The sequence below is a fragment of the Megascapheus bottae genome, chromosome 12 (assembly GCF_031878675.1).
Source record: "Megascapheus bottae isolate mThoBot1 chromosome 12, mThoBot2.hap1, whole genome shotgun sequence".
NCBI classification, from domain to species: Eukaryota; Metazoa; Chordata; class Mammalia; order Rodentia; family Geomyidae; genus Megascapheus; species Megascapheus bottae.
The window spans coordinates 41,083,593-42,141,092 of record NC_143520.1 but is presented as its reverse complement, the minus strand read 5'-3'; the positions used below and the strand labels follow the sequence as shown (position 1 = coordinate 42,141,092).

Genomic DNA, 1,057,500 nt, shown 5'->3' with positions numbered 1-1,057,500 from the left:
GTATAGAATTATCACAATAACATCCCCCTCATATAACTAATATATGCTAATAAAAATTTTAAATAATTCATAGAGGAATTGTACATAAAGCATTAATCTTTGTGCCTAGCCAAAGAGGCTTTTAAGAAATGGAAATTCCAGAATTTCTTTGTATAATAACAACCCCAACCAGGTGACTTGAGTATCTAAGAATATTAGGAAAGCATTATTTATTAGTGTATAATACTTTTGCAAAAGGGGCTTCATTGTGACATTTTCATAGATACATTCAAGGTACTTTGAACAAATTTATTTCATTATATTCTTTTAAAAATGATATTAGCATAATTACCTTATCTTCCTACTTGTATACATGCAAATATACATATACACGTGGATGTATGTGTACAATGTATTATATATAATATTAACATATAAAATATTATACATGCTGTTAACATATAATATACTACTTCTGTCATATTTATTTCCTATTACCTACCCATTCTTTTTCCATCTCACTGATTCCAACCCTAATAGTCAGATATATTGCTCTTCAATTTAGCATATATTTCACTATTTGCCATAAATGAGTATTCTCTCTGCATCTGGAGGAGAAAGTGGCAGCTGAAATGTCTAGGACTTCATAACCTGGTCAAAGGAATTATTACTTAGGCTGTGCATAGTTGTCTGAGAGACATTTTTTAAATCAAAATCCTACCTAATGAGAAAAGTCCCACAAATCAGAGAATTCCAGAGTTGATGACTTCTTCAACAATCATCAGCTACCAGATTCTAATTGCAATTCCCTTTAGAAATCACTTGAATTGGCAGGAAACATCATTAAAATATTCAGAACTACTAAGACTTTAGAGTGCTAAGGGCAGATATTTACTAAGGCAAATGCCCGACCTGAGAAAATGCAGGTGAGAGGTCTGCTCTACTGTCTATGACTAATTACTGAACACACACACTAGGAATCAGGTCTCAGAACACTTGGGTTGTACTATATGTTGTGATTTCTGCATGTTTTGAAAGACAAAAACTAACCTTGAACTTGCAGGAAAGAAAAGGGAGTCTGATGTGTAGGAAAGAAGATTAGCCTAAAAATTCAGCCTTTGGAGACCACAGATGGCCACCAAATAAGTGACTTGGTAGAGGTAATATTACCCAATTGGACATCCACAATCACACATTCTTCATTCAACCACTGAGTGTTTTGGATCTCTTCCCCAGTCCTAGATATTACAGGCATGTGACACTCCCAAAAGAGCAATAGAACACCCAGGATGTGCTTGGCTAACAGACTCACTCAGAGTATTTTTCTCACTCTGTCCAAATAAAGGCAACTACTCTCTGGCCATCTTTTGTCAATAGCATTTTTCTGTTATCATCCCCAGGGTCACTGGCTGTTTGTTCTTGGACTATATTCTGGGAAGTGTTTTAACTGCCTGGCTTAGCCTTTGCAGTAAGCCTGAAACAGCCTCAATCACACAGGATACCTCAGAGAGAGAGAGAGAGAAAAGCAAGAAGGAAAAAAAACAATTGAAATATTAAGCTGGCCTATGCCAGAGTGCATCATAGCAAAACTGGAAAACTGGAATTGTGGTTTTCTTTGGCTTCAAAATTCTCTGCCACTAATGCAGACTAGAATAGTTCAAAAGCTCAGATCTTTATTGCCTAAAGCAAGTCTGAATATTTTGATGAAAAACCTCTGTTTTTCACAATAAATTCATCCCAATTTGCACAAGAGGGGCTATTCTAAGTTGGTAGACATTGTAATAGGAGTTGCATAAGAGGTAAAGGTGAGAAAAACCTTGTTTTCCTTTAAGGAGATTGTGACTTGGTGAAATTGAAGGTAGTGAGAAGATAATAGGATCCTACCAACCATGACAGCAAGCAGAACACAAGTTGTTCATTTAGTCATTTGTGCATGCCTTTCATTCTGTTGACATTTACTGGAGTTTCTGCTCTGTGTCAGGGCACTATTAGCACTGGAAATTTAAAGCATAAATAAGCCAGCACCTCGGTCTTCTAGGAATTCATGGTCCCACTGAGGATATATATGTCTTTGCCATCAGACAGAGCTGCAGGAGATCGAAGACAGACATTCATCAGAGGGGACATCTAAAAGCAGAAGTGGGGAAGAAAAGTGTACCAAGTAAAGAAAAAAACATGAGAAAAAGAAAAGGTGGGAAAATAAGGAACAGCCTCCTAGCTAGTGGGTCAGCTTGGTTGGTACATGCCAGGCATGACAGGAAGGAACAAATTTACAGCCAGCTTTTCAGAAGGAGCAGACTGAAAAGTATATTTGAAATGCCCACGGATGAGCCTGAGAGATCAGGAGGGCCTGTGATGATGTCTGCATGATGATTGACTGGTTCTAGGCTTTAAAAAATGGCCACAAAAGGCAACATATGGGAAGTATAGTCATGAAGTATATACAATGACATTACAGTTAATGGCAAATGATCATGGTCCCATAATATGATATTATCAACTAGGAAAACTGAGGTAAGTGGTGTTGGGAGACTGATGGAAGGCATGACATTGATCAAGATGCACTGCCTTCATGAACTGACAGGATGAATTGAAGCTCTTGTACAACTAGTTAAAATTTTAAAAAAATGTGATACAGTAGTCACCTTAGTTTCTGTAAATACACTCTTGGAGATTTGCATAATGATCATATTTCCTAATGATACATTGTCCATTAGCATATAACCACACTGTAGGAATTAGAAGTCAATGAGTCAAGTTTGTGTAACAGTTAAGGTTCATAGTGCTATGGAGAACCACAGCACTGAAATGATGACAAGGAATGTATCTATTGCTGAAAAGATATTTACTGCTAAGTGAAATCATGACTGGCTTCAAGTCTGGGGCAGGAGGTGGGGCTCCAACATCTTGCAATGTCAGATTACAGAAATGTACCAAAGAATTCTAAGTTGGTGAGAAAGAGCCCAGAGCCAACTAGGAGAAGCTCTACAGACCAATCACAGAGCAGTTATAGCATGATGTCAAGATAACGACTGCAGTAGATCCACATTTATCTCATGTATGAAGTCCACACTTTCATGAGGATATTATGAAGAAAGATGCTAATTGGTCACTGTGAAACATGCCGGAAAACAAACTGAAAAGGAAGGCAAAGAAACTTACACATGTATCTTTGTGAAATGTACCACAAGAAACCCAATTTTTTTTCAATTGTATTTTATTGTTAGGTGATTTATAGAAGGGTTACAGTTACATTCACCAGGTAGTTGGTACATTACTTCTTGAACATAGATACCCCCCTCATGTTTTTTTCCCAGTTTCCCTCCCTCCACCCCTCCCAATCATCTTGATTTTTTCCTTCCCTTCCCTATTTCAAATTAACAAATAAACATATATATCAAGTACCAAAGTCAGTTACAGTAAAAACATAAGATAAACCAAAAAGGGAGAAATGGGGGAGAGGAACGGAGAACAAATAACTTCACACAGTAGGTTAAAAACAACAAACACAAAGATAAAACTTGTTTTCATATCCTGGAGTTCATTTCACTTATCCTTATCTTATATAGCCATATCCACATAGTTATTGAGCTATTGTGATTCTCTGCTAGGAGAAGCCTGGATGTGTGCTATTTAGTGCAAATGAGGGAAAGCATCGAGCCTATGTTCCTTTGGGGCTGGCTTACTTCATTTAATAAGATTTTTTTCTAAATCTAAATGGGGTGATGGAATTCTTTCTGATGAGAGCATAGAATTTCATTGTGTATAAATACCACATCTTCTTGATCCATTCATCAAACTGAGGGGCATGTGGGTTGGTTCCATAGCTTAGCTATGATAAATAATGCTTCAATGAACATTGGTTGTGCTAGTAGCTTTAATATGTCATGTTTATGGACATTTAGGTAAATGCCCAGGATTGGGATTGCTGGGTTATAGGGAAGCTCTATGTTTAGCCTTTTGAGAAACCACCAAATGGCTTTCCAGAGTGGTTGAACAAGTGGGGTTTGCACTCCCAACAACAGTATATTAGCATTCTCTTTTGACCACATCCCCGCCAGCATCTGTTGTTATTAGATTTCTTGATAATGGCCATTTTAACAGGAGCAGGGTGGAATTTCAAAGTTGTTTTGATTTGCATTTCTTTTATGGCCAGAGATGTTGAGTATTTCTTCATGTGTCTATTGGCCATTTTCATTTCCGCTTCAGAGAAGTCTCTCTTTAAGCCTTTAAGCCTACCTTTTAATGGGATGATTGTTTATTTGAGGACTTGTTTTTGAGAGTTTCAATTTTTTCAGCTGTATTTATATTTTAGACATGAGGCCCTTGGAAACCCAAATGTTAAATGAGGAGTATTTTAGCTTCATATAAGTATTTTCACCAATAAATGGATAAATAATAACAAAATTAGAATAAATAATCTATTAAAGAGACAAGTGGATGTCTCTCCTATACCACTATGGGATAGTCTTGTCAAAAAAAATTGAATCTAAAGATCAAATGCGTTGATCTACTAACCAATTTTTATGAAACACAAGGTCAGAATGACAGATCAATATCTACACTGTGGGGGGGACAGAAGATCTGTTTTTTAAACAAGTAAGTTACAACAGAAGGAGAGTGGTGGGGTGTGGAGAATCAATAGAATAAAAGATGCAGAAAAAGTTCTCAATGGATCACAATATGGATTTTAATTTTTTAAAAAGTTAAAATAGCAATTTTGAGCAAGATCTACTGCTTAATGACACAGATTAAGAAGCATTTTATTCATAAACTGTTTTGCTGAATGATACTTCTTTGAAAAACAACTTAAAGATAATACATACAGACATATATTTATAATTTAAAAGATATTAACAATGAATAAATCTATGAGATTTAAGCACGTGATAATATTTTCAAACATCACAAATTTCTCTTTGAGTTATGAATAACACATTCTAGTTATTTGCCTTTACCCTTAGGTAAATTTCCTTTTAGGAATATTTCAGATTACAATAATGCAGTGCATGAAATCTAGCTCAGCATTATATTAATGGGAAAAATCTGAGTGGAGATATAAAAGTTACCTTTTACTCATTCAGTGATAAAACTGTGATAGCATCTACTTTTGCATGTGTTCACAATGTTGCATAATAAAAAGCTAATAAAATCAAAGCAATAATAAAGCAAGAGAGGACTAAGTAGGAACAAGTGAAGAGAGGCAAGGACAAATGTCAGAGACTTCTCTGTGGAAGATTGCCAGAAAGTTGGCTTCTGAGAGTCAGCTTACATGCTCTAAGTTAAATCATCTATTCAGGTCCTGAATTCCCTACCTGTACTTGAAAAATTTCCCAACTTGCTACTCTAGTGAAGCTATCCTTGCTTCTCTGTGTGAGTAGCTCCCTTCCCAAGCATGGCAAACCCTGGCTGAATGAAACAAGTGGAAAATTCTGCTTTGGGGCAAGGGGAATACCATGCACAGAATCCATGAAAGTGAGAGGAGAGGTGAGAAATGACAATGAAAATTTCATGATACATTTGCTTTTGCACATATTAAATCATACATCTCAGAGAAAATGAGAGAAGAATTGAGAAAGTTAGAGCTAGAGCTGTACATTTGGAACCCTTTCTTTTCCAATTATATTTTAGTGTCAGTATGATGTATAGATTTATATACAGTTACATTCAGGGAGTGGGTATATTACTTCTTGAACATTGATACCCCTTTTCATGTTTTTCTCTCCATCCCCTCCCAATCTCTTCTTACTGTGGAGAGAAATTAAGTCACTAGAGAGAATAGACTTGTGAGAGGAAAGGAGCATTCTATGAAAACACTACTGAAGGCACACTTAGGACACTCTCAGAAAAAGAACACATGATAAAGGTATAGGGAGAAGGAGGAAGCAGAAGGGAGGAAGGGAGGAAGGGAGGAGAGGGGAGAAGAGTGTGATTGAATTTTTACACGAAAGGGTATGATGCTGTAGAGAACTAAAAAGGAACATGAGCCCCTGGTGTTCTCCAAGGTAGTGGACTCAGCAAAGGGAGAGGCGTGAGTGAAAGTGGCAGGAGGCTGGAAGACAGACTTGAGGGCCAATTGAGTGGTTGCGAGCAAATAGTATTCAGAACACAGTGTAACTGTCTGCTCTTTCCTCACAGTTGGTGATAAGGAGACAGGTAGGAAATATCAGCATGGAATTTTTTTTCATCATACTGCAGAAATGGACACTATGACCCAAGAATATTCCTGGGAAAAACAAAATAAGTATGAATGAGGAACTCAGACTTCTAGCCTCTGAACATCTCTCTTCTTTGTTTTGATCCTATTGCTGAGCTAGTAAAATATCGCTGTTTGTTCTCAAAGACAGGGATGAAACTATATGAAAACAGATAAAATCTAGGTGGTAATTGCTTTGTGGCAGGCTGTGCTATGTGTTGTGCTTACATCAGTCCATTGCATCCTCCCAACCCAACCCAAAAGGCACAGTGCTGGTGTTATCATCTCATGTTGAAGGTGAGGAAATGGAGCCATCAAGAGGTTAGGTAACTTACAGAGAGTCAGCTTGAGAAAGACAGGCACTGAAGTTGAACCCAATGGTCTGGCTTCAGAGTCTGCATTCACCACACCCTATAGCCTCTTACATAAGGTGAGGTAAGTCTTGTAACCATTTTATAGAGAAGAAAACCAGTTCAATGAAGAAAATTTGCTTGCCAGCAAGTCAGAAGCAGAGCCAAGATGTAAATTCTCACCACCTCATGCCAAATCCAGGATTTTTTTTTCCATTACCCATTGTTACTTCTTCTTGGTAAAGGAGACAGAGATGTTATCTGTGGAAAGTGAGAGAAGGTTTATGGAGAAATACCTACCTGCAGACAATATTTTTTATTTTTTTATTGTAATTAGTAAAAGGGTTACATGATATTTGCCAGATAGAAGGTGCATTAATTCACATACATTGATACCCTTTCACATGTCTTGGTACCCATTATCCTCCCCCCCATACCCATCTTGGTTTTCCCCCCTTCCCTATCAAATTTCAAATAACCAAATACAAATAAATTCAATATATCAGATAACAAAGTGAGATACTATAACAATATGAGATAACCAAGGGACAGCAAAGGAGATGAGAGACAACATAGTACATTAAGGACAACAATCATTCGTTATATGGCTTTTGTTTAAAAACGAAAATGGTTGAAACAACTTTTGTGAATAATGTGACAATGAGTCAAATGATACAATTCAATGCATAAGGAAATTTCAACAAAAAGGAAAAACTAATACATATTTTGAGTGAATGTATGAATAAATGAATGCAATAAAGATAGAACCTTCACCTGTATCCTCTGGTTTTTTATCTATCAGTTACAATTAAAAATAAGAGCAAAATTGGGGCCAGGAGTTTGGCCTAATGGTAGAATGCTTGCCTAGCATGCATGAAGACCTGGGTTCGATTCCTTGGTCCCACATACATAGAAAGAAGCGGGAAGTGGTTCTGTGGCTCAAGTGGTAGAGCTCTAGCCTTGAGAAAGTCCAATGACAGTGGTCAGGCCCTGAGCTCAAGCCCGGACTGGAAAAAAAAAACATTAAAATGATAGCTACAATTTGTTGAAGCTTATTGTACTCAAAGTGTATTATACCATACCACGTATATTACATTGTTGAGGGCCAAGTAACGCCATGTCTAATAACTTTCTGCTGAGACAAGGCAAGGCGCAAAAGGCAGGGTGCAAGACTTGATTACCATTGGTTACAAATGTGTTATTGTTTATCACTCTCTGCTGGGACCTAGAGTGAGGGTCTATTAGCTGGAGGGACTTCCTCAGGAGGGGGGTTTTATTAGAGAGAGAGATTTTCCTGCCTTGATGAAGCTGCGTGGTGTCTCTGTTCCTGCTCCTGGGAAGGAAGGCTGAGTACGGGAGGACAGTGGGCCCTCTCCTCTTGCAACATGGACTGGTCAGGGTGTGTTTTTCCCCATCCCTCCTACTAGTCGAGAGGGACCGGGGATGAAGGACCCCGACATTACATTTGTAAACTTACTTCATTTTTGTGACAAGGCTATCAAGAACTATGCTATTATTGTTGAGTCCCATTTACAGATATGGCATATGCACTTTACATAAGAAATCAACGGCAAGAAAATGGGAGACCAAGTTTCAATTGGAAGCCAATCTACATTACCATAAGATATCAATTCATACTAACTGTGTCAACCTGGTTTCACCTTGGCTCCAATCTCCAGCATTCTCACTAAAGCATCCCTACTAGGAATGACTGAATCTCAGGTCTTTGTAGTGCTTAACCTAATATAGACATTATCTGAATGCTTTTCCAGTAATCTCATCTCCTCTTATATATTTTTTTAAAAGCAAGCTGAAACAATTAGAGTTCCCTTACAGAAACTTAGGACTATGCCCATGTGACACTAAGTCCAGAGGAAGGAGGAATGGAGTCATGTGCGTGTGAGTGGACATAGACGAGGCCTTGGCTGACTGTGTTCAAGCCAATGGTTAGAACAAGTCAGTGAGAATGACCAGGGGAGGCTAGAACTGAAGTGCAGTGAATACAAGTGGGGCTAGGAGAAAAAGACCAAATAGATCCTGAAGAAGTCAATAAGAAGACGGATAGGAAACCTCAAGTTCTTGTACTTGTACTTTTAATAGGATCTGAAGTTGTGTAGTTCACCCTGGTAGGCAGTGGTCAAGATGGCATCCCATGACTCTCACCTCGGAGATTCACACATTCCTTGGGCTTCTTCCCACAGATTTGGAATGCATGATAAACAGAGCATGACAGAAGTGATGATATGTCACTTGGAGGATTTGGTTATAATAAACTTGGCTTTGCAGAGTGAAGTTAGGTTATAGAAGCCTATAGTTTTCATCTTGGAATTACTCTTTTGGATCCTCCCTCTGGGGAAGGCAAACTGCCATGTCATGAGGACACTTAGGCAGTCCAGGGAGAAGCCTGCCTAGAGGAAAAGGCTTGTCAGCCAACAACCAGTGAGAAAAGTTAAGACCTGCCAACACCTCGTGAGTGAGCTTGGAAAGAAGTGCCACTAGCTGAGCCTAGACATGACTGCTGCATTGCAACTTCATGAGAGAGCTGGAGACAGAGCTACTCACTGAAACACTTCTTGGGTTTCTAATGCATAAAATCTGTGAGAGAATAACTCTCCACTTCTCCAAACTACTAACTTTGGGAGTGATTTTTTTACATAGTCCAAGATAGCCAATATGCTTCTCTTAAATTCCAGAACAGTTTTACGACATTTCCTTTCACAAAGTACCCAACTCTATGAACAAACTTGAAAAGATGTCTTTGTTTTCCTAGCTAGATGATTAAGGCAAGCAGGGTGCTGCCGCTGGCTTACATTTGTAAGCCTCGCTATTCAGAAGGCTGAGATCTGAGGGTCGAAGTTCAAAACCAGCCCAAGCATGAAATCCATGAGACTCTTATCTCCAATTAACCACCAGAAAACTGCAAGTGGCACTGTGGCTCAAATGGTAGACTGGTAATAGCCTTCAGCTAAAGAGCTCAGGGACAGTGCCCACGCCCAGAATTCAAGCCCTTTGACGGACAAAAACAAAACAAAGCAAAACAAAAAGAATAATACGGCTTGACCATTAGAGAACATACAGCAACCTAGATGATTCCAAATTCTACTTTTATCCCATCTGTGTTGCTCAAGTAACTACCTAGGCTTGAACTTGTCTTTCTTTTCGTTTTCTTTTTTTTTAATCATAAAGGATATGAACTTGTCCATTTTCTTTTTTGTATTTGTACCCACCAGATTCCAGGTTACTTACCCAACCTGAACTTACTAATAGGCTATGCTTAAATTCTATCCCCCAGCTAAGCACATATGCCCACGGCCAAGCCGTATATAATGCTCACCTATCATTTTCAAAGTGACTTTGGGCTCTCCTAGGACTAAATTCAAGTAAGAACTTTCTTTTCACCTCTGTCAAAATCTCAGCCTTAACAATGCTCAGCAGGGGCTGTGATCAGTGGTAGAGTGCCAGGTATCATCCACAAAGCTGGGTGACACTATTAAGACCTGAGTTCAAGCCTTTGAGTTCAACCTTTGGTTCTACTCTCTCTCCAAAAAGGAGAAACATTCCTGGCCATCAAGGCATTTTTTACTCTAGCATGAAAACAGGTAGATAAGTGGATAATCATTTGTTTTGATTACTGCTGAGTGTTGTGATCGATGCAGAATGATGTGAAAAATAAAAAGGCAGTGGCAATCAATTCTGCCTGGATAGGGATAGGCCAATGAAGACTTTTAGAGAGGTAGTGTCATTTGAAGGGTTCAGGAAAACTAAACAGGAATCCTCTAATTAAGTAACCATGAGGAAGGAGTTCCAGGCAAAGGGAACACTTTCTTTTATTACCGCTGAAAACTAAAAACCCTCCTTAGAGTTATTAATGGTTATTTATTTATAAAATAGTCATGTCATACAAGTAGAGTTGGTCAAGCCATTTTAAGTATTCTATAGATACTCTCCTAGCCTAAGCAAAAATTTATATTATGAATGAACTCATTATATGTGTACATATGCATAGCTACTCTTGTGATTTGCTTTCAATAACAAAGAGGCATAACACATGTCAATTATTAATGGATTAGGAGAGATAATTTTTCATGACTACAGTGGGAATGTTAATCAGTTGCTGATAAAATGAGGTAATCTATAGATATAACTATAAAATATATGAAATGACAAAGAAGGCAGAAGAGTGTCTCTATGTGTCACAACTCCATATGTAATCACTAAAATATATATTTCTATCCCTAGTTATTCATTCATTCAAGAAATCTTTATTAAGCCCCTTCCATTTATCTGGTACTATTCTGGAAGCTGGAGATGCAGTTGCCACAGTCAGAGGTAAAATGTATGATATGGCACTTCAATCCTAATGTATGCAATGCAATGACAAAATGAATTGCTGCCTAAGGGTCAGGTGAGTATTATTAGGTTTTGCCATGTTATGAGTTACCCACATTCTCCTCCTCCCCCATTTTTTGCCAGTTCTGGGGCTTGAACTCAGGGCCTGAGCACTGTCCTTGGGCTTTCTCAAGGCTAGAGCTCTACCACTTGAGCCACAGCACCACTTCCAACTTTTTTCTATGTATGTGGTACCAAGGAATCAAATCTGGTTCTTTGTGCATACTAGGCACAAACTCTCTATTTTTAGTAAGAAAACAACAGTAGCCATTTCATGTCACCAAAGCCTTCACATCAATTTCAAAGCACACTTACTCAACACTTCCTAGGCATTCATTTGTATCTCAACAGATACATTAAAGCTAAGAAATAATATTAGAACTATCTCTCAGACCTATGGCTTCTGGCATGAGTTTATCTCTAGACTAAAGAAGAGTTGATTATCATAAAAATGTGTGAAGTTTAAAGAAGAAATATCATCATGAGACATGGAGATCCATAAGCTGATTTTTGTGATAAATTTTGAGTTGGTTATTAATTCTTAGTTCCTTATATTAAAAAAATGTCTGAGTTGGACATGATTAATGTCATTCTGGTACTTTGCCACAATACAACTTTACAATTCCCAGTGATGAGGCAAGAGAGAATTTGCCGAGATGACAGTAGCACCCCTAATGGCTTATTTTGTGATGGCAAGGAGTAAAGGTATTTGCTGAAATATTATACACTGTTTTTATTTGGGTCCTTTGTGGACACTGAATGCTGCTTCACTTACCTGAATAGCCTGCCACTAATATTTTCCTTTCTTCCTGGCATAATTCACTAATAATGCTGTAGGTCAAGAATGGCATATGTTTGAATTAGCTGTGATCTGTGCTGACCAAATCAAATGGTGAGGCTAGACATATGAAGGTAAGGATGCTTACTTACAGTGATTTTGGTTTTCTTTCCAATTACATCATTTTGCTTTGCAGGGAAAAGGGGAACAAGAAGCTTGTAATAAGAACCTCCGGACATATTTGATTCGTTCCCATTGTCACAGAAGAAGGCTCTGTTTGAGTGACTCACCCTGTCCCTGTCAGCATTCTCTGACATCCCACATCATCTTGGCTGGTTCTTTCTGACATCTGTCTTTGAACAGAGGCTGCCATTGAGACCTGGTCAGGTGAGAGTCTTGTGATAAGTAACCATGTGTCTCTAGAGCAAAATGAGGTCACTATGTCCCTGGGAGCCTCACCTCTTTGCTTGGAGGCAACAATCCAATCTAAGATTCCAGAATTGGAGCCTTTATCTTGCCAGACTTCATTGAAACACCCCCACCCCTGAGTTATGCTGGCTTCAATGTCTCTTTTTGTTCTCTTCCCCTGAGTTTTATGGGCAGTGGGTTGCCCTCCCTGTTGGATATGAGGTGTTTAGCCTCTCTGGGCCAAAACCACTCTTGGCCCAGAGACTTGTGGTTGGCTTTCAGATATTTCTGGCACACACTGCCCAAGAGCTGGCTCACAGCCTGCTCCACAGGCTTCTGAATGCACTGGAGCCAACACAAGGAGAATTTAGAATACAATGGCTAAATATTGTAGGCTGTGTCCACCCAATTTAAAGGGTAAAAAACTATTAGAGTCCATGTCAACTGTACATCTTCATGGATCATATACATATGGGTCTGTAGCCTTCTGGAGACCTGGATCCACACAGTCGGTATCATATATGAAAGTACCATTATGGTACAATTTACCTTAATCTAAAAGAGAAATGGCTGGTTTTCTGACAGTGGGTCAGACAACTCACATAGCATAAACAGGCAGGCTCTGTATTGAGATTATGCTACATGGACTTGAGACTGCACATTGCCCTATCCCTCCAAAACAACCATGCATGGATGAAATATGGACAAATATGATTGTCCCCCTTGTACACATGAAATTGTAATACATCAATGGTTTATTCAAAGTCACAGAGCTAGGAGCTCACAGAGACTGGATTTGAACCTGCTCCCTCTATCCTCTGTTATTAGCTCTCTTAGAGAAGGTGAGTATATATTGTTTACATGCAGAAAAACAAGCAGACACAATTATAATCAAAACCCAAGGTACCAAGCCCTTTATTTCCAAATTTAGTCAATCTCTCCTTCCAAGAAAAATCTCAGGAAAGAAAACCAAGATAATTCCTAAAAGAGACTCGAAACAAGTAATGAACTGAAAATTTGGGGGAATCTAGACTAGTATAAGCCTAACATGGAGAAGGTAATTATCATACAACAAATAATCTTTAGGTAAATAAGATGTGCAAGAATATTTCATCCAAAGGAGGTGACAATGTATTTGCCACTTTTATCCCCAAATCCACATTCCTGAAGTTTATGGTTCACATGTGTATCCCTTTATTCATCTTAATCCCTTGTCACAAGTTAAATTCCATCACTCACATCCAGAATCAAGATCGTATAGAGAATTAAGGTCACCTAGCAAAGGGACATTGTCAAGTTATTTTAAATGGAGAAGTGGAGCCCATTGGCCTGATTGCACAGAGAGCAAGCAACTGGGTAGTAGAAATGCTAATAAGGCCAGTGGCAACAACAAAGGACCCAGGATGCTCTCAGAGCCATAGAAGCTGGGAAATTTATCCCACCGAGCCAATAAGGGTCACACAGTTGATCCGTTGACCATAACTGATGTGTAAGATGATTCTTTTGGCTTTAAATTGCTTGTATTAATGTTAATATACATTAGAAAAAAATGTATTACCAGCATAGAAAGCTATCATTGCTCAAATATGAGTGCTGAAAAACAAAACTAACTGGATGCTGGTGGCTCTTGACAGTTATCCTAGCAACTCAGGAGACTGAAACGTGAGGATTGTGGTTCAAAGCCACACACACACACACACACACACACACACACACACACACACACACAAAGGTTAAGTTATTATATTAATGATTTGATGAAAAATTAATTTTATGAAAATGTTTCACGGGGTCCTTAGACATGGAAAAAATAATTTTGCAGGTAACATCCCAGTGACAGAAGGTTTGAGAACCATCATTTAGATCCATACATTTTCTTTTTCAGCAAACTGTAAGTATCTCCTTTGTGCTGAGTTCCATATAAAGTACTGGGGTAAAACACTACAGAGGAATTTACTGTTGAAACATCGGGAGACAAAGGAAATCATTAGAAAAGAACTTGCTACAGTAGGTCAGTCAGGCAGAGTCAAGGAACCCAGCTAGGCCCAGAGGATTCAGAGCAACCACCTCATAGAGAAAACATGGAAACTGAGTCCTGCTCAGAGCATCATAGGAACTGGGCGAACAAAGTAGAATGGTGATCCAAGCAGAAAATATCCGCACAAAGCCTTAGGAGCCTCTTAAAGAAGCCAGCCTCCTGGACTGCTACCAGGGTCTACTTGACAAAGCGTGATTGGCAGGTATCGCAGACAGGTGAGAAAGTAAAGCAGAACTTCACCTGTCAGCCCCTTAGATGCGGCCCAGTCTATGCTAAGGCACTCAGGATTTCTCGGTGGATTTCACTCTGGGTCCTCACATTGCTTAGACATGGCGTTTGAACTGTGATCATCTTCAGGGGCTGACTTCCAGATACTCTGAACCCCTCTCTTGCTGTTCCCAGAGTCACCAATTCTAACTGTGTGGAAGGATTCAGCCTTTCATTCTTCACTTTGCATTATACCACAAAACTGACAGCTCTCCTCACTGTGCCTCAGAGTTCAGGGGTCAATTCCCTTCTTTTGTACCTCCCAAAGACACTGTGCATCTCTGAACCACAAAGAAAAAAAAATAATAAAAGGAAACAGACTTGAACAATTGGTGGTTGATTTTCCTTTTCTACAACTAGAAACCCTGGGGAACTTGCAGAAAAAATGAAAAAGTGCAATTAATTAAAACACTTAAAATCTAGCACAGCCGCATTCAAAACAACAACCAAATATAAAGGCTCTGTCACCACAGCCTCCAATTTTTGCAGCAGGCACTGCAGGCTTCAAGAGATGGGCCCCACAACACACCCAGAGGGCCAATAAAGGACCACAGGCAGCCCTGAGCTGCCGGAGGGCACAAGGTGCAGATATGGGCTGACTCATTTGGCAATGATGTAATTGGATAGCTTTAATAGGCACCCAAATAAATGTTTCTACAATTTTACAATCATGCCTTTCTCTCCACCAGTTTTCTGTATTTCTCCATCCCCTAAAATGGGAAGGGAAGAAAATAATCCTGTAATAATTTTTAAAAATATTAACATAGTCACAAATCTTTGCACCTCTTTTGTTTCCTGGATCTCAAACAGACCTAGCACATAAGAAATGCACAATTAACTAGGTAGATATAGATCCAAAAAATCATAAAAATGAGAACTTTCCTATAGATTATATTAGGAGGCATTCAAATGCAGATGTCTTCCTATCTGCCAAAGCTTCCTGTAAAAGACATAGTTACCTTTTGCTTTTGAATTTTCTTCATCACTTGTCAGAGTTTTCATTGCACAGTCATGGGCTCAGAAATGTCAGAGAAGATGAATCCCTTACATAGATGAAGAAGCTAAGGCCTAGAGGAGACAATGCTCAGAGAAGCCGAGAATGGTTAAAAGACTCCATCATCCTACTGGCTCCCATCTTACACTTCATTTCTGATAGCAAGCATGCCTCCATCTCTGCTTCTCAGAAGGTATGAACACTGCAAACTGATATTCTAAATAGGAACCATCCCCACACACAAAAATGAATCATTTCAAAAAACATATCCTGATTTTTTGTCCCTAAAGAAGGTCTGTTTGCACAGTCACTGAGCAATCTTGAAATGACTACCCCGATATGGAAGTATTTGATACCAAAATGAGAGAAAATGAGATTCCATGGATTTCCTCTCAGTGAGCTGCTCAATCTGATAGTGAGTTGGCATCCTCAAGGAAATGGGAATCATGAAGGACAGGGACAGACAGGCTGGAGGAAAGGAATTGCTTGATCTAGAAACTGGACACTTAAATGGACATGTAAATTATAACCTCCTTGTTCAAGTTTTTGAAGTTTGAGGGGAAAAAAAACCCTTAAATTTACAAAAGCAAAAGAATTAAAGAAGAAAGAAGCAGAAGCAGCAGCTGGGTGCCAGCGGCTCGCATGTGTAATCCTAGCTCCTCAGAGGCTGAGCTCTGAGGACCATGATTCAAAGCCAACGCAGACAGGAAAATCCATGAGATTCTTCTCTCCAAGTAACTACTAAGAGGCCAGGAGGAGAGCTGTGGCCCGAATAATACAACACTAGCCTTGAGTGGTAAACTCAGGACAGTACTCAGGCACCGAGTTCAAGTCCCAGGATGGGCACAGGGGGATTTAGTTTATAGTTTCCACCCTAAAGCTAGAACCTACATCAGAGATTCGAAGCTTTCACAGGACATTTTTCCCACTTTTTCTTCCCTTCACCACTGTACCTTTAGGGGTTCTCTGTTTCATACAACAGCAAATTCCCCATGGTTTAGTTTCACCAAGCCATGCCTCTTTCTTCTATTTTACTAAATGTAAAATCCATTCATCTTATTACAGAAGGCAATCAAGTACATGCTATACTTTGCCTTAAATTAATGGTCAATTTCCTCCACATATCTGAACAAATCTATCTTTAAAAAATTACTATAAAGGTCATGTATAGAAGGGTTACAGTTGCATTAGTCAGGTAATGAATACATCCTTTGAACAGTGTCTCCCCCTCCTTTATTCTCAGTTTTTCCACTCCAGACTTCCCTATCCCCATGTCCCCCCATCTCCACCAAGTTGTATACTTCATTTCCAATATAGAGTCTGGTGGGCTTCGCTGCTGAATTGGTTGAGCCTTTTTCCCTCCTTCTGGATGGTGATGTGTGTAGACTATAAACTCTCAAGGAAAGAAATCAGATATGATTTCTTTTATGATTTCAGATATGATTACCTTTTATTCTCATTCTCCAAAGTATCTAATTTATTTGAAGATATTGTTGATTTATTCTCTCTCTGTCCCTCTCTGTGTCTTTCTCTCCCTTCCTCCTCCTCTCCTTCCTCTTCTACCTGGTAATCATCCCAATCACAGTTCAATAGATTAGTGTCATATATTCAATATGACAAATGTAGTTAAAAAATAGAATAAGAATTCAATTATACTTTCCATTTTAAAGCTTTTATTCAAAGAGATTGGTTGGGCATATTAATGGATTTCAGTAAGATACTCTTTCATCCATTTTCTATTTTAAACATTACTTTTGTAGATATCATCTCCTGTTTCACAAATTCCAGGTGCTGTTTCTGTCTAAATTCTCTATGACTAAAATGGAAACCATGAGAAAAGTTTCTTTAATTGCTTAATTCCTTTCAGCTATTTAGGTATTAATCTAATCCACACCATTTTGTTGGATTCACTTACTGGCTATTTTTTTTTAAATAAGTTCAAGTTTCCATTTGCCCAGGTGGCAAGATTGTATTTCAGGATCAGAAGGTGAAGAGAAGCTGAGGAGGAAGAAAATGATTGCCATTTCATTAAGGGTACTAAAGCAACTACTTCTCTCTTTTCAGAGGAATTTCATCAATTTTCTGCTTGTGGCTAATCATCTTACTGGGAATTAAGAAAACACAGAAATGGTTAAATTGCTCCATCCACCAACTGTTTCTAAAAGTTCTTAATTTAATCCTAGGAGGTACCTTTTCACACCAAGTAATCCTATTGAGAAACTTCTTTGTGTACTCTGTGAGCTGCTCTCATTCAATAAACCAAGAATGAAGTTAAAAATTGTGCCTGCAGCACCCTCTACCGGTAGATATCAGTGTTCCATTGGACTGCACCCCAGCAGGGATGCAAAAAAGACGTGTGGAGATATACCATATTGCTAGACTCTCTAATAAGAAGAAAACCCTGAATGACAAGAGGACTTCCTCTCTGGCTTGAGATGAGCCCTAAAGGTGAAGGTTAAGAGTTTCCATGGTTTAAAAATCCAAATAGAAATGAGGGAAAGAAACCACAGTCCTCCCCTCTACCTTTTCTGATAGGAGAGGGCTGATACCAGGTGTAATAGATGGAGCCAGTAAACACTGATTTGATGTCCACGCTGGGCTTAACAACTTGTCATGTGCTGGGAAGGAGAATAAAGACAAACACAGTGTTATCCTTGCCCTCATAGCCTTCCAAGGGTAGAAAACAGAAATTAATGATGAGGAAGGGGGCTTGCTCTAGATAGACATAGGAAGTCTGGGGGGAGGGAGGCAAGGAGGAAAGAAATCCTGAGCTCCATATATCACACCAGACTATTTGACTGCAGCTTGCTCAGTCTTCTTATCTGAAGCTAGGAACAGAGTCTCTTCTTCCTAGGAGATGATGAGAATGAGGGGTGATCATTATTATTATTCAACACAATGCAAGGCATATGGTTATTGCCTTGCAATAATCTCTGTTCTGAAGAGAATATGGGGCATTTCATGTCAATATGAGAGACCTGTGCACTGAGGATCCTTGGCATGGGTCTGACCTGTGTCCAGAGCATGGGGGTGAGGGATTACAGCAAGTGAAGGAAAATACAACCATTTTGCAGTGAGAAGAACAGCCTCATAAGAAGGTGAACTTCCCAGGCTACTGCATGACCAGCTGTTTATTAGTAGGTTCCCATAATGACAGATCCTGAGCAACACTGCAAAGGCAACCCAGGTATTGTCACTACGCCCATGTTTACAAGGGATGTTCTGTTCCCTGGTGGAGTTTCCACTCCATGCCCCAAAACAGGAGCCTCTCTCCACCATGACTGCTGTCAGCTAGTTCCATGTTCAATCTCCTTGAGGACTTTTCATCTACTAGACATGTGGAATTAGCATTTACAAAAGTATCCATGCATGCATTTATACACATTAGCATATGTTGCATATGCATAAATTCATTCAAACACATGCACTCACCCTCTGTATCCCTCTGTTCCCTACAAGCAACCTCCACAGATACCAAAGATCACACACTTGCACATACACATGCACAAATATACACATAAGCATACATTCACACACACTTTTTTTGCCAGTCCTGTTCTTGAGCTCAGAGCCTGAGCACTGTCCTTGGGCTTTTCCTCAAGGCTAGAACTCTACCACTTGAGCCTCAGCACCACTTCTGGCTTTTTTCTATGTATGTGGTACTAAGGAATCGAACTCAGGTCTTCATGCATACTAGGCAAGCACTCTACCAGTAGGCTAAACTCTCGTCCCCCACACACAGATTTAAAATAATTTTTGGTCTTAAATCAGAACTATGATTATAGTAATGACAGTTTGCAGTGTTCAGAGCATATTATTTAAGACAAAGTGGACCTTAGAAACCTATTTAACACCTGACTACACTCTACAAATCTAGAGACCACTCAGTTACATCTACAGTAATCAAATCAACGATGCCATTAACACGTGTGTCTGTCAGAGACCTATTTTCCAGAAAATACTTCTCATTGTGCTTTCTGAAAAGGCCAGCCTAAAGAGACTTGAGCTCTGGTGAGGTCCTGCCTCTGGATGACAATGGTTCCTTCACCTTAGTGTCCTTGCTTTGTCCTTTCCTCTCAGACTGGACATGTCCTCTGCTGGACATCACAATTTGCCCATCACAGGCCCTCTTCTTGACCTACAAGGCTGGCATCTACATAATCTCCAAACATTGCTTGTTGTCTGGCTTTCTGGTGGGTTTCACTGATGGAACCAGAGGAGTGGAGTAGAATCACAGGGACTGTTCCTTGCCTGTTCCCAGCAGAGGGACTGCACACAATCACTTCCCCCAGTGGGAGTGTAGATACAGCCTTTCCTGTCCCTGTGTTGTACCAAGTACTCCCCGTCTCAATCCCCCAGACTTCCTAGCTCTGGTTCTGAACTGAAGCTTCCTCAACCTGCTCATCCTTATTTTGTCACATTCTCCTCCATTGGTGACCTCTTTTTCTTTTCTGGGGCCTGTTCATTGACTCATATATAAATCTAAGGGAAACAGGCTCTGTCTGAAGCCCATCCCCAACCTATGTTTTATGCTGTGGGGGTTTTCTGCCCACACCTGTCACAGTCGACGGGCTCATGTGTGGTGACATTGACTGAGCATATCCCATTATGTGTTGCTGGCACCCTGTGAACCAAGGTGCTTCCAGAAGATGAGCTCAGTCATTGCAACATTACGGAATCAAGAGTGGACAGACGAAGACAAGAGGACTGCAGCTATAACAACAAGCCTATGAGCCTCAAGAAACAGTCTCCCTGCTCCAAAAGGGAGTGTGCACTTTCCTCTGTTACAGAAGAGCAAATTCAGAGAGGCAGAATACTCAAAGACAAAAGGCTGCATCCTAATGCACACACACATATATGCATAAGTGTACATGTGTGACTTCATAGGTGTATATATATGTATATATAGTAATCACAATAAGTAAAATTAATAAATCAAAGTATAGTAAGAAGTTGGGTAATTACAAAGTAATTATGTCTTTACAAAGTGCTGATACATTGGAAGGGGAAAAACAATTTGACACGGAGGAAGTTAGAAATCCCCATCTTAGCCAAATGATCCCCCTCCACAAAGCACAGCCAGAAACTGTCCCTGAACGGTGCCAACAAGATGCCATAATATCAACGGATGCGCACAAAACTGTACTTCATCTGAACAAAGTGAGTCTCTGCTTCTTGACAAGAAAGAAACTTTGGCAACCATCAAGTTCATAATTTATAGTTAATCACTTCACACCTATGTATTGAATACCTTCTAGGTGCCAGGCACTGAGAATAGAGGTGAGCAAAGTAGGACATGGTTTCTATCCTCCAGAGACTCCCAACTTGTGAGACACAAATGGTGTGGGATAAAGTAAATGCCCTTGACAGACTAGAGTACAAGAGTATCTCAGAGTTAGGAAAGGAGAAATAGATATATAGATGTAGATATGATAAATCATTGACAAACAAGATTATATATAAATAGGTTGATAGGTCAATCAATTGTGATCAGAATCAGTGTCATCCCCTTCACCAATTATCATGGACATGGCCCCTGATTTGAGGCAAGTGGAAGTCTCAGCTGAGCACTACCAAGCCCACAATGCAACACCTCAGCCTAATGTGAGGAAACATTAGAAAACATCAAAAGACATTCAGTGAGATGATTCCTAAAGGGAGCTAAAGCAGTGAATGTGATCAGTGTACAGTAGATGTATGCATGACACTATCACAATGAACCCACTCTGAACAATTAATATACTCTACTAAAATAAAGTGAGTTTCTTGTCTGCCTCAAATTCTGACCATAATGAAAATCAAAGAAAGATGGAGCAAATATCCTCAGTTAACTGAGAACAAAGAAATATGACAACAAACACCACACCACACACATATGATTCTCCCCTTGGATATTTCAAGAAAAGAAAAGTTCCCTGTCTGATGGCTCAAAGAACACTTGGGACACTTACAGATGAGGAAAATGTGACCTGTACCTATGTGAAGACAAAGCTTTCTCCCTTCTTGTACATTCTACACCCACAGATTCAGCCATCCAGGCTAGAAGATGTTGAAAAGAAATTGCCTCTGTACTGAACACATATAGACATTTTCTGCTCATAATTCCCTCCACAATTCTATGTGATCCCTATTTATATAGCATTATACCAGGCATTATAATCATCTTTGACATTTAAAGATATGAGAAGATACATGTATGTCATGTACAAATATTATACCATTGTATATTTTATATTTACTCTTATATTTAATCATCTGCAAATGATTTGGAATCATGGGGTTCTTGAAAACAATCCCCAAACATACCTAGCAGAAACTATATTTCTTTGCAGACATAGAACATAACCTGCTTCCACAGATCATGAGCTTTCCAGTCTATCATATGTCTCTACAAAACTATTTAGTTTGAATTCCAATTTTTCTATTATTTTTATAGTTTCATCATTTCACTCAAAGATGCGATTTATCCCTGGCAATAAGTTATCCTCAGCAATGACTTCATTTCCACAAAATGTTGAGCCGCTAAACAAACCTATTAAATGACAGCACAATCACATAGCTAAACCCAGCAAGTTCCCATTTCTGTACAAATCCATTGTCTGATAATGTCTAAGAAATAAAAACACAACAGTCAGAGGCTCCAACAAAGTAGTGCTGGTTCTGACTGAAAAGTCTGTATCTATTAATTTTAAACTATTTCAAGGAACAAGGAATGTTTTTGAAAAATCTGAGAAACTGGAAAATTCTAGGAAACAAATGTCTACTCAGGAAAAGAGTATAAAGTATTGATAGGGAGCTTAGATTTGGTGCCCAGAACAGAGAAAGGAATAAAAGAAAAAATCCCTTTCTTACATTGGGCTTATGCTGGGCTATGAAGGTTTACGTGAGACACTAGTGTGCTGTACACAAAAAGATATCAATTATATAATGGAAACTTAGGTGAACAGGCATCATCCAAAGAGAAATAAAAAAACAACTTTCTGTACTGACAGGTATACTTTCAGAACTGTTTATTTTCTTCAAGATGAGAATTAATATGTCAAATTTTTGGTGTCATTCCCTGCTTTTAGGTGGCCACGCAAATCATTTATTAAATATAAGTGTCTTTTTTGACATTATTTATTCATAGTGTCTAATACTGAGATGTGCTTGATTGTTAGTATTCTCCTTTGCCTGATTTTCTGTTAAATATTTTCCAACTAATGAAAGTGCTTTACCACTTGATTAAAAGTCATATACGTACTTTGAACTATGGTCCAGCTGAACCATTTCATGTGTGACCCACAGAAGAAGAATAAACATCAGAGGATACTAAATACAATGTGAAGATTTTCAAGTGTTCAACAAAACAAAACAAACCATGGTAGGTAGAAGTCACATTAAATAACACATAAAATGAAGGAAAACAGAAAAAAATAAAATTATGGTCAAAAGAAACAAATATTAATTAATAATTAAACAATTGGATAATAACTTAATAAAACAGTTAACGGATTACTTTACAATGACTTGATTGGCTTATTTATTTACTTATTTAATAGTTAAATAATAAATATTATATAAGTAAATATTAAATAAGGAATATTAGCAAACACTATGTGCATTAGCATAGCTCTAAGAAAAATGTGTGAGCTGGGCCAGAAGTGTGGCCTAGTGGTAGAGTGCTTGCCTAGCATGCAGAAAGCCCTGGGTTTAATTCCTTAGTACCACATACACAGAAAAAGCTAGAAGTGGTGCTGTGGCTCAAATGGTAGAGTGGTAGCCTTGGGAAAGCCCAAGGATAGTGTGTAGGCCCTGAGTTCAAGCCCCAGGACTGCAAACAAAAAATGTATTAGCATATAATTACTAATTAATATGTGTGAGTTAACTTGACCATCAAAGAAAACTTTTAAGGTAAGTACTAGTATCACAACTTCACATCTCTTTTTATTTTTTCCAGTGTGGGCCTTGAACCCAAGGTCTGGGTGCTGTCCCCAAACCTCATTGTATTGAGCCACAGAACCACTTTCGGTTTTTGGGTGGTTAATTGAAGATATGAGTTTTGAGGGGACTTTTCTGCCCAGGCTGGCTTCAAATCATCACCCTCAGATCTCAGCCTCCTGATGTATAAGCCACTGGAGCCCTGCTTTATCACATCAATTTTATAAATGGAGAAACCCAACACAAAAAGGTTGAGTAATTTGCTCATGCTTCCACAGAGCAAATATCAAAACTAGGATTTAAATCTAAGCATTCTGGCTCCCAGGCTGATATTTCTAATCACATTTATTCAAACAGAAAATAGTTTATGAGTATTTTAGGAGTCCTATATTTTGAATATCCTCTAGACTCTATTAGTCCATTTTTGCTGCAATAACCTACAATACACGGGGAGGGCTTCAGTGTCTTGTTACAGTGAACATTTATTGCTTGTCCACACTGCATAAGGGCTGTGAGTTTACTTTGACTTTGATCAGCTTTTCTGAATTCTGCTTGGCTTGCCTCAGATCTGCAACATATGTCTGCTCGTGGGTGCAAAATGAAGACATTATACAGCCTAGAATTTGCAGTGAAGAGGAATTTGATAATGGCAGAGAGAAGCTGAGCAGAACACACACATTTACTGCCTCTAACTGATGAATGGGGAGAATACTCCTTCACGCATTCCATTGGCCAAATCAAGTCATGTGACCAAGTCTAAAGTTCCCCAGGTAAGGTTAGACTTAGGAAAGGAGTATATATGGTGGGGAATAATTCATTAGCTCAAGGACACTATGCTCTGCCTAGGTGTTCTTTCATGAGTAAATTAAGAAAACAAGACTATTACAAAAATAATCAGGAAACTATCCTTGTATGATGTCCACTTATTGTACGGGAACTGTGTCCTTGCTTTCAAAGAGTCTACAATAATGCTGCAATTGTGCCCTGCCATCAAAAGCAAATACTGCTTTACCTGATAATAACACCAACAATAATACTTAAAACAACAAATACCCCATTATAAAATAGAACTCATAATATGTGTTCTCCGTGGGGCACTTAAAATGAAGTTTGACCCATGCCAGCAAGAACCTAAGCCAACTAATCTTTGTTCACCTTCAGGTTTTTTTTTTTTAGCAGTATTCTACTCCCAAGTACTTTGCACCAAGTACATTCCTACCAAGAACCTGTGCACATAATGTTTCTCCGCCTAGTTATTTCTATTACACACTGAAGTTTCAGCTACAAGTTGATTTTTTCAGAGAGGCCTTCCTTGAACAATCGTCCTGGGCTTTCCCACTATCACTCCTTCACAATGGAACCGCCCACCATCCTGATCTGTTTTTCATAAGGATTTGTCATTATTACCAAAATATGTGTCTACATGCTACTGGTTTATCTCTTCCATTGGAATACAAGCTAAAAGGAGGAGGAAGAAAAAGAGATAGAGGAGGAGGAAGAGGAGGAGGAAGCAGAGGAGGAGGAGGAAGAGATGGAGGAGGAGGAGAAGCCTGTATGACTTATTTTATCCTTACAACCAAAGACATCCATGGTACAAATCAGATATACAATAAGTAATATTGAATGAATAAATAATGTGGACAGAATCAGGTCATCTAAGTCCCTGTATCTGTGATTATAGAATGTATTCCAAGTGGGAAACACTTGCAAAATTAGATAGCTAGACCAATTTATGTACATTTTGTAAATTGTTTTTGTGCCTTCTTAACCCATTTTGCCATTTAAGGAACAGTCATGTTCTTAATCAAGAATTCTCAATCTTAATGACATTTTCAAATCAGTTGGAGAGTCAGAAGCAAATTTCTATAAAATAGTGTTGTCATAACACCCACGAATTTTGATTCAACAGATTTAGGCTAAAGCCTTGACAAAGAGATATAAGGTCTCCCCAGGGTTCCAATATCCAACACAAATTAAAAACACTGGTTTGCGCTCATAGCAATAAAGCCTGCTGATCATGGATTGAAATCTCTAAAGCCAGGAGTCCAAATAAATCTTTACTTCTTAAAATAAATAAAAACATAAACCACTGATTTCAGTGATGCCACATGTATAGCAAAGATTCAGAAGCTGCTTCTCAGCTCAGTAAGTGTGGCTGGTGTGAAATTATTGTGTCATTTTATCAGCCCCTGACACAGTAAGTACTCAATCTATCTGTGCTTTCTAACTTCCTCACAAAAATATCATGAATCACTTGGTTCATTCATAGAATGGTTTTTAACTAGAAAATATAGGAGATTAGAGGATGCACAAGTCAGTGCATACTAGTGCAATTAATGACAATAAGAGGCAATAGGTATATGCTGGGCTTCAGATCCACAGCACTTTATTAGAAAATGTTCTAAACTTATAGGATATCCAGATTGATCTGAGCTGAGGACCGTGGATACCAATGGCCTCATAATAATTTTTTACACACGCCCTTTAAACTTTTTTTTAACTTTTTGGCATTTTCTGGGAAAAATAGCCTTAACTATGTGCCCAATTTTATTAGAAAGGTCCTAGGTGCTAGTTCCCCATATCTTTATCCTAGGTCCAATTCAGCCTTGCCACTGGTAGAAAAGGAAACTGAGGTCCAGAAAGAAGGAGTGTCTATTCAATCAGAAGTTGATACAGGGACAGCAACCGGATTAGACAGAAGATCCCCTAATGCTAACAGCAGTTGCCAATCTTACTTTACAAATTCACTCAGGACAAAGTTAAGAGGATGAATTTGAAGCTAATTATTTTGTGTTTTCTATTCCATTCCCTTGACTTCTCAAACCTCTTACACCATAAAATTTCAATAGCTAATCTAACCCCACAGCTGTGCTACTTCATTAAAAAGTAGAAAACTGAAATTCTAAAACAAGAAAGTCTTCCAAGTCTGCCCTGTTCTCATGTCAGTCTCTGAGAGCAGAGTAGTGGAAACCAGAGGTCCCAAGCAAATAAGAGCAAACCTGAACTGAGGATGTACCTGTGGCCAGTCCCCAGAGTAGCCATCTCAACATGCTCACATCTGTGGGCACACCCAACAGGGAGGGTAAAAGTTAAATTCCATCATTCCAGATGTCAGGATAAGGAACTCTGAACACAGTATTGCAGTTATCTAGAGAGCAGGTGTTTAGAACAATACCTGAGCATACAAAGCAACAGGAACAAATGAAACCAAAGGGTTCATACATTTTAGGAGTGGAATAAACAAGCATCTGTGTGTCTCAACTGAGAGTGAGTCTTCAGAAATTCAGAGTGTTGCATGGATACTTAAAAATGGCTCCTTAAATTTTGAAGAAGGATTATTGATTCAAGCAAAGAGCCAAGTTCATTGCTGTTTTGGAAGAGGACACTACAGAGCAGACCATTGTTTATTCAAATTCACCGAGTCCAGCAGGATGCAATACACTTATGCCCATCAACCTGGAAAGGAAGTATGTACAAACAGGCAGAAAAGAACAAGAGAAGCATGGGTCTATCGTGCACCAGTCCCCTGAGGCTCAAGAAAACTCCTAGGGTTGATAGGGTCACAACTTCAGGTACATCACTGGCTTCCTGGCAGAAGTATTGATCCATCACAGCTTGGGAAGGTTCCCCAACTTGTATACCTCAGGGACCACAGGAATCTAAGCTAAAGCTCTGAAGGCAGCCAGAGTCAAAGGGAGAGAAAAAATGAAGCTCAGCTATCCTAGGCAAGTCCTTTCTTACTGAAAATGGTACAATCTCCAGGAAGGACAGGAACAAGGTCCAGGCTGTTCTAGACATTTTTTTTTGCTCATCTCACAATTGTGCATTCCCAGCACATTCTGGTTATTCTGGAGAATGCAACACAAGAAGAGGCTGAGAATTGGGTTGGGATGAAAGCTACTAGGTGACTGTCCTACAGAAACAGATACAACAGATATATCATCAATATCTCAAAGGTTAAAAAGTAAATCATCCTGTGTCTGTTTCTTTCTTCTGCATCTCCTCCCTTCTGCTGTTCTCAGGAGTCGAATTTATTGCCAGCACCTCTATAAACACCAATGAGAAAAGGAAAGCTGAGTGAATCACTACCTTGTTTTCAACAACCATGACAAAAGAGCAGGTCTTTGTCTTTTCATCCAAAATGCAACTTGAGAACATCCAGAATCATATATCTTCTCCTAGTTACATGCACATATGCAGTTCACTTTGTATGGCATTAAGACAGACTGGAAGTACTAGCATGTGCCTGTCATCCCAGCACTTGACATGCTGAAGGGTAGGATGGTTACATTAGCTTGGGAATTCACGACCAAAATCCCATTGTGATAAAGAGGACAAATGAAATTCCCAGGTCTTCCCAACAGTGATGCATTCTACCCAGGAAAGGATCAATGTTCTGTGTAAATGATTATGGCAGATTGCTACTCAAAACCATATCCCCTAATTGTCTCTGACCATTTTGTAATGCCATGAGCCCTCTCTACTTAATATCTTCAAATCTATTCTTAACTTTTTTTCAATACACTATTTTTAACATGTATACCATTTGGATAATTGAATTCATCAATTTGTTTTCCATCTCACTTTCTTAATCACACAAAACTTGTGTTATTGGATCAGTAGTACATGGTATCTGTGTTAGCAATTTGCACTGACATCATAGAGAAGGAATGATTTATTCTTGTTAGTGGGTTTTTTTCTGAAATCTTAGTCCACTGTGTCTTGGCTACATTCTTCCTTGGCTTGTGGTAAGGCAGAGTGTTATAGTGGAAGGCAGAGCAGAGTTGCTTATACCATGAAGCCAGGATTACAAAAGTGGGGAGAAACAAAGTAGACTTTCATTTTTTTAAAATTTTTTTGCCAGTCCTGGGCTTGTGCTCAGGGCCTGATTACTGTCCTTGGGCTTTCTCAAGACTAAAGCTCCACCACTTGAGTCACAGCACCACTTCTGGTTTCTTTTCTATGTATGTAGTACCAAGAAATTGAACCCAGGACTTCATGCATGCTAGGCAAGCACTCTACCACTAGGCAAAACTCCCAGCCCCAAAGTAGACTTTCTAAGACACATTGCCAATAAATGTATTACTTCTGTCTAGGCCCTACATCTCAGATATGTAATTTGTCCTATGTTTTCTATACAGAAATAGTTTCTGTCAACTTGTTAAGATATCTAGATTGACCCTATCTACCATGAATGTCAAGGACAAATGTAATACATAGAACAGTGAGAGAACAGTAAATGGGAACTGCAACCTACGTGTCACTTCTCACCAGCAAAGCCTCATCTCATACTTTATTGGGAGATGTTAACCAGTAGGCCTCCACTACTGATTAAAGCCTCCAGAACCCCGGCATTCCTAAGCTCTTGTTAATCATCTCTTAGGACCAAAGCCCACTTTTCCATACCGATTTAAAGGAGCTCTGGAAATTCCCTATTTTTTATTTACTTGTCAAGGCTGCTGAATCAAAGTGCAGGGTAATTTCTACCTGGTAAGCTGCCTAGGCAGGAGAGACATGAGGAAGAAGCAACTTGCCTAATTTAGAGGTATTGTTCAGCAACAGCTTGTCCCATGCATGCGTCCTCCTCAACCCCACCTCAGTTTTTCTTCAGCTCTCCAAAGTCAAGCTCACTGTATCAGCTATACTGCAGAATGTATCTTGAGGAATAAAATTCAAAGAAAACATTGACCCATCAGGGTTTCATATAGATTCATTTTCTTCCTATTCTCCTTCCATCTAAAACATTTCCTCCTAGGCAGTTGGCTGAATCAGCATCCCTGAATATAGATTTTTGTCCTGAAAACATATATCAGACTCCCTATCCATGATGGACCTTCTGAAAATGAGTAGTCACCATATAAAGGTCATATAAAGGCCTGCAGGAGTGACCTGAAAAACTAATAAAAGATGGTACCCCCCACACCAAATATGACTAGTCTTGCACTTTTAAAACAACCTACACACATAAAGCAAGGTAGGAAAGATCCCTGAATACAAATTGTTTTACAGGATTAACCATGACATGATCCTTCCAAAAGGCACAACATAAAGGAAAAATTGGCCATCAATAGAGATTTTTTTACTCCCTTTCAAATTAATATCTAGCCTTCAGGCTGGGAAATATTCTAGGAGAAAAAAAGAAGCCATTCTTGTAATCCTCTTTGCATAGAGTCTGGTTCATCCATAGATTATAAAAAGAGGGCATCTTTAGTCTAATTCTTTTTCATTCATCGGGGAGAGTTTCAACACATTCCTTTTACCAAGGTGTTTCTCCCTGGTATTTATCTGATGTGAATGTTAGTAAAAGACTAATTAATGTGGGCATCTCAAGGAGATCTCAAGGGGCAAAAATATCAGAAACATCTCAGTCTCCTGCTAGCCACATGCCTGATAAGGATACTGAGAGTTAGCAACAAGCATTAGACATTCATTCCTCACTTTGAGTCATTGCCATTCAGATGTGAAAGAGGACAGACCACTGATACCCTGTAAGTTAAAGGAGACAGCCATGTGATGCATCCCTCTCTTTTGAATTATATAACACTTGGAGATAAGCATGTTTCTCTCCAAGATAAGAGTGGAGGCCCACATTAGCCATAGAACTATTTCCATGAAAGAAGAGTTCTCATTTGCAAGCTTAGCAGTTGCTAGGAAAGATGTGAGCAGCCATCCAGGATCTGAAGTGAGCCAGACTCCCAAGTTTCAAGGAAAGAATTAAATCCCATCTACTGAGGCAAGCTGGACAGTAATTAGTCCTCATTTTCAGTTGATCTATTCATCTGCAGTGTTAGATAGATTTGTTCCAGGATCCTGCTAAGACCCAAACGAAGCTAGAATGGGAACATTCCTAAGTATGCAAACCAAAAGGAAGAGTCACAAATGTGAGTTATTTAGGATGACAACTTTTTCCTACTTGATAACTAAAGCCAGCTAGGCATTATGGTGTACAACTCTGAACCCATCTATGCAGGAGGCCATAAGGAATAGGATTAAATTCTGAGTCTCTCCCTGAGCACTCCCTGATTCCCCTCAAAATGTGAGAGCCTATCTGAAAAATAACTAAAATAACAAGGGTGGGGAGGGAGTATTACTTATGTGGTAGAATGTCTGTCTGTCAAGCATAAGACCCTAAGTTCAAACCTTAGTACCACCAAAGAACAAAAAAAAAGAAAGGAGATGAATAATACAGTCAAAAATCACTATATATCCTACAAAATTAGGAAAAGCAAGGGAAGGGTGGGTTAAGAGGCAAGAATGTTAAAAGGGGAACTCGCATTGATCAAAATGCATCATATTCATAAGCACTGTAAATGGCAAATTTTTATACAACTACTAAAAGATAAAATAATAATAATAAAAAGAAAAAGGAAAGGAAACCAGAGCAGTCAATTATATTATTACTAAAAATATAAGATGCATAAGGCAAACTTATGAATAGAGTACCTTGGATATTATATGCAAGTCTGTCTCTTTTGTGCTCAACCATAGAGGTTCCTGAGAGATTGTAAGAGACTAAATTGGCAGAATTTCCCTTGTCTTCCTTGTTCTCCTATATAGCCTCAGATACAAAAAGAATAGAGCAGACTCCTAACAAGAGCAAAGGAGGTGATTCAAAGAATAAAAAGCCTGTCAAAGTATTTATATAGATGGCCATTAGTCAGATATTGGTCTTCATGAACTAAATATCGAATAGGCAGGTCACAAGGGAGGCCAGAGGGTAAAAAGGAATCAAATCCATGGTCAGTGATCAAAAAGTACATGAGCGTTCAGTTCAGTCATGTTACATGAAGGACAAGAGCAGGTATGTAAAGCAAGAGCAAAGCATAAAGTCTGAGACAGTAAAACAACAAGCAGAGACAGACAGTCAGACAGACAGACAGACAGACAACTTGGCCAATCAGACAGAGAAAAGTACCAGAGTCCTCATGGTTCATGGCTACAACAACCTGGTTTTCATATACAAGATAAATATAATTCCCTTCCCCTCGCTCTCTCCTCCCCTTTCTCCCCATCCCTGTCTACCCCTCCCATCTCTCTCTCTGTCTCTCTCTCTCTCTCCGTGTTTCTCTGTCTCTGTCTCTCTCTCTGTCTCTGTCTCTCTCTCTCTGTCTCTCTCTCTCTGTCTCTCTCTCTCTGTCTCTCTCTCTCTGTCTCTCTCTCTCTGTCTCTCTCTCTCTCTCTCTCTCTCTCTCTCTCTCTCTCTCTCTCTCTCTCTCTCTCTCTCTCTCTCTCTCTCTCTCTCTCTCTCTGTGCTAACCCTGGGGATTGAACTCAGATACAGTGCTGGTTCATAGTACTAGTACTCTTGTCACTTGAGCTACAGTTTCACTTCTGGCTTTTCGATGGCTCATTGGAGACCAGTCTCTTGGACCTTCCAGTCCTGGCTTTCTTTGAAGCATGATCCTCAGATCTCAGCCTCCTGAGTAGCTAGGGTTACAGGTATGAGGCATCAACACTCAGTCAGCCCAAGCTCTTTCTATTAGTTGAGTGAGAATCCAGGGCATTGGGGAAGAAGACATGCCATGATAGGCTATATGTCATTTGTTGTGTGTTATGTTCATTATTTTTTACCCCTATCTACTTGAATCAGCCTACCTCTCCCTCATCCCATTGATTTGATGCTGACATGGATAATATGGCTAGGGTAGCATTTGTTCAGACTTCCAGCATCCAGTTACTGCCGTCCTCCTTTCCATACTGTATCCTTTGGAAGTTACACCTCACAGCCAGCCCTCACTTAAGGAAGAAAACATTTAGAGTGTTAGTATTATTTATTTGGAACTCTTCTACATAGAGGAATAATCTCTTCCCCTGCATTTATTAATGCATTCAACCATTTATTTATATTAATATGGACTAATGGATATTTATGTTATCCATTGGATTGTGACCCTATAAAACTTCATTATTCATTTGCTACCTCATTTTACATGTGGCTTTTGGGAGCTATTTCAGTTAATTCCTGTGCCTTGTGACATGCCACACTGAAGAACTCTTTTTTTTGACTTTTTTTTATTGTAATTAGTAAAAGGGTTACATGATATTTGCCAGATAGAAGGTGCATTAATTCACATACATTGATACCCTTTCACATGTCTTGGTACCCATTACCCTCCCCCCCACACCCATCTTGGTTTTCCCCCCTTCCCTATCAAATTTCAAATAACCAAATACAAATAAATTCAATATATCAGATAACAAAGTGAGATACTATACCAATATGAGATAACCAAGGGACAGCAAAGGAGATGAGAGACAACATAGTACATTAAGGACAACAATCATTCATTATATGGCTTTTGTTTCAATATCCTGGAGGTCCTTTCGATTAGCTTCATATTATATGGCCTTATGTATCAAGATTTTGCTCTATTGCAGATCTCTGCTAGTAGAGCCCAAGGTTTCTACTGATTATGACGAATGAGGGAAACCATTGAGCCTAAGTTCCTTTGAGTCTGGCTTACTTCACTTAATATGATTTTTTCTAAGTCTTTCCATTTCCTAACAAATGGGGCGATGTCATTCTTTCTGACAACAGCATAGAATTCCATTGTGATAGACACATGAAGAAATGCTCCACATCTCTGGTCATAAAAGAAATGCAAATCAAAACAACTCTAAGATTCTACCTCACTCCAGTTAGAATGGCCAGGATCAGGAAAACTAATAACAACAGATGCTGGAGGGGATGTGGCCAGAAGGGATCACTACTACACTGTTGGTGGGAGTGCAAACTCGTTCAACCACTATGGAAAGCAGTGTGGCAGTGCCTCAAAAGGCTAAACATAGAGCTCCCCTATGATCAGCAATTCCACTACTTGGCATTTACTCAATCATCCAGAAACAAGGACATACTAAATCCACTAGCACAACAATGTCCATTGCAGCACTATTCACCATAGCAAAGATATGGAACCAACCTAGATGTCCCTCAGTTGATGAGTGGATCAACAAGTTGTAGTATTTGTACACACTGAAGAACTCTTTTTGTTTTGAGCACTTTCTTGCTTTCTGGCATTGCAGGATGTTCCAGGTTCATCTTGGGCATTTCCTGTTCCAGAATGAGGGTCAGGCATTTCTCCCAGAAGATCAGGTCCCTTCCATTGAAAATTGATCTTTATTTTGGTTTATTTTTAATGGTTTCTTAGTTGTTAGAGGGAGGAGGATTTTCTTGTGACATTTCCACACATACATATAATATAACCTGATCAAACTTATCTCCTCAAACTCTTCTCCACCTTTCTTCTAAGATAATTTCAACAGTAGAGCATCCAGATCTCACCACTAAGTATGATTCATCTGAAGCTTTTATTAGGTTAAGAAAGACTTCCTCTCTGCTATTTTTTAATATCAGGAGTAGGTATTACATTCTATCAAGTGTTTGTCCTGTTTCAATTGATATAATCATATAACTTTTCTCCTATAGCCTATTGTTGTAATAGATCACAATAGCTGATTATCAACTTCAAATGTTATACCAGCACTGTGAATCTAGAATAAAAACCACTTGGATTGGGTGTATAATTCTCTTTTATGCCAGTTGAATTTGAGATTCCAGAGTATTTCCAGATACATTCAGATAGTAATGACTAGAATCATTCTTCCAGGTATTAAAATGTTCTCTTCTGTCTCATTTAGAACTCTTTTCATTTTAGTATAATAGGAAAAGCTCTACTTTTCATTGTATTCAATACTTCTTGTCTTCCTACTTAGTACCTGCCCCAGGATTAGAAGTCAGTGGTAGGGAAGAAAAACTTGGCAGGAAGTTTAGCATTCTCCCTTCACCATTTTTCCTACCCACTGGATGAAATATATCTACTTATAGACTTCCCTAGAATGGAGAGAAAAAGCAGAAAGCATAGCTTCCATGGCTGGTACAATTGCCAGATGGGCCATACTTCCTCTAGATACCATCCTCAATATGCTGCCTTGCTCTTACAATCCTCCTCCCTCTCCCCTTTACTTCTCTCTATGCTTGGTAGGCTCCTGCTCCCTGTCTGGGAATGGCTTCTCCTGTGGCTGTCCTTTTCAATCTTTTCCATGACTTTGGGTCTCTCTAGGACGGTTGGGTCTCCTCATCCATCCACATGGACCTATGAGTGGAATTATTTTACATTTTTGTTTGAGACAGCATTTCACTAGGTAGCCCAGGTTGGCTACCTCTTAATTCTTGTTCCTCAGCCTCTCAAGTGATGGAATTGCAAGACATGGAGTAGAACATTTTTTAGGGAAAGAGATGTCTACTTTCCCCTCAGTGAATCCATGTTTTGAGAAGCCAGGAATCCCACATTAGGTCTGGCCACTTGAACCCTGTTTCCAAATAAAGAGACATGCTGAGAGACATAAAAAGGATATTTGTTCATGGCAACCATGAAAAGATAGCTGACTTCAGTACATCTACAGCCTAGTGGACAATGATCTCAGTCTTTGGCTCTGGAGGAGTTTCTAAAAAGTTTTCATTGCTTCCTCTTAAGGGCAATTGCCTAGTTAGGGAGAGGGGTGTCTTCTTAGAGTGTGGCCATTCTTATCAAGATAGAAATAGTGTTGCCTATCTAAAGGCCAGTTTTCCTTTTACCATAGGATGTTTATTGATAATTCCGCTTCTTCCTGGAGTGTAGAGTAATGATAAAGTGACTGCATGGGGGAATGGCTCAAATCAAGCACAGATAATACAAAATACAGAGGAAAAGTAAACCCATTTTTTTTAAAGTTTCCTCTCACACAGAGTCTACCTTCTGCCTGCAGGGAAGACACATGCACTCACTCTTGTTCCACCATATTGCAAGAGATTTCCAGTGCAATCTTGACTTTGACTCTGTGGGTTACTACTATCAGTTTTATTGGGTACAAATTAAGTACATTTCTACATTTTCTTCCAATTGGGAAATGTATAGTAAGTTCTCCAAATAGGTTCCTCAGTACCATTTAAAATTCTTTTGAGTTTAAGTTGTGGTGAAGAGATGCGCCATCCACGCCCAGCTTCCCAGACTCTGTCCTCATGAGAGCCTGTGTCATTCTTCCACAGCCTGGATGTGGGTGGTGAGAAAGTACCGATGATCCTCTTTTCATTGCTCAGATGTGTGTCTGTCTCTTGTCTCCAAACTGATATGCTTTAAACCTCAAAAGTGTGTCTGAAAAACAAAGGCAATGAGAACCCACAGGATGGGAATGATTTTTCTTAAAAAAATATTCCTACTGCAAGTCTACCCAGAAATAAGTCAACTTGAGGAAAGTCAACTTAAGAAAAGGGAAAACTGTTTTCTGCACTCTGGTCAGTCTTTAGGGTTAGGAGAGAGCTATTATTTGTATGCTTGGTTGATTGTTTATGTTTTTCATTTTTGTTTTAGTTATCTACTCATTTGCCATATGGGAGTTTGAATTTTGGACCTCATATTTTCTAGGCAGATATTCTACCATATGAATCCTAACTCCAATCTTTTTGCTTTAGTTATTTTTGGTGGTAAAATCATGTGGACTTTTGTTTTGTTTTTTGTTTTGCCTATGCTGGCTTGAGCCAAGAATCTTCCATTTACTTCCTAAGTTGCTGGGATTATAGACATATCACCATGCTGATTGTTTAGATATCACCAACCCTTGTGTGCATGACTGATCAGTCCCTAGTATATAAGGTAGGCCAGCAGCTAGGAGCCTGCCTTCCGGTGGAAGAGTGAATTTTGTGTGTAGACTCTGATAAGAGTGTCATCTGACAAGAGCTCCTAGTTACAACTGAATTCATAAACCCTTCTAATTCTCCAATTCATCATCAAAAGTAATCTGGCTTTGGGTGTGCATCAGGGACTACCAACAAATATACTCATTTTGTTTGGAACAAACAAAAACCCCCAAAGCATTGATTCCTCTCAGCTCACTGCTGCCAGATACATGGTGGTAACTGAAAACACCAACAAAGTCCAGCAGCCTGATGAAGAGTCAGGAGCAAAGAACAGAGAAAGCCCTGGTTTCCCAGATCCTGTGAGACACGACTTAGGGAAGAAGAGCCTGATAGTCCATTTAATCTGGTTCTAAGTAAGGAAAGCCTAGCTGTGGTTCTAAGTAAATGTGGACCTACCAGTTACAACAACTAGAAGTCCAGATGTCAACCTAGAGGCAAGACCATAGTTGCCAACTACGTAGGAACTATGTAATGCTTTTGATTCCCCGCATGGAAATGTTTTCTATATCCTATCCATTTTTTCTACAAGGATCAGCTGTAAAATTCTGAAGGGTGAAATGGCTTCTGAGTTTGTCTTTGATGCAGCAATAAAAAGTACAGGAGGAATTAAAAGACTAGCATTAGGCTATTCATCCAGTTGACAGGAAAAAGAATCCCGAGAGGTAAGAGAAGTGACAGTTTAATTACAGAAAGCAAAAAAGAGCACTGGAAGAGATGCTGGGCTTAAGAGGACCCTCTACCTCCTCCAAAGAGAATAAAGAAAGAACACCTGGGGTTTGCAATCAAATGCTCCAGAGTTACTAGCCTACCTTTGAAGCTTATCGGCTGTGCCTTGTAGCAATTTAACTGTGAGTCTCAGCTTCCTCATCTTTGAGGTACAGCTGCCCACTGGGTTATTACCAAAAATAATTGGGAGAAAATATGTAAAGGACTCAGAACAGGCTGATCACCCAGCAAAAGGTAGCTTTTAAAGGATATATTATTAAATGTTTAAAGAAAATATTGTTAAATATTCCCTGGAAAGAATACTGATTTCTAGCTAATCAACGCTCCCAATAAAGACTTTGAGCTATCAAGAAAGAGGAGTTAAAAAAAAACAAGTCTGCCAGTTTTCTAGAACATTCTCTAATTTGATAGGATATTTAAATGGGTATTCTTCTCCTTTTTTTCCAGTTCTGGGCTTCAGCTCAGGGCCTGAGCACTGTCCTTGGACTTTCTCAAAACTAGAGCTCTACCACTTGAGCCTCAGCACCACTTCTGGCTTTTTTCTATGTATGTGGTACCGAGGACTTGAAACTGGGTCTTCCTGCATACTAGGCAAGCACTCTACCACTAGGCCAAACTCCTGGCCCAAATGGGTATTATTCTTTACCAAACTTCTGATTAAAGAGTTGGTATAGGAATCCTCTCCTTGTGATTTTCAGACTTGTTACTTCTCTGATAAATAGCATCTGATAGAAATAACAGTCTGGACTGTTATTGGTCAAGAAGCATCACCCTACATCCCTTGGAACAATCATTCTTGGAGAAAGTCTGGCAACATGTCTGGAAAAACTGTGCCGAGAAGACAACAGCTGGGCAGCAACAGTAACCAGGATACTGCATCCAACACCATGTTGGCCTGTGATAGAGGCTGAACATGCCAGGACATACCTCAGTCCATAGTGAAAAGTCATCCAAGCATTAAGAACCCTGTAGTTGCAAAGCTTCCAGATTCTTCCTGTATAGACATAAGCCCTACATGGTCAGTGAATTCAGAAAGCGGAAAACAAAACAGTTACATTCCTTTGTCTGATTTCTTCCACCTGCTCAGCTGTTTAATGTTGATGAAAATAATCCTATACTTCTCATGTTTCTCAGAGTGTGATGAGTGGCTTTCATCCTTCACCAGACAGAGCACCTGTGTCCACCATGGGCGAGACTGTAGCCTGCCAGAGCCTCCAGCCTAGAAATCACAGCTTCTCTCCATCCACAGAGCAGCTTTCCTGTCAGTATCTGTCTGCAGAGAAAATGGATCATTGTGAGTAGAATTTGTGAGCCACCAATTTGTCAATAGTCATGCCTTTGAAGGGAGGAGGGTGAGGATGGGGAGGAGAAATACAAATTCCATTTTTCAATCCTCTGGGGTTTGATGTCTGTTTCACTGCTGTTAAGATTTTTGAGAGATAGCAAGTGCCTGAGAAAATGACTATGGCAAAGAGAGAATAGTACAAATAGGTTTCCATAGCAACTTCTCAGATAAGGGTAATGGCTCTACCCAGTCTGGAAGGGAAAATAGTACAACTAAAATATGCTCAAAATAATCTTTCATGACTTCATTTTTTTCCTGAAGTGTTTAATTTTAATGTCACTTGTGCCTTCATGTTCTACATAGTTTAGCTCATATAATAGGGAGTGATACTCCCCACATAGACACCTGTTTCTGGACCTCATGAAATGCAAAATGACATTCTAATCCCTAACAATATATTCCAGTAGACTGGCTGAATGACGGGAAACACTATCCAAGAATCCAAGGGGCTGCCTGAAATCACAGGGAGTACTAAATCCTATACCTACTGTGTTTTATTCCTGTATATACAAACCGAAGGTAAAGTTAATATGTAAATCAGTGATAAGAGATTGACAATATATAATAATAATGAAGTAATAGCAATATACTGTAGTAAAAAGCCACATGAGGCTCAGATTTAGCAATAACTTTAACAGTAGATGGTAATAGAAGTAATATGAAGATCAGACACAGTGGCTCATGCCTGTAGTCCCAGGTACTTAGGAGATGAAGGTCCATTGGAAAAACCGTGGTTTAAGGCCAAACCAGGGAAAAAGTTCACGAAATTTCATCTTGACCAATAAGTATGCATGCCAGTACATGTTTATCATCCTGAGATAAGCAGACAGGGAAATTATATTATTAAGCAATATTAAATGGGCCAGATTTGGAAGCTGAAGCCAGATGATACGCAGATAAACACCACTCCCATCACATGTAGTTCTGGACAACCATGGAACATACAAAAGAATCCGTCTGCCTTCTCCTCTGAAATGGCAATAAGGTGCAAATGCTTCATAAATGGGGAGAGATAGAAAAATGGGAAGCATGTAAGGAAAAAAGGAGCCATAAGCTCACCTCTTGTACTTATATTTTGAGTAGATCCCGAGATAGTTCTGTATTTTAGAATAATACACAACCTCCATCTCACTCACCCATCTTGTCTGAAGAATAGGAATAACTAGGGGACAGACAGACTATGTCTCCCAGCCCAGAAAGGACAAAGGCTGAAGATGAGAAGCACTCTTTTAAGTTTTTAATTCCCATTTTCTGCATGGGAAGCAAAAATTAAAATAAAATAAAATAAAAGTTGCTCTTTTCTCCATTACTCCCTACTTTATCCTGCTATGTTAAAATAAATCTTTCATGATACTTTTACCTTGTAAGGCTTTCCTATTTATGAGACACATTAAAATGCTTTTCATGAATAGATCTCAAGGACCTATGATTTGCATGAAAATGAGAAGCTGAGAGAACTCCTTATCCATCATCTGGTGACAATCTCACCTTTATGGAGGCATAGCTAGGAGGAGTGTGGTCCAAGAGTGATTCTAGGTAAAAATGTGAGACCTTAACTGAAAGAACAACTGGAGCACAAAGACCTGAGCTGTGGCTTAAACAGTATAGCATGTGCCTAGTTAGCCAGAGCAGATGCAGCACTGTGCTTGCTAGATATGTGGGTGTTTCCCCCTCTCTCTCTCTCCCTCCCTCCCTCTTTCTCTTTGCAAAGTATCTTAATGCACTACATTCTTCCTTATGATGGCATGAGATGATGCCCACACAAGGACTGAAGTGAAGATCATACTCATTGTGATGTCATGTTAGGTGACTCCCTAAGGGTCAATTGAACACAAGTATTGTGATACTGCAATAGTTGAAGATCAGGACAGCAACTCATGGACAAGTAGACTAACCTTAGGTAACTGAAACCTTGGGAAATGGAGCCATGTACCAGTGGAAACTGCTGTGCAACTACTAAAAGAGTGGCTAATAATTGATGTAAGTGGATTTTAGAGAGTCTTTCCCCAAGATATCAGTTGCCTTTTATTTTTGCCTTGTTTTTCTTGGTCTAATACTTGAGAAATTACTTCACTTACTTGAAAGCCATCCTCCTCTTTCAGAGCACTACTGTGAAGATTGAGAGATACCCTGTGGATCAAGTGGCAAGGTGCTAGCCTTGAGCAAATACTGTCCGAGGATTCTGCCCATGCCCTGAGTCCAAGCTCCAGGACTGGCAAAAAATTAAAATAAAAAAATATAGAAAACAAAATCAGAAGCAATATTAATAGTAGCACTAGCAATAGTGATAGAGGTACACATATCATGAACATTGCACAACTGGAGTCCAGATCTCCTGCGTATACATTTATAAACATTTCTTTCCTACTACCCACCCTGGAGTCACATGCTCTTAGTGAAAATTCAATACTCCAAAATCCATCTAGCCACTGAGAACTTGCAGAGAAAAATGGTAAAGAGAATTGGTGTTGTAAGGTAGCAGCTACCTGTCTTGCTATTTACGGCAACTTCGTGAATTCTGAATCTTCCCTGCTGTCTGAAGTCTGTTTCCACTTGGGGAGACTTAAAACACCATGGCTCTTATGACTAAATGGTTTGGGAATAAAAAGAAAATGGTAAATCATACTGAGGAAGAATAAGAACACAAACTTTCAGCCAACATGGAGGACTCAAACTCTATACTAAAAGGCAATGACTTACATTTTGCTTTTTCTTTTATTCCACTGCAATTCAGATGATATTTGGAAGCTATGATTTGAGGTACAAACATTTTAGTGTAGAATTAAAAATAACACTCAGTTATTTGAGAATTAAAATAATTAGTAGCTGGGGCTGGGAGTTTGGCCTAGTGGTAGAGTGTTTGCCTAGCATGCACAAAGACCCAGGTTCAATTCCTCAGTACCACATACATAGAAAAAAGCCAGAGGTGGTGCTGAGGCTCAAGTGGTAGAGCTCTAGCCTTGAGAAAGTCCAAGGACAGTGCTCAGGCCCTGAGCTCAAACCCAGGACTGGCAAAAATAAAAATAATAATAATAATTAGTAGTAGTCAAAACTATGCTATTTCTCATATTCTTCTATCATTCAGAAAAATGGGCAGTGAATTAATTTGGGTGCTTTTCTGAGATACTACTCAATCTCAAAGGATGAGAAGTCACTGCTACTTGAAGGGGTACTTCTCACCCTAATTTATAACAGAGCTGAACACTGACTGGGGCAAGAAAAGATTTTATGGGATCAAATCCAAGTTGATCACTTTCAATAAGGAAGCTCATCTGGAGCAAGTTTGCTTTGAAAGATTAATTATGTTACTTTGTAGTTAAAATTTTACCCATTGATATATTTATCTATTTGTTTATTCATTTAGTATTAACTTCACCCCTTTTCTGAAAGTACTGAGATACAAATATAAATAAGAGAGTGTTGTTTATAGGCTAAATGTAGTATATTTATATATTATATATACATAAATATGTGTATATATACATGCATATAAATATATATATACATACATACCTCTATTTAAACAATAGCATTTGCCCCCCGCCCCCAGCTTCTTCTTACATTTTAGGTCCACAACTCTGTCTCTGTCTTCTCCACCTTGATGTTCCAGACATACTGGCTCCATCTCGACTTAGCGGCAGAGTCCCCACTTGTTTTGTCCAGTAAACACTGGCATGCTATCCTATTCCCACTAATAGGAAGTCCTGATTTCTTATGAGGAAGAACAGGATGATCTAATTGCCTACCCACCACAACTTTCTACTATTAGAGGCATGGTGCTGATCTCACCATTTTTTCTATTGCAACCACAGAACGAACACTGGTGCCACACAGGTCAGTGTGGTAATTTGCTTTCAGGGATGTACTTGGACACCCAAATCGTGTTCTGTTAAAATCATAATGCTGGTCACATTTTGGGTTCTAGCTTGTTTTAAGACCAGGTTTCTGGAATGTGACACTGCACTGGCTTTACCAGCCAAGGTCTATTGGCCACTTTCTGGTTCCCTCACCTGGAAATTCTCAGGCAGCTTAGACTCCACCTTTCTGGTGCTGATTCTGTCCTCTGTACTGCCACTGTCTTTCACCTCTCTCATTTATAAAGAAGCTTGATGAGGGGGGTAGGTAAATATTCATCACTATTCTCCTAACTAGGGATTCTGGCAACTTACCTAACAGAAGATACATTTGCCCTAGTGAATAAAATCAAATCCCTGTGATTGAGAATCCTTGCAAATAGAAAAGGTAATTAACACAGAGATCTGGTAGTTAACACCTGTAATTCTAGCTGCTAAGGAGACTAAGATATGGGGACTCTGGTTCAAAGCCAGCCTATTCAGATAAATTTAAAAGCCTCTTATCTCCAATTAACTAGCAAAAAGCTGTAAGTGAAGGTGTGGCTATTGGAGCAGAGCACACAAGAGCTTTGACTAAAAAGCCAAGCAAGAGCACAAGGCCCTGGTATTAACAAAAAGAATCAAGTAAGAGAGGATGAGGATGAAAAAGAGAAAAAATGAAGGAAAGACAATTAACAACTCAAACAGTAAACAAATTGTTTCCATGGGAAAAAGTGCTATGAGACCCAGAGAGAAAATGTCCACACCCACAAGTTTGCAGTAGTTTGTCTACCCAAGAATTTCCTTGAGTCCTAACCCATATTGCCTCCCTTTTTGTTCAAACCATTAGGCTGTGATCTTTGAACAAGGCGGCTAAAAAAAAAACCAAACTAGACCCATTAGAGTCATTTCCCTAAATCTAGTAGGATTCTAGTAGTGTGGAGGAGAACTCTAGAGGTTTCAGCACCCCATCCCTAGTCCTTTCCTTTTCCCTCGCACGATAATTTAATGCTATATGTGCAAAATTTCCTTGTCAAAACCCTAGCATGTGTTGGGCTGATGGCTTTTGGTGAGGGAAGGAGGGATTAGCAAGAAGCCACTGCTTATGCACAGTAAGTAGATTAAATTTCTGTAGTCATAAGCAGGGCCTGAGACAGCAAAATTTGAATTATCAGCTGTAAGGTGATAGAACTCTGGTTAATTGGGTAGCCATAAACATGTGAAAAATGAATGTTTCAGATAAAGACTGAAATTGGTATAATTTTAGAAAGGAAAGTATTAGCTTTATTTATTTTGTTCTCTGTAGATTAAGCCTGTTGCCTGGCTCACATTCAAATTTTAAAACATGGAGAGCTCAGGCATAATGCATATTTGCACAAATGCACATTTGCCTTTTCCACAGCACCTTCAGAGACACAGAGGGCATCATCCAATCAGCCACAAAAGAAGCTTAGTCCAAGGATATCACAATGGTGAAATGTCACAGGAATAAGAAATAGGCAAAAATCATCAAAGTGTGCCCTAGAAAGATATACATACATCTTAGTAAAAATAATAGCAATAGAACCTGTCATTTCAACTGTGGTGAAAAGCACAAAATAGGAGGACCACAGTTTAGGACTGGACCCAGACAAAAAGCAAGCTCTATTTTGAGAACATAATGAATCAGCTTGAATCCTGAGGTTGTTACATCCATACATGTCCCTAAAATTTCTGTCATTTAAAATAGATGCATATATATTTTATGTTTTAGATGAATATACATATAAATTTAATATATCATCCCATGCATCTTTCCTAAAAAATTCCTGCTATAATTAGCATATACCTTGGACTCCCCTAGCAGAGGTTTACAATAGGGCAAAACCTAGATACATAAGGCCATATAGGATGACGCTAAATGAAAGGACCTCCAGGATATGGAAACAAGAGCCAATAATGTGTGATTGTTGTTTTTAATGTAGTATGTTATTTCTAATCTCTTTTGTTATCCCTTGGTTATCTCATATTGTGACTGTATCTTACCTTGTTATCTGGTATGTTGTATATATATTTATTTGTTTATTTGAAATAGGAAAGGGAAGGGGGAAACAAAATGAGGGGAGAGGGTAGGGGAGGGATATGGGGACAAAAATTTGAGAATGGGTATCAATGTTTATGAAGAAGTGCACTTTCTATCTGACAAACATAATGTAACTCTTCTATTTATTACAATAAAAATACGTTAATGATAATATATTAATAATAGCAATAATGTAATTTAAAAACACACTTAAGTTTTTGAAGATGGAAGAAAAAAGAAAATGGGAATTCAGTTATAGAAAAGTAAAACATAAACATGCAGAGGCAGCTGATTATGACATGTCATATAAAAGAACCCAAAATACACTTAGAAACACTACTCAACAAGTAGATGGCAGGACGCTCGTGGCTTACGCCTGTAATCCGGAGTACTGAGGAGGCTGAGATCTGAAAATTGTGGTTCAAAGGCAGCCCAGGAAGAAAAGTTTGTAGACTCTTATCTCCAAGTAGTCACCAGAAAACCAGAAGTGGTGCTGTGGCTCAAAGTGGTAGAACACTAGCCTTGAGCTGAATTGCTCAGGGACAGCACCCAGGTCTAAGAAAAGTGGATGCTCTGAGGAAAGCACATGGGACTTTTATTATATTGGACTGACATCTTTATTAAGAAAGGAAGACACTTGGCTATATTTGCCAGATCAAAATAGTAACCCAATTGAAGAATCTATTTTATTGCCTTGGGTTAGAATAGTGAGTAACTTAGCCAGCCATCTGGCAGGATCTTGAAAAGCAATGAAGCATATAGGAAAGCTTTTGTGACAAGAAATGGGCAAATAAGACTAGAACTTGGGGTATGGAGGTGTGGGGATAATCCTACATAGGCCAACACTCATTGAGTTATTCACCCAACAAATATCATTGACGATTTACTCATGTTTTAGACACTCTGTTATGCAAGTGTATGCAAGGAGAATATTAACCTATTCAGAATCACTTACAACACAACATGAGAAGTGTCCTAACATGAGCATACTAAGAAAAAAAAGTACCCCCAAAAGAGTGAATGCTTAGTTCTGCCTTGAAAAGAAGAGGCACACATCTGAGGTTGTTGTGAGAGAAAAGGTGACATGTGTCTAGAAGATAGGAGACTGAGAGATTAAGTTCTCAGTTCCATGCAGGCATGGCCACTTAGTGAGTCCCTACCTCTCACTCCTCACACAGACAAACTCCCTTCTTTTGATGGATTTGGTTCTCATTAAAGGCACATGTGCCAGAACTATCACTCCAGATCTCTGCCTTGTTGCTGAAGCTCAGATGAAATCTACAGACTGTTCAAAGATGGAGAAGCATCTTCCAGGTGAAGCAGTGCCGTGACTATTGGCGCTGCCTTGTAATCCATCTTGGACAGGCTGATGTCCAGAGAAGCCCATGGAGTGACCTATTCCATGAGCTCCATGCTGTAGGTCACTTTCCTTATGCTTTCCCTCGACATCTGTCCTGCTATAGATAACGACTTTTTGTTACTTATCTCCAAACCGCCTGCTACGCAGGAACCCCACCTCAGTGCCCCTTTTCTGATTGCTAATAATGATGGTGCTGGTTAAAGAAAGTGAATCTTCTGGGATCCCAGAAGGAAAGCTTTATACTGGTTGTTTCCCATTGGTCATTCCACATCTCACATCTACACTCAGGGACCACAGAAATGGGCTCCTTTGCTGATTCCATTGGATTCAGACCTTATGGAGCAAAAGGTAGGAGTTAATCCTGTAGAGTAAAAACAGGTTGTCTAAATCCCTCTGGCAAAAGCCACCATTTTCCTCAAGGGGCCTTCTCCAGCAGCTCTCCTGCCTCTGTATGCTACACATGGCTCCTTCATCTTATCCCTTCAGATACAAAGGTGATGGTAGTAATGCTAGTGCCACTTATTTTTGGTCCATCTCCTGGAGCCCTGTCCACACCTTTGTAACCAGTGTCCCTTCATTTAAACTCTCTATGGACAGCTTTGCTTCAAGTGCTGGGAGCTGACTAATGGACAAATTGGAAGAGAGTCTGTGTCCATTCTTAAAAGGCTCAGGATTCATTTATTTCACAAATCCTTACTGAGAGCCTGTTGACACTTGCAATAAAATCCAGGAGTGAGCAAAACGGCAAATGTCTTGCATTTATGTGAGTTGCATCTAATGAAGACAGAAAGATAGTAGCCTAGAAGTTAAACCATTTCAGATGGCAGTAATTACCAGGAAGGAAGGGACAGAAAATCTGGGAGAGGGAAACAATTTCAGCAGCTCCAATTTTATGTAATATTGTCAAAGAAGGACTGGTTTCATTTGGACAATAAGACTTACTGGACTAAATAAGAAAGAGAGAAATCTTACCTGATAGTGTGACCAAATTTTAACTAACTAGAGGGAGGCAGTAAGAATTAAGTACCCACTGTATTTGGAGAGAACAAAGACAAAATCATTTGAATATTCACAGAGATAAGTTTTTTTTATTTTAAAAATGTAAGCATTTTGAGAACCACATTTTAGTATGGCAAGATAACAGAAAAATTTTTTAAAGCATAGAAAAGAAGTCACTATTTCAAGAGAAAATTTTTCCAGGCATGGTATCTCACGCCTGAAATCCTAGCTACTCAGGAGGCTGAGATCTGAGGAACAAAGGTTCAAGGAACAAAATGACCTGAGACTCTCATCTCCATTTAACCTCTAGAAAACAGGAAGTTGAAGTTGATTCAAGGGTAAGGTGGTAGCCCTGAGCTGAGCTGAGGGTCAACTCCCAGGCTGAGTTCAGAAGCCCCATGACCCACAAAAGAGAGAGACAGAGAGAGACAGAGAGAGACAGAGAGAGAGAGAGAGAGAGAGAGAGAGAGAGAGAGAGAGAGAGAGAGAGAGAGAGAGAGAGAGAGAGAGAGAGAGAGAGAGAGAGAGAGATTTAGGACAAAAGGTTTATTCTTTTTTATTATTCATCTTGATGGGAGAAAATATTGTCTTCCTGTATTCATGGTGGAATGTGACTTGTGACTTGTTGATTTGAGAAGATACTGATCATAAATAACTATTTAGAAAACAACTATTAAGGACAACAACCTAGTTCTCTTTCTCCAAGACTAGGCAAGTAAGATAGTAAGTGAAGAAGGCACTAGAAAGAATATAGCAACTAGGTGACCCTTCTCAAAAACAGAGCATAGTAGCAATTACATGCCCATAATTACATCATTCAGGAGAGTGGGGCAGTAAGATGAAAGCCATCCTTTTTGTTGTTGTTGCTGTTTTTGGTGGAAACATCTCTTGCCACACTTGGTTCCTGCTTCTAGCATTCTATATTGATGGATGTAGACAGAAGAACTGTAGAACATCTGCATGATGCAATGTAGGTCTCAACAAATTAAGTCTGGCCAAAAAACAAAGGCAGTCCATAGACATATTGTGGTAGCTGGCCCAATACGAAAAGTTACAATTAGCTGTCAGTATGTGAAAGGAGATTTCATATGAAGATTCCACTTTCTAGCTGATCTTAATGGAAGCCCAGACAATGGGGAGGTCTTGTTCCTATATGATTAGGTGCAGATGAGTATCACATGCCACTCCCTCGCCCCTCCCATCATTATTTTTCTTTCCGTTTTAAGACAGGAACTTGTTGTGTAGCTCAAGTTAGCCTAGAACTCATTATATAACCCATGCTGGCCTCTGACTCACCCACTGCACCCCTCTCCCACAGAGGCTGAAGCAATAGGATGGTTACGTCTAGACAACCTTGGACAACATACCAAAAAATCAGAAACAGACTAAGGGTTTGTTATCATGAAAATAAGGACTATGGAGCTCTGTGGTAAAGCCCAGCATGTTCATGGTGAAAGAGTCTACCTTCAACAAAGAAGAAGGAAAAAAGCAGTAGAAAGAAGAGTAAGGAAAAAAAGGAGAAGGAGGAAGGAGATAGGAAGATCAGAGTTCAAGGCCAGCTTGGGCAAAAAGTTAGAGAGATTCCATCTTAAGAAGCAAGCTAGTTGGTGCATCTTAATAAACCCAGCTACATCAGATGTGGTCATAGAAGAATTTTGCACTGAAGCCCAGCCTCATGCATGAGATCCTATCTATAAATAAACCAAAGAAAAAGGAGACTGAAGCCAGCCTTCAAGTGGTACTTACTTAGCAAGCACTAGGCTCAAAGATCAGTCCTGCCTAAGCAAATTTTAAATTAGGAAAGATAGGAAGAGAAGAGGAAACAAGGAAAAGGAAGTAGGAAAAGAAGAATTAAAAGTAGTTGAGGGGCCAGGAGTTTGGCCTAGTGGTACAGTGCTTGTCTAGCATGCACGAAGACGTGGGTTCAATTCCTTGGTACCACGTACATAGAAAAAATCCAGAAATGGTGCTGAGGCTCAAGTGGTAGAGCTCTAACCTTGAGAAAGTCCAAGGAGAGTGCTCAGGCGGTGAGTGCAAGCCCAGACTGGGGAGTGGGGGAATAAGTATTTGAGCACCACCAAGGACTAGCCAAGCACCAGTAGCTCATGCCTATAATTCTAGCTACTCAAGAGGCTGAGATCTGAGAATGTCCAGAGTAAGCCCAGGCAAGAAAATCTGTGAGACTCATCTCCGATTAGCTACCAAAAACATGAACGTGGAGCTGTGGTTCAAGTGGCAGAATGCTAGCCTTTCCGGGGAGAAGTGGGGGAGTTTAAGTATATTTAGTGCCCAGACCTTGAGTTTCAAGCCTCAGTACTACCACAAATCACATGAAAAAATAAAATAAAATAGCACAAAAAACTGGCAAGCAGAAAAGCAGGCAGGTAGGTAATAGGGGTTGAGAGATAACAAATAGAATTTGGGGGTAGGATATAGCAAAGAAACTTTGCTCAAGAAAATGCTGCCATGTATACATGGGGCTCTAGAGGGTGTTTTTTTGGGGGGGGAGGAATTTCCTCCCAGCTTCAGAGGCTGTGCACAAGAATCAGGGTGGAAGACACAAAATGGGGACTAAATGGTTTTCCTTTCTCTACCAACTGCAGTGTAATAAACAGGCATGTGCAGAGCCAGAAGAAAACTCAGAGCCAGTGAAGGATTTTCTCACTGAGAACCAGTTCTAGGAACTGCTCACAGTGAAATCTTTGTTTTCCAAAGCATGAGAGAATTTATCACATTCATTCATGTTTTTCCAGGAAGTAGATGCTCTGATTATCTGTCCTTTTCTCAGAGGAAGGGAGGTCCCATCTCTTCTGGGCAAGCTTTGAAAGCAAATCATTTGTTATTGACTCCAAAGCTGCAGCAGCTGATGAATGACATGAGTTACGGAGTTCTCTTCAGGATTTGAAAGATGTTTACTCGCTTTAGTTCCTTTTCACCCTCTATCACCACCAACTCCATGAAAGAAATAAAATCTAAAAAGAAAAAGAATAGAAAGGAAAGAAGGAAAAACACATGTTTTGCTCACCTCTCCCTGAAAGTAGAACGAGGGTGGGATGGAATGCTGTTCTGTAATCTTAGGGCCTATTTTGTCAAAACTTCAAGATGTATTTCCCTAGCAGCCTCTGGAATGTTCTGTCTCATTGTTTTCTGAAGCCAGAGAGGGTAAATAGCATCTATATTAACTTGAGAATGAGCAAATATACTGTTGTTTGCAAAAGAAACAGAATGGATGTATGAAACTATCATTCTTAAGGTCAGCATGGAAATGATTAATGACTTTCTTCTTGAAGAAGAATTAGCATCTCACATAATGACTAAAACTGAGCAGAAAATGTTCAGGTTTACAGAGGTCTACTCAAAAGGGAAGCCACCCAGTGTATGGGAATAAACCTGGCCGGAGGTAGTTTTTCCCTTTGCTTTGACATTAACAAACTAGTCGTCAGGCAGGCTGTGGAACCAATCTAATTGTCAACATCCTTGACTTTCTATGTTAAAGAATTGCTTACATTCAGGAGTCCCTAACCAAGCTAGATTTAGCTTGAAGGCTCAGACCTGCAAAACTCCTGGATTGTCTGCCCCACATCTCCAGGGCAAAAGAGGCTGAAGGTCCAGTGACAACGTAATCCCAATTCTTCCAAGGAAAACAACTGACTGGAGTAGAGGAATGTCAAGCTCTTCCTCTCTCTCATGTTTATGATGTTTTCTCATGTCTACTTTTGGCCTTCACTACTTCTGTCTTCTCTTGAATGTTGAGGTACGTGGGGGATTCTTTTGGTCACCATCGACACATGTAAGCTCCCAATGCTTGTAGAACTGACCAGTCATCACTCCCAAACTTGCATTTTCATCCTTAATTCATTCCTTAGCGCAGAACATGAAATTCCATATTCCCTTCTAGCTTTCTCTAGTTAGAAGCTCCAAAAGTATATTGGTTTCTGTGTTCCGACTTGAAGCTGTTTTCCTCTCTTCTTGTTTCCATCAATTCATGTCTAGTGGTTCTCACACACTGGTCCTCTTGTAAGCTCTGAATGTTGTCATTGCTTTTCCTGGAGTGGCACTTTCCCCTCTCTCTTTGCCTGGCGCATTCTTTATTCTCAGACACCAGCTCACAAGAAGCTCTTGAAAGGAAAGCTCTCCTGACCACTAAGACCATGCTGTTCTGCTCTAACACAATTCATTCATGCATCTATAGTGAGCTCTTAGAGACAATCACAGTGTTTTTTAGTAATTAATTATATAAAATGATTGGTTTTATGATGACATTTTCAAACTCGGTACTCTGTACTTCATCATGCACATCTTTTTTTTTTTTTCTGCCAATCCTGGGGTTTGAACTCAAGGCCTGGACATTGTCCTTGAGCTTTCTCAAGGCCCCAGTCATGTACATTGTTCCATGACCATCTCTTTTCCCTCTTTGTCCTACTGATTCCATCTCCTCTCAAGCCATTCCCCTTCTATTTTTATGTCTTAGAAAATCTAATTACACCTACTAGAAAAAATAATATTCATCTTTCTGAGTCTGACTTATTTCATTTAACCCAATGATCTTCCATCCCTTTCATTTTCCTGTAAATGATACAATTTCATTCTCCTCTATAGAATAATAATAGTGCATTCAGTAAGTATATCACATTTTCCTTATCCACTTATTTGCTGATGGATTTTTAGGCTCATTCCATGAGTTGGCTGTTGTGAATGGTGACGCCTAGTGTCTTGTTCATGGTTGCTTCATTTGCATGTCACACCATGCCTGGCTCAGTAAATACTGTTTGTTGCATAGGAAAATCTGATTAACAGCAGACATTCATTCATCTTTCCAAAATATGTGTGATCAACCTCTGAAGATTGTTTGTCTTCATTTCCTCCTCCTAAGCTGAGCTCGTAAATCAAGGATCTGCCATGCTGCCTTCTCCTCCACTTATTATCCTATAAGACAATTTGTGCTCTGAAGCAAAAACTCCTGTCTGTGTGGAGTTTCTTATGCTTCTGTGACAGCAGTATGACTATTAAAGGAAATATTTGGGCTGGGCATGGTAGCTCATATCTGTAATCTAAGTTACTCATGAGGCAGAGCTAGATACAGAGGATTGCAATTCTAATCCAACATGGGGAAAGGTATCAAAACTGCCTCAATAGATAAATAAGGCATGGTGGGTACAGCTGTAATCCTAGATACAGGAGAATTTGTAAATAGGAATATCACAGACCAAGGCTGGTGCTAGGGAAAGTCTCTATGCATTAAGAATAAGAATAAGAAATACTAATAATAACTGCAAATATAAACAAACAAGAAAGGGTTAGGAGAATGACTCTAAAGGTAGGAAACCTGTCTATCAAGTTTGAGGAGTTGAAATTAGAATCAATGACCTCATAAAAGGAAGGAAGGGAAGGAGAGAAAGGAAGGAGGGGAGGAGGAGTGATGAGAAGGGAATAGGGTGGGAAGAGAAGAGGAGGGAAGAAGAGGGAAAGGAAGAAGAGACAGGTGCTTACTGAAAAGGGTGTAAAAGTTTGCCATTTAATTGAACACTGAATGGAACTGGCAGAAGTAATCTCATCTGGAATTATTAGATCTCCTAGTGCTGGACTATCTCTCTGTGCCCAGTTAACATGTGTGTCTGGAGTTATTGCATATTGCACATTCTCAGCATATTGCACATTCTCAGAGGATGGACCTTTATCTCTTTTCCAGCATCAGACTGCTCAACATTGGTTTTAATTTTAAATAACACTGGTTCAGGCATCTTGTTGTATAAGTATGATAGCACGTTTGCAATTCACCTGTATCCTTAATTTGACCTTGGGTGGTTGAGGTGAAGATTAATGAGACAATTATTTGTACAAGAAGTATAAACAGCCCGAGTCAGCTAATTTACCACAGCTAGGATATTTATTTCTCTTTGTTCCTCAAATGGTGAGCCATAGAAAAATCCAAAGGAAGTGTTCTTTGAGGTAATCACTTGCAGGGGAAAAAAGTAAATTTAGACTCAGTTTGATATCATCCCAACAAATACTATTAACATTGGAGTCTCCTGAAAGGATAGAGTGGGCAAGATCTCTGAATAAGGAGCTGCTCTTACAAATGACTTATAGGCTCAGAGCCTCCGTTTTCTCATGCACAAAATGGATTTAGGGGAGAAATGGAAAATTGATACTTACAAGAAGAATCACCTACACATACTTTTAGGAATAACTGGGAATTCAAATCTCGGGAAAGAAAATTCCTTAGGAAAAATACCACAGTGAATTTCTTAAAAATGAAAGGCAAGTAGGGCACCAGTTGATCGTGGCCCTAATCCTAGGTACTCAGGAGGCTGAGCTCTGAGGATCCTGGTTCAAAGCCAGACTAGGCAAAAAAAAGTCCATGACACTTATTTGTGATCAGTTGCCAAAATCGAGTAGAGGAGTGGCTATATTGGTAAAACTCCTGCCTTAAGTAGAAAAATAAAAACTAAGGAACATCACCCAGGCTCTGGGTTTGAACCCCAGCACTGGCACCAAAAAAAAAAATGAGAAGAGGGGTGGGTGCAAAACTTTCCATAGCATGGTCTGAAAAAAGAAAGTTTAGGAAAAAGGGAAAAGAAATCAATTTGAAAATCAAAGTTAGAAAAAACTCAAGTGTCATGTAAAGAGGGTTGCAAATCATCAGGAGTAAGACAAAAGAACACTGTAGACATGTAGGCTCCTATGGATGGAGACTCCGAAGATTCCTATAATATGGTGGCAGGTGAGTTGGAAATTCTCTGTGGTCAAAAGTGTTTAGTATGTTTTCAAGTACAAGAACATCTCATCGGAACTGGAGATGTTTTCTGCCTGTGGAGCAATTACCTTCCATTTTCACAAAGCATCAATCAAATCTGCAGCACACAACAATCTGCTATGAGTGGTGAATTGTCCGGATGAAGCAAGATTGCTGAGAGACCTCAGGTGGGGAAATCACAGCAATCTTGAGCCTGAGTGGCAGCAACAGAGGCTGACAACAGGCCTTCAATGTCCCTCCATCATCTCTCCATCCCCAGCAAGAGATTCATCTTCCCTGAAAATTCATGGAACCATTTGGTGGGCCTGCAATGTGGGAGGAGACTTAAGTCCTCTTATTTGGATATTCGAATATGGTCATGAATACAAAAAACTCTCTAGATACCTGACTTTAAAAACTGTTTGAGTGCCTCATTGGGAAAAGCTGAATCATGAACACAGTCTGTTCGGCCATAAGCGTGGACCTTGGGCTTCAAATATTTCCTTCTGAAAGGACAAAAAATTTTCACATCCTGTGCTGGGCTTATCAAACTTACATAAAAATGACTTTCTGCTTCACGCTTAATGTGTACCCTTTCTGCTGTGTAAGCATGTCCTTCACATGGCATGTGAACAACCTTTATTACTTCTCGGTCCACTCTGGGGAAGAGTTGGAGCCCTGCCCCAGTGAGATTAATGCAGACGAATTGCCCTATGTCAGCTGTTAGGTAGACTCACTGACCACGTTACTATGCCTGCTAATCTCTTCCCCACTCTTCTCTATAAGAATAAAGCATGTTGCACCAAGAACCTGAGGTTCTTTACTGATGATTCACTGGCTCAACACACCCTAGATGCATGGAGGGCATGTGTTATAACAGATGTGGAAGTATAAGCAAACTTTACAACAATGTACAAAGTAGGATACTAATGTAATAACAGATGGACTTTAAAATCACAGAGTGCAACCCAATTCTTCAAGCAAATTTAATTCAATCAAATTTGTTGTTCACTGGGGTTCATTATAAAGAGCTATGGTAAATGATATCTTGTAATGGTTGTGATAGTCTCATAGGCATGGTGTTTGAATGCAGACATTATAATGAAGATTTGCATTGACAGAAAAACAACAAGAAAAGCAATCAGACCCAGGTTCCAAGCCCAATTTTACCACAATCTAATCCTAACTTTGACCTTTGTCTTAGCCTACCTAGGCTTCTTTTTTGTCCTACCATTATCATAAAAGTATCTTCCATGTCTCCCACCATATAGCCCTGTTACAATGAGATCACACATACGAAAACTCACAAAAACTGTAAAAACTCTTGTTAAATTAGTCATTCTTGAGTATTTATTTCTTTGTCTATTTTACATTTGTTCGGTGTTTCCATTTGGCTTATTTTATACCTTTATGTAGCCACTAATACTATATAAAACAAAATGTTTTTTTTCTTTTTGTAGCACTCAGTGATAAGTCTGGCAGCCACTGATGGAGCTGCTCCTCTGTCCTACATGCTGAAGGGTAGAAGGACAGAGGGCAGCCTGGAGGGCATGGTAACTGAGCTAGTAATCATTCCCCATTGCTTTTATATGACTAAGAACTAGAAAAGAATACAAATACATAGAATATGACTGCACATGAGTTAGCACAGTGACACTGCAGGTCTCATTTTATAATGTCTTCAGTGTTTCTCATTTTATAGCTGTAATGCTCTTTTGTAATAAATAAAAATAGGAAAAATAACCCTGCACACACCTTGCAATACTGTGAAAATGCTCTGGGATTTGCAGAATTTGCACTACAACAGTCTGATAGTGAAAAGAGTATACGAGATTCTGAGGCCTTCAGAAGTTAAAGAGACTGTTCCAGAAAACATCTGAAAGAGAGAATGTGATTAATTAAAAGGCTACCCAGGTTGTTCTGGAAAGAACCAAGGTGAGGTGATGACTCGGGTTAACACTGGTTCAGAAACAGAGCACTGGCAAGGATGACCAGAAACCTGACACTGTCCTGATCTTGCTTGAGACACAATCTCTAAGGTTCATGAATGCAAATGGGAGAAAGCCCTCAAACCCCAGGAGATTCAATAAACATGGCAGGTGTGGGTATGAGTCACTGGTGTTTATTATTATTATTATTATTATTGTGACTTGATGATTTAAAAAATGGTTTGAGAGTTTATAGACAGAGAATTGTCCAAGAAAACTTATTGCAAACCAATAATATTAATGAATAGCATTCTCAGCAGTTGTAAATGGCCACTGACCATGTTCCCTGTCCAAGACACAGTAGGTGATGGAACTGAGGAGACAGAAAGATGGGACCATCTCTGAGAAATAAGACTTTGGCAAAGCCATAGCTTCAGGCTGATAGTCCTCAGGCGAACTCCTACTCATTAAAACTATCATCATAAATGTTGCTATTTCATTGTGAATGAGTTGTCAATTTCCAGATTGCAGAGTTTAACAAAAAATATGTGGTTTTTATGGAAATATTAAAAAAAGTAGAAGTTGAGGGTGCTGGGCTCACTTTATCGTTTTCTACACCCCAGCTCTTGCTTTTCTACTTTGAGTGAAATTTATATGCAGTTTCGTTTGAGATCCTTACAACAGAGGTGAAACAAATATTTACATGTTGATCAAGGATTTAGAGCACGAGCCCAGTCTTGCTTGAGAGAGTTCCAAAACCCTAAGTAACAAAGAGCTAGGGAGCTAACCTGGTTTGTGTTATTCAAGCTTCTGTTCTCTCTGCTGCTCTTGGCCCTCATGCCTGAGACTAGTTTTAAGGGCCAATCTCCTGTCTTCCGAGGGAACGACCAACTCAGGCATCAGGCAGGAGCAAAGGAAAAGTTGTCGGGAAACTCCAAGCAGAATCCATGGAAAGGAAAGGTGAAAAGACAAGAAACTGACAGCAGTTTGAGTGCTCAGATTCAGAGTGGCAGGATGCTAGAGAGTAAATTCCTACAGGTAAGGGAAGTGAAACAGCAACCTGTTGAAGGCTCTGTACCCCACCAGTATGGGGCATGCTTATCCCTGAAACTAAGAATGGAGGTGGCTGAACCCTGTGCCCAAGGACAGGGAGGGAGAGGCTGCTTCCTGACTGCTTCCTTCATTTCAACAGATCTGTCCTCATGGAAAGCCTTTCACCAGACTGATAAGTTTGGAATTGGGTCTTTTTTTGAAGCCAATTAAAGACTTAAAAGGTAGGAATGTGTTTAAACAGTATAACTTTAGAAGTGAGATTTCCCCAAGAGGGGAAATCCCTGCTGGGCATCTCCCAAACACATTGGCTGGGCCTTTAGAAATTCAGTCCCCATTTGCCTCCTCCTTTCCCATGTGCACCTTTAGTTTGATTGGTTAAGGGGTGGCCACACGGCTGCCAGAGATCCTTCTGATTGGACACCTTCCCCCAGAGGTCCCTTCTGATTGGAACTCAACACCTATGGAGGCAAAAGTGGGAGGGCCAGCCTTTTGTAAAAGACTTTCTGACTGTGCCCTCTGGCCTGCCTTGCTTTATGCCTTGTACTTTGCCTTTCAAACATAAAAGGCATATGTTCACATCTTGGAATTACATGGCCTGCCAGGTACAAAAAGGTTTTGTACTGTACCCAGACATGGTGACCTTTGTCCCAGTTGCCACTTTCTTCTCATTCTTCAGCAAGCTGTCCTCTCAAGACATAATAAATAACTGGGAGACTAGATCAAGTCTGAATCTCATAAAACACTGGTAGGGAATACACTGGTATAGCTCATATGAAAGGTCACATGGCAAAATCACCAAAGAGCATTTCCTGCTCTGGGCCTGGGCACTGTCCCTGAGCTCTTCAGCTCAAGGTTAGCGCTCTACCACTTGAGCCACAGCACCACTTCCACTTTTCTATTGGTTAATTGGAGGTAAGAGTCTCACAGACTTATCTTTCATGCCTGAGCTGCCTTGGAACCATGATCCTCAGATCTCAGCCTTCTGAGTAGCTAGGACTTCCGGCATGAGCCGCCCAGCACCCAGAGGAAAAATTAGAATCTTGACTCATATCGATTCACTTTGCTTTGTGAAAAGCTATGGAAAGGACACCCACACACATATTTTAAAAGGTACAGTAAAAGTAGTCACTACTAAGTGCCAGTGGTGTCTCACACCTGTAATTCTAGCTACTCAGGAAGCCAATATCTGAGGATCATGATTCGAAGCCAGCCTGGGCAGAAAAGTCCATGAGACTCTTATCTCCAATTAACTACCAGAAATGGAGTAGAAATGTGGTTCAAGTGGTAGAGTGCTAGCCTTGCACAAGAAAATTCAGGGACAATAACCAGGCCCTGAATTCAAGCCCCAGAAAAGCATGGAAAAATAAAATCAAACTAAGGAGATTACCTACCTCTATGAGACAATGGGAAAGATGGGACAGAGGGTCAATTAGGTAAAGTTCTTCTTTACCTTTGGTTTTTGAACTACATGGCTATGTCACTTTTTGAAACACAAATACTTTGGACATACAATAATTGTTGATATTTATGTATTCAGATATGAATATATGTATGTATACACACATATATAAATGACTATCCCACAGAAATTCCTTCTCACTTTCTTCCTGTATATAAACATCCTGTAATAATGTAATGATGTGTGTAATAATCAAATCATATAATAGGTATGATCAAATTATGTATATAACAATATATGTAGTGATCAAATAGAATGATTAACACCTCAATATCCTTAAATGTTTATCGTTTTTTGTACAAACACTCCTCTTTTCTTCATAAGTACGTATTGAGCTATAGCTTCCTACTGAGCACTAGAACTTACCCCTCCTATATTTGGTGACAATTATCCCACCTCTTCATTCCCTTCCCTCTTTTCTTTCCAGAGATCAATTATTTTAGGCTCCCTTTGTGAGAGAGATATGTATATTTGTCTTTGTTTGCTTAGTTTATCCATAACAGACTGATCTCATTCCTTTTATGATAGAATAGTATTTTGTTGTCTATAGAGATGCTACATTATCTCCATGTATTGATCTACGTATGGACCCCTCTGCCTAGTCTTTCTTTGGGCTATTACAAATAGTACTACAGTCAACAACTTCACCACACTGATTTCATTTCCTCTGGATAGACACCAAAAAGAAAAGAGAGATAGCTTGGTCATATATCTCATATTGAATGCCAAGTCAAGTAGTAGGGACATGGTTGTACCTAACTCTTGGAAGAAAAAAAGCAAGAAGCACAGGAGACACAATGAGACCTGACAGGACATCTTTACCCTATTCTTTTGAGATCTCATACATACAGGAGACTTGCAAGGTGTCAGCTCCTACTCTCTGCATGAGTTCACTTGTCGTAACCTGAAAGAAAAGTAAGGGCTCATAAGAAAATTCAACTAGTACCTGAGAGTCCACAAACAGGCAATGATGAGACCGTAGGTAATGCCAAAATTTGACCTGCAAAATACAGCAACTGACTCAGGAATCCTGCCCACTGCCCTCCTACAGATAACCATCCTATAATCTGTAAATCAGCCTGCTGTGGCTAATTACTAGTTCAGGAAGCCAAGCAATGAATCCCAACAAATGATCCCAAACTGATAGCATGTGGTTAGTAACTGACATCTTCCCTAACTTTTCCCCTACTTCCAACTTAGGATCAAGCAACAGAGCCAAATATGCTGCACTAACCAATCACAAGGATGCCCTTTTCCAGCCAGCCCCTTTCCTCAGGCTCATGACCTCTACCAGAAGACACCTAGAACCGTCCTACGTTTGCTGTCTAAACTTTTTCCTCTCCTCTGTGTGACTGAGTTTCTTCCAAATACAAGTAGTGGTGTCTGATTCCTTCCATGAGCTCTGAGTAACTTTTCTCTTTGATGTATTTTCATGGATTTCTACAATTCTTTAAGACATTCCTGTTTCTCAGTATTTGCCATGTTACAACTCCAAAATATGGCACTCTGGTAGTTGTAACACATAAATTTTTACTCCGATATAATAACAAGTGCTAACATTCACATGAATGTTCCATCAAAATCAAGAGAAGGAAAAGAGATGGCATTAAAAAGCTGTATGTGTTTGTGCATAAATACTAGGTACGTGAAATGAGAATTGTTAAAGATAATTTCTAATCTAGCTGTTGTTTTGTGACTTTCCCTGGCATCAGACTTCCAGACTCTGGCCCTTAGTGCTTCAGGAGGTATAGGCTTCTAATAGAACAATGTCAAAATATATTGAGGGTTGACAAGAAGCTCTAAAGCTCAACATTCATCAAAGAGAAAGAAATATCTAAATTTATCTTAGCATGTCAAGAGTGAAGACTGATAGATGGAAATAGCAGAATTTTTCAGCAGTTGTGGGAAGAAAGAGAAGGGAGAAAGACAATGATGTCAAGTTCAAACTCAGGGTCTTCAATTTTTTTTGAACTTCTTTAGCAAAAACAAGGAGACTTGAAATATCCAGGCATACATGATGTAGAAAAGGAGCCACACATGGCAGCTATACTATCTTCCATAGGTTCCGTGGAAGCAACCCCTAAGCTTAGCTTTAGTGTGGCCTTGTTTGGGTTCTATTGGAAATTTCTGGGTCACAAAATAGTTGTAAGTTTAGTCTTTTGAGGAATCTGGTAAATTATACAGGACTCAAAGCACTCACATACAGTGAAACCAAAAGAGACTATTCTCATGAGAAGAACACAAAGGTACAATATCTATATGCATCTGATCATACAAACCAGTGCTTATCAAAATAAATTCCAGGAAATGGAAACAAGAGGTTTATTTCCCTTTGTTTTCCTTTCCTTTTATCTTGTATGTTCATTTAGCTGTCTTCTGGAGGTTTAGAGGGACGCAGAAATGGTGGGGCAAGGAGTGTACAAATGCAGCATTGATTCTCCCTGGACATTATGTTGAAAATGAACTATTTAATTTGTGGGTGGGGACAGGAAGGAACAAGAAGAGAAGGAAAGCAGTGTCATTCTTCAAAAAATTTGTTCATTACCTAATTGATGTAACTGTAACTCCTCTGTACTTCACTTTTATACTAACAAAAAATGAGAAAAAAAAGAAGTCTCCTAATATGAGGTAAATTGTGTGCCCAAAATTCATATGTTAAACACACAATATTCAATGTGATTGTACTTGAAAAATGGAACATTAAGGAATGGAACATTAACCAAGGTTAATGAATCTGTACTCAGAGTCCTAATCCAATGAGAATAGAGGACCATATGGGAAGGCTACCAAAAAGATACCAGAAGATACCCGGATATAAACCAAGGATGCAGGCTTTCTCAAATGCCAGCCCTGTAAATACATTTTGGTCTTGGTCTTCAAACCTCCAAGGACTGTGAATAAATGGGTATCTGTTGTTTTAAACCCCTACATTGTGGTATTTTATGAAATTAACTTTTTTTGTATTATATAAAGTAACTAATGCACACCCCCCACCAGTTCCTCAAACCATTCTTGCTCTGATGCTCCAATACTGTCATCTGGATTCATCTTTGTGTGTCCACATCGAGGTGACATGCAGGGCTCCAGTGACAGGATTTGGAGATGCTAGCAGAAGCCTGGAAGCCTCTAAAACAGATGGCACCTTTGAAAACCAGATTCCAGAATAGGAACTACTGCCTTATGGCAGTGAGTCCCAGAACTTCAAACTATCTGTATTTCCATACCAATCACACAGATCCCAGGCCTGCCTGGGATGGCAACTGTGAAAGCCCCAAGGGCCTGAGCTGCACTCTACCCTCCCTGCACTCAGGGACCATGTGGTTCAAATAGAAGGAACGAAGCAGGGAGGGCACAAATAAGAAAGGCAGTATTGGGGCCGGCAGTTTGGCCTAGTGGTAGAGTGCTTGCCTAGCATGCACAAAGCCCCCGGTTCAATTCCCGAAAAAAGCCGGAAGTGGTACAAAGGCTCAAGTGGTAGAGCTCTAGCCTTGAGAAAGTCCAAGGATAGTGCTCAAGCCCAGGACTAGCAAAACAAAAAAAAAAGGCAGTATTGATATCCAAGAAAGGAAGTAATATAGAGAAAAAGTTCGCATATTGGCTCAGACTGAAATAACCAGATTGAATTTCATGAAGTCCCTTCCAGGGCCTCTCAACCCCTCTGACAACGGATCTCATAAAGAAAATTATATCTGCAGCAGTCAAAATAAGGAAAACACATTTTGTGCATGCCTAAGTGAGGTAAGAATAATCTATTACTTTGCTAAACGTATACATCTGTTTTATATATGTTGAATAAGATCAATGAGTCAGTGTCTTAAAACTGAGCTATTCACTCAAAAGACATGTTTGATGATGCCTAAATCTTAAAAGAATTTTCTCCCTGATTTAGAATTACAGGGAAACCCTTGGTAGCACTTTCTATCCATATCCAATCATTTACCACCTGGTCACTTGCTTGGCTACAATACAGCCCTGAGATACAGCCTCTCTTACCCCTTCCTGCCCTTTTACAGCAGAAAATCTAAGTTTTGAATCCCTAGGGATGCACTATCCATATAGGGAGCACAAAAGATGGGGATCATTTATTTTATGCTATATATTTCATGGAAGCCTCTATACTGCTGCTAGGTACAGATAACATAGAGACTCACAAACCTCAATGAAAGTCAAAAATAGAAGAACAGCTGAATGGACAGCTGAGATCAATATGTTACCATTTGGTTGTGACTGTCTTCTTTAAACAATTTCATATGACTTAGAGCTGACAAGCAATTTAACACCAAGTAGAAATATCTTTATAAAATTTTTAAACAGGTTTTGATAACAGTAGGCAATCAAATAAATGTGTGCAGGCCTTTCTGTGTAATGGAGCAGGAAGATAAACCCAAGGCACCAGGGCTATCCTTGGCAGGACCCACCCCTGGATCTGACCACACATTCACACCTGCATTCATCCCACTGTTTGTACAGTTTTTGCTGCTGTAACAGAATGTCTGATGTTGGGTTAGGTCTAGGATTAGGAGGCTAGAAAATCCCAGAACTCAGTGCAGCCTATAGGCAGCTATGGTGAGGGCTTCATAGTGCCTCAATTCTTGGCAGAAAGCAGAGAGGCAAATAACCATGTTTAAAACAGGGAAAAGAAACAATGGTTCTATCATCACCTACTCTGGATGAAAATAAATTCAGTCCTGCAATGGTGAGAACTCACTATCCCAGATCCAAACTCTTCTTAAAAGCCCTACCTCCCAATACCACCATGATGACAACTAAATTTTAATTTGCATTTCAGAAGGACAAACCATATTCAGACAATAACAACTCCCCCCCCCAAAAAAAATAAATAAAGCAGACTGACTTCTGGCAATTCAGGGAGAAATGGATAGGATAATGGGAACATATATAAAAGAACTAAATGGAAATCAGAGCCAGAAGATAGTAATAATAGAAAAAGCCAGACTTTGTCCGAGCAAGGAAATAAGAGGTTTCTAGAAAGCAGATAAAGATATAGACAAGGTAGGAAGGGAAAGGTACAGAGGAGGTCAAGGCCAGTTCAGGATGGAGTTTTGAAAGTCTTCACTCAAGTCTTTGTTTTGCTTGTATTGGTTTTCTCTTCACTGAGCTGGGCCTTCCAAAAACCAGAAGGTGACCATCCCTCACCTGGAAAGACTCAGAATGTTAGCTCAACTATGCTGGCTAGCTAAGCAGGACAGTGAGCACAGGGTACTGGGCAGAGCAGTAATAGATGACTGCCAGTCAACAAAAGAAGGAAGAACATTGCATCTAAGATTCCCAAGAAGGCTTCAGGACAGTGGTACTTGGCTAGAGCTTGAGTCAGAGCCAGCGGGCTCATGTTAGAGCTGCTTCTAGTCTCAGGACCAGAAAAGAACATGAGTTTCTTCTGCATGACTTACCATGCTTAGGACACCTGGGCCCATAACATCGCCTAAAGAAATGTTCTGACACTGCTCCAGCCAACCAAGTAGCCACTAACTTCAATGTACAATTGAATTACATGAAATATCTGCTTTCTCACATGATTACTTGCTGCATACAGAAGAACATAGACAGTAGACCATCCCATCATCAAAACAAAAACCAAATCTTTTGTTTTGGGGGATAGTCTTGCTGTTTAGTTGAAAATAGCCTAGAACTCATGATCCTTCTATCACCACTCCATGTGCTGAAGTAAAGGTGTATGCAACCTCCACAGCCCAGCTTTACACAAAACATTTAATATTTGATGCCAATTTAGTAACTGTCACTTCAGGCTCAGAGTAGATTGAATCTGTGAACTGGGAAAATACAAAAATTTTAATTAAAAACATCATGACATATATACTGTAAATTATTGCATAATAGCCTAATGAAATACCCCAACATATTTCCAGTTTTTGAGAACTAGCATAATCGGTTAAGCTCCTAAGGCTTTCATTGATTTTCCTTGATTCTTCTATACTTAAGTGTATACCTAATATGAGAAGAAAGGCCATGTTCTGAGTGGTTTACTGGAATCACAAAAATGGAATCCTGTGGAGGGAAACTTGAAGTGTTTGGGCCCTCTGGTCTCCACCCACAGTTGTACTGGATAGAGAACACAGCTGTTCATTTGCAAATGATTGGTTGTGCTTTGGATGACCTCTGGGGCAGTAGGCAGACATTAGTCCTTTTAGCAGTCCTAACTGTTTAAAAAGACATCTGTGTGGGTTTATGTGCAGCAAGCAGAGCCACCCCACTGCCCCAAATAAAGACATGAAATGTACTTGTCATATTTTGCACTCATCTGTCACAGAAAACAGGTTTTAAAGCTTCCACCTTGGAGTTGGTAGGCGATGTAATAGAGAATGATAAATGGCCATTTGACTGCTCCGAGTAGCCATCTGTAGCCCATCAGCAGCATCGGAAGCTAGCCATTCACAGAGCAGCCTACTGGCCTCAGATCAAAAAAGAAAAGGTAGAGGACAAATCCAGACAAATCTTTTATTCCATTGTCTACTAACTTTCTACACACATAAACACCCACCCCCACACACACACCTTACTAAGAGGAGAAATGGAAATAGATTTTGTCCTCACTCCCTTCGCAAGAGCTCCTACAAGCTCTTCAATCAATAGCTCTCTAAATAAGGTGCATACCTTCTAGCAATTAAATGATTTGTCTTTTTAAATATCACTCACTCACCTTCAAGAACATGCAGAGCAGTGGTGGCTTCTGAATTCTAGTTGTTTCCTTTTGTGGAAGTATCCCACCCACCAAAAAAATTCAATAAAAAGTTTGGAACTATTTGGAATTCCCCACAAGATATTAGAGTTGCTAACTTCCACTGATTTGTGAGATACTATGCTGAGTACTTTCTTGTCATGATAATCTTTATAATGATGAATGGGGAAGGAGCCCCACTGTCTACCAGAGGAGTAGTAAGAAGAAGAAGAGAAAGCAGGGAGAGGGAAAAAGAGGGAGAAAGGAGAAGAGAGGGGCAGAGGAGGAAGAGGAAAGAAAGGCACAGAAAAGTAAAGTCATACAACCTCATTGCTGAAGCTCAAACCAGTATGTGAGGTGTCCTCTTCAGTGAGGTTGGGAGATGATCTCCTCCCAGAAAGAAAGAAGAGGGAAAAGAGAAGGAAACCAAGCTAGATGTTTCCAAAAGGCATCCTGCAAAGCCTGAGAAGGAAACAGGAAAACCAAGCTCAACATATCTCACTCTCTATTATATGTAGTTTATAGAAGAGTTTCCCTTTGGAGTAGTCTTTTTTTCTTCTTCTTTTTTCTCTGTGGCACACAAAAAACAAAATGGATTTTGAATTGTTCTGAAGATTAGAGTATGGGAGAGACAGAAAAATGTCACCTTCACCACTGTGATTTAAAAAAAAACAAACAAATAATAAAAAAAACCCAGAGTGAACTATGTACAAGGGTCTTCCAAGGGAAAAAGAGGAGCAAAAAAAAAGTATCCCCGGGAAGGTCTGAGGGAGGGGGGCAGGGGAGCTGTGAAGCTTCACACAATGCTGATCCGAATGGGTTTATAACAGTGCCCAATACCCTCCAAATTAATATCCATTCTGGTTAACCATTGATCACCTCTAATTCATCGATGTCTAAGATATCCTTGCAAGTTTTCCACTGAGTGAAAAACTTTGCTTCCCATTAAATATGAAATGACAAATGTAGTAATAGGCTATTAAGTTGGGAATATGAAAGGGCTATCTAGTGAGCAATATATGAGCTGTAAATAGAAAGGTCCAGAATAAAAGTTTGGGCTCTCCTACATCATGGGTCTGTGATCTGGAGTTAGTAATTCAGTCTTTTGTAATGTCAGTGTTCTCATTTGTAGTGGGATTTTTCTTACACATCACCATTCCACTGTAAGAATTATCAAGTCAACATATTGAAATGGCTCATCTGTAATAGGAGCTCTTAGTGTTTAGACAAGGAAGAAATGTGCTCATTGAAAATATATGTGTTCTATGATTTTAATGAGGCTTTCTTCTTTAATCTTCTCATCAACCCATTTTAGTAGAAAAGATGGAATATTATAAAGGTTAAACATCTTGCCTTAAATCACAGAGCTAGTCAAGTGATAAACGCAGAATTAATCCTTTGTTTTGACCGCTGTCCAATACTATTAAACATGATTTTGTCAATCTAGATTAGCTAGATAGCTATATTCCAACCCACACAATGAATGAATTCTATTCTATAAACAGTGATAACCTACATTCCCCCCATTTTGCTGCAGACTGATGATTTTTTTAATTTCTCTGGTTCAGGTAGAACTGATCATGCCACACCAGGGAGACTGTATTGATCACATTACAGGATAACAAGCAAAGTCATGAAGCAAACACCAGAACTAATTGGGTCTGGTTTGCAATAGATTCAAGTTTTCTGGCTGAGCAACATGTGAATTGAATTAAATGAAAGAGGTGAGATATTTCTGACTTCCTAGGGTTTGAGTGTTAGTATGATATTCTTTGAAATCTTTTTCTATGTATTCCAAAGAAGTAAATGCCCAGTGCATGTTTTAATGAACTTTTCTACTAATGTGGGGTGAGGTGGAGAAGAGAGATGGAACTAACAAGTAAGAGAAGCAGAGAGAATTGCTATTCATTGGATACCACCCATGTGCTAGACCCTGTACACTGCACTTTACGATTATTGTGTGTGTATTTGTGTGTATATCCATAGCTCTTCTGCTATGCAAACCGAATACTTCTAACTTAATCTTTGCTCTTGCTAGTCTTTCCATTTTTGTCAAATATTAAGGGAGATACAGAGAAACTCCTGGCTGGGATTTGCATGGGTCTGACAGCCTAGCAAGGAGGTAAGGGAATTCCAGATGTCTTCTCACAAGATATTTCAGAAACATCCTAAATAAGAACTCATGCTAGGGGGTTAGGTGAGAATAGGCACATGTGTAATGTGTAGCCAGGATCTACTCCCACTTCTCCTTACAAAAAGAATCCAGACATTTGGTTGGCATCTCTAACAAGACTCTTATTTCCAAGTAACCAGTGAAAAATCATAGGTTGAAGCATGGAGGAAAAGGTAGTGTGTCGACAGTAAGCAAAAAAGCCAAGCACAAACACAAGCACCAATACTGGTGTGAGAGAGAGACAGAGAGACAGATACAAAGAGATAAAGACAAACAAAGAGACTCAGACTGAGACAGAGAAAAAAGAGAAAAAGGAAGGAAGAAAAAAAGGAAGGGAGGAAAAAAGAAGGGAGGGAGGGAGGGCAAAGGACATGAAAGAGAAACTGGACTGACTTGGTATCTTGATATTATTTTCCTTGTCTGTACCAACAACCACTCACAACCTTTTAGACACATAGCAAAATTAAATCCTTGTTGGCTTATGTTACTAGATTTTTCTATTATTTAAGGCTGCATTCACAACTGATACACTAAACAATAGAGTTTTCATAGGATGAGGAAGGAGATTCTCCTAGAATACGGACTTGTTGCTTGGTTTCTTCCTTTCTATGTTGGACCATTGTGAAATAATTGAGGAAAGCATGGACTGTAGATGAAATAAAAAGTAACAGAACCCATTCCCTGTGCACGCTGAACAGCTCTCTGCTGAAAGAGGCGGTCATTGTTACTGTTCTTGAGTTCCAAGCAATAAAAAATGGACACCGTGTGGGACAGCAAAAGGAGAAAACAGCTGGCTCCCCTGTGAAGCCAGTAAGAGCCCAGGTTGAGACAGGAAGGTTCCAGGGTTCAGCGTACCAACCCACCTGTCTCCAGGTGGCCCTCTCTCATCCCTTCTGAATTATGGGAAATCCCATAATTCAGTTGGGATGGTATCAGTGCTGTTTCCAGAATATGGCAGCACCAGGGAGTAGCGGTGGCAGGAAGTCATTTTCTAGAGAAGTACATAATGGAAGTAAGTCATCATAGAGTCTCAGTTCTATCAGAGGCTAAAGACTGCAGCTTGGACTTCTGGGTCATTTGTAAACTACTCCATGTATCCCCACCGCCAAATAATAGCAAGTTAGATATGACCCAATAGCTACATATATGTACATATATATATATATACATATATATATATATAGCTGGCTATATGCAGAGGGTAGTTCACTGGCTGTGAGGGAAGACAAGAAGGCATGACAGCATTCAATGGTCTACAATGCATTTGTCCAAACAGATTTTAAAAAATTGATCATAAAAATGATCATGGTTGGGGCCAGGAGTGTAGCCTCGTGGTAGACTGCTCACCTAGCATGCATGAAGCCCTAGGTTCAATTCCTCAGTACCACATATTCAGAAAAAAGCTGGAAGTGGTGCTGTGGCTCAAGTGCTAGCCTTGCTAGTCTTGCTAGCAAAATGTGTCCAAGGACAGTGCCCAGGCCCTGAGTTCAAGCCCGAGGACTGGCAAAAAAAGATCATGGTTCAAAGCCAGCCCAGGCAGAAAACTCCCTGTGAGACTTTTATCTTCTATTAACCACTCAAAAACCAGAAGTGGATCTGTGGATCAAAGTGGTAGAGTGCTAACCTCTTGGGGAAAATAAAAAGCTCAGGGGATAGTGCCCAGGCCCTGAGTTCAAACCCCATGACCAACTACAACAACAAAGCAAAATATGCAAATGATTGGCACCAGTAATGCATAAAAACATATGAACAAAGTGTGAACATGTGAAAAAAGAATACATGAGGAAATAATGAGGATTCGGAATCTGTAAGGGTTATATTTCCCCCACCACAGAGAGAATAATCCTATACAAATTGAAACTTTTCTCTTGAAATTTCAACTTTCCCAACACTCCCAACGCCGAGCTTTAAAGGTTATGGTGGACTTTTAAAAATCTACCTGCTCCTCTAGTGGGGCCAACAGGGACTCCACAGAAGTGCAGATAGCTGTGAGGAATGATAGCACAGTGTGGTTTGGCATACTGTCCTGCTCTCATCTGCTGTCATGAAATAGACTTTGTGAAGGAAAGAGGCTCCTGTGATTCAAAAGGTACTAGTGGCTAAGAGAAAGGCACTTTGTTTTCTAAAGAAGGAAAAGGCTCAACTGTGCTCCACTGCTGGGGAAAGAAAGGCTCAACTGTGCTTCACTGCTGGGGAAAGGTTCCATGAGGAATCCTATGAGAGACAGAAGTATGCACATAGTGGCATGATAGAAGAATTCCCAAGGTGCAAGGCTCCTTACAGAATTGAGGAGTTCTAGCCTTGGGTAGGGGGGGGGAGAAGTGGTGCTGAATGACTCCCTGAGAGCAGCAAGGGAACTCAGAGAATGATGGCCAAGACCACTGGAGGGCAGTGGAGCTGGGCTCTGTCTCTGGTCACCACTTGCAGACTGGATGACCTTCAGCTCTGCTTCCTCATCCATGAGATTAGAATTCCGTGCCTTCACTTATAGTTTTCCTGAGGTGTATAGATGATAATATACACAAAGGTGTGTGTCTGTCATACTAAGTAGCCTTGAAAAAGAATGAAGTAGAGCTTTATGAACAAGCATGAAAAGTTCTTCAAGACATATTTCTGAGTTTTTAATATTCTGAGTAAATGAAAAAGCAATATACAAAATACATAAAAATCCATCTAAAATCCAAATGACTACAGTGAATTATATGTCTGTGTGTATGGGATATATATGGATTTATTGGGATATATATATTCTAAGCTCATAATAATACAGAGCAGTTAATAAGATGATAAGTCTATCAGGGATGCTAGTACCCAGCTCATTATTTTGGAAACAAGTAGAGAAAGGATAAAATCAATTCTCCATACAAACAAATTCCCTGTACAAACTATACATGAAGATAACCAAATCATTGATTAGGAGATGATTCTCCAAATAGTTCAGCTAATAAAGAAGGGATGAAAATTTTCTACATTATAGCCATCTGGCAACTGGCAACCTCTAAGAAAGTAATAAATATGTCTCTTGACATCAAGGGATGCCAAAATCGTAAGAAGATGAAAGACTTTGAGGATGAGGTAGCAACAGATTAAAAAAACACATTAGGGAGAAGGAAGATGGCGCCTACACAATAGGAACGCTGCCTAGCTCTTTCTCACAAAGAGAACCAAGGAGTCCCACGAGCCAACTACCTTAAGAAATCCACAACAACAAACTCAAAAAGCAACGAAGGACTCAAACCGGAAAAGAAATTCAGATAAAGCTCACATCCAACTTTCTCAAAGAATTCGGAACGCGAGGACCCCTCACCCACATGTCTCCGCCGGCTCCAAACTGCGAAAAGCAGCAGCAGTGGAGGGCGCCAGGCCGGGAGCCCAACTGCTGCAGAAACCAGCACAGAACCGGGCCAGCGAATGGCGGAAGCAGCGGAACCCAGACTCAGAACCAGAACAGCAAGCAGTGGAACCCAGACACGGAACACAGGCGGCCGCGGAGACCCGAGGGGAGTGAAAGACTCCCCACCACCGTGGAACACCCGCAGACAGATGCAGAGGTATGAGTAATACAGCACGTCCCCAAACACATCGGGAAAGCAGAGCGGGTGCCAAGCAATAGAACTTAACTTAGACCATCCATTCCGCCCGAAAAAGACTGGCGGGAGCAGGGGGGCAAGGAATTTAGAATCCTGTCCCTCCCCTCAACAGCCCCTCCCTCAGGCCATTGACTGGAGATTGACAGGCTGGCTACCTAAGACCCAGCACCCCACCAAGGGAGGCGGGGCTGTCCCAACTCCCACCCGGCCCAACGGGCTCAACCCCCAGCCCTCTGACTGGAGACTGACAAGCGGGCAGACCCTAAGACTCAGCACCCCACCAGGGGAAGCAGAGCTGTACCAGCTCCCACCCGCCCACCAGGCTCCTCTCCCAGGCCACTGGATCTGGAGAGTGGAGGGCGCTGGGTCCCTGCCTTATAACAGCGGGTAGGGGGTGCGGGAAAATAGAAGCCAGCATCTGCCCTCCCTCAATTCTTGAGCAGGGCATCCTCCAGCTGAGAATCCTGAGCAAGACAGCACCGAGGGGCCCCCCACAGTCACAGACTCTGACAAAGCAGTGGAAACACAGCAGGGATCTGAAGGGCTGACCAGCAGCCAAGCTCCTCTTCTGAGAATCAAAAAGGCGCGGCTCCACCCTTGGAGCCCACGTCCTCAGCTGGGCACCGCCCCTGGGAACAGAGGGGTCTCCTGCTGGTCCTGCTGAGAGCCCCTGGAAACTCTCAATCCCCAGACCCTTGGCTTGGGCCGCCCCTGGAAGCAGCACAGGAAAATGTCTGCCAACCTCACTCAGACAGAAGCTCGCAGATCCATCCCATGGTCCACTGTGAGGCCACAGGTTGAGCTAAGAGCTAGTCATGCAGCAACAAATAAGTTTTATTCTAATACTTTCCAAACTTTGTACTCAAATATGCTACCTACTTACCAACTTAGGTCAGTTATCCTTTTCTTCATTATTACAATATTCTTACACCCATCAAAACTTGTGAACATCTAGTGTCTGCCAGCTACAGAGGTCTAGGTTGGTTGTATCTGAAAAACTATAATCATATTTAGTATTAATCTTGCTCCCATTTTCAAATAGGCAGAACAAGAAACTCAAGAAAAATGTCAAATCAAGAAACAACATCCCCCACCCAATGTAAACAGACAATGGAACAGTCACTGGCAAACCTAGAGGAGAGTCTTCCAAGTGCTACACAAATGCAAGTGCTATACATCATTAATGAAAAATGTGAAAATATAAAGAAAGAGATAAGGGAGGAAGCCATAGCTGAACAAGAGGAAACCATAAACAAGGTGATAAGTGAAAAAGAAGGAGCCATAAAGGAAGCCATAATAAAGGCTGTTCAAAGAAAGATGGATGAATTCATAGAATCCACAAATAAAAAGTGACCAAACTCCAGCAAATGTCCAAAGAAAATAAAGCTACTGAGCTAACCAGTCAAATGGAAATCAAGGAGCTAAAGAAATCCATACATGATCTAAAAGAAGAGATGAAAGGCATCAAAAATGAGCAATTAGAAGCAAGGGAGATGAAAAATAAAGTAGATACCTTTGATAGCAGGTTAGACAATGCAGAGGAGAGAATTTCCGGGGCTGAAGATAATTTAGTTATTATACAGAAAGAACATAAAATGAGTGAATCCAAACCCAGGAAATATGAGAGAGCGCTTCAGGAGGTCCAAGATACAATTAGAAAGCCTAATTTAAGGCTAATTGGTATTGAGGAGGGCGTGGAGAAAGAGGTCAATGGTATTGGAAATATACTTCAGAGAATCATCTCAGAGAATTTCCCAAATATCCAGAAGGGCAGACCCATCCAGATACAAGAAGCTTTTAGAACCCCAAACAGACCTGACCAGAAAAGAACATCCCACCGCCACATCGTAATCCAAACTGGATCAATAGAAACCAAAGAAAAGATCCTAAAGGCAGCCAGGGAAAAGGGATCAGTAACCTATAAAGGCAAACCAATAAGAATAACCCCAGATTACTCAGCAGAGACCATGCAAGCAAGAAGTGACTGGATGCATATATGTCATTCCCTTAAGTCAAATAACTACCAACCAAGAATACTGTACCCAGCTAAGCTCTCATTCATAACTGAGGGAACAATAAAAACATTCCATTCCAGGGAAAAGCTGCAACAATATGTCACAACAAAACCAACACTACAGAGAATTCTCAAAGATGTTCTATACATAGAAAACCAAAATAAATGCAATATAGGGAAAGAAATGGCACCCAAACAGCATACCATCTAAGGACCACAAGAACTATCAAGATACAGGCCCTAATAAAAGCTTTTAAAAATGGTAGGAACTAATAAATATCTCTCAATCCTAACTCTAAATACCAATGGACTTAATTCTCCAATTAAACGGCATAGGCTGTCTAGTTGGATCAAAAAGCAAGAGCCATCGTTCTGCTGTCTTCAAGAGACACATCTTACACACAAAAATATCATCTTTTGAAAGTGAAAGGTTGGAATAAACTCTATCAAGCTAACAGTCCCCATAAACAGGCTGGAGTTGCCATCCTCATATCAGATAAAATAGACTTCAAACTAAAATTAGTAAGAAAAGACAAAGAAGGTTACTACATACTACTAAAGGGATCTTTCCTCCAGGAAGATATAACAATCCTAAATAGTTACACACCCAATCCCGGAGCTCCGAACTTCATCAAGCAAACTTTACTTACACTGAAACCATACATAGATCGAAACACAGTGATTCTTGGTGACTTTAACACACCACTCTCACCTATGGACAGATCAACAAGGCAAAAACTCAACAGAGAAACCTTAGAACTGAACAACTATATAGACCAACTAGATCTAACAGACATCTGCAGAATATTCCACCCAGCAACAACACAATATACGTTTTTCTCAGCAGCACATGGAACATTTTCCAAAATAGACCACATCTTAGGCCATAAAACAAACCTGGACAGATTCAGAAACACTGAAATTATTCCATGCACACTCTCAGACCACAAAGGCATCAAATTGGAACTGAACACACAACTCCATCAACGAAAACCCTGTAACTCATGGAGACTGAACAACACATTGTTGAATCACCAATGGGTAATCGAAGAGATCAGAACAAAAATCCAACAGTTTATGAAATTGAACAAAAAGGAGCACACAAAATACCAACTCCTTTGGGACACAGCAAAGGCAGTACTCAGAGGAAAATTTATAGCGCTGAGTGCCTACAACAACAAGGTGGAAAAATCACAAACTAACAAGTTAATGTCTCACCTTAAGCTCCTGGAAAAAGAGCAACAAACCAACCCTAATCCCAGAAGAAGAAAGCAAATTATTAAAAATCAAAGCAGAATTAAATGATTTCAATCCAAAAAAAACTATAGAAAGAATCAACAAAACAAGGAAACAAAATTGACAAACCCTTAGCAAATCTTACCAAAAAAAGAAGAGAGCGTATCGAAATAAACAAAATCACAGATGAAAATGGTAATATCACGAGAGAAATTACCAAGATCCAGAATATCATGAGGGAATACTTCTCAAACCTTTACGTCAACAAATTTGAGAATCTAGAAGAAATGGATGAATTCCTAGACAATATTAACATACCCACACTGAACCAAGAAGAGCTAACCCAACTCAACAGGCCTATTTCAAGCTCTAAAATAGAAATGGCAATTAGAGAACATCCACCTAAAAAGAGCCCAGGGACAGATGGATTCATAGCTGAATTCTATAAGGTCTTCAAAACAGAGCTCACACCAATACTCCTCAAGCTCTTCAACAAAATTGAAAATGAAGATTCTTTACCGAACTCATTTTATGAAGCCAGTATAACCCTCATCCCCAAACCAGACAGAGATTCATCAAAGAAAGAGAACTATAGACCTATTTCTTTCATGAACATCGATGCAAAACTTCTCAACAAAATACTGGCCAACCATCTACAACAACTCATCAAAAAAATTATACACTGTGATCAAACAGGATTCATCACAGGGAGGCAAAGCTGGTTCAATATTCGCAAATCAATTAATATAATTCAACACATCAACAGGAGCAAGGACAAAAATCACATGATTGTCTCAATAGATGCGGAAAAGGCATTTGACAAGATCCAACACCCCTTTATGTTAAAAGCTCTGGAGAAACTAGGAATCCATGGAACATTCCTCAATGTAATAAAGGCTGTGTATGAGAAACCCACAGCTAGTATTACACTTAATGGTGAAAATCTAAAGCCATTCCCTCTAAAATCAGGAACGAGACAAGGATGCCCACTCTCTCCACTACTCTTTAACATAGTACTAGAATTCCTAGCCAGTGCAATAAGGCAAGAAGCAAGCATAAAGGGAATCCAAGTAGGGAAAGAGGAAATAAAACTATCCCTCTTTGCAGATGACATGATTCTGTATTTAAAGAATCCTATAGACTCTACTCCCAAGCTCCTTGAGCTGATTCAAAACTTTAGAATAGTAGCAGGCTATAAAATGAACCCTCAAAAATCAACTGCCTTCCTTTACGCCAACAGTTAGAGGAATGAGGCAATAATCAGGAAAGTAACTCCTTTCACAATAGCCACAAAGAAAATAAAGTACCTAGGAATTAGCTTAACTAATAAATGTGGGCAGACATGTGTGCAGCTGTTGGGAGAAATGCAAACTACTACCACTGTGATGAACATCAGAATAGAAGTTCTGGTTCCTCAAAAAACTATCACATGATCCTGTTGTATCACTCCTGAGTATAACAGCATAAAATAAGTCAGAATATAATAAAGATATTTTCACACACAAATTTACAGAAGCATTATTCATAATATCCAAACTATGGAATCAGCCTAGGTGCTCATCCACTATGGATGGTTAAGAAAATACAGTTATGTGGGAGTGGGGGGAGGGAAAGGGTGACAAAAACATGAGAAGGGGTACCAAGGTTGGAGAAGTAATGTACACATTACCTGACGAATGTAACTGTAACCTGTAATATTATCCTGACAATAAAATAAAATAAAAATTTTAAAAAGAAGATATAATTATGTATACAATAGCAGATTACTAAACTCTAAAGAAGAATGAATGGAATTATGCTGTTTTCAAAACAATTGATAGAATTGAAAATCATCATCATATTAGTTGAAATAAACTAGAAGACAAATGTTATGTTTTTTCTCATGCGCAGAATCCAAAACAACTTTTAGACATATGAAAATAAGAGGGGAGCTCTTTGGTCAGAAGGCATGCAGGCAGAATGAAAGAAAATTGAGTGGAAAATATGAATCCATTATTTGTACAATTAATATATACTTGTATTTTTTAATTATTAAGAAAACTGGAAAAGGACTAGAAGTTGGGCAGGGGTGCAGTTTGATCCTACCAAAACTTATAGGAAGGAAATTCTATTACGTTATATCCCACTTGAGGCAAAAGTGCTAGATTTCCATAGTCCAGCCTCAGTCCTGTGAGAACCAAACAGTATCAAGAAAATTTATCTCATGATGTGTATTCTACATCCCTGGTCCCAGAAAGAGTCTTAAGTTAAATGTGGATAGCCCTGAAATTTCCCCAAAGCCCGGGGCTCTTTATACATACCAATCCCTGAACCTCACAAAGAGCTCCCTAAAGCATGTAGATGAATTCACAGCTAAAAGTGACAAAGTAGTTTTAAAAAGTGAAAAACTTTCTAAAATATATCTTATCACAGAACTGAGATTAAGGGACACATATATTGAATATAATTTTAAACTTTTCTAAATGGCTTACCTATATTCTACATATAAGGCAACCTATTTCTATATTCTACAAAATTCACATTCCAGAAAATACTACCGAAGCTCAGCAGAGACAAAGCATTCTCTCTGGTCATATGAGAGAGAAGGGACCTGACCAGGGTTAAGCAGGAATCTTTATAACATTCTTCTCAGAGTTGTTCACAGGCTGATAGGGATTGTATAGATCCCCAAGGGGAAAAGTATCTCACACCATTGCTGAGGCTATTGATTCTAAGATGCACATTTGTTTTCACATTTTTTATTATTTTGGTTTTGCCAATCCTGTGCCTTGAACTCAGGCCCCGGGTGCTATCCCTGAGCATTTTTTTCTTTTTTTTTTATTGTAATTAGTAAAAGGGTTACATGATATTTGCCAGATAGAAGGTGCATTAATTCACATACATTGATACCCTTTCACATGTCTTGGTACCCGTTTCCCTTCCCCACACACCCCCCACCCGTCTTGGTTTTCCCCCCTTCCCTATCAAATTTCAAATATCCAAATACAAATAAGTTCAATATATCAGATAACAAAGTGAGATACTATACCAATATGAGATAACCAAGGGACAGCAAAGGAGATGAGAGACAACATAGTACATTAAGGACAACAATCATTCATTATATGGCTTTTGTTTCACTATCCTGGAGATCCTTTCAATTAGCTTCACATTATATGTCCTTATGTATCAAGAGTTTGCTCTATTGCAAATCTCCCTGAGCATTTTGCTCACAGCTGACACTACTGTTTGAGCCACAGCGACATTCCAGTTTTCTTTTATTGTGATTAGAGATAAGAGTCTCAAAGACTTTCTGCCTGGGCTGGCTTTGAACCACAATCCTCAGGGCTCAGCCTCCTGAGTAGTTAGAACTGTAAATGTGAACCACCAGGTCTGGCTATGTTCCCATTTTAATGACTTAGATCCAGAGCCATCCTAGATAGATAGCTCTGGATTAATAACATTGAAGGCATAGTATGTACTTGGAAAGGTGCTCTTTTACAGAGTGGCTACTAACAGATTCGAAGGTCTGTTCTCAGAATAAAATTGCCACAAACAAATGATCTATCAGTCCTGAGCATTGGGCTAAAGGTCCAAAAGCATTCTCATCACCAACCAATAGGCTGGAAAGCAAATGTCCCCAGCCCCAGTGCTCTGGATGAAATTCCCCCTTTGCCTTCATTGCCAGGTTTGCTCCAAGCACAGGCTTACAGACAGCCTCTCTGCTTGGCCCATGGGATTTATGACTGCTGTAGTTTACAAAGATGTTAAGGACTTGATGACCATCCTATCGCAACACAGAGCATCAGTAGAGTGCTTAGAAAATAGGGTCTATTGGATTATTTTTAATTTGTAAATTGATTATCCAAGTATTTGTTTCAGAAAAAAAAATAAACCTGACAAGCACTAGAACTTGAACTTGTAATAGGTGAATTTCCCAATGGTTGGACTCTGGCTACTTTGTCAACTCTCCTTTTTGCCTCTGAGCACATTTTATCTTGTTTCACGTTTCATTGTTTTTCATTGCTGAAGGCTGAGTTATCTAGGTTGTTAGAATAGAGGAAAGGCAGGGCTCCAGTGGCTTATGTCAGTAATTCTAGTAGGGGTCAGGATCATGATTTCATGTCAGCCCAGACAAAAAATAAATGTTCACAAGGTGTCACGTCATCCACTCGTCAAGAAACAAGGACAGACTAAATCCACTAGCACAACGATGTTCATTGCAGCACCATTTACCATAGCAAAGATATGGAACCAACCCAGATGCCCCTCAGTTGATGAGTGGATCAACAAGATGTGGAATTTATACACAATGGAATTCTATGCTGCTGTCAGAAAGAACAACATCGCCTCATTTGTAAGGAAATGGAAAGACTTAGAAAAAAATCATGTTAAGTGAAGTAAGCCAGACCCAAAGGAACATAGGCTCAATGGTTTCCTTCATTTGTCATAATTAGTATAAACCTTGGACTCTCCTAGCAGAGGTTTACAATAGGGCAAAATCTAGACACATAAGGCCATATAGGATGAGGCTAAATGAAAGGACCTCCAGGATATAGAAATAAAAGCCATATAATGTGTGATTGTTGTTCTTAATGTACTATGTTACTTCTCATCTCTTTTATTGTCCCTTGGTTATCGCATATTGTTACAGTATCTTACCTTGTTATCTGACATATTATATATATATATTTATTTGTTTATTTGAAATAGGATAGGGAGTGGGGGAAAGCAAGAGTGGGGGAAGTGAATATAATGTAACCCTTCTATTAATTACAATAAAAATATTTTTTAAAAGATCCATGTCAACAGAAAAGGCTAGGTACAGTAGCACATACCTGTTATCCCAGCTACTGTGGAAAACATAAATAAAACTGTCATGGTCCAGGCTGGTGTAGACAAAAAGCAAAACCCAATCTCAAAAACAACCAGGGCAAGCGGCCTACAGGCCTAAAATACCATAAAGTGCCTGCATTGTGAGTCCAAGACCTTGACTTAAGCCCCAGTAGCACTGAAAGTTAAAAATTAGAAAGTGAATCAGTATGTTCTAGATAAAAGTGGCCATGATAAAGGTTCTAGTCTTAATTAGGTCTGAATTTGGCTTGTGGAACTGAGATGATGAGATTGGAATCTAACACTAACCCCAGATATCCTATGAAGGCCATAAACTTACTCTTAATTCTGGCAGGTGCTCCTGGGGAAGCTCAAGGGCAAGAAAATCTAAATGATAGGGAGTTCCTGGGATAGGTCTGGAAGGAACAATAGACTCCAACAGATTAAGAGCTAGAAGATTGCCCACAGTGAAGAGCTACTAGGAAAGTATGAGGAGACTTGGGGTAGGAAGTAATAAGAACAGGTGCCAGCTGGGTGCTGTTGGCTCATGCCTATAATCCCAGCTACTCAGAAGGCTGAGATCTGAGGTTCACAGTTCAAAGTCAGCCTGGGCATAAGAGTCCTGAGACTCTTATTTCCAATTAACTACCAGAAATCTGGAAGTGGTGCTGTGGCTCACTGTGTTAGAGCACCAGCCTTGAGCTGAAGAGCCAAGGTGAGGTCACTGATCATGGGATTTTTTGCCGGTTTAACAAGAAATCAATTTGGGTTAAGTAGAGCTTTGCTTAAGACAAGTGACAGACTAGGTGACTTCTTGAGGACTGTCTAAAAAGGCACCCGTGGCCTGTAATCCTAGCTACTCAGGAGGCTGAGATCTAAGGATTGGGGTTCAAACCAGCCCTAATCTATTGGACTGTAGTACTCAAGGTTTGAAGTCTTACTGCTGATGGTAAGGGGCAAATGAAAGAAATTCACTAAAGTTAGGATGGAGAGTGTTATTGTTTCTATTGATAAACCAAATTTCTCATTACAATGGTTATGCTAAAAAAAAAAGTAAGTTTCAGGTTTGAAAGAGTTTGAGGAATGAATTGCTCATAAATTTAATGGGAGAGTATAAATCGGTGTACCTTTTACAGCATAGTTCAACACAAGAGCTCTTAAAACACAACTGTGTGTTTATTCGGTAATCTTATTTCTAGGCATTTTGCCTAAGAATTTTATTGGACGATGACACAGACATGTACAAAGCTTTTGCTGAAGAAGTTATTATAATAGCAAAACTCTGAGAAAACCAACCAACAACAGTTGATTTGTTAAACAACTGAAGATTAGACAAAAAAATGTATATATCATAGAAAATGTTGCTGAACATCAATATCTGGACAAGAAATTCTATGTGGGTTTTAGTGTTGTTCCCTTATTAAAATATATAAGATAATTTTACATGAGAAGTCTACAAAACAACATATTCAAAACGTTCGTGAAATTAATTAATTAACTAATTAATTAATATAAAATAAAATTATTATGAAGATATTTCTGGTCTGTGAGATTTGAAGTAGCATTTCTGCTCATCTTACACATCTGTATTTCCCTATAAAATAATGATTTTTGCAAATTTCTAGAATATCAAATACATTTTTAAGGAAGAAGTTAGTGCTATAGTCTGGAGAAGCAAAGCAACAAGGCCTACAATCCTGAGTTACTGCAAGAATTTCCATTCTCCACACAAGCTAACTGCCACAAAACATGGCCCTGGCCTGGAAATCAAATGCTAGGGGGAAAAAATGGGCAAGAAAAATGTTTTTAACAATATCAATTAACCTGGGAACCATAAACACCTTGATATTTAGCTGATCAAAGAGTAAAAATGTATTTGACATCCTGAGAGAGGGAGCTTCTCTCTGAGTGTCACTCTGGGACATTCAGCCTGAAGAGAAGGGACCGTGGATCACAACTCCAGCATAGTCTTAGGATCAAAGAACCAGTGACCCCTGGTTTTGGTGAAGAAGTGGAAAGCATCCTGCCTTCACCATTCAAGTGGCCTCTGTCCCTCCAAGCAGCTAGTAGCCCCACCCATCTCCTGGGAGCCCCAGGCTGCTAGCGTTCAAATGGATGCTAGGGAATTCACTCCAAGAACACAGTGATCCCTAGGTACTTGCAGGGGAACAGTTCATTTCATATCTTGCCAGGAGAAATATGAATGATGACAGCTTTTTTTGTAAAGCTATCTAGAAACATCTTTCAAAATTAACTGCATGCATATTCCTTCCGGAATCCTTCTCTCAGAAATAACATGGGCTCAGGAGAATGCTTCCCAGTGGGTCTGAGCAGTATTTGAAGCCTACATTATAGTCCTTGTCCTCTTTTCTAGACATTACTGACCCTGAGACATCTGAATGGTGACGGTAAAAATTTTCAGATTTGGTCTGGCTCAGCACTTTAGAGACTGATGCAGGATCTCAAGCTTCAAGGCTAGTCTGGAACATATAGAAAGACCCTATTTCAAAGAAAGCATACAATCTTGAAGGAAGGGATAAAACCTCCAAACTAACAGTCAGATGGTTCATTCAGACAGGACAAGAAGCCCTGTACACTGTGGCTGCAGGTGTGTGAACCCATCAAGGGACAGGAGACTGGGGTTTTCAATGGACCCAGGACTTATTTTAACCAGCATCAGAAAGATATGCAAACTCAGTAATGAAGAGGTAGGTAATATGCTAGCATTGGCTGCCTTAAGGTCGAGGCAGGGTCCACTGTGCCAAGTTCTAGTACATGTCTAAGCAGGAATTACTATTCCTGAGCACGAGTCAGACAGTGATAAAGAAGGCTGGAGGCCCTTGATTGGTAAGCCTACCTAGAAAAGGTGTGCTGGAAAAGGAGAATCCCTTAACATTTCTAGGAATTGACTAGCCTTGCAGGGAAGCCTTTCCTGGGTCAATAAAGTCCCAGAGGTCAAAATAAAGAAGCAAGTCAGGCATGGTGGTTCATGCCTGTAATCCTAGCTACTCAGGATGCTGAGATCTGAGGATCACAGATCAAAGAAAACCAGAAAGTGGTGCTGCGGCTCAAGAGGTAGGATGGTAGCCTTGAACTGAAGACCTCAGGTACAGTGCCCAGAGCCACAGTTCAAGTCCCATGATGACCCCCCCCCAAAAAAAATAAACTGTGGAAGCAAAAAGACATGTCAATGCAGCTAGCAAGCCCCTCTGGCAATCACTGGCTCAGAGGACCTCACAGAAGTAGTAAGAAGAAACCAGACAGGCCAACCAAGCTGCAGAGGCCACACCACAGCAGGTTTCCAGGTACCCAGGAAAGCCAGCTATGCAAAGAGAAAGGAAACCATGATGGATGCTGGCTGGTTCAGAAGCACTGAATTGTGTATGAGAAACTCGATGGCACTCAGAAGGGATTGTGACCCAGCTCCAAAGTCCAAGGGGACAGACCATTATTTTTTCCCTCAGGAATATGTTTGGTTTCATCCTGTAGTTAGTTCTCAGGGGAGAATGAAAGAAGTCAATAAGAGATTGAAAAGTCTTTTCCTCTTCTGCCAAAACTGAATTCCAAGTACTTGGGTGGCCTTGAAGACTCTGGTAGTCAGAAATGAAACATACTCTGACAGAACATGTGACTTCTAATGAAGCGTGTGTGTGTGTGTGTGTGTGTGTGTGTGTGTGTGTGTGTGTGTGTGTGTGTGTTTGAAAGAGAGAAGTTGCATTCCCCAAACTTGTTCCCATGTAGGGTCCTTATCTATATATCTCATGCCTTCCTGAAAGGTAGCTCCATAAACGGTGAAGTATTCTCTGCCCCTTTCTCTACTGTGCTTCCCTTTCTGAAGATTAGCACTTGAGCTGTAGCATCACTTCTGGCTTCTTGGTAGTTTATTGGATATAAGCATTTCATGAACTTTCCTGCCTGGGCTAAATTCAGACTATGATCCTCACATCTCAGCCTCTTGAGTAACTAGAGTTATAGGCCTGAGTCACTGGCAACTACTCCTCTTAGTTTAACGAAGACAACCAGAATAGAGACATTCTTTCCATGCTGCTAGACCTTGAACTTCATATAGACAGTTTGTCTTCATCTGGCCAAAAGCTTGATCTTTCTTCAGCCCTTAGGAGACTTCCATAGAAAAGATACTGATCTGGTTCTTCCATTGGGCTGGCATCTGGGATGGTCTGGCAATGGCTCCCATAGGCCACCAGTAGCCATATTTCATGTGCATGAAATCTCAGCTGGGAAGGCTGCACATCTGCACACTGTGTCCATCTGTTCCCCAGCCCAGCCTGACAAATCGCTTCACTGAGCAGGAAGAGTCCCTGGGGAGAATCCCTGAGCACTGTCTGAAGAAACACTTGGATCCCGTTGGCCACTGGGGAATCTCTGCTTGTATGACCATATTTTGCCTGAAAAGTTTGGATGTCCCTAGTTCACTCTCCCTTCCCCATTCTCATCATCGAGGCCTCATATTTTAACACAACAGCTGCCTGAATTAATATGCTGTGTCCACACTAAGACAACATCATCTCTCCAGAACGCTCTGTGCCCACCACCATTAAACAGACAGACTATATTTCCCAATATGCTCCTCATCTATCTCTCTGGACCAAAAAACACACAGATATATAGCACAGCCTGCCATTACTTAGTAAAATAAGGACAAGATACTTGCCTACCAGACCACTCTCTCCTCAAATGGAACAGAGAAACAGAGGCACAGTCCCTGATAAGCAGGAATAACTGCCCATCCAGGAGTCAGGACCCAGCTCTGGATTCTCCTCTCCCTCCCCACAGTGGAGCTGCATTTAAAAGTCCAATGTTCTTAGACTTTAGAGAACACCAAAGCCCTATGGGAATCTTGTTAGGATACAGATTGAATGTTATAGTCCAGATGATACGCTCTGCCTAGACTTGTGTCTGAGTGAGGACTTCAGAACATTGAACTTTTAGTTGCAAACATTTGTGTATTGTATGTATACATGTGTGTAGATCATATACTTTTATGTATGTATTTGCTAGGACACACAATAGCAACTCCAAAAAGAATATTGTCAAAGAATTTGTCTCATTCCGAATTCAAGTTTCCTTCATAGATTCAAGCTGCCAATTATTATCATTTTGATAACATTAATAAATACATCTCAAAATTTTTATACTGGTACAAAACTCAAGATGCATTTTACAGGGTGATAAAGAAACCCACAGTGAGAGCTCCCGGGTTACTGCCCTGTGTCTTGGGCCCTCAGAGAGCAACACTGACTTGAAGCTGTGGAGATTGGACCTGACAAGGTCCAAAGACAAGGGCGGCTGCTGGAATCACCTCGTGGCTCTGCTCACCCTAATGTTCAGTCAGGCTGACAATGGCTTCCCCTGTGCTTCACAGGCTGATTGCTTTCCGCTTCACAGTGGGCAGGACTGAAAATCACCTGTATTTTTGTTGCTAGAAGTTGGAGAAGACAAACATTAATATCATCCGACAGAAAAGGAAAGTTGACTTGGGAGCAGATGCTTTGGGTTTGATCTTCTCTTTTTCCTTCAGCTTTGCCTCACAGAGAAAACCCCTTGGAAATGACGTTCAGTCACTGGCTTGTGACTTTTCTAGCAAAAAGGCTTTCAGACTTCTTGCTTCTCTTTTTCTAGATTAAATTTCCAAGTAAGTTAAGATGAAATTACTGGGGAGAGCTTATGAAGGACCCATCCTCTGAGAAACTGTGGTTGATGAATGTGTTAGTAGACTTTCCATGACTATAACAAATACCTAGGAAAATCTACTTATAAAGAGAAATGGTTCATTTGGGGCTCACAGTTCTGGCAGTTCCAGTCCATGAACGGTTGCCACCATTGCTTTTGAGCCTGTCTTAAGGCAACAACTGACAAAGCAAAACCAAGCACCTCATGGCAAACAAGGAAGTAGTAAGCAAACAGAGAACAGAGAAGCAGCCAAGGTCCCAAATCACCTTCAAAGGCATCTTGGTGACCTAAGAACATCCCACTGAGCTTCTCCTCAGCTTTTCATCAATGCCACTGTAGCCTTTAGAATATGCATCTTGGGAAGACATTCCCCATGCAAGCCATAGATATTGTTTTGTTGTTTCTAGCTATCTAGCTGTCTTCTCTGTATTGTCAGAAGGCAGCTCCCCTTTAAATAAATGATCGATTCCCTTTCCAAACATTTCCTACCTCCCCAAACATTTGAATTTTATAGGGCTGCATGTCTAGGTTACCTCTGAACCAGTTCAAGGGCCCTTGAGCTGATAAACAATGCCTAGCACATGTCCTATGATAAAGTACACATCTCTCCAATGACTCCTACTGTCAAACATGCAAGCTTCTGGTTTTGTTGTCAGCTTCATTCAGAGCCTGCTCAGACCACTCTAGAACTATTCTAAGCTCTCTGGCACCATCTACTGGAATTCTATAGTCATGGCTAACCTGAAGCTGTAAGGGCCAACCAAATGTCTCACCATTTACATCCTTCCCAATTCCAATCTACTCCTTAAATCACTGGAAAGCATAACAGGTATGTTGTGAGGTTTTCAGAGGGTGGTAGGAAGCATTCAGGATTAGCAATAGTTCTGATTTAGTACAGTTACACAAGTAGCTAGGTGTCATGGAGCATGTTACAACCGTTAAGCACTACTTTATGCACTGTTGGACTGCCTTGGGAATCTTCTACCTGAGTTAAACTTGATTTATAGAGAAGGTCCCTAAGGTAGTTTGTCATTTTATTTCTGTGACTGTCATTTATTATTTTAATTAAATTATTTCTAAAATCTGGCTAGTGTGTAGTTAGCATCACCTCAACAGCTATTATTCTATCACTACCCAGTTCTTTTTGCTGTAAAATTTTATCTTTACAGTATGAAGGACTGTCCACTAATAGCCCAACTAAAATCTATGACTATAGTAAAAACAGATAATGCTCAATAGTCTTTAGAATGATCTACCATGTTCTACATTTGCCAGAGGATGAGAATTAAGAAATACACTCTGGACATTCTCCATTCCAGACTCGCATTAACAAGAAAGAGGCAAGAGGAAGTAAGGAGTTAAGAATGCTTGCAAAACTCCACTAAAGGGGGCCTGATATGTTCCCATCAGCTCTTGTAGCCCTTACCCATTCCCTTCTTCCTGCCATAAATGCTAAATGAGATGACTGGAGGTTGGCAGCCATTTTGTGGCCATGAGATAAGCAAGCACTTAGAAAGATGAAAGAAACCAAGGTCTCTGATGCCCTATGGAGCGTTCCTTCCAACCCTGCACTGATAATGTACATATCTCACACTGCGTAAATTAAACCTTTCATTGGAATAAGCCCCTAGTTCTTAAATACGTGATAGTTGCAGTAGAAAATGCATTCTAAGTGGGACAGTATGATGACCAGTTAGCTCCACATCTGGTCATGAGAGAAGGAAGGTGTTCTCATTTTCTTCATCACTTAGTAGACAGTCAGTATTGGCCTAATGATGCTACATTTACCAAGGAGACTCCATGACCAGAAGACTCCATCTGAGTTTTATTTCCCAGGCCCAGTATCAATCTTCTATTCTCCAACTTCAAATGATGGCAATTAAGAAAAGACTTAAAAATATTTAACACAGTGCATGGCACAGTTTTAACTGTTAATTCAGGAAGTGTATTCTACAGCCCGTACTCTATCCCTGTGTAGTAAAGGGACACTGTGTGAAAAAAGTCCTGATTGAGATGTATTCCTAAGATCCTAACATACTACATTTTACTAAGAATTATGGGCTTTGCTGATTATTTAAACAATAGTGCAAATAGATTTAGACTCATAAAAATACTCTATGGTATAAAACACTAATAGAAGAAAATTTATGTACTCATCTGGGAACTGCACAGACACGGTGAGGCAACTGTGGCCAACTACAGAAGAAAAAGGTTGGCTGTTGTATAGAGACAAGAGATAATAAGGCCTAGGTTAGACTCTGCTGAAGCTCAGTCCCCAGTGCAAGTATGCACTTGTCCCCAGTGATGTCATACCACAAGGCAAGGCTCTTTACTTTGGGGGTTGGTGGCTTGGTGGCCTTCCAACAAAGGCTAGGTGATCCATAATATAAACAAGCTGAGAGTGGGGTCACTAGGCCGAAGGGGTCTTCAGTGACCCGGAGAATCTAAGTACAGCTACTGACAGGGGCTACATGTGTCTCTGAATGCTTCTAGGCCATGCTGGCCATGACAACCTATCAGGTCTGACTCAGATACTTTTGTGTGTGGTCTTTGTGAGTGTGTGATGAGAGATATTGAAGAGGCCCTGGATTCCTTCCAACTGAAGGGCTGCTGGGAAAACCCAAGACCTTACATCTGGTGGTTTCCGTGGCTAGGTCTAGAAAACAATGGGCTATGCCTTTGGGGTTTCAGCTTGATCCACTCTGTTTCTTTGAGACAGGTTCAAGCCCTAATATATGCATAGGGGTAGAGACAGTTAATTAATTACTGTAGATTAAAACTATTTGCTAGAACATGGAATAAATGGTAGGAAGAAAGAATGCAGAGGTAACGACCTCTTAATAGAATTCATTCCACTAGAGAGAGCTCAGGGCAGAAGTCTCATTGGTACAGGGCTTACATGCAGGTGTGCCAAAACTTGCTTAAGAATGCTCACATTTTTTAGTGGAAGTATATAGAGGCTCTCAAACACTGAAAATGGATGACAGTAAACTACAAAGGATCTTTCATACATGCACACATACATATATCTTTTTCTTAGGAAAATGAGTTCAGAGAAAAACAACATAATAAATTACTATGGTGCATATTTCATTAAATGGGGTATGGTTGTACTAGCTCCAAAAATAATCATTCATTCCTTACACTTCCTAACAAATAGGCCTTTGTTCCTCCTTTCAAGCTATTTGTTAATTTTGCCTCATGCCAGGCTTGGTGTTTTACACTAGAAATGAAAAATGAATAAAACATAAATATTATCCTTATGAAGTAGCTGCATAGCATTGTTAAGACATGTGGCAATGGGATTGCTAATGTTTCTTTTCATACATCTGTGGAAAATTAGAACCTGTGTGTGACTCAGCTTTCTTATCTACAAAATGGGCTTCATTATAATGCCTACCTGGTAAGGTTGTTTTGAAGATAGAGTTATTAGTTGTCAATCACTTGGAACAGTGAAGGCTATTAAGTGTTCTGAAAGAAATAAAATAAATGGGTGAAACCAGATATGTAATCAGATCCTATAAGCCAAGTAAAAAGTATTATGATGAAAGTTCCTTCCAGAAGCTCAGAGAGGGACCCTAAGCAGCACTGAACAGTAGATCAGGAAATATCAAAGAGAGGAGAAATCATCCTAAAACTGAATCTTGCAGGATCAACAATGGTAGACAAAGAAAACCAGGAAGCATGAGTTCTTTAAAGTCCAGGCACTTCAGTTGCCTGTTAGTCTTGTCTGGATCCTCCGTAGGAAGAGATAAGTACCATTGTAAGAAAAGTCCCTGGGCTGGGAGTTTGGCCTAGTGGTAGAGTGCTTGCCAAGCATGCACTAAGATCCAGGTTCAATTCCTTGGTACCACATACATTAAAAAAAAACAAGATAGAAAAAAGTTGGATGTGGCGGTTCAGGGTGAGACGTACTGAGCTCCTACCAAGATTCATGTACTGGCAGTGCAGGAGACAGTCCTCTAACAGACATTGATCCTAAGTAAGCTTTAGGATCACAGAGAACTCAGGCAGAGAGGAAAAAAAGGAAGAAAGCCAGCCCAAAAAAGAGAGCATGGAGCTCCGCCGCGGAGTTGGCGGGGAGACAAAGGCTCTTCTGAATCAGAGCAGAGAAAGCGCTCCACAGCAGCGCAGACCCGCCGGCTGCAGACAGAGCCACACAGAGCCTGCGCGAGCCCAGAGCCGACACCCGGCCGTACACGGACCTGCCAGCTTCACGGAACTGGACAATCCAGCAATTTGTGAGTACCTCCTAGGAGAAGTTTCCACTTCTGCTCTGGGAATGGCATTGGGAGGGAGCCCACCCCGGGAGGGAGCCCACCCCTCCAGCTGAGAGCAGTGCCATCTTGACTGCTGGCAATGACCCAGGCCAAAGCAATTGGAGCCTGAGAGGTGTTGCTGACAGTGCCATCTTTCTAACTGGCAAAGGATTTCCCAGAGATCCCTTAGCCAGAAATCTGGTCCCAGCGCAGCTGAAGTCCATCCGCTGTGCCCGCCGCAGACCTGGTAAACAAAGCCACCCTCGGATCTTTCAGCTTTGTTCTACCAAACAAGCAATCTCATCCGAAAATCCACAAAGCAAAATCACAAGAGAAAAAGACTTTGTGAAGTGGTTAGATCCCGAATTCAGTGGAGACACAGTTTCCTATCCTGCTCCCCCCACCAAAAGAAAAAAAAAACAACTGAAGAATACCCTTTTTTATTTTTTTACCCCATTTCATTTGCATTTTAAATGAATGTTCTTATTTTTCTCTTCGCTATTTAACCTACACCTTTTTTTTTCGAATGTTATGATTCATTCCTTTTTTTTTTCTCTTTTTTTCTTTTTCTCTCCTCTCTTTTCCCGCAATCCTGCTGTCACTGTGGTCGTTCCTAGAAACACAGTGACAGCTCTGGGTACAGTCTGAATAAAAATGATACCCATATTGATACAGTCACCTGCTTTTTAAACTCCTGATTCTCAACCCTAGTATCTCTTGGGTAAGAACTCAGAACAGTGAGGAATCTCCCCCCACCTTTTTGTTTTGTGAGTCTGTGTGTGTGTGTGTGTGTTCTGTTTTCTTTTATTTTGTTGATGTTTTGTTTCTTTTTTTCTTTCTAAACTTGGTATCATTTAAATCCCCTATATCAACCTCTCTCTTTTCTCTATATATCTTTTATTACTCTTCTTATTTTGATAACTTTTATCTAAGTTCATCTAAACTTTCTACACAAATACTCTACCTATCTATCACCTTAGGTCAGTTATCCTTACACGATACCCTTTCTTCATTACTATAATATTCTTACACTCCTATATTATTCTTTTCCTACCTCCCTTGTTGTGTTTCATATTATTTTTCTAGCTCTGGTCCTCTGTTCATCCTTCAACTCTTATAATGCATGGATCTACATTTGATGGTTGTTGAGCAATGCTGTGTATCTAGGTGTTCAATTATGCTCTAGGTCCAGAGGGACTTAAATACAAGAGAGATTGGATTGAGGGGATTATTGTTTTGGTCATAAATTGGTCATCTGTGATTGTATTAGATTTGTATGTAAATGTACAAAAAGAAAAAGAGAGTGTTATTACCAATCTAAAAGAGCTAATATGTATTGTCAGCCAACTAAAAAGGACAAGGTTGGTTATATATATATATAGGTATCAATGTGTGAGAAGTAATGTATCTACTACCTGACGAATGTAACTATAGCCCCTCTGTACATTATACCAACAATAAGGAAGGAAGAAAGAAAGAAAGAAGGAAGGAAGGAAGGAAGGAAGGAAGGAAGGAAGGAAGGAAGAAAGGAAGGAAGGAACGAACGAACGAAGAAAGGAAGAGAGAGGTACTTGTACCACATTCACCCTCCCTCCTGTTCTGGAAGCTACAGAACAGCCCAGAAACAGCTGTTGCCCATTCAGTTCAATTAGGGTCTGTCACCTGAGTATATCTTCCCAACAATAAAGTCATCATTTGATTCCCAGACAGGAAGCTTCCACATGAACTTGGTAGAACTCAGATTCACTACAGGAAGGGATGTGGCTCCTAGACATGGGGCAAGATCCAGAATTACAACAAATCAAAGAAAGACTGGATAAATTGAACTGCATCAAACTGAAGAGTTTCTGCATAGCAAAGGACGTAGCTAGCAAGATAAATAGAAAGCCCACAGAATGGGAGATCTTTACTAGCTATGCATTAGGAAAGGACTTCATATCTAAAATATACTTAGGGCTCAAAAAATTAAACTCCCAAAAACCATATCCTCAATGAAACAACATCCAATTAATAAATGGGCTAAAGACTTAGATATCTCAGAAGAAATAAGAATTTCTCAGAATAAAATAAGAAGAAATGCTCAGTATCTCTGGCCATAAAGGAAATGTAAATAAAAACAACACTGAGATTCTACCTGCCCCCATTTAGAATGGCCATTAGGTAGGAAACAAACAATAACAATGCTGTTGAGGATAAGGCCAAATGGGAACTCTGTTACACTGCTAGTGGGAATGTAAGCTTATTCAACATTCTAGAAAGCAGTATGGAAGTTTCTCAAAAATCTAAACTTATCATGGTCCTATGATCCAGCAATTCCATTCCCGGGCATTCCTTCAATAGAATATAAACTACAGTGAAACCACCAACACAACCATGTTCATTACAGCTCTATTCACCACAGCAAAAATATGAAATCATACCAGAGGCCCTTTAATAACAAATGAATTAAGAAAACACGGTACATATACGCAGTGGGATTTTACTCAGCCATTAGAAAGACTGATAATGTACCATTCGTAAAGAAATGGAAAGACTAGGGAAAAATTACACTAAGTAAAGTGAGTTAGACCCAGAGAAACAAAGGTCACTTCATTTATCTCATTAGCAATAGGTAGAATCTATAAGTAAACATACTGGGTGGTATATAAGCAGTCACAAATGAGCTAAATGAATAATAGTAGACACTATAGAGAGCTCAAATAGTACAATTTTTTTTTAAGAAAAGACTAAGTCAAAACCTAACACTCACATAGAAATAGATACTTTCAGGGGGATGGAGTGTGGAAGGGGAAATGCTAGACAATGAATGGGAGAAGGAAGGGGAGAATGTAGTCAAGAATTCATTGTATAGCCAGGTGCCAGTGGCTCATGCCTGCAATCCTAGCCACTCAGACAGAGATCTGAGGATTGTGGTTTGAAACCAGCCTGAGCAAGAAAGTCCATGAGACTCTTATCTCCAAAACCTGGTAGTAGCCCTGTAACTCAAGTGGTAGAGAATTAGTCTTGAGCACAAACAGGCTCAGGGACAGCACCCAGGCCTGATTTCAAGACCCTGAGTTCATTGTATATACCACAAAATTGAGAAATTTAAGGGATAGGGTGAGCCAAAGGAGGAAGGGAGGAGGCAAGATTGTTGAAGGGGGTAACACAGATCAGATACTGCCTTGTTAAATGGCACCTTCCTTGAACAAGGGCTTCAAGATAATTTTATAAAAGATTCTCATTGAATTTGGAAAGCAAGTATATAACAAAAAAATGCATTCCAATAAATCAGAGCTCTAAGAAATGGAAAAAAAGAAAAAGAAAACTCTTTCAATCTAGATTTCAAAAAAAGAAAAATTCATGTCTTCTGTGGCCATAAACATCCAAAGGTACAAATCCAAAATTCACAGTTCTGATAGAAGTCATTGAAGTACTGTATTTTAATTGTGTTTTACAAATGTTTATTTTTATGGATTTTATTTTTTATGAATAGTTCTGACATATCAAGCATACGTAAAAAGAAAAATGGAATTGAGGATGTGACTCAGTGAGAATGAGAGTGATTTCTTAGTAAATATGAGACTGAATTCTCACCCCAAGTCTTCCAAAAAAAGGGAAAGAAAAAGGAAACAAATAAACAACAAAGTCATTCCTATTCATTTACTAATTGGAAAAAAAAGACACTATACCAGGAAAATCAAAGAAAAGAGATGAAGAAGCCATGTCTCTGACAGCCAGGCAGGTTCTCATTCTCCCAGCATGGCCATGTAACCCAGAAGCCTTGACAATGTATTACAATAATCCCAATGACAATTCGAACTCCTTACATTGATATTATCCTTTTCATTTCTGTCATTTCTACTCTATAAGATTTCCAGTGAATACAAGTACTCCCAAAGAAGACGGGGCACTTTAACCCAGAAATGCAATTATGAAGAAAATCCTAAAGTGATGTATGTGAACCCCTACACTAAAAGCACAGGCAAGGTGCTATGTATGAGCTGCTGGGGATGGGAGGAATGTGGCTAGCTTTCCCACTTAAAGCAGATTGTCTTGTTTGTGTATTTTAATGAACAAGATATCTTACAGTAACAATACCCAATTGGCAGTGTTTCAGTGCTAAAGGCATTGGGTGATACCAGCACAGGCTTCTCCAAGGCAACATTCCTCCTTAGAGTGGCTTGGGATCCAGATCACCTTAGTCTTATGCCTCTGATCCTGGAACAAAGCTTTCCCCAGAATTAAGTACCACAAGATAGCCATACCCTAGCTCTGCACACAGTAGCCAAAACAAGGTACACAGCTTACCCATTGTCAGAGGACCTAGCAAAGGACAGAGCTAGATGGGAAACTAATAATAGTGGAACCTGATGTCTACCATACCACATAGCCCCATTTTCCATGGCACACAAAGGAAGCCAGGTAATACAAATGCCAAGTGCAGCTTAGAGGATGTTTTCTAGAGAGCACTGACATGTCCATCATGTACTTAGTAAACAGCATTATTCACACACACACACACACACACACACACACACACACACACACACACACACACACATCTATTAAACACAAACCAGTAATGGCATAGTTCTCAGCACAGGCCTGCTCAGGTTTTCCTGGGATTGCTTCTGCTCTTCACAGGGACAAGTTCAGTGGATGGTTACAGAAAGAAACACAGATATTGAAAGAAAGATCAGGTGAGGTGATAGTAAATTCTCTAGACCAACCTTCTTATCTCTTCCACATTTTTCTACATCTGTCCCTTTGGATAGAATACATCTCCTACCCTCAAGAGGCTTGCTTCTTTCCCCCATTCCAATACTGCAGGCCAAAGGATGACCTTTGTCAACCCCTGAAATACAATGGCCCCAGCACTCTTTATACCCACCCCACCCACCATCCCCACATCTGTTCTTTTACTCATGAAATCATTGATCCAGCATCTATTCATGCTACATACTATGATCAGAGCTTTATATTTCTTATCTGCAGTGACATATTTATTAAATATAGTAATAACAAAATAATATTGTTGTCCTCAATTGCAGGTGAGAAAATGAGTAAGCATTAAGTTAATGCTTTACTAGGTTATTCCATTACTGGATTACACAGCAGGAATCTGCACTCCTGGTCTGATGACCCAACAACAGGGCTATGACATCTCCATATGTAGCAGCCTTCAAAATTGTTGTTTCTGTTTTTAGTCACTGAGTATTCAGAGAGTGCCTACCATGTGTCTCATGTCCTCTAATTGCTATTACAGTGTCACAGATAAGATCTTAAAAGAAATAATAGTAACGTGCCCAACTCTGATCTGGGCAGGAGAGCAGGAGACAGAAAACATAGTAACCCTCCACAAGGGAACAATTAGCAGAACAAGCACTTCAGTTTGGCATGGTTACTTGAGCATCTAACCTTCACCAGGCACACAGAGTAGTGGAAAGGTAGAATTTTCAGCCACCCAGCCTGGGTTTGAATGGAGTCAAGTAAGCCACTAGTACAGGTCTGGCCACGTCAACTTTTCCTAGGTAGCATCTGTTCTGAGTAGGCATAGCCTTGCCTCTCATTGGTTAATATTGGGATCATGATAGTTGTTAATTCTTTTTAGTATCCCTCTGTTGTCACTTACTTATATTAACTTCTCCACAGCTGTATGTCCTTATCTGTGAGATTAAAATAGTAATAATACCTACCTGAAAGCCCATGAGGAGTTAAGGTAAGACTATTCTTAGAATGATGCGTGGTGCTTGCGTAGAATAATAAATATTAGCTATGATATATAGTATTGTAAATACTATAGGAATATATATTACTATAATATAGTAAATATTAGCTACGATAAATCTTACTCCCAAAGCATGAACAGTGAGCGTTCCAGAGTTAAGATATCCAGACAGAATGGCCAGATTTCTCAAGGCAGACGCTGGATTTCCATCATGAGCCAGTTTCAGGTCTTGACATCTGCCATCAGCTCAGAGCCATAGAGACAGTTGGAGAGAAATGGCCAGGAGGTGTAAGGATTCCATGGCCTATGTCCAGCCAGAACCAAGCCACTGCACACACACACAAGCCTGATCCCATCCAGAACATGCAGATGTTCTGCCTTGGTTCTGGAACAGGCCCTTGGAGCCCATTCAAATGTGGATAAATATTTAGATTCAATCAAAACTACTCCAGATTGTTGGCTTTTGTGTTAGATAAACAGGATAAGCAAATTTGGCATGAATGAAAACTGGCAATAAATACTCTTTTCCTATCTTTGTAATTGTTCAAAGCTAACTGCTCCAAGCCCAGTGTCTCTTTCAGAATGTCCAAAGGATTTCTGGCCTGCTTGTTTATCTGGTTGTTAACAAAAGTTCTTTACAGTATGCAGACCTCTGCACACAATATAGCCAAGAGGAGAGTAAGAGAGATGGCCTCAGTCTCACGCTAGATCATGGGAAGTGGGAGGTGGGTGGGCATTATCTGGAAGCTCCTAGGTATTTCTTGTGTGGATAAGACAAGAAAGGACTGTAATTGTTCACCCCTCTTCTATGTGACCAGTTGGAATCCTCATGTAACACTAGATTGGTTGCAGATGTTCATATGCACTAGTCCCTGCCTCCCCACCCGCAAACACAATAAGCAGCCACCATCAGACTTCAGGCAAGAGGTGGAGTGGCTTATCACAGCAAGGACAGGCAGCCCAGGTTGTTTCACTGCTATGGCAATCTTTATTCTGTACAAATCATTGTAAAATGATCTACACATGACCTGATGCCTTGTGAACAAACAAAACTTTAGGTGTATGCCCCCCCACCTCCACCCCACACTGTCTACAAGTTTGATTGAAATTGGTTTGGGAAGTAAGGAGGAAAGATAGGACAGTGTAGTGGGCAGAATCTAAACAAGGTACACTGGATATGTATAGGAACATGTTGAAATGAAAACACCTTGTACAACTAATTGATGCCAATAAATAATTTGGAAAGAAACAAAAGGAGGAGATAATAAGATACAATCAATTCAATACATTGAGGGCTTCAAATGATCAAAAATTAGGTCCAGAGGGAGGAGAGAGGGGGAAGTGAGAGAGGGTGGGAGTGGGAGAGAGGGAAGGAAAACCATAATCTTTTTTATTATGAGAACTCAAGAAATCACCTGAAAGATACCAAAGTCCATTTTTATACACAATAGGCACTACTTTTAGACAATTATTTCAAGAGAGATGCCTGCTGTGCTTATCTTTATATTGATGCTACGCAGTAGAGAGGGAGCACTAAGTTAGCACCATGGCTCTCTACGAGCTACTCAACCAGGCATCCCAAAGACAGCACAGGTGTGGGCCTGACCAAGAAGCCAGACACCAGTGGTTCATGCCTGCAATCCTAACTACGCAGGAGGTTGAGACCTGAGGATCCTAGTTCAAATACAGCCTGGGAAGATATATCTAAAAGAATCTTATCTACAATTAACCCCCAAAAGGCTCAAAACCACATTCCAAAAAAAAAAGTAGCTAAAGCAAGCAAACAAACAAAAAAGGCTGGGGTGGGAGGGTATGGCTCAAGTAGAAGAGTATCTGCCTCAGAACTGTCAAGAAAGTGGAAATATCTTCAAAGAACTGCTTTGTTAGATAACAACTCCTTTGTAGAAGTAAAGATAATTTAAAAACAAAACTCTTCAGAGGCAAAATAAGAGTAAATCAAACAATTCTTATGTAACCTACCTAGAAGAACAGCCAAAATTATAATCTTTGAATGAAGTAAAAACCACTATTAAAAATATGAAGCAAGTAAACTATTCTATACATCTATGATAAACTCTATATTCTTATCCTACAAGGCTAAGTTGATGGATTACCTGAGTATAAAACATGAAAATGCAGTAACAGAGCCAGGATCTACTGCACAGCTTTACTGTATAAGCCAGTAACACTGACAATATAAGTGCACAGCTTTGCATCAAGAGAGAGACTGAAAAAAATATTTGTGACCATACTAATTGTTCCAGGCAACTGCTAAAAATGAAATTAATGTTAATCAAGCACAGAAATAATAGATAATGTGAATGAATTAGTCCTGAGATTTAGAGAATACCAATGTTACACATTACAGTATGGATAATTCTTACAAAGAAAATTTAATGAAAAAAGCCAGTCACAGACAAGAGACAGTAATGATCTGAAAGGAATATAAAGTGGTTTCTGATATTTTGATAATGCTCTGTTAATTGATCTGGAGGCTTGTTATATGGGTAGATCTATTTTTTAAAAATCTATCGGGCTTGTATTTTTGCTAAGTGCAATTTCTCTTATATGCATTCTGCATAAATCATATTCAAGTTGTATGTGTAGCCCTAAATAATGTTCTCATGCCTGGGCTTTATGGACATGCATTTGTTCAGCCTCACAGAGCCCTGTGTTTATATGACTATGATTGTGACTCATTGCTCTACTGTCTGTGCATGATAATTCTCAGCAATTTTTGTATCAGGTATCTGAAGTTTCCTTTTACTTTGGATGGTAAACATTGTATAGTCCTGAGTAGGGTGTTACTACCAGCTCTTTAGTCCAAAGCTCCTCAAATAGATTAAATACCCTATTATCACTGAATTGAGTAGATTGGGACTCTAACATACTTTTGGAAACTGGAGAAACACTCTCCCTTATTACCATGAAGCCCCAGAGAAGCCACTTAATTTCAAAACCCATAGTAGCTTAAGGAAGGATAAAAAGGAGGGAAAGAGCAGCTACCCTCTACATTCCTTAGAGAATCAGGGAAACCACCTGTTCGGCCAGCAATATGGGAGAATACTGTTTCCCCACAGCACTGCTTAAAATAGTTCTAGTATCTTTCCCTGACAAGGGGCAGATGGATAGAAATGAGAACAACTAACTGCTCATTGAAACACCTCCTTTGAAAATGTTCTAGGAATGAGCTTTCTGGAGGGAGCTGAGGAGCAGCATTCCTCATAGCCCCCTGGGAGAGGGTCTTTCTAACTAGAGAGAGAGTGGCCTGCCTTTTTAATTGTCACCACTTGGCAGAGAGGATGAATGAGTGTGTCTCGTTCAGAAACACCAATAGGAGCCCCAACCACGCCCCCATGGTTCCTATTAGTATTATCATCACACATGGCTTCCATCTCATCTCCTTTCTTTAGTTCTCAGATTAGTGTGAATCTGAGAAGGAAAAGGTATTTGAGCTAGAATTTTTCTGTACTGGGCTTTCCTTTAAAAATGGCAGCAGATGCTGCATGCCAGTGGCTCGCCCTTGTGATCCTTGCATCACAGTCCAAAGTGAGTCCAGGCAGAAAAGTCCCCATGAGAATTAACCACCAAAAAACCTGAAGTGAAACTTTGGTTCAAAGTGGTACAGTGTTAGTCTTGAGCAAAAGAGCTCAGGGATAATGCCCAGGCCCTGAGTTCAAGCCCCAGGACCTACCCACATGCTGTCAAAAATGGCGGCAGAACTGTGAGACAAACACCTACAAAGGGTTCCATGACTACTCCCAAAAATGAAAAGCAGCCTCAGAGTCAGTCGCTGAGTGCCTGGCTGTGATTACCTTCCTTTTTCTTCCCTCTGCTGCTGGGTGCCTTTGGGAGCAAGATTCTTTATGTGCAGCCCGACTGCCAAGGTTATCGACTCTCCTTCAGTTCAACCAGGTGAACTGCTCACCCTGAAAATCTTTCTTCTTTCTTTTTCTTTTTTTTTGCATTAAATCCAATTCTGCACCCTGGGCTGAACAGCTGACAGCACAGCCTGCTCATCCCTTCTATTTTCTGCCTGAATTTTGCTCACAGTTAATTTGCAGGAGACCCTGGAGGAAATTTGTAGAGTTATTTCACATGAAAGGAAAAGAACTCTGATTTTCAGCTGGGAATAGATCAAATTCCCAGAGGGCACCACTGACCAGTCAGCCAATCTGCTGACTTTGGGTTAGCAGTCTGTCTGGTGGCTGCATTCAATTCCAATTAACCCTAAAGAAACCTTCCCTTCCCATGTGACAGTAGTGATAACAATAACTTGTTACATGCGCATTTTTTTTCTAGGAACCAACAGAATTCCAAATAGATCCTAAGAATTTTTGTGCTTTGCTCTACTTTGGAGCAGTGCCTAAGTGATAGTTCTATTCATGTGGAATCATTCACTTGCATAGTTTCCTATCACCTTAAATTCATTCATTCTTGCATTATTGGCTTGATGGTTTAGTTACATAGAACAAAGTGGGTTTTCATCTTTATTGCTTGTCAATGCCTGTTTATAGTCATCCTTCAGTCTACTCTGCTCTCAGAGCATTCTGATCAGACTGTTTTCTGTATTGTCCACTCAGCATTAACTTCTTACTCCAAAACAAAATTCTCAGTACTTTGCCCATGGGTTCCACACACCACCTGCGCTCCAGTCAATTCCATTGATAATCAAACTAGAAAAAGGACTGACAGTCAATGAAAGTCTAAAGGAAAACATTTTTATCGTATAAAACAAAGAATGGGGCCTGGAGTTTGGCCTAGTGGTAGAGTGCTTGCCTAGCATGCACAAAGACCCAGGTTCAATTCTTTGGTACCACATACGTAGAAAAAAAGCTGGAAGTGGTGCTGAGGCTCAAGTGGTAGAACTCTAGCGTTGAGAAAGTCCAAAGACAGTGCTCAGGCCCTGAGCTCAAGCCCAGGACTGGCAAAAAAAAAGAATGATCAAGGGCTGGTAGCATAGTTCAAGGGGTAGAGAACCTACCTAGCCTAGATAAGACACTCAATTTAAATCCTAGTACTACCAATATTGAACTACATTTCAAGTAGTAAATATTTGCACTAATATCTTGTAATACAAAACATATAAGTACATACCCTTGATCTGAGGAGAAAGGATTCCAATGAAAATATAGGTGACTCTTAAGGTAACATATCTCTGTGCAGGGAGATCAGATTCTGATCTGGGGGAGGTAGAAATTTGGGGTAGAAACTGTACATTCATTTCTGTCCCCAGAATAAGACATATGTTTCCTAAGACTTATTCAAACACTTCTCCCAACTTAGAACATGCTAGTCTCAAGGCAATGAAATCCACCTGTTCTTAATGAGTTGCTCTAGCTATAAGAAGTAGACTTCCCTTCTTCTGATGCCTTTTAAGATATCATATCTCATCTATGGAACTAATTTTACTGTGGTAAATGACACAACATTTTACCTGTTTACCCTCCTTAAGTGTAAGCAACTGGGCCACACTTTTTTTTTACTTCAAAGCCCTAAAATACAAAAAAATGAAGAAAAATACAAAGAAAGAAAGAGAGAGAGAAAGAAAGAAAGAAAGAAAGAAAGAAAGAAAGAAAGAAAGAAAGAAAAGGAGGAAGGAAGAAAGGAAGGAAGGAAGGAGGGAAAGAAGGAAGGAAGGAAGGAAAAAGAAAGAAAATCACTCCAATTTTCAATCATCCTGTAAGAGGGATAGACAAATGGAGGGAAGAGGAGGAAAATGCAGACAGGAAGCCAAGATATGGCTTATGTTTCTATATCCTAGAGATCCTTTCATTTAGCGTCCTACTATATGGCCTTTTAATGATTGTTGTTCTTAAAGTACTATGTTATCTCTCATCTCTTTTGCTGTCCCTTGGTTATCTCATATTGTTACAGTATCTCACTTTGTTACCCGATATATATATATATATATATATATATATATATATATATATTTGTATTTGGTTATTTGAAATTGGATAGGGAAGGGGGGAAAACAAGATGAAGGGTGGGGTTGGGGGAGAGGAAAATGGGGACCAAGGCATGTGAAAGGGTATCAATGTATGGGAATTAATGCACCATCTATCTGGCAAATATCATGTAACCCTTCTATTAATTACAATAAAAATATATGAAAAAAATAAATAAAATGTAAAAAAAAGAAGCCAAGATATATCTTAGAACATTAAGAAGAAGGAACGGGGAGGGGGAGTTAGGAGAGAGATGGGTAAGAATGTTGAAAGGGTGGCATTGATCAAGATGTACTATATTCATAAACTGTTTTGTTAAGTGGCACTCATTGTACAACTCCTTTAAGGAGATATATTTGTTAAATTTGTTCTAAGATACCTGGCTAAACAAACTTCAAACACTACTTATCAAGGGCTCCTCATTCTGTCTCCCCTCCTTCTACCACAGAATTGTAGTATTGCATGGGACTCAGAGGAGGCTCCTGTCCTAAGAATGGTAGTGTTAGATTTGGTGTTCACCACAACATAGTGAAGTTAAAGCATCTGGCTTCATCTCCCAATTACTCATTCCCCAAACCAATGCAAAATATCTTTCAAGTCTTCCCATAAGGCCAGATCTTTGTCTGTGCTGAACCTCACCTCTTCACCTGACACTTGGTATTGACTCAATTCTACCACTAGCCAAACTCCCCGCCCCTGGTTTATCATTTTCTCTTCTTTCCTCTGGAGACAAAGTATTTTCTGGGGTTTAAGGTCTATCTATTGAATTCAATCAAATATTCCTACCTACAAGAAGCTTTCCCTCACAACACCCTATGCTATCAGCCAAAAAATTTATTTACCTGCTACCAGTTATTCGTGTCATTGTTTTGTCATGTTTGTTCTCCATGAAGGAACAGTGACACCTGTTTCTACTCATTACCTATATTCCTATGTATAAGCCTATTACCCAGCAACCACTCAAATAAATATTGATTGAAATAATAGAACTCTCCCTCCTGTACCATAGAGCTATTTGCTTATGGGTGTTTGTGTGTTCTGATGTGGTGAAATATAGACAAAACGACAGCGTGATAATCCTCCCTTAAAGGAGAAAGCAGAAACTCCTCCTTGATCTGGGCCTTCCTTGAGAAACAATGAGTAGGAATCAAGGTCTACATTCCTATCTCTCAAAGTATCTGTTTCATTCCCCCACCTGCACCTAACATGTATTTCCTCTGAAGAAAATCCTTGCCCATTACAAGATTTCTTTCTTTATAAAAAAAAATCTATGCAACCCTAAGCAAGGAGTTAAAACCCTTCAAATATCCAAATAAAAAGGCCCTTGATGGACCATCATTTATATACTCTATCCTGCCATTAAAATGTACTGCAACAACAGGCTCAAACAGGCTGAAAGTAGAACTCAATTACTCTAATTAACTTGCTGAGCAGTCAAACACTGACACTGTAAAACTTGAAGTAAGAATGACATTGATGATATTGTAAATAGTCTGTATGACTAAAAGTCTGAAATGTGTTGATAGAAGAGACATAGTTTAGCAATTTAAAGCACAAATGGACATAAGTACATTCAAGTAGGGTCCAGATGGGCACTGCCCAATAGAATTGCTGCCAACAATCATGGCTACTTAACTCTAAATTCAATTGAAAATTGAGTTTTTCAGTATCACAAATCACATTTTAAGTGCTTCCCTACTAAAAGAATTTACGAAACAGTCCTATAAATACAGAACATTCTATGGGACTACCCTGCTCCACTCCTCAAACACACACCAGATTGAAAATTTATCTGAGCAGGAAGACTTGAACTTAATAGAACAACTGCTCTTTTTACTGAGGGCTAGATGCTATCACTCCTGCTTCTCAGCATTTTTCCATTAAATACTCATGATTTTGAAAATGGGTAGAAATGTATTGTCCCCTGTATTCATTTACTAGAAATGTCATAATGAAGTGCCATAAATTAGGTGATTCAAACAAAATAAGTTTATTTCCTCACAGATCTATCTAGAGGGAAGAAACTCAAGATTAAGTTTTTAGCACAGTTGATTTCTTCTGAACCTCTTTCCTCAGCTTAGGTACACTAGCCTTCATCTTGTGTCCTCAATAACCTTTCACTGTCTGAGTCTGTGTTCTAATATCTTTTGATACTGACACCAGTTATATTAGATCAGGACCCACCTCAGTGACCTAATTTAACCTAATTACTTTCTTAAAGACCCAGTCTCTAAATTAAGATTTAAAAAGTCTGAATATTAGAAATACAAAATTCAGCCACAAACAGTTACACTTTGTTTTTTGTTTTTTGTTTTTTCTGGTCCTGGGCTTGAGCTCAGGGCCTGAGCACTGTCCTTAGATTTTCTCAAGGCTAGAGCTCTACCACTTGAGCCACAGCACCATTTCCAGCTTTTTCTATGTATTTGTGGTACTGAGAAATTGAACCCGTGTCTTCGTGCATGCTAGGCAAGCACTCTACCACTAGGCCAAACTCCCGGCCCAACAGTTACACTTTGTATATGAGGAAATCAACCCAGATAAATTCAATCTAGTGACACTGCTACTGTGAACTACTGTCTAATTTGACTCATGTTCATATATTTAATTACTGTGCAGCAGTCAAGAGCTAAATCCCTTCTCCCTGTCCCTTCTCTGTTGACCACAAAGCAAACCAAAAGATGTGAGCTATCTGAATGACGTAGTAATTTCTAGTCACCACTTTATAACCAAGAGCACTCAAGTAAGACCATGACTCCTGGGGCAGTAGATTAGACTTACTTACTTGAGGTTCAAAACTGACTTCCTGCCAGCTGAAGTCTAACCATCTGAGTTCACCACATGTAGCAAACACTATCAGTTTCCTGCTATCTCCCATTTGACATATTCAATGAGACTCTCTTAGCAAGATTCACTGTCTCAAAAGGTTAAACTGGCCAGATTAGCAAACTCTTGTCCACATTTGACTTTTAAATCTAACCAAGACATAATGAATATCACACCCACTGAACAATATCTAATAGATGTTATGGCAGATTTAATTGCTCTAATCCTGGAAGCCCCTGGACTCAGTGACTATGTGCAGCCATCTGTCACTCTTGTGTCCCTTGATAAGACCAATACCACTGGCAGGATTAAAGAAGGATCAGAGCCATGGCCATCTGACTTTCATCCGAGATGGTTTTCTTTCCCTAAACCAACAGGTAACTAGCACCATCCCAGTACTGGTAGCAAATAGGTCAGTAAAATGTCAGGTAGATGACTATTACCTATCTTCTTCTTCTCCTTGTCTGTCATCTGGTCATACATGTCTCAAGATGGGATGGTGTATAATTCAAAACTGAAAACAGATAGAAGTGTGCATAATAAATTCTTCCAAGAAACATGCATACAATTGCAACCTCTTAATCTCAGAAAGAGCAGCTACCTCACCAAGCTAGGTCAATATAGTGTTACATAAGCTTTGATTGAAACAATTCAGGAATATCATTCTCATCCAGTAATATTTTATACTATCATATCATGACTATCAAATCAATGATAGGTAGTGAAAAGCATGTATTTCTCTATAAAATTAAAGTAATTTCAGATAGCTCTCCATAACCATATTGTCGCAGTGAAAATATAAGCAACTGGAATTCAGAAATACTTCCCATAGCTTTTCCTCTGCAAGCCATACCAACTGAATTTGTCAGAGGCTTTAAGATCAATTTTAATGTAAAAACAGTGTTAGAGATTATTTGACTATAACACACACACACACACACACACACACACACACACACACACACTGACTTCTTGAGTTGGGAAGAACAAATGAGAATCATCTATGATACCTACTCAGGCTTGACATGCTCCCACCAAGCCCTTATTTCTCCACTCATTCAAGATCTTTAGGCTTAATGTAACTTAATTAAATTGCTATGCAGCTCATTTGACCATTATTGAGATTTTAAAATAATTAACAGTGAAGGCAATTGAGTAAACCCCTTCTGAGCTGTTGTAATACTTTATGAATTATATAAGTTCTATATTAATATGAGTCCTCTGTGCCTGAAAATTAGCTGGGGGATATTCATTAAGGTGGTATAAATAGGCTACAGTAGCTGGGACATCCTTTTGTTTTCCATTTTCTGACAGCTTTCAGAAGTTCATGTGAAGCCATAAAAATATACTTCATTTCTATAGCATTTTACAAATAGGATAATATTTTTATTCCATTTGATCCTCCTACTAATCCAGGGAGCTTGGCAAGACTAGTGGTATTCTCTTTGTTCTATAGGGAAAAAAAGAAATTAAAGTTCAAAGATATTAAGCTCCTCACACAAAAAAATAAGAAAGGGAATAGCATCAAACACACTGTCAGTCAAATATTCTTCCAGTACATCTTACTTTCTCTTTCTAGGAACCATGATTCTCCCAAAAGAGGACAGGATTCTATGTGTCTGAAATGTCCAGAGAAAGAATGGGATGGGGAGGTGGGGAGCGATATTTGAATATAAACCTAACACTTATCATTTACCCAAACAAGGTCACACTAAAGCTACTATCACTACCATGCCCATTGCAGCATTATTTATGATAGCTAAGATATGGAATCAGTCCAGATGCCCCTAAGTGGATGAATGGATCAAGAGAATGTGGTATATATACAAAATGGAATTATACTCATCTAACAGAAATAATGATATTGTGCCATTCATAATGAAATGGAATGACTTGGAAAGTATTGTATTAAGCAAAGTAAGCTAGACCCATAAAAACACAGGTTGCATGGTTTCCCTCATTTGTGGTAGTTAGAATGTGCCTCTAAGATACAAGTAAACACATTGGATAGTAAAAGAAAAAGAAAGAAAGAACAACAACAACAACAAAAAGAAAACCACACTGGGGCATGATAAATTGTACATGTTTCTAGGCATTTACACCGGGAGACCAAAGGAGGTCTTTTCTTAGGAAAAGATCACAAAGGCATAATACCTATGTGCATCTAGTCAAATAAAATAATATTTATCAAAATGAACTCCAGGAAACAAAAACAAGAAGTATTTTCCTTGTTGTTATTCTTTTATTCTTGCTTTCTCTTTCTTTCTTTCTTTCTTTCTTTTTTGTCAGTCAGGTGGCTTAAACTCTGGGTCTGAGCACTGTCCCAGGGCTCTTCATCTCAAGACTACCGCCCTACTCCTGGAGTGGATCCTCAGCGCCACTTCTGGTTTTCTAGTGGTTAATAGGAGATAAGAGTCTCATGGACTTCAGTGACCAGGCTGGTTTTGAACTGCGAGTCTCCGATCTCAACCTCCTGAGTAGCTAGGATTACAGGCATGAGCCACTGCATCGGTTTTCCTTTCCTTTCTTGTTCCTTTATCTGTATAAGGGTTGGCAAGTGGGAGCACAGAAATGGTGGGACAAAGAATGAACAAATGCAGTAGTGATACTCCCTAGACACTGTTGAAAATGAAGTATATAATTTGTGGGTGGGGATGGGAGAGAAAAATGTAGTGAGCAAGGGAAGGGATTACATTGTTCAAAATAATGTGCTCTTTATCTGACTTATGTAGCTGTAACCACGTTGTACATCATATTTATAATAACAAAAATTCATGAAAAACAAAACTTCATGCTTTTATTGGGCTTTCTTGTTTTTCTATCATTTGAGTCATCCATTCAGTCTGGCATATTGGTAATTATTTTGGAGATAAAGTCCCACACACTCTTCTGTTCAGGCTGGCTTTGAACCACAATCCCTGAAGGTCTAGGCCACTTGAATGCTAGGATTATAGGTTTAAGGTACTCACGCTTATCTAAAAGCTTTATCTCATTTCACTCTTTTTAAAGAATTTAACATTGAGACAAAGAAGAAGGATTCTCCTGAAACAGAAAAATAGAAATACTTTTGATGGATTTTATCCTCATAACCCCATTAAGAGGAAGAGAGAATCATTATAATTACTTGAGCTAATTCTATAAATGAAAGCTTAACTCTTGAAATCCCAAAATGACTTATTGTAATTACAGAAAAAGAAAGAATATATAAGATTTTATTTAATAGAAATAGACAAAGGTCACCACTGGTGCCTCACGCTTGTAATCCTAGCTACACAGGAGGATGAGATTTGAGGATCGTGGTTCAAAGCCAGCCTGGGCACTGAACTCTGTGAGACTCTTATCTCCAATTTACTGCCAAAAAACTGAAAGTGTGCTGTGACTCAAGGGGTAAAGCCCTAGTCTTGAGATGAAAAACTTGGAGATAGTGCCCAGGCCCAGAGTTCAAGCTCTAGGACCAAAAAAAAAAAGTAGAAAAATGATTGATAAAATTCAATGCTTAACAAAAATTAAATCTTTGCAAAATAAGAGTGCAAATAAAATTTCTAATCTGGCATGAGTTGTTTGTGATAAGCCTAAAGCACTTAAAATAGTGTAAAGAAAACACCCTGTTAAAATTTTATGGAACTGTAAACCACCAAGAAAACCTAAGGCAATTCCAAAAAGAACAAAAAGAGAGAAATTTACTTAAAGATGTCAGGATTTATAGTAAAGTAATAGTAATTAAATACATGTGATATTTGGTAAAATAGATAGATAAATAAGGCACAGATAGACACATAGATACATAGAAGAGAATAGAAACTCTAGAACCAGATTTATGCAGAATGGGCATTTAATTTATGTAATTATGGCCCTGAGCAATAGAGGTTTACTCTGATCATTAGCATTTGCTGATCAACTAACAATCTATATGTAAAGAAATGAAATGAAATCTGATCACTACCTTATACCATATATTCCTTGAGCCACTGGGTCACTTCTGGTTTTCTAGTGCTTAATTGGAGAAAGAATCTTACATTCTTTTAGTGCCCAGGCTAGCTTTGAACTGTGGTCCTCAGATCTCAGCCTCCTGAGTAGTTAGGATTACAAGTGTGAGCCAATGTACCCAGCAGAGGTTAAGCATTCTTACAAAAACAAAAACAATTTTGCAGCTAAGCCTGCCAATTTATGACAAAGGGGAAACAAACACAGAGAAGCAAAGCAGGTGGCTGTCCACTGAAGCTGCTCTGTGGACACAGGCTCCAGCTGGAGAGCCATGTTGGTTTTATATTCTTCCCTCCCCCCTCCTCACCTCCTTTTGTCCCCTCACTACCTTCCCCCATCCCAACCTCACCAAAGACTTCACCAACACTCATGTAATCCAGAAGCTGAATCTAGGAACTGGACAAGGCAGCCACTGCAGTGCACCAGGAACACCATTTTCAGAGCAAAGTGACAATGAAAGCCTGGCCACAGCTATTACCCTCCCCCCACCCCCAGGAACAGACTCATCAGACAGGGGACAGAATGGGATGCTACTAGAACTCACTGGCTGTCTGCAACAAGCCTGGGCTACCTGTGCATCCCCAAAGGGATGCCACCACCGGCTGTCCACACCAACAGGAAATCTATGCTCAGCCAAGCCTAAACGTACATTTCCAGTAATTCACTAGCCATCCATAGCACCATGGAGCTGCATTCTGGAGAGCCAGATGCCTGCCACTCCATTTCCAGATGCACCGTCGGACCCTCTAAGATGTTTTCTACTTACCACATTCCAATTTTCATTGATTTCTATTACACTTAGTTGCGATCCATTCCTTGAATATGAAACCTCAAATCTTATTTTATTCATTAGTATAAACCTCCCTATTACATTTCCCTTATGACACTTGCTAACTAAAGCCTTCTTAGATCATGAAGATACAGCTTTGCTTCTATATGAATCTAGAGATCCTGGAGCAGTGATGGTAACTTGTCTTCTTTAGGGGTTACCACAAACATGCAGTTGTGGTTTATCAACAACATAAGGTCTTGCAATCAAGCTTCCTCACTCTAAGTGGAGAACACACTTGCACACAATGCCTTGAGCACTGGTTTTTAATGTGTGTTTTCTGGCTGTCTACAGCCCCAGGAGGAGGATTCTGATCCAGTGGGACCCAAAAGCCCATACAGGCTCTGTTGTGAGAAGCCCCCACCCACAGTGTCAAGAGCTGTGTCCAGGCAGCTATTATAACCTGGCAGGCTTAGCTGCCAAATTGGTTTTGTTTTGGTAAAAGTGCTTAACCTGCTCAACCACCCGTGTGTGGTTATGATTCTCTGCATGTAGTTTTATCCTATGGTTATTGACTATGGGCATCGTAATAGGACATCATTAGGTGACAATCACATGTGTGTCATGTTTACCTTTATAATCTCAGCCCCACTGAAGTTTGGAACTGCTCTCTTATCAGCCCAAAGATGGAGAGTAGCTTCTATGCTGCTATTAAACTGACTCCTGGTTCAGTTCACTGGGTGTTGGTGACTATACTGCTGGGAGGATAGGACCCCCCCCCAAATGTCTGGGATACTACAGCATCCACAAAGACTACAGGGGCATCCCTACATGGGATGCCATATTCACAGTGCCTGGAGTCTCCACCTAGCCAGCCCTGAAAAGCCCATCTGTGCTTTACCAAGAGTAAAGCACTCTTACCTAGAGTACCTAGGGTCTATGCCCAGCCACCCCTAGAAACCTGTCTAAACATCCTTGTGAAGGATGCTGCTGACAACCCACACGGCCATGATTCATGCCTAACTGGCACAAAAGCCTTCCATGCATCACTGGGTGACATCCTCAGACAGAGTACAGAAGACAGCACTCAGCAGGATCCAAAAGATTGTCTATACCTTCCAGGGGACACGAACATCACAGGACAACAAGAAAACCACAGCCCTTTACCGCTGTACCCAATAATTAATCTCAACTGCTTCTACACACCTTGATCCCAAATGTGTAAATCACAGAGAAAGATCACAAAATTCATGAACCATCAAGACAACCTGCCACTCTCCAAAACCAAGTGAAAGCAAAAAAGAAGAGAGGGAGAACAAAAAAAAAACCCTTTAAACAAAATAAAAGGGAAGATCTACAAACAAACAGAAGAAAACAAGAAGAAATAATGAAGAAAATGCAGGGTATCCAAGATGACATCAATAAGAAGAAAAATTTCATACTTTTTTGCTGAGGGAGATGAAAGATGAAATTAACACCATGAGAACTGATATCAACAAAGAAGCTGGAAACATGAAAGACTATCTTTCTGATGCAAATCAATTGAAAGCATAGACAACAGAATGGATGAAGTAGAGCACAAAGTATCAGGCACTGAAGATAAAGCAAGGGTATTAGAACAACAACAAAAAAAATCAAAGGCCTGGTTAAAAACACTTAGAATATACCAAAGGGATTGGCAGATTTGGCTAAAAGATCAAACTTACATATAATCAAGCTAGATGAGAAAGGAGAATTTGAAACAAGACATTGAAAAACTAATTAACAAAATTATAACAGAAAACTCCCAATGTCTAGAGAAAGAATCTTACTCACCTGACAGTGGCAGAAAGAACTCCTAGAGGACAGGATCTGAGAAAAAAATACTTCAGTTGCATTGTCATTAAAAAAAATGGAGTGCTATAATTCAACCTTTGAATGACAATTGCCATTCTAAACTGCTGTACCCAACAAGGCTAAGATTCATGACTGATGGAGAAACTAAACCTTACACAACAAATAAAATCTAAATTCATGAACACTAATCCAGTACTGCAAATGATACTAAAGGGAATCATACAATCTGAAGGGAACAATCAAAGTCAAGGAAACTCTATATTGAATAAAAAATCACTAGAATACTAGAAGATGAAGAGTAAAAAGAGGAAAAAAATCACACTAAAGAAAAACAACAAAATCTCAGGAAACTTGACATATTGCTCCATAGTAACATTAAACCTCAGTGGGCTCCACTTGCCAACCAAAAGATATATCGTAGAAAATTGGGTCAAAAACCAAAATCCAACAATTTTTTGTCTCCAAGAAACCTATCTCACAATCAAAGATAAACACAGATTCCAAGGGAAGGGATGGAAAAAGATCTTTCAGGCAAATGTATCCTGAGAAAAGACAGGAATGGTCATACAGTTATCTGAATATATATATATATATATATATGTACTGTATGTGTGTGTGTGTCTCACTAAAATAGGTATGAAAAGACAAGGAAGGTCATTTCATATTAATTAAAGAAATGATCCAAGAAGAAGAAATCACAGTGGTTAATATATATGCACCAAACATGAAGCACCTAAATACATTAAAGAGACACTCAGAGACTCACAGAACATAATAAATGCTGACCCAATAAATAGTGGAGGATTTTAACACTCTGCTCTCACCAAAGGACAGGTCAACCAAACAAATGATTAGCAAAGAAGCCTCTGAACTAAATGACACTATAGCCCAAATGGTTAATAGAGATTTATAGAACATTTCACCAACAACCAAACAATTCACATTCTTCTCAGCAGCCCAGGGAATCTTCTCTAAAACTGATCATATCCTAGGACACTCAACAAATTCAAAAAGATTAAGATAACTCCTTTCATTCTATCTGACCACAATAGAATTAAAATCGATCTCAACAACAAAAGATATGACAGAAAACACTCAAATACCTGGCCACCAAACAGCATAATCTTGAATAACAAGTGGGTCCTGAAAAAATAAAGGAAAAACTTTCACATTCAAGAATAGGTAGAATTAATGCTAAAATGACCATAATGCCAAAAATTACCTACAAATCTAACGCAATCCCAACAAAAGCTCAGTGACCTTTTTCATCCAGATAGAGAAAACAATCGAGAAACTCATATGGGACAATGAAACACCTCAAATAGCAGGAGGCAGGGGAGCAATTCCAGACCTTAAACTCTACTACAAAGCTATAATAATAAAAACAATTGGTGTTATCACAAAAATAGACCCTGAAGATCAATGGAAGAGACTAGAAGACACAGAAATTAAATCATATACTTAGAGTTATCTGATATGTGACAAAGGAGCCAGAGACATGTGGTGAAAAAAGATAATTTCTTCAATAAAAATGGCATTGGGAAAATGGGGCATCCATATACAAAAAAACTGAAAGTTGATTCCTGTTTGTAATCAAGCACTAATATCAACTCTGAAATCCAAGATCCAAATGTCAGACCTGAAACTGAAATTATTCCAAGAGAGAATATAAAAAACACTAGGACTCATAGGCATAGGCAGAAACATTTTGAGAAGTATCCCAGGGGCACAGTAGATGGGAGAGACTTGACAAATGGAATTACATCAAAATAAAAAAGTTTCTGCCCAGCAAAAGGCATAGTTACTAAACTTGAAAGACAGCCAACAGACTGGAAGAAGATCTTTACCAGCAACACATTCAACAAAGGCCTAATTCAAGAAATTAACCCCTCCAAAGCCAACAGGGAAAAGGAGAAACTTCTCAAAGGAGGAGGAAACAGTAAAAATCCCTAGTCATAAAAGAAAATGCAAATCAAAACAACTCTGAGATTCCATACCACCCCAGTTAGTTTGTCTGACATTGTGGATTCAAACAACAACAAATGTCAATGGGGATGTGGGGAAAATGGAATTCTATTGGATTGTTGGAATGTGGGAATGTACAATCACTCCACGCAGCAGTCTTTACATTCCCCAAAATCCTAACCATAAATCTTCCCTACTACCCAACCATACCACTCCATTCTATTCCTGTATACCCAGATACCACTCTTGGCCATCTGTCTAGAACATCAGAAGCCAGGATACTGTAAACACACTTGAATACCCATTTTCTCTTTTTTAACCTTATAAAGGTGATGTACCCTTATATGTCAAGTAATAAGTACATTTCTTTTTATAGAATTTCACCTCTTCCTTCATGTTCTCCAGTTTTTCTTAATCCAACACCCCCCACAAGTTGTATAGTTCATTTCAATGTAGTGTATAGTGAGTATCACTGCTATATTAGTTTGCCCTTTGTCCCACCATTTGTGTGTTCTACTTGCCGGCTCCCAAGCAGATAAACTTGAATATAAGACAAAAGTTACAGAAAACAAAATCTTTGACCAAGGGGAAAAAGGCAAAATAATAGCAAAAAAAACATTTGATTACATTTCTTGCAGTTAATTTAAATAAATATCATTTTATATGATCATATGCAAATAGCTATTAAGCCTTTATGATCCTCTCCTAAGAATATCCTCTTTTGGTCTCACTGTGTGAATGTTTAGAGTCCTGTGTAATTTATCAACTTGTCATGTACAAGTATATTTCTTTTTTCTCTTTTACCATCCAGTGTGCTTTCTTCCTGATTTATAGGCACATTCTAGTTATAACAAATGAGAAAACCATGCAACCCATGTTTCTTTGTGCCTGGCTTACTTTGCTTAATAGAATTATTTCCAAGTCTTTCCATTTCCTTATGAATGAACATTCATTTTCATTGCTGCACTATGCACAACAGCTAAGTATGGAAACATCCCAGATGCCTTACAGTAGATGAGTGGATCCAAAAAATATGGTACCTATACAAAATGGAATGTTAGCCATTAGAAAGAATAATATTATCTCTTTTGCAGGAAAATATATGGACCCAGAACAAATCATTTTAAATGAGGTAAGCCAAACTCAGAGAGACAAACTGCTCATATTTTCTCTCATATGCAATAGCTACATCTAAAATACACTGGAACACCCTACAGGACTCTAGGTATTCATACACAGCGAGACCAAAAGAGGATATTTTTCGGGGAAGAATACTAAGGAAAAAACGACTCTGTGCCTCTGATATATAAAGTAATATTTATTGAAATGCACTCCAGGAAATAGAAACAAGAGGGCTTTTCTTTCTGTTTTGTTTTGTTTTGTTTTGTTTGTGTTGGTAACTGGGAGTGGGGGGATACTAAGGGGGACACATAAATGAGGAGCCAAAGAGTGAACAAATGCAGCCATGGTACTCATTAGATACTAGGGTGAAAATTAACTACACAATTTATGAGTGAGTACAGGAAGGAAAAACTAAGAGAGAGCAAAGGAAGGGATGACATTGTCCAAAAAGAAATACTCATTTCCTGACTTATGAAACAGTAATTCAGTCAGGTACATGCCAAGATGCCAAACTCTGTGAGACGCTTACCTCCAATTAATCACAGAACACCAGAAGTGGCTCTGCGGCTCAAGTGGTGGAGCTCGAGCTCAGGGACAGCACACAGGCCCTGAGTTCAAATTCTAGGACTAGCACCAAGAAAGAAAGAAAGAAAGAAAGAAAGAAAGAAAGAAAGAAAGAAAGAAAGAAAGAAAGAAAGAAAGAAAGAAAGAAGGAAGGAAGGAAGGAAGGAAGGAAGGAAGGAAGGAAGGAAGGAAGGAAGGAAGGAAGGGAAGGGAAGGGAAGGGAAGAAAAACTAAAAACCAGATGGTTTTTCTTTTGAGGAAAGTTTTGGATTCCTAATGCAGTGTCAGTTTTTTGTGATAGATATTTTCTCAGTTCATTCTCACAGCTTTATTTTTCTTTCTTTCGTAGATTTCATCATAGATTCCATTAGTCATGATCACTGGCATATACAAGAAGGAACTGTTTATTGCCTCACATTATAAGAACTCCCAGGATGGGAGTAGCTCTGAGTGAGATAACGCAGTAGCTCAGATCATGTGTGAACTCCACATCCGTGTGTCTCCTCACGTGACTCTCAGGTTGGCTTGGTCCTGGCTTATCCCTTCCCCACAGCCAGCAATCTTTCAGGAATCCAGAAATGTGTGAGAGTTCCTAGTACAATAAGTGTGTGTATGCCAGTCTTGGGGCTTGAATTCAGGGCATGGCGGCTGAGCTTCTATGCTTAATACTAGTGCTCTGCTCTGTGAGCCACAGCTCCACTTCTAGCCTATTTGATCATTATTTATTTGCTTGTGTTGAGTGATTAAGCAGAGGTAAGAGACTCATGGGCCTTCTTTCGCCAGGCGTCCTCGTGAGAGTGACCTCGTCTTTAAAACCTACGTGGCAATCCCTGATGCCCAGGGAAGACAAGGCGACCTGGAAGTCCAACTACCTCCTTAAGATCATCCAACTTTTGGATGATTATCCAAAATGCTTCATTGTGGGAGCAGACAATGTGGGGTCCAAGCAGATGCAGCAGATCCCCACATGTCGCTCCGTGGCAAGGCTGTGGTGCTGATGGGCAAGAACACCATGATGCGCAAGGCCATCCCCGGGCACCTGGAAAACAACCCGGCTCTGGAGAAACTGCTGCCTCATATCCGGGGTAATGTGGGCTTGGTGTTCACCCAGGAGGACCTGACTGAGGGCTGAGATCAGGGTCATACTGCTGGCCAATCAGGTACCCGCTGCTGCCTGTGCTGGTGCCATTGCCCCATGGGAAGTCACTGTGCCAGCTCAGAACACTGGTCTGGGCCCCGAGAAGACTTCCTTCTTCCAGGCTCTGGGCATCACCACTAAGATCTCCAGGGGCACCATTGAAATTCTGAGTGATGTGCAGCTGATGAAGACCGGAGACAAAGTGGGAGCCAGCGAAGCCACACTGCTGAACATGCTCAACATCTCCCCCTTCTCCTTTGGGCTGATCATCCAGCAGGTCTTTGACAATGGCAGCATCTACAACCTGGAAGTGCTCCACATCACTGAGGACGCTCTGCATTCTCGCTTCCTGGAGGGTGTCCGCAATGTTGCCAGCGTGTGCCTGCACATTGGCTACCCAACGGTTGCCTCAGTGCCTCATTCTATCATCAATGGATACAAGCGGGTCCTGACCCTGTCTGTGGAGACTGACTACACTTTCCCACTTGCCGAAAAGGTCAAGGCCTTCTTGGCTGATCCATCTGCCTTCGTAGCTGCTGCTCCTGTGGCTGCTGCCACCACTGCTGCACCTGCTGCTGCTGCAGCCCCAGCCAAGGCTGAAGTCAAGGAAGAGATGGAGGAATCAGATGAGGATATGGGATTTGGTCTTTTTTGACTAATTTCAGATTTATTTGCAAAACAGGAAAATAAAAGGCTTACTACTTTGTAAAAACAAAACAAAACAGAGAGAGACTCATGGGCAAGCCTATGGTTATACCACCCTGAAAGAGCCCGATCTCATCTGATCTCAGCAGCTATATTACAAAAATGTGAATTGCTCTTAGTTATTATTTGAGTCATTAGCCAAATCAGTTTACCTACCTTGTTGAAAACACAAGATAACATCGTTTTGCAGAAAAAAAGAAATCTGTTTTAAAACAGTTCATAGGACTAACTGAGATGCTGTGGTTGAGAAAAGAACTGGAGTCCTGCACATAGTGAAGCAATGCTCAGAGCTATGCCAGCAGGAGACAGAGTCATGATTTCCTCATCTTTTTACTAAATCCACGAAGGGCTTCTCTGAAACACTTGAGCTTTGAACCAGAGTGTCTATTTAATATTGACACCATAGCCTTAAGTCAGAAGTTGATGATCAAAAAATGAGTATGACTCAGTTCTTGCCTTCCAGCACTTATAGTCTAATGGGAAAGACGTAGTCATAAAAAGCAATTTCAAGAGCAACAATTGAGGTGCAGTGGTACAAGCTGCAGCAATTTCCCAGAGGGGGCAGTGATTAATTCCGTTTGGAAAGTCAGAGACAACTCTATAGAGAGAAACAAGAATTTTTATGAACTATTTGAGTTTACCAAGTATAAAAATAGAAGAAATGACTTTCCAGAAAAATGAAGTTTAAATTTGTATGATCTTCTTGCAAGGCAACTGACGTAGACATAGTGTGGCCTTGAAAGGAATAAAGCTGGAAGGAAGAGAAGATGAGAAGTAGAATCCAGCAGCTCTACGTTTTCTTCCTAGGGAGAGAGAAGCCTGTCCCATGGTTGATGTGAGTTAGCTAAAGTTTTTAATAGAGAAAGTTTCCATCTGTATTTTTTGAAGAAAGCAAATGAATTTGGAATTTTTCAATGGGAAGGAGATAAGAAAGGGTAAAAGAAGTGATGCATTTGATCAAAGCACATTATATTCATATGTGGAACTATCACAATGAAACAATTATAAAAGGAAAGAAGGAAGGGAGGGAGGGAGAGAGGAAGGAAGGGAAGGAGGAAAGGAGGGAAGGTGATGGAGAGAAGAGAAAGTAAAAGAAAGAGAGAGAAATGAATGAAAGAAGAAAGGAAGGAAAGGAGGAAGGAAGGAAGAAGGATTGGTTGGATTTATAGAGAAATTATTGAGCAAATAAAATCCAGAGGCCAAAGAATCATAAAGAGAGTGACAATTTAAAAAATACTGAAGTAGGGCCTGGTGGCAAACACCTGTAATCTAGCTATTCAGGTGGCTGAGATCATATATACATATATATATATGTACAGAGAGAGAGAGAGAGAGAGAGAGAGAGAGAGAGAGAGAGAGAGAGAGAGAGAGAGAGAGAGAGAGAGAACAGAACCAGCAAAGTGGCAATAAGAAATGACAAGATTAAGGACCAATCATTGACTAGGAGGACTGACAGAAAGTTAAACATGGCATGTATGGCTCTGGCTTAAGCAACAGAGTGGGTAGAAAGGAAGAATTCAGTCACAGTGTGCTTAGAGAGTGGGTGGGACAGGCCAAGGGAGATGAGCATTTGGCAGCTAGAAATAAGAACTTAGAAATTTTGAGAAGGTATTGCCTGAAGCTACAAGATGTCACATCACCCAGGAAAAGAAGAGCAAGTGTGAAAGGGAAAACAGAAGAGCCTTTGTAATTTAGGAATCTCTGTGAGTCAAGCTGGTCCATGAAGGAGACTGAACAGGGCAACTAAGGGAGGAGAGACAACTACAAAGTTGTGCATTCAAACGCAAATCCAAAGGTGGAGAATAATGGAAAGAGTGACACTGATCAAGAAGTATTGTACTTTTTATTTCTTGTCAGGGTAATACATAGGGGTTACAGTTACATTCGCCAGGTAGTAGGTGCATTACTTTTCACATATTGATACACCTTCTCACGCTTTTGTCAGCATTGCTCTCCCCCCACCTCCTCCCAATCATCTTGATTTCCCCCTTCCTTTTCCTATTTCAAATAAACAAATAAATGTATACACAGTATACCAGGTAACAAAGTCAGATACAGTAACAATATGAAATTAACCAAAGGGCAACAAAAGAGAAGAGAAATAACATAGTACATTAAGAACAGCAATCACATTTTGTTTCCATTTCCTAGAGATCCTTTCATTTAGTCTCATCCTGTATGACTATATGTACCTAGTTTTTGAGCTATTGCAATCCTCTACCAGAAGAGTCTTAGATGTGTAGTAATTATTACAAATGAGGGAAACCATTGAGGCTGTGTTCCTTTGGTCTGGCTTACTTCACTAAATATGATTTTTTCAAAGTCTTTCAATTTCCCTACAAACTTGGCTATGCCATTCTTTCTGATGGCAGCATAGAATTACACTGTGTATAAGTATCACATCTTCTTGATCCAGTCATCTACTGAGGGGCATCCAGGTTGGTTCCTTATGTTATCTATGGTAAATAATGCTGCAGTGAGCTTCTTTGTGCTAGTGGCTTTAGTATGTCCTTGTTTCTGGAAGATAGGGTAAATGCCAAGGAGCAGAATTGCTGGGTCATATGGTAGCTCTATGTTTAGTCTTTAGCATTGTACTCTTAAATTGACATGTTGGATTTAAATCCCCTTTGTACAACTACTTAAAACTAATAAAGTAATTTAATATAATACATTCTTATAAGGGAGCATTCACATTTACGGGGGAAATGGAGGAAGAAAAGAGGAGGGGGTGCGAGGAAAGAAGAAATGAAGAGGCAAAAAGAAGGAAGGAGACAGAGAGGTGGGGAATAGATTCATGTAGCATTTAATAGACTTACTTTTAAATGTCTTAGGACTGTAATACTGGTCACCAATCCTTTCTTCAAGGAAGCTCAGAATGGCTCACAAGGCTCATGTGTCCATTGTATTTTCCTCCACTCACTGGCCTAGAACAGGGAAACTGTCCCAGTCAGTTATGTGGAGCAAGTTCTTTCTCCTATGGAAGATGCTGGATTCTCTAATATTCAAGATCTTTCAACCCACTAATGTTTTTTTTTTTTTACCACAGGCATAGTTCTAATTCTTTCTTTCTGACATGATGAGACAGGCAAAACCTTGGACCCTGTTAGAGGCAAAGAAGCCTAAGTGTGGAATTTTCTGTGGTTTTTAATTCCACCTGGCAGGCTGGCAGGGTCCCATAGTCTAAGCCCAGCCCCTTCCCTCAGAAGCATGGAGTTGTACAAGTCTGTTTACAGATCCACACACAGCCTACATTCACAGGGAGGTTATGATCCCAACCAATGCTTCAAGAAACAGTGTCTGGCATAGGGATGGAGCAATGTACCTGAGAGCTCATCACAGAGGCCTCTGAGGTGCACAGACTTCCTTTAGCCAAAAATCTCAGCTTTGCATGTTCCTTGAGACCACACACCAGGTAGTAAATGACCAACATAGTTTAATGTCTGTAGGGTCTAAATTCCAGGATTTCCCCTACATGTAGAAAGAGTCCATTTCTGTTTTTTTTATTTCATTTTAAGGGCTAATTCTTCAGATTCCAATTGACAGACGAAGAAAAATAATAAGAAATAACAAAGACATGTGTCCCTGAGCTTTTGTAGATCAGATTATATTTCAAGAACCTTAAATTCCATGATGAGTTGCTTTGTCTATATCAAAGAACCCTTTCAGGAAGCAAAGAACCAATGCCCAATTTGTCTGAAGTTTCATTTATCATCTTTCCTTAAAGTGAAACTCACTATTGCCACTAAAGAAATAGTATATGCTGGGGGGAAAAAACCTACCATATCCAATGTCCCACTTTGTTATTAATGAAAGCCAAAAGGCAGAAAGTTAGGAATCACCTGTAGAGACAGCCCTGGAGGGAGACCCCCCAATATGCCACTCACAACCATCTTCTCTTCCCTGAGAGGTTCCGGGGAGACTCCAACCAGAAGCTGACTCTGTCAGGGTATAACACTTTTGCTCCAGCACATTCTTGAGCCTGTGTTGGCACAAAATTGTTCCTTCTTGCTTGTCACCTGAATCACCTGAACTTCTCCAGTAGATGCAGGCTTGGGAAATTGAATGCTTCTGAGATGTGGCTATGAACCATAAGATCCTCTGCACATTATCTAAGAGAAGGCATTTTCTTTTACCCACCCCACTCCCCAGAAGCTGAGAGGGACACTTGAGGATAATCATAGGCACATAGTCCTCCCCCCTTACTTCTGTATCTGCCTGAATGTCAAGTTTGTACAAAGCCTCATGTACTGGCATGGGCTGAATCAAGGCTATGAAGCAGAAGATTGCCCCTCCCTGTTTGGACTTGAACTCTATAACAAGCTGGTCTTCATGACAGTCATCAATGCCATCTGCCAAGTATATCCAAATATGTCTCCTGTATAGGGTATGATTGTACTGAGGGAAAGTCAGAAAAAGAAAAAGAAACAGATAAAGAGCAGCCCAGTACAGGCAATATCCTGATGACCCCGGAGGAGGCAACACCCCTGACAACAGTGAAGCTGACCCACACGGGGTACAGGTGCCCACTCCTCCCTTGGAGTGGGGTAGACAACAATCTAACCATACTTTAATACAGTGTGACTCACCCAAAGAAAGAAAAATGGGGACTCTCCAAGCACTGTAAACAGACTACTGATTTCTGGGTTCCTTTCTCTCCCCATTGCCTCTGAAAGTCTGTACTCTCCTTCTCTTCTTTTCTCCTCCTCCTCCTCCTCCTCCTCCTCCTCCTCCTCCTCCTCCTCCTCCTCCTCCTCCTCCTCCTCTTCTGGCCCATCCTCCTCCTCCTCCTCTTTCTATTCCTCCTTCTCCTCCTCTTTCTCTTCCTCCTCCTCCTTCTCAGAGAAACAGGTGGACAAGATTTCATATACTATAAATTGATCCTCACATCTGAGAGTTTTGGTTAGAGGGTTATACCAACCCATTAGTAGCCAAGAGGCTATCCTCATCTTCCTGGCACCATAATCACACTTTCAAATAAACTTTGCCTCTGCTCCCACATTTTCTGTCTCATAATCCTTTATTTAGCAAAGAAAAGAAAGGACCCAAGAGCACAAGATAGTATCAGTACTTCCCCAGCCCCTTCAAAATAAGACATGTGATTTGTCTTGTCAATAAAACAGAAGCACAAGTCATATGTGTCAACACTAAGTGGGAGTTTCAGGAGCCAGTACATGGTTGAAGTGTGTATGGAGATAAATCTTCTGATGGCATGAGTCCCAACGAGATCATAAAAGTTGGACCGAGCTGCTTTCCAATCCCCAGAGGACATGTAGCAAAACCCCCAAGATGCCCTGGGAGTACTTTAAAAAGGGACCAAGAAGTCTAACCAGAAAGGAATTCCCAGACGAGGCTGTGCTAGGACTGAGTAGGGAGGGGGAGGAATTATGTGGGTGGCATGGAGTGAGAAGATTCCAGGGAAGCAGATAGTACCTACACAGAACTGGAGAAGCAAGGAGTTAAGAGGGAGGACAGAGTGCAGGGAGGAAGGGAGAGATGGAGGAAAGGAGCGAGGGAGGAAGGGAGAGGTACTTACTGGTACCACATATCATCAAGATTGGCTTGCCTTAGAATTCCTTTTATGCTGGTAAACTTAGGTAGTACCTAGGCTCTGAACAGAGAAAAAAAGGCAGAAGGTGGGGTGTCAGAAAAAGTAGAATTAAAGAGAATGAGAATGGTGAAAAGCAGATTTGGCTGGGGGGGATAGATTGGAAAAAAAACAGAAAATATAATAAATTCAAACAAGAAGAGAAAGTAATGAAAGAATCACTATATGAAGCAATGGCTCCAAATGTATTATTTTGTGAGACCTAACTGAAATCCTGTACAGTAAGAGAAAAGCAGAGATACATTCATCAGAGAAAGTTGCAGATAAGAACTACAAGGCCCCAAGTCAAACAACACCTGACCTTCTGGGAAGCTCAAGGAGGCAAGACCTACATCTCCCCACACTCCTTGGGGACCATGCCTCTGCTGATGCCTTGATTTCTGACTTGGAGCTCCCAGATCTATAAGAGAACATATTTCTATTGTCCTAAGCAACCCAGCTTGTGGTCATTGTTCCAGCAGCCTCAAGAAAATAATAAACAGGTTATCAGAGAAAGATTCTAGTCCCTTTCTGCCTTCACTTACCTGGCTTTCTATTTCTTTCTTCCATCCTCCTTAAGTTTGCTCTCTTGGGTAGTCACTAGATTCCAAGCATTCTTTTTTTTTTCTTGATGGTCTTGTTCCATCCCAAGTGCTCCCTCCAGGTGTAGGTTTTCTGTTAACAACTTCCCCAGCCACCTCGCGTCCTCTTCCTTGCTTCTACACCAGAGAGAACTGCCATTTCCTTGGCTATTTCCTCAAAAAAAAAGAATTTTAAGCATTTGGAGGAGGAAAAGTAAATAACCTGCAACTGAGTGTTTCAGCTTCTCAGAAGATAGAGATCGGAAGGATCGCAGTTTGAGTCCATGTGAGCAAAAAGGTGGCATCCCATCAACCAGTAAGCTTGGTGTGGTGACATTTACCTGTCATTCTTACCATCTGTGAGGCTATGCTAAGAAGATCATGGTATGAGATCAACCTGGAACAAAATCAGACTTGACCTAAAAAATAACAAAGCAAAAAAAGCTGGAGCTATAGCGCAAGTGGTAGAGGTCCTGAGTTCAAATTCCAGTAGAGAAAAAAATACCCATAACTATGCACTATACTGGACATAGCAATTAATCAGACAGTAATGGGCGTCATAACTAATGCTTTATTATATCAAAGTACTACATTATGCACTCATAATGTAGTATTTTATTAATCATTACCATGATATTATTTCTACTCTCTCCCTTTTGTCTACAGAAACAAGCCAGGCTAAGAGGGGTTAAGTAATTAGCATAGCATCACCCAGCTACTTCACTTCAGAGCCAGAGTTCAGGTTCAAATCAAATGGGTATTCAAAACTGTGTCCTAAGTAGGTACTCTGGAGGGAAAAAAATAAATCAGACTTTTCTAGATGGCCATTGATTATAATGCTGTTGGCAGAGACCAGATTCTTAAAGGTTTGGGGCCATCCATTTTAGTTGTTTTGCATTTATTATTATTATAAGTAGTAGTAGTAGTCGTCGTCGTCATCGTTGTTGTTGTGTGAAGAAGCTGCCCCAACAAAGTGGTTTATGGATATAATGCATCTTGGTCAATGTTAGCCCTTCAACATTCTCACCCATCCCTCCCTACCAACCTCTTCCCTCACTCTTCCTTATTTTATAGCATATACACTGGGTTCTTGGCTGCATTCGCCCCTTCATCTCCTCTTCATTTGTGTACACCTTTCCCCTTGACTCCACTCCTACCCCTTTCAAGGTTTGTTTTTTTTTCTGGAGCTTATTTTGTTGAACTTTGATTTTCACCTTTCTAAGGGATTATACTATTTGAGTTCTCCTTGAATCTACCATATTTCAGTTAATACAATTGCATACATTTGCATGCCAGGCAACATATTAATTTATGGAAAAGTATGCATCCTTTCTTACCTGTTCACCTGTGACTTTCAGGTTTTGTTTGACTTCAAGTCTTCTCTCAGTTTGGTTTTCCTTGCTGGCAGTCCTAGGGCTTGAACTCAGAGCCTGGCCTGGACACTGTCTTTAAGCTTCTTTTTGTTCAGGGCTAGCACTCTGCCACTAAAGCCACAGCACCACTTAGCACTCTACCACTTAAGCCACAGCACCACTTCTGGCGTTTTCTATAATTAATTAGGAATAAGAGTCTCACAAACGTTTCTGCGCTGGCTGGGTCAAACTGTGATTCTCAGATCTCAGGCTTCTGAGCTGCCAAAATTATAAATGTGAGCCAACAATGCCAGGCTTAGTTTTCTTTTTTTCTTTGCTTTTAAACACTTTAAGTCCAAGTTTGCCATCTGAAAGGAAAATTCTTAATTCTCAGATCTGAAACTAACCCAATTGGACACTAGGTGGCACCAAAAAGTATGAGCTGCAAAAGCCAGCCTAGCCCTGACATGTTCTCCTTAAGGAGACAATCTTGAACAAATAAGGATGCAACGAGTGCCAAAAGAAACTATGCCAAGGTTCAAAGGAAAGGATTAAGAAACGCTTCCTTGGGAGTCTAATATTGATAGAAAAAGATAGCGGCAGAACCACATACTTGTGTTGCAATAAAAAAATCATAATCCTGAGACATGCACACTATTTAATACCCTGTTTTCCAGGAGTACACAGGAATCCCCAGAGGTATGCCAAGAAATGACAATTTATAAGCCTGATCACTACTAGTGGAGATATCCAAACACCTTAACAAGCCCTTGTTAAAACAGCAGCTGCCTCTTTGCCTGAATGCATAGCAATAGCCATAAATATACTATAATTAAATCACACGCAAAGTAAGGGAAACTTTGAAAATATTTCATTTAATATCTCAGAGGAATCAGAGGTTTTCTTCCCCACATATGAGGACTTTGTCAAATTATTTATCTGGAGCCAGCTGTGAATTGTCTGTGTTGTAAAATATCTACAGATTGCTATGCGCTTAGAAAGAGCCACCACTCAGCAGCCAACTGTATTCCTGGCTGGAGACTGGTCTATACTCAGAGTTGCCCCTCTATAAACTCTTAGCTAGCTAGCACTGTATCAAAAGGCAAGCCCAACAAGTATGGGCAGGCATAGAGGAAAAAAACCTGCATAATCATGTAACACTGCCATGACATTTATGCTTATAAATCAGTGCAACATCGGTGGACCAGTTGGGATGTTGGGAATGGTCCTGCGCAGTAAGTACCCTTCAATCTGAAGAAGAGTGGAAATTAATTCAAACTGATCCTTCACCATAGACTATGGGAAAATACTATCCTAGGAATGGAAGGCAAGTTATTACAGCCTGGTCCATCCAGTTCCCAGCCTTAATAAGCAGGAAACAGGGTGTGGGCTTTAGAGACAGAGAGAGATGCAATCTTTTCTATTAATTACCAGCTGTGTAGCTTTGGCACACTGCCTAGCTTTTTGGATCTTAATACTGAAATGAGGCATGGGATGTGTGGAGTAGTGGGAACAGCAATAAGAACCAAGATAGGCCTGGGGACACCAAACATTCATATCTCTTTTGCAACCTCTCTAATTCTCTGCAAGTAGCACCTCTTAATTTCTTTGGAAAGGATTTACTTTATAAAGAATTTGGCATTTATTTATGATAAATAAGTCTGGGGGAGGATTTTGAAAAATAAATTGCTCTTACAAGAAAGCACTATTTTGGTGAGCTAAGGGTACAGTAGTAAAGCATTTGCCTAGCAAGCATAAGGCCCCAGGTCCAACTCTTAACATGAAAAAATGAAACAGTGGTGTGAACATTTCTAAAGGATTCTTTATGATCCAGGCTCTGGATGTTATAAGTCATCAAGTTTTCTTATGAGAAGGAAACAAGTGGCAGCTTAATGTATGAAATAGAAGAAACAAGAAAGAAGACTGGGGTGAAAAGGAAAAGAAGAATTGCTTTTGAGCAAAAGGACAAAAAGAAATCTTGAGATCCACTCAGGGAAGCAGTGAAGAACAAAAGGAATGAGATCTAGGTGCTAATTCTGGATGAAGGTTTTAGAAGACAGCACCCACTGAGTCAGAAAAATGGGAGGGGAGCTACAGCACTTGAGCTCCTGGTAGCTGCCTGATGGGATACTGGGAACAACAGGAAATCCCACCTCCCCTCTGGCCCTGTGGAGAAATGTGTAACTCTGTCTCACCTCTGTTCTCTGGAGGCCTTGGCGTTGCCATATGGAATACCTTATGCACTGATCCTCCTCACAGAGTGAGGCTTAGAGATCTGAACCTTACTTTCTCCATCTCAGCCTGTTGGTGGGTAAATATTACAGAACCCCTTCCATGCTAGGCACTGTTCCAATACTGGCCACCCAGCTGTCTACACCAGGTCTCTGCTGGCCCCAAGCTTGTCATCTGGAGGAGTGAAGTAGAAATCACCAAACAAATAGCCATCCCCCTCTATATACACAGTGGCTTGTAAAACCTTCCTTCAGCACAGACAAGTATATTGTGAATACTCAAGTTTAGCCTCTGGGGCAGGGCTCCCATGTGGAGGCAGAGTTCAGGGCAGTGCATGACCTTGAATTTTCTTTCCATTTCCTTCAACTAAAATCTTAACCTTTCCTTCTAAATGGTTACTTGCACTCAAGTAACACAATAAGGCTGTGTGGTTTTACAGCCAATAGAAATTGTATAGCTTGTATATCACCTTGCAGCTGCTGCAGATGCATATATATATATATATATATATATTCATCTTGATTCCAAATGTATGACAGTTCTTTGACTTACCAACAGACGTCATGTCTGAAGCACAGGAGAGGGTGGAAGGGAGCAAAAGATGGATTGAAATTCATCATACACCTGTCTAAATATAGGAAAAATTAAAACTACTACATTCTTTGAAAGAACAGAGGGGATAAGAAACAGTAATCAAGGGCCGGGAGTTTGGCCTAGTGGTAGAGTGCTTGCCTAGCATGCACAAAGACCCGGGGTCGATTCCTCGATACCACATGCATAGGAAAAAGCCGGAAGTGGTGCGGTGACTCAAGTGACAGAGCTATAGCCTTGAAAAAAAGCCAACGACACTTCAGGCCCTGAGCTCAAGCCCAGGACTGGCAAAAAAAAAAGAAAAAAGAAAAGAAAGAGTAAACAAGGGATAGAATTTGATCAACATACATTATATGCATGTATGAAAATTCCTCATAAAACTCCTTTGTGCAATTAATATATAAACTAATAAGTGTTTTGTGTAAAAAAGAAGCATGTATGTCATTGTGTATTTGTCTTCAAAATTTGATTCAAAACTTCAGATTTTGGTAATTGTCTCAATATAATTCATTTCCACCTATTCAGTCTTTATTCATTCTGGGAAGGTATCCATGAGTTTTACTAACTCATCAACGAGTTCAAGACACAGAAAGATGAAGAATATCCACACAAAGACCTGCTGTTAACTAATATTTAAAGGGCAATAGTAAGGAATCCACACTCTACAGCCTGGTAGAACAGGAAAGAGTACACTCACACCTCAGATCATTATGAAAGGTCTCCCAACTCAGCTATCCCAGTCAGTTCTAGAGGATAGAAGGTAGGCAGCAGATGCTGTCAGAAAGAATGACATTGCCCCATTTGTTAGGAAATGGAAAGACTTAGGAAAGATCATATTAAGTGAAGTAAGCCAGACTCAAAGGAACTTAGGCTCAATGGTTTCCCTCATTTGACATAATCAGTAGAAACCTTGGGCTCTCCTAGCAGAGATTTGCAATAGAGCAAAACCTTGATACAAAAGGCCATATAGTATGAAGCTAATTGAAAGGATCTCTAGGATATAGAAACATAAGCCATATAATGAATGATTGTTGTTCTTAAGGTACTATGTTATCTCTCATCTCTTTTGCTGTCCCTTGGTTATCTCATATTGTTACAGTATCTCACCTTGTTACCTGATATATCAGATATATTTGTATTTGGTTATTTGAAATTGGATAGGGAAGGGGGGAAAACAAAATGGGGGTGGAGGTGGGGGGAGGGAAATGGAGACCAAGACATGTGAAATGGAATCAATGTATGGGAATTAATGCACCATCTATCTGACAAATATCATGTAACCCTTCTATTAATTACAATAAAAAAATATATGAAAAAAGAAGGTAAGCAGCAGAAATCTTCCAAGCGATTTCTCCCTAGTAGAATGAGTGATATGTAATGTATGTGAAAGCATGACACAATTGCATAGGCATTCATATCCTGTTATGAATTGGAAGGTGAGAAATTAGTGAGTATAAGAATCTTTTCTCTTAAGGAGGGTTCTGGGTCTGGAACACTAATTAGATTCTGGACTTTGACACTAAAAGAAGATGACAGGCCAGCTTAGCTCTCTTCCATCTTGTTGAGAGGATTGTCTCATCTCTCTGCAATGGAAGATTTCATAGAAGGTATCAGGAAAGCTCCCCAAAGTGTGGCTAGGGTGCCTACAAGTCAATAGAACACACCTGTATGGCTGCCATCATACTTGCTTTGCCACACAAGGCGTGTGTGTGTGTGTGTGTGTGTGTGAGAGAGAGAGAGAGAGAGAGAGAGAGAGAGAGAGAGAGAGAGAGAGAGAGAGAGAAAGAGAGAGAGAGAAAGAGAGAGAAAGAGAGAGAATTCCATGTGAGGCCCATCTGCCCAGCAACCAAGTGGGGGAAGGGGAATGGAATGAAAGAGGGACTACCTAGGTTATCTTTTACCACTGTGACAAATACCTAACAGAAACTATGTAAAGGAGGGAAGATATATTTTGATTCATCATTTCAAACAGTCTAAGTAATGTAGGTTAGGTGTATGTGGGGAGAAAAGCAAACAAGTTTCATGATGGCTATATCAGCTTCTAGCCACAGTTATAGTGTTATATCATATGAGTATTCAAAATTTTTATATATATGCATGTATATATGTACATATACATATGTATATATGACCACACACATATATATATATATATATATATATAGAGAGAGAGAGAGAGAGAGAGAGAGAGAGAGAGAGAGACCACCTGAAACCAGCTGCAACTAAGTAAATGGAGATGGATACGAATTATAGTATAACATGAACCTAGCTCTTCTACCACTCTGCAGCAACATGGAACTCACAAAATTGGTAATCTATTCACAGGACTTACTGTAAATCCAATTTCACCCCATACATTTCTGAGGTTCTGGGTAAAAATAAGTAAGCCAAGAAGACTGGGAGTGTAAGAATTAGGTTAGCCAGTCTCTTCTCTATAAGGTAACCATAAAGTAAAAAGGAAGAATATTTTAAAATGAAACTGTGTATATAGATATTTACTGATTTTTTAAAAACCTGCAAAGGAGTCACTGCCCTTAGTTTGTAGGTCCCACGAAGCCCCAGCTGTCTGTCCCTTAAGTCTCTCAAACTGCATCTGACCTGGAGGACTCCCAGAAGGCAAACATAGGTAACACTGAAGTAGGGTTTGGTTAGTGGTATAACTATCACAAGACACCAGATGTTCAGTGCCCCAGGTGGCACATCAAACAGATCACGAAGTTGATCTTCTGAGTTATTTCTGAGGAAGTAGGCCAAGGACGTCTGTAGACCTTGATAGTCAATTCATGCAAAGATAGAAATTATTTCTAAAGTATTATTTTAGTCGAGATGCCTTGAAGATCTTTATTTTACCATTAGAAAATCATTTCTTCCATTACTTATCAAGCTACTATTTTAGAGCTAAGTGCGCATTGCTCAGGCCTATTATTCTCACTGTTAAGGCCTATTATTCTAGGATCACAGTTCAAGGCCATCTTAGGCAGAAAGGTTCACTAGATTTCATCTCCAAAATAACCAGCAAAAATCAAGGCTGGAGGCAGGGCTGAAATGGTAGAGTACCGGCCACGAGCAAGCAAATCAAGGCCCCCTGAGTTTAATCTTTATTACCATCAAGAAAAAAAAAAGGCATTCTTGATATTCTGAGCTAATTGGTAAAGCATTTGATATTAAAGGAAATAAGGAAGGAAAATCAGTTTCAAACTTCAGAGAAGGGCTGGTTATAATACTAGCTGACCTCTTCTATTTGTTCTGCTTATGGAAGAGTGCCAGCTGCACCTGGCTCTTGCATCACCAAAATCACCACACAGACATATTGTCTACTTTAAAGGTTAAATGCAAATAGCACACAACTTATTAGAGCTGTTAAACATAGCACCAAAGATCACATGTACACAAGACCTACCACTATTCCCGGTATGCCAGTAAATATGGAATGAATGCTTATTATTATTGTAATTAAATTTTACAGGATTTTTGAGACAGTTTCATTCTGTAGCCCAGCCCAATTTGTAGCTCAACTATTCACCTGCCACTGCCTCCCAAGTGTTGGAATTATAGGCATGAAACACCAATCTCAGCTGTAATTAAATGCAAAAAGCCTTCCTCCAACAACTTATTGTTCTCCTATCTGAGAGTAATAAAAAAGGAAAATTGGGCCATTTATTAATCACTACCATGGGCAAGTATTTCAGGTGCTTAGTGATATTTTAGTACAGCCACCTGGCAAGGCGGGTTATATCTTCACTGATTCCCACACAAGGAAGCTGAAACTCAAATAGCACAAGGCCACACAGCTAGTAAGTGCCAAAAGTCAAGACTGAAACTCTCTTGCATGAGAAAGTCCATAAGCAGCCCCACCTCCCACCCCTGCACTGCACTTGAACTCCTGTCAACAACATACTGTTAAAAAACTAACACAGGTCAGGAAGATCAAGTTCTCAAGAGTAGTACGTGGGAGGCGAAGGACACAGAGGCACAGTTAAAGATTTCCAGCCGGCAGATCTTGGTAAACCATGCCAAGGCATGTGCAGCTGGCCCCAAGAGAAGACTTGCTGTGTGTTAGCCCTCAGGGTTTATGATGGGGTGAATTCTCCTAGTGAAGAACTGAAATCAGAACTTTGATGAAAGTGACAAGACCCTAGTCAGTAAGTAGAGGCAGTGGGAGCAATCTTTAGTGTGAGTTCTCAGCCGTGGACTCTGGACTTGGGGCTCCATTGAGCACAAGGCAGGCCTTCACCTGTCAAAGTTCTTTCTTCTAACTCACCAAGCCTGTTCTGGATGTAACAGCTCCAGTGCTCATGAACACCATCAGAAGGAACAAGTAGCCAGAATGGGCACCCAGGTTGGTGAAAGAAGTTCCACAGGCTCCGGTCACGGCCTCAACAGTGTCCTCAGAAGTCATGGCCAACAACCAAAATGGTTTCCCCTTTGAAGTGTCTGGTGGCTCCCGGTCCTCCGCAAAGGGCTCCTGGCCCACCTTGTACCTCCTGTCTCCCTTTCCTGCTTCCTTAATCTCCTCATTGTGCTCACACCTGTTTCCTTGGTAACTGTTCTCTCAATTCAGGGATCAATCCTTGTGCCATATTCTGCAATACTGGTGTGGCTCTTCCAATCCAACCTCTTCTCCTCAACCCTGAGTCTCTGCTCATCTCTATGTGGCATACATGCGGTATATTCTGTGCTAATTTGTGGATCCCATGTCTAAAACTGAAAGCTCCACAAAAGCAGAGACTTCTGCTGGTTTGACACTACTCCATCTTCTGCTGCCTGTTCTCACCGCAACTGGCAAAATCATTAAAAATCTTACACACAAATACATCGTTTGCTAGATCTGTTAAACATATAGTCAGAAATAATATGCACAGGGCACTGAGCACTTTCTACATGTCCAGTGGAAGGGGGACATTTTTTTTGTGCCAGTTCTGGGGCTTGAACTTAAGCCCTGGGCACTGTCCTTGGACACTTTTTGCTCAAGGCTAGTGCTCTGCCGCTTGAGCCACAGCACCACTTCCAGCTTTTTCTGAGTATGTGGTACCAAGGAATCATACATGCTGGGCAAGCACTCTATTAATTAGGCCACACTGCTAGCTCCACAAACTACTTTTCTATGCTAGCTATGTCCTTTGCCATACAGAAGCTCTCCTGTTTAATGCAGTCCTGTTAGTCCAAACTTTCTTTGGATTTGTTGTGTTTCTGGGCTTTCATTAAGAAAGTTTCTACTGTATCTGACTTTGTTACCTGATATATTGTATATGCGTTTATTTGTTTATTTGTAAAAGGAAAGGGAAGGGGGGAAACAAGATGATTGGTATGGGTAGGGGGAGGGAAATGGGAACAAAAACATGAGAAGGGGTATCAGTGTGTGAGAAGTAATGTATCTACTATCTGGCAAATGTAACTGTAACCCCTCTATATATTACCCTGACAATAAAAAATAACAAATAATAAAATAAAAATTAAAAAGAAAGTTTTGACCTGTGCCAAGGATCCCAAGTATATCTCCTATTCTTTCCGTAAAATTGTAAGGGTATCTCCTTTTACCTCAAGGTCTTTGATCTATTTGGAATTAATTCTGGTGCAGGGTGACATATAAGAATCCAACTTTAGTTTTCTACAGGCGCATAACCAATTCTGCCAGTAATATTTGTTGAAGAGGTTGTCTTTCTTCCATAGATCTGCAGGTTAATATCTGGGTCTTCAGTTCTATTTCTCTGTTGGTCCTTATGCCTGTTCTTGTGCCAGTACCAAACTGTTTTTATTTCTATTGTTCAGTATAGAGTTTGAAGTTTGATATTGCTATTCCTCCAGTGCTCTTCTTTCTATTCAGAATTGGTTTTACTATACAGGAGTCTTTTGTTATTCCATGTGAATTTTTGGATTGCTTCCTCTATTTCATTAAAGAATGGTGTTGGTATACTGATGGATATTGCATTGAATTTGTAGATAGCCTTTGGCAGTATTGCCATTTTCATGACGTTAATCCTCCCATTCCAGAAGCGTGGAAGGTTTATCTACTTCCTCAGTTCTGCTTTAAGTTCTTTTTTCAGGTTTTTAATGGAGCTGTCTTTTAAAATGCAAGTCCCTGGAGCCCATCCCAGATCCTAGGGATCAGTGTCAGGTAGTAGAGATGAAGGCTCTGCCTAGAATTCTAGTATCTCTGTGGTCTTGGAGACTTCTGCAATGTCTGCCTGCAGGTTAGTGAGAAAACTGGAATAATCAAAGGGTCCCGAGCCTTCCCAAGCTCCAGGATGCTTAGTTGGTGACAGTGTGGCCAAGCACTTTCTGTCCTTTCTATTATAGAAATGATCGTATTTTTTTCTGGTCAAGAAGAACTGGTCTTCCATAATGGCCGTTAAATCCATTCTGAGTACAGATAAAACATGTAGGCAGAGGCACAGATTTTGATTCATAAGGAAAAAAGGTAAAGGGAAAAATGGAACATTAAGATTATCAAGTGATGCCGGTTAATATCAATTAAAAATGATGTCCAATTTCTTCATTACATCATGAAAAAGCAAAAAAATAAAAAAGGTAGAAACTTCTTTTGAAGTCCAGTAGCTCAAAAGAACTAGATTCAGGGAGTATGTGAGGAAACTTAGGCTTGAGTCCAGACTCCACAGCTCATTTGCTGTTATACTCTGTGCCTGGGATGATTCTTCTGGAAGGAGTGAGTGTGTGTGTGTGTGTGTGTGTGTGTGTGTGTGTGTGTGTGTGTGTGTGTCTGTGTGTGTGTGTGTGTGTCTGTGTGTGTGTGTGTCTGTGTGTTGGAATTGGAGCCTGTGCCAAACTCAGTGTCTGAGCACTGTCGCTTAGGTTTTACATTTAAGGTTGGCCCTCTACCACTTGAACCACAGCTCTAATTTTGGTTTGCAGTTGGTTAACTGGATGTAAGAGCCTCACAGAGTTTTTTTGCCTGAGGCTGACTGTGAAACTCCATCCTCAGGCCCTCCACCTCCTGAATAACTAAAGTTACAGATGTGAGTCACTAGCACCTGGCTTCCACCACATGAACCTTAGTGGTAATAAATGAGAGCTAATGGGAATCATTCTCTAGGGAACTGAGAAGGAAAATGGAATTACCCTTAAACAAGTAAGCAGGAAATTGATAGGCCTTGGGCCAGGGCTGTAAGCCAGAGCACATCTTAAATGGAGGCAGGGAGAACAAAGAAAGATCTTTAAAACAACAGAGGGCTGCTGGGTCCTGGAAATAGAGTAAATATGTCCTAGCTTCATGACTTGCCAACCACCTTGCTACTTACTTTCTTGCATTCCATTCTTTAATTTCCCCCAACAGCTCTTTCCTTCACTAACCTTAGTCTTACTGAGCTAGATTACTGAAGCCCTATTAGGAACTATGGCTTTTGTTTCTTATCATTCTTTTAGCTTTTATGTTGTCCAAATATCACAGATCAAGATGCAATACTGGGAAGAACAACCAACATTAGTTGAATGATTATTTCCTATATCCTGATGTTCTCTTCTTTTTTGAGAATATTCTACTTTAGCTTATATGTTTACAACTATTTAGACTATTCCTTGCCCTCTACTTTGTCTTCTGCTCTATGATTAATGCCTATTTCATCTCTCTTTGTTGGGTTCCACTTATTTTAGAGTTGTAGAGGTTGGCAATGTGTGTATAGCTAGAAAAATAGACTTAAATATAAGCGAACCATATTTGAAGTGAGGTATTACTGTCAATTAGCTCAGCAACAATGGCCATATTAACATCTATGTGTCTGTTTCCTGTCAGTGAAATGGATCTAAATAGCTCCTCCTGGAATTATTGTAAGAAATATTAGATTAATAAGAGTGTAAACAACTACTTTATCACAAAATGGTAAGACAAAGATAAAGCACATCACCATACCTAAAGAAAAATTATTGGGAGAAGGAGTTAAGTTCTGATAAATGAGAGGTGGTCATTTGGGCTACAAGTAAAGAAATATATTTATATACACACATACTAATTTATAATATATATTTATAGCATATATAAATACATATATATACATATTTATAGTATTTTGCTAACCCAACTAAGAAATGAAGGTTATTCCAAAACATCAGGGTGCTATCTAACAAAGAGAACAGTCAAATTTTGGAAGGATGGACCCATAGGAAACGCAGTTGTTACATTCAGGGCAAGTGAAAAAGAAAACAACATTGGGACAAGTATTATATTGGGAGTTACCACAAGGAAAACTTAGTTCCGTCTACCTTCTATATTATTCTGACCTAAGTTCACTTAAATTTCAAATTTCAGGAGAGAAAATCTGGGTTGTAACTTTTGTTTGGTTGGAAAGGGGAGTGAACATGGATTGCTAATCCCATCAAGTTAAAAAACAATTGCACAGGGGTTGAAGTCTCTATTAGCTCCTGTTGCTGCAGTAACAAAATGCCATATACAAACTTATCAACAATTGCAGTCATTCTCAATGGAGTGAGGTATAATAGGCAAGGCTACATTCTGAAATTGCTCTCACTGTCTTGTGTTATTAAGGGAATTTCCGAGTGCCTAGCTAACCACCTCTGATATAAAGTCACTGGGTCAATGGAATACTCGCTCATTATATACATTAGTCTATATATGGTCAGTGTAGATAGGACTGTACACATTGCTACATGTCTAGTGTCTAAGATGTACCTTTAAGCAAGGTAAGATAAGAGAGATAAGTTGGCTTCAGTTCCACACATGATCAAAGATGTGTAGGAGACATTTGGAACAATGGGAGTAAAGGTGAGGAGAGGAGGAAAGTGAGATCCTGGGTAAGGGAAGGATAGTGTTTAGAAAGGAGATGAATTCTGAGCTATAGATTTGAAAATTTGTCCCTGCTGGTCACCAGTGGCTCACACCTATAATCTTAGCTACTCAGGAGACTGAGATCTGAAGATTACAGTTCAAAGACAGCAAGACAGCATAACAGTCATGAGAATCTCTTCTCCAATTAAGCAGCAGCAACAACAACAAAAGCTATAAAAGGGTCTGTGGCTAAAGAGGGACAGTGCCCGGGTCCTAAGTTCAAGCCTCAGGATGAGCACCAAAATTAAAAGTAAAAATAAAAAATAAAAAATTATTCACCAATGGAAATACATGTAAAAGAAAACTAATAAGTCTCTGGACAAAGGACTGATATTTTGATCTAGAACACAACTACATTCCAGAAAAGCAAGAAGTTAAATTTAGACAGAACCAATGATTGAATCAGTCTGTCAGGCCCCCTTGACTTGCTTTGGCAATTTAAGGGTGCTTAGACAGTGCACCTAGACCCCATTTCTAAGTTTGAGCTTAGGATTCATAGTGACTGCTCAGAATCTATGTGGTAAACAAGCCATGAAGGAGCATATATTGGCTTGCTGGAAGCAAAAATGGTTATAATACTGTGGAGATAGCATAGTAGCTGAATTTACCAATGAGCTAGTTGCCCCGAGCTTAGAGGTTTCTTTTTCATCTTGCACCACAATATAGAACTGTAGGATGGCATGAAATGTGAGGAAGGAAAGGGAGGATGGAATGGATAACTAGCAGTGATCATTTACATCACATCTCCGTTGGCTGTTCCTGGGAACTAAAATACCGAAAGAGAGAGAGGAGGGAGGAGGGAGAGAGAGGGGGGGCAGAGAGAGAGAGAGAGAGAGAGAGAGAGAGAGAGTAGTGGCAGTCATGTGGATAATTTCTGCTCCTTCTACAAATATCACTCTTGCTTTGCATGCTCATTCATTTTAGAGAACTCCTACCTTCCTTTAACACCTATCACACAAATACTGTGTGATCGTCTTGTTGATTGGAGTTCTCAGTACCTGCTCTGGTTCACGGAACTGCTGGAATGGGCTGTGCTTTGTTTTGTTTTGTTTTGCTCAAATGAAGTCTGTCTGATAAGATGTGGGCTCTATCATGCCATACTTCTTTGTTCCTAGTACTTTGTCTATGAACATTTGTCCTTATTTTTCTCCCTTGAATAGAAGGAATATTTTTAAACACAGATATGAAAACAGTTACAGAAGATGTTAATAACTGGGACATAAAAGGGCATTTCACCTGTAAATAAGTTTACAACATCCTGGGTAAAATAGAATACATTTCTCTAACCTGAAGCATCTCAGAAGCCACGATGTGATGTGCAAACACATGCATGCTATCAAGCTTTAGATGGACAGATAATATGTCACTTTTCCCAGACTTTTATGATAGAAATATGACTGTGACTTTTTCCACACTTGAGGGAAGTGCTAATGAAGAGGGAGAGACGATAGTTCCTCGCTTGTAGTGATGTCTGGAGCACCATGCTTCTTTTACTAGAACAGGGCATTCTTAGAGCCCTTGCAGCCTGCTCCTGGTGTAGTAGGTAGATCTAGAAGAAACCAACATTTGAGCTCCATACTGTTTCTCTCCACTGCTCAAAGAGCAAGATAAATGTATGAAAGGCTTAGAAAAGCAACATTGTACCTCCCACATCCCACAGCTGGTTAAGTGCTTACATTAAGATTCAAATCACTTGGTACTCCCTAGCCATCCCATAAGGCCTCTCTAGCAGGCTGACACACTGTGCTCTGCTCTCAGCCACAGAGCAGAAGTCCACTCTAGTGGAGCTTCCCAGTGGATGTGCTGCCAGTGGATGAAGGTGGATCTAGATACACTGGTTCTGTCCAGTTCTTTGTGCAGTTATTTTTTCAAAAAAGAAAGAAAGAGAAAGAGAGAGAGATGAAACAGGCTGTACATAGAGAGGATAACAGTTTCAGATAGCATTGGCACAAAATTAGCAAGATTACATCTCAAAAAATAAGTTTGGCATGGTGGTATGCTCCTGTAGTCTCAGAAGCACAAGAAAGCTGCTCCTGAAAAAATGCAACACTATCTGAAAAAGGAGAGGCATAGGAAGAAGGAGATGTGGCTCAAGTGGTAGAGTGCTTTTTCAGCAAGTATATGGCCCTGAGTACAAATTCCAGTACCACAAAATAAAGAAACCAACAAATAAGGCACTTTAGGGTTAGTAATTTCCGACATTTTTACATCTTTATTTCTGTGCAATATTGTATAATATATAATAATGCATAATTATATTATACAGCATGTCCATTCACTATGTTGGTGGAGCTGAAGAAGACACAAAATACTGAGTGTATTGGTTAACTGAATATTCATTTGAACAATTGAAAACCAATCAGAGGTTCAAAGTATGGCTGGCTTTGTCTGAGAGAGTAGAATTGCTAGATAGAGCAGAAAAAAAGTACACTACTCCAAATCAAGTTAGAATTTTAGATATTTATAACAATGTTATTTATTATCTACATTTTGCAGCCGAACAAATTAGAGCAGAAATCGGAAGGCAAAAATGGAATGATAAGAAAGCAAGGAGTCTAGAATCTAGACTCCAGCAAGGAGTCTAGATGCCAGTCTCTGAGCTTTCCAATAAAGCAGGTACAAGTGGCTGGGACATGCTGTTTCTTCTAGTTATCTGTGCAGCTGACAGATACCTGAAATAAAGGGACAAAACGCCAAGCACTTTGGGTCACAAGGGTCACCTTCTAGTGTTACGGTAGATTTCCTGAATTTATTTCCTGAATTTATTTCCTGTCTAGTGGGAATTTGTTATCCTTTAACTAACACCTTCTCAATTCTCTCCTCACCCATAAGCTTCTGCTAACAGCTGCCCTACTGTCTGCTTTTATAAATTTGACTTCTGGTTCAGTTACAGGCAATCCTGCACTATTTTGTCCTTCAGCAACTATTTTCCTTAACTTTAGACTTATCTGTGTTGTTGAAGGTGACAAGCTGAAAGCTGAATAGTATTTCCATGTGCCTGTGTGTGTGTGTGTGTACTATTTAATTCTGTGTTGTGGCTATTCTGAATAATGCTGCAATAAATCTGGGAGTACAAATATTTGTGCATTTTTTCAGAACTTTAGCCTCCTAATATGAATATAGAAACATATAGATATTATATTTATATATTATATTTATTATACTGCATGCAATATATGAAAATATAATATCAGATAATTGTCCTTTTGCAGCTGGTGACCACTTCAATCCAGTGCACATTCCAGCAATGGCTTCACCAGGCATGTTTTGAATTAGAGCCTAATTGTTATTTTCAAATCATTAGTATGCAAAAGACACCTTGCATTTGAATTGCATTTACACTGCTACAAAACAAAATTAACATTAACATCTCTTATTATCATTGGCTGATGAAAATCAAAGTACTATTAAAGTTTTGCAATACAGCTTTAACTCCTTGAAAATGTTTGAATGACTTTTAAAAAATGGTTTGAAATGTTATTATGTTATTCTTATTAAATGGTTGTACAAAGATGTTGCAATTCCCTAAGTCAGGTTGTGGGTACAAACTCCGCCTTCCATTATAATGATTGAAAGTTTGAAGAGAACACATTAAAAAGTCCATTAGACTTGCCTTGTAATTATTTCAATATAAAACACAATATAGAAAGCAGTCTCCACTAGCAATGTGGAAAATCACAAGAGAACATTGCTCCTGCTCTAACAAAAAGAATAAGCTAGATAATCTACAAAAATCCCATTTTTGAAAGCCTGTAAGTGCTTTCAGACTATAAAATAACCTAATGAACCAAATTCCAAAAGAGGGTGACAGCCTCCCAGAAGTGAGGAATCCCATGCTTGCTTGGCAGCACTATAAAATTGGGAAGCTGTCTCAAAATGTTACAGAAGCCATAAAGATCTAGAGGAGGTAAGTAAAAAGGCAAAACAAAGTTGAAGAATTGGAGAACTTGTTCAAACTCATTTTAAGGCTTACTGTTAAGCTACATTAATCAACACAATGTAATATTGGTGAGAGTTAGACAAATTAATAAATAAAAACAGAATGCCATACATACACACAATACACACACACAAACACACACACACACACACACACATGCACACATGTGCAATGTAATTATTTTGAACAAGATTACTTCAGAAACTCAAAGTGAACAGGAAAATAAAATTTATATATTAGAATAACTAGATACTTTAGTAGAAGAAAAAATAACTTTTACCTCTATCACATATGACCCACAAAAACTATTTGAGAAGACTCACAGATTTAAACTTTAAAGCTTCTAAAGAAATGCTGAGACCATTTTCATGACCTTTATATGAATAAAAATTTCTTAGAATTTCATGCTTTCAGTAAAAAATAAAATACTGGTAAATTGTACCTCATTGAAATTTAAAGCTTCTGCATGATAAGACAACATTAAGAAAATAAAAACATAAGTTCTAGACTAGGAGAAACATTTGAACACAAATGCATGCCAAATGAATTATGACTATATACATATACATATATATAATTTTATATATTCACATACTATTGAATATATGTGCCTGAAAAGGTAAATGACCCAAATGTAACAAAACCTAGGGAAAAGGTTAAACAATCTTTCACAAAGGGAAAGTTATAAATGCACTGTAAATATGTCAAGACAATGTTAATATCATTAGTTATCACAGAAATAAAAATAAATGACATCAATTAGATATAATCGCAAGTCACCCAACAAGGCTCAAGTTAAAATAATTAAAACCAACAAATACTAATATTAGAACTTCTCTTTGTTTCTTCACAGTATGGATTGAATTTTTGAGAAAATAGGAATAGAGATATATCTTTCCTTAAAGTTGTTAGTATTCCTACACTCAGTAAAATAATATTTTAATTATCATTTTACTAATCATAAATATATATCATTTTACCCTGATTATATGGTTTCTTTTGCATCTTTCTTTTTTAATAATTATTATTTTTTAAATAGTTGTACAATACCACCAAATTTGATGAAGATGTAGAAGCAATAGAAACTCTAGTGGGTGTGAAAATTGATAGTGCTAATCATATTCAGGGTTGGTCTTTCTCCCTTAGTTTATCCTCAGGAAACACCCTTGCAGACACTCCCAGAGCTATACTTTACTAATATTAGAGACCCTTCCCAGTTGCATCATGTTGACAATAGGATTCACCATAAGAAAACGATCTTATGTCAAACTGATACCCAAATATACCTCCTTGAACCATATTGTTCCACCCTTGGTCCCACAAAAGGCTCTTTTCCATCTAAAAATGCAAAATGCATTCAATCTAACCCCAAGGGTCCTCAAGTATCCCCAGAGACTCAAAGTAAACTCTCAGCTGTGAGATAGTATCATATTTAAAAGCTAGTTACATACTGGGCACTGGTGGCTCATGCATGTAATTCTACTAACTACTCAAGAAGCTGATATCAGAGGATTATGGTTGGAAGCCAGCCTTGGCAGACAAGTCCTCGAAAAAAAATACTGGGCTAGAGGCATGAATTCCACAGTAGTGTGACAGCAGGAAGCAAGAAAAGCAAGTGAGAACTTGAGGTCTTATAGTTAAACTATGGTGGTAGTAGTAGTAGTAGTAGTAGTAGTACCAAAAAAAAATGCAAGCAACACACTTTCAACATCCAGTGATACAAAGTATAAGAACAGGAAATACCAACAAATGGCTGGAACCAAGCAAGAGAAATCCTAGTGGGGAAACCAGTAAATCCTGGTACCTGTATCTAGAGTATTTTGGGCACGTGCTGGCACATTGTGAATTTCAGAGGATTTGACCAACTCTAACCCCCACGACCTTGCCCATTGTGTCCTATGTGGCCTCTCTCCTGGCTTGGCTGCTTGTGCTGCCAACAGCTTTCCTTGGCAGATATTCTATGTTATTGTCATATCTAAATGTTTAAATTGTGTCTTTAGCTTCATTCTCACAGCTTCATATATTATTCTCAGCACCTACCTGCAGGAAATCTGAACCTGCCCAACCTTGTAAGCTTTCCTTTGAGGTCTGGGTAGAAGACTCATGACCCCATAACTCTTCTGCATGCCTGAAAACCCAGGCATCATGTAAATTATACCAAGGTATTCTATCAGCCTGGGCAACATCTGGGTCCCCGTGGACCACAAATCACCTGTGGGGTCCTCTGAGTTCCTGATTGGCTGAGGTAGGTGGAGATTATTCTCAGCAGCCCTTTCAAAGTATGGTGCCTTAGATCTCTGTTTTTAAGGAAAGATCTTCCAAATGATTAAAACCTTGAGCCTACAATGGGTAAAGTCTGTCCAATTCCTCAGATGACCTCAAACCACCTTTCCTACTGTCTTGATGCAAACTTGGTTTCTTCACAGTATCCCTAATCTGTTTAGCAACCACACTTCTTACTTGGTCACAACTTAATAAGTGCTTCTAGTCTGGCAAACTGTGTGCTTTTCAAACTGTCACACTCTGCTGTTTGCTCACAATTCTCACAAAGATGTACTTTACTTGTCCTCCTTGTACTTTATAAGCCAATTAAACTGACAACCAAGATTAACAATGACATGTCATGCAAATGCTCTAGAGAACTCTGCTTATTCTTTCAGCAGGAAATGCAAAGGTTATACTTTTGTCCATAAATCACAATATGAAAAAAGATGAGCCTTACTCAATATATAGAGGGATCAGGGGTAGATGTGTTTGGGGAGCAGGATGTACAGTAATGTGACTATGAGGCCTATGTCACAAGGTGGTTGGAAGGGGATCTAATAGAAATTATTAGATTATCTGTGCACTTCTCCCTGTACTATGCCTTGTGCATACAGATGCTCAGTAAATATCATTCCCTCTGTGCTGTCTTAGTATTTCATGTAGGTAATGATTTTATTTCTCTGTATGGAAAACTATAAGAGCAATATTTGTGGAAATCTTATTCTTATCCATAAAAAGAGGACTGAAATAGTCAAGTGATCCCGTTTTGAGTGTTTTCAAAAATCAGCTAAATCATCTAGTGAGTATTCATAACAATAGCCTTAAATTGTATGTGAATAAGGAATTCAAAATTAATTAATTGGTCTTTGTGTAATCATGTATGTTGTCAAAAAGGGCAGTTGTCAAACCAAATAGTTTACCCTAATTAAGATGACAGTGGGAACATTTCAGAAATATGAAGACTGTCTTCAAGACAAGAGTCAGACACATAATTTAAAATACCAATCTTAGAAATTCATTTGTTTGTTGAGACATTAAATGTTTAAGAAGATTAATTTTTATTCATTTCTTATAACTGCCTCACAAAATAATTTAGAAAGAGTATGTCACTGTTTGATTTAGAAAAATCATTCAAGGAAGCTTAAGCCAGTTAAATCTAAATAAAGGGTATTTTTAATGGCTCTCACTGTTATGGACAGGGTAATTATTAAAATGATTCCCTGGAATTGTTTCATTCTTTGAATAGGAGATTGGACAATTATGCTTCATTTTTGCAATTATGTATTCTCTGTTTATCTTTACCTTTGAATTTATTTATGTAACATGGCCATGTATATGTTAGACAAACTCTTGCATTTAATTTTCATAGAACTCTTCATATCCATTTTTAGATTGTAGCATTTCCAGACAACACAAAATGGTTAACTTACTTACCTGGGATCCACATCTAATAGAACACTGAATGGTATGCAAAGCACTCTACCACTAGGCCAAACTCCCGGCCCCCCAGTATCTCACTTTGTTACCTGATATATCGGATATATTTGTATTTGGTTATTTGAAATTGGATAGGGAACGGGGGAAAACAAGATGAGGGGTGGAGGTGGGGGGGAGGGAAATGGGGACCAAGACATGTGAAAGGGTATCAATGTATGGGAATTAATGCACCATCTATCTGGCAAATATCATGTAACCCTTCTATTAATTACAATAGAAAAATATATGGAAAAAAGAACATTGAATGGGATTTCAGTTTCTTTCCTTCTGTATTTCTCTAAGTGTTTGAACACCCTGCCCCTGAGAATCATATATTCCAGGAAGAAGAAAGACTGCCATGTTGTCTGAAGCTCTTTCAAGCTTTGACACAAGCCTTATGTAGGGCAGGGAAACCTCAGAAGCAATTTTACTGAGAATGAGGCACCCAGCCATAGCACAGAGAGCCTACATGGCTTTCTTGATGATATTTGGGGGTTTTCCCACCTGAGTCAAGGGAAGAGAATTTTTGCCTAGGACCCTTGCTTAACAGCATGTATGCCACCCAAAGCACTTGCACCTCCCCAAGCAGAGATTAGCTTCCAACAATCACATCACAATATTCTATAACTGCCAGAACTGCAAGGAAGGGAATTGGTCACTAGGGTGTGAACCTAAGCAGTACCTACCATCCCAACATGCTTGAAGCAGCACAAAAGGCTCACTTGAGCCAGCCAAGCACACTTCACAATCTGTTTCAAGGCCATTGAAATGCTTGCCATCTTATTTTCTCCTCACTGGCCTTATGCAACCATTTTATTTGTTTTCATCTAATCGACATTTTTTTTCTTGTAAGTCTAATTCCTTTGCTAACTCAAGAATTAGTAGCTAATGTGTCTCCTGAGAAAGACAACCAGCAAAGAGGATTTTTGTTTTACGGTCTTATAGTCCATTTAGTTCTAGGCAAAGCTCATGTCTTCTCTAAACTGTAGCTTTATGTTTTAACTCTGATGTTGGTTTTCCAGATTGCAAAATAGGAATTTGGAATCAATTCCCCCATATAGAAAGACAGTATGAGCATGAGCTATTTCATATATTCTTTTCTGATACTTGTTTGCAATTATCTGAGAATTAGTTATAAAAGACTCTAGAATTAGACTGTTTTTACTTAACATTTATTGAATGGTGGTCATATTACATACATTTCTGTAATTATTATGGCACTATAACATAACTACCTTCCCATTTAGCTAATAAAGAAAGCAAGACAAAATTTAATGATAATGAGAGCAACACTAATAACAAAAGGTAGTATTTTGAAAGCACCTATTCGGTAATAAGAACTGAGCCAATTTCTGTGTATATCTTTCCTACAAACACACTTTTTATCTCCTTTTCAGCATAGTCCAATGAAATGAATACTGTGATCCTATTTCACAAATGAGAAAGGACAGTAACTTGCTCGAAGTCACATCATCAGTGAGCAGCAAACCTAGGACTCAGACTGAGCACAAAGCCCTTCTTTAAGGATTCTACTCAGCAGATAACTTTTCTACAATTCAGATTCCTACCTAGGTCCAGCTACAAAGCAGTCACACTTTCCACCATCCCATTTGTCTACAGTAGATATTGAACATTAGTTACTAACAGAAATGGCTTAAATACCTAAACAAATTGAATCTTTTTGTCCACTACAAACTGAAATGCTGAGTTTGTACTTAGTGAGGCTCAATCCTCTTCAGCCTTCCATTGGCTGGATGGCCATGAAGGTGTTATTTGTTCTCTCTGAGCTATTGTTCTGGACTCCTTAGACAAGAAAATAATATGCCCACCTTAGGAGAGTATTAGAGAAATTAAGTTGGAAAAATTTTGGCATTTAGCAACTGATTATAAATAGTAGCTATTACTATAAGTAATATTCAATAAAGAAAATATTGCAAAAAGACATTTATTAACAAAAGTGTTGCCCACAGTTTAAGTCATAATCTTACCAGGATGACCTTAGATAAATTGTATAAGGTTTCGGGCCGGGAGTTTGGCCTAGTGGTTAAAGTGCTTGCCTAGCATGCACGAAGACCCGGGTTTGATTCCTCGGTACCACATATATAGAAAAAAGCTGGAAGTGGTGCTGAGGCTCAAGTGGTAGAGTGCTAGCCTTGAGAAAGTCCAAGGACAGGGCTCAGGCCCTGAGCTCAAGCCCAGGACTGGCAAAAAAAAAATTGTATAAGGTTTCTTGGCCTCAGTTCATTCACTGATAAGAACAAGAGGCTCTATGAACACTAATATTTAATACTACTATGAATGCATATGAGAGTGCTTTATAATCTGTGTAAATTACAAAAAAAATCCTGATATATTATTTTCAAGATCCCAGTGATCTTGCTACTTATCCACAGGCAGAGCACCAATTTCTCTATATTCGTATTCCATTTCTTTCTTACATACCCCAGTGTAGGCATCCTAGGACACACAGGAAAACCCAAAGCGCAGAGGGAGAAATGACTTGTTCCAGTTCATTCAGCTACACCAAGAAGGTAGTTCTAGATTCCATATCCATTAAGAGAAGTCTCACATTCAATCTTGGCAGGGGCCTTCTGCAGATTCATCAATCTCACTAAGGACTCAGGAACCCAGATGAAGCACCTCATTATTAGTGGGAACTTTCAGCCTGTGCTTTCCCATGACACTGAGTCCAGAGAGGCCACTGAAGAACTGAGAGGTACTTAGGAATTGTGATGCATCTGGGCCTAGAGCTAGGTAACTGGACTGACAGACTACATGCTCCAGTCATCTGCTTTACAAAAAGTAAAGTAAAAACATTCTTGGAAGTAAATTTTTCATCCCCCTCACACACAAAGGCAGATGGTGTCACTTAGAAAATTATGTGCAATTTAGTACTGTTTCCATTTTTAATTCGAAATGGAAGGTACTATAATTTTAATTGACAATTTAAATAATATATGGAGATAGAAAGCAACACAAATTTATTTTTAAAAAATAGACTTTATATTTTTTATTACTGTTTTAGGTTCACATAAAAACTGAAGAGAAGATACATAGAATAACCTTCTAGCCCATATGGCCCTCTCCTCCATTGACCTTTCCCATCGCTGAGATGTTTTTGTTCCAGTTTTGATACCCTGGAGTATCAAAATCACTATCATAATTACATGATAGTATCACACTTAGGGTCTCTGTTCTAAAATTCTGTCATCCACTTATTCAGCCCTCTTCCTACTCTGTGGCAATCACAGATATTTTTACTATCATCATACTTTTACCATTTGACAAAAGGTCATATTGTTGAGATTGTGTACTATATAGCCTTTGCAGATCCATTTTTTTCAATAATAATAGAATTTTGTTTTCTTTTTATGGCTTGATAAGGTCATTTCTTTTCTGCACTGAATTTCATTCCACTGTCTTGATGTACCAGAGTTTATTTATTCACCTACTGAAAGGCATTCTGGTTGCTTTCACATTTTGGTCATTGTAAGTCAAGCTGTTATAAACAACCAGGTTGTTGGGTAGGGATAAGCTTTTCAATTCCTTTTCTCAAACAACAGTAAGCTACAATAATCAACAATTGTTGATCAAATGAAATCAGATGATAAGAGCTGCAAGAAACTGCCAAATTGACTTCCAGAGTAAACACGCCATTTTGAATTCTTGCCAAGAATGAATGAGAGATATGATTGCTTCACATTTCTTCAACGTTTAGCAGTATGCCAACAGGCCTACAGTAGTATCTCATTGCTGTTTTCACTTGTGATTCCCATGATAATTTCTGATCTACACATCCACTCTGGCTATTTTACCTCAAACATGTTTGTATAGGCAGACAACTGTCTCAAACAACCTCAGGCTGTCTGTGTGCTCACCATTGCATCATGGTTTAATCTAAGCCCAGATGTGATACTGACTGCTCCTAGGACTTCAGAGTTAGTAGACTATGAAGAGCAAATCTATTTGATGAGTAAGCATTCATTAACTCATTCTGATATTTATTGAGTGACCATTATAGACAACACAATATGAATTATAAAAACATAAATGTCTCAGTCCAATTATAATGTTGCAGGGGCTATGTGGCATATGTACATATGCAAATTCTCAGTGGTTGAAATAAACAATAGACCTTAAATTGTGATTTAGCATATTCATAGCAGATTTAGAAATCCTGAAAATTTATGGGATTTAATTATTCCCCAATGCAAGAATCAGGAAGTCTAGATTGGAAATTCTGGTCCCATTTTAACTGGTTTTATAACATGAGGCAAGTTGTTTAAGACTGTGCTCTGTGATAGACTAAACATCACTTCTAGTTAGATATAGTCTATGGAACACAAGCACTTGTTTCCAATCTTTTAAAACATCTGTAAAATTATAGGAAGGAGAATTTTTCATTGTATTTTATTGTCAGGATAATGTATAGAGGGGTTACAGTTACATTTGTCAGTTAATGGGTACATTACTTCTCAAACATTGATACCCCTTCTCATGTTTTTGTCCACCTTTCCTTCCCCTTACCCTTCTAAATCATTGTTTTCCCATTCCCTATTTCAAATAAACATGTAAGTGTTATACAGCATAAGAAAGGAGATTTTTACCTGTAAGGTAAAGAGACAGAGAGTAAAATAATCACAAGTAAAAATATTTATAAGGAGAAATGCTATTGTCCTTCAGTGGCTGAACCTATAAACAAATTGTGACAGAATTTCTGAGAGGCCCAAGAGCAAGGAAACACACTACATCACTAAAGGTAAGGCTTCAGACAGTTCAAGAAGCAGAAAAATTGAGTATGACTATGACACAGATAAATTCCGGGGCTCTGTTACCAATGACATACAATAACACTGAAATCTTCTTAATGACAGCAGAAGATTGGAAGAGAAACTAAACCAAGGGATGCAGAAACACGAGGTATAACAGAAGATGGGCTGCTACATTCCAAATGAAGGGTTGGAAAAACTCTTCATTTTGAATGGGGAAGCCTCCAAATTCTCTGCAATAACTCCTTCCAAAGCTTATATCATATTTTACATAGGATAAATATGTTATATTCCTTAGAAAAAGGCAATTAAGGTACTAGATAGAACTAAGGTTGCTAATTAGTTAACTGATTTTTCTGATAGACTTAGTGTCATCACCAAGATTCTAACTGTGTGGAGACAAAAGGTAGGCAGTCCAAAGATGGGAACACAGAAGAGATGCACAGTCACGTAGTGTTGCTGGCTTTGAAGGGTAAAGGGGCTATAAGCCATGGCCTCTGGAATCCAGAAAAACTAAGGGCATAAATTCTGCCCTGAACAATCCAAGGAAGAACAGGACAGACTCCCAGCACAATCTATGCAGGACTTTTAACCTACAGATATGTAAAATAATACATGTGAAGGTTGTTGAAGCAGCCATGCTTCTCCTAATTTGTTACAAAAGTGACAGAATATGAATACATCTTATAAATCAATAGTATATTGCAAGTATGCTATTTGGAACAAATTCCAGAACAAATGGCTAAAAGAATGTGACAGGACTGCTTCTAGGAACAGGTGGTAGTAAAGACACATGGGATGTGTTCCTTCTGGCCAGAAGTCTTATAAAAGCAAACATAGTAATCTTTTTTAAATTCATGATATTATGGCAAGAACACTACAACTAAAAAAAAAGACATAAAATGGTCCTCAACACAGGGCCTCACCTGTATAGAGCAGGAGGTCAACTATCTGAGCCAGACCTCACCTGGTTCTCACTCCTTTTGTTATTTTTAATATTGGGCCATACATTTCTGCCTGGGCTAACCTAGACTGCAATCCTTCAACTTATTTTCCAAATAGCTGGAGTGATAGACATGTTATCACCAAACCCAGATTATTTTGTTACTAGATTTCAGCTACCTGAGTAGGTAGAATTACAAGAATGTGTTTTCTTTGTTCCTGTCATATTTAGTTCTTTTAAAAAAAACTGAAATGAGTCTTTGGGTAAATCTAAGCCTTGTGAAAATTTTTGATACAAAAGATGGATAGTTGGGGGAGCACTAAACCATAGTGAAGAATTTATTTTTTGTAAACTATAACAATTTCCACAAAATATCCACCATAAGAAGAAAACTCATCTATGGTATTTATACACAATGGAATTCTATGCTGCCATCAGAAAGAATGACATTGCCCCATTTGTAAGGAAATGGAAAGACTTGGAAAAAATCATATTAAGTGAAGTAAGCCAGAGGAGCATAGCCTCAATGATTTCCCTCATTTGTAATAATTAGTACACACCTAGGACTCACCTAGCAGAGGATTACAATAGCTCCAAACCTAGATACATAAGGCCATACAGGATGAGGCTAAATAAAAGGATCTCTAGGACATGGAAACAAGAGCTTTATTTTGAGTGATTGTTGTTCTTCATGTACTATGTTACTTCTCTTCTCTGTTGTTGCCCTTTGGCTAATCTCATATTGCAGTATCTGACTTTGTTACCTGGTATATTGTATATTCATTTATTTGTTTATTTGAAATAGGAAAGGGAAGGGGGAAAACAAGATGATTGGGAGGGTGTGGGGGGAGGGAAATGGGGACAAAAACATGAGAAGGGATATCAATGTGTGAGAAGTAATGCACCTTCTGTCTGGCAAATATAACTGTAACCCCTCTATACATTACAATAAAGTAAATAGATAAATAAGTAATATACCCACTACCTGATGGATGTAACTGTAACCCAATAATAAAATAAAATTTAAAATCTGTGGTTATATACTCTATAGATATGTTTTATTACATACATTAATTTGTACCTATGACATACAAACCCTCAGCTTAATTTTGATTGTTCTAAAATCTAAGTGCCAGTGATTGTATATAGAGATTCCCTTCTTGAATACTTGTTTGTTAAACATGACATTGGAAATATGATGTAAAAATCAATGTTAATAAATTCTTTAATAATAAATAAATAAAACTCATTTAACATTTATGGTGAAAACAATTTACCAATTTCCCACTGGGACTTGAGATACGCTATTTCGATTGCTTGATCTCATTATATCTGCAATCTAAAAACATTAAGCTCACAGAATTTTCAGTGGATTGGAAGGAGAAACAGAGAGATGTTGGTCGCAGTATGAAAAGATACAGTTAGCAAGAATCAGTTCTAGAGTTCTATTGTACAACATGATGACTAGAGTTCGTGATAATGTATTTGCTGCCTGAAAATTCCTAAGGCAGTAGGAATTGTTACTCTGAACAAAATGATGAGGTGATAAATATTCTAAGTAGCTTGAGTTAATAATTCCATACATACATCAAAGCATCATCACATTCTAGGCCATAAACACATTTGAATTTATTAGAAAATTATAAAAAATAAAGGCCTATGTATTACAAACAAAGAAAAAGATGGTGATTGTATATATGCAGGGTTCCAATTCAGTAACAAACAGCTATTTACTTGGTAGCTTTTAAAACCAGGAGACACTTTGGCAACAGCAGTTTCAACTGCACGTGAGCCCATATGGTTCCCACATATGTGAATACCTACTGAAGACACATTTGAGATAATTCACTTCAAGATGTTTACAAAACATCCTGAAATATTCTTGAGGTCATTAATTTCTGTCTAAGTTCATATTGCATGCTGGAGCTGATTTACTGCAACCAACTGTAAAATTACCAATTAACAGTGAGCAAAGAGATCTTTCAGGACAAGAAGTACTATGTGTTTTTACAAGAAATTCTCTTTTTATTTAATCTACATGAGAAAAAGTTGATTATCTTAATTACTATGACTCTATAGAGAGCTGGACACAAATTTAATATTATGCTGTCACTAAAGTACAGTTATTTTTTTCTCTTTTAGCTGATAAAATACTATTGTTTTCCCTAAGTGTTAATTTTAAGAAAAAAATTATAAATTGTGGCATTTTCATTCTGTACAGATGTAAGTTATTTAACCTAATTCCTTCTTTAATTTTCTTGCAAATCCTTGCCCTTCTATATTTATTTAAATCCATCTAGAAGAATGCCTCCTGTTCCACTTGTGTCTGAGTTCCTGCCATGGACTTACATGTACCACTCAAGAACACTGTCAAAGAAATGGATGTATTTTGGAGGTGATAGATCCATGTTCTTTGTTGATTCCTAGTATTTCTGAAACTGTGAGGTTAAATGAGAATGATAACACCAATTTTACTTAATATATTATGAGGAATAATTTGTATATTATATTTTCGTTTTCATAATACAATTATAACATAAATAATAGAATAACATATAATGCATATATTCTGTTCCAGCCCATTCCTGCTCCTATAGTAAAATACATTAGACTGGGTAATTCACATGATAAAAATATCCCTTATAGTTCTAAGGACTGGGAAGTCTAAGATCAAAGGGTCAGCTAAGGGTATCTAATGAAGGTTGTTCTCTGCTTCAAATATGGTGCTTTGTTTCTTTGTTTCTATATCCTCTAGAAGGGAAGAATGAAGTGTACCCACATGATAGAAGGCTCAAGTCTCTCTGTGATGCCTCTTTTATAATAACATTAGTCCAATCCATGAAAAGGTAGCCTCATGCCTAGTCACTTTCTACAAAGGTCTACTTCTTTTCATTTCTTTCTTTCTTTCTTTTTTGTGTCTATCCTGGGGCTTGAACTCAGGGCTGGAAGCTGTGTAGCTATTATGCTCAGGCTATGCTCTTCCCCTTGATCCACATCTTTTTGGTGGTTAATTGGAGATAAGAGGCTCTCAAGTTTGTCTACCTGGGCTGGCTTTGAAGTAAGATCCTTAGATCTCAGCCTCCTGAGTAGCAAGGATCCCAGAAGTAAGCCTCTGGTGCTCAGCAGCTCCACTTCTTAATACCACCACAATGAAGATTAAATTTCAACAAGAATTTAGGAGGAAGCTGGGCACGTTGACTTATCCCTGTAATCCTAGTTACTCAGGAGGCTGAGATCTGAGGATTGCGGTCCAAAGCCAGCCCTGGCACTAAAGTCCATGAGACTCTTATCTCCAATTAACCACTAGAAAACCAGAAGTGGTGCTGTGGCTCAAAGGATAGGGCAGTAGCCTTGAGCAGAAGAGCTCAGGAATGGGGCCCAAGCCCAAAATTTAAGTCCCACAACAGACAAGAAGAAAAAAAAAGGATTTTAGAGAGACACAGGCATCCAAATCATAGGACATACCCAGTTCTCTACACATCTTGTTTTCAGAAGTATTCCCTGATGTCTATGAATCTGTTTCATGAAAGTCAAAGTGAGAATAAGATTATTTTTTTTTTGGCCAGTCCTGGGCTTGAACTTAGGGCCTGTGCACTGTCCTTGTGCTTTCTCAAGGCTAGAACTCGAACACTTGAGCCACAGAACCACTTTTTATCTATGTATGTGATACGGAGAAATTGAACCCGGCTCTAAGTGCATGCTAGGCAAGCACTCTACTACTAGTCCAAACTCACTCCCAGCCTGAGGATAAGATTTTTTACATCAAAAGCTTCTTTTAAAGGTGAATCAAGAAAATGTACGGTTAGGAGTATGATGAGCTAAAAACCCAGAAGACATGGCAGATTCTGCCTTAATGAATATTCTGTAGATTCAACCCACTTGATCCAGGGAGCCTACCTCCTAACTCGTTCTGAATTTTTCTTCCAGCAATGCTCAGACCTGCCCCGCAATCCAGATAAAGTGTGTCAACACTCATACTTGCGCACATATATTTGTCTGTACCTGTTTTTCTTCATAAGCTCTTTATGAAATGCAATGCTTATGCATACTGCATGAATTTTCACATGGCTTCATGAATTTTTAATCAAGCTTATAAGCAGCTATTCTGTTCAAGATCAGAACATCACTAATAATCTGGATGTCTTGACTATAGTAACCCATCCTCTCCTGAAGTTAGTCATCATTCTGACATCCACATCAGATTCATTTTGCCTGACTTCTTACCCATAATGCAAAAGAAATCTTACATAGTTTCTAACTCAGAATTAACCCTAAAAATCACCGTTGTTGCATAGACAAATAGTTTGTTTTCTTGCTTTATATATTGATTATATAAATTCTCAAAATTTCTTTATTCATTATATCACTAGTGTTCTAGTTTGGAACTATTTCAAATAACATGATGATCATTATTATGCCCTTTCAAGTGCACTCAGTGTGTACTATTATCAATGTACCAAGAGTGGAATTTCTGCCTCACAAGTGGGCAGACTTAAGCTTCAGTAGAGACTATCAATAATTTTTCCAAAATGGTTATAACAACTGCTACTTCTGCCAACAGTTGTTTCACCATTTTCATATTGCATTAACATTCATTATACTTTCAAGTTTTTTCTGTATTCTATGAGCCCGTTTATACATGTTACCAATATATCCAATGTTGTGTAGTCTATATTACCATTCTCTAAATAGTGTATTTTGATGAAAAGGAAATGTGTAATTTTAATGTAGTCCAAGTTAACAAGTACATTGTGTGTTCCATTTAAAAGAACATTATTTTTCTGAGATAATTATGATACCTGATTTTCTAAATCTCTCTCCCTCCCCCCTCTCTCTCAACTGAATCCAAAGCTTTATATGCTAATCCAGTGCTCTATTTCTGACCTACACTTTTAGTTCAAGATTCATTTTTCCAAGTAGAGATCCAAATAACATCACCAGTTATTAAAAAGAGCATCCTCTCTATGTTATACACTATTTTCACCTTTCTAAAATGCCAGCTAACTATAGAAATGTGGAGCTTTCTGTTCTATTCCATTGGTATTTTTATCTATCCTTATGAAAATTTCAATCTGTCTTAATTTTAATAGCTTTATATGTCTTGATATTTGAGAATGTGTCTCTCATTTTCTTTCCTTATTAATGAACTCCTTGACTATTTTTGGCCTCTTCCATACTTACATGGATGTAAGAAACAACTTGTTAATTTCTATATTAAAATTTTAATTGAGAATATGTCTAATCCTAAAACTGATTTGAAGAGGAATAATTCTGACAGTTTTATTTTTTAATCTATGAATAGGAAAGGGATATACTTAGGCTTTTAACTTTTTTCTTAGCAAATTTTATAATCTTCAGTGTAGGATTCTTTAATAATAATTCTTATTATATTTTGGTGCCTTTTGGTTAATCTCACATTGTTACAGTATCTGACTTTGTTACCTGGCATATTGTATATATATGTTTATTTGTTTATTCAAAATAGGAAAAGGAAGGAAGGAAAACAAGATGACTGGGAAAGGGTTGGGGGAGGAAATGGGGACAAAGACATGAGAAGAGGTATCAATGTATGAAAAGTAATGCACCTAATATCTGGCAAATATAACTATAACCCTTCTATACATTATAATAAAAATAATTATTATTACATACAATTCTGGGTTTGAGAGTTTTAAACTAATCTTAATGTATTTAAAATTATTATTTCATTTGCACAATTTTCCATATGTAAAAAGATAATCCATTTATATATATGTATACACTTAACTTATATATTAACCTTAGAAAGAATGGCCTAGTTAAATTCAATTATTTCTATTTAAACTAGGCAAAAATATTCTTCTATGCATAATTTTCTTTTTATTATAGATCAGTGCTTTTAAGAGGGTGATGGGAATTATTTATTTTACACTACTGAAAAAGTAAAAAAAGATTTACTCATTGTTTCATTTACTCTCTCTTTTTAATTAAAAGGTTTTATTGAGCCAGGAGTTTTGGCCTAGTGTTAAGAGTGCTTGCCTAGCATATATGAAGGCCCTAGTTTGATTCATCAGAACCATATACATTGAAAAGGCCAGAAGGTGGTGCTGTGGTCAAATGGTAGATCTCTAGCCTTGAGAAAGCCCAAAGACAGTGCTTAGGCCTGGAGTTCAAACCCCAGGACTGGCATCATATTTCAAATGTCAAGTTAAACAAACAAGTATTCAAGAATGGAATCTCTATATGCAATCACTGGCACATAAATTTAAGAACAAAATTAAAATTAAGCTGAGTTTGTATGTCATAGATACATATCGATCTATATATCAATATGTCTATAGAATATATATCCCATCATAGATTTATATGTCTATATAGTTATATTTATAACTCCAAGTTCATGTTAATGACCTTCAATACCTGAGTACTGCTCTTGTACTGTGAATCTAATATCCACAGTCATTGCTCTTGTACTGTTTGGATCTAATATCCACATATTAAGGAAACAATGTGCCTTTTGTTCCTTTGGTCTTCACTTATCTCGGTCAACATGATTCCCTCTAGTTTCACCCACTTCCAAGCCATTATATTATCTTGTCTGTTGGCTATGTAGAATTCCATTATATATATATATATATACATATATATATATATATGCCACATTGTTTGCATCCATTCATCTGCAATAGGGCATCTGGGTTGTTTCCATTGCTTGGCTATTTCGAATAGTGCAGAGATGAACATAGCTGAGCAGGTGTCCCTAACATATCCTGGGTTATGATGCTCAGGGTAAATGCCCAGGAGTGGTATGGCTGGGTCATAGGGAAGATCTATTTTCAGTTCTTTAAGAAAACTCCAAACTGCCTGCCAGAGTGGCTGTACTAGTTTACATTCCCCCCAGCAGTGCACTAGGGTGTCTCTTTCTTCACATCCCTGCCAGCATTTGTCGTTGTCTGAATTCAGAATCTTGGCCATTCTAATTGGGGTAAGGTGGTATCTTAGGATTGTTTTTATTTGCATTTCCTTTATGACCAAGGGTGATGAGCATTTTCTCATATGTTTCTTTGCCATTTTTACCTCTTCCTCTGATAAGTCTCTCTTTAGTTCATTTGCTCTTTAAAAAAATAAATTCAGGGGGAGGAAGATGGCGCCGAGACAATAGGAACACTGCCTAGTTCTCTCCCACAAAAAGAGAGAACCAGGGAATCCCACGAGCCAACTACCTTAAGAAATCCACAACAACAAACTCAAGAAGCAACAGAGAAGGACTCAAACCAGAAAATAAATCGAGCTAAAGCTCACATCCAACTTTCTCAAAGAATTCAAAGCATGAGGACCCCCCCCACACACACCTCACCACCGGCTCCAAGCCGGGAAAGCTGTGGCAGAGGGCGCCAGGCCGGGAAGCCCCGACCACCACAGAAACCAGCATAGACCGGGCCAGCAAGCGGCAGAAGCTAGACACAGGAATAAGTGCAGACTAGAACAGCAAGCAGCAGAACCCAGACGTAGAGCACAGGCGGCGGCTGAGATCCCAGGGGAGTGAATGATTCTCCAACACCGTGGAGCAGCTCACAGCCAAACGCAGAGGAATAAGTAGCCCAACGGGTAGACCAGTGGGTAGCCCAGCAGGTCCCCAAACCCATCGGGAAAGCAGAGCTGGTGGAGAGCTATAGAACTTACCCAGACCCCTCCACCCCACCCAAGAAAGACTGGCAAGTGCAGGGGGGCAAGGAATTTAGAATCCTGTCCCTTCCCTCAACAGCCTCCTCCCCCAGGCCATTCACTGGAGACTGACAGGTGGGCAGGCACTAAGACCCAGCACCCCACCAAGGGAGGCAGAGGTGTCCCAGCCCCCACTCTCCCAACAGCCTCCTCCCCCAGGCCTCTGACTGGAGACTGACAGACGAGCACCCCACCAAAGGGGGCGGAGGTGTCCCTGCTACCACACACCCAATAGGTTCCTCTCCCAGGCCATTGACCAGAGACTGACAGGCAGGCGGGTGCAAAAACCCAGCACCCCACTAAAGGGAGCAGAGGTGTCCCAGCTCACCCACCCAGTAGGTTCCTCTCCCAGGCCACTGGATCTGGAGAGTGGGGGGCACTGAAACCCTGCCCTCCATCAGCGGGTGGGGTGTGCGGGAGTCTAGGAGCCAGCATCTGTCCCACTCAAATCTTGAGCCGGGCACCCTCTGGCTGGGAATTCCCAGCAAGACAGCAGCAAGGGGCCCCCCACAGTCACAGACTCTCTGACAAAGCAGCAGAAACACAGAAGGGAACTGAAGGGCAGACCAGTAGACAAGCTTGCCTTCTGAGAATCAGAAAGGCATGATTCTGCCCTTGGAGCCCACGTCCTCAGCTGGGCCCTGCCCCTGGGAACAGAACAGACACCAGCTGGTCTAGCTAAGAGCCACTGGAAACTTCCATACTCCAGACCCTTGGCTGGGGGCCACCCCTGAAAGCAGTGCAGGAAAACCAACCATCTGCCCAGCGTGCTGAGACTGAAGCGCACAGACCCATCCCACGGCCCACTGTGAGGCCACTGGCAGGACTGAGAGCTAGTCATGCAGCAGCACACAGCCTCTGGGAACAGGCCGAACACCTGCAAAAACTGCAATCTCTGACCTAGTCAGCAGCAGAATCAATTTGGCCGAGAACCACAGGTATACAGATTCCCAAAACCACTGGTCCCAATCCAAGTAAAGACCGCCACCTACCGACCACAGAGCGAACCTACAACAACAGTTCTCAATGCCTAGGAAAGCACAAAGATGAATTACGACATACATAAATAATCAAAGTCCTACACAAAGCCCAAAAGGAAACAAAAGCAAAGGGATGAGAGAGATGTCACCGTCCCAAGAAATGACACCTAAAGAGACACGAAATATGACTCAAATCAAGGAGATGATTTTGGAAATGACTAATGAAATTAAGGCTGAATTCCAAAATCACAAGCAAGAAATTTCCAAAGAACTCTTCAAATTCAAAAGAGAAGTGGAAAAAAAGTTCAATACACTCTCAGCAGACATGATCAGCTCAGTCCACACTTCAAGCAAAAATGGAAGCATTAAGCAGCAGATTGACTGAGATGGAGAATAGAATATCAGGAACAGAAGATAAATCACAAGAGCTGGAACAAAGAATCACCACCTTGGAAAGATTAGTCATAATCCACCAAAGAGAACTCCAGGACCAAGAAGTTTAATCTTCATATAATAGGGATTGATGAGGGAACCGAATTTCAGGACAAAGGAATGCAACTCTTATTCACCAAATTCATAGCAGAGAACTTCCCCAACCTCAAAAGGGAAAATACTCACATTATTGATGGTTTCAGACTCCAAACAGGCAAGATCCTAGAAGGAACTCATCTAGACATATCATAATAAAGACACTAGACCTGAATACCAAGGAATTGATCTTAAATGCTGCAAAAACAAAGAAAGAGCTATACTACAATGGGAAAAAAATTCGAATTACAGCAGATCTCTCCACGCAAACCCTAAATGCAAGAAAAGCTTGGAAAAGCTGATATATCCGGCAAAACTAGCATTTACATTTGAGGGAGAAACAAGAATATTTCACTCCAAAGAAAAGCTTTATGAATACGTGCACACTAAACTAGCATTATAAAAAATATTAATTAATCAAGAACAAATTGTAGAACATCAAGAACCCCCATCAAGAAGCAAATATCTGTAATTCACTAAACACAAAAGGGGAAAAAAGAGAAAGAAAGAAACTTAGAAGTAAAAATAAATGACAATGGACACTGACCACTTCTCCAAAATTTCCATAAATGTGTACGGGCTAAACAATCCAATCAAAAGACACAGAGCAGCAGACTGGATTAAGAAACACCACCCATCCATATGTTGCCTCCAGAAACCCACCTCACCGCCAAAGACAGAAACAATGCACCATGCAAAAAAGCAGGAGTAGCAATCTTAATCTCCGACAAAGTTAACTTCTCAGAGAAATCAGTACATAAAGATAGAGAGGGCCATTACCTATCAGTAAAGGGTACAATCCATGCCCATAATATTACATTTACTCTCCCAACATGGGAGCACCCAAATTCGTCAAACTAACTCTCTTAGAATTACAGAACAAGATAGACTCAAACACAATCATAGTGGTAGACCTCAATACACCACTCTCAACAAATGACAGGTCAACTCAACAAAAGTTAAGCAAAGACACCATCAACTTAAATGACACCATAGCCCAGCTGGGCTTAACAGATATACACAGAGTCTTCCACCCAACGGCCAAACTTTTTATATTTTTCTCAGCAGCACATGGAACACACTCCAAAATAGATCATGTAATAGTTCATACAGAAAACTTAAGCAGATACAAGAGGACTGATATAATCCCTTGCATTCTATCAGACCACAGTGGAGTCAGACTAATTCTGAACAATGCAGTCAAAATCAATAAACATTCAATCACATGGAAGCTGAACAACACACTTCTGAATAACTCCTGGGTAACAGATCAGATCAGAAAAGAAATTAAAAACTTCCTTGAATTCAATGACAATCAAGAAACATCACAAAGGAACTTATGGGACACAGCAAAGGCAGTTCGAAGAGGCAAATTTATCACACTAGGAGAGCACATATTAAAAAGACAGAAGAAGAGCACGTAAATAACCTAAAAAAAACTGAAACACCTAGAGTAGCAAGAAAAAGTTAATTCTAGAACAACTAGAAGGACAGAAATAACAAAAATAAAGTCAGAAATATCAGAGATTGAAATAAGATCTACTATACACAAAATTGATAAATCAAAAAGTTGGTTCTTTGAAAGAGTCAACAAAATAGACAGACCCCTGGCGAGATTAATCAAAAAAGGAGAGGGGAGACTCAAATAAACAAGATTAGAGACCCCACTGGAACAATTACAACTGATTTCCAAGAAATTCAGTCCATAATGAATAAGTACTACCAGGGCCTATAGTCAAAGAAACAAAAAAATCTAGTAAAAATGGATGATTTCTTAAATAAATATAGGCTACCCACACTGAACAATGATGAGGTCAACAAACTGAATGAACCAATCTCTTACAATGAAATTGTGGAAGCAATCAGGGAAATGCCAAGCAAAAAGAGCCCAGGTCCAGATGGTTTCACTGCAGAATTCTACAAGACGTTTAAAGATGAAATAACACCTATACTCTTGAAACTCTTCCAAGAAATAGAAACAGAAGGCGCAATACCAAACACATTTTATGAAGCTAATATTACTCTCATCCCCAAACCAGGGAAAGACCCAACAAAAAAAGAAAACTACAGACCTCTCTCTCTAATAAACACAGATGCAAAACTCCTCAATAAAATATTAGCCAACAGAAACCAGAAACAAATTTAAAAAATCATACATTATGATCAAGTAGGCTTCATCCCACAGATGCAAGGCTGGTTTAACATTCGCAAATCAATCAATGTAATACATCACATCAATAGAGCTAAGAATAAGAATCATATGATAATTTCTCTGGATGCAGAGAAGGCATTTGACAAAATACAACATCCATTCATGTTGAAAGCACTAGGAAAAATAGAAATAAGAGGTACATTCCTCAAAATAGTTAAAGCCATATATGAAAAACCTACTGCTAGTATTATACTGGCATTCACCTTAAAATCAGGAACTAGACAGGGATGCCCACTCTCTCCACTTCTCTTCAATATAGTGCTGGAACCCTTAGCCAGAGCAATAAGGCAAGAAAAGGACATCAAAGGGATCCACATAGGGAAAGAAGAAATTAAACTATCCCTATTTGCAGATGACATGATCCTCTCCTTGAGTGACCCAACAAACTCCTCTCCACTCCCAAACTCCTAGAATAAACTACTTTAGCAAAGTGGCAGGATACAAAATTAACTTTCAGAAGTCAGTAGCCTTCTTGTACACCAACAACACACAAACCAAAGGCCAAATCAAGAAACTGATCCCATTCACAATAGCCCCCAAAAGAATAAAATACTTAGGAATATACTTAACCAAAGATGTAAAGGAATTATTCAATGAAAACTATAAAAGCCTAACAAAAGAAATTAAAGAGGACACTAGGATATGGAAAGACATCCCATGCTCATGGCTAGGGAGAACCAACATAGTGAAAATGGCTATACTGCCAAAATTGATATACAAATTCAATGCAATCCCCATCAAAATCCCAAAGACATTCTTTACTGAAATAGAAGATACAATCCAAAGGTTCATATGGAACAAGAAAAGACCTAGAATAACCAAAACAATTCTAGGCAAAAAGAGCAATGCTGGTGGTATTACAATACCAGACTTCAAACTCTACTATAGAGCCATAATAACAAAAACAGCATGGTATTGGCACAAAAACAGACCAGAAGACCAGTGGTACAGAATAGAAGACCCAGAAATAGAACCACATACCTATAGGCAACTTGTATTTGACAAAGGAGCCAAAGATATACAGTGGAACAACACAGTCTATTCAATTATTGGTGCTGGCAAAACTGGGCAGCCACATGCAGAAAACTAAAAATTGACCCTAGCCTTTCACCATGCACAAGCATTAACTCAAAGTGGATCAAAGACTTCAATGTCAGATGGGAAACCGTGAAACTGCTACATGATAAAGTAGGAGAGACACTGGAACTCATAGGCACAGGCAAAAGATTCCTGAACAGAATCCCAGGTTCACAACAGATTGGAGAGAGACTCGATAAATGGGACTACCTAAAAATAAAAAGTTTCTATACAAATAAAAACATAGTCACAAAAGTAGAGAGACAGCCAACCAACTGGGAAAAGATATTCACCAACATCTGACAAATGCTTAATATCCAGTATCTACAGGGAACTCAAGAAACTAATCCCCCCCCAAACCCAATAAACCATTCACTAAATGGGCAAGGGAACTAAAAAGAGACTTATCAGAAGAAGAGATTAAAATGGCAAAAAAGCATATGAGAAAATGTTCATCATCTATGATCATAAAGGAAATGCTAATAAAAACAACCCTAAGGTACCACCTTACCCCAACAAGAATGGCCAAGATTTTGTACTCAGACAATGACAGATGCTGGCGGGGTTGTGGAGAAAAAGGAACCCTACTACACTGCTGGTGGGAATGTAAACTAGTTCAGCCACTTTGGAAAGCAGTGTAGAGGTTCCTTAAAAAAACTGAAAATAGACCTTCCCTACGATCCCGCCATACTACTTCTGGGCATCTACCCTGAACATCATAACCCAAGATATGATAAGGACACCTGATCAGCTATGTTCATCTCTGCACTATTCACAATAGCCAGGCAATGGAAACAATCCAGATGCCGTACTGCAGATGAATGGATACAGAATGGATATACACAATGGAATTCTACATAGCCAACAGACAAGATAAAATAATGGCATTTGCAGGGAAGTGGATGAATCTAGAGCAAATCATGTTGAGTAAGACAAGTCAAGACCTAAGGAACAAAAGGTGCATGGTATCCTTAATATGTGGTTGTTAAATCCAAAGTGTACAAGAACGAGGACTCAATATTTCTATACCCAATACTATGGACATGGTAATGGAAATACAAACATAGCTATATAGACATAAAAACCTATGACTCTATAGACATAATGTTTTATTTCATAAATTAATATGTTTCTATGACATACAAACCCTTAGCCTAATTTTGATTAAGTTCTAAATACTAAGTCCCAGTGATTGTAAATAGAGATTCCCTTCTTGAACACTTTTTTGTTAAACTTGTCATTTAAAATATGATGTAAAAATCAACGTTAATAGATTCTTTAATAAAAAAATGAAAAAAAATAAATTCAGTTATTTATTCTAGCAGATTTTTCTCTACATAATTTTTTCCAGTCCTAGGCCTTTAATTCAGGGCTTTCTCAAGGCCAGAGCTCTACCACTTGGGCCACGGCACCACTTCCGGCTTTTTTCTGTGTATGTGGTACGGAAGAATTGAACCGGGGTCTTTGTGCACACTAGGCAAGCACTCTACCACTAGGCCAAACTCCTCGCCCCTTTTCTGTATGTTTTTAAATTTTTCCTTTACATATGATCTGATGTTTATGAATAATGATCATTTTATATTATCCTTTTTCAAACTCCTTTACTGTCTTCTGCATTAGTTAGTATCTCCATTTTTCTCTTTGTAGCAGTGTGCCCCTAATATCAGGATAAAATGTTTCAATAATTCACTATTAAATTCACTTGTCTTCTTAGTTTGCTAAAGGTTTGGTTATAAATTAATATTATATTTTATTAAAAGATTTCTATGGTTAAGATAAATTAACCTCCTCCCCTTTTCTGTGAATATGGTAAATCACATTCATCAATTATCAATGATAAACTACTGTTGGCATTCCTAGGATAAACTTCATTTCAATGTCATTTTATTTATATATCATCAAATTTCATTACATAAATACTTATTATATTTATATATTATATTTACATATATATTCATGCTATGGATTGATCTGCAATTTTCCTTTCTTTTTTGCCAGTAATGGGGCTTGAGCACTTGGGCTTTTTCCTCAATGCTAGAACTCTGTCACTTGAGCCACAGCACCATTTCTGGCTTTTTCTATGTATATGATACCGAATAATCAAACCCGGGTCTTCATGCATGCTAAGCAAGCATTCTACCACTAGGCCAAACTCCCGGCCTGCAATTTTCCTTTCTTATTATTTGTGTAAGTTAGTTTTCAAGATTATGCTGATTTGAGGAACAACTGAGTATTTTCTTTTCTTTTTCTTGGAAGTGTTTATATAGAATTAGAGTTATTCCTAAACATTTGCTAGAATTTACTAAAGAAATAATTTGAGTCAAGAATATACTTTCAAACTGATATGATACTTTGATTGTTGAATATTGTTTTCAAGAAATAATCTTTTATTTTGTTCACTTTTAATTATATCGTGTTTTTTATTTTTCTTATTTCTACATCTACTTTCTCTTCTTTCTTCATACTTATTTGTTATGAATTGTGCTATGAGGTTTATTTTTGAGGTGAAAATTTGAATCACTGATGTATAACCTTTTCTGTTTAATATATACATCTAAGAATATAAATTTAGTTCAGGCACAGCATGCATTCTTTTGATTTTGTTAATCTGAACATATATTGATTCTCTTTTATATCTGAAGGATCTTTTGATAATTAAAACATTCTAGGTTTTATAGTGATTTTATCCAGCTACTTTCTACCTATTTCAATATGTCTGCACTATCATTTAGTACAAAATATTTTCTAATTCTCATGGTGTTTGTTTTTGATTCATGGGTTTATAATTTGATTTTAAAGCAATTAGTAATTTTTATGGTTATTTTGGTTATATCTCTACAGTATTTCCAATCTTTTAAGTATATTTCAACTTGCTTTATGACACATTATATGGTAAATTCTAGTGAACATTTCATATGCACTTAGAAATCAAATATTTTGTCATCATTGAATGTAATGTTATATATTAGACATTTGACCGTTTCCATGATACAATATACATGTTTATGCATACACCATATAATATATAGAGACATATGTATACATTCTATATATAATGCACACACATGTAGAAAGATTCCATTTGTTGTTTATTCAGCTGTTAATAATCTATCAAGATCTTTTGTGTATGCACATGCTGGCACCGAATGTACCTTGAGTTTAAGCCCTCAAACCTTACTCAGATTGCTTGCTTGCTCACAGCAGACTCTACAACTTGAGTCATACCACCAGTCCAACATTTTCTGGGTAATGGAAGATCATGTCATGCAAGCTTTTGTCCTGGGCTTCCTTTGAACTGTGAAACATCCATACCTTTGCTCCTGAGGAGCTGGAATCAAAGATGTGAAACACCAGGATCTACTGTAATTGTGATATTTTCAAAATTAAATTGAACTGTGAATGTATAATGTTGTTGGCTTATGTATTTTATGCAAGTATTTTCCTTATTTCTTGTCATTATTATTTTAGCTTTGCTATTTTCTTAACCTGGTAATCCTATTCAATTAGTATAGATTTGAGTTGTCCCCATTCTTTGTATATACTCTTATCATTTCAAACTGTGAGACTGTTCTTTTTTCCAACTGTGCATTTCTTTTTGTTCTCCTAATGTTTTAGTAGCATACAATATAGAATAACACTGTCCATTAGAAATATAGTATAAACAATACATTTTATTTCAAGTTTTCTACTCATCACATTCAAAAAATAAAAGAAATACGCAATTAATTTCACACACATATATATATGCATATATGTATATATACATATATTTAGATGTATACATTTAACCCAATCTCCAACTTTGCTTTGCTTGATTCCAATTTGTATAAATTTCAGCTAGCAATTCTATTTAATTAATTAATACTATCCTCCAACAACATAATTCAAATGTTTGTTCTTATGGTAAAGTAACTATGGGTAACTGTATAAAATACAAACTTGGCTGCTAGACTTTCTGTCTCCAGTCACCTCATAAAGAACAGATGTGCATCATTATCATTAAGAATCACACTATCTCTTTTATAGTAATTGGTCACTCTGCATCTGTTGTTCATGCAGCCCACAAAGTCATATAGCTGTGTTGCTTCACTATCTTTCAGTGGCGAATTCATGTGACATTTTTACAAGGTGAATTATGCAAAGACAAATGACCTGAAAGATAAAAGTATAATAAACAAAAAGTGATATTGTTTGAAATGAATATAGATGTGATGAGATGGAGCATCAACAAGGAAAGTTGACATCACACTGTTCAACAAAGTTAAGGCATGCAGCCAGAGAAACCTGGTAAGGGGAAATGCATCTCATAAATGAGAAACATTGAGGTTACATAAAGGACAAAGATGCCCAGGTGGAAATGGCATCTACAAAGTGTAATATCCCAGCCATCTGGGGGGGACCTGAGCCCCCCAATAATAAAGTCACCAGCTCTCAGTGAACCAAGCTAGGAGTCATTTTAATAGCAGTGCAGTGGCTACTCTCTAGCTTTGGGCTAAGAAGAGAGCAGCGCTGAGCTTCATTGGGGCTGTGCTCTTATAGGTAAACACCACATGCAGGTGATCATAACCACACACAGGTGGGCATCACCCTATGCTATCACCTTAGATGCCCACAGTCAATAACCACAAAGATACATCGCACACAGGTGATTGTAACCACATGCAGGTGGTTGAGCAGCGTAAGCATTTTTACAAAAACAAGAACTTGGTAGCTAAGCCTGCCAGGTTATTACACAAAGCAAACTTCACATTGAAGAAACTCTCAGAACTAGTTCATAGTAGAAACAGTTCCAAAATTTTGGAAGGGACCTTAGAAAGGGATAAGACAATTCACCAAGGTTTGATAAAGGAAAGGTTTAGAAAGAGAATTCTGTCAAACTCTTCCCAATAAGTATATTACAATGAAGAAGAACATTTTTTTACTTTATTTACATTTGTTCTTTATTTTCATTTTTATGTTTTTTAGCTTTTATTTTTTTAATATTTTTATTGTATTTAATAAAAGGGTTACATGGTATTTGCCAGATAGAAGGTGCATTAATTCACATACATTGATACCCTTCCACATGTCTTGGTCCCCATTACCCTCCCCCCCATCCCCTCTCTTGGTTTTCCCCCTTTCCCTGTCCAATTTCAAGTAACCAAATACAAATGTATCCAATATATCAGATAACAAAGTGAGATATTGTGACAATATGAGATAACAAAGGAACAGCAAAAGAGATGAGAGATAACATAGCACCTTAAGGACAGCAATCATTCATTATATGGCTTTTGTTTAATATCCTAGAGGTCCATTCAATTAGCTTCATACTATATGGCCTTATGTATCAAGTTTTTGTTCTATTGCAAAAGGAAGAACATTTCCATTCTCAGAATTTCTGAGATTTAAATTTACTGTGAAAAAAATAAATTAGCCTTCTCTATTTATCATTTCTTCATAAACTGACAACTAGCAGTGAGAACTTGTGGTGCTTTAACAAAATATTTAAAGGTTACATAATCATACTTTTTTCACACTGTTTTATTTTTAAAAAAGAAAAAAACAATACTATGGACTGAATCCACGCTTTCACACTTACCAGGTTTGTATTCTACTAGTTTATCTACAACCACCAGGATTTTTTTAACTTTGTTTTTCTAGTTTTTGTTTTTCCAGGTAGGTTTTTGGGAGGGGAACTCGCCTTGGCCCATGATTCTCCTATATCTGCTTAGTAGACACGCTTAGAGATATATATCATCATTTCTGTTCTTTTTCTCCCCTAATGCTGGGGTTTGAAGTCTGGAACACATATTTACTTAGCTTCCTTGTTCAGGTGGCACTCTACTATTTGAATCATGTCTCAAGACCAGTTTTTGGTGGCTATTTTTGGAACCGGAGTGGTCAAATTTCTCTGCCTGGGACAGTTTCTAATCATGAGCTCAGCCTCCTAATTATCTAAGATTAGTCACCAGCGAACAGTGTCTGGCTCTATTTTGTTTTTGATAGGTCTTAAAAACTGCCAGAATTGTCTTGAACTTATGTTTTCTTTACATCACACATCCCAAATAGAATTATAGGTGTGTGTCACCATGCCTGGTTCTTTTCCTCATTTAATATAAAAATTACTGTGTCATCATTTCAGCTTGCATAGTCATTTCTGTGTATGTGTACCAACATTAGAAGTTAAGATGGCTTATATTATCCTTTTGACAATTGGTAATTACATACATGTTTGATAAAACTGATTATTAGTTATTACTCTGAGAAATGTGAGGTGCTTTGTGCCATCACACATGTCTAGCCTCATTTCAAATACCCTATGGCCCTATGGACTAGTTAGTGGCTATAAGATTTGGAAGCCCAAATCTAGTGTCCTTTCTCTTTAAGCTAAAGGTAGAAAGTGTTGATAAGATTCAGTTTAATTGACTAGAAACCCTCTTGCCAAACAAATCCGAGTTTAATATACAGAACAAACTAGAAACATACTTTCTCTATGGCCAAAGACACTGACATTACTTTACCTGTAATAACCTGGCAGGCTTAGCTGCCAAATTGCTTTGTTTTTGTAAAAATGCTTACCCTGCTCAATCACCTGTGAGTGTTAGGACCACCTGCATGTGGTTTTATCCTTGTCGTTACTGAGTATGGGCATCGTAAGTTGATGTCATATGGCAACTACCATCTGTCTGAGGTGTTTACCTTTAAAAGCTCAGCCCCACTGAAGGACAGGGCTGCACTCTATCAGCCCGAAGGTAGAGCATAGCCACTGTGATGCTATTAAATTAACTCCTACCTCTATTCACTGGATGCCAGTGACTCTATTGCTGGGGGATTCTGCCCCCCCCCCCGCAAGGTGGCTGGGATATTACACTCTCTCTAAAAGAGAGCTGAAAACTGAAGCCTTGAATTTTTCTCATAAACACATTGGGATTCTCCTGTTGGAACTTAAGAGAAGAATGAGTCTGTCTACCAGAGCAAATACCGGCTCTTTAGTCTCCAAGGTGAGCTGAAACAGCTTGGCTCATCTTTTGGGGAGATTTGTAAGAGCTTTTGGGTTAACACATTAGGTCTGAACACAGGCTCTGAGTTTTGCTCAGGAGTGAAGAATCTGCTTGGAGTTCTGAAAATATTCTTACAAGTTAGTGGAGTCAGCAAACTATTTATTGCTTTCCTCTTCAGCCTCTTGCTCTGGGAAATCTCAGTGGCCTAATAGGAATGGCAACACCTGTCACTTTGCAAGTATCTTTCTTCCTTATGTCACCCAAATGATTGCCCTGCTATTATCCTAATGTCTCCAGAATTTTCTTGGCTGAACAAGACTGTAATGTAACACTTGTATCTCAACACTGACGGTGGGTACATAAATATTCATACACCATGAACATGTCAAGTTAGATGTGTGGTAGTTAGGTGTGTGCATATGCATACATACCTGCTGTTCTGTTACTTTTCCGCGTTTCTCATTTGAATGGAAAAGATTTATGGTGACATGGTTCAAAGCACAACCTTAAAAGGTAAACAAGTCTGAACTTAAATTTCAATGCTTTCTCTTCCTCATTAGATAACTTATTATTGAGGTAAAGGGCACTAGGGCATAAACTCGGGATATTGCACTTCTGTGATCAGCTTTCTCTGATTATGGCTGGCACTCTATCATTTGAGGCATGTTCTGGATTCCTGCTGGTTAATTGGAAATAAGAATTTCCTGGATTTGTCTGCTCCAGGTGGCTTTGAACCTTAAACCTTGGATTTCTGCCTTCTCAGTAGCTAGGATTATAGATGTACAGTTCCCAGCTTGATATATAATCTTGAATATGGTTTGATTTCATCTTTTTATACCTTCAATTCTCATCTAAAAATGAGAAAAATACCTCCAACTTCCTATAGATCCTGTAGAAACTAAATGAGATGATAATCAATGTCTCCCATACTTCAAGCTCTAACATAACATCCATTTTTATTGTTATTTTAACATTACAACATTATTGCTGTTACAGTTTTTGCTTGGAAAGATACCAGAGGGACTATTGTCATGTATTGGTTAACCAAAGAAAAACAATCCAACATTACAGGGCCCCATCTTGTTTTTCATTTAGTAAAACTTGGAGATGACACAGTAGTACCTCAAATATTACCTCATTGTCACTAATGGCTGCATTGTTTTCTTTGAATGGAGAAGCAAAACTTTATTTCTCCTATTCCACATAACTTGTTTCAGTATTTTGTTGTCATAAATAATGTTGTAGTAAGTAACTGTGCATATGCACACTTGCATATCATGTAAGATAAATTTCTAGAGATGCAATTATTGGGTTATTCTTACTTTGTATGGATTTTGCCAAATTTTCTCTTCTATTAGCAATGTTGGAGAGTGTTAGTTTAGCTCCATTCCGCCCACAGAAGTTGTCCTGAATTTGCTTTTTTATGCAGAGCAATCTCAGCTTTTTCTAGTCTACATCTCCAGCCATGTATCCTGATGAAAGAATGCTTTGTCTTTCCTATATTTCTTCCTGGTGACATGTGAAATCTATCTGTAGTATTCAGGTTGCTCTCTATCCAATAAGCCTTTTCCTTTTCTCTTCATTTTCTTCTTCTGTGCTTGCAAAAATCTCCTTCATGATCTCTGGGGCTGAAATTGTTTCAATAAGACTTCTCTGGCTGAGAACATCTTATCTGGCCTGGGAGCCGAATTCTTGGGTCAGGGTGAGAATTCCAGACCTCACCCAAAGTTTGAAGCATCTGCCCAGTTATGTAGATGATATTTTCAGCAAATCTTTTCTTTGGTTTTTTAGCTAAGTAGTTTTGACTAAATCACAACGTTCAAATACATGGCAGTGCCACCTATTTCTAAAAATATGAATGAACAACTACTGCATGTATCAACATAGATAGAACTCAGAGACATATGAAAAACAATGACAGAAATTAATGAAGCAAAGGCCATCCTTTGATTCAAAAATAAGAAAAATAAATTAGTATTTAGTAATTTATATATAGAAAAACTACACAAGGTGAAGGGGAAAACCAGGATTGTGGTATTCTGTGGGCAATGTGATGAGGAAGGGCCAGGTAGGATCCCAGCTGGTATGTGTCCTGTTGGATTGCGTAAGTTCCATGGCAAATCTCTGAGTGTTCATTTTTTGGTCTTGATAACTTTTGTGCTATTGATATTATTTTGTATGTTGGGCTCCAGAATACTTTTTTTTAGTGGACAGATACAAAAGAAGTATAAATTAGAAGCCTGGTACAGTGGCTCACACCTAGCTACTCAGGAGGCTGAGATCTGAGGATTGCGGTTCAAAGCCAGCCTGGGCACTAAAGAACATGAGACTCTTCAATTAACCACTAGAAAACCAGAAGTGGCACTGTGACTCCAGGGGTAGGGTGGTAGCCTTGAGAGAAAGAGAGAGAGCAAAGAAAGAAAGAAAGAAAGAAAGGAAGGAAGAAGGAAGGAAGGAAGGAAGGAAGGAAGGAAGGAAGGAAGGAAGGAAGGAAGGAAGGAAGGGAAGGAAGGAAGGGAAGGAAGGAAGGAAGGAAGGAAGGAAGGAAGGAAGGAAGGAAGGAAGGAAGGAAGGAAAAAACAAAAGAAAGACTAAGAAGTAAGTGATAAGCAGTGTATACACTCTGGTTCTACCTTAGATTAAAACACATAGAACATTCTATGATAATCATAATCATTTCATAATCTATATTATGGAATGCTAACATTGAGACAAATATATTTTAAGGTATACTTTACAATATTTCCAACATAAATATTTTACCTTTGTCATAAAAATATGTTAAATAGTTTTTATTTTTTATTTTATTGTTGGGATAATGTATAGAGGGGTTAGAGTTATATTCGTCAGGTAGTAGGTATATTACTTCTCACACATTGATACCCCATCTCATGTTTTTGTCTCTGTAAATAAATTTTAAATGACATAATGTGCTAAGTACAATTACCAAGTATAAAACTAGCTAGCACTCACTGACCTTGCTTTATGCCAGGCTTTTTGTGGAATTCATTAAAAATATTTTCTTCCCGGACATCGTGGCTCATACCTGTAATCCTAGTTACTCAGGAAGCTCAAGTTTGTTCAAAGCCAGCCCAGGCACTAAATTAACCACTAGAAAACTGGAAGTGGGGGCTATGACTCCAGGGATAGGGCAGTAGCCTTGAGCTGAAGAGCTCAGGGACAGTACCCAGGCCCAGAGTTCAATCCCCACAACCAACAAAAAAAATTATTATTCAATCTCAAGGAAGTCTATGTAATTGACAGTATTAACCTATTACACAAAGGAGAGACATGAACACTAGAGCTTAAGTAACTTGCTGAAAGTCACATAGATAATAGCAGAGCCAGAAGTCAACTCTGTCTCCTTGTGCCTGTGCCTTTCACCTGGTCAAACGCGTTTAAGGGGCTTGGATTTTCAAGCTAATGAAATAACCTGTTACTTTTTCATGGATAGTAACAAAAGAATGCATCAGTGACCAAGTCTGTAGTACTCATGGTCCCGTAATAAGATAAGCACACTGTATGTTGATTTGTGACTTGAACAAATCCAAGAAGGCTTGGATGAATGTCTGCTACAAGCAAAGAACTCTAAATTCAAGAGAATCATCATTTTGCTTGCAGAAAAAAGCCTGTGCTTTGTCTACAAGATAGTACTGTTTCTCAAGATTGCTAGGTGTAAATGTCATCACAAGATTTTGTTTTACTGAGCAAAATAACTAAAGAAAGAAAAAAGAAAAAAAGTTACTAATTCAAAAAGGTCCTTCCCCATCTGTTTGTATGTCTCTCTCTCTCTCTCTGTCTCTGTCTCTCTCTGTCTCTCTGTCTCTGTCTCTCTGTCTCTCTCTCTCTCTCTCTCTCTCTCTCTCTCTCTCTCTCTCTTCTACCTCTTCCCTCTCCTTTTTTCTGTCCATCCCTTTCAGCTACCCTTTCCTTCATGTGGTCTTCATTCACCTTTTGATCACAAGAGGGCTGCCTGTTACACCAAACCAAATGGAACAGAATATAACCTTTTTTTAATCCTTCTAACAGAAGCCCTGGACTGGATTCCAGTCTCAGTGGCTGTGACTGGCCTGGACTGTGAAATGTATCTATCCTAAATGAGTCACTTGTACCAAGGTCCAATCACTGGACCATACACTATTCTAGTTGCCCACAAAAGAGCTACAGCCCTTGTAAGACCAGGGATCAGATTAGGCCACCCTATCACGTGAACTGACGAGGATTTTCCTTCTCAGAAAGAATGCTGTTAACAGAAGACAAGGTAGTGAATGCTCAGCAGATGAAATAAACATTACCCCCTGGGATGGATTATTAAAATACTGCACATAAAACCAGTCAGCTACTTGGGGCATACAAGATGAAACGTGAAATGATTCCAGCAAAATCTGCGAAGTTCCACCAATCTCAGTGGTAATTCTGTAGAGATGGTGGCCGACTGCTGATGCTCCCTATGAATTTGAACAGTTGAGGCCATTTTCCGAAGGCTAGAGCAGCTTGACTGCACCCAATTACAGTGTGCATGGGGATTTGCCAATACAGAATGGGAAAAGAAACAAAGAATGGGAAACTAGTTCCAAGTTAATTGGCTTGTAATTGATTCCAGTGTCCTCTTTCGATGTGATACGTCTTTTCTACTGAACTTGGCTAAAATTAAGAACCAGGAAAATGTTCTAATATAGCCATACCCAAAGGAAAAATCGATCTCAAAGAAAAATCACTTAGGCACTCAGTGTTGCTACTGGAGGAATGCAATATTGTAATTGAGAAAGGAGAATATCTTTACTGTATCTAGGCTAGAGGAACCAAAAAGAACACTACCACCAATGTGAGGTCTGGGCCAAAGGTTTTTGTTTTTTATTTTAATCTGAGTTATCTTATTTTTTGCCAGTTCTGGGGCTTGAACTCAGGGCCTGAGTACTGTCCTTGGGCTTTCCTCAAGGTTAGCACTTTACCACTTGAGCCACAGCACCACTTCTGGCTTTTTCTGTATGTATGTGGTACAGAGGAATTGAACCCTGGGCTTCATGAGTAAAAGGCAAGCACTCTACCACTAGGCCACACTCCAGGCTTTCTCTGAATTATCCTTTTTTAATAGCACTTTTATTATCTTTAATGAGTTGTACAAAAGTCATATATGTTCATAAAGGGGTCATGAGGTAATAATGGAAATGTGATGTCACAATGGTCTGTGAACTCACAATGGCAATTTGCAAACAAAATGGGCATGAAGTCACAGTGGTAATGTGAGGGTGTAATGGGGATATGAGGTCAGAATGGGTCAGTGATGTAAAATAGTGATATGAGGGCACAGTGTTCCAGAAGCCACAATGGGGGAATGTGAGTTCACGTTCAGGATATGCGATCCTAATATGTCTATGAAGTCAAAACAGTGAAAGGAGGGCATAACTGTCATATGATCACCATGAGGATATGAGGTCATGTTGTGTCTATAAAGTCACAATGGCACTATGATGACAAAATGAGCATGAAGTCACAATGAAATGAGGTCACAATCTATCTGTGAAGGCAAAATGACAATATCAGAGCACAATGGTCATGAGGTTAAAATGGGGATGTGGCCACAAGGGGGAATATGAAGACACAATGGTTCTATGAGGTCCCTAGAGCAATATAAGGACACAATCTTTATGAAGTCACAATGGAGATGTGAGGTCACAGTGGGTCTGTGATGTCACAATGGCAGCAATATGAGGGCACAATGGGCATAAAGTCGCAATGGCTACATGAGATTAGGTGTAATATGTCACAATGGAGACATCTTAGACCAATTATGATCTCATATCTCAGTGTGACCTCATATCCTCATTGTGAGACAATTCCCATTATGCCCTCATATTACCATTGTGACATCACAGGCCCACTGTGACTCATACCCATTGTGATGTGGTGTGCCCATTTTTTTTTCTCTCACACTATCATTATGTCTTCACAAACCCATCGTGACATCAGAACCATTGTGGTCTCATATGGCCATTGTAACCTCATAGACATTGTGTATGCACAGCCCCCACTGTGACCTCAGGACTATTCTGTCCTCATATTATCATTTTGATATCATGGACACCTTGACATTGCAGACCCATTGTGATCTCACATCTCATTGTGACCTCATAATAGTTGTACCCTCATATCAACATTGTCATCACAGTCACATTGTGACTTTGTACCCACTGTGATTTCATCCCCACTTTGTTCTTACATTGTTATTATGACTACACAGATCCATTGTGACTTCATTTTGTCATTGTGATGTAATGACCATTGTGCCTTCATATTGCCATTTTCACATTGCAGATCCACTCTGAACTCATATCCTTGTGTGACTTTATGCCCATTTTATCCTAGCATTGCCATTGTGACTTCAGGGACCTATTGTGACTTCATGTCCCCACTGTGAACACATGATTATTGTGCCCTCAAATCATCATTTTAACATCATGAACACATTGACATCACAGACCTATGTGACCTCACATCCCCATTGTGACCACAGTCACATCCCCTTTGTGATCTCATGGCCATTGTAACTTCATGCCCAATTTGCCAATTGGCATTGTGACTCACAGACCAATTGGACCTTATCCTTACTTTGATCTCATAACCATGTATCTTCATATCCTCATGGTGATCTCACATTCCTCATTGTGATCTCATAGCCCTATTGTGACCTCAAATCCCTATTGGGAATCTCACATTTGCATTATGACTTCATGTCCATTTTGTCATCACATTTCTATTATGACATAACAGATCCATGGTGACCTCATATCTCCATTGTGACCTCATATTTCCCTGATGACTTTGTGACATGTGGTTTAACATCTCCATTGTGACATTTCAGGCCCACTGTGGTCTCACATCTCTATTGTGAACTCTATTACGCCCTCACAACTCCATTATACCCTCATATTGCTGTGTTGACCTCAGAATCATTGTGACTTCATATTGACATTCTGACGTCATAGACACATGATAATCTCTTATCCCCATTGCCCCCCTCCCCCGAATCACATTGTTACCTCATGAACATTGTGCTTTTGCATTGCCATTTTAACATCACAGATCCATTATGACCTCATATACATTGTGACTTCTTGAACATTTTGCCCTCACAAAGCCATTGTGACTCCATACCCACTGAGACATCACAGACCCATTGTGACTTCATGACCATTGTGCACTCACTTCACCAATGTGATATCACAGACCCACTTGACCCCATGTTCAGTGTGCCCTCCTATTCCCATTAACAATTCTGCCTGTATATTGCCATTTTGACCTCACAGACTAATTATGACCTCACATCCCATTGTGACCTTGAGACCATTGTGCCAGTATATTGTCATTGTGACAGCACAGATGGATTGTGACCTCAGACTCACTGTGACTTCATGCTTATTTTACCTTCACATTACCATAGTGCCATCAGAGACCTACTGTGACCTCATGCCCAAGGTCCTCATATATTGCTATTGTGCAGTCACATTGCCATTGTTCCCTCATATGACCACCATGACCTAACATTCCCATTGTGAACTCACAGTCCCCTTGTGAACTCATGCCCATTGTATATTCATATCACTGTTCTGGTAGCACAGAACAATAGTCATTTCATATATCCATTGTGACCTCATGTTCTCATTGTGACCTCATGATGGTTGTGCCCTCTAATAGATATCGTGACATCATAGACCCACTGTGACCTACCCACTGGGATTTCATGACCAATTTTTCTTAACATTACCATTGTGACTTCACAAACCCATAGTGACCTCATATCCTTATTGTAATCTCAGGCTGATTATGCCCTCATATTGCCATTGTGACATGACTAATCTATTGTGACTACATATCCTTCATGATTTCATATACATTGTGCTTTTATATGGACACTATGATCTCATATCCCCACTGTGACTTCGTGATCATTGCTCCCTCTGATAGACATTGTGTCTGTTAGACTCACAGACCCATTGTGTCTTCATTCTCATTAGCCTCATGCAGATTTTGCCCTCACATTGCCATTGTGACAACACAGACCCATCATGACCTCATATGTTTATTGTGACCTCATAACCATATACCCTCATATCACTATTTTTATCTAACAGAAACATTGTGGCCTCATGTTTCCATTGAGCACTCACATTCCAATTTTTACTTCATGACTAATGTGCCTTCATATCGCCATTGTGGCATCACAGATTACTTCATAGACATTGTGAATTCATGCCCATTTGCCCTCACAAAGATCCACTGTGACCTTATGATCATTGTGCCCTCATCTCACCATTGTGACATCACAGACAATTATGACTTCATGTTCAAGTTCGCCTCACAATGCCATTGTGCAATACCATATTATATCACTATTATGACCTCGTATCTTCATTGTGACCTTATGACCAAAATCCATCATATCCCCATTAAGACCTTTGTTATCTTTATGCCATTTTGTTATCTCAGATTCAGTGTGAGTTCACATTTCCATTGTGACCTAACATCATTCCCATTTAACCTCATGAACATTATGTTCTCATATTGCCATTTGATATGATATATACCTACTTTGACCTCAGAACCCCATTGTGAAATATCATGGTACTGTCATGTCACAATAACAATATGAGGGCAAAATGGGAATTAATTTATGATGGGGATGTGAGGTCACCATGGGGATATGGGGTCACAATGGGTCTCTGATATTAAAATGGCAATATAAGAGCACAAAGGTCATGAGGTTATAGTGGGGATAGAGGTTACAATTGATCTGTGAAGTCACAATGCCAATGTGAGGGCAAAATGGACATGAAGTCACAGTGGGTATGAAGTCACAATCAGTTTGTGATGTCATGGACATGAGGACACAGTGGGACTGTGAAGTGACAATGTGGATTTGAGGTAACAATAGGTCTGTGATATTACAATGGCAATACAAGGGCACAATGGTTTTGAGGTAAAATGGAGTTGTGAAGCTACCCTGGGTATGTGAAGTCACAATGGCAATGTGAGGCAAAAAGACCATGAAGTCACAATGGCAATGTGAGGCCACATGGATATGTGAGGTCAGACTTGATCCATGATAGCAAAATGGCAATATGAAAGCACAATGATCATGAGGTCACAATGGGGTCATAAGGGCTAATGTAAGATGAGATTATAATTTGTAGTTTCTAAATGTGGATATGAGTGTACAATTACCATGCAGTCACAATGGGGATGTAAAAAATCAAAATGGGTCTGTGAAGTCACAAAGGCAATATGAGAACAAATGGTCATGCAATAACAATATGTATGAGATCACAACATGTCTGTGATGTAACAATGGTGATATGAGGACACAATGGTTAGGATGTCATAATGAGGATGTGATGTCACTATGAGTCTATGATGTCACAATGGTAATGTGAGGGCAAAATGGGCATAAATTCACAATGGGTATGAAGTAACAATGGATATTTGATGTCACAATAGAGACATGAGGACCTAACAGGCATGAGATCACATGGGAATAAGACGTCACAATGAGTCTGTGATGTCACAATGGTGATAGGTAGTTATAATTGTCATGAGGTCACTTTGGGACTATAAGCTCACAATGGATCTGGGATGCCACAATGGTGAGCTGAGGGCACAATGGCATAAAGACACAATAGGAATATGAAGTAATAATAAGTCTGTGACATCATGAAGGTGACAGGAAGGCACCATGATCATAAGGTCACACTAGTGACTGAAGTCACAATGGGGATATGAGGTCACAGTAGGTATGATGTTAAAATGGCAATATGAGGGCACAATGTTCATGAGGTCATGATGTGGATGTGAGGTCACAATGAATCAGTGATGCCAAAATGGATATATGAAGGCACGTGGTTATGAGGTTACAATGGGTATATTAAGTCACAATGAGTCAGCTATGTCACAATGGCAGTGTGAGCGCAAAAATCACAATGGAGATATGAAGTTACAATGGTGATATGTGGTCATAATGGGTCTGTGTTATTATAACAGCAATGATCATGTGATCATGTGAAGGCTCAATGGCTATGAGGTTACAAAGGGTGATATGAGGGCACATAAGGTCATAATGATATGAATCACAATGGGTCTGTGATGTTACAAGGACAATATGAGGGCACAATGATTATGAGGTCACACTAGGGATATGAGGTCATAGTGGGAATTGAGGTCACAATGACAATGTTTGAGCAAGTGGGCATAAAGTCACAATGGAAGACAAGAAGAAAGGAAGGAAGGAAGGAAGGAAGGAAGGAAGGAAGGAAGGAAGGAAGGAAGGAAAGAAGGAAGAAAAAGATTAGTTTCAGTGTTTTAATGCTGGAGTTGGGGACCTTTCCAATAAAATACAATTTTATTGGAAATAAAATAGATTTTTCCAAGGAAAGAGAATAAAATCTAAATAATTAATTGATATGAGCACTCAATTTATTATTTTCTTCAGAAGGACTTTGACTAAGAATTAAAGTCAGGGGGAGGGAAAGCAGGAGAAAACAAAGGAGGGTGTAACACTGCTCGACAAGAATTGTACTCACGTCTTTACTAATATAACTGTAACCCTTCTGTAACTGACCTTTACAATAAAATAATTAAAGGCAAGTTTTCATTTCTGCACTTTGTTCTAAATAAAAGGGAATGATTAGAGCAGCAGCAGGGAAGATTACAAGGTGCTCATGTGATTTCTGTTTGCTTGCTTGCTTTTTCTATAAAGATTGATATTTTGTGCCTGAATTTATCTGTGGTTACTGTTGTTCAACTCAGTTGGTGGATTATCCTAGAAGCAAATATTCAAGAAAATTAACCAGTGAGCATGGCCAGCTGTAGACAGGGCAGAAATGGCTCCTTTCCTTGTAAGATCAGTTATGAAAATGCCTTGCTGATTATGAGCCAATGGTATTTTCACTGAGCTCAGTGCTAGGCAAACCTCCCTCCCTCTTGTGTGGTTGAAGCAGAGAATACAGGAAGAGGGACCTGCTGCAGAAGAAGGCTTTCAAATGAGCCATAAGCTTTGATGATGTATTTTACAGTTAAGAACTTCATAAATACACCAAGTAGTAGAGTATTTATTAACTGAAAATAGAAAACATTTTTCTGCAACGTGTTCCATCACTTATCAATTATATAGAAATGCTGTTATGAGTTAATAAGATATAAATGCACTTAAAAGCATCCCCAAACTCATAATTATTTTGTCCTTAGGTACTAATGCAGCAAAAAGGACATTTTTAATAGAAAAGTAAAACAATTACCCTTGGAGAAATCAACAATAATGTCTTACACTAAAAGGATCTTGATGTTCAAAATCGTTAGGAGTAAGTAAGTTTAGTTATGCACATGACTCAGGCTCAAATCATCTTGGAAGCAAAGTGTTTCAGACTAAATATGATATTCTCCAAGATGATCGACGGATCAGTGCAATTCCTGTCAACACACTAGTCTTAGAATCTGTGCTCTTTGTCTGTTTCTTTCTTGTAGAAATTGACAAGGTCATGCTAAAATTTACTCCAAAATACTAACGATCCAAAAATAGCCAAAACAATCTAGGATAGATATAGATCAATAGACTTAAATTGAGAGTCCAGAATGTAAGTGTTCACGTTCACAAATAATTGATTTCAACCACAGTGCAAAGAACAGGGAAAAAGTAATCTTTTCATAAATGTTATTAGGATAACTGACTACCCACATGCAAAAGAATGGGGATAGATTACTACTGAACACATATACAAAATACTAACCAAAAAATTGTTCCTGGACTTAAACATATAAGTCAAAACTGTAAACTCAGAAAAAAAATGCCTTTATACTTTTGGATTAGAGAACGATTTCCTACATCAAGCACCAAAAGCACAAGCAAGGAAGAAGGTAAACAAATAAACAAACAATAAATAGGTTATCAGAATTTAGAACATATTTTTTTCTTCCAAGAACATCATCAAAGAAATGAAAACACAATATATGGAAAAGGAGAACCTATATGTAAATCCTGTATCTGTAAGAGACTGAAATCCAACATATAAAAAGAATTCTTACAAGTTAGCATTAAAACACCAAATAACCTAATCTGTAAAAGAGCAAAAGACTTTTTTCCAACCATGCTTTTATTTTATTTTTATAAGATTTCCCCAGTGCTAGACACAGTCACTCACGCCTATAATCCTAGCTACTCAGGAGGCTGAGATCTGAGGAGCAAGTTTCAAAGCCAGCCCTAGCACAAAAGGACCTGAGATTCTTACCTCAATTAACTTCTGGAAAATGGGAAGTGGGGCTTGGCTCAAGGGTAGGGTGGTAGCCTTGAGCTGAAGAGCTCAGGGACAAAGCCCAGGCCAAGAGCTCAGGGACAAAGCCCAGGCCAAGTTCAAGCCCCATGACCCACAAAAGAGAGTGGGGGGGAGGCAGGAAAGGGGGAGAGAGAGAGAGAGAGGGAGGGAGGGAGGGAGGGAGGGAGAGAGAGAGAGAGAGAGAGAGAGAGAGAGAGAGAGAGAGAGAGAGAGAGAGAGAGAGAGAGAGAGAGAGAGAATTTCCCCAGTCAAGTAGGAACCAAGGACTTATATATTTGTTTGGGAATCTGTTCCCTAGACCCTCCATTTTCTCAAGCCACAGTGGAATCTTTTCTGTTCCAAGGGCAGCTCCAGTTTTTTCTAGCCTCAGGCTTTTTGTGCTTGTCATAGTCCTTTCTCAAACATTTCTTTTCCAATTCAGTACACAAACTTGGCTCCTTCTTATTTTTTGATTCTCACTTCATATACCTGTTTCCCAGAAATGTCTTATCAGAGCAAAGAACTTGATAGGTATTTCTACCAAGAAGATATATAAATGGTTAATAAATGGATGAAAATGCACTCAATATAATTAATCATCAGAGAAATTTATCATCAAAGAAACAGTGTGGCTGCTGTGGAAAGCTGTTTGCCAGTTCATCATCATGTTATACGAGACTTATCACATAATAAGAATTCTATGCCTAGGTATTTATATAAAAGAATAAAAACCGCAAGTTGAGCACCAGTGGCTCCTGCCTTCAGCTACTCAGAAGGCTGATATTTGAAGATGTCAGTTTGAAGCAAGCTGGGATAGGGTGCAGCACAATCAGGGACCATTACCTCTAGCAAAGAAACAGAAGCTCAAGTGATTTTTGCCTCGTGAAAAAGTTAAGGGCCAGTATCTAGCCCTGAGTTCAAGCCCCGATACAAACACTCTCCCTCCCTCTCTCTAGCTCTATCTTTTCTCTCTCACACAAACACACACAGAATTAAGATACCATATCTATAAAACACTTTACTTACAGTAGTAAGTACAAAAGTAGCCAAAAATAAGTAAGAAGAATCATCAACTGATGACTTTCCATTCTATATATGCTATCTATCTATTAGTGACTTAGAAACCATCTTCTTTTTTTTTTATAATTTTTTTACCAGTCCTGGGTCTTGAATTCAGTGCCTGAGTACTGTCCTTGAGCTTCCTTGAGGCTAGAGTTCAGGCTACCACTTCAGGCACAGCAACACTTCTGGCTTTTTTCTATGTATGTGGTACTGAGGAATCAAACCTGGGTCTTGGTGCATGCTAGGCAAGCACTCTACCACTAAGCCAAGCTCCTGGCCTGGAAGCCATCTTCTTTATTCCAATCCATTGTCACAGTATCAGAGTCTTTAAATTAGCTTCTTCTTGTACTTAATAATGTTTCCCAAATACACAGCCAAAGAGGAGTCACAGAGTGCTGCCTGGAAGTGGCAATATCCAAGAGCATCAAGATGATACGAGAACTAGAGATTATCTATGTTCTTATAACTTTAAGTAAACGACTGTGCACTTATCATAGTATGTTGTTATAATTGTTATTCTATGTTGTTATAATTATAATTGATTATGATGGTTCTGTTTCACTATCTGTCATTGTTTTTAATCTCTTACTGTGACAGATTGATACCATAAATTTATCATAGTTATATATGTACAGGAAAAAGCATAGCATATACAAAGTTAGACATCTACTGGGAATGAGGAAGATATTGCATACTGAAATCAATGTCAAAAAAGGCCACACATTGCATTATTTTAAGTATATAATTAATTTTATGTATATAAAAACCTTCAGGAACAGATAAATTCATAGCGATTAAAAGTAGTTTAGTGATTGCCAAGGGCTGGGAGACAAGTGCTAATGGATTTGAGCTTTTTCCTGAAGTCATGAAAATAGTCATAAATTTGATTGCAATCATGGTTGCACAATTCTATGACTTTCTATTGTTAAAAAAAAAGGAAGAAAAAGAAAGGACACTGAGGGCCGGGATTGTAGCCTAGTGGTAGAGTGCTAGCTCTGGTTTCAATTCCGTGATACCACATAGACAGAAAAAGCAGGAAGTGGTGCAGTGACTCAAGTGGGAGACTGCTAGCTTTGAGAAAGCCCAAGGACAGTGCCCAGGCTCTAGGACTGGTTAAAAAAAAAAGCACTGAATTATGAGGAAGCAGGCAAGCACTTTCTATAAAGGGCCAGATAGTAAATATTTGAGGTTTTTGTGGGCCATATGATTGCTTCTAGAACTATTCATTTCTGCAATTGAAAAGTAAATGCAGTCATAGACAATACATAAATAAATATGGTTGTAATCTAGTAAAACTATTTACAAAAACAAGCAGTGTTTTTCAGCTCCTGTGTATACTTTGCCAACACTTATTGGTATATACAGTGGATTTCCTTCCTTCCTTCTTTCCTTCTGTCCTTTCCTGTTTCCCTCCCTCTCTCCATCCCTCCCTATCTTCTTCCTTCCTTCCTTCTACCTCCCTCCCTTCCCTCCTTCCTTATTTCCTTCCTTCCTTTCTTCCTGCCCTCCTTCTTTCCTTCTTTTCTTATTACTAAAAGTATTGAACTCAAGGCCTTATACTGGTAAGGCAGGTACTTGAGCCATACCTCTAGCACTTCTGTATGTTGGTAATCTTCCAGGTATGATGTCACTTTTTGTCCAGGCTAGACTAGATTGTAGTCCTCCTACATGTGCTTGCCTTTGTTACTAAGGATGACAGGCACACAACACCACTATGGCCAGCCCATAGCTGGGATAATAAGCATGCATCACCATACCTAGCTGTTAGCTGATACATTCTCTCAAACATTTATGCCCAGGCTGGCCTCAGACACTGATCCCTCAATATCTACCTCCCAAGTGGCTAGGGCTCTAGGCTTGAGCAACCATGCTTAATGCAGTGATGTTTTAAACATCAGGGATGTTAAAGGTAGGGACTAAATTATGTTCCTTTCTATATTCTCAGATGGTCCAACCAGTAGGATTTATTCAATACCTTTTTTCTTGAACTTAATACAAATACCCCACACTATAACCTGCCTATGATGAAGCCAACTGCTGGCATTTCTCATCCCTCTCAGCCTCCAGAAGCCCAAGTTCTACTTTGTCAGTCATAGAAAAAGGCCTGTCATCTCCAGAGAGCTGGGCTTAGAAGCAGATAGAACCTAACACAGGGTAAGGAAAAGTGCTAATCAAGTGATGAAGAGTAAAAACTTGGGATCCTTTCTTGGAACAGCTATGCTAGACAGAGGAGGGGACCCTGGATTCAGTGTCCCCACAACTATCACCCCTACAACTTCAGGCTGCATATAGATCCAGGAAATCCTAATATGTCAAGAGGAAACAGAAAGGCAGCCACACTCATGCAAGCAAGCCTGTATTCCAAGTTAATCAGTACAAAGAGATGGAAGAATCAAACAATAGCTTGAGACAATATCTGAAAACCTAAATAAATGAAAGGATTTGAGGATGTGTCTCAAGTAATAAAGCACTTAAGGTTCAGAGTTCAATACCAACCATGCATTCAAAAAAGAAAGAAAGAAAAAAAAGGAAGAAAGAAAACAATCTGATTCTCCTCTAAGAAAGGACTTTTTTCAATGCTTTGTAAAAATTAATGCATATTAATTGTTCAACATAATAGTTTCACCCTGATATTTTTATATATGCATATAATATTCATGGATCATATTCACACCCCATTGCCCTTTATTGTCTCAACCCTTGTAAGAAAGGACTTTGACCCATTATTTCAAAAGCAGTTAAGGCTCTGTGGGAAGATTTACCTAAGAAACCCACCTGCAGTGCAGATCTCACTTTCCCAAGAAGGGAGGAAAGGTAAGTTACAACAACTGCCATTCTGACTTAATGGGGTCAATAAAGATTAGTGCTCCTTCAGGACAGTGAAGAAAATAGGGCACACTTACCCTCTTCTCGGGCTTTTCCAAGGGATAGATGGCAGAAATAGTCTGTTGATTATGTCTATGCTTCTGTATTCACAGGTTTCAATTAACACAACCCTGTGGCTGCTCCTTTGGGAAGAAACCACACAGTTTGCCACAAGAACAAGCCAGGTGCCAGTGAATCACTTCACATCTTCAGTGAAGAAACTCTATCCCCAAGAAATAACATCTCTCTCAAACATGGAAACTAATTTATAAATGTACAGGTACATACATACAGGGTTATATGGGAGTGTACATAAATTTATTAAGCAATGTGTGGCATTTGCAGGAGCAAGTTCAAATACTGTAGTTCCTTAGAAAAACAAACTCACAGTCCAACCAAATGAATACCAGGACAAATGGCACTTGAAAGGGAAGCCAGGTGAAGGAGGCCAGAGGAACAAAGAGAGAAAGGGAGGAGAATGAAGTCATAATGTTCATACATACCCCATGAAACTAAGAAATTGAGGGGAGGAATTGGGAGGGTAGAGGGAGATTGATGAAAGGAATGACACATATCAAGATGCATTGTACTCAAACTGAAAGATTGAATGGTAACTCCTTGCTCAGCTACATAAAAATAATAAATAATATATTTTTTAAAAAAGAATAAATGAAGTCAAGGGACCAGAATATGTTTTCTATCCTACCTCTTTGCAGATGTAAGACATAGTTCTTTAAAGATGAACTTTTTTGTTATGGTTTGAGTAAGGTTTGTTTCACTGAAGTCTATGTAATAGAAGCTTGGTCTTCATGTGGCATTACTGAAGTGAGACCTTTAAGAGGTTAGACCTAGTAGACAACAACGGATGCTTTCTCTTGGGAGTGGATCAGATCTCACAGAGCTAGACTGGTTTCTAAGAGAATATGCTACTGTATAAGGTTGGCCCCACCTTTGAATTTCCTCTCCTCAATGTGCCCCTCATTTTTCTTGCCATTGGTTCCCACTCACTATGACATATACAGTCGTCATCAAAGGAAATAAATAACATGCTCTTGAACTTCAGAGCTGCGAACTACATAACTCTTTTTCTGATTATCAGCTGACTTCAAATATTTTGTTATAACAAGAGAAAACAGAGAAGATATTTTGCCTTCACTCACTGAAGCAAATGTTCTCTAATGGCAAGAACTGCATCCTAGAGTTTAAAGTTCAACACTTGCAATAACATTCCTTAACTTTCAAGTACAGCATATTTTTGTGCCATCACTAGCAGCAACAAAAAGAAAGATGGGTTTATAACTTCTTTCAATGCATTTGTTTTGACATGTCAAGGAGGAGGGATACTAGAAACAGAAAAGAGTACAGACCAATTTGATAGTGTAAATCTGATCAAGTTTTGTTATGAAATTCATCATGTAAAAAAAGTTCAACTTGAACTGTTGAGGCTGTCAAGATGATGGTAGAGACTTTGTCAGACGTGTAGAAAATGGTAACCAAATTCTCTAGCAAAAAGCACTCACTGTTAGGAATGACTGCTGATCAAAATCTGGGCCTCTGATTGGTCAGGCTTGTGCATATGCTTCCTGCTGGGCCCTATGCTCTACAACCAGTCACGCCTGCATCTGTGGGACTAGCTCAAAGCATTGCTACTCTAATACTTCCGGCCTCTCCACTGCCATCTTCATTCAAACGTATTTCCAAGAAGGAGTTCACAGTTATGATGGGTCTTCACTTCCTGAAAAGAGGCAATCTGGGGCCAGGTGTTGGCGATTTATGCCTATAATTCTAGCTACTCAGGAGGATGAGATCTACAGATCTTGTTTGAGGACAGCCCAGGCAGAAAAGACTATAAGTCTATTATCTCAGATTAATCACCAAAAAGCTGGAAGTGGGACTGTGGCTCAAGTGGTAGAATACCAGCCTTGAACAGAAAAAAGCTAAAGTACCATGTCCAATCCCTAGTATCAGAGAGAGAGGAGAGAGCCTATATTCCACACTTTTTTTCTGTCTCAGGGTCACTAAAGTGTGTCCCTAACTTCCAGATCTTTCCTCTCTACTTACTCTTACTCATGAAATTCTAATTCCCTAGTCTGGACAGGAAGTTTGTCCTAATGGTAGAGTGCTTGCCTATAGCATGCACAAAGACCTGGGTTCAATTCCTCAGTATCACATACCACCAGAAGTGGTGCTGTGGCTAAAGTGGTAGAACTTTAGCCTTGAGAAAGCCCAAGGACAGTGCTCAGGCCCTGAGTTCAAGCCCCAGGACTGGGGAAAAAAAGATTCCCTAATCAAACTAAATTTCCAACTCCTTCAAACTCTCATTCCCTCTGGAACTGACGGTCTATTGTTGGCAAAATTCTCTTCATTCCCAATGGGATATGGATGCTTATCTTCTTTTCTAAATGTTTCCTTTTACTTCTTGCTCTTTCAAGTTCTTCTACTTGAGGCTATTCTCTGAGAACACATCGATCTCCACAAAACTTTACCCCAAACTACCTCAAATCAGAGATGTATCTTATCTTAGCCCTCCTCTACCATTGATCCCATGAACAGAAAATGTGTCCCTCTCTTCACTGATACTTTCAGACCTTCACTTCCCTCTTATAAATTGTAATAATGATACTTAGTAATAAGAAATGCATGTTTGGTCCAATCTCCCATTTCCTAACATGTAGCTCCCCAAATGCCTTGAAATCATAGGTGGCTTCTATTCAAATGGTACTGGTGGTGTGACACCTGGATAGATATGAGATGGGGCCTGGTTTCCAGAAGAACCGATAAAGTGACTCGAGGGTTAGTATGTTCAGCACTAACCTTACCTCAGCTCAAAGGTCCTGTGTACCATTCTAGAAAGTAAGTTGAACACAAGGAGGTTCATGGGAATTTCCAATTTAAAGCTGGTTAATCAAAAGAGCAAGTCACAACCTGGGATCTGTAATTGGTATCTGAAGTGGCAGGGAGTCTTTCAGGACTGAGTTCATACCCCATGGGATGTGAGATCTGGCATCATGTCCAGGAATCAGTGTCCGAATTGAATTAAATTGTAAGACAAACACTCAGCTGGTACCTTCTGGATAATTGGTTGTCTATGAGAAGATAATCTCACACGCTTTGGTACCCAAGGGTGAAATATCCTATGCATGTTAAATGAGTGATTAAGTGCTTCTATAAATCATGTGCATCACATAATATCACCTATTGCTCCTCCTTAGTAAAGTTATTTCAAAGTATTGGATTATGCCTTTGGTTTCCTCCCCCCTCTAATCTTTCTTTCATAACACCTAATGACCTCAGTAGTCACACAGATGGCACTTTTTAAGACCTTCCCCTCTTTGTCTGTTGATTTTCTCAACCCAGTTATCTGCTCTACTGTATCTCTGCTCTCACCCATTTTTTGTATTACCATCTATGCATATGCATTTAACATATCCTCTTCCCATCATCTTTTGTCTCTCTGGCTTACTCCGTCTATGCTCCAGTATCAAAGATTCTCAGTCCCCATTGGAATCTTTAGCCCTATCATTACTTCACTCCATTACCGTATCCTCATTGGCTTCTGTGTGTGATCTGTCCTTCAAATACAAAGCTCCTTTGTGACTATTGTTCTGTCATAATCATCCCACAGAAAATTCAGTCTCCCACTTTCTTCCTGTTACACACACACACACACACACACACACACACACACACACACACACACACAGAGCAGAGAGAGCTGAAAGTGGCCAGAGAAAAACTCATGCAACTGGGATTACTTGTCTCAGCTTAAATTCATCACAGAAACCTCCTGTGAGCTTAGAGTGTTGTGTTGACACTGCCCTGCTTCATGATGAGTAATCCACACCTTCTCTCTCGTCAAGTTGCCCACTCCCTTCATATTCCTACTTTCAGCTGAAGACTTTGCCTTGTATTTCACAGAGAAAATAGAAGCCAGGGAAGAGCACTTTCACACACTCCCTGCCATGTGCTTCCCCCTCCTGCTCACTCACTTTTTCCTGTAATCCTGCATCTTCATTCCCTTTGCCTTGCTCCTCAGAGTTCTCCTGAAGGTCACTGCACTCTTACTTCACTAAAAAGCATCATTGGCAACTCTTTCTCACCACCGTGAGTTCCAGCGCATTACTCCAAGATAGTAGCTTTCAGTCACGAGACCACCTACATCATTTCTCAGGGCTCCAATTCCAAATTCCCAGTGACTCTAAGACCTTGCTGTCCTAACTCAAACAAGGTATGAATCTCCATCTGTCACCTAGGACCACAGAAAGGATGCTATAGAAAATACAGAAGAGAGCTGTGCCCTGATGATTCACAACTGCAATTCTAGCTATTCCGGAGGCTGAGATATGAGGATCATGGTTTGAAGCCAGCCTGGATAGAAAAATCCATAAGATGATTATTTCCAATAAACTAGTTAGAAAAAGCCAGAAGTGGTACTGTGTATCAAGTAGTAGAGCACTAGCCAGGACTTGAGCACAAAGAGGCTAATGGTAGAGTGCTTGTCTAGTGCTTGCCTAGTGTTTGCATGAAGCCCTGGGTTCAGTTCCTTGGTACCACACACATAGAAAAAGCAGAAATCATGCTGGGGGTCAAGTGGTAGAGTGCTAGCTTTGAGAAATCTCAGCAACACTGTTCAGGCACTGACTTCAAGCCCCCAGGCAAAAAAAAAACCCTCCTATATCCTTTCTTCCACAGGAATAAATTACATATATAAAGAGAGCACTTAATAATTTAGAGAATTTGGGTTTTCGGAAAATGCTGAGAATGAAGAGGCCATTTAAAAAGAAAGCAAAGGAAAGCATAGCTAAATAGAATGTATATTTGGCTCCACATCCCTAGACTTTAAGTGCCTTGGAGCCCTGAACTGGCCTTATTGATCTTTATAATCCAGTAAATAACATGGCACCTAGCATTCAATATTTGCTGCATGGAAGAGAATCTCGTGGAAAATAATGAAAGAAGAAAAATTGACAGCATGATGTGCACTGCAATTCTCCTGTCTATAAAAAGGAAGAATTCTCAACTCATCCTGCAGAGTCAGATTTCCCCTAGCATTGAATATTGTTAAGGGATGAAGGGAAAGCTTTATTTGGGTGACATTTGGTCACATAATGGAGAATGGTCTCATCTAAGGCTTTGCAAAAGGTTCAAGAAATGCCCTTCAACTGTCTGTTTCTTATATTATCTCTGTAAAAGGCAAGGGCAGAACACTGCATCAGAGTTCCAGGATGGCATTTCCATGGAGAGATGAGCTAATCTGGCAGAGTGGGCTGCTTTCTGACCAAGTGCAGGAATAGAACTGAGAAAACCTGGAGATATGGCTCTGAGCCATAGGTAGAGAATGGAAGGCAGAAGGTATGTTAGAATCACCTGGAAAAGTTGCTTTGTACCCTCACTACCATGATTCCCTTATAACCCGAGTCCCTTATAACTTACTGAGTCCCTGGGAATAAAAGTAAGGAGGGAGCAGAAGGTTACAGTTGCATGTATTTTTTAAAAAAACACAGTTCCCTTTCCCCTGCACCCTCTTACTTCTCTTCTCTGAAACAGCAGTCACCTTGAGAGATGCATTTGTGTTTGATACTTCTTTCTCAAATATAAGTGTATATTTTATGTATGCGTATATGTATGCATTTATATGCCATTGGATTACAGAAAGGATGGCAGATGGCTTACAAAGCTACATAAAATACAAAAAGGGAGAATAAAAAAATAGAAACAAAATGCCAAAGAGATAAAAAAAAAGTTAGAAATTCAAATGCTAGTAGTCCTATGTGACTTTCACGGGATCCAACTGGCATTGATTCAAAAGAGGCTGCTTCTCTAAGAGGAGCTAAGAGGACTGAGTGTCACATGAGACCTGCCAAGAATACCTGCTAGAGAAGATGATCATCTGCTACCAAGGTAAAGACCCCTGCCTTGAATTCTCCCAAGACAGAAGCAACCCACCTGAAAGGAAGGGTCTCATTTTGTAAAATTGAGGTTGTTGCAAGTTCCCTGTTTAAAAAAAAAAGGACCTTGTAAATAACTTACTTAAAGTAGATAGTATAAAGCATAAATGAAATTACCACCTAACTCCTGCTGAGGGAGGACCTAGTTCAAAGTACTTCAAATTCAGCCATTTATATTCATATTCCATCCTGGACAAGCACTGGGTTATAGATTAGATGTCTTAATTATTCTGATCCTGGTTCTATTTGATTGATGATGTCTTCCTACTCACAGGATAAATTTATCATTAGAATTTATAGAGGATGTTAGAATATGACTCAAAGCATTGGCATAGTGGGGGAGGGGGGTCAGCTAGGGAAGAGCAAAAGTTCAATTTATGCCATCTCGGGGTAAAAGAACAGAACAGATTAGTGGTGTCTTAAATGCCGGTTGCTTTAAATGGATTTAAATGGAACATCTCTAATCTGAAGATCCCAAATTCAAAGTGGTTCAAACTCCCAATCTTTTGGAGGGTCACATTGCTAAGATTTCAGCTTTACAAATTAGGGAAACACAACTAGTGAATATTATGCAAATTGTCCAAAATCTGAAAAACTTTGAACTTTAGAATAACTTTGAAACACGACTCAACTCACAAATCATTTAAACATTCTGGCTACATCCTTAGAAGCACTTGGCCTCACATCACTTTACAAATACCGAGAGATTTAATGCATCACCCAGGATACTTCAACTATTAAGTTGAACTATTAAGACTCAAATGCAACATCTACATGATCAAAGCAGGGTGGTAGGCAGGAAGTTAATATGCAGTCTGAAGTTCATGCAATCTAGTATGCTTTTTGTTTGTTTTAACCATCTTTTGGAAATTTACAGAAGCCTAATGGACTCAGCTTTTTTGAGCCAGTGAGAAGCAAGATATCTATTTCTCCAGTTTCTCTCCTAAATATAAAGTCTCCCATTATGCTAAAGTAAACTTGCTGTGAATAATTGAGCAATCACATTCTTGTTCATCTTGGCCAATAGTAAAGGACAGGAGGAGAAAGATGGGGCAAAATAATATTAATAATATTAATAAGAATAGTAGGATGATAAGCTTAGGGTGAGCAAGATTCACACCATCTGGCCCAGAAATTTTCAGTACCTCTTTTATTTTTATTTTTTGCCAGTCCTGGGGTTTGAACTCAGGGCCTGGGCACTGTCCTTGAACCTTTTTGCCCAAGGTTAGTACTTTGCCACTTTAGTCACAGTGCCACTTCTGGCTTTTTCTGTGTATCTGGTTCCGGTGAATTGAACCCAGGGCTTTGTGCATGCTAGGCAAGCATGCTACCACTAGGACATGCTCCTGGCCCCTTTTTGACTTTTGATTCATCCATGTTCTGATGAAACTTGTTGTCACCGTTGCATGAATTATTATATGCAAATAAGCTGTTTTCTTTGATATAGTCTTACCAGCCAAGAAGATTTTGTCTTCCTTTTAGTTAAAATTACAAAATGTCTTTAAGGGGGTTGTGTTAAAAATGTGAATTTTGCTATTTGTTTTTTATATTTAAGTAGTTGTACAAAGGGGTTTCAATTCAATATGCCAAGTTATATAAATCTTTTTTATTTTTTATTTAATTTTATTGTCAAGGTTACACACAGAGAGGTCACAATTACATACATAAGGTAATGAGTATATTTCTTGTCCAACATTCTTGCCCCTCCCTCGTTTCTCTCCCACTTTCACTCCCCCTGCCCAACTCCCCAACCAAGTTGTAAAATTCATTTCCAACATAGTATCTTGTGAGTATCGCTGTTGCATTAGTTTACTCTTTGTCCTTTTCTCATCATATTTTGTTCCCCTTCCCTTCTCCAAATCAGATAAATGTATATACAAGACACAGGGTACCAAAATCTAAAACAGTGACAAGAGATAAACCAAAGGGGGAAACATGAGAGAAAAAATATAACTTCACATAGTATATTAAAAACAACTTGTTGGTTTTCAAATATCTCATCCTTGGTCCACTGGAAAGACTCTACCCTCTAAATGCTCTTAAGGATCCCTAAGCAAGACAATGCTGCCCAGATCTGTGGTTCAAGCATGTTGTTTCTAGCTAGAGTTCATTACTAACTATGCTGAGTTCAACAACAAGTTGGAGGGAACAGAAAGCTGGTTGCTACATTAGCCTTGGGTTCAAAGTATCCTCAGTTATCTCAAATGTATTCAGAAAAATCACTTGATTTTAATCAGTTGATGAACAAATGTCACTTGAATTTGGATACATAATTCTTTTCTGAACCTTAAAAATAATAGTCCTAGATATAGTTTCTTCTTGTTTCTTGGATGTTGCTTGATGTATGAAATTACAGTATATGCTCTACCAGCTCACATAAGGCCTTCTCTGACAGAGGCCCTCAACTTAAGCAGCAATGAGGATTTTTAATGCAAATGTGTGTTGCCTATTTGACTTAATCCTGAGCTAACACTGACTGCTTAATGACTTTTGCTAGGGTCTCTCATTCATAGCTAAATGGGACACAATGGTATTTCTTAACTAGTCTTAATTTTGGATTTAAAGCCTCAAGGCTGAAGCTCTTGGCAAGTTTATTATTTTCTCCCTCAGCAGCTGATGCTGACATGTGCAGTTGGGTGCAGGAAGAACATTCTTTGATTAATCCTGCAGCCCTAAGGCCACAATAACCCTGCAGTGGACTTTTAGGAAAAAAATATCTTTATCCACCATGCACCAGTCGCTCCCAACTGTAATCTTAACTACTCCTAATGCTAAGATTTGAGGATCAATGTTCGAAGCCAGCCTGGGCAGGAAAGTCTATGAGACGCCTATCTCCAATTAACCACCAAAAGGTCATAAGTAGAGCTGTAGCTGAAGTGATGGAGTGTTGGCCTGGAGTCAGCTAACTCAAGGACAGTGCCCAAACTCTGAGTTCAAGCCCAGAATGGACATAAAAATAAATAAATAACATGTTCCTAATGTTAAAGAGAGGGGGGGAGGGATCTAAGGGCAAGTTCAGGCTTTTTTTAAACTATATTTTGTTTTATATAACATTATTCTGACTTACACGAAGTTTCAAAAACAGTGCAGAAAGCTCTCTTCTAGCCTTCCTCCCAGCCTCTTCCAGTGCTGACATCCCATAAGCAAAGGGCATTGAGGCCTGCTGAAGAAGCAAACATTGAGGAAGCAGGTAATATGCCAGGAACTGTCCAAAGGGTCTCCAAAAGTTAACTCCTTCCATGCCCATACAAACCTTTGGAATAGGCATAGGAGCTGCCCATTTTATAATTGAGGAAACCAATATAAAGACTTTAGATAAACTGCCCTGAGCCAGAATTAGATCCACACCATCTGTCTTTAGAATCCACTCTTTGAAAGACAACATTGTCTTGGATTTTTTTTTCCTATTTGCCAAGTTGCTTGTACCTTCCCTTGTCTATTTAGAAAAATTACGCAAACAGATTTCTTTTAATTAAGCAAGAAAATACGACGCAGAGGGTCCAGTGGGTTATTCTCCCTGGCACCCACATCTCATATTTATTATGGGAATAAGCTGTCATGTATGTGCTTGTTATTCTAGGTGCTCCACACTTTCTGATTCTCACTAGAGTTTCAGATCATTCTGGTAGAAATCTAAAAGAAAAGGCAATTGCCCAACAGTTATAATCTGTGGATTCTACAACATTTAAGATATACAGGAAGAAATTAAGAACAAAGATTTTTCTTTTTCCATTTTTATGTGTGAGCTGTACTGGGACTTGAACTCTAGGCCTTGTGCCCTCATTCAGTTCTTTTGCTCAAGGCTAACTCCCTACCACTGTTTCCGGTTTGGCTGGTGAATTAGAGATAAATTGAGGGCTTCATTTGAACCTCAGTCTTCATTTCTCAGCTTCCTAAATAGCTGGGATTATAGGCTTGACCCACTGGTGCCCAGTTTGCAGTTTCTGAAAGGTATTCTAACAAGCAGGCTGTCAATGTTTCGCATTTATAATCTTAGCTATCCAAGAGGTTCAATGCAGCTTGTAAAACCCCATCTCCAGAATAACTAGAAAAGGTTGGGCTGGGAGCATGACTCAATTGGTAGAGTGTCAGCCATGAACAAGCAGAGGCTCTGAGTTCAAATCCTAGTACTAGGGGGAAAAAAACCCTCAAACGAGAAGGATGAGAATGGATCTCATCTCATTGTTAGGTTTAATTATAAGAATATATTCTTAGCTACTTGGTGGGTGCATATTATGTGCCAAACTCTTTATAATATCTCTAATCCCCATAACTTCCACTGCACTGTACCCTATTCAAAAAGAAGGAAGCCAGAGATTAAGCTACTATTCCTATCCACAGAAAGACAGACTTGGAATCCATGTGACTATGCATCCTCTTACTATGAATATAACAACAATATTTAAGAGGAAAGTCCACTGCTTTGCTCCTTAGGAGATATACTGATCTCTTTGGGGGTCTATAGAATATGTGACAGGTTATAAATGGTGACCAATGAGTTCATTATCTCTTGTTGTTGATTTGCTGAACAAGGTTACTCCCCACTCCCTCTCCATTACTGCCTTAGTCCAGAGACTAATCCACAATGTGGATTAAGCTATATTTATTGGCAAGGGGTCACTTAGCCAAGATTCTGTATTCTGTACTTTTAGTTCAAGAAGATGGGAATCACTTTAACATTTGCTTGGTTAAAAAAGAAACTAAAATAGATGCTCAAAGGTGGTCTCAAGTAGATGAAACTGAAATTGTACAATTCATAGTAAAGCACTTTAGAGACCTAAAGTGATTTTTTAAAAAAAATAGAATGGATAACCATAGAGGACTGAGCTTGTCCATTCTGGAAGGATCTAAAGAACACTTTCTCCACTAAGGAGGTGATAGTTTCATGAAAAGGCTTCCTTCCCCCAGCATCCTTGCAGAGTTCTCTGTAAGAGGTTAACTGTTACAGTGTAGACTGTGATTGAATTTTGATCCCAGAATGCAGTGGGGTGTTAGGATTCCAGGGTGTCAGGGGCCATGTAATATCAGAGCCAAGGCAGTAATAAAAATAGTATGGTTCACAGAGGTCTTTGGCAATGGCTAGTAGATCATGCTGCCTGAAAAACTAAAATATCTATTAGAGTCTAAATAGTATAAATAGAAAATCTCTAAGTCTAGTAAACAAAAGTCTGGTTTAAATCACCAAAGAATCACAGGTCCTTGATCAATTTTAACACTAGAACTATTCGCCACCCTCAAGTCAGTAAGCTCTCAAAGGACTCTGTTATACTATCAAAAATATATTATGTGTATTTCCCAATTGTTACCAAAGGAACCTAAGGCCATTTACTAGAGTCATTGTGCACTAGGGAAGTAGAAAACATCAGATGTTTCAGAGATTTTGGGATATGGGTCTCAAATAGCACTGACTTGAAAATGCCTTAAATGTTATTGCAAGCTGCAAGTCAATATAGTCACCTACAAAGATCAAACAATTAATAGAAGGTATGTTTAGTTCCATCTCACAGTAGACCCAATGACACTGAACTCACCTGTGGTCACTTCCCCAGTTCTGGAGTGAACAGTTGGTATAAAGACTAAGATGACGTCAATATGGGGGCTGTAGAACATGGGTTCCTATAGAAGGAAAGGGCAGCTGAAATCACTAGTACTCTGTACCCAGAAAAAATTGTAAACAAGGCCAACACCTCATTTCTGAAAGGAGATGTAAATATGTTAACTTCAACCATACTCCATCCAACTAGCCCATAATAGTTGGCCTGTACAAGAAACTTACGGGGCTTGGAGAATAATAGTGGTTATCTTGAGCTTAATTAAGTGATGTTTTCAATTTCAGCAGCTCTTCAGGATGTAGCTTTGTTGTTAGAGCAAATCAACATAGGCCCTGCCACCTGCTAAGTGGCTGTTGATCTGGCAACTGTCCTTTCCTCTATACTTATTAACAGACCATCTAAAGCAGTTTTCTTTCAGCAGGCATGGCCAGTCATATACCTTCATTCTTCTCCCTCAGAATGTGGAAACCCCATATCATAATGTAGTCCATCAGCTCACAATACTTTTCCATTCCAAAGGGCACTATGCTAACACATCACACTGAAGATACAGTGTTCATAAGACCTTGTGAACAAATACTTCTGTCACATCAAAATGTTATTTGCATGAGGTTAAGGAAACTAAACCCCACAAATCTTCAATGAATCTCTTTCAAGTTGAGGGCAAATTTCTGTATTAGGCTCATCCTACCACTAGGAAAGAGGCATGGTATATAGTAGGTCTCTATGGATACTAAAGACACATAAACAAAGAAACTCAAAAGCTTTGAGTTTCTATTGGACCCCAGAATAAAAGAAAGCTTTGAAGAAGAGTCAGGCTATTATGTAACTCACTCTACAATTTGGACCACATAACCTACTAATCTAACTATGAACGAAGTGTCAGTGGCTGATAATGACCAAACATGGAGCATTTAGAAGACATTTATATGCAAATGGTAATTCGCACATTTAGTAAAACCATGTGATCTTTTGCATATAATTACTCTCCTTTTGAGAAACAGCAGCAACTTTTGACTTGGTACTGAGCATTATTGGAGACAAAATGACTACGGGACACCAGGTATTATATGATCTGAGCTACGTAGCATGAGATGGGGACAGTCTGACTCATCATAATTGAATGGATGCAGTATTCATAATGTCAGTCTTGAATACCTTCTAAGGACACAGGTTCTCAGAGCATTATAACCCTGTATATACCTGCTACACTTCTCTCAGCATCTCTTTATGGCCTTATTGGAAATTTCCCAAAGCCTTCTGACTGATCAGAACTGTGTGTAGAGAAGAGAGCGGGGAGAGAATGAGTAAGGTTTATAGAGTGCTTTGCAAGAGAAAGTGGGTGACTGCAACACTACAATTTCACACTGGAATGGACCAAACGAACTATGATAAAAAGAGATGACTAGATCTTAGAGCTAGGTAGGTAATTGTTTCTGGAAGGAGAGATGGCCAGAAGCATAAATCTAAAGGGGTGGGTAGGGGAGGCTTTCTTAAATAGCAACTCCTTTGTACAACTACTTAAAGATAATTTAAAAAATAAAAAAGAATAAAATAAATTGGCTCTTTAGCTTTAGCTAATGTTTTAGCTGATAAGTACTTAGCGGGAACAAGACTGGAAAATTAATGGCAGGAATTCTAGGGAAGAAGTCCATGAGTAGGAATTTACAAATGGAAATGAGACTTGAAGACCATTGCTATGCTGTGCACAAATGTTCTCGAAAAGGTAACCTCAACAAAGGAAGAATTTAACAATGACTCATTCTGAGAGTACCAATTAGCCTCTTTCCCCAGCCACTCCTATCCTTGATCAATAGACTCATGAAAAAAGGTCTCCATGGTTCAGAAACATGGCTTTCATTCACTGGAGCCAATCTGGATTCAACTATTATTGAGTGTCATCTCTACGCAACACAGAAGCTGACAAACAGAGCCACCTATGATCAAACAAATCCAGGAAGACAAGATGATGGACTGAATACATTGGACAACCTCTATTACGAACCAAGGATACTTTGCTCTTAGCCACTTACTCAGTATATGGATTTGTTTGATCTGCCTATAAAGCTTCTGTCAAAACTACCACCTATGGGCTTATGTAGCACATTTCCACTTCAAGGTTTTTCATATGATTTTACTTCTGACCAAGAATTCAGCTAATAGAAAAAAATGACGACGTTATGTTTGTGGAATTGTACGCAATGCACTTGTCATATGTTGTTCCTCATTATCCTGAAGCAGCTGGCTCTGCAGGCTGAGGGGTTGGTTCTTTTAATTTTCTATTATGGCACTAGGTAAATGGCCAAATACTGAACTGTTGGGGAAATTTCTCCAGCACATAGTAAATACCTTAATCTCTTTGATATGTCACAGTTCTCTGTGGCACGCAATCCCATTGCATTATACTGATACTTCCAACAAATATCATTATGAATGTAGGGATATTCCCCTCTGCCCATTTTTTGATTTACATTTTATTATAGTTTTTATTATGCTATTAATTTAATGCAAAGTATTAACCATTGTTGAGAAAGATGTGCTATTCTTGGACTGTAAGAAGACAAAATTACCTCTGTGTTTACTTGTTTATTGGTTATTTTGGCAGTGGTTGTATTTTCTTGTATATTGTTTAATTTCTCCATCTACTAAAATTCTTCTGTCACAGGATTAGTATGACAATCAATTCATTCTTCTTGACAATAATATTGGTTTGATTATTTTTGCCACTAATTATTGGTTTCATTAGTACAACTTATCATAATTTTATAATATTTACAAGATTAACATATATTATACCCCACTTATGGCTTAAAAAAGTAAATGTAGGGGCCTAGGAGTTTTGCCTAGTGGGAGAGTGCTTGCCTAGCATGCACGAAGACCCAGGTTCCACATACATAGAAAAAAAGCCGGAAGTGGTTCTGAGGCTCAAGTGGTAGAGCTCTAGCTTTGAGAAAGTCCAAGGACAGTGCTCAGGCCCTGACCTCAAGCCCAGGACTGACAAAAGAAAAGAAAAGTAAATGTAGGAGATATATACATAGGTATATAGAACTATATATCTGTGTATTTCATCAAGTTATATATATGTACATATGTATATATACAATAGTTCCAGTGATATGTATATGCATACACACAATGTGTATATGCAATAATTCTACTTCTATAACTGAATCCAATTGATACATAGAACTAGCCCAGAGGATTAGAGATTTTTGATACCTAGGCACAATACACATGAGCCTTTGAGGAACCCTAACCTGGGACCCTGCCATAGTAAACTCCTAGCTCTGCGTATGAAGGAGACAACCTCATGTCTTCATGATTTTTTTTATTTTCTAAACTGATTCTTTTTCCCATTGAACCCTCTCAGGAAAGGTTTATAGAGAGATGATTTCAGAGAAATGCTTGAGGAAGTGATAAAAATCTCTGCGGACTTTTGAACTGCACCCTGGCCTAGAATAACCACTTATCAGCTGTGTTCCTCAAGGACCATAGAGTCTTTCCAAATGGCTGCACATTTCGGACAATGTGATTTCTTGTTCATTTTCAGTGAACTATAAACCTTCTCTAATATGAAGCACATCTTCCTGTCCTGTGAAAAGGCACGTATTCCTGCTCTCATCCAAGAACATTGTGCAAGCGGCCATTCTGAAAGACCTCAATCCTGCCATCTATTTCTTATTGCTTTCTCTTTGCAGGTGTGAATTGATACTGCCTTTCTAGAAAATCCTGTAAACATTATTTTCCTGCCTTTTTTCTTCCTTCCCTCCTTTTCTTCCTAACTTCCTTGCTTCCTTTCTTCCTATCCTTTTCCTTCTTTTTTTATTCCTTCTTTCCTTCTTTTCTTCCTAACTTCCTTTCTTCCTATCCTTCCCTTTCTTTCCTTCTTTTTTTCTTTTCTTCTAGGTAAGCCCTGTACCACTGAACTGTATCTACCTCAGGCTGCACTGTTAATCACACTGATAAATTTCCCTGAATGGTTTTATATAGTGTGGCTCGGCAGCAGACATGGAAATGGAAGACCTCCATGATCTTCCATGGGCCCATTTCCCTTCCTGCTCCTTACTACCGCAGTTCTGATATTCACAGCAGTGGATGAATGGAATTTCATCTCCTCCAGGTCATTTCTGCAAGCCTGAATTCCTCAAAATGTCCCCTTTGCCATGGGGAAATGTCCTGGCTAAGCCACTAGCACAGGGAACAGGGTCTCAGGTCTCTGCTATTGCCAACAACACCCAACTCCAATGTGGCTTGAGAGGCTCTCTGAAGGGGAGGAGGTGAAAGGGTTTGAATGGAACAAGCATGTGTCCAACTATGAGGCTGAGTCTCTTAACTTGCTAGCATCCAGGAGCCATTCAGAATACTCTCATCTCTGCCAGGTTAATAAGTATACATTGGGTCAAGCACTGGTACCACACACCTATAATCCTAGGTACCTAGTATTGGCATTTTCATGTAAAGAATTATCTTCTGGCTAAGGTCCTGGAGTTTTTAATTCAAGGCCTCACATTTGCTAAACAAGCACTCGTAATGCTTAGTGGCATATCTAGTCCTGGTTTTCACTGATTACTTTTCAGATAAGATCTTGCTTCTTGCTTGGATGTCCACCTGGACATGAGTCACCTGGTAGCCTTCCTGGTAGCCTTCCAGGTAGCTAGGGTAACAGACAAGCAGTGCTGAGTATACCTAACTATTTCTCAACTAGGGGCGTTGAGACCTTTTCCATTCCCCAAAGCTGGCCACAATCTCACCCTTCCAAGCAGCAAGGATCAGTTATGAGCTCATAACTAGGTTAATGCTTATTATCTTTTTAGTTTTTTTCTTTTGGTGATAGGGGGCTTTGAATTCAGGACCTCAGGTTTCCTACTGCTGAGCCATGGCCCCAGTTAGTTTTCTTCTTCTGGATGTTTTTCTCTTTTGGTAATATTTTGTGGCAATTTAAACATTTAAATATACTATAACATACTTTAACATTTTCATCTTGTATTGTGAACCTTTTATCTGTTATTCTCATGTTTCAAACACATTATTTTTATCCTTATTTTAGATTTTAAAAATGAAAAACAATTGCAAATAAGCTGAAAGAATCAGAAATGTATATAGTAGAAAACAGAAATCTCTTCTCCATGCTTTCCACAGAAATTCATTACTAACAGCTTGAGTTTTATTTTTCTGGGTAGAGTCAGTAATTTAATCTTTAAAACAAACAAACAAATGGGCTTATATCATTCTATTAGCTATGCCTAAAAAAGATTTAGTATTTTGTAGACAGTCATTGATTTGCAGTTTGAGTAACCTGAAGAATACCTCAATGCCGTTGGCATTGTCTCCTCCTCCTCCTCCTCCTCCTCTTCCTCCTCCAATTCCTCCTCCTCTTCGTGTGTGTGTGTGTGTGTGTGTGTGTGTGTGTGTGTGTGTCCCATTTTCTTCATCTATTCATCCATTGAGGGGCATCTGGGCTGATTCTGTACCTTGGCTATGGTGAATAGTGCTGCAATGAGTGTGGTTGTTCAGTAAGTTACCTATAATCTTACACACACACACACATACACACACACACACACAAGGGATTTTAGTCATCCATTAGAGAGAATAATATTGCATCATTTACAATGAAATGGAAAGAAGTGAAGAAGAAAATCATGTTAGGTGAAATAAGTTGTTCTCTCATATGTGGAAGCAAAAGTTAACTTATTAATGGTATATAAGTGTACACCAGAATACTTGTTAACCAGAATATGTTATTCAGGCAAGAATTCAAATGGTGTAATAGAAAGGCTAACTCACAGTCCAACAAACTCCAGGAAACGGATATTCGTGAGGAGAGATGGGGTCAAGGGAGGGAGGTAGATGAATGAAAAGTGGAAGAGGGGAGGGATGTAGTCATGAAATTCAATGCATATCCTATAAAATTAAGACAATTGAGGGAAGGGGTAAGGTTTGGAGGGATGGGGGAGGATGCTGACGGGAGTGACATTGATCAATGTGAATTGTATTCATAAACTGTTTCTTTGAATGGCAATTCCTTTGTGTAACTACTTAAAGATAAAAAACAATATTTTTTAAGAAATGGTTATAAGTAGCTTATGTCCTCCAAAATACCTTTCATTTTATCAGAACTTCTAACTTCTGAGTTAATTTTTAAATCAGAAATAAATACACATGGCTCCAGGTTAGAGTCCACTTCCACATTAACAGTCTGGAGCAGTCTGAGCCAGAGCAGCTGTCCAGGGCTACATTTCCTCTTGCCTTTCTCACGCTAGAATTCACTGGATAGGATTTCTGTCATGGGTGGTACAGCAGCTATGTTCCTGAGGAGATTATGAAACAAAACTTGGACCAATCCTACCTTGGAAGCTTCCACAGGCCACCTGGGCTTCTTGCTGCGCTGCAAGGTTACTATGCATGTCACTGGCAGCCACCACCTCCAGTTGACTAATTCAGGCTGGTTATGAATTATCCTCCCTCCCAGGCAGGCTTTTTTGTATAAAAACTCTCTAACCCATATCTGCTGTCAGGCACCATTCCCTTCATTTTACTAACAATAAAAACTGAGCAAAGAGTATTTAACCCACTGCCAAAATGAACAACTCGATAGCAGGACCAGAAGCAGTAGTCCAATTCAATTATTCTCCCATTTGGTCAGGTTCTTCGTACAAGCCAATCATTGTGGACACCAAGGATGGCAGAGCCAAGTTGGCATAACCTTGTCTTTAGGTCACTCAGCAAAGGCAGACTGGGGAATGGGGAAAGGCGAAAGGAGGAGAGAGAACCAGGATTTTTAATGAATGGGCTTTGCAATCATGACGTTAGTGAGCAAAAGAGGAAATAAATGGTGGCCATTGTCATAGAGTTAGGAAATGAAGGACTGCAGGGCAGAGCAGCCTAGCTCTGTGTGCCCACTTTCAGAGAGAGGTGGTTCTCAATGAATGACCTCCAGACCAGCAAATTAGCATTTCTTGCGTTTTAGTAGAAATGCCCGCTCTTAGGCCCCACCCCACACTCCTGGAAATATCCCCCTACCGAAAGTGGCCCAGCTGCCTGGATCATGACCCCTTGTTTACCCGACCCCCAGGCGCTTCTGGTCTCTGAAGCCTGAGGACCCCTTAGCTAAAGTACACAGGAATGCAGAACGCACCCATCAATATCACCCACACCTGCCAGGAAGGTCAGAAAAGGAACCAAGAGACAGAGGCTCTCCCAGCTTAGTACCCCATTAAACCCATTGGGGCTGCAAATTGGGATTCTGAGCTGTTCAAACTGAGCTGTTTTGAACACTCATTTGAAATATAACTTAAATCCCTTTTTGATCACCCTGGAAGAGAACGTAATTTCAGCCATTCCCAGGTAGGCTGAGCAAGAGGGAATCTCTGACAGCATCCAAACCCCATGAATCTAGAACATCATGGAAATGTGAACATGCACAGGTATTAGGTTGTAATGCTTTATTAAAGATGTGAACTTAATGTGACAGCAAAGAAAGCAATTGCTGCTGGCTATAAGAAGGTTTCTTGATTTTTTTTTTTGCCAAAAAGACATTTAATTTGGAGTTTGAATAGAGAAGAAATTTGCAAGAAGGAAAAGAAGAAGCAAAAGGGGGAAGTCACGAAGGCTTCTCGGGATCCACCAAAGAATGGGGAAGCCATCCTTCTTATGAAGACATTCTGTGTTAGCTTTCCATTACTATAACAAGTACTTGAAATAACTCATCTTATAAGGAGGACAAGTGATATTTTGTTTTGCGGCTTCAGAGGTTTCAGTCCCTTGCCTTTGGGTCTGTGGCAAGGTAGTACATCATGGCAGGAACACATGGCAGAGCTCTATTCTAGAGTCTATCATGCAGGTCAAGGAGCAAAGAGAAGTAAAGAGCAAAGAATGTCCTATTATCCCCTGCAAGGTCATGCCATGAGTGATCTAACTTCCTTCTACTAGGCCTCTCCTCCAAAAGTTTCCACAACTTCCCAGTAGCACCATAGGCTGGGAACCAAGCCTTTTAGCCTATGTACTTTAGAGAAACACTTGCCTAAACCATAACAACTTCAGGCCCAGGATGAGGAAAAGCAGCTTTATTCTATAGTAAGTGGAGATGCCTGAAAGACTTGAAAGCAGATGAATAATGAAATGATGAACTCGACAAGCAAAAGGGATTGGGGGCAGTGAAGGTGAGTGAGGAGAAGAGGGACAGGTGAGAGATTGGGCAATTCCTACGTTTTAATTATTTGGGTATTCCCCAGCATAAGTCTGGGTTTCTGTGACTTGAAGAGAATGAACACACAGCACCAGAACTCTGCTAGAGGTGAAGAATTAGCAACAAGGGAGCAAAGATGAAACTCATCATAGAAGGTTAGCCCTGGCCCAAAGGAGACAATATTCCTTTGAGCATGGAAAGAAGGGATGAATATCTGTGACATATCAATTTGTAAAACGAAAGGGAAATTCTTTGCAGCAGAGGCGGCTCTTTTCTTAGTAAGAAAGACAACACTACAGTCCTCTGAGTATACAGTCAGGTTGGGACTTAAGGTATGTGCAAAGGTTTAGGACAAATAGGAGCTGACACATTATATTGAAGTGTGTGTGTGTGTGTGTGTGTGTGTGTGTGTGTGAGATGTATCATATAACATGTTCTTTTCATCCTCACAGCAGCGCTATTATTTTCATGCCCATTTTTATTTATGAAAACATTGAGGCAATAAGAATTTACAGACTCATGGGTAGGGAGTAACAAAGCTCAGATTCGAACCCACATAGTTTGCCAATCAATGCTGAGATTCACTGAAGAAATATACTCAGAACCAAGCCTGATGGTATACACTTGTAATTTAAGCAACTCTGGTGGTGAAAATTGGAAGTTTGAGACCAGCCTGGGAAAATGTGAAGCTCTCACAATATTAGATGAGCATGGTATTATAATCTAATCTCATCTACACAGGAGACATAAGTAGAAAGATCATGGTCTGAGGATGACCTCAAATAAAAATTTAAGACCCCCCCATCTGAACAATAACTAAAGCAAAAAAACATAGAAACAATAAACAAAAAAAGAAAAACAAAAAGTGTATGGCTCATGTGGTAAAGCCTCTGCCTAGCAAGGGTGGGGTCCTGTATTCTCACCTCAGGATGACCACAAAAGAAAACACAGCTCAAGTTACAAACCTTAAATTCACTATGGAGTCTGTCAAACAGAAGTCCTGCTCCTGCCTACATGTCCAGAAAAGGAACCTTAGGATTACAGTGGTTTGCTAAAAGAAATATCATCATGTGGCCAGGAATAGCGCTCACAGAAAACAAGTGGAGTTCAAACAACCTGGCATGGACCATGGTAACTGCCCAAGTGGCTGCCCCACCCAGCCTCTGGCTATTAGGAAGTCAACAGTGGGAAGAAGAAGGCTTCCCAGCCAGCCAGCCAGGCTTTGCCTCATCCCACTGTGGAATTGGAAGTTCTTCAAATATTTAGGGGAGGAACAACTGCCAACAAAGCTGAATCAAAGGATCTAAAAATAGTTCAAGAAAACACAAAGACAGAATGTGCAAATCAGATTATTTGGGCAGCCAAGCCCAAGTTTGAAAAAAAAAAAAAAAACTACAGAATGGGTGGAGAGCAGAGAAACAGAACCTGGAGGCCCCATTCCTTAGCAATAATTACACCCCTAATTATTGTCTGTTTGCTGAGCAGTACTCTATCCTGCTGGTTCTCCTATGGTATAAAAGGATCCCAGGGCACCTTCACTGCACATCAAAGCATTCAAATGAGAGAACCAAACTGCCTTGCCTAATAGGCTGTTCACATCAAAGGCAGTCCCAGGCACAGAAAAAGGGTCCTCATTCCACTCTGAATCAGAGTGACTTGGGCTGCCTTACTTGCAAAGGGAATAAACTGCAAAATCCAAAGTCTCTCCACCCCCATCCTTTCTATGAAACTGTGAGGAGGTCAGAGGAAGCCCAACTAAGTCAGGGTTTGCTAGGATGCATCTGTCTGTCCCAGGAAAATTCCCTTCTCAACCGTGACCACCCACAGAATGTTTTTAAATGGAATTTAGTAAAAAGTGGTTTCAGAAACAGTTCATCTGTTCTACATTATCAGGAGAGCAGTCAGGGCCACTGGGGTCTCATGTGGGAAGGCATCAGCAGGGCCAGTCACATGAGTTACTCAGGGAGGCTTACAGACTGCACTTCCCAGGGGGAAAGGCCCCAATTAGCCTCCCAAGCCTTTCCTAGCTTATGAGGCCACCTGCCCTCCTCAGCTCACAACCCCCTTTTCCTGCTCGTCGCTGCTTCTGGACCTCATATCCTCTGACTTCTGGCCTTCCTGCCTCCATCTTATGAAGATCCCTGTGACTATACCCAGACTATCCAGTACACTCCTGGTCTTGGGACCTTAAACCCAATTCCTTTGCCTGTGTTAGATGGCAGATTCTGATTGAGGGCAGGCAAACATGGACATCACTGGGGCCATTATTTTGCTCACCATGAATCTTTGTGAGTGCATCTCTCTGCCCATGTCTCTGTGTGCTCTCTGACTCTGAAGAAACAAGCTGCCCCTACAAAAGAGGTTGCCAAATAATTCTGGAACGGTCCAGGTATGTTTTTCAGGCAGCCTTTATAGCTATTTCATACCATTTTGCCTATAATTTAACTCACCATGGTATCGTGAAGATTCATCCTAACAGTCAGGGCCTCTACAGAGAAACAGAACCACCAAGTAGATAAGATAGATAGATGGATGGATAGATAGATAGACAGACAGACAGACAGACAGACAGACAGACAGATAGATAGACAGAGAGAGAGACAGACAGAGAGAGAGAGAGAGAGAGAGAGAGAGAGAGAGAGAGAGAGAGAGAGAGAGAGGACAGACTGATTGAATGAGGCCAAGCACAGTAGGGAGGACAATCTGCTTTACTTAGTTCAACAATCAAAATATTAAGTTATTTCAAAAATACTTTGATAACATCAAAAATCATGTTTGACCAACTATCTGAGGACCTTGTGACCCAGCCATGATGACTCACAAAAGAACTTCACAATCACAGCCAGGCACCATGGCTCATGTCTATAATCCTAGCTACTCAAGAGGTTGAGATCTGAGGATCAAGGTTCAAAGCCAGCCTGGGCACAAAGGGACCTGAGACTCTTATCTCCAATTAACTTCTAGAAAATAAGAAGTAGGGCTTGGCTCAAGGGTAGGGCGGTAGCATCGTGGCCCAGAATTCAAGCCCCATGCCCCCCACCACACACACAAAAAAGAATGTCACAATCACACAAGCTAGTGGCAGAGGTATCATCTGCATTACTCACATCTGAGAGCTGGGAGAAGCGCCATGTGCATGGATGCTCACTATCATCTACACGGAGGGTGCCAGAGGCTACTAGCATTGTTTCTCACAGAAGTCACAATTCCCACTTAGAACCAGAGAGTAATGTAGTGCAAACTGGCAGTCCCACAAAGAAGGCAGAGACACAATTCAGAGTTTGCACCCCTCTGCTGAGACTGGCAGATGTCATGTCTGCCTTCTCTCTGTCCTCTTCCTCATCCCTTGTCCCAAACGCATGCTCTCTTACTTTTTCTTCCTCTCCACTGAGTTCATCTTCTAACACTATTTTATTTTTCACATAAATAATTACATGACTAGCTCCTTACCCTCCACTCTGCAATTAGACACATCTGAATCCCAAGATGAACAGCATTGAAAATTTACCAAGCTAGGGAGCCCGGTTGAAAATCTCAAAGTCTCCAAAACAAAAGGAATGAAACTCAAGTCAGCAGAATCCTGAGTATCTGGGAGCAGAGAAGTGAGATGTGGGAGACAGTGACTTACAATTGCAAGCAGGGAACTGTACTAAGGATACCTTATCTTGTTTCTTGGATAGAGAGGTTACCTGTGAACAGTACAGTCGCCATGTTACCCCCTAGGAATTTAGCTTTGTTCGGCCTTTCAGATCCTTCCCTGGCCTTGAAATATGAACATCCTATGGCCAGAACTTCTCTCTCCCTATCTGTGGTAAAGGACAAGGCATTTGGTGACTATTATGGGGTCAGGAAGAGGGGATTCCTCATCCCTCCAGAGTCCACCACACAGAGACAGTCTCATATAAAAAGGTGGATTTATTGGGGAAGTAGATGGTGAACTGACCGGCCAGGGACACAGGGCAGACTCGGGAGCTGACTCTGTGACCCCTAGTGGCTCTCACACTGGGTTTTTAAGGACAAAACCCATGGGGTCAAACGTGGCCACACATAGGTGGCCAATGGGAAAGTTACATACACAGAGGGACCATAGACAGCTCCAGCCATATGCAGGTAGCCAATAGGGTTACAGCCTAGTGTTTGAATGTACCTATCACCTTAGTTGGAGTTGGCACGCAAATTGGTCAGGTCTCCACACAAAGCAGGTCCCTCCCTCCACCCAAGCGGATATCCCTCCTCATGGGGGGTGGGGATAAGGTTGCCCCTCCCTAGAAGGGCAAAGGTGACTAGGCTGCTTCACCATTGTTGACCTTCCACAATGGGGCAGGAAACTCTTACACATTCAGGATGGTGCCAGTCCCTGCTCCTCTTAACAGTGACAGTGTCTCTTCTCAGCCTTATATGCTGATCAGACCAGCTGATCACCACAGACAGACTTTCTGAGGCCTTTGGAGAAAGCATACATATTTCATGAAAACCCAACCTAGTTTAGCTTGTGGAGGTTGGGAAAGGAATTCCTGATGTGGAGGTATTACTTCCAGCCAAGCAGGCAGAACCAGCACTGCTCCAAGTAGTGAGGAGAAGATGACAGTCTGAAGGCCCCAGGGGTAAAGCTAATCTCAGACCCAGACTAGAGAATCCAACAGCAGATCCATTGATTAGGCTTCAGATGCAAGCTGCTCTGAGACTGTGGCAGAAGAAAAGAAGTTGACTTTCAGCTCTGTCCCTAAGAGGTACTCAGACAGAAGTAAAAGTAGTGGATAAAATACACAACTATAAACAAGAAAGGGGTGCACTTGGCACCATTCTTCCAGGTACCCTTCACCCACCAACACACACACACACACACACACACACACACACACACATACACACACACACACACACACACACACAATTCTGTCACCTCTGCTTTAGAATTAGATCATTCTAATTCTTCACTGTGCTGTCCTTTGTCACAATGAAAATGTGAAACCAGGTACTTTGTCTCTTTTTGTTGTGTGTGACAGTTTGAGGGCTTGAACTCTGAGCCTGGGCACTGTCCCTGAGCTCTTCAGCTTAGCACCCTACCTCTGGGCCTGGGTGCTGCCCCTGAGCTTTTCAGCTCAAAGCGACCACCCTACCCCTTGAGCCACAGCACCACTACCGGTTTTCTAATGGTTAATTGGAGATAAGAGTCTCATGGACTTTAGTACACAGGCTGGCTATGAACCGTGATCCTCAGATCTCTGCCTCCTGAGTAGCTAGGATTACGGGTGTAAACAGCACCCGGCTAGAATCACAATTCTTTATCTACCTGTCTTATGTGTTGTTATGAGATTCAATGGTCATCTTTAACAACGCCTCACTGTCAGGTTTCTCTTTCTGTTCCACAATCCAGCTATGTGTCTCTCTTTCTTAATATCACCTAATAGTCTAAGATGCCCATGGAGCTTCCAAATTACAGGCTGGAAGGAAAAAAGCCAAAATACCAAAACAAGGAAGCCTCTCTGGGCTTCGTCAGCTCCTTCTAGGCAGCACTCCCTGCCCACACAGCATACCGTCTTCTTCTCTCTCCCACCCACACGGCCACACCAGAATGGAAGGGAGCCTGGGAAGTATTCCCAACTATAATATTCCCTCCCATAAAAACTGGGTTCATTGTTCACCACCCCAAATAAACATGAGCTTCTGTTAGCAAAGAAGGAGAACCGGAGGCTGTTATAAAAAAAAAACCTCCAATTCATGTTTGATCACCAGCATCTTCTGTTTTCCTTAAGGACCAGATCTGAGTTGGACATTCACAGAGCAGGACCTTAAAGAGGCCAAGGGATGAGGGTGTGGCTCAAGTAAGGGAGCACCTGACTAGCAAGCAAGGGCATCAGTCCTGAGCTCAAACCCAAGTACTGCTATTTAAAAAAAAATAAAAGAAGAAGAAGAAGCTTTCACTCTCAGGTTGGTGCAATTGCTGACCCCGTGTTTATGTGAAGCTGGGCAGGGGAAGAGGGCTGAGTACTTCCTTAATTTGTAACCAGAGATGCCTTACTTATCTTGTCCCAGCCAGCCACAGGATTACCCAGGCAGATGGGCATATCTTCTTCCTCATCACATTGCACATTGTAATTTCTTCCCATTACATTTAGATTTCCAAAACCCGGTCATTCATCTCTGAGTCCCTCCACACACATTTAGGTCACTTTAGGGTACACCAAGATCTTGAGTCTTTGTGCTTTTTTTGGGGGGGGTCTCCAGATCCCAAAGAATACACAGGCTATACCTATTAGACAAATGGAAAACATTTGCCTGGATGGTCAGGTTGGGTGCCACTTCACCAGGAAGGGTGAAGTCTCAGCTCATGGTACAGTTTTTCTCAGCTCTGGATTTCTGCCGCATGCCTAGAAAAAGAAAGGACTGCAGCTGATACCATTCCCTTCCCCGACCTCTGCTTTGAATTTTACCAAGAACACAACAACCACACTGCTGCTAGCATTTCCCAAACCATCTGGCCTGATACAAGTTTGGATGTATTGTGGATTCCACACACAATGGGTTAATTTCTAGTCCAATTAGAGGAAAAATGGTAATAATTGGCTACACTTGGGGAGCTGGCAATTACCACTATTTTTAACCTGCATCACTAAGGCAAATGGTTTTATGTACAGCTGGCTCCAACCGGGCTGAGTTTTCTCCAGCTGGGAAAATTGTGTACCAGAGTCACTGCCCATCTCTGTTCTTGCTGAAGTTCTTCCTTCATTGTGGCATCACCTCCAAATCCCAGACACCAAAACCATCAGCCTCTTTCTTCCTTTTGGCCCTTCCTACCTGGCTGGCTCTCCAAATCAGCAGAGCTCTGCTTTACCTTGTCCTTACTTTTGAATACCACAGGGACTCCTGATCTCAGGACTCTGCTGCCTTCTTCATCCCCAAAGAAAAGAGATTGTCTCAGTTTTATTTTGACAACATTCTTTTTTGACAGCATTCCAAGATACATGGGCCTCTGGGTAATTTATTGCCATAATCATGAGTCTGACCTCCTTTCTGCCAAAAGAGAGGAATTGGCAAGACACCAGGTAGACCACGCCTGTTGGAAAGCAACAGGGCAAAGGAAACAGTCCCTGTCATTTGTCTCTTGCCCCAAGGGTGAGAAAGAGGAGGTCTAAATGATTCCTTGCAATTGGATGAGGGCTGAGTAGGGGAAAATTTCAAGGGCAGAGAAAAATTTCTGTAGTGAGACATCTACTTTACTCTGTCTTTTTCTCTGATGTATATTTCTGCTTCCTATCCTTCCTCCTTTATTTAAGTTCCTTGAAAGTAGAGACCATGTTTATTTTTACTTCGTTTTATCTTTATAATCATTTCACATATAAGTGTACATACTTATGGAGTATAGTGTGATACTTCAATACATGTTTGCAATAGGTGCAAATAAAATAAGGATAATTAGCATTCCATCTTTTTTAGTCATTTTTCCAAGTGTAGATACTTCAAGCTCCTTTGTTCCTATCCTTCCTAAAGTATATTCTAGGTTATTGTAAGGTCTCCCTGCTGCACAGGATAACATTAGAAAGCATTTCTATTAGGTATATTAGGTAACTTACCCACAACCCTCTGTGCCCCTCACCTAGTCTACCATCCCCTTCCTAGTCTACTAATTAACATTTGACCCTTCCACTTTGAGATTCACATTTTCACACTTCCCTCTGTGAGAATGAATATTCAGTATTTGTCTTTCTGTGTGTGGCTTAAAATTCATATAATAAAATCTTTAGTTCTATTTTGTCACAAATAAAGGAATTGCTATTTGGGGCAGAATAATTTTCCACTGTGTATGTGGACCACATCTTTATTAATGGACAACTAGACTCAATCTCTGTCTTGTGGCTATTGTGAAGAGTGCTACAAATGTGGGCATCTCTTTGGTATGCTGATGTCATTTGCTTCAGATATACATTTAGTAGTGAAATAGTTGGATTTCCCAGTAGACCTATTTTCAGTTTGGAGAAACATCTATATTGCTGTACATAGTGCCTGTACTAATTTATATTCCCACCAGCAGAGTACAAGAGTTCCTTTTCCTTATTTTTGCTTGGTTGTTTGGTTTGCTGTTAGTGGATTATGATTTGTTTCATTGTTTCATTTTTTTTTGTTTTTCTGATATTTAGCCATTCTGACTAAGACTAAATGATATTTCATCATGATTTTTTTTGCCAGCCCTGGGCTTAAACTCAGGGCCTGGGCACTGTCCTTGAGCACTTTTTCTCAAGGCTAACATTCGGCCACTTGAGCCACAGCACCACTTCTGGCTTTTTCTGTGTGTGTGGTACTGAGGAAACGAACCGTAGGCTTCATGCATGCTAGGCAAGCTCTCTACCACTAGGCAACACTCCCAGCCCTCATTATGATTTTGATTTGCATTTCTCTGTTGTTGAATGATGTTACACATTTTTCATATGTTTCTTGACCATTTGTATACATACCTTCTTCTGAGAAGAATCTCTTCAAAACATTTGTGCATTTTAGGTTGGATTGTCTAAGGAAACTGTTGTTGTGCATTTTGAGTTACATATAAGGAATATATAAATTCTGGATATTAATATTTTGTTGGATGAATATTTTCTCCCATTCTGTAGAATTTATGCACTCTTTATTTTTTTGCTGGGTCATGGGGCTTTAACTCGGCCTCAGCACTGTCCCTGAGCTCTTCAGCTCAAGGCTACTGCCCTATCCTTGTGCCAAGCCTCCCTACCCAGAGTTCTTGTTTTCCCCCTTCCCTTCCCTATTTCAAATAAACAAATAAGTCTATATACAATATATACAAATTCAGATACAGTAACTTCATGAGATTAACCATAGTGGAAAAAAAAAAGAAATCTCACAGTACATTAAGAACAGCAATGACAAAGATAAACCTCTTGTTGCTACATAATTTTCTGGAGTCTAACTACTCACTGGGAAATAACAAACATCACATGGCATTATTAAGCACATGCTTGCAACAAGAGGTAGCTACAAAGTTATAAAAATGGTAAAGCATCACTACAATCAACTTTCTGCCATTATAATTCAGTGCTGTATGTTTACAGATCTCTTACTATTTGTTTACTTTCAGTTTTCATTCATTGTATCATCTTTGTGTTCATGTTTTGATAAAGTTTAACTTTTTATAATAGATTTATGCATGTTAGCATACTAAATGATAAGACCATCTCATATATTTTGGCATTAATGGCATAGACAACCTTTTATTGCCCCTTTTATACTAACAATATAGTTCATCTGTATTTATTATTCTCAAATCATCTCAAATTTCCAAAAACAGAATCAGAAGATCCACCTGTAAGAAGACTAAAGCACTTGAAACCCATCATGTTCAAAGGTTATCCACAGACTGGATCATGTTACCAGTGAACAGAAATAATCTCACTCTTTCTTATATTCCTTTTATTTCTTTCTCCTCCTTAACTGCTCTCATTGAGACTTCCTGTGTAGTGATAAAAATGGACATTCACATCCTTACCCATCCCAGATTTTAGAAGAAACACTGAATACATGGAGCCATTTCCCTTTCAATGCAGTATTTAATATCTTGAGGCACATTTCTGTTATATTTAATTTGTTCATATTTTTTAATCATAAGTGGGGTGTTAAATTTTACTGCATATTTAGTGCTTAACATCCAGTTCAGTGTCTGACACTATTAAATGACCAGACAGTAATTGTTAGAGGAACAAACAGAATTAGACACTTCTATAGCCTGGATATATCCAGATCTTACCAAACCAGTGATTACCATAAAGTCCTATCCATGTTAATTCATTCTCCTGATCACAGTTATTCCACTCCATTACAAAAGTTTCCCTTTTGTCAAGAGAGTCTGGGGAAGCAACTTCAATGCCTTCAAATAGTGCAGCTCCTAGTAGACTGGCTACCTGTTGCTAGAAGCATCATTGATGCTGTCATCATCTCTCTGCCAGGTGATACTTATTACTATGGATCCTGTTTAGATGGAGATGAGCTGGTAGCTGCTAATATAGTAGCTACCAATGGTAAGTACACCCCTCCCCAGCTTGAGACTTCGACCCTGTTGATTCTCTCTCCCTGGCTGACATAATTCTCCTTATACTGCAGAGACCACAGAGAAATCCCTTGTGGACTAAAAATGCCAGGGGAAGATTCTGTGATAAGATGACTGAAGCTTTTGAAACTTTGCCCATTTAACAAATTATCTCTTAAAACTAGTGGTTAGGTCAGGGAAGCATATTCAACACTGCTGCCCTTCCTCCTGCATTAAAAAATAAAGCTAATATTCTTTTTTATTTTGACTTAATCTCTCCTGGGAAATGTTTCCTATTGCTATACAACAATGACCACAAGTATAGTTGATTGTATCCTTAGTAAAAAGCACAAGGCTAAGCCCAAGCCAGGAACACAGATTCTATTTGGTTCCCATTCTCAGGGGATTCAGAAGTCTAGAAGTAGATGTTCATGTTCTAGTCTAACAGCCCAAGGTGGTGGTCTCACAGGAGAGAGACCTGAGGGTCTTCCTGATCAAAGTACCGATGGACTGTGTTATTGTTTGGAGGATCTAAGAGAGAATCTACTTCCAAGCTCACTCAATTTCTTGGGGAAATTGAGTTCCTTGATATTGTAGGACTGAGGTCTCCCTGTTCTTGCTAAGTGGCAGCAGGGGCTATTCTCAGCTTCTGGGCTTTGTCTTCCTTTTTACAGGGTCCATCCACCTTACCAACAGCCTTCTGAATCTCCCTATCACTTAGATCTCCTTTGTCTTCCTTCTGCCCAGCTGGATTCTTCCAACTGCTACTTTTTGGGGTTCTGTGATTATATCGGGCCCATATGGATGCTCTTCCTCTATCAAGGTCAACTTTGCATATTACATATTCACAAGGATGGTATCTTATAATATTCAGTTCAAGGGATGAGGGTGAACTATTCAGGTAGGGAGTTGTTAGAGATCCTCCCTATCATGCAGAATCTCCTCAACCTGGTATCATCCAGATTTTCTCTATCTTTATCAGCTGAATATATCTGAGCCCCCAAATATGGACAACATTCAAAGAAATTTCTTAAGTCTTTTGATAATCAAGGGATACTTAGAAGAAAGGAAATCACTCAATTCCACTCTTGGGATGTATATGAGTCTTACCTCTGGCTAAATGGGATCTTGTGAAGCACCTAACTTTGTTACTCCTCTGGTAAGTGCTTTACATTTATTTTCTCCAATAACCTATGCTCTGAGGTTCATATCATTACCCCTGATGACATGATGAGAAAAAGAAAGCTTAACGACTTAAAGAGCTCAAATCCATTCCATCAAGAAGCAGTGTAAAGATCTGAATTCTTAAATTGTTATTGTGTTACACTCATAATATTTTTGTGAAAAAAATTAAATCCCATAGAGAGACTTAAAAATAGTACATAGAACATCCATATCTATCTACCTGATTTCAACAATTATTGATATTTAATTCATAGTTGCTGTTTCTCTTTAGGTACTTCTATATCTACATTACATCCACATACATACATATCCATATGCATATAGACATACAGCTTTGTTTTTCCTTGACAAATCCTTCAATATTAGGGGAAGGTGCCCCCCCTAAATTCTGCCTTATGAATCTCCAGTAAAGTAGAGCCCCTTACAGTACTTCATTGTTGCAAAAAAAAAAATCACAAGGTCCTAGAATATCCGATCCATGCTCAATTTTCTCACATTTCTCAAGTGTGTCTTTCATAGCTGTTTTTGTGGTTAAAGAAAGGGTAGAAATGAGAAGAAAGGCCCGACGGTGAGTGACTCCAGGAACTCTCCACAATGGCCCTTCAAGAGTTTTGTCTACTGATGAAGCAATGAGGGACACACTTAACTGCTAGGCCTTCTTCTGAACTGAACAGGTAGCTCTTCTTTTCCTCTCCCCATCACTGATCACCCTGTGATTGACATGGGCTGAACATGGCTGCATCCCTGCAGCCTGGTTGATATATCTCTAGGAGCTCCCATTCTATGAGTCAGCCTTGTTCTCCACTCTGCCTATTGCTGATGAAGTCAGTCAGGGCCTGTGCTAGGAGCCAGTGGAGGCTGAAATACGACCCGATGAGCCAGTGAACAAAGAAAGCCATCCAGATAAAGAAAGCCAGTGTCCTCAATTTTCTAGCTTAGCCTGAACCTCACCCAAAGGAGCCTAGATTCTAACTTTAATTAAAGTCAGTAAAGTCAGTGCTTCCCAAAACTGGCTGCATAAGAGAATCATTGGGGACTCCTTAAATGAATCCTGATTTCACATTTTGCATGCCACCCTTTAAATTCTGAAGTAATTGGTCTATGATGGGATATTGGAATTTACTTCTCTAACTTCCTGGATGATTCAGATGTGCACACTGAGGTCCAAACAACTGTGTTAAACAAGTAAATTAAAATTTGCAATAAATATATTGCCTCTGTGCCTGTTTTGTCCCCTATAGAAGCTCTAGAATTTTCCCACCGCGCTTAGGGGGAAGTCCAAAATCCTTTGCACAATCTCCAAGTCTGTGTCTGCCCAGCATGTGGTACACCACACACTTTCCAACCAGCCTTTACCTGAAACTCCCAGGCTTTCTGAGAGAGCTTGGAAGGTCTTTTGCTGCTTTATTCCAGCCCAGCCCTGCACCTTTCTCTCTACCCCACATGTCTTTCACCTCACTGACTTTGCACCACCAACTCCTAGTTAGTGGTCATTCAGATCCAACAACAGCCAGGACAAAACCACTCTCTTTTTTCATATATTTTTATTAAGGGGACCTCGCTCCAGATCCCCGGCAACAACCCAACATTTTGTGTTCCATCTGTGGAACATCTGCTACCTTTGTTGCCAAGGGAGCAACCAAAACCATCTTCTTCACCTCCGTGGCTAGGTATACAGTGTATATAGTGCCTGCACTGAGTACTTCAGCAGTTCTGTACAAAACCCATTGCTGTAGCCATTGAGGCACACTGCCTATGTGTTCCAAACCTGAGGGAAAATAAGCATGATCTTATAGTCAAGTGGCATTGCAACCTAGTAGAGGGATGGGGTCGGGGGTCTTGGCCTTTCTGAGTTATTTTAATCCCCTCTTAAAGCTATTATTAGGACTAAAAATGATACTTTACTTACTCTATAGCTAAAAAATACTCCAGTATATTCAATAATGTACCTTTGGGGGTAGGGTTTTTTTTTTGGTTTCTTCATAATCATCATTGGGAACTGAGTGCTCAAATTGAGGTCTACGTGGTTGATCATTGTTTGTTCTGATTCCGAAGCATCCAGAAAAGTTGTTATGGAGAAATTTAGGGACCACACAGCTCCATGTCTCCACACAGCTGAATGCAAAATTTTATAGTTCTCAATTCTACCTCTATGCTAAGATAACTCACCTTTCTGACCTCCCCAAACTCTAACCCCATTAAGAACATCTCTATAAGAAGCGTCCAGGAGAGTCAGATAGCTAAAGAGACACAATAAACCCCTCATTGCATTCTCTTCCTATGTCATTATAAGTTTATCAGATTTCTTCTACCACTGTGCTGTGAGAATGTTTTCAGAAGGAATTGTTTCAGAGATTTGTCCTGGCAGGTGTTAAAGAGCTTGTTCAGGGTCAGTCCACTTTGTACTGATTTTGTCATGCAGAGCATATAAACAAGCGCTGTGAGAACCACTTCTTTTTCCCTTCGCCTCAGCTGTTCATATTAAGATGACTCCACTCTTAATGAAAGAAAAATATTCAGGAGAGAGGCGGGGTCCTTGCTTTATGCCAGATGAGATCTAATTGCTGTCAAGGAGCATCTGAGACTGAGTCAAGCACAATGGACACAAGAGAAATTCCCTGTACAGCTCCAGTCCCATGTGCAATGCAAGGAAAATAGATCCACATTTGCAAAGTGGGTCTTGGTTATATTGTGGTAGTTTGTACCATAAAGTTGGAAAGAGTTCTAGAATATTCAAAGGGATTTATCTACTCTCCTGTGCAGGAAAAAAAACACACACATAAGTTCTGCTTGTATATCAGTTTCTCGGTGAGAGAACATAAGGAATAACACAGCCAGGGCTTCAATGACTCAAAAAGTAGGTCATAAATATACTTAAATCAAATTACTAGAGCTAATGGCTGGTTGGCTGGCTGCAGTTACCACAGCAAGCAAGTTGAATGTGTCTTGTTTATCATTTTTTCTGGAGTCATGGAGACAAAGCCCTGAAATCAAGTGTCTCTCACCCGGAAAATAGAAAGGGCAAAGAATTCTATATTGTTAACATTTACAGATTATTTTTCAGTACAAAGAAAATTCCATGCACTTTCTAAATTTCCTGAAATGGAACTAACAACATTGATAGGAAACCTCTTTGTTTGAAATTAGAAAAGTCTCAGAGAGAGAGCCAAATTGCTCAATGAAACCAGCAGAAAGTATGATCATCCCATCGAATGCTAGAATCTACCATCCGGTTCACAGAATATTGTGCAAAGTAGCACTTCTATTAGTCATAGTCCTATAGACACCTGCTGGAGTTCAGATACGTCAAACAAAATTTCTCTAACACAAGTCTTTAAAAAAAAGTACAGCCATTATCTAAGCTATTCTTCTAGGAATCTACTCTAAGAAAAAAATCAATAATATACTATCATGAACTGAGCATTGGTGGCTCATGCCTATAATCCTAGCTACTCAGGAGGCTGAGAACAAGGATCATGGTTCAAAGCCAGCCAGGGCAAGAAAATCTGTGAGACTCTTACCTCCAATTAACCACAGAAAAAGCTGGACATGGTGCTTTAGTTCAAGGGGCAGAGTGCTGGCCTTGAGCATAGAAGCTCAGAGACAGTACCCAAACCCAGAGTTCAAGCCCAGGATCAGCCAAAGTAAATAAAAATAAAAATAAGATAAGGAAAGAAAATAGAACTTGCAAAACAGATCAATAATCCTAAATTTATCAACCAAAACAAAAAAGATATTTGCTATTTATTTTGTTAATTCAGAGCTACCTCCTCTGGATATAGACATAGATAGATATAGATATTGATATGTCCAGGTCCTTCCCATACTTGAATGCTAGGCCTGAAACTATTTCTAGCTGTCAAAAGAAATAAAAACATCTCCAGTCATCAGAACAACTTACAGAGTTCTCACCACCATCTATTTCTTCATCTCAAATTTTAGCTTTAGTGCCTCTGCCAAAATAAAGAAAAGTGACTATCCCATCAGAGTTTCTTGAATCTCAATAAAATAAAAAGAATTCTCTTGCACATGAGTTAGCTATGCTACCACACCTAGAGAAATCCAAGAAGAAAAAAAACTGCCAATAGATTTAGAAATAGCAATTTATTTTCCTTCCCAACACATATTTAATTGAATTCCTCAGTCATTAAAAGTCATGTTGTAGAAGAGTAGTTAATGACATGGAAAGTGTGCTCATACATATGGATAAGTGACAGGAAAAAAGTACATGCCACACAACCTAAATTATGTGGAAGTTGTATATATATTGATTATGAAAAGAGCAGAAAATTTGGAAACATAGTGTTATGTTTTTCTAATTTATCTTCCTACACCAATCTGCCTGGAACAAGGCATTATGACATATGCCAAGGGGAAAAAATAGTGCTTAGCTTTTGACACTCATGATAGGATTTCACCCCTAGATGAGTTTGAAAGCTGGAAACTGGAAGGAGAGAGCTGCCCTCATACCCATGGCTTTGTTTAGGGATTAGAGAAAAGAGAAATAGAGAAAGAATTGGAAGATATTCAGGGAAAAGCAGCTGTGTCCCATGAGCTCTCGGGACCACTGAAGAAAGACAAGACCTTTCCTTAGTCTCCATGTAGGACTCAGGGTAAAGACTATAAGCAAAGCAAGCTGGTGACACATGCCTTGGCATCCTTGGATGAGAAGGCCGAGGAACACAGCTTATCTGTTATAGACATAAATTTTGAGACAGTTAAGACCTAGACAGGTCACAGCAGGACAATACCAAGCGGGTGAACAGAAGTTGTGACAAAAACTAGGGGTTTACACTATCTGCAGAAGCCATCAGAAGACCTGGGTGGTACAATGAGGCCCCTGTACCCCACGCCAGCTGAGAACAGTATATGTGTCAGCAGTCCAATGCCAGGAACAATGCTAGCACAAGGCATAAAAGTAAAGCAGGCCTGCTGTTCCTCAGGACCAGCTGGCAAGACCCAAGGGAATAGGTACATGAGTGGGTCTCTCTGAACATGTGGGTATAGAGGCTCACTCAGTGTACTCACAGGCCATTCTGAGAGGACCAGAGTGTGTGTATACATAAGATAATTATACAAAGGAGTTGTCATTTGTCTTTTCTTCAAAAGACAAAGCTAAATCTAAAAAGACTAAATTACCAGTGAAAAATTAAAGTTTAAATTCTAATGATTTAAGCTGAAAGTCTTTTCTAGCAATCACAATGCCAGCATTTCCCACAGAGTCAGACTCATTATAGAGAAGGATTCTCAGACTGGGTGCATCACAATGAACGTAGACTCTGGATCCCAAGTTGCTATGCCCCTTTCCAGTGTACCATATTCCCAGGAGGTCTGGGATGGGGCCTGAGAACTCATATTGTTCTTTACAAGTCCCAAATGCTGCCAATAATGCATGTCCAAGGATAACACTTTAAGAAGCATAGTCCTAGGAAAGTCAACAAGCAACATTGCAATGTAGGGATACCACGATATTGAAAGCAATCTGGCCAGCTGGAATGTGTCACAGCCCTATGCTCTGCTTGCCCCACCCCCTCTAGAGGACCATCTAGCACAGTATCTTGCTAAGGGCCTGCTTCAAAGGCTAAGTGATTAATCCAAGTGAAAATTATATGTTTCAGACATGACATCCACCTGCTTCTTTAAAAATGCCCTTAAATAGCCTAGGAACATCAGATTCTTTCAAAGGCTAAAGTGGCTGGGCAAGAAGTAGGACTAAAGGCCTAAATCTGGCTCATCATGGAAATCACAGCAAGTATGGATTTCTGTACAAAGAAAGCTCAGTTCTCGCAGAGACCTAACTTACCCTCTGCAAGTACCACTACCTACCTATATCTCTCCTGCTTTGTTTATAAAATTAACTCCAATGGAGGGCTGCTTTTTTTAAAATTCTACTTAAAAGGTATCCCAGACCTAAAGGCTGAGCAGGCTGCCTTAGCGTTCTGAGCAGAGCGAAAGTGTGCATTTATTGGAGTCCAACTTCATGATTATAACACAGTTCACGTCACTGGCAGTAAACTAATCATTTATTAGACAATATTGCAAGCTATAAATCTGTTCTCTTGAATTCTACTATAGGATGGACAATCCGAGACTCTATACAAGAGACTGCACACCACTGTGTCATTCTCCCTATTTGTCTATGAGCTTCTCAAGGTCAGGAACCAAGAATGAATTCTTGCCTACATCATGAAGGCATGGCAATATACCTAGCACATGGTAAGCTCATTTGTTGAATGAGTGAGTAAAATTTTCAATAAATGCATAATCATTATAATGACTATCATATAGAGAATTTCCAAACACATTCAATGGTATATTAGCTAATTTATATTCTATAATTCTTTTTAATCTTCCTAAAAAGTAATAACAACAAATAACAAGAAATAAAAAGAAAATGGAATGGGAAAAGAGGAAAAAGGATAAAGGGAGCAAAGTGAAGGGTGACCAAGAAAAAGAAGGAAGAAAGGGGAAAAGAAGGAAAAAATGAGACTAGAGAGAGGAAGACAGGAATAAAGAGAAGGGACACAGGTAATGGGGAGGAGGAAGAGAGCAGGAAAGGGGAGAGGTAGAGATGAGAGGTGCAGAGAGATCATCTGGCAGAGCAAAGGCGCTGTTCTAAGGGAAGCCTGGACTAGTAGAGGCAGTGAAAGAGTGCACTGCACCACAGAGCACACCATCTGGAGGGAGCAAGCAAGCCAGCCTGCTGCACTGCCAAGACAGCAGTTGGCACCAAAGATCTGACAAGGGTGACCTGCTAGACAGGTCCTGGCAAGGGGCCTCTTAATGAGGGCCAGATTTGAAAACTAAGTAGGCAGGCTTATAAAGTCTGTCAGCAAGTACTGAAGATGGAATGTTGAATTGGGGACAGCACTTTACTCCAAGTTTACAAACAGGGACTGAGGCACAGAGCACGTTGCAGGAATCTAGTAATACAACAAAAGCTTGAGAGGAGAGCCAGAAACAAATCTGAGATCTGAAGATCATGGTTCAAACCTACCTGGGGCAAGAAAGTCCTTGAGACTCATCTCCAATTACTCTCCAAAAAGCCAGACATGGAGCCTATGGCTAAAATGGTGGAGCAAAAACATACCTCATAAACAACATTCAGACTCACAATTCAAACTCCTAGGACAGACACAAACACACAGACATACACACAATTAACATCACAGAGTGTACAAGATATCAAGCACCTTGTCTGATAAGTGAGTAAACGGTATCTTGAATATTAAACTATCAAATGTATAATTAAATATGTCTAAGGAAATAGAGTAGGGAACTTGAAATATGGAATGTAGCAGCTAGGCACCAGTGGCCTGCACCTGTAATCCTAGCTACTCAAGAGGTTGATATATGAGTGACACATCTGGAAGCCAGCTTGGGCAGGAAAGTCTGTGAGACTCTTATCTCCAATTAATCACAGAAAAACCTGGAAGTGGTGTTGTGCTTCAAGTGGTAGATTGGTAGCCTTGATCAAAAGGAGCTCAGGGAAAGCTTCCAGGACCAGAGTTCAAACCCAAGAACCAGCATAAAGAAAAGGCAAGCAAGTCAGAAAGAATGACATTGCCCCATTTGTTAGGAAATGGAAATACTTAGAAAAGATCATATTAAGTGAAGTAAGCCAGACTCAAAGGAACTTAGGCTCAATGGTTTCCCTCATTTGTCATAATCAGTAGAAACCTTGGGCTCTCCTAGCAGAGATTTGCAATAGAGCAAAACCTTGATACAAAAGGCCATATAGTAGGATGCTAAATGAAAGGATCTCTAGGATATAGAAGCATAAGCCATATAATGAATGATTGCTGTTGTTAAGGTACTATGTTATCTCTCATCTCTTTTACTGTCCCTTGGTTATCTCATATTGTTACAGTATCTCACTTTGTTACCTTATATATCTGTATATATTTGTATTTGGTTATTTGAAATTGTATAGGGAATGGGGGAAAACAAGATGAGGAGTGAGGGTGGGGGGAGGGAAATGGGGACCAAGATATGTGAAAGGGTATCAACATATGGGAATTAATGCACCATCTATCTGGCAAATATCATGTAACCCTTCTATTAATTACAATAAAAAATATATGAAAAAAAAGAAAAGGAGAGCAAGCAAACAGCAAGCACAAAAGGGAGGAAAGAAGGAAGGAAGCAAGGAAGGAAGGAAGCAAGGAAGGAAGGAAGCAAGGAAGGAAGGAAGGAAGGAAGGAAGGAAGGAAGGAAGGAAGGAAGGAAGGAGGGAGGGAGGGAGGGAGGGAGGGAGGGAAGGAGGGAGGAAGGGAATAAAATATACTCAAATAACTTACAAGAAGCCAACAGTAAACCTTCTGAAAATGTTTCTTTAACCTAGTAATTGAGATTAAAACTACTGAAGAGAGAGAAAGGGAACTAGGATCAAGAACTGGAGGGGTTGCTAAAGTTAATCTTGCACAGCACAGAGACACATAAGAATACAAAGACTTTAAGAGGCATCATGGATCCAGCAAGAAGGGACTACATATGTACAGTTGAAATTCCCGAAGAGGCAAGGAGAAAGAGGATTATGGTTCAAAGCCAGCCTGGAACAAAAAGTCCAAAATAATACACGGAAAACCAGGCTGAAGGAGTAGCTCTAGTGGTTGTGCAAGAAAGTCAAGCAAGCATGCAAGAAGCCCTGAGTTCAAGCTCTAGGACCACCAAAAATAGAAGGGAAAAAATATGATAAAGATAAATGCATGTGAGATAGATTGCTATCAAACTAAATAATACCAAAAACAAACAGCAGATCATGAAAGACATACGAGAAGACAAATTAAATGGAAAGTAATAAAAAAAATTAAGCTACAAGTATTTTCTCAACATAGATCAGAAGACAGTGATATGATATCTTCAGTAATATGATTAGCACTTATACTCTACTTATAAGGTACCTAGAAATGTCTTAAGGGCTTTACTTGAATGAATCTATTTAATCTTCAAAATCATAAAGAGGTAAGCCTTATTATTATGCTCATTTGACCCATGAGAAAACTGAAGCAAAAATCTTAAATAATGTTCCTATGATCACACTGTATCACAGACAATTTAAATCAAATTAACCTGTTTCCAAGACTATACTCTTGATCCATATATTCAATTAATTCTCCATGCAAAGAGCAATCACTGGCAACCTGAATATTTTACCCAAAGAATCTTTCTGAATGAAGTCACAAATAGTTCTTTCTGGTAATGTCAGACTACATAATTCAATTAAAAATTTGAATCTGTAACTAACCACAGAGGAAAACTCTAAGGGCAGGTATATTTACTGCAGAGTATTTACTACCAATAAGTGACACTGTGGTTCAAAGTTGTAGAGTGGCTAGGCTTGAGCTGAAGAGCTCAGGGACAGAGCCCAGGCCCAGAGTTCAAGCCCCATGACAAGAAGAAAAAGAAGGAGAAGGAAGGGGAGGAGAAAGAGGATGAGAAGTAGGAGGAGGAAGAGGAGGAGAAGGAGGAGGAGGAAGAGGAGGAGAAGGAGGAGGAGGAAGAGGAAGAGGAGGAGAAGGAGGAGGAGGAAGAGGAGGAGAAGGAGGAGGAGGAAGAGGAGGAGAAGGAGGAGGAGGAGGAAAGAAAGAGAAAGAGAGAGAAAGAAAGAAAGAAAGAAAGAAAGAAAGAAAGAAAGAAAGAAAGAAAGAAAGAAAGAAAGAAAGAAAGAAAGATTGATTTACTACCAATTTTTTTTTGTCTAGTGTGGGACTTGAACTCTGGGCAGTAGGCCTGGGAGCTGTCCCTGAACTCTTCAGCTCAAGGCTATCACTCTACCATTTAAATCACATTGCCACTTCCAGTTTTCTGGTGGTTAATTGGAGATACGAGTCTCATGGACATTCATGGTTGGCTTTGAACCATGATCCTCAGATCTCCACCTCCTGAGCAGCTACAATTACAGGCATGAGCCATCACTATGTGGTAGTACCACATAGTTTTAAGAAAACAGCTACAGTCTCTACCACAGAAAAGAAACAGAAGATATCAACTTTAGTTTTTCAGGTAAGATAATTCTGATAGTTAAACATGGTAAAAACACAAGAAAACACAATTATAAATCAATAACTCTCATGAACATATAGGCAAAAATCTTAATCAAAATATTAATAAATCCAATATGCCAAGCCAATTTAGTAAAATCTATTCAATTGAAAATACATTTAATCTGGGGCTACAGCTATGACTCCAGAGATTCATTGTACAAATTTAACTGCTCTCATATAAATCTGTGTACACATACATAACTTAACCCACTAATAGGAGAGAACAGATAAAGTATACATGAAGTACTTTATAAAAGTTGATTTTATGCTAGCTGATAAAATAAATCTTGCCAGGCGCAGTGGCTCATGCCTATCATCCTAGCTACTCAGGAAGCTGAGATCTGAGGATTGTAGTTCAAAGCCAGTCCAGGCACTAAAGATGGTGAGACTCTTATCTCCAATTAGCCACCAGAAAACTGGAAGTGGTGCTATGGCTCAAGGGGTAGGGTAGTAGCCTTGAGTCAGGGACAACCCAGGCCTAAAGTTCAAGCCCCACGCCTGACAAAAAAATAAAATAAAATAAAAATAAAACAAAATAAATAAATCTTAACACACTTCAATAACTAGTAGCATCAGACTATGTTTTACTTACTATTATGCTATCAATATGTAAATTTACAGGCTGGTATGTAACTTAGTGTGAGTTCAATTCCCAGCATCAGACTTGGGCATTTATTCAAAAGATTATCAATCAGGATACAATATATACCTGTATAACTATACTCATTGCTCCATTGTTCACCATACTCAAGGTATGGACTCAGCCCAGATGCCCCTCAATGAAAAAAAGGATCAAGAAAATATGGCATAAATATGCACAGTGAAATTTTAGTCATACTTAGAAAGAATAATATTGCATCATTTGCAATGAAATGGGAGGAATTGAAAAAAAATCATTTTAAATGAAGTAAATCAGGCCCAGAGAGACAAAGGATAAATGTTTTCTCTCATATGTGGAAGCTCGAATTAACTTACAAATATACAAGTAAACACTTTGAAGTGGTGTGCAAATGTACACAAATGTATTAAGCAAAATATGTTATTTTCAGAGAAGAATTCAAATGGTGTAATTGCTTAGAAAAACTAATTCACAGTCCAAAAAAATGAATACCAGATAATTAGCATTTAAAAGGTGTGGAGGAGAAGTAAAGACAGAGAGGTAGATGAATGAAGAGAGCAAAGAAAGGGGGAATGTATTCCTACTATTCAATGAAGATTCTATGAAATTAAGAAAACTGAGAGGAGTTTGATAGAGATGGGAGAATTATTCCATGGGTGACATTAAGATGCATTGTGTTTGCAAACTGATTTGTTGAGTGATAACTCTTTGTACAACTACTTAAAGATAATAAAATATAATTTTAAAAGGGAGAGTGAAGGCTGGGAGTTTAGCCTAGTGGTACTTAGCATGTACAAAGACCAGAGTTCTATTCCTCGGTACCACATATATAGAAAAAAGCCAGAAATGGTGCTGTAGCTCAAGTGTTAGAACTTTAGCCTTGAGAAAGCCCAAGGACAGTGCCCAGGCCCTGAGTTCAAGGCCCAGAGCTGGCAAAAAAAAAATTAAATAATAAATAAAGATAGAGTGAAAACTAAAAAAAATACATGAAGAAATTCACACTAAACCTATATACATTATGACATTTATGATGTTACAATATAAGGAAATATATTTCAATTCATAATAAGAGGCAAACATAACATTAAGTTGAAAATTGAAAAAGGAAAGATATGATGAGAAAAATCTCACTATCCTAACAAACTCCTAAGCATAAGTACAAAAGCCCTAAATATTATCTTCTTTGTATTGGTAGAGTAAAAGAAGATTGAAATCAAATCAATTAGTCCATGGAACAAAGACAGTAGTGAACCTGAGGAAGAAAGTCACCATAGCTTTTGCTCATTATTCTGAAACTTCAACTCTCTATTTTGTAACAGTTCAGTCCATGTGCCAAATGTACACCTGACACCTTTCTCCACTAAAATCAGCTTCGCTATAAAATTCTTGAATCATACATTCTTATCTCAGAACTTTTAGATATTTCTCTGTGTTCTTGAATATATTGATCTCCTGGATTTTTTCCTATGGCTTTTCCTTTCATCTCTCGGTTGACAGGGATCTTATCACTAAACAATTTGTTTGCTTCCAGCATGACTCATATGTATTTATTACCTGATCCTTTCATTTCTGATAATCACTGACACAAATGGTGTGTGAGACTTTCTTCCTTGTTAGTATAGATATTGTTTCCTTGATTAGGTTGTTGCTATGGAAAATCTGATGTAACCTGACCATTATTTAACCTGATGATTTTCCTTCCTGAAAACCAAAAGAAATTTATTTTTTCTTCCTCCAATATATACTAAAAACTACAACCTTAGAGTCTAGCTTTAGGACCAATGTATTTACTTATTCATTTATATTGTAAAGGTGTTGAACAGAAGGGTTACAGTTATATAAGTAAGGTAATTAGTACATTTCTTTCTCTTTTTTGGGGGGGAGGGTCACGGGGCTTGAACTCTGGTCTAAGTGCTGTCCCTGAACTCTTCAGCTCAAGGCTACCACCCTACCCCTGGGTCTGGGTGCTATCCCTGAGCTCTTCAGATCAAGGTTACCACCCTACCCTTGAGCCAAGCTCCACTTCCCATTTTGTAGAGGTTAATTGCAGATAAGAGTCTCAGTTCCTTTTGTGCCCGGGCTGGCTTTGAACCTTGATCCTCAGATCTCAGCCTTCTGAGTAGCTAGGATTACAGGCGTGAGCCACCGCATCCAGCAATACCTTTCCTTTTGAACACTCTTACTCCTTCCTTTATTCTCTCCCACGTTTTCTTCCTCTTCCTTTCCCCTCCAAGTTGTAAAGTTCATTTCCAACAGAGTGTCCAGTGAGTATCATTGTTGGTGTGTTCATCCTTTGTCCTGCTGTTTCTGATTTCCTTTACTTCCAGGGATCAGATAAGCTTACATACAAGACAAAGGATACAGAAAACTAAAACAAAAAAAAATAGAAATAACTGCAAACGGAATGAAGTAAGAACCTCATGCTTCCAATTCTTGGAGTTCATTTTGATATGCTTTATTATATATGGTCCTATGCGCTTGGTGATTGGGCTATTATGATCCCCTACTAAGAATATCATAGACATATTCTAGTTGTTACAAACAAGGGAAATCACGTAACCTGCATTTATATGGGCATGGCTTGCTTTGCTTTGCCTTCCAGACCTTTCTATTTCTTTACAGATGGGGCGGTCATTATTTCTGGTGGAGGCATAGAACTTCATTGTGTATACATACCACATTTTTTTAATCCATTAATTTACTGAGGAACATCTGGGTTGGTTCCATATCTTAGCTATGGTAAATAATGCATTAATAAACATGGTTATGGTGGTAGTTGTAGTGTGAGCTTGTTTGTGGGCCTTTGAGTAAATGCCCAGCAGTGGGACTGTTGGGTCATAGGGGAGCTCTGTTTAGTCTTTGGAGGAACCTCTATTCTGTTTTCCAGAGTAGGACCAATGTTTTTCTTACATCAAGTTAAGATATTTCATCTAAGAAACTTTCTCTTCTATAAAATGCTTTAATATTTTTTTTCTATTCAGTTTTTAGGCTTTCTTCATGTTTATCAACTTTTGATCATAATTATCCTCTTTGATGGCTGTTATATTCTTTATATTCTTTAATCATGCGTGTGTTTGTGTGTATGTATATGTGTGTGTGTGTATGTATATGTGTGTGTCTGTTACTAAGAACTACATCCAGAGCCTTTGTTTATAAGACAAGTGCTCTACCACTAACTCATTTATTCTCATTCTAAGCTATTTAAATTTAGTGAAATCACATCATCTTTCCTGGATGATTCTATTCCTTACTATTTGTAATTTATTTATTAATCTTTCAATGACAATGCTTTACTCTTCATTTTTGTTCCTTAGCTTTGCAACCTTCATTTCTCTCCTATTCTGATGTTTTATTATATAACCTCTGAGTCTGGAAAATTGAATCCAAGTTCTCATATTGTTGAAATATTTGCAGGGAGTTTTGTTCTTTAGAGTATTTTTCCTCCAGAATGGACCTGAAGTCGCATTTAATATTCCTTTCACTTCTTGCTACTGTTTATAATCTTACTATTGTTTTTGGTTACTGTGTTGACTTATGTGCTGTTCATTTTCTTTTGATCTTACTCATTCTGAATGAGGCAGCTCCATCTTCAGATGCAGGGGAATAATTCATGTTGACTCCTTTCCTACTTGGACTCCATTTCCCACAACTCCAAACATCAATCTAAGAGCTGAGTGTGAAACCTAAACCTAATAAAGAATGAGGTCAGTTTGGGCTCCACACATACAGTCTTTGTTGACTCTACCTTCTATCATTAAGATTCAGTTAAATATCTATTAAAAGGTTCATTTTACTTAGTGAAATATTAGTCTGACCTTTGAGTTTGAGGGTATACATTTAATTCAATTTAATTCCTGGAGATCAATCCCAATCACTGGTTCTCCCTTCCACCTGTCTTGTCACAACACCATTTTTTTGCTTCCCCAGACAGAAAATATCCTGCAATTCGTGCTCAATTCTTATTCTTTCCTTTACCAATAGAGGATATTTACTAAAATTCCCAATGATTTAATTTTCTCTTTTCATAGTCTACTCCTAGGAGTTGGAAAGATAAGCACATATTTTCTTGATAACTATTATAATAAGGTTGTACTTATTTATTTGGTTTCTGTTATTTTTATATTATTATTGTTGCCTTGGTTATTTTATTCGGTCAGACATAAAATGTGTGTTCTAACCTTATTCCACTATTATTTGAGTAGTTGATTGGCCACATACTGACAAAGGGAAATACATTGTTGAGTAAAATGAAAAGCAGTTCATGAAACAGTATCTACCATTGTTTTACATTTCTCAATTTATGCAGATATGTTAACTATTATACTAAATATGTAAATTTTAGGTAAAAAACATAAAGGGATGTATTTTAATGTTAATGCTGGAATTCTTTCAAAGAATACCTTTCACTTTCTTCATAGCTGTCTACATGTCATAAAATTTCTATAATACACATTTTTTTCCAGGCACACTATTGTTTCTTTTTTCCTTGGTCTTATTTATAGCATGCCTTTTACCAAAGGGTATTTGATGTGGTTTTCAGCAGGAGAAATATACAATGAGGTTAATGAGACAGAAAATCATGACCAAAGGGAAAACAATAAAAATAGCAAGAAGGGGAGAAAGAACAGAGCTGCTAGGGGATCTGATTCTGAAACAATATAGGTTGCTGGACTCACTTCTATTCCAGCTTTAAATACGCCCTGTTGGAAGTCAGTAGATTTTAGTTGGAGAGAGAAGGTTATGCAAGGGAGCAAAGCAGAGACTGAACATGCACCTGCGTGTGGACTGAATTGTTCTTTCCCAAACAGCCTAGCAGGAAGCAGAATGATCAGTATGTCATAAATAGAGGCTTGCTCTGTGACACCTTTGACACAGGTATAAAAAAATGGCAGAGACCTTGGTTCACACATTATGAAAGACACACACACACACACACACACACACACACACACACACACTTGTAATGAGGAATAGGAAGCAGAGTGGGAAGAAGGACAGACAAAGCCTTCTATATTCTTTGTCCATCGTTAGGAGTTACAGACGAGAACCACAGTAGAATAGCCTGCATGTGGCTCTGCGTTCAGCCTCCATAGGTTTCATTGAACACCTGGGCAGCAACGTTAATTATGGGAGGTTCTTAGTTTTTTTTTTTTAATTCTGTAGTCAAAATTTATGCAGCCCTTTGTACCAGGTACCAGATGGTAGTAAAGTACCTGTCAATGCATTTCCTGAAGTCTACCTCAATGACATTTGAAGGATATAACATATGTCATAAAATTCGTGTGTTCTAAGTATACAGTCTAGTGAGTTTTACTGAATGTACAGACTTTTGAAACTTTTACTGCAGTGCAGGGTGAGTTTGCTTAGGATTGTCTGCCTTCTAGGCTAAACATAGAACTCCCCTATGACCCAGCTATTCCACTACTTGGCATTTACCCAACCATCCAGAAACAAGGGCATACTAAATCCACTAGCACAACAATGTTCATTGCAGCACTGTTCACCATAGCAAAGATATGGAACCAACCTAGATGTCCCTCAGTTGATGAGTGGATCAACAAGCTGTGGTATTTGTACACAATGGAATTCTATGCTGCTGTCAGAAAGAATGACATCGCCCCATTTGTTAGGAAATGGAAAGACTTAGAAAAAATCATATTAAGTGAAGTAAGCCAGACTCAAAGGAACTTAGGCTCAATGGTTTCCCTCATTTGTAATAATCAGTAGAAACCTTGGGCTCTACTAGCAGACATCTGCAATAGAGCAAAATCTTGATACATAAGGCCATATAGTATGAAGCTAATTGAAAGGACCTCCAGGATATTGAAACAAAAGCCATATAACGAATGATTGTTGTCCTTAATGTACTATGTTGTCTCTCATCTCCTTTGCTGTTCCTTGGTTATCTCATATTGTTACAGTATCTCACTTTGTTATCTGATATATTGAATTTATTTATATTTGGTTATTTGAAATTTGATAGGGAAGAGGGGAAAACCAAGACGGGTGGGGGGGTGGGGGGGAGGGTAATGGGTACCAAGACATGTGAAAGGGTATCAATGTATGTGAATTAATGCACCTTCTATCTGGCAAATATCATGGAACCCTTTTATTAATTACAATAAAAAATTAAAAAAAAATAAATAAAAGGATTGTCTGCCTTCAGCCTCCATTCCTATCACCAGTCCCAGGCAGTTGCTGGTCTGTTGTTTCTAGTAGCAGCTTTCCTAAGTATTTTCCATATTAATGGAATTGTGCAAATAAAAAGCTATTTTTTATTCCTAGAATGGTCCAGCCATTGCCATCAAAAATATCTATGAATGTGTTTGAAATTTGAGTTAAACAAATTAATATTTGAAGCGTTAAATTGGACGTTGGCATTGGAAGCTAGCATGACTAATTGAGCTAAGAAGGAAGGACATGCTCCCTAACTATTCATAATGGCAGGTAGCTTATTATTGAAACTCTAGGCTATATTTTTGTCCTTCTTGTCTCTATGCCTACTTAGATTGTTCTTCTGTCTGATGCTCCTCATTTTGTTAAGTACGGCAGAGTCTAAGTTATTACCCACTAGTCTCCCTATCCCAATCCTAAAAAGAACACATAATAATAAATACATAAACATACCTCTCCTTTTTCCATTTATAAAAAATGGATATCCCATAAATTGATATTCAAAGCCTTTAACAATCAGGCTATAGTGTGCCCACAAAAGTATCTCCAACTCACATTAGCTGAGACATATACAGGGTACATTACTGTAGAAAAATCTTTTATATACTATCTATCTTTGTCAGTCATAGAGCTTGAACTTACGGCCTGGGCACTGTCCCAAAGCTCTTTTGCTCAAGACTACTGCTCTACTACTTTGGCCTGTGGTCAAAGTGGTTAATTGGAGGTAAGAATCTCATGGATTTTCCTGCCCATGATCTTTCCTGAACCATGACCTTCAGATCTCAGCCTCTTGTATAGCTAGGATTATAGGCATGAGCCACCAGCATTCAGCTTATACAATAACTTTTTTATAACAATAAAGTAATTAATTAAATGAGATAAGATAAATAAGGGAAAATGAGACCAAGTAACCAAATGCCAGGAATTTAAAAAAAAATTAAGTTTAAAGCAAGTACAAGAGATATCCATTCATCTACGTTCCTTAAGATTAAAGAGCCAAAGTAATTTTAAGGGAAAATAAGGCAGGACAAATGAGAATATGAAGCCTGGTGAAGACAACCCAAAGCAAGCTATTTGGAAACATAGAAGCACTATCTTTGTTTCAGAAAGAGAGACAATAAGATGCATTCTTTCTGAGAGCTGCATTTATCATCCCAATAATTAACATTTATTTGACAAGGTGTATCCCTCTCTGAGAGGAATGCTCCCCCCAAATAAATAAAGGGTGGACTCAAAATGCAAACAGCCAGAATGGCAAACAAGAACCAAGAACTTAGAAAGTGTAAGGACACCAAGAGTGGTTGAGAACTTTCTTATCTTTAAGTCAGACCTGCTTCCTTTATCAAATAAATACTCTAAAGGACTAAGCATTGTGTGTCTCTCCTTTAGAGTAGCCATACCCTGTTGAATTCTTATTCTACTGTGAGAGTCCTATTTTTAAAGGGAAACTCCACAAACCCTCACCTGTATCTACACACACACACACACACACACACACACACACACACACACACACACACAACCCTTTTATAGTCAGAACAAAAATAGCCCTCGTGACTTAGATACACTGTGGTTCATAACCCATAACCCCGGAGTCCTTTTCCTCATAGCCCTTAAGCCTTTTTAAAAATGTGTTTGTGTGTCTATTTCCTGGCTCCGTGTCTTGCACTGGCTACAAGGCCTATTTTCTACAATCACAAGATATACTAGAGCTGAATTAGTAGACTCCATCTGAATAAAACTGCATCAGAGCAATTAACAACCAACCAACAGTTATTCGGTAGAGTGTTAAAGGCAAGCATTGCTATTGACAATGGAAGAACACATATTTCAAAAAAAATCTCTCTAAAATCGGACTGCCTACCCAAAGACACAGAAAAGTAGGCAAGAAGGCAATGTTGCAATGAGACTTACAATGGTAACCCAGATTGAGAATAAATTCCTTTGTGTAAAGTGATTGGCTGTTAGAAAATACTAAAATAGTTAAGAGCCATGCACAAAGGATCTTGGAATAGGAAGAATTCTGTGGGAGTTCAAAGGAAGGCACTGCTGGTAGAATGTAGAAGAGCATACTGGGGTGAGTGCACATTTTGGGTTAAGAGCAGAAAGCCAAGCAGAGCTGCTCAAGTGTAAGTAGACTATCTCACTGTAACATTCTAAGGGCTTGCTGAGACATGGATGTGAAGTCAAATGAAAATGCATGTGCTGCCCAACAGCTGTGGTCCCAGAGGATCTAGGTGGAAACAATGGAACTTAAAACTGGAAAGATAAACTGGGGTTAGAATGGAAGATACTTTGGCTTTTAAAGGGTTTACATTGTATTCTGGAAAAATCATTGAGCCACCGGGAATTTTAAAGCCTTGGGGTTCCTTCATCATGTTTGACTATCCAAAGCAATATTTATTTGTAGATCATTCTTGAAATGATCAGAATGAAGCTGTAGAAAGAGGTAGGGAACACTGGAGAAGGCTGAAGGAGGGGAAAAGACAAGAGTTCAATCATTTCAGGCAGTGGTTATGTAAGCCTTGGGTTGAGTAATCGAATTGAATTGGCAATGGAGGCAATGGAATGTGTGAGACTTCACAAGTTCCAGTGAACCTGGTCATCCATGGCATGAGCAGTGAGACAGAAAAAGGGTGAACAAGCATGGAGATTGTGTGACTGAATGAGGGAATGACAGCTGTCAAGACAAGAAACTGTAGGTAAGAGATGGTTTGTTGGGAAGATGAGAAACTCCATTTAACTTATAAAGGTAACCTAAGCTCTTATGCAAATTATGAAACCTTAGAATTCTAGAGATAAATGTCTGGAATTTTTTTTTGCAAGGTCCTGCCTTCAAATAAAGATGCAAAGAATATCCAATATGTAGATATTAGTTAGCAACCATGAAAATGGGTTCCTACATTTCCTCTGTGATTTAGAAAATCACAATGAGTTATCACACTTAGTTTAACAGCTAGAAAAAAATCAACATGCTGAAAAACAGTGTACCTTATTTAAGCAGAGTTAGAGAGTTTCTGGACACAAAGCTTGAGGTATAACGTGCCAGTGAAAGATCAGGCCCCAGCAAATAAGAAGGTTCAAGGTCTATCCTCCTCTCGGGAGGAATCTACTGAGTCTTTCTACAAGAATATAGAACATTTGACCTGTCATACACAAAAGACTTTGTAGAATAAGAATAAACAAGTACAGAGTAAACAGCCTCATGGGATGGCAAAAGAGATTGGAATCTGTAAGAGCTTTAAATACACATTTTCTGGGTCCATCAGTGCTCCTTATTGTCATTTTCTGTGTGTGCAGTCACATCAACAAGACAAATGGACTAGGCTTGAGAGCAGAAAAATGTCCACAGTCATGCTAAGACTTTTGTTCATGAGAATACATAACTAACAAAGTTAAAGTGTAAGCCATGATGAGCTAGAAGAATATATTTATCATACATATCTGATGCAATTTTAATTCAAAATATGTAAAGAACTGAGAGAGCTTGGTAATAGTGATTCTAGTTACTTAGAAGAAGATCTGAGAACGGTGACTCGAAGGTAGCCCAGGCAGAAAAACCCATGCAACTCATCTCCAATTAAGCACCAATAAAAGCCTGAAGTGGAGCTTCATCTGAAGTGGTAGAACACTGGCTTTGATTTAAGCAAACAAACAAAAACCTGCATCCAAGCCCTGAAGGTTCAAACCGCAGTACCTGCATACCCACAAAAAAAAAAAAAAACGCCTTGAAACCAATTATTTTAAAATCTAAACTGCACAATAAAGGCAAAAGTAAAAGACTTGAGGAGAGTATCTTACCTTGTTATCTGGTATATTGTATATTCATTTATTTGTTTATTTGAAATAGGAAAGGGAAGGGGCAAAAACAAGATGAGGGGAGTGGGATGGGGAAGGATGAAGACAGAAACATGAAATGAGGTATCAATGTGTGTGAAATAATGCACCTTCTATCTGGGGAACATAACTGTAACCCTTCTATTAATTACAATAAAAATATATGAGAAAAAAGACTTGAGATATTTTACAAAAAGGAAATAGTCAATAACTGAAAGGTATATGAAAAAGTACTTACAATTGATTATGAGAATGCAAACAAAACCCACAAATGGATACTACAATATTGCTACCAGGGTACACTAAAACACAAAGGCCAACAACTGCAAGAATTGATGAGCATATGCAACCACTAGGCTCCTCGGAATCACCTGGTGTGAATGCAAAAATAAGCCTTCTCGGTAGTCTAATAGTACTAGCCCAAGCTAATTATCTAAGATAGATAAATATACACACAAAAAAGCCTTTGTAAGGTTTTTTAAACAATTTTGTTCACAACAGCTCCAAACTTAATACATTCTGTACCAAAAAGAAAATAAATAATCATATTCTATACATGTATTCATACAATGGAGTACTAAATATCAATGAAGAACAAATTTCTAATATGCTCAATAATATGGAATGATTTCAAAATTGTTACATTAAATGAAAGAGTTAAAACATCAGAGGACTAAGTCTAGGATCCCTTTTATATGAAATCAAAGAACATAACGAAAAATGCAGTCTTCTGGCACATGACAATGTTTTCTATATACAAGAAACAGCAGAAAAGTTCTTATCACCCTTCAAATTGCTGAGACAACTCTTGGCTTGCACATGTAGAATACCCTGGTGTAAGCAAACCAATCATGCTTCTGGTCATATAAAAGTCAAACACACATCTTTATGTACAATATATAACATAACAGTGAAAAATAGTGTATTTACTGCGTGCTAACTTTTATTTCTATATGCAGTACCTTTCTGCTACTTATCAAAAATGTTTACAATATAAGTCTGCCTTGTTTTCACTAGCAAAGCCTTATGTATCTTGTGCTTACTGCATGTCTTAACTGCATCAACAACCCATGTTGAGCGATGGACCTAGGTTTTTGAAACATGCTCTGTGACGTCCACAAAAAGACAGAATTACCCAAGCACACATTTCTCAGCCTGCATCTCCATCACAATATGTCTGTGAAGGAGGAGAAGTGGTTACTACAGGGAGGGAGGAGAAAGAGAGAGCATTAACCAGGGAAAAACACAACAAAGCAACCTGAGGTGATGGAAATTGTCTCAATTCTTCCCTTTTTAGGTATGGGGTTGAACAAATATGTCAAAGGTCATCAAACTATATACCGATATCTGGTGCATTTTCCTGCAGGTAAGTTATACCTCCAGATATACCATTGCCTAAAGTGAATATTCCTGCAGAGAATGCCAAACACAATCAATCTAATCAGCAGGAAGCATTAGAAGAACACAAAATGAAGAACTATCTTTTTAAATGTCAGTATAATAGAATACAAAGAAAGACTGTGGAAATTTCCAGCTTAAAGAAAGCTGTAGAAGCATAACAACAAAATATAATACCTGACTAGAGATTGAATTTGACTCTAGGAAGGACTATAAAGAACATTATTAAGATAGCTGATAGAACTGCAATATAGATAGTAAGTTAGATAAATCTACATTGGTGTAAATTTAGGGAAGTGACAAGGAACTTACGTAAGAGATTATCTCTATTGGTATAACATACCACCTCAAGAATTTAGAGGGAAAGAGCCATAGTGTGCTGCATGCTTTCCTTTAAATGATCCAAAGAGAACAAAAGACAAAGGAATTAGGATAAATGAATTTAGGTGAGATTTTATTCCCTGCTACCATTTTTAATTTTACAAACTTCTGTAAATTTGGAATTCTCTTTGAATGAAGATAAATTAAAATGTTTTAAATAAAAACATTTAAATATGCTATATCATTTTAGGTGCTGATTTTCCTTTTAGAAATATTATGGAATATTCTATACTTAAGAATATGTATACAATATTGAGTGGTTACTTATGTTAGGCTTTTATTTTACCACAGGAGACTATCATTAACTTCTCTATTGTTTGGTATTTTCATATTTTAGCATTATTAAAGGAAAGACAATTTCAATTTTTAAATACAGAATAACCACTGACATGTAGTTGGATCCTCTCTCCTCCACATTATGGCAACTCAGTCTTGAAACAAGTCCAAACCTTAGAGTATTTAAGCCCTATTCAATTTAAAGTGCAGTTCAAAGGTCCCCTTCTCTGGAAAGACTTCCAACTTAGAATTCTTTATGGCTGCCTCTCTACTAATAAATGCCAACTGTGGATTTAAGGAAGGCTTGAGCAAAACACAGGAAGAGGGAAAAGTTACAGCTGGGCTGCAGGAACGATCAAGTACTCTCAGGAACATGGAACAAACCAAGATCTTTCCTGATTCACTCTCATTTTGGTTCCTTCTCTGCCATTGCTGTGGCCCATGACAGGAGGGCTACCTGCTTATAGCTACAGTTCTTTGGAACTTTTCCTGGTTTTTTGTTGTTGGTGGTGGTAGTGGTTTGTTGGTTGGTTTCTTGCTTTGGTTTGTGGGGAAGTACTGGGATTTGAACTCTGAGTCTCATGCTTGCTAGGCAAGGCACTTAAGCCACTTGACCCATGCACCTCTAGCTCTAGAACGTTTTCTCTTGAAACATACTCGTATAAAACCTTTCCATTTTGGGTTAAAATACTTCAATGAAGGAAGCAGATTGGACAAAACAGGTTTATGCTCCTTCCCTAGACCAATCAAACAAAACCTGGATTAAACATCAAGTTGAGTGGCATTTCTGCCATTGAACTAAGTCTTGATATTGTGTACACTTGGAAGAATCTTTGGAAACTCTTAGTCTGTAATTGTCAAATTACCTCTGTGACTAGTGTGGCTATTTATGTACTTGTCATAAATCATTGTTACTTATGGCTAAGGAACTATATTCTTTTCCCCATGAATATTCACTATATTGATAGTATGATGCTTCCACATAACAAATGATGCCTAAGTCCCATGAGTTAAGAGGTGTCTAATATTTGCAATGGACTTTGAACAATTGTTGGTTTATGGTAGACATTCAATAAATATTTGCTGGTAGAGGGAAAATACATGATTCTACAAAGGATTGAAGAAAGGAAGAATGAAAGGACAGAAGGATGGGAAGATGGACAAATTGATGAAAGGATAGATACATGGACAGACATCTGCATTTTCCTGTAAAAAAAAATATACAGTTATCTGCTAGGAACTCATGGCATGCTTTCTGAGTTGATGGCCTGACCTTGTAGTATAGAAAATAAGCACAGTTAATCAGTACATGGAATTATTAGGCCTTGATCCTAACTTTCCTTATTAGCACTTTCTACCTTAAAGCTTTGAGATTATGGTGAACAAGAACTAAGTAAATTTCTTTTCCATATCTAAAAAATAAGAACATACCTGAAAAGAAAGCATAAAAGGATGGATGTAGTATGTATAAATTCAATTAGCAAATATGTAGCTACCAACAGTAGACCCACTGTATTTAAAGCAGGGTTGTGAGGGACCTAACAAAAACAAAGTCAAAATGAATATATTAGCATTGTAAGAGAAAGGTGCAAACTACTCACAAAGCTTTTTGTTTTTAAAATTTCATTCTCTTTATTCATTTAAGCTTTCTCTCTTTTTTTCCCTCTCTATTACAGACAGGTCGGTCTTCAGGTTAGAGGTGGTATGTTACATGATGGTTAGGAACACATGAGTTACAGGCATTTTCCCTAGCTCACTAGAAAGTTAAGTGAGCTAGCATTGCTAACTGAGTCTTGGGGAAGACTTCCTTGGAATAACTGACACTCTAAGATCAGCCTTTGAAGGAATACATAGTGATGAACTAACCAAAGCCTGAAGAGGGCAGAGTGCTCTGAGAAGAAGATGTCACAGCTTGGAATGTCATAATAGGTGAATCAAGTCTGTGTTCAAGGTGTCTCAATAAAGACCTTCATTGTGATCATATTTATAAGAGTGAAAAATACAAGTTCATGTGTCCAAAGATAGGGGAATGTAATTCAATAGTAAGCTATGTAATGTGATACAAGTGTACAAGGATCTATTAAAAAATGTCAGATGAGGCCGGGAGTTTGGCCTAGTGGTAGAGTGCTTGCCTAGCATGCACGAAGACCCAGGTTCGATTCCTCGGTACCACATACATAGAAAAAAGCCAGAAGTGGTGCGGTGGCTCAGGGTAGAATTCTAGCCTTGAGGAAAGCCCAAGGACAGTGCTCAGGCCCTGAGCTCAAGCCCAGGACTGGCAAAAAAAAAAAATGTCAGATGAGGCCAGGCACGGTGGCTCACGCCTGTAATCAATCCTAACTACTCAGGAGACTGAGATCTGAGGATCAAGGTTCAAAGCCAGCCCGGACAAAAAAGGACCTAAAACTCTTATCTCCAGTTAATCTCTAGAAAATGGGAAGTAGGCTTGGCTCAAGGGGTAGGGTGTTAGCCTTGAGCTGAAGAGCTCAGGGACAGCACCCAGGTCGAGTTCAAGCCTCACAACCTCCCCCCCCACACACACACACAAAAAGCCAGATGACAATGTTCAAAATATGTAAATCGTAAAATGGTACAGGAGACCATGTGGTTATACCATTGTTATGACTGTATAGTTCTTTCACATATACATTAAATACCTATGCTAACTTTCCCAAAATTCAGCCTGTAGTCATAGAGAGTACTAGAGAGACAAGTGATAGTTTGAAGTAGGAGGTTCATGAGTTCAGGGCAAACCTTGTCTCAAAAAAAAAATCAAATCATAGATAGATAAAAATCATTTTCAGCGTTGCGCTTTTCACTATTTTATAGTGGTTTTACAATAAAAACATGCTAGACTTATCATTAAAAAAAGAAAATGGAAAGAATAAGGCTTGCATTTTCCAGTCTCTCCCCCACTGTGTTCTAGGTGAAAAGCATCAGTCAGCCCAACAAAGGCCCAGCTGAGCTTGCCCCTGGCTGTGTTGCTGGGCAAAGCTACCCACTTAAGTCCACCACATGGAGCTACCTGGGGATGTGCCTTTCCTGGCAGCCTCTTGTGTGGGAGATTTCCCCTGTAGGAGGGCGTGTTTGACCTTCATTACACAAGTGCTGCCTTTCTGAAAATGCACAGTGAATGTTATATTTAGGGACCTGACTGCTCTGCAAACACCCGAGATGGAGCCACACTGTTCTTAGCAAGTCATTTCAGAAGAACTTCCCACCCCAATTGGCCTCAGCATTCCGAATAATGTGCCTGAATGTCTTCTCCGAGAGACAAGGGGCCACCCATTGCCATCTGCCCACCAGATGCAGAAGCAACACCCTGTGCTTCAAAACAATGGACTTGCTTCCCCCGAGGAAAGGGGGACTTTGTGAGTAAGTAGTGAAGAGAAGGAACAGGAGAACTGGAGTGCATTCATGTTACAGTTCCAAGTACTGGGACCCAGCCTTGATGGAAGAACTTTGAAAACTTTTCCAAACTACTAATGCCCTAAATTCCACGTCCAGAGGTTATGATGCAATTGGCCTGGATTATACCGTGGGAGTGAGAATTTGGGAGACATTGCCTCCTTTGCAAGTACATACCTGCAATGCATTTTCCAAGTAAGAGGATCATTTACGTGAGAATATCTTCCCATTCCACCATTCTGACATGCTCTCTCCTTTCTCCTAAATCTATCCTGAAATCCTTTCCCCAATTTGTTTCTTAATCCCTTAGATCCCTATTTCTTCTGGAAAACATTCAAAAAGATCTGGTCCACAGTTTACTAGCATACAGAGATATTGACCCTAACAATCACCAGCTGCAGACACATAACTTGAGTCTCAACTGTCCCATCTTCCAATCCCTTATCTTGTTCATACTATTCTATAGGGGGAGGGCTTAGACCCTGCTTTCCACAGCTGTCATCTCCTAATTTTGAGAAAGGGTGATTAAAACCTTTCAGCCAAGGCCCAAACAGATGGTAAGCATTTTAAGCGTTCTGACCATAGAGCCTTCGTTGAGACTAATTCTGTCATTATACTATAAGAAATTATTATAAGTAGATGTAAAGAAATGAGAATGGGTATCCTCGATTAAAACAGCTTTTACAGAAACAGCCACAAGCAAGATTTGTTGCAGGGGTTATACTTCCTCTGCTTTCTTGTTATATTCTTACCATTTTAATTACTAGTTAAGAATTTTAAACCTTGTTAAAAATTTAACAGTTCTTCATGTTAAATTGTTGATGTCTAAATTAGTATCTTTATTTGTATGCTGTCCCTGATACAATTTTGCTAATGTACTTTTGTGGGGAATAGGAAGAATATACTCAAGCCAGGCATGGCAGTATGCATCTGTAATCTCATCACTGGTGAAGCTGAGGTAGGAGAATCACAAGATTGAGATTGTTTTAGGCTCCATGGCAAGATTCTGTTTCAAAGAAAATAAAAAGGAATTTTCTTTAAAGATTCTGCTGAATATTTTCATAATCCTATGCTTTTTGAGGGGAAAAACTGTACTGTTTAAAAGTGCACTGTTCTTCTTGTTTTGTTAGAAAAAAGAGAAGATATTTATATGTAAGATGCTTCATTTCATTCAAATTTTCTGAGGATGGAATAGTCGTACTCTTAAAAATATCTCAGCTCATTCCACCTTGAATTTTTGCTCTGAATCTAGTAACACGCGCGCGCGCATGTGTGTGTATGTGTGTGTGTGTGTGTGTGTGTGTGTGTGTGTGTGTGTGGCAGCTAAAGAATAATAATTACATCGTCAGCCCTAGGGTGACTGCAAAAAACAATTAGATAATGGCTGAATGAATGCCTTGAGAAGTTAAAAATGCTGCCCTTATATGAAAGGTGGAAGGAAGAGCAAAACCCTTTCAGCCTTCCTAATAATGACTCTTAATGTACCTTAAAGGAAATATTTAATATATTTACTTCCTTGTTTTTAAGTACAGTTCTCTTCTAAGTAGATATTGGCTGTCCATCATTCTCAGCACCTACACTGTGTCATACAAGAGGATTAGCAGGTGCCAAGACTCCACCTTCAGCCAGCGAATGCCACAGAGCACCGAGCCCTTTGGCAAGTGCCTAGACCAGACAGTTGCCAGGAATTTGGACGCTGACTCTGCTCCTTTTTCCACCCTACCACTTACCTGGAAGTCTTGCATCCTAAAGCAAACCTTGTTAGAGATTTTCATTGAGCAAAAGAAAGTTTTATATTACACCAAGAGCAAAGTTCTCTATCTAGAGTCTACTACTTTGGTTGGACAACAACACTATTTGTAGTCACAAAGGAACAAGTGCAAGCTGTACTTGTGGCTTTCTCAGTCACTGGTGTTTTTTCCTATCACATGGCCATTGTTTGATCTGGAAATCCATCATCTATGCTTATCATGACTTCAAAATTAGTGTAGGCTATTAGACCTCTACAAAATCTATTTTTATAAAATATTTTTATGTACAGTATTAATAATAATGGACAACTAAATTACAGTTAATTAATAATGTTGAACAACTAACTTACCATTTAACAAAATGAACATAGAAAGCTGGAATATATGATGTAATGAAGTGGGAGAGAGAGATGAGTGGAAAGAGAAAGGATGAACAAAAATAGTCATAATAGTCAAGGCATATTTGTGAAAATGCAGTTGAGAGATGGGTAAGGTTGGGAGAGATGAGGGAAAAAGATGAAAAGGGTGACATTAATTAAGATGCCTGCCCACGGCAAATTGAATTTCCTCTGTACAACTGCTTGAAGATAATTTTTAAAGATTGAGAACCAACAAATAGCCACTCACACAGAAAGATAACAGTTATTACTGTATTATGAGTAAATGTATTATGTGAATTTTGAAATTACATTAAATGTAATTTTTTCCTATTAATAAAAGAAAATATGTTAGTCCAAATAATAATAAAGCCTGTATGTTCTTGTCTCTCAAAATTGTTTCTTGTGCTTGCCTAGCATGCATGAAGACCCAGGTTCAATTTCTCAGTGCCACATATATAGAAAAAAGCCGGAAGTGGTGCTGAGGCTCAAGTGGTAGAGCTCTAGCCTTGAGAAAGTCCAAGGACAGTGCTCAGGCCCTGAGCTCAAGCCCAGGACTGGCAAAAAAAAAATGTTTCTTGTTTACATTTTGATAACTATATTTCACTGTCATCAGTTTCCTCTATAATCCTATGATTTTATGTCCTGTGTTTAAAAGGATATATAGACTTTAAAATACAGTCCAGGAATATCCAGCACATTAAAAAAAAATTGCCAGACACCAGTGGCTCTCTCCTGCAATCCTAGCTACTCAAGAATCTGAGATCTGAAGATCATGATTGGAAGCCAGTTCAGGCGGGAAAGTCCACGAGATTTTCACCTCCAATTAATTACAGAAAAAGCTACAAGTGGAACTCTGGGTCAGGTGGTAGAGTTCTAGCTTGAGCAAAAAAAAGCTTAGAGACAGTGCCCAGGCCCAGAATTCAAGCCTTAGGACCTGCAAAAAAAAAAAAAGTTGAGAATCCTATCACAAAATGGTATATTTTCCCTTGGTCTTGGTTTTTGTTGTTTTGCTTTGTGTTTTAGCTTTTGTCAGTTCATGTTTTACTCAAACTATATTTTTATCCTATCTTGTTCTTTCTCATTCTGCTACCAAATTCTTATATACACTCTAACTTCCAATTTCTCACCCCAATCTGCTATACACCTCAGCAACTTTATCAGTATCCTGTCAGCCTGTGAGATTTGTTGGGTGCTTAAAGCATGTACATATCTTTTATATCTATACTAAATACCTTAAATATTAATAGAATCTTCTTCTTTTCATATCCTTAATATTACTAATTGTTTCTGATGCTTATAATTATGGCAAGTTGAATTTTGAACATTTCTTAAAACTTTGTCTGACTTAAAGTCACAATATATTATATAACACTCCTATGAGAAGTAGAACCATAACTTCTAATTAGAAGTGTGTGTGTGTGTGTGTGTGTGCATATGCAGTCATGTTATGCTAAAATTTTTAGCACTTTATATTAACTTTTCCTCATTTTTGCCTTATTTTTGCTTTAACTAACAATAAATTAATTTCATACTAACACTTAATATGTAACAGAACACTATTAAATTAATTTCATCATACTTTTTGGTTATTTTACTCTTCAAAAGCATCCCACTGGGATTGAAGTCTAATTGCTTTAGATTCTTTTGTATTCTGATGTTTCACAAAACTCTTTACATTTACATTAGTTCCTGAGTAGTCTTTGTTTTTTAACTAGTGGTGGTTGAATGTTTTAATGTCTCACTTCCTGTGATTTTTAAAAGTATATATCTGAAGTTTGGTTTCCTATTTTCCTTTCAATTGAAGGGTATTGACATTGTAACAGATACTAGCTGCAAGTTCAGTTCTTTTTTTTAATATTTTTTATTGTAATTAATAAAAGGGTTACATGATATTTGCCAGATAAAAGGTACATTAATTCACATACATTGATACCCTTTCACATGTCTTGGTCCCCATTACCCTCCCCCCTGGCCTAGTGGTTAAAGTGCTTGCCTAGCATGCATGAAGACCCGGGTTGATTCCTCAGTACCACATACATAGAAAAAAGCCGGAAGTGGTGCTGAGGCTCAAGTGGTAGAGCTCTAGTCTTGAGAAAGTCCAAGGACAGTGCTCAGACCCTGAGCTCAAGCCCAGGACTGGCAAAAAAAAAAAAAGGAAAAAAAATAACATATTCTATCTTCATAAAACCAATACAAAACCAATTATTGGATAGGGAAGGGGGGAAAACCAAGCAAGTTCAGTTCTTAAAAGCCAGTAATATTCACTATTCATCTAGTGCAAAGAGTCACTAACATAAATAGAATAACCAATTGCATGTTCTTTTATTGAATATCATTTCCCTCTTCTTTATTTTCTTCAAATAGTTACACAAAAGGATTTCAATGTAAATGTCCATATATATATATATATGCACATATATATAATGCATCTTGAACAATCACCCTCTCCCCTCTAATTCAGGCCACCCTCCCTTCAATTTTCTACTTTAATTTTTCCCATATGTATAATGGATATTATGATTGTATTCATCCAGTATTCCTCTTCCCATTCATGCAACCTGCTCCTTCTAGATCCCCAGTCAATACATGTTTCAGTGTCCTGATACTCATTTTGTTATATTGTCAATTAATAGTTCAAAGAGGGTTACACCATGGAATCTTACTCCTGTGTATGCTTTAGTAGTTTGATTATATAGTATATATACACATATATATGCATATGTCTCTCTATCTGTTTTTATATGTGTTTATATTTTTTCATATATTTTTTATTGTAATTAATAGAAGGGTTACATTATATTTGCCAGATAGATGGTGCATTAATTCCCATACATTGATACCCTTTCACATGTCTTAGTCCCCATTTCCCTACCCCCACCCCCACCCCTCATCTTGTTTTCCCCCCTTCCCTATCCAATTTCAAATAACCAAATACAAATATATCCGATATATCAGGTAACAAAGTGAGATACTGTAACAATATGATATAACCAAGGGACAGCAAAAGAGATGAGATCTAACATAGTACCTTAAGAACAACGATCATTCATTGTATGGCTTATGTTTCTATATCCTAGAGATCCTTTCATTTAGTGTCCTACTATATGGCCTTTTGTATCAAGATTTTGCTCTATTGCAAATCTCTGCTAGGAGAGCCCAAGGTTTCTACTGATTATGAGGGAAACCATTGAGCCTAAGTTGAGTGGATCAACAAGATGTGGTATTTGTACACAATGGAATTCTATGCTGCTGTCAGAAAGAATGACATTGCCCCATTTGTTAGGAAATGGAAAGACTTAGAAAAAATCATATTAAGTGAAATATGTGTTTATATTTTAAATATAATTTCCACATATGGAAGAAAACATGTATTCTTTGACTCTCTGAGTTTGATGATATATTATTTTTTCTGATAGATGGATGAATAAAATTTGAACACAGATACATAAACATCCCACATCCCACATATTCTTGCTCAATCTGTCCATTGTAGGGCATCTAGGCTGTTTCCATGACTTGGCTATAGTGAATAGCAAATCAATAAACAAAAATATACAAGTATCTTTATTATATCCTGACCTGCCTGTAATCATTTGGATAAATGCCCAAGAATGTGTTACTGGGTCCTAGAGTCATTCTACTTTTAGAATCTTCATAGTGGCTGCTCTATTTCACAATCCCAGCAACAATGTATGAGGATTGTTCTTTCCCTGAATTCTTGCCAGCATTTTCTGTTGTTCATCTGCTTGATGATGGCCATACTTACTTAAGTGAGACGAAGTCCCAAAATATATTGATTCAATTTGCAGTTCCTTTATGGCTAGGAATAGTAAGCACTTTTTGTGTACCCATTGGTCTCTAGACCTTCTAAGAAGTGTCTATTTAGCCCATTTATTAATTGGGTTTTTGATTTGAGGAATTTGGTTTTTGAGCTCCTTGTATGTTCCATTTATTAGAGACTTGTTACATATATGAGTGACAAAGAACTTCCATTCTGTAGGTTGTATTTTCAAGTTACTGACTATATCCCTTTGCTGTGCAGAAGCTTTTTAGTTTTCTGTAGTCAGTGTGTTGGGATCTACATGTTCAACAGTGCTCATTTAGAAAAGTTTAGTGTCCTGGCATTTGATGGACACATGTTAAGAATGATGGTATTTTCCTAGTCAGGAACTTGTGGCTCTTGCCAGTAGTCCCAGCTACTCAGGAAGCTAAGCAGTTCCACTTCTGGCTTTTTGGTGGTTAAAATTAGAGTTAAGAGTCTCACGGACTTTCCAACCTAGGCTGGGCTTCAAACCACAATCCTCAGACCTCAGCTTCCTTTGTAGCTAAATTGCAGCATGAGTCATTGACCAGCTACATAGACTAATTTTATCAATAGTCATTTGAGATCAGTGTATGAAGTTTCTTCTACTTTGCTGTTGTTCTAGCACTTTGTTGTATAATTTCTGTTCTTAGAGGTATTATATTTCCTTGGTTTCTCTTATTTCTTACCTTTCTGTGTTTGCTTACTCATGTATGGACCCTTTCTGGTTTGGGTTTCTAGTTACCTAAACTCTTCTTAATGGGTTATTCTCTGTATTTATACTAGAGTGAGTGTTAGCTTAGTTAATGATCCATTTCATACTACTCATGTGGGGGTATATCTCAGCTCTAATAGCTTCTCTAATTCAGAACCCAATAAAATATTTACACAAAGTAAGACATAATTGGTAGTATAGCTATACTCAGTCATGCCATACGTACTGGAGATGGGTTTTCATATAGTACCATAGGGTAGGAAGCTATTAGGAGTAGAAGAGGTGAGGGAAAAGATACAGAGTAAGGAAGATTGTGAGAGGCAAAATGGATGTGGTGAGCATTGGTATCTGATGCTTGTTGTAGGTATCTAGTCCAGTTGTGAGGAGAAGTGTTGACCTCAGTGTTTGGATATGTGTAGAACAATTAAAAACCCTAAAGTAAGGAAAGGGAGAGCTAGTATAGGTTACTAGTGAGAACAAAGAGAAAATAGGGGGGCACACGGAAAGGAAAGAAAAAGTCAAATAAACAAACAAAACAAAACCGCAATAAGTTCTGAAACAGTTTTCCTTCCTGTTGCCTTAGGCTCCTGATTCAAAACACTTCTCCCTTTCTGTTTCAGACCCCTTTCTGCCATCAGGTTTGAACAGCTGTGATTCCTCTGGTGTCAGAAGAAGAACGGTGTCTCTCTTGAGACCCACTCTTTGCCTTGCTTAGATTATGTTGTATGTCCTGGCAGCACCCCAGGATAAGAAAGTATGGGAAGTCTCTAATGTTTGAAGGGAGGAGAAGCTGCCCCTGCCATTTTGCGTCCAGTTTTACTCGAGCTGCAAAGAGCCCACCAATTATACATCACCACTTAGGAATAGGTGCATTTTCCTCTGTCACCAGTGCAATTTCCTTTTGGTCTCTACACTCGGACCCATTTGGGTTGTGTGAGCAGCTACCCTGGGGATTAGAGCAATGTGCAGTTGTGCTTGCCACTTGGACCCACTGAGTCAGGGTGAACTGGCATCCTGCATATGGGCTGTGTTACAGGAAAATTCAGCAGCCCTTTTCCCTGCTTGTGTAGAGCTTGGGATTTCATCACTCATTCCAGTGGTAATGTCTTTGTTGGTCACTTAGGTTAGCTGCTTTTCTCTGGACGCTGCTGTTTTCTTATGTGGTGCCCTCAGGTAATGGCGGCCACAGCATTTCCTACTGAGCTGCAGTTCTGTTCTGCCTTTTCTCCAGTCTACCTCTCAGTTTTCTGTATAGTGAAACTGTTCCTTCCATCCATGTGTCAGACAGGTGGGTCATACCAGTAGATAAAAAACAAAACACACGAAGATCTCTAGGGGATCCACAAAGGATCCGGGTCTTCCGTCTCATCACTTGGCCTGCAGCTTCCACTTCAGAGGACATTATTTATACTGGGGTCTATTTGGGTCAAGTCCTTTGTTGATTTTGTCCCCTTTTAGAAGTTTGAGTCATTGTTTTAAAATTTGCATACACTGGGGGGTGGGCTGCTACTCTGCCTGGTATCCTCACCTACACTGGTTTTCCCAGATTTAACTCTGCATGTCTTGTTGGTCCCATGAATGGTAACTGCTAGCAATCAGCCATTTTTTGCCTTTCCTTTATTATGGAATTTCTAGTAACAGCAGAACTATAGGTCACACCTACAGTCCCAGCAACCTGGGAGGTTGAGCGTGAAGATCATAATTCAAAATTAGCCTGGGCAGAAAAGTCCATTAGACACTCATCTCCAATTAACCAGCTGGAAATGAAGCTGTGGCTTAAGTATTAGAGTGCTAGTCTTAAGGACAGGAGTTCAGGGACAGCACCCAGAACCTGAGTTCATGCTCCAGGACTGGCTGAATGCTGACTTGTAAATAGAACTCTTCTGTATTATCATTATATTTTATCTGATGTAAGAGTCAATATTCTCTTCTTTATATCATAAATTACATTATGTATTTCCATAGCCAAATATGCAACTTATAAACCAGAATTATTCTAATTAGTTATTTGGGCCAGTAGTCACTAACGTCTCTAATTTTCCTTTAGGATATTATTTTTTTAAGTATCTAGTGAATTGGAATTCTGTGTGATTAACAAAGAAGAATGCACAAAACATGGCAGACATGATTATGCAAGGGTGCATTACTTCATGTGCCATATTAGGAATGTATTATTAGGAATCTTACATTCAATTAAACATAATCCTAGTATGGAATGCCAAGTACCCAGAGGCCTTTATAAGCACAAGTGCTCATTACCCTAATGTTATGGAAATTCAAGCTTCTAAGAGCAAATTAAGAATATTAACAAATATAACCAGATAAAATACATGGCTTAATAAACAGAATAGAAAAATGTGACAGATGTTGCATCTTAAAATTTTACTCAGAACAACAAAAGCAACTACAGACAAGCAAAATCCATTTCCTTAATAGAAAGTGTGTAAAACCCTTAGAGAAAAAACTTTAAAATATTCCTGAAAGGCATAAAAGCAAAAATCTGAAAGAAAGTCAAGCCCAACAGTAAGAAATAGCTTGAATCTATCCTGCTATAACTATGCAATAGAGTACTGCACATCTAAAACAAGAAAATGGGGCTGTGTACGAATGACCAAGGAGACACTATAAACAAACAAATCTATGTCCTGAGAAAGCAAAGAAACTCAGGGCCACCTATAATCTTAGCTACTCAAGAGGCTCAAGATATGAAAGTTGAGGATTAAAATCAGCCTAAAGGGATAAATCCCTAGGACTCTTATCCTAATTAATTAGCAAAAAGCCAGAAGTGGAACTGTGGCTCAATTAGTAGAGTACCAAGCAAGAACATGAATCCTTGGGTTCAAACCTGAGTACTAGCACGAAGGTAGGGAAGGAAACAAAGTAACAGTGCCTTTACTATCCTGTTTTATATGAGAGAAAGAACATGGCAGGGGGCCAAGAGGAATGGTCTTTCTAAGAGATGCAGGTAACTGCAATGATGACTAACAGTCATCACCGAATATGAAAGACTGTGAGCCCTAGAACTTTTCACTCTGTGTGCCAAGTCCTTAGCCACTGAGCCTATATTCCCTAATAGTTCTTGATAACTTCATGGTAGGTGCTGGCAAAAATTTCCTATTAAAATCCAGGTAGTGGGCCAGGCACCAATGGCTCACACCTGTAATCATAGTTACTCAGGAGGCTGAGATCTGAGGATCACAGTTCAAAACCAGCCACGAAATCCATGACACTCTTATCTCCAATTAACTACCAGAAAACTGAGAGTGCCTAGTCTTGAGCTGAAGAACTCAGGGACAATGCCCAGGCCCAGAGTTCAAGCCCCACAACCAAAAAAAATTCCAGATAGTTAAGACTTAGGTTTTGTGAGCTACACTGTCTCTGTTGTAGTTATTGAAGTCAGTCATAGACATAGTATAAAACAAGGGCAATAGATGTGTTCTCATAAGGCTTTGTGGAGCATGAAATTTGAATTACATATAATTTTACATATCATAAAGAGTCATTCCTTTATCAACCATTTCCAAATGTTAAACTATTCTGTGGACTTCACAAAAATAATGCACAGGCCAGGTATGCACCTATGCACTAAAGTTTGCCAACTGCTGTTCTTAATCTTGGTGAACCATAACTGGTCCATGATCATCTCCTATCAGTTGTTTTATGATTTGAAATATGAAATGCCCTCCATAGGCTGAAGATATAACTCAGCAGTCTGGATTGTAACAGAATCTCTCCAAATGTCCCCATGTCTACACAAGGAAATTGAGGACCCATATATCTAGGAGAAAGCCTTGGACTTTTCAGAAAAAGACATTACATAATAACGATAGCATTATCTGTAGAGGGTTGATCTATTCAGTTTGCTAGTGAATGGAAAACATCCCCACCTGATTGAACCCTGGGTAGTCTCTGGACTACTTTCCCTATACTACAAATAGAGAGAATATGCAATAACAAGCTCATCTAGACACTCACACAGGCACCACTGGTTTGATCTGTTATCCACCACTACCCCATCTCTTCTAAGTGATATATTGACTACTAGCAGGGACTTAGGAGTCACAGGATGTCCACTGGAGCATAACCAGATTGTAAACAGGAAGAAAAAAAGTAATCTACTATTGTCCTGATGACCTTTTTCCAATCAGGGGCCTCATTCTTTAAGTCACAGAGTTGTTTTATGGCTGGTAAGTGGCAAGAAGAAATAGATGGTCCTTGAGAAAAGCTGCTTTTGCAGCTACAACAGTTCTAGCTATTCCCTGACTAAGCTCATCCACATAATTGATGTGAGCTATTTGTCATGGTAGAAAAAGCAAATGGAATTGGAAATGGCAATGTGTTAGAGAGAAAAATAATGCACAGGCCAGGTAAACAACCAAGAACTGAATTGGGCTCCTGAAGACAATGGGTAGAGGAGTCAGAATACATGAGATGAACAAAGCTGACATACCCATTAAGGTGATACAAATTTTTCACAAAACTGTAGCCCTGTCTGCAATCACAGCTCAAATTTTCTGACCTCTTTATTAGGAATCTAGAGGCATGTGTATTCTGGGTTCAAGCTAAGACATTCTATGTAAGATTATTAATGGAGGCTTAACATCCTTTTGAGAGGATGCTGAGCTTGAACTCCTGCCCTAGGCAATGTCCCTTAGCTATTTTAATCCAAGGCTGGCATTCTACCACCCTAGTCACAGCTCCACTTCCAGTTTCTTCATGATTAATTGTAAATCAGAGTCTTGAAGACTTTCTTCTCCAGGCTGGCTTCCAACCTCGATCCTCAGATCTCAGCCTCCTGAGTAGTTAGGATTACAGGCATGAGCCACTGGTACCTGGCTTTGCTTTTACAAACTTTAACTTGTAGCCTTGTGAGATTATCCTCCTTTTTCTTTAGCGTCTGAATTCATATAAATTGCTGTTAGATGAATTCATTACTCTTCACCTCTCATTGAGGGCTGCATTTTGGATTCCTTCTGAAACACAGATAACAGTTCATAGATAAAAATTTGCAGAGCAATTCTTTTTTAATCCTTGGATTCATTTATTGTTAATGTAACATATGGCTTTGGGAAATATATGCATAATACTTCTGTACCTTTTTAAGCAAACTGTTTTTTTCTCAAGAGCCACTCACTTCTATTAGTCAGAGAATGACCATACATGTGGAATAAGGTTCCTTGCCTCAAAAAGAGACATTCCAGCAGCTCGTCCCCAAGCAAATCACAAGGTTTGAGATGTACATTATTTTCTTTAACTAAAATTTTCTGGTTCTGAAAGAAAACTAATCAGATCTTTAACTTTTTGTAATGAATCTTCAGGAAAATCTTCACCCAACTAGCTTCTTCTCCTCAAATTAGGTCATATCCAAAATAACCTGTGTATAAAGTTCTAGAAGATTTGATGGATTTGAATGTTCTCTCTCTTCTCCACACAAGTACTTCAACTTTTCTAGAGCTTCAGAGGCCCAAATTAAAAAGTTATCACTTTCGCCGGGAGTTTGGCCTAGTGGTTAAAGTGCTTGCCTAGCATGCATGAAGACCCCGGTTCGATTCCTCGGTACCACATATATAGAAAAAAGCCGGAAGTGGTGCTGAGGCTCAAGTGGTAGAGCTCTAGCCTTGAGGAAAGTCCAAGGACAGTGCTCAGGCCCTGAGCTCAAGCCCAGGACTGGCAAAAAAAAAAAAGTTATCACTTTCATCCGCAGCTTTGCTGAGCCACTGAGCCAGGTCTCCGAGCTCTTCCAAACATTTCACCACCAAGGCCACAACAGGTAGCAGCCATGCCCTGCAGAATAATTCTCAAAAGAGTCTTCAACTTCCTCTACTATGAAAAATTGTAGAATTCCCCAATGTGATTAGATGAGAGTCTTCATCTAAGTTTTGCTTATGATCTATTAAATTTTGGATAATGAACTCTAATACAAAACTCATGAATATACTCTCCTTATATCAGGTATTAATTATTTTCTATTCCAAGATAGCCCATCAGAGAACTGAGAAATTTGAAAGCAACCCAAATGCCTCTCATCATGGAGGACAGAATGTGATCAGTCTCAGGAGGAGTCTCAAGGCTACTTCCAGAATCTTCTAACATATTCACAATAAGATCTGCTAAATGAATTGTAAAAATGGGATTTATTATGATATTTGCAACATGTGTATAATGTACTTTGATTAATTCGTCCCATCTATATTACTCCTTAATTGCTTTCCATTCCCCAATTCTCTTACACATGTGCAATTCTTTTATTAAATTCACTCCACATCTACCTCTTCTTTCTCCATCCCTTCACCTGTTGGATTTTCCTAAGAAAATAACAATGCCATTATTACTTTTCAATTCTAGACTCTACATATGAGTGAAAACATGCAGTATTGGTTTTCTGAGTTTGATTTATCTTGATCAAGTGATCTCCAGTTCCATAATTTCATTCTTCCTTATGTCTGAATATATATATATACCCCATCGGATATATATGTACCACATTTTCTTAGTCAATCATTGATAGCAGCTCCTAGGGTTTTCTGAATTTCTTTTCACCTTGTTTGTATCCCAGTTCCTAGCTATGTTTGGGAACTTTTGATCCAAGGTCTCTCCATGATCACCAGCTTAAGAGAGAGAGGATCCTGGAAGATGATGTTTGGATTTGTATAAAGTTGTTCTGGGAGTATAACTTGATCTATAGGATTATTGAAACAAATGTCATTAAGTGGAGTCCTCCACGCCTGGGTAACATACCCAGAAAGGAAACTGGACAGGTGCAAGGGAAGGTTGTGTTTCTGGAGATTCAACTCAGGGGCCTTGCATTGACCAAACAGGAACTCCACAATCGTGATACACATCCCAGCCCTTTTAGCTTTATTTGTTTTTCTGATAAGGTCTCTCATTTTTTTCCCCAGGTCAGTCTGAGCTACAATCCTTTACTTCTGCATCCATTCTTGATGGAATGACAGGCAGGAACCATAACACTCAGCTTATTGTTTGAGAAGAGGTCTTAATATTTTTTACCCAGACTGGCCTTGAATTGTGATCCTCTTGATCTTAAGTATATGGGATTATTGAATATATATATATGTATATGTATATGTATATATATACTTATATATATATAGTGGCACCTGGTCCAAGAAGAAATCTTTATTGTGAAAAATATACTTTCAAGGAAAGCCCAAGAAAATCAGGTTGTCTCCATATAGGTTATGAGGAAAATGTCCACAAGTTCAGTTCTTTCCCAGATGCCAAAGCCAGGAAACAATCATGGAAGTAGACTCTGGTCAATCTGTGGGCAATAAACATTTTGAAAGGCCTTTTTCTGGAAGTATTTCAGGTATCTTAGAAAATAACTTCCTGTGATGACTACAATTCTGCAGACTTCCTAGAATATTTCTGTGGAAGGCATTCCAGCATTATCTTTCATGTAAGCTTTCCTTTCCTCTTTTACCTCAACTCCATCTGCTCAAGATAAACATTTTCAGGTCTGCAACATTACAACCCATCAAAATGAAAGAGAAAATGTGTCTTTCCTGTCATCCTTGTTCCAGATTTTACAAAACTTCCCAAGCCAGCCAATCCAATGGTTTAGAATAAAACCAGCAGTATTGGGGATGCTTGCTTAATCCCTTGACAAAGCAGTGCTCTGAGGGCAATTGCTTTGAATCAGAGATAAAAACAGAATACTGATGTTTTAAGGGATCTTACAGAAAAGATATCATAGGTATAAAAATAGGTGACATTGAGCATAGACAGCCTGCTTTGATGACCTGAAATTGAACTGGAAAAGCCTTCCACAGACAGCTGTATCAACTCTAGACAGTAAAGAGAAACTAAGAAGAGGAACCAAAACTTAGATGGCCCTATGTTTCCCTCTCCTAACTCCAGATGACATCTCTTCTCACCTAGCCACAAAGCTATGCATTGTGACAACTGTGCCAAATCAAGGGGAGAAGAATAAAACAAAACAAAAAAAATTAGTTCTTCTCATTTTTTTTCCACTAAAGTCAAAGAGCAGGAGAAAAAGAGATAGGCTCTTTTTTCATAAAAGTGGTCAACTCTTCAGTCTCATTGACCAGCAAAGTGTTCTGCAAATGATCAGGCAATAAATGCATTGAGCTCTCTGGGAAACTGCCTGGACCATCTGGTCTTCATCACAGCTGTTCAACTCTGCTTCTGTAGGGTGAAAGTAAGCAGGCAATAACTAGGTTTGTGTCTAACAAAACATTACAAAAGACATTAACATTTTAATATCATAGAGTTCTCACAAGGCAGAGAACAATCTTCCCAAAAGTTTTTAGTCATTTAAGTTTTGAAATCTCTGCCACTTCAGTAAGATATTTAAAATGATTCAGGTGGGATTGGGGAGAATTATGGAAGGGCTAACTCTGACCAAGAAGCATGGGACATGTTAAGTTGTAAACCCCTTGTGCAACCTTTTCTATGTCTGTGCTGGTCCTGAGCCTTAAAACTCAGGGCCTAGCTTTTTCTCTCAAGGCTGGAGCTCTACCACTCGAGCCACATGTTCATTTCTGACTTTTTGCTAAATAACGAAGAATAAGAGTCTCACAGACTTTTCTACCCAGACTGACTTGAAATCACCATCCTCAGATCTCTGCCTCCTGAGAAGCTAAGATTCCAGCTGTGAGCCACAGGTACTGGGTTGTACAAACTTTTGAAGTTTTGAAAATTGGGGGAAAAGATTGGTGGTTAATTTTATGTATTGAGAATTACAACTCAATTTTTTTAATTTTTGAAAAAATATTTTAACTTGTGTACTAGAGATGGGGGGCTAGATTCAGACCAGGGGCTACTGTTTACTGGTCCTTGCTTTAAAGAAACATCCTGAGTTCATTTCCTCTTACTATAACTGAATCTCATGAGTGTAATTCATAAATGATTCTGGAGAATGGGAAGTTGAAGATAAGAAGGTGGAGGTCTTTCTTCTGTAGGAACTCTCTATAGAGTCCTTGAGATGATACAGAATTGTAGGCAAGACAAAGCTCTTAACTCAGGTCTTTCTCTCCCTTAGAAATCCACAGACCTATACAGGATGAGACTAAATGAAAGGGTTTCTAGGATATGGAAATAAGAGCTTTATCTTGAGTGATTGTTGTTCTTAATGTACTGTTATTCCTCTTCTCCTTTGTTGCCCTTTGATTAATCTCATACTGTTACTGTATCTGACTTAGTTATCTGGTATATTTTATACATGTTTATTTGTTTATTTGAAATAGGAAAAGGAAGGGGGTAAAACAAGATGGTTGGGAAGGTTGGGAGGAGGGAAATTGGGACAAAAACATAAGAAGGGGTATCACTGTGTGAGAAATAATGCACCTTCTATCTGGCGAATGTAACTATAACCCCTCTATACATTACCTCAATAATAAAGAACATAAAATGAAAAACAAAAAAAAGAATTACAACCCCACCCTTGTGTCCTCTTTTAATCCTAATTACCCTCTTGAAAGTTCTGCATTCCAATACCACAGTCAGATAAACTTTCCATTCTCTTTCTACTTCACCAGGAATCATAGTGGGTACATTCAAATCCTAGCCCAGTTATTATTTTATATAACCTCACCCGGAACTAACTCCATTGTTAGCAAATCACTTTAGTCTACATATAAATATGTATGATAATTTTGTTTTTAGCTATGGAAAAATGAAGCTACACCAATGTGCCCACAATTAGATTGCACAGCCAGTAGATGACAAAACTAAGACTTAAATATTTGAATTTTCCTTTCCACAATGAAAAAAAATTTAAAGTAAATATATTGGGGAGCTGTTGGTGTCATAGTGTAGGGATAGGTGCTTACTGTCATGAACAGGAAGAAACCAGGGATCCTGTAACACACAGGGCAATGCCACCTATAGTGATTTATGCAGATCAATTGCCATCCACAATAAAATGAGGAAGCCCTGCTCAGCTGCAGCACTTCATTCAATTCTCACAGCAACTCTAAGAAGTAAATATTCTTTCCCATGCAGGATTAGTGGAGGCTGGGATGAGTTACCCAGCCAGCAAACTAGATTTGAACACACACACACACTAGCCCTACCACGCCTCAGGACTAAGGCACTACTACAGTTGAGAACTATACTTTTTCTGGTGAGAGTATTTTATTAATCTCATTGCACTAACAATGTCATGAACCATGTATCTTCCTCATTGCATCCCAGCACCTACTACACTGCAATAGACTCTTAGCAAGTAAATGAAGGAGTGAATTTATACTTCCTCATTTCGTACCTAGTACCTTCCATTCTGTCTTCCCTAATCCTGTCTTGACTTATATCTATGTCTATTTCCATATATATATATATATACATACATACATATATATGTATGTATGTGTGTGTGTGTGTGTGTGTGTGTGTGTGTGTGTGTATCTAATGCACAAGTTCACAGAGGAGAATTCTTTAACAAACTGCAAGTCATCTCTTATCCTTCCAACACTCATTTCCTTCAACTTTGGAGAAAACTATTTTTAAATGTTAGTGTACATTCCCATCTCTTTACACACTGAACAGAATAATGAAAGTCAAACATTTATTTAGTGCTTAAGACACACAGAGGACTTTCCATCTATATTATCTTGTCTTCCTAAGGAATCTCTGGTGGGTGTCCTATTATTAGGTCCTTCATCCCCTGTAGACAAATGTAAAACTTAGACACAGAGAAGGCTGGGGACTTACTAAAGGTCACAGGCTGGTTAGTGGTTGAACAAGGACTGATCCTAAATCTTCTGAGTCATCCTCTCATTTCCCTTTCCCCTTGAGGAATGCCACTGCCTCCTCCCAATACTAACCTTCTGTGGAGAAAACGGGATCTCCTTCCTTCTAGGGTTACAGGGTTCAGGTGGGTTACAAAGCTGTGTCAAGTGTTTAGGCCCCATCCCCAGCTCCAGGCACTTCTGCAAAAGCACGTATTGTCTAAGTAGCTCTGGATATCCTTTCCCTTCAGTCTTGCAGTCAGCAGGCTTAACTCAGCATCTAATCAATTTCATCAAAGAAAGACAGCTAATTGCACTTAGCAAAGTCATAGCTTCTATGAGTTAGCAGGCTATCAGTGAAGGTCTGAGCGGCAATCTTTCCAGTAAAGGCTACTTCATTCTGTAACTGAATGCCGAGGATATAAACAGCAAAGTTGGTTATTTACAAGATAGATCTAGAATCAAGGCCACCAGTGATAGTTCTTGACAGAATCTCCTAGGTTGGCCACTGGAACACTGGAAGTTGGTCTGTGTATAAGTTGGTACAGATCACAAAGTTCCATTCAGAAGTGGGAAACATTGTTGTTAACTCTCAGGGTGGGGTCAAGAGGCTTACTAGAAAATGCTTCCTCAAGCATTAAAGAGATGTGGTGTTGCCAGAGGGCTGGCTTACTCATTTGTAGCTTCTCAGAATAGCCACCTTGGATGGGAGGCACAGCTCCAGAGGTAGAAAATCAGCTCTGAGCAAGAACTTGTCACCTTCTACAAAACGGTCCCTGCCTACTGAGATTTAGTTTTCTGTCTACCTGAGCAACCCCTCTCATTTCTTCACTAATGTGCTCCTAGGAGAGGCAGAGGTCTCCCTAAAAGGAACTAGCACAGAATCAGTACAATGCATAGATGGGGTTTGAATGGCTCTGCTATCAGTTAGACTATAATATCAACTAGATGAAATAGTACATATAAAGCACTCAATTCCATTCTTGGACATTTTATAAATGCAGTTATTATCATTATTGCTACGTTTACTGTTATATTATTTACTATTGGATAGCCTATTAAATCTTTGACTGATGACTGTTAACTTCTTGGTAAGTTTCTTCTGTTTACTTAAAAAAGGAAATTAAAGCAGAACTAAGGAAATGGAAAAACCTCCCATGCTCCTGGATTGGAAGAATCAACATTGTGAAAATGACAATCTTGCCAAGGGCTATCTACAAATTCAATGCAATACCCATCAATATCCCAATGGCATTCTTTAAAGAAATAGAAGAGGCAATCCAAAATTTCATATAGAATAATAAAAGACCCCGTGTAGCAACAACACTTCTTAGCAGAAAGAACAGCTCAGGAGGAATTTCAATTCCAAACTTTAGACTCTATTACAGAGCTATAATTATCAAAACAGCTTGGTACTGGCACAAGAACAGGCCTGAAGACCAATGGAATAGAACTGAGGACCCAGATATTAAACCACAGACCTATGGCCACCTAATCTTTGACAAGGGAGCCAAAAAAATAGAATGGAAGAAAGACAGCCTCTTCAACAAGTGGTGCTGGCAGAACTGGTTAAGCACCTGCAGAAAACCAAAGTTGGATCCTTCTTTGTCACCCTGCACTAGAATTAACTCCAAATGGATCAAAGACCTGGAGGTAAAACCTGACACACTGAAAACTTTACAAGAAGGAATAGGAGATACACTAGGCCTCCTTGGCACAGGTAGAAACTTTCTTAATAAGAACCAAGAATCACAACAAATCAGAGAAAGGCTGGATAAGTGGGACTGCATTAAACTGCAGAGCTTTTGTATGGCAAAGGACATAGCTAGTAAATTAATTAGGAAGCCTACAGAGTGGGAGAAGATCTTCACCAACCATACAACAGACAAAGGCCTCATATCTAAAATATATCAACAGCTCAAAAAATTGAATCAATCCAAAACTAATCTCCAAAGTAACAACCATCCCATTAAAAATGGGCCAAAGACTTAAGAGAGTCTTCTCTGAACAAGAAACAAAAATGGCCTATAGACACATGAAGAAATGCTCAACATCTCTGGTCATAAAAGAAATGCAAATCAAAACAACTCTAAGATTCCACCTTACTCCAGTTAGAATGGCCAGGATCAGGAAAACAAATAACAACAGATGCTGGAGGGGATGTGGCCAGGAGGGATCACTACTACACTGTTGGTGGGAGTGCAAACTTGTTCAACCACTATGGAAAGCAGTATGGCAGTGCCTCAAAAGGCTAAACATAGAGCTCCTCTATGACCCAGTTATTCCACTACTTGGCATTTACCAACCATCCAGAAACTAGGGCATACTAAATCCACTAGCACAACAATGTTCATTGCAGCATTATTCACCATAGCAAAAATATGGAACCAACCTAGATGTCCCTCAGTTGATGAGTGGATCAACAAGATGTGGTATTTGTACACAATGGAATTCTATGCTGCTGTTAGAAAGAATGGCATCACCCCATTTGTTAGGAAATGGAAAGTCTTAGAAAAAATCATATTAAGTAAGCCAGACTCAAAGGAACTTAGGCTCAATGGTTTCCCTCATTTGTCATAATCAGTAGAAACCTGGGGCTCTCCTAGCAGAGATCTGCAATAGAGCAAAACCTTCATACATAAGGCCATATAGCATGAAGCTAATTGAAAAGACCTCCAGGATATTGAAACAAAAGCCATACAATGAATGATTGTTGTCCTTAATGTACTATGTTATCTCTCATCTCTTTTGCTGTCCCTTGGTTATCTCATATTGTTACAGTATCTCACCTTGTTATCTGATATATTGGATTCATTTGTATTTGGTTATTTGAAATTGGATAGGGAAGGGGGGAAAACCAAGATGGGGGTGGGGGGGTAGGGAGTGGAGGGGAGGGTAATGGGGACCAAGACATGTGAAAGGGTATCAATATATGTGAATTAATGCACCTTCTAGCTGGCAAATATCATGTAACCCTTTTATTAATTACAATAAAAAATATAAAAAAGAAAAAAGTTTCTTCTGTTTATTTTTCTGTGACATTGTGAATGAGTGGAACATGTGTGTAAATTGCCTTTCTAAATTGTATGTTTGTAATGGGAATTATAAGTATTGTATGTTTCTGACATACTGGGTACTTAATTCATTTAATTAAATTAATGCATTCACTTAATTTAATGCATTAGTTCATATAATATCTACATTGTAAGAAATAGCTATGGGCCGGATACTGGTGGCTCATATCTGTAATACTAGCAACTCAGGAGACTGAGATCTGAGAATGGCAGGAAATGAGCCAGCCCAGGCAGGAAAGTCCTTGAGATTCTTATCTCCAGTTAACCACCAGAAAATCACAAGTGGTGCTGTGGGTTAAAGTGGTAAAGAACTAGCTTTAAGCAAAAGGGCTCAGAGACAGCACCATCTCTGAGTTCAAGCAAGATGGCCAACAAATAAAAGGTAGGTACAACTACAGATTAATGAATTAGAGGCAGTACTAACATACTAATTGCCTACTATATCCTCCTTTTATCCATACACCTCATCCCGCTGTACCCTGCCCTAGGTCAAATCTCAAAGAGATTTTGAGGCCGATTTCTAACAACAACCTCCATCCAACAGACAGTTTCTGATTTCCCTGATGCAATAGTCTCCCTCTTCCTGCCTCTGCATGTGCCTCCAACTTGTCTTTGTTCTGTCACATAGCTATTCATAGTCTTCTCTACATTCCACAATGTTTTCAACTACATTTAGAAAACCAACTAAAGGATACTGAATTAAGTCAGCAGGTCTTCATCAGCATTTCTAAGAATAAAATAGAAGAATAGAATTGAATGGAATTACAGAAAGACTAGGATAAAAGACAGAACAGAATAAAGTAGAATGACAGGATTGTATAAATAATTGAATAGGTGAAGGTGTTCCATATAGTAAGGCAGGTAGTATTTGGCTCATGACATGTTTCTATCCATGGTGTGGTGGTGGTGGTGGTGGTGGTATGTGTGTGTGTATTAGGCTGTGACAGAAAAAAAATGAACCTCTGGTAAAGGAATTACTGTTTGATGAATATAGCAGTTTAGTTTTCCTTAATAGGAAGTAGGAAATCTCTTGTACAACAATGTGAATACAGTCAAAACTATCAAGCTGTCTCCTTAAAATGGCTAAATGGTAAGTTTTTAAATTATTTTCTTTACATAATTAAATATAATTTGATAATAATATATTTGTTATTGTGATCATGATCCAAATACTTGGAGAAATACTGGCCTAGTGGACTGAAGTTATTTAGAGCTTAAGAATTAATGTGATGTCATCTAGGACTCTCCTAGCAGAGGATTACAATAGTGCAGATTCTAGATACATAAGATCATATAGGATGAGACTAAATGAAAGGATCCCTAGGATCCTTTATCTTGAGTGATTGTTGTTCTTAATGTACTATGTTATTTCTTTTCTCCTTTGTTGCCCTTTGGTTAATCTCATATTGTTATGGTATCTGACTTTGTTACCTGGTATATTGTATATACATTTATTTGTTTATTTGAAATAGGAAAGGGAAGGGGGGAAAACAAGATGACTGGGAGGGGTTGGGAGGGAAATGGAGACAAAATCATGAGAAGGTATCACTGTGTAAGAAGTAATGCACCTTCTCTCTGGCAAATGTAATTGTAACCCCTCTATACATTACCTCAATAATAAAAAAATAAAATAAGAATTAATGTGATGTGTCTTTTTCTTTTTTATTATTTTGTTTTATATGCCAGTCTTGGAGCTTGAACTCAATTCTGGGCACTGTTCCTTATGTTTTTTTTTTCTCAGATGTTCTATTACTTGTGCCACAGTTCTATATTTGGCCTTAGGGTGGTTAATTAAAGATAAGAGTCTCATGGATTTTCCTGTCAGGGCTAGTTTCAAATGCAGTCCTCAGATTTCAGCCTCCTGAATAGCTAGGATGCTAGACATGAGCCACTGACTCTCAGAAAATGTGTCTTTATGTCCTCAGCATCATACACCTATCAGCCCCAGCTCCAACTCTTAACTTCTCCTTTGAACTGAATCTATCCCTTATAAGAAGCAACAGTCAGCACTCATCATGTATAATCCACATGCACACACAAGGCCACATATTACACTCTCCAACCCTCCCACAACACCCACAGCTGGGGGGGGGCATACCACCTCTTCCACTAGTCACAGCTGCCACAAATAGGTGGCACAGCAAACACTAGCAAGAACAAGAAGGGCCAAACTGGGATATGTGCATGAAAAGACGGTTTGGATCCTCTACTAAAATCCGTGCATTTCCTGATGATACTCCATTTCCTCTCTGAGTTAAGTTCCTCTGCCTACAAGCCTACAACCCTGGGATGCACACTACACAGTGTTTACTGCTAAGTGGCTTCCCCTGAATCTGTGTTATATCATTCAAGTAGGAGGTTTGAGCTTCCTGTGGCTACAGAGTTCTTCACAGAAAGAAAACACCATAATTCCTCTTAGGTGATGCTACCAGGTGCCTGTCCTCTCCTCTGCACCGCTGAAAAAGGACTAAAGACAATGCCTAGAACCAGCACCATGCATAAACTAGAGAATGAAGGCGAGCTCCCAATGAGTTGCTAAGTTCAGGAAGAAAGCCTCCAAGTGTTTCCCTAACAAGAATGGGAATGTCTAGACCTGGTGTCAGGAGCACAAGCGCTCCACCACTTCTTCGTATTGCCATCAATGGGTAAGTGATCTTATGGCAGCACTCTTCATCCTCATGGACACAGATAAGCCTGCAGAGAAAACTAAACCAGGGAGGGAAATGTTTGACATCGTCATGATATTATAGAAAAGAATATTTCTCACTGGGGGATAGATGATTGTAGGGAAACATATTACTTCACTAATATGGAATACAGAGACTGTACTATCACCATTGGAGGGAATTAGTACACATCTTTGGCAGCTTGGGTATATGAGGCAATAGTCACCTTCAGAACAACAGACCAAAAAAAAAAAAACAACAACAAAAAAAAACCTTTTTGGGTAAACCTAGTAAGTGAATTTGTGAATGAACCTAGTATTGGCAGGAAAATCAAGCTCCAAGGCTGACCACAGAGGGCTGTCCTGCTGTGATTGTATGTCTAATTCTGTGGATGGTTATCTCCAGAGATAGAGAAGAAGGGATGGAGATGAAAGATGATAAGATGAGAGAGAGAGAGAGAGAGAGAGAGAGAGAGAGAGAGAGAGAGAGAGAGAGAGAGAGAGAGAGAGAGAGAGAAGCCCAGATTCTGGGGTCAGGGTGGTGGGCTTGTTCTAAAACTAGCATTTTGTAGGCATTTCTTGCTGGGGCTTTTTGCTAGGGCTGCTGTACTGCACACCAGGAGGAGGTACAATTCTCATGATTCTCCAATCAAAGATGCTCTCAGAGTTGATTAGTGACAGCATTTAGTGAAAATGAGGCTAGCGACCATGGTATATTACCCTCTAGGAAGGACTATCTGCTTTTCTCATGGTTACCATAAACAGACCAATGACAGATCAAGGCAGGTATTCTGATCAAGCACAATTCAAGAAGACCTCCCTCCTACCTCTCCTTTCTCCTCCACCCCTCAGAGAACTCAGAATCTCCCATGGCTGGAAAATGAGTACTGAGAGAAATGAAGGGAAAGAATAGACAGGAATAGGCTTTCTGCATGCTCTTGCCCATAATGACATTTGAAGGATTCCTTGGGTTACCAGAATTGGTGTGGGTTAGGAAGAGCCCAGGTTCTTCTAGAATTGAAGAGGAACATCTTGTATGTCACAGAAAAACACCTAGAGGAGCAATGGGAGACAGACCTCTTCCGTTCCAAATACTCTAGAGGAAGTTGAATCCAGGAAGGAGCAAACACTTGGGAGGGTACATGCCTTTTGGAATAAGGGGAATGAATCTTGTGTTCTCACCTCTTCAGAGCTGTAAAAACTGTCTGGCTTCTGTTCTGAAAAAAACCTTTTATATATGTGTTTTTTTGTCTTTTAATGAGAAAGACCTTTCTTTGAAAGAAAAGAAAATATAAGCTGTCATCTTTTAAATCTTATGAAAAATTATTTTTCCAGCTATTTTCTCTTAAAAACTATTTCCCTTCCCATCCATACTTTATTCCTTTACTCTCTTATGTATGTATAGATAGTGAAAAATTCTTCTAGTTCCCTCCCCCTTGATATGATAACATGAAACCAAAAAAAAAAGAGACTAGATCTCCTCTGGGAGAGTTGACAGTACATACTGCAGGAGAATTGCTATGATTTGAATGTGTCCCCCAAACTACTTCATGTGCTTAATTTCCAACATAAAAGTATTGAGAGGAAGACTCTGGATCTTCAGGAATTAATTAGTGATACTATCGTGGGTGCGCTCTCTCTCTCTCTCTCTCTCTCTCTCTCTCTCTCTCTCTCTCTCTCTCTCTCTCTCTCTCTCTCTCTCATTCTGCTTTCTACTATGGGATAACAGCAATATATAGAATCATGACCATGACACCAAGACTGGAAGAAATAAATTTTTGATATGTCTACCACTAGGAATATGTCTCACTCACCTATTAATGACACTTGCATCAGAGACCTCCATATTATGGTAGGAGAGTTCCAGTCAAAGTCACTAGAAACATCATAACTGCCTTAAAAGCTGCCTTAAAACAGCAAGATACACTTTATATATACTAATTACAACCCAACTATGCCTGGTATTGGTGGTTCAACCCTTTAATCCTAGCTACTCATGAGGCTGAGATCTGAGGATTGCTGTTCAAAGTCAGCCCAGTACTCAAGTCCGTGAGAAAACCAGAAGTGGCTCTGTGGCTCAAAGTGGCAGAGTGGCAGAGTTCAAGCCCCATGACAAAAAAAAAATATAGTAGACTTTTCTCAGGGAAAGGCCAACAAAGGTATCAGTAGAAGCTTGAGATCTGACATTTAGGAAATTTCTGCAGGTCAGTTAAATTAGTGAATACAAAGGTAGGCTACTAGAGGGATAGGAAGAGACAGAGTAGAAAGGGCTAGGTCCCATCCGGGCTTAAAAAGCACAGGAATCTCTCAAGCTTTAAATCAGTTCCTTTAAATAAGCCAATTATGTCTTTCCTTTTTGGGTAATACTAGGTATTCAGCTTCTAGAGAGGAGAGTGGAGAATCTTTCAAAAATATTGAAAGAAATCCATACCTTGACAACTTATTTTGCTATCTGCTGAGCACAAAATTAATTTCCATATTAACACATTATGTGGAGATAAGACGTGACAAATTGAATGACAGAAAATAAGGTGGGTTTCATTGCATTTCCATGGAGTATAGCGTGTGTGTGTGTGTAAGTCAGACGTCGGGAAGCCTAAAGCAAGAGAGGTTTGCAGAGAGCAACTGAACAGAGAGATACATTACCCAGAAAAATAGGTTTGGCTCAAGTGCTGACATTTCCTTTTCTTCTGTGAATGGAATAAGATAAAAAATATTACTTGCAAGAGATAACCATTTCTGGCATAGTCCTTGCCTATCCCTGACACCCTTCTCCCAAGTACTGCCTGGCACCAAGGCCAGCTCTCAGCAGGACTTGAGGAGATAATTACCCAGTCCATGTGATACTTCAATGTGGGCCCTAGAAACCCTTGCAGATAAACTGTGCCTGTCCAGGGGAAAAGGTCAGCTCCCAATTCTCTCTGGCATGGATGTTTTCTTCCATCCAGCTTTGAATGATGAATCTCCCACATGGCTCAAGGTACTTGAGACACCATCACCACTCACCCTACACCTAATGCATTTTTAACATTTCCCCCTTTTAACCAGGCACCAAAGAGAAAAAAGATGGCCTTGAAAAAAAAAGCCCTGGACAGTCTCACACAAGCAGCCAGAAAGATGACTGTCACTTGATTTAAAAGACTGAAATCCCTGAGAGTAAAGGATGTTAAATGGAACCAATACGGGCTCCAGGACCCTATGACTATGAATGAAGCTGCCTTTTTTGTACCTTCCACATAACTTGTGGTCTGCCTAGTCTTGATGTGCTACTGTGGAGAGGAGCTCACCAGGAAGAAGCATGGTATGTGAACTGACCCATCCTACAAAGAAGGAAGCCAAGAACACAGATTTTGATGGACATATCCTTGCTATTTGACCTTGTACAAGTCATGGAATCCTTTCTTTTCTACTTCTTCTTGGTATAAAGTTGAGTACGACTTTTTATATACCTGTGAACGTTAATATCCTTTGTTCTCATTATTCCATCGATTAATAACTACCTTATGCTGGGATCTATTGGCTTATGCCTGTAATCTTGGCTAATCAGGAGGCTGAGATGTGAGAATCAAGGCTCAAAAGTTAGCCCTGGCTGCAAAGTCTGTGAGATGCTTATCTCCAATTAACCAGAAAGAAACTGGAAGTGGAGGTATGGCTCAACTGGTAAAGTACTATCCCTAAGCTTAAAAAATGAAACAACAAGCAAGAGCTTGAGGCCCCAGTACTGGGCATACACTCACACAACACATCATTACTACCTCATGTTTTCACATGGTAGTATACTATGGGATGGGCCTTCCAGAAGACCTACAAATGAAGTCCTTATTGCCCAGCAGTTGATAAAGTCACTGGGAAAATGGCCTCAGCTGCAGACAGCTCCTGGGTCAGCCATTGCACTTCCCAGCATCCTGGGACAGCCACACCAATGGCCATAGGTAGAAAGCTCTGGCCCTTTCTTCCCTACTTAACACTATGCCAATGGGTAATCTAGCCCCATAAATCCCCATGAATTGGCCAAAGCTGCCATTGGGCCTTAACAGCTCAATCTACCCAATGCTGCTTCAGCACCTTCCTCCATCCAGGTTTCCTCAAAGGCTTTGCTTGACAAACAGCCTTCATACCAACCCCTTCTCATAGTCAGCTTCCCAGGGAGGCCACTGGCTACAACCATTTCTATAAACTCTGAGCCATTAAGTGCCCCTGTCTCACTCACCTCCATCTTACAAGTGAAGAAATACAGGCTTAGAAAATGACTTACCATGCTTAAATAGTCAGCATAACTCATGTTAAAGGCTTTAGCTCGCTGGATTCTCAGACATGCCTATTTCACTTACACTTCATCTCCTCCCCCAGCATGCCTTATTTTCCTTACATGGCAAAAAGAGACGAGGAGTCAGAAAAATAAATCGATTCATCCATCCATTTCTACTCAAGGAGAAATAATTAGCAAATATATAAATCCATGAGTTATTTGCTGCTTCCACTTTAAATAGATAAACATTTGGTTTTCATTTGGGGATTATTTTAATCTGTTTGCAGCCTGTATCACATAAAGAGGCAAGCTGAATGCACACATCAGTAAGCCAACCAACTAGGATCAAGGTCCTGCTGCAAAAATGGGATTCTATTCAAAAAATAACTAAGGCAAAAAGGCCTAAGAGGTATGGCTCAAGTATTAAGAAACTGGCTTAGAGCTTGAATCCTGAACTTTCATCCCAGCAACTCATCTTCACATTAAAAACTTGTTGTTCTTCTTTGCTATTAGGCTATGTCAGATTCCAGGCCAGACTTCTGAAGCCCCTGTGGTGGGGTGGAAGGAATTAGTCATGTTGTGATAACCAGTAATGATGGTTTTCTCTATATTTTCATTGGGAAAGCTGGGTAAAGGATTGTTAGGAATTCCATGTTATTTTTGTAAAATTACATGGAATCTGAAAATATTTCTAAAGAAGAAGGGTTAACTGCCCTGTGATCCAGGGCTAACACTGTTGGGTATTTATCTGACAGATTTCAAGTCAGGATAAAATCAAGACACCTAAACATCCACGTTCACTACAGCAATGTTCACAATGGCCAAGTCCAAAACAGCCCAGACAACCTACAGACAATGATAGATTAAGAAAAGGTGAATTATATGTATATAGGGGTGTGTGTGTGTGTGTGTGTGTGTGTGTGTGTGTGTGTGTGTGTGTATCATGGTATTTTATTCATCCATCAGGAAGAATAATAGCAGGTCATTTGTAGGAAAATTGATGGGTCTGGTAAAAATCATACTGAGAGAAGTAAGTTAGACTCAGAGAGATAAAGGGCACAGGTTTTCTGTCATATATGGAAGTTAGATCTAAAATATAAGCATATACAAAAGCACATATAAAGCCATATGTATCTAGTCACTCAAACTGACTAAAGCATGGTAAATAAAGGGGCGGGTGTGTGGTGTAATAATGGTCTCTAACAATGATCTGAGAGGGCTAGGAATGTGGCTTACTGGTAGACTGCTTGCCTAGAATGCACGAAGTCCTGGGTTCAATCATGAATAGAGATTTTAACAAACATAATACCAGGAAGCCAAAACATGACTTGTCTGGGTGCTAAGGACATAAATGGAAAGAGGAATGGAAGACAAGTACGATTATAACACTCAAACAATACACATGAAAATAGAACTAGGCAATTTGAGAAAATGGATGGGGTGGGATGTAGGGGAGGGTACTACAGAATGATGGAAGAGGAGACAGTAATTAAGACACATTGTACACATGAAAAGGCATGTTAAATTGAAGCCCTTTAGTACAACAATTTCATGATAATTCTAAAAAGAGGAAAAAGTAGTTTGAGGTAATAATTTTTAAAACCCCTATGTAATGACATTGCCCCATTCATACGGAAATGGACTTGGAAAAAATTATATTAAGTGAAGTAAGCCATACCCAAAGAAACAGGCTACACGGGTTCCCTCATTTGTAATAATTAGTATATTTCCTAGCTAAGGATCACAATAGCTCAAAAGCTATATGCATATGACCAGATAAAAAGATGCTAAATGAAATGAACTCCAGGATATGGAAACAAGAGGTCTATCTTTGTGGTTGCTCTTTTTAATGTACCATGTGAAGTTATTTCTTTACTCTTTTATTCCCCCTCCCCTCTTTTAAGGCTTACCCCTGCTGTAATTGTATCTGATTTGGGTACGTGATGTATTGTATGTGCATTTATTTGTTTATTTGAATTAGAGAAGGGAAGTGGAGAAAGAAAATGATGAGACAAAAGACAAAGGGTGAAATGACATATTAGCAATAGTCACAAAACAGTATGCTGGAAATGAACTTTACAACTTATGAGGTGGTGGGGGGGAGAGAAAGTGAGAGAAAAACATGGGAAGGGTAATAATTTGCAAGAAGTAAGTCACTCACTACCTTACAAACATAACTGTAACCCCTCCATACAGCACCCTGACAATAAAATAAATTTAAAAAAAAATTACCATGACCCACACTGAACCAAGAAGAACTAACCCAACTAAACAGGCCTATTTCAAGCACTGAAATAGAAATGGCAATAAGAGACCTTCCACCTAAGAAAAGCCCAGGGCCAGATGGATTCATAGCTGAATTCTATAAGGTCTTCAAAGCAGAGCTCACACCAATACTCCTCAAGCTCTTCAACAAAATTAAAAATGAAGGCTCTTTACCAAACTCATTCTATGAAGCCAGTATAACCCTCATCCCCAAACCAGACAGAGATTCATCAAAGAAAGAGAACTATAGACCTATTTCTTTCATGAACATCGATGCAAAACTTCTCAACAAAATACTGGCCAACCATCTAAAACAACTCATCAAAAAGATTATAAACTATGATCAAACAGGATTCATCACAGGGAGGCAAAGCTGGTTCAACATACGCAAATCAATTAATATAATTCAACACATCAACAGGAGCAAGGACAAAAATCACATGATTGTCTCAATAGATGCAGAAAAGGCATTTGACAAGATCCAACACCCCTTTATGTTAAAAGCTCTGGAGAAACTAGGAATCCATGGAACATTCCTCAGTATAATAAAGGCTGTGTATGACAAACCCACAGCTAGTATTATACTTAATGGCGAAAAGCTAAAGCCATTCCCTCTAAAATCAGGAATGAGACAAGGATGCCCACTCTCTCCACTCCTCTTTAACATAGTATTAGAATTCCTAGTCAGTGCAATAAGGTAAGAAGCAAGCATAAAGGGGATCCAAATAGGGAAAGAGGAAGTAAAACTTTCCCTCTTTGCAGATGACATGATTCTGTATTTAAAGAATCCTATAGACTCCACTCCCAAGCTTCTTGAGCTGATTCAAAACTTTAGAATGGTAGCAGGCTATAAAATTAACCCTCAACAATCAACTGCCTTCCTCTATGCCAACAGTGAGAGGAATGAGGCAACTATCAGGAAAGCAACTCCTTTTGCTAGGTACCTAGGAATTATCTTAACTAAGAATGTAAAGGACCTTTTTGATGAAAACTTTAAAACCCTGAAAAAGGAAATTAAATAGTATCTCACTTTGTTATTTGATATATTGAATTTATTTGTATTTGGTTATTTGAAATTTGATAGGGAAGGGGGGAAAACCAAGACGGGTGGGGGGTGTGGGGGGGGGAGGGAAATGGGTACCAAGACATGTGGAAGGGTATCAATGTACGTGAATTAATGCACCTTCTATCTGGCAAATATCATGTAACCCTTTTACTAATTACAATAAAAAAATGCAAAAAAAAAAAAGAAAGAACCTCCAGGATATAGAAACAAAAGCCATATAATGAGTGACTGTTGTCCTTTATGTACTATGTTATTTCTCATCTCTTTTGCTGTTCCTTGGTTATTTCATATTGTTACAGTATTTCACCTGGTTATCTGATATAATGTATATATATATATATATGTATTTGGTTATTTGAAATTGCATAGGGAAGGGAGGAAAACAAGATGAGTGGCAGGGGTGGGAGAAGGGAAATGGAGACCAAGATATGAGAAAGGGTAGCAATGTTTGTGAAGTAATGCATCTTCTATCTGGTGAATATAATGTAACCCTTCCATTAATTATAATAAAAATATATGAAAAAAAGGAAATTAAAGCAGAACTAAGGAAATGGAAAAACCTCCCATGCTCCTGGATTGGAAGAATCAACATTGTGAAAATGACAATCTTGCCAAGGGCTATCTACGAATTCAACGCAATACCCATCATTATCCCAATGGCATTCTTTAAAGAAATAGAAGAAGCAATCCAAAATTTCATATGGAATAATAAAAGACCCCATATAGCAAAAACACTTCTTAGCAGAAAGAACAGCACAGGAGGAATTTCAATACCAAACCTTAGATTCTATTACAGAGCTATAATTATCAAAACAGCTTGGTACTGGCACAAGAACAAGCCTGAAGACCAATGGAATAGAACTGAGGACCCAGATATTAAACCACAGACCTATGGCCACCTAATCTTTGACAAGGGAGCCAAAAAAAATAGAATGGAAGAAAGGCAGCCTCTTCAACAAGTTGTGCTGGCAGAACTGGTTAAGCACCTGCAGAAAACTAAAGTTGGATCCTTCTTTGTCACCCTGCACTAGAATTAACTCCAAATGGATCAAAGACCTGGAGGTAAAACCTGACACACTGAAACTTTTCAAGAAGGAAGAGGAGATACACTAGGCTTCCTTGGCACAGGTCGAAACTTTCTTAATAAGGACCAAGAATCACAACAAATCAGAGAGGCTGGATAAATGGGACTGCATTAAACTGCAGAGCTTTTGTATGGCAAAGGACATAGCTAGTAAATTAATTAGGAAGCCTACAGAATGGGAGAAGATCTTCACCAACCATACAACAGACAAAGGCCTCATATCTAAAATATATCAACAGCTCAAAAAATTGAATCAATCTAAAACTAATCTCCAAAGTAATAACCATCCCATTAAAAATGGGCCAAAGACTTAAAGAGAGTCTTCTCTGAAGAAGAAACAAAAATGGCCTATAGACACATGAAGAAATGCTCAACATCTCTGGTCATAAAAGAAATGCAAATCAAAACAACTCTAAGATTCCACCTCACTCCAGCTAGAATGGCCAGGATCAGGAAAACGAATAACAACAGATGCTGGAGGGGATGTGGCCAGGAGGGATCACTACTACACTGTTGGTGTGAGTGCAAACTCGTTCAACCACTATGGAAAGCAGTATGGCAGTTCCTCAAAAGACTAAACATAGAGCTCCCCTATGACCCAGGAATTCCACTACTAGGCATTTACCCAATTGTCCAGAAACAAGGACATACTATATCCACTAGCACAACAATGTTCATTGCAGCACTATTTACCATAGCAAAGATATGGAACCAACCCAGAAGTCCCTCAGTTGATGAGTGGATCAACAAGATGTGGTATTTGTACACAATGGAATTCTATGCTGCTGTTAGAAAGAATGACATCACCCCATTTGTTAGGAAATGGAAAGACTTAGAAAACATCATATTAAGTGAAGTAAGCCAGACTCAAAGGAACTTAGGCTCAATGGTTTCCCTCATTTGTCATAATCAGTAGAAACCTTGGGCTCTCCTAGCAGAGATTTGCAATAGAGCAAAACCTTGATACATAAGGCCATATGGTAAGACGCTAAATGAAAGGACCTCTAGGATATAGAAACAAAAGCCATATAATGAGTGATTGTTGTCCTTAATTTACTATGTTATCTCTCATCTCTTTTGCTGTCCCTTGGTTATCTCATATTGTTACAGTATCTCACTCACTTTGTTATCTGATATATTGGATATTTTTGTATTTGGTTATTTGAAATTGGATAAAGAAGGGGGAAAACAAGATGAGGGGTGGGGGGGAGGGAAATGGGGACTAAGACATGAGAAAGGGTATCAATGTATGTGAATTAATGCACCTTCTATCTGGCAAATATAATGTAACCCTTCTACTAATTGCAATAAAAATATATGAAAAAAAACTACCATGTGCTCTAAGAAGGAAAGGATAGCTGTTGTGTAGGGGAGAGGAAAAGATACCAAGGTTACAGAATATTTTCTGCAAGTATACTCTGAATGTCACTCAGTGCCTGGAGGGTGGACAAGCATGATGTGTTTTAAAATATTCCCTTCATGGCAGAAAACCCAGAGATTATCACTGCCTAAGCCAAAGCTCTAACAATGTGTTTGCTCCCCTGTGTGGGTTAAATCTCCATAGGTAAGTTTCACTGGTACCACAGTTTTCAGCCAGTCCTTTACTTCACAAGTGAAAAAGCCTGAAACTCCCAGAGGCAAATGACATGTCTAGGTTTTCTAGAGTGGTTGATGTAATAAAAATAGACAATTTCAAGTTCCAGACACCTGGCCAGCAATCTATGAGGCATCTATGCCCTCGTGAGATGGTGCAACAGAGCAACCCTTCCAGCCTCAGGTTCCAGCCAGCCAAGAGCACACCAGCAACTCAGTCACACTGGTTGTCTACAGCATCTCTGGAGAAAATATCCTAAAAGCAGGAGCTGGCCACGAATCACTCAAGACTGACCATTTTATTGCTGAAATTGAAGTACAGTCTAGGGTACCTCCATCTGTAAATCAAAAGTCACCATTTATGAGAGAAAAAGAGAGAGGGGGGGCGGAGGAGAGAGGGGGTAGAGAGAGAGGAGGAGGGAGGGCAAGAGAGAGAGGGGGGAAGAAGAAGAAGAAACCAATCAACTAAATGAAGATTGTTGCCATTTAGCTCAATGCCTAGCAATAAAAAGTCCATTTCTTCTGTTCTTTCTCCTTTCTCCTAGGAAAAGCACAGGTCCTAGATGTTGGAAGAACAGAGTATGAACTAAAATTGCTGCTGATTCAAAATATATGCCTAGTAATTGTTTGTGCCCAAAGAAAATACTAATTACCTCAAGTTCAATTTTCAAAGTCCAAAGTCACAAAGATGTCTGTTACAGAGGTCTTCCACAGCCCTGGAAATTTTGAGAGCATTTTTTTCCATTTCTTTTGGTGAACACATTATATATAATGACAAATATAAAATGGATGAATCTGAGTATACCATGTATCTGGTAACAAACACCCTCACCCACATAGAGGATGTTGTGGGCAACATAGAAAGTTTCTAAAGTGCTCAAATGCTGAAATATCATTTAGATTGAGCGTCATTGTAAGCCTACAGCCTTCCCTACCTGGGTAGTGAGCTTATGGTATCTCTGAGACAACCTCCCCATCCCCACCCATACATATAGACAACCGCCATAGAAAGAAAACTTCATTTTGATAAGAATGCTTTCCCAGAACTGCTCACCATTGGCTCTAACTTCTCAAAGTAGGTTCATGGCCTTGAGGACCTGATCTCTGCAAGAGAAAAGCAATCAAAACAATGATATAAGATGGGCCAAGGGACTGCAAGGGAGGTGAAGCTGAAGGAAACCCTAAAATCAGCAGGCAGAGGAGAGGTAGCAATAAAAGTCCAACTTGTCAATCATTCTTTTCATTAAATAATGATTGTTATAATAAGGATTGTTTAACAGCAAGACCAGTGGGAACATTGTCTTTAATGTAAAAAGGAGATGGCTTTGTACTTTGAAATCTTTAAACTAATGTTTGCAGAGATCTATATTTTCACTCCTCTTGCTTGTTCAGTCAATCACCAAATATTGATTCTCATTCAGTTTTGTTTCCACCAGTGGGAATTTTCCTTCAACTCCAAAGTCAGGGTTTAATAACACGTGGAGCTGCTATCAACCCAGAATTTTGAACCTCACTTTTTGATCTTCTAGAATACATTTACTAGTCCTTCATAATTATAATTTTCTCCTCACAAGACTTCTTCTGTGAGGGATAGAATGCCCTGTTCTCCAAGCTAAAAACATATTTAAAACTTCTAAACTTCAAACTCTACTCCAAAAAGGGGCCCCATAGCTCTAGCCATCTCCAGTGAGCACAGTGTTGGGTCCTTGCCACAGGGGCTTGATTGGGGAAACATGCCAAGCTAGTACAAGATCCTGAGTTAAAAAAATCAGTACAACCAAAAATCACAGACAGAACGTAGGAAAAAGGGAAAGAGCAAAGGAGAGAGAGAGCAAGGGAGGGAGAGAGGGAGGGAGGGAGGGAGGGAGGGAGGGAGGGAGGGAGGGAGGGAGGGAGAAGTATTGTGATAGAGGCTTAAACAGCTTATTTTCATATACTTTATTGTAATTAATACAAGGGTTATATTATATTCACCAGATAGAAGGTGCATTACTTCACAAACATTGATACCCTTTCTCATGTTTTGGTCCCCATTTCCCTCCCCTCACCCCTGCTCCTCATCTATTTCCCCCAAATTCCCTATGCTATTTCAAGTAAACAAATAAACATATATACAATGTATCAGATAACAAGGTAAAATGCTGTAACAACATGTGATAACCATGGAACAGCAAAAGAGATAAGAGATAACATAGCATATTAAGGACAACAATTACTCATTATATGGCTTTTGTTTCTATATCCTGGAGGTCCTTTCATTTAACATTATCCTATATGGCTTTATGTATCTAGGTGTTGCTCTATTGTAAATCTCTGCTAGGAGAGCCCAAGGTTTCTACTGATTATGAAAATGAGGGAAACCATCCCCGCCAGTTGTTATTAGATTTCTTGATCATGGCCATTCTAATTAAACAAACTTTTGTTGTAATTTTGGTAGCTAAAAGTCTGAGGTCAAGATGTCAGCAGAACTGATATCTTTATGATATTTCTCTCAGCTTGTCAGTTTTGTAGGTCATTGCCTCTCTGTGTCTCTACATGGCCTTCCCTCTCTTTGTGCTAATTAATTCAGTTATCTATTGTTATTCTTTTGTATAGCTATATCACAATTTATTCAATTTAGTTCCTTCTCTTAATGTAACATCAGCTTATTCTCAGTCCTTAAACACTAAAGCATACCTGTATCTCAAATCCTTATGCATATTTTTGACTTTGAGAGTCAGAATATGCTTAGTGATACTTGAGCTCCAACAATAAAAAAGAGCTCAGCATAAGCCATGCTGCCATCTTTCTTCCCTAAAGACTTAGGTAGTCCTGAACTGAAAGAATGTCTCTTCAAGAGCACCAACAAAAGATGTAAGACATGAGACAGGTCCCTGGAACTTTCCAGGGTCCACTGGGGAGATTTTGTCCAGATTTGATGTTTCTGCAATCACCTGACAACAGTTTGTACCATCAGTACAAGTCATGGATATTTACATTGAATTAGGGAGGCCCCCATGTTTCCTTTTCTAGATAATAATGTACTTGATTGTTCTGTGGAATTCAAGGGATTTGACACTATATAGAAAGCCTTACAGACACTCTACATTTTGCAAAGCAAGCTAGAGCAGCTTTACATAAAGCAGTTTTATTCCTCCTCAACAGTAAAAGTAAAATAAATCTAGCAGGACAGGGCACTGGGGATATAAATGGCAAGTGTCAGAGTGATAATGATTCCATAAAACATGTGGTATGAATAAAAGAGAAAGGATTTAGTGACTTTATCTACTTTTCCTGCCTCTCATTGAATCTTAATTCTCCTCTTGATTATCACCTATTTAAATTAAATTCCCTATGAGGGATTTCCAGCAGAGGAACTCTGTCCAGGAAACCCTGCCAGGGACCCACTCCACGCAGGCACAGCCATTGCCCGGGCTGGTTCTTAAATTGAAATAGACAGTGGAAGCTGTCTGGGAGCTCAGTCTGTATTACCCGGGTAAATCAGTTACATAATAATTTCTATGGATCGGAGTAGTGTTGCCACCTAATTATACTCTTCTTATACATTCAAGCCATAATTATAACATTGAGATTTCTTTAAAATTCAGAAGCTGGAAGAAAAGATAGGGCACAGTAAAAGAAAGTGAAATAATTAATTTCTGAAGTGGCCACAGATTTTCTGCCCTGTCATCTGTTGTGTGTCTTGGCTATCTCCTTGCAACATGAAACTCAGTTTACATCACTAAAGCTCAATGTGAAGTTCCATTCTCCCTCCTAAGTTTTCACCTGTCCCAATTTTCTAACGCAAACGTCCCCAATTGATTCTTACTGCCTCCCTCTATTGTACACTCACTTGGGCCCTTTCTCAAGTCTGTATTTTCCAACATAAACTCTCAGTCATTCTTGTTGCTCCCCTCTGTTGTCTTTCAGATCCAGCCAAGCCCCACCCCCTCCATGAATGTTTGTAAGAATATAAACTCCACATAAGAAGGGAAATTCTGTCTTTGTGTTCACTGGTATATCTTCATGGTCCTTGACAAGTTCTATCCACTCCTGAGAAAGTCTCCTTGCCAACTACGAAGACATCTGTTGCTCTTATTGCCTTCCTTTAGATTCCTACTCATTGCTCTATTATCTGGCCAGGCAAGAATTGTACGTTTTTCCCATAAGACACTAGATGAACAAAAAAGGACCCTAGAGAATAAGGGTCTTCTCCAAATCAGCTCACCTTTGAACTTTCTATTTATCATCTCATCACTAAATGATGCTATTGGATAATATTTGAATTCCTCCAGCATCAATACTGTAATAAATAAACACATCCATCTTTGTTCTCTCCCATCCCCAGATATAGAGGATTAGTTTGAAATTTCTTATCAGGGATTCACCTATAACAAACTTTTAATTAATTTATATTAAATCCATACCGAAGGGTTTTCTGAGGGCTTAAGGGACACTAGCAAGTTTTTCCATCACTATAGTGCATATTATTGAAGATAGATGGATTACCTACAAACATGGTTCAAGCATCTGAGCCATTGTTTAGACTATCAGCTTATCTGTTTCAGAAACATTGCAACAGCTTCCAAACTTAATTCTGTGACCCTCACTTTCTTGTGTAGTCTGCAAGTCCAGCTCAGCTTACTGTGCAAAGTATATTGCTAAAATGAAGGGCCTCTTAAGACCCTTCAGGGAATGTACAATGTATAATATCTGAGGAGTTCCAATGGTTCTGAAAAATCATCTACTTATCTCTTTAGCTACAACTCCACAGCCATTCCCTTCACATAAACATATATACCACCACCACCATAACAACTATCACCTCTGCCATCACCATCACCATCATTTCTAGCATAATTTATTCCACATGCACTAGCCTCAGACTGTGGGATAAACCATAGGTTTAAGAATTCAAACAAAGGCAATTTTCTGAATTAGACATGGTAAGTTGTGACTGTCTCTGTAAGAAACATCATCTATTTAAAAACAATACTCTGCTAATTTTCCCTGTAGTGATTTCAATAAGACCATGGAGATTCTATTCTATAACATTCACCTCTTAAAATTTTGTTGAACAGAGGGAAAGGCTCAGGACTGACTTTATGTATTTCCTTTGTTGAAAAAAATTCAGTCTTGAGATAAGAATAATACACTAGTCAGAAGATAAACTCTGAAAACATCTTTTCTGGAATCAAATTTTATTTCTATCACCTACTAGCTGTGAGATCTTAGAAACGTTGTTTATTCCTCTGCAGTTTCATTCTGGATCTGTTAAATTGTGTCACTAATAGTAACTCATTCTCTGGACTTCTGTGAGAAGTAAGTAAATGAATATTTGGAGGGCTGGGGCCTAGATCAAATGGTAGAGTCCTACCTACCAAGAACAAGGTTCAAGCCTCATTGTCATTCAATAAGATTAATATTTGAAAAGCACTTAGCATGATGCTTAGAATGCACTAAGAATGCAATAATGCCTTTATTATTATATTACAGTGTATAATTCACAGATCATATTACTAATCATTAATATAGATTACACTACTGTTCTTTAATATGGGTTATGAAGGTAGAGGGTGATGGTATATAGTTGAGGGGCATTGTTTTAAAGACCTGGTTTCTAGTCAGCTCTGCCACTCATTAATTGCATTGTACCAATCCCTCCCTAACTCTGGTACTTAATTTTCCTAATGGGAATATGAACTAAAATATTGTTATTCAAATTTTAGCAGTGAAATCTTCTTTATTTTTCCCCACATTTTTATTAGCACATACTAATTACACAACATGTAGGATTTCATTGTGATATTTCCATATACATGTATAATATACTTTTATCATATTGAACCTTCTTTCTAATATTAAGCTTTCAGACTGAGATTATATAGAACACAGGTAGAAATAATACTAGTTCAAACGGACAGGAGTCAAGTTCCATCTCTTGGAGTTTTTCCTTTCGCCTAGCTTTCCCTATCTACTTCTTCTGAGTTCTGCATAGGCAGCCTCAAGTCTCCTAGATGGGCTCACTAGGCTACATTATTCATGTTAGGCCTTTGGTTTATAAATGCCATTTCGTTTCTAATATGTTTAAGAAAGTTCTGTCCAGCCCAGCACTGGTGGCTCATGCCTGTAATCCTAATCACTTGAGGATCTCAGTTCAAAACCAGCCTGGACATATAAGTCCATGACACTCTTATCTCCAATTAACCACCAAAAGCATGGTGGCTCAAGTAGTAGAACACTAGCCTTGAGCTGAAGAGCTTAGGGATAGGGCCGAGGTCCAGAGTCCAAGCCCCACAATTGACAAAAAAAAAGTTCTAACCACATGGTATATAGTCAATAAAGAGTGGTGTGGTGGTGGTGGTGGTAGTGGTGATGATGATGATGATGATGATGAGACATTCTGGTTGGCCATTTTATTCATGTATGCATTTAACAAGTAATGTTTGGGCAGCCTACTATGTACCCCAGTCTGGAATAGTCTCATATCAGCATGTGGTCATTCACTCTAACAATGGATGCCAGAATCCTTGAAAATGCCAGATCACATATGTATATATATGTATATATATATAAATATGTATATATATGTATATATGTGTATGTGTTTAGTTTGTTCCTATAGATGCTATCTAGGGTACCCTAATTTATAAATTAAGCACAATAAAAGGTTAACAGCCATAACTAATAAATAGATCAATTAGAGCAACATATTGTTATAATAGTTATGAAATCATGGTATGTTTTGTACTCTACAAATACTTTATTGAACTTTTCTCACCCCCTTTCTTCTTGAGATCATGTGAGACAATTCTATACCCGTGTAAAGCTAGATGATGTACTAGGAATGGCACATAATTTAAAATTGACTTTTTCCTGAAAATTTCCATTTATTATTTTGGGGCTATGGTGAAACATGGGTAAGTAAGATCTCAGGAAACTAAATAAGATAAGAAGATATGCATGGTCTTGTCAATCAACCAGCCTCCTAGATAACATAGTCTGAAAATAAACTGACTGCAGGGGCTCACACTGTCAAAAAGAGATATCCCAGTCCTGGGTAAATGAGGTGATTTTAAGCCTCAGAGAACCGAGGTAGCAATGTTGAGGACTGTTTGGTAGGAGACTGTCTAGTGGGAAGAGCAATCCCCTGTGTATTATGATGGCTGTCAGTGGGAAGTGAGAAGAGATGTTTAAAGAGCAGGAGCAGGAATTATCTTTGGGTCACAGGCTCCAGGCAACTCACATGCTTGGACTTCTCTCTTCTCATCCTACTATATAGCCTAGGCAGGTGTTTGGTAAGAAAGCTGGTAGGATTCCCTTATAAAGGCTACACTCTTAATACCTCTCCTACTGCTGTCTCTTCCATACCTACTTCTATATCAGTCTGCACTTTTGGTTGCTGTGCTTCAAATAAAATGTCCACACAGAGGCAAATGGAGTTATGATATTGTCTATCTGTCCTCTTATAGAAGAGATTGATCTCTAAAGTTTTTTGTATAAGTGCCACTATGAACCGAGTTATGTCATCCCTGGACTCAGTTTGTGAATAAGCCTCGCAGGTAATCGATATATAATATATGTATATATGTAAGAAATATATGCATATATTGTATATTATTTTTTCCTGGGGCTTAAACTCAGAGGCTGGGCACTGACCTTGAGTTTTCTCAAGGCAAGATTTTTCTGTGTATGTGATTGCAAGCAATCAAACCCAGGGCTTCATGCATGCTAGATAAGCACTCTACCACGAGGCCACACTCCTGGTCCCTGCAGATACTATTTAAGGTTAAAGGAAGTCATAGTGTTAGCCAATAAGAGTAATGTAGTTATGAGAAGAGAGAGAATTGGTAAGACATAAGCAAAAGCAAGAGAGACGTCAGTTCTTGCTCTCTCCCCACTCAGACTGTAAAAAAGCCATCTGAGGCTATAGCAATAAGGCAAGCCAGAAGAGAAGTCCTCACCAGAAATCATCTCTTTGTCACTCAGATCTTTCACTTCTCAGCCTCTACAACAGTGGCAAAAATAAATCTCTGCACACTGACACTGTGTGGCCTGTGGTATTTTATCATGGAAGCCAGAGCAAAGCAATGCAGAGACATTTGTACGGTTTAAGGTTTGTCTCACAACAAGCTTTGGGCTGCTGAGCTGCCAGAGGAATTGTGTAGGGTACTTTATCATATCCTGGACAGAAGCTTTGTGCTGACAATCACAGCTACCTCCATTTCACTCTACAACTCTCTGGGACCTTTTGAATTCTTTCTGGCAATATGTTTGTTCCTTTGCATGGCAACAAATGGAACTTTGAAAGCCTCTGTGAAGCTGAGCTCTTGAAAATTCAGCTGAGTGTGTGAATAGCTCCAACAGGGCATCTTCTCCATTCCTGCTAACAGCCTCGTAGCAGCCCCAGGCTCCTGCACTGGACAGGTGCCAGAATCAAGAGAAAGGGAGGAGAATGTAGAAACATGACTTCCAGATCAAAGCAAATTCCAAAAAAAATGCACAGGTTTGGTAGTTGTGGGTGCTAAGCATCTACATAGTCTGGTCAGAACTAATATAGAGCTGTAGAAAAATTGAAAGATTTGTTTAAGTATGAGGAAGAAAAATTACATTACTCATAATTCTACACTTAAAAGGTGTTTTCTTCCACTTCTTCCTTTGCATGTGTTTATAGGTATACAGAATTGGGATTATACCATCATATTATACTTAATACTATTATTATTATTTTCTTTTTATTTAGTATCTTACGTCAATAATGTCAGCACACTAGAAGTTCTTCCAAAATACATTATTTTAGTGGCATTTTTAATATATGAGTCTTACTCAAGCCAATCAATCTATTAATGTGAAAATGACAAGGAATGAGAGAAAGGGGATGATCATGGCTTGAGTTCCTTGCATTCTGCTCCACTTGGTGGTTTTAAGGTATGCTAGCCAGGGAAATTGTGAAAGTCACTATCTTCTTACCACAGGCTACCAAGTTCTGGGATTTGGATGGGACTCATCTGTTCCAAACTAGAAAGAAACGACCCCACAATGATAACATTTTCAGGTATATAAAAAGTATAATAAAATAAGACAAATAAAATAACTTTTGGCCCACCATCTAACTTCATATAAACTTATTTTTCCCTTCTTGTGTCCTTCTCTTCCTCTTAGCCTCACTCCCAAATTGTAATTACTAAATGTGCTATTCTTCAGTCCACTGAAGTTTTCATGTATAAAATAAATGGCATGGTTTTTTCACATTTAAACTTTATATACTTGTTGACATTTTGGGCACCTTTGTAAAATTTTCATTTCCTTTCTAGTCAGTACTAAAACACTTAACCTCTTTTAACATCAAGTATATTCCATGCTATGGATATTTCAAAATAGATCTCTTTTTCTCAGGTTTGTGACATTTAGGAAATTTTGCCCATTATGACATGGTTTTCTATTACGACGTTGCTCTGCATGTTCTCTGGGATTTTCCTGTGAAGCCGTGGCCTGTGTTGGGCTGCTCTCCGTAAATGCCCACTGTTCAGTCTTGTCATGACTAAATCTGTGCTTCACCATCCTGGAAAAGGTGGGAAGCCTTAGCAAAATGGAAAAGTTACCCAGAACAACTTGGCAGGGTAAGAAAACCCCCTTCTGGATAGTGAAATTACACCTGCAGGAAACTATGGTTCTATCCATGATCCATTCCTGATCTCCTCACCCTAGAAGACTCGGAGGCCCACGGGAGATACAGTCATACACCCAGATACTTGTTAAGAGAAGGCAAGTTTAGTTTTTTCGTGATTAATTGAGAAGTCTTTTTTTTCCCTTAAGAAAAATAATCTTACTATGTAGCTTAGGCTAAGTTCAAACTCATGATTTTTCTGCTTCAGTCTTCAAGTACTGGAATTGAATAGTTATATTCTTTTTAAAGAATGCTCTTGAAGATCCCAATCAACATGGTCAAGTGATACTTATTCATTGAAAGCTCTCTTTTTACCCTTCCACTATGGTCTGCTTTAGTAACTGCTAAGATTGTTGCCCTAACTTCTGTTTGTTGTTTTTTGTGTGTTTGTTTGTTTTCCCAACAAATGTGACCTTGACCCAATTGGAGAGCCACCTCCTTTATATAATGGTCTCCACCCATATAAGAATCAATCTTATTAATCAGCCATCACTATCAAAATTAAATTTTTGAAGTCTCCATGAAACAATGCCTGCCTTTGGTCCTCCTTAACTAACAAGAATGAAGGATTTAGACACAAGGAAAACAAGAGAGTTGAAATCTAGACTTCGTTCCATCCCAGAATATGCTTGCTATAAAGTAGGTCAGACTATGATGCTACAAATATTAATAATTCTCTTTTTCTCCTTTGGCTATACTTGGGGGTGGGAGGGAGGAGAACTCATCCAATTAATTGAAGAAAAATTGCAGCAGCAAAAGAAGGGTTTCTGAAGTGCTGACAATATCCAACTCCACCCACAATGAGTTCATCAACATGAAAATTATTATCAAAGGAATGACTGGTGATGAGGCAATTATTATACAACTGATGTTGCAGTAGACTGCCCTGCTTGACCACAAACATTTGTTCTCCTTCCTGGAGTCTGAGGAGAATGCTGACACAGCTCTGCAAGAGGCCAAGACAGAGTATCAAGAAGAGAAACCTGGAATGACCCTCAACACTCCCAAACTGACATCCCTCCCCAGAAAGCCAAGGCAAGGGCTTCTCACCTTCAGAATTTTACAGAAACTTGCTAGAAAAGTAGATTTCAAAGTGTGTGTGTGTGTGTGTGTGTGTGTGTGTGTGTGTGTGTTACAAGTCCACTGAAAGTTCTTATATTCTGTAAGTCTGGGTATGCACATACTTTCTGAATTCAAATCTGTTCTCTCTTTTTTTGGCTCTCTCATATTTTTTCACCTTTCTGGCAAGAACAAACTTGCCAGAAAATAAACCATATCACTTTATCATTTCATCAAAATGTTGCCAGTTTGAGACTTTTTCCCCAAAACTTTATAGTTTGAAAATTCTGACTTGTCAGAGACCAACTGAATCTTCAAGGCTTTGAGGAATTTTTAAAGAACCTATGGCTTATTCTTTGCCCATATCTGATTATGCACAAAAATATTTTCTAGAAAGGTGACTCTTACAAAGCTACTCGGAAAAATAAAATGTCCATAAATCCCCAAATCAAACAATCTAGGTTAGTACTGTAACCATCAACAAATTCTTTCTTCCATATATCTGAAAGATAAGGACACTTTTTTCCCAGTCCACCTAGAGAGAGACTGTTTTTGTTAAACTACTGCCTAGTCATTCAGCTATTGCCAAAAATAAGAGACATAGGAAATACTCCCAAAAGCCAGCAGCAAAACAGAAGTATTTTCTGGTTCTTGCCATTTGTGGGTTTTAGGTATTTGACTAAGTTGGGGTGGTTTCTGGTAGGTTAGAAGCAGGTTGACTCTATGATTTCTTATTCTCTTTACATCAGTGGTCTCTGGAAACCATGTCTTCCTGCAGGGGGAAAAAAACTTCAGGCAAACCGGGCAAGGAGGCTCATGCCTGTAATCCTAGCTACTAAGGAGGCTGAGATCTGAGGATCCCAGTTCAAAGCCATCCCGGGCACTTAAGACTGTGAGACTCTTATCTCCAATTAACCACTAGAAAACCAGAAATGGCGCTGTTGCTCAAGGGGTAGAGTGGTAGCTTTTAGCTGAAGAGCTCAGGGACAGCTCCCAGGCCCAGAGTTCAAGTCCACCCAAAAATGAAAAGAAAGAAAGGAAAGAAGAAAAGAAAAAAAAACCATAGGCACACAAGAACAAGTCCAACCCCTTTGCTAGATGGAAAGCTGATGCCTGCCTCATATCACTGACATTCCTTTGGGAGATGCAAATCACATGGCCAGACTCAATACCAACAACTCTCATAGTAGGAGCTGCAAACTCCCATAGCAAACACTGTGACTGGAAGGCAAGTAGAAACAAAGGAACCCATTGCCCAATTTGTGTCTTTCTCATTTCAAAACACAGCAATAATTTGTAACTGTTTTAGAATCCTTAGAAGACACTTCTGGATTTAAATGTTGGCTCCTCCACCAGCTAACTGGGAAACCCTGGGGTCATTATTTGTGTCCCAGGTCAGATCCTAAACCCATAAAGGAGCAGAATGAAATCTCCTCTGAAGATCTGCTAAGGTTATTACTTACATGCAGAACACTTAGCCTAGTTCATTACATATAAAAAACACATTACAAACAGGATCTGCAATTAGCTGTAAATAACAGTTATTCTATAGACATTTATTGAGAGTTAGCTACATGCCAGGCCCTTGTGATATTAAGATATATAATACAGTATATGTAATAATGTCCTTTAGGGAACCACAGTGAGGAGGCACCTAACTCAACCTAAAGCATGGTAAGTCCCCTGGTAGATATGACATATAGGTTCTTGGGGAAAAAGAAATGTAAATTTGTATGGACGCAGGGAGGATATCTAAACACAGGAATGGTGTGTTCAGAGAACTGAGGCATTTTGTGGGTAGGTAGGGACATAGAGGGGCCGATTGGAGGGGTATGGTTGGGATAGGGGACAAGTTCAGTTATTATTTATATGCTTAACCAAAGAGATTTTATGCTGAAGTCCACTGAGTAATGTTCAGGTAAACCAGTGATTTAATGTCACAATCCTGGCCTACAGGAATGCTGCATAATCTTTCATAAGTTTTTAGGAGCTAGTATGCAGAGAGGTCCACCAGAAATGAGACCTTCAGTCACAAGCGGCTGGGAAGACGAGAGGACCCTTGCCTGCACTTTCGACCCCAAGGCTTTCATGGGACATCTGTCTGTGAACACCACTCTACTTACCACTTGGGATGCAGAGTTGGGGTGCAATGGAAAGAGGAATAGACTCAATCTCTGTTTCTGGAAGTTTCCTCTACAGGCTTGGTTCCAGCTAAAAGGCAAACTGTCCCTGTTATGCCCCCTCCTTTCCCAAGAACGGCTGCAGCAGAGAAATGCACCCTCACCTGAATTTCCCATCTCAAACCACATCCTCTTTAGGATTCAGCTTCCCAGCCAAGGAAGCAATGGTCACCTGCAGTAGGCAGGAGGGCCTTGTCTGGTTTGCATAGCAAGCTGGCAGGCCCTTCCTCTCCTCCTGCAGACTCTGTTGTTTTCCAGAGAAGAAAGGCTCTGCAGGTCAGGGTAGAAAAAGAGAGCAGGCTTGGATTCACCGCATGTAGCCTTTTCTATGGGGAAAAAATTAAACAGCTTGTGAAGTCCAATTCTGTAGCTCATGAGCACTGAGGGGAGGAATTTTAAGAAGCTGATTCTACGAATGAATTAGTAATGAGTTTCTGCTGAATTTTTAAAGTTATACTTGTCACACTATTCAATGGTCATTACCCCTTTTGGATTTATCCACAAGATTCTCATTTTATAATTTGCAATAAATTTTGAGTTTCAAGAGAAACTCTGTATGCTTGAGAATCTCTTGGGCCAAAGTTGTTCTTTCTAATCATAAACATTTCCCCCTCTAGGGCACTCTAGCCTCTTGGGAACCCCTCCTCAATGCCTGGGAAGGCACTGTCCTCTGGGATTCTGTTTCCCTGCCTGCTTCTGACTTTCAGGTTGAGCTGGCTCTGTGGCTGTCATTCAGTTTTCTCTATAATGGACACCAACACAGAATGCCAGAACTCTAAGCCAATCTTCCTTTCATATCTTAGGAGGATGGGCAACCTTTCACCTTCTATCCCCCATTATTGGGAGTCAAAGGTTAGAGAGTCTTCAACTCTACCTACTGGCTCATCTCAGAACAAGTGGGTGGGATCCACTTTCATTTCTGGGTAATGATGATGACAGAGCTGATTCCAGAAGTACTGCCTTGCCCTGAGCCAAGTTGGCCCCAATTTCCTCTTTCATTCAATTACTGTTGAGGCTATAACAACTTACCCAAACTTAGCTGGGGGAAAACAAAATGGAGGCTTTTCTGGGTCTGAAGATAAAAAGCTTGCAATGAGTCTCACTGAGCTAATATTCATGTGTCATCAAATCTGCATCCCTTCTGAAGACAATCATGGAGAGGCTTTCTTTCCTTTCCAGGCTCCTACATTCTACCCACAGTCCTGGGCTCATGGCCCATTTCACCTTCATGCCAGCAGATACTGGTTGAATCTACCTCAGGTCACATCTGTTCTTGAGTCTTCCACTTCCACATTTAAGGACAAAGTAACCCCATCGGGCTCAGTTGGACGATAACCTCTTTTAATTAAGCTCCCTTAATCCTTTATCATGTAACAGAACATATTTATAGTGAGGTGGTGGACTATGACAGGGACATGTTTGTGAGGCTATGGCTATCTACCTCAGAAATCAAAGTGATGGAGACATGCAAGACACACATGCCTGCACACACACACACACACACACACACACACACACACACACACACACACCATTTCAAAGCTGGCTTGCAGGTACAGACACAACTAAAGAGAACTTCCTCCAAGCAGAAAGGAAGAGGAAATACTTCAAAACAGCATGTTCATTTCTTCTACTTGACTTCTTTTTTTTATTGTAATTAGTAAAAGGGTTACATGATATTTGCCAGATAGAAGGTGCGTTAATTCACATACATTGACATTCACATGTCTTGGTACCCATTTCCCTCCCTCTACTTGACTTCTTTTATCCTCTCAGCATTTCAAGTTGCCAAAAGTGTGGGGACTTTTCCTTTGGTGTATGGCTGCTGCTGTGACACACTAATGACAGAGAACTTCTCTAGCCATGCAAGAATGGGGAGGAGAGATGACACAGGGGATAAAGCCTGCCTCTCTTCCATCTGCCATGGGCTTATCAGAGCCATCACCCATCTTCCTTGCACAGAGCACTTGCTCGACTATTGCATGATGATGAGGCCATCTGCTTCTCTGTCTGTAATTAGTTGTACACTTGTGTTGCTGCTTCATTCACACTCTGTTATTATGGTCTGTTGTTGTTGTTGTTGTTTTTCCTTCCCCAAAAGTATGATGTATGCTACCCTTACCGGAATCAAGAATTCCTTGGAGAAAGGCAGGTATTTTCAGCTCCCAGGAGGTTGCTCTGTTTAGTGGCCACTCAAGCAGCCTTGCCATTGACTAGTTAAGGTATCTCTGGGGGACAACTGGAGTCCTTGAGTGGCAGTGAGGGAACAAACATGGGCTAATTGCCTGCTAGGAAGAAGGAGGCACAGTAAACAGGAAGTCCATTCTGAGTCCTGGGCAAGCAGTGTGGCTTTGTAATTCAGGAGAGGATGGAAGGGTTGCCTGTTATCCACAGAAGGAAATAGACCAGGAAAGGGGGATCTTAAACAAGAGTGTGTGTTAAGTTCTCAGCAATTTTTCCCTCAGAGATAAACAATGCTACTGCTGTCTGACAGCAGAGGCAGGAAAGATGAGCACTTCATCCCAGAGAGGTCAGCAGAAGGGTGCTGCCCCTGGGCATCTGATAATGGAAGAGAGGACAGGTCTCTTTCTCTCACCAAGACTTTTTATTGTATACTGTTCCTGCTAACTACCTACTGCCAAATTCCCTGACAGCAAAAGAATATTGACAAAGCTCTTCTTTCCAAGAATGTGCTCAAGGAAAGCTGATCTTCTTCCATATATTTGTTCCAGTCCCCTGTTTACTACCTCAAGCTGGAAAGAGAGCAGGTGTCGCAGCTCAGGGTGTGTTCAGGAGGGACATCCTCTTGCAGTGCCGGGAGCCATACTTCCTACAGGAACAAGCATGTACACAACAGAAAAGGATTACTCATACTCCCCAATCCAGGGTGCCAAATCCTATCACTGGAAAGAGCTAATATAATTAATTTCTCATATATCCTACCAGAAGCAGGGTATGTATAAGGAAGCCTGCATAAATATTCTCTCCTCCTTTTATAATTTTATTCTTATTTTTAATCGACTGATTTTTTGAACTCTTTATTTTTTGAGCTCTATATTCACCTTCTCACTATCATGTATTTTCACATTAAAATGGAGCAAATGGAGCAAAATGGAGCAAACATACCCTTATCTGTGTGTAATGTCTACTGTCAATAAATCTAGGCCAGAGCCACACATTTGTTACAATCAGGGTCCTTCACTGACACTTCACTGCTATTCAGAGTTTATAGTTTATATTAATGGTCAGTCCTGTACCATACTAACTGACTTGGATTAATGCATAATGCATTAGTATCTGTCAATGTACCCATTATTATCATATAGAAAATGTTATTGTCCTAAAATTCCTCTGTGCTCTGTCCACTCACCACCCCCTCCTCATTTCATAGCAACCACTGATACTTGTGTTACTTCGTTTGCTTGTGGAGGTGCTGGGGATGGAACCCAGGGCCTCTTACATGAAAGGCAAACACTCTACCACAGAGTTCTACCTCCAGCTTATAACTACTGATCGTTTTCCTGTCGGAGGTTGTGCCTTTTCCAGTCAATCATGCAGTCAGAACCATCCAGTCTGTAGCCTTCTGCCTTTTTGGTTCATAATATGCATTTAAGATTTCCCCACACCTGCCTTCTCTCAGAAGTATTTGCCAAATGCCTGTAGTGCACCACACCAAGTTCTAGGAAGTAGGGTTCTGAGTGTAAAGACAACAAGTTCCCTCATTCCTCGGAGCTTATATCCTAAATGCATGGAAAGAATGACTGAAAGAATAAACAACAAAGAGATTTTGAGATGTGCTATGAGCAAAATAAGATATGACAGTGAGTGGCTGAAAGCAGATCTCGATGAAAGCAGAGAATCAAATGAGTGACCCACTTGGGGTAGGGTGGAGGAGTCTTGCAGGACTGCAAGGAAGGGGTGGAGGCTGTATGTAAACTATCATGTCCACCCTGTGCTAAGGGGAATGCTGGTTGAGAGCAGGGAAGATGTGGTTTGGTGTAACTGTACTCTTGTCTAGATTGGGATCTGGAACAAGAACCTGCAAGAGGCCAGAGGCAAAAGGAGAATCCGACACACCATCCAGTTACATGTCTTCCTCCCTAGCCCTCTATCTGGTCCAGCTGTCAATTTGGACTATAGCATGGTTTCATTTTTATTGACTTCTGTTAATATGCGGTATAAGTGTAATCGTGTACATTTTCATATAAGTGTATGAATAATTATAGTAGCATTCTAAGAGCAGAGCAGCATATCTTTTTACTTAAAAAATATAGATGTGCTGCTCATGAGGCAAGAAGGCCTATGCTGTTGCCAGCTACAGAAAACCCTGGGAGGTGACTGACAGGTTTCTAGTATGGCCAAACTACTTGTGAATCATAGTAGTAGTAATCATTCTGAAGAAAGCAGGACACAACAAGTGGGTTAAGAATATTTCATAGAATTGGGTGCCAGTAGCTCATGCATATAATCCTAGTTACTCAGGAGGCTGAGATCTGTGAATAGAGGTTTGAAGTCAGTACAGACAGATTTTTTAAAAAGACAGAAGTGGAAGCCTGGCTCAAATGATAACATCCAGAGTGATAAAAAAAATAACAAGTAAGAAGATGAGGCTCTGAAATTGTCTCACTCCCAGAGGAGAAAAAAAAGTTTCATATTGCTCTCTCTGTAATGGCATCCCTGCTAGGGTGGTGTGTCCAGGAATCCAGAAGCTTATCAGTAAAGGGGAGATGCAAAAGGGAAAAAATCAGTATCAGCTTCAAAGGAAGCCTTGATGTGAATAAAGTTACATCATTTTACCAAAGATGCATGCTAGCCAGGAGAATAACTAGGTTCTCAACATAGATGTGTATACCGTCCAAGATCTATCACCTTCTAAAGCTTCACTTTGGCCCTGCTGTTCTCAGGGTCCCTGGGTAAATTGCTCAGGGACCCTACAGAGATCAGCAGGCAGACACTAAGTTGTGCTATGTTCTGTCAAGACGTTCTGGAATGCCATCCGACAGCTTCTTTATAGCATGCCATCTTCCTCGGATGCTGCCTACTCTCCACTCTGCAGTCGTTATCCTTAACAAGCAGGACAACCATGGTAGAAATTTGTATTGATCTATACTTGTCTATCCATGAATGGTGCACAACATCCATCTACCAGAAGTTACCTGTCTAGGGGAGAGCAATGGAGGTGACATTGATCAAGACATGTTGTGCCTATTACCTACCTTCTAGAATTGAAACCTCTATAACTACTTGAGAAAAATCAATACATATTTTTTAAAAGTTACTCATCCTGAAGACAGATTGCTGATTGGTTGTTGTTTTTCTTTTAAGGCTAAAAGATGGGGGTAAGAAGCTACTAATAGCTAATTGTACACCTTATATTGGGGATGGAGAGAGTATATAACTTCCTATCCTAGGCCATGAAAGGTATTAGACTTACTTCTGCCCTCTTTTACTAGATCATTCACTCCTGAGGGAAGCCAATAGCCATGAAGACACTCAAACAGGCTATGGAGGACTTACATGATGAGTGGCCGAGACATCTACCACGAGCCACCAGACTGTGATGCCTTGGGAACAGTCCCACCAATCCCAGGGAAGCCTTCAGCTCCCTGCATCCCATCTAGCTCTAATACACCCCCATGAGAGCTCCTCAGCCAGAGCTACCAGCTAAGCTGTTCCAAAGTTCTGAACCTAATATACATTTTTATTGTCTTAAACCACTACGTTTTGGAATGATCTTTACACCTAGCAATAGATAGCATTAAATATTAGATTTTACTGGCTAGCAAGTAGTCAATCTGAGCTAAAATTTGGATCAATACTGGTGGGCTAATGTGTTACTCTTCAAAACAAAATCACCACCTTTCTATTTTAACAAAGGAACCCAGGAGATGCTGTGCCCCAACTCAAAAGTATTATGACATGAGAAGCCTTGCAGTCTTGGGGGTAAGACTGCAGGGAGGTTATTTATGGCCAAGAGTGGAGGAGTTTCTGTGGCTTTTTAATCACCTCATGCAGCAAGCTGCCCATTCTTCCTACCACGTGTCTCTAGTCATTTCTTAAGAGGCCCAGAGAGAGAGAGAGAATCCATGTCAGAGGCAACATGGGCAAGGACTCAATAATGTCCCCACTCTGGGGGCAGGAAAATGCTCTTTTTTCTCTAAGGTTCTCATTCTCTTTTCTTTTCAGCTCCTTTTACTATATCTGGTGTCCCTTGTATAAAGGCCAGTCATTTTCTCCTTTATTTCTTTCACTAAGGGGGTCTTTTCATTCTGGATAAGTTATATCTTTGCTGCCTCCTTTTTCTTTTCTTTTTTAAAAATTTAAAAAAAATTTTTTTTGGTGGGTTATGGGGCTTGTACTAGGCCTAGATGCTGTCCCTGAGCTCTTTAGCTCAAGGACACCCTACCCTTGAACCAAACCCCACTTCCCATTTGCTAGAGGTTAATTGGAGATAAGAGTCTTTTTGTGTGCTGGAGCTGGCTTTGAACCTTGAACCTTCTGAGTAGCTAAGATTATAGACGTGAGCCACCGGGCCCGCCTTAATTTTTTAATTTTTTATTGTAATTAGTAGAAGGGTTACATTATACTCACCAGATAGAAGGTGCATTTCTTAACAATCATTGCTACCCCTTCTCATGTTTGTGTCCCCATTTCCCTCCACACCCCCTTCTTTTCTTTTTTTTAAATTTCTTCTGTCTACTCTGACATTTGTTGCTTCTACAGCACTTTGGAAATAATGGAATTCAACTAAGAATTAACTTAAATGTGAGGATTGGTGTTTGAGAGTGCTAGAGTCTACAGCAATTACTTTTTTGCATTATGCTTGGCTGACAGTAACAAAGAAAATGCATATATATACCACCACCATCAAAACAAGGGAAAGATGGGAATAATGGCTAATTAGATTCAGCTCCACTATCTACAGGCCTGGGAGGTAGGCTGATGATTTCTCTCTAAATCCTTCCTCAACTCAGGAATGGCTCCTCCCACCCAGGCAGGTAATTATTAATAGGTAACAGAAAGCAAAAGCCATGTATGAAATGTTAATGACAATCTCTCAAACACACAATGTCTCCTTTGCTATGATCTTTTCCTTTGAGTACTTCTTTCTCCATCAGCCTTGTGAATGTTTGAGTCTTTTCTGCCCTGTGCTAACAATACAAACAATTAACCTTTTATCCTCAATGACTAATTCTAAGTTTTGAATTTTGTCGTGTCTCTTTTATAGACTACGAACTACATTATGGCCCCCTATTTTACAATTCTGCATTTTGGAAATGCTTCAGTGCATTGATAGGGAACCCTCTGGGGGGTCCCCATAATATTCATTTTCAAGGAAAATGGACAATAGCTGATATTGACGGCTAGTAGTTCATAGTTAACTCAGAGTTTCACATTGAGCCAACTATATGCTCTGTGAATAGCCTCCTGTTTTTGCAAAGCTGAGGTTTTGGTGGTCACTATGATAAAAGGGAAGTGTCATGCAAATTTCAATGAGGAATAGAAAATGTAGGCAGCAGTATTTAATCTGGTTCAAAGTTTGATAAGTTGTGCAGTGTCCAATAGCATATGTGTCCTCTTAGTAAGTCATTGTGCCTCATTTGAAATAATGATGTAGAATAATAATGTTAGCTTTGCTTTCAAAAGGCTATAATTGTTAGGACATAAATACCTATTAGGCTTCTTGGACCCAACTACTCAATAAATAGAACTGTAAGATAATTTCTTTGGCTTCAGAAAATGAAAAAAATAACCACACACTAAGAAAGTAATTAGAATGCCTGTTGTGCCCTTTTGTGAGGTGGCCTTATCCCATCCCTCTCACATGCCATTGTGCCCCAATGCTGTGTGTTCCCATGGTTACTGGATGCTGTTCGCCCAACTTACCGTGTGTATTCACCCACAGCACTTCACAAATGCTCTTTTCTGTGGGAATGGCCCCTTGTTTCTCTTCAAGGTACACTCTCAGATCACCAACAACAGTACTTGTCACCCTGGATTACATTGCTTTGCTCATGAACTAATTCTTCCACTAAGCTATGAGCTTCTTGAGAGCAAGGAGTAGATAGATCTTGTTCACTTCTGTGTATCAGCATTGATTTCTAGAGTCTTTATCTACATTTATGTTAGCTATCTCTGCCTCTTTCCTTCTCCACAGACACTGTGGTTACCTCTTCCTTCAGCTGCATCCTGTATATTTAAAGTACAGGTCAGGTAGGCTTCCTCCCTCCTAAAAATAACCCTTGGTCAATAGTTATCTATGAGACCTAGAGGTTTTGCTTGTGCTATTCTGGCCATGTTTTAGGAAATGCAGTGCTGAGGCTGGATCTGGGATGGGATTCTAGAGTACAGAACCAGGTCAGACACAATTGTGAGACACAGAGACTCCTAAAAGGTTGCTTTTGTTATGTGTTGTTCTGATTCATTTCAATTCTGTTTGATCTGTTAGTTTGTTTGATTGGCTGGTTAGAGCCGGAGTTTTATGCTGTGTTTCTGCTATATCAGGAATCATATCAGCAAAGAATCTTAGTGTGAGGGTCTCACCAGATCTGGGACTCTCCAAGAGATCAAAACTGGTTCTGAGACCAAAGCAAAAGTAGTTCTCAGATTATAATGAATCTCACCCCACTGCTCCATTGTTGTGGTGACCAAAATTCCTTCCTCTTCTCTCCAGGACCCCTCTTCCATGGACAGATAATTAAGTTCTCTAATCAGTCCCAGTTCAAAGTTCAAATAAAGGCAAGAGGCTTGGTGCAGATGATCAGTGAAGTCTGTTGATGCATGATTTTGTAGTAGCCTTCACCACGGCTGTTGGTGGAGCAGATGTCTGCTCATTATCTATCTAATCAGCTGAGGGGACAAGGAAGAGAAGCTCAGAGGGCATCAGTATGCTAACTTGCTGGGAGAAAGTTTTCACAAGGCAGGTTTAAGTATAGCCAAATGTCTTGGGAATTTGCCTGTCTGGTCCATATGGTCTTTATTGTTGCTCAATTCTAACTAGCTGTTTTCTCAACAACATTACTTTCTCTATTTTAGGATTGTCATCCTTAAGCTGTCAGTTATGTTTTACAGTGCTCAGATATCTCATTGTGAAGCTATTGGCATCAAGACCATTATTTAATTTATTTTTTTAAAAAAGATAATTCTTGTCTCTTCTGAGCAAGTCTTCCTTTTTCAGGGAGAAGTTAGATGTGTTACCTGTGAATGTGAACAGAACCTCACCTTTCTTGCCCCAAAAGAGAGCAGAGACCAGTTCATTTCTTAATATACTGGCTCCCACCAGGAAACTAAGATTCTACAGTGATTTATGAACCTAGAGTTTCCAGACCACTCACTGGGATCAGTGTACATGATAAATGAATCAGTGAGGTGAAAAGAGAGCTTCTTTAATTTGAGCAATGGAATTCATTAAATAAAGAAGAAAAAAACCTTTTAGTTGGTATATCCAAGTATGTCCAAATAATTGAGGACTATGTACTTTATCCTTGGCTTAAATGGTAGATATTTTGCAAGAGAGTAGGGCCAGGCCTGAATGTTCAGTGAAACCTTCCGAGAATTCATGGTCAATCTCTGATCTGACTGAACTCAAATAATGAAGTCTCTTCTGCCTCTATAACTCTGCACATCAATCTTATAATGACCACAACCACTGGATTCTATGTCTTAGGTTGTTTATGCATGAATTCCACTTTCATCTCAACTGCTTCTCACTTCTAGACCTTCTCCTTCTCCCTTTTGTAGCTTCTTAGCTTTACTCTAACTGGCCCTTTGGCCACACATAGTCAAACCTTTTCCAAAAATAAATTAATTAATTACCTTTCTTGCATCCTACATGTTTTTCTAGTTCTTACTTCATTGTTTACACCCAAGGAACAAGTGGTGTGTACTCACAGTTTCCATTTATACCACCTCCAACTAGGTCAAATGACTTCTGCTTCCTGCACATACCTAACCTTGACATTACTGGGGATACTAGAAATATTTTCATATTCCACTCAGGCCAACTATGTGTGTCCCTAGCCACAGCATTATTATTTCCACAATTCTGCCCTGCTCACTGGAACTTGTAGTTCTCAAACTTTTGCAAGCATCAAAATTGCCAGGAAATGCTTGATTAAACAAACCTTGCAAGGTTTCTGTCTGACTTACTAGGAGTGGTTTAGGGCCATAGATTTTGCATTTTACAAAGCATCTGCTGAGGCTCGCAAATCACATGTGCGAAGCAGAGCTGTGAGTGATTTCACATGATTATACCCTGAACACATGACAATGCGCCAAGGCATTTTTTGTTGTTGTTGTTACAATTAGATTGTGAGGAGAGAAGATTCTAGAATCCAGTGATAGGAACAAGGGACAATATCAACATCCTACAATGTGCAAGGAAGTCCTATTTCTCTCCCCAAAATCTGGGCCAAAAGATCTGTAGTGCTGAGTCTTAGAAGCGCTTCTCTGAAGACACTTCTCCTGGCTAGCTCTAGTTTTCTCTTCCACCACACTGGTCTAATAGATCTCATGACCTGATGGCTTTACCCCTTATATCTGTCACATCTGTCCTCACTTCTTTACTCCCACTGAAATTTCAGGTCTGATGCATACTTTCTGTGTGACCCAGGGTCATCCACTTAGCCATCTGTGCCTCACCTGTTTTATCTAGAAAATGGAGTTGATATGCTGCCTGCCTCATTAAGTCAGAAGAACTAAGTAAGCTATCTAAACAGAAAGCACTTAGAACGGGTCTTGATAACAATAAAGAGTTGACCAATGTTATTACTTATTTGTTTCTATATATTGCAGCAACAGCAATATATCTAACATTTCTGTATCTCCTGAGTCCATAACAGACACCTGATACATGCATAGCTAATTAAAATCTGAGTCTGGTGGGGTAGGAACATCTGTTGCAAGGATTACCTTCTCTTTCTCAATGATTTTCTATTAACAAAGGTCCCATCACACTGGGCAGAATTTCCTTTCATACCAACTGATTTATTTTTTGGTCATGGGGCTTGAACTCTGGACCTGGGCACTCTCCCTGAGCTCTTCAGCTCAAGTCTTCCTCCTTATTCATTGAGCCACAGTGCCCGGCCACTTCCAGTTTTCTAGTTAATTGGAAATAAGAGTCTCATGGACTTTAGTTCCCAGGCTGGCTTTGAACCATGACCCTCAAATCTCAGCCTCCTGAATTACAGGCATGAGCCAGACCACTTGGCTCTGATTTTTCTTTTTGTCCTAAATAGATGAGATGCCACCAAGGAGAGACTAGTACAGAGAGGGCAGATCCAGACATAGCCTTTTATTCTTAGCCAGAGTCAAGCAACAACCTTAAGCAGACTGGAGATGTCTACTTTGCTTTTGGGAGATGCCAACCTTGTCTTTTCAATCAAAAAAGATGTTCAGAGAAATTCTTTAATGGCTTCTGAGCTGTTCTCAGGCCCAAGCCCAGGACACATTGTTTTTGTAACTGAGATGTTGGGGCATTTGGCAGTGTCATGTTCTTATTTGGCTGGGTATAACTCTTTATTTATTAAAGCCACGGGCTCTTTAGGCCAAGTTCAGTGTATTAATTTATGCAGCTTGCCTCCCTAGACACACCAATTTGAATACTCCCAGCTTCAGGATGACCCAGTTTGCAGCCAAGGTATTAACTCTGAAGTTTTTCTTCTCTCATATTGTCCATAAAAGAGATGTGAGGCCCATAGTGGAAAAAGGTTAAGATCCAACACTTGGTTCCTCCTCTTTCTACTCTTTCCTTTACTACCTCAACATAAGTTGTATTTTCAGTTTAATTCAACGAGCCAGTAGTTCTTCAGTGCTAACTATACATGTCCTGTATGTTTACACAAATTGACTAAATCCCAGTACGTGTTTACTGGAGGCTAGAATAGTCCTAGGGAGATGAATGCACCAAGAGAGTGTGGCATGTTCAAATCTCAAGGCACATAAAAAGGACCATGTATGGACGTGGCATTGCTACTTGGAAGCTCGGTAGGAAATTGCTGGGAAAATTCCCTTGTGTTACATAGCTTTCTATAACTATAACAAATACCCAAGACAAACTGTTTAAAGTGGGGGGAGATTTCTTTTGACCCATAGTTTCAGCCCATAGTCTGGCTCTGCTGCCTTTGGGCCTGTAGCAGCACAGGAGATTGTTGCTAGAGCTCATGGTAAAGGACCTGACTCATTTCATGGGAAACGGGAAAATAGAAAAGGGCCACGGTGCCATTGTCCTCTTCAAGGACACGTCCCATTGATCTAACTTCTTTCTACTAGGCACAACTGTCTAAGGCTCAACCACCGCCCAATAGCATCATGTTCTAAACCTCAATTCTTTAATACATGGGCCTTCTGGGGGTTATCTAAGAACTAAAGCATAGAGCCTCTTAACTTGAGTACTGAAAGATAGATGAAAATTTGACAGATATAAGTGCAGGATTTGGGACAATGGGGGTAAAAGCATTTTAACCCCAGCCTAAACCAAAGAAAATGGGATAATAATGATATTACATGTTTAAAGAACTTCAAATACTTTCTGCTGGCTTGAATATGGAATAAATTAGAAGTGATCAAAGAAAGGGGCTAGAGTATAGCTGGCCTTGTTCTGTGAAAATAAAATAAGCCATTGTCCTTACCAGTTGTATACAGAGAATAGATTTCTCTAGACAAAAATGTCTCCCAAGAAAGTCTTGGAAAAAAATCATATTAAGTGAGTTAAGCCAGACCCGAAGGAACATAGGCTCCATGGTTTCCCTCATTTGTAATAATTAGCACACATCTAGAACTCTCCTAGCAAAGGATCACAATAGCTCAAAAGCTATGTATGTATGGTCATATAGGATGAGATGAAACAAAATGAACTCTAGGATATGGAAACAAGAGGCCTATCTTTGTGATTGTTGTTCTTAATGTACTATGTGCAGTTATTTCTTTTCTCTTTTTCCCCTAATGTTTAATCTCATGTGGTCAGTATATCTGATTTTGTTACCTGGTATATTGTATATATGTTTATTCGTTTATTTGAAATAGGGAAGGGAAGGGGGGAAACTAGATGATTTGGTGGGGGGGTAGAGCTGGGGGAGGGAAAGGGGGACAAAAACATGAGAAGGGGTATCAATGTGTGAGAATTAATGTACCCACTACCTGATGAATATAATTGTAACCCCTCTATACATTACCCCAATGACAATATTTTTTAAATGTCTTCAAGGCCATAAAATAAGCTTCACTGGCATCAGTGAAGATCTCAACAGAAAACAGCATACTCGGGGTAGAATTAAGTAAGGATGTGTGATTTACCAATGGATTACTAATAGAAGTTTGATTCAGCAAGCTACAAGGGAAAGTACAATGCTTAGAGGTCAGAGGCAGAAGTGGCATTAAAGAGTGGACACCAGGGAGGATTTTGGAGAAACTCAGCAGGAAACAACTATGTAGAAGAGAGTTGGATAGGGAAATAGCAAAGGGAAACACATAGAAATCAAGAACACAAAATTCTGAACTTCCATTTCTTCTCTCCCTTGAATTTCCTGTCTAATCTCCCTTGAAGGCCTAACTCAGCAAGACACCAGATCTCATAGACATTCCCCATAAAGATCAGGAGACTGAGAAGGACACATGGTAGCTCCATAGCAATGTATTGCTGCTGGCATTGTTGACAGTGCTGCTGGCCAGAGATACTTATGGCTAGACTTCTTCTCCATTATCCACACAATATTCCCTCTTTCTTCATAACCGTTTATTCAACATTCCAGGCATGATGGACTTTAACTTCCTTAGCAGCTAGAACCTGCTATTTCATGACCTATGAAAGACAATATGCACCCAGCAACTGAAGAGATCATTTTCTCCTGCTGTTGCAACAAAGAGAACACTTATTAGTAAGGAATGCTCAAAAGACAGACAAACAACAACTTGAGAGCTTAACAGAAGCAAATGACAAGAGATGACCGAAGGTGAGTCTTATGTGTGTCATATGAGGAAGAATGATGGTTTGATGTGAGTCACTTCCTGAGACACAAAAGTTTCTTTCTTTTCTTTTTGAAGTCCTGGGCTTGAATTCACAGTCTGAACACTGTCCTTGGACTTTCACAAGGCTAGAGCTCTACCACTTGAGCCTCAACACCACTTCTGGCTTTTTTCTATGTATGTGGTACTGAGAAATGGAACCCAGGTCTTCGTGCAAGCTAGGCAAGCACTCTATCACTCAGCAAAACTCCCGGCCCGACATAAAAGTTTCTTAACTGTCACTTTTTTTTTTCCTAGAAGCACAGGGATTAGGTGAAGTTCAATAGCATCAGTTCCCATTTGTTCAAGACAAGTGAATATTATTCAGTCCTGAACAAATGAACACTAATCTCTGAATGAGGAGAAGCAGAATCTGAGCCAGGGAATCATAAAAGTGAACAGTCTGATGGATCTGTAGAATCTTTTGATTCTACAACACTGTACATTTAGCTTCTTCAGGTTGGGATACTGAGATTCACAGGACTTCCTTCCTTGGTGGTCCAGACAGGAAAAATATCAATCGCATGAGGCATCTATTGCAGTGATGGATTTTTTTTCAAGGCATATATCAATTAACTGTATTTAACTCTCAGATCTTCTTCAGGTCCTCGATAAAAGGACCAGAACAAGGAAACTTGGAATCATAACCAGCAGACTTTGGTCTTTGGTATCAAGTCTGATGGACGGAAAGAAACAGTTGTATGGTTTGTATGGAGTGTTACAGCTGGATATAGAAGTGTTACAGCTGGATATGGTAAAGATGCATATTTGATATGTCTTAGCAGTTTGGGCAAGATGACAGGATCTAGTCTAATTTGCTAGTAGATACTGCCAAATGTCTGTTATAGAGGAGTGCGTAGCCAGGTATGATGATATACACATGTAATCCCAGTACTTCAGAGGCTGAAGCAGAAAGATTATGAATCTGAGACAGCCTGAGCTACATAGGCCTTAGATTCAAAAAAAATAATATAAAGGAAAAAAGGGGGAAGGGAATGAACAAGGAGGGGAGGGAAAATGAAGAGAGGAACTGGGAGTTTGAGTACACATCAGTAACTTCCAATTCACATAGAAGTGCAAAATAGCTAAAAGTAATGGATAGGACCAAGCACTAAGAACTAGAAGGGGTAAGCTTGAGACAATGCAGTTTTCCACTGACACTCAAGATCTTTTACTAGACACCTTCCTCTTGTTCAAATTAATCTCAAAGAGAGGTTATTCTTGAATACAAAGTAAGGGTGGGTTTGTCAGACTTGGCTTGATTATTTTCATAGTTGCTGCAAGATAGTAATTTTACTGTATTATAGTCTTAGAAAGTCTGTTTTTACAGAGAATGTTTTATGAGGAAGTGCAACTTGAAATTAAAAATAAACATTTTGAGCCAAATTAAAAAAAAAAGAATCACCACATTATATCTGAAGTTGGGTGAATTCTGCCCTTGTAGGGTTCTCAAAATATAATTCTAAGTTTCTTAAGCCTCCCAGTAAGTGAGCTTTCATATGCAGTACCAAGAGTCCTGTAAGCCAGATAGGCAATTTCAACAGGTTTCCCAAGATGAGAAAGTCAATCTTTCACAAGAGACTTGGTCACATCTGATTAAGGAAGTATCAGGCTCAAATACAACACCACAGACAAGGCCACAGTTGCATAAGCAACCTTTCTGATTCTGGTTTGCTATCAAGGAAGACACATTACTGAACTTAGTCAAGTAAGAATGTTGCCACATGTTTATAACACCAAAATCTACCCAATTGCCATGACTTACAGAAAACTTAAGAGGAAAAAAGAAGCTAATTTAAGGGGTTCTTTATAACAAGAAAGTAGAAAATTCAAACAATCATCCATGTTCTCAACAAAAATCACAAGTATTTCCCCTCCATTCATTCAGTGCAATGAAATTAGTTCTTCTTCCTTCCTATCTGGAATTAGCAATCTCATGAAGAGGCTTTTTAAGTAAATCCATTGATAATCAGGATATACCCTTCAGAAACTTTTGCCTTTCAAAGGTCTTTGCCATGCAGCTCCGACTTGGTAATTAGTCAGAGAACATCCATAGAAGCAATGCCTGAGACAGCCATCAGGTAAAAACAAAACTTACCTATGCAGGGACTTCGTGAGGCCTTGAATTCAAGCTCCAGTACCAGTACACACACACACACACACACACACACACACACACACACACACATCTATCTATCTATCTATCTTTCTATCTATCCCAACTGGAAAGATCCAATGAGTCAGAAGCCAGTCCTGCACATCTACACAATATGTGTGTATTAATAACACTCATATGTAAGAGACTGTATGTTCCAATTTGAAAACTATTGATTCAAAAGATGCTAGAATAATGCTAAATTTGTAAACAAGTTAGCATTTTAAAAAATGATGATGAACAACATTTTGCCACTATTGTCTTATATCAAAGAAGCACACAGACACTGTTATGTGGAATTCCATTTTACAGTGAGGACACTGAAAATTCTCTCGGAACTTTCTGGATACCATGTCTTTTCAAGATATTTTTGCTAATGACATTTTACCCATACAAATTTAACCTAGAAAAGTTAACAGTGCTTTCTATGGAATTCATCAATGCATTAGTAACATACCCAACAAACCTAATTATGTCTAGACTTTGTCTTTTTACAAGATAAGAGAACAAAGTCCTTCTCCTTTTCCAGGAGCCCCTGGGAAATTTCTAGGATAGTCATAATTGTCAAAAATAATTTAAATTCAACTTAAGATAGATAAATTGTGAAAAATTGCCAGAAGATGTGAGCACTGATCAATACAAAATGAGGGGTTACTGAAAACAAAATTTGGCTACTGGCATGATCAAAGTGACACTAAGTGATAGATATTTAAAGTAAATACAAGGTGTGCACTAATATCTCATGCCTTTAACCCTAGATACTCGGGAGGCTGAGATTTAAGTATTGAGGTTTGGATCTAGCCTGAGAAGACAAATCCAAGAGACCCATCTTTAATCAGCAGCAAAAAGCCAGAAATAGAGTCTGGCTCAAGTGGGAGAGTACCATCCTTAAGCAAAAGCCTAAGCAAGACCTTAGGTTCAAGTTCCAGTATACACCACACACACACACACACACACACACACACACACACACACACACACACACACACACACACTGAATCACTAAACACAGCAGGTGCAGAACTTTAACTCTGCCTTTGTTCTCTTAAGTAATGCAGACATGGAAAGTCAACACAAAGCACAGAATACTATTGTTATAACACAAAATCTTTATTAAATAGGCATGTTCTCACATGGAAGGCAAGAACAATGTTCTGTCATCTCACTCAGACTCAGAGAAACATAGGTGGCTCACTTTGACTCATTTGTGGTAGTGAAAATGTGTCTGTAAGTCTACAAGTAAACCGAGTAGGTAGTAAGCAATGGGTTACAAATGAACTAAATGAAGTATAACAGATTCTAGGGAGCATGCAAATAGTTTAATTCTTTAAAAAGAAATAAGTCAAAGGCCAACTAATAAGTCCAGGAAATGGGTGCTTATAAGAGCAGAGAGTGAACTATGGAAAGCAGTAAAGAGATTCCTCAAAGGATTAAACATAAAGCTCCCCTATAACCCAGAAATTCCAACCCTTGGCATTTACCCAAATGCCCAGAAACAAGAATATACTAAAGCCACTAGCACAACGATGTTCATTGCAGCACTATTTACCAACCCAGATGCCCCCTCAGCAAATGACTGGATCAAGATGTGGTATTTATACACAATGGAATTATATGCTGCCATCAGAAAAAATGACATCGCCTCATTTTTAAGGAAATGGAAAGACTTGGAAAAAAATCCTATTAAGTCAAGTAAGCCAGATCCAAAGGAACATAGGCTCAATGGTTTCCCTCATTTGTAATAATTAATACACATCTAGGATTCTTCTAGCAGAGGATTACAATAGCTCAAACCTAGGTACATAAGGTCATATAGGATGAGACTAAAAGAAAGGAACTCTAGGATATGGAAACAAGAGCTTTATCTTGTGTGATTGTTGTTCTTAATGTACATGTTATTTTTGTTCTCATTTTTGTCTTTTGTTTAATCTCATATTGTTACAGTATCTAATTTTGTTACCTGGTATCTTGTATATATTTATTTGTTTATTTGAAATAGGAAAGGGAATGGGAAAAACAAGATGATTGGGAGGGGGTGGCAGAGGAAAATGGGGACAAAAACATGAGAAGGGGTATCAATGTGTGAGAAGTAATGCAACTACTATCTGGCAAATGTAACTGTAACCCCTCTACACATTATCCCAACAATAAAATTAAATAAATAAAAATTTTAAAAAGAATTCATTGAATATACCACAGAACTGAGAAATATAAGGGAAGTAGTAGGTCAAAGTGGGATGGTGAAGATATTGAAGTGATGACGTAGATCAAGATGTATTGCACACATATAGTGCTTTGTTAACAGACATAAATACATACATGTATACATACACACAAGCACACATACGTACCATAAAGTTAAAAAAGGGAAAGGGGAGGTTGGGAGGAATGGATGAGAATGTTGCAAGGGATGGCATGGATCAAAATACATTGTAAGCATAAACTGCTTTGGTGAATGGCAGTTCCTTTGCACAAATAAAAATAATGAAAGTATTCAAAAAGGAAAAGGAAAAGAAGACTTGAGTAAAGGGTATGTAAATGACTTACAATGTGAATCCAGGAAATTTCCTTGACATCAGTCTGAGGGCTCCTGTTTAAACTGATACAGGCCAAGTGTGGAAAACAGGGAAAGGCGCCAACAGTCTAAATACATCTGAAACTTGGAATGCAGAGAAAGTCACAAAGCCAAGGCAAAGATTGAGTATGATTGTCAAAATATATGCTATCTAAATGTGGGAAATTCAGGGCATTATCTTATCCTACTCAAGAGAATGGAGACATTGAGGGTATTGTCAGATTCTTGTCTGACTCAGAGGTTGTTCCAGCCTTCAACAATGCTAATTTGATTTGCTTCTAATTTGTAGCCCAGATGAGCTGGTGATTTTTTTTTCCCAAAGTATAAGATCTCTTAAATGTCCACGCAAATGTATGCTGGCTGAAGATAAGGGGCTACCACCGTGCCCTTTAGTATGTTCAAGGTCAGCTCACTCAAGAATGGCATTGCAGAGGCATGGGTCATGTCTGAAAACAGGGTAGCAGAAACACCCTCCATGTTTTGAAATCATGCAAAATACTCATTCTTTTCCTGCCCCTGATGTAAATTTCAATTCAAAGCCTGAAATATTAGAATGAAATCTCATCCTCTTGCACTCTTCCTACCTCCAGTTTGCTAGAGGACAGAGAATACAGAGATATGAATAGTTGTGGAGGAAGTATCCTTAGAAGAATTTACTCCAGATCGGAGATATAAAGTCATTGTTTACTTAGCTACAGTTTCAAGCTTTTCTTCAGGGGCAGGAAGATTTTAAGCAAATAGGTTGTTTCTATTATTATTGTGTAACAATCTGTTATACAAATAGATTGATACTATTATAGATATGATTAAATGGAGAATATTGATGGGGAGAGATTATCCTAAATATTTTGAGTGAGCCTAGAATGAAGTTTACTCAATCATTCAGATGACTCTCAGAGCTTCAGGCCATCACCTGGTATAAGAAATAGGTTTCTGGTTCAGCCCATGTGTACATCTATATAACTGGATCACCACTTTGTAGTGGAAATATTCCCAACAAGGCTAGCTAGCATCTATCAGCCTGATGTCACCAAACCACAGTGAACCTGAGTTTGGGAGAAATGCACACCATCAGCTTTCAGTACTACAATTACTACACTTGCACAAGAGCACACCAATTAAGAAACTGCTGAAACAGTTATCCAAGACTCAGATTTTAGAGCCCTTTTCTAAATTACAAGTTTTGAAAATCAGGGGAAAAGTTGACTTGCTTATTCTCTGTAGAACTTGAAGGTGTTTCAACAAATATGGTCCATCATAATCTCATCTTCTGTTGATGGTATTCCAAGAAAGGTGGTTCCTTTAAATTACTGCCTTTGGAATTTTTTTTTTCTGTAGTTCAGGAAAAGGTTACTTCATCCAAATTATATATATATATATATATATATATAAAATATATATTTGTGGGGGGGGGGTTCGTAGGGCTTGAACTCTTGGCCTGGGCACTGTTCCATAGCTGTTCTGCTCAAGGCTACACCCTACCCTGAAAGCCACAGCCCTACTTCCCGTTTTCTAGTGAGTAATTGGAGATAAGCATCTCATGTGCCTGGGCTGGCTTTAAGCATCTCATGTGCCTGGGCTGGCTTTGAACCAAGATCCTCAGATCTCAGCCGCCTGAGTAGCTAGGATTTCAGGTGTGAGCCACCTCGCCTGGCTCAAAATGAGATTTTCTTAAGAAGCAGTCTTTATAAGCACTACAAAAATAAAGTCTTATACAATATAAAATAAAATATCTGTTTATGTGTGTAAATTTACATGTCGTTGGGTGTTTTGAACAATTAAATGGACATTAGTAGTTGTCTAGTAGGCCTTAAAGTCATTGTGCGGATGAGATAATTACCCTAATGCCAAGAGATTAGGTAATGTGTTTCTTTCTCACACAGCTTAGGTTAGGTGCTCTTACCTGGTCTTATTCTTCTGTCTGCAAAAATGCTGGAGCTTTGCTCTGAACTAGGATTAGCTGAGGCAACTTTGCTCTCTATACCCTCAGCATTTCATAGGGACACTGATGGGAGCCTCCTTTGTTATTTAAGCAAAGCAAATCACAAGGCCAAGACCAGAATCCAAGAGTGCCACACCAAAGCCACAAAATCATAAAACTGCATTGACTCTGAGAGGGGGAAGAGGTAATTGGAGCCTGAGATAGGGCAAATGGCATTCCTGAATAGTCTAATTCCTGGAATCTGTAAATACTACACTGGAAAGCTAAAAAAAAAAAAGAAAGAAAGAAACTTTGTAAATAAGATTAAATATAAAATATTGATGTGGAGAGATTATACTGGATATTCTAGGAGAACCCAATGTAACCAAAGGGATAATTATAAGAGGAAGTTTCATGTTAAAGTTAGAAACAGCATACCTGAATACTGAAGCACAGAGAAGAGAAGTGTGAACCTTGAGCCAAGGACTGAGAACAGGCACCAGAAAACAGTAAAGCAAGGAAACAATTTCCTCAAGAAATCCAGCCCCTGGATTTCATACTTCTAACCTCTGAGCAGCAAAAGAATAAATGTGTGTGGTTTTAAGCCACTAAATTGGTGGTGATTTGTTACAACATTAAAAAAAACTCACATAGATTTGTTTTCATATTATGAAGTGCTAGGGTAACAAATGTAGTAGTGACTTTAAAAGAAGTTTAAGCAGCATGATAGAAAAGCTTGCCTTGCCTTGAATGGATGGAGTAGAATGATGAAAGTTAAGATCCTGTTGATGAGGACTCAGGAGGGAATAAGTAATATATCAGTAGAAAGTAGAAGAAAAGGTATCCTGTCATACCGTAGCATACATTCTAGGTGAATTTGTCTTCTTTGTTTTTTTTATTGTATTTTATTGTCAGGGTAATGATAGAAGGGTTACAGTTACATTTGTCAGGTAGCGGGTACATTGTTTGTTGAACATTGATATCCCTTCTCATACTTTTGTCCCACTTTCTGTCCTTCCCCCATCCCCCTCAATGTCTTCTATGTTTCTGTGGAAAGAAAAACTTGTCAAAATGTACTTGAATACTTATCTGAAGAGAGTTTCAAGTACAGTGTTGCATGTGCAACTTGATTTTATTTATTTTATAGAATAAATATGATACAAATGAGATGAACTGAGGAAAGGACAATTCAACAAAAGGAACAAGGACTTAATGAGTCTGGAGATAATCGACCTATATTTTGAAAGGGGGGGGGAGAGAGAGAGAGAGAGAGAGAGAGAGAGAGAGAGAGAGAGAGAGAGAGAGAGAGAGAGAGAGAGAGAGAGAGAGAGAGAGAGAGAGAGAGAGGGAGAGGGAGAGCGAGCGTGAGAGCGAGAGCAAGAGAATACATTAGGATATTTGCTGTCAAGAAATTTTGCTCTGGAAAGAAAATGTGCTCTGGAAAGAATGTGGCTAGACAATCTTTTGCTAGAGACTAGGAAGAAGCAAAATGTCACAGCATTCTGTCACACACAGGACTTTCAGCAATCTCTTAGGTTGATCCATGAAAGATCTGTAGAGACAAGGCCTCCGTAGTATGAAACCCTATAAACATGCTTGGATAATCTACACAGTTCTTGTTCGTATCACGATGAACACGTTGCCATCTGAGACCAAAAGGGAGAGAGAGGAGATAAAAATTATGCTTTTCATAGACAGCCAACCAACTGGGAAAAGGTATTTACCAATAATACATCAGACAAATGCTTGATATCCAGTATCTACAGGGAACTCAAGAAACTAATCCTTGTCCCCCGCCCCATCCCCGGAGCAAATCACTCGATAAATTGGCAAGGGAACCAAAGAAAGACTTATCAGAAAAAGAGGTAAAAATGGCAAAGAAACATGAGAAAATGCTCATCATCCATGGTCATAAAAGAAATGCAAATAAAAACAACCCTAAATACCACCTTACCCCAATTGGAATGGTCAACATTCTGAACTCAGACAACGACAAATGCTGCAGAGGAACCCTACTGCACTGCTGGTGGGAATGTAAACTAGTACAGCCACTCTGGAAGGTAGTTTGGAGGTTCCTGAAAAAACTAAAAATAGACCTTCCCTACGATCCAGCCATACCACTCCTGGGCATCTACCCTGGGCATCATAACCCAGGATATGATAAGGACACCTGCTCAGCTATGTTCATTGCTGCATAGCCAAGTCATGGAAACAATTCAGATGCCATACTACAGATGTATGGATACAAAAAATGTGGTACATATATATAATGGAATTCTACATAGTCACCAGACAAGATAAAATAATGGCATTCGATGGGAAGTGGATGAAACTAGAGCAAATCATGTTGAGTGAGATAAGCCAAGACCAAGGAACTAAAGGCGCATGGTCTCCTTGACATGCAGATATTAGATCCAAATAGTACAAGAACAGTGACTCAAGACCTGGCTAACTCAAGGTCATTAACATGAACTTGGAGACATAACTATAACTATATAGACATATAAATCTATGATGGGATATATATTCTATAGACATATTGATATATAGACATGTATCTATGACATACAAACTCACAGCTTAATTTTAATTTTGTTCTTAAATTTATGTGTCAGTGATTGCAGAGAGAGAGAGAGAGAGAGAGAGAGAGAGAGAGAGAGAGAGAGAGAGAGAGAGGGAGAGAACATGCACTAGTAAGGTTTAAACTCAAAGCCTCAAACTTGGATTACTTAACTCAGCTAATGCTCTTGCACTTGAACCACTCCTATAGACTATATTTTAGTTATTAGTTTGAAAAGTCTCAGGGACTTTTCTGCCTAGCTGGCTTTGAACTTCTAAAACAGCTGGGTACAGACTCAAGGAAGTAACTTCACTTTAAAAATTATAGTGAATAATAGGATTTAAACACAGAACTGTTCCTTATGAATAACTTATAAACAGTTTAAAAATTAAAATGATACAGAATAGAACATAATTTTAATGTGAGTTTTAGGAGTCACCAAAGAGACTTTTGCCATTTATAAGTACTTCATTAAGTGACTGAGTCACATACAAGTATTTGGATATATAGGAGTTATTATTAGAGGTTAGAAAAGGTGGAAGGAAATGGGGGGTTGTGTGTTTCCAAATAAAGTTCTATAGAAATAATAATTTCTGGTGTTTTACAGCATTGGCACTTAGAGCTCATAGTAACCTTTACATATTTTATGAAGAAGAAACGGTCTTCAAAGCTTCAAACACAAAGAAATGATAAGGAAGAAGAATGTTCATTATCCCGATTTGATTGCTACCTATTGTATTCATGTATTGAAATGTCACAGTGTATCCCATAAATATGTATAACTATTTTATGCTCATCAAAGCTTTTTAGAAAATATGTAAGAAATGAAATGTTAACTAGTTTGATGGCTTCATATATGCATACCAACTTATCATGTCACCTCATAAAGTTGTACAATTAAAACAATCATCAACAATGAAATATATATTAAAGAAAAAGCACTTATTCATCTTTGCTGGTGAGAACCCAGGGAGACTATATTATGGAGATTTAAACAGCAGGAAAGCAGGAGGAGGAGAGAAAGGAGTCTTCTGGCCTATGGAGCAAGGAGCTCAGCAGCAGCTGGACCGTTCAATCAAAATGGAGAAAAGGATTTTTAAAACTGTATCACTCTAAATTATGTATATCTATATTTGGATCCCATTCAAAATTCTCACAAAACACAGGGTAAGGACATGGGCCATGTTGGGATTTCTTCTGATGGCCAGAAGAAATACACATCATTTATGTCAGAGATGTCACCTGGAGTTCTTTCTCAGAATTATGTTATCATTTAGAAATGTTTTAGTATATAGATGTTAATCAGCAATTCTGTAACACAGTGGAATTTGTTTCCCTCATCTAATAAGCAGCCTGAGAATGGCTCTTCAAAGAACCTGGGTCTTTTCATCTTTCTGAGCTTCATCATTCACGTGGCTTTTTAGTTTAGGTTTATGCTGCAGATTTGACTGATGGCTACTATGGATCCAGGCTTCATGACTTTGTTGGAAGGCATGATACCTAAGGTATCCATGGTAAGACTCTAACACCTTAAATTCCTCTTAAAAAGAAAGCAAGAATGAGAGATGTAACCTAGTGATAGAGAACTTCACCCCCTAGACTCTAGGTTTGATCCCTAGTACTCACAGTAAACAAAGAGGGAGCAAACATTCACAATAACCATACAGACACATCAATACACAGGATCTTTCTCAGAACTCCTCCTCATATTTTTCCTTCAATCTCACTGGCCAGAACTGAATCCCATGCTCCTCCCCTACCTCCCAGCACTAGCAGAGTAAGGAGCTGAGACACCCACTATCAGACTGTTTGGTCTATAGAGGAATGTAGCTGCAGAGGAAAACCGACTGGAGATGGCTTTAGGATGGTCATCTTATTGTGTATGCTGCAAGTATCCATTCTCTTTCACTCAAAAGGCTGAAGCTCTGTCAGAGTGAATGTAGGAACTTAAGCTTGGCGTTCAGAGAGAAACCAGTGAAGTGTTCCCGAAACGCACTGCCATTTCCCCCATCTTAGGGGAATGGTTTTGAGACACTTAAGTAGACCACACTCGAAAAAAAAAAATCTATTAAATCATCTCCCTAAATTCCTGGATTCCTTTATCTACATAATACCAAAGTACTTGCGGCATCTCACTTTTGTATAGAAAACAATCTTTCACATAGATCTTAAAAGCTCAAAAACTAGAACCAATCCATCCAATTTGAATCCCACTTGGACTATTTATAGGCCACATGCCAGAATGGTTGCACTTCTCTGTGCTTTGATTTCATCTTTTGTAAAAGGGGATGACAGTACACATCTCATAAGTTTATTATTAGGCTTCAATAACTTAATGTAGGAAAGTACTTTAAATAGTGCTTGGCTGTAAGATCTGCATGTGTACCAGCTAGCACTATTATTTACACCAGCCCCCATGAGTCTAGATTTTAGCAGCCAACAGAGCAGATGATTAACACTACACCCAACTGCTCAAGTTGAGCACATTGAGTCTAGAAGCTTTGGAAACTCCTCCATCTCAATAATTTTAGCCCAATCTAAAGCTGGTTTTCTTTCCTTGATCTGGCATTCTCAGTATCAGTCTCCATATGTGTTTTTGAGTTTTTGCTTTTGCAAATTAGCAAGATCTCCCAACACCTGCAATGGGTAAGTCTCTTTCCTTTGAAATTTTTCTCTTCGATGGCCTTTGAGGCATGCTGGGGCCTTACTCAGCAGGGAGAGAAAGAAAGTGAGGATTTGGTATGAAGTGTGAGGTTTCAAGGCAATACATACAATCCAAGTCATTCCAGGATCTTAATGAACGTAACAAGAGCTGCCTTGTTCCTTTCTTTTAGCAAGCAAAGCCATTGTAAAGTTTGCGGCTTATGGAGTGCATTAATTCATTTGAATTCTCTGATGACTCTCCATTCAGTCCTCAAGATTCTGTTCTGGGGCTGGGAGTTTGGCTTAGTGGTAGAGTGTTTGCCTAGCATGCATGAAGACCCGGGTTCGATTCCTTGGTACCACATACATAGCAAAAAGCCAGAAGTGGTGCTGAGGCTCAAGTGGTAGAGCTCTAGCCTTGAGAAAGTTCAAGGACAGTGCTCAGGCCCTGAGCTCAAGCCCAGGACTGGCAAAAAAAAAAAAAGATTCTATTCTGTTCTAATCAATGATTTTGATGTCAAATAAGAGTTTTTAACTTGTGAACAAAGGTGACTTTGTAAGTCAGTAAGTCACTAGAGAAAAGTTCCTTTTGTGGTTTTCATATATCTTTGGATGCTAGCTGCTAAAATTATATCACATTTTGCTGTCTTTATTGTTGTTAGTTGTGTGTGTATGTGGATACATGTTGTGTGTTAATTGTAGAAGTCAGAAAATTCATATTCTATATGTACTTTGTCCTGAGAATTTAAGACATTTAACTCCATTGTTCTTTTTTTTTCAATTAACTCCATTAAAGCATCCATCTTACTCTCACACTTCTATACTCCTTAGCTATTGATTTGTCTCCTTAATACTTGATTTTGATGGATACTTACATTCTTGATGCATACAGTTTATAACTTAATAAACCTAGTCTTGCATGATCGCTACCACAATCTATATTCCCAGTCCAGAACTTAATCAAACCTTTAAACTCATTGTTTTCAACCGTCAGCCTTAATCAAACTAGAGAGCCCACACTAGATAACCTTTCGCTTTCTACAGACATTATACCTCTTGGTTTTAATTTGGATTTTGTATTGCTCTAGCTATCTAACTACAAACAGAAATTCACTAAGACTAATTTAATAAGAAAGGTTTCTTTAAAGAAAAGGTGGAGAGTCAGGTTCAGAAACATGCATCTGGAAATAACTGCTAAAAGCATGTCATTGAACAGGTAGGGTAAAGATACTTACCATATTTCCCAGTATTTGCCAGGCATCATAGCTCACATTAGCACACCCTGGGTCAGTCATAGGGTGCCAATGCCACCACCTTGACCATGAGAGGCTTTGGCTTCCACCAGCATTACATAATGGATAATTCCTCCAGTCACTGAAGACAGATCTTGGCAAGAAACAAAACAGTCATGGGTTTGTTTCACATAATCCTGAACTGAGATTAACTCACATGGGGCCCAGATTGATCAAGTTGACAAGTATAATTGAACATCTGTAACAATTTGCATACAGTTTGAATGGGCGAATTAATGTGGTATGTATAGTACCTTAAATATCTTCTTTAGTATTTCAGGTATTTGATAGAATACTATCTGGATTTTCATTTCTTCTTGGTTGTCTGAAGTGGGTAATATAGTGTCGAAGAAGATTCTGGGCTTTGTTGTCAGGCAGGTTTCAGATTCAATCCTGGTTCTGACCTTTATAAATCAATAATACTTGTTGGAGAATGTATAATATTTAACTTTCCAAGATTTCTGTATTTTTCAAAGAGGAATATAGTAATATCTACCTCATAGGCTGTCGTAAAAATTAAAAGAATACCCAGAGAGATTATGGGGCACAATGGACTTGATTGTGTTGACAAACATGTGTTTTCTGTACTTAAAACTGGGCAATTTTCTAACACATGGTACCTGGGACAATTACACAAACAGACATGGGCCAATCCTGTAGAGCAGGCTTAGCAATCTAACAATACAAGAAGACACCAAAGTAATGTAATGACATAATTCCAAACACTCTTCTTTTCATCTAGTACTTATTGTTCATAAGTGATGGAAATGTTACAAAGGAATCTCCCTTCTCCAGTATGAATGAGCTTGCCTATCAGCGGCTCACGCATAAACATGCAATACTCTCAATATTAAAATGCCACTGTGTTATCTTCTTCCAGCATCTGTAGTGAGCTTTCACTTGAGAGGTCATGATAAGATAGTTAACTCCATCCTAGGGAACATCTTTCTGCCTACCAGGCAGTGTCTACTCACAAATATTAGTACAATGTATTAAAATCTTTACTCTGAGAAAAAATAGTCGTACTATTAATTCAAAAGCAGGAAAGTATATATTATTTATATAAATAAGCTGAGCACACAATACAAAAATGCATATCTGTATATACACGTGACCCTTATACTTTGTTTCTATACATACATGCATTTTCTTGGTTAAAAAAATCTTAGAATAGCTGGGCACTGGTGGTTCACTTTTTAATCTTAGCTACTCAGGAGGATAAGGTCATGGCTTGAAGCCAGTCTAGGCAGGAAAGTCTGTGACACTGTTATCTCCAATTAACCACCAGAAAGTCAGAAGGGGAGCTGTGACTCAAGTGGTAGAGCCCTGAGCAAAAAAGCTAAGAGACAGAGCCCAGGCCCTGAGTTTAATCCTAGTACAACAACAAGAACAACAAGAACAACAACAACAACAACAACAACAACACAGAAATAACTATCCGTAACTTCCTCTACACCAGTGGATCAATACAGTTTAAATGATTGGTGTCTTTCAGTAGTCTTTAGGTCACCAGACTGAAAAGTTTAGTAACCACTCCTGGGAACTTGGCTTCAAAGTGAATCTATTATGATTAAAATCTGTTATGATCCATATCCGGCACAGAAAGTCCTGGCCACCAGATGTCACCATTCTTCTATTTCCCTCCTGCTGCTGGAGGAGAGAAAGATTTTCTTCTAAGGGACTGAGGGAAATACATGCCTCTACATCTTCAGGATGGGGGGTGTGCCACATGAAGTCTTTTCTTAGAAGGGTAATATTATACTCTCCCAGATTTCCTTGTGGTCCCAGAACCCGGATGGGTTCTGACAGCAGAGGATCCAATCTGCTGATGTTTGGGGACTCCTTTGGTCAGGAGGCATTTGGGCTATTAACTCCAGGTTGAGGTTAAAGATAAGACTGATTTCAGATGCTTAGGTCCCAGGCTCATTTGATGTCAGAGAAGCCACAGACATGTTCTACTAAGATCCTGAAGCTAGGAGATTGTCTGGAGTCAGTCATGATCCTGACAACTCACAAAATGAGGAAGACAAACTAAATTCTTTATGGAATTTACAAATTCTATCATTTTTTTTTCCCAGTTCTGGGGCTTGAACAGAGGGCCTGAGCACTGTCCTTGGGCTTTCTTAAGGCTACAGCTCTACCACTTGAGCCACTGCACTTTTGACTTTTTTTGTGTATGTGATACAGGGGAATTGAACCCAGGGGCTTCATGCATGGTAGGCAAATGCTCTACCACCAGGCCAAACTTCCAGCCTATCCTCAGATTTTAAAAATGACTTTGCTAGAGAGGGTAGGCAACAGGGTAGGGTGATTTTAGTCAGGGATGACAGTCAGGGATGAAGGTAGCACAATACTGCATGTAAGGTCAGGGACATTTGAATGTGTGAACCCTGTGATTGGTTGCAGGGCATGGAGCTTGTTGGAGTTACAGACTTTGTGTTTTCACTCCAAGGTAATTCACTAGTCTAATCCAGAGAGTACTTAACCACAATCCATAATACTTGGCAAAGACAATATATGGCATTCTCTCCTGAGAATTGGTTGGATTTAATATTTCATGCCACTCAACGTTCTTCGTGGCACCTTCAAGGCATGGGATGTGAAATATTCTTTTCTTACTTATTTAAAAAAAATTAACAGTACAATATTCAGTTTCCTAAAATCCGGAGGCTGAGAGCAAGGCCTAGGAAGAAGCCCAATTCACTCGTTGTGTTTCTGATAGGTATCAGTTATTGCTGAATACGACGATTTCATCTTTACAATAACCCCAGGAGGTAGTATATATTATACTTATAGATAAAACAGCTGAATTTCGATGATCCAATGGCTTGGTAAACCAAACGACACGGCAAGGTTTCACAAGGCATTCTAGCCAGAGCACTTGCTAAGGAAGCCTTTCATAGTTGAGTCCACAGACTTCACGGCTGGAAGGTCCCTCTGGTCATTAGAGACTTGACCATCACACAAGAGATGGTATCGTCCTTCATCAGCAATTAAACACTGCCTGCCTCCGACCTGGTACATTATTTACGGGGCCGCAGGCGAACCCCGCGGCTGGCTCGCGTCTCCCTGTGGGCTGCGGAACTGAGAGGCTAAGGCGAAGTGCTCTTCGACCGAGTTGAGAATTTACCGACAGCCCCTGAGAAGCTGGGGGCGTTCCGAATTGGCTGAGCGCTCGGCGGGGAAGGGCGGGGAGTTTGCCGAACGTCCCTGCCTCCGGGAGCCGCGAGCGCAGTAGCCAAGAGAAGTTGGAGAAGGTCGGGTAGGAGAGCGTTGGGAGAAATTGCGACCCGATTCCCCTCTCCCCACCCCCGCCCTACCCACCACCTCCTCTCCCGCCGTGATCTTACCGGACCCGGGAGGAGCGGCTCTCCTGCGTCTGGGTAGAGTGTGGACGCGCCGTGCGCGGCCCCGCCAGGGCTGAGAGTTTGCAGACCGTCCCTGCCGCGGCCCGCTCGGCGGCGGCCCTGCGGCTCCCGCGGCAGCGGCGGCGGCCCCGGCCCCGGGCTCCGGGCGCGATTCTGCCCAGGTAGCCGCGCCGCGGGCTCCGGGCGCCGCCGACCTCGCGCGCGGACGCGCCTCGGGCTCCGCGAGCACGGCGGCCGGCGAGCCATCCTGGCTGCTGCTGAGGCGGCGGCTGCTGCTGTCGCCGCCCGAGCGAGCGCGGAGGTAAGATCTGGGGGTTCGGGGCCACCCCCCGCACACCGCCCCGGAGGTGCCCGCCGTGGGGACGCGGGGACGCGGGGACTCTGGGGATCCCGCACTCGCAGTGCTGCAGCCGGGGGGCTGCGTGGGTGCCCTGGCCGCCGTGGCTCCGCGGGACCCGGGGCGCGCGCCCCGCCAGCTCCCACCTGCCCGGGGCCGCTCCTCCCGGGGACGGCGTGGGGATGGGGGGGGTGGCGCCCGCCTGAGAACTGTGGAGAGGCGGCTCCGGGGGCGCGGACGGCGGGGAGGATTGGAAGATGGAGTCCCGGGAGTCGCGCCGCGGGTGTGGGCCAGGCTGGGCTCCCGGGGACGGGGGCGGGGGCGAGGACCCCGCGCGCGAAGGGCGGGCGCGCCCGGGGACCCCCCCCCACCTCCCCCGCCGCCACAAGAGGAGGAGAGGGGGGAGAGCGGCTGGACGGAGGCCGGGCTGACGCTCCGGGCCGGGGGGGAGGCCCCTCCAGTCCCCGGCACCCCCAGCCCCCGGAGACGACGACGTGGCTGGACGGCGGCGGGGGTCGCCCGGGCGGCCGCGGGAGCCGAGAGCCCGCACCCGCGCGCACACTCCCCGAGAGCATGCTCAGTGCGGTCCGGGGAACTTCCTGCCGAGTCGCCGGCCTCCCTGCCCCCCCCCTTCCCGGTCCGCGGCTCGCAAAGTTGGGGGCAGGGGGGTCGCGAGTGCCACCCAGTCCTTGGAGGCTCTTCGCCTCCCTCCCCCCGGGCCCCGGCTTCTCCGTCCCCCTCCCCACACGCCCCCTCTCCGCCCTCCCCGCCCTCTCGGCGCCGGTCGCCGCTTTTCCCCCTCCCCGGCACTCCTGCGGCTGCGAACGGGGGCGTGGATGTCATTCCCTGCCGGCCGAGGCCGGGCGACCCGGGGCCTGGTGGACCGGCTCGCCGCCCACCAGCGGCGCACACACCGGGGACCCGGCGCGGCCGGGCGGGCTGGTGGAAGGGGGTGTGTGAGCTCGGGGAGGCTCGCGCGCTCCGGGAGCTGTCACACTCACACTCACACACACACAAAGCCTCGGCTTTCCCAGCCCAGGCGCGGAAGAGGGAAGGGGTGGCGCTTCCCGTGCAACCCAGTCTGTGGGGGCATCGTGGGAGCGGGGCGCCTGCTGGCTGCCCGGGGACCAGGCGACGGTACCTAGGGTTTTCTGAGATGCTGGAGCCAGGAGGTTCCAGGGCCAAGGGCTCCTGGCATTGGTTGCCAAGCCGGTGGCTCAGTGAATGCTGTTGTTTGCACTGAGCCCCAGTGAGGGGAGGCTGAACAGTTTCGGAGCTGTGAAGTTGGGGAGGTGGGGGGGAGGTACACTGAGCTTTGTATGGCCTTCCAGCAGGAAGGCAACGTCGTCCTCTGAAACCCACCCAGGTCACGCTCCAGTGTGCATGTGGAAAGCAAGTGCATTATACTGAACTCACCCCAGGTCATTGTCAGTAGCTGAGAGACGCCTTGGGTTTTAGTCTGAGCCCCTCACTTACATTGGCCTCAGGGTCATGCACATTTTGAGGCTGGGTCAGGACTCCCTTGTCTGATCCACCTCTCCTTGAAGAGGAAACAGTGTCAACTCTATCTTGAATGAATTTCTCCTCCTTCCCCTCTTTTTCTATAAATTATTTTGTTGCTATTCAGGGTTAGGATGAACTCCCTGTAAATTTGCTTGACAGGATCAGAGCAAACAAAGCTCTCCTCTCTAGAGGACTGCTAAGCTCCCTCCTGTAATCAACTTAATGTTTATGGTCAACTCTTTAAACAGAAGAGCCCTGACAACTGAGATGAGGGGTGGAGGTGGGGGGAGAATGATGTCTGCCCAGCAGTTGTCTGGGATAGAGCTTGGTGTCTGGGCAGCGATATTAGACACTTCCTTTCTTTTCCTTCCATCCAGGATCTGGTACACTTATAACTGGGGTTACTAGGGAAGTGTATAAAGGTAGTCTGCAGTTTTGTAGGGGTTGCACCTAAGTGGTCACTGGTTGGTTTTATGCTAAAGTGTTATGGCAGGATGGCAGGGAGGCTCTGCCTAGACCTTTTTGTGTTAGCTGTGTGGTACCTGATGCAGGGCGTTTTCATCTCAGCAGTGTGCATTTGATGTGCTTTGTGTTTGGAAGTGTGAATACTGTGCTCACATATATATATATATGTATATATTCACACATCCATGTGCATTTTTATAAAGAAACATGTGCATATGCATGTGCATATGCAGAGTTCTTGGGGAGAATCTGGAAGCTGGAAGGGACCTCGAGAGATCATAGGAATTCTAATTTTCTCTCTTCCCATTCAGCTTTCTCAGTTTAAAAATAACCAGCCAGTCTTCTGCCCAGCTGGTCTCTCAAAGCATTGAAATGCTGGAATCTCCCCTATGATCCTAGCTGGAGGAACTTGGGGAGGCCTTTGGCTCCTCCTCTGAGAAGTGTGGCTGCTCAGGATTCTTTCTAGATGTCACTGTGACATCCATCACCACTACTTTTTTCCTAATGTCCCAATTGTTTAAGAGTCCAGGTCTCTTGCAGAGTCACTGGGGAATAGATAGTAGTAAGTGTGCCCTGAAATGATAACTGGAAAATAACAAAGACAAGTCATCATTCTGGGTTGGGAAGTGCCTGTCCTCCATCACTGACCATTCTGAGAAGTAGTTCTCCTTCCCAAGAAGCTTGAAGAACAGCCAGGATCCTCTTCTTCCTTCTTCCCATTCATCCTGGCCTTCTCAGCTCTAGAAGGGTTAGAGGGGTGGCGGTTGGGGTGGCATTCTGTGTGGCCCCCTACTGAAAGTCAGTGCCTTCAGCTTTGTTTCTGGTGCTGCTATGGTAATTATCAAAGTTTGAGGTAGGGTCCTGGTGCCAGGTGAACAGAATGATCAGTCATTTTGACAGAATCCAGGGATTTAAAAGGGAGGGAAACACTTTTATACAAGGGGTAAGGGAATGGAGTTGCCATGTGGGTGACAGTTGAGAAGTTTGGGTTGAAAATAAATACTCATTTGGAACTTGTCAGTGCAAGTTTTACCATGCTGCTTTTAAAGTTAATAATTGCTTTGAAGTAGAGTCCCTCTTAATAGCCAGAAGATGGCTGTCCTTTTTTTTTAATTTCTGTTTGAAATTGAGTAAAGACCATCCCAACCTTTGAAGTTTTGCAAGTTTTTAATCGAAGCTACACCCCAATACTTGTTTTGCATCCTGTGGCCACATTGCTAACCTGAATACGGTTGCAACTGAGCCAACTACAGGTGTACTTACAGAGAGCTTCTGTGGATTATCTACTGGGCATCATGACAGGTGCTGCTGCTGAGTATGAAGTTGTCCTTCCTCTGAATCACTTTCTCACTTTTAATCCATCTGACCTTCTCTTTCAGTGTGCTAATGCAAACTAATAGCTATTGGGATGTTGCCAAGGGTAAGTCCCAAGAGCTTTACTACTGTGACCATGTGCTTAGCTGGGAGAGAGTGGGGCCTTACGCTGTGTATTTTGCTATTCAAAACCCCAAAACATTGTCATAGTTCAGTGCATCCTTCCCTTAGTCCTTAAAAGCTGTGTGTGTGTGTGTGTGTGTGTGTGTGTGTGTGTGTGTGTGTGTGTGTGTGTGTAAGATGGCCCAGGAAAAAAAACAATACAAAACATTGTATTTCTTCAAAATCCTGCAATGAGAACAGGGAAAGAGTATAAGCTATTGTGTCTGGGTATGATGGGGGAAGTTTTCCTTGTAAAATGGCACTGTCATTTGTTATTTCCACTGTCAGGGTGTTTTGCCAGTTGAACCTTGGCTGCTACTGAGGTGACTATTTAGGAGGGTTAAGAAGTATTCTCTCACTCTGCTGCCCTTGAACTCAGGAAGGAGGTGTGTCTTAAGTATTTTCTTGCTAGTAACAGTTAAGTACCGCTGTTTGCAATGATTTACTTAAAAAAAAAATTTAGTCCTCAGTGGTTCTATGCTTGCCAAATAAGCCCCAGGCTGTAGGTTCCATTCTCAGCACTACCAAAACAAAATATAGAACACACAAAAAATGTTTCCATAAGGTATATTAAAATAATAAGAGCCTTCCTTACTTTCTTCCTTCTGTGATTTTTGTGGCTTGAGAGGAAGCATGTATTCTTATCGCTCAGTCCTCAGCCCTTTAGTTTTGCACATAGCTTATAGCCCTTGCCAATCTTTGCTGTTATAAAATGCTTTTTCTGTTTCCCACACAAAGAATCTTCCACTCGTAATAATTTTTGGTTTCTTCCTTTTAGGAGTTTGTTGTATTGATTATTGTCATGGAGATTCTATGTTTTGGTGGAAACATACCAAGACCAAGCAAAAAGGGATGATGGTGATGAAAGAATCTATCTTCTATAATTTCTATTATTCCACATGCTTCTTTCACACTATTTCATTTGATCCTCAGTACAACCCTGATACAGTTTCACTGGGAGTTTATGAGATTTGGTTAGTGTCACTGATAGGTAGCTCTAATTGGCAGAGTGAGATTTAAACTCAGAGTCCAGTGATCACATTGAGTTGTTATCTGATGACAGTGATGTCCTGGGGTAGGCAGAGCCTTCTTTCCAACCCATGCCTGGGAAGTCTTACTCAGGAGGTAATTTGGAGAGGCCTGCAGGGATCTCTTTTCTTTTTAGGTGAGGAGAAGTTGAAGGACTTTTCACAGTCTCACCAGCAGGCGGCAATGGCAAAACAGAGCCTGCATTCTGAATCTTGGTCCCAGTGGAGCAGTTGGTAACAACTGATAACAGATTTGTGCCACTTTTGTTTGGAACTGTTCCAGGAAGTGAATGTGATCGTCTTTGAGGTCTGTTTCTTCCTACAGCCTCAGATACATCTTTGCTCACCTTAGAGTATACAGGGAGTGAGTGGAGGTGACAGTTTCTTTTCCATTTCCAATTGGGAATATCTCAGTAACCTTACATGTTCCCTTCCTCATGTCACCTGTTAAGTTTGCCATCTTATGGAAAATCTGGGTTGGGCACTAGCGGCTCAAACTTGTAATCCTAGCTACTCAGGAGGGGAACATCAAGATGATCATGGTTCAAAGCCAACCTGGGCATAAAAAGTCCAAAAGGCCTCATCTCTTTTTAACCAGAAAAGGCTAGGCTGTGAGCATGGCTCAAGTGATAGAATGTCACCCTTTAGTGAGAAAGCTGAGCATGTTGAGCAAGTATAAGGCGTTGAATTAATAAACCTTGGGCTGTATGTTTCACTCATGTCTTTCTGTGGGCTCCTGATGTCTTGCTTTCCATTGAAGTGACAAGGCAGAGGGATAGGGTATTGGTTGACAGTCTAGTCAACAGTTCCCATGAATACACTCCACAGTGTAGGGAAGGCTGAAAAGAGCAGCGACCCAGCAAGAGATCCCCATGATTACTGAGATAGACTTGCTAGCATGCTCTCATTGGACACATCTGTAAGCACCATCTCCTTCCCTTCTGTTCCTTCACCTGCCCAAGGACCACACCATACCAGACACATCTGTGCCTCACCTGATCCTGATTTGAAATGCTTTTGCTTAGTATAGCAAACTGCTCAAAGGGTATAAAGTGCAGGCAGAATCAGGGTCCATAGCATTCAATTCAGTCATAAAGACAATTGCAAGTGAAGAGCACATGACACATTACAACACTTTGGGCCTCAAGGTTGTTGTTGTTTGTTTTTTTAAATAGGCTGGGTGCGAATCTCATTATCGTACTGATCTTGAACCTGTGGGCTTAAGTAATGCTTCTTCTACTACAGATTTTCAGATAGTTGGGACTTCATATGTCTCACCATCATACACACTATTGGGCCTCAGCTGTTACATTGAAAAGTAAGAGGCGATTAAATGAGCTGCAGAGATTTGTTCAGTCCTGATGTTGTCAGATCCTATCTGTCCATGTGGTGAAGGAACGGTGAAATAAGGAAATTCAGTGAAATTCACTGAACTGCATTCAAAGAAAGGGAGAAAGAAAGAAAGAAAGAAAGAAGGAAAAAAGAAAGAAAGAAAAAAGAAAGAAAGAAAAGAAAAGAAGAAAGGTGGAGGAAACATTTAGGTGGGTTTTGCCCTAGTCAGCAGACTACCTTTGTAGGAAGTAAGATACTTACCTGAGAACTGGTCTTTTATCATCAACATCATTTGGTGTGTTTATCTTAGTTTACATAAAAATGAAAAAAAAAACCTAGGTCCTGACTCCCAGCCAAGAAATAATCTACTTTCCTCTAATGGAACTATTTTCCCCCTCCTTGGGAAATTGAGAGCCAAAGAGCAGATGATGAGCAGAGGCATGAGAACTTCATGGCCCAGCAGCGTGGGGAATGAGGCTCAGAATTGACACTGCCCTTAGTTGGTTACATCTTATCTCATGGCTTCCTCTGTGCTCCCAGCAAAACACACACACTGAAGGACGGGTAATGACAGGTAAGAGAGCTACATATCAGCCTCAATGCAGCCATTTTTATTTATTTATTTTTAAAACTATCTGTTATTTTCAGCTCTGATTTTTAAAAATTTATTTACTACTGTTCATACCAATGAGGAGTTTTCTAAATGACCAATTCTTCATTTTTCCTTGCCTAGAGAAGACTATCTGGTGCCTTCTGCTAATAGAATCTTCCTGTTTTCCTTTGGTACCTTTCTTAGTATTTCCATTTGATATGATTTGATATGAGTAAAAAAAAATCCCCCTCTCTTGTAATCTTTTCAGTTTAAGCAAGAGATAGCAGAGGCAGACCTAGGTGGTGGTAAGAAGGGGAGGGGAGCTTTCTACTGTTCCCTCTCCTGATAAACTACATTATGAGGCATCTATAGGTTGCTCTAAAACCTTTGTGAACACAGGGAAGCCCCTTTGTCTATCTGAGTGGTCTTTCCCTTTAAGGAAATTCCCATGTCCACTAAGAAGGAAATGCCCTTCTACATTTATTTGACTGACACCTGTTAAATCTGCCAGATTTAAAGGTGATTTTGTTAGGTGGGCAGTCTTGGCTGGATATTCTTCTGTATATACAAATGTCATTCTGTAGTGTAAACACTATCATCTTTCTTTTATAAGATTGCTAGTCTTTATTTGCAATTCTAATTTTTAAGAACTTAGAAAGTTATTTTCCCTAGGCTTTTTTTTTTTTTAAATATGTCTGGCTCCAAGAAACACTCAGGAAAGAATGTGGAGCTCTAATAGGCTCAGATTGGAAGCCCTATTGCCTGGTACAGGGTGTCATACAGGAATCATGAGAACAGCTAGTAGGGTTCACGAGTAAAGTTTCCAAACCCACTGGAGAGACTCTGCAGCTGAGAGCCTGTCTACACATGGGCTGGCTTTAGGCTCTGGGATCCCTATTTCTTATTTGCCAAGTGACATCTCAAAGTCTCCTGTACTTGAGGGTTCTTCTACTGTTCATAGTTGATGGGATTCAGTATACCTGCCTTTCTAGCTTCTTTAATCTGTGCTTACGAATTTTTGTAGTTAAGTATGCTCCTGTTTGGTCTTTTTTTTTTTTTTTTGCCTTTTTAGAATTCTGTGTTTTAAATCAGTCAGTGGATTTTATAGACATATTACAGTCAAAGTAATTCATGGGCTCGAACTGGGCATTAGGACTGTGTATGTGCATGTGTGTGCATGCATGCATGCATGCACATCTGCATTTGTCTACATGCCACATGAATTACAGTCTTATTTTCACATTATTTCAAAATGTTGAGAGTGATAAAAGGTCAGGGCTAGAATAGCCATTGATTAAGTGAAACTTCTGGAGAGTTCTATGCAGGGATTCTGCTAATAGATTCCCCTGATACTTGCATCTGGAGCCTGTGATAAATATTTGGAGTTACTGAGGATACTGAGGATCTTGTTGTTTCCTATAAATTGCAGTCAAGTTTTTCCATGACAGTTTTGCCATTTCCATAGTACTGATTTTATAGCCAGATAAGATTCAGCTTTCTGTTTTTGATGGCTTGCCTCCTAGTCTCTAAGTTCTAGAAATTCTAGAAGCCACATATAGTAATTACAAGAGGAACTTGTCCTTGTCCTCATTGTCAGTCTCTAGTAATGTTATCTAATCACCATTACCTGGCCTCCCGGTACTACGTTGACACTCACTATCCATTAGCTTAACCAAGTGCACCATGTCTTAATTCTGTTGGTGAGCCCCCTCCACTGTCTCTAGGAACAGTGAGATGAGACTTTATTCCTCTCATTCCAAGTTGTTTCTCTGAATAGAATCCAAAACATTCTCTGCTTTTAGGGATCCATGTGATTAGATTAGATTAACTGGGATAATCCAGGATAATCTCTCCATCTCAAGGTCCTTAATTTAATCACATCTGCCCTATGTGTAGCATAATCATAGGTTCCAGGGATTAGATATGAACATCTTTAGGGGCCATTTTTTTCCCCTGCTATCACCATTCTCAACATTCTGTGAAAGGAAATGTTAATTTATTCTTTATGAATGCAAGCTATTCGTTCTTCATAAAGGACATTTTCCAAGACATTTACCTGTTTCTTTATTCCTGTCTTTTTGAATATATTCACACTAACTCTTTGCTAAATACATTGGTATCTAAATAAGATTTGAGTTCTGCTAAGGCCAGACGTGGAGTCAGGTAAAAACTTGTGCAAGTTCTATGTAATTGTACAGGTTTTAAGCATTGTGTAATTGCCAGCAGCCCTGTTATTATGATGAGGAAATTGAGATGTGCAGAAAACTTATCCAGGGTCACATTATCTAGAAGTGGGAAAGCCTGGGCAAAAAAGCTTCCGCTTTTCTACCGTGTAATTGGCAGTGTTAAAACGAAATGAGCAGTAGTCATGGAAAAACTGAAAAGAATATAAAATCTCTCTGCTTCTGCCAAGGTGATGATGAACAGCAAATATTGCTGAGGTAGATTGATTCTGCTAATGGTCCAGTATAATGGCCTTTCTGTACTTACATTCTTTGCCTCTGTAGCTTTGTAGTTCTGACTCCCCATCCCCACCCCATGGGATTGGCCATGTGACTTTCTTTGGCCAGTAGGTTGTAACAGATGTGTATAAACTGTTACTGTTATTGTGGTGTGTGGTGTGTGTGTGTGTGTGTGTGTGTGTGTGTGTGTGTGTGTTTGTACTGGTACTGGGGCTTGGCTGTGGCCAGACTATTCCTTTTGTTCAGGGCAAGCAGCTCTGCCACTTGAACCACATCTCCATTTCTGGCTTTTTGGTGATCAATTGATAAGAGTCTCATGGACTTTTCTGCCTCAGATTCTCAGCCTCTGAGATATAGGATTTGTGATGTGAACCACTTGTGCCTGACTAGAAACTTTTTTTGGGGGGGGGGGTTGAGGCTTGAACTCAGCCTGGGTACTGTCCCTGAGTTTTTCAGCTCAAAGTTACCATCCTACCCTTGAGCCACAGCCTCACTTCCTGTTTTCTAAAGGTTAATTGGAGATAAGAGTCCCAGGTCCTTTAGTGCCTGGGATGTATTGAACCTTGATCCTCAGATCTTGGCCTCCTGAGATCATGCCTGATTACAGGCATGAGCCACCAAGCCTGGCCTAGTAACCATTTTTTTATATTAAAGAATTTATTAACATTGACTTTTACATCATATTTCAAATGATGTATTTAACAAACAAGTATTCAAGAAGGGAATTTCTTTTTTTTTTTCTCTTGTTTTTTTTTATTGTAATTAGTAAAAGGGTTACATGATATTTGCCAGATAGAAGGTGCATTAATTCACATACATTAATACCCTTTCACATGTCTTGGTACCCGTTTCCCTCCCCCCCCCACACTCCCCGCCCGTCTTGGTTTTCCCCCCTTCCCTATCAAGAAGGGAATTTCTATATACAATCACTGGCACTTAGATTTTAGAACATAAAATTAGGCTGAGGGTTTGTATGTCATAGATACATATTAATCCATGTAATAAAACATATCTATAGAGTCATCGATTTTTATGTCTGTGTAGTTGTGTTTATGTTTCCAATACTATGTCCATAGCATTAGGTATGCAAATATTGAGTCCTCGCTCTTGTACTCTTTGGATCTAATAGCCACATATTAAGGATACTATGTGCCTTTTGTTCCTTTGGTCTTGACTTGTCTCACTCAACATGATTCACTCTAGATTCATCCACTTCCCTGCAAATGCTATGTAGAATTCCATTGTGTATATATACCACATTTTCTGTATCCATTCATCTGCAGTAGGGCATCTGGATTGTTTCCATCTCCTGACTATTGTGGATAGTGCAGAGATGAACATAGCTGAGCGGGTGTCCTTGTCATATCCTGGGTTATGATGTTCAGGATAGATGCCCAGGAGTGGTATGGCAGGATCGTAGGGAAGTCAATTTTCAGTTTTTTAAGAAACCTCCACACTGCTTTCCTAGAAACCATTTTTTAAAGCACCTGTGGGCTGGGAGTTGGGCCTAGCATGCAGGAAGACCGACCCGGGTTTGATTCCTTGGTATCACATATGTAGAAAGCCAGAAATGGTGCTGTGGCTCAAGTGGTAGAGCACTTGCCTTTAGGAAAGCCCAAAAGACAGTGCTCAGGCCCTGAGTTCAAGCCCAGGACTGACAGGGAAAAAAAAAAAGCACCTATGTGTTTCTGCTTCTTCTTGTCACCACTGCTTTGTTCTCTTAGACCTGTGGTTTGTGCCATGAGAGCTTGGCTTGCCTAGGCTGGCTCACTGAGGTAAACAGGTTGTATCTCATGTTTTTACCCTAGGGCAGGCAGCTTCCTGACCCCTGCACTGCTTAGCCTAGCTGAGGTCACTGGAACCACCCAGCTATGGGTACATATGTGCAAATAGTGTCTGATGATTTGGGCAACTAAGTTCTAGGAAAGTTTCCTCTCTATTAGTGACATTAGTAGCATTGAGTAGTTTTAGCTGGGTGCTGGTGGCTCATGCCTGTAATCCTACCTACTCAGGAGGCTGAGAGATGAAGGTCAGGGTTCAAAGCCAGCCCAGGCACAATAGACTGAGAAACTCTTATCTCCAGTTAATCACTAGAAAACAGGAAGTGGGACTATGGCTCCAGGGGTAGGGCGGCAGCCTTGAGTTGAAGAGCTCAGGACAGTGCCCAGGCCCAGAGTTCAAGCCCCATTTGTCAAAAGACAAATAAGTAGCCTCCATTTTGTTAATAAAGTTTTATTGGCCCACAGTCATGCCCTCAGGTTCTTACTTTGCTTCTAGCTGTTTTCACCTTGCAGTAGCCAAGGTGAGTACTTGTAGCTGCTGAGCTGACCTGCAATGCCTGAAGTGTTTACTCTCTGAACCTTAAGCTTCTGACTTTCACATTGTACTGATTTCATAACCCGTCAGTTAGTTGTGACCCTTTCTTTGGAAATGACTCTGACCTGTCTGCTGTCCTGTTGGAAATTACAATGGCATATGTGAAACCAACCCCTTTCCTAGGTTTTACTCAAACTTTCTGCTCTTTATTTAGATCTAGTAGTTAAGTTTTTGCTATTTAGCGTTACTCCTGATGGGTTTGCATAGGAACCTTTTTAAGCTTTTCTGAAGTGTTTCATTATAAGTAGTGTTATACCTCCCCCCTTTTAATTTAAATAAGGCTTTCTAGTGGAAACTAATTGGAATTAAAATGGTCACAAATTCCATTCAAGTGCTAGTTATTTATTCATTAGATTCCAGCAGTGCTTTTTTGTGATATAATGGAGTCCATTAGTGGAAGAGGTAGAGAAAAACCGTGATCCTGGCTTCTTTTTAGAATACCTCTCTGGCAACTAGTCCTTATTGCCACATTTCTAAATTAAGGTGGTATTATTGCTGAGTATAAGGCAATTTAGAGACATTAAATCATGAACTTTGGTGGTTGTGTTAGGGTCCGTGATCAAAGGAACGAGTCTGACACAAAGCGGAAGTTGGAAGTTAAGTTAAAAAGAGTTTTATTCCACGCCTAGCATCGAGAATCATACTGACCTATCAGGGCCGCCTCTAAGATGTGAGCAAGAGAGTGACCCCGCCTGATCTTACAGATCACTTTTATAAGCCCCAGCCATGTGGTTGGGCTGGCCATACACAGGTGGCCAATGGAATTCAGCATGGTTGATTGATGGCTGGGGCAACCACTGACACCTTTGCTGTTTGAACGGACCTATCATCTCGGTGGGCTTCTGGTGCACTGCTCTGACAACAAAGGAAGGGGAGAGAATTCCCTGGCAGGCCAAGGGGGGTGGGGTGAGGAGGAATTCTGGTAACTCCACCTGGTTTAACTGCTCTTGTAATCTGAGCTGTTATCAGGGATTCTGCAGCCCCTGAATTAGGTCAAGTCCTCCTTTGTCATAAAGATGGGAAATGCCTATAAGGAATGGATTTTGGGGAAGTCAAGAAAGGGGTCCCTTCAGTTGAAAAGAGACTTTGGAAGAAAAGTTTTTCCTTTTTTTCTTTTTAGCTTTTCCTTACTCTCTGAGCAAATTGGGCCCTTATAGGCCAAATTTCTTTAATTCTAAGCCTGTCAAGTAAAGGCAGCATTGTGTGTGTGTGTTTTTTTTTTTTTATGTTAGGTGGCTCACAGGATTGATGAATAAGAGCTGAAGCAGAGAAGACCAGAGTGATCTGAATATGCCTTTTTAGATTCTGAAATGCCAAATGAGCAATAGCCACTGACCCATTTACTTATTAGCGGTGACAGTAGAATCAAAATAAATGAACTTAGACTATAGCATGAGGAGCTTAGGTTAGGCTCTGTATCTCTTTCTTTGTTTCTGTCTTTTTGGACATATCTCACCAACTCTTTCCCTGAGAATTTTTGGTATTGGGCTGCCAACTTAGTGTAGGTAGGTGGCAGCCCCTCTCAATGGTTGGGTGTGATTAATTAATAATTCTTTTGAGAGCTAGAGCTTGCAGGAACCAAGATGCAAAATTCACATCAGGGTCCAGGAGAGGGTCCTGAAGCCATCTGCAATCTGGAACAGAGACTCTGGGAACCTCAGAGTTTTTTCCTCCTGTTCTTTCTACCAGTCTAGCTACTTAATTCTCTTCATTGCCATCTATTTTTCTTGCCTCAAGGGTAAAACTGTGGATAACGGTACCTGCTACTTGGTAAACTACAGAAGCCTGATCTTCCTCTTATGATGACTCTTCCAAAGTGCTAGGAAGTACCCTTTTTGTGCCAGCTTAAGATCACTCAGAGGTAGACAGCAGGTGGGGAGATCTGGAGATAAGACTCTGGTCCCAGATGGGATATTTCAGAAATCCATAGGAATAGTTTTGGTACTAAAGATTGAGAGTGGCTATTGCATTTATTGGATACAGAACAGGATTATTAAACAGCTATGTAATCGGTAGAGAAGTTGTTCACTAAAACTTGCATCCTATGGCTAAATGAGTGTGAACAAGCAAAACTTGGATAGAGACCTCACTTGTATATAAACAAATCATTTTGGCAAATTCAAATGAGCATCAGTCTTTCCAGTTAATAAAAAGATGGTTCTTTCTTTTGTTTGAGAAAGTTGTCATTTTTTGTATACTCAGACAACTCAGAGGTCTTGGTTTAGATTGGTCTGTACCACTTGAGTCTCACCTTCAGTGCAGCTTTTTTCTGACTAATTCTTGATGAAGTTAGGTGCACTTTTCTGTCTGAGCTCATTTTGAATCTCTTTCTAGGTCACAGTCTCCTTATTAATGGATTAGGGACATGAGACACTGGCTACCTAGCTACTGTGTGTGTGTGTGTATCTATATCTATGTATATGATGCATGTAGATACATACATGTACACATAGGTATATACATAGCTATACATACACATATACATCTGTATATCTACTAATCTGGAAGTTGTAATAAAGTCATTTGAGCATATAATAAAGTCTATCTGTATATATGTATATTTGTAGGGTATATACATACATATATGTATATATATAGTAGGATGTATATATGCATATATAAACATGTATACACATATATATGCATATACCCAGATATGTGTACAAATATACAAACATGTGACTTAATTACCTGTTTCAATGACTTTATTACAACTTCTAGTCTTACTGAGCTAATTGCACATTGAAATACATCAAGTTTATCATAAACAACTTTCCTTTTATTCCCACTTAGATTACTCTTACAACACTTAGTATGTGTGTTTGAAATTTTTGTCTGGACAGATTATATAAGAATTTGATTTCTGATAGTACAGTGTTACAAGTGTTACAAACTTGTTAGAAGTTTTCAGCCTCGGGGCTGGTAGAATTTAGAGAACAGTGTAACCATGTAGACCCTCTATCCAAGTGGGCACCTAAATGTGTAACCATTTGATGAGTCTGAGTTAGAAAAATATACACATAACCCAGTGCACCCAGTATGCTACCAAATAGCTTAGGGCAGGTTCTTGGTGCTTGCATCTGGCAAGGGTAGAATTCAGTCAACAAACTAACATAGTAAAAGTGATAGCAAGATTTATTAGAAGAGAAATATGATGGAGAAAGAGGGCATGAGGCATAGACATGCAATGAGGAAGATGACACTTTTAGCCTCTATCTGCTATATTGGGCTGTCTTTCTCCTTACTGAGTCAATTTGGATAGCTTTCGGATTAATGGTCTTTGCAACTCCCTTCCTTCCTTCCTTCCTTCCTTCCTTCCTTCCTTCCTTCCTTCCTTCCTTCCTTCCTTCCTTCGTTCCTTCCTCTCTTCCTTCCTCCCTCCCTCCCTCCCTTCTTTCCTCCCTTCCTTCCTCCCTTCCTTCCTCCCTCCCACATTCCCTCCCTCCTCCCTCCTTCCCTTTCTTCTTTCTTCTTCTTTATCTTCTTCTTCTTTTTTTTTTTTTTTTTCCAGTCCTGGGACTTGAATTCAGGGCCTGGGCCCTGTCCTTGAGCCTCTCTGTGCTCAAGGCTAACCTACCACTGGAGCCAAAGGGCCACTTCTGGCCTTTTCTCTTTATGTAGTACTGAGAAATCAAACCCAGGGCTTCATGCATGCTGTGCAAGCACTCTACCACTGAGCCACATTCCCAGCCCATTTCTGTTTCCTGTGAGATTTTAGTGCCAAAGATGGACCTTCTTATCTCTACTTCCTCACTTTCTTTTGTTCTTTTTATTTTCCTCATTCTTTTATAGACCTCTATTCCCATTTCATTGTCAGGTTAGTTTTGGATTATCTGCTTATTTTGCTATCTGTAATCTCTACAGTTTGAAATTCCTGGCCCACTTTTCTACTAATTCTTTATCAATAGTAGGTAAAAATAATTGTAAATAATTTCCCCACTCTGGTCTAATCATTCAATTGAATTAGTACTCCTAATACCATATAAATAAAAAAGCAAAATGGGCCCTATTTAAAATGTATCAGTAAAACAGTCTAGAGAAAACTTTGCTTTTTCTTATACTGCTCCAGATTCTGCCACACCCGCTCCCTTTAATTCGTCTTATTGAACTTAGACTCCCTTTTTGGCTGTCTATCATTCTGGAAAAAAATGCAGAAGGTAATCTTAGCCCATTCTTACATGACTATAAAAAATAATCAGCATTCAGTAATGTGTAAAAAGAGAAAAAAAGGAGAAGCATATTTGGCTCAATTCTAGTGCCTGGGAAGTCCAGACACTATTGTCCAAGCTTGTGACAAGGATCCCCAGGCTACTTCACAGTGTGGAAGGCAGATGGCATCACATGGTGGGGTACACATGAGAGAGCTCATATGCTGAGAAAGGAAACAGCTGAAAAAGCCTCATTTTCCTTCTACAAACACATTCTCTTGGGGAACTAATCTGGTCCTGACCCCTTCCTGAGAAACAGTATTATCCATTCATGAGGGTGGAAAGTCTCACACTCCATTACCTTCAAGTAGGCCCCCACATCTTAAAGGTTCCCTTAATCCCACATCACTGTACTGCAGGCCAGTCTTTCTGCCATGGCCTAGGGGGACAGACCACATTGAAGCTACCTCAGGGGTGAAACCGAGATGTCACATGAATTTCATAGGAACTGCTGCTGACCGTTTTGTAAGACTTCAAGGGAAAATATACCTATAACTCCCCTGACCTCTAGCTAGCATTTAGCAATCCCTTTGCTTTTGAATGCAGGTTTGCAAATTGAAGTTGTATGGGTGTTATTTGTAACTTGATCACCAGGAGATAGGCAATATTTCTATATCACATTACAGATAGTTTAGAAGATACATAAAATATCAATACTCATTGCCACTTGGAATTTATGGTGATAGTTAAACCTGCTGTTAGAGAGTGTTACTTAATGTGTAAATCAACAAACACATGTGTTAAAGTATCACAAGTTAAAAATATTTTGGTAACTAAATATAATTGATTTCTTTGCAGTCCAATTCATATGTTTAACTAACCTGACTATGAAAGGGTCCCTGTGGCTTTTCAGGCCATTGGGGTACAGCAATCATAAGATTGTGCAGTGCTCTGAGCACTGTACAGCCCACTGTTCCCCTGTCCCTTCCTGTCATCAGGCATTTGACCTTCACCTTGACCTTCCTCAAGACAGGAAGGTGAGGGGATGAGCTTTTCTCCAGTTGGCCTATTTTCATCTTATGTCTAAATAATCCACATATTATTATTTTTTGTATGAATAGTGGGGATTGAACTCAGGGACTCTTGCTCTCACTTGGCACTCTCTCTCTTTCTCTTTTTCTCAAAGTTGACCTTCCACTTGATCTCACATATGGAGAGACAGATTTGTCAAAAAGCATTCTTTCAGCAAGGTTCTAGTAGTGATCACAATCTACACCAAAAGCCAGAAACATATTATTTTCGGAATCCTACATAGAAGTGTGACTTCGGCTTCAGATTTGCAAGTTGAGAAAAACCACACACATTCTGCTAGAAAATCTCCCATATACAGACCAACCTCATTATTTTCTAGTACAGAGAGTTGCATCATTGAGTCTAAGAAGTACCCCATTGCTCAAGAAAGATATATTACAAAGAGTTGCATTGTGAGAGTGTGGGTTTGTTTTCTCCATATCTCTGTTTCATGGCTTAGAGGGGCAGGCCATTCCCTAAAAGAGCTTTGGGTGGAGGTTGACATAGCTCCGCAGGTCTGAATTCTAATCTGATTGCTAGTGCTACACGGAGATGAGTCTGGACTCAAGGTGCTGCTACACTGCAATTGTAACTGGAGTTCCAGGAGTAGACTCAGCCTGTTTCTCTTTGTAGAAGGTCCCGTTGGTAGGAATTGACTTTTCCACCAAAGAGCTTACTACACTGTTGCTTGTTTCTGTCTGGGTACAAAGCCATGGTTGTGCGGTGTCCTGTATCTTTTACCTCTCCTAAGGTTGAAGGCTATATTTAGAGTATGGAAATGCTGAACACTTCCTTTCTAATTCTTCACAAGTTATGGTGGGGAGAGATTTTTCACATTTTCAACAGCAGTACTTTGAACAAGCATATTAAATGATAGGATGATAATTTTTCTTCTTAAATATTTTCAAACAACATTACGCTGAAATTGGCATTGAATAGTTGCACATTCTCCCCTTCATTTTTCTATGGCTTTACTGATTACATTTCTCTTCAAGTCACTCCCTTAAGAAAATAGAAGCAGTCCCACTTTGCATTATATTATTAGTGTTCATTTAAGACATAAAGAGAATGTGTGTGTATTTAACAAGCTTATCAGTGAAGTGACAGCATCTCATCTTTATCCTGAGAGAAAAGTGAAAATAGCTTTCTAAGCTGGTGATGGTGTTATTTGGAGTGTGTGTGTGTGTGTGTGTGTGTGTGTGTGTGTGTATCCTGGGAATTGAGTTCAGGGCCTGTGTGTTTTCCTGTGACTTTTTTGCTCAAGGCTAGCACTGTACTACTTGAACCACAGCTTGGCTTTCACATTTTTTTTTTTTTTTAATAGTGAATTAGAGATACGAGTCTCAGGAACTTTCTTGCCCAGGCTGGTATAGAACCACAATCCTCAGATCTCAGATCTCTAGGTAGGATTAAACATGAGTCACTCCTAGCTAGGGCCTACTTTTTTTTTTTTTTTATTGTGGGCCATAGAGTTTGAACTGGCCTGGGTGGGCGCTGTTCCTGAGCTCTTCAGCTCAAGGCTACCCCTGGCCCTACCCCTGGATCTGGGTGTTGTCCCTGAGATCTTCAACTCAAGGCTACCCTATCCTTACCCTTATGCCAAGCCCCACTTCCCATTTTCTAGAGTTTAATTGGAGATAAGTGTCTCCGGTCCTTTTGTGCCTGGGCTGGCTTTGAACTTTGATCCTCAGATCTCAGCCTCCTGAGTAGCTAGGATTACAGGCGTGAGCCACCGTGCTCAGTTTAAGGCCTGCATTTTAAAGTGAAATATCTAAGAAGCTATTCGTTTATCATGGGATATATAAGGACAGCTTTTGGGGGCACAGGGGTATCTTTAGGTAAGCAAGAAATTCATCGAATTCGTTTGCGTGGTAATTTTATTTACCGTAAATGAACAGTTATACCCATTTCTGTCCCATTATTCATAACTGTGTTTGCTTCCCCCCCCCCGACTCGTGGATATTTGATTTGGGGTAAATTTTGATCGTATTCTCTCTTTATGGGTAGTATAAAATCCAGAAGCCCTAGAATATAGGATTTTAAATATCCATGAGTGATCTAGCTTCTGATAAGATGGATGACAGAGTTAATTGCAACCCACTGAGCACAGATAGGTCAAACTCCTACCTTGCTGACATTATAGTAAGAAGTGGGGAGTATAATTTCTGTCTTAAAGTTGACAGTAAAATGATATATCCTGTATAGATAAACACATTTTTTCGAGCACTGTGTTCTACTGTTTTGTTTTTGTTTGTTTGTTGATGTTTTCTAGGACTAAAGCTTGAATTCAGATCCTGGGCTCACTTCCCTTTAGCTTTTGCTCTCAAAAACTGGGGATTTACCATTTGAGCCACAGCTCCCCGTGAATTTTTGCTGGTTAATTGGAGATAAGAGTCTCAGACTTTGCTGCTGAGGCTGAGTTGGAATTGTGGTCCTTAGGTCTGAGCTTCCTAAACAGCTAGGGTTAGAGCCACTCATGCTCAGCTAATGAGATGGCTGCCTTAGTGAGCAGAGTGTTAGCTGGTACTAGAGGCTACTAGGTATGACCCACCAGGCCTTTTCCTCACTGTAACTTCATGCTCAGAGCAGCTTTGTAAATTAGGGTCTGTAAACCTCATGGAACCAACATGAAGTCCTTGTATCTAGAGTGAAGAAACTTGTCTGCAGATATTCCCATAATAAACAAGGTGACCCAATCATATTTCACCCAAGCCTGGGCTCTTGTGAGGGTAAAAAAGAGTGCCATTAATGAGTATGTTGGAATTGCAGACGTACATAGAGATGTGTGGTCCTCCTAAATCAAGTCTGGTTTGGGATTTGGTTTTGTTCTCTGATTCCAAAGCCTGCCTGCTCTCCATCACAGACTATCAGCTCAGGATGCTCTGTCTCCAAACTCATCAGGCAGGTATGAAATGATATGGCACCTAAATCCTGTGCGAGGTGCAGAGTCTAAGAGAAACCTCTCCAAGGCTACTAGAGATCTTTCGTGCAGAAATGTAGAACGTTGGGAAGGCTGGTTGTTCCAGTCTTTCTTAAAAATGATATTCTGTTTTTAAAAATGAATCTGCTTTAGCACTGATAGGGAAAACAAAGCAAGAGCTTAGCATCTCATATTGAGGACAGACTCCTTCACAGCCCATAGCTGTTGAGATTCAGTGATAGACAGCTGTCCCTGGCTACCCACAGGGTACCAATTAGGATGACAAATATGTGGATTCTCAAGTTCTTTAGAGAAAAGAGTAACATTTCTACATTACTTATATACTTTCTCTTTTGTACTTTAAATCATCTCTAAGTCATCGTTATTATTATATATGATTATTATTATAAATAACACAGTGTAAATGCTATGTTAATAGCCATGTGACTTATGGAATAATGATACAAAAAGCTTTACATACTCTGTACATTTTTTCTCGAGACATATTTTTTGGGGTAATGGTTGGCTGAATCCACATGCAGAAACCATGGACTTGGAGGACTGACTGTAATACATTCTTCAAGAAGAAGGTGTGTACATGCAAATTTACCACTCTGGTTTTAGCTGTGTCCATAATGTTATTGTCAAGATAGGTTTCTGTGATATTCTTATTCCTATGAGAATTATAAGATAAAAATCCCAGCCCTCCAATATGTTACATCCCCAGTCTCTTCATATTCTGACAGGTGACAAGCTTCTTTGCCCCTGTGTCAGACACACAGGTGTAAACATGCTTGGCAGAGATGGGCTCAGAGATGCATGAAGGATGAGCCCAACCACAAAAGGAGAAAAGAAGCACTTCACAGTGCCCCTCCCCCACCCCCCGATTTATTTGCTCATGGTGTCATGTGTTCTGGCTGCCATCTAAGCCAGTTGGAGGTGTTGAAACAAGTTTTAGAACAGAGCAGTTATGTAAATACCACAGCCTGTGTAAAAGGAAGTCTTGCTATATTGCCATTTGTCATCAAGCCTGCAGTGCCAAAGAATGACAGATCTTTTAGAATCCACTGTTGGGAATGCATAGCCAGCAGTTGGACTATGAGATTTATGTGCTTGGGTTTAGACACTGGCTATCCAACTTTGAATTGAGGGCTGTGACACCCAGATTATATTGGGGACCCACCTTATGAACTTTGGATCACCCCAAAAGGACCATATTCCAAAGGAGAAAAATCTAACTTTCTGGTGAAGAAAAATAAAGCTCCTTCCTAGTAGGAGTCACCCATAGGACTTGGAGAGAGCCTAGACCTGGGATTATATATCTCTTGAGCTTTCCTTGGAAGTAGAAACAATGGATGAAGAAACAGGGAGAAAAAGAAAGCAGGTGTGAGGAAGAGGAAGAAAAGGAAGAGTTTTCTTTGTGATTGTTCTTAATGTATTTCTTTTCTCTTTTTTCCCCTAATGGTTACTCTCATGTGGTTACTGTATCTGACTGTGTTACCTGGTATATTGTCTGTGTGTGTGTGTGTGTGTGTGTGTGTGTGTGTGTGTGTGTGTGTGTGTGTGTGTATTTATTTATTTGTTTATTTGAAATAGGGAAGGGAAGCGGGGGGAAATAAGATGATTGGGAGAGAATGGGGGGAGGAAAATGGGGGCAAAAACATGAGAAGGGGTATCATTTCTGTGAGAAGTAATGCACCTACTGCCTGACGAATGTAACTGTAACCCCTCTATACATTATCCCTGCAATAAAAAAAGAAAAGAAAGAGATGGAGGGAAAGGCAACCTGGGTGGTAAGGGGAAACTCCAAGATGCTTATGTTGTAGATAAGCAATGAGAAGGCTACTTGGACTGGGCCACAAGGTACCCTCAGGAAATCAGGAGGCCTAGGACTGCTGTGTTCCTTGTAAGTCTCTGTCTTTTCCACCCAAGCTGGGGAGTGGGGTCAAATGTTAATCCCTTATGACTTATGGCTATGAGAGTCTTTAATGTGTACCCAATGAGCCATCCTAGGGCTTGTCAGCATGGTTCAATAAACATTTACCTGAAGATTATATGTCAGGAACTGGGCACAAAGTGGCCAACACTTGATCCCATATCCAGGGTGGGGCCTGTTATAATAAATATTCTTATAGTTCCAGCAGTAGAAAAGGCATCTGGCTCTGCAAGCGTTATGAATTACCAGATAGTTATTATGAACCATTTTCATTTGTTAGCTCTAGAACGAATAGCCAGAGGTACTCCTGTTCTATTTTATTGTTTTTTAGAGATGAGGAAATTGACGTATAGAGGCAGAACTATTTGCCTCAGGTTTCACAACCAGCAAGTTGGTAGAGCCATGATTTCAATTCAAGCAGCAGTGTAGTTGCTATGAGAAGTATCTCTTAGTCCCATGTGTTTTTCTGTCTCTACTGAAGGTAGCCACCATATCTTCTTAACTATTTTTTCCCTAGGGATTGATTCTACATAAACTCTAAGGACATTATTGTTGAATGAATAGGTAAATAGATGGATGAGTAGGTGGATGGATAGATGTATGTAGATGGGCACATAGGTGGATAGATGGATAGGTGAATGGATGGATGGATAGGTGATGGATGAATGGATGGATGAAATGAGATGAATAGGATCTTCAGGAAGCTTATAGTCTAAAGGAGAAAACAGACATGCGAACAGCTAAGTCTGTGAGATTGGGATAGAAGAAGTATTAGTCCAAATCAGGGCATCAGGAAGGTTTTGTGTCAGACTTGTATAATATATATAATTTGACAGACTCCAGTAAGGAAGGTTTTGGCCGCAGAGGGCTGGCTGGTATCGTAACTCTTGCATTGTTTTAGGATTCCAGAACACCAAGGGGCAGGTGGAGAAAAGCATCCCTGTGAAGATATTTGGGCTTTCTCTTAAGTACAGTTGAGGGTACCTGAAAGAGTTTATGGTGGAGTAAAGTAGAATGTGTGGCTTTGGATTTCTGACCTGAATTCTGGCCACAGTATGAAAAAAGGAGGGAAAAAATTGAGGAAGGGGGGAGGGGTGGATTACTATCATGGTCTTGCTAAGAGATCACTTGCACTGGGGTTGGGGTCGGGGGGAGATGAGTGGGGGGAAGGCAGAGGATGCTAGGTTAAAGGCACAGTAGGAGTGCAGATATGGTGTGCAGTGTTCCCAATGTGGTTCCATTCTGAGCTCTTTAAGGTAAAGACCAACACACCTGTCAATTTATGCCATGCCAGCTGCAGTTCAAGTCAGGAGAGAGAAATACCACGTTAAAAATGCATAACTGGGGGACCGGGAGTTTGGCCTAGTGGTAGATTGCTTGCCTAGCATGCACAAAGACTGGGGTTCAATTTCTCGGTATCACATACATAAAAAAAAGCTGGAAGTGGTGCTGTGGCTCAAGTGGTAGAGCTCTAGCCTTGAGAAAGCCCAAGGACTGTGCTTAGGCTCTGCTTTCAAGGCCCAGGACTGGCAAAAAGAAAAAGAAAAAAGAAAGAAAGAAAAAAAAAAGCATATCTGGGAAAGACTGTACCTTTGAAAAATTACTGCACCTTTAGGCCGGGCTACAAAGAGTTTCTAGTGGGATGCATAAAGGCCTGGTCTGCCTGAGCAAGCTGGGTCATGGTTTCATGGAACATAATCCAGACTGTGGTGATAGGTGCTAACGGTTTTGAGCCCTTACAGTGTGCCTGGCATATTTATGAGCACATTAGGTGCCTATGATACTCATTTGCACTTCATAAAAATCCTATGAGGTGTTGTACTGATCCTCATTTACCGATAGGAAAGCAGACACAGAGACGCTGAGTCACTAATTATCCCAGGTCACATGTGCTATGGGACCAGAGACACCAGGGAGATAAGGCCTTCTAAGTTATTATTGCTTTTGTGGATTTGGAAGTCTTTGCAAATCCCACTGAATGATTCAGAGGCAGAGAAGGGAAAGAAGATGTTAGGGCTGTCCTGATTGGAGAAAGAAGGGTCAAGGGAAGTATATATCTTTAAAAAAAATGATGAGATAAATACTGGCTTAGAACAAGGCAAGTTCAGAGGCAGATTTTATTTTTAAATTAATCGTTGTTGACAATACTGGGCTTGAAATCAGATTCTGGGCATTGTCTTCTGTCTATATTGCTCAAGGATGGCACTCTGCTACTTGAGCTATACCTCCATTTCTGGCATTTTGGTCAATTGCAGATGTGTCTCATAGACTTTCTTGCTTAGGGTGGCTTGAATCCAGGTCCTCAGATCTCAGCCTCCTGAGTAGCTGGTATTACAAGAATGAGCCACTGGTGCCTGGGTCAGAGGCAGATTTTAAAGATGCAGGGCAGGAGGGAGCTGAAGGTGGGTGTGAGTGTGCATGTGGCATGTCTTAGGATATATAGAAGATGTGGAATAAAAGCATGAGGGAGGAAGGGGCAGGCACAGCCTTAAGAGGCTTGCCTGATCTCATTGATATGAAACTTAGAGACAGTTCCTGGGTCTTGGGTGAAGCAGACTGCTTATATGAGTCCAAGTTTTCTTTTTAGGGTGATAGATATGGAACTAGAAAGAGGACATGATTGTACAACATGGTTAATGTAACTACCACCAAAATGCTCACTGTGTGAGTGTGAGTGTGTGTGTGTGTGTGTGTGTGTGTGTGTGTGTGTGTGTGTGTGTGTGTAGTGCTGAGGATTGAACCCAAGGCTTTGTGAAGGTAAGGAGTATTCTTTGCCACTGAACTACCCCAACCTTGACTTCTTTAACGGTTAATTCCATGTGTATGAATTTTACTATAAACTAAAAACCAAAGCAACAACGACCTCAGGGAGCCAAATAGTTTCTGATCTCTGCTTGCACCCTATGACGTGAGCAGCTTAAAAAAATTTTTTAAAAGAAAATAATAATTTGTTATGTGCCAGTACTGGGTCTTGAAATCAGCACCTCCAACTATTTCTTAGCTTTTTTTTCTTAAGGCTAGTGCTCTGCCATTGGGGTTATATCTCCATTTCCAGCTTTTTAGTGGTTAACTGGAGATAAGGATCTTTTGGCTATGTCTGCCCAGACTGGCTTTGAACTCAGATCCTCAGCTCTCAGTCTCCTGACCAGCTAAGATTAAAAACATGAACCACAAGCATTGGGTCAACATGACTAGCTTTCTTTTCATCCTCTTGCATCCCATGATGTTTTCTTGTTTAGGAGAATGGAAGCACTGGGAGATCTAGTTCTCTGGGCATAGTGAGTGCTCAGGAGGTGCCAGAAGGGACAATGGTTGAATTTTCTGAGGAGGTAAATCCAGAGAAGGGTGGAAGGGTGGTACTGGCACTGAGACATTGACTATGAAGAAAGTGAAACAAAGTTGGCTGAGAAGAAGGAAAACCCTGTGTTGTTACTATGTTTAATGATCTGCTTAAACCAGGGCAAGTGAACTAGAGTCATTCATTATTGACATTGTTTATGTGTTTATGTGCTGTTTGTCTATCCTTGATGCTGTTGAACTGCTTGAGTACAGAAAATAAAGCAGAATGAAATGAAGTGCAATTGTTGTTGAAAGTGTTTGTAACAAATGGTGGGAGGCTGAAGACCAGGGAAAAATGGAAAGAGTGCTTCTAAAACTCACAAGTGAAGGCTGAGACCAGGACTAGGTATATCTGGCTCAAGGAGAAGAATGAAGGGAAAAGTCATTGGGCCCCAAGTAAGCCTATGACAGTGAGTTGTAAAACTTTAGTGCCTAGGGCAGTCTTTTGAGATAAAGAAAATACAAAAATGTAGTTGTTCTCCCCTAAAAAATAATATTTTAAGTTTTACTTTAATGTTGATCATGTTGATGTTTTTTCATTATTAATATAAGCTAGCACATGTAAGATAAGGATGTATGGTTTGTTGTTTTTATTTTAATTTTCTGTATGGAGATTGTATGAATGAATTCTTCATGTCCATAGGGCCTTGTGTCAATGATAACTGGTTGTTGAAATAAAAGCAGTGAATCACTGCCTTTTGGTTGGCCAATTAAGGGTCCTTTCCAGAATGAATATGAGGCAACCCTAGCATGTCTGACTCTTTGCAAGCTCATTCTTTGTACCAGCCATTCTTTCATTGATTCACCTATTCATTCATTTTTGCTGTTCTAAGGATTGAAACCAGGGCCTCTGGCATGCTACATGTAGTAGGTTCTCTACTTTTGAGCTATGCATAACTATTTCTCTTTATCTAGGGAAGGTTTTGTTTGATTTGATTTTTTTTTTTCAGTTTAGGAACATAGGGTACATACTTTGACTGGAAAGTAGTTAAAAACCCAGTGTGGTGAGAGGCAACCTGACTCTGCCATTACTAGCAGTGTGCTTCTGGGTCAGTTGCTTAGCTTCTGTCACTTATAGTTTCATTTTACATTTGTGGAGGTGATTGTCTTCTGCTAAGGTGGTGGTGATGGTGGTGGTGAAACAACATCAACTAAGGGAGTTAATGACATATGTGAAATCGCTTCTATTCCTGGGATGGAATATAGTAAATCTCAGCTCTTTCTCACTCTTCCCCATCACCCCCTCCTCCCCACACCCCATGTTTCTTCCATTCTAGTCTCTGTACAGTTTCACTCTGGTGGAAACACAGGATTGAAGGAGAACAATTGGGCTGTTTTAAGTGTTGCTCTTATAGCCAGGTCTTTTCCATGCAATCCTTCCTAGTCTTTAGCCTGCTTCAAGCCCAGTGGTGTCTGGCTACTGTTGAAACAACTCATTAATGATGTGCCTCCCTGCCACCCATGAAATGTGTTAATGAAGTACTCTCAGAGGAGGCAGAAAGCAAAATAAAATCATGCCACTGCACTCCGCCTGCCTCTTTTCATATATCAACTTGAAGGCCATGACGTCTGAGAAAGCCTCTTAGTGTTGAATGAGAACTTTCTATTGCAGATAAGGCTGTCCTTTTTATCACTAGCGGATATGAGATGGCATTGGGAACCTCCTCAGCTTGTTCCCAACACAAGTACTGCCTCCTGGATTGCTGGCTGTCACTGTCTGCAGCTGTATTTCTTTTGTCCTACAACTGGCCACTGCTGTTTGACGGTCATAAGCCTGCAGGTTGACCCTGGTCTTGCCTTTCTCTCCTGTGTTTCCTGGGAATGTTCTGTTACTTCTCAAGAAAAATGTAAAGCTTCTTCACTCTTTAGGAAAGTTTAACTCTGAAGAAAAGTAGACCTTCAAGTAACTCAGCTAAGTCTATGTGGTGGCTAATCCCCCATCTTAGGAAAATAATTTTAAAATTAAAAGTAATACCATGTATGTATGTATGTATGTATGTATGTATGTATGTATGTATGTATTTTTGCCTAGTTCTGGGACTTGAACTCAGGGCCTGGAACCTGTCTTTGGACAGTTTTTGCTCAAGGCAAGCACTCTATCACTTGAGCTCCAGCACCACTTTTGACTTTTTGTGTATGTGGTACCAAGGAATGGATCCCAGGGCTATGTGCATGCTAGGTGAGTACTCCTTCACTAGGCTATGCTCCTGGCCACCTTATTTATTTATTTATTATTTTTTTTTCCAGTCCTGGGGTGTAGAATTCTACCACTTGAGCCACAGCACCACTTGTGGTTCTTTCTATGTATGTGGTACTAAGGATCAAACCAGGGTCTTTGTGCATGCGAGGCAAGCACTCTATCACTAGGCCAAACTCCTGCGCCCCCCTCCTTTTCTTAACTGGACTTTCAACACAGATGTTAATGTAATTTGGTCTCTCTCTCTCTCTCTCTCTCTCTCTTTCTCTCTTTCTTTCTGACTCCAACTTCCTATCCCAAATGATTTTGTAAAAATCATGTGAGTAATGGTATAATTTAAGAAAAGATCCAAAGCACAATAACCATTCAGTATTTGGTAAATGGGGTTTTAAATTCAGATTAAAGAAAAAAGTATTCAGGTTCCAGACAGGCAGCCTAGTACTATGTGCAAAGGTGCCTATTGATGAAACATTTAGAACGTTCTTTCAATTCCCCCTTTAAGTCCCAGGGTATTGGAACTCAGTTGATGGATGTCTCTAGGCAGATAAAATACTTGAGTCTTTTTAGTGGAAGACACTGGGATCTTTTCACACGACTTGGCACTTGGAAAATATGGCTATAATTAACATATACACTGTAGTTAGTTTTCAGAAAATGTACATTTTTCATGTCTTAAGGAAACTTTATAGAGTTACTTAAAAAGTAGTAACAGTCTACTAGAAGTGCACACATAGAGAAGAAGCTATTGGGTTTTCTTCCTTTCTGTCTGAGGTCTTGTACATGGTGGTAGAATTGATGGTAGGCTGAGCCCATTCCACAACTCTAGAATTCTCCCCTCCTCTTCTCTTCTATACCAGAAAAGAAAATAAGCTTAGGTAGGGAGAAAAAAAGTACCTCCTCTTTATATACCCTGAATTCTAACTGAAATTTATTTTTTAAAGTTATGGATAAAGGCAAAGTAGAATACCTATCCTTGGGGGCAATTGGTTCTTAGACTTCCATGGATGCCAAAATTTGAAGATCCACAAGTTCCTTATTGGGCTATATTTGCATATAGCCCTGTGTACTTTAAGTCATCTCTGGGTTACTTATAATGCCTAACCCAATATAAATAATTGTTATGTAACATTTTAGGGAATAATAACAAAAGAAAAAAGTCTGAATATGTTTAGCATCAAAGCAGCATTTCCACCAAATATTTTAAATCTGTGGTTGATTGAATCTGTCCATGCTATATTCCTGTACACAGAGATATTAGTGTATTGGAAATCCCTTGACCTTCATCATCAGGAAATACATATCACTTTACATATGTATATACACATGCATATACATGTACACATACATGTATATACATACACACACGTATGCATGAATACAAATACACATATACATACAGATATGCATGTATTTGTGTGTATGTATGTATATATGCACTCCTCATTACTTCCAAATGGTGGTAGGTAACAGATCCACTTTTATATCTTATAACTTGGTATATTAATAAAGAGGCACTCATTACTACAACACCATTCAAACAGATTATGGTTGCAAGTCCAAGTGTACTTTCTAATAGTTTGTATTTTATGTATTGAAAAACATAATTTGCACGAAGCATCCATGGTCTTCACTAGCTTGTGAGTGGGGTCCAGGACATGGAAAAGATTAAGGCCTCTGCTGTTCCCTTTGATCTCTGTTTTATTCTATTAAATAATAAACTGATAGCTAACTGGCATGTTATCATGATGATTGTTGGCCTTGGATGCCCAATATCAACTCCTGGGGGAATTGAAGAAATCCCAGTGTGCCAGCTATACCCTAGACATTACAGTCCAGCGGGAGTCATTTACTAACAAGGACATGTTTTGAGAAATGCACTGTCAAATGCTTTTTTTTTTTTTGTCCTCCTAGATAGCGTTTACACAAACCTAGGGGATATAAGTCAGGTGATATAAGCCTGCTTGGGCAATCCAGAAATAAGGGTAAATACAAGATATAGGAGGTTCCTGCTTGTATAACATGGTATACTGTTTTAATAGGAGTACACTAAAGTAACAATCTGAAGCAAATACATATATCAGGAACCCATTCATTTATTGTCAATGCTGTTCATATTATATGTGCTGTACTTTTATATGACTGTGGGGTGGTAGGTTTGTTTCTTCAAGCCTCATCATAGACAGCTCTGGGATGCATCATACTACAGTCTTACAAAGTCTCGACAGTACTAGATGATAGAAATTTTCTAGCTGCTTTACTATCTGGTACCACCTTCTTGGTGGAAGCATCCTTAGGTGATGTGTGACCTCTAGGATGGCCATGGGAACCCCAATTTTTAGCTGAATTAGAGACCATTGGTTTAAAGGATCCAAACTGAAGTTCTTTCATCTTTCTGGAGATAGTAGTGGCTGACAAATTTTGTGCATACGCAATTGTTATAGCCAGCCACCCCCATAGTATTCTGTGATGCGATTATACTATGTGTGTTATACTGTATGGGCATACGGAATGCATTCTAGTCATTTACAACATTGGCTGATTCATAGCTACTTTATGATTTAAAAGATAAAAGTTAAAAATTCTCTTTTATTAGTATTTCAATTTGCCTAAAACGGAAGGGTCTGATTCTTCTAGGCTCAGTACAGGAGTAACTTTATTTTTATTTTTTGTCAGTCATGGGGCTTGAACTCTGGGCCTCGGTGTTATCCCTGAGCTCTTCAGCTCAAGGTACTGGCATACCCTTGAGCCCACAGTGCCACTTCTGATTTTCTAGTGATTAATTGGAGATAAGAGTCTCATGGGCTTTTAGTGCCCAGGTTGGCTTTGAACTGAGATCCTCAGATCTCAGCCTTCTGAGTAGCTATTGTTTCTCACTTTTAAGGAGTGGTGTAAATAGGAGGGGAAATGGTGGTATGTGAGACTTGCAGAGCAATGGATCATCCATGTCAATCCTCTGAATTTGTTTGCTCATCAGTTAGAGATAACCAGTACAGGACATCCAGGCTCAGTGACAGGTGTTTTTACCCTTGCAATTCTTGAGGATTGTAGTTCCTCATGTAGCTTGAAATGATCCATAATCTAATCCCTCAGAGTTCCTTTTCCTAGTAATAAAGATGTAGTCAAAAGTGAGGTCAACTGAAAACGAATTATGCGTGCATCTACTAAATACCCAAAGTATGTACCTTAAGCCCATACTGTCTCTCTTGGGATTTCTGTTAGCATCCAGTTGAATTTGGTGTTGAGTTCAAAGCCATATGGATATTAAATTAGCATTATAAACTCCCATAAACCTACTACTTAGAAGAGGTTGAAAAACTCTTAGGAAAATTCCCATATACTTACAGATCCACATTCACTCATTTTTATCTCTCTTGCAAAAAAAAATAGAGTCAAATCTCCTGTCAGGAAACAGAATCTACCCAGAAAAATTTAATGAAGACTAATAAAAAAATAGTTGCAGGATTGCTGATGAGAATGAGGGAGTGCCTAAGACACCTTGAGTACCAACATTAGGGCTGAGGAGCCAGGGATGGAAGTATACGGTCTGTGGAGCATGGGAGATTTGGAACCAGGAAGGAGGGGTTTCAGTAAAGAAAGAAGCACAGGCTGCATCTATAGCTCCTGAGGAGGGAGATGGGGCCCACAGCAATACCCTGACCTTGCTCCTTCTTGCAGTAATCCTCCCTGGGACTCTAGTTGGCTGAAACAATGGAAAACTAGCAAGCAGGAGAATCTAGGTGATGAAGGGCTCGGCAGAATAACCAGGTTGTCCTGCATCAGGAAGCTGCCTGATGTCAGGAATGTGAGAAGCACCAGGCAGAGGGCAAGAGCACAGAAGTAGGACACAGCACATATTTTCTCTCCCCTGTCTTCCAGGACTTGGATAACTCCATGTTCACTCTTAAAGATACATCAAGACCATTGAGGCAGAGAGATTCAAAATTGTATCACATACTAAAAAGCAAAACCACTGTATTATGATTTCATACCTGTGGCCTCACTGCTGCTGGGTGAGGATCAACCTCCATTCTACAGAGATTAAGAGATGAATGAGCTGCTGCCATTTCAGGATGTTTAAAAATGAGACTATGAACAACTCAGGATTAGCAAACACAATGACCTTTCAATGTTTACATGTAAGAGCTGGAAACACAAAACTAAATACAATATAAACATGCTTTCATAATATAACCACAGATGTTACACAAGTATGACGGGATAGAATGTAGTAGTTGGTGTGGTCTGATAATGGGCAAGTCTGTCCAAGTTCTGTGATGAATGTCTTCCTTCAACTCCATGTTATGTGAATCTCCAAGAGGCTGTGTGGCCCCTGTTAGAGAAAGTCTGAAGAGTAAACATGAGGCTGTGGGATATGGGGTTCTAACTAACCTAACCTTACCTTTCCATGCACTGTATATAAGTTACCTCTAGTATGAAAATACTAAAGAGAAAAAAGTTCCAAACTTGGAAACTTTAAGAGCATCAACATGATGTCACCAGTAAAAATTCCACACCTGACCTTCTAAACTAGATCACAGAAGGCAGGCGTATACAGTTCCTGTCAGACTAAATGTGTGAGGTTTGTAGGAAGCCTATATTAATTCTATGTTAAGATTAGTCCCAAATTCCGAGATGTTCCAAAATCTCAAACAGTTCTGCCCAAGTATTTTGGATAAAAGATACTCTACTCTTCACCTGGGTATCACATTTCAGTTGCCTCTAGGCCTTCTCAGATCCAGATTTAGAAAGACTCGTAGGTTGGGGTGTGCCTGAGATTAGGGTAATTTTGAAGAAGAGCACATGTGAGTGACATGGCGCCTCTCAGCCTATTGTTGAGCAGAGAAGTCCAACTGTGTATCACAGTGACCCCTGTCAGCAAATGTTGACTTCTTTAGGGCACTGCTCATTTATGGAGACTAAACCCAAGACAAGAAAGAACATGGGTTAGCTAGATTTTCATCACTATGAGAACGTAACTGAGGAAATCACCTTTAAAGGTGGAAGGATTTATTTTGTCTTAGAGTTTCATAGGTTTTGGTCTATTGTTGGCTAGATCTGTTGCTTTTTAGGTCTGGTGTGATGGGGGAGGGGCACATGGAGTAAAGCTGCTCACATCATGGTGGCAGGAAGCATAGAGAGAAGCTAAGGTCCAAAGAGCCTGTTCAGGAGCCTGTTCCTCAAGGATAAAACTTTCTCCCCGTAACTTTCTTCCCCACGCCACCTTTAACACAAGGCCTTTTGGAGCATTTAAGATCCAAACTAGAAAATCGGTGTCACTTTAATCTTTTTACAGTAGCTGTCTGTTGAAAAACTTGGGATATAGGGGGTAATTGAGATTGTCCTCTTGGCTTTACATGGATGAAACATCCTCCATGTTTAGCTGTATGCTAGTGTCAGGCATAAAAAGGACCTAAGGAGCTTGTTAAAAAGGCAAGTCTCTGGACAAACCCCTTTCTAGGCATGAAGTCCTCAGTTTCTACCAGCCTCCTAAATGGTTCCAGAAATATAGCTTATGCATGACTCAAGTGGTAGAGTACCTACCTGGCAAGCATGATATCCTGCGTTGTGAAAGCTCTAGAACTGTCAAAATCAAATCAAAACAAAACCAGCAATCAAATAAAATGCCATAACTGAGATGACAGTTTGGGGACTATGGAGCCCCTTAAGTTGAAGCTTGATCAGGAGACCTTTTTTTTTAAATTTAAGTCAGAATTATAAAACTCCTTCTAAACCTCCTCAACGAAGTGTTTTATCTCCTGTACTTAAAGTAGCCAGCCAGTCCTTGACTGGGAAGATGCACAAAATGATTTTTTTTTCTAAAGATAATTTCTGGTGTTGTAACATGAAAGCTGCTATCTTGTTAAAAAAAAACAAAAACAAAAACAAAAAACCAAAGAAATTAACCTTTCCATCTAACTTGGTGTTCTCTCTGAAGAGGTTAGAGAAGGAATCTGGTAGTGTGTGTTTGTTTCCAGCCTGTGTTGTTATTAATCCTGTTATAAATGATAATGCTTTCCATTTACTGGCTTGTCTCTGAGGACTTTTCTGTATTGCCTGCTAGACCCTGCTGGGTGATTAAGCCACTCACTCCATGTCTTACAGGCCACTTGAGGACTATTTGCTTATAGCAGATAAATGTATTTCTTGGAGCTTTCTCTGAGCAGTGTGTTAAACTGTTAATTCTGGCTCCTGGGGTGGAAAAGACCCTCTGCTGTGGGACTGACATGGAATGGTAGGGGATGAGAAACCCACTCTGACCTTTTATTCCCTCTGCACACACATACATACAGCAGCTCACCCCCTCTCCCCCTCAGGGCTCCTGTCATTCTGTGGGGACAAAAAGACATTGAAAGCCGATACTACTTAACAAGAAGTTCTTAATACTTTTGTAAACAAGGGAATACACCATTTTTTTCCTCCTTCACTGAGTCTTAACAATTTCAGTTTGCAATATAAAGGCTTTGTGGTCAATTAGGCAGTGAAGGTGAAAGAAAAGGATAGGGACGGGTGATGGTCATATCTGAGAGAGTTTCAGCAGGTATGGTGCCTACTTCCCTAACCTCTGACTATGAAGCCTTTCAAAGCTCCAACAGTCCAATGACCTTTTCAGAACTCTAGCAGTCAGCAGTGCTGTGATTTACTCATGGAAAGAAATGAAAGAGTCCCCTTGTCTTTGTCTTCCATGTCTGTCCAGGTACAATTGGAGTGCAAGTCAGAGAGCATATAAAGGGACATTTTGGGGAAGGGGGAAAGCAGCCCAGGTTGGACCTGCCATAGGAGCTCAATTGGCTCCATTGGTCAGTTGAATTGTTTCTACTGGTTTGCTTTGATTCTTTGGTTTGTAGATGATGATGTAGAGTCTATTATTTCTTCTGTACATGTGTGTGCATGTGCATGCACATGTTCATGTGCAACACACACACACACACACACACACACACACACACACACACACACACACACACACACCTTTTATAGTCAGGTAACCTGGACCACGTTGCCACAGATTCTTCATCTAACAAAAGAAATGACTGAGGACCTCCCTAAGACTATTTTAACAAAGGTAGGACTTCTCTAGAAATGCAAGCCCTTCTGACAAACATGCTGTCATTCTCTTCAAATGAGTTGTTAGGCAGATAACTAAAGAAAATCTTTGCTGCTTAAGGTTGGAGCTAGAACATCCTGTTCTATCAAGTTTCAAGTTAGTTCAGGAGGACACTGAATGATGCATCTTGGTCATCTGAGTGACCTTTCTTGGTAATACTCACATCTGTTCTGCACACAAAACAGACTATCTCTCCAGGTTTTAACTGCACATACAGATATTCATGCCACAGGCCTCACCCTGTGTTTTAGATTAGCCTTATAAGATAAAATATACCTTTTCACTCCTTACTGTAATTTTCTGATAGAAGGTGGAGGGGGTGGGTTAGGATGCACTCTGTTGGTCCAGTCAGGAGTTTTAGGATGTAACCTCTACTTATTATTTCTGTGCACAAGCTTGTACATTTCTGCTGATAGCACCCTGGCCTTGGCCATTCCTGGTCTCCAAGTTCAGCAACCTTTGCCTGGGTTTCTTCTTCCTGTTTATTCAGCTTACAGTGTAAACTCTTGTGATCCAACCCATTGTTTTCTACCAGAATGACCAGGGTACCCAGCTAGGGTTCCGAAGTTCTGACCAAGTTCTAATCATTTCCTGGCTGGGTTGACTTGGGAAACTAAGTTGACCTCTGTCCTCATCTATTTTGTGTTTTTTTTTTTTTTGAAAGGGCAATCATCATGGAATTTACTATTGGAGTTGTTAGTGAGTACACCCATAAACATACGTATGTATGTATGCATGTGTGCATGTATGTATTTTTTCTTCGTCTCGTGATCCTGCTGATTCAGCTTCTAGGGCTCAGATCACAGGTGTGTGGCAACCATGCCCACCCAGCTAGGATCATATTTTTTTATGTGACACTTTGAATATAGGAATATAGGAAGTGCTGAAAAACATTAGTGTTTTCCCCTTTGGCTGTTTCTTATTTTTCTTTTTTAAAAATCATTATCTTCAAGCACAAAGGAGTTGTCATTAACAAAGCAGTTTATGAACACAATGTATCTTGATCAACATCACCCTTTTCAATATTCTCACTCAGCCCTCCCATCCCATCTCTTCCCTTACATTTTTTAATTATGTAAATAATTAAATCACGTGGTCTCCCCTTCTCCTTCCTTCTCCCCTCTCTCTTGTTTTTGTTGTGGTTAGGAAAGTGAACTCAGGGCCTTGAGCATGGTAGGTAAGTTCAAACTCCTACTAGAAAAAAGCCCAAAGTGGTGCTGAGGCTCAAGTAGTAGATAGAACTCTAGCTTTGAGAAAGTCTGAGGACAGCACTCAGGCTCTGAGTTTAAGCCCAGGACTGGCAAAAAAAAAAAAAAAAAAAAGCCCAACAACTGAGGGCCAGGAGTTTGGAGTTTGGCCTAGTGGTAGAGTGCTTGTCTAGCATGTACAAAGACCCAGGTTGGATTCCTTGGTACCACATATATAGAAAAGCCAGAACTGGTGCTGTGACTTAAATGGCAGAGCTCTAGCCTTGAGGAATGCCCAAGGACAGTGCTCAGGCCCTGAGTTCAGCCTCCAGGACTGGCAAAAACAAAAACTAAAACAAACTCCTACATTGTTGTTTAGCATTGTTAATATTCCAGATCCCAGAATATCCTTATTAAGCTTAGTTTCCAGCTGTGATTAACCTCACGTGTGTGAGCCCTACATGATAAAGTCCAGGTGCCATCTGTTGCTTGCCTTTGACAATTCCTACTGTTCCTCTCCACCCCCTTCTGCTTTTTAACTATCCAGGCATCTTTCAGTATTTCCAAAGCACCAAGATCTATCTCTTCTGCAGGACATTTGTTCAAGCTTTTGCTGGACTGAGCATATTTACTTCCTTCTTTACCTTGCTAGCTGTTAGTCCTCCATTCTATCTCAGCTTCATTATCTCTTCATTTCCCAAGATGAAAACTGGTCCTACATTCTTGGCTATGCCTCTTACCTGTTCTTTTCCTTGTTTGCCACAGTTTGCAATTGCGAATTTGTTTGTGGGTTTACTTAATTGCCATCTTCAAGTTCTCCTGTGCTGTAAGCTCCAGGAGGCCTAGTATGGTGGCTATACCATGGAGGAAACAGTGTAGGTCAGGGCTGTGCTGTGTGAGGAATGAATTCTACTTCCTCCAGCAGTAGCTGCAGCTCCCTTCCTGGGCTCCTCATCTGTGCATAATAAGAATGTTTATGTGCAAAGCATCACCTATATACAATTCTAGATCACAGCTTAGCCACGAAGGAAGTGCGAGGTTCTCAAACTGTAGCTTGTCAGAAACAGCTGGGGCTGGAGGGGGGGGCACCTTGTCAAAACACAGCTTGTTCAGCTGGTCCCCACATTGTGTGTGCCTGGGCTGGAGTTTGAGATTTATGTCTCTCATGAGTTCCCACGTGATACCCTTGCTGTTGATATGGATTCCACTGATTAAGAGAAGACCACAGTGAAGGACACTGATTAAGAGAGAATGTGGGTGAGCAAACCGATTTATGCTTAACAATGCACGAGGTCTGTCAGCTGGTGGGATACCAACTATGATATAAAGGTGAGAAGAAAAGCGGAATGCTCCGCATGAGTCTGTCTGCCCTCTCCTCTCTGTGTTAGACTGGGATGTGCTCTGTTTCTTCTTTTGTGGTTCAGAGGTAGGATGTAGAGGCCGAGGAGGGTGGAGTAGCAGGCCTGAAAGATGGGGGAATCAATGGATAGATCTCCTTGCAGGGAACAATTTTGGATGACAGTTCCTTCTGCTCTTGTTTCCTCTAGTCTTTGGAATGGATTTTTCTGTTATTTTGTGTCTCTCATGGCTTACGGAAAGCCATGTGACAGCCTTTAGGCCATAGAGCCTCTCCTGCATAGTCTTCTTATCTGTCTCTGAGATATTCTCCTTTGCTGTCATGGTTTTTCTTCATGGAATCTGTGTGACTCTTCAAGCTGTCTCTCCTGGAAGAGATTGTGTCATTGAGACACATTTAGCCTTGGAGTGTCGTCTATCCAAGCTTGATGTTACTCAGGTAAGTTGTTTTGTTCAAACTTTTCTTGTTCTATTAAACGAGAGTGGAGAGCTGTGAGATATGGAGGACTCGTGTCCAAAGGCTTGGGCCGTGTGACTCTGACTAGGAACAGGTCATTGCATTCTGCCAAAGCTCAGTGCCTTTTCTGCATGGGAACTCATGCTACCCACCTCTTAGAGTTTATGGGAAGAAAAAAAAATGTTTGTGAAGACAGAACCCAAAGTCTGCAGCTAATCATATAACAAAGTTAATGTCTTGGTTTTGCTAGAAATGTCATCGTTCTGCAAGATGTTAAAGTTAAGGGAAGCTTATATTTTTTCCTACTGTGGTGCAGAAGCTCTAGTATTTCTCCTTTCCTTCCCCTTTTCTCCCTCTTTCCTGCCTGTCTTCCCTGCTTAGTGAGTCTCTGGTGGTGGAAATGTGAAATCACTGAAGCATGACAAGGTTGCTCAGCCAAAAGGCAACTGGTGCTTTGTACTGTGTTACATCAAGACAGTCATACTTTTAATTACATGTTGACAGCAAACTGTCCTGGGATGGTGACTATTTTTAAAATTTTGGTCCTAGGGCTTGAACTGAGGGTCTAGGTTCTGTCTCTAGCTGTTTGTTTTGAGCCATAGCTCCACGTGTGTGTGTGTGTGTAACTGAAGATAAATCCCTTGGATTTTACTCCCCCGCTGGGTGCACGTCCTTCAATTTTGGCCACCTGATAGCTAGAATTACAAGGGTGAATCACGGCTTTGGAATTTTTATAAAACACTTTGTTGTAAACAGTTAATTTAGATCAAACAGGCTGATTCTACCACTAGGAAGAAGTTTTGAGAGTAAGGTGGGGAGGATATAGGCTCAAGGTGAATACTACTTTAAGCTCCTCTTCCATGTACTTGGAGATTGGTTGCTGTTGGGTGGCATGTCTTTTTAAAAGATTCTCCGTACTTATCTTGAAAATAACATTCTGGAGAAGTGTGGGATATGTGGTTCCTAAATTTTCTTGCCTGGGAAGTGAAGACAGCTTCCCAAGCTCTGAGAATGGAGATGGATTTACATCTACAAATCAGTAAACACACCTGCCTGCCTAATATGCTGGTACAGCCTATGGCAAATCTGTTTCCATGTCAAACACAGCCTGGTATGATTGAGGGGTCACTTGAGAGGAGTGGCTGATGCTGGTATCACTGTAGCTGGTGTGTGTAGGGGGGAAGGGGGAGTTGGAGCTGCCCCTGCCTCAACTGATGATAGTTTGTGTCCTGGCTGTGCCCCTTAGCTGGCTATTTTTAACTCTGTGCTTCGCTTCCTTCATGAGTGTTACAGATTGTAGCTCCTGACAGGGATTGGAATAAAGTTGGGAGGGCTTGAGATGCATCATCTGGCTGGTTTAGCAACCTTCTTCGAGATTCAGGTTGTGGCTCTGCTGTGGTCATTAGTGTCACCTGACACTTTGGGTGATCTCCAGACTTAATAGTTATAGCAAAGAACATCTTCGAGCCCCAGGGAAGGCAGGGTGAAGAAGAAAAGAGGATGTCTGGAGGTGGTGGGAGTTAAGGGGGCCTGGAGACCAGGGGCCCCACGACATCTGGGGACCGTCAATGGAGTGGCAGCACTTCAAGAGCTTCTAGGCCCCTGTGAAGGAGTTGCTGGTATAGAATCTGATAAGTCTTCCTTGGGTATGAAGCTGGAGGCAATAAATGGCTCTTCATACAGTGTAAGTGAACTCAGATAAATTCCTGTCCGCCCAGCCATAATCTGACCAGTGTGTTATCTGGGGCTTGAGGTATGTTAGGGAGCAAAGGGGAGAAAGTAATTTCTCACCTTCATGTAGTCTGGCCATGGCCTCAAGGATACATTTTTCTCATGAAAAATTGGTTACCTGGTAAATCATTTTAATATCTGAATGCTGGCCTCCTGCCCTCCAAGCCCTGCCAGCAGCCAAAGGACCAGAGGCTGTGATCCTCTCCTACATTGCTCTGGGCCTTGGCACTTCAGCTTGGAAGAGATGTGAGCTTGGAGGAGCCTCAGGATTTGGTTCTGACTTTACTTCAGAATTTGCAAAAACCTGCAAATTGGTCTGAAGGAGTTGAGTTTATTTGTCCTCTTACTAAGAGTGTGATCTTGGCTGCAATTGGCTGCTTTTTGGGGGGCTGTCAATATTTCATCTCCTTGGTGAGTATCCATTTCTAACCTTTGGATTTTTCTCACTGTTTGGGCTCTTATTTGTCAGAATGGCTTCAATCATACAGTTGTGTTAAAAAGTCCATACAGGAAACATAGGACTACGCTTATCTGCAAAGATTGTGTAAAATGTGTGATTTAATAAACCTTGTAAGGACATGTGTTCTTAATCAGTTTCTTCACAGCTTTGTTACTCTTGTGTGTGTGTGTGTGTGTGTGTGTGTGTGTGTGTGTGTGTGTGTGACATGTGTTCTTAATCAGTTTCTTCACAGCTTTGTTACTCTTGTGTGTGTGTGTGTGTGTGTGTGACGAGCATAAAGATATGAAGGTAGAATAGGGGTTAATGATGTGAAAATACTAGCGTAATAAATATTATGTGAAAATACTAGGATACTGAAAATGAGATGAAAATACCAAATATGATGTGCAAATACTAATGAATATGATTAGAATGAAAAACAATAAAATGAAATATAGCTAAAATACTTAAAGACGTATATCGTCAGTGCCATCATGTATCTAAGGGCATATGGCATAAGAGATAGAACTGTTAGAACAGGCATATGGCAATCACTGTGGAAACAGCCAGCACCCAGGTACACAACATAGAGTAATTTTAAATGTTTGAGAATCCAGACACCTGGCCATAGGAGATAGAGTAAGACAACAGCACACCCCTAGGCACAACCAATCAGAAGGAGACTTTGCTGGGTGTAATTAACCCGAATTGACATTTTAGGCTAGTGAGGATTAGCAAAGGAGCCAGAATGAGGAGCAGTACTTCTGCTGGCTTTAACCAACACTGTGGTTCGAGGACCTTTGGCCTGCAGAAACTGCTCCTTGCCTGAGAGGACCAATGAGGACCAAGACTCCTTGTGTAGCCCAGGAGCAGCTGCTGCCAACAACTGCCAACTCCAGCTTGTCAGTGAAGCAAGTGTCAGATAGCAGATTTCAGATTTGAGTCCCAGGCTCAGGCAACACTCTTCCCCCTCCCCCCCCAAAAAATACCTACCTTCTAGGGTTGTAGTCAGAATTTTAAACTCATTACTACTACTTGTTAAATCCTCACCACATTATAGTTATTAACTTAAATGGTCTACTCATTTAACTTGGGCAGTCCTTTTTGACTTTAGGACTAGGATGGTGGGTGTGCTGTACAGGCAGGATAGAATTAGGCAAGTTAGGACTACAATATAGTAACTGTGTTTAACTCTGCTGAGCTGTGTTAAGTCATATTACCTTCCTATTGATGAATTATTTTGCCTGCTCATGACAGGGGGGTTGGGCCTGGGCTCTGTCCCTAAGCTTTTTTACTCAAGGCTAATGTTCTACTTGAGCTCTTCTTAGGACTTTTTGTAGTTCTTTGGAGATAAGAGTCTTGAGGACTTTCTTGCCCCAGCTGGTTTTGAACCTTTATTGTCAGATCACAGCCTCCTGAGTAGTTAGGGTTACAGTTGTGAGTCACCAGCACCTGGCTTCTATGTAATTTTCTTGTCTGCATAGCTTGAGGATGTTGTGCTGGCAGTGAGGTTGTTGGCTGAAATGACTAGGCTTGGCTGAAGGACTTGAAGTGACTGGAAGCTAGGCGCATTGGTGTTTGTTGAGGTGAGAGGATCACTTGAGGCCAGCGTGGGTGATAGACAGACAGTGGTCTCCTAAAATAAACAGAATATGTCTGGAATGAGAAGTGACACTGTGTTTTGTCCTCTCTAGAGTGTTTGGGCTTCAATTCACTTAAAATCATATTGTGTAATTGCTACTGTGTGAGCTGTAGACTCAATCCTTTAGGTAGTCCTTTAGGTTGGTTTCCCTTTGACAGCTGAAAATTCAGTAATATTCAGACTTACCATGGTCTGCAATATGTAGAGGTGGCCCCAGAAGATTATATCACCCAGTGATGTTGGCATTTTGGTTTGTTAACTATGGTCTGGTCACCTAAGATTGAGATGGCCTGATGATGAATTTCTTAATGTTCTCTAGTTACTAAATGACACAAGACTGTTAAGTGGCACAGTGGCTGAGAGGTTGCTCCAAGGTATCACAGCTAGGATTTGAAGAGTAGAGATTTGAATACTAACTCCTGAACATGTGATGTCTGCTGTACTGCTTTGTCCTCTTCAGAAGACAATAAATAAGGAGATGGATTTATAGTGCTTAACTGTTACCCCTGTGACCCCATCAGCCCTGAGGGGTTAGATGCTTTTTTCCCCTGGTAAACATAATTAGCAAGGTTTACAGATGTTACTGTCCTGCAGACTGTGCATGTGTATTGAAGTAAGATGTCTTCATTGGTCTACATCTCTACTGGAGGACCTGTAAACTTAGGGACTTGAATGGAAACGACTATGGATTTGCCAAGTGTTTGTAGAGAACACTTGGATTGAAGTTTCTGTGTCTGAAATGCTCTTCAGAGATAGTCGAAGATGTTAGGCTCTATTTTAGGAACATTGACAGTTTGTATACCCAGGAAGGGAAGTGTCACAGAGTTAGTGAGTTATGGAATGGTAGATGGAGTTGAGTCTGGTGGGTCTATATGTATTGGCAGGGGTGGGATGGGGTGGGGAGGTGGTGTTACTGGGACTGGAGGAAAAAGATACAGTAGTCCTCCCTTAGGCCTATTAATGGGAGGGGAGCTGTCCTCGAATCTGGAGGTCTTAGCAGGCCAGGCTTGGATTTGGAGTTGGTGGTACATAAGCCTCCTGTAGAAGTAGAAAGGCTGAGTATGGTGCTGCTCCTGAGGTCACCTGGCAGATGCTCAGTAGTGGGTTAGGAAGGAAGAGGATGAGGCCAGCCAGTTAGAAAGCTGTGTGAATAATGCTGAGGTGAGAAGCAGAAACTTCACTGATAGGTTTGAACTCTCAGGGAGAACTGAGCATGTATCCAGCACTGGATGCTTTCATGGGCTCTGAGAAAACCACATTGTGTTCTTTCCCTATTCATTGCTCAGAAGGATGAATTGATCTGCATTATTTTATGTATGGAAAATTCTCCACTTTAGTTTGTGGTTCTCACTCTGTAACATTCCCTTCATCACTTATAAGAAGGCTGTAGTCTGATCTGAATACCATTAGGAGTCTTGGATTTGCCAGGAGTTTGCCAAGATGATATACAGGAGCTGGCAGTGGAGATGATGTTCTGCTATCAGGCCTGGATACATCACTGTTGAAAGTGTTGGCAGCCATAATGACTGGCTTATTGGTGGATGTGGAGTTTAGTGTTGGGCAATTGACCTATCTCAGACAGTAAGAGGTTATGAGGGTGGAGGGAGAAGTATCGGCACTGAATAACCATGAAAGAGATAAAATGTCATATGCAGAAAACATGGAGGCTTTAATAATCAAGGTCAGATTAGTAACCTTGTCTATTTGCTAAACGAGCCTCTTAGGTTGGTTTATTGCAACAGTAACCAATACTATTTTAGGATCCTAGAGTTTTCAAATCCTAGAAGTCTTGTTTTCTAAAACTTGAATTTTGTAACTGACAGTGATTTGCATGCATTACATATGTATGAGGTACAATGTGGAGTTTTGATACAGGTTTATTTTGTAGCCTGAAAATCTTCTAAAGAATTTCTTCTAAGGAGCCTGGCCTCTGGTCAGTATTATCAATAGAAGCTAGTCTTCTGTTCACTTTTAGAGAAGCAGGTGTGACTGGACATAGTGATTTTGAGTTGACTTCCTCACATTGGGATTGGTTTAAGTAATTAGAAATGAGAGCAAGGAGGAATTGTAGAGATTGGCTTCTTCGTTGAAGAGAGCTTTGGTGAGAATGTTCCATGGGGCATGATCCCCTGTGTGGATGGTGTTTGGGTGTCTTCTGAGCTGTGGTTAGATAGAGATGCCTTCTTTATGAATGGAAGAGCTTCTGATGGTTTTAGAATACCTCTTAGTTTTGATGCTTTCTAGTCCAGGGTGTTGATTCATTGCTTCATTTATAAAAGTTTGCCAAGTGACTTGTTGAAGGAATGTTGCTCCTTAAGGATGAGGCCTAAAGGCACACTGCAAGTATGACAACAGACTTTGAAAGTCTTAATTCTGTGGTGAAGATAACTCTGAGCTGGCCTGTAGCTACTCAAGAGGCTGAGATCTGAGGCTTAAAGTTCAAAGCCAGTGTCAGCAGAGGCAAGGAAACCTTTGAGACACTGATCTCCAGTTAACCAGCAGGAAGCTGAAATTTGAGGTGTGGTTCAAGTGATAAAGCACTGTGAGTGAAAAACTAAGCAAGAGTTCAAAGTCCTGAACTGAGTACTGGAAAGCAAGTATACACTAAAGACACTGTCTTCTTGCTGGTTGTTAAATATATAAGATGTACCCCTACAGTATCTATACCAGCATTGTTTAGTACAATTTTCTTTTTTTTGGGGGGGGAGCTGTGCTATTAAATATGGTAGCCATCAGGCATCCATAACCATTGAACTGGTAAGGTGGCTAGTACAATTAATTGAGGAGAACAAATTAGAAAATTTAATTGATTAGCTACAGTTGAAGTAGTGATTATTATATTAGACAGGAATGCTCTAGTCATTTAGAAATAGGAATTGTTCCAAGGCTTGAAGTTTTGATTGGATAGGCTTATTTGAGGGGAATCTGCAGACATAGGATATACTAATGGATATCAAAATTTAATAGATATCATTGTATTGGGAATTCCAAGAAAATCTTGGGAGGCTTGGAGTTAAAGTAGGAAGGGGGAGGTTTTCAGAGGAAGGTAGTATGCCTGTAGCTTTAGGTCTTCTGAAATACATAGTTGAAACATTTCTGTTACTTAACTTCTTAAGGAAATGGTGTAAAAGGGTATAGTTCATCTTTGAAAGTCAGGTAGAACTCCAAAGATGGAGGTCCTGTATAAATAGCAGTACCAGTCGTGCTAATGTGTGTGTTATCAAACACCAGCTTGGTCTTTGGACTAGGGTGGTTGCCTGATGGGGATTCTAGTTTTCACTTTTTCCCCACTAGTAAAGTTTAATCTTGGGACAATGCTCTTACCAGCAGATGCTCCAACTGAGTTATACCTACAACCCTGTTTTGTAGCTTTAAATAACCAGTACTGTGATTCACCTACTATATACTGCAGTTGAGATGATTTGCACATACCACCATGCCTTGCTTCCTCCATTGTGATGGAGTCTCATGAAATATTTTGCCCAACCTGGCCTTGAACCTTGATCTTTCTGATCTCAGCCTCTTGTGTAGCTAGGAATGGGCATGTACCACTGAGTTCAACTGAAAGGATTTTGTAAACTTTTTCTTGTCCCATTTTCTCCCTTCCCTCCCTCTTTTTCTATGTTGGCCTCAAATTACAGTACTCTTCCCATGGAGGGGGGATTATAGGTGTGAGTTACCACGCTTAGCTAGATTTTTGCTTTCTTTAAAAAAAATTTTGTTCCAGTCTTAGGGCTTGAATTTAGAGCCTGGACTCTGTCCTTCAGCTTTTTTTGCTCAAAGCAAATACTCTATCACTTGATCCACAGCTCCACTTTGGTAATTTTTGTAGCTACTTCAGATAAGAGTCTTTAGTAACTCAGGGGCTTTCCTGCCTAGGCTGGCTTTGAACTGTGACCCTCAGAACTCAGCTGAGCATCTAGGATTACAGATGTGACCCACCAGTGTTGAGCAGCTTTTTACTTTTTTAATCTAAGTCTGTATAATTAATGAATCTTGAGAACATTTTGGAACAATTTACCTGTAAATGAAGCAGAAGATGATAGTTAAATACAGGTCATCAAATTGAGCCACTTAGCTCTATGAGCCTCACTTTCTCCTTCTATATGATAATAGTGGTTCCTCGGAGATTATATCATCAGTGCCAATAAAGTAAGCAAGTGTATGGAATTATCTCATACTGCATGAGAATGAGTTCTTCTCTTTGCCCTCTTTTGAGGGCATCCAGTTCTGCACATGAATTTGCCTAGCACTTCTCCTCTGGATGATTTCAGGGAAGTTAAGGATAAGAGGCTATGATATACAAAGGACCCTTAGGAAATGGAGACTTGTACTATGAAGAGTCAGTCTGTGTTTTTAGTCAGCATTAGTTTATTGGTATATAGTATAATCTTCAAATTCCATCTGTTTTCCTCCCTATTTGGAAGAGCATTAGGTAGTTTACAGTTTGAATAGTTCATTTCTGGACATCAATATTCACATGGCACTTAGGGGCCTTCTAACAGCCAGATGCACGATCATTTTCATATGTGGGTTCTCTTTACTTGACTACGTGAGGTTGATTTAGTATAAGAACTGAGATTATCTCCCAGACATCATTAATTTCACTGTCCTTGTCCAGCGTAAATGTGAAATTAATCAGGAAACAAATTAATAACATGGCAATTTCACAATTCATCAGGAGACCTCCCAGAATGTATGAAATGACTTTTCCTGAATTAATAAGACACCTTCAAATTATGAAGGCATAGGAAAGGTTTTATTTACTTGGGAAATTCCCCTTGATGTTTCCTGCTTTGATAATTAGTCAAGGTAGATGATAGTGGTATCTGAGAACATTCTTTCTTGGGAGGTTACCTTAGGACCCATAGAAAACATTAAATTTCTCGTTTCTCCTTCATACACACTTCTTTTAGGTACATAAGAAAGCTACATAGTTGATGCATACTACGTATTTGTCAGTGGAAAAACATTTACCTGAAGACATGCAGTTTTGATCTCTGTTTACAGTAAACTAAATTTGATCATGAGTTTAATGCTTCCTTGTTATGAGATGTAGTATGACCAATTTCAAAGAATACATTATGGGAAAGACTAGTGTTATAATTATAAGTCTTTATTGTGGCTTTTAGGGAGGGTGATAAAGGACAAGCTTCTGTTGCTGAAGTGTTCCTGTAATTATATCAGAAATAAAAGGCAAGCAGCCACCTTCCATTAGGCTCCCTTCTAGTTAAGTGATTCCATAAGGTACTAAATGAATCATCCCTAGCCTCAGTATGAGGAATTAAAAATAGAAAGGAACGATTGATCCTATAGCAAGTTTTAAGGAACAGAAAAATTCTCGCTTATTGCATAAGCAAAACAAAATGAACTCATGGCCCAACCCACATGTCAACAGCTTATTGACTTGGCTCAACAAGCCTGCAAACTGTGATCACTGGGGTCCACCTGAATTTCAGATGGTATGGGTGAGGTTGGGAGTCTGGGGATTTCTATTCTCAGCTTTCAGAAGCAGTGGTGGTGTTGGTTCAGTTCTTAGACTTTGGGCAGAAGTTATTTCTGTTTAATTTCCTAGTGCCTGTTAAAAATAATTAAATTTTGAAGAAAATATTTCATTGGGGTAGGGAGCTGCAAAGGTTTTACAATGAGACTCTTGTTTGTGATTTAAGTTTATCTAGGCTTTCAACCATGTAAATGGTCTCCCAAGTAATATGTGATACGTTTGGTTGGCTGAAAATACTCCGTTTTCTCTAGTTGGTGATGGGTTCAGAAGTTTGGATATTTTTCTCCTTGATTCCACCTATCCAGGAATGGTCTGCAGGTCATTATATTCAAAGGTATTCTAGGTCCAAAGCTTGTCATACCTGACTGATAGAATAGCTGTAAGCAAAATGAAAGTGAGACTCACTGTCTCCCACTTCTTTCTGTGGTTCCAGAATACAAATTGATTCTAGAGCTGCTTTCTTGTAATCTGATTAACTTACCCTATTAAAGCCACAGCAGCCACAAGTAACATCACTGATGTTTGTAGAAGGCTTGCTGTCCCTCTGGCCATGGGCTGTGCTTGCTGTAGCTCAGGATCCCCTGCTGTCTGAATGGAATGTCAGGATGCCCTCTGTTTCAGGTATAAGAAAAAATAGGCCGCCAAGTCACTCCCAGAGCCTCTTGACTTCAAAGACTTTGGAGCTCTGTACTCCAGGCTAGCCATCTGAGTAAATATGGGTAGATATTTCATTGTATTTCAGGAAAGCTTTCTGTTGAGACTTGATGAAATGGAAAGGTACAACAGAGTTCCAAAGCACAAATGAGCCGACTCTGCTTGAAATGAGCAGGTTCTAAGTTCTGGTGCAAAAACCATTCCAGATCTATGTAATTTGACAAAATTTCACTCTATTTAGCTGTTTGGGCTAATTTCAGGTGGAAGCCAGTATTATGATTATGCAGGTGTGTCTGTATGGCCATTTGATGCATGAGAAAGACACATGAAGGATTTGAAGTTTATAAATGTAATCGTTTGGGGGGGTGTAAAAGGAGAGATGCTTTGGATAAGAGAGCAGAGATGGGACAAAACACTGGGCAAATATCTCAAATGCTTTTGTACATTGCCCAGCTCATAAAGTAGATTATTTTGTTTGCAGACCATTTATAATGTCTTGGATAGAAAACAGTGAGTGGAGTAAATTTTGGCTACTGTCACTGTGCCCTATGTTGCTTCCTTCCTCCTTTCCAAGATAAAAATGTACTGTCACAACCTTTACCTTTCACAGTTAAGTATAATTAAGAAAGGGAGGGAAATCAAAGCATAAGACTGAGAAGAAATTGAAAGAGCCTGTTTATGCTCTGAATAAGGGAAGAAGAAAGTTCCTCTTTCAACCCTTTCTATATCTAAAGGAAAGAGCTAGAAATGGCTGACACTTCTCATTAATGTAATCTTGTTGGCTCTGTAGGAAATGATATTGAAGATTACTGCACATTAAAGCTTTGCCAAGGATGGAATTGACTTCTTAGTGACTGAATTTTGCAAATGGCCACCATGAAGGGGTGGGGACCAGGAGTTTTCCTGTGACTCAGGAAATAGATACGGTTTCTAAAGTGAAATCAAGATGATATTTTCAGCCATCTTATTGTTTTGAGAAAGTAATACAGAATTTAAAACACCGGGGAGGTAAAGGGTAATGAATTTTTTTCTTTTACATATCATGAGCTATTTTTGGTATTTTTTTGTTGTTGTTTTGGTTTGGTTTTCAACCTGATACATAACTGGTAGAATTGATTATAATCTATGGGAAATTGGTCCCAGTACTTCTGGGAAACATCGTCATATAATGTCCCAAATGAGGTATTTATAAAAATAGCTACTCAAGAGGCTGAGATCTGAGGATCAAGGTTCAAACCCAGCCCAAAAGGACTTGAGACTCTTATCTCCAATTAACCTTTAGAAAATGGGAAGTGGGGCTTGGCTCAAGGATAGGGCAGTAGCCTTGTGCTGAAGAGCTCAGGGACAGCACCCAGGCCAGGTTCAAGCCTCATGACACCCCCGTCCCCCGAACACAAATACACCAAAAGTATGATGATTTCCTTAGCCTGTGTTTCTATTCATAAGTGAGTTGTTCTTGATAATCAAATGTTGGAGTATTTTAATAGTTTGAGCTTGAGAGGTTTGAACTTTGGCCTCATGCTTATTCACTTGCTCTCTCAACTGGGATTTCTACTTGTCCCATGTCTCCAGCCTGGCTTTTTGCTGGTTATTTTGGATATGGAGTCTTCTAGACTTTTCTGGGTGGATTGAGTTCTAACGTTGAGCCTCCAAAATCCATTCCATCTCAAAACTACCTCAGAGAAAAGCTAGTATAGAAATGGGACCAAATGGGAACCAACTTGTTCTCAACCTTCCAGTTGTTAATGTAGCTCAATAAATGTTTACCGTTTCCCGGAAACGGTAGATTGGGAATGATTTGTAGGTTCAGCCTGCTCTCTGAAGTTGCCCCAGTGCATACCCTTTGGTATGGCACAGATCTTGCTACACAGATGCAAACATTGGTACCATTCATATGCCACAGACCATATGAAAAAAGGACTTGGCTTGTTTTGGATTTAAAATATCTGAACTTTTTCCATTAAATTCTATAGCATGCTATTATGTGAAGTCATTAAAAATTGACGAGACATATGAGGTAGTACATGCCATATTATCTTTTAAAAATATTTTAAGGGGATGTACAGAGGGATTAGTTACACATAGTAGGGTAATAAGTAACTTTTTTCAAATGTTGTTACCCCTGCCTCATTTTTCTTACTTTTCCTCTCCCCCAATCCTTCCCCTGCCCAGTTGTAAAGTTCATTTCCAACGTAGTGCTTGTGAGGAATAGGTTCATACTTTGTCCTTTGTCTCACCATTTTGTTGTTCTCCTTCCCTTCCCCAAATCAGGTAAATGTATGTGTAAGACACAGGGTACCAAAATCAAATACAGTGAAACCAGGGGATAAACCCTAGGGGGAAAAATGAAAGAATAAAAGAAATAACATAGTACATTAGTAATAACAACAAAGAAAAACCTCTTATTTCCCTATCTTGGAATTCATTTCCATTAGCATCATATTACCTGTTTATATTTACATAGTTATTGAGCTATTGTGATCGAGGATTATCTTAGACCTATACTATTATAAATGAGGGAAACAATGGAGTCTTTTTTTGGGGGGGGGGCAGGGAGTTTCATGCTGTATTATCCTAGTACTCAGGACACAAAGGCAGAAGAGCATAAGTTTTGAGGCCAGCTTTTGCTGTGTGGCAAGAGCCTGTCTCAAAACAAAAAAAAAAAGAAAAAAAAAGATAGGCTAGTTTAAAAAAAAATTCACCAGGCAGTTTGAAAAGGATGACTATGGTGTGCTGGTTTCTTTCTGTTTTGGGGAGGGTGTTGGCGCCATGCCTCCAGTCCTTTTTGCTTTTTTTTTTTTTTTTTGCCATGAGTGGCTTGGATTATGATCCTCTTGATAACAGCATGTCACCACATGGTGAGATGGAATCTTGCATTTTTGCCCAGGTTGGCCAGGAACTGCAATCCTCCAGATCATCCTGCCTGTGTAAGTTGGGATGATAACGGGCACATGTGCTCAAGCTTTTGCTTGAGGCAGGAGTCTTTGTGCTGCTTGGCCAGGGCTACCCTCTAACTGCAGTCTTCCTGAACTCTGCCTCCCTGGTAGCTAAGAAAGCAGGCATGAGTCACAGGGTACTTTGTGTTTTTCCTTTACCTTCCTATTCAGCTCCTATTCAGTTTTTTAGTTCTGATATATCCCGTGAATATCACAAACATGATATACATAATTATATTAAACACTTAAATATATACATATATATGACCTGTTGGTGGACATTTTTCCCCTCATTTTTTCTTAATTATAAAGGTGCTACATGTGTTTCACCAAATTGAAACATAGTAATTTTATTTCTAAAATGGCTCTTTATTGCCTCTGGTTTTATTCTGGGGAGGCAGCTTCAAGTTCTGTGCCACATTTGAATTAACACACTTGTACACAGATTAGCTTTAGCTCATCTTTGAACCTTAGTAATGGAATGAATATGATTTAAAAATTGTGTATGTACAAGTCTGTGTGTGTTGTAATGTGGTCTGCTCTGGAATGCTTTGGGATTTGTGAAAATATTGATCTATTTCCTGTGACTTTGCACAAAGAACAATTTTTGTACAGATTCTCTATCTTTTCCAAAGATAGCCTGATTCCTGCTCTGAGCTAACAATGGATAGATGGATTTGGAACCTAAAAGTCAGGGCCTCTGGGTGTGGAAGTGATGGGGCCTTGGTGATAAAGACTTGGGGAAATGGTTGCCTCTTAAGTGGGTTCAAAAGATCCAAAGCAGATGAGAGGCCTCCATCAGAAAAAATGATAATCACCTCATTTGTAAGGAAATGGAAAGACTTAGAAAAAAATCTTAGGAAGTGAAGTAGGCCAGACCCAAAGAATCACAGGCTCCATGGTTTCCCTTACTTGTAATAATTAGAATATTTCTAGGATAGTCCTAGCAGAGGATCACATTGGCTCAATGGCTATGTACATATGACAGAAAAATTATGCTAATTGAAATGAATGCCAAGATAATTTTTTTTAATGTACTATGTAGTTATTTCTTTCTTTAGTTGCTTTTCCTTTGGTTTATCCCCTGCTGTCACTTTTTTATTTTGGTAACCCGTGTCTTGTATATATGATTTGGGGAAGGGAAGGGAAATAGCAAAATGGTGAGACAAAGGAGGAAGTATGAACCAATGCAACAGTGATACTCGTAAGACCCTATTTTGGAAATAAATTTTTACAATTTGTAGGGGAGGAAAAGTAGGAGAAACGAAGGGGAGGGGGGGTAACGATGTCTGACAAGAAATGTACTTACTACATAAATAAGGTAACTGTAACCCTTCTATATATCACATTTACAACAAAACAAAATAAAATCCAAAGCAGAATTCAGACAAGTTCTTGCTAAACTGTCTCCAGTGGATCAGGCCTTAAAGATCAGTGGATCAGGCCTGTGTTTTCAGGAACAATTCTCATTCTACAGGGGACATTGGAGACTCAGGCTATATGCGTAATATAATAAGCGAATATTTATCCTGGCTAAACTGAGACTTATGTTGTCACCGTTAGAAGAGAGGACCAAGAAATCGGGTCAGATGGACCATTTTAGAGCCATCAGTGGGTACAGCTATGACTTAGTGTCACGCCTGTGATTCCCAACTTCAGCCATCTGGTTAAGACTGTAAGATGGAATTGATCTTTTATGTACCTTAGGAAAGAATATCTTACCTGCATAGAATTAGCAAAGTGACTTTACCAGAGGGCAGTTCTATTACCTCATTCAGTCATTGCCAAATACAAATTTTAGTTTGATTGCTCCTTAATCTTAATGTCACATTTACTACAAGTTTGGCCTGACACCCCAACATTTGTGATGGGAAGCAGGATTTTCATATAGCATAAGCTTTGAACGTGGTCTACGTTGAGGAATTATTGCTCAGATTATAATATCTGCCTCCAACTAGTATGATATTTTATGGAGGAAGCAGTTTGCTAAATACTTCGCTGTTTTCAGTTGCCTGATGTAAACCACTGCCTAGCCTGCCCTTGAGATTCAGTTAGCTTGGTAAACTTGGAGTGGAACATTTGGATTTCACAGCCTAATAGGATCTGGGCATCACGGTAATGGGGCCAACACAAGGAAACATGAAACAGTTCTAGTTCTTATTTCTTTAATGTATGTGGGACTTGGAACACAATTCATCTCTAACCACCTCCTAGGAGAAAAATACCTCAGCAACCCACATGCACATGAATGTCTTGATGTGAATGAAAGCATTCAAGTTAAAGCGGGGGGCGGGGGTGGATTTCAAGGTGGGGAAATCGGTGGCCATGTGACTTTGATCTGTGTCTTCTCTTTAGAGGTCACCTTGAGACTCTGACTTTCTGGGAGAAACCAGTGAAGCTGGAAATGTGATCTTTGGAACCGCAGAGGGATTTTGAATAAAGTCAACTTTCCTCCAAACTATAGCATGCCTGTTTAATCTCCCTTTGCTTGTCCCCATATGCTCATGTGAGGTCTGCTTGATGGGAAAGTGACATGTCAGATTTGACACTGAACAACGTGTCATGTTGATGAAACTGGATTAGTGATAGCTGATATGGCGTCATTCTCTGATCTCCAAGGGTTGCTAGGTTTGGCACTAAGAGTGGCAGGCTGGCCATGGGAGGCCAGGTTTAAGTCTACAATCCTTGCTCTCTGGTTGCTGGGCCTTCTACTTGCAGATGAGTATCTTTGTTTACTTGGCTGCAGTTTCTTTCTTTTTTTTTTCTTGGCAGTATCTGTACCTCCCTCCTGTTCTTGGTGCTACACTGTGTGGGCTTCACAGCCTTCATGAAGCAGGCAGACGTGTTGGCATCATGTGGAACTCGTGGATGTTGTCTGCCACTAAATACGTTGTCATTTTTCCTCTATTTACATGCCATGCCTTGTCTTTGGGGTTGGGGGTGGGTCTTGGCTCCTTGGGGAATAATTACTGAAAGAGCAGCTGTCAGTCAGCCTGCCCCAAAGCCTTCAAGTTGGGTTGTTGTCAGCCTATTGTTGGAGGACTTCCCAAAGCAGCAGACTTTGCTGTCATTGACATTTATACACTTAAAAGCCACATCATGGGTGACATTACATTTCTCATCACCGTTTAAATGACCTTCAGCTTATAAAGTATGTGGCCTCTGTATATGTGGATAGCCCTGAGTTGGGAGAAGAGTTGAGCCTTTCTTGAAGATGAAGTGGCTTGCCATCTCCCTGTGACCCGCTGTAAGTATAGGTCTCTTCTCAGTGGCAGTCAGCTTTGTCCTCTTGGTACCTGAGAAGTCGGCTTACCAAGAGTTGATTTGGGGCACCGTTTTGAAGGTTGTCTGGTCAGTTGGCCCCATTCCTTTTGGGTGTAGTGCTATGGTAAGGCAACCCATACAGTGGTCAACATAATGAAAAACATATGGGGAGTGAGTGGGATCCCACAGTCCCTGTTGAGGGCACAACTCCAGTGACCTGAAGACCTCCACCTAGGTCCTGTCTCTTAGAGGTTCCATCACTTTCTAGAAGTATCACAAGCAGGGATCAAACCCTTAATCCTCAGTCCTTTATAGGGTACATTCTACGTCTAGACTATAGAAGGTAAATTGTCCTGGATTTAGGCTTTGGTTTCTGTGTGATTGTGTGAAGTTGGTATAAATCATGGGAGAAGGGTGTACTATTATCTTAGACTGAGTGACTGACAACCACAGAGTGTGTAACAAGGGAGGGTAAGCCTGAGAGAGGGCCTCTTTGTGCGACTAGTGGCTAGCAGGTGGCAGCAGAGGAGCAAACTGAAGGAGCATAACCATCTTTTCACAATGAAAAGGCTTCATTCCATTTGATTTTGATCTGGGTAGTTCAGTCATTAAAATTCATGACTGAAAACAGTCTAGATTATGGGATTACAGCCAGGCATGGTTGTACACACTTGTAACCCCAGCAACTTGGGATGCTGCTGTAGAAGAGTAGTAAATTTGAGGCCAAATTGGGCTACATAGGAAGAGCCTATCTCAAAATAAAGGGGATGATAATGTAGCTCAATGTAAATCCTTCCAAAGCTATGGATTTAATTCCCAGTAACACACACAGGCACACATTCATACACATATATACACTAGCACTATGTTCTGGTTCAATTAACAATCTGAGACAGGAAAGGGCATAGATGGCAGGTATTAACAACAAAACATCTGTGTTGCCTGGGCTCAGATTTCTTCCTGTGGTTTCCTACATCTTGGTAATACCTTATGAAGTTCCAGTGCCTGGCCTTCACTATGTCGTATGTGTGGAGTTGGGCAAAAACTGGCCTCTCAGCAAGGTTCTCTGACTCAGCCTCTTAGAGCTCACATTCAGATTACTCAATCAGTAGTCACTGTCCATAGACAGAATGGCTTGGTGGGCTTCTGAACCTAGAGCAAGGTGGGGCTGTAGACTAGTCATGGCTTTCTTACTAAGCCGATCTTGGACCTGCAGAACTGGTTTTTTCACTAGAAGTGAAGAGGACAAGCCCTCTTCCTCTATTGTACAAGGTCAGGAGTACTTCCAAACAGCATCAGACATTTGTACTTTGACTTTACTTGGTTGGGGAAGAAAAAAGTATTTAAAAGATCCTGATGAGCACACAGATTTAGGATAGATTTCCCTCTGTATTCTTTACATTTTGGATCTTGCAGATGTTAATGAAATTATATATATCGTTTGAGAGGTACTTGTTTTGGCTTATGTTAAAATTAGTGGGCTTTGGCATGAGGAATTTGTAAATAATACTGTTGGCCTGGGACAGACAGCTAGGTCAGTTATTGTTACTGCTGTCTATTTTTCTTCCAGTTAAAAGGGTGTGTGTCTTAACACTCATCTCCAGCTACTCCTGGTAGGAGTTAATTCTATGGCTGCTACCTGGCTGAGCTCATTCTATCACTACATTTTGTTTCCCATAATACTTCATGCTTGATATGGAAGATGAATCACTTTGAAAATCACCTCTGAGTTGTCCCTGGGCTGGTGGCGAGTTTTTCTCTGTGTTGTCAGGCAAGAGGCGAAGACTGCTTTACATGGCCTCTCCAGATTTCAGTGAGGGACGGACAGCATTTGTTGGACAAGCTGAGGTGCTTTTAATTAAACTGAGTAAGGCATGCTGACCATTTTACTGAATGCCTCTGGTTGTTTTCTGGGTATACAGTCCTGTGTTACTGGAGTTCAAACGTGTATTGGACAACTAATTGTTCACTTAAGTCTTAGTTTCTATCGGAGCCACAAGATGGCTGATAGGATTTGTCACACACAGCACAGAAAAGGCTGTGTGCCTCAAGGACCCAGTTGACAGGAAAGGAAAAGGAGCCTGTGGAGTTGGGGGAAGAGGTATAGCTTATAAGAACATAGGAGATACAGAAAGAGGAAAGGGGGTGCAGTAACCTCAGGGATTTGGTTAAGATTTGGGACCACTTGAGTAGGCTAAGAATCAAGACAAATTGGAAAGAAATTACACATGGGTACTTAAAAAAAAATGAGGCAAGCATGCAGTGCATGCCTATAATCTCAACACTGGAAGCTAGAGACAGGAAAATGGGAATTTGAGGCTGGCCTGGGCTATCCAGTGAGCACCTGTCAAAAATGGAAACAAAGTAAAAGCAACAGAAAGAGAAAATACTTGTAAAATGAAATGGAAAAAAATGTTTAGATTCAAAGACATTACTCTAGGAAATTGTTAGTTTGTGAAACACTTTTTCTGCCACTTTACCACTTGTCTCTTCATAGGCTAGAAACACTATATGGACTGGCATTGGCCTGTGGATCCTCTTTTGAGTGGCACTGACTTGGGACAGGTGGAGCTGAACTCTTTCTGTGCCTATGCTCTGAGAGACCCACCCTGCCCCTTCAGATTCTGATTTTGCAATGAAACTGGTGGCTGGTTACTAGGTCATTGTTGTGCAGGTAGTATTCAGAGGACCTAGAGCAGTTGCTTGCTCCTGAGCCCCTTGCTCAAGTGGGTTTAATTATGAAGGGATGTGTGGGGGAATTCGCTCATAGTATAGGTCCTTGATCACCTTGACCAGAGGCCCGCCATGCCTTTGAGCTCATTTGTAAGACATCTAGTGCAGTTGTTCTCTTCTATAACGAATGTATTTGTATATGTTGATAATTGTTGATATTGTCTGTCCTTTCATTCCTTTCTCTCTCCTTTTTCTTTCCCCCTTCCCCTTTCCCCCACTCTTCTTCCTTCCTTTCCCCCTCATTCCCCTTCTGTCCCCCTTTGTTCTTCCTAATCCTGGAGCTTGAACTTCGATCTGGACATGGTTCCTGAGATTTTTAGCTCAAGGCTAGCACTCCATCACTCGGGTCAGAGCTCTACTTCTGGCTTTTTGATGCTTAATTGGAGCTAAGAATCTCATGGACTTTCCTGCCCAGGCTGCCTCTGAACCTTGATCCTCAGATCTCAGCCTGAGTAGCTAGGAGTACTAGTTTTTTTTTGTTTGTTTTTGTTTTTTTTTTTTTTTTTGCCAGTTGGGGCTTGGACTCAGGGCCTGAGCCACTGTCCTTGGGCTTTATTAAGCCTAGAGCTCTACCACTTGAGCATCAGCACCACTTCTGGCTTTTTTCTATGTATGTGGTACCGAGGAATCGAACCTGGGTCTTTGTGCATGCTAGGCAAGCACTCTACCACTAGGCCAAACTCCTGGCCCCCTAGTTTTTCTTAATTCATAATTTTCTTGGTTGTGGGAGACATGGCCCTTGTGAGAAGTTTATTGACCCACGTTAAAAAATGCCCATGACCATTTACCCAACCATCCAGAAAAAAGGACATACTAAATCCACTAGCACAACAATGTTCATTGCAGCACTATTCACCATAGCAAAGATATGGATGTCCCTCAGTTGATGAGTGGATCAACAAGTTGTGGTATTAGTACACAATGGAATTCTATGCTGCTGTCAGAAAGAATGACATAGCCCCATTTGTTAGGAAATGGAAAGACTTAGAAAAAATCATATTAAGTGAAGTAAGCCAGACTCAAGGGAACTTAGGCTCAATGGTTTCCCTCATTCGTCATAATCAGTAGAAACCTTGGGCTCTACTAGCAGAGATCTGCAATAGAGCAAAATCTTGATACATAAGGACATATAATGTGAAGCTAATTGAAAGGACCTCCAGGATATTGAAACAAAAGCCATGTAATGAATGATTGTTGTCCTTAATGTACTATGTTATCTCTCATCTCCTTTGCTGTCCCTTGGTTATCTCATATTGTTATAGTATCTCACTTTGTTATCTGATATATTGAATTTATTTGTATTTGGATATTTGAAATTTGATAGGGAGGGGGGAAAACCAAGACGTGTGGGGGGTGTGGGGGGGAGGAAAATGGATACCAAGACATGTAAAAGGGTATCAATGTATGTGAATTAATGCACCTTCTATCTGGCAAATATCATGTAACCCTTTTACTAATTACAATAATAAAAAAATGCCCATGACTTGGACTTTTGTTGTTGTTACTGGTGGTAGAATTGAGGGTTTTGCACTGTGAGGCAGGTACTCTTACCACTTGAGCTACCCTCTAGCCCTTTTTTCTCTTTATTTTTTGGAGACTAGGGCTTCATGTTTTTTACCTAGGTTGTTCTAGACTGTTCTGGCCTAAAGTAAAGGTCTTGTGAACTTTTTGCCAGATACAAAGATAGGCACTGCTTGTGCTCACACCTCCATGGCCTCCATGTTACTCTCCAGTAATTCATTTTTTTTTGACAAGTTTAGCAATTTTTTATTGTAATTAATAGAGGGGTTACAGTTATATTGGCCAGATAGAGGTGCATTACTTCACACACATTGATACCCCTTCTCATGTTTTTGTTCCCATTTCCCTTCCCCCCATCCTCTCCCCTCCCCTCATTTTGTTTCCCCCCCTTCTCTTTCCTATTTGCAGTAATTCCTTCTAGCCTATTGGATCAGGGAGCAGACTGTGGAACTGGGTACCAGGAAAGTCTTAATGACCAGGCCTGGAGCTGTTGGTGTTACTTTCTATTCCCATTCCATTGTCTACAACACTACAACCTCCCTGGTTGGGAATATAGTGCAGCTGTGTGCCCTGGAAGAAGACTACCTAGATTTGGATGCATAGCTGGCATTTCCCTGATCTGCCCTTTCTGTTTGATTCGTTTACCAGAATTGTAGTCACCAGAATTGTATTCATGATTCCATTCTTTTATCTAAACTATCTCATTTATGCATCTCTCCTGCCCAAGCATGTTTATGGTTAAATGTGACATTTTTATGTACTGAGGGGGAAAAAAAAACAATGGAAGTTGGAAGAGAATGAAAGTTGCCTCGGAATTAATGGCTGGTGATCATGCAGCCCTGCCATCAGCAGCTTGGAATCGCTGATGCCAACTGTGAAACTGAATTGGCCATATGCCATAGGCTGCATTTGGATTTTTTCAAATCAAGGTATTCATGAATTGAGCTTAATGCTTAGTCTTTAAAAAGCAAATGGCCCTTAAGTGGAGGGGAACCATGGTTTTAGGGGCAGCCAGGAAGGAGCCTATGTTGAACAGTGACAGAGGTAATGTAATTTGATAAAAAGCTGACAAAGTGGTAATATCTTGGTAAGTATGCCTTTTCTCCCTTTCCTGCACTAGTGCATTACATACAGAGCAAAACCTTTTGTCTGAGATTTCAGAAACCTGCAAATCAGAAGAGATGAGATTCTGAGAGGGTGAGTTGCAGGGGGTAGAAAGAGAGGAGGATGCTTACTAGAACTTGCTGGGCAGAGTCTTGTAGATCTAGTGTTTAGCAGGGTATCATTCAGGGGCCAGTCAAAAAAGGGAGGTTAAGCATTTCACACAGAGCTACTCCAAAAAAGAGCATTCTTTTCAGTTAAGGAATGGAAGAGATGATGTACCAAAAGGAATAGATTTCTACAAATGTGTAGAAATTTGTAACCCCAAGAAGATATTGGCGCATGAGACTGCAGAGGATATTTGATGGTATTCTCAGAAAGGGACAGTTTTAGTCTAGAGAGCTGTGTCCCTGGAGAAGGAAGATACCCTTGGCTGATAAGGAGTAGAAAGTGCTCTGACTTCGTCCCTTTTCTTACCTTTCCATAAGCCAACACCAGGGGGAACTCTTTTTAGCTAGAGAGCTTGGGCCAGATGGTTTCCTGGGACAAGCTGCAAGAGGTCAGTCTCTGATAGAGTGGATTTGAGGAATGACATGGGAATGCTATTCCTGGGTAAAAACACTGAGCAAGAGATTGCATTAGGAAAGGACACTTGATTTCTGGTTCCTTTTACCCTTTTCAACTTGCCTTATGCTATGATTCTCTGCTACCCTCTGTATAATACCTTTTTCCTGTCCCATACCTTATTTTACTCATTTGGCTCTTGAGTAGTATGTGGGGGGTTGTCGATTTTGTTTTGGTCTGTATTCGTTAAATCGTTAAGCTACTGTGAGAGCAGACAGCATCTTCATTATTAGTAGGTTGTTGTATTTCCAAAGCTTGTCTCCTGACTGAAATATGTAATCACCAAAGGAAAGTGGGACTTTGAGAAGATGCCTGGTGCTCACCATCCCAAATCCAACAGGGGCTTCAGCTCTTTGGTTGTACATTGTATTCTTACATATGGCCAGTGCCATCCTTGTCCTGTTTTTGTTTTTTTTTTTAGTTAATGTTTTGATGACTTTGTTGCTTAGAGTGACCACAAGCATAGTGGTAAAGCCCAAGAAGGCTTTGGTGGATCTTAGGGCCAGATGGGCTCAAGATAAGCTTCATTCAGCCAAGGGTTAGTGCTGTTGGCTATTCCATGTCAAGTCAATAATGTAAGGTATCTTCAAAGAGAAGCCCATGGAAAATCAAGGTATATGTCACAACGAGATTTTCTATCAGTTAAAAATGTTGTGACTATTTCTTAGGAACAATAGTTCAGTGCGCACTTACTCACTGTCACAGCGACTAGTAGAACAAAATGTCTCCAGTACCTCAAAGCTGCTGTTCTATTCAGGCAAGTAGCGAATGGAGTTGGCCCGAGGTCAGCAAGTGGGGTTGAATCTAGTTGACTGCCTCCCCTCCTCCTCCTCCCCCATTCTCTTTTCCACCCTTCAGAATGTGCGGTGTGTGTTACTAAAACCCATCCTGGAGCTGTGACTAAAACTCTTGGTAAGGCTGGTAGTTGGGTCTGGCCCATGATAGAGCTTATGCTGCAATAACAGCAATAGTTGACGCGTGTGTGAAAACTGCCAAGCGTGTTGTGTTGATTCGCTTGGTCACACTGCGAAACACATTGCCCTCTATTTTGTAAGTAAGAACAAGGTTCTTGGAGGCCATGATTTGGTGAGGGCTAGAGAGACAAGAGACAGCAAACATGGGTCCCTTACTATTTCCTCTTGGATCATGAGTTTTCTTTGTTCTTGTGGGGATGGAGGGAGGGGCATGCCTCTCTGGCTGCTGCTACTCACTGATAGAAAGCATATGGAAAGTTAAGAGTCATGTGTAAAATTTGCGATTTCAAGGTAGAGAATACACATTTTTTCTTTTTTTCATATATTTTTATTGTAATTAATAGAAGGGTTACATTATATTTACCAGATAGAAGGTGCATTCACATACATTGATACCCTTTCTCATGTCTTGGTCCCCATTTCCCTCCCCCTACTCCCACCCCTATCCAATTTCAAATAACCAAATACAAATATATCTAATACACATTTTTTCTTAACTATTCATTTCCACGTTTATCACAAATCTTTCATCAGACAGAATAACCTCTTAGATGTTCATTTTTAATTGCTTAATTTTTTTCCCTGTTCATTAGGGAAGTCTTTGAAGGGCAAGATAATTGGAGAGGGCTTCTGATATTTTTTCGGTGGTATACTCTTCTCCCTCAACATTTCCTGCTTTACTTCTCTAGCTTCCCCTGTGTATGTAAATGGACTTGGTGGATTAAAAAAAAAGTGCATGTTAAGTGCTATTGTATGTGTTAAGTGCTATTAAAAAAAAGACCTCTCAAGAGGCTAACAATCCTTTTGTAAGACTGCCAAAGGTGTTTTCAAATTGATTCTCCTCTCATGAGCTACAAATGTCTCAGGCATTAATAGGTTTTGGTGGAGGTTTGGAAAGTTCCTGGCCTCTACTAGGGGAGAGGTTAGAGACACTTGTGAAGCATCCTATAATGCACAGGGCAGCCCCACAAATAAGAACAATCCATTTCAACCCATCAATTCTGTTGAACATGAGAAGCCCTACTGTATTCCGGCACAGCACTGGAAGGACCTTCTTAGTGTCCAGTACAAAATCCTTTGTATCTGAAAAATAGAATCTTCTGTCTTCCAAAGTTTTTGTTTACCTGGTTCTTGGTTCTCGTACCTCTGGTTGTGCCATAACTGCCTCCTGTGGTTAGAATGGTGAGAACAGTCCTTGCTAGGTACTTGCCATAAGGAACACAGTGTTGTTTGAGACTTAAAAAAAGGATGAAGCTGATTTCAGTCTGCTTTTATGCTCTTTAAATGTGTGGGAAATTGTGAACAAAGCAAGTGATCACTTCCTGAAAGCATAGATCTAAGTACTAAATAACTGTCATTGAGCCTCTAGTATGTACGCATATGTAATACAGAAGATCATACATGAAGATTTTTTTAATTGCTGCTAGTTTGGTTCTGGGGCTTGCACTTAGTGCCAGATGGCTGTTGCTGAACTTTTTTAATCCGTGGTTTGTGCCCTACCACTTAATTGGAGTTGAGTTTCTTGAATTTTTCCTGCCCAGGCTTGGCTTCAAACCACAATGCTTAGATCACAGCCTCCTGAGTTGCTAGGATTACAGACCTGAGCCCACTAGTGCCTGGCTGAATTTCAGACCTTTTCCTGGGCTACTGAAACGTGAGTTAAGATATTCTGTAGATGCTGGGTAGGGGCACCAGCCCTGTAGATCCTAGTTGAACATGAGGACATAGGGAGACAGCATAATGCTCCTTAGTGTGCTATGTTGTTTTGCTGTTGGTGGTATTAGGTAGTAGGTGTATTCAATGCTTTTTTTATTTAAAATTCTTTTAGCTTACAATAGATTTATCAGCATATAACCCTTTTAGTAGAATATATTTTTATTTAAAGAATTAACATTGATTTTTATATCGTATTTTAAATGTCATGTTTAATAAGCAAGTATTCAAAAAGGGAATTTCTATATACAGTCACTGGTACTTTATTTAGAACATAATTAAAATTAGGCTGAGGGTTTGAATGTCATAGATACATGTTAATCTATGTAATAAAACATGTCTATAGAGTCATAAGTTTTTATGTCTATGTAGTTGTGTTTATATTTCCAGTACAATGTCCATAGCATTATGTACACAAATATTGAGTCCTCGCTCTTGTACTGTTTGGATCTAATAGCCACATATTAAGGATACCATGCGCCTTTTGTTCCTTTGGTCAGTCACTGTATTGCAATAAACATTCAAAGTGCTGAGTTGCACAGTAGGCCGTGAAACATGGACATAGACTGTGGTCCATCCATAGTTTTGAGTACCTTCCTGACGGTTCAGAAGCATTGGAAGAAGACATATCTATTGGTAATCTACCAGATAATACCTATACTGAATATGGCACTGTTAGGATAGTAGATTTTAAAAAAAATGGAAAGCAGGCCCATGAAAGCAGTTATTGCTATTGATCTGGTCCACTTTTGGATATCATGTTGAAGTTGTGACCCAGTATGGTTTCTGTGAGGATGGACCATACTCTCTGCCTTCTACCTTCAATGTTTTAAGACTTTGTGATTTACTGATTGGAACAAAGATGTTGTGTATCGAACAAAGATGTGCACCTCATTAGTATAAGGGCATAGTAAATTGTCATAGTTTTAGACAGCAGTACCCAGATGGAGGAGCTGAGCGCCCAGTCTCCTTCTAGTCTGTTATCTTAACCCATCTCAAGCTAGCCTCTGATAGCAAAGGTGATTTTGGTGTGTTGTACAGTGGAGAGACCAACTTTAATACCCACTTTTTAAAATTCTAATTGAGACATAGAAAATGTTCCAAAAGATATCAGTTAAAGATAGCAGAGACTGTCAGATGATTCAGAATTCTTGGTCTTTGTCAGATACAGTTAATGAAAGCCTAGATCTACAATGTGGTAGAACTGAATATGGTTTCTTTTATAATGAAGAAAACCAGCCTAATTATAACATTGAGTTCTGGGATTTTACATGGGAGGAAATTGTATGGAATTAAGTTGATATAGGTACGATAGCGTTTATGTAGGTAGGATAGCAATCAAGTTCATTAGAAGCCTGAGTTACTCTGAGGTTAAAGTGTGGTCAATAAGCTAGATACACCATAGAGAAACATATAATTGGATTTAGCTGGAAACTACAGCAATGCAGACTTATTATACCAGAATGTTTTCTAAGTCTTTTTCTGTAGAAATTGAATAAATGGAGTGTTTAATAGTTGGCAGTTGAGATCACAGAGATTGAAAATTATCTTTTGCTGCTGAGGAAATTCAGTATTCTGGTAAGGTGCTCAGGAATGCTGCAAACTATTAAAATTTTCTATTAAAAATAAAAGAAAAAAACAAGCTTTCTCTACAATTACCATGCACGATCGGTTAGATTCTCATCTCCACATTTCTCTCTGGATCAGTTAGAGGCTTGCTCGCTCATGGGAAGTTGGGGCAGCCAACTTTGGAACTTGTCATGTCTCCTGTTGGAGTGTTGTGTGGGTAGCAGGCCACACAGGATGTGAGACACGTTTGCCAAACAGCTTCAGATGGTCCCAGCAGAGATGAAAACGAATGGTTCTAGCAAAATTGCTAAGTCAGGGATGTTGTCTCTGTGAAGCTGCTGTTTAGCTCATTTAATTTTTCTTGTCTCTGATTGGCTTTTTTTTTTTAACTGCCCCCCCCCCTGCAGTGATTTCTTCTCTAATTAAAACTAGAAAGAATCTTCATATGCCTTGTTCTTTGCATCTAGTTGCTGCCAAAATCTCCCTTGCCTTGGCCCTTTTTTTTTTTGTCCTTTCATTTTCATACTTGGAGAAGCAAAAGGTACAAATGAAATCAGTTCTGAGATTTGAGTTATGTTATTACTAGGTGTCAGGGCTTCTCAAGGCCACTCTTTGATTACAGGATGATGTTGAGTCTTGCTAGGAGATCCCTGGCCCTAACTGCATTCCTGTGCTTTTCCAGCCCTGCCCACTAGGAAAAATATGCCTTAGATAGCAAGTGGTATCTGCCTTGTCCTGTGCTTTTTTCCCTGCAGGGGTTATCCTCCCGGTGACTGACCATCAAAGGTCTCTGCAGCCTTTCTTGGCAGAGGAGCCATTCTTGATAAGAAACGTTTCTTTTGAATTTTTGCCATGAGGTGTGCATGTACACACAGCTGTATGGGAACACCATTGTGTGCTCAGTAGGCCTGAACAGATACACGTGGAAGCAATGTGTCCATTCCTCTTTTATGGATAGCTATATCCGAGCTCTTCCTCACCACTTGGAAATCAAGGATCATGTCTGCTTGTTAGCACACACTCGGGGGTCCCAAAATGTCTGCCTGCAAGACGGAAAAGTCTATTCTGTGCTTCACTTGTATTCATGAAGCCTTGAGTGTGTGGGGAGAAGCTTGTCCTGCAGCCCTGCGGACAGTGAAGTTGAAACATGCGATGGTGCAGGAATTCTGCCTTTTCCAGTCCCCATCCTGCCTCCTTGGTTTTCAACTGATGTGAGCTTTGTATCAGTGAAGGTGCTGATTAGAGTTCATGTCTCAGGAAAGAAGCTTGACATTGATGTAGGAACACATCAGCAGTCAGCCAGGTAATCAACATCAACAAAAAATAAAGGAAACTTAAGGAGTGTGGCTATATAAAGGCAACATTAATTATCATCTTTAAGGGAACTAATTGCCATTCTTACATGATTACTAATCAGCTCAACAAAAGCCTTATCTTGTTTCTGTATCTGCACTGATAGTGTGAATCTTACCCTAGTTTTCAAGCTCTACAATCACATCAGAACATTGTGGATTCACCGCCCTGCCCTGCACCTCTCCACTTTACAGAAAAGGAAATTCGGTGGTGCACTAAAACTTTTTCGATATGGAATTTTTTTTCCTAACTAGCTTGGATTTTTAATCACTTTTTCTGCCAATGAGTGCCAACAGATGGCAAAATGAATATCCAAGGAAAAAAACAGACCCTGAGGGAAAGTGAGTATAGTTAACCTGCCCCAGTGCTGTGCTCTCAGAGCTAACTTCCTGAGCTGCAGTTCCAGGCCTGTAATTCTGTCATTGGAAAGTACATAGTCTCCTGTAAGGATATTGGGATGTGACTATTGTGAGAACAGATGGGAGCAAGTGGGGATAGAGGGGGGTTTGGTGGCCAGGAGTTGTAGACCTGTCCTCTAGAGAAGCATCTTTGGAACCCTGGCACCTCTACTGTGTGACTTTGGACAAGTTCCTTCACCTTCTTGTACTTTAGTGCTTTCCTCTGTAAAATGGGAATGATTGAAGCCCCCATCCTTTAAAGGTGTTGTAAAGACTGGGCTCCTATGGTAGAAGGTTTTAGAACTGTCAGAGACAGGAAATCCTTTAAACATCTCAGCTGTTGCTAACTTAAGTGGGAGAAAGTTTCTACTCATTTAACAGCAGCCATGTTTTTACAAGTGAAAGTCGGTGTTTCTTGGCCCTGGGTGTGGACCAGTGGACAGCATTTAACTGGAAAGTGGGAGAGGAGCTATCGTGGCACCTGATGATGTTACTCAGTAAAGTTCTGTACCCATCTAGAACTAGTACAGATCCCATTAATACAGACCCCATCAGTTACAATCTAGACTCCAACAATACTATTTCCTCTTCCCTTTAAAGTGCTAGTAGGTATCCACAGGGAGTGCATGGCTAGCCAAATACCAGACTAACAATAACTGACTGTATCTCTCTTGTTCAGTAGCTGGCAATGGCATTTAGATTATATAGTCAGAATTTACATTTAATGAAGCCATGAGTGCCAGGCATGGCCACCTCTGTTTTCTCTGCAAGAGAATATTGCAGTCTCAATGACGATGAGTGTGTGTGTGTGTGTGTGTGTGTGTGTGTGTGTGTGTGTGTATTTTTTTTTTTTTTTTGCAGTCCTGGGGCTTGAACTCAGGGCCGGAGCACTACCCCTGGACACTTTTTGCTCAAGGCTAGCGCTTTGCCACGTGAGGCACAGCACCGCTTCTGGCTTTTTCTGAGTATGTGGTACCAAGGAATCGAACCCTGGGCTTTGTGCATGCTACATGAGCACTGTACCACTAGGCTATGCTCCCCACCCCAATGATGAATGTTTGTAACGGGAGGCTGTCTACCATTTGATTCCTGGCTAGCAGGTGAGACAGATGTACTTAAACAGTGGCTTATTCTTCAGGGCATTTGCCTTTAGGGTAGAAAAAAGTGATCTGAAGGAAAACAGGCTTCCCTCAATCAGCTGGTCTTCTCTATCCCGCATAGAGGGATGTTGTAGAAGGATGAGTGTTACATGCTTTCTCATGTAGAGAGCCACCCTTCACCTGTGCCAGCTCTGCACTTGAAGATGTTGGATGAGAATCTGGTTTTGGACACCAGGCCGAACATTCCCTTGATAATTTTATTCTGTGTCTTGGAGATGAGTACTCACTTTTTAGAATACAAGCTGATTTCAGAAATGTGTTTTAGAAACTGCTCTTTGATGCTGTGTGTGAGTATAGTAAGTTGCTGAAGCAAGTCCCAAACTATCTTAATGGTGACCAGAGATACCTTTCTTTTTGAGCACATCTGAAATGTGCTTAATGGACGCAGGGTGGTATCTTGTGTCTGGTCAGGCATCCTTTCTGCTTTCTCCATTTCATGTGCTTGCTTCAGAAGACTTAAGGTTAGAGGGTTGTCACTCTATGGTAGGGTCTTTTCTTTGGCCCCTCTTATCCCAGTTCTAAGGGAATGGTCACCTCCATGTTCTTTGGCTTCTGCAGTAAATGAGGTTTGTAGCCTCTCTTTTCCCCCCATTTATATTCCACTGTTTACTTATGTACATCTCACAGCACATCTCACAGCACATGTTGGTCCCTACAATTACAGACAGAATGATTCCAGAGATATTTATTTTATCTTAAGAATTTGTAGTCTTCTGTTCCCTGCCTTACTATAATTTCTGTGGTATAATGTTACCCAGAAGGGCATATGAGGCTCTTATCTAGTTAAAATCCAAATAGTTTAAAAGTACCCTGACTAGTTAAGAGTTCACAGGAGACCCATTACTTCTAAATCATTCGTTTTTTTTTGTGGTTAGAATTTGTAACAAAAAAATTGCCATTTTAATTATTTTCAAAGGCACAGTTCAAATGTACAGTGGTATACCTACTAACATCACTGCCACCCCACTCTTCTGAAAAAAATTGTCATTTTTTCCAAATATTTGATGGGTACAGAATTTTCACATTTCCTCAGCCCAGCACCCATCCTATGATTCTACATGTTTGTGAAGGCGTGTGTGTGTGTGTGTGTGTGTTTCTGAGCATCATTGTAGATGAGATTGGTATCAAATTTACAATCCTCCCACCTCAACTTCCTGAATGCTGGGTGTATAGTAATGTTCCACTAGCTAAGCTAGGGCCCATATAAACATTCATGTATATTGTAGCCTATATCGAGAATTTCATTGCTTTTGAAAGCTGAATGACATTCCTTTGCATGTGTACATTGGCTTCTGTATATTCATAAGTAGGTAGGTGCCTGGGTGATTGCTGCCTTCTGACTATAATGTTGCTGTGAATATTGTGAAATTACCTTGGAACAGCAGGAAGTTCTAGAAGTAGAACTTAAAGATTCTATATACTTTTATTTTGCTTGTTTTAACATGAACTTGCAAAAACTTCTACTTGTTGTGCTTTTTGTGCGATTAGTCTGACTGGGCAAATAGTTACTTGCTAAAGTAATAATAATCTCAGGCCACTTTTTGCCAGTAGGAACTAGGACTAATGTGAAATGCTAAAACATCCATGTTTTAGGACTTATAGTGCATTGCTTAGGAGAATAACAAGTGGTGGTGCAGAGTCTATGTATATTCATTTCCAGCAATCTCTTTGCTACTCATTAATCTGATAAATTTTGCTCATTCTTAAGTTAATTTACAGTGGGGTAAAACATTTCACCATCTTGTGCCTCAGTTTACCCGTATATGCAGTGGGGTTATAGATATAGCTCAACTTTAAACAAATAAGTCATCAGTCTACTAAAATATGTAATCAGAACAGTGCTTGGAAATATTAAGGGTACAATAAGTGTTGTGGTTGTGGTTTTTGTTAGTAATTTGCAGTTCATTTGCAAGCACAGTTAATAATAAAATCCGGACAATAGAAAGTTTGAGGACATCTCGCTTGCTGTCCCTTGGTTATCTCATATTGTTACAGCATCTCACTTTGTTATCTGATATATTGGATATATTTGTATTTGGTTATTTGAAATTGGATAGGGAAGGGGGGGGAAACAAGATGAGGGGTGGGGGTGGGGGGAAGGGAAATGAGGACCAAGACATGAGAAAGGGTATCAATGTATGTAAATTAATGCACCTTCTATCTGGTGAATATAATGTAACCCTTCTATTAATTACAATAAAAATATATGAAAGAAAAGTTTGAGAACATGGGTATATTTAGGCACTGACATTTTGCAGTAGGGAATATGATGTGAAAGAAATTTAGGAATATGTATAAAAACCTAATTTTTCAGGTATTTAGAAATATATTTTCAGATATTTCTAAGGAAATACATGAAATTGTAGAGCTGAGATGTATCCCAGAGTTCAGAAAGGGAGAGCACTTGCTTAACACACACTGGATTCAGTCACCAGCACTGACCACACAGTAAGTGCATTTAATAATGCTTGCTGGGTGTGGTGGAGCATGCCTTACAACTGGACTTCTCTAGAGGCTGTGGCAATTGCTGATTGCCATTTTTGAGATCAGGTGCCATTTTGAAATCTGGCTGGGGCAACTTAACAAGACACCCTGTATCAGAAAAGGAAGACATAAATGATGTAGAAGTAAAAGACTGTTTACGGCCTTAATTATATGTGTGCACGCGCTTGTGTATGCATGTGTGTGCATGCATGAGTATGTGTGTGCATATGCATGAGTGTGTGTGAGCATGCTTGCTTGCTGGTCCTGGACTTGAACTCTGGTTGTGGGCAGTGTCTGTGAGCTGTTTTCTCAAGACTAGCACTCTATCACTTGAGCTTTATAGTTAGTTTTATATAAAGCTTTATAGCTTTATATTTGGAGATGTCTCACATTTTTCCTTCCCCAGCTGGCTTTGAACTGAGATTCTCAAATCTTAGCCTCAGGATTATGGGTGTGAGTCACGGGCACCCAGCATTTTTTTTTTTTTTGCCAGTCCTGAGGCTTGAACTCAGGGCCTGGGAAGTGTCTCTGAGCCACTTTTGCTCAAGGCTTTACCAATTGAACCACAGTGCCACTTCCAGCCTTTGCTGTTTATATGATACTGAGGAATCAAACTGAGGCTTTATGCATGCTAGGCAACATTTTACCACTAAGCCACATTCCCAGCTCCGGTACTCCTAACTTTGTAGAGTATACATTGGATTCTTGACTGAATTCTCCCCTTCTGTTCATTTTTATTTGTGTACCCTTTTTTTCTTGATCATACCCACCCTTTTCGAGTACCCACTTTCTGTTTATTTGGCAAACTTTTGAATTTGCCTTTCTAAGGAATTACACAATTTGAGTTCTTCTTGAAGCTACCATTTTTCAGTAAATGCATTTATATGCACTTCCCTACCACCCACCATGTTTACGTATAAGTTTATAAGCTAAATCTAGCTTCCACATTTGAGAATAAATTAACTACCTAATTGTGGGGGATTACTTAAGCAAAATGTCATTGTATGTGCAGTGCATTGCAGTACTAGCCTTGCATTGAAATTGTGGTTAAATGTATCATGACAATTGTGGTTAAATGTATCAGGACATGTTTAAAATGTGTAAAGATAAAAGTCAGGTGATAAGCCAAGTGTAATATTCTGTGACATAGGTATAGAGAATGTAACTATATACAAGGAGCATAGATTTACACATAATATCTTTTCACATATATGGAGATATATGTGGAGAGATTTCATATTGGATCTTACCAATGTATATCTGCCGGTGGCAGAGTGAATGGCTTTTAAAACTTAGGTGTTTCCAGTCATATTTTGGCACTGATCAAGTATTATGTTTTTATGGGAGAGGAAAAAGAAATACCTTTCATGGAGCTGGGAGTTTGGCCTAGTGGTAGAGTGCCTGTGTAGCATCCACGAAGACCCGGGTTCAATTCCTCGGTACCACATACATAGCAAAAAGCTGGAAGTGGTGTTGTGGCTCAAGTGGTAGAGCTTGAGAAAAGTCCAAGGCAGTGCTCAGGCCCTGAGCTCAAACACCACAACTGGCAAAAAATAAAATAAAAATAAATAAATAAAAAAGACAGAAGAAATTCGAAAGAAAAAAGAAAAAAATATCTTTCATTTGGCTATAGAAGGTGATAGTTGGTTAATTGCAGTTCCAAGAGATTCCTCAGGGATTCCCACTACCCAGAGATTGGCTGGCCACAATGACTGGCCTTATGTCCAGACTGTGGTGGACATATCCCCACGGTCTTCTGCTGGGCCTCTGTGAAGTTCTGGCCTGGTGTGTGGGAGTCCCCCCAGCCTGGTGTCCAGGGACCCAAGTGGCAGTCAGTCTTCTCACATGTCTGAAGTCTTTGTGGTTTTTTAGGAGTTTCTGGCTCAGACCCTGTGAGGTTTTGCTGCGAGAGCATTTAATCACTCGTGATGAAAGCTGGCTTCTGTTGGATCTCATTTTTGGATCTTACTTTTTAGTCTCATTAAATGTCCCTGGCATGCCTAATGGAGACATTTATGTCTTTGGAGTTTTGTGCATAAAAATTTAAAAGGGTAAAAATAAAGTTGCTTACTGTTCAGAACTGATTCTGAGCAATATATCTTCTGCTGGACATGGATGCCAGCTGGTATCGTGCCTCCTGCTGGGTTAATGACTAGACCTTGACATGCTCTTGAATACTCTGTGCACCTTTACCACAAAACTCTGCTTTTGCCAATTTGCATTTGCTTTTCTCCCCATCTTTAAATTTCTTTTCAGAAAGAGGTGATGCTTTCTGGAATAACTGCCCATGAGTTAAATTTGGTTACTAGTGTTAAAAATATGGATCTAGAAATAAAAATCCATTATTTCAATTTCAGAGAAAAGTGAATTTGATAGAGATGTCTATGGCAATAGCTTTAAGACACCCACTTCTGTGCCAGGGGAAGTAGAAAGCTTACGGATACTAGTTTGAGGACAATCAGAAAAAAATGGTGCTTGTGACTGCAGTAATACCATAGCATGTTTTCAAGTATTCCTTCTTGTCACTGACAATGAACTACATCCCCAGGCCCTGGAGGTTATATACAGCAACTTAGTATGAGTGAATTTTTTTCCAGGTTAATGAGGTCAGGTGTGAAGTCAGGTGTTGAACATCACGATGATATCACAAGTGGAAAATTCAAGGTTTTAGATTTTGGAACATTGTGGATTTGGATTTTCATGTTTGAAAGTGATAAGAACTGCCTTTCTCCTTGGATTGAAGGCTTGCTCAAGTTTGATGTCCCGTAGTAGTTGTGCGGGCTACAGAAGTCCCACCTACCTTCAAATCCTCTGATCTCACAGAATCCCAAGGCTCTGTGAAGTACTCGGCGTTGGTTATATAATCTCTAGGACATAAACCACCCTTCAAAATATTATTGTGAAGGCTTTGGATTCCTCTAGGTCCCAGTTGCTCATTTATCACAGATCCAAGAGGGTGACTTCAAACTGAATTAATAGATATTATGCTAGACTTCAATCTTTGTTAGTCCTGAACAAATACAATATCAATTCCCATCTGCCTTTTACACTTAAACCTACTTCAAGTATGCATTTTCTGTTCTGGCGAAGGACTATTCAGAGGTTCTGAAAATCTTATTTCAGTCTGAACATTGTATATTTCTTTTATCCTCTTAAATTGGAGTGCAATTTCCTAGAAGTTATGCTAAATTAGAGGGAAGAAAGACTGACAAATTTTAGCCTGGAGTAAAGATATACCTTATAATACCTCAAATTTACCTCTCACATGAGATGTAGCATGTAGTTTTATAATTTATGTAGGTAGTGCTGTTTTCAAGTACCTAGTGAAATGGGTCCCCTTTAGTCTGACTCATGTTTGAACTCCTACCACCCTTGTACAACTGAATCCTACAGTTCAATTTTCCCAGAGCCTTTTTAATGTCTATAGTCAGTATTTTATGCCAGTTACGTTCAGGCATGTTTGTGTGAAGTGTTGAGTCAAACTTCTGAATATGCTAGGAGGTAGCATTTTCCATAGTATTGTTAAGATAATAAGTAGATTGTCTTCTTCTACACGAGGGTCATGAAGTTTAAGTCTTGCTGTGTCCATGAATTACATGTCGAGCAAATCACTTAAAGTATCTGAGCATCCAGATACATTAAAAGCGCTCTTGAAGGTCACTCCTTTAAAATGCTCTGACTGTAGGAATTACATGTCTGCCTTATATTTTGGCAGTCACAGAATAAAAAGATAATCCTCATGAAATTAAGTTTTTTTCCTAAAGGAATCATTTGAGGAAGTTGGCTATCAGCTCCTAGTTATTCCTGTAGACACAGGTTCCTTGAAATCCCAAATTTCTCATTCTTCTAGTTAATGCCTTGTGTCCAAAATTATAAGCAAGTAAACAAGTAGAAATTTAAGTACAAGTACAAAAAATTAAGTGCAAAATATTCAGCTATCTTAGTGGCTGATATATTCTTGGTGTTTGAGTTACTGTATTTTTTTCCCCTTTATTGAAAAGAGATGGTTTTAGGTTGCTCAGGCTGTAGTAAAGGGTATGTAAGTGTATGTGGTGCAATTTTTAATCTTAGAATACCCAAAGGAGCTTTTAAATGAAGCTTAATGTGTTAGTGTTCTCATTATAGTTAGGTAGGATCTATGTTCAAAGCAAAATGATCAGATTTGTTAGTGAACTTGCCGATTATTTTTCTATTAGGTGCAAAATTGGTTTTCCATTAGGCAATAAATGATAATTGATGCTTGGATATGTATCTTGAGCCCTACTTCTATACTTTGCTTCCTATTTTAATGGGATAAGTTGTAATAGCTTAAGGGGAATGTGTGTGCTTAGTTTTTGTTAATTCGTAAGATTTATCTTAGAAACTCTGAAGTTTCAACTATTTAAGAAATTACTCATAAGACCTATCTACAAATCTCATTCATTAATTCATCAAGGATTCTTACTGTGCCTGGTACTGAAATACATGTGGGTGCAGGGAATAAGGTCAGAGATAGAAAAATGAACATGCAGTTCTTGCCATTAAAAATCTGTGCAGTCTGCTGATTTTACAGGTACACAGAATAAAATGTACTTCAGTCCATGTTGTTTTTTTTGCCAAAGTTTTCCATGCCCTTAGGAGCTTTTTATAGGTTAACTTGACATTGATGTTGAGGAATTTTCTAGGTCATCCAAGGCCCTCCAGATAGCGGGAACAACATTAGCATTAGCAAGGTGACACTAGGCAAGTTTCAAAAATTCAAATATATGACAGACTGGTGGACACTGAATTTGAAACGTGGTTTGAGGCATTGAGAGGCTCTTTATTTTGTAGATTCTATCACTTACAATTTGAGTTTTGGATTAGACAGATATCTTTAAATCTTGTAACTTGCTGTCCCTCTGAAAGCAAGATAAATCACTCCTCCTGCTCAGATGTTACAAAACTATGGCCTCTTGATGAGCAGTCTTAACCATATTCCATGTAGTTTAAATCCTGTGTGAAGACTAATTTCAGCCATCTAACAGAAACCAAATAAGGAGGTAAAGTTCAGTTTCATATTGTTTCTAAATTCACTGTCATTTTAAAATACTTGTGCAAAGGAGTTTTAAGTCGGCATGTCACTTTGTGTAAAATACCTTCTGAGCAGGATCACTCCTTCTCTTAATGTCTCCTCAATGTCTAGGGAGCCAGGCTTCTTCCAACTCTTGTTCTGCCATCTGTAACTATTGTTATATTCCTTTTGTCTGGCCTCAGATAGGGGAGGGAACAGGATGGAAAGATCGGAAAAAGGTGGGGACAACTCAAGTTACACATCTTCTATTCATATCCCTTTGGGCATAATTGAATCACATTGCCAAACTGGCTATCAGAGATACCTGGAAAGTCTGTGTGGCTATCGCCACATGCTGTGTTAACTTTAATTCCACTGGAGGAGAAAATGGCTTCTGGAAACAGTACAACCCTATTTGGATTTTGGAAGCTATTTGATAGCTAGAAGTAAAACATTCTTGAAGACACAAATAGTCAAGAACAGGCTAACGGTAGATTCAGGGCTTTTTATAGGGAAGAATTAACAAAGTGTAAAAGTTATATCTGCTTCTCCATAGTCTATGAGGATAGCAACTTAGCTTCCAGTTGTCATTTGCAAACTTCATGTTAGGCTGCTCACATGCATGGTGGAACATGCACACTTTAGTCCCAAGCTCCTGCTCAGCTCTGCAGCTTACCAGCATTCTGACCGAACATGATTCAGAATTACAAAGCAACTGATAGCAAAGCTCCAAAATGTAGAAGATACCTTTCTGAGTTGAGTTGAGCCTAACTAGATAGACGGCTTGGTTTTCTGGGACCATCTGTGACCCTAGCCATGGTGGCTGAGTTCATAGGATCTTTGGAGGATTTGAGGAAAGCAATTGGTCAACTTAAAGTTCTGTTGGTATAGGTGACCCTATTCACACACTTGCCACATTTCTTGTTAAAGAAACTTCTAGTCCTGCCTGCTGATCCAAATCATCTGGAGGAAAAGCTGGTTGAATATGTCGGTCTTTGTATTGGTGTTAGGCATATGTCCAATGTGGATTAAATGAATTAAATGATGGCTCAGGTTTGAGGACCACTGCTTTGCCATCTTCCTCTTACTTTAAACTCTTGACAACTGGATCATGTCTTCCCTTTCACTGAAAGGATTTCTTTTTTTTCATATATTTTTTATTGTAATTAATAGAAGGGTTACATGATATTTGCCAGATAGATGGTGCATTAATTCCCATACATTGATACCCTTTCACATGTCTTGGTCCCCATATCCCTCCCCCCACTCCCACCCCTCATCTTGTTTTCCCCTGTTCCCTATCCAATTTCAAATAACCAAATACAAATATATCCGATATATCAGGTAACAAAGTGAGGTACTGTAACAATATGAGATAACCAAGGGACAAGAAAAGAGATGAGAGATAACATAGTACCTTAAGAACAACGATCATTCATTATATGGCTTATATTTCTATATCCTAGAGATCCTTTCATTCAGCGTCCTACTATATGGCCTTTTGTATCAAGGTTTTGCTCTTCTATTATAGCATAACTTGTAAATGTTAGGAATTGGTTTGCTTCTGAGACTCAGCAAGTAGAAAGACAAAAATTTATTTTGTGAATGAATGGCATTTGTGTGCAGCTCCAAAGCTCCCTTGAAATGTTTTCATGTGGCCTATTAAGTTGTCTTGAAACATTTTGGTTAACAGAAGGTAAAAATTAGCACACCAGGAAATGTTGCATGTGTACTGTTTCAGAGAAATTAAATACTTTAATATCTTCCAAAATGGATGATAGATTTGAAAGTAAACATTAAGCTCCATTCTAGAGTTCTTACATTAAGCTATTATTTCTTAGGGAGATCTTTTCTGTGTAATTTGACTAAATTCTTAAGTATTCTCTTCCTTTCATGTTTTGATTATATATCTTTGCCTTCCTTCTTCTACTTCTCATAAGTGGCTAATGTTACTTGTTTGCTGATAGAACCCAGGAGCCTATGTAGCCAAGGAAACAAGTTCTTCCAGGATGAGGTTAGAGTATGGGTCAGTAAGGGCAGAGTGGTAAAACACTTGAGACTATTGATTGACTTAAAGCTACTCTTTTTGTGTTAACAAATAATTGTTGGTGACTTCTTGAGTTGTGGTATGAAAGGGCTTGCTTGCTCTTTTTATCTTGAGTAGACTATACCTCATTCTGTCATTGGCTCTGGACATGAAGCCTTAAATCTGTTTAAAAAAGCAGTGATTTTTTTTTTTCCATACCCTGTCCTGTATGCTGATTCTATAAATAATTGAGATCACTGTTACTCAGTGTTTCCTATTTGATCCAAATACTTCTTCTGTAGTTTAATGCTTGTAGTTATAATAGCATCCTTAGGGTTTATTTATGGATTATTTGCTTTTTCTCCCTCCAATATTATTTTGAGACTTAAGCTTTGGGAAGTTCCTTCTCAAAGCCTTCATTTGGGCAATTTCAGTCAATGCTGGTGAGTGTTCACTGTTGGGCATTAATTCTCCTGGAATTAGAAAGAATCGAGGGGATTGTCAGATAGTGGTTCTTCTCTTTGTGATGCAGGTAGATGGAACATGCCTCAGCCTGCAAGTTTTTTCAGTGTTTTTTGTTTTAAATATCTCCTAGCATTAGCCTCTCTGTTTACTCATTGGGGGTGTCATTGACTACTTGGTATGCACAAAGCCTGTTGTAACTGCCAAGAGTGTTGTAGAGAAAGAACAACAGATTTTAGGAGTTAGGTAACCCAAGTAAACAGATGATATCAGGCCACGAATAAGTGAGTGTATATGCCTCACTAGGTGATCAGAAAGGGGCTGGTCCTCTGTAGTGGGTTGGTATTTGGGCAGGAGGATTTAGTTGCAGGAAATACTTACCACAGGTAAAGGGAGTTCATGAAGGTTAACAGTGGAGGCAAGTATGGAGTCACAGGTCTTAGCAGGTCAGATCATGACAGGCTATATTTGAGTAGGGTAAAGGGTTTTGGTTTCTCTTGTGTGGTAAGAGGAAGCCTAGCATGGCTAGGAAAGTAATTCCTATTCTGAGTAACTTCTGTGAAGAGTGGAGGTTGTAAATCTTCTTTCCTAGAGATGACATACCATGCTATCTTGCTGCCTGAATAGATTTGTTCCACATGATCAAGGCTGCTGTCTGCCAGGAAAGATGGATGGAGATGAGGTAGAAGGAGGGTTGGGCTGTGCTGTGCAGCCTGAACAGGGTAGTGAGCAGTTCATGAGGGTTTCTCAATTCTGGTTGGTATAAAGAGGGAAAATGGAAGCAGAATGAAGCAAGCTTGGACCAAGTCTTGTTCTCTATATTCCTAGGACTCCAGGCTTCTTTTTGGATCTTCCCTTTCCCTCTCCTTCATTGCAACCTGTGCCTAGTCTGTTTGTATGTGTTTTTGTTTTTTAATCTCCTCCCTTGCCTGACTTTGTAAAACACTACCAGAGCTCATAAGGTCAAGTGTGTAGCATCTAAAATCACATGCAGACTGGACTTAGGATCCTATCTGGATTCTCTAAAAGATACATTTGATATCAAATACATTTTTTTAGAAGCACCAACATCCATTATTTGGAGAATACTTTATTAGTTTCTGTAATCAAACCCACGTAGATAAGACCTTACATATTTAATACAGTGTGTCAAACACTTCTTAAAGTATTTACATTTCTTGTTGAGTTTGTATTTAGGTATGTTTCTATCTTTAGGGTGATTGCCCTCTTTGGGTCTTTGGTCTACTTGATACAACTTGGCCTGGGAAACAATAGATATACATATGTTAAAGAATAAAATTAAAGTAGACCCAGAGTTCAATGGGAGCTCAAAGAAATGTCACTTGACAGCTTGGAAAGTGAATATGTGCTCTGAGATGGAGTGAGTTGGTATTATCTTTCCTTATGTTTGACCATATTAAGCAAATTGACTTTTCTTTTCTCCATTCACTCTTCAAACTTGCCATGGTTCCTGCTAGGAAACCAGTTATGGAGGGTGACCACTTAGGTGCCCCTTTGGTAACTCAAAAGGCCCTTGAAGAGAAGTCAGCATCTCGTGCATGCAGGGGCAACCATGGCAGCGACAGACAGGGTGAAACCTTTTTTATGATTTATCTTCAGAACCTCTTCTCCTTTTGCTTTCAGTGACCCCTGCTTGTCACATCCCCAGGCAGGTGTTACTGTCCATTGTGCTGACAGCTGCACAATGCTAATGAGAAGGTAGCCTTTGTGCTTAAGCACTGGCATTCTTATCTGCCTGACAAGCTGTTCAGATAGCCACCATGCCTATCAAGTGCTGCCTTTAAAGAAAATATGCATATTTGTCTGCGTGTGTTATATATGTGTACATATATATCACACACACACATTTTGTGCTCCAAGCGACTGAGTCACACTGAGGCTTGAAAGACTAAATGCTAATAGATGAGTCACTAGACTGCCAGCCTTTTGTATGGTTATTTCTGTGATTATTAATATGAGGGTTAGATACTAATGAGTATATGCAACTAGTTTCATGAAATCATGAAACACTGAAAACCCATCCATCCTAGGAGTTTTTCTCCTTCCCTCTCCTCTACGTCATATATATATATCTGAGCTTGGCTTTTGGGAGGTTGAGAGCCAGCTGATCCCTAATGCAATAATTCTAGCTACCCTGGGAGCTGAGATTGGGTGGGTTGCTATTTGATCAAAAGACTTCATCTCAATAAAGCTGTGCCTAGTGGTGCACACCTGTCATCTGAGCTACACAGGCAGCATAAATAGGAAGATCCTAGTCCAGGATGACCTGGGTGTAAGCGGGATATCTGATTTAAAAAAAAAAAAATCAAAAGGGGCTGGGGTATGCTGAAGTGGTAGAAAGTCTACTTAGCAAGCACAGAGCTCAGAATTGACCCCAAATACTGCAAAGAAAGAGTGTAAGGTCTTCTGGTAGGTGATGAAATGATGTGTGGTGAGCCTTTGAGTGGGATTTTTGCACTCTTGTAAAGGAAGCTAGAGAGGAACTTTGTTCTTCTCACCCGTTGAGGACACAGCTAGTGCTTTGATCTTAGACATTCCATCCCCCAGAATTGTGAAAATGAATTTTCAGTGCTTAGAAATTACCAATGTAAGTCAATTTATTTATAATGGCCAAGATGGCCTATTACACTGACCAAGAGAGTGTGCTTTAGACCTCAGTCTTTCCCTCTGAATGTAGACATGGGCATTTTGGGGGATTGGAGTGGCGATGTCCTTGGGGACCTCCCCTACGTATGAGATAAGCAGTGTCTCAAAAGTGTATTGTGCTCATGATCTTTGGATCTTTTAAAGTTGTTCTTAATCTTCTTTTAAAAATTTTTTTGGCAGTGCTCTCTAAATCAGAGATAATAACTTTTCTTTTAAAAAAAGCCTCATTTCCTTACTGCAATATAAAAGAGAAATAAAAATAAGTAATGCATGATCAACTAGATATTTCATTACCTAAAAGCCTGCTTCCCAAAATCTTACATAACAAAATGAAGCATATGTAACTTTTTGGCAAAATCACCTATAAATAGTAAACTCCAACTACACGGTTGATTTTTGACTCAGATTTTAGGAGTGGTTTTATCAATAAAGTGTTGTTTTTTTTAATGGTTCTTGTAAAGGTAATATACAGAGGGGTGACATGTTCTATGTCAGGTAGTGAGTATATATCTTTTTGGATAATGTTGCTTTCTCCTAGTTTTTCCCTCCTGAACCCCACCCTGCCTCAATAAGTTGTATAGTTCATTTTCAACACATTGTCTAGTGAATATCACTGCTGCATTTGTTGACTGTTTGTCCCACCATTTCTAGGTTCCCCTTACTCTCCCCTAAAGAGATAAATTTACAAAAAAAAGGTACAGAAAAGCAAAAATAGGAGAAAACAAAAAATAACCAAAAAACCCCACTTCTTTCTACTTCTTGGACTTCATTTCCATAAATATCATTTCATACAATTATATGGACCTTTGTGATCCTCTACTAATAATGTCTTTCTTTGTTCTCAGTGTGTACCTGTCTAGAGTCCTGTATAACTTAATTTTTGGTCTTTTACCATCCAATGTGGATAAAGTATATTTTCTTTAAGCTTATTAAAAAGCTTAGAACAAAGCAAAGTATATCCTTAAGTTTATTTTATGTGATAGTTGCGTAGGAAGAATTTAAATACATAGAAATTATTTGCCCCCCCTCAATACAAACCAATCCCCACCCCCAGTAAGTCACAATTCCATGAAGCACTTCTATTGGAGGTTTTTTAGTCAGCCTCATGAACACCCCAATCTGTCTCTTGAAGAAACTTCCCAGGTCATCCCCATACAATGATTGCTGGTTTAGGGACTTGGGACAAACTTTTTGAGGAGGGCAGTTAGAACTCTGTCTTTATTCTCTCTGAGGTATATTTATTGTAAGGATAGGAAACTCCAGTGTTTGCTTGTCACGTTTCAAAACAGTTGGTTTTTTAGGTAAGCTAACAGATTTTCACAAGTGTGGTAAGGTACATTGTTAAGGTCCATCCATGCAGAGATGGAAGGCTTTTGGTATGCTAGGAAAGGTTTCTACCACTGAATTATTACTCCCAGAAATTCCCATGATTCTTGGCATTTTTCAAAAAGCCCAAGCGACTGGCATTTTGAAAATTGAGGGTTTTATGAGGCATGGTAAGAGTGTGAGGTGGCTTACTGGGGTTGGAGAAGAGGTTCTGGGGCTTATCTGTACTTAATAGGCAGTTTTTGCTGCTGTGGCCCTGGGTAAGTCACTAACATGTTACAGCCACATTAAGACTGGATTTAGTAGACCCCCTTACTTCACTAAAAAAAATTAGATATTCTGTTCTACACAAGGAACAGATTTGTACTTCACAACATAACTTCTCCTAATTAACCATGCAGTTTATACATTTCTACCCCTCCTATTGTTCCTTCGTTCGTGCCAGTGCTCGTGATTTATACATACTCAGGATTGTCACCATCTGCTTGGTTTGACAGCCCTCCTACCCTTTGGGTGCATCTTGTAACCATGTACGGATCCTTTAAAGGAGAATGAGTGCAGACTCTTCAGGATTTACTGTTGTTGGGAGAGTTTGGTGGGGTTTTTGTTTGTTTAACCATCTTTTGGAAAGTCTAACGTTTGAATTCTTAAGTTGTAGTGTGATTTCTGCTTTCTGTGTCAGTGAGGTTATGATTTGGGAAGTTGTACTGTGAAACCTAAAAGAAATCTTGGTTGGTTAGCAGATGGTATAATAACATGAGGCTGAGGAAGAAATTTGCTATCTAGATCAATGATGGAGCAGAAACAAGGTATAATGGAAGGTTAAGTGTTAGCTTGTTGCTATGAAAATTACTATTACTTGAGAGAATACCTTCTACTTTTTTTGCCTGCATGGGGATGTGAATCTATTCCTTGGTGCTTATTAGGTAGGCACTCAGTGGCTGAGTCATACCTTTAGACCTTTTACTTTTTTGTACTACTTTGTGAGATAAGATGCTATTTCCTACTGAGGGAGTATACCTGGAATTTCACCTTCCAGTTCGTCCAGGGAAGTTAGAATGACATGAGTATGCTGTTCCCAACTCAAAGAAGTCTCTTCAGGCTGGTTTTGAACTTGGTTTATCTTCCCAAGTTGCTAGAATTATAGGTATGAGACATAGTGTGTTGAGCTGAAAAAATAGTTGAAAAGGAAGAAAGACTCATTTGGCCCACAGATTAGAGGCTTCAGCCCATGGTTGACTGAATCCATTGTTTTGGGCCTGAGGTGAGACAAAATGTCATGGTGGCAGGAGTATAAGCTTTATGATCACCAGCAGTAAAGGGAGAGATGGAAGAAGGGAGGAGAGAGATGGAATGGAAATAGGCAGACTCTCTAGGAATAAATTGCATCCTAGGAATAAATTGCACCCTTCAACAGCACACCTCTGTTACTCTAAGGAGAACTTTCTCCATGGAGTTTGACCTCTTACTTTCCACTCTCCTCCCGATACTATCATATTATGAATCCAAATAATTCAGCAAAGATAGAGATCTTGTCTAATGTTCCATTTGCCTCTAACTAGCATCTCCATTCCTGTTTTCAATGTAGGAGTTATTGAGGGACACTTCATATCTAAAACATAGCAGTAATGAAGCCAGTTTATGGGTAGACAAGTATAAAGACCAAGCAAAGAAAACAGAACAGAAAGTAAAAATGAAGCACAAGATCCTATAGCAGCGACTTCTGTGCCTTTCTGTTGGAATCAGGAAACAACAGTCCTACAAATCTAAGAAGATTGACTCAAAGCCATTTAAGATGACTTCATGTTGGCCTTGGATTGTGATGAAGCAATCCCTTGGGTCATCTGGTGGACGGGTATCTCCTGATCCTTGGATATATCAAACACTGAAGACATTTGAATAAGAGCCTTACCCTTACTGAGTATATATTCTGATGAAAGGAAGACACCTTCTACATTGACAGTTACAACTCTTGTCTTTATAAGTAAGAATGATAAAGGTAGGAAGTAGGAGTGTGAGTGGGTGATTCTGGAGGTGAAGGTTGATTGGAGGCAAAAACAGTCATACATAGAGCCAAAGGCAATGGATACACAAAGATGGGGTGCCAAGTGACTTTTTTATCCTTTAGCTTTGCTTTGGGTTACTGTACATTTTAAGAAACATGTGAAGTAAGTTGACTTCTGAAGTTTCTAACAACTTGAACTCCATTCTATTTAATCTGCACATTGTCATGTCAGGTATTACTAGTTGGGGAGGAAGAGTTCACTTTAGATACAGAGGATCTCAATTGCTGATGTGACTACTAGAAAGCTCTCTCCTTTTACCTGGCATTTCTTCATCTGGAGCACACATCTGGGAGATGGTGATTGTATCAGTTTTCCTTAGCTGCTATAACAAGTGAATAGACTTAGTGGCTTAAAACACAAATTTTTATCTTACAGCCCTGAATGTCAAATGGAAAATAGTGCTGTATTAGGCTGTTAATGTCTGGGAATGACACCACACCCTAGTATTACTGAGCCAATTAAGTGTCAACGGGGCTGGATCTAGAAGTTTGCTTGCCTCTTCCTTATTCCTTCACCCTTGTACTCACTATGTAACCTCCTTTGACCTTGACTCGCGGTATTGCCCTCTTACCCAGTTAAGGATCCTTGGAATTACACTGGACTCTCCTTGATAATTGAGGTTAGTGATCAGCTACTTTTAAGTTCTTTTGGAATATGAAATTCTTTCCCCTCATCAGAAGATACTTGTCTTAGGATTTCACAAGAGCATATATCTAGGAGGTTATTGTTTGACCTGCCACAAAAGGAAGTTATTTTAAGAGTAGTAAGGTAAAGTAGTGGTACATGTGTGCAGTTAACCAAGTTCCTTACCAGAGATACCCCTTACTTCTGCTTTTTTAAGGAGCTGGTAGGGAATCCTGACCTTGTAAAGCCTCATCTTCAGGGAAGCTTGCATGTTTGTGACTGAGATAAGACTCCAAGCTGTGATAAGTTACTTGTATGTGGTGTTTGTTACCAGGTCTTGCTGGCTGCCTTAGATGATGGGTGCCTACAGCCTTGGCAAAATGATTGACTAAGGTGCAGAGGTTTTATGGAGAGGAATTAGCTCTTAGTCTACTGCTTCATTGGTTTGTGTACCAAAAGCCAATAAAGATCCATGAATCTCAGCTGGCCAATGGACATTCTTAAAAGAAAAAAGACTTTTTGGCCTATTTCAGGTATGTCACAATGTTGTAACCTTATCAGCTTTGGTGTTGTCATTCTAGCAATTCCTAAGAAAGATTAGGTGAAGGATGTTCAAGGATACAAGACAGGATTTTGTACCAGACTCAGGGCTGAATTACGTTTTGTGGTCTCTAACACATCAGTATTTCCTTTTTCTTCCCTTTTTTTTGTGTGTGTGTGGGGGTGGTCATATGGCTTGAACTTGGCCTGGGCTGGGCGCTGTCCTTGAGCTGTTTAACTAAAGGCTATTACCTACCCCTGAGCCTGGGCACTGTCCCTGAGCTCTTCAGCTCTAGGCTACCACCCTACCCTTGAGCCAAGCCCCACTTCCTGTTTTCTAGAGATTAATTAGATGAGTCTCAGGTCCTTTTGTGTCAGGGCTGGCTTTGAACCTTGATCCTCGGATCTCAGCCTCCGGAGTAGCTAGGATTACAGGCGTGAGCCACCACACCCAACTTTACATCAGTATTTTCTAAATGCAATCAGTTTTTTGTTTTCATTTTTTAAAATTTGTCAACTAATTACTGGTTACCTAATAAAATTTCTTCTCAATTTACTACTTCTAATGTAATTCTTAGAGTAGGAATTTAATGAGCTTGAGCATGTTAAAATAAGTTAATGATTGGAATAAAGTTAGTATGTAATGTGTTAATGAACTGAATACACTACACTCAGTAGAGTAGATGATCGGCCAAGACCACAATATCATCAAGCTCCTCTTGGCTTCCACAGGTAAGTTACTTGGTTCTCTTTATTTCAGGACCTCTTTGGTATACTATTAAGGATTGATGTGCTAAAGGGAGTAAAAATGACCTACTCTATGTATATTATATATATTATAAACACTACAGCAAAACTGTTTTAAGATTTTTTTCAGCCTAGTCGTGAGGATTAAACCTCTAGGGCTTTATATAAACTAGGTATGCAGGGAAAGGCTCTGTTATTGAACTTTTCCCCAGAAGCTTTAGGAAGGTCATCATCTAATGATCGAGGTTTGAAGCTAGCCTGGGCAGGAAAGTTGGTGAGACTGTCACCTCTAATTAACCAACAAAAAGCTAGAAGATAGCTGTGTGGCTCAAGTGGTAGAGCAGGACCAGCCTTCAGTGAAAAAGCTAAATGACAGTACTTAGGTCCTCGGTTCAAGTCCCAGTACCATCATGCATGCACACACAACCACGCGCGCACACACACGTTAAACTGTTTTGAGTGGCTCAATACCTGTAATCCCAGCTAATCTGTGGAAGGCTGAGATATGTCTGGCTAGCCTTAACAAAAAGTGAGTCCCCATTTCAACAACAACAACAAAGAACTTGGTCTGCTGTCATGTGCATTTTATCCCAGCTGTGCTGGCAGCATATGTGCAAGGGTCATGGCCAGCCTACTGGCATGGCTGAAGTGGGAGAGTACCTTCCTAGTAAGCATAAGTCCCTGAGTTCACATATCTATTACACATCCCTAATAGCTAAGGAAAAAAAAAGCCAAAATAGGGCCTGCACTACAGCTTAGACAAGTCACAAAACTCAATACCCAAGGAAAGCAACACACACACACACACACACGTATAATCTCCTTATCCAGTATCTATTAGGACTTTTCTTGGTTAGACTTCGGTCTTTTCAATTTTTTATACAATATTCTTTGTTTTAATTAAAAGGCAAAAGAAAACTTTGAGGTTAGCCTCAATGGATGACAGAGAATGGATGAACGGCTTCAGATTGTGGTCAGTGGCTGAAAGCAGCTGGGGATTGTATAACAACATATGGCGGTGAACTTGATTTTTGAGCCACCTTTGCTCAGCTGTAAGAAAATATACTGGAACACTCTGAGAATAGGCAGTATCTTCAGCTTCTTAGAAATCAATTATCTAAACTTACAGGAAATGATTGAGGAAGGAGGACTTGGGTTTTCAATATGCTTCCAGTTGGTTCCTTTCTTCTCTGTTGATCTGTCTTCCAGAGAGGGAATGTCAATTAGACCTTGAGACTTGCAAGTTGAGTGACAACAGGAAATGAATCCAAGTGAATGCTTAACTCCACTGGATAAAGAATGCTGATTTTTCTTGTGTGAGTGCATGCATTTATGCATACATAGGCACACATGTGCATGAAAGTGCCTTGTCCCTGACCTTGAGATACTTTCTTGAAAAGTGTCCTGTGTGGATGGGTCTCTTGAATAGTATTTGCAGGGAAGGGAGCTGTGCTGCTGATAAAGACAAAAGGATCACTTTGTACACACACTCACCTCATTTTTGAGAGAGAAGGTGACCAAAATGGAGTGGTAACAACTTGAATGAGCTGAATTTGACAGTTGATCAATAAGTGGATCAGGTGGTAGAATCCCATTTTGTCTAGCCAGGTTTAGAGTTGACTTTGAAAACACATTAAGCACATTAAATACATCCAGGTGAGTGACATTGAGAAGTCACCTTTATTTTACATTTTGCATTCAAAGACAGAAAGGGTTGGGATTAGATACTCTTATCATATCCCACCTCAGCTTTAAATATACCCTTGGTCAGAATTGCCCTATAATTCTGAACCACACATGAAGGCTAAGGTAAAGAGAAGGAACGAACAATATGCTTTTAGAATTTTGAAGAACTAGAATTGAGGAAACATGAGGTGACGTTGCACCCACTTTTTCTTTGTTTAAAAGAGGTGAGGCACAATGGGTGGATTTTCCTTAGGTTACACCATCAGCTGGTAGGTATTATCTGATTATCTTTTCAAGAGTAGCCATCACCAAAGACATGGAACTATATGTAAAAAGGGAAGTCTATATCTGACAACAAAAACCTGGGGCTTTTTCCCCGAGCTACCTGCTGCAGTCTGAATATGTTTTGTTCTCACCAAAATGAGGTTGAATTTTAGTTAACCATTATCACAGCAGCAAGAGGAGCTGAACTTTTGAGAGGTCATAAGAGCATGGGCTGACCAGCCTCAGAAATGGAGTGAGTTCTTCACTAGGGACTAAAAGAACAGGTTGTTAGGAGTGAGGCTTCCCCTTATGCTTGCCTGTTCTGCCTGTGCCCACTTGCTCTTCCTCTTGTTCCTGTGATATGATGCAACACAATTGGGCTCACAGCTGCAATGGCCACGAGATTCTGGATGCCCACACTCCAGAATTGTGACCTGAAGAACTAGTGTCATAAGACACCCAGTCTTAGGTATTATGTCACATCAAACAAAAATTGACCAAGACACCTAGTAATTCTCCAACTCTCAAGATACTAATTCTGAGACGACGTGGAGTTCAGGGCTCAGGGTCAGCAGATTGTCCTCACTGCAGTTAGTCATCTGTGCTTCAGGCCAAAGGACAGGACGGGTCCTACAATTCCCTCAGGTGTGATCATTAGCCATAGTTCCTTATCAAACTCCAAGAAACATTTTTCGAATTACACAAGAAGTATCACAAAAGAGGGAAATAACATGGATGAAGGGCATATGTGTAAGTTTTGAAAGATTCTAAATGCAGGAGGCTCTGTCCAGGTGGAGTTGGAGTGTCACCCTCCTGGTACATGGATATGTTTACTGAGAAATCTGCAAACCTGTTAAGTAGGGTTTGAGGTTTGAACTCGGGGCTTCAAGCTTGCTTGACTTGTCCGGCACTCCACTGCTTTAAATCATGTATCTAACCTGGACTTATGTGTATGTGTGCCAGTCCTGGGGCTTGAACTCAGGGCCTGGGCATTGTCCTGAGCTTCATTTACTCAAGTGCTAACACTATAGCACTTGAGCCATAGTGCCACTTAGGCCTTTTTCTGTGTATGTGGCACAGGGCTTTGTCTCTGTATGTGGCACTGAGGGATTGAACCCAAGGTTTCATGCCTGTTACGCAAACACTACCACTAAGCCATATCCCTAACCTGTGTTTTTGCTGGTTATTTTGGAGATGGAAGTCTCAAGGACTTTTCTAAGATGGCCTCTGACTAGAGTGGGCTCGAACTACAATCCTATAAGTCTGACTCCTAAGTAGCTAAGATTACAGCATATGAAGCTGATGCTGATTTATATAGTGCTTTTTTAAAAAAATCATTTCAGAGGCATGATTAAATCACTGGCTATTGATTGGTCATCAAATGACTAGGTCCATCTCCAGCCCTTTTTCCTTCCTTAGACATTGGGGATGATACTGAAAATGGTCACCCTCTGTGAAGAAAAAGAACTAGGGACTTTGTATGATCACGGACACATAAAAGCTTCTCTTACTGGAGATTGCAAGAGTCTTAGAGGCACTTGGGGTTAGTAACAGGATTAAGATCAAATATTGTAACAAAGTGGCTTTTATCACTTAGGAAATTACTGGCATTTTAGGTGCTCAATGCTTGGAAAATTGCTGAGGCTAGTGTGGGACAAATATGTTTGTCAGATCCTTGTAGCTAACCAGTATTTTGACAGCCTTTGTGGGTACTTTATTGCTGTGATATATTGTATAGAACAGTATACATCGGAAGTGTACAGCACCATAAATTTCCATAAAGTCCTTTATGCACACCCACTTACCTTCATAGCTAAACAGAACTTTGTCTGTTCTTTAGACGCCTGCCACATTCTCCCAGCCACAACTTCTGTCTCTAACCTTCTTACTGTCTTGACTTTTTTTTTTTTTGCCAGTCCTGGGCCTTGAACTTGGGGCCTGGGCACTATCCTTGGGCTTTTCTCAAGGCTAGCACTCTGCCACTTGAGCCACAGCACCACTTCCAGCTTTTTCTATGTATGTGGTACCGAGGAATTGAACCCAGGTCTTCGTGCATGCTAGGCAAGCACTCTACCACTAGGCCAAACTCCCAGCCTTGTCTTGACTTTAACAGCACAGGTGGTGGGGACTTTTTTTAACTTGACTACTTTTGTTTTATATATCTATCTCTATCTCTATATATCTCTACATTGGTATGTAGAATTGCAAGTTATTTCTTTGCTGTATATGATTCTGTTTGGTGTATGTGCCAAAAATTTGTCATTACATTCAATAGTACATGGATGTTTGGGTCATTACAGTTTGGTGCTGTTGGGAAAACTGCTTGTAGAAATACTCAAAGCCAGGCATTAGTGGCTCATGCCTGTAATCCTAGTAACTCAGGAGGCTGAGATCTGAGCATTACGGTTCAAAGCCAGCCTGGGCACTAAAATCCATGAGAATCTTAGCTCCTATTAACCACCATAAAACCAGAAGTGGCACTGTGGCTCAAGTAGTAGGTGGTAGAAAACTAGCCTTGAGCTGACGAGCTCCAGGACAGCAGTGCCCAGGCCCTGAGTTCAAGCCCCATGACCTACAAAAAAACCAAATACAGTACAACTGTAGTGTATACTGTGGTTGAGTACAAATACTGATACAATGCAATGTATACTTAAAAGTTGAATTTGGGGGTCAAAAGCACATGAATTCAGCTTTATACTGCCACTTCTTCTGAAAGGTGCTTCTACTTTCACAGCAGTGTGTATGTAAACCCTTACTACATTTGGTATTTTCACCTTGGCCATTCTGGTGGACCTATAGTGGTATTATGTTGTGGTTTCAATCTCACTCTTTGTAGTTGATTCTGAAGATTTGGCTATGGGTGTTTGCTTTGTGCTGATAAGAGATTAATCTCCATTGTTTTTAGAAGGTGACCTTAAGACATTTTTAAATTTTCAAAAATGGCTGCTGTGTCCCAGAAGCTATTAGCTGTTTGACAAGGGAGAGGATTGTAAAGTTGGTGCTTCATATTGAGTCACAGTCAGCACTTACCATGCGTTTGGTTTATTGCAATGAGATCAGCAGAAATAAGGAACAAGGTCTAAATGTAGGCAGCTTAATGTGGGCTAGCTGAATTTACATATGTGAAACTGGATGTTTTATGGTTTTGCATAGAGCAATCAGTATGTGAAAGATGAACTAAGTCTGAAGCCTAGTCACACTGTGGTCCCAGGAGACTGAACTGGATTTTCAGGTTCTGAATTGGGAATTCCCATGCTGCAATTCAGGACATTTCAAGAGAGAAGTATGGTAAAGAAGGAAGGCGACCCACAGAACGCAAGAGCACAGTCTCCACATTCAGTCTAGGGATTTGTTAGTTGAATCAGTTTCATGAGCTCAAGGATTTACTGTGAAAATCTTGCAGGAAGATTAAGCCTTGACCAGCAAGTTATGAAAAGACTCAGGTCTCCTAATGAAAGTAGAAAAAGGGTAATTCTTCTTTTGGGTAGTTTCGTGATGTTGTTCATACCTGACATGGGAAGATGGATAAATGAAGACGCAGTGGCCATTACGTTTGTGATCTTTTACCACCTCTGTACAGTCAGTCGGAGGTGATCCTTGAGTATACAGTGAGAGCTGTAGATAGGGAAAGGTGTGACTGCTGCCCTGCCTAAGCTGCAGGGCCAGATGGTGTTTAGAACACTAGTCCATAAATGGCAAGAGTCTTACTTAGCATAGGGAGCCATTTGCCAGAAAACAAAGCCATGATGCACTTGGCCCTCTTAAGGAGGATAATAGATACCATGCTCTAGAACTCAACAGCTATAGCTTGTGTCTTAGGCATCATAGGAGATGGATAGCACAACTGGGACCCTTTGTCTTTTATACTCCACATAGTGTCATGTAAAAATTAGTGGAATGAATGTATATGGCTTTGAGACTTTATGCTATTGCTATTAGCTATATGGGTAGCTACATTGGACAGAAGAGGATAAATGCAGTCTAAGTCTAAACCTCTGTGAGAGTGTATGCATGCGTGCATGTTTTTTTAGCTGAAAGGAAGGAAAATCTGTTGAATATTTGAGTGTCTGAAATGGGCCCCACGTGAGTACTTCTGTGTATATTTCCCCATCCAGGCTCATTTGAGTCTTCATAGAACAAGACAGCCTGACTGGGCTCGCTCAGTAACTACCGCATTACCTGAGAAAGTTGAAGTGCGTGGCGAAAATGTAAACTAGACTGGAGAAAATGTGATATTCAGATGCAGCCTCAGCCACCTTAGTAAGGTTGTTCAATAATTCCCTTCATTTGGGGATGAATGTTTTAATTATGTATGTACATGTATGAATATGATGCAGTGAAAGCCATGATATGCAGAGGAAAAAAATCAGATTTGAGGGTTCAGAGAAGTTGTCAGGGAAAGGTCTCTGTACAGAGGTGTTTGGGAAAGATGAGTGGCAAGTAGGGGAGTCAAGAAAAAGCCAATAGGAACAAAGGGATCAGAGAAAGAAAGTGGAACAAAGTTAGACTAGAGAAATAATTTCTGGTGTTCTACTTAGCATGGCCAGGTGACTGTGACTAACACTATGGCATTGTCTGTTTCAAAATGGCTAAAAAAAGAGTTTGAACATTTTCAAATTCTAAATGCCCTGATTTGGTAATTTGATAATGTATGTTTGGGTTGAAATATCCCATTGTATTCCATATATATATGCAATTTGTCAATTAAAAACTCAAGTCTTTATTAAGAAATAGGACTCTTGTTCAAATACTGGGATGTAAGTTAGGTTGGTTATCTGGCTTGTTGGTTTTGAATGTCAAGCCAGAGATTCTTTAGTTGCTGACTTTGATAGAAGATTCTTTAGATTGCTGACTTGGATAGAATCAGACTGGACTCTTATCTTCCTGTGAGAAAATGTCTTTTGGAGCTACAACATGGAGGTAACTATATCCTCAATGTTGAGCACAGGGCTAGTCAGTTTTTTGACTAAATAGGAAGAAATATCGTCAGCAGCAAGAAGCTAGACTATAGGTCTTAGCTGTGTATTTTGGCGTCATACTTTGCTCAAAGTATTTATTAAAAGAAAAATGAGATTTCCTTGAAAGTGGCTTAACAGAACAGATGGTAAATATATAGGGTAGGTGAGATGGACTACCTGGAGGTAGAATGTGGAGAGAGAAGCAGGTTCTTGAGTCTTGCTCTCTACCCTTCCCCTCCTACTTTAATTCCTTCTCATTAAAGCTTACTTTATAATAAGCACAGGCAGAATTATGGAGCACATTCTAGATCAGAGTTATGAGGACATAATAATCTGAAGTGACATATTAAAATTGAGAAATACTGGATTTACATATCTTACAACCTGATGCATCTCTTGACATATCAGGACACTACCTTTAAGAACTAAGTTCTCAGAGTGGCCAGCAATGCTACCTCACTTTTGGAATTAGACCCAGTGTCATAAATTAAGACTATAATCATGTGTCTTAATTTGCTAGGACCAAGTGAAAAGCTATCCTGACACTCAGTGACTTCAGATACTGAGTATATTTGGTGACCACAAATCTGCAGGTCAGTTGGTGGGGTTTTCTGCTGTTAGCTGGGCTTTCCCACCTGTCTAAGGGCTTGCCTGCCAGTGGTCTAGGGTTCCCTTCCACATAGACTGCCACCTTGTGGCTGATAAGCACTAGTGATTTGATTGGCACCAAGGGGTAAGTAGAAGTAGGCACTACCTGTGAGATTCAGTTGGACCTGGTATGTAATGGCTTATGAGCCAGAGCAAGGGGGCTATTTGAGACTAGTTGAAAGAATAAGAACAGAGACTCTTGCCAGATGGTGGCAGGTGGTGGCAGTTCTATTTGTAGGTTGAAGACAAGACTTAATGGGGGAGTATCCATAGGATCTACTTATCCTATCCACTCTTCCACAGTTCTTTGTTATTTCTTAGTCTTTCATTGTTTCATTTCATTAAAAGTTCTGAAAAATCTCAAGTACCATTGATGATCCGTAGAATCTGAGGAATCCAGCCACTGAGGTAAGATGCAACTTTGCTGTGTAGATACTCATAAGTAAAAGGCTGGAGAGATGGACATGTAGCTAGCTGATGTGGGATAATTTGAGTAAATCCAAGGAAGCTTTGTGTACATAATGGGCTGTGAATTTAGAGGAAGTCTTAGACCCAATATGTGGGTGGAACAGCCCCTCAGAGAAGGCTTCATCACAAGGAGCAGAGGGCAGGAAATAGTTGAGAAAGGGGGTGGTTGCAGGGGTCTCCAGGGACAAAAGGATTTAGGACTAGTGTGGAATGTTTTGTTTACTGTGGGGGTAGATGAGAAATCCTATGGTTGGTGGGGCCAGAGGATAATGGGCTCAGATATGGTTCATAGATAATTGAAAGTTGTTACAGATTTTTTTTTCCTTATGCTAAAGAAACATCCACTTTAGGAACAAAGGAGGTAGCTGTTTTATCAGTCCTTTGAGGAAGCAATGGAGAGTATAGTTGTGTGAATTCTATTCTGAGCCACCCCAGTGAAACTCAACCATGTCTGGAGGCTGCCATGTGATATTTTCAAAATGTGAGGAAAGCATCAGAATGTCTTTCAGATGATTTTAAAGTGCTGGAGTAGTTTGGACCTCACTTAGTAAATGGCTTTCATTTGTTATTGCTTTGGGCCTGAGGGTACCATGAGAAAACAAACAAGATCACTAACTGCACAGTAGAATAGGAATGATTTGAGTCTGGAAGGTCTGGTAAGGTTGTTGAATAGTGTTTGAACCCCACCTTGCCCCTAATTAGTGGTGGGGTGTCAGGGTTTTTAGCATTCTTTGCCTCCTGACCAGCAGGAAGGGCAACCCAGAAAGAATAGGGCCGGCTGGCCGCCTTCACCCAGCCCTCCCTTCTCCAGAGGGAAGACACAGCCCTCCCTTCTCCAGAGGGAAGACACAGAAGCGCCAGGGAGAATGTCACAGCAGACTCCTTTAATGGGAAGATACCAGGGGCTAAAGTAAGAAGCAGGAATCTATTAACATAAAAGTAGGCAGGACAGAGGGAGGTAGGTGCAGTCAGAGAGGGCGGCAGGGCCAATCCATGGGTCGAGGTAGCCTTATTTTACATCACAAACCATAGCCAAACCTCCCTACCAGGAGACAGGTAGGTTGGATCTCCAAAACCAGGAAGTGAGCACTGGGCCACCTGCCCCACAATGGGGGAGATACATAACCTCCTCCCTTATAAGGAAGAAGGAATTACAAAGCTCCTATGATTAAAGGCTTTCAGTAAACCCTGGTAGAGCATATATACTTACAAGGTTATGGCTCCTTTATTTTTGTTAAGAATTTAACAAATACAACCGACACTACCTGGGCTGAGGCAAGACCATTTTCTTGGGAAAGCAAGGTGAAGGAGGGTTGTAAAGTACTTGGTGAACAGAGCTTTACTTCCTAATGACGATTGTGTGATTAATCTTTACATATGATACTATATGCCTATATAGAGTGTTAGTGTAATAGAACTTCTCTTTCAAGAAAGGAAAATGCATACATGCTCTGGATTCAAAGTGATGTGCCCAGCACATTTATTCATACTCTGTTCTGTCTGCATTATCCCTAATGCCACTGAAATGGCCTGCCTGTACCATAAATGTCTTAGATATAAAAGCACACAAGATGGTATCTCAGAACTATTGTCTGCTCTCCTGGGAGTGAGTAGTGTGGGAGAAGATCATATGACAGGGCACTGGTTCATGCAGGTAAGCTTTGGGTTATAAATATGAACTAACTTTTGATGACATAGGCAGCTCGTTGTCTTTGTATCTTTAGTTGATGCCTTCCCCTCCCCCACCACCCCCTTTGGATTATGTCAGGTTACAATGAATGAGAGATTCTCTGCTAGTCTTGGTGTGTATGTACATGCATGCATGTGTGCTGCGGTTTTGCTTTGGGAACAGGTATCTGCCAACTCTTTCTAGCCTTCCCTCTTCTTCAGTCCAGTCTGTATTGCATCCCTTTTATTCTGGGAATATTCTTTTTCTTTGTCACTAATGTCACTCTGATTGCTTCTGTCTGTGAATTGTGGCTGGGAATTGGCTGTTTCCATGCTCATTCTGATACTCTTTTGGATTCTGCCAAATATATCTTGCATTTGTTCTTCACTGTGTCCTGTCAGCAGTTCAGTGAGCCCTATCCAAGAGAATTTTCCCCCATTTGCTTTTTAATTACTCTTTATCTCCACTGTCTATCCTCCCCTGTCCTGTAGTTCTCTAGTGAACAATCCATCTTATAAGTCCCCTAATTTGGGGCATGATTTTAAGAGCATGTGGGTCACAACAGTACCCACCATGGAGACCGTTCCCAGGACAGTAGCTTTGTTTTGAAGTCTTCATCTCTTTGTCATCTTGCTTTATTAGCAGTGGTGCTCACTAGATACAGCTTTGAAAATGAACCATACAACTTGTCTGGGACAGGAGGGAAAAACTGGGAGAAAATGAGGGAAGTGACACTGGTCAAAAAGAAATGTACTCATTACCTGACTTTAAGTAACTATAACCCTGTTTTGTCACCTTTCATAATAATTTTTAAGGAAAAATAATTTTAAATGTAACAAAAAAGATATGCATTCTATTTTTAGGCATTTCATGATGTGCAGGAAGTTTTCAGAAGCAGGGAAGGCCTAGGTATCTCCAGTGGAATAGTTGTTCGAAAAAATACTACCTTAAATGTGAATTGCTCTTGAGGCTTCAGAGTTTCTGAACCACACAGAGCCAATTTCCTTCAATAGGTGAGACTTGGGTATAGTCTATAAAATCAGAATGGAGCTCTGCATAAGGGAAAGGTGTTGATAACTTTGGTCTGATTTGTATGGAGGCTGTGGTGTCTAAATAACTAGATACCTGCCTGGTGATTTAGCCTATATAGATTTGAAATTACAGTATGTGATTTAACAGAAAAGTATAGAGACCATAGGTGCACTCAGACATTTGTTTCTAATCAGGATAAAGCTCTGACTTGTTTAGCGGTACACCATTTTAGGTATCTGTAACTGTGACATCTAAAAGCAGCAGTGGCAAAAAAACAAGAATAACAATAGGAAAAAAAAACCACCAAAAAACCACAAAAGCTTGAGATTTGTTTTTGGGTTTCCATCCAGTACTAATTCTTAAGGGTGGGTTGCTTCCTATTTGTCAGTAAATGGAATTGGAGAAAGAGGTCAATTTCTAGTCTAATGACACATTGGACCCAGTCCAGTGGACAGGTTAGCTCTAAGTTACAGGCTTCAGCTGCAGCCTCTTATCTTTACTACCCTTCAAATCTGGAAAGTTGTTAAGACTGTAGACTCCCTAGACCCAGTGACTTAAAAAATCTTAAGCTGGTGTGCCAGTAGCTCAGGCCTATAACCCTAGCTACTCAGAAGGCTGAGATCAGAGGATCATGGTTCAAAATCAGTCCATGAGACTCTAGCTCAAGGCTAACACTACCTCTTCGAGCAACAAGGGCACTTCCAGTTTTCTGGTGGTTAACTGCAGATAAAGAGCTCAGACAGTGCTCAGGCCCAGAATTGTATTCCACAACTAACCACATATTTTGGAGGGGGGGCGGTTATGTAGGAAGGTTTCAATTCAACATAGGAAGTTCATGTGCAATGAAGCTTCATCAGTGCAGTATCATCCCTTCATCCTTCTCCCCCAAACTGCCATTGGCTTCTAATCTGTAGAATAACCAGATGCCCTGGTAATTGGCAGGCACACTAATGTTTAAGAATAAATTCTAGATTCAGCCTATTTCATGGACTCAGTATAGCCTATTCTTTCAGAGACATTATATTCTGAGCATGACCCCCTGTGGGATTAATAAAATGATTTAGACAATAACCTGTTTGGTATGTGATTTGTTTTTCCCATCTTTCTGCATGTTTACACACATGTGTAGAACAGAAAATAGATCCTTGATTCTCAGTTGTCTAGAAGAATAGGTCTGGGAAGATGCCATAGTGCCTGTCAGATGCTGTTGCCATGGAAGGAGGTAGAGATTCAAAGCAGAAAATGCTGGCTCTGCCTTTGAGAAATCTGGTCCAGGGAGATAAATATGGAAGAAGGAAATTTTATCTCACTGGGCTTTATCTTATGGCCACAGGAGGGAAGCAGAGAAAAGAGTAGCTAGGTCTTTGTTCTACTGTTTTAGTGTTGATGACATCAGTGTATAGAGTTAGGTAGACTACTCAACACACAGTTCTAGGGCTTTATCTGCCTTTGATCTCAGAAAGCTATCCTTAGTCCTCTTCAAACTATAGATAGCATCTGTTCTGTTTTAAAGGAAATACCTTAAATAACCATTGGTTTATCAACCTGCTAGTGCTAGCTGAAGAGTAGTTATTCTAGCATGCTGGCTGTCAGTACTCAAGAATCCATTTTCCACTGAGTCACGATTAATATGTCTCCTTTCAAATTGCCCAGTTTAAGCACGATCACTAACCCTTACAGCAGAATTGGTTCCATAAGCAGGATTTTAGGAAGTGGACTGTGGCTTTCTTGATGTAAGATTTGTAACATTTTACAGAAGATCAGCAGTTACCCTTTATGTGTATTTTACGTTCAAAAGTATAGAACCAAATATCTGAGAAACTAGAGTGTATTATTAATCAGCCCATTTATTGCTTTTTAAAAGTTCTATGTTTTGACTTGCTTTGAACAGTCTTTTGAACTCAAGTTTATTTGAAAACAAAGCAAATTGTCTAATCACTTAGTTGGGTAAGCCTTGGAAGCAATTTTTCTCATTCTCCAACCTTTCTGGGTAAAGTGAGAAGCAAAGTGTTCAAAATGTTCTGGATGAAATGAGCATCCTTAGTTCAACATCTGAAATGCTTCAAAATCCAAAATGCTTTAATGCTGACATGACAATACAAATGGGACATTCTACACCTGATCTATGTGAGTAGTTGTAGTCAGACACAGCCACGTCAAAAATACTCTATAAAATTACCTATAGTGAATACTTGTAAACTTGAAATTCACTTACATTTTGTAATTGGATCCCTATCCTAGACTATTTTATCATATAGGAAAATATCCTAACATGACAGACCTACCATCTAAAACAGGAACATTTCAGATTACAGATATGCTGCCAGTAGAGTTCATGGTATGTATGGCTGTTTAATGAGCTCCTAGCATGGAGCAGACAAAAGTTGCTGAGAACTGTGGTGGGCATCGTGTTGAAATGCGCTATAAATAAAGATAATGGACATCATGTACCTTCCCAGGGCTTTAGGATCTTCTAGGATTAAACTGACAGCCTGGGATTAGGCAGTTAATGTGGGTTCCCTAGAAAACTGGTGAGCTAGACTTCAGTACACCATTTCCACCAAAACACTTACTGAAAAATGGGTCTCTAGGCCTAGTGGTAGAGTGCTTGCCTAGCATGCACGAAGACCTGGGTTCAATTCCTCAGTACCACATACATAGAAAAAGCCAGAAGTGCTGAGGCTCAAGTGGTAGAGCTTGAGAAAGTCCAAGGACAGTGCTCAGCCCAGGACTGGCCAAAAAAAAAAGTAATAAGTAAAAATAAAAAACGAGTCTTTGTTCTCAGAAGTGCCATTTGTTGAGAGAGTAAGGGCAGAAACCAGGGCTATCCTTGCTTTTCAAATACAGAAATGGCTTTTTTTTCCATATATTTTTATTGTAATTAATAGAAGGGTTACATGATATTTGCCAGATAGATGGTGCATTAATTCCCATACATTGATACCCTTTCACATGTCTTGGTCCCCATATCCCTTCCCTCCCACCCCCACCCTTCATCTTGTTTTCCCTCCTTCCCTATTCAATTTCAAATAACCAAATACAAATATATCCGATATATCAGGTAACAAAGTGAGATACTTTAACAATATGAGATAACCAAGGGACAGCAAAAGAGATGAGAGATAACATAGTACCTTAAGAACAATAATCATTCATTATATGGCTTATGTTTCTATATCCTAGAGATCCTTTCATTTAGCGTCATACTATATGGCCTTTTGTATCAAGGTTTTGCTCTATTGCAAGTCTCTGCTAGGAGAGCCCAAGGTTTCTACTGATTATGACAAATGAGGGAAACCATTGAGCCTAAGGAAATACACTAGACCTCCTTGGCACAGGTCGAAACTTCCTTAGTAAGGACCAAGAATCACAACAAATCAGAGAAAGGCTGGATAAGTGGGACTGCATTAAACTGCAGAGCTTTTGTACGGCAAAGGACATAGCTAGTAAACTAATCAGGAAGCCTACAGAGTGGGAGAAGATCTTCACCAACCATACAATGGACAAAGGCCTCATATCTAAAATATATCAACAGCTCAAAAAATTGAATCAATCCAAAACTAATCTCCAAAGTAACAATCATCCCATTAAAAGATGGGCCAAAAACTTAAAAGAGAGTCTTCTCTGAAGAAGAAACAAAAATGGCCTATAGACACATGAAGAAATGCTCAACATCTCTGGTCATAAAAGAAATGCAAATTAAAAAAACTCTTAAGATTCCACCTCACTCCAGTTAGAATGGCCAGGATCAAGAAAACTAATAACAGATGCTGGAGGGGATGTGGCCAGGAGGGATCACTACTGCACTGTTGGTGGGAGTGCAAACTTGTTCAACCACTATGGAAAGCAGTATGGCAGTGCCTCAAAAGGCTAAACATAGAGCTCCCCTATGACCCAACAATTCCACTACTTGGCATTTACCCAATTATCCAGAAACAAGGACATACTAAATCCACCATCACAACAAAGTTCATTGCAGCACTATTTAGCATAGCAAAGATAGGGAACCAACCTAGATGTCCCTCAGTTGATGAGTAGATCAACAAGGTGTGGTATTTGTATACAATGGAATTCTATGCAGCTGTCAGAAAGAATGACATTGCCCCATTTGTTAGGAAATGGAAAGACTTAGAAAAAATCATATTAAGTGAAGTAAGCCAGAAATGGCTTTTAAAAACAAAAACAGCTTACTGGTATTGGCTTTCTCATCCGACATCAAATAATTAGGTTGTTCACTTATATGTCCTCCCTCTTGGAACCGTCCAAAGAAACAAAGCATGGTCTGACCCTTCAAATTTTTCCTGTCCTCAAGATGAAGATGTGGGATGTTTATTCTAGCGCATTACCACTTTTCTTAGGAACTGTAGATTACAACTAAACAAACTGACCGTTGGGTGGTTAGGTGTTTTGTGAAACAAAACATTCTACAATGTAAAAAAGATGCACACTACAATTGACCTCTGGATATGACCTTTTAGTTACTTTCTTCTAATTGTTGCTTCCTCTCTTGAAACCAAATACAAACACAGAGAGTAAGTTTGAGAAGCTAGATATATTCTCTGCAGGTTTTACCACTTAGGAGCACTCAAAAACAGATACAAATTATGCCTAAAACAAATAGTCTCTCCAAAAGGATTTTGGCACCAGCCTCTTGGTGAGAAGGGCTTTTTTTTTTTTAAATCTGCAAATGCTGGACCTGAATAACACATAGCTGGCTACCCTTGAATTGTGTGGTTCATAGGGATGAACTTGACAGCACAGGCATCCTCAAAAAGAGGAGGTCTTTGTTTTTCTCGAGCTATGATTTTTTTTTTTTTGAATGGCTTTGAAGGACTGATTTGTGGCAGGTTAAAACCCTTGTATCTTCAGTGCCATGGGTTTCGGAGGAGTCACTGCTGGTGCTAATGGGGTTATTTTGCCAGTGGCTGTGTGGAGTATAACAGGTGGAAATGAGCCACATTTCCTAGAGCCCAGTTGCAGAGCGTTTCTCTTGCTTGCCAGGAATGAGACAAAGGCTTGAGACAATGACAAATTGGACATAGAAAAACGCAGTGGTGACTTCCAAGTGGGAATACAACAGTACAGAATGAGAAAGATTTATACAGAGGTAACAATTCTGTTAAAAGATGAAAGGTGAATGGATCCCAGTGACTCAGGCCTATCATCCTAGGTATTTGGAGGACAGATCAGGAAGATAACCGTCTGCCAGACTGGGCAGAAAAGTTATGAAGACCACATCTCAATGAAGAGCTACAGAGTAGTATGTGCCTGTTATCTTGGTTAAAACAGGAAGTATGAGATAAGCAGTCTGCTCCTAAGAGTACGTTTGGGGAGATACCAAGAACTTATTTCAAAAATAACCAGTAGAAAAGTGAGCTAAAGGCATGGTTCAGTGGTAAGAATACCTGCTTAGCAAGTGTGAGCCCCTGAGTTCAGACTTGAGCAATAACAAAAATAGTGGGGCAGGGAAAGACTTGGTGTTCTTATTTGTGGGAATCAGTTGAAGCAGTATCACTAGTTCACAGAAATATTTGTAAATGTGTGTGTGTGTGTGTGTGTCTAAGAAAGGCAAGATGAGTGTGGCCTAGTGATAGTGCTTGCCTAGCATGTACAAAGCCCTGCGTTCAATTCCTTGGTACTACATACACAGAAAAAGCCGTACATGGTGCTGTGGCTCAAGTGGTAGAGTGCTACTAGCCTTCAGAAAGATCAAGGATAAGCACCTAAGCCCCGAGCCTTTGCCCCAGGCCTGGCGCCCGCTGCCCCCCACCCCCCTCAAAAAAAAAGGCAATGTTTAGGGTTAAATTAAACATGAGAGGGTGTTCCTTTGAAGGGGAATATTTTTAGTTCTCAGAAAAGTTGTGAAAGATTTTAACACTGGGGTATATAAATACTCAGGATGCAAGATTAAAATTGCAGTGTAAGAAAAGCTCCAATTAGATTAGTTTTCACCTTTGATACCCAAGTTGCCTAAATTCCTCTAAGCAAGAGAATGTTATAAAGTGTCTTGCTAGATACATATTGAACAGATTTTTTGGGGGGTAGTTTTTTTTTAAGTTTTTTTGTTAACACTGAGCTTTTGCATCATATTTCAAATGTCATGTTCTACAAACAAGTATTCAAGAAAAGACTATGCAATCACTAGTACATAAATTTAAGAATATAACTGAAATTAAGCTGAGTCTTTGTCATAGATAATGTGTTGATGTATATAATATCAATATGTCTATAGATTATATGACCCATCATATCTCCGAGTTCATGTCAATGATCTTGAGCACCCAAGTATTGAGTCATTGCCCTTGTACTGTTTGGATCTAATATCCACATATCGAGGCTACCCTGTGCCTTTTGCTCCTTTGGTCTTGACTTATCTCACTCAACATGATTTGATCTAGTTTCATCCATTTCCCAGTGAATGCCATTATTTTATCTTGTCTAGTGGCTATGTAGAATTCCATTATACATATATGCCACATTTTTTGCATCTATTCATCTGTAGTGGGGCATCTGGGCTGTTTCCCTTGCTTGGATATTGTGAATAGTGAAGTGATGAATATGGCTGTACAGGTGTCCTTATATCCTGGGTTATGATGTTCAAGGTAGATGCTTAGCATCTAGGTGGTAGGGAAGGTCTATGTTTAGATTTTTGAGGAATCTCCAAACTGTCTTCTAGGGTTGTTATACTGGTTTACATTCCCACCAGCAGTACCATATCTGGCAGTTTTGAACCATGTTTGAAGATACAGTTTAAGCAAGTTACTAATTTACAGTCTGTTACCTCCATCCCTTTAACCTGCTCTTCCAGAATGAATCTGGGCCCCATCGGTGGTTTTCCTTTGTATCTGGCACAGTGTTAAGCTTTGTCAGTAGAGGGCTCTAGAGAGACATGACAGCAGGAAAGAATTTTGTTTCCTAGGTCCATTATGGTTGTTGCGTGGGAAGGTCCTAATAGTGTGTCTTGGGTAGTGTCTCTTCATTATGGTATGGTGGCCAGCAGCTTCCTAAGAGACACTTGTGAACAATCCTGTACTGGGTCCCCAGCCACATTCCTCTCCATGAGTTGATTTCCTGGCAATCTAGAAGACATCACATGTCTAGAAGACATCAATGTGTCAGCCATCCTGTGAATTGTAGTTATGCTGTTGACAATAAAACATGGGCCTGGGCCTCTGTTCATGGCTGGATGCCTCAGTCTTATATGTGTTCCTTGTGTGTATGTATGTGCATGCACATGTGCGAAGACAGGACTTGAACTTGGGAACTAGACTCTCTCCTTGAGACTTGATCAGAAGATCAAGGCTAGCACTCTACCACTTGACCCACAGCATCTCTTCTGGCTTTTTGGTGGTCAATAGGAGTCTCATGGACTCTCCATGGAAGTCTGGTGGACTTTCAGCTACAATTCTCAAATCCCAAGGAGCTAGGATTAGAGACATGAACCACCAGTCCATGTGGTCTTTCTTACTAGTCACGTTTTGCTAGTGTGATCCTAGGTTGTAGTTAAGTCATATATATTAAAAAGATTTCTATTTTCAGATAAATGTGTGCTTTCAATGTCCTCATTACACCTTAACTGATTAAAGGATTTTTTTTTTAAAGGACATCAGGCCTGGTACCCCAGGACTGGCATACCTCCTCCCAATACACCCTCACCCCCTTTACACAGGTATGTCAAAAAATGATGGAGGACTCTAACACAGATTACTTAGTATCTAGTGCACCTTTCTGATTACCTGTGTCTTGAATCTTCCTTGACCTCTGTAACAACTGGGAAAGTTGTAGAAAAGTGGTAGTAATAGAAATGACTCTTGTTTGTAAAACACAAATGACTTTCTACCTTCAGTGGAGATTCACTATTGATCCTTCTTGAGAAGCCAGCTTTATGTATATTAAATGTGTTTTTTGTACCCCTGATTGTATATGTGTTCTTTCCTTTTGACTTCACTATAACATCCTTTCATTCCCTCATTAATGAGTTAACTGTTAAATTTTGTAAAATTGAGTCATGACTTAAGTTTTAAAATACATATTTTCTAATGACATTTTGATATATATAGGAGCTTGTGAAACAGGACCACTTATATTTTTTAAAAGTCCACAGAAAGCCATGGTAGGAACTTTTAAAATGATGGAGACAGTCATTAGGAACAAGAAAAAAAAGCACCACAATCATATTGAAAAATAGGTAAAATTCACCACATATCTACAGGATGAGAGAAAATACCTACAAATTATCTCATGTGACTTTATTTTGAACATGTGAATCTTTCAACAAAAATAAATCAATTAAAAAAAAGAGAAAATAGTATGTAGGCTTCTCACCAAAAGAAGCACAAATAGTAAACATATCAGCAAATGATCACCATTAGTAGAAAATTGTAAGTTAAAATCACAGTACAATACCACTTCACACCAACTAGTGTGATTGTAATCTAAAAGATCAATAAAATCATAATGTTGGCCAGGATGTGGAAAAATTGGAACCTTTATATGCTGATGGGAATTGAAAAAGTCTGGTCACTATGAACAATAGTCTTGTTGTATTTCCTCAATGTGTTGACACAAAATCAACACATGATGCAGCAATTCCACTCAAGAGAAACATACACACATATAAACACACATACACACACATACACACACACACACACACACACACAGAGCTGCACATGAATATGCCTAGTGACTTTATTCAGAATTGCACCCAGCTGATCTACAAAATGTGAGGTTATCCATAGCCATAAAAAAAAAATACATGCTGCAACATGGATAAAGCTTGAAAACCTACAAAGTAACAAACATTTAATTTCATCTATATGAATAGGCTTAAGGTAATAATTACATCAGCAATTGCTTATGTCTTGGGGGTGGGAGGAAGAATTAGGAAATGGTGGTTAAAGGGCCTGGGCCCTTTACACGGTGATATATTCTGAAATTGAGGTATTAGTAAACTCTGAATATGTGCAAAATCAATACATTACACATTTTAATATGGCTGAATCTTATATGAATTCTTCAGTAAAGTGGTTTCCAAAAGAAGTATCTGATGCAACATAGTAAGTAGTCATCATATAAGCTGTTCCTCTTTGGTGGGTGATAAATGCATCCTTGTGGGAGAGCTCCTCAGTCTATCTTGATGTCTCTCATGGTGACTTCTTTGCTGTTTAGAATGCCATTTTTTAAGAATATTGAAGAACAAAAACATGAGAAGGAGTATCCGTGTGTGAGAAGTAATATACCTTCTACCTGGCGAATATAATTATATATTAAAATATTAAAAAGTATTGAAGAGTTGCCAGGTGCTGGTGGCTTGTTTGTATTCCTGGCTACTCAAGAGGCTGAGATCTAAGGTTCATTTCCTCAGTTCCCCCTCTATGGTTTCACTTACGCTTAGTGAACTGTAGCCTGGAAATACTAATGTTTCACCATGTGCAGGAAAATTCATGAGACTCTTATCCCCAGTTAACTACCCCATCGCCCAAAGTAGAACTGTGACTTCAGTGATAGAGCATAGCCTTGAGCACAACAGCTCAGGGGCAGTATCCAGGCCCTGAATTCAAGCCCCAAAGCTGACACACATAGTATTGCAGAGTGAAGAGTATTGCAGGCATGAATCTTCGTGGATTCCCCACTTTCTTTCCCTCTGGAGCTGAGTTCCTTTTCCAAGAATGCAAGATCGCAAGATCTGCCGATCATGCCCTTTGTATCCCCTGGGGAATACTTCAATTGAGTAGCCCTTTACCCAATGTTGGTATCTGGGGTCAAATGACTTAAGTTTGTGGTTAGATGTACAGTAGTCTAATCAGGCACAGCAAACTGGCCCATGTGGCCAAACAATGTTGTATCCCATTCAGGCATTTGCCCTGATCCTTGACAGAGGGTGCTTCTACTTCCCAGTCTCAGAAAGTGACATCCTGCTCTTTCCTCCCTTGCTGAGATTGTAATCCTAGAGATCATTCAAGCTGCCTCTTCCTGTGTTCCACTCTCCATTAGTTTATTGATTTTTTTTAACAAACTCTTACATGCTTCTGGTTCTTATTTGTACCATGAATGCCACTCCTCCACTCAGGCCTCTCGAGAGTAACAACTAATAAGGCAGAACATATTTACCCAGCAGCTACCAAGAGACTATTGGGTATGTAGTATATACAGCATGGATACTGTGGCCAAAGTGATAAGAGTTATGTTGGGAACAGGATTTCAACTACTTAGAAAGGCATACAATCTAAAACTTACGTGGTGATCCATTTGTGTTTCCAGGCTACAGTTGACTAACCATAACTGAGGGGGAAACTGAGGAATTTGCTACTAGACCTGGGAATTCACATCAACAGGTAGACCACAAAGCTATGAAATGTGATATCCATTGCTCTTGCCCGATTGGAAAGTAGCAGTTCTCAGTCCGGAAACTATTGGACTATTTGTTAATTTCCTGGGAACACATTTTAATGTAGGGATAGCATGAGCATGGTTGGTGTGGTGACATGGTGGTCATGTTGTAATTTTGTATAGAAGGTTGAGTTTTAAGGGCAGCCACCTGTTTATTCTTCTAAACTGGCAGAATGTGCCAAGAATGTATTTGTACAGTGTAATTTCATCTGATGACCTCAGGTCAAGACTTTGTTATGTAAAAAGTCAGATTTGCCATAAGTTTTTTGCTTGTTTTTTGTTTTTGTTTTTCTGGGAGAATAGCATTAATGTTTGTTCTATCTGAATCTAAGATGTAGTTAGCTTAAAATTATATCATTATGTGTAAGTTAGACATTGGTAAGCTTTTACCTTTTAGACTGAAATGTAAAGACACAGTCTGGCTTTATTTTTGCTTTTGTATTGGTCATGATTGTATAATTAGAATATCTTCCAAGGAATGGCTCTGTACAAAGAATTGTAAAGTGTGATTTTACTTTGAAAGGTAGATATTTTTTATGGCCATAATTCAGTGGGATGGGTTTAAGACTTATTGTGTTGAGCTAGGGCATTGTTTATAAAGTGACAATTGTGACAAATTCTAGAAGCAGGGCTTGTTCATTAAAGGCTGCTTGGCATCTTCATCTAAACTGATGGCCATAGGCTGTATGCAGTGGTGTGTCTGTAATCACAGTGATTTGGGAGGTAGATCTGGAACTAACCTGGGGGAAAAAGCTGAACAAATCCGTCCAACATGGTGGTACACATGGTGATACACATCTTACACATCTGTAATTCCAGTTATGCAGGGGGCAATAATCCAAGTCCCTAAAGAAAAATGGAAGATCTAAAAAACAATTGCAGTGGAAAAACTAGGTGAGGTCATTGCTCAACATGTTCAAGATCTTTACTTGAAAAGCAGAAGTGACAGAAAAAGGAAACAAAATTCTCTATCAGTTGTGGTGACATTCTGCTGACATTTGGCTGTGTGTTCTGTTTCACACACTTGTGACTATATTATTTGAGACAAACTGAAGAGCAAAAAGCTAATACACACAATCAGCTTCAGAATGAAAGGTCAGTGAAACCTGATGTTATGGTTTCAGAGCAGGTGAAGGATTAATTCTGCCATTGGATGCACAGAAGGCCTCTGAGGATCCTCCTGTCAGAAGACTTTCTTAGTAGCCCACCTCTCATCAGGGCTCAGGCACCAGACCAGACAAGACCCTTTAGGAATTAGAACCCTGTGAGCTACATAGTTCATATATGAGAAGCTTAGGTCTCCATTTCTGGAACTTTCCAAAGTAGCCAGATTTAGGCCAGTGCAGACATTAGAATCTGGATCTAATTCCTAAACCCTTCTGCTGCTCCCACTTGGACCTCTATCCACACAGATCAGTACAGCTTTTACCCTGGGGAAGTGCAGAGGCCATCTGCATTCACAGCTGAGAAGCTGCCTTCTGAGGTGTGTCTGAGTGGGGAGTTCCCATCACATCTGTTGCTGTGTCTTTTAATGTGTGACAGCCTCTGGAAGAGAAGCTGTGGTCTGGGCAGAGAAGAAAGCAGCCAGCTAAAGTGGCTCATGATCAGTTCTGTGCATTTCTCATACTGAAGTGATACAGCACCACATTCACCAGAGGACTGAAGACTGCCTCTACTGGCCAGCACCACCAGATATCTTTATTGATCAAGGCAGCTGCAAGGACTTAGTCTCAACAAAGATTAAGTACTCAATTCACAGATGGCCTGCAATCTTCCTTTAGGAAGTCTGAAGCTTACCAGGGAACAAATGATGCCCTGTCTGTCTGTCTATCTGTCTGTCTGTCTGGGTCTGCCTCTGTCTCCGTCTGCCTCGGTCTGCCCCTGTCTGCCCCCTCTCCCTCCAAGATTATGGTGATATGCATCTAACAGCCAGATGTCTCTGTTCTTTCCAGCAGGATATGGGATGTGGGGTGGAGGGGGGTGGGTTTCAGTGCTAATACTGAGACAAGTTGCCCACCTGCCTTGAAGAACTTATATGGCCCTCGGCAAATCACTATACACTTTTGTGGATCTTGGGGCCTGTACCTCTCTTACTTGATTTTTTTTGTTTGTTTTTTTGTTTTATTTTCTCTGGTCAGGGTTTCCTAGGCTGGCATTAGATGACTTAAATTTTTCAACTCCCTTCTAGCTTCATAGCAATTGACTATGACCTGTTCACCAGCTTGCATTATGTATAGCTTAATTTACATCTGAAGGCTGGAAGATAATTCTCTTTAGGGTACTTGGAAAGAGATCAGCAGGGACATTGGTATTTGATACCAATGCCAACACTGTTGAAGGTTGAGCAAGTAGGCTTCAGGAACAGGCTTTAAGGAGGCAGAACTGTGAGAAAGACTGTACTCTTGAACTCGAGATCTTGGGCTTGATTGCATTCGGAGGCTGAACAGCTTCACTGTCAAGTTCTTGATCAAGGTGTGATTATTGCTATCAGAAAACTGCATATGCATTTCATTGGACCCACTCAGGATAATTTTTAAAATACCATTTATCCTAAACTAATGTAACATTAGTGAATAGTTTCGAGTGAAACTCTTCGTTTCTGGTGCCTGGAAAAATTGGAAGGCCTGGCCACTCAAGACTGTCTTCTTCCCTGTTGTTGACTGACAGGAGTCAAGAAGTCTGCCCCGACTAGATGGGACACATAGTCCCTGGCTCATCACAGATTCCTTTCTCTTCTTCTCTTGACCACCTCAAACCTCTGTAGCCCTCAGTTTTATAAGGTGGACATGTTCACTTCCAAATTCCTCAGATTCTCCTGGTATGTTTAAAGTGATACTGCATTCCTAGACCACTTAATAGACTGATATTCTTAGGGAAGGAGGAAGACAACATTTGTATTTGTAAAGTCTCCCAAGGTAATTGAAGAGCACAGTGAGGGTAGAGAAAGCTACCAGAGGCTACTTTTTGCTTGTTTCGTCGTTGTTTTTCCATAACTGGGCCTTGAACTCAGAGCCTTATACTCCTACATGGCTTGCTCAAGGCTGGTACTTTCCAACTTGAGCCACACCTCCACTTCTGACATTCTGATGATAAAATGGAGAAGAGTCTGACTTTCTGCACCAGCTGGCTTAGAACTGCAATCCTCAGATCTTAGCCTCCTGAGTAGCTAGGGTTACAAGTGTGTACCACCAGTGCCCATCCAGGATTTAGGCACCATGGATGAAGGACCTAAAGAAGCAGTTCACTGACATAGTTAATGAGAGCTGACACAACCTTTGTGTGGATGAACTCACTGGGGAAAATCTGGGTCGATTTCTAAATCAGACAAATGCATGGCATGTTTTGCTAAGGTATTAATAAACTCCAGATCTGCTATACTGCTGTAGGCATTTACATTATTATAGTTAAGACTCTGGCTTTTGGGTTTTTTGTTTGTTTTTTGGTGGGTCATGGGGCTTGAACTCCACCTGGGCACTGTCCCTGAGCTCTTCAGCTCAAGGCTACTGCCCTGCCCTTGACCCAAGCCCCACTTCCCATTTTCTAGTGGTTAACCGAGAGAAGAGTCTTGGATCCTTTTTTGCCCGGGGCTGACTTTGAATCTTCATTCTCAGATCTCAGCCTCCTGAGTAGCTAGGATTACAGGCGTGAGCCACCATGCCTGGTTCCCTGGCTCTTTTCTTTTTTTTTTTTTTTAATGTTGTGATTATAAAAATACTTTCAATGGGCCTGTAAATCTAGTGAAGGACATGAGTTTACTTTATTTGGGGCAAGAGCTAAAAGGGAGTAGGCAGTTAAAATGGGCTTTGCTAATTTTTGATTTTATAGAATGACTTCAGCTGTAATTCTCACTGTAAATGTATGTCCGTTGTCTGCCTGCCTTCCCCTATGAATTCTCCCAAAATTACATTCTAAGCTCTGAGGGTAGTCATCCCCAAATGACTAAGAAATGTTAAGGAACTATCAAATAAGAAATCTGTTCTTACTCAGAAGGAAGTTAAGATGGAAGGGGCTTAGTGTAACTTGTGAAGCAACTGGCTCAAAGCTCATTCCCCGGTGCCCCCCCACCCCGCCCCCCATCCTGGAACCCTGAGCTTTGTGGCCCTATTATTCATTTCACAGCTCTTCTCAGTCTCTTGAGTGCAGAGAAAGACTAGTCTGCAGGACATTTTTTTTTTTATTAAACTTCAGTCCCATGATTTCAAGTCTTGTTGAAGAGATGGTGAAGGGCTGAGCCAATTGAGTCCCAGAGTCTCCATGAAGATCATGCAGGTTCTTTCTAGTCAGCAAAGATCTTTGTGACACAGTGCTGGAGCCATGACCTGTCCGTATCCTGGTTTCTCTGCGGAGATGTGGTATAGGTGGGTGTTTTTTATGCAGGGACCATCTTCTGGTTGAACCTTCAATGTTCTCCATAATTAGCACTGTTTGTCACACCCTAAACTTTTTTCTCAAGCCCTTCTCTGGCAGTCCGTCTATTTTTATCTTGTATTCATTCTGTAGAAAATTCTCTACTAACACTTTGATATAGTTACAAAAGGAAAACAATGATATTATCTCTCTAGGAAAGCAAATTAATAAGTTATCTTTCCTTCTGGACAGTCTGAGGCTTAACGGGTGTGTACTTTGTGTATATGTGTACTCCCACTCACCCTTGTGTTTATTCACTGCCTAAATGTTGCTGTCCCTCCATAAGTATTTGAAATCAAAGTACCTACTGTGTGACTCTACCCAGTGTGATTCTACCACAACTATGCTGGATTCTTGCCTGTGCCTGCGATAGACACCAGGACACTTCCTGTCATAGTGTCTTGAATTGTCTAGTGACAAGAGTTTTTTTGTTGTTGTTGTTTTTTGTCCCCCCCCCCAACCTGGGAAGTTTTTGATTGTAATCCCTAAGGCAAAAGGATAAAAGCAGAACTTGGATAGGAACCAGAAGGAGGACTGGAGTTTTTGAACAATTCTCAGGAAATTTTCTTATACCTACCTGTTCCTTATTTGCATTATTTCCTGTTTTGCAGGGAAGCAACTTAATACAAGCAATTAGTACATGTATACTCATTATTACACACCAGGTTGGGAATTCTATTCTGTTGGGGTCCTTCTTCCCCAGTCCCTCTCGATCAGAAGGAGGGATAGGGAAAACACGCCCTGACCAGGACAAGCTGAGCGAAGAAAGGGCTCACTGTTTGCCTGCACCCAGCCCCCCTTCCCCAGAGGATAAACAGACGCTTCAGCCAGGTTTGTCAAGGCAGGAATCTCTCTCCCCCAAAAAACCCCTTCTGAGGAAGTCCCTCCAGCTAATATACCCTCACTCTAGGTCTCAGCAGAGAGTGATAAAGCCATAACACATTTGTAACCAATGGTAATCAAGTCTTGAGCCCTGCCTCTTGTACCTTGCCTTGTATCAGCAGAAAGTTATTAGACATGGCATTATTCGGTTCCCAGCACTATTCCTTCATGATCTTTTGACTTAATCCATCTATCATTCATCTCATGAGTTTTGTGAAAATCTGTGATGTTAAGGTGCCTGGAGATTGGATAGGAAGCCAGTCTATGATGGCTCTGCCACCTGATATCTGTGGCCTTGAACAGATATCAGCATAAGTCTTTATGCTTCAGTCACCCCTCCCCCAATGTCATAAATTTATAGTAGGTATTCTGTGAGAGAGCATGTGTTAACATAAGGATTGTTAGCTCTCCTTATGGTGATTTAAAAGAGACAGTTGTAGAGTCCATAGAGCACATATTTTAGTGGAAGAAGCAACTGAGTGTGTGGCATTTGACCCTATCTGTGATGTAGCATTTGACCCTATCTGTGATTTTTTTTCACCCCTCGCCATACACTCTTTACATCTTTGCCCCATAAGTCATTATCATCATTGCTAATTCAACCATACACATTTTCTGAAATTAACCCATATGTCTGTTACATTTATGTTCTTGTGTGATGATGTCATTGGGTGAAACTAACTCTTCGTCATAGAGTAATACTCCAGGCATAAAATTGTACACCATAATGCCAAATGCCCCAACATTATTATACTTTTCCATGTTTCTTGATTTTTCTCCGTATGAGCAGTTAATTTTTGGTGGTCTATGTCAGGCAACCCCTCATTCTTCCAACATTTCTAATCCCAAAGAAAAACAAAATAACCAGACTTGTTGAATCAGTCCCACTGGATATATGCAAATCACTTAGTCTTATCTGAACAATTCTGGTTTACTATCTGTCTGACCGTCCCTCTATCTCTCTCTTAGGATTTTATGGTGACATTGAATCTACCATGTTACTGGAGGATGACCATTTTGTTAGTTGATTAGCAACCTTAATTTTAGCTGGTACCAAATTCTTCTTTGCCACATGACTTAGTCCGATTTTTGTTGGTGTAACAGAGCACATGACCCTGGGTGATGTATAAAGCAAAGGCTTGGCTTTTATTTTTTTAGGTATTTATTTGAAGTCAAGGACATGTAAAAATATCAGAACATATCTGCTGAGGGCCTCATGATGTATCAGCATGTGACAGATGGTACCATATGGCAGGAATGTCTAAGGGATCCAGAAAATTTGGCCTGAATGCTTTATAACTATCTAGTCTGGGAACTAACCTGTTCCTGGGAGAACTGAGAAATAAACTCCATTCATGAGTGTGACATCCATGACCAAGTCACATTCCCAAACTATCAGATTGACAATGAAATCTTAGCGTGAGTTTTATTGTGGGCACACCATTTCTATACTATAGCACTGCATACATAATAAAACATGTTTTGGGAAGGATGGGAGGAGCTTGTATTGTGTCTAACACGGTTATCTAGTTCCTTTTGGTTTAGTTACAAATCATGGATCTGTTTTAAAAAGATGGAAACGAAACACGAAAGCAAGAGGGACTTAGTTAAAAAGTGATTTTCAAGTATATGAGAAAATAAGAGGGAAAATTACATCCAGGAGTGAAGTTTTTACAAAAATGACACATCAGGGTCCATTTTGCTTGCTCAAAGTGGACCTTGGGTTTGGCTGTAGTAGCTGGCTTGGAGAGGCATTGGCTGCCTAATTTTACTGTGCCAATTTAGTGAAATGCAGCCAAATGCTCAGCTGTCATGATACTAACATAAAGAGAAACTTTCTTTACTTCCTCCTGGATACATTTATTGTGATTTTCGGGATGCTTACAATAACCCAGCTGCCTGTTTCACTTGGTCACCATCACTGTTTTCCTTGATGTTATCCTCATCCTCAATTGTACTTTTACTGCTTTCTACATGAGGACAGAAAAGTCTGCTTCACTGCTTTGAAGTAAACCATCTAGTTCAAAAACAGACCAAATCTAGGGATTTGTAATGCCTAAAAAAAAAAAAAATCATTCCCCACTTGAGGTGGGGGGGGTCATTCCCTAGAATTTTTGACGATATCCTGAGCTTGTGTTCTGAACAACGTTACCTTTTACCATTTCTATATATAAAAAACATAATATATGTACTTAAACACATGATCCTACAATATATGTACTTAAACACATGATCCTACATCTCTTAAAGCAGGAAGAATTTGACAGCCTACCAGCCTTTTTCAAGTGTTTGATAGGGCAGTTCCTGGCATTGAGAAGAGGGTTCTATCCCCTAAACCTATTTGCCATTAGGTCTTACAGCATAATGAAAGATGTTTATAGTCTTAATGGACTGTTGGTTGAAGACAGGATGCATTAGGAAAACAGGTCAACATATAAATTATTGAGGATTAATACTGAGAATTCTGCCGGCTTCCCTCTGGATTATTGTCCATGTAGCTAAAAGTTTCATTTGTCTGATCCAAATCCTTTTGGTATAGAATGTAGCATTTTCTTTTAAATCAGTATTTAGAAAAATATTTACTGTATTTTGAATTGCCTTTTTGTCTTTTAATTTATTAGAATTAAAACTTAACACACCTGCAATGTCATTTACAAAGAGTACTTTCAAGTGGATGCTGAAACCACCTGTGTTATCCTGTATTTTAGAAAGAAAACAGAAAAAAATATAAATATAAACTGGGGGTAGAGAGGTTTTGAAATAATAGAAATAAAAGCAGGTAGATGAAGATTAAAATACAATGCTATATATATTGAGCCTGACTTTAAACCTTAGCAGTGAATGAATAAATGAGCCAGCGAACAGAAGATTGAAGAAAGGACAAAAATAAAATACACCATCAGATCGAGTATAAGACATGTTGAAAGGCATGATTTAGGTCTTCCTTTAGATGTGTATTGTCTTCCCTGTGATGGCCAGGAAGCTATAGTTAGGCTCTCAAGGTGGATAAGGATACCATACTTATTTTGAACACAGGAATAGACTGTAAAGCTGTCTCTGAGCTGAGATGTTGTCCTTTCTCCTGTTAGAAACACTCCAAAGACAGAGTAGGTCACTCTCTCCTGTTCTTCCTGGGAAACAAAGCATATATTCTGCATGTATATAATATCCAAATTATAGAACTTAAAATTTGTTTTGAAATCCAGATTCAAAATTTCCAAAAACTGGGCCTTTTTTTGTCTTGCCTCATTTTGATGTCAGGGCCACTAATTCTATTGCTGTCTAGCATTGAAAACACATTTGGTCTCCACACCAAATGCATACTAATAAAGATGTAGTCTTGGAATTCATTTTTTATAGACAAATCATACTTTTTCATTCATAATTAAATAATGTGTATTACACATTAATAACAAATCACCATTTGTCCATTTAATCATAAACACCAACGGAGGTGGTGTCAGAATGAATTTCATAACTTTAATACCTTGTTTCAAAAATGAATTGGGCTTTACCTTAATACCCTGAATGAAAAATTAAGAAATGATTAAAACTTCCTTGGGGATGTAGATGTGTGGTTGTGTATGCATGTGGGAAAGGGAAGATAGAATATTACTGTAGTAAAACCTTACTGGCTTACCAAAAGGTTAGAAAAACTGGCTTAGAACAACAGATGAATTGTAAATCTCTTATATCATCTTTCAAATATAGTTTCTTCACCAGTGGCCACAAAGTCAATGTTACTGCTTAAACTTGAAGTATTTTCCAAAGCACATCTTTCCGGAATTTTAACTATTGGTTGACATCTTACACAAAATTAAAGCACTGATCAAAATGCTTACAACTCAGTTGAGGGGTGTTCTCTTTGAACCCAGCTGAGAAAGTGTTTATGTAGTGGTTAGGCAGGTATTCCAAAGTGCCCATCTCAGCAAATACAGAACACCAAAACTCGACTATCTCACCTCTCCTGCCATGTCTACTCTTAGACTTGCAAAGAATACATTCAGGAGCAGTGCAAGTTGTTTTCCTTTGGGGAGTTACTTGTGTATTAGGATACATACACATGTGCATATGTATATATGTTTGTGTGTGCATATGTACATATGTATACACACATACTCCAAGTTGCAATTTTGATTTTAGTCTAATGAGTCAGAAACCTTTTTGTTCATTAGCAATTACAAAGCAAGGTCTGTTGTTAACATGAATACAGTGGTGCAGGCTGATTAAACTGTGCATATTACTTCTTTGTGTGTGTGTGTGTGTGTGTGTGTGTGTGTGTGTGAGAGAGAGAGAGAGAGAGAGAGAGAGAGAGAGAGAGAGAGAGAGAGAGAGAGAGAGAGAGAGAGAGAGAGAGAGAGATGAAGCTTGAACTCAGCCTGGGCACATTCCCTAAGCTCTTTATCTCAAGGCTTCTGCCCTTTCGTTGAGCCAAGCCCCACTTCCCATTTCCTAGAGGTTAACTGGAGAGAAGAGTCTCAGATCCTTCTTGTGCCTGGGCTAACTTTGAACCTTGATCCTCAGATCTCAGCCTCCTGAGTAGCTAGGATTACAGGCCTGAGCCACTATGCCCATTTGTACATATGCACAAGTTCTAGCTAGGTTGACCCAACATCACTACTATGCTGAGGAAGATTGGCCTCTGCTTAGATTTTATCACTTGAGGAGCACACAAGCTAAGCTATGGTCATTATTTCCCCAGGCCAGACTTCTTTTAAGGGAGGAACTCAACATGTAACTTGAAATCCTCCCTTAAAAAAAGTCTGGCCTATATAGTATGATGCTAAATGAAAGGACCTCCAGGATATAGAAACAAAAGCCAGATAATGAGTGATTGCTGTCCTTAATGTACTGTTACCTCTCATCTCTTATGGTTATCTCATATTGTTTCAGTATTTTACCTTGTTATCTGATACATTGTATATATGTGTATTTGGTTATTTGAAATAGAATAGGAAAAGGGGGAAAACAAGATGAAGGGCAGGGGTGGGGGGAAGGAAATGGGGACCAAGACATGAGAAAAGGTATCAAATGTTCATGAAGTAATGTACCTTCTATCTGGTGAATATAATGTAACCCTTCTATTAATTACAATAAAGATATATGAGAAAAAAATAGTCTTGGCTGGGGAAATTATGACTTTATCATAGCTTTTGTGCTCTGTGTGAATTCTTACTTGAGAATCAATTTTAAGGCTTTTGTCAGATGTGTGTGTGTGTGTGTGTGTGTGTGTGATGGGTCTAGTTCTACATATGTCAGCCAGCTCCACATATGTCAGCTAGTTTTTAACCTGATGGTTATGATGCTACTTCAGATAGAATAGCTAGAACCCTTTTGGGATGACCAGTACCAAGTGTTCAACTTGACAGCATAGTCCATGTTTTTGAAATAACTTGGATGATTTTCATGACTTTTTCTTTTTTAATACAGGAGGTATTTGATTCTGTTGTCATTCATGGATGTTTTTTAGTTGCCTAAAAGTTGATCATCAGTGAAAAGGGTGCATTTGGTGCTTACAAAATTTCTTCATGACTCTACTGTCATTTAGCTCTGACTGGAAGTGAATCCCCCCCCCCCTTTTTTTTTTTTGCCAGTCCTAGGCTTGAGCTCAGGGCCTGAGCACTGTTTTTAGACTTTCTCCCGGCTAGAGCTCTACCATTTGAGCCATACCACCACTTCTGGCTTTTTTTTCTATGAATCGAACCCGGGTTTTCATGCATGCAAGGCAAGCACTCTACCACTATGCCAAACACCAGGCCTGGAAGTGAATCTTTCGAGCATTTTCATTTAATGTTGAGATCTTTCTAACAGGTTCACATTCTGCATGATCTTCTCATATACTGTTTTGTTTCTTCTTAGTCATTGCCAACCTCTCATAATGACAGTATGATAATTCCTTATTTCCTGGGCCAAAAGCCAGATGACAGTCCTGTTGGTTTTGTGGGGTTTTTTTGGTTTGTTTTTTTTGGTCTATTATCCAGATTGAATTTTCTCACATGTTCCCTTCCTGTGCCTGTTGATTATGGTCCATGATATATTTTCGTGGAGAGGAGTCCCCGTGCCATATAAAATTAGTGAATTAGCCTAGGGATCATTGTAATATTGAAGGGAACTGAAGTTCATATATCAGTTAGCTTGGCACTATGTTGGATCTCATTCTTCTCTTTCCTATATGGCCTTCCCAGGCCTAACACGGTCTGGAAGCTTGCCTGTTGTCAGGGCAGTGATGGGATCCTGTAGTCAACCTTGATTGTTCTCTCTCACACTCTGCAGTGGAGCCTATGGGTTAACCTCTGCATCTTCCTAAAGTGAGAAAGGCTCTGCTGACTGGTTTAAAACAGTGTCTCTCAGCCAGAGTCCTTGATAAGGATCCTGAAGAGGTGGCCACATTTTCCATTGTTATAGCTTCGCAGTTGTGGCTCAACTACTTGGTAACTGATGGCTAGAGGTCAAAGGTGAAATACTTCTCACCTCCCCTTCCCCGCCCCCTGTAGCAACAAACATCAGTTGTCCTAAAACTGAAAAATCTTCAATTACAGGGATTTATTTCATTCTCTAAGAACGTGTGCTTTTTGCTTCCATTTAGATGTTTTCAGAAATCACTTTGTGTTAATGGGAAATCCTTCAACTGTGAATAACCTAATGGCTCTGTTGAAAACTCACAGGACTCAAGTTTTATATGACCCAGCAATGACAGCTTCCTGTTCACTTTTGTCCTCTTTCTCCATTGTCCACCTTCCAGTAATATGCCCATCCAAGAGGCTATTAGAATAAAGTTAAGGCATTCATTTACAACTGGTTCTCATCCTTGCCTGATAGGCAAAGCATATAGGAATAACAGGGCTCAGAAGGTAGGTAGAAAAGGAGTGGAGGAAGATCTGGGAAAAGGCAGGAAGGTATGCATGCTAGATCTAGATTTAATCACCTTTTCACACCATTGGAAATTGTGCTACTGATACTAGAAATGGAGGCCTGCACTTTACCAAGCAGCCAGCAAAATTGCAAGGTACATACCCACTTGGATGAATAGGGTTGAAGTTTTTGTTTCTCCTGCCCACCTTAGGAATGTAGATGTGTATGAGTTAAAGTAAGGACTGCCTTGCTTGATGGCTTCAAATGTAAAAAGGGATTATAAATCCCTTCTTTAGTTCTGTAAAGAGTAAAAAATAATTCCACTATCGAGTCAAACAGCACAGATTATGTTACTGGAGCCGGTGTGTTTGAGCTAGTGACTTCAGCCTAAGACCAGTGCAACTGGTTGCAATAAGGCCAGAGGGTTTTTAGTTGGAATGGGACCTACATGTTGATAAAGAAAAGGACTGAGGTTGTAGAAGTGTGAGGTTCTCTGTTCATGGGTGTGTTAGGAGAGTACAGAGATCAACAAAGCGATTGGGGATCCTAGTGCAAGTCTAGGCAACTACTAGGTGGGCCCTGGTTGAGTTCATGTTGGTGGCTCCTAACCCATTTGTCCAGGCCAGCCAGGGGAATGAGTGACCTTAGGATCTTTCAAGAATGTGAACTTACCTTGGAGAAATAAGCATCCTCCTCTTCTGCAGCTCCTTTTGACAGAGGAGAGTCAGAATCTCCTTTCCTGCCTTCACTATCCATTTGGCCCTGCCTTCACTATCCATTTGGCTTATGTTTCTTATACCAGTAATTCTACAAATGTGTTTTTCCTTGTATTACCTGCTGATTCTCCCTTCCCTGTCAGGATGATAGGGGCATTTAGCCACCAGCTACTGCAGGCTATGCTGGTAGTGTGTGATGGAGACTATAGTAGTATTGCAAGGCAGGAGATACGGGCTCTGGTATAATGTAACTGGAAAACATGTCCTCATACTTTGTTGTTCCCCTCAGCAGATTCAGTGGTAGTTGTCCACCCCATTCTGAATGAAGGTATTTGATACATTTTAATTCATCATATTTTCTTTGATCAAGTTAGGAGGACCTGATTCCTGTGCCATGATTGGGTTAGAGTAGTGGAAGCCTAGAATCACCTGATTGTAAATAGTAATGGCAAAAGGAAATACTGCACACCTTAGATCTCACCTTACAACTCCCATCTCTTAGGCAATTAAGTGTATTTTCTATCTGTCTAGCTTTGCTTATTCTAAGCATTTCATACAAAGGGAAGCATAGGGATTTCAGTGAGGTGTTTTTCCCCGACTTAGCAAGTTTTTCTCAGGGTTATATATGCTGTAGCATAGTCACTTACTCTCTTTTATTGCCCTTAATATCCTATGTTACGGATATACTGGTTGTCTTGACCATATGGTAGTTGATGGATATTTTAGGTTACTGCAATTTGTTATAAAGACTACTGCTGTGAAATTTCTGTAAAAACTTTTCTGTGGGCATATGTTTACATTTCTCTCGGGAGAATTCCTGGGAACAGAATTGTTTGGATCACATGGTAACTATCTACTTAAATTATTGAGAAATTACAAGCCATATATGAAGATGACAGTTTCCCACATTCTCTCCAACAGTAATTACCTATATTATTTTATTAGCACCCTAATGGGTGTAACGTAGTATCTCATTGTGATTTTGATGTCCTTTTCCCCTAATGATATAATGATGTTGGACATTTTTTAATGTGCTCTTACAAAACAATAGGACAACTGATTTATTTCCTTGCCAGAGATTTTAAACACATTTGTTAAGAGGGAAGCCAGATGTCCCCATGTTGTAGAGTGAGTGGAAGGAAGTAGGGATAAAGGTTAATATTGGAAACAGTGCAAATTTGTCTTGAAGTAGACCGGTAAAGTCATGGCCCTGGACTTTTCACTTCTTTGCCTGGCAACAGGTCTGCTGAAACACATCCTATAATCCTTGTACCCCCTGAGGTATGGCACCCAGCTGCTGAATCTGGAGGCAAGCAGATTCTGAGTTGAATGACTGGTTTGATCACCATTGTTCTGAGCCCTCTGTTAATTCTGTGTCTATTACTGATGATTGTCATTAAGTCCCTTTAAAGCACCAAGAAGCTTTGTAAGGATGATTATCCTATGTCCTCATTATCCTCCTATTACATTGTGAGATAGGGGTGTCTTTTGAAAAGTGTTGAATTCTGTCGTCTTGATAGGAATCGGAGAGAGGAATTCTAATGTGAATCTTAGTGTATGCTGATAGACTGTTATCTCACACTGTACATTACACCACCAGAGAAAAGAACATTCCTGGCAGTTCTATGGTCACTTAAAATCTGGGCTCTCAAGTGTTCTGAACTCTTAATAGCTAGGGATTTGTACTTTAAATCTGCATCTCTTTATAGTTAGGTGTTTTTTTTTTTTTTCCCATCTGTATGTCCCTTGAATGTACCACATGGCAGTGGAGGGGTCCTGATGTTCATAAGGCTAGGATTTAGAAGCCTTCTGCCTTCTAGAAAAGGTTGTGTCTAGCTCCTACCCTTGCCCTCTCTATGACTTAAACTCTTGAGTATTACCTTTCAGTAATAGGGGAAGAGGAGAGGGGCTTCCTGTTTGAATGTTGTTAGGTAATTCTTGTCAGCAGTTGGGGTGCTGTCTTAAAATATTCAAAGAAAATCATCGGCAGACTGTGTTTAACACCTTATTTGCTTGCCCCTAGGACAATCAGTCTTTAGAGTGACTAATGAGTATGATTGTCAGAAAGGAAGTATAGCTACTTCCTGAGGAACTAGTGGTAGCAGAGGGATGTCTGTCAGCCTCACAAAGGCGGGTACTCTGTCATGCCCGTTTGTGGTTTAGGCTACTGGCCTGATGGTGACACATGTACCCTTAGAATACATGGAAAGAACAAGAAAGGACGGTCGTGTTCATTTGGTCATCTTTAAGAAGAGTAGAATATAATACTGCAGTGACTCCCCTGCTAATTTCATTTAGGTAATGTCTTCATGGTGCCCCAGTGGCTAGTATCTTTCTCTAAGACTGGACATGAAGACAGTTCCTGATTTATAATAGTTTGATTGAAAATTACCGACTTTTGGGTGATGACAAAGCACATGTGGACATTTATTTTTTTCACTTTCAGTGCAGTATTAAATGAGTGATGTAGTACTTTAAGTAGGCTTTGTGTCAGATGATTTTTTAAAAAAAATTTATATGAACATATGTTCTGAGCATGATTGAGATAGGTTTGGCTAAAAAGTGTGTTTTCCTCTTAGTATTTTCAACTTAAAATGGCTTATTAATAGCTACCCAATGTAATTTGAGGAGTATCTATGTCTGTGTGCCCAGAGGGCCCCCTTAAACAGTGACATGGAATTCCACGGTGTCAGTCATTTTTGTATCATTGTCACAAGTACCTAAAATAATTGACTATAAAGAGAAAGGTTAATTTCAGCTCATCATTGGGAAGATGATTCTGTCATTGGTTGGCCAATTGCTGTTAGTCCTATGGCAAGGCAGCAAATCACAGTGAAATGTATGGCTGAGGAGTCTGATTTACCTCACCGTAACCAAGAAATGAGAGGAAAGTCAGGTACCCAATAAGCTCCTCCCACCATGCTCCTTTTTCTAAGCATTTATCATGGTCTAAGAAATAAATTTTCACTATAAGCATCTTGGAAGTGGGGACTGGCATATGATAGCACCTACATAGATACTAGTAAACAATCTAGGGTAGACACGTTTTTTGTTTTCTCATAACTGTGGGCTAGAACAGTATGAGATTTATGCTTTGAGATAGGTGGACCTGGAGGTAAGGCTTAGACAATACTTTGAATTTGGATTGGTATGTGAACCAGGCCAGCATGGTAAAGGAGCAGCATGAATGGAAATAGGAAAATATATGAAGATGTCTGTGAAAAGTTTAGGTAATAAGCAAATCAATAGTAAAAGGATACAGTGGGACAGAGGAACTTAGAAAGTAATGGAAGATAGAACTTTTTGCCTGTGGTACAGTATTGCACTGCAGTGAGATACATGCCCCTGGAATCTGGTTACCTATTTTAGGGGCTCTGACATTGAGCATCGGTCATAATCATCTAGAATTTATCTGAGCTTAGCTTTCTCAGCCTTTCTCTAGAGTTGATTTGGTAGGTCTGGGGCGAGGCTTGGGAATTTGCATTGGACATTGGTGGTATAGCCATTGCTGATATAAGGTTCCATACTTCAAAAATCAAAAGCCTAGAAAGTATCAGCAAACCTTTATGGTTAAGAACTAGATGGTAGATATTTATATTTTAGACTTTCAAACTACATAGACCTTCCCCTAGGGCCCCCCTTCTTTTCTTTCTTTCTTTTTCATTCTTTTCTTTTTTTTTTTTTGCCATTCCTGGGGCTTAAATTCACAGTCTGGGCACTTGTACTCTTTGTGTTCAAGGCTAACTCTCTACCACTTAAGCCACTTAATACTTCTGGCTCTTTCTGAGTAGTTTATTATAAATAAAGTTCATGACATTTCTGGGCTGAAGTACAATCCTCAGATCTCATCTTCCCGGGTAGCTAGGATTACAGACATGAGCCACTGGTCCCTGCCTGACCATCTCACTCTTCTTTTTTCTTTTCTCTCTCTCTCTCTCTCTCTCTCTCTCTCTCTCTCTCTCTCTCTCTCTCTCTCTCTCTCTCTCTCTTTCTGTAATCCATTCAAGGGCATGGTTTTCTGTATTGTCACACACAATCTCACTGTCTCTTCAGCGTTTATCAGATGGACTACATCAAGTATATACTACATGATATTTTAGTAAAGAGCAATGATAAGTAGCAAGTGGCAATATAAATTATCACCAAGTGGACAACCATACGTAGACACTTACATGTTCTATTTTAGTGCTTCCGCAACCTCTAATAATGGACCGTTCTTGGCTTTACATCAACAGACCAGTAGGGGAGTAGAGGTAAGGAAGAGAAGGGAGAAGGTGGGACATGGTTTATTGATCTTTGGGCCATCCCCAGATTATTCCTTCCCTGTCACCTAGTTGGGTAACCTAAGTCATCTTCCAAGTAATCTTCCGTCTCATTTTCTCATCTCATTTGTATCTCATTAAAGGGAGATGATATTATTTCTTCAGCGTGTATAACTTTCTTACGAGTACTTAATTGAGCCACAAAAAACATTCTTCTCAATACCTGGAAATAACTAGAATTTATTTAGTGTTTTGTATTTACTATTTGTGGAAATACCAACTACCAGTTACTCTCTTGATAAGCAAGGGAAGGGGAAGGCAGTGGAAAAATGGACCAATAGAGATCTGCATTGCTGAGGAGGAAAGCTAATTATTTCAGAATCCTCTTGCCTTCTTTTACGTCTGTTGTGAGGAATAACACTTTGAAGTAAAATGTGCACACTCTGAAACACAGCCTCGCTCAGACTTGTGTAGGAGATCATTGTTCAGCCTCTCCCTGGTGGAATGCTTTTGTTAGATGACTGGTTCTTGGAGCCAGTACTCTTGCTGAAGAGGCACATAACTATACTTACTAATGCTTCTTTGCAACCAGTGCTCAGACCCCACTTGCTGAGCAGTCCTGATTTTTTTTTTTTTTTTTTTTTTTTTACATTGGACCAATCCGTGCAGATACCAAATGGAACATAGCCATCTTACTGTTGAGGTGTTTGCCTTTTGACTATTCATTTCCCTGAGGGTCGGAGTGAAAGTGAGAACTAGAGTAACAGCAGGCAAGCAGGACCTTTGAGTTTCCTGTGCTGGAGTATTGAGGTGCAGCTTGAGCTCAAGATAGCTGGGGCAAGGGGCAGGAAGTCAGTGATAGTCTGTGCTTAGCGAGTATGAGGCAAAACGAAAAATTAGAATAGAAAATACCACTGACTGCACCCCTTGTTTCTTCCTGTGTTGCTACAGGGAGACTATTTGCTGTCCTCCGGAGAGTCATCTGTAAAGACAGATAATATAAACTGGCTGATCTTAAATAAAATGGGAGCCCTATCCCCCTAGCTCGTCAGCTGTTCATCAAAGACTATCACTTTCTTGCTCACCTGTCCAGCTGCCTGCTCCCATCCTTACTCAGAGTACATACTGACTTTGTGAGCTCAAGTTACAGACCAGACACACCATGCCCAATGACGAAAGGACTCCATCCTCCACCCGGGATTTTGCTGACATACAGTGAAAATCTCCTTCCATCTCCTGTCTACCTTGCAAAATAAGCTTCCTGTTTTGAATGAGGTCCAGATGGGAACAGCCCCACTTCCACCTGTTAATACACTCAGACACACTTCCCTCTCTGCATTTGCTTTTTGTTACCTCGCCAGATTTCCTCTCAGCGTACAGATCCTGAATCATAACCTCTAAGATACTGAACTAGCAGGAAGCTGACATTTGATGGAGAGCAGTCTGGATGAATCATGGCTTCTGGTTGATTTTTTTTTTTTTTTTCTGTTTTGCCATGACCGCTTTGCTAACTTTCCCCTCTTTTACAGCAGAATGGAAGCAAAGAAAGGAAGTTGCCTGACGCAGGAGCCTGAGTGAGACCGACAGACTCACAGACCCAGCCTACACCATGAACTTGACTTTCTCTTCTTTGTGTTGAGAGCCAAGGATTAGTGAAGTTGCTAGAAAGCAATGGCTCTCTTTACTCCCTGGAAGTTGTCCTCTCAGAAGCTGGGCTTTTTCCTGGTGACTTTTGGCTTCATTTGGGGGATGATGCTTCTGCATTTTACCATCCAGCAGCGAACTCAGCCTGAAAGTAGCTCCATGCTGCGGGAGCAGATCCTGGACCTCAGCAAAAGGTACATCAAGGCACTGGCAGAAGAAAACAGGAATGTCGTGGATGGGCCATATGCTGGTGTCATGACAGCTTACGGTAAGCACGGTGACTGGCACCATGCCACTGAGTGTCTGCCTTGGCTCCCAGACATGGACTTGGCATGAATTAAGTGATCCTGCTTTTGTGGGCCATGTTTGCACACAAAGGGACATCTTCAGAAATGTATCACGTTGCCCTTTGGGGGATTCTAGCTCCTGCAGACAGAATTAGCTAGACAGGATGGGCAGTAGTCTAAATGCAGGTTGTGATTGCTCTTTGTTCCTGGTCTATCATCACATTTCTGGACTCCATGGCCTCTTAAAGGGAGTATGTTTAGGGAATGCTGATAAACATTCTTATCTGTCCTTAAAAGATAATTAGGAATAGGGGGAGTGAACTGAGGAGGTGGAAAGGATTATTTTCTTTTTCACTTTATACATGTCGCTTAGAGGCGAATGTGTGCTGCCTTGTAGCCACTGTCTCCTGTCTTAATGGTTTTAACCTTTGGTTACTCCAGTTTTACTGCTCTTATTTCTTGTTCCTTGTCTCTAATTGATGTCACTTTGGAAAATTTTTTTGTACTTACTGCTTATTTTTATGTGCCTTAAATCCCTTCTGAAATGACAGAATTTAAAGATATACATGGAATATATCCTTTCCTTTTAGCGAAAGATATGCTCAATATAGAAAAAGTGGGAAGCTGTAGATAGGCAGAGAGAGAGCAGGGGAAAAGCAATCCCACATATGTCTACTACTCCAGACAGTATGTAAAGTAACATTTCAGCGTATGTCTTTTTGGTAAGTTTTTAAAATATATATACACAAAAATGTGTATAGGCAGATTCTTACAAAGCAAAATTTGCAAATGAAATTGGGATGACACCATGTCTTAGAGAATTACATCTCTGTGGTCCTGTGGTTCCTGAGTGTCCAGATTGGACTGGTGATCCAGAGAGGGATCCATTGCAATTCTCCACAAAATCATTGACTCAATGCTTCAGTGGTCTCAGTGTTTGGGACTTGTAATGTGGATGGGATGCAAGAATAGAGTCAGTGGACGTATAGGTAGCATGCTCTTGTCATTTGTAGCTCAGTTAAGGCACATATTCTCTAGCATGTAGAGTTCAGATGGAAGGCTACTGGAAAAGTAGAAGCATAGGTTCAGTCTGATTCAGCTTAAGTTGAAACAGGATGTCACACTCAATACCTGCATTTTTTTTTTTCCTCCAGAAAGGTTCATGGCACTTGGTCTCATGCTGTGTGCGTGTGCGTGTGTGTGCGTGCGTGTGCGTGTGCTTGTGTGTGTGTGTGTGTGTGTGTGTGTGTGTGTGTGTGTGTGTAGGAAATGGTTAATTTTGAGGAACAGTTTGGATACGTTTTCAGTGCATACTACTTGGTGATTACACATGTATGCCCTGATGATGATTACACATTGTATGCCTGTAATGTGCTCCTTCAAGATTTACCACTATCTATATTACTATGTTTAGATAAAACTACCTTTTTTGATGCAATGAATTAAGGAAATGAGGTTCCATTTTTGAGAGCCCATGCTGAAAAACGAGGTGCACTTCACTTTATTTTTATGCTGGTACTACGGCTTAAACTCACTCTCTCACATTCTTGCTTGGCTTTTTTTTTTTTTTTAACTCAAGGCTGATACCACTTGAACCATATCACTCTGGCTTTTTGCTGGTTAACTGGAAATAAGAGTTTCTTGGATTTATCTGCCTGGTCTAGTTTCAACCTGGGATCCTCAGATCTTAGCCTCCCAAGTAACTAGGGCTATATGTGCAAGCACAGTTGCCCTGCTAGCAAGATATATTTTAAAATTACTCTATGGTTTTTATCTGCTATACAGTTACCAGCCTGTATTTTTAAAAATTATATTGTGCCAGTCCTGGGACTTGAACTCAGGGCTTGAGCATTGTTCTCTGAGCATCTTTTCGTTGTTGTCAAGACTAGCCCTACCACTTGAGCCGCACCTCCACTTCTGGTTTTTTTTTGGTAATTAATTTGCAGATAAACTCCCTGGGTTGTCTTCATCCCATTATCCTCTGTTCTGAGCTCCCTAAGTAGCTAGGATTATAGACATGAGCCACCAGCACCCAACTCAACCTCTTCAATCTTCATAAAGTAATTCATCTATTTTCTCAAAAACAACAAACAAAACAGTCAAACAGACCTCATCAACAGTCTGCCTTGTACAGCTAGGACTGTGTTTATCATACCTACTTGACATGTCAATCGAGTAAGTAGTCTCTAGAGCTGAGTTTCTGAAAGTTAATTGGAGAGTGTGTATGTGCCTTAGAAATTTGGGATCATAATCACACTAAGACAGGAATTATCACCTAATATAATTGTCATGTTGAGCCAGATGGGTTTTTTTTGGTTTTTTTTGTTTTTTTTTTAGGGAGATTACTTGGGCATAAAGTTTTTTACATAAGATGTCAATAGCATATTCCTGGTTAGGGTAATTAACAATAATCTCCAGTCATGAGATCTTATCTGCCCTCTTTTCTCTGCTATCTTGCAGTAAAAGTTAATAGTGACAAATGCCGTCTTAGCACGATCTTTGAAATGTTTGAAAGCAGATGGTAGGATTTGGCAGCCTAGTCTTCTGTCTGGCTCCCAGTTCTGGAAAATAGCAAACTGGACTGAGTGAGTGGATTGGTGTGGTCCAGGGCCGGGCCTGAAAGCCATTATCGAACCCGGGTATTTGTGTATGCTAGGAAAGCATTCTACCACTAGGCCAAACTCCGTGCCCCTGGAAAGCCGTTGTAACATGTGCTTCCCCTACAAACCTTGACCAGCAGCTCTGACAACTATACCAGAAGAAATTGGGAGACTACAGCTTGCTCCATGGTATAACTGGGCCACCAAAGCAACAAGGAGGCTGTGTGGACCATCAATTAGCTTTCTTTTTGTCTGCCTCAAAAAGCCCATGTGCAGTGTACTGCCTATATATCTACCTTGAAAGAATGAAGAGTTGATGTTGAAGGCTTGGGATCTGTTCCTGGTCTGAATGGATTCTGTTAATCAATCAACAACAAACATTCTACCATCTCCATATCAGTATAATCAGTGGCCTGTGTTACAAATGGATCTTTAGTGTCTGTGTCAGTTGTATTTGAATAGTATTTGCTGATTTTAGAAGATCAGAATCCCTGGTTTGAGATTCTAGAGAAGCCAACTTCGGCAAAACATAGTCTGTGAGCCAAATTTAGATCACTATTTATTTGTATAAAGAAAGCTTCATTGAAACATGGCCATTCCCTTTTGTTTATAGCAAATGTAGTAATAGGGACACGTGGTAACATGGGCATTTATTTCACAAAAGCTCTGAAATATTCTGAATTCATCATTTAGCAGTCACAATAGGTAATTCTTAACTCTTGTTGAGTTCATGAGGAAAAGAATCAATTTCATAGGACTCCGTGATGTAATATAGAAATAATAAACTATAGCCTGTGAATCAAATCCTCTATGCCACCTACTTTGGGAAAGAAAGTTGATTAGGATACAGGTCTACCCATTTGTATTATTGTTAAAGAGACCGTAAAATCTAAAATAACTTGGCCTTTAACAAAAATTTCAGTCTCAGATCTGGATTATCTTGGGTGAGTCTGTCTACCCATAGCTGTTTTTGAATCCTCAGTATCCTTCACCCTTACTTTCAGATTCCCTGAACACATCTTTTTCCTAACACACCATTCAAATGCAGTACTCAGTTTTCTTCTGAAAATGGGCTTTTGAGAGCTGAGAGTTATAATGATTAGCATGTTGAGTTTGGGAGCCAGACAGTATGACTTGGCCATATCTTGTCTGCATAGTCTTGGTTCTAGAGGCATAGACCACTTTACAAGTGGGGCATCACCACCTCTCACCAGGGCCTGTGAAACTTGAATGAGATACTTCCTGCCAGGCAGGTACCTCCTCTTGATGAGTACGCACACAGTCCAGACATCCCGTGACTTAAATGAAAATGATTCCACTTTATAACAACACAAAAGCATACATATAACACCATTCTATTTTTTCACTCTTGGTATGTTCAATGGATGACATGGGCTATTCAGCACTTTCTTATTAAATTGGCTTTATGTTGATTTTCTCCAAGTATTCTAATGTAAGTATTATAAGCACATTTAAAATGGTCTACGTGTATCATATGGATTTTGCCTTCAATGCTTTTATGGTGAATCTATTGGGGTGTAACCCCATGGTGAGTGAATAAGCTTCTTGGAAAGGGCATCTTGCTCTTGGTTTTGGTGCTTTAAAAGAGCAGGCCACAGAATCTGGAGCACTTAGTGGGAGCCAGACAGCAAGCAGACAGATAGGGAAGACTTGGCCTGAGCTGGTGACCTTTAAGGCAAGGGTTAACCTGACCATCTCTCTGGGGCAGAATCCCAGGGCCCAGAAAGGAAAGCAGATGAGATGCAGCAAGGTTAAGAGGGTATGGATGGACCACTAGTGAATGTCTCACCTGGCCTCAGGTTTCCATGAAGGTGCCGAAAAAATAAACAAGAGAATGAAGAGACTTCTTTTAAGACTTGGTAATTTGAAAGTGCTGCTGGAGTTCTCCCAGTAGGTAGACTATGTGGAACAGTTGGTGTATTCATCCATGGGGTGCAGAAGGCGCGTCTGTTTCCCTGGTGGTGTGGAGAGCTGTGCGTTGACTGTGACCTCCCAACCACATGTCAGGCTTCTGCATCTCCCTGGCCAGCCTGGCAAGGGGTATGGCTGGCAGGACATCATTGGAATGGTCATAAATGGTGCCAGTCACCCCACTGAATGCTCTTCTTGTGTCCAAGGTGACCCAATCTGTGTCTGACTTCAGTGACCCAAATTCGATTTCCAGTGATCACCTCTTATCCAATGGGGCAGGCTTGGTCTACTTAGACACTTTTGGGATCTGTAATGGAACCCTGAGGCCAGGTGATAGTGCCCCTGGGCTTTATCCACATCTTATTAACCCCAATATGTCACAATATGTCATACCTGCTTACTTCTTTGGGCACTGGGACACATTGTCCTGGAAAGGGAACCAGCTCAGGAAAACATAGCTCAAGCACTCAACTTCTCTGTGGCACTCCCAGCCCATCTTACTTGTTCTCTGCCAGAGCCAGCTGGCAGCGAATTGGGATTCCTGATTTAGGGGATGAAGACTTGGAAAAGAAATAGACAAGAGACAAACAGATGGGGTCGGGAGGACTACAGCCCAAGTCAGCAGCCCAAGAAGGCTGTGAGTGTAAGACTGCAGCACCATTATTTCTAAATCCAGTCTTACATACTTTGTGTTTTTTGTTTTTGTTTTTGTTTGTTTTGCCAGTCCTGGGCTTGGGCCTGAGCACTGTCCCTGGATTTTCTCAAGGCTAGGGCTCTACCACTTGACCCACAGCACCACTTCTGGCTTTTTGCTACGTATATGGTACCGAGGAATCGAACCCAGGTCTTCGTGCATGCTAGGCAAGCACTCCACCATTAGGCCAAACTCCCGGCCCCTTAGATACTTTCTTGAAGCCAGGGAACTGCCAGGGGTTACATTCATAAAAAGTGGTAAATCTAAGATCAGTTAAACAAGACAAGGCCATAAAGCAATGAAGCAGTAAAACAATAAAGCAATAAATCGATAAGGTCAGGGAGATCACAGTACAGGCAGTATAGCTCAAAAGTTCCTAGGCATGGTGCCATACATGACAGCTCATATCTTTGTGTGGTTATCTTACTGAGTTATTCAGATTCATGTCTGACTCCACACTCCGGCTCCCAACAGTTCTCCCTACATACAGTTTGTTTTTCTGGGTTCTGAGGTTGTCTCTATTCTCCTTTCTGAGGCCCATTTCCTGGTTCTGAACGTTTTGATTGTACAGTTGCTTTTCATTCAAAGATGATGCACTTGAACCATACTTCTACTTTGGGCTTTTTGCTGGTAAATAGATAACAGTATTATGGATTTTTCTGCCCCAATTGATTTTGAACTATGTTCTTCAGACTTTCAGTCTTCTGAGTGCCTGAAATTAAGGAGCATGAGGTACCAGTTACCCAGCTTGGTTTCTGAGGTTCTTAGGTATAGATTATCCCTTAGGCTGGCTCTTGGCATTTAGAGACATGTCTTGACTGGCTGATGGATGTCATGCACTGTCTAGCCTATGCATATAACAGGAGAAAGGTGAGTTGATACTCCTTCCTTCATGGATACTGTGCCCTCTTTGTAGAGGAGAAACAACTAGAGGAAAGATAGCAATGGGGGTATAACTTTAAATATCACCTCAGAGGTTCCTTGACATTACAGGATCAAAGAAAGGATGATATTAGCAGATAGATGGGGAAGGAGGAGGCAGGATGAGGTAGAGCATTCCTGGCAGAAGGGTAGAGTTTATCCATTCTAGGGATGGAATGGAGCCAGCAGCAGCCAGCCAAGAGAAAAGGCAGTGTGGAAAACCATAAGGTCTGAGAAATGAGCTGCAGATGTGCCTCACAGGCTATGTGGTTGCTGGTGTGGGTGGGTAAAATGATAGGGTAAGAAAGAGGTTAGATGTTCTGGAAGCAGAACTGCTCTTGGCAACCTCCTGTAACCACTGCTAGCTCCAGCAGAGGAATGTAGGTAAAGAGGAAAGAATTCTGTTTCTTAAAAGGACTCCAGTGGGGATGGAAAGCCAGCCCAGGGTTCATGGTCAGAAGCCAAAGGTGGTATTGTAAGTGCTTTGGGCTTTTGCTGAGCTTCACTGGCCTAGATGCCAGTCCCACCTAAAGCTAATGAAGATTGTTGTGAAAGGGTAGCAACTGTCCCTTGTTGCAGACACAGATAAAATTCCAGATTTAGATAAGAGCTTTTCCAAGTCTTTCTTTCCATGGCCTCTATGAAAAGAAAAGGTGGTTAGCTGGGTGTCAGTGGCTCATGCCCACAGCTAAGGAGACTGAGATGTAAAGAATCTGTTTGAAACCAACTTGGGTGATTAAACACCAAAACCGGGAAACTGAAGGTGTAGTTCAAGTAGTAGGTGCACTCTTGAGTGAAAGACCTAAGGGACAGTGGCAGGCCCTGAGTTCAAGCTCCAGAACTGGCGCCAAAAAAATAAACGAGGTGTAACAAGTGTCAGGTATTGCTGTTGGGTTTTATTAAAGATGCAAGCTTGCAAAGAGTTTTAAATTGTTTTACATGTTCCTTTTTGCTTCTCTTGCTACCAATAGAATCAAAAATTTGTGTTGTACTGTCACAGTCTGTGGGGAAATGTGGACAACCATCATCCCCACAACAAATTCTCTCCATTTGAGAGGAAATACACTGTGCTTGGAGTGACACTGATAGCGTTTTGTTTTTTTTTTTAAAAGGCATGGCTGGTTGGGTGTGAGACTGCCCTGGTTATTCTATACTGATATGGCCAGTATGATTAAGGAAAGAGCTTTCTGCTTTGGAGAGCTTGGAACCTAAAAGCACCTCTTGGGGTCTTGGGACTTCTCACCAGTCTATGGTAGATTCTCTGTTGAAGCCATACCAAATTGACAAGCATACCTTATGAGAGGTTGGAGCTGATGGTGGAGGTGGTTATTTTAGACAGGAGTCAAATACAGCCTCATCTTCTGCCAGAGTCAAGGTGCTTTTCTTTTAAACCTAACATTGCTTCTGGCCTGCATTGCGGAGGGAATTCATATTTGTTTCTCTGAGGCATTTCCCCTTTTCCTAGTGGCTCAGGAATTCGGCACAACCCTCTTTTCCTCTTCACACTACAGGCGTGGAGCTCACACCCTTCTCATGCTTACTGGGGTGCCACAGCTGTCCTCTTAGTTGTGATAGAGCATCTTCCTGTTTTTCATCCTTTGATTTTCTTCCTTCCATCGGTCTGTTCTTTTCTGTTCTCGTTGAGATCTCCCTGAGTTGTTCACAGAAAGAAGCCCTGTGCTACTCTTCGCAATCTTCCTAGATCTCAGGCCACCAAATAGCACATGCTGATCATATGTACCAGACATTTCTCCCCCAACTTAGACTATAAGCCACCCCCCACACACACAACAGAGACTGTGATCTAGTTTGTTCTCCCTGGTGCCCCAAATCTATGTCTGGCACATAGTAGGAACAGTGGATGAATCTAGGCAGCCCTGCCCCAAAGGACTCTGTGACTATCTGTGTGGTTTAGTTACAGCTGGAATGAATTTGAGAATCACAGTAGTGTTTTTTAGTGAAGCAGAAACTAGAGAGAAAACCCTGGGGCATCTGCATCCAGATGACACCAAGCTAGATTATTATTACTACACTAGATCCTCATGTGGGGACTGTTGTGTATTCTTCCAAGTAGGGTGGAGACTGGAGGAACCTATGTAACCTTGAGCAAGTTAATGAACTTTTGGAACCTTCTTTGTCTTTTCTTGTGAAGTAGAGGGTGTGCTATTTCTCACCTTATGAGACTGTGGTAGGATTGCAGATAATGACACTTATAATAGCACTGGGATTGGTTGCTATTAATACTAACTACTCCTGGCTGGATATACCTGTGTCTGTTATCAAGCCACCAGTGCTGTGGGTGTAGTTTGTTTGAATATAGCTCCATGGACCTGTGTATGCAGCTGTGTTTACTGATGAGGCCCAACCACAATAAAAGGAACCCACTCTATTCCACAGAAAAGTAGGGCTTGCCACCCCATCCAGATAAAAAAAAGATGTGAATGTTATTGCTATGTGCAAAAGAGAAGACTTCCTTGGTGGGCTAGAAGATAAGCTGTGTATGACCAGCCAACCTGTGCATTTTGGGTAGGAACTTGCTTGGTAGTAATGTTTTGGATATGGGATGATATGATATGTTTTGCATATGGGATGATATGGATATGAGAAAGTGTAGCTTACAAAGAATGATAAGTTCCTGCAGTCAGTGGCAACCTTTGTTAATGACCTTGACTTCACACCTGTTGATAGACCTGCTGATAACATCAAATGTTCTTGAAGTCTGAACATAGTAGGCTTTTTGCTGAATTGGGCTTTTTACTGAATTTTCCTAATACCTGTCGATAAGCACAAACTAGAGGAGTAAAGCATTTTGGTCACTGTTTGGAGAGACATGAGAACCTTATCCCCCCCCCCCCTCATTCTGCAAGATAATTTCATGGCTCTCTAACTCCTTTTATTAAGGTACCCATTCAATAAATACATATTGAGCCCCTGATATTAATAGCTGTTGGCAATGAATAGCTGACTAGACAGACCTTGTATCTGCCATCCCCCAGTTTACAGCCTAGTTACTTATTCTGTCTTATGAATGCATGACATAATTTGATCTTTTTGCTGGGTGGTTAAGTGGTTTTTCAGTTCTTTAATAAATAACACTGTTCTCTTTTATAAATAGCACTGCCTTGAATGTCCTTGTACATAATGAATGGACTGTATTTTGTTTATTACTGTAACAGTATTATCTTTCTGTAGGAAGGTCACTTGAAAATTAATTTAAAAATATATAATTGATGAAACTTGACATTCTTGGCAGGCAATGGGAGTCAGGGGTTCAGGCTAATTCTTTTTTCATTAGCACCTCTCTTTCTTATTAACACCCTGTCTTTGGTGGTTTCTCCAGTGCAGGAAGTAAAGCCATATTATGGCTCTGTGGTTCATATTCTGTCTCTCGGGGTAGCTCTGATGAAAAGAGATTTGTGTAAGGTGTGGACACAGATGAAAATTATTTTGGGCAGTTCAGCTATAGGTCTCAGCTCATTGCATAGTTGGCATCAAATCTTAGCAACCATCTTAAAAATAGATTATGAAGCTGGGTGCTGGTGGCTCATGCCTGTAATCTTAGCTTCTCAGATGGCTTATATCTGAGGTTCTTTGAAGACAGCCCAGGCAAGAAAATTCATAAAACTCATGTCTCCAATTAGCTAGCAAAAAAGCTGCAAACGGAGCTATGGCTGTAGTGGTAGAAAACTAGCCTCGAGTGAAAAGCTAAGGGACAGTACCCAGGCTCTGAGTTGAAGGCTCAATACTGGCACACACAGAAAAAGTACTTTGTAGGGCTAGAGGTATAGCCCACTGGGAGAGTGCCGGCCTAGCAAGCATGAAATCCTGAGTACAAACTCCAGTATTGCCAGAAATAAGAGAAGGTAGATTGTAGGCCTTGCCCACAACTGACAGGTGACTCCTGCAGATTTCGTTGTAGTGCATTGCAGATGGGGTATAGAAACTGACATCACAGGTGAGTCTAAATAGACAAGCTGAACATAGATGCTTCAGAAGTGGGGGCAGACAATAGCATAGACCCCCCAAGTATAGCCTTTTCTTAGTAATTGCTTGGGGAATGTGGTTTTATCACCCAATCTCACCATGTTTGCCAGTGAATGTACAAACTACCCCAAGAACAGGGTCCTGACTCTTCTGAGCTCCCTTCTTGACATAGAAAAACTACTAGACATGTAGCTCCTCATCTATTCTGTCAAAGTGATAATTGGCACTTCCTACTTTTGCACCCCTTAATGTCATGGTTCCTGGAAATGAAAACTTAGAGATGCTGTTGGAGTACTTATTTTAATGCAGCTTAATCGATCTCATCATTCATCAAAGAACTATTGATATGAAAGAAACCAAAGTGTACTTTCCCGTTGGGGCATTTTAAATGTTTTGAGCTACTTTGATTGTCTTTATCATGGATGGAGAATTTTAAAAACCCAGAATTGCGGTAATAATGTTGGGATTAAATTTTTATTACTATGGCTTTGAGACACAAACAAAACTTTAAAAGCTCATTAGTAATTGACAATTGTAATCCTGGTGAGGACACATTTTACAGCTGTAATAACTGTAAAATACAATGATAAATATGAAAATATACCTGAATTTAGAGAACGACTTTTACCCTCATTTTCTTATTAAAGTCTGTAGGAATTATTCTTCAGTGCATTCATGGATTACCATTAAGTCTAAAAAGCAAACACAAATACTCCACTATTTGTTTAAGATGGCAATGAAGCTGTTCTCATTTTTATGGAAGTTTAACTATAAAATGCAGAGGTGTGAAATAATTTTGTTACTCAGAAAGGTTCTTAGAGAATTACTTTACTGTTCATTATTTGTGGGAAGAGTTGATTTTATTCATTTTCTTATGTAAACGAATTTCTTCAGTGCTCTATAATGTGGCAGATAGGGTGCCTAGTTGACAAAAATAGACTTTGGTAAGGATGTGTGTCATCTTTGTAGTTTGTTCTTTGTTTTACTATTAAACTTAAAACTATTTTGAAATAAGTCAAAATGCTGCTGAACTTTTTTTTTCTTGTCAAGAGAGGAAACATGCCTACAGTTGGTTTCTCAATGGTCCATCTTCATTTCTTCATTCCAAGACTGAAGATTTGGAAATTTTTTTTTCTTTTTGGTCAGTTCTGGGGCTTGAACTCTGGGCCTGGGCATTGTCCCTGAGCTCTTCAGTTCAAGGCTATGGCCCTACCCCTTGAGCCACAGCACTACTTCCAGTTTTCCAGTGATTAATTGCAGATAAAAGACTCAAGATCTTTAGTGCTTTGGCTGACTTTGAACCATGATCCTCAGATCTCAGCCTCTGAGTTGCTAGGCTTACAGACGTCAGCCACTGTCCCCAGCTGGAATGGCAAATTCTTAAATCAACTAACCCATGAATTAAAAGAGTTATTTGGTAGTCTCTATGATCAGTTTGCTTTGTTCAGTGACACTGGGTTGGTTGGGTGGATGGAGTTGCCCCAGAACAGTAGCGTTAGGAAGTCTTGAGCATGGTTGGGTCATGATTTCACAAATACATTGGCTGAATCACAGAGGTTACTATTTAAAATGTAGGCTCAGAAACAGCAGGATGGAAATGCCTGTTGGTGACTTGGACTGTGACTTAATTATGAAGTGTCTTGGTAGAATTCAATGAATTCATGAAAAGTACTTCAGAAGGACACATGGACAACACACACTGTAAGGTGGTGGTATTGTGGGAAGGGAAAGATGAGTGATGAACAACCTTGGTGCACACAGTGTGACAGAATGGAAAGGGAGGACATCTTAATAGTTAATGTGGCAACTATGTATCTGATGTTGGATATGTACCAGTTTCTAAAGTCAGTGATTATAGGTTTGTACTCTATGCAGGAGTCTGTTGCCTTGTAGCATGATTGTAAAAGGTTCCTGATCCTCAAAAATTGTCTTGTCTTATCTTCTGTTACCTTACTTAGGGTTGGGAGGCAGCAGTTCCTGTGCATGAAAGCCATGCCCATGAAAGTTCAGAACTGCTGCTTAATCTTACATTCCTTAGCCCTCACCCTTCACCTCTGTGCTTTCTCCATGTCACTAGAGTCAGTAGGGATAGAAGGATTGGCAGAATGCTATTTCTCATGTAGGGGAGGTATTGACCCTTGAGAGAGATGTAGTAATATCTGAGGACAATCTAAATTGTCCCATCTGTGGAATTGCTATTGGTAGAAATGTGTTTGGCTGCCAAACGGCTTAAAATGCCTAGGACAGCCCCCACAACACACAGTAACATGGTTCTACAGTGTTACTAGACAAGCTGAAGAAGCTGTGACCTCCCTATGCTAGAAACCAGGGTTTCTGGGTGTGGTAGTTGAGTACCATTTTAACACTGGTGCTTGTTTGCTATGCTTCAGTCTTTAAGCAGAGTGGCTCTGCTGGACAAGAGACTTGATGTCATCCTGCATTTTGAGGATTGTTCTTACGCTTAGCTTACCTTCAACAACTGGCACGATTGTCCCCTTTGTGTGTCTGGCCTCCAGGAATCCTCAGAACTGGAGAGAGCCAGCTAATGCATTAGTCACAGTGACAGATCAGAGTGGATGACCAGCTCCGACTGTCTGTGCCAGCCCATGATGTGCTAGGGCAGAGTGGGCTGCAGCCCTGGAGGACAATGATCTCACAACCTTTTGGATCAACTAATAAGCTTTGTGTCACCAAGGAAAGGCTTCTTTAGGAAGGACAAAGCATTTTCCAATAAGAGGTTTTAATATTTTTTTAATTTATGTATTTAACAGGCACATGCACAATGCCTGTTAGGTGCCATGGAAGTGTTTGAAACAGCATGTTAACTAAGTCTGGTGGGAATGACTGGGGAAGAAACCCATGGCCTTTTATATATCAGAGAAGTGTTCTACCCCTGAGCAATGTCCTTGCCCTCCAGGTCTTCATAAGGACCTCAAAGAACATGGCCTGTCTAAATCTGTTGGGTAGATAAAGATAGAAGGAAATAGAGCCTCAGCTCAAACCCAGATAATCTGGCTCTACAACCTGAGCCTTTTTACTTCTGTGAGATGTATGGAAGACTCACACTCAACATCTCTGAACCTTAGTTTTCTCAAGTGTAAAATGGACTCTTCACTCGCAGTCAGGAGATGAAGATGAACCAGGATTACTTGTGCAGTTGCATGGTGATGATGCAAACAGTAATCCCCTCTACCCTCTTCATTGATGAGTTTTGTTTGTTTGTTTGGGAGTTGGTTTTGGGGCTTCAAGTCTGGACCTGGGTGCTCTTCCTGAGCTTTTTCAGCTCAAGGCTAGCATTTTACCACTTTGAGACACAGCACCACTTCTTGTTTTCTCATGGTTCATTGGAGATAGTTTCATGGATTTTTGTGTCTTGACTGGCTTTGAACCGTGTTCCTCAGATCTCAGCCTCCTGAGAAGCTAGGATTACAGGCATGTACCCAATTTTATTGATGTTTTCATCTGTGACTTGGGTGCTATGGCTGGCTAGTATGTGTTTTATAATTCATCTGCAAGCTGCTTAGTTAAGTAGATACCTGGGAGGGAATTAGGAGTCTCTAGGGAAAACTCAGGCACCCCAGGAAGGGCCACAGAGGGACATGCTTTAATAGTCAGGAGACAGAGTCAGGAAATGCTTAGCCACTGCCACTACTGGGGTTTCCTGAGGAAGGCCAGGCAGGGGAAGACAGAATGCACAGGGTTGATAATGTCCTAGCATGAATAGTGTTGGTGGACTCTCACCTATCACAGTGGTCTCTATTTGGCTGATAGCTCGCCTTCGAATGATTAAGCCAAAGGAATGATTTGTCTCCTGAGGTATGTGGGTCAGATAGTGAAGAGAGGATTCTGGGTTGGTAGGTTCACATGATCAAAGATGTATTTCAAATGACCTTTTCTGTCTTTGTAATTTGGCTAAGTCTCAGGATAGCCAGAAATGCACATTTTCGATGATGTCAAAAATGATAACAGACCAGAAATTTAAATACTTCTAGTGTCTGTGGGTATGATGAGCAGTGAATGAGAAATCAATGGGTCTCACATAGAGTTCAAGTGAAGGAATGTTCTAGCTGCTACTGACCTGACTGTTGTAAAGCCTTATGGTTAGAGTTAGGATGATATGGTGGCTGGACCCAGACCTGGAAGATGGAACGAAACAGCCTTGGGGGATGAAGATACAGATTACTAGTCGATGGCTTTTAGTTAGTGCAGGTAATAGTATCTGAGAACACAAACTTGGTGATAATCATGAGCCTCTGTGTCTGTTCTAATGTGTTTGCCTCTTTGCCTGGTTCAGCTTGGCCCAGGTGGCTGGTAGTTGGCCAGGTGCAAGTTGATTTTACTGTGTTCTCAGTAGAACAGAACGTGACACCTCACATTAGTTGAGTGCCGGGCCACATCCTGCCTGTCACACTGGGCACTTGTTTCCTGGCTCACTCCCAATTTATAGTGGGTCTGGGGTCTGTTCACATGGATGGCTATCCTCTTGGCCATCTGCCTTTTTACATAAAGTCAGTGTGTATTTCTGTGGTGATGAGTTTCCCAAGGACAAAGTCTAATTTCTTCTTTCCCTTTCTTCCGCATATTATGCTACATAAAAACTCAAATATAGGGGATGAAGAAATTGTTTCTTTATCATAGACACTCAGATGCATTCACCACGAAATAATGTCTCCAGCATCTAGAACAGCACCTGGAACCCACATTTTGAAGAAATGATTTTCATCTCAAGTGTTTCCTAAATCTGATTATAGTCAACTTAGGGTTATCCATTATGACTGCAACTCTAGACTGTAGCTTTTAGATTCTGCTCTGTCACCAACAGAAACTTGTCCAAAAACTTCGAGTATGCTACAGAGAGCACAGCAGTGAAAATCAGAAGCTACACTAAAAGATCCAGAAGCTACTTTGAGAACTTGTTGCAACATTGGGTTTGAGAAAGGAGCTATTAGGAGGAAGAATATAAGCCAGTGCTGTGGGGGGATGTTATGTAGCAGAGTTTTGTTCAGAACAGTGTGGTGAGATAATTTTGTCACTTCTTAGCAATCTTGAGTTCTCTCAAAACTTGTTTGATAAAATCTAAGCAGTTGAAACTAGTCTGTATCCCTTATCCCTCCCCCCCTTGCCCCCCAGTGAAGGGGGTTGTTATTGTCTTGATTTGTTGACATGTCTTTCACAATCACTTAACTAGACCTTTTTCTTTTTTCCCTTGAATTACACATGCTAGTCAGATGCTCCTCTTAATTGAATGAACTAGGCCCCAGCTCTTACTGGAGAAGTTTTGTTTGCCTTGTGAGAGAGTCACAGTGAACAGATAGCAGAGGCCCCAAGCATTTACAAATTTTCCCCATTTTCTTTTTCAGATCTGAAGAAAACGCTTGCTGTGTTATTGGATAACATTTTGCAGCGCATTGGCAAGCTAGAGTCGAAGGTGGATAATCTCGTTATCAATGGCACAGCAACAAATGCGACCAACTCCACCACAGCTGTTCCCAGCTTGGTAGTACTTGAGAAAATTAATGTAGCAGGTAAGAATGGCAGTTCTTTGTCATGGATTCCAATCCTGCTTTGGGCCGGGGGCCCAGTGGTTTTTATTGGTATGATATAAATTCCATAAACTTGGCATGGCTATTGTAAAGATAGATGTGTACATTCATCTTTGAGTAACAGATGTAGGAATGCTTTTATGGCCTCATCATGATGTGTAATTTCCAGTGGTTTTTCTGACACATGTGCACATAACGAGCTTCTGCAATTGACTTCATCAAAGAAGATTCTTAGAGTAATTTGAATAAAATGCAGAGGTTATTTGAGACACCTATGTCAGTTCCTTATCCCCAACATCTTTCAGATTTTAAGTCTGTTAAGTATGAAAGATTCTATTCCTTATAGTTAACGGTAAAACTGTGATTGTGGACAATGTCTTGTAAGTGTGTATAGAACAATACAAATTCTGGAAATGGCCATTAGGAAATATGTAGGCCCTGCCTCAAGCTGGCTGAGCTCATAGATTCCCCATGCAATCCATACTGGAAGGGACCATTTGGGTCCCTTTTATAATTGGAACGAACATTGTACAAGAGAAGAAGAATGGACTAAAGAGAGACCCCTTTCTAACACACACTGGCCTTAGGTCAGGTCCTGGGTCTTTTCATATAAACCAAGATTATTTTTGCTAGGGTGATTGCTTCTTTACAGGGATCTAACACAACATGAAGAACCCCAAGGGTTAGGATATAGGCGGATGGATGGTCTTGAGAAAGCTGTCTTTTATTGTTGTAGTGGGTAGTCCCTAAAATTCTGGCAAGAGAATAAGTAGCTAGGTTAGTTTTGAAATGTGAAAAGACATCTACTTCCCATACACTTTTATCTCATCTCTCCTATTCTCGTGGGGGACAAAAAAATACTACTTAAGTGGAAGAGATTCTTTTCCTTCCCACCTCCCAGTGTCAAAACATTTAATTGTTCCGTATTATGCAAACTGGTTGTATTACCTTTTATGTTCTTTGCCCTTTAGCAAGTTTTAAATTGCAAAATATATTTCTGCTAATCCAGAGTATCCAACCAAACAAAAGTATTAAAAATAACTTTTAATTACAACACAGAAGCAATGTCATCAAGGCCATAAATCCTGTCTTCCCTGCAGTTTCTAACCGTTTCTGTAATTAGACAAGAAAACCTCCCACTGTGTTGAGCTGCTTATTAATAAATGAGAACCATGCTTCTCCACTCTCTACTCCCCCATACCTATTCTCAGTACAAGATGGTTTTGGAAAGCTTCAGTTTAGTTTCATCACCCTTCTGTGTTTAGCAGATTTTGGAGATAGAATGATATATTCTTTTAGCTTTGCTGTTTCTCTACTGTGTTGCTGTCCTGGAATTAAGGAACCCATCTCATCCTTTTCTTTGCTATGTCATTTTGCTGCTGCTTTGGCTGTGTGTGTGTGTGTGTGTGTGTGTGTGTGTGTGTGTGTGTATGTGTGTGTTCACACTCAGGAGTGCATGTATGCACTGGTACCGAGATTTGCACTCAGGGCCTGGGTACTGTCCTTTAGCTTTTTTTCTGAAGGATAGAACTCTACCACTTAACCTAAAGTTCTACTTCCACCTTTTCGTTGGCTAAGTAGAGATGCTTGTTTTCTGAACTTTTCCTGCCCAGGCTGGCTTTGAATCATGATCCATAAATCACGGACTCTTAAGTAGTTCATGGTTACAAGTGTGAATCGTTGGCGCCTGGCCTCACTGTCCAGTCTTTATGCCAGGCTCACAGAGAGACACTTAGCAGTGCCATGCAGGAAAGAGATTTCCAAGTATTTGTTTGTTTCTACTTGTAAATCATTGTAAAGGTGAAGTTGGCAAAAATGGTAACGAGGACTATTTCTAGAAATTCCTAGGCAAAGAGAGCTGAGTTTCTTAGGTTATGAAATATCCAGTCTGATAAGGAAGGTCTCTGACTTGGAGCCTGCTGCTTGGGTGGCCTTGTTGACATCTAGGCCTGGGCCTCCATATAAAGTTACAAACCTTTATTAGGGCCAGAGTAGATGTGGATGTTGTGGGCCAGGGGGAAGAGGGAGGGAGGTCTTTGTATCCTGTCAAGTAACCAACACATATATTTTGCCTGTTTGCCATATCTATGTTAAGAGTATAGAAAAGGATACAGACTTGAATTAGCAGTTGACACTTGTGAGCAGTCAGTCATTGCTTTTCTTCTGTCTTTGCTCCATGACCACACTGTTGGTCCTTACAGCCCTCTTGTGAGTTCAACAATGGCTTCTGAGCTATGAGAGTTCAGTTTTATGGGATTTACTCCTATTTGGCGAAGTTTTCCTTTCTCCCTTCTTCCTGTATTAAGACATGTGGTAATTGCTCAGAAATGTTCTCCCTGGTGTGTCTTTACTGCTTGCTCTGGTGTCTTACTGCTCATTGATGTTTCTGAGTGCTTAACTGTTGTGTCTTATTGCTTGCTGATATATCTTGTGGTTGACAATACATGGCTGCTAAATTGGATGCCATAGCAGCTAAAGAAAGGTTTCCTAGATTTATTTAAAGGGATTGTGTGTGTGTGTGTGTGTGTGTGTGTGTGTGTGTGTGTGTGTGTGTGTGTGTGTGTGTGTATCTGTATCTATGTTCCCATCCCTTCTCCTGCTCTGTCTAGCCATGTTCCATGTGGCTTTTGTCCAAAATAGCTTTGCCTTCCAAATGTATCACCCTTGGGCTTTTTTATTATATGAAATGCATCCCTAGAGAAATTTAGGTGGAAATGAACTATATTAAAATCAAAAATCAGATTGAACCACATTCTGTAAGCTCTGTTTATCCTGTTGGAGAGGAAAGGGAATCAAAGAAATGAAGAAGCAGATTGAAAAAACCTCCCAATCATTGTACCAATCAGATAGCAAATTAATTTATCTAGACTTGTGCTCTGAAAGTGCTTGAATACTCCCTTATCAGAATTACCTCCTTCATGGGCTGGGGCTTACTGCTTGCCTATGAAACATGAGGCCCTGTATCTTATCCCTAGCACCACAGCAAAAAGAACAAAACTCTGCTATTTCTGGTGTTTCCTAGAAAGAGCTTTTTGCTTTTGTGTAGTTCTGTGAACTTGCATGATCTTACTTACCAAATACAGAGGAAAAGCAAAAGAAAAAAAAATGCTATCTGATCATGAAAATGATTGTTTGCTCAGGATAGAGATTATCTAGTTTGTCTTCTGTGTCCAAAGCCTTGCCTGTTAAAAGTACTCTAATTACTGATCACATGGATGAGGTTATACTCATAGTTTCTCCTCGTAGTACCTCTTCTCCGATTGTGTTTATGAGGACTGCTTGGAGATGGGAGTGGCCTTCTCATTCTTAGGTCTCAATACACACCACTTGTCCTTTTGGTTACTCATGACTGAGTCTGTGCTGTAAAAATGCCCTGAAATGCAGCAGTTATAGATCTAGATTGCAATATTTGGGAGGACAGGGTCCTCCTCATGCAACTGTCTACAGGACTACACATGTGAACATAAGTGTACACGTACCTTTGCCTTTATTGACCTATCTGTAAACAGTAGTTGCTGTCAGTCAACATTTAAATAATTGGCCAGCACTGACTACATAATGATAGCATCTACTTTGAGTTATGACCATTTGCAATTGCAAGGTCAAATGGGAAATACAATCATAACACTGAAAGTGCAGACATAACTCAATTGGTGATTTTCTGGTATTTGGTTCAAACTGGATATTAGTCTGGTCCTTTTGAAATATCCTTTGCCACATGTCACATTTCTAGTATCTGGGAGTGAGGTATAGTAGGCGCTGTTCTTAACAAGGGTGAACATGGATATTCTTTAAAACTTTCTCCGTAATTACTATTCTCACCATTGAAAATGTCCCTGCTGAGTTCCAGGCCTTGCCTTTGAAAGTATCTTTTCCCAACATCATGATGCTAATGGACCTTGAAATGAAGTTGCAGCTGTGTTATTTCTTGTTTGTGTACTTGTGTTAAAGTAACACCTGAAGTGACCCAATACCCAGCCCAGGCAACTATTAACCTTGTAGCTTTCCCCAGTTCAGGTCTTGGCACATGGTAGGGCCCTTTCCTATTTAAGCAGGAAGTAAACACATCCCATGTTTACATACCACTTTTCTGCTTTGCTATTTGCAAAGGCAGCAGTAAATATTTAGGTACTTGTCAGAAACTCCTTGTGGTGTCTTATGGAGAGTGCATCATGTCATTGTTGGGATTTTCACTGTGTAGTCAAGGACATACCCATTTTGATCATTAAAAACAGGTACAATTTGGGAAAAGTGACTACTTTCGAGGTTGTGTCCCTATAGTAGTGATCCTCAACTGGGCACAATTTTATGCCTCAGATGACACTTGAAACATATCTAGAGACAAAAGGTTATCATGACTGGGCCATGCTGTTTATATGTAAAAGAGAGACACCAGAATTCTGAGTGTCCCTGGTTCATGCCTGAAATTCTTAGCTACTCAGAAGGGTAAGATCTGGGCAGGAGAAAGTCAGCTTGGATAGAAAAGTCCATGAGATGCTGATCTCTAATGAACCACTGACACATTTCTAGCTTTTGGGTGGTGAAAGTTGTAGAGTCAGCCTTGAGCAAAAAAACTAGGGAACAGTGCTCAAGCCCTGAGATCAAGGCTCAAGTCCCAGTCAGTCCCAGTGCACATGCGTCCACCCCCACCCCCTACACAAAGAGGCCCTAATATATACTGCAGAGCTTACAATAGACATTTCTAGGCCTGTATGGCCATTGTACTGTGGTCGAGGAACACTGATCAAAAAGACATTGCTAAAACTTGTTGACCGCAACAGCTTTAGGACTTAATTATAAGGGAACAGACAGACTCAGCTTTTCATGTATCCTGCCCAGACAACTGAGAACCAATGTCTCTTTCCTCCTTCCTAGCTTATTTACATGCTCCCAAACCCATCCCATTTACCTTTGCAACTGGTCTTGGAAACCTCTAAAAAGGTTTTTATAACTCATTGAGGATTGTTTGAAAATTCTGGCTTGACACTCTTTCCTGGCCAACAACCAGTCCATTTTTGACAGTGTACATTTTGCTACTGCTAACAGAGAAGGTAATCTAACACAGAGTAGTCTGAGAGGATGGATTTCTCTTTGTAATTACAAAGAGAGGGGAGAGTAAATAAGTTAAAGGGAATAAGACAGGTCCCCAAAAGTGAAGTTTACAATATAAAATAATATCCACTGCTTATTTGGAGTACTAACAAGTGTAAAGCTAGAAGGAAAGGTTGGTATACACGGGAAATATTTCTAGTGTCACACTAATGACTTTCTTGTAGAACTTTGTTGATGGATAGATGAGATTATATATATATATATATATGTATATATATATAAATTTTTTGCCAGCGTTGTGGCTTGAACTCAGGGCCTGAGCACTGTCCTTGGACTTTCTCAAGGCTAGAGCTTTTACACTGGAGTAACAGCACCAACTTACAGCTTTTTCTATATATGTGGTGCCAAGGAATCGAACCCGGGTCTTTGTGCATGCATACCCATGAAAGGTAACATCTACAGATAGACTGCGTGGTTCAATTCCTGGCTCCACTGCTTTATTGCATGTTACTTGGGGACACAGTTCTTAATTCCTATGGCAGCATTTCCTCCTTTGTTACCTGGGAAACCTAATAGGAGTGCCCATTTGACAGGTCTACGGTTTTAACTGAAGATAAATTGCATAAGGATATTGAGGAACATTCCTCAGTGTGTGTGGCTTGGCTTTTCAGAGCCCAACTCAAACTTCTTTCCCCTGAGTGTCTTACAGGTCAGAGCTTCTGGATTGCTAATGGTCTGTCATCACTTTTTTCATTTTCAAGTGCTGAAAATTGTTTAAATGTCTATTATAAGTGTTTCTGTGTCTGTGCACACCCTGCCCAGATGCTTCCAAGCCCCCTGCCTGGGTTATACTTACCCATGGCCTTGACACATTTGCATTTTCATCCATAAACCTCCAGTGCTGGCTAAAACTTAACCATGTTTTTCAAACTTGCCAAAGAATGCTTCTCTGATCACTCCACTTCCCATCCCAGACCGCTTGCCTTGTTTTCTCACAACCTGTTACGGGTATGTTGGGATTTTCCTTCCTTTTTTTTTTTGTTTCCACAGCTAGTTTCTAAAGCCCCCAATATCTTGCTAGGTGTCTAGTGAATAGGTAGATTTTTAGTCAGTGTATGTCCAATTGAGCGCCCTCCCTCCCTTTCTTCCTTTCTTTCCCATTTTTCCTTCCCTCCCTCTATAGCTTCTCCACACTAGACCTGTCTATGTGAATTTCACCTTTTGTCATGGCACCATGGTCTTCTGCACCACTCTTCCCATCACTTGGATGCTTTGGCTGTGTTTGCTGATCCCCTGAATGCTTTGGGAATTTCAGAGGAACTAAGAAGCTGAAGTTGACTGTTCTAGTGTTAAAAGCACAACTGCTTCTCCATACTTTATCCTAAACAAGATTATTTGCAAGGTCATCTCTTTTCATTACTTCCTGGTGGCTCAATACTTTTTTTTTTTTTTTTGCCAGTCCTGGGCTTGGGCTCAGGGCCTGAGCACTGTCCCTGGATTTTCTTAAGACTAGGGCTCTACCACTTGAGCCACAGCACCACTTGTGGCTTTTTGCTACGTATGTGGTACCAAGGAATCGAACCCGGGTCTTCGTGCATGCTAGGCAAGCCCTCTACCACTAGGCCAAACTCCCGGCCCAATACTTTTTTTGAGTGAGTAGATTTATTATTTTTTTAGCTATCTTAACCTATATTAGGGATTATTCTGAATGAATAGTTCCTACAGGAAAGAGATATAGACCCACGGATCCTAAGGCCTGGGCAATAATTACATCCTTCTAGGAGTGTGTGGCTTTTTTTTTTGGCCTGTCCTGGGTCTTGAGCTTTGGGCATGAGCACTGTCCATGGGCTTTTGAAGGCTAGAGCTCTACCACTTGAGCCACAGCACCACTTTTGGCTTTTTTTCTATGTATGTGGTACCAAGGACTCAAACCCCGGTGTTTGAGCATGCTAAGCAAACACTCTACCACTAGGCCAAACTCCCAGCCCCCTCTTCAAGGTTTTTCTATGTATGTGGTATGGCGGATTTGAACCCAGGGCTTTGTGCATGCTAGGCAAGCACTCTACCAAGAGGCCAAACTCCTGCCTGTGTAGCTTTTTTGCTTGCCAAGAGTGAGAGTGTACTACAGAGATGGCTTGGGGCCTTGCAGGCATCACTGGGACAAATACCTCTACACAGGACTTCTTCTATCAGACATGGGGCACACTGAAATTAGATGTGTTAGTGTTCATCAGAAGGTGACAGACATCATTTCCTCTAACTTGGCTTAATGAGGTTTGTGTAATCATGATATCAGCTTACAGATGGCATTGTTTCAGGAGACATTCCACCGCTACAACGTAGCATATGCTTTCTCTCACATGTTCCCTTGTCTTTGGCTGTTTCATGCTTTACCTGTTTACACTGATGCATATTTCAGTAAACTCATTATAGAGCCTGGGATTGAAAAATACAAAAAAAATTGGAAAGAACTATTTTAGTGGAAACAGAGATGTATCTGTTCCCTTTTATGTGGAAATATTTTTAAGATTTGTGGGTTTGGGGAGATTTTCTACTATGCTGTCTTTTGATTGCATATGCGTAGCTTCTAAAATTAGGCACCTTATGTAAAAATTGGTGGGGGCTAGTTTTCTGGGGATTTTGTTTGCTTGTTTTGCAGTGTTAGGGATTGAACTTGTGGCCTCACATGTTAGGCATGTACTCTACCACTGGCCTATGGTTCTGGCTGGCCCAAGAATTTTGGTTCCTTTTCATCTCTCAGGCAATGAAGCATGTGAAGTGAAAGTGGTCTGAAATTTTCTGTAGAGTTTAGAAATTAGGAAAAGAAGGACCCAGTTTGATATGTGACTGAAAGAGGCTGAATTGGCCCTTGGGTTGGGATTAAAATCTCCATTTCTCACCCATCGCTTACCTTTGAATGTTCAGCAGGTCTCAGGTGTGTGATTATAAACCCAGAGCATAGGGAGGGATAGCAGTAGGATTCCATGTCTGAGGACAGACTGGGTTTTTACTTATTTTTTGATTGATCGAAGTTAGACTGATCGGTTAGCTGGCTTTATGCTGTCCTGATGTTTTGTGTGGGTAAAATATTTTTAGGAAACTTGATCTTCACCTTTGTTCAGCTGGAGGTGGCCTCCTAAACCAATTATTGCTTAGGGACCACAAATGAAGATGTATTGATAGGATTGTTAAGTCCTCCCATATGGGGGACTTGTTGATACTACCCATTGGATTGTAGTTCAGTGACAAACTCTGGTTTAGTTCACATTCTAGCTCAGCCATATCTGGTAATGTGACCAGATATACAATAGGAATGAAACAATTGTGTTATGTTAAAATGGAGCCAATTGGGGCCGGGAGTTTGGCCTAGTGGTTAAAGTGTTTGCCTAGCATGCACGAGGACCCGGGTTCGATTCCTCGGTACCACATACACAGAAAAAAAAAAGCCAGAAGTGGTGCTGAGGCTCAAGTGGTAGAGCTCTAGCCTTGAGAAAGTCCAAGGACAATGCTCAGGCCCTGAGTTCAAGCCCAGGACTGGCAAAAAAAAAAAAAAAACAGAGCCAAAATGTGTCAAACACTAAGACTACTGTTAAGCTCGAATTCAGGAAGCCTTCTCCCAAAAGACCATGCGAGACTGTCACCAATGTAAAAGCAAGGAAGTCTTTATTGCAAGCTCGAGCCTGGTCTCTCGTGCACTGGGCTGCAACTGATGATGCTGAGAGCCCCAAGCACAGGGGTACAGCATCTTTTATACAATTTGGGGGGAGGCAGGGACTGAGCACACATCATAGTATCTTGTAACAAATCACTACCCACTGCAGGAAAATCATAAATCAACTCTATAATATGATTGGCGCACTACCAAGCAGGGAAAGGTGCAGAAACAAATTATTGGTTAGGTCCGATGGTTGACATACTTTGAATTGGTTGGGTGACATTCCTAAGGTGACTCAGAGTATGTGCTAAAAACTTAAGGGTTTCTGGTATAGGTAATGATCACCAGACCCCAGGAGGGGCCACTCTGGTATTAATAGATAGGTATCACCTGTGATTCCACAACTTGTTCTGCATTAGGCCTTTCCTGGTATTAGAGCAGAAGTGGGTGAAGAGTCACAGCACAATAGAGGGTCTCAGCAATAAGGCAGTGAAGCAGATTACAGAGCAGAACTAACAATCAGTTAGTGACTACAAAATGGTGGTTACAATTTTTCGTCTATCACTTTCAGTACCAGAAACAAAGTGAAAGCTCAGTAAGTTTTACCATCGTTTCATGTTTTTTTTACCATTTCATTTTATTCTTAATACATTATTACTATTGTAAATGTGATGTACAGCATGGTTACAATTATATAGGGATTCTTTTTGGACATGTCACTGTTTTTTCCTCACTGTTTTTCTTTCTTGTCTCCACCCACACAAATTGTATAGTTCATCTTCAACAGTGTCTAGTGAGTACCGGCTGCATTTGTTCACCCTTTGTCCCACCATTTCTTCCATCCTCTCCTTCACCCTCCCAAAGACTGATAAAGGAATAAACAGGAACAAAGGGAAAGAAAACAAAAGCAGCAACAAAGAGAAAAACCAACAAGAACAAATCTTGTTTCCATTTCCTGACATTCGGTTTCTTAACCCAACTCAGGGTCTGACCCCTGGGCCAAGTGTGTAGCAGATGGCCAGTGGGTGTGTAAACTACTCAGATTTTATGCTGTGTTTTATATAGGAAAACAAGACCTGAGGGAAGGTTTTTGACTCTAATCACTGTTGCATAGAACTCTTAACTCCCTGTGCCTGCCTTCAGTTCCTCATTGCAGAGCCCACCTTTGTACTCTGCAACAGAGATGCAGATGCCAATGTTCTCGCAGAGAGGAAGCAATGAGGTAGTAGGTTCTGAAATATCCCCCTGTACCATGCCTTAACCCCTTGACCTACTGACCCTGCCCTCAGTGATTAATTCCCGTTGTGGCCACAGACACAGCATAACAAACGTGAATTGAGTGGCTCTGGGCTCCTGTTGTGAATGTACCATTCACTGTAGCACATGAGAGGACTGTGCACGATACCTTTCTTGATCTTTAGTCCAGAGCTGTTTTTCCCTTTAATCCCAAAGAGCCTGTTGGCCTTGCCTGACCTTTTAGTTTTGGAAATAACCTACAAACAATGTGGTCATTTCATGATGAGGAAAAACCTAGCCTAGAGAAAGCAACTCAGAAGAATGCTGTCTCTATCACATGGTAGATGTCATAAGGCCTGTGAATCACTTGTCATATGGAAGTCAAGCACACCCAGAGACTGTCTCGACCTCTCATTTTACCTTCTCTCCCAGGAAGGAATTACTGAGAATTCTGCTTCCAAAGAAGGCAGTCGTTAATATGTCTAAATTCTGGGCTGATAGAACATTTTGCCATAATTACTTCTCATTAAGAATGGTTAATGTAAACCACACAAATTACAGCATGAATTGTAGGAAAATGAAGTAAATATTTAAGTATTTCAGAGTATAGTTAAGAGGTTGGCAGAAAGAAAATTTAGAGTAAAGGCCACCTCTGATCGTATCTGACATTGAAGCGCAGTGAGACACTTGGTTGAACTTCTGATCATTTCTTCTCCGTTTTACTTTCTGAATCTTGACTCTCAGAAGGCATATGGGTGTTCCTCGGAGACAGGTTACAAGATAGGTTTTCTCCTTGTACTTCTGGCATTTGTCAGACATGAATGACATAGCAGTGAAGATAAACTGCCTTCCCTAGCCACCCAAGAACACCAGGAGAATTAAGAAGGTGACAGTGCCATGTCAGGAAGACACTGGCTCCCTGAGGGCAGAGGGCCATTAGTAGCTACTGAGTTGGCAGGAATGGCCACAGGATGTGGTGCTAGGGCCAAGCTATAGGCCTACTGGACTAAGCAGTCGTGAGAGGGTACCTGGGGATTAAATGTGCAGTGATTTTCATGCCTCGGGGCTACCAGTAGCCAAAGCGGCCATGTCACTACTTAAGTGTATAAGTGAATGACAGGGTTATGTTTTCACAAGGAAAAAATAATGAATAACAACTTTGCTTCCCTGCTATAAAAAGGGATATAATTTTACTGCTGAAAATTTAGAAATTACAGCTCAGCCCAAAGAAGAAATATGAAACATCTGTTCTTTGTTCCCACCCAGGGAGGGACTGACGAGATTCAGTTCCTTTCTGACATGCCCTCAAAGTGCCTGTCCTGTTCCAGGTACTTTCTAGGCATAGCAGATGAAGTAATGAGCAAAACCAGTTTAATATATTTTAGCAGTATAGTTAGATCACCAATAGGTACCATGGCATCTTTCTAGGTCTGGGGGTGATAGAGTGAAGGGAACAGGATGGGATAATGTTTGAAAGCCTTCCTCAAGGGGACAGGAATCTAGGGACGGTCTGAGCAATGTTAATGGGCCAGCCTGCCCTACATCTTCAAGCCACATTGTTCTAAAAGGTATATTTAAGGAACACCAAGTACATGGCTTAATAAAGCCCAAACAAAACAAACAATCCCACTACATGAGGCCACTGGGATTGTAGCATTTGTGCTTCTACCAGCTTCAAAGGATACCTGTGAGAGAGTGGTATAGGAACCCTGGAAGGGAGGTGTGTTTCCAGGGTCCTCCACATACTGTGAGCAACAGTCAGAAGCATAAGCTTTACCCCTAGGATGCTGGGGTTGGTTTGAATATGAGTTTGAGGGAGAATTGGAGTGACTTGGATCAAGTCTCAGTTCTGTCACTGGTACAGAAGCTAGCTTATGGGGACATTTGGCCACCCACATGAAAAAGTATATTTGAAAGTCTAGCTGATGGTAGGTACTCATTAAATATTGGCCGTAGTTTAATAATTGTTAGAGCAGATGGTTTTGAAAGGGTGTATGTGTATGTACACCATTGATATGTTGCTTTGTTCTTGCTCTGCTTTGAACTAGTGCTTGGGATTGAACCAGAGCATCCAACACACCTGCAGATCTCTTTAGCCAAGGGTGAGGCATTTCGGAAATTATATTACAGGCATTAATATGAGGGCTTTACTAGACTGGTCTCATATTTTGTGTAGGACTTGTCTGTTTTGGTTATGAAGTGAGGTTAGTTGAAGGGCAATTTCTTTCCTAAGGTATCCATGTCTAGTGAGATTTAAAACAATTCTTTGTTGGGTTTTTTTTTGGGGGGGGGGAGATAGAGAGGCAATCCCTTGTTGCTTCTGATCATATATTTATTGAAATGAACTCTAGGAAATGGAAAAAATAAAATCTCTGTTAGGAGATAAAGTATTTGCTTTTTTACAGAAAATTTTCTCAGTTCCAGGGGTGTTAGGTAAGACTTTAATGCTCTCAAAGCTCACTGCAATGTCATCATGGGTTCTCACAGTAAGTTTGGTTTAAGTAAATAAAGCATTTGCTTGTAGTTTAATTCTTCGTGGAAACTGGTACTTAGGTAAATACATCATTGTGGTAAACTTGGTTTTGTCATTGGTCTGTTTCCTGTGACCCAGGAGAAAGCACACAGACAGGATGGAAGTGTGGTCTCAGTTCTTAGTCTCTGCAAGACTCTGGTTGTAAGCTGACTTTAATGCTTTCCCAACACTTCTCCACAAAGGGTCCCACAGGTTCCCTGGGCTATGGATTTGATGGCAGGAGAGAAAAGACGTGGTATGGCTACAGTAGGATCTTTGAGAACTGTATTTGGTGGGTGATGTGACTTCCACCAAGAGTGTGAGATGGACACAAGTTAGTAATCTGTAAGAGCCCTAGAGGAGCACAGGGCAAGGACCTGACATAGGATTGTTAACAACTCACTCAGTCCTTATTTCTTCTTTCATAGCCAGACAACGTGCAGTTGTAGAAATGAAGGAATTGAGATATTCTAGCAGTTCTCCAAATCAAGATATGACTAATACTTAAGTAAGTCAAGGAATGACAACTTTCCAAAGTCCTTAGCGATTGTCTTCAGCTTTATTTGAACTATTTTAGCAGTGGGGTTTAGCATCATAACTGGCCACAAACTCAGAGCTATATCAAGAGTTAGATGCCTATTGCCTGTGTGCCAAATCCAGTCCATTGCCTGAAGTTGTAGTTGTATTCAATAAAAACTACATCTATTCCCTTATTGTCGAAGGTTATTTTTGTGCTCAGGAATGGGATTAAGTCCTGAAGGAAACTATTTGGTCCAAGCTAAAAATGTTTTACTCTGGGTCTTTGTAGAAGGGCTTGTTTGTCCCTGATATAAATGAATGGCACTGTCGCAAGTGTGGAACATAGATTGTGAGTCCCATGTGCTCGGTAGCTGGACTTTTGGACTGTTATTAAAATGGAATGAAAATAGCTATGCTTTTTCTGAAGGATTATGATCCCAGACATAAGTCATAACTTTAAAATACTAGCTTCTTAAAGCAAACTTTTGAAAATACTTACCTCAGGTTCATAGACAGGAATACCAGGGTGGGAGAAGACATATCATCTACCCAAGGTAGAAGAAGCCTGAGGGAGAATTCAGATCCTATTGACTGTTAGATCCATGTTCACACATGCTGGGATAGTTACCCTTCATTGATTATCACACCAGACCTCATACAGGCATTTTTAGTGGTTTAAGTCTCAAGGTTATAAGATTTAACAATGGCTAGATCTTTTTTTTTTCATGGTCTGGATATAACTGTTTAACTTGCCACGCATACATTATTTTGTGAATTATGGTAGTTGGGGTCTTGTTGCCGTTATGCATTGACAGTTATTTGACTTTCCTATTCGCCAATTTGAAATGCCTCTGAATGTGCAGTGTGGTCACATCCCAATAAACCTATCAACCTATCACACATGGAAAACATAATGAGTATACCCAAGTGGTGAATGTCCTAGCTCAGCAACACAAGCCACACTGTGCTCATATCCTCTCCTTATCATATGGCTGACTGGACACTTTTGAGACCCTGCTGTCCCTCTGCTTCCCAATAGAACCCAAATTCAAAAGTAGAAGTATGGGGGCCGGGAGTTTGGCCTAGTGGTGGAGTGCTTGCCTAGCATGCACAAAGACCCGGGTTTTATTCCTCGGCACCACATACATAGAAAAAAAAAAAAAAGCCAGAAGTGGTGCTGAAGCTCAAGTGGTAGAGCTCTAGCCTTGAGAAAGTCCAAGGACAGTGCTCAGGCCCTGAGCTCAAGCCCAGGACTGGCAAAAAAAAAAAAAAAAAAAAAAAAGTATGGTTTCTGTTGAATCAATAGTATTGCTTTTGCACCATCAGAAGGGCAAGCGATAGTTTTATGCTTGGAAAAGTACTGCAGTGGTAGAAAACTTGTGAGCATTCTTAAGAATAAAGCACTGAGTTGAGTGCCAGGGGCTCACGGCTATAATCCTAGCTACTCAGGAGACTGAGATGAGGATAGTGGATCAAAGTCAGCCTGAAAAGTTCTTAAGACTCTTATCTCCAATTAGCCACCAGAAAACCAGAAGTGATGCTGTGACTCAAGTGATAGAGCACTAGCCTTGAGCTGAATTGCTCAGGGACAGTGCCCACAGTTCATCCCCTCAACTGACCCACCCCAAAAAAACTATTGTACAAAACAATAGGTGTCATTATGAAATTTCTCGACCTGTATATGTGTACCTTGATTCTCATACATATACATGCATATGTACCTTCCCTTGACCCTCTCCCCTTTCCTCTCCTATATTTTTTTCACTTCAGAAAGTCCTTTGTTGAGATTCATGTCATTTTGAATCTTCGCTCATTTGCATTTATAGACCTAGGTTCCTTCTATATTAGAGGAAGTGTGATAATTGCCTCTCCGTCTCCAGTTAATTTTGCTTAATATAATGGTCTCCAGTTCCATCCATTTTCCTACAAATAATACAATTCCATTCTTTATAGACAAATGCATACATCTTGGTTTTTGTTAATTTCTGTCTAAGACAAGGTCTTATTTTCTCGGCTTGATTCAAATTTACATATTCCTACCTCAACCTCTTGAGTGTTGGCAGTACAGGTGTGTGGGATGATACTTGATTAGAATTGCCTTTCTGATGTTGCTTTTATTTTACATTTTCTTGGGTTAAATAGTAGTTTTACCTTTTAGATTAATTACCTATAGTCATTCCGCTTCTCTTTTGAATTTATTACTTTATTTTAGCTTCTTTCTCAGGATTCCTTTCAAAGAAGGGGAAAAGAATAGAAGTCTAATTAAGAACATGTACTTGGTATATGTGAGACCCTGAGCTTGATCTCCAGTATCAGGCAGAATTGAATCCTAGATAATCATGGAGGTTAATTGCTTAATTGGCAAACTCTAATTGTTTTCACTGGTGAGTAGCCACAGAGATGACTTTAACCCTGTGTCTAAAACTTTACCACAAAGCTAGAGATTGAGGCCTTCTACAATTTGGAGCAGGTCTCTACTTCGACTCCTCTGCCCTATCCTCACAACTTTTCTGCAAGGAAACCTTTGCTTTTAATTAACTGTGGGGTCTTGGGTAAACATACTAAGCAGGTTACACTCTGAACAAGGATGTGTGAGTATTTCTGTCCTATAGTCTCCATGTTAATACTTGATGTTTTCCTCAGAAAACAAATGTTACCAGTACAATAAATAGAAAATGATGTTTTACATATGTTTCTTGGATAGCTAAAGAGGGAGGTTGGATGTTTTCCATATGTTTTATAGGATTTGTACATTTAGAGAATTTCCTGTTTAACGTTTTTTTTTTTTGTAATTGTACTCTCAAGTACTCATTGATGTTGAGTCATGTTGCTAGTGTCTAGAAGTGGGAGCATCCCTTATTCTAATTATATGATTCTGGTGGGGACATGGTGGCAGTACCACACGGCATGTTCGAATGTGAGTCTGCCTACTGCTGCTATGGCAGATTCCCTGAGGGCAGAGTTATCCTGACATGACAGACACTGCCTATCAAATGGGTCAGTAACAGATGCACAAAGACCCAGTTGGAAAGTAACATTGGTTTCTGCCCCTTCTAAGTCCAAGGGGAATTATGCAAGAAGTTGGCCTATATTCTGTTTGTATAAAGTCTCACTGGAACACAGCTGTGCTTGTGTGTTTACACACCATCTTTGGATCTACATTACAATGGTACAGAGACTATGTGGCCTCTAAGTCTGTGTCATCTGGCTCTTCAAAAAAGATTACCAAGCCAGGAGTGTGGTTCGAGCTTTTAATTTTAGCTATGTGGGTAGTAGAGATAGGGGATCACTGTTCAAGACCACCCAAGGCAAAAAGAAAGTTCGAAGACACCCATCTTGGCCAGTAGCCGGAAGCTGTGGTACCTGCCTGTCATTTCAGCTAAGGAGGAAAGCACCAACAGGAGGAACACAGTGTAGGTTAGCCACAGACATAATACCCAACACTCTATCTCACAAATAAGCAACTCAATAAGAGACTAGGAGAGTGTTTCAGTGGTAGAGTGCCTATCCTAGCAAGTTCAAAGTCCTGAGTTCAACCCCAATACAGTCAAAAAGCTTAGTAAGCCCTGAACTTAATATTATATAAATATTTGTCCAGATTCATGAAAGCACAGAGTTCCGTGTTCTTACAAATATAAACTGAGGGAGCATCATTGCTGTACCTTGTGCAAAAGTCAATATGTGTGGCAGTGGGTGTCACCTTCCTTTGCAGGATGTATGTGAATGTGATAAGCTGTGAACTTAGTCCACATGAATTCCCCAGATAACTGGCTTCCAGGAATATTGCTGTGTAGCCACATTCTGCCTCCCAAGCTGCCCCCCACTCTACTTCCTCTCTCTCCCCCTCCCCCTCCCCTCCAACTCTCATTTGTGCATCTGCCATTTCCAGAAAAGTCTTTACCTGCTCAAATCTTTCACTGTCACTGTTTTCAAAGCATTGCCAAACAAATGACTTAAAAACAAAACAGACTAAACAGAGGGAAAGGCAGTGGTGGTAAGCATGTGGAAGACAGTACCTGGTTAAGCAGCCAGTATTTGGGGGTAGGGGGGGCTCCTTTGTCTCCTGAGTTACCTGTAGGATGCCAGTCTTCTTCCTATGGCTTCTCCACATTCTCCCTTGTGACCAATCACCTGCATGGTCAAGACCCTCTGGATTCAGCACCTTCCCACCCACACCCTTGGGCTGACCTTTGGTTAGGCTGAGCCCTGGTGATATTATAGTTCTGCCCTTGGCACTTGCTTCACCTCCTGCCTGTGGAATGGGGAACCATGGCTGAAATATGTGCTTTTGGACACCGTCACCTTCTTCCTGTGTGTTGTTCCCTCCTCTGGCTCTTCTTAAGCCACAGACAACAATAGTAAACCCCTTCATAGTGACCCTGGTACAAAATAACCTGTTAGCTGCTTCCTACCAGTCTTTTGTATGCTACCTATGGCAGGGACATCCTGGCACTGTATGTTATGTGAAGTGTCTTTGAATGTGAGACGAGGACATGTTATGCAAAGAATGAACATAGCAAGCCTTGAGCTATTTTCCTTAGCAAAACCTGCGTATGGTGGGCCATAAGATTATCTGGCTTTGGGATGCTTATGGTTAAAACATGTGTGCAAATTCATGCTGAATACCTGCTTTGCTTCTGAGAGTCTACTTTTAGAACATGCAGGGTACTACATGACTAGTTCCCCAATAAAAATCTTTACACTGAGTCTCTGAGGAGCTTAGCTGGCTGATAGCATTTGATCTGTGTCACTGCTATGGTTTCCATATGATTCGATCACTCTAATCCTCAGAGATATTAAACCCTGACTTTTAGAGATGGGGCCTATGGGACGTGATTAGTATTACATAGGTCATATGTAAGATTTTTATAAGGATGAAGGCCCTAGGATTGAAGCTGGGTTGCTTTATAAGAAGAGACTAGATTACCTGCATTCATGTGAGCGTGCGTGCACGCACACATGTGCACACATGCACACACACACACACCATTTCTCACCCCACATTCTGTCTCTCAGGACTCTGCAAGCAAGAAAACTATCATTAGAAGTGTCCTTGAACTAAAAAATGAGCTTCCTCTACAATAATGTTGCTTATACATCCATGTTCATTGCAGCACTGTTCACAATAGCCAAATTATAGACAGTCACAATGTGCCACACCAGATGAATGGCTGAAGAAAACATGTGTATATGTACACATCATCAGGGATGTACACATCCTTTCATCACAAAGGATATCATAGTATCATTTCCAGGGAAATGGGTAGACCCAGAGGAGGAAAAAATCATGGATATAAAGTTCAGAGTGCATGTTTTCTTTCATTGGTGTAAGTTAGACCCAAGAAATGAGCAGATATGAAATATATGCATAACCAACTGCATGTATACAAGATCATACTGCCTAAAGTATGGTATATACACGTGAGGGGTTCCACAGTGTAATCCCTTGGAACAGTTCACAGTTGAACAAATCTTTAACAGGAAGCTGAAACGAGTCTTCACTAGGAGGCGCTGTGGCTGAGTGTGTATGTGTGTATGCATGTGTGAATGAAGTAGGAGAGGAAGGATGGCTGAACACGGTCGTAACTCCCAATGTACAGATGTGAGACTGGAGCTAGCAAACGTGGACCGGTGAGAATGAGATGGATGGCAAAGGGGGATGGTGGTGGAAGGAATGACACTAATCAAGGTACACTGTACACATGAACAGACACACTAAATTGAAATCCCTGGGTGTGACTGTTGGAGATAATTAAAAAGGAAAGGAAAACAAGCCTCCTTTGTAACTCAATTTGTAGAATTACGTTATTAATACCAAAAGGAGTTTGTTGTATCAGATTTTGCTGGAGGGAATGAGCATGTCCTGTGTGACTCCTACAGAGAACTCTTGGTCTTGATCTCAGGACTAGGCCCCATACACATTTTGCTTTGTTACAGATTCCTGAATGTGACCTGCAAGTTTCCTGTGCTGAAACCCCAGGTCATTCAGTGATTTATGTAAGTCAGGAGGAACCTTGGAGGATCCTGATACTAGGATTGTTAATGAGAATGTTCTACCGTCTCCACACTATCCTAGTTCAAGGCGGACTTGTTAGTGTTGGTTAGCCTTTCACACATATTTGCATACATGTCTTTTACACAGCTCACTGAAAAGTAGTTGGGTTTGGGGACAACATTCACACCAGTATTCTTTTTTCCCTGCCATTTTCTAAATCTTTATTTCTTTTTTTATTGTGATTAATAGAAGGGCTACATTATATTCACCAGATAGAAGGTGCATAACTTCACAAACATTGATGCCCTTTCTCATGACATGGTCCCCATTTCCCTCCCACCTTCCCCCTGCTCATCTTTATTTCCTCCCTTCCCTATCCAATTTCAAATAACCAATTAAGCACATATAAATATATGAGATAACAATGTGAAATATTGTAACAATATGAGATAACCAAGGGATGGCAAAAGAGATGAATGATAACCTAGTTCTCATTATATGGCTTTTGTATCCTTATCCTGGAGGTCCTTACATTTAGTGTCATACTATTTGGCCTTATGTCTCTAGATTTTGTTCTATTGTAAATCTCTGCTAGGAGAGCCCAAGGTTTCTACTGATTATGACAAATGAGGGAGAGTATTGGGCCTATGTTCCTTTGAGTCTGGCTTACTTCATTTAATATGATTTTTTCTAAGTCTTTCCATTTCCTTACAAATGGGGCGATATCGTTCTTTCTGATGGCAGCATAGAATTCCATTGTGTATAAATGCCACATCTTGTTGATCCACTCATCAACTGAGGACATCTGGGTTGGTTCCATATCTTTGCTATGGTAAATAGTGCTGCAATGAACATCACTGTGCTAATGGATTTAGTGTGTCCTTGTTTCTGGACGATTGGGTAAATGCCAAGTAGTGGAATTGCTGCATCACAGGGGAGCTCTATGTTTAGTCTTTTGAGGAACTGCCATACTGCTTTCCATAGTAGTTCAACGAGTTTGCACTCCCACCAACAGTGTAGCAGTGATCCCTCCTGCCCACATCCCCTCCAGCATCTGTTGTTATTAGTTTCTCTGATCCTGGCCATTCTAACTGGAGTGAGGTGGAATCTTAGAGTTGTTTTGATTTGCATCTCTTTTATGACAAGAGATGTGGAGCAGTTCTTCATGTGTCTATAGGCCATTTTTATTTCTTCTTCAGAGAAGACTCTCTTTAAGTCTTTGGCCCATCTTTTAATGGGATGGTTGTTACTTTGGAGATTAGTTTGGGAGCGATTCAATTTTTTGAGCTGTTGATATATTTTAGATATGAGGCCTTTGTCCATTGTATGGATAGTGAAGATTTTCTCCCATTCTGTAGGCTTCCTAATTAATTTACTACCTATGTCCTTTGCCATACAGAAGCTCTGCAATTGAATGCAGTCGCACTTATCTAGCCTTTCTCTGATTTGTTGTGTTTCTTGGTCCTTATTGAGAAAGTTTCGACCTGTGCCAAGGATACCTAGTGTATCTCCTATTCCTTGTTGTAAAGTTTTCAGTGTGTCAGCTTTTACCTCGAGGTCTTTGATCCATTTAGAGTTAATTCTAATGCAGGGTGACAAAGAAGGATCCAACTTTAGTTTCTGCAGGTGCTTAACCAGTTCTGCCAGCACCACTTGTTGAAGAGGCTGTCTTTCTTCCATGTTATTTTTTTGGCTCCCTTGTCAAAGATTAGGTGGCCATAGGTCTGTGGTTTAATATCTGGGTCCTCAGTTCTATTCCATTGGTTTTCAGGCCTGTTCTTGGGCCAGTACCAAGCTGTTTTGATTATTACAGCTCTGTAACAGAGTCTAAAGTTTACACACCAGCATTATCTTGACAGTTAGTACATTGTTGTGAATGCTTAGCTTTGGTTCTTTTTAGCGCTTGTAACCACAGCTGTTTCCTTGATATTCTTTCTCATACAGTGGTCTAGTAAGGGCTGCTCAGCCTCCAAGTCCCTGGGGCTTTGTGAGAATTAAAGTAGGTAACAGGCAGAGACTGGTTGCATTGAGTGCCGTAGATCTAGGGCTGGTGGTTTGCTCAACTCATCTCCTTCTCCCGCATAGCTCTTCCTTCCTGTGTTGTCTTCACATGCAAACAGGTGGCTTGGCTTCCTGTCTCTAGTCATTTCTTGCATTTTGGTTGTTGGTTATTTTACTTATGTAAATTGTTCTTCTGAAGTCTCCCCAGATCACTTTTCAGTTCATGGTGAGACATTTGGCCCCCATGCTTGGTTTTACATACTAAAATAATGTGGCTCTATGGCAACTGCTGATGGCTCATGCCTGTAATCCTAGCTACGCAGAAGGCTGAGATCTGAGGATCATGGTTCAAAGCCAGCCTGGGAACGCAAGTCCTTGAGGCTCTCCAATTAGCCATCAGAAAACCAGAAGTAGCGCTATAGCCTAAGTGGTAGAGCACTAGCTTTGAGCTTAAGAGCCCAGGTCCAGAGTTCAAGCCCTACGACCAACCAAAAAATAATTGTAAAACAGACACAAACAGGATGGTCGGACAAAATTATCACAGAAATGGGAGCTTGCTACTTTTGGGACCTCTCTCTATTTGATGTGTGCTGTCAGTAGAGAGATAACATACTAAAGGACTGAGCTGTAGGATAAAATGTGTTTCTTCAGCTTTTTATAGTAGTGGATAAAAGGTTAGTAGAGAAGACTACTTTTGTCAGGTGTGTTAGGCCACATGAGAACTAGATAGGGTGTGTAGTCAAGAAATTATATAATTCTAACTTCCCACTTAGCATCTAGGAGCATAAGGTAAAGCAAAATAGAGGAGACGCCCTCACTTCATGGCCCTTATGTTCTGGGGAGGGAAACTGGCAACAAACAAGTTTATACATAATATGTAGAGCTAAGTATAATTTTTTTAAAACAGTAATTTAGAGAAAGAAGATTCTTGGGGAGAGAGGTTCAAAGTATATTTTGAACAGAGTAGCTATTTCCTTCCCACGTTCATATGTTGCCAACCTAACCCTTGAGATGTTAGGAGGTAGAGCCTATGGGTGGTGATTAAGTTTTAAGGGTGAGGCCCCCAGGAATAGGATTAGTGTAATCACTGGGTAAGAGACTTGAGAGTTTACCTTTTCTCCCCATTCTTGGCCATGTGATACTAAAGGAACAGATGGCCAGTCCAGATCTGCTAGCTCCTTGACTTCCAGCCTCCAGACTTGTAAGATACCTATTTCTGTTAAGCCATGTGGTAACTTGTCATAGTAGCCCAAAGTGACTAAGATGAGGTACATTGAAGATGGTTCAGGAAGGACTTGGAGGGAGTGTTTGACCCAAAATGCATAAAGTGAACTACCACCTGAGAAAATGATTCAAAATAGAGACAATAACATGGAGAAAATCTGGGATCCAGGACATTTCTTATTTATAGGCCAGAATAAGACCAGTGGAGCCATGAGACCAGATTTTTAGATCCCAGGCCCAAAGTCTGAGTCCTGTTAGGTCTAATCACTGGCTTCCATATGCCAAAAAGAGGCATGGTGAAAAGCAGAAAGGAGATAAATTACACAGCAGCCATAAGAAGACAGTACTTTTGTACCTATTCTGCCATTGTTAGAGATACAGACATTGGCCTTGGCTTAAATATGGAGAATGGGAGGCAGAGGCTGCAAAAGATAAGCATGGTTACAGATCAGTCCCAAATGACTGGTATAGCCTGGTTGAGCATTAGCTCAGTCTTTGTCCTTGGAGGAATGCCTTAGAACAGATGAGGAGCAAGGGTCTCTTGAAGATACAGCATTACTTGCTGTGAAGCAATTTTCCTTCTATACAAGGTGGTTGTCTGCATCTCTTTTTTTTTTTCCTAGCAAGCAAGGTGATTGCAAATGGACTTTAGCAGAAAATAGCTGAGACTAAAGGGCATAGATTCAAAGTTGGGGGACTTTTCATTAATTAATGGTACCCAACAAAAGCATCATCGTTTAAATTGTTGCCAGAGTGCAGGGTGAGATCTAGGGTCATGGAAGCTGTGGTTGAGAGTTCTGAAGGGCACACGAAGGTCACCTGGTTATACTGTGAGAATGTTAATACAAAATGTGACAGTACCTCCTATGATTAGTCATTTTTCCCTCTAGAAACTTGAAGTTTGGGCCCTGCTAGAATCTTCTTTGGTTTACATTTACTGATTTCTCAGGGACTATGAAGCACAGCGCTTCATCTCTCATTTTATATCAGCAATCAGAGAGCAGGGTCCATTCTAGACCTTTCCAGGACTATTTTTCCAGAAGGTTCTTCCCTCAAATCATTCATTGAATGGCTGTATCAGATTGACATACATGATTCTGTCCTTTCATTTCTTGGCTAAAGAGTCAGTTTAACATTGCTTAGTCCAACATCAAAGAGTTTTGCCATTGCTTGTGAAAGCCCTATAGAATACATGCATTAAATAGGAACTTTTCTTTGCCTTGGCAGATAAACATTGGCTAATTTATTGAGTATCAACCTGTTAAATATTGTGGTAATAGTGTGTGGTTTTCCAATTACATCCAAAATAAAGTTGGGTCTCTGGTTTTGTGTTTGAAATTGGGATTTTGAAATGTAAGTTCGAACTTGCAGTTCTCTTCCAACTTCACTTTCTGTTTTAATGGAATTCAAGTTCAGTCCCTTGTACTATTCACCTCTCCTCTTGTCTTGGGTCCAAGATATGCTGGATGGTCTTCATTCCACTCCTTCAGTTTTGGTCTTTGCATTTGTTGCTGTGAGCCATAGCTGGTTAGATGGCTTTCCATTAGAATGTTTCTATTCCAAGGACAAGTATTAATAACCAAAGGTAGTGCAAGTAGCCTCTCCATGACACACGGGAGGTTATTATGAAAAGCATGGCCTATGACTCTCTGTTCCTGGAGCTCTTTGAAACTGCCTACCATGAAAGGAATACATAAATTGATAGGAATAGGAAGGTACCTGGAGGCCATGTTTCAAGTTGGGGGTCTCTAAATAGCTTTCACATGAAGGAGACTCTGGCCTCCCAGATGTGTGCCTGACTCAGGACACATCCACTATTGTTTAAAAAAAAGGGGGGGGGAACAGGCAGACAGGCATACCCCCAGGGGAGAGTGGGTCCTTAATAGACCTTCACACATGACAGGTATCCCGTTCTCATTTCATTACAATTCACCATGGGTACCACTGTGCATCTTAGCTCCTCTTGCCTGTTTTTATAACGTGTATATGATAATAAGTGTCACTATTCAGTGAGTGGAAACTGAAAATTGAAAATGGATGGAGGATTCATTAAATTGCAAATGAGTACATTATTGGTGAGCACTTGGTTCCAAGAACTAGGCTGGTTATTTGTGCTGTGATTCTAGCCCAAGTCTGGGAGGAAAATAACACAAGCCTGCAGGTCTTAGTGGTAAAAGCATTCTACTTGCTTTCAGGGTGGCCATTCTGCTCTGTTTTCTAGTACTGTCTACCAAGCTAAGCCTTCATTGTTCTTACTGGGTTACCCCAGGACCCCAATAAGTCAGGGGAAGACCAAGAAAATGTCTTGATTTCAGTGCCTAATTTTTTTATCCGCGGTGGGGGGAGGAATTTGCTGTATTTTCTGTTGTTGGTTTGGCTTGAGTTTTTTTTTTTTTACTTTTTTTAAAATTCAGGTCTGTTTACTTGATAAGCAGGTGCTCTGACTCTTGAACCACATCCCCAGTATATTTTTTTTGCCTTAGTAATTTTTTCTTGTAGTTGTTACATTTATGCCAGGGCCTGCTTGAACTTCAGTACTCATATTTATGCTTCTCAGATGTGTGAAATTCCATACTCGGTTTCATATTTCTTTTCATGCTTACAATTCTTAACAGAAGTCTTAACATAGGAATTTTATTTGTCTCAGAAACTACAAGTACTCAGTGTATCATATGCACATTTCTAGAAAAAGAAAAAATTCAAAAGAAAAACTTCAAAATATGCAATCTAACAATCCTGTAAGTGGGATTTTTATCCTAGGCATATCTCACTATATAGGCCACATCTATTCATGGGATTTGTAGCCCTGTGTGCTGAGGGAAGTCATTTTGGATTCTTTTTATTTGTATTAAGATCTATATTCCTCTTATACATATTAATATTAGTTTGAAGACTGGGGGAAAAATAGAAAGACCAGAAAGTCTAAAAACTTTTGTTAAATTTTTTATGAGTTGAATGTGTATGCACAGTAGAGATGAGTTATACTAGAAGTATCTGTGGGACTTGGCAGAAGACCTAAGAGTTGAGCCCAACTGCACGGATTTAAGTAGGGAAAGTGAGACTTGATACAGTAAATTTCCTACAAAATAACAATTGGAAAGAAATGCCTCTAGTGTTGACAGTATTTGCCTCCCCAGCCCTCCCCTCATCTCAATCTTTCTTTTTCCTCTTCATTGCTTTATTGTAATGTTGATAGTTTTATTGCCACTTGACTAAGAGGATTCATTTTATCTTGATTTTTCACCCAGATGTTCTGGAGAATTGCAAGAGCAAGAGTAGTGGCTAGCTGCTGGCTTGGCAGTGCTATTACTGGCTTCAACCAAACAGGAAAGAGCTGTTCAGAATTTCTGTTGGAACCAGTATGATCTGGGAGAGTGCTTTCAGGAAGCTTAAATTATGCCAGATTGAAGTCTCTATTTCAGTTCAGCCTCTTAACCTTAACACAACAAATCTTCCCCTGTCTTAATCAAAATCCCCCTGGGCGGGGGGTTGGATTTACAACATTCCCTCCATAGGAATATGTGCTTTTATTGTTTGTAGAGGACCCCCCCCCCAAAAAAAAAGAAAAGGACAACTTTTATTTCAGAAGTTTAAAAGTGAAGTTCTTTTGTCAGGGCAGAGGATTTTAGCTAGTAATATTTGGCAATGTCGTGCCTACAGGTCAGTTCTTACCTTGAATTTTGACACTCTTGCAAGAGAAATATTGTGATCTTGGCCCTTGAGGCCAAGAGGTAGAATGGAGAAAGAGGAGAGTGGGAAATAGACCAAATTCATTAAATTTCATTTAGCTGGGTAGACCAACTCTGTTGTATTTGAGTTGCTCTTTCTTTTCTTTACGGCAGTTAATGCAATTGGAGGTGGTACTGAGTATTTGAAAAGTACTGAATTTAATAAGTTACTATAGACCTACACTACTGGCTGAAACTAGGAGATAATTTCTGAAATTGTGGGAACTAAATAACACCAAATATTACATTACTTGGTGTGGTATTGAGGGAGTGGTTGCTTGGCTTGTTTAGTCCTTCGGAGTTTCCTGTTCTTAATATCTTTGGCTTCAAGATTTTATTAATGGAAGGTTATTTTTTTCTTTCTTGTAGCATACGACTAAAAGGTTATGGTTTCATTGCTGCTTTCTTTGTCCCTCCCTTGTTTTTCTCTTCTACTTTGTAGAATTACTTTTTTAAGAAAGGAAAATCACTGTAAAGAATAAGCAAAGTGCAAGAAAGAGTGAAAAACAGCTTTTTATTCCACAGATTGCATTGTAATCAATTTTAGTTAACCTCTGTCTTATTTGTTTGCTTTGATAAGATAGATTTCATATTTGATTAGAACAAGAAAAAAATCAGTAAGAACTGTAGAATCCAGAAAAAGACATGAAAATAATTCCCAAACTAGTTATCTCGAACAAATTATAATTTTCTGTTCCATAATATTTACATTTTTGTGCAAACTCAGTAAGTTTGTAAACAGAACCTTCAGTATAGTAAAGGGAAGAGGTTCTCTACATAAAAAGAGTAATAAAAGTGGGCAAAAATATCAAATGCAATCATATTGAGACTTTGGAAGTTAACCAAAGGTGCATACGAAGTTGAAAAATGATTGCTCATGTAAATCTCATCAACTTGTGTAAGACATTGGATATTGGTAGCCTTTCTGTCTAGAGTGTCTGTGACTCCCTACCCCAGCTCTGGTAAACCATCAGCTTCCTTGGAAGATTTGATTTAGAGCAGAGCACAGAAAATTACCACGTCCAAGAGCATAGTCAGCAATAGAAGTGTTGACAAATGAGAATGGCAGCAACTCAGCTACACTGAGCGTGCTCACTGGTTCAGGGCAAGCAGTGGACACCTAAAGAGAAGCCAGAGATGTAAAATTGAGACCTGAGAGGTAAGGTGGTCATAGATGACTTAAGTAATCCTGCATAAACTTTGCTTATAAGAGACCTCAGAAAGCCCAAGCTGTCCATTCCTCAATTGGTGACTATAAAACTATGAGCAAAAACAGAAGGAAGAACAAAACAGTAGAAAGTAAAAGCCTGGATAGATATAAAAATTGTTGCACAAGAATAGTAAATATTTTGTCAGGCAGTAGTTTTTTTTTCTTTTTGGAGAAGAGTAATACTTCTTTGTATTATCATAAAGGTGTATGATCATAAAGGTGATGTATAGAAGAGTTATAGTTACATAAGTCAGGTAAAGAGAACATTTCTTTTGAGACTATGTCACCCCTTTGCTCTCTCCCAGTTTTACCCTCCTACCCCACCCACAAGTTGTATACTTCATTTTAAATACAGTGTCTGGTGAATAATACCCTTGCTGTATTTGTTCAGCCTTTGTCACTCCAATTCTGTGCCCTCCCCCAAAGGCAGGCAAAGGAACAAGACAAAAGAGAAAACAAAAACAACAAAAACCTCTTTTTTCTATTTCCTGAAATCCATGTCTTTAAATACTATTTCATATGATAAGAGGTACGTAGGCAATTGTGCCTTTGTGTTCCATTCCAAAGAATATCCACCTTTGGTCTTACTGTGGAAAGTTCTTTCTTACATGAGATGTTCATGTATAATCTCTGACCTGACTGATCATTAAACTGTTGAACATTCCAAGCCTTAAGGTTTAGAGGGAGCAGGGGGAAGGGGAGGGGAAAGGAGAAAAGAAGAAAGAAGAGGAAAAGAACAGCAAAAGCAGAAATACGACGTAGTACTAAGAGTGCTTGTCTAGCATGTATGAAACTCTAGGCTCAATTCCTTGTTACAACATAAACAGGAAGCCAGAAGTGGTGCTATGGCTCATGTGGTAGAGCATTAGCTTTGAGCAAAAGAAGCTCAGGGACAGTGCCTGGAGTTCAAGCCTCAAGACTAGCAAATTGAAAAACAAAAAACAAACAAGCCCAGAAAAAACTAAGTGGAAAAAGCTATAGAGGAAAACTACTAAAACAGATTTAGTCTTAGCAGTTTAAAAATGAGTAAAATAATAGTGCTCATGCTAAAAAAAAAACAAACAAAAGAGAGAGAAAAAGAAAAAACCAGAATCCACAGTTACTACAATATATTTCAAAATATTTGAAACGTTTAAAGAAACTGAAAGTAGCAATAATTATGGGGAAAAGAAAACATGTAGCAGACAGTCTTCAACTATTAGGATATCATTTTTTAATTAAGGAATGATGACTTTTTAAAATTAAAGTATGACAATGACTCAAAATATACCATCAAAATAAAGGGGAGAAGTTTAGTAAAATGTCAGTTATTTTTATGAAAGATGCATAGAAGAGGGACTTGAGGCAGTATTTAAGATATAAAAGAAATACTAGGGGACCGGGAGTTTGGCCTAGTGGTGGAGTGCTTGCCTAGCATGCACAAAGACCTGGGTTCGATTCCTCAGTACCACATACATAGAAAAAAGTCAGAAATGGTGCTGAGGCTCAAGTGGTACAGCTCTAGCCTTGAGAAAGTCCAAGGACAGTGCTCAGGCCCCATGCTCAAGCCCAGGACTGGCAAAAAAAAAAAAAAAAGAAAAAAAGAAAGAAAAGAAAAAGAAAAAAAAGAAATACTACGTCTGGAGATAAATAGGAATTAGCCAACTTGAGAGCAGTCTATAGTTACAATTAAAAAAGAGGACTCTCAAAGACCTACAGTCCTTTAAATATACTAATATAAGAAGAAAAGAGAAAAGAGAAAGAAACATCTGAAGAAATAAGGATTGAAAATCTTCAGTCTTGATGAAGGCTGTTAGTCTATAAGAAAATGTAGCATGCATATACACACACAGTAGAATTTTATTCATTAGGAAGAATTACATTAAGTGGAAGGATCTGGGAAAAGTGAAGTGAAATAAGTCAGGTGCAGAAAAAAAAAGTTTCCTCTGATACATAGATCAGATTTATAAAGCCACAAACATATACAGAGTTGTACATAAGTACATGAACTAAAATACGGCATTTCTAGGAGAGAATAAAAATAGTGTAATTCTTTAGCAAAGGTAACCACAGTCCAAAGAAAGGAATATCAGGGAACAGATATTTGAAATGTATATTGGGGGAGAGTGGGTCTATAGAAAGGGTATAGATGAAGTAAGAAATTAAGGAATAAAGAATCCAGTTATCATATTCAATGTCTAACCTATGGGGCTATGAAAATTGAAGGGAGAAGATAGATTGGGAGGAAGATAAAAGAAATGATACTTATCAGGATGTATTATAAATTAATTTGTTGAATGGTAACTTCTTTGTACAACTACCTAATAGAAATATGATTTTTAAAAGAGAATGGTATTGTACCGGGAGTTTGGCCTAGTGGTAGAGTGCTTGCCTCGCATGAATGAAGGCCTGGGTTTGATTCCTCAGTACCACATCTATAGAAAAAAGCTGGAAGTGGTGCTGTGGCTCAAGTGGTCGAGCTTTAGCCTTGAGAAAAGTCCAGGGGCAGTGCTAAGGCCCTGAGTTCAAGCCCCACGACTGGAATTTTATTTGCATAACTTTGATTATGTTGCACAAATGCAAACAAGATTTATATTTGGGCTTTTGTACGACTTTGAGCTTGAGTTTTGTTTGTTTTAATCAGTTCTGGGGCTTGAACTCAGGACCTGAACTTTTTTGCTCAAGGCTAGCACTTTACCACTTTAGCTATAGCTCTACTTCCAGCTATTTGGTGATTAATTGGAGATATGAGTCTCCCAAACTTTCCTTGCTCTATTTGGCTTTAAACTGTGTCCTTAGATCTCACCCTCCTGAGTAGCTAGGAAAATAGAATGTCTCCATAAAGAACCTTATTTATGGACAACCAGAAATGGTAGAAAAGATGGTTCTAATCTTCTTGTCTTTTTGCCTCCCTTACAAAGGTATTTTTAATTAAATGAATTTTAGTGTTGTCACATGATAGCCCAGTACTATATTAAGATATCAAAAAGTGAAGAATTCTGATCACTTAATAGTATGAGTGACAGTATACTTGTGTTCAATTTCTTAAGAAATCAAGTTCAGGCCCATAAAGATTCTTGGGTAGCTGTAACACCTTTCAAATAGTGAAGCTACATTATTTCCTGAGCAGATGATGACAGGCCATAATTAAGCATCACTCTAAAACCATGCTGAAGAAAAAGTATGGATAATACCCTGTCTTTTGATTGCATGATGGTAGAGCAAGCCAAAGTGGAAGAGTACATAAAATGACTGCCTGAAAATGCACCCCCCTTACTTATCTAGTGTATAGGTAGACATCTGACTTTTATCCTTTGCCTCTTAGTTGCCTAGAGCTTCTTCAAATTGAGTATTTAAAGGCATCTCCTCCCATAAACACCCCATTTCATTTCTAGCTTTCTTTAACCCATTACTTGGTGTCCAAAGAATTAGGCAGTGTCCCTTATTTTCAGCAATCACCCTTCTTACCCCTGTGACATCCCTAAAACACCAAACTTGCTTCCAAGGCATCATAAGTTTCCATTCTCTGCTGTGGTCTTGTATATATGTAGCTCTCTGAATGCCTCAACGCATAGGATATGGACATAGGATATGGACATCACTAAGGATTCCTCTTCAATTGGCAGCTCTGTTTTAGAGGGTTTTATGTTTTTGTTTTTTAAATCAAATTTGTGTCTGTGTTCTAGTGAGCAGACTAGAAGTAAAGGGAGAATTAATTCTTTATACTGTTGATAGTTGTAACTATTCCTTTGGGATTTGCCTTATTATCATGTTCTACATGGTGTTGGAAAATTTAGAAATTAGTTACCTAACATTTTTCTTTATTTAGTTTATCTTCCCTTTTCAGGGTCTGTTTAAATTCAGTGTACAAGGCAAAAAGCCAGGTGCTACAAACAGGCTGAGAAAATCAGGGTTGTAGATTGTCCTTTAAAGCTGGGTGATTTCTGTCACAGCCCACAGATTGGAACAGGAACAAAATCATAGCCTTTGTGGTAAGTGTTTGAGGGTGAATTATTCTCTAGTACGGATGACTTCTCCCACACCCATACTGTTACCCTGTGCTGTGAAGGCTGTTACTGAAACCTCTCTTCAGCTTTGGACTGAACATGATAAATACACAATTAGCTGGTCCACTCCTATCTGAGCTACCCCAGTGCTGCAAGTGACAGAGGAAGATGCTTTATGAAAAGGTTTTACTTAACTCTGTAATTTCCAAAGTGAAGACTTCACTTTTTGGTGTGCTTTGGTAGCCATCCTAAAGGGATGGAGTGTTTTGTACCCTGAGCAGACATGACAGATGAATTATCAGAGGTCTCTGAGTATGTTGTTACTGGACATCATTTAGGATGCATATGAGCTGACTGGAGGGCAAGAAGTTAGTGGAAATTAACCAAAAAAAATGAAATTCCTTCATCTGTCTTTTGTTGATGATGGTGATAGTGGGGCTTGACATCAGAGCCTAGGTGCTGGCACTAAGCGTTTTTGCTCAAGGCTAGTTCTTTACCACTTTGAGTCACAGCACCACTTCCAGTTTTAAGGCCACCTTAATTCTTATATGAGCAAAATTATCTATAATGAAAAGCATAGATCTTAAGTGTACAAGTTGATGAATTTTGATAAATGTATATATTCATAAAAACAATACCTCAGGCAAGATAAAAAAACATATTTACCACCCCAGATTTTTTTCATATATTTTTATTGTAGTTAATAGAAGGATTACATTATATTCACCAGATAGAAGGTGCATTACTTCATATACATTGATACCTTTTCTCATGTCTTGGTCCCCATTTCCCTCCCCACCCACCCCGCATCTTGTTTTCCCCCGTTCCCTATCCAGTTTCAAATAACCAAATATAAATATATCCAATATATCAGATAACAAAGTGAGATACTATAACAATATGAGATAACTAAGGGACAGCAAAGAGAGATAACATAGTACATTAAAGGACAACAATCACTCATTATATGGCTTTTGTTTCTATATCCTAGAGGTCCTTTCATTTAGCGTCATACTGTATGGCCTATGATTATTTCTTCATGAAATTTCCACCCTCTTTGACAATCATTTCTTTGATATCTATTACCACAGATTAATTCTTTTCCTGTTTTTTGATCTGCATAAAATTGAAATTATATCCTATGACAGTTTTGGGAAGTTACTATTATCTCAGAATGATGTTTTTTTGAAAGATTTTAATAACACTGAATTTTACATCATATTTCAAATGTCATGTTTAACAAACAAGAATTCAAGAAAGGAATCTCTGTATGTACTCACTGGCACATAGATTTTAGAATATAATTAAAATTAAGCTGAGAGTTTGTATGTCATAGATGCATATCTCTCTCTCTCTATATATATATATATTTATATATATATATATATATATATCCCATCATAGATATTTTTTTTCTTGCCAGTCTGGGGCTTGAGCTCAGGGCCTGAGCACTGTCCTTGGATTTTCTCAAATCTAGTGCTCTACCATTTGAGCCTCAGCACCACTTACGGCTTTTTTCCAGGAATCGTACCTGGGTCTTCGTGCATGCTAGGCAAGCACTCTACCACTAGGCCAAACTCCTGGCCCCCCATCATAGATATTTATGTCTATGTAACTATGTTTATATCTCCAAGACCATGCCCATAATCTTGGGTACCCAAATACTGAGTACAACTCTGTACTGTTTGGATCTAATATCCACATATCAAGGAGCTCATGCACCTTTTGTTCCTTTGGTCTTGACTTACCTTGCTCCACATGATTTGCTCTAGTTCATCCACTTCCCAGCGAATGCCATTATTTTATCTTGTCTGTTAGCTTTGTAGAATTCCATTGTGTGTGTGTATCACATTTTTTGTAGGGCATTTCGGTTGTTTCCATCTCTTGGCTATTGTGTATAGTGCAGTGATAAATATGGCTGAGTAGGTGACTTTATCATATCCTGTGTGTTATGCTGCTCAGGGTAGATGCCCAGGAGTGGTATGGTGGGATTGTAGGGAAGTTCTACTTTCGGTTTTTTAAGAAACCTCCAAACTACCTTCCAGAGTGGTTGTACTAGTTTACTTTCCCACCAGCAGTTCCTCTTTCTCCTTGACCCCACCAGCATTTGTTGTTGTCTGAGTTCAGAATATTGGCCACAGAATGTTTTTTGAGATATACACATATTGTAGGTATAATTCATTTATTTTAATCAGATTCACTTTCTTGAAAATGAGTATTTTAGTCTTTTCCAGTGGGGAGCTACTATGAATAATATTGTCATTTTTCTCAATATTCTATATTGCCATAAAGATGTCCATCATGAGCCCAGGAGTTTGGCCTACTGGTAGAGTGCTTGCCTAGCATTCACAAAGACCTGGGTTTGATTCCTCAGTACCACGTACACAGAAAAAGCTAGAAGTGGTGTTGTAGCTCAAGTGGTATAGCACTGGCCTTGAGAAAGCCCAAAGGCAGTGCCCAGGTCCTGAATTTAAGCCCTAGGACTGGAAAAGAAAAAGATTTCCATCATACTCTTAATATTTCTTCTACTATCTATAGGATATTCACCTTTATTTGCTAATGTTGCTAATAATTTTTTATTAATACATTGTGTAAGGGGTTTTCATTATGGCATTTCTATACAGATATATACACATCATGTGCTTCTACCAATCATGTGCTTCTACCAATCCTCACCTATCATTCATTCATTCCTTCCCTTTCTTACTTCAGTGTTTGATTGCTGTATTATGATACTTGCATATTAAGTACTTGGACATATTCAGCCTTATTTTCCTTCTATTGGCCTTTCCCTTCCCACTGACACCTATTCCTCACATCCCCCAACAGATTGTTTGAATTTGCCTATGAATTATTTTTTCAGCATACATAATTGTGCAAAGCTGCTTTCTACAGTAGTTAATGTATATGTATTGTTTCTCAGTGTGTACATGTGCATGTATGTGTGCACTCAATTTAGTGTGTTTGCATGCATGCTGGTATTAGGGTTTGAAATCAGGGATGCTGCTGCTTAGGTTTTTCACTCAAGACTACCACTTGAGCAGAGTTCCATTTCGGGCTTTCTGGTAGCTAATTGGAGATGTGAGTCTCACAGACTTCCCTGAGACTGGGCTGGCTTTGAACAAAGATCTTCAGAGCCTAGTCTCCTGAGTAGCCAGAAGTACAGTCATGAGCCACCAGCTCCTGGCAATGTAAGTACATTGTAATTTAGCCAGATTAACCTCATCTCTTGGTCTTTCATGGTCCTTTTACCCTTGTTTTTCAAGGTTTTTCAGTGAGTTTCTGTGTCAGCATTGTGAATTTCAACATTTTCTTTTCATATTTTTTAAATTAACCTTTAAATAGCTGTAGAAAGGGATTGAATTCAGCATGTCAGTTTGTGACTACAGTGCATCTTGCTCAGTGACACTCTTGTTAGGGGACTTATCTTAGGATTCATCTTTTCAAAGAACCTGCTTCAGCTTTTGGAATTTCTGTCTATATTAGTTGGGATCACATCAGAGAAGCCAAACCACTGGGAAAACTGTACAGGATTTAAGAGATTTCATTAAATGGATTTGGCATTACACAGGTGTGGGTGCTACTTTATCCCTGACCATTACTGAGCTTTCTTTTTTCTCATATATTTTTTATTGTAATTATTGGAAGGGTTACATTATATTCGCTAGATAGAAGGTGCATTAATTCACATACATTGATACCCTTTCTCATGTCTTGGTCCCCATTTCCCTCCCCCCCACCCCCACCCCTCATCTTGTTTTCCCCCCTTCCCTATCCAATTTCAAATAACCAAATACAAATATATCCAATATATCAGGTAACAAAGTGAGACACTGTAACAATATGAGATAACAAAGGGACAGCAAAAGAGATGAGAGATAACATAGTTCATTAAGGACAACAATCACTTATTATATGGCTTTTGTTTCTATATCCTAGAGGTCCTTTCATTTAGCTTCATACTATATGGCCTTATGTATCTAGGTTTTGCTCTATTGCAAATCTCTGCTAGGAGAGCCCAAGGTTTCTACTGATCATGACAAATGAGGGAAACCATTGAGCCTATGTTCCTTTGAGTCTGGCTTACTTCACTTAATAGGATTTTTTCTAAGTCTTTCCATTTCCTAACAAATGGGGCGATGTCATTCTTTCTGACAGCAGCATAGAATTCCATTGTGTACAAATACCACATCTTGTTGTCCCTCAGTTGATGAGTGGATCATCTGGGTTGGTTCCATATCTTTGCTATGGTAAATAGTGCTGCAATGAACATCATTGTGCTAGTGGATTTAGTATGTCCTTGTTTCCAGTTAGAATAGCCAGGATCAAGAAAACTAATAACAGATGGTGGAGGGGATGTGGCCAGGAGGGATCACTGCTACACTGTTGGTGGGAGTGCAAACTCGTTCAACCACTATGGAAAACAGTATGGCAGTTCTTCAAAAGACTAAACATAGAGCTCCCCTATGACCCAGCAATTCCCACTACTAGGCATTTACCCAATTGTCCAGAAACAAGGACATTACTGAGCTTTTGTCTTTGTCTGATGATGGTGCTTGGGGTCCACAGGGAAGGCAGCTAGGAAGGAAGGACAGATGTCAAGTGACAATGAGGAACATGTTGACACATAAGAGCTGCAGCTCAGGACAACAGTGTGGTACCCATGCCAATTTGTTTTTGTTTGGAGAAGGGGTATTTACCTTGCCCCCAATCTTGGGGTGTGAGTGTTCTGCAGTATGGAAGCCCTTTATCCCAAATTGAAAGAGACTTAGAAAGAAGCGAGCCATTACTCCATTTCCTAGATGCCAAAAAATCCTGTAAGTAGTGAAACTGATCAAGACTCTGGATGATTAACATAGGCCAAGTTTTTCTTTAAAGAGATGAAGATGAAATATTTTATCTGTATGGGCTAAATCACTCCTAATCTCAGTTCTGCTATTTAATTTTGCCATTGCAGTACAAAAGCAACCATAGACAATATGAATGAGTGACATGGGTGTGTTACAATGAAATTTTAGTTATAAAGCAGGCAATTGAACCCCGTTAGCCTATGGATTACAGCTTACTCTAATGTGGAGATACTTTTAGTTTTCTGTAGTATGTTTTGATTTACTATAGTGCCCTACATTATTCAGTTACCCAGGGTCAACAATTGTATCCCACAAATGTTTAATGGGATATTTGAGAAATAACTCTCTAAGTTGTGTGCTCTTCTGTGTAGTGTGATCAAATCTGACATCATTCCTCCTGGAACTTAAACCATCTATCTATTCAGTGTTTCCATCCTTGTGGGCAGGGGGAGGGAAGCATGAGACTTGAATTTTGGGCTTGGGTGTTACTCCTGAGCTCTTCAGCTCAAGGTTATCACCGTACCCCTTGAGCCATACTGCCACTTCCTTTCCATCCTTTATATGCTTCCTGAAAGGACTCATCTCAGTTACTAGATTGACTTTGATGCTATTACAATAATACGTTCTGGTCACCCATGTTTATTTAATAATGGCATCACCAGTGCCAAAAGGAAATGGTGGCAGTTGCCAAAGATCTTCTGTTTCTTTTACAGTTCAGATACTCTAAAACTTTGTTGTAGTATATTGTTACATACTGTAATATAATGCAATTGTTATAATCTTCCTGTGTTATTAATCTTCCTATTTTATGCGTTAAATTTGTCCTAAGGGGTTTTATTTGGTGGGGGGGGGTGGTATAAGGGAGGCCTGAGTGCTTTCTCTCAGCTCGTCAACTCAAGGCTAGTGCTCTACCATGCTTGAGCCACAGCACCACTTCCTAGGTTTTGTTTTGTTTTTGTATTAGCAATTCATAACCTGATAATTAAAGAGTGAATAGAGCTGCAGTCTTTTTCTTATACTCATGTGCTCACATTTCAGATACTCCTGATTATTTTATAAAACAACTTTTTATCTAATATCGATTCCTTTTCAATATTGAAAGCTTTGCAACTTTGCACATGGTGAAATGTCTCTTATTTGGGGGCAGCATTTTTTCAAAGATATAGATACAGAATTCTAAGGCAACAGTAAGTTTACTCTGAGCACTTAAGAAAATGCTGGGGTTATTTTGCTTTCTAAGTTCCATCCTTTTTCTGAGGAGAAGTCAAGTGGCATTTCTTGGTTCCTTTTTATGTAACATGCCTGTCTCTGCTTTCAACAGTTTTCTTTTGTTCTTGGATTTAAGCAGTTTTGAGTATGATAGATGTGATTGTCCTCACCATTTATCTATTTTTTGAATTATTGGCTTTAAAATTAATCATTTTAAATACATTTGGAAAGTTATCAACCAGTATTTCTTCATTTTTCTTCCCATCCTCTCTCTTCTACTTACTGGCAACCATTTGCATGAAAGTTGCTTATATGATATTCTCCTTTGAGTCACTTTCTTTTACTCAACATTTATTATCTGTTTTGTCAGATATGATAATATTCCTTTTTCTATCATTCTTTTTGTCATACCCAAAGTATTATTCTATTACCTGAATTTTCCATTTTAGATATGATTTTCATTCTAGAATTACCCATTTTTGGAATTGGGGAATTCTGTTATTCATTGATACATATATTGTTCTCTAACTTTATTTACTATAGCTATTTAAATTCCTATTCTGTAACATTTACATTATATCATCTTATTATTTTCACCAATTACTCTTCTTGACTTTGGTTTACATTTTTGTTTCTCCCATGTCTAGAAATTCTTGGTTGTATGTTGGACATTATAGTATGTTGTCAAGAATCTGGATTCTGTTATTTTCCTCTGAACAGTGTTGTCTTCATTCTAACAGACAAGTTACTGACATCACCTTGAACTTAGAAAGCTTAATCTTGAGGTTTATTAGGATGTGTCTGTTTCAGTTTCCCCTCAACCCCAATCTTAGGAAGTCATAAGTCCGTAGTCTCATGTGAGAACTTTCTATGTCTCATTAGCTTGATAAGTTGATAACTCCTATTTGGGAATCCTAACTACAGCTTCCCTTCAGTGTCCGACAGCTGAAATTTCTTGAATTCTTCAAAGCATTCCTTGGAGTTTCCATTATAAATTCCTAGGTGTAGTGTAGCATAGTTCAAGAAGTTTTAAATAGTTTAGTCCCCAATGTATGAATATAATCTCTGGCTCTTCCCCGCTCCTCCCTCCTGATTTTAAAATACTTTACCTTAATTTCTTGGTACTACCAGACTCATCCTGTGATATTTAAGCCAGTGAGACTATAGCATTTAGCCATATCCCACCAGTCAGGATGGCATTTCTCCTCAAAGCTGTCTTGTCATCTGAATGTAAATCTAGAGCACACTTCCATTATCTCAAGGAATAAATTTCTTTTGGTTTCTGCCAGCTTTTTTCTTCATCAATGCCTTCTTATAAGTATTGTATGGGAAGATGATCCCAACACAAGATCCTCTCTTTACTAGCACATAATATTTCAGCCTCGTTTGTGTGTTCCACAGCCACCATTTTCAGACGCTTTCTCAGAAACCCACTATCAATCTGGCAACAAAAACTTACCAAACAAATTCCTATTGTGGTGAAAGTTGTATTTCACTTTGCAGTAATCTGCACTCACTATGTACTTCCTCTGTTATCAATACAATACATTCCAGTCCTGTAGGATTACTTACAACCTCTAAGAATATGGATATTCTCAAATTTAAAGATGAATATTTAAGTTCACATGGTTACTATATTAGGCTTGTTTATTTTTCTACATGAAAACACCACCTGCTAAGGGCTACAAAAGGTTATAAGAATTTAAATTACAAGATCTTGATTGGCTATGTCTCTCAAAGACTAAGGATATTATCCAGCAGGCCAGGTATTTAAGTTAAGTAATAGCATATAGGTTTTATTGCTTAAAATGAGCCACACAAGAGCAATAACTCTCTTACACTGAACTTCAACCCAAGTGCTTGACATTTTCTGGAATCTTTGTAACTTTCTACCATTTTTTTTCTACTTAAAAAGCAGCCAGAGTAACCAAAACTCATTGTCAAGGCATCTCAGTACTAAAGTATTCTGTAATTTATTTTTCCAGGCTAAAAAAGCAAAGTAGAAGATTGCAACTAAGGAATCAAAATGAACCAAAAATCTCACTTTATGTAAGAATGAAAACAAAATCATATCTTGATATCTTGAGGAAAGTATAATCACAGTTCTTCCTCCTTGGAGACATCAGGAGGCCAATTAAAACCCCTGTCCTTTGACCCAACAGTTACTGGAAAGCTTGGGACAAGTGATTTTAAAAAAAGAGGGCCATGGATACCTATTTTGTGGCAATTTTGTCAAAATAGCCCATGGTTATAGCAAGCCTTATATGGCTTATAATTCTGTATGTCTTTCTTCAGTTGTAAGACAGAAATCTAAACATATACACACACACGGACACAAAGACTATAGTTGTTTCCTTCATTTGTTTCTGTTAACACAATCCAAGTCAAAACTTACCTTTGATAGTCTAAAACAAAGAAACCAAAATACATGAACTACCAGGTGCTAATGGTTCATGCCTATAATTCATACTATTCTGGAAGCTGAGAACTGAGGATCATGATTCAAATCCAGCTCATGCAAGAAAGTCTGTGAAATTCTTTTCTGAAGCTAACTACCAATAAACCAAAAGTAGAGCTGTGGCTGATGCAGTAGAATAGTCTTAAGCAAAAATGCTTAGGGTCTGCATCCTGAGTTCAAGTCCCAGTTATCTCTCTCCCTCTCCCTCTCCCTCTCCCTCTCCCTCTCCCTCTCCCTCTCCCTCTCCCTCTCCCTCTCCCTCCCCTCCCCCTCCCCTCCCCCTCCCCCCTCCCCCTCCCTCTCTCCCTTTCCCTCTCCCTCTTCCTCTCCCTTTCCCTCTCTAGCTTTTTAATGTGTGAACTGTGCTTCAATTCTCTCCTAAAAGAGAAATTGGATTGCTGTCATTTGGAAAGATAAGACATGTTTCAAGGCATTCAAGGCATGTTACTGTTCCAATAAGCCAGCATGCTGCTTTACCTCCTCCAGCAAATTGCCTGAGAAAAAGGTGAAAGTTCTGGGAGACTCTGCCCTGTCTGCTTTATTGAAAAAGAGAAACAGTTGTAAAAATTGCCGTAGGCCCACATGGATGTAGTTTTGCCAGTATAATGTTGAATTTTTAATATTTGCCACCTACTTCTCAGTTATTCTCAAGTCAAAGTTGACAGCTGAGGATGTCTTGAAACATGTCAGATTATATCTTATTTTTGAAAATATTAGGCTGGGGGTGGGAGTGTGGCCTAGTGGCAGAGTTATTGCCTAGCATGCACAAAGCCTAGGGTTTGATTCCTTGGTACCACATACACTGAAAAAGCCACAAGTGGTGAGTGGCTCCAGTGGTAGAGCACTAATCCAAGGACAGTGCATAGGCCCTGAGTTCAAGCCCCAGGACTGAACAAAAAAAAAAAACTATGTAGGGACAGATTTTTAGAAGTTTGATGCCAGAATAACTCGTTATTTTTGAAGTACAAAAGTAACATTCTCCCAATTTAGTGAGTGTTCTGCCTATTCATTATAAGCAGATACATAAATGATACCCATGTAGAATATTTTATGCTCCTTACCTTCTTCTTCCTTAGAATTCTGAAGAACATTTTGTTGCAGAAGAGATGATAGCAGAAACTGAGTATATACTTATAGAAAATGCCATTTACATGGTGATGATACATGCAGATGTATGCACAGAAAGAACTCTGATTATTCAACTTGTATTACAGTTTTATCTTCCAGTTCCAGAGCTGTTTGCATGCACACACACACACACACACAAGTGCATACTGTTCATTTAAAAAGACAAAAACCATAAGCCCAAAGTATTTTAACCACTGTATATATCACACCCCACCAAGCATTATGACATAAAACTAATCAAGGATAGTAAGATGGGCTAACAAAGAACATAACATTCCTAGGATAAATATATTGCACCAGTAGATACAGTGGTGGGATGAGAAGTAGTATGGGTTGTTTCATTATGGAATATGCATACTCTTTTTTTCCATGGATATTTCTTTCAGCATCCCACATTCTAATTTGGAGATTGTTATATGTGCATTTGTGTACGTGTGTGGTTGTGGATTCTGGTATTAGGACTTGAACTCTGGACCTCATACTCTTAGCTTTTTATCTATATCAGTTGCACCATACCTCCACTTCCAGCTTTTTGTTGGTTAGTGGACATAAGAGTCTCTCAGAGGGGCTGGTAGTATTGCCTAGTGGTAGAGCGCTTGCCTAGCATGAATAAAGCCCCAGGTTGGCATCCTTAATACCACATACACAGAAAAAGCCAGAAATGTTGCTGTGGCTCCAGTGGTAGAATGCTAGCCTTGAGAAAACTCAAGAATAGTGCCAAGACTATCAATCCCCAGGATAGACAAAAAGAAAAAAACTTTCAGATTTTTTCCTCCTAACTCAGATGAGATCCTCAGATCTCATCCTTCTGAATAGCTAAGATTACAGCTGTGAGCTTCCAGAACCCAGCTTGGAGACTGGCTGGTGAATGAGGCCCTTTGTGAACACCAGACATAGTGCTTGAGTTGTTACAGGGTTTTGTGATTCTGTTATTGAGCTAGGAAGCAGAATCTCTGAGGTACTGGGTAATGTGCCCAGGTTATGCTAAATTTTATGCTAAGTTAGTAAGAGACAGAGAGCTAATTCCTACTGAGATGTCTTCGATAACAAATCTACGTTTTCCATCATACAGCCATTATTCATACTTGTACCTTTCACAGAGCAGGGATTGAAGGCCGTCAAGGCCTTGTGAAGAGCTTGTCTCAAAAGTGCAGCTAGACTGCTGTACCATTCTAGGCTCTGAGAATGTCCTAATGAAGAGGCATCTTATGTGTAGGGACAATGAGAGAAGATGGTGTTTTAGGAGATGCTTGATCTATTTAGGAGATTCTAGACTTTTTTAAGTCACTTTATGACTTCACAGACCAATATGAAGCCATTTTGAAAATACATCTAGAAAGGTGGGTTTTGGGGGGTTTTTTGTTGTTGTTTTGTTTTGTTTTTATCAATTACATATAAAACAGGTACCAATGAGAGTTTAGGTTAATGAAAATCAGTGTTCAAGGGATTTTCAAAAAGCCATTGGAAGGAGTTGAACATTCATAACTGTCCTCATAACTGTCCTTACAAACTGTCCTTGTAACTTACAACCATCCTTATAAATCCTCTATCTAAAAAAATGGCACTGGTTTCTTTGCCAGTGAAACACCATTTTTTACTCCCAGGAAATTTACACTTGGTACAAACTATTCATCTGTCAAGATTTTTATTCAATATCTTTTAAAATGTGACCACATTTGATGAATATGGATCAAAGTACTTAAATCTCACCTTTTTTCCCCCCTCCAGTAAGTTGCTTTTCTATTCTAAGACTATCGGTTATTTCCCCATAGCCATTATAACTAGTACATTCAGTGCCCTCTCTGCCTGAGATGATAAATATGGTAAATTGTGTTCTGAGCCTGAAACACAACTCTATAGCACACTGCACCTGTGCACTTGCTCTCCCTACCCTACATTACCCTTTCCTGCTCTGAGTAGATTTGCTCTATAGAAAACACTGTAATTACTGAAACATAGATAAAATTGTTCCCCACCTTAGGCTTCTCCTTTTCCTCAGTGTTACTCATCTGAGTTTATCCTTTACCATCTAGGCTCTCACCTGTGTTCAACATCAGAATCATCTAGAGTAGAAGCAGGAGAAGCATAAAAAAGAGCAGTGGCAGAGCCATTCCTCAGGCCACTTAACCTATCGGAATATCTGGAGAGTGAGGTAAATTTAAAAAAAAAAAAAAAGAAAAGAAAACTCATTGAATGTTTCTGAAATGAACAGGCGGTTGATAATTTTAAAGTCACCCAGTGAACTCGGCAAGTTGCTGCAATCTTAGTAACTTGGGTGGTAATTGACCCCAGTGCCATCTGTTCAATGTGGGTAATCGTATTTCCTCTAAGATTTGTCAGGAAGATTAATTTAGTTAACCCAAGTGTATAAGAAAACATACAAGTAAATTGTAGTAGGTGTGTTAGGGAACAATCTCAGGCTTGTTTTGCCTGTCACTAATATTGTTACTGTGTACTTATATTTCTCCTGCCTACTCTTGCTCCTGTATTTCTCATGCCTGCTCTTGCTCCCATTTTAGACATCAACACAATTCCCATGTATTATCTGGTGATTTATTATCTGCAGAGATAGCTTCATTTTGTTCTGTTTCCTTTTCAGAGAGTCACCAACCAAAACCATTGCAGGTACTCAGTTGTGGCCTGTATTTGTTGCATGAATCAATAGAATACATTTGGGGAGGCGGTTAAAGTAGCTCTATGGAGCTATAAAGATATAGTTTTCATATACCATATAATTTGCCCATTTGAAGTCTGAGTCACAATATGGTATAACTGTTACCACAGTCAATTTTAGAACATTTTCATCACTTCAAAATTATCTTTTAGGCATTGCCTCCAGCAATATATGAACACTAATCTATTTTCCATTTCTATATTCTTCTTGTATTCTGGGTGTTTCATATAAATAAGATCATACAAATAGACTTTGCAACTGCTTTTACCTAGTTTGAGATTCATCCATGTTGTAGCATTATTAACCCTATCTTGTTTGGTCTAGTCCTAGTTTGACAGGATTTTGGGCTGTTTCTAATTGGGAACTCTTCTGAATAAAGGTATTTTTACACATTTGTATACATGTTTGTGTATAGATATATTTTCATCTATATTGTAAACAAAGGAGTGGAATTTATGGGTCAAATATACCTTTGTTTAGTTTGTTAAAGGAGCTACAAGTATGTTTTCCAAAGCAGTTGTATCTACTCTTACATTTCTACACTCGGTGCTCAAGGACTCTTATTTTTCCATGTCCTTGCCAACTCTTGTTAGTATCAGAATTTTATTTTAGCTGTGTTAGTTGCTTTGAATCCCTTTCTCCTGTGTTGATTTGTATTTCCCTAGTTGTAGCTGATGATAATCTTTTTCCCTGTCAGTGACCGTGACAATGCTAATTGCTTTCTCCCTATTTGTTTCTTGGTTTAATAATTAGCCCTTTTTCTGGATGACCAGGGAAGACTGGTATCTATTACTTCCTCATATGAGAATCTCAGTCCCAGGTCCTCTTTTTTTACTAGTGATTTATCAACAAAAGCAAAAACCTTATTAATGGTTAGACAAATATGCAAGTAGTAATGCAGAAAATAATGGTAATGTATAAAAGAGAAGTGTTGATCATCTTAGGTTATTAGAATAAATTATGATCAGAAACTTTAGGACGTTGTTTATACTTGACAGTATTTTCATATGATTTCCTTGCAGAATCTAATACTTGTACATGTAACCACAGAAGCTCCAGGTTTCCGTTTAGCAAGTCCATGAGACCTTTAAAGGTATTCTTTCAGGAAGGAATAAGAATTTGTCATTTTATTCTTCCACTTTCTCTTCAGATTTTCCATGCCAAACACCAAAGTAGTGAGGATGCTGTGTGGTATGTCTCTTAATCCTAGAGACAGTTTGGTAGAAATAATGTTGACCTGGAAAGCAGAAGCATGTGTTGAACACTCACCATACTCGGCACATGGGAGGTGCTTAGTGACTTCTGTTCCATTATTGAATGGAGAAGGCACTTAAGCTAGGCTGCAGCTTAGTGAATCATTCAAAGCAGAGGGTTGACAGCTAAGCTTTGGGAAGTCTTTCTCATAACTCTTTGATACAATGGTCATTATATTTGCAGCTTTCAAGGCTGAAATAGTGCAGGGGAAAAAAAACAAAGAAAAAGAAACAGAATCTAAAACAAGTCTTTTCAAGTACTGATCTGAAACACTCCAAAATCTCATTTTTTTTGAAGAATTAACATGCTTGAAAATTTCGAATTTGGGGGCATTTTTAATTAGAAGCATTCTGATTAGGAATACTGCTGAAGATCTTTCAAATCTGAAATACTTGTGGTATCAACCAGTCTAGGTAAGGTACACTCAACATGTCTACTGCACTGGGGGCTCATAACTCTTCCCCATTAACCACATTTTGCCTTCCCAGCACCAGTGGTGAATGGGAAGTTTCCTGTTACTGTGGGGTCATATGCCTGGAATACGTATATATGACTCGGTTACAGAAATTAAATCACTTTTCACATAGGGCAAATGGAAAGCAGCCCTAAATGAATATTTGCCAAGGTGAGAATGACTGGTGAGATCATTTTTAATGGGAGACTACATATCACCATGACTGGTTTCCCTCTGATATACTGCTGGTAGCTCCTGCAGCCAAGCCCACTGACTAAGGGGCTGGGAAGTTCCAGGTCTGCAAGCCAAGAGTAAAGATTACTGGCTCTTGGCTGTCCCTAAGCAGCTGGGCTATGGCACACTGTAGTGGGTACACTAAGCAGCCATCTGATAAATGTGGCCCTATGTTCATATCAGATGAGCTAGGAAAAAAGCTATCTTGTCCTACACACAAAATGGTCACTGGAGACCTTTATCTTTTGAGAGGAAGATGTGTGGGTGGCACTGGGATGAAGTACGCCCTCACTCATGGAGATGGTTATCCTAATTGTTGGCAAAAGGACTGGATAAGGTGATTTCAAGTTTCTTGAAGCTTCCATGGACAGACAGAGGGCTATGGTTTTTGAAGTTTCTTAGAGGATTTTTTAAAAATTTTTTTGTAAACTTCTTCTATTTCCCCTTGCTATAAAAGTAGTAATGCTGAGGAAATTGGACTTTTTAAAGCTAATAGATGTGTATTCCAGATACAAAGTGAGGGTTGATAGTGTCCTATAAGTTCTTAAACTGAAGTGCCATTTCTGATAGTGGTCATTCGTGCGGTGGATGCTGGACAGAAGATGAGCCTAGATGGAGTGCTATTCTTTTGGTGGGCTAGCTCTCTTCATAGCTAACTGCCTTTGCATGGGGCTCCCCTGCCCATGCCTGTCTTCCTCACTCCATAATCGCCATCACACAGGAGCAGGTAGTCACAAGCCAATGAGTATACCTACCCATAAGTGTCAATAGAATCAGCAGAGGCCTGACTCACGGCCCATTTCTTTCCTTTGCTGTCCCCTTTATTTTTTTTTATTTTTTTTATTTTTTTTATTGTAATTAGTAAAAGGGTTACATGATATTTGCCAGATAGAAGGTGCATTAATTCACATACATTGATACCCTTTCACATGTCTTGGTACCCATTTCCCTCCCCCCCCACCCCCCACCCTTTTTGGTTTTCCCCCCTTCCCTATCAAATTTCAAATATCCAAATACAAATAAATTCAATATATCAGATAACAAAGTGAGATACTATAACAATATAAGATAACCAAGGGACTTGCTGTCCCCTTTAAAACACAAATTGCTATCTTTGGTAGTACAAAGGGGTTTCTTTTGTTTTTGAACTTCTTTTACAGCCTTATTACCAGATCTGTCTTACTCAGATGAGGATTGGCTATCATTAGTGTTAAATGAGTGTCCGGTAGGTGAATTTTTATGATGCTGTATTGGTGATGGTCAAGGGTGCTTGAAGTATAGGTGTATGTATAAATTTGCATTGAACGGGTCAGTTTCAAGATGGATTGTGTGATAACGGGGTGAACCTTGCATTTGATTTTGTAAAAGCACTGGACAGTTAATGTATGATTCATGAAGGTTACTTCTCACAGAGATGCAAAGCCTCTTTTTAAATGCCAATGAGATAGAAATATTAACTCCCTCGGAAAATAGGTTTGTCTTCTATTTCAGCACCAGAAAGGACTCTTCTCTCACTACTGCCCCCTGTGTTGTTGACCCCCTTGTCTAATGTGGTTTCCCTTGCCTGTATGTAGCATGTGTTCGAGAACTAGAGTTGTTGGGCAGTGATTTGGAGTGGCTCATTCCTTTTCTTCATTCCATTGGAGCTTGGGCTCTACCGTTCATTCACTAAGTTATTCAGTCCCTAGTGTGCTGGGCTTCTACACATGTATGTGTGGAAATGTGGGGTTCAGCCCAGATTTAATGCCCTGCCATCTAGTAGGCCCCTTCACGCATTTTGCTGGTAGAGAGTCTGCACCTTGCCTGAAGGGGACATAGCATTGACAATTCAGTTTCTAGCAGGTTCCCAGTGAGTGGGCTGTTTGGAGGTTGGTACTGAGGATTTAAAATGTCCTTTTTTCCTACCTATAAGATGAAGTCTCTGTCTTCCCAACTGTAAAATGTAATGCTTTAAGTGACAGCTCCTAAGAAAGGCCAAGTGCTCTACAGGCTCTTTTTGTTCACTTCTTGTTTTGGTCTGGATCACCTTATTCTGTTCCCTCTCCCTTTTGAGGCCGCTCCTTTTCTGGCTGGGCTTTGCACTCTGAGTCTGAGAGAGGCCTAAGTGAACTGATGGGTCTAGTTCTGTCTCTTTTGCTGCTTAGTGTGTCTTTAAAGTGCATTGGTTTCTGTTTGTCTCATTGTTGGTACATCTGTGTGGATTTGAAGGAAGACTCCAAATCTGACCGGACTCAACATTCTGCCTGTTGGTGACAGCTTTGCTGCTATTGCCCCTTGAGTGTGTCTGCTCTTCCCAAATTATAAGCATTTCTGGTGTAGAGATGATGCTTGTTGTCTTAGATTAAGCCCACCATCTAAGCACCACCTGCGCTGGGTAGGGACTGGTGATAAATAAGCCTCAGGGTTTCATACCTACATATCTGCCTTTTGCATCCATACCCATTTGATAGTGAACTTTTGTGTGGGGTTGATCTGAGGGTAAGGGATAAAACAGAATCATAGTCATATGAACTGAACTTCAATGCATACATTAATATTTTTGTTCTCGCCTCCCCTTGCTCTTTTACTATGAAGGTAAAAATGGCAGAGGAGAAAGCTTGAGGTAGAGAAGATTCTAGTAAGGATAATGTATCTTCTTATCCTAGGAACTCACATCTAGTAAGCTCAGTCATTCACCAAAACAAAACAAAAACAAAAACACAGTTCTGAAAATGGGTTTTGTTGGATTTTTTGGTTGTGGTTTTTAAAGTCATCACAGGTAATAGTCTTCCATGGACACTGTGTAATAAACACATTCACTGATGTTTTTGTCATTAGCTTGGAAACAAATGGGGAAACTCCTCGAGGAGGAGCTGAGTCCGAACGAGCTAATTAGTGATGGAAAGGCTCAAGTATGATGATCCTGGTTGGATTTGGGGAAGCAGCATTGATCCATGGTGGAAGACAGGAAGTTCTGTTTTCTGGTCACTGCTGACTTCCATCCCAAAGCCTGAACACCACTAACCCATAGCATTAGGAAGCGCACTGTCTATTCAGAGTCTTAGTGTGTAACTAAATAATGGAGGGGAAGTTTGTTTCTAAGGTAATACAATTGTAAAGCAAACTCTTGTTAGATAAGCTCATGAACTGCCAAGGAGGAAGAATAAAACCCTGACCTCTCCGGAGCCTCCACATATCTGGACCTCCTCAGAAGTCAGACTTGGGGCAGGCAGAAACATTCCTGTGTTCGTTCTAATAGCATCCACTGAGTACCTGATAAAGCAGGAATAAGGGGTTTCCATCTTGTAGGTTCTTCTTGCCATAAGAGGGAAGATGGACTAATACAAAGAAAAGGGAATTGCTTACCATCAGGGGAGAGAGCAGTACACTGGGGAAGCTCAGAAGAGTGCAACACTAAATTCTAAACTAAATCCTGATTCACTCAGCATGCTAAGGAAATATTAGAACTAAAATCTCCAGGAAAGTAAGGCTTGGTTGAGTCTTACTAATGGAAGGATAGAGAAGGGGTGGAGAGAAAAAGAGGCTAAGAAGAGGCTTCTAGGCACAGGAGTATCTGCAAAAATCTTTACAGAAAAAGGGGGCTTACTTTGGGAATCTCCCAATATAGCAAAAATAGAGGTCTGCCTCTATTTCCCTAGATAAAGTTTTATTAGAAAACAGCCTCACTCATTTCTTCATGCCTTTCCTTCAGTTGCTACTATGCAGGTATGAGTAGTTTTGACAAAAATATGAGGACACTGACCTTAAACAGTTCACTGCCTGGTGACCACATGGGCAATTACCCACTTTGAGCATGTCATATTTTTAATCAATGAAGCAGAATGATAAGCACCCGTATTATCAGCAACAAGCCTTTGTTTTCTGCCCTGGACTGGTTAATACCTACCCTCCTGTGTCTCCAACTCTATACCTCTAGCTTTTCAATTTCTGGTCCTGAACATTCCAGAAATAAAATGTCAGTTATCTTTTAGTATGAAAGAGAACTATTTTCCCTGGAAAGAGGGCATGTTCCTCCCACTCCTTACCATTAGAAATGTTGCTTAATTTCCTTGAACCTCTGCCACTGCCTGTATGCTTAGAAAGTGTTATCCAGGAAAATTACAATTCAAAACAATGATGATAAAAATCCTCTCTAGTTTCTGGTGATTTAGTGGCTTCTGGAGCTTGATGAATGGGAGGAGATGAGCAGTAAGAGGGCCTTCCCTTCAAGCCTTTTATTTCAGAAATAAAGAGAAGACATTTCCAGAAAAGCACCTGTGCCAGGCCAGACACTTTACAAATATTAACTTAATAAGAGATGGACAAAGTAAACCTATAGTCATTGCCAATTTACAGATCATAAAGCAGAAGTTCTGATAAGCTAACAACTTTACTGACTGAGACTATCTCCCAACTCTGAGGAGAGGGTGTTGATTTTTATGCTCTAGCTGTCCTTAGCAAGTAATGATGCTGTCAGGAACGCAAGACTTTCAGACCATCAACAGAACTGGCTTTCAAATAGTAGGTGTAACTAAAATCATAAGGTTAACTTTGCTTCAATCCCAACAGTTACTGAGGAATTAGATATCCTTATCAAGTGAGATACTGCCATTTGAGATCTTCTTCATGCTTAGTATTTGATGTACAAAAACTGCGGGCGGTAAATAATACATTTCAAGTTTTTCCTGGAAAATAACAAGTTGTTTTGGGTTATCTTAAATATCAACACAATCCTTCTTACTACTGTGACTTTACGTCAAAGACTGAAGTTCTGATTGTGGTTTGTTTTTGTTTATTTTTGGTTTTGTTTGCCAGTTCTGGGCTTAGAGCTCAGGGCCTGAGTACTGTCCTTGGGCTTTCTTAAGGCTAGAGCTTTACCACTTGAGCCACAGCACCATTTCTGGCTTTTTTTCTATGTATGTGGTACCAAGGAATAGAACCCCAGTCTTCATGCATGCTAGGAAAGCACTCTACCACTAGGCCAAACTCCCGGCCTCTCTGATTGTGGCTTTTTTCTATAGGCCCTGTCTGCTCCTGTCTGCCTTCTCAGTGTTTCCCAAAGTTGGTCCCTGAATGTGTAACTACCTTAGTTCATTGAATGCCATCTATAGATTGTCCATTTCTATGGCATAATCCTGTTTTTGTCTTCCTATCTCATTTAAAGTATTACGGGGCCAGGAGTTTGGCCTAGTGGTTGAGTGCTTGTCTAGCATGCACAAGACCCAGGTTCGATTCCTTGGTACCACATACATAGAAAAACGCCAGAAATGGTGCTGAAGCTCAAGTGGTAGAGCTCTAACCTTGAGAAAGTCCAAGGACAGTGCTTAGGTCCTGAACCCAAGCCTAAGACTGGCAAAAAATAAACAGTAGATTTCTTGTTCGTAAAGTAATGCACCTTCTATCTGGTGAATATAATGTAACCCCTCTATTAATTACAATTAAAATATATGAAAAAAAATAGTCTCACTGGATCCTTCTTTAACCGGTAGAGATTGAGTTGATATCATTCCTTTGCCTTAACAATGTCTGTCACACTGTTTTGTTGTTCATTTACCAGTGCCCACCTTTAGATTATAAACTTCTTGAAAATATTCTTTTAGTTTTCAAGTACAGGAATGAAGTTACTATAAAGGGGATTTATGAATGTATTTGTGCTGTACTGTCATGAACTCAGAACCACACACTCTTGCTTGCTTTTTTTCACTCAAGGCTGGCACTCTACCACTTGATCCACACCTCCATTTGTAGCTGTTGGCTGCCTAACTGGAGATAAGAATCTCACCTATTTTCTTACCAGGCTGCCTTCAACCCATAATCCTCAGATCTCATCCTCTAGTAGCTAAGATTACAGACTTAATCTATCCACTCCTGGCTTAAAGGGGATTGGATGCACACAAATGAATTTAAAATAACAAAGGAGACTGAAATTTGAGAGCCGGTTTTACAAGAAGCCAGACCTCGTGAAATTAACAGGGGAATTCTGCCGGATAATAATGTATGTCACTGATGCTCTTAGCTATTCTGATCCCTCTTTGTACTCTCTTCTTGAGACTGCATATGTGTTCACAAAGTCATCATAAAACCTCTGCTTGCTTGATCACTTAGAATTAGCCTATAAATCTAATGTCTTCATTTCACTTCCTTGCTTATGTGGCGCCTCAGTTTACCTGAAATTTCCAAGCTAGCACTCTGATTGGCCCCACTCACTCTTATGACCTAGACAATGAGCAAAGTGGGTCTCCGGCTATCCAGAAGGTGGGGATCATTAGGTAAGGACCTCAAACTGCTCAGACACGTTTGGTGCTGTCAGGGTTTCATGGGCCAGAATATGTCTACGGTGCCGATCTTGGCTTCTGTTTTATAGACTTTGTTTTCCATTCTTTACAGATATCATTAATGGAGCTCAAGAGAAATGTGTATTGCCTCCTATGGATGGCTACCCACACTGCGAGGGGAAGATCAAGGTAAGGCACAGGCAGTGCCTGTTCCTCTCCATCCTCCTTGACCTGGTACAAGTGAGTCATTTTGGGGGGGGGGGGGGGCGCCAGCTTTAGGTTGTGGCTATGTTGACTCTCCAGTGCTTAAGTTAACTACATAGGTGGTCAGCAATGGTTCTCACTGCTTGACAGGAAGAGCCAGGGCCACTTTCTGGGTGGGCCATGCCTTTGAACCTCTTCTCTCTTTCCCAGCCTCCTGTGCGTGATCCTTCAAGGCAAAGTGATAAAGGGCAGCTGTTATTTAATGACTGTCTCCCTGTTCCACAGTCACTAGGGGTCCTGCTCATTTCCACAGGGTAGTGGTTTAAAGGTCACATTGGCATGTTCAGTTCAGTGCCTAGAGATATATGGCCACTCTTCCATACTTTTCGTCATGGTTTTCTTTTACTTTTGTGTCTTTTTTTTTAATATTGAGGATCAAATCTGGAACCTCATGTATGTCGGACAAGTTCTGTCTCATTGATCTACAACTTTAGCCCTTGATTTTTTCCTTTTTATTTTTTTCCCTTTTTTGAGGGGTAGGGTAGATAGGACTGGGTATTGAAGTACTCAGTGGGCAAGTATATGACTATGTGAGTTAGGCTGTTAGTCCTTTTGGTTTTTAATTTGTTTTTTTTCAGTTAAGATCTACTTCTGTACTCCCTCTCTAATAGAGATTACAGGCATGCACTGGCATACCCAACCTTAACTTTTTTATTCTTTAGTTTTAGGGTTGGGGATTGAACTCAAGACTTAGCCCATGTGATGAAATACATGCTCTACCACTCTCCTACATCCCAGCCCAACAATTGTTTTTTTTAATTCCTATTGTGGTTTGTGCCTGACCAGTAGAATTCAGAGAAACGTGTCAGTTGAGGTTTGCAGGTAGGGCCAAGAGAATGACCCTGTTGTACTTGTCATTATAGATGGCCAACTGGAGACCACTAAGGCCTATGAGCAGTGTCCTCTCTCCCTTCCTGCTGTGAATTGGTGGAACCTAACCAGTACCCCAAGGATATTTAGATGTCTCTGCAGGCACCTGACCTTGATAGCACTTTCCCTCTCCTAGCTTGTCTCTACTGCTCAGGCCTAGCTCTTGCCTGTGGTTTCTGATTTTAGCTTCTGATCTCCATGACTCCATCTTCACACCACAGCCTGAGCCACTCATCACACTATTGCCCTTCGACATCAAGTTGTGGGACACAATGTGTTACTCAGATGTTTCTGTGGTCTTATCATTTCAGTGGATGAAAGATATGTGGCGTTCAGATCCCTGCTACGCAGACAACGGAGTGGATGGGTCCACCTGCTCTTTCTTTATTTACCTCAGTGAGGTGAGTACCCTCCTGCTCCCAAAGCTGGGGTATGTCCATAGACTGTTGGAGCTTCGCCTGCAGTTTGAAAAGTGGAAGGATGTGTGTTGGTTTTAGACAGAGCTATCACTCCAAGAGCTATCTCCATGTTTTCCTATTGTGTAAAATATACTCAGTGTAAGATTTTTCCATTGCAATCTTTTTCAAGCATATAGTTCAGTGGTATTAAGTATATTCGCAGTGTTATCGAATGGTCACTACCATCCATCTGCAGAATTCTTTTCATCTTGCAAAATGGAATCTGTACCCATTCATCTTAACTCTGCACAGCCTTTCAACCCAATAATTAGCACTTCATTCTACTTCTGTCTCTTCAGATTTTTGCCCTAGGTACTCAGAAAAGGAGAGTTCTATTTTTTGTCATTTTGTGTCATATTCTCAAGATTCAGCTGTGTCATAGCATGTTTTAAAAATCTCCTTTATAAGGCTGATCCATACTTCATTGTGTCTAAAGGACAGATTGCTTATCTATTTGTCTTCTACTAGATACTTGACAAGTGTAAATAATATATACTCCTGACACCCTGCTTTTGGTTATTTTAGGGTATATAACCCACAAATGGATTTGGTGGATCACGTGATAATTCCATTTTCATGTTTAGAGAAGCTACCATATTGTTACTCATACCTGCTGCCCAGTTTGCATTCCCACCAATGGTCCACAAGGGCCCCAGTTTCTCCACATCTTCAGCCAATATTTGTTACTGTCCTGTGTGTGAAATAACTCAGAGCAGTCTTGAGCTTCTTGTCATGTCTATGTTGCCTAGTTGCCTGTTAAAGTATGATCTGAGTTTATTATACCTCCCCCTTCTGTTTTCTACTGGTACCAACATTTGAACTAAAGCCCTGATACTCACTTAGCTAGATTGCTCAAAGCTGTTGATTTACTACTTGAGCCATGCCTCCTTGAACTTAGCTACTTTGGAGGTTGAGTCTTTAGGAATTTCCTGTCTAGTCTAGCTTCCAACCATGATCCCCTGGTTCTCAACCACCTAAGTAGTTACATTGGCGTAAGTCACTGGTTCCTGGTTCTTTTTCCTTCCTTCTGTCCTTCCTTGCTTGCTTGCTTGATTGATTGATTGACTGATTGCTTTCATCTGACTTTATTTTCACATGCACCCTTGGATTTTTTTTTGAAAAGTTTCCTAGAACTTAACAGGCCACTTACCATTTGAGTAACCTCCATTTCACACTTCAGAAAGTCAAAGTTGGAGTAGGAGGAAGTAAGTTTTCACCTGTGAAAGAAGCTAGTAGGGAATCAAAACTGCTGGCTGCCCCTTCCCTGCTTGATGGATGGGGCTGTCCTAGGGGCTGACGTAACAGGGGCTGACTAATCCAGAGCTGCTTCACACATGCCTTCTCTGCTGCAATTCCTCTTCCATTCTGCTCTGTGTGTGCTTTGCTGGTGCCAGTTGACAAATGATCGTTAACAGTACCCTCGTGGCAATTTGGAAAACACCTCTGTTTTTTGAGACTGAAAGAAATGTTCTTGTGGGATCCGGATGCCTCTTTTTTTCTGCCATAAGTGAACCAGACTAGCTTCTTTTTAAGATCACAAGTTATAATGGCCTTATTCCCTCTCTTTCCTTAATATATTCAAGTTAGATGTGTGTGTGTGTGTGTGTGTGTGTGTGTGTGTATACATGCACGTGCCTGCACTGGGTTTGAACTCAGGGCTTCACACTCTCACTTGGCATTTTTGCTCAAGAGTCATGCTCTACTGCTTGAGCCGCACTTCCATTCTTATCCTTCTTACTCACTGGGAGATGAGTCTCTCAGATTTCCATGCCTAGGCTGGCTTCGCACCTCAATCTTTATACCTCAGCATCCTAATAGCTAGGATTGTAAACACGAGCCATCAGCTCCCAGTCTTCCAAGTCAGACTTCTCCCTCAGCACTGAGGTTTGAATCCACAGCTTTCCATATTCTGGGCAAGGACCTCCAGCACCATTGACCCTTCTTAATGACAAAGTTGTCTCCTGATCACCATCACCAGCATCTCAGAGCTAGTGACAGTTTAAGGAATTTCTTGAAAGGAAGAGCACTTAGTTAGAATTGGGACTGTTTGTTCCTCACTAGCAGGCTGCTGACAGTGATTTTACAGCGTCGGGTATGTTTCTGATCTCTGGTTTGGGTGACCAGTGGCCTACTTTTGCATTTTCTTCTCCAGAAGTAGGCCTGGGGCTACAGGTGAGCCTTCACTCAGGTGAGAAGCCAGTTAGAAATACCTTTCCTGTCCTTACGGGTGAGACTTCTCACATACTTTAATTTTCAGAAGTTTCCCTCTCCTTTCTCTGTGGTAGAATGTAGCCAGAGGCCAGCTGTGTGCAGTGATTGACAAGCTGGGCTAATTTCACGCCTTTCTAAGAGTTTGTACTTGGAATGGAATGAAGGGGCTGGTGGGTGGGAGCTATGGAAGTGTAGGGAATTGGTAGAGCTACTGGAAAGGGATTGCATTAATTTGCAACCTGATCCTTTTCCTTGGAGACTTACCCATCTCACACCCAATGAGGGAAAGATATGGAAGGAGAAATGAGAGTGGCACGGGGGCAGCCTGGGCTATATAAAGATGGATGTCCCACATATTTTCATGAGATGTCAAGTGTTTACGTGTTGAGATAGGAGACTGCTTTTCCTGAGGTGTGGAATGGGCCTTCCTTAGCCTGTTTATTCTCTCCTTAAACGGATCAGGTTTGACCTTTTGGTGGGCTGAGTTCAGTTCAATGAACATTTACTAAACGTGTCTTCAATCAGCTGCTACTGAGAACTCCTTCACTGGCCACCCATGAGGTGTGTTTATTGTCTGGAAGAGGGGAATGAGAGAGCAAAGGTAATCATCAGGGACAAGGGAGGGTAGAGAAGGTTCTGTTGGGGAGAGAACTAAAGACCTCATTCTCCAGTGTTGCTCTTGAAAATAACCCTGAAAAGGTTTTCTTCAAAGCATCACACAAGGTACCCTGTTTAGGCTCCATATGGGTATAGAGGATAGGGGATTGCCTCAGAACCTCCTACCTAAAGTTTAGCTTTGTCCTGTACTTTGAGGGTTCCCCCCCAGGGCGGGCAGGGGTTGTTGTTTGTTTCAGAAAGAGTAACTGAACCTTCTCTTGCCTCAGCTTCTTTCATTACAAATAAATCTTTTAACTTTGTTCTCAAAGAGCCCTACTGTAAAGATATTGGAGGATTCCTGACTTAGTATGGAGTGTACTTGGAGTAGGCCTGGCAAAGAGAAAACACTCAGTAAACCCATCAGACACTTGGATGGTTTTTAATGGTGTCATTATTTGACAATAGTTCGTAGGCTGTCACTTAGTCTCCAACATTACAAGTGGACTCTTAGTTCCATTTTAGAATTAGAATCAATTTTGGTTTCCCATTTAGCATCATAATTCAATTTTAGGTTCTTTGACTTCTGGTAATATAGAAATTTAGCTGTTCCCTTGATGCGTGTATTTCCTTAATTGACAAATAAAACTGGTATGCATTTGTAGTGTATGAATTGATATTTTGATGTATGTATACAATGGGAATGGTTAAATAAAGCTAATTAACATGCACTTTCCTCACAGAGTTGTTTTTAATAAGCAAACCTCTGGACTGCTTTTCTTTTCTGGTGCTTGTGTTTGCATTTGAGGATCTACTCATGGAGCCAGTAATGTAAAATTCATAGAGATGTTAATTAACATCTAGTACTTTATTTTAAAACATAGTATCTATGGCTTTATGGGGCTATAGTTATGCCTCCCCTGTCCCCCCCCCCATCCCTGCTACTTCCTCTCTTCCTGCTCTGGAACTTTACTTTGCCATGTCATTGAACTCTGAAAGCTGTTCATTCCTATATCATATGCCAACTCTTTTGCAGTTGGAAAAATGCTTGAGGGACATCTTCATTTGGCTTGTTAACTCCATCAACACAAGGACCAGTGACTTAATTCTATTTCTAATCCCTCTTTCTATATTTGATATCAGTACTGTGACAAAAAGAGACCAAGTAAAATGTCTGTTTCCCAATCAGTCACCAGATGGAACGGAAGGATTAAATTTACATCCATTTTAGAAAGTGGCACTTTTTCTCCATTTCCTCTACTAGGGACTGTCTCACAATGCCAGTTTCCAGGAAATTCTGGAATTACAAGCCTCTACTTTTGCTCTCAACATCTTGTAGGCTACAAATCCACTTTCTTAAACCTCAGGCAATAAAGTCACCAATACATACCCCCTCCTCGTTGTATCCCCAGCTGTAATGTCATAGGTAGGTGTAGGGTACAGGGGTTTTGAGCTGGTCATATATGAGAGAAGAGTGGAAGGCCTTTGTGTCCCCAACTGAGTGCTAGATGCTGGTAAACTGAGTGTGACCCTCTACCTCCAAGGCCATAGATAACTCATAGAGCTAGGCTAGGTCTCTTCTCTGCCAGATGCTGTGCTTTCCGGTAGCCTCACTCCCTGCATTTGCTCAGATTCATGCTTGGTAGCCATTTGGTCTTACACTTAAGTCCTGTGTTTAAACTAGAAGGCAATTACGCTACTTTCAGTTAATATAATTTTGATACCCTACCTTAGCACAGGAGAAACCTTACTGATCTTCCTGAGGGTATAACTCAGGAAAATTGGGCATCTGCCATTCTGAGTACAAGGAGTGAGTGGATAATTCATTTGGCAGCCTTGTATTTCCAGAATATCAAGTGGTTCATTTTCCGTATCTGTTTTTGTGAGCCATGTAACTACTCCTGTTATAAAGACAAGGTCCTATAAAGTGATTACTCAGAGAATGTCTTGTTTCAGGTATATTAACTTAGTGGGCTGCAGAGCCTTTTACTGCTATCAGCACTTAGAGCAAATTTCTTCGCCCTTACAGATATTATATTGATGGATGATGCTGCACTTGACATCACACATTTTTATACCATTGTTCCCAAAGGTAGCAAGCGGCATACTTTTCCAGACTTCTGAATTTGTTGCTACTATTTCATAGTTGACCCGAAATAATAAAATTGCTCAGTAATTGATCTCTGGGTCTTAAAAGTATGTACCACTACTAATGCTTTAAATAACAATTTGTATCCACATGTGTCTATGTACATACATGTATATATGTATATGTGTATGCATGTATATGTACACGTGTGCATACATACTCATGGGTATACATCTCATAAAAGAACAAAAGAAGCAATTTCATGCTTTATTCATCAATCTGTTCCTCCATTTCTTGAGAAACAGGCATAAAGGTCTTTTTTTTCTGTTTTTCCCTTGGCAATATGTAAAACTAATATTGGCTGAGTATGCTATTAACCTTGAGTTTAAATTCAGCGTACTTAATCCCTTGATTAATGCCAAGATTAATGCCCAACAGGAAAGGTTGACGCTTAAATGTTTGTGAATGCAAGCATGAAATGAAATGCTAATAACCAGTACAATGATTTGAATTTATGGGCTATGTTGGCTGCTAAAGATAACGTGGAAATGGTGTGCCACAGACTAATTTGTCAAAGTGGGCAGCAAAAGAGAATTGCTGTTCAGGTTACAGAAGGAAACAGTGAGCAAACCTGACAAGGGACAAGTCAAGAGGACCTGATAAAAATCATTAGGCTGTCACCAGTATACAAATGTATATCTAGCCATAAGAAGAGAGTTCCTTCTTGCCAGGTTTCTTGGCAATAAAGGTGGTCGCAGAGATTTGTGTGTCACATTTTTCTTCTTACTTTCTTAGCTTACTCTTGTTTTCTGTCTTTTTCATCTGTGTTATCTGAGTTTGGTAAGGAATTTTTTTTTTTGCACAAGGATTTTTTTAAACATCCCTGAAGAGGTTTTATTTAGTGTACTGTTTTGTTTTTGGTCCCAGTATTGGGGCTTGAACTAAATGCCTGAGTGCTATCACTTCCTCATTCAAGGCAAGTACTGTTACTTGAACCACAGTTCCTTTTGTGGATTTGGGGATAGGAGAAAAGAATCTCAGACTTTCTTACCCAGGCTGGCTTTGAACTGCAATCCACCACACCATTAGAGCAAACTCCTTCCCCCTTAACAAGAATCAGGGGGAAAAGAACAAGACCTTCTAGGATATGTGGCTGGTTGGCCTCCAGTGTTGTTGTATACAAATTGTGTTTTGCACACTTTTGTATGTTCCTTCCTGTAATTTATGGTGTGTATGTTCAAAATATTTCTTTAATCTTTAGACTTTAAATGCTTTTAATACGAGAAATTTCATACATGTACAATAAGAGTATGATGAACCGCTCATGTGCCCCAGGCCAATCTCATTCCATTGACACTTCCTTTACCCACTTCATTATTTATTCTGAGCATCCATAAATCCTGTTGATGTTTTAATACATATATATGTTAGAGATTACCTTAAAACTATTTTGATAATTATATCACATCTGAAAATTATCATAATTTCTTTATTCCTCAATATCAGATTGATACTTACATTTTTAGGTCACCTTGTAAATTGAGTTTTACTGATTTCAAATGGGTTTGAAGCAACTATATAGTACCATCATACATACCTTTTCAATCTCTTTGAATATTCAGTGGCTTTCCATCTTTTATTTTTATCCCTTATAATTTTGGGGTGAACATATTGTAATGCTCTGAAGTTTGATTCTTTCATCCTGTGGTGCTAGGGAGGCTGGCTTTTCCATGTTTTCTGGAAATTGGTAATTCAGCCTGAGTTTTTATCAGTGGTCTGAATATGCCATTCGCCCAGCCTACCTCATGAACGGAATGATACACACTTCTTCCAGGAGACACATAACTTTTGACGGTCTCTCTTAACATAGCAGTTTGTTGATGATTTCATTAATTCTTGAGGTTTCCTTTTTTTGTTTTTCTTTGTGTAGAACTTAGGGCCTCACACATACTAGGCAAGCACTCTACCACTTGACCTACCTCCCAGGTTTCTTTTTTCAGCCTTTAGTTTTTCAGATACTGCATTGTGCTTTTACTGAGACCCATCTTAGACCATGATTCTCCTATAACCTCCTAAGTACCTAATTGTAGGTATGTTCCTCATCTAATTTTCCCATGCTGGCCTTGAATCTAGATTTTCAATTCCTGAGCCCCTGGGATTGCAGGTAAGTATAACATTACTACTTTTTTTCTAGTTTTCATTATTGTTTTTGTGTAGTGCATATATAGAGGGATTACAGTTACATGAATCAGGTACAAGGAGTATAATTTTTTTGAACCATGTCTCTGCTTCCATGGCTCTTTCCCAGATATTCTCTGCCATCCCCACCCATAAGATAATTCATTTTCCACATGGTGTCTAGCGAATATCACTGTTAAATTTGTTCCCCCTTGTTTCACCTTTTATGTGTCCTCCCTCACCCTCCCCCAAATACAAACAAATGTGTAACACATGCTTCATCTGGAATTTGATGATCTAGACACAGATCATACTTGTTGAACATGTTACCTCTTCCCATGTTTTTCTCCCCCTATTCCCTGCAGAATTTAAAGTTACACATTTGTTTATTTGAAGGAGAGATGAGAAGGGCAAAAACAAGATGATGAGACAAAGGACAAAGAATGAACCAGTGTAACCACAATAGTCCCAAGACAGTATGTGGGAAATGAGCTTGACAATTTGATGTAACTTTTTAAAGTAGATTTCTTGCTCTCTGGTGTGAAAAGGCTAATTTTACACAATTGCTCTCCTGTCCATACACCTGGGAAGAGGCCTAGGCCACCCATATCTGAAGAGCAGCCCTTGCTCCTCCTTTGTCATTTCTGTGCACTTATATTCACAATCTGGAGGCCAGGGTCATTCATTTCTGAGTACTAGGAATCTGACAGGTACTAATATCCTCATTGTTGTAAGAGAGGAGACATTATCAAAAATATACAAATTCATAGATTGTACAAATGGTCCACAAGAAAAATAAAAGAGGAAAAGTAAGTAAAACCATTATAAGCTCATGCTTATAATCCCACCTACTCAGGAAATTGAGATCGTGAAGATTAGGGTATCCACCCCTAAGAGAATCAATCTCCAGTTATGTAGCACAATGTCAGACTGTAGGCATGGCTTGAGGGGTAAAGAACCAGCTACATCAGAGTACAAGAGCCTGAGTTCAAGCTCATTTTCCATAACCAAATTCTTGACATGAATTTTATGGAGGAAAGATTTATATTGGCTCACACTCTTGAGATGGTTTAGTTAATAGCCATTGATTCTAGGCCCATGGTAAGGCATAACACAATGGGGGAGGAAGCTGTTCATGAAGCAAAAAAACAGAAATAAAAGGAAAAGATCTAGCTTTTGGGAGTAAGCCTTCAGTGACCTACTTCCTCCAGCCAGGCCCCACCTCCTGAAGCTTATATTAGCATCTCTCAATATGACTCCACCAATGGAGGACTGAACATTGAACACATGAGCCTCACAGGGACATCTCATAAAGCATCACAGGTGGTAGGAAAGGCCCCGTTGAGATGGTGAGGGAATGATATTGAGAGGGAACAAAAGAGAGGAATCTCAAAGGATTCAGAGCCAGGCACAAACTCACATCTATAATCCAACCTATTGGAGAAGCTGAGAATAAGCCCAGCCTGGACCAAAAAAGTTCATGAGATTTTTGTCTCAACCACTAAAAATCTGAGCCCAGTGGCATGCACCTGTCATCTCAGTGTAAATAGATCATGGTCCAGCCTAGCCTAGACTTAGTGATGCAATTTAAAAAAATATGAAAGCCAAAATAATGCCGTGTGTGTGTGTGTGTGTGTGTGTGTGTGTGTGTGGCTTAAGTAATAGGACACCTGCCTAGCAGATGAGCTCAAAACATACTACTAAAAAGAATTGGAAGGCATGGATGCTCAGAAGACAGTGATCATTAAAAATAAAAAATCACCCCAAAAAACGCCCTCAAGTGAGTGATTAATAACATACCAAATGCAAAAAAAAATGTTCTTCCTGGAAATTGTTTCACTCTGAGCACAGAGAAGTGCACAGAAGTGGACTTAAATTCAGTATCTTGTACTTCCCTAAATCTGCTTTCTCATGGCTAGTGCTTTACCACTCGAATCACTTCTCTAATCCAGTTTTTTGGTAGTTAATTGAAAAAGGAATCCCAACAGACTTTGCTGCCCATACTTCAAGACTACTATCCAATCCACAAATCTGAGCAGTTAAAATTGTAAGAGTGAGCCACCACAGCTGGCTCAGAGGTTTTTAAACTGTTCTCATAATCAGCAGTACCAGGTATAATTATTTATTGAATGAATGATTCTCTTCAACACATTTTGTCAGACAAGGTGATGGTCCTGGCCAGCTTTGGATTGTGTATCTCCTGCATAGCTGGATTACAGGCATGACTACACTTCACTGTCCCATTTTGGAGATAGATAGGATCTTAACTGTTTACCCAGGTTGGATTCAAACCACAATCCCCATTCTCTGCCAGAGGCATCAATTGGTTCATATACTGTTTTCACCTTAGTACAAATTTTGTGTTAACATTTTTTTTCATTAAAATTTGCTTGTTGGACTCTATTACTTCATGCCTATAATGGCAGCTGCCAAGAAGATAGGATTTAGAAAACTGTAGCCCAAGGCTAGAAAAGTCCACAAGACCTCACCTCCAAATGAACCAGCAAAAAGCTGAGCTGGGGATGTTACTTCAGTAGTAGAGCTGTAAGCAAGCCAAGAAGGTGTGAGTTTCCAGAATTTGAACTCTAGCACCAAAAATAAGCGAAAAAATTTAGAAATTCATGTTGAGACATGAAGTATAGGCATTTTGAGCATTTGTTAGCAAGTTTAGGGTCATTTTCACCAATATTTTATCTATGAAGTATGGGGGATGTGGATCCCATATATAAGACTATTAGGCAAGATAGTTATGCCTTGCAACCTAATTTGTGTATTTTCTGTTTTCATTGTCCCTTAGAATTTTATGTCTGGGTCTGAAAAATTATACATTATATACAAAAGGAGCGCTGCCGCTGGTTTCTAGAATGTGACTGCTTTCTAAAATTGGGTGACTTAGGCTGTGGACAGTGTAAGATACAGGCTGGATGGGACCAGCTTTTCTGTGGGCAGTGAGGATGGTGTGAGACATGTGTCTGTGTGGCTCCTCTCTGATTGGCTTCTGGAGGAATTCATTCAGTGCCTTTCCTGTATGGAGGAAAATTGACTTTCTCTTCCTACAGTGATTTCCGATAGAATTTAGAAATTCTGTGTCATCATCTCATTAGAACCCCACTGGCTCTGTGGCACATTGAAGACTTAATGCTGCTTCTCTGTATGTTATGCACTTTTCTTGTACTCTAAGCAGAATGCTGGATCCTCCAGCCTTTTGTGCTCTCCTGTAGGTAGCCTCGCTTATGTGTTGGGTTGGTAATATTTGTGCTGTCTTGATAGGGGAGGGGCACAAGTACAGTTACAGTAAACCCATGTGCAATCATGATTCATGAAGTTTCATTAGGTCCGAAAATAATTCCATGAAAAAATTATCAAAACAATGTATCCATTTTATCCCAGCAGATGGTTAAATTTTCATACTTTATTAGTATTGTCCAACCATCTATTACTGCAATTGTTTTCTACATTAAACTCTGCCATTAGCACAAAATACAGTATCTGTACGGTTCAGTTTTATGCATGGGACAGTCCAGTCTGTCGAAAAGGAAGAATTATGATAGAGAAACACATATGTCTGATTGCCTGGAAGACTTTCACCACTTGACTATGTAGCTTTGATACTTTCCATGAGTTTTCAGCATCATTTCTCTACTGGGGTCAAGAGGAAACTTTCCTTGCCTAATGTAATGTTTAGTTAAAAGTCCTAATAAAATGATCACATAAAGTGTGAATAGAGAGAATATTATTACTGTTTTTATTGCTTAGATCATGTATTTGATTTCATTGACTACACAGTGAGTATTGATTTTTTACTGCCTGCCAGTCTTGAACTCTGGGCTCAGGACAGAGGAAGTTTTTGTTTTCTGGGAGTCGACCTTCAGAGGGACAGAGAAACTACACACTGGTGGTCTTTTGTTTTTGTTAGTCACAGGGCTTAAACTCAGAATCTGGGTACTGTCCCTAGGCTCTTTCGCTTGACGTGCTCTACCACTTTGAGCCACAGCCTCACCTACAGTCTTCTGTTGATTAATTGGAAATAAGTCTCACAGAGCTTCCAACGCAGGCTGGCTTTGAACCACAGTCCTCAGACCTTAGCCTCCTGAGTAGCTAGGATTGCAGATGTGAGCCACCAGTATTTGGCCCCTATTTTCTTGTTCTATACGGCAGTGAAAGAAAGGCAGAGAATGGGCAAATGTAATATTACAGAAGTTTGAGGGAGTTGGTGGCCTCAAATTATACTCTTCTTTCATTTGAAGTGATTGGTCGTGCTTTTAATCCTGACTACTCACGAGGCTGAGATCTGAAAATTATGATTCAAAGCCAGCTCAGGCAGATAAATCCCTGAGACAAAGTTAAAAAAGCCAGCAAAAAGCCAGAAAAGGAGGTATGGCTTAAGTGGCATGGTACCAGTTATGAACAGAAAAGCCAAGGAAGTGTAGAAGCTCCACTGTTGGCACTAAAACACAAAAAAGGCAGAGGAATAACGAACCAATATGTGCAGCTATTTCCACAAGTGGCAAGAAGAAATGGTGGGAAATAATATAGAATGACAAGATTAGTTAGTCACCAAAAGATTAATAAGGTGAAATCTGACAGGTGTGTAAAAAAAAAGGAGTAAAGTTTGAGATACCTCATAAAGAACGTATTTTAGCCAGGTGCAGTGGCTCATGCCTATAATCCTAGCTACCCAGGAGGCTGAGATTTGAGGATTGGGGTTTGAAGCCAGCCCAGGCAAGAAAGTCCATTAGACTCTTAGCTACAGAAAATAGAAAGTGGAGCTGTAGCTCAAGTAGTAGAGCACTAGCCTTGAGCAAAAGGAGCTCAGAGACAGTGCCCAGGTCCAGAGTTCAAGCACCAGGACAAACAAGGAAAAAAATGCAGCTTTCCAGAAGAATATTGGATTCCAGGCAAAATGCAGGATGAACAGTGAAATTTGATGTTCAGGCAAATCATTTTTGTGGTGCTGGGTGATGAACTCAGGAACTTGTTTGTTTGTTTTCTAAGTAACACTCTACCACTTGTGCCACACTGACTTGTGACTTAGTTTGTTTTTGAGATAATACCTTGTGCTTTTGCCTGAGACAGCCTCAGATCATGATTCTCCTGCTTTTTGCTTCCTAGAAAGCTGGGATTATGGCCTGGCCTGTTTTCTTTTTCTTCCAAGTATAAAAATGCATCCCTGTTTTTCTTCTATCCGACAGTTCTCCTGGGTCAGAAATGAGCTAGATGAACTTGAAAGGAGATGGGTCTATATTGGGCCAAGTGAATAAGGAGGACACTGTGCGGATGGAGGCAGATGTCATAGGATCTTGGTATAAATTGCAACTTGTACTCTTGAGTCCAGTGAAAAGCCATTGAAGGTTTCATTACATGCAGAGTATGATCCAGTTTAGGCTGTAAAACAATCATTCTTGGTATACAGAGCAGACAGTATGCTAACAGTTGGATACTGAAATTTCCTACTGCTTTCATTGACTTTACAATATTGTTATATATAACAGCGATGCAAGAAATGACTTTCCAAGATGTTCTCCAGATGATTTAGGTAATGCTACTCTAATATTGTTTAGGAACCCAGCATTTGATGTGGGTGTTCATAGAGATTGAGTGCATTAGTCCTCAGGCAGAAGAAACAGGCTGCATTTCAGCTATTAGCCAAGTCCAGTCTTCCTCTTGGCTGTTTTCATCTAGCATGATCATTAGCCTTTAACAAGACCAAATGATGCAGATTATAACAATGTTTATCCATGAACTGTGTTCTTTTCCTTGAGAGCATTTGTTTGATCCTTTAGGTCTCACTTCCAGGAGAATACAATTCCATACGCTGCTGGACCAAAATACCCAGCATAGCTGTTGGGAACAAAGAACATCTTGGTAGCTGATCTATTTGCCATGAACAGAAATCTTTCCCACTTACATTTTTGAAAATTAAAGTGTGGATAGGTAGTCTATGATAAAAAGACAACCCTTTGATTAAATATATATCTATATAGGTATATAGATAATATAGGAATATTCACCATCAACTTTATTTGCTGTATTGTGTGTGCTTATGTGTAGTATTAAGCATATCATTCATCTTGGCTGATGCCAGATCAGTTCTCTTACTCCACTCAGCAATGGCTACCTCAGCAATCCCTTTAGCCTTGGTTTACTCGTATGTAACTTGATGGTAGCACCCAGGTCTTGGATCAGACAGCCTGACTTAGTCTCTAAGTCCAGAATATTTGCTGACTTACACAGTGTAACTCATTTAATAATTCTACTAGGTAGTGTTTATCATAAAAATTATGATACTCAGGCTAGCTAAAGGAACGAGAAGCAGGGCCCGTGAGTTTGGCCTCGTGGTAGAGTTTGGCCTAGTGGTAGAGTGCTTGCCTAGCATGCACGAAGACCTGGGTTCAATTCCTCGGTAGTACATACATAGAAGTGGTGTTGAGGCTCAAGTGGTAGAGCTCTAGCCTTGAGAAAGCCCAAGGACAAGCGCTGAGGCCCTGAGCTCAAGCCCAGGACTGGCGCGCGCACACACACACACACACACACGAAGCAGTTCTAACACCTACCCAAAGATCATCTCGTGTATTTTCACAACAACCTTTTCATCTTTCATTTTGATTATAATAACTATCTGAAAAAAGGTATCCCGTATTTTGGTGATAATTTGAAGAGAACACTTTACATTGATAAAGAAGAGGCTATAAAAGAGGTTTTGTTTTTTCTTTGCAGTAATAGGTTTTGGACTCAGCCTTGAGCTTAGTGGGCAAGCACTCTACTTTTGAGGCATACCCTCTACCCTTTTTACTTTAGGATTTTTAGATAGGCTCTTGCACTTTTGCCTAGATGGGCCCTGGACTGTGATCCTACCTCCCAAGTAACTAAGATTGCTCATGTAAACAATTGTGCCTGTGTTTCTTCAACAAGATCTTGGTAACTTTTTCCCCTGAGTTAACCTTTAATCATGATCTCCCCATGTCTGCCTCCCTAATAGCTAGAATAATAGGCAAGAGACACCTCCCTGACTAAACAGAACTCTACTATTATTTTTATCTGTGTACTCATATGCCTCATGTCTTCCATTTTAGCAACTTTTATTACTTTCTCATTCTCCCTATAAACTCCAGCTTAAACTGTCTGTATCTACCAGCAATTTCTTTTTCCTTAACTATAAAAAATAGTCTATCCTTTGGACCTTGAAAAGAAAGACACCTGACCCACTTAGAATTTTTAGGGACACAGAATGCTTTGATTCACAATTCTTATGATTAAGCTGCAAAACCTTTTTAGTTCAAAGAAAGTTAAATCACCAGGAGGAGGAATGTCAGGAACCACATTGTTTTATACCTCCTCTCTCAAGAAAAGTGATTTATAATACCCTCTCTGTGGAATATGCATTAATTTTCCAAAGTTCTAGCCTGACTTGTCTCTGTCTGAATTTGCTACCTCTTCATTTCATGGCCTGAGGCTAGTACACTGAAAAGATTAGTTCATGTCCAAGGAGTTTTCCTTGAAATCGAAGACTGTTAGACTAAAATGGTCATCGATTACTGTGTGTGCTGTCCTGAATTCATATGGTTTTCAATTTTTGAACTTACCATGGTGAATTAAAAGCTACTGTTACTATGTGAAGTCCTAACTAGTGGTATAGCTACGAGGTAGAATGTTTGCCTAGCATTTGCCAGACCCTGGGTTCTGTTCCTAGCACTTGGGATAGGAAGGGGATAATGAGGTGCCTTCCCTAGAAGAAAGGCCATGGAAGTTGGGTGAAGGTGGGAGTAGACAAATGGGATTTGGGATATCCCAGGATATATCTGCCCTGAAGGCAAGCACACAGTAACCTCAAACAGAGCCATATGACAGAGGCACAGGTGGGAAGGTAGACTCAGATAGGTATGAAGGACAATGGGGTTCTGCCAGCCAGGAGAAGTGGAGCTATTCTTAAATGATATGAGGCAGGACCACTTCCTGGTCAGGCTTTCTGGAGCTCTTCCCAAGATCAGTTTCATTGATAGGATGCTGTAATGGTTAATCCAGTTTATTAAAGGGTCCTGGAGAGATCAGACCAAAAAAAAATGAGGTATTGAAAAGTTAAATTGTTAGCAGTGAGAAGATTTTATTTCCCTAGTGGTGCTGTTATTTAGGAAAATGTTGCTCATTTGGAGGGTTGTTAGTTTCAGGGTTTGACATTATTACTAGGACTGGCTTCCTTCCAACCCTGGTAATCCTTTGGGGATTTCCAAAGGAAAAAAATAGTTTATTTTCTTTTCTTTCTCCCTATGGGGTGGTTCCTTTACATATAATTTAATTATTTTGTTAACCAGTAATCACTATGTACAGAAACAATCTTTTAAAAATGCTATTGGTCCATTCTGCATTAAGATCTTCATTGTCAGTTTTCCAAATGGGCTATTTCCATTTTTGCAGGATATCCTTGGAGCCTTCCACAGCAGTGTCTAGTGATTCAGAGTAGCAAGAACTGAGATAAATGCTCAGTTTCGAAGAGGAATTACAGTCTTGATCACCTTGGATTATACTTTCATCAGTATGAATCTAGGAAACTTCTTGTTGTAGCCAGAGTAAGAAGGGAATTATATAAACACTCTTGTAGCAATACCTGACCCCATTAATGTCTCCTTTTAGTTGATAATCTGTATTTATAGTCTTGCTTCATCTTTCCCCAGCATGACCTTGTTGGGAATTTTTTTTCTGATACGTTTATTATACAAATTGGTTATTTATGGAATTATAAACTTAGGTAAGAGCTCTCTCTCTCTCTCTCTCTCTCTCTCTCTCTCTCTCTCTCTCTCTCTCTCTCTCTCTCTCTCTCTCTCTCTCTCTCTGTTATATATGTGGTTGAAGGTCTCACAGTCAAGTCTGGAATCCATTCAGAGTATTCAGAGTCTTCAAGTTATAAATACAGATGATAGGATGTTTTATTGCATCCATTTACAAAAATTTAGCTGGAGATGTAATTCAGTCTGGCCTGACATTATAAGGTACAGATGTGTGATGCTGCTAGAGCCACTGAGGCTTCCTCCTCTTACAGGCTTTATGTCTGCCTTTTTCTTCACTTTGCTCACCTGTGGAACTCCACTTCCTGCCTTTTGTGGTCATATTTCCATGGTGTGAGGTCCCAGTTGTGACCACCAGCCCCCAAGGCAAGTTGGTCTTTTTTCTTTTTCCTAATCAAAAACAATTTTAGCTTTTCTTTGGGGAACTGTTTGAGTCTCTGAAGTTTTTCATAAAACCATAAGTCTAATTTTTCTCCCCAAGAAGAAAAAATATTGCATTTTCTGTCTAGAGTTTTGACCCTATTTTGTTTTGCCTGGCTGGAGATCTACCACTTACACCATGCCTCCAGCCCCAATTTGACCGTCTAAGCTTGCCACTCAACTGCTTTCAGGTTATTAGCAATGACCAATGGTTTTACGCAAATACTTTTTCTTAGTTCTTGTGATCCTTTGTGGGGCTGGATCTCTGGGTCTGGATGCTGTTCTTGAGCTCTTCAGCTTAAGGATAGGGCTCTACCTCTTGATGTACAGCATCACTTCCAGTTTTCTGGTGGTTAATTGGAGATAAGAGTCTCATGGACTTTTGGGCCTGGGATTGCTTTTAACTGTGATGCGCAGATCTCTACCTCCTGAGTAACTAGAATTATAGGCGTGAGCCACCAGTGCCCAACTTGGCTAGTTATTTTTCATCATAGTAAAAATCACCTTGCATCGGAAGTAGTTTCTAGATGAGTGAAGCTGAAATGCTGCTTTGAAAACTTACCAGACCTTGAAGGTAAACTAACGTACCTGGCTGATTTTTTTTTTTCTGACTGGTGGGCTGTGGTCTCTTCATTATGCTGTCACCTCAGTGACCCTCCAGTGACCCTCCAAATACATTCTTTCTCTGATAAATCTAGGCCCATCTGATCAGAGAAAATTGATTTTCAGAGCATTTTTGTAGTCATCTTTAATGGGTGATGAAATGTATGTGGCTATTTTAAACTAAGAGCTAATACTGTTTCTTATTTTTCCTTTTCTATAAATAAATTCTCCTAATTTTCTTTGATAACTTTCATGGAAGTAATTCCTATAAAACGTGACATTTACTTTCCTCTTTCTTTCCTTTCCCTCCCAACTTACTGGACCCTGGTACCTTGATAAAGCTGTCCTCCAGAATGGGTCTCATAAGAGCACCAAGAAGTCATCTCCTTTTTGTTCTTTTCTTCCTGTGATAGCTTTTCTTTTCCACCTTACTTCTTGAGATAATACAAACAGCCAGAAAATGAGAGAAAGCTTTGACCAATTAGTTTTAAATGATCAGTTACATTCCTAAATCCTCAGATCAGTGAGCTCTGTAGCTCAAATGCCATCTCACTTCCTGTCCCCAAAGTGCTCCAGCATCTAACAAATCATCCCTTTCTGCTTGCTAAATGGACACCACCGTACCTTTGCATGCTCATTCCCCCAGTGGCAGTGATGGAATCTTTCTGCCATCAGCCAACCTCGCTCTGGTATAGAAGTATGAGCACGGAATGATTTTTGGAATTGATCCCTGTAAAGTACTTTGAGGACAGGTGTGAAGCATATTCCTGTGCTCCTTTGACCTTTGCTCAGGATTCACTGGTGGGCACCTAAAGTCATGGGAGTTTGAATGAAAATCATATCCCACATTAACACAGTGTTCATTGCATGCCAGGAACTGTTCTCAGTCCTTTGTAAGGTGCCTTAATCCATTTGAAGCTGAGCCACCATACTTGACACTGATGATTTGTTTTTCAGGTTGAAAATTGGTGTCCTCATTTACCTTGGAGAGCAAAAAATCCCTATGAAGAAGCTGATCATAATTCACTGGTAAATGATTTTGGGAAACTCTTCCTAGACTTGTACGTTTAGGTCAAATGATGAGTGGTACAAGTAGAGTCTCTTAAGTGCCAGCTATAGGGTGAAATAGTGTTCTGCTGAAGAACTGTCACTAGTCCTCAGCCTGAGTAACCAACCAGCCAAGTTAGCATAGATTTATATATTGAGCAATTCTCTGTGGGTTCTTAAATGATGGGCAACTGATAGGAATGAGACCCAGTGCCAGATGTGGAGGCCCTGGGTGTTCTAGTGAGGGGGGAGGATTATAAATAATGGACATGCCTGTCATAATGCTTTAATACAGGCCGATGGGAATGAACGAGGAAGAGGCAATCTCAGCCTGCAGAGGTCAGGGTAGATTGCATAGAGACAATGACACTGGAGCTGAATTTAATGAGTGACTTTCTGTGAGGTCGGGGGAGAAGGATGTCTTCGATATGTGACAGTAAGCACTCGGTGTTGTAGAGCAGGACTTACTGGGCAAAGCCAGAGGGTTCTGCATGAGCTAGTTTGAAATTGACAGTGGGAAGGTAGGAAAGAGATAAAAAAAAAATCCATGTGTCACCTGGAGAACTGAAGTCTTTATTCTTTAGGTGTCAGCAACTGTATGCTTCAAAAGGCCAGATTCTAAATATTTTCCTTTTTGCAAACCAGTACAGCTACTAAATTTTGCTATTCTTTCAGAGTGGTCGTAGGTAAAACATACATGCAAGTTGTAGCTGTGCTCCAATAAAACTTTCTGCACAAGTAGTAAGGATTGCCCACAGTCTTGTGGTTATCTGACCGGAACTACAGACTCAGTTGTCCTGGGAAACTGGAGGCAGGGAGAGAGATGAATGATAACAGTGAACTATGGTGACTACTGGAAGATGAGCTTGGTGTGTTTTAGGTGTCCTTTAAAGTAATACTGCTATTATCTTTTTAAGTCACCAGTTGAATCCTATATTATTCAGAATAGTAAAGGATAACTTGGGGTGGGGGTAGAGAGTACTGTTCTTGGATGGTGAAGTATTCCAGTCTGAATTATAAGTTGTATTCAGCTGTGGTAGAAACAATAATATAGTTTGGCTTTTAACCTCCCCTAGAAAATCAGACATTTTGGTGGCTGGGACTGTGACATATTAGATGAGCATCTATTCCCCCATTTAACTCTGGACAGAAAGAGACTCTGTGGTAACTTACATGATGTTGAGGGAGCCTGCTCAGAGCTGACTTAACTGAAGTCTGCAGTCTGCTGCCTAACAGATCACTGGATCTGAGTGGCACAATCAGTTTTGGCACAGAGAATTTCAAGGTGTGTCAAGCATACTCCTTGTAAAATTGACATTTTAACACGGCTCAGGGGTTTGCAGTGACTGTGCTGCCTTTTTCAATTTCTGATTTTTTTAAAATGATATCCCTGATAGTAATTCAGCAGTCAGAGGCCTGTGCTTCAATTTGCAATCCTGTGACCCACAAGTAAAAGCTATGAAGCAAGACAAGACTCACTTTCTTGAAGCCCTGGATTTAATTGACTCTCTCTTTCAAGTTTTCAAATGTCACATCATGAAAACTATTTTTTGCTATCTGGCTTTTTATCTTCTATTAATTTTATTACATTTCTGTTTCTAGGCAGAAATTCGGACGGATTTTAATATTCTCTACAATATGATGAAAAAGCATGAAGAATTCCGCTGGATGCGACTACGGATCCGGCGAATGGCTGATGCATGGATCCAGGCAATCAAGTCCTTGGCAGAAAACCAAAATCTTGAAAAGAGAAAAAGGAAGAAAGTGAGTGTCTTTTTTTTTTTTTTTTTTTTTACTCCCATTAGATGCCAGTTGCCTTTTAAAATGTTTTTTGCTTGGAGAGAAGATTAAGAGAAATGTCATATGTCAGATGACATTCCCTCAAGAAATCTGATCAGCCTTTTATATACCCCTTTCTGAGTTTCACATTCCCAAAATGCTCCTAATTAGCTGAGACCAGCACAATTTCTCAGATATTTTAAGCAGAATATCTGCTTGTTAGATTTTCTTTAGAACTCTCGGATTGATTCTCTCAGGTTATTGGAAAAAATCCTGCCCCACTTTTTTTTAACCTGAGTCTAACCTTTGAGAACTTCCAGTTATATCATCAGAAAGCCTTTACATTGTTTTATTTGTTTTGTATAACTTGTGAATTTCATTGCTGCATTGCTAGGTGGGACTTCTGCATTTATACCTAGGAGAGAGAAATTTTATTGGACTTGAATTGATTTAAGTTCATAAGGTACTTGGAAAGACATTATCTGACATGTCCTTGGGCTTAGGAGATCTTATACCTTATTCTTTCTAACTTAGAAGCTACATAGTATTGGGTTAGCTGTTCTCATTTCAGCATTGAGCTAAGTGAACAGTGTGCTCACATATCTAAAAAGAAATATGACTGTTCAGTAATGATTACTGGACTCATTTGATATTTTTGAAAAGGAAAATATAGAGATGCACAATACTATGCCCAAGTCACAGGTTGATATGCCACTGTTGGTTGTTTATAAAAACAGCAGAACAAAACATTCTGGCACTAAGGAGTTGTGTGTGAGAAAACACAGCCAGATGTAGCAGGTAGGTGGGTAAAGCAATGTTCCCACGTTTCCTATGTTCTTGATCCTTAGAATACATGAAACAAATCTCAGTAAACAATGATGTGCATTATTTTTGAAAGGGAAAGGAAGTTACATGTATGATATATGTGTAAACATCTAGGCCCTTAGTTTAAGGGAGATGTAGAAAAAAAGAGGAGGACGGAAGGAAAAAGGGAGAAAGAGGAAGGAGGGAAGGAAGGGAAGTAGGAAGGCAGGATGGAGGGAAGGAGGCAGGGAGGGAAGGAAGGAAAGAAGATTGAGTTAGGCATTGTCAGTGCACATCTTTCTACTTGAAAGGTAGAAGGACAAGTGGAAATTTGCGAGCAGTATGGTAAGCCTAACAATACCTGTCTCAGAAATTTTAAAAAATAAACATAAGTCATAAGGTGGATGGTGATGATGGTTGTAGAACACTGTGAATGGACTTAATACTACTAAACTGAATCCATTAAAATGATGAATTTTATGTTTGCATATTCTGCCCCAATAAGAAAGTAAAAGGGAAGAAGGCAGTGGAGTATAGGCAACAAGTGTAGAAACTGAGTATATCATGCTTTGTAGATTGGTTACTGGTGCCTTTTTTTTTTTTTTTTTGCCAGTCCTGGGGCCTTAACTCAGGGCCTGAGCACTGTCCTTAGGCTTTCCTCAAGGCTAGAGCTCTATAACTTGAGCCACAGCACCATTTCCGGCTTTTCTATGTATGTGGTACTGAAGAATTGAACCCAGATCTTCATGAATGCTAGGCAAGCACTCTACCACTAGGCCAACCTCCCAGCCCTGGAGCCATTTTTTTCCATATATTTTTATTGTAATGAATAGAAGGGCTACATTATATTTGCCAGATAGAAGGTGAATTACTTCACATACATTGATACCCTTTCTCATGGTGGGAAAATTCAATTTTTAAAACACATACTTGAAAATTATAAGAAAAATAAAATAGATCAATTGACACATTCCTCCAGATTTGACATGGGCACAGAGAGGAGGGTAGTCTGTCCAACACCATCTTGGAAGCTTTCAAATTGGCTATCGCTGAACACAAAAATATGTTGACAACTCTTACCATGTACTATGTGGATCCGTTGTGAATCTTGAGACAAAGCAAATGAGTAATTATGTTAGAGAATTCTCAATGTGGAGGAGAGGAAATAAAAGGTGTAAAATAAATCATGTTATATAAAGGCTTGAATTGAAAGATCCAATAATAACTCATGATTTATTTTATCGTTGAGGAAAATTAATTTTCCCAGTAACACTGTAAAGCCTCCAAATAGCCATTAAGTAGAGTCCCTTAAGCTCTAATCTTTGATCTCTAAATGCTCTTTGTACTCAGTGGTAGAAGAGTATTTAGAAAATGACTCATTATAGTCTGAAACAGGAATTGTGGTAAGCTCAGAATCTTGTCATACACAAGAGCTGAGAAATTATCAAAGGCTGTTAGCATCATGTCCAAAGAATTGAGGAATATCTGGGCACATTGGCTTATGCCTGTAATCTTAGCTATGCAGGAGGCTCAGATGAGAAAGATCTGAGGCAAAAAGTTCATGGTCTCAACTAAAGCAAAAGGAACTTGGATTGTGGCTCAGGTGGTAGAGCACCTGCTAGCAAGGGCAAAGCCTTGAATTCAAATTGTCATAGCCCCACCTTTCTTCCTCCCAAAATAATTGAGCCTACTGGAAAAACTTCTCACAGGCCCAACTGGGCTAGATTATATAGTAAGAGTAATAATCACAATTTATTGGAATACATTGTTATGTGTATTTCATTTTTATATTTTAAAATAAAACCCATTGGTGGCTCATACCTACAGTCCTAGATACTTAGCACACTGAGATCTGAGGACCTCTGTTTGAAACTAGCCAAGGCAGGAAAGTCCATGAGACTGTTAGCTCCAATAGTCCAGCCAAAGGCTTGAAGTGGAGCTGTGGCTCAAGTTGCCGAGTGCTAGTCTTGAGAAAAAAGCCAAGTAAGAATACAAGGCCCTCAGATGAGAGGTAGGGGTGGGGGGGAGGGAAATGGGGACCAAGACATGTGAAAGCGTATCACTGTATGGGAATTAATGCACCATCTATCTGGCAAATATCATGTAACCCTTCTATTAATTACAATAAAAAATATATGAAATATAATCTCAGAGAATGTTTAAACTGAAAACTAGAATGAGCCTGGCTAATTCCTTACAAACTGTATTTCATGATGACCAGATAGTTAATGAGAAGTCATTTCTTTTCACAAATGAAGGAATGCTAGACTATAGTCTGTATTACAGCCCCAAGTAAGCTAATGAGACTACTGAGTGATTTCCAGTGGCCCCTACCATCAATCAGATCTTCTTACCATTCCCACCAATGGAAGCACACAGCAGCACCTAGAAATTGTCACCATCCTTAGAATTGTCAGGACAACTGAATCTGAACTTGATCATGTCTGAAGGCCTAATTACAAATTGACCATAAACACAAGGCATGGAATAACCTGTGTCACAATCCCTTGGGATTGCAATCACCAAAATCTAGACTATGACAAACTATTAAAATTACAGCCCAGTGTCTTTGACAAATTGTAACATCCCTCACATATATACATACTACCTTCCCCCAAATGAGTACTGGAAAATTAGATTTTAAAAGAAGATAAAACACCTGAAACAATTATAATGTGTACACCCTTACCTCATAATCTTGAAAAGCTCAGTTAAGGAAATACAGACATTAACTGGCTACCAGACAATACTAAGAAATTAGCCTGTTTAAGGGCAACAGTGATGGTGTGGCTTCATATTTTAAGTGAAGGTTTGAAGTCTGTATAGATTGGTTTCAGGTCAAATCTGGAGAGGTTTGGATAAAAGAAGCTAGGGATTAAATCAGATGTGTCATGAATTAATAATTGCTATCATTGCGATTTAAGCTTCTTGACAGTATTCTCATGTCTGATTTTCTGTGTGTTTGAAATTTGCTGGCTTTGGAGAAAAAAAGGCCAGATTGCTAAAAGAATATTGTCCTGCCTAACTTTAAGATTTTACTACCCTAGTGTTTGAAGCAGGACAATCTGTCCATTCCTCCCACCCATGAATGGCCATACCAAAATCAGTCAAGGCTTTATTCTCTGAAATTATTATTTCCTCCCTTTTTAGCACATGACATTTGAGATTACATCAGGATATAAATGGGGCTTTGGAAGTAGTTGACTGCTTTGTGGAGCATTATTGTGGACCTTGTTCTTGATTCAGTGGAATTAGTATGTGCCTCTCTCTTATGTTTTCTAGGTTCTTGTTCATCTGGGACTCCTGACCAAGGAATCTGGTTTTAAGATTGCAGAGACCGCATTCAGTGGTGGCCCACTTGGTGAATTAGTTCAATGGAGTGATTTAATTACATCTCTGTACTTACTGGGCCATGACATTAGGATTTCAGCTTCGCTGGCTGAGCTCAAGGAGTAAGGAGATCACTTTTCAATTTTAAAATGAGAATACAAAACAAAAAATGTAAACTCTTAAAGTCCTCTATTAGTGGATAATTTCTTGTGGAGGAAAATAAAAGTGATTCACTAAAAAGGAGATAAGATTATTTTCAGGACCTAAAAACATACACTATGAAACGGATAATATGTTTTCATTGTAGCTGTAGGCTCCCAAGGCTTCCTAAATGAATGCCAAAGAATTCAAACTAAGAAGCTTATTCTTTGCTGGTACAGGTGCTTCTAGCATCTGCAGCACAAGTCATTATTGACTTTCCTAATTCCCTGTCTCTTGCTGAAATTCATACCATTCCCAACTCAGCATCAAGCTTTCTAAATTGTGAAGCAGGCAGGTTCTTGTTTATAATTTAATTTGGATACAATGAACTTCCTGAAAGCCCTGATCCAATCCTTTTTCAATTAGCCAGCTTTCAGCTCCATCTGTTAAGATTCCCCAGGTCTTCTGTTTCACTGAAATTTGCAGGGAGCTCTCATTGTTTCGCAATACTTTCTTGATGGACATACCTCCCCATGCTGACACCTGGACGTGGATCCTCTCACTCCGGGCTACTACCCAGCACCTAAATGTGTTGCAGTGCCAAATATCTCCAGAGAAAATATAGCTTGAATGAACCTCTAGAGATGAGAGGTGGCTTAAATACATGTGTATTCCACCCTGGACTTTCCTGTAGTCAAGGGACTGATGGCAAGTTATTAGATGTGTATTAAGATGAAATCATTTGCTGATTTTCCCCTGTCATGTGCCATCATAAAGTTTTGGTTGGCATAGTAACAGCAACAATTATGACAGTCATAACATTGATGAAAGTTATTAACTGCCAACCGTTGTGCCTCAACTTACTGTGTATCAGATGCTCAGCTTTCTGTGTTTTCATCTTACTTGGTTTTTAACATCAGGAAGTAGGCACTTCATTTTAAAGACGGCTTAGCACAAACCTGAGTTGTTGGAGCGCTAAGAGTAGGTAGTTCATGGAAGAGCTGAGAGTTGAGCAAGAAGGCATTGAGAAAGAATGAGAGCTATGTCTCTTTGACTTCAAAATGTGTTCTGAAGCTTCTGTGCCTTACTGTTGTTCCATTGTCAGGCGGCCTCCTGTTGACATCTTCTCATCTGGGGGGTGTCCAAGATTAACCCTGTAAGATGGACACATTCCTGGGCTTCCATGTACTCATCCTGCCTTTTGATGGCTGGATGTTTGGTTCAGGGCCTCCAGAGATAAACAGCATGTGATTAAGGATCTGCCAGTCTTTTCGATAATTGCAATTAATACATTAAATAATTACACTAATTACAATTCTGGTCGTACTAATTGAAGTGTGGATGCTAGAATGTAAATGTGGCGAGCAGGAAATAGAATCTTACCCTGCACTAATGCCTAGCACACCGGGTGTTCATAGGATTGTTCAAGGAAAGAAGGAATACAGAAGTGAGTTGGTGGCTGTATTAAACAAATGGGACACCACAAAGTACAAGAAACTAGAACTGCCTGGAATGCTCAGGGAAAGAATATTAGGCACATAGGCAACAGAGACTGATTTGGTAGTCGAGGAAAAGTCGATAGCGAAAAGCTGATAATGGTATTAATGGCTAGATGTATTTTATTTAACAACAAAATGATGGAAACAACATAAAACAATAGTCCCTAAAAGTGCCTCTACCTTGAAATGCTTGTGATCTTTTTTTAAGTTTTGGAGAGCTCTTTAAAGTCTAAATGTTGATCATTCTTATACTAATTAAATTACAATGTCTGGAGATACAATTCACCCTTAAATATTTTGTGATGCCTCCCATTCATCCCATGTAGAAATCAATTTAGGGACCACTGGGCACAGGGTGAAGCAGGATCCGTAGGCCAGGTATACCCCGCTTCTTGTTTCTATAGATCTTTTCACGATGCCAGCATGCCTGTGATTACTTTGCTTGTGGCAGCATTCATCCTATAGTGGCAGAGCTGAATAATTATGACAGATGTTAAATGTTTATTATCTGGCCCCTCATAGACATAGTTTGCTGACTTGTAGGAAGAAGTTCTATGGATGCTAGCTTTGTATAAACCTACATGGAAAAGGTATGCAGGTACAAGAACAGTGTGCATAAAGCTCTTGAACTCCTCAGAATAAAAAGTCTTAATTTTCCTGGAAAATGAAGTGAAGATTCAGGAAGGCGAAACCACTTACCTAGGTCTCCTACCTTTGACTTGGGCTCGACTTGTGGTTGACTTCAGGGCTGTGTTTGAGCACCACCACTTGCTCATGTAGGAGTGAGAATGGGGCTCTGGGTTCCCCTTGATGGCAGGAGGAAACGAATGAGGCAGCAGGTTTGGAAAAATGATTCCATGCCCTCTAAAGTATTTTGGGAGTGATTTTTTTTTGCCTATTGAATTTGCTAAGTTCAGTACCTTAAAGTTAATAGTTTGTTTTTGTTTTTGTTCTCCTTTCTCTAGAATCATGAAGAAAGTTGTAGGAAACAGATCTGGCTGCCCAACTGTGGGAGACAGAATTGTTGAACTCATTTATATTGATATTGTAGGACTAGCTCAATTCAAGAAAACTCTGGGACCATCCTGGGTTCATTACCAGTAAGTGCTATATGTTATGTTGTTTTTCCTTATGCTAATGCTTCTTTTTAACTTTAAACTGGCTGACGTGGTTACAGGTAGAAAGAGTTGATTAAGTAACTTTTGAACTGTATTGTAATAATCTGGCAGGCTTAGCTGCCAAATTGATTTTGTTTTTGTAAAAATGCTTAACCTGCTCAAACACCTGTGAGTGGTGCTTACCTTTAAAAGCTCTGCTCCAAAAGCTAGATACATAAGTCCATATAGTATGAGGCTAAATGAAAGGATCCAGGATATAGAAACAAAAGCCATATAATGAGTTATTGTTGTCCTTAATGTACTATGTTATCTCTCCTCTCTTTTGCTGTCCCTTGATTATCTTATATTGTTATAATATTTTACCTTGGTATCTGATATATTGTATATATGTTTATTTGGTTATTTGAAATCTGATAGGGAAGAGGGGAAAACAAGATGAGGGGGCGGGGGTGGGAGGAGGGAAATGGGGACCAAGACATGAGAAAGGATATCAATGTTTGTGAAGTAATGCACCTTCTGTCTGGTGAATGTAATGTAACCCTTCTATTAATTACAATAAAAATATATGATAGGGAATGGGGGAAATCAAGATAAGCAGGGGGGGAGGGAGGGAGGGAAATGGGGACCATGACATGAGAAAAGGTATCAATGTTTATGAAGTTATGCACCTTCCATCTGGTGAATAAAAAAATTATTTTAAAAAATTAGAGTCACAAATATATATGAAAAAAAAAGCTCAGCTCCACGCCAGGTGTGATGGCTCACGCCTGTAATCCTTCCTACTCAGGAGGATGAGCTCTAATGAACTCCGTTCAAAGCTAGCCCAGGCACTGAAGATTGTGAGACTCTTACTTCCAATTAATCACTAGAAAACAGGAAATAGTGTTATGGCTGAAAGGGTAGGATGGTAGCCTTGAGCTGAGGAGCTCAGGGACAATGCCCAGGCCCATAGTTCAAGCCCCATGACCCCCTCCCTACACACACACACACACACACACACACACACACACACACACACACACACACCCTCCCCCCCCCCCCCCCAGCTACACTGAAGGTTGGGGGTGCTCTTAGCCTGAAAGTATAGAGTAGCCATTGCACTGCTACTAATATGACTCCTAGCTCAGTTCATTGAGTCCTGGTGACTATTGATGGGGGGGGGTTCAGACCCCCCAAAATGGCTAGGATAGTATAGGATAAATTAGGTTTCTTACTTCCAATTAAAATACAGGTTGTTCACAGACTTTCTGCTACCTAGGGCTGTTCCTTATGTTCACTGATAGCATGAAAACAGGAAACAAGTGTCTTCCTTTCTTTTCCCTTCCCTAACATCCCCTCTAGACTGGTCTCATCTGTTAAAGCAAATAATGATTTTGATAATGTCATTTTTTGTGGTCCCTAGGTTTGAGGTAATGGCTCATTCCCTACCTTAGTATTCTTGTCATTCTTGCGTGGAAAAGCTAGGAGCTCCTTAGGTCTTTGATCATGGGTTTGAGACTATGATTTAAGAGTTTAGAACAATTCTGTGTGGTCCATTGGTATTAAGTAACAATAACATAGTGTCATTTACTATATTTTCCATTTTCTATGAGATATTCTGCAAGGAAGCTTAGTTTTGTGCTAATGCATTGCTAATATTTCTTTTAGTACATTCATGAGTTTTTAACAAAATAGTAGTAGCTGTGTGTACTTCCTTTGGGCAAAAACCAGCTATTTTGCATTTAGTAATACTTTTTTTCCTCTAGTCTTCCAGATCTGGCTTAGGGCTTCTTACATGCTAGACAGACACTCCTAAGCTTTACCAATTTTTTAATGCTTTTGTTATGGTTGTTACCTGCTGTGTTGTTGTTACTGACTTCAGTGGTCAGTAAATGTTAAAGTAATAAGTAAGAGCTGACTAAAGATCACATTTTATTTAATACTGTAAATGCTACACGAATTTAAAAAGTAGGAAAGCTGGTTAGACACTGTACTAGTGATAATATATAAAAAAAAAAAAAAAGCTAGCCTTGTAGTAAAAAAAAGCTAGCCTTGTAGTTTAAAGCTGCTCTCTAACAGAACACAGAACGTCTTCCAGGGTAGTAATAAGGTACAAATATCTCCCTGTGGTTTTTTTTTTCTTGCTATCGAATAGAAAGATTGTTGTGTCATTGTTTTTCCAGTATTGGGGATTGAACCCATGGCCCTTCACTTTATATTCTAAACCACTACTATATCTCTAAGGCAGTGCCTGCAGTCCTTCTGGTTTTTCAGTAGGGTCTGTCACTTTTGCCTTAGGCAATCCTTCTACTTCTAGCTCCACCTTCCCAAGTAGTTGGGATTATGGGCTGGAAAGATATTTTGAAGTGTTCTTCTGTGAAGGACAGTTTTACATCACTGCAACCAAACACCTGAGCAAAGTGAGGAAGGAGAAATTTCCCTGGACCATCATGACAAGGAAAGTATTGTAGAGCAGAGAAGCTCATGTCATGATGGTCAGGAAACGGAGAGAGAGTGCCTGTGCCAGGACATTTCCTTTCTTCACCTTTAGTCCATTTTTGCTGCCATCCTAGAAGATGGTACCACCTTTGTTCAGGGCAAGTTTTGTCTTCTTAAGAAATCATCTTAAATCCAGACACTGGTGACTCACACCTGTAATCCTAAATACTCAGACTGTCATCTCCAGTGAACAGATCAGAAGTGGTGTCACTTAAATGGAGAACCAGCAAAAGAACCTTAGGGACAGCACCCCGATTCCGAGTTCAAGCCCCCAAACTAGCCAAAAGCACAATTAAAAAAAAAAAAAAAAAACACAATCTGAGAAGCATGCTTTGCTCATCTCTTCTTGATCTGATAAGTTGAAGAGATAAACATCACATCTTTTAACCAATATTCAGCTAACCTGTAATATATTTTTTCTTTCAGGATTAAATTTAATATCATTAGTATAATTTTCAAGGTTAAGAGTTTGGAATTCCTTTAGAAATCAGAAATGAACTAAAAAATGCAAAGAATCTCCAAAATATGGAGGACAGATGCCCATTACTAGCAGAATTTCCTGGCAGTTATTTTTCCCAAGCAGCAATGGTTTTCTCTTTCAATAATGAAATATTTACAGTAAAGGGATTGATGTAGTACAGACTATAGATTGAATAATCTTCATGATCTTTTTCTTTCTTTTGGGTATAGATTTCATTTAAAAAGAAAAAGAAAAGCAGACTTAGTTTGGCCCAAACTTGGTTTGGGGCAGAATACTACACTACTTTTTATATCATATTCTTTCTTTGCTTGCTTAGTTCTTTCCTTTGAAGTCTTCTTGAATCATAGACAATCATATTTGTTCCCATTTATGTGAAATAACCATCTTTCTTCTTGGTTAGTAAGCCATGTACTAAGCATACATCTTTTTATTTATTCCAACATATATTTGAGAAAAGCAGGGCAGTGATTTTCTGGTACTTTGTGAATGGCAGACATCTGGAAAATGTGCATAGAAAACTGGAGAGTCCAGCGGTCCTGGACTCTTTGAGCCAGATGCTCTAGTGGTTCATACCTATAATCCTAGCTACTCAGGAGGCTGAGATCTGAGGATTGTGGTTCAAAGCCAGCCTGGGCAGAAAAGTATGAGATTCTTATCCCCAGTTAATCAGCAAGAAGTGGAGCTGTGGCTCAAATTATCCTAACCTTGAGCAAAATGGTTCAGGTTCATGGCCCAATGGAATTCAAGCTCTAGGACTGGCACCTCTTCCCCCATCAAAAAAAAAAAAAAAAGACTGTTTAAATAGAGAAATATTCTCATTGTTGGTCCCCAGATCAATTAAGAAAGCCACCATCAGCTGAGTGTGGTGGCTCATGTCTGTAATCCTCACTACTCCAGAGGCTGAGATCTGAAGATCATGTAGTTCAAAGCCAGCTGGGCAGTAAAGAATGTGAGACTTCTTTTTTTTTTTTTTTTTTTTTTTTTTTTTTTTTGCCAGTCCTGGGCTTGAGCTCAGGGCCTGAGCACTGTCCTTGGACTTTCTCAAGCCTAGAGCTCTACCACTTGAGCCTCAGCACCACTTCCGGCTTTTTTCTATGTATGTGGTACCGAGGAATCGAACTTGGGTCTTCGTGCATGCTAGGCAAGCACTTTAACCACTAGGCCAAACTCCCGGCCCCAAGAATGTGAGACTTCTATCTCCACTTAATTACTAGAAAATAGGAAGTGGGGCTGTGGAAGGGGTAGGGCTGTAGCCTTGAGCTGAAGAGCTCAGGGATAGCCCCCAGGCCCAGAGTTCAAGCCCCATGACCCACCAAAAAAGGGGGGGGGCACCATCTCAGAAGGATTTTATGGAAGGGTATGACATTAATTTGCCTTCCTTTAGTAACCATTGGTAGGAAGTCTTTTGATGTTTTAGCCCTGAATCTTTGTGTTATGACAAAATTACAATCTATCAAAACACCAAAAATAAATCTTGAAACTTCCTTGTTCACTTCTTTCTAAAAATGAGTTGTCAGAGCTGTCTGAATTCATCTTGGTTGACAGCATATTCTCTAAATTATATCATCAGATCTTCCCCTTGGGAACATGCCCTTTAGATCTTTAGTTTCGCTCTTGTACTTTCTTTCTCCTCTCTCTCTGTCTCCCTCTCTGTTTGAGATTGATAAATGGATAGATAGAGATATATGTGTGTGTGTGCATAAATACCATGTACACATACACACAGGAAGTTAAACTTAACATTTGTAAACTTGTGACTAATATTCTACTGGATACTATCCTTCCCCTTTGCTTCATAGGAGGGCTTAGGCATACAGAACACAAAAGGAGGTAAGATGAAAATAGTCCCAGATACACTATGCTTTGCATCAAAGTCCAAAACTAGAAAGTAGAGCTGGGTGGCAGTGGCTCACAGTTATAATCCTGGCTGCTCGGGAGGCTGAGATCTGAGGATTGCAGTTTGAATACAACCTGGGTTTACCTCCACTTAACCACTCAAAATCCAGAAGTAGCACTGTGGCTCAGAGTGGTAGAGCACTAGCCTTGAGCAAAAGAGCTCAAGAACAGTGCCCAGGCTCTGAGTTAAAGTCTATTGACTGACCAGAGAGAGAAAGAGGGTGGAGGATGAAAAGGGGAAGGGAAGACCCTCAACTCATAATTCCATTTTAAGTAGTAAAAATAAAACATCAAAACACTTTGAAAATTTTAGTCATTAAAGGTTATTTGTGCTTAGTGTTACTTTATAATCAATGCAACCCAACTCAGAGCATTTTGTTTTAGTAGTGATTTTTTATTCCTTTATTCCAGTTACCCATTCCTTGCCTTCTCTCAAAGTGACCAGAAAGCTTTTGTTGTTTGTTTGTTTTTTTAAAAAACCCACTAGGAAATACTCAGATGTTGGGGCTAGGTATCCACCCCGGCATATGACAGCAGGAAAGGCAATGGCTAAGACAAAGTGTGAACTGAACTGCAGGCTGTGACTGGAGGCAAATGAAACTTTCATTTTAAATGTAACAATAGAACTTTCATATAATTTTCATGTGTCACAAAAATATGCTCATTTGCTTTTGTGTGTAATCAATTCTTAGCTCACAACCAAATGAAAGGAGATGGTAGGGAAGATCTTGGCCTCTTTTAGAGCATTGGCAAAATAGCTACAAGAGGTAACCTTTACTGTGTTTCTTTAGGCTCTAGGAAGAAGCAGTCAGTTCTGTTAAATACAAGAAACTGCCTATTGAATGTGATTCTCAGTCTATTTTGTGTTGCTACAACAGAATACTTTGAACCCTGAGTAGATTATAATTAAAAATAGTTTTATATCTCACCATTCTGGAAGCTAAAAAGTCCAAAATCAAGGGGCCATAAATACAGACTTGAGGAGGGCAGTGCATGGTGAGAGACGAGGACCAAACAAGCCCAGCTCCCTTCCTTTTCTTACAAAGCTATTAAGGGCCATGTGGGAGTCTACTTTCAAGATGGCCTTCAAGATTAACCTCTAAATCCCATCACCATCTGAATGTGAGGATTAATTGTAGTAGCTATGAGGATTAACTATGTATGTGAACTCAGGCATTAAGTAGCATAAGCTTTACCTAAAATCAGATACTCCAGCTAGTGGATATTAATGTTGAGCAATTTCTATAAAAAAAAAAAGAATGCATACAGTTTTGGTTTGAGCAAAGTAGGATCAGTAGAAATGGCAGCTCTCAGTTCTGCATCCTCAGCCTTTACTGGGTAATTAAGGATCCCACAGTTTAGATGGTAGTGACCATTTCTCCCTTCATGGAACTTTCCATTTCCATGGTATTGCTCTGGGATTTATCCCCGATCTGAAGCTACTCATGTCTACTGGATGGTGACTAAGGCTCCCATGGGCACATTGCAGACTTGTGAGATGGAAAATATTCTAAAACCTCAGATGTAGATGTCCCTCAGAGATAGTGTATTGATTTACCTACTGTGCCTGAGGACCATTTTGATTCCCCATACCACAAGCAAAAAAAAAAAAAAAAAAAAAATTCTTAGTGTCTCAGCTCTCAGTTGCGGGCCAGTGGAATGTTTTAAATGAAAGAATTCATCCTTCACTCAATTAAACAAAATCATGGATGAGAATGGAAACATCACAACAGAAATTGCCAAGATCCAGAGCATCATCAGGGAATGCTTTTCAAACCTTTCTGCCAACAAATTTGAGAATGTAGAAGAGATAGATGAATTTCTAGCCAACATTAACATACCCAGACTGAACCAAGAAAATGTAAACCAACTAAACAGACCTATTTCAAGTAAGAAATGGCAATAGGAGACCTCCCACACAAGAAAAGCCCAGGGCCTGATGGATTCACAGCTGAATTCTATAGGGTCTTCAAAGCAGAGCTCACACCAATACTCTTGAAGCTCTTCAATGAAATTGAAAACGAAGGTTCTTTGCCTAACTCATTCTATGAATCCACCATAACCCTCATCCCAAAATGAGACAGGGACTCAAAGAGAACTATAGATCCATTTCTTTGATGAATATTGATGCAAAATTGCTCAACAGAGTACTGGCCGACCATCTTCAACTCATCAAAAAAATTACACACTATGATCAAACTGGATTCATCACAGGGATGCAAAGCTGGCTCAATATATGCATGTCAGTATAATTCATCACATCAACAGGAGCAAGGACAAGAATCACTTGATTGTCTCAACAGATACATTTGACAGGATCCAACACCCCTTTATACTAAAAGCTCTAGAGAAACTAGGAATCCATGGGACATTCCTCAGCATAATAAAGGCTGTGTATGACAAACCCACAGCTAGTATTATACTTAATGGCGAAAAGCTGCAGCCATTTCCTCTAAAATCAGGAATGAGACAAGGATGCCCACTCTCTCCACTCTTCTTTAACATAGTATTAGAATTCCTAGCCAAAGCAATAAGGCAAGAAGCAAGCATAAAGCGGATCCAAATAGAGAAAGAGAAAATGAAACTTTGCCTCTTTGCAGATGACATGATTCTGTATTTAAAGAACACTACAGGCTCCACTCCCAAGTTGCTTGAGCTGATTTGAAATGTTGGCAAAGTAGCAGTGTATAAAATTAATTCTCAAAATTCAGTTACTTTCCTGTATGCCAACAACAAGAAGAGTAAGGCAGAAATCAAGAAAGTAACTCCTTTTGCAATAGCCTCAATGCAAATAAACTACTTAGGAATTAACTAAGAATATAAAGGAGCTTTATGATACAAACTTTAAAAACCTGAAAAAGGAAGTTAAAGTAGAACTGAGGAAGTGGAAAAACCTCCCATGCTTCTGGATTGGAAGAATCAACATCATGAAAATGGCAATCGTGCCAAGGGCTTTCTACAAATTCAATGCAATACCCATCAATGTCCCAATGTCATTCTTTAAAGAAATAGAAGAAACAATCCAAAATTTCATATGGAATAATAAAAGACCCCATATAGCAAAAACAATTCTTAGCAGAAAGAACAGCTCAGGGGGAATTTCAATACCAAATTTTAGACTCTATTACAGAGCTGTAGTAACCAAAACAGCTTGGTACTGGCACAGGAACAGACCTGAGGACTGATGGAATACAACTGATGCCCTAGAAATTAACCCACAGACCTATGGCCACCAAATCTTTGATGAGAGAGCCAAAAAAACAAACAAAAAACCCAAAATGGAAGAAAGGCAGCCTCATCAACACGTGCTGGAAGAATTGGTTAAGTATCTTCAGAAAGCTAAAGTTGGATCCTTCTGTGTCACCCTGCACCAGGGTTAACTCCAAATGGGTCAAAGACCTTGAGGCAAAAGCAGATACACTGAAAACTTTATAAGAAGGAATAGGAGATACACTAGGTTGAAACTTTCTTAATAAAGACCCAGAAACACAACAAATCAAAGAAAGCTTGGACAAATGGGACTTCATTAAACTGCAGAGCTTCTGTATGGCAAAGGACATAGCTAGCAAGTTAATAGAAAGCCCACCGAGTGGGAGAAGATCTTCACAAGCCATACAACAGACAAAAGCCTAATATGTAAAATACATCTATAGAAAAAAAAATTGAATCTCTACAAAACAAATCTTGAAAGAAACAACCATCCCGTTTAAAGGTGGGCTAAAGTCATAGGAGACTTCTCTGAAGAGGAAAGAAAAATGGCCTATAGACATGATCTGTATCTCTGGCCATGAAGAAAATGCGAATCAAAACAACTTTGAGATTCCACCTCACCCCAGTTAGAATGGTCATTATCAAGAAATCTAATAACATGCCGGCACGGATGTGGCCAGGAGGGGTCGCTACTACATTGTTGGTTGGAGTGTAAACTCATTCAACCGCTATGGAAAGCAGTGTGGCGATTCCTCAAAAAACTAAACATAGAGCTCCCCTATGACCCAGCAATTCCACTACTTGGCACAATGTTCATTGCAGCACTATTTATCATAGTGAGGATATGGAACCAATCCAGATGTCCTTCAGTTGATGATCAATAAGATGTGATACTTGTACACAATGGAATTCTATGCTGCCACCAGAAAGAATGACATCACCCCATTTGTAAGGAAATGGAAAGACTTGGAAAAAGTCATATTAAGTGAAGTAAGCCAGACCCAAAGAAACATAGGCTCAATGGTTTCCCTCATTTGTCATAATTAGTACACGTCTAGGACTCTCCTAGCTGAGGATTACAATAGCTCAAACCCTCAATTCATAAGGCCATAAAAGATGAGACTATATGAAAGAAACTCTAGGACTTACAAACAAGAGCTCTATCTTGTGTGATTGTTGTTCTTCTTGAACTATGTTATTTCTCTTTTTTACCTTGTGTATTGTATATATGTTTGTTTGTCAATTTGAAATAGGAAAGGGAAGGGGGGGAAACAAGATGATTGGGAAGGGTAGGGGAGGGAAATTGGGACAAAAACATGAGAAGGGGTATCAATGTGTGAGAAGTAATGCAGCTACTACCTGGCGAATGTAACTGTAACCCCTCTATATATTACCCCAACAATGAAAAACAAAAAAAGAATTCATCCTTAGAGAAATGATGAAAGCTTTTTTTTTCCCCCTTGTGGGTCCATGTTGTAGTCTAACACACAGCCCCTTTGTCTTTTAGGTGCATGCTCCGAGTCCTCGATTCCTTTGGTACTGAGCCAGAGTTCAATCATGCCAATTATGCCCAGGCTAAAGGCCACAAGACCCCCTGGGGAAAGTGGAATCTGAACCCTCAGCAGTTCTATACCATGTTCCGTGAGTACCAAACACAGATGGAGGGATTTATTGGAGATTGGGATTGTCAGAGGCCTTAGCTGAAAAACTGTATACTATGTAACCTTTCCTTGGGAATAATTTTTTTGTCTCTTTAATTCCAATGGAAAGCCCATGTGAACATTTTGAGAAAAGGAAGAGAGAAGAGTGTTTGATAGAAAGGATATATGATCATTAGAAACGATATCAGAGAGGATTGCAGTCACAGCACTATGCATGCCTCATGCCACTCAAATTGTTCAGTGTCCCCTTCACACTGAATAAGGAATAGGGTCCCCCATCTCACCCCACTTTCTCAACAGCTAAATCTTAATTATTTAAGCATCTAAGTTTGAAAGAAACCCTTCTAGCCTTTCCTAAGTTGATCTGTTCTGCTAGGGTTCATACATTGTTAACTTTTTGTGGGGCAGGGGCAGTACTAGGGTTTATAAAGGGCTTTACACCTGCTAGCCAGGCCTTCTATCACTTGAGGCACACCTCCAGTTTTTTTTCCCCTTTCTCTTATTTTTTAAATAAGAGTTTCACCTTTTGGTCAGTCTTAATGCTCATATTTACACATTCCAAGAAGCTGGGAAGACGGGCATGCAACTCTGCACCTATCTTTGTAATGGTTGAGATGTAGTCTAGTGGACTTTTTTGTTTGTTTGTTTTCCCCCTGAGGCTGTCCTTCAATCACTGACCTCCTGATCACCTCCTAAACAGCTACAAATACAGGTGTGAGCACCTCTTATGCCTACCTGAATACTGGCCCCCAAATGACCTTTATCCTTGTCTTGCTGTATTACACTCATGCCAACAGAAGAGAAGCTGACTGCCCAGCTGCCAGCCTCTTCGAAACATGGTGTTTGTGGGTATTCCTGTCCCCTAGCCATTTCTTCCTGTTGCTTTCCCTTTACTAGTCTTCCATCTTTCTACATAGCTGAGGATAGTAAAGCCAAACAGGAAACTTGATAGCCACAAGTTGATTTTTGCCCCATGTAAATTTATTATTAATGCACCGTAATGAAGTTGAAGTTCTCTTTTGGAAAGAAAAGCTCACATTAGTTGAGATGCTCAGAGTAGAGAATTGCTATTTTCAACAGGAGGTTTCCTGTTGAAACCATAGGTGGCTGAGAGGTCATTCTGTTTGCTTAGTGAGAAGACACCCAAGAGATCCCTGCAGTGTCTTTTCCCAGTGTATGCAGCCCCCTGAAGGACCCAGAGAACACAGTGGACGTGTACACTCCATGAGTGATAGGTACAAGAGGGGAAAATTGAGAATTGACTGGGCTGCAGCTTATGCTCGGCATAAGGTAAACATGATTGTAAAGGAGCTAGAGTGACCTGCCATTATAAGGTTTAATTCCAGGCCAAGCTAGTATTTGACACGTTAGGTGGTCTGAGATGAGAGTCAAAATTAGCCTGTGTTTTGACTCTTTTTGGAAACTTGGAGAAACTGGAGAGAGGAGTCACCTACCTGCCTGACGAGCAGCCTAGGTTCAGTCAAGTGAAGTAAAACGCTACCGTGCCCAAAATGGCCCAAGGTGCCGGCAGGATTGTGCCTTCCAAGACACACTCTTGAGGAGAGAAGGTTCCAAAAAGCATGGAGTTGCAGTTTTTATTGATGAGGGCTTGACCTCAGGATCTCTAACTGTCTATTAGAATTGGTCTCTACCATTTGAGCCATGATTCCAGTGCAGCATTTTGCTAGCTCATTGGAGCTAGAATGTCACAGGTGTTTCTGCTCTGGCCAGCTTGGAATGCTGATCCTGCAGATCTCCGCCTCCTAATAGTAAGATTATATGTCTGCATAACTGGTACTCAGCATAGACTTCTCTTTTTCGACAGTTTGAAGCCTTGCAAATTTGACTTTACTTTTGGGGGTTTTTTTTGTTTTGTTTTGGGGCTTTGTTTTTGTTTGGGGTTTTGTTGTTGTTGTTTTATGGTTTTGGTTTTTGATGTTTTCTGCTTACTGCCTGGAGGATTTTAGCAGTCTTAGTTGACTGAACTGAAAGTTGACTGTTTAAAATGTAACCAAAGATGGAAACAAATTTCTTTTAATCAAGGAGGGAAGGATATGTGTCCTGATTATAACTCCTAAATTAGGGAAAATTGACACATTTGGCTGCCTTTCAACAAATTCAAAAATACTTGCATGTCAAAATATTATCAACAGCCACCTGTAAATGCCATAAGCAAACAGTGTTTTAACCGTATGTCCACAGTAGAAAGTATCTGTGCTGTTATTTACAGGTACAGTGTAAAAGTCAGGATTTTCAGTATACCAGAAAGGGGAGAAGAATTTTTACAATAGAAATAAACACCATATAATCTTGAATTTGTATGAGAAATATTCATGAGTTTATGCTTTCTTTAAAAACAAAATATTTGGACTAATGGTAGAGTGCTTGCCTAGCTCGCATAAAGACCCAGGTTCAATTCTTCAGTACCACATACCTAGAAAAAGCCGAAAGTGTTTTTTCCTAAAAAAAAATTCATTACAGTAGTTGTCTAAAAATGAAGGATATCTATTTCTCCATGGATAAGTTCTATGGCACACAATATAAAAAATGATCTAGACACAGTGATTTCAAGATCTTTAAAAATATTTTTCAAGCTGTTATAAGGAAATAAAGTATAGATCCTTTGGGAAAAGTCTCATACCTTGGTAAACAAACACTTAGATCTGTCCTTATACTTCAAGTCATGACAGATTTTGAAAATGAATCACACACAAATGGTAGCATATTAAAAGCAAAGGGAGAAACATACATAGCAGTCCACTACTAAAGCTAAAAAGAACAAGAGAGCAAGCATTGAGTCCCTTAGTTGAAGTAAATGTGTGAACACACACTTGACAAATTGGATGCAAAGGGACGAGCACTTACAAAATTCAGTCATTCAGCACAGTGTAATTTTCCACGTGTATATAGTTTAAAAATCCTTTTCTATCAGGTCATTATGCAGTCACATTAATACATGTTTTCTTACTTGCAAATTTGCTCTGTAGGATTGTCATCTTCTGGGTAGTAATTACACTGTGGTATTAATATTTAGATAAATGGACCTCAGGAGTGTATTTACTGTACATATCTTAACTCCTTAACTGTAGTTTTAATAAGCATGACATTATTTGATAAGGATATGACATTTACACCATTTTCCAAAAATACGGCCATGACACTCTTCTATGCATATTTTAGCCTGCAATTTCAAAATGTCTTTTTTTCTTTATTTTATTTCTTTCTCCCCCTTTTTTGTTTTCATTTTTGTTTTTGGTGGTGTTGTTGTTGTTGTTATGAGTATTAAATAGTGTAACCTTTCCAAGCGTATATCGAAGATGATTCTGGAGCATTTATTACCTTACCAGAAAATGTTAGTAACAAATGTTCTTTAGAGCAGAAGGATAGACTTGAGTTTCTAGGCTTTAATAAGAGCTCTTTGTTCATGGGGGGAGAAGGGAGGAGGGACATGGATTTTGCTTTTCATCTCAATTAATGAAAACCCACAACTTAAATTCTCTTGCAAGGATCAGCAGTTTTAGAAATTTCAAATCATGCTTGCACAGAAGTACATGCTACTCGAGATATGAACAGAGTAATAAGCGCTGTTGAATCTGAATCTATGTACTTGAACAAAGGTGTGAATCTCAAAGCAAAAGTAAAAAGTATTCTGGCATATTGTTGCTTTTCTCAGAAGCACTAAGGTTAGACCAAGGTATAGTTTTGTTTGAACAGACATTTCATTGTGAAGATGTGGAATGCACCATGGGTCAAAAAATCAGATATTCCTCTCATGTTATGTATATTTTGTTCCTGTTATATTGGCTTTGTTTCATATTGTAGTTTGTAGTATTAGTTCCTTTTATTGGTATTCGTACGTGTACTATTCATTCAATAAATCAGTTACGAATTTAAAAACAAAAGAAAAAGCCGAAAGTGGTACAGTAGCTCAAATGGTAGAGCTCTAGCCTTGAGAAAGTCCAAGGTAGTGCTCAGGCTCTGAGTTCAAAGCTAGGACTGGAAAATAAATACATAAATACATAAAACATTTCACCAGAGCACGAGGAGTTGTATTTTAAAAAAAAGTCCATATGACTTCATTTTCCAAATAACCACCAAAAAGCTATGATAGAGCCATGGCCATGGCATGCTAGAGAGCCAGCTAAGCAAGCCCTAGACCTTGAATTCAAACTTCACTACTAGCAGGAAAAGCAAAATATATTTATACTTTGAAAAGGACCTGAGGACTAGTCCTCAGACTGAGATTCTCTATTAAAAAAGAAAATAAAGGAAAAGAAAAGAAAAAGAGCTTCCTAGAATAGAATAAATAACCAATCTCAGCCTGTGAAAAGGGAGTATTTTGGATTAGTATGATGCCAGAAGGCAAAGAAGCTAAGAGATTAGAGTGGTGCAGTTTGGAGGACACAGGACCCCAAAGAGCAGTCGCTTAGTCATCAAAGAACACTTCAGCAGAATGAAGTCAAACAACTGAGAAATGAACAGTGGGCCCAGGGTGAGTGGCCATGCAGGAAAACTCCACACAATGCAGTCTGTCACTTTTGTAAGCTGCTAGGACACCCTGCTCATGACTGCAAACTAAAGTTGAAAAAAAAAAATCCCAACCAGATTTGATCTTCCTGTCTTTTTAGCTGATGATAGCTGAACATAATCAAATGGTTGATGAGAAAAAGTTGTTAATCATGGGAAAATCAGAGCTAATAAATGCAAAGGGAATGAGGAATTAGAAAATCAGCATTTTGAAACTTAATGAGACAGTGGAGCAAGGCATCATCAGTGCCTGCAAAACCCATCAAGGAACAGGTTGATGGAAAACTCTCATGGATGAGGCTGTCTTGAATGGAAGAAATATGTAAATGAGGATGGAAATGAAGCTGTTTGAGACATTCATCATGTTGAGATGTCTGAGCTGGAGAATATGCCACAGAAAACAGTATCTCCTGTACCCCACAATCCAGAACCCCTATAGTGAACATGGATGATCCGTTATCTGAGAGTCTTTGTCACATGACAGGAGTTAAGTCCAATCCAGCTAGTGAATGTGGCTATTCCCGTGGTCTGAAGAGAAAAACTGTTCCTTTGAGCATGTGAAGACAAGGTCAGAGCTAGGTGTGGTGATATATACCTGCAATCCCAGCTACTCCCTAAGCAAAGGCAGGGTCATAGTTTAAGATCAGCTCTGATGAAAAAATTGACTCTGTCTATCTGAAAACACAAGCTGAGCACAGTAGGGCACTTCTATAATGCTATTTACTGGGGTGATGGAGGAAGATTGCAGTCCAAGTCAGAAGCTGACACCGGCCCAGTGCTAAGACTTAGCTGAAAAATAACAAAAGCAAAAAAGAGCTGGAGGCTATAGGTCAAGTCACAGAGTTCATGCAAAGCCTGGATCATGGAAGGAGGAGAAGGAAGTCAAAAATTGTAATGAAACACACATGTTAGTGCTTCATATGTACTGATCATAATCATTATGTAATTGTATAAATATATGTATGAGACTGTATCAAGACATGCATTTTAGAATGTTTTATGCTACTGGGAGTGTTGAATGAGAAGTTGAGAGAGTGAAGCATAGTCGAGCGTGTGAAATGGATTCCACAAGTCCAGACATCTTAGAAGGTTGCACATTGTTCTGGCTCAGGTGCAGCAGTACATAGACATAAACAAATAGTGCTGTGCTTCAAAAGTAAAGGAAAATAAGCTGGATTGGCATGTGCTTACTTTAATAGTAGTCAGGCTGCATTTTTTAAGGCTTTCATTTCTCCTCTGACTTATTTCTTGCTAAGCTTGTAGGGTTTCTACAAGTTGAAAAGCCTTGACTTTATGCATGGTTTCGATCAAATCTTAGAAGTTCACTGGCATGGTCTGTGTGCACTTGGGTATTTAGAGTGCCCCTGTGTAAATTCTCCCTGCTACCCTCCAAAGCAGGGACCAGGTAGCCAGAACGTTATGCCATTTGAGAAGGCTAATAAGTCTTGTTCCTTCTCAGCTCTGTTCCCTGTTTTACCCTTGCATTCCACTAGGTACTAGCCTCCATAACCAGTTCTCAAAAGCCTACCTTGGATTAAACTCTTCTCAACCTGCATGCCTTCCCTCTGCCCTTGGCTTATGTGCAAAGTCCATAGCAAAGTGGGTCAACCTCTGGCCTCAAGACCCTTTGCCTCTCTGCCTTACTGAATGCTTTCCAGATTCCTTTAAAGACCCTAGACTCCTCACATCTCTGCCTCCTTCAAGTCACCATTACAGCAAAATGGATTTTCTTTAGGACTCTCTTTCAGAGACTCTTTCCATCTTTCTAATCAGATCTAAATAGGACAGACATATTACACCAACAGTGAATACCTCTCCATATAAAAGGCCCATGTTAACATCGTGTAGCCATCCAGCATCCGTGTATACAGTTGCAATTGAACCCAAGGCCATGTATGTGCTAAGAAGCCCTTTTACCACTGAGCTACTTGCCCAGCCCTCTTCTCACATGTGTGTGTGGATAGATAGATCTATACACACATACCTTTATATACACACATAAATATATATTGTATATACATATATGTATGTATATATATCTAATCCTGGGGCTTGAACTCAAACTCAGTGCCTAAGCAGTGTCCTTAGACTTTGTCAAAGCTAGCACTCTACCACTTGAGCCACATCACCATGTCTAGCTTTTTCTATGTATGTGATACTGAGGAATGGAACCCCGGTCTTCGTGCATGCTAGGCAAACACACTACCCCTAGACCAAACTCCCAGCCATCACATGCATATTTTTATGTTAAATATTTTACATTTTACTTTTTATGTGCTAAACCTTCACATCAGATTTTCTACTTAATATGTCCTATTCCTCCTAAAGATTCTACTCAGACATGAGAAGCATTTCCAATACTTTTTTAGTTTCTTAATTTGTATTTCTTTGGAGATACTCTGCTGTTTCTTGTAGAGATTTACCTGTGGCATTTCTCTGCTCTCCGGATAAATGGGTTGGCTTTAAATCTATGCTTTCTGTCTTGTGGGTACTATGACCAATACTTGTTTTAGGCTTCTAAAGACAGTCTTTATTTTTCCCTGATAGTCTCAAACATGGTATGTGATCCTTGGGTAAACACTTTTTTAAAAAAATCTGCTCACGGAGGAAAGTGAAATAGAGAAAGCATCTTCTTATCATGCTTAAAGGAGAAGACTAAAGCCCTAAAATTGTTGACTGACTCTGTGTATTATCTCCTATTTGAATAGCTCTAATTATCCACATAACACCCACTTTTACAACTTCTGTGGGCTTATGTAAAAACATTGGCTGGGATAAAAATCTGTATCTTAATTGAATATTTTCTTGGCTTTCCCTGAAGATTGTGGCTTAGTAGCCATGATAGACCCCAGCCTCCTGGTTTTACTCTAGCTCAGCTTATACTTAATTTTCCTGTCCTTAAAAAGCATAGTAAGTGTTGAAACTGAGGCAGCTTGGTAACTTCTCACTCTGGATATGTCCAGGGACTATTGACCTTTCACTAACCCAGCTGTATATGGGATTTATTTTACTTAAGTGACTAAGATGGTTTGACCTTCTGGGTGCTTAATGTTAAGTGTTTGTTCAAAGATGCAAAGTTTGAAACAGGAAAGATGGAGCTTCAAAGAGGGAGCTGAGTGGAAGGAGAAACTGTGGAAGCTGAGGTTTTTCTGATTTTACTTTTGAATCCTTTCTACATAGTATAGCATGATCCTTACTGGATGTTCAAGACATGATGAAGCTTGAGTAGTTTTTGTTTTTCCTTTTGAGAGTGAATTCTTCCCCTATGTGAATTTGATTACACTGGAATCTTTAGTTGTTGGTCTGGGCCAGTTGTCCTAACATGTAGTTCTTGACATCTGTGGGTCTGTAAGTGCAGAGACTTATTTTCAGAGGGGCTGGTGCGGGGGGGTGCATCACATTTCCACTTTAGAAATTATAGACCCAGTTGAGAGAAAAAAGAAAACTGGAACCCAGAAGCCAGGGATACCTGACCTGCTTGTCCTAGTACTCTTGGGAGTTTTTCATTTTGCCTTTGCTGTGAATCATAGTGCTGAGGTTTAAACTCAGTCTTATGCTTGCTAGACAGGTACTCTGCCATTTGGGCCATACCCTCAGACCTTTTAGCTTTAGTTCTTAATTCTGCCCCTGTTCCTATGCCATCTATGTCCTGCTGGCTGTGTCCTGTTGTCTTGCCTCCTAGATTTTAGATGTCACTTAGGATGGCAAGTTTTCTTTGGCATCCCAGTCAGTGTTTGTGCTGTTCCTTTGCCTAGAAGCCACCATCCCCCACAATGTCCCAACATGTACATCTACATTAGCCCTGCTCATCTTCTGAGAGCCTTCCTGCAGCCAGCACTCTTGAATTGGGTCCTCACAGGACCATGTTCCACCCCACATCCCACGTTCTAAACTCTACCAAGCTGATCCTTACTGAAGCCTCCAGGCATTCACGTCATTAATGTTAAATGAATTCTTTGTTGAATTAATAAGGAACCTATAGACTCAGTTTTCTCTGAAGTTAATTAAAACACGTCAGAACATGACAGTATTCTGTTCCACAGGCCATGGTTCCCATGACCTCTTGCTGTAAGGAGGATAATCCATTCCAGGGGACCCTGTGTCCTACACCATCTGTCTGTATATCTCTCCCTCCCTCCCTCTTCCTCTCAGTCCTCTCTCCTTCTCCCTCTCTACCTCTCCCTCCCTCCCTTTATCTCCACCCTCTCTTTCCTGTGCTAGTCATGAGGCTTGAACTCTGAACCTGGGCACTATGCCTGTGCTTCTGTGTTCAAGGCTTGTGCTCAACCACGTGAAACACAGCCCTACTTCTGGCTTTTTGATGATTAGAGATAAGTCTTAGGCATCTTCTCATCTGAACTGGCTCACATCTCAGCTTCTTGAGAAGCTTGGATTACAGGTGTGAGCCACCAGTGCTTGGCTTCTGTTTTATTGCTGTTCTGTGCATCAATTCAGGAAAGGGTAGAGAATGGGCAAATTTAACATTACTGTGGAGCCAGTAACCTCACCTTACACTCTTTTTTTTCAGTTGAACTGATGTGATTGGGATTTTCACAGTTAATCAAACTGTACTGACTGTCATTGAATTGCTGCCAGGATCATGGGGTGGAGGAAAAGCAGGGCTTATAGACCAAAAATTTAGCCTGACCAAACAAGAGTGAGCTCACTTAAAAAGGAGCTGGGTCCCTTTCCTGCAGGTGGTGGGCCTGTGGCTATAACGAAGGATCAGTTGCTCCCCTGCACAATTTTATTTTTAGGACATGATGGGCAAAGAAGCAATTTGTGACTCAAACTGCCTGTGGGGCCTTTGCCTCTGAGCAGAAGGGCTCTTGCCTTCAAATTGTGTGCAGACCTGTAAGTAATAGGATCAGCCTTGCAGTTTCTCCTGCCTGAATCACAGCCTTCAGGAATGAAGTTCTAAGGAGTCCCTGCTTTCTAAATTGCTTTTTGACACTTGAAGAATTTTCTCCATGGGCCCTCTGTGAACAGTTTTCCACACTCATCTTTGGGTTTAACTGTGTGTCACAGCTTCCATGGTCAGCAACCTAGCCTCTGTCTCAAATCACCTAGTGAACACCATTTTTGAAAACTCGGTCACATAGTATTTTCATCAATATACAGTTTCAGAATACACTATTAATACAAACTTTACTTGTACAAAGAAGTTTCCAACAAAGCTATTTATGAATACAGGGCATTTTGATGAATGTCACCCCTTTTAACGCTTTTACCCATCCCTCCCAATCCATGCTTTCACCTCACTTTGTTTGATTTTGTAGGATATGTACTGAAGTGTTAGGGGATTTTTTTTTTTCTGCAAGGAAGTTGACGTTTACCAAAGCAGTTTTTTTTCCATATATTTTTATTGTAATTAATAGAAGGATTACATGATATTTGCCAGATAGATGGTGCATTAATTCCCATACATTGATACCCTTTCACATGTCTTCGTCCCCATTTCCCCCCACCCCCACCCCTCATCTTGTTTTCCCCCGTTCCCTATCGAATTTCAGATAACCAAATACAAATATATCTGATATATCAGGTAACAAAGTGAGATAGTGTAACAATATGAGATAACCAAGGGACAGCAAAAGTGATGAGAGATAACATAGTACCTTAAGAACAACAATCATTCATTATATGGCTTACGTTTACATCATATTTTAAATGACAAGTTTAACAAACAAGTGTTCAATGAGGGGATCTCTAATTACAATCTCTGGGACTTAGTATTTAGAACTTAATCAAAATTAGGCTAAGGGTTTGTATGTCATAGAAACATACCAATTTATGAAACAAAACATTATGTTTATAGAGTCATAGGTTTTTATGTCTATATAGTTATGTTTGTATTTCCATTACCATGTCCATAGCTACCAAAGAAGTTTTGACTAGGGATTTTTTTATATTTATCACCATTAGAATCAGCAGGAACATGATGACCATAATGGCTGCTAAATTTCTCCCAAATTTGTGTGTGTATTTGTGTATGTGTGTGCGTGTGTACGCACGTGTGCATGTGCATGCATTCGCACTGGTACTAGGGCTTTAACTAGTGTAGTTCCTTGACATTTTCACTCAAGGAAGGCTGGCACACTACCACTTAGAGCCACTGTACCTCTTCCAGATTTCTGGAAAAACGACAACAAAAAACTATAGGTTCTTTGGCATGACATCATTAACTAGAGTTGAATTTTATCAAAAGACTACTTCATTTGTCTCTGTCTTACACAAACTGGATTCTTTTCCTCCAACTGAATATGCTCATTGAAGGAAATACCTACCCATCCATGTCTCATCCATGGGTATAACCTTGGTTCCTAAGTTGTAGCCTGTAGTTAGTGCTCAATTATTATGCTTGTTGAATGGACAGTAAACTGAATCCTGTGACGCTAGCTAGGATTTTTCATCTGCTTCTGTAATTTGTTTCCTTTCTTTCCAACATCTATTTTGTAGCCTAGATAATAGATACATTAATTAATCAACTTGTGAAATACTAATTGAGCACCTCTAATAGGGACCTAGTCTAGATTCTGGGATAGAGAAGCACACCACCTTAGCTACTGATTCATCCCAAGAAAGGACCTTGGTTTTTGAGCTAGTGTGCAAAGAACCTTTATATTAGAGGTTGTTTAGGCATAACTTCTACTGCCTGCTAATGCAGATCTGTTTACAAAGCAGTTAATTAGGCATTTATGGATTTAGTCATGCATTCAAAAAATATTTATTTGTCCAGTCACAGTGGCTCAAGTCTACAATCCTAGTTACTTGAGAGACAGCGATCTTTCACAGTTGACAGCCTGTGCATTAACTTTTGTGAAATCCCAGCTTAACCAATGATTCAAAGCATGCTGCATGTCTGTTATCCCAAGCTATAGGGGAAGCAGTGGCATGTACCTCTTATCCCAGGGACAAATAAGCGCCCAAATAGGATGATCACAGCTCATGACAGCTCAAGCATAAAGTGACACCCTATCTCAAAAATAACCAAAACACAAATAGTGTGGGGAAGCAGCCCAAGTAATAGAGCACCTGGTTAGCAAAGCTTGAAGACCTGAGTTCAAACTCCCATTACCATCAATGATGTCTTGTCCTTCCTACTGTGCTATGCACTCTAAGGAAGCATCTCTCAGAGATGATGAATAATACAGTTTGAAAGGGAGGCAGTACTGTGGAATAAGGGCTGTAGCTCTTCCTGGTCTAAGAAAGCGTGGGGAGTCAGGAAATCTCTCCATCAGGAAGTAATGTGAGCTGAGATTTCAAGGGAGGGAGAAGTGATAGACATGCCAGCTGCATCCTAGCTAGGAAATAAGATAAAGATAGAAAAGCCCCAAGTAGGTCACCATGGAGCAGAGGTAACACTGGAAGTTTGGCCAGAAACAAAGTTGAAATGAGGGCTACACTGGTGTCTATGTCATCAGGAGGAGGTGACAGTTTTTCACAGGAAATTGCCTTTATCATGGATTTCTTTCAAAGCAGTATTTTGACCAGGTCTTGTAATGTGGAGGGTGGAATGGCATTCGGACCAGTGAGAAAGGGAAGAAACGAGTGAGTGATAGGTACCCTGGAGAGTGCTTCAGTGATAAATGTGAAACTTCCCAAACTTGTACCAAATGTCTGTCAAGGTATCTGGGTAGTAGGGCTTCTTGATGTTTAATTCTGGGGATTAACACTGGCTCTAGGCAGAGCTCCATTGAGGCTACAGAGTGGCTGTCCTCATATGGGCACACAAGGGACCAGCCATAGCTCTTCACTTCTGCCCTGCCAGGTTAGTGGCTCTATTTGTAGAGAACCCATAATGGTGGGACCTGTGTCTTGAACCTGTCTTTCAGCTAAAAGGAGTCCCTATAATGTCCTTAACGTAGGACTTGAAATAAAATCAGAAATGCCAGCTATTTTTTTAATTGCATTTATCTTCTGGGATGGACTTGACTACTCAATATACAGATTTTTCTACATGCTGTTTATGGTGAGATTTCTTTGACCTTGCAATATAAATATCTACTCTTTAAAAAAAACCTCCTATCACAAATAAAATCCCATCTTAAGGCAGAGCAACAGAGAAAGCCTGGCCTGGGGTATGGTCTGGATGGGAAATTCACTTTAGTACCAGCCTGGAGTTGAGGCTTTTGCTTCATCGTAAATAGTATGAGGAAAGCATAGGTTGAGACAGGGCACTCTATGATGTTAACTGGATGGACCCACGTGGGAATTCCTTGGAGCCAAGCCACACCTGGCCTGATTACTTTGAATCCTTTGCAGGGAAAAGTCATAACTGAGAAACTTTGTGCTGAGATAAAGTTCAGTGTACCATGATAAATCCAGCTTTATCTCATAAAGACAGGAGTTAGACCTCTGTGCAGGCCTGGACTCATTAAGCCTGGGTGTACTTGTGTAAGCATTTGAGATCCTCATGCATAATGGAGCTGATCATTCATCAAGGTACCATTTCACAGTGAGAGATGCTGAGATGGGAAGTCTGTGGATGACAGGAGGTTTGTGCTTCAAGGGTAGCCCAGGCAAAAAGTTCACAAACCTTCATCTCAGCAAAAACACTGTGTGCTGGTCTATCACTGTCATTCCAGCTATGAAAGGGGAATGAGTATAAGTAGGAGGAACGCAGTCCAGGCCAGCATGAGCAAAATCCCAGGTAAAGAAAGTGAAAAGGGTAATGGGTATAACTCAAGTAGTAATGTGCCTATCTAGTCATTGTGAGGCTGTGGCTTTGTTAACACTTCGGTACCACACACCCCTCCTCAGAGTAATTGGATGAAAATTTGGAGGACTTAAGGAGTCTTACTTGTTCTTCATATACTGTCAGAATTTGACTTAACATCAAAGTATAGTTACAATGCAGCAGAACCTGCATTTTCTCACAAGTGTTTGGAGTATATTGTTTACTTCTTTCCACCTCTCACCAAGTTACTCCAATGAGAATTATGGACATAAAAAGTTAGACATATTTTCTTCTTTGAAAAAAACTAATAAATGTTTTACTTCTTACCTCACCTCAATATAATAAAACACTAAATAAGACCTGTTAAGTACCTTACATACTACATTATTTCATTTTGTTAAAGTGTATACACAAAAAACGGATGATTGAATCACCAAAACAAATAGCTCAAGAACAGAACACTAGACACCATGCAGATTTTCAGAGGTGGTAAGGACTTTACAAAGTTTAGAGGATTAGATTCTGGTTAAAAAATGTTCAGAGTAATAAAACCCTTCTAAAAGACATCTTAAGCTACCTTAATTACATTTAGTATGCACATAAGCTGTCTTCTCTTCCGCCATCTTCTTTCAATCCTCTCCCCTTTGGGCTCCCCCAAAACAAAAAGAAGCTGCTATCCCTCTTGTTGATGGTAGAATTTATTCAGTAATTTACTTTTCAGCCAACTGTAGCCATTGCCCTTGCCTCTGGGCACTTGTTCAAAAACACAGAAATGAAATAACAGATCAGCCAGACCCAACACAACTGCCCAGCCACAACCCTATTATCTTTGTTCTATCACCCCCATTAGGCAAAGGCCTGGGAAACTACATGGTAACAGCACAGTATTTATGCAGCCTGAACAACTCCATAGCTCCAGGCTTTCTGCCAGCTCCCTTTGCCTCTGGTTGCTCCCTGCACAGGACCACAAAAAAATGAGACTGGGGTGTTTGAGTCCTAGGCCTGTGTTGTCTACCTCACACTGCTTAAAGACTTTTGGTGACTTTGTGCCTGGGAAAGGTCTCTTCAGCTCCAGGAAAACCACCACTAAACAAAAGGACCCATTTTCCTATTTGTTAACCACCCACCTGTGAATAGATGTGGTTGATGCTGCAGCGTGCAGATTACTGAATCACAAGACAAGCTCAGTTACCAGGAGAATTTGGTTTCCTGTTATTTATAGCTAGTCTATTCAGGTCAGACCAAACAGAGAAGTTGCTTCATTTAATATTAGTCGTGTGTGGTCTCTACTGGGCTCTCTTAAAATAACAGATTTGTCTGGGCAGGATAAAGCTAGAGGAGGGGCTCTGTTTTATCAAGAGCAAATCAATTGTCAACACCTGGTGAAACTTCTTTTCAAATCACAAATATTTGAGGCTACAGACATCAGTCTCTTGATGGTAAAGTGTTAAAATAGAGAAGTGGTAGACTCCACAGTAAGAGAATCCAGAAAAACACCGTTTTTTCCTTCTGAAATGGTCTACCCTACAGACAAGGCTCCTCTGTTGTGGTTGGCATTAGAGAGTGGTTTTTACCCCTAGTGAGCTTTGCCTTATGTTCTATTTTCATTCCATACGCCTGTTCAAGTTAGCCCCACAATCACTATCATGTGTTGCTTAAAGAAAGTATCTTTTGAAAGTACGACCGTAGGTCCTTGTGTCATTGTGCAAACATCAAAAGATGGACTTCCACAAACCAAAATGGGTACCACTTCAACAGGCCCCATCTTATAGGACCTATTTGCATTGATAACTCAAATGTTATTATGCAGTGCATGAAACTATCTGCCTTTTTTCCCCATATATTTTTATTGTAATTCATAGAAGGGTTACATTATATTCACCAGATAGAAGGTGCATTATGTCACAAACATTGATGCCCTTTCTCATGTTTTTGTCCTCATTTCCCTCCCCCCACCCCTGGACTGTCTGCCTTTGATTAGCAAGTAATTCTCAAATAAGGCAAAAGTCAAGGTGATAGTCTTCAACTTTCTACCCATTCCCAAGCTCCTTTTACCCAATTGGTTGGTAAGATTAGAGGGTATGGACTCTACCATGTTTAGAACAATTGAGCCAGCTATCCCTGTTGTTCTATAGATATATGGCAACTGAGAGAGGTCAAAGAAGGTATATGTACTAGGAAATCAACCCTGTACTAAGGAAAGAAATGGAGATGGATTTTCCCTTCAAAAGCACAGCATTTTGTCCTGGCAAGATGTGTTTGCATGTGAAGGTTTTGCTAGGGATGGGGAGGGGGAGAAGATGATTCTTCACCCCTTTCAGATGAGGATGAAAATGTATAATGATGAGAGATGGCTTGTAATAAATTTGTAATTGCTGCTGCTGCTTGCTGATTGAACCCTAATGGCTCTTTCCTTTGTTTTTCTGTATCAGCTCACACCCCAGACAACAGCTTTCTGGGCTTTGTGGTGGAGCAGCACCTGAACTCCAGTGACATTCACCATATTAATGAAATCAAAAGGCAGAACCAGTCTCTTGTGTACGGCAAAGTGGATAGCTTCTGGAAGGTGAGTCAGTTCGTGTGTCTGTGTGTGTGTGTGTTTCTGAAAAGAAGCTTATTGGGTAACTTAATTTAACTTTGATCCAAGGAGTTATTAAGCCAAGTGCCCAGGACTTAATGGGATCTGCCTATATGTAAACAAGAATGTTCAGGGGTTTGTTTACTCCGGCTTTTGGGCATCTAACCGAGCCTGTTAAATGTGTCCATCATTACAGCAGCTTCAGAAGCCCTTTTGTTCTCTGCTCCCTGGAAGTGACACACCAATTTCTTTCACCTCTTAGACACAAAATCCCACATTTGTGGGTTTCTATATTTATAGGTTCAGACCTCTGGGGATTCATACCAGATTTTCCATTCTGGAAAAAAAAAGAATTGTGTTTGTATTAGACATGTACATTTTTTATAGTCACTATCTTTTAATGAGTTATTTGGGGGCTCATAGTTCCAAATAGTTCCATTTTAGCATCACATTTTTAATTGCTTTTTTTTAATGTATTTTTCATACACATACGTAACTGAGTATAGTAAAGTTGTCTTGGGTAACTTAAGACAAGCTGCCTCAGGAAGATAAGTGTGTTTCCTCACTGCAGCTCTGCCCTTTACTTGTTGGGAAGGAAGTATTCCAAGCTCCTACATGGACATGGCTGCGCTGCCCATGCTCATTACCTGAAATGTTCTGATCAGTTACATGCTTTCCAAAAGATAACTGGTAAACGTTACCCAGACACAAATAGCACTGACTTCGGACCTCACTCAGCCACCTTTCCATGCACACTCTAACATAGCAATCGTGTCAGTTTGTCCTCACACAGTGAGTACCTGGAAATTAAAAGTAAGACTTGTTTTACTGTATAGCTTTAACTTCCACATTTCTTTTTTTAAAAAATAGTATCCTGAGCATAAGTGAATCACCTGGATTATTGGTGTTGGTCATCAGTTTATGAGATCTGTGATCTCACTGTAGTTTTCTTACCACTTATTACTATGGTCCATCCCAAAGCCACTACTTTGGAGGCTTTGCTGTGGCCATGTTAGAACAAGTGTAGCCCCTGAAACACAATCTGGGATTCAAACTTGAGCAACTTACCAGAACATGAAGGATTTAATCTGTAAAATGGGTAACTACTATCATGCAGAGGAGGCTCTGCCTCATTAGTGTCTTCAGATCCTGTGATCCTGTTAAGCCTCAGGTTCTTACTCAGACCATCTAGAGTGGGACCAAGACCCTGCCCTGCTCACAGGAGCCAGGCAGGTCATCCATGTGTGCTATGTCCCCTTTGAGTAGCATAGTGGGAGGTGCTTCTTTAGTGTTTGGCCATAGCTGACCAATCTGTGAATGAGGAATTCTCTTTTATCCTTACCTTTGCCTTCCTGACACTCTTGTTAGACTGGCAGATATTATATCCGGTTTTGCTACTGTTAATGCCTGACTTGCCATTCTGACCTCACTTCCAAAGGCACATTTGCCAGTCTTGTTCCTTCCTATCCCTGCTGTCTGGTCCCTAGTTGAGAACATGCTTCTGGTAAGCAGTGGTCTCTGAGTTATTAGAGTTGTGTTGTCCTCTTTACAATCCACTATCCAGGTATATCTTGAGCCACAAGGCTTAGCTACACAGAGCATTTTTCAAAGCTCAAGACTTAGGCTTCACTTCCTTCTTCTATCATCAGCTACCTGATCTTTGGCAAGTTACTTCTCTTGGCTTTTTTTTTATAAAGCTCATCCTAGGGTTTCAGTGATTTCTAAATGAGTTAATGTATAAATATTGTTGGCTCTGTAGGTCATTCAGTCTTTGTCACAATTACTCAACTCTACAATTTTAGTGCAGCATAGACCATGAATAGCCATGGCTGTGTTCCAACAAAATGTTATTTACTAAAACAGATAATAGACTAGATTTGGTCTGTGGTCTAGAGTTTGCCAATTGCTGATATAGTTGAAAAATTGGAATCTGCAGACCTACAGAGCCAACAATATTTATTATCTGGCCCTTTCCAGAGCAGTTAGCTAACCTCTGAACTATGCAGAGGCCTACATAAACTCCCTATCTCTCAGAGGACATGTTTGGCAAGTAATCTCTGGCCTGGAACTCAGCAGAGACCATTTTAGCTCATTGCAGGGTTGTTGAAATGTTGATGGACAAGCAATATAGGAAGAAATGAAGTGTGACTTTAGTGAAATTCTGATCACTTTGAGGACACTGAGCCTGATACCTTTTACACGTGTAGCAAAAAGCCACTAATGCACTGATAATAACAGAGAACCATAGCCTGGGAATGAATGTATGTGGCTCAGTGGTGATGGCCGTAGATTTGATCCCCAGTATATGCAAGGCCCTGTGTTCCAGACCCTGCACTATGGCAAGGATGGGGCCTAAGTTCATGGGGAAATTTTTCTCCACTTTCTTGAAGCAGTTGATGGCCATGATTTAAAGTGATGCATGCTGGTGTCTATTGAGGAATCAAAGGCAGCTGTTATCCTCCTTAACCATCCTGGTTTATAGATGAAGAACTAGCTAAGACAGTCGATCCATGACATGGTCAAGGTCCTACAGCAATGCAGTGGCAAAGCCAAAGCCAGACTGTATCCTTCCCACTTAGAAACTGGACTCTTGCTGCCACTTGCTTGACTGTGCTGTCCCTCCTCCATTAATCTGGAGGGTGGTTTTGTGCTTAGCGCCTGAAAGGAAGGTCTCCAAGGCTGACTTGAGTATACAGCAAGATTCCTAGGCAAATACTGGTGTAATAGGTAATAGGTAGTCTGTTGTTCCTGGCTACAAAGTGAATAGACCTTAAGAGTTAATTCAAATCATCTCTGGCTCCTGACTCTAAGTCCTGGTTTAATTGCAGCCTTGGCCTGCTTAACCAAAACCAAATCTCACCTGAATTTGGAGAGCAGTCTTTGTCCTCACTGTGTGGTTGTAAAATATTCCCTTGGGTTGCACATGTTTTCCCTGCAGGCCTGAGAGATAGGGTACAAGAACTTTCAGAAATAAATTGCAAAGTCCCCCTTGCCTCTTTCTCTTTTCTGATCAGTGCTCCATACATGAGAAGCCAGAGTGATCTTTCAAAAAATAAGAATTGAATCTTGTTACTCCTCTGAATAGTCTCTGATAGCTTTGTTTTAAGTATATAGTTTACATGTATAATGAATTCCAGCCTCAGTAATGGGTTTAGTAATGGGTTCACCTTCTCTAAACCTACTATTATCTCTCCTAACCACTGCATACCTGACTTACCGGTCCCTTCATTGGGGAGGATTGCCAGGCCCAGCCCCTGGGACCTCTGTGTCCCACAGCTGCTGCCAACAAGATGTTACGTTTCCCCCTCTTGTTATGGTTTGAATATAAAATATCCTCCACATGCTCATATGGTGACCATTTGGTCCCCAGCTGGTAATGTGAGTTTGGGAGGTGGTAGAAACTTTAGGAGGGAAGGAGTTCACTGGGTGGATAGCTTTTGAACGCTATAGTAACCTGGTCTCCAACCACTTCCTCTTTCTGCTGCTGTCTGCCATGAAATAAAGAATCTCCTTGTCCACATACTTGTAATACATGATCTGTTCAAGGGTATAGAGCCAAACAAGTAGGAAATGAACCCTCTGAAACCTTAAGCAAAATCTTTCCTCTGTTACATTTGTTCTCTGGAGCATTTTGATCACCATGTCATAAAAAGCAACTGATTCCTGTGTTGATTGGTGCATTGTCAAATTCATTGTTACTGTGTTTCATTCTCCCTAGACTATAAGCTTTATAGAATGGAAGTAGGATTCAACCTGTTATATTCCACCTATACTGGCTGGCTCATAATAGGCGTTCACTAACTATTGAAGCACTGAATCTCTCTTTGATCTAGCCTAAATAATGATTTGTCTTGGAAGCCTGGGATTCAACTTGAATTGTTTTTTGCTTTGGACATTTCCTTGCTGACCCTACAGAGGATTCTAGAGCCTTTTAGAACTCAATGGTGAGGTTGAAATGACAGGGTGAGTGAAATGACATGGAAAGAGAATTATATACAGGAAATAAGGGCCTAGCTCTGGGCCAGCAATCATGTCCTGAATGATTTAAGACAGCCAACTCTAGTCTTAGTTCCCAGTTTTGAATAAATGAAGGCATTGGTTAAAAAATGAGAATAAATTATGGATACATGCAACAATATGGTTGACCACAAAATAACTAAAAGCATTCATTCCATATGGTTTTCCTAGTATAAAACTAGAAAATGCAAATTAAACTGTAGTGAAAGAAAGCCAATCAAGGGTTTCTGAGGCAGGGCTTGTGGGAGAAATGGATACATTCACTGCTGGGGGTATGACCATGGCTTCCTATTGTATGCATACGTCAACACTTACAAAATTAAACCTTGTAAATGTGTGCAGTCCATTATATGTCATCTACCTCAATAAAGATGTTAAAGAATAAGTGAGAGTTAGCAAATTGCAGTCTGTGGACAAAATTCTATTTGTGATCTATCTGTGTATAGACTATAAGCTAAAGATAGTTTTTACATTTTAAAGCCTTTTTAAAAGCACAAAACAATGCATGACAGAGCATTCTGTGTCTCCACAGAATTTAAATACTACAGAGAAAGCTTGCTGACCCATGGAGGAGGGCTGTAATTATCTGTGTCCTGTGGGCCTCTATGGTCCAGCCGCTGTGAGAGGCCAAAGGGAAGGCACAAACCCCACCAGAGAAGCTCCGATTCTCAAGGCATAGGTTAGGATTTTCCCTGAGTTAAACTGTTTAAAACCAATCAAAACCAATTCTTGTCTCTAGAGAACAGGTGACCCTGGAGTCTTAGGATCCCATCCCCAAAACTATGTAATTATCTAGCTCACTAATTTGGTTGACTTCAGCTTATTTTAAATTAGTGCAAACTTGGAAGTAGGAGTCATTTAGAGAAATGCTGCTGGGTTTGATAGTAGGAATTAACTGCTCTTAGCTCATTGTTTTAATGAACCACCAAAGACCTTTGCAATTAAAAAAAAGTACTGATATCCTTGAACGCTTCTTTATAAGTAGGTTAAACCTTGTCATCCTGTTTGCTTTTATAGAGATAAATGAGATAAATTTAACCCCACCTTATGTCAAATCAGCATATATATTTTGAAATCATGAAACAGGAATTTGGATTTGTTGATGGCTGATGTCACCACAGCTCTTGGTTCTAATTCTAGCCACAGGAGGCTTGGAAGGTAAAGAATCTCTGATTTATTTCCCTTGGGAAACAAGTTGATCCAAAAAGACCTCATCGTAGTCCTTCAGAGACCATGCTTGCTAGACACATGTCAAAGTGCAAGATGTGGATGGACAAAAGGTATCCCATCAAGGACAGCTATTCATCAGGCTGTGGTCACACTGTAGATCCTCATCCCCAAATTCAAGTACCATCCTGGGATAGGTTGGGGAGGAACAGAGGAGGCATCTGATATAAAGGGAAATGTCAGAAATAAATCATTGCTTTTAAGATGGCAAAAGTACAATTCAGATGACTTGAATGACTTTTCAAAAATAGTGTATTGGATTTGTGCTGATAGTAACCTAACCCCTGCCACTTCTATACATAGTATTTGATGAGCATATTGATGTAGGAAGAAATGGCATTCAGATGACTTGAGCAGCTATCTTCATCTTGTTTTCCTGGTTGAATATTTCCCACTTGAGCAAGCTTTCTCCGAGCTTCTTAAAAACTCGGCAGTTTTCTTGTTGGTTGGCAGAGAAAATACATTTTCTCTTGTACCCTATCCCAGCCTGGAGATATTGATTGCGATGGCCTGGGAAAACAGATTTCCCAAATTGGATAGGGGCCACATCCCGTTCAGGCTGCTTTCTGTGGCATTCGTTTACCCGCAGTGTCTCACTTTCCTCATCTATAAAATGAAACAAAGGACTGGATGTTCTTTGGTTTTGATCCCCAGAGCTTCATGTTTCTATAAACTCCTCCTTGGCCACCTCTGCCTCTTTGAAAAGCAAGGGCGAGGAGGAGATAATCTTTGGGACAGATTCATAGTCCATCAGAAGTAGGACAGAACCAGAGAGGAAGCCTATGGGTGGAAGAAGGAAGTAAAGGGACCAGGCCCAGAATCCAGAAAGCCAAATGCCTGAGGAAAGGATGCGACTTACCATCTACCACTGTAAAAGAGATTTAAGGGATTCATTGACAGTAATGCTCACATGGGTCAACAGTGTGAGGCTTGCTGAGACTTGATCTTGGACCTCTCATCAAAGAATAATGCACAGAAAAAAAGTGCTTCTTTCTGGCCTGTTTGAGAATACTAAACACAGTGTCTTCCCCTGCCCCACTCAGGATATTAGTCCCTTTCTGTCTTGTACTGGTTAATACAAAGCTTTTAGAGACTTGGAGTTAAAAGAGTCTCTTCAGTTCCCCTGGGTCCCTGTGTTCTCACCTGTAAAATGGGTGGTGCTAATAGCATATCTACTTCAGTGTTCTTATAAAGAACCCTCATGCTTTTCCCAACTATGTAAATATATTCTGACAAATGTGTCATTTGGTGATTTCATCATTGTGAAAATGGCATAAAAGGGTACCACAGTGTCACTAGCTAACATAATCATTTGGGTTATTCCATTGTTGACTAAAACACTCTGTGGCTCAGGGTTGTATAAAACTATTGGAATAGTGCCTTATATTCACTCATGTCTATTAGTTTTCCTGCTGTTAAAGATTGTCGAGGAAAATCAAAGCTCTATTGACTAGAAGAACTGAAATCTGAGGAGACTCAGAGACCTGTTTTATGAGTACCGATTGAAGAGGCTAGTGGCCCAGGGGGAGGAAAAAGACTAGATTGTGGTTGGATGGATGAGGCATTACCCAGTGATGAGTCAAATAGTGAGGGGTTAAACCCAAAGGGGCACAGAAACCAGACGGTATCAAATGTCCCTGGCTTTCCAGGAATATCAGTCAAGGCAGAACTCCAGAGACAGCCACCTGGAAGGCCATTAAGCCCCTACTGCTACTGGCTGAAGGGACATTGGCAGGGCTTGTGGAAAGTCTCTAATGCCAGGGAATGTTGGTCTGCCTTCACTGTGAAATCCTTGGCAAACCATGCATTCTGTCTTTGTAGAATGTGGGTGGGAAGTAGCAGGGGCCAATGAAATAAGAGACCATTCCACAGGAGAAAGCTTGGCCACAGGCTGGCAGTGTCAAGAAAATAATATTGCTCTCACTGTAAATTTTTATCAGGATTCAACAACATGCCTGAAGCTACAGAGACAGCCTATGGGCCCCCTAAGCCACTCATGTATGTTTAGCCAGCACAATATTTTTTAAAATTGGAAGATTTGCCATTTGAGGAAGTTCATCTGCAAAAGTAGAATTCTCAGCTTCCTTTGAAAATTTAGATGATGTAGCAAATTAAAATCTCATGCTTCCCAAACCCAAGACTGTCTAGAGCTGACATGGACAGCCTGTGGGAATCTTCCCATGGTGACAGTCCTTCAGAAGTCCTTTCTAGTCGACATGGCCTCTTTGGCTCCCATAAGGTTTGTTTCTGACTCTTGAGGGAGAAGGCTGGAAGCAATCATATTATTTTCCAGTTCTCTGAGAGGTAACAGACTTCCTCTGAAAAGAAACAGAGAAGGAACTTGGAATGACGTAGCATCCCATGATTCAGCTAGGCCAAGACATCCTGGCCAATCAAAGGCCTCTTAGAAATTCTGTCAAGTTTTGAAGGATAAGGGCAGGTGGAGAGGAAAACCAGGACCCATTGTGTTCAGCATGTAACTCCAGTAGAAATTGGGAGTCCTTAAAATCTATATATAGAGCATAAACTGTAGGCGTCTACTATATAGATTTTCTGCTTGCTGTAGCTGCCCATGAACACATTCCAGCTGTAGGCTATGGTTGTACTTCTGGCTGTCTTGCTAGGGAAGGAATTCAGTTGTCTTCTTAGCTAGGTGGAAAGAATGTCTGGCAATCCCTCCCCCCAACCCTGCACCTCCGCCACTGAACCTCCTGACTGCCACTGGTTTCAAGTGCAGTCATGTTTCCAGGCCGTTTCTCACCTCCATGGAGAAACTCCTCCTCAGAACTCAACTTCTAGACGTGCTCATGGTTAGCACTTCCAGCAGTAGTTTAGTCATAGGCAAGAGCTCCCTGTGGCCTTCAGGTATAGTGTTCATTCATGGGGAAAATTTGCCAAGCTTATTTCCAGGTTCCCCCCCCCCCCCAAGGAAAGGTAGGGAAGTTAAAAGTCACTCTTAGAACCATGGACATGATTAATACATCACACATAGATATATACATGTATTCATACAGTCATCCCCACATGCATATGTACATTCTCAAAGCATCCAGATATCAGATCCCCTGCTCAGCCTTATCTAATTGGAAATTCCAGAGAAACCTGGGAGTCTCCATTCAACACATGTCCCAAACAAACTAGTCTAGGAAACACTGTACTCTCATGTGGTGGATGTCTGGCTGCCTTAGCCTTTATTTATTTGGGTATTGCTGCCTAGTTCAGCTAACAAGACTCACAGCCAAACCCCCAGAGCCCTGCTCTCCTATGGCTATGGCAACAGCCAGTCACCCAAATTAAACAGCTGATCCAGACTTCCAAGGATCCCAAAGAATGCTCACCTTTTAACCTAGGAGTTCAGATAGCAGTTTATATGTATTATAGAGGCTTCAAAGCATTTCTCATAACCTCGCGAGTCACATATGAGGTTTGTGTTTGGTGTGTGTGTATGCATGTGAGTGCATGCACATGTATGCACATGTCTGCCAGTATTGGGGCTTGAATACAGAACTAGGGTTTTCTCCCTCTTTTTCTCAAGGTTGGCACTCCATCATGTGAGCCACACCTCTACTTCCAGCTTTATTTGCTGGTTAATTGGAGTAAGAGGTTCTCAGATTTGTCTGCCTGGATAGGCTACAAACTAGGGTCCTCAAATCATAGCCTCTTGAGTAGCTAGGATTACAGGCCTGAGCCACTGATGCCCAGCAGCACGTAAGTTTTACAGATAATGACATGAAGCCTCAGACATCTGAAAGGAACCATCTACCTTAAAATAGAGATGAGTGTTCTTGATGCCATTTCTTTAAAGACAAAACATGATTCAATCCCTTGGGTGACGATGGTAGATGGTTAGGGAAGTAGTTAAAGGGACCTGGGGATGAAGACTGCTTTTCTTGGTGTGACCCCAGTGAGAGCACACTTGGACAGCAGCCTTCCCAGTGAGGTCCAAATCACTGCAGCTGTAATAAAACAGAAAGGCATTGTGGGTGTAAAGCAGTGCCTGATGCACAATAGATGATCTCCTCCAAAAGCCAGGACCAGTTGGGAAAGTGGGAAATAGGGTCAGCCTTCTAACATACTGAGGATGGATTGCTTCTAGAAGGTACCCGATGCTGCCTTCTGCTTTAATAATACTGAGATGATTTCATTCCTAGTTCTTAGTAAACACAGCTGTTGTGGTTGTAATTTGCCTGAAGGCTTTTTGCTATCACTCCAACCCTAACAGTTTGGCAGCTGATATGGGAAGTGGTGTTGAGATGGGAAAGGAGTTGCTGAGAGGAACAGGGGTGGCTGTTCATAGTAAGACTCATTGAATGAATCCAGGTGTACAGAACTGTGCTAAACTAAGGAAGAAGGCCGAGGAGTGAGGAGGAGTGAGGAGGCAGTCAACACAGCTTAGCTACCAGAGACTTCGAGGATCAGATGATGAACATCACTGGGAGAAGCCAAAGTCATAAGAAAAAACATGGCTACATTACTCCCTATCTGTGAAGATAGGGTTAAGATTTTTCTTAAAGGAAGATAGACCCTATTTTATGAATTTATTGCCTCTGAATTACTATGGTCTGAAAGATGTGGCCTTCTGAATGTGATTGAGCACAGATTTGTAAGAGAAAGATAATCCTATTGTTTTGACATTTTTCTCCTACATAGAAAGAACATTGTTGAAAACACACAGTAGAGAATAGCATCTTTGGGGTGAGAATAGTAAGCATAGCCCAGGGTCTTTCTAAAGGTAGAGTGAACACCTTAAAAAGACAGACCTGTGCCCCTCCCATGCAGGCAGTGATTGGTTGTGCCAGATGGGAGGTATGTCCCATGGTTTTATCCTGATATGCTAGTTACTGTGGTGAAGGGGGTGATGCCCCCTCCTTTTTCTGCACACAGGTGTATACAAGGACTCAGCTCAGCTGAAGTGGTGCAGTCTTGATTGTGGAGAAACTGCCAATGGCACCACCCCCCTGTCAGCTTTCTAAAAGAGAGGGAAGCTTAGATATCTTCACTTGATTCAGAGCTAAAGGTCCCTAGAGAGAATGCTGCACATTCCTTATTGGTACTGCTGAAGGCTGAGACACCCCTAAAAGAAGGATGCTTACTATAGTTCTTCTAGTCCACACATGCCATCGTACTCAGAAAGCCAGTACAGCAAAAGCACAGAAGTAGTACAGATTTCTGCCTCTCTTTGGAGAGAAGCAAAAGTAATGTATTATGTGAGTGTGCATTTGCACCCAGGTGGCTTTCCATGCCAGCTGGAATATTGGGTAATTTGTGATAGAAACTGAAATAATACGAATTGTGGAAGCTGCTATATCAGTGCAGAGCTAATACTGAGCTGAGACCTTGAAACATACCTTGCAAAGACAGAGCTTGCTGGTGGCTTTTGATAAGAAAAAAAAGCAGATTGGGAAAAGCCTTTACAGTTCACAGCATGGACTTGTTGGAAGCAGAATCCAGGAAGTATTACCAGAAGTATTATGACATGGAAAAATAGTGACAAACCAATTGAGAAAATATTTTTAAATATAATATTGTGTGTGCACGTCTAACATCATGTTTAGGCTCTGTGTATGATTTTATACTTCAATAAAATCATATAGGCAGCATATGCTCATTAAATCTGGCTGGGGCTGTACAGCCCTGAGTACCAAATGAGTCCATCTGTACTCAAACTAGGATAAGAGAAATCCAAAGTTCTGGACTTGTCTGGAGAGACAGTAGAGCTCCAGAGAGCCCAGGGGATACTTGCTCAGCTGGAATAGGAACAGCTGGCTGGCATTTGCTCCTCCTATTTGATTCTCCTTTTGACTAGATAGAGCTCCTTTGGAGATGATAATGGGGTTTGTTTGGGTTTTTTTTGCCAGTCCTGGGCTTAAGCTCAGGGCCTGAGCATTGTCCTTGGATTTTTCTCAAGGCAAGAGCTCTACCACTTGAGCCTCAGCACCATTTCTGGCTTTTTCTAAGTATGTGGTATCAAGGAATCGAACCTGGATCCTCGTGCATGCTAGGCAAGCACTCTACCACTAGGCCAAACTCCCTGCCATTAACCCTAGTTTTGAGGAAAAGAACTGGAGCAGTGAAGCAGGGCAGCTTAGGTCCAGCTGGTAGTCACAATTTAAAGTAAAGCTTTGCTCTGAGTAGACTCGCTCTCTGGAAGATTCTTTTCCCTGGCTATCCTCTTGAATTCCAAGAACCTAAATATACCCTCTTGGAGATAAATTCTATGTATTTGCCCCTGGAAAACTGACGTCTCTTATGTAGAAACTGGTGACACTGGCACGAGTAATAGCATTACCTTTGTCACAGTCCAAGTAAAATAAAGCCTTATCCTAACCATGAAACCTCTGATTTCATTCTGTTTATAGTGGTCATTGTTATGCTAATTATTAGGGATCTGCCTGAATACTGGAAGTTGCAAGGTTATATCTGCCTTCGAAGAGCTTGCTTAGAGAGCCAGGTGACCTAGATGAAGAAAAGATGGAAGATACTTTAAAGTTAAAACTTACACCATGGGAGTGTGGCCTAGTGAGGAGTGCTTGCCTAGCATGTATGAAACCCTGGATTCAATTCCCTGATATCACATACACAGAAAAAGCTAGATGTAATGCTGTGGCTCAAGTGGTAGAGGGAGAAAGCCCAAGGACAGTGCCCAGGCCCTGAGTTCAAGCCCTAGGACTGTCAAAAAAGCAATACAAAACAAAACAAAGCCTACCCCATGGGGTGCAGCTCAGTGGGGGTGCATGCTTAGCATGCACAAGGACCTAGGCTGGATCCCCATCACAGCCAAGGAAAAGTGAGTAGAAGAGCTCATCAGATGTGCTGTGGAAGGCAAGTTAGGAGTTTAGTGTATGTGCATCTAATTTCCTTCAGTCCATCATAGTACACATTGCAATGGAAAGAGCCAGTGCTAATGGAGGTGGAAAAGAATCATAGTATTGGCTGTTACTATGTATGTTCATCCTCTGTCTAGGTTGCTATAGAATTTGGTGAAGGATAGCCTCACAGGGTCCTGCACGTTGTTCTCAAAACCCAGAGGGCACCACTATAAAATATGGAATAGAGCTGTCTAGCTGATGGAATTTAAGCCAAGCAGTGTTTCAGAGCCTCAGAGCCTCTTGGGTCTGGCCAGGCCTCCAGATGGTTCACACATGTTCACAGTGAATAATGACAGTTAGGCTGAGATTGTCAGACCAAATTGCCCAATGGTGTCCAGTAGCACCATTCTCTGAATCTTACCATCAGGAAACCAGGCTTTATGGATATGGAATTCGAACCCACTGCCAAAAGGATGCTATGTCCAGTTCAAAGGTTTCCTTCCTCTCACCTTTTAGTTTTCTCTCCTCCTGTCTTTTTCTTTCCTTTCTCTAAGTTTAGATAACTTAGAGTTAATGTAGATCTGGTTTACTGGAATTAATAGAGAATTCACCCCAAATCTGTGTCTTCTTATTTTCTTACTTTCAGCTCCATGGTATGAAATGATTGGCAAATGGGTGATGTAAACCAATGGTGTCTTAAGTAATAACCTGAAGAAGCAGGGTTGTAATATTTCCATGAAATTCCTCTGTTCAGATTAGATATCGATTCTGCTCAGTAAGGTGTGAGCACCATACAGCTTCTGGTTGGGGAGGGCATAATGGATGGGCTCATAGAAGGAAAAACAAGCCCCTCCTCATGCCCCTGGAGTAACAGACATCCTTGCAGAACTCAGCTGAAGCCAGGCTACAAGAGATTCACTTTGCTTTCTTCTGTTTTGCGAGAATATTCTGACTTTTGCTGTACCATAATCTAAAGCTAGAGCCCCCTGAAAATAAACTCTCTAGTTTGTGAGAGTGGGTCCCCTTATCAGCACCATCAACAGGTAGGGGTGCAGTAGACTCAGACATCCTCCTATGTACTGACCATCTCTGCTCTCACCATTTCCCTTTGCCTATCTGGACTGTGGTTTTGCCCTTACAGTGGGCTCACAGTGCTGAGTTACCTATTTCACCGGATTGACACCGGGTCAAATAAGAATTGGAAAAGTGCTTTTCAAACTAATACAATCTAGGCAGCTGTGCCCAGGAACCCCTTTGGGTCAATTAGAGGTTTTTCCTGCTGTGAGCAGTAAACCATCTCTGTAAGCAGTAAATGAGAGTCAAGGACTGGCTTTTCTCACACAATAAAGTCTGAAGTAGACAAGCCAGGAAAGGCTAGTTTCTCTACTTGACGTCACTAAAGACCCTGTCTTTTGGCTTTGTCATCTTTGGAATGGTGGCTTGCTCATTGAGGGTCATGAAGCTCCCTTGGCTCCAAGGCAGAGAGCAGAGTGATAGGGCATAAGCCAGCATGGCCATTCCATTTATCAAGAATCAGAAGATTCCCCTTGCAGTTCCCCTGGGTCACTTTGTTGAAGATTCGTGTCATACTGTAGCTCAAGTTATATGGCCATCTGAGAGTACTAAGAAGGGCAAGAGAATGGGGGATGAAACTGCTGGGATTGGTTTACCTTGCACTTGATCTATCCTTGAGTCTAGGACTCTTTCACAAGGTAGAGGGTAGGAAAATGGATTTTGTGACTATGGCATATTTACTTTTCCTGTCTATCAAAGTCATACAACGTAGGGACAAAGGCAATTTAGACACCCTCACCATCTTCTGTCCTCTGAGGACCCTCCTTCTCCCAGCATCAGTGACTTCGTCATTGAAAGCGCTCCTGCCATCAAAACTCAGCATTTTCCCAAATCAGGCCCTTTTCTTCCATCTGTCTATTCACTACTATTTTTTGAGGCAGAAAGGGCCTCCCACTTCTGTAGAGAGAAGTGGCTAATGTGTTACTACCTGATGATCAGGTGTGTCTAAACAGGTAACCTCCGACTTAATTATAACACAGTTCTTGATAGGAGTCTTGGCTTCTAGTCCTCTATTTTCAACCCACTTAGAAAGCTGCTAGACACACTCAAGTCCAGTGACCTTAGAAAGAAAGTCAGTAACTTGGTATATTTTAGCCCCTCCTGGGCTTCAGGCTCACCCTTTGTATTTACTGTGTGAATGGGTCTGGGACATCACAATAACTTAGTCTTTCCACCTAGAGCTAGAATATTGCTAGGAGGGGGTTCTGAAAGGATAATACAAGAGTGAAATGATCAAATGATTGCTCTAATTCATAGGTAGAGTCTGCACAAGCATCAGGATTCAGAAGCTGGGAGAAAAGATGGGGACCATGTGGCCAGAGCAGAGTGTGGGAGTTTAGGATTGCACATCTGGAAAAGAGTCTGTGACTAGGTTCTCTCTGTAAATGTAATCCCTAGCCCCACCGGAAATGTTTGAGATCCCCAGAGCCAGGCTACATAACAGTTAAAATAAGGGGCCTCTGCAACAAAGCAGGCTTCTTTTCCAGGCTCTGCCATTGCCTCCTGTGTGCTTTTCTGTGCTTTGTCTCTTATGACACTTTTCTAAGCCTCAGTGTTCTCAGCTGAAGAAAGGGGAGAATAACAGCACATGCTCGCTGAGTTTCTGGGCTACTGGAGACAATAATAACAAATGAGCTCAGTACATGGAGGTGGTTATAAGACACACTGGCTCTCCATGTAGGCTAGTCCTTTCTATCCTAAATCCTCCTGCCTTCTGACTTTCTTTCCCTTTCTCTCCCTTTCTCTTCTTTGAGTTCTCCTATCTGCCCTATTCTTTCCTATTTTTTTTCTTAGCTTCTCTCAGTTCTTTCTCCCTGTGTTTAGACTTTTGCTGTAATGAATTAACAATGGCCTAATGAAAAGATTTCGAAATATTTGCCTGAGTCCTTTTAGAAATACATGTGTTTGTTCTATTTCATCTTTCTTGCAATGACTTGCTCATACTCTTTGTCAGCAGGATGAACTATTCCTTTCCAGTTTTGTTCTTTCAGGAATAAAATAAGACGGAAGTGTTACTGTGGCTGTGACCCAAAAGACAGATGAGTCACAGCTTAGCAACCACCACACAGATCTCAGCGTGAGAATTTTCTTGTCCTTGCAAGGAAACATCTGTAACTTTCGAGAGCTTCCCTTAGCCAGCTGCATAAGGAGTTCAAAGATTAAGTTTCATACAGGCAATCCAAGCATGGGGCAGCTTGCCAGCACCTGGAAGCTCAAAGTTGTTCTGTGGGCAAGTGCTACCTATCTGTGATGAGGTTAGGATTCCCATTAGGCATCTATGGGCTAGACTGCAGCTTCCAAGAGGCAGGCACCTACACTGCGGATCTTAGTTTCCATCACCCTTGCCCAACCAAGCCCTGGCGACAAGAGATACAGCTAAACTTATCAGGAAATTCAAGTATGAACATTTGAATACAAGTAGGTTGATGTGCAGAGTATGGAGTTCTGTAGTCCAGTATGAATTCAGAATTCTATCGCAAGAAAATGTAAGGGATTTGCTTAGAGCAGCTACATTCTTAGTGAAGGAACTCTGTAGACATGTACCCTGAATTGTGCATTGTCTTGACTCTGTTATTTCCCCTGTAACCATACATTTTAACCTTTGCCAACACTATTTTCTCATCTGTTTGTATGTGCATATGTGTGGGTGTGGATGTATAAAAAAAGTAGTGTAGATGGGGGGCTGGGAGTGTGGCCTAGTAGTAGAGTGCTTGCCTAGCATACACGAAGCCCTAGGTTTGATATCTAGGTACTACATACATAGAAAAGGCCAGAAGTGGTGCTTTGGCTCATATGGTAGAGCATTAGCCTTGAGAAAGCTCAATCCCTAGGCCCTTAGGTCAAGCCCCAGGACTGTCAAAAAAAATATAATCTGAAAGGTATATTTCATAGGACTGTAGAAATAAGAAAATGAACATCAAGAGCTTTCCTTTCCACTTAGGATTGTGGCTGACATACAGAAAAGTTTGTTGGGAGTGTTCTTTCCTTAAGTATAATAACATTACTGGTTTACTTTCTTCACTTTAGAAAATTCGTCTGAGGCTAGGTAGTCACTCCATGTTCGGGAGATCCAAGAGCATAGAGCTGGCTTCTCGGCTGTGATGAGAACCTACCTCACAGCAGATGATACCACAGTGACAGAAAGGCTTTAGGAAGAAAAAAAAACATAGGATGAGTTAGGAACCCAGTGACCCTGTTAGGCTTGCTATTTTATAGCAACCAACTCAGAGGAACTAACTCCAGCTCCATTAATACTATATTAATCCCTCTATAGGCCAGTGATCCAACCTTCTTCTTAACATTCTTAGAAGGCTCCATCACTTCTCAACCTCCTCAAAATGGACATATGAGTCTTTGGGGAACAAAGTACATTTAAGCCAAAGCAGTGACCTTTAGACAAGAGATTATTTAGCATTAAAAGGGAGGTTAAGCCAGGTGCCTGTGGCTCAGGGCTATAATCTTAGCTACTCTGGAGGCTGAGATCTGAAGATCACATGGTTCAAAGCTAGCATAGGCAGGAAAGTTCATGAGATCCTTACCGCCAGTTAACCAGCCAAGGCAGAAATAGAGCTGTGACTAAATTGGTAGAGTGCTAGGCTTGGTTGTAAAGCTCGGGGACAGTGTCCAGAACCTAAGTCTTTACCAAGATGGGCATAAAAAAAAATAATAATAAAGCTGAGAGGCTAGGCACTGGTAACTTAAACGTGTAACCCTAGCTAATCAGGAGGCTGAGATATAAGGATTGTGGTTCAAAGCCAGCCCAGGCACAGAAGTCTGTGACACTCTTATCTCCAATTAATCACCAGAAAACCAGAAGTGGCACTATGCCTCAAAGTAGTAGAGTGATAGACTTGAGCTGAAGAGCATAAGGCTAGCACCCAGGACCAGAGTTCAAGCCCCATGACTTACAAAAAAAAAAAAAACTGGGGGAGTGTGAGGGTGTTTGGGACCATTTTCTGATCCAGTCTCTCCCATTTCTACATTTTCTAACATTTAATTTTTACATATCTATATTTTAATGTCATATTAACCAATAAATTACCCAATAATAAATTTGCAGGATTACACAGGAGAGTGAACTAGAAATAAGCATATAACATCATTCCTGGGGCATAGTTAATATTCAATAAAGGGTAGTTTGGTTTTGAGATATCTCCCAAATGCCCATGTGTTCAAGACTAGACAAATAGCCTGTGGTACTCTTAAGAAGTAGGTCTATTTTGAGGAATTTAGGTCATTGAGGGTTTCCTCCTAGAGAGGGTAAAGGAGACCTGAGCTCCTTTCTGACTTTGTCATTTCCTGAACACCATGTCCTGAGCAGCCTCAGCCATGTTCTTATCCTTTGATGTTCTGGTTCATCACAAGCCTAATGTAACCGGAATAAGTCACCGTGGACTAAAAACTCCACAATGGTGAACCAGTTTGTGGCCATGACCCAAGAGAGTCACTTGGCCCAAGTTGAGTCATGGCTGTCTTTTTAAAGTTGATTTACCCTGAGTGTCTGTGACAGTAATGCAAAATTAGAATCATATTAATTTCACAAACTTACCATTTATGATTGCACTTAAGGTCGCTTTTTAAAGGAAAACACTTACGTGATGTGGAGTTTTACGTTTATGTATTAACATGCAGATATGTCCTTCCTGGCTTCCCATTGTGCAGATAGAATGGTTGTGAAAAGAAGAGTGGTCTTGAAAAGAGCACATGAGTTAGCGACAAACCCCTACCCTATCCTCTTAACTTCCAGCATTATGGCTAGGCTATGGACAAGCCACCAATCTCCTCTGAACTTCAGTTGCTCTACCCTTTACCTCTCAGAGCCAAAAATCTCATGAGATAATAATGTATTATGCAGGAATGCAAGCATTATTTTTATGATTAGATCTTAATTTCATGTTGCTTTCACTGTCTATGGAAGGGCAGATGGTCTGCAGTTAGATGTTTTGTTTCTTACCCTGCCAAATGGGCTATGTTCTATTTCTGTTTTCAGAGGGCAAGATCCTGACTTCATTCAAAAGTGCATTCATGCCTCTCCTGAAGAGGCATATAAACCCCTGTGTAAAAAATAAAATTTGCAGCTTGATCAGGATGCTTGTCTTGCTGCCTTTAAAAAAAAAAAAAAGTGCATTCAGAGCTGGGCAGTGGTAGTTCATGCCTGCAATCCTAGCTACTCAGGAGGCTGAGATCTGAGGATCACGGTTCAAAGTCAGACCAAGCAATAAAGTCCATGATACTCTTACCTCCTATTAACCACCAGAAAACTGGAAGTAGCACTTTGGCTCAAGTGATAGAACAGCCTTGAGATGAAGAGTTCAAGGACAGAGCCTAGGTCCAGAGTTTAAGCCCCACAATCTACCCCCCCCCCAAAAAAAGCTATTCATTCATTTCATTGAAGATGCTTACATTCTGTTCATCTAACATTGTTGGGAGGGCTGATGATTTAGAACGAACGCAGTGTAGCTTGCCTTTGTGGATCTTAGAGTGTATGTGGGTGCATGTGCACTCACATACATGCGCATACACTGGTACAGGGCCTGAATTCAGGCCCTAGACACTGACCCTTCATTTTTTTTACTCAAAACTAACACTTTAGCACTTGAAACACAAGGTTCCTGGACTTGGCTGCCCAGGCTTGCTTCAAAACTGCAGTTCTCAAATCTCAGCCTCCTAAAAGTAGTTAGGATTACAGGCATAAACCATCAGTTACTAGTGGGTCTTATATTCTAACTAGATACAAGAATGCTGTAAATCATGAAGTAAAGGTATAGTACCATAAATGTGCCATAAATATATGCCATGACAAACACTAAAGCAAGGTGAGGAAACAGAATGATGAAAGCTGACTTTCATTTATTCCCAATTCCAGTAAAGTCCTTTCAAATAGAAGAGCCTATGCTATTCTTTTTAGAAATGAATTCTTGAATTCCTCTGCAAGGTTGTATTCATGGCATTAGCCTAATTATGGTAACTATTGAGAATGGTAGTAATTCCAAGTACCCTAGTAAATGCCAGAAAAGAGATTGGCTTTCCACTTTCCATAGAAATGCAAAAATCCTGCCCAGGTTCCCAAATACACTTTGTAACTGCTTCAAACCCTGCATTCAGCTGACTTGGCCTGTAGAAGTTTGTTCTCTGTCATTTCTAGATAATCCCTAAATGACTTGCAGTTCTATAGAAGTGCATTTTTAGAAGCTTCCTGGACCCTACTTAAACATGAATGTAAGTATTAATGATTTTAAAAAAAACTCTGAAATACTAGATTTTCATAAAAACAGTTATTTACCCCATAATTCCTGGTTATGAAATACATTTGGCTTTTCAGAAATTCAGAGGGATCTTTAAAAACTGGCCAATCCTTACTGTTCACCCTGGCATATTGGAGCGTCCTACTTGCTGTGCAATGACAGAATCTACCTATTCCACTTCTGTGCAGTGACAGAATCTACCCATTCTACTTCTGTGCAATGACAGAATCTACCCATGAGTATGGCATGCCACAGTTGACCATCTGTTCTGCCAACATCTCTTTCTTCTGAATGGAATAGTGGAGAATGGCACACCTGCTTCATTGGAGTGGCTTTTTTGTTTTGGTGTACTAGGAATCAAAGCCAAGGCCTCCTAAATGCTGAGCAGATCCTCTGTGACTGAACTACATTTGCAGCCCAGAGAATGGATTTTATTGACTTTGTGCCAGTACTAAACCTTGAACCTCCCTCCTTGCCCTCTCTTGACCTTTTAGCTGATAGCCTCCAGTATCATCACTTTTTTTCTTCTGGTTCACTGGAGATTAGAGTCTATTTGTTTGCCTGCCCTGGCTCCAAACTGCAATCTTCAGATCTCAACCTCTGGAGTAGCTTGGATTGTAAATGTAAGCTATCTTAGAATGATTTTGAAATACAGCCTGGAGGATTTATTGAAAGGAGGTGTCATTTAGGGATACAGTCACAGTGAAGATGAGGAGGGTCTACAGGTCTGGTTAGCAAGCATATCCCCTGTTTCCCCAGTTCCCAAGAGCTCTGAGGTAATCTGAGATTGAGATCAACAGGAAGATGAGGAGGAAATCCAAAAGATCATCCCAAGTTTCTTTGCGCCTCTCAAAGCCCTAGTTGTATTGCTTACTTCCAGTATTGAATATGTCTCTTTGAAACTGGTTTGGGCCAGAGGCCTGACTTGTAATTGCATGAACCATTACTACATGCTGATTGATGTGAAAAGTAAATTTAGTCACTTCTGTACAAACTCATGTAGTACCTTTAAAAACATTTGGTAGAAATGTGAGTATGTGTCTGCATGTACATGTGTGTGCACGTGCATATCCCTGTGCTGGTAGTGGCATGTGAATCTGGCACCTGGGCTCTATCTCTTGGCTTTTTGAAGCAAAGGTGGTACTCTACCACTTGAGCCACAGCTCTACTCTTTTATAGTTATTTGGAGATAAGAGTAGTTACAGACTTTTCTGCCCAGGCTGGCTTGAAACTGAGTAGCTAGGATTGCAAGTGTGAGCCACCAGCACCCAGCAAAATTGTGTCCTTTTAAAATGCTGTTAAATTATGGGTAGTGAAAGCAACAGGGGGAAAAAAATGAAGACTTTCATTAAAATGCTGAGGTTGTGCTTACCTTGCTTCATAAGTATTTATACACTTACAGAACATTTTAGAGAACATATTACAGTTTTTAGGGTAAGATAAAATGTTACCAGCCTATAGATATCACTTCACGTTTTTTGTATGCATTGAAGGGTTGTTACTCATAGCCAATCAACTATTTCTTCCTCCACTGAATGAAAAATACAGAGTTAATGATGTCTGTTATGGACAGATAAGAATGGCCAGACTAGACCATTAACATACTCACCTGTGCAATTACTTTTCAGCTTGCTGGTTCTTTAAACAATGATACCCAATTTAGCTTACATTTCTATTTTTCTTACAAAGCACAGGATACCTCCAATTTAATTAAGCATCTAGATGACAACATTAGTCAAGTATCTCCTTACCTGTTGAGCTGTGCTTCATTAAAAGATTTACTTTAGAAGTTGTCTTCCTGATTTTTTTTTTTAATTTTAACTTAGTGTTACTGTAAAGGTGATATACGGAGGGAGGGAATAGGTTATAGTTACATAAAGAATACCTTCTTTCCTTCTTTCCTTCCTTCCTTCCTTCCTTCCTTCCTTCCTTCCTTTTCTTCTGGTTGTGGAGCTTGTACTCAGGGCCTAGATGATGAGCATTTTTGCAAAAGACTAGCACCCTACCACTTTGAGCCACACTTCCAGTTGTTTGGTGGTTAATTGGAAATAAGAGTCTCATGGACTTGTCTTTCCTAGATGAGCTTTGAACAGCAATCCTCCGATCTAAGCCTCCTGAGGAGCTAAGATTACAATATGAGATACCAGCACCCAGCTAAGAATACATTTTTTTTTTTTTTTTGTGGGTCATGGGGCTTGAACTCAAGCACTGTTCCTAAGCTTTTCAGCTCAAGGCTACTGCCCTACCCTTGAGCCAAGCCCCACTTCCGGTATTCTAGAGGTTAATTGGAGATACAAGTCTCAAGTCCTTTTGTGCCCAGGCTGGCTTTGAACCTTGATCCTCAGATCTCAGCCTCAGTAGCTACAGGCATAAGCCACCATGCCTGGCCGTACATTTCTTTTTAAAACTGTTACTTCCTCCCTCTCTTCTCTCCCCTCCCCCTTCTGTCTCCCACCTCAGTTTCCCCCCCCACAAGTTCATTTTCAACAGTGTCTAGTAAGTGTTAGGATGAATTTGTTCACCTTTTGTCATTCCATTTCTGTGCCACCCCTAACCCTCCCAAAGACAGATAATGAACGAAAAGACAAAAAGAAGAAAAAAATAAATAGGTACAATAGCTATGTGCATCTGACTGTGTAAGACTGTATAAGATATTTATCAAATTGAACTCCAGAAAATGAAAAGAAGAGTTTTTTCTTCTTTGTCTTCCTGCTATTTTAGGTACTAGTTATCTATTCTTGCCAGTTGGTGGCAAGGTGTCAGATATCCAGTTGGGATTTACACTATTGGGTGACATTCAATGTAACACCTCTCCAGGGTGTGCAACAGGATCACACTCTTAATGCCTTTTTCCTGTTTCTCTAAGGCCTGTGGCCCGTGAACATTTCTTTAATGGTTTAGAATAAAGCAAAAGAAGAGTATGTTTAGGGAGGGAAATGGGGACCAAGACATGAGAAAGGGTATCAATGTATGTGAAGTAATGCATGCTTTATTTGGTGAATATAATGTAACCCTTCTATTAATTACAGTAAAAAAATGTGAAAAAAAGAAGAGTATGTTGAGACAGGGACATTAAAAGGAGTTCATACTGCAGTTTTCATAAAGATTTCATGAGTCATCCCTACCTATGCTTATCTGTGGCTACTTGTGAGCTTCCGTGGCAGATGAGTCTAACAGACACAACATGGCAAACACAGCCTCAGATATTATCTGTCCCTTTAAGAAGAAAGAAAACATGCTATGTATGATGGCACATGGCCATAATCCTAGCACTCAGTAGTGGAGATAGGTTGATTGTGGGAGTTCAAGTCTCCATAGTGAGACATTGTCTCAAAAATGAAAAGTAGTCCTCTTTTCTTTGAGTATTTTCTTATAATGTGTCATTTTTGAGTGTATTAATAAAGTGAGTCCATTTCTCGGGGGTTTATTCTTCACTAAATGAGACCAACCTGATGGTGTTTGGAGCCAAGTTCCTGCTGGATTCTATGGCTCACACATCACCCAGTTATTCGGGAGGAGTTTGGAGGATGGTGATTTGAGGCCATCCCAGGCAAAATGTGAATGAGACCTCATCTCAACCAGTAATCCGGATGTGCACATTAATGATGCATACCAGCTATGTAAGAGGCTGTAAATAGAAAGATCGTGCCTGGGGCCAGCTTCTGGCAAAAATGTGAAATCCTGCCTTAAAAAAAAGTGGCTATTACAAGTTCAAGTGGGAAAGTACCTATCTAGCACATAAAAAGTACTGAATTCAAACTCTGGTAACAAAGAAAGGAAGAAATGAATGGAAGGAGAGTGGAAGGGAAGAAAGAAGAAAAACAAAGTCCTAGTTCTTTCAACCGTTAAATGTTGTTAAATCAAATGCTAGTTGTTAAAAGGGCAAATTGTTTCTTCATGGCTCTTTGACTTCTACTGTACGTGTTCGTGGAAAGTTCCTCAGGTTGATTTTTGGTGAAATCGGAAGTGAACATACAGGCATTTATACTGGGTTAGCATATCTACACCACTATCTTCCAGACTGTAAAATTGCACATTCACACTACAAAAAAAAAGCAGAACTTATGAGAAAGGCAGGATAGGGTCAAACTACTGCACAACTAGACAAATTTGAACCATACCATTAAATACTAAAGTCCTAGAAGAAATGGTAGCAGTTAAAAAACCATTTATAGCCCCAAATGTAAGTACTGTAATAAATACATAATTTTGCCTTTAAAACGTTGAGCTCCGTGTAGTAGGAGCAGTGATCAGCAATCTGAAACAATTCTTCTTGGTGAGGACATTAGGAAGACGCCCCTGGCCCTTCCTTTTGGAGAAGGGACCCACAGGGACTCATGATACTAGTAGTTGGGCCACAGCTGGAAGGAGGCCAGGTGTGCATTACAATATTGTGGCATGCTGCATGCAGCTGGGTGTGTTTATCTTGCATTCTTCGGCTACTCCTAATTCTGTGAAATATTAATGTGCCAAGAAAGATCACTTGTGAACCCCGGTGATTTGACATGCTCTGGTCATGTCAGTCCCTGCTCATCTGAGCTGATTCACATAAGGGAAACATGCAGATGATTCCATACTGCCACCTTCCATCTCTCACCTTCTCCCCACCTGATGCTGTACATTAAGTAACAGGATGAATAGGAGAACCTCCGTCCACCCCATGTCTGACAATCTACCAGGCTGCTATCCAGCAGGGAAAGTCCTGATTCACCAGGTATGTCAGACCAGTGTATATATGAAAGCTAGTCCCATGTTTGTGAAATCCAGAGAGAATTTTTTTTTGGGGGGGGGGGGGAGTGTGTCTGGGATGTCATTAATCACTTAATCCTTTCTTAAGCTATCAAAAGCCCCTAATTCCTGAAAAGCTCTTAGCTACTGACTGACGAGCCCAGGTGTGTTCCTGTCAGCTGTGCTTTGTGCTCAAAGGCATGTCACCAGTGGTGACAGACAGGCGATAGTGAGGTCACTCTTACTGCAAATTGGAGGGTAGCAAGATGAGCACAAAGATCAGGCTCCAGACATGTATGTATGTATTTTTACTGCATGGATATTACTGTTGGGTATTTATAAATATGTATCAGTGCATGCATGGAATATGATGAGAAAATGAAAGTTACTGACAACATGAAGGGAAGGGTCATAAACTACTGAAGATGGAAAGTATTGAACAGTCTCAGGAGGAAAAAATACACATGATTAGACTTTGATTGATGCAGATTGAGAGGAAGATAAACCTAGCAGTTTTTACCATGGCATAGAAAATGAGAACATGTTGGTTGTAACACATGGAAAGAATGTGGACCAGCGAAGCTAAGGCTGAGCCAATCAACTGCCAGGTCTCTTGGAAGGTGACATAGTCATAAGAAGTACCTTCTTATCCAAAATTGTATCATAGGAAGCATTTGTGACACTGGGCTACAGTGACAGACATCCTCAGAGTCATGGCAAACATCTTGTTGTAAGTAAAATAATGGTTTTCTTACATGTGCCCAACAACCATTGAGCCAGTTCCAGGGATAATTAGGAAAATGTCAGTATGAGATGTTGTGAGAGGCAAACTCAGAAATGTTTGAATAGACCATTGACCTCTTAACACTAAGAGGTCAAACAAGTGAGAAGGTAAGGAATGTAAGTATTCAAGTCAGACTCTGGAGATGTGTGAGTTTATCTCTTAAATTAGGAATTATACTGAAATGGGATTGTTAAGATTGCATACATACATACCTATCCATCCAAAGTAAAAATTTAAGGGTCTCCTTTCATTCTCATTTTAAAAAGGCAAATCAGCATTTCAGGCTTATCTCTAAAGGTGTTTAGGCTGTTGTTCTGACCCAGCCTTAACTGTAGAATGAAAAAAATACATAGATTTGGTAAAGGAAAAGAAGATGGGTATGTACTGGGGCACACCTTTGTATTGGATACAAGGGTAGGAAAAGTATTGCTGTATACCCCAAAACTCTGTGGATCATCTTATAATAGGAAAAACATAGGTGAAATGATAAAAATAAAGGACAACTCATTTTCAAAAGAAGAGTCTTCCAAAAACCTCTTAACTGGATAAAATGTGTGTGCTATATTCTCTTTACCAAACTGGCATAGAAACTAGACTTTATTGTATGTTGGTCAAGAGCTGGGTTTACCATCCTGATTCTACCCTGGCTAAGTTAGCCTAAAGTTGTTTCTCACCATCTCTAGGCCCCAGTTTATGTATCTGTAAAGTGGAGGCAACAGTCCATTTCTCCTGTGGGGATGAACTCTTCCTACCACGTGTGATGTCTTTTTAAAGAGCTGCGTACATGGCTGGGCTCACTCTGCTAGAAGGTCTGTATGGCTGGGAGCAAAGCCTTTCACATGTCCTTGCTTCACCTTTCATGCTGGAAGGAGCATGAGGAATTGCCCTCATAGTTGTGACTATCCTGAGCAACACAGAAGAGTTTTTTGGTGATGGGAAAATGGGGAGAAAGTTTCTCTCTCTTAGCTACAGAGGGTTGGCTGTCCAGACAGGTCCCTGGGAACTCAGCACCATAGCCATGCCTGTGATGGAAGGAGACTGGCAGGGGGAAGTTAAAGAGAGTTGGGATTTTTTTTTTTTGCATAATCCTGTGATGCCAGCAACCCTATGAGGAAACCAGGAGAGTCCAACAGCACCAGCCGGACTTGCTGTGGATTGAAGCCTTGGATTTTAGAAAGATACCCAAAGAGGAACTCAAGAGAGGCTAAAATGTGAAGTTAGAGGCAACTGAAACCTAAAATTTAACCCCAAGCAGTCAAGGGTAACAACAAAAATCTCATCTGCTCTACTTTCAGATGTGTTCAAAAGCTCATATCAGAATAAACTAGTGCTTTCCCTTTAAATCTGATCATGGGACACTTCAGTTAACCGTGTAAAACACTGTCCAAAAGAACTTGAAGCATTAGGACTGGAAGTGTGGCTCAAGTGAGGTCTTGAATTCAAGCATGTCCAACCCTGCCTGTGAAGAAAGATGATAAATTTGAAGAAAACAGTCTTGTATTTTTTTTAATCCAAGTATTTTAGTATCTCCAAAATATAATTTTCTTTTTTTTTTTTTTTTTTTTTTGCCAGTCCTGGGCTTGAGCTCAGGGCCTGAGCGCACTGTCCTTGGATTTTCTCAAAGCTACAGCTCTACCACTTGAGCCTCAGCACCACTTCCGGCTTTTTTCTACGTATGTGGTACCAACGAATTGAACCCGGGTCTTCATGCATGCTGGGCAAGCACTTTAACCACTAGGCCAAACTCCTGGCCCCAAAACATAATTTTCTTAAAACAGAAAGCCTATTATTACAACTAGGACTATTATTACAACTAAATTTATAGTGAATTCTTAGTATTGAAAACTCACAGAGCTCATAGTTGAAGCTTGGTTATAGAACATTTGACTGGCATTTAGGAGGCCCCTGGGTTCCATCCCCATACTACAGCAAAATAAAATCCACAGTCAGTGTTTGGATACCTTGCATTTCCTGTTTCAAGTTTTAAATTCAAATCCATATGTAAATGAGATTTCCAAGTGTCCTGAGTATATTCCAAGTCCTGTGTGTGCATGCAACATAGGTGTACTCACACTGATATGCACTGCTGAACTGAGATTTGAACTCAAGGTCTCCATCTCTTGTTTTCTTGCTCACTGCTCGAGCTACACTTCCACTCCAGCATTTTGCTGGTTAATTAGAGACAGAGTCCCAAAGACTTGTTTGCCTGGTCTGAATTCAAAGCAAGAGCCTTCAGGCCTCAGCCTCCTGAGTAGTTGAGAAGTACTGGCACCCAGCTTTGGTCTCTGTTAATGGAAGTTCATTTGTTGAAACTAGGTTACTGTCTCATGAAGGTTCCCACAATCTGTTTCCCTAATTGCATTCCATTGGCATCTTTGTCATCTTGCTGTATTTCTCAAAACTGGTGGTGGGTTAAGTGCAGCAATTTGATCACGTTTACTTTTTGCAAGGCTTCTTTATAAGCAGTATGGAATCAGGTCATCTAGAGGCCCACAGGGGCAGGTTATCTGCTTATATTAATATCTTAATATTAGCAACCATGAAGAGTCCTTGCCTAGACTCACTTTTTCATTAGTGGTATCCTAATTGTCTTTCTATTCTCACTTAATTTAAATGTATTTGAATTTTTCTAGTCTGCTGAAATTATTTTCAGTTTTATTGATGCTGTATGAGCTAGTAAGTTTAGCTTGCAAATGCTTCACGTGGGTGCATCTAAAAAAATCTTCTCAGAAAGCAGACAGGGGCATCTGCAGTGAGCTGGCACCCTCAGCCTCTTCCAGGTCTTCTCCTTTTTAAAAGAAGAGCTTTTCTCACTTTTATTTTGCTAAGTACAGTTCAGCCTCAGCCTCTGCGCTGCCTCCATATGTTCTACCAGCTGAGCCATCAACTCAAAAAGCGAGATGGGTTCTCAGTGATTAATTTTTTTTCCTTGAGACCCCGAGGCCCACAGTCATGCACATATGGTAGCTAACGGCTTGGTGGGCAACTGAGCTAATGGTGTGTGAAGGTGACCTGAATAAATGTGGAATCAGAGCTAATGTGGCTTATGGCAAGCTGCTCCTGTAATAAATTTGGAGTACTCGTATTTTTGCCTAAAAGATTATGAGGTAACTCTTTGTACTTGTTTCCTGGACTCAAGAATTTGGTCAAGGAGCGGGGTGTGGTAGCTCACTCCTGTAGTCCTAGCTACTCAAGAGGCTGAGCCTCCATGGTGGACATATTCACTCATCCTTTCCCTTATTCTGCTGCAATTTCCAAAGCATCTTCAGGGCAGAGCATGTTGGTCCAGGGCAGAGCATGTTGGTCTAGGCCTATACTCCCATATTTAAGATAGACATCATAGATATCAGAAGAATCATGGTTTGAGGCCATCAGAAAAAAAAAAAAAGTTAGCAAGACAGTATTTTGTTAACAGATTAGATGTGAAGATACACATCTGTAATCTTACCTATGCACAAAGGAAAGGTAAGGAAGACCAAACTTTGATGCCAGCCTAGGCAAAATTAACATGACCTTATTTGAAAAACTAAAAGCAAAAAAGGCTAAAGGCCTAGCCCAAGTGTCCAAGCACTTGCTTAACAGGAAGTCTTAAGTTCCGTCTGGGAAGGAAAGGAGGAAGGAGAGAGAAAAGCTAGAAAAAGGGAGGGAGAGGGAAAAGGAAGGGATAGGAAAAAAGTTTCCTTTCTTATTTTTTAAATATATTTTATTGTTACTTAGAGATGATGTAGAGAGGGGTTACAATTACATTAGTCTAGTAATGAATCATGTATCCCTTTCCTGGCTCTCTCCCAGTTTTTCCTTCCTGGCCCCACCTACCATTTCTATAGTTCATTTTCTACAAAGTGCCTAGTGAGTGTGACTGCTGTATGTGTTCACTCTTTGTCCAACCTTTTTTGTGCCCTACTTTGTCCTCCCAAAGACAAATAAAAAGTCAGAAAAACAACAAATAAAAAGTCACAAAAACAACAGCAACAACAAAGTATCTCCTTTCTATTTTTTTTTTTGAGTTCATTTTCTTTTGAATGTAACTGTAAGATCAGTAATGACCACGATGTGAGGCACTGGTGTGTTTCTTTGGTTTCTTCCAGTCCTTCCTGCTGAGAGAAGTCAGTGCCAGTGCCAGCAGAATTTGATTGGCCAGCTTGGATCCACTGTGGTCTCGTGTGTTTGTCTGTGGAAGCCATGCCAATGTTAAAATATCCAGCCAGACTTTGTAACCCATTTTATGGACATTAACTTACTGATGAGAATGACCAGGGCTGTAAGTGTTCTACATATTATACAAGGCTGAAAACAGTAAAAAGACCTTCTCCTATTTTCCTTCTTACATTCTCGAGGATTGTTTTGTCCATGTTTGTTTTCAGCAATTAAATTTTATTTGAATCATACGGCAGGGAAGGGCACCAGAACATTCTTCAGTGTGGAGTTTTGAAAGAATTTTAACCTGGCTATTTTTTGTTGTTGCTGCAAGAATTTGTCCTGTGTGTCACTGAAGGAAATTGAAGTCACAGATCATCTATATGAAAATCCAAACAACACCCCCTCCCCAAGAAAAATGTGTACAATGTAGTCTGCTAATTGGTTGTTGCTGCTGAGTTCCTTGAAAACATGATGTTGTTAAGGTCCAGGACTGCATTGGAGCAGACTGTGATATGGTTCCTTTCTCTAGATGAGCACAACCACTATGACTTACCTTATTGTGGGCCTTTGATTAAGGACTCATGTCTGTTTCATTTAGGAAGTATGTTCTGAGCAATATTGTGTGTGTCTGAGTGTGTGTGTATATATGCGTTGGTGTGTGCATGCTGGTCTTAGGGCTTGAATTCAGGTCCAGGGCTCTGTCCCTGAGTAATACTCAAATGTCAGCCTCCTGAATAGCTAGGATTACAGGTGTGGGACACCAGCACCTGGTTTTTCTGGGGCTAGGATAATGACACAATGTGTTTGATAGTCTCCATGATGAAGATCCTGGAGCATTGTGCAAGCACTGAGTAGGAGATGAAAGTGTGGAGAGGCTGAGGGATTTGGTTGGCTGGTGGTAGAGTTGCTGATGAGAGTTTGGAAGCCAGGATCTGCTGGAAGAAAGAGTTCACAGTATCACTTGGGAGTACCTTCCAAGGGAGCTGCAGGATGGCATGTCCATGCAGGAGAGCATCTCTTGAGCCAAGACTAGAGATCACAGCTATGGGCTAAGTTTGTTCCAGGTATGGTATAGATTGGGGGCCAATGCTGAACACACATCATTTCTCACAGGTTTGGAGATTGGAAGTCTGGGATCAGGGCCCTGGCATGGTAGAGTTCTGCTGAGAACACTCTTCCTGCTTATAGATAGTCTATATCTTACTGAATCCTCACATGGTGGAAAGAGAGTTAGTTAAATCTCTGGGCCCTTGTTACTAAGGTAGTAATCCCATCTGTGAAGGCTCTACCCTCAAAACCTGATTACCTTTCAAATGTGCCCTGTTGGGAACTAGGTGTTCGATACTAGCCAGTGCCAGCCATGGCATGGGATAGAGGAGAAAAGTTTGAGAAGTCATGGGAGAAGTCACTTGCATTATGTCACCTCATGTGTCCCTTGACTTTTTCCAGATCCAATTGAGATGGGTAGACCCATCCCAAGGCAGCATCAAGACTTCCTGGCAAGAGATCTGTCCCTGTCCTGTTCCTCCTTCTGTGACAATCTCAGTGATGGAGCAGAGCTAGGAACTGGCTCTGAGCCTGTGATATGCAAGGGACCAGTGAGGAACAGGTGGAGTAGAGAGGGATATGGAAAGCAGAGAGAAACTTCCCAACATAACTGACCAGAGTGAATCCTTAGCTTCTCTTTCCAATGTAGTTTAATCATTCCTGTTTTCAAACTGCTGCTTCTAAATTAGATACTGTAACTACTTTCCCTTCCTAAATATATTTATTGGCAGCACTTTGGATGCGAATGCACTCTAATTAAGTTGATCGCCTTTATTATGGTATCTTCATGTTTTCAAGAAATCAGGAATGAATAAAGACATTTCTAGAGGCGTGTGATTTATTTTGGGGCAAGAAGAAAGAAGGGAAGGTATTTTTAGTTCACTTCTTACAGAGCCACTCTTCCATCAAAGCTTACTTGTCAACTGTCCTTGAAAGGGGACCGTCACACTGTGATTGGAGCATAGGAAGGAAAGGTTGAGTCTTGTGCTCTAAATGGCCTCGTTTGTCACATGTCAAGTGAGAGACTACAATAGTGACATACTGACAGTGTTGTGAGGGAGAGACTGTGCACATTATTACTGATTAACACAGCTATCTGGGTGGGCCATGGCCCAGGCAGAGGGCCTTGGAGAGGAGTTATGAACAGCATACTGCTTATACATGCAAAAGCCACAGTGCTGTGGCGTCATGAGAACATACCCATGCAACCCCCTCTCACCCCCAGCACACAGAGGGAACCCTGGATCAGCAAAGGAAAAAAGGTCACTTCAGAGAGGCACTGCACCCTCAGGCCAGAATTATACCCTGTGCCAAGCCATAGCACATCATACAGTGTACATCTTTAGATGCATGGTGAGGGGAAAGGAGTGGGTTAATCTATAAGAATATGTATGCATCTGTGTGAATGTGTGTGTGTATGTGTGTATAAGAGGGAGAAGAGAGAAAGAAAGGGGAAAGAGAATAAGCTGATAACCTCATGCTTTTAAAAAAAATCTCATTTATTTCTATACACTTGGTGAGATAGTCGGACAGTTTTGTTTTTGGTGGGTTGGTAGTAACACTTGAATTCAGGGCCTGGCTCTGTCTCTGAGCTTTTGTGCTCAAATCTAGAACTTTGTGCCACAACAGTACTTCCAGTTATTAAGTGATAGATTGGAGATAAAAGTTTCATGGACTTTTCTTCCCAGGCTGGCTTTGAACCATGGTTCTTGGATTTCAGCCTCCTGGGTAGCTAGGATTACAGAAATGAGTCACTGGTTCCTAGCTAGTAGGACAATTTAATAGTCTATCTTCTTTTTTTACACATTCATTCATTTATCGTCCATCTGTTCTCTACTAGCTTGTAAGTTTAACAAGAGCAGTGATGTTACCTGCTTTTGTTATATCACAAGGGTCTAGAACAGTGTGGGGCACATACAATAGTCTGTCTTCTTAAACATGAAACTGAAACTTAGGAGCTTGCCCAAGATCCCACAAGAAGTTTGTCAGAGAGCTGGAATGAGAATCTAGCTTGCTTCATTTTTGACCCAAACTGCCTACTATGTTAAATATTGAGTAGGGCTCCAGAAAAAGTTAGGTCATGTCAGCAGAAGGTTTGGAGGCTGGGTACCTGCACCAAAGCTCTATAAAGAGACAGACCAGCTGGAAATGGCTCTGTGGCTCAAGTGGTAAAGCACTAGAATTGAGCAAAAAGAAGCTCAGGGACAAAACCCAGGCCTTGAGTTCAAGCTCCAGGACAGCACAAAAACAAAACTAAAATGAGAGAGACAGACCAATTGTTACTTGTCCTAACTCTGAGTAATTAATGCCATCCATTCTGCCAGACTGCTGGGAAGAGCTGCCAAGCTTAAGAATCATGAAAGAGTACTGGATGTTTTTGAAGCAAGGCTATTTACCGTGTATATGATCATGAGAACAGCAAGAGCTTCTTGGCACATTGAATTATTTCTTACTTGGAGTCTGCCTACCTCCTGTGCAGAAGTCTCAACCAGCAACTGTACTAGAGGACACATTCGTAACTTACCCTCATCTGTTTGGTCATCCTGGTGTCCCCAGAGAGATGATGTTTGTTATTAATTAGGATTCCAAAGAGAGGAAGGAATATGTCTAAATACTGATGGTGGATCACAGGATTGATTCTTTTACAGGAAATTAACCACTTAATGAAAGTTTTGTAGCTCCAGATTGTGTGTAGCTGTTTTCTACACATCAGAGCTGCCTGGTTTTGTGGTCCATGTCATTCAGAATCAATGAAGGGAACCATTGCTATTGTGCCACCCCCATCTCATCTGCTGCCTTAAAGGGTCAAGAAAGTACTGTGCATTGTAGTACCCTTTTCCCTTTTGTTAGAAAAGACTGGCAGAAGAGGGAGGCCTCTTGGTGCCCTCTTCTCTTTACATAGATAAAGTTGTGTACTGTTCTGATAGGGCACTGTGGGGACACCAATAATCTCAGCGACTCAAGGCAGATCATAGGAGGATCAAGATTCAAGTTAACAAGACCCTTTGTCAACAGTTATATGCAGAGGCATAAGATGAGTATCCTAGTCTGAGGCTAGCCCCATGAAAAATGGAGACATTATTTTTTAATTATTTTTTTAACTTATTTAAAAAAGAACTGCAGCAAAAAGGACTCAAGCATGGCTCAACTGGTAGAATGCCTGCCTAATAATAATGTCCTGATTTTAAAACGCTAATACTTACACGCACAAATACAAACACACACACACACACACACACACACACACACAGCATACAGTCTTACAAAAAGCAGTCTTGGCTCACACTTTTTCCATTTCTGGTTTCATAGCAAGATGAGGCCTCCTCCATTGATCTCTCCTCCCAGAATTGTACGTCATCCCTGCATGTGAAGCGTGCTCTCTGGGGCTGCCAAATGTGATTTTAGAGACAGATGCTATCTTTTTCCTCCCCTGGTTGTAAGATAATTACATGTGGAAAAGTTGGAAATTGCAAGAAGGCAATTACTTTTCATCCTGGCAGGCAGAAATAAACAGGCTTGATGTGTATTCTGCCAGTCACTTTATGAGTTATTTGTGTATCATCTTGTTTCATTTGATAAAAATAAAAAAACTTTTTGAGGAAAAAAAAAGGCAAGCCTGATAAACTTTGAGTAAAGACAGGCTGACAGAGCTGTCATTGCTGCCCTTTGAAATGGCTATAGGAAGGGTATAATTCCATGGTGCCACTGTAGATTAACACTAAAAACAGAAAATGTAATACCTCTGTACTCTTCACTGAACAAAATCAACATAGACATGTGTTTTTGCCCCCTTTTACAAAGAAATAAGGGAAAAGGATTTACAAGTATTTATCTCCATGTTACATATGGTATCAGATGCAAGATGAGAGTAGAAGATAGTCACATTTGTTTCAGACCATTATTATTCACTTCAGACTATGGCTAGTCCTGAATAGAACCTTTGTTCTAAAAAGGGAGGGGTTTAAAGTGATTCCTGAGATGCCAAATGTTTAAGGAATGCTGAAGGATGTCAGGCTGAATTTTGGGGAGAAAACTCTGGAAAGTGTGTTCTAGCCTGTTCCTGTGAGAGGAGGGATTTTCTTTTGTCTCTCCCGGTCCTGATGAGGGGAAAGCACTTGTATAGAGAAAGGGTAGCAGTGAGAGTACTCGTAGAGATGAGAGCCAGTGGTACAAAAGGCATGGATGCTGTCAGTGGCTGAGCCCCAAGGCAGGCTCACATGTATTAAAGTCATGGACTTGCTGGTTCAGAGACGGAAAGTAGGTAGCCTGTGTTTATCCAGATGGATCTAGGAGAGGTTACTTAGACCAAGTCTCCAGTCACCCAGGCAGCACAGGGAATAGCTTTATCCAGCCTGTCACCCCAAAACTGACTGAAGGCAGGTAAAATAATCACTAAGAGAATGTCATTCCACTCTGTAATACTGGGGAAGGAACTTTACCCACAGTGCACAGAAGATATTTAAGACTGACAACTGCCAAGGATGCAGTGAGGTTTAAAAGGACATTTCCACCAGGGGGCCTCAACAAAGCAAAGGATCATTGACAGGTTGACCACCTGCGTTGTTTTGACTCCAACACACCTGCCCTCCTACTACCCTCTATCTGGCAAGGGGCATATGTGTAATCCCTGGGCCCTGGATCACCTACCTTTCTCAGTGCCCGCTCTCTCTGATCCTGATCAACCCTCAGTAGCAAAGTGGGAATCACTCTTCAGCCCCTGTCTTTGCCTGTCATCACCATGCATGATAGAATGACAGAAAGTAACGACTTCTCCCTGCACCACCTGTGGAATTTAGCTGCCTTCATGTGCTTGGGGCATGCATCAGTTTTCAGTCCTCGATCATTTCACATCAACTGATATTCACCTGACTGCAGTTTTTAATGCACTGCAGTTTTTTGTTTTGTTTTGTTTTGCCAGTATCGGGGCTTGAACTTAGGATCTGGGTGCTTCCCTTAGCTTTTTTGCTCAATGCTAGCACTCTACACTTGAGCCTGGAATTTTTTTTTCCCGGTGATGGTGAATTGGAGATAGTTTTATGGATTTTTCCTGCCTGTATTAGATTTGAACCATGATCCTCAGATCTCAGCCCCCTGAGCAGCTAGATTACAGGTGTGAGACCTGCCAGCAACCAGCACAGGCTTTGGTTTTGAAAATAACTAGGTTTTTCCTAAGTTAATAAATGAATATTCATGAGGTTTTATGGTATTCTTTGTTTTTCTAAAGCACCTATGCGTAGATTTGACATATGAAATGATGAGCCAACTCCCACCTAAAGGCACTCTGTATAATTAAGTTAAAGGAGTAGAATTTCAGACTACAAGTTAAATAAAACAACTACTTGCACTCCTTGGTTGGTGGAGCTGTTTTCCCTGCCCCTTGGATACAATCTTGGGCAGGCACTGTACTTCTTAAACAGTAAAAATATCCTTCAGTTAATTTGCGGTTCCAAAAACAATCCCAGTGCAGTCAAGTATCCAGTTTAAACATGGAAACTCTGAACATCACCTCAAGTTCAGCTCTCCACTCTGCTGCCTTGCACTGGAGCCTAAGCAGAATGAGGGCATGGGGTCATCTTCTTGGCTTCCCCAGCCTGGAGGTTACTTCCTCACCTTCCCTTCCATCTTCCTGTCCCCGACACCAGGATGTTGTAAGTTGCTACTGAGACCGACTGGGAGAAATGGATAGGACTGATGGGAAGACACTTGCTTACAGAACCTAGGGGCTGCAAATGTCTGATGCTTATTGCTCTGGCTAGATAATGAGTCTTTGCTATCTGTCCTTGCATCACTCACATACTTTATTTTGTTTCTCCGCTTGATCTGATTCCCTCTCAACTCCCTACAGCTGCCTGCTGTCCCTGTGACCTCTACAAACAAAGCTCTATCCAGTAGGACCCCTTGTATCAGTGGAAGCCTGTCTAATCCCCCTGCAACCATTGGCCATTCTAGAAATTGGTTCTGCCATAGCTCCTCCATATGCTCCATCTCTGACATTCTCCCCTACTCTATACTCTCTCAGGTGTGGGGTTGGGTTCAGGTTGGCTGCACCAGTTCCATGTACCTTTTATGACCTGCCTTGTGGGGTCACATGGCCCTTCTTGTTTGGTTTCTGGCTTTGGGCATTTCAGTCTCATGATCAGGCAAAGCTGTATCTTACCTCTCCACCCACTGCACCTGTGACTAGTATTCATGACTAAGGCAGTACCTAGCTCCAACAGTCAGAAAGTCCCCAAAGATGCCACAGAATAGTCCTTTGTAGGAAAGCCAGTTCTCCTTTGTTGTGAAGCAACATGGTAGTCAGCTTCTGGCCACAGCCCACCAAGGTATGTGTCTCCTCCTTGCTTTCAAGAAAGACTCAATCAGGTTCGTGCCATCCACTATAAGCTTCAGTTTTCCAAGGCAGCCCTCTTGGTGACAGCTTTCTCTTTGTTCATGTTGTGAATCTAGTGTCTAACGCTGAGAAGAGGAAGCTCATGGAGGAGTCTCTTAACCCATTTGGTCTGTGTTCTGTGTTCAGCTTCCCAGCCTCTTTTTTCTGAGCACAGCAGAATAGCTAGTGGGCTTTGTCACTTTAGAACTCTGTCAATCAGACTAGATTTAGGGACATCATTATCTGTAAGTGACTGCATTTGCATTGGGGAAAAGAGAAATTAGCTTGACAATTTGAAGGCCCCCTGCCCTCTTCAAAGCAGAAAGGAGGTCATGTCAAAGGGTTTCTTGTTTTCACAAACTGGCTGGCAGCTCCCCAGGGTCCTTTAAGAGGCATTTGTTAAATGGCAGAAAGTGCTAGTGCTAAGACAGAGAGCCCTGGAAAACAACAGGGCTGCAAGATGGAGCAGCATACTAAGTAGCAGCTCAGAAAAGACATCAGTAGGGGGCAAGGGCATTGGTTCAAGCTGAGCACCAAGGGAAAGTTTTAGCCATCTGAGCACTTGTGATTCTAGCAGTTCAATTTTATGAGTGTGGGGCAGGATTGCACTGTATTTTTTTTAAATAAGGTAACATTTTAAACACCTGAGTGAATGTATATATACATATATTCATATCTTCGCAGTTCTTGCTCAATGCTGCACATACAGTAGGTGTGTAATACAAGTGTGAAGTGGTATGATCCTCAATTTATAGATGAGAAATTTGCCACCGAGTTGCAAATACAGGGTGACTGAGCTTTCTATATCACCTGTCACACTGAGAAATTCATCGATTTCCCCCTTTAAACTACAGACCAGATTTCTGACATAATCACAGTAGAGGAAAGAGGGGGAGATAGATTCTGGAGCCACACATAAGCATATCTAACTCAGTCTTAAATATAGCAGCTGGGTCTTTGCCCTAACTGCTCTATAACTTACAGCTGAGGCCTGGTCATGGAGAAGTTTGGAAACAAGTGCAGGTAGAGTATCACACTCAAATGCTTGGGACCAAAAGTGTATTACATTATTCTTTTGTTAGATTGTAGAAATTTTTAGTCTTTTGCTGGTTGAACATCCATAGTCTTTTATTGTATATAATAAAAGTACAGAGGGGTTACACAAGTCAAGTAATGAATACATTTCTTTTTGATGTCATTTCTTCCCTCTTTCTCTCCCAGGTTTTCCTTTGCATCCCCATCCACAAGTTATAAGGTTAATTTTCCACATATTGTCTAGAGAGTACCATTCATCCTTTGTCCCTCCATTTCTGTATCCCTCTTTCCTCTCCCAAAGACAGAGAGATGAACGAACAATACAAAAGGAAAGGAAAACAAGAACAACAAAGAAAAATCTTCTTGTTTTCATTTTCTGGAGTTGATGTTGATAAATTAATTTCATATAAATTTTATATGATCAGAGGCACAAAGGTATTGCACCTTTATGTTCCTTCTCTAAGAATATCTTCCTTTGGACTCTATGTATGAATGCACAGAGTCTGATACAATGTATCATGGCCTGATATATTTTATATCCGGCTTCCATATGTGAGAGAAAACATACGCCATTTGTCCTCTGAGCTTGGCTTTCCTCACTTATCATGATTTGTTCTAGGTCCATCTATTTTCTCGCAAATGACATACTATGTCATTTCTGATGGATGGCTATGTAAATTTCCATTGTGTATAGGTACCACATGTTTTAGATCAGTTCATCTATTGTAGGGCATCTGGGCTGTTTTGATAACTTACTGTTGTGAATAGTGCAGCAATGAACATGGACATACAAGTGTCTTCACAGTACCCCTGCTTGGGGTGGGGGATTTAGCTCTGTGGAAGAGCCCTTGCCTGGCAAGTGCAAGACCCTTACTTCGGTCCTCAGCTCTAGAGAAAAACAAAATGCCCTGGCTTGTGATGTTTTAGGCAATGCCTAGGAGTGGTATGGCTGGATCGTAGGGAAGATCTGTGTTTAGGATTTTGAGGAATTTCCAGACTGCTATCCAGAGTGGCTATACTAATTTATATTCCCACCAGCAGTGCAAAAGTGTCCCTTTTTCTCCACATCCTTGCCAACTTGTTGTTTCAATTCACAATGTAGGTAAATGTAACTGGGGTGATAGGGAATCTTGTAGAGGTGAGGAGGTGGGAGGGTCTGGGCAGGGGTGGACAATTGGGAGATGATCCACTCCCGAGGGTCTTCTAGAGTCCTACAGAGGCTTGAGTGGGACACAAATAATCCTGTCATGCACACATACACTGCTTACCACTGGGCAGTTAGTTCAGATAGGAGTCAAAGACTGCATAGGCTGAACTATTCTGTAATGTAAATTGCTGCTGTTTTGCTGCTGAAATTCACAGATTTGCATTTTAGAGCTTATTTCTAATCACAGGATAAAATACTTTTTTATTCTTAAATTTGGCCTTCTGGAACAGGATGGTGAGGTTGTTTTCTTTTGTCTAACTCCCTTCTTTCCTTTTATCTCACAAAAAGCCTTAGTTTGGTAATTGTGTTCCAAAGCAAGACAAATCAACTCTGTTACCTAAGATTTGACCCTCTCCTTGTATTTTAGTTTGGGTTAAAATTCACCACCATGGAGCAATTATGAAAAAGTTGGCTCTTGCTTCTGGGTGGGCAGATGGGCAGATCCCTAGCAGATATCTGAAAGAGCTGGGTAATACCTGGGACTGCCTTTCTCATGAGCCTAGAAGGTATGGTGTGTGCTCTATCCTCTTACCAAGCCAGTGTGCAATGGGTGAGCATCTACACAGTGCCGGCTTCCTGTTGAGCCTCATGCCCTGTCCTTGAGAAGCTCACATTTCCCACTGGGTGGGAACGCTCAGACTGCTGACCAAGATGCCCAGGTCTGGCTCCTGACCAACCAGCACCACTTTTTCTGGATGAAGCCAGGAAAGCCAAGTTGTCCAGGTAGGGGAGAGGAGGGAAGAGTCCATCCAGGAGAACAGGAAGGAGGACAATAGAGGATTGTGAGAAAGGATAATGGATGCAGGTATTTTCTGGGCACCAGAGAGGAGTGGGAGGTAAAGCTGAGAGCTTGCAGAAAAGAATAGGTGATAAAGGGATTTCTGAATTGAGCTGAGAAGGTCTCATGCCACTGACAAAACTGTGCCATCATTTTTTGTTGTTGTTGTTGTTGTTAATTGTGGGGCTTGAACTCTGGGCCCGGGTGCTGTCCCTACGGTCTTCAACTCAAGGCTCACAATCTACCACTTGAAACATCGTACTACTTTGGCTTTCTGTTGGTTCATCGGGGATAAGAGTCTATGGAACCTCAAATCTCCGCCTCCTGAGTAGCTAGAGTTAAAGGTGTGAGCCACTAGAGCCGAGCTTCCATCATTTTCCATAGAGGAAGAAAACCTGTAATTTTGGAAACTAAGGATACTAAGGAAGGGAATGAACTGAGTGAGTGGAAGCTGGTGAGCAGAAAGCGGGGACTGAGGCAGATGCATGTATAACAGTCCCACCCCACCCCCTTGTCTTTAGTTTTATCTTTAGTTCTAGTTGTCTGTGATCCACAATACACTACATGGAAAATTCCAGAAATAAACAATTGACAGATTCTAAGTAACCTAAATTTAAAAAAAAAATGCTGCCATCACTCTCTTTTTTCTTGTTATTGTTTATTCCTTACTATGCCTAACTTGCCTAACTTACGAGTGTAAAATAATTCAGGCATATCCATGTATAATTTTAAAAAGAATTGGCACTGTGCAGGGATTCAGGCATTCATTGAGGGGAGGGGTGTCTTAGAACTGTCCCCCATGGAGAAGTGAGGACAACTGGGCTTACTGGGGCAAAGGGCAGTGCAAGATGGCATGATGGAGTATGAGACCACACTGACCTCTGCTTTACTAAGGGTCACACTGACCTGGCAGCACTAGGGACCCTGGGTGGCTCAGGAGCTGAGCTCTACCTTACTCTGAAAGAGAGAAAAATAATAGGCTTACTTTTTTTTTCTGCACTGTCCCATTGACCCAATTCCTTATACTTCTGGGATGCTGCTCAGGAAAGGGACTCTTAGCCTCTCATTCCATAGAATAACTTCTTCCCGGCCTGGCTGGCATAAACATTGCCCGCAAATCCAGAGCAGACAGCCTGGAGCATTGGAGAAGGCTTACAAGCTATGTGTGTACCACCATTCAGACAAGGTTATGACGGATGGATGTCAGGGAGGATGGAAGAGGTGAATCCTGAGAAAGCCTTACGAGTCTACCAATGAGTAGAGTTAATGAGTCCAACATTCCTCACTTAGCCTAGTTTGCAGCTGATACTGTCCCAGAGAAGGACAAAATCTTGCCTCTCTGAAAGCATCTAGTACTTCCTGGAGCTACATTGCCACTGGCTTATCTTCACTAGCTGACAAAGTTCACCACAGATGTTCAGGAAGGATGGATGTCCCAGCAACAATAAAGGGACTTTCACAACTAGTTTGATTTCAGTTACACTCTATGGCCTTGTATTTCTTAAAGAATCAAATAAAATTCATTATTGGGTGTACATGGTCCCAAATTTATGGGTTGGATTATATTTTTTATTCAACTGATAAGGGATTTATTAGTATATCAAATGCATTTTTTAACTCCAGTATTTTCTACTGGTAATGTACATGGAGCAACTAGATTTGTAAAAACTATACAATGGGCCAATTTATTTGTGAAGATTTATTTAGAAAATGATGAAAAAGGTCTATAAAATATGTGGCCATAGTGTACTGGTCAAGACACTGTGCGTGTGTGTGTGTGTGTGTGTGTGTGTGTGTGTGTGTGTGTGTATACACATATGTGCACATACATGCTTGTGCCAATATTGAGGCTTGAATTCAAGATCTAAATCTCTTACTTGGCTTTTCCACTTATGGCTGGCACTTTTCCACTTGAGCCATAATCCTACTTCTATGGGGTTTTTTTTTTTGTTTTTTGTTTTGTTTTTTTGCCGTTCTTGGGCTTGCGCTCAAGGCCTGAGCACTGTCCTTGGACTTTCTCAAGGCTAGAGCTCTACCACTTGAGCCTCAGCACCACTTCCGGCTTTTTTCTGTGTATGTGGGGTACCGAGGAATCAAACCCGGGTCTTTGTGCATGCTAGGCAAGCACTCTACCACTAGGCCAAACTCCCAGCCCCATCCTACTTCTATGTTTTTGTTCTTTTTTTTTTCTGTGGGTTGTTGGGAATTTTTTTGTTGTTTGTTTTTCTTGCTGGCTAATTGAGAAACGAGTCTCGTGGACTTTTCTGCCGAAGCTTTCTTTGAGTCATGATCCTCAGAGCATAGCCTCCTGAATAGCTAGGATTCTGACATGAGCCATTAGTACCTGCCTGCACTTCTTGCAGTACCTAACATGATACCTAACTTCACTAGCCAGGGCAACGAGAGGGGTAGGCTAATTCTTAGAACACAGGGAGAGGACAGGATGTACCTGAGCTTAGATATAACTGGAACTGTGGAGCAAGAACCTTTCACTTGGCCTGTTTTGTGTGTCATGACTCCATTTCTCTCTGCCTGGACCCTGCTTGTCCAGCTCCAGTTCAGCTGGAGCAGTTCAGTTTTGGTGCTCTGGAGAGGGTTGATTTCATCCATCCCTATCCAGCATTCCAGGAGGATTCCCCTTGGTGGAACTCACCAGATCTTTGCCCTTGGATGAACCAGTGGTGAGCAGGGCTAAGGAATTGTTTTGAAAAAGTAGCAAGTACTGTAATGTCCTGTGGATAAAGGAAGCTAGTATCCAGGAGAGACTGCCTGCCTGCCTGCCTGCCTGCCTGCCTGCCTGCCTGCCTGCCTGCATTGGGAGCTCAGCAGTTACTGGGGAGAAGAACAGTACATAGTATCCAACCTAGGGCAAAGCCCAAGTACTTTCCTATGGCCCCATTCTTGATGTAAGAGATTCTCCCATTCTGCATTTGGCCTACCCCTCACACAAGGGTTGCTGAGTGAGACTGAATTGTTTTCTTAATGCTTACCATACCAGCTCTACATAGCTTACTACCAGTTCTGCAATCTCATCTGCCTCCACCTACGGACATAATTATACAGCCCAGAGACACCCTGACAGTAGCGCAGGCTGACTGGTTTAGACTCTCCTTTTTATTCACATCTCCTCTCCCCTAGATAGGATTAGGTAGATTGAAATTTTAATCAGTTAGATTCGTTGTTTTTACTGGGAATTTAAATCAGACTGGAGCTAGAAAGCAATGAGGGGCTGTCAGCCACCCACCTGGGACCTGGAGGGGGGCTTTCCTATGGTGATATGCTATGGTGTGGTGAATAGTGCAAGCCCTGAACTGTGTCTTGAGAAATAAGTAGATGGCAGGAGTTTGGCAGGAGATGATTTCTTTGACTTTGGCCTCAAGTCGAAGGAGGAAAGAGTTCTCGGAAGTGATGGTGACCTAGTTCTTAGATTGGTGGGACTTCTGGACCTGTATTACCACCTTCACCCCATACCTAGAGGACCAGGATGTGGAAGGGAAAGGAGATGTGCTGGAGAAGACCTCCCACCTCCCGTACCACTCCCTGCTTCCCACGCTTCCAACACCGAAGGAAAGGCAAGCAGGCCCACTTTTCTTTGAATTTCTATTTTTTATTTTTACACTACTAACATTTGCCAGGCAAGTGCTCTACCACTTGAGCCTCGCTGCCAGCCATTTTCACTGTAGTTATTTTCCAGATAAAGGCTCACATTTATTCACAGGCCGGCTTAGACCAGTGTCTTTCTAGTCTCCATTAGCTGCAATGATAGATACATGCCACTGTTATAAGGGAGAAAACAGAAGAGCCACATTTTGAGAGGTTGAATCACGGAGTCTTTGTTCAAAGGCCAGTGATTGCATGGTGAACTCCTGTCTCAAAGACCAGCAGCCCCACAAATACACTTAATATTGTCAACTGAGCTATAAGAAGAAAGAAAGAGCAAAACAATACCAACAAACCAATTCAGCTACAATAGGGAGCTGAACTGGGATGCCATGGTGACCAGAGAAAAGCCAGAAAACAGGACACATGGTATGGTGAGCTGGTCTGGGCCTAAATAGGGTTAGGTTCAAGGGCAGGGATACAGGAAATTCCTAGTCCCAGGCACTGGTCTGACAGGTTTAGTAACCTGTCAGTCAAATCTCCAGGGAAAGGTGGGGGCTTTACCTTTTCCCCTCCCCATAAATACAAGATGCCAGATGCTGACATCCATCATGTCGCCATGATGACACCAAGTAGACCGGAACTTCCTATTTCACCACCACGTGCAGTTTTTTTATTGATTGGAATGGATATTACAAACTATTTATGACATATCTTCAAAGTATGATCTGCCTGATAACATTCCAGGTTAGCTAGGATTGCTGGTGTGCACCGCACTCTCCTAAGCTCAGAAGTTGAGTGTACACTGAAGAGGGAAAGAGATTCTTTGAATTCTTGATGGCGGGAACCAAGCCTTCCACCATGGGGCCATGGTACAAGTTTGGGAGTCTTGGGGCAGACTGGCATTTATTCACTCATGATTACATCTATTTTAATTCTGAAATAAGACAAAGATGTAGACTTATACAAAGTAAGGCATGGCCATAGTACATTTCCTACTTCTGTACAAAAATATTTAAGACTGGGTAATTTACAAAGAACAAAAGTCTAGGGGCCAGGAGTTTGGCCTACTAGTAGAGTGCTTGCCTAACATACACAAAGACCAGAGTTTGATTCCTCAGTACCACATATATAGAAAAAAAAAGCTAAAAGTGGTGCTGTGGCTCTTTGGTAGAGCACTAGCCTTCAGAAAGCCCAAGGACAGTGTTCAGGCCCTGAATTCAAGCCCCAGGACTGGCAAAAAAAAAAATTTGACTAATGAATCTGGAAGCTATAAAGTTGGAGAGCATCTGCTTGGAGCCCAGAGAGTGCCCGGTGCTACATCTTAACATGTCACTGGTTATCACATGAGAAGACACTGGTTATCACATGTGCTAGCTGAGATCTCTCTTCTCATAACAACAGTAGTGTTAAGTGATAAGAGCCCCATCCTCAAGTGCTCATCTCATTCTAATTCTTAAAAGCTCCACTTCCAAATACCATTAACATACAAATTTCCAACAGGTCCACTTGTGGAATACACACTCAAAGCATACCAGACATCCAAATACTACCCATATTTATAAATATTGGTATCTTAACAATATTTTAACATGAAAATGATGTTACAAATTTTGCAAAAGTGCCATCTGCCTCTGCAAACTATCCAAAGTAACCAATATCTGAAATTTAATTTCATCCTCAACATGTATTTTTATACTTCAGCTACAAATGACTACATGTATAGACATTACCTATGCATAATGTAGCTTCTCTGTTACAGAAGTTTGCAAAAGGAGTATTGAACCATGCAATTACTTTGCAGTGATTCAGTGCTGTTTACTTGCAGAAATCATGGAGAATTTGTATCCTGTTTTTGAGCCATGAGAGGTACATTAAGATGCTGTTAGTAGGCTCGCGTTTCTAATCTCTGCCTTCTGAGCAGTTTGGATTATGAGGACATGAGTTTGAGGTCAGTGTCTTCACTTTGAAAAAGAGAGTTTTAAAGACCTCGTCTCAGTGGATGGTATGCATCATTGATCCCAGCCATATGGGAAGTAGTAAGTAGAAGGGTCACAATCTAATGCTGGCCTGGGCAAAAACAGACCGTCTTAGGCTAGGGACATGGGTCAAGCAGTAGAGCACCTGCTTAACAAATGTGAGACCACAGTACCACCAAAAAGAAACACAATTAAGTGATTCTGTTTATATTAATTATAGTATAATTCAGATGAAGAAGATCAGGTCAGAGCCTGGCAGAGGCAGCGTCAACAGATCTTTCTGACAAATTTGATGTGTTGGGGCTCAGGGGTTCAGGAACAAATGTCCAGATACCTGGTAGGAAAACTGATGTCAAATCTTCAAGCTTTGGAAGATGTTGGTACGGTAAGGTGATGCATCTTTTAGATTTGTCTAGTTGGAAGTGACTACAGCACACCAGGCACCACATTGAAAATCTTGGGAGATAGTTGGATGTTTGGACTCAAACTTGAGTCAAGAGATTGTAACCAGAAACCTCTTAGGGTCCTTTAGCCTCCAGTGAGCTTCAGGCTGAGAGAGTGCAGTATAGGTAGCTGAATTTGAGAGCCTTTGGGTTATGCCTTTGGTTTAGTCTTTTTCAGGAACTGCCATACTGCTTTCCATAGTGGTTGAACAAGTTTGCACTCCCACCAACAGTGTAGTAGTGATGCCTCCTGGCCACATCCCCTCCAGCATCAACAGATGCTGTTAGTAGTTTTCTTGATGCTGGCCATTCTAACTGGAGTGAGGTGGAATCTTAGGGTTGTTTTGATTTGCATTTCTTTTATGACCAGAGATGTCCAGCATTTCTTCATGTGTCTATAGGCCATTTTTATTTCTTCTTCAGAGAAGACTCTCTTTAAGTCTTTGGCCCATCTTTTAATGGGATGGTTGTTTCTTTGGAGATTGGTTTTGAAGTGATTCAATTTTTTGAGCTGTTGATATGTTTTAGATATGAGGCCTTTGTCCGTTGTATGGTTAATGAAGATTTTCTCCCACTCTGTAGGCTTCCTAATTAATTTACTAGCTATGTCCTTTGCCATACAGAAGCTCTGCAGTTTAATGCAGTCCCACTTATCCAGCCTTTCTCTGATTTGTTGTGACTCTTGGTCCTTATTAAGAAAGTTTCGACCTATACCAAGGAGGCCTAGTGTATCTCCTATTCCTTCTTGTAAAGTTTTCAGTGTGTCGGCTTTTACCTCCAGGTCTTTGATCCATTTGGAGTTAATTCTAGTGCAGGGTGACAAAGAAGGATCCAACTTTAGTTTTCTGCAGGTGCTTAACCAGTTCTGCCAGCACCACTTGTTGAAGAGGCTGTCTTTCTTCCATTCTATTTTTTTTTTTTGGCTCCCTTGTCAAAGATTAAGTGGCCATAGGTCTGTGGTTTAATATCTGGGTCCTCAGTTCTATTCCATTGGTCTTCAGGCCTGTTCTTGTGCCAGTACCAAGTGGTTTTGGTCACTATAGCTCTATAATAGAGTCTAAAGTTTGGTATTGAAATTCCTCCTGCACAGTTCTTTCTGCTAAGAAGTGTTTTTGCTACACGGGGTCTTTTATTATTCCATATGAATTTTTGGATTGCTTCTTCTACTTCTTTAAAGAATGACATTGGGATATTGATGGGAATTATGTTGAATTTGTCGATAGCCCTTGGCAAGACTGCCATTTTCACGATGTTGATTCTTCCAATCCAGGAGCATGGGAGGTTTTTCCATTTCCTCAGTTCTGTTTTTTCAGGGTTTTAAAGTTTTCATCAAAAAGGTCCTTTACATTCTTAGTTAAGTTAATTCCTAGGTACTTTTATTTTCTTTAAGGCTATTGCAAAAGGAGTTGCTTTCCTGATTGTTGCCTTGTTCTTCTCACTGTTGGCATATAGGAAGACAGTTGATTTTTGAAGGTTAATTTTATACCCTGCTACCTTGCCAAAGTTTTGAATCAGCTCAAGGAGCTTGGGAGTGGAGTCTATATGGTTCTTTAAGTACAGAATCATGTCATCTGCAAAGAGAGAAAGTTTCACTTCCTCTTTCCCTATTTGGATCCCCTTTAAGCTTGCTTCTTGCCTTATTGCTCTGGCTAGGAATTCTAATACTATGTTAAAGAGAAGGTGGAGAGAGTGGGCATCCTTGTCTCTGAACTCACTGTTTTATTTTTTAATCATGTGCCTTGGTTTTGAAGTAGTTTCCCAAAACTGAATAGGAACAGACAGGATAAGGAATGACAGAGAGCAGATCACAACCCACTTCCCCAGAGTCTGCCTCCCTTGCCCTCCACTGTGGTAGCTGCTGCCCCCATGTCCTTAGTCACAGAACCTGCTTTGACTAGATTTGCCCCAAGTGTCCAAAAAAAGCCTTGGAATGGAAGACACAACTTTATCCTTTAAAACAAAAAATAAAACAAGCAAACAACAACAACAAAAAAAAAACACCTGGGAAACATTACAGAACTGCATTCAAAAAAAAAAAGCCATACTACAAAATCCAGCTTGTTCTACTTAGTCACACGGAAACATGAAGTGGAAGAGAAAGTGAGCTTGCTTCCGCTCCCAGGTGGTTTTCATTTCAAAAAGTGCCTCAAACTCAGGGCCTGCAAAATACAGGAAGGGGGTTTGCTTTTGCCTCAAATGAAAAGTAAAACAACTCTCAAATGTTTCATAGCTCATCAAAGTTTCCACATACCTTTTTTTCTGCTTTGGCCTACCTGTGTTTTCTCATCCTCCAGTGGCTGCCTCCATCTGTCCATTGTGTGGGAACTCTCCTCACCCCAAGAGCAGAACTAAGTGGGATCCTGTTCTGACAACATGAGTTAATCATCACTAGAAATACTGGCAAGAACTATAAATGTTCATATTCCTTTGGGACAGTTTAACATCTCTGGATAAATATCTCAGGCCAACTATCTTCGCTGAGCCTCCGTCTTCAGATTTCCTTTCCCAAAATAGAGAATCAGCCAAGAGCAATGTGTTGAGTCCCTGGTAATTTGTAAAATGAGGATGGAACTTCAAAAACCCATAAGCTGTTGTGGGTATGCAGTATTATGTTGCTATATAATGTGTTGTTGCTTAGAAAATGGCACAGTGGGGCCAGAAGCAAGGCCTACTGGTAGAGTGCTTGCCTAGCATGCACGAAGCACTGGGTTCGATTCCTCGGTACCACATACACAGGAAAAAAAGACTGGTGCTTTGGCTCAAAGGGATAGAGCTCTAGCTTTAAGAAACCCCAAGGACAGTGCCCAGGCCCCAAGTTCAAGCCCCAGAACTATCAAAACAACACACAAAAAAATGGCACAGTGGATGTATGACTGTGTGGCCCTCAACATTTTAGCTAAAAGAAGTTTCAGAAGTTGGGTTGACAAATTTCTTGTTTAAGAACTTGAATTGCTGTGACTTCTGATGCCTAGGACACATTCAATCCTAATAGGCAGTTGTTATACAGGCTGAATGAAAGGGGAAGAAAAAATGCTCTCTTCTTGTGTTCCTTCTTTAGAATAAGAAGATGTACTTGGACATGATCCACACATACATGGAAGTGCACGCCACTGTCTATGGCACCAGCACAAAGAACATTCCCAGCTACGTGAAAAACCATGGCATCCTCAGTGGACGAGACCTGCAGTTTCTTCTCCGAGAAACCAAGGTAAGCTTTCAATAGATTTGATCACCCATATACCCAGCCCTGTCCATTGGTGTTGAAAGTGAGATCATCTTCGCTGCTTTTCATTTCATCAGTTTAGGTGATCTCCAGGCTATAACTGGGCTCCAGGCTATAACTGGGCTGAGTTTGGTATAGCAATTGCCATGGGTGACAATAGGCTTTGAACAGTTTTCTCCAAATGTGCTCACTGATTTTGCTCCCAAAATGTATTTGTATAATTAAAAATAAAAGCATTTACAGGGCCAAGGGCACAGATAAGTGGTATACCAGTTGCTCTAGCAGATGCAAGGCCATAGGTATGATCCCTAATATCATGCATACATACATGTGTGCGCACGCGCATGCACACACACACACCTGGGAACAGAGCCACAAAAAGGAAAAGTTCAGGCCCCAACTAATAGGATGGGCTTTTTCTCTCGAAACAGGAAGCTAGGGATGCTGAACCTTCCACTGAGTCACCACCCCAGGAATGAGGTTACCCATGTGCTTTTCCTTTCACACCTCCTTCCGCAAGTATGTTCTGGGAGCTGAAGAAGTTGATGTGAAGGCCAGTTCCTGCTGAGGGAGTAGGGAAAAGCATCATGGAAAAATAATGGAAGGACAAATACTATGATGAGGTAGGGGTCTGACTATTAGAGGCCTGATCAGAGATCAGATAGTAGCAATGGTTAGAACACCCTGAGAACTACTTTGCTAAGCTATAGCATGATGGTATATTGTTTTTAACACCAGTCCTTTCCATATGCTCTCGAGAAAATACCAAATGAAGGGAGGGAGCTTGTGACTAAACCAGAAGTTTGCCCTTGAAGATTAGATAAACTCCCTTATGTGTCTTTCTGAGTTCTTACTTGTGATTTTTCTGAACATTGAGGAGGTACTACCTGCCAGAGAGGGAAAAGTAAAAAGCAGTAAGTGGATGTGCTTCTTCAATGTCCCCTAAACACAGGGGAGCGTGTTGTCAGCACACTGTCTTTGTGTGCCAGGCAGGAGAGAGTAGTTAAGGCTATGGAGTCCATGACATAGACTGACAATTGCTAATCCTCATGTGACAGTTTCTTCTTAGAAGGTGCATTTGCAAGTGTTATCCTCTTTAAATCTCAAGGCAGTGTTAAGAGAAAGACAAACAGGTATGATTGTAATTGCTGGAGAGCTGGACTTGTCTGAAGTAAACTATAGTTGAGTCACAGAGGCAGATTCACCTTGCATTTTCTTAAATTGCAAATTAGAGTGCTGCTTGGCCCTTGGGATAGCATCCTCATAAGAATTGTTACTGTTTGTTGCATGTGTGTATGTTCTTTTGAATTTGGGTTTATACCCAGCAACCCATGCTTCCTTGGCTTACTTGCTTGGTTAATGCTCTACCACTTGATCCCTGGGTCCAGTACTCCTTTTTGATAGTTATTTGGAGACAGAGTTCCTTTTTCTGCCCTACCTGACTTTAAATTACAGTCCTTTAACTATCAGCCTCCTGGGTAGCTAGGATTATAAGCATGATCCACCAGCACCTGGCTCTAAACTGAAGAACTCAAAATGGTCCCCCTCTAGCCAAAACAATTGTTCTTGGTCATCATACACACACACTTTGATTCTTTCTACTTTTAGGTTATCTGTCTGGTGTCATGAATAAGGAGGTTTGACAGATTTTCTTAAACTCTTTATCCAAAAACCTGTTCTGTCTTGTTTCCTCTATTTTCACTCAAGGTCACCTGTATAGTCTGATGACTGTCTGCGCCCTGCCAGAGTGACGTGTGTCCCAGTTTCACTGCTTCCCATCACCTCTGTCTTAGCTTGACATTTTAGGATCTTCAGAATGTCCAGGCCCTTTAAGGATGATGCTATTTTTGCCATTTGCCTCATTTTACTTTCTGCCACATCAGATTGTGCAAAAAGTTCAAGTTCCTTTAAAATAACATTTGGCAGAGCTGGTTTTCCGCAGTGTGTCATTACTGTCTCACACACTTCTATTAACCCAGCCTCTTGAATGCCTTGCTCAGCCTTGCAAATTGTAAAAGAACCCTTACCTACCATCCATTTTACTTGTCAGAAAATGGAGCTAGACCAAAACCAAGGTCCCTGATGTCGAAGGGAGCACAAGCAAAGAGGCCCAAAAGACAGAGCCACAATAGTGGAGATGGCCTATCAGCCACAGAATGCACAAGAGGAATATATTCATCCTTGAAAAATGAGTGCCTTCTGAGGATGTCACTGATTGAATTACATAGAGCCTGCTTATCTGACAGCAAGAAATTAAAATACTCCTTGTTGAGATTGTGGCTCAAATCATTGGCAAATGTGACAAGAGCAAGGCAATGTATCACCCAGATTCTCCTTCCACTCAGATCTCAGCAGTAGCCATGAAAATGAGGGAAATTCAGGCTTTGAAATAATGCCAGAAAAGACCAGTCTGGCTTTGCCTTTATGGCTTTTCCTACGTCCAGCTCCTTGCTAGTAATTTAAAAGCGATTTATTCCCATCCACATTGGAAATGGAGAACTGAAACTGCAGAATGAATGAGACCACAAGTTCCTCAGACACGTAACTGCAGAGAGAAACAAGTCTGGTCTCCTCAAGAGATTTCAGCGATACAGAAATGATTGATATTTCACCGTCCTTATGCTCGTTACTTTTTTTTTCATGAGCCATCTTTGAATCTCCAGCCCTCTCCCTAGCCCTCCCCTCCCCCCAACCAAGCCCTAAGAAATTCCTTGCTTAGCAGCATTTTGTCCTGACATGCCATCTGAGGCTTGGGCATCTCTAGCAGATGCTTGCTTTCGAGAGCCTGGGAATAAAACAAGAATTAGATGTAACAATATAATAGAACTAAAAACACTGAGAATTTGTTGAAGTCTAAAAGTCTGTTTTTCTACAGGTATAAATTTGAATGAATAAATGGATGGATGGATGGATGATTTATCGAGAGATCACAAATGAGTCATTACAGTAAAATCAGAGTGGAGCTAGAGCTTGCAAACCAGGTCTCACCCGGGCAGCATGTTTTTATTTTTGTACTTAAGTCTCCATCTCTTTCCATGTGTTTCTTCTTTACTTTCCTAGTTTGAACCTTTTCACATCCACCTTCTCCTGTCTTCCATCAGAAATTTCCTAATTATGTGAGCCATACTAAATAGCACCTTCATTTACTATATACCGCTGTGGTAGTGGCTCCAAGGTAGTGAAGAGCTCTAATTTGTAGCCAGATACATACCTTCCTTTCTGTAGCCAAGAGGAAACTGCAGCTGTAGCATATAAAATGAAGTTGCTGCTATTGCTTGTATTGCTGTCCCCTTATCTATGCAAACTTCCCACCACTCCCCTTCCTAGAATTGAGTTGCCCTGGATGATCCTGGTTCCCGCACAGAGAAGCCTTCAACAGGCTTGGCAAACATGAAGTGTGTGCTAAACCAAACAGTCCCCTAACACCTCACTTCCCCTCCACCCCCCAAAATAACCACACAAAACTGTTACTAGGCTTAGATGGATTTTGAAATATCTGTGCAAACTTTAGCTTGAGATTTCCCCATCCCTGGCACCAGATTCTGTGAAAGCTCCACAAGTTTAGGGAAGCTTCAATTATTGTGGTCACAGATATCTTCTTCCAGTGCTTAAAACAGTGCCTGGCTTGCAGGAAGTGCTCGCCTGCTGGTTGATCACACACAATATGAAAACCAGAAGTCCCAAATGCTACAGGATGCAAATTTGTAGAGTGCCAATAGGAGACAATGCCATACCTAACTTTAGGTGACAGGTGACAGTCAAAGTGCAGGTTGTATAAAACAACTTGCAGGTTATTGTATACAATATATGTGAAACGAAGCAAATGTTTCATTTAGACTTTGGGCCCATCCCAGGACTTCTCATTATGAATATGTGAAAAATCTGAGCTACTTCTGATTCTAAGCATTCTGGAAAGAGATATTACACAAAGCCGCAGTCAGGATGAAATCCACTGGCCATGTGGGACCCAGGGGCCTTGGCTCTAGGCGTGATTCATTCTTATTCTCATGAGTCATGCATTTTCATCTCTGAGATCTCCTAGCACAGGATGTTGCCCTTCTGAGGCCCTGAGCCTGGCTCTCTGTGGTGCTGACCAGGTCTCCAGGCCCTGTGAGTGGCAACCCAAGTACTCACTTGCTTTGGAGAAGCCCCACCAACCATTGCCATTCCCTGTCAGGAAGCCATCTCCAGCAGACTTAATCCTGGAAAATACTTTAGATCTTCTCCCTCCCATATAGAAAAGGGAAAAGAGTGAATGTGCATGTATCCTCTCCCACCTTCCCCTCCCTCTCCCCTGCCCCACATATGGATGTGGAATGAAGAGTGCAGAGCATAAGTCAGTAACTCTTTTAACCTCCAGAGCAAAATTGCACCCAGGACCAGAAGGGTTGACTGAAGCCTGAATTCCCAAATACTTCAGTAGGAAGAAATCAGAAGGATCACAGTTCAAGGCCAATTCAGGCAAAAACAAACAAAAAACTTATCAAGACCCACCTCAAAATAAAAATTAAAAATTAATTTTAAAAGATAGGCATAGTAGTATGTACCTGTAATCCCAACTATATAATAGGCCTAAGTAGGCGGACTGTTATCCAATCCAGCTTATACCAATAAAGGAGACCCCACCTGAAAAATAACCAATGCCAAAGAGCTGAGGGTATGGCTTAAGTAGTGGTAGAATGCCTGCCTAGTAAGCTTAAGACCCTGAGTTCAAACCCCAATACCACCAAAAAATAAAAACTGCCTCCCTAGCCAAGCCACACAGAACATTTTCACCAGTATTACACAGACACAATTACTAGAAAGAATTTATTAGTGTTTATACTTTTGCTCATTTATCCTACAAGTATGTATCTATTGGTCTAGATATATTTCACCCTTGTGCACATGGCTTACCTAGAAGATTATCTTCCTAGCAAACATGAAGTCCTGAGTTCAAAACCTTGGCCCTTTCAGAAAATATATTGATGGTGACCGTGAAGTCAGTAAAGTGGCTGGGTGAGCCATCTGCAGAGACCAAGAGCCAGTACATGTGTGTTATACTGAGCATGACCATGGTATTTACTGTAACTGATCTGCTGTCTCTATGCCTTATCAGGTGCCAGGATCCTATGCTAAGTCCTTGCTGTGGATTTTTTTTTTCTTACCACAAGAGCCTGTGATCTTGAGTTAGAACCCAGTTACAACAAAGCCAGGGCTAAGGTTTCATTGGTGCAGCCTTGCTGTTGGCTACTTACTCATAAGCCTAGTCTGGAACTGGTAGAAGGCAAGCAATCAAGGAAAGGCTTCTCCAAGGTAGTGATGCCCAAGCTAGCTTGAAATGACCATTTCAGAAAGGCCCACCTGCAGATGTTCCACGTCTCCGATTAAAAATTTACCCAGATATTCTCTTGCAGCCCCATCTTCAGGTCCATGAATATACAAACTAGAATGCATTTGATTTAATGTTAAGGACAAATGAAAATGTAGGAGCTTTGGATCCTGCAGTTGTATCTGTAGCCTGGTTAGTTGGTCTCTGGGAGTGGACTGGAAGTCTGGCCCAAGAAAAAGCCTTTGGGTTGGTATAGTAACCAACTTTGAGTACTTAAATCCATACCATTGTCCCAGCCTTATTGGCCCCTGTAGATCTTCACCAAAGCCAGCCAGCAGGCACAGTGAGTCAGAGTTGGGAGTGTGTTAGAAGATGGAACCAATCAGAATGGGAAAGAACTTGTCCATTGTTAATCTCATCCTTCAGTGTCAGGTGTTTGAGGAAGACAGGTGGCCAGAAAGGGACCCTTCAGGTTACATAAAAGCAGTACTTCTCAGTAAAATAGTGTTTTTTCCATCCCTAGCCATTGTATTGGTTCTTTCTAAAGTAATAAAAGCACTACTTTGCATCAGAAACATGGAGATTCCCATTCACTGAATGAAGAAGGAACAAGCATGACTTAGCAATAATGAGCGAGGCAAGTAGTGGAATTGGCCTATAGAGCAGCCACAGTGAAGCGTACCATCTCTCTCTCCTGATAAATATTTCTCAGCTCCCTCATCTAGATACCTTGTGAAACAGTGAGAATTCATAAAGGCAATGTGGGTGCAGAACATCCTGTAAAATTCGTGTATTCAAAACTCTCCTGTTTGGCCTAGTGGAAGAGTGCTCTCCTAGCATGCACAAAGACCCATGTTTGATTGTTTGGTACCACATATATAGAAACGCTGGAAGTAGTCCTATGGCTCAAGTGGCAGAGCACGAGCCTTGAGGAAGAAGCCCAAGGACAATGCTTAGGCCCTGAGTTCAAGCCCCCCCAAAAAAACCCCCAAAACTCCCCTAAACCCAAGCCAAATGAAACCGGGACATGATTACAGCTGTGTGAAGTTGAATCTGGATTTGAACATGTGGTAACTATTTGGCAATAGTTTACCAAACATCAATTCCTGGGATAGTTGGGATAGTTCTATGTAATATCTATGTAATTTTCATGTCAACTCAGAAAATTATGCACTATTATTTCCTCCATTTTAGGGTGAGACACTGAAGTATAAATCCCCTGTATTATCTTCACTAATACAGATTAGAAATGAACCTCAGAAGCAATAGACAATTATTGAACTAAGAAACCATGTCCTTAGGACTCAAACCTGAGTGCTTGGGTCTTCCTTACAGAGCAATGAACGCTGTTAATCCTACCTTGTTCTGGCCATTTTATACCATGTAGTTATCCTAAGAACTTCCTGGTGTATAGTTAAAGGAATCTTTGCTAAGTGTCCCCCACTTAGGGCCACGAAATTGTGTTAACCTCTTTCATAAAGTGAAAAGTTCTGGGTGGTTTAATTGATCTTTCGATACATAGGCCATCCTGTGCCAGAATTATGAGGTATGGCATTCTGTCTGGCTTAACATTGATTCATAATTTTCATTTTCGGGCATTTAATCTTTCTGTGTAATCTTTTTCATTGGTGGAACTGTGGAGATTGTTCCATCACCCATATATCCTTGTTAGGTTTGTTTCTAAACCTAACAAGGGCCAGGCAAAGCCAGACATAAAATAGAGCCTGTTTTCTTTTGAGGAGTTGAGCTTTGATACTTGAATGCGTTCTTGCCTCCTGTCTCTTGCATCTATGCTAAGGAAATCTGTGAGCCCAATGAAGCAACAGTGAAAGATAAGAGACAACACAATTTGGTTTAGCCTAGGTACCCGTGTGTGGCAAGTCTACAGCATGCAGAAGTTGATGAATGGATGTGAATTTACTGCCAACCTTTTTATCATTCAACCCTCAAATGTACTATTTGACCTTCATACATCTGCTCCATTGTAAAGTCACAGGTAATGACTATCCAGGAAGCCAGAGGGGAAAATTGCTTATTGACAGAAATGACAGAAAACTGTTATTTGGTGTTTCCAAGTCATGCATTTCCTGCAATCTTAATTAGTGTGATGAGAAACCTCATTGCCAAGAAATTGTATAGTATTTAAGCTTCTCTTGAAAATAGTAAGGCTGGAGAGAGTTAGCTCAAATTGTTTACTTGATGTGTACTAAGATATTCTGTTGTCAGCAGTGCATAGAAATTGGTGTAGATTGTTAAAAGATATAATTAGACTTAGGTCACATTCTAGTCCATTAAGCAGCAGCCTCAAATCCTCTTAATTAATAGGTTCAGATCGGTTGGTCTGAAAGAGATAATTATTTTTTGCCACAATTTTCCTATTTAAATTGACAAGCATTGTACTTTTTCTATTGATATCTGCATTTGATGGCAGGCCCTGATTTTTGGAGGTCAGGAAATATTGTGGGCTCCAACTCTCCTCCTTAAGCCCATGGAGACCCAGTCTGTGTCAGAATGATGATGTTTTATACTATCCAGTGCCCAGTCATGGCCTGAGAGAGGTCATTGTCCACGGACAGCTGGCACATCTTCCCCAGAAGACGATGGGGAAGACAGCACAGACATCAAAAGCCCTAAGAATGGTTACCTTGAACTTGGTGCTGAGTGAGCTAGAATGTCTTAGGAGGCTAGCACATACCACTCTTGCCTCGTGTTTTCTGTGCTGTCTGTCCAGCCTCTCTACCTCTGAGCCACAAGGCCAGAACATTTCTTGTTGGCATGAGTTCCAATAATCTCACTTCTGCTCAATAAGGAATAAAAAGATCCAGAGCAGAGGTATCTGGATCCTATAGAGATTTTCCTCTCTCCTGCAGTATCACAAATTCCACCACCATGTTTCCCTCCCCGTTATGGCTTGTGATGGTACTTCTACCTTAGAAGGAATGACCCAGCCAGTAATGGAGCTCTCAAAGCCTATTTTCTCCCTGCCCCCTCCCCCCCGTGGATACCCTAGCCATAGAATAGGTTTGCTGGAGGCCAGGAGTTTGGCATAGTGGTAGAATGCCTGCCTAACATGCACAAAAACCTGGGTTCGATTCCTCGGTACCACATACATAGAAAAAGCCAAAGTGGTGCAGTGGCTCAGGGTAGAATTCTAGCCTTGAGGAAAGCCCAAGGACAGTGCTCAGGCCCTGAGTTCAAGCCCAGTACTGGCAAAAAAAAAAAAAAACTTTGCTGGAAATCAGACATGTTATTCCTCCTAAAACAGCACAGTTGAATTTTTTTTTTGGTCGGTCGTGGGGCTTGAACTCTGGGCCTGAGCACTGTCCCTGAGCTCTTCAGCTCAAGGCTACCATCCTACCCCTTGAGCCACAGCACCACTTCCAATTTTTTGGTGGTTAATTGGAAGTAAGAGTTTCACAGACTTCAGTGCCTGGGCTGGCTTTGAACCACGATCCTCAGATCTCAGCCTCCTGAGTAGCAAGGATTACAAGCGTGAGCCACAGTTGAATATGGAGAATAGGAGTTAATAGGGTATTCTTTTAGAAAACCTGAGCTTTTACTTTCTCACCCCAGAGATCCTTTAGGAGCTAGATGACTGTCCCAAAATGTCAGTTCTGAGCCATGGTTTGTGCTGCCCTGGTGCATGCAGTTTTGCATCTTTAGTGTTGCCCAGGGAACCTGCCAGCATGAACCCCACAGTCTCCAAAGCTAACCTTTCTCAAGCCACTCTAGGGCTTCTATGGGGAAAGGAGGAAGTGGAGCCCCAAGCTCAATCCAGTCACCAGTCCCCTGACCTGTTCTTCCTCCAAAAGGAATATCTGCCCTGCTCTAGAACCCCATTGACTTTTGTCACTTGATGTTCCGATGGGCACTGGAGCAATTAGACTCCTTGATCTGGGCAGAGAACCCAGAGTGCACCTAGCCCAGGCTTTGGAGGCCAGAGTCCCTGGCCTGCATAACCCCAGCAGTGTGGGGAGTGTTCCCACACTGAGGGTATATGGTGAAGTTTTTTTCTATGAAGTGCTGTTTGATTTGTGGGGTTCAAGAATCGGAGCAGCTGAAGCAGCAGCATGCCCCTGTGTCACTGCAACTCCAGGCTGGTACTGTGATCCTGATTTTGCTGGCATGTGTTTGCTGCCATCTATTGTCTGCTTGCAGAAATTGCATGGTGTGTCTGCTGGCGAGGGCCGTCCCCTGGCAGATGGACCCTGCAGAGCTCCCTCTGCCCCCACCCAGGGGAAAATAAAAACCGAGATGTTGGCGTCCCCCAATGAAAAAACCATTATGGAAACCTGTGTTTACTGACCTACCATCGTTTGAAAGCAGTTCCATTTGAACTGTAATCAAACCGCCAAGTGACCTTTCTGTCCCTGGCCCAGCAGCCCTTGAAAGGGCCTGTTGTTCCACTGCTTCAATGAAGAAACCTTCTGTTTAGTTAAGCAAGTGTTTTTCCAGTCATGTCTCCTGGGGAGTTACAGAAAGATGATTGTTGGGTCTTGGGTTTTGTTGTTGTTTTTCTTTTAGTACTCCCCAACCTCTCTATCCCCCTCATGTCACACACACGCACAAACACACACACACACACACACACACAAATTTCTTTGCTTGCTTAGCAGAGGAGAGTTTGCTTAACCACACTACTTCACCAGGGGTCTCTGTCGTGTTTTGCAGATCTTAGCATAAGCCCCTTTTCTTTACCCTCCCTGCCCCAGGTCGGTTAACCTTCCAGAGTGCCCGAGGTACGCAAAAGAATGGGCAACAGGAAAAGCCCCTGTGAGCCAGGGAGGCCAGTCCTGACTGAGATGTTTATGTGATGCCTGTCGTCTTGTCTTACAGTTGTTCGTTGGGCTTGGGTTTCCTTATGAGGGCCCAGCTCCCCTGGAAGCCATTGCAAACGGATGTGCTTTTCTGAATCCCAGGTTCAACCCACCCAAAAGCAGCAAAAACACAGACTTTTTCATTGGCAAGCCAACACTGAGAGAGGTGAGTATCAAAATGACTCTACATTCAGTAAGAAGAAAAAAAAAAAGGAATTCAGGAGTAGCTCAGTTAGAGTACTTGTCTAGTATGCACAAGGTCCTGGGTTCTATTCTAGCAATAGAATAATTAATAATATTGTAATACTATGTAACAATGATAGTGATTTTTTTTCATTGTCCATCAAAAATTGGTTTCAGCCCTGCCCCTTTGCATATACAGATACTAAAAACTTGGGAATATTCAAGACACCTATATAAAATAGCACCGCGTTTGTATAAATCATCTCTAGATGACTTAGCTGTAAATAGCTGTTGTACTAACTTGGTTAGGGAAGAATAAGGAGGAAAAACATGTGCACATGTTCAGCATCAAGTATTTTTTATGTATTTCTTGGTGTACAGATGGTGAACCCATCTACAGGTGCTTCCAACCATCTTATGTGGTTGGGAGCAGAGCATGCGGAAAGGCTTGTAGGGCAGATCCTGAGGCTCAGGGAGATGAATGATGATCACATCACCTTGTTAGCAGCAGGGTCAGGATCTCAATCTGCATCCACCACCACAAAGGGTGTAACTTAACATACCAGTGGTCAGGCCTTCTGATTATGGCCTGAACTCTGGTGTTTAGAGAATGAGATCAACTGAGTAAAACCTTCATGGAGAATCAACCTTCCATGATATGCTGTGGAGAAAAGTAGCCTCTGAGCCAGGTGTCATGGTGGCCTATGCCTATAATCCTAGCTCTCAAAAGGCTGAGAGCTGAGAATTGTGGTTCGAAGCTATCCTAGCCAGGAAAGTCCATGAGACTCTTATCTCTAACCAGTAAAAAAGCCAGAGGTGGAGCTGTGGCTTAAATCTTTAAATGAAAAAACTAAGGGACAGCACCAGCCCATGAATTCTTAGTACTAGAACACACACAAAAAAAGTAGCCTAGTAGCTTATGAACGTTTTCAAAGAACTTCCACCTCAAGACACAAGATGTATCATGTGTGATTAAAGTAATGCACCTGGTTCTGTAGTTTACTACCAACAGGCATCATCCTGGAAAGTAACGCTGCCCTTGCTGTTCACAGAAGCCTTGTTTCTGTTGTAATTGTCTTCACACATCCTCTTATAAATCCTCAGTGGGTGACAAATCACCATGGAGGATAGTTGGATTTGATTTGAAGCAATAAACAAAAGTCATTTCCAGCTAAGTGTGAGTGAAGCTTAGTGCTTCTGTATGTGGGAAGAAACCGGTATGTGTAAGAAACCATAAATTAGATTTCTTGTTAGTTTCGGGTAGGTAATATGTGGCTCTGGCTTGGAGTCTCTCAGGTCCTCTAGCTGGGGGCTTACACCCACAGACAGCCAGTTCTCCTGTAACATGGCAGCTTTAAAGCATTTACTTTTCAGTTCTGCTGCTGCGTGTGTGTGTGTGTGTGTGTGTGTGTGTGTGTGTCTGTGTCTGTGTCTGTGTCTGTCATAGGGCTTGAACTCTGGGCCTGGATGCTGTCCCGGAGCTCTTCAGCTCAAGGTTACCACCCTACCCCTGGAGCCACAGCACCACTTCCAGTTTTCTAGTGGTAAATTGGAGATGAGAGTGTCATGGACTTTAGTGCCCAGGATGGCTTTCAACCGTGATCCTCAGATCCTAGCCTCCAGAGTAAAGCAAAGAGTACAGGTATGAGCCGCCGTGCCCAGCTACTTCTGCTGCTTTTAAATCCTTCTGGTTTGCTTTCCTTTGTCCCAGATAGTACCTAATATGCATTGTCCGTGATTATTCTTCACTGATGAGGCAGAAATCTTTCCATGGGTTATTTTGAGAATTCTTTCCTCCAGACTTTTCTATCAGTGGTGAAATGGCCAAAAGAAAGGTAGAGCAACTGATGCATCTATTATCTTACAGAGCTTAACCATGGTGCAAGGTGACCTTTGCCAAGAGTTAATTGTGTGTTTTCTTGCTTACTTACTCCTTCTGCTGGTGTACTAAATTTGAACTTTTCACCTTGGTGAGCTGTTTCTTTTGGAGAGGTTGCTTTGTTCGTGCATTACTCAGTAATAATGCACACCTGTGTGCCAGGTGCTGCATACAGAGTTAAGCCACACAGATCTAGCATGGTGTTGGGGAAAGTTTATAAAAGACATGCCCCAGCAGGCAACAGGTCTCAGTTTAGTAGGAGTTTCTCCTTTTGCTTGTGAATAATTACCTTCAAACATTGGAGTTTGGAGTAGAAAATTGATGTAAGTCATCCCTGGGGGGTGGGTTGTTGTGTTTTATATTCACAGATAGAAGCAATGTATTTAACATCTATAACTTGATTAATGTGCATATACACTATAAAACTAACTCCTTGATGAAAGACGTGTGTGTGTGTGTGTGTGTGTGTGTGTGTGTGTGTGTACACACGCATGCATCATGGGAAGTTCCACGTGTACACTGAAGTGTACTAACTGTAGTCACCATGTTGCACAGCAGATTTTGAGAACTTGCTCAGTTTATAGAACTGAGTGTTTGTGCTCTGTAATCAGTGTTTCTCTCTATATTCACCCTACGTCCTTGGGCAGCTACGGTTAAACTCTACTTAGGTGAGTTCTGCTCGTTCAGGTTCCACAGGTGGGTCTGAGTCTGGCTTATTTCAGTCAGCCCAAAGTCCTGTAGGTTTATCCATGTTGTTACAAATGGCAGGATTTCTTTTGAGTTTTAAAATACTCAATCTGGTGCATACACACAGTTTCTTCATTTTTGATTAGCAGTTAATAAATTGTGTTGTTATGAGTGGGGTTTTTAGATGTCTTTTCAATATCCTCATTCAATATCCTTTGATATAAAATTTCCACGCAGGAAAGTGTAATTCCTGCTCTGTGTGATAGTTCTTTTCCTCATTTTTTGAGAAGACTCTATACTGTTTTCCATAATGGCTATAGTGAAATTCATTCTTTTTTTTTTTTTTGGTTTTTTTGATAATAGCCATTCTAACAAGCTTGAGGTGATATCTCATTGTCACTTTGACTTGCGTTTTCCTGATCCATTGCCTCTCTATTTTTAAAGAAATGCCTATTCAGATACTTTGCCTATTTTAAATGGGTTGTTTTTGCTACTGTGATATAGGAATCCTTTGTATGTTTTTAAATCCTTATCAGATACATTATTTGAAAACATTTTGCCCTGTTCCACATACTTCTTTTTCACTTGGTGATTAATTCTGGTTGGCATCTTTTTTTTTTCTTTTGTCTTTTGCCAGTCCTGAGATTTGAACTCAAGGCCTGGGCACTGTCCTGGGGCTTTCTCAAGACTAGTGATTTACCACTTGAGCCACAGCACCACTTGCAGATTTTTCTGTATATGTGGTATAGAGGAATCGAACTGAGGGCTTCATGCATGCTAGGCAGGCACTCTACCACTAGACCACATTCTGATTTCATTCTGCACATAGATATCCAGTTTCCCCAACACTTTTTTTTTTGTCATGAGGCTTTAACTTTTGGCCTGGGTACTGTCCCTGAGCTTTTTTTGCTCAAGGCTAGCTCTACCATTCTGATACAGTGCCACTTCCAGTTTTCTGATGATTAGTTGGAGATAAGAAGCTCACAGATCTATAGACATGTTTTATTACATAGATTAATATGTATCTATGACTTAAAAACCCTCACCCTACTTTTAATTATGTTCTAAAATCTAAGTGCCAGTGATTATATATAGAGATTCCCTTCTTGAATATTTGTTTGTTAAATACGTCATTTGAAATATGATGTAAAAATCAATGTTTAAAAAATCTATTAAAAAAAAAAAGAAGAATCTCACAGACCTTCCTGCCCAGGCTGACTTTGAATCTCAATGGTTATATCTCAGACTTATGAGTAGCTAGGATTGTGGGTGTGAGCTAGTGACACCCTGGCCCAACACGACTTTGTAAAATGTGTTCCTGACACCCTTTGGAAGATTACTTGGCTATTAAATTTCTGGACTCTGTCTTATACTCTGAATCTATATGTCAGTTTTATGCCCGTATCACTAATAGACATTAATTGGAGTGTTTAAGATCTTTCAGTTTCTATTTCTGCCAACAGGTAGGTACATAGATGGATGGATAGATAGATATTTTCCATATTTTTTAAGTTTTTACAATAAATTTTATAACTAAATATATTAATACAGTTGTACAAATATTCTGCGTTTGTGTTATTTATCCACCTGTTAGTGGGCATTAGGGCTGTTTCCTCCTTTGTCTATTGTAAATAATGATTCCATGACTGCTGGTATACAAGTATTTACTTCCTTCCCTCTTCTAATCCTGTTGATTTTCTTGCTGTTATTTTACTTTTCATTCATGTAAAAAACAGTTTGAATCTTACAGGCTTCAGATACACCATTTATCCTGCTTCCTCTAGTGGTAACAGTGTATAGAATGCAGGACAATGATTTAAACCAAATTAGCATTAGTATCTTACTTCTCTTCCCTAGTGTTCACACTAAGACCTTTATTCAGTTTCTGGATCCAATTCAGAATTAGGCATTGCCTTTAATTGTCATGTCTCCTTAGTCTCCTCTAACATGTTTTTAAAAAAATCAGCCATCCATTGTCACTCATGGCCATAATACTCTTAAAGAGTACAGGTCAGGTCTTTTCATATACTGAATGTCTCCCGTAAACACAGCTGAAACCTTGCCCAGGGAATAATGTAATGTGACAGAGCTCAGATCAGCTAGGATGAAGTTATCAAGAAGCATATGTTCATTGTTTTCTGCCATTTGCCATCCTTTAGTGATTTGATTTTGTTGAGGTCATGGACGGCATTCATTCTTCATGGCATGGAGACAGAGGGAGAAGGAGAGGAAGAGAGATTGGGAGCTGCTGCCTAGGAACGAAACTCTAAGACAAAGACTGTGGAGTTCTTTTCAACAGTGGCTTAGAAAATGACCTCACACAGATGGCTCCATCAGTTCGGGGCTCCCACTGGAAGACTCAGAGGCAGAAGGGCAATTGACAGATATTGAATGCATTCCCACAGGGTCAGTGGCACTAGTTGCCCCATAAAAAAGAAGTTAGCTCCTAATTTCCTGGAGTTCCCAATCTGATGGGAAAGAATGAGGAGACTTCTGCCTAACCAGTAGAAATGCACTCAAATTCAGGAGAAGAGGAGTTGTGCCAGGTGGAGGAAAATGTGGGTAGTAAGTAGAAGAAATGGAAAGAGAGAAAAGGACTGTCAGACGAAAGAACAGGAGACTCCAAACCTGAGGGGTTTGATTGTGGGTGAAACTGGGAGGAGATCAGTGTGCCTTGTGAAGGAAGGCAGATGTGAGCTGGTATCTGGCTCCATCCAGCAATATCAGACAGCTTTGAGAGGACAGTGACTTTTATCTGATGGCCAGGTGTGTTACCTTCCCTGCTCTTTCAGCCCAAAATGCTTCCTAATCTCCCAGGCCAAACATATTTTTCAGAAAGAGCTGCTAATAAGTCTAAAGACTGGACAAATGTGATTGCATCGAAGTGAAGAGTTTGTGTATGGCAAAGGATATAGTCGCCATATACATAGAAAGGTCACAGATTGGGAGAAGATTTTTACCAGCAAAAATCAGACAAGGGCCTCATATCTAAAATATATTTAGACCTTAAAATTTCAAACCTACCCAAATTTTTAAAGCAGCAACAATTCAATAAATGGCCTAAAGACTTCTCTGAAGAAGTGAGAATGACCAACAGACACATGAAGAAATGTTCAATATCTCTGGCCATAAAAGAAATATAACTCAAAATGACATTGAGATTCCGCCTTCCTCTAGTTAGAATGGTTATTACCAAGAAAACTAATAACATGCTGGCTGGAATGTGGCCAAAAGGGAATACTACTACCCTGCTGGTGGGAACGTAAACTTGTTCAACTACTTTGGAAAGTAATATGGATCCTCAAAAGATTAAAAATAGCCCAGCACGGTGGCTCACTAGCTACCCAGGAGGCTGAGATCTGAGGACCAAGGTTCAAAGCCAGCCCAGACACAAAAGTCTGTGAGATTCTTATCTCCATTTAACTACTAGAAAAGTAGAAGTGGCACTGTGGCTCCAGGGATAGGGTGGTAGCCTTGAGCTGAAAAGCTCAAGGATAATGCCCAGGCCCAGAAGTAGGGCCATAGCCTTGAGCTGAAGAGCTCAGGGACAGCACCCAGACCCAGAGTTCAAGCCCCATGACCGACAGTGGAGGGTTTGGGGGGGGCAGAGACTAAACGTAGAGCTTCCCTATGACATAGCCACTCCTGGGCATTTATCCAATAGCACAAATAAGTTTATAGATTTCTAAGTCAGAACACTTAGAGCCGTTAGAGGCCAGCGACTCAACCTGTAACTCTAGTTATTTCATATGCTGAGATCTGAGGATCATTGTTCCAAGCCAGCCCAAGCCAGAAAATCTGAGTCACTTACCTCCAACTGATCATCTAAAAGCCAGAAATAGAGCTCTCGCTCAAGTGGTAGAATGCTACCTTGAACCAAAACACTCGACAGAGCCCAGATTCCAAGTTCAAGCTCCAGGTTTGGCCCAGAGGGAATAAAAATATATACACATACTTAGAATTTATCATTTATATCAGCAAGTGGGAGTTTTAACCAAAGTATACATAAATACAGAAATATCTTTGTGTGCCCTGCAAATCTTTAATGCTAAGCAGTAATTCATCCACTTAAATTGATACCCATCAATTTCCTATCTGTCTCTTCTTTGCCTTTCACTTGAAGATAGGGAAAAAAAGGAAATTTCAATGAAGTTTGACTTTGTTTTTATTTCTACATTGTATCAATGTGTGAAAGCTATTGTATCTACTCAGAGAAAAGTTCAATAATGCCTTTAATACAATTTAAATTTTTAACTTTGCATTGGGAAGCATATTAATATACTGCTTGTCATTATTCTGACATTTTGTAAACTATTACAAACTCTGTGAAATCAGGAGGGGAAAGAGAAGGTTCCATAAAGAGAACTCATGTTCTCCTTAAAGATTTAATAGCCACTCTGAAGTAATGTCTCATATTTAATAAGATTTTCATTACTTTTACAAACTATACTCCAGTACATTTACTGATTGATACACAGCAAAGTAGCTGAGATCTGATGGCTCTCAATAAATTATCAGGGAGGAACATAATGTTCAGAGGAAACTAATGAATCACAAATGCCATACTCATAAAATTAAGCAGCCCTCAATAAAAGTAAATGAATTAAATGATAATGGCTCAGCATTTTGTATTTTCTAAGTACTTAGTGCAACATTATAAATAAGCAGGGCTTTTTGAGAAGGGACAGGGACTGCTGATAATTTATAAATTACTGAATAGAGACACTGGTGGCAATGTTTATTTATCCTGATTTCAGTAGAAGGACTAATTGGTTTGTTCTGTAGGAAACAAAAATGGGTGGGTATTTTGTTCATCTTCAGAAAAGTATTAATGCAGGCATAAATTCAACCCTGGGGTTTGAATGTGTCAGTTTTAAGAGTATTCTAAAAGCTTTAGTTTTATTTTTATTAAGAATGCAATTGCATCCACCCAGTTGTCATACCCCTTTCTGTTCAAAGCTAGTAATTTATTGTAGGATCTGCATTTGAACTTGGCTCTGCTTTATACTTCTTGAAGACATACAAGACTGTCTAAACTTTAGAATTTTTGTGGATGCATAGGAAACTGAATAATATGTTTGCACATGATTTATTGTAAATATAATATAGAGAGGTCATGCTTACATATGTAAGATAATGACTGTGTTTCTTTTTGTACAGTGTTACCCCTTCCTCATTTTCTCCCCACTCCCCTCAACACCCTTCCCCACCCAAGTTGTAAAGTTCATTTCTAACATAGTGTCTACTAAATATCACTGTTGAATTGGTTCAACCTTTGTCCTGCCATTTCTGAGTCTCCTTTCCTTCTGAAAATAAGATAAACTTACATACATGACAAAGGGTACAGAAATAAGAGTGACAACAGGGCATAAATCAAAGGGAGAAAAAAAGAAAAAAGAACTGAGAGCAGTGCATTATAAAAAAAAATCTCATTTCCATTTCTTAGAGTTCATTGTGATAAGCTTCAATTTATATGGTCATATGCACCTAGCTATTTATTGAGCTATTATCCTCTGCTAAGAATACTATTTTTAGATTCTAGTTAACTACAAATGAAGGAAACCATGCAGCTTGTTTCCTTGGATCTGGCTTGCTTTGCTTAATAGTTTTTTCCAAGGTTTTCGATTTCCTTATGAATGAGTCGGTGTCATTCTTGTTGATGGAAACACAGAATTCCATTGTGAATATATACAAAATTTTCTTGATCCATTCACCTACTGAGGGGCATCAGGATTGGTTCCCTATCTTGGCTACGGTATATAATGTTGCATTGAACATAGTTGTGCTGGTAGCTTTAGTGTGGCCATATTTACTCCTGGATAAATGCCTGGGAGTGAGATTCCTGGGTCATAGCTCTATGTTTACTCTTTTGAGGAGTGTCTATACTTTTTGCTTTCCAGAATGATTGTGCAAATTTACATTCCCACCAACAGTTTAGTTCAGTTCCTTTTTTGCCACATCCCCACCAACATCTATTATTAGTTTTCTTGATAATGGCCATTCTAACTGGAATAAGGTGTTGTTTTGGTTTGCATGTCTTTTGAGGCCAGAGATGTTGAAAGCATTTCTTCATGTGTCATTTATTGGCCATTTCTATGTCCTCAGAAAAGCCTAAGTCTTTAGCCCATGTATTAATGGAGTTATTGTTTCCTTGAGTATTTGTGGAAGGTGGCTAATTTTTTGAGCTCTAAGTATATTATAGATAAGAGACCCTTGTCTGCTGTATGGCTCTTTTCCCAATCTGTGTGATTTCTGTTTATCTTGCTAGCTATGTCCTTTGCCATTCAGAGACTCTGAAGTTTATTGTAATCCCATTTAGCCAGTCATTCTTTGATTTGTTGTGTTTCGGTAAATTTAAGAAGTTTGTTTCTTTATTCAGGGCTTCTGTGCAAAGGAGCCTTAGTGTTTCCCCTATCACTTCCTGTAATATTTTCAGGGTATCTGATCTTACATCGAGGTCTTTGATCCACTTGGAATTGATTCTGGTACAGGGTGATACAATAGAATCTAACTTCAGTTTTCTACACATGTACATCCAATTCTACCCACACCATTTGTTGAAGAGGCTGTCTTTCTTCCCTCTTGTGTTTTGGACTCCCCTCTTGACGATTAGGTTGCCATAGATCTGTAGATTCATTTCTGGGTCTTCAGTTCTATTCCATTTCAGACCTGTTCATACAGTACCAAGAATTTTTTTTATAGATATGACTTTATAATAGAGTTTGAAGTTTGCTACTGATGTTCCTCCAGCACTGTTCTTCCTGCTAATGATTATTTTTGCTTTTCAGAGTCTATTATTCATATGAATTTTTGATTGCTTCTATTTCTTTAAAAAAATGTTGTTGGGGCCGGGAGTTTGGCCTAGTGGTTAAAGTGCTTGTCTAGCATGCACAAAGACCCGGGTTCGATTCCTTGGTACCACATACATACAAAAAACCGGAAGTGGTGCTGAGGCTCAAGTGGTAGAGCTCTAGCCTTGAGAAAGTCCAAGGACAGTGCTCAGGCCCTGAGCTCAAGCCCAGGACTGGCAAAAAAAAAAAAAAAAATGTTGTTGGGATTTTGATGGGTATTGAATTGCATTTGCAGATAGTTTTTGGTAGTATTGCCATTTTCACAATGTTAATCCTCCCAATCCAGGAATGGGAGGCTTTTCTACTTCTTGGTTTGCTCTGATTTCCTTTTTCAGGTTTTTAAAGTTTTCATTATGGAGTTCCTTCATATCTTTGGTATGCACATGATTAATATAGTGCCTGGTCCAGCCTGGGTTTTGGGATATGTACTGAGCTCAAATACATGCAGAAAGGGGGGCAGGGGAATACAGTCACATGGGCCTCAACTATCTTCTAGCCTGTCACTGATCATAGAACCCAACAAAAGAAGAAGGCAATATTATAAGTTGAGGAACTGCTGCAGTTACTTAGGGACCAATGAAGGATGTGACTCTGGGTAGAGGAAGTAAGAAGGAAAGAAGGCACAGCCTTGAAAAATTGCAAGGTTTTCTCATGTGATTTCTGGAGTGGTTGCCAGGAAAGACAGTAGCTGGAGGCCAGTGACTTGTGCCCCAATTTTCTTACCCTAGTAGCCTGGAGGAACTGCTCTGGCAGGATACCAAAAACAGTGGTCAAAAGGGTGACGGGGGTGCTAAGCCTTAGCTTAGCCTTCCAAGTTTGTATGTATATATGCATCTAAATTGGAAGAAGATACAAAACCAGGTTGTCTAAACCAAAGATCTTAACACTATGGGAAACAACACTTACTTTTATAGTAAATATATTAAAGATTCCTGTCCTTGCTGAAATTAACTTAAGTAATTTAAAAAGATTATCCTCTAGCTGTAATAAAAAGAAGAGGTAAAAGGAAAATAATCTGTAACATAATACACATTTCAGTATCATGTAGGCAAGAAATACAATGTCTTGATACACTAAGTGGCATTAATTTTGCTGCCATGATTTTTCCAAGTTCATGAGTTCATGAGTATAAGAATGTCTTAATGTACCTGATAATTTACTCATGGAAAATTTAGTGAATTTTAAACAGTTATATTTGAGGCAAATTCACATTAAAGCTCAACAGGAGCCTTGTAGGTCTTTGGACTGGTGGTATACTGCAGTGCTGAAAAGTATGTTTAACTTACACAAGTCTCTGGGTTTAATCTTAATGAAAGAAGAAAAAGGGAGGAGAAGAAAGGGGTGTTGACCAATGGACAAATCTTTCTGCAGAATCATCCAAGACATTGTCACATGTCCCCACCACAGACTAAAAAGAGCCTCCTCCAGTCATTGTGGTAACTTAAAATGTTCTCCCAAGTGTCTACAATGCTTCTTTACACCACAGTCTCAAAACAATGTGAAAAATGAGGTAGAAACATGGTTGAGATAAATGCAGCTGTCTTGAAGAATGAGCTTTTACAGAAAGCAGAATTGCCAGTATGCATATTTGATTTATTTGGCCACACATTGCTCTTAAACCTCTAGGATAAAAACTACCATCTTGTCTGATCACAAAATATCTTTATAAATGTCAGGCTCTGATTTATGGCTTTCTGAGGGTGCCCTGTTTCATACTGTCACCTTTGTATGCACCCTTAGTCATCTTCCTATGACTTCAGAACATTGATTTTATTGCAACTTTCTGTGCTTCCCTGTCTCTCCTAGCCAGGATAGTACATGACAGTTTATCTAGGTGATTTTCTGGTCTGAGTCATGGCTGGAAATTAAGTATTCTTTAGGAGTTCAAGCCACCTGTTATAAGGGCTGGGGATGTAGACCAGTGGTAAAGTTCCCACTTAGCATGCACCAGGCCCTGGGTTCACTCCCCATCACCACCAAAAAAGAAAGAGGAAAAAAATGGAGGAAGAAGAAAAGAAGGGAAATCAACAAGAGAGATGGATAGGGAAAGAAGGGAGGGGATAGTGCCAGGGGGAGAGGAAAGGAAGGAAAGCATCTGTAATAGCCTCTTTTCACCTGGTGATATTCTTTTTTCTCCAGATGGGATTCAAAATGTGGAACCACCACTAGGGTATTGTATTTCCTTTAATCTGCTTGTTTATTAGGAGGTTTTGATGGTGGAAGGGAAGGACAAGAATGTCTTGTTACCTGGGAAGTATAAGAAGCATAACACTTCATCTAGTACAGATGGTTCTTCAAATAAAGATCCAGTGTTTATGAAACAGAGGTGTTATTTTTCTCTTCCCAGCTGACATCCCAGCATCCTTATGCTGAAGTATTCATCGGCCGGCCCCACGTCTGGACTGTGGATCTCAACAACCAGAAGGAAGTTGAGGATGCAGTGAAAGCGATTTTAAATCAAAAGGTTGTTGCTTTTATTCCACCTTCCCTCAATGTGTACTGTGACCTGTGTGAAAGAGTCACAGGCCCGTAGTTTTCAGTAAATAGACCATTTTCACATTAGTGGAGTCAGGAAAGAGAGAGCTGTAGGATGTGGCCTGGGGATTTCCAGGAAGTTCTGTGAAATGAAAAACAGCTGGTTCCACATGTGGATGTGGTTTCTTTCTCCAGACCCTGTGGACAGGATCCCTGGGTCCCCCGCATGGGAGGAAGGGCCTGAATTATTGCCTCTCCAGTTTAATGTTAGAAAAAGATAGGCCTGCCACTTTTACTTTAACCACCGGGAGAGGAAAAAGGGAGGATTAAGAACTATTGGAGGATACGCTATGAAAAGTTTATTCCTTTGGTCAAACCATGTAAAAGTGATTACATTTTCTAGACTTTTTTGATCAACATGGCTTAAGTACTCACTGTGCATACAGCATCCTCTAGCAGCTCTGGGAGGAAGAGAGTCATTTACATCCATATGCAGAGATGAGTGTATGGGATCTGTTATCCTGAGACAGCCATGATCTCTCATGTCCAAGGAAGTGTCTGAGCACTTTTTACATGTAGTTATAATGTGTGAACAGAAATACAAGAGGTGTGCTATGAGGATTGACTAATACACTTGGTTTGGTTTCCAAGTGCTAAAGTACAGTGTCTCCCTCATAGTGTGGGGACATTTGTCTTATTTTTGTAATAGATAAGCTTGATTTCTTCTAGACCATAAGAAACATGAAGATATCATATATATGTATATATCTGTCACTACTGTGTTTGCAGCCTTATGAGATGATTGGGTCGGTGGATGGGTGGGTGGATGGGTAGGTAGATGGATAGAATGGAATGAAGAAGGGAGAGGAAAGGAATTGATGTTTGCAAACAGATATGCAAGTTAACCGAAGGCAGGTGATTGCCAAAGACAGCATGCAGAAGGACTAGGAGGGGGCTTTCTGGAGACTACTACAGTTTGGGTGGAGTATTATAGAATGAGTAGGAGTTTACACAGCAAAACTAGGTTCAGATATGTTGTACATAAGGCAAAGGCAATAGAAAGGTATATATCCTGGAAGGAATGGCTGATTTGTCCCTCCTTGGAAAGGGCTTGTTTCCCCTTGGGGAAATAGAATGTGTTGACCTATCTGTGGCTCACTGAACTGCCCATTTCAATTAATTCCTAGCATCTAGGAAATGAAGCATTATCCAGGCTCCTTATAATCTGATTATTGGGCTTGGGATAGCAGTCAACTTCAAACTATCCCACTTAGGTAATAACTATCCTTGATGAGAAATGATGAGGAAGCTGAGGTAGAAACAAAAACGTGGAGATCAGAGAGTCCAAAACTTTGTAATGGATCAATTTTGTCAAACAAGATCAAGCCCACTAGGAGAGCACTGAGGGTAGACCCAGAGTTCTATATGTCCACTGTATTACTCCACGGATCCTTCAACACTGCACAGTTTAATTAAAACCCCCATCAACTTAATCTATATTATTCCCCAACTTACATAAGACCATTAAAAAAGGAATTATAACAATAGCTTTTAGCTTTTATAAAAAGTAATTATAGCTTATCGTAGAACAACCTTGTTACAAACCTTACCTCAATTTTTGTTCAGTTCTGTAGGGCGAGACTCTACTCCTTGTTACAGAAAAAAAAATTAAGACTTCAGATAATTTACTTGATGTTTCCCAACTACTAACTAGATTAGATTTGGAGCTCGAAATCTAATCTTTGGAGTAGGTTGTTAAGGTAATAAAAACTTCTGAAATAAAGGGATGCATTAAGTGGAGAAGAAGAATGGGATGATGGAGGAAGAAATGTGGTAAGTACGAATGTTAAAATTCCTTATTAGAAACGAATAAGAAATTTAGTGGTTAGGTTTTCTCACATTTAACTCCAAGATCTTTACATAAGAAAGAATAAAGAAGCTGGGTACGGGTGGCTCATGCCTGTACTCCTAGCTACTCAGGAGGCTGAGATCTGAGGATCAAGGTTCAAAGCCAACCGGGACACAAAAGAACCTGAGATTCTTATCTCCAATTAACCTCTCTAAAAACAGGAAATGGGGCTTAGCTCAAGGGTAGGGCAGTAGCCTTGAGCTGAAGAGCTCAGGGACAGTGCCCAGGCCAAATTCAAGCCCCATGACCATCCCCCCCCCAAAAAAAGACTAAAGATAAAAGTTTACTCTTTAAAAGATAGGTCAAGTCTTCTAATAATTAAAACCAGACTTAGAGGTGATCCAGATGTTGGAATTTTTGACAGCCGTTTAAAATGTTACAATGTAGTAAAAGTTTTGGAGGAAAAGTGAACTGAAGTATATGAACAGATGGGGAATTTCAGTAGAGATGGAGAATATTTTTTAGCCAACTGAAAAATGCTAGAAATAAAAAGTATGGACCTCATTTCATAGCATTCTCGGTCAATGATAAACAACAAAGGGGGGGAAAAAAAACAAGCTGAAGACTTGTCAAGGAAATTGCTCAAATTGAAACCCAAAGAGAAAGGAAAGAACGTGTAAGATCTATGGCACAATATTGAGCACCTAGCTAACTTATAATTGGAATCTCAGAGGGGACAAGAATTAAATGGAAAAAATATTGGCTAAAATTTGTTTAAATGAATAGATGCCATCAAATGAAAGATCCTGGGACTGGGATCATTGCTGAATTGGCAGGACACTAGCCAATGAGTACAAGCAGCAGGTACTGAGTTTCAGTCTCAGAACTTAAAAAAGGCATGGTTATCCCCTTGCAGTATAATAGCAAATAAAAACATACCCAGAAACATCAAGATTTCAGTGCTGAAGGCAAAGATAAGGGGAAAAAATCTTGAAAACAGCTAGAAAAAAACTTCATGACGTTTAAAAGAATAAAGAAAGCCAACTTCTCATCAGAAATAATGGAGGCCCTATAAGGGTCTCCAGAGGACCAGAACACACAGGACTTTTAAATAGGCAATAATAGGCAAAAATTTATTTAATAAATAGGAACATTTTGAGCAAGGGAATAAAATGACCTACATTTGGGATCCTCCACAGAAATGAGAAGATCTGCCTAACCCAGAAACCAATGGTTACAAAACAGAGAGACTTGGGTTAAAAACCCTGGTTATCTTTTATTGAATGTCAAACCACTTCTGTCAGTTGGGGGTCAGTTAGGGTCTCCTTGATCTCCAAGAGAAATTCTATAGAAGCATTGTTTCCTGACTTTGGAAGGTGAGGGAGTCTCAAAAGAAGGAAGGTCAAGAGAAGCAGCGCAGAGGGGGAAGTTTATGGAAAGTTCCAAGGCCAGCAAAAACTCCACAGTGCAGGCTGCAGGCATCCTTCCTGTGACCTTAAGTAGATGAGTAATGGGCTTTTTTCCAGCATCAAGATGATAGGAAGGCTCCCTTCTCTTTTTGTATGAGCCCTGCTTGGCTTTCTCTGACTAGATGTGGTTTCAATGTTCCTTCTCATTCCATAACCTTGGAGGCCCTGACTTGTTTCCGAAGGACTATTAGGCAGAAAACTTTTCTTTCATCTCCCTAACCTACACAATGGCTCCTGCTTAGAGACATGACCAGGGCTCTTTTCCCCAGAGGCAAGTCTGAAGGACCTTCCTACCCAAAAGGCCCTGCTCCCACCCACAACAGAATTGCCTAGGAATGCAATTTCCTCCTCCCTTCCCCCCTAATAGGAAAGATGTCAAGCTTCATATACTTTTGGGACCAGAATGAACTGGTCCCAAAGCAGTAAATGAGTCAGAATCCATTTGGTTTACTGGGTGTGGGTTGGTAAGATACCAGAAAAAGAACTATTTTTTTTTAGAACTCACTTCTGTTTTCTAATGAATGCCCTTGGAATGTGTAGTGAGAATGGACCTTGAGTCTTCAGCCTGCTTCCCAATAAAGAATTGAATCTGTTGTTGTCATGCTAGTTGGCCACCAATGTATGGAATCCCTACTTGTCCTCTTACAAAACTTCACATATATGGCATGTCCTTGGTTCTAAAGGATTTCTTTTTGTTCCTTCTATAAACTGTTGAGAGTAGACATATGTATAGGACAGTTACAGAAAGCTTCTGGAGTGCATTCATTCACACATTAGATGGAGTGAATAGCCTTTACAAGAAAATTATACCTTTTTGAATGATGAACTATGCCTAAATTAGAGCCAGGCAAATGGCAAAGCTTGAGATGGTAAGGAACCTGCTGAGATCATGGAAGTTCATTTTTCAAAGTACATCAGGCTCTTAAGAGGTTGTAGACTGACTTCTGTGCTTATGCAGTCATGGGCACTCTTCCTCATGATGTCATAGCTCAGTCTAGACAGATGTGAGCAGATGTGGCTAGGCTCCAACCTGCTGATGCAACCTGCATCAAGTTGTGTGTAGTTAAAGGTAGTCTAGGAAGTTAAGTCATGGTTTTGTATTTCAAACATGACTCTACACACACACACACACACACACACACACACACACAAAGCTTTATACAGGACCAACTCATTGGGTGAGCCCATGGAAGAATGTCCAGTCAGAATTCCATTCTTGGCTCCTAGATGTTCTCTGATTCTCCCTGTAGATGTGAACTAGGTCAGTAGAGACTTACAAAGAGTGAAGGTGGCCCTCTCCCCTGTCACCAGCAGGTGCTGTTGCGTGTTCTGAAGCTCTAATAGGTAGCTCACCAGTGATTTTCTTCCCAATGCAGTTTCATTTCATCTTGGTGTACTCCTGAAGATGCAGGCCTCTGAACATGGTTTACTCTGCAGCAGAGCCCAAACCCACCTTTCTTCTCCAAGTATCTCAAAGTCGATCAGAATGCCCCTCCTTTGTCCAATGAAGCATCTCTAGGGTTTCCTGTTTCCCCACATAAAATCTAGGCTCATAAAGTCAGCTTAAAAATCACAAGGCAGGTGCCGGGAGTATGGCCTAGTGGTAGAATGCTTGCCTAGCATGCACGAAGTCCCAGGTTCGATTCATCGGTACCACATACATAGAATAAAGCTGGAAGTGGTGCTGAGGCTCAAGTGGTAGAGCTCTAGCCTTGAGAAAGTCCAAGGACAGGGCTCAGGCCCTGAGCTCAAGCCCAGGACTGGCACAAAAAAAAAAAGAAATTGGGCTGGGAGTTTGGCCTAGTGGTAGAGTGCTTGCCTAGCATGCACAAAGACCCGGGTTCGATTCCTTGGCACCACATACTTAGAAAAAGCCGGAAGTGGTGCTAAGGCTCAAGTGGTAGAGCTCTAGCCGTGAGAAAAATCCAAGGACAGTGCTCAGGCCCTGAGCTTAAGCCCAGGACTGGCAAAAAAAAAAAAAAAAATCACAAGGCATGGCTGGGACTTTGGCCTAGTGGTAGGTTGCTTGCCTGGCATGCACGAAGACCCGGATTCAGTTCCTTGGTACCACATACATAGAAAAGGCTTGAAGTGGTATTGTGGCCCAAGTAGTAGAGCTCTAGCTTTGAGAAAGCCTAAGAACAGTGATCAGGCCCTAAATTCAAGCCCCAAGATTGGCCAAAATAAAAATTCTCAAGGCTTTTGGGTAATCCCAGTGAGACTGTCTACCCAATTTCCACACTTCCCTTTGTCCTAAGCTCCAGCTTTCTTTGTCTTTTTCTCTCAAATCTCACAGTTCTCATTCATTCTTCCACTTCTTGGCTGTCCCCAGTCTTCACTTTCTGGATTCATCTAGTCCACCATGAACAAAAGTCTGCAAGGGCTCTCTGAGCACATGGTAACTTCTGTTAGTAATATTTGCCATGTCATTGTCTTTGCTATAGGACCTTAAACTGCTGTCTGTGTGCCCTTCTCAAGAGTGGTGACCATGTGTTTATTCAACACATGGTCTTTGCAGAGATCCTGGACGTAATACACTGTGTTCAACACCAGGACACAGATGATCCATGCCATTGTTTTTCACCTGTGTGTTTGTGTTAGCTAGTGATAAACTCTACCTTATGTCAAATGCCTTTTTTATGCTAGATAGTAACCCATGCACTTTCCCATGTATTCTTCACTATCATCTAAAAGAAGTGGTGCCTTGGCTGGGTCCCATGGCTCACACCTGTAATCCTACATACTCAGGAAGCTGACATCTGAGGATCAAGATTCAAAGCCAGCCAAGGCACAAAAAATCTCCAATTAACCTCTAGAAAACAGAAAGTGGGGCTTGGCTCAAGGATAGGGCGGTAGCCTTGAGCTGAAGAGCTCAGGGACAGTGCCCAGGCCCAGGGGTAGGGTGGTAGCCTTGAGCTGGAGAGCTCAGGGACAGCCCCCAGGCCGAGTTCAAACCCCATGACCCACAAAAAAAAATAAAGTAAAATGTGGTTCCAAGCCACAGTGGCTCATGCCTGTAATCCTAGCAATTCAGAATACTGAGATCTGAATGTCATGGTTTGAAGCCAGGACAGTAAAATTCTTATCTCCAGTTAATTACATACACAGCCAGAAGTGGAGCTGTAGTTCAAGTAGTAGAGTGCTAGCCTTGAGTAAAATAACTCAGGGATAGCTCCCAGGCCCTGAGTTCAAGCCCCAAGAGTGACACCAAAAAAAAAAAAAAAGGAAGAAGGTGGGATTTCTTGCCACCTATGTAAGCATGAAGGATCTGAGATTTAGCGACAGTAAATCATTTGTTCAGAGTGTACTTGGGGAAAACCACAATGATGCTAGGACTCCCAACTCTTGACTTTCACATCTGTAGTCCTATCTGCTGCTGCAGCTATCTCCAGGTATGGGCATCTGTGCCCACATAGTCAGTAGCAGACTGCTACATACCAAATATCCTGTGCTGTGTTCTGTTTCTGCAGATCGAGCCGTACATGCCGTATGAATTCACATGCGAGGGGATGCTGCAGAGAATCAATGCTTTCATTGAAAAGCAGGTAAGCCTCAGCAGAGGTCCAGCCTTGGTTTCTGTGTCCTTTTCCCTTGGAAGGTTCTCCTGCACAGTGAAGAAAGGGGGTGTAACATGTCTGGGATTATTTTCCTGCTTTGAAAAATTCTAGAAGCTGGTATTGGCTTGTTGGAATTCTGAAAACAAGGAGCCAGTCTTGGAGTTTATTGTTTATGATGGGGGCAGGTCACATAGACACTTATAATAACAACCGGAGATAGGGGAGCAGATGGAGTCTTCCCCCCCCAACCAGCTTCTGTGCCCCAAGCAACAGGGCTAGGAAGCATCAGGGGATGGACTGACAGTTCTGTACCCTGTCTTTATTTCTCACCCCTAAGAAGACAGAGACTGAAACCACAATTCCTTTGGTAGTATATACACAGCATTTGTACGCATATTAGAACTTCTTGGTGGTTTTCAAATGGAACCCCTTTTCAAATGAAACCTGACATAAAGCCTCTGGTAAAAGAACAGATAAAGCCAGGAATTTTCAGTTCCAAAGCAAGGGAGGTACCCACAGCTTCCCTACCCCCAAGAGGGTTTGGAAATTACAACCATACTCCTCAAAGTAAAGGCCACAGAGCTCATTGTCATCCCTCTATAATGTTTGAATTCCTTGAGCTTCAAAAGCACCAGGGAGCTAGAAATAGACAGACTCGGGCTCCCAAGGGCAGAGGAATCTGAACTCCTTGACCAGATTCCAAAAATGAAGGGCTCCCCCCAAGAGGGCAAAGCAGAGTATTTTCAGGTAATTAAGAGATCGTCACACAATGGGGACTGAGAACTATGACAAGCTGAAAATAGATGTAGTAGGTTGAATATTTTAAGTAAGTCTAGATGATGGGCCCAGTGGTGTTTCAAAGGAAGAATTGCTGCTTTGAGGAGACTAAAGCTGTGGGGTATAAGCCCCAAGCTGGTGTGTCAGAGCCACTGAGTCTTTGATAACAGCACAGCATGACCTACAGACCAGCTACCTGGGCTCATCTCCCAACACTTTCTGAGTATGTGAGTTTAGGTATTTGTTACACTGCCTCTCTGTGCTTTATTTTCTTCTTCTGTAAAATGAGGATAATAAGTAGAACTTCATGCTCAAAAGGGAGCATGGCATATATTGCTTATGAATGCAATCTAATAGTACTGACATTTCAATCTCTTGCACTGCATCACAGTGCATCATCATATAATATAACCATGTATATTGTACTATCACTCATCAGACTTTACCATGGTAGCTTAAGCATTGAGTCATGATCTGATTCAGTACATTATAACTCTACTGACAGTATTATAGAGTCTACGTACCAAAATTTGCAGAACCTCAGTCCTTCCTCTTCCGCAGTTTTACTGTCTGAGTATTTGGTTCCCGCAGTCACAGACTAGAAATACTAAGTGGAAAATACCAATACAGTACAATAAGGTATTTCAAGAGAAAAAGAAACTACTATGTCCACATAACTTTTATTATGCAGTGGTGTTATAATTGTTCTAGTTTATTTTTAGTTGATCTCTTTTTATTCCTAATTAATAAATGGTGCCACATGTAAGTGTGCATGCATAGGAGACAGGCATGATGTAGAGGTTGGTGCCATTCATGGTTGCAGGCATCTACTGAGGGTCCTGAAACACACCCTGTAGGCATCCACAGAGTCAACTGTATCACATCTCATTTAAGCTTTCCAGTTGGACCAAGGTGGCAGCAGTAACTCACAGTCTTGGGGCCCATAGGTAGTGGAATCAGGCTTTGTTTCAGGTTTCATGTGAAATCTACATTGATGTTATTTACCAGGAACTCAGGAGGTGGCAGGTGTCCTGGGGTTTGTCTTCCTACCTTCTGACTCTAGCCTCCCTGAAGGCATGCAGGACAGCTACTGGGCCTCACGCAGTGATTGATAGTAGGACATCTCAACTTTGGCTGCTATCCATGTCAGAGTCTCTCTTGAGATATTGCCTGATATTTTCCATTACTTCCTGCACCCTCTTCCTCTTCCTGAGGTCACATCTTCTCAGATTACTTACTCATCCAGTATAAAGGGACTCTCAGGATTATCTCACTGCTTCTTTCCTGGCTGAGGCTTATGCTTACCAGCCAATCCTGACAAAGGTCTCAGACCCTCTTGTAAGCCTTTGGTAAGTTTCCTTTTAAGTAGAAAAGTCCTCTTCTCTAAGTAAACCTTGCTAGGTGCTTCCATCAGGTGGAGGGTGTGCCTTATGTGTTCATCCCTAAATTCCCAGGTGCCTCACACCTGCCTGCCACAGAGCAGGTGTCCAGCCCATCCCTATTCAAAGAATGTGAAAGTGAATGAGTGGATGAGCAAATGCAGAGATGTTTATTTTTGTGTACCAGGAACCAGAAGGCTGTTAGTGAAGTTCTCTTCTGGAAAACATGCTTATGAATCTGCCATGACTTTCCCACCACTTCTTAGGTGTGGTTTGTCTGTTGATTGATTCATGAGATTTGTCAGCTGGAGCATCTGTGGACTACAGACAGTTGGGGAGAGATGTCGTCCCTGTGCTCAGGGTGTTGAGCCGTTTCAGAGAAGACAGTGAAGCCCACGGCAGGGCTGCCCCTGTAAGCTCAGTCCTCTATGAGTGATAGAACCTGTATCCTTTAGATGCGCACTCCAGTCCACAGGAGTGGGGGAGAGAGGCAGGAGAGGGCATTTGAAAATTCCTTATAAGAATCGAGTCCTGCAGGAAACATAGGAGTGAGGAATGATTGGACAAGTTGAAATGTCAAGGCTCCAAAAGAAAGATGGCTGGCTGTGTGTTAAGATGCATAGCTATGACTGAGAAGGGTAAAATGAAAAACAGGAGTGGAGGAGGAGTCAAAGGGTAAAAAGATGCCCAGACTCTGCTAACGAATTTCAATTTATTTCTAAGATAATAAGAAGCCTAAGACATATTTTACCACAGAGTTAACAGCATCGTCAGTAGGTATAGTAAACTGGGGGAAAAAAATCTTGTTAGAAATTTGTACTGGGGCATTTCTCATAAAAATGTTTTCCTGGTGCTCCTAAATGAGCAATAAAGGAGGGGGACTTGGGGGCTTCTCCCAGGAACTCCACTGAACTCAATATATTGCCCTGGTGCCAGAGGCAGCCAACTCACCTGGTTCATAGAGTAGATCTTCTATTAGCCCCAGGCCTCGGGATTTTAGAGATTGAGGCATTCATTATTTTTACAGCTAGCAGAATATCTTCCAAGATCAGTGGATGATGGAGAACAGGGGGCTTTAGGCAGGACCAGGAAACCCTGCAGCCTTTAGGAGACACTTCCTGTACCCCAAGCTGTGGGAGCCTCTGAGCTCAACCTAATCTTAGCCCCCAGAATCTTCTGTGGGCGCTGCAAGGGAGCAGAGGAGCTTTTATCCAGAACCTTTTCAAGGTCATCCTTCGTGTTCTGCCCCAACAGCTGCAGGAGATTGAGAAAGCCAATTGGCAGTGATAGAGATCCCGCCAGGCTTCAGTGTACAGTTGAACAGTCACTGCAGGAAGCCTGTCTCAGACCCAGCCAGCCTGGGGTGCATGCTCAGTAGGAAAGGAATCTGGGTTCCTTTGAGTGCCCCCACCATGATTTCAGTTAAAATCACTGATGTATATGGCTTTTTGGAACAAGCTTTCTCAAAGGTGCACTGCCTCCAGCACTGGGTGAGTTAGTGCCATGGCGAAAATCCCTTGTGATGGAAGATCAGGCATGATTATTCTCTGACCTGAGTGTGTCCTAGCTTGTTAAGATTGTCATTATGCATTTCTTAGGAAAGTTATATATTTGCCTCCAGCCAGAGAGCGTAGCAGGTTCTTTTGAAGGAATGGCAATGTTCCAGTTGACTTCTGCAACCCCACCCACAGGCTCTTCAACCCTATTTTCTGCTTCCTATAAAGAACCTCAAATACACAAGGATGGTCAGTCACAGTCAGACACTTTGTAAAGAGCTGTGTAATTCATGTGAAAAGCATACTGGAGATACAGAGAGACAAAAGGAGTCAACTCCCAGAGCAGCCAGAGAAGAGAGCTCCCTGGTATATCTTGAACTGCCTAAGGCATGTATAATAGTGTTGGGGTACAGCTATGGTGTAGCAAGGACAAACCTATTGATGAATGCAAAGTCTTAGGCAAAGGGATGATATTGGTGACAGGGCTGCAGGGAAACAAAAAGGCATTGAAAAGAGGAGATGGTGGGCACTAGCATGGGGCGGCTTTGCTCCTGAAGCAGCTGTGGCCATGCTTACCCAGCCCTTCGGGCTCAGACACAGGCTGAGTCATGATGAAGCAAGTCTGGATTCTGATGTCTGGCTGGCTCACATCTAGCTCCAATGCCACCGTCTCTGACCTTGGGCAAATTACCAAGTCTCTTCTCTTTTATTAAACGGAGATAACACTGTCCGCTCCACAAGCTTGGTACAGACATGCTAGTGCTAATAAGCCCTGTGCTGTGCCCAGGGAGGTCCTCTGAACACCTTAGCAATTGACTGCTGGGGGAGCCTTGAACCCATCAGCCAACATGTGTTTCACTGACAGCTTCACTTGGTGTAATTTACAGACCATAAAATTTGCTTCATGACTTTGTAAGCAGGGATATTGAGGTACAACCACCACCTCTGCCTCGTTTTGCAACATTTCCTTCATTCCTGAGTGATACCTATTTATAATCAATCCAAACTGCTCCCACTACAGGAAACCACTGATCTGTTTTCTGTCTCACTAGATGTGCCATTTCTGAAGATTTCTGTCTTCTTTCACTTTGTATAGTGTTGTTGGCTTTCGTCTGTGCTGTAGCACTTACCAGAACTTACTTCTTACTGCTGAATAAGATCCATGGTACATATGTACCCCAAAGCTTCTCCACTCACTGGCTGGCAGACATTTGAGCTATTTCCACATATAGCAAAGTGTTCGGTAATGAATGTCTCATGCAGTCTTTGGAGGTGTGCTTTCAATTCTCTTGTATGGATGCCTTATGCTTGGCGGCTGCATTGATTAGTAGGTGTTGGTGGTCCGTAGAGATTTGTCCCTGTTCCTCATCTTCACAGACACCTTCTCTGTTGCCCTTATGAAAACACAGATTCACATTTCTTTCAGGGAGCAACTGCAGGACCTCCTGTGGACAAAGTTTGTACAGGTTAATGAGCAACAGAGGCATAGTTTTCCTAGGTTACTGGTCATCAGTATTTATTAAACACTCTTTGTATGCTAGGCAGTGTATTTCCCAGCAAATACCATATATATCCCCGGTTGAATGTGGTCCAAATGCCATTTTCATAGCTAGAACCTGCCCCTTGCTTCCCACTCAGACCCTCTGTTATATTTTAATTGTTTTGTGAATGTCCGATCTTCCTCCCTCACAGAGATGGCAAGCCCTTTTTTCTGCCAGTGACCATTTGGATATTTATTACATCATGGTAGGCCATACAAAATATCTGTACAGACAGATGGGACACAGGAAACCAATAAGCTTCATATATCTGTCTCGTCTCGTACCAAATGAGGGTCTTGTATGGCCCATGGAACAGATGTTCCTAGTCCTGTGGGTAGCTCCTGCTTCCGGACCTGTACATCTGAACCATATGGTTGGTCCCGGTATCCTAACAAGTGGTGGATGTAGAAACTGTGTTAAAGATTTGGCCAGACTATCCTGCAGTGCACCCCATGCCCTCCCCCTGGCTCTTCTGGTCCCACATCGCTGCTTTACTCAAAGCAGGTGACTTTTCCCACCTCACAGCCTAGAGGGAGAGATGGGCCAGCTTGGCCCTCTTTCCTCTTAAGGGTGCCTCTCACCCACAACTTAGCCTTCTCCAAGTCTTTGCGTGTTTGGTGATTAATGTGTTCTCAGGACTGCTGCTTAGCTTCTACCATGGAGACCACACACATGTTTTTCTCCCAGTGGCTTGTGCTGTTTAGAACATTGCTTTCCCTCACAGGTTTGTTGATGAATAGATGTTTCTTCTACTTTATGGTCAGTGTGCGAGAATAGTCATCAAAGAACTTTGATGAGTGGTTGCAGTGATTGTGAGGAAGGAGTGCAGATGGAGGTACACTAAGTGGGCTTGTTAACCAGATTGCAAATCACTGTTTATATCTCATTCTGGCTGCATACATAGATGCCTCATTGAGTTGGAATAGTCTCCATTTCCACTTCTGTTACTATCAAAACTCCAGGATGCCAAAACCATGCAGTGCTGTTCAAAAGCTCGTTGCTGAGGGCCAACTGTTTGCAAAGCACCATGCTAATGGCAAGCCACTAACTCCTATGTGGGCCACAAAACCCAGGCACGGGAAGCCTTTTCTGATTGCTACCATTTCTACTCTTCTCCTCCTCGTGGTGTTAATCCTTCCCCTCCCCCAAGTGGCCTTTGTATCCTGCACACCCAGTGGTGGCTGAACCTGTGAATGAGAGGAGGCTTATGACAAGGGCTTCCATTTTGATTGAGCCCTGTGCATGGCTAGGCCCAGAGGTGGCTGTCATGGATAAGTGGTCCGGTACAATCCAGCAACTCAATTTTTGCCTCCTGAGCTTGGCGGCAAGCCATGAGCAACCCTGAAATGTAATCTCTAACATCACTTTACCAGGTTAGTCACCTTCCTTTATTCTTACAGAAACTGCACAGGGAATGAAGAGCATATGGTCCTGTGCCTATTTCATAGGTGAGGACAGATGGAGGGTACTTGGGTGGCATCTGTGAAGTTCCCAGTTGGGGCCCAGACCTCTCCCGCCTTACCCTTTAACCTCAATTCTGGGAAAGGTGACTTCTGTAGTTGATGAAGAAGTTAACAAACCATCCTGGCATTGGTGGCTTCATGATCAGGAGGATCATTGTTTGAAGGCCAACCTAGACAGAAACGTTCATGATATCCTTTCTCGCCTGAGAACTGGTGGCATGCTCTGGTCCTCCCAGATGCACAGGCTTCTCCCAACCTTCCCACCTTACAGCACATCTTGCCATGCTCAAGATATAGTACAGGATATCCCCTCACCCAGGGCTGCTGAACTTCTGCAGGTGTGAGTCACTAAATGCTGTCTAGGGCAAAGGAGCCTCTCTAAAGATGTGTTCAGTTAGGAAAGTGAGTGTTGATGGAATATTGTTTATTTGCCTGTGTTCTGCTGGATTCTTCTTTCTTTCCATTAGAATCACCTTTGGTAGGTGACCTGACATTGTACTGTACCCCCAAACATTGTGATTAAAGGGACTAGGCATCAGGGTTAGCCTTTTATGGGACTGCGCTGAATAATGGACAAAGTAAGCACTGTTGTAAACCTCAACAGATACAGAGCTCTGTTTGAGAGGACAGGAAGGGAGAGACAATGTCAGTTCTCTCATTGATCATAAGAACCAGCCTTTGTGGGTTTCCTGGCCTAATCCAGGGGTGCCAGTCAGTTTTTCATTGCTAGAAATTGAAGACCTTCCAGAAGGTCCCACCTACCCTCCAAAGGCTGTCACTTCCCAATAGTGTCCAACCTAACATCCAATATTTATCCCATGGACTATTAGGGTTGGGCCAAGCTAAACTCAGGAGGCCGAAAAATTCGCCCTTCTTTTTTTTAGCAGTGTTCCAATAAAACTTTATTTGCAACAGTCAACATGTGAGCAGCATTTGGACCATAAGCTATTTTTGGCTAGCCCCTATTGTAGAAGATAACCAGTTATGTTTCAAAGCAAATGGAGCATGTTATATACACTTCTTTCACCTGATGTTAAATTTACATGTTAAACTGAGGTAAATAATTTTTTTTCATGCTGTCAAGAAGGCTCACCTTGCTTTTTCTGATGCAAATGTGATGTTGTCATGGTCTCCTGGTCATTCTCTTGTCCTGTGCAATCACACAGTAGGCTTAGATGTGTGAGTGATTTAAACTGTCTTCATTTTAATAGTTAAAAGCCCTAGAAGTTATCCATTGTGTCCTAGGGGAATTACATATAAAGGTGCTTCTGTTTAGCCACAAAAACAAACATCTGTGATACTTAACCTTTTCTAAACGCCCATCCCCTCAGCTCTGATCATCATCCCAAACTCCCTTGATGATGTGTGTTAGTTCTTCCTGTCTCCTGATAGCCTTCCAGACAGATGGGCAATGTGTCAGAGTGTCTCTGCATCGTAGAGAGGGCAGCTGCTATCTCACACTCTTGCCAGTCAGGGTATCCTGAGTCTGTGCAGTCCTGCCATCACCCTTTACTAACAGCATGCAGACCCACAGGGCAGATGCGGTTGGTGCTCAGTCATGAATGCACCGAGTCACATGGGGTCTCCAGCCCAGGGCTGCCTGAATCTCACAGGCTGCTCTGCCCACCAACCTTCAAATTCAGATTAAATGACACCTCTAAATAACTTTGTAGTTCTGATGTATTTGGCCCTTCTGGAATCTTCTGTTTACAGTGGATAGGAGCCCAGCTGGAGGCAAGAACCTCTAGAGCAAAATAAGGCTGTAGGCATGGTAGAGCACGTGCCTAGCAAGCTTGCCATCCTGGATGTGATCCCAGTACTGCCAAATGAATAACAATGAGGTTAGAATGAAAAAAAAAACTAAGCCAGCCATACCAGAGCCCCTGCCCCATGCAACTTACAAGGGTACCACCCTTCCTCCTTGCTAGGGCAATGACACTTAGGCAGTGAGGGCCCTCCTTAGACATTCCATGTGACAAACAGGGGTGAGGTTCAGGACATTTCCTCTATATCTGGGTACTGGGAGCTCTGGGCTCAAAGATGACTAATTTCCTCATCCACACAGGGAGAGGTGGAGCTGAGGAAAAATAAATGTCCCAGAAGGACATATACTGCAAAGTAAATTTCCTGACCCCAATCTTCCATGTCACTGAGCAGCAGCCATGCCTACAGGAGCAGAGCATTGCCGACACATTTCTGTCTCTGTGCAAATACGAGGGGCCATCCTCCACCCCTTGTTCCTTCACTTGCAAGACATTGCATGTCAGGGCATAGAAACCTGCCTTTCTTTTAGGTATTAATTGTCTTTATAAACGTGCATCTGGATCAGCTTCTTTGTGTCCCCTGCATGCATATCTATGGGCTAAAACCCTGCAAGAACCCTATAGGAGCACAATCGTGTTCACAGCCAGGTGCATCTGAGGGCTGACGGTCTCCAAATACCATCCAACACAGACAGCGCCTGAGCAGGGCTGGCAGGCGCTAGATTCAGAGACCCTCTGCCTGCTTCTATTGACCAGGGTTAAGCAGAGCCAGCCCTGGGCATGTCACAGGTACAGCTGAAAGGAGATCTGGGCTTTAAGGCCAAAGCCAGTAGCCCACTCCAGCCTTCCCCAGCTTCTGCTTGTCACCCAGCTGATGGTTCACCATGCTGTGAGATGGCTGTCTGGCTTCCTTGGCTCCCTTTAGAATCAAAGAAAGGAGGATTCTTTCTGTTCTTCTACTGAATCAGTGAGCACAGTAATGACTTTTCAACTAACAAGCCCAGCGTCCCTCCCTAGGGCACAGTACTTTGTCAGGTCATAACAGAGATGCCCATAGACTTGATACTTTGATCCTTTGCCTCACAGTGGCAGAAGCTTGCCGTTGAGATAAAACTAGCCTGTGATACCAAACGAGGTTGCTACCAAATTAGTAGACACAGTATGTCTTTGGAAACGGGGAGGAAGCAGCAGACAGACCTGAAGCTAGACTTCAATATCTAAGTTAAACTGCTGGAGTGATGGCGATGCAGATACTGAATCACCACCTTAGCCTCAGATGTAGTCCTGGGCCCATTCCAGGGAGTGGTTCTTATCCTGGGATTGTAGGAGAGACACTGCTGTGGTCCCCTTTTCCATGGCTAAGGAAGCTGGTGATTACAGAGGTCAAGGTTTGGCCTATGAGTGTAGCCAGCCTGAATGAGTCTAGCTCTCAACCCTCCCCTTCACGATTCTTTCCTAGTGTGACATCTGCCAAGGTCAGGATCGAATGACAGTCCTGGAGATCCCCAATTGCATCCTTGGCTGATAGTTTCATTCTCATCCTAGGACTTCTGCCATGGGCAAGTGATGTGGCCACCCCTCAGTGCTCTGCAAGTGAAGCTGGCAGAACCCTGGCAGTCCTGCAAGCAGGTGTGCCAGGAGAACCAGCTCATCTGTGAGCCGTCTTTCTTCCAGCACCTCAACAAGGATAAAGACATGCTGAAGTAAGTGCATCAGGATCGGGGAGGGGAGGCTGGAAGCTCCACCTCTGTGGATATTCTGGGCTCAGAGGCTTTGGGTTTCCACTTCCAGGCTATGTGGCTAGCCAGTGTGTCCAGCCCAACAAGGGGCTACTATACTCTAGACTTCTTCACCCCACTCTTGTAGTACTTCATTTCCAAGTTTGGTATCTGCCATTCCCAAATTTCCACATGAAGTTTCTTCTGGTTTCTGACTCATGATCTCTGTCAGTGCTAATTCCATTCTCCCAGTTTTTGTCACAACCCCTGTGGTTCCCATACTTCCTAATTATCTAACTTCCCACACCTCCTGAATGGCACTAGTGAAGGATTTTCTCCAAGACAGTTGCCTACAAATAATTAGACACTACTGCCTCACTTCTAAGTGGCCCAAAAGTTGTTCTGCCCCATGTATACCTGCAAGACTAGGTGTATAGATTGGTGGGACTGGGGCTCAGACCTTGCCCGTCCCCCATTCTGGCTTTGTGCCTGGCCACTGTGGTTTCTGTGCATGGTGGTCTGAGCTCTGAGTCACAGTGTCCAAAGCATAGCATGAAACCCAAGGAGCATGTGGTCTCTGGCATGGCTCCCAAAAAAGCTCTTTTCAATAGGGCAGTAGGGAATGCTGTTTTCTCCCATGCTTGTTTTTCTGATGTACTCTAAACCAACACAAAAGCCCAGGTTGGGGCACGGGAGTGGGAGGGGGGCGGGTTCCTGCTGTTCACCCAGGGAAGCTTTAGGAGAGAGTGGGGATCTGAAATGGATAGAAAGCAGATGGCAGCACCAAAAGCTTCTAGTTCCATAACATAGATCTAAATCCATGCAGGGCTTCCCACGAACTCCTTTTGCAAATAGCTCCCAGAGCAAAGTGGGTTGTTTTTTTTTTAGAACCCAAGCACTCTGTTTATATTAGACACATCATTGAGTCACCAGGGCCAGATTTCCACACTGTACTTACAATTCAGTGTGCAGCCACCTCTGGTAGAAGAGACATAAGAAGCTACCTCTGCAAATGGGTCCTACACAGGGACTTCCGAGCCTGGTCCCTGACCTCAGTCCTGAGATTGGGGTCTGGTTCAGAGCTAGAGTGAGACACACATGGGTCGGTCTATCTACACAAGAGTCAGCAGGAACAGGAAAGGTGACCAACAACTAGTCAGGTGACCAGTTCCCTATGTTGCATCAGTTTTCCCATCTGCAGAATGGGGACTTGCTGATTGCTGATGAGATGCTAATTGGCCCCTTTTGGATAGAGCTTTGGGCAGTAGACTAGCCTACATGCTGGCAGTCTGAGACTAGATTGGTACAGCCAGTCCCTGAGCCATGCAATCGTTCCCCTCCCCTCCTCCATCACATCCACTGTAGAGATTCGGGCTTCTTACCAGGAAGCTGGAGCAAATGGTAATTTTGCAATAAAGCCATCTGAAATTAATTCTGTGAGCATAAGAGCTCTACTGAATAACTTGTTCATGCATTTGTAAATACTGATAATGTTGTAAAAGCCCAGCTATCTGGCAGTCTATTGAGTGTCTCCTCAGCGTGGAGGTAATCCTGCTCCATCCATATTCATGGCCAATTAGCAATTAGCGGCTCCAACAAACTCGGGCTGCTTTATCTACTCCAACTTGGAGCTCTTTTCTCAGCTGAGCTTCAGCTCCTTTCAGACTCCTGTTGTCCACAACCTTTAATAACTTCCTATCCTGGTTATATGGTAGGAGGTTAATATGTCACAGAAGTCAAGCCCTTTGTAGCATCCTGTGTTGCCATCTTGAATCAGTAACAAGCAGGCAGGTGGTCTTTGAGCTTCTATTTCTGCAAGGGATTCTCCTTAGCACTCAATTGTCCCTTGTTGAATGCTAAGGAGACTGGTACAGGTCTGAGTTATCCTCTGGGCACAATTTCACCAAGGCCAAAGATAGAGGAGACTAGGAAATGGCAAAGTTCAGCCATTTCAGCATGGCCTAGGGAAAGTTAGCAGTGTCTTCTAAAGTTTCAAATTACAGGCATTTCTTTGAGTTACTATGATAACAATTCAGGCTTTTGGTTTTTCTAATCCTGGGCTTATACTTGGCCTGGGAATTTTCTCTGAGATTCTTTTCTTAAGGCTTGTGCTCTACCACTTAAGCCACAGATACACTTCTAGCTTTTTGCTAGTTACATGGAAAGAAGAGCATCCTGAGTAACTAGGACTACAGACATGACCCACCAGCACCTAGCACCTCTGGTTATTTTGTAGATCTTAGGGTTTCTTGCCTGGGTCATTCTACCTTTAGCCTTGTCTGGCCTTTGTCAAATTGTGCCCAGAGGACAATTCAATCTAGATTATGATCCTTCTATTCTACTGCATTGGGATCCAGGCACAGGCTATGTCACAGGCTTTTTTGTTTTGGGTTTGGGGGAAGTTAAGATGGGATCCCATGAACTTCTTTGCTTGGGCTGGCCTTGAACTGTGGTCAATCTCCTGCATAGCTGGGGTGACAGGCATACACCCAGCTATTAGTTATGATGGTATCTTGTGAAGTTTATTGTGCTAGATGACCACAAACCCTGACCCTCCTGATATCAGCCCCTAAAGTAGCTAGGATTATAGACATGAGTCACCACACCCAGCTGATTTGATGCATGTTTTCCACTTTTGCTATTTTCAACTCATGGTGGGTTTATGTAGACATAACCTTACAAAAGGGGCAAGTATGTGTGTGAGCACTGATGCTGGTCATGGATGAGGTTCTAAGTGGTGAAATGTAGACCATGAGCTTGGGCACTTGGGAGAACTCTGAGCCAGGGCGGCCACCAGAGCTTGGGGGTGGGGATGATTCTTCACTGAAAGAAAGGTACACAAGGGCAGGAGCTAGGAAGAACAAGAGCAGCCACTGGGAATGCCTGCTCTTCCAGGCATCTGGAGGGAACATGACTCCAAACCCCAAATCAGGGAGAGTCAGGAGCTTCTGTCTGTTCCCCTGGGGCTGGGCTTCTTAGCCTACCTCATGGCAAGGGAAAGAAGTAGGTGCTCTAAATTGTGAATTGAGAGCCGATGGGCTCCACAGAGCATCTGCTCTCACCCTGTGAGAATGCCAGCTGCTGAGAACAACTGGAGAGGAGGCATCCTGTGGGAAAAGAGAGAGGAGATGGCACTTTGCAGATGTGTGTGCGCATACACATGTGTGTGCGTACATTTGCATGCGTGTGTGTGCATGCACATGTCCATGCACACTAGCAAGAGACAGGCAAACATATCCCTGTATTCACTCTTTTTTATTAAATAATTTTTTATTGTGATTGATAGAAGGGTTACATAAAGTCATTCTCTGTGGGGACTGAGGCATCTGGGCTATGGCACTGTGTAGTCAAATGATGTCATCTGGAGATCATATTATTCTGGTGACTTTTGTTCTGTAGGTCAGCAAAGGTGATGGAGCCTAGAGCCTGAGTCTAGGTGACCTGGAAAAGAGGGTAGCAGGACCCTCCATGGCTCCTAGCAATTCCACCCATCCACTCAGGGTCCGCAAGTGGGAGAGAGCTCCATGCTCCCAGCCAGCAATGTGCCAGGCAGATGGTCTGATTTAAGCCGTCACATCTGCTGTGCTCCACCTATAGAAATAAACAGCATGAGCATAAATCTGTGTCCCAAGGCCACATTCCATATGCAATCTTACTTCAAGGTGGAGTGTCTGATTCTGTTTGTTTTCCTTTTTTTCTTTTGTTGCTATCCTTCTCCTCCTCTTCTTTTTCTTCTTTTTTGTTTTTATCAGTCATGGGGCTTGAACTCTGGACCTGGGCGCTATCCCTGAGTTCTTCAGCTCAAAGCTAGCACTCTGCCATTTAAGCCACAGCAGTATTTCCAGTTTTCTGGTGGTTCATTAGAGATAAGAGCCTCAAGGATTTTTGTGCCTGGACTGGCTTTGAACCACGATCTGCAGTTCTCAGCATCTCGAGTAGCTAGAATTACAGGTGTTGAGTCACCTGTGCTTGGCTTCTTTTCTGTGTGTGTGTGTGTGTGTGTGTATACGTGTATGTACATGTATGTGGGCATATGTATGCATGTGCCCATGCCGGGTCCTGAATTCAGAGCCTAGGTTGTCAGGGAAAAAAAACTACCTTCTGACTTTTGTGGTTAAGTGGTGATGCGAATCTCATGGAGTTTTCCTGCCGCCCAGTCCAGCTTCAAACTGCAATCCTTACCGCTCAGCTTCCAGAGCAGCTAGGATTACAGGTGTGAGCCATCAGCATCCAGCACCTCTGGGGGATCTGGGATAGCCTGTGAAGGCGTTAGTAGCCTCAAGTCTTAGAAACCCCATGAAAGTCTCCTGTTACTGTCTTCCTTCTTGGCCCATGACCTTAACCCGTGGGCACCACCACCTCCCAGCTGTCACCAAGACCACCGTGATGAAGGTGGTTAGGATCGTGAAAGCACTCCCCCAGTGACTGACTACAGGAATGAAACAAGAGGGGGCCTGCCCTCTGAGATGCCCTGCTCCTCAGAGCCTAAGGGCCATGTGCAAAGGAGCTGTGGCTCTTGCAAGGAGATCAAGTCCCAATGAGTTCTGGGTTCCCAGAGCAGCTGGGGCTTCTGCTCCTGAGCAGGAACCAGGCTGGCAGCCTGAGACAGTGCACTAGAAGCCAGCAGATGTGTTGGGAATCGCAAGATTTTCTATTGGCAGGGCCCAGGTGGCTGGCAGGAATAAGAGGGTAAAAGGTACTTCCTCACCCTACCCCCACCCCAACACACACATCTCATCAGAGACAACTGGGAGCCACAAGTTCTCTATCCTCATTGCCCCACCCACAGCAACAAAGCAGAATGGGCAGAGAGCTGTAATGCCTATCAAGGAAGGCGCATAGCCATCCAGTGCCAGGCAGTGAGGGCCATAGCCATGACCATAGGTAATCCAAGCTTTAATGTTAATGGACCACTAGCTCCGAGGTAGACTCTTCCAAGTACTGTAGAAGCACTCACTTAACTCCTACAGTTGAGGTTTATTGATCTTCATCTTAGAGAAGAAAACACTGAGCCATACAGAGGCTCTCACTTGTCTAAGGGTCACATGGCGCCTCAGACAAAGCCAAGATTCAAACCCAGGTGGTCTTGGCCCAGCACACCTTGTTCACTAAACTCAAATGTAGCCCTGTGCAGTGGAGACTCATGCAGGACATTGGGTGGAGCTTCCTTGTTCAAGGAGGGAGGGGGAAAGTTGGTAGGGGGAAACCAGTGTATCCCAGGTGAGAAGGAATGGGGTTCAGTCTTCTGAGATAAGCAGCCTGTTGGGTCCTTGAGAACACAATATCTTAATGTCATTAGTCCCCTTAGCAGTGGCCCCCAGCCTGAAGAAGCAAAGCTATTTGTATTCCACAGACCACTCCACCATGGGGCCCCTGGAGCAGGGCCTGGTTCACCTCTTTGTGGTCCTGAGGCCTCAGCTGTCTGATGTCCAGCCAGGGTAACTGTCTCAATTGCAAAGAGGTCATGAGAATCAGAGCGAACTCCCAGGAATTGAGGTCAGTGAGAGTATACCAGATTGCTTTCCAGGGGAGAGTGAGGCCAAGGAAGCTTTCCCAAGCATTTTGTGGGTATATATGTGCCAGTTCTGGGACCTGAACATAGAATCTTAGGCTTTCCTTTGGCTTTTTTTTGTTGGAGTATGATCTACCATTTGAGCTACACTTCTCCTTCTGACTTTTTGCTGGTTAGAGAGAAGAGTCTCACAGACTTTTGTGCATGGGTTGGCTTTAAACCACAATCCTCAGATCTCTGCCTCATGAGTAGCAAGAATTGTAAGTGTGATCTCCCAGCACTGAGTCCTTTTGAATCCTTTTGTTTAAAAAGGCAGAGCTTTGCCCCACTTAATGCTAGCACCCATTGCTAGTGCTTCAGTGTGTGGCCACCCTGGCATTTTTTGTTTATTTTTTTGTTCAAGACCAGAATTCAAATTCGTTACTTGGTGCTCTACCAACTGAGCGATGCCTCCAACCCCAACCACTTTGGCTTTCAACATTCGGTTGCTTACTTTTTAATGTGATATGTAATCACCCTGTATAACCTGCCTTGGCCTGGCAGAGTTCTCACACTGGAACATTTCTCCTTCGTTCTTTTCCAATGACTCCAAGAGCACAAAAGGCCCGTGGTTGTTGACCATTTCCCACTTGGTGAGTAGGCAAGTTATTTCTGGTTTTTCTTCCTTATAGACAGTTCTCCCCAGCCCTAAAGACACTCCCTCTTACCCCCATGTGGGCATGCTCGTGCCTTTCACACCTGAGATCCATAGAGTGGACAACTGTGGAGTCAGAGGCTGTACACCACTTCATATCTGAAACAGAAAAAGTGAATGTGCTCCCCGCATCTCGTGTACCAGTGAGCCAGTTATAGCAGGACAGGTTCTGTGCCCTACACGGCTAACCCCTGTGACTTTTCTTTTCTACCGCAGGCATGAGGTGATATGCCAAAGCTCAGAGCTCGCCAAGGATATCCTGCTACCCTCCTTTGACCCTATGAAGAAACACTGTGTGTTCCAATCAGACCTCTTGCTCTTCAGCTGTGCAGGCGCTCACCCCGTGCACCAGAGGATCTGCCCCTGCCGGGACTTCATCAAGGGCCAGGTGGCCCTCTGTAAAGACTGCCTATAGCAGCTGTCTACTGGGTGCCACATGCGTTCTGCTAGGGAAGACAAAGATGGTGGCCAGAGTCAGAAGTCATTCAGGTACTCTGGCCAGAGCCTGAACATTTTTTGATCCAAGGTTTGGATTAGGTACTGCTCCCACTGTGGCCAGCGCTTCGCAGTTTTCACCACAACAAAATGAGAGCAGGCCAGGATATATTTTCTATTTTGTGAGGAGCCACTGTAGGGAGACTGTCCCTACAACTGCTCCAGGGTTTAAAAAAAAAATAGTTTCAAGATTCATTTAAATTTAAACCAATAGGAGGAATTGAGCTAATTGGAAAGAACTTTGAATGGAAACATTCCTAAACCCATTAACTTATTTATTTGGGAAGGAGGGAGGGCGGGAGGGCAATAAGGGAGGGAGAAAAAAGGGATTGATCTCAGTCTCTTCTGTTTCCCACTGATACTCATCCACCTTCACTGTACTATTACTCTATCTGCTTGGGGTGGGGCTGTGGTACTAAGAGCATCTCAAGGCCAGCTGCAAGGACCTACCTTGTAGAAGCAGGTGGCAGCAGAGCAAAGGAAAATCTTGCATTAGAAGCACAGCCAAACTATCCAGGACATTTTTGTAGAGTTTGTGGATCCTATGTGTGCTTGGCAGGTGGCAGCTAAAGGACCAGGAACTCTGTGGCTGGGGTGAAGGGATGAACATGCTGTGATTGTCCAGAGACCCCAGCCAGGGTTGTTTGAAAGTCACGAAGGACTCCTTTCCTATGTGCCCTGTCCCTCATACCTTGCCTCCATTTTCTTCTTACTATTTTTCTTAGAAATGCAAGACTATGGAGTTTTTGTTTGCTAGACTATGATAAATTCACCCTCCTTCACTTACTGCTCTGAAATGAGGACCTTTGAACTTGGAGGGCAGCTCTCTATCCCCCAGAGAGCTGAGATGGGGACAGGAATGATAGTGAACTTAAGGGCTGGTGGCACAACTAGAGCTGAGCTCCACACAGGTGAGTTTGTATCCCCTCAGATGCCTGGCATCACTGAAGTATAGTGAATGGGACTTGTGGTGACCGTGATATTTGCTGAGAGACCACCAGCAGCCCCGTGTGAATGCTTTGTGTTGCCCTCACCAATCCCAAGCTGTGAGTCTGGTGCTGGCTTTTCCTTCAGATGCTGTCGCTCTGGTGGGGATTAGCCAGTTGGCCTGCTCAGATTTATCATCAGCCCCCACCTTCCACATCCCCAGCTTGTCCATTCCTGCTGAAGCCTTGCTTTCGTCCCATGTGTATACACTTGTGAGTTGCCCAAAGCTCTGAATTTCTGTGGCAGCCAGAGTGAGCCTTTTTCTACCTCTTGCTATGAGCTGTCAGCATCATTCACTCAGTTGTGGCTGGCCAGCTGGAATGCTTAGGGCTTCACTGCACACATGCAGCCTTGGGGTTTCCAGCATCCTGCCTACTGGGGATGATGGGGAACCAGCTGGTATCTCTGCCAGGAAGAGCCTTTAAATCTGGGAAGTTAGATATGCCTGCTTCTTGATTTCTACCCTAGGGCCTAAATAATAGCAACAGCACAGCAAGCCTTTTTCTGCTGAGGCCCCCAGATTGCTGCTCATTGGGTCTGAATTGTACTTCCAGTCTTACAGAATGGAGAAGGGCAGCTGAGGCTCTTTACCTCCCCGCCTCCTCGCCCCCCTCTGGGAGGATACTGAGGGAGGCCTCTGTCTGGGCCCAGTTACAAGGGCCAGTAGAAATCCAATCATGATTAATGAAGTGTCATTAGTGATGGAGAGTGATGTGTGCCTTTCTTTGTTTTGCTATGATAGTTTCCTACAGTAGGAGGGGAGAAAAGTAGCTTTCTGTGAGGAAGGACTTTTTTCCAGTGTCTAGGCCTCTGGGCTGCCCTAGCCCCCCCTCCCTCCTCCACCTCTTCTTCCCCCCTTCCCCCCCATAGAAGTTTGTGCCAGTTCCCAGATCAACAGACCATACTTAGACCAGGTCCGCCCTCTCCTGGGCTCTTCTGGAAACTCCACAGGCTGAAGGTGTCAGTGTATGCATTCTACCAGCAGGGGGCACCCCCAAGCCTAGTGATTCCCCGGAAAGCTCAAGCTAGTTAACAGAGAGCTGTTCAAAAATAACCACAGAAATTCAGAAAGGAAGGAAAGGAAAAGTCACATTATTCTTGCCTTCAGAAGCTTCAGGAATCATTTGCTGTTTATCCCTGGTCCCAAGGCCTCCCCACCTTTCCATTCCTTTTAAGACCCTCTAGGTCAGATAATGCAAAAGAGCACTTTCTCCTACTTAAAAGTTCCTCTTACTTTCCCCGCTCCAGTATGCGCTAGAAGGGAGCCCAATTCCACTGGAAGCAGTGGAGGCTGCCTCCCTTTGGCACAAATAAACCACACTCCACTGACCATGGGCCTTCTCAGTAGGTGAACCCCAGGTGTATATTGGCTTCCGGGTATGCTCAGTGTCCCACCAGGGGAATCAAAGAAGGAAACTTGAACCTACTTTATGTGTAGAAAGAGAGAAGTGTACCTTTAATAGCTTAGGCCTGTAAGCCTGGAGCACTTTTACCATTGCTGATCTTTAAACCTAAACTCATATGTAAGTTGATGACAATTCCATAGGGAAAGAAATCCAAAATCAGGATTAATATTTTCCTGTGCTACACAATAATGTCTTGCCTAATATTTCAGATTTTTTTTAAATTGAGAGAAAAAGTTTATCTAATTTATGAAGAGAAAGCTTTCCTTTGTAAGGTCAGCATTTTACAAGAACTCCTGAAAATGCAGACTTCTCTAAATGCCAGTACACATCTCCTTTCATGGATGCAAGTTGATTTACACATGTGCAAACAGAGACACCTTTTGCATATTTGCTTGGATTAGGTTTTGGTCACTGCTTGTGATGATTTTCTTGTTGTTGCTGGTTGTTTGCTTGTTGGCAGTGTGTTTGGAAATATTAGTAACTGTCTCTTGGGTGATATTTGTGTTCCTAATGTGCCTTTTCACTTTCTTTTGGAGTTTGTTTTGGAAGTATGGGTGCTGTTGAAGGCTAACACTAATGTGGAAATAGGCTCTTTGATGACTGCAAAAATTCCGGCTGGGCATGAGAAATACTCCCCAGCCTACAGCCCGTGTGATCACATTAGCCCTTAGAAGGTGAAAGATCTGACTTCCTCTAGACTTCTGGTCTGTCTTGGGGTTGCCAAGGGGCTAGGAGGCCTGAGCTTCTTCCTGAAGCAGAAGGCCAGCCCCTGCTGACCGTTGTTACTAAAGAGCTCAGTACAACGGTAGCCCAGAAATACTTCAAGTGATTGGCAGCATAAATGGGGAGAAAAATGTCTGCCCCCTTTCTTTTCCTTAGTGAGTGAATGTAGGAACGAATGAAAGTGAGTCAGTAGCTTCCTCTTTGGAAATGGAGTCTCATGTAACTCCAAGATAGTGATGTCATCTGGGCAGTAGAAAAGAATGAAACTGTCTAAAGGTGGCTGGGTAAACTTTAGAGCAGACCCAGGTGATTACCTAGATTGTATAATTTTAATATGCTGCCATTCTCTCCCATGCCCCCCCCAAATTCTTGATTTATAAAGGAAAAAGTCTATTTTGTTAACGACAGGCTCTGTTGTATGTGTTATTATCCCAAGCCTGGATTGTTTTTATTTATTTAAAAAGTTTAATTTCTCTATTGGCTTTATTTTGTAAATCTCATCCATCCCTCTAAGGCTGCAGAATATCTGCATGTAATTAGATGGGTGGACATAAATGTTCATACTCATTCAGGAAGCTGGAAATTCTGGAAAGCTGAGGGTGAGTGAGTTCCTTTCAGTCTTGGCTTCAACAAAAAGTGAGAAGCCAAGTCTTTATGTATAGCAAAAGACCAAATTAGATGTATAGTCTTGGATGCAGGAAAAAAAATACTCTAGATTTCCTAGCTCGTAGGATTTTGTGAAGATTGTGTTTAGCACAGTGCCTGGCACATAGTAAGCCCTAGTAAATGTTAAATATTGTTACTATTAGCATTTCACAAAATTTGAAAAATAGAGCTGAGCTCATTCCCTGTTGAATCAAGTGATTCCTACATGAAAATATTCAGAGTTTATTGTAGGAATTACTGGTTTCAAGTGTCCAACTTCTGCCCTACCCTGCTAGTTGAAATTTTAATATATTTCTGAATGCACTGAATGATTTGAAAATATGCCAGACTTCAGCCTCCACTGAAACAAGGCTGCAGGAATTAACTGGAATAGAAAGGGTAAAAGTGACCTTTGGCCATCTACGGCTATCTTCTGGAACATTCCAGGGATTTCTTTGAGGAAGTTTTTGAGCTAGAAATGAAAAGTTTTTGGACAGAGTGTACCCCTTAAGTTCGTGTTCATTCTGTTTCTCTGTAATGCAATAATGGAGACTTGTATTGAAGGGGAATAAAATGATCAATTGAAGGAATAATTCCCCCAGGAAATCCCTTTTCTGCCCCCTGCTGGCCAGGGAGGCCTATAACAGGCTGGTTACCTCATGTTTCCATCAAATTAAAGTTGAGTTTGTACTAGAGATGACCTGCCCCAGAAGGGCAACTGAAGCTCTTGGCGGAGGGATTTGGGCATCTTTCTAAAGAGCTCACAGAAGCAGCTTGTAGTTGTTTTCCAAAGTGATTGAAATACCAGTTTACTGTTTATTTTGTTGTGACTTAGTCTTTTGCCTCCTTGATAAAGTTTTTATCTCCCAACCTTTGTCCACACAACTTTGGGTAGATTGGGTAGATTGTGGTTATAGAATAAGGGGAAATTTCTAGAGTTCAATGTGTTTTTGCGAATTCCTTTGGCTTCTCTTCAGTTGATCAGCACTCTTACCCTCTTAATGTTTTATGGATATAACGGTTGACATTTACCTTCTTCAAAGCCTCCCTCTGTCCCAGATTTTGTGGCACCTTGTTCCTTACCCTACCCTGGAGTAGGGTGGCAGGCATGCAGAGTGCATACTGGTGCTGCAGATCAAAATGCCTACTGGGATCCCAGCACAGTCTCCAAAGCTGAGATAGTAGAAAGGTGAGTGGCACTTTGCTCACTGTCCTGCCTAAGTATTAACAAGACAATAGAGTAACAATTGATGCCAAAGGAGTTGGTGATGTCCCTTCTGCTGTCACAACCTTGGTGGTGTTAAGCTAATGACTGTTTGTGTCTGTGTCTTCAGATTCTGGTCCAGCTGTTTTGTGTTGTACTTCTGGGGTTCTATAGCTGGAGTCTGCAAATAAGGTGTCACTGTCTAAATGTACTGTACTGCTACAGGGAGCACTGGCTTTGTTTTCCACTGTCGTAGAGAAAACTAGGGAGAACTTTATTTTTCAATAAACTTTTCTTGTGTGAGTGGTGGAAGTGGTTTTTTTTTTTTTGGTGGGGTGGGGGGCTGTGTCTCACCTTTATAAACACTTGGGAAAGCTGGTGAGGAGCTGTGTTGAAGAAGGTAGAGTTTTACTACTGAGCATTCACTCCCTCCATCTTACATTCCCCTTGAAAGAAGCAGAACTAAAATGTGAACTGATAGCCTTTCTGAGATTGCTGTTACGGCCCAAGCATTTAAAACTCAGAACCCAGTTCGCCCTTCAGAAATACTAAGCAATGTTTGAGGCAAGGGACCAGTGAGCTATGAGCACTTGGTTAGGTAGATGCTCTGGGAATGAGGCAGAACACTATCAGGCCACACTGAGGGGGCTAAACCCCCATAATCCTGGCCCCTCTGCAAATATCTGCAGAATGGATGCCATGGAGCTGACATCAAGGGTTTGATGGAACAATTCTTCAAAAATCAGAAGGAAATGTCTTCTATGCTAGAGTCTATTCTCTTTCCTGAGTATATATCAAGTTCAGTGAGAAATCCTGCATTTTCCAGACTTGCTCATACATTTGGTCCTTTGTATGTGTTTAGCATATTAACATCTCATAGAAGGCTCTTCAACAGTTCCCGTTATAGGAGCCACACTGAAAGAAGCATTTGACTGAGGTTTTTAACGGCACTTGTTGTGACTACATCCCATCCATCACAGGAGGTGAGATGTGAATATTTCTATTTGTGGCACCATATTGGCTTTTGGAACATGTTGGATTTGTGATTGTAGATCGAGGGTATTCAACCCGTACCCTTCTGAAGCAGCACACCCTGAGATGGCACCTGGTGATCAGGCCCCAGTACCACCCAGTAAGTGTGTAACCAGATACGGTGGAGCCCAAGATCTCTGCTATTACTCCCACCAGGCACAGGCGCCCGGACTACATCAACCACAAGGGAGAACCTGCTCGCAATGGGCATGTCACAGAAGGACAGCTCTAAAGCCATTCCCTTGCGATACAGGTACCATACAAAACAGGTAAAGGTGTTTATTGGCCAGCTGCTTCTGCCCAGGCAGGCAGTACTGTGAGAAGTACAGAACATTGTGGGGTGGGAGACATGTCTATGACATTGATACTTAGCATTACATACACTGAAAATGTCTTGTTTCTTGCAGATAGGTAAACCATCTCACAGACTATAATATACCACTACCACTTAACACAGCATATAGATATATGCATATATGGATAATTACATCATTTGTTACAAATAAACTCATCTCTCAAATGGATCCTGGTTTTTACATAGATGTGCAGGTTCTGAATGTATGAGAAAGGGCTGTGTGCTTCTTTAGTTTGTCCATGCAAAGCTCATACATATATATATATATCACTACATACATTTTTTTAAAAAATAGAATGGTTTCCTCTTGGACAAATCTGTTTAGATTTTAGCATTATTAGTAAAACACAGTATGAAACTAATGCAATACATTACATTGATAGAAATTAGGAAGTGATATACTGATGATTCTGGGGAGGAAAATGGGGTACAAGACGACATTCTCCCCAAAAAAACTGCCAGAAGAGAGACCTTGGAACTAAGACCTGGCCAGTTACTGTTTCAGCCTTGGAGCACCACAGAAGGGCTTTCTGCCAAGCAGAGATTCACATCCTACCCTCAAGAACTGTTCTGCAGAAAATAGAAAATGTCAGTTCCCATCCCAGACGGGGGAGCATTTCCCTTCCTCTGGCCATGGTCTGTCTGTGTTCTGACAGGGACGACAGTAAGGGTACAGGGGAGATCTGTCCACTGGCCAGAACTCATCCTTTAATGACACACTGTATGAAAGAAAACTTCCAAAAAAGAAACAGGATGTTCAGTTAAATATTGGCACCGTCTGCCTCCATGGAAACCTGGCGTCACCTTGACGGTCTGCAGGAGAAGCCGCCTGCGCACGCCCCTCTAGCGCCTTCACTCGAACATCTCATAGTGACGTGTCTGCCGGACTCTTGGCACCATGTCCATGAGCAGCCTGCAAAGAGGAAAGCGGACATCATCACTCAGCCCAGGTCTCCAAGCCCCAAGGCTGGAGGAAGTTCAGAGGAAATATCTTGTTTCCTAAGAATCCACATACTGTAAAGTTCACCTGTGAGAGGTATGCAGTTCATTAGAACACATGCATGGGTGGATCATCCCTGTTAATCATTCCAGAACAGTTTTTGATGCCCATTAGCAGAGGAGGCCTTAGCAATCCATCTCTCATCTCTCCAGATTTGTTCTTTTAATTTTATATAAAATGAAGTGTACACTGGGGTGGCCTTTGGTATCTGGATTCTTTCATTGGGCATAATGTGACAGTAAGGTTATCTGCAGTATAGTGTGGATTAGTAATTCACTCTTCATAGGTAATAGATAAATGTGATATGTCCATGCAGTGGACTGGCAGTTAAGGGATAATGCTGCTGTAAGCGTTCCTCTTGGTAATACACATGAAGGAGCATTGCTGCTGGGCCCAATGGTAACACCTATTCTCACCAGGTATGTGTGCACATCCCTCTGCATCCTTCCCCATACTCGGACCCATCCCTGGTTTTGAGTTACTGTAGTAAGTGAAAGACAGGACTTGACAGGTGAGAAAAACTCAAAGATGTTAGCCTGGAGTAGCATGGAGACCCCCGTTACAGAGGTTAGGATGGTACATTTCCAAGACATGGAGTTAAGAGAGGAGCACTGAGTGGTGGTAAGCATATGTGTAGTAAAAGTCCTTTGTGATTAAAATCTTCAAGTCTCAACTACAGGGAAGGCTGCAGCCAGGGATTTCCCTCAGTCACATGGAGCACATGGAAACAGCTATGACTCCCAAGATCCTCTCATTTCCTAGCTGAAGAAGGGGTAGAGTAGCCAAGAATAGATGAACATACTTGACTCCATAGGCAAAGATGGTGAGTCCAATCAGCACACCTATGCTGCCATCCAGGTACCAGACCGCGGCATTGTGCTTGAATACTTCAGCGCTCAGAAGAATGGAGAAGCCCATCACACCGCCCACGAGGGAGTTAAACCCTGCAGAAGAAGCAGAGCTGCTACAGCGCAGTGCCCAAGATCTTAAGTACTCACATGTCAGCCTAAGTTGCCCAAATGGTCTCTTACGGGTGACAGCCACGACGTGGGATGCCTGTGTGTACACAGCTCATCAACTCTTGTCCCCACCAAGGAGTTCCCCAAATACAGCTATCACCCTCACTGTCCATCTCCACTCCCTCTTTCTAAGCACTTATACCCTCATCACAGAGCACATGTGAGGTTCATTGTGGGTCTTCACCACCCACCCACACACACACACACACACACACACACACCAACCATTAGGGCAAAAACTTCAGGAGTTTAGTTTCTGGTTGAAATCCAGAGCCCAAAACAGCAGCTGCTTCACAGCAGTGGCTCACCGGGCCACGGGCCAGCTATCAGCAATGTTTAATGAGAAAGCAAAGCAGAAGGAAGTAAACCCAGTTGTCCAGCTTGCAGGGCCTTCATCTATTTCCTCTCAGTGCTCTTCTATAGAGCCTCAAGATTTTTCCCTCCCTCTCCAGAAAAGCAATGCAAAACTCTGAATTAGCTACCTGGCTAGCAATGACAGAACACAGTGGCCGTACTGGACACGGGGGCGGGGGGGCTTTTACCTATATAATCCTAGCTACTCAGAGACTGAGATCTGAAGATCAAGGCTTGAAACTAACCTAAGCAGACAAATCTGGAGATTCATCTCCAATAAGTAGCTGATGGCCCCAGTCTACACACTAGACACAGTGATTATCTCAGGTTGCCCCTGCTGGTCCCCACAAATTAAACATCACATTTCTGTTTGATCTAAATTTTCTCAAAGGCCTCAAGGCTGACGTGACTTCTGGGTCTTTCCTATGCCACGGGCCTCTCACCTGCTTCCACATCACAATGGCTCCGAGGTAAGTTCCAGGTCCACACAGGGCCAAACCCCTCTTGGCATCAGGCCTGGTATTCCTGGGGTTGCTGCTGCTGCTGCATATAATGGAGCCATTGCCAGTGCTGCACTCAACACCCTGGCTTGGTTTCAAGCAAGAATATTGAGGCCAAACCCCCTAAAAAGCAGGGCTAGTCTCTGGAGTGGAGGGGAAGCAGCAGCACATAGGGTAGAGACCTCCCAAGGACTGAGGGGAGAGGACACCTAAGGGCTATTCTTCACACGATCCTGAGACCTGCAAGGGTATTCCCAGGCATGTCAATCTAGGACACTTTCCATTGCACCCTTCCCTCTCCTCTGATTTGCTATTGATTCATCCATGTTTTCATCAGACAAGAATTCTCTCTCTCCCCCCAATATAACCACGGTCACAGCAGCTTCTCTAGCCCTCTACACGAGCAAGCCTTCTCCACGTGGCTTCTTTCCTGGTGGGAGGTACCCCACCTTGTCACCCCCATCACACCCCTCCTTGACCCAGGTGCCACTGTTCCTTATACAACTGCTAGACAGATGGCTTTAGCACTTCTGCCCCTTCCACTCAGGCTGCTTCTCCCAAGGTCATCTGTGACATGCTGCCATATGGAGATGCTCCCATCTCTAGCAAGGTTTTCCAGTGATCCTTCACTGGCTTTTTCTGCGCATCCCCATCCAGGTGGCTTACACTCAGGTCGTTGAACTATATCTGCATTATCTGTATTCTCCCATCCCAGGAAATAGCATCTCTCAGACATCTCCCTTGGCTCCTCTCTTTTTCGCACTCAAAATGTGCACGTTACAGAGATCAATCCATCTCATCCTCTAGCAGCCAGGTAGTCAGTTGCTAACATCCTCAAAATCAAGAAGCCAGGGATAGCTCTTAGATGTCTTAGGACTAGACTCCAAGTCTAGGGAATTCTGAAGAGCTATTACCTCTAACATCCCACCCTCAACTTCCCAACCCTATGCAAGCCACCACTAAACTTTCCTAGACCCCTGCACTGCCCTTTTCACCTTCCACTTCTGTCCACTGCTCCTCAAACCCACATTCCATCCCCGCTAGAGCGTGCAGCTGACCCTCTGTTAAGCAGACAAGTGCCCAAAGCCACCGGAGTTTGTGTAAACTCTTCAGGCCATTTACACCATATTCCAGCCACAACTACTGCATTGCCATTACACAGGGACACATGCACTTACCTCTTCCTCCAGGCTCTTCCCAGGCTTCCTGCCTACCACCTGCCCCACATAGCTCAGCCCTGAAGCACCTCCTGCCTGCTCATGGCCCCCTGTATACCTCTCAGCCTCAGGGAGGCTCTGCTTCTCTGCATGAAGCCCGTGGACTCTCTACCAAACAGGCTTTTACTATTTGTGTTTTATCATCTTCCCCACAGACAGGAACTTGGTTCCCTTTCCTTGCTGTATTTCATGTCACAGAAGAAGACGGCCTAACACTGATCATGGGCACAGGTGGTCCCTACATTCAATATTGAATTTTACCAGATAGAGTGGAAGGGGAGGTGTGGGTCATACCCTAAGGTCCAAGTCTTGCCTGGACCAGCAGCCCTGACAAATTTCCAGTGGTATTTAGAAGACATGAGAGCCTGAGGTTCCCCAACCAGCCACTAGATGTCTACTCTGCTCCACCAAACAAGCCCTGGGCTGCCAGCACTGAAGACAACCCTGAGCAGGTGCTTCCTGGATGATTCACAGCTTCTCCCTAGGAGTTGAGGCATGTTCACCTCCTTCTACCTCTTCCAGGAAGGGGCTGCTTGGCTCACCTTGTGAGATGATAGAACCTGGCTCATTGAGCTTTACCTCTTAGAAGCCTGCATGAGATTGTTAGAACACAGAGGGACTGCGGTCAAGTGTTCTCTGCCACTTCCCTCCGAGCTTCCTGGCCACAGTCATCCCACAGGAAGAGCCTAAGTCCTAGCCTCAGGCCCATCACAGCCCCAGCACCGACCACAGCACACCAGGTTCTGATGGTCACCCAGTGTAGCTGTGCCTTGAGCCTTAGATGTAACTTCAGAGCTGTTCTAAAATTTAAGTTATTGTCTTAATTAGCATAAAATAAGGGCTGGGGCCATCTTGGAGCTGCCACCAGAATATGTATAATTATGTGCACCAATTTCTGCAGAGTATCTGAAATTTTTTATGCTTGAAAACTCACAGTGAGGGACTCACATCTGGATAGGTTCTGGCCCTCAGAGATAGCACTAAAGCTGGACCCTGGCCTTAGTACCTCTACCATTCATCCATCGGATCTGCAGTGTTCATTTGTTACACAATGCTATTGTACTTTAATACAAAGCTTGCATTTCATCCTGGTCCTGAGAGCTCATGCGTGCTAAAGATGTCAAAATTCCACACCGGGGCATCATAAAGCAACTCTTGAAGGCGGCCTTCGCCTCCATCTGCTTCCTACTACTGTCCCTGGCTACGAAGGTACACGTGAGACCAACCAGCTCCACACAGCTGCACCTTGGGACCTACCACCATCTAGGTGACCCCTCAAGGCTCACCCTTCTTTTACAGGCCAAACAACTGCTTAACTTGCTTCCTCTCTTTTAAAATCTGCCTGGCTTACCGACTGCCTGATGAATGTAACTATAACCTCTCTGTATATCAGCTAGACAATTAAATTGCCTAGCATGCCTGGTGGGTGGAATGCACAGGTGTGCATTCCAGTGCTGTCCCTTGTGAGAACCCCCAGCATTAATGACAAGGCACCCCCTTACCCCATCAGCCTTCCTTCAAAGGGAAGGAAGAACAAAGAGGAGGTAATTAGAGATTACTAACCAATGAATGAATAAAATCAGGATCCCAGATAATGCAATTAGCAGGAGGCTCTAATTACTGTCTTCTGTTTTTCTGAGATAGGCCCACTCCTAGAAGAGGCCCCCTGCGGAAAACACACTGCAAAGGAGGGGCTGCTGCCTCTATGAAACAGGGTCCCTCTCACCTCAAACGCTATGGCCATCTGTCCCCCTCCCACTACTTTCCTTCTACCCTCACGGGGTGACCTTCCCTATATTATTGCCCAAATTCTCCTTGCTTATAGTCTTATCTCCTGCCCACCATGCCGTTTCTCACCAGTGATAACTCAGAGGATTCAGTGAAGAATATACTCCTGACCTGAGCAGCAGGTCCTGTGCAGCAGTCCCTGCCCACAGGCATACTCCAGCCCTAGAACTCCTGCTTCCTGAAGGAGAGCTGTTTCCTGCCTTCCTCTATTTTTGAGAGAGGATTTTTACTACCCTCTCTCCTTTGTCATTTCTCCTCTGGTTCAAGAATGTGACGGTTTACTCGTGGATGGTTGTATGAATGAACAGAAGAGTTTAAAATTAGCTCGTTAGAGAACATACTTTGCATACACCCCCCACCACACACACACGCCTATGTAATAAAAAGATGGAAAGTAGGACATTAGAATTTCAGTGACGTCCAAATGAATATATATGTGGAAAAGCCCCCAGCCTAGGCGGAAGGCCCAAGGCGCCAAAGGTGCCATGAGGCCTTGGTCCTGACAAGTCTTGAGATTGGCTGTACTTCTGGGCTTATGCTTCTGGAAAACACTCCTTCCTTCAGCCTGGCCTCTGCAAGCCAGCAGTAGCCTGGAACTGGCTGCAGAGCCACTCACTGCTGCTCAGTGTTCTGAGCTGTGCTGACATCTCAGGCACACTGGTCCCAGCCCTTATGTTTCTGGGAACATGACGTGAGCCAGGTCATGGCTTAGCCAAGCCTCTGAGTTCCTCAGAGACATGGAAAGGGATCTTGATGGTGACTGGAAAATCCAAACCCAAAGATCTGTCTGTGCCTGCTCATCCTTAAAGTGTATATCCCTAATGAAGACTTCCTTAATAAAGGACTCTAGGGCCACATAGGCATTTTATTTTCATGCTACAGAACACTAGATCACAAAAATCTTAGATACCTCAACCCAAACTAGAGGTCAGCTCAGGCCTGCGGAATTCTTATTAGTGCCAACTTGATACACACTGGTAATTCTCCGATGCCTTTGTCGACAACAGAAAGCCAGAAGACTAAGCCAGGCTGTGGCTGGTCTTCAACTTTCTATATCCTCATCAGGAGAATGAACCACTGGTTCTTCAGCTCATCTCTGGTAGAATTACCCATCCCTTCCTACACGGGTTATCTACCTAAACAGCAATCCTTTTTGAAGACCAGGGAAGGCAGTCTCTCAGCACCCCAGAAGATACTGAAAGGGGAGGATTCTGCAAGCCTGGCTGACCTGCTGTTCTTAAGTACCAGCTCAACACCCATCCCAGGACCTGATGTGGACAGAATCTCCCCCTCCCACAGACTGTCGGGAAGATTGTGTCAAGTGCTTGCCAGGGTGCTGGAGGAAACCAGGGCTGACTGACTGCTCTACACAGTGAGGTCCTATTGCTGCTTAAAAGAGAAGGGAATGGGAAGGCTGGGTCTGAGGAGAATGTTCTTTCACTCTGTCAACAGTCCTTGCTGCTTTAAAAGCTTTGGTTTCAAGTGGGCCAAAGGCTTCCTCAGCCCAAGGAGAAAATTGGCTCGTGACAAGGGTGGATGGAACTAGCAGGCCTGACAACAAGTGGCCCCTTGAGAGCTGATTCTGAGAGCTGCTTGTCCAACAATGCTCAAGAGTGCTGGGCACAGCAGGGTCCAATGTCCCTTCGGTGACACTATATACATGGACCCTTAGAGTAACTACGGAGACAGCACCAAACCTCAGTGCTCATGACACAGACTGAGGCACTGCTATGAAATGTCCATTCCTGGGCCCCACTGGAGTTCCAGGAAATCAAATTCTCCAAGGGTAAGGGCCAGGTCCACAGACAGCCACTAAGCAATTCTGATGCCATCAGACTGGGAGTTACATTTTCTATGGCCTGGGACCCCTGGTTTTGCATTTGGAATGTCAGATCACCCTTCAGGTGATGCTCGCTCTAGGCAGGTCTCCTTTTGCCTTCTGGAGTAGCAATGCAGCAGGATTAAGGGAGCATAGGTGATGGTGGGGACACAGATGGGACAGATGTGTAGTCCTGAGCTCAGTCCCCACCTGAATGCATCACCTGGACTCCTTGTTCTACTGTGCAGCCCAGCTCCTTCCACAGCAAGACTTCAGAGTGGGGCAGGATGAGGACTCAGTCTGTACTATGTTCACCAAACTCTATTATTTGGATAAAAGGGGCCTCTACATGACCATTCTCCAATCCAAACTACAACCACCAGCCACCCATCCCCTCTGCCTTCAGATATCTCACATATGAGAACTTGAGATTCAGGAGGGGAAATGTGTTCTGAGGGCAGGGGGAGGGGAGTGTTGGGCACTGGTAGCTCACACCAGAAATCCCAGTTTCTAAGGAGGCTGAACTCTGAGGATCACAGTTCAAAGCCAGAGCAGGCCAGAAAAAATCCTGAGATTCATTGCCAGTTAAAAGCCAGAAGAGCTATGGCTCAAGGTCAAGTGACATCAAGTTAGCCTTGGGTGAAAAAAAAAAATCAAATGCCCAGGCCCTGAGTTCAAGAGCTCCATGACCAAGATAATAAATAACATGAATAAACAAATAACATAGGCATGTAATCCTAGCATTTGGAAGCCTAAGGCAAAAGGAGCTTAAGTTTGAGCAGCCCGAGCAACAAAAACAAAAAAGTAATCCAACCATTTCTGTTTATATTGGGCAATACATTCCCAACTTTTACTCTTGCCTTCACACTACTTTATTCCTAGAGTCTGCATATGTTCAAGAATGAATAAAATTAAAATGGCTGTTTGCCAAATCTCTAGTTTGGAGTCTGCACTTTACCTACATTACCCACATACCCTATGTGGTCAGGCCAAAGGCCTGGCTAAGCACTTTTCTACTTGGTTTGAGTTTTGAGCAGAGAACATATGGATTGCTTCTCAGAGCAGGCTTGCACCAGACATTCTCAACCTGGTCATCTAACTCCTATGTGAACTGCTCACTAGGCAGATGGGAAGGGAAACAGAGACTTAGAAGAAGAATCTATAGAGTCCAGAAAAGGCACTTGCCTTTTACTTGGAACAACTGCATGAAATGTGAGATCCTGGGAAGCCCTTTGTACTTCATTATGAAGATGCTGGGACCCCTGAGCCTCCATTAAGGAGTCAAGAGTTTGCCGAGTGTGTGTGTGTGTGTGTGTGTGTGTGTGTGTGTGTGTGTGTGTGTGTGTGTGTGTGTGTGTGTGTGTGTGTGTGTGTGTGCAGTAGGACTTAAACTCAGAGCCTCTTGCTTGGCTTTTTCACTCAAGGCTGGCTCTCTAGCCACTTGAGCCCACACTCTACTTTCAAAAAGGGACTTCAAGAAGTGTTTATTAAACTCAGGGATATATTACCTGTACTATATACTGTGAGACCATAAAACAGGTTAAACAGGTTGGGATAGATGAATTCTAAAATTTTTGAGCTCTAGTATAACACAAAGTAGCTAAAAGTAGCCCCTGAAGTCAGGCCACACAGCTTTACTCACCATCAGTAATGAGTGCTCTGCTGGTCAGAACTTTCCCAAGCATAAATTTCAGAACTGCCAAGATGCTGCACAGGATCCCACTTAAAATGGAGACACTGAATAGGAAGTCATCCTAGAAGAGAAAATTTCAACAGTTTCCTTTCTGCTACTGTAGGTCATCTGTAAAGCACCTGCCCTAACGGTCAGTCAGCTGTGCTTAATAAATAACCAGTCAAAGCAGACATGTTTCTACCAGATAGGGGTGTGATGCCTGCTTTCATTTTTCTAGGATTTAGAAAAGAATCAAAAACAGGTTTCAGATGTGTATTTACTTAAAAATCCACTATATATATATATTTCTCCTAGGACATTCAGTTTCATGCCATTCTGCTAAAATAATCATTGATTACAGAGTCACTTCAAATAGTAAAACATGGTACTATTAGTTTCTCACAGATTATTCACAAAGCAGTTAATTGAGAACTTTGGATCCTGGACCAAAAACCATGTTGCACAGACACAACTGAAGTAGCCACAGGGTCAGTTATGGCTGAAGCTTCTTAAAATTCTATCCCCTCCCCTGTGCCCACTATGTCACACAATTGAGGCTTCAAATATAGCCTTCAAGGTGGGAAAAATGGCTTCTAAAAATACAGTCTGCTGTTGACGTGATCCTAACACTTCCTGTAGGTTGTTACCTTAGGTTTGCAAGCAAGTGAGTCACATCTGCAAAGCCAGCACCGCTATCTATGACATCAGGCCCATTGAACTCCCACACCTCACTCCCCTGAAACACAGAATCCAGGTTCTCCAGGATTAATATGCAACTGCCAGCAGAAATCTAAGATGCCATCATATATCCACAGAGGTAGGATTTTCCTTCAGCATCTTAACAAATTCACTAACCTAGTGACAGGAGCTAAGAAGGAACATGCCCGTTTCTCTTGGCTTCAAACTGAACAGAATCATTTGAAGAAACAACTCAATGGAAATAGGATATCTGTATGGTGGCAAAGTATTGCCTCACAAATACAAAGCAATGGTGCTTGCTGGCAGTTTTATTAAAATACTTCCACAGATTCTTTGCTCTACTCTCTCACCCTACTGCCTTTCCTTGAGTAAGGGCTAGACTAGGTGACTCAAAGCAAGCAAACAAATAAAATAGGATATGGAAAAGAGGAAAGAGGAACTTCGTATGCCATCTAGCCAGATGATCAAGGGTAATATCACATTTGTATTTTGATGTCAACATGGCCTGTTGTATCATGTGACAAGGACAATTTGCCTACATGTCGTGCTACCCCCAAATCTATAAACTATGTAATCATGCAAAACAATACCAGACAAAACCAAACTGAGCAACACCTGACCACAACTTGTCCCTATGTCAAGGACATGGAAGACAAAAACAACCAAGAAACTGTCACAGACTGGAGGCGAGGTGCCAGTTAAACAATGTAGTATTCTGTGCCAGATCCAGCAACTCGAAGAGGGCATCAGTGAGAATACTGGAGAAATCAAAAGTCTATAGTTTTTCAATAAAATGCTAATAATTCAGTGAGGATAAACGGGTAGGATTATGGAGCTATTAATGCAGGCTGGAGATAATGCAGGCTGGTGAAAGGGTATGAAAAAAATCAATGTTCTAGTTTCATTACTCTCCTATAAATGTACAATTATTTTTAATTTATTTTTAATTTATACTTTTCAAACTATTATTAAGGCTGGGCCAAACCAGGTCTCGGAGCAAATGCCAAGTTCTTCTAATCAACACTGTGACAGGGCTGCCATAGTGGCATGGAAACCCAAAATTCTCCAAAGTGTCCTTTGAAAAATCAGCCTAATTTTTATCTAATTGAAATGAAAATTTTATTATTAGTACATTTGTCATTGACTTTTTTTTTTGCCAGTCCTGGGGCTTGAACTCAGGGCCTGAGCACTCTCTTTGGACACATTTTGTTCAAGGCTAGCGCCCTGCCACGTGAGCTACAGAACCACTTCCAGCCTTTGCTGTGTATGTGACACCAAGGAATCGAACCTGGCTCTTTGTGCATGCTAGGCAAGCACTCTTCCACTAGGCTATGCTCCCAGCCCAGTCATTGACTTTTCAAATAACCTTCAGTATCAAATTAATGGCAAATATAATGACAATCTAGTTTAACTATACAAAGTATATTATGTATTTTATAAGATACAATGTCTTCTCCAAATACTCTGCTGCAACCCGTTTTGTTCATGGTTAATACATATGTACAAACACATGTGTGCATGCACACACACACACACACACACACACACACACATTTGTTCTCAATACAAACTTAAACAAACAACGACAAAAACTAATCAAGAGAGGGATCCTGATAACTCAAGCCTGTAATCCTAACTATTCAGGAGACAGATCTGAGGACTGGGGTTCAAAGTCATGCCAGACAGAAAGTCTGTTAGACTCATCTTCAATTAACAAGCTTCCGAAGTGAAGCTGTGGTTCAAGAAGTAATGTGTTAGCTTTGAGCAAGTAACCTAAGGGTCACAGTATCCAGACCCTGATTTCAGCGCAGACACACCTAATTACAAGAGATAACCCACAATCAGGTAAGCATAATGCCACTGTCTGAATGCAATCGTAACATGGTACTTCAAGGGGGTAATTGCACCTCTGTGAAGAATTCTAATGAATGAAATTAGTAAATTTCCTTACAGAAGATAACTTACAGAATCACACTGTCTCTTCCCATCAGACACGGCAGGAAAACAGTCACCCATGGATGAAGTAGACCTTTAGATACTGAATCTGCTGGTCCCTTGATCTTAGATTTCAAGCCTCTGGATCTATAATAATCACCATATCTGTAACCCTACACTAGGGTTTGGATCTCAGTTGAAGTCAACCTAAGAAAATAGTCCTTGACCTACCCCGCACCCGCACCCCCCACATTCAACCAATAAAAAGCTGTTCAGAGGGTAACCATCATTCACCCAAGCTATGTGTGAAGCATAGAGACACATCAAGATCCCAGGCCTGGAAAAAAAAGGGGGGGCAAAGACTTTATTCAAAAAACAAATTACTACAACAAAAAGGGCTGGGGGTTCTGGCTAAAATGGTAGAGCACATGCCTAGCAACAACAAGGTCCAGAGTTCAAACCCAAAAACTATGGAAGAAAGAAGGGAGTAAGGGAAGGTTTCCCACTGTTTGTGAGTTATCTATGCCTTTTGTTATAGTTTCCAAAGCAGAATACGATTGGTTAGTAAAGAGTCACATAACACAATCCTAAGGCTGGATCACCACCAACTAGATCAGTAAGTGAGAATATCCCTTTCGTATAAACATGCAGTGAACATCACATTGAAAAAGTATATAGGAAGCATCTAACCCATGCTGCAGTGAGGAAACTGAGGCTTGAGGAGAGGGGATGAATCTACCCCAAACAGCAAAGGGATAAATGGCAGCTGAGTTGTGTTCCAAGCTCAGAACACCCCCTCATCTGGCCCTGCCTCTCAGCCTGGCACCACCAGGAGAATTTCCAGTTCCCCCAGCCCAGGTGGGAATATAGTTAAAAGCTTCAGGTCTAATTTGAAGACCTAAAGTTAATTAGGAAGGAGGTAACAGAACCTGATCTGGGTGAGGATTCTTAGGCAGATGTGTGATATTTGTGGTTGGCTAGCTCTGGGAACATTGGTCAGCTAGACCAGAACCTCAGTCAGCTTTTCTTCTAGAAGACATAAATTCTCTGTGCTCTCCCACTGTAGTCTGGAAAGCTGATGAATGCAAGTCTCCATGACCTGCTGTACAGTGACAGATCCTTTCCAGCTCTTCTCTGAAAAGCCAAACCCAACCAAAGCAACTTGCTTTCCCCTCTTACCATTCTACCTCTTTTTTCATTCTGCTCCAACCAGCCTACTTGGCCTTCTACCTGATACACAAATATGTAACATGCTGAGTGGTAAGGGCCTTGGCATATGTTGTCCTTCTGCCTGGAAGCTCCACATGTCCATCCAGCTTACTCCCTTTCTTCTATTTTCTCTTTTTCTCCTCCCCATTCCTCTTTCCTCTCTTTGTCCTCTCCCACTCTTTCTCCTCAAAACCACCTTCCCAATGAGATAGTCTCTAAATGTGATTTCCTCATCCCCTATTTTTTAATATTACTTTTCTCAGCACATGTGCTTAAAGTAAGATATTAGTGAAACTGAAAACACAATTGGTCCTCTGACCAACCGCCTGCAGGCATGATCCAACCACAGGGCAGATACAGGTTTCCACTATTATAGAAAGTTATAGTGCATAATACAGATTTAGAAACAAATTACTTTTTGTCCTGTGAATGCGAGATAAAGACAGTAAGTAGAGAAGGATATAGACAAGTACAAGATGGGAGGGACTAGAGATCACCACCTGACAAATGGTCAAAAAATTAAAAAGTGGTTGACAAAGCAAATCACAGGTCTATAAACTTATCTCGACAATACTCTGCCTTCCAAATATACCACAAGATTAGAGTTTAAGGGGGGTGGGGGAGAGGGTAATGAGACCAAGACATGTGGAAGGGTATCAATGTATGTGAATTAATGCACCTTCTATCTGACGAATATCATATTACCCTTTTATTAAATACAATAAAAAAAGATTAGAGTTTAACAATTATATGCTTTCTTAACTGGTATATGATTAACATGCAATGAATATAAAGACTTGAGAGGTTCCGTTGGATTAATTCTGTCAATGGTAGTGACTATCTATGTAACTATTCACAAAGCAAAGTACAAAACATGGACTTCACCCCAGAACCATCCTCATTGTCTCTCAGTGTTTTGCAGCCATTTTATAACTTCAGATACCACAGATAAAATAAATATAAAAAAATGAAATTTATTTTTTTGCTAGTGTGGGGCTTGAACTCAGGGCCTAAGCACTATCCTTGGGCTTTTCTCAAGGCTAGAGCTCTACCACTCGAGCCACAGCACCACTTCCAGCTTTTCGTATGTATGTGGTACTGAGGAATCAAATCCAGGTTTTTGTGCATGCTAGGCAGTCACACTACCACTAGGCCCAACTCCCGGCCCTAAATTTTGTCTATTTTTTAAATAGCACACATTTTTATTCTGGCTATTTGTTAACACTTTTTGGGATTCACCCTTGATATTTTGTAGTTTACCCTGTGTGGTCCTGGAGTCTTATTCTAAAGATATGTTTCATTGCTCTCTTCATCAAAGGAACTTTGTAATTCAATCTATGTGCCTCCTGCTGACATCAGGCTTTTTTATTTAGTTTCTCAGTGGAGTTGGATAATTGTTGATTAAAAGAACAGGTAAAGAAATAGAAGGGAAGCTGACAGGATCTGTGACAGTTAATCTTGATTGTCAATTTGACTATATTAAATACCTAGGAATTTAGTAAAGCACACCTCTGGGTGTGTTTGTGATGGTATTTCTGGAGACAATTAGATCAGGATTTGTCCTAATCCTTGACAGATTCATAATATGACATCCTGGGAGGTGGTAGAAGGTAGGAAGTGGAGCCTAGGTAGGTTACTGGGGCCTGTCCTTGAAAGCTAGCTTGCCCGTCTCTCTTCCTGTCTGCCATGAGGTAAACAAGTTCTTCTAGCACTCACTCTGTTGCAATGATGCTCTACCCAAGGGAATAAGGCCAAGAAACCATGGTCTGAACTCCTCTAAAATCTGGGGTAAAATATACCTTTTTTCTTTTAAGTGTCTGTCATACATTCTTTTATAACAATTGCTTTTTATAAAGTTAAAGATGATAATACAGGGTCTAATCCACTTTCCTTCCATAGACTATTTGCTCTCCTGAGGCATACCTTTAGATCAAAAGATCAGAGAAAAATGGGAGCAACTGCTGTGACATAGACCCCACTGGGGTCTATGACAGGCTCCAAGAGCAAAGGTCTAAGTGCTATACAAATCTCAGTTGTCAGGATATAGCCAGTGCTTCATCCAACTTGCAGGGGCTGAAAATGAATACCACCAACTTAGACCCACCAAATGTCCTATCCACCAACATAAAGAGGAGATGTGAGTTGCTATCTATAATCTTATGAAGATGAGAATCAGTCAGATCAAGTGGTCTGCCCTGTTTATAGCTAGTAACCAGCCTGCAGCCATTTCTAACACTGTGATCCATTTTCCTTCCTCCATCACCATTCCCATTTTCCCACCCATCCTCATCTCAGGGCACTTGTATTTTGTATACTGCTCACAGGAAAATCTTATGTACAAATGAGTTTCATTTTCCAGCATCACCAATTGCCACCCGCTATGTTAAGCTTATACCTTGTCAGACAACACTTACAGTTCCAGATCACAAGGAACTGTGGCCTGTGACACCAGACAGAAGCCAGGCCTGAAACCCAATCCACCTTCTTCCCTCACCCTACCCCACCTCACTTTCCTGCTTATAAGGCGTGAGGCAACAAAAGCAGGGAATTCGGATGCTTGCTTGCGCCTGCAAAAAGGCATCCTTCGCCTTTCTAATGAGGACAAATTTCAAACCATTCTGACACTACATGTGTTCTAGAATTACCCAGGGAAATGCTGGTGCTGGCTGAATAATAAATGAATATTGATTTATGGCCCCATGTGAAATTAACAGTCACTCTCATCCTCAACTTTTGATCACCACCCTCCCCCACCCCAGCAGATGAGAAAGCTGGCAGATGTGGAGGAAATTATTCCACTCACCAGCCCTCAATTTCTTCCAGTTATTCAATTATATTGACAAATTACTATAAACTCACATCCAATGGCTTCACAATTTTTAAATGAGCATCAGACTATTTGCCTGTTGGGGATGTCAAGCGCTGATATTTAGACAAGCAGACATAGCCGGTAGGACACTGGGGTCAGCAGAGGATTTTCAGGTACTCTGGGGAGCTCTGCTCAGGCATTTCCTGGCCAGGCTGCTGGGTCTGACAGGTGATGCACCTCAAATGTTTTAAAGGGAGCTCCAAGTTGCTGAAGATGACAACAAGGTCAGAGAAAACCACAGAGGAGATGTAGTGTTGGCAGCTGAGGGAAAATGGAGGCAATCTGAAGTGCCAAGTTGCCCCACCCCTATGGAGCCCGACTCCTAGAAAATGAAACATCAGTGGAATAATAGTTGGCTGCTACATGATAACATGATAAGGAATGCATGAGTCTCTGTGACAAGTACCCAATCCCTGAATATTGCCATAGAATCTGAGATGAGCTACCTTGGCTGGGCTCTCACCTACCTCTGGTGACTGTGGACATTTAAAGAAAGTAAGACTCTGGTGTTCCCTAAACCCATACGAAGCAAAATATCCCCTCCATAAGTCCTCAGAACACACAGGCAATGCCATTCCCAAATTACTTCTTTGTGAAGGAAGTAGCACCTCCTGGCTGCCTGCTTCTGCTCCCTGTGTTTCAACAGGGATGTTAGGAATTGATCTTGTTAAAATTGTAAAAAGGACATAAAGGCTGCTTTTACTAAAAGCCTTGAATCTCACTTTGGCCTACAGATGTGTGATGGGTAACTATAAACAGCATAAAGATAGCCCAGACATGTTGATAGCACGTGAGATAGGAGGCTGAAATGCAGAAGTTCAAATTCAGTAACAGCGGGGCTAAAACAGGAGACTCAATCTCTGAAAGATAATTTCAAAAATATTAACACTAAATATTGAAAAACCTATGATGATCAAGATTGAAATCAGGAAAGCAATTTCATTTGTAAAAGCCTCAACAAACAAACAAACAAACTAGGAATTAACTAATGATGTGAAGGACTTCTATTATGAAAACTTTAAAAATCTGAAGAAAGAAATTAAAGCAGATTTAAGGAAATGGAAAAACCTTCCATGGTCCTGGATTGGAAGATTAACATAAAGAAAATGGCAGTAATGCGAAAAGCTATTTACAAATTCAATGCAATATACATCAAAATCCCAACACTTGATAAGAGAAAGCAATGCAAAATTTAATAAGGAATAATAAGATTTTAAACACCAAAACAATCCTCAGCAAGAAGAACAGTGTTGGAGAAATATCAGCATCAAACTTCAAACTCTATTACAAAGCCATAATAAAATAAATACTTGGTACTATCACAAGAATAGGCCTGAGGCCCAATGGAACAGAAAAGAAGCCCCAGAAATGAACCCACAGACCTATAGCCATAAGGGAGCCAAAAACACAAGTTAGAAAAAAGGCAGCCTCTTCAGCATATGGTGTTGGCAAAATTGGCTGTATACATGCTGAAAGCACAAGCTAGATCCTTATATATCACCCTGTACCAGAATCAATACATAAGGAATCAAAGACCTCAATGTAAGACCAGATTCAATGAAAATATTAAAGGAAAGAGTAAAGGAAACAGTAGGGCCCCTAGTATTGGTAACTTCCTAAGATCTAGAGTCACAATAAAGAAAGACTGGATAAATGGGATTGCATCAAACTGAGAAGTTTCTGCATAGCCAAGGACATAGCTAGAAAAAAAAAGTGCGGAGAATGGGAATTTTTTTTTAAACCAACCATGAATCAGACAAGAGCCTCATATCAATATACTTAGAGTTCTTAAAAATACTTCCCTCCCCAATAATAGCTCAAAGAAACAAGAAATGAGCTAAAGACTTTAAGAGGGACTTCTCAAAAAGAGAAGTGAGAAGGGCCTATAGACACACAAAGAAATATGCAATATCTCTGGTCATAAAAATGCTCATCAAAACATTGAGATTCCACCTTACCTCAGTTAAAATGGACATTATCAAGAAAACCAACAATAACAGATGTTGGTGGAGATATGTCCAAAAGGGACACTATACTGTATTACACTATAAGTGAGATTGTAAGCTTGTTCTACCACTTTGGAAAGCAGTATGGAGGTTTCTTAATAGACTAAACATAGATTTCCCTATGATCCAGTAATTCCATTCCTGGGTGTTGGTGTCCAGTAGAGCACAAACAAGGCCACACTAAAACTAGCAGCACAACCATGTTTGCTGCAGTATTGTTTATCATAAACTGTAGAATCAACCAAAATGCCCCTCAGCAGACAAATGGATCAAGAAAATGAGGTATATACACACAGTGGAATTCTATCCTTCAATCAGAAAGAATGCTATTACCCCATTAATAAAGAAATGGAAAGACTTGGGAAAAATTACACTAAGCCAAGTAAGCCTGACCTAAAGAAACATAGGTTGCATGGATTCCCTCATTTGTTGTAACTGAACTATGCCTATAAATATACAAGTCAACACACTGCATGGTAAAAGCAAAATAATCCACTTGGACATGATAAATTATACAGGATTCTAGAAAGTCACACAATGAGACCAAAAGTAGATTATTCTTAGGAGAGGAACACAAAGGCTCAATATGATCACATGAAATAATATTTATCAAAATGAACTCTAAAGAATGGAAACAAGAGGTTTGGGGGTTATATTTCCCCTTTGTTGATGTTTTTGTTTTCTGAACCTTTTTCTTTGAGAGATGGTCAGGGGGAACACAGAAATGATGGGAGAAGGGGTGAGCAAACACAGCAGTGATACTCACTAGACACTATATTGACAATGAGCAACTTATAGGTGGGGGTGGAAGGGAAAAATTGGGAGAGAGCAATGCTCATAAAGAAATATACTAGTTGACCACTGGTGGCTCATCCTTATAATCCTAGCTACTCAGGAGGCTGAGATCTGAGGATTGCAGTTTGAAGCCAACTGGACAGAAAAGTCTGTGAGACTCTTATCTCCAATTAACCTGCAGACAATGGGAAGTGGTGCTCTGGCGCATAGTAGGGCACTAGCCTGTATGACGATGCTCAAGGACAGCACCTAGGCCCTGAGTTCAAGCCCAATGACCTGACTTACATAACTGTAACCCTTCTGTACAATTTTTACAAAAAAAAAAACCCTAAAACCAAAAACAAATGCCTTCAACATTCTAAGAATAAACCTTTTCTCCCCCACCCAAACTACCACCGAGTATATGAAAACAAAATAGAAAAAGAAAAAATTTTTAAGGGACCAGGGGGACTGTGCTTGCCTAGCATGCGAAAAGCCCTGGGTTCAATTCCTCCGTACCACATACACAGAAAAAGCCAGAAGTGATGCTGTGCTCAACTAGTAGAGTGCTAGCCTTGAGAAGTTTAAAGATCGTGCCCAAGCCTTCAGTTCAAGCCCCAGGACTGGCAAAACTAAATGCCAAAACTCAAAAGGAAAAATACAGACAAAACTATTATTGTCCTTCAGACATGTAAGAAGGCCCACACCAATCAGGAAATCTATCCATAATTCCTTCAGAGGTGAGCTCATCCAGGCTCAATCCCACTAAAAGCAATACTGACTGTCTGGCTCAACCCATGGGTTGCACATATACAATGAATTTATTCAGTCCACAAACACCTACCAAGTTCCTTCCACATGCCAGGTTCTGTTGTAGACACTGGGAAAGTATCAGGTCTACGTTCTTTACACCTTTCCTATCCCCTTCTCAGAGTCTATACTCTACTTCTTTGTGCAAATTCAAAGAGAAAAGGAGACTAAAAAATGCAGTGCAGTGTGCTGAAATACTACCACCATCAGCTTCAAGTGTCACAGGAACACAGAACTAGAGGATGTTGAGGGAATTGCAACTGGGGAGAGAAAATAGATGGTGGATGTCGGGCCAAATCAGGCTACCTCTCCCAACAGGAGGACAAAAGTGTCAAAGACCACAGCTCTTGGCAGTTAAGTCCTCTTATAACTCTCCTTACATCCAACCAAGCAGACAACAAAGAAGGTCAGGGAGTCCTCACATGCTGATGTTCACAAGCACCTATGGCTCTTCTGATTTCATGTTGTATCTCTCCTTGGCAAGCTCTTCAGGGAAAAGAGCCCCTATTCAGTCATCTTGGACTCAGAAGTTGCCAGCTCCCCCAGAAGAGTTAATCAAAGAGCTCACTTTAATAGGGTTACTCAAAGTTAATTATTACTTATTGCCCACCCACCCCCCAAAAAACCCTCCATCCCAAGGAAGTATCCAACAGCTCAGTTACATGTATGGCTGGCTTTGTTACTAAATACTTATATTCAAATTGACACAGGAAGAACATTCCACAGTAACGGTACTGTCCACGTGACAGAATAGAGCAGCTTTTAAAAGGGACCCTTATCATTGTCAGGACTTGTTCTCCATTCTGCTGCGCTGGGATGTATTATGTACATCTTATAAACAGGGATATTTTAGGCCAGGCTTGGGAAATTTTTTAGAAGATTCAGTATGAGTCTCTCATACTCAAACAAAAACCAGACTCTAGGAGGTGCGATTGTCCAAATTACACATAGGAAAGCAGATGAAAATTCCTTTTACTAAAACACATTTTGAAAGAAAAGTCTTCTTTCTTTAAAGATAAGAGGCCAGGAGTTTGGCCTAGTGGTAAGAGTGGTTGCCTACCATGCACGAAGACCAGGGTTCAATTCCTCGGTACCACATACATAGAAAAAGCCAGAAGTAGTGCTGTGGCGCAAGGGGTAGAGCTCTAGCTTTGAGAAAAAAAAAAAAAGCCCAAGGACAGTACTCAGGCCTGAGTTCAAGCCCCAGGACGGTCTAAATAAATAAAATAAACATGTGATTCTTATAAGAGTAAGCATTCTCAAAACTACAAACAGAAAGAAGTGCTAAGTTAGCTCATTCTGACATTCTAGATAAGAAAACAAGTCTCCCAAAATCAAATACAGACACATTTGAACCAAAAACTAGTCACTGTTAATACATGGACACTCATCTTTGATAAATATCGGTAGCCCTAAATAAATACACAGATGCAGAGTAGAACTGAGCACTTCTCTATGCTTGCTCCCTTTTCTGTTGTCATTCTAAGCTAACATTCCCGAGATAGGTGGGGTGTGTGTGTGTGTGTGTGTGTGTGTGTGTGTGTGTGTGTGTGTGTGTGTAGAGAGGAGGAGACAGAGAGAGGCAGAGAGAGAGGCAGAGAGAGAGAGAGAGACAGAGAGAGACAGAGACAGAGACAGAGAGAGAAGGGGAGAGAGATTACACTGAGGTTAAACCCAGGGCCCAGGCCTCAATCTCTTTTGTGGCTCTTTTGGTCAATGCTAAGTGTTCTACCACTTCAGCCACACCTCCACTTCCAGATTTTTGCTTGTTAGTTGGCAGTAAGAGTCACACAGTCCTTTCTGCCTAGGCGGGACTGGAATCATGATTTCTAGATCTCAGTTTCCTAAGTAGCTAGGATTACAGGCATGACACCAGCACCCAGCTAAGACGGATCTTCATGGTACTGATGCATTCAGAATTCCCAAGACCACTGGGAAGATACAGGTTGGGAACTTACTCCCATTCTCTAGAATGTAAGCAAAGTCCTAGACTTGGCATTTATTCAGAATCTTCTGAGAGACTCAGTCTCTGAGCCATGTCTCCTCACTAAGGAAACCTAGTTCAGCTCAGTGAACCCAGTTCTGCTACTGAAATCACACAGTCTGGAGTGAGTTGTTATCTGAGAATTTGCTTGCTTTCTTATTATATGTCTGTAGGTCTAATGCTTCTGCCTAACAATTCAAGCTAAAAAAACCCCACTTTTTGAATGAATGTTAAAAACAGAAAATACCACAGCAACACAGTAGACAGACTAAAGCACATGGTAGACTGTTCACAGACATACTCACAAATTATACTGATTAAAATCCAAGCTTTCCAGGTCAAGGAAAAGAGAACCAATCAGACTCCTGTGCCATCATTTCCTATGTAACAGGAACTGATAAACCATGCTGCATGCCAAGAGACCAAAAGAACAAACTTCCCAAGCCTCCACAGGCTTGCGGTGGATACCACTATAAGAACCGGAGATACCCACTTCAGAGGTGCACTGGTAACCTTATAAAATCATTCGCACTTGCACAAAAGCTCAACTAGCTATTTATACTTTCTCCTTAAATCATATACCCCGTCTTATTTTATCCATTCATGTTATAATTATCAATACTGTTTCCGGAGTCACTCAGGAAAATAAACACTCCCCTGGCAGCAACTCCTTTATTAAACATGGCTCTCAGAACCATGAGAGATCATCTATGGCCAAGAACAACCTCTGGATGCACTTTAGTGCACATGTGGGAACCACTGACTCTTAAGCCTCTGAAATGACCAAACCCAAGTGAACAGGTCCACCACTTCCCCAAGTATACCAGTAATTCTCTATTTCTCTTTCTCCCTCTACCTCTAGATACAGACAATTGCTGTCTGCTTTGCCTCATGACAGATTAGACTGCATCTAAACGGTTCAATAAATAACACAGAGCACATACAAACTACTGCTTCACTCTTGGCACCTACCTTAATCACTTGGATATTCCTGTGTTGTTCATAGCTCAATACATAGTGCCTTTTTGTTGCTAAATAATATTCTACTTTATAGGTATACTCTAGTTAGCTTAATTATTCACCTGCTAATAAACAATCTGAGTTGTTTCTACCTTTTTTTTTTGCCAGTCCTGGGGCTTGAACTGAGGCCCTAAGCACTGTCCTTGGGCTTTCCTCAAGGCCAGCACTCTACCACAGAAGCCACAGCACCACTTCTAGCTTTTCTCCATATATGTGGTACTGAGGAATTGAACCCAGGTCTTTGTACATGGGGGGCAAGCATTCTACCACTAGGCCAAACTCTGAACCCCTGTTTGTACTTGTTGACAGTATAACTAAAACCAGCAATATATACTTGTAACATCTTCATTTCCCTGGAGTATATAAATATCCAAGGATGGAATGACTAGGTCAGGGGGAAAATGGACGTTTACCTTTTTGAGGAATTCTACACTATTATCTCGCCACACATGTATGAGAAGTCTAGATGCCCCACAGATTAAAAAAAAATATCCTACTTGAGGAGTAGATGTACAAGAGTGCTAGCCTTGAATATAAAAGCTCGGGGACAATGCCCAGTCCCTAAGTTCAAGCCCCACAACTGAAAAAACAAAAACATTCTAATGGGTGTATAGTGCTTTTAATGTGTAATTTCCTGGTGATTAATGCTTAGCTTATTTTTCTGCGCTGACTGGTTACTTACCTGTTCTTGTGAATTGCATAAATTATTTTTCCATATTTTAGGGTTTTTTGATCTTTACTTTTTCCTTTTGGTCAGTCATGGGGCTTAACTCTGGGCCTGGGTACTGTCCCTGAGCTCTTCAGCTCAAGGCTATTGCCCTACTCCTGGAGCTACAACACCACTTCCAGTTTTCAAGTGGTTAATTGGAGGTAAGAGTCTCAAGGTCTTTAGTGCCTGGGCTGGCTTTAAACCATGATCCTCAGATCTCAGCCTCCAAAGTAACTAGGATTACAGGTGTGAGCCACCGTGCCCAGCTAGGGTTTTATTCTCTTATAAAAGATTTTATATTCTAGATAAAAGATCTATGTTATCCATCTTATCTTGTAATTTCCTTATGCAGTCTTACAACAGCAAGTGTTTCTGATTTTGATCAAAGTATTATAATTTCAATAAAACACATGTAAGAAGCCTTTGTTGTATCCATTCTCTTTGGTTTCTCCCAAAGTTGTATATTGTAATCTATTCACTTGAGCTTCTACATAATACGTTGGTGTCCATTTTGTCCATGTGGCTACCTGGTTGATCCAGCACTGTGCATTAAAGACTTTTCCTTTCCCTATGGGATACCACATTGCTCTTCCCAAACTCCAGTTGCCTGGGTATATGTGGATCCTTTTCCTGAATTTTTTCTGTTCTCTTTGAAATCACTCAAGCCAGTAAGAATCCATTTCACTAGTGCTCAATCCTGGTTTTTTGTTTTATTTTGAAGCCTACTGGTTCTTGGCTCTGGGACAAACAAAGAGGCCAATCTTACAGAAGTGGGCCACCCCCAGGGGTGGGAATCTCTGTGCAGTACTGGGTAGACAGTGATGAAGGGAAGCTGAAGACCTTGACTAGTTGGAACTTAATTTTTGTTTGTTTTGCCAGTCATGGGCTTGAGCTCAGGGCCTGAGCACTGTCCTTGGACTTTCTCAAGGTTAGAGCTCTACCACTTGAGCCTCAGAATCATTTCTGGCTTTTTTCTATGTATGTGGTACCGAGGAATCGAACCCGGGTCTTCATGCATGCTGGGCAAGCACTCTACCACTAGGCTAAACTTCCGGCCCCAGGAACTTAATTTTTAATAATAATTTTTAAAGTATTCCATACAACATTCAAGTTAAATTTAAAGGTACACTCATAGCATGCCCTCCTAGAAGAGGAGTCTCAATGGGGTATTGGGGATCACAGCTTACTTAGTGCAAAGAAAGTCCATTGCTTTTCCCGGCCAGAGCAGAAAACGGAATCACTGAAAGCATTTCCTGGAAGGTTCAATGCAGCTAAATATTCCAGCATTAAAAATATCAACAGCTCTGCCAGCTTCCTCAGAAGTCTCTTCTCTAGTCCAACAACAGCATCAGCTAACATCCATTCAATAATTACATGCTCAGCCAGTCACTACATCTTGACTTTGTTAGAGAGTGCCTTGTGTTCTATGAGGGTATGACCCAATGTTAGCTATGGTGACCTTCTGAAGCCCATTCAGAGCAGCAGGTCCCATCCAAAGAATCAGGACAGGTGCCAGGGGAACTCCAGACAGCCATCAGAAGAGCTACAACAGCCAAAGGGAGGAGAAGGGATTTGGAGGCAGGAAGGTGGGGCCAAGGCTCTCACTCTGAAATAACCTAAGGCCACAAGTTGGGAGTTAGGGACATTTTGATGAGAAAAAAAAAAAAAAGCAGAACCTGAAGAGGCAATGGAGGAAGTGTTATCTTTAAATGCCAATTATTAAGGAAATGGTACATTGGATCTTAACTATAAATATGTGAACCAAGTTCTCTATTTTATACACAAAACCAAGCATCAGAGCATGTAATGCCCCAGGGCTAGTTATGTGAAACAGCAGCAGAGAAGGTCAGATCAGGAGGATCTGCTCACATCCTACTGCAGGCAACTACTGTGTGATTCCATGCTTCTAGGGACCCCCACTCCATCCTTATCCAGCTGCGTATCCTTGGCTCACCTAGCAGTGGGTCTCTTGAGAGACACAGTAGAGTGGGCATGGTGATCATTTATAAGGTGCAGTGGGTCCAGTGTGAGAAGAGGCAGGATGGCAGGAATAGCCAGAAACAAGGCCAGCAGGGAAAAGGTGGGGGGCGGGGAAAGCCAGTGGGCAAGAAGAGCCATCGGACCCATGCACTCAGAGCCAAAACAGCCCTTGACAAGAAGACAAGGGTTCAAGTCAAGGCTCTGTCATTGGCTGCTGACAGCCTCTGGAAGATCACTTCAGCACTCTAAGCTGAGAGAGAGAGAGAGAGAGAGAGAGAGAGAGAGAGAGAGAGAGAGAGAGAGAGAGAGAGAGAGAGAGAGAGAGAGAGAGAGAGAGAGGGAGGGAGGGAGGGAGGGAGGGAGGGAGGGAGGGAGGGAGGGAGGGGGGAGGGGAGGGGGGGGAGAGGGGGAGGGGGGAGGGGGAGGGAGAGGGAGAGAGAGAGAGAGAGAGAGAGAGAGAGAGAGAGAGAGAGAGAGAGAGAGAGAGAGAGAGAGAGAGAGAGAGAAGCATGCCACATGCTACCTATCCTTCCTAACCAAAGTGGGATAGGGTGAGAACAAAACCAGGAAGACTATGATGATCCTTTTAAAGCATCCCACACCAGCCATTCTACAAAGTAGATATATGAACACATTGTGCTGCACCCTATAAACACAACTTTCATTTGCCAACTGAAAACTAAATATTAAGTAAGATACAATGGGTAAGGCATACAATGGGGAAGGATGAGCAGAGATCTCTGGAAATGGCTCCTTGTTTAGAGGTTTTCTTATGCTATAAATAAGTGAGCCATAGACGTAAGGCAAGCACTATCTGCTCCCTCCTGGCTCCATGCCGTTTCAAAGGAGGCTCTTCTGGAATGTTGTGCTAACCCAACAAAGGACATAATCACAGAGTGTGTTGGAGTAGGCTCAGGCCATTTGCTTTTGTTGACTTACAGCAGATTCCCCAGAGAGCCAAGCTGGCCTCACCCTCCACTCACCAAACCCCAGGGGCAGGACGCAGACGAAGTGGAAAGCCAGCTGACTTCATGGTTGGGTAATTCCTAACTACACAGTTACCGTATTCAAAACTGCAAACTGTGCAGCTGAATTAAAAGAAAGCAGGCCAGTGGAACAAGGTAGCTGGAAGGAAGACCCTGCTTCTGAAGGGGTCTGGAGCCAGATCTTGTAACACTAGTCCACTACCGTGACAACTGTGGAAAAGAACAAAGCCTTGGCCTGGGCACACCCTTTCGGGGAAACCCAGTTCTGACCAGTTCCTTGTATATTTTCTTCAAGACTAACTTTGGGCATTTGAGTTTATGGCTCCTAAGTTACATTAAGTACTACAGATGAATGCTTATTTTGCCAGACCAGGGGCTTCACTAAAGCTTCCTGGTCTCAAGAAACTTCTAGTGCACAGCAAATGAACCAGAAGCCTAGAGATTGAAAAACCTTTGGTAGCATTTACCTGGACCTATGTGCTGTTCAGCCAATAGGGGCCTTTCTTTTCCCATCCACCTCCCCAAACCCAACCCAAGCTCCAGCTGATTGAAAACACTATTCATTGACCATCATTACATCCTTCTACACACACACACATGTGTACACACACACACACACAAATTGACTATAAAGGCTGGGTGAGGTTGTTCATGCCTATAATCCTAGCTTCTCAGGAGGCTGAGATCTGAGGGTCAAGGTTCAAAGCCAGCTGGGCACTAAAGGACTTAAGACTCCTATCTCCAATTAACCTCCAGAAAACGGGAAGTGGGGCTTGGCTTCAGGGTAGGGCAGGAGCCTTGAGCTGAAGAGCTCAGAGACAGTGCCCAGGCCAAGTTCAAGCTCCATGACCCACAAAAACAAATTGACCATAAATACTTGTGAATTTTTTCTGATACACTGAAATGAACCCAGGGCTTCAAGTGCTGTAAGTGCCCTGTATTTGAGATGCACCCCAGCCTTTTTGTGTTTTGTTCTCAAGATGCTAACTTTGAGAGTTGGCCTCAAACTCATAGGGCTTGTATGGACAGTGATCCTCCTACCTATACCTCCCATGATGCTGGGGTGACAGGTGCAAAATGACACCCAGCTTTGTATTGATTGAGATGAGCATCTGGAGAACCTCATTTTTATTATTCTGCTCTAGCTGGCCTTGAATCAGGATCCTCCCCAATAGCTTGGAATATAGGGATGACACACCATGCCTGGGTTTAAATCCCATTTGACAGTCCCCAAACTGATAAAACTCCAATAACTGTATCTCTAATGACACAAGCCATTTGGAGACAGTCCATAGGGCTATGAACCCCTCGGAACCCTGCCTGGAACAGAACATTGGACAGTTACTTCCAGAGTTAAATGAAGAAGCTTATCAGCCAAAATTCTAAGAGTATTTTATACCCTGAAATAAAGAGACTGTTCCCAGCTAAAAGTAATTCTGAACAAAAACACAAGGACCTCAAACAGGCTGAGTACACAGTCATCCATTCCATGTCATGTTACCCCTGCCAGAAATGAATTTTTAATGCCCAAATAAATGACATGTCAACTGGCACATTGCTGACAATCCACACTCATTAATATTCCTTAAAGTTGAGGCATGTTCACATCCTTTACAAGAAGCAGAAATGTTTCAACATCTGGTATGTAGGCACATTCAATGCCTTCGTCTCTTATGTTCAGATTCTGACAGAAGGGAACATGGGTTCTAAAATTTGATGGAAGTCCAAGATGGAAATGTCCAAGACCTAGGCCAACCCAAGCGAAGCAATTCAGTACATAAGGAATGAAGAGCACAAGACTGTAATAAACACTAGGATTTGATCCAGATTGCTCTGCTGAAAACAATCAAATCCCCTAAGTAGGTACACTGTTAACCTGGCATCCATCTTCCCTCCGTGTCACTGAGATATTAGAGTATCTGCTTCTAGCCAAAGGCAATAATCAGTAACAGTTAAGGCCGTGGAGGATTATGAAAAAGCAGACTCTAATCTCAGTGTAAAAGGGAGTTGGTGCTAGTGGTCTATACTCATCAAGAGGCTAAGATATGAAAATATCACAGTTCTGATCTAGTCCAGGCAGGAAAATCTGTGAATCATCTTCAGTTAATTAGCAAAAAGCCAGAAGTGAATCTAAGGCTCAAATGGTAGAGTGTCAGCCTTGAGTAAAAAAAAAACTAACAGCACCCAGCTCACGTTCAAGCCCCAATATCAGCATGAATAAAAAGAAGGAGGAAACAACTTAGAGCCTCCACTGAATGTACTGGAATGTCTCACTGCTCCATACACATATCCATACAATGCATCACCCCATCACTTTTTTCAAAAAGTAAAATTAATGGTTTCATCATTTTGATCTTATCTAAGACAGTACGTCACAGCCACACTCAAACTAAATCACATCCCAACAAGGCCATATTTCACACTCATAGTACAGTTCACCGCACTATGAGTAGGCTAAGCATTACTATAATGGCAGCATCTCCATCTCCTGGTAACCGAATCATTTGCCTTCTATGAAACTGCCTGATGGGAGACTCTCAAAATATTTCTTTTCTCAGCATTGATAGGCTGAGGAGGACAAATGAAAGAATTCAAGTTCAAGTAATGGCTTTTACCTAGAGGTCAAAGCATTCAAAGATGTATTTTAGCATGAAATTGCATCCTCCAATTACTGTATCTGAATGAACTTCTACTTAAAAAATCTACTGTGGGAAGATTTATGTATTGAATTGAGATGCAAAGAAAAAAATCTTATTACAACCATCATTGAATGGATACTGAACAACAGATGGGGAAAAAAGATTAAGTCACTGCTCAATTTTTACCAAAAGAAAGGAATATTGCTATGAAACTAGTCAAAAGACCTAAGGGGAACAAAGAACCCAATACCAGCTCTACTATTCGAAACCTTTTCATCTTACCCAGTACTGTCAAGTCATTTACATTCCTGTCACCCCATTCTAACTCCTTCAATTTCTTATTGTTACCATCATGATCACCACTTGCCCAGCTCCTCTAAGTAAAAGTGTATTATATGAGTTAATACACACACACACACACACACACACACACACACACACACACACACACACACACACAAGAAGAGAAAGAAGGATCTTACCACTTCTGGGAGCAGCCTAGTTGAGAGGTCATGGATGGCTTTGACCACTATACATATAGAGGAGAGAAGGAATATCACCCCCAAGATGACACAGGCTCTGAAAAAAAAAAAGAAATAAAACACACAAAACATTGACAGTCTTAACTGGGAGACCACCACATAGCATGGCTGACTAAGACAGGGACACAATCTGGGAATTGGACTCAACCATAATTTGCCAAACCTCCAGGACAGTCACAAAGTCACCTCTAGGAGAAAACAGTTTCAGGTTTTATCACAAAGGCAACATGGGAAGGAAGGTCACCATCTTAGATCACTAGCAGCATCCATGAGCAATGGCATGGAAGGGTCCTCCAGACAAATCCATCCTTTTGTCCTGACAAAAATGATATATCAGTCCTCAAACCAGAGGATACAGAGCTAAGTAAGAACAGAGTGCCTGCCATGAGAGAGCCCAGGCCCTCCCTGTTAGCTTGTTGAATGATCTTGGGAACACTTCCTTCCTGAAGATGAAACAAGAAGAGACTAAAAGTAACCCACTCACATTAGCTTAGTCAAAGACATGTCTTCTCTGGATTCTTCTGATTTTTCCCATTGATGAGGAAGCATGATTTGATAATGATAAAAGTGTGTTTGTAGCAAGATTTTTTTCTTACTATGTGGAGAGAGAGAAGGAAGGATGTAGTCAACCAAGATACTCAACATAGGAAGTGAGGGAAACTGCCAGAGGTAAAGCTGACAGGGACTGACAGGCAATGTGGGCTAGGGAAAAACCAAGAAGTCTTTGGGGCTTGGGCTGTAGAAATTTCTGGACATCTAGATAAAACCAACCTCATGAGGAAATGATAGTACTAATACACAAGTCAAAAATCCCAAAGAAAAGAAAGGTAGAATGCCTGTATTTATCTCTAGATTGTTCCTATCCTAATGTCTCCATCATTTAGTCTTATCCCAGCTGTCCAATAAGGTCATTTTTTAATGTTGCAGCTTGGATTATCTTCTCTGGATTTATGGTCTCAAATTGAACACTTAACTTGGAAGGGGAACCTACTTATTATCCTAATAAATCTGTGGACATATTTAATCCTCAAAATTGAAAGCAAGGCTATGTGGAATCTACCCAATAGACTTCTAGCTGTAAGTTTTACTCATCCAAAGACCTAGACAAAAAGGAGGAACCATTACAGGATATAGCAAAGTGAAGAGGTGGGGAGGAGGAGGAAAAGGGGATGGGAGGAGGGGGGCAGTGTCAGCTATGAAAATGATCTTAAGGAAGACTTGACTAAATGGATCAGGGGCCAAGGTACAATGTTCTTCATAAAAGTTAGGTACAAAGGGGCATGCTTATGCAACGAACATGTGCAGTGCACTGAGGGCTGGTGACAGTCCCATCAGGCAATCAGGGTCAAAGAGGACTCATAGAGGAGGGAGATATACCTACTGGAGGGTCTTTGAATAACTAAAGACTGGGGCAAAGGCAGAATTCCTAGCACTTGGAAATCAATGCTCCCAAAGTACCTACTCTTGAGTTTCACACATCCCCTTGAGTGACGGTTAAATTTGCATTGGAAATCAGTATGGGAAAAGAGCTCAAAGTGAGGGTGCATTTCCAAGATTTTGCAGAAAAGGGTTTTCTACCATTCATAAAATCCCTAAGTAACTGAGAACCATGGGTTATCCTCTTTTGATAAATCCAACCATAACTAATTACCTTGATGGAAAATTGAACTCACATTCACTTGAAAAACTTTTTAATGTTCTTTGAGAACCACTCTGGTCCATTTTGAGTGTGTGTGTGTGTTTGTGTGGATCCTGGGACTTGAATTCAGGGCTATTCCTAAACTTTTGCTTAAGGCTAGCACTTTACCATGTGAACCACAACTGCACTTCTGGCAGTTTTTTTTTTTTTTGTAGTTTTATTGGTGATGTGTGTCTCATGGAGTTTTCTGCACAGACTGGCTTCGAACCACAACCCTCATACCTCAACCTCCTGAGTAGTTCAGATTACAGGAGCAAATGGTGCCCAGCTATCTGGTTCAATTTTTATTGGAACCCCTAGGGTAAACTCAAGACTGCATTTGTTTACAGTCCTATTCTAATATTTATCTAATGTAAGACCTACACCCAAATGGGGCTCTTTCCTAGGAAGCTCAGGAAGGGAATTCAACTTTAGTAAATCAAAAATGGAAAATTTACTTCAATTTTTCATTGCATTTCAGAATTTGTTTACTTTTCTTCCCTCCCTCCATTTCTTCCTTCTTGTTCTTCCTTTCTTTAGCATTTTTTCCCTTTCCCTACATTTCCCCCATTCCTTTTCTCTTTGCCCTTGTCCATTTTGTTCCTGTTGGGGTTGAACTCAAGGTCTTACGTATTTGTCCTTTTCCCTCAAAGCTGGAGCTCTACCACTGGAACCATAGCTTCACTTCTGGCATTTTGCTAGAGTCTGATAGGCTTTTCTGCCCCACCTGGCTTTGAACTCCAGTTCTCAGATCTCAGCCTCCTCAGTAGTTAGAATTCTCTGCATGAGCCACCAGTGCTAGGTTGTATTTCAGATTTTCATTTCAGTGGGGCATTTGGCAGAACTGTTAGAAATCTTTGTTTTTCCAACCCCATTGGTAGCAGTTACTGCTCCTGAGACTCCATGAAGACAAACATACAGGTGACTCATACAGGAGAGTCAGTTGATAATTCTCTATACAGAGGAGGGAGGGAGGGAGGGAGGGAGAGGGAGAGGGAGAGGGAGAGGGAGAGGGAGAGGGAGAGAGAGAGAGAGAGAGAGAGAGAGAGAGAGAGAGAGAGAGAGAGAGAGAGAGAGAGAGAGAGAGAGAGAGAGAGCGCTCCTGCAACCTGCTACTGTAGACACTTAGAAGATAATGGTTTTTCATCAAAGGGATCTATAGTGTACTTCTGAGTAGAGAGTTATAAATAAGAAATTATGTATTGAGACTCATTGTTCTTGCTTAGTTTGCTTTAGTAGTGTTAACAGATTCTCAGACCTCATTTTGTACATGATACAGGGCATGTTCACAGTGGTATGATAAAAGGTGAATTCTTTTAATATTATTGTCCTTGTCAGGATTAAGCATGGGTATCTTCTCCCGTGTCCTCATCGAGAGGAGTATGTAGTGATGAGATGAGGATGCAGAATTGTAATCAATCACATTTTCTTTTTTTAATTGTCAGGGTAATGTATAGAGGGGTTACAGTTACATTCGCCAGATAGTAGGTGCATTACTTCTCACACATTGACAGCCCTTCTCATATTTCTGTCCCCATTTCTCTCTCGCATCCTCTCCCAATCATCTTGGTTTTCCCCTTTCCCTTTCCTATTTCAAATAAGCAAGCATATACACAATGTACCAGGTAACAAAGTGTAATCATATTTTCTTCACCAGTATATTTACATGCTCAAAACTGTCACGAATGCCCATTTTCCTCTTTTAAATGTACTGCACATCTGAGAACCACAAAAACTCTTCTCAACAAGGCTGAAGCTTGTGTGTCAGAACCCAGCCATGTCTGCAGCCCAAAGCAGCTATTAATAGCAAAGGGTGTGATGCTATTTTTTAATGTTATATTAATAATACATTGTGTTTATACAGCAGCTTTCTACTCTGGCTCTCAGTGTTCTGCTCATCAGCTCATAAATCCCCTAGATGCCACTCATCAGTCCCAGGTCTTTCTTCCCTGCAATGTTTATGGTTAGGGAGGGGGAAAAGGGATGTTTCCTAACAGTGGGGCCAGGGTTGGGAGATTTGCCCAAGGCATTCAAGGAGTTTTAAGTCCCTGTCTCCTAATGGTCTCCAAGCTGCCAGTTTCAGTCATCCAGCCGGCCACTTAAAGGTTCTGGGGATCTCCATTGCATACTCCCACTAGCCCTGCTCTGGGACTAGAACAGTCTCCAAGATGCTGGAAGATTTAGGTCAGGAGAAAACACAGTGTGTACAAATATAGTCATCTCTTCCTCTATGTTGTGAGCTGCTTCTAAGTTTTGGGGACAGAGAGTGGTGGCCTTTTCTCCTACATGACTAGGGCATGGGGATCTGGTCATTATAATGAATGCAGACTTCTCCTCCCTTCTGCTCAAACCTTAGAGAACTTTATGAGTTAGAAAGAAGCAAATGAGCCACCATCCTTCCATCATCATCCCTTATCAACTCAGACTAAAACTCAGTGGTCCACACACAGGTTAGCAGCATGCCGTGTGCCCATCACCTGGGAACGTGTTAGAGAAGTCCATGCTACATGAGTCCAGACCAGTGGAAGCACAAACTGAGGGGGCCAACAATCTATGTTTTCCTAAATGTTCCAGGGGATTCTGGTGCAGGCTCAAAAGGCAGAGCATTAATTCAAGGCACAATCTGATACAAAGCTGGTAAAAATCTAAAGACATGGTTAAAGCTACTCTAAAGAAATGGTAAGAAGCCTAGTGCCAGAGGCTCATTTCCTATAATCCTAGCTACGCAGGAGGCTGGAATCTAAGGATTGGGATTCAAAGTCAGCCCAGTCAAGAAAGACTATGAGACTCTTATCTCCAATTAATCAGAACAAAACTAGAAATAGAGCTGTGGCTCAGGTAGCTTTGGATGGGAAAAAAAAAATCAAAGGGAATACCAAGGTCATGAGTTCAATTTCCAGTAGTCTTACAAAACAGTAAAACAAAAGATTAAAAGTAGTTAAACTTAATTTCAGATGTTCTGCTAGAGGCTGTGAGTTACTAATCATCCACAGCATTGCAAATCTAGTACTGTTAATTTTTGCTTCTAAAATTTTAAGGGCAAAACCCACCAGCAGGTAGTCACAGACAAAATGATGTCCAGTTGAAGGCTGGTTTAGTCTCTTGTCAACTGCAGATTTAATGGCCTCCAGTCCAATCTTACCAGTTCTCAATGACTTTCCATCAGATCAAAATAGCCATGAGAGAATTTTCTATCATTCTATAATTTATGACAGATCTAAAACATAAATAATCTTGGCAATTTACCCATCTAGCCTTCAGTTTCAAGAGTAATCATTTTACCCATCAAGCTTCATCTTCATACTCAAAGCATTTACAATCTGGGGGATTATTCAAGCAAGAAGCAAGCAATAGAAACTGAAAGACAGGTGGTTTGTGCACACCCAGCACTTAGGGACACACAGTCTCTTGGGTGGGTTTACTCAAGCCCTGTCCTTTTCCCCCACATGTGCTCTGCCATTTCAAAGATTAACCCACCAATCAAAATCCATTTAGAGGCAGGAAAAAGGAGAAAGTAAGCAATGAATGGCTGTGAGCCATTCCCTATTCTCTATATGACACATGCTCAGTAGGCACCAAAGAAACACTGTGTGGTTCAAGACCCACATGTCATCACTACCCCTACTACTTCCTCCCCTATTGTACAAGTCCCTCCCTCTTCTTCATACACAGATTATATTTAAGCCCTGAAAGTAGGAGAGATCATTTTCCTCCCAAGAGTACTTGTGCCTTATTAGGCGGAGTAAAAGATTCTGTGAGTGGTCCTGGACAGGAAGCTAGGTAAAGGTAAGCAAGCAATCATTCCTGATGGTAACTGAGCCATATAAGCAGGCAGAGCCCCTGACAGGCTTAAAAACAATGGTTAGATTTGCAATTTCAAAAGCCAACTCGGGTAATACTGATTGCAAGCATCTGTGGGAGCTGACCTGCTTCCATTCCCTTTCCAGTAGTAAGCAAGCCTTTCATCCTTTCAGGATACATGGTCTCCAAAGGGACAATCAATGGCTACAGTACCCTAGCTTGAACCAAGACACCTAAACCAAACTAACTTTTTTGGTGAATTCCGAATGTAAGACAAAGGACAGCAAAAATTAACAACAAGGCTATTCTCTTGCACCCTCATACCCGGGGTGGCTGAAGGCTGAGCTCTGCTGACTCTGTCAAGTTTTCAACTCAAAATGCCCTTTGGGAAAAGTCAGGCCTTCCCACACAATGGCTGACTCCCCCAGACCAAGTGTTCCCCAAGAATTAGGAAGAAGCTGTAAGGCCCATGAACCAGGTAGCTTCATCCAGAGCTTTCCACTGCCTGTAAGTGAGCTTACTGAGATTAAAGGGGAGAAAAAAGTGAGATGTGTGAGCAGTAATGCACCTTCTATCTGGAGAATGTAACTGTGACCCCTCTATTAATTACAATAAAAAATGAAAAAAAATGAGATGCTGCCTGGATCAACAGGACATTGCTTAAGAATGGAAGGGAAAGAGGGAGGGAGGTAAAGAGGGTGCAAGATCACTGCCATGGTGATCGAGAGACCCAAGACTGAATCCTCTATTAACCTCCTTGGTAAATCCTTTGATGTTTCTGGCTAGGGTCAGATTAGTTTGCTCAGGCCAGTTTTGGAGGCATTTGTGCTGCAGTGGACAAAGAGAGAGGGTGGACTGGTATTAACAGAAAATGTATCAACTTCCCAGCAAGCCAGTAGAAGATCACGTCAGTTTGCTTTCAATTTCACATCCCTACTTTTGTTCTGTAATTGCTGAACCTCTGTTCAGAGAGAATATACTCAACTTCTTGATTTCAGACATAACCTAATACAAACTTCTTGCTTCCATTCTCCATGGGAGTGTGAGCAGAGACTATATCCACTGTATTTGTGTCAAAGAACTATGTATTCACAGTTGTATTTGTGTCAAAGGATTACATATTCATAGTTGACCTGTTATGGTTTGGACAGGAGCCCTCTCCACAGGCTCATGGGGTGGGATCCTGGGTTGTGAGGGCTCTGACTTCATGAACAAATTCATCTGATGATAGTCATGTGGGGACATGATTGGGAAGTGATGAAAACAGGGTATGGGGTCTGAGTGAAGAAAGTCACTGGAGCCATGCAATTTGAAGGGCCTATCTGTCTCCCGGTACCTTCTTTGGCTCTCTGCTTTTTGTGTAATATGAGATGAGGAGCTTCTGCCATGTTTTCCTGTCATCATGATGTTCTGCCCAGCAGCAACTGAGTCAAAGGCTCTGGACAGAAAGTTCCAACACCGAGGAAAGTAAATCTTTCCCTCACTAGGTTGCATATGTCAGATGTTTTGTTGCTGTGATGTAATAGCTGATCAACCCAGCCTTGATACTGTCAAATGGACATGGGAGAGAAGCCATTCCTTCTGCTCGGAACCTGAAATTCTGTGAAACACGCTACTGCTGACCTTGTCTTACATGAGAAATACCTGAGAAATGACTACTGTATCTGGTAAAGTCTCTAAATTGTTGGGGCATGTGTATTGTATCCATGTTGACAGATTCAAGGCTCCTGAAAGTGATACAAATTATTACAGGAGGTGAAAAGGGTAGTCTCAGAACTGCAGGACAAGGAAGTGAGAGCCTGCTTGAACATCACTCTGAGCCCTTGAGTAGGGAAAGACAGAAAGGAATCTCCCCCGTCTGTGTTCATATTGAAATTCAGGCAGTCCACAAGTACAGAAGCCCACAAGTACAGAAGCCTACTTCTTAAATGATAATCCCCCAAAATGAGACATACCTGAAGACAAATTCCCTGAGACATCTGTGACTTCTTCTCCTTTATCTCCATGGGAAATGACCAGCTCACCACCCTCAGTTCATACTCCCTGCATGACTTAATTAAGCATGCTATCTTTTTTATTGCTACAAAAATATTCTAGCATTTCCAGTGTTCTTAACCTACTTACATACAGTATTGAAAGTAATTGGTTTAAATTGTTCATTCACTTTGACCCACTTCTTGGAATCTATCTAAAGAAAAAGCTTATTATAAGAGAACTTTCATGGTAACATTACTTATATTGTAAGAGTGGGAAATTTAAATATGCTGTGATACATCGATTTGGTGAGCAACTGGGGACCATATTTTAAAAACTGCTGAATGTGGTGGCTCACATAAATAATTCCAGCTACTTGGGAGTACTGAAGTCTAAAGTTAGTCAAGATAAAAACACAATACCCTATCTGAACAATTGGCTAAGAGATCTAGGGATATGGCTCAAGAAGTACACCATCTGCCTATCAGGGGTAAGGTCCTAAAAAAAGAAAAATGAAGTTGATTTCATAGAACAGAGCAGAAAGTAGGGTAGGAAAAGATAGGGACAAAATACAGACATCAGTTCTGTAGGATAATCAGTTCAGTAGGATAATGGCTGGGTATTGTATTCTATAATGTATTTAAAAATGACTAAGAGTACAAAATCCTCAGTATATAAATGTGATGAGCTGTGACTCATGCCTATAACACTAGCTACTCAAGAGACTGAGGTCTGAGGACTACAGTTCAAACCCAGCCCATGCAGAAAAGTCCATGAGTATTTTATCTCCAACTATCAATCAAAAAAAGCCAGAATTGGATCTATGGCTCAAGTGGTAGAGTACTCACCATAAGCACAAAAAGCTTAAGGATATAGCCCAAACTGAGTTCAAGCCCTAAGGCTGGCACTAAACAAAACAACAACAACAAGAACTGAAATGATGAATTCTGGAGGAAAAGGATATTATCCTGATCTGATCATTATACATTGCACACGTGTATCAAATTAGCACATCCTCATAAAAATATGCGAATATCTCAATAATATAGATATTAAATATTTTGTGCTTTAGGAATATTTTGTGCTCACAGATAACAGGAAATGTGTGCAAAAGATAAACTATTAAGTGAAAATATGGGAAGCCTAGTAATATAACTCAGATGGAAAGTACTTTCCCAAAATTCCTTGGTTCTACCCCTCATACCACAAAAAAATAAAATAATTCCACTTTAGTAAACGTTAGCCAAGTGTGATGGAACACTTGTAATCCCAATGGTGGGGAGAAAAAAGCAAGGAAGATCCTGAGTTACAGGCTAGACTGGGCTTTATAGCAAGACCCTGCTCACAGACAAAGCAAAATATTGGGATGTAAAATTCTATGCATATGGAATAGAAATATGTAACATTTGATCTAAATTCAAGGAGAAATTTCTACAAATAATATGCTATTAAATAACGACAGTGGGAGTGGTACTGTGGCTCAAGTGGTAGAGTGCTACCCTTGAGCTGAAGAGCTCAGAGACAGAACCCAGGCCCAGAGTTCAAGCCCCATGACTGACAAAAAAAGAAAAAGCCAGACATGGTGGCTCAAGCCTGTAATCCTAGCTACTCAGGAGGCTGAGATCTGAGGATCAAGGTACAAAGCCCCGCCCAGGCACAAAAGGACCTGAGACTCTCCAGTTAACCCCTTGAAAATGGGAATTGGAGTAGGATGGTAGCCTTGAGCTGAAGAGCCCAGTGACAGCACAAAAAAATAAGTATAATGAGAAGATGGGCTTTGCTAAACTTTGCTAAACTTTTCTGAACGATATTTTTTTCTTTTTTTTATTGTAATTAGTAAAAGGGTTACATGATATTTGTCAGATAAAAGGTGCATTAATTCACATACATTGATACCCTTTCACATGTCTTGGTACCCATTTCCCTCCCCCCCACCCCCCCACCCGTCTTGGTTTTCCCCCCTTTCCTATCAAATTTCAAATAACCAAATACAAATAAATTCAATATATCAGATAACAAAGTGAGATACTATAACAATATGAGATAACCAAGGGACAGCAAAGGAGATGAGAGACAACACAGTACATTAAGGACAACAATCATTCGTTATATGGCTTTTGTTTCAATATCCTGGAGGTCCTTTCAATTCTGAACAATATTTTTATAACAGAAAAATGCTTTCTAATTTTCCAGAATTGTCTTCTCTAGCTACATCACTTTAGGTGTTTCCCTATGTGTTCAGATTTGAGGTACAAATTTATCTGTGGAATCAAAATGTAGAAACTGAATAGTTTTATTTAGTCACTGGTAAGTTAGAGGGAAAATCTGAATCTCCCAATAAGAATCCACGAATTATAGATTTCCTTTCATATGATATCACAGGACTGTCAGAAGAGGAGATGGAGAAAACATATGCCATATTTTGGGCTCGATCTTGTCTATTTCTGCAACTTCTCTTTGATCTGTATACTCAACTATTTTGAGGGGCTAACATTTCCCAGTACAAGAAGGTAAAAAATAGATAAAATAGGAAAGGAGCACCTTAAAAGAAATGTTATTTATCAAATTGGAAAGCCATCTTTGCAAGACACACACACAGACACAATTTAAGTTATTTGAAAAATATCTATTTTCTGAACCCTCACTACATTGTAAATTGGGAAACACACATTAATAATTAATGCTGAACTTTCACTTGAAGGAGCCAGTTTCTGAAAAGTCTGGGCCTCTAAGTTGCAGTAATATCCACTATTAGCTTCACAAAACACTAAGGCTTACCTTTTTAAAAAAAACTTGCTGTTTAAAAAGCTACTGATTTGTTTCCTAAACCAGCAATGCAAGTTAAAAACTCAAATAAATGCTAGTCATTACACAACTGTTATCATTCTTCTCATATTAGAAATGAAGAATGAAGAGATCTAAATGTAATTTGTCATCCTGTTATATTAATGCAAGGATGCCCCAAAGCAAGGATGTCCCAAAGTAAAGACAAATGGAAAATACTGTGTGTGTGAGGGTCCGTGGGTTGGAGGGTGGGCTTGAACTCAGATCCACTTCCCGCCTTCTTGGTGCTTAATTGGAAACAAGAGTCTCATGGACTTTCCTTCCTAGGATGGCCTGGAACCATGATCCTCAGACCTCAGCCTACCAAGTAGCTGGGATTACAGGCATGAGCTACTTTACTCAGCTAGGAAATTTTTATTTTTAATCACTCATGGTCACCTCAAAGATGGCGGGGATCCCAGAGCTGTATCAGGGGTTTCTGTTGCTGTATCACATCTTTCCTAGGCCTAGAAGACTTGGAGGGACTGGCTCCTCGTGTTCTCTAAAACAGCCTCACCTCAGCAAGCACTGGGGTAACAGGGACGTTCCTCCCCAAAGCAGAATCCAGCCCTTTTTCAACCTACAGAAGTGATCACGGACCACATCCACACCCAAACTAGCTTTTCCTCCCCCTTTGCCTGCTTTCCTTCCTTCTCACTCTTGATTTCTGAATCACTATCATCCAATCAGCTACCTGCAGCAGGTCCTTACCTCCAGTCCTTACTTCAGGCAGGAAAAATCGCAGAGAATACTTGATAAAGGGGGAAAGAACATTGTCAAAACAAAGAAAAGGCAAGAAAATTTGGACATAAGACATCAGACCACCAAGATGTGGTCAGAACCAGATCATAAACATCTGTATTAACAAGCCAAATGCAGACCCAGGATAGTAGCTTCCATTTTCTTCCTGTTTTTGCAAATTAAATCAGCAGCCCAGCAGCCCAAGACTTAGGACATTCTTCCAGATCCATGTGTCCAATCAAAAGCAGCAGTCCTTAATACAACTTTAGTTGTCTATGGTCCCTTACTGTCATTTAAGATATTCACAGAGATCAGATTTAAGATATTCAGAGAGCCAGGCCATGAATAAACCAAAGCAAATATATCAGATTAAAGAACTAAAGAAAGCAAGGATTCCCTCTTCAAGTCCTTATATATTTTATAGCTTGAACTTAAAGCCTGGATGCTGTCCATTTGAGCAATAGCTACACTTTGCGGTTGTGTGTGTGTGTTTTAGTAGCAGTTTACTGAAGATAAGAGTCTCACCAATTTTCCTGCTGGGCTGGCTTCAAACCAAGATCTCAGCCTCTCGAGTAGTTAGGATTTCAGGTGTGAGCCACCAGCCCCCAACCCTATTTTACTTCTTAAATACATTATAGTCTGCTTCCTTCAAGGACAGTCTTTAAAATCTACAACATCCATAAAAAGAAGTCTGTTCCAAGGTCTGTGTTGGCTCCAATGGGGCAATTTGAGAACAGAAAATGAGCTTCCAGGGACAACAAATCCACAGTACTGGACATTAGCCCTTCTGAAGACAAGCACAGTTTAAAGGCTGAGAGCCTATGTGTTCTGTCATCTGATAATTCAATCAGAAAGGCAGCAAAGAAAAGAAGTATGAGTGAACTCTAAATATAGACACATTCTCTGGGAGGTGAGTGGGTAGGTCTGGAGAAAGAGTAGACAACTGGGCACCAAAGGAAAGGCAAAGACAGTTCCATGGCCAGTTTCTCCTCATCTTCAATAGGTAAGGAATTCCTGGGCCAATATAAAGGCTAAGGGGTGCTAGAGGAAGGAAACTTGTAATTTTTAGCTAATCATACATATTATCTCCTTGTAAAAGCAAGGGATTCTCGAACTATTACATAGCTTCTCTGGATTCAAAACGTTCACACAAGCCCCCAAATACAGAACCACAAGCCCCCAAATACAGAACCAATGTCCTAAAAAGAATCTATCAAACTATTAAGGGTATGACATCCCTCAGAAGGAATTATCATGCACAGTAATGTCTGTGGAATCCATCACATACCCTACTTTTTAGCAGCAGTGGATGTTCTGGCTAAGCCTCTTCCTTGCAATGAAATGAGTCAGGAAGGAACTCCTTCCCTCTCCCCCTCCTTCCCAATCTCTTTCTCCCTCTTTCCTGTGCTTTCTTCATTATACAATGGGCTAATAGTAGGTCTGCTGCAGATTCAGTCACATGTAGATTCAGTCACATGCACATGTTATCAGCATTTCTGGCACAGTTTAAAAAAAAAACTAGGTGCTATGAGTCATTCATGTTACCCTAGGTGTCTGGGAAGCTAAGGTGAGTGCCTGGAAAAAAAAAAAACTTCGCAAGACCCCCATATCAACCAGTTAAAAAAATTAAAAGCTTGATATAGTGGTTCACACCTGTTCTCCTTGATATATGGGAGGTGATGACAGGAGATTGGGATCCAGGGGTGGCCTGGGCACAAATGCAAGACCCAATTTAAAACATAACTGGAGAAACAAAAGGTCTGAGCATGGCTCGAATGGCAGAATTCCTGCTAAACAAGTGTGAGATCCAAATTCAAATTCCAACACACACACACACACACACACACACACACACACACACACACACAAAAGTAAGGATGCTGCAAACATGTGTCAAGTGATCCAGACACTCGATTTCCCCTGTTTTCTTGGACCACGCTTCTGTCTTCCTTCCTGCCATTGGGCCTATTATAGACCATCCTATTATAATCCCTGGTAAGTCCAAAATGTTTTCTTGGCTATCAATTCCCTTCCCTATTATTTATCCTGTGGCCTAGCATACTCAGACATCATTTTTAGAGGAAATTATTTCAGGCCAACAGGTAAGTTGACCCAGAACTACTGGCAAAGAATTCATGGAAGGGTGAGTCATTCTCTTGATCTCCAAACTGTCAGTTCAATAGAACCATCCCTGGACCCTTAAATCACATTTCTGCCTCTCCCTAATCCCTGCCATTGACTGTGTCTGTGGAAGGGTCAGAGCAGGTACTGTTTGTAAAAACCAAAACAATTCTGAACAGTGTTCCAAATGTTTTTTCATGAAGCAAGGGGCCTGAAAATCCATTTCTAAAGCACAGACATGTCTCCAAGTCTGTGGTTCTGAACTAAGAGACAAAGGAACATTAGGCAATATCTGGAGCTATTTTCTACCCACACAACTTGAGGTCCTAGTAGCTTCTAGTAGGTGGAGGCGAAGGACGCCGATAAATGTCTGAGAAATAACAGAATAGCTCCCACACAATAAACTGTCTTCTGCAGTGTTAGCCACATCAGTGCTGGCTTTAAGCCACTTGAGGGTGTGGCTTTGCCTGGGGCCATGCCAGGTTCCCAATTTCATCAACTGGAGCCAAACCACTAAGTCAGGAGAACCAAACTGAGCAAGCCCTGGACTGATAACTGAGGAAGCATTCCACGCAGCAGTGAAGAAGCAGTCACAGAAAGACAATGCCCTGTGCAAACTACAGGCACAGATGTATACATGAACTGTTTAACATGAACACAGCCATAATCCCAACACTGGAGACAGCTCAGAAACAGAGCTGGTAGTCACTGATCCAAAGGAACAGCTCCATCAGCTGAACACCCCATAAGGGACAGGAGCAGGTTCCATCAGGTGGTAGAGATGGACGAGGCAGCTGCTTTGCCTTTACTCTCCCATTTACTTCCCACAACTGTCAAGACAGATCCTTAGCAGTTGAGGAAGCCTAAGTTCAAAGGCGATGAAAAGGAGCTTTAAAGCTGGATGTTGGACAATACCCACATCCATCACTGTAGCCCCCGCTTCTCATCTTGTCTTGGTGTTTCTGAGACTTGCTCAGTGATGCATTGCTAGAGGGAGGTGGGCTCAGCCCCTGGCAACCTCCAGAGAGGCAGGCCATCCACTGCTGACAGCCTGTTTGTGTGCATCACTGGCAGCCCCACTGCTGGGGGCTGTTCCTCCAGAGTGGAAAGTGTCTGAGACATAAAAAACCCCATCTTATGATTCCCCTTGAGAGAATACAAAGCAACTCATGGATCAAAGCGAAAGAAAACATTCATCTGAATCCTCTTCCCCTTATTTATAGAAGCCCTCTCCTACCTCCTAAAGGTAAACTGACAGGTTACAAAAACAAATAAACCATGTTGGCACTAATAGTCACTATGTCTTCAAGACTCTGGGGCCTAGTATGTGTACAGATGAGATCATTTACCTCCCAGAATCTCCACAACCAGAAACTACAGGAGCATCATTTGTAGAGAATCCGCTGTGCACAGATCTGACAGGGACTTGACCAACCACAGTCTTTATTTTGCCAACAAGAGAAACAGCCTTGAAAGGCCAAGTTGCCAGCTACATGGGGCAAATGATTTTGGGAGCAATTTAAAAGGAAACTCATTTATTATTCCCACTATAATTATTCTACTGGCTCATCTAAAACCCATTCTAATTTGCTCTAGTGTTCCAAGTGCCCTGTTTTTCTCTAATCATTCTGTCCACTGATTTTTACCTTAAACTTATCTGCCATTTGCTTTTTATTTTCTTAAAAAGGGATCGAATCCTACGCATGTTGAAAGAAAAAGAAAGCCATGTGTCTTGAATAGCCCTTTTCAATGTCCATTCCCTTTCTAATTACCAGCTGACTGGCTTTCTGACAGATGGCAAAGAATAATACCACCTCTTTATACAGCTTATATAATGAGGCACTGGGCAATCACAGCTCCATATTCAATGAGCCCCATTAATTCAACCGAATGACAGAATTAGGCTCTTGTAGATAAGACTGATGTATGTGTACACAGTCATTTTATTAACCATTGACATGTGTTGTGAAAAAGGCTTGGAGTTCACAACTGTGTAACAGATATGTAATTTGCAACCATCCTTGACTTAACAGCTTGTCAGTGAGTGGGGAGGTAGGATCAGAATGAATGTATGCACCACCACACACTGCAACTACACCATGGAATCAAAAACATCACCAAATCAAATCATCATCAATTAAGAAAATTAGTCAGGGTTGTTGAAATGCCACATGCTGAAAACTTCACCTTTAACAAAACCTCAACTATAATCTCCAATTTCTTTTAACTCCCATCAGTAGAAAAGGACCAAGACATTTTCAAATTTTATTTTCATTGAGAAATCTATGTGCACGTGTGTGTATTATATGTATATACACATGCACATACAAACATGTATGCATATAGATTTGTACCATACCTGTATATATAAATGCACAAATATGTATATACACATACATATGCATAGAGAGGGGAGAATGTTTAGTGATGTCATTCAAGATCCATCGTTGGGAAGCCTAGAAAGGCCCTCTTTTCTATCTTCCAATTCTTTAGGCTTCTCCTTTGTCAGCACCCCAATGTGTTTCTGTCTTAGGCCAGGGACCTTCTGCTTAGTTCATCCTACTAAGATGACTAACAATTGTAGGCTTTTCTAGGCACTCAGTGCCAGTCTAGAAAAAGGTTTTGTCCTGATCAAAGGAACAGAGGTGCCATTAAACCAAGAAATGAGAAGGAGGATCCTGAAATTCAGCCTTAGCACGTGATACTACTCCAGTGGACCTCACCCTAGGAGCATTTTTGTTTCTCACCCTCAGGAGACATTTGGCAGTGACTGTAGACATTTTGAGCTGTCAGATGGGGTGGGAGGGGTGTTAGCAGCACCTGGTGGGCAGAGGCCAGGAATGCTATTAAACCTACCATAGACAGGCCAGCCCAAAATGTCCATAGAACTGAGGAAGAGATATTTCTACTTCCATATTCTAGAGCCTTGAAACCTACAGGTATTAACTGGACCAGAATCAACACATTGTAGATCTCAGAACCTTCCCTAGACCTCTCCAAACAGAACCTGCACTTTAAACAGCACAGAGCAATTGGTAAATACATTACCATTTAAGTAGCACAGAATAATGGTTCTCAATGTTGTCTCTATACTGGATTTACCTAGAACGCTTGGCACATCCAGGTACATAGCTGTTAATTCATCTAAGAAGTGGCCTAAGGGGGGTTAAGATGTCTGTAGTCTGAGTGTGTATGTGTGTGTGCATGTGGGTGATACTATTTTTCAGATAGAGTCTAGCATTTCTTAATTGTATTTTATCATCAGGTTAATGTATAGAGGGGTTACAGTTACATTAGTCAGGTAATAGGTACATTACATCTCGAACCTTGATACCCCTTCTCATGTTTTTGTCCCTCTTTCCTTCCCCCACCTTCCCCCAATCCTCTTGCTCCCCTTTCCCTATTTGAAGTAAACAAATAAACATATATACAATATACCAGCTAACAAAGTCAGATCTAGGGTCTACCATTTTTTCCCTGGATCACTTCTGACTATAATTTTATCTATGCTTCAATGTACCTGGAATTACAGATTTGAACTAACAAGCCTTACTTTGTTGAGATAGGGAAATCTCACTTTTTGCCTGAGCTAGCATTAAACCATGGTCTTTCTCATCTCTATCACCCAATTAGCTGCGATTATAGACATGAGCTACCATGCCTGGTGGCATTATGAATTTTAAAAGCTCCCAGGTGCTTTAATGTTTAGTCAAGAAAAAAAAAGATGTGAGCCACAGGTGCTTTGCTAATTTAATTCTAGCCACCTGTAAAGCTAAGGTCTGAGAATGTTAGCCATTCAAAAGGTGGAATGTCCATGAGACTTATCTTCCAATAAGTTACCAAAAAGACAGAAATAGTGTGGTTCAAGTGGAAGAGCACCAACCTTGAGCAAAAAGCTAAGACACAGCTCCCAAGTCTGAGTTTAACCCCCAGTACAAACACAAAAATGAAAAATAAATGCAAGACAGCTATGTAAGGTCTCAGCCTCTCCCTGTCCCTGGAACTGGCAGTGTGAATATTGTAACAAGTCCTTGGTTGGCCTGGAGTCCCTAGCCTGAGCATTGCTACATTCAATAACATTCCACAGTCTTGTGGTGATTTCTGATCACTTGCTATGCAGTCATTGGATTACAGTCACCCAGTGGGAATCAATATTCAACTTTGAGACCGTCTGCCTGGCTGATGGGATGAATAGATTACAATCTGGAGTGAAAGGAGCTTTTCTGTCAAAGTTTCCATTTAGGGCAGAATCCACTACAATAAGTTCTCTGTCCTTCCCAGCTCAGAGGCAGTTGGTACCACCTCTAACCTGCAGCAGAAGACCAAGTCCAGCCCAGGGCTGGATTTGATGGGGCATCTCTAGACCTGTATAAGTTATAGCACTCAAAGCAAAGCTCCTCCTCAGAGTCTTTTGAGGAAGGAAGGACTAAGAAAATAATGTTGAAAGGCAACAAGAACGGCTTGAGGACAAGCTGGCAGTACTGAGGCAGGAGTCAGCTGGGAGTTTGTTCTGGTGGTAGAGTGCTTGCCTAGAATGCACAAAGACCTGGGTTCAATTTCTTAGTACCACATATATAGAAAAAGACAGAAGTTGTGCTGTGGTTCAAGTGATAGAGCCCGAGCCTTCAAAGCCTGAAAACAGTGCTCAGGCTCCAAGTTCAAGCCTCAGGACTGGGACAGAAAACTAAGAAAGGAAGTGGCACTGTGGCTATACTGGTAGAGGATTAGCATCGAGCTGAAGATCTCAGGGACAGTGCCCAGGCCCTCAGTTCAAGCCATGTGACAAAAAAAAAGATACTAGGAGTGGCTCCTGCAGGGCAGACAGGAAGAAGTTTGGAGAGTTGGCTTGGGCAGGCCCTCAGGTGTGCCCCAGGCACGCCTACTTCCAGGACTAACAACAGTCCAAGTATTGAACTTCTCACAACAAATTCTTATTTTTTTGAACTATGGTAAGAAAAATCATGTCTACCTTTATTCTTTGTTTAACAGTATCTTTTCTACAACCATTAAGGAATAACTCCCCCTTTTTAGTGGAAGTGAAATGGACATGTTTGTCATGACAAATTTTATGAAACCACCTAAGATTGGTAAAATATCTGAAAGTTGTCCACTTCTAATATTGCTATAAAAGATTTAACATCAACTGTACAGGGTAGGGGCAGTAGCCTTGAGCTGAAGAGCTCAGGGACAATGCCCAGGTCCAGAGTTCAAAAAAATCTAGGGGCCGGGAGTTTGGCCTAGTGGTTAAAGTGCTTGCCTAGCATGCACGAAGACCCGGGTTCAATTCCTCGGTACCACATACATAGAAAAAAGCCGGGAGTGGTGCTGAGGCTCAAGTGGTAGAGTGCTAGCCTTGAGAAAGTACAAGGACAGTGCTCAAGCCCTGAGCCCAAGCCCAGGACTGGCAAAAAAAAAAAATCTACTACACAATTTTGCTAGACAAATTGGCTCCCTCAAATGTGATTAACAGTTTCCTCACCTAGCTTGGATACTTCTAAAATCAGAGCTCCAGCTGCTCCCAGTAGGATGAACAGCCCAGCAATGCGATAAGCTAACAGCCCCTCAGGAAAGCTCTTCAGAGCTTCATTTTAGACTCCTCTGTATTTTTGTCCTAATGGGGCCACTATACTTCAAGAACATTATAAACAATTGTGCTTCAAGAGTTACCAATTCCAGCATTGCTCACAGGGAGAAACCTCATCATAAAAACAAATACAGCAAAGTTTCTAAGACACAGCAAGGTTCCTAACGTGTTGGTCAAACATGAGCAGATAAAGTCTCCCATCATTCAGTCTCAACCATACCACTGAGCTGAGCTTCATTAAAAACTCAAATTGAGGGACCGAGAGTTTGGCCTAGTGGTAGAGTGCTTGCCTAGCATGCACGAAGACCCGGGTTCGATTCCTTGGTACCACATACTTAGAAAAGGCTGGACGTAGTGCTGAGGCTCAAGTGGTAGAGTTCTAGCCTTGAGAAAAATCCAAGGACAGTGCTCAGCCCCTGAGCTTAAGCCCAGGACTGGCAAAAAAAAAAAAAAAAAACCTCAAATTGAAAGGGATAAATAATTAGTGCTGCAGCAGAGAGTTCTACTACCAATTACTTCTGGCAACAACATCTCCTTTATTTCTTACCTCATTCCTATCACCTGACTTAGCTGTAACTAGAATCAAATCTCTTCTTGTAATCTCATCTCACTTCTGTCTCCTCACTAATTTTATAAAGTTGTGTAGATGCTTAAATCCACATTTAAGAATCGTGTGTAAGAACATATACCACACACCTGTGTGCTCATGTGTGGTCATCATATCTGCCTATTTGTGTATATGTTTATACATGTCTACACACACAGACACATGTACAGAAAAGGTAAGGAGAAAATAAACCACATAAAGTTTTTAACAATACTTTGGATGTAAAAATCTTAAAGGAATCATAAAATGTTCTAGAAGGAAATACAACATTCCTCAATATTTTCAAGCATACTTGCTAAAATAATCCCAGATTCCCAAATCCTGACATGATAAAACATGGGTCTGGGGAGAACAAGTTATAGAAGACATTTTCAAGGTATAACGGTTTTATAATTTCTCTCTCCAAAGAATGAGGCCACATTGCAGGTCTCCCCAATTCCTCCTCCTCTAGTATTCTCAGCGGGCTATAAGCCACCCAATACTGACCTTAGCAGTCATTTGGTCCTGGATGAAACCATGCAAAATGAATGGGAAAATAGTAAAGTCAAAAGAAAGGAGACTTGTAGATCAGTCATCAGGATAATATGGGTAACTCTCTAACAAGGACAGATTAAACTCTCTGACATAGGAAAATAATTGAGGTATACATGGTTGAGAGTTTTTGTGTACATTAGACAGATCTCAAATGATCTGAGCCCTCAAAAATATCCTTATGATATTGTCGCACCGCTCCCTCCATAAAAACAAAAACAAAAACAAAAAACCCTCTGTGCTATTGAGAACAAAAGTCCCAGGCTAGTTACAAGGTGATTGATGTTAATAAGAACAGCACTACTTTTTCTAGGTGTTTTTTTACCCAGGGCCTCCAACTGGACAAGACACAGAAGAGCACATAATATATTCAGAGACCTCCAATGTGCAAAGAAACAGCGCTTCAAATTGTGATACCTAGTTACTCTCACCACATCTAGATCTCAAAGCATCATTCCAAATCCTGCATTCTCAATCAAGTCACTGTAGAGACCTTATTAGCACTCTGAAAAAGAATCTGGAAAAATAAACTATTTTAGAAACAGGCTTTTTTGGGGGGGGTGTCAAGTCATGGGGCTTTAACTGAGGGTCTGGGTGCTGTCCCTGAGCTTTTTCATTCACTGCTAGCACTCTATACCACTTTGAGCTATAGCACCACTTCTGGTTTTGTGGGGGTGAACTGGAGAGAAGAGTCCCATGGACTTTCCTTCCTGGACTGACTTCAAACTGCAATCTTCAGATCTCAGTTTTCTGTGCAGAAGGACTACAGACATGAATCATTGGTACCCAGTCTAGGCCTTGGTATTTTTTATGTAGACTTTGGGGAAGTGGGGAGGCTTACTTCAAAGGCTTAGATGACTTACTCAGATTAGAAACATTCCAAAACGAAAATGATTTTGTTCATTAACACCAAATGTAACCTGTCCAGCTCATTTCTTCTTGGATGGTTTCTCTAGCTTTAATAATTAGGATACTGTCTTGGATGATATATTTATGTTTCATCAAAGCCATTTGTTACTAGTTTTTTTTTATAAAATTATATCCATTTAAGAGAGAATTGATCATATTGCTTGATTGCACTAACATTCTGTAAAATCTTGATTAGCATATCAACTTGGAATGTCTTAAGCCATCTCACATTTAAGTTATATTTGATACCATGTCACTTCTTAAACTGTCCAATTTTTTTTATTGTTTTCAGTACTGGAATTTAAATTCAAGGCCTTGGGCTTGCTAGGCAGTTGTTAGACTCAGTCACTCCTCCACGTCTCTTTTTCACGTGTTAATTTTAGGTTAGGGTCTCACTACTATATATAACCTGCCTAATGTAGGCTTCCGGTCACCACTGGGAAATCAGCCATGTGCCATTGTGCCCAGCCTCTTTCAGGAACTGAATCTCTCCAACTTTTCTGCCCAGGCTAGCCCAGAACTATGATCCATCTAATCTTAGGCTTGTACCTACCTTTGAGGTAATAAGTAGAAGCTACTGCAGCCAGTAGTGGGTTGAAATGATTCCTGTCAACTTTTCTGTCTTTTCTGTCTGGGCTGGCCTTGAACCTCTTTTCCCACATTCAGTCTGCCAAGTAGCTAGGATCAAGTAGCTAGGATCACAGGCATGAATTACCAGTCACTGTCGATTTCTAATATGGTAATGTCCAATGCTAATCACATATAAATGGGCATGATCTTCTCAGAGGCCATTTAGAATATCTATCACACCTCTAACCAGAGAGTTAATTTTAAGGAACTTTCCTCCTAAGAAATAGTCAAATACAAACAAAATAAGAAAGCTTCTTCTCATTTTTGTGTTCTATTAGGAGGAACATAATACATTCCACCCAAGAGGAAGAGATCACAGAAGCCCAATCAACAAGAAAAACACCACAGTGGTTAATAATGACATTCCACAAGATGGAACAGGTATGGACACATAGTACATCAACTCTTCTTTGGTCAGCTGTGGGGCTTGAAGTCATGGCCTGAGTGCTGTCCCCGAGCCCCTTTGTGTTGAAGCCTAGCACTCTACCACTTGAGTCATACCTTCCTTTCTGGCTCTTTGTTCATTGGTGATGAGGGAGTCTCATGGACTTTTCTGCCACTCATGATCATCCAATCTTAGTCTCAATGGCTAGAATTACATAGATGTAGGCCCTTGGCACCCAGCTAAACCAGCCCTTTCTAAAATGACAACTGTTCACTCTAGAAAATGTGGTATGGATGAAGGCCCAACGCAGAGCATGCAGCCATGTTTCATAAAATGGTATGTAAATCTCTGCACATGTGTAGAAGATGGAAAGAAACTTTTCCATGAAATGAATCATTTTCCAGGCCTACCAGGTCAACTATACTCATCCAAGTTAGGAAGTTGTACCCCTATCTAGGTCTTAAAAGATAAAGAACTCCATCTGCTCTGCCCTGCCCCTAACCCATCTCCCTTAGAAGTCATTCCATAAATGCCTCTTCTTCCTGTTCCCACCACCCATCACTACAGACACCCTTCATGCTGCTCTCTAGGAGACAGCTGGCAAAAAAGGAAATACTCCCAACAGAAAATAGACCTCAGAGACATTCAAAGGAAGTCTTCCTCAATAAAATCTACCAAGACCATTTTATTCTACAGCAGAAAAAAAAAGGCTGATGACTAGTCTAGGCATTTTCATTAAATTACCATATGCCTACTTCAGAACTAAATCTAATAAGCTGAGCCTCTTTTAAGGTTGGAGGGGAAATAAATCAAAGTAATTATGTCTAGAGGAGAGGTAACACACACACACACACACACACACACACACACACACACACACACACACACACACACACACACACACACACACACTGTATGCACTCTTCAAATGGGTCAAACCAATGTTGGAGCAGTTACAGTCCAAGAATGAGGTTTATATACTTTTCTACATTTCCTCAGTGATGCTTTGACTCTTTCTGGTCTGACCTCTAACAACTTTTATCAGCAGCTTTTATTGGCTTGGTTTTGGTGATACTAGTCTTTGAACTCAGGGCCTACTCCTACATGCCAGGCAGGCACTTTACCTTGTGTACCATGACCCCAACTTCACAATTTGATGTTGGTATAAAGAACTGAAGGTGGTATAATCATTCTATCATTAAAGAATTCAAGGCCACTGAAATACATACTTTGGGGCCTGAGGATGTGCCTCGGTGGTAGAGTACTTGCCTAGTATGCACAAGCCCCGAGTTTGAACCTCAGCACTGAAAAAAATGCCTGTACATACCTTGTCTAAACCCATTCCCAAAGAGCTATGGTTGCAGTCAGAAGACTGACTAAAGGAGGTGGGATGCACCCAGCTGGTTTCAAACCAAGGTCAGTACAAAATTGTAATTTTATGCCTTGGACAACACAAACACTCAAGTCTAGGACTCATATCAGTAGGAAAGATCAGTCTGGGACTAACTCCTGACACAGCTCTTGAAGTCAGATGAACCAACTATCCCAAGTCTTCCCACTGATTCAAGTTCAAATACCACATCACAAACCCCAAGGGCTAAGCAATTCTTTTCCACACATCTCTGTAAGGCCAGTCTTCTGGGACTATCCCAGAAATCATATACAAAAACACATGCAGAAATTAGTCATTAAAAGTTCTTTCACCTTGGACCATTTATTATCTAAATCTTCTTCCCTAAGCTTCTTGGCCTTTAATAAGGATGTAATATTGGCAAAATTGTCCATTTGGAAATAAGGAAGCATGTGTTTGATTGTAAATATGCTGGCTACTGCTTCAGACAATCACGTGCCTGAAAAAGCAATCTTACAGGTTAATTATGCAAAGGGCAGACCCAGCTTTGGGTAGTCTTTTGTTTGGAAGCTTGTCCCTGGCTTTAGTTACTCATGATATTAGGCAAAGCAACCTAATGCAGTCAAGCAGCTGTGTCCACACAGTGAGGCGTGCTTGGGGGAATACTCCAGGCTTCATGTGCATATAAAATAGGTGAGCTTACCATTCCCTACATATGTTCCTCATTCTTCTATGCATGTGTGGCTGGCAGCATTTCTAATCACAGCAGCTACCCCATGAATAATCAAGCTTAAAGATCAGTGGCAAACAACAGCCTTAGTATTCGTGGGACTAGCAGATCTCTAGTATAATTCACATGCATGCCAACTCAACAGCTTTTAACTTTCATCAGAAATACAGACTGGGCTAGGATGCACTAAGGGATTTTAAGACTCAATTTGATTCTCTCACTAAAGAAAAATGTGTCCCACACCACATATCTAGGGTCTAAAGGAATAAAGAGGGGTATACACAGATTGATACACAAGTGATTAAAGTTACCCCAGCTTAAAAACAGCAAACATTTCAGATCTCCTAATATATTCTTAATTATGGTACAACCAACAGCTGAATGTTTGTATGTACGTACTCACTTTAAAATGGCTAGAGACATTCTGAATGCCCTTGGTTTTGTGTTAGGGGAAAGAATGAGGTTCAAGAACAGTATTGTAAAAGGATACTTTCATTTGCATACCTATCACATGTGTATATGTGAGTCATGGGTATTATATGTAAACAGTCATGTGTGCAGATATGAAAAGCATATAAGCATGTGTCTTGTTATTTGCCAAGGAAATATTCTCTAGAAGTCCAAAGTGCCCAATTAATTGTGCCTTCTGTAGGGGGAAGGACAGGAGACAAAGCTTTCATTTGAAATCTTGTATTATGCCAGGTACTCAGAGGTTGAGGTCTGGAAATTCTGATTCAGTGCTCAAGTAGGAAAGTCTAAGAAGAGAGTCTTGTCTCCATTAATCAGCAAAAAGCTACAAGTGGAGGTGTGGCTCAAAGGTGAGGTTCTGGTTTTTGCGTGAGCAAAAAGCCAAGCGAGAGTACAAGGCCTTGAATTCAGCCTTGGTGGCAGCACCAAAACAAAAAACCACCACCTTGTCTTATAAGGCTGGAGATAGTGGCTGATACACATGGTAGATAGAGTGCTTGCATTTGTGAGGCCCTATACTGCATCCCCAGTTCCTCAAAAGTCTTGAACAAACTCAAAGGTATTTATTCAGTGAAATGAATGAAGGTATTTGTTTTGATTAAAATAAACAATGGTGGACCTCATATTCACAAGATTCATGACAAAACCAGCTGAGCTCTCCAACTTACTTACACAGTGAGGACAACTTTGCCCAGAGACTTAATAATTCACCCTGGCTTCCTGCTGTTCTTAGCATCAAAACTTCCTCCCAAGGCCCCAAGGCCTCAGCTGCATCTCTCTCTGCCCCTCACTACCTGGATACAGACACAAGAATTTCTCTCTCAAAAACACTGAGCAGGATCTTTGTTTGCAGAGATCTCTTTTCAGAGGTGATGTTCTTAGTATCTGTTTATTCATCTTCTCAGACCTGTCACCTCCCTAAGGCCCCTATTCCCAGATACCCTCCACGGGCATACACACATGCCATCACACCACCCTGGTTTGATGGCTTCCTAGCTCTTACTGCCTCTACAATCACTTCACTACCCATGTTCTTTTGGGTCTCTGACACCGAGGTGCTAAGTTGGCTTATTTTGCCTCCTCCAGGAACCTCACAAAGTGCCCAATGTGCAATAGGCACTCAATAACCCTTCAAGATGGCACGCAGAGGGATACTAGGAGATGGAGGTTTTGTAAACAGAACACTCACCAGTAAATCAACATTTTTCAAAACAAACTTTACCTTTTCACATAAGAAAAAAATACTAGCTACACTGGCAGACATCTATCCAGTAAGAACTCAATGGCTCATCATCCCAGAAATGAGGAAGACAATCTAGAGAATGCATATTAAGGACTGACGTTACTATCAATGACAAGAATGAAAAGTGCAAAAGAAACCAAGAGGACACGTAGATTTTTTATATCAACGGGGTCTTACCTTAAGTCAACAAAGTATCTTGCTCAAAAGATGAAGAAACTTCAGCTTAATTTTAATTATGCTCTAAAATCTAAGTGCCAGTGATTGTGTATAGAAATTCCCTTCTTGAATACTTGTTCGTCAAACATGTCATTTGAAATATGTAAAAAATCAATGTTAATAAATTCTTTAATAAAAGAAAAGGTGAGGGAAGCTGGGTGCAGTGGCACACGCCTGTAATCCTAGCTACTCAGGAGGCTGAGATCTGAGGATCAAGGTTCAAAGCCAGCCTGGGCACAAAAGGACCTGAGTCTCTTCTCTCCAGTTAGAAAATGGGAAATGGGGCTTGGCTCAAGGGTAAGGTAGGACAGTAGCCTTGAGCTGAAGAGCTCGGGGACCAGGGACCATACCCAGGCTGAGTTCAAGCCCCAGGACGAAAAAAAAATTGGGAAATACTGAGACCTATCAATCTAAATGCATAATTTCCCATTCTCCCATTTTTCATTCATTCTCTTAGCCAGGACTTCCCAGTTGACCATTTAAATAGTCACTATTTTTGCAGAGTCCTCAATTTTACACTCAAACACGTGTCCTTCCATATTTGAAGACCTCCACCTAGAATATTGTGGGTTTCCATAATCTCAGCCTCAGTCCCCTTCAAACAGGAAGGAAACAAGATAAAGTCAGCTGTTTATGAGCGACTTCCATATCACGGGGTATCTGGAGTATTTTCTGATTCCAAACCCATGTATAAAAGACCTGAACAGTTTCTTGGCTAAAAAATACCAAGGAACCAATTTTGGTGGGCAATTACATCCAACTAAGCAAAACCTTTGTAGCACCAAATACAAACTAAGAAGAAGCATAAAAACTTTACCTGTTCTGGGCCTAGTGGTAGAGTGCTCATCGTCTAGCTTGCATGAAGCCCTAGTTCAGTTCCTCAGTACCACATACACAGAAAAAGCCAGAATGGTGCTGTGGCTCAAGTGGCAGAGCACTAGCTTTGAGAAAAATGTGTTCAAGGACAGCCTAGGCCCTGAGTTCAAGCCCGAGACTAGCAAAATAAATAATAACTTCACCCATTCTGTCACTCTAACAAAGCTGTGGAGAAGGGTTATTCATGGTTTTGTTATTGTTACTCATAGTGGCTGTCAGGCTTGAACTTGGCGATTGGGCACTGTTTCTGGGTTCTTTTTGGTCAAGTCTTGTGCTCTACCAATTTGAATAATAGAGCCACTTCAGGTTTTAAGAGTGGTTAATTGGAGATGAAGTCTCATAGGGATTTCTGCCCAGACTAGCTTTGAACTGCAGTCTTCAGATCTCAGCCTCCTAACTAGCTAGGATTATAGATATAAGGTACTGGCACCTGACTTTCTTAAAGTTGTGGAGGTTGGAAGTTCTAGCAGGACCCACCATGGTAAGGTTCTAGGAATGGCTCTTTTCCTGGCCATCTTCACAGTATATCCTCATCTGGCCATGTCTTTTCTTTCCACAGAATAGACTAATCCCATCATAAGGGCTCTGCTTTCACAAGTTCAACTAATTTCCTCCTAAAGTCCTGATACCTCCAAAAACAAGCACATGGAGAATTAAGGCTTCAACATATGAATGCTGTGTTTGAGGACAGTACTTTGCCACTAGTTTGTTTTGTAAACTTATTCAGAGACCCGTGACTTTGAGGCATTAAAATCAAGTCTTGGAGGGGCATCAGTGGCTCACACCTGTAATCCTAGTTCCACAGCAGGCTGAAATCTGAGGACTGTGGTGGGAAGCCAGCCTAAGCCAAAAATTCCACAAAACTTACTTTTATCTCCAATTAATCACTAAAAAACAAAGTGGAGCTGTGACTCAAGTGGTAGAGTGTCAACCTTGACTAAAAAAGCTAAAGGACAGTATCAAAGCCCTTAGTTCAAGCTCCAGTACTATATCAGAAAAAAAAATTAAAATGCATGTTTAGTTGGGCACTAGTGGCTCATACCTGTAACCCTAGCTACTCAGGAGGCAGAGATCTAATGATCACAATTCAAAGCCATCCCTGGCAGGAGAATCCATGAAACACTTATCTACAATAAACCACTCAGAAAAAGCCAGAAGTGGCACTGGGGCTCAAGTGGTAGAGCACAGCCTTGAGCACAAAGAGGCTCAGGGATAGTGTGCAAGCCTTGAGTTCAAACCCCAGGACTGGCAAAACACACACACAGTCATAAAGAAACAGGATGGAAGGCCTCTTAGAGGCCTTCTCCTCAAAATGACTTGCTACTTTAATAGCATGACTTTAGACTGCAAAAATAAGACAAAAGGAAAAGTGATCTTTTCCTCACACCATGAAAATCCTCAGGCATCAATCAAAACCAATCAAATCCTTACTATTCAGGAGGCTGAGATCTGAGGAATATGGGTCAAAGCCAATCTGGGCATGTAAGTCCACAAAATTCCCATCTCCAATTAATAAAAACCCAGAAGCAGTACAGAGACTCAAGTGGTAGAGTGCCAGCCTTGAATTAAAAAAAGCTAAAGGACAGCATCTAGTCCCTAATTTCAAGCCCCCATACCATCACACATACAGGCACAGGCACGCGCACACACACACAACGCATGTGTGGGTGTGCACACATACATACCAAAAAAACAAAAAAACAGGGTCTGGGAGTTTGGACTAGTGGTAGAGTGCTTGCCTAGCCTGCAGGAAGATCCGGGTTCCATTCCTCAGTACCACATACATAGAAAAAGCTGGAAGTGGTACTGTGGTACAGTGCTCAGGCCCCAGGACTGGTTAAAAGAAACAAAACACTCCTGAACAAACTATGCCATGGAAAAGATCGAGGATGTAGTCTTACACAGTGGTTGCAAGCAAGTTTCAGAACAAGAGCTATATCTAAGCCTCATTCTATCCATCACTAGCCATGATCCTCTACAGGGAGTTCAACATGTCTAAGGCAGAGCATAGCATGATACTTGGTACAAGTCAGGTGTTCAATGAATGTTTATTACTATCATCTAATAAGGGTTACAAAACTTGATGCAAGGATCCCATAGTTTAGTCTTTCATTCTTCAACTCTTTCATGATCAGCTCCTAAGTGCTAGACATCATTGAAGGGATTTGGGAGTCAAAATAAGTTAAAATCTCTTGCCCATGTCAGCATCAAGTCTTATGTGGGCTTATTTACCAATGAATAAAAGACAGAAAATCATGTCTCTGCAAGGGAAATATGGCAGACACTGGTGCCTCGTGCCTATAATCCTAGCTCCTCAGGAAGCTGAGAGCCAAAGGATGGTGTTTTGAGATCACCTCAGGCAAAAAAATTTCAAGACTATCTTGAACATAACCAGAAATAAACAGGGCTGGAAGTACAGCTTCTGTGGTAGAACACCAGCCAGCAAATATGAGTTCTTAATTCAAACTCTAGTAAGAAAGTAAAACAAAGACCAAAGGAAACAAAAGATAGTAAAGCAGATAAATGACAGAGCAGTGACAGAGGGCTCATCTCAAAGGCTGATCCACTATCGTTACACAGCACCACAAACTAGCGACTAAACTGAAATATATTGTCTAACTTCTGGTGTCTAGACATGCAAATTCAGGTTTCAGCAGAGCCCCATTTCTTCCTAAATCTCTACTTCCTGGCTCTTCTGGCTTCTAGTATTTGACATCTTGGCACACAAGCTCTCCTGCATAGTCACGTGACTGTCTCGGCTCTAGAAGGCTCTGTATCCTGCTGCCCCTACAAGGATACTAGTCACTAAGACAGTCCACTGCCAGACCATGACTGCATCTTAACTTGATAGTATCTACAAAGACCTTACTTTTAAACAGGGCCCATTCTGGTTCAGGACTTGGAAACAGCTTTTGGGGAGACACAACTCAATGCCCAACAGGATCAGGCTACATTCCCTTTCTTCTAACACATGCTGTCATAGCACCACAAACCTTTAGTGTCATCTGTGTCATGGGGGCTTTCATGTGTCCTTTGACAGATGACAATGTTTGGACATGTAAAAATGGTAGAATCTATTCTCTTCTGCCTTCACAACAACGTAAAATCATAACACAAGTGAGCTCATGTCTTCTACATGAGGCTCCACCTTTTCCCTCAAATCCCATCAGTCATGTGGTTCCTCTTAAGTTATTTATTCTTCTAGTTCAAATCCTACTCAAGTCAAAGCACATTCAAGAGCTTTGTAAAGTGAACAGCACTAGACAAGATTTGATTAAGTGGAATTCATTTTTCCCAAAGCCTCTGATTTAGGGCCAGATCAAACATCCTCTCTGCGAGAAGAGCGCTCTGGTACATTTTGGGGGGTAGGGTAGGGGAGTTCCAGTGCTAAGACTTCTGAACTCAAGGCCTGGCCACTGTCCCTGAGCTTTTATGCTCAAGGCTAGCAGACTACCACTTGATTGACAGCTCCATTTTGGCTTTTGGGTGGTTTATAAAGAGTCTTGCTGACTTTCCTGTCCAGGATTTTAATGATCCCGAGATCTCAGATCTCAGTAAGTTATAGGCATAACTTACTGGCACCTGGCTTGTGACACTTAAAAATATTCTTGGTATCATTCATGGCTCTTGAGACACCCAAAGCCAATAACCATGCAAGCTATCATCTCTTGACTGAATCAGGTACTTTTCTTGTTTAATTTTAGAGTTGTTTCCCAAAGCAGCAAAGGTGCTTGCTGAAGCCAGTCATGAAAAGACCATTAAGTCATCAGGCTGGTTTTAATCCAAGGCATTTTCAAGCAAACTGGAAAAGGCTCCCTGGGTAAGAACTAGTGTGGCCCATTTACTTCACATGAGAATGCATACGAAGGATGCATGTGTCTTTACAATAAGCCTTTCCAGGGCCCTTGAACTCACTTTACAACATGCTGCTGAGCAAAATGCCATCTGCAGGGATGCTTGGACCAGAACAAGCTTACTTGTTCTCTCTGGCTTACTTTGCCAACTCTGTTGAAGAATGAGAAGTGCCTCCCACCTGCCTCCACCCCTCATTCTCAATGAGCTGAAAGATGGGCCAAAGAGACAGCTGGGCCTGGGGCACCAGCGGGTGTCCTCACCTGTGCTGCAAGCGTATGCAAAATGTCAGAGGTTCCCCAAAGAGCACCAAGCTGTATCTTGTGTGGCAAGCATTTCCAAAAGCCCTGGCAGCTGACAGCAGCGGGAGACTGTCCTTCCTGTGGCCTTACAAGGTGCACGGAGCTGAGAATGGCCTATTTTCACAGGAGTGAAATTCCCTGTTTCATTCAGTCTTGCCAAGTTCTTAGCACACTATTTTCTCCCCATATCCTTCAGCCATTCCTTACTTCCAATTGTTTCCAATTGTCCTGCACTTTGATTTTTTTTTGATGCTGAGGATAGAACCCAGGACCTCAGGCATGTTAGGTAAAAACTACCACTGAAATACACTCTGCACTTTATTAACAAAGTACAGAGAGGCATTCACTGATGTGGTAACTTCTAGCCACATGTGACTATTTAACATTTTAATGTTAAAAATTTAGTCCCAGCAGGCACTGGTGGCTCTTGCCTGTAATCTTAGCTACTTAAGAGAGGCTGAAATCTGAAGATCACAGTTTACAGCTAGCCTGGGTAGCAGTCTGAGAGACTCTTATCTCCAATGACCATAAAAAAGCCAGAAGTGGTAAAGCACCAGCCTTGAGTGGAAAATGACAAGTCAAAGCAAGAGGCCCCAAGTTCAAGTCCTGGTACAGGCTAATACACAAGCAAAATTTAAGTGCCTTGGTAGCCATAGACATGTGGCCAGTGACTAGCATGAGGCACAGTCCAGGAAGAGGTGCTGTGGCTCAATGTGGTGGAAAGCTAGTCTTGAGCTAAAGAGCTCAGGGACAGCACCCAGCCAAGTTCAAGCCCCGTGACTGACAAAAAATAAATGGCACAGTGCAGCAATACATAGCCTGTCTATCACAGAGAAGCTACTGGACAGCTATGGTCTAAATGATAGGAATAGTTCCATCCATCTGTCCCCAGCCCCTTGGCTGAGGAGAGGCAATCCTGCTGCCAGACTTTGTGTCCTTGCAGATGTTTTTCATATGGCCAACTAAGTGTATGTGAATGTCAACCTCTTTCTTAAAACTAATGATAAAAGACCATATACACTGGCCTGCACCATGTTCTTTTTTCACTTAGAGCTCACACTGTACAGATAATGCTTTGTTCTTTCATTGGCCACGTAGCAATCACTGGCACCAAGCCAATGTCACCACGTCTTCCCTGCCTGGGGTTGACAATCTCGTCTCACCCAGGCTCTTCAACCTCTAACCATTCTCTGATTGCTCCCTTCACTGCCTTGCATGAATAGAAACCTGCTCACCTCTCCACCAAGCTGCTTTGCCTACCTGGGAGGCAGAGAAACTTTCTCCTTATCCTTTCCTCAAAGCCTCTTTCTTCCCGAGGGATACTCTCAAACTTCCTCTCCACTTTCCTCGCCCAATACAACCTGCCACAACCACTCACGGACTCTTCATTAACCCCCAACTTGGTTAGTGGTGACAACAGTACCTGCTTTACCGTCTTCACCTGCTCCCCTCTGCAAACACTCCCGGGAGCATCTAGCCCAGGCAGAGCATTCCGTCCGCACCTGGCCTCCTACAAATCCCAGGTACTATTTCCACACCACAAACTCCCTACCATCTACACTCATAGCTGAAGCACCTATGAAATTTTGGGCTTTTAAATTTAAACACCCCAACTATTGACCTCAGCAACATTTCTGCTCATTGACCCTGCCACTGCTCTTTCTACACCATTCTTACCCAGTGTAGACTCTGGTGCATAAGGAGATTTCTGCCCTGTACACACTCGACTCCTCTACCCTTCCTCCTGTCGTAGGCACGTGTTCAAAACCCAATTATGAGAAAATCTGATGATCTGCCTCTACCGTACCTAATTCATGAAAAACTGACTGGTGCTTAAGAATACTCAGAATTATAAAATGGTTGCAACTGATATCTAGAACAGGAAAGACAGCTCCTAATTGCAATTCTAGCTACTTTGGATGCTGAAAAGGATCATGACTCGAGGCTAACCTAGGGAAAAAAAAAAGTACCAGACTCCTTCCCAATCAATAGATAGCTGGGTGTGGTGACACATTCAGTGCTAGAAAGTATAAACAGAAGGATTATGGTCCATGTCAGCCCAGGCAAAGATACTCATTTACAAAATAGAAGCAAAAATGGATAGGAATATGGCTCAAGTGGTAGAGCACCTAGCTAGCAAGCTCTGGTTTCAAACCCTTAGTCCATCAACAATAAAACAAAAACCTAAAACCTGTCATGTGATCCAGCAATCCCATTTCTGGGTTTATAAAACCAGGTTTATATGAAAAGTTTTCAGAGATATTTACACATCCATGCCTGGCAGCATTATTCCCAATTACTAGATAGAAACAGCCTAAATGTCTATCACTGGATGAAAGGATGCACAAAACATGGTTTATCAATACAATGGAGTATTATTCAGCTTTTAAAAATGAGAAAAATGTAGAAGCCAGGCAATAGTAGGCTATACTAGGCAATCCTCACTACTTGGGAGGTAGAGATAGGGACAATCAAATTAAGGCTAGCCTGTGTTGGGGGATGGGGTTGAGATTCCATTTCAAGTAAGCTGAACATAGTGGTACATGTCTATAATGCCAGCTATGCAGAAGGCATAGGCAAGAAGATCTTTGTATAAAACCAGCCAAGGGAAAAACTCAAGGACCTATTTGAAAAAATAAAGCCAAAAATATCTGGGAGAGGTCTTGAGTTCAAAATCCCATTTCTACCAAAGAAAAAAAGAAGGAAATTGTGGATATGGATATACCTTGAGGAATTGTGGATATGGATATACCTTGAGACAAAAAAATTGTGTGATTCATTTGTGAGGGTTTTTTTGAGGTAAATCATTTGTGAGGTTTTTTTTTAAGTTGTTAAATCCATTACAGTAGAAAAATGGCATGGCGTTACCAGGTGCTGGGAGGGGCAGAGAGAAGAGAAATTGTTCAATGGGTATAGATTTTGTACGATACCACAACTTTGGCTGCATCACTATAATGTAAATATACTTAACATTACTAAACTATTCACTTAAAAATGTAATTTTACATTACATGTGTTCTTTTGCCAGTCCAGGGGCTTGAACTCAGGGCCTGAGCACTGTTGCTAAGATTTCTTTTCCTCCAGGCTAGAGCTCTACCACTTGAGCCACAGCACCATTTCTGGCTTTTTTCTATGTATGTGGTCCTGAGGAATCAAACTCAGGTCTTCCTGTATGCTCGACAAGCACTCTACCACTAGGCCAAACTCCTGGCCCTCCAATACTTTTTAGAAGCAATTAAAACTCTTGCAGTTACACTCTGTGGTGGTATGCAAGCCATGATACCTCTTCCTGTCATTATCCAACACTTCAACATGTAAGACCAAGAGACATAGTCATGGGGTACAAGGCTAGAGACCATTTCCATCTTCTTTGCATTGTAATTTCAAACTCAAAAGATATGCTTTGAGGTTGTAGACTGAATCAGTAAAGTGATAACTAAACTCACTTGGCCATTTCTCAATTCCAGTATTATTTCCCAGCAATGAGAAACCAATGGGTTTCCTAGCTATGCCCCCACAGAACCCATTTACACTCATTGATCAACTATCAGCTTTTTGGCTAGTAATGAGTTCGTGGATTTGGTAATTACATGGGTTAAGCCAGAGATGACAATCTGAAACTAGAAAGTTGTGGTAGTATCTACCTACGATTCCACTCCATGGGAGGCCAAGGAGAATTTTTGAGTTTGAGGATAACCTAGTCTACATAATGAGTCCCTGTATCAAAAACAACAAAACTTGAAACTAAAGCCAACAGTATGGAAGACTTTATCATGTGGTATCCTTGCATTAAGAATCTCCACATTCCACTTAATACCCAACCTTCTACTGCAAGCCACCACTTGAAAATCATCAAGCATCACCTGTGTTTGGCTTTTGTGTACTAATGGTATGTTTGGGTTTTTTTTTTTTTTAATGGTGCCTACTATTTGGGGACCAGAGACATTTACTGTCATCAGCCTTGGTTTAGAAAAAAATTCCAGGGCACATGAGAATGGTCAGGGATTTCAACTCTACAGAAAAGCCAGAAGAAATATTTGTGCTGTCACAAAGCCACACATCTTGGCAGAAAACAAAATAATTTTTAAAGAAGCATACAGGATGGGCCGGGAGTTTGGCCTAGTGGTTAAAGTGCTTGCCTAGCATGCATGAAGACCCGGGTTCGATTCCTCAGTACCACATACATAGAAAAAAGCCGGAAGTGGTGCTGAGGCTCAAGTGGTAGAGCTCTAGCCTTGAGAAAGTCCAAGGACAGTGCTCAGGCCCTGTGCTCAAGCCCAGGACTGGCAAAAAAAAAAAAAAAAAAAAAAAAAGAAGCATACAGGAAGACAAATTGGAAAACCATGCATTTAATTCCTTCTGGTTTTATAAACCAAATTCTGATTATTAACTGTAAAAACAGACAGAGTAAGAGCTTTCCCCTTATTCTTACCCCTTATACTACTTTATATATATTTCTCCAGGAGACAAAAATGTACAATACACAAGTAATTTTAAACTTCTACAAGCCACATTTTAGAAGAAAAATAGTTTCAGTATTTTCAATTAATATATTCAAAATGGTCTGATATTAACATGTAATCAATAGGGTTTTTGGTGTATATGTATGTACATGAACACACGAACACACACACACACACACACACACACACACACACACACACAGTACTAGAGCTTCAACCTGGCTTTTTTCACTCAAGGCTCTTTATCACTTGAGCCACACTTCTCACTTTTAGCTTTCTTGCTGATTAGTTGGAGCTAAGAGTTTCACATACTTCTCCTCCCATGCTCAGACCTGAGCCTCCTGAGTAGCTAGGATTACAGGCTCAATGTTTTTAATGGCTAAGTCTTTAGCATCTGGTGAGTATCTTACCCTTAGAACATCCCTCAGTTCAGATCAGCCAACTCCACCTGCACTGGATGCCAAGTGCAGAGCCAAAAAGCCTGTGTTCTTCATAGAATATAGTTAGTGGCTGCTTTTGAAAACTAGAAACAGCTTTTGGATTTCATTTTCTAGATTGTTTGTATAGATTCTTCAAATCCTTACCTAATAGGTTGGATGGCTACATTTTCTATTCCTTTACTCTAATGTAACCATCATTTGAAGTTTGAAAAAAGTAAAATAGCACGCTTTGTAAATCAAATTTTTAAAAATCATTTGTGGTTGAAAACAATTTTATCTAAAATACTTAATGCCTCACAACTTAAATTTGATAATTTTATTACCTTTTTTGTGCCAGTCCTGGGACTTTAACTCAGGGTCTGGACACTGTCCTTGAACTTTTGTGCTCAAGGCAAGAGCTCTATCACTTGAGCCACAGTTCCACTTTCAGCTTTGTTTTTTTGGTAGTTAGCTGAGCTAAGAGTTTCATGAGTTTTCCTGCCTGGTTGGCTTCAAACCATCATCCTCAAATCTCACCCTCCTGAATAGCTATTTCATATTGCAAAAAGAGCTAGTACAATCAAAAGAAATATTTAACATGTGAAACAAGTTTCACATACTAGCTAAAACCAACAATGAAGTGAACTAATATTTGCTCTCGTGCTGTCACTTTTCATTAGTTTTCCATTTCAGAACATTTAGTCTCAGATACTTTCCTGCCTAAATTGCCTGCACAGAGATAGCTCAGCCTTCCTCTGTGTGACTTGAGTCCTAACAGGAGTCCCTTCTCTGCACACCACCACAAATCACAGCAAGGGGACTTTCTCCTTTGTATTCTACTACCAAAAGCTGCAAAGGCCTAGTATAATGTCACCATGTCCTGTAAATTCACATATATTCATGTGTGTACATACAGACACATCCACCCAAGTTCCATACATAGACTCATAATGCATTTGTACATGTATGTGTATACATGTAATCACAATAAGCCTAGGAAGACTGTTTTCTTGCTTTTCCAGATAAAGAAATAGTGGCTGTGAAACTGCTCCATGCCTAAGTTATGGTCTTCAAAGCCAAGAAATCTGACTGTGAAGGTTGAGTATTTGCCTAGCAATGAAGTGAAGGGATCCAAGAAGGAAGGAGAAAAGGAGGAAAGGGACGGAGAGAGGGAAGAAGAGGAGGAAGGAGAAAGGGAGTGGGAGATAGGTGTTAGGAGCCGGAGTGTGGAGTCAGACTGTCCCATGAATCTGCATCAATGAGTAAAATAACCACACAAAGAAGTGAGCTATCATGTATGACGCCATGCCTATAAATTTTGAGCTATACTGTCAGTATTGTGAACTTCCTGACTTTATTGATTCATTGCTTTATCCTTCTGTTGAGACTTGATTACCATTTGGTACAGATGTGTTATTGCTTTATCACCTTCTGCTTAATTGATCTGAGACCTGATTACCATTTGGTGCTAATGGAACCCCTGGCAGTTCCCTGGTTTCAAGAAAGTATCTAAGACTGGATTTAGAAATAATGGTGCTGCAGTCTTCCGCTCACAGCCTTCTTGGGCTGCTGACTTGGGTGTAGTCCTCCCGACCCCATCTGTTTGTCTCTTGTCTATTTCTTTTCCAAGTTCTCACCCCCTAAATCGGGAATCCCCATTCGCTGCTGGCTGGCCCAGGCCGATAGGGAGGGGAGAGGTGTAAGATGGGGAGAGGCAAAAAGGGAGAGGGAGAGGAGAGGAGATGAAGGAATTCAATTCTGGCTATGGAACCTGGTCCCCTATTACCATAAGAATTACAAATGCTGTAAAGAGACAGACAGACAAGGAGACAAAGTCAAAGAAAGATAGGGAGGCAGAAGGGGAGAGGGAAGGACAGGATGAAGGGAGGGAGAGAGGGAAGAAAGGAGAGGAGACAGGGGGAGAGAGGAGGGAGGAGAGCGATGGGGGGTGGGGGGGTTGTAGTCATATACACAAACTTCTTAGTCCATTTCTCCCCCAGCATTTAGCAACCCCCTCTAATACAGACAAGTGTGGAAGGCAAATAAAATAATTAAAAATGCCACCAAGATATCTTTAAGTTACAGTGATGAATTAATTTAAAATTCTTAGAATGGGGGAGATAACCTTGGAATCTTCATCATTTTGGATTGTCAACAAGAAGTGGTGGTGGCAGGAAAGATAATTGGGAGAGTTGATGGGTAGCCAGACAGAAAATTGCTGGACCAAAGGATACACAAATCTGGGCTCCAGACCAGGGAAGAGAACTACCAATGCATATGTGACCTCTCTGATCAGGAGCTCACATAGAACTAGTTGTACCCCAAGGCTACTTGGGACAAAAAGCAGTGGCAATGTGTGTCAAAGGCCTAATTGTATGACTTCATTTGCAGGGCTTCCACAAACCGGGCAAGGGTAGCATCCACTTACATGTACTCTCTGTGGGCAGAGTGCACCGCGGCCGCATTGCTGTAACGCCACAGGACAATCGCTGATGACAGCACATCCAGGATGGCATCAAACTAGGAGAAGGAGACACAGCGTTAGTGGCTTTCCATAGATAATGGGGCCTGGTAAGGAAGACACAGGACAACGGTGCTGTGACTCAATCTTGAAATGAGGATCACACAAAGAAGTTTCTGGAGAATCTGGACCCCTGTTTCCTTGCTCTTGTGTGGATTCTGTCCCCCCAGAGCCACTGGCTCCCAGTGCTGGGATATGAACAGGAGGGGAGGGGTACACTTTTCTGAAATCTGTAGGATTGGTGTCTATGCAGGTAAGGCCAAGGGCAGTATTTTTATGTACATTCCAAGGAAAGGTTTAGGGTGAGGATTCGACTTCTGGCTCTCAGTTGAATTATTGTACCTGGGTTCAGGGGTGAGGGTGGGTCATTTGGGGTTCTACCAAGTCCACTAGCACTTTGAATTTCACACAAGACAGGGTTTTTGAGTGGCCAGTAAGCCAGAGAGGAAGAGGAGAGGGTAGTAGTAGGAAAGCTTACTAGAAAGGAGAAAATGTGTGTGTGTGCGTGTGTTTCTGGGCATGTGTTATGTGCAGCCTGTTGTGTGTATGGTATGGGGACTTGTACGTGTGTTCACAAGTGCGTGTGATCTGAGTCTGTGGCCTGTGTTTGTGAGAGGTGTATTTGCTTGTGTATGTCTGGGTGTGTGTAGTCATGTGTTTTTCTGGACAAAGAATACTCTAAGATTCCATAAAGATTCTGCAATACCCACAAAACAAAGTTCTTTTGACAGAGGGCCAAAGTGGTATGGGAAGAGGCAGGCATAACTTGGGGGGTACCGGGTCCGGTACATCTACCCAGGAGGAGTAGTGAAAGGGACTCTCGAGTCAGCACTATGTATCTTAGCTTTCATTTGCACAGCTACAAGCCCTGGGGACAGGGCAAACACTGTTCAGGTTTTCAACATACCTAAGCTAAATTCTGACTAAATTCTTCTAGGAGGCTGGTCAAGAAAAAGGGACCCTCCCATGCGAGCAACCCCAGTCCTAACTCCCATCCCTTCTGTCTACACCAGTGACCAGAAAATCTCTCCAGTGGACGCCAGGCCCACACACAGCCTGGAAAGGGAAGCGGGGCTAGAACACCCCCTCAGCCAACCATCTTGTGGAAATGTGACCTCTTGATCTCTTCATCTTTATTTCCAAACCCTTTTATTGCAATTTCTTTTCCTTAACTTACATTTTTTTAATAGAAGCTGTTACTATAAAAACTGTATTTCTCATGCTAAACTCTTCAATGCTATCCACCCTCTTGTTTGAGAGCTCGGGGAAAAATTCATGGGCTCAGGAAAAACAAAAACGTGCAAAACTTCATGAAAGTACATTTCAGGTTACTTACTGCAAACCCAAAAGCAGAGGCGCTGTACCTCATAACGGAGACAGCTAAAAAGAAAGAAAATATTATTCAGAATATTTGAAAAACCTCTTGAATAATGGCTCTCATTTGTGTGGCCATTAATAACATCTGATATAGCCTATTAAATGCCCACAAAAATACATCCAAAATAAAATTAAAAATTCCCATCTTTGTAAAAATTGAGAAATATTTAAAATTAGAGAAGACTTCTAAAGCCCAAGACAACTTCCTTTGTGTGTTCAGAAACGAAGGTCAGCATCAGAACAAACATCATCAGCACTTATCAATCTGATAAAAAGGAAACTCCAAATTTAGAAAGCGATCAACAGAGTAGTAGGAAAGATGTTAGACTTGCAAGGTGAAACAGAAACCTTAATTCTTGCCACAAGGGAATTATGCACACCCCATTGCTACCAATAACACAGAAACATCTTTTAACATCCCCCCAGACTGTATATTGTAGACATTAATGTAGCTATTTATAAAAACTAACAAATGAGCTTAAAAACACACGTCTAAAAACCATTATAACTGTTTGCCCATATTAAAGTGTGAGGGGAAAATTGTCCCCAAATTAATTCAGTAAAGGCTACTGGTTTGAGCCAAAGCCACACTTCACTAGCTGTGTTAAACATCCCAAGCACCTATGTGACAATGAAGCATCTTACCCCAGGCTTTCCGGTATGCACCTGGAGAGTTAAAGGCCTAAGCCAGAGATGCACAGGTCAGTAGTACCTAGGTGGAACTTCTATTTAGCTTGCCACAATGTCCCTTTCCTAGGCCCCCGATTGCTATCTCAACCCCATCATGATGGGGGTGGGGGGCGAGCACATGACACCAAAGCGAACTGAACACGGTTTAGTCTCTATGACCCAAGTACTGAGAATAAGCCTTTCTGGCCAATCTAGTATCCAGATCTACTAAGGCCTGCAGATCTTTTTTTTTTTTTTTTTTGCCAGTCCTGGCTTGAGCTCAGGGCCTGAGCACTGTCCTTGGACTTTCTCAAGGCTAGAGCTCTACCACTTGAGCCTCATCAGCACCACTTCCAGCTTTTTTCTATGTATGTGGTACCGGGGAATCGAACCCGGGTCTTCATGCATGCTAGGCAAGCACTTTAACCACTAGGCCAAACTCCCGGTCCCAGGCCTGCAGATCTTATTAGTCATTGTTTGCGGTGAAGATGGAGGCGCAGGAAGACAAGCATAGGACTCACTGATCACTGGAAAGACAAAAGCACATGCTTTTGTGCATGTGTGCCAATCCTGGGGTGTTTGCCTTGGCCCTGTTCCTGAGCTTCTTTTGTTCAAGTTTAGCACTCCTACCACTTGAGCCACCGTACTACTTCCTGCTTTTTTTTTTTGCCAGTCCTAGGGCTTGAACTCAGTACCTGAGCACTATCCTTGAGCTTTCTCAAGGCTTGAGCTCTACCATTTGAGCCAGAGCAAACTTCCAGCTTTTTCTGTGTATGTGGTACTGAGGACTTGAACCCAGGGCTTTGTGTATGCCAGGCAACCACTCTATCACTAGGCCACACTCCTGGCTCTTTTTCTGAGTTCTTTATTAGCATTAAGAATCTCTTGGACTTTTTTTGTTTGGACTGACTTCATACAACGATCCTCAGCTTTCAGCATCCTGAGTAGCTAGGACTGTAGGCGAGAGCCACCAGTGCCCCTGCCTGTCTAAGATTTTTACATATTCCCTGATGCCCAGCCACAGTGAAGGCCTCTCGCTGTGTGAAGCTGACTACAGTCTATTAAGTCCCTGCCTTTTTTTGTCTGTGACATGAGCTGCCCCAGGTGGCCCTGCTGTTGCTATTGCTGGGGCAGAGCTAGCTAATGCACAGGGCTGGCTACAGCTCTTTTTGCTCCTTTGGGTCAGTGGGGAGTGTTCTGCCCTGAACACAGAGATGCTCTTATAAAAATCACATGGTACAGATAGGGAAGGAGGCAAAACAAGATGAGGGGCGGGGGTGGGGGGAGGGAAATGGGAAATGAGTAAGGGTATCAATGTATGTAAAGTAATGTACCTTCTATCCAGTGAATATAATGTACCCCTTCTATTAATTACAATAAAAATATATGGAAAAAAATCACATGGTAGTATGTGCTCATTGTGAACTGAGCATTCTAAATTTTCCAAGAAGCAAGCAAAAGCGAGTGGCAGGGTTTTCGTTACACCTGTTGTCTTAGCTGAGCTTTGTGGGGCATTGTAAAAAAAAAAAATCAGCAGTGAAAACAGATTAACTCCCACCATCATCTTGCATAAAATACCTGTAAGAGATGAGAGGAGAATGTTTATCCCCTGAGCTCACCTGAGTGTACTGGCCTGGGAGCCAAGGACAAGGCATGCCTGCAAAGTCACTCTCATATTTGATCTGTAGTCAGATTGAGTTATCCAACAATGACACATTTCTATAATAAGCTATACGTTTCAAACATGTAGATGTATGATTCTAGTGAGAAACACAAGGAATCTCTACTCAGGATCTGGAATCAGACAGAAAGATTAGCTTCATGTGTCACAAAAACTTTGAGAGTGTGTGTGTGTGTGAGTGTGTGTGTGTGTGTGTGTGTGTGGCTGGAGGGTTTAGTGGGGATTAAACACAGGGTTCTACCACTTGAACTATTCAAGTTCTTTTGTTTTTAGTTTTTCTGATAGGCTCTTACAATATCCCCTGGGCTAGCCTCAGATTGAGATCCATCTCTACCTCCTGGGTAGCTGGGATAACAAACATAGTGTTATATACAGTACACAAAACACTATACCCAGTCCCCTCCCAATCCTTCTACCTCCTCCTCCCACCATATGAGGAATTGAACTCAGGCTTTCTATGCTTTTTTTTTTGTGTGTGTGGGGGGGGGGGCTCAGAGCTGGCCCTGTACCACTTGGAGACACATCTACTTCCAGCTCTTTTGCTGGTTAACTGGAGGTAAGTCTTACAGACTTCAAACCATGATCCTCAGATCTCAGTCCAGGGAATAGCTAGGATTACAGCTGTGAGCCACCAACCCCTAGCCCAGACCCCACTATTTTTGCAGTGGTGGGGATTGGACTTGGGAAAGTCCAATGTCCATAGTTCCAAGCACTCTTTAAAAATCACACTGGCAAGTCTGCTTAGATGAAGTAAGCATGTCCAGTGGGTGGATAATCTAGAGTACACATGGAATATTAAAATTGCCCTCTCCCCAGTGCACAAAGGAAAATGTGAGCAAGAAGGCTCCAGGTTAACTCAGAGTCCTTATTAGGGATGGATCATTTACTTATAAATTGCCTCCCTCTAATTTCCTGGCTGGCATGGAAAGGGAGAGATGCTAAAATTGCATGGGGATTTAAGAACACACCAAAGGGCTCTCCACCCAGCCCTCATTCTTGCAGCTTCCCTCGTGGCCCACTCCTGCTCTTGCTACTAAATAACAGCACATAGTCATTAGCACAGGCTCGGAGTAGAGGGGCTCAGATGGCCTTTTAAGAATTTATGAGGAGTGTCAAGGACTAACTTCCATTTTCCTTAGTCCCTAACTCATCAAAATGAAGAATGAACTCGACAGAAAGGGTGCCCTGGTTCACATGAAAAGACAGAACCTTGGTTTTTTTTTCCCCAATGACAATATTTCCAATTCTAAGACCGAGTTGCACATGGAGAAGTGCAGGCCTGGTCCAAGATGACCATCCAAGACCTTTCCAAAAGCTGCTATAGGCCCTAACGAGTTCAGGGTTGCCCATAAGGCAGGTACTAGATTCAACAGTGAACAACAGACATGATCCGTGTCATCAAACAATTATGCTTCACATCAGCAAAGTCCACAAAGAAATGGCCACCTATGAAGCCAAGCTCTCCCATGAGGGCTGCTTCTGTCAAGGACAAGGCCATACTGCTCAAAGGAAGAAGTTACCAGGCTGTGGGCATTCCAGTGCACAGTCTGTATAACATCTGTCAGTTGGACATGCAGTACGAGTGCCCACCATCTCTATTTACCTCATCCTGATCATCACTGTGACCGGGATCTCTTTAGGGATCTGTCAAGTTTTTTCCGTTTGCTGAAGGTCTAGTTAAAGGGTGAAAATACTAGATAAAGGGTATCTTGAGAAGCAGATTGATCTGGGTACTGGGAACGCATGCCTGCCATCCTATTCAGAAAGCTGAGATCTGAGGATACATTTCAAAGCCAGGGCAGGAAAGTTCGTAAGGTTCACATCTCTAAGCATCAAAAAGCCAAAAGTGGAGCTGTGGTTCAAGTGGTAGAGTGCCGGCCTGGAGCAAAAAGCTCAGGGTCAGCACCCAGACCCAGAATTCAAGCATCAGGACTAGAACATAAAGGAAAGAAGATAAAGAACAGGAGCGACAGTGAACTTGACATAAATGGGTACTAACTGCCTTGGAATATTTCCACAAAGAAAGGGAGAAATTGAAAAGATATCGGATAACATCAACTGAACCTCTAGAAGAATGACATCACTCCCCAGGTTCTTCAGATTCATCACTCAATAATTTCCTGAAGCTATATTGAGGGGTGCGTGTGTGTGTGTCTGTGTGTCTGCGTGTCTTGTGTGTCTGCGTGTCTTGTGTGTCTGCGTGTCTTGTGTGTCTGCGTGTCTTGTGTGTCTGCGTGTCTTGTGTGTCTGCGTGTCTTGTGTGTCTGCGTGTCTTGTGTGTCTGCGTGTCTTGTGTCTGCGTGTCTTGTGTGTCTGCGTGTCTTGTGTGTCTGCGTGTCTTGTGTGTCTGCGTGTCTTGTGTGTCTGCGTGTCTTGTGTGTTTGAGTTTAAGACCTGGGTTCTGTCCCTTAAGTTTTTGCTCAAGGCTAATTCTCTACTATTTAGGCCACATCTCCACTTCTGTTAGACTTGTACTTTTCCAATTATGCTGGCTTTCAACTGAGAGTCTCAGATCTCAACTTTTACAGCTAAGATTACCGGTGTGAGCCACTGCTACCCCTTTTGAGCTGAACTTTGGATGTATATGTCCAGCAGTAGGGTGATAAATATGTATGGTCCATTTCAAGGATAGGCTATGTATAGCTATTTTTAATAGTGTATGCATTATGTACAGAGTTCTGTTGCTTAATGTGTACACTCTTAGGCAGGATAATGATACTGATGGTAGACAGGTGCTGGACGTGGTACCTAGAGTACTAGGTACCATGGGAAAGGATGGGTCTGGACAAGGGGAGATTCTGAATGGGGAGATAAGAGATTTCACAAAGATAACATTTCAGCAAGACTTTGGAAAAAACACAGAGTGAACCAGTATTTATCTATAGGAAGAATCTTTTTGGACAACAGGAAATTAGTGGAAAGGCCCCAAGATAGAGTACCAAGCATACTAGAGGCCATAGGCTAAAGTCAAATGAAGTAGTGTAGGTAGTTTTATGAACTAATTTGGGTAAAATACAAAACAGTCCATGTGATGTGACAAGCTTTATGGTACAACTGTTTTAAATATGCACTGAAGCTTGGGCTACATGGCAAAAATGATCTAAGAAAGCAAGATGGACGGGGAGTCAAGGGGAAGAGGAAGAAGAGAAAAGGAGAAGTGAGGAGAGAAAGGAGGGAAGAAGGAAGGGGAGAGAGGAGTAAGGAGAGAAAAATGGAAGAAGGAAAAAGAAAATTGAAAACAAATAGAAAAAAATATCTCAGATAATAGTGGTTAATCTTTAAGGGATGGGGCTATTAGATTTTTACTTATTTGTATTTTTCACATTTTCTCCAACCATCATATGTAACCATCCAAATTTTAAAAAATAAATTTTATTTGGGGAAAAATGATCCAAATCATTAAGATGTAATCAGAAGTCTAAAATGAAATAGCAAAAGTTAGATTAAAAGATTTACAAAGCTCATCCGGGAGCAGGGTGTGTTGTTTGCTTAGAGTACTTCTGAGCTGGGGAAACTGCACATTATCATTCATGACTTTACTATGTCCATCTTTTTACATCAAATCACCAACAAAAGCAGGTTGCTAATGGCCCACAATACTCAAGAGTGCTGTGGAGGGCAGATTGAGCTAGGGTCCCCAAAACACAAGCAAAATGTCAGTCCTTCTCTAAGAAACCACACCTCCCAGGAGTTTGCTGGTCCAATGCTAGACTTTTATTTAAACATCAATAGGAGAGGAGGCTGAGGATTGCAGAAGCATACAAACAACAGAAGTCTTAAGTAAATATTTATATATGTCTGGTTAAAAGAACAGATCTCTTTTTAACTAACTCACACCAGGCCAAAAAAACAAATTGGCTGGAAACATAAATTCAAACAGAAAGACAGCTGGAAAATGAAGGGGACCCAGGCAACCCATTGTTAAAACAGAGACAAATGCAAATCTGCACTGAATAGGCAGCAAGCTTTAAAGGAAGGGCTGCAAAGCTGAGACAAAGAGCCTTGAAAACACAGAAAGGGACATGGCAGCAAGACAACCTAAGATCAATGCAAGAGCCCCTCAACATTCAAGAGAAAGCTGTTTCAATTGTTGGCTAGATTTACAGAGACAAAGAGGACCCATCTGTCATTCTCTCCAAAGTCAAGCAATAATTATCTTGAGCTTTAGCACTCTTTAGCAATACCCTAGGCCCCATAACACCTCCAAGTTGTTAAATTATGTGACCAGAAAAGCTCTGCTAATAAATCAATCCCACTTTAATTAGAGCGCCTCCTTCACTCAGATGCTTGGCAACCATCTCAGCCACAGCCAAAACCAAACCCATCTAGAGCACTGCCTCCCACTATCCCCCCTTCAGGGCAGGCTTGCCCACTACCAGCTGGATCCCAGAAGAAGGGATAGAACTGAGACAAATTTTCTTTGTTCTAACTAACTTCAAAACCTCCCATAGCTATCTGATCCTGCAAAAGTCAGAAGTTGAATTTGTTGGAGAAGGAAAGGCTATTTGAAAGGTTAAAAAAAAAAAGAGGGGTGAGGGGAAAACCAGAACACATTGGTAATCAATGAGGAGGATGGGGCTGGAGGATCATGAGTTCAAGACCAGCCTGGGCTATTTCTTTTCTTTTTATTGCCCTTATAATAATGAAAAAACTAAGGTGGGCTTGGTAGCTTACACCCTTGTTATTTGAGAAGGAGACTGGGAGGATTGTAGTTTAAGACCAACTCACGCAGAAAGTTCATGAAACCCCATCAGTAGCTGGCTGTACAGATTCAAGTTCAACATCCCAGCTACCTGAGAGGGTAAGATTCAGAGGGTTATGTTTCAGGCCAGTCCAGACAAAAGTCCTAAGTAGAAAACTACATGACACTCCTTACAATCAAGAGTTGTCACAACCAGCTATGATGGAAAGCCTGAAATGGGATCCAGCTCAGGCACACACCAAGGTTATAAATAACTAGTACAAATCAAGGACTGGAAGTGTGGCTCAACAATAAGAACATCTGCCTAGCAAACCAGAAAAATTTTAATCTATCAGTGCTAGAAATTTGCTACTTTAGCCTAGTAAATAAAGTACTTCCATTTTCCCTTCTCTAGCCTTCTAGGGACATTGTGGGGATGTGGGTGGTAACTGGGAAATTAAAAGCTATTTCTCCTGTCTCAGTCAGTTGCTTCTAAGTTGGGTTAGCATCTCCTGTGGCCCCAGAAGGTCTTGCCAATACTGACTCAGCACATTCAAGGCTACTCATCAGAATCAGCATAATCAAGCCAGAGTTGAGGCTTATAGCACATTGATCTGTATTCCCAAGGCCGATGAAAGCACCAAATATACTGTTGGTGCTCAATAAATGTTTGTAGAAGTAAACTATGCAGGTCTGAATCCTACTAATAACATCCAATTTGTAATCATTTATTCATTCCATAACCCAAAGTCAAATCTATGAATGATAAGGTTAAATGTAGACATCAGTTATTATCAGCCTTGTCTGGCATGGCCTGTAGAATATTCCACAACCTTTGATGTAAAATGGCTGAAGCAATGTTTTGAACAGAATGTATTATGAAGATGGATGCACTGAACAAGATTTGACTCAGATTATGAATACTCATTTGAGCAAATTCAAAGTCATTAGAAGATCATTATCACTCAGGAAATAAAAAGCTAAACATGATGTAATAAAGCTTTTTTCTCTCCTCCTACCACCACTTTCCTGTATAAGACCTATCAAAGTAACAAGAAACATTATAAAGAAACTAAACTTATACCAAAAGATGGCCAAGACCAAATTCTAACTTAGAACAGATGTTGACCAAATATAGTTAAATTAGACAAAGAGGGCTATAAGGCCTGGCTCAGTGATAAAGCACTTTCCTAGCATATGTCAGGCCCTTGTATTGGTCCTTGGCCATTTCAAAAAATTCCAAGTTTTCCGTTGAACTCTGTATAGAGCACAGTCTTCCATTATTGGATGGCACAGTCATGGAACAACGACCTCTCTATGCAAACCTAAGATTGGAGATGGTGTAGTCCACTCCTGAACTCTTCCCCTGATTAAGACAGAAAGGGAGTGAGAGCAAAGCAGCCACTCAGGCACAGAAACAAAAGTCAGGCTGTGGGGAAGTCAAGGTCATTGTCAATAAGGGAGCCATAGTTTCTCATCAGCCAGGCTGTCTTTTGCTCACAGGGTAAGAAAAAATTTCCTAATATTGACTACTGAGATTTTTCCCAGAAGAAATACTCAAAGCTGCCTGTAGCTCCCTTCTTGTCCCCCACTTTATTAAAAACAACCAACAAAGACAACTGACTACAGACACTGGTGGCTCACACCGTAACCCTAGCTAGTCAGGAGGCTGAGATCCAAGGAGTGAAGTTCAAAGCCTGCCCAGGCACAAAAGTCCCTGAGACTCTTTGTCTCCAATTGAAACACCAGAACCACACCCCCCACACCACAACACACACACACAAAACAACAACAAAAACCTCATTTCCAAATATCTTGGAATTCACTTATATTTGACAAGAAATGTATTACCTTACTTATGTAACTGTAATCCCTTTATACATTGCCTTTACAAGAAAAATTAAATAATTCTTAATCCCCAAGTATATAAATCATATGCTTAACCTAAAACTTTAGACAAACAATATTACATTACCAATCATAAGACACCATTCTGTATAAACACAATTACTAAAATAGTGAGGTAATAGCAAACTCTAAAGACAGATTAAGGAACTAAACAGAACTAGGCAAAACAGAACTAGGCAAATCAGCAAGGCCAGACATTAAGACAATATGCAAATATTAGTTATTTCTACATTAGTCACAATTTGAATACAACTTTTTTTTTTTGCCTGGGCTTTGAACTCAGGGCTTAGGCACTGTTCTTGGACTCTCTCAAGGCTAGAGCTCTACCACTTGAGCTATAGCACCATTTCTGGCTTTTTTTCTATGTATGTGGTACCGAGGAATCAAACCCAGGTTTTCATGCATGCTAGGCAAGCACTCTACCATTAGGCTAAACTCCCGGCCCCTAGAATACAACTTTTTAAGGACATTCTTTATACAGTATAAAAACCAAATGCCTAGAAATAAACTTAATGAACTAAGATCTCTAACTAGAAAAAAAACATTAGAGAATTAGACATTCTAGAATTAGACTTTATAACTATACAGAGGGATATACCATGTAGTGAACTGGCAGGCATAATATTGTCAATGTTCAAGCAGGAGTTTTTAGGAAAGAACTGATGGTTCTGAAGCCTGTGTGGAAAGTGAAGAGCAAACATGAGAAGATAACTTGAAAACAAGAACTGGAAAGGAGTTACTCCAAGTATCAGTATTATTATCAGCAGTTATCTTAAAGCTGCAGTAGACAACATCTGTTGTCACTTGGATTAAAAACAAAAATCACAGAGAAAAAGAAAATCCACACATATTTTACTTGATTTATAATAAACTCTCCAGATACACTAGGGTAAGAAATTTCTGTGTGCTAAATGGTGAATTGTCAATCTGATAATATGAAGTGAATAAGCTAGATCCTACTTCTCCAAACCAAAAAATTATGACTATAAATATGTAAGGCAAAAGATAACATAGGAGATGTCTGAAATATATTGGAGCATATTTTCATAATCTTGTGAAGAAACAGATTGAAGCGGGATATAAATGCATTCCTCTAAAGGAAAAGAAAGTAAATAGAACTGCATTAAGAGACCCCCCATTAAGAGTCCATAGTAAGCTACAGAGTGAGAGAAGATATGCACAACATTTAACAGTTACCATGGGACTTGTATTCTGAATATATAAAGATGTATTATAAATTAGTAAGAAAAAGGACAATGGAAGAGGAAAATGGGTAAGAGATTTTGGGCCTTTTATGAGATGATACATCAACAAACACATGAAAATGTGTAGTTATATTAGACACCAGGGAAGATTTAAACACACACACACACACACACACACACACACACACACACACACACACACACACACAGAGACAACCCTGGATACTCAAAAAGAGGTTTAAAAAACTAACCTTTTTTTTCCTCCCAGTCCTGAGACTGGCAAACTCAGGGCCTAGGCACTATCCTTGGGCTTTCTCAAGGCTAGTACTCTATACCACTAGAGCCACAGCACCACTTTTGGCTTTTTTCTATGTATGTGGTACCAAGGAATCAAACCCGGGTCTTTCAAGGACAAATTGGAAATATTTATCAAAATGTAAGCTACACTTCCTTTGAAATCAGAATTCTACTTGACATATTCTACACTTGTTCTGGCACAGGGGTAAAAGAGACACATTGAAGTTTATTCATTTCAAATATGTAACAACAACATATTCACAACTTATGCATCCATTGTAAGGAAGTGATTTAATTACCATATTCAGACTATGTCATTAAACTCTAGAAAGATGTGTAATGCTGTAAAATACAGATACAGTGAGTCAATATCAGAGTGATTATTAAAGATTGTATGTAGATACTCAGGTGTATGCAGAAACAAATACATACATATACATATAAAATGAAAAACTAGGGGTGATGATTACCTTGAAGAAGAGAATTGAGAGTGGGATTGAAAGGAAATTCTTGTACTCTTGACATCCCTTGGTTTGCTTTTGTTCTCACTCTTGAGTACATTGTGCATGCATCTGTATGTATTTCCAAGGCAGAAACAGAGCTCCATGTACCACAACTAAAGAAAACAGATGATGACTTGATTGCAAATCAGTCACAATGGAGTTGCTTGGTGAAATAATAATCTATTTGGCCAAAAAGAGCCTTTGGAAATAGAGACCTGAGTGGCTGATATTTTAGACAATTAATCTTACTCTGTCCTACTCAGGTACAAATCAAATAGATGTACTGTTTGTCAGTATCCTTATTTTAGGAATCAAAGCTGAGTGCTAATGGCTCTTGCCTATAATCCTAGCTACTCAAGAGGCTTGAGATCTGAGGATCCAGCCCAGGCAGGTAAGTCTGAAAAATAAGTTTTATCTCCAAATTAACCACCACAAAACCAGAAATGGCACTGTGGCTCAAGCCTTGAATACAAAAGGTCAGGAGCCTAGTACCAGAGTTCAAGCCCCATAACCAGTACTTTAAAAAAAATCCCAGATTTAACCCTCTATACATTACCCCGACAATTAAACACAAATTTAAAGTTCCCAAGACAGCTTTCCCCATTTGCAACACTTAAGGTTTTTTTTTTTTGTTAAATCAGAACAGATGCCAATGTAGAAGCAAGAAGAGGAGTTGTCTTTCAGCAGATTGACTTCTTAAATATACAAGGGACATCCCTTTTGTCACCCCCAGAAAGAGGATGGTAAAGAGGAAGGGATCGCAGCATGGATCCTAAGATACCAAGTACATTCTGGTCCCAGGCACGGATCCCTCCCCCAGAAGACAGTCTTGTGATTTGTAAGGTCAGGATGCCCTGATGGCACATCAGTTTCATCTTTGAGGTGGCATGAACCCAATCTACTGTTCTTGAACCCATTTTGGAGCAATGTGTCCCTGTTCAGCTCTATGGCAGAGAATGATCACTGAATACCTGCTGAAGAGACAGGTTACCTATAGATCACAGGTTGTCACACAAACTCTACAATGAACAAAAGCCAGGAGTGTCTGGCAGCAACTGCACCTGTGACTTTAGCACCAAAACACTACAAGAAACACAAGGTTCCCAAGTGCCCAGTCTCAAGTGTCCATTCCAGTAAGGCCAACACCAGATAGAGATGAGCTTTTTCAATTTTCTAGCTGAGCCATGTTATTGTGGTGCAAAGTGTCAGAAGTTTGAAGGGTCAGAAGTTCGAAGGGGCAGGTATCTGTAAAGACCAGCTCAAACCAACCCCATCCTGCATAGGATGCACAATACCTCCCCACTGCTAGCAGCACCAGCCCCAGCAGCAGAAAGATTAATCCCAGTGGCCATGTAACATCCTGTGCCCCTGCTATCACCAGAAAATCTTCTTCTAAGGCTGTGGTTAACAGAAGGAATCCCATAGCTAAGAAAACATCCCCACCTGATATACAAGGCTGCCATAACAAGGCCATTTGAGATTACAAGCTTCTCAGCAGTAGGTTTTCCTGGCAATGTAGGAGAACTCAGGACATGCTTCCTACCAGCATTTATAAACACCAGACTCTTCCCCATGGTGGAGACTCAGATGGTCAATCCTTAACTTTTCCATTCTTTCTTTTCTTTTCTAGTCCTAGACCTTGAACTCAGAGCTTGAGCACTGTCCTCAGACTTTCTCAAGGCTAGAAAGCTCTACCACTTGAGTCACAGCATTTCTGGCTTTTTTTTCTATGTATGTAGTACTGAGGAATCAAACCTGGACCTTCATGCATGTTAGGCAAGCACTCTACCACTAGGCAGAATTCCCGGCCCCCCAAAAATATTTTCTATGATAGAACTATCTTGGACAGATGCTAGGTAAAATATAAAGATCAGAGAACCTTTTGCAGAGAGTAAAAAAGGTCAGCTCTCTACCTGGCCTCATCATCTCTTCTATGAAAGGGTAAAAACCTAACTGGCCCTTTTTTTAAAAAAAAAAGAATTTATTAACATTGATTTTTACTTCATATTTCAAATGACGTGTTTAACAATAGTCCCTTTTTTTTAAGTTGTCTTATCTGAGGCAGATCACTACCTAACCTCAGAATATTGTGTTAACTGATGTATTTTAGGGTACCCTAGGCCTATTAGGTTTCAGTGCCAGCTTTTGTTACCTGGAGCATATATCATTTTAAGCTACACAGAGGTGGATGCATAATAAAAAAATTCCTAAGTCTGGTTTCCAAGTCAACCAACCTATTCGCTGACCAGATGCCCCGTGAACATGTACAGTGAGCAGAACGTAATACAAATACAGAACGTAATACAAATACAAAGAAAAGCCATCACCAGATCCATAAACCAGCCAACAGTTTCACATCATCTTGAAAAATCCATTACAAAAGTAAATATGGGAAGCACAATCATTAAAAATGAAATTATAAACACTGTGATTTCACTCTGCCAGACCCACAGTTATCTCCGGTTATACAGAGAGAAACATCTTGGGTTGGATTCTCACAGGATTTGTGTACATGAAGAGCTCTGTTAGTTGGCGTGTTATGTGAATCAGGACAATTTACTAAGCTAATAACAAAGACGATGTTCCAAAAGAAAATTAAGGAGATATGGTGTCTCAATCCAAAGACAATATTTTTTTCAGAGAACATCAACTTTGTTTCTGCTCAGACCTCATAAATAACTCATAACTCGCTACCAGAACGGTAAATTGTACATTTTCAAACTCTGCCAAATCTGATGTATACAGTAGGATTTGTTTATTTTTCAAAACAAACCCATTAGATTCTGTAATATTTAAGCCTTTGGCAACCTCATTAAGCCACCCACCCCGGCCCCTCTTCATTTTCATCAGAGCAACCTCCTAATTCCTATGAACAGGAGTCTGTAAAAGGTAAAATTCCTCTATGTCTCTGGTCATATAAAATAGTATTTATCAAGATCAACTCCAGGAAATAGAAACAAGAGCTTCTTTTTTTTTCCTGTCTTTGGTAATGTAAGGAGGGCACAGAAATAGAGGATAAATGCTGACCATATGCAGTAGTGTCACTCACTGGACACTATGTTGAAAAATGAACTCTATAATTTGTGGGTGGGGACAAGAGGGAAAGCTGGGAGAGACCAAGGGAAGGAGTGACATTGTCCAAAAAGAAAAGTACTTTTTTTTTTTTGCCAGTCCTGGACTTGAGCTCAGGGCCTGAGCCCTGTCCTTGGACTTTCTCAGGCTAGAGCTCTACCACTTGAGCCTCAGCGCCACTTCTGGCTATTTTCTATGTATGTGGCACCAAGGAATTCAACCCAGGTCTTTATGCACGCAAGACAAGCAATCTACCACTAGGCCAAACTCCCAGCCCCAAGAACTGTACTCTTTACCTGACTTCTGTGACTATAACCTCTCTGTACATCACCTTTAGAATAAAACAAGGCTCTATAAAAAGTTTAACCACAAATTTTTTTTAAAAAGGAACACACTCAAGACCTAAGGAACAAAAGGCGCATGGTATCCTTAATATGGGGCTATTAGATCCAAAGAGTACAAGAGCAAGGACTCAATACTTGCATACCCAATGCTATGGATATGGTAATGGAAATATAAACATAACTATATAGACATAAAACCTATGACTCTATAGACATAATGTTTTATTTCATAAACTAATATGTATCTATGACATACAATAGCCTAATTTTGATTAAGTTCTAAAAACTAAGTGCCAGTAATTGTATATAGAGATTCCCTCCTTGAACACTTGTTTGTTAAACTTGTCATATGAAATATGATGTAAAAAATCAATGTTAATAAATTCTTTAATAAAAAAATTACTTCAACATTAAAAAAAGGAATACACTACTGTTCCTGTAGTCTAAAAACAGATAAAGCAATCTATGGAGGAAGAAATCAAATTGGTAGCTACCTCTGGGGCAGGAAACAGTCATAGGAAGGGAACCTAAGCAGGGCTCTCGTATTGAAAGATAAGCAAGAGTGAAGTATGGAAAGATAAGCTAGAATGACTGGCAGCTACACAGTTAGGATCCCATCGAGAAAAATTCATTAAGCTTTACAATCTAGCCACAAATCACATCTCTATCCCCTAGCCCAGATCAAAACATTGGATAATAGTTGTCCAATGGAAAAATAAGGCTAGTTCTGTTTCCACCCTCAGACAGTTTAAGGATACCTACCAACTACCAGCAAAAAAAAAAAATGGGAACCTTCAATTTCATGGATGCTGCATAACCTTTTACTGAGGAAAGAATACTTAGGTAGTCAATTTTGTCCATTCTGCCTTCCTTTTAGCTTCAATGTAAAGGCTTGTCCTTCCCAGCAGCATAGCTGACGATGCCCCCGCCCTCCTCCTCTGGAGGACATCATGTGACAAGGCTACACCAGCCTTTCCACATCAACAAAATGATTCCATCACCAGAATCTTTTCTCAGCAACAAGAGAAATAATGAGGCCAAAAAGAGGCTTTCTTCTCCTGCTGTATGGGCTGAGGGGAGAGAGGGTAGAAATCAAGGTCACTTTATGAAAAGCCAGCCTGAGAACAAAACCGACACAGAAAAAGGAGGGAGAAAAAGAGAAAAAGGAGGAGGAAGGGAAACAGAAGTCTGACACCATTATGACCCCATGGATCCATCCAATGACGTCCTGTAATTCCTTCCCATATATTGTCCTTAAACTAGGAGAGGGATTTCCACTCTTTGTAATTGGGACACTTGACTGCTATAACATACACACTTCTCCATCAGCATGCTTGGCACTCAGGCACACACAACTCCCCTCTCATCTTGGCATCAGATCAGTGATAAATTAGGAACCAATTACAATTCAATAAAGAATCCACTAAGGAATCCTTATTTGAGGATTTACTCAAATAAGTTCCTCTCCAATTATAGACAGAGCCCCTCAGTCTTAAGAATCCAATTATATCCCATGCGAAAACCAGCCATACACCAATATGTAAGATATACAGCTCATAGGGTAAGTCCTGGAACAGCACTGCCTAGTTCCTATCTCATTGTTTTGGCCCTTCAAAAGAAGTGTCGCATGCATTTCTCATGATCAAAAGCACATGCCCAATGCCTGGCCAGGCCACAGTTTTGACCACAAAGAGGGACATTTTCAAATGTCACCCCACTGCCTCCCCGCCATGACCTCAAGACCAATTTGAGGACAAAAACTTCTTACAAAACTTCATTTCAGAGTTTTAGAGTGTATATGCCAGAGTCCCCAATATCATCCTCCAGTTTGATGACTTGCCTAGATCTGGCACCTTATCTTATCCATCACTAAGATTTATGATAACAAAACAAGCAATAGGGAAAGATGTATTGAACAGTATGGAACAAATTCTGAGGACAAGTGCAAGCTCCATTAGACAGGACATGGCTTTCATCTTTCAAAATGAGCTGTGAGGTTACACTTGGCTCCCAAGAGCTTACTGGTGACTCTTGACATACTTCCCACATAGTCCCAGAATCCCAGACTTCTAGAAGTAAAGCCAATGCTTGGGATAAAGCACAGAGCTTAACCTCTGAGCCACTCTTCAGTGTAGCAACTGTTTACTAGCCAAGTTCCCAAACACTGCCCTAGGAACCATCTCCAAGGTAGGCTTTTCTGAATATAGACAATCTGCAGCCTTCTTTGCATAGACAAGAAACTTAATTCCTCATATTACAGAGAATGGAGTTTTAAACTGGGCATAGCGGCTCACACTTGTTATCTCAACTACTTAGATGGTTGATATTAGGAGAACTGAAGTTGAAGGACAGGACAAAAACCTGGCAAGACTTCTCAAACATCTCAACAATGGCTTTCCTGTGATTCCCAACTATTCAGGAGATCACACATGCACAGATCATGTTGAAGGCTGGTTCTAGCCCCCCCACCCCTCCAAAGAAACGAGACTACATGAAAAGTAACAAGTATAAAAGAGCTGAAGGTATAGCTCAAGTGGTAGAGCACATTTCTAGCAAGCATGACCCAGAGTTAAAACTCTAGCACAAAAGAGAACAGAGCTAAGGAAGGGGTGACATTAGCTAAAAAGAAATGTACTCTTTACCTGACATAACTGTAGCCCCCCTGAGCACATCTATGATAAAGGAATGTAAAAATAAATAGAGGAGAGAGGAGAGGGAGGGAGAGAGAGGGACGGACAAGAAATATAGAGCTCTGGGGCAGAAAACAAGTTGACTCCTATTACATGGCACAGCAAGAACCTGCATCCATAGGTCCAGAATCTCAGAGGCTGATTGACTACCATCAGTCACTCACAGGCTCAGCCTCAAGACATTCCCATCCTTCAAAGATACTGGTTTATGGGCCCGGGAGTTTGGCCTATTGGTAGAGTGCTTACATAGCATGCACAAAGACCTGGGTTTGACTCCTCAGTACCACATACTTAGAAAAAAGTCAGAAGTGGCGCTGAGGCTCAAGTGGTAGAGCTCTAGCCTTGAGAAAGTCCAAGGACAGTGCTCAGGCCCTGAGCTCAAGTCCAGGACTGGCAAAAAAAAAAAAAGGGACTGGTTTACTATGGAGTGGGCAGATGAAGAGGCTTATAGACAGCTCTGTTCTGAGCCACATTTTCTCCATGGCAACATGAATTACAGCTGGTACTTGAAAGTTTCACCAACTGAATGAATATAGTTTTTAATATCGTTCCACGATCCCTCTTAGAAAAATATACTTCTCCAATTCTATTTAATTACATTAGAAAATGCTCAGTTCATTACCACTATAATTAATAGCATACAGTTGTACTTAAAGCTGGAACAATCCTTGGAGATGGTCTATCAAGTCCAACATCTTTATGTGGCAGAGGTGTCTATAGAGATGGAAGCCAGTTGACAGAGCTCCATGAACAGCATATCCAAAAGCCAGGCCCAGAACCTCCCATGTTGATGCTAGCTAGGTTCTACTATGTTCCTAGCACACATCTTGCTGCCTCATCAGGCCAGGCCAGGCTGTCAGGGCTCAGAAGAAAAGTATGATGTTATAGACAATGCCCTGAGTGGATAATGATCTGAAATGAATTCCCCTTTCATGACCTCTGCAGGGAAGCCTGTCCAGCCCTGCCAAGAGCTAATATTCCCCAAACTGGAGCGGGAAATGATTAGAGATTTTATGGCATTTAGATGTTATTATAGGCAACCCTTTTAAAATATACATGATTACCAGAACTGGACCTATCATGCTGACTTCACAAAGGTACAACTTGCCAGAGACATACAGGCTCCACAGGCCAGGACTTGTCATAGGGGGCATACCATACCCTGCCTAGTTCCTGGGATATTTGTGTTTGCTTTCTCCTCTATCAGCCTGGAAGAAAAATTCAGTATCTTATTTGTACTGTCCAAGAAAACAGATTGTCTTCCCAAATATTAATATTGTACAATACACAGACACAAAGCATACAAATACAGAAAATGAGTCATTTCTCTGCAGTATAGATCCTCACTGTGCATGCAATCCAGCAAATCACATAGCTCATATCTAAATCAAAAAGCACTGTCAAATCAGGGGAGCTGAATGGCTCAGCCTAGAAAGTACATCAGAAAGGTAAAAACCAATGTTCTCAAATGGAGGCACTTTCTTCCACTTTTCCCAGCAGTTATTTGCCAACATCTGAGAGATGGTTGGTGATCACCGTTGAGAGAGAGGAGGCAACTAGCATCCATGCCTGGATGTGGCCTTCCTGCTGGCACAGAACTACCTCTCTGAATCAAAGAACCAGCCATGCCAAAAATGCAAATCATGCCAGAGTTGAGATGCCTGTTCTGAGCAGATGAAACCAATCCACATTGCTGGGGGACATGCACATAACTCCATTATGTTTTAGGGTGAAATATGATGATGTGTACAAAGATTAGAGAACTGAAATCAATTCATAGCTCAATGAACCAGAAGAGCAACATACACATGTGTGCACATGCTAGTCTGGGACTTGATCTGAAGGCCTTGGTGATCTCACTTGGCCCTAACTCCAGGACTACGAAGGGCCCTGAGGATGAACTTGATAGGGGACCACAGAACAGAGCTGGCCTGGGCAGGTAACTATTTGTCATGTAGCCTGTGTTCCACAGCCTCCATCAAGAGTTGAATTTATTTCTAAAGATTGAGAGTAAAATTGTAGAAAACACTGCAAATCAACACAATAGCAGAGGAAGAAATGAAGATTCCCAAACAGAAAGGCTACAGGTTTTCGATCTGGTTGGCAGGATAGGTAAACCCTATTAAGATCTGTAAAACCCGTATTAACAACGACAAAAAAAAAGCCCAAGTGTTAAGAGTAAAATAGCCATGGAACAGACTACTCTAAAACTCTAGGAAGCCATGTTCAAATGTCACGTCCCTTGTCTAAGTCTTTTGGTGTCCTTTCTTGGAGCAAAAAACCCTCATTTGGGCCGGGAGTTTGGCCGAGTGGTAAGAGTGCTTGCCTAGCAGGCACTAAGACCTGGGTTCAAGTCTTCAGTACCACATACATAGAAAAAAGCCGGAAGTGGTGCTGAGGCTCAAGTGATAGAGCTCTAGCCTTGAGAAAGTCCAAGGACAGTGCTCAGGCCCTGAGCTCAATCCCAGGACTGGCCAAAAAAAAAAGAAAGAAAAGAAAAACCCTAATTTACATGAAGAAATTATCTGAAGACCAAACAGAGTAATTCATTAATAGGATCTGTTGTTTCCCAGCTGCACAAAGTGGACCGAATGCAGCATGGCTCATAATGCAACCCCACGGCTTACAGCGGGGCAGGATGCCATCTACCTAAGGGCTCTCAGCTGAGCTTCCTGGTATAGGGCTGTCTTCATACTAAGAGAGGACTTTTTATAGGATACATAAAAGGTGACTGGCTTAGCAAGGTTTTGACTCCACCCTAGATAAAAGGGCAGGATCTATTTGCCAAGCAATGACAGAGAGTCGGGGTGGGGAGAAAGTGGTAGGTACAGTCCCAGTGATGGGGAAAAGGGGTAATTTGAGATTTTCTTGGACCTAATGCAAGAATTAAAAGGAAGGAATCCTAAGATACATGTTCAATAGCTGGGGGAACTTTACAAAGATTCTTGGTGTTGTATTTTCATCTATAAAAGTGGGTCCTGATTGAACAGTTCTGAAAATACATTCCATCCCCATCATGATTGAGACTTCTCCCTCCACTACCTGCCATTTCTGTAGATGTTTAGCCAAGAGTGAAGCTGAGAATCTCCTTTTGTGGTCATGAGGCTTCTGCTCATGCTCCCTGCCACCCTCACCTCTGAGACTACTGAGCGCAGTGCTATCAGCAGAAGAGGGAGAGAAAGATCTCTGCCCCTTTGCTCCACTGCTTTTGGCAGGGCACACAGTCATGTGGTAGCTAGGTTTTTCTCTAAGCACAGGAAGTGGTCACTTGTCCCCTTAGGAAGCAGAAGCCACTATTGGAGCACAGAAGGTCCAATTTAGTTGAGAAAAAATAAAATGATTTCACACACAAAGCAGTAGGGAAAGGGAAGCATTCTAGGCTAAGAGAAAACTCTAAGTCAAAGCAAGGCACACTTTGGGGACACAGGTTTCCAAGTAGAATTGACCTCCAGTCCCCAGGAAAAAGAAAATCACTAGGTGCCTATGAGTCCTGAAACCTATCCTCATAGAGGCCAGCCTGGAATGTGGGAGTTTTCCAGGGTGCAAGAAACCAGAAAGGATGTTGGAGCAAAGATGGAAGAGCCAGTAAAGGAAACAAAAGATCCCCTGGGCATTAATGAGAGCTTGAGGGGCAGTGCCACACGATGGGGACCAGGAGCGAGGGAAGGAGGAAAAAGTTTCAGAGTGATGGTTGCAGACCAATGCCCAAGAATAAGAACTAGACAAAGAGCATCTCCCAGTCACCTAGAGAGCAGGAGTATAGAAAGCAGAGGCAGGATAAAGGGGCTATGAGGATTTTGAAAACTCCTGGAGATCTTAACAGCAAAGATGTTAAAAAATTAGGGTGTGGATTATGGCCTGCTCACGAAATTCTACAGTTGTTTCAGTCATCAGCAAAACCTGTTGCTGTTAAATTTCTCACTAGACCTTAAATTAGGCAAACAAAAATGCCAATAGGCCTGTGGGGAGAGGCTGCAACTCACTTGGCCTAATTTTAGCTTGCCAAATAAATCCTCTCCACCATAAAAATGCCACCAATGGTGCAAGGAAAAATTTTAACCTCGTGCAGATGACCCAGCAGGACTCCTTAACAATCAGACAGAATGCCTCTACAAGGCCACAGGTTTTCTTTATAGGAAACAAAGGTCTCCCACACAAAAAAGGAAGCAGCAGGGGTAACAGATAATGGTCTGGCCGCTACAGAGTCTCTCTGCCAACAAAGCGGAAGGTTTTAGGGTCAGCAGGGATCATACCTTTCTCAAAATCTAATGCATCTGTAAATGTTTTCAGATCCAAACAAAAAGAGCCTCCTGCATTCTTGATATGCAGGGATTCTTTCCCTCCGCTGCTATTAATGCTATCTCAGGATGGGGGATGGGGCAACCCTCTCAAACTTCCTGAGCAACCAGCATAAAACAGATAATCTTACCTTTTGCAAGCATGCTGCAGAGCTCATTTTAAACTACCTAAATAGCTTCATCTGTGCACTGTCCTCTCCTGGGCAAACTGCTGTGGACTATCTCCTAATTCTTAGGCCAGAACTCCTGGACCACAACTATGGTGAATCCCTGTTCCAATCTCCTCCCAGATCTAGGTTAACAGACTATTCCTGAATGTATGACACAGTAGCTGCCTTCTTTTCTGGCAGATGTAGGACTTGAACTCTGGGCCTGGGCTCAGTCCCTGAGCTCTTCCGCTCAAGACTACCGCACTACCCCTTGGACCACAGTACCACTACCAGTTTTCTGGTCGTTAATTAGAAATGAGTCTCATGGACCTTTGAGTGTCCATGCTGGCTTTGAACAGTGATCCTCAGATATCAGTCTCCTGAGTAGCTAGGATTACAGTGAGCCACTGCGCCCAGTTTGTACGTGCCAGTTTTTTTGTTTTTTTTTTTTTTGCCAGCCCTGAGCCTTGGACTAAGGGACTGAGCACTGTCCTTGGGCTTTCTCAAAGCTAGAGCTCTACCACTTGAGCCACAGCACCATTTCTGGCTTTTTTCTATGTATGTGGTACCGAGGAATCGAATCCATGTGTTCGTGTATGCTGGGCAAGCACTCTACCACTAGGTTAAACTCCTGAGCCCTTGTAGCTGCCATTTCTGATAGATATGGCACATACACGGTAAACATACACGGTAAACAATCTTAATTCAACTCCCATCAAGAGCCCAGATCTTCATTCTTTCTCTAGAGCACACATCACCGCACTTCTGGACAGTTCCTTTCCTTCCCTCAAGAACCCTCTTACCAGCCAAAGTTCCAGCAAGGAACAGATATCACCCAGATGGCAAAAAGGAAAGACTAACTTACTTCAACTTACAGGAGCCAAACTGGAATGAGGCACAGAGGAAGGCACCCTGGTGGGTAAGTGTTCCACACCTTGGGCTAGATGCAAGACAGGGAGTCTCCAGAGCCCAGCAGAAGTTGGCATCCTGAGAGACATGTCACTCAGAGAGCTGGGAAGGGACGAGGTGCACAGAGGAAGCTAAAACTACCAGCCTGGCTGCTTTACTGCATGTGTTTCTTATATACTGGTCGTATTCCTCTCAGCTGGAGGCACTTCCCAGCCCTTCCCACCTGCTCAGGTGAGCCTGTTAGCCCAAGGGACATTGATTTCTATCATAAAAGATGGAAAATTAACCCTCCAAAGTTTCTACTTTTGGTATATTCGTTTTATAACTTTTTTAAAAAAGAAAGATAACATTCAGATGAGCTGTGTGTAATATTCTGGTAGGCTTTCTTAATCACAAGATTTAGTTCAAAACAAAACGAGAGAAAATACCTATAGATTCTGCTCACATGATCTCATGTCTGGATGTTCCATTTCAAAAGGATTACTCACTCACACCAAAGCCAACCAGAAGCATTCAGTCAGACTTACCCATCTAAGCCAAGACTGTTTTGCTTACGGTAATGCCTCCACAGATAGAACCAGAAATGGAATGCTTGACATTCCTGACAGCCAGCTTGCTGTCCATGTGAGTAGTGAAGCCTTACCATGGCAGTTAGATTTTGCATGTGTAATGTTGCACGCAGCCATTTGGAAAAGATTAATTTGGTAACAAATTGCAAAAGGCAGCAAACAACACTTTCCCATGGCACCGTTAATATGAAAAATATTGCGCACATGCAGAATATTACTAGCACACAGCTGTGATTACTCTAACCTCTCAACTTGTCCCAGTAATCTGACACACGGTCTAGACTCAGTCATTCTGATCCTGTAAGACACTATGGCTAATAGGATAAATAGTTTGTGTGTGTGCATGTGCACATAAAGCAACCATGTTTACACAGCTCAGCCAAGTGGATCCTGATTATTCTTAGGAAGGGAGGCAAAAGAGATTTTTGTATGTCCCAATAATTCCCCTAGGTTCCCTCCACCTCCAAATGCAGTCAGTACTTAAATAGAAAGACAAGCACCAAAGGAAACAGATGGTGCCGTTAGTCTTATAGGAAGGCAGATAAAAGAGAAGTTTCTACCAGATAGAGCACTGGAACAACAAAAAAAGAAAATTGGCAGGATAGTCCCAGGGCCATGATCAGTGAGGGCAATCATATCCCACCTCAGTTTCCTACAACAGCCCTGATTGTTCTGTGGATAACTTTCCTCCAAACTCCCTATGGCCTCAAGTCATTCAAGGAGATGGGATTATGTCTACAGAAGGGCTAGTGCTCTGATAGCAACTTCCAGAGTAAGGATTGCTGGTAAATATTCCTGTTTATCAAAGCATACACACTATGGGGTTTAGAGTTTCTTTGACATAACTTATTTGCTTTACTTTAGAAAATTAGATTTGAAACAAGATAAGCATGACTCTGGAACTGGAATTGACTAGTGATTTTTCCCCACGATCCTTTCATGGTTTTTCTGTTTGTTTCAAGGAAATATGAAGTTTCTAACATTAAGAAGCTCTTTCAGTTCAAAGAAAAGACTGGGCGCTGGTGCTTCATACCTGTAGTCCTAGCTACTAAGAAGGCTGAGATCTGAGAATAACAGTTCAAAGCCAATCCAGGCAGGTAACTCTATGAGATTCTTATCTCCAACTGCCAAAACACCAGAAGTGACACTGTAGCTCAAAATTGTAGAGCACAGCCTTGAGCAAAAAAGCTCAGGAGCCCACTCAGGCCCTGAGTTCAAAACCACCCCCCTCAATAAAACGCTCTGAGTTAAAAATTAAAACAAGGGCTAGGAGTTTAGCCTAGTGGTAGAGTACTTGCTAGCATGCATGAAGACCCGGGTTCGATTTCTCGGTACCACATACATAGAAAAAAGCCAGAAATGGTGCTGTGGCTCAAATGGTAGAGCTCTAGCCTTGAGAAAGCCCAAGTACAGTGCCCAGGCCCTGAGTTCAAGGCCCAGGACTGGCAAAAAAAAAAAGACACACTGAATTAAAAGTTCTAGATTCATCCAAGTTCTAAATGTTTCTGTCATTATCACCTGAACCACATTCCAACCATTTTCCCTAATTGCTCAAATGGGGAACAAATGGGGAAGACATGCCTTTCTTGGGGTAGTTCATCAAATTAGTGGTCATACCAGGTTCTAGGAAAATCACATGGATTTGGATCCAGCCACAAGAACATGACAAACCACTTGCTATTATTGTATGAGTATTTCTGACTAACAGTGCAGCCCTTGAGCTAATTGTAAGATTTGTTTTTTTATACACAACACCTAATATCTAATGTGATACAAAACTACGAAGTACAGTCTTATAAAGTACGATGATGGCCAAAAAATTTACTTAATTATGAAATCTCAATCCTAGGTTTTCATCAAGCACTTTAATAAACAAATTATGAGCATGTTACCTTTCCAAAAAAAGGTACACTTTTAAGGATGTTAAATGCTTGCTGTCTGCACCACAATGATTTTGATAGAAAAGGAAAGAAAGGTAAAGAAGTTAGGATGCATTAATGTATGGAAATTAATTAGACCATCTCAATCCTGTGAGCCAAGGCCATCAATTTAAAAGGCATAACACCATATACTGGATTTTAATTAGGAGGGTTACAAAACTGTTCAAGAATGAAAACCCAACTGCCATGCTCAATTAAGCAGGTTGATGGAACATAACCTGTGATGCTCTGAAGTGACATTTGGCAACAGAAACATAAAAGGAAAACCTTGTTTAGGAGTTCAACAACCCCCCAATATAGAGTCCTCTGTGTGTGTGTGTGTGTGTGTGTGTGTGTGTCTGTCTGTCTGTCTGTCTGTCTGTCTGTCTGTGTGTTGAAAGTCATTCATTTACCACACAAAGAATGACCTTTCAGATAAACTATTAATCTAGTATAAGACTCAAGATCGGTGAACTTGTAAGTCAAGAGGAAGACAAGTTAAAGATAATTAATAGAACAAATATATAAGTAAGTAAATAAATAAAATAGAATAAATGGCACCCATGAGAATGGAACTAAGGCAGGCATACAGTGGGGTCAGGGTCAGGGAGACACTGAACAAACCAAGAGGAAAAGAATTTGGAGTCTATTATGTACCATATTGTGACTGATTATTTGCATGTCTTTCTTTTAGCTTTCACCATAACTGTATGAATATCACTAGTAACTGGAGTGTCAAAGCATTAACTAATTTGCCTTACCCTTGTGGCTGATATAGACTAGACTCTAATCTAGGTATTCTGTCCCCAAATTCTAGCATTTCCAGTTTTGTCCCTGGGCTTTCCCGACTCCCCCCCCCCCCGCCCCTCCCTCTCCCTCTCCCTCTCCCTCCCTCTCTCCCTCTCTCCCTCTCTCTCTCTCTCTCTCTCTCTCTCTCTCTCTCTCTCTCTCTCTCTCTCTCTCTCTCTCTCTCTTTCTGGATCTCTGGCTCTCGCTCTCTCTCACTCTCTTTCTCGTTAAGCAAAAAGTAGCAAGTCTGGGGAAAAAATAAAAATCATGTCTCCTTCCTCTTAAAAGAAACCAATTAATATTTTTAAATTAACTAGAAAATACATATTCCAGAAATCAGAAATAGTTTTCACACTTTTTTTTCTGAAGTGTCTAAACACAAATAGCCCCAACATGTCAGGCTTGTTGCTTTCAGAATCCATCTGAAATGCCCCACTTCTCTTGGGTTAGCTAAATCAAATGTCAGCATTCACACACACAACTATGTCCTTCACCACACATGAAAGCAGCAGCCATCACCCTGCTTTGCATCCTTTCCCTTACCCTAGCCTCCCCTCTACCCTATGCAGGAGCTGACAACATCCTTCCTACTCTGTGGGGCAGAGTTTTTAATGAAGTTGATGGGAAAAGAGCTCAGGAACCAGATAAGAGCATTTGGAGAGATTGTTCCCCTTCCTACTAAATATGTCAGCATATGTTTATTCAAAGAACACCATTTTAGGTAAAAAGGTAGAACCTAAAAAAGCAGCTACCCTTAGCCTCCTTCCTACCATTGGGCCATTGATTTTCCATTTTAAATTTCCAGTCACTCAAAATAGGGTGCCCATAATAGAATACCATGTTCTACTAATGGTGTCATGAACTGAGGGATAGTAAGTACAGAAATACCGAGAGACACTCCAATCAAAAGTGGAGGAAGGGGAGGAGAAGGGGGAGGGGAGAGGAGGAAAGCCATGGGAGAGCAAGATAAAGGCTAGTGTACAAGAAAATTTTCAATATCCTAGAAAGTATGATCATTTTCAAAAGGAAGAAACAATGGCTACAGGCCATGGGAACAAGCCTGATGAAAAACACCTAAAGAGAAAGCAAAGGTTGGGACAAACCAGGGTTAATTTTGCTAATGCATGTCGGAAATTCAGTCAGCCTAATCAGAAAACCCAACTAGGCTAGTAAAGACCAGATCTTACCCCATGTTTACAATACTTTGCATACAACCAATTAGTCACTTGATGTATGAGAAGGAATTAACACTGAGTCTTGCATCTACTTGTTGCCTTGATTAAGTCATGGACAGATGAATATGAAGGGATGATGAAGGCCCAGGTAACTGTCAGGTACAAGGTCCACCCTGAGAAGAGGGGAAACAAGCAGAAGAATTGCTGTGAGGCTCAAGGAGATTCCCTCGTGCATGTAGGAGTGGAGAAGAAAGCATCTACTAGAACAAACTCTACATGTCTTCTAAGCTACCTCGACTTCTGGAACTATCCTTTTATAAAAATGGGACTAAAATATGTTTCATTATTTTAAGAAATGCACCCATGCAATGATTATTTGAACAGAAATATATTAGAAAACCTCATTTCTACTTAGTGGAAAGAGAGCTGTTGAACTTCACTAGGAAATTACTTTGGGCAGAGATATTAACTACAATACCAGCTTTGGATGTCAGAAGCCTGAGGTTTCAATCCTCAGCCCACCCTCAAAAGCCATTTAAAATTGGGCAACTTAGTTAATAACTTTGTGCCTTGGTTTCTTGGTTTCTTCCTTCCTCCTTCTTTCCTTACCTTCTACCCTCTTTCTTCCTTCATCTGTCTGTCTGTCTGTCTGTCTCTCTTTCTCTCTATATGTATGTATGTGTGTACACATATGTGTATTTATATGCATAAAATGTTAAAAATCAAATTCTAGGGCCTTATGCACATTGGCAAGCACTCTACCACTGAGCTACACCCCGAGTCCTGTCTTGTTTTTCCCACTTACAAAATGGACATAGAAATCTCTACTTTGGTCAGTCTCTAAGGACTGAAGGAGTTGAGATAGGTAAGAATTTGGAGCACACAGCAAATGTTTGCTGGCATTGAAGTTCTCACTAAGTCAGGTAACCTCATCATTATCCTGTGGATGTTCATATATGCCACTTAAGAAGATCCTAGAATTTAAAATGCACTTAAATGGAGACCAGGGGGACAGAAGCATCTCACTTTAAATTCTATAGAGAAGGCCATGGGCCCCAGAAATAGGCCACAGAATCTACAATGGAGTCCAAATGCAAGAGTCAATAAGGAAGCAAAGCCAATGCAAGTCTGAAGAAAGGCTCTTACCCTCTCCAAATAGATCCCGTCCCTGATAGTTTTAAACATTCCATAGATCTTTACTTTGCTAGTCTTGGGGACTGAATTCTGGGCCTGGGCTGTGTCCATAAGATTTCACCAGGCTAACGCTCTCTCACTTGAGCCACAGCACCACTTTCAGGTTTTTCGGTGTACGTGGTACCAAGGAATTGAACCCAGGTCTTTGTGCAAGCTAGGCAAGTACTCTACCACAAGGCCATGCTCCCAGCCCCTCTCCATAGACTTTAATAACTTGTTCCAGACAATCACTCCCCACCCTCTGGACTTCCTTACCCTCTCTCTGCTCTAGGCAGTGCCCCTGGCCAGCTGGCTCTGTGAGAAGGCTCCTCCTGTGGTCCTTCTGTTCTCTCTGTAGGGAATGCTCTCTTCCCAGATAACTGTAGGCTGGTCCCTCAATTCTCCCATCACTGTAACTTTCTTAGTGAGGTTGACTACAACTGCAATATTTAATATGAAACTACTCTTTCAATCCTTCTCCTTCCTTTTCTGGCTTCATTTTTTTTTCTCCATGGGACTCCTAATGAGGCTAACATACAGTTTTCTTTGGCGCCTCACAAAAGAAGTGATTTCTATCTATTTTTTTCACTGCTCTAATCCCAGGCCTAAAAGCAACACCCAGCTGTATAGAAGGTGCCAAATACAAGGGCTACTACAAGATAGGTTCATAGTGAAATAAAAGTTGAGTAATATAGCAAACATACACCTAAACTCTCCTTGCCTTTCTCCAAAGGATAAAAGTACAGTTTGACTATAATAGTTGATATCCAAGTAAAACTTAATAGCTTCCAGAAACCAACCTAAGAACCATGCAAACCCTTGAAATGAGTGACATGAATATACTATATACCAAGAGAGGACTAGGTCAGGGAAGGCCATCCATCTTGAACAAACTTCGTAAACCACTGCTATCAGCACAAAAACATGTGCTCACTGAGCTCCCACCAGGTAAAATAGGGCTACCATGTAACCCTTCTGTTGTCATGTGAAAACCACAGAAGGAAACTTTTCTCCATAAACTAACTTTCACAATCCTCAAAGTTTATTTGGGAGGTAAAAAAAAATGTACCTAGTACCATTGAATTTATTGGCAATTTCATTTTAGAAGACCTCTATTAAATTGCTTATAAAATTGATAGTAAAATCAGAATCAGGGTGGTGATTTTTACTGACAGAAGACATAAAGAATTAGTTAAAGGTACCTGCAATGGGCTGGGAGTTTGGCCTAGTGGTAGAGTGCTTGCCTAGCTTGCACAAAGACCGGGGTTTGATTCCTCAGTACCACATACATAGAAAAAAGCTGGAAGTGGTTCTGTGGCTCAAGTGGTAGAGCTCTAGCCCCGAGGAAGCCCAAGGACAGTGCTCAGGCCCAGAGTTAAAGCCAGAACAGGCAAAAAAAAAAAAACCTATCTGCAATGGGCAGGTGCTTAGCTTGAGTCTGGCCCATAAAAGCAAGGTAGTATTTTCATTTGTAACTAAGTAATGGATAAGTAGCAAAGTCCAGCTCTGGACCCTCACTGTACACAGTGACCTACCCATTACCTACCACCCAGCCACTTCACAGCTAAGATACTTTATGGATATTTGGATATTTTTAAAGAAAAATGGGAAAGATGGGTCCCCAAATTGTTAACTTGCCTGCTGATATTTTTATACTATAAACATGTCTCATGTAGAGGTGTTTATTAAATTTTCCATTAAATTCCTATCCACCCTAGAAACAGGAGAGGAATATATGATAAACTCACGCTTCTAATCTAATAAATCCCCAAGTAATGTCTGCCAACTGAATGATGTAATAAAAGCCTACACAAGTTATTTTGTCTCTCTGTTCCTCTATTTCCTCTTAAATCTGGGAGAATCAAATAAGTTAGTTCATTTGAAAGCCTTTGTACAGAGACAACACTTAGTAGGAAATCCACTATTACTAATGTTGACATTCCTTATAAACATAATGTAACATTAAGTCATGTCATTAATAAGAAATCATGAAAAAAAATAGTTGCTTTTACAAACATTTATGAAATAGAAATAAAGTTGAGAACTGTAAAGGTCTTATCATAAATGTACATCCTGCAGGGGCCTGGTGGCTCACACCTATAACCCCAGTGACTCAGGAAACTCTCCTGAGTAAATGGAAAATCACAGTTTGAAACTAGCTGGGGCTGGGGCAGGGGCAGCATCAGGAAAGACTGTGAGACTTATCTGCATTTAACTACCTAAAACCTGGCAGTGGAGCTAAGGCTCAAAGTAGTAGATCACTAGCCTTGAGCAAAACAGCTCAGAGACAGTGCGTAGGCACTGAATTCAAGCCACAAGACTGGTAAAAAATAAAATGAAATAAAAATGTCTCCCAACATTTTTAGGAACAAAAACTGTGACTTGTGGATATGGGATTGATTTATGTGCCAGGGGTGGGGTCATGGGTTACTGTTGAACAATTTTTAAGTCTATTACGTTTAAAAATTATTAGACTTAAAAGTTGAACTTTTTAATTTTTATATGTGGAATTTCTTCCTATTGACTACAGGGGAAGCTTAAGTGGCGTCTTTTTTGTGTTGTTAAATACATATTATATACTTTGGAAGAAGAAAAAAAAATGTCTCCCAAGGAAGACAGCAGTGCACAGACTTAAGACTGTTTACAGTAAGCCCAAAGTAATATCTGTAATGAAAGACATGCAGAGCTCTAGCACCTCAGAACAGTGCTTCAAACTTTAGGTTCAATGGTAAGAAGTTTCACAGTTGAGTCAAGCTATATAAATGCCTCCAGGAAGTCTTGAGGGGTATTTGTTGGAGAAAACAGTTTCCATGGCAACTTCCTTGGCTTTAGGAATCCCTTAGTATCAGGCCAGACTTGTATTAGCTGGAGTAGCTGAGACAAAGAACCACAAACTAGATGTCTTACCCACCAGAAACTGGCTATCTCAGAAACTAGAAGTCTGATGATGATATCACCAGTGTTGATGGTCTTCATGCCTCTCTTGAATTCTGGTAGTGGCTACCTGGCCATCTATAGGTTTCCTGGGCTTCTGCTAAAGTCTCTGTGGTCTGCCTTCATATTTACATGGCATCTGTCCTGTCTGTGAGCATGTTTGGGTCCTGAACCAAAGTGTGCCAAAGAGGCTCCTGGCTGAAGAGATTTCTTCTTCAGTTCAAACCTGGGACAGGTTTTTGACTGAAGAGGCATTCAAACAAATAACAAGAAAGGATGCACTTCAAATGTAATTACTGTAAAGTGTTTATACTTAATTTACTGTTAAAAAGAAAGCAACTTCATAGCATTCCCTGTGGTGTCGTGTGAAAAATAAACCTGTCCATTTCAATCTCTTAGTAAGTCACCACATCCAAAGGGAAGCAAATTGTTACAGAAGCCCAGGGAAATTTTGAATATGTCACTGTTAACAACAACTAAATTTCTACCCAAGTTAAAGCATGCCCATTAACCATGATCCATCAGTCTGGTCCTAGAATTTACATTCCTGATACCCAAAGAATTCACTGTGAGTATGATATCTTTCCAGATATCCTTGCCCACAGATTGCTCTGTGAGGAAACTGAAGAATCAGCCAGGCCACACGTGTAGAAAGTCAGTACACTCATTGTTGATTGAATTAAAAAAACATCATTCTCTGGCAGTTCTGAAAGAAAAGTGCGTCAGAGAATAAGAAAGGAGGCGGAATGATGACTCCTGTCACAGGCTATCATTCAGAAAACAGACACAGGACAAAAAAGGAGACAATTAACACCTTGAATCCAAGGTGCATTTCCTAAGCCAAACCAAAATGGAGTCACCACACCTGAGAGGGAATACAAGGAAATCCTTTGCGACAAGAAGGGGGCATTCAACCAATACACATCAGCCAAGGCACAGCCACCACCACAGCCCTTCCCAGGAGTCAGGCTTCCATTCACTAGATGCCTATGTGTACAGAGATCATGTTAGTTGGGGTAGCAGAGGATCAACAGAAGAACCAAATTCCTACAATCTAATCCCAATGAAGCAGTTGCACCAGTATAAGACCTGCCCCTCTCATGAGCATAAGGCATGGAATGTATTCCTTCATTATGGAATAAAAAGGCTGTGTGGAAGAGGTGATATTTGAGCGGTGTGGAAGTGATAAAAAAAAATGTGGAAAAACTGGGGGTGAGAGAGAAAGAGAAGCCATTCCCAGTGCAGGAAAGGGGATCAATTAGACTGAAATGTAAGCTTCAATATAGATCTTAAACAGCAGAGTAAGGAATATGGGATTTATTTAGTAGGGAACAGAGACCATTTCTTATTAGAGAAAATGAGAGGTGAGCTCTTAAGTTTGCCAGTAATCCAGTGCTCATGATTGTGATCCCAGCTTCTCAGAATGTAGACATCAGGAAAAAGACATTTAGACAAAAAAAAGTGCACAAAAGTTCCATCTCAACAGAAATAGCTAGGCATGGAGGCATGACTCTGTCATTCCAGCTATGTAGAAGGATTGCAGTCCATGAAGACCAAGGCCAAAAGCCAGACCCTATCTCAACAAGAGCAAGAAGGACTGGAGGTATTGCTAGAGTTCCTGCCTAGTAAACATGAAGCCTTGACTTCAAACCCCAGTGCCACACACACACACACACACACACACACACACACACACACACACACACACACACAAAGTTATCCCTAGGATAAGCAGGAAGGAACAAAAGCTTAAGGTATAGAGTGAAATTATGAGGCTACTGAAATAGTCCTTGCCCAAGATCCTGACTTGTGGAGGTAAAAGGCAGCAGAAAGAACACAGGGACTTGAATGAGCTGGGAGGTATAGATAGAATACATAGGAAAAAACAAGTGAGAGAAGGTCATGATCAAAAAAGGAGGCCAATAATCACTGAGTGCCTGCCTACTGTGTGCAGCATATGGTGACAAAACCTGAATAAGATATACCTCTAATTCTCCAGAAACATGGAGAAGGTACAAATGACAACCACTAGATTTTAGCTTGAAGAATAAATAGACACGTATTCATCGGTCTCTGAAGCTTAAAATAGTCGATCATCATTCAGGCTTTCATCATCTCCACCAGATTTGACTCTTACTTTTGAAAATCTTTTTCGAAAAGTGCTATTGAATTCCATCTACTCCTATGAAGTTTCAGGTCTGGTTGAGAGATAGAAAGGTTAACGCATCCATAGTCACTCAAGAGGCAGTGACCAAACCAGATATTCTGTGTCTAACCTTGAGCTGTTTCCTTCCAGCCCTCCCTGAAGTCTTCCACTCAACCTTTCCTCCCATCCTTAGGGCTCCCAACTCAGCCTCAACACTAGCAATGGCACCTGTGCATGCTGTGGCTTCTCCAAATCATATAGCTACTGCTCAATTTCTCTCCAAGCTCACCTAATGCTTCCAGATAAGCCAAATCAGGTTTGCATCATATCACTCATCATTTGCGAATGGAATGTTCATAGCTTCTGCCAAAAAAACTCAGATTCCACAGTGTGACATTCAAAGACTACAAGTCCTGGTCAAATGCCACCACTTCCAAATGTGACTGCCTCCCATTTAGCTCAGAAGCAACAATCATCTCATTTATCTGCAGCTCATAAACAAGCATTTAAATGGAAAGATAGACCTCTGTGTAGATATACATATACACATACATATACATATATGGTTTCATTGTTTTATTTGGGGGGAGGGGTTGGTCATGAAACGTAAACTCAGGGTCTGGGCAGTTGGTGCTGTCTCTGAGCTTTTTCACTCAAGGCTAGTACTCTACCATTTTGAGCCTCAGAGCCACTTCTGGTTTTCTGGTAGTTCATTGGAGATACAAGTCTCACAGTTTCCTACCCAGGCTGGCTTTGAATCATCATCCTCTGATCTCAGCCTCCTGAGTAGCCAGGATTATGACATGAGCCACTAGCACCTAGCTTAGATATATGAATACAGATATAAATATAGGTATGCCATATATATATATGTCATCTATACTGAGAATTAAACATCTGACACATCAACACTCATGTAAGCTAGTCTCTCTTTTTTTTTTTGTCTGCACTAGAGTTTGTGTTTGCTAGCTAGATGCTCTACCACGGGGCCACATTATCAGCTGCTCACATATAGACTATTCTCATATGCCACACTACTCTGCTTGCTGAGTAGCTCTAGGGACTTAGTTAATGGATGCCCCAGTGCTAGTGCACAGCTAGAAACACAAGACAGAAAGTTTTCAGGAAGACAGGACTGAGTGACCAATACCTGGACTCTATGGTATAGCTTAAGCCTCTAGTAGCTGAAGCTCATGCGACCTGACAGGGTTCAGAGTCAGAGGTACATTAGAACTTGAGCTAGCCTTGAGAGGCAGGCAGAGACGTGAGAGATGAGCACTTGTAGCATCTCTGAAAACATGAACATTTTCCAAAAATTCCAAATTTCCAAAGAAGGATTCTAATTACAGTTGCTTCTGACCATATTAGAAGCCCGGTGGATAACCCAGACTAAGGGAAAACAGACACAAACTACACCATCTCCTGAGGAACACAGGGGACAGGGTGGGAAAAAGCAGTCTCTTCTCTATCTCCCCTAACAACTTATAGGAATGAGGCAGAATGGGTCACAAAAACATCCCGAAAGACACATGCCCAGTGCTGTCTTGCTGCCTGTAGTTGTATCTGGAGCAGATCTCCTGAGGCTGCTGTGATGAGAAACCTGAGGTGTGCTGGCAAGCAGGAGGATGAGGGAGGGCCTAAGGTGCACAAATGGGAAGGAGTGGGCTGAAGCTGTGCCAGGCCCAGAAAGGATTGTTCCCCATTGTCTCTCCATCAATCTGTCTGAATCCAGGCCATCAGAACACGGGCAACTGTACAGTTAATTATTTCTTTCCAGCATCTAAAAGCTTGATTCATGAAAAATTGAAGATAACTCTGACGCTGAGGTTCTTTTACACACAGATTTCACTTGGTGAAATGATTGTAAAGGCAATTCAGCTATCCTGGTCTTTCAGGGAAAGTGGGGGGATAAAACACTTGCAGATGAGACCAGAGGGTCATGGAATATAAAGTCTTGGAGTTCTCTACGTGGAGAACTTACAGGTTGCAACTATTTAAATGAAGAAATAGGAAAAAGATACAGTTATAAGGACAACCACAAACAATGGGCTAGCAAATGCAGGAGAACTTTTCCTATAAGCTTAACAGCAGTGTGTGTCTGAACCATTTTCAATCTATGTCAACCAATGTATAAGGAAGGTAGAAAGGGAAAATGGGAAAAAGAGAGACAGGAAAGAAGAACTAGGAGAAAAGAAGGAGGAGAGCAATGACAAACCTAAAGGCAGACTAAAGGTTCCATTGCATCACCATTATTATTTTATTATTATTATTATTATTATTATTATTATTTTATTCCATTATATGTGAATTTTAATGTTGCTGAAAATTTCCAATGTGTATGATGTCTTATACTAGATGGTAACTCCATAGCATAACTTGTAAAATAAGAGATCTCATTAAAAAATAGTCATTATCTCTAAAAATAGTAAGTGGAGCTAGCTATTTATATGCTGCCGGTCACCATGCCCTGTCTCACACACAGCAGGATAAAAACAAAGACATATGTGAGACAAGAAGCTCCTTTCCTGTTACCCAGAGCCCAGGAGGCACAGCTCTATAAAGCGAGGAGGTAGGCCCTCCCCACACTGGCAGCGATCCTGCGTGCTGAGTTTGTTTGCTTTAGGTCCCCTCCATCTATTAGATGATCAGCTGGTGGACATGAAGCCCACAAATGTACAAAAGCCAATACCCTGAACCTCACAGGGTCTACAGAATATAGACTAAAACAATACATGCTACATAGAGAGTTAAGGTGTCTCTGTCTCTTTTTCTAACTCTTGCTAAGAAAAGAAAGGAAAAGTTTGGGAAGTTGCAAGTTCATTAGTCTCACTGAAACATTAAAAAAAAATAAGTGGAAAAGCCATAGACAGGGAGCTTGGTGCACGGTAAATTAAAGTATTTAATTATATGCAAAGCATGAAATCTTTAACTGCCTGCCAGAGACATGGCACTCATCGTTGTAAAAGGCCCTCAGTGGTCTAGGCTGTTGTCTCAGGGAGCCTGTCCAGTAGGAGGAACAGATTTCCACTGGTTCCTGGCCAAGAACTAGTGTTGTCTACCTTCAAACCTGAATATTCCAGTTATATTTGTTGTGCAAATTATATACTAGTATTTGGCATAATAATATTAGAGGCATGAGGCAGACATGTTTCAAGGCCTTTATTTGTATTAACTGATTGTAACTCACAGCAGTAGAATGAGATACATGTAATCATTGCCCTCACTTATTTAACTAATGCAAAAAGGAAAGCTGTGCCAGCCTGGGCACTGAAGACCATGAGATCCTTTTCTCCAATTAACCATTAGGTGACTGGAAGTGGTGCTGTGGCTCCAGAAGTAGCCCAAGTAGCCTTGAGCTGAAGAGCTCAGGGACAGTGTCCAGGCCCAGAGTTCAAGCCCCAGGACTGTCAAAAAAAATGTGAGTATATTAATGTGGAAGGCATGGTTCAAGAGTCACAGCATGGTACTACACAGCCAAGAACAGGTCCTGGGTTCAAACCTCAGGGAAACCAAGAAACAAAATTAAGTTTATCAATATTCTATACAAAATGATTTTCTTTCACCTAAAAGCTTTTCTTAGCTGGACACTGGTGGCTTACACCTATTATCCTAGCTACTCAGGAGGATGAAATCTGAGAATTGAGGTTCAAAACCAGCCTGGCAGGGAAGTCCCCATGTGACTCATTCCCAATTAACCACCAGAAAACTGGAAATGGATCTGTGGCTCAAAGTGGTAGAGTGCTAGCCTTGAACAGAAAAGCTCAGGGACAGCATCCAGGCACTGAATTCAAGAAAGAAAAAAAAACTTAATTTTTTTAAAAAATTAAAGCATTTTCCTTTTTGTATTGGAAAAATATAGTGTACCTAAGCACTTTTCAGGCCAGCCTTGTGAGAATAAATGACATCAGCACATCTTCACTCCAGATAATACACAAAAGCTTACATGTGATCATAAGATCAGAGAGGCCTTGCAGCACCACACAGAAGGCATAAAGGAGCCCTGGAGGCCCATAAGGTAGAAACAACACAGTAGCTGAGTAGTAACTGAATGACAGTGATGGCAAAGACATGCCAAGGTGACCTGGCAGACTTGACCACCAGATATTTTTCTCGTTTCTAAGACTTTCTGGTCTAAATGATGCAGATCCAGTGTACTCAAGAAATATTTGTAGAGTATTTACCATACCTGCCAGACACAAAGCTGAGTATAAGAGCATGCATCTATCATCCCATGTATGTGGAAAGCATGAGTAGGAGGATCACTGTCCAGACTAGTTTGGCATAATTGACTATATGAAAAATAATCACAAGGAAAAGGTCTGGAGCTGTGTCCTAATGGTAGAGTGCCACTTTTGCAAGTTCAAGGTCCTGAGTTCAAACCCAACCACCGTCATCAAAAAAAAATTACACTTGATCACACAAATGAAAACAAAGAACCCAGCCCTGAGTTCACTAACTCCCCTGATGAATCTAAAGAGTAGCCGACATGGAGAAAAGTATGAGACCTGTAGAAACTGTGAGTATGGAGAGGTCCTAGAACTTGGGATCATTACTACAGATTAGGAGGAAAATCATTAAAACAAAGAGCTTTTCTAGTAAGACTATGATTCCTATTTTCAAATTGTTTCTTTTTGAAAAAGACAGCTAAGCCATATTAGTTCAAATACTAGGACATAAGATGCTGTATACATGTTCACAAAACAGAAGCAACCGAATGCACGTGTGCCTTTTATTTAATCATTATGAAAAATAAAATGGAAATAAAATTTAAAGTATGGCTATCTACTACATGTGGCTTCAAGCTGGCTATTGCACATCTACACTAGAGTTCCATTTCCCACCTAACAGAACCAGAGCTATACAGAATGGCAAGAATGCTTTAGTCATACTGAGGACTCACATGATTGTCCCACTCATGAATTCAACACTACAAGCCTACTTGATCCTCAGACATGGTACAAATGACATAAAATTAATAAAAAGAGAAATGCAGCCCCTACTCTTAAAGGGTCCATAAGATAGAAAGAAAATAAATAACCTAAACAAAAAGTACAGTGTAGAAAGATGATTAAGATCAAGAAGCACTGTATATATAAAATAAAGACTCCTTGTACAGCTAATTGATGCCAATTTAAGAAAGTATAATGTGGCGTTAAAGATGCTGTGACTGTCTTGTGAAGGAAAAGGTCATATTTAACTGAAGTGTGGTTCTGCAAAGGCACCAGACAACTGATGTCATCTGGGCATAGCCAGTATTCATAGGGAGATGCGGGGGAGGGCTGGTTAGTGACAAGGAACAGGAGTGATGACAATTCAAAGAGGGAAAGGCAAAGCAACAAAGGCACAGGAGAAATGACAATTCCAAGAGGGAAAGGCAAAGTAACAAAGACAAAGGAGAAACTAATAAGAAATAATTGTCTGAAAATCAGACTGAAGTCTACCAAATTGAACTTTTTTTTGTAATTTGAAGAAGACCTTGGATAGTAGCTTCTTTTTCAGCTTACACCAAAGATTTCCAGGGAGAGGGAAAAAAATGACAATGAACTAGAAATGATTGCAGATCCTTAACTGGCTTCCAGAGCAGGTGGTAAAGCATTCAGCAGCATGCTGGAATGAATGGTTGGTAAATGGCAGATACCTACAGGAAACCAAACAGGAGCCAGCAGTTCATGTACAATTAATGTTGGCACATTAATTTACATTTACATCTTCCTAATAAGAGAGGTAGAAGTTAACCAGTGTTCATCCCTGGCTACCAGCATGGGGGGAGAGGAGAGGAAAGAAAACCAGTAAAAACCAACAGCCTTGCAGTCATCAAAGGACAAACTGGGTTTGGAGCTCTATAAAAAGCTCCTCTCCAAAATACTGTGACTATTTGACCTGTGACTATTTGACCTGTCTCACAGCACTTGAAAAAGCTTATTTGAAAGACATGGTCATCATCTAAGCTCACTTAGGAATGTCCCTTTCAGAAAAACACAAAAGTCCTACTTTCAGCTGTTGAAATGGAAATCTCTGACAAAGAAGACTGAGCAGAATCATCGATGATTACACACTACAGGAAATACAGGCACTCCAGAATTAGTCCTATAAGGTGACCATAAAAGAAACAGCAGCAAAAACAAATCAGCAACAGCAACAAATCCTGGGAAGGAGTTGCCTCATTATATTCCAGAACTATCTCATTATATCAGTTTATGCATGTATATAACCCCAACAATGTAGAATAAGGAATTTCCCTTTGAAGCCAGCCCTGGCTAAGAAAAAAAAATTCATTGGAACATTGAAATCATACCTCAAAAAGCAAGTTATAGGGCACGGGAGTTTGGCTTAGTGGTAAAGTGCTTGCCTAGCATACACCAAGACCTGGGTTTGATTTCTCAGTATCACATACTTAGAAAAAAAGCCAGAAGGGGCCAGGAGTTTGGCCTAGTGGTTAAAGTGCTTGCCTAGCATGCATGAAGACCCGGGTTCGATTCCTCGGTACCACATATATAGAAAAAAGCCGGAAGTGGTGCTGAGGCTCAAGTGGTAGAGCTCTAGCCTTGAGAAAGTCCAAGGACAGTGCTCAGGCCCTGAGATCAAGCCCAGGACTAGCAAAAAAAAAAAAAAGAAAAAAAAGAAAAAAAGCCAGAAGTGGTGCTGTGGCTCAAGTGGTAGAGCTCTAGCCTTCAGAAAGTCCAAGGACAGTGCTCAGGCCCTGAGCCCAAGCCCAGGACTGGCAAAAAAAAAAAAAAAGCCAACTATAGCCAGATGGTGGCTCACACTACAATCCTAGCAACTCGGGAGGGTGACATGAAGATCATGGTTTGAAGCCAGTTGAAGCAGGAAAATCCTGACTCTTATCTCCCATTAATCTAGAAATAGAGCTGTGGCTCAAGATAGAGTGCTAACCTTAAGGGAAAAAGCTTAGGACAGTACCCAAAGTTTGAATTCAAGCTCCAGGACAGGCACATTCACACACACCAAAAAACTGAAGTTGTATGTGATGGCATATTTCTATAATTTCTGTTATGTAGAAGGCAGAAGTATCATTGTCCAAAGCAGGCACCGGGCAAGCACTCGGGTTTATACCTATAATCATAGCTACTCGGGAGGCCAAGATTATAGCCCAAAGCAAGCCTGGCAGGAAAGTCTCATGAGATTCTTATCTCGAATTCACCACCAAAAAGCCAGTAGTAGATTTGTGGGTCAAGTGGTAGAGTGCTAATCTTAAGCAAAAGACAGACAGTGTTCAGGACCTGAAAACTGTCAAACAACACATACAATATCTGCACATACACACACAAAATGAAGACAACTAACAATGAGAAGATTTATAAATACTCTAAAGGATATGTAGTAACTAGATATTAAACTGTCAAAACATTCACAAGATCTAGATGCAAAAAATAAGGTACTGATAAGAAAAGTGAAAGAAATTAATAAAAATTAAAGAGACTTATGCTTCTAGTTTAGAAGATTCAGTAATGATGCCAATTTCTGACTATGTTCAAATCAGTTCTGCTCAAAATTCCAGTAAGGCTTCTTTTTTTTAAACCTAATCCTAATTATTCCTGAGAAAGACACAAAAGCATTTCAATAAAGAAGAGATTGTCTTTTAGATATGTGGTAGTAAAAAGATTCTGATATTGTGGACAAAAGAGACAAGACATATGGGGCCAGGAGTTTCTAGTGGTAGTGGTAGAGTTCAATTCCTTGATACCACATACAGGTGGTAGAGCTCTAGCCTTTAAAAAGCCCAAGGACAATTCTCAGGTCCTGAGTACAGGCCCCAGTACTGGAGAGAGAGAGAGAGAGAGAGACAGACAGACAGAGAGAGACACAGACAGAGAGAGAGACAGAGAGAGACAGAGACAGAGAGAGACAGAGAGAGACAGAGAGACAGAGAGACAGAGACAGAGAGAGAAACACACAGAGAGAAACAGAGAGAGAGAGAGAGAGAGAGAGAGAGAGAGAGAGAGAGAGAGAGAGGACAGAGAACAATTTTGACTTAAATCAAAATGGATCATGGATTTTAAAATATAAAACTGTAATACTTTTTTGTGGTGAAAGAAAAAACATAACACTCAGGATCTATGCCTAGGACAAGAATGCTTGAGACTAAAAGCAATCTGAATAAAAGAAAAGATAGATAAATTGAAACTCACCAAAATTAAAAAATATTGCTGTTTAAGACTCTGTTAAAAGGATAACAAGCCTGCTACAAATTAGTAGAAAGAAAGTAAACACAAAAGTGTATCTAGATGCTGCAGGGATGTGGCCAGGAGGGATCACTACTACACTGTTGGTGGGAGTGCAAACTCGTCCAACCACTATGGAAAGCAGGATGGCAGTTCCTCAAAAGACTAAACATAGAGCTCCCCTATGACCAAGCAGTTCCACTGCTTGGCATTTACCCAATTGTCCAGAAACAAGGACATACTAAACCCACTAGCACAACGATGTTCATTGCAGCACTATTTACCATAGCAAAGATATGGAACCAACCTAGATGTCCCTCAGTTGATGAGTGGATCGACAAGATGTGGTATTTATACACAATGGAATTCTATGCTGCCATCAGAAAGAATGACATTGCCCCATTTGTAAGGAAATGGAAAGACTTAGAAAAAATCATAATAAGTGAAGTAAGCCAGACTCAAAGGAACATAGGCTCAATGGTTTCCCTCATTTGTCATAATCAGTAGAAACCTTGGGCTCTCCTAGCAGAGATTTGCAATAGACCAAAACCTAGATACATAAGGCCATATAGTATGACACTAAATGAAAGGACCTCTAGGATATAAAAACAAAAGCTATACAATGAGTGACTGTTGTCCTTAATGTACTATGTTATCTCTCAACTCTTTTGCTGTCCCTTGGTTATCTCATATTGTTACAGTATCTCACTTTGTTATCTGATATATTGTATATATGTGTATTTGGTTATTTGAAACTGGATAGAGAAGGGGAGAAAACAAGATGAGGAGTGGGGGTGGGGGGGAGGGAAATAGGGACCAAGACATGAGAAAAGGTATCAATGTATGTGAATTAATGCACCTTCTATCTGGTGAATATAATGTAACCCTTCTATTAATTACAATAAAAATATATGAAAAAAAGTGTATCTAGAGCATATAAGGAGCTATCTAAATTCAATATTAATAAAACAAGCAATCCAATCAGAAGATAACAAAAGACAGTAACACAGATTCACACAAGCACACACATATATAAATAAAGGATGTAGAATCAGCTAACTGAATGTGTTCTGATGATTTTTCCCATTATCACCTGATTTCACCCTATACTTTTACATACACTGACATTGAGAGGAGGCAGGGCTACAAGTGTAAGAGGCTTCCTTGCATATTTTGTTGGAGCCTCTTGTGACTTTATCATTCCTTCCAAATAAAATGATGTTTTATTTTAAATGAGAGCAAAACAGAGACATCCCCAGCCAAATGAAGACTGAACGAATTTGTAGGTAGGTAGTTGTCTTGCCTCGTAAGAAACTCTAAGGAAAGCTGAAAGGAAATGACTCCATATGGTGGCATAAATGAGCAGCAAGAAATAATGAGCACTAGGAACAGTAATCAGAGCAAAAGGCAAGGAAAAATGAAGGCATATTTCCCATTTATTATACTTTCCTTTCCTTGAATAGTTAAGATTGTACAAGTATAATATTTAAAGGCTTGTTACAGATACAGAGATAATAATCAATGCTGGCATAGGTATAAAAAATTGGTACATTCATGCACAATTAGTGGGAATGCAAAACAGTACAGTGACTTTGGAAATCAGTTTGACAGCTTCTTAAAAGATTAAATGCTAAGGTTTACCATTTGGCTGGGTGCTGGTGGCTTACACCTCTAATCCTAGCTGAGATCTGAGGATCATGTTCAAAGCCAGCCCTGGCAGAAAAGTTCACAAAGATTTTTCTCTCCAATTAAGTCAGAAAAGTATGGTTCCCTTGGTAGAGAGCCAACCTTACACCCCAGTACAAACATAAAGAAGGAAGGAAAGAAAAATGAACAAATGAACAAAGGAACTAGAATTTTGATCTGTAGTTATTTGGGTTTGAGAGGAGGAATAAATACAAACAGATATTAGAGAACTTTGGGGGTGATGATTTGGGGGTTTTACAACTGGATTCCAACTTTATAAACTGTATGATATGTAAGCTCTCAAAGAAAATCTTGGCTTAGATGAATACAAGCAAATATGTTTGTTTCTCATCCTTATATTGCCTGTATCAGACTCCACAGTAGAGATTAATTGCGTCTGTTTCATACACGGAAGATGTCAATTTCTGTAACAAAACATGCCAAGAATACCTTCTGGCTGAATTACAGCCAAGGCTTATATGTTTGCACCACCAACACTCTGTGGTCCTGAAGTAGTTGGCCTCAGTGCACAAAAGATGGCATGGTTATGTGGTTTGAACATGCTGTTTAGGGCCAAATGACATTAGTTTCTCTTAATTCTACCAACGTAACTCCCAATGGCAAGTATTATGCTATACAGAAAGATCCGTTAACATGAGAGTGAGGCTGAGTTCCACTGTATGAAGCCAAGAAGTTTAGTAAAATCCTCAGAAACCAGCAGCCAAGTTGCTGAATGGGAAGCTGTTGTTTGACAGTATAGGGTCACAGCCTTTGAATGCATATGCCTAAGATTAACTAACAGTTGCTCTCACCATCAGAAGGAAAACAGGAAATAAAGAAAACACAAAAGCAAGAGAAAAGAATTAAAACACACAATAAGCAAGAAATATTCTCTAATCCTTGCTGTAACCAAAGGGCTTTCAGTGGATAGCACTAACTTCTCCCTTCCATCCACTCTGGCCTCTCTCTATTCTAAGCATTTCTGATGGCAGTGGAAAGAACAGAAGTAAAATGAAATAGAAAAGGACAGGAGCTGAGTTTTCTTTTTTTCCTTTTTCTTTTTCCTTGAACTCAAGGCCTCAGCACTGTCCTTGGGCTTTCTCAAGGCTAGAGCTCTATCATTTGAGCCACAGAACCACTTCCAGCCTTTTCTATGTATGTGGTACCAAGGAATTGAACGTGGGTCTCTGTGCATGCTAGGCAAGCATTCTACAACTAAGCTAAACTCCCAGCCCCAAGGGCTGAGTTTTCTAAATACTGGCTTCAAGAGTGTAAGTATTTCATACACAACAGTGTAGCAGCGGTAGACAACAAAGACTACATCCCCACATCTTCCTTCTACTTTTCCAACTTGGACTTACAGCAGAGACTACACTTAATTAAGAAGTCTAGAGTATTAAGTGTAAAAAGGTCCAGAAAGTTTACCCTGTTTAATTAAATCAGGTATGGGCATTAAGGGTCTAAAGAAGTGAAGCAAGTTCTAGAAGATTCAGTTAGTAACAGTCTGATAGCAAGAATTTGAGCTGACCAACTTTGATCTTAGTGGTCTCTGCATTGTTCTACACACTCTTTTCCAACAGAAAAAAAACACCTACACCCAGGTGGTCAAAATGACATGTGCCTGCCAGTAAATCTACAGGAACATCTGCCCTACACCTCAATTGCTAACAAGAGCAAGGAAATGACCAGTTGATGATGGCAGACATCCCCTGCTCTAGTTGTATTTATCATGATCGGTCAGAAAAATCCATGGCCCTATTCCTTCTTCGCTATTATTTGAGGCTCAAACAAAAAGGCAGGTCTTAAATACTCATGTTTTGCTGACACTCAAAACTATGATTAGTTACAACCAAAGAGGCATCAATTATGCATAGAAAAAAAGTCATCTTTTTTCCTTTGAGGTGGTGTCCCTGGGGCTTAAACTCAGGGCCTAAGCACTATCCCTGACCTTCTTTTGCATAAGGCTAGTGCTCTACTGTTTGAGCCACAGCTCTATTTTTGGCTCTTTTTTTGTTTGTTTATAGTTTATTGGAGATAAAAGTTTCATGGATTTTCCTGCGAGGGCTGTCTTTGAACCATGACTCTCAGATCTCAACCTCCTGAGAAGCTAGGATTACAGATATGAGACACTGGTGCCCTGTATGCCTTTCTTTAAAATAAAATGCATTGTGAACTGGGAATGTGAAAGAAGGGGTGACATTGTCCAAAAAAAGAAATACACTCATTACTGATTATGAAATGGTAACCCCTCTGTTCAATACCTTAATAATAATATAAAATTATATTTTAAAAATACATTGCAATACACATTCAATGCCTACTTAGATTAAATAAAAGAGAATGGCCAACTATAGACACATGAAGAAATGCTCAACATCTCTGGCCATAAAAGAAATGAAAATCAAAAAAACTTTGAGCTTCCACCTCACTCCAGTTAGAATGGCCATGATCAAGAAATCTAATAACAACAGCTGCTGGCAGGGATGTGGCCAGAAGGGATCACTACTAGGCTGTTGGTGGGAGTGTAAACTTTGCCAACCACTATGGAAAGCAGGATGGCAGTGCCTCAAAAGACTAAACATAGAACTCCCCTATGACCCCGCAATTCCATTCCTTAGCATTTACCCAATTGTCCAGAAACAAGGACATACTAAAGCCACTAGCACAACGATGTTCATTGCAGCACTATTTACCATAGCAAAGATATGGAACCAACCCAGATGTCCCTCAGTTGATGAGTGGATCAACAAGATGTGATACTTATACACAATGGAATTCTATGCTGCCATCAGAAAGAATGACATTGCCCCATTTGTTAGGAAATGGAAAGACTTAGAAAAAATCATATTAAGTGAAGTAAGCCAGAACCAAAGAAATCCCTTATTTGTAATAATTAGTATACATCTAGGACTCTCCTAGCAAAGGATTACAACAGTTCAAAACCTAGGTACATAAGGTCATATAGGATGAGGCTAAATGAAAGGAACTCTAGATATGGAAACAAGAATTTTACCTTGTGTGATTGTTGTTCTTAATGTACTATGTTATTTCTCTTCTCTTTTGTTGCCCTTTGGTTAATCTCATATTGTTACTGTATTTTACTTTGTTACCTGGTATGTTCTATATACGTTTATTTGTTTATTTGAAATAGGAAAGGGAAGGGAGGAAACAAGATGACTGGAAGGAGGTAGGGGAGGAAAATGAGGGTAGAAACATGAAAAAGGGTATCAATGTATGAGAAGTAATGCACCTACTACCTGGCAAATGTAACTGTAACCCCTCTATACATTACCCTGACAATAAAAAATAAAATTTAATTAAAAAAAGAGAAGGGCCAAGAAAATACAAATCACCTTTATTCCCAGTACCCAGAATCAGTGGCCTTCTCCCCCAAGAATTACATAGAGCCATTTCTTAAGAGGTCCATGCCAAGATTTCTAATCATGGATCACATATGTTTCTGAGTTAGGGTCAGGAGCACTACAGGGAAGTAGGCTTTGTAAGATCAAGAGGTTGAAAAGAAATATCCCAGGATAGTGAAGCTTGCCTTTTCCTTTACATGAGATGTGGCCTTCTTGATGCCAAGCAGAGCTCAGAATCAAAATAGAATCAATAGTAGCTATTGCCTATTACAAAGGAAGCACAGTACACATTACTCCTGCCCAGTAACACCAAAGATACAAAACAGGCCAGGACATAGGAAAAACTATGCCACAGCTTAGTTCAGCACTTTCAGCAGGGAGAGTTAACAGCTGATCTGAGTCTACTTCAGGACAGAATCCCAACCCTACTGTTATCTCACTGTGATGACATCCGGTCTCCCCAACCTCCTCCAGGATGTGAGCTTTCCTTCTGAGTAACAAATTAAGCCACACAGAGTTACCATTTTGAAATTCTAGAGGTCAGAATTATATAATTAGTCTCAGGGCCAGGAGTTTGCCTAGTGGTTAAAATGCTTGCCTAGCATGCATGAAGACCCAGGTTCGATTCCTCGGTACCACATACATAGTGCTGAGGCTCTAGTGGTAGAGCTCTATCGTTTAGAAAGTCCGAGGACAGTGCTCAGGCCCTGAGCTCAAGCCCAGGACTGGCAAAAAATTGTATGCCTGTATTTGTATAATTAGTCTCATTGGACAATACAATTAGAGACTTGGCAAGGCCTCCATCCATGGGGAGCTTTAAGAAGAGCTGTCTTCTTGCCTCTTCAAGCCTCTAATGTGCTCAAATTCCCTGGCTCATTTCCCCACACCACTCTGTTCTCTGTCCTGTCATTATATTACCTTCTCTGACCTTAGCCTTCCTCCCTCCCCCTTAGAAGGAACAATGAATGGGTCCAGTGATAACCCAGGATAATCTTCCTCTCTCAACCTTAATTTGGTCACATCTACAAAGTCCCTCTAACTATGCAAGTTAGCATCTTCACAAGTTTGGGGGTTGAGGATACAGAGTTGGGTATCTTTGGGGGGCCACTATACTGATCATATCATACCTAGTCATAAAACATTCTTTAGAAACGTGAATTTTAATGCATTATTCATAGTCCATTTAAAAACAAATCAAACATTTGCCTATCATTCTAGTTAAGCCTAACTAAAAATTTCTAAAACTTTTGCCAATACCAATAACTATTAAACAGATAGTATGCCATGTAAATATTTAAGCATTCCTGGAATTATTTTCAGACCTAATGATTTAAGGCTTATATAAAATTGCCCATTTCACACCACTGTTGTCAACAAAGAATATTATATTTTTCTTTAACCATTGCCCATGTGAAAGGAAACATGGGCATATTCAAATTTCTTTTCTATGTGTAACATATACTAGTCATCTATATTCCTCCCTATTGTGAGTAGGGATGGGATGAGAAAAATCGGAGGGAGAAGGATAGAAAAGGAGACATGACCAAGACCCACGCACTCATAAGCTGACATCTGGAGTTAAAGCCTCTTTATGCTATTGTAATTCTCTGCTAGGAGAGTCGTAGATGTGTACTAATTATTACCAATGAAGGAAACCATTGAGCTTATGTTCCTTTGGGTCTGGCTTACTTCACTTAATTAGTACACATCTAGGACTCTCCTAGCAGAGGATTACAATAGCTCAAAATCTAGACTCATGAGGTCATATAGGATGAGACTAAATGAAAGGACCTCTAGGATATGGAAACAGGAGCTTTATCTTGTGTGACTGTCATTCTTAATGTATTATGTAATTTCTCTTCTCTTTTGTTGCCCTTTGGTTAATCTCATATTGTTACTATACCTGACTTTGTTATCTGGCATATTGTATATACGTTTGATTATTTGAAATAGGAAAGGGAAGGGGGGAAAACAAGATGATTGGGAGGAAGTGGGGGGAGGGAAATGGGAAAAAAAAACATGAGGAAGAGATATCAACGTGTGAGAAGTAATGTACCTACTATCTGGCAAATGTAACTGTAACTCCCTCTACCCATTACCATAAAAATGTTTTTTAAAAAACCTCTTTGTACACCTATGAAACAAAAAGAGGAGGAGAAGGAGATGAAAAAGAGGATGAGAAGGAGAAAGAGGATAAGAGGAAGAAGAAGAAAGAGGGGGAAGAAGAGGAAAAGTAGAAAGAAGAGGAAGAAGAAAGAGGAGAGGAAGAAGGAGAAGGGGAAGGGGAAGAAGAGGCAGAAGGAGGAGGAGGAGGAAGAGGAGGAGGAGGAGAAGTTATCTTCTTGTGCGTTTGAAATAATATGTCATGAAGATTGTTAAACTATTTAACTGGACACTGGACCACACTTCTAATACCTGCCACTTGGGAGGCAGAGATTAAGAAGATCAAGTTTGAGAATAATCCAGGCAAAAAAAAGTAAGAGGCTCCTCTGCACCAAAAAAAGCTAACCCTGGTAGCAAACATCTGTCATCACACCTAGACAGGAAGTAGGAGTAGAAGGAACACAATCCACAATTCAGGCCAGTCTGAGAAAAAAAAAAAATGAGACCCTATCTTAAAATTAGGATTGAAGGTATGGCTTCCCTCTTATGTCCTAAATGCAAACCTCAATATCACTACCAAAAAAAATTGCCAAACTTTTACTGCATCCCACGTAGATGTATTTTACAAATGCATCATTTTCTTCTTGGGACTAAACTGTTAAATCTTCATACAATTTTTGAAAATTATCATGCTTTTCTCTTGAGTATGTGCCTTACCCCATCTTGACTTCTCTTAGGGCTTATAAACTTAACTGGGAAATCAAATATTCTACCTTATAGAAACTTTTTATGCTTAAGGACTTGTTTTATTTTCTTAGCTAAACTCGTGTATGTGTGCGCGCGCGCGTGTTTGTGGGCATGTACACACACCAAGGTCCCTTTGTGTTATTTGGTGGGGGCTACACAATATTATCAATATGGGAACACTGGCCTCAGGCCACCAGCAGGAAGCATACACGTTTGTCCCATCGTGTACTACATGATTTCTCAGACCTTACACTGTGGGGCCTCCTAGCTGGTGGTGTAGAAGCCCAGGTTGCTATCTGTGCTTCCAAGACACTGTGCTGAAAGGCATGGGTACACTCCTGGGCACACCAGTGATGTGAGCAGTCCAGAGCCAGAGAGCCCCAGCTGCTTCCCCTCGAGCAGGAGCTCCAGGATACTCGTGGCAAGTGGGCAAGTCAGGACACCATTGGCTGATGGTTGCATTCAGGAAGGTCCCTATTTGCTGCTGGTATGACATGGCGGCCATTGTTTAATCTGTATTTAAGCAAGTACATTTTTAAAAATAAAGTCAGATCTGTACCTGGAGTCTGGTCTCCAGAGCCTGTGTTCCCAGGATTAGGGCTCTGTCGCCACTTCACCCGCCTCCCAGATGTCCAAGAAGGACCCCGACATTACACACCTGTCTTATACCAGAGCCAAAATTCTTGGCATAGATACTGCTAATAAGTTTCTTCTTACGGTGAAGTTATGGAAAGAGAAGATGTAGCTTTTACCTTGAACTTGTATTTCCTATATAACAAATATGTATTACTGATACAATGACTGTTAGGAATTAAGAGATGGAACTTACTACACTCAGTTTCTAGGAGGCATTCAGGGGCTGCTTTGCGTCTCTCTACTTTCTGTCACTGATCAACCCTTGTACTATTCAGTTTTACTTTTGCATTTCCAATTTTCACTTCACTATATGTCTGATTAGACTAGTCTTTCTTCATCAGTCTCTAGTCAAACACCAGGTTATTATTTTTTTTTGGCCAGTCCTGGGGCTTGAACTCAGGGCCTGGGCACTGTCTTTGGGCACATTTTGCTCAAGGCTAGTGCTCTGCCACTTGAGCCACAGTGCCACTTCTGGCTTTTTCTGTGTATATGGTACCTAGGAATCGAACCCAAGGCTTTGTGCATGGTAGGCGTGCACTCTTCCACTAGGCCACACTCCTGGCCCCAGATTATTTTTACATATTTACTTTTCTAAATCAATTTCAACATCACTCTATCAGGTCTCCAATAAAAATGCCATTAGTATAATTAATTGGAGCTAGGTGCATGAATTTTACCAAGCAGGGCAGCTTCCTTAACAAAGAGACTATCAAGGACTGGGGTATGGCTCAGTGATAGAGAGATTGCCTGGTAAGCATGAGGTCCTGAGTTCAAATCCCCATGCCACAAAAAAATAAATTTAAAAATAAAGAAAATAGCCCATTCAGAATGTGTAATTCCAAAAAGATTGGGGTCAAGTTTCCATCCACTGTTTGTAAAGAAATGATCTAGTAGACAAAGTGGCCAGTGTTACCAAGTGCTGCAGACAGGCCTTTGACTAAAGGGAATAGCTACACATAAGCAAATGCTTCTCTAATTAAAGAACATGCTGATTTATACATCAATGACAGTGTCTATTGAGGACTTCCCAGTAGCAATTAAATTCATTTGCACAACATTCTTGTTGCATGCTTACAATGTCAGGCCATGAATGAATGTGATAGACACTGAAGGAATGGAAAAAAAAATCATCACTTCTGCTTCTACTGCCACACAAATAGCCTATTTAAAGTTGTAGCTCAGCTAGGCACCAGAGTCTCTCACCTGTCATTCTAGCTACTCAGAAGGCTGAGGCTTGGGGAAACACAGTTCTAAGCCAGCCTAAATGGAAAAGTCTTCTCAAGACTCCATCTCCAATCAACCAGCAAAGTGCTGGCTAGAGTGTGGCTCAAATGGTAGGGGGCCATCCTGGAGCAAATAAGCCAAGTAAGAGCTCAAGGCCTTGAGTTCAAGAATACAGCACTAATATTTAACCTGAAAATCTACATCATACTCACTATCACAACTTTTATTATATTAAAATCTTTATCAATCACAGCTACATCGTTATTGACTACAGGAGTACTTACTTTCAATACTATAACTAGTACTGAAAAGGAAGAAAGAAAAGAATGAAGAAGGGGAGAAGGGGGAGGGAGGAAGAAAAAGGAAGGAAGGAAGGAAGGTTGATTTGTTATTAACTAGAGAAAATAGACAACTCTAAATAAATAATGCTTTTATTTCCAGTATCTCTAAATCAATGTCTTCTTGGACCCGAAGCTCGTCTACCATCTCCAACACAGCAGTGTGCACGGAGTAGAGGAGCAGGAGAGCAAGAACAAACACTGGTACTGCATGAGAACAAGAAAGAAGATTGAACTGTCCAGACTCAGGCACAGCCAACAGAGCTGTCGCTAGCAGGCATGCCCTGCATCCTTGGAGTTGGGGGGCGGGAGGGTGCCAATTCCATAGGTGTGGTAAGAAATAAGACATTTCCAAGGGGCCGCACAGGAGTCTGACAGCCTCTCTCTCCACCCAGGTTTTTAGTTATCCTTCCTCATCACCATGGCAACACTCTGTCAGAAGGCATACCACCTCCAGCCTGTAAAGTAGGCACCAGTCTCTTCAGTGCTGTGACATCTCTACAAGGCTCTTTTGAACTGATTAAGTTCTCTGTGTTCTGCAAGGGAGATGTGTGAGGGGAGAGGGAGAGTTCTTGCTGCTGGCTGAGCAGATTAAACAAAAACCTACCACAAACACACAACGCTGAGCAAAGCAGCCTATGCTATTGATGGAAGAAAAACATTTTGACAGCATCACTCAGCTAATCGTCAAACACTTCAGGAAAAGGAAAATTGGCTTACAAAAGAAAATCAGAGCTGGGAGTTTGCTTACTGGTAGAGTGCTTGCCAAGAATGCACAAAGACCTGGGTTCTATTCCTCAGTACCACATACATAGAAAAAGCTGGAAATGGTGCTGTGGCTCACATGGTAGAACTGTAACTTTGAGAAAGCCCAAGAACAATGCTCAGGCCCTGAGATGAAGATCCAGGATTGACAAAAAAGAGAGAAAGAGAGAAAAGAAAAGAAAAAGAAAATCAGTAACCCAGAACAATGAGAATCCAGAAGCAATGGGTTAAAGGCAGTTTATATTCTCTCCAAGGATCAGAAACAACTTTAAAAAAAAATGAAGACACCCAAAGAGGTCTGAAAAATACATCTAGGAAACATCTTGATCTGGTAATCCCAAGAAACTGAAAAAGGTCAAAGATTAGCACAATTTGTAACTTCTATGATGTTGCCAGTAAACCTTTAGTACACAGAGCAAATGGGAAAGGACAATACAGCGTGGATAGATTTGTGTGCTCATCCACCAAAGAGGAAGTAAGTAGCAATAGAGTCAATGCCTGTGTGGCCACCAGTGTCCACAGATGTGCCACCATATGCCAACCATTAGGGAATAAAAATTTCCAGAAATACAGGCAAGCAACATCTCTCCAAACACTGGACCAGACTGAAGTACACAGTGCTTGTGTCCCCAAATGAACAAGTAAACCTTTCTTTCTCTTTCTTTCTTGCTTGCTTGCTTTCTCGATTGTGGGGCTTGAACTCTGGGCCTGGGCACTATTCCTGAGCTCTTACCCCTGCAGCAACAGCACCATTTCCTGTTTTCTAGTGGTTCATTGAAAGTAAGAGTCTCACAGTCTTTAGTGCCTGGGCTGGCTTTGAACCTTGATCCTCAGATATCAGCCTCCTGAGTAGCTAGAATTACCTTCCTTGATGCAACAATAACTTTTAGTTAGATTTGTACCCCAGAGTAGGAAGTGAACATCTTAGTCCTGGCAGGGAAATTAAATACAGATTTTACCAGATATGGTTTGTATTTTGTATATAGTTTGAGGTTATTTGCATATATGAGATATTTTAGAAGTGAGACTCAAGTTTAAACATGAAACTCACATGTTTCATATGTGTATATATTTTTTAAAAGAGTAATTTTATATAATTCTGTGAGTGAAACAAGGTTTCATGACATGTAATGTTCTGTTTCTGGCATCATATTGGTACTCAAAAGCATTAAGATTTCAGATTTTTAAATTAGGCATGTTAAATTTGTGTGTACAACAATGTTGCTTATTTTATCAAATGGTTTTAATATCATTCTGATAACAATTAAAAAATCATAATCCAGGACATTAACTTAAAACCTAACCAATCAAAGGGAAAAGCAACAAGGAAACATAACTTTACTAGAGCAACTTCATTTTTTCTGAACTATTTCTCATAAGCTAACAAAGCAATAAGTTTATGATCTCTGGGACTATTGAGTGACAGGAAAACATAGCAGCAGACACTTCTTATCTTTTTTGCCAGTCCTGGGGTTCTATCACTTGAGCCACAGCACCACTTCTAGACTATTCTGTGTCTGTGGTACCAAGGAATCAAACCCATGGCTTCATGCATGCTAGGCAAGCACACTACCACTAGGCTACACTCCCAGCCTGCAGCAGACAATTTTCTGGCTTCCCAAATCTAGTCCCCCTTATTCCTGGCCAATAGACCTCAAAATACGACTGCACTGGAGTGTGGCCCATTCAGGCCACCTGATTCCCAGATTCCCTTGCAGCTAAGGATTGTCATGTGACCCCTCAGGCTAACTAACAGGATATCAGCTCATTTTTTGTACTTAATCTTCTCTCTTTTCATCCAGGTAACTAGGATGATCCCATGTGAATGAATATTAAGTTCATGCATGACTAGGAATAGAGAATGTAAAGATAGAGAGCCTGAGTCCCTGAAAGAATTATAAACTACCTTCCTCTGGATTCAGAGAATGAACTTCCCATTTGACTATATGGCCATACTTAGGTTTTCTGTTACCTGCAGCTCCAGCAAAAGAAGACAACACTGCAGGAATTCTGTGGTAGTCTGGGAGCTTGGTTATTATCATTTAATGACCTGTACTATCTATTGATGTAAATTCCAATCACCTAACAATTTTGATTAGTATATACTTTTCACTCTTTCAATGTGTTTGTTAAAGGGGCAGGCCAGTGGTGCAATGGATAATGCATCTGACTATGGATCAGAAGATTCAATGTGTTTGTTAACCACTGTTAACACATTACAATTATGCCAACCTCATATAACTTTCTTAGAAAGCCGTTCTAAGTTCAAAGGGCAATTCTCTGTAAATTAAATTATCTTCTCTCTCCTTCCTTGATAGCTTCCCAAAGCTTGCCTGCAGAGAGGAGGATGAAAGAAGGGATGAATTAAGAGAAAATGTCTGTTTTCCCAAGTTTCTTCTGATGCAGCAAGGGAAAAGGTAACCCTTGGCCTCTGCTGTTGGTGGGAGACCCAAACTGCCTTGATTACATCCTCCAGAAACAAGTGTTACTCCTGCCACAGGATCTATCCTGAAGACTTGATCCCTTGTGTTGTGAGCCACCCCAACCTTATTTTCCAGCTCTGTGCTTTAAATAAGACAAACTCTCCAAACTATAAAGTACTGGGCACATCTACTCATCCCAAGCAATACAGACATTCCTTCCTACCTTCAGTCTGCCCAGCTTGTTCCTCACCAAGTAGCAGGAGCTTCACCTACACACTGGAGTTGTGGTCCTTAAGGGACTGTTTATTTAAAGCCCATAATCATCCCAAATATACTTGGTTTCCACTTCTAACCTACAAATTCCTTCAAGTGTTTTAAAAATAGCAACCTGGAAATCAAAACCTGGGAAAGTACTGATACAGTAAGCCGAAGATAGATATGATTTTAAATTATATACAGTTAAAGTCTCCATGATAGTATTAATTATCTCCATTTACATTAATTATCTCCAGTAACACACTAATAAAATTAAAACTAGGGGGTTTTTTTAGAGGTTGGTTTTATTTGTTACCTTTTGTCAGAATTTTGGTTCGAGCAATAGAGAGGATTTCTACCACTTGAACTACATACCCATCCCCTTCTGCTTTAGTTATTTTTCAGGAAGAGTCTCTTGTTTGTTTTGGCCAGAGTTTCACCTGGAACTCAGTCCTCCTATTTGTGTCTCCTGCACAACTGGGATAACAAAGGAATACCAGACCTAGCTTATTGGTTAAGACATAACTATTTATCTGGGCTGCCCTTTAACCTCAATCTACCCAATCTCTGTCTCCCAAGTAGCAGGGAATACTATGCCAGCTTTGTTTTGGTTTGTTACACTTTCTTTCCTTTTTATTGAGACAGCATCTCAATACATAGCCCAAGCCAGACTCAAATTCATGATCCTCTTTCCTCAGTTTCCCTAGTGGTAAGATTACAAATACTACACTACTATACCACATCTAGCTGTTTAAATTGGAAAAAAAATCAGGCAGCTAATCTGAGGACAATTCTTAGATGAAGAGTAAATCTCCTAGTAAACTAAACAAAAATTTAAAATATCAAGTTTAAAATAGTTCATTTCATTAACTAGGATAAGATTTAAGTTACCAGCATGCTGTACCTGATAGTCCCCAAACCTCATGTAAAGGGCATTCTGAATTAGATAATAGTTTGTTGTGGAAGTTGTCTGTGAACTGAAAATATTTGGCAGCATTCCCAGCTTAGTACAAAATCCCTTCCCCATGCATAGCCTACCAAAAATGTCTCTAGAATTGCCAGATATCCCCCTGCTTCTGGAGTGAAGACAAGATGTCAACATTCTCTCCCCAGGTACTGCTGATCTACCTAGAAAGACAAAGTTTCCCCACAGTTTACAGTAAGAAAATTGAGCCTTGAATGGCCCAAGAGGTATGTTCAATGCTAGCTCTGAGAGTTGAGTTGGTGCCAGGATAGGGTTTCTCATGCCACAGAGTTCGTGCTGTGCTATCACACTGAGCTGCTGGGATAATAGCTGACTTATCGAAGTCAACTAATCTAATCTAATACCAACTAATCTAATATCAACTTATCTAAGTTAAAATAAAAGCTACTGAAGCATATTTGAAGAATTTAACACCACTTAATCAATAGTATATTAGGAATACCATAATGAGAAGCCTGTTGATTTCATGGCCAGTCATATGACTTTTTACCTATAATCGCATTCAAAATAATAATTCAGCAAATACTCAGAAGCCTTTCACAGTGCAGTGAGCACAAGTGAGCCCAGTCCACCAGTGAGTCCAATACAGTTAAACACCAGGTTCCATAAGAAAAGTGCTCACAAAGTAATGAGGTGGCTCACAAGGGAGAAAATTTCTCAGTGTAGAACTCAGTAGTACCACAGAGAAAAGAGCTACTGCAATGGGCTTCATAGGATGGGAAATACATTCTAGAAAGATGTTAACATCCGGAAGTTGGGAAGCACAAACTACTCATTAGGATCTCAGGAGTGTCTCATCACCAGAAACTTAGTTTAGAGGAGGCACTGATGTTGCCAGAGTACAGTCACTGGAGAGTGGCACCTGTCAGTAGGAGGTGAGGAGGAGGAGGATAGGGACTCATGGGCATTCTTTTCTGACTGAAGAACAAAGTGACATGAAAAGAAACCCTGACATCAGGGAAAAGGTTATCCTCAAGCAGACACCTGAGAGAAGTCCCATGAGAACTTTGAAAGGTAGGTGAAGCTTTGGCAAATGACCAGCCCCGTGATTTAACTCACAAAGAAAAGTGAATTTGGAGATAAGTAGTCTTTTGAATAAAGTTGACTCAAAGGCTGGACATGATAGGTCACAACTATTACTCAGCCAGACCCAAATATTTAGTGAGAGCTCCCATATCAGTCAATAAGCCAGGTGTGATGGGACAGACCTGTAATCCAGCTATGCAAGAGGCCATAGGTAGGAGGATCTTAATCTGAGACTGTCCCATGGCAAAAACTTGAGATCCTACCCCCCCCCCAAATAGCTAAAAGCAAAACAAGGTTGGCTATGTAGCTAAAACTGTAGATTTCTTTCCCAGCAATCACGAGGCCCTGAGTTCAAAATCCCAGTTTTGAAAGCTTAGTCACAGATAATATTCCTGTAGGAAAAAAAAGAAGAGCAACCAAGAAGAGTTTTAAAGAATGTCTAAACTGAGCCCAGGGCCAGTGGCTCACATCTATAATCCTAGCTACTCAGCGAGCTGAGATCTGAGGATCACAGGTCAAAGCTAGCCTGGACAGAAAAGTCCCAGTAAAACTCATCTTCAATTAACCAATCAAAAACCAGAAGTGGCGCTGGGGATCAATGGTAGAATGCTAGCCTTGAGCACTGGACAGAGACTAAACCCTGAATTCAAGACTGTAACTGCCAAAAAAAAATCTAAATTTAAGAAGCAAAGTAAAGCCAGATGCCAGTGGCTCACACATAATTCTAGCTACTTGGGATGTAAATTAGAATGACAGTGATTCTAGTCCAGCCTAGGCAAAAAAAGAAAGTTCTCAAGATCTCACTTAAACAGAAAAACAAAACAAAACAGCAAAAAAACTGGGTGTATTGGCATGTGACTGCCATCCCCAAATGTATAAATAAAAAAATATATATATGGTCCAGACTGGTCACAGCAAAAAGTGAGATCTTAATAGAGCACAACCAGCTGCAAGTGATAAAATACCTGCCTAGCAAGGGTGAGGCCCAGAGTTGAGCAAAGTAAGAAGATGAGAAAAAGCAACCACACAGGCCATTTGGCCATCTGTAAGTCTCTAGGCCGAACAGAGAGTCACACATAACAGACAAAAGCCCAAAAAAGACATGGCATGGGCAAAAAGTCTCTAAGGCTGTGAAGACTGGGCTGGGCTCTGATGGTAGAGTAACAATACAGGAGATAGGAAACTTTCTGGAGTTCTATCCAGATTTTGGCACCAAGTTACAAATCTGCTCTGTGATTCACTCCCTCAATACAATGAGGCTAGGACAGTCCTCTACCTGCAAGCTGCTGGGAAGAAAATTAGGAAAAGCTTCATTGATATTAACTGGTCCTAAAAATGGTCCCATTTGTTCCACACCCACTCCCCTCCACACCAGCCTCGTTAGGGGAGGAATGAGCAATGACTTGGGGATGGGCTGCACTTAAAGCTAAAAGAAAGAAGCAGCTAGAAGAGAGGGCTGCACACTTATAGCTTGCACCAGCACACGAAGCGGGCATGTCTCATGATATGAACACCATAAGAAGAGCCGACCAGCTAGAAGAAATTAGGATAGTTCACATGTTTTCTGAATGCTTAAAAAGACAGCACACCATTTAGGCCCTGAGGACCACCAAATCTTTGTTGAAACAACACAAGTCCATTCTACATCCCAGTTATGTATGTGAATGGGCCATGTCCCAGAAAAACTATTCACAGGAACAAGCAACAGCTGGCCTGGAGAGTCTGAGGGGCTTCATTCTCTAACTCCATGATAGCCTCTAACTTACAGGAGAGGGCCATGGAGAGAGCAGAAAATGAACATTGACACAGCCAGACCACATCAGATAGGATTTCAGATGGACAACTGTCAAGTTGCTTCACATGCTTACAAGGGTTTTTTGAGTTGATGGGAGAATGGCAGGGAAAGAAAAACAAGGAGCCTCACTAGAAAATACAGAAAGGCCGGTCATGCTGGTTCGCACCTGTAATCCTAGCTATTCAGGAGGCTAAGATCTGAGGATCAAGGTTCAAAGCCAGCACAAAAGGACCTAAGACTCTTATCTCCAATTAACCTCTAGAAAAACGGGAAGTAGAGCTTGGCTCAAGGGTACAGTAGTAGCCTTGAGCTGAAGACCTCAGGAACAGCGTCCAGGCTGAGTTCAAGTCCCATGAGCCACAAAAAAAAGAAAGAAAGAAAGAAAGAAAGAAAGAAAGAAAGAAAGAAAGAAAGAAAGAAAGAAAGAAAGAAAGAAAATACAGAAAGCACTCATGGGAAACAATATGTAAGCTAGAGAAACAGCAAGCAAAAGCAATTATTAAAATCCATCTCTGGGAGGGGTAGACTAATAATAAGAAGTGTAGGAGATTGCAGTCCTAATATTCACCATATGGTGAAGATAGATAGATAGACAGACAGACAGACAGATTGTGTGTGTACGTAAATGTGTATGAAAATGGAACTAGGAAAATTGAGGGGATGGGTAAGATCGGGAGAGATGGAGGAGAATGATGAAAGGGATGACAGTTATTATGATGCATTGTCTTTATAAGCTGGCATGTTGAATTGAAGCCTCTTTGTAAAACTACTTAAAGATAATTTTAAAAATAAAATATTTTCTTTAAATCCATTTATACTGCAAGATACACTGTCCAATGCAGCTTCCTGGGCTGATCTGGAACTCAGGAACGACTTCCTTATTTCCTAGCGACAGGACTCACCAAATGCTCACTAAAGGGCTCTTGTATCCCTTGGCCCCATCCATCCATTGCCACCCACCAAGTCCCCCACCCGCTTCTTCAAATGCCTCCTACTGTCATTGCTAAGGAAACAACAATCCATTCTTAGCCTGTTTCCCAGCACTGGTCAGTCGAGTAATCATTTGCAGTACCTCAGATAGACAAAATTTAAGATCAATGGGCTGATAGCCAAAACTGTACTTAGGAAGACCTGAGAAAACACCAAACACTGCTACAATCTTACGGAATCCCTTCACTGTAATATAATAGCTACAAAGATGAATGACTCTAGTCTTAGCAGCCTGTCAGTAAAGTATTTAGTGGGGGAGATAAGAGCTGTTAAAAAGAAATAAGCTCCTGTAGCAAGAGATAAATGTGGGAAAGGTGATACAGATAAGAAGGCTACAGTTCTGAAAAGAATGTGATTACAGTAGTCTTTTTTGTTGGTTGTGGGGCTTGAACTCAAGGCCCGGGCACTGTCCCTGAGCTTTTTTGCTCAATGATAGCACTATCACTTTGACCACAGCACCACTTCTAGTTTTCTGAAAGTTAACTGAAGAATCTCTTGGACTTTCCTGCCAGAGTGGCTTCATACCATTATCCTCATCTCTCAGCCTCCTGCGTAGCTAGGATTGCAGGTGTGAGCTACCAGCACCCATCTAGTACATTCACTCTCCATTTCCAGGGATTAACCACTGTCCAAAATTATGTCATGGAAAATGTAAGGAATAACAATTCATAAATTTGAAACGGCATTCTATCCTGAGTGGTAGGATCATAGTGAGGTGATTGACGTTCACTGAAAGTGAATCAGGAACATGAATCATCCCTGTGTCTAGTAAATCCATGCTGTATATTCTACCCACACACTAGTCACTTAGGATCCCTCTTGGTTATGACTCACTGGCACAGTATTGCAGTTTTTATTCTCAACAATGGCTCCAAAGCACAAGAGAAGTCATGTACCAGAGAGAAGCCACAGTGTTCCCTGGCAGGGTGGGTAACATCCCCTTGGGGGCCATAGAAGGCCTGAGAAATCACTTAGTACATGACAAGACAGGTGCATCATTCTTCTCATCTGCTTCCTCTTTGCTGCCTTCGGCTGCCTGCTTCTATTGACCATTCTGAATGGGAAGCAAATGATATCATAATATTTAAATGCCCTTGGGCAGAAACAAAAAAAGATTCTTGTCTGTGAAGTGAAACTTTCTTGACTTAGTAATGAGGGGGAAAATAGGCTGAGTTTGCTAAGACAAATCTGTAAAATTGTGAAGAAGGAAAACAGAAACTTGTGTTAGATTTGCTGTCACACCTCCAATTACAAAAGTTACAACTCCAGAAAGAGTGGTAGGTATGATAGAAAAAAATGGCTGGAGATGTTGATTAATAATACACTGCTTGTCTAGCATGGGCAGGGCCCTGGATTCAATCCCTAGCAATGAAAAAAAGCATAGTCTTGTGGTGTTCAGTTTCAGCCATCCACTGGGGGTCTTGTCCTTAACTTATTTATGTATATCCCAAGTGATGAATGCAAAAGTCATTCCCACTTTCCTGTAACAAACTGCAGGGCAGCAAACACTGTGGTATGCATACATCTGAATTAATCACAAGACAAATCAGAGTAGAAATAGAAATGCTGGGTCAAAGAGTCCTGTATGAGTTCAACCTCAATGAATGTGAAGGGCAAGAAAACACCTGTGTCAAGGTGGGGAGTCTGAAGGGAAAAGGAAAGAAAATTATAGAAAAACAGTAGAGAAAGACCATCTGGAAGACCTTAGCAACGTGCAGAGAAGAGATCCTGAGTGAGGTGCCACAAAAAGCATGGAGTGAAAGGAACTCAGGACTTCCATAAGAGAAATAGAAGAGGAAGGAACTGAGTTAATGCCTAAGGGTACAGCGACAGGAACAAAGGGAGAAATGGTAGGCCAGCAGAAAGGAAGAAGAGCCAGTATTCACCACATTTCTAAGTCTCACATCTCAGGAGCAAATAGTTCACCAAAGACAATGAGGGCTTGAATGACGAAGAGATCCATGTTATACACGGTGTCTCTAGGTACACCAGGGAAAGAGACTAAAATGGGAATACGGAAGTAGGCAGCATCTACTGAGGTAATGGGTGCAGATTCTGTCCCTGAGATAGGACAGAAGCCAGGGAGAGGAGGCCACAGAGACTCATCTCTCTGAGATCACTAATATGGAGAGCCAGAGGTGCCAAGCAGCCAGTCAGGGCAGGAAAAACCTATATCAAGTGTCAGGGAAGAAAACAAGAGGGATAAATCTTGGCGGAAAGATGCTTGCCTCCAAAGCAGTGGAAGGAAGAGATGGTTAGGCATCCTTTTTTCAACACCCGAAAAGACTCCCAAGGAAATGGAAGTGAGGCTAAGAGCTATATTCACCGTGTTAGCATTCAGCAAAATCAATTCAGGAGCTGATTTGAAGGGTCATATCAGAGTGGACTTTTCATAGTCCAGGAAGACTTCAGATTTCGGAAGCTGAATCACAGCTTAGGTGAAGAAAGAGGAGAACTAAAGACAACACCCAGGAGGAAACTGAGACAGCAAAACCTCGGAGAAACTGGCCCCAAAGGCCTCATTATCAGCACTGTTAAAGGTGTGTGATCATTTGACAAACAGCCACTGTCACTTATTCTTCACTCACTGACATGGTTTGTTTAATTTGCGGTTTGAGGTTCCAGCTCCAAGTTCCCATTTACTAGCAGCTCTTGCTTCTCTTGGAGATGCTGTAAAATGCTAATCCCAATGGTACTTCTGCAGGAAAAAAAGAAGCTTCCAACAAAGGGGCTCACAGTAAAATGTCAAGAGCTGCTGTCTACATGCGTGCTACCTTTGTCCAACCTCAACCATGAAAGACTCTACTGTCTAGTTAGAGGAAACTATCTGTGAAATCAGAATGACAGATCTAGAAAAGGCCACAAAAATAAGCAGAGATGCAAAAGATGACATCCACCTCTATCCAGAGCTTAAGGAGTAGACATTTTGCAAGCCTTGGCTGGAAATAAGAGAAAAATAGCTCTTGTGAAACAAGTCTCCTGTCTCCTGGGGAAGAAAGCATTAATGTCTCTTTGGCTTATTCCTTTATTGTCAGATCAGTAATGGCATTCATTCAACATGTCAGATATCAAACTACCCTATTTCTTACTTCATTCCCAGACATAGTACACATTTGTAATTTCCTCTAAAAGGAAAAGAACCCACTAGTTTTCCTAGACTGTAGTGTGCCCAAGACTTCAGTTCTCATTGTTGCTACTGTTTGTTCTCTATAAAGCTCTACTTTTTAGAAGCACTAGTTCTTCAGAAATCAATACTTAGACAACCGTTAAAATTCAAATCAAGATGGGACATAAAATGCAAAAATTAGAAAGCAAAATTATTTAGTCCCTAAAGCAAAGAATAGGAAAAGGCCAAGCTGTAAACACATCTGAACTAAGGATGACAGAAGGTCAAGGACCAGGACCTGCTCCTGCACTAACACCTAACCAAATCATGAACAATAACTACCACCACGCCCAGAAGAAAGCATACACGAATTAAAACTTATCCATCAATTTCAAAAAGGAAAAGGAAGTATTTGGAAAGGGATGTATGTAGACATGTTGGAAATACCAACACACTTCAATTTAGAGAAAAAGAAGCAAGATGAGAAAAATGGTTAGAAGAGCTGAGCAAAATGGTGTTGGTGCAGAGAACTCTAACCATTCCAGACCTTAGTGGAGACTAAGAAAATGTTCACACATGAAACCTGGACATTTCTATATGAACTCAGAAAATGCTTTACCCATAGCAAATGTTTACCCATAGCAACAGGCACACAGGCAAATCTGATGAAGATCAATCACTGGCCAAATCTCAGAAGAGAAAGCATAGCTCAAGTCATACAAAGCAGGCTGTATCAAGCCCAGCCAAGCTTCAAAACCTTCCTATTTATACCTCGAGGCCACAGAAAACTTAGATAAATATGTTACTCTGTATTCTCAAACTTCAGCCCAAAGAGGAAGGCAAGTAGGTCACATTTCAGTCAGGAAGAACATCATATAGAAAGCAGCTATACTTCATATAAACAAAGAATTAGCTGGGTGCCGGTGGCTCATGCCTGTAATCCTAGCTACTCAGGAGGCTAAGATCTGAGGATCATGATTCAAAGCCAGCCAGAGTACAAAAGTCCATTATTGACCATCAGAAAACCAGAAGTGGTGGTGTGGCTCAAGTGGTAGAGCACTAGCCTTGAATGAAGAGCTCAGGGACAGTGCCCAAGCCCAGAGTTCAAGCCCAATTGACCAAAAAAAAAAAAAATTGGTATAGACAGCACAGTCCCTGCTAAGCTAAACAATATAACAAACTGCTAGCTGGTGAACAAAGTACACTACAATGAGAAAAAGAAATGTTATATCATTGTTGAGAATATGAGTGAAGGATGCAGTCATAAACAAAGTAACTAGAAAAACAAAAGCCAGCTCTCATGAGTACAAAAATCCCATAAATAATCAAAATTGCTATAAAGCCAGTGAAGTAAACAGTGGTTAAAAACATAAAGTACTTTCAAACTGGAACAACAACAACAAAAAATCGAAAGGGAATATAGGTTGATTCCCCCCATCGAAGCTGGAGACTTCAATACTTTTATTTCAGGACTCATACTATTAAGCAGAGAACTGAATATACCTGTTTCTAAGCAGAGATAATTGACATTTACAGAATATCCTCAAATAGTAAAATACTTCTTTCAAGTTCAAATAGGTTATTCTCCATGAGAGACCATCATGAATCATAAAACAGTCTATTGTTTTCATATTTTTAGGAAATAGAGGCAGCCTCTCACCACACACTACATTTTACCTCACAAATACATGCAATTAAAAAAATCAACAGTATGATTTTACACTTAAATATACACTTAGAAACAACTGTTGAAGAGTATGTTAATTTAGGAAGTTAAATTTTTACAAAAATAAGCTTTGTTCCTTATAATACCCTCATATAATAAATGTGTGCACCAGTCCTGGGGCTTGAACTCAGGGCCTGCATGCTGAGTTTTTATGCTTAAGGCTGGTGCTCCATCACTTGAACCACAGCTCCTTTTCCAGATTATTTTTGGGTGGTTAATTTGAAATGAGAATCTCGGAGATTTTCCTGCCTGACCTGGTTTTGAATTATGGTTCTCAAGATCTCAGTCTCCCGAGTATCTCTCTAGGATTACAGGTGCCGGCCACCAGTCCCTGCTTTCATGTAAGATCTGTATTTACTTATGGTGTGATCTCACTGAGAAAATTCAGGGAATTCCTTTATCTTGTCAATTTGTAAGTTTTCAATTTTAACTCATAGTCTACAACTTTCAATTAAATCAGAAAGCTGGGGCGCTTGAATAGGCCAGGGACTTGAACCACTGCAGCCATACAGGAAACCTCTTGATGCATAAATCCTTTGTCCTCATAGCCTGCATCCACTGGGGCTGGGAAATTGCTAGAGCCACAACAGTAAATGAAGTATAGTCTCAGTTGAGTCCCTTCATCCAGTTTCGGAAAAAGTTCTGAAAAAACTGACAAAAAAGCACAGCACTGCATAGTCCCTGCTTGAGAAGGAATAAGAAGATAAGTTATAAGTTATACAAATCACTGTACTTTCTCTCTTACACCCTTTCGTCCTTTCTTCTTTTCTATATATCTTTACTTGTATCCTCCCTCTTTTCTTCCTTCATTCAATCTGATAATTATTTTATTCATATGATTACAGTATTACAAATATTTTTCATGGGTGGGGGAAGGGAAATGGGGACCAAAACATGAGAAAGGGTATCAATGTTTGTGAATTAATGCACCTTCTATCTGGTGAATATAATGTAACCTTTGTATTAATTACAATAAAAAATATTTTTCATTATGATAAATATGTGAATGCTTTATTGATACTTTTTTGTGTAACATAGCATATACAAAGGTATTATGGCCAGACAACTGAATAAGCTAAAAACTCATTCTTACAAGTAAAATTTTAATTCACCTAACAGCATTATTAGTGGGAGGAGACTAAATGAAAGGATCTCTAGGATACGGAAACAAGAGCTTTATCTTGTGTGACTATTGTTCTTAATGTACTATGTTATTTCTCTTCTCTTTTGTTGCCCTTGGGTTAATCTCATATTGTTACTGTATCTGACTGTGTTACCTGGTATATTGTATATACATTTGGTTACTTGAAATGGGAAAGGGAAGGGGAGAAGAAAAGATGATTGGGAGGGGTGGGGAGAGGGAAATGGAGAGAGGGGTGGGGAGAGGGAAATGGAGAAAAAAAAACATGAGAAGGGGTATCAATATGTGAGAAGCAATACACCCATTATCTAGCAAATATAAATATAATAAAAATAAACTTAAAATATGATGTAAACATAAGCCATATAATTAATGATTGTTGTTCTTAAGGTACTATGTTATCTCTCATCACTTCTACTGTCCCTTGGTTATCTCATATTGTTACACTATCTCACTTTGTTACCTGATATATCGGATATAATTGTATTTGGTTATCTGAAATTGGATAGGGAACAGGGGAAAACAAGATGAGGGGTGGGGGAGGGAGGAAGGGAAATGGGGACCATGACATGTGAAAGGGTATCAATGTGTGGGAATTAAGGCACCATTTATCTGGCAAATATCATGTAACCCTTCTATTAATTACAATAAAAAATATATGAAAAAAGTTTCAAAAATGGGAAAATTATTTGGGCTAACAATCCAATGGACTTTTATTGTGTTACTATTTTATGTACTCTTTGTGATTAATTTACTTTTTATTGAGAAGCAAATATTAGATTTTATTTAGCAAATAACAATGAAAATTTTCCTCTAAGATCATTATGATAGGCCAAGAGTGTGGTCTAGGGATTGAGTGCTTGCCTAGCATGCATGAAGCCCTAAGCCCTAGGTTCAAATCCTCAGTACCACAGAAAAGCTAGAAGTGGTACTGTGGCTCCAGTGGTAGACTGCTAGACCTGGGAAAGCCCAAGAATAGTTCAAGCCCTAGGACTGAATAAAAAATAAAAGATCATTATGATATTAACAAAAATGATCCTTTAATAATTAGAGGAAGGAAACAATTCATCTATTATCAATGCTTTGGAAACATACTGGCAGATTTGTAGACTACGTAAAATTCAACTATCTCATGTATTATATAAGTTTTTCTTTCTTACTTTTCATTAATTCATGCCATGTACTTTGGAATTACATAAAATTAATAAACCTCTGCTAAACATTTTTTTAAGTCAAACAAGTGACCCACTGGGGGTCTTCAGTGGTCATTTGACCTCTGTGTACCTCAGTTTTTTCATTAAGAGAAGACCTTCAATGCCCCCACATTCTCTTCTGGCACAGAATGAGTTTATATTATTAATCTATGGTTATGTTTTTAACCCATTAGTTAAAACTTCTATGAGCAACATTTACTAAACAATAAGGAGAAGACTGTTTTAGAGACAATATTTATGTCCAAAAGGACTACACTCAGACTTTTCATTAAATTGAAACAGAAGACTTAGCTCCCCCTACCCGCAGTGTCTTTACCTCTCCAAAGGAAATTAAGTCTCGGAATGTCCCACCAACATTTAAGTTCTTTTATGGCAGGCTTTCTCCACTATTCTGGGCAGGTATTAGATACAGCATTTACACCTTCATTCTGTGTGGATTGTACTTGAAGTAACCAAGATCAATGTAAACTGTGGTGGTTAAAATCCAGTCTTCTAACCTAGCTGGTTGAGCAGCTTAAATTTTCTGCCTCCCACAGTTATTAAGAAAATAGCCAGTCAGGTGCAGTAGCTCATACCTGTAATCCTAGCTATTTGGGAGGCTGAGATCTGAGGATCACGGTTCAAAGCGAGCCCAGGCATGAAAGTCTGCAAAACTCTTATCTCCAATTAACCACCAGAAGACCGGAAATGGTGCTGTGGCTCAACATGGTAGAGCAGTAGCCTTGAGCTGAAGAGCTCAGGGATAGCACCCAGGCCCAGAGTTTAAGCCCCGTGAGTGACAAAAAGGAAAGAAAGAATGAAAGAAAGAAAGAAAGAAAGAAAGAAAGAAAGAAAGAAAGAAAGAGAAGAAAGAAAGAAAGAAAGAAAGAGAAGAAAGAAAGAGAGAGAGAGAAAGAGAAAGAAAGAGGGAGAGAGAAAGAGAAAGAGAGGGAGAGAGAAAGAGAAAGAAAGAGGAGAGAAAGAAAGAAAGAAAGAAAGAAAGAGAGAGAAGAAAGAAAGAGAGAGAAGAAAGAAAGAGAGAGAGAGAAAGAGAGAGGGAGAGAGAAAGAGAAAGAAAGAGGGAGAGAGAAAGAAAGAGGGAGAGAGAAAGAAAGAAAGAAAGAAAGAAAGAAAGAAAGAAAGAAAGAAAGAGAAAGAAAGAGAGAGAGAGAGGGAGAGAGGGAGGGAGGGAGGGAGGGAGGAAGGAAGGAAGGAAGGAAGGAAGGAAGGAAGGAAGGAAGGAAGGAAGGAAGGAAGGGAGAAAGAAAGGAAGTAAGAAAATAGCTAAAAGATCAAATCCACTACACAAACCTCACTAGTGAGCCAACAGAAGACCTAATAAAGATATGAAGAAAAATCACCAGCCAGCCAGCAACAACAAAAATTATTGTATTTGTATTTATATTTGAGTTGTATACACAAAGATGTAAAAGGTAAAGATAATTACTCCACACAGACTTCTAACTAAACAATCTGTACAAGCATTGCTATTGCTATGCTAATTATAATAGGCTTAAATGAGGTGGGAGAGGACATGAATCAGGGTACTAAGAACTGGCTTCCTGCCAGCAGCATTCAACTGTAATGTCTCATATCTACTGAGGCCTTGCTAATACAGGAGGGAAATGAGTCACTGAGACAAGAAGTAAACATTCCTCAGGTCTCACTACAGCTGATGGCTCATAGCTAAGACCTGACAAAGTAAAAAACAGTCATTTCAACTATGATACTTTAATGATCATGTTATGTCCATTTATTCACAATGAGGAAAAAATGAACTACAAGAAAGAATTGAATGTCAGAACTCTGAAAATGCAATTCTTTGACCTAAAACCTAGCAAAAGAGATATAACATTTGCTAGACATTTGAGTCACCAAAGTGGAAGATGTGTGTACAACAAAATATTAGGGGGAAAGGTTGAATAAAATATTCAATGCAGCAAAATATTTATAAAATAAGTTCTTAAAATCATAATAAAAATTAAGACTTTAGCAATAAAAATATATGTAATTTACAGAAAAAGAGATAAATATTTAGAAATGATTGACAAGAAACAAATGCAAACACCTCTTCCTCTTCTCCAGCTCTCATGTCCAGTATCAATGACCAATGTCAGTGAAAGAAACTGCACTGGCAGTGTTTATCCCAATTTAAAGCTTGCAAGAACAAGGCTGAAATCATATTAAAATATGAATATTCTAATAAGCAAAACTTTGAAACAATTGGCTAAATGTCAACCAGTATTGGAGTGGTTAAAATAATACTTATATAATCCAGTGGAATACTATACGGGCATAATGATGAGTGCATGTGGTAGAGCCGGGCCATGTTAAGGCACACATGTAATTGCAGTGCCTGGAAGGTGAAGGGGGAGAGAGGAAGAGAAGGGGAGGGGAGCAGAAAAGGAGATGGAGAGGAGAAAGAGAGAGGGAGAGGGGAGGGAGAGGAAAAGGGGGAGGAGAAATAGAGAGGGAGATGAAGGAGAAAGAGATGGGGAGAAGAAGGGAAGGAATCATTCATGTCACTTAATAACCAGGCTGCATTTCATTCTGAGAAATGTGTTGTTATAACTGGGTGTGATGGTTCACATCTATAATCCTAGCTATTCCAGAGACTGCGACTGGAAAGACTGTAGTTCTAAGGCAACCTGGGCAAATAGTTAGCCAGACTTCATTTCACTAGTTTAAAAAATGCTCATGCTCAGCAAAGTGGCAAGCACCTGTGTCATGAGAATCATTGTGGTCCAAGCCAGCTCTGGCAAAATCTACCCCTACTGGAAAAGAAGTTGGGTATGTGACTTAAGTTGTAGAATACCTGTCTGACAACAAGGCCACGAGTTCAAAACCCAGTGCCACAAAAAATATATTCCAGAAAAATCGCTCAATTTTTTTCTTTGTGTGAGCAATGTAGTATATTCACATAAACCAAGAGGGCTACAACTTCACTAAGTGACCTAACGGGACCACTATAGTATACAGGCATAAACAGTCCACTGTTGGGTCAAATCTGTGTCATATGTCACATAATCATAACTGTGACAGGTAGGAATGAGAATCAAATAATTTCTTGTTACTTTTATTGGTTGGCTGTTAGTCCTAGCTATGTTGTAACTTTAGGAAGCTTCTATTCTGTGTAGGTAACAACCTTTGAGAACACAAAACCACACCCCAGAGAAAATACAGAAAGAAAGCAACTAGAGGAAATCAGTAATTACACTGTTTAATTTAGCTCCAAAATCTCCCCCTCTCTCCCTTTTTCTCTCTCCCTTCCCCCCCCACACAGAGAAGTATGCTTTCAATTAGAGATTGTATTTGTTTTGAAGAACAAAAGCAACATGAAAGCCTTTGTGAGGTTTTGTTTAAATGACAAATTCTCCCTCCACTGTCATGGAAAAAGATATCAATATATAAATCTGAAAACTTATGTATTTTTCATGAGTTTTTATAACAAATTCCTGGCCTTATTCTGAGTATCCATATGAGCAAACCAGACCCTGATTCTCGATTCTTATTCTAAAGGAATGAAGGAAGGATATATAGTACAAGACAGTAGATAATACAAATGTCACTGATTTTTTTTCTGAAGCATGATGTTTGTATGAAGCCCTGCTTTTGCAAAGGAACTCAAAATACTTCAAAAAGAAGGACAATAGATTTTGAAGCAACAAATTCCAGGACTGCCATCAGTCCTGCCTCACTGTCCAGGCTAAGCACAGATACTGTAACACCCTCTCACAGCCAGGAACCCATGGGTCTGTTACCTTCCAAACCACCCCAGGAGCAGAACATGAGGAACCCACATTGTTCGCAGAGTTAGACAGTCAGAGGCCAGGTCACAGGACCTAAGGAGTGGAGATGCCTGTTTAAATGTAATGGAGAACCACTGGAGATATAAGAGAGAGGGAAGATGAATATGTAACTAAAGCTGATGACCTCTGGAAGGACCTGGAAGTAGGGTGTACAGGAGGCCACTGGACTGGTGCTGGCAAAAGATAATGGTGATCTGACACAGTGGAGGCAGAGAAGAAAGGGCTAATTGGGGCCATATTTCATATTTCCTTTGTGTTGGTACTGGACCTGGCACCATTGCCTGGCTTTTTCTCTCAAGACTGGTATTCTGCCACTTGAGCCACACCTCCACTTCTGACTTTTTGTTGGCTAATTACAAGTTAGAGTCCCACAGATTTATTTGCTGAGGTCAGGTTTTGAACTTTGATCCTAAGACCTTAGCCTCCTAAGTAGTTAGGATTACAGATGTGAAACACCTAACAGAATTTACAAATGCCCTGGATATGAAAAAATAATCCCAAGTCATAGAAGGAAGCTCAGCATTTTTGATAAAAACAATGACTTTCTCTATCCAGATAGTCGCAGTGTGTGCTTTAAGTTGTGTCTCTGAGATAGTGGGCACAAATGTACCACTTAGTAATCCACAGACAGCTTTTAACATCAGATTGACATCTGAGATCCACCATTAGTCAGTTTGCAGCTCCAGGGGGCTTGGGGAGGTGGGGTAGAAGCAGGCCAGCAGACAAATTCAAGTCAGATGCTCTGCAGATGAAGCAGCTGAATAAAGACATCAAAATTCATGATAAAGATCTTGGGTGGGGGGACTGCATCACTTAAAGTAAAAGAAAGATAAAGATTATTTTTCTGATAGTTCAAAAGGTAAAAGGAGGACCTCGAGAAGAGTACTATGGTTTGAATGTATGGGAAACTGAATCCCCAATGTAGCATTGTTGAGAGTTGGGAACTTCAAAAAGTGTTAGGCTGGCTGGGCATGGTGGTTCATGCCTATAATTCCAGCTACTTAGGAAGTGGACATAGAAGGACTGCAGTTCAAGGCCAAGAGCCTATCTCCATAAACAAGCTAAGCATAGTGCATACTTTGTGGTCCTAGTTTTGTGAGAAGTGCAGGTAATCATTATCTTGGACTGGCAAAAGGACAAGATTCCCTAAAAATAAACTAAAGCAAAAAACAAGACTAGAAGCATAGGTCAAGTAGTAAAGAGCCTGCCTCGTAAGCACATGACCTTATATTCAAAAACCAATGCTACCTAAAGAAAAAAATTATAATGCAGTCATTAAATTAATGTCATTAGGGAAAACATAGGTACCTTCCAAAAAGAACTTGCTCAGAATTAAATATTATGTTCTCAAATATAATAAAATTGGGTCCATACAAACTGTCTAGACAGGGCAGGGTCTCTGTCTGTTTAATTTTATTTTACATAGCAGTGAGCAGTCTTGCATAAATAAATGCTTTTGATGATGTTAATATAAGCAGGTGGCCAAAATTTGGGGGATAACGCTTGTTACTTTAACATCAGTATTTTATAGTGTATGCATGTAACACTAAGTGTTTAATAAAATTTATAAATGTCTGGTTATTTTTTAAATAATAAATTATTTCAGCCCCCCTCCAAAAAAAGAACTTGTTCAGCCCCATTCTGAGACCCCACCCCTATGCCCTCCGTGACACTGGGATTTAGCAAGCAGGCTCTCACTAGATGCTAAAGCCTTGATCTTGGCCTTCCCAGTCTCCAGATTGGTTTCTGTTCTTCTAAGTCACCAAGTCTTGGGTATTCTGTCTAAGATACATATACAGGTGTATAATTTTCACCAAGAACTCATTCCTAGGAGAAATTACAACAAGAACTCAGTTGTCAGGCTTATTTTTATGCATAGAGATTCTGGCCATCCTATTCCATCTTCTTCCTTTCTTTGAGTGCAGCTTCTGGTGACACGGGGTTGATCACACAGAGGAGACCTGATTGTCCTGTAGACCAATTCAAGGTTTCTATGCCAGACATCCAGAGACTCATCACCTTTAACTCTTAGCTACTTTGCACACCACCAGTCTCTACTGGGTGTCCCAGGCACAACCCTATTTGAGTGCATCACCAGATCTGTGTTGATCTTTTTTTTTATTATTGTTGGGGTTATTGTTATCTTGTATATTGTATATACAATTATTTGTTTACTTGACATAGGAAAGGGAAGGTGGGAAAACAAGATGAGGGGAGGGGTGGGGGAAGGAAATGGGAACAAAAACATGAGAAGGGGTATCAATGTATGTGAAGTAATGCACCTTCTATTTGGGGAATATAACTGTAACCCTTCTATTACAATAAAAAGAAAGAAAAATAAATTTACCTAAATATATATATATATGTATATATATATACACACACACACACCAGGTAACAAAAGTCAGATACAGTAACAATATGAGATTAACCAAAGGGCATCAAAAGAGAAGAGAAATAACATAGTACATTAAGAACAACAATCACACATATTCCATATTCTAGAGTTCTTTTCATTTAGCCTCATCCCATATTACCTTATGTACCTTGGTTTTGAGCTATTCCTCTGCTAGATGAGTCCTAGATGTGTACTAATTATTACAAATGAGGGAAACCATTGAACCGATGGGTCTGGCTTACTTCACTTAGTATGATTTTTTCCAAGTCTTTCCATTTCCTTACCAATGGGGAGATGTTATTCTTTCGGATGGCAGCATTCCATTGATCCAGTCATCTACTGATGGACATCTGGGTTGGTTCCATATCTTTGCTATGATAAATAGTACTGCAGTGAGCATCATTGTGCTAGTAGCTTTAGTATGTCCTTGTTTCTGGACATTTGGATAAATGCCAAGGAGTGGAATTGCTGAGTCATATGGGAGCTCTATGTTTCGTCTTTTGAGGAATCGCCATATTGCTTTCCATAGTGGTTGAACAAGTTTACACTCCCATCAACAGTGTAGTAGCGATGTGTTGATCTTTTTCTATGTCAGGCACAGTCACCAGATGCTACGAATCTGTCATCTCCACATTCTCCACCCACCCTACAAGACAGGTATCAACTCAATTCCAGAGTTAGGGACAAAGAGGTGCAAGATAGCATGCTAAGGTTGTGTGGGTACCAGCTGGCCAGAGCAGAGCTTCTGTCCACACCTGATTCCTTTCTGTTCACATACCTACCCTGCTCAGATGCTCCTGAAACTACCAAGGAAGAGTTTTCTGCCCCTCCAGAACACTTTCAGTCCTCTCTGACAGGTGAACACCCTACCGGCCAGCTTGAAGAGTCTTTAAAACCCTACAGACACAGGTTTGTTTGAAAGATCCAAACAAAATGTCATCTCTCCAGTTTCATCCCATGGCTCTTCTCCCAACTGCATCACAGCATTTCCTGCTAGACCAGAAGCCATCATCGCCCTTCATGACTCCCAGGGCTGAATTTCTCAAAGCAGCAAGAGCAGCTTTCCATCATGCTTAGTGTACTGGATTCTTACTAATTCGTTACATCTTTATGGAGAGATTAAGATGGCATAGATCTGACAACCCATTCCCTGGCCAACACAAGGAATGGTTTCTAACTACAGGCTGAGCTGTGTGAGCTCAATGTCAACATGAAACCATGAGAATCACCTGAGGGTTTATTAAAGCTGCTATACTTTAGTTATTGAATATCCCCCCTCCGACAAAGGCCATAGGTAATAGGCTTGGTCCCCAAAATGGTACTATTGGGAGATGACGGAACATTTGGGAGGAGGGGCTAAATGGAACGTTCTTAAGATATTGCCACTGTGTCCTTGAAGGGGATTGTTGGATTCTTTCTCTTCCTCCCTCTCTCTGGCTTTCCAATCATGAAGTAAGCTATTATGCATACACCCCGTATCATGTGATACCCACACCACAGGCCCAAAGCAATAGGGTCAACCCATCATGCACTGGGACTTCCAGGACATATTTTTAAGTAATTGTTTCAGTTAATTATACTGATAGAAAGCTGTCCCTAGCCCACCCCAATTCCAAAGTCTCTGATTTTGTAAATCTAGGGTAGGGGCTAAGAAGTTACATTTCTAATAAAGTTTACACTGAATAATACCACCACCCTTTCTCCCCCCCCCCCCACTCCCTAATGATACAGGTCCAGCTGAATATTCTGTCTTATACATCAAAAGGTACTTTTGGGAAGCACATGTGATCCTGAGATGGGGAAGTTATTCTGGATTATCAGATGGTCCCTCAATCTAATCTCAGGGGTCTTCATGAGGGGAAAGAAGAAAGAGCACATGACAGACAAGAAGGCAATATGGCAAATAAAAGTGGATGGATTGGAAAGATTTTGCCACAAGCCAAGAATTCTGGCACCCACCAGAAGCTGGAAAGGCAAAGAACAGATTGTCTGCTAGAGCTTCTCAAGAGAACCAGCATGGCTAACATCTTGCTTTTATCCCCAGAAGAAATTCAGTCTTCTTGTCCCCCCAGATCTGTAAGAGAATAAATTGTGTGTTGGGAAGAGGAGGGTTGTTTTTGTTTTATTGGTCCTAGATGGCCCGGGTACTGTCCCTGAGCTCTTTTGTTCTGGGCTAGTGCTCTACCACTTTGACGCACAAGTCACTTCCAGTTTTTGAGTGATTAATTGTAGATAAGAGTCTCACAGAGACATTTCTGCCTGGGCTGGTTTCAAACCACCATCCTCAGATCTCAGCCTCCTGAGTAGCTAGGATTATAGGCATGAGTTACCAGCGCCTAGCATAAATTATTTTTTCTTCATATATTTTTTATTGTAATTAATAGAAGGGTTACATTATATTCACCAGATAGAAGGTACATTATGTCACAAATATTGATACCCTTTCTCATGTCATGGTCCCCATTTCCCTCCTCCCCTCCCCCTGCTCATCTTAATTTCCCCCCTTCCCTATCCTATTTCAAATAACCAGTTAAGCATATATAAAACATATCAGATAACAAGGTGAAATAGTATAACAATATGAGCTAGCCAAGGGACAGAAAAAGAGATGAGAGATTACATAGTACATTAAGGACAACAATCACTCATTATATGGCTTTTGTTTCTATATCCTGGAGATCCTTTCATTTAGTGTCATTCTATATGGCCTTATGTATCTAGATTTTGTTCTATTGTGAATCTCTGCTAAGAGAGCCCAAGGTTTCTACTGATTATGACAAACAAGGGAAACCATTGAGCCTATGTTCCTTTGAGTCTGGCTTACTTCACTTAATATGATTTTTTTTCTAAGTCTTTCCATTTCCTTAAAAATGGGGAGATGTCATTCTTTCTGACAGCAGCATAGAATTCCATTGTGTATAAATACCACATCTTGTTGATCCACTCATCAACTGAGGGGCATCTGGGTTGGTTCCATATCTTTGCTATGGTAAATAGTGCTGTAATGAACATCATTGTGCTAGTGGATTTAGTATGTCCTTGTTTCTGGAGCATTGGGTAAATAGCATAAATTATTTTTAAGCCACTAGATGTGTTGTAATTAAAGCAAACAATGCTAACATTGCCAGGCAGAACTTATACTTGGAGAACTACTGTACTATATTATATCTATCTCTGACCACATTCAATATGATTTTGGTAATCCTGGAAGACTGGATGATGATCCTGAACTCAGTGAGTGAGAAAGAGCATGGTGAAGTGGGTTTCAGGGATGATTTTGATACCTGATCAAACCCTGTGGCTTAGCCAGCCCTATAACTGCTCTTGAGATGCTTCAATGTCTTCATCTGTGACTCAGTGTAATGCCACCAACCTCAGAATGCCAGCACTAATGGCACTATACACAATAGTGTATAGCACTCATTAATGTCTTCTACTGCACATTCATTACTTTCTTAACTACACACTGCTTTTCAAATAGCTGAATGCAACTGCCCCACTCTCAATAGATGCCTCCTTCTTCACAATGTATATTTCTTGACCCACGTCAGTAGCACCAAGATCTGACCCTGTCATCTACAAATCAACAAAAGAGAATACCCCCCAAAATTAGGAAATTTAAAAACTATATCCTCTACCCTACACAGAATCCTGCTCATCAGACTAAATCCCAACCACCATCATCATCCACTGGAGATCAAATTGACAACTTCTGTCTACCAGTTCCTTGTCCTCATCTCTCCCAAACCACTCCACACTAGATAGCATCTCCCTAATCACACTTCTTCCACAGCATGTACATTTGCAAGGTTTTCTTCTAACAAACTCTTTGAATACCATCATTGGAAAATACACTCTTCCAATAGATAAAGCACTGGATCAGTTGCTAGGACACCCAGTCTGTGGATCTATCCTTGCTGAGGAAAAGGCCCACTGAGCATCATTCATCTGCAAATACTAAGACTATGGGACTCAGAGGAAACTCAGAGAGCACAACCTTACAAGCCAAAGAAAGAAATGGCCTAAACACAATAACTTAAGAAACAAAATTGCTAAGACAAAGAAAGAAATGAAAAAAAGTAAACTCAACAGAATTTTCTATCCAATTTACAATTCATTTCCACATTGTCACCTCTTGTTCTCAGTCAGCACACTGCCTCCTGAGACAAACAAGCCAATGACCTAGGCTCATTACCTCTCCCAAGGATATGTCAAGGGGATAGAAGGGAAAGGATTCAGTTTGGAAGGGGGGCAGAGTCACATCCTTTATTCATTAGCCCTGATATTCATCTGAGTATTTGGACCCCAAATTCAGTTCCTAAAGCCTGGAAAGCCAGCCCACTTGACTGCAGGACTAGCAGAGGGTCTCTACCATTTCTGCTTCCTCTTTCATGAGGCTTAGGAACATAGAGCTCTCTGTGGGTTCTCTGATGTCCTGTCTTCTCTCTAGGACATTACATGGGCTAAAATATAGTTAGATAAGTTAACTTTAAAACTTACAACTGACCCCCTAAAAACCCAACCCGTCTATTTCCTATGGATGCAAAGTAGACTTCTTTGTTCATCATCTGTAGCCATTTCTCCATTTCAGTTACTGGAAGACTCCAGCTCCTAAAGGAATTTTCAATGGAGACTCATTGACTTCCAAATTCCAGCATGTGCTACATGAAAGAAACCACCACTAAGGACTGACTCAAGCAAGAGGACCTCACCAGCAGCAGCCACTCCCTCACCACAGTAGTAGCTCTGAGAGAGGAACCCAAGGCTGCACTCCTTTATTTAGTTCTAGAGACAAGGGGGTATGAAGTGAAAAAAAGAATCTTTTGATCATTTCTAGAATATGACAGCATTGGAAAGAGCAAATGTTCCTTCCCTAAATAAACATTTACCTCTTTTACCATCCCATATTTCTTTTTTGCCCTTAGCTACACCTTCCTACCTTGGTCATAAATTATGGCCCTCTGTGACTCTTTAGAGCTTGGTCTATTCTCTGGGTATATGGAAAAGAAGAAATAAAGTCAAGAGCCCTAGCTGACTGCCCACTGTTGTCTTTATGCTTTCATTTCTGACTATTTCCAGGGAGAAGAAAAAAACCCAGATCCTAAATGGAAGGTCTCTAACCCTCCAGTTCTGAAACTCATTGGTGTGAACATTTCTATCTACACTTCCATGCGGTGTAGCACACTGATTTCTCTCCCCCACCCCAATAAATGGCTACATTAGTATCTTTCTCATCCTATGCACATGTCTTTTGATGTTCCACTGACTTTTTACTATTGAGAAGCAAGTCTCATTCCTTTCCCTTTAACCTAGATTGACATTTGTGCCTCCTCTGACCAGTAGAGGTGGTGAAACTGATGCCACACACATGATGACACTGGCTCCCACAGGGCAAGTCAGTTTCTACCTGCTTCTATCTGGACACATGCATTCAGAAGCTCAACCTGTCATTAAAGGATATTGGGCAACAAAAGAACACAGGCTCAATGGTTTCCCTCATTTGTAATAATTAGGACACATCTAGGACTCTCCTAGCAGAGGATTACAATAGCACAAAACCTAGGATGAGACTAAATGAAAGGATTTCTAGCATATGGAAACAAGAGCTTTATCTTGAGTGATTGCTGTTCTTAATGTACTATATTAGTTCTCTTCTCTTTTGTTGTCCTATGGATAATCTCATATTGTTACTGTATCTGACTTTTGTTACCTGGTATATTGTGTATATGTTTATTTGCAATAGGAAAGGGAAGAGAGGAAAGCCAGATGACTGGGAGGAGGTGGGGGAGGATAATAGGGACAAAAACATAAGAAGGGTACTATCTGGTGAATGTAACTGTAACCTGTTACCCTGACAATTAAAAAATAGTAACAAAATTCTTAAAAAGGATATTGGGCAAGCCCAAAGCCAATGTGCTTGAGAAATGACATGTGCATACAACATGTACAACACCCCATCTGTTCCAGCTCTAAGTAATACAAGGTTCCCTACCCAAACACCAGACATAAGGGTGAAGAAGCTTTTGGAGATATCTCCAACCTCAGAAACTCTCACCAGGCACCCTAGGCCAGGGTTCAGATTCCTGACCCATAGAATCATGAGATCTAATAGCAGTTATCATGGCTTTACGCCAGGTGGCGAGGGAGTTGTAATTTACTATTCACAGTGACTGGACCACAGTCTTTAGTAGACCTGGACTCTTCTCTCATAACAGCAATTTACCACCTGGGAGTACGTTTGAACCATCTTGTCAGAGGCAGGTATGAGTGCCTCATGCCTGGAATCCTAGCTATTCAGGAGGCTGTGATCTGAAGATTGCAGTTTAAAACCAGCCCAAGCAGGAAAGTCTGTGACTGTGAGACTGTATGTATGTGTGTGTGTGTGCACATGTGCACACACACACATACACACACACACACAATTTTCTTGTGTGTTTAATTTCACAACTTTGCCTCTTGGTAATTAACATTTAGACAATAAGAGCAGAATCTTGAGACGTTCACAATAGCTCTTTCAAGGTCATTAAGAGGCCATTTAGCATCTCAAGGTAGCATTGAGCATTGAGCAATCAGCATGGGTAGAGAGATGTGCCACTCCTGAGCCAGAACAGAATAGGAAGTCAACAGGCTGTACAAGGTTTGACCTTTCCAGTCCCTCCTGAGCACTGACCCTTAATACCTGTCATCCTCTGCCTCCACAGTCCAGAATCAGGCACACTGACTGGTAACTAAAAGAACTGGTGACAACTTCAGTGATGTGACTGAAACCCACTGTCCTATGTAACCGCAGCCAATGACACTTGAGGGGAAGAGGGAGCATTATTGAGCCACACAAGACATGAGAAGTGGAGGGGAGTGTCACAGAGCTGGAGCTTCCATTTCAGCCAGTGAGTGGCACGCTGGCCTTGCAACTAAGTTGTACTGGAATCTGAGTTCCCCATTCCTCTTAGGTAACTGGAAACCATTCCATAAAGAGCCAATTATTTGACATTAAAGTCCTCAATTTTAAAGTACATTGACACCAGTACCACCTGAGTACTTGAATATTCAAAATAGCTGTTGGTGATATCCTGGCTCATTTCCTTTCTTTCAAGCATACCTCCATTCTTCTGTTGCAAGACTGCCTGCACAGAACCCTGGGAATTCATTCTCTCCTGCCTTCATCACACTGCCTTCCCATGAGATGGTATGTGTGTTCCCTTCCAGCCACATCTGCAGTGTCACATCTGGAATTACATCTTCTCCTTCCTCACCAGCACAGCTGGCCCCTAATACAGGCAAATCATGTAAAGCCTGGCATGTGACACACATAGACAGGCCCTCAGAGGCTGTGGGCCCTGCCTGCCTTTGAGAATCCAACAGATCCAATGATAACTAGTTACTTGTCAGGGGGCACAAAATGTCCCCCGAAGGCAAGCCAGCCCTGCTCCACAACTCCTAACTCCTACAGTCGCTTCCCAAATTATGTGGATTCATCCACAGATACTTAAGGAGCCACAGTCAATCTGTGCCCACTGCCTCTCTCTCCAGCCTGGTTCTGCAGAAACACCCTCTTCCCTGGATCAACATCTGTGCAAACTATTCTGACCCTGGATGTGACCCTGGTACCTCCCATCATCCCAGAGACCCCAGAGATGGCCAGCACTGTGTTCCTTAATGACACAACCCCAACCAATCTTTCTGGGACCCCAGTGTTAGATATGAGACCAGAATGCCATTATCAATGGCCTCCACATGATCCACTCAAACTCACACCACCTTCCTAAGGGGACAGCATGACAGAGCAGAAGGGACACAGGAAGTTGTCCCTTCCCCTATCCCCAACAGGGGTTGATGAGTGTGGATTTAGTCCTATCACTGAGGGGACTGGCTGAGGATCCCCAGCTGTGTGAGTTCAAAGGCTAGCTCCTCTCACTAGCTGTGTGACTTAGGGCACATTATTCAACCTCTCTGGACCTGTAATGCCTGAGCTAAAATGGGTTGTTCAAAGTAACTCTCTTACAGGACAATCATGAGGATGAACTGAGCTCCCAGATGCAAAGTGCTCAGAACCTAGTCTGACCTGGTAAATGTTCAGTGTGTGTTACTATCTATAACTGTTTATGCTCATTAGCAGCCTCTTCACATGTCAGCTACACTTTGTTCATCACCACCACCTATTTGCTACAAGGATAAAATAGGATTTAGTTTATAAAGGACAACCTGTAGAAGTTACAGGTAAGAAAACATATTTGCTGTTACTACTCTGCCTCAAAAAAACCTCCCAACCAATACTGTACATGTTTCAAGTGTTCAGATTTGTTATGGAGGAAGATAGTGTATAGTATTAGGTAAGAACAAATAAATATAAAAAGACAGCATTGTAAGACAGTATATATATGACTATATACTATATACAGTATACTATATATTACTCATCTGCATTTAAATATTCCACTAGCCCTGATCTGAACATGCATAGTACTGAATTATTCAATTCTTCTCTCCCACCTGTAAGAACCCCTAAATCGACTCCCCTTCTTTCCAGAGCTCTGGCCAGTTACCTCTACCCTGTCCATTCAGAAGCCATCTCACAAGGCTCCCAGCCCCTCATAAATCCAGTCCCACCTCCTCATTACTGGGGTGAGTGGTGGTAAGGAGGCTCCTACTTCTATTTGTAGTCCTAACTCCATCCAGCGCCAGTGTTCCAAGGTATATACCTTTAACTGTGTCATTTCTCTAAAGGCATTCATCCCATTCCATCGGCTGTGGTTGAAGCTGAGAGCTGAGGATTGCTATTTGAAGCCAGCCCAGAATTGAACTCAGGGCCTGGGAGCTGTCCCGAGTCTCTTTGTGATAAAGGCTAGCACCCTACCACTTAAGCCACAGCACCATATTTGGATTTTCAGGGTATTCTATTGGAGATCTCACAGATTTTCATTCCAGGTTGAGTTCCAACCACTACCCTCAGATCTCAACCTCCTGAATAGCTAAGATTATAGATATAAGCCACCAGCACCCAGCCTGTGAGATTCTTATCTCCAATTAACCACACACACAAAAAAACCTAGAAGTTGAGCTATGGATAAAGTGGTAGAGCACTCACTAGTAATGCCCAGGCCCTGAATTCAAGACTCAGTACTAATGGCTATACAAAAATCTATTGAGCACCCTAGACCCTCAAATGCACAGTAAAAAAAAATTCACACATCTAAAATTTTACATATAAGGTCAGGTATACAGGAACCACTGGCATCTCTCAACTAATGCTGGGCAAGAAATCCTGATCCTCAAAAGACAGTGCCATTTCACAAACTCACACAAGAACTTACTCATCTGGCTCAGCCTTACCTTCAACTGGTACTTCCCACCTTTTACCTGAGGTTCCGCCACTATGAATGACCTGAAGATACTCTAAAGCCTGCACATTCTTTCATCAGCTCCTCATTCCTTCAGAGTTATTACCCACTGGAAAGCAGAAGGTATGCCATTCATCTTTGCATCCTGAGATCCTAGACTTAGGCAGGAATATAGGTTAAGCAAAATAAACAAGTTTGCTAGAAGTTAGCAATTTCCTTAAAATATGTGGTAGAGAAAATAATGCTCCCCAGAAACATCCATGTTCTAAGTCCTAGGACCTTTGAATACATTGCCCTGAATAGACAAAGGAACTTTGTGAGGTGAGGGCTGGAGGCATGGTTTGGGAGGTAGAATATCAGCCAGTGAGCAAAACAAACATCAATGAGTTCAATTCTCAGTCTCAGACAAAAGAAGGACTCAAGGAGAGAAGACAGAGAGGGAGGGAGGGAGGGATTTTGAGATGGAGAAATTATATTGGGTTATCAGGGTAGACCTGGAATCTCAAGATTCCATAGATATCAGGATGTGGGAGAGGCAGAAAAGGATCTGTAACAATAGACACAGAGGTTGGAATAATGTCGTTGCTGGATAAATGGAAGCAACAGCCAACAAAATAAAGTAACCTTCCAGAATCTGGAACAAGCAAGGAAATCTAGTCTTCCTAGAGCATCCAGAAGGAACACAATCCTGCTGACTGCTTTTAGCTCACTGAGAATAATTATGGACTTCTGGCTTCTAGAATTGTAAGATAATGAGGTTGTATTGTTTTACACCACTAAGTGTGTGGTCATTTGTTACAGAAGCAATAAGAAAACAGTATAAATTACTATGCAGAACAAATTGCTATACAGATACAAGTATATTCTTATCATAGAACTGTTTAGAATTCTAAAACTATAGTATCCTAATCATCCATCAACAGGGACTGGTTAAATAAATTATGGTGCATACATACAATGATACAGCCATTAAGAATGAAAAGGTCAGTCCTTGTCCTTTGCTCTTTTATATGAACACACAAACATATGCTCTTGTCAAGGGAGTAAATTCTTCCCAATTTGGAAATGTACTTTCTGTACATGATCATATTACACATACCATTCCTAGCCCACCTTTTCCATCATATCACAGGAATCAAGAAAAATTAACAGAAACACATTACACTTATCGCTGAAGGACAGAATGAGGTAGCAACTTCACTTCTTATGAACTTGAACTTTACAATGTGTTTGCTCAAAAAGAAATATATGGACACGTTCTCACATAGAGGAAAAACTCATTCTTAGAAAAAATTTCATGTTGACGTTTCACTGGATCATTATTAAGAACTACATGAGCCAGGTGTGGTAGCTCACGCCTGTAATCCTAGCTACTTGGGAGGCTGAGATCTGAGGACCTCAGTTCAAAGCCAGCCCAGGCACTAAAGTCCATGAGACTCTTATCTCCAATTAGCCACCAGAAAACCAGAAGTCGTGCTGTGGCCCAAAGGGTAGGGCAGTAGCCTTGAGCTGAAGAGCTCAGGGACAACACCCAGGCCCAGAGTTCAAGCCCCACACAACCAACAAAATAATAATAATAATAATAATAATTACATGAGACCAAATATTATGAATGTAAAAAAACATTTTCAAATTAAAACAAAAAGAAAAAATCAACCAATGAAAGAAATATGAACCATATGGGTACATAAAGATAATAATATTTGGGCTCACATTTGAGCCACTTGTTTCACCTGAGGCTTGTCTCAAAATTACTATTGTTTCTGCAATTTCTGGGGTGACTAATTCCTAATTACTAATATCTCACTGAGCAATGTTGACAACAAACACATAGCAACAGCAGTAAGATGTGTAGCACTGATTTCTCAAGGGACCCATATGCCTGGATCATAATGGGAAGGATATGAATAATTCAGATATTTCCTGTCTTGGGAGAAAAAAAAGACTTTTAAATATCTAAGCCTAAATAAGATTGAATTAATTAAAGAAGATGAATAAGAAGTAAAGTGCATTCTGTTGCCTAGCTTCACAAGTTACCATTGCAAATTTCATCTGGAACTCAAAATAGAACAGCTTTCACGTGAAAGAACAGTGCTAATTAACAAATCTGATCCCAGGATTTGGGAATCAAATTTTCGTTTCACAAAAGCAATCACTGGTTATTGGCAGACATTCCAGAGAACATAGCTTTTGAAGAGAAGCTATTCTGAGAGGAAATCTCTCAAGTTAGTCCCCAGACCTGACACATGATAGCAAGCAGACATGTGAGAGACTGCAAGAACCCTACATCCAACCTTCCCTACTCCTTATCAAGACAAGTCCCCCTAAGCACAGCCCTTAAGCCAATATATAGACCACTTCCCTATCCTACGATACCATGGAGGGCTGCCAATGTTATGATTGTAAGGGCTTCACTGGTTCTCTGGCACAAAAAAAAAGGGCTGTGACTTGCAGCATTTGCCAGTTTCTGTGGTGTAAATACACCCATCCCATTGCCAACGTCAAGTCACCAGCCTAAAGCCAACTCACTCAACTATTTCAAACCTGGAAATTCAACAAGTAGCTCTTGTGTGCTGGTCCACTCCAGTTCAGTGTCCAATAGTCCTCTATTCTTGCAAATACATAGATACATACCTGCAGGTGTTTGAATTCCTATTCTTGACATTGAGGGTATTATGTCTTTAAGAGACTGGTCCAGTGGGTTATAGATTCATTGTATTGTTTAGTACTACAGTAGGCACACATGTATTCATATATACCTTGTAATGACTAAACTGAGATGTCATTTATAAGCCCTACAATGTACAGATGTAAAGTACAAATGTCAGTGGGTATTGGTGTATTAAGTTATATAATCATCACCACATTTCATTTTAGAAAACCATTAATCTAGTTTCTGCTGTCCACACATTTACCTCTTATGTACTGTTCACATAAATGGAGTCATAAAGTTATATATGATATTATATATAAGACAACTATAATAAATTAGTGCTGTATACCATGATAATTCATTTAACCAACTGATAAAATTCCATCAGCAGAATAGCAGAAATAAACAGAGAGAGAGAGAGAGAGAGAGAGAGAGAGAAGAGTTTAACACATTTCTGCTTTCTTCTAGAAAATTTTCTCCTCCCATTCTCAGAAGAAAGCATTTTAATCAAGAGAAAAAGATATAAAGTATTATTAAAATGTCTACATTCTAGTAGCATAACTTGACACTCCAAAATCAAAGCAAGCCAGCTTCCTATGACCCTGCTCCTCTCTCCTCCTCTGCAGACGTGTGGCTCTCACTGTGCAGATAATGAGGCTTTGAAGATGATCCACATCCGTAGGGCATAGGTCGGGAAGGAGGCTGCAGGACAAGGCCAAGGCCTCAGGGCTGGGATGATGGGCTATTTTTAAAGGTGTCTCTGAAGTGTCAGCAACTGATCTTGCCAGCCCTGTCCTCAGCACAAAAACCCATTTCATCTGAGAGAGACACCCACAGACAGAAAGCATACTGCACTCTATGCATGGAGATCAAAATAAAATGAAAGTAGCCTTTGGAATTGAAAAGAAAGTACTATCTTTCAGTATTGATTTTTTTTTCTTTCTTGAGATCCATCATGTTTAACTTTTATAAGCACAAGGAAAATTATAAGGTGTATTTTGTCTTATTAAATCTCTGAAAGCTCTTTAATTTCTGGTAATAAAATCACCCAAGATAATAGAGGATAGAATAGTATTTATAATATATGTTTCTCATTTGTATAAGCACCGAATTCAGGAGATGGGAACCGTCCCTTAGCATTTTCGCTCAAGGCTGATGCTCTACCACTTGAGCCACTTCTGCCTTTGTGGTAAATTGGAGGTGGGAGTCTCATAGACTTTCCTGCTCAGGCTGGCTTCGAACTGCAATGTCAGATCTCAGCCTCCTGAGTAGCTAGAATTACAGGCCACTAGCACCTGGCTTATAATTATTTTAAAGCCTTCAGAATTCCTTACCTTTCCAACTAAGTGTGCCCTGTGTCACCAGCTCAGACCAATCCCCCCCCACCACATACACAGGAAGAAGGGCCTCATCAAGCCGTCAGTCCTCTACAGAGCTCACCTGCAGCCACCCACAGAACACCAAGCAGAGAGTGACTGCTCAGCCCTTCCACAGCAACCTCTCTGACATAGTTTATTCTGCTCTCAGGAAAGCAGATCAGAAACAAATCACTTGATTTCAATCTTTCTTAACATTTGTTTCTTAACATATCTGCCCCTTCTCCAGAAGACTCTGTGTGGCTAAACTTTAATCAGGCTGCTAAGCCTAGGACCAGCTGTGAAGCAACTTTAAAACAATTTTAGAAGCCGAGCACGGTAGGTCATGCCTATAATCCTAGCTACTCAAGGGGCTGAGATCTGAGGATCGAGGTTCAAAGCCAGCCCAGGCACTAAATATTGTGAAACTCTTATCACTGGAGATGATGAATGAACCACTCAAAAACTGGAAGTGGCACTGTGGCTCAAGGGATAGGGCAGTAGCCTTGAGCTGAAGAGCTCAGAGGCAGCACCGAGGCCCTGACCACCACACACACACACACACACACACACACACACACACACACACACACACGCAGACAAAATGTGTAGCCAGGTATGGTAGTACATGCTTGTAATCCCAGAACTTGGGAGGATAAAATAAAGGATGGTGAGTTCAAGGTCAGCCTGGGATACATAGTGAAATGTGGTCAAAAACACAAAACACAGAGAAGGGATAAAATTTTCCAAAAAGGAATGGAGTCTACATGACTTGAGTAACTGTAATCCCTTTGTATATCACCTTTATAATAACCAAAAGAATGTATTAAGACAATAAAAGTAAAATAAATGAAGACTTTTGATTAAAAGACAAAATGTCAACAAAACAAAACAAAATCCTCTGGTGAGTCAATTCAGCCAGAACCCCACCTGAAGATCCTTGAGCTCCACCATCACTCAGATGTCATCTGGTCACCCTTGCCTCTCTTTAAGCAAGAATTGTATTAGGTCACTTTAGCCAAAGGTGCCCTTAACCTTGATGTTTTCTCTTACTAATTTTTCCACCCTGTGCCTGGCTGTAAATCTACCCTGGCCCATGCTGCATTCAGAGTTGAGCACAGTTTCTCCCCACTGCAAGGGGGAGATGGTTGCAGTGCCCCCAGCCCACCTAGATGGCCTTGAATAAGTCTTCCTGACAACTCTTTAACAAGTGTTACTGGTATCTTTTCCTTTTTTTTTTTTTACCCCAATGTAGTAACAAACACTCCGGGGTGATATCAGCCACAAAGTGACTTGAGGACTTCTAAGGCGTGCCAGGAAAGGGAAGAACTTCACTGTCAAGTCCAGGCAAATAGCAATGGCATCTCAAGGTCAAAACCATCACAAATGGCATGCCTGCCTCCTTCTCATGACAATGTTGACACAAGGATTGTTACTGGCTTTGATTCCCTTTTCAGAGTTGCTGTTATAGAATGTTCCAGAGAAGATAAAAAGGTAAAGGGGTATTTGATAGGACTATTTGTATTTACATGTAGCTCACTCCTTCCTTCTGTGTGTGTGTGTGTGTGTGTGTGTGTGTGTGTGTGTGTGTGTGTGTGTGTGTACTGACACTGGATTCACAGCCTAGGTGCTGTCCCTCAGCTAGCCCTCTACCACTTGAGCCAGAGTCAGATAGACTTTTCTGCCCAGGCTAGCCTTGAAGTTTGTTCCTCAGATCTCAGCCTCCTAAGCAGTCAGGATTATAGATTTGAACCACAAATGCCTGTAACTCTGCCTTTTCCTGAACATACCCAGTGGAAACTAGGCTGAAGGTCAGGGGGAAGCCTCTGGACTCTCTATACCTGGGTTCAAACCCAACTTCTACTTATTATATGTTCCAGAATCTGTAAAACCCACCAATATTAGGTGCTCCAGGGGTAGACCCAGTAGCCAGCCCTGGCGCACTCATCTTACATTTAGGAGAAGCTATTATTTTCCCAGGCACAGAGCAAGTGATCAATAAATGTCTGCTGAATAAATTAATCTTTTCAAGTTACTAGTTTTTAATTGCCTTAAGATGAATTTTTACTGAGCTGTTTTGTTCTAACTTCAAGTAGATAAGCTATGTTTTAATGAGGCTACTGTATTTGAGAACAACAGTTCCTTCAACTGTTGAAATGTCAGCCTTTACCAAGCAAAAAAACCTCTTCCAATCTCTATGTACATGAAAATAATGGATTCATCTACAGAGATGCCAAGCAACATATAAACTGTCACAAAGCCAGGTGTGGTGGCACACACCTGTAATCCCAGAGCAGGCTGAGATAAGAAGATTATCAGCTCTAGACCAGCCAAAGCTATATGGCAAGACTCTGTCTCAAAATAAATAAATGAACAAGCAAACAAATACATAAATAGAAACCTCCAACCCTCATCAATCACAAGGAACAAGAGACATTTTTTTAACTTCCTAGCTAAGGATGGTCTTAGAATGAACACGGAGCACTGGCCCTTTTAGCTGCTGGCCAATAAAAGATAGAATTCCCAAATGGTATCTTACCAAGCAGCAGCACTATCAAGTATGTGTATACCTTACACCAGCCCTGAACTTAACAACTATTTGTGTGTGAGAGACTGTATGTGCACACATTGTCTTGTTGTATTGTTCCATTGACTTTAAGATGAATTCCTGCACTTTAGTTCATGCATCATTATGTGAAAAGAGGTTTCCTTCCTAGTGGAAGAAGAAAATGGAGAAAAATTGGCTTTTCAAGTAGGTGAAAACTTACACTGGTAATAATTTCACCTAGGTGAGAGAAGGAAGTAACACAATGCTCTGGACTGGAAAGAGGAGCCAAAGGCAAGGAAGTAGAGTGGCCCAGGACCTTACCAGGGGCTTTCTAAGGCAGCTGAATTGACTCTGACCCCTATCCTAGAGAGCTCATAGCAACTCTCTCCAAGGATCTCAGAGACTGAGAGACTCACTGTCCTGTGAAAAGTCACAAAGTCATGCTCTAACTATAAACAAACTTTCCAACTCCCATTTCCTCACCACCCCCCCGACCTCCCATCACCTCCTTACAACTAAATTATTGCAGAAGTACCAGGCCCAACTGCTGGATCACTATTTCCTCCTCTATCAACATCAGCTTCTACTATTGGCTCTACTATTGGCTCCACCTCCAAAAAAAATATTTTAAGTTGCTCTTTCCATATGCATTCCAACAAAAGGATTACATAGGGTCCAGTAGCCCTATCACACGATACACTCCATAATACAGTTCACTTCATGAGGTGGCTCTGTGACAAGTGGGCTAATGGCTAGAAAAGGGAGCTCATAGCCCAGAGCCTGTGGTTCACACTTGGAATCCTAGCTACTCAGGAGGCTAAGATCTGAGAATCACAGTTCAAAACTAGCCAAGGAACCTATGAGAGTCTTATTATCAATTAACCACCAGAAAACTGGAAGTGGTGCTGTGGCTCAAAGTGATAGAGTACTAGTCTTGAATTGAACAGCTCAAGGACAGCACCCAGGCCCAGAGTTCAAACCCCATGACGGAAAGAAAGAAAGAAAAACAGAAAGAAAGAAAGAAAGAAAGAAAGAAAGAAAGAAAGAAAGAAAGAAAGAAAGAAAGAAAGAAAGAAAGAAAGAAAGAAAGGGAGAAAGAGAAAGAAAGGGAAAAAGGGAGAAAGGGAGAAAGGGAGAAAGGGAGAAAGGGGGAGAGAAAGAAAGGAAAGGGAGCTCACTGGGGCAAGACCTCAACTATTCCCAAGGCTTTTAACTCCACAAATAGTCTCACACATCTTTTGGAGTAAAAAAAAAAAAATTAAAACAAAGCCTTGGATTGCTAATTGTAAATAATAACTTTCCCTTTCATGGAATTTTCATTTTAAGTAGAGATATTTTCCCCTTAAGGGATAGATAATATAATTAACTTTAAAAACTGAAATCAGGGTCCGAAGTTTGGCCTAGTGGTAGAGTGCTTGCCTAGCATGCACAAAGACGCAAGTTCACTTCCTCGGTACCACATACATAGAAAAAAGCCAGAAGTGGTGCTATGGCTCAAATGGTAGAGCTCTAGCCTTGAGAAAACCCAAGGACAGTGCTCAGGCCCTGAGCCCAAGCCCAGGACTGGCAAAAAAAAAAAAAGGAAGAAAAAAGAAAAACTAAAATCAAAGACAAGGTTTAACCTACACTGATGAGATCCATATAAGCAATCCTTTAAAGTCATTCGTTGAATTTAGCTAAACACTACCCCCTACAAATCATTCAGGTTTGTTTGTTTGCTTGCTGTTGTTAACTAGATTACCAAAATGTATAGTTCTCCTTAATGATTCATTCTCAGAAGGCTGATATGGGAAACTGGGGTTTCCCTGAGTTCTGAGAGTTCATTAGTCTTGTGGGCAGGCCCTTTCCTGTTCCCTGTCCTGGCCAAAGCAATAGAAAGCTAGTGGTCCTGTACAGAAGGTTCTAGAAGGTGTTGGCTCAGCAGGGCTTAACTTACTTCACTGCAGGTGAGACACTGAGCATCCTCTAGAACTAGAACCTGGGTTCCCATTCAGCTCTGCCAGGGTCAGCTGTATGAGCCTGGAAGAGTTGCTAACTCCTCCATGGAGCTGTCATAAGGATTCAAAAGCACATAGAGCATTTAGAAGATTGCTTATTTCTGTCTTATGAAATAGTAACTCTTCTATACAACACTTTAATAATAGCAATAAAATTATATTTTAACAAAATACTGATTTGGAGGGAAGGGGGACACACATACATGGCATAGATGCTTACTTCACCATATTACTTGAGAGATGCCTGAGGAATCACAAACAGAATCCTCATGCAGTTAAGCCCAAAGTTGGTACTGAGTCCTGCAACTTTCCTTCATGTCCCCTCATAAAATGTTAAGAGTTGGGTGCTGGCTATAATCCTAACTACTCAGGAGGCTGAGATCTGAGGATCGAGGTTCAAAGCTAGCTCAAGCAGGAAAGTAGTCTGTGAGACCATCTTCAAGAAATCTACCAAAATGCCAGAAGTGGAACTGTGGTTAAAGTAGTTAAGCACGAGCCTTCAGTGAAAAGCTAAGGGACAGTGCTCAGGCCCTGAGTTCAAGCCCAAGTACTAGCACACAAATATACTATGTACACACAAGACAGAAACGAGCTTCCTCAATTCTTCAAGCAAGTTCATGTCTACTACCAATCTCCTAGAGAGAAGTCTTTTCATTATACACAATATTCTTCTCAGAGCTTCAGAGCTTAATTGTCTTAAGAAACTCAGGCCAAGAAAAAGAGACTTGTAAATTCTTATTTGTCATCCTTCATCATTTTGCAAACCTCATACTATCTCTTTCAGCTTTACAGAGGTCAAAAACATATACGTGGTCATGGTCAGCTTTTTCTGAGGAGTCAAAGCCATGTCTCAGTCATATTCTGAGCAGCATACAGCACATGGATAAGCCAAGGTGAGTGATGCCCAGGCCCTTAAGAGAGGCATATAGGAAAGAAACTTAGGAGAAAGCAGGCTAAGTCCAGAAACCACTACTAAGACTAGAAGAGACTTACAGCAATCTTTATTACCACATATGATAAAAGAACATAGAAAACAACAATGAGCTATATTGCCTATTAGAACCAGAGCATGACAACACCAAAAGCTAGAAACATCTGTCATTCACTCATTCATTGTTCGTGGGAATACAAACTGGTACAGCTATTTTGGAAGATATTTTACAACATCTTTCAAGATGAAACATGCTGTTACCAGCAATTCCAGTCCTGTGACTTTATTTACCCAAAGGAGTTAAAAATTTAGGTTCATACAGAAATCTGCACACCCATGTTTTCACAGCTATCAAAACTTGACAGTAACCAAGATGTCTTTCAATAGCTGAATTGATAAGTAAACTGTACCATATGCAAACAATGGACCATTTTTCAGGACTTAAATGAAATGAGCTATTGAAGCAAGGAAGGACACTGAGGGAATTTAAATGCATACTACAAAGTAAATTATTCCAGCCCGAAAATTCTCTACTATATGACTCCAACTAGGTACATTCTGGAAAAGATAAAAGGGCTGGTGATTATTAGGTAGTGATTATTAGGGACTTGGGAAGAGAAGGTGAATAGGTGACCCACAGAGGAATTTTAGGCAGTGAAACTATTCTATATGATATTATTGTAGTTGTGGATCTAAATCATCATACATTTGTTCAGACCTATCAAATACCAAGAGTGAACCCAATATATACTACGAATCTGGGTGACAATGATGTGGCAATGGGGGTTTCATCCATTTTAGCAGATATGGTGTTCTCTGGCAATGGATGGTGTTAATGTGCAAATAACAAGATATGAGGATTCTCCTTAGGAAATCAAATGACTTCCAGAGTCCCAAAGCTGGGACATCAACTCTCCTTGCTTCTAGTTCAGTCTTCTTCCATGGCACTCTGTTTCTTACTTCAAAATTCAAGCTCACTTGTTAAGCCACAAGCAGAGCAACTTTTCTGATCATAGAGCAAGCAAATAGAGGTAGCCACTACAAAAGGATAATGTAACACTAGAATCTAAACTTCTACTTGTGAAAGGTTTTGCCAATCTCCTGATTAAATCCGTAATAAGTCATGTTGATTTCTAGGCATCCTTCAAATCATCTCTACATTCTAGCACAGCCCTTGACTTAATAGAAACTGGTGGACGCCAGGAGAGATGAAGAAGAAAGTTGATCAGAGTTTGCCATTTGAACAAATGTAACCTATTTGCCTAGCAAGTATAGGGCCTTAAATTGAATCGCTAGCACTGAGTATAGTGACTAGCAAAGGGCACAGGACAATGATGACACTGGAAAGAGTTGTTTCAGCAGTTCCCTAAACACAACACGTCACCACGGGTGGGAGACAGGAGAGACACTCTTAACCCTGCTGACCATGGACACACTCTGCCCTCGATTCCTAACCATCTCCAATCAGGACGGTTTAACTTTCCGCAAACTGGAAGCAGTAAAGTTAAAAGTTACTAACTGCTACTCATTATCGTTTGTTTGTGCCACAAAGACCCAAGAGTTATGTTGTTTGCCACAGTCACCCTATCCCTGGATAGCATTATAACATTGCTTTATGGATGGGAGAAGCAAGACCTCTTTTTTTAATAATTTCTTCAAGGTCTCAGAGAAAACAAGCAGTATTTGGTCTCTGCCTTATGACATGTCTCCCATTTATTTGTGTCTGGACATAAATTGGACTGAGCAACTTCTATGCACTAGTCTTTGAAGAGATTTATCAAGCAAAACCCCTGTCATTCCAAAGATGAAAGTAAGAGTTACAGATTCTCTGCACCCCCATCCCCAGGACAAAGTAAAAGGAGTCCCCACTAAAATCACAAGTGGCGTTGCCATGGGGTAGTGATTAATTCTATGCACAGAATCAAACGCTCATATGTGGGACCCTGAAAGAGCTTATTAACATTCTCCCAAGGCCAAGGACAGTGGAAAGAACATTTGGTTCTGATGGAAGGCCATAAGCTCAGGGTATTCTTGAAGTTGAGCCAGCTGGGAAGGCTGGGAAGGTAGCAAGCAAACAGACACAATATCAACATTGAATCCTTACAACCCTTGTGTTCTAAAAACAGACAGATGCCTTATAAGCAGAATGAATGAGGTCCCTAACACAAGACCTACACAAAACATGACATTCATGGGCTGGAGCCGCAGCTTAGTGGTAGAGAAGGTTGCCTAGCATGTGTAAGGCCCTGGTTCTATCCCCGGCACTTCAAAGGAACACACACACACACACACACACACACACACACACACACACACGTGCGCAGACACGTGTGTGCAGAAACAAAACAAAAATCCGAAGTAACTCCAAGAACCTGCACTCTGCTACCTGCCTCTCAACCTTCACTTTGCTGATGTCATAACTAAAATATCCCAGAAGAGGCTTCTGGATCTTCTCAGCTTCCCTTGGGTGCTGAGTTGACAAAGGAACTAGCAGAATGTGTCCTTTCTGTGGTCAACAGTGTTATCTTTAAAGGCTCCAGCTGAATCAGCTCATGAAAACAAGCATTGTATCTTAAACATGTTTAACCTCCAAAAGTAACTGGCTTTCAAATTTCCTATTTAATTCTCTAGGCATCCACACCACTCAGGACTCTCTTCCTCAAAGTATCCTGAAGAACACATAATTCTTAATCCAGAAAAGATTGTGAGCAGGTAGGAAGCAATAGACCAACAGCCTGATCACTAACTGCAATCATTTTATCTTAAGCAGTTTGGAAGGATCATTTGTTCTCCTTGCTAAGAGCAGCAATTCGCAGTGCTAAGAAAATCAAATTGTGCCAATGAATTATTTATGAGTAATAAATCATAATTAAGGACCATGCTGCACCTATTTGAGTTACAAAGTATATTTTTTCCAGAAAAGTCACTGTAAGGTCCAGTAATCACTTAATCAGATTTGGAGACCCTACCTCAGCCACATTCTCCCATCTGTATCCCTTAGCTTTTCACAAAATCACTATAAAATAATTCTAAATGGAATATAAAATTTACAGGAAATCACAGAGGAAATATTTAGCAGGGTTGTCTCTGTAGTAAGAAATAGCTATGTGAGCCGGGAGTTTGGCCTAGTGGTTAAAGTGCTTGCCTAGCATGCATGAAGACCCGGGTTCGATTCCTTGGTACCACATACATAGAAAAAAAGCCAGAAATAGTGCTGAGGCTCAAGTGGTAGAGCTCTAGTCTTGAGAAAGTCCAAGGACAGTGCTCAGGCCCTGAGCTCAAGCCCAGGACAGGCAAAAAAAAAAAAAAAAAAAAGAAAGAAATAGCTATGTGAGGCCAGGTATGTTGACATCTGCTTATAATCCCAGCACAAGGGAGTTTAGTATTAGAGGCCAGCCTGGGGCTACATAGTGAGTTCAAGGCTAGCCTAGGCTATATAGTAAGACCCTAGCTCAAAAAGAGAGGGTGGGGGAGAAGGAGGGGAAGTCAGGAGGGAAGGGAGAAGAGACTGAGAAGAGAGGAAGGGGAAGGAAGGTGAGAGGAGGGGAGGGAAAGAATGGGGAGTAGAGGGGAAGGAAGAGGACAAGAGGGAGGAGAGAAGAGAAGCTGTGTAAGGTGGAGTGAGGGAAAGGGACTCACTGGGGAAACTTTTTGGTTACCAACTATAGCACTATTTGACTGAAATCGTGAGATATGTCAATTAGATAAAATTAATACTAAAATGCATTCAGATTCAACACTAAAACAGCTGTGTAACAATAACCAGTGTATAATATCTTGACATAATTTCGACAGTCTTGTAGATGCTAAATACTAGACACCTCTCTAAAAGTTACAGGGTGTGAGCGTGACACAGTACACACATGCATTCTAAGGTGTATACATGAGTATGGTGGCACACTCATCTTCAAATGCATTCTATTGCAAGGAATAGCCTGGTGAAGCTTTTTTTTTTTTCAGTCCTGGGGCTTGAACTCATGGCCTGGGCATTGTCCCTTAGCTTCTTTGGCTTAAGTCTAGCATTTTACCACTTAAGCCACAACACCATTTCCAGCTTTTTTCTGTTTATGTGGTGCTAAACAATCAAACCCATGGCTTCATGCATGCTGGGCATGCACTCTACCCCTAATTCACATTCCCAGCCCTAGTTGAAACTATTTTAAGTGGAAGTAGATACTTTATAAACCACACATGTCATGATCAAGATCTTCCTTTAAAAAATGGATTGTCCAGGCAGTGGCTAATCCCAGCTTCTCAGGAGGTTGTGATCTAAGGATCATGGATCAAAGCCAGCCCAGGCAAGAAAAGTCCATGAGACTCTTAGCTCCAATTGACCACAGAAAAAGTAACTAAAGTAGAGCACTAGTCCTGATCCAAAAAAGCTCAAAGATAGCCTTCCCACCCTGAATTCAAACCCTAGAACCTATACAAGTTAAAAATAAAAAAGGATATAGAGATTCCCTTCTTGAATACTTGTTTGTTAAACACGTCATATGAAATATGATGTAAAATCAATGTTAATAAATTCTTTAATTAAAATTTTTAATTAAAAAATAAAAAGTATCACTGGCCAGATGCAGTGGCTCATACCTGTAATCCTAGCTACTCAGGAGGCTGAGATATGAGGATACAGTTCAAAGCCATCCTGGGTACTAAAGACTGTGAGACTCATCTCCAGTTAACCACTAGAAAAGTGAAAGTGGTGCTGTGGCTCAAGGATAGGGTGGTAGCCTTGAGCTGAAGAGCTCAGGGACAGCGCCCAGGCCCCACAACCAACAACAACAGAAAAGAAAGGATCACTGGTAAAAAATTGAACCAACTTCATCAACCAAATGATGAAATTTCTAATTAGGTTTACAGCACCAAAAGAAGAAACAAAAAAGTATCAAGCCATTTCCTCAACTCAAGCAGCTTAATGCATAACTGCCAACAACCTCCACCCATGCTGATGAACAGAAAATGGATTTCCATAGGTGGAGTTCAGAGTTCAGAGAACAGACTAGAAAACAAGCTCCAGGATCTTCCAGGACTGAGGGAGGCTGAATGCTGAGAACAGATCTGAGGGTAGATCAGTCCAATAACCACCTGACTCCTGCCTGAGCTGCTAGCTCAGCCACTAACAACCAATAGACACTGCTGTTAACCCCACTGCTAAAAGGTGCCTGCCTCAACATTCATTCCCACCCCAAGCTGGAACCCCTCATTGGTTTTGCTTTAGTTTATATGCCCAGCCCTGCTGCAAGCATGATGAGAAATAGGTTCCTTCCAACCTCCTAGTCACTCCTCCTCCTCTCCAGCATGCGAATGGTGAGTTCCAGCACAAAAATTGGAAGTCAGAACATAGAACAAAATGATGAACACCACCACATATAAGAAAATAACATGGAAAGTCAGCCACCCACCAAGAACAAATGAGAAAATTTTAAATCTCTGATCATCGTGTTTCCTTTTTATTCTAGATTCTTTCAGCTCTTCTCTATGTATATGTATTCATCCTCAAAATGTTCTTTTATGGGATAACCAAAGTATCAGTTGGAGTTATGAGAAGAAAATAATTTTTTGTTTCCCCATCACTGAATCCCTTAACTATAATGGTTTATCCAGGAGAAGACTCAAGACTCTTTTTCATATCTCCAAGGAAATAATAGATGTTTAACAGCAATGGAAAAAGACATTCAGGTTTCATCCAAGTGTTAATTCTATTCAGATGTAATCCTGAACAGTGGATATCTTCATCTTCCTCTCAGAACACAAACGTGTCCACTCATTACAGTATCATGGTATCCAATATGGTAGTTCTGATAGCTACCCAGAATGTGAAATGTGGCTAGAGCAAACTGAAACAGAAATTCAAACATAAAATATCACAATAATTCTTATAATTTATCACCAAATCTTAGTATACCATTTTAGGCAGGGTAGGCTAAACTTAAAATATCAGTAAAAATCAATTGTAGCAGCATCTTCTTAAGTTTACTTCATGTAGCATCTAGAAAATGTTTAATTTTGCATGGGGCTTACATGTGTGACTAGAACTTGTTTTCACTGACATTGGACAATGCTAGTTTAGAGATCCAAAACTCATTCAGTTTACTTCCCTAAATGATTAGCACTGGGACCCTCTGATCTGTGTCCCCTAAGAGGCCATCTGTCATTCAGGAGCCCACAGACTTCCAGGGGTATGCCCCCATATTGGAAACTCCATGAAGAAGATGGAGAGGTGGAGAAAATATTTGTGGTTCATCTTTTCTTATAGATAAATGAGCTCACAGGATAAGAAATAATTTACAGAAACAAATAACTATACTTCATGACCAAGTAGTAAGGTTTTCTATACTTCAACAGCCAAGTGTACCATAAAGTTACTCCATGCATACTTTATTTAAAAGGACTGTCCAATCAAGGGTAAACCTTCCTCGAAAGTGTGATTTTTCCAAAGCCCTTCATTGACAGCCCAAAAGTAAAGCTGACCCTGGCCTCTGGTTTTACACACAGCACCACAAGGTACCATATATATATATACACACATACATATATACATATATATATATATACCCTTTGATTTGCTAAGTATAAGTAACAGCAAGGATTTTGAAAAGAAAAAAGTCACAGGCCAGGAGTGTGGCTTAGTGGTAAAGTGCTTGCCTAGTATGCCCTGAGTTCGATTCCTTGGTACCACATACATAGAAAAAGCCAGAAGTGGCACTGTGGCTCAAGTGGTAGAGTGCTGGCCTTGAGAAAGCCCAAGGACAGTGCCCAGGCCCTGAGTTCGAGCCCCAGGACTAACAAAAAGCAAAAATGAAACAAAAAAAGTCACTAAGCAGTTTGAGGAATGGATTTCATCCATCACAAGAGTCACTGAAATTCTGAATTCTTTAGACCTTTGATTACACCATAACAAAACCCACTTCACTATGACTTCACCTCAGCACAGTCCAAAACTGCCTTTGGCTCTCTTACACTAAGATTCTTAAAGATAACTTCTTATACTTTGTACAAAGTTGTAGCCATTAGCACCAGTATAAAGTCTAATACTGGCAAGGTGCAAATACTAGTGAAATCCAAATACACTACCAAAATAAAACAGATCCCTGAAGAACAGTTCAAGCAAGACAATGTACACAATTTATTCACAAACCTTGACTTGCCCCACTCCTTGGTTCAGGTAGGGAGTGCCCAGGTGCCCAGATGGCATAAAACAGAAGAGAACAGGTCCCTCCTTTTGTGGAGCTTATAGTGTGGTTGTTGAGATGGCAGAGGAAAGGCTCTGACAGACAAGGGAAAACACAAGGGAAAGCCAGAGCGCCAGGCAGGGAACTGCCAACTCCCCCAGAGCTTTGCAGGGGAGTAACTGCAGCTAGGTCAAGGCACAAGTGGAATAAAGCTCCACCCTTACTCTTCTGCAGCCAGCCTCCTGCAAGACAGGGACCAGGCAGCTGGCTCCTTTCATTCTGAGAGCTGAGCAAGTCAGATGCTGAGTTCTGAGAGCAAGCAGCAATATCTAAGTCTGTTTAGTTTAGGCACCAAAGCCACATTCTCCTATCAGCAATAAAGCTGGTACCCAATAGATTCTACTGACCTTCTCTCAATTGGCTCTGAATTAGGAAAGAGAAAATGAATGCTATTCGCAGGTAAGTATAATCTTGTATGCCATGTACCCAGCATGTGCTTCCTAAATGGTAACTAAAAAGCTAAGAAGTATGCATTACAAAAAAGCAAATTTCACCGGTGGTTGAAGGTTCACTCCTGTAAACCTAGCTACTGAGGATCCAAGAGTTGTGGTTCAAAACGAGCCTGGGCAGAAACAGAAAAGTCCACAAGACTCTTATTTCCAATAAACTACTCACAAGTAGAGCTGTGGCTCAAGTGGTAGAGCAACAGAAGTTCAGGGACAGTGGCCAGGCCCTGACGTCAAGCCCTAGGAACACACACACACACACACACACACACACACACACACACACAGCAAATTTCTGCTGACCATTAAAAAAAGGCCAACTTTCTATCTGAAGGTGTGGCTCAAGTAACAGCAGTTGTCTAGACACTAAATTCAAATCTTAGGATTGTCAGAAAAAAAAATAAGATTTACTTATAACAAGAACATAATCATTTCTCACCAGAAATAAATCACATCTGTCCTAAGAACAAAAAAAAACACGGTCATCTTTTGTCATTTCATAGTAACCCCCAAGGGTTAGGGATGCAGCTCAGTGAAAGAACACTTGCCTGGAATGCACAAATCCCTGGGTTCCCTAACAAAGCAAACAAACAAACAAGTCATTCCCTAAGAATGTTTTCTTAACGGGACTACTACACACCAGTTACTAAGGACTAAATAGTCTATTCTGATACCATATCTCCTCATTCACACTAAAAATAGTAACCTGGGATTGAGTCTAAACTCTTGTAAAATGAATATATATATCTAATTATTCCCTCCCTGCCAAAAGAAGAGAATATACAATTTATGTTGAAATGATCATATCTTAGTATATTAGATTAAATAAGACCCATTACTAATTTTTCTCTTAAAAAAAAAAAAAGAAAAAATCTCCATTTTAAATAGATGCTTCATCAGCCAGGTGTGGTGCCTCATACCTATAATCCTACAGGAGGCTGAGAGATGAGGTTTTCAGTTCAAAACCAGCCCCAGGGGCCCAGAGAGTGACCTAGAGGTAAAGTGCTTTCGTAGCATGCATGAAGCCCTGGGTTCAATTCCTCAGTACCACATACACAGAAAAAGCCAGAAATGGCGCTGTGGCTCGAAGTGGTACAGTGCTAGCCTTGAGCAAAAAAAGCTCAGGGTCAGTGCTTAGGCCCTGAGTTCAAGCCCTATTACTGACAAAAAAAAAAAGATATGAAAGTATTCCATGTATTTAAGAAATGTTGACTCACACTAGCAATTGATGACTGAGTTAGAGAAAACACTAGGACATGAAAGAAAGAATGAGACAGTAAGGGAGTACTATATGTAAGATATTCGAGAAAGAAAATGTGAACCAAAGATTTTTATAATTTCAAGTAGAAAGGCTACAGAAAAACACACATATACAGATAGATAAATAGATAGATAGATATAGATAGATAGATCATAGAGGCTCCTAATACTAGTCAGTGACGTCTCCCTGAAAAATCTAGTGAAGAAAGTACTAAAAGGAAAGAAACATCAATGTAAGGACTGGTGGTGACCATTAAAGATGTTCGTTGTAGCACCATGGATGACAGTGCACAGCTGCAATATAAACTACTTGGGAGATGGAGATAGGTAGATCATGGTTTGAGGGTTGCCCAGGAAAAAGCATATGACACAGCCAGGCACCAGTGCTTAAGTCTAAATCCAGCTTACGCCTATAATCCTAATGCATTGATGCTGTACCAGGTAGCTGAGCTCAGTAGAATAAAAATAAAACAAATGAGAAGGCATGAAATACTATAAGCTTTAATGTTCGGTGGATTTATCCAATCCTTGCCTCTCAAGTCATTAAAGTTATATAATAGTCATATAATATATATAGTCATATATTTTTTGCCAGTCCTGAGGTTTGAACTCAGAACCTGGGCACTATCCCTGAGTTTATTTATGCGTGTGTGTGTGTGTGTGTGTGTGTGTGTGTGTGTGTGTGTGTGCTCAAGACTAACATTCTACTAGCATGCTATTCTTGAGCCAGAGCACCACTCCTAGCTTTTTCTATTTATGTGGTACTGAGGAATCAAATCCAGAACTCCATGCACATGAGGCAAGCACTCTATCACTAATACACAGTCCCAGCCCTCATTCTGGAACTTCATAGATAGCATGATTTTTTTCTCCCTTAATTTCTACTCAGAGCATTCCTTTTCCTTTTAAAAATAGAAATATTATCTTTAAATGGTTGTACAAAGGGGCTTCAGGTCAACTATGTTGTTATGAACACACTCCATCTTAATCAGTGTCACCCTTCCATTGGGCCCTGGGGATTTCCGAACAGAAAAGCATCAGTAGTGCAGTGATACATCATGAAAAAGTGAAGGACATGAACCCCGCATGCTGCTCCATACCTTCCAGCTTTCTGTCTACAGTCTGCGGACATGTTCTAACAGAACTACCAGCTGCTAATCTCTCCTTCCTCTTTGTTCTTAGGAGGGAGACTAGGACTGGTAGACACTGGTTGTATCATCTCTTGGTCAGAAAATTACAGGTGATGAGTTTGGTTCTTTCCTTACCAAAACACTTTTTCTTTCATTGTATGGAGAAGTAGGCTGGCTGTCCCAGGAAAAAGAACTATGGAAGCTTTTGAATATTTTGAGGGGGGGAACTGACCCCACAGATTTTTTTTCCTGGTGGCTCTTTGTCCTGGCCTAGCAGCCCCTGAGGGCATGCAGGTGACAACGGGGCACTGGTTTCCAGGCTGCACCTGACAAATTCACAGATACTTGATTCCTCAGGCTGGATGCTAAATTTACATATGTAAATGTCCACATTTCCCCATAAATTACCTTCCTTTATTTCTCCATTATTTTTAGCATATAATGTTATTTTTTTCCAGTCCTGGGGCTTGAACTCAGAGCCTGGGCACTGTCCTTGTCTTTCTCAAGGCTAGTGCTCTACCACTTTAGTCACAGAACCATGTCCAGCCTTTTCCATGTATGTGGTACCAAGGAATCAAACCCAGGGCTTTGAATATGCTAGACAAGCACTCTACCACTAGGCCACACTCTCAGCTGTCATGCTATTTTTATAGATATTATGTGTAGACATAAGTTCACTTTACCAGTAAAATATAGTGAAGCATTTGCTATAAAAAGAATACACTGGGTCTGATGAAGTTAACAACTGCTATTAAACATAGATCCAACTATTTTATGGCAGTGATATACAATGTTGATCACATTTCCTGCTAATGGATGTGTCTGCTTCCTTCATTTTCGCTGTTACAGAGCTGCTCCAAATTCTTCCTAACCACATGTAAGTTAATGCTTCATAAATACCTTCTTCCAGTCAGTGACCCATCTTAGTGTTTTCAAATGCAATAAATTGAGTCTGCTTACTGCTAAACTGATTGATGTTTTCTTTCAGCATTTTAAATTCAAAACTCTTTGTGTTTAGGTCATCTAAAAGTTTTTAATTCTTGCTGCTTAGGTTTAGTTTCATAATGCACATAGCATGTACATTTGTGTATTTGGGAGACTCTTCTCTTCTCTTCCCTTCTCTCTCTTCTCTTCCAGTATCCTCATTTTCCTTCTTGGTGGATGGTGCAGCAGCTTGTGTATATCCCATTGCCATATCTGGCTGGTACTATTTGGACTCCTTCCCCAATCTATTTATCCTAAAAAAAAAAATACCATAATCTCAGCTGCTCTACTTTCCAAAGTTCTGACAAAGACATGCACCTTATACCACAAAAATTGTCTGGACTATTCTCAGCAGCCCTTTGTTATATTCTCTAGAATTCACCAACTTTTCTGAAAAAAAAAATCTATTAGAATTCTTGGTGAAATTGCATGTGTTCTGATTCATCTAAAAAGAAATTATATCTTCCTCATGCTGGCTTCCTATTCATTAACATGGAATTTCTTTATTTTGATCTTACTTAGAGCATTTTAATAACATTCTATAATTTTCTCCATAAATGAACTATAATTAGATTTGTAATTTTTAGTTTGTTACTCTGAGGAATTGAATCATTATGATAATTAGAAATTCTACTGGACTACCAGAACAATACATTTGATTTTTGTGTATTAAATTTCTATCCATCCACAGTAACTTGTTGAAATTTCTTCCTTCTAACAGTGTCTACAGAATTCCTTAGCATTTCTCTGTAGAGCAGATGATAATACTCATGACAAACAATTTTTTTTCTTTTCTTTTCTTTCTTTTTTTTTTCTGGTTGTTGCTGGTCATGGGTCTTGAACTCAGGCTCCCTAAGCTTTTTGCTCAAGACTAATGCTCTAGCACTTTGATCCACAGCACCACTTCCATTTTTCTGGTAGTTTATTGGTGATCGAATCTCACAGATTTTTCTGCCTGGGCTGGCTTTCAATGTGATCCTTGGATCTCAGCCTCCTAAGTAGCTAGGATTGCAGGTTAGAGTCATGAGAACCCAACAATTGTTAATTATTTTTCCCTCTTCACTCCGTAGGTTTTCTTTTTCTTGTCATACTGCAGTGGCTAGGACATCATAAATAATGTTATACTTTTCTTCATTCTGTATTTTTTTTGGGTGGGGGGCGGGCAGGCAGTCCTGGGGCTTGAACTCAGAGTCTGAGCACTGTTGTTGAGCTCTTCAGCTCAAGGCTAGTATTCTGCCACTTAATCCACAGCACCACTTCTGGCTTTTTCTGTGTATGTGGTACCAAGGAATCGAACCCATACTTCATACATGCTACCACTGGACCACATTCTTGGCCTCATTCTGGAAGAGAGCACTTCTAGCATTTTCAATTTACAATTGTTAATGTTTTGTGTTAGATATCCTTTTTAAGACTAAAACAATTCCCTTGATGGTTTACTAAAAGTTTTTATCTTGCCTCATTCCATCAAATGCTTTCTGTACACCTGTTGAGGTGGTTAATTACATAATAAACACTAATTATATATACATAGCATTCTACATTCCTAAATGCATACAGTATTTATGATTATGTTTATCTATGGTTCTGTTATTCAAACACAGAACAATGTAGTTTGTTAATATTTGTACTCATAATGACATCAACCTATAAATTACAAGCAATCTTAGGTCTTGGTACCAAGTTAGCACCTATCTCCAAATGATATGGGAAATGACTAGCCATTTACTACAAAACAGACTTACACACCTGGAATTATCTGATCCTAGAAGGTTCATAAAAGCATTTCTAAAACCCTGTTGATTAAAATCAGAGTTTCCTAGCCATAGAACTAATGACTTTGGATGCCAGATAATTCTTTGTTGGAGACTGTCCTGTACATTTTAAGATATTTACCAGCATCCTTGGCCTCTATCCACTAGATGCCAGAGTCATCTCCACTCCAACTGTAACAGCCAAAATGTCTAACAGATGTCCTCTGGGAGTAGCAAGAGGTATAAAATAACTTCTGGCTATCAACTGGCCTGGATTAAATTGTTAATGGTCATAGGTTGCTCAATTCAATCCCCACCCCATCCCCCTGCCCTGCCCAAAGTCAATCATAAAAGGTTATTCTGTGAAACCATGTACTTAAGTCTTCAGATTTTATGAGAATAAAAGATATATGTATGTATATATGTATATACACACAAGTGTATGGGGGGGGTGCTCATTTCCTAAATTGTCTGGTTACCTATTAGACCTTTCATTTCTCACTACTTTTCATTCACTTGTTTTGTGCTTAAGTGAACCTTTCTGTAATTAAGCTTAATTTATTAGTAGCAAATGGCTTTGGAATTTTTAATTTTTTATGCCAGTCCTGAGGCTTGAACTCAGGGCCTGAGCACTGTCCTTGGGCTTTCTCAAGGCTAGAGCTCTACCACTTGAGTCATAGCTCCACTTCTGGCTTTTTCTATGTATATAATACCAAGGAATAGAACCTGGGATTTCATGCGTGCTAGGCAAGCACTGTACCACTAGCCCAAACTCCCAACTCCTGGAACATATTGATTTTATCATCTTTTTTCTTTCATTTATGTATATTCTTAGACATACTTCTATACTCCCTCATGTATACTTTTTTCTATTTTTTCTTTGAACAGTTTTGTTCAGTTTTCAATTTCTCATTTTATGTTCTAAATGACTTATAACCTTTCATATAACTCTTCCTTGAGCTATTTAGAAATATGTTGTTTCATCTCCCAGTATGTCATGTTATACAGAGCATCTTAGCTATTTCAAGTGGTCATTGCAATACAGCCACACTATAAAATACAAATACAGGTTCTCTGAACATTAATGGGATTTCATTGTCATGACTGAAGTAATGACTTTAAACTATTCAATATTGAAACGTATTTGTTGGATGCTTGATTCTATATTGATCCACTGGATCCTTTTTCTTTAAGACAACAGGTATAGTCCAGTAGTGAAGTACAAAACATATTTGATAAATTACAACTAACAGGTTTTGAAGTGAAAGAAGATAAAAATTATCAAAAATGCATGTCTTTCATATTTTAACAATTCTGAAATCAAGTAGCTCATACAATGAACACTGATAGAGTTCAACAGTAGCATCTTTACTTCCCAGTAGCATGAAAATTTAGGTTGTTTATTCTCAACAAAGGTCTTAGATGTGATGACATGCAGTATAAGTATGCACAACTTTAAATAGACTATTAGGATGGAGGAAGGGAGAGGGGGACAAAAACATGAGAAAAGGAGTAACAATGTTAGAGAATACACCCACTACCCGATGAATGTAACTGTAACCCCCTATACATTACCCTAATAATAAAATACAATTAAAAAAAGAAGAAGAAAAAAATCTACTAATTTCTTACTTTTAATAGTCAAATCTTCAATATCTATTATCCTCAGTAATTTTTTGTATATTTTTATTGTAATTAATAGGAGGCTTACATTTATATTTACCAGATAGAAGGTGCATTACTTCACAAACACTTTCTCATGTTTTGGTCCCTATTTCCCTCCCTCCACCCCCACCCCTCATCTTGTTTGCCCCCCATCCCTATCCAATTTCAAATAAACATATATACAATATATCAGATAACAAGGTGAAATACTGTAACAATATGAGATAACCAAGGGACAGCAAAAGAGATGAGAGATAACATAGTACATTAAGGACAACAATCACTCATTATATGGCTTTTGTTTTGAAGCCTGGAGGTCCTTTCATGTAGCCTCAACCTATATGGCCTTATGTATCTAGGTTTTGCTCTATTGTAAATCTCTGCTAGGAGAGCCCAAAGTTTCTATTGATTATGACAAATGAGGGAAACCATTGAGCCTATGTTCCTTTGAGTCTGGCTTACTTCACTAAATATGATTTTTTTTTCTAAGTCTTTCCATTTCCTTACAAATGGGGCAATGTTCTTTCTGACAGCAGCATAGAATTCCATTATGTATAAATACCGCATCTTGTTGATCTACTCATCAATTGAGGGGCAGCTGGGTGGTTCCATATCTTTCCTATGGTAAATAGTGCTGCAATAAACATTATTGTGCTAGTTATCCTCAATAATTTCTTTTCTTTTTATCTACCAACTAGTAAAAGGGATATATTAAAGTCTATCATTATAATTATGAATTATCCATATCCATCTATGATTCTATCCATTTTTGGTGAGTGATTTGGGCCTATTTGGTATATATATTTATAGGTGATTTATATTGTAATAAAATGATTTTTTATTTATATAATAGTATGTCTTGTACTTAATAATACCTTTTGCCTTTAAGTTATCCTGATTACCAACACTTTTTTTAACCAGTCCTGGGCCTTGAACTCAGGGCTTGGGCATTTCCTTGAGCTTTCTCAAGGCTAGTACACTACCACTTGAGCCACAGCACCACTTCCAGCTTTTTCCATGTATGTGGTACCAGAAAATCAAACACAGGGCTTCATGCCTGCTAGGCAAGCATTCTATCACTAGGTCCCAATCAATACTCGTTAGATAGTATTTGTTAGCTATATCATTTTCTTCCCCTGGAGTTAAGCTATTTGTACCTTCATTTTAAAAGTACCTTATGTTAATACTATAAAGTTTTAACACAATATGATCCCAGCTTTCTGTTTTGATTTAAGGGTGCTGAAGATCAAACCTATAAAAATTGCACATGGTAAGTAAGCCTATACCACTGAGCTACACTCCTGGTCTTTCCAGGACTTTTACCTGATAGATTGGATCCAAGTAATTGCTGAGATATTTGAATTTACTTACACATTTTATTTTCCAGTTTATTTACTTTTTTCTGTTTTGCTTGTTTCTCTTCTGCTGTCTACTGAATAAGATATATATTCTAATCATTTTTCTCCTCCAGTGGTTTGAAATGTATATACTTGATCCTTTCCACTTGTTCTAAGATGGTCTGAGAAACCTCCAAGAACATGAAGTATTCTCTCCTTACTCTCTGCTTCTAGAATTCTCCTTGTCCACATTGGAAATCATCCTGCCTTCCATGACTCTTAGTAAATAAGAAAGAGAAGAATTACTTCTGTATACTTTCTGGGTAAATCCCTCACATTTATATTCTTGTTGACTTGCAATTTCTCCTGGATTTCTGATTGATTTTGTAAATTATTTTCATTGCAAACTGTTCTCTTTGAAACTTTCAGAGAAATATGTCAGGATAATTCTTCACACTTACTTTTGCTTCTTCTAACCATTCCCCAAACCTAAGAGGGAAGGGATATTTAAAGAAGACAATCCCAGGGGCTGGGAGTTTGGCCTAGTGGTAAGAGTGCTTGCCTAGCATGCACGAAGACCAGGGTTCGATTCCTCAGCACTCCACATACATAGAAAAAGCCAGAAGTGGTGCTGTGGCTCAAGTGGTAGAGTGCTAGCCTTGAGAAAGCCCAAGGACAATGCTCAGGCCCTGAGCTCAAGCTACAAGACTGGCAAAAAAAAAAAAAGAAGACAATCCCATTAAGAAAATAAAATAGAAGAGGCAACAAAAGTAATTTTTAGAAGCTAAAAAACATATGGGCATGTGGTAATAGATTTAGCAAACTCCAGAAAGCGAATTCCAAGCACAGCAGTGTAAAATCAAAAAGGCAAGCCAATTTCAATATCAACATGCCCTCAAATTCAGGAATTTCTAAGACAAGGAAATCAAGAGAAACAACAGTAAAGGCTTTTCAAAGCATATTTTAAAAGCAGTTCTCACTGGAGACAAGGCTCCAGTGAGATGGTAGAATGGTAGAGTACTTGTCATACACTGAGCTCAAACACTAGTCCTGACCCCCCCCCCAAAAAAAAAGGAAATTAAGGAAAAAATTGCATTTCTCCAAATCCCTTTCTTAACTCTGTACAGATTCTTGTGGAGTTATTCTCTAGAAAGAGTGTGAGCGTCTTATTTAAAAAAAAAAAAACAGTTTTAGCCAAACTCTGAATGCTAAAATTTGTCCCCTAAAGATCTATATATTAAAGGCTTAATGTCTAGCTAGTAGCACTACTGGAATGTCATGGAACCTTTATGAGCTACAGCTTAAAGAAAAAAAGTTAAGTCATTGAAGATGTGCCCTTGGAGGTGCTATGGAGCTATATTCCATCATATGCTCTCTGTCATGGCATCCTGCCTCATTGTGGGCTCAAAAATAATGGAGCCAACCCTGCATGGTGGCTCACACCTGTAATCCTAGCTACTCAGAAAGCTAAGATCTGAGGATCCCAGTTCAAAGCCAGCCCGGGCAATAAATTCCATGACATTCTTATCTCCAGTTAACTACCAGAAAACCGGAGTGGCACTGTGGCTCAAGGTGTAAGGCGGTAGCCTTGAGCTGAAGAGCTTAGGGACAACACCAAGACCCAGAGTTCAACAAAAAAAATAAATAATGGAGCCAACCAATCACGAAGTGAATCTTCTGAAACCATGAGACAAAATAAATCTTAAATCATTTATCTGAGGTATTTTGTCACAGTAACAGAAAACTAAATCATGGGAAAACCAAACTGAAAATGGCTGACCAAGTGATGAACAGAATAAACACTGATGAATCATCTCTCTCTAACCTATCTTCCAAAATTCTGACAGGTGGGTTTCTGATGCAGAGCATCAGAACAGCCTTCTCTGGATGAGCAACCCAAGGAAAAGGATCTGGAAATAGCCAATGACTATTCAATAAAATAAACCAGCCTATATAGAATGCCATCCACATGCTCACAGCACTATGCATCCTTGTAACTACATTTGTGTGTGTGTGCAGGTTCTGGAACTTGAATTCAGCCTAACCCTCTCACTTGGCTTTTTCACTCAAGACTGGTACTCCACCATTTGAGACACACCTCCATTTTCAGCTTTTTGCTGGTTAAGTAGAGATCAAGCTGGTGAAAGTCTGCCCAAGGGCTGTGAACAATGACCCTTAGAGCTTAGCTTCCTCAGTAGCTAAGATTATAGTCATGAGCTACTAACACCCAGTTACTTATTTGAAATGTGAGCCGATAGCAAGGATCACCACTCACAGAATTGCTCCTAGGAGTGATTAACCCTGAAAGGAAGACTATATAAGAAACTGAAACTTGTATGGGAATTAATACGCCATCTATCTGGCAAATATCATGTAATCCTTCTATTAATTACAATAAAAAATATATGAAAAAAAGAAATTGAAACTTTTTAAACTATCTCAAGTATTTTCAGAAACATGAGTAAGGTTCTATTTAAAACAAGAGTTAGATCAGGATTGGTAAAGGACCACTTGGATATTTATATCAATAGGGGCCATACAAAATTATCAATATAGGCAGATGGCCACAGCCAAGGAGAAACATGTCTGTTCACAAACTGAAAACCATGTATCAAATGAGTTTGAGGGCTGTACACCACAAGTTCCCCATTCTTGTAAAAAAAAATGAAAATAAAACACACTCAGGGGCCAGGAATGTAGCCAAGCGGTAGAGTGCTTGCCCAGCAAGCACGAAGCTCTGGGTTTGATTCTTTAGTGCCATATTCACAGAAAAAGCTGGAAATGGTGCTGTAGCTAAAGTGATGGAGCACTAGCTTTTAGAAAACCCAAGGACAGTGCTCAGACCCTGAGTCCAAGCTGCAGGACTGGCAAAGGAATGAAAAGAGAGGGGGGGGAAAGAGAGAGAGAGAGAGAGAGAGAGAGAGAGAGAGAGAGAGAGAGAGAGAGAGAGAGAGAGAGAGAGAGAGAGAGAGAGAGAGAGGGAGGGAGGGAGGGGAGGGAGGGAGGGAGGGAGGGAGGGAGGGAGGGAGGGAGGGAGGGAGGGAGGGAGGGACGAGGGAGAGGGAGAGGGAGAGAATGAGAGAGAGGGAGAGAGAGAGAGAGAGAGTCCAGAGACAGAGGAGAGAGGAAGAGAGGGAGGGAACAAACTCAGACAACTAAGAAAAATGTTCAATAATGGAAATTTTAAAACTTCATATGAAGGTGGGAAAATCTGAGGAGATTTAATTAAAACCAAAACACAAAGCAACAGAAATCTAGACATGGTCAGATGACAGTGACCTCCACCACAAGTTCCAAATGGAAGATTAGCACTCAGAATAGAGCAATGGTAAAAACTACAGCAATGTGAAGCAAAACCATCATAATGCTTTTTAAAGAACATTATTTCTTATTGAAATTTTTCTACCCAGTCATCAATCAAGTGTCAAAATACAGACATTTCAGCCAGTACATACATGGCTTGAAAAGTACAGCTCCCTGCACCCCTTCCTGATGAGCTAAAAGAAAATATGTCATGGAGTAAGCCAAAGATGCGAAAAATTTGATATCCATGGAAAAGTGAGTCCAATAAGAAAGAGAAATACAACGTGTCTTGATCAATGAATGTCAAATGGAAACTCCATTGTACAACTACTTAAAAATAATTTTTAAGCTGGGTTCAGTGGCTCACATCTATAATCCTAGCTACTAAGGAGGCTGAGATCTGAGGATCAGGGTTCAAAGCCAGTCTGGACACTTAAGAACTAAAGAACATGCAACTCTTATCTCCAATTAATCATTAGTGGGGCTGTGGCTCTAGGGGTAGGGTGGTAGCCTTGTTCTGAAGAGCTCAGGGACAGTGCTCAGGCCCAGAGTTCAAGCCCCATAACCCACAAAATAATAGTAATAAATTTTAAAAGCCAGGCACTGGTATCTCATACCTGTAATCCTAGCTACTCAAGGGGCTGATATCTGAGGAATGTGGTGCAAAGCCAGCATAGTCAGGAAAGTCCATGCAACTCTTCTCTCCAGTTAACCACCAAAAAAACAGAAGTGGTGCTGTAGTGAAATATAGATACTGGGTTTAACTGGCACCATCTTGGCAACATGGTAGATGATAGGGAATTTTATTTAACTGGTGCCATCGTGTCTTCTTGGTGGATAAAGGTGAAGTTTTACCCTCAGATGATAGACATGCCTGAATTCATAGAATCAGGGGTGGGAGTTAGAAATAGGTTACTGGACCTGCCAATGCTATGGTAAGACTCTGGAGCTCTCTATAAGCCTGTCCACTTACTACCCTATTTAGGCCCCAACCAGCTTAGCTGCCATTTTTTCTGCTCCGTGTCTCATGTCTCCTGACTCTCCTCAAATCATCATGGTATCTCTCTCCATTGGAGTTGTTTTGATTCGTTGGGTTGTTTTTCTGCTCTTTCTTTACTCTCCTATACTCATGGCTCAGTTTCCTAAGTGTTAAGTGTACAGGAGGCTGCAGAGTTTTGGGGACATGCATCTGCCTGCAGTCACTGGTTTTCTAATAGACTCCCACTCTGACCTCTCAAAAGGTGGCTTCTCTGTATCTCGAGATGTAATTCACGTAAAGTGGCTCAAAGTGGTAGAATGCTCGCCTTGAGCAAAAGAGCTAGGAGTCAGCACCCATGACCCAAATTCAAGCCCATGACCAACAACAACAAATAATAATAATAATTTTAACTAAATTTATAAAAAAGAAAGACAGTCAAGACCTAAGGAACAAAAGGCGCATGGTATCCTTAATATGTGGCTATTAAATCCAAAGAGTACAAGAGCGAGGACTCAATATTTGCATACCCAATGCTATGGACATGGTAATGGGAATATAATCATAACTATATAGACATAAAACCTATGACTCTATAGACTCAATGTTTTATTTCATAAATTAATATGTTTCTATGACATACAAACCCTTAGCCTAATTTGGATTAAGTTCTAAAAACTAAGTTCCAGTGATTGTATATAGAGATTCCCTTCTTGAACACTTCTTTGTTAAACTTGTCATTTAAAATATGATGTAAAGGGCCGGGAGTTTGGCCTAGTGGTTAAAGTGCTTGCCTAGCTTGCATGAAGACCCGGGTTTGATTTCTCGGTACCACATACAGTGGTGCTGAGGCTCAAGTGGTACAGCTCCAGCCTTGAGAAAGTCCAACGACAGTGCTCAGGCCCTGAGCTCAAGCCCAGGACTGGCAAAAAAAAAATAAAATAAAATAAAATAAAATATGATGTAAAAATCAATGTTAATAAATTATTTAATTAAAAAAAGAAAGACAAAAAGGAATCCCACAACAGTGTTGATGGGAGATGCTGGTATAGAGTGGTATACCAGGTACAAAGAATGACCAGGACACAATCAAAACAACCCAATTGTTCCAAAGGAGAATTAGTTTCAAGAAGAAGCTGAAACAATTATCTCTGCATCCAACAGGATCACAGAAAAGCTGAAGTTGAAATAAAAATACTGAATTGAGTTTATGAAGAAATAAATCCATAGAAAAGTAAACATACAAATATATAGAGAAAACTCAGAGGAAAATAATTTTCTTAATTGCAAGAAAAAAAGCAATTGACCTTCACCATATGGCCTACTAGACAGGATTTGAATAGTCATGATAACAAAATCAATAACTAATGCAAGAATGGAGGTTTCAGAAAATCAGAATGTTTCTATGAGTCCAAGATAAAAGAGAAAATTACCTTCTTCCACCTGAAGAAGTCAGCAAGTATTACCTGAACTTTCAAATTTTCAGGAATTAGCATCACTAGCCTACTGTTTATATATGTATGAGTATATAAAGATTGAAGTACTGAGGTAAAGTTGTTTCTGGTAGGAGAGATAGGGACAGTTGTAGTTGATAACCTTGTTATAATTACACAAATGTTTGAGCTTCAACATTAATACAAAAACATATTTATTTGGTAATCTTCTACTTGCTCTTTTTTATGTCCTTTCATGTGTTTTATTTATCTTGATCATTTCTATTAAACATATTCAATATGTTTAAATAACATTCTTTTTATAGATTCCTGGGATTCACTTTAATCATGCTGGCTGTGATTCTCAATTGTGAGGCTATTTTCTCAAATATTTTCTTTGTGTGTGTGTGTGTGTGTGTGTGTGTGTGTGTGTGTGTGTGTGTGTGTGTGTGTGTTTATTGGGACTTGAATTCAAGGCCTTGTGTTCTGGCTGGCTTTTCCTACTCTAGACTGGTGTGTTATCCCTTGAGCTATACCTCTACTTCCAGCTTTTCAGTGGTTGCTTGGGGATAAGAGTCTCATATACTTTGCTGCCCAAGTTGGCTGTGAACTGTGATCCTCAGATATCAATCTCTTGAGTAGCTACTGTTATAGACATAAGCCACCAGTGCCCAGATTCTCATACATTTTCAAATGCTGAATTGGTGGGAGCTCATCTTTAGTGGGGTGGTGTTCGAGACCTTGTTTCATTCAAGTGCTCCATATTAATATCCATATTAATATTTCATCCATATTAATATCTCAAGATTAACTGAGAAAATACTGAGGATTCCCAGACAAAGTAGGGTATATATCCCTAAGGTAGAGGCCATAGCTTATCTGCTGCATTCTTCTCCAAAGTCCACTCACTCACTTCCCCAGCAGCCAGGAATAAGGCTGTCCTTATAGGAAAAAGAAATCAGGCTCAGTCACCTAGAGAGGAAGACCATGGGAAGACACAGGGAGAAGAAAATCACCTACACAGCAAGGAAAGAGGCCCTAGCGGAAACTAACCATGTTGTCCTTCAGACTGCTAGCCTCCAGAATCAGGAGAAAATAAATTTTGGTGTTTGAGATCAAACCCAAACCTTCTTCCTAATCCCCTGCCTTCCCCCCACCCACATCATATGACCTTAAGTTTTCTCTAATATCTCTTAATTCGTCCCTCATTCTGTTAGGGGCAGTTGGCTGTCAACTCGTTAGCAGATTACAGATGTCTTTCCCTGAGCATAGCATGTATCTAATGGGGGAATTTAGGGTTTCTTGTCCTACCTGGATACCTTGTCACCCCCTGCCCACTTAGCTCTGAACTCTGAAGGTCATTGTGCTTCTTGCTGTCCCACATGCTCCCTGACAGGGTTCAATGTCCTTTACCAGCAAATTTGCTACAGGTGGGTGAACACACACAGCAGCTATGAGGCAGATTGATTGGTATTAGATAGGAGTTGTGGAATGTGAAGAACAGCTTCCCCTACAGAGGCAAATCTCTCCCTCTCTCTGGCTTCAACCACCCCTTTACTATCAGCACAATAGCACAGGACCCTGCAGTCACCTCTCATCCCCAACTAGCAACAGCAGAAATTTGCCTTTAAAGAGACAGTTCCCAGATGACGAAAGCACAACCTGGAGCATGAGCAGATCAGAAAACCTCTTTCTGGCCAACTGGCTAACAAATACGATAGAAAGAATCCCAGAGGCAAGAGGAAAGCCTTACAAATCTGTCACATGGTGGGTGGGGGAGGGTAGGGGGAGGGGAGAGAGGAAGCTCCTCATCCTTGAGGCCTGCCCAGAGTAAGAAGAGCCCAGCTGGGATCATCATCCTGCTCCCCTGTGTCCCTGACACCACTGTGTAACAAGGACACCCTCACACTAATGCATCCTGGCCATACTTTTAATTATTCACTGTGTGCAGAATGTACTGAGAAGGGAGGCAAACAGGCAGACAGCTGCAGAGACCCCGCCTCCATGCCTGGCTGGAAACAGCAGCTCTTTGTGGCAAGATGTATTCTCCTATCAGGAGCAGGGGGAGCCCCTGTCAGTGGAAACCTGGATCTTTCAACCCAAGAAAAGGCAGAGAGGGTAGCACAGGGAGCCAAAGAGGGCAGGAAGGAGGGAATGAGCTATTGTAATCAGCTATTTCGAATTGCAAAGATGTTCCTTCCTCCCTCCCATCCTTCTTTCCTTCCTTCCTTCTTTCCTTGCTTGCTTGCTTCCTTCCCCTTCCTCCTTCCCTTCCTCCTTCCCTCCCTCCCTTCCTTCCATTCCCCTGAGAAGGCTATGATGTCTTTGTAATCAGTACCTGCAAACATATACCCTCAGCCTGCTGTGTCTCTGGCAGCCTCCAGAGGGAGATGCCAAAACTGACTCCATCCCACCACTATTTGCAGGAACCAATATCTCACAAACCAGGAAAAAACAAGGGACTCCTCCCCCATGCATATTAGCACACAAAAAATACCAAAATGATTTAATGATTGTGTGCCAAGTGTCTGATCTATGGTGTCCATGATGCTGCAGGGGAAAACAAAGGTTTGAATTATCCTTAAGGACCATAGAAGGCTTCCTGGAAGAAGTAGTCATCCTCTGGCTTTTTTGGAGGGGGGCAGAGCAGCAGTGGTACTGATTTGAACTCAAGGCTTTATATTTATTCAGCCTGCTTGCTAACCCAGTGTTCTACATCTTTACCCTCCAGCTCTGCTTTTTTGCTAGTTATTTTGGAGATGGAGTCCACAGGACTTCTCTACCCAGGTTTGCCTGAAACTACAATCCTCTGGATCTTAGTCTCCTGAGTAGCTAAGCTTCCAAACATAGACCTTCAACATCTAGCTAGTCTCTTTTTTTTTTTTTTTTTTTGGCAGCCCTGGGCTTGAGCTCAGGGCCTGAGCACTGTCCTCGGGCTTTCTCAGTGCTCTACTACTTGAGCCACAGTAACACTTCCGGCTTATTTTTCTATGTATGTGGTACTGAGGAATCGAACCCAGGGCTTCATGCATGTTAGGCAAGCACTCTACCACTAGGCCATACTCCTGGCCCCTAGTCTTTTACTTGATCTTGAGAAACATGAATTTTGGCTAATGATCAATACCAAGACCCTGAACCAAAAGAACGAGGAGGAGGAGGAGAAGGAGAAGGAGGAAGAGGAGGAGGAGGAGGAGAAAGAAGAGAAGGAGGAGGAGGAGGAGGAGGAGGAGGTAGTAATCGTGTAATCGTGATGGTCATGGTCAAGGGCCAGAGACAAATAAGCCTAGAAAAGAGAAAGAGTGTTATTAGGGCATAGCCAGTATGCAGCACTGGGGAACCATAAGAAGCATCTGTGGGCTGGGGTAGCCAGATGTTGAGGAATGGGCATAGATGAGTTCAAACAAGAAGAAAGGGAAAGATCACGAGAGCCTCTTGGGAAGCAAAGGGCCAGACTAAAATAGGACATGGTATTCCATGTACTGTCATCGAGCTAGCAGTGCAGGGGTGGCTGGCACAGAATCTTATACAATAGGGCCCAAAGACATAAAGGGAGAATCCAGAGAATGATCAGGACAAGGTTCCCCAAACCCAGTTCCGCCTGATCTCTCCCTCCTGGCTCCCACCTCTCAGAAGCAGCCTCTGTCTTATCATTCACAGAACACGCTTACAAGGAGCAAGTTATCCCACCAATACCCCCAGGATGTGGCTCACAACTTCCTGCCCACATCCCCCACTACCCACTGCCTCATCAGCCAGGCCAGCAGCAGCATGCAGATGCTCATCAAGACGCTATTCCTGAAGAGTCTCCACGGCCATTCCAGTTCATACAAAGTACTGAAAACTGTTGCTTGGAGGGGGGATGGGGAGTGGACAAAGACGTACTCCACGCACCTTAGACATCTCATGAACCCGGATCATGGCATTTGTTTACTCTTCAATAAAAATAAATAAATAACTAAATAAACACAAGAGCAGCAAACACCACCAAGGATTGTTCTCTAAGCAGAGTGGATACTGCATGCTTAAGTCTAGTTCACGTAAGTGTTTTGGACATGGAGGAATATAGGCAGCAGAAACCAGAGCTTCTCATACCTCATTGCCTGAGTGAGTAGAGGGCCCAAAAGGAAAGAGAAGAGGCAGTGTCATGGAGGAAAGTACTCTGAGGCTTAAGCCATATAATTGATGAAGCTTCTTTGAAGAACCTGCCATGTAAAAAGCTGCACTGCACTGAAGGATATAGCTACAGTCCTAATAACATCAGCATAGAGAAAAGATGGAGATAAGGTAAAGTCAAGTTAGATATTTAAGGTCACTGTCACTAGTTGAAGGACAGTGGTGAGGCCCTGAGTTCAAGCCCCAGGACTGGCCAAAAAAAAAAAAAAAGCACACAGTACAGTGAGTTCTCTGGCACATCAAAGCATCATCTATAATTCTTGATAATTCTGTAAGTAATGATCTTAAAGCACTAATCGGTTCAACTCAGCCATTTCACTAGATAGGACAAGGGTTCACCAAGTTCAGATTTTCTATGTCATCCCACCTCTCTGTTAGTCCTTGGAGAATAAGTTGGGATGGGAGAAAGGTGAAGGAGGATGTTTTGTGATACTTTATTTTTTATGAGTATAAACTGCTGTATAATGGCTTTCACTGTGACAATTACATGCATGCACATAATATACTTTGTTCAAATTAACCCTATTTATGATGCTTTTTTGAAGAAAAAAAAAGATTGCCATGTCTGAAACGTATAATTTTCCTTTAAATACTAATTTAAATACAACATCAAATTTGCTTAATTTCTGTTTATTTTTCTATGTATTTAGTTCTGTTTGTTTCCTCCCCATTTTAGCCTATAGAAAGCTTACCACAAATGCCAGCCAGAATGTTAGTGACACTTTGAGAAGGATTTTATACAGTCCATGTTATAAATATATTTAGGAAGTGAAAGGGTAAAATCCACAATCCTAGTAACACAATAAGAGACTAGCCCAAGGGTTTAATAAATGAAACACACACACACACACACACACACACACACACACACACACACACACACACGCACACTCACACACACAGTGTGGAGTTACTCTTTGATTAAACTGGGGAAGACTATAATTCATCTTCTTCATGTTTTGACTTCCTAACCAGAACAAGTAAGCAATTTGAAAATGAAGTGAATAGATGAGAGAAAAGAACACAGGCCATGATATTCTATGTCAATATCCACATTGACAGGCAAGAAGTCAGATAGTTTAAATTACATATTTGCAATAATAACAGGGTGCAAGGAAATCCTTGGCACAGAAGCAGTTGTCCAGCTCTGTATGCAATATGCGTGCCATCTCTTACTAAAGAAAACTGAACATTTTTAAGATAACGTGGAAAGCCAAATTTTCGTCGTACGTTCTCCCTATTATGAAGCTTAAATACATCAAATGTGACAGTATCCTCCTAAAGGAAAGGTTCTCTCCTGACTTCTTCACACTCGGGTCCTCCTTTCAAACCTCACAGGATAAAGTCATAACAGCTTTGTAGGGCACAAGGCCAGGGCTGAGTAACTATTATTCCATCTGTAAATCACCTCCCTTCATCCCATTCCTCTTTCTTTACATATGGAAATTACCGTGTCAAATCCAGAGTCCCCTACCAGCCACCACTGCCAAATTACCCTCTAGGGACATCATGGGCTTGTTATTCTTGTTTCAACATGAAAAAGGGGGAAGGGGGTGTACAGAGAAGGAGGGGGAGTAGCTGTTTTCAGGGATCAGAATTTCTCTTGATTAGATTTCTGGCTCACTGGTAAATGTTTATTCTCTGAAATGCATTACCCTCTGCTTCTAAATGTTAGAGGATTTTTTTCTTTATAACCAAGATACAGCATGATGTTATAAATTGCTTCAAGTAATATATGCCGACTTTTGAAGGGAGCATTTGGTCAAATTCTAATATTCCCTCTTGGGATCCAATTCCAACTTCCAGCAGCAGATCCAACCTGGCAGGATAGAATTTTAAACAACATCCACAGAGCCAGAGCTTCTAATGGTTACAGTCCATTTTCCTCCTGCTCTGGGATGCCTTGTATGATGTTAGATATTATTTAGAATTCAGATTTTTATATTAGATCTTCATTTATCACAAAACACACAAGATATTCCCCATTTTCAAAGCATTATAAACAAAAATAATGAAGAAAAACAAAAAGAAGAAAAACTACTATGCTTTTTTCTTTTTTTTTTTAAATCAAAGTTGAGCCATGGCTGTCCCTGTTTATGTTTATGAACATAAACATTGATTAATGTTGCCCAAGAAAACACATGTCAGTTGGCTTCCTAATTCCCAAATAGGATTATCTATAGGCAGGAATGGTTCCACTTTTGTTTCCCTTGATTGTTATGAATTACCTCCGTGACCACTGAAAACTTGAGAGAAGGCCCTTCCATTTTCCTTTCACAAAAATGGATGTGTGATTTTATTGCAAACCTTACAAAAGATACAGTGGAGGTGTGTGGGGGGGGTGAGAAACAGGCTTACTGCAATATCGCACTCATCTTGTTGCATTAGGCTCAAAAAATATGAATCTCGAGGATACATATTGTCATATGTCAGCCTGAGCTGAAATCATCCACCAAGAGAATATTTTCACTATGCAGCTGGCAGCCACATCTACTTCCACAAACCTGCATACTGATGAGTGTGCCCAGGCTCTCACTACAGCTCTCTGTCTCTTTTTCATAATATCTTTTCCCTCAGCAGAGAGAGAGAAGCCATCTTACTAATTTATAAGTACTTTGACTAGCCTACCATCTAAAAAAAAATCCACTCATCAATAATAGTCAACTAAAAGCAAAAGCACATCCCACAGGGGTTAGCGAGTAAGACAAGGCAACACCAGCCCATATCGATCAGCCAGATTCCCAATACTCACTGAAAGCAGCCACTGCAAGGGCCAGGGTGACAATAATGGAGAGCCAGGAGACCCACAATGCCTTCTTTCTGTAGTTCTGGGCTTCATGAGGTTTTAGCCGGGTGCTGCTTTCTAGTAAGCCTGACCAAAACAAAATCAAAAACAAAAGAAAAAGGAGAAACGGAAGTTAGATCTTCTCTTAAGAAACCCATAGCAAGAGCTACAATTTCTTTTCCAGAGATTGCAAACTGACAGCCCATGGGCCAAGATGTGTTTTTGTTTGGCACACACTGTGTTGTCACAATTAGGAGATTTTCACATGAGAATCAAGCTTTCTGCCATCTCTGGAAAAAATCATAGGCTCTAGCAATATGGGGTCTGGATTTCTACAGAATGGCAGCAACTGTCCTCTTTGGCAGAATTCTATAGACCCCCACCACTCCCTGATGTGCCACCCCAAACCCTTCACTCATCTCTGCATTAAGTTACTTGGCTCAGGTACAAGCTGCTCCATCCAACAAGGCTCTTTGGTTAGAATAGCACAGCAGTTAGTAAGGAACTGGGCTCTTTAGTTGTGGCACTGATTTGCCTCAACCCTCCAGCACATCTCCAATTGCAGGTCTAGATTCTACCCAAAGCAAAGAATCATGGGCTGTGAGAGCCCTCCCCGAACCACCTGACAACTAACAGTAGGAAATGGACCATTTTAACCACAACCAACAACAGCTGCCAGGCCCAAATTATATGCTGTTTTTCTTTCTCTCACTGTACCAAGCATATACCAAAATGTTCTCAGGATATTAAAACCACGGTAGCTTCCTAGGCAGGCACGCTATCTAGTAAGATAAATATATTTTCTTTTTGTCTCCTGTACATGGCATATGGACAGCTCTTAACCACAATAAAAATGTGTGACAACTCCAGGTAATGCTCAAGCTTCAACTGCCTGGGGTGAAAGACTAAAATATTTTCAGAATAGACTTGATGATTTATATTTCTTTCTTCTCCTTTGAAAATTAACCATAGAAGGTATTTTGTTTTTATTCACATTTTTTCTTTCCATATATTTTATTGTAATTAATAGAAGGGTTACATTATATTCATCAGATAGAGGGTACATTACTTCACATACATTGATTTTTATTATCATAAAGGTGATGTACAGAAGGGTTATAGTTACAGAAGTCAGGTAATGTGTACATTTTTTTGATATTGTCACCCCTTAGAATGCTTTTTCTTAGCTGCAGAAAGAATCAAATTTTCTGCCATGCATTCTACATAAGCGGAAGGCTATTTATTACACCAGCTCTGACTGCACAATCCACAACATTCCTCTCAGATGCTGAACAACCTCCTCACACCAGCTTCAGATGAGGGAGGAATTGGTAATCAAAGCCCAGGGACCATTTAGAAAATGTCACAGTGTGAGATATAGCACACCTATGCATCACCTCATTTGTCTCACTGGCCCCACACTACACTTCTAGTAGCTCTAGGGCAGAAAGGGCATGGTACTTTTCCTTGTCCATAATAAGGGACAAGGCTGACATATCTACAATAAAGAGACAGGTTAACAGGAGAAAAAGCACAATAAATGTACTGTTTGATGTGATATGAGAGCCTTCAGAAATGAAGATCCAAATATACAGGGAGAGCTGTTTTTATGCTTAGATTTGATGAAAAAAGCATTGTCCTATGGAAATAGTATGATTAAATGCTAGAAAACTGCAAAGGGAAACTGAGCAAGGCCTGTCTCTGTTCCCTTCTTCATATGGGACATGATCACTTCTGGAATGAGGATCTTCTGGTTGATCTGCTGTTAAACAAGAGAGGTCAGAGATCTGTGTGAACAGTCCTTATGCAGAAAGGAAAGGGAAAGTTATGGAGATGTTTCTTGATTTTACGATTCTGTGAGAGAGGAGTTTTAGTTTCTATGACCCACCTTGGGGAAGAATTCTAGTTTCTATGGATTTCCTGGGGAGAAAGGGGGTATTGAGAAGAAGAAGGGCAGGAGATCAGAAGAGACACCTTCCAACACACTTAAATTCAGAGTCCTTGGCATTTCAAAGTGCTACACTCTTTTTCTCAGACTCCACCAGTGCAAGAAAAAAAATGCATTCTGCATATGTATATGAAATATATATATATAACAAAGACATAGCAGAAATTGCTTAGTTACATTTATTATCTAAACACAAGCTTCCCTGAACATGCCTTGAACAAGCAAAAATGTAGGAGAGGGCTACATAACTGAAACCTGTGAAAACAGGAAATACAATCTCCAACTCTACCATTTCACTGTACAGGATTCCCCGATCATCCTTCATAAGTGCATCTAGATGGGAGAGGAGACCTTATCTCCTAAATCTCCCTAAAGATGATTTCAAATGAAAATATAGAAAGTTATTATTTTTTTCCTTCCTCAAATACTGAGTTGAGATTTTCAACTAATATTACCCAAGTGAAGCTATAAATCAGAATTAGCAGATCATACACACCCTTGATCCTTTATTTTCCTTTTCCTAGATGATATTTTTTAATCTTCCTTTCATCCTGACCAGGAGAAATGAATCTGTAATCTTTATGTTCAAACTCAAACAAATGGTTTATTTGCTATGTATTTTGGTAGCAAATACCCAAGAGTTTTAGCTATACAGTGGGAGGAGAGTAAATGCAAGGAAGATTTCTTTTAGAAGTAGGTTTAGTTTTCAAAAAAAAACAACTATGAGCCAGGTGTGGTGGCTCACACCTGTAATCCCAGCCACACCTGTAATCCCAGCTACTAAGGAGGCTGCGATCTGAGGACCGTGGTTCAAAGCCAGCCAGGATGACAGCCTCCCTCATGGACTGTGTTGCCTGCTAAAGTGACAATTGCTTCTCTCAACAACAAGACTAGAGGTTCTTTCCCTGATCTGATCTTCTGTGCCTTCCCATGAGATTTTTTTCAAAAAATTTAATGGAGTGAGGCTGGGAGTTTGGCCTAGTGGTAGGGTGCTTGCCTACCATGCATGAAGACCCAGGTTCAATTCCTCAGTACCACATACATAGAAAAAAGCAGGAAATAGTGTTGGGGCTCGAGTGGTAGAGCTCTAGCCTTGAGAAAGCCCAAGGACAGGGCTTACGCCTGTTAATGAAGTAACAGCAATAGGAAAACTATTCAAAAGAAGTACATCCCCCTTTTCTGTCCAACTTTGCTTATTTCCCACTGATTTTCCTACCTAAAAATGTAGCCATTTTTTTCCTGAAGGGGCATATGATGACTTACAAAAGTCCAGATTGTAAATAAATGAATGGTTGATCTATACACAGTTGTCTCTGCATCCTGTGCTGGATGCATCCACACTCACACTCACAAGCCACCAAGATGTGATAAGAATTCCCTGAAGTTTACAAAAAGCTGTGCTTAAGAGGTAGAAGCAGAACGATGCCATGGAAATTAAGGCTTCAGATCAGCCTGCAGATCTGGATCCCTGCCTAGGCACAGTGGGTTTCCACATTTAAATTTTTTTTTCAGCCAGTCCTGGGGTGAGAACTCAGGGCCTGCGTGCTGTCCTTGGGCTTTCTCAAGGCTAGAGCTCTACCATTTGAGTCACAGCCCCATTTCCAGCTTTTTCTATGTACGTGATACTGAGGAATTGAACCCCTGTCTTTGTGTATACTAGGCAAGCACTCTACCACTAGGCCAGACTCCTGGCCCCCACATTTAAATTTCTAACCTCACTCAAATTTACAATTTTATCTGACAATACCAAGCATGCAGTTTTATGAATGAGGGATTGACTATTGGGATAGATGAAAGTATATGTAGAAAGGTTAAAGGCATCATTCAGTCCACAATTATATCAATTAATATTCAGCCCATAATCACATCAATTAATTTTCACTGTATTCTCTTCTTTGTCAATTTTTAGTTCTCTGTAAGAAGAGGAGTTTCTAGCTAGATATAAAGGGAAAGGAGAGAAGTATGAAAAGGGGAATTATTTAAAAGGAAAGGAGAGAACACCTATGATAAAGTTGGCCTTTTTGTATTTTTAATCCCTACATATCTTAAACCACAGAGCTCTAGCTCCCTGAACAAAAGGCGGAAGGAAATAGCACAGTAATGACTGACATTCTGAGCTAGCTAGGTTTCTGGGAATCAGCCTTCCTAAGGGGAGTATATTTCCAAACACTGGATTATAAAGCTAGACTGTGATTGGAGTTTGAAGCAGTCTTCAATAGGGTCCTAATAGGTCAGAACAAAGTTAGCTGGCTGCGCTGTCAGTGGTTATCAAGAAGACCCCCACCCCCAAATAACCTATAAGTATTTGAGTAGAAGAAAGCCTGCCCTGGCTGGAGAACCGCACAGCAGGTGATTGCAGAGGCTGCCTCTTCCCCTGTCCCTCGCACCATTCAGAAAGAGGTCACAGCATTCAAAACATTCTCAATGGATTTTTTTTAAAAAAAATCAATTCTGAAAAGATGAAGCCACATAAGAAAAGAATAACGCACATACAAAACATTACAATAAACCTCCCCAGGTAACCTAATTCATTTAACCAAAATGACTCCCTTATCATCAACTCATTGCAATCAGAAGTGGATCAAACAAAAGAATGTCACACTGACTTAGCTAGCTTGTCAGGGCACCCAGCCTGGGTTCCTTGGTGACCAAGATTTCTCTTAACAGAGAGTCTGTGTGTGATATGCAATGCTTTCACACTAAGACAGTTTATGGACAGTGAACGCTTTCAGGCGGCAATATAATGGAAAATGAAATTCAGTTGACCACTGGCAAACAACCTCAGGAATGAATTCAGAAAGACTTTTTTTTACACTTGTACATGAGCTACAAAATAATGTGCAAAATATTAACCGACCCTTGCGATTTCCGCCCCCCCCCCATCATTTTCTGGGGGTGGGGGGAGAAACAGGCCAGCTCTTACAGATGACCTGTAATGCTACAAAATTCAGCTCAAACTGAGCTTTTTTTTTCAACAGAAAAAAATAATTTTTTAAATCTTAACAATTTTAGTGTCAAGGGCAGAAGTCATTCACACACCCTATAATAAAAAGTGACAGGTTTTGCTGGGTGCTGGTGAGGTCACCACTCTTGAACCCCCAAAGGCTTTGTAGTTCGGTGAGAACACAAGGCGGAGGCGCAGAACTCCTTGCCATTGGAAGCAGCTCCAGGCATTTCCGCCTGGGAACCGCTTGGTCCACGTTATTCTATTTCCACACGCTACCCTTCAGAATTTCGAAGGAGAAAGAGATCGTGCTTCCAAAATACGAACAAACCCAGAATTAAAACGTACAGGAGATACTAAGAATAGGACAGAGCTCTGCTAAGACAAAAATACATAAACTTTCCACAATCCACAAAGATACCAAAAAGGGGGGAGGTACCCAAAGCCCCCCCCCCAAAAAGGGCTGGATCACTATTTGGTTTTAGCAGGACCACTGATTCTTGGCGAGGGGGGTGGGGGGCGTTTGGAAACCACAAGACACACAAAAGGTGTGGGGAGATAAGGCCAGGAGCCGGCTGCCGAGTCCAAGCCGGAAGGAACGAGGGCAGGATGGAAAAGAGCTGCCACGCGGGAAGGGACGGGGAAGTCCTCCCATCCCCGGAGGACAACTCAAAGGTAGAGTTCGTCCCCGCAGGAGGCGGATTTCTGCGGGGTCCAAGCCCCAGGTGCAGGAAGGGTCTCAAGGGCTGGAGACGCGCTGTCCGAGAAGTACCGGGTTTTCGTGGCATCCCTCCGGCGGAGGCTGTAGCCCGCACCCACACGTCACAGCTCTCGGGCCCCACCGTCACCGAGCAGGGCAGTGACCACTGTGACCCCCTCCCCCGGAAGGGTCGGGGAGGGGTCGGGCCCACCCAAGTCCAGAAGCAGTTCCGAGTCCCCGCTAGTATCCCCTCCTGGAACCCTTCCGGGCGCTGGCATCCCCGCGGCCACCGGGAAACACCTGGCCGAGGGAAGTTTTCCCCGAGTGGTCCGCAGAGCCAGGATGGGGAATCTCAAAGGAGAAGGCGTCGGATCCGTGTCCGAGCGCTCTGAGCGGGGCCCGCGGGGCTCCCCGCCCCGGGAGCGCCTGGCTCCCGAGGCCAAAAGCCGGCTCCCGCAAACTTTTCCAGTGCGCCCCGGAAGGGTCCGGGATGAGCCGCGAGGAGAGCGCGAGCCCGGCAGGCCCGGGGCGGCTGGAGGGGGCCGGAGGAGCCGGAGCCGCCGAGGCCGGGCGGACCGCGGGAGGTGGGGCTGCGCCTTCCCCGGCACCTCGGAGACGCGGAACCCCGCACCTGCCTCGGTCCTACCCCCGGAGCAGGGAGAGGCGGGACCAAAAGTCATCCCGCCGCGGGCCGCGCCCCGGGAAGGGGGCCCCCGGACAGGGGCGGTGCCCGCTCACCTCGGTCCTCCAGTCCGTCGCTGAACTGGCCGCTCTCGCTGATCCGCGGCTGCCGCTCCTCCTCCGGCTGCAGCGGCTCTCGCGCCGGAGGGCTCAGCCCGCCCGGGCGGGAGGTGGCGGCGGAGGGCGCGTGGCCCCGGGGCGGCGGCGGGACTGCGGGGCCCGGTGGGCTTCTGCGCTCACTGCCAGTGACCGGCTCCATGGCGCGGAGCTCCAGCTCCCAGGGGCGGCGACTGCGAGGAAGGCGGCGGGGACTGGAGTCCGAAGTGCCAGCCGCCGCGGCTCGGGCGGAGGAGGGACGGTGGACGGACCGCGTGGAGGCACGGAGGGCGGGCGCGGCAGAGTGGAGGTGCACGCAGGCGGGGGGCAGGGGGCAGGTCTGAGAGCCGCAGGCCGGCTCCGCTGGTGGCAAGGCTGAGGCCGCGCTGTCACCACGCGCTCCGCCTCTGGGGGCAGGTGCGGACGGGGGGACCCCACCCCGAGGCCCCCGAGCCCGCGCACCTGGGTCCGGGCACCCAGGTGCGTGAAGAGGGAGGGCCCCAGACAGGCTGGATACGCTCCAAATCAGGGAACTGTTGGGGGCGTGAGGATCCCAGGCGGCTGCTGCGGGGCTTGGAGAGGGCGTGTCGAGCGGCGCGCCCCACGTGCCCTGCGGATTGGTGCCCGGAGAGGGTCCACCGGACCCCATTCCTCCCGTGGGCGGGTGGGCGGCAGCGCCGCTCATCTGGTTCTCTTCTCTAGCGGAGACTCTGAAGGCTTCAGACCATACAGGTCTCGGCCTGTCTAGGCCGCCACCCTCCTCTGCCCATGCCCAGAAGACAGGATTCACCTGCCGAAAGCTGATGGCTCTCGTGCTCTCTAGATGTTTTAACTGCGCTCAGTTTCCCTAGATCCCCAACTAGCCCAGCGATGGAGTACCTGCTGGATCAGCACATGTTGTAGAAGATGCTTGGAGTTCCCCATTGTGACCCTGCCTGGGCCTTTCCCTCCCATTCACTTCTGGCTTTGAACACCCCCAAATCCAGGAGTCAAATCGAAGCCTCCCCTGAAAGTCTGTCTCTGACGCACCCTGGCACTGTCAGGCCGGTCCTCGCCTGCGGTGCCGCAGCCTAGGCCACACTGGGAGGGCGCGTGCTCCCCGGTAGCCCGGAGAGGCGCCCGGGGAATGGAATCCTGCCGCTGTTCAGACCGAGTTTATATTTAAATAGCATCCACATTCAAGCTCTGGAGTCTAGATCTCTCATCTTTAGGTTTACGACAGTGCCTAAATTTACTCTGAGTACGCTAAAATGCCAATTCCTCATTTGAAGGGATCCATCCTGTTTTCTAAATAGCAAGGGCTCATTTCCGCTCTGCTGGCGACCGAAACCAGGGTGGGATGGCAATGCCTTTGCAGTGGTGCAGTGGAAAGGTAACCTGATGGAAGACCGGAGTCTCGTTTTCGTTTGTGTTTTAGTTCTATTGTTGCTGTTGGATTGCAATTAGATGTGAGTTGACTGGCTCATTTCTTCCACTGCAAACTGCAAGTTCATTTGAGAGGTCCCTTCTCGTTGTAAAAGAATATGATTACTGGGCCAAAAGCAACGAAAATTTCTCCGCATGAAATCTAATTTTGTCCTGCAAAATAGATGGTCCTTCAGCTATGCTTGCAAAACCCTCCATTCCCTCCACCTCATGGATTTTGTTCCTCCTGTTTATCCATTGGATTCTCTTGTCAACGGACATCAAAGGATTACATAGAATATAAGAATAATAAATAATAATAAGAATGAATGAATGAATGAATGTTAGAGTCCATATCACAGTCAATCAATGTGGTGAAGGCGCTGGTTGAAATCTAAGACTGCTCCCTCCCCCCTCCCTAAGTCATCTGGTTTTTGTTTTTGTTTTTAATTACACTACGAGCCAGTGACTCATATATACAATCTTAGCTACTTAAGAGGCTGAGGTTTGAGGATCAGGGTTTAAAACCAGCCGGGGCAGGGAAAAGTTGCTGAGACTCTAAACTCCATTTAACCACCAAAAGCCAGAAGTAGAGCTGTTAGTCTTGGGGGGCGGGGGAAGAGAAACTCAGGAACATTAGCAGCATCCAGAGCCTGAGTTCAGACCCCTGGACCAGCACCAAAAATTTACAAAATAAAACAAAAAGTACTAGGGATTATAAAGCAGATGCCTTGGCACTGAGTTACACTCCCAACTCTCATCTATTTTTTTAAATTATAAACAGAAGCACTTTCTTTTTTTCTCACCTAATTTTTGGTTTGTATTTTTAAATTGTATTTTATTGTAGGGTTATATATTGAGTCGCAGTTACATTCGCCCAGGTAGTGGGTATATTACTTCTTGAACAGTGATACCCCGTCCCATATTTTTCTCCCACTTTCCCTACCCCCATACCCTCCCTGGTTTGTTTTTTACCATACATATTTCTACTTTGCTCCTCAAAACTCTGATTCAGTGATCTGTCTAGAAATATTTAATTCCTACCCTTCCTCCAAATATATATTCAGATAGACAGACAGATAGATAGATTGCAACAACCAATTGCGCTTCTCACTAAACTACACTCCACACCATACTCTACTGCACACACACACACACCATGTTCTATAGAAGGCTGTCACCAAAAAGCAGAAGTAACTGCTCATTCTTTGGATTTCTTGAGTTTGTAGGCCAGTGAATGTGAAACAGGATTGTGAAGGTCAACATGTCAAGGTTCAAAAAATGTGTCCCAAAGTATGTTGCTTAGATATGCTGAGTACTTTGAACTGAAAGGAGGAGGTGCAGAAACCAGATCCTTCTGAGCTTCTCCTGCCTTTTTTTCTCCCACAAGGCAAGCCAGTGAAATTAGAAATCCTTATACAACAAGGTGGCTCATAGACCCCCCCCCACTCCAGTCCTTTCACCCCCCCACCACTCTTTCCAAGGCCAGACACAAAAACTAGAAATAAGGCAGATTGCATTTCAAGGCCAGCCCAAGCAAAAAAGTTTGCTAGATTCCATCTCAACCAAGAAGCTGGATGCAGTGGCTCATTCCTGTCTTCTCCAATAATAGAGGAAAACACAACTAAGGGGATTGCAGCCCAGATTAGTTCCAGCATAAAGCAAGACCTCACTTGAAAAATAATATAGAAAGTGGCATGAAGTATAATTCAAGTGATAGAGAGCCAAGTGAGAGTCATTGAGTCTAAGAATAAAAATGAAGTTTCTCTGGGCTTTAAGGTCTACATTTAGGGAGTTTCTGATATCACACAAAACACTTGTTAAATAAATTTGTTATGCCTTTCTTCTGTTACTCCATCTTTTGTTATCAGATAATACCTTTCTGATGGGGGAGAGAGTTGTCACACCTGTCTTTTCTGCTCCTCTGCATATTCAGGATTCTTGTTAAAATGTAGATTTTGATTCTATAGGTCTGGATAGAGGTTGAGATTCTGCTTTTCTAACAAAACTGCCTATACCACTGGTCCAAATATTACACTTTGGGAAGCAACGGTCTAAGAGGTTTTTGTTATTGTTCCCAGGGTAAGTATATTTTCCTTCATGTTCCAATAAACTACTATTAACTTCTCCAGAAAGATTTCTCTTAATATGGCTTACTACTCGGAGCTCTTATTTCTGAAAGTAAGTGATCAGCAATTCACTACTTATTTCATGTTTTAGTTTGGTGCATATTTGATCTTCCCCACCTCCTCCCATACCTACTTGAAGGCCAAGGACACTGTGTTCCCCCAAACAACCACTACTAATTAGCTGCAAGATAATATCACCTTACATTCTTGGAGGGCAGGCATTTTACTGTTTTTCATCCATTGTCTTCTGCACTCAGCTAGTGCTGAACTTGCTTTATAAATAAACCAAGGGTTCCTGTTACTGTTAAGCTGTCTAGTAGCACCACAATCCACAGCAGTACTGCCCCCTAGGGGAGAATATTGAAAATTGCAAGTGCTTTCATTCCTTACCATAATCATTAGAAGGGGCCCCAAACATTTAGTGGGGATAGCCCCAGATCCAGATTGCTTCCCACACGGTTTCATATGCCAAACTGGATTCATGATTATGTTAAAACATGGTTAAATTATATTCGAATTTTATCTCTGTCTTACATAGAAACACAAAATATGTTTGCAACTTTTAAATGCACAGAGAGTATTGTGGAAATACAACCACTATGCAAGTCTAAGATAGGTGGTTCTCTTTTCAATTTAGGAAAGTCAGGACAAGTGGAAGTTAAGCTCCACTTGTGGCATCTGTTCAGGAGACATATTTGTACCTATCACCCGCATAAGTGACACAGTAATTCCCTGTGTTTAAGAATATATTTACTAGGGCCAGGAGTTTGGCCTAGTGGTAGAGTGCTTGCCTAGCATGCATGAAGACCAGGGTTCGATTCCTTGGTACCACATACTTAGAAAAAGCCAGAAGTGGTGCTGAGGCTCAAGTGGTAGAGTGCTAGCCTTGAGAAAAATCCAAGGACAGTGCTCAGGCCCTGAGCTTAAGCCCAAGACTAGCCAAAAATAAATAAATAAATAAAAAATATATATATTTACTTACCTACTGTTTCAAAATGTCAAAAGTGAAGAAAGAGTCTTGTATTTTTATTTTTAAATTATAAGTAGGTACAAAAATCTGACTACTTCTTTACGGCTTCTAATTGGACTCCAAGTGGACCTTTATGAAGGCAAATGGACATTAATTATGTATGTCACTACTTTTACTCCTCCTCTGTGATAATTTAGACCATTATATTGATCTTTAAATTATATGTTGATGTATTATCCATGAATTTATTAGTAAATAGTGAATCGAAAGAAACTGTTATAAAAAGTGATACAACCATTATCACAAGATGATCTGGCAGACATGCCATCTAGATGTGATATGGCCTACCAAATAAGATCTCCTAATAGAAAGAAGACTTTAGGTTAAAACTGTGGACCAGTGGTTCATGCCTATAATCCTAGCTATTCAAGAAGCTAAGATATGAGAATCAGAGATCAGAGATAGCCTGGGCAGACAAATCCTCGAGATTCTTATTTCCAATTAACTAGCACAAAGCTGGAAATGGAGGTGTGGCTCCAGTCATAGAGTAAAAAAGCCAAGCAAGAGTTCAAGCCCTGGGCCAGGAGTTTGGCCTCCTGGTAAAGTGCTCGCCTAGCATGCATGAAGCGCTGAGCTCAGTTCCTCAGTATCCCATACACAGAAAAAAAGCCAGAAGAGGTATTGTGACTCAAGTGGCAGAGCACTAGCCTTGAGCAACAATTGTCCAAGGACAGTGCTCAGGCCCTGAAGTTCAAGCCCCAGGACTGGCAAAAAGAAAAAGAAGAGTTCAAGCCCCAGTTTGGGCACAAAGCAAAACAAAGCAGCTTACCAATATTTTTAGTATATCAGGTATGGTTTTGATAAATGTTCATGAATATGAAATGTTAATATAGAAAACCAAGTGTGGGATACATGGAATTCTGTACTACTTTCCCAATTTTACAAAAATCCAAAACTTTTAAAAATAAAGTCTAATTTCAAAAGAGAAAAAGTAAAGGAGGAAGGATAAGGAGGCTGAATCTAAGAAATAGCCAATTTGACTTAGAACTTTACCCATTTCAGGAAACAGACCATAACAGGCAAAGTACTTAGAAATTTTCCTATGCTTGAATAAAGTAAAACATTTATCAACATTGCTGAGAAAGTTTAAACGTGACAAAAATTAAACTAACATTATAATTTCAAGCCAATTCTAATGACCTTTATTGGGTCTTATTTTAGTACCCATAAACATTTCAGAGTTTTGTTCATTTTGTGAATTCTCAAATTCTTAACTCAGAGGGTTTCTATCAGATCATTTAGAAAATCACATACACATAAGAGCAGGTCAGCAGTACAACTGACTATGATATTTTTTTCTTATCTCTTTTTTGTGGGGTAGGGGGAGCACAACATGGGGCTTGAGCTTAGGGCCTGCATAGTTTCATGAGCTCTTTTGCTTGAGGGTAAAGCTCTACCATTTGAGTCACAGCGCTACTTCCAGTTTTCTGGTGGTTTATTGGAGATAAGAGTCTCACAAACTTTTCTGCTCTGACAGGCATAATCCTCAGGTCTCAGCCTCCTAAATTTCTAGGATTACAGGCATGAGCCATTGATGCCAAGATAGATAGATAGATAGATAGATAGATAGATAGATAGATAGATAGATAGATAGATAGATAGATATTCATATTCTTGACACAACAACTAACCTTCCTACTCCTGATAAATTGGCATGGGACTATGGCATGAGTGTTTGAGGAAGTTCTGATGAGCCCAATGTACAGTCTGCCTGAGGACAGTCTGCATGTACAGTCTGGTGGAGGACAAAGAGCTTCTCATCTTCAGTGTGCTCAAACATCATTCCACAATATCAGCAAAATGAAGTTTTTTAATTCAGTAGGCCTTGGGAGAGGCCCAAGCTTCTTCAGTTCCTTGGTGATGCCAGAGCTATTGGCTAATGGCCCACCCTTTGAGCTGCAAGGGTGTGGAATACATGAGCAGAAGGTTTTGCTTCTACTTTGATCGAATCTATAATAGATTTCAGGAAGGAGTATGGGAGGCACGCATAAAATTAACAAAAGGCAAAAATCAAGTGAAATGCAAGTATCTAGTACAGACATGAGGTAGCTTCAGTTTTCACAACAGCGGCAGTGAACATTCAACACCAGAGAAGGTTAATCTGGACATGCTTTGTGGGGGTGAGTGCTAATGAGCATGTGCAAGGGTGGTAAGGCATCCCAGGAAAGGGCAATGACAAAAAAAAATTAGCTAAAACTTTGGACAAATGTACGGATCCACAAGTCTCTCTAAATAACTCCTTTTGAGGAAAGAAGGGGGCTGGGATGGGAATTTAGGAAACACTTCAGGGGTAGATGGGAAAGTTCTGTTCCTTCAATTGGGTAGCTACTTGTCTAGTAAGGATTTATTAGGCCATGAATTTGTGTTGTGTGATACTATGTACCTCTGGTTTGTCTTACAATTATTTTATTTTATTTTATTTATTTTTTTGCCCAGGATGACCAGCTATGTTGAGAAAGATCAGTTTCGCTTAGACAGATTGTCCTGGATGGATGCAAGCATTGGTTGTTAAGGGCTCAAGACTCATCTCACTCAGCTAAAAGGAGAATGTCAAAGGAGGAGTAGGAATTCAAAAGAATAAAGTCAAAGTTAGCTGAATCTGGTATGTGAAAAGGGAGTTACATAAGCTCAAAAAATCACTTCAATTTCTTCTACTTGCATAGAGAAAAAGTTGATGGCATTGAGTCATATTTCCTATTCCTCTGGTTTCTTTGCCAGGTCCCCAGACCCATCAATCCAGCTGCCTCTGAACATCTCCAGCTGAGAAAGCCACACTCATATCCATGTATCGTCAACCTCTCTCTGTTGACAAACTGCAGCACCATCTTCCCTAGTTGGAATTCTAGAAATATCGCATCTTGACTGTACTCTTCTTTACCCTTTATATGCAAGAAGTAACCAAAGCTGTTGGTCAGCTTTCAGTTCCCAGTGAATACCTGAAAGAACCAGCTTACCCATAGGAAAGGTTAAGTTTTGGCTTATAACTTCAGAGATTTCATCTCATGGTTGCCTGGTCCAGATGCCTTGGGTCAGCACAGTATGGCTAGAGAGCATGGCAGAGCAGGCAGCTCACCTCACAGCAGCCAGGAAAGAAAAAGGAAAGGAAGGGGGTAAACTTCTAATAGCCCCTTCAAGGTCATGACCTATTGACCTAACTAGTTTCTACAGGACTTGCCTCCTAAATGTTCCACCATCTGCAAATAGTTTGATAGGCTGGGGACCAAGCCTTTATATAATACATGGTTCTTTGGGGACATTTCATATCCAAATTATAGCACTAATTTCTGTCAGTTCCACAATCAAATTCCCCTGAAATGGCCAGGTTTTCCCAAATGTAGTTTGTTCCCATATTCTCCACCCTCCCATTACACAGCAAAAATCACTCTAACATACTTTCCCTCTGCTCACCTTTGTTTATAGAATGAAGCTTCAAGTAAGTAAAGTTATGCCACTCTTCTGTGCATCATTCCCTCCCTCACTAGGCCTTCAATCTCCATCTTTCAGCTAGGTTTCTCAAATTTGCCTAGGCAAATTTTACACTGTACTTTGGTACTATGGAAGCACCTTCTAGGCTAGCTCCCCCACAACCCCAGCCCAATACAGACTCACCTTATATCTGATGCTCAGGTCTTTTTCTGACACAATCTCCCACTCAAGGTAATGAATGTATCTTTCTCTCTGTTTATCGCGACATATTTTTCCTGTTATAGCTCTTGGAACACACTATTTTCTATAATCTTGTTAATTCATCAATTTCTGCCCACCTGAATGGTTAGAACAGTTTACTCAGCCTAGTGAGTCAGACATTTATCACATTGTAGGAAGAAAACAAGTACCCAGAAAATAATGTGTTAAAAAAAATAAATGAATAAACTCTACCACTCCCACATCAAAGCCCTAGATAATTGATCTGGTAGTGGTGTTTAGACTGATCACACAGGCAGTTCTGAAGCAATTCCAAGATTACAATTCCTCCAGGCCTATCTCTTCTCACTTCTATAAGAAGAAAAAGAAAAAATACCATGTTTTAGCTTTTGAGCTGCTATGCATAGCTCCTATAACCCTCTTGAGGACACAGCTTTCTCTACCCATCCAGAATTCATATTGGCAGCATTATTAAGACCTGATGGGGTTAAATTTGACAATCTTCTTAGTTCCAATGACTAAAGGTTTTGTTGTTGTTGTTTTGTTTTGTTTTGCTTTTGCCAGTCCTGGGGCTTGAACTCAGGGTTTAGGCACTGTCCCTGACCTTCTTTGGCTCAAGGCTAGTACTCTACCACTTGAGCCACAGCACCACTTCCAGCCTTTTCTGTTTATGTGGTACTGAGGAACTAAACCCAGAGCTTCATGCGTGCTAGATAAGCATTCTACCCCTAAGCCACATTCCCAACCATGACTGCAACACTTTTATGAAAACATTATGTTGATGAAGGTAGATGAGTACATAACTCTCAATGAAGTGTCACAAAGCGAATATGGAACCACTTCAGTAAGCAGAATGCTATCAGTGTAATATCCTAGACATTTAGGGGATCTCCAAATTCCCCCTGCAATAGAGTCACCAGCACTCAGCGAACTGAGCTAGGGGTCAGTTTAACAGCAGCACAGCAGTTACTCTCTACCTTCAAGCTGATAGAGAGCATCCCTGACCTATAGTGGGGCTGACCTTTCAAAGGTAAACACCACGGGCAGGTGGTAGTCACCATATGACATCACCATGTTCAATAACCACAAGGATGAAACCACACACAGGTGGTCTTAACCACTCACAGGTGGTTGAGCAGGTTAAGCATTTTTACAAAAACAAAAGCAACTTGGCAGCTAAGCCTGCCAGGTTATTATAATCAGGACCACCAAAAGCTTCTCCTTTGTTTCCTTATAGCCACCCCCAATTCCCCTGGGTAAACTAGAAGATTTCCAACAATGCTTTGACATAAACCATAATGAACTGATTTTCAATAATAAAAGAAAATAACATGTGCTCATTGCAAAAAGAAAAAAAGTCAAAACTGAATGGAAGTGCAAAAAAGTGTAGGAAGTAAATGAGTTTTCCCTATCAACCTTCTACCCACACACTCATATATACCATTTCCAGGGTTAAGCACTTAGAACAATTGGATGCATGTATCAGTTCTGACTATATAACAAGAAAAAAATCAGTTTAAAGGAACAAAACAATTCCATGATGTAATATTCACATAATTGTTTTAATCATTTTCTGAGTAAATGAGAATTTTTTTATCGTTTCCAGAGTTCTGCTATTGAAAACGATGTCACAACAATCATTTCATTTTAAATATCTTAAGAAGAAAATGTAAAGAGATTCTCAAAGACTTGAGATAGGACAGGTTTGGGGTTTTATTTAATTAAATCATTCAGCCACATAATTAAATAAGACTCAGTTGTTTCCTATCCCTTTATTTTGCCTTATAACATGGCATATTCATCTTAAGGCTTAGCCACCTCACAATTGTAAAATAGCAACAATAAGACAATATACTTCATCAGAGGAATGTGGTAGGAGGTAACAGGAAGGAGGGGGAGAGGGATGACAGGGAGAGAGAGGGGAATGAGAAGTTAATGTTTTAGATTCTCTTCTTAATTGGCTTAGGTTAGCCATTTGCATACTTATGGGTTAGCCTAAAGATCTGCGGGATGCAAAGTACTGGCTTCCCTACCTCCCATTCTTGAACCAATTTCTGTAGCAGAAAAGATGGATTAAACTAATTTTTGGAGATTGATATGGGGTCAATAACACTCAAACCAAATAGATGGCTACTACACAATTAAAATAGGTACTGGGAAGGCCATCATATCATTCACTGCTATGAATGTATTCTCAGACTTTTTAGTCTGAATATATACTCTTATGTACATAACACATGTTTAATATTAACTACAATGAGATAGCATTTCAGCAACTCAAAGTATTCTGCTATTTTACATACATAAAAAGTTACACTGGGCATCAGTGGCTCATGCCTGTAATCTTAGCTATTCAGGAGGCTGAGATCTGAGGATTGGTGTTCAAAGCCAGCTCAAGCAAGAAAATTCATGAGACTCTTATCTCCATTTAACCACCTGAAAGCTGGCATGTGTCACCACAGGAAGAGCTGGGGCTTGTGGAGCCAGATTCTACAGTTCCAGTCTTGGTTCAGTGATCCCCTAGCATGGTGATTTCAGGAAAGTTGCTTAGACTCTCAGTGTTGCTGAGAATGGGAAGATGCCTGGCCCATGGTAGTTATCTATCTCTTCTGTTCCCAGCCCTAAGCAGGATGGGAACAGCATATTTACATCAGCTCTGGTATAAATATTTCTACTGAATTTTTTTTTTGCCAGTTATGGGGCTTAAACTCAGAGCCTAACCACTGTCCTTGAGCTTTCTCAAGGCTAGAGCTCCACTACTTGAGCCACAGCACCACTTCTGGCTTTTTCTGTGTATGTGGTACCGAGGAATCAAACCCCAAGTGCCTGCGAGAAAAGCACTACACCACTAGGCCAAACTCCCAGCGCTGAGGAGTATTTTGATTGCCCAAAACAGTGCTTGTTATAAGGTGCATGAACATTTACAAATAAGGAAATATTTGTTGGCTGAAGAAAAGAATGAATTAGCAAGCATTCTAGGGGAAGAACTCAGTAAGTCTTTCTCTCTACTGTACAGGCTTTCAGAACCAGTTCGCCAAGGAGTTTATTCATAAGTGCTAAATACGATGTTCTTCTCTCCTTTTCCCATTTTCTTGCATGCCGACTGAAAATTCTAAGTACTCACTGGATAAATGTACACATTGAGACCTTTAGATAAAAAGCTTTCATAGGATCTGGTGAATATAATGTAACCCTTCTATTAATCACAATTAAAAAAACAGAAAAAAAATGAAAAAAAAAAAGCTTTCATAGGTAGGGGGACATGACCTGATAGTACCTTAGTTTTAAAATAGTAATTGTGGGCAGCACCTGCTCTGGAGACTGTGAGGCTTTGTAGCTGTTTATAAACTTGAAAATTGGTTCTAATTCATTACTGGCTACTAGACGAGAAGCTGTTGCTTATCGCCTTGTTTTTGATTTTCAAGTCCGCTCTCAAGTCTGACTTTGATCTTGTCTCTTATAATGCCAACACCATTGAAATGGGCTCAAATTGTTTTGTGTCCAAATAAAACATAAACAAGAAAGATTTCCTCCTTACCTTTCTAATCTAACAGAAATGAAGAGCTAGCCAAGTAGATTGTAGTTTAACCCAGGTGTAATTAGATGTCCTTATTAGAATTTTTTACTACATCTCTCAATGTCTGAAAAAGCCAGTTGATATTTATCCTACCTCCCAAAACAGAGCCAGAGAATGAAAACTCAAGAAAGGGCTCATTTTCAGATGAGCAACTTGAGGCACATCAGAATGTATTAGTTTCCTATGCATACCACAGAAAATTACCACAAATGCAGTGATTTAACACAACACAACTACCAAGTTGGTAGTCATGAGTCTGAAATGAGGCTTATGGAATTAAAAGAAAGGTGCCCAGGAAGTGGCCCAGTGGCTCAAGTTGGGGAGTGATAGCTATGAGCTGAATTGCTCAGGGATAGTCCCCAGGCCCAGAGTTCAAGTCCCATGACCGACAGAAGAGAGAGAGAGAGAGAGAGAGAGAGAGAGAGAGAGAGAGAGAGAGAGAGAGAGAGAGAGAGAGAGAGAGAGAGAAGAATGCCAACAGGGTAGGTTCCTTCTGCAGATGCCAAAGGAGAATCCACTTCTCTCTACTTCCAACATCTATTATGGGCAGCTGCCACTGCTTGGCTTCTGGCCACAAGGTTCCAATCTCTGCTTCCCTGATCACAACATGCAATTTCTAACTCTGATTCTCCTACCTCCCTTTTGTAAGGATTTGGATGTTTACAATAAACCCAATCAGATAATCAAAGAAAATGTCATTTTAAAATCCTTCCTTGCAAAAAAAATAAATAAATAAAATAAAATCTTTCCTTGCAACCGTAAAGGTCCTTTTGCCATACAAGGAATGTGAGAAAAGCATCTTTTCTATCCAAGTGCTTTGCTTCCTTTCTGTTCATCTTGGGTTTTCCTGAAGGCTTCCAGCTTTGGTCAGGGGGGGTTGGCTCTTATTAATTACATTTTAGTTACACACATCTTTTCCCTGAGCACTTTAATTAGGACAGCTTGATAGAAGCTCCTTGAATTTTTGTTACATTCTGTTAATTAAGCCACATCCTTTTGGAGACTGTGACCCTGACTTCAGCCAATCTGAGCACAGTGGTGGGGCCTGCTAGGTTAGGGTTTAAAAAGGGAGCATCCTGCAGAGTACTGGTGGCTAGCCACTTAGGAGGCTGAGATCTGAGAATCACAGTTCAAAGTCAGCCCAGGCACAAAAATCCATGAGACACTTATCTCCAATTAACCACCAGAAAATCGGAAGTGGCACTGTGGTTCAAGTGGTAGAGTGAGAGCCTTGAGCTGAATAGCTCAGGCCCAGAGTTCAAGCCCCATGTCTGAGAAAACAAACAAAAAGGGAGCAGCCTGTGTGCTTACTTGCCAGATATTTAACTGATAGCTTACCTGTGGTGGTGCTCTATTTGCACCTTGCAGAGTTCCTTTCAAATTCATGTTTTGTTCCTAAGCAACACCTTAACATCCTGAGCTATTTCTAACAGGTAACTTTCAAGAGATGCAGAGATTAGACATGGATAACTTTGGGAAGACAATTACGTTTTCCTTAGAGGAATAAAAGTAGAAAGAAAAAAAAAAAACACTAGATCAAAAATCCCCAGGAGGCCAATCTGCCTGGATAAGGCTGGGCAATGGGCTAAAACTATCCCTGGGCCTTCATTTCATCAGCTCAGTATTTGCCAAAGGCTTGATGGTTTTCTGATGAGAAGACCTAGTTGAGACATCCCTTCCCAGGCCACTTCTGAATGGATCAGACCCTCCAGCTCCATGCTTCCTTCTAAATCCACATCCTGGTCATTCACAACCCACATCAAGGCCTGGACTTATTCCCAGGAAAAAGCTGAGCTGTTGGATAAGAGCTCTACATAAAGGGAACTGATTTCTTCCTGGTCCTAATTCTAATTTTCTGATGACTGAGCTGGTGAACCCTTTTGAAACTGTAGCCTGTCTCCTAGAATTCTTTTCACAGGAAGTGACATCTGAGTTCACTGCCATCTTTTAGGTGCTTCAGACAGAAACTAGAGGAAGGTGTGCTCTCATTTGTGAGTAGAAGGTCACCGCACAGCAGGTGTGCTGGACTGAGAGCTGCGCTGCTGTTGCTGATGCAGCTGTTTTCCCTCTCCTCATACTGCTCTCACCCCTGAGTGCTGGTTTAATATCTGTTACCTCAGAGGAGCTTTTCCCATATAGCAGGAAAACTGGGTTCTGATACAGGCCATCTCAAATCCACCCAGCATTTCTGAGGATATCTTTACCCTTAGTTTCAACAAAACAGTCCCAAGGTAGGGCTGATTGTTCCCACTTGCCTTGTGCAAAAGTTCCTGAGTCTGGACTTGGAAGGATGGCTGAAGTGGTGGAGTGCTTTGAGTCACAGAACCACTTCTGGTTTTCTTTTTCTTTTCTCTTTTTCTTTTTACTTTTTATACATTTATTTAAGAATTGATTTATAACCTTTGTAATTTCATTTGTAAGTTGGATTCCACGGGTTTAAGACAGATGCCGTGGCTCATGTCTATAGACGAATTCATGGGGAACAGTGTAAAGACTGACAGTTCTGATCAAAAAATTCTGTTCTCTGTCATCATCTGATCAAAAAATTCTGTTCTCTGTCATCAACAAAACTGTTATTCCCCGACTTACAGGTACATTATGATCTTATGTTCTTCAGCAGAGCACTTTTGGTTTTCTAGTTAATTGAACGTAAGAGTCTCACAGACTTTTCTGCCGGGTGACTTAAGTGGTAGAGTGCTAGCCTTGAGCTGAAGAGCTCAGGGACAGCACCCAGGCCTACAGTTCAAGCCCCATGACAAAACAAAAACAAAAACAAACAAACAAAAAACCAAAACAAGTGAGTCTAGAGGTGCATACTCTGGGAAATTATTCCCGAACATCCTATTATATCAGCTTTGTGGGAGATGGGAGATAAGAGAGTCCCGGCAAAATGTTTGAGGGACTATCTCAAAATACAAGCTGGGAATAAGTAGCCCACAATTGTAATCCCAGTTAAGCATGAGGTAGAAGGTAGGCAAATTAGTCTCAATCTGGCCCTTGGCAAAAGTGTGACACTCTAATCTGAAAATTAAACTAAAGCAGAAACGGCTTTGGGGAGTGGCTCAAGTGGTAGACTGCTTAGGGAGCACAAGGATCTGAGTTCCAGCAGGAAAAGGGCCTTTACTGAGACAGCCACCTCCAGCTTTACATGCCCTTCTGCAAAATACAGAGTACTTCTGGACTCCTAGAGCTTGTCTGAAGTTCCATAAAAGTAGGACTGGAAAGAGATTCTTAGCATGAGCACTTTTAGAAGGGGAACAAGAGAAACATGAGAGAATGAAGAAGCCAATACAACACAGGTTCCTGAAATCCAAATCTGACTGATCCCATCAGGGGACTCTGTAGCAGACAGACCAAGGACCAGCCTTCAGTACCCCCATATCTATCTGTTGTTCTTTAGGGCTACCCTCATAAGAAAAGCAGTCTTTTCTAGACAAGATAGCTGTGGTTAGCTCAGAGAGCTCAGAAAAAGGAAGCAGCTAAAGGGTGGGTCCATGGCATCAAAAGAGATGTGGGTGGAACCCCATCAATAGCTCCTACAAGGCTATTGGGATGCTGCGTATTTTACATGCCTATCACAATGTTAGCACTAAAATCATCAACCTCCAGTAAGGAAATAATATCAAGCAATGTGTGATTTCTGGAGGACTCAGCACGGGCAAGAACAGGAAGCAGGATTCAATAGATGTAGATGTAGATGTGGGCCAGTTCTACCATGGATTAATTACTTTGGGATACATAATCTAATCCTTTGAGCCTCAAGGTTCTCATCCATAAAACAAGGTACTCGGGACAGAGAATGTACTAGAATGATGCTGGTTTATTATTAGTTTCTGTGGTCTAATTTTCTAAAGCAGCCAGCCCTTTTACTGAAAGATAAGTGGAAGTCACAAAGACACTGGTTTCACACAACAGACAAGAATGAGAATTTGCATTGTGTTAAAAGATGAAGCCAACTGCATTTAAGAAAGCAAATCTGTTTACAAAAAGATGATGTGAAACAGCCTCTGAAGAGCATGTGATTCATCAAGGCAATGTGGGCTTTCTCTTGTCATAACTCTGCCAGCCCACATATACACCACCCGAAACAAAAGGGTCTTACCCTGAGCCTCTGCCATGATTTTTTATTTAAGTTTTAATTTTTAAAATTTTATTGTCGAGGTGATGTACAGAGGCATTACCTTTATATTCATCAAGTAGTGGGTACTGTTGTGCTCTAAGTTCGAGATCCCCCTGAAAGACCACCAGAGACCATGACCAATGCAAGCCGCAAAGAGCCTTTTGTTAGCAAGCTCAAGCTTGGTCCTCCAAGCACATGAAAGCCAGTGATGCTTGGAGGCCCCGAGCACAGAATCAGCACAGTTTTTATAGTACAGAACAAACAAATCTGGAGAATTTCCATTCTCATAATATTAGTTACCTTTACATTTATGCACTCCTTAACCCCTTATCTGCTTTATTATTATGGTTTAACCATAAACAGTTGTGAAGTACAGCTACTGACTCGGGGATGAATTCCTGATGTCTCCACTAAGTCTCTGAGTGAATAGCTTATGGCACTTTGTAATCCTTCTGAAAAGGGTTTAGGGGAAATCGTCTCCCAGCTGTCCGCAAGATGGAGGTAGTTTTAACAAGATGGATTCGGACTAGCTATAGCTTCTCAGCTTCAGCTCTTTATTTTTAGCTACAGCTCTTCAGGTCCATTACTTCTTGAACATTGTTACCATTTCCCATGTTTTTCTCCCACTTACCCTTCTCTTCTCTTCCCTTCCCTTCCCTTTTTCAAATAAATGATTTTTCAATCTGAAGTCAGCTTGGACTGGATTCTCCTATCTGTAACTAAAGAGGAGGGGATAGATATAGATATAGATATAGATATAGATACACATATAGATATAGATATAGATGTGTGTGTGTGTGTGTGTGTGTGTGTGTGTGTATTGGATGTACACTAGCTGAGCTCTGACATCAGAACCACTGAGGCTTGACCTGTGCCTTAACTGCCATGTGCCTATGAATATAAGGTAACCCTTTTTTTTTTTTTGTCAGTCCTGGGGCTTGAAGTCAGGGCCTGAGCACTGTCCTTAAGCTTCATCTCAAGGCTAGAGCTCTACCACTTGAGCCACAGCACTACTTCCAGCTTTTTCTATGTATGTGGTACTGAGGAATCAAACCTGGGTCTTCGTGCATGGTAGGCAAGCACTCTACCACTAGGCCAAACTCCCACTCCCCATGGGGTAACCTTTCTAAACCTCATTTCCTTCTTGGTTAATAAGCATAAGTAATATCTACAGTTAGAGTTATTTTAGAGAACTAAATTAAATGGCATTTGTAAACACTTCAGTCAGTACCTGATTTCTAAATCAGTGCACTTAAATCAGGCCTGCTCCCAAAAACCAGCCATCATCGATGCCAATTTGATATTTATCCACCATCTACTATGTGCCAATAGTTTCTTGTGATGGGAAGACACTGGCAAGAGAAAAATCTGAGGTTTCTGCTCATAGAAAACTTCTGAATCCTCAGGTTGAAAAGAAATGGCTAATAAACCAACAAGGATGTGACATATTGTGGGCAAAGAATTAAAATTGAGTGATAGACAGTTTTGGTATAGATCCTAGGGTCTGACCTTCCCTTTATAGTGGATGCCCAAAGGAAGTGAGGTTCAGGCTAAGATCTGAAAACCCAAGTAGTCACCAATGACTAAGTGGCCTGGGGAAAGTACAATCCAGGTACAGGGAACAGCCCATGAAAAGGCCTCAAAGTGGAGACAGGGAGAGCATGGTTGAAACCAGTCCAATATGCCTGAGGATGGCACAAGATGCTAGAGCGTTTACAACATGTAGCAGAGGGTACTGGACAGGTAGGTGAGAGACAAGTTTGAACAGTAGACAGAAAATATGCAGAGTCTGGATACTAAATAGAATAGAAAGCAACAGAAGGATTTTAAGCTGAAAAGAAATATAATGTTCTCTCTGTGTGTGTCTCTCTCTTTGCATCTCTCTCTGTCTTTCTCTCTGCCTCTCTCTCTCTCCCTCTCCCTCCCCCTCTCCCTCTCCCTCTCCCTCTCTCTCTCACACTCTCTTTCTCCTCTCCCTCCCCCCAGTACTAGGACTTGCACTCAGAGACTGAGTGCTATCCTTCAGTTTTTTCATTTCAGACTGAACTCTACTACTTGAGCCACATCTCCATTTCCAGCTTTTTGCTAGTAAATTGGACATAAGAGTCTCACAAGCTTTCCTGCCCACACTAGCTTTGAGCCTTAATCCTTAGATCTCTGGCTCCTCCTGAGTTGTGATGATTACAAGTGTGAGCCACTGGCACCCAGCTTCCATGAGTATTTAAAGAACTCTAATTTCCTAATAGAAAATTGAGAATTGGGTGCCACTTCCTAATTCTTTTACATGAGTCTTTACACGAAGCCAGCTAGCTATCAGAAGACTAAAACAAAAACGAAAAAGAAGACTAATCAATATCCCTGGTATTAGGGTACAGCCCCCCAATATTAGGGTCACAAAAGCAGAAGTTAAACACAGAGTTTTATTCTGCACCTAGCATCGAGAATCATAATGACCATATGGTGGTTCCCCAAATCAAAGATGGTCCAGACATCCACATCTGGGTATACACCCAAACCAAGAACATAAAAACAGGTATTTCCTTACCTAAGTTCATAGTGGCATTATTTACAGTAGCCTCAAATTGAAAGTATCCCAAATGTCCCTCAACAGGGATACAAAATATGGTATACAACTATAATAGGTTATCATGTGATTTTAAAAAGGAAAGACATTCTGGTACATGTCACAATATGGTTGAACTTTAAGAACATTATTCCACTTGTGATAAAGCCATATACAAAGGGTCTGGTACTGTACAATTTCACTCACACATGGTACTAGAATAATAAAATTCACAGAGACATAAATAAGCATGATGTCTGGGCTGGGAGTTTGGCCTAGCGGTAGAGTGCTTGCCTAGCATGCATGAAGACCCACATTCAATTCCTCAGTACCACATACATAGAAAAAGCCAGAAGTGGTGCTGTGGCTCAAGTGGTAGAACTCTAGCCTTGAGAAAGCCCAAGGACAGTGCTCAGGGCCTGAGTTCAAACCCCCGGACTGGCCAAAAAAAAAAAAAAGAATGATGTTTGCCATACACTAAGGTGAAAGGGCAAAGGAGAACTAGGGTTTAATGAGAATAGAGTTTCTGTGTAGTCAGATGAGAAAAGCTTCTAACTCCACAGTCCAATATCAAGCTAGTTCATCTCTAATATATTTTTTAAAGCATTTGGGGAAAAAAATCTAACACTCCTTCATGATAAAAATCTCTCAACAAAATAGGACAAGAACTTTCTCAATCTGATAAGGAATATTTGTGAAAATCCTACATCCAACTTCATATTTTTAACACAAAATAGTGCTTGAGCTGGATGGATGCTAGTGGGTCATACCTATAACTACCTATTCAGGAGGCCTAAGATCTAGAGGATGGGAGTTTGACACCAGCCTGGGTAGAAAAGTCAGCAAGATTCCTTCTCCAAAATAAGTGGCAAAAAGTCAGGATGGAGTATGGCTAGAGTGATAGAAGCAAGCCTAACATACTTGTGGCTCTGAATTCAAACCCTCTACCAGGAAAAAAAAAATAGATAGATAGAAAAACAGACAGATAATCACTGCTCAATGTCCCTTGCCACTTCTATTCAATAAGTCAGCAAAAAGAAAACACAATTAAATTGGAAAGAAAATGTAAAAGCTATTTTGTTTAACTGCAGGGTGACAAAAAATAAAAAAAGAGAGAGAATGAATGTTGAAAAAGAACAATTTTTATTAACCTGACAGTTTGGGGGGGGGGGTAGAATAAAGGATAGTAAGAATTAGGATCTTCAGACCAGCCCTGTCCAGTGCCAACAAAAGGTGGCATCATTGAGACCACATTATACACAAATAGTTCTGACAGCTATGGGATGTGGTGGGTGAGAAGAGGTGACTCCTGGTCTTCTCTCCTGGGGAGGAGATGAGCAGAGCTCTACTAGGAGCTCAACTATAATTGGGGTGTTCATTCTTTGAGACCTGGCAGATGACAATAGGAGGGAGAAAGTAGGACATAGGAGAAATATGGCAGTTTTTGTAGTGTGGCCTAAATTTCTTGCAAGCATCCAGATGAGGGCTGGAATGTGTGAAGGGCACAGGAAGAGGACAAGGAGTTAATTAAAAATAAAGAAAAACTTGAGTGCCATGCTTAAAATCCTAGCAACTCAAGAAGCTGAGACCTGAGGATCACAGTTCTAAAGTCAGTCTGGGCAGGAAAGTCTATGAGACACTTATCTCCAATTAAGCACCCCAAACCAGCCAGAAGTGGAGCTATATTTCAAGTGGTAGAGCACTAGCCTTGAGCAGAAAAGTCTCAGAGACAGCACTCCCGGGCCCTGAGTTTAAGCCCCAGGACCAGCCCCAGAAAGGGAAGAAAAGAAAGGAAAAGAGAAGAAAGAGCAAAAAGAGAAAATGAAAGAAAGAGGGGGAAAGGAAAAGAAAGGGAAGGAAGAAATAAACAAAGAAGAGAAAGTTAAGAAAGAGAAGGAAGGAGGGAAGGAAAGAAGGAAAGAAGGAAGAAAGGAAGGAAGGAAGAAGGAAGGAAGGAAGGAAGGAAAAAAGAAAAGAAAAGAAAGGAGGGAGGGAGGGAAGGAGGAGAGGAAGAAAGAGAAAAAAGAAGGAAGCAAGGAAAGTAGGATGAAGAAAGGAAGGAAGGAAGCCAAACAAAGAAAAAGATGTAACTAGATATATGGTATGTTCTAGGGACTAGAGGCTGGGTCTAGAATAGCAGGGATTCTTGAAGGGAAAGCAAGTGAGGGAGGACATGCCAAAAGGGAGAGGGGTAAAGGTAGGGAAGGTACACTGCATACATGAATAATCACTAAAAGTTTCCTTTTCTTTGGTGCTAGGAATGATACTTAATATATGCTGGACAAACACCCTAGCAATAGAATGTGTTGTGTTATTTGGGCCAGGAATGTGGCCTAGTGGTAGAGTGCTTGCCTAGTGTACATGAAGCCCTGGTTTCAATATCACAGAAAAAGCCAGAAGTGGTGCTGTGGCCCAAGTGGTAAAGCACTAGCCTTGAGAAAGTCCAAGGACAGTGCCCAGGCCCCAGGACTGGCAGTTCAAGCCCCAGGACTGGCAAAAAAGGAAGAGAAAAGAACATGTTGTTTTTGCTACTTTTTGGGGCACAGAATGCATTTTCCCAACAAAATTATTGTGTTCAAGCTAGATTCAGAATGACAAAGGCCAAATATCATGCAGATGCTAGACTTTAAAAAAATGCATGCTTCAATACACATGATTCAACATGTTTGCAATTGTGGGACTGTTTCATGGGTGTGGGGTGGGGTGGAAAAGAGAATGTTAGAGGGTGAAAAATACCAAAATAAATGGGATCATTGGAAAAAGATAGCAAAACGAAACTCACTGAAAGCTATTGCTTCATATGAGGTAGCAGAGATTAAGGAAATGAAGCAGGTTGAAATTGCTTTGGGAAGGAAGAAACAGGACAAGGGAGAGTGTTAAGAGGCTGAATCTGATCAAGGTACATTGTATGTAGATATGAACATGCCAAAGGAAAACCTTGTTCAAATAACCGCTGCTAACAAAAAAAAATGTGACAAGCCTGGTGATGGTAGTTTACAACTGTAATCCTAGCTACTCAGGAGGTTGAGATCTGAGGATCACAGTTTAAAGCCAGCCCTGGTACAAAAGTCTGTGAGACTTATCTCCAATTAACCACTAGAAAATCAAAAGTGGCACTGTGGCTAAAGTGGTAGACTGATAGCCTTGAGCTGAAGAGCTCAGAGACAGTGCCCAGGCCCATAGTTCAAGTCTTACAACCAACCCCCCCCCAAAAAATGTGATGAGCCAGGACTGTAATTCTAGCCCCCCCCCCCAATTATAAATGGAGACGTGGCTTGAGTAGTACAGTGCTAGTTGTAGTAGCGTGCCAGCCTTAAGTGAAAAGGCTCAGAATAGTACCCAGACCCTGAGTTCAAACTCCAAAATCAGCACACACACACACACACACACACACACACACACACACACACACACAGAAGGTTAGAACCATTGTTCAAGGTTCCATTCATTCACCAGCAGCATGCCAAAGCCTATTTATTCTTCTGAGTGCCTGGAGTCATAATCTTCATGACTTCATGCTATATTAATCATGTTGTATTAATACATATAAGTAATGTGTCACTTCCCACAATTTTTAATTATAACCTCCGTATGAGGAAGTGTAATCCAAGCTACAGATCCATAGACTAGGAACATTTCTCATCACTACAATCCATCTGTGAGAGTCTCCCAGCTTCCCCACTGAAGGGCTGATGAGAGTCCTGATGAGTTTCATGCCAAGACTGCACCACATCTTGTTAATTCCACTCTCTTTGACAATTGCTGGGCCTATCTTCACGCCTAACCACCCTGAGCATCCTCTAGGTGCTCTAGAAGTGTTTATTCCCTGCCTGGGGAAAGTCAAGTTGGACAAGGACACATTCTTAGACTAGTCACCCTTCTCCACATCATAAAGCTTAACCATTAAATTTGCCTTTAGCCTTCAAATCAACACTCCTATTTCTAGAAATTTATGCAGTTAACATATCTGCACAAAAGTAACATTATTTAGCCAGGTGCTGCTGGCTCACACCTGTAATCCTAGCTACTCTGGAGGCTGATCTAAGGATCACAGTTCCAAGTCAGCCTAGGTACAAGTCTGTAACTCTTATTCCCAATTAGCTACCCCCCAAAAAAATAGTAGAGCTGTGCCTCAAGTGATAGGGTCCCAGCTTAAATGAAAAAGCTAAGCAAGAACCTAAGACCTGGGTTCCAAGCCCCTGTACTAAAACAAGAAAATAAAGTAGTATTATTTATAATCAAGAAAAACTGGAAATTATGGAAGATATTCATCAAGGAGGGAATAAGAAAATATGCCATGGTAACCCTGTTTTCCCATACTGTGAGCCACAAAACAACCTTTTTTTTTTCTTGGTCAGTTGTGGGCCTTGAATTCAGGGCCTGGGCACTGTCCCTGATCTCTTTTGCTCAAGGCTAGTACTCTACCAGTTTGAGCCACAGCATCACTTCCAGTTTTCTGGTGGTTAATTGGAGATGAGAGCCTCATAGACTCTCCTGTCTGGGCTGGCTTTGAATGGTGATCCTCAAATCTCAGGCTCCTGAGTACTAAAATTACAGGTGTGAGCTGCCAGTGCCCAGCCCCTATGCAGTTTTTGAGATAATAAAACAGATCTACAGGTATTAACATGGTGTATGTTGAAGAAAACAGTGGTTTAGAAATTCTATTTTGATGTAAAGTTAGACAAAGCTATATAAGAAGCAACATGTTAGAATACAAATATATGCATGCTTACAAATGTGCTTATTAAAAACACTATGTAGAAGCTAGAGGTCAAAACATTATATAGGGGCATGGCTCAAGTGATAAAAACATCTGCAGCATGAGGCCCCATTTAAAAAACAATTTTACTAATGTACTATGTTATCACTCATCTCTTTTTGCCATCCCTTGGTCATCTCATATTGTTACAATAGTTCACCTTGTTATCTGATATATTTTATATGTGCTTAATTGGTTATTTGAAATTGGATAGGGAAGGGGGGAAATCAAGATAAGCAGGGGGGAGGGTAGGAGGGAAATGGGGACCATGTCATGAGAAAGGGTATCAATGTTTGTGAAGTTATGCACCTTCTATCTGGTGAATAGAATGTAACCCTTCTATTAATCACAATAAAAAATTATAAAGAAAACAAAAAATTACTAAAATAAAAAAGGAAATCTAGGATATATGTATACACATATATATTTACATATGTATTTATATTTACCATGGGAACATACTGCATCTATAATGAAAATGTCATCCTAAATCTCTTTAAAAGAGCAATGCATTGTAAATATGTAGTGCAAGCATAAATTAATCCATTATGTGTCCTCTCAATGAAAATATCAGCAGGGGCCTTTTAGGAAAATAACAAGCTGATTCTAAAGTTCATGTGGAAAAATAAATATCCTAAAATAACCAGCAATTTTCTAACAAGAGGAAGAGAAATGAGAAAAAGCAAATCTTAGCAGGTATGAAAGTGTATTGTCAAAACCCACAATAAGGTGCCAGGAGATTGGCCTAGTGGTAGAGTGCTTGCCTTGCATGCATGAAGACCCGGGTTCGAGTCCTCAGTACCACATACATAGAAAAAAATGCTGGAAGTGGTAGAGCTCTAGCCTTGAGAAAAGTCCAAGGACAATGCTCAGGCCCTGAGCTCAAGCCCAGGACTGGCAAAAACAAAACAAAACAAAACAAAAACCCACAATAATTAGGAAGGTAATTGAGTAGGAATCCACAAGTGGATATGCAGTTCAATTCAATTTAATCTTAAAATCCAAAAATAGACTCCTGCTTATAAAAATTTGCTTATTAGGAGATGGGAGTTTGGCCTAGTGGTAGAGTGCTTGCCTTGCATGCACCAAGACCCAGGTTCAATTCCTCGGTACCACATACATAGAAAAAAGCTGGAAGTGGTGCTGAGGCTCAAGTGGTAGAGCTCTAGCCTTGAGAAAGTCCAAGGACAGTGCTCAGGCCCTGAGCTCAAGTCCAGGACTGGCCAAAAAAAAATTGTTTTTGCTTATTAGAGAAAGATGGCACTTCAAACCAGAAAGGCGAAACAAATCCTTCAGCAAATGGCATTGGGAGAAAATTAGGGAGGGGGTAACACTGTTCAAAAAGAAATGTATGGGGCCAGGAATTTGGCCTAGCGGTAGAGTGCTTGCCTAGCATGCACGAAGACCTGGGTTCGGTTCCTCGGTACCACATGCATAGAAAAAGCCAGAAATGGTGCTGTGGCTCAAGTGGCAGAGTGCTAGTCCTGAGGAAAAAGCCCAAGGACAGTGTTCAAGCCCCAGTACTGGCAATAGAAGGAAAGAAAGAAAGAAAGAAAGAAAGAAAGAAAGAAAGAAAGAAAGAAAGAAAGAAAGTTACTCAATACATGACTCCTGTAACTGTGACCCCTCTGTACATCACCCTTACAATAATTTTTTTAAGTTAGGCTTTTCAGTCTGTGAGAATTAAGTTAGTATAATAAAAGCAAATCATTCATGAAAAAAAGATAAACAGCATTGGAATAAGAGATTGTCAGTTTCTAGGAGAAAGAACAACATTCCTGATATTATCCTGTACCCAGTAAATACTAGAAGCTTTAAACAGAAAAGTTAAAAATAATCAAAGCATTAGAACCAAGTATAATAAATGATAATATTTTGTAATATAGGAATGTGAAGTACTTTTCTAAACAACATACAAAGCCCAAAAGCCATAAAGGAAGTTATTGATGTATTTGGTTTGATAAAATTAAATTTTCTCCTACTCAGAAACAAATATTGTGAACAAAGCAAAACAAAATATCTGCATAATATCAGGAGGTTAATTATCTTCCCCTGTATTCAACTTAGGGCTTCTCAACTCAGCTTGCTCACAGCTCAAAAGCAACCAATTGAGCCATGACTCTGGCCCTACTGCTTTCTTGTTAATAGGAGATGGAGTCTAGGGAACTTTTCTTCCTAGACTAGCTTCAAACCATAATGCTCTATTCCTAGCCTTCTCAGGAGCTGGATGGCTGTGCCATCCAGTGGACAGATAAGGAGTCTGGATTTCTTTCTTTTTCTTGGGCAGTTCTGGGGCTGGAACTCAAGGCCTGTACTTGTGAGACAAGTGCTCTATCACTGACCCACACATCCAGCACAGAAGCCTGAGCTGACTTGAGCCTCTAGCACTTACTACATAAGCAAGTAATAGGCCAAAGGTAGAGTGTATTTCAGTGGTAGTGTGTTGAGGGAATATACAAGGCCCTGGGTTTGATCTTCTGCATTGCAAACAAATCAACACACACGCATGCGCGTGCGTGCACACACACACACACACACACACACACACACACACACACGTACATACGTACGTAATGGCCAGTGGCTGAAGTGATTGCCTCTCAATACAGAGCTCCAGGTGGAGGGTGGGGGCTGGAGGCTGGAGTTGCACCTGCCCTACCCTGGGCAAGTGAGAGGCTGTTGCTGTGGCAGCAGGAAATTTGTTCCCTCACCTGAACTGTGAGGGCTCAGGAAAGGTCATTCTGCAGTGGTTTCACAGTTGAAAGAGAAAATCATCCCAAACAAAAGGGAAGGAAGAAAAAAACATTCTCTGGCAATTCAGTGTGTTTTCAGCTCCCAGAACATGGCACTCAGAGGGGAAGCTGTCATCTTTCCATTCCTGACCTAGGTCAAGGCTCAGAACACACTGCCTAGCTGTCTTTAGCCTCAATTTCTTTGCAAATAGGAGACCCAGAGTGAGGGCCCCAGGGGGCAGCAGCAGCAAAGCCTGCTGCTTCCTCCGCTGCAGACCTGTCACAGCCACCCATTCCACCTGCACCTCCACCACCCTACCCCCTCCTCCAGCTGCCCCTGCTGCCCAGGCCCCCAGACTCAGGCTTCATTCCCATGAGGTCAGTCCCCTATCCACACAGTACCTTGGACATTGAGCCTTAATCACCTAGCAAGAGTCCTTCAGGATGCCCTGATGAAAACACAGATTCTTAGAGGCAGCATACGTGAGTTCAAATCCCACCTAGAGAAAATTCTTTAGCCTCTCTCAAACTCAGTTTCCATACCTGCCAGAGGGGATACAATGAATTTCTCTGTGAGGTCTGTGGAGACAGAACAAAGAAATGAGAAGCTCTGGTGTACAGTAGGCTCACAGCAAGCAGAAGTTCCCTCCCCACTCACTGTAGCCAGCCTCTTTGTTATCAGATGACACATTTCTCTCTCAGTTTACAGTGGTCACACTTCTCCTTTAGCATCTTCAGTAGTGCCCCAGAAAGGACTCCACGTCACTGGCTTGACGTCTGTAGTCCACACTGAAACAGAAAGTGTCATGAGAGTAATGATTAAAAGTCACAGTCCATGTACTTAAAAATATTCAAAGGAAAAATTACCTGGGGTGAGAAGTTGATATGGGACACATGTGAGTTACTCTCCTTGGGAAATGTCACTCTTGAGGCTGCCTCCACAGTGACATTCAGTGGGTATCTGGGGGTGGGAAAGGAAGCCACAGTTGCCTCCAAGGGACTCAACCTGTAGACCAGGTCCAGGCATTGCCTCCAGAGGGAGCAAACAGAATGTAGTCCCCAAGGGGCAGCCACACCTGAGCCCTGGTATTACAAGTGACTTCAGCAGATAATCTCATTGACACCTGACTGAGTGCTCCCCAAAGGAAGCGGGAAAGCTGGAGATCACTTTCCTATCCTTTTTCATTCAGACCATATTTGAAGATACACGGTGGGAAGCACAGAGGTGCAAAACAGCTTCCACTTACATTGCACAAATGGGAACTGAATGCCTTCCACATGACAGGTGGGATAAAGGTCTTCACATAGCCTTCCTTCATCCCCTGCATCCTCCACACCAGCCTCCTGAATTTAATTCACTTCCATGGATAAATAGCCAGCTTATATGTGTACACCTCAGCAGAAACTCCTCCATTTGGCTCATCCCAGCCACAGAGGTAAATGATGGCGTGGCCAAAAGCCCTTCTGGTGATTGATCTGGGATTGGGCATGGAGTAGAGTTCTGACAATGAACAAGAAAGGAGAGGGAAATACACACACACACACACACACACACACACACACACACACACACATTACATAGCTTCTCTTATTCTGCTATCCACTATTATGTCTCTAACCCTGGTAGCCATTTTTGTAACAAGGAGGGCACCAAATTGATACGACAAGAATGGCAGATTGGAAAGGTAGAAAGAATTTGGTTTTGTTTTACTAGATCAAACCCAGTACTTCATGCATTCTAGGCAAGTTCCCTACCACTGAGCTATACCTTCAGCTGTAGAAACTGGGTTTTTGTGATATTGTTTGAGTGACAGACTAATCAGACACCGTCACCTTAGTTGGGACTTATTGCTAAGTAAAATGATCCATTGTCCCTGTAGCTGTCACTTTGAGATGTTTGTGTTTATCGTCACTGAAAGCATCCAAACTGATAAACAGCCATACCTACTTGAAGTCAGTTTTTACTGTTTTAATCTGGGCATGTAAATAGTCACACAGCTAACTTACTTTTCAGTCTTTCAAATAAGTAGGGGAGCACAGTCTTCCTTGGCTGGCTATCAACTGAGAACAGCATTTGCCTGAAGTGATGCCTCTTTATTCTAGGTTACAAGAGCTCGTTTAGATATGTCCCACATTGGGCAATGGTCCTGCATGGAGATGGGGAGGCAGGAGAGCATCATCAAGTAGAGCTTGTGGCCTCAAGGGGCCAATCTGGATACCACATGGGACCCACTAGTAGGGATATGGAAATATAAGAGAACTGGTAGAGAGAGAAAACCTGAGGATGAGAAGGGCCTCCGCTGGGCACAGCTAGCACATGTCTACAATCCTGTATACTCAAAAAGGGTTGAGTCTGAGAATCCCAGATCAAAACCAGCCTGAGAAGACAAAGCCAAGAGACTCTCATTTTCAATTAACTTGCAAAAAAAAAAAAAGCCAAAAGTGGAGATGTAGCTCAAATAGTAGAGTGGCAGCCTTGGATGAAAAAAGGTAAGGGATAGCACTCAGGCTCCTAGTTCTCGGCCCAGTACTGGCACAAAACTAAAAATTACAAATAAAAATATAGAGAACAGGGCCTTATGACTGAAAGCTATATGACAAGAACATTCAGTGTTTGCAGTAACATCAAGCTATAAGCTAGAACTCTACTCCTCCAAGACCTGCAGATCTTGCAAGATGAGGGCCATCTAGTGGACAGCAGGGGAGCCCAGGGCCCTGGTACATCTATACTAGTAATTGAACTGTGGAGACACAGCTGAAAGAAGAACAAATATGAATTTAAATCCACAACTTGCCCCACAACTAACAGCATTAAACTTGAAGAGACTGTGTTAGATCTAAATTGTTAGTTTGACAGCGTCTTGCTATGCAGCCCAGGCAGGTCTTGTATTCATGATCTTCCTATTTAAGGCTCCCAAGTGCTAGGTTTATAGGTATGTACCAGAATGTCTAGCTGGTAGTAATAAATCAAACCCTCAAACTCTTGAGGGCTGGTGACTAAAGCAGAGGGTAGGTATAAGATATGAGATAATGATTTAAGATTTTTTTAATGTAAGTTTTTTTTTGTCTAGACTTTTGACTTTGGGGCTTGTCCTTAGTTACAGCCTTCTTTTCCCCTAACTCCATTTGTCCTATACTGTAGGTAGCAAATATTTTGATTTGTTATACTAAAAAGAACTTTGAAAATTCAAGATACTTTTTCATAATCCTTTTGTAATATTGTGTCATTGTTTTTAATTATCTTCTTTATTTGTCAGTTTAACAAGAAGCTAGCTGTTGGCACATGTCTGTAATTCCTGCATGTGAGAGTTTGACGCAAAAAGGTTGGAAATACAATGCCAGCCTGAGCTACCTAATACTGTCTGAAAATAGAGGGGAAAAAAAAAACAGGAAAATTTCAATCAAAGTTGTTTAGTGATGGGCTTATCACCACTAGCAACTGGTAGGATTTTTTTTTTCAGAATTTTCAGTGAGAGTACCACTGATTCTTTTTTATTTTTTATTTTATTTTTTAAGATTTTTACATCATATTTCAAATGTCATGTTTAACAATCAAGTATTCAAGAAGGGATTCTCTATATACAATCACTGGCACATAGATTTTAGAACATAATTAAAATTAAGCTGAGGATTTGTATGTCATAGATACATATCAATCCATATAATATAACATTACGTCTATAGATTATATATCCCATCATATATATTGTTTTGCCAGTTCTGGGCTTGAGCACTGTCCTTGGACTTTCTCAATGCTAGAACTTTACCACTTGAGCCTCAGCACCACTTCCGGCTTTTTCTATATATGTGGTACCACGGAATCGAACCCGGGTCTTCGTGCATGCTAGGCAAGCACTTTAACCACTAGGCCAAATTCCCGGCCCCATCCCCATCATATATTGTTGTCTATGTAGTTATGTTTATATCTCCAAGACCAGGTCCCTAATCTTGGATGCCCAAATATTGAGTCATGGCTCTTGTACTGTTTGGATCTAATAGCCACATATTAAGGATACCATGCACCTTTTGGTCCTTTGGCCTTACTTAATCTCACTCAACATAATTTGCTCTAATTTCATCCACTTCCCAGCAAATGCTATTATTTTATCTTGCCTGTTAGCTACGTAGAATTCCAGTGTGTGTGTGTGTGTGTGTGTGTGTGTCTGTGTGTGTGTGTACCACATTTTTTGTATCCATTCATTTGTAGTAGGGCATCTGGGTTGTTTCCATCGCCTGGCTATTGTGAATAGTGCAGAGATAAACATAGCTGAGCAGGTGTCCTTATCATAACCTGGGTTATGATGTTCAGGGTAGATGCCCAGGAGTGGTGTGGTGGGCTCATAGGGAAGGTCAATTTTCAGTTCTTTAAGAAACCTCCAAACTGCCTTCCAGAGTGGCTATACTAGTTTACATTCCCACCAGCTGTGCAGTAGGGTTCCTCTTTCTCCACGACCTCGAACTGGCAGATATTTTAACAAGTATTCCAGGCTGAGAGTTTGGCCTAGCAGTAGAGTGCCTGCCTAGCAGGCATACAAAGATCTAGGTTTGATTCCTCAGTACCACATACATAGAAAAAGCCAGAAGTGGTGCTGGGGCTCAAGTGGTAAAGCTCTAGCCTTGAGAAAGCCCAAGGTCAGTGCTCAGGCCCTGGGTTTAAGCCCCAAGACTGGCAAAAAAAAGTATTCCTTCACAATGGCTGTACTGAACCATAGGAAGAAGTTTCTCTTCTATCTAAATCCAGGAAATTAATCTGACATACTTCTAAAAATAGCAGTGGTCTTTCTCGTCCATATCCTTTCTTCTATTTTAAAAAAGTACTTGTTCACTCCTTTTCCCCAGATGTTAGCTGGGAAATGAAGATCTTTTTTTAAACTCAAGCTAGAACTCACAGATATCTGAAAGTGTTGATAACACCAATAGTGTCACTTGCATCAAAATCTTGCCAAATTCAGAATAAGAAGAATGTGTAATTGCCAGTTGACCTTCCTTTATTAAATGCACAGAAATCACAAGGTGTGTACCTGTGAGAATTTCTTGGATTTCTTGAATGAATACCCTTCAAAAATGTCTGATATCTAGTAGGACTGACATTTAGACTTTGGAAGCAGAACTAAATTCAAATTTGAAAAGGTTGGTCAGCTGTTCAGGGTAGATGTTTTTCATTTAGTGCTGTGATCACATTCAGCTTATTATAGTAGCAGAAAACTTGGGGGTTGAGTTATTTTTAGGGAGGGTAGTTCCCATGATCCTCCTGAAGATTCATCCCCATTACACCTATATCCACTGTCAACAATCTTCAGCCAGTTTTTTAAAACTAAGTCATAACCCTAAATTCATAGACCCTAAATTAATCAGCACATGAATCAAAACCAGATAGGACAGAAAACACAATACTCGAAGTAGTAACTACAATATATGTTGAACTAGAATTCTCTTTCTTTCTCCCTGTCTCTGTTATGATACAAAATAGATATTTTAGGATGAGTTACCCTTAAATATATTAGTAAGCCATGGTTTGAAGATTACCACATGCAGATATTTCACATTATAAGTATTACTTGTAAGAGGAAAATTATTAGAGATGTAATGAAAAAATTTTTAAATTTTATATTTATTGTAAAGATGATGTACATAGAGGTTAAAGTTACATAGGTCAGTTAATGAGTACATTTCTTTTTTTAATTAAAGAATTAACATTGATTTTTATATCATATTTCAAATGACGTGTTTAAGAAACATGTTGTAATGAAAATTTTTCAACAAGTGTCATAGACCTGGAAATTATCTACAATCTGTAAACAAGTTATTTCATCTTTGGGTAGTTGGGGTTTTTTTGCAGGGGGAGGGTGGTCCTAGGGTTTAACTCAGAGTCCAGACACCATCCCTGAGCTTCTGTGCCCAAAGCTGGTGCTGTACCACTTCAGCCATAGCTCCATTTTGTCTTTGGTGGTTAATTAGAAATAAGAGTCTCACAGACTTTCCTGCCCAGGCTGGCTTTGGATTTACGGTGATTTCAGGAAATACTCATGATATAACACTAAATTTAAAAAGAGAATCTAAAACCTGTTCATACTATATAATATTTTCTTTTGCGATGAGGATGGATCTCATTATGTAGCTCAGACTGGCATTGACTTGAGATCCTGCTGCTGCTGCTGCTGCCTGAGTGCTGGGATTACAGGTATTCTCTGCCATGTGAGGCTTCACACTATATAATCTTAATCAAAAACTAGCAAGAAAAAACAGTGGCAATACTGGTAACAGTGATTTTTTTCCCCAAGGGATTGAGTTATGGGTGATTTTCTCCTCTTTATCTCTCTACTTGTCAATGTCTCTATTCTATGTAATATGTAATATATCTATATCCCATGGTCAAATGTGTTTCTCCTCTGTAAGATCAGCTGTGTTCTTCTCAGTCAGATAACAATGTCGTGACCATCGTTAGTTCTGCAAGGATATAACCTTAAGTCCATTGTTGGGCCTGTGAGAGTGAAACTCTCTCTCTTTTAAATGGACTTTCACAGAGCAGTGACTTTTGAAGATTGACATCACACACCTTTTTGAGGAGCTGACACAAGAGCACTGGGGCCAATGTTCTAATCTACCCTTCCACGTCGCTACCTCTCCTCCAGTCCAAGGCATTGCCATTGCACAGTAGTTCATCACCACTAACACAGTGTTTTAAAACTACACCCACTTATTATCTTCTTCTCTGCAGGTTGGAATTCTGACATGATCTCATTGAACTCAAACTAAACTTATCAAAAGACCTGAATTCCCACTGGAGCCTACAGTGGAAAAATCTGCTTACTTGCCTTTTCCAGATTAGAAAAGCTACCTGGGTTCCTTGTCTTCCTCCATGTGCAAAGTCAGCATTGAAGTTCCTCCAGCTCTTTCCTTCCACACTCACCTTTCTGACCCTCCTTGTGATTACTTTGAGCCCACCTGGATAATCCAGGGGACCTCCTTAGATTAGGACTTCCCTTAATTTAGTAGCATCTGCAAAATCCCTTTCCACATGCATGGGAACACATTCAGAGAATCTGATAATTATGAAAGACATATGGGGGGGCCGTGAGGGAGAGGGAGCATAGTTGCATCTATCACAACGTTTGATAAAATATCAAGGATGATAGCTGGACATGGAAGGATGTGACCTCTCCAGCATTACACAGCGGTTTGAACATTGCCCTGTAGCATTAGCAGGCCCGAATGTGTATGGACCAGTAGATTTTCCACTAGAGGGCAGTATCCATTAAAAACAGGATCCCTTGTCACTCAGCCAGGGCACTGCCTTATACAAAGGCTACACAGAGATAGGTCTAAGTAGACTGTCACTGTGCTTCTCATAAATGAAGACAAGATGTAGAAGCATACAAAGACCACTGTAGTTGCCATCAGTTTTACTTCTAGATTTACATCAGCAAGCTCTGGCCATCCATGGAGGGGGAAAATGAACCAAAGAAGGGCGATGGATGTGGGGCTCAAGAAATTTGAGGATTATGGGCGGGGAGTTTGGCCTAGTGGTAGAGTGCTTGCCTAGCATGCATGAACACCGGGGTTTGATTCCTTGGTACCACATACATAGAAAAAAGCCAGGAGTGGTGCTGTGGCTCCAGTGGTAGAGTTCTAGCATTGAGAAAAAGTCCAAGAACAGTGCTCAGGCCCTGAGTTCAAGCCCAGGACCAGCAAAAACAGAAAAAAAAAAGTTGAGGATTATACCTCAGTTTTATTTGTACTTTAGTGTTTTCTAGGCAATGCCACATTGTATAAAAATTAGAAAATATGGATTCACAATTTAAAAGTGAGATTTTCATTAAAAAGTAATATTAATTAAATATAAAGTAAATCTCTGTCATTTTTTCAGAAATGATTCCAAAGATAGAATGCTGAAAAATTTAGATACGTACCTGCATTTTAGAAAAGACGAAAGAAAATTTGATCTTGAGGAATTAAATGGTTGATAAAGCTTCTGAAATACCAGCAAAAAAAGGAGTTTTTATGCTGGGTGCTAGTGGCTCACATCTGTAACTCTAGCTACCTGAAGATTTAGAGGATCTCACTTCAAGGCCAGCCTAGGGGGAAAAAAAAGCTTTTTAAGATTCCTTTCAACCAAGAGTTGACATAATTTTGCTTCCTCATCACCATGTTTTCTAGCTGGCTGTAGGTTTTTTAAATTATCCAGTTTTAGTAGGCATGTGAACATGCCTACTAAACTGAATATATAGTGACTAAATATTCATGTTTTATTTTTCAAAGTCTTTTTTTCTTTGCCAGTCCTGGGGCTTAAATTCAGGGCCTGGACACTGTCCTCAAGGTTCTTTTGTAGAGATCTCCCCAGAACCGCCCCTTCAGAACAAACAGGAACTTCTGAAAACCATAAAACTACTCTCTGACAGTTGAATGGGACCCAACTGGCGTGAGAACTTTCCGTCAGTTTCCACCAGCCTGGGAAGCTCCCTAAATCTTATCTCACTCGACCACCTGATGGGTGTAATTTTTGCCTTTAAAAAGGCAGTGTAAACTCTGATCAATGACTTCTCCCAGCCTCGCTGCCAAGTGCCTGTGGATGAGTTCCCTGCCTGGCTTGTATCCCGCAATAAACCTTGCTTTTGCATTTCAGCTGCCTCTATCTCGGTGGTCTTCTTTGGGGGGACCCCTCCTCTGGGCACAACATTTGGGGGCTCATCCGGGATCCCCCAGGAAGACCCTCTGAGGCCTGAAAGGTTTGTTGCCTAGTAACCAGTAAGAGCGCTCGCTGTTTGTCTGTGTCTGTGTTGTTGCTGTTTTCACTTCCACTTTGTAGTGGTCGATTGGTCACATTTGTATCTGGCAGGCTCTCACTGGGATAGACATATCCCGACAGTGATCCTGGAGAGAACGAGAGACGTCCTGATCCCCACTCTGGGCAAAGGGTCCAATTTGGACTCCAAGCCATCTAGGGGCACCAAAGAGGTGTCCGTCTGATTTGACACAGAGTGGAGTGTGTTTGGGCAGCTCCTGAGTGAGAGTAAGGGGGTGCCATTTGGTCCTGGGAACTTTCTGTGAACTTTGTCTCTTTGAATTTGTTGGTTGTTACCTGTTGTGTGTTTGTCTTCAGTCTAAAACTCTTGCGTCGCTGATAGCAGTTTTTGCAGGTAGGATGGCCTTGGCCAGCCAGCTGCCAGAGAATGGAAGTCTCCACAAGACAGGCGCCCCCCCCCCCAAGAGCTTTCAGGGCCCCAGTTGTCTTCCTCATTCTGACTGCTGCCAGGCATGCCATCAAAATTTGAGGTTACTTAAAGGTCTCTGCTGCTGTTTTTGTTAGGTGTATTTTAAACATTTGAATGGCTGCTCCCACTCAGCTGCAATTGAGGCAATCGAGGCAGCTGCAAGCCTAGTCTAGCTTCCTTTTTCCTAAAACGTGGCTAAAGTAGCAATCTGGAGACAACTGATGGCAGGACATAGGCATCAGTCTTGGTTTCCCAGGTTTAAATTTGGTTCTGTAAACTGTCATGTGAGATGGCCTAGTCAAAATTGGGAAAATGACTAGAGTCATGCTCAAGATTTGGCACTGGAAATTACCTTGTAAAAAGTTTTGTTCTGAACCTGGTTCTCACCTGCAAGATTAAAATTGGCAAAGCTCTCTTGACACAAACTTCTGGAAAATTTACAGCTGATATTAATTTTGTGTGCTTTAAGATCTTTGAGTATGTTTGAGTATGAATGTGTGTGTGAATGGGTGTGAGTGAACATGTTCATTGCATTATTTTAAAGAGGAACTGGTTAACAGAATTTTTCTACTTGTTTAGCCCAGAAGCATTAGGGAATTTGGAATTTATTTCCTTGAGTTAAAGTTTTAGAAATTTAAATGTGAAATTGCTTATCAATGTCAGAAACTTCGCCTGTTTTAATCAAATGCTAAGAGAAAGGACAGGAAAACTTGGGATATTCCTGTGTGACCATCTTTGGGGTGAGAGGTGGACTGGCAAAGGAGCAGCTCTGGGTTCCCATGGTGGAAAAGGCCCTAAGGGAGGGTCCATGCATGGTGAAAGAAGATAAGCTGGCACAAAGACTGTTTATCTAAACCTGCTCAGATGGACTGAGTAGACCATCTTTGTCCTTTTCCCTTGCAGACTGACACTGGAAATCTGATGGTAAAATGTAGGTGATGTAATTAGTATTTCTTAAATTGCCCTCTAAAATGTATTACATTTGGGAAAGGGTTTTTAAGAGGAATGTTTAAAGGTTTATCTCCTTATGATTTGGTTTCATGCTACTGGGTTGCAATTGGATGTATTTTAGAAAAAAAAAGGGAACTAAGTCTGGACTTCCGGTGCACTGATGATGTTTGTAGTTCTTGCATTAAGGAAAAACTTATTTGAATTTAAACTATTGTTGGAGTTCTAGGCAGTAACCTAAACTGCAGAAGAAAAAAAAAATGCCTCATCTAAAAGAAGGCCTGGAGGCAAAAGGGAATGCCTTGAGCCCTTAAAGAGTTTTTCAAATGAAAGAACATTAGAAATGGGTTTCTGAACAAAATTTGAAAGTGAAGTTGTCCTAAATGCTTTTTTTAAAGTTAGGACTACCAAAATGATTGCTTAATTGCTATTTCAGCTTGCTCTTGTATAGCAATTTCCAGCTGGCCCATGGAACAGCAAATCCTCATTTAGATGTAATTTTGGCCCTTACCAAATTCCAGGTAAGATCATGCTTAGAGGCTATTTCTATGATGACCACCTTGTTGTTTCTAATTGGAGTAATGTGGCCTTACAAAGGACTCATTGATCTGAAAGCTGCAGTTTTGAGCCATCCCGGGCAAAGCAGAGTCCCTGTGAGACTGTGGTGTCTAATTTGGCAGCAGAGTGCTAGTGAAAGCAACCTATCAAGATGCAATAACAGTCATTGCTCAGGCTGAGTATGGTGGTGTGGATATTGGGGAAGAAGTGGATAAGAAAGGATTTGCTAAAAAATGAAAACTTCCTTCTAGCTCTCAAGTCTGTGAGGAAAAGAAATCAGACCCTAGTCATCTTACTCTTGGGAATCTCAAGAATACTATTCCCTTGTGGGGGCACTGATCCAACCAGTCAAACTTCAGCAAGCCAAAGGGCGTTTAAATGGGAGGCTGCCTCTTGACTTGCAGGATGAGAGTAATTCAGGAAGTCAAGTGACATTTCCAAAGGAAAGTTTGGCTGTTGGTAACTTTAATTTAGGATCTAATGTTAGTCTGGAAAAACTTAAGCAGGACCAGAAACTGATTGAAGAGAATGAAAAACTTAAAAATGAGAAAGAAGTTCTACTTGAACAGGTTGTCAGGATGGCTGAGAGGTCTAAAGCACTGCATTCAGAAAGATGTTCTACTTGAAAGTTACAAGGCTTTAGAATTGAAAGTTAAACAGACTGCTCAGGAGCTTCAACAAGAGAAAGCAACTACTATGGATTTGAAAAATCTGGCAGCTAATGTGGAAATAAGCTTCTCTGCAGCATCTTTTTTTCATATATTTTTATTGTAATTAATAGAAGGGTTACATTATATTCGCCAGATAGAAGGTGCATTAATTCACATACATTGATACCCTTTCTCATGTCTTGGTCCCCATATTCCTCCTCCCCACCCCCACCCCTCATCTTGTTTTCCCCCCTTCCCTATCCAATTTCAAATAACCAAATACAAATACATCCAATATATCAGATAACAAAGTGAGATACTGTAACAATATGAGATAACCAAGGGACAGCAAGAGAGATGAGAGATAACATAGTACATTAAGGACAATAATCACTCATTATATGGCTTATGTTTCTATATACTAGAGGTCCTTTCATTTAGCTTCATCCTATATGGCCTTATGTATCTAGGTTTTGCTCTATTGCAAATCTCTGCTATGAGAGCCCAAGGTTTCTACTGATTTTGACAAATGAGGGAAACCATTGAGTCTATGTTCCTTTGAGTCTCTGCAGCATCTTGTAGCATGGTTCCAGAGCATTCTAAAGGTTTTTTAATCTTTCTTTGGAAAAATCACTGACTTCTCATGACAAAATTGATGATATTGATGACATCTTAGAGAAGACTGAGTCATGTGTTTGCAAAGAGCTGGAGTTATCTCTAACTGAACAGTTGAAGAAGATCTGTTTAGAGGAAAGGCTCATTGTCACATTACAATCCAAGTATAAGGACAGTGTTGAAGTTTAAATGTGAGAATAAATAACCCAGTGTGGATCACTTGCTGTTCATTAAGAAGACGCTGAAAGGCTTGAAAGCTCAACTGAGAACCTGGACTCTGGTGATCTTCTTACTACAAGCCTAGAACGAGATCTTCTTAATGATGAGCCCATGAAGGTACTTAGTAGCAAGCGCCCTGTGGTATGCTCTGAAGTCAATGGGAAGCCAGTTCTTTTAAAGGGCTATTCTGTGGATGTTGATACAGAAGTTAAGGTGATTTAGAGAGCAGCTACTTATCACAGAGCTTACAGAAAAACTAAAGAGGAGTCTGGGTTACTGCCATTGATATTCCTGTTTTGTGTAAGTCTGATCCAATGGCTTATCTGATGGTTCCTTATTATCCTAAAGCAAATCTGAGTGCAGTTGAAGCCAGTAGGCCTTTAACTTCAGAAGAAGCTTTAAACAATGTATTTGCTTTAAATTTGTGAGCAAGGAACTGTTGGGGATTTTGACTTCACCAAATCAGTGTGTCAACGAGCCTCATGATGGTTGGTGGCTTGAGTCTGATGTCAGCTGAATTGAAAATGGGAAAACCTCCTTCCACAAGACTTATATGCTTATGGCAGCCTTTTATTATGGCTTTCTGTTCAAAATCAGGAATTTGAAACAAATGAAGATGGAATTCCCAAAGTGGATCAGTTTCATTTGGATAATGTCAAATCCATTCTCTAACTTTAGAAGTTCGATGACTTCTGAACAAGTTTTGAATGCTGAATGCTTCTTGGTGCCCAAGGGGAAGTCAATTCCAAACCATAAAAAGAGGTGGAATAGAGATACTCGGAAGACTTGGGTGGGAACCAGAATGAGACACTACTGGGACAAAATAAATAAAGCATCCAGATGCAGTAAGCCACTGCTTGGATGGCAGAGATGGTGACAGATCCTAGAGTCACTTGTGCTTGGCCATTCAAAATTAATCAAGAGCCAGGAGGTCATAGAATAGTTTGTAAGCATGCCTTACTAATGTCCATGTCTACTGGGTAGGAACTTGTCAGTCATCTGTAATAGTGGGTAGTTTACAATCCTGAACCCCATGTGTGCTCAAAGCACAAGCTGAGCGAAATTTAGAAATTCAGGAAAGTTTGTGGAACTGAGGCTGTGTCCCTATTGATCTGTTTAGGCCTACACTAACTCCTCAAATGTAATCCTGGCAACCCCTTGGTAAAATAGACTAAGCTTTTAGGGTCCCTAGCTAAGTAGACAATGCCCCTGAATCAGCCTGAAGAAGTTATAGATGAGTCTTCGCCCATCAACCCCCTTAGATGAAGGGACCAGAGGTATTTTTGGAAAGTGAGACAGGATAATCTCAACCCTATACTGTCCTAAAAACCAATGGGGTGCCAGCCTGCAAAAATGAATGTAACCAGTCTGTGCAGAAATTTGCAGGTGACCCAGCAGGAGCTGCTGAGAGATGAGGCTGCTGCTACACATCCTGTCCTGCCTGATTCCACCACCACCCTGCAAAACCCTTGGTGGTGGGACATTCTAGCTGTGCTAAGTTCAAAGTCCCCTAGGTTTTTGCAGCCATTATGGTGACTCTGGATGAGTAAAGGTGATTTTCCATCCAGTGCTGAACAGCTTTGACGTAAGAGGTGCTAAATGTGAATGAGGGCCATAGCAAAGTAGAGAGAAAAAGCTTAGTAAAGAAAACCTTTGGAAAGGAATTGAGAAAACAGAAGAATAGTTTATGAATAAGGGAGGATCTGGAAAGAATTGTCTTACAAAAAAGGGAGAAAGACAAATCCTAGAGCTAGTTAATGGCAATCCACATCTCCCTTGGACCCAGACCTGGCAGGAGAACTTTGGAATCCCTGGGATAGGACCCGAGCTCACTGCTTGTATGTCTGACCAGCCCACTCCTGATCCCCAAGTCAGATTGTGCTAGCTAGGGATGTGAGTCCACCGGGCACATATGGTGGAGCTCTCCTGTCAATGGAGACTTGATTAGTTCTCTGGCTGAAGTAGTTATGCAAAACAGGAGAGGGCTAGATTTATTATTTCTACAGCAGAAGGGCCTTTGTGCCACCCTCGGTGAGGAGTGCTGTTTTTACAGAGGTGGAGACAGGAACTAGAGAACTAGTTAGTAGAATAGGAGCCAGGGTTGGCTCCTATGGAACAAATAACAGGGGGGAATGTAGAGACCCTCCCCCCAGACCCACCCCCTTCAGTACAAAAAGGAACTTCTGAAATACATAAAACTACTCTCTGACAGTTGAATGGGACCCAACTGGCGTGAGAACTTTCCATCAGTTTCCACCAGCCTGGGAAGCTCCCTAAATCTTATCTCACTCAACCACCTGATGGGTGTAACTTTTGCCTTTAAAAAGGCTGTGTAAACTCTGATCAATGACTCCTCCCAGTCTCGCTGCCAAGTGCCTGCGGATGAGTTCCCTGCCTGGCTTGTATCCCACAATAAACCTTGCTTTTGCATTTCGGATGCCTCTATCTCGGTGGTCTTCTTTGGGGGGACCCCTCCTCTGGGCACAACATTTTTTCTGAAGGCTAACACTCTACTACTTGAGCTAGCATACCACTTTTAGCTTTTTTCTGTTTATATGGTACTGAAGAATCAAACCCAGGGCTTCATGCATGCTAGGTAAGCACCCTACCAATAAACCACATTCCCAGCCCACCAAGTCTTTAAACTGAATTGTAGATTTAGAAAGTTAAAATTCATTTAAACAATTAAAGTTCAAATTCAAACCAATAAGAATATTTGGTTATTAGCTTAGCTATCTTTGCCCCTAATTATTTTTTTTGTTTTATTTTGTGTTTTGTTTTTGTTTGGTATTCAGTGAAATGATGTGTTGTTTCCTTAAAAGTTAATTTCACCATCTTGATTTTAGAGTTAGTCTTTGCCAGTTTTTAGACAGTCTTCCTGTTCCTAGCTTCCCTTCCCCCCCCTTTATTTTAAACAACTTCCGATTATAATTTTCCCTTGTTTCTTCAAAGTGAATAGAGGAAATAAAATACCGTCACAAGTCAATGAGCCTTTTCATTCTTATTTTTGGACAGGAAAGTAAAGAAATTTGATTATTTTCTACCTGTTCATTCCCTCAGTTTTTCTTTTTGAGATATCCTCCTGCCTGAATGCCTTCCTCTCCATTTCCCTAATCTCCCCCAAACCCTCAGAGCTCAGCTTAAACCTGCCTTTTTCAAAAAGCCCATGGAAGCAGGGAAGCCAAAGGACTGCTTCCCTCTCTGGGCATCTTGGAAACTGAGACACTTGGTCTATTAAAGCCTCATAAATATGCCTCACCAGCATGTCCATCAAGCACTGTGCAATTCTTTTTTTTTTCATTATTTCGATAATACTTTATTAGATTATATAATCAAACCCACGTAGCACAATTCTTTTATAGTTAAGGGAATTTCATCTCAGAGAGGCCCAAAGACTGTCCTCAAGCTCTTCAGCTCTACGCTACTGCCCTACCACTTAAACCACAGCTCCACTTCCCATTTTCTAGTGATTAATTGGAGATAAGAGTCCCTCATTCTTTAGTGCCCTGGCTGTCTTTGAACTGTGATCCTCAGATCTCAGCTTTCTGAGTAGCTAGGATTACAGGCCTGAGCCACTACCCTGGGCTGTATCTTTCTATTCTTGTATACATTTTAATGGCTTGAAGACAGATCCTGTGTATTCATGCAAAGTATCACAAACATGTATTATTAAGCTCTTATCATTTGGCAGGCACTGAGCCAAGTGCTAGAATCATAAAGATAAAATAAGATAATCCTCACCATCATTATTCTTACAGTCTATGCAGGACAGAGAAGTAGACCAGCAACGGCCCTACAGTTGCGTATTGGCCTGGTACAGAAAATGCAGCAGTGAACAGACAGGAAATCTACCCTAAGCAAAGGTCCATAAAATGAGCCCTGAAAAGTAAGAAATGCAGGGAGAGACCTAGAGGCTGTGGAGGGTATAGGTGAGGTGACAGAGAGAGGGGAGGATGAACTGGCATTTTCTTAGCTGAGCAGCTACTAGTAAGTAGCACTTAGCCAGGCACGATAGAGGAAAGCAAGGAAAACCTAAAATGATGGCTGGGATCACAAGATCTCTAAGAGATGCTATCGTAATTAATTGTCGTGCCTCACAAGTGACCTCAGCCCTACAGCCTGAACTATGGGATAGGAATGTCTCCCAAGTAATATCAATAAGGACTAAGGCCTCAAAGACAGTTGGCTTTACCCTAGAGAAAACCTATTTTTAGTCTAGCAACAGTTACAGTTTCTGCTGCCACATATTAACTAAAAGCAGGAGGAAAGCTTGGCATCTCTGCCTCTATTTCGTGTTTGTCCCTAGCTTAAGCCATTCTCTTCTAAGTCACTTTGCAAACACCTTGAGTTCCAAGAAAGAAGGACTGACTGATAACATCTTCATGACAAAGTATTAATACTACCCCCTGAGGAGCAGCACAGCCTTGCAGACAGACTGCCCCAAGAGAACAATTACCTATAAGGATCAGGCTGCATTTGAGAAATCATTTCAAGGGAACAACTTTTCTTGAGCCAGAACTGAGATAACCAGGATTTTTTACATCATGTCCCCTGCAATTAAAACCTAATGCTGATGTCTATACACTAAAGATGGGATGAAGTGCCATCTGCCTTGTGTCCATAATCTCTTTTCTCTGCCATTTTTCTTTCCCAATAAACTTTCTTATCTCTGTCACAATGTCTAGGTCTTACCTGATTCTTCTCTGGCTGGATGCAAGGATGGAGGTTAATTAGTTGCTCCAACACTCTGGTAACAGCTGCTTTGTGTGCAACAAGAATCAGGTGCTTCACGTCCATTTAATCCTCCCCTCAACCCTGCGAAAAATGAGGCAAGGGCATTGGACATCAGACAGAGCTCATTATTGTGTCTCACCATCCATTTCAAATAACAGAAAATTGGTCTGTACCATTCATGCGACCAAACTATCTCAAACACCTCAAGCATGTCACTTATTTGTTACAACAATAGCACTACAAAGTAAGAGGGAGAGGAGGAGGAGGAAGAGGAAGAGGAGGAGGAGGAGGAAGAGGAGGAGGAGGAAGAGGAGGAGGAGAAGAAGAAGAAGAAGAAGAAACTAGTAGACTAGGCACAAAACAGATAAGTAACTTGCCCACAGCCCACAACTACCCAGAACCACAGGGTGAGCTAGATGTATACCAGGCAGTCTTGGCTTCAGAGGACATGCTGCTAATTGCTAGCCTATGTAAATTAGAATTTGTTTTCTATTCTTTAAACACTTTTATGGCAAGAGCAATGCAAAACTTTGCTAATAAAATCAATATGTAAAGCAAAGCCTCCTGGTAGCATCATGTAGTCCCAGGACTCCAGAAGGCTGAGACAAGATCATTAGTTTGAGGTCAGTCTGGTAAGTAGAAAGACTGTCTCAAACAAACAAAAAGAAGTTAACAATTTAAAGTTGTATATAATGCAACCTCTTGCCTTCATTTTCCCTGAATCTATTTCCTAAAAAGAAGCCAGTATTAAGAGGTTATGGACTTACTGGTTGACATGAATGACTAGAAGCTGGAGGAGCCGAACCCTGTCTTACTTTCAGGAGCAGCCAGTCAGGATTCCCTGGTTCTGTGTTATCTGACACATAAAAGAATGTGACTGCCAGTAATAAAGAATGAGAATCACCTGTATCCAAAAGGCTCTGATTTAAGACTGGTTGTAGCTCCTATTGGATGATCTTATCCTAGTTCTCAAAATTATCAGTCGCAGGACTTTAAATGTTGACATAAAACTAGTGAGTCTGAGCCAGGTACCAGTGGCTCATGCCTGTGGCTACTCAAGGCTGAGATATGAGGATTGCCATTCAAAGCACAGAAGTCCAGGAGACTCTTATCTCCAATTAACCCCAGAAAATCAGAAGTGGTGCTGGTGGCTCAACATAGTATTGCTGAAGAGCTCAGGGACAGCACCCAGACCCTGAGTGCAAACCCCATGACTAACCAAAAAGCACAAGCAAACTAGCAAGACTCTGTTAAGGAAGGAGGAAAACAGTATATGCTGAGACATATATGAGTGTCCATTGCCTAAAAACATGGATTTGAGTTGCTCTGAATGACATAGTCTACCATGGAAGAAGGTACATGAATATTCACAGTCACAGAAAAGAAAGTCATAAACTGGGGCTGGGGGTTTGACCTAGTGGTAGAGTGCTTCCCTAGCATGCATGAAGAACTAGGTTTGATTCTTCAGAACCTAGAAAAAGCCAGAAGTGGTGCTATGGTTCAAGTGGTAGAGTGTTAGGAGTCCAGTGTGGGGTCAGACTGACCTTGGACATGCACTACTGATTAGAACTAAGTACACAAGGAGATAAGCTGTTATCATGATGACCTTGGGCTATGTCAATGGCTTCTTGCTTAACTTATCTGAGACTTGATTGCTGTTTTGTTCCAATGTTACCCCTGGCAGTTTCCTGGTTTTAAGAGAGTATATAAGACTGGAACTAGAAATAAACTGGACTACAGTCTTAAGCTTACAGCTTTAGGCTACAGTCTTGGGCTGTTGACTTAAGCTGTAGACCTCCCGACCCCATCTGTTTCTTGTCTTTTTCTTTTCTTGTCCTCACCCCCTAAATCAGGAATCCCAGCTTGTTGCCGGCTGGCTCCAGCAGTAGAGCTCTAGCCTTGAGAAAGCCCAAGGACAGTGCTCAGGCCCTGAGTTCAAGCCCCAGGACTGGCAAAAAAAAGGCAATTTGGTGTATAATTCTCATAAAAGTATAATTATTTAAGAGGAGAAAATAAGTTTTTTTAACTCAAACTCTATAAATGTAAGTTTTCCTAGAATAATGGCTTCCTATACTTTAAGTCCTCAATGATCCTCCAAACCAGTGGTTTCCAACCATGACTGGAGGAAAAAACTTAGGAACCTTTAAAAAATGATGATGCTTAGGACCCATCTCTAAAACTCACTGCATGATGTCTGTATACATGGGCCATGAGGTCAAAACTTTGTTGTCAGATGTTAGTCAACTTGGAATTACTATTCCCTTGCAAAAAATTGCAAAAACTAACAGTTCAAAAGGATATTGATGAACACACACACACACACACACACACACACACACACACACACCACTGGCCTCATACATCACTGGTATTGTCATAGTCTACAGAATACTTTTTGTCTAGAGTTGAGATGGTGACATTGACCAGAATCACAGGGCTACAACAGATACTCAGCCAAGGAAAGAGCTTTGAAGTCAATAGAGAATGTTTTACTTACCTGGTGACTTACTGAGTGTCTACTATATTCTAGGATTTTCAGAACCGAACAGACGGTGTGCTCAGGAGTCAAGAAAGACTTCTTAGGGTAGATAATACTTGAGGTACATTTGAGATTAGGTTTATAAGGTGGACAAGTTGTTTATTTGACATGCAAGTAGATAATAATTATCCATTTAAGGTTTAGCCAAAGTAGGCTAAGCCTATAGAAAAGTCAAGAGGGATAGTAAACATGTCTATAACTATATTGTTTCTAAGAAAGCATTATGAAGAAGTCCTTTAGGGAAAAAGGTAACCCAGAGATTAATCAACTTCCCTACTTTGTATTATATTATGGAGTAACCATGTTTCTCTAAAATCTGATGTTGGGAGGTTTCAACCCTTTGGGAAGTAGCTTGATATGAGAAGGGCCTTTATGAAAGAATTACTACATGAAAGTACTTTGGAATGATTCCAGCAAGCTCTTGTGCACATCTCCAGTCCCCCTCTAAGGGAGAACACAGCAAGAATTCAGTTAGCTGCTAGTCAGGAGAGCACTTTCCCCATGCTGGTACCTAGGTCCTGGGCTGAAAGATCGGGCTTAGATCATAAGTCTCTAAAACTTTGAGAAGTTAATGTCTTGTTATTTCAGCCATTCATTCTATGGTGTTTTGCTATAGCAGCCCAGACAGACAGAGATACTTGGGATATGGAAAGTTATCCTTTAAAAGACAGACAGCATTGGCAAACCATTCCAGGATTCCTGAAACTTGAGATTTTTCAGTGCTAAAATCAGAACTTGTTCCTCCCGCTCATCATATTGCTCTGTTTCCAAAGGGAGTTTCTTTCTTTCATTGGACAAGGGCAAGTTTTTTTTTCCCCCTGAAGTAGATTCTAGAAAATATCTTTGATTCTATCTCCCCTAGGAGTTTGCCTCTAAGGTAGAGGCATTTGCACATCAAGATTAATCTTTCCTTGGCATAAGACATATTGCCTTTAGAAAATTAAAGTGGAAGGCTAGTTTGTGAGCAAATTCTTCACTGCTTTCATGACTAGTCAGATGGAGGAAATGGTCCACAGAGGGGTACCTGAGATTGTATTTATTTTCTATTAATAAATCTGGGCTTCTCTCAAGGTACCAAGGTAAGCTTGATTAAAGTTCTCTTGCAAATGATCCCCAAGTGGTGGCTTCCTTGCCTGTAATTCAAAGTCAAGTGCAGCTTCTTGTCAAATGGTTGCCAGGAGAGAGGCTAGGAGGCAACTCCCCATCCCCTCTGCCATGGCAACGGTGCTGTTATTTCCTCATCTGTCTCCTTTCTGCAAAGGTTTAGGTTTCTGAGGGCAGTATGCTATCTGTGGTTGTTTAGTTAATGTTGCAGAGAGGAAAGAATCTTTCTAACTTTCTTTCTATACAGATATTGCCAGTCTACTGTTGACTTTTTCTTTTGTGACCTTAAGCTGCAGTTTTCATCATTTTTTCTTACTTTCTCAAGGCTTTTCCTGAAAGCATCAATACTATATACTATGAACCCTTAAAAGTACAATAACCCTAGCGGGACTCCGGGGCCTGTAATCCTAGCTACTCAGGAGCTGGAATCTGGGGACTGTCGTTCAAAGCCAGCCCAGGCACATAAGACTCTCAGCTCCAATTAACCACCAGAAAATTGGAAGTGGCACTGTGACCCAGTGGTAAAGTGCCTCAAGCTGAAGTGCTCAGTGACAGTGCCCAGGCCCAGAGTTCAAGCCCCATAAGCCCAAAACCAAACCAAAAAAAAAAAAAAGTATAATAACTCATTTCAATGGTAGCTGAAGTGAGCTACTACAAGAGTGTTATAGTATTTTTCTAACCTAATAACAGGAAGTATGCTGAACCTAGTGTTGAAGGAAATGAGAGTACTGCTGCAGTTTCTCCATCTGTATAATGGAGAGATACTTATAATTTAATACAATAATGACAAGAATGACTGAGGGTATGAAAAAGCTTTTAGAACAGTGCCTGGCACATTGTGGGTATTTAATACATTTTAGGTCTTACTATCACTGTAAGTAAGATTATTATTTGATTCAATTTGGTTTTCCAACACTAGTCAAATTTACAAAAAAATACATAAAAATAAACTGTTAAGCTGTTCTGATTGCAAGTGGCTCATGTAAAGGTATTGTACTGGCTCTAAGCTGTGTTGTCTTCAAGGATAACTGACCCTAACAGTTTAAATAAAATTACCCAATTTATCTGTCCTCACATTACTTGGATCTATTTTTCCTTGTGGAATTCACCCAACAACAGTCCTTCATGGAACTCTTGTCTGATCTCCTTTCATCTGGATATTTCAAGAAAAAGAGGTTCTCTTTCCACAAATGTCCTATAAAAATTTCAGGATGGGGTCTCATCAACCTAACTGACATAATGTGTCCATCTGAGGACACGGGTGGTTCTGACAAAAATTACTCCAAAGACTCTCACAGAGATGTGATAGGTGACAAAAGGCCTCAAATGTTTCTGGTGATGCTGATACAAACAAACCTGCACTGTCAGGCATATAAGACATAGCACAGATATATTATGTATAGTATGATGAGGCCACTTGTATGTATTTACAACATTATATTTTCATCATTATTTTAGAATATACTCATATCTACCGAGAAAAGTTTAATGTACAAGAAGATACTGTAGCCGGGCATGGTGGCTCACGCCTGTAATCCTTGCTACTCAGGAGGTTGAGATATGAGGATCAAGTTTCTAAGCCAGCCCAGGCACCAAAAAAAAAAAAACAAAAAAACTCTGAGACTTTTATCTCCAATTAACCTTCGGCTGAAGAGCTCAGGGACAACGCCCAGGCCAAGTTCAAGTTCCATGACCCACAAACCCACAAAAAAAAAAAGGGGGCCGGGAATTTGGCCTAGTGGTTAAAGTGCTTGCCTAGCATGCATGAAGACCCGGGTTCGATTCCTCGGTACCACATACATAGAAAAAAGCCAGAAGTGGTGCTGAGGCTCAAGTGGTAGAGCTCTAGCCTTGAGAAAGTCCAAGGACAGTGTTCAGGCCCTGAGCTCAAGCCCAGGACTGGCAAAAAAAAAAGATACTCTATACTCTTACACCAGCAGCAGCTTCATATACCTGTTTACTGAGTTACTGAGTCTTCTGATTGACCTATACTGTTGATTATGTTTGCACAAAGACAAAATTGCCTAACAATACATTTCTCAGAACATATCACTATCATTTTAAGAGAGACAGAGAGAGAGAAAGATTGAGAATAAGAGGGTCTTATTTTAAGGAACTGGCTGGCTCACATGATTGTAGGGTCTGGCAAGTCCAAACTCTTCTGGGTAAATTTCTTCTTGCAAAAAAATGTCAGTCATTTTTATAACACTTTCAATGGAATGAATGAGGCTTTCCCACACAGTAGATGATAACCACTTTACTCAAAATCTGCTGATTTGACGTTTAATCCCATTTTTAAAAATGTCTTCATGGGAACATTCAGATGATTGTTGGAGGAAATATCTGAGTGTGGTGCCTGAGCCAACAAAATGAACAGACAACTAGATAAACATGGTCCCTATCTTTCTTAAAACTTCACTGGTAGCAACGCCTGAATGTAGACAGATTTAACTCCAAAAGACTGAAACCAGCTCTTCTTTAAAAAGATAATGAGGGAAACCAACAGATATCTGGATGCCAAAAGCTAGGAACTAGGGAAAAGGTAACAGAAAGAGACCATGCTATCTTTGAAGATAAGGTAGAACTCATTCACACCTTTTCCAGGGTCATTTCTACTCACTCTCCCAACCAGGATAAGGTTCTTCAGATTTACCACTGGGGAATGGGAATGGGTTAAGCCCAATGTTGGGTCATGGTGAGAAATACCCTTGGCAGGATAAAATGTCATTCCAGATTTTAGAGGCCCAGGAAGCCATAGAAAATGCATGACATCTGGGGAGGCACAGTGTTTGCTGCAAAGCCCTGAGTCAAGAGATGTGAAAGGAAACAAAGCTGTAGCTTAATGTGGTAGAGCACTAGACTAGATTCAAACCCCATGACTGACATCCCTTCCTCCTCCAGCTGAGAGGGAGGGAATGAGAGAGAGACAGAGAGAGAGAGGCAGAGAGAGAGAGAGAGAGAGAGAGAGAGAGAGAGAGAGAGAGAGAGAGAGAGAGAGAGAGAGAGAGAAGTACAGAAGTACAGTAGGGCCTGTTTTTCCTGAATAGTTGGGCATACCAGTGAGACCATAAAAAGTAATATGTTGAAAGGAAATAGGATTGTCTTGTGTTTTAAAGAGCTCATACTGGCCAAGGGTCTTGGGGATGGATTACAGGGGCCAAGGCTGAAGCGAGAGACCATTACTGGAAAACAAGCAAAAATCCCTAGATAAAGGCAATGAGTTTCTGAAAGTAAAACTTAAAAAAAAATCACACATGAAAATCAAAACAACTCTAAGATTCCACCTCACTCCAGTTAGAATGGCCAGGATCAAGAAAACTAATAACAACAGATGCTTGAGGGGATGTGGCCAGGAGGGATCACTGCTACACTGTTGGTGGGAGTGCAAACTCGTTCAACCACTATAGAAAGCAATATGGCAGTTCCTCAAAAGACTAAACATAGAGCTCCCCTATGACCGAGCAGTTCCACTGCTTGGCATTTACCCAATTGTCCAGAAACAAAGACAGACTAAATCCACTAGCACAATGATGTTCATAGCAGCACTATTTACCATAGCAAAGATATGGAACTAACCCAGATGTCCCTCAGTTGATGAGTGGATCGACAAGATGTGGTATTTATACACAATGGAATTCTATGCTGACATCAGAAAGAATGACATCACCCCATTTGTAAGGAAATGGAAAGACTTAGAAAAAATCATATTAGTGAAGTAAGCCAGACTCAAAGGAACATAGGCCCAATAGTCTCCCTCATTTGTCATAATCAGTAGAAACCTTGGGCTCTCCTAGCAGAGATTTACAATAGAACAAAATCTAGAGACATTAGGACAAATAGTATGACACTAAATGTAAGGAACTCCAGGATAAGGAAACAAAAACCATATAATGAGCGACTATTATCATTATGTACTATGTTATCTCTCATCTCTTTTGCCATCCCTTGGTTATCTCATATTGTTACAATATTTCACCTTGTTATCTGATATATTTTATATGTGCTTAATTGGTTATTTGAAATTGGATAGGGAAGGGGGGAAATCAAGATAAGCAGGGGGAGGGTGGGAGGGAAATGGGGGACCATGTCATGAGAAAGGGTATCAATGTTTGTGAAGTTATGCACCTTCTATCTGGTGAATAGAATGTAACTCTTCTATTAATCACAATAAAAATAAATAAATAATTTAAAAAAAAGAAATGCAAATCAAAACAATTCTAAAATTCCACCTTACTCCAGTTAGAATGGCCAGGATCAAGAAATCTAATAACAACAGATGATGGAGGGTATGTAGACAGGAGGGATTACTACATTGCTGATGAGAGTGTAAACTCATTCAACCACTATGGAAAGCAGTATGGTGATTCCTCAAAAGAATAAACATAGAGCTCCCTATGACCCAGCAATTCCACTACTTGGCATTTACACAATCATCCAGAAACAAGGGCATACTAAATCCACCAGCACAACAATGTTCATTGCAGTACTATTTACCACAGCAAAGATATGGAACCAACCCAGATGCCCTTCAGTTGATGAGTAGATCAACAAGATGTGGTATTTTTACATAATGGAATTCTACACTGCTGTCAGAAAGAATGACATCACCCCATTTGTAAGAAAATGGAAAGACTTAGGAAAAAATCATATTAAGTGAAGTAAGCCAGACCTAAAGGAACATAGGCTCAATGGTTTCCCTCATTTGTCATAATCAATAGAAACCTTGGGCTCTCCTAGCAGAGATTTACAATAGAGCAAAACCTAGATACATAAGGCCATATAGGATGAAGCTAAATAAAAGGACCTCTAGGATATAGAAACAAAAGCCATATAATGAATGATTGTTATCCTTAATATTCCATGTAATCTCTCATCTCTTTTGCTGTCCCTTGGTTATCTCACATTGTTACAGTATCCACCTCGTTATCTGATATATTGGATATATTTGTATTTGGTTATTTGAAATTGGATAGGGAAGAGGGGAAAACAAGATGAGGGGTGGGGATCTGGGGAGGGAAATGGTGACCAACACATGAAAAAGGGTATCAATGTTTGTGAAGTAATTCAACTTCTATATGGTGAATATAATATAACCCTTCTATTAATTACAATTAAAATATATGAAAAAAGAATAATCAAAGAATGTCACGTGAAATAAGGATTAGATTTAAAAGGCCAGATAATTTGTTGATTGCATGAGGCAGGACTGAGAAAGAAACAAATGAAAGAGTTTGGCTTGAAAATAAGTGTATGGCTTGGGTATGATTTTCCTAAGGAGAGGAAACACAGATGAGAGCTTCCAGAAATGGTCCATTTGGACTACACAGGCTTGGTCAAAGAGAAACATGATCATATTGACTACCACAGAGGGCATGCCTCAACCTCATATTCCTGAATGTATTTTAAATAAAAAAGAGAGGGGGGAAAAGCAGAGAGAGAGTGAGAGAAGGGTGATATTGTCCAAAAAGAAATGTGCTTTTTACCTTACTTATATAATTGTAACCCTCTTTACATCACTTTTAGAATAACAATAATTTTTATTAGGAATATGTTACTTAAGTACACATTCCTGTTTTTCTTGATACAGAGTCTGACCATGTTACCCCCATGCCAATATCCTCTTGTGTCATCCACATAAGTGCTGCGATTATAGGCAAGCACCACTACATTCTGCAAATAAATTTTTCTTTTGGTACTGGATATTGAACTGAGAGACAAGCATGCTAGATAAGAACCTGCCATATCAGCCATACCCTCAAGTCAGAAATTTTTATATAATCAAGGAAAGGGGATGCAAAGGTCTCTTCAACTGATTCATACTAAACTTCTTGCTAGCCTTTATATGGGATAATCCTATGAAATATATTATGTATGTATCATAGTATAATTCATAGCTAACATTTAATATGACTCAAGTTAATACTTGAATAACTCAGTTTTTCTATTATCACTTGATTTTACAGAGACAGTATTTGCTGAGGGCCATCCCACTAATAAGCAGTAGAGGCAGAAGTCTAATCTCGGTATCTGAACTGATTCATATCTATTAGATTGAGACCAAGGCAAAGCAGCTGCTCTGGCTTGGTTTAAACAGGGTTTTTTTTTTCCATTTTTAACAAAATCTACTGAACAATTTAAGGATCTCTTGCCTTCTTATAATAAAGCCCAGTACAAAAAGCCCATCATTATTTAAATGGGAAGATAAAATCTTATTTTCATTTTCTTTGCTAATGTGGTGAGAACTGAAATGGTTTTTTGTTGTTTTTGTTTTTGTTGTTTGCCAGTCCTGGGGCCTGAACTCAGTGCCTGAGTACTGTCCTTGGGCTTTCTCAAAGCAAGAGTTCTACCACTTGAGCCACAACACCATTTCCAGCTTTTTCTATGTATGTGATTCTGAGGAATCAAACCCTGGTCTTCATGCATGTTAGGCAAGCACTCTACCACTAGGCCAAACTCCTGGCCCTTTGTTTTTGTTTTTTTATTTATTTATTACAGCCATGGGGCTTAAACTCTGGGTCTGGGCACTGTCCTTGAGCTCTTCAGTTCAAGTCTAACACTCTGCCAACTTTGAGTAACAGCACCACTCCTGGTGGTTAATTGGAGATAAGAGTGTCCTGGACTTTTTTGCCCAGGCTGGCTTTGAACAATGATCCTTAGATCTTAGCCTCCTGAGTAGCTAGAATTTCAGGCATGAGCCTCAGACACCCAACTGAAATGGTATTTTTTACCTGCTCTTAAGGATCCTATGATTAACTCTTTCATTTAGCACAAATGTTGGTCTATGAGCACAACAAAAGCACTGCTCTTTCCATCTGCTATTGCTGTATTGATGTAGGTTGGATGTAGTCTATACAACTTTGTATATCTTCCATTTGCCCTTCCATTCTGCTTAGTAAAGACAGTCTTTATTTTCCCACTGCATGAAAACGTGCACAGTGTCCAACATATTTTTGACTCCAAAAGTTCCTACCGTTGCTTTAAATTGCAAGCTTAATGACAGTTAAGAAACTAAAAATGTTCAGTGGGATACAATAGTCTCTTTGGAAAGTTAGGATTTCTCCAAGAAAATAGGAAATTATCCTTCCCGGACTGGCAGTTCTCCTCCTGGAACTCAATCTCTTTCTCTGCAAGGCCAAAGCATCGAGAGGAAAGAGATGTTAGGGCTTGGAGAAGTTGTCACTTTGCCGACCCTGATGGTAAGAGTTCTGTGGGCCAGGCCAAGATCTTCTCTTTGTCTTCTGGAGCATTTCAAGGGTGCTTTTGTGGCTCCAGCTCCCCACTGGAGCTCTCATTTCAGCTCTCCAGAGGTGATTTGCATTTGATTGGTTTATTAGTAGTTGAGAGTTATAGTGTGGAATATTCATCTTCATTTACACACACATACATACATATATATATTATTTATCTGAGGTAATTTTGTTATTTAAAATGGAGAATTGTTGTAGCTTCTTAACTGTTATATATTATCCATAATATATTATATATTATCCATTTATTCTACATTATTTATTATATATTACCCTAAAATTGTCATATTTTGTAGCTTTGTTTGTCTGAGATGTATTCCTAGTATCCTGAAGAATTTATAATTAAAAATTAAAAATTATCATTACTTTCTTTTGGTTAGTATTTTATTCTTGTAATTTCTCTTTACTTCTTCACTTTCAAATTTTCTGTATTTTCTCCCTTCCTCCTTCTCTCCTTTCCTTTCCTCCTTTCTTCTTTCCTTCCTTCCTTTTCAATGGCTTGCTATGTTGGTCAGGTTGGCAACAAGTTCCTGGGTTTAAGCAAGCTCTTGCCTCAGTTTCCCAAATACCCGAGACTACAGTCATCATTAAAATCTAAATGTGGGGCTGGGGGTTTGGCCTAGTGGTAGAGTGCTTGCCTAGCATGCACGAAGACCCAGGTTTGATTCCTCAGTACCACATACATAGAAAAAAGCCAGAAGTGGTGCTGAGGCTTAAGCAGTAGAGCTCTAGCCTTTTCCAAGGACAATGCTCATGCCCTGAGCTCAAGCCCAGGACTGGCAAAAAAAAAAAATCTAAATGTGTTTCTTATGAACAACACATAGCCGGATTTTGTTATTTCTGCTGTTTTACTTTTTGTTTTCCATTAAACCTATTTTTCTGTGTTTTTTTTCCTCTCCTTTATTGCTTTAAGTTGATATTTTTGTTTGACTTTCTTTTTAGCCTCACTGGCTGGAAAGTTATAAACCGTATTTTTCTTTTGGTGCTTATACAATTGTGTAAGATAAATTATGGCAAACGAAATAATACCCTCACATCCCTTCCTAAAAAATATCCATACTACAATCCCCAGAACATACACACACACAGAGACATACACACACACTTCACCTAGTAAAAAGTACTTTTAAAATGGGATTAAACCAGACACCCATGGCTCACACCTGTAATCCTAGCTACTCAGGAGGCTGAGATCTGAGGATCAAGGTTCAAAGCCAGCGGGGCATGAAAGATCATGAAACTCTTATCTCCAATGAACCACTAGAAAACTAGAAGTCAGGGACAATGCCCAGACCCACAGTTCAAGCCCCACCAACAACAAAATAATAATAAAAAATAAATAAAAATAAAATGTGGTTAAGGATCTTGAGATAAGCAAATATTCTGGAGTTTTCTAAGTGGGCTCAAATGTGAGTAGAGGGAAAGAGTGGGGGGGACCCCATATTTCCTCAGTTTACTTGTTCAGCTAATATTCTATTGTTTGAGCCACATCTCTAGCCCAAAGAAAAATGATTTTTTTAAGCCATGTGTTAAGATTATACTCTCAGGAATCATTTCTATAGTTTGTTACAAGAGAAAGCCACTGATCATATAGAGTACTGGGAACTACAAGGAGGCAGCAAAATGACCTCAGGAGATTGTGAAGCTGGCACTTGGTGTTGCCCTGGGGCATCTGCCACCTGCCACTGATTGTTCTTCTCCTTCAGAGGAGCAAGAGGGAGAGGATGCAGTCAGAGTGGTTTCCTTCATAATTAATAAAAAGAAAAAAGAAAGGAAGTGGGGAGGGAGGAAAGGAGGGAGGGAGGGAGGGAGGAAGAAAGGAAGGAAGGAAGGGAGGGAGGGAGGGAGGGAGGGAGGGAGGGAGGGAGGAAGGAAGGAAGGAAGGAAGGAAGGAAGGAAGGAAGGAAGGAAGGAAAGAAGGAAGGAAGGAAGGAACTGAAACAACTATGTCTTGAAGGAAGCAGAGACTATCCCCATAGCTTTGAAGATGGCGGATAGGACCACAGTCCAGAGTATTATCTCTAAAAACTAGAAAGACAAGGAAACTCATACCTTTTTAGAGTTTCCAGAAAGAACATGGCTCTGTTCACATATTTTAGACATAAGATCTCTGAACCTATGAGAAAATAATTATTTTAAGACACAAAGTTTTTGGCAGTTTGTTATAACAGCAATTGGAAGCAAATACAGGTTTTGGCAGCTGAAAGTAAAGTGCCGCTATGACAAATGCACAAAAATATCAAAGTGGTTTTGGAGTTAGGCAGAGAGTGGAAGAACACTAAAGCCAGTGGTGGCTCACACCTGTAATCCTAGCTACTAAGGAGGCTGAGATCTGAGGATCAGGGTTCAAAGCCAGCCCAGGCATTAAAGTCCATGAGACTCAAGAAAACCAGAAGTGGCACTGTGGCTCAAGGGGTAGGTGGTAGCCTTGAGCTGAAGACCTTAGAGACAACACCCAGGCACAGAGTTCAAGTCCCAAGATCGCCAAAAAAATTAAAAAAGGAACTCTGAGTGCCTAATACAAAAAAATCTTACATAGCCTTGAATAGTGAAAACTCAAAAGGGAGTAAAGAGTGTAGTAGAAATTGTGTTAGAAAATGCTTAAGTCATAACAAACATCAAAGTTACTAGTAATAGATTTCTTTTGCTGATTTTTCCTTTTCTGGGGGTGGAGGAGGGAGGGACAGGTTCATGGGGGTTGAACTCAGGGCCTAGACACTATCCCTTAGCTTTTTTGTTCGCTAGTGCTCTACTACTTTGAGCCACATTACCACTTCCAGTTTCCTGGTGGTTAACTGGAGATACGAATCTCACGGACTTTCCTGCCTGAACGGGCTTTGAACCATAATCCCACTCAGCCTCATAAGTAGCCAGGATTATAAGCGTGAGCCACCAGTGCCCTGCTTGCTGATCTTTCTTGATAGAGGGAGGTTTTGTTTGCTGGATATGCTGGCCGACCAACTCCAAAAAATTCTCAGCTCTTTTTCCCAGACGAACTGTCTGCCAACATCTCTTTTAGCATTTCACTGAGATTCATTTTGAAGTTTTTTTATTCTATCCTTTGCACTCTGAGTCTCTGATGCAAGCTCAACCTCCTTGTCTATATAGAAACCTCTTATCTAGCTCAGCAATTCTCTCTTCAGCTCTGCCTTGTTGGCTATTTAAATCATCTATGCCAAATTTAAGTTATTTTGGGCTCATGTCTAGAATTTTGACATTCCTTTTTTCCAAGTTTGTCAATCATATTTTAACTTATTTCATTCCTTTAAAAATTGCATACATAATAAACATTCATTCTTTGTTTAATGAGTCTAATGTCTATGTCTTTGGAGATTTAGATCTACTATTCATATTTCTGTGGAATCTTACTTGCAGTGGTTTTTATTCCTAATGGGTATAGAATTTTTTGTTGTGAGCATATATTTTATTGGTCATACTCTGGAGATACTGAGGAGATTGAGCAGGTATATTTTCTCTGCAAACTAGGGAAAGAATCCATGAGCATTGCTGATCTGAGTCCACTTTACTTTAAATATTCAGTGCTTGGAAATGGAAAAAAGAAAGCCATTTAACAAGAGGGCTTTTATTGTACTGTTTGCAGTAATTTCTTTTTTCCCTTTGTGTCATCAAGGTTTCTGATTTATGTACCCTTTGTTTTGTATATAAGATTATCTAATTTGGGGAAAAGAAAGGAATCACAGAAATGGTACAATAAATGATTTACTAATTCAACATTAATACTCAGTAGACTAGATGTTGTATTGGAAATAAACTTTACAACTTGCTGGGGGAGAGAAAAGTGGGTGGGGGAGGGAAGTGGGAGAAAACGAGGGAGGAGCAACACTGTTCAAAAAGAAATATATTCATTACTCATATAACTATAACTCCTCTGTACATCACTTTCACAATAAAATTTAAATTAAAAGAAAAAAAATTCAGTTGTTGGCCTTGGATAATAAATTTAAACTCTCAGAGAAACTATTATTCCTTTTCTTCTGTTTTTGTTTCTTTTTCTCAGAGTGGACTACTGGATTTTTTTCTAAGAATATAAAATATTATTTATTTTTATCAATTTAATGAAGGCATCTTTATTTTCATTTTATTTTAATTTTTTATGCCAGTACTGGGGCTTGAACTCAAAGCTTAGGTGTTGTACCTTAGCTTTTTTGCTTAAGGGTGGCACTCTACCACCTCAGCCACAGCTGGCTATTTGGAGTATCTCACAGATTTTCTTACCCAGACTGGCTTCAAACCTTGATCTTCAGATCTCAGCTTCCTGAGTAGTAGGATTACAGGTGTGAGCCACCAGCATCCCGCTCCGTAATGAGGTAGGTTCAGCTATGTAGAAGTCCATGTTCAGTTCTCCCATTCCCCTATGAGAAATTTATCTACACATCTCCAGAATTGTGAAGTTACACTATATGTATTCAGAATCAGGCTTTACTAACATACAGTTGTATGAGCACAGACAAGTTACTTAACTTTTGTGCTCCAATGTCCTCTATGAAATGCTACCTGAGCAGGATAAATCGATAAGGTTGAGTGCTTGGAACAGGGCCTGGCTATAAATTGCTCTAAAAAGTGCTGACACCAACCCTCATTGTGTTTCAGACACACTTAAGGTTTACAGATAGTGTTTCAGCTCATTGAATTTTTGAAATTATGGACATTTTAAAGTTTACTTATTTTTTTCAAGCTTAGCATCATTTATTTACGATTATATCTATCAAAATTTATCCATAATATAGTTGCTTTTTGACTATTCAGTCCTATATTATAAAGGCAGAGCTAAAGGTAACATCTCAAAGCAGGTTCAAAGTTTTGCTACAGATCCTAATTTCCTGGAATACTTTATGTTTCCTGTTAGAAAAACATATAAACACAGAATAATAAAGAACAGCTTCATTTCAGGTTCTCCTTTCAACCCGTGAAACCCACTTCATGTCCTAGTCAAAGTCTTCCCAACTAACCAGGCAACCATCCATTTTAATGGCTCTTGCCTTCTTTCCCCACAGATAAGCTATTTACAATGATCAGTTATAGGATGTATACCACATCTCATTCAGCCCTATATCTTCAGAACATGGTAGTTCCTGATGAGTGCTTGTTAAATACAATTGTGCAGGTATGAATGACAGAATGAATAAACAAAACAAAGCTAATAAAGGAAAAACACAGAATGAAAAGTGGACATTCTCTATGATTTAAAAGTAAATACAAATTTGCTCCTCCAGTTTTCAACATGCTATATCTTCACAAACAAGCCAATTGTTAATTATTTAAAGATAAAAGCAAAAATAGTGAAACTGGTCAATCTGAGGAATACAACTAAGTGTAAAATGAGGTGAGTCAGCGATCTGTCACTTTTCTCTAAAAGTCTTCTTTTTTGGTTCCTTTTAGCCATACAGTATGTAATCTTAACTTTATATATCTTATGAAATAAACACACTTAACTGCAAAGTTTGACATTTTTTCTGCTGCAAAGTCAGCACAGCTTGCTGTACTTTTGATCTCAGAAGTTAAGTTCAGTTCTGTGTTGTTGTGGTTTCATTTTAAATTTTGTACTAAATCCTGATTACTAAAGAGCACTGACTCTAAGCCAGATATGCAAACAGAATATTGAACTTTAATAGGGAAGTTCAATGGAATGAGACTGGGCTGGCCAGGCCAGCCTGATACCTGAATGTAGTCATAAAAGGCACTGAGCAAATCAATTCACACCATGGTTTTCATGGAGATCTTCTGATATAAAAATCTATTTCTTTGTCTTTTACGTGTCTCTTCTGATCCTCTGGAGATGAAAATTGACATCCATAGTCATATTCTTCCAAAAGAATGGCCAGATCTAGAAAAGGTAATGGTAATAATTTGTTGAATTATTTCTGGAGCTTCCCCAGGGTTTCTCAATGCCTCTATTTATAGATCTTTCTCTTTGGGGAAAGAGGTGTTATGTTTCTTTGTTATAGGTACTATTTTAAAATATGTGACAGCTTTATTTCCTAATTTTGTGAAAAATGGCTTTTATATTTATTTAGAAAGAACATTTAATTAAAGAAATGAGTGACTTTTTGAAATCACTCCAACCCTCAAATGAAAAATTCTTTAAAATTTCTGGACAATTTAAGTCAAGCAGATTTACTTTCTTTTAAATCACATATTCATCTGCTGGAAGGATACCTGCCAACTACAGAATTTAAACTTACAAGTTCAACTTAAAGACTATTAAAAGAGGAATGTTACAGGTTTTGAGACTTTTTAAATATATTTCCTTTCCAAAATGCTTAAAATAAGTTTTAGAAGCACCAGGCTTAGATAGTCTTGTGAAAGAAAAAAAAAAACATTTTTTAGTCTATTTTAGGACACTATCTAAAACCTTTCCTTTCTAATCTTTCAGCTATAAATCCTTGTTGTGAAGTACTAGGAAATAGGTACATGAAAAATTCCAAGAACAGATGACATGAAATCTTTGCACAATGAGTGTCTGTAAAAGGTGGAGGCTGGGGGCGTGGCTCACTGGTAAAGTGCTTGCCTAGTATGCTTGAAGCTCACCAATTGAGTGCTTGTCTAGCAACTTCAAGCCCTAAGCTCTTTCCCAGCATGAAAGAAAGAGAGAAAAAGATAGAAGGAGAAAGTGGGGGAGAAAAAGAGACTAATCCAAGCCCTCAGGCAAAAGCAGGTGTACAAGTTAGAACCTAGCCTAAGCTATGTAGTCCTTTCTTTTCTTTCCTCCTTTCTTTCCTTCCTTCCTTCCTTCCTTCCTTCCTTCCTTCCTTCCTTCCTTCCTTCCTTCCTTCCTAACTTCCCTCCTCTCTCTTTCTCCCCCCTGTCTCCATCCCCACACACACAGAGTGAATCAATACTTAAAAAGGAAAGCTGGGCCACTGTAGGTGGCTCACACCCCATAATCCTATCTACTTGTCTATAATCCTATCTACTCAGAAGGCTGACATATGAGGATCTCCTTAGAAGCCAGCCAGTCCAGGCAAAAAATGTCCAAAATATCCATGAGACTTATTTCCAACAAGCTACTCGGAAAAAGCTGTAAGTGATGCTGTGGCTCAAGTGGTAAAACACTAGTCTTGAGCCAGAGACGCTTAGGGACAGTGTCCAGGCTCAGAATTCAAGCCCCAGAACTGGCAAAAGAAAAAAAAAAAAAGGAAAGGTGGGAGAATAGAGAAAACATACTAGATGCTCTGAAAGTTTATTCTGATTTAGTATTAAGTTTTACTCAGTCTTTAACATATTTAGCATGCTGCTAATACTTTCCTTTTCTTGATTATTGCATGTATTAGTTTAATTGGGGAGGGGAGTATTCACTGTGACATTTCCACCTATGTATACAAGGCATCGCCATATTAGTACTTTCATATCACTTAAAATATTTCATATTTTTATCCCAAATTGGAAAAAAACTTGGGCTCTAATTAAAGTGTGCCTCACTGTTCAGGTAAATGGGAGCTAAATGTTTACTTGGGAACACACTGTTCTGAACAGAGCTGACCTCCCAATGACTTATTAACGTGTGAACACAAATACACCAATGTTAATGATTTCATGAAATGAAAGCACCAGCTACTTCACAGGAATTCTTGGGTATCTGCTGTACTCACCATTTTCTACCCCTCCTTTATGAGCAGTTGTCTGGTGAATAGCATGATGAATGAACTGATTGACGATACAAGAAATAAAAGGATTAGATTATATTCCCTAATCTGAGATTTTTTAAAGTTTAATGTGATATTTTATAATAACAAAGAGTGTTAATTCTAACAGTCCAACTTTTCTCTGTGATTTACTCTACAAAATACACTACCCACCAGTGCACTGCCCCTGGCCGCAAATCTATCACAAGTCTATGCCATCCACCTCCTTATCCAGACAAGGATCTTTTTCACTCAGTGGTAGTTGAGTTATAATGAAGGGATTTGTGCTCTATGCAGGCACTCTGCCACTTGAGTAACACCTTCAGTGTGGTTTGTTGGTTGAAATGGGTTTTGCTAACTTTTTTCCCAGCCTTTCAGGCCTCCATCCATAATTCCCTTGATGTCTGCCTCCTAAATAGCTGGGCATAAGCCACTGTGTCTAGCACAGACAAAAAATTTGAGTCTTAGAATATGCAATGTTCTCAATATCTATATTCCCTGAGAACTTCATATGCTGAAAATCCTCATTCCCCTAGGACTTTCAGAAGCTATTAGATCATGAGAAATTGGACAGTGCCCTTCCAAACAGTCTCATGGGAACTTGTTAACACTTTCCACAAAATGAATTATCAACAGGCAGTCACCATCTATGAAGCAGGGAATGGGCTCTTGCCAGATCCTAAATCTTCCAGTGCCTTGATGTTGAACTTCCCATCTTCCAGAATTGTGAGAAGTAAATGTCTGTTATCTAGACTAAGAAAGACAGTAAGACAGTCATAGTTAAGATATTTTCATTACCAGAAGAAAGAATTTTCAGTTCCTTTCACTGGCAGGCATAAGGCAAACTATAGAAAACAATAATAACCTGAATTTTATCCATTCTTGTTGCTGTTTTTGTTGTTGTTGTTTGTTTTTCTAAGGCAAACTCACGATATAGCCCAGTCCAGGCTTTCCTTAAACTCATGATCCTCCTACTTCAGCATCCTAAATACTAAGATTACAAGTATTCATGTCCATATCCAGCCTCTCATTACACTCTTAGTGTGGCATTTTTATTTAAGCCAACTTCTATTGTTTCTGGAAAACAGACTCTCCTTGGGAAGAATGATTACTTCCCTACTAAACCTATAGCTCAACAAGACCTTCGCTATAAGCACCGAAATATGTTTCTAAATCAGTTACAAGAGTAAGGACCCTGAGCCTTCCCCATCTGGAAGAGCTTTCAAATCCTAAAGTGGTACCTGGCAGCTTAAAACCACTAATAAAGCCAAAGGTAAATAGAATGGGGCAACCAGGATGCTGGTGGCTTGAACCTGTCATCCTAGCTACTCAGAAGGCTGAGATCTGAGGATCGTGGTTCAAAGTCAACCCAGGCAGGAAAATCCATGAGACACTTATCTCCACCAAAAAGCTGGAAGAACAGCTGTGGCTCAAGTGGTAGAGCCTTGAGGTCAAAAAGCTCAAAGTTCAGGGTCAGTGCCTACGCCCTGAGTTCTAACCCCAGAACTCACTCACTCACTCTCACCCTCATTCTCTCTTTCATTCATCCTCTCTCTCTCTCTCTCTCTCTCTCTCTCTCTCTCTCTCTCTCTCTCTCTCTCTCTCTCTCTCTCTCTCTCTCTCTCTCTCTCTCACACACACACACACACACACACACTACAAGCATGGGAGAAATATGTGCCCTGGAAACTTTCCAAGCACTTGGCCTGCTGGCTTTCAGGGGAATGGAAGTTTAAAGCCAGTCTAGACAAAAAGTAAGACCCTACCTCAATCTGTAAAACAGGCATGGGGCACTTGTCTAATCTCACCTACATGGGAGGTATAGATAGGAGAATCTTGATCCAAAATCACCTGAGGCAAAAAGCAAGCACAAGACACTATCTGGGAAAAAAAAACAACAACAACAACAAAAGAGCTAGGGGCATGGCTCAAGAGTGTGAGGCATTCAAGTCCTAGTACTGCAAAAACAAAAATCGTACGACTTTCAAATATAATATTTATTTTTATTAACCATACCTTACAGATGAGGTACTTGATATTCAGAAATGACCCATGTGCCGGGAGTTTGGCCTAGTGGTAGAGTTCTTGCCTAGCATGCACGAAGACCCGGGTTCAATTCCTTGCTACCACATATATAGAGAAAAAGCCAGAAGTGGTGCTGAGGCTCAAGTGGTAGAGCTCTAGCCTTGAGAAAGTCCAAGGACAGTGCTCAGGCCCTGAGATCAAACCCAGGACTGGCAAAAAAAAAAAAAAAAAAGAAATGACCCCATGTAAATGGGTCAACAGTGGTCTCCCCAGAGTACTCTTTTCATAGATGCACTTTAAGAAAACCTTGGCCCACGAGGGTTGTCCACACTACCCTCCACTAGCCAGTGTCCTCCTTGACACCAGCCTACTCTACAACTTCTTGCTGACATAGCTTCACTATGAGGTCCTTAGGACTCTCCAGCCCATTGGTCAAATAATTACATCTGTTCCATGACAGTGTACCTCTGAGGGCTGGCAAGCCAATAATGAAACAACCAGTTCCAAACAACAGGGATGAAAGCCAGAAATAGAGAAATAGTAATGGTTCTGGACTCTTTCTCCCTCCACCCTCATTTCTAGTCTACAGAGCCAGAGTTAAATGAGTTAAAATTAAAGTGACATTAGCTACAGAAAAGTTATTTTAGTCTTTAAATTATTTCTTAGTAGAGAAAATATTATTTTAAAAACCTCATTCTCTAGACTTTTCTCCCATTCTTTTTCAAACTTTCCAACAAAAGAATGAAAAGATTTAAGCCAGTACAATTTTATTTGAGAAGATGAGGTCACTTTGGAAGAAATAATGTCTCCTTTCAAATGTGCCTTTCCTTCTTAAATATTAATAGACATGCCACCACAACTTTGACCTTCTTGTGCAATTAAAAAAGAAAAAAAAAGAAAAGCAGAATCAACACACCCAGGCTGATGATTAACTAAACTCACAAAGGACCAAGGTTTCAAAAATCTTTCATTTTTACTCACTAATGATGGTATAAGTTGGATTTACAGATCCTTTACACACACACACACACACACACACACACACACACACACACACACACTAAAACGGTAGAAAAACAGGAAATTTTAGAGATCTTAAATGGTTTCTGGTGAATCAGGATCCATACTCTGCTGTCTCAAACAGGAAGATCCTGGCTCAGGAAGCAACAAGATTACAACAAGATTATCCATAACAAATCCATAAAGTTTTAGCTTTTTTTCTTCCACAAGGTTTTATTGACTACCTCTTCATGTACCCAGTAGGAAGGATTGTAAAGTATCACTTAGATTTAAATAGGGTAAAAAATGCTGGCCTTTGATTTAAATGCATATATGTACATCTTCTTTTATTACAATGTTTTAATGGCATTTGCTTAAGGTAAGATTTTCAAAGATGAAAGCTCAGACACAACCTAACTTTTAAATCACTGTTCTGAGGTAATAGATGTCTGGTTTTGCCATTCAGGAGGAGCGTTGCTCACCTCAGGAAGGTATAAGTTCCCAAGACATTAAAAATGCCATTCAGAAATTTGGCATGATGGCATATGCCTATAGCCCCAGCTACTCAGAAGATTGAAGCAAGAGAATCAGTTGAGCCCAGAATTTCAAGGACAGGCTGGGCAATATATGAGGCTTCATTTCAAAAACGAATGTCATTTAATTCATCCACTTTGACTCATATATACCTATATGGAAATATGTCTCTTGTATGTAAAGCTGAGATCCCTTGAAATTTCAAAGTTTAATGTACGATGTCATAAATGCCTCTGGGACACAAGCTCCTGTCAAACACTTCCAGACTGTGCATGTCTCCTTAATATGCTCTGACTAACTCACTCGTAGGGTTACACCTTTGAGACCCAAGATTTGGCTCAGCCCAGAATGAATACTCATGGGGGACTATATGGAGCCTAGATTTGGAACACATAAAGCTGCTCTGAGTAGGTAATATCTTTACAAGGTACTTATGGAGCAACTTAACACTTTCTAGGAATGGTATGTCAGAACACAGAGTGGAAAAAAACAAATTTTGATTCTAAGCTCTTGCTAGTGTCTGATGCCAATGTATTCCACCTACAGGTAGAATACAGCTGCTACCACTACCGTCACTACCACTGCCATCACTGTCTCCCACCACGTTACCAGCCCACACTACCATCATTGCTGTTACCATCATCACTGCTAAGGCCACAGCCACAACCACCACTATCACTACTGCCACCATAATGACTGCCAACTACCACTGCCACCTCGTTGTTGCCATTACCACCACCTTCACCCTTATCACAACCATCACCACTACCACCACCATCACCATAATTTGCATTGATAAAGCCCTTTCTATAAGCCATCCCTCTTGTTAATATCTATAGGTACATGACCTCAACTAATTCCTGTAACATGCTATGTCTCGCTATCCCATTTATCCTCATCTTATTACCCTTCATAGGAGGGTTCTCCACAGAAGTCAAATTCCTGAGCAGTGATCTGTCACTATGATCTTATGCTCTTCCTACCTCTACCTCTCTGTCCTCCCCCAAATGAAACACCTACTCTCCAATCTTCTGGCATCCATATGATGAAATTCTTTGAAGATGTGTAGCAAGGAAGGAAGGAAGGAAGGAAGGAAGGAAGGAAGGAAGGAAGGAAGGAAGGAGGGAGGGAGGGAGGGAGGGAGAGATAGAGAACAGCGGTAGGGATGAAAAAAGCAGGAGAGGTGGAAATCTTCTACATTAAAGATAACCAGGTAAATTTCTAGTTCAAGAATATATTGGTAGCCTCACATTTACTCTCTAAAATGCACCTGTTGGAGGCTGAAGGTGTGGCAAGTGCTTCCTAATAAAACCTGGCTCATACTCCAACAAATGCTCTTCCAGATTTTTTTCAAAGGAAGATAAGGGAAAGGTACAAGGGCACTGAATGGATGCAGGAAGGTAGGAGAATTGAGCTGTTGAATACAGGCAAAGAGAAACCAGATTTAAGAAGGAGAAGCTAGGTCTTAGTAGACACAGATTCTGTCATGCCTAGGCTGCAACAGAGTCCACAGATATCAGTAAAGAGGAAGTAGCTTGTCAGAGCTAATACCATTACTTGCAACTAGAAGTCAAGGGCAAATTTTGTACCTGGGTAGAATAAAACTGGTTTAGAATTCACCGAAGAGGAATTAATTCTGGTTACTTAGAATTAGTATTCAAGAGTAAGCTTCTTGAGGTGGATCCCAGTCAAACATAGTCAAATACCCTAACTGCACTGCAGTTCACATGGAAAGGGACAACCAATGGAAGAGTTGTACTTCTGTGGGAGTGCTGCTCAGGTTTCTCCTCATCCTGACCCACGTCTCTGGCCAAGTGGTATTATCAGAGGGAAAATGAAAAGGCAATTTGGGATTAGAAGACTTTGAGTGACACAGGATGAAACTGTCTTTTGCTCTGCTCTAGAGAGGCTTGTCCTACATGAGACTCCACGAGGCAATGAATGAATGATGTTTTAAAAGTCCTACTTACTAGCCAGGCATAGTGGCTCATGCCCATAATCCTAGCTACTCAGGAGAATGAGATCTAAGGATCGAGGTTCAAAGCCAGCTTGGGCATTAAAGTCTGTGAGACTTTTATCTCCAATTAACCACCAGAAAACAGGAAGTGGTGCTGTGGCTCAAGTGATAGAGCGGTAGCCTTGAGCTGAAGAGCTCAGGGACAATGCCCAGGCCTAGAGGTCAAGCCCTAGAACTGACAAAAAAAATGCTAGTTACATGAGTCACATACACTTATATTCTTAGGTAGTGGCTTTCAAATATTTTTACTCATGATTGGCAGGAATAAATGTATTTTATATATGTATTATATATATTAGTATAATTGATTGCATAAGCTATTTACAGAAGGAAATCCAGTGTTGCACATACATACATACAGAGAGAAACATAGATAAGGAAGTTTTTCATAAAACATACTATATGAGACATTCTTTTCTCCATTTCATTCCTTTCCTGCTTAAGCTTGCATTTTTCAATAGCCCTCAGACAAAAATTGAAGCAAGTGGTATATTTTGGAAGTGATCTCAGGAAACACTGATAAACTGGAGAGGTGAGATAGGGAATCAAGGCAGCCAATGAAAGATTGCTGTTCAGAATAGATGTGCCCTTGCATCAGTTTTTCTACCCAGGGTTATTAATGTATTCATATACAAACACATCCCATCATAGACTGAGAAGTGTTGTGGAGTTGGAGAGAGGGAACTATTTTTCCTAGTACTTCTGACCTGCCAAAAGGGTTTGATTAAAGGACATAAGGAAAGCCCTCAAAGAAATGCAAATGCTGATGGCTAGGGTCAAGCTGGTATGCACAGAAGCAGGAAGGAGAGAGAATCTGAGTAGTATGGTGATAGCATCTACTGCATACATAGCCTGTTTCAGGTTTATTAAAAGTCTAGGACCCTATCCATTGGATCTACTCACAGATTGAAACCCACCGTTAGAAAGAACTGTGTATTTCCTAAAGACAGGTGCTTACAGTCCATGGGATGTGGGTAATCCTTGGAAGTATTTAGAGTGGAGCCTGAATATGGACAGCTTGATGTTCATCTTCACTTTAAAATTTCAAACTGCATATTTTTGAGATACCGGATTTTATTATCTGTTTGAGGATACCAGGGTTCTAACTGTGGAGTCAACACTCGGTAGACACTATTTCTACCACCTGAGCCTTTTAGACTTTTGTTACTTTTAAGAAGGATTCTCAAGCTTATGCCTGGGCAAGCCTGGGCATAACTAAGATGACAGATGTCACTATACCCAGCTTTTCATTAGTTGAGATAGAGGTGTCACAAACATGTTACCTAGGCTGGCTTCCTTGAACTTCAACTCTCCCAATCCATGACTCTCAAGTAGCTAGGTTATTGGCATGAGCCACTGCACCTAGTTTAGGAGGGAAAAGTAAATGGACTTAAATAAGCAATTTAGGGTACTGAGCAGCCAAATGGGAAAGTGATACCTGAAAAGATGGAGCTCAGGATCCTTCCTCACCTGAGGAGGTACAAAGATTGCTACCTTCTCTTCTTGACTTATCTAATTGTGCTTCTCTCACTGCAGAGATTTGGCTATGGAGGCTGGATCCAGCTCCAACACCACAACAAGGTGAGTTTATTCCAAAGAATAACTATAAGCAGGACCTGGCCTCCAGGGCAACTCAACTTTTCTGCCCTTGCATTAAGTTTGTAATATGCAAGGGAGCAGCATCAATGTCTCAGAATTATTGAGAAAAATGGGGGTGACTTCAAAAAGCTGTCTGTATAAAGGTAAAATTAGAATTTGAGACTCCATTAAAAAATCATTCTTTCTTTTGCCCTGGAAATCAATTTTGGCATTTATTGTTGTGCCTCAAGGGAGTGACTTAGCTCTCCTTGCAAGTTATTACCGCATATTAAAACTGATCAAAGGAATGGAAGTTAGATTTAAGCAAACACTTGAAAAATCAAACATTGGAGACAAAGGGTGAAAAGCCACTGTTATTAAGGGCTGAGTTTGATATGAGAAGAGGATGGCATGGAGCAAAACATTCTGTAAATAATGGGGCCTGGAAATGAGCTGGGAATCTAGACCTGTACAGAGCTCAGGTCTGGCTTCATTTTCAGAGTTACCATATGCCCTCTCAGAATTCAAGGAAAACATTCTTGAGCATCTAGTGAAAATACCAACATGACTAAGATAGGTCCTAAAAAACCATGGTTCTACTGAGTGCTGATGGGTCATGCCCATCATCATAGCTACATAGAAGGCTGAGATATGCAGATCGTAGCCAAAAGCCAGCCCGGGCAGGAAAGTCTGTGTGACTCTTATCTCCAATAAACTACCCCTACACACAAACAAAAAAAAATACCTGGAAGTTGGAACTGTGAGCAAAATAAGCTCAGGGACAGCACTCAGGCTATGAGTTCACGTCTCAGAACAGCACAAAAAAAGGAAGGAAGGCAGGGAGGAAGGGCAATGTGGCTGAAAGGTAGTTAGACTAGGAAGATAGTAGGAAATAGGCCCAATCACACACAGATTTATAGGACATGCTAAGCAGCAGTCTCAATTTTCATTACTCTTGAAGTAATAAAAATTATTTTAAAGGTCTTTATCCCTTTAAAAGCACTTTAGCTGTCCTGTAGAAAATAGCTACTCTGGCACGAGTTTATGGAACAAACAGGTGGAAAGGAATTGGAACTGTGGGAAGAAGTCTCATGATACAGATCCTTGAAGGACCCAAAATGAGTTAAGACCATTGGTCCTGATCCTGAAGGCAGCTCATTCTTAACCTTCTCCTAAGTGTGTCCCCTAAGAGCTAGTTTAAGCATCATCCTACTTCCCTTCCAAGTCTAGTTTCTAGCTAGGTTTCTGCTTCTCATTTTGCCTCAAGCCTCTTCCATGAACAGAGTTGATAACACAACTTCAGGGACAGGCAGCCTGTGAGGGCTTTTTTTTTCTTATCCCATTTACCAGGCTGAGGTTTGCCCTTCAGTATTAGGTTTGAATGACCTTCATTTCATTTTCTTTTAATGTCAAGAGATTTCATAAATGTAGTGGCAGATCTCCAGAAGAAAACAAGAAGGAAAATACTTTCAGTTCCATACACCGTTCTATTTATTTCGATAATTACAATAATATTCTAATAGAACATAACAGGGACTTTCTTTTTTCCCCCTTCTCTAAAACAAAACAAAATAAAATTAAGCATAATCAAGCCTATAATTTTCAGAATTACAGTGTTTAAGAATTACAGTTACTAGAAAACAGCATGCAAATTATAGTATTAAGCAAATTATTCAAGATCAATGAGATGAGCCCATATTTAAGATTTTAAAATCCCTTTCTTTTCCTCCTGCATTCCTTTGATTAACAAATACATTCTGTCCCTTGTGATTGGTTTACCCGAGAGATTATTGTTCTCTGAAAGATCATTCTAAAATATTTCCCTGCTTGTCCTCCGCCCCTCTTTCTCTCTTTATGAGAATAGGGAGGTTAGTATTAGAGATTGAATTCAGAGTTTTATGCTTGCATAAAACTGATTGCAGGCACCCCACCACTTGAGCCAACCCTCCAGCCCTTTACTTGCTTTCAGTTATTTTTCAGATGGTATCTGGTGGTTTTTGTCTACAGTCAACGTAAGACTAGGAGTCTCCTACCTGTACCTCCTATGTGGCTGGAATTATAAGGGTATGCTACTATATAGGGCTTTTTGTTGAGATAAAATCTTGCTAACTTCTTGTGGATGCTGACTTGGAAACATAGCCAGCCTCCTGTTCTCTATTTCCAAAGTAGCTAGGATAACAGGCATATGCCACCACACCAAGCTCCTACTTGTTTCTTTTTAACTTTTGGTTTTCCAGGGTTCTTGGGACAAATTCAGGAGAAGTTGTTTGCCATGTAAAACCTTACTCAAAACTGTAAAATATCATTTGTCTTTTGACTAAACATTTGCAATAATACAAATAGCAAGCCAATTTTCTGTTACTGTGAGAGATTGGGGATCCAACATATAAATTTGAAGGAGCCACAAACATACATTTCACAATAGTGGGGAATCAGACAGATTTGTATGTGTTAAAATGCTTCTAGGTAGTGCATCTATAAGGGCACGATTCTACCCCTACCTTATTCCAATTCTAAAATGTTGCACATTTATGTTCCAGACACTGGCTGCTCTTGGGTCTACAAGACTAATGGTTCAAGTCAGCACAGTCATCTATGCTCAGCCATGCCGGCCAGAAAGTCTATGACTGTGGCATTGCTATTTTTGTTCAGATACTTACATTCACAAAGCACATCACATTAATACCAAGTCAGAGGAAGGCATAAGGTGGGGAGGGGGAGGGACAGGGGGAGAAAGCTGGATTTAAATGAACAGATTTCTACTTTTGTGAGGATTAATTAAAAATCCCTTAAAGTGATAGTGAAACATGTTCTAAAGCATATAAGAAAAGATTAACTTAAGTGAATTTTCTGTTCCAGGGAGAAGCAAAGATGGTGAAAGATGGAAAGGTCTTCAGAGTAGTCCAAGAGAACTGCTGGGATCCAGAAGTTCGTATTAGGGAAATGGATCAAAAAGGTACTTCCAGGGGCCGGGAGTTTGGCCTAGTGGTAGAGTGCTTGCCTAGCATGCAGGAAGACCCAGGTTCAATTCCTTGGTACCACATACATAGAAAAAAAAAAAGCTGGAAGTGGTGCTGAGGCTCAAGTGGTAGAGCTCTATCTAGCCTTGAGAAAGTCCAAGGATAGTGCTCAGACCCTGAGCTCAAGCCCAGGACTGGCAAAAAAAAAAAAAAAAAAAAAAAAAGGTACTTCCAATGAGGAAGATTACCAATACCTGCCTTTAGTGAATAAGCAATATCTGTCCTTAAAGTCTATTAACTATTTGGAATGAGTTACCTAATGACAACTGATCATTGCCAAGTCAGCTGCTTGGCTTCATTAAGAGTATAGGTTTTAAATATTTTAAGATTAGTTATACCTTGTTTAAAAATAAAACACTAAGCTGAGTGTGGTGGCTCATGCCTGTAATCCTAGCTACTCAGGAGGTTGAGTCCAGATTCTTCAAGACCTCTTTTCAAAAATTGCCAGAATACACTAGGAAATGGAAAGACATCCCATGCTCATAGCTAGAGAGAACCAACATAGTGAAAATGGCTATACTGCCAAAATAGATATACAAATTCAATGCAATCCCCATAAAAATCCCAAAGACATCCTTTACGGAAATAGAAGATATAATCCAAAGATTCATATGGAACAAGAAAAGACCTAGAATAGCCAAAACAATTCTAGGCAAAAAGAGCGATGCTGGTGGTATTACAATACCAGACTTCAAACTCTATTATACAGCCATAATAACAAAAACTGCTTGGTATTGGCACAAAAACAGACCAGAAGATCAGTGGAACAGAATAGAAGACCCAGAAATAGAACCACATACCTATAATCAACTTGTATTTGACAAAGGAGCCAAAAATATACAGTGGAACAAACACAGCCTATTCAATTATTGGTGCTGGCAAAACTGGGCAGCCACATGCAGGAAACTAAAAATTGACCCTAGCCTGTCGCCATGCATAAGCATTAACTCAAAGTGGATCAAAGACCTCAATGTCAGACCAGAAACCATGAAACTGCTACATGATAAAGTAGGAGAGACACTGGAACTCGTAGGCATAGGCAAAAGATTCCTGAACAGAATCCCAGGGCCACAACAGATTGGAGAGAGACTCGATAAATGGGACTACCTAAAAATAAAAAGGTTCTGTACAGATAAAAACATAGTTGCAAAAGTAGAGAGACAGCCAATCAACTGGGAAAAGATATTCACCAACAATACATCTGACAAATGCTTAATATCCAGTATCTACAGGGAACTCAAGAAACTAATCCCCCCCAAAACCCAATAAACCATTCACTAAATGGGCAAGGGAACTAAAGAGAGACTTATCAGAAGAAGAGATTAAAATGGCAAAAAAGCATATGAGAAAATGTTCATCTATGGTCATAAAGGAAATGCAAATAAAAACAACCCTAAGATACCACCTTACCCCAACAAGAATGGCCAAGATTTTGAACTCAGACAATGACAGTTGCTGGCAGGGTTGTGGAGAAAAATGAACCCTACTACACTGCTGGTGGGAATGCAAACTAGTTCAGCCACTCTGGAAAGCAGTGTGGAGGTTTCTTAAAGAACTGAAAATAGACCTTCCCTACGATCCTGCCATACCACTTCTGGGCATTTATCTGAACAGCATGACCCAAGATATTACAAGGACACCTGCTCAGCTATGTTCATCTCTGCACTATTCACAATAGCCAGGTGATGGAAACAATGCAGATGCCCTACTGCAGATGAATGGATATAGAAAATGTGGTATATATACACAATGGAATTCTACATAGCCAATAGACAAGATAAAATAATGGCATTCGTAGGGAAATGGATGAACCTAGAGCGAATCATGTTGAGTGAGACAAGTCAAGACCTAAGGAACAAAAGGTGCATGGTATCCCTAATATGTGGCTATTAAATCCAAAGAGTACAAGAGCGAGGACTCAATAACTGCATACCCAATGCTATGGACATGGTAATGGAAATATAAACATAACTATATAGACATAAAAACTTATGACTCTATAGACATAATGTTTTGTTTCTTAAATTAATATGTTTCTATGACATACAAACCCTTAGCCTAATTTTGATTAAGTTCTAAATACTAAGTCCCAGTGATTGTAAATAGATTCCCTCCTTGAACACTTGTTTGTTAAACTTGTCATTTAAAATATGATGTAAAAATCAACATTAATAAATTCTTTAAAAAATTACCAGAATAGAAAGGGAAGGAGGCATGGCCAAATGCAGATTATCTGCCTGGCAAGTGTGAATGAATTCAAACCTTAGCACTGCAAAAATCAGTCAATTAAGCTGGTGCAGTGGCTCACGCCTGTAATCCTAACTACTCAGGAGGCTGAGATCTTGAGAATCATGATTCAAAGCCAGTCTGGGCACTAAAAGACTGTGAGACTCTTATCTCTAATTAACCACCAGAAAACCAGAAGTGATGCTGTGGCTCAAGGGGTAGGACGGTAGCTGAAGAGCTCAGGGACAGTGCCCAGGCCCAGAGTTCAAACCCCATGACCGACAACAACAATAACAAAAAATCACACTCAATTTTTGGACAGAGATATCTGTTACCAAATTCTTATTGCACATCTACTCAGTTTGGGCTGCCAAGATAATGCCTTTTGTTTTTGAAGGCCTTGGAATTAAATGTAAATCTCCTGCCTTCTCTTGGGTATATAGCTGAACTTATATAATTGTCTTTGAGGCATGTACTGGTAGCTCATGCCTTTAATCTTAGTGACTCAGGAAGCTAAGATTTTAGGATTGCAGTTTGAAGCCATTCTGGTCAGGAACATCCTTGAGACTCTTCTCTCCAATTATCCAAAAGCCAGAAGTAGAGTTCAAGTGGAGAACAGCTGTGAGTAAAAGAACTAAGGGACAGTGCCTAAGCCCTCAGTTCAAGCTCCAGTACTGTCACACACACACATACTATTGATTAGAGAGGTGGTAGTTAGTTATAATCTCCTGTTTTGTATGCGTGAATGAAATATTTGGTTTTGGTTCAGTTCTAGGCTACCAATGTCAAGGTCAGGGGTGGTGAATTTCCATCATAGCTCATGACTACCCTTGGCCCACAAATGTCCACAAAGCCTGATGCATTTTCCAGGAGCATGCGCTTCTTAATCAGCATCGTTAGCCTCCTCACAAGTGAGAGCATCGTGTGGGCATCATATATTGTAGTTTTCAAAATGTGTTCAACTTGTCTGGACCTATTTGATTGTTATACATAAGGAAGACAAGCTTTTCCTAAAATTGTGAGCAATCAGGTTTGAAACAAAACTTTCTTAATTTTCCTTGTCCAAATTTTGGAATTGTTTTTAATCTAAGGATTTCTGAGATGCATGACGAACTTTTTAACAACTGATTTTTCTTCGTTTCCATTCCTTATGTGTATCAATGACAATGTTCTGGCTATGGTTCCCTGAGATAAACTATAGAAAGAAATTGGGGGGGGGAGGGAAATGGGTACCAAGACATGTGAAAGGGTATCAATGTATGTGAATTAATGCACCTTCTATCTGGCAAATATCATGTAACCCTTTTACTAATTACAATAAAAAAGAAAAGAAAAGAAATTGGATCGCAAGTTTAGATAAACAGGAAGTAATTGACTTCCTTAATCTATCAGTTTGAATTTTATTGTTATAATTGGTTCAATAATAAGAAAATAAATGCACTTGAACTAAAGTCTTTAAAATAATAAAATGCTGTTATCTTTTTGAGGATATAGTGTTCTTTTTTTTGTGTGGATCATGGGGCTTGAACTCTGGGTCTGGGTGCTGTCCCTGAGCTGTTCAGCTAAAGGCTACCACCCTACCCCTTAAGCCTCAGCCCCACTTCTCATTTTCTAGTGGTTAATTGGAGATAAGAGTCTCACAGTCTTTTAGCGCCCAGACTGGCTTTGAATCATGATCCTCAAGATCTCAGCCTCCTGAGTAGCTAGGATTACAGGTGTGAGCCACTGCACCAGCTTGATTGACTGATTTTTGCAGTGCTAAGGTTTGAATTCATTCACACTTTGGCCATGCCTCCTTCCCTTTCTATTCCAGCAATTTTTGAAAAGAGGTCTTGAAGAATCTGGACTGTGATCACTTTATTTATACTTTCTCTTGTAGCTGTGATGACAGGCATGTGCCACCACATTCAGTTTTTTCTGTTGAAAGAGTGGTCTCTATAACATTTTTGCCTGGAGACTGACCTGAAACTGCAAGCCTCCTGAGCATAGACTTCCTCATAGCTGGGATAACAGTTGTGAACCATTATATCCATCTATTAATTGAAATGGGGTAGCTCAGGAACCTTTTGCCCAGGATGGCCTCAAACTATGATCCTCTCAATAATCTCTGCCCCTCTAGTAGTTAGGATTAAGGCATGAGAAACTGTCATATGGCTGCTTTATATATTTTTACCAGGTTTTTAAAAAACTAAGCAAATGGAACTTCTCAAAAATCCTGAAGCACTTCAATAGACAATCAACAGAAACACAGTGCATATACCCTGTTCTAGGGGTATTATGAGGTGGGAAGGGTATTAGAGAAGAGCATGCGTCCTAGATCTCCAATGATGAGGTTTTGCTATAAATGTGAAGTACAAGGATTTATCCTTTCAAGGAGAAAACTATTGGAAATGGATCTTGATTGGCTGATATTGATTTGCAAATCATCAAGTCTTTCCTTTTGCTTTTATGTGGCTTTATTTCATGGCTGTCTGTGAATAAACTACTAATCTTTATGGAACATTTACTTTATGTACTGTTCTATTCACCTAACTTATATTAACTCAGTTAATCTCTACAGCAACTTCGGAAGGTATTCCCTTGAAGAAGAGATATTTGACTTCTTAGATTCTGGATTCTAACAAACAAAACTTTGTTACTCATGACCTAAGGTATAAAGCCCTGGAAAAATCATAGGAAAATGTCTCACTTCAGCCAGGCACCAGTGGCTCATGCCTGTAATACTAGCTAGTCAGGAGGCTGATATCTGAGGATCATGGTTCAAGGCCAGCCTGAGCATGAAACTGTGAGACTCTTTTCTCCAATTAGCAACCAGAAAACAAGAAGTAGTGCGGTGGCTCAAGTGATAGAGTGACAGCCTAGAGCTGAAGAGCACCGGGACCCTACCCAGGCCCAGAGTTCAAGCACATGACTGACAAAAAAAAAAAAAAAAAGAAAGAAAGAAAGAAAATTTCACAGAAAAGAAGACAGACACTGGGAAAATAAAATAGAGTCAACTTATTTTTGTTGTCATTGTTTTGTTTTGGATGTTACTGAATTTTGGCCCCAGGGCTTGTGCTTGCTAGGTAGATGCTGTATTTCCCATCCCTTTTTGCTTTTGTTACTTTGCAAATAGGATTCCATGATTTCATAGGTTGACCTGGACTGTGATCTTCCCAGTTTCCACCTCAAAACCAGCCAAGGGGCAGGAAGTTTGGCCTAGTGGTAGAGCGTTTGCTTAGCATGTATGAAGACCTGGGTTTGATTCCTTGGAATCAAACTTAGAAAATCAAAACAGAAAAAGCCAGAAGTGGTGTTGTGGCTCAAATGGTAGAGCTCTAGCCTGGAGAAAGCCCAAGGACAGTGCTTAGGCCATGAGTTCAACAATCAGGACTGGCAAAAAAAAAAAAAAAACCAGCTAGGATCACAGGCATGAGCCGATGCATAAGAACGTGAGGTTGGCAGACAAGGGAGGCATAGGAGAGAAGGGACACAGGGAGAAGGAGGAGTGGAGGGAGGGTAAAAAGATGCAGTGGAGATTTGCTGGCCTCTTGGCTCTGGGGAAGGCAGGAGCAGTTGGGCTGTTCTTACAGCTTTGCCTTTTTTTTTTTTTTTAATATCTAGGAGTAACAGTGCAAGCTCTTTCCACGGTTCCCATCATGTTTAGCTACTGGGTGAGTGTGAAACCTCAAACCATTTCCTTGATGCTAAAGACTCAGGTCACCAGATCCTCAAAAGTGGATGAGTCTTGGCATTGGTCCCATCTACACCCCCTCTTCCCTTCAGATATCACTAGCATCCTGTCCCAGGCTGTGTTGTAGTCATGTCCTTGCACTAGTGAAACAGCTAATGTGTCTCTCTATTGGACTCCAATTATGGTTCTATTGCACAGCACAGTTTCAGCCCCACCTTTAGCCTTTGAAGAACTTACCTATCTGGCCACTCATTCCTTCAATGCCTTACTGGGAAACTGACAAACCAACTTGTTTTGAAGTGATGATCATTTTGAAAGGGGATAATACTGCCCTAATATATTACCTCTCCAAGGAAATACGGGATACAAAAGGGGAGTTTTTTTTTTCTTTTTGGCCAGGCCTGGGCTTGGGCTCAGGGCCTAAGCTTTGTCCTTGGGTTTTCTCAAGGCTAGAGCTCTACCATTTGAGCCACAGCACCACTTCTCGCATTTTTTCTATGTATGTGGTACTGAGGAATCAAACCCGGGTCTTTGTGCATGCTAGGCAAGCACTCTACCACTAGGCCAAACTCCTGGCCCCTCAGAAGGGGAGTTCTTAACACCTTCTCTGGTAAGTGACTAAATCTCAAGCAGTGAAAGTAATTTCAGGTATAAATTTGAGCCAGTAGAGGGAAACTCTTCCAAAGAGCTGAAGATACGCTAAGTAGCTGCTCAACTTAGCAGTCACTTCTATTGTGATTTCAGAAGCAATGAAAATATCACCCACTCATTTCTCCCACCTATTCATAAATACAATATTAGTGAATTAGCCCTTCTCTGTTACTTGGCCAGGAGTTTGGCCTAGTGGTAGAGTGCTTGCCTAGCATGCTTGAAGACCTGGGTTCGATTCCTTGGTACCACATACATAGGAAAAAAACCTGGAAGTGGTGCTGTGGCTCAAGCAGTAGAGCTCTAGCCTTGAGAAAAGTTCAAGGACAGTGCTCAGGCCCTGAATTCAAGCCCCATGACTGGCAAAAAAACAAACAAACATAATTCCTTAAGATAGTAGTATGCCTGAACTTACCAAATTGAATTTAACTCTGACTGGATCATCTGAATTGCAGAGCAGTGAGGAGACTTAATGGAACTAAAAGCAAATTTAATTTGCCTCAAAGTCCAGCCTTAGTGTTACATGTAGCCAAAGGAAGGATGGGAAGAAGGACAGACAGGGACAGGATAGTTCTGTGAGCAGTGTTCTGTGGACAGGTCTCTCATGCCTTGGGTAGGTATAACAAGGTAACTTAATTGTAGCTTCATGCACTGGGCAAGGCCCAGATAAGAAGGCCTTCAAGATTTCTGTCTCTCACTCTATCTCTCAGAAAAAATGGCCCAGTAATTAGGGTGTTAGGTCTAACCATTCTAGCTTTAATTTTTCAGACTAGAAGTATATTGGCAGTTTGATTGTTCAGACATTAGGTCTTCTGGGACCAGTGTCTTTCTCAAAATGTGTTTCAGTTTCTTGAGAAGTCATTGAGCAAGATATTTCAGTCAAGAAGAGATATTGCTCAGAATAAATGTCTAAAGAATTAGCTTTAATCATGTGGATTTTACCTCCTGCCCTGTTTTCACCAGGCCAAACCTCAGGACACATTGGACCTATGCCAGTTTTTAAACAATGACTTAGCTGCCACTGTAGCAAGCCACCCTCGGAGGTTTGTGGGTCTAGGGACATTGCCTATGCAAGCCCCTGAGCTGGCAGTCAAGGAGATGGAGCGTTGTGTAAAGGAGCTGGGATTTCCAGGGATCCAGATTGGCTCCCACATCAACACCTGGGACCTGAATGAACAAGAACTCTTCCCTGTCTATGCAGTGAGTACACCACTGTAGCTCAGCCAACATGTAGCCACAGAAAACACAGCCTATCTAGCAATAGTCTAGGAGCTGGTGAGGAGAAGATAGAGGTACCATTCCACTGAGTAGGTAGATTAAAATGTTCATGGCACCAGAGGCCTGTGGCTCACATGTAATCCTAGTTACTCAGGAAGCTGAGACTGAGAATCATGGTCCGGAGCCAGTCTGGGCAGGAAACTGACACTTTTATCTCCAATAAACTGCTCAAGCCAGAAGTGGTGCTGGGGCTCAAGTTCAAGCCCCAGGATTAGAAAAAGCTGGTGGCTTTATATGTAAATAGAAAGAAATCTCCTACCAAAATTCCCGAAGAAAAGAAGGGGCCATTCCACCAAAGAGAAGTCTGTAGAAGTGCCTCCTAGACCAGCACTGAGTTAACTCTGTGATAAAATAGCTCTTCTTTCTATCACATTTACATTATGGTGTTTTTCTTTCATTTTGTGCCAGTCTTGGGACATGAACTCAGTGCCCTGGAGCTGTCCCTTAGCTTTTTGGCTGAAGGCTAGCACTCTACCACTTGAGCCACAGTTCTACTTCCAGCTTTTTGGTGATTAATTAGAGATGAATCCCACAGGTTTTCCTGCCCAGGCTGGCTTCCAACCTCCATCCACAGATCTCAGCCTAAGTAGCTAGGTTTATAGACTTGAACCACTGATGCCCCACTCACAGTTGCTTTCCTTTAAATTTTATTTGGAAACCTAAATATCACTTTCATCGCTGCCATTGTGCATGTTAATAACATACAGAAATGTTTTTATTTGGAAAAAATACTTACATGTTCTAAAAATATAAAATAATTTTGGAGAAATTGTTGAAAATACAGGAAAGTATAAAGAGAAAATCATCATCTTGCTATCCAAAAATAAGTGAACATTATATTTGAAATTTTGTTTCATGTGGTTTCATACCCTACTTGACAATTTCCAAATTATAAAAAACGATCTCTTTAAAGACAGACTTGAAAGATAATATGCTTTTTAAATAATTGAAGAGCATTCCAATGTATAGATATGTTTTGATTTATTGAACCAATTCTCAGTCAAACTTTTAAAGCCATGAATTTTAAGAATATATAATAAAAATATATAATTTAAAGTAATATAAAATGTTAACACCTGTTGAAACTAGATGGTTGAGATATGGATGTTTGTTGTACTTATATTTTTACTTTTTATACCCATTTCATAATAAAATATATTATCAAATATTCAGTGCCATCCCTTTCTGACATACCTTTCTTCAATTCAATTTCATCATTTCACATTCTCCTCCACAAGTCTTCCTCTTTGTTCCTTCTTTAACCTAAACTACTATCCTTGATAGCAGGATTTAAGATATATATTTTTTTAATTAAATATATACCTCAGACTCTTACTTTCTTTCTAGAATTACATTGCTGTGGAATTGTTTTCTGCCATTTTCATTGTAAACATAAAATCTTTAATAATTAAATAGCTGTCTGTGGACTCACCAGAACTTTACTTACTGTCATTTATTCATTTACTATTTATTGAGCTCTAATTATACCAGCATGGAAAAAAATTTTACCATGCTGGTATCTATGGCAACTGCCCATCAGTTGGGGGGAATTGCCTGTTAAATTGCCTCTTAATGATCTGAAAGATTTAATGTTCCTCCAAATATAGAACTTCTTGAAGTTCATTGGCTATAGTAGCTAAGCTGATAAAGCAAGTATTTGCTAGAAACTTTAATGAGTTTGGAAAAAAGATTTATTTATTTGTACACTCAAGTTGTCGCAGCACAGTATGAGTGAGACTTCAGTTGTAAATCATTTTATTATTCATCAGAATTAGATTTGTGAATTACTAAAGGGCTTAGAAAGCAGCAGCATCTAGTTGAGGTTCACATAGATACTTTCATTTGTGGGACTAGCTCAGCCCATCAGTCATTCTCACTAGGTTGTTTGTTAGGCTGTCAGTCTGTGGTACTCAGGAGTACATCCTGTCCCCAGTTAACTTGTGATGTCCAGAGGTTGACAGAACATTTGTTTAGTTAGCAAGGCTTACCTGCCTCACTGCTCTCTAACTTGCGTCAGTAAAATGCTCAAACAAATAGGAGGATTTCTGAGAGCCAAGTTTGCTTTGTCATTTCAAGGTAGGCCCGATACTGAAAAGCATCTAAATGTCCCGCTTATCTCCTACACCTCTCTTCTTAGTAAGTAAACCTAATTTATATGCTCAGGTCAATATTTAGGTACAAAAAAAAAAAGACTTGGGTCAAGAGGGTAGCCTAGTAGTAGAGTGCTTGCCTAGCATGCATGAAGCCCTGGGTTCGATTCCTCAGTACCACATACTCAGAAAAAGCCAGAAATGGTGCTGTAGCTCAAGAGGCAGGGTACTCCTTTGAGCAAAAGGTATCCAAGAACAATGCCCAGATCCTGAGTTCAAGCCCAAAGACTGGCAAAAAAAAAATGACTTTAATACAAGTGTGTGGTAGACAGAATACTAATGCCTAGATGTTTGGCTCTATCATCTCTACCATATATCAGCCATAAGATAGATCCATAAGGCTCTATCTGCCTCAACTCCCTTTTCCATAAAATAAGAGGAAAAGGAATAACTCATTTAATAAAAAAAACTTAACCAGCAATACTTATAAAGTTATTATAGCAGCATGAGCATATGTTAAGATCTTAATGAATGTTAGTTATGATTTTAAGGTTATGAGTGACTTTGTAGTCTCTAATGCCTCACATATAAGAGATGTTTTTTAATTGTTAATTTGAACTGCATAGAAATAATGCATCATAGAGATATAAAGCTTTATAATAATTAAGAGTTAAATGAGATAATACAATAATATATTTTTGCGAAGCTATCCCAAAACATCAGTATTCTCTTTCCAACTTGCACTCATTATATATATTATATATTTTTATATTATATTATATATTTAATCATTCCCCTCTCTTCAAAAGGCTCTGCTCTCCAGAACCTGTTGAGTTAGAAATCTTCAATTTAGCTGGGCACCAGTGACTCACCCCTGTCATTCTACCTACTCAGGAGGCTGAGATCTAAGGATCATGGTTCAAAGCCAGCCCAGGCAGTAAAGTCGGTTAGACTCTATCTGTCAAATAACCACCAGAAAACTAGAAGTAGAACTATGGCCCAATGTGGTAGAGCTCTAGCCTTGTATTGAAGATCTCAAGGACAGCACTCAGGCCCAGAGTTCAAGTCCCACTGACAAGAAAGAAAGAAAGAAAGAAAGAAAGAAAGAAAGAAAGAAAGAAAGAAAGAAAGAAAGAAAGAAAGAAAGAAGAAGGAAGGAAGGAAGGAAGGAAGGAAGGAAGGAAGAAAGAAAGAGGGAGAGAGAGAGAGGAAGGGAGGAAGGGAGGGAGGGATGGAGGGAGGGAGGGAAGAAGGAAGGAAGGAAGGAAGGAAGGAAGGAAGGAAGGAAGGAAGGAAGGAAGGAAGGAAGGAAGGAAAAGAAATCTTCAATTTGCCCTTGCTTGTCATTTCCAGAATCCTTGATTATCCAAAATTGTTTTTCCATTAAAAAATGCTTAAGTATACAAGAGATATTGTATCAGCTAACACAAATGTTTATGTGTAAAGGTAGGATAAGTCACACTGGTATCACAATATAGATGGAAAGAAAATATTCTAAGGAAAATCTTTTTGAACATTGGTAAGCACTAATACTCAATGGTTGTTGATGATACTTATCTTAATTAAACATTTTATTGAATAAAGTTCACATCATCTAGATGGCATTTCCCTTTCCAAGAATGCCTAAAGCAGATTTGCCTATTACATTCATCTTAGTACCTTTTAGGCATTGAGAACTCTTTCTTCTTAGGGCCATCTCATTCATGTAAATTGTTTAGAGACTCAGGCTTGTGGAGCTGCAAGTATGTCTATAGGCCCAAGAATTCTATCCAGCAATAGGCTCATGATTCAAGCCTGATCCATGTCTTAGATCAAGCCCACCCTGGCCTGGCCTAGAGCAGCCTCATGTGTCCTTTTCTCACTTTCTACGTAGCCTCAAGTTTCAAAAGAACACTCCTTTCCTGATTTCAAGGATGTCACCTCAATCACCCTTCTGAATGGACCAGCAGAGAAATTTCCTTTACATTTGAGGTGTGGGATTAGTTCTTGAGCACTTTGACCTTGCTCAAAATGTTTGAATGGGGCTGGGAGTTTGGCCTAATGGTAGAGTACTTGCCTAGCATGCACAAAGACCTGGGTTCCATTCCTCAGTACCACATACATTTAAAAAAAAAAAAAAGCCAGAAGTGGTGCTGTGACTCAATTGGTAGAGCTCTAGCCTTGTGAAAGCCCAAGGACAGTGCTCAGGCCCTGAGTGTAAGCCCCAAGACTGGCAACAACAACAAAAATGTTTGAATGATAGATATTTCCTGTGATTTGTTTTGCCAGTTACTAAATTCATCAACTTCAATAGTTAATTTACCAATCCCTTTTGTTAACATTGAGTCCTTTTCACTTTCTAAGCAAGAAAAAGAGTTTGTCAATGTTTTTCTTATATAGATCAAGAAATAACTTCAAAAGCATTTTAGTTTATTTAGATCAATATAGACTCGGAGAAAAGCAGTTTCCTTAAAGCAGTACCTTGCTGACTCATCAAAATAACTTTCTCTTTCTCATTGCTTCTTTGAAGGCAGCTGAAAGGCTGAATTGTTCCCTGTTTGTGCACCCCTGGGACATGCAGATGGATGGACGAATGGCCAAATACTGGCTCCCTTGGCTTGTAGGTTTGTGCTATTCTGGGGTCTGAAACAGAGGACCAACTTTTGGGTTTTTCTAATCATCTTTGGAGCCCTATAGAGTCAAAGAGAGATAACATAAAAAATTAGCAGCAATTATCATTTACTAAGTTCTCAGATAAATGCTGTCTGTATATACTACCTCTTTTGGTTTTAATCATATCAAATATGATCATAAATAAGTCACATAATTAATATATCACATATCGAATCTATGAGGTTGACATTATAATAGAGAACCTGAGTCCTGAAGTAGTAGGTAAACTGTTCAATTTCCATAGTTAGTATGCAAAAATGGGCAGTTACTCAAAGACACCTTCCTACATTACCAAAAAAAGCTCCAAAAGAAATAACTATACCTTCACAGTAGATGCTTTCAGAAGTTGTATAGCAGAACCTGTTATAAATGAAACTCCTGGAATTACAAGTAGAAAGTATACCTCTACTATCTAAGCATGTGAAACCGTAGATCTAGAAGACTGAAGTTTTCAATATTTTGCTATTTGCTCCTCTCTATTGCTCTTTGCCTCCTGTACTATTTATTCATGTTTCCACATGAGAGTGAAACTTTCTTTTCATTAAGAAAAACTTGAGGCCAGGAGTTTGGCTTAATGGTAAAGTGCTTGCCTAGCATGCATAAAGACCAGGGTTCAATTCCTTAGTACCACATACAAAGAAAAGCCAGAAGTGGTGCTTTGGCTCAAGTGATAGAGCCCTACCTCGTCTTATGGGAAAAGCCCAAGGACAGCGCTCAAGCCCTGAGTTCAAGCTCCAGGACTGGCAAAAAAGAAAAGAAAAGAAAAACTTACATTCATTCAGCCTATCCAATTTTTCATTGTCGTCTCAAGAAGATGAGAAAAGATGTATAATTCTGAACCTATAAAGTAAAAGAAAAGAAAAAAATGCAGTTGACCTAAAAATCCAATGAAAAAGCAATACGCAAGTGAAAAGTGTTGAACTTTCTTTAGGGAGGCTGTAATTTGTTCTTTCCCTAGCCCAATCTGTATAATTAGTAGTCAAAATTGCAACTGTCATAAAGAATTAAATACAACATACCATATTGGAAGTCAAAATTAGAATTTCAGTTTGAGTTTAGTCTCTATTTTAATGTATAATATATAGCAAATCATTTCCGCCTTGGGCTCTAGTTCCTAATCAGTAAAATGAGAGAAACTAGCTGTTCTGGGATCCTTCAAAGATTTCCTTCTGCTCTCACATTTTATATGCCCTGTGATTGCTAGTGGAAACCAAATTATTTAGAAAGACAACTCCCTACCCAGCTCCCCACCAAGTACTTTACCATTACTTATAAATATAATGTCATTCTGATGTATAAAACTTGGATAACTTCAACAAATTTATGCGTATTGCAACTTTTCACATGAAAATGAGTTTTATAGAGTCATTTAACCATTTATTTATGAAATGCACATATATATAAATCCTTTCTAGAATGCTAGGTCGTGTCCTAAACACTTAGGGTATAAACAGACAAAACTAGTTTCCCTTTAGAGCCTGAATTCTGGTTAAAGCAAAGAAATGATAGATGAGTGTACAGATTAAAAGAAAGAAAAAGTAGGACCAATTTCAGGATTTGTGAGGACAGATTCTAGGGCTTTGAACTCAGGACCTGAGAGCTATCCCTGAGCTTTTTAGATCAAAGCTAGCATTCTACCACTTGAGCCACAGCACCACTTCTGGTGCTGTTAATTGGTTGAAAAATGATCCTCAAATCTCAGCCTCTTGAATAGTTTAGATTACAGGTGAGCCATAGGCATCTGGCTCCATTTCATTATTTCATTTATTTATTTTTGTCAGTTGTGGGGCTTGGACTCTGGGCCTAGGCCCTGTCCCTGAGCTCTTCAGCTCAAAGCTAACATCCTACCCCACTTCCTATTTTTTAGTGGTTAACTAGAGATAAGAGCTTCACAATCTTTAGTGGCTGGGCTGGCTTTGAATTGCAATCCTCAGATCTCAGCCCCAAGTAGCTAAGATTACAGGCGTGAGCCACAGCATACGACTTCCATTTCATAATTTTATTGTGAATGCAAAGACAAAAAAATCATACAACTCACATTGTAAATATAAATTTGCTTCACTTATTTAAAACTATGGTTCAAATTAATTAATGGAAATTAGAACCACAGCAAAGGAAGTAGTACTGTCTCCTGCCTTCAAAAAACTGCCAGCAATCCAATCTCAGGTAATTATGAAGTCATCATGCTTCCAGAATTCCCAGGAAGCTGGTAATCTAGGGACATCTTTGCACATACAGCAGCAATGGGCAGTACATGTCCAGTGAAATTAGGGTTGGCAGCTAAGCGAATCAGTTTCTCCTACAGGTACAGGACACAGCTGAGGAACACAACTTCAGGATCTAAAAGAGCAGTCATGCAGATCAGACTGGATTTTAAGGCATCAAACCAGAATCAGTTGTTTCTCCTAGAAGCACCAATTCTTGGAATAATTCACATTGTTGCAGTGATTTTTCAACTTTGGCTCTATGAAGCAGCAAAGAGTTGGCATAAATAACAACAGTAGTTAATATTTAGTAGTTAATATCTAGTGAACAACATCTAACTGCTGAATCTTCAAAATAGCCCACTGGCAGAAACCAAAAATTATCTTCCTCAATTTACAGATGAGGAAATTAAAACAGAAGCAACTAATATTTGTTTAGTGCCTCCAATGGGAAGTTCTAACCGAAAAACTTTGCTGACACCATTATTTTTACTACTTCAGAAAACTGCAAGATAGTAAACACTTGTCCGGGAATTTGTCCTAGTGGTAGAGTACTTTCCTAGCACACACAATTCTTCAGTACCACATACAGACAAAAATCTAGAAGTGGTGCTGTGGCTCAAGTGGTAGAGCTCTAGCCTTGAGAAAAAAGCCCAAAGACAGTGCTCAAGCCCTCAGTTCAAGCCCAGGACTGGGGGAAAAATAGCAAACACTGTTATCTTACAGATAGAGAAGCACAGGCTAGCTGGGTGCTGGTGGCTCACACCTGTAATCCTAGCTACTCAGGAGGCTGAGATCTGAGGATTGTGGTTCAAAGCCAGCCTGAGCACAAAAGTCTTACCTACAATTATCCACCAGAAAATCAGAAGTGGTGCTGTGGATGAAGTGGTAGCTCACTAGCCTTGAACAAATGTCCAAGGACAGTACCTAGCCCCTGAGTTCAAGCCACAAGACTGGCAAAAACCAAACTAACAAAAAGATACATTTTCAGGTTTCTCAACTGTCCTAGCCATTAGACAATTCTTACAGGTGGTAAGTAAGAAGCTTCAAATGATTATCTTTGTCAAAGTATGTCCTATGCATTCTTTATACAGCTAAAACATGCTGGAGTATAGTGTCCCCATGTTTCTTGGCACTGACAATTCCTCAGCCATTAGCTGCCAGTCTCCAAGCCACTATAGTCACTGAATTTCCTCTTACATAAAGTGACAAGCCCTCAATTTTGTGACTATTTCCTCTTCCAGGAATGCCAGCCGAGACCACTATGGCCATTTGCTCCATGATCATGGGTGGAGTGTTTGAGAAGTTTCCAAAATTGAAAGTGTGTTTTGCACATGGAGGTAAGACACTATCTGTATTAGTTCAGACTGCCATAACAAATGCCATAGACTAGGTGTCTTAAACAACCAACATTTATTTTCTCACACTTGTGAGAAAAGTCCAAGGTTGATTTAAAATAAGGTTTTCTTTTCTTTTTTTTTTTTTTTTTTGCCAGTCCTGGGCTTGAGCTCAGGGCTTGAGCACTGTCCTTGGACTTTCTCAAGGCTAGCACTCTACCGCTTGAGCCTCAGCACCACTTCTGGCTTTTTGCTATGTATGTGGGGTACGGAGGAATCGAACCTGGGTCTTTGTGCATGCGAGGCAAGCACTCTACCACTAGGCCAAACTCCCAGCCCCTAAAATAAGGTTTTCTTCCTAGCTCACAAATGGCCACTGGGTCCTCACATGGCCCTTCCTCTATGCATGGGAGGGTGACAGAGAAATGGAAGAAAGACCAAGGAGGAGACAAAGAGTTTGATATCTCTTCCTTTTTTTTTTCTTTTGGTGGGTCATGGGGCTTGAACTCTGGGCCTGGGTGCTATCCCTGAGCTCTTCAGCTCAAGGCCATTGCCTTAGCACTTAAGCCACAGCACCACTTCTGTAATTGGAGATAAGAGTCTTATGCCTGGGCTAGCTTTGGCTTTGAACCACAATCCTCAGATCTCAGCCTCCTGAGTAACTAGGATTACAGGGGTGAGCCCCCGCCCGACTCCCCATCCTGACATCCGTCTCTCTTCCTCTTCTTTATAAGGATATCAGTCTTATTGGATTACAGCCCTACCTTCCAATTCCACAATACTCTTAACTATTTTCTTAAATGCCCTATGTCCAAATATAGTAGTTACATTAGAGGTTAAGACTTCTACATATGTGTTCTAGAATGATTCAATTCAGTCTGAAACACCTTTCCTACTGTTATTTTAGGCATTTAGGCATGGTTTGGGGATTAAATTTTATTTTTTATAAGCAAGTTTACTCTAATTATTATACTTTTTTATTTATTTTTATTTAAATATCTCTAGGCCAAATATAGGTTCTCTACTCCCTGCTATTCTGTATTGTTTAAAATAGGCCTATTTCATTCCTTTATACTGTTTGCCTAGTCTTATGTATAATAAGTGAAATGGTTGGCTCTTGGACATAGTAAACACTCTATACATATTATAGTCAAATACAATGTCAAATTATGTATATTCTCTAATCTGCTTTTCCCTCATGATTCATAAACTCATTTTCCATGTCAACAAATACATTTATTTTATGGCATTATAAGTTTTATGAATATGTTGTCATGATTTGCATGCCATTCAACTGATAGGTTATGCTACTATTGTATTATGATAATCACACCACAAAATGCTGACCAAAGCCAGGTGCTGGTATCTCATACCTGTAATCCTAGCTATTCAGAAGGTTGAGATCAGAGGATTGCAGTTTTAGGCCAACCCAGGCAGAAGGTCTGTGAGACTATTCTTTTAAAAAAAAATTATTGTTGGGGTGATGTACAGAGGGGTTACAGTTACTGTAAGACTTATGTCCAATTAACTACTAAAAAAGTTAGACATGGAACTATGACCTTGAGCAAAGAAAAGCTCAGGATAGTACCCACACCCCGAGTTCAAGCCCAGGACTGGCACTGGCACTGGCATGCATACACATACACACACACACACACACACACACACACACACACACACACACACACACACAATGTTGAGTAGATATCAATGTATATCATTTCCTCTCTTTGGGATCATTTCTCAAATCTAATGTTCTAGATGAGTTCATGTCATCCTTTCTGGGTCAAGCCAGGGGTAACTTCTTACATACAAAGAACTGAAAGGAATATTTTTTTTGAGACAGGATCATGTCATGTAGCTGAAGATGTCTTAGAATATTTTCTATGACCTCAAATATATGATCTTCCTACCCCTCCCAAGTGCTAGAATTACATGTGGGCATCACCATGCCCAGCAAAAGAAATCCTTTTTAATCAACACTTGAACCTCAGTAATTACTTTTACCTTCAGGTGGTGCTTTCCCATTCACAATGGGAAGAATCTCCCATGGATTCAACATGCGCCCAGATCTATGTGCCCAGGACAATCCAAATGACCCAAAGAAATACCTTGGTTCCTTTTACACAGACTCCTTGGTTCATGATCATCGGTCTCTTAAGCTGTTAACAGATGTCGTAGGAAAGGTAAGTGGGCTCTGCAATTTGGATGGCTTACAGAGAACAGAATGCTGGATCAGTTACTTGGCAAGTTAGACAATTGTTAAAGGAAAAGCTAGTGTGAATTAGCAAAAATTTGTGAAATAGGTATCCAAAGAGAATTGATTTCAGGACTCTGAAAGATCCCCAAATCCTCAGCTCTTGAATATTAAGTGGCATGGTATTTGCATATAGCCTACACACATCCTCCTATATATTTTAAATCATCCATAGATGACTTATAATGTAAATATCAAGTAAACAGTTATTGTTTAGGAAATAATCGTAAGAAAAAAACATCTGTCAGTGCAGAAGCATTTTTCCCAAGTATTTGCAATCCATAATTGGTTGAATCCAAGAATTTTGGACCCGAGGATACAGAGGACTGAATTTATTTCATCTCCAGTTTATTACTTACACTGTAAGTGCATGTGTGTACATATGTGTGTATGGGTGTGTGTTACTGGGGATCTAATCCAGTGCTTCACCACTTGAGCCATGTATTCAGTCCCCCATTCTATTACTTTAAGTATAGAAGTTTCCCAAATTTTCCTAGAGAAAAAATACACACACACACACACACACACACACACACACACACACATTTAACGGTTTAAATAAGGTACTTGGACTGAGATTTTTAGAAGTTTGTTCAGAAGAGGCCCATCCTTTGAAAGATGCGACTGTGCTTGCAACTCTACAATACTTTGACACTGTTCCTCTAATTAGAGAAAAATCACGAGAGTATGAATGTTAAATATTATAATTTGACAATGAATTATACTTTTCCCCTCTTAGCCAAGGGAGATATATTACAAGAACCCCAGTAAATGTCTAAAAACACAGGCAGTACCAAACCATATAATACAAACATAGAAATACTGTCAATCTGAAAACCAAGATAGCTGCAAAATGGTTAATGGACAGGTAGCATATATATAGCATGGATATCCTAGACAAAGGGATGACTTACCTCAGGCAAGATGAAGCTTGCCAAGTACAAGATTTCATCAAGCTACTCAGAGCAGCTCAGGATTTTAAAACCTATGAATTATTTATTTCTGGCACTTTCTATTTCATATTTTTGGACTATGATTAAATGAGGATAATTGAAGCCAGGCAAACCAAAACCCCAGATAAGAATGGCTACTGTATGTGGTTGAACTGTAACTTCTAGTTACCTAGCTTCTATGTTACCCAGCTTCTGTGGATATGGGAAGTTAGCAGGTGATTGTGACCATTTTTTTTCTTTTTAATGTGAATGGAGTGTAATGAGGAAGCATGTAACCATGAAACTACAAAGTAGAGAAGTTGGAAGGGAGTGAGCTCTAGATTTTCAGTAGAAGAGAAGATGGAAAGAGATAGGGAACTGAATAAAGAGTCATTCTCATCCCATCAAGCCTATTATTCTTGGAATAATATGGGATGTTTGGGCATATTCAAAGCCCATCTTCTAAGAAAAATTATCAGCAGTGAAGAATACTGTTAGTACCTTTAAACCGCACCTAGGGCAATATACACTGGCCAAGGAGCCGAAGCAAAAGAGGAACAATATGAAAAGTACTTTATGTGTTCTTGGAGTTTGGCCTAGTGGTAGAGTGCTTGCTTAGCATGTACAAAGACCCCAGTTTGATTTCTTGGTTACCACATACGTAGAACAAGCCAGAAGTGGTGCTGTGGCTCTAGTGATAGAGCTCTAACCTTGAGAAAGCCCCATGACAGTGCCCAGGTTCTGAGTTCAAGCCAGGACTGGGCAAAAAAAACAAAAAGTACCTCATAGTAGCCAGTGGGTAGACTGGTGAGCACAGGTGATTCCATTATTATAAGCCCCTCCCTACAAAAACTCACAAAGCACTTTACAAAGGTAATTCTACTAAGATCTCCCATTCAATGTGTGAAATCTTGAACTACATGAGAATTAAATGTAAACTCATTTTACAAGATTTCACAGGCTGGTGAATCCCAGATATAGAAGCCATATATTAATTATTTAGGATTGTCTGTAAAATATTAATGTTTTGCCTTTCTGGGTATGTTAGCAGAATCGCTTTACAAAAATCCCCAAAGACCTAGAAAAAATTGTGCTGAATGAAGTATATCAAGCTCAGAGACAAAACACCCATGTTTTATCTCACGTGTGGCAGTTAAATTAAAATATAAACATACATGAAAGTGTATACAAAGCCATATACATGTATACATGATCAAACTGGCTAAAGTATATCCAGGGATGGATTCCCATGGTATAACCCTGGTTACTTGTAAACAGACATTTGTGAAAATGAATACTAAGAAGCTGAAATGTGGCTGGGAGTTTGGCCTAGTGGTTAAAGTGCTTGCCTAGCATGCAGGAAGACCCGGGTTCGATTCCTTGGTACCACATACATACAAAAAAAAAGCCGGAAGTGGTGCTGAGGCTCAAGTGGTAGAGCTCTAGCCTTGAGAAACTCCAAGGACAGTGCTCAGGCCCTGAGCTCAAGCCCAGGACTGGCAAAAAAAAAAAAAAAAAAAAAAAGAAGCTGAAATGTATGGTCTGAGGAGAGTAGAATTAAGGGGAGGAGGAACAGTGAATAGAGGAATTCTTGAAAAAATATAGTCAGAATATAGTAATAATACTCAATGTACTCTGTGAAAATGAAACTAGCAGATGAGGGGTAGGTGAGGATAACATAGATGGTGAACAATGATAAAAGAGTGACACTGATTAATATACACTGTACATATAAATTGATATGTTGAATTCAAACCTTCTTGTACACATTTCAAGCTAATGATAATTTTTTTTAAATCCCCAAATCAGAATGGGTAAGGGAAGTTTAGCAAGATATCTGAGTTAGAAAGTAGTCAAGCTAGATTAGAAAGAGAGAACAGGTTGCCTATGGAAAGAAGTCTACAAGAAGGACAAAATGGAACTGATGGATTATTATTGGGTGTGCTTGAGAGCAGGTAATAATCATTGCCAGCCATTAAATAGATCTGTTGATGAACTGGGAACAAACAGTACAAACTTAGAAAAATGAACAAAGGAACTAATTCTAACAAAATAAAAACTTTAAGAAGGCAGATAATTATTTTACATTATTTGGTTCAGTACCAAATAATAGTCATAGTCATAAAAGTATAAACATTATATATTAGTTTAGGGTTTTAAATTCTCAACAACAATAAATAGGAAAATAGTAATATCTGAAGCCAATAAACCAAAAAACAATACCATAAGCTCTTTATCTGGGATTATGAAGACAGTTATCAGCAAAGTGAGTTAAAAAGAAAAAAAAATGGGAGATTTATGGTAGATAATCATAGCAATCCTAGCTATTCAGAAGGCTCACATCAGAGGATCAAGGTTCCAAGTAAACCAAGGCAGGAAAACCCACAAGATCTGTATCTAACAACTAGTAAAATGCCAGACTGGAGCCATAGCCCAGGTGGTACAAAACCAGCCAGGATGGGCCAGGAGCTAGGCCTAGTGGTAGAGTGTTTGCCTAGCAATCACAAAGACCTGAGTGCGATTCCTTGGTACCACATACATAGAAAAGGCTGGAAGTGGTGCTGTGGCTCAAGTGATAGAGCTCTAGCCTTGAGGAAACCTAAAGACAGTGATCAGGCCTTGAGCTCAAGCCCCAGGACTGGCAAAAAAAAAAAAAAAAAAGAGAAAAAAGCAAAAGTAGCTGTTTTAGATGTTATTTTGATAAATCTCAATTTTAAAAATCAGAACATATATAGATAGACAGATATTCAATCTATATAGTCGTGTGTGTGTGTGTGTGTGTGTGTGTGTGTGTGTGTGTGTTACCTATAATCCTGTTCAGGAGGCTGATATCTGAGGATGGGATTTAATGCCAACTTAGGAAGGAAAATGTGTGAGACTCCTACCTCCAATAAAATTACAGAAAAAGCTAGTAGTGGTGCTGTGGCTAAAGTAGCAGAGTTCTAGGCTTCAGCAAAAGCAGCTCAGGGGACAGCACTCAGCAGGACTGGAACAACAACATTGGAGTACCAAAACATTATAGCACTTGGTTAAGGACTTAAATTCTATAATACGTTGGCTTCCCGCTCCTTTATAGTAATTTATTTTTAATATACATCTACTTATTTTTAAAGATAGATGAAAAGAATGAGAGTCATATATTATCAATCTATCACTATATGAAAAACAAACAATTGCTTTCCTGCCTTGCAGCCAACCTATCTATCATGACTTATCAGAGAGGGCTTGATTGGGGCTGAAGGATTTATTTCCAAGGATTTTTACTTATGAGTAGCATGTGGGTTCAGGGTTTCTCCCAGGGTGAGTCTCTCTACAGAGTTGCTTGAATGTCCTCACATCATGACAGCTGGTTATCCAAAGAATGAGAAAAATGAGAGAAAGGCAGAGAGAGAGAAAGTCAGAGACAGAAAGAAGCTCCCCAAAAGCTGTCCTCTTTGTGACCTAAACTTAAAAGTCATAGTATTATTTCTGCTACATTTTATTCATAGTCACTAAATCTAGCCCACGTTCAAGGAAAATGAATTTGCATCCATCTTTAGAAAGGAAGAAAATAAAAGAAGTTAAAGACTTCTTTTTGAAACTACTACATTTTCCCTCTGCTCAAAATCTATATCCTTCCTAGATTTAAAACTCTCTTCCACCAAGATTACCCCAAAATCTTTGTCCATCTACAGCATTACCTCGAAGTGTAAGAATCTCATTTAAATGAACTTGTGGTGAGTCTCTTTATGTACAATTTCTCTCAATCTGAAGAACTGAAAACAAAGTCCTTTTGCCTCATCCTCTACACTTAATATAAAATGGTAGCCTAGGCTTAGGATGATTCCTACAATCTTTCCTATTCCAAAAAGGAAAAAAAAGGAAAAAAGAAAAAACAAACAAAAAGAACCAGAAGGTTCAAGTCACTACTAAGAAAAAAATCTGAAATTAATCAGGCATATGTTGGCATATTCTTGACTAAAACTCAAAACATGGTAATGAGTCACCTAGGTTTTGTTCCTTTCCCTGAGCCATCCTTCCTTTTCCATGAAAGGTAGCCAAGTAGTTTTTACACGCTGCTTCTCATTGTATTCTGTACCTTAAATCCCAAACTAGTGTTGTATCTGTCAATTCTCTTTACAACTTTGTGTGTCATTCATAAATCTTGTTACATTTCACTTCATTAAACAAAACCTTAGTAGTCCTAAAAACCAAGGGAATTAAAACAATAAACATTATGTAATTCATTTATTTTGTCAGGAAACAGAAGGCACATGGCTGTCATGTTCTGTTTCAGGGTTTCTCATGAAACCCTGCCATTATCTCCCTTCCTTCCTTCATTTGCAAACCATTTACATTAACTTAACCTCAGTATAGTCAGACACCTTGGATATTGTAGCCTAATAATCTTATATTCTTTGGTGGGGGGGGGGAGGCACCTAGAGTTTGAATTACAAGCTATGTGCTTGCCCTAAGAAGGCTGCCTACAGGCACTTGATCACTCGAGTCATACTTCCAGTCTTTTTTACTTTCCTTATTCGTTAAACAGAATCTCACTTTTTGCTGTTGGGGACCACCATCCTCCTCACATTTCCTATAGAGCCTAGATAACTGGCATGACCACACACACACCTTTTATTGGCCTTTGATATCAAACCAGTTAGCTCATTCAATCTTGCTTTCCACAACCATTAAGTGGGGATGATAATCAGGCAGAGTTGATGTGAAAATTTGGTATAATACTGTGCCAAAGGACTATACATATCAGAGATTTGTAATGCCTACTCTGATGCTTTACAAATAGATTTTAAGTTAATGTTTGTCTAATTGAGCTGTGTAATACCCTTAGGGATATAAAGCTAATCTTATTTTGTATAGATTGACTTAAACCAGGATCTTTTCCTATGAAATTGTCAAGTAACAAACTGAATCTCAATATATCTGAATTTTTGTAGTAACTCATGCTATGAAAGTTATATTGTTTTTCTTACAAATACTACTGAGATATGCTAATGAGTTAATTGTTCCTTTTCCAAAAGAAAAACTAGACGTTTCATCCACTATTATAACTTATTTAATAAATTATATCTTTCAATGTTTGCAGCTTTCCCTGAAAATGTGAAAAAGTTAATGTTTCCCAGCAGGTGAGCAGTTTATTCCTTCTCCCTGGCAGGCATATTAATCACTGCTATTATCAGCTCAGTAAGTTTTACACATAGGAAGATGTGTGCTGCTGCCACATTTGGGGAGGGAAATGAAATTGGAGTGGTGTTGATATGAAAAATCTATCAGGGGTATCCACTTCATTTTTACTGCTTAATAAAGAAAGCCAACATCTGTGTAGTATAATTTGGGGATCCCAGAAGAGGTAGTTATGATGCCTAAAATCCAATCATTAAAATGATTCCTTTGAGTTTAATGAAATCTTTGTTTATTTAGTTTTTAAGACAAGGTCTTGACATCTAGTACAGACTGGCCTTGAACCTGAGGCAGGACAACTGCCCACTAACTGTGAGGCTAATGTCAAACTTTAGTACCACAGGAAAAAAAAGCAACAACAACAACGAAAATCAATCTCTATTAAAATGCAGTATAGGCCAGGAGTGTGACCTAGTAGTAGACCTAGCAGGCACAAAGCCCTGGGTTTGATTCCCTGGTACCACATAAACAGAAAAAGCCAGAAGTGGCACTGTGGTTCAAGTGGAAGAGCGTTAGCCTTGAGACAGTCCAAGGACAGTGCCCACACCCTGAGTTCAAGCCCCAGTATTGGCAATAAAATAAAATAAATAAATAAATAAATAAAATGTAGTAGATTCTGTGAAATGTTACCTTACCACCACATTAGGACAATTTAAGAATTGGTTTATAGTCATAGTGGATCCCAAAGGAATAAAATCTTGTATTACAGACAAGATAACAAGAAATTTGAGCAGGCTAATGATAGGTATAATTACATATATAACTTGGGAACCTTCCCTGAAAACACTGAATAGTTCTGGGAACTAAGGTCAATAAGAAATACAACAATGCCTGGTGAGGTGGCTCACACCTATAATCCCAGCTTCTCAGGAGGCTGAAGTCTGAGGATCGAGGTTCAAGGCCAACCCAGGAACTAAAGAACATGAGACTCATCTCTAATCAATCACTAGAAAATAGGAAGTGGAGCTGTGGCTCCAGGGGTAGGATAGTAGCCTAGAGCTGAAGAGCTCAGGGACAGCGCCCAGGCCCCCAGTTAAAGCGCCATGACCAACAACAACAAAAGAAACAGTAATTGACAAAGTATTTTAATGCAAGTATTTACTAAGCATTTATCAAATAAATTCTGGAATTCAGTGATACAATGTGTGACCTTCATCCAATGGAACCACAGAATTGTTGATGAGGTTCATTCTCCCATCTCATCTCTATCAAAGTAAGAAAATTCAGTAAGAATTTCATTTCCAGTTTTTTAATGCCTATTTTTCTCTCCTTTATAAAATTATTTACAAGTTAAAAATTGTCTGAAACTTAGCCAGGTGACAGTAGATCATGCCTGCAATCCTATCTATTCAAGGGGATGAGACCTGAGGGCCACAGTTCGAGGCTCTTATCTCCAACTAACTCCCCCATCCCCGCTTGGGGTGGGGAGGAAGCTGGAAGTAGAGCTGTGGCTCAAGTTGTAGAGCACCAACCTTGAACTCAGGGTCAGTGCCCAGACCCTGAGTTTAAGCCCCAGGACAGACAGACAGACAGACAGACACACACACACACACACACACACGCACCTGAGTCCAAAAGTTTACCAGAAATCATCAATAAAAGGCACACTAATAAAAGATGTATAAATATTAGATAAGAAAAATTCAGAGGTGGGGGACAATTTGGAGGGAAGGGAAACTGGGAGAAAAATGTAGGAGCGGGTAACAATGTTCAACAAGAAATGTACTCACTACCTATGGATGTAACTGTAACCCTCTGTGTATCATCCAGACAATAAAATTTAAAAAAAAATTCACAAGGAGTTGTGAATGATAACTACAAAATAATACTTCAATATTGTTACAAAATGAATGTGATATTCAGCAGTGAGCATCTAGAATCAACTAAGGTCCCATATCTTAAATCAAGGATGCATTGAAGAAGAATGGATTTTATTTCTTAAATGATTTGCTTTCTCCATATTAATATAAAAACCAATCTCCTTTTGAAATCTTTGTTATATCTCAGAAGATTATGCTACCGGGAAGGGAAGTATTCTTGACTAGAAAACAGACTTAAATTTCCAGATTTCATTTTCATGATCATACAGTTGACAAATGGGGTATAAGCATGGGACTTGAGACTTATGTGGTGTTTTAGAACTGTAAACAGCTTTAGGAAAAGGAGGTAGAAAAAGACAAATGGACCTCCACTGAATGCCAAGCAGACAATTCAAAATAAGATCAGTTGTTGGTACAGATGTGAGTAGACATAACTTTGGGTCTTCGGGGTTTGTTGTTTTTTAATCAGCAGGTATATTTGCTTGGTTTCATAGATAAATTAATACAGAAATCTTGAAACAGATTTGCCAGTGTAGCATGGACCTTTGTTAATTTTATTGATTCTTTCCTATGTTTCATAAAAATGTATTAGTAAGAACTAAGAAATATCTTCTTTGGTGAAAATCATGCTATTTGCCCTCATAAAAGCTCCTACTTGGTTTATTAAAATACATTTATCTTTTCAAGTCCAGTTACATCAGACTTCCCTCTTTCACTTTCATTCATTCCTTCAATACAAACATATTCATTAAAGTAAGTCTCAGTGGATTATAAGCATGTCAGAATGTCTTAGAAAGAGGCTACCTCAAAAGTCTAGTTCAAACAACCACACTTGGCAGAGATACTATATGGGGGAAATGGCTAGATAATTTATGTTCACTGGATATAAAAAAACAAAAATGAACATGGAGGTCCCCTTGAGTTATTAAAAACATTTCTCGAGTTTCAGTCTTATAATTGAGTGGATTTCTAGAGAAAGGTTCTTAAATTCATTAGTCTTAGAAAATCTGTCATGTTTTTAGGAATGCAAAGTATTATCCTAGGAAAAGCAGATATTGATTTGCTATATATACATACATAGTCTGATATGTATTTAATATTACATAACAGCTCAAATTTGAGATCACTTTTTTGCATGTACTCTACTGTTGGCATCATTCCTGAGATAGGTTGAATATGTACAGACATACATTCCTGGGTCCTTAAGTTCCTCATTAAAAACAGAAACCTATGTAACATTCTTTTTCTTCATGACAATATATCTTCAACATCATTCCTTTTTACATATAATTTAGGGATTATTCATTTCAGCCTATGAAAATATTTTTTCTAAAAATAGAGCCCCCCTATGACCCAGCAATCCCACTCCTGGGCACTTACTCAAATGTCCAGAAACAAAGCAATACTAAAGCTAACAGCACAACTATGTTCATTGCAGCATTATTCACCATAGCTAAGATATGGAACCAACCCAGATGCCCCTCAGTAGATGAATGGATCAAGATGTGGTATATATACACACAATAGAATTCTACGCTGCCATCAGAAAGAATGACATTACCCCATTCATAAAGAAATGGAAAGACTTGGGGGGGGGGAACATATTAAATGAAGTAAGCCAGACCCAAAGAAACATAGGCTCCATGCTTTCCCTTATTTGTGGCAATTAGTATACCGCTAGGATTCTCCTAGCAGAGGATCACAATAACTCAAATGGTATGTATATATAGTCATATAGGATGAAACTAAGCAAAGTGAACACCAGGATATAAAAATAAGAGGTTTATCTTTGTGACTGTTGTTCTTAATGTACTATGTGAAGTTATTTATTTCCTCTTTTTTCCCCTTTATAATAGTTTATCTCATGTTGTTACAGTATCTGACTTTGGTACCTGGTATATTGTATATGTTTATTTGAAACAGGGAAAGGAAGAGAAGGGAAGGGAAAAACAAGATGAATGGGAGGAAGTGGAGATAGGGAAAGTGGGAGAAAAACATGGGAAGGGGTATCTATGTTCAAGACGTAATTTACCCACTATCTGATGAATGTGACTATAACCCCTCTATACATAGCCCAGAAAATAAAATTTTAAAAAGAAAATATTCTTCCTATTTTTAGATCTTCTACAATTTAGTTGTCTAGTCTTATAATTGCAAATAACTTAATTTCCTTGTATAAATCTCTCATAGGAGTATATGAAATATACTTCTATAAATAATGGTTCTGATTGAGATATGTTTTATTATGTTTTGATAGTCTTCTATTACTATCCCTCATTCTCAGTAGTATATAGGCTCCCTGAGAACAAGGACCACATGTGCTCTCTTTTTGTTATTGTTAAAAATCTTTTTTTTCTTTTTTTTTTTGTTGTTTTGTTTTGGGTTTTTTTTTGCCAGTCATGGCCTTGACCTCAGGGCCTGAGCACTGTCCTTGGACTTTCTCAAGGCTAGAGCTCTACCGCTTGAGCCTCAGCACCACTTCCGGCTTTTTTCTATGTATGTGGTACCGAGGAATCGAACCTGGGTTGTCGTGCATGCTAGGCAGGCACTTTACCACTAGGCCAAACTCCCGGCCCCCGTTAAAAATCTTTTTTTCTATTGTATTTTATGGTCAATGTAATATATAGAGGGATTACAGTTACATTAGTCAGGTAGTGGGTTCATGTGCTCTCTTGACTAGGCTATATCTAGATTCTAGCACACCACTTGACATGCTGCTTAATACATTTATAGAATGACAAGCCTGTGATTAAAGAACTATTATGAGGTTTGTGCTTTTTGTTTTGTTTTACTTTGCTTTTACCTTTTATCCAGTTTTCTTTCCAATGCTAATGTGCTTTCAAAAATTGTGAAATCAATTGTATTAAATCATCTTAGAAAGGATCCTTAACTTTATATGAATGTGTCAGTATATTTTATTGAGTAAATGCCTATTTCTTATAGTGCAGTTATAGAAAGAAAGAAAAAGTAAAAAAGAAAGAAGGAAAGGAAGGAAGGAAGGAAGGAAGGAAGGAAGGAAGGAAGGAAGGAAGGAAGGAAGGAAAGGGAGGGAGAGAGGGAGGGAGGGAGGGAGGGAGGGAGGGAGGGAGGGAGAGAGAGGAAGGAAGGGAGGAAAAACAGAGTTGAGGTTTGATTGGCAACTTTAGAAGACCTAATAGCGACACCTACTGGAAAAATTTAAAAGTTGAACTGGTAAATAAAAGTTATAGACTAATTTCTTTAATAAAAAGGAAATTTGTTATTTCACCATAAAGTACAGGTAATTAAATGTATATAAGCTTTTGGTGTTCTTAAAATATATGAATGAGGGGCTGGGAGTTTGGCCTACTGGTACAGTTCAATTCCTCAATACCATATACATAGAAAAAAGCTGGAAGTGGAGCTGTGGCTCAAATGGCATACCACTAGCCTTGAGGGGAAAAAAAAGGCCAAGGACAGTGCTCAGGCCCTGAGTTAAAGCCCCAGGACTGGCAAAAGAAAATTTACAAATGAAAATACATTTTCTCTTTGTAGGATAAAGTTATTTTGGGAACAGATTACCCCTTCCCACTAGGTGAGCTAGAACCTGGGAAACTGATAGAGACCATGGAAGACTTTGATGAAGAAACAAGGGTATGTATATTATATTCTTCTTCCTGAATCTTGCTGTTTGGCATTTGGTTTCTAAGCATTTTTTTGTGGGGGGAGGGCGTGGGTCATGGGGCTTGAAGTCCTGGGCGTTGTCCCTGAGCTCTTCTGCTCAGGGTTAGGGCAATAGCCTTGAGCCTGAGCCTGGGCATTGTCCTTGAGCTCTTCAGCTCAAGGCTACCACCCTACCCTTAAGCCAAGCCACACTTCCTGTTTTTAGAGGTTAACTGGAGATAAGAGTCTCAGGTCCTTTTGTGTCCAGGCTGGCTTTGAACCTTAATCCTCAGATCTGAGCCTCCTGAGTTGCTAGGATTACAGGCGTGAGTCACCTTACTCCCTTCTAAGCATTTTGACAAATGGTAACATTTTCATTTTAATTGTTCAATTGTAAAGGTGATATACACAGGGTTTTACAGTTAAATAAGTCAGATAAACAATACATTTCTGTTGTAACAATGTCACCCCTTCCCTTAAATGTATTTTTAAAAATTGGTAAATGATACTAAAGTGTGTCATTATGCTATCATTGCCTAAACTACTCCTTTAGCTCCTGGACCAAAATGAGTTTACACTGAGTGTCCTCAGATGTCTTCTCCTATGCCATATCCTCCCGCACCTAATCCTCTAGAAATGCTATTGTTCCCCCTACAGTCTTTAACACCAATCACTACCAGGCATCAAGAATAGCCACATATAAATATTCTTTAAAAATTTATAAAAGATTTTGTCATAATCCTTTCATGCATGTGTATTGATTCTTTTTCTACAGTAGAACCTAAAAGTTATTTTTTAATGTCTGTACCTATCTTTTAAATAGCTAGTTAAGCCAGGTACTGGTGGCTTATGTCTGGTCTGTAATCCTAGCTACTCAGGAAGCTGAGATCTGAGGACTGTTTCAAAGCCAGTCCAGGCAGGAAAGTCCAAGAGATCTCCAATAAATTATCAAAAAATCCAGAAGTGGAGCTGTTGCTCAAGTGGTAGAGTGCTAATCTTGAGCAAAAGAAGCTGAGGGATAGTGCAGTGCCTACACTTTGAGTTCAAGCCCCAAGACCAGAGGGGGAAAAAAGAGGTATCTCTATTCAACCCAGGTATTGGTGGCTCACACCTGTAATCCTAGCTGCTCAGGAAGCTGAAATTTGAGGATCAGGTTCTAAGTCAGTCCCAGAAGACAAATATTCAAATCTTCTGAATGATCCAGGGCCAGCCCAGGCAAAAAGTTCAAAAGTCCTTATCTCAAAAACAAGTCAGATGGGATCGGGAGCATGGCCTAGTGGTAGAGTGCTTGCCTACCATGCATGATGTCCTGGGTTCCATTACCCAGTACACACAAAAAGCTGGTGGTGATGTGGCTCATGTAGTAGAGTGCTAGCCTTGAGAAAGTTCAAGGACAGTGCCCAGGCCACAAATTCAAGCCCCGGGACTGGCAAAAAAAAAAAAAACAGGACTTTTTTGGTGGGGGTGGGGGTGGAGGTGGGGTAGGACTTGAACTGAGAACTGTCTCTGAGCTTTTCCACTCAAAGTTAGTGCTCTACCACTTTGAGCCACAGCACCACCTCCAGTTTTCTAATGGTTAACTGGAGATAAGACTCTCCTTCCCAGCCTGGCTTCAAACTGTGATCCTCAGATCTCAACCTCCTAAGTAGCTAGGATTATAAGTATGAGCCACTGGCACATGGCACAAGCCAAGACATGGCCTGGTTCTCCAAGCCTCTAATATTAGCTACTCGGGAGGATAAGATAGGATGACTGTACTCCAAGATAAAAGTATGAGACTTTATCTAAAAGCAAACTAAAGTAAAAAGGGGTAGAGGTATGACTCAATTGGTAGAAGACTTGAAGTACTGCCAAAAAACCAAAACAAAACAAAAATGACACTCTATACAATGACACTGTAACATTGACTCCAATAAAATACTGGAAGCAATTTGGAGACTAATAGCTAATAATATATTATTTAATAATGTATTATATATGATATACAAATACAATTATATGTAATATATAAATACAACTATAGGGTATTATCCATGAAGCAAAATCTATATCATAAAAAATAATAGAAATCAATTTTCAAGATACATTAAACCTTAAAACTTAAGCTTAAAAAAAAGCAAGATGCAGCTGGATGCCATTGGTTCATGCTTGTAATCCCAGTTACTCCGGATGAGATCTACAGATCATAGTTTGAAGCAAGCCTGGGCAGGAAAATCTGGGAGACTCTTATCACCAATTAATAAGCAAAACCCAGAAGTGGAGCTGTAGCTCAAGTAATAGAATTATAGGCCTGAGCAAAGAAGCTCAGGGACAGTACCTAAACCATGAGTTCAAGTCTCAAGACCAAACACAAAAAAAGCAAGATGCAGGCTGGGAGTTTGGCCTAGTGGTAGAATGCTTGCCTAGCATGCACAAAGACCTGGATTCGATTCCTCGGTACCACATACATAGAAAATCCAGAAGTGGTTCTGTGGCTCAAATGGTAGTGCACTAGCCTTGAAAAAGCCCAAGAACAGTGCCCAGGCCCTGAATTCAAGACCCAGGACTTATCAAAAAAAAAAGTGGAGTGGGTAGAGAAAAATTAGGAGTTCTTTATTTGTAAAATTCATGAGATATACAGATTGGTAGCCTACCATTTTATTACTTTTCTTGCTATGAAAGAACTTATCTTTTACTGGTGGCTATAAGGACAAGGCATGAAAGCCAAAAAATGGGCACATAGTTGTTTCCAGCCTTCTTGTTCTTTAGAACTAAAGTTTGGTTTTTTTTTTTCTTTTTTCTGTATTTGCTTCCAAGTACTCCCTAAGACCTATCAGATAGTTCACTGATGACATTCATAGCAGGCAGGGCACCTCCCCCTAGGAAATCTCTTCCCTTTATAAGCATCTTCCTTTTCTTCTATAATTAAGCTTCAGATTTACATGGGGGGCAAAGCCATATGCAATGGTACACACCTGTCATCCCAATACCAAGAAGGCTGGGGTATGAAGATATTAAGTTCAAGGTCATCCTGGGCTACACAGTGACTTTGAGGGAAGCATGGTAAAACTAAACACACACACATACAAACTATCATGTCTAAAGAGTTTTAGTTATAACCCACTAATATTTTTGTCTTATACTGGAGAGATTTAAAAAAAAAACTGAAGACATTCAATAAAGTGCTTTAAAATAATCAACAATGAGCCAGATGTCAATAGCTCCTACCTGTAATCCTAGCTACTCAGGAGGATGAAATCTGAGTAGCCACCCCAGAAAAGGTCCTGAGACTCTTATGTCTAATAAACCACCAAAAAGTGGAGCTGTGGCTCAATGGAAAAGTGCTAGCCTTGAGTAAAGAAGCTAAAGAGCTCAAGCCCGTGGCCCAGGACTAGCACCAAAAAATAGATATAATAATAATAACAACAATAATAATAATAATAATGTAAAATACTTCTCTCTCTTTTTTAGGAAAAACTCAAAGCTGGTAATGCCTTGGCATTTTTGGGTCTTGAGAAAGAACAATTTGAATGAGTTCAGTATAAAAACAAACCTTCGAGAAGATGTTTTTTTTTTGTTTTTACATGTGTCACATATACATTACCAAAACCCTATTTTAAACCACTGTACCCAAAAATGGATTATCTCCAAGTATTTGAAATTATTCATAATAAGCTTAATTCACATTGCTATTCTGAAAAGCAGTACATAATCTCATATGCAAATCAAAACTTACTGTCCCGTTTCTCCTTAGTCTGGAAAACTAAAAATGTTATTAATGATGTATCTAAGGGTTCATTTTATAGGGCTCATGTATGTTCTACTTTTATCCAGGCCATAGGACCTGGACCTGAAAAACCTGTTTTTCCACTTTCAACAATTTCTACTAGCCCAGAATTTGTGAATATTTTGCATGATAAATGAAGCCCATTTATAGGAAATCCATAATCTCAAAGAGCTTATATTCCAATTAAAGAAGCAAAAGTTCATGGGAAAATTACTGAACAATACAACATGAGGATTAAATTCATATTGAGCTTGACTAAGCTAGGCAGATCTTCACAGAGCTAGAACTTCAGCTGAGTCTAGAAGTATAGATATGGCTTTGTTTTTAGTTTTAGGGAATAGGAGATAGACAAAAGACAAAATTATGAGACTTCAGACTGGATAAAACTCATCCATTCTGTGTGTGTGTAAGCTTTGGGGCTTGAACTCAGCGCCTACGTGCTGTCCTTGGGCTCTTTCTCTCAAGGCTAGTACTCTACTACTTTGAGCCACAGCTCCACTTCCAGTTTACTGGTGAGTAGTTGGCAATAAGAGTCTCATGGACTTTCCTGCTTGGGTTAGCTTTGAGCCAAGATCCTCAGATTTTAGCTTCCTGAGTAGCTAGGATTACAGGTGTGAGTCACCTGTCTGGTAACGTATCCATTCTTGTCCATTATAGTTTTAGTCTACAAATGTACGTTACCAGAACCTCTTTTAGTTTAAAACACTGAGCAGGATATATTAGATAGCTGTGAAGAATGATCTGGGAAATACAGTTGCCTTGCCTAGCGACTTTATGACTTCATTCCTCCTGAGCTGGTACAAAGGCACTTGTATGTGAGATGAATAATGAACATCTGTAGCTCATATAGCTCTGGCTATACTCCAAAATCAAATATATATTTCCCCTTACTTTGGTTCTTTAATATTTTTTTGAATAAAAAATTTGGGTTGGCCCCTCCTCAGGGTTAAAAGAATTAATCCAGGGTCCAGGAATGTAGCCTAATGGTAGATTGCTCACCTAGTATGCACAAAGCCCTGGGTTTGATTCCTCCGTACCATATACACAGAAAAAGCTGGAAATGGTGCTGTGACTCAAGTGGCAGAGTCCTAGCCTTGAGCAAAGTGTGTCCAAGGACAGTGCCTATGCCATGCCTAGGACTGGCCAAAAAAAAAGGAAAAGAAAAATAATTAACCTTTACTTAACTTCCTATCCCATCATTTTCACTTTGCATATTTCATTACGTTCTTTTTTTGCCCTTGTTTCAATGTTTTACCTAACCACCACTCTGATTATGTTCCAATCTGTCTTCTTAAAGAAAAAAAATAAATAAGTGAATAAACTAACAACCTGAAGCATTCATAATTGTTTTTTACTTCCTGAAAACTCTTGGAGAAATGTCTGCTCCTTTTCAATCTTCTGTTTTAGTATTGTAAATATAGCATACTTGTTACTTTTGCATCACTGTTATCAAATACTTGATATAAACAACTTAAAGGGTTTCTCATGACTTGATATGGAGAGGATGTGGCACAATAGACCTGCTTACATGTGGTCACCTGTGGGGTCCTTCATCCCCGGTCCCCCTCTACTAGTAGGGAGATGGGGAAAAACACACCCCGACCAGGCCAAGCCCAAGAGAAAGGGGCCCAATGTCCTCCCGCACCCAGCCTTCTTACCTCGGAGCACAAACAGAGACTCCACTCAGCTTCATCAAAGCAGGAAGAACTCAATCTCCCCCCCCCCTCTCTCTCTCCCTCTCCCTCTCTCTCTTTTTCTTAAATCCCTCCTCCTTATATTGGGTGAGGGAGCCTATCAGTATATAAGATGGACAGGACAGAGATCCATGTGTTTTATCCCTACTACAAGCCTCAGCAAAAAGTTATTAGACATGGTGTTACTCGGCCCCCAACAGTCACCAGAAAGGAAAAACAGAGTGTATCTGCACAGTGGGCTATGCACTTTCCTACCTCTTATTCTACATTAACCTCAGACTACAGGATAGGAAAGAAGGAAGGGGATAGGAAGAGAAACAGGAGAATGAAAGAAATAACATTTTTTTCCTTATTGATAAACACTATAAAGAAATTAAGAGAAATGTTGCTGGGTGCTAGTGGCTCACATCTTTAATCCTAGCTACTCAGGAGGCTGAGATCTGTGGATCACAGTTCAAAGCCACATGGGCAGGAAAGTTCATGAGACACTTATGTCTAATCAAGCACCAAAAGAGATGGAAGTGGAGCTGTGGCTCAAGGTCAAGCACTAACCTTGAGGGGGAAAAAAAAAAGCTCAGGACCTGAGATCAAGCCCCAGAATCAGCATGAGAAAGACAGAGAGAGAAGGGGTTGGGATTATGAATAACGGCTAGGAGACGGATGGGAAATAATATTAAATTGTAGAGTCAGAGAAAGCCACTGTAAAGAGGACTTTGAGACCTGAATAACAAGGGATAATACCTACAGGAAAGTGCCTTCCCTCCAGACAAAGTTCAAAAGCACTGAGGAAGAAAAGGAGCTGTGGCTGGAGTTCATAACAAGGAAGGGAAAAGTAGATGAAGCCACAAAGTGGGACCAAATTAGTAAGCCATGATGAAGAGTTTACATTTTTAAATTTTCACAGAAAGCTGCTAAGAATACCTCATGACATGTGGTAAGCAAATTTTCATGTTATCTTTAATCTACTTTGTGAGGTATCCATTGAAATTATTTCTCAGTTTTTACTGTTTTTGTAGATTTCTGTTGGTGTTGTTTGCAGTACTGAGGTTTGAACTCAGGACTTCACAGTTGCTAGAAAGCATTACTGCTTGAATCACACTTTCAAGTCTTTTTTGTTCTATTTTTAAGAGGGTGGTACTAGAGTTTGAATTCAAGAGCCTCAAGACTGTTAGACCATCTACTGCTAAGCCATATCTCTAGTTCTTTTACACACTGGGTCTCTTTTTTTTTTTGCCCAGGCCTGTGACCAGACTATGATTCTCTTATTTTATGCTTCCCCAAACTGGGATGAAGAATGCCTGCTACCATGTCCAACTTCTTCCATTTAGGTAGAGTCTGACAAACTTTGTGGCTTAGACTGGCCTAGAGCTACCATCCTCTGAATCTCAGCCTCCTGACTATCTAGGATTTATAGACACAAGCCACCACACCCAAAATGTTCTGATTGTTTTTGATAATAAACTCTTGCTTTTTGCCAGGTTGGCCTGGACTTTAATCCTATTTTATACTCCCTGCTGTAACTGGAATAATAGGCACATAATACCAGACTCAGCTTTTTTGCCTCAAGCCAACCTTTGAACTGTGATTCTTCTGATCTGCCTCCTAAGTTCTAGGATTACGGACACAGGCCACTAGACCCCAGCCAGTTCTTAGTTTTAAGTTATTTGTAAGGAGGAGTAAGGAAGAAGGATAAAGATAGATTTTACATATTCTGCTACTTGTTTAAGTATTTATACAGTATTGCTTACCAGGCAAGAATTCTACCACTCAAACCATCCCCATAGTCCTTTTACTTTTGTTTTTCAGAAAGGGCCTCATGCTAACTTGGTCCCAATATTTTCTCCTACCTACACCTCCCAAGCACTCATGAACTACCACATCTGGCCTTAAATATTTTAAATTTAAGTCCTTTATCAGATGTGTTCTGTAAATCTCTCAATAATGTCATAGAGTAGAGACTTTTAAATTTTAATGTTGTCTAACTCACCAGTTTCTGTTTAATAGATTGTTCATTTGGTATTATAACTAAATCCTCACTTTCAAAAACAATGTCATCAACATTTTCTATAAGTTTAATAATATTGCATTTTACATTTAGGTACATGATTTGAGCTAAATTTTGTGGAAAGTACTAAGCACAGGTGCCTCATGCCTGCAAAGCTAGCTACCCCAAGAAGCTGAGATCTATGGATCACTATTCAAAGCTAGCCAGGGAAGGAATAACTTACCAGAAAACTGCAAATGGTACTATAGCTCAAAGTGGTAGAGTGCTAGCCTTGAGTAAAAAATGCTCAGAGACAGAGCCCAGGTCCTCAGTTCTAGTCCAACAACCCATATTAAAAAAAAATGTGGACTGCAAAAGCTATCTAGACTTCCTCCTCCAAGCCCACATTGATACCCAGTTGTTCTAGTAGTACTTGTTGAAAACACTATCCTTACTTTATTGTATTGGCTTACTTCCTTTGTCAAAGGTTGGGTGATCAGTGGCTATTTTCTTTCTTGATCTGTCTATCCTAACAACATTCTTAATCCAACTTGTTCTTCATGATTCTGCTGTGTTTTGTCACTTGCCTTTTCACATAAACTTTAGAATCAATTTGTTAGTAGTAGCTGAAGGGACATACTGAAATTCTGCTTGTGACTGCATTGATTTAATATATTAAGTTGGGAAAAATTGTTATTTGACTCTTCTAATACATAAGTCCAGATCATTGACTTATTAACCAGTTTGATTGTTCTAGACTGCATATCTGACCCTCACCTATTAATCTGAGGTAGGAACTATAATTGTAAATGCGATGTGTTTTCAATTTCAAATTCCAATTATTCGCTAGTTATACAGGAAAATAATTGACTTTTATATATTAATGTTGTATCCCTGAGTCTAGCTATCATAGTTCATTAGTTACAAGTTTATTTGCTTGAGTTATTATACACAATTATCACCTATGAATAAGATTCATTTCTTCCTTCCCAATCTATTTTTAATTTCCATTTCTTGTTTTGTACTTAACACTTTTCTTATTGTACATGAACAAGTATTCTTTGGTTGAGGAAGTTCTCTTTTCCTAGTTTGCCAAGTTTTTAACATGAATGACTGGTGAAGGTAGGTTAAAAAATGTTGCTTTGATTCAATTTATGGAATGCTAAATCACAAGAGGCAAATAAATGGAATTATTTAACCAGTTGTTCAAGATAACTGTCTACTACAATTAAAATAACATTGCAATACAGTGGAGGCAGGCAAGAGGTTGAGCCAGGAGCCCCAAACAAGTTTTCACCAGAAACTCAGTTGATATTTACACTTGCTTTTTATAAATCGGTCTTACTTCGTGGTCTTCAGCCAATAGTTACAAAATTTTAAACGTACTTGTTTCCGTACAACAGAAGTTTCCTCAGAAGCCAACATCAACGAGAGTGAAACTAGGTAGCAGTATCTTAAAGCGAAAATGGATAAACCCATTGGTACCGGAGATGTTATTTTATCAAGGACTAAATCTTGACTCAGTTCCTCGTTCACTACTTCTCTCCCATCTTTCTCAAAAAATAAACGCGGTGTAAAAACACTCCCAGTGTGAACTCGCGACCTAGTTTAGAGATTCTGGTCCTCCAGTTACAAAGTTCACATTCTTTTGTCAATAAAACAAAAAAACAGCAGGGACTTGGCGTGGCGGGGGAGGGAGAGAACTCAGAGGACTCACGTACTGACAAAACAGGTTACTTCCTAAGCACCCCTCCCCAGCCAGCGCCACCCCGAAGCCGCCTTCAATCACCGCAGTCACCCGCCTGCCGGAAAGTACCGACCGACCCAAAAGAGAGCGCCGGGCTCGGTGTCCCCTGCCAGCCAGCCCGGCCAAAGCATTCCGTGAGACCACTTCCAGTTAACCACCAAAAAGCCACTAGTGGAGGTATGGTCCAAATGGCAGACCACAGCTCCGGGCCAGCGCGCAGGCCCCGAGTTCAAGCCCCAGGGCGGACGGGGACGGGCAGACGCACACGCAGGGGCTGCGGCCTGCGACCCCGAAAGGATCACAATTTTTAAAGAGCCCACTGACTGCGGCCCCGGGGAGAAACCGGCGAGACACGGAGTCCACCTAGACTAGGGCCTGAGCGCAGAAGCAAGCCCGCTCCGCTTTCTCCCTACCCCCCACAAGCCCAGCCTCTCCCCTCAAACGCCTTCCTACGTTCAGACAACCTACATCCGGCATGCACCGCGCCGACCTTTTCTTTCCGCGTGACCCCCACCTTCCGCGCCTCCCAAAGACGAGCGGCGCGGAGCATTGTGGTCCCGTGAGCTCTTGCTGTGGCGGTGAAGGGGGAGGGGGGGTGCCGGAAAAAGAAAGCAAAAGACGTGAGGGGGAGCCGGTTGTTTGGCCTCCGCGCACGCGCGCAGGCGGCGACGGGGAGGGGGCAGGGGGCGGGGCGAAGCCTACGGCAAGCAGAGTGGGGCGGGGTCGCACGGCCTTGGCTGGGAGTACGCGAGCCCGGAGGGGCGGGGTGCGGGTGAGGGAGCGGGCGGAGGAGGAAGTGTCATGGCGTCGGGCCGTGGAGCTTCTTCTCGCTGGTTCTTCACTCGGGAACAGCTGGAGAACACGCCGAGCCGCCGCTGCGGAATGGAGGCGGACAAAGAGCTCTCGAACCGCCAGCAGGCGGCCAACCTCATCCAGGAGATGGGGCAGCGCCTCAATGTGTATCCTTTGCTCTCCGGGGCCCTCCGCCCCTCCAGGTCTGGTCCCCCGCCTGGCCCGGTGGCCGGGCCTTGCGGTCCCGCGAACATGGCGCCGCCGCCCCAGCCTCCTCCGGGCCCTGGCCTCGGTCACAGAGGGAAAGTTGGGGTTCGGGCGGCCTCCAGGCCGAGCGGAAGAGGGGAGGCGACGGCGGGGTGGGGGGGGGGAGCCCGGGAATGCGGGCCGGGAAGCTGCGTTGTGTAATCTTTTCCGGGCGGCGCGTGGTGCGGCGGGAATGGAGGCGCCGCCCAGGCGAGCATCGGAGATCCAGGGGAGGCTGCTTCGACTTTTCCGGGTCGCCGAAGGGGTTGAGTGGTGGGAAGGCGAGCGAGACGGAGAGGTCGAAGTGCTCTCCGAGGCTTTAACCCCACGCTCCCCACCGGCCCGATGGCGGGTGCTCTTGTGTGCTCCTGAAGCCTGGGAGCGCACTGGAGCTCTTTATGTTCTCAAGTTGGTTTTGTGTGGGAATCGAGCGCCCCTGTTTCTGTTTGGTTCTGAGTTTCATCAGTTGTAGCCATTAATAAATAGCTCCAGGGCTCTCCTCAACAGCAGTGTTAAGAAGAGTAAAATGCTCAAGAGTTTATTATTTCAGTTTATTTGGCTTCCAGGCCACCTTCCACCCTTCTCCCTTTACCACCTTTCTCCCCTCCTCCCCCCCCCCCCCCCGCACACATCCCGCAGACTTTTATCTATTTCCACGTCGGGGTTCTATTTTGAATGAATGGGAGGCTTTGGGGGTGGGAAGGGGGAAGAAACCTGTTCTGCTGGTCGGGTAATTTTCCATGAAAATAGTTTTGGGAATGAGACGTATTTTCTGATTATTTCCTAAATGTTACATTTCAGCTCTCAGCTTACAATAAATACTGCGATTGTTTATATGCACAGGTTTTATATGCACCATTCTTTCACCAAATTTAGTCGAAATGTAAGTACTATTTTATTGGCTTTTTACTGCTGCTATATTTTCTGTAAATCTGTACACAGAAGTTAGCCGGTTGATTTTGCTGCTCGATTTAATATTGTACGTTAACAATAATAGATGGCAGGATATGCGTGTTTTTTTTTAAATTTATGATTAGGCACTGTTTGGTGCTATTAATACATTTAATGGAAAAGAAAAATGTGTTTACCTAAAGAGATAATGATTTTCTTCATTGAAAGTTTATTCTTTGTGCTAGAATAGTTTCAGTAGTATAGTCTGGTTTACATAGCTTACTCAGTTAAACAGCTTAGTTTCATTGATCTCTTTGTTTCAAATTTGAATTGGGGTTAATGTAGTTACATTAATGTAACTAGTGTCACTTTGAAAGTTTAATGTTATGGAAATATTTCCTTGGTTAATACACACCATAGATTCTTAAGATTTCATACTTTGTTTGATGAACTATATTAGTTCCTTTAGTTGGTAGTTTTAACTATCGCCTCTTGCTAAGCGCAGGTGGCTCATACCTGTAAAACTAGCTATTTAGGAGGCTGATTCCTGAATATGAAGAATCAAAGCCAACCAAGGCAGAAAAGTCCATGAGACTCTTACCTCCAATGAACCCGTAAAAAGCTATTTTTTGAGCCAAAAAATAAGTCATCTCTTCAAGTACCCTATATAATGAGTATGTTTGTATATATTAATTTTTATATAAAGTTAGTTTTTATGTAGAATGTCACTGGAATGGTAAGGTACTGATTTCAAATCAGTAAGTTTTCAGTTTAAAACGTTTAAGATCTGAAGGTTATGTCTTTTGTTTCCAGGATGTGCTACGTTTGTTAGCCCACCCAAAAATCTATACTTAGAAATATTTAACTCTGCCTTAATTCTCTTTATTTTTCATGTTATTCCAAAAAATGTTAGAAGAAAAATGAATCAAAAAGACAGTGTTAATAGCAGATAGTCATTGTGGCCTTGTTTGCTAAGAAAATAACATTAGAAAAGATCCTATTTATAATTGAAGTGGAAGAAGTTTCCTGGTTTAGACTAATTACTGTCTTAGGCTCTTCTAATGATGTTTAATTTGGGTTATCCAATTATCATATATATTTATACTATACATATACTTACATATATTTTATATAAATTTGAATGTCTTTTAGTGCTTTCACTCCTTCTCTTAGATCTATGTAATTGTTGCTCTATTTTTTCATAGTTATTTCTTATTCATAGCACTTGAGTCAGTGATGGTTGTGAAGCAGAAAGGTGGTGGTTTTCCTTAAATAGTCCTGGTAGAAATTACAAGTCTCAGTAGCCCTGATTATGCCCAGGGATGGTGGCTTATGTCTGTAATCTAGATATTCAAGAGGCTGAGATCTGAGCGTGGAGATTTGAAGCCAGACTGGTCCAGAAAATGGGAGACACTTATCTCTAATTATCAAAACACCCTGAGGTGAAGCTGTGGTTCAAGTGGTAGAGTGCCAGCCTTGAGCATAAAAAAGCTCAGGGACAGTCATCCCTCCAGGATGGGACTCTGTGTGGTTGTGTGTGGTCTGTGTGTAGTCTGTGACCAGGTCCTGAATTCAAGCCGCCAGGATGTCACTATCTGTGTGTGTGTGTGTGTGTGTGTGTCCTGTTTTTCATTTGTTTGCATCCTGGGGATCACATTGAACATTTCCTAGGCTGTATCCCCAGCCCTAGAAATGCTTTATATGGTTATAAATCTCTCACTTTTTTTTTGAGCTGTCTTTTTTCATTTTTATATTCTAGTTGGTGTTTTATATAAATGTTTTGCTGAAAGCCAGAATTCACTACTTTAAATTAGCTAATGAGGTCCAGGTTATTTGTACCTTTGGTTTCACTATTTTATTTAAATATCATTCAGCAAATAGAGTATTGTTATTACCTACCCTCCTTAATGTTTTATGTGAAGGAAAACAGCATTTTACTTTGAATCATTATTAAAAAGAAAATCAAGAAATAACATTTATCCTAATTGTTTATATCTAATTGTTGTTTTTTGTGCCTTTGTTATTACTGTATCCAACACAATTTTAATACTTGTGTTTGTGGCATCAGTTACCTTGCTCTTTTAATTTCCTATTCCTTTATATGAAGGGATGAACTCAAATTGAATATAAGTCACACTTAATCATGTTCTCCCACAGTGTTGGGAATTTTTTTCTTGAAGGGATCTCATTGAATGCCATACTAAACTTAGAAAAATCTTGAGTCTTCATCACAAACTGAACTTTTTAGTAAATTAAACCATATAGAATAACAAGCATAAATGTTAAGTGGTAGGACAATGCATATCAAGTTTTAAATGTCATGCATCCTATTAAAGTATTTAAAAATACTTGTCATTCATTACTTTCTGAGGGTGACAAATTTAAAAGTAAAAAAATACCCTCCCGGGCACAGTGGCTCACACCTCTAATCCTAGCTACTCTGGAGGCTAAGTTCTGAGGATCAAGGTTCTAAGCCAGCCCAGGCACAAAAGGACCTGAGAGTCTCTATTTCCAGTTAACCACTTGAAAGCAGAAGTGGGGCTTGGCTCAAGGGTAGGGTGTCCCTGAGCTCTTCAGCTTAGGGACAGCGCCCAGGCCGAGTTCAAGCCCCATGACCCACAAAAAAAAAAAAACCCTAGAAGTAAAGTGATATTTTAAGGATAAGATCACTATCCACGTTTTAGTAACCCCAAAACCCTTTTATCATTCTTTTTGGCAATTTCTTGGAGAGTTGAATCATTATTAACAGTAAATGGCTTTAAAATGTAGCCTAATTAGATAAAACTATCCTTTGTTATATGCATAGATGTTTTTGTAAATTTTAGCTTGTGATTAAATAATGACCTTCCTAGATCAAGCTCAAAATAAATCTTGTGAAGTGTAAAATCTCTGAAGCCAACAGTGCTTCCTGTATGAAGTAAGGTTGAGCATCCTGTCCTGTACTGACATTAGAGTGTTGATCTGACTTCTTACATTGATTTGATTAGTTAGGTTTCTATTATGTTTCTTTCCTACTCCAGTTCCAAGTCAAGTAATGTCTCTTTAGCTGAGCCTCATGGCAAATGCCCATAATCTCAGCACTTTGGAAGCAGAAGCCAGAAAATGTTGCCAAGTCCAGGTTAGAGTACATAGTGAGACCCTATCTCAAAAATAGAGGAGGAAGAGGAGTCCAGTTAAGTAGACCATGTCAATTGGGTACCCTGTGGCTCAGGCCTGTAATCCTACCTACTCAGGAATCTGAGAATCCTGGTTTGAAGCTAGTCCAGGCAGGATGCTCTGTGAGACTAGCATCTCAAATTAACCAACTGTCAAAAAGCACAAACTGGAGCTGTGGCTCAAGTGATAGAGTGGCATTGAGCACAAAACTCAAGAACAGCCAGGCACCAGTGGCTCACGCCTGTAATCCTACCTACTCAGGAGGCTGAGATCTGAGGATTGAGTTCAAAGCCAGCCCAGCACGAAAGCACAAAAGTCCACAAGACTCTATCTCCAGGTAACCACGAGAAAAATCAGAAGTGGTGCTGTGGCTCAAGTGATAGAGCACTAGCCCTGAACTGAAGAGCTCAGGGACAGCACCCAGGCCCACAGTTCAAGCCACATGGCCAATTTAAAAAAAAATTTTTTTTAAGAGCTAAGACAGTGACCATCTGTGACTTCAAGCCCCAGAACCTTTTCTAAGTGTTTGTGTTTTTTTGGGGGGGGGCGGGGGGGAGATTGGTCATTGTCTGTGTTCACATATACTTTTCTTTCTTTAATATCATTATTTTTCTCATGACAGATCAGAACTGCATATACTATATACCCTTTATAAATACAATTGTGTGTTAAGAGAAGTACTTAGGGGCCAGGAACATAGTGGTAGAGTGCTCATGTAGCATGCACAAAGCCCTGGGTTCCATTCCTTGGTACCACCTACACAGAAAAAGCCAGAAGTGGATCAAGTAGCAGAGCACTAGCCTTGAGCAAGGAGTGTTCAAGGACAGTGCCTAGGCCTGAGCTTGAGCTCCAGGACTGGCAAAAAAAATAAAAGAGAAGTATTTGGGTGTGGTCTTAGGGAATGACTACAATGTCTTATAAAAGTACATCTGTCATATTTGTTTGATTTATACATGCAAATTACATTGGTCCCCTGCTACACATAGAAATATTTTTGTATTTGTTTGTGCTAAAATTTGAATTCCACTTCTTGCTCAATTGTTTCTCTATTGGCTTAGTTCTTGACTAGTGTATATTGGTGGAAATTTAAAGATTTTTTTTCATTCCTTAATGATTTGAAAAAAAGATTTTTTTTTTAATATGTCTAGAGAAATGACCAATTTCTTCTCTTCGTCAGATAGAACTTACTGGTTAAGAGAGTAATAGCATATGTTGTGAGTGTTCTCTTTTACTTTACTATTTTTGGCGTTACTATTGTTATCACTGGTACCTAAAAGTGGAATTGCTGTATTAAATGACAATTTAATTTTTTTGAGGAACATGCTGTATTTTTAGAAGCAGCCACTTATATTGTAGATATGCAAGCATTCATTTAAAAATTGTAGCCATCCTGATTTGAAGTGGTGGTATCGTACTGCAGTTTTGATTTGTATTTCCCTGTATTGAGCATCTCTTTATGTGCTTGTCAACCATTTGTATGTATTTAGATAAATGTCTATTCAAGTTCTTCATCCATTTTTAATTGAATTATTTGGGGGTTTTGTTGTTGTTGAGTTGTAAGAAATCATTGAGTATTCTAGATATTAATTTTTTTACCTGGTGTATGATTTGCAAATGTTTTCTCCCATTCTGTGGGCTGTCAGATGCTTTATTGGTATACAAGTTTTAGTTTTGGAAGAAATTCAACTTATTTTGTACTTTCTGTACTGTTGGTGTCATTCAAGATAACATTGCCAAATTCAGTATTATAAAGGTTTTTTTCTATTACAGTTTGTAGTTGTTAGCTTTTAGGTTCATTTCTATGTAGTTAGTTTGCATATAGGATAAAGTAAAATTCATACTTTATATGAGTGTCCAGGCCCTCCATGCTGTAATACTGATTTTTGTTTATCTTTTTGTGTTAGTACTTAAGTTTGGACGCACAGCCTTGGGCTCTCATTTGGCCTTTTCATTCAAGGCTGGTGTTTGACTACTTGAGCTACAGCTCTACTTCCAGTATTTTGCTGATTAGTTGGAGATAGAGTCTTTCTGACTGACTTTGAACTGTGATCTTTAGATCTCAATCTTCTGAGAAGCTAGGATTATAGGCCTGAGCCACTAGCACTAGGCAGTTATGGTAGTTTGTTAAACTGAAAATTAAGTCAGATCATTGTATATTCTACTATGAATATATATACATATCCTAGGAAATGGGGAAATTTGGGGGACCTTCTTATTTTAGAATATTAGCCTAATATATTACACTTAAAGTTTTCTAGTTGTAAATTGTTATATTAGGTACTCCCTATGTAGCCGTATTTAAGGAATTGCTGTGGTGTTTTTCTCCGGAGGCTATAGAAGTTCACTTCTTTAGCATTAAGACTATTAAATACAAAATTAGTGAGTTTGCAAATTAACACCATATTCTATAATCTGAATTCCTAGTACTGTTACAAGCATAGTAGTACCTTACTTAACAATCATATTCTACTACATCAGAGAAAATAACACATTTTAAATTTGTCTAATGTGGAAATGGCTAAAAAGATTAATCAGTTTGTATCTTTTGTATACTTTGGAACATCTAGAACATTTTATTTCTTTATTTTCATGAGTTTGAAACTGATCAGATTAACATAATAGGCACTAAAACTGCCTATTGAACTCATGAAATATGGCTAGTGTACTAAAACTTCATTGTAATAAACTTTGAAGTTTAAAAGTTACAGCAAGAATATTCAGTACATATGTATGATAAAGCAAGTGGGAAACTGAAATGAGTCTAGGAGAGTAGACAGATGAGTTAGGTGAGAATGATGTGAAGAGTGACTGATAAAGAAACACTAGACACTTAGATAAACATTGTCACCCCCATACCAAAAAAAAACTCAAGGTAAAGTAATTTGACTGAAGTATTAGCATGAGTTGAGAATAGTGTAAGGCTAGTTTTCTAAGTTCTAACATGGAGAAAATATGTAAAATATGACATCTAGTATTTCATATTGATTAGAGGTTACTAGAATAGTAAAATACATTACAGTTGCAAGTATTTTCCTTGTTTAATTGCTTTTAACTGGTTTTTAAAATATTGTAAATTATATTTTTTAGCTAGCATTTCTTTTAACAGTAGGCTATGCTTATTTTTTACCAACAAAAATACTATTGGGAGTTACATTATATTAATTTGTTCTGTAAGCTCATGTATGTTTTCAAACTGAGAGCACTGGTTAGAACTTTTTTTTAAAAAAAAGAAAGATAATTTCTGCTTAAAAATAGAAGATTAAAAGACTGACATTTAATCATGTTGTAGGATAAATAGTAGTAAATAACAAGGCATAGAGGGGAAATTCTGAGAATTTGGGGACCTGTTTTTGTGATCTAGAGAGGATACTAGATTTCACTAAGACCTTTGTCCTAAGGTGGGTTTTAATAGTTATTGGTTATTTTGTATTGCCTTAGACATTTAAAGAAATCTTAATGGATACAGATTAATAGATTTAACACTACCAGCTGTGGGATTTGTTCTGTTTTTTGCCAGCAGCCCTGGGGCTTGAATTCAGGGCCTGGGCACTGTCCTTGGGCTTTCTCAAAGTTAGTGCTTTATCACTTGAGTCACAGCATCACTTCTGGCATTTTCTGTGTATGTGGTATTGAGGAATTGAACCCAGGACTTTGTGCATGATAGGCAAGCAGTCTACTACTAGGCCACGCTCCCAGTCCAACACTAGCAATTTTTTTTTAAGTCTTTATTGAGGTTTATTTAGTTATTTAACAAACCACAAAATAGACCCGTTGAGAATGCATAATTCAAAGAATGTCTTTTGTTTGGAATTCTATAATCACCACCACAATCTAAATTTAGAATACTTTTGTCCCCTGAAAAAGAAACTACCCATTACCAGGTAGTTCACTAATTGCTTTCCCTTTCCCACCCTGAACAATTTCTAAATTAATTTCTGCCTCCCTCCTATTCTAGACTAATGTGATAGAATAATATGTGGTCTTTGACATAATGTATTGTTTTCAAGATTTAGAGATAGTATAACACCTATAAGCACTTTTCTTTTTAATCCTGAATAATATCAGTCCATCTTGTGACGGTATCTATGTATCCTCTATATATCAGTTCATCTGTGTTTCAGTTGGTAAATTTTTATTACTGACAAATAATACTATGAACATTCAAGTGTAAGTTTTTGTATGATTTCACTTGTCTTGGTTGTATACTGAAGAGTAGAATTGCGGTATGTATATATTGTTGTATGGTCATTTCAGACTGCAGTTATCTTGGATAGATCTTTTGCAACATTTTGGAACTGCCAAAATTTAACCCTGCCATTTTACTCTCCTAAAGCAGTATATACAGGTTCCATTATCTGTACATTTTAAAATGAGTATAGAAATGGCTGTTGAGGTACCTAAAGATTTCTCTCTTGACAAAAATAAACGAACTATAATTAAAAGGATGTATTTCTGAATTCTTGGTTTTACTGCATGATCTATTATGTCTGTCCTTGACATTAAGACCATATAACCTTGATTAATGCAGCTTTGTAGTAAGTTTTGAATTTAGAAAGTATAAAGTCTTCCGTGGGGTAGGGGGAGGGACAATACCGAAGTGTTAGCTTAGGGTCCTACACTTGCTAACAGGCATTACTACTTGAACTATGCCCCCAGCCCTTTTTTGCTTTGGTTGTTTTTCAAATAGGGTATCCTGGTATCCAGGCTAGCCTATGCTGCATTCTTTCTGTTTATGCTTCTCACATAGTTAGGATTACATACCACCACAACCAGGTTTTATTGGTTGAGATTGGCTCATGAAATCTTTTCTTAAACTGGCCTTGAGCCATGATCTCTTGATTTCTGCCTCCTGAGAGGCACAGTACTCTGCCAACTTTTTTTTGAGTTGGATATTCTTAGCCCTTTGTATTTCCATATTACTTTTAGGATCAGCTCATTTGTGTTCTGCAAAAAAAGAAAGAAAAGAAAAAGAAAAACTAACAAAAACCCCTGAACTTACAATGGCAATCTTGTTGAATTTGTAGAGTAAATTTGAAGAGAGTCATAACTGCCATCTTTATAAAAAGCCATCTGAAGGAAAATGGGTAAGATCTATTTAGCATATTTGGAAACCTCTGTGGTATTGATGTTCTTATTTCACAGAACTTTGCAATATTGAGGACTATTTTTTTAATATTGTGGGCTTAAAGACACTACTTTAAGTTATAAGTTGCTATTTTCATTATGATAGATCTTTTTGTTTGGGGTTTGTTTTTTGTTTCTGTTTCCCCCCCTCTGTGTGCCAGTCCTGCCTGGGGCTTAAACTTGAGGCCTGGACTCTTGTCTCTCGTCTTTTGCTCAAGGCTAGCATTTTACCACTTGAACCACAGCTTTACTTCTAGCTCTTTTGGTAATCTAATGGACATGAAATTCTCACAGACTTTCCTGCCCCAGCTGGCTTGGAATCATATCTTCAGACCTCAGCCTCCTGAGTTAGCTAGATATAATTACAGATTTGAGTATCCCAAATAACATCCAGTTTGAAGATTGTTTAAATTCTGATAATGAATTTTCTTATGTGCCGTTATTTTACCCATAATTAAATGAATAGTAAATAGTAAAATAAAATGCCAGACTTGAGGTAATGGCATCTTTTGTAATTCTAAAAATGGCCAGTGTTTTCATTGCAACAAAATTAAAGCTGTAAACTACTTTTTAGCATATTACTGGAATTTTTGCTCAGTTATCCAGCATGTGATTTTTTTTATACCAACAAATAAGTATTTTTATTCCATTTTTGTGGTCTCTTCTTTTTGTCTTCTTAGTTTTACTTCTTCCATTTATTTTAAGATGCTGCTGTATTTTTACTAAACTTATACCCTTTTGCATAAACTGCAATAATTCACAAATTCTAATAATTTCCAAATTCTAGTTGTGACTAAAAGAGCTAGTGATACATTAATCAAACTCCTTTACCTGGCACTGTAAGTAGTCTTAGTTGGAGCTGGAATGGGGAGGTATTTAGGACAGGGAAAGAATAGCTTCACAACTATGGAGAACCTAAATATAACACACAGGAGCCAGACTAGAATGAGGTTGGAAATATGTTAGCGAACTTGGAAGCCTTTGCTTCTTGGCTTTTCTCAGTTGGTTTAAAGTTGAAGTGCAATCAAATAGCTTGACTGGTTATTGGATATATGTATACCAGGATTATTGAAAGAATGAGAACCAGAAAGGGGTGATATCCATCCAGATGCATTATACTTATAGACTGATTTGTTAAATGGTAACCCCTACATACAACTACTTAATTTGAAAAAAAAAATAATAATACCAGAATGGATTCATTTGAAACTGACTGATAGATCCATCTTTGGTGACATAGCAATTACTCAGGCCATTTTGTTAATTCAACTGACCTTGCCTCCAACTATCAAGGTTGAAGCCATCATTGGAGAGTGAAGAATGTCAGCAGTGAGGGCATCATGGCAGAGAGGGGAGACAGCGGCCAGGAATGGGCAGGAGAACAGATGGAGAAGGAAGGGAGTCAGATCAAGAGGTAGGAATGGAAATATAAAGAAGTAGAAAAGGAAAGGGGGAGAAAGGAATATGGATATAAATAATTGATAAAATATCAAGTATCATAATTGTAGTGTTTGAATATATTTAGGACTGCAACACACTCAAGAAAAAATTGAGTTTTAAAAACTGGGAGAGAAGAGAGTTAATTTAAAAACGTATTAAATCTTTTTTATTTAAAGTCAGTACTAACAATGCACAGTTATTTAGAATTTCAACATGGTAATATTTAAGATATATTCCTATGGGACATTGTTCTAAAGTAACATACTGGTTTGTTCAATCTGATTGCTCTAAACTGCTGAATTCATCACCACTGACTCCTCCATAATTCATATGGCATGTTTCTGTAGAAATCTGTCTTGTTTGAGAATGTAACATTCCCTGGAAATAGTTGTACATCTACTAGAGTGATAGACTCTGGGCTTATTTTAAAATCAACTTCCTTTTACTTTTTCCCCCTTTGGCTATAGTAATTTAAGAAAATTTACGTTAAACTTAAACACCAACATGCTGAAATACATAGTGCATGAGTGTTCCTAGTGAATTGAGTCTCAAGTATTGATTGGTCACACAAACTAAATTGATTATCTGTACTCTTTTAATAGTATTGATATGAATTCTAGCTTTGGACCAGGATTGTATGCACTTGTGAATGCTTGTTGCCCTTAACATCTTTAAAAGCAACAGCAAGGCTGGGAGTTTGGCCTAGTGATAGAGTGCTTGCCTAGCATGCACGAAGATCCGGGTTCGATTCCTTGGTACCACATACTTAGAAAAAGCCGGAAGTGGTGCTGAGGCTCAAGTGGTAGAGCTCTAGCCTTGAGAAAAATCCAAGGACAGTACTCAGGCCCTGAGCTTAAGCCCAGGACTGGCCAAAAAGAAAGCAACAGCAAAGCCCAGACACAATGACTCCCGCCTGTAATCCTAGCTACTCAAGAGGCTAAGATCTGAGGATCGGAATTCAAAGCCAGCCCGGGCACAGAAGGTTGGAAGACTCTTATCTCTTATCTCCGGTTCCAGAGAACCGGAAGTGCTGTTGTGGCGGAAGGGGTAGGGCAGTAGTCGTGAGCTGAAGAGCTCAGGGATAATGCCAATGCCCAGAGTTCAGGTCCCACAACCGACCAAAAAAAAATGCAATAACAGCTAGGGATATCTCTGTTACTCAAAATTTAGAATTCTTTTAAACTATATGACAAAGTCAGCCTTGTATATCGAATTTAGTAGTCCTTATTTGATCACCTTAATTGTCATTCTTAAATTAAGCATCATATAGATATTCTCCAAGTCTCTGCCTGAAAAGGTGTTTTATTCTTTATAGTCAACCCTGATAGAGTAAAATATTTTCAGGCTATAGAGAAAGAAATGTGAATGGAGTTGGTGGATTTCACCAAGACCTTGGGAGAATGTTGTGTATTAGTGTTAAACTGAAGTAGAATGAGAATTGAGCCCTGTATAGAGGGAACAAAAGACATTTATGAGGAATAGGGGTTAATAAACCAGGTTAATAAAGTAAATCCTGGGGCCAGGAGCTTAGCCTAGAGGTAGAGTGCTTGCCTCGCATGCACAAAGCCTTGGGATTGATTCCTCAGTACCACATACACAGAAAAAGTCAACAGTGGTACCGTAGCTCAAATGACAGAGTGCTAGCCTTGAGCAAAATGTGTCCAAAGGCAGTGTTCGGGCACCAGGACTGGCAAAAAATAAAATAAATCCTGCTTGACTCCCTGGAAACCCTCCCTTCCTCCCCCAGGTCATGGGGTTTCAACTCAGGGCCTGGTCCTGTCCCTAAGTTTCATTGCGCACAAGGCTAGCGCTCTATCTCTTGAGCCACAGGTACCACTTCTGGCTTTTTCTGAGTAGTTTATTAGAGATAAGAGGATAAGAGTCTCATGTGCCCAATTCGCATGCATTTCAAACTGTAATCCTCAGATCTCACTTTTGTGAGTAACCAGGATTACAGGCATGAGCCCAGCTTCCCTGGAAACTTAATTTGTAAAATTATTATTAAAAATTAAAATTTTAAGTGTTTGTTTTCTTTGAGACTATCTTCTAAGGAGAAAAGTCTATAGTTGGAAACTTTTTTGGATAGTAAAGCTTAAAAGTTAATATTGCCACAAAAATCAATGAAGAGAATGGAGAGCAATGATTGGTACTTGAACCTTTGCCTGGGTGTTGTCACTGAGCTCTTCAGCGCAAGGCTACTGCCCTACTCCCCGGAACAACAGTGCCACTTCGGGTTTTCTGGTGATTAATCTCGTTTTCTGGTGATTAATTGGAGATTAATCACCAGAACATGTTTCTTGAATTTTTGAATTCTTGAATCACCAAAAGTGTTTCTTGAATTTTTTGGTATGGGCATCGGCTCTTTGATTGGTTGATTGTTTTGTATATCTCAGCAAACATTGAATAGCAGTTGTACAGTGCAAGAAAATGAATAATTAAATCTGTGCTGTTTCCTACTTCCAGATTATTCTTTTGAGCATTCTTGATTCTTCCAAGCTATAATCTTATTTAAAGAATAATAAATATTAAAATAACAAAAATGAATATTAAAATAAGTTATTCCATCTCTTTAATAGTATTTCTGGTGTTGAAAATTTAGTAGTAGTCAGCTTTCTGTCAGTGTAATCATATACCTAAGGCAATTAACTTACAAAGAGAAAAGGCATATTTTAGCTCACTGTTCTGGCTCCCTGGCTCCATTGCTTTGGGATTCTTGCAAAGGCACCTAGCTAATCAAGACCAAGTAAACGGCTTACATCGTAATAGACAAAAAAGCCTGGTTCCTTAGTTCTTTTCCAGGACATGCCCGTGATGGCCTAAAGACTTCCCACGAAGTCCACAGTACCTCCCAATAGTGCTTGCTACCTCTGGAGATAGTGCCATTCACATCCATACTGTTGCAGAAACCATACGTATTTTATTTTAAGTCTATTTTAAAAGTTTATATTGCAAAAAGAACTTTCATTTTCACTCTACTTAACTCATCTGCAAATAAAAATCCTTTTCATATCCAGAGTTTACTGATTAATTTCATGTCATGTCTTAAAAGCTTCCACCACATTTGGCACTGGTGGCTCACACCTGTAATTCAAGCTACTTAGGAGGTTGAGATCTGAGGATTGAGGTTCAAAAGTCAGCCCAGGCACAAAAGTCTGTGAGATATCTCCAGTTAAGCAAAAAGACAGATATAGTGACTCAAAATATGACTCAAGTGATAGGGTGCCAGCCTTGAGCACAGAAAGCTAGGACATAAGACTCATAACCCTGTCAAGCCCCAGTACAAAAGTTTATATCAGAAATGTCCTTGCATTAACCATCCAAATCAATTAGTGATGTGACTTATGCCTTTGTCTAACTCCTGTCAACGTATACATGGGTGTGTTTAGTGGTTGATGACTCAGATATTATTTATTTACTTATTTTTGCCAGTCCTGGGCTTGAGCTCGGGGCCTGAGCACTGTCCTTGGACTTTCTCAGGGCTAGAGCTCTACCACTTGAGCCTCAGCACCACTTCCAGCTTTTTTTCTATGTATGTGGTAGCAAGGAATCGAACCCCAGTCTTCGTGTATGCTGGGTAGGCAAGCACTCTACCACTAGGCCAAACTCCTGGCCCCAAACTCAGATATTCTTTAAAAATACATATTCAGCCAGGTGTGGTGGCTCACATCTGTAATCCTAGCTACTCAGGAGGCTAAGATTTGAAGATCAAGATTCAAAGCCAGTCCAGGCACTAAAGGGCCTGAGTCTCTTACCTCTCCATTTAACCTCTAGGAAAGGGGAAGGGGGGCTTGGTCCAGGCGTAGGGCAGTAGCCTTGAGATGAAGAGCTCAGGGCCAGCACCCAGGCCAAGTTCAAGCTCCATGACCACACATACACACAAAGATACTGAGTCTTGGTAGTTAGAAATGACCATTCTGTGAGGAATTTTTTCTATAATCTTATTTAAGGTTGTAAAATATGTCTAGTTTCTGAATCAGTAATTACTTAGTTGGTTGCTCATTTGGGAGGTAAATGTTTACTCAGAATTTGTTTCTGTGTCTTAATCCGGTGTCTTTGTAATGCTAGGCTCTGTACTACTATCCCAAGAACTTAAAAAAAATAAAAATCCCTACTTCCTGGATCTCTACTTAGTAAAGTTTCTGTTCTGTTAGCTGCTTTTATTATTGCTGTAGTGATGTAATAAAGGTTTTAAGTGACAGATTCACGTTCAAATTTTTACATTTTGCCTTGTGAATCCTAAATAAGATTGTTGGACTTTTTTGGTAGTACTGGTGCTTGAACTCAGGGCCTGGGCACGGTCTTTGGACACATTTTTGCTCAAGGCTAGTGCTCTACCACCTGAGCCACAACGCCATGTCTGGCTTTTTCTGTGTATGTGGTACGGAGGACTGGAACCCAGGGCTTCATGCATGCTAGGCAAGCACTCTACCACTAGGCTACATTCCTGGCCCAGATTACTTGACTTACATGCAAATTATTGCTTGACTTAAAACTAGAAAATAGTAAATCTGTGCCCTCAAAAAAGGAACTCCCCTTTGATATTTTACCCACTTTTTGTCTTTTATTTAAGCTACATCATCTTGCTTGATTTTTTTTCCTCTTTAATGTGTGAATTATTAGCTATTGAAACTTACATTAGGATTAAGGGTATATAGCACAGTAATAGAATTAATTCTTCCTTAGTATGTACAAAAGCTTTTAAAATTCAGACCCATCATGATGGTACATGTTTGTACACTTTCTCTAAGAGGCAGAGATAAAGACAACAATTTAAAGTGAAAAACAAACTAAAACCAAAAGGACTGAGATGTGATTCAAGTGGTAGAACACTTGAAGCCCTTACATGAATCTTGTCATAGCCCGCTACGCAATTCATACTATTAGCCAGTACATTTCTTATTTATTTGTACACCTTCTCTTTTAGAAAGTAGAGGGATTTCCCCAAATGTATTTACTTTTAAAATGACCAAGTTTTTCTTAAAAAATCTCTCCTGCAGATAATATCACCTACTGCATTATTTTTGGCTGCAAAAGTAGAAGAACAGGCGCGAAAGCTTGAACATGTTATCAAAGTAGCACATGCTTGTCTTCATCCCCTAGATCCACTGCTGGATACAAAATGTGATGTATGTAAATTTGGGGCTTCTTTTTTCTTTGTAAATTTGAAACTTTGATAGTGCAATCCTAAGTAAAGAACAATTCAATCAATACTGCCTTTTAAATTCTTTATTGCCACTTAGGAATATACCAGGAAGCCATGTGGCAAAAAATGTCATACATGTTCATAATTTATGTCATTCTCATTGCTTTGAATTCAAATATTTTGATTCAGATTTACTTTTTAGTATTTCACATTTGATTGTTTATCCTCACAGAAAACTTCTCATACTGTTTAGAGGCTGTCATTTACTACCAGTAGTAGGTGTATTTGAGACCAAAAGATAAATAACTGTTAAATTGTTAGTATGTGAAACTAATTTGCTTCTAGATCAGTAATGAATCTTTTTATATAAGGAGTTGTTTCTATGAAATATTAAAGTGAAACCTAGAATTATAGGCCCTTAAAATCATTTTTCTAGTATTCTTGTAGGTGAGTTATTTAAGGGCCTGTACTTAGACTACCAGGTTATATTAATTCAGATTGAGTTAGGTCACATTTAAAGTCCAGATTAGTAGAATGTGTCATTATATTAATGGAGCTTATAGATGTTGGCTTTTAGAGAAAAATGTTAATGTCAGTGTTAAAAATAATTTGTGGGTGTTTTGTAATTTTTATAGCTCCTATTTACAAATTCAACTACAGCTTTCTAGTTAATGCTTGAGGATATTATTCAAATACTGGAATCAGTCAGTGGCCTTTAAAAGGGTTGCATAAATAAAATCAGAGGTGATCTTAATCTCTGGCCATAGCAGGGTGTCTTATAGAAATAAATATTTAGCTGCACTCTGATGGCTCATGCCTATAATCCTACCTTCTCAGGAGGCAGAGAGCTGAGAATCACAGTTTGATATGCAGCTACCTGGGGCAGGAAAGTCTGTGAAACTCATAATTCCAGTTAACTACCAAAGAGAAATAGAGCTATAGCCCAAGTGGTTAAGCAACTAGCCTTAAGGGAAAAGCTAAGGGACAGCACCCAAGCCCTGAGTTCAAACCCCAGTACCAGTGCCAAAAAATATCCTCCTCATCTGGGTGAATTGTCAAGATCCTAATAATGTGTGGTAAAAAGGTTTCCTGTCCATTCTTCACCGAGTAAAGACAAATAATCTCTTAAATATAGAGAGTAGTTTAACGCCTCTCTACTTCACCTTTATAAAAACAACTTAAAGAAGGAAAAAGGAGAAAAATATTGTTTAAATATTTAGGCTCTTGCATTTATGTCTCCATGATTGTATGACAAATGATTTGGGTTTTATATCCATTTTATTTTTCTTTCAATTTCATCGTTAGTGATTAACGATTTTGTCCTTGTGTTTCCTAAGAAGAGCAAATAACTCATCAACTAACCTTGACTTTCAAAGAATTGGCACATGACAAGTCTTAAAAAGTTTGTCTTGAGTTTATAAGCCTTTAGATTTGAGTTTAATATTTTCATTTCATTTGGTTATTCTGTCCTTAGTATATCTTAAAGCAGCAGTGCCTATATAGAACTAAACTACATCTTTTTTCAACCTACACTCTTGCATTGCATTTTCATTCTTTGTCTACAGTTCCTATATTAAGTGATCCCATTTAGACATCACAGTAAATAAGTTTTCTTCTTCACCTCTCTACTGCTGTCATTCTTTTGTAATTAGTCTAATTCTTGTGAGATATAATGGTCAAGTAGTCTAATACTATATTGTTTATCTTAAGATTTTCAACGATTGTTTCTATCTGGCAGGCTTACCTTCAGCAAACTCAAGAACTGGTTTTACTTGAAACTATAATGCTACAAACACTAGGTATGTACTTGGCATCAATTATTTATGTTCTTTAATATAATATTCTAAATTTAAAATATTCCTTGAATAATTTTATTATTAAGCCAAGTAATTTAAAGACAGGGTTTTTTTTTTGTTTGTTTGTTTTAACAAAACTAGTGTTCCTTGCTAAAAGAAACCTTTTTGTTTTGTTTTGTTTATGGGTCATGGGTCTTAAACTCGGCCTGGGTGAGCCCTGAGCTCTTCATCTCAGGCTATCAGCCTACCCTTGAGCCAAGCCCTACTTCCTATTTTCTAGAGGTTAACTGGAGATAAGAGTCTCAAGTCCTTTTGTACCCGCCCTGGCCTTCATCTTTGATCCTCAGATCTCAGCCTCCTGAGTGGCTAGGACTATAGGCATGAGCTACCAGGCCCAGCTTAAAAGAAACCATTTTTCTAAAATTGAATTTAATTCAGCATAATTTGATAGTAAATAACCTCACTGATTTCTTTGGTTTTTCAGATAGTTAAAGCAGTGTAGGTTTGCACTGTAGGGCCAAATGGTCATGGTGACACTTAACATATTCTGGAGCTGTGTTCAGACTTACATAACATTCAGTCCTTGCCCTTTTCTGGGGTTTTTATGTTACTGTACGCATGCATGTCAGCATAGGAGCTAGAACTCCGGGCCTGGCACTGCCCATTAGCTTTTTCACTCAAGGCAGGTAAGCTACCTTTAGTTTTCTGGTGACTAATTGGAGTTAAGTCTCATTAACTTTCCTCCCCTGGATGACCGAAACACAATCCTTAGATGTCAGCCTCCTCAGTAGCTGGGATTTCAGATGTGAGTCACCAGCACCTAGCTATTCCTTGCCTTTTTTGTTTGTTTGTTTTGCCAGTTCTGGGTCTTAAACTCAGGGCCTGACCACTGTCCTTGGGCTTTCTTGAGGCTAGAGCTTTACCACTTGAGCCACAGCACCACTTTTTTTTTTTTTTAATGTATGTGGTATTGAGGAATCGAACCCGAATCTTCGTGCATGCTAGGCAAGAACTCTTACCACTAGGCCAAACTTCCAGCCCTAGTGCTTGCCATTTTTAGTGGTGTTGTACTTATTTGAATGATTATTCTTTTCTACAAGTTCTTTGTATGCAAGACTTATTTATTTTTACTTTACTAATGAGGAAATTCATCCTAAGAAGGTTATGCCCTCATAATGGAAGGTTATGCCTTGTCAAAGTCACATATTACAGAAGATCCTAGATAAATAAAAGCATTACAGACTTAATGTGTAGGCTATGACATGTTTTGGAAACTTAGATAAAGTTTATTTAGTTTTATTATTCCGTTTCCTAATGTTGAATAGAAATACAATGGGTACAGATAGCTTGATTGAAATGCATATAACAACAGCAACAAAATAGATATTATTAGTGAGTGAGTGGCTCATACCTGTACTCCTAACTTCAGGAAGCTGAGATTTGAGGATCAAGGTTCAAAGCCATTGTAGGCAGGAAAGATCATGGGAATCTTTATCTCCAATTTACCAAAAAGCCAGAAGTGAAGCTGTAGCTCAAGTGGTATAGCACTATCCTTGAACAGAAAAGCTAAGGGACAGGGTCCCAGGCCTAATTTCAATCCTCAGGACCCATACCCCCCCACCCCCAAAATTTTTTTTTTCAAGGTAGAAAAATAAAAGCAACCTGCCACATAACTCACACATTTAATCCTGGCAGCTCAGGAGAGCAAGATCCAAAGGATCCAATTTAGTATGTTGTTATCATCTCAAAGTTATATGCCTATATGAATAGTTAGAAATATTTTACAGTAAGATTTTAAGTACAAAAGAAATTGTGTTATAAAATACTAATTTTTATTATATGAAAGTATTGCATATGGGTATGGGTAAAGCATTAAAAGTTTATGACCCTGGAATTAATCCATCCCAGTACCACTACAAAAAAGCCATTGCATAACATATAATGTATGACATACTCTTTTTTTTTTTTTTTTTTTTTCTTTGTGGTTCATGGGGCTTGAAGTCATCCTGGGCACTGCCCCTGAGCTCTTCAGCTCAAGGCTACCGCCTTATCCTTGAACCAAGCCCCACTTCCCATTTTCTAGACGTTAATTGGAGATAAGAGTCTCAAGTCCTTTTGTGCCCGGCCGGCTTTCAACCTTAATCCTCAGATCTCAGCCTCCTGAGTAGCTAGGATTACAGGCGTGAGCCACCATGCCCAGCTTGTATGACATATTCTTTTTTTATTAAAGAATTTATTAACATTGATTTTTACTTCATATTTCAAATAACATGTTTAACAAACAAGTATAGTTATTAATGGAATATACTTGAAAGCTCACTGATTTAAGGCTGTGTTGCTTTTTTTGTTGTTAGTGCTCATAGGGTTTGAATTCAGGACCTGGGCCGCTGTGCCTGAGCTCTTTTGTTCAAAGCTAGTGCTCTACCACTTTGAGCCATAGCACCGCTTCCAGTTTTTGAGTGGTTAATTGGAGATAAAGAGGCTCACAGGGACTTTTCTGCCCAGGCTGGCTTTGAACTGCAGTCCTCAGATCTCAGCCTCCTGCGGAGCTAAGATTAGAGGTGTGAGCCACTGGCACCCAGATAAAAACCTTTGTTCTTACACGTAATATAAAACTGAAAAGACTATATGTAAATATCACCTAAAGTTTATTTCTGCCACTGTCGCCTAACAATTATACTTATGAAGGAATTTTTACATCTTCTAGGAGAAAACTTCAGTATTAAATAAGTTATATTTCCTGCTTAAACTATGGAATCAGCTTAATATTGATTGTTAATGTGACTGCATTGTTTTGATGTGTTTTTGACTTGAGGACAGTCCCCAATTATGAATTTTGAATAAAATCTTTGATCTTTAGGTATTTTTGTCTATTTCCTTCATTGACACATTGTTTTTGTCTGTTTTTGTATCAATACTGGGGCTTGAACTTAGGGCTTTTCTCTCTGATGGCGTTTTTGCTCAAGCCTGGAAATCCTCTTGAGCCACACTTTCAGTTCGCTTCATTGTACATTGAGACATTGTACTTGAGAATAAATTTACATTCTTAGCTGTAATGAGCATGCTACTGTTTAATAAAAAGAATAATAAAGGCTATATTATTTACCATTGTGTGGTAAATGGTATTTCATACTTATAGTAGTAGTAAGTAGTTGGAGGAAAATGCTTATCATTTCAGGTTTTGAAATCACCATTGAACACCCCCACACAGATGTAGTGAAATGTACCCAGTTAGTAAGAGGTAAGTAATCTTTGGAACTTTTAAGACAACTATTAATTCTCCTTTTTTTATTGTCTGTAATTTGTTTGGGTATTGTTTTATTCTTTGGGTCTTTTATTAGGTTCTGAAAATATAGCAAATGTTATTTTGAAGTTAATTTTTTTTTCTTTTAGCATTCTATGTTTACCTGTTCATCTATCTGTATTTGTGCACTGGCTTCCCTTCAACCTATATGAGCATCTGCTTAATAAATAAATATCCAGATACTAGCAGTCACTTCCCAAGCACATTTCAATTAAGATTTAAGCCATTAGTGCATAGGTACAGAAAATAATAAACACCCTTTATCTTTAAAAGAATTTTGAGCCAACCTCAAATCTTTCAGGTAAAACCCTTTGTTAGTAAACGTGCCATTTTGGGAAATAGTTTTCCCATTTTTATTTAAATGAAACTGATTTAGTAAAATTTGGGGGCATAACTAAGAATGTGGAAGGTTTTCCTTTTTAATTATAATAGAAAATCTTGACCAGGTGATGGCTCACACCTATAATCCTAGCTACTCAGGAGGCTAAGATCTGAGGATTGCAGTTCAAAGCCAGCCTAGACACTAAAAAGTCCATGAGGTGAGACTCTTTATCTCCAATTAATCACCAGAAAACCAGAAGTGGCACTATGGCTCTAAGGGTAGGGTGGTAACCTTGAGCTGAAGAACTCTGCAACAGCCCAAGGCCAAGGGGTAGAGTATAGAGTTCAAGTCCCACAACCAACCAGAAAAACAAAAGAAAAGAAAATCTTATACTGACATACATATTGAAGTGCTTGTTTGTTAATGACTTGTATAAATAGGGACATGAAATCTTGGTACTATTTTGCTTTACAACATGTAGAATGTATTTTTCTTTTTAACGAATTCATCTGTCATAACTTCCCACATAGTTGCCTATTGGGCTGCTTTTAAATCTGCTTACCTGTTTCCAATTAAATTGTTTATGTATTCATAGCAATTGCGTTGGGACAGCTAGTGTGCCTTTCTTTTTAAAAATAAAATTTTGTGTCGGGCACTGGTGGCTGGTGGCACATGCCTGTAGTTCTACTTACTTAGGAAGCTGAGATCTGAGGATCATCATTCAGAGCCAGCCCAGGCACCCAGAGACTCTTGCCTCCAGTTAACCATTAGAAAACCAAAGCCAGAGTGGGCTGTGAATCAAGGGGTAGGGCGGTAGCCTTGAGCTGCAGAGCTCAGGGACAATGCCCAGGCCCAAAGTTCAAGTCCCACAATCAACTAAATAAATAATGATCAACTAAATAAGTAAGTAATTAAATAAAATTTTGTGTTTTTACACTACTACTACTACCATGTAGCTAAAAGTTCAGTGGCTGAAATTTCTGACAATCATGTTATTAGTGTTAATCTAAGTTTTCTCATTTTAATCATTCTGATTTAATTTTACACCAACATAATCTTATTTGCATTAAAAAAAAGCAAGTTGTAGTCTGATAACTAATAACTACAGTGTCCTTGTTCAAGTAGACTTTTCTTTAAAATGTGATGTAAAGCCAGCATGGTGGTACACACCTATAATCCTAGCTACTCTGGAGGCTGAGATCTGAGGATCAAGGTTTTTTAAGCCAATCCAGGCACAAAAGGACCTGTGACTCTTTATCTCCACTTAACTTCCAGAAAATGGGAAATGGGGCTTGGCTCAAGGGTAAGGTGATAGATAGCCTGGAGCTAAAGAGCTCAGGGACAACCCCCAGGCTGAGTTGAAGCCCCATGACCCACCAAAAAAAAAATCTCAATTTAATATATTTGACCCTATAAACCCACATTACTAAATCTTTATAAGCTAGAATATTTTATGATGATCCCTTTTATTCATGACTATATGAATATCTTTTGTAACACAGCCTTATCCCTAATATTACAGGTTTATATAGTAACTAGTTATAGATGCTGAAATCAGAAAAATAGCTTAGTTTTGTCTTCCTAAGCCAAGCTTATTCAAAAGCAATATAAAGTCATGAAATTCACCTAATAAGGAATGATATTAAAAGAAAATATTTGTATATTTTTTAATTACTTGAATTACCTTAAATTGAAAATAAAATTGGATTTTAAAATCAAACTGCAAATTTGATACAACATCCAAAACAAGCATTTCAAACTGATTTGTTTATTTCATTTGTCTAACACATCAGGTAACTACAGTACCTCTCCTTTTAAGAACATTCAAAGTGTTTGATGTCTTTTTTTTTCTTTACTCTGTTACAATTTTCAGCTAACAAAAGAACATTTTTCCCTCTGTTTCTTTGTTGATGAGTGACTTAATAGATTATTGAGTTAGTTTGAGTCCTAGGTGAAAACATAGACCAGTTAATCTTTTTTCTTTTTGTATATGTTTTTATGGGTTTTTTTTTCAGAGATGGGTAAATTGTTATCTGTAAAGTCCTCCTCCCTCCACCATAGATTAGACAGTTGATACTGTACTAGTTTGCTACAGAATTGAGTTGTCATTTTACAAGGGACCTTTCATTTCTGTGATTTCTCCTTCCCTCTCCACCAGGAAAGAATGCAATATTTAAGTCATACTGCCTCCAAGACATCTGATGCTTTGACACTCTTCTTTAGCACAACTCTGCCAAACTCAAATCCCTTTTGTAAAACCTTTATGTTGATGATCCACATGGGGCCTCAGGGATTACAGGTGCCATGACTAAAAAATAGGATGGGAAAGGAATTTGAGGCCTGATAATAGAGAGATGGGTAGAACTGAAGTGAACTGATTCTAGGAGAACAATGATAACAAATGTTGGAGGACAGGGAAACAATATATCTTCTGTTAGAAGAATACCAGCCAGGAGAATGGGTGGAAAGATTATTTTCAATGTCGTAAGAAACTAGTTAAATATTACTTTTCTGTTGGGGATAGTGTTGAAGCATTTTAATTTCTCTGAGAATACTTGTATTTTTTTCCTACTGTAACTGGAATATATAAATTAAAAGAAAAAAATAAAGTGAGTTACCTATATCTGCACTTGTAGTATGTTTCTAGGTTGTCCTGTTGAGCTTAAAAACGTGATGAAGTCCTGAGCAGTTTGTGCTAAGTTGGGGGTTGGGATTGTTTTGTTTAATTCTAATGGAAGTATTTAAGACATCTTAATATACTGCCAGTATTAATTAAGTCTGGCAGGCAACTCTTTGTGTTTCGTATTGGACTTCAAAAATCTTTTCTTGTTCTCCTTTTTGTTTTTTTTTTCTTTTTTCTTTTTTTTAATCCAGGAGAAAGCTTTATTTCAACTTTTAGCTGACTAGATGCTTAACTTAGTAACAAGTTTAGCCCTTGTAACTGGCTAGCTAAAAGCAAATCGGCTTGTTTCTCAGATCTTTGGGGGATAGCAAGAAACATTTGAGTGAATGTTGTTGAAGATTTTCAGTAGTATAGAAACTGATGGCGCTCTTGTGATATTTGTAAGTAGTAAGTAAAATTTACTTTTTGTGTACAAATCTTTGAAGTTTTGTTGTGTTGAGAACTTTTTGATTGTAACATGTTTGAGCTCATAGTCTTGTCTTCCTTTTTTTTTTTTCCCCCTTTTCTTACAGCAAGCAAGGATTTGGCACAGACATCCTATTTCATGGCTACCAACAGGTTGTTATCCTGACCCTCTTTGTTGCACTGTTGTAGCACACTATAGCTTCCTTTAATGCAGGGTCCCCTCAATGTGTCTCTTACCCTTGTTGCAACAGGAGACTGGACCATCTACTGTGGTGGTACCTTCCTGTTTGCTTTGCGGTGTATTGTACAAGGGACTTTGGGCACAGAGGGGTTAAATGCACAATGTGAAGTGTAGTGTTGCTTTCTGATGACATATTCTCGATTTGTGAGTGCATAAGTCTAAAATTGGTAGCCTGAATAACAGCTAAAGATTACAAAGAGCTAAACTTAACGTAGAAATTCGAGCAACTTGGTAAGTATAAAGCTATTTCTAGTTTACAATTAATAGTTAAATGACAATTTTTTAAATTTCACATTGATCCAGTAACTTTAATATATACTTAAAGGTTTTTTTTAATAAATAAAACTTACATAATTTAGGGTTCTTTTTTCTAGATAATATTCACAAGCAGCAAAGTCCTATCCGTTCTTATCAGTCAGTTGTATGAATAGTTTTTTACTTTAAAAAAAAAACAAACCTTACTTCCTTTCAGTTTATATGAAGCAGACAACATGTTTGTGACTATTCAGTAAACGTTTCATCATTTCTGAAACTGAATTGGAAGAATAATCTTAAGGAATATTTAATGTCTCATATAATTATGAGAGATTTATATTTTTTAAGTGAGTCCATTGTTAGAAGACCAAACTAGCTTTCTGTGGTCCTTAATTTATATGGCACTGACAAATTTCATTTAAAATTTTGGATTAGTAAATAAAAGCACATTTGCTTGGATTTAGCTTCTGTCACTAGGTATTTTGAGAGTGAGGGAAGAATTTTTAAAACTTTGGTTAAAAAGCTAGCCGATGGCATGGTAAATACACAATTTCCTGAAACAGTGGGAGTAAAAGGTAGTATTTTTGCAGTATTTAGCCACTTTGAACCCTGGTGTTTGGCTAAAGGTAAGTTCTCTTTATGCCCTTGGAAAAAAGTTTTACATAGGTAATGGTAAAATCTCTGAATTGCTAACAAGTCTAGTATGATCCTTGATTATAATGTGACATTGAAATTGCAGTTTATTTTAGTCTTTTTTTAAAATTTTTGCTATGATAAAAGAATACCACAAAAGTTTATAGTGTTACATTTTGTATATAATGATTATTATGAATATACTGTCTTCCTCTCCTTTTACATAGTACTTTTAATTAAAACAAACAAGGGTATTTTGTAAATAGTTATATTGATAATATATGTATTATGGGAAGTGGCTGAGATGTTTCATAAGCTGGGATTTTCTTAAAATTATATTACTGTTATAATTTGATAAAATTAGATTATATATTCTAGACTTGAAGAAAATTTTTTCTCTATAATTTTATTCTTGTTTTAATCTTACTGGCAAATATTTTTCTTTGTTTTACATATTTGAATTTCTATGGCTCTTCATTTTCAAACCTGCTGAACAACAGTCTGCATCTTACCACCTTCTGTCTTCAGTACAAACCAACAGTGATAGCATGTGTATGCATTCATTTGGCTTGCAAATGGTCCAATTGGGAGATTCCCGTGTCAACTGATGGAAAACATTGGTGGGAATATGTGGATCCTACAGTTACTCTTGAGTTATTAGATGGTAAGTAAGGAGAAGAAATCCTTCCTTATATTAAACTTTTTATAATGGAAAAGCCCTATGTGTGGGACAACTATTCACCTGAATAGTTGTCAGTTCTCCTGTGGAATTGGAGACTGGCATATCTTTAAAGTGTTTGTTGGCCATAAGGTTTTTGTTGAAACTAAAACTACCATTATAGCTGAAATGAAGCCACAAATCATTTGTAAGTAAACCATGGAGTTGTATTCCAGTGTAACATTGTTTCTAAAAACAGGTAGCAAGTGTGGGTGTTGGTGGTTCACACCTGTAATCTTAGCTATACAAGAGGCTGAGATCTTAGGATCACAGTTCAAAGCCAGCCATCGCTGAAAAGTCAACTCTTTATCTCCAATTTACCACCAGAAAACTGGAAGTGATGTTGTAGGGCTATGGCTCAAAATGGTAGCTTAAGCAAAAGAGCTCAGGAACATCGAACAGTTCCTGAGTTCAGTCCCACAACAAAAAGGTGACAAACCATATTTGACTAACTGGTCATAATTTGCGTACACCTACTCTAAAGTAATACTTCTTTGTTAGATTCCTTTTGTTTCTCCCAGAACACATTACTGTTGGTAATGTTACATATATTGTCAAGTTTTTTTTGTTGTTTTTGCCAGTTCTGGGCTGGAGCTCAGGGCCTGAGCACTGTCCTTGGACTTTCTCAAGGCTAGAGCTCTACCACTTAAGCCTCAGCACCACTTCTGGCTTTTTTCTACGAATGTGGTACCGAGGAATCGAACCCGGGTCTTCATGCATGCTAGGCAAGCACTCAACTACTAGGCCGAACTCCCGGCCATATTGTCAAGTTTTTACAGGTTGTCCAGAGGACATTTAATTTCAGTGGGTGGAAATGACATCTTTTTTTTAAAAGTGCATATTTTTTTTTTCATTCTTGACTTGAACTCAGGGCCTGAGCACTATTCTCAAGAGCTCTACCACTTGAGCCACAGCACCATTTCTGCATTTTTCTACGTATGTTGTACTGAGGAATCGAGCCTGGGTCTTCAGGCATGCTGAGCAAGCATTGTGTCACTAGGCCAAACTCCTGGCACAACAAGTGGGTTTTTTTTCACCTGTTTTTATTTTTCCTGTAGCTTGAAAATGAGGTTACCTGAGTAGCCAATGATTAAGACCTTGAATTTTAAAAATAATTTATATCCATAATGTGGAAATAAAACACAGCAAAAAGTAGGTTTCCGGGGCCACCCGGCAGCAAACCAGGGTTCGCAGATTGGGGTTCCTGAAATAGGGGGCAAGGACTAGGAAAAAAATAGAAGAGAGACAGACACACCGGGTCCGGGATGTCTGCAGTCCAGGTAAAGACTGCCCCGTTTCTTTTCCACTCCAGCTTCTTCCCTTCTTGAGACCCTGGGAACTTCCAGGTGTTACATTCATATGGTAAATCTCAGGTCATTTAAACAGAATAAGGCCAGAAAACAATAAGACAATAAAGCCATTGTCTGATACAAATCAAGGTACAGTTTGATTCCACTCTGGCTCCCAACAGTAGGTTATCTTTTTCCTGCTTTTAGGTGAAAGCTTGGGGGGAGGTGATATTTTGTGAGTTTGATTTGGCCGTGTTTTTGTGTATGACATAATAGGAGCTATCTAAATATCCCTCCACTTCATTTCTGAAAAGACTCAAGTTAGTTTTTTTGTTTGAAAAACAATGGAATATGAATCTTGAACATTTTAACAAGTGCCATCCTGTGACGTCAGTGCATATAATCAACTTATTTACATTAATAGATTGAGCAATTCTTCCTCTGCTATAAAATTCAGTAAGAGTAGAATATTTAAGAAAAACCAGTGTGCATTTCCTGTTTGACAATTAAGATTAAGAAATTGAATCAAAACAATTTTTTCATTACTGTTGGATCCAAAAGTATCTTATATTTGCTGTATTTACTAGTGTTAGGTAAAAAATTATTCTTTTCAAATAAGGAAGTAGATTGCTCAAACTCATAACCTGGAGCATGGCCTAGTGGTAGAGTGCTTGCCTAGCATCCACAAAGCCCGAAGTTTAATTCCCCAGTACCACATACAGAAAAAGCTGGGAGTGGTGCTGTGGAAAAACACTCGCCTTGAGAAAGCCCAAGGACAGTGCCCAGCCCCTAAATTCAAGCCCTAATACTAGCCAAAAAAAAAAAGTTCTGACTACAGTACTCATGAAATTGCCAAGGAAGTTACACATCTTGTAAAATTAAGATTTGGGTTTATGGAGTGATTGTTAGCACATTTATTTTAATAGTCTTAATTTTGGATAGTTAGGCATGTGACTTTTTTTTGTTGGGGTAATGTATAGAGGAGTAAGTAAATCTAGTTTATTGACAAAGATCCTTCCTGGTATTGTGATGCACGTGCCACAAAGCATATTCTAACTCAGTTGATGAATATTTGTCTTTAAATTATCAGTAATTACTGATAAAACTATTTTAGGTTAGCAGACTTACATACTATAACCTTATGGAAGTAAGTCAATAACTATACTCCTAAACTTAGAAAATTGACCATGGTAACTTGCTAGTATTGTTAAAGTATGAGTGTTGGTGGAAGAACTTTTTAACTCCTATTTGACCTTTACCCAGTCCCAGTTGCTGTTGTTAATATCTTACATACCAGTGTATGACTATTAAAGCCAGAAAACTAATATTGATACAAAACTGTCAATCAGATTTGTGTTTAGTCTGTTTTGGTCTGTGATATTTTTCTTTTATGATCTTAACGTTTGAAGTCATTGGTAAGGCTTTTGACAAAGCCTTTCCCAGTTTGGGTTTGTTGGATATGTTCTTGTAATTGAAGTGTTAAGCATTTTTAGCAAGAATAGCTACAGAAGTAGGTCCTACCCTGCTTAACATATCAGAGAACAGCGTAGTACATCATGCTCATACATCTTCCCACTAGTGTTTGTTAATCAGCTAGTTGTATTATTGCTGAATTTTCCCACTGTACAAGTACTCTCTTCATAATTAATAACTTACCTTAATGAAAATATATTGAGATACACGTGTCCTCATTCTTTTGTTTACTAATTTTAAAGACTCCATTAATGGATTTTTCCCTCATCAAACACTATTGTTTCTTATGTAATAGAGACTATTTTTGAGGGGCTATTTTTATTGCTACTGAATTTTCCAGAGATTCTAAGTAAGCAAATAAAATTGGGTGGCGAGTATTCTTGCAAAAAAGAACTCAGTTTTCCAAATACCAGTCTGTCTACGTCCATATATGATAGTGTTGATATAGAAGGTTAATAATTAAGGAGATAGGATTTTAAGATCCCTTTTTAATAGTGCCCACTTGAGAGAAATTTAAATCCTAAAGGCACTTCTAAGTTTCTAAATTCTAAGTTTTAAATTTAAATTTTATTTTTAGAGCTAACACATGAGTTTCTACAAATATTGGAGAAAACGCCTAGTAGGTTGAAGAGGATTCGAAACTGGAGGGTAAGAGAATTGGCAGGATTTAACAGAATATCAGTTTGTCATTTAGCAATTATATAGCAAACCAGTTTGAATTATGTGGTTAAATTGTCTGCTTTCCAGTATCCCCATATAAATACAGTATACCATAAACTACATATATTCAATTTATTCAGCTATTGTTTTCAGTGGACTATATATACTGCATTATGCATTTTATATTTAATTCTTAGAGTGACTGTGGTAGAAGTATTGTCTTTGTTTTACAAATGAGGAAGTTTACAAATTACATTACTATCTCAAATACTGGGTTAGGGTTAATTGTATCTAACTCAAAAATCAACTTATAGCCTTCTATTATTCTTCTAAATGAGACATTCATTTGTGATAACATAAAATCCTGAAACCAGGTGATTTTTATTTCCATTTACTTAATACAGAATTTTTACTAAAAGTTTGTATTAAATCTCTTTGCTGTCATTGTTTCTTTTGTGTTTCATTTAAATAGGCTACTCAGGCGGCTCAGAAACCAAAAGTAGATGGACAAGTATCAGAGACACCACTTCTTGGTTCGTCTTTGGTCCAGAATTCCATTTTAGTAGATAGTGTCACTGGTGTGCCTACAAACCCAAGTTTTCAGAAACCTTCTACATCAACATTTCCTCCACCAGTACCTCTAAATTCAGGAAATGTTTCTGTTCAGGACAGCCGTACTTCTGATAATTTGTCAGTGCTAGCAACGGGAATGCCCAGTACCTCATATGGTTTGTCATCTCACCAAGAATGGCCTCAGCATCAAGAATCCGCAAGGACAGAGCCAATATATTCACAGAAACAGGAAGCATCTTTGTCTAGTAGCCAATACAACATCAACTTCCAGCAGGGACCTTCTATATCACTGCATTCAGGGTTGCATCACAGACCTGACAAAGTACCTGATCATTCTTCTGCAAAGCAAGACTATACTCACAAAGCAGGGAGCAGTAAACACCATGGGCCAATTCCTGCTACTCCCGGAGTAATTCCTCATAAAATGTCTTTAGATAAATACAGAGAAAAGCGTAAGCTAGAAACTCTTGATCTCGATGTAAGGGATCATTATATAACTGCCCAGGTAGAACAGCAACACAAACATGTGCAATCACAGGCAGCCAGCAGCAGTTCTGTAACTTCTCCCATTAAAATGAAAATTCCCATCACAAATACTGAAAAGACTGAAAAGTACATGGCAGAGAAGAAGGAAAAAAGTGGATCACTGAAATTAAGAATTCCAATACCACCTACTGATAAAGGTACCAGTAAAGAGGAACTGAAAATGAAGATTAAAGTTTCATCCTCAGAAAGACACAGCTCTTCTGATGAGGGCAGTGGGAAGAGCAAGCATTCAAGCCCACATATTAGCAGAGACCATAAAGAAAAGCATAAAGAACATCCTGCAAACCGCCACCATGTCAGTGGCCACAAGCATTCCCATTTGCATGTTGGCAGCAGCAGTGGCAGTAAACACAGTGCTGATGGAATACCACCTACTGTTTTGAGGAGTCCCGTTGGCCTGAGCAGTGATGGCATTTCCTCTAGTTCCAGTTCTTCAAGAAAGAAGCTGCATATCAATGATGCCTCTTACAACCATCACTCCAAAATGAGCAAAAGTTCCAAAAGTTCAGGTAGTTCATCTAGTTCTTCCTCCTCTGTTAAGCAGTATATATCCTCTCACAACTCTGTTTTTAACCATCCCTTACCCCCTCCTCCCCCTGTCACATACCAGGTGGGCTACGGACATCTCAGCACCCTCGTGAAACTGGACAAGAAACCAGTGGAGACCAACGGTCCTGATGCCAATCACGAGTACAGTACAAACAGCCAGCATATGGACTACAAAGACACATTCGACATGCTGGACTCGCTGTTAAGTGCCCAAGGAATGAATATGTAATCATTTGTTTAGGTCAATTTTTCCTTTACTTTTTTAATTTAAAAGTGGTTAGAATGGAAAACTTCCTCCTGATCTGGCAGTGGTAACACATGCTTTTGCTACCACTGCTTCAATATTTGTAAGTGCTGCTTTACTCGTCATTCTGAAAAGAAGAGATTATAGTAAACAAGTCTTTATCTCCACATATGATAGTGTTATAAATACTGTAAAAGCATGGAAGGTGCAAAACGCAGTATTTCTACAATTGCAGCTGAGAACATTAGGATGAATGGCTGGCTGCTTCTAGGAATATAAAATGCGTCAAGCATTCATTATTTATAATTTGAATACTGTAGCTGTTTTTTGTTGTTGCTTGGCTTTGAATGAGTGTAAATTGTTTTCTTTTGTGTATTTATATGTGTATGTATGATTTGCATGTTTCAATGATAAAGGGATAAAACAGTATACTGACAACTGTTTACAAGAAAGTGGAGAAAAAATGTACATACATTTTTGTATGTTTAGATATTACCATAAATACTCAGGATTGGAGCTGCTTGTAAGTATAACAATATACAGAATAACTTTATTTTCTCTTGTCAGAGTCCATCACTAATCTAAAAGGTGGCACTTTTTCATGTTAACCTTAAACTCTAGGCCTTACTGGAAGCCACTGAAGGGGAACACTTCACTACCAGATGGGTATATAGTGCCTGAGGTAGTCTTATGCACTACAAGGCACTCCAATTCTGCCTTCAGAGTTTCTGGCCAGATTGACTAATGAAATAGCCCCTAATATTCTGAAGGATTGAAGAGGAAAAAAATAAAAGTTTACATACTCTTGATGTGAAGTGCATTTAAATATTGTTGGCCTGTTACAGTACCATTTACAACTGTTAATGATGGTTATGTGGATTACTGTGATTTAAAAACTAAATTTACAAAAGCATACATAGTAAATTAGTCAATTTTCTTTAAAGAACTTAAACACTACATCTAATAGTAAGCTGAGATTGCTTCCTTTAGCATTCACAATAGCACCATATTTTTTTAATATACTCCTCCCCTGAGGTGTGTTTGCATTGTGATGCCATATTTCTTTTTCAGGTAAATACAGTCTTCCTTATAAAAATGAAAATAAACCTATGCTCTCGATTCTTTTATATTCTAATAAATAAAAATAAAAGATCACTGACTGTGCATTGTACCTGTATTTATAGCTTATGGTTGTTATCAGGAAGTTTTTTTTTTTCTTTTAAAGAAAAAAAGCTAACCTCCAGGCAGACCACTAGTGGAGGGTTCTACATTTGTTTGCACATCTCAGTGTATTCCTGTTGAGGTAAAGTTTGCACAGTCATCTGACTCCTGATCCAACAATAGGCTTTAACTTGTGTAAATTTTAGTTTATATGCCAGTAGTGTGGCTCTTGTTTATCAGTTAATCTTGAATTTTTTTTTTCCCTGTGGTAAACCTTCAAGCTGTTGAGTATCTTTAAGATGGGCTGGATTCAACTTTGGTTGAACTGAAGACTATCTTAATTTTTCCTCTGTGTATATGAGCTATTTTGTTACAAAGCCACTGGTATGTGCACAATTGTAATTTTATTCAAGTATATTGTGGTTGTAAATATTAGAGGTTTGAACTTGTGATCTATTTTTATTTAGCAGTTACTTAAGTTGCCAGTAGCTTTATAATTTTTTAAGATAATTGTTCATTACTTTGTCAATGTTATTTGAACTTGGCTTACTAGGAGCCTCTTTATAGGGACTTTGCCTAGGTAGCATGTCCTCACATTTTTTCTTGTCTTGCATAACATTAGTAATCTGTCCTTATATGTAACTTCGTTGCTCTGTGTAGCATAATATTGTATCCATAAACATGGTAATTTTGATACAGTTATACGTTTACCATGGTACATAATCCAAGGACTAGTATAGAATTAAGCTGAGTGCAAGATGAGGGAGGGAAGGGTTTTGTTCTTGGTAATTTAGATGTGAAACCTCCACAGAGCTATCATGTAAAACGATATAGGGTGGTTGTGCTACTGTATAATGGGGGGGAGGGGTAATACCAAGAATTTTAATAAGATTTTGTAAAGAATATCCAGAAAAGTAGTGAACTTATTTTCAGTATGACATAGAAGACAATGTGAATATTTAAGGTCTGTGACTATAGTTAAACTTCACTAAGAATTTGCCGAATTGTTTTGAGATGTGGGAATAAAGGTAATCTTGTCGAATCTTTATTGGTGCTAATGATGGACAGTTTAAAAAAAAAGATAGCTAGTGTACGTTGTTATGGTCAGTACTTATTAGTACTTCCAAAACTGAATTTGAAATGCTATGTATTCACTTTTCACTCTGTAAATGTAATTCTTTACAATGACTATTTATTAAAGGGCAGCCAGTTGTGACTTTTACAGGATTGTGTGAGCTATTCAAACTCTTTAACCTCTGAACAGGATATTAAGCTTCCAGAACCACAGTGGGATAAATGCAGAATCCTTTTAAAGTTTCATTTTCAAAAAGAAAAACCCTTCTAATTCATATCACCATGAATTCATTTTAACCATCTTATTTGCATAAAATAGTTCATCTGTCTGGTCCCATTAGACTCTACCAAAGAAAAAGACTCAGATGATGAATGGACATTATTAATATGAGTCTTGTAAGCAGCCATAAATAAACCAAAATAGTATCAAATTTAGGTATGAAATTCCACATGTGCAAAGTACTGTTAAGGTGATAACATTTTTGGTGAGTTTTTTTAATATTTGAAGTATTAAAAAACATTATCTTTAAAACATCCTATAAAAGAGTGATTCATTTTTAAGTTGTGTTTTCCCTGTACCATATATTTGTTAGCCTTATTATGCAGAAGCACATTGCAAACAAAGCCCTCACTTCTACCTCTTTCAACTAATTTTCCAATACTTATCTGTGTCCTCTAAATAGTTGCCTTAGCTGCTTTAAAGTATGATGTTTTCAGAACCAAAGCTATCAGCCATTTGTTTAAAGAAATACTCTCAAAGGACTGCTTTACAAAATTGGTGGCCATATCCTTTACCCTAACCTGAAGTTTTTGTTTTTTTAACCTATCATGATGTGTGGTTTCTTGAGAAATGTCATGATAGAATGCTGATACTTGTGCCAACAGATTATTATGGTATAAGAATTCTTATCTATCCTTTTGTCCTGCCCTCTTTGAACTGAAGACGTGACTTGTTTGTGGTCTACTTCAGAGACCAGCTTAGAATGTTTTTTGTTCCTTCAAATTCCTTGCCTTAAAACATTTTAAGCATATTTTCTTTTATATCTGAGAATTTAAATTGCTAATTTTTGTTCTTGACCAACCTTAGTAATAAACCTCTAATTAAGTCTACATGAGTAGTGCATGATTGAGTAGGTATATTAGGCTTTTGCATTTTTTGAAATGGAGAACCCTTTTAGGGAAATGGTTACATCCATAAATAGAAAAAGAAAATTTCTGAAGTTTTGATTGATTTTTGGTTCAGGGAGTGCTTGGGGGGTTTATTTGTTTTTGGTTCTTTTTTTTTTTGTTTGGTTTTTGGTTTTGGACTCAACTTTGCTGGACAAGTAGGTGCTTTCACTCTTAAGATAGGCTCTTGTATTTTTGCCTGGGACTTTTTTTTTCCCCAAGGTGGCCTCAAACCCCTGCAATTGTCATCATCCTGATCTCTGCCTCCCAAGTAACCAGAATTACAGGCATGAGCTACCACCACTGATTTTGAGACTGACTACATAGTCCAGGCTACACCTATCAGCTCTTAATTCTGTTTTTACTTTTATATTGCAGTTATTCTTGAAGTATCTCACTTTTTCTACCTACTACCTGCTTTTGAGGAATTCTTTTGTTAAGGATTTTCTTGCCATGTGTGGTGGCTCACACCTGTAATCCAAGCTACTCAAGAGGCTGAGATCTGAGGATTGAGGTTCAAAGCCAGCTTGGGCAGTAAAGTGTGAGATTCATCTCCAGTTAACCACTAGAAAACCAGAAATGGACTGTGGCTCCGGGGGTAAGGTGGGTAGCCTTGAGCCGAAAAACCCAAGAACAATACCCAGGCCCAGAGTTAGGGTGCTAACCTTGAGCTAGATATCTAGCTCAGGAACAGCACTCAGGCCCAGAGTTGAAGCCCCATGACCGACAAAATTTTTTTTTCTTTATTGAGCTAATGCTCTCTTAGCCTTTCTTTAGAAGCAAAAGAACATAGGTAAAGCGAATCCCACACTCAGAAAACTTGAACTCTGCTGATTTGTTTAAGATAGACTAGGTAGGTTTTAACACCAGAAAAGCAACACATTGTATCTCTGTCCTCCCAGGGTATTGATTTTTGGTACTGATAGGTTAAATGAAAATTAAGATGTTTATCCCTGAAATCACTGGTTAGTTTGTGACAACTTTAATAAGGGTGAGAGACACAATGTTTGCTGCAGTATATATTCTTACAAGATGTTCTTGTGTGGGACTAAAATGCTCTGTGATTCAGCTTTCATGCCTTGTATTCATTTTATTTATACTCCTGCTGATTTGGACCCGGGCAGTTTTTGCTTCTGTTCTCTAATTTACCATCATGTTTTCTGCATGGCTAGCAGCAATTCTATTACGTAGGTACCCCCTAATCTCAAAATTAGATAATGAGAGCTGTTCAGGTTTATCTCTAAGAGAAAGCCTCATTTAATATCCTGTTTTAGACATCAATTTAGTAGTCCAGTTTGATTTGCCTAGTATATTCTTAAATAATGCACATTCCTGTTTTTAAGGTGTGTTTGTTTTTCATGCAGCTTTATTTGGTTAGTAAAACCTTCCTCTAGTATTCATTGTGAACAGTAATTGGGACTGCATTTTCTGAATGTACTCAAGACACCCATGGAAATTTGAATGGGATGTTTGCTGATAGAAAAATCCTTAACAGGCATATGTATGTATTGGCATGAATTAGTCATTGAATTTCAGCTTCTCAGTATCTATACAAGGGATTATTAATAAAATCTATTGGTTGGCAACATAAATCCTAAGGCTCTAACATGTCTTGTTAAGTTAATGTGAATCAGAAATAACTGTTACTCCCTGGGAAGTATGGGAAATTATAGAGACTGTAATTTACTTTTTTTTTTTTAACTCGGCCTATGCTTGAGCCACAATCTAGTCTGTCTTTAGTTGGGTTTTTTTAGATGAGGTCTTAATTTTTGCCTGGGTTAGCCTCAGAGCTCAATCCTACCTTGGCCTCCTTGATATCTGGTCTCTAGGATCGGTTCCACATACCAGTCTCAGTCCCATTTACTTACTAGAAGAATGGCATTGGCTGAATCACCTTATTTTTATGCCTTTATTTCCTTCCATATAAAGTTCAATAGTAGTACTCTTATTTTTAAAATCATCAGTTGCTCTCTCCAACTTCCTATGGTTTGTACTTGGAAGGTAATGACTTAAAATGCAACAACTTCAGTACAGCAGAATTTGGATAGAAGTTACTTCCACTGAAACAAATATCTTTAAGTCATAAGAGATTTTTGGAGACACACAGTAAGTACTAGCTCATTCCCTTAGCATATAATCAGTTGAGTAGATTGTGAGTTGTACATGAGAACATGTTAAACCATGTGCATCCAACTCTGTTCTCTGTTTCCTCCTTCCAGTGTGTTTGTTTTTCTGTTTTGTTTTGTTGCTGGGGCTTGAACTCTGGGCCTTGGCTGAGCTCTCTCCTGGCCTGGTCGCTGTTCCTGAGCTCTTCGGCTCAAGCCTACTACCCTACCCTTGAACCAAGTTCCACTTCCTATTTTCTAGAGGTTAATTGGAGATAAGAGTCTCAGGTCCTTAAGTCTTACCTTTTTGTTTTGACTCTACTGTATTAACTACTTGTTCCCACACCACCACCTTTCAAAAAATAAGGCCTTCCTTATAATGAAAGGGTTTCTTTTTGTTGTTGGGGGTGGGAGGTGGTTTATTGTTTTTTGCTAGTCATGGGGCTTGAACTTAGGGCTTGAGCACTGTCTTTGGACTTTCTCAAGGCTAGTGCTCTACCACTTGAGCCACAACACCACTTTCAGCCTTTTTCTATGTATGTGGTACTGAGGAATCAAACCCTAGGTCTTCATGCATGCTAGGCAAGCACTGTACCACTAGGCCAAACTCCCCGCCCCACTAAAGAAAGTTTTTACCATATTATGAATGTAAGGCAAGACTGAACCTAAACTTTTTTAGTCTTTCAAGTCAAAGACTAGAGGTGAATTTGGCCATGGCCTTTCACAATTTTGAGGTCCTTGAGGCTTAACTTTAAATTCTCCACTATAATGGCTTACACAAAAACACAAGGCCCTTGAGCTCCTTGAAGCTTAACTGCTTTTCTCCACCGTAATGGCTTGCACAAAAACCTTAACCGCTTATCATTGAAGCTACCTGCCTATTTGGGTAGCTGAAAGATAGTGAATCACCAGGAAAACATTTTTGATGCAAATCTTTGCATTTAAACCACTCAGATTTTTAAAGAACAATGAAGATCTTCCAAAGTGGGGGAGGGGAGATGAAGCCCTGCCTTTATAAAAATACATTGAGGTCAAGTATGAAACATACTTATTTCTTCATCATAAATATGGAGGGATAACAACAGGAAAAGAAAGCATGCCCACAAAGAACCATCCACATTACAAATTAACCAAAAGAAAATCTGCCTCAAACTGCATTTCACATTTATTGATCAAGAAGTTCGGTGCTGGTTGTTCACATCTAGAAACCATCGTTCAAAGCCAGCTTGTGCAAAAAGAACCATGAGACTCTTATCTTTAATTAGCTACCAACAAGCCAGAAATAGCACTATGGATCAAGGGGCAGTGCCTAAGTCAAATAAAAGCCCTAATGAAGCAGCTTAATATACTAGCTTGAGTGCTGTGGGAGCCAATAAAAACTAGCTTAAAACAGGTGGCAAATTGAAGGATAAATCCACATCAATAGAAATTATTATAACAACACCAGTGTTCTTGAAAATGAAGAGTGGCCTCATCAAAGTGACCAAAATTGTCTGGAAAGTAACTCATTGCAGCCTTGTCAAGACTCCATTTTGTCTGACACCTGGCTTCAGTTTTGCTTCTAGATGTAGTACTGATCTCATTCACTTCAAATAGATGAAGCTGTCGAATCTTATTACCAGTACATTTCAATAAAGTCTAAATGACAATGATTTTTACCCCAACGCAAGTTTTTAGTCAAGTGTGAAGGAGCAGTAACCCTTTCTAGGAGCAGCCTACTGTCCCAAGGGTTAGGGAAATAACTAAATTATATTGGCCCATAGGACACTGGTAGGTAACTGACATTCCATGACCACAGTGGACCACTTAGGTTGAAAGTTTTGTTTTTTGAGGTTTTTGCCAGTCCTGGGGTTTGAACTCAGGGCCTGAGCACTGTCCCTGGGCTTTCATCAAAGCTAGTGCTCTACCACTTGAGCCACAGCACCACTTCTGGCTTTTTTCTATGTATGTGATACTGAGAAATCGAGTTTTCATGCATGCTAGGCAAGCACTCTACCACTAGGCCAAACACCCTGCCCCCTTAGGTTGGAAGTTTAAGTGCAATGTTCTATCTCATCCTGCAATCTCATCTATTTTAGGTTCCATTTTCATTTTCCTGTCATGTACCCCTTAAGAATTGGAGACCCTTAAATCTTTTAGGGAATGCCAGATTGACTTTGGCTACTTCCTGTCTTTGGCTACTTCCTGACAGTATGGGGCATAGGCCTAGATGAGGCCTTGTCCTTGCTCTCTGTTAATGGAAACAGCTGGTTCATAAGATGGGCAGATTGAAGGGGGGCATCTTTTGGAGATCATAATCATCAGTAGTTGTATTTAAGGAGGAGGAAGCATGCTGTGAAACAGAATAAAAGGTTGTAACCAATGAGACACAGAAGTTAAGAAAGCAGTGTGAGATTTCCCCACAGATCGTCTTAAGGAACAATCGTAAGACACTCTTTCAGTGTAAGACAATGAAAAGGAACATCCAGTTTTCTCCTAGAGCTATAGAAATAACAGTTGATAGGCAAGAATAGAAGATCTTCACAATTGGAAGGTAGATGAGTGTCATATAAACCGCTCAGCTTTAGTTTTGATAGGTGATTTCAATTGGAGTCTGATAACATCCCCTCTTGTCTAAACAGTCATCCATAGTATCTGCATATGGTCTCGTTGCTAAGCTTTGTCCTAGTAGGACTTTTTTAAAATATATTTTTATTGTAATTAATAGAAGGGTTACATTATGTTTGCCAGATAGAAAGTGCATTACCTAACAATCATTGCTACCCCTTCTCATATTTTTGTCCCCATTTCCCTCCCCCTTCCCCCTATCCTAGTATGACTTTATTCATTTTAAGTATGAGATATCCTACGTAGTTCTTCCTTGTTGCTGGGATAAAATGTCCCAGTTGCTCCAGTTCCACAGACAGGTCAAGTGGAAATTATACCAGTAAGACCTTTTCCTGGCAAAATGTAAGCAACAAAGCTAAGCAGGGATACCTAGAATCTTTTGTAAAGATGCCTCAAGTTTGACAACAGTCTAGTTATTTCTGTTGTATACAGCATTTTAGGTTAACTAATGTTGACATCTTTGTTAGGACCACATCCTAGCTACTACGGAAGCTGCAATCTGAAGATCATAGTTTGAAGCCAGATGAGGCAGGAAAGTCTATGAAACTCATCTCCAATTATCTTCCACCAAAAAGCTGGAAGTGGAGCTGTGGCTCTGATAATAGAATGTAAGCTTTAGGAGGTAGAGGAACCTTAAGGATAAGCACTCAGCTCAAGCTCTACAACAAGCATGTGCACACACACACACACACACACCAGAGAGGGGGAGAAAGAGAGGGACAGAATTCAATGTTAGTTTTACACATAAACTTTTCATAATTTCTATCTTCAATAAATACTCATATACATCACACCCTTTTCTTAGCATTCTAAAATCTTTGTCCTGTTTCCATCCTCCGTACACACTCTTAAGAACCAAATTTATTCTACTTGCTTTTTCCATTTTGGAACACTTCTTTAAAGAAGTGATACTTTCATTATTCCACATTTAAAAGAATTTTCTCTTTAACTTTGTTTTCCTAAAAAGTATGTTCTCATACCTTCCTTTATCTTTCTACTTATTAGCTCCTTTTTCCAATGTACATTTTGAAATAACTGGCATAAAAATTTTTTTTGCAATTTTTGGTATAAAATTTTTACTTCAGACAATAGTGTTTCTTTTCCTGATAAGATACTCTTGGCACCCAAGAAGAAAAGCAATCTTCAACTGCTTCTTTATGAAATAAAAATTTTATAAATGTTAATAGACCCATACATATATTATAAAAGATAGCCATATATGAAGTATATTCATGACAGCATGAAACATTATAATCATTTGTCTAAATAACCAGATTTTAAGATCCCTTTTATTGTTTACATATAAAATGCCCCGTTTTTCCTTTGCTTGAGCCTACCCTAATTCCTGAAGGCCCCCATTTTGGTTAAACCTGATTGAAAAAAATAACCATTTTAAAGAGTAATAGTAAATCAAATCTATATATATATGATATATATACAGTTTAAGAACCATCCTGAAGATTTTCACACACAAAAGAACACATATGAACACATTTACAAAAATTTTCATTTACTTATGCCAAGACTGAAACACTCAAATTGAGTTAAAATGGAACCATGCCAGTCTTCAGTGGCTCATGCCTGTAATCCTAGCTTCTCAAGAGGCTAAAATCCGAGTCTCATAGTTTGAAAAAAGCCCAGGCAGAAGAATACATGAAACTCAACCCCCAAAAGTGGGAAGTGATGCTGAGCCTCAAGTGGCAGTGCACTAGGCTTGAGCAAAAAATCTCAGGGACAGCACCCAGACACTGGGTTCAAACACCAGTTCCAGACAGAGAGAGAGGGGCGGGGGAGGAGAGAGATGAAGGATGGGAGGGAAGGAAGGAAGGAAGGAAGAAAGGAAGGAAGGAAGGAAGGGAGGGAGGGAGGGAGGGAGGGAGGAAGGAAGGAAGGAAAAAAGGAGAGAAACAAAGGGAAGAAGGAAAGAAGAAAGAAAATCTATTCGAGTAACTGATCAGTTGTTTTTTGGAATTCCAGGACAAATTTTTTTTTTATTTTTGTTTGATTTGATATTTTTCCCCAGTTTTGAGACTAATGCTCAAAAGGAATACCTATATCCAAGTATGTTAACTGCACTCCAACCTTTTAGCAAAATATGATAACAGTTTTCCCTAGGTGGTAACAAGGCATCTTATCTTACCAGGGTGCCATGCCATTTTAGTACTATCATTGTGAAAATAGCTGTTGTGGAGTCAGGCCACAATACTAGGGGAAGTATACTAGCCCAGTCATGAAGGAGGCATTTCCTTACCCATCCTTTTCTGAGTCTCAGGTCCTTTTGTGCTCGGGCTGGCTGAACCTTCATCTTCAGATCTCAGCCTCCTGAGTAGCTAGGATTACAGGAGTGAGCCACTGCATCTGGCCTGAAGGGCTTTTAAGATAGAATGTATATACACACATGTTAGCACAAAACAAACACAACAAAGCCTTCTTTGGGCCCACAAAGGCCTGAAGGCCATGGAACCAATTTAACAGATTGTTCTCAACTAGAGAGCACTTACTTCCATTTTTTTTTTGAAAAAATTCATTCTTTAAATTTATTTCATATTAACATAGTGCAGATTTAATATACTATGCAATCATGTATACAAATAGTATACATAATGTACACGATACAAATGTTTATATACTAATACATTTTAATTGATTACCCAAGTAAAGATATAAACAAATAGACTAAAACATTCTTAATTTAGGGGGAATTTCCTTCACATTAGAAAACATTAAAATATCCTTGCCATATCATGTCAGTAAACACAAACAATATACATAACAGGTTCTTCTGAGTACATAACACTCACTGTGTTTTTCACTTACCTTATTCTGTGTTCTATTATTATTTTATATGTTCCTAAATTTATATATCAGAATTATCAGGCTACCATATTTAACAGCGAAAACTCAATTATCCTTTAATATTGGTACATTTAATTTTTTTCTGTTGCCTCTGATTTTTCTACCACCTTGACTATTTTGTCTGTTTTTTATTACTTTTAATTTCTTTCTTTCTTTGCTAATATTTGAATTTTCTGCCATTTTCTCAATTAGTTTCATGTTTCATCCAGATTTCTCTTACATTGCTTACTTTTTGTTTCTCTCCCCTTGTCAATTTAGAGCTCTTCTAATATTCTTGTTGCTGTTTAGCTAGTTTAAATTCCAGAAAGAATGAAAAGCATTTTAACATGTTACAGGCCCTACCTACTTCATGTTTATTATCCTCAAGGCCTACTTAAGGAAAAGAATATTTTTTAGACTTCTTTGGACTGTACCTCTCTTCTTACAGAAAATATTTAGAATAGCATGTTAGATAGAAAAAATATTTCCCAGAATATTATAGTAATTTCAAAATTCCAGAGTACACACATATGTATTTATTAGATAAGGGACATTTTGAGTAAGATGCATGTGATTTCCTTTCCAAAGTGACGTTTGCAAACATTTTCAATGTATTCTCTCAATTTTTAAGATTTAAATTCAAACTACTGCTTTTGTCAAACTGCATCCATTAACTATCTATTCCATGGGAGTTCATTTGAATATAATATGAAATATATTCTCAGTAAAAGAAGATAGAAGGGGCTGGGAGTTTGGCCTAGTGGTAGAGTGCTTGCCTAGCATGCCCAAAGACCCAGGTTCCATTCCTCAGTACCACTTACATAGAAAAAAGCTGGAAGTGGTGCTGTGACCCAAGTGGTAGAGCTCTAGCCTTGAGAAAAAGTCCAAGGACAGTGCTCAGCCCCTGAGTTCAAGCCCCACAACTGGCAAAAAAACGAAGAAGAAGAAGAAGAAGAAGAAGAAGAAGAAGAAGAAGAAGAAGAAGAAGAAGAAGAAGAAGAAGAAGAAGAAGAAGAAGAAGAAGACGACGACGACGACAGAAGGAATACTGCTCCAGGAACCAGTGATTCAAAAACGGAGCAAGTGCCTACATCGTAAGTATACCACTGAACACTCAGAGCATACTTAACCTGGGAGGTCCAAGAGCCTTTCTCCAGCCAGCACCTTTCTCTGTACCTTCTCAAAGCAAAATCACTGTGAAAGTCATCTTTTTTTTAAAAGAACATTATTTCTGTATTTATTACATTATTGGAAAGTGGTCAGGATTTCTGTACAAGTGAAGTGTAATTTTTTGAAGTGTAATTTTTTATAATTTTTGTATTTCAATGAATAGAGGAGTTACAGTTATATTTGCCAGATAGAAGATGCATTACTTCTCACCTATTGATATCCCTTCTTATGTTTTTGTCCCTTTTTCCCTCTTCCCACCCCTTCCCCTCATTTTTCCCCTCCTATTTCAAATAAACAAACATCTATATAATATACCAGGTAACAAAGTGGGATACTGTAACAATATGAGATTAACCAAAGGGCAACACAAGAGAAGAGAGAAAAACATAATACATAAAGAATAACAGTCATTTATAATTAAGCTCTTGTTTTCATGTCCTGGAGGTCCATTAATTTGGCCTCATCCTGTAAGGCCTTATGTATCTAGGTTTTGAGCTATTGTAATCCTCTGCTAGGAGAGTTCTAGATAGGTATTAATTATTACAGATGAGGGACAACATTGAGCCTATGTTCCTTTGGGTCTGGCTTACTGTACTTAGTATAATTTTTTCCAAGTCTTTTCATTTCCTTACAAATGGGGCGATGTCATTCTTTCTGATGGTAGCATAGAATTCCATTGTGTATAAATACCATATCTTGTTGATCCAATCATCAACTGAGGGAATCTGGGTTGGATCCATATCTTCGCTATGGTAAATAATGCTGCAGTGAACATCGATTTAGTATGTCCTTGTTTCTGGATCAATGGATAAATGCCCACTAGTGTAATTGCTGGGTCATAAGGGAGCTCTATGCTTGGTCTTTTGAGGAAACACCATACTGCTTTTCATAGTGGTTGAATGAGTTTACACTCCCACCAACAGTGCAGTAGAGATCCCTCCTGGCCACATCCCTGCCAGATCTGTTGTTGTTGGATTTCTTGATCCAATTGGAGTGAGGTGGAATCTCAGAGTTGTTTTGCTTTGCATTTCTTTTATGGCCAGAATGTCAAGCATTTCTTCATGTGTCTATAGGCCATTCTTATTTCTTCAGAGAAGACTCTCTTTAAGTCTTTGGCCCATCTTTTTTTTTTTTTTTTTTGCCAGTCCTGGGCTTGAGCTCAGGGCCTGAGCACTGTCCTTGGACTTTCTCAAGGCTAGAGCCACTTGAGCCTCAGCACCACTTCCGGCTTTTTTCTATGTATGTGGTACCAAGGAATTGAACCCGGGTCTTCGTGCATGCTAGGCAAGCACTTTAACCACTAGGCCAAACTCCCAGCCCCTTTGGCCCATCTTTTAATGGGATGATTGTTTCTTTGGAGATTTATTTTGGAAAGATTCAATTTTTTTAGCTGTAGATATATTTTAGATATGAGGCCTTTGTCTATTGTATGGTTAATGAAGATATTCTCCCACTCTGTGGGATTTCTATTGCTTCAATTTTTTAAAAAAAAATATTTTTATGCCTGTCCTGGGGCTTGAACTCAGGATTGGGGCACTGTCCCTGAACTGCTTTTGTTCAAGCCTACTTTGAGCCACAGCTTCATGTCTAGCTTTCTGGTGGTAAATTGGAAATGAGACTCATGGACTTTCTTGCCTGGGCTATCATTGAACATGATCCTCAGGTCTCTCTCTGAGAGCTAGGATTACAGGTGTAAGCCATCAATATCTGGCCAAAATTTTAAGGCCAAGACTAAACAGGTTGGTCTGAATTTTAATCAAGAGCACAAAAATGAGTAAAATACTTTCTCTTGAGGCAGATATCTATTTCCATAAAGATGGATAGATGAGAAAGATAAATCAGAGGACAAACAATAGAAAAGTACTTGCAGAGAAAAACAAACAGGCATGTGCTCAACCCAGACAGAGGTGAGTAAGAACCATCTTACTCCTGCAGAAACACATTTTAGATCTAGTCATAGCCTAGAAAAGATCCAATTCAAAATCCCAGACACACACAAAATATCTAACTGGCAAGCCAATGCAGTTACCTACTTTGGTCCTTGCGTCTGGTAAGAGAAGAATTCAGGCAAGATGCAAAATGTAGTAACCAATAAGGAAGTTTATTAGGAAAGGAATACATATTCAGTAGACAGAATGTAGGTCATCTCTGAGGTTAGAGTAACTACAAAATCATTTCTAAACTAATGGCATTGAAACTGAGAAGCCAAAAAAAGGGAGGAAATGTCATATAACTAATGGCATTGAAACTGAGAAGCCAAAAAAAGGGAGGAAATGTCATATAAAGCAATATAAATTGAAGTTCTTAGAGAATGAAAAACTGTAAACATTGGAATGGGGGAGTTGTTGATATTTTTTATCACTAAATAATTGCTGAGGAACAATTATGCCTGAAGCTTGAGGGCACTGATATGCAACTAAACTTTGTAAATGACACTGCAGGATCTGGTTAAGTTGGATTATATTGCATATCCAGTAGGAAAGCAAAGGCCCTTTAACCATCATTCCCCACAATGAAGCAATAAGGGAGCATCTCCAGTGAGCCTGGGAAGAAAGTCTTGATGTATGTTCAGGGACTTCTCTTCAGGAAGGAGTGTTTCAGGAGTTGGAGAGCAGAAGGTCGCTCATGTTGATCCCTAAGAAGTGGAAAATAATGTTAGAGCAGTCATGTGACTGCAACAAGATCTAAAAGATCTCAAAGATGAAGTAAAACTTAGAGATTACCTTACTGAATACTTATTTGTTAAACATGACATTTGAAATATGATATAAAAATCAATGTTAATAAATTCTTTAATTAACAAAAGATGAAGTAAAACCAGATAGCTCAATGTACCTAGTCTAAATCCCAACTCATTTTCTCCGTCATTCAACTATTCTTCAGTAACAAAAGGCTAACAAACATAACTAATTTGAGACAAAGACACTGGAGAACACATGGCTACTGAAATTATAAAGCCATACTTTTCCATGAAATTTTTGTTCAATTGGAGGCAGAATTTATACACATTTATTTCATTCTTTTTAGTGTTACTGTGTGATAAAAAGTTCACTTATCACCAAATTTACTTTTAAAATTTTAAGGCACTGGGTGGGATTAGTGGAACACATTGTAAACATGTGTGGGAATGTAACAATAAAATCCACCTCTGTATAACTAATGTAAGCTATTAAAAATACAGATAAAAACTTTAAAATCAGGGCACTATGTACTGGAGGTATGGTCCAAGAGGCAAGAGAATGCTTGCCTAGTCTACTCCAGGGCCTCAGTTCAACCCTTAGTGTGGCCCCCGACAAACATAGATCATTAGAATTTCAAATTGTATAGATTTTTTAAATGACATTTAGGTAGGCTCTGGTGGCTTATGTCTGTAATTCTAGCTACTTAGGAGGCTGAGATCTGAGGACTGTGGTTTAAGCCAGCTTGGACATGAAAGTCCATAAGACTCCAATTAACTTTCCAAAAAAGCCAGAAGTAGAGTGGTGGCTCAAGTGGTAGAGTGCTAGCTTTGAGCAATAGAAGCTCAGGGACAGTGCCCAGGAGCAGCCAGAAAAAAAATCAATATTTAAATGTGCTTTATTAGTTAATTAAAATAACTCCACTTTGGACACGCTCAGATACATAAAAAGGAGTTCTTTGTTTTATTGTTTCTGTTTTTCTTCAAGAGTAAAGACTTTAAAAATATATGTCAGTTAATTGAGGAAACAATAGTTTTTGTGACCTGTTCCTTAATTTCTTTTAATTATCTTTTGGTAATTTGAGCAGCAAAATGACATTTTCCAAGTGAAAATAGAAAATACTTTTACACTTTTTTTTTACACTTTTACTTTTTTGTGGTATTGAGGAATCAAACTCAGAGCTTCATGCATTCTAGGCAAGCACTTTACCACTAAGCCACATTCCCAGCCTACATGTATTTTTAATATAGCATTCCAGATTCTATCTGGAAATCCTTTTTCCTACTTTCCAAGAATGCAGACATCCTCCTTCAAAAATCTTTCCCTTGCTATCTATTAGCCATACTATCTTTGTTATTCCTGCTAAATGTCTCTAACATGTTCAATTCTTGTGACCTTTTCTTTCAATGTTTATTATTTCCTTAATCACAAATAGCATTGGGACCACTACTATATAGAAAGTTCCATCTTGAACTCAGTGATAGTTAATGAGCTTAGTCTCCTTTTTTTATGGGATATTTGGAATACTTATTTCCTATACCCTAAACTATCTCAGTTTAGATTCACCCACCTTAGAGCAATACTTTCTCTCCCTTTTCAACTTTCTTTCTTTAGTTACATCCTAAATCTTCCTTATAAGCATTTTCATCAGCTTTCTGATTTTTTCATAACTATAGTTGTTGAGCTTAACCATGATTTGGGAGAAGTAGTGCTGGGGATTGAACCCAGGGTCTCATGCATGCAAACCACATGTGCTACCAAGGTAATTTTAAATACATACCTACAACCTTAATTGCTTTGCTGAGCTCCACTCAAGTAGATGCAAGGGAGAGTGTTTTACTTCCTTCCCTTTCCTCTCTCATGATTGCTATTTCGCCCATTATCCAGAGTCATAAAACCCTACCATCTTTCTCCACTATCAAGCACAAACTCAATTTTTTCTTCATGGCAGTCTTTATCCTAAATCCTTTGCAGTGCTCAGCTCTCTCACTGCCTCTGCAACAAAAATAAATTTCTTGGCCTAACTTCTCAGAACTTTCAGACTGTCCAGAGCAGTATGTCTATTCATGATATGCACACTGTGTTCCCAAGTTCTTTTTGTTGTTCTGTCTAGCCTTGCTCCTGATCTATATCTGATCCTTTCTATTTCTAAGTCTTTACAAGTGTCTCATGTTGGGTGTTGGTGGATCACACTTGTAATTCTAGTTACTTGGGAGGCTGATAATAAGAGAATCATGGTTTGAGGCTAGCCTGGCAGAAAACTTTGGGAAACTCATACCTGGAGCAGTGGCATATGACAGTCATACCAAGTTATATGTGTAGCTGACAATAGGAGGATGTAGTTTCCTGGCCAGCTCCAGATGAAAAGGCCTTTAAACCTCTGTTTGCATAGAGAGAATTTAGACACAGTAGTATATTCCTGTCATATTGACAAGGACAGGAAATCTAAAGTAGGTAGATCTTAGTTCTGACATGTATGTGAGGGAAGGATGTGAAGGCTATCCTAAAAATAAACAGTAAAGAACAGGGTTAGAAGTGTGCTTCAGTCATCTCACACTAATATTGGTCCATAGGAGATCGCCAATGGCACTGCATCCCTGTTGCAGAGTTTGAGAGGTTGAGTAGCTCTGTACCTGGTGCTCTCTGTTCACAAAATCTACACTGGAACACCTGAGATGTGTCAACATCTAGAGATCCTTAGAACTCCCCTCCCTGTTAGAAAGGATGGAGAAATCTTGAAATCAACCAGGCAAACATACACATGTGCTGGAAGAGTGAGATATAGAGACAAAACAGAAAGCACATTTCTTGGAAGACATTGAGCTTTCTGGTTTCTTTCACTCATGCAGAAAGGCAAAGTAAAAACTCTTGGAATTGAAGATTGCCCTATGTACATGATACATGCTGGGATATGAGTTTTTCATGTAAGGGTATAAAATACACTTCATTCAAAGACAGGAATTTGAGTTTTGAGTGTTGAGAATTACTTTCCTCACTAGGTAGGTAGGTTTTTAGGATGTTCTGCCCCATCCTTAAATAATGAGTAGACTCCAGGGCTCACACACACACACACACACACACACACACACACACACACACACTTTAATCATAACCATCTCTGCTTATATGTTTTATCTAATCTTTATTATCTTATTTTGCTAGGAGAAAACACTACAGCTGAGCGATACCCTCAACCTTGTTTTAGTTTTAGATTAAAAATTCATATGACTAGATGGTACCTAGCTAAAATTTTGGAAAATACACTATTGTTAATCTCTATAGCTCCTATAGCTATCACATTTCTATTCCATAGATAATAAGAAAGAATGAAAAGGGGAAACAGGCTGTTTACAAGGGTCTTTCTGCTTCCCAAATACTCTAGTACTTGGTGCTTGGGATTTCTTCTTTTTGTTCAAAATATTTTCCATTCCTTTAAATGCAAAGCAATACCTCTTCATGGAAGCATTCCCTGGTAAGGTGTTCCACTGGTAAATAACTGAATCTTTAGGAAATTTTGTAAACCATTGATTTTGGATATGATTGTGAGGACCTTATAAGGCATTTAATTGGAGTATACTTACCCTCTTACACCCTGATACATTAAATGAACACAAATACAATCAACCAATATGGTCAGTGTGATTACTTTCAGCACAACTCACTCCTTATTTGATGTCTTTACTGAAACAGAGACTTTCATAGGCTACAAATTACAAGGGGCAGTACCAGCTACTTGGAATTTTTGGCCATTTATTCTCCCCCAGCTTTGTTTCTTACCTGGTCAGACACATGCGCACAAAGTCGACTGCATGTTGGGAGAAGTGGTCTGGTAAAGGAGGCATGAGCCCTCTGTGGGCTCCGATGTAAAACATGGCTGCCATCCTATCCATGGAAGCTAATGGCGGCTTCCCTGTGGCCATCTCAAACACAGTGCAGCCAATGCTCCAGATATCTGATTTCCTTCCATAGCCAGACTCATTGATGACTTCTGGGGCCATCCAATAGGGTGTTCCATGCATGGACTTTAGCATATCACTGTGGGTGCCATTTAAGCCTGCCCAAGCCAAACGCTTGGCACAACCAAAATCAATCAGCTTTATTATCCCAGTTGGCATGAGCATAACATTATTTCCTTTGATGTCTCGATGTACCACACAGTTCTCATGGAGATAAGCAACACCTTGAAGGATTTGTTTTGTATACTTACAGAACACCATTTCAGGCAATGGCCCAAAACGGTTTATAATACTAGAGATTGAGCCTCCAGGAACAAATTCCATGAAAATGCTTACAGTGTTCTCTTCCAAGCATGTACCCAAATAGGCCACAATGTTAACATGTTTCAGTGCTTTAAGCAAATCTACTTCTTCCTGTAGTTTCCGATACTCCTTTTCAGTAGCCAATTTATCAGAGGCATCCAAAGCTACTTGTTTTACAGCTATTAGCTGTCCCTGGCTAGTGAGGCCACAATACACCTAGAAACAAAAAAATACCTTATTACTAAATTTAAATTACTTGAGGATATGTTTGCGGAATTCTGCATGTGACATTTGACATTCCCTTTTTCTCTAAGTTGATCCATCCCCAACTAAATACAACATATTTAGGAAGTTATGTGTTTCATTGGAACCAAGATGGGCATGAGTAAGCAGCATGATGAATAGATATCATATTGGCTTTGAATCAAGTAGGTTGGATTGGATAAATTCTGGTTTCACCATTCTTCAGCATATGTTTTAGAGTAAGTGCATAATCTTTTTTATTTTTTTCTCATCTGTAAGATTTAGGTGACAAGGGGCCAGGAGTTTGGCCTAGTGGTAGAGCGCTTGCCTAGCATGCACAAAGACCTGGGTTTAATTCCTCGGTACCACATATATAGAAAAAAGCCGGAAGCTGTGCTGAGGCTCAAGTGGTAGAGCTCTAGCCTTGAGAAAGTCCAAGGACAATGCTCATGCCCTGAGCTCAAGCCCAGGACTGGCAAAAACAAATTTAGGTAATGAATATTTGCCTCATAGATTTCTGTGGTGACTACATTAGATGGTAGCTTGGGAAGACATCTCACCAAATAAATGAAACTGGGTGAGGTTAGATCTACAGCTCCCTGAAGAAAGAAGAAGATGGGTGCTGGCCAGCCTCCTTATGATGTGATATCACTGGTTTTATGTCTTCTACTTTCTCACTGAAATGTTGCCCCACTATAAATACATGGACCTTATTAGTTTTTTTCTCTTTCCCAATCTTTGTAAATACTTCCTAGATTACCAAGATTTTAGATGGTCTTTTTCAATGCACCAAACACAAGGAACATCTTTGGGTTTTTCTACACTGCAATGATTCTCCCACCTTTCCAGTGGCATATGCAGCTACCAAAGGAAGAGCGTTCCTCCCCATGGAGTGCAAACCTGAAATAATGAGAAGCCAGGAATTCAATGGCCATTGTGCCCACATGGAGCCTGAGAACAAGAGCCAGTCTGTGAGAGACCAGATCCTAATGACGTGGTTAGTTCCTTAAGCCACCTGTTACCAAAGCTAGATCAGCTCCTTTCAGATTCATAAAATCATAAACGTCTTTTTCCTCAGAACAATTTGGGTTTTCTGTTACTCTAGATGAAAAGAGTTTTAAGTAAAGATATGGACAAAGGGAGTATAGGGAGAATGCATAGAGAAGAAACAGTGAGAAGGCAGAAAAAATGGTCATTTCGAGATTCCAGGTTAACTTACTGTGCCATAGGCTCCTTTTCCAAGGATCTCACCCTTAGTCCACAGAATAGCTTCTTCATGCTTTAAACTATTTTCAGAAAATGTCTTCCTTTCAATTGAGTTGAGAAACTCTTCCCTGTCATTTATCCTGAACCCACTGTTATACCTCTGGAGAAAACAGACAAAAGGATAACCACAAAACTTTTGAGTCATTGAGATGGACAGTGTGATATCCTTATTTCCTTTATTTATCATTTTTTTTGCCAGTTCTGGGACTTGAACTCAGGATCTTAACACTGTCTTTGGATTTTCTCAAGGCCAGAGCTCTACCACTTGAGCAACAGCACCACTTCCAGCTTTTTCTATGTATGTGGTACTGAGGAATCAAACCCAGGTCTTCAGCACTCTACCATTAGGCCAAACTCCTGACTGATATTTCTTATTTTCAAATGTACTGGTTTGTTGCTCATGGGTAACTACTAGACACACAGTTTTGCCAAAAATGATAGAGAAGTGCACATTAGCTGTACACTTCATAAGTTCGTAAGTACACTTCATAAGTACACCCTAAGTTGTACACTTATAGATTGCACACATGTTGGAGTCACGCTTTTTTTTTTTTTTTTTGGTTGATCATGGCTTATACTCTGGGCCTGGGCACTAACCCTGAGCTCTTCAGCTCAAGGCTACCGCCCCACCTCTTGAGCCACAGCGCCATTTCCAGTTTTCTAGTGGTTAATTGGAGATAAGAATCTCACATTCTTTAGTGACCAGGCTGGCTTTGAATCACGATCCGCATACCTCAGCCTCTTGAGTGGCTAGGATTACAGGTGAGAGCCATCACACCTGGCTTGGAGTTACATTTTTCATTGCATATTTTGTAGGAAGATGAATATCAGCTTTTAAACTTCTTGTCCACTTCCAGTTTAGGACCAATTAAATAAAGAAAGCTACATTTCCAGCCCCACTGAATCATAGATTACACCACTCCTACTTAACCTACCACACCTTCCCAGCATCCCAGGACTTGCAGGGGAAAAAAAAAAGAAGGCTGAGATTATTGAAATCATGATTCAGGGCCAGCATGGTGGGTAAAAATTTTAAAAAAACAACCCCAAAACAAAACACTCACCTCCATACAGAGCTAGACAGTGGTGGATGGCTTATCCTTGCTTAGAGGAAAGCCTAACACAGGTGGGTTGCACCCTGGTATATCCACAGACAAGAAGAGACCCTATCTAAAAAATAATGAGCAAAGCTGGGCATCAGAGACTCAGGCCTGTAATTTTAGCTATTTGGAAGGCTGCTCAGGATCACAGTTTGAAGTTAGTCCAGGCAGAAAAGTTCATGAGAGTTCATTGCAGCACTATTTACCATAGCAAAGATATGAAACCAACCCAGATATCCCTCAGTTGATGAGTGGATCAACAAGATGTGGTATTTATACACAATGCAATTCTATGCTGCTGTCAGAAAGAATGACATCGCCCCATTGGTAAGGAAATAGAAAGACTTAGAAAAAAATCATATTAAGTGAAGAAAGCCAGACTCAAAGGAACATAGGCTCAATGGTTTCCCTCATTTGTCATAATCAGTAGAAACCTTGGGCTCTCCTAGCAGAGATTTACAATAGAACAAAGCCTAGATACATAAGGCCATATAGTATGACACTAAATGAAAGGACCTTCGGGATAAAGAAACAAAAGCCATATAATGAGTGATTGTTGTCCTTAATGTACTATGCTATCTCCCATCTCTTTTGCTGTCCCTTGGTTATCTCATATTGGTACAGTATTTCACCTGGTTATCTGATATATTGTATATATGCATATTTGGTTATTTGAAATCAGATAGGGAAGGAAGGAAAACAAGATGAGGGGCGGGGATGGGGGAGAAAAATGGGGACCAAGACATGAGAAAGGCTATCAATGTTTGTGAAGTAATGCACCTTGTATCTGGTGAATATAATGTAACCCTTCTATTAATTACAATAAAAATATATGGAAAAAAAGAAAAATTCATGAGACTCCACCTCCAAAATAACCAAAGAGCAAGGCTGAAGGTATGGCTCAAGTGATAGAGCACCAGTAATAGAGCACCAGACTTGCAAGCTTTGAGGCTCTGAGAGTTTTTCTTTCCAAGAGAAACAAGAAAAGATGTCTTCCCAAACATATCCACATTGGAATAGTCTTTGTACCCACTCTACCATGCTAATCAAAATACTTTTTTTTTGCAAGACTAGTTTATGCCACCTTGAGAAACAAAAGCTGTGTCTTACACGTCACTATTTCCTAGTTTGAATCCAGGGCCAGAAATACAGTGGGCATTTTGATAATATTTTCATACATTGAACCACCTGGAAGAAATAATTAGGTATAGGGAATCTCTGAGAAATATGCCTTTCTTGTTTGCTGAAGAATGTAATGGGCAGGAGCATATCATTTCCATCTCACCCAAGACCTCGAACAAAGTTTAACTTGCAACTTTCTTTGCTCGCCGTTGCAAATTATCTGCTTTTGACTGAAACATTATAACTCAGTAAAATATTGGTATTTAAATAATTTTGCTATATTAATTTACCCCAGATGATTTCAATACAAGACAAGCTAGCTAAATCTCAGAAAAAAAGGCAGCCTGGTAAAGTCATCTAAGCCTGGAAGTGACGAGATCTGCATTCCAATCTTGCAACCAAACTCTGAGACCTTGAAGAAACCAAATTATTTAGGGTTTATGATTCCTCACTTGAAAATAAGGGATTTGAACCAGATTGTCTCTGAGGTGCCTTCTTCCTGAATCTCTGACTTTAATTATACCAACCTGCATTTTGACCTTTGTTGTCTCTTTGCCCAATTCCTTGGTAGTATTTCCTCTCCTATTGAAGACAAAGTTTAAGCTTTCAGAATCTGTTTCATTTGCCATTATTTGGCAAGCGCTGTTATCTTTCTCATCAAGAGCTAATAGTTCTGCAGCTAGACAACCTAATAATTCATCTGTCAATTCTTCATTATTTAATGAGTCCAGAATTTCTGGGGAAATAGAATTTTCATCATTTAAAGTTTTTCCAAATGTTTGATATGTGATTGATTTATGTGATAAACTATCACCATCCAAAGAATGTGCCCAATGTGGATATGTTTGGGAAGACATCTTTTCTTGTTTCTCTTGGAAAGAGAAACTCATATGAGCTTTAGGATTATCTGGAACACTCTCAAATTCTAGATAATCCATTAACATTTGACTGCTGTTTATTTTCTCAAGAGGTGTTGTATCTTGCTTTTCCTGCAGTATATGCTTGCTAGAACTCTTGTCACTGGGCATAGCCCAGCTGTCTTCTGAAAGAACTACAGGGATCTGGTGATGGAGTTCTTCAAGTTCTTGCAGATCTCTGAGACTTGGGGTGAGTACTTGATTGTTGGAAATGTCTCCTTCATCCATAGACTCGTCTACCAAGATCTCTTCAACAATAGGTAAGTTTGGCATAAGATGGAATTCATTCTGCTTAGGATTCTTCTCAGAAACCTGGGCCAGATTCATCGATTGAACTTCATCTTGGATGGACAGAAAGTCATTTTGTGATGGTTTCATCTGCCAATCTGGTTCTGGAATACCATTTTCAACATCTTCTAGGTCACTATCTACAACTTTGCAACCTTTCCCTTTAGGAATTAAACTTTTCTGCTTCTGTTTAAGACCAAGTGCAGGTTTTGGGGGTTTACTATGTGGTCTTTTCTGAGAAAGTCTGATTTTGCTATTGTTGCTTTGTTCACTGTGTGAAGATGAAGATCGACATTTGCTGGTGATACGTCTGCTGGATGGAACAGAACGGATCTCATGCCTTTCGGCCTCCCGCATATGGCAATAGACAGGAGTCCCAAACATTTCATAAATTCCAGGTCCATTTGCAGCTGAATTGATTTCTTTGAACATGTCACTATATTTAAGATCCAGGTAATGTAATCTGGGTTCTGTTGATGAAACAGAGAGAGGAACACATGGTGGTTTTTCTCCTGGATTCTTACAAATGCATGGAAATGATTGCTTTTTAGATTTCTGTGTCCAATAAGGTAATTGCTTCTTTTCTATCTGTGGCATTCTCCTTTGATACTTGGATGATTGCCTGGCTTTGGGGTCCACCAGCTCCAAAGCAGGGAACACTTGAGTTTTTATGCTAGTTTTATGCAGATTAGACTTAGTGGAAGTTTGAATGGATATCATGAAATTCTGAGGTATCCTGTTACTTGTCTTGGTCTTTGAATCCAACTTACTTCTGTGGGTAGTCATCTTAGGTTTGTTGTTTTCTTGGTGCATGTTGAAGTCGTTGTTAGGAACAATGTTCTTTCTTTTCTGGAGGCTTGGTTTGACTACCACTGGTGCCTTGGGCATTTCATCTCCAGGGAAAATGATGGGGATAAGAGGCAGCATCCCATTCATTTCTGGTTTGTTTGCTTCAGCTTTTGATATTTTTATGGTTGTTCCCATGTTGGGATGACCTTCTGTGTGATGTTCATTGGGACGATCAGAAACCACATTTGTGAAGTCTTTAAGTATAGTAATGTCTCCTAACATATCCTCTGGTTCCATTTTTCCTCCTGTAGAACTGCTTTCTAAATGGGGATTATCATTTCTAGTCACTTTCTCTTCACTTGGAGTTACTTCAGAGTGCTGGGCCTCTTGGGGCTTGCTTGGGATGGTACACAATATTTCTGAATCCTGATCATTCTTTCTGGCCGATGAGCCCTCTTTCTTTCTCCATGACAGACACAGAGAGTTCTCTTTTGTTTTTTTCATTTCACCATCATGATATTCAGTATCCAGTACCTTATCTTCAGAAATATTCCCATCCTTAAAATGGTCAAAGGACACTAAAGACTGTCCTGTTTCAAAATGAGAGGCTTTGATTATGTCCCATCCTTCTATTTCCTTGGATTTCCAGTTCTCCTCCACATCCAAGTGTTTTCTGTGATGGTTAGTCTTCCCAAAGGAACACATGTTTCTGGACCAAATGGATCTATCAGAAGGCCTGGGTGTCTGATTCACCAGCCCCTTCAGCGGGGCTTTCTGCTGCTGGTTTGCTGTAGTAAACTCACATGAGTAACTAACAAGTTCTAAGAGGTTAGGTTCAGAGGATATGAGACTTGCTATGTTCTTTTCTCTTTCTCTTGGAAACTTGTGACTTTGGGGAACAGTGAGCACACCAGATCTCAAGGGCACAAGTGACACTGGTGGCAGAGGGAACTAAAACAGAAAAAAAAAAAGGTGAGACATGCACAAACATGCAAATACTGTATCACATTAACTGGCTTAGAGCCATCTGAAATTCTGTTTTCTTAAGGTAAACCATTAAAACACAAAGCTCTATCTGTCTATTTATCTGCCTATCATCTATCTACGTATCTATTTTGTGGTGCTGGAGATATATCTCAGAACCTTCCTTGCACATGCTAGGCAAACATTCTACCATTGAACAATATTAACAGTTTTTTCTTTTTTTTTTTACTTTTTTTTTTGGCCAGTCCTGGGGCTTGAACTCAGGGTCTGAGCACTGTCCTTGTGCTATCCCAAGGCTAGAGCTCTACCACTTAAGCCACAGCACCACTTTTGGCCTTTTCTGTGTATGTGGTACCGAGGAATTGAACCCTGGTCTTGGTACATGCTTGACAATCTACCACTAGGCTGAACTTTTTTTTTTTGAGGTAGGGTCTCACCATGCAGTCCAGGCTAGTCTCTAACTTAAGATCCTTTTGTCTCTGCCTCTCCAGTGCTGGAATTAAAAGAGTAAATGACCACATCTGACTTTTTCAAACCAAAGTCTCAGGCTGCAAGTGTGGCTCATTGGTACAACAGGTGCTTAGCATGAGGTCCCAGAGTCATTCCTCAGCACCGAAATGTGAAGAACATATAACCAGCTAAAATCTCATTTGTTTTTAAAAGCAGAATAAAACACGTAAGAGTGAAATTAGGCCCAATGACTCATAGTTATCTATTTTAAATGGAGGGTCTATAGTGTAAATGTTAATAGTTTAAAATGAGAGATATTTATTGTTTTATCTCTTTTCCTGAGTTTTAAACTCAGAGGTTCAAGCTTGATAGGCAAGCACTTTACCACCAAGCCATGCTTCCAGTTGTTTTATGAGTTTCTTTTTTGTTTGTTTGGGGGGCTTGAACTCAGTGCCTGGGAGCTGTCCTTGAGCTTCTTTGTGTTCAAGACTAGTGCTCTATCACTTGAGCCACAGCACCATTTCTGGGTTTTGAGTGGTTAATTGAACATACAAGTCTCATGGGCTGGCTTCTTCCCATGCTGGCTTTGAACCAAGATCCTCAGATGTCATCTTCCTTAATAGCTCGGATTACAGGCACGAGCCATCAGCTCCCAGCTGAGCTCATAATTTTTTTCATACAGACAGGGTCTTGCTTTTTGTGTAGGCTTGATATGACCCACCTATTTTAGGGTCCCTATCATATCTGGGATGACAGCCAAATGCCATTACACCCTACTGTTAACAAGAAGGTCTCATGTACTCTGCACTAGCCTTGATTTTTCCCTATCTCAGCCTCTCAAGTAGCTAGGATTACAAGTATGAACCATAGTATCTTGCTGCTGCTTCTTTTCCTCTTCCTCCTCCTCCTCCTTCTCCTCCTCCTCCTCCTCCTCCTCTTCTTCTTCTTTTTAAAAGAGGCCATCCTGACAGTAGTTTAAAGTGCTGTTACAGATGCAGCACTAACAATACTACTATTGAAGAATGCAGTTTGAATCTGGAACAAAAATATTCATCATCTCTTCCTTTACATGTGAAAGTTAACAGCCCTAATGGCTATTTTCAACTATTTTCTTTCCTATTTTATTCCAATTGTTTTCATCAATATACTGTATTTAAACTCAGAGCCTTGCACTCTGATAAAGGGGTGCTCTATCACTTGAGTCATAGTTCCAATCCTTCTTGCTTATTTTTCAGATAGGTGTTGAGTTTTTGCTTGGGCTGGTCTTAGACCATTGATCCTCCTTCCTATGCTCCCATATATCTGGGATGTCAGGTGTGTGTGAACTATCACAACACATGGCTTATTTGTTGAGATGAGACTACAACTGTTGCCAAAATTAGTCTCCAACTGTAATGTTTCCTATTTCTGCTTCTGGAGTAGCTGGGATTACAAGAGTGTATCAACACACCTAACTTCCAACTGATAGTTTCAAATGTCTGTGGACCTCTAGAGGTCAGTGTAACTCAATGTATAGCATTCAGCAGAGTGCTCACAATTCTAAACCCTTTCGTTCAATGTTTCTTTTCATTGTGGCCTATTCCCTCACACACAAACTTGATAGCCAATTCTATCAGAATATTTATAGGCGTGGATCATGCATAGCGATTGAGAGCTGTAAGTTCAGACTAGCCCGAATCATCGTCTGGATGGCTTTTCTTCTTCCTTAAAAATGACTAAGGAAATAAAGATTTCCCAAATGTTTAAATACCTGCCACATAATGCTCATTAATCTCTAGGCCAATAAATCTCTTTTGAAAATGCAGCCAAAATATTTGCTCAAAGGCTCATAAGCTACAGAAGGATTGGTGAACTGGGAAACTGAAACAAAAACAAAAAAAATTGCATGAATCTTTTCAAAAGCTTTACTATAAATTAGACAAGAAAATCTTTCCATCAGTAGAGAAGAAAAAGAATGACCTAGTTTCAACTGGGTGCCAATAGCACATACCTCATTAATGGAGAGGTAGGGATCAGAAAGGTCATGGTTCAAGCCTAACCTGAATAGCAAGGTCATGAGACTTCATCTCAACAAAGAAAAAGTTGATATAGTAGCATGCCTGTCATCCTAGGTACATAGAACTCTAATAGGCTAATCATGGGCCAGGTGTGCCAACACGTACATATGAGACTGTATTCAAAATGTAACCATGGCAAAAAGGTAAGAGTGTGGCTCAAGTCAGAGAATGCCTGTCCAGCAAGCACAAGACCCTGAGTTCAACCCTTCATACTGCTAACAAAACTTTCTAAATTAAAATTACCTTTGTTTCAGGCTGGGAATGTGGTCTAGTGGTAGAATGCTCGCCTAGCATGCACCAAGCCCTGGGTTCAATTCCTCAGTACCACATACACAGAAAAGGCCAAAAGTGGTGCTGTGGCCCAAGTGGTGGAGTAGCCTTGGACAGTGCCCAGGCCCTGACCTCAAGCTCCAGGACTGGAAAAACAACAACAACAAAAACCTGGTTTCAACAGGCGTCAGTGGCTCATGCCTTTACTCAGGAGTTCTGAGGATACTGGTTCCTGAGGAGCTAAAAAGCACCCCCCATTCTGAGGCAGTAACCATCTTGTTTATATTAAACTATGGATGACCCAAAGCGCACATACACTAAAGAAACAGAACTGTTGCACCCATAAGTTCAAGAGACTGACCTGTCTGTGTTAAAATTAACCAAAACTTGCATAAATTCCAGGGACAGTGTTTGTTTTCTAAGCCATAAAACTACCCTCAAAACAGTTAATTAGGACTCAACCAGCATGGGAACCTCCCATTAGCTCCAATCGCCCTGGAATGTCCCTAACCCCCCAACCTTATATTACTCAGACACCTAGTTGCTGTAAATCTGTGGTCTTTGCCTTTAAAAAGCCCTGTAAAATTTCAGCTCAGGGCTTCCTCCTAAGCTCTGCTGTGTCAGGGTGTAGGAAGAAGCCCAAGCTGCAGCCCGCCTGAATAAAGCCTTGCTTTTGCATTTCAGAAAGTCTGATTCTCGGTGTCTTCTTGGTGGTCATCTCGCGACTTGGGCATAACAGTTCCAAGCCAACTTAGGCAGGAAAGTCTCTAAGACTCTTATCTTCAAAATAACCACTCCAGAGCTGGATGCGGTGCTGTGGCTCAAGAGAATGAGCACTAGCCTAGAGCAAATAAGCTACAAGCACAGAGCTCACTCTCTGAGTTCAAGCCCTACCCAGCACCAGCACACCAAAAAAAAAAAAAAAAAAAGAAAGAAAAGAAAAAGAGAAAAACCTAATTTAATTTCTAGATATGTTCAAAACAGTCAACTGAAGGGCCCAGGAGTATGGCCTAGTGGTAGATTACTTGCTTAGCAAGCACAATGTTCTGGGTTCAATTCCTCGGTACAGCATACATTGAAAAAAGCCGCAAGTCATGCTGTGGTTCAAGTGGTAGAACTCTATCCTTGAGAAAGCTCAAGGACAGTGCTCAGGCCCTGAGTTCAAGCCCGAGGACTGGCAAAAAAAAAAAAAAAAAGAGGGCCGGGAGTTTGGCCTAGTAGTAGAGTGCTTGCCTTGCATGCACGAAGATCTGGGTTTGATTCCTCGGTACCACATACATAGAAAAAAGCTGGAAGTGGTGCTGAGGCTCAAGTGGTAGAGCTCTAGCCTTGAGAAAGTCCAAGGACAGTGCTCAGGCCCTGAGTTCAAACCAAGGACTGGCAAAAAAAAAAAAAGAAAAGAAAAAACAACAACAATAAAATAGTCAATTGAAAATGTACCTGGGAGAGCTGTTCATGTAGTTATATAAAGAACTGAGACTAGCCCAGAACAGCAGCACAAAGCTGTACATAATTTTTCCAACAGTGATTTGGCACCCAATAAACGATATGTCCATTTTCCAGTTTGTAATTGCTGAGGATTTAGTTCTCAATTATTTGATGGGGTTTATCGCTAACACATAACGTTCTTTGATTTTATCTTTTAAAATAGTGAAGACCAATCTTACCTCAATTCTTCGGCTACTATATTTCATATCAGAGGTAGAAAATTCTATGAGAAAAAGATAATTGAACAGTCTTAGTGGTAAAATGAACACAGTGTTAAATCAGAATTTGAGGATAGAAGATGCTGAGGATTTGATGCTGAGACTTAAGGAAGAGTGTGGAAACTAAGTCTTTCCTTGTGTAATTCATGAGATAGATGACACAAAATGCAGGCTCTTGCCACCAGGAGTAAGTGTTGTTTCATAAACAAGTCCTTGCTTGTCTGCAGTTGCTCTTTTCCAAGGTTGTAGTTAGTAGTGGTCAAGAGGGGTGAGAAAAAATTAAATGAAAAACTCCAGGAAAACAAAAGATCACTTAATAAGCTTTAAATTGGGTACTTGCTGAGTAATTTGCAGAAATCTCATACCCTGCTGGGTATAGTTGCAAATACCTGTAATCCCAGTACTCTGAAGGCTGAAACAGGATGGTAAGTTCATAGCCAGTCAGACTACATGGTGAGAATTTACTAAGTAGAATTCACTATGTAGGGAAACGGATGGCCTTGAACAAATCATTCAAGCAAGCCAGGCTCAGAGAGGACAAACAGTACATGTTTTCACTTATACTTGGAAGCTAGATATAAAATATAATTATAAGCTTGGCATGGTGGCTCCCACCTATAATCCTAGCTACTCAGGAGGCTGAGATCTGAGGATCACAGTTCACAGCCAGCCCAGGCTGGCTAAAGTCCATGAGACTCTTATCTCAAATTAACCAGTAGAAAACCAGAAGTGGTGCTATGTCTCCAAGCATAGGGTGGTAGCCATGAACTGAAGAAACTCAGGAACAATGCCCAGGACCAGGGGTAGGGCAGTAGCCTTGAGCTGAAGAGCTCAGTGACGACAGGGCCCAGGCCCAGAATTTAAGCCCCATAGCCAACAAATATATACACATATATATATATATATATATATATGCATGATAACATATTCAGAACTCCATGTACTTATACACAGATTAAAAGAGGGTAGGGGAGGAATCCAAAACCTAACTCCTTTAAACAACTGAAAGTGAATACCAGAAAGTGGAAATATGTTTTGAGGGGGTGGGCAAGAGGGGGTGCAAGAATGGAGGGAAGAAGGGTGAGCAAATGTAGTCTTTATACTCAATGTAGAAAATGAGCTGTACAACTTGAGTATAGGGACAGGAGGTAATTAGGTGGGGGACAGAATAAAGGAAGGGGCAACACTAAACAAGATATATGGTATTCATAACCTGACATGGAATTGTAACCCCTTTGTACAACTACTTATCAGCAATGATAATAAAAGAAAAAAAGAAACACAAAAAGGAAAGAAAAGAAGAGGGGAGAAGAGAACAAGTGAGGGGAAGAAAATAATCTCCCACCTTCCTGCTCTGTCCTATTTAACATCCATGCTATGCACACCATTCACCCATTTATCACTTACCATCTGCCTTGTCTATGCAATCTGCATGGTGGATGTGCTCCAGAAACCCTCATGCAACAACATAATGCTACATCCTAGTATTCAGTATCTGTATCACTCCCCTCCCCTCTTCTCATCATGTCTAGCTTGGACTATCTCACATCATCACACCAAGAAAGCTGGGTACAACAGGATATACAGAGAGACCAAAATAGACCACAATCACATTTTTTATCACGCTATATTGTTAGAATTGTCCTATGTTATTATTGGCTATTGTTAATCTCTTTCTGTGCCTAATTTATAAATTAAGCTTTTCATAGGTATGCATAGAAAAATGTATGCATGTATGAGTGTGTATGTGTGTGTGTGTGTGTGTGTGTGTGTGTGTGTGTGTGAAAATGGCCACCTAAAAAGAGATTTCCCATGAGAGGGGTACAGGCATTATATTATATGTGTGTGTATGATGGTAGATAAATAGCAGAGGTTTCAGACTTTTGCTAGGGGACTAGAATCATATCCCCTGGTGATAAGGAGAGCTACTATATTTACATCTTTTTTTATGCTGACTTGTGACTAGAAACACAAAGATTTCCAATTAGTAAATACATGTGTGTCATTCATGAATCATGATATGGTCATGTCAGTCCCTCACATCTCAGTTTTCTGCAAGGTACCAAGATAAGGGCCAGGTGCACACCTGCTCAGGGGGTAACAAAGGAATGCACACCAAAATTATGTGACTTCTGGTGGTATTACAGGGTAGTTGGCACTTTGGCCAACCTCTCTCTTTTCAGAGAGAGAGAGAGAAAGAGAGAGAGAGAAAAATAAGCAATTGTTCAAAGATAATGGAAGGCTGTGTCACTGAGGTTTATTTTTAATACTAGAATTTAAGCAAACTCTTACTCTCCATGGTTTAATGCCTATATTTTAAATTGCAAGATATGTTTGCCATGGATTTTTTTTCCAGTCCTGGGGACGGAACTCAGGGCCTGAGAACTGTCCTTGGGCTTTTTTTTCCTCAGGGCTAGAGCTCTATCACTTGAGCCACACCACCACTTCCACTTTTCTATGTATGTAGTACCGAGGAATCAAACCCGGGTCTCTATGCATGCTAGGCAAGCACTCTAATCATTAGCCCAAACTCCTGGCTCCATGGAATCATCTTTTTTTTTTTTTTTTTTTGCCAGTCTTGGGCTTTAGCTCAGGGCCTGAGCACTGTCATTGGACTTTCTCAAGGTTAGAGCTCTTCCACTTGAGCCTCAGCACCACTTCCAGCTTTTTTCTATGCATGTGGTACCAAGGAATCAAACCCGGGTCTTCGTGCATACTAGGCAAGCACTCTACCACTAGGCCAAACTCCCGGCCCCTACCATGGAATCATCTTTTAACCCAGCTCTCTAGAACTTTTTCCTTAGAAAGCTTGGATAGAGAACAAAGTGAACATATTTATGTTGAATTCTCTCCCAACAGTTGTTTGAACTAGTTAGGTTATTAATCCTGAACTGGAGGTATGAGGAAGAGGAGAGTAGGCTTTTCCAAGTTGTTGTAAAAGTTAGAAATTGTTCTCTTTTTACCAAAAAAGTCAAAATGTTCCCCACAACTCTACTCTACCACAGCATAGGGCCAGAACCAAAAGATTCAGAAGCCAAGATGGTCACATAAATGGATGAAGGGGTGAACTGAGATCATGTTCCCCAACTGGAGGAGCAAACACCATCACCCAGCTTGATTAGGCTCACACAAGATTAACCAGCATAACTAGATCTTCCAACAGGAAAGAGCAGCAGGACACCTGAAGTATTTGTGAAATCTCTCTCCATGTACTTGTTTCTAAAGCTGCCAGGGCCCAATAAAATATGTGAGTAGCTCTCCTCAACTATGGGCTGTCATTTTGAAATTTCACTTAAAGAGAAGTTAACTTTAAGAGAAGTTAATTTCTCTAAGGTATTACCAGTAGAGGAGCCAGTCTCAGATAAGAATAGCTACCTAAGAAGAGGATACCTTTGAGAAGGGTTACTAGCATTCCCCACAGCTACCTTTGGCCCAGCCTTCTCCCTACCAGTTTCTTAGGCATTTATGCAAAATGTACTTATTAAAGCACTCATGAATGGCCAACAATGTCCTAAAAGATCACAGTATATAGTGTTGAACAAGAAATAAAAAATCTTCGTTCTCTTGGCTGGGCGTTTGGCCTAGTGGTAGAGTGCTTGCCTAGCATGCACGAAGCCCCAGGTTCCATTCCTTGGTACCATATACATAGAAAAAAACTGGAAGTACATTTTTGCTGGAAGCTAGTGCTCTACCACTTGAGCCACAGCTCCACTGTCAGCTTTTATAAAAAACTTAATTAGAAATAAGAGTCTCATGGACTTTCCTGCTCAGGCTAGCTTTGATCTCAGCCCCCTGAGTAACTAGAATTACAGGCATGACCCACCAGCACCTGGCTCTCCTTATTTATTCAATTTTTGCAGTTCTGGGGCTTGAACTCAGGGGCCTGAGCACTGTCCTTGGGCATTCTCAAGGCTAGAGCTCTACTACTTGAGTTACAGCATCACTTGTAGCTTTTTCTTTTTTTTTTTTTTGTTTTGTTTTTGTTTTTGCCAGTCCTGGGCTTGAGCTCAGGGCCTGAGCACTATCCTTGGACTTTTCTCAAGGCTAGAGCTTTACCACTTGAGCCTCAGCACCATTTCTGGCTTTTTTCTATGTATATGGTACTGAGGAATCGAACCCGGGTCTTCATGCATGCTAGGCAAGCACTCTACCACTAGGCCAAATTCCCAGCCCACTTGTAGCTTTTTCTATGTGTATAGTACCTTGGGATCAAACCCAGGCCTTTGAGCATGCTAGGCAAGCACTTTACCACTAGGCTAAACTCCGGCCCTTATTTTTTATTTCAAGACAGGTCTTACTAGGTAGTCCAGGTTGACCTCAAACTTATAACTCTTCTGCCTCAGTTTCCCAAGTAGCTTACTTGTCAAGCAAGAGCAAGAACATGAGACTCTGAGTTCAAGTCCTGCTACCAACATATACACACAAATATTGTGTGGTTTCACTTAAATGAAAGAAGATTAAATTAGTCAATTCATATTGAGACAGTCACTAGGATACTGACTATCAAAACTCTCTAGGGAGAAGGGAATATAGAGTTACGTGTGTGTGTGTGTGTGTGTGTGTGTGTGTGTATGTGTTGTGTTGGGAATGGGGCTTAAACTAAAGGCTTGGGCACTGTCCCCTTAGCTTTTTTTTTTTTTTTAAAGCAATTTCATGTTTTGTGTTTATGTGGTAATAAGGAATCAAACCCAGAGCTTCCTGCATGTTAGCCAAGCTACATTCCTTGCCTCTTAGCTTATTCATTCAAGGCTGGTGCTCTTACACTTGAGCCACATCTCTACTTCCAGTTTTTGGGTGATTGACTGGCCACAAGAAGCTGGTAGACTTCTAGCACAATGATGTTTATTGCAACATTATTTACCATAGCACAGATATGGAACCAACCAGATGTCCTTCTGTAGATGATTGGATTAAGAAGATGTGGTACTTAAACACAATGGAATGCTATACTGCCATCAGAAAGAATGACATCAGGGGCCGGGAGTTTGGCCTAGTGGTTAAAGTGCTTGCCTAGCATGCATGAAGACCCGGGTTCGATTCCTCGGTACCACATACATAGAAAAAAGCCGGAAGTGGTGCTGAGGCTCAAGTGGTAGAGCTCTAGCCTTGAGAAAGTCCAAGGACAGTGCTCAAGCCCTGAGCCCAAGCCCAGGACTGGCAAAAAAAAAAAAAAAGAAAGAAAGAATGACATCATCCCATTCGTAAGAAAATGGAAAAACTTGGAAAAAAAAATCATATTAAATGAGGTAAGCCAGATCCAAAGGAACATAGGCTCAATGCTTTCCCTCATTTGTAAAAATTAGTACACATCTAGAACTCTCCTAGCAGAGGATTACAATAGCTCAAAACCTAGGTATAAAAGGTCATATAGCATGAGACTAAATGAAAGAATCTCTAGGATATGGAAACAAGAGCTTTATCTTGTATGATTGTTGTTCTTAATGTTTTCCTTTTTGCCCTTTGGTTAATCTCATAGTGTTACTGTATCTGACTTTGTTATCCAGTATATTGTATATACGTTTATTTGAAATTGGAAAGGGAAGGGGAAAAACAAGATGATTAGAAGGGGATATGGGGGAGGGAAATAGGGACAAAAACATGAGAAGGGGTTATCAATATGTGAGAAGTAATGTACCTACTACCTGACGAATGTAACTGTAACCCCTCTATACATAGTTCATAGACTTTCCTGCTAGAGCTGGCTTCAAACCTTGATCCAACCTTGATTTCATCTCCTGAGTAGCTAGAATTACAGGTATGAGCCACAATACTGTATAGCGATTTACTTTTCATTAGGCCCAGAGTTGCTTTGCAAGATGAAGGAATATATGGAAGTGGTGATGGGGGAAGGGGCTAAAGGTGTAGCTTTGTGGTACCAGGCTTTCTTTCTTTTCTTTCTTCCTTTCTTCCTTTCTTTTTTCCTTCCTCTCCTTCTCCTCCTTCTCCTTCTCCTTCTCCTCCTCCTCCTCCTCCTCCTCCTCCTCCTCCTCCTCCTCCTCCTCCTCCTCCTCCTCCTCCTCCTCCTCCTCCTCCTTCTTCTTCTTCTTCTTCTTCTTCTTCTTCTTGTGTGTGTGTCTCATGGGGCTTGAACTCTGGGCCAACCCTTGAACCACAGCCCCACTTCCCATTCTCTAGGGATTAATTGGAGATAAGAGTCTCTGGGACTTTAGTGTGTGGGCTGGCTTTGAACCATGATCCTGAGATCTCAGACTCCTGAGTAGCTAGGATTACAGGCATAAGCCACTGTGCCTGACTTAGTGTGGTAATTTTTTTAAGTCTGAAAGCACTGTTCATTCAAAATTCATTTATGTCATATTTATCTCTAAAATCATGCAAGTATTGTATTTTTTCTTTGTTTGGAAAGATGCCTTATAGTTCTTTGGGAGTGTAGTTTTTCTTATTAAAAAAAGCCAATAAATGTAACCTATGGGTTTATACCTGGAGATTTAGATTGAAGGGCTAAGGTCAATGGCAAATACTAAAGACAACATAATCCTATTATAAGAAAAGGCTGGTATTGGTACTGATCTCTGGTAAATAAGACATGGGCTCAATGTAATTGGAAGATGTTTTGTAGATTGTCACATTCACTTGGGGATTCAGGATGGAAACTAAGGTGGAAACCCTGCTACCTAGCAAAAGGAAACTCAAAACCTTTTGGTATAAGCTATCCTTAGTGTAGAGCCCAAAGATATGAGCTTTAATTTTTAAGTATTCAGAAAACAACAGGAAAACGAGTCAGTAGAACTAGACACAATAGATGAACTCATCAAAGATTTTAGGTATTGGAATTACCAAGTGCAACATATAACATAATCCTGTCTTAAAAGGGAGACTGTCCAAGGGGAGGGAGAAAAAGGAGATGCCAAGGGATGAAGAAGAGTGAATGATGTCACATACATATACATGAAAAGAACAGAATGAAAGCCACCAAATAGTTCCTCAAAAGAGGAGAAGGAGAGAAGGAGAAAGGCAAGCTGACAAAGGATGTGGTGAACTTGCATGGAGTATACTGTATGTGCTGGATGGAAACAACCAAATAAATCCCCTTCATACTACAAATATGCATAAATTAAAAAATAAAATAATGAAAATGAGGGGCCTGGAGTTTGGCCTAGTGGTAGAATGCTTGCCTAGCATACAGGAAGACCCAGGTTCCATTCCTCATTACCACATACATAGAAAAAACCCGGAAGAGTTGCTTAGGCTCAAGTGGTAGAGCTCTAGCCTTGAGAAAGTCCAGGGACAGTGCTTAGGCCCTGAGCTCAAGCCCAGGATTGGCAAAAAGTAATAATAATAATAAAATGACATAAAGGAATAAAACAGCACTGACTTAAGTGTTTAAAAAACTCTGTACATATGTGTGAATATGTATAAATAAATACATAAATATGTGGATGTATTTATTTAGGATACATTATAAAATAGAAATGTACATTTATACTGAGTTCCACAAGATATATTACATCCTGTTCACTGAAGTTTCTCTAGCATTTACAGTAAGGTTTTGGTATAATAAACAAATGTTAGTTGAGCAAAGTAATAAAGAAATCACTGTGGGATTAAATGTTTGACTTACCTTCTGATTTTCTTTGCTGCACCTTGAGAAAATTAGGAGTCTCTTCTCTGGTTACAGACTTGGAGATGTTTGGTTCCAAGCAAGGTCTGGGCAGCAAAGAGCCCAAGTTCACATTGTAGAGCTCCTTGGAACTTTCTTGTTTTTTTAGAAGAAAGGGCATGGTCAGTGTTTTCACCTCAACATCTGCCATCTCCATTTCATTTGGGAAAGAAACAGAATGTATTTGTTCCCATTCTGGATGCTCTGAAGTTATCTGGCTAAAAGGAGGGAAATAGTTACTGCTATAGTTTGAATCTAGAGTGTACCCCCAAAGCTGATGTGTTAACAACTTGGTTGTCAGCCTAGACCTGGGACAAAGGGTAGGTACAGAAGTTGTACCTTGCATCTCCAAAGACATAGACCAGCCAAGTATTTCTCAAACTGTCTTTACTGAAGGACTGGTTTTCAAGTTTTCCAATTCATTGTGGAATGACATTTTTTTGTAAAATATAATAAAAATGAATGCCATAAAGCTAAAGGAATAATTTAAAATATGTGAGGCAAAGTACTTTCTTTTTGTTTTCTGACCAACATACAGATTACATTGCCAAATTATTTTAAATGGTCATCCTCAAGTTCTACACTGACTTCATCATGGCCAGGTCAAGGGGCTACCAAACTTCATTTTAGATAGTTCTGTTTTGGAGTAAGGTGGACATAATTCTGATGCTGGGGCCAAAACTGACCGTAAGCTTGTCTTTGTAGTAATAATGGAACACAACTTGTTTGGGTATTGTTCATTATTTCTTTAAAGAAGTAATTGTACTAAGTGTATAGTTAAACCATTACAACAAAGACTGTATTACCACAAAGCCTAAAACATCTATAATTTGATCCAGCCACATAGTATTTATCCTGACTCTGGCTTTAGGGTGTTATTTGAATCACTAAACATGCAAGATGCCATATAAATATTACTCCTTCATAATTATATCCCAATCAAACACCTGAAAGTATACATTCCTTACTTGCTTTCTTTCATATCCTCTTGGCTTATTTCTTGGGGGTAATCTCTTGGAAAAGTCACAATTACCTCAACATCTGTAGAAATTCATGACACAAATAGAAGGAAAAAGAGAACAATTATTTCCAGTAGTAAGAATGAATGGTATTTTATCCCTGACCATTTGGGAAATCTGTTCTTAAAAAATTAGAGAATAGATGGTCGTAATAGGCTGAGGTATATTCACTTATGTACTTTTCCTGTCTTTTATATGGTAGTTCTACTTTTAAAATAATATTTATTTATTTATTTACTTATATTTTTGTGCCTATATTGGGGCTTGAATTCAAAACCTGGGTGCTCTACTGTTAGTTTTTTTGCTCAAGACTGGAGCTCTACCCCTAAAGCCACTTCCTATGATAGGTTCTAAATAAATGCTTTGTTAAAAAGCAAAAAGAAAATCCCTTTGTAATAAAGTATTGTACTTATTAAAGAAAAATATTTAAATAAATAGAAGAGAGAGAGACAGAGAAAGACAGAGTGCTGTCTTCTGAGTGAAGACAATGTCTTCCTCCTATGAAGTGGAAGTGATAAGACTTCCTGTGATCACAGGACTACTGTAGCATTAATTGAGATAACTTTTTTGGGGGTAGTCCTGGGCTTGAACTCGGGGCCTGGGCACTGTTCTTTAGGCTTTCTCGAGGCTAGTGCTCTACCACTTGAGTCTCAGCACCACTTCTAGTTTTTCTGTGTATATGGTACTAAGGAATCGAACCTATGGCTTTGTACATGCAAGGCAAGCACTCAACCACTAGGCTACACTCCTGGCCCTAACTGAGAATTTATGTAGTCCTAAAGTAACTTGCTTGTATTTGTAACTTTGGCCATATCTTGTTTAATTCCACAAAAGGATTCCCAGCATAACATTTAGATGAAAAGTTCCAACTTTCTTATCATATATCATGTTCAGCAAATTTATGTCAAAAAGTTAGTGTGAGCCACTCTAAACTAGGTCTTTGGGCTTCTCCCCCATTCAATCAACTTTTGTTTGATTATATGTCAAACCCAGGGCTTTGGGATAAGGAAATAGAAGTTAACACAGTACAGCTACATCTCTAGGGCAGACAACCCAAAAGAAAAAAGAAGTTGCTGTGAGACAGTAAACGTTGTGATAGAAACGTTCAGGGTTGTGGGAGCATGGAGGAGTGTCATTCCAGCAGAATGTGATGTTTGTCCTAGTTTCCTTCTTTATGCTTATATTTGTCAGAATCGTTTGGTCATTCTACATATGCCTGCATATATCTGAAGGAGCAATGATTGTATGAGCTCCACTGATGGAATACTTTTCTTATCACAAGGATAAGGAAAGGAAGTAATTCAGATCTGGGTCTAGAAGTCATGGTGGCCTGGAAAAAGTTGCTTACAGTTGTCATCAGCAACAATCATCAATACCAACTCATTTACTAGAATTATTCTTAAAGGACTTTGGATATTTTATCTAATATATAGGAAGCATTAGAGTTATATGCATGCTAGGCAAGCACTCTATCACTAGGCCACACTCCAGGATCTATATCTATGTCATTTATTGAGGCTAGTACATTACAAAAAAAATGGCCAGGAAAAACATTTTACTTACAATTGGTAAAAAAAAAATAATATATTTTCTATCTTTGTTGGCCAACCTTACATTTTTTGGTACCATAAAAATACATCTAGCTTTGGTTTCCTTTGCTCTTCAAATAAGACAGCTTGATTGAATGTTTTCTAAGATTATACAATATCAAGGAATGCCTCTGTTAAAATGAAGTTCCCTTGAAAGGGTCGGTTTTATTTTTTAACTTTTCAAAGAGCCTATCAACTCACAATGTAGTATAAAATGAGAGGCTTGAAATTACAGAGCTGGAGGGAACTTAGAGGTCCTCTGATCCAAACTCTTCATTTTAGAGACAAAGAAATTGATAGTCATGAATCTGGTCGACATGCTCAAGGTCACTCTACAATTTGAAAGGAAGATGGATGTCTTCCATAACAGCTCTGCCATCATCCTTGAGTATACAAACCTAGCTGGCATGTTATGGTGAACAAATCCTACATCGCTAATAACTATACTGTGATGAAAAAGATGGTCTTGGACAAATACTAGATGCACTTAATGCTGTGTGATGGAAGTTAGAAAATAATATTCACATGAGTAGATACTTAAAAATGACTCTACTTTCAAAATTATGGAGAACTACTCAATCCAGAAAGTATTAGGTACATTTAATGTGCTCCAAGGCTGATTTCTTTTTCAAACTAAGGGACAGAGACAATAAGCACGTATCAGGAATGTCTGCCTTTTTAGAATTAGTTAAGCACTCATGCCTGTCATCCTAATCGTTGGGACTAAATGTGAAGATAAAGACCAATTCTAGACTGTACTGACTGAAATTATTTAGAAACATATCAATGTTCTCTTTGTTCTGTCTCTTAAACAATGAGTGGCTAAGGAGCAGTAGATAAGGTCTCCAAACCAGTAGGTCAGAAAACATGAAGCTTTGTTTATAAAGCACTTCAGTTTTTAAGCACGGATTACATTTTTCACAAAGAAAGTGTAAATTAAGTGTCAGAAAGTGTTAACCATTGAAAGAAATTAAAAAGCAATATTCCAATATAGCCAGTACATTTTCTTCACAGAAGAGCTCAAAATGATATTCATAAAAAGTTTAAATGACCATTAATTTATTGTTAGTGCTATAGCTATTATTAAAATAGGAACTTAAAATCTGGTCCAGTCTAATTTGTTCAATGAGGAAAAATTATTGTCTTCTTGTTCTATTTGAAGATTCTGCTATATTCTATCTAGATTGATTGATTGAGGAGCTGGGAGTGTGTCCTAGTAGTAGAATACTGGCCTAGCATGCACAGAGCCCTGTGTTTGATTCCTTGATACCACATACACAGAAAAATCCAGAAGTGGTGCTGTAGCTCGAGAGGCAGAGTGCTAGCCTTGAGCAAAAAGTGTCCAAGGACAGTGCCCAGGCCCTGAGCTACATCCTAGCCCTTAAAATTATTTTTGAAAGGTGCAAGAATAGAGAGAAGGAAAAAAAATGAGGGAAAGAAAGAGGAAAGAAGGGAGGGAAAGAGATTATATGACAGAAATCCCTTAAAACTCATTGAATAAAGTCATTTTGAGGTTTTTATACACTTTAAAAAGTAAATAAGTCCCACACTGTTGGCTCACACCTATAATCCTACTACTTAGGAGGCTGAGATCTGAGGATCATGGTTCAAAGCCAGTCCACCAGACTCTAATTTCCAATTTACCACCAGAAATAGGAAGTGGTATTGTGGCTCAAGTGGTAGAGAACTAGCCTTGAGCTAAAGGCTCAGGGACAGAGCCTAGGTTCAGAGTTCAAGCCCCACAATTGACACAAATGAATTTAAAAAAATAAATAAAAAGATAAGGTGCAGGCATTCTTTGTGCTATATGGATTTCAGTGAGGGAAAGTATCCTTCAGTTAATAATGACAGTAGCTCCCTGTTCATGGCACCAGCGGTATGATTTTGGGGGTCAGTAATAACCATTTTTCATATGTAGTCATAGGAATTCTTTCTAATAATACAACAGTCTTCCTGCTACAGGCTGGAATATCTGTGTCCTTCTAAAACTCACACATTGAATCCTTTATCCCCAGCATGGCTCTATTTGGAAATGGGCCTTTGCAAAAGAAATTAGTTATTTGATGTCTTGATGGAATAGGATCAGTGTCCGTATAAGAAAAGACCCCAGGGCTGGGAGTTTGGCCTAGGGGTTAAAGTGCTTGCCTAGCATGCAAAGACCGGGGTTCGATTATTGGTACCACATACATACAAAAAAAAAAAGCCGGAAGTGGTGCTGAGGCTCAAGTGGTAGAGCTCTAGCCTTGAGAAAGCCCAAGTACAGTGCTCAGGCCCTGAACTCAAGCCCAGGACTGGCAAAAAAAAAAAAAGAAGAAAAGACCCCAAAGTGCGCTCTCTCTCTTGCTCTCTCTCCCTCCCTCCCTCCCTCCCTCCCTCCCTCCCTCCCTCCCTCCCTCCCTCTCTCTCTCTCTCTCTCTCTCTCTCTCTCTCTCTCTCTCTCTCTCTCTCTCTCTCTCTAATTTTGTTCTTGTTCTCTCACAGAAAGGTAATATGAGAGCATACAAACTTTCTGCAGATCAAAAAGGTACCCCTATCTAAAATTAATCTATGAAACATGTCATGTGCATAAGTACATGTGTTCTTTGAACCTTGATCTTAAACTTTTACCCTATAGAGTTATGAGAAAATAAATGTTATCTTAGCACCTCGTCTGCAGAATTTCTTTATGGCAGCTTGGCTGGACTGAGTCAATTCTGTAGTAGTTTGATATTGATTGATTACAGTGTTATGAATCAAATTCAAAGCTTTGCAAGCATTAGGCAAGCACACTACCATTAGAAATTTGCTCTTTATATTTATTTTAATTAGCAATGTCTCCCCCTCCCCTATTTTTTTTTTCCAATCATAGGGCTTAAACTCAGGGCCTATTCCTGAGCTCTTTTGTACTCAAGGCTCTACCACTTTAAACCAAAGTGCCACTTCTAGTTTTCTGGTGGTTAATTGAAGAGTTTCATGGACTTCCCTGCCCGGGCTGGCTTTGAACAACAACCCTCAGTTGTCAGCCTCCTGAATAGTTAAGATTGTAGGTGTGAGCCACCAGTGCCCAGATATGATGTTCCTTTTTTAATAGAATAAATATTATTATGAACAAATGTAAATATCATTGCATTTCTACAACAGAAAAATAGTCATATGTCATATGCTTAAGTATGTGAGCATTTTAAACTTTAATAACAGGTAAATAGCACTTAAAGTGATTAACTTGATATTTAAAGAGACATTGATATTTCAAAAAATGCACAAGACTGCTTACAACCCTTTTACTTCAAAATCTGTGATGGAAAAAGAATAAATCAGGGGCTGAGAGTTTGGCCTAGTGGTACAGTGCTTGCCTAGCATGCACAAAGACCCAGGTTCGATTCCTCAGTACCACCTACATAGAAAAAAAGCCGGAAGAGCTCTAGCCTTGAGAAAGTCCAAGGACTGTGCTCAGGCCCTGAGCTCAAGCACAGGACTGGCCAAAAAAAAAAAAAAAAGAAGAAGAAGAACTCAGTTGAAGTTCATCACTAACGAGAAAGTTTATTAGAAAAATCATTGTTTTTTTAAGAAATTTATAAACTTACTAAGACTTAAAACCTGTAAGAACACACTGAAGGTGCTGTATGAATTATTATAATATTGTATCTATTACTCAAAGTACTACAAATCAATTTTAAAAGAATGACTAGCACCTCAAATGGCCAGTCATGTTCGGGCTGAGCTGAATAGGTATTTTACCTCTTGTAGAGCAGTTAGGAATATGATTAGGTGTTCATGACATTTCTGAAAATTTGACTTTGAAGTTTATGAAAATCAAAGGTAGACAACAAGGTCTATTTAGGAGGGGACCAGGATTTGTTTATGTTAATTACCCTTCCCAGGCTTAATAGTGTTCATAATTTTAATCATTGCTAAGGTAGTCACTGTCCTTAGCCAGAGAAGAGATTCTAGTGAATTTGAGAAAGGAAGAAACAGGAGACTGCCCAAGACAGGGCAGTAGCCCCAAGGAGACAGAAGTGAGGCAAGTACACAGCCTTCAGGGAGGGACAAAGGAATGAGAAAAACAGCTAACGAAGAGGGCAGCTTCCCTGGGGTGTTCAGATGGAAGCCAGAAAATTGCCAGGGCAACACTGAAACACTTCAAATAAACATTTAACTTAAAAAGGTTATATAGATTATAGAAAAATGTAAACACTGTGATTATTTTGTGAAGCAAGAATCTCCAAATATCTTTTGATCTCCAAAGGAAGCTTAGGGATGTTGCAGGATAACCATATATTTTTTTTTTTTTGGCCAGTCCTGGGCTTGAGCTCAGGGCCTGAGCACTGTCCTTGGACTTTCTCAAGGCTAGAGCTCTACCACTTGAGCCTCAGCACCACTTCCGGCTTTTTTCTATGTATGTGGTACCGAGGAATCGAACCCGGGTCTTCATGCATGCTAGGCAAGCACTTTAACCACTAGGCCAAACTCCCGGCCCTGATAACCATATTTTTAAAAAGGTATTATTCTGGGAAAATGCCTGATTCTTAGAGAATCAGACACTGAGGCTTGGGGCTTTCTCATGAGTTCATTTTTTCAATTCCTGTCAAGGAAACCAGCACCTCAGGAACTGTTGGTGGCAGATAGAGAAATATTTAGCTCTAGGGAAAAACAGATTCCTGGAGTCGATTGAAGATTCCGCAAGGAAAGAGGATGAGGAAAGGAAATTATTAGATGAAAAGTAAAAGAATGGAGAATGGCTGGCTGAGCTGGCATACAGAGAGTAGAACCAGGAGAAGGTTTCCTATGTGGGCAGAGGAATGTTGCTAAGACTCACTGATTCACATAGGGCTAAAGGTAGAATACTGAGAGGTTTTGATCTTCCTCTTTCTGTGCTCTTCTGCATTGCCTAAGCGCTTCTGAAATTAAAGGAGAAACCCAGTAGTCAATGCTATCTTTGCAAATAAGTCAAGGACAAAGTTGTTTACCATCTGTCTTAGGTGGCCAGTCTTGTCCTGCACCCCCAGCCTTTCCTTCTTTACTAATCAATATGGAGTCACTGCGGTCATCGTCCTGGTCAAAAAAGTCCTGCAATATCATAAAAGAAAAATCTCAGTTTTGCAGCATTCTCTTTCACTGACAGGGTAAATGCTGAGGTTTCAAGGCTAATATTCTGTGCTGTGGGTTCCTTTAAAATTGGATAAAGTCATTTAGACTAAAGTAATGGGCAAGGCTTTGCCCCTAGAGAAACTGGACTCAGACAGTTGCAATCATGATTAATTGAATAAACCAAAAATAAAGATCAAAGTGGAAATCATATAGACACATAGAAATCCAATATTTTATATTTTTATCATTGCAACACCCAGCTGCTACCGCTTCCATGTAGACAAGTAACTGGAAAGAATCCTTCAGCCACAGTCACAGTGAACAACCCCAAAGGAGCATTATCTTTTCCATAACCCCCCCCCCCCCCGGGACATGGCTACAAATAGGGAAGGTGGAAATCCCCTCCCCTTGTGGAAGCTACAGATAGAATTTTGGATTGAAAGAGCCACCAAAGCCTGTTAGAGTTTGCACTATGATGGCTTTTTGATAAGTTCATGGCCCACAGTTTTCCCAACTTCCTAATTTTCTCTCTAGAAAATAATCTTTATACTGAAAAACAAAGTTGAAAACCAGCTTGATTTATAAAATATACTCTGAACACTCTAAAGGAATGCTGAAGCCTGTCATTTGACAGTTCAGAAAAGTGGCTTGTTACAAAAAGTCTCTGATATTCCATTCATCAGTTCCCAACACAGTTTGGAAAATTCTTTTTTGTTCATTATAGTTATCATAAAAAAAGAAATAAAACCCTCCATTTATCCTATCATTGAAAATACTTTTAGGAATACAATCATAAGAACCTAATTGTTATACTTTAATTTTATGCCACAGTTCATATTTCAAGTGTAGAAAAAGCTGGAAGTGTGCTGTGGCTCAAGTGGTAGAGGGCTAGCCTCGAGGAAAGCCCAAGGATAGTGTTTAGGCCCTAAGTGCAAGCCCCAGGCCTGGTAAAAAATATATAAACATTTATTTTTTTTATAGCAAGAGATCTGTATTCCAATATCTCAAAATCAACCACTGTAACATAGAAAACCTCTTTCATGGCCCAGTGCAATGATTCACTCCTGTATCACAAGTAGAGGACAGAAGTTAGGGGTTAGAGGCCAATCTGGGGAATAATGTTAGCAAGATGTCTCTAAACCAATAGCTGAGTGTAGTGGTGTGCACTTGTCATCCCATCCCAGCATACATAGAAAGTTCATATAGGAGGATGGTGATTCAGGCTAGAGAGAATATAAACACATGATTCTACTCTCAAAAATAAAACAAGAAGGGCTTGGGAATGAGCTTAAATGGTAGAATTCTTGCCTTGCAGGAGAAAGAGGAACCCTAAGATTTGAAAGTCTAATTACATCATATACATTTTTTTTTGCCAGTCCTGGGGCTTGAACTCAGGGCCTGAAAACTGACCCTGAGCTTCTTTTTCTCAAGGCTAGCATTCTACCATTGGAGCCACAGCACCACTTCTGGCTTTCTTTCTGTCTATGTGGCACTGAGGAATTAAACCCAGGGCTTCATGCATGCTAGGCAAGCATCCTACCACATTCCCAGGCCCATCATGTACTTTTTGGTTTAAGGTGTGGTGTGTGTGTGTGTGTGTGTGTGTGTGTGTGTGTGTGTGTGTGTGTGTGTTCAAGCGCCAGTCCTGGGACTTAAACTCAGGCCTGGTTGATGTCCTGGGACTTAAACCCAGGCCTGGTTGATATCCCTGAGCTTTCATGCTCAAGACTAGTGCTCTACCACTTGATCCACGGCTCTACTTCCCTTTTTTTTTTGGTAGCTTATTGGAGATAAAAAGTTGTACAGACCTTTCTGCTCAGGCTGTCTTCAATCCTCAGATCTCAGCCTCTTGAGTAGCTGGAATTATAAGTGTGAGCCACTGGCACCCAAATTTATAATATAATTTTGTATCTGGCTTTTTCACTAAGAATAAATGAGTGTCCCCACACTCAGAAAGTTGAGGGAGTAAGATAGAAGTCAAATTCAAGAGGAAAAAGATAAAGATAAGCAAATGAACTGTGTATCACTTGCTGTGACAAGCCCTGCACTGCCTTGGAACTCTGCCACTAAGAAACATATCACTGATGTCCAATGGACTTTTGGTCAAAACCATCAGTCAATGGGCCAAGAGTGTGGCCTATTACTAGTAGAGTGTTGAGTGCTTGCCTAGCATTCATGAAGCCCTGGATTTGGTTCCTTGGTATCACATAAACAGAAAAAGCTGGAAGTTGTGCTGTGGCTCAAGTGGTAGAGTGCTAGCCATGAGAAAGTTTAAGGATGGTGCTGAGGTCCAGTGTTCAAGCTGGAGGACTGGCACACACACACACACAAAAATCACTCAAAATAAATCTCATTTCTTTCTAACAGAAGTATACATTATAAGCAATTTATTAATTAAACATCAACTTAAAGGAATATAAAGTTTCATTTATTCAATAAATACCTATCATACAATCATTATAGTGTTTCTATACTAGGTCCCATATACCTTACAATGTAAGCCCATCAGGCTTACTAGGCAGTTTTTAATTCTTTTGCTATCACACAATGCTATGAACATCTATGCAATTAACATCTGAATTTCATAATAGTTCTTTATGGGTGTATGTGCTGATACTGGGTCTTGAACTCAGGGCCCCATGCTCTCATTAAGTTTTCAACACATCCTCATGCTCTTATCACAACTAGAACTCTACCACTTGAACTATGCCTCCAGTTGTAGCTTTTTGCTAGTTAATTGGAAATAAAATTCTCTAGTTATTTTCCTGGGTGGGTTTAAACCCCGGTACCCAGAATTCAGTCTCCTGAGAATCCAGGATTACAGGTGTAAACCACAAGTACAATCTCACAAGTGCAAGGGCCAGACAAAATGCCTCCTCTGAAATTAACTAAAAATCATAAACAGCATAAGCAAGAAAGACATAAAGAGTAAGACCTACTTTGAAGGTAATCATAGGAAAAAAAGTTCTAAACCCTAAGCAGCTCTGAATTTTCTCTTAAAGAATGGTAATTATTGGGGCCGGGAGTTTGGCTTAGTGGTAGAATGCTTGCCTATCATGCACAAAAACCGGGGTTCAATTCCTCAGTACCACATACATAGAAAAGCCGAAAGAGGTGCTGTGGCTCAAGTAGCAGAGCATTAGCTTTAAGGAAAAAGCCCAAGAACAGTGCTCAAGCCCTGAGTTCAAGCTCCAGGACTGGCAAAAAAAAAAAAGTAATTATGAGGCTCTAAGTTGTGGTTAGATGCCTTAATGAATGACACTTAACAAAGAGTGAAATAGAAAAATTGTTAGCAAATTTTAAACCTATCTGGATTTTATAAACCATAGATACCTACCTGGAAAGGGAAAGATGAGTGAGAAAGGGTACATAATAGTGTAACCTGCAAACAATAAACCATCACACACATAGAAGACAAAAGTCAGCCTAGGAGTCACATGCAATTAAATTTGGAAAGAAGACTCTCTGCAGATGAAAATAGACTGGGAGAAAAGTCATAAAAGCAAGGCCACTACTTAAGTTTGCACACAATAAACAGCTGTTTCAGACAGGCAAGACGAGACACAACCCTCCATTTGAAATGCAAAGGCTGACCTTGGGTTATGTAATTGAAACCAAGAGAAAGCAGTAGATAACAAAAGGCAAGTCCAATAATGAAGAAATTTATTTTGACCTAAAAAAAAAAAAAAGAAACTTCATTTCAACTGCAATAAGAAAAATGCAGAGTGAAAGTTTAAAAACTAGTTTTGAAGTTTCATGAAAACAATGCTCTGATAAGAAGGGGTTTTGAGTCCTTTCTAAAAGAAAATTCCTTCTATGAACCATCAAATGAAAAGCAAATGTGAGTGTTCCTCAGTTTCTCACTAGGGCTTGAACTAGGGACCTCCAGCTTACTTGGCTTGCTTCCTCACAGCCAACATTGTACTTAAGGCATACCTCTAGATTAGCATTTGGCTGGTTAATTGGAGATGGAGTCTCACAGACTTTTCTCCCCAGGCTGGCTTTGAACCTTGATCCTCCAGTTTTCACCCTCCAGAGTAGCGGGGATTACAGGTATGAGTCACAAAGTACTTGTTGATCAATTTCTAATGCATGACTTTAGGGTAGTTTACTTTATTACTATGTGATATTCGTAAGTAAACACAAAACAAGCTTCAATAGTGTAACAAACCTATGACTTTGCTGAATTTAATGTGCTGGAAAGTAAATACTGCTCTTGAGTGTGCTGAGCATAAGTTCAACCACTGAGTGGTTAAAAAGCTATAGCTTTTTAGTAATGAGGTTTCTCAACCTCACTACTGTTAATATCTGGGGCTACATAATTCTTTGCTGTGGGGATATTCTGGGTATTGTAAGATTCAAGCAGCATCTAGTAGATTCCAGATGCATTCTGGTACGCAAAATATGTGCAAACATTGCCAATTTCCCATGGGTGTGAAATGCTCTCTGCCATTTCCTGTTTGGAGAAGGCATAAATGAGCCAAAACAAAAAGGTCAAATAATATTTTAAACTAAGCTAATTCATTTTACCTAATGTCCTCAGAAAATTTTTGATTTAACCATTTTTAAATCTGACATAACTTTAAATTGTATTAAAACCAAACTGCATTGAAAAATTAAACTGTAGCTGGGCGCGGTGGCCCATGCCTGCAATCCTAGCTACTCAGGAGGCTGAGATCTGAGGATGAAGGTTCAAAGCCAGCCCGGGCACAAAAGGACCTGAGACTCTTATCTCCAATTAACCTCTAGAAAATGGGAAGTGGGGCTTGGCTCAAGGGTAGGGTCAGAGCTCAGGGACAGCTTGAGATCAAGCCCCTGTGACTCACCCCCACCTCAAAAAAAAAAAACTATAAAAGACTTGTAACCAAAAGGAATTTTCTTCCCTAGCCTTTCCCTCAGACATAAGTACATCCCAGCTTCAGGTAATTTCTCTAGTATTTTCTTCCATTCATATAGCTTGATAATGATTATTTATTAGCCAGGCACTAGTGACTCAAAGTTACCATAGTTGCTCAAGAGGCTGAGATCTGGAGAACTGGGGTTCAAAAGCAACTCAGGCAGGAAAAATGTTCATGATTCCATATCCAAACTAATAAAAAAAAAAAAAAAACCTGGTTGACAGTATGGCTAAAGTGATAGAATACCAAGCAAGTGTGCAAGGACCTGAATTCAAAATCTGGTGAAAAGATGTCATCATGAAAAAATAGTCATATTCAATGTTTAAAAAAAGACATCCTCTGGGCCAGGAGCATAGCCAAGTGGTAGATTGCTCCCCTAGCATACATGAAGCCCTAGATTTGTTTCCTCAATACCACATATACCGAAGTGGTGTTGTGGCTCAAGTGGCAGAGCGCTAGCCTTGAGCAAAAAGTATCCAAGGGCAGTGCCTAGACCCTGAGTTCAAGCTCCAGGACTGACAAAAAGAAAAGACATCAACTATTGATCTTTTATTATAGTATCTATTGACCTCTTATTATAGTAGTTGGCAATTTAACTTTTTTTTTTGCCAGTCCTGGGACTTGGATTTAGGGCCTGAGCACTGTCTTTGGGCTTTTCCCTCAAGGCTAGCGCTCTGCCACTTGAGCCACTGCACCACTTCCAGCTTTTTCTATGTATGTGGTACCAAGGAATTGAACCTGGGTCTTCGTGCATGCTAGGCAAGTACTCTACCACGAGATCAAACTCCTGGCCCCAGCATTTTAACATTCTTATGTAGTTCTCCTATTTCTCCAATAAATCTAATGTTTTGGCTAAGTCAATGCTAACTTATAACTATAGTATTGTATGGGCATTGTACTATGTAATGCAAACTGCACAGTATAATTATACTTTATTTTTTATAATTTTTTCCCAGACATTTAGTCATTTATTTGTGCTCATCCTGGAGCTTTAACTTTGGCTTGGGCGCTGTCCCTGCACTTCTTTTGTTCAAGACTAGCACTCTACCACTTGAGTCACAATACCACTTCTGGCTTTTTCTAAACAGTTTATTGGAGATAAAAGACTCACAGACTTTCCTGCCCAGGCTGGCTTTAAACCACAATCCTCAGATCTCAGCTACCTGGGTGGCTAGGAGTACAGGTGTGAGACAACAGTACCTGCTCCTATTTATTTTTTTAAGTAAAAACTTTTAGAGCAGTTTTAAGTTCACAAAAAATTGAACTATTTTCCTTCTGTTCAAAGATTTCCCATATATCTGTATCTCTACACATGCATAATAACTTCTTCCAATATCATCATGCCATATTACAGTGGTATCTTTGTAAAGATGTTATGATTTGGATATGAACGTCTTCCCAGAGGCTCACATATGGGAAGCTTAGTACTTGGCTGGTAGATTCAGTCATTAAGAGGTGATTTGATCATACTGATAGATTCATTATAGATGAATTAAGAACTGAATGGACATTAGGAAGTGGTAGAAACTAGAAGGTAAAGCTGGTTAGAGAAGGTGGAACATGTGACTTAGAAATATATATCGTGTGTCTAGCACCTTGTACATTCACTCTGCTTTCTGTTTGCCCTAAATTGAACACCTGTGGTTCACTGTCCTGGTCATAATGTTTAGATTCACTTCAGCACTGGAGCCAGCCCCCATTACGGGCTTATGCCCTTATAAAAGAAACCCAGCCAGGCACTGGTGGCTCACTCCTGTAATTGGGAGGCTGAGATCTGGAGATTATGGTTCAAAGCCAGCCTGGGCAAGAAAGACAATGAGAATCTTATGTCTAACTAACCACCCAAAATTCAGAAGTAGAGCTATGGCTCCATGGTAAAGTACTAGTCTTGAATAAAAAACTTCAGGGACAACACCCAGATCTCAAGTTCAAGCCCCAGAACCAGCATTAAGAGCTAGTGAGCCCTCTCCCCACATGAGGATAGAATGAGAGGGCCTTCACCAGAATCTAGCCAGGCTAACACCTTGATATTGGACTTCTAGCCTCTAGAATTACCAAACATTAGTTCTTTTTGCTTATAAGCCTCCCAGTATACAGTATTTTGTTATAGAAATCCCAACTTGTTAATACACACACACACACACACACACACACACACTCGAGACTCAGAGATACCTAAGCTTATTACTATTTTGAGAATAAACTCTCAAAAGAATGTCAAATTTTATTATACAATTTAAAGATGCTATCAATATATATTAACATATTATACATGATTATTTTACAAAGCATTCTAACAAAACAAATGGAGTGGGCCTGGGCATTGTCTTAGAACTTTCTCAAGGCAAGCTCTACCACTTGAGCCACAGCACCAATTCTGGCTTTTTCTCTGTGTGTGGTACCAAGGAATTGAACCCAGGGCTTTGTGTCTGTTAGGCAAGCACTTTACCATTAGGCCAAACTCCCAGGCCATTCTGTTTCATTTTACTTTTCTTTTTTACTTTGTTTCTTTAATGGGAACATCTTACCTCACCACTGCTGATGCTTTGAAATATTATGTTTTGATTTTTGATAACTGTCATCATATCAGTTGGAGAAGAGTTTGTATCATGACAAATGTCAAGCAATGATTCAGCATGTCTTTCTGTTCAAAGGAAACATAATATTATGTTTTGATAAGACTCATCTCTAACAATTTCACAGGAAGATCTATTCTAATTCTTTTTTTTTTTTTGCCGGTCCTGGGCTTGAGCTCAGGGTCTGAGCACTGTCCTTGGACTTTCTCAAGGCTAGAGCTCTATCACTTGAGCCTCAGCACCACTTCTGACTTTTTTCTATGTATGTGGTACCGAGGAATCGAACTCGGGTCTTCATGCATTCTAGGCAAGCACTTTAACCACTAGGCCAAACTCCAGGCCCCTCTAGTTCTACTTCTTAAGTCAACTCTATTTTGTCAGATTTTCCTGGCATACTGGTTTTGGATCTTAATGAAGCCTCAGGAAATATTTTTCAGAGGAAGAGATGCAAGAACAAATAATCAACTTGTGTCAGTTTTTCCAAATGCCTGAGAAAAACAGTTTACAGGTGAAAATATTTTAGATTTAGGGTTTCAAAGATTTTAATTCGTGGTCACTTGGCTCCATTACTGTGGTGTTGTAGTACACGGTGGAAGACCATACCAGGAGCATGTGCCAGAGTAGCCTGTTTACATAATCGTACCCAGAGAGCAAGGAAAGAGCCTAAGACAAGCTATAGGACAAGCTATAGGTCACTATATAGCTTAATGACCTGTTTCTGCCAATTTAACCTCCACTTCCAAAAGTTTCCATCACCTTCCAATAATGCTATGAAATTATGAATCTATCAATGAATGAATTCATTTAATAGGTCAGAATTCTCATGTTCCAATCACCTTTCAATGATGACCAGCTGGGGGCTGACAGTCTGGCCTAGTGGTAGAGTGCTTGCCTAGCATGCGCGAAGGCCCAGGTTTGATTCCTCGGTACCACATACATAGAAAAAAAGCCAGAAATGGTGCTGAGGCACAAGTGGTAGAGCTCTGTCCTTGAGAAAGTTCAAGGACAGTGCTCAGGCCCTGAGTTCAAGCCCCACAACTGACAAAAAAAATTAATGATGCCCAGCTAGGGAATAAGCTGTCAAACCTTTTGGAGATCATTTAATGTATAAATCACAAAATAGATAGGTAAATGTTTTGTTATTTGAAAAAGACATTGATGATAACTATGACTATTAAAAATACTTTAAGCTTTTAAGCGAGTGAAATATTTCAGATGAAGCTTAATCAATTAACTCCTAAACAGTCCGCTAGTTCTAGAACGAACTCAGGATCAGATCTTGGCTCAAGAGAAATTGAATCTGTTCCTACTAGGTGGCTACATTGTCATTTCAGCCCTCTCTCTGGGGTGTAGGACATGAGGGAGAGCCTTTTTAACTTCTAAAGCCTCATCAAGTGGCCAGGGTAAAGGACTTCCCCTCCTTTATGTACAGGGGTCCACATAAACAGATGAAGGACTTCTGCCTTTCACAAAGATGACCTCTCCTATAGACTTCTGCTAGTGAGTAGATGGGATGAAAAGTCTTTATGTATTCCGGTTAGATCCTGTGACATATCTAGACATTGTTCTGAGTAGTGAAAACTGTGCTGCTTTGCCAGTTATAGCATTTCATTGTCTGACTTTCCATACTGTCTTGGAGCACCATGGGAAATGAGGATTATTCTAACATAGTATGGTAACTGAGCAATGCAAGGACTTGCAGACCACGCAGTAATTCCAAAAATGTAGACCATACAATATTTTTTCTTTAGTAAATGGAAGGGGGGTATTATGAAGTTGAATAGAGTGAGCAGCTATTATCTCTGCAAACATTTGGGGCTAATTGATTTGTCTTAGGTAAGGTTGCTAACTGGAATCTCTTATGACGCTCTGGGAACCGCATTTGCACTATAGTTTTCGAGACAATGGTACTCTGAAACACTAAGCACACTTCCCATCTAGTAGTTAAGAAGTTAAGAGGGTATTTTTAAAAAATTGTAGTGTTTACAATTTTCATCTTTCCATTTTTTCTTTGGTTTATTCCCTTCTGTTACTATTTTTGATTTTTGCACCCTTTGCCTTGCATGTAAGTTTATCTGATATGGAAAATGATAGGGGAGGCACAGAAATGTGTGATTGTTGTTCTTAATGTACTATGTTAATTTTCATCTCTTGTTGTCCCTTGGTTATTCTCATATTGTTATAGTATCTTACCTTGGTATCT

At 40.3% G+C, this 1,057,500-nt stretch overlaps 5 protein-coding genes, 3 long non-coding RNA genes, 1 other non-coding gene and 3 pseudogenes across 22 annotated transcripts in view; 6 read left to right on the top strand and 6 right to left on the bottom strand.

The window, feature by feature from the left end:
- The first annotated feature begins 113,522 nt into the window (after positions 1–113,522).
- On the top strand, positions 113,523–114,482 carry LOC150056464 (large ribosomal subunit protein uL10 pseudogene; annotated as a pseudogene).
- A 137,079-nt stretch (positions 114,483–251,561) lies between these two features.
- On the bottom strand, positions 251,562–253,304 carry LOC150056463 (RAB7A-interacting MON1-CCZ1 complex subunit 1 pseudogene; annotated as a pseudogene).
- Positions 253,305–288,649: 35,345 nt separating this feature from the next.
- LOC150056462 (uncharacterized) lies at positions 288,650–296,322 on the bottom strand. Of its 3 annotated transcripts, none has more exons than XR_016537333.1 (4): positions 296,177–296,322; positions 294,677–294,902; positions 293,940–294,242; positions 288,650–288,882 (listed from the first exon to the last, which is right to left on the bottom strand). It is a non-coding gene; the product is annotated as an uncharacterized LOC150056462 (long non-coding RNA). The 3 variants fall into 3 exon arrangements; XR_016537332.1 differs by having other exon boundaries at positions 296,202–296,322; XR_016537334.1 differs by lacking the exon at positions 296,177–296,322 and adding an exon at positions 295,944–296,156.
- Positions 296,323–313,148: 16,826 nt separating this feature from the next.
- LOC150056461 (uncharacterized) lies at positions 313,149–316,622 on the bottom strand. The gene is made up of 3 exons (XR_016537331.1): positions 316,550–316,622; positions 313,454–313,603; positions 313,149–313,293 (listed from the first exon to the last, which is right to left on the bottom strand). It is a non-coding gene; the product is annotated as an uncharacterized LOC150056461 (long non-coding RNA).
- A 20,170-nt stretch (positions 316,623–336,792) lies between these two features.
- On the top strand, positions 336,793–656,913 carry Mgat5 (alpha-1,6-mannosylglycoprotein 6-beta-N-acetylglucosaminyltransferase). The gene is made up of 17 exons (XM_090342912.1): positions 336,793–336,867; positions 440,909–441,291; positions 456,802–456,966; positions 508,730–508,806; positions 510,063–510,152; positions 528,042–528,113; positions 529,734–529,895; positions 533,997–534,166; positions 536,650–536,784; positions 546,375–546,508; positions 562,168–562,301; positions 610,855–611,004; positions 621,167–621,313; positions 633,095–633,211; positions 640,011–640,085; positions 650,062–650,219; positions 656,657–656,913. The coding sequence occupies exons 2-17, from the start codon at positions 441,051–441,053 to the stop codon at positions 656,853–656,855; spliced, it is 2,226 nt and encodes a 741-aa protein (XP_090199038.1). The 5' UTR covers positions 336,793–336,867; positions 440,909–441,050; the 3' UTR covers positions 656,856–656,913.
- A 6,273-nt stretch (positions 656,914–663,186) lies between these two features.
- Tmem163 (transmembrane protein 163) lies at positions 663,187–902,058 on the bottom strand. 3 transcript variants are annotated; one of them, XM_090342911.1, is made up of 9 exons: positions 901,945–902,058; positions 885,594–885,839; positions 852,690–852,809; positions 732,380–732,423; positions 730,951–731,042; positions 692,759–692,855; positions 672,627–672,738; positions 665,090–665,231; positions 663,187–664,200 (listed from the first exon to the last, which is right to left on the bottom strand). In XM_090342911.1, exons 2-9 carry the CDS (start codon positions 885,739–885,741, stop codon positions 664,140–664,142), a joined length of 816 nt encoding a protein of 271 aa, XP_090199037.1. In that variant the 5' UTR covers positions 885,742–885,839; positions 901,945–902,058; the 3' UTR covers positions 663,187–664,139. The 3 variants fall into 3 exon arrangements, with proteins under 3 accessions (XP_090199037.1, XP_090199036.1, XP_090199035.1); XM_090342910.1 differs by lacking the exon at positions 901,945–902,058 and adding an exon at positions 892,961–893,084; XM_090342909.1 differs by lacking the exons at positions 885,594–885,839; positions 901,945–902,058 and adding an exon at positions 859,053–859,548.
- On the top strand, positions 892,193–901,109 carry LOC150056459 (serine/threonine-protein kinase 31-like; annotated as a pseudogene).
- A 12,349-nt stretch (positions 902,059–914,407) lies between the features above and the next one.
- LOC150056457 (small nucleolar RNA U3) lies at positions 914,408–914,616 on the top strand. The gene has a single exon (XR_016537363.1). It is a non-coding gene; the product is annotated as a small nucleolar RNA U3 (small nucleolar RNA).
- Positions 914,617–918,580: 3,964 nt separating this feature from the next.
- Positions 918,581–965,693, top strand: Acmsd (aminocarboxymuconate semialdehyde decarboxylase). Of its 2 annotated transcripts, XM_090342906.1 has the most exons (10): positions 918,581–918,730; positions 927,631–927,675; positions 930,532–930,628; positions 936,522–936,571; positions 938,203–938,439; positions 943,117–943,210; positions 946,708–946,803; positions 948,814–948,986; positions 960,501–960,599; positions 964,059–965,693. In XM_090342906.1, exons 1-10 carry the CDS (start codon positions 918,674–918,676, stop codon positions 964,119–964,121), a joined length of 1,011 nt encoding a protein of 336 aa, XP_090199032.1. In that variant the 5' UTR covers positions 918,581–918,673; the 3' UTR covers positions 964,122–965,693. The 2 variants fall into 2 exon arrangements, with proteins under 2 accessions (XP_090199032.1, XP_090199033.1); XM_090342907.1 differs by lacking the exon at positions 938,203–938,439.
- LOC150056455 (uncharacterized) lies at positions 943,194–970,377 on the bottom strand. The gene is made up of 3 exons (XR_016537265.1): positions 970,268–970,377; positions 944,032–944,099; positions 943,194–943,277 (listed from the first exon to the last, which is right to left on the bottom strand). It is a non-coding gene; the product is annotated as an uncharacterized LOC150056455 (long non-coding RNA).
- Positions 970,378–970,580: 203 nt separating this feature from the next.
- Positions 970,581–1,005,217, top strand: Ccnt2 (cyclin T2). Of its 9 annotated transcripts, XM_090342900.1 has the most exons (11): positions 970,581–970,758; positions 971,639–971,720; positions 979,909–979,968; positions 986,446–986,574; positions 988,330–988,390; positions 991,566–991,628; positions 995,209–995,254; positions 996,731–996,894; positions 1,000,288–1,000,358; positions 1,000,843–1,001,998; positions 1,002,100–1,002,257. In XM_090342900.1, the coding sequence occupies exons 1-11, from the start codon at positions 970,601–970,603 to the stop codon at positions 1,002,165–1,002,167; spliced, it is 2,058 nt and encodes a 685-aa protein (XP_090199026.1). In that variant the 5' UTR covers positions 970,581–970,600; the 3' UTR covers positions 1,002,168–1,002,257. The 9 variants fall into 9 exon arrangements, 8 of the variants coding, with proteins under 8 accessions (XP_090199026.1, XP_090199023.1, XP_090199029.1 ...); XM_090342897.1 differs by having other exon boundaries at positions 1,000,843–1,005,217; XM_090342903.1 differs by lacking the exon at positions 979,909–979,968.
- An 11,329-nt stretch (positions 1,005,218–1,016,546) lies between these two features.
- Positions 1,016,547–1,057,500, bottom strand: part of Map3k19 (mitogen-activated protein kinase kinase kinase 19) — a 53,052-nt gene continuing 12,098 nt past the window's right edge. Inside the window, exons 5-13 of the mRNA XM_090343134.1 lie at positions 1,055,250–1,055,365; positions 1,047,703–1,047,802; positions 1,041,117–1,041,189; positions 1,040,110–1,040,366; positions 1,032,492–1,032,535; positions 1,025,597–1,028,014; positions 1,022,801–1,022,947; positions 1,020,857–1,021,554; positions 1,016,547–1,017,036 (exon numbers count right to left, since the gene is read on the bottom strand). Of these exons, the coding sequence (XP_090199260.1) occupies positions 1,016,970–1,017,036; positions 1,020,857–1,021,554; positions 1,022,801–1,022,947; positions 1,025,597–1,028,014; positions 1,032,492–1,032,535; positions 1,040,110–1,040,366; positions 1,041,117–1,041,189; positions 1,047,703–1,047,802; positions 1,055,250–1,055,365 (3,920 nt within the window). The 3' untranslated portion in view covers positions 1,016,547–1,016,969. The remainder of the gene's footprint in view (positions 1,017,037–1,020,856; positions 1,021,555–1,022,800; positions 1,022,948–1,025,596; positions 1,028,015–1,032,491; positions 1,032,536–1,040,109; positions 1,040,367–1,041,116; positions 1,041,190–1,047,702; positions 1,047,803–1,055,249; positions 1,055,366–1,057,500) is intronic.

Coding starts and splice junctions, on each gene's coding strand:
- Mgat5 (XM_090342912.1), top strand. CDS start 441,051: ATGGCTCTCTTTACTCCCTGGAAGTTGTCCTCTCAGAAGCTGGGCTTT. Junction 456,967..508,729: donor TGAGAAAATTAATGTAGCAG/GTAAGAATGGCA, acceptor CATTCTTTACAG/ATATCATTAATGGAGCTCAA. Junction 529,896..533,996: donor AAAAGAGAAAAAGGAAGAAA/GTGAGTGTCTTT, acceptor TATGTTTTCTAG/GTTCTTGTTCATCTGGGACT.
- Ccnt2 (XM_090342897.1), top strand. CDS start 970,601: ATGGCGTCGGGCCGTGGAGCTTCTTCTCGCTGGTTCTTCACTCGGGAA. Junction 988,391..991,565: donor TATAATGCTACAAACACTAG/GTATGTACTTGG, acceptor TTATCATTTCAG/GTTTTGAAATCACCATTGAA. Junction 996,895..1,000,287: donor TACTCTTGAGTTATTAGATG/GTAAGTAAGGAG, acceptor TTTTATTTTTAG/AGCTAACACATGAGTTTCTA.
- Tmem163 (XM_090342909.1), bottom strand. CDS start 859,254: ATGGAGCCGGTCACTGGCAGTGAGCGCAGAAGCCCACCGGGCCCCGCA. Junction 852,810..859,052: donor CGACGGACTGGAGGACCGAG/GTGAGCGGGCAC, acceptor TGTTTTGGTCAG/GCTTACTAGAAAGCAGCACC. Junction 664,201..665,089: donor ATCTTTGCCTATGGAGTCAA/GTATGTTCATCT, acceptor TCCTCTTTGCAG/GCTGCTCATGGACATGGTGC.
- Acmsd (XM_090342906.1), top strand. CDS start 918,674: ATGAAAATTGACATCCATAGTCATATTCTTCCAAAAGAATGGCCAGAT. Junction 943,211..946,707: donor CTGGCTCCCTTGGCTTGTAG/GTTTGTGCTATT, acceptor TTCCTCTTCCAG/GAATGCCAGCCGAGACCACT. Junction 960,600..964,058: donor ACTTTGATGAAGAAACAAGG/GTATGTATATTA, acceptor TCTCTTTTTTAG/GAAAAACTCAAAGCTGGTAA.